This window comes from Ursus arctos, unplaced genomic scaffold, assembly GCF_023065955.2.
Source record: "Ursus arctos isolate Adak ecotype North America unplaced genomic scaffold, UrsArc2.0 scaffold_19, whole genome shotgun sequence".
Lineage (NCBI taxonomy): Eukaryota > Metazoa > Chordata > Mammalia > Carnivora > Ursidae > Ursus > Ursus arctos.
The window spans coordinates 26,968,151-28,052,212 of record NW_026622863.1 but is presented as its reverse complement, the minus strand read 5'-3'; the positions used below and the strand labels follow the sequence as shown (position 1 = coordinate 28,052,212).

At 46.5% G+C, this 1,084,062-nt stretch overlaps 20 protein-coding genes, 3 long non-coding RNA genes, 8 other non-coding genes and 3 pseudogenes across 78 annotated transcripts; 17 read left to right on the top strand and 17 right to left on the bottom strand.

Moving 5' to 3' along the window:
* Window positions 1-16,720: 16,720 nt before the first annotated feature.
* Window positions 16,721-53,239, top strand: LOC113252482 (pyruvate dehydrogenase phosphatase regulatory subunit, mitochondrial). Of its 4 annotated transcripts, XR_008960106.1 has the most exons (19): window positions 16,728-17,582; window positions 24,611-24,898; window positions 26,073-26,206; window positions 30,507-30,588; window positions 30,685-30,848; window positions 31,518-31,639; window positions 32,445-32,562; window positions 33,248-33,397; window positions 34,690-34,882; window positions 35,982-36,106; window positions 37,910-38,065; window positions 38,256-38,389; window positions 38,762-38,910; window positions 39,371-39,483; window positions 40,731-40,825; window positions 42,161-42,250; window positions 47,304-47,486; window positions 48,511-49,518; window positions 49,658-53,239. XR_008960106.1 is itself a non-coding variant. In XM_026495205.4 (18 exons), the coding sequence occupies exons 2-18, from the start codon at window positions 24,675-24,677 to the stop codon at window positions 48,913-48,915; spliced, it is 2,637 nt and encodes an 878-aa protein (XP_026350990.3). In that variant the 5' UTR covers window positions 16,728-17,582; window positions 24,611-24,674; the 3' UTR covers window positions 48,916-53,239. The 4 variants fall into 4 exon arrangements, 3 of the variants coding, with proteins under 3 accessions (XP_057170227.1, XP_026350990.3, XP_057170226.1); XM_026495205.4 differs by having other exon boundaries at window positions 48,511-53,239; XM_057314243.1 differs by lacking the exon at window positions 16,728-17,582 and adding an exon at window positions 17,683-18,189 and having other exon boundaries at window positions 48,511-53,239.
* Window positions 30,776-65,895, bottom strand: LOC113249756 (pyruvate dehydrogenase phosphatase regulatory subunit, mitochondrial-like). Of its 7 annotated transcripts, none has more exons than XR_007191005.2 (7): window positions 64,923-65,895; window positions 57,607-57,894; window positions 54,036-56,432; window positions 51,761-51,837; window positions 50,922-51,083; window positions 31,414-33,884; window positions 30,776-30,860 (listed from the first exon to the last, which is right to left on the bottom strand). XR_007191005.2 is itself a non-coding variant. In XM_057314245.1 (5 exons), exons 2-5 carry the CDS (start codon window positions 57,828-57,830, stop codon window positions 50,996-50,998), a joined length of 639 nt encoding a protein of 212 aa, XP_057170228.1. In that variant the 5' UTR covers window positions 57,831-57,894; window positions 64,923-65,144; the 3' UTR covers window positions 46,239-50,995. The 7 variants fall into 7 exon arrangements, 2 of the variants coding, with proteins under 2 accessions (XP_057170228.1, XP_057170229.1); XR_008960110.1 differs by lacking the exons at window positions 30,776-30,860; window positions 31,414-33,884 and adding an exon at window positions 39,772-43,319 and having other exon boundaries at window positions 54,036-54,228; window positions 56,299-56,432; window positions 64,923-65,142; XR_008960107.1 differs by lacking the exons at window positions 30,776-30,860; window positions 31,414-33,884; window positions 51,761-51,837 and adding an exon at window positions 39,772-43,319 and having other exon boundaries at window positions 54,036-54,228; window positions 56,299-56,432; window positions 64,923-65,144.
* Window positions 65,896-78,319: 12,424 nt separating this feature from the next.
* Window positions 78,320-93,192, top strand: LOC113252481 (C-type lectin domain family 18 member A-like). 3 transcript variants are annotated; one of them, XM_057314137.1, is made up of 12 exons: window positions 78,324-78,734; window positions 79,265-79,356; window positions 81,315-81,554; window positions 88,135-88,232; window positions 88,638-88,759; window positions 88,950-89,057; window positions 89,625-89,717; window positions 90,109-90,215; window positions 90,818-90,947; window positions 91,245-91,341; window positions 92,218-92,309; window positions 92,786-92,913. In XM_057314137.1, the coding sequence occupies exons 1-12, from the start codon at window positions 78,596-78,598 to the stop codon at window positions 92,821-92,823; spliced, it is 1,356 nt and encodes a 451-aa protein (XP_057170120.1). In that variant the 5' UTR covers window positions 78,324-78,595; the 3' UTR covers window positions 92,824-92,913. The 3 variants fall into 3 exon arrangements, with proteins under 3 accessions (XP_057170118.1, XP_057170119.1, XP_057170120.1); XM_057314135.1 differs by having other exon boundaries at window positions 78,320-78,734; window positions 92,218-93,192; XM_057314136.1 differs by lacking the exon at window positions 90,818-90,947 and having other exon boundaries at window positions 78,322-78,734; window positions 92,786-93,192.
* Window positions 93,193-102,687: 9,495 nt separating this feature from the next.
* TRNAG-GCC (transfer RNA glycine (anticodon GCC)) lies at window positions 102,688-102,758 on the bottom strand. Its single transcript has one exon. It is a non-coding gene; the product is annotated as a tRNA-Gly (tRNA).
* A 21-nt stretch (window positions 102,759-102,779) lies between these two features.
* On the top strand, window positions 102,780-106,797 carry LOC113252480 (uncharacterized). The gene is made up of 3 exons (XR_007190990.1): window positions 102,780-102,946; window positions 104,075-105,148; window positions 106,148-106,797. It is a non-coding gene; the product is annotated as an uncharacterized LOC113252480 (long non-coding RNA).
* A 595-nt stretch (window positions 106,798-107,392) lies between these two features.
* EXOSC6 (exosome component 6) lies at window positions 107,393-109,479 on the bottom strand. The gene has a single exon (XM_026495201.4). The coding sequence runs from the start codon at window positions 109,035-109,037 to the stop codon at window positions 108,219-108,221; it is 819 nt and encodes a 272-aa protein (XP_026350986.1). The 5' UTR covers window positions 109,038-109,479; the 3' UTR covers window positions 107,393-108,218.
* Window positions 109,480-110,348: 869 nt separating this feature from the next.
* On the bottom strand, window positions 110,349-133,260 carry AARS1 (alanyl-tRNA synthetase 1). The gene is made up of 21 exons (XM_026495200.4): window positions 133,164-133,260; window positions 129,933-130,097; window positions 126,366-126,554; window positions 125,991-126,136; window positions 124,346-124,537; window positions 123,041-123,185; window positions 122,539-122,684; window positions 121,843-121,951; window positions 121,538-121,688; window positions 120,390-120,514; window positions 119,838-119,982; window positions 118,766-118,944; window positions 116,980-117,093; window positions 115,589-115,795; window positions 114,896-115,080; window positions 113,534-113,642; window positions 112,731-112,844; window positions 112,032-112,151; window positions 111,829-111,915; window positions 111,291-111,404; window positions 110,349-110,895 (listed from the first exon to the last, which is right to left on the bottom strand). The coding sequence occupies exons 2-21, from the start codon at window positions 130,074-130,076 to the stop codon at window positions 110,710-110,712; spliced, it is 2,907 nt and encodes a 968-aa protein (XP_026350985.1). The 5' UTR covers window positions 130,077-130,097; window positions 133,164-133,260; the 3' UTR covers window positions 110,349-110,709.
* A 104-nt stretch (window positions 133,261-133,364) lies between these two features.
* Window positions 133,365-154,968, top strand: LOC113252476 (ATP-dependent RNA helicase DDX19B). Of its 3 annotated transcripts, none has more exons than XM_057314240.1 (12): window positions 133,365-133,400; window positions 133,602-133,686; window positions 144,139-144,187; window positions 145,025-145,078; window positions 145,844-145,979; window positions 146,288-146,380; window positions 148,953-149,055; window positions 149,581-149,695; window positions 152,057-152,234; window positions 152,590-152,827; window positions 153,395-153,557; window positions 154,046-154,968. In XM_057314240.1, exons 6-12 carry the CDS (start codon window positions 146,319-146,321, stop codon window positions 154,450-154,452), a joined length of 1,266 nt encoding a protein of 421 aa, XP_057170223.1. In that variant the 5' UTR covers window positions 133,365-133,400; window positions 133,602-133,686; window positions 144,139-144,187; window positions 145,025-145,078; window positions 145,844-145,979; window positions 146,288-146,318; the 3' UTR covers window positions 154,453-154,968. The 3 variants fall into 3 exon arrangements, with proteins under 3 accessions (XP_057170223.1, XP_048079456.1, XP_057170222.1); XM_048223499.2 differs by lacking the exons at window positions 133,365-133,400; window positions 133,602-133,686 and adding an exon at window positions 137,665-138,160 and having other exon boundaries at window positions 154,046-154,237; window positions 154,661-154,968; XM_057314239.1 differs by lacking the exons at window positions 133,365-133,400; window positions 133,602-133,686 and adding an exon at window positions 137,947-138,160.
* A 2,520-nt stretch (window positions 154,969-157,488) lies between these two features.
* Window positions 157,489-162,998, bottom strand: LOC130544117 (uncharacterized). Its single transcript, XR_008960105.1, has 2 exons — window positions 162,703-162,998; window positions 157,489-158,772 (listed from the first exon to the last, which is right to left on the bottom strand). It is a non-coding gene; the product is annotated as an uncharacterized LOC130544117 (long non-coding RNA).
* DDX19A (DEAD-box helicase 19A) lies at window positions 162,954-183,811 on the top strand. 2 transcript variants are annotated; one of them, XM_026495198.4, is made up of 12 exons: window positions 162,954-163,161; window positions 167,943-167,991; window positions 170,574-170,624; window positions 171,645-171,780; window positions 174,344-174,436; window positions 176,206-176,308; window positions 176,691-176,805; window positions 180,126-180,303; window positions 180,662-180,899; window positions 181,457-181,619; window positions 182,105-182,296; window positions 182,719-183,811. In XM_026495198.4, the coding sequence occupies exons 1-12, from the start codon at window positions 163,105-163,107 to the stop codon at window positions 182,778-182,780; spliced, it is 1,437 nt and encodes a 478-aa protein (XP_026350983.1). In that variant the 5' UTR covers window positions 162,954-163,104; the 3' UTR covers window positions 182,781-183,811. The 2 variants fall into 2 exon arrangements, with proteins under 2 accessions (XP_026350983.1, XP_057170224.1); XM_057314241.1 differs by lacking the exons at window positions 162,954-163,161; window positions 167,943-167,991; window positions 170,574-170,624 and adding an exon at window positions 172,087-172,147 and having other exon boundaries at window positions 171,704-171,780.
* A 6,770-nt stretch (window positions 183,812-190,581) lies between these two features.
* On the bottom strand, window positions 190,582-240,150 carry ST3GAL2 (ST3 beta-galactoside alpha-2,3-sialyltransferase 2). 9 transcript variants are annotated; one of them, XM_057314232.1, is made up of 9 exons: window positions 239,899-240,150; window positions 211,531-211,674; window positions 207,847-209,246; window positions 204,794-204,987; window positions 200,073-200,252; window positions 197,606-197,651; window positions 197,184-197,303; window positions 192,827-196,378; window positions 190,582-192,089 (listed from the first exon to the last, which is right to left on the bottom strand). In XM_057314232.1, the coding sequence occupies exons 3-8, from the start codon at window positions 208,183-208,185 to the stop codon at window positions 196,205-196,207; spliced, it is 1,053 nt and encodes a 350-aa protein (XP_057170215.1). In that variant the 5' UTR covers window positions 208,186-209,246; window positions 211,531-211,674; window positions 239,899-240,150; the 3' UTR covers window positions 190,582-192,089; window positions 192,827-196,204. The 9 variants fall into 9 exon arrangements, with proteins under 9 accessions (XP_057170215.1, XP_057170214.1, XP_057170219.1 ...); XM_057314231.1 differs by having other exon boundaries at window positions 239,936-240,150; XM_057314236.1 differs by lacking the exon at window positions 211,531-211,674 and having other exon boundaries at window positions 192,827-192,935; window positions 195,670-196,378; window positions 239,936-240,150.
* An 11,410-nt stretch (window positions 240,151-251,560) lies between these two features.
* FCSK (fucose kinase) lies at window positions 251,561-271,305 on the top strand. Of its 2 annotated transcripts, XM_026495191.4 has the most exons (24): window positions 251,561-251,668; window positions 256,068-256,172; window positions 256,708-256,859; window positions 257,649-257,699; window positions 259,778-259,903; window positions 260,244-260,316; window positions 260,720-260,817; window positions 261,213-261,293; window positions 261,925-262,044; window positions 262,223-262,394; window positions 262,787-262,899; window positions 263,571-263,672; window positions 263,788-263,958; window positions 264,432-264,496; window positions 264,875-265,245; window positions 265,873-266,083; window positions 266,243-266,409; window positions 266,504-266,725; window positions 267,079-267,222; window positions 267,385-267,504; window positions 269,212-269,399; window positions 269,487-269,586; window positions 270,121-270,344; window positions 270,523-271,305. In XM_026495191.4, the coding sequence occupies exons 2-24, from the start codon at window positions 256,091-256,093 to the stop codon at window positions 270,607-270,609; spliced, it is 3,240 nt and encodes a 1,079-aa protein (XP_026350976.1). In that variant the 5' UTR covers window positions 251,561-251,668; window positions 256,068-256,090; the 3' UTR covers window positions 270,610-271,305. The 2 variants fall into 2 exon arrangements, with proteins under 2 accessions (XP_026350976.1, XP_048079455.1); XM_048223498.2 differs by lacking the exon at window positions 266,504-266,725.
* Window positions 256,413-256,519, top strand: LOC113252576 (U6 spliceosomal RNA). Its single transcript, XR_003314929.1, has one exon. It is a non-coding gene; the product is annotated as a U6 spliceosomal RNA (small nuclear RNA).
* A 304-nt stretch (window positions 271,306-271,609) lies between the features above and the next one.
* Window positions 271,610-297,497, bottom strand: COG4 (component of oligomeric golgi complex 4). 2 transcript variants are annotated; one of them, XM_026495192.3, is made up of 19 exons: window positions 297,295-297,497; window positions 295,605-295,687; window positions 294,793-294,907; window positions 292,544-292,718; window positions 291,549-291,742; window positions 289,840-289,945; window positions 289,152-289,309; window positions 288,153-288,211; window positions 285,421-285,554; window positions 282,950-283,068; window positions 282,254-282,420; window positions 281,277-281,442; window positions 277,348-277,410; window positions 274,341-274,457; window positions 273,665-273,757; window positions 273,014-273,097; window positions 272,725-272,826; window positions 272,382-272,510; window positions 271,610-272,177 (listed from the first exon to the last, which is right to left on the bottom strand). In XM_026495192.3, the coding sequence occupies exons 1-19, from the start codon at window positions 297,460-297,462 to the stop codon at window positions 272,043-272,045; spliced, it is 2,367 nt and encodes a 788-aa protein (XP_026350977.1). In that variant the 5' UTR covers window positions 297,463-297,497; the 3' UTR covers window positions 271,610-272,042. The 2 variants fall into 2 exon arrangements, with proteins under 2 accessions (XP_026350977.1, XP_026350978.1); XM_026495193.4 differs by lacking the exon at window positions 273,665-273,757 and having other exon boundaries at window positions 297,295-297,486.
* On the top strand, window positions 297,459-338,875 carry SF3B3 (splicing factor 3b subunit 3). Of its 2 annotated transcripts, none has more exons than XM_026495190.4 (26): window positions 297,459-297,856; window positions 301,150-301,286; window positions 302,736-303,062; window positions 303,790-303,962; window positions 304,506-304,647; window positions 307,142-307,254; window positions 308,950-309,087; window positions 309,857-309,960; window positions 312,824-312,989; window positions 315,617-315,712; window positions 318,191-318,263; window positions 323,450-323,601; window positions 323,899-324,054; window positions 324,824-324,979; window positions 325,491-325,634; window positions 328,396-328,518; window positions 329,444-329,598; window positions 331,784-331,958; window positions 332,740-332,945; window positions 333,042-333,198; window positions 334,175-334,300; window positions 334,716-334,928; window positions 335,644-335,742; window positions 336,451-336,594; window positions 337,755-337,859; window positions 338,253-338,875. In XM_026495190.4, exons 2-26 carry the CDS (start codon window positions 301,217-301,219, stop codon window positions 338,391-338,393), a joined length of 3,654 nt encoding a protein of 1,217 aa, XP_026350975.1. In that variant the 5' UTR covers window positions 297,459-297,856; window positions 301,150-301,216; the 3' UTR covers window positions 338,394-338,875. The 2 variants fall into 2 exon arrangements, with proteins under 2 accessions (XP_026350975.1, XP_057170212.1); XM_057314229.1 differs by having other exon boundaries at window positions 297,703-298,049.
* On the top strand, window positions 303,365-303,444 carry LOC113252593 (small nucleolar RNA SNORD111). Its single transcript, XR_003314944.1, has one exon. It is a non-coding gene; the product is annotated as a small nucleolar RNA SNORD111 (small nucleolar RNA).
* Window positions 338,876-369,683: 30,808 nt separating the features above from the next.
* LOC130544115 (dnaJ homolog subfamily C member 7-like) lies at window positions 369,684-390,050 on the top strand (annotated as a pseudogene).
* On the top strand, window positions 390,022-400,310 carry IL34 (interleukin 34). 2 transcript variants are annotated; one of them, XM_026495189.4, is made up of 6 exons: window positions 390,022-390,129; window positions 395,367-395,500; window positions 396,273-396,350; window positions 396,637-396,795; window positions 398,871-399,006; window positions 399,237-400,310. In XM_026495189.4, exons 1-6 carry the CDS (start codon window positions 390,102-390,104, stop codon window positions 399,407-399,409), a joined length of 708 nt encoding a protein of 235 aa, XP_026350974.1. In that variant the 5' UTR covers window positions 390,022-390,101; the 3' UTR covers window positions 399,410-400,310. The 2 variants fall into 2 exon arrangements, with proteins under 2 accessions (XP_026350974.1, XP_026350973.1); XM_026495188.4 differs by having other exon boundaries at window positions 396,634-396,795.
* Window positions 395,881-398,876, bottom strand: LOC130544116 (uncharacterized). The gene is made up of 2 exons (XR_008960104.1): window positions 398,718-398,876; window positions 395,881-397,582 (listed from the first exon to the last, which is right to left on the bottom strand). It is a non-coding gene; the product is annotated as an uncharacterized LOC130544116 (long non-coding RNA).
* A 1,021-nt stretch (window positions 400,311-401,331) lies between the features above and the next one.
* On the bottom strand, window positions 401,332-420,362 carry MTSS2 (MTSS I-BAR domain containing 2). 4 transcript variants are annotated; one of them, XM_048223492.2, is made up of 14 exons: window positions 420,216-420,361; window positions 415,276-415,337; window positions 415,111-415,184; window positions 414,218-414,302; window positions 414,039-414,130; window positions 413,878-413,952; window positions 412,467-412,624; window positions 411,930-412,037; window positions 410,939-411,036; window positions 409,199-409,421; window positions 404,457-404,531; window positions 403,948-404,124; window positions 403,602-403,767; window positions 401,332-403,524 (listed from the first exon to the last, which is right to left on the bottom strand). In XM_048223492.2, exons 1-14 carry the CDS (start codon window positions 420,282-420,284, stop codon window positions 402,770-402,772), a joined length of 2,217 nt encoding a protein of 738 aa, XP_048079449.1. In that variant the 5' UTR covers window positions 420,285-420,361; the 3' UTR covers window positions 401,332-402,769. The 4 variants fall into 4 exon arrangements, with proteins under 4 accessions (XP_048079449.1, XP_048079452.1, XP_048079454.1 ...); XM_048223495.2 differs by having other exon boundaries at window positions 409,199-409,325; window positions 420,216-420,360; XM_048223497.2 differs by lacking the exon at window positions 404,457-404,531 and having other exon boundaries at window positions 420,216-420,362.
* A 1,562-nt stretch (window positions 420,363-421,924) lies between these two features.
* VAC14 (VAC14 component of PIKFYVE complex) lies at window positions 421,925-522,577 on the bottom strand. 3 transcript variants are annotated; one of them, XM_048223491.2, is made up of 19 exons: window positions 522,185-522,577; window positions 510,527-510,699; window positions 510,062-510,229; window positions 508,958-509,020; window positions 508,098-508,205; window positions 507,464-507,573; window positions 507,073-507,179; window positions 505,998-506,132; window positions 505,351-505,503; window positions 499,437-499,500; window positions 492,210-492,354; window positions 491,873-491,938; window positions 473,613-473,769; window positions 461,385-461,517; window positions 432,010-432,184; window positions 430,441-430,559; window positions 429,135-429,214; window positions 427,113-427,263; window positions 421,925-422,529 (listed from the first exon to the last, which is right to left on the bottom strand). In XM_048223491.2, the coding sequence occupies exons 1-19, from the start codon at window positions 522,231-522,233 to the stop codon at window positions 422,367-422,369; spliced, it is 2,319 nt and encodes a 772-aa protein (XP_048079448.1). In that variant the 5' UTR covers window positions 522,234-522,577; the 3' UTR covers window positions 421,925-422,366. The 3 variants fall into 3 exon arrangements, with proteins under 3 accessions (XP_048079448.1, XP_026350969.2, XP_057170210.1); XM_026495184.4 differs by having other exon boundaries at window positions 510,527-510,677; window positions 522,185-522,571; XM_057314227.1 differs by having other exon boundaries at window positions 430,441-430,475; window positions 510,527-510,677; window positions 522,185-522,571.
* TRNAG-GCC (transfer RNA glycine (anticodon GCC)) lies at window positions 503,972-504,042 on the bottom strand. The gene has a single exon. It is a non-coding gene; the product is annotated as a tRNA-Gly (tRNA).
* On the top strand, window positions 512,640-512,710 carry TRNAG-GCC (transfer RNA glycine (anticodon GCC)). Its single transcript has one exon. It is a non-coding gene; the product is annotated as a tRNA-Gly (tRNA).
* On the top strand, window positions 513,297-513,367 carry TRNAG-GCC (transfer RNA glycine (anticodon GCC)). Its single transcript has one exon. It is a non-coding gene; the product is annotated as a tRNA-Gly (tRNA).
* Window positions 522,578-527,573: 4,996 nt separating the features above from the next.
* HYDIN (HYDIN axonemal central pair apparatus protein) lies at window positions 527,574-902,822 on the bottom strand. The gene is made up of 86 exons (XM_057314225.1): window positions 902,740-902,822; window positions 882,132-882,255; window positions 819,344-819,469; window positions 815,521-815,640; window positions 811,836-811,970; window positions 802,492-802,691; window positions 793,235-793,359; window positions 780,339-780,540; window positions 773,904-774,087; window positions 760,203-760,302; window positions 743,816-743,934; window positions 738,979-739,202; window positions 735,431-735,498; window positions 729,593-729,828; window positions 726,820-726,920; window positions 724,511-724,646; window positions 721,762-721,926; window positions 719,915-720,067; window positions 696,016-696,254; window positions 692,763-693,036; window positions 690,824-690,967; window positions 684,497-684,640; window positions 679,021-679,334; window positions 663,428-663,565; window positions 662,555-662,714; window positions 659,749-659,877; window positions 659,268-659,477; window positions 656,955-657,092; window positions 655,429-655,606; window positions 653,585-653,709; window positions 650,056-650,183; window positions 649,493-649,629; window positions 649,132-649,259; window positions 648,790-648,981; window positions 648,306-648,455; window positions 645,160-645,399; window positions 640,409-640,577; window positions 637,547-637,726; window positions 636,903-637,076; window positions 634,158-634,331; window positions 632,258-632,472; window positions 627,414-627,551; window positions 625,200-625,383; window positions 622,591-622,732; window positions 620,392-620,551; window positions 618,101-618,730; window positions 615,514-615,735; window positions 613,500-613,708; window positions 613,105-613,287; window positions 611,724-611,843; window positions 608,762-608,921; window positions 608,487-608,659; window positions 607,480-607,678; window positions 603,956-604,055; window positions 602,389-602,488; window positions 600,533-600,701; window positions 599,828-600,066; window positions 597,841-597,958; window positions 591,933-592,137; window positions 590,994-591,229; window positions 589,464-589,615; window positions 589,179-589,368; window positions 585,491-585,593; window positions 584,979-585,257; window positions 583,318-583,460; window positions 580,674-580,892; window positions 577,772-577,932; window positions 575,358-575,455; window positions 570,404-570,611; window positions 569,026-569,238; window positions 568,416-568,554; window positions 567,175-567,340; window positions 564,079-564,226; window positions 563,434-563,641; window positions 562,672-562,893; window positions 558,854-559,023; window positions 556,434-556,632; window positions 554,529-554,687; window positions 552,437-552,714; window positions 548,889-549,108; window positions 547,045-547,257; window positions 545,952-546,115; window positions 544,961-545,111; window positions 537,340-537,570; window positions 531,200-531,424; window positions 527,574-529,325 (listed from the first exon to the last, which is right to left on the bottom strand). Exons 1-86 carry the CDS (start codon window positions 902,799-902,801, stop codon window positions 528,843-528,845), a joined length of 15,489 nt encoding a protein of 5,162 aa, XP_057170208.1. The 5' UTR covers window positions 902,802-902,822; the 3' UTR covers window positions 527,574-528,842.
* LOC113252577 (U6 spliceosomal RNA) lies at window positions 612,995-613,094 on the bottom strand (annotated as a pseudogene).
* CMTR2 (cap methyltransferase 2) lies at window positions 895,524-902,818 on the bottom strand. Of its 2 annotated transcripts, none has more exons than XM_026495180.4 (2): window positions 902,532-902,818; window positions 895,524-899,080 (listed from the first exon to the last, which is right to left on the bottom strand). In XM_026495180.4, the coding sequence occupies exon 2, from the start codon at window positions 899,059-899,061 to the stop codon at window positions 896,746-896,748; it is 2,316 nt and encodes a 771-aa protein (XP_026350965.1). In that variant the 5' UTR covers window positions 899,062-899,080; window positions 902,532-902,818; the 3' UTR covers window positions 895,524-896,745. The 2 variants fall into 2 exon arrangements, with proteins under 2 accessions (XP_026350965.1, XP_057170209.1); XM_057314226.1 differs by having other exon boundaries at window positions 902,740-902,818.
* A 336-nt stretch (window positions 902,823-903,158) lies between the features above and the next one.
* LOC113251736 (peptidyl-prolyl cis-trans isomerase A-like) lies at window positions 903,159-943,961 on the top strand (annotated as a pseudogene).
* Window positions 943,962-953,294: 9,333 nt separating this feature from the next.
* CALB2 (calbindin 2) lies at window positions 953,295-980,755 on the top strand. Its single transcript, XM_026495179.4, has 11 exons — window positions 953,295-953,432; window positions 964,853-964,929; window positions 967,433-967,522; window positions 970,072-970,152; window positions 973,639-973,695; window positions 974,284-974,361; window positions 974,843-974,898; window positions 975,205-975,244; window positions 975,599-975,652; window positions 976,240-976,311; window positions 980,069-980,755. The coding sequence occupies exons 1-11, from the start codon at window positions 953,339-953,341 to the stop codon at window positions 980,183-980,185; spliced, it is 816 nt and encodes a 271-aa protein (XP_026350964.1). The 5' UTR covers window positions 953,295-953,338; the 3' UTR covers window positions 980,186-980,755.
* A 20,284-nt stretch (window positions 980,756-1,001,039) lies between these two features.
* TRNAM-CAU (transfer RNA methionine (anticodon CAU)) lies at window positions 1,001,040-1,001,112 on the top strand. Its single transcript has one exon. It is a non-coding gene; the product is annotated as a tRNA-Met (tRNA).
* Window positions 1,001,113-1,005,294: 4,182 nt separating this feature from the next.
* On the bottom strand, window positions 1,005,295-1,008,421 carry TLE7 (TLE family member 7). Its single transcript, XM_044382553.1, has 8 exons — window positions 1,008,255-1,008,421; window positions 1,007,879-1,007,909; window positions 1,007,309-1,007,521; window positions 1,006,960-1,007,201; window positions 1,006,622-1,006,763; window positions 1,006,338-1,006,491; window positions 1,005,717-1,005,790; window positions 1,005,295-1,005,399 (listed from the first exon to the last, which is right to left on the bottom strand). The coding sequence occupies exons 1-8, from the start codon at window positions 1,008,419-1,008,421 to the stop codon at window positions 1,005,295-1,005,297; spliced, it is 1,128 nt and encodes a 375-aa protein (XP_044238488.1).
* A 10,304-nt stretch (window positions 1,008,422-1,018,725) lies between these two features.
* Window positions 1,018,726-1,034,000, bottom strand: ZNF23 (zinc finger protein 23). 10 transcript variants are annotated; one of them, XM_044382482.3, is made up of 6 exons: window positions 1,033,912-1,034,000; window positions 1,033,406-1,033,524; window positions 1,028,471-1,028,535; window positions 1,026,091-1,026,217; window positions 1,025,388-1,025,501; window positions 1,018,726-1,020,988 (listed from the first exon to the last, which is right to left on the bottom strand). In XM_044382482.3, exons 3-6 carry the CDS (start codon window positions 1,028,501-1,028,503, stop codon window positions 1,019,199-1,019,201), a joined length of 2,064 nt encoding a protein of 687 aa, XP_044238417.1. In that variant the 5' UTR covers window positions 1,028,504-1,028,535; window positions 1,033,406-1,033,524; window positions 1,033,912-1,034,000; the 3' UTR covers window positions 1,018,726-1,019,198. The 10 variants fall into 10 exon arrangements, with proteins under 10 accessions (XP_044238417.1, XP_048079443.1, XP_026350954.1 ...); XM_048223486.2 differs by lacking the exon at window positions 1,033,912-1,034,000 and adding an exon at window positions 1,029,073-1,029,140 and having other exon boundaries at window positions 1,033,406-1,033,877; XM_026495169.4 differs by lacking the exon at window positions 1,033,406-1,033,524 and having other exon boundaries at window positions 1,033,912-1,033,929.
* Window positions 1,034,001-1,050,166: 16,166 nt separating this feature from the next.
* On the bottom strand, window positions 1,050,167-1,081,283 carry ZNF19 (zinc finger protein 19). Of its 7 annotated transcripts, none has more exons than XM_057314224.1 (9): window positions 1,081,151-1,081,283; window positions 1,080,554-1,080,898; window positions 1,079,673-1,079,786; window positions 1,073,163-1,076,975; window positions 1,061,676-1,061,846; window positions 1,059,333-1,059,397; window positions 1,055,920-1,056,046; window positions 1,055,278-1,055,391; window positions 1,050,167-1,051,615 (listed from the first exon to the last, which is right to left on the bottom strand). In XM_057314224.1, the coding sequence occupies exons 6-9, from the start codon at window positions 1,059,363-1,059,365 to the stop codon at window positions 1,050,510-1,050,512; spliced, it is 1,380 nt and encodes a 459-aa protein (XP_057170207.1). In that variant the 5' UTR covers window positions 1,059,366-1,059,397; window positions 1,061,676-1,061,846; window positions 1,073,163-1,076,975; window positions 1,079,673-1,079,786; window positions 1,080,554-1,080,898; window positions 1,081,151-1,081,283; the 3' UTR covers window positions 1,050,167-1,050,509. The 7 variants fall into 7 exon arrangements, with proteins under 7 accessions (XP_057170207.1, XP_057170205.1, XP_026350961.2 ...); XM_057314222.1 differs by lacking the exon at window positions 1,081,151-1,081,283 and having other exon boundaries at window positions 1,073,163-1,073,276; window positions 1,076,911-1,076,975; window positions 1,080,554-1,080,659; XM_026495176.4 differs by lacking the exons at window positions 1,079,673-1,079,786; window positions 1,081,151-1,081,283 and having other exon boundaries at window positions 1,076,911-1,076,975; window positions 1,080,554-1,080,655.
* On the top strand, window positions 1,067,046-1,067,117 carry TRNAR-CCU (transfer RNA arginine (anticodon CCU)). Its single transcript has one exon. It is a non-coding gene; the product is annotated as a tRNA-Arg (tRNA).
* Window positions 1,081,284-1,084,062: the final 2,779 nt, after the last annotated feature.

Here is a 1,084,062-nt window from a genome sequence, read left to right as displayed (position 1 = left end):
TCAGTGGGCTGGCCAGGCCCTCTGGAAGCTTGGGCGGGGGGGGGGGGGGCAATTTCAGCTGATCTTTGAGGGCTTCAAGTCATAATACAGTGGTTCCCAGAGGAAAGCTAGATGCAATTACCAGAGGGTCCCGGGCAGGCATCTACCTGTCCAAAGGGACAAATGTAGCAGAAGGGGGGACCACTCCTGCCCAAGCAAGGCCCCTCTGCAGTTCCCTTCCTGCTTCTCAGTTCAGCAGCCATGTCTGACACTTTCCCACAAAGCTTCCACCTCATTGTGCTGCTCTCTAAAGGGCGCCTCTGCTTCCTGATGTGTCCCAGGAAGTGCGAGCCCTGAGACAACTTTCCCTCTTAGAGACCAAGACCTCTTGGCTCTCTGATCACAATCAAGATAATAATAACAATAAAGAGGTGGCCACTTCCTCATCTTCCCTTCCGGTTGGGTTGCTGGGTGGACTTAGTACCATTGCTGTAAAGTACTTAGCACACACGTGGTTGAAACACCTGCTGAATGAGGAAGGTTGTATTTTCCAAGATGGCGGCCACAATGCATTTCACCCCACACACCCTTCCTTTTTCCACCATAGTATTCATTTTGTAAGTTAAGATATAATTGACACACAGTAAACTCCACATATCTAAAGCGTACAATTTGGTTAATTTTGACATGTATATGCCTGTGAAACCAACACCACTATCAAGATATTGAACATATCCATCAACCCTAAAAGTTTCCTCATGCCCCTCTGCCATCCCTCCCTCCACCCCACCCCTAGCATCTCAGGCATTGGTGTGCTTTCTATCATCACAGGTTACTTTGCATTATCTAGGCTTTTATATACATCGAATAATACTGTACCTGCACTTTTTTGTCTGGCTTCTTTCACTCAGCCTAAGAACTTGGAGAGCTGTCCATGTTGTTGCATGTATCAATAGTTAATTTTTAGTGCTGAATTGTATTTCACCGCATACCATAAATTACTTATCTGTTCACCTGTTGATGGACGTTTGGATTGTTTCTCATTTTTGGCTAGTTCAAATAAAGCTGCTGTGAACATACGCTTTCCTTTCCCTCGGGTGCTTACCTCGGAGTTGCATGTCTGGGTCCTACGGTAAGTGGATGATTCACTTCCGAAGAACCTGCCCAGCCCTTTTCCAAAATGGTTGTATGAAAGCATCCTGGACAACACTGGGTATATTCAGTCTTGTTGGTTTAGACATTCTCGTAGGGGTGTAGCGGTATTGCATTGTGGTTTTAATTTGCATCGTCTATGACTAATGATGCAGCCGGGCTGCCATGCTGGGAGAAAGCCGAGTGGCGACAGGCAGAGCCCACGTGTAGGGTTTCCGCTGATGACCACCCACAGCCGCCACTGCTGGACATGTAAGTAACCCTCAGGTGATTCCAGCCCCCACCCTTCAGTCCACCCCATGGATGCCACATGGAGCAGAAGCTAGCTGACCCCACCAAGCCCGGCCCAAACGACAGATTCACGAGCAAAACAGATGACTGGTGTTTTAAATCCCTGTTGGGGAGGGGGGTGTGCCGCAGTAGAGAACCTGAACAGTGAGTCCGCTAGCTGTGATGCTGTTATTACCACTGACTTAGTTGTGTCCTTCCACGGGTGGTTTCATCATCTCAACAAACGCGCAGCTCCTACAAGACAAATATCAGCTCTTCATTTCTGGAATCCTAGCCCCAGAACCTGGCTCCTGACTTTCATTTCTTATCCCTTCAGGTCTTTACCTTCTACCCTCCGACCCTTCACCTTCTCTTAGCCACCTCTCGGGGTGGGGGCGGGGTAGAGGTGTGGAGGAGCACAGGCTCTCCCGTGGGGCTGCCTGGATTTGAATCCTGTCTCTGCGACTTCTTTTCTAAGCCGTAAGAAGTTAACCAAATTCTTTAACCTCTCTGAGCCTGAATTTCATCTTCTACAAGATGGGAACAGCAGCACCTACCTTGGAGAGTAGGTATGAGTCTAAAACAATCCAAGTAAAGAACTTAGCAGACTTAGTCTGGTCCCTGCTACTGTTGTTTTTACTAGTGCTCTCTGATGGCTGTCTGGATATAAACACACCCTCCTTCATTCCCTCCCAGGGAGCTTGTGTGCCCAGCTCCTGGCGGAACACCATCAGGTGTATGGGTAGGAGGCGTTAATATCGGTTGTTCTAGGCGATTTACAAACATGAAATCACTTGGGTTTTTTAAAATCTGGATTCTCTCCTTATAGGTCGTATATTGCCAGGCAAAATGTTCTGCCTCTCTGAGCCTGCTTCCTGTCTCCCAAAATGGGGGTAACACTGTTTCCCAAACAGGGGTGAATGTAGGGTTGTTATAAGGCACCATCCTGACACAGGTGCCTGATAAATGGTAGCTATTAACACAAGTAACATTTATCCTGTGATATAGCAGGTAACTAATTACTTTGGAAGGTAAAGAAGGGTGGGGGATGACTTGTTAATGCATATTTTTTGGAGCGTTTAAATTTTTATATTATCTATGTTGTTTTAAAAATTAAATCTAAATTTTAATAAATTTTAATAACATCAATAAATTCAAATCATTAATAAATATTTAAATCTGATGTACTGTGTGCCACATAAATATTTTTATTCCAATTTATAGGTGAAGAAACCGAGTCACAAATAACTTGCCCAGGTTCAAGCAGCCAGCTGAAGCCAGAGCAGGATAAGAACCCATGTCTGCCTGATTCCAGAACCTGTGGCCGTTCCTTCCACTTCTCGTCTCGTTTCTGGGTAAGTAGCACTTGGCTACCCAGGCAGCCTAATGGATGGGAGTAGCTTCCTAATGAGAAGCTGGCCCATGCCTGATCCTCCTTAGACTTCTGAAGATGGGGCATCTCCTCAGGCAATCTTCCAGGAAGGAGTCCTGTCCTCCTCGCCTTCCCATGTTTGCTCCTTGGGGTCCCCATCCCTTGGACAGCAGCCATGTCTAGGACTGAGCTGGATGTTTCAGAGGTGCCAACAACTACCTGCCACCCCCCTCTCCCAGGTCCCATAACAGGGTCTCCCATGAGCAACAGCCCTATCCCCAGAACCCAAGTGGGGGCACCCATGGGGTTGGGGGCATTTGGGAGGGCTTTAGCACCCCCATAATTCCATTCATTCCTTCCCCCAAAAATGAAACAGCTTCATGACAAGTCCTCGAGTCCCCACTTCCTGATGCTCTTCACTCATTTCTACCAGACATCCCATATGTGACCGTGGCCGCTGGTCAGAGCTCAGTTTCCTGACCATGTCTATGCTACAGCCTGCTTCCTGTTGGCCTTACAGAAATTCAACCCAAGTATTCCGGAAACAACTACATTCTAAAAAAAATTACGTACCTGTGGGGCGGGGGTGGGCCTGCGTCATGCGCCTGGCCCCAACATTTTGCACTTGGGGAACCTGGATGGGGATGCGCAAAGACGCGCCTACGGACAGCGGAGGCCCAGGCTCTTCCGACTCCCAGTCACCCACCAATGCCCTTCTCCCTGAGGGCCCCCCCTGCAGGGAACCCAGAACAAACAACAACAAAGACAACACACCGCCTCCAGGGCTTATGAATGTTGCTGCTAGAAAGGAGAAGTTGGGGTGAGGGGTAGAGCATTAGATTCAAGTCAAAAACGAGGGAACCAATGGTTGTCCCATAACAAAGTCCTCAAGCTCACAGATGAGACCAACAGGCAGACCTCTGTGGGACTCGGGGAGGACGAGGAGGCGGCTCAAGACTGCTGTGCATAAGTGAGTGTGTGGAGTGAGGGCAGGGAGAAGATTATGGCCGTATTTTTGAGTCTTTCTGGAAAGGTGAGGTCTAGTCACTTAGCTGTGCTTGGTAACAGACTCAGGAAACAGAGAGAAAGATTTGCCCCAACTCTGACATAGGAGCTCCTCAGTGTGGGGCATCACGTTGTCTGGTGAGAGCAGGTGTCCTCAAAGGGAAGGCAAACCAGATTTTGCTCAATTACACACCATGGACATAACCATCCAAGTGTCTCAAAGTGCTCACAGGAGCACCAGTGACACGGATACGATGACCTTTAAAGGGAAAATAAGATTCTGAGACAGGACCAGTGTCAGGTGTGAAACAGGAAACCCACAAGCCTGTAGAACTGTTCTAGCCGATCCTTCCACAGATAAAACTGACTGGCTTAACACCCTGATCATAGGCTGCCATTAGAGCTTCAACCCAAACCCCATGAAGAAGAGGAAGAAAAGCAAGAGTTTTCATTTGTTGAACAGAGAAACTTAAAAATATTGCTTTAACAAAGAAAGCACACATGCACGATGATCCAAAAAATTGTATAAAAAAAGAAATGGTACACATAGGTTTTTCATTGTAAGTAAATTTACCTTCTCCCCCCTCCCCCCCGCCAACAAACCGACTTTAAATAAACACTGAACTCTAGTTAATGATATGAAAGTTGAACTGTTTTGGAGGGTGGCCTGTCAGCTTCCGTAATGGAGGAGAAATCTCACAAACGGATCTCCCAACGAATAATTATACACTTTGGACAAAATACAGAACACAGTGACCTGAGAGCTCTGAAGATTGAATAGAAGCATGCAGTTTTTAGAGGGGAGTCAAACCTTGGAGCAGCACCCTGAAGCACCCCATGCTAAAACTCCAGGACTAAAACCCACCAAGTTCTGGTGCCTCAGAAGGACCCCGGCTGCTAGAAAGTGAGGAGGAGCCTGAGAGAGGACTGGCCAGAGATGGCCTAATTCCAGTGAAAGCTCACCCAAATCTGGCTAACCCCAGAAATGTGCATGGGAGGGTGCCAATGATTCCAGACTTGCCAGCCCCCATAGTCCCGGGAGCCAAGAGACAAGCATTCCCAAGTTTCAGTGAGATACAGTGACACTGGAACCTGCATATATTGCTGATGGCAAATGAAAAAAAAAAATGTACACTTTGGAAAAAAGTTTGGCCGTCTCTTAAAAAGTTAAATATATACTTGCCATGAACCCCAGAAATTTTATTCCTGATTATCTGCCCAGGAGACACGGACACATATGTCCGTACAAAGACTGGCCACAAGTGAGCGCCGCACCACGCATACCAGCCCGAAGCTGGAGACAACCCCCACGTCCCTTGGCATGTTGAACGGATAAACTGTGTGGGGCCATAAAATAGGATAGCATTCAGCATTAAAAGGGACCAAGCTTTGAAATGTACCAAACCTGAGACAGATGAATGAATGGACGAAGGGACAGACGAATAAAGATGTGACCGGGGATGTTTAGTAAAGTGATAGGATCTAGCCCTGGGTACCTGGGTGTTCGCTGCAAACTTCTTTCCACTTTGCAGTACCTTTGAAATCATAATAACATGACACGGCTCAGCTGCGACTGTTTTTATGAAGTCAAACAATGGAAATAATATTGATTTCATCCAAAAGGGAAAAGAAAAACAGAGTTGAAAAACTAGGTGGCAGGGCGCCTGGGTGACCCAGTCTGTTGGGCATCCGACTCTTGATTTCGGCTCAGGTCATGGTCTCGGGGTCAAGAGATCGAGTCCTGCGTTGGGCTCCTTGCTCAGCAGGGAGTCTGCTGGAGATTCTTTCTCTCCCACTGTCCCTCCCCTCCTCCCACTCTCCCCAAAACTAATAAATAAATCTTTAAGAAAAGCTAGGGGGCAAACGGAGGGAACGAGTATGTGTGCGATGTGAGAGCTCCCTCGCTGTCCGAGTCAGTGGCGACTCGCCGAACTTCCAGTCTGAGAAACAGCAGTTAAGGTCGGTTTAAGAGACTGACTGACCCGCAGAAGAAAGAACGACAAGAGTTCTCTGAGAATCGGAAGGCTGGGCTGGTCAGGGAACTGCTGTTTCCCATTACCAGCCTCGTGGTGTTGCTCGACTTAAAACTAGTGTCTGCGTTACTTTGATAAAAATAAACATGAGATTAAAAAAACTAGTCACCAAAAGCGCACACTTTTTTTTTTTTTTTTTTTTTTATTAATAATGATTTTTTATTATATTATGTTAGTCACCATACAGTACATCCCCGGTTTTCGATGTAAGGCTCGATGATTCATTAGTTGTGTATAACACCCAGTGCACCATGCAATATGTGCCCTCCTTACTACCCATCACCGGTCTATCCCATTCCCCCACCCCCCTCCCCTCTGTAGCCCTCAGTTTGTTTCTCATAGTCCATAGTCTCTCATGTTTCATTCCCCCTTCTGATTACCCCCCCTTTCTTTATCCCTTTCTTCCCCTACTGATCATTCTAGTTCTTATGTTCCATAGATGAGAGAAATCATATGATAGTTGTCTTTCTCTGCTTGACTTATTTCACTAAGCATTATCTCCTCCAGTGCCGTCCATGTTGTAGCAAATGTTGAGAACTCATTCTTTCTGATTGCTGAGTAATATTCCATTGTATATATGGACCACAACTTCTTAATCCAGTCATCTGTTGAAGGGCATCTCGGCTCCTTCCACGATTTAGCTATTGTGGACATTGCTGCTATGAACATTGGGGTGCATATGGCCCTTCTCTTCACTACGTCTGTATCTTTGGGGTAAACACCCAGTAGTGCAATGGCTGGATCATAGGGTAGCTCAATTTTTAACTTTTTAAGGGACCTCCACACGGTTTTCCAGAGTGGCTGTACCAACTTGCATTCCCACCAACAATGTAGGAGGGATCCCCTTTCTCCACATCCTCTCCAACAATTGTTGTTTCTTGCCTTGTCTATTTTTGCCATTCTAACTGGCGTAAGGTGGTATCTCAGTGTGGTTTTGATTTGAATTTCCTTGATGGCTAATGATTTTGAACATTTTTTCATGTGTCTGTTAGCCATTTGTATGTCTTCATTGGAAAAGTGTCTGTTCATATCTTCTGCCCATTTTTTGATTTGTTTATTTGTTTCTCGTGTATTGAGTTTGAGAAGTTCTTTGTAGATCTTGGATACCAGTCCTTTATCTGTAGTGTCATTTGCAAATATATTCTCCCATTCCGTGGGCTGCCTCTTAGTTTTTCTGACTGTTTCCTTGGATGTGCAGAAACTTTTAATCTTGATGAAGTCCCATAAATTCATTTTATCTTTTGTTTCTTTTGCCTTTGGGGATGTGTCATGAAAAAGGTTGCTTAGGCTGATGTCGTAGAGGTTGCTGCCTATGTTCTCCTCTAGAATTTTGATGGATTCCTGTCTCACATCGAGGTCTTTCATCCATTTGGAGTTTATTTTTGTGTATGGTGTGAGATAGTGGTCAAGTTTCATTCTTTTGCACGTAGCTGTCCAATTTTCCCAGCACCATTTATTGAAGAGACTGTCTTTTTCCCACCGGATGTTTTTTCCTGCTTTATCAAATATTAGTTGCCCAAAGAGCTGAGGGTCCATTTCTGGGCTCTCTATTCTGTTCCATTGGTCTATGTGTCTGTTTTTGTGCCAGTACCATGCTGTCTTTGTGATCACAGCTTTGTAGTACAGCTCGAAATCCGGCATTGTGATGCCCCCAGCTTTGTTTTTCCTTTTCAACAGTTCCTTGGAGATTCGGGGTCTTTTCTGGTTCCATACAAATTTAAGGACTATTTGTTCCAGTTCTTTGAAAAACGTTCTCGGTATTTTGATCGGGATAGCATTGAAAGTGTAGATTGCTCTGGGTAGCATGGACATTTTAACTATGTTAATTCTTCCGATCCATGAGCATGGAATATCTTTCCATCTTTTTATGTCTTCCTCAATGTCTTTTAAGAGTGATTTATAGTTTCTAGAATAAAGGTCCTTTACGTCTCTGGTTAAGTTAATTCCAAGGTAACGTATGGTTTTTGGTGCTATTGTAAATGGGATGGATTCCCTGATTTCTCTTTCTTCGTTCTCGTTATTCGTGTACAGAAATGCAACTGATTTCTGAGCATTGATTTTGTATCCCGCCACGTTACTGAATTGCTCTATAACTTCTAATAGTTTGGGAGTGGCTTCTTTTGGGTTTTCCATATAGAGTATCATGTCGTCTGCGAAGAGAGACATTTTGACTTCTTCTTTGCCGATTTGAATACCTTTGATCCCTTTTTGTTGTCTGATTGCTGTTGCAAGGACTTCTAGTACTATGTTGAATAATAGTGGCGAGAGTGGGCATCCTTGTCGTGTTCCTGATCTTAAGGGAAAGGCTTCCAGCTTTTCCCCATTGAGAATAATATTTGCAGTAGGCTTTTCATAGATGGCTTTTATGAGATTGAGAAATGTACCTTCTATTCCTACACTCTGAAGGGTTTTAATCAGGAAAGGATGCTGTATTTTGTCAAATGCTTTTTCGGCATCGATTGAGAGGATCATATGGTTCTTGAGTCTTTTCTTGTTGATATGATGTATCACGCTGATTGATTTGCGAATATTGAACCACGCTTGCATCCCAGGTATGAATCCCACTTGATCGTGGTGGATAATCCTTTTAATGAACTGTTGGATTCTATTAGCAAGTATCTTGTTGAGGATTTTGGCGTCCATATTCATTAGGGAAATCGGTCTGTAATTCTCCTTTTTGAGGGGGTCTTTGCCTGGTTTGGGGATCAATGTAATATTGGCCTCATAGAATGAGTTTGGTAGCTTTCCTTCTGTTTCTATTTTTTGAAAAAGCTTTAGGAGAATAGGTATTATTTCTTCTTTGAATGTTTGGTAGAATTCCCCAGGAAAACCGTCCGGGCCTGGAGTTTTGTTATTTGGAAGGTTGTTTATCACTGACTCAATTTCTTCATAATTAATTGGCCTGTTTAAGAAATCAATTTCTTCCGGTTTCAATCTTGGTAGTTTATAGGTTTCCAGGAAGGATTCCATCTCTTCCAGATTGCTTAGTTTATTGGCATATAGCTGTTGATAAAAATTTCTAATAATCCTTCCAATTTCAATGGTGTTCGTCGTGACCTCTCCTTTTTCATTCATAATTTTAATAATCTGGGTCCTTTCTCTTTTCTTTTGGATAAGTCTTGCCAGTGGTCTGTCAATTTTATTGATTCTCTCCAAGAACCAGCTTCTAGTCCTGTTGATCTGCTCTACTGTACTTCTGGTTTCTGCTTGATTGATTTCAGCTTTAATTTTGGTCAACTGCTTCCTTGTGCGTGGATTAGGCCTGTCCCTCTGTTGCTGTTCCAGCTTCTTGAGGTGAGAATATAAAAACTGCATTTTAGATTTTTCTATTCTTTTGAGTGAGGCTTGGATGGCTATGTATTTCCCCCTTAGGACTGCCTTTGCAGTATCCCATAGGTTTTGGACTGTTGTATTTTCATTCTCATTGGTCTCCATAAATTGTTTAATTTGATTTTTGATTTCCTGGTTTATCGAGTCATTCCTGAGCAGGATGGTTCTTAGTCTCCAAGTGTTTGAGTTTCTTCCAAATTTTTCCTTGTGGTTGAGTTCCAATTTCAGAGCGTTGTGGTCTGAGAATATGCAGGGGATAATTTCAATCTTTTGGTATCGGCTGAGACCTGTTTTGTGTCCCAGAACATGGTCTATTCTTGAAAATGTTCCATGGGCATTAGAATAGAATGAGTATTCTTTGGTTCTGGGGTGTAGTGTTCTATATATATCTAAGAGGTCCAACTCGTCGAGTATGGCATTCAAAGCCTTTGATTCTTTGCTTAGTTTTTGCCAGGGTGTTCTGTCTATTTCTGAGAGTGGAGTGTTGAGGTCCCCTACTATTAATGTATTTTTATCTATATGTCTCTTTATTCTGGTTAAGAGTTGCCTTGTGTATCTTGCTGCTCCCCTGTTGGGGGCATATATATTTATAATTGTCATATCCACTTGTTGAATACTTCCTTTAAGAATAATATAGTGCCCTTCTGCATCTCTAACTATAGTCTGTAGTTTAAAATCCAATTTATCTGATATGAGAATTGCTACCCCAGCTTTCTTTTGAGGTCCATTTGCGTGAAAGATGGTACTCCATCCCCTTACTCTCAGTCTGAATGCATCTTTGGGTTCGAAATGAGTCTCTTGTAGACAGCAAATGGATGGGTCATTTCTTTTTATCCAATCTGCAACCCTGTGGCGTTTGAAACCAGAATTTAAACCATTAATGTTCAGGCTGAGTACTGAGAGATATGCTTTTAATTCTGCCATGTTGTCAGTAAAGTCTTTGTTTGTATTGGCTGTGACTTTCTGTTTTGTATCACTCTTGGGGCCTTTTTACTTTTATAGAACCCCCCGTAATACCTCCTGTAGGGCTGGTTTCGTGGTTACAAAAGCGCACACTTAAGCTCTTAGGAAAATAGTAAGACCCAAGGCCTTTGCATGGTTGAGGCGGACAGTGAGGCCGGAGACCAAAGTTGCCCAAGGCTGGCTCCCTTAGGTCAGGGCTGCTTCTCTGGAGGGCGGGGGGCTCCTGGGTGCTGGAGGGGCCCCCTCACCCTGCAGAGTCCCCTGCTCCTGCCTCTGCCTCGGCCGTTGCCATGGGAGTCGGCGTCTGCAGGAGCCTAGAGGCTGAATGCCCATCTTGTGCTCCTCTCGGCTCCTGGCTGGCTGAGCAGCCTCAGACCGACACCGGAATCCTGCCTGGAGGAGGAAAGCAGGGCCCAGCGAGGCAAAGAGAATGTGGGATGAGATGTGGCACCGGGTCATACGGAGAGTCTGGGCCTAACCCGTACTGAGAAGAGTATAGGGACCACACGTTTACGGAGCATTTTGAGAAGAAAAGGTGGAGCCTACAACAGGCACGTGTGTCGTCAGGCCCAGACCTCTGCACTGAGTGGATTTGGAAAGGAGAATGGGACCTTGCTTTTTCACGCACAGCACCCCAGACTTATTGCCACTGGGATTTCTCCCTCCTGTGGTTCTGCCAAACTTCCATTTGAGAAGCTACAGGAGAAGGAGAGCCGGTCACAAGTGGGGGATCTCTGCTGGGAGGAGACTTGGGCCAGGAGCCCCCGTGTCCGCACTCCCCTCCTTGGCCAGGGGTCCCAGCTGCCTTTGCTCCTCAAGGCTGGCGGGAATGGGTCCCTTGTAGTCATGGGCTGCAGAGACTGGACGCAGAGCTTCCCTGGGAGGCTGCTGTTATGTACAGGCTGGAGCCTAGGGGAGCAGAGGCTGTGCCGAGCCTCACGGGTCGCCCAGTGGAGGAGATCTAGAGCTCAGCCAGCAGAGTGGGGCCAGCGGGTCCAAGGAGGGATGGAGCGCAGACATCCAGCTGCAGGCGCAGCCCTGAAGAAGCTGGAGAGCACAGGGGCCAAGTCAGCCGAGACCACCGGACGCCCAGGGTGGCACTGCTCACATACCGTCTACATAGTTGCACAGCCTGGGCACGAAAAGATAGGGGCCTCTGGGTGGCACAGTCGGTTGGGCGGACGACCCTTGGTTTCAGCTCAGGTCGTGACCACGGGGTCCTGAGATTGAGATTCTCTCTCCCTCTCTCTCTGCGCCTCGCCCTCATGCTCTCTCTCTCTCTCTAAAATAAGAAATAAATAAATCTTAAAAAAAAAAAAAAAAAAAAGCTCACTGAGCTCAGACAATTTTGCTGAGCTCCCAGGCACATGCTGGAATAAATTTACATCAAGCCCAGGTCGTTAGTAAACAGGTCATGATAAGCTCAGTTCAAAGGGAGTCCCAGCATAAGCATCTGCCTAACAGGTCCTTTGCTCCTTGAACTTCATGACTCTCATTCCCTTTGGATCACTCAGCGTTGCTAATCCCCCAGGGTCTCCAACCCCCTAAGGTGCCAGGCCATGCAGCTCCCCTTGCAACGTAATAAAAGCAGCTGTTGTGCTCTGAAATTTGTGCTCTGAACCAAGTATTTTATCCACATGTTTGAGTCAAGAAAGAAAGAAAGAAAGAAAGAAAGAAAGAAAGAAAGAAGAAAGAAAGAAAAGGGAAAAAACAGAAGAATAAAAGACAAGAGAAGAAAAGAAAAAGAAAAAAAAGGAAAGGTGTCATCACCAATTTTACAAGCGAGTAGATAGAGGCTATGATGATTAATTTTATGTGTCAACTTGGGTAGGCCAGGGTGCCCAGATGTTTCGTCAAGCACTATTCTGGATATTCTTGTGAAAGTATTTTCTAGCTGTGATTAACACTGTAACCAGTAGACTGACTAAAGCAGATCACCCGCTATACTGTGGGTGGGCCTCATGCATTCACTTCAAGGCATCAAGAAAAGGACTAAGGTCTCCAGAGGAAAAGGGAATTCTGCCCCCAGAGTCCCCTTGAACTCGAGACCTCGACATCAACGATTCCTGGGGTCTCCACCCTGCCAACCTGCCCTGCAATCTCAGACTTGCCAGCCGCCACAGTCCGGTGAGCCAAGTCCTTAAGATAAGTCTCTCTCTATACACACATCCTATATGCCTCCCCCCCTTCTCTATAGTCTCTGTTAGTGATGACTACAGAGGGGGCTCGGGAAAGGTAACGTCCCAGGGTCATACACCAAGGGAGAGGCAATGCGGGCACTGGGACCCAGGCCAGGTCAGCTCCAAAGTCATGTTCTTAATCAAACAGGACAACAGCCCTTTCACCCTGGACTCTGGGGACTGAGTCAGACGATGCCCCAGATCCAAGTGTCTGAGGTCCCTAAGTCCACAGAGCCCCTTCAGGCAAGGTCAGCAGGAGGGAAAGGGGAGGTCCCTCTTTTCAAGGCTGCACAAAGGAGCCTCTCCTCAGGCCCTCCTGAGTCCTGGGGGCCACATGGGGTATCACCGCTCAGGGGGAGATTTGATTAGTCTGATTTGGGTTTCTAGTTCAAGATCTGCACTCCAGACGCAGGGGTGGGAGGCCCCAAGAAACTTCAATTCGTATGTCACAGCGCCACCTACTGGTCCGTTAGAGGGCCAGCTGCAGTAACCCAAAGTCCTCTGCTCTCTGAGGCCAGGACATCATCCCATTTTGCAGATTGGCAAACAAGAGCTTTTGCTGTCCACTTTCCCCCATTCGTTCAATCATGTGTTAGATGCCAGGCACGATCTAGATGCTGGGGGTTCAGAGAAGCCAGTCCTCCGCAAAGGGATTGACAGAACGAGTAGGGGAGAAAAACCAGGAAAGACGGAGGTGGAAAGAGTAGGGGGGGCACACCAAAGGGAGGCCAGTTGTCGTGGGAAGGAAAGGCTTCCCCGAGGAGCTGCTGGTGATGGTGGGCTGAGGTCTTGAAATTTTGGAGGGGTCTGCCGGGCTGACGGGAGGGGCCCTTGGGGGATCATTTGATTCTCAATTCAGGACTCTTCCTCCAGCACAGAAGGACGGTGCCTGGACGGGCATCTTTGGGAGCAGAAGATGGGTTTGGCCGAGTGTGACGTGAGAGCAGGGTGTGAGATAGGATCTGTCGCACACAGTTGGCCCCAGAGCCACTGGGGATACCTCTGCCGGTCCCACTGCGGAGACCGTGCTCTGCCAGGCTAAGGAGTCTGAACACATCTCCCCAGCATCGGGGAGTCCCGAGGAGCCCTGAAGTTAAGCCAGTGAGTAGAATGATCTGACGGCTTGGGAGAGACAACCCTGCAGAGTGAGGACGGGGTGACGCCAGAAGCAGGGACATCTTTTTAGGGATGATCTTCGAAGCAAAGGATGCCAACTCTCTGACCTCTGGCGGCGGGGGTGGGGAACGAGAGGCCAGAAGAGAGGAGACTTCCGGGGACACAGACTAGGTCGAGCTGGGTGATGAACTAGGGGCACAGGGAGAAACCAGCGAATGGGGATCTGGAGGACTCCCCGGTTTGGGGCTCAGTTGCCCATTCGTGGACCTGAAATAGAAGGAGATTTGGAAGACAGGATGAGGAGGTTGTTCCCGACGTGTTAGCCTGTGGGATTCCCGCATGTAGCTGCCGGAACATTGGTGAGATAGCAGAATAAAGACCCGTGACTCCACGTGGGCAGCCAGTGGAGAATTCCGCAAGGGGACGAGACCCTGATGGCATCATCCCTACACGGCTACACTGTCAGAGACGCCGAGCTTGGGCTGCACAAGGCGGCGTACAAACCGGCTCCAGACCTGGTGCCTTCCACAAGCCCTTCCTCTCGTGCTTATGGGCCTGCGGGTGGCTGAGGTTTGGCCGGGCCGCTGGTTTCGGCTGTGGGTCAGTGGGCTTGGCCTCAGGTCGAGGTCGCATCTGTTTCCCGTGTCTCCCATCCTGCGTGATCCTCCGAGATACGGTGGCTGCTCAGGGCTCCGTCTTAGGGCGATCGGCGGCCGCCAGGAGGCACTGGTGACCGCGCACAGTTGGCCTGAAGGCCTGGCTCCCCCTGCGCACCGGGGCGGCGGCCTCGCTTTTATAGCAAGGTCCAACCAACATGGCAGGACGAGGACCACGCGGCAAGCCGGTCCTGCGCCGCAAGCTCACGTGCCAGAGGAACTGAAAATGTCCAGTGTACCCCAGCCAGGGGAGCACCTCCCGGTTACCCTGTGAGCTCTTTTCTCTCTCTCTGTCCCCAGCCTCAGATCGCCTCCTGGCCACCTGCCCTGTGCTACAGTGCACGGACCTTTGGGTTCATTTCCAGATCTTCTCCCAAGCTGTGTGCTCTTGGAAACGTCATGTTACTTCTGAGTCTACATCATCTGCTAAAACCTCACCTCCTGAGATTGTCCTAAAGATGACATGGGATGCTGTATAAGAAAAACCCCGTCCTGCTCAGGGACCAGCGAAAGTCCTCCCTAAGCCACAGATCTTTCAACAACCACCATGTGTCCTGCAGTCTAGTTCAAACTAGACACAAGAGGAATTCCTGGAAGTCTCTCGAGAAGTCCTGATCAGAATTGTTGATTCCAGTTCACTCGGAGGGGATTGCTTTCGGTGTCGCCAGATGATTCCAAGGTCCCGCCACTGGCGTCTAGCACACGCTTAGCACTTGCTTGACCACTTCACTGTTTCGTGTGTTCATGACTTGGGTGTGAGTCCTCCTAACCTTCAGAAGGAGGAAGGGAGGCTTTCCGTCTGCAGCCACGCCACCGTGTGGAGGGTGCTGTAATGCCTGTGTCTGCTGAACCTCGGTGTCCAGATTCTGTCTCACACTCTGGTGACACAGATACAAACGGTTTCATGTACCATGTTTATCCTGTGTGATGGCAAATACACACATCCAATCACTAGATATGAAGACCATTTCACAAGTAGACACAGCCAGGGTAATGAACACAGCTGTTTATTCATTTACAAACCTAGTAGCGTGAAAAGAACGTGTTGATCAAAATCCGGCTTGATAGAAATACAGAGCACGATGTTACTACCGCCTTTGCGGAATCAGAAACGCTGGTCACTCTGGGTGCCTAAGGCCACCAGGGCTCCTGAGAAAGATCTCATGCCCTAGAGTGCCTCAAACGTCCTCAGGACCTCATGCTGTCGCTACCCAGGGACAGAAAGGGGCTGAGCGAACTGCACACTTACAAAGGTAAATAAGGAGTTACAGCCCTGTACAATAATTACGATGGCATTTCCCGCATCCCAAGAGTAGACCCGAGAGTGAAGTGTGAACTGTGCTGCTAGAAACCCCTTGACTGAAACAAGCTGCAGAAAGGCATTTGATCTGGGGACGGGAGGCTCTTGGGGGGAGGATGGGAACCCTCAGGATGAGTAGAGTTGCTTTGTTTTTCTCCTTCCTCTCTACACCCACCATGGGACCTTCTGGGGTAAGGCACGAGAACCCGGCTTGGAGAAGACAGGTGCTCCCAGCTCCAGTTGCTGGCGTGCAAAGGAAATCCTGACACAGATCTTTTGAAACAGATGGTAAAAATACCCTCCCCACCCCTTGTAATTTCTGTCCTTGACAGACAGAAAACCAACTATCAAATCCAAGTATCATGAGAATAAAGTCCTACGAGGACATGTGTAATTGTGCACGGGATGCTCTGCCCTGTGAAGTATCGTACAAGAAATCACTTCCACCTTTCACGGACAAGGAGAAGCCAAAAAAGATAAAAATATTCAGTCCTCTTGAAGAATAGTGCAGTTGGTGGGTATGAGAGCCTACAAAGTACAAGAATCAACGTGGACAATAAAAGGAGGCTTAGGACTCTGCGGAGACAAACAGCAGTGATGGTTGAGGGAAGCAGGGATTAATCTGTATAGCTTGTTCACCACTCGCTGCATGTCCACAGAATGGAACCAACACCTTAACTATCACTTGACTTGACCCACCGTTTCCTACAGGCAGCTAGGTTTCTCCCAAATTCATAAGCCTGCCAATGGCATAGGTCAAACTGCTCATCAAGGAAGCTTGTGAAGGTTTTCTCCGCAGACTGCCGCGTCTGGCCATCGGCAAAGACTTCCCCAGGAATACACCTCAGATGAGTTAGTCTATTTCCTCTTCTTTTGGGGCAGTCAGGTGACCCCAAGCCCTCGGCCATTAGCCAAAATATTAAAGTATTTCTTTAGCACAGAAGCCCAGAATGTCTTCACGTTCACGTATCAGACTAGCCAGAGATGGAGTTTCTGTCCTCAAGCAGCCCGAACTCATCTGCCCCTTACCTGTGTGTCAACTGGCCCGTCAGTGGGGTAGCAAGTATGCAGCTTGTGGGCTGGCGTGGTGCCACAGGGGTCCCCGGAGCTTTCTTGCCACTCCGTAATGGAAGAAGCCCTGTCTTTCTTGGGCACTGCCGAATCCCATCGCCCAGCGCGCGCCTGGCCATGAGGAAACAAGATTGGCTTGTGTGGTGCTGGGGGCCTGAATTCAAGGAACGGGAAATGAGAGTGTGTGTGGCGCAACCTGTAGGGGCCGCTGTACCCTCAGAACGCTCTCCATTCAAAGAACTAGTGACTGGACGACGTGCCAAGCAGGGCTGCACGTGCTGGGAACGCAGCGCTGCCTAAGACTGAGGTTCTGTCGAGAGAGGGCAGGGCTTGCAATTGGCGGCGAAGGCAGTCAACCAACACAGACCCTACATGGTGATGAGTTCCACAAGGGAAAGAAAACAGGGCCCCGTGACAGTAAGGGAGGGCTGGACTGGGCCTTCTCAGAAGATGGACTGAACGAGTCCATTTTCTCCGGCCCAGACAAGCCAGGAAGGCGCAGAGTGACATCCGGCCCAGAGCTCAGGGCCTCTAAATCCCGTCTCCGAGGTCAGGCCGGGCCGGCGGACCGCATTTCACTGGAGCTCCCCTACAGTGTCGCCCCAGAGGAGCCGAGCACCTGCAAGTCCAAACGCCCTTTCGCGCCCTGGACCAGAGCGGCTTTGAGCCGCGACCCACTCGGGGACGGAAGTGGGAACGCGCCTGGAGGGCAGAGCGAAGCGCCGCGCTCCCGACAGCACAGAAGGGCGAGCGGCCCACCGCCGACATCCCGGCTCCACCTGCAGAGGTCAACCGGGTCGGCGGCCCGCATTCCAAGACCGCCCCGACCACCGCGGCCGACGCCCAGACACCCGGGGCGGGGCCTCGCGAGACCCAAACAAGCCCCACGTGGCAGGGGCGGGGCCGCCGCGGGGACGTCACGGCGAGCGCGTGCGCGGTAGCGATCTCGCGCCGGCGTACCCTTGTGGGGGCCGTAAAGCGCGGAAGGTCGCGGTCCTCGGCTTTCCCCGGAACTTTTTATTCCGTCTGCCCCGCCCCTTTCCCTTACCCATTCCCCCGGTTCTGGCGCTAGGTCTCCTCTCCCCACCGCCCGCAACTGTTGTGGCTGCTGACGCCGGGGTGCTGCTGACCGCGGAGCCCGCGGGGGCCCGGGAGGTAAGGAAGACAGCTGCGGGGCCGCTCGGGCCTCCGCTCCGCGCGCGTCCCAGCGCCCCCCCCTTTCCGCTTTGGTCTCCCTCGGGGGTAGTCCCGGCCGCCCCTCGTTTCGCGTCGCTTGCGCGAGGGTATTCGCCTCGGGGCTTCGGATGCCCGGGCCGAGAGGGGTCCGCCTCATCTCTCAGCCTGTCCGCGGCTGCGCCCGGTCCGGCCGAGGTGGTCCGGGCCTCGGAGACCCGTGCCCGGCTGCCCCGGGGCCTGCGCGCCGGCTCCTCAGGGGGCGTCCGCGGCTCAGCCCGAAGTCCAGAGCGGCCGGGGCGACCTCGCTTCCGGCTCCCAGCCTCGGGCTTGCACGGCCCCTAGCGCGGGTGAGGCCGGTCTCGCCCGGTCTTCCTCCTCCACTGCGGGTGCAGTTGCTTTCCCGCCTGGAGCCGTGCGGTCCGCCTGTGCTTCACTAACTTGGAAGACTGCTGCAGAGTGCGGCAGCCAAGTTGCCGGGAAAAGCGTAGGCCCAGGGCAGTGAGCCGTCTTCGTGATGTGTGACCACTCGGGACCGATGTGAAGGACACGGAGATTAGATTCGGGCATCTTCAAGTGCATTTTGCGGGTGTGTGTAAGCGTGACGTACGGGGCTGCGGAGGGGAGCCGGGCCACGGGGCACACCTGGCCAGCGCTAGCGATTTGTAGTAGTTTCTTAAACTTGCGTGATCACCTGGTGGCACTTGTTGAGAATTACACACCCAGGCCCAGCGGGATCCTGTTGACTCTCCAGAGGCGGAGCTTCGGAGCCTGGGATGGAAATGTGCTGGGTGGCTCTTGGGCTGAGGCAGGTGTGGGAAATGTTGTTAATCATCTCCACTCACCAGACTTCCTTGTCCCCAGCGGCCCGTTTGTACACGCGCTGTGACCATACAGAGGAACAGCTCAGAGGGACTTGGAGCTGCCCTCTTGCCCTTGTTGGTGGAAACAGATGTGAGCGTACCTAGTCCCAATATTGAGGTTGCTTGGCAGATATTTTTCTTCTTAGCAGAAAAATATCGTAGGGTCAGCTTGGTTTTTAAAAAATATATAATTTATTGTAGGGGCGCCTGGCTTAGTGAGTCGGAAGAGCATGTGACTCTTGATCACGAGTTCCAGCCCCAGTGGGGTGTAGAGATTATTTAGATAAAACTTAAGATACCTAGATACACACACACACACAGTTTATTTTAAATCCTTTTCTTTCTTTGTTTTTGACCTCTTCAGTTTCTTCTCTACTGACTTGCCCTCCTCTGCGATCAAGCTTTGCCTGGGTTTTGCTGCCAAACCTACTTGGATACTCTGGTGCCTTCCTTTCCTTCTTCGTTTGCATCCACTTTAAATCCCTTTTTGCCCTCACCACTTCAGTGACTCTTTGAAGGTCACAAAGTCACAAATCCTTTTCTTGGTTCTTACCGCCGCCCTATGTTTTTCTTTTTTTTTAATCACCCCAGGTTTTTAACATTGTTTATTCCATCTTGAACCTCTTCTGTTGTTATGTGTCTTCTGCTACGTTTGCAATTCCTTTTATCCTGCCAGGGGATGTGCCTTGTGGTTCTGTCCTCACAGCTACCCTTTCTTTACTCATCTGATGTTGTTTGAAAGGTAGCAGGGAGTAAAAGATTCTAGGGTAGATTCTCTGGGGCCAGCCTGGCAGGGCTTGACTCCTGGCTCTGCCACTCACTGGCATTAGAGAAGCTGGGATGAGTTACTTCTCTGGGCCTCAGCGTCCTCAAGTGTAGAAAAGAAATTTTAGCTATCTACCTTACAGGGTTGTGAGGCTTAAGTCAGTTGTACACCTAGAGCAGCATCTGGCAGATTGTAACTGCCTATGAAAATATTACCATTTTCTTTTTTAAAATTGTTTCACGTGATTGAGATATCCCCTCAAATCTGAGGGCCAAATCTGAGGGCCTCACTTGAGCCTTGAGATCTCAGGGTCCTCGTTGAACTTTTCCCCCTCTCATTTGCTCTCTATTCTCATCCATTCAGCAGCGCATATTTCCTAGCTGCCTACCCTGAACGCTGGGAAAATCATGATCAAGGTATATAATCGGTGTCAGCTCCCAGAGAGCTCCATCATGACAGGAGACTAAAAAGTACCACTTACTGAGTGCTGCTGAGGTGCCAGCTGCCATGTGTTTCCTTTTTGTCTGATTGTTTGTAGCAGCCGTGTGAGGTGGGTAGTCCTAGCTCACCTGATGGGTGAGGAGCCCAAAGCACAGAGACGGAATAACGTGCGGAAGGGCATAGAGCTAACGAGAGGCGCGGGGAGGTTTTCACACCCACAGCTGTCTGCCTCTCTCGAAAGCCTTCATGCTCAGCTGGGTTGTTGTGCTGCTTCCCTGATTGGCGAACAGATGTGACACAGTCCGGGAAGCCCTGTGCCGGGAGACGTGCAGGGTGTGATGGGAGAACATAGAAGAGTCACCTGACCCAGGGTTGGGGGAGAGGGGGTCTGATGTCAAAGAGGCTGAGAGCTGAGGCGATTACCTTTGTTGGGGGGGTGGGCGGAGTGGTTAGAGGAACAGCGTGCCCAGGTCCCGGAGGTTTCAGAATCCCGTCCTGTTTGAGGCATGAATTACAAGTAGTTCAGTCTGGCTGCGGGGGACGAGACCCGAGATATGCAGTGAGCAGGTAGTGAAGGGTCTTGCACTTCCCGTGAAGAAGATTGCCTTTTCCTGAGGACAGCAGAAAGTCATGGATGAGTTTAAAGCGGGGGTGTGAGACAAGCTTTTCACTTGAGCGGAGTGGCTCAGAGGCCGGTGTCAGGACTGCCGGATGTGGGGAGACCGGTGTGCAGAAGGCCCGTCAGGAAGCTCTGCAGTAATGTGAGCAAGGGTGGCGGCCTGGACTCAGGTAGCTGCGTGGGGATGGGGAGAGGGGATCCATCTGAGGGAAGTGTAGCTTGTGGAGGCGTTAGTCCTTGCCGGTTGGCTGCGGTTGGCTGCGTAGAGGAGATGAGAAAGGGAGGAACCCAGCGTAACGCCCAGGGGTCCCGTATGTGCTGTCAGTGGGGGACCCAGCAGTGGAGCAGGTTTGGAGAGTGAGGAGGACGGGTTTCCCTGTTGGATGTGCCCAGTTTGCCGTACGGGAGCCCAGGTGGACACGGCCGTTGTTCCGCTAGAGGTGCAGATGAAAGGTCGGGGCCGCTGTGGGGTGGGCCATCCGTCGCGGTAGGCAGCGAAATCCCCCTGGAGAGGCGCGGGCCGAGGGGAGAAGCCGCCCCGCCCCCGGGGCGCCGTGAGGGACGCGGACTGAGAAGGACGGGCGGGGGAGAGAAGCCAGCGAAGCCGTGGCCGGGGTAGTAGGAGTCAGAATAACACCGGGAAAGAGGGCGTGAGTAGCAGGAGCGATGGGCGATATGAAGTGCTGTGGAGGATGTGAGGTGGCGCCGGGGTCCCCGGAAGTTGGCAACGTGAGCCTTCTTGGTGAGAGCAGCGTTCCTGGCTTGGCGGGACAGAAGCCCAGCCGCGTTGGGTTCGGGACAGACTGGAAACGGGGAAAAGGGACAGGTCATGTAGGAAGCCCTCTCCTGAAGGTATTTGTCGAGTGGAAAGGCAGGTTGTGAGATCACACGGAGAGTCAGTTCTGGCTTGACCGCCGGCAGACTCTGCAGTCACTGAGGAATAAGGAAAGGAGGACACAGGACAGGCGGTGGCACTCAGGTGGACAGCAGGGCAGCACATTGGGGCTGCTTATATGGAATGATGGGAAATCGTCGTTTTTTAAAATTTTATTTGCTTGAGAGAGAGGAAGAGAGAGAGAGAGCACCTGTGAGTGGGGGAAGGGGTAGAGGGGGAGAGAGAATCCCGATGTGGGGCTCGATCCCCTGACACCGAGACCATGACCTGCGCCGAAGCCAAGAGTCGGACGCTCGACCAACTGAGCCACCCAGGCGCCCTGATGGGAAATCATAATTTCCTCCTATGTTTGTGTTTTTTGCCAAGACCATATTCTTTATAATTTAGAATTTTTAAAATGAAAAATCGCTACTCGAAGACAGTTACGGAGCTTTTGTTCCATTTCTTCAGTGGGTTGGGAGGACTTGAACGTATGAAAACGCTGAGGGTCAGGGGGGAGCACCGAAGGTGCGTGGCAGAGGAGCTGGGTTCATGGAGCTGGGTTCCCGGGAAGGAGGGAGAGGGATCCGGGGCACTTGGTGCGGGGATGACCTTTTGACGCTCTGAGGGAAGGAGAGATGGCTGTAGGTGCAAGTGGGGTTATTGGTGGAGTTTCAGGGGATGAGATGAGACGGGTTATCTGCTTTGAAGGAAGGAAGAGAGGAGGTGGGGTCCGAGGTTGGGAGAAGAGCAGTGTTGTGGGTTCAGAACCCGAGTGTGGACAGACATCTGCCTGTGTCTGAACCCGCCGTGGCCCCGGGGCTGGGGAGAGAGTGCCTGGCACCTGAGCCGCGAAGGAACTAGGCCTTTTCAAGTCTGAGCCAGCGGTAAGAGTTCTGAAGGGAGGAGGAGATGCTCACCCTCCCTCCTGGTGGCGAGCTCAGAAGAAGGCGGCTGGCCATGTGGCGGTGGCCGTTCCCTCGGAAGAGCTGCATCTCCACGGAGACCGAAGTGAGAGCGTACTGGCGAGGGGCCTGGTGCTTAACTTTGGAAAGGATGTTCTGGAGGGCAAGGTGGAGAGATCTGGAGGGGAGGACAGCAGAGACGGGGAGGGGGGACAGAAATCGGTCCTGTGGGGACGAGGTTGCAGGAAGAAGCTTCTGACCATTGGACAGGGACCGAGGGTGTGAGGCCTGGTGACGACCGCGAGGTGGCTGAGTAATCAGCCCTGCTTGGATGGGATTTGTCTTGGGACGCGGTGTAGGACTGCTCGGTCTGCGTTCTGAGATCCTGTGTGATGGACGGGCACCCACACCTTGGCCTTGGACGAGTTGGGCTATTTGGGGCCTGCCGTGGGTCCCGGGCTGGTAGTGGCACGCTGCCGGGTGTACCGTCTGCTGGGGCTGTCCTCTGAAGTCCCCCCTCTCCCCACGCTCGGTGACCCTGCCGTCTCCCGGCAAGTCTGTGTGCGGTTTCCTGAACGTCGAACAGGCCTCTGCTTTGCCGGGAGAGTAATTCTTCCTGGTGGCCCGATCCCATACCCTTTCCCTTCTCTGCCTTATGATGGTGGTTGTCTCATAGACACGTGTGCTTGGTCACAGCCTGTGACACCCGAGGGTGCGGGATAAGCCCACCTGGACTAACCCGCCCCTGTTTCCGGGAAGAGGCCTGCTGGACCTTGAGTCTCCCTCTCCAGCCCGTGGCCTGTGCAGACACGGGGCACGCCGTCCCTCACTGCGGCTTTGGGTCCTCTCTCTCTCTTCTCTTTCAGGATCTCATTCTTTGTCACCACCTGTCCTTCCGGACCCACCTCTTTCCCGGCCCTTCCTGCCACCAGTGAAACAGTCTCCACGGCCCACGCCTTTATAGACGGAGAACCCTGCTCTGTCCCCTGTTCTTTTCTTGCTGCTGGCTGGTTTTCCTGCTCCCTTCAGAGCAGAATGTGAAGGAGCAGTCTGCATTCCCTCATCTCCTCGCTTGGAGCTTGCTCTGGTCCAGATTTCATCCCGAGCACTCCCCTGGGAATGTTCTTTTTGGGGACACCAAGGCCTCTGTTGTCAAGTCCCAGCGGACCCTTCACCGTCCTGCTGCACCCCCGGGCACCCTCTGTAGTGAACCGCTTCTTGAAACCCTTTCCTCTCTTGGCTTCTGTGACAGCGATGCCTGGTTCTCTTTCTGCCTCGCCACGGCTCCTTCTCTGTTTCTTGAACCACTTCCGTTTGTCTGGATGCTCTGTCAGTCTGCCCAGCACTCTGTCCTCTGTCCAGGACTTTCTTTCTCTTCCCAAGCTGTACCTGCTGGGGAGCCTCAGGGTTCTTCTTGTTCCTCAGCACGCCGGCTCCCCAGGTACCCCGTGTGTTCCCCTAGCTTCAGGCCTGGATGTCTCGCTGCTGCTTGGCCTTTTCCCATGGGTGCCCGCTAGGCGTCTCGCACCTAACCCCTCAGAGTGGAATGTTTGCTTGTCTGCGCACCCGCGTCTGTGCCCCTTCGCAGCCTCGCTCTCACTCACTCTCCTTCCAGAGCCGCCTCCCTCCCCATCCCTAGCCCTTCACACTGTAGCTTAACCCAGAAACTCTGCCATCATTCTTATTTCTCCCCTTGCCCCATTTTAACATCCCGTTTGTTGGCAAGTAAGTTCTGTCCTTTCACCTCCAGAACAATCCTGTCGTGGGTCTGACTCCACTGCCACCATCCTGGTCTAAGCCCCCATGCCCTCCCTCTAGGACTATGCTGTAGCTTCCTAGCCCTGTTTTTCCCCTCGTCCTCCAGTCCACTCCCTGCCGTGGAGCCTGACTGATCTTGGAAAAGCATTATCAGATCATTTCATTCCCTGCTTTAGTATTTTCCTTTGCCCTCGGAGCGGAATCCCAGCTCATCACGATGGCATCCGCGCGCTGTGTGTCATTGCTTTCTGCCTGCCTCTCCAGCCTCGTCTTGGGTCCTCTCCGCCTCACTCATCGTGCTGTGGGCACACTGGCCTCCCTTCTGTGCTTGGACTGCTCAAGGTCTGCCTCCCCTCAGGGCCCTTGCATGTGCTTGTGCCTCTGTCTGGAAGACGCATCCAGCTGATTCCTGGTCACCATTGGGTCTCTTTTCCAATGTCACCTTCTTCCTGACCATCCTATTTTACATATGCCTTCAGTTATGCCAGCACATTGGCCTTGTTCCTTGTTTTATCTGTGTATGGGCCGCCCCCACCAGAGGCACCCTCGCACACACTCAAACCCCACTCACTCTCTGTGTCTCTAATGAAAGTTGCATAAAGGCAAGGACCTCCTCCTTGCTGTCCCCTGCTGTCTCTGTAGCTGGCAAGGTGTCTGGAACTGCGCAGGGCCTCAGACGTTGGCCGAAAGCACGATTAGCGTTCGTTGTTGCCTCCTCTCCCTCTCTCAGTAATCCTGTGCACTGGGTGCAGTGGGATGAAGTCTGCTTGCTTTCTCTGTCCAGTGTGAATGTCGGGGATCTCCGCCTAGCCGAGTGAGAGGACACCTCCGAGCTGCTGACAGACGTGATGTTTTACCGGCTGCTGTCGGTGGCCCGAAGACAGAGGACCGGCCGAGGATGGCAGAACTGGTCGTCGGGGAGGAGCAGCGCGTCGGCTGCCGAGGCGCATTCTGTCGCCCTGCCGGCCCAGGCGCAGGTGGTCATCTGTGGTGGTGGAATCATGGGCACATCCGTGGCCTATCACCTCTCCAAGATGGGGTGGAAGGATATTGTTCTTTTGGAGCAGGGCAGGTAAGGACCAGACGGCACACGGCTTGGGGCTGCGTTGCACCCACTGTGTGGGCTCCCCCTCATCCCCTCTCCTCCCGGTAATATCGTCCCGCCAGTAGCTACCCTGACTGGCACTAAGTAGCAGGAGAACCACAGAAAAGGCAACATCTTCTGTACGCAGTTTCACGATGCGCACTGCCCGTGTTTTCTGGCTCGGAGAGAGGTGGCCGACTCCAGCGCACCGAGTCTCTAGAGAGGGTGCGTTTCATTTCGGGGTCACGGCACACCTCACCATCTTGTCCTCTTCGTTGTAGTGGCAACATCAGCCCTGTGGCTCAAGGGCTTCCTCTGGGAGCCGAGATGAAATTGGCTACACCCTTCCTGCCTGATCTGTTTCTTTTCTTCATTGAACTCACGTACTTGAGAGCAGTGGTAGATTTCTAGAACAAACGTGAAGGTAGTGCAGCGGTCCCCTATGCCTCACACCTGTGTGCACCTAGGAGGAACACCTTAGGTTGGGATCGCCGTTAAACGTAATGGATCCGTGTGGATACCTGCCACTAGCTGAAGCTCATGCTTTGTTCAAGTTGTTTCACTTTTCCCCTAATGTCCCTTTTCTGTTCTATTGCCTACCAGAAATTGGATGACCTTTAACACGTCTGTTGTATTTATTTCTGAATAGGCAATACATTTACACGATTCAGATTGAAAATTGTAAAAGAGTGTACAGGGAAAAGTCTGCCTCCCACCCCTGACTTCTAGCTGGAAGTTTCCCTCGCTGGAGGCAAGTTAAGTTCCTTGTGTATCGTTCCAGATACTCCCCACGTATATGAGCCAATCTGTATCGGTCAGTTTGTATGTGTGTACCTGGGTATTCGTTCATTATTTTTTTCTCTCTTTTTTTATACAAGTTAGTAGCGTATCTTAAACAGTGTCCCTCCCCTTGCTTTCTTCATTAGGATTGTCCCATATTGTTGCGTAAAATTTGCTTTCTCTCGTTCCTTTTTTTATGGCTGTGTAGAGTATCCCATCGTAGAGGGGCACTCCAGACCGTTCAGTCCCGCTCTTGTCGGTGAATATGTAGGTTGCTTCCAATCTTTTGATATGCCAGACGATGCCGTCATGAGGATCTTTGAACTAGTTGCCCTCACAGACGTCGAAGTCTACCTAATAGCACTTTGGATGCATCCCGCAGGCTGGCTGCTGGCTCTACGAGGTTCTGTGCCGGCATCCTGAGCACCGCCAGGCACTTGACCATTGAGCAGAAGATGGCGGACTATTCCAACAAACTCTACCACCAGTTAGAGCAAGAAACGGGGATCCAGACAGGTAAGCAGGTAATTTGCCGTTTCCTGGTCTGCCTGTGCCCCAGACTCTGGTGCTCCGTACCGTGTGCAGCCCGACGCTACGTCGGCCTGCGGATTTGGTAGTCAGGGCTTGAGTCTCAGTCTGGGCTCTGCCACTCGCCAGGGTCTTACCTTGGGCAAGGCTGTCAGCGTGCTGGGCTCTCTCCCTTTTCCCCACCCAGCAGTCGAGGGGATTCCGACCTTACCCCAGATCCTTTCCAGAGCCTGTCACTCTCAGGGTAGGAAAGTCTTCCTGGGCCATTTCCTCTTATCTCCCTCACTGAAGTCTAGTAAGTGGCCACACCTGGCTCCTGAATGAAGAAGCAGAGGACGTACTTCAGTTTAGGTGCTTGATGGTGAAATTGTGGTTGACCCGCTGCATTTCACCAGTTGCTCTGAAGGCCGTTTCTGACTAAAAAGCTTAAACGTAGGTTACCCCTTATGTGTGTCAGCAAGGGAAGAGAACCCGGGGAATCGTGAGCTGAGTGCGACCGGAGCAAGTAGAAGGGGAGGCCGAGCCACGGGCTGGTCCCGCACGACCACAGGTTAGAAGCGTGTCTGTCAGCATGTCGTCAGCTGACGGATCAGCCGGAAGCCCAGGGTGAGCCTCGCGTCGTGGCTGAAGAAACCGTCTGGTGGCCACGGGAATCATCCTGTGGGGAGTAGCAGGGCCTAGGGGGAGTAGCGGGGCCTAGGGATGAAATTCATCCGTAGGACGCGGGCATCCGTCAGGGTTGCTCTTCTGAAGACCTGCATAATTCAGATCACAGATAATTCCAGACTAATCCTGACAGGGTTGGTAGCTTGCTCTGTTCGCCAGCTGAGCGGCCCTGCTGGGGGGATCACAGCGTAAGCACAGCGGATGGTTTCCTTTGCTGGCCGACTCAGCCCTTATGTGACCCGTGACACAGTTTTCGTTGGGAAGGTGAGATTTGAATTATTAGAAATTTTGATGACAGACTAAGGTTTATAGCATTTCCCTTTCGCAGGATTCCTACTCTGGTGAAGTGTCACCTTGTCTGTAAATCCTAGAGCAAGACTGAACGTCTGGGCACTAGGATTGGGTAGATGTGTGAGTGGAGAGAGGAGGTGCCAGGAGAGGAGCTAGAGGAGGGAAGGAAGAGGCCGCCTGCCCTCGAGCACGTTCGCGGGGGTCCCGGGCTGGCCTCGCCCTGGTCCCCGCCCAGGAGCTGCGCCTGACTCCCCCACGGTGTTCTCAGACTTGGCCAGGCTTCCTTTTGAGAGGCGAGGACTCTGAGGGAAGACAGTAAGAAGAGTTCCTGCTGCCTCACCGCTGCCTCCCCACCTCTGGCTTTCGTTAGGGAGGATGCCTGCTACGTGCGGGCAGGCGGGAGCGAGTCCCTTTTGGTTGGATTTAATTTGATGGCAACGGGTCCTCGAATCGGGTGGTAAGCAGAGTTTGAGTCAGAAGATGGTCCACCTAAGGGGCCCCGAGCTGGAACTGCTGACTTCCGGTCCCCTGGTTCGGTCCCTAGTGCTTTGCCGAGCCCTGCATTGCTTACCTGCTTGGATGCTAGAGGAACCCGGGTCATAGGCCTCTTTTCTGTAAGGTAAGTTCGTCTCACTTGAGTTCTGGGGCACCACCTGGAACCCATTTTTGGGCCTGGTGTCTCCTCGATGCTTGCAGGGCCGTGAGGAAGTCAGGCAAGGGAGGGTCCGGGGATTACCCTCAGTCTGTCACCCCCATTGCAGTCCAGCCGTGGGGCCGTGAAAAGGGGACGAGGGGTCCCCCGAGGGGAGAATTCTGGTACCGGCAGGACACGTAGGTGCCAGTCAGCGGACTGCTTTTGAGACGTTAAATGAGGACACGTGACCTACGTACAACCTGGATTTCCTGACACTACACGCTAATCCTCAGACGATACGCATTTTCGTGAGGTGTACATTCCTTCCTTTAATATTCTGACCCATCAGTACTTCATCCAGCTCAGGTAGTCCACACAGATCTTTCTCTCTCCAAAGTTCGCATTACCTTTTGTCTGTGCTGTTTGTTTTACAGTTTATCATATACTCTTTGTACTATCTTTTTATCGGGAATTGTTTCTCTGCTACGGGTTCATTTCATGTTTCCTCAAATACAAAAACATTTTTAATAGTAAATGAAAGTGCATTATGGTGGGCTCTTCGAATCTGCCCATAAATAAGTGTGCTTTGGGGCACCTGGGTGGCTCAGTTGGCTAAGCGCCTGCCTTTGTCTCAGGTCATGATCCTGGAGTCCTGGGATTAAGCCTGGCATTGGGCTCCTTGCTCAGCGGGGAGCCTGCTTCCCCCTCTGCCTCTCCCTGCCACTCAGGCCTGCCCTCTCTTTCAAACCAATGAATAAAGTCTTAAAAAAAATGAGCGCCTGGGTGGCACAGTGGTTAAGCGTCTGCCTTCAAGGCTCAGGGTGTGATCCTGGCGTTATGGGATCGAGCCCCACATCAGACTCCTCTGCTATGAGCCTGCTTCTTCCTCTCCCACTCCCCCTGCTCGTGTTCCCTCTTTCGCTGGCTGTCTCTATCTCTGTTGAATAAGTAAATAAAATCTTTAAAAAAAAAAAACTTAAAAAGTCTGCTTTGTGTGTAATTGTAGAGGAAGGTGCCGGAGGATGTGCACTTTATCATTTCTCATCACCTGCTCTTTATGGTGGTGGTGGTGTCACAGTGATGCGGTACTGATCGTTGTCAGTGTATATTTGTTTTCACACACCGACAGTGTGCGAGAGTGCTTGTTTCTTTAGTCTTCTCAGCATTGCCTGTTGTTTTATTTTTCATTTTACTTTTTTGTTAAGTAATCTCTAAGTCCGACTTGAGGGTTGAACTCACAACCCTAAGATCAGGAGTTGCACGCTCTACCAACTGAGCCACCTAGGCGCCCCAGCATTGGGTATTATTTTCATTTTTACTAATTTGAGAGATGGAAAAAGTTAACAGGTTCCAATTTGCATCTTTTTCAGTTAAACATTATTTCGTAGGTCTACTGGCCATTCATATTTCTCTGACTTTTTAATATCAGATGTCTACCTTCTTTTTTTTTACCGAACGTAAGAGTTCTAGTTTATGGCTTTAAACCTGTGATAAAGCACATTTTATGTCAGAAAGCTCTAGATCAAATTGAAAAGTCCCCTGTGGGAGAACAGTGGACTGTTACTCTTGTGAGCCAGTGATAGGCTGCTGTTGTGGCCGGTGGTTCTGCTTGCAAGAGCGCGATCTGAGCTCGTGTGTGCCGTGGTATGTGGCGTAGCTTCGTGCACAGTGGCACTGCCCTCCCACGGGGCCTGTTTGGTAGTGAGTGGGAAGGGACTGCTGAAGCCTCTCTCTGCAGGTGGCACTCAGTGTGGTAAGCCAGGATCACTGTACTGGTCTGGGCTGTCTACAGTTTTTAAAAACCAGTCTCTGAAATTTCAGTTCTCCAAACTGAGACATTCTCGTCGTGTCAGGGAAGGGCATGTTTATGTGATGATTTCAGAAGAGAGGAGAAAAATATTTATGTGGTCCTCCTGTGCTGCCTTTTAAAAAGATACCCTGATTGATTCAGCTTTTCCATCATCAGAACTGAGAGTCACTGCATGTTAGGAAGATTGTCATTGACGCAGGTGTGATCAAGGTTGTGTCAGGTACGTTGATTGCAAAGAGCAGTAATCGGCTCTGGCCAGCTTGGGCAAAAAGCTTGTTGGAAGGCTGTCGGAGCCAGTCAAGTTGGCAGAAGGCTGCCAGCTGCAGGAGGCCATGTGGAGGCTGGGCCAGGGGGAGCCCCACGGCAGGCAGCCCCTCAGCTGAAACAGGGCCCATCTGGCCAGGACGCTGCTGCTCTGAGATGACTGGCCTCCAGCCATTCACCCACTTGCTCCAGACTCAGGATCCCAGGAGGGTCTGACTGGCTGAGCTTCGGCCACACGCCCACTGGCTCTGCCAGGGAAGGAGAGGGAGGGAGGGTTCAGCCCCTGGGCGCCGATGTTGTGAGTGGCTTGCATCAAGGGTCCCACTCCCACGAAAACCATGAGGAGAAAGGCTAAAAAGACTGAAGAAGCTGATAGGTTCTGGGGTACATTCCCTTCCAAAAGGCTTTGTAGCAACAGTATCTCTCATTTTTATTTTAAGAGTGATTATTTAAGATGTACGTGAAAATCCCACTCATCTTCCCAAAATCCTAGCTAGGGATGTCTGGATGGTGGCGGTGCCAGGACTCCTCACCGGTCTTCTAACTTGTAGTCTAGTGGGTTCGCCCCCACTGGCCCCTGCAGGAGGCCTGGGCTGCTCAGTCTGGGCTGGTTTTCCTTACAGGTTACATAAGGACAGGCTCAGTCTTACTGGCCCAAACTCAGGACCGGCTGATCTCCCTGAAGCGCATCAACGCAAGGCTGAAGTACGTATGAGGCTAGAAGCCTGTCCCGATGCTCCTGTCAGGCTGACCTCTGCCAGAGGGCCATGCATGTCATTGTCCCCTTGTGTTCTGCGGCAGTGTCATAGGCATCCCTTCTGAGATCATCTCCCCCAAGAAAGTCGCCGAACTTCACCCTCTCCTCAACGTGCACGACCTGGTGGGGGCCATGCATGTTCCCGAGGATGCTGTGGTGTCCTCTGCTGACGTGGCTCTTGCCCTGGCAAGTGCTGCCTCCCAGAACGGTAAGCAGGTTTCTGGGTGAGGAAGGAAGAGATTATGTAAGAAGGAGTCTCACAGCCGCAGTGACACCAGCTCGGCTTCTGTTCATTTGAACACTGGCCCTTAGAACGTTTGAATATACCTGTTAATAAGTGCTTTTCCACAGGGCCACATTTTCTTATTAAAGTTCTAAGGAACTGCTTAGAACTGCTTAGTACTGACCAGGGCACTTCAGGCTTGTGGGACCCCCCCACCCCGGTCCCCAGAACATGAGAAGCTCCAAGATCACAAGACATAGCATGGACTGAATCCACAGCTGGCCGTGTCCTGGGGTTGGAACAAATGAGGGCAGACTAACCAGTGTCTGAGGTGTTCTGCACTTTGGATGAACTGATTGTGCGGGTGGGTTAGGGTTTAAGATGCCTTATTTGAACTTTTTCTCCCCTGCCTCTTTTATGATTCCTGGAATTGAGTTGTGTACTAAAGTTGCCTGCTGTTTGCAGTCTTGGAAAGGCCCATCGACACAATCTCAGGATGTGTTCTGGGAGTTTTTGTGTTTTGTTTTGTTTTGTTTTTTAAATCACTGACCTGGCTTTTCCAGTGTTTCTCAGGGGTTGAGAATCTGCTACAGAGGCCTTCATTCTGGGCCATCAGAGGATGGATGCACCAACTCTTTCTTTACCTTGGAACAGGCGTTCAGATCTATGACCGGACCAGCGTTCTTCATGTAATGGTCAAGAAAGGTCAAGTTACTGGTGTGGAGACAGATAAAGGACAGATCGAGTGTCAGTATTTTGTCAACTGTGCTGGTCAGGTAGGTTAGCAACAGTCCTGGGTCACTGATCTTCTCACTTCACTGGTGCCTCCGGGATTTTAGGTGTGGAGATGGAAGGTTAGTAGTGTGATGAACCAAGCAGACGGCAGGGACCACCTGCTCCTTGTTTGGGCTAGAAACCTCAGAATTCTTGTATTCCAAATCAGAGGGCTGTAGCTAGTCCTCAGAGAGCAGCGCCAGTAGGGGCCTTTTCCTTCCTCCACTCTGGGTTAATCGGTGCTCTCCAGGCCAGGAAGTCTGTGAAATGGTCGGGCATTGACGGAAATCCTTGGTTTTGGGTCTCCTGGGATGTTTCATTTCATCCTGCAACCTAGCAAAATAAAGCATGGGGCTATTTTTGTGTCAGGAGTGTGGATTCAGTTTAGAACACTAAGCTGCTGCTACTTTTAAGGCAAACTGGTCCCTTGCCTTCCACTCTGCAATCTTCAGGTGACCTAGGGGTACTTTTTGCCTTATGAACGTCACATGTGATGTTATCTTGGGTTTGTAGTTGGGGCCAGGCATTTTGTTAAAAGGGCATCACGTGCCCCCCAATGAGCTCCTTTTACTAGTTGCTAAATCTCTCATTCTTTGGTCTAAGAATAATTGTTATGGTTTAAAAGGGACCGTGTTGCTCCCCATCCACATAACTGATGTAAAGCAGGCTGCACCTTGGCTTCCCACACGGGGCGTTGGGGCAAGAGCTCGCACAGGCCGCTTGAAATCAAACGCTTTGCAAGTGGCTGCGCATGCTCATTTGTCTTTGTTCCTCTTCTCACCCACAAATCAACCTGTCTGTTTGTAGTGGGCATACGAGCTGGGTTTGTCCAACGAGGAGCCGGTTAGTATCCCGTTACATGCGTGCGAACACTTCTACCTTCTGACTCGCCCCTTGGAGACCCCTCTGCAGAGCAACACACCAAGTGAGGACTTACACTTCGTTTTTAATTTTGTTTCCTTACCACTGTCCTATTCTCTGAAAAGGAAGAATTTCTGCTCAGGACAGACTGTGCTCAAAAGAGCCTTGTCTCTTCTGGAGCATGTTATGGGGAGGCCGACCCAGTTCTACCTTTTCTCTAAGAACTCTGTGAAAGGATGGACAAAATGGGCATTCCACTGAAGCAATCTTTTGGTTTGTTTTGTAAGCTAATTGCAGTCCCATACAGAGGTCCAAATTGAGAATATTTGGAATGTAACCTGGAGTTTTTGAGTTGAATGCCATACATTGTAGAGAGGTGCTAGGTAAGCTACAGAGTCCAGTTGCTCCACAGCCCCGAGTGCCACAGGGGAGGGCTTGACATCACCTGGAAGGTCTCAACCCCTAGGATGGGCTCGCAGTCCCCTTTCTGCTGGGCTTTCATGTGGTGCTGAGGTACTTCCGTAGTTTGGTTGGGAGCACCACTGAGAAACAGTGTCCCCTGTAAATCGGAGAGGGAAGATCCTCTCCCATGACCTCGAAAGGTCTGTTTTCACAGAATGCTCTTTCGCTATTAAAGCCAATAATGAGTGTCTTTGTTCTGCTTTTTCTGTCCATTTAGAAAGCTGGCCTACCTCTAAACCTTGCTTTTCTCTTCCGTCGCCCACTCCCTTGTTGTTTCTGTTCCTCAGCTATCGTGGATGCTGATGGAAGAATTTATATCCGGAACTGGCAGGGTGGGATCTTGTCTGGGGGTTTTGAGAAGAACCCGAAGCCAATCTTCACTGAGGGCAAGAACCAGCTGGAGATTCAGAACCTGCAGGAAGACTGGGATCACTTTGGTGTGTGAACTAGAGGATAACTATAACGGCCTGTGGTTGTCTAAGATGCTATCTTTTTATTTTTTTTAAAAGATTTTATTTATTTATGTGACAGAGAGACAGCCAGCGAGAGAGGGAACACAAGCAGGGGGAGTGGGAGAGGAAGAATCAGGCTCCCAGGGGAGGAGCCTGATGGGGCTCGATCCCGGAATGCCGGGATCACGCCCTGAGCCGAAGGCAGATGCTTAAGGACTGAGCCACCCAGGCGCCCCTAAGATGCTATCTTTTTAAAAAACATTTTCAAGAAGAGTTCCTTCTTTGGTCTTTGTGACAGCCCCCATGAGGTGCTCACAGAGGGCAGCCTGCAGAGTTCACCTGGTCTGAGACTGTGGTTACTGGGTCACAGATTCAGGGGACAAAGATCTTGGTTAAGGGACTTCTGGCTTATTACTTACCTAAGACCACTGCTGAAATTCTAGGCGAGGAGGAAAGCCTTTCGTAGGAGCATCTAAGGTGGAAGAGATTTTTAGAAAGCAAAATCGTTTTGTTAATATGATCTTTTAGTCAGTTTTTGTTTTTATTGAAGAATTAACCTATGATGCTGATTAGTTTCAGGTGTACATCATAGTGATTCAGTATTTATATGCTTACTTGATTTTGTAATTATTTTTATTTCTGGAGGGTTAATACTGTCCCATGGGCCAGATTCCAAGGATATGAAGGGGTCTGTAATGGAGAATTTCCCCTTCCACCCTTAATTTAAGGACCTTTTTAAAAAATAAACTTTTTATTGTGGGAGATTTCAGATTTTTAAAAGTGGACAGAATGGTGTACAGAACTCTCTGTGTACCCACCAGCCAGCTTCAGTCTGGTTTCATCTGTTGCCACTGTCCCCCTGGAGTAATTCCCAGGTGGCAGGCTGACTTTCAGACAGGCTGGGGACCTGTCTTTTGCCGCTGTTCCAACTTGGGAAATCCTTGCTTTGCCTGTCTCCTTGTGTCTCGGAAGAGCTTTTCCCCAAGTAGTGGTCCCTTGGAGACCTTCCCTGTCCTCCAGTGTGTTGTGTGCCCTTCCACAGCTCCTTGCCTTGCTAAGAGTGTCTTTTTTCTCTGTCTTTATGCCATGCACTTTGTAGGTTTGTCCCTTAATTCCACCACAGTGTCTGCTTTCTGACCAGGGCCCATTTGGCTCTTCTGAGAAAGCCTCTTCCACGAGCTCTTCTGCGAGGAGAGGGCGTCCAGAAGCGTAAGGAGTGGAAGTGTGTGAATTCCCCAGAGCTGAGGCCGGTGTTTGGGTTTGTTTTTATGGCTCAGAGCCCCTGCTGAGTTCCCTCCTGCGGCGCATGCCAGACCTGGAGACTCTGGAGATCCTGAAGTTGGTGAACTGCCCTGAGACCTTCACCCCAGACATGAGGTGCATCATGGGCGAGTCTCCTGCAGTCCAGGGCTACTTTGTCCTGGCGGGAATGAACTCTGCTGGCCTTTCGTTTGGTGGAGGGGCTGGGAGGTAAGTCTTCCTTGCTCAGACCCTCCTTGCTGGGGGCTTCCTTCCTAGAGTGACTTGGTGTTAGTGTGGCGTGTGGTGGACGGATGTCATCTGGTATGCTGTAATGAGGAGGTACACATCATTAGAGAGTTGTCCCCTTCAAAGTAGTCACTGTGGGATCTTCCGGAAGTGTCATTGTGCACAATGTTTCGGGAACTTCTCTTTTGGAATTAGTCTCAAAGCCTGTGGGATGTACTTTTTGGCTCTTGCAGTGATTACAAATGTTGATCCTTCGAGTGCATTTGAGTTTGGAAACAGTAAGTATTGTGAGTGAGACAGACAATCGTGCTAATACAAGACTTTTCAAAAACATTACATACGAATTAAAATCAGCCAGTCAGGAAGGACAGATACCGTGTGGTCGCACTTCTGTGAGCTAGTTGGGCGCCCGGGCGGCCTCCAGGGTTGGGGCCGCGGAGCGGAGAGCGGCTGCTGGCTTCGCGGAGCGAGTTCAACTTCGGGAAGATGAAGAGCTCTGGAGGTGGATGCTGGTGACGGTCACACTGCAGTGTCGAAGTACTTAATGCCCCTGAACTTCACACGGGAAAATGACTAAGATGGTCAATTTTATGTTCTGTTTTGTTCTTTGTTCTGTTATGTTCTGTGTATTTTACCACAATTAAATTTTTAAATTTTTTATTCATGAGGCCACTTTTCTTGAGTGACTTGTAGAATTTTTCTGAAAACAGGGAAGAGGAGTTACCAGAAGTGTTTGGAGCTGAGACGTGGTCAGATAGTTGTATAACCTCCGAGGGTTTTCCAGAAAAAAACCACTAGATGGATAAGTTAGAGCACATTTGTATGTATCTTTTAGTCTTTTTTCCTAGATGTGGCTTGTTTTATAGCACTTTCTAGGGAACCTTATTAGAGCTAAAATAGTCATAGTGATTTTGAAAGCAGTAGATGGATCCTCGTTTGTTTGTTCAGAAAAGTTAAGGAAGCTGCCCGGAATTTCGCAACCAGTCTGTGACAAGACGGGATGTTTCTGTTGGTTCTTGATTCCTCGTACAGTTAGGAGGGTCCCATCTGAGGTCTAGCAACTTCCCCCACATCTAAACAGGTACCTCGCTGAATGGATGGTGCACGGTTATCCATCAGAAAACATCTGGGAACTGGACTTGAAGCGTTTCGGAGCCCTCCAGAGCAGCCGCACCTTTCTGCGCCACCGCGTCATGGAAGTCATGCGTGAGTGGAGCTCAGTCCCAGCTGCACCTCACTGAAGGTGTCTTCCCTGGGGCCTGTTTGATCGTTCTGTTGGAGCAATAATTGCTCGGGGTTGGGCTTCTCATATTTGGTGGAGGCATTAGGCCCCATGTGATATTTACGGAACCTTCTCTTTAGTGTATTGTCTTATTTACCTCTGGGAATAGGCAAGAACAGGACTTCCGGGTGGTAGTTGCTGTCCGACTCCCTGCAGCAGCTCCTTGGAGATTGCTAGTGTCATCTGCTTTCCACTGTGCTTGCAAAGTCCCCATGCCAGGTGAATGCTCTTGCTCCCTACCTGATCTTTGAGATCATGATTTGCTTTCCAAGGCAGAGAATTTGCGGCATTATTCTCAAAGCTTCAAGCTTCTCTGAATGATTTTTGTCCTTAACTGCTACATGTTAGCAAGATAGGAAACCATGTCTCATGGAAATACAAAACATACGTTTCTGTTCTCCTTGTTCTTCTCTCCAGCTTTGAAGGCGTCTTCATTTTAACTTGTTACTCTGCCTTGTCTCTGATTTGCTCTCTAGTAACCCTTACAGTCAGCTTTTGTATCAGGAATTGAACCAAATCAGACTGTCGTTTCACTGTCCTTTACTGAGGAACTATTATTCTGAGACTTTGCCAAAATATTCCTAAATATTTGGGGCATATTTATGCTCCCAGCCAAGTTTCTACGTTGGCTGCGAGCACCATTCTTGATTACCAGTGAATTGTTGGTTTGGTAGCAGGGGTTCCATTCACAATGAGGTCTTTGGATAACCTTTAGCTCCTGTGTGCTCCCTTCTAGCCTGTGGCAGAGAACTGTCTGTGGGAGACAGAGGCCCTGGCAACAGTCTGGGTGGCCACTAAGGTTCTTTTATTTTAGCAAATATCTTAGTTAAAATGGTGAACTGCCATAAAGCCTGATTTCCCCAGCCGTAGTTACCTTAGAACCTGTGCAAATCGTAATGGAGCTCAAGTTTCTCCTTGATGACATGACACGTATGGTGGCCGCCTCTGATTCTCACAGAACAGGAATCGCAGGCACGATAGAAAGTGGGGAAAGGGTAAGTAGGCGAGAGGAGATTGAAAAATCGTCACAAGATAAGACAACCAGCGTGGCCCCTTTCTCTTGGATCTTTCAGTCTCCTCCCCACCCCGCTGTCCCTCTCATGTGAAATGCTGTGAGGTCAGGTTTTCTCTGTGCAGGGGACTCGAGCTCACTCTTTCTGGGTGTTTTTACATCTTGCTGTTGCAGATTAGAAACTAGGAGAAATGAATTCTGACCCTAGCTTTGTTATGTGAATATGTCACTGGGCCAGGACTATGCAACCTGTCCGATTTCAGAGCCACCAAATCAGGATATGCTGTGTGCCCTTTCACTTCGGAAATGGGTTGGATGTTAGGTCTGTAATAGTTCTGAGGTCGCAGCGACTCAGGCACTGTCAAGAAGCAAGCACCATGTTTACACACGTCGTCGCTCCCTGTGTGCTCTTGCGATGCAGCCTTCCTCCCTGCTGTGGAAGTCTAACCTTCCTGCCGTTGTTTCTGCCTATTGATTCGAAACGATGATTGTGAACAGAGACCTGGAGTTGTTCAGTGACTCACAGCTGTGTAACTGTGGAGGGATGATAGCAGCTCTTGCAGCATTACTCTTTCTGTGGAGCCGGCCCGTTACACTGGGCACCGTTTGCACATTAGGCCCCGTTAGCCTGGAGAGCGTGCTCTTGTGAATCTAGTGGATGCTGCGCTCTCCGTCCTGTGGTTTGGCTGGCAGACATTGTGCTTATCTGTTCCAGCTCTGCTCTACGATCTGAAGGTTCCCCGTTGGGACTTCCAGACCGGGAGGCAGTTACGCACGTCTCCTCTCTATGACCGGCTGGATGCACAAGGAGCCAGGTGGATGGAGAAACATGGATTTGAGAGGCCAAAGTACTTTGTGCCACCGGACAAGGGTAGGAAGGCCCATTCTCATTTTTGTTCTTTTTTGCCTGGAACCAATAAAACCCATTTAAAATGTATTATAGCTAGAATGTGTTCCTAGAAGAATAAATAAGAAAAACCTGTCACACTCTACTATGCTATACATGGAGGGTCCACGATATAAATTTCCTTTTCTTCCTTTTGTTGTTTTCTGGTCCACAGACCTCCTGGCATTAGAGCAGAGCAAGACTTTCTATAAGCCTGACTGGTTTGACATCGTGGAGTCTGAAGTCAAGTGCTGTAAGGAAGCTGTGTGTGTCATTGACATGTCCTCTTTCACAAAGTTTGAGATAACAGTAAGTGCTTGGGACCCAAAAGAAGAGAGTAGGAACCTTTGCATATTCATTGAATGCACCCTGTTGTTCATCTGTCACTTTAAAATTGCTTCTGTAAGAACTCTGGTATATTTTGGTGTTTTATCTGTACTGTAGCATTTTTGTAAATTTTTACTCTTTGTTGCTGGGTTTTAATCAGCTTGCAGAGGCCTACTTACCATTTGAATCAAGAGCTAGCTTTCTCTGGAGTGTCTTTCGATGGAGTAAATGCACAGACAGTGTTGCCCGGGGACTGAAGAAGGGAGTTTCCTCAGCAAGTTGAGCCGCCCGTCAGCCAGTGTCACCCAACCACACGCTCTTGTGCTCACGCTGTTTTGTTCCCTAACCCTGCAGTCCACCGGGGACCAGGCACTGGAAATCCTACAGTACCTCTTCTCCAACGACTTGGATGTGCCCGTGGGCCACATCGTGCACACCGGCATGCTCAACCAGGGCGGGGGCTATGAGAACGACTGCAGCATCGCGCGCCTGAGCAAGCGCAGGTGAGGCCCGCGGCCGCCCCCCGGGCCCCGCCTCCCCCGACGCCATGCGGCAGAACCGAGCACCCAGCCCTCCACTCCGGGAAACCTGATTATACCGAGAACAGAGGGATTTCAGTCACTGCTGGCCTGTTCGTTGGCAGTGCAGTACAAATGCAAATCACGAACGAAGAAAGCAGAAGAAACACCCCAGATGATGTAAAACTGGATGTGGACAGAGCAGTCATCCTGGGGGTGGAGGTGTTCACTTGCAGTAGATCTGTATGCCGTCTTGGCACCGACAGGAAGCCCAGATCTTCTGTTTTGTCCTTATGTGGTAATTAGGTGCTGCTGGCCCTCTCTGAAAGCTAGGAGACCATTTGCCAGTCTTCTGCTCATTGGTTGCTTTGAAACAAGTTAACCTGCCTGCTTCCTGACCCTTTCTCTGCTGCTTGGCTTTGATTACTGTCCATCTCCCTTTCAGTTTCTTCATGATTTCCCCCACCGACCAGCAGGTCCACTGTTGGGCCTGGCTTAAGAAACACATGCCAGAAGACAGCAATCTGCTTCTGGAGGACGTCACCTGGAAGTACACCGGTAAGCGGGCCCTCTGGGGTCAGCTGCACAGGAAAAGGCCAGCCTGTCCAGATTTGTCTTCTCCATTTGCCTTCTGTCTCTTTGACATTCAGAAATGGGGGTCACAGTGAGAGGCTCCATGCTGAGCACTGAGCCCCGTCACGACCCTGAGATTGTGACCTGAGATGAAATTGAGAGACGGATGCCCGACCAACTGCACCACTCAGGTGCCCCAAAAAGTATTTTTTAATTTAATGCCTAAGTATTATTTTCTTCAAAATTCCCCCTTAGCTTTTTTTGAGTGAATAATTTTTTTTTTTTTTAAAGATTTTATTTATTTATTCAACAGAGATAGAGACAGCCAGCGAGAGAGGGAACACAAGCAGGGGAGTGGGAGAGGAAGAAGCAGGCCCATAGCAGAGGAGCCTGATGTGGGGCTCGATCCCATAACGCCAGGATCACGCCCTGAGCCAAAGGCAGATGCTTAACCACTGTGCCACCCAGGCGCCCCTGAGTGAATAATTCTTGAGGACAACTTACTTTCCTGATTGTGCCCTCCTCAGCAGTCCTGTGGGGGAGCAGCCCCCCCCTTCAACCTCCTCACTTTAGGTTTAATGCCTACCCACCCCGCACTTAACTGACACCTGCCCCTAGCCCCCAGCAGGCCCTCACTGTCAGTTCATCATAGCAGCAGCCACGTTTTCCTTCTGGCTACCAGACTGGCAGACTATAGAACCGAGTTTTCTGGCCCGTGAGAGCAGTTGATGTGTAGTGACCACAAGCTGCTGTCACAGGATGGAATCCCAGGTGGCTGGGCAGCTCTCCTCAGGGCTCTCTGCAGGTGCAGACTGGGGATTGGGCTCTTCCTGGCACATAGCAGCTCTGGAAAGAGGGAGGGAATGGGAACTGTGCGGCAAGTTTGTGGCCAGGCCTGGAAGTGGGCTCCTATCGTCAGCCAGGACGTGGTCTTGCGATCCCAGTGTCACCGCAAAGAGGCTGTGGGACGTTGTCTCCCGTGTGCCGGGAAGAAGTGCGCTCGCCAGGCGCGCTCGTGCCAGCAGTGAGCGGCTGCACTTCACAGGCCTGTCGGGAGAGGGGTGTTTGCCGGCACTGAGGCGCTCTGTATCCGTCCTTGCGTGGCTTGAGCGGAGGGTTGCCGTCATGGTCTCAGCACCCAGGCCTGGCGGTAAGGGAGCAAGTCCAAAACAGACTTTTTTCTTTGGCTCATCTGTTAGCTGGACTGGCATGTCTTGTTCTTTTCCGTTCAGCCCTCAATCTGATAGGTCCTCGAGCTGTGGATGTGCTGTCCGAGCTGTCCTATGCCCCTATGACTCCAGACCACTTCCCGAGTCTGTTTTGCAAGGTGGGTGCTAGTAAAGTTTTAGTTTTGAAATGGGTAGGGAATATTTCTTTTACAGGGATGGCAGTTACATGTTCTTACTACAACATTAATGCCCACAAAGGGTGTTGTGGTTTTCATTAAGCAAACAAAATGAGTAAATTCACTTCTTTATTTTTCACATTTCCAGGTCTCCTTATTCAATAAGCACTAGGATATCTTTGAAGTCGATTTAACTTTTCTGAGTATCAATCCTATGTATTTATTGCTTTGTGTAGCAGTGGCTTAAATTTTGTAAGTTAAAGGGTGACACAGATGCCAAAAAGTGCCAGTTAAGGTCAGGTCCCCTCCCTCTGTGCAGTGCTCCCCCTTTCCCTTCACAGGGTAACTTCTGTGTATGTGGTGTCTCCTGGGGAGCAGTGGTTTGGGTGGATCCCTGAACAGCTTTGTGAGTTTCTTCGATTTGGCAACAGTAGCAACTAGTAACTGAGTAAAAAAAATGGTGACTGAATCCTGACGAGAGAGGTCACACAGACCAGTGGTTCGGTAACCCATAACAGCTGTAGCAAACAGCTGCGGGACAGTCACTGACGGAGGCTCCTGGAAGTTCGCACCCAAGCTGGGGTCACCTACTGACTGTACAGTTTTCCTTTTTCTCCACGGCGGAGTGAAAGCAACAGAAAACTCTCCCCGGTAGCCATCAGCAGACCCTTCCCTGCACAGTTTGCTTCCCGAACGAGTGAGCCACGTGCGGGAGCCTGCAGAGTAGTGTGTCCTGTTGGGCTCCCTGTGGGAATGATTTGCTGCAGGGCCATCTGGGCCTCCCACTTCCCATGACAGGAACAGCGATGATGTCAGAGGCCCATCAGGTAACTGAGCTGCCGTAAACACATTTTGAGCATCAGAAGCCCAGTCTCTGACCCCAGAGTAGCAGGTGCGCCGTGTTCCGTGGTCAGCAGGCATCCGCTTTTGCAGAGCAGGTGCCCGGGACTTGGCTGCCAAATGCCCTGGAGAAGACATTTACCCGGTCTTCGTTGCTCCTGATGCCCCTAAAATAAAGCCTTAGTAGGACTTCGAAAAGAAATATTTCATGCTTGTAGAGACTTTGCCTCCACATCCCACCAGCAGCTTGGCTGGCACTTCTGAAATGGTGATACTCATGAGAAGGGAGATTGTAGAGACGGGACTCCATTCCTGGTGACCCTGGTACCTGGACAGACCACTTTGAGGATGAATTTCTTTCATTCACATGTACCTCTTTTAGGGTCAGAGAGTGCAAGGCTAACGAGAAGGGTTTACCTCAGGTGTTCATTACTTTATCAGATGTGGGGTGCTCAGCTTCTTCCTTTGCTTCCACAGGAGATGAGCGTGGGCTACGCCAATGGGATCCGGGTGATGAGCATGACCCACACAGGAGAGCCGGGGTTCATGCTTTATATCCCCATAGAGGTGAGCCTCACGGCGGAAGGCGGCTGCTCTCCCACGCCTGCTGGGCGCTGGCAGGGTAGAGAGCCGGGTCTGGCCGGGCCTCGGGAATTGAGGTAGGCTGCAGTAGAGGGACTTCAACATTCTGAACAAGTTATTTACTTTTTTTGAATAGGAAATACATTTACATGGTTTAAAAATCAAAACCTATAGGAAGGACTTAGTGCCGCCTGACCAGTTCCCACCAATCACCACTGATGATACAACTGTTAGTTTTTGTAGGTCATGTCAGAGATTTCCATGCATATGCAAGCAAGTTCAAAGGCACTCCTGACCCTTTTGTAGAAGCGCAGACGGAAGCATACTGCTGTTCTTCATCTCTTAGTAATTTATCGTAGAGCTCCTTCCCAGTCAGTACAAACAGAAGAGCTTCCTCTTTATTTTTTTAACAGTGGTTCGTGTTCCTTCAAATCGTCGAGTCGTAATTTACTTCATTAGTCTGGTACTGATAGACATTTATGGTTGTAGCGCTTTGTAGTCCGTTGCTGTTCTGAGGTTCTGTGTACAAGAGTGTGTTTTCCTGTGGCACGTGTGTGCACGTAGCAACACAGCTTTTTCAGCCGATAGGTACGAAATTGTCGGTGCACTCTTTATTTTCTTGATGTGTGAGATGAAACAACTTTTCAGAACCCATTTCCAAGTAAAAGCTCATCTGTAGGACAGTCCTGCCTGCCTGTCCCCCACCCTGTTCTTCTGACCATATCCTGCCTTCTCCGCCTCTCCCACTCCTCCCTGCTCCTTGACCGTGCTGCTGCTCCTGCGTCAGGGGCTTTGCACGTGCTTCCGCTTCCCCAGAGTGTCCTTCCCCAGAGAGGCTCTCAGCCCCACGTGCTTCAGGTCTTGTTCACAGGGCATCTTCTGGTTGAGGCCTTACGGGCCCCTAGTTATCCCTCTCTGCTTTCCTTGTTTTGCTCCATAGGGCTTATCACTGTCCGATAAAATGTATTTTCTTTATTTCATTCATCAGATTACCCTTGTTTAAATATAAGTTCTCTGAAGGCAAGGATTTCTGTCGCTTTTATGTCCCCAGCACCTAGAGAAATATTTGGCACATAGTAAATGCTTAATAAATGTTGTGTGAATGAATGTTCTGTTATACCCTTTGTGCATTTTTGTATTAAATGATTGGTCTTTTTACCCATTTCTAGGCATTGTCTGAATCAGTCCTTGCTGTTGAGTTGTAAACTTTTTTCCCAGTTTGTCTTTTTTTTTTTTTTTAAGATTTTATTTATTGGGGCGCCTGGGTGGCTCAGTCGTTAAGCGTCTGCCTTCAGCTCAGGTCATGATCCCAGCGTTCTGGGGTGCAGCCCCGCATCCAGCTCCCTGCTCAGCAGGGAGCCTGCTTCTCCCTCTCCAGCTCCCCCGTGCTTGTGTTCCCTCTCTATCTGTCAAATAAAATCTTAAAAAAAAAAAAAGATTTTTATTTTAGAGTGTGTGCGCAAGCGGGGGAGAGGCAGAGGGAGAGAGTCTCAGGCAGACTCGGCACTAAGCACAGAGACCGATGTGGGACTCGATCTCACAACCCTGAGATCATGACCTGAGCTGAAACCAAGAATTGGAGGCTTAACCTACTAAGCCACCCAGGCGCCCCCTAGTTTGTCATTTGTCTTTTCATTTGTTTTGCCACTTAGGTTTTGTTTTTGTTTTAATTATTATGAGAAATGTTTCATATGTTGCAGAACACTTTGATTTTTATGTAATTGAGTTGATCTTTTGTGCCTTCTAGAGTTTGATGCATAGAGGGGACTTCTCCACTCCAGGATTATGAAACTTTCTCAGTTTTCTTCTAGTGCTTTTATAGTTGTGTTGTTCTTTTGTATGGGTTTGTTGGGTTTTTTTTTAATATTTCAGTGCTCCACCCTTCTGCAGTGTCTCTTGCTGCAGTTCATGAGATACAGATCAAACTTTTTTTTCCATATGGAACCAGCTGATTTGACAGTCTACCCTTAACAGGTCCTAAATGCCCCTCTGTATTTGGATTTATTTCTGGACTTTTATTCTGTTCCCTTGGTCTACCCATGATCAGGATCACACTGTTTTAATTACTGAGTCTTTATTATACATTTTAATATTTGGTTGTGCTTATCCTCCTTCATAGCTTAGAAAACTCTGGAAAAAAAAATTCATGTTCCCTATTTCCGCTTGGGAACTTTATAATTATCTAGTTAAAAACACTCTGATGGCATTTTTTGGATTATGTTACATTTATACATTAGGAAGAACTGACGTGATATGTTGAATCTTAAAAAGAATGCCTTTTAGTTTTTATTCAAGTTTTTTTGGTGACCTTTCAGAGGTATTTTGAAGTTTTCTTATAGATGTTATAATATTTTGTTATTGCTATTGTGAATGAGAATGGTGTCTTTGTTCCATTATCTTCTAAGTGATTATGATATTTTAAAAATGATTGAGAGAGAGTGCACGCACGTGCGCAAAAGTGGAGGGGAAGGGCAGAGGGAGAGGGAGAAGCTGAGCAGGGAGCCCAATGCAGGACTCGATCCCAGGACCCTGAGATCATGACCTGAGCTGAAGGCAGACGTTTAACCAACTGAGCCACCCAGGTAACCCAAAGTGATTATGGTTTTTGAAAACTTTTTTTTCCTATTCTTTATTTCCTTACTAAATTATCTTATAGTTGTTTTTTAGTTAAGTCCCTGGAATTTTCAGGGTCCGATCTTACACATACAGTAATAGTTTTTTCTTAGCAACTTTTATTCCTACAATTTCTCTTGTCCAGTTGTGACAAGGAATAGGGATCCTAGGCATCTTTGTCTTGTTCTTGACGTTAGTCACATTACTTCTGGCGTTAGGCTTTCTTTTAGTTATTAACTGAAGCATGCATTTACCAGCCCATGCAATTTTATGTGCTTGTCCGACAAATGGAACAGTATAAAGATGAAGGGATTATTCACGATTTTGGAAGAGTTGATACAGAGGGAGCTGACTTGTGCCTGTACAGCTAGAGATGGATTCTGAAGCTTTACCACTTGGGTGTCTGTGTTATTAATTGGCCAAACTCGATCAAGAGCGGGAGGCTCTGTGACTCCAGCAGTTTCATTACTTGAGGCCTTGGTTTCTACTTCTGATGATCCTGGGCTGGTCCCATTTTTATGATTTTACATGAATCCAAGAGGTGATTTGTGCCATGCCTGGATTTTCTTCAAGCTGGCTTTTGTCCTCAAGAAGGTTACACAGTTGACCCTTAAATAACTGTGGGGGGCACAGACCCCCCCCTGACTCAGTCAAAGCTCCACACGGAACTTCTGACTCCTCACAAACCTCAGCTGCTAGCCTGCTGCTGACTGGAAGCCTTACTGATGAGAGAAGGAGTTGATTAACACCATCTTGTGTGCTCTGTGTATGGTGTGCCGTCGTCTTACAATCTAGGAAGCTCAGGAAAAGAAAATGTTAGTAAAATCCTAAGGAAGATACATTTACGGCCCTGTACTATATGGAAAAATCCGTGTAGAAGTGAGTTCAAACCCACATGAACTATACGTGTCTCTTTGAGGGAAATGTCTTCTGAAACATGGTGGCAGATGGCAGATTCTTGTTCTGGTCACACTAAATCCCCAGCACTTAGAAAATGAGTGCATGCTGGGGACCTGCTTTTCTCATCTAACCCAAGACTATTACCACCTTTAAATCTTTATTCCCGGGCCTTCCTCTTAACTGCAGTATTCAGCTGGAGACAGGAAAACACTGAACGGAAGGCACCAGGCATGGAGGCCCTTTATTATTCTCGTTTCCCTGTCAGTAGCCCCCGCTCCCCCCGTGCCCATGTAGGTGCCTCCCCGCACAGGCGCCACTGGAGCCTGGAAGCTCCTCCTGCGGTTCACGTCCTCCTGACCCCCATGGCCTTCAGTAAGTGCCGACTCAGCCCGAGGAGTGCAACCAGCAGGGCAGCGGCCCCCACCAGGGGAAAGAACGGCAATGCCAAGGAAGCCGGGTGTTTTCCGTTTTTCCACTTTTATTGAGCTTTTGTGGGCACACATCGCTGGCCAGGTTTAAGCGCGCAGCCTGGTGGACTGACACGCGCCACAAAAGAACTACCTGCTAAGTTCTCAGAGGTAGAAGAGAAAGCACAAAAGGTGTTTTGCTTGGGATGAAGACACTTAGGATTCACCCGCTTAACAGCTTCCGCATCCGTCACACAGCCGGGTCCCTGCCAGGTCATCAGGTGGTTCACTCCCTCCCTAGTTCTTATTTGTCTCCCAACTGGAAGTCTGTACTTTCGGCCCCCTTCCTCCACTTCCCCTGCTTGCACTCCCCAACTCTCGAACCACAACTCTGGTCTCTTTTTCTGTGGGTTTGCGTTTCTTGTTTTAGATTCTGCTTAGAAGTGCGATCTTATGGTATTTCTCAGATTTCTCATAGTTTTGTCTTTTGTTTTACAGTTTTTAAAGCAAATAATGCTGTCTGTTCTGGCTTTAGATTCCACAGAGTGGGTTTAGGGAGGGATTGAACATTCGCTTTCCGTTGGGAAAACTTTGTTTACTTAAGGTATCTGATACTTAGTTTCTGGAACCAAGAAAAGAATGCCATGAGAGGCTGGCTGTGCGGGACACGGGTAGAGGCGTACTGCCTTCCTGGCTCCTCCGTGACACACATTTCGTAGCACAGGCAGTGCATAGTGGGTCATAGGGGTGGCGCGTGGGGCAAGAGAGCAAAGCCAACAGAAGGTGAGCGGGCTGTTTGAGAGGCAGTTACAAGCCTGGCCATGGACTGGGTGACAGGAGTGCGTCTCGGTTTCATACTTGAGGATTGCTCCCTGTCCTGGGCACCATAGAGAAGGGGAAGATACGGGTACTGCCTTCATGGAGCTTAAATTGGGTTTGGGGTGACCCTGGCTCATTACCCCTGGGCAGTAGTGCTTTGGTGTGTCAAGGATGAGACGTCCTGAGAATTTCATACAACCTTCTGCCATGTCAGAGTCCAGGTGGTCCGCCGTCGGCTCTGCCAGACACACCCCCTTGTTGAATTCTGAAGGTTACTGACCTTTCCTCTCCCCCTCTAGTATGCCCTGCACGTGTACAATGAGGTGATGAGTGTTGGGCAGAAATACGGAATCCGGAATGCTGGGTACTATGCTCTTCGTAGTCTTCGAATTGAGAAGTTTTTTGCCTTCTGGGGTCAGGATTTAAATACCCTCACCACCCCCCTGGAATGTGGACGAGAATCTCGGGTGAAACTGGAGAAGGTACTGTATCTGCCCAGCCCATTGCCTCCCCCCACCCCCACTCTGCTGCGGGAGCAGACTGTGCCTCAGAAAGGAAGGGCTAAGGTGGCAGGCCCAGGGATGGCCTTGGGTGGAAAAGGACAAGGAGGATGTCCTTAGAGTGAAAGATGCGTGTGTCCTAATAAGAAAACTGGTTGTGAGCACTTGGCTCCCCCCCCCCCATGCTGAGATCCAGAGCCGCACGCTGCACTGTCTGAAGCACCCAGGTGCCCTGCTTGGCGCTCCTGCAGACTGAGTGGTTCCAGGGAAGGTTCTCCATTAACATGCCACAGAGATTTGCACAAAGTACTCCTCTTATATTCAGCTGCCTCATTTTTTGTTTCTTTTCAAACATCATTTTCAAAAAAAGTCCTAGGTCAAGAGGATGTTAGGGAGAAGTCTCTTTCCCACCTCTGAACCCCACCGACCTGCACTCCAGGCTGGCCCAGCAGCAGTGTCCCTGCTCTGAGCGCGCGCACACACACGAGCGCACTCCCTCCCCCCTGCACTCCGCCGGCCGTGGCCATGCCACACGCTCGCTCCACCTTGTTTCTTTAAACTTTAGTCATTCCTTGTCAGCACAAATCTGTAGTCTTCGCTGTGTGCAATTACAGATAACTGTTTTTCTCTGATAGAAAAGTAATGAATACTAATTTTGGAAAATAGGGGAAAGTATCAAGAAAATTAAAACACCTGTTTTATCTGATCATAATCACTAAGTTTCTATCCTTCTTAGGTTTTTTTATACAAACCTATGTGCATTGAATATAGATATATATGCATGGGCTTTTTATTGAGATTATCTGAATATTGTTTTTGTAGAATAATTTTAGTGATACATTCGGATGATTTTTTTCCTAAATATTTTTTTCTGTGTGGTCTTGTGGTTGAAATCTGTTTATAAGATGGAAAAGAAAAATATATGCTTGTGTTAACAGAAGTTTTCTGAGGTCTTTTGTACGGTGAAGGCAGTCCCTCCGGTCTCAGCCCTGCCGTTCTTTCCTAGGGGATGGATTTCATTGGCCGAGATGCCCTGCTGCAGCAGAAGCAGAACGGGGTGTACAAGCGCCTCACCATGTTCATCCTGGACGATCACGACACCGACCTGGACCTCTGGCCGTGGTGGGGAGAGCCCATTTACCGCAACGGGCAGTATGCGGGCAAGACCACCAGCAGTGCCTATAGCTACACCCTGGAGCGCCATGTCTGCCTGGGCTTTGTGCATAATTTTTCCGAGGACACTGGGGAAGAACAGGTGGTGACAGCAGATTTCATCAACCGGGGAGAGTATGAGATTGACATCGCGGGACACCGGTTCCAGGCCAAGGCCAAGCTCTACCCGGTCACCTCACTCTTCACCCACAAACGCCGAAAGGATGACGTGGAGCTAAGTGACTTGCATGGGAAGTAATGGCTGCCAGTCTGTCTTACCCACCTGCCCACTACCAAGGGCTCCCCTCCTCCTGTCCCCCCGCCTCCCAGCTCCTTGATGGGATTTTAAACTTCACCTGCTTTTAAACCTTTTGCTTTGCAACCTCTCTTCCCCTTCCCCCCACCCTCCTCCCTTTTGCACTTTCCCATCTACTACTCACTCTGGGCTGTTCTCCCCCCTTGACCCCTCAGACTCCCGTGGTGACATGAAGCATGTCTGACGGGCAGGACAGGTGCAGACTCCACTTGTGGAAGTAGGTACTCGGGACAGTCGGATTTGTGATGTTGTGTCTCCAAGCGAGGGAAGCTGGTGGTGTGCAGGCCTCAGGGCAGGAGTCCAGCTCCAAGAGGTTAACTTTTCTCGGAGCGACCTGTTCATTTTGGTGGGTTGCTGTGCTGGAATCAGCCCTGTGCACGAGCCCGCCTGTGCTGCTGAGCCAGGCAGATCGTTCTCCTTTTCCACTGTGCTGTGGCTTGGCCCCGATACCTTAACAAGAGGACGACCATCTACCTCAGTCATGAGAGGCATCACGTGCACGTTACCTGTGGTCTCTGGCACCATTCCGGCCTCCCTACCAGCCCGGTTAGTACGCTGTCAGGCCAGGGCTACTGGCCTCAACTTTTCTGTCTCTCTCAGCTCTGTAAGAGGGTTTGTTGGCCTGAGTAAACAAGCCAGTGTTTGAAAGGGAAAAACCATGTTGCCTTTTGTGTTGCTTTCCCAGCTGAAAGGATCTGCTCTCAGACGGTGCGCAGCACTGACGTGGTGTCTTGCCGTTAGAACGCTGCTGCTGCTTTCGGCCGCTCCAAGCTCGGCTGTTCCGGCTTGACCCTTCCTCTTCTCCAGGTGCATTTGACTTAGTCTGTCCTCCCTCACCTGTCCCTTGTGCAGTAGGCCCACTCAGCCAGCAAACACTGCTGTCCCTTTGGAACAGGGCAGGCGTGCTGTTCTGGTGAGGAACCAAACCTTGCTGGCCTTGCTGAGTTTGAGAAAGCTACTGGCCCCCCAAGTTTGGCTTCTTCTGGCCCAAAACAGATCCACACAGAGCTGACCCCCGTGGGTCTGTTGAGAGTTCTGTGTGTGGAGAGTGTACGTTCTTTGAGTCTGCTCTCCAGCCAGCCAGGGCTCTGGGAAGGCCCTCCACCCTGTTAGGTAGGGTCTGTTTCCGAAGGGGTGAGCTGGGCACTCACAGACCACTAGTTATCCTTTGCTGTTTCGGATGTTAAACTGTTGTCTTGGTATCTTGGAAGCATGAGCTCTGATAGGTCCCTACACTAAAGAGCCTTTTGTTTTAGAGGAGCTTAAAATTGTCAGGTGTGTCTGTTGGCTGTGGCATGTCTTGGGATCTGTTTATCCATTTAATCAGATGGAGTCCTTCTAGACACAGCTTGCCATTTCCCCAGCCAGACAACTCCTACTTGATTACTGACTACTTAAGGAGGTGAGGTCTTAGTTGATTTATCAAGGGAGTAGGTAGGTAGAACTCTGTTCCCAGAGAAATGCTGCCCCTGGGTAGGGAAGAGGAAGGGGCAGGGGTGTCGCTCCGCTGGACAGCAGGACCCAGGCGCCGGGCTGACGCAGGTGTGAGTGGCAGGGGCCCAACGGACCAAGGAAGATGGAAACAGGCAACACAGCACTAAAGGTATCCCGTGCTCTGTGCCATGCTCCTCTTTGTAAATGGAGATTTAGGGTTTACTCTAAAAGGCATTCTAGATTTATGTGTAAATTATAACCATAAATAAGGGTCACACTTTTAAGACTCTGGTGAGATGTTAATTTCCTGGAGCATCACTTGTTTATTGAGGGCCCTGACACCCACACTTTGACACTCACCCTTGAAATCCCCTGGGTAATTCAGATCTCAACAGTATGAATCTGGTAGTTTATCTCTTTGGTCCTAACTAATTCTAAAAGGGGTGACTCTTTCCTGCCTCCCCACATACCTGACAGAATGTCATTTCTGGGGCAGTCAGGCCCCATGCATTTACCTGTGTGACCACTCCTCTCTCCCTAGAGATCCGAGGGATCTGGACTCTTGCAAAAGGTCAGCAGGACTTTGGTTTCAGGTGGCTGCTCCTTTTTTTCTCCGAAATGACCGGTCGTCACCTCTTGTACTCTCTTGAGGGAGGGGCTCTGCTCTCTTTTTGAACCTAGAAACACAAAGCGTACTGGTCTCAAGCAGATGAAAACTCAGGGCTGCAAGTCTCCTGTGGCCCCTCGTCCCTGAAATATCTGCTAAGCCCCCAGTGACTCCTGCCACAGTCACTCGTCTGACATGGAAGCTTGCAGCCGAGAGACTTCCTGTCCATGACAATGGCACTCAAGTCAGGAAAGCTCTAAATTTGGAAATTTAGAGCAAGGGACAAGAACTGCCTGTCCTGCACCCCGTGTTGGAGCCACCGCATGGGCGGGACCTGCTACAGGACAGAGAACCGAACAATTCCCAGTACATTTCCAGTGCTCTGGGGGCGGGGGTCCCTCCTTGTACCCCCAAATACAAGAGATGCCATTCAGGCCAGGGGCTCAGAGACCATTAAGCTCGGTGGTTAACCTCAGTTATCCCATTTCTGTAGGAGAAGCCCGGTCACTTGGCTTCTCACTAGGAGACATGTCTGTGGTTTCTGCCTTCTTGTACAGACCAACAGTTTTACCTCTTTCCCTTCTAAGAAAGTAGAACAAGTGAAAAGTAACTCCACCTTTCTCCACTACCCTGCGTCTGAGTGCGTTTGAAACGTTAACAAACACCCCCTGCCCCCCAGCGGATGTGGCAGGAGTGACAGCAGCTTTTTAAAAGTGGTTTAGCTTCATGGAAGAGCGGACCCCTCACCTTGCTTTCTGGCTCGGTTTATCCTCTGCCTGATGGACACGTGGGCTGGCATCTGAGTCTTTACCCTCCCTTATCACCTAAGAGAGATAAAAGGGAATCTTCTATAACCTGTAGTCTTGGTTCTGACCCTAGAAGGCTGTGTCCTGGCTGACTTTTAGCTACTGGCTTCAATCTTCTGTCTCTTTTAACTGCTTGACCAGTATAATAATAGGCAAGGATCCCCTTAAGTATCCAAGGTAGAGATCTGATCACTAGGACAATACTGGAAGAACTTTCTACTGTTTTCATTTCCTTCTGACCACTCTCCTGCACCCACACTGACAGAAGCAGCTTTTATCAGCATGATAAATGGAACATTTTCAAGAGTCACGAATTGTCATTTGCAGGCACATGGATTCAGCAGAAGTACAACAAAGGGGCAGAAATGGTAGATGACATGAGAGTTTTCAGGCGCTAACCGTGTCCTGCAGCGAGCTGCGAGCAAGCCTTGGGTCTGCCTGGCAGCGCCTCCCCCGCACCCCCACCTCGGTGTCCTCCACTTTAAGGTGCTGAGTTGTGAGGCTCCCTCCTCATCTGCACAGGGCTTGCACTTGCCGTCCCTCATCACTACAAATGCACTATTTTTCAAGAGAACTAAATATTTTTGTATGTCTTTGCCTTCTCTTGTCCATTAAACACCAGAGTTAGTTATTCATCGTATACTAGGATTCTTGACTTCTCTGAGCAGAGACTGCATCCCTTGAAGAATTAGACACTTCTTCATGGGCTTTCTTTCTCATATTTAGATGTACCTATTTTTACCCTTTGCAAACCTTTCCTGCCTTCTCGGTTTTCTGTCTCTCAAGGACAGAAATTACAAGAGGGTGGGAGGGTATTTTGAGCATCTGTTTCAAAAGATCTATGCCAGGATTTCCTTTGCACACCAAGAACTGGAGCTGGGAGCACCTCTCTTCAAACCCGGTTCTCGTGCCTTACACCAGAACGTCCCATGGTGGGTGTAGACAGAAGGATGAAAAGAAACTTCATTTCAGTTTGAGGGTTCCCATCCACCTGCCATAGCCTCCCTTCTCCAGATCAAACAGGTGAGGGGTAGAAATTTCTGCAACTTCTTTCAATCGGGGGGTTTCTAGCAGTGTATTTAACACTCCACTCTCGGGTCTACTCTTAGGATACAGGAATTGCCATCGTAATTATTGTACAGGGCTGTAACTCCTTACTTACATTTATAAATGTGCAGTTCGCTCAGCCCCTTTCTGTCCCTGGGTAACGTCAGCTTGTGGTGCTGAAGACATTTGAGGCACTTTAGGGGATGGGATTTTTCGCAAGGGCTCTGGTGATGTTAGTCCCCAGGGTGACTGAACATTTCTGCCTCCATGAATGCGGTATTAATATTGTGCACTGTGTTTCTATCAAGCCAGATTCCAATTAAGATTTTCATGTTACTAAGTTTGTAAATGAATAAACAGACATTTTAATTACTCTGGCCGTGTCCACTTGTGAAATGTTCTTCAGCTCTAGTAACTTGATAAATGTATTTGCCGATGCAAGGTGTTTACTTTCCATAAAACCTTATACTATTACCAAAGAGAAGGAAAACCACGTGGAAACCAAGGGTAAGCTAGAGGCATATGCCACACGGTGATGGCAGCCTGGAGAGAGCACCTCTGATTATCATCTGAGGTTACTGTCCCTGTCCATGGATTTGACCTCCCCTCCTGCCGGACAGCTGAGTACACGGTAAGAACCTGGCACTGGACATATCACCCGTCCACCTGAGGGCCCATGATGGTGTGCAAAACAGACTCTGTATATCCTTGCTTACACAGTAGGAAGAGAAGAAAACAGAGAAACACCCAGTGATCCTTCACTATACGGACGTAAAAATTCAGTCACCGGACATTATTTACGCAACTATTTTTTGAGCAATTACATCTATGAATGGGGAGATAGGCTAATATGTCTATACCAATCTCATCAACTTGTCTTCCAAACCTATTTCTTAAATTTCCAGATCACTGAATGGCCAACACTGAATATAAAAGTACATCCCGCAGGCTCCAAGAAAAATGCCAAAGCAGAATTCCTGAAACGTGCACAATGACACTTCCGGAAGATCCCACAGTGACTACTTTGAAGGGGACAACTCTCTAATGATGTGTACCTCCTCATTACAGCATACCAGATGACATCCGTCCACCACACGCCACACTAACACCAAGTCACTCTAGGAAGGAAGCCCCAGCAAGCAGGGTCTGAGCAAGGAAGACTTACTTACCTCCCAGCCCCTCCACCAAACGAAAGGCCAGCAGAGTTCATTCCCGCCAGGACAAAGTAGCCCTGGACTGCAGGAGACTCGCCCATGATGCACCTCATGTCTGGGATGAAGGTCTCAGGGCAGTTCACCAACTTCAGGATCTCCAGAGTCTCCAGGTCTGGCATGCGCCGCAGGAGGGAACTCAGCAGGGGCTCTGAGCCATAAAAACAAACCCAAACACCGGCCTCAGCTCTGGGGAATTCACACACTTCCACTCCTTACGCTTCTGGACGCCCTCTCCTCGCAGAAGAGCTCGTGGAAGAAGCTTTCTCAGAAGAGCCAAATGGGCCCTGGTCAAAAGCAGACACCTCACGAAAATGCAGATCTTCTGAGGATTAGCGTGTAGTGTCAGGAAATCCAGGTTGTACGTAGGTCACGTGTCCTCATTTAACGTCTCAAAAGCAGTCCGCTGACTGGCACCTACGTGTCCTGCCGGTACCAGAATTCTCCCCTCGGGGGACCCCTCGTCCCCTTTTCACGGCCCCACGGCTGGACTGCAATGGGGGTGACAGACTGAGGGTAATCCCCGGACCCTCCCTTGCCTGACTTCCTCACGGCCCTGCAAGCATCGAGGAGACACCAGGCCCAAAAATGGGTTCCAGGTGGTGCCCCAGAACTCAAGTGAGACGAACTTACCTTACAGAAAAGAGGCCTATGACCCGGGTTCCTCTAGCATCCAAGCAGGTAAGCAATGCAGGGCTCGGCAAAGCACTAGGGACCGAACCAGGGGACCGGAAGTCAGCAGTTCCAGCTCGGGGCCCCTTAGGTGGACCATCTTCTGACTCAAACTCTGCTTACCACCCGATTCGAGGACCCGTTGCCATCAAATTAAATCCAACCAAAAGGGACTCGCTCCCGCCTGCCCGCACGTAGCAGGCATCCTCCCTAACGAAAGCCAGAGGTGGGGAGGCAGCGGTGAGGCAGCAGGAACTCTTCTTACTGTCTTCCCTCAGAGTCCTCGCCTCTCAAAAGGAAGCCTGGCCAAGTCTGAGAACACCGTGGGGGAGTCAGGCGCAGCTCCTGGGCGGGGACCAGGGCGAGGCCAGCCCGGGACCCCCGCGAACGTGCTCGAGGGCAGGCGGCCTCTTCCTTCCCTCCTCTAGCTCCTCTCCTGGCACCTCCTCTCTCCACTCACACATCTACCCAATCCTAGTGCCCAGACGTTCAGTCTTGCTCTAGGATTTACAGACAAGGTGACACTTCACCAGAGTAGGAATCCTGCGAAAGGGAAATGCTATAAACCTTAGTCTGTCATCAAAATTTCTAATAATTCAAATCTCACCTTCCCAACGAAAACTGTGTCACGGGTCACATAAGGGCTGAGTCGGCCAGCAAAGGAAACCATCCGCTGTGCTTACGCTGTGATCCCCCCAGCAGGGCCGCTCAGCTGGCGAACAGAGCAAGCTACCAACCCTGTCAGGATTAGTCTGGAATTATCTGTGATCTGAATTATGCAGGTCTTCAGAAGAGCAACCCTGACGGATGCCCGCGTCCTACGGATGAATTTCATCCCTAGGCCCCGCTACTCCCCCTAGGCCCCGCTACTCCCCACAGGATGATTCCCGTGGCCACCAGACGGTTTCTTCAGCCACGACGCGAGGCTCACCCTGGGCTTCCGGCTGATCCGTCAGCTGACGACATGCTGACAGACACGCTTCTAACCTGTGGTCGTGCGGGACCAGCCCGTGGCTCGGCCTCCCCTTCTACTTGCTCCGGTCGCACTCAGCTCACGATTCCCCAGGTTCTCTTCCCTTGCTGACACACATAAGGGGTAACCTACGTTTAAGCTTTTTAGTCAGAAACGGCCTTCAGAGCAACTGGTGAAATGCAGAGGGTCAACCACAATTTCACCATCAAGCACCTAAACTGAAGTACGTCCTCTGCTTCTTCATTCAGGAGCCAGGTGTGGCCACTTACTAGACTTCAGTGAGGGAGATAAGAGGAAATGGCCCAGGAAGACTTTCCTACCCTGAGAGTGACAGGCTCTGGAAAGGATCTGGGGTAAGGTCGGAATCCCCTCGACTGCTGGGTGGGGAAAAGGGAGAGAGCCCAGCACGCTGACAGCCTTGCCCAAGGTAAGACCCTGGCGAGTGGCAGAGCCCAGACTGAGACTCAAGCCCTGACTACCAAATCCGCAGGCCGACGTAGCGTCGGGCTGCACACGGTACGGAGCACCAGAGTCTGGGGCACAGGCAGACCAGGAAACGGCAAATTACCTGCTTACCTGTCTGGATCCCCGTTTCTTGCTCTAACTGGTGGTAGAGTTTGTTGGAATAGTCCGCCATCTTCTGCTCAATGGTCAAGTGCCTGGCGGTGCTCAGGATGCCGGCACAGAACCTCGTAGAGCCAGCAGCCAGCCTGCGGGATGCATCCAAAGTGCTATTAGGTAGACTTCGACGTCTGTGAGGGCAACTAGTTCAAAGATCCTCATGACGGCATCGTCTGGCATATCAAAAGATTGGAAGCAACCTACATATTCACCGACAAGAGCGGGACTGAACGGTCTGGAGTGCCCCTCTACGATGGGATACTCTACACAGCCATAAAAAAAGGAACGAGAGAAAGCAAATTTTACGCAACAATATGGGACAATCCTAATGAAGAAAGCAAGGGGAGGGACACTGTTTAAGATACGCTACTAACTTGTATAAAAAAAGAGAGAAAAAAATAATGAACGAATACCCAGGTACACACATACAAACTGACCGATACAGATTGGCTCATATACGTGGGGAGTATCTGGAACGATACACAAGGAACTTAACTTGCCTCCAGCGAGGGAAACTTCCAGCTAGAAGTCAGGGGTGGGAGGCAGACTTTTCCCTGTACACTCTTTTACAATTTTCAATCTGAATCGTGTAAATGTATTGCCTATTCAGAAATAAATACAACAGACGTGTTAAAGGTCATCCAATTTCTGGTAGGCAATAGAACAGAAAAGGGACATTAGGGGAAAAGTGAAACAACTTGAACAAAGCATGAGCTTCAGCTAGTGGCAGGTATCCACACGGATCCATTACGTTTAACGGCGATCCCAACCTAAGGTGTTCCTCCTAGGTGCACACAGGTGTGAGGCATAGGGGACCGCTGCACTACCTTCACGTTTGTTCTAGAAATCTACCACTGCTCTCAAGTACGTGAGTTCAATGAAGAAAAGAAACAGATCAGGCAGGAAGGGTGTAGCCAATTTCATCTCGGCTCCCAGAGGAAGCCCTTGAGCCACAGGGCTGATGTTGCCACTACAACGAAGAGGACAAGATGGTGAGGTGTGCCGTGACCCCGAAATGAAACGCACCCTCTCTAGAGACTCGGTGCGCTGGAGTCGGCCACCTCTCTCCGAGCCAGAAAACACGGGCAGTGCGCATCGTGAAACTGCGTACAGAAGATGTTGCCTTTTCTGTGGTTCTCCTGCTACTTAGTGCCAGTCAGGGTAGCTACTGGCGGGACGATATTACCGGGAGGAGAGGGGATGAGGGGGAGCCCACACAGTGGGTGCAACGCAGCCCCAAGCCGTGTGCCGTCTGGTCCTTACCTGCCCTGCTCCAAAAGAACAATATCCTTCCACCCCATCTTGGAGAGGTGATAGGCCACGGATGTGCCCATGATTCCACCACCACAGATGACCACCTGCGCCTGGGCCGGCAGGGCGACAGAATGCGCCTCGGCAGCCGACGCGCTGCTCCTCCCCGACGACCAGTTCTGCCATCCTCGGCCGGTCCTCTGTCTTCGGGCCACCGACAGCAGCCGGTAAAACATCACGTCTGTCAGCAGCTCGGAGGTGTCCTCTCACTCGGCTAGGCGGAGATCCCCGACATTCACACTGGACAGAGAAAGCAAGCAGACTTCATCCCACTGCACCCAGTGCACAGGATTACTGAGAGAGGGAGAGGAGGCAACAACGAACGCTAATCGTGCTTTCGGCCAACGTCTGAGGCCCTGCGCAGTTCCAGACACCTTGCCAGCTACAGAGACAGCAGGGGACAGCAAGGAGGAGGTCCTTGCCTTTATGCAACTTTCATTAGAGACACAGAGAGTGAGTGGGGTTTGAGTGTGTGCGAGGGTGCCTCTGGTGGGGGCGGCCCATACACAGATAAAACAAGGAACAAGGCCAATGTGCTGGCATAACTGAAGGCATATGTAAAATAGGATGGTCAGGAAGAAGGTGACATTGGAAAAGAGACCCAATGGTGACCAGGAATCAGCTGGATGCGTCTTCCAGACAGAGGCACAAGCACATGCAAGGGCCCTGAGGGGAGGCAGACCTTGAGCAGTCCGAGCACAGAAGGGAGGCCAGTGTGCCCACAGCACGATGAGTGAGGCGGAGAGGACCCAAGACGAGGCTGGAGAGGCAGGCAGAAAGCAATGACACACAGCGCGCGGATGCCATCGTGATGAGCTGGGATTCCGCTCCGAGGGCAAAGGAAAATACTAAAGCAGGGAATGAAATGATCTGATAATGCTTTTCCAAGATCAGTCAGGCTCCACGGCAGGGAGTGGACTGGAGGACGAGGGGAAAAACAGGGCTAGGAAGCTACAGCATAGTCCTAGAGGGAGGGCATGGGGGCTTAGACCAGGATGGTGGCAGTGGAGTCAGACCCACGACAGGATTGTTCTGGAGGTGAAAGGACAGAACTTACTTGCCAACAAACGGGATGTTAAAATGGGGCAAGGGGAGAAATAAGAATGATGGCAGAGTTTCTGGGTTAAGCTACAGTGTGAAGGGCTAGGGATGGGGAGGGAGGCGGCTCTGGAAGGAGAGTGAGTGAGAGCGAGGCTGCGAAGGGGCACAGACGCGGGTGCGCAGACAAGCAAACATTCCACTCTGAGGGGTTAGGTGCGAGACGCCTAGCGGGCACCCATGGGAAAAGGCCAAGCAGCAGCGAGACATCCAGGCCTGAAGCTAGGGGAACACACGGGGTACCTGGGGAGCCGGCGTGCTGAGGAACAAGAAGAACCCTGAGGCTCCCCAGCAGGTACAGCTTGGGAAGAGAAAGAAAGTCCTGGACAGAGGACAGAGTGCTGGGCAGACTGACAGAGCATCCAGACAAACGGAAGTGGTTCAAGAAACAGAGAAGGAGCCGTGGCGAGGCAGAAAGAGAACCAGGCATCGCTGTCACAGAAGCCAAGAGAGGAAAGGGTTTCAAGAAGCGGTTCACTACAGAGGGTGCCCGGGGGTGCAGCAGGACGGTGAAGGGTCCGCTGGGACTTGACAACAGAGGCCTTGGTGTCCCCAAAAAGAACATTCCCAGGGGAGTGCTCGGGATGAAATCTGGACCAGAGCAAGCTCCAAGCGAGGAGATGAGGGAATGCAGACTGCTCCTTCACATTCTGCTCTGAAGGGAGCAGGAAAACCAGCCAGCAGCAAGAAAAGAACAGGGGACAGAGCAGGGTTCTCCGTCTATAAAGGCGTGGGCCGTGGAGACTGTTTCACTGGTGGCAGGAAGGGCCGGGAAAGAGGTGGGTCCGGAAGGACAGGTGGTGACAAAGAATGAGATCCTGAAAGAGAAGAGAGAGAGAGGACCCAAAGCCGCAGTGAGGGACGGCGTGCCCCGTGTCTGCACAGGCCACGGGCTGGAGAGGGAGACTCAAGGTCCAGCAGGCCTCTTCCCGGAAACAGGGGCGGGTTAGTCCAGGTGGGCTTATCCCGCACCCTCGGGTGTCACAGGCTGTGACCAAGCACACGTGTCTATGAGACAACCACCATCATAAGGCAGAGAAGGGAAAGGGTATGGGATCGGGCCACCAGGAAGAATTACTCTCCCGGCAAAGCAGAGGCCTGTTCGACGTTCAGGAAACCGCACACAGACTTGCCGGGAGACGGCAGGGTCACCGAGCGTGGGGAGAGGGGGGACTTCAGAGGACAGCCCCAGCAGACGGTACACCCGGCAGCGTGCCACTACCAGCCCGGGACCCACGGCAGGCCCCAAATAGCCCAACTCGTCCAAGGCCAAGGTGTGGGTGCCCGTCCATCACACAGGATCTCAGAACGCAGACCGAGCAGTCCTACACCGCGTCCCAAGACAAATCCCATCCAAGCAGGGCTGATTACTCAGCCACCTCGCGGTCGTCACCAGGCCTCACACCCTCGGTCCCTGTCCAATGGTCAGAAGCTTCTTCCTGCAACCTCGTCCCCACAGGACCGATTTCTGTCCCCCCTCCCCGTCTCTGCTGTCCTCCCCTCCAGATCTCTCCACCTTGCCCTCCAGAACATCCTTTCCAAAGTTAAGCACCAGGCCCCTCGCCAGTACGCTCTCACTTCGGTCTCCGTGGAGATGCAGCTCTTCCGAGGGAACGGCCACCGCCACATGGCCAGCCGCCTTCTTCTGAGCTCGCCACCAGGAGGGAGGGTGAGCATCTCCTCCTCCCTTCAGAACTCTTACCGCTGGCTCAGACTTGAAAAGGCCTAGTTCCTTCGCGGCTCAGGTGCCAGGCACTCTCTCCCCAGCCCCGGGGCCACGGCGGGTTCAGACACAGGCAGATGTCTGTCCACACTCGGGTTCTGAACCCACAACACTGCTCTTCTCCCAACCTCGGACCCCACCTCCTCTCTTCCTTCCTTCAAAGCAGATAACCCGTCTCATCTCATCCCCTGAAACTCCACCAATAACCCCACTTGCACCTACAGCCATCTCTCCTTCCCTCAGAGCGTCAAAAGGTCATCCCCGCACCAAGTGCCCCGGATCCCTCTCCCTCCTTCCCGGGAACCCAGCTCCATGAACCCAGCTCCTCTGCCACGCACCTTCGGTGCTCCCCCCTGACCCTCAGCGTTTTCATACGTTCAAGTCCTCCCAACCCACTGAAGAAATGGAACAAAAGCTCCGTAACTGTCTTCGAGTAGCGATTTTTCATTTTAAAAATTCTAAATTATAAAGAATATGGTCTTGGCAAAAAACACAAACATAGGAGGAAATTATGATTTCCCATCAGGGCGCCTGGGTGGCTCAGTTGGTCGAGCGTCCGACTCTTGGCTTCGGCGCAGGTCATGGTCTCGGTGTCAGGGGATCGAGCCCCACATCGGGATTCTCTCTCCCCCTCTACCCCTTCCCCCACTCACAGGTGCTCTCTCTCTCTCTTCCTCTCTCTCAAGCAAATAAAATTTTAAAAAACGACGATTTCCCATCATTCCATATAAGCAGCCCCAATGTGCTGCCCTGCTGTCCACCTGAGTGCCACCGCCTGTCCTGTGTCCTCCTTTCCTTATTCCTCAGTGACTGCAGAGTCTGCCGGCGGTCAAGCCAGAACTGACTCTCCGTGTGATCTCACAACCTGCCTTTCCACTCGACAAATACCTTCAGGAGAGGGCTTCCTACATGACCTGTCCCTTTTCCCCGTTTCCAGTCTGTCCCGAACCCAACGCGGCTGGGCTTCTGTCCCGCCAAGCCAGGAACGCTGCTCTCACCAAGAAGGCTCACGTTGCCAACTTCCGGGGACCCCGGCGCCACCTCACATCCTCCACAGCACTTCATATCGCCCATCGCTCCTGCTACTCACGCCCTCTTTCCCGGTGTTATTCTGACTCCTACTACCCCGGCCACGGCTTCGCTGGCTTCTCTCCCCCGCCCGTCCTTCTCAGTCCGCGTCCCTCACGGCGCCCCGGGGGCGGGGCGGCTTCTCCCCTCGGCCCGCGCCTCTCCAGGGGGATTTCGCTGCCTACCGCGACGGATGGCCCACCCCACAGCGGCCCCGACCTTTCATCTGCACCTCTAGCGGAACAACGGCCGTGTCCACCTGGGCTCCCGTACGGCAAACTGGGCACATCCAACAGGGAAACCCGTCCTCCTCACTCTCCAAACCTGCTCCACTGCTGGGTCCCCCACTGACAGCACATACGGGACCCCTGGGCGTTACGCTGGGTTCCTCCCTTTCTCATCTCCTCTACGCAGCCAACCGCAGCCAACCGGCAAGGACTAACGCCTCCACAAGCTACACTTCCCTCAGATGGATCCCCTCTCCCCATCCCCACGCAGCTACCTGAGTCCAGGCCGCCACCCTTGCTCACATTACTGCAGAGCTTCCTGACGGGCCTTCTGCACACCGGTCTCCCCACATCCGGCAGTCCTGACACCGGCCTCTGAGCCACTCCGCTCAAGTGAAAAGCTTGTCTCACACCCCCGCTTTAAACTCATCCATGACTTTCTGCTGTCCTCAGGAAAAGGCAATCTTCTTCACGGGAAGTGCAAGACCCTTCACTACCTGCTCACTGCATATCTCGGGTCTCGTCCCCCGCAGCCAGACTGAACTACTTGTAATTCATGCCTCAAACAGGACGGGATTCTGAAACCTCCGGGACCTGGGCACGCTGTTCCTCTAACCACTCCGCCCACCCCCCCAACAAAGGTAATCGCCTCAGCTCTCAGCCTCTTTGACATCAGACCCCCTCTCCCCCAACCCTGGGTCAGGTGACTCTTCTATGTTCTCCCATCACACCCTGCACGTCTCCCGGCACAGGGCTTCCCGGACTGTGTCACATCTGTTCGCCAATCAGGGAAGCAGCACAACAACCCAGCTGAGCATGAAGGCTTTCGAGAGAGGCAGACAGCTGTGGGTGTGAAAACCTCCCCGCGCCTCTCGTTAGCTCTATGCCCTTCCGCACGTTATTCCGTCTCTGTGCTTTGGGCTCCTCACCCATCAGGTGAGCTAGGACTACCCACCTCACACGGCTGCTACAAACAATCAGACAAAAAGGAAACACATGGCAGCTGGCACCTCAGCAGCACTCAGTAAGTGGTACTTTTTAGTCTCCTGTCATGATGGAGCTCTCTGGGAGCTGACACCGATTATATACCTTGATCATGATTTTCCCAGCGTTCAGGGTAGGCAGCTAGGAAATATGCGCTGCTGAATGGATGAGAATAGAGAGCAAATGAGAGGGGGAAAAGTTCAACGAGGACCCTGAGATCTCAAGGCTCAAGTGAGGCCCTCAGATTTGGCCCTCAGATTTGAGGGGATATCTCAATCACGTGAAACAATTTTAAAAAAGAAAATGGTAATATTTTCATAGGCAGTTACAATCTGCCAGATGCTGCTCTAGGTGTACAACTGACTTAAGCCTCACAACCCTGTAAGGTAGATAGCTAAAATTTCTTTTCTACACTTGAGGACGCTGAGGCCCAGAGAAGTAACTCATCCCAGCTTCTCTAATGCCAGTGAGTGGCAGAGCCAGGAGTCAAGCCCTGCCAGGCTGGCCCCAGAGAATCTACCCTAGAATCTTTTACTCCCTGCTACCTTTCAAACAACATCAGATGAGTAAAGAAAGGGTAGCTGTGAGGACAGAACCACAAGGCACATCCCCTGGCAGGATAAAAGGAATTGCAAACGTAGCAGAAGACACATAACAACAGAAGAGGTTCAAGATGGAATAAACAATGTTAAAAACCTGGGGTGATTAAAAAAAAAGAAAAACATAGGGCGGCGGTAAGAACCAAGAAAAGGATTTGTGACTTTGTGACCTTCAAAGAGTCACTGAAGTGGTGAGGGCAAAAAGGGATTTAAAGTGGATGCAAACGAAGAAGGAAAGGAAGGCACCAGAGTATCCAAGTAGGTTTGGCAGCAAAACCCAGGCAAAGCTTGATCGCAGAGGAGGGCAAGTCAGTAGAGAAGAAACTGAAGAGGTCAAAAACAAAGAAAGAAAAGGATTTAAAATAAACTGTGTGTGTGTGTGTATCTAGGTATCTTAAGTTTTATCTAAATAATCTCTACACCCCACTGGGGCTGGAACTCGTGATCAAGAGTCACATGCTCTTCCGACTCACTAAGCCAGGCGCCCCTACAATAAATTATATATTTTTTAAAAACCAAGCTGACCCTACGATATTTTTCTGCTAAGAAGAAAAATATCTGCCAAGCAACCTCAATATTGGGACTAGGTACGCTCACATCTGTTTCCACCAACAAGGGCAAGAGGGCAGCTCCAAGTCCCTCTGAGCTGTTCCTCTGTATGGTCACAGCGCGTGTACAAACGGGCCGCTGGGGACAAGGAAGTCTGGTGAGTGGAGATGATTAACAACATTTCCCACACCTGCCTCAGCCCAAGAGCCACCCAGCACATTTCCATCCCAGGCTCCGAAGCTCCGCCTCTGGAGAGTCAACAGGATCCCGCTGGGCCTGGGTGTGTAATTCTCAACAAGTGCCACCAGGTGATCACGCAAGTTTAAGAAACTACTACAAATCGCTAGCGCTGGCCAGGTGTGCCCCGTGGCCCGGCTCCCCTCCGCAGCCCCGTACGTCACGCTTACACACACCCGCAAAATGCACTTGAAGATGCCCGAATCTAATCTCCGTGTCCTTCACATCGGTCCCGAGTGGTCACACATCACGAAGACGGCTCACTGCCCTGGGCCTACGCTTTTCCCGGCAACTTGGCTGCCGCACTCTGCAGCAGTCTTCCAAGTTAGTGAAGCACAGGCGGACCGCACGGCTCCAGGCGGGAAAGCAACTGCACCCGCAGTGGAGGAGGAAGACCGGGCGAGACCGGCCTCACCCGCGCTAGGGGCCGTGCAAGCCCGAGGCTGGGAGCCGGAAGCGAGGTCGCCCCGGCCGCTCTGGACTTCGGGCTGAGCCGCGGACGCCCCCTGAGGAGCCGGCGCGCAGGCCCCGGGGCAGCCGGGCACGGGTCTCCGAGGCCCGGACCACCTCGGCCGGACCGGGCGCAGCCGCGGACAGGCTGAGAGATGAGGCGGACCCCTCTCGGCCCGGGCATCCGAAGCCCCGAGGCGAATACCCTCGCGCAAGCGACGCGAAACGAGGGGCGGCCGGGACTACCCCCGAGGGAGACCAAAGCGGAAAGGGGGGGGCGCTGGGACGCGCGCGGAGCGGAGGCCCGAGCGGCCCCGCAGCTGTCTTCCTTACCTCCCGGGCCCCCGCGGGCTCCGCGGTCAGCAGCACCCCGGCGTCAGCAGCCACAACAGTTGCGGGCGGTGGGGAGAGGAGACCTAGCGCCAGAACCGGGGGAATGGGTAAGGGAAAGGGGCGGGGCAGACGGAATAAAAAGTTCCGGGGAAAGCCGAGGACCGCGACCTTCCGCGCTTTACGGCCCCCACAAGGGTACGCCGGCGCGAGATCGCTACCGCGCACGCGCTCGCCGTGACGTCCCCGCGGCGGCCCCGCCCCTGCCACGTGGGGCTTGTTTGGGTCTCGCGAGGCCCCGCCCCGGGTGTCTGGGCGTCGGCCGCGGTGGTCGGGGCGGTCTTGGAATGCGGGCCGCCGACCCGGTTGACCTCTGCAGGTGGAGCCGGGATGTCGGCGGTGGGCCGCTCGCCCTTCTGTGCTGTCGGGAGCGCGGCGCTTCGCTCTGCCCTCCAGGCGCGTTCCCACTTCCGTCCCCGAGTGGGTCGCGGCTCAAAGCCGCTCTGGTCCAGGGCGCGAAAGGGCGTTTGGACTTGCAGGTGCTCGGCTCCTCTGGGGCGACACTGTAGGGGAGCTCCAGTGAAATGCGGTCCGCCGGCCCGGCCTGACCTCGGAGACGGGATTTAGAGGCCCTGAGCTCTGGGCCGGATGTCACTCTGCGCCTTCCTGGCTTGTCTGGGCCGGAGAAAATGGACTCGTTCAGTCCATCTTCTGAGAAGGCCCAGTCCAGCCCTCCCTTACTGTCACGGGGCCCTGTTTTCTTTCCCTTGTGGAACTCATCACCATGTAGGGTCTGTGTTGGTTGACTGCCTTCGCCGCCAATTGCAAGCCCTGCCCTCTCTCGACAGAACCTCAGTCTTAGGCAGCGCTGCGTTCCCAGCACGTGCAGCCCTGCTTGGCACGTCGTCCAGTCACTAGTTCTTTGAATGGAGAGCGTTCTGAGGGTACAGCGGCCCCTACAGGTTGCGCCACACACACTCTCATTTCCCGTTCCTTGAATTCAGGCCCCCAGCACCACACAAGCCAATCTTGTTTCCTCATGGCCAGGCGCGCGCTGGGCGATGGGATTCGGCAGTGCCCAAGAAAGACAGGGCTTCTTCCATTACGGAGTGGCAAGAAAGCTCCGGGGACCCCTGTGGCACCACGCCAGCCCACAAGCTGCATACTTGCTACCCCACTGACGGGCCAGTTGACACACAGGTAAGGGGCAGATGAGTTCGGGCTGCTTGAGGACAGAAACTCCATCTCTGGCTAGTCTGATACGTGAACGTGAAGACATTCTGGGCTTCTGTGCTAAAGAAATACTTTAATATTTTGGCTAATGGCCGAGGGCTTGGGGTCACCTGACTGCCCCAAAAGAAGAGGAAATAGACTAACTCATCTGAGGTGTATTCCTGGGGAAGTCTTTGCCGATGGCCAGACGCGGCAGTCTGCGGAGAAAACCTTCACAAGCTTCCTTGATGAGCAGTTTGACCTATGCCATTGGCAGGCTTATGAATTTGGGAGAAACCTAGCTGCCTGTAGGAAACGGTGGGTCAAGTCAAGTGATAGTTAAGGTGTTGGTTCCATTCTGTGGACATGCAGCGAGTGGTGAACAAGCTATACAGATTAATCCCTGCTTCCCTCAACCATCACTGCTGTTTGTCTCCGCAGAGTCCTAAGCCTCCTTTTATTGTCCACGTTGATTCTTGTACTTTGTAGGCTCTCATACCCACCAACTGCACTATTCTTCAAGAGGACTGAATATTTTTATCTTTTTTGGCTTCTCCTTGTCCGTGAAAGGTGGAAGTGATTTCTTGTACGATACTTCACAGGGCAGAGCATCCCGTGCACAATTACACATGTCCTCGTAGGACTTTATTCTCATGATACTTGGATTTGATAGTTGGTTTTCTGTCTGTCAAGGACAGAAATTACAAGGGGTGGGGAGGGTATTTTTACCATCTGTTTCAAAAGATCTGTGTCAGGATTTCCTTTGCACGCCAGCAACTGGAGCTGGGAGCACCTGTCTTCTCCAAGCCGGGTTCTCGTGCCTTACCCCAGAAGGTCCCATGGTGGGTGTAGAGAGGAAGGAGAAAAACAAAGCAACTCTACTCATCCTGAGGGTTCCCATCCTCCCCCCAAGAGCCTCCCGTCCCCAGATCAAATGCCTTTCTGCAGCTTGTTTCAGTCAAGGGGTTTCTAGCAGCACAGTTCACACTTCACTCTCGGGTCTACTCTTGGGATGCGGGAAATGCCATCGTAATTATTGTACAGGGCTGTAACTCCTTATTTACCTTTGTAAGTGTGCAGTTCGCTCAGCCCCTTTCTGTCCCTGGGTAGCGACAGCATGAGGTCCTGAGGACGTTTGAGGCACTCTAGGGCATGAGATCTTTCTCAGGAGCCCTGGTGGCCTTAGGCACCCAGAGTGACCAGCGTTTCTGATTCCGCAAAGGCGGTAGTAACATCGTGCTCTGTATTTCTATCAAGCCGGATTTTGATCAACACGTTCTTTTCACGCTACTAGGTTTGTAAATGAATAAACAGCTGTGTTCATTACCCTGGCTGTGTCTACTTGTGAAATGGTCTTCATATCTAGTGATTGGATGTGTGTATTTGCCATCACACAGGATAAACATGGTACATGAAACCGTTTGTATCTGTGTCACCAGAGTGTGAGACAGAATCTGGACACCGAGGTTCAGCAGACACAGGCATTACAGCACCCTCCACACGGTGGCGTGGCTGCAGACGGAAAGCCTCCCTTCCTCCTTCTGAAGGTTAGGAGGACTCACACCCAAGTCATGAACACACGAAACAGTGAAGTGGTCAAGCAAGTGCTAAGCGTGTGCTAGACGCCAGTGGCGGGACCTTGGAATCATCTGGCGACACCGAAAGCAATCCCCTCCGAGTGAACTGGAATCAACAATTCTGATCAGGACTTCTCGAGAGACTTCCAGGAATTCCTCTTGTGTCTAGTTTGAACTAGACTGCAGGACACATGGTGGTTGTTGAAAGATCTGTGGCTTAGGGAGGACTTTCGCTGGTCCCTGAGCAGGACGGGGTTTTTCTTATACAGCATCCCATGTCATCTTTAGGACAATCTCAGGAGGTGAGGTTTTAGCAGATGATGTAGACTCAGAAGTAACATGACGTTTCCAAGAGCACACAGCTTGGGAGAAGATCTGGAAATGAACCCAAAGGTCCGTGCACTGTAGCACAGGGCAGGTGGCCAGGAGGCGATCTGAGGCTGGGGACAGAGAGAGAGAAAAGAGCTCACAGGGTAACCGGGAGGTGCTCCCCTGGCTGGGGTACACTGGACATTTTCAGTTCCTCTGGCACGTGAGCTTGCGGCGCAGGACCGGCTTGCCGCGTGGTCCTCGTCCTGCCATGTTGGTTGGACCTTGCTATAAAAGCGAGGCCGCTGCCCCGGTGCGCAGGGGGAGCCAGGCCTTCAGGCCAACTGTGCGCGGTCACCAGTGCCTCCTGGCGGCCGCCGATCGCCCTAAGACGGAGCCCTGAGCAGCCACCGTATCTCGGAGGATCACGCAGGATGGGAGACACGGGAAACAGATGCGACCTCGACCTGAGGCCAAGCCCACTGACCCACAGCCGAAACCAGCGGCCCGGCCAAACCTCAGCCACCCGCAGGCCCATAAGCACGAGAGGAAGGGCTTGTGGAAGGCACCAGGTCTGGAGCCGGTTTGTACGCCGCCTTGTGCAGCCCAAGCTCGGCGTCTCTGACAGTGTAGCCGTGTAGGGATGATGCCATCAGGGTCTCGTCCCCTTGCGGAATTCTCCACTGGCTGCCCACGTGGAGTCACGGGTCTTTATTCTGCTATCTCACCAATGTTCCGGCAGCTACATGCGGGAATCCCACAGGCTAACACGTCGGGAACAACCTCCTCATCCTGTCTTCCAAATCTCCTTCTATTTCAGGTCCACGAATGGGCAACTGAGCCCCAAACCGGGGAGTCCTCCAGATCCCCATTCGCTGGTTTCTCCCTGTGCCCCTAGTTCATCACCCAGCTCGACCTAGTCTGTGTCCCCGGAAGTCTCCTCTCTTCTGGCCTCTCGTTCCCCACCCCCGCCGCCAGAGGTCAGAGAGTTGGCATCCTTTGCTTCGAAGATCATCCCTAAAAAGATGTCCCTGCTTCTGGCGTCACCCCGTCCTCACTCTGCAGGGTTGTCTCTCCCAAGCCGTCAGATCATTCTACTCACTGGCTTAACTTCAGGGCTCCTCGGGACTCCCCGATGCTGGGGAGATGTGTTCAGACTCCTTAGCCTGGCAGAGCACGGTCTCCGCAGTGGGACCGGCAGAGGTATCCCCAGTGGCTCTGGGGCCAACTGTGTGCGACAGATCCTATCTCACACCCTGCTCTCACGTCACACTCGGCCAAACCCATCTTCTGCTCCCAAAGATGCCCGTCCAGGCACCGTCCTTCTGTGCTGGAGGAAGAGTCCTGAATTGAGAATCAAATGATCCCCCAAGGGCCCCTCCCGTCAGCCCGGCAGACCCCTCCAAAATTTCAAGACCTCAGCCCACCATCACCAGCAGCTCCTCGGGGAAGCCTTTCCTTCCCACGACAACTGGCCTCCCTTTGGTGTGCCCCCCCTACTCTTTCCACCTCCGTCTTTCCTGGTTTTTCTCCCCTACTCGTTCTGTCAATCCCTTTGCGGAGGACTGGCTTCTCTGAACCCCCAGCATCTAGATCGTGCCTGGCATCTAACACATGATTGAACGAATGGGGGAAAGTGGACAGCAAAAGCTCTTGTTTGCCAATCTGCAAAATGGGATGATGTCCTGGCCTCAGAGAGCAGAGGACTTTGGGTTACTGCAGCTGGCCCTCTAACGGACCAGTAGGTGGCGCTGTGACATACGAATTGAAGTTTCTTGGGGCCTCCCACCCCTGCGTCTGGAGTGCAGATCTTGAACTAGAAACCCAAATCAGACTAATCAAATCTCCCCCTGAGCGGTGATACCCCATGTGGCCCCCAGGACTCAGGAGGGCCTGAGGAGAGGCTCCTTTGTGCAGCCTTGAAAAGAGGGACCTCCCCTTTCCCTCCTGCTGACCTTGCCTGAAGGGGCTCTGTGGACTTAGGGACCTCAGACACTTGGATCTGGGGCATCGTCTGACTCAGTCCCCAGAGTCCAGGGTGAAAGGGCTGTTGTCCTGTTTGATTAAGAACATGACTTTGGAGCTGACCTGGCCTGGGTCCCAGTGCCCGCATTGCCTCTCCCTTGGTGTATGACCCTGGGACGTTACCTTTCCCGAGCCCCCTCTGTAGTCATCACTAACAGAGACTATAGAGAAGGGGGGGAGGCATATAGGATGTGTGTATAGAGAGAGACTTATCTTAAGGACTTGGCTCACCGGACTGTGGCGGCTGGCAAGTCTGAGATTGCAGGGCAGGTTGGCAGGGTGGAGACCCCAGGAATCGTTGATGTCGAGGTCTCGAGTTCAAGGGGACTCTGGGGGCAGAATTCCCTTTTCCTCTGGAGACCTTAGTCCTTTTCTTGATGCCTTGAAGTGAATGCATGAGGCCCACCCACAGTATAGCGGGTGATCTGCTTTAGTCAGTCTACTGGTTACAGTGTTAATCACAGCTAGAAAATACTTTCACAAGAATATCCAGAATAGTGCTTGACGAAACATCTGGGCACCCTGGCCTACCCAAGTTGACACATAAAATTAATCATCATAGCCTCTATCTACTCGCTTGTAAAATTGGTGATGACACCTTTCCTTTTTTTTCTTTTTCTTTTCTTCTCTTGTCTTTTATTCTTCTGTTTTTTCCCTTTTCTTTCTTTCTTCTTTCTTTCTTTCTTTCTTTCTTTCTTTCTTTCTTTCTTTCTTTCTTGACTCAAACATGTGGATAAAATACTTGGTTCAGAGCACAAATTTCAGAGCACAACAGCTGCTTTTATTACGTTGCAAGGGGAGCTGCATGGCCTGGCACCTTAGGGGGTTGGAGACCCTGGGGGATTAGCAACGCTGAGTGATCCAAAGGGAATGAGAGTCATGAAGTTCAAGGAGCAAAGGACCTGTTAGGCAGATGCTTATGCTGGGACTCCCTTTGAACTGAGCTTATCATGACCTGTTTACTAACGACCTGGGCTTGATGTAAATTTATTCCAGCATGTGCCTGGGAGCTCAGCAAAATTGTCTGAGCTCAGTGAGCTTTTTTTTTTTTTTTTTTAAGATTTATTTATTTCTTATTTTAGAGAGAGAGAGAGAGCATGAGGGCGAGGCGCAGAGAGAGAGGGAGAGAGAATCTCAATCTCAGGACCCCGTGGTCACGACCTGAGCTGAAACCAAGGGTCGTCCGCCCAACCGACTGTGCCACCCAGAGGCCCCTATCTTTTCGTGCCCAGGCTGTGCAACTATGTAGACGGTATGTGAGCAGTGCCACCCTGGGCGTCCGGTGGTCTCGGCTGACTTGGCCCCTGTGCTCTCCAGCTTCTTCAGGGCTGCGCCTGCAGCTGGATGTCTGCGCTCCATCCCTCCTTGGACCCGCTGGCCCCACTCTGCTGGCTGAGCTCTAGATCTCCTCCACTGGGCGACCCGTGAGGCTCGGCACAGCCTCTGCTCCCCTAGGCTCCAGCCTGTACATAACAGCAGCCTCCCAGGGAAGCTCTGCGTCCAGTCTCTGCAGCCCATGACTACAAGGGACCCATTCCCGCCAGCCTTGAGGAGCAAAGGCAGCTGGGACCCCTGGCCAAGGAGGGGAGTGCGGACACGGGGGCTCCTGGCCCAAGTCTCCTCCCAGCAGAGATCCCCCACTTGTGACCGGCTCTCCTTCTCCTGTAGCTTCTCAAATGGAAGTTTGGCAGAACCACAGGAGGGAGAAATCCCAGTGGCAATAAGTCTGGGGTGCTGTGCGTGAAAAAGCAAGGTCCCATTCTCCTTTCCAAATCCACTCAGTGCAGAGGTCTGGGCCTGACGACACACGTGCCTGTTGTAGGCTCCACCTTTTCTTCTCAAAATGCTCCGTAAACGTGTGGTCCCTATATTCTTCTCAGTACGGGTTAGGCCCAGACTCTCCGTATGACCCGGTGCCACATCTCATCCCACATTCTCTTTGCCTCGCTGGGCCCTGCTTTCCTCCTCCAGGCAGGATTCCGGTGTCGGTCTGAGGCTGCTCAGCCAGCCAGGAGCCGAGAGGAGCACAAGATGGGCATTCAGCCTCTAGGCTCCTGCAGACGCCGACTCCCATGGCAACGGCCGAGGCAGAGGCAGGAGCAGGGGACTCTGCAGGGTGAGGGGGCCCCTCCAGCACCCAGGAGCCCCCCGCCCTCCAGAGAAGCAGCCCTGACCTAAGGGAGCCAGCCTTGGGCAACTTTGGTCTCCGGCCTCACTGTCCGCCTCAACCATGCAAAGGCCTTGGGTCTTACTATTTTCCTAAGAGCTTAAGTGTGCGCTTTTGGTGACTAGTTTTTTTAATCTCATGTTTATTTTTATCAAAGTAGCGCAGACACTAGTTTTAAGTCGAGCAACACCACGAGGCTGGTAATGGGAAACAGCAGTTCCCTGACCAGCCCAGCCTTCCGATTCTCAGAGAACTCTTGTCGTTCTTTCTTCTGCGGGTCAGTCAGTCTCTTAAACCGACCTTAACTGCTGTTTCTCAGACTGGAAGTTCGGCGAGTCGCCACTGACTCGGACAGCGAGGGAGCTCTCACATCGCACACATACTCGTTCCCTCCGTTTGCCCCCTAGCTTTTCTTAAAGATTTATTTATTAGTTTTGGGGAGAGTGGGAGGAGGGGAGGGACAGTGGGAGAGAAAGAATCTCCAGCAGACTCCCTGCTGAGCAAGGAGCCCAACGCAGGACTCGATCTCTTGACCCCGAGACCATGACCTGAGCCGAAATCAAGAGTCGGACGCCCAACAGACTGGGTCACCCAGGCGCCCTGCCACCTAGTTTTTCAACTCTGTTTTTCTTTTCCCTTTTGGATGAAATCAATATTATTTCCATTGTTTGACTTCATAAAAACAGTCGCAGCTGAGCCGTGTCATGTTATTATGATTTCAAAGGTACTGCAAAGTGGAAAGAAGTTTGCAGCGAACACCCAGGTACCCAGGGCTAGATCCTATCACTTTACTAAACATCCCCAGTCACATCTTTATTCGTCTGTCCCTTCGTCCATTCATTCATCTGTCTCAGGTTTGGTACATTTCAAAGCTTGGTCCCTTTTAATGCTGAATGCTATCCTATTTTATGGCCCCACACAGTTTATCCGTTCAACATGCCAAGGGACGTGGGGGTTGTCTCCAGCTTCGGGCTGGTATGCGTGGTGCGGCGCTCACTTGTGGCCAGTCTTTGTACGGACATATGTGTCCGTGTCTCCTGGGCAGATAATCAGGAATAAAATTTCTGGGCTTCATGGCAAGTATAGATTTAACTTTATTTTTTAAGGATTTTATTTATTTATTTGAGAGAGAGAGTGAGGGAGAGATCAGGAGACAGGGAGGGTCAGAGGGAGAGGCCCACTCCCCACTGAGCAGGGACGGCCGGAGGCGGGACTCGATTCCGGAACTCGGGGATCATGACCTGAGCCTAAGGTAGCCGCTCAACCCACTGAGCCACCCAGACGCCCCTATATTTAACTATTTAAGAGACTGCCAAACTCTTTTCCGAAGCACACAATTTTGCGTTGCCATCAGCAATATACGCAGCTTCCAATCTCACTAACACTTGGGAGCTCCTGTCTCTCAGACTAGCCTCCTCTTGGATACGTAATGGTATCTCATTGTGGTTTTAATTTTCATTTTCTTAGTGACTAATGATGTTTAGCATCTTTTCACGTGCCTTTTTCCACTCATACTTCTTTTTGCGTGAAGTATCTATTAAATTCTTTTGCCTATTTTTTTGAATGGTCGTTTGTATTATTTCGTTGTAAGAGTTCTTTCTGTACCACATGTAAGCCCTTCACCAGACAGAGGATTTAAAAATACATTCTCTCAGTGTGAGGCCTCTCTTTTCATCTTCATTGTGGTGTCTTTTGAAAACCAAAAGTTTAATTTTTATGAAATCTACTTTATTTTTTGTTTTATGAGTTGTCTTTTTGGTGTTATATCTAAGAAATCGATGCCTGGGGGCGCCTGGGTGGCGCAGTCGTTGGGCATCTGCCTTTGGCTCAGGGCGTGATCCTGGATCCCTGGGATCGAGCCCCACATCAGGCTCCTCCGCTGGGAGCCTGCTTCTTCCTCTCCCACTCTCCCTGCTTGTGTTCCCTCTCTCTCTGGCTGTCTCTGTCAAATAAATAAATAAAATCTTTTAAAAAAATAAAAAGAAATCAATGATGCCTGACCCAAGATCACTAAGATTTTCTCCTATGTTCTTTTTTTCCCCTAGATCTTTTATGGTTCTTGCTTTTATACGTAGGTCTAGGATTCGTTTGAAATTCATTTTGTGAGTGGTGTGAAATAACTGTCAGTTCATGGTTTTTTTAAGATTTTATTTTTATTTATTTATTTGTCAGAGAGAGAGGGAGGAGGGAGAGAGAGAGCGCGCACAAGCAGGGGGAGTGCCAGGCAGAAGGAGAAGCGGACTCCCCGCTGAGCAGGGAGCCCATGGGACTTGACCCCAGGACACTGGGATCATGACCTGAGCTGAAGGCAGACACTAACTGACTGAGCCACCCAGGCGCCCCCAGGTTTGGGATTTTACCACTTTTCCTGTGTCTTCGAGATGATCATGTGGGTTTTGTTTTTCGTTCTATTAATATACTGCATGACATTAACTGACTTTCTAATGTTCAACCAACCTTGTATTCCCGGAATAAATCCCACCTGGTCATGCTGTTGAATCCTTTTTATATGTTGTTAGGTTTTGTAATATTTTGTAAAGGATTTTTGTGTCTATATTCATTAGGGCTGTTGATTTATAGCTGTATTTTCTTGTGATGTCTTTGTCTGACTTTGCTATCAGGATAATACCAACCTTATAGAATGAGTTGGGAAGGCTGTCAGAAAAGTTTACGTGTGATTGGTTTTTTTCCTTCCTTAAATATTTGGTTGGATTCGACTATGAAGCTATTTGCACCTAAACTTCTCTTTGTGGGAAGATTTTTAATTACTCATTCAATTGCTTTTATTGTGATATCTGTGATATATCTGTGATATTCAGATTTCCTATTCTTTTTCGTTTCACTTTAATTATGATACTTATTATATTGTCTGTAAGTATAAATGGGAAGTCAATTGCAATACAGTATTATATTTACATATGAAATAGTACAATAATTACAAATAACAACATTCTTATAGTCTGAGTTATTACATTGTAACTCATTATAACTACAGTATAATAATATACTATTATTATAGTATGAATTATTCTTATAGTAGGAGGCTCTAATGAATAATGAAAATAAACCATGACATTAGAATGTCATGGCTTCTGAAATACGTATGTGCATATGTATTTCTGAATCACCCACCTGATAACCTTTGTATTTATTTTTGTGTAAACTTTTAATCTTTGTTTATTTTCTTTGATCCTCCTTAAAATATCTCAATACGATAGTACGATGTAAAGAGTTGCATTTTAAAAGTGGATTTTATTATAAACAATTTAGACATTTTTAAATCTTGCCACTATTCAGGTATAAATAAAAAGCATATTTTGAAATGTTGATTATATTGAGAAATTCTCTTCCATTTGGTTTCTCAATTTAAAATGGATATTATGTGAATGTTAATTAAGATTTCCTATTTCTTCTTGAGTCAGTTTTGGTAATTTGTCTTTTTAGGAATTTGTTCATTGTACTTATATTATCGATTTTATCGCCATAAAGTTGTTCTTAATATCCCCTTACAACTTTTTAAATTTCTCTAGTACCGGTTGTTTTGATGTCGCCCTCCTGATTTCGGTAATTTTGTCTTTTCTTTGTGTTGTAGGTGTTTATTACAAGAACATTTTAAATTGTACAATCATGTTGATAGCAGCTTTATTCATAATAAATAACAGCTTAAAACAACCCCAAAGTCTCTCAATAGGAGAATGAAAATATAACTAACACTAGCAATTACAAACAAACAAACAGGGGCACCTGGGTGACAGTCGGGGAAGAATTCGACTCTTGGTTTCAGCTCAGGTCGTGATCTCAGGGCCGTGAGATCGAGCTCCACGTGGGCTCCGAAGTGGACACAGTGTCTCTCGGAGTTTCTCTCTCTCTTTCTCTGCCCCTCCCTGCCTTGTACACTCTTTCTCTAATAAATAAATAAATAAATCTTTAAAAAAACCAAAAACATGGGGCGCCTGGGGGGCTCGGTTAAGCATCTGTCTTCAGCTCCCGTCCTGGAATCAAGGCCCTGGGATTGAGTCCCACATAGGGTTCCCTGCTCAGTGGGGAGCCTGCTTCTCCCTCTCCCTCTGCCCCCCACTCATGCTCTCTCTCTCTCTCTCTTTCTCAAATAAATAAATAAAATCTTCATTAAAAAACCCAAAACCAAACAAACAAAAACAACCTGCTGAAACAGACCACAACAGATGACTCTCGCAGACATGGAGAGCAAAGGAATCGAGGCCTTAAAGTGTGCGTACACTGGGAGTCGGTTTATAGGAAATTCAGAACAATAAAACTAATCTATGGTGATAGAAATCGGAACAGAAGTTGCTCACGGGGGAGATCCGCCATGCAAGAAAGGAGGTGCCCATTCCTGACACCCGCCCCAAACTCCCAGCAGACTCCTGTAAAAAGCCTGGGCCCAGGGCGAGGTGCCCTGTAAAGCAAGGAACGTCGCTTGCTTAGGGAGTCCTGCTCAACACCAGGGGACCCTGAGGCCCGGGGGTGGAAGTGACAATCCCAGGGTCACACAGAGCATCCGCGTTAGAACCCAGGTCTTCGGTGGTCTGGCGTTTTAGCCCCTCAGCTCCTCGTCTGCTGGCTCCTGAAGCTGGGCCTCACCCTGGCCTCCATGTGCAGGGAGCCAGAGCCCTCAAAAGTCACCCCACCCCAGGCCTCAAAATATACTACTTGTCCCAAGTACCTGGACTGTGCTACACGGGAGAAGAGCCACATTTATCTTCAAAGCCTGGGAGCAAGAATCGGGCTTTGTTCCCTGGCATCGAGCAGGGCTGCGGGAATTGAACTCAGAGGGCTGCGAAGTAAACGAAAGCAGATTTGCACCGGTGTCCAGGAAGGTGAAGACAGAAAGCCTGGATCAGCTGGGACACACCCTGCATTCACCAGGTGCCCTGAGGCAAGTCCCTTAGACACAGCGAGCCCCGCTTCCTCTCTACGAAATGGGCACGGCACCTGCCATGCCCAGTATTGTTGTGACCATTCGGGGAAGCCACAGGTGTCTTTGGCTTTGTGAGAAAGGTCACGTTATTAAGCATTGCTAGGACCCAGGCACGATGAATCTGAAGTTGTCTGGCCATCCGTGGGAGGGAGAAGAAACTCCTAAGGCCCCAGGGAACTTGGCGGGGAGGGGACGCACAACCCCAGGCCAGCTTAGGGGTCCTTGTGCCTGGCCCTGCCCCTGTCCCCTCCCCCCATACCTGTGACAATATCCACTTCCCATCAGTGTTTCTCCCCAGAAAGCCAAGCCCACTTGCCTCTCAACAGAGTTTCCCAGGTAGGTGACACCTGGCTCTGACGGGATGCCAGCCTAGAGGTCAGGGGTCACACAAACTCCGGAGGGAGGAAGTAGTTGCCTTCCAATGCTGTCCTTTGTGGTGGGTGAATAACATTTGATCTGCCCTGAGGTGGGTTGTGGGCATTTGGCAATGGCCTGCAGGACAGCCTTGTCTTTTCTGAGTCATGGGCCTCGGGGCACATCTGCTTCATTGCATTCTGGTGGGATCTTGTAGGCCTCAGCCAGGCCCCAAAACATCATGGCAATTTGCTGCCCTCCTGCTACACCGCCTGATTGTCTAGAGCCTGACTGCTCCCAGCAGGACTCCAGTCAGCCAGGGACATCACGTGCTCTCCTCCACTCGCCTTGCCCTCTCCTGGCCTGCAGATGTGGGGGATGAGGGGGCCGCCGGAGCTAGGGCCCAGCCCCCCATACTGCCCACACAGACTGCCCAGAGTCCTAAGGCCCTCTTTTCCTCCTGCAGGTGCAGCCCAGGCCCTTCCCCTACACACCTAACCCCCCAGGGCCCCCACCCACCCGTGGCACCTGCCTCGTATGTGGTTACCATCTGCCTATGTTTAATTCATGGCTGGGGGTTGGGACGAGCTTCCCAAGAAAGGGAAGAACTCCCCTGGGGTCTTGCCCAGTTCCTGCCTGCCTGCCTGCCCTGGGCCTGGGCCTGGGACTAGAAGCTGCTGGAGGGCCCGAAGGACACTGTCCCAGTCAGAACACGGCCATCATTTGCTAATCCACAGCCCTGGAATGTCTGCGGGCCAATCAGCGGGGTCTCCCAGGGCTCCCCGAGGGCTCTAATCATCCTGCAATGATTAGCAGGGGCCACAGGGTCAGTGCACACTGCTCGGCTGGTTGTCGTGGGCAGGGCTGCTGGCCAGGCCCTCGGCTGGAGGAGGGAGGGAGCCCTAGGATTGGAGCTGGCTGTCTCTTCATGCCAGTGTTGACGGGAGGCTTTTTGGATACACCGATTACTCACCAGCCTCCCCCTTTTGTCCGCCAGTCCAGCCTGACTCCTTGAGATTGTGAGTAGCTCCATCCAGCCTGTGAAGCAAGCTGGACGGCTGAGCCAGGCCACTCCAGAGCGCCCACCAGGCCCATGCCGTGGCCAGAGCCGTCCGTCAGGCTGGGGGGCCACCGGCCCGGCCTCCTACCCATGCTCCTGGCTCTCCTTGGCATGGCCTGGACAGAGGGGCAGCTACTCCCACGGCAGGAGGAGCGGGCCCTGACGCCTGGAGGTAAGGGGCCCCTGGGTGAGGAACGAGGTGGAGAAGCTATGGGTGCTACAGAGGGGTACCAGAGGGCTTCTGGAAGCCAGTGCCCATGCCTGAGCTCAGGCAGGCTAATGTGGTTGGAAGAGCTCCCTTCAGGTAGTCCAGGGACCCAAGATGGATGGGGGAGGCTGGGACAGGGGAGCGGAAGGAAAGAAGGGGAGTGGGCCCAGGCTTGGGGGTCGAGGAGGAATACCAGCCCAGAGTCTGCAGCTGGGGTCCCCAGGGCTGACCTCTTCACACATCCAGCCCATGGCCCCACTTTGCTCCTGTGAGCCCAACCCCCAGCTCAAGGGCCCCTGTACACCTGCCTCTCTCCCACCCCCGAGCTCTCTGTCTCCCGCAGGCCTGCCATCTTCCCGTGCCCCGTCAGCTCTTGTCCCCTAAGGTCAGGGCTGCCCTCTAAGCTTGCCATGGCAACCCCCCATCAGCCAGGGTCACCCGGGGAGAGCCCAGGTCCCACTGTGCAGGGAGCCTGACCTTGTCTCCTGCCCCAGCCCTGAGCAGTAAGGAGACGTTCCTGCTTCTCTCCCTGCACAACCGTCTGCGCAGCCGCGTGCACCCCCCTGCGGCCAACATGCACAGGATGGTGAGTCCCCAGGGGCTTGCCGAGGGGGTGGCTGGAGGCGCACCCCGGAACAGGGCTCAGGAGGCCATGCGGGTGCCAGGCGCCCTTCCACCTGGGCAGGGCAAGGGGGCAGCCAGTCACCCTGCCCACGGGGGCGGGGGGGGGACCGTGCCTCGTTGCTAGGGCTCCTCAGTGGCCTGCTGCCCAGAAGGGCCGTCCTTTGGCCTTTCCTCACATCCCATCCCGTTGCCCTGGAGACCAGAAGACATGGAAGGAGCCCTGCAGGAAAGAGGAGCTCCACAAAGGAGTCCCAGCAGGATCAGAGGGGCAGAAGGCTGGGAGGGAGAAGCATCCTGCTTGAGGGAGGCGGCTTGAGTGTGACCAGGACCCAGGGCTTCTTCCTGGTTTATCTGGGTGACGAGGAGGGGCCCCTCCAAGGCCTCCGCTCCTATTCTGGGGGCTGATGTAGGACGTGCAAGTTTGGCCCCATCATCCTGGGGCCCAGAAATGCTGCCCCAGCACATGCTAGCAGGCCCGGGGGTGAGGGCGGGATGGTGTGGGGGTGGGCAAGGTTCCCCATGGCTGCCTCCCCTAAACTCCTCCAGGCTGGCTCCGTGGTGGTGACCTTGAGAGCTCCCGGGTCAGTTTCCCAGGAGGTGGGGGTGGGGCAGGCCAGCGAGAGGGGGTTGCTTCTCCCCCTTTCCCTGCTCTGCAGCAGCTGTGCCCCTCCTCAGGCCCAGGTCCTGGCTCCCACTGCCCATATTCCCAGCTCCCAGCTCAAGTGCCTAGAGCGGAGGAGTGCTCCCGCTCAGCCGGTCATCGGTCATCGGTGTCTACGCTTTTCACATGCCTCTGGCCAAACTCTTAGAAATCAGCCCCACCACTCAGCCGCCCTCACCTCTGCGGGCCTCTCGGGCTTTTACCTAGTGGAGGCTAAGGCTCTTAGGGGGGTGCAGGGCTGCCAAGGGGCCCCCCAGACAGTCCCACTGCTCTGGCTCCCATCCTCATCAGAGGCAAAATTGCAACGGCCACCCTGCCCACGGTGGGTGAGACCCTGAGCACAGCACTTTCTCCCCTGTGCCCTTTGAATCCCCGCGACAATCTTACCCTGCAGGTACCTTACTGTCCCCATTTCACAGATGCGGATGTTGAGTCTCATGGAGATTAGGGGACTGCTAGAGGGCACACAGCTGGGACGAGGTGGCTGGGCTGGCCCAGGGTGTGGTGATGGTGTGACCCAAGTTGTCTTGATTGCTGAGCCCCTCATTTAAGAGGAAGGGAGACAACTGGGTGGCCGTGGGGGTATGAGGGGAGGTCTGTTGGTGTGTGGGTGGGGAGAGAAGATTAGGGCCACCCCACAGAATGGTGCTGGCTGAGGTCGAAGCCCTGAGGCCAGGAGCCTCTCTGGTCCTGCTTCCCCCTTGGCATTCCTACACAAGGCCAGGGTGGGAAGCAGGGACAGGACAAAGCAGCCTGACTGCTGAGGCCTTTTGCATCAAAGAAAAGCCAAATGGGAGCAACCAGGCCTTCCTGACAATGGCTACGGCCAGCTGTACCTAACGGCAAACACAAAACCAGTTTGAATGGCCTGGGCCCTGCCCCGGGCTCACATTACCAGACAGAAAAATCGACCATAGAAGCCCGTCCCATCGTCAGGGCTGGCACTGCTCCCTCAGGAACACCCATCCCCCTGTGGGGTGGTGCCTAAGGCAGGGCCAAAGGGCACCCACGCAGGAGTCAGGAGGATGGGAGCTCTCAGTCCCGGGTCAGGTGCCCAGACCTCGCTGGTGCTTTTACCAACGCATCTCCGAGAGCTCCTTGCAGGCCCCGTCTGATCTTCCCTGGCCCCGGGCGGAAGTGGGTGAAACAAGACTCCCCGTCCAGTGCTCTCGGCATGACCCTGCACCCGGGGGAGACATGGGATCACTAAGGCCTGGCCCAAAGGTCCCTGCTGACACCTCTGTTTGTGCTGCCCCCAGGACTGGAGCGAGAGCCTGGCCCGATGGGCTCAGGCCAGGGCGGCCCTCTGCGGTGCCCCAGCCCAGAGCCCCGCATCAGCACCTTGGGCCACCCAGCAAGTAGGCTGGAATGTGCAGCTGCTGCCCGCGGGTTCAGCGTCTTTCGTCGGCGTGGTGGGCCTGTGGTTCGCAGAGGGGCGCTGGTACAGCCATGCGGCAGCCGAGTGCGCCCGCAACGCCACCTGCACCCACTACACTCAGGTGAGGCTGGGGCGCCGGGCCCCAGGGCTCAGCTCAGAAGGGCTACCATTCGTCTTCAGATTGGTGGCTGCTTTTCCTCCGATTTGTATAGTTTTCCTTTTTTCTAAGTATGAACTATTTCAAACATAAATCTAGTAATGGACGCCCTTTTATCCACTATCTACATTTAGAAAATGTTTAACTATATTTGTTCCCATCTCTTAAGAAAAACCAACAACTGGGGGCACCTGGGTGGCTCAGTTGGTTAAGCGTCTGCCTTTGGCTCAGGTCATGATCCCAGGGTCCTGGGATCGAGTCCTGCATCAAGCTCCTGGCTCTGCCTCAGTGCTCCCTCTCTCTCGCACTCTCTCTCTCAAATAAATAAATAAATAAATAAGATATTTAAAACAAACAACTAATCAAAACTGAAGCCCTACTCCTGCCCTTTCCTCTGTCCCTCCCCAGAGGTGACTTTTCTGAAGTCCATGTGCATCACTCCCAAGCATGTTTCCTCTGTTTTGTTCTCCACACCTCGTGCTGTTTAGCTGCTAGGGTACAGCCCTGAAAAACACAGGCAGAGCCGAAGTAGGTTCGACTACCTTTACTACACATCTAAGCGTTTCGATACCTTTCCCGTGTTTGTAAGTGGGTTGTTTGTTATTAAATCCTCTGTGATTGCTCCGTGCGTCTCGTGCACCATCCCTGACCATTTTTCTAAGATTTACTTCCATGGATCCAGATATATATGGGTGATTCACTATGAATAAATTACAATTTACAGGCATCTGAGTGATTTCTACATTTTTACTATTTAAAGTCATTTCACAACGCACAAATCCTAGTGCAGGTCCTCTCATGCACACGTGTCCAGCGTTTCTCTAGGATGCACTTGGAAGGCGAATGGCTGGGTCATAGCATGCAACTACGACCTTAGGAACTATTGCTAAAGCGACTGTTCCGACTGCCCACGAGTCAGTCCTCACTTCCCCAGTATTGCCAGGCTCCTGGATTTTGGTCTACTCAATACCATGAAATGCCTCCTTAATTTACAGTTAATTTGAAATGGAGCATATTTCCTGATCTGTTAATTACCTGTTCATACCCCTTGCCCATTTTTATAACATGGTACATCTTTTTCTTATTAATTTTTAAGCATCCTTTCTATATTCTTTCTACTCTTTGTTGGTCATGTTGATAAAAGTTTTTCCTAGTATATGGTTCGTAATTTTTCATTGTTTATGTTATATTTTATAAAATAAATCTTTTAGAAGATTTTAATATTAATTAATCCATTTTCTCAATTTTTAAAATGTATAATCGATTCATTTGTAGTATCATGTTTAAGACATCATTTTCTAGGGGTGCCTGGGTAGCGCAGTCAGTTAAGTGTTTGACTCTTGATTTCAGCTCAGGTCATGATCTCAGGGCTGTGAAATCAAGCCCCAGGCCTGCTCAGGATTCTCTCTCTCCCTCTCTCTGCCCCTCCCCCACCAAAGAATGAAATCCATTTCTACTCTGACATCAGAAATATATTTTCTTCCAAAGTTTAAATGTTTTTCTTTTTCGTATTGACATCATTAAGCCACCTGGAAATTCCATGCAGGGTGTGACATAGGATTTAATTTGATCTCTTTCCAAATGGTCACCTTCTGGGGCACCTGGGTGGCTCAGTCAGTTAAGCATCTGCCTTTGGCTCAGGCCATAATCCCAGAGTCCTGGGATCGAGCCCCACACTGGGCTTCCTGCTTAGCAGAGAGCCTGCTTCTCCCTCTTCCTCTGCCGTTCCTCCTGCTTGTGCTCTCTCTCAAATAAATAAATAAAATCTTAAAAAAAAAAAAAACACAAATGGGCACCTTCCATTGAGTATTGAATCCTTCCCCCGCTGACTCACAATGCCACCTTAGTCATAACCAATCTCACATCTGCCCATAGGTCTATTGCTGAGTTCTTGATTCTGTTCTATTGCTTTTTTTGTTTATCCGTGCACACATCATGTTTTAATTACTATGGCTTTATAGAAAGTTTTGAAATGAAAATTCCCCATATTATCATTATTATTGTTCAAAAATGTGTTGTCTATGCTTGGCTCCCGATTCTCTCATATGAACTTTTTAATAAACAGCCTTTATCAGGTTACAGACATTTCCTTCTAGTCTAAGTTTGTTAAGATTGATTGATTGATTGATTGATTTTTAAAGATTTTGTTTCTAAGTCCTCTCTATACCCAACTTGGGGCTCAAAGGGGCTCAAACCCATGACTCCTGAGAGCAAGAGTCTCACACTCTACCCACTGAGCCAGCCAGGTGCCCCTGTTTGGGATTTTTTTACACCATGAATAGGTCTTGTGTTTTATCAAATGCTTTTTCTACATCTATTGAAATAATCGTATGATTTTTCCTTAACTATTAAAGTGATGCAATACATTAATAATTTTGGGATGTACGTACAAAGTTGCTACACGATACTAGATCTTCCTGGTTAGATATTTAAAACGTTCTATTATAGAACATTTCAAACACATACAAAGCAGTCAGAGTAGTATCACCCATCACCCAGCTCCAACAACTATTAACTCATGGTCTCATGGCTCATGCTGTTTCATCTATATCCTTTTCCTCTCCTCTCCTATTATTCTTTTCTTAAAAAAAAAAAGTATTTATCCTAGATAGAGAGATCACAAGAGCGTGTGCGTGAGCTGGGGGGAGGCAGGAGGCAGAGGGAGAGAATCCCAAGCAGACTCACTGCTGAGCTTAGAGCCTGACACGGGGCCCAATCCCATGACCCGAAGATCACAACCTGCCCCAAAAGGTGCCCCTCCTCTCCTATTATTCTTAAGCAAATTTCAGACATCACATAATTTTATCCATAAATTAGTATATATCTCTAAAATTGGCTCTTTTTAGAAAACATAATCTCAATATCGTAATTAATATATATTTTTAAATTTTAACTCTTCCTTGCCTTCCTACTTACAGGGCTGTGATTCATCTATGCACCACGGGCTATAACAGTTATTCAAATGCTAAAATACTTACATATTAGTAAACAGTTGCTACCCCAAGTTCCCAGAATGCACCTGGCCTAGTCTCTTCCCTGGGATACCTAGGATCTGTCCCATGATCTAGAACCAGAGAGGGAATGCCCGGCACAGTAGCGGGTCTCTAGGATCCCGCTCCAGCCCAGCATCTGTTCTGACTGGCAAGTCCCCATGCCTGCTGGTTAAGTGTTTTGAGTATCCGCCAAGCTGGCATGTCACGTGATATGAAATAACGTGATGCAGGGTGTGTGCTGCCATTGTTTTTAATCCATTGCTAGACCTGGTTTGCTAATTATTATTTGATAGTGAAATTGAGCTCCGATTTCCTTCCTCATGCTGCCCTTACCTGGGTGAGAGCAATGCTGCACCGACCTCATAAAATGAGTTGGAAGTTTTGTCTCATTTTCTATTTCCTGGAAGAGTTTCTATAATATTTGCTATAACTCTCCTGTAAAACTCTTTGGGCCTTGCTCTCTTTGGGGGTTGTTTGTTTTGTGGGTACATGCATACGTATGTGTGGATTTTGAACTGCTGGCTCGACTTTTAGAAATGGTCAGAGATCACTTCAGATGTTCTACTTCTTCTTGAGACCATTTTGCCAAGGTCTATTTTCTAAGAAATTGTCCATTTTATGTTTTCCAATGTATTGGTCAGGATTGTTCAGTATTGAAGAGAGATTTAAAGCTAGCATCAAACAGGAGGGCACCTGGGTGGCTCAGTCGGTTAAGCATCTGATTTAATTTCGGCTCAGGTCATGATCTCACGGTCTTGGGATGGAGCCCCATGTCAGGCTCTACGCTCAGCAGGGAGTCTGCTGGAGATTTTCTCTCTCCCTCTGCCCCTCCCCCTGCTCTCTCTCAGATAATAAATAAATCTTAAAAAAAAAGGAAGGAAAGGAGAAAACATAGGAAATTTAAATATATGCTTTAAAATCAAAGACCTCGTGATGGAAAAGAGGAAACACGTAAGCCTGAATGACAATAAAATCACTGAAGAGCAAAACTCACAGAATGCAGCTAATGAAGTTTAGAGGGAAATAGCTTTAAATGAATACAGCAAAAATGGAAAAAGACTTAAAAATGAATGAGCTAAGAACCCGTATCAAGAATATATAAAAAATAATAGAATAAACTGAATAAAGTAGGAGAAAGTAAATAATGGGGGTGCCTGGTTCACTTAGTCAGTGGAGCATGTGACTCTTGATCTCATGGTCATGAGTTCGAGCCCCACGTTCAGTATAGAGATTACTAAGAAAAATATATAAAACCTAAAAATAGGGGCGCCTGGGTGGCACAGCGGTTAGGCATCTGCCTTCGGCTCAGGGCGTGATCCCGGCGATCTGGGATCGAGCCCCACATCAGGCTCTTCTGCTATGAGCCTGCTTCTCCCTCTCCCACTCCCCCTGCTTGTGTTCCCTCTCTCGCTGGCTGTCTCTGTCTCTGTCGAATAAATAAATAAAATCTTTAAAAAAAAAAAAACCTAAAAATAAAAAGAAAGTAAATAAAAAAATAAGAGCAGAACGTCAGTTAAGCGTCTGATTCTTGGTTTCGGCTCAGGTCATGATCTCGGGGTTGTGAGCTCAAGCCCCGCATTGAGCTCTGGGCTCAGCACAGGGTCTGCTCCGGATTCTTCTCTCCCTCTGCCCTTCCCCTGCTCGCTTGCTCTCCCTCTCAAATAAATAAATAAATAAATAAATAAATAAATAAAATCTTTGAAAAAAATCTAGGCTTAAACAGGGATTTAAAAAATCTTTTCTGTGTCTGTAGCTAGGTCCTTTTAAACTTTGCAGCTTTGTTTATTTGTGCCGTCTCTCTTTCATTCTTTACCAGTCTTTCCAGAGGTGTGTCTATTTTAACAAATCAGTTTTTACTTGTTTTTATCCTCTTTTTTAAAAAAAAATTCTGCTCTTATTTTTATTATTTACTTTTTAAGTTTATGTCTTTTTAATGGGGCACCCCCATTATTTACTTTCTTTTACTTTATTCAGTTTACTCTATTATTTTTTTTTTATATTTAATCCCAGGACTCTGGGATCATGACCTGAGCTGAAGGCAGACGCTTAACCGACTGAGCCATCCAGATGTCCCTTTACTTCTTTTGTTTGTTTGTTTTTAAGATTTATTTATTATTTGAGAGAGAGAGAGAGAGTGAGCGAGCAGGGCGGACAGACAGAGAGAGAAAATCTCCAGCAGACTCCCTGCTGAGCGCAGAGCCTGACATGGGGCTTGATCCCAGGACCATGAGATCATGACCTGAGCTGAAATTAAGTCAGATGTTTAACCGACCGAGCCACCCAGGTGCCCCAAACTTTCCTTACTTCTAAGTTATTTACTTGACATTTTATTGCATTGAATTTATAGAATGCAGCCCACGAGATACTGTTCCTTTGGTTTTTGTTGAATCTTGCTTTGTGGTTAAGTGAGGGGTCAATATTTGCAAAAGTTTCATGCATTCCTAAAAACAATGTATGCTCTCTAATTATTGGGTACATCTGTCCGTGTCTCCCTACTTTATAGCTGTCATATTGAGCGTTACGGAGTTTGCTTAACTATTCCCCTGTATTGACTGTGCTGTTTCCAAGCTGTCACTGATTTTAAGATTTGAATCTAAGTGTTGAATACCATCAGAGATCAACACCTGTTAGCTTTTGTTGCATGACACACTACCGTGAAGTTTAGCATCCTATGATTCTGTAGGTTGGCAATTTGGGCTGGGCCCAGCGGGGAGGTTCTTCTGGTCTTTGCAGGGCCCACGTGCAAGTGTGATCAGCCGCTGTGTGGGCTGGGAGCGGGCTCGCCTCTGCTTGTGGGGTCTCCTGAGGCTGAGGTTCAAAACCAGCTCACTATCATTTTTTTAAGACTTTATTTATTTTAGAGAGTGAGAGAGTATTCCTGCACTTGCGTGCGCGCGCGCACACACACGCACGCACGCACCCAATGGGGAGGGGCAGAGAATCCCGAGAACCCTCCTCGCTGAGCCAGGAGCCCGACGCGGGGCTGAATCTCACAACCCTGAGATCACGACCTGAGCCAAAACCAAGAGTGGGACGGTTAAGCGACGGAGCCACCCAGGCCCTCCTGGCTCCATATCACTTGTGCTGCACTCTGTTGGCCAGTGCAAGCTACGGGGTCAGCCGGATTCAAGGCTGGAAAAGAGAGTCCTGCTCTTGTTGCAAAGAACTGCAAAGGCACGTTTAAGAGCGGGCTGTAGGGAGGAGGGAAGGGTTGTAGCCATGAGTGCAATCTGTCACAAGACCTTCGAGGTCTGAGACTTTCTTTTGCTGCTCGCCACCCACCCATGACTCTCTCCTTTCTTCTGGTATCTGCTGATCCAAACCTCTCCCCTCTCCCCACCCAGAAAGCCTTCCCAGGCTATTCCCACCTATCCTCGTAGCTCTGCCCAGCACTGCTGCGGCTCCCGAGGCCCCGAGGGAGGTCTGCCTGCCTCATTTGGGGCAGAGGCTGTGTCCCCCCTCACCAGGCAAGCATCATCCGTGTTGTTGGGCCCCACACTGGGAGTGCGGTGGCCCATGATAGGGTCTCTGAGCCACTGTGTCTCCTGCAGCTCGTGTGGGCCACCTCGAGCCAGCTGGGCTGCGGGTGGCACCGGTGCTCTGGGGCCCAGGCCGAGCTGGAAGCCTTCGTCTGCGCCTACTCTCCCGGGTAAGCCGCCACCCCTGCAGCTACCCTGCCATCCACCGGGGGTAGAACGCTCAACCACCCACTCGAAGGCCTTTACCCCTGGGTCTGCCCCTCACGGGGAGAGGGAAGGAAGAAAGGGAGAGGGTGCGGCAGTGCGCAGCCCCCGAGATTGCAGCCGAGCAGAATGTGGCTTTTCAGACACCGCTCCGTGGCAGCACCATTCGGCTTTGCCCGGTGGGAGAATGGAGCACTGGTATTCATTTGGAGGCCATCTTTCCTTTCCGAGGACATCTCCCTGTCTCCCCAGCTCCCTGACGCCCTGAGCGGGCCAGTAGGAGCTGAAGGTGCCGGTGGGGCAGGCAGCAAGGCCACCCCTGTCTTGCCTGAGGCCGGGCCCTTGCAGCCCTCTGGTGCTTGCTCTCACAGAGGCAACTGGGAGGTAAACGGGAAGACAATCGCCCCCTATAAGAAGGGCTCCTGGTGTTCCCTCTGCACGGCCAGGGTCTCTGGCTGCTTCAAAGCCTGGGACCACGCAGGGGGGCTCTGTGGTAAGTGCCCCACCCTGCCTGCCTCCTGCTGGAGCAGCGGGTACAAGAGAGCTCAATGTGGTGACCCTTGTGGAGGGGGGCAGCATCCGGTGGGACTGTCCTCAAAGCCCTGGCCCTTGGCACCCAGGGAGGCACCCAGCTGGCCTGCCTGAAGGAGACCCCCTCTCAGAGTTCATCCTTATCTGACCAGAGGTCCCCAGGAACCCATGTCGCATGAGCTGCCGGAACCACGGACATCTGAACGTCAGCACCTGCCACTGCCATTGTCCCCCCGGCTACACAGGCAGATACTGCCAAGGTGAGGGGCGCCTGGAGCTCCAGGTCCCAACTGCCCAGGGGCCCAGTAAGTGAAGTCTGGGCCAGGGCCCCGAAGGCGGCGCAGGGGGTGAGGGGGGACACGCGTTCCTGCGCGGGGTGTCCCAGGGCCTTGCAGCGCTCACTGGGAGTGTTTGGAGAGGGTCCTGAGGGAGCGTGTGGGTACCGACCAGGTACGTGCTGATCTGAACACCGCATACAGTCATTCAACCAACAGCCTGAGGACCTGCCGGGCCCTGAGCCGTGTAGGGGATTCAAAGTGGCATCAGATTTGGCCCTTAGGTCCTGGGATGATGGGAGGAGGACATTATCAAGATCTAGAAGTAGACTCCGGTCCCACTGTCCCCCTCCCAGCTCTTGACCACAGGCACGTCACCCCCCAAGCCCCAATTTGCTTCTCATGGAGATCAAACCAGACACCAATCCCTGATGGGGTTCCATCCTTGAGGGTCTTGCTCATCACGGTTGGCCATTCCCCCACACTCCGAGGCCTGTGAGGGGCAGCACAGGGTCCAGGGGCTGCGGGCTGAGCTCCGCCCCCCCCCCACAGTGCGGTGCAGCGTGCAGTGTGTGCATGGCCGGTTCCGGGAAGAGGAGTGTTCCTGTGTCTGCGATGTCGGCTATGGGGGACCCCAGTGTGCCAGTGAGTCCTGCCCCGATGTCCCCCGATGAGCCAGGCCACCCCCTGGGAGTCCCAAGCGGGGTGCTGGATCCGGCTCAGACCAGTTCACAGGAGCCCACTGGGCGCATTTCTTCCCGACTCCCTGCTCAGTCACATTGCGTTGGTAGCTTGAAACCGACCACGGCGGCGGTATTCACACCACAGAAACTGGCAAATGCTACAAACCCTTTTTGTTTTTTTAAGAGAGCCAACTGGATGTTACCCATTCCCCAGCCGGCCTCTGACTCCCATCCACTCTCCAGCTTGGAGACAGTGGCCAGAGGAAAGGGCTCCCTGAGCTTAGCTCCCCGGTAGGGTGGAAAGCATCATGTGTCTGAGGTCCCCACACGCAGTCAGACTCCCCTGTCTGCAGCCAAGGTGCACTTTCCCTTCCACACTTGTGACCTGCGGATTGACGGAGACTGCTTCCTGGTGTCTTCGGAGGCAGACACGTACTATGGAGCCAAGATGAAATGCCAGGTGACGGTGGACCCCTGCCTTCCCAGGGACCCCCAGGGTCTCGAGTGAAGGTCTTATTGGACTAAGAGATGGTTCCTTCAATTTCTCCTGACCTGACTCTGGTCATTAGTATAAAGCAGGGGTCACAAACTCAGAGGCCCATGGAAGCCAGGAGGTCATTGAATGAGCTGAGGGACCCAGGGGGGAGGCCCCGCCCAACCTCCCTCTAAGGAGCCGTCCTGATTCAGCTCTAGCTGCTGGCTGCCAGGCAGGTAGCGGAGTTCAGGGAGGCCAGAACTTGGGATTTTTCAAGAGAATCAGAAATTCAGATTTTCATTGGCATCTCTCAATGTATTAATGTTGGTGACCAATTCGAATGTATTCAGGACACTGAACAGATGAAACAAAGCCTCCCAAGGGCAGGGCCCTGCCAGTCTGGGCCCCCGTGCCCAGAGAGAGGAGATGCGGGCTGGGGAGAGGAAGTGGGACCCCTACTCTAAGAAGCAGGAGACTGTGGGGTGGGGGAGATGACGTCCCTGGCCGTGGCGAGGTGGCACAATGGGCAGGAAGGGATGGCCTGAGCTCTGGGGCCCTGCCAGTGTGACCTGGAGTGGGGGTTACAGGGAAAAGGTGGGGTGCTAGCCCAGATTGAGAGCCAGAAAGTGCAGGACATCCTCGCCTTCTACCTGGGCCGTCTGGAGACCACCAACGAGGTGACCGACAACGACTTTGAGACCAGAAACTTCTGGATTGGTGAGTGCCTGGCTGGTTGGGAGTGCAGGAATCTGTGAAAACCCACCAGCAGACAGTAAGGTTGTGGTGAGGGCTGGGGGCCCAGAATAGGGCTGGCAACCTTCTTCTCTGGGGAGAGCAGGGAAGGGAGGGAGAGGGAGAGCCACTGGGGGCTGGAAGAGCTAGGAAGGGGTTAAGGCCTGGCAGCAGAAAGGGCATGAGGCAGCAGGCTCCAAGCTCGGGGCGCTCCTCTCAGGGAGCCCAGGGCTCTGCGTGGGGCCCCAGGGCTGTGGACTAACCTCAGCTGCCGTGGCCCAGGGCTCACCTACAAGACCACCAAGGACTCCTTCCGCTGGACCACGGGGGAGCATCAGTCCTTCACCAGTTTCGCCTTTGGACAGCCTGACAACCAGGGGTGAGTCTGGGGTGCCCTCCATCCCCTGGGCTCGCTCTCTCACCTGAGCCCTGTTGCTGAGCCTTCAGAAGCCACTGAAGAAACTCCGCCCAGCCTGCTGCCTGGCTGAGCCCCCTGAGGGCCAGGGCCTCCCCTGGTGCCCAGGAGCCCAGGCAGTGCGGGCACAGCTGGTGCAGCACAGTGCTGAGCTGACGCACAGGCCGGCCTCCAGGGCTCACCTACAGGACAGGGGACTCCAGAAGGCTTCATCCATTGGCCTCTGTTAGCCATCCACCCCGCCCCCCACTACACTCCTCTGCCTGTATCCGCACACTGATTCTGGTGGTCTTGAGCAATCCCCTCTCCCGCCAGCCTCTACTGAGGGCCTTCTGGTTATGTGGTCTTTTGTCCTGGTCTTCAAAGCCCAGGAATGCCCAGTGCAGGAGGGGCAGGGGTGGAGGAAGTCAGACTGTGTGGACCACCAGGGGCTCCAAAAGTCTGCCCCGCACTCCCTCAAGCTGGTTGATGGCAGCCAGGCCCATGCCCCCGCCCTGTCACCTAGAGGACGTGGGCCTGGTTGGGCTCCCAGGCACACCTTCTCCCTGCTGGCAGGGAAGACGTGGGCCTGTGTGTTCCAGGTACAGCCCCCCGTCCCCCACCGGTGGGCTGGGGCTTAGTGCTGGCACTGAGCAGGGGGAGCTGCTGCCCAGGCAGGGGCTGTGCTGAGAGCCTCCCCTTTGCTGAGAAGAGCTGCAGAGGCCCAAGGAGCAGGCGTGGGAGCTCGGGGGTGGGACGGGGCTCTTCGGCACAGGGGGCCTGCTGCAGCGTAAGCTAAGCCCCTCCTGGGCTCCTACTTTCACTCCCCCACGCTCAGCCCCCAACTTGTGGGCCTGGCAGGTTCGGCAACTGCGTGGAGCTGCAGGCCTCAGCCGCCTTCAACTGGAACGACCAGCGCTGTAAAACCCGAAACCGCTACATCTGCCAGTTTGGTGAGGGCCCCTCACAGCTCCCCTCTGCCGGTCCCTGCTGGCCCGTTGCAGGTGCGCGGAGATCCAGGTCACAGGCCCGGGGAGCGTCTGAGCACGCGGGGTCTGTGGCTCCTGCGGCCCCCGAGGCCCAGGGAGGAGAGAGAAGCCCAGCATCTCACAGCACGTCCACATGGCCGCGGAACTGGGATGCCAGCCTGGCCTGGGATTTCTCCAACGTCCCTTTCCTCCTGTCACCAAAGCTGCAAGTTAGGGATTTGTTGGGGTCACCAGTGTTCCCTGATTCCCTAGAGCCCAGAGAACTATGGCGGGGAGCAGAGGTGAAACCTGGCCCAGAACCGGCCCCCAGCAGCCCCTGCTGGAAAGGTCTGGAGCTCCACGTGGGAACGTAGGCATTTCAGGACCAACCGCAGAAAGGTCCCCATCCTAGGACCGCCTGGGCTGCCACTGACCCTCGCTCTGTCTGGCTTCCTTTCCAGCTGAGGAGCACATTTCCCGGTGGGACCTGGGGCCCTGAGACTCGGCCGTGCCTCTCCCCTGCCAGCACCCGGATGCGCAGCCACGCTCGCCCAGCTGCCCGCCTGTCTGGAACAAGGGCCAGGCCAGGACCACCAGCCAACATCCACAGAGGTCTCAGAGAGACCCTGCAGGAGGGAGGCAGGGGGTACAAGTCCGGCCCAGAGGGAGTCTGCTATAGGGGGAGGGGAGCTGGGGCCCCTCAGCCTGCTGTGGAGAAGATGGGTGTCAGGCGCCCGAACCGGAGGCAGGGCCAGCCGTCCGAAGAGACCACTCTCCTCCGTGGTCGCCGGAGCCTCTGGGGCAGATGGAGGTTCCTCACTGCCCAGGGTGCATCCCACAAAGGATTAAACTAAGTTATGAATCAGCCGGACTTGCGACTGCTTGTCTTGAAGGGGGTCCGCCGACCCAGGGTGATCCCGGGAAGACCAAAGGGAGCCTGACGGGCTTCACTGCCGGCTGCCCATGACCCACCCCAGGCCCTTCCCTGCTCACCCACGTGACCCAGACCACCTTCTGGAAGTTCTCCGGTCTTAGCCCCTGAGGGATGCACAGATTCAGAAACTCTTTGCATGCCTAACTTCCCGCTCCAGCTCCTCTCCCCCCTCCTGGCTCTGTCCGCTCCATGCTTCTGCTCACACCCTCCGCCTGTGTTCCTTATGCCTGTTCCTGTGTGTTCCTCCCACTTTCTTTGTGATTATCTGTGCGGGGGATGTGTCGTGGCCCCGGCTCCCTCCGCTCCCTACAGTGGTGAGAGGGGCCCGTGTGCGCAGGTGAGGCCAGGAGGTGCCCTCATCAGGGTCTGGAAAGCACCCCGGCCCATTGGCACACTGTGATGTGTGGAGTTGTTTTGCTGGTTGGAGGTGGGAGTGTGGCCCAGGACCCCGGAACCAGGACAAACGTAACAGCCACAATTTTTATTGTGGTTGCAACCGGTAGAAACGTAGAAACAGCTCTAATCATGGCAGAACAGGAATTTATCAAAAAGACAATGACCTAAAAATGAGCATAGATAGCTCTCCACAGAAGCTACACAAATGGCCAACAATCACATCACTAGCCGTTAGGAAATCCACATCAAAACCACACCGAGACATCACTCCACGCCCGGTAGGACAGCTGTCATCAAAGAAACACACAGTAACAATGTTGACGAGGACTTGGACCACCTGGAACCCTCACCAGCTGCAGGTGGGAACATGAAATGGCACAGCCGCTCTGGAAAACAGTTGGGTGGGTCCCCAAAAAGTTCAGCACAGCTACCATTTGACCCAGCAATTCTGCTCCTAGGCCTGTACCCGAGAATTGAGAACAAGTACTCAAGTCCTTACGCACAAAGTTCACAGCAGCATCATTCCCAACAGCAAAAAGGTGGAAACCACCCAAACGCCCACCAGTGGATGAGTGGACGTGCCATAGAATATTATCCAGCCATTAAAAGGAACAAAGAACGGATACAGTCTACGAGCTGGATGAACCTTAAGAACGTTATTTTAAGTGAAAGAAGCCAGTCACAAAAGGTCACACGTGGTACGATTCCATTCAGATCAAATACTCAGAATAAGTAAATCCACAGAAACAAAACACACCCTGGGGGTCGCCAGGGGTCGCGGGAGCATGGGGACTAAGAGCTCAATGGGTCTGGGTTTTATCTTGGAACAAAAATGTTTTGGAACGTAGCAGTGGAGGTCTCACAACACGGTGAACGTACTCAATGCCACCAAATGGGTTACCTTCATGTCACGCGGGGGTGGGGGGGGAAGGCCTGGTCACAGGGTCCTGGGGAGAGTCAGAGAGCCAGGCCCCAAATTCTGCTGCACAGTCAGGCCAGGCACGTACTCGAGCCACTGCTGTCAGGCATACTCTGGCGGCGACCCTGGAGCCACCCCCATGACAACCCCACCTCGGCTTTGACAACTACTGCCGGCAATCCTGTGCCCTCCTGAACCCGGACACCAGCCACCCCCGTCAGCCTTCCTGGCTCAGAGGCCTTCCCCCCGCGCCCCCACGTGACATCGTAGGGTTTGTGAGAGCAGGGGGCAGTGGCCAGGTCCTACCTGAAAAGTCCGTCCCGCCTTCTTGTCCGGGGGCCAGGGAGCCGAACGCAGACGTTCTCCAAGGCAGTCCACAGCCCCAGCAGCACTGGCGTCACCTGTGAACTTGGTAGAAAAGCAAATGCTCAGCTGCTCCCAACTGACTGAATGGGGAGGGCGAGGCCAGGGCTTGGGTTTTTTTTTTTGTTTTGTTTTTTTTAAAGATTGTATTTATTTGTTTTTTTTTTTTTTTTAAAGATTGTATTTATTTATTCGACAGAGAGAGACAGCCAGTGAGAGAGGGGACACAAGCAGGGGGAGTAGGAGAGGAAGAAGCAGGCTCATAGCGGAAGAGCCTGATGTGGGGCTCGATCCCGTAACGCCGGGATTACGGCCTGAGCCGAAGGCAGACGATTAACCGCTGTGCCACCAAGGAGCCCCTGGTTTTGTTGTTTTTTAACAAGATCTCCAGCTACTTCAGACGCAGGCTCTGGTGCGAGAACCACGGGCAGAGAGGAAGAGTTTGAGCCTAAAGTCAGACCACCTGAGCTTCAGGACAGGCTCTGCCATTTCCGGTGTTCCTTTGGGCAAGTTACTTAATCAGGAGACCAGTCACCTCAGTCTGCCTGGAACTATCTGGGTCTTCGTACTCCATGCCCCACATGCTGGGAAACCCCTCAGCCCCAGGTCGCCCTCATACAGCTCTCTGCCTCAAGCTCTCCTGTAAAATGACAATAGGGGCACCTGGGTGGTTCACGGGGTTAAGTGTCTACCTTCTCATGATCTCGGGGTCCTGGGATCGAGCCCTACGTTGGGCTCCCTGCTCAGTGGGGAGCCTGCTTCTCCCTCTGTTCCGCTCCTGCTCTCTTTCTCTCATTCAAATAAATAAATAAAAATTTTTTAATTAAGAAAATGAGAATAATAAACTGAGTTGGTACGCTAAAGTGTCTGGACCAGAGCCTGAGACCGGTAAACACGGATGAACGCCAGCTCAGCTGAGCTCATGCCCTAATTTGTTCGATTCCTTCATCCAGAGAACACCATCTAAACCTCACTTGCTAATTAAGTAAATTTGGGAAATAAGTATGAAGTGTTTAAAACTGCGCCTGGTGGCTAGTAAATGCTCAGTAAATCTTAGGCTCATTTTTCTTCTTCTTCTTCGCTATTAACTAAGGTTATGTGGCTACAATTAAGCCCAGGTTTCAAACAATCATCCCAGCAAACAATCAGAACCATCCCAGCTACTCGGGCCCCACGCAATCCTAAGCATCGATACATTCAACCCCATTTCGAATTCTTCCTTCCCCAGTCCTCCAGCCTCCGAAGCCGTCCCCTGATCACTCTGCTAGGTTTTTGCCCACACAGATTAGCACAATCTCTCGGGTCTTATGGTGATTCAATATCCTCCTTCTGGATTTGAAGTCATCGGCCTCCTGGGGCCTGACTTGTTATTTCGGTGGGAGAAAACAAGGGGCGATGGGATAGGTCACACAAGGGGACTCCTTCACCACAAGGTCATTAGGGGGTGTACTGTTCAAGGACACACTGGCTGCTGGCCGCCCCTCAGCCCTCCCCTCAGCCCCGTAGCACACTAACCATGAGCGATGGCAAGAAACTCCGCCAGTGGGGTGCCTGGGTGGCGCAGTCATTAAGCGTCTGCCGTTGGCTCAGGGCGTGATCTCGGCGTTCTGGGATGGAGCCCTGCATCAGGCTCCTCCACTGGGAGCCTGCTTCTTCCTCTCCCACTCCCCCTGCTTGTGTTCCCTCTCTTGCTGGCTGTCTCTCTGTCAAATAAATAAATAAAATCTTTAAAAAGAAAGGAAGGAAGGAAGGAAGAAAAGAAAGAAACTCCGCCTAGACATGAGTCCAGGGAAGGGGAATGGGTTTGGCAAGTAGCCAGCAAGTTTCTGCTTCCAGGATGTTCAGAACGACCAAGAGGTAGCTGCTGCTGGCAAGGGAGGCTCCGTCAGGGTGTGCGTGTGGGGGGTATGGCTATCCTAAGTCTCCCACCTTCCCAAAGAGCCCCATTCTGATGACCTCTGCCCCCCAGTCTCCATTCTTTCCCAGTTAGAGACCATGCAAGGGTGTGGGGCCACCTGATGGTGTCACTTTCTAGCCATTGATCAAGCTGTAAGATTGGTTTTCTTACTCTCACGTTCTTATAGCTGCAAGAAGAAAATTTTCCTGGTTTTCTAAGCATGCTTTGAGCAGAGAATTTGGGCTCTGAGCTGGTCTTTCTTTCCTTTGAGCCGTGTGGTGCTATTAGCAAAACCCTATGACCTACAGCCCTTGACCTCGGGGTAATCTTTATACTCTTCTATGTCAGAAGCCGCCAGATCCCCAAAGCCTTGCCTTGAAGGGGCACTTTGTTCTGAGGGACAAGGATTAAGTGTCTCACCATGGCACGCCATGAGCTGCCAGTATCCTGTCCCTTAATACTAGCTGGATTTTCACTGTCCTCTGGCCACTTCCCAGCCTTAGATCACCCCCGTTTCCCCCTGGATTTCTGGCTCCTTCCACGCCAAGTCCTATTTTGCATCAATCAAGGTTCTTGTTTTAAGCAGCAGAAACTGATGCTGGCGACTCTGAGCAGGAAAGGAATTTGCCGAAGGTTCTGGTTAGTTCCCAGGAGCTCTTGGAAAGGTTGGAGGATCAGGTCTGGAAGACACCTCCCCGCCCCTGTCAGGCGCAGACGTCACAGTCAGTGTCACCAACGTGGGACGGAGCTGGATCCGCTGCCACCATCAGCTGCTGAGATGGGCTTCTTCACACTGACAGCTGGAAGTCAAAGTCAGGGGCATGGGTCTGTCGGGAGGGGCCGCGTTATGTGCCCAGGCCCTAGGGGCAAGGAAGGCCGGGAAAGGGAGGTGGAAAGGGGGGTTTTCGGCTTCTTTCCTGGGAGGTAGTTCCTGTCTCCAAGACAGGGGGTCCCTGTAACACAGGAAGGGGGCTCAGCTGTGGAGGGGCCAAAAGAATGACTGGAGCCCACTGCAACAAGCCACCTGGTACATCCAGGACCCCGGCCTGCGGGGTGGCCCTTGTCAGCCCAAGCCCTCACCAGGGTCCTCATCCCCTTGGGTGGAGCGGGTCATGGAGCAGTCCAGTGCCAAGACAGGACAGCCTGAAGGTGCTCCCAGAAGCAGACTGCTTCCAGCTGATCCCACTGGGTACCTTCAAGTAAGTCCTCTGACCTCTTGGAACAGTGTGGTGGGTGCAAGGCAGGGAACTGAGAACGCACTGCTCCTCTCAGCTTGCACTCCACCGGACCCCAGACACAGCCGCCTTTCTGTCAGGCGAGGGCACCGAGAGTGTCTGCCTTGCAAGGCCGCCGTGAGGGTTGGGATGATGGATGTGAAGTCTGTAGCATGACGTCCGGCAGATGGTTGGAATTCAATCATTTCTGGCTGCTGGTTCCAATATTGTAGTACTGGGGATGATACAGCCACCCTTTCCTTTCTTCCCAGGAGCTCTATGAAAATCAGTGAACTACTTTGCACCCATCTGAGAATTCAGGATGGACACATCTGGGAGTGAGCTCAGGGAGCTCTGGAGACCAGCTGTCCAATATGTCCACCCTCTTCTGCTTCCCTCCTTTGTCCTTATTCTAGTCCTTCCATCCACTTGGTCTGTTTCTGTCTTCTGCTTTCTTCCCACCTGACTGCTGACGTTCCCCTGTCCTTGTGTCATCTGCTGTCATTCATTATGACTCCTGTTCATGCACTATTCCACCTGTGTTCCATGAATCAGACATTCACAGCCTGGGGGAATGCAAGAGGGTGTGTCCCTTGGAGAGAGATGAATATCAAGCAAAGACCTCCACCTGTTTCCCAGTGCTTGGCCTCCCTGTGATAGTTAATTTTATGTTTCAATTTGGGCCACAAGGTGGCAAGAGATTTGGCCAAACACTATTTTGGGTGAGTCTGTGAGAGTGTTTTTGGATGAGATCAACATTTGAAGGGGCTAAGTAAAGCAGACTGCCTCCCCAATGTGGGTGGGCCTCATCCAATCAGTTGAAGGCTTGCATGAAACAAAAAGGTTTACCTTCCCAAGAGTAAGAGGAAACTCTTTCTGCCTCACTTCCATTGAGCTGGGACATCTGTTTTTGGTTTTTTTCCCTGCCTTCAGACTTGAATTGAAACTTTGGCTCTTCCTAGGTCTCAGACCTGCTGGTCTTTGGACTGAAGCTATGCCGCTGGCTCTCGGGGGTCTCTAGTTCGCTGACTGCAGATCTTGAGATGTGTCAGCCTCCATAATCGTGTGAGCCAATTCCTTACAATAAATCTCTTTCTGTATATAGCTCCTATTGGTTCTGTTTCTCTGGAGAATCTTGATTAATATAGCCCCTGCGTTGGGGTGGGGCCCAGCCATGACCCCAGGCTTGTCTGCTCTGGGCTGCAGGTGGCAGATGCCCAGGAAGATGCCCATTACACATGTGGACGAGGTTTGCCATTGATGGTGAACTTCCCAGATACTCCACCAGCCCCCTTGGCATTTAATTAGCCCTCGACTGGCAATCTGGGGGCGATCGAATGGATTTTCCCGCTTGACCCAAAGCTGGGTCCTGTGATGGAGGCCCCAGGAGGATGATGCAGGTTTCTGCATTCTCTCCTTTCTGGGCAATCACACCTCACTCTGTATTCCCATTTTTAGGAGATGATGTTCAACCCGAAGAGAATGCAAGCTTATTTTAATGCTCTGCGCTCTATCTTGGGCACAGCAGGCATTTCTAAGTGCCATGCCCTGTGTGGTAGACATGGGTGTGATTTTCTGTCTCCTCTGGGTATTGCAAATGTGAAAGTGACCACAGGTATAAAGATACACCCAAGGAAAAGAGGCAGAAATCCAGACAAGACAGAAGTGTGGCGTTTACCTTGGCTCACGGGCATTTGTGTGATGTGTCCTTGAGGGGGTGAATCAGGACCACGAATGGGAGAGAGAGGCCAAGGTGATGAATTGCCAACTTCCTCCCAATTAAACACTGAGTCTGGATCGTCAGTGCCTCGGGGGGGCGCTCTCACCGGTCTCCTGTTCCTCCCTGCAAGCAAGCAGGTGCTGAGTGAGTGCTCTTGGCGCTGTGCGGTATGAAGTCTTGAGAACGGGAAAAGGAGAAGGCTCACAGGCCTTACCGTCTTGGCAGCCACAGTGGACCCCGGAAGATGCTCACAGATTGAGGAAGAAAGGGGTTGGGGTCAGGGAGGGGCCCTGAAGTCACAAGTTTCACTTGTGGGGTCTGATCCAAACCCCAAACAGAAAACAGAATTGATTTCATGGATTTCCATCCATGTATTCATTCCGCAGACATCATCGGGCACCTGCTGAGTGCCAGACCCTGAGCACCGGGTGGGGGTACACGGTGAGCAGGACCCCCTCTCTCTGCCACAGGCGCAGCACTGCCTCTCGAGTGCTGAACACCAAAGGAGAGGAGCCCAGAAATGAGCAGATCTGCTGTGACAGGTGCACAGCTGCCGCCTCGCTGGATGTCTCAGCCCTCCCCTGCGTGGGTTCGGGTTCGGCAGACTCTTGCCTCCCCCCCACCGAGAGAGGGCAGTGGGGTGTCCATTCCCAGCCCGGGGCCAGCTGCTGGCTCTGCTTCTCCCTTCGAGCTGCCCTGGCCAGCTCCGCCACAGCCAGCCCCCCAGGGCTTAGCCTGCAGGCAGCTGGGGCGCGTAGGCCAGCAGCAGGCAGGCAAGTGGGCAGGCAGACGGGCAGTAGGAGGACATTCGAGAATTGTCTCTGGCCAGGCTAGGAGTCTTCTCACAGGACGCAGAGATCACGGATATTTTCCCTTCTGCCTTCTGACGGTACCACCCCCAGTTCCAGGCCACGGGCAATGGGGTTGATTCCCATCGTGGGTTTGGGGCTGCCCACTGACCGGGGTGGTGCTCTGCCCACTGCCTCTTACGGACCAACACCCACTGCCTCGGAGCAGAGGAGCAGGGAAGGGCCAGCCTGGAAGCGATGGGGCCCGTGTGCACTTGGGCCCGTCCTCTGCACCCCTTCCTCCCTCCTCTCAGGCTCTGCCCTGCTCTCTTGTTCTCTCTTCAGACGTCGACATGGCTGGAGAACCCAGGCCAGGCCCTGGCCAGCCGGGTCAGAAGAGGCATCAGGGCCCAGCCATCTCCTGGTGAGTCTGTCCAGGCTTACCCGCAGCCTGCAGGGGAGGGAGGCTGGTGGCTGGCTTGTCTGAGGCTCTGGGTTCCCCTGAGATGGAACAAGGTCCCCAGGAGGGCAGTTCAGGCTACTCACTGTGGCACCCAGAAATCTCTTCTCCCTTGGCCTCAGGTTTTGTCCGTAAACTGAGGGAGAGGACCCCATTCATTCCCAGGGCCCTCGTCACGGATGTCGCCAGCACCATCCTGCTGACAGGCAGGGTGCCCCTCCTCCCACCGGGAGCCAGGGCGCATGGGTCCTTCGCGGGGAGCCCCACCTGCCTGGCTCCTGGGGGCTTCTTCCAGCTAGAGAAGTTTGGCAAGTAGCAAATGGGAGCTTGCCTGGACGAAATCCTGCCCCTCACTTGGGAAGCTTAAAGAAAATGGGAGGAACTCTTGAAACATTTTCAGAAAGGAGCTCACCAAATTCTGCAACCAACGTGCCATTTTCACAGGCATAGGAGAGGTGTCCCCTGAGCCGGGCATCTGTGGTGGCCTCACTCAGCTCCTGGTCGTCCTGGGGGCATTCGGGTGCTTCCTGCCTTGCGGTGGAGAGGCAGTGGGGCGGGTGTTCGCTCTTAGGAACCACGCTGTGTAAACGCCCGGTGCTGAAGGTTCTGGTTGCTTTTGGGTTTCCCCTTGCCTCGTCTTCCCGGAAGGGAGACGGCAGGGCTGGGCTGGGGGCTGCTCCCAGAAGTCTCTGCCCCTCCGGCTTGACCTTGACACAGATGAGGCCTGATTCCTCCCTGCCAGCACCCGCCTGAGGGTGTGTGTCACCCTGTGAGTGGGACAGTGTGGGTGGCTTCGCCACGGCTTGTGTTTTGGGCTGACGAGCAGGTGTCCGCTCCTGGGTAACGCACGGTTAGCTTTGCGTTTCTTCAGGGACGCAGAGCTGCACGCTCGGGCAGGTTGCTTTGCCTTGTGTCTCTTGTGTGAGACTCCAGGTTTTTGTAATTATCTGTCCAATAGGGGGAAGTAAGGGGTTCTCTCCCATAGTTCTCTCATGTGCTTTTTTTGACCCTGGCCACTTTTGAGGCTCCATTAACCCCTTCGTCAACTCTTTACTTCCAGTCACCTTCAGATTTCATATCCTCCCACCACCTTCCCAGCAGGCTCTGCCCCCCACCCCCAGGCGCTGGGCGATAATCCGCAGGGATTAACCCCACAGGGGCTCAGACTCCATTCAAAGGGGACCCAGCATTCAAGGCCTGGGGCAGGAGAGGCCCTCTGAAGCCACACATCCCCAGGGGACTCCAGTAGGGAGGATGAAGCCTCTTGTGGGGGGGCGGGGGGGGGGGGTCGCTGGACCTGCCTGGGTCTGGGGCAGCAGTGGGTGGGCAGCTGTGGCTATGGCAAGACCCCAGGTTCAGGGCACAGGCTTCAGCCCTGGCTGATGACTGAGGGGTGGGGTGGGGTAGAGTGAGGGTGGGAAGCGGGGGGGCCCCGCTTCTTCAGGCCCAGAGGGACCCTTTGCTGGCAGCAGGCACCGCTGTAGGGTGCATGAGGCCTGACACCTAACTCCCAAACCCATCCTGCCCTGTCTCAACTTGGGCAGCTCTCGCGTCTGTGCTAAGCGGTCAGTGAAGTATCATTCCTGTATCATTCATTCCCGGCTGCTTAAAAAAAGCATTTTAGGGGAAAATGCAAGGGAGGGGGTAGAAAGAAGAAGAAAAGACAGGTCTCTGCATTGGCCGGGAATCGAACCCGGGCCTCCCGCGTGGCAGGCGAGAATTCTACCACTGAACCACCAATGCTTCACGGTAACAGGGCTTGCCACAGAGACTCAGGTGGTCTGGCCGCCGCCGGCTCCGCCTATGCTCTCTGTCAAAGTTTCGGGCCTGTCTGGGGACGGGTTGGGGGAAGCACCGGCGATCTAAGGGAATCCAGACAACTGAGAATTTTCTCCGAGCAGTAGCGCCCAGCGGAGACGCGTCGGCTTCAGGTCTGTCCTAGCCCCGAAGCCCCCGCCCGCTAGTTCCTGCCCCTCAGGAGGCTGCCTGTTTCCGGCACCGCGCCGGGGACCCCGCCCCCCCCCACTCCTACCGCGACCCCCGGGGGCTGGGTACGCCCCTCCCCGCGCTCCGCTGTCACGCTTTCCTTTCTCCAAGGACGGGCCTCCCACCACCGGAATCAGCATCCCTGCTGCTTCCAGGCCGCCCCTCCAGACCTTCTGAAGCCAGAGAGCGGGGACGGGGGTGCCCGGAACTCGCACCCGCGGGCCTGGGGGAGGGGGAGCCAGGATGAAGCGGAAGGGGTCCCCCGAACGTCCTCCATTCCTACCCGGTGGCCCTATAAGCCTCGCCCCTCGTGGGTTGGGCCTGAGCTGGGGGCGTGGGCGCACGGCCCCAGAAAGTTGTTTTATAAACTGTGCTGCCCCCGCACGCATCCCCTCCGCTACCCCTCATCACCCCTCCAGCCCCAGGCGCAGGCGTGTCCCCCACAGAGCCTCCCTGCCCAGGCTGGGACCCAGCTGTCCCTTTGCACCCATCTCCCCATCCCTCCTGGGCACCAGTTCCCTCCCTGGAAATGCAGGGCACAGGAGAGAAGGGGCAGAGGCGGGGCACTGAGAGTCTGGGACCTTCCAAACTCCACTTCTCTGCCCAGGCCTGGAGCAGAGGAAGGTGGCCTGGCCACAGCCCTCACCCTGCCTGGCTGGCCCTGCCAGTGCTGGGGCACATCCTGGCGATCCCAACACAAGGATTAAAGGCTCTCACACCCCCACGGTGGCTTTGGGCCCTGACTTAACTCTTCCCTTTCATCCTTTGCCAGACTAAAATCCAGAACGTCAGCTGTTCCTGGGTCAGGCAGAGGAATCTTTGGAGGGCCCCTATCTGGCTGGCCAGAGGCTGCAGGCAATTGTCCCCCTCCTGTCACCTGGAGTCACCTGGAAGGTGCCCCTTATCAGAGGCCAGACATGGGGAACCTGTGGTCTCCCAGAGTGACCTTGTGATGGAGAATCCTGGGATTCTAAGGAATAGTTGCATACCTCAGTTTCTTCCAGTTAAACTGGGGTCTAGGCAAGGACTCTGGCCACGGAGAGTCACCTCTTCTCCGTTTGTCTCTGTTGCAGCAGGAGTAACTATGACCTGGACTACAAGCTGTACAGGGAAGATGTCCCCTACAGGTCGGTAGGTCTTACCCCTCGGTTCTCTGGGTAAACAGGTGGAGCTGGTTGGCCTGACTCCCTCTCTGTCCTGTCCCAGTGGGGCGTATGAATACCAAAGGATCCCTCCACTCATCAGTCACGTGCCTGTCAAGATCCGGAGGACCCGGGTGGGCTTGGGGGTTAAGAGCAGCTTCAGTCCCCACAAGGGGGCCAGGAAGAGCCACCTGCCCAGAGAGCAAATAAAGTGTGAGTACGGGGGCACAGCCCTTACCTACGGAGCTGGGGAAGAGCTGGGCAGACCTCAGCAGGCAGGCTGGGGAGCCCTGGCAGCAGAGCCCTCTGCCCTCCGGGCCTGGTGGGACCCCAGCTTTGGCCCCTCTCCAAACAGTCCAGATGGAGGAGCTGCACTCCATCAGGGGGGAGCTAAGCCAGATCAAAGCCCAGGTAGACCGTCTCCTGGAGAATCTGGAGCACATGGACCAGCAGAGGGACCAGCTTCCAGGTGGAACACCTCCAACTGGGGGCCCAGGCCACATTCCCAGTGAGCTCCAGCTTTTCCCACTGCTGAAGGTGCTAGGGGCACCTGGGATCCTGTCCTGGGCTTTCCCTCTGCAGGGCTCATTCCTGCCCTCCCCTTCCTTCCCTCCTTTCCCCACTCCCTCTGGTTGTTTCATTGGCTTCAAGACCCTGTGGCTTCTAGGTTGTTCTATGAGCCCCCCCCCCACCTGCCCACCCACTCGGCAACTATCTGGAGGCAGAGTAGTGTCCCAGCCCCTCCCCATCTTGTCTTCTCAAGCCCTAGGCACCCTTGATCAGTGCTGGGCACCAAGTGGCCTCCCTGAGATCAGCTGGGGCCTCCAAACGTGGCCATTAACTGGTGACTCTACCTGCACAGGGTCGGAGGACAGTGAAGAAACCAGGGGTCCAGGCAGTAAGGGTTCCTCATGCAGAATCACTGAACTCCAGCAGGAGCCCAGGGGCTAGAGGGCCCATCCCGAAGCAGACAGCTCTGAGGACAGCACAGACCCAGAGGAGACAGTGAGTGGCCTGGTACCTCCCCTCATCCGCACCCTCCTTGCATTTGGCTCCTTGTGGCCTCCCTGTGCACATGGGACTCAGGTCCGTGGAGGAGCCCACAGTGGTGGTTGAGGGGAGACATGTGACGTCTCCCCCATGCAATCCCCAGAAGATGGGCCCTCCACTGCTTTTTATCCCCGCTTAACTCCGGTTGGATGAGCTCAGGGGACTAGGGGCTAGTTCTGACCTGAAATACCATCTCCTCCTGAAAGCTGGGAGGTGGGCTTTGAGCACTGCAGAATGTCACAGGTATGCCTCATGGCCCCAGACCCCTTGCCTGAGGCCCCAGAACCGGTTAAAACTTATTTCTGCCTTTTTCCGGCCCCGCCCCCACATCTTGTCATGTACCATGCTCCCTGGGGAAGCTGTGGCACATGGACCTTCCTGGATGGAGAACTGTCCAAACCTGGAACTGATAATAGCCCTTTGGGCAGCGTTAAAGGGCTCAAATATTCCTGTTTTACCGTACCCTCCTCCTGTATTGGTGGCCCCTGAGGTGGACTAAGCCCCACGTTTGTTTGGGCCATCTCTGCAAGGTCCGGGTTGCTGAGGGGCTGGCAGTAACAAGCTTCCCTTCCTCCACCTGTCCGGCTCTGCCCCCTGGACTGCTGGCCTCTGGAGGGCCCTTACTGCTGCCCAGGCTTGAGTCACATCTGGGAAAAGACCAGGCTAGATGAAGGGAATGCTTTGGTGGTTCTGGGTTCCCAGGCCTCAGGAAGAATCAAGAGTAGCACTGAGCTGGCAAAGCTGCCAAGAGACGGACGTGGGGTTGAGGAAAAACGTTAGCAGGCAGGCCTCCGTTTCCTAGTCATTTCATGCTTCTCAGCCCTCTTGGCCAGAGTCCTGCTTCTGTTTTTCCTAAAGGGTTAGAATCATGCATCGGATCCGGAGGGCAGCCAGTAGAAGGGTGGAACCCCTCCAGGCTCCTTCCCAGGTGGCTCCCTTCCTTGCCTCTTGTAGGTTTCTGAAGGCCTCCCGGAAGTGACTGTGCAACCAGAGGCACCCATTCTGGAATGAGTGCGGTGAAAGTGGAGGCAAGGCTCAGCCAGACCAGCCAGGAGGCCTCCCCATAACGGTGGCTTTTTCTTCGGAGGTCGTGTTTCCAGATGATAGGGGCTGAGAAGGAGGCCTGCAGCTGCCTGGCACAACCTCACCATCCTCATGAAGCTGAGGCCATGTTGCAAGGGGTGGCTGCCCAGGCCGCCCTTGGGCGCATGTCATCCCCCAATGACTGCAAGTACTGCTCTGGCTGCTCGTCCCTGCCCCCCCCAACCCCCTCCACAGGCCCCGCCGGTTCGAGTGTGGAGCATCCTGCAGCGGCCAGCCCGGCTTTCTCTAGCCACAGTGCTGCCCAGGAAACACTCACGTGCCTACAGTCCCCCTTCCAGTCTGAAACAGCTTTAAGCTCCTCGGTAAGCCCCCACATAACCCCCTTTTGGTTCCAGACTACCCATCCACCCCATAAAACCATCCTTCAGAACAGGACTATCATTTTTATGTCCTGTTTCTACCTGGTCTCTTGCTGGTGTGATACTATGTATTTCAGATCTGCTCTGGAAATACTATTATGTCAAAAGGGGAAAAATAAAATTTGTGTTTCTTTTCCCTGGTCAGGGATTCTTGGTGTGGTCTCCAATCCTCATTCTGGTCCTTCGGCTGCCTCAGGGCAGGCCTTCCTGGAGAAGCTGGGCCGGCCCCTGAGTCACATGAGGTCAGAAGCTCCTACTAAGCCAGGGCACCAGGCTGCCTGCCTTTCTCCAATTCAGACCTGAGCACAAACCCACAGGGCTCAGCAGCTACACAAGGAAGAATCCGCTCTTGTGGTCACTCAGGCTGACTCTGCCATACAGAATAAGGCCAAGCTGCATCTGGTTTCCCAGCATGCAGCTCTTACTCCTGCAAGTTCGTCTGCCCTCTCCCAGGAGCTAAGACTGGACAAGGGGCGCCAAATAATGAAGTCAGCCTGGTGGGGCGCCTGGGTGGCTCAGTCCGTTAGGCATCCAACTCTTGATTTTGGCTCAGGTCCTAATCTTAGGGTATGAAATCAAGCCCTGCATCAGGCTCCACGCAGCATGGAGTCTGTGTGGGATTCTCTCTCTTCCTCCCCATCCCCACCCTCCACACACACAAATAAATCTTTAAAAAAAAAAAAAGCCAGCCTGGACCCCCACTTCTTACCAGCAGTGGAGGCGGCCTCTAGCTTCTACCCAGAGCCAAACCCCTTCCAGCTACCAAACCCTGAGCTGTGGTCTTGCCCAACACCAAACCAGAGGCTAGGGAGTGCACCCAGAGTGCTCCTGGGCCCACACAACCCTCCCTACTCTTGTCACACCTCACCAAGGGCCCACTCTGGTACCCAAGGGGCAGCTTCTCCTCCTTCAAGGCACATTTCCCCACACCGGCCCCTGCACCTCGGTCAGTTTCAGCCGGTTTCTTCTGCTTATGTTGGTCTAAGGAATAGGACATACATTCAAGACAATGCTGTCCCAAGCCCTGACACCAGGGGTCCACTACTTGGTGCAAAGAGCCTTGCTCCTTTAAATTCACTACCAAGAAGAACCACAACAGAAGACTTTCCCAGATATAAAGGAGTTTGTTTTAGCTCCGATATAAAGAAGGCACAGCCCCCTTGTCCATTCTCTCAAGAGCAGACCAATTCTATAGAAGGGAGTCACTAGCTGGCCTGCATAGGGTCCATCCCTTACAAGAAAAAAACTCCAAGTCCCGTTTTTCAGGCGAGTCCGGCTGAAAAGTCCTTTCCAACTTGGGAGCCAGGCCGCATTCGCAAGTTTCTTCCACTGGGTCGTAGCTGGGAAGCACCAGCTCGAGCAGAAAAGTTTCTTTAACGGAAGTCTCTAAAAAGTCGTTCCAACACAGCTGTCCCGATGCGTTAGTTCTGTGCACGCCTCCTCAGATCTTCTCCCGCCCTTTGAATTCTCAGCTCCGCGCAGTCTGGAAGCTGACCGCACGGGTCCTTTAGGGGACGGCGGCGGCTCGGTCCTAGGCATCCGTCGTTGCTCAGGCTTCCGGTTCAGGACGGCGCGGCGGCGCCCCTCCGGCGGGCAGCCCGCACCAAGCACTGCTGCAGGACGGGGTAGAGGCGCTGGCAGCCCTCCAGGCCCAGACGCACTGCCTCGGCCCAGCTCTCGGTCGGGCCGCCCTCTCCGCTGCCCAGCAGCCCGGCCACCTGGTTGAGCACGGGCATGAGCGCCACAGTGAGGCCGGCGGCGGCGTGCTCCTCCTCGAGTCGCGTGGGGTCCAGCAGCCAGGTGGGCGCCGGCTCCGGCGTGCGGCTCAGGCCGCAGCCCACCACCAAGTCGTACATCTCCACGCCGGCGTCGGCCAGGGCGAGCGCGGCGGCTGTGAGCGCGGCGGCCAGCGCCGAGCCGCCGTCCTCCAGCAGCAACGCCGACACCTCGAGCTGCGCGCGCGGGTAGCGGCCCAGGCGCACCGCCGGCTCGAGCGCTTCCTGCAGGGCCAGCGCCAGCTCGCGCTCCTCCCCGCCGCCCGGGGGCGCACGGCGCCGGCGGCCGGCGAAGGGCGCGCGGCGGAAGTCGCAGAGCAGGCGGCCGCGCAGCGCGGCCGGGGCCTCGCCGCCCGCTCCGGCCGGGCCGCTGCCGCGCTCGCTGCCCTCGGCCTGGCGCGGGCCGGACACGGCGCACAGCACCTTGGTGCCTCCCGCCTCCAAGTAGGCCGAGCCCTTGGCCTGGCTCAGCAGCCCGGCGCGTGCGTACACGGGCCGCAGCCGCGTGGGGTCGCGGACGGCAGGCGCCTCATCCTCGTCGGCCGCGTACAGCTGCGGCGGCTGCGACTCCTCGGGCCCGCGGATGCGGCGGTGGTCCCCTGGCATGGCGGCGCCTGGCGTGCGAGCCGCTTCCGCCCGCCGGCCTAGTTTCGCGCGCGGGTTCTTCCGCCCGCTTAAAGCGGCGCGCCCGCGCGAGGGCTGTCGGGATAGCGGCGGACGGCGCCGCTCTGCCCCCTGCCGTCCTGGAGGGAGAACAGCGAGCGCAGCCGAGCTCCGGGGCCCTCTCAAGGACCCCGGGATCTCGATGAATGAATGGATGGACAGCCGGACAGACCTGCAGAAGCGGGATCCAGGCCGGCCTGGCTGACCTCTAGCCTCTCGGGCCAGGGCAACCCCAGGGCGTACGTCTTCGTCCTTTCACTTGTGAAGGTTGTAATTACTTCAATTTTGCACTTACTTGTGTGACTTTCTCATACATGTTTTCCTCGGTCTTCCCCAAGGCGGCAATGGCCTTTTGTCTCGTTCATTCCTGCCATCGTCAGTGCCCTGGCTGGCATAATGATGGATGGAACCGCCCCTCTCCTGCACTGGATTGTGTACTCTTTGTACCCCTAGGAGTCCTCACCTGGCATGTGCTTGTTGCAGCCGGGTCCTCAGCACCCTCCCCTTACGTGCTTCTCTCACTCCAAGTGTGGACAGCCCCTCCCCCGCAGGCTGGTGACAGCTAGCCTCTGCGGCTTCTCCCAGCATAGACCCGCTTTCCTCCTTCTGTGTCAGCAGGACTGAGTGAACCTGGGCCCCTGGCCACCTGTTGTACCCAGGGAAGAGGAATCAGCCAGAGCCAGCACAAGCAAGCAGTACCTTTAACCTCCCCCGCACCCGGTTTCCAAACCCAGCTGTCTTCAGACCTGAGTGAAGGATTCAGGACCAAGCAGGTCCCAATCCTCACTGTCCATCTTTGAGTCAGGGAACCAGGAATGATGGGTCAAAGGGGTGGGGGGTAGGCAACTAACGCACCAAAGTACCTCCTGTACCAGAGAACACCTCTGATCTCACACCCAATGACTCGACATCAAAAGGGAGAGGAAGAGGGACACAGGCCTGGGAAATGGAGAGCTTCTCCTATGAACTGCTTCCAGTAACCCCATGGCCCATCTTCTATTCAGTGATGAATGCCCCTCTCCATCTCACCCCACCAACTCCCCATTCTATGGGCCACCTCCACGAATGTCTTCAGGTAATCCCAGTGGTCATTTCCAGAGTTCAGAAGTCTGGAGCCAAACTCGGTGAGGACCACAACCAGAAGCCAACTGGAGCCACAGCATTTATTCTGCAGAAACCCAGGCAGCCAGAGGCTGTTCCACAGGGGGTTCTGATGGGAGGTAGGTGGTTAAGAGATCACATGGCACCCCCAGGTATTGCACATAGTCCTTTTATTCTCTGCAGCAAAAAGGATCCCTCCCTGCAGACCCAGACCTTCAGGCCCGCAAAGAACATTATCTACAAACACAAGCAGGACAATGATAAATAGCAATCCTGGGGCAGTGGTTTTAGATGGATGGCGCTGGTGTGTAGGGCTCAGGGCAGAAATGTAATGTGGGCCATGAGTCAACAGGGCAGCTCCCAGGTGAGTGAGTTCCAGTTACTGCTGGGTTAGGACAGACGGGGATATTTAAAGGTCCCAAGATCCCAATGTCCTCGTGGCAGATGGAGAGCTGGCTGGACGGATATATCAGGTGAAGGAAGGATGCTTCGCAGTGGAAGCTGCCCCTACCCCTCAGTTCTTCATGTCTCCCAGGTGGAGCTGGGCAAAGGAAGCGGCCAGCTGCAGTGCCTCCTGCAGGCAGCCCACATTCTTGCCTGTGGCCTGAGCAGACACATCCTTGCCACCACCTTTGCCGTCCATCAAGCCTGACACCTGCTGCACCCACTCACTGGCTTTCAGGCCCCGGTTGGCCGCATTCTGGGAGACAGAAAGGAGAAGTGTGAGTCAGGACAGAAGACGAGACTGAGGAAGACATGGAGAGGGGAGGAAATGGAAAAGGACAGGGGAGCCACAGAGCCCCACTCCTGGTCTCCTGGGTGCTGCTGCCAAGGCTGAGATGGATCCTATAGCTGGTGCCGCAGGCTGGGTGAGGCACACAGAGTTGCCAAGCCAGGTATCAGCACAGTGAGACACGTCCCTCAAGGAGAGGGCCTGAGAGTAGGGGTCCTGGAGGCAGTGACCAACAGGGGGCCAGGAGGATAGCTGTTTCTAACCGGTTGCACACGCACACAAGGGTCTTGGCAAACAACTCTAAGAAGAACCACACTTCCAACACCACTCCCCACTCACACAGGACTGCAGGGTGTTCTGACCTGGGGGACTTGACACAGGCACGTGATCTTGCCAGCTTCATTGTCCACTGTGAAGAGCATGGCAGAGGTCTGAGGGGAATGCGTCTTGAAGAGCTTCAAGGCTTCGTTCAGGGCCTGTGGGGAAAGGTGCTGTCAGGCCAGGCCTGGGGAAGGGAGCGACACTCTCCACCGTGCACCGAGTCTGCAGAGCCGGATTCTCCAAGCACCCCTGCAGCCCACCCCCTTCTAAAAGCAAGTGCTGGTCCCAGGAGACCGTATGGGGAGGAGGACCCAAGCACAAGACCCTGCCCACACTCCGACTCTGAGGTTTGCCTTCCACCCCCAAGGGCTGTAGCTCTCTGGCCACCAGATCTCCCCATGGCTCCGCCTAACCTCAATCCCAGAAAGCGGGCCCTCAGGTCACCACTCCACTCAGAGCCACAAAGCTCACACTTCAGCCACCAGAGGACTGAGACCCCAACAGGAGACAAGTAGTTGACGGGCACATTGCAGCACGTGGAGTCCCAGCACCACCCCTTGCCCCCCCTCCCCTGGTTGCCTTGGCCGAGGCACCGCTCTCCATCTCCAAGATGACAAGGGGCTGATTGGGATTGCTGTCAATGAGCTGCTTTGTCTTCTCCAACACCTAAAAGGAAATCCAGAAGAGAGGCCTTAGGTTAAAGGCCCAGACAGCTGTCCACACAGCCTCCACTGGGTGAGTACGTGGGGCTCCCTTCCAGCCATCAGCACGGCAGGACTCACTCGCTTCTGGACATCAGCTTTGCTAGCCCGGTCTAGGTCATCCATGATCTTCTTCAGGGATTTGAGATTCTCCCGGAATTCATCCTTCTGCCACTGGGGGATGACTGCAGTGGCCAGGGCCTGGAACCAGAAACAGAAAAACCAAGGGACTCCAGACCACAAGGAGCTAGGATTTGAGGCCAAGCCCACCCCACCCTTCTGGCTTTGAACACCAAAGTCCTCCCTGACTAGCATCCAGAAGGAAACAGAAAACAAAAACAAAAAGGTATTCAGTAGCCCAGAGACCAGTCACACTATGAGCAACTACGGCAGCCGTACCAAGTAGGGCAAGAGAGAAAAGGGCAGGCAGAGAGAGCTGGTCCCTACCAGGCAGTGAACACAGCCCGAAATAGGCTCACAAGTAGCCTCCACATATTAACAAACAGGAGAAGGCCTGGAAACAGTGGCCATCCCTTCCCCCAACTCCCTCAACATTGGTGTCCACTCGTGCTTGCAACAGGCCCTGCCATCGGCAGTGGCGGCAGCAAGCAGATTCCAGGGGTCTGCAGGCCAGGATCCACAGAGCCCCCTTTGCAAGGCTGCCAGACCTGTTGTCAGTGCAAAAGGCCACTGCACTGAGAACCAGGACCTGAGTCTTCTTCGGGGAGTCTGTGATACACCCTGCCCTGAGCAGGGCCTGAGGAGGGAGGCCACCCCTACCTCACCAAGGTCAGCAATCTCCCTCTGCACGTCCTTATTTGGCACAGTCTGGGCCTTCACTTTGGCCTCCATGACAGAAAGAGAGTTCTTCAAGCTCTCTGCTTTCCTGAGGGCCTGGAGAGGAACAGAGTTGTGAACTCCCGGTCAGGGAACTTTCAGCTTCACTGCTATCTGTAAACGGTGGCAAGCACTGACGGCAGGCTATGGAACAATACACCCTCAAGACACCAGAAGTTTCTCTTCCTTCAAGGAGCAAGTGTCGGCAGTCTCATGCCCCAGGAACGGGCATCCTCCTCACACACCTGCCCAGCAGAAAGGCTATACTACCTCAGGCTCAGGGGATAACCAAGAACTCCCAAGTCAGGAGCCCTTCTCACCCCAACAATATAATCAATCCTCAAGCTTCAGCACACCTCTGGCCCCAGCCACAGTCCCCACCCCTGGGGCAACTATCCCCATACACTATGCATCTCAAACTAGGCACGTACCCCTAGGGAGATGTGAGTGAGTGCTGGGGCACTGGAAACTACAGCAAAATTATGGCTTACCCTCCTAGAGACAGAGAGATGACACAGTAAATGGCAGAATTTACATATTTTTAAAGATTAAACATGGTACAGCTAAGCAGTTCTGTGGTGGTGGCTCTCTTCTGCTAGGTGAGGGTCAGTGGGGGACAGTTCGGGGGAAGCACTGGACTTCCAATGCTGAGCGCAGCAGGTACAGAACCGTCTACACTCCAGATTCACAGACTGCGCTGCTTCTGCCTCATTCAAAAAAGCCACAAACCAGCCTGCTGCGCTCACCTTCTGGGCTTCAGCGCCGGTGACGGCAACGATCCTCCGGATGCCCTTGGCAATAGCTTCTTCACTCACAATCACAAAAGCTCCCGCGTGACTTGAATTCTGCAGGTGTCTGAACAGCAGAGCACAAAATCCATGGTGACGAGAAGAGCCCACGCACTCTGGTCCTTACCATAACCCAGAGCCCGTGGTGACGGCATGAGGTCTTTGAGGTTCCGGAGAAGCTCTCTTAAGGGGACAGTGGAAAGAGGCCCTTCGTGTAGATTTCAGGGGAGGAGTCGGGCCAGGAAGCCCAGGCAAGTTAGAGAAAGTCTAGCTGGGGCCGAGAACACACTGACACTGAGCAAGACACCACCTTTCTGAGCTTCAGTGTTCTCATGTATAAGATGCAGACAATTCTCCCACACAGGACTACTGTGAAACTCAGATGAGAGCAAACAAAAGTGCTTGTAATCCTTAATGCCCAACACAATGTTCCTGCAGGCAGGCTCTACGTTCATTCCTACTTCTGGTCCTCTTTGGAACGGAACCTATATTCTTCTGTCCCTGCCCCTGGCTGCGAATATCCAAGAATTACCTTTAAAATCTCAGCACGATCCTGTGAACAGGTTTTATTCCCCAGGTGCTCAGAGAACCTCAAATGCTCATTAACCTTTAGTCACTGCGAGAGTGGTGTATGGGGTTTGCAAGCAGCTTCCTGAGAGGTATTAAGGCAGAGTGGGACTCAGGTGAAGGCCCAATTCAGCTGGGCAGGGGGAGGCCAGGAATGCAGTGCCCCAGACCCCTACGCCATCCACCACACATGCACCTTTTCCCTGCCGGCCTGCGGCTCACAGGAGGCCCCGGATGGGCTCTACCATGGCCTTAAGAATGTTCTTCTCAACAAGATTCCCTCGCAAGCAGGAAATTCCCAGGCCACCACACCATCCCAAAATGACCCCAAGCACTACAGGCGACTCGAAGTTGGAAGAAACAAGTGGCTCTTGCAAGCCAACCTGAGCTGGGTGTGCTGTGGGGCCTGATGCAGGGGCCCTGAGACAATGGGGTTAATCCCCAAGAATGCAGATCAGCCCAGGACACAAGAGCAAGCAACTCTGAACTAAGTGTTAAGATAATGCCTTTCCCCATCCTAGGAAGAATATTTCATCACAAACCTAGCAAATGTCAACGTCAGATGCCAAGGGGTCTGACGAGAGCACAGGACCCTAAGGTTCTTGGGAATGCTGTCTCGCAAGTATATTCCTGAGAACTTCATTTTAACCTTAGAAAAATAAAAGTGGGACTAGCCTATTACTCACATCCTCCAAGGATAGCACCCAATTAACAAAAAGCGAGTCCATCCACTGCTCCCCCTGATGTACTCACGTTCCCCCACAGAACTCAACAGAAGTGAGTGAGCCAGCAGGGCCAGAGGGGTCATCCAACAGCTCGGACACTGGGACCCCAATGGAGACGACTCGCACAGGGTCAGGATAGGTTTCATCGAACACAGCCCGTAGGCCCTGGATGGCTTTAGCTGCTGCCAGGGGACAATCCTGGGTGTACACGGGCTGCCATGGAAAGAAGACAGAAAAAAGCTGGGAAAAGATCTTCCCTGAAGGTGCGTAGGAAGCGGCAGGGGAAGCACAGCCCTACAAGCAGGACTCTGGTTTCCAATCCTGGCTCTCATCACGTGCCCTGAGCCACCTGAAATAAGGCACCACGTGTCAAGTCAAGGAGATCAAAATAGGGATTTCCACGCATTTTGCTGAACTGTGAACCAAATCTTGTATGGATGTGTTTTATGAGAAACAGAACCAGAAGAGCTCTGGAGGGGGTGGAGCCAAGACCTCCCTCCGCTCCCTCCCCCGAGGCCCTAAGGCCCCTCCATAGGACACCACCGCTGCGCCCACACTCAGTGCAGTTGGGAATCACTGCTTCAAACCAATCTCTGTGCTCGGCAGTATGTGGTCCAAGGAGGAAGAGCAGCAGGACGGTGGAGAAGGCTCCACGGAGAGAAGCACCAGTGCAGGAAAGAGCAGGGCTGACGACCAAGAGCTGACGCACGGGCCAACCTACCTTGGCTGCCTCAATCATCCCGTTGGCGATCTCTTCGGCCTTCTTGATCTGCTGGGTGGACATGGCTCCCTTGGCAGTAAAGTCGAAGCGAAGGCGGTCAGGAGCAACCAGGGAACCTCTCTGGTCAGCTTCCCCGAGCACGGAGCGCAGGGCGAAGTTCAGGATGTGTGTGGCCGTGTGGTTGCTCATGATGGGCCTCCGTCGGGGCTGTGAAGGGCAGGGGCAGCTGGTGGAGAGGTCTGCCAGTCACCCCTCAATACCTGCTCTCTCCTTCCCGACTGCTAGCATTTTTAGTTGGACACATGGCTGCCCGGAATAAGTGCTACGTTTCCCAGCTTCCCTTGCAGCTAACTGTAGCCAGAGGACTACGTTCTGGTCAGTGTGTTGTGAGCAGACGTGATGCACACCCTTAAAGGGAAGGAACATGCCCTCCCCTTCCTCTTTCCCACTGACTAGAGTAAGAAATAAGAGTTGGCAAATTATGGCCTGTGGGCCAAAATCCAGCCTTCTGTCCATTTTTATAAACAGGTTTCTTGGAACACAGCCACACCCACGTGTTTATATATCATCTACCGTAACAGAGGTGTGTAGTTGTGACTGAGATGGTATGGCTCACAAAACCAAAAATATTTACTACCTGCAGCTTTACAACAACAAAAAAAGTTTGCCAACTCCTGGCCTAGAAATGGATCCGGTGGCTACCTTCTTGAACTATGAAATCAAGGGCAACACCCCAGGAACGAGGATAGAAAAGCAAACAAGGAAAAGCTGGGCCCTATGACTTCGTGGGGCGGAGCCTCTGTATCAGCTTGGACTTTGAGCTCCGTCACACGAACAAAACCTATTTCTTAATTAATACAGGATCCCGGGCTCCTGGAGAAGTATTTGCGGTTAATCTGGAGAAAGGCAATCCATGAAAACAAGCCTATAAATCTCAACTAAAGTCACTGTCATCTGGGGCACCGGGCTGGCTCAGCTGGAGAAGCCAGTGAATCTTCATCTGGGGGTTAGGAGTTTGAGCCCCACACTGGGTGTAGATTACTCACATATATTAAAATAAAATAGAATAAAATAAAGTCACAGTCATCTGACTTGAGAACATATCCGTTTAGTAACTCACAGCTGCACCCCTCATAAAATGTTCTCCTGCATCAGACTTAGAATAATCTACTCACAATTTCACTTAGGAATGACAACCATGACCAATTTAAAGCCAAAGGAGATGAATTCTTTTCATAACGTATATCGAGTCACCATGACCTACACTTGAAATATGTTAGAATTTTATGTCAACTATACCTCGATAAAGCTGATATTTAAATTAAAAAAAAGAGAGACAGAGAGAGAGGATTACTAACCAGGTCCAATGCCGAGCAGCATAACGTACTCACCTCGTCAATAAACAGCCGGACCTGGTCCCCGACTCTCAGGCTGCCGTAGACGGTCCCTATGTGCAGCACATACCCTCCTCGCACCTGAGCGTTCTTCACTGTGAACTCCGTTTTCTAAGAGGAGTCCAGAAGAAGAACAATACGTAAATAAACCCAAATATATATATATATGCTATCCTCTCTTTATGGATACATATTACACATTCTCTAAGCCCCTCCTTACTAGTGTGTGTAAATACCGTTATACACACATTATACCAGTAGTACCATTATTGTATGGCACTATTACCCACTGAAAATTTATAAAAAGGAACCACTCCAAAGTGGAGCCCAGTGCCTAGAAAAGGAAGCTAGAACAGGAGCAGTAGTCAGTTTCATTCAGAAAGAACTGGGGCGCCTGGGTGGCTTAGTCATTAAGCACCTGCCTTCGGCTCAGGGCGTGATCCCAGGATCCTGGGATCGAGCCCCGCATCAGGCTCCCTGCTCCACTGGGAGCCTGCTTATTCCTCTTCCCACTCCCCCTGCTTGTGTTCCCTCTCTCGCTGGCTCTCCCTCTGTCAAATAAATAAATAAAATCTTAAAAAAAAAAAAAAAAAACTCAGAAAGAGTTGTCGATTACAGAACCAAGCGGAATCCTCAACAGGAAAGGACCATCAAGTACAGGCCCTGACGAGGAAGATACACCCCGCATCTCCTAGGAGAATCAACTACCCTTGCAACTCAGCCAACAAGAACATCATCACCCCAAACCTGTGGTTTTTCTCTGACGGACTTTCCTTTAAAACAACCCCTCCCAACTTCCTCCTCCTCCTTCTCCATAAAATGTCAGTTCCCCTCCCTCCTTTGCTGGATTTGCCTGTGGTTTTGCCATAGCTTGCGTGTCCCAAATTACATTTCTCTGCCACTTCCAATAAACTCACCTTTCCTGGTAAAATAATGGTTTCATTTTTACAATTCAACCATACCTATATTTACCATTAAATATACAAACCACTTCACACGTGGACAAATATATGTGTATATATACACAGAAACACAGACGTCCCCTTAAGGAGCATCTTGGAGTATTTAAAGCCATCATAAGGAACCTGAAGTCCATGAGACTATGTAACTCGTCCAAGATCACAGAGTCAGCAGTGGCAGCGCTAGAGGATGAGGCTTCTGCAAGGAAGCCTGCCCTCCAGACAGCTACCTCTTCCTACTCATGAGGAAAGCCTGGAGGAATCCAGGATCAACCCATGCAGCCCGACTATAGGCATCCTGCTAAGAGGGACCAAATGGCAGTGGGATCAGTGGTACAGGACGCAGCTCCCTTCGCCTCAGAAACATGGACAATGGACCACACCCAAAGATCGGTTACGTCTGCTCCCCAAGGGCAGGAGTGTGAGGAGCCAGAAAAGCTACACCAGTCCAGGCCCCACCCTCTGCCGGGCGCCCCCACCCCTGGCCCGGCCCCCTGCCAGACACCCCCATCCCTGGCCCGGCCCTCTGCAGGGTGCCCCACCCCTGGCCCGGCCCCCTGCCAGACACCCCCATCCCTGCCCGGCCCTCTGCAGGGTGCCTCACCCCTGGCCCGGCCCCCTGCCAGACACCCCCATCCCTGCCCGGCCCTCTGCAGGGTGCCTCACCCCTGGCCCGGCCCCCTGCCAGACACCCCCATCCCTGGCCCGGCCCCCTGCCAGACACCCCCATCCCTGACCCTGCCCCCTGCCAGACACCCCAACCCCGAACCGGCCCTCTGCTGGACGCCCCATCCCTGGCTAGCAAGGATGAACTGTTGGCTCACATCTTCGCTGTTGTCCTCGACCTTCACCAGGTAGCCTTCATCATAGATCTGCCCGCCTTGCTCGGCATAGAAGCAGGTCTTATCCAGCACCACTCCACACTCCTGGCCCGTGCACACTTCTTCCACAAACATCTTATCCCTGCGCAGCGCCATCACTGTAGCCACTGCGCTCTCGAATGCTGTAGAGAAGGGGGAAAGCAGGGTCAATGACCTCATTCACACATTCTTGGTTGTCTTTTGCTGGATTCTACTTCTCAGACTCTCCTTAGACCTTAACTGTCTAATTTTATTTCACAAGCAAGACCATTAGACTCCACAAAAGGGCTTAACACCAGGGAATGTAACACTCAGCAGAGTGACCACCAAGGGGCTGGTGACCGCTTGGGACTAAGGGGTTTCCCAGGGGAGACTTTCTGATCACTCTATCTCTGAGCTATTGAACAGGAACCTAGTGAATCTGAGAAGTACTTAAGAGCAGTAATAAATTCCCTACTCCCAAGGTCAATTCACAAAGAATGTATTCATTTTGTGGGCTTGCTTAGATAGATTTAGGGATGTCTGCTGGAGCATAAAAGCAAAAACAAGTATTGCCTGTTTTTTTTCTTTTGATTCTTAACTTTAGAATGCCACTATTCTATTCTATACTGTTCATTCATTCATTCATTTATTTTAAGTAATCTCTGTACCCAGTGTGGGACTTAAACTCATGACCCCAAGATCAAGAGTCACATGATCTACCAACTGAGCCAGCCAGGCGCCCCCAGGATGCCGCTATCCTGATGCAAAATTCAACAGCCATTGAAGATTCTATCAATGCCAACTTCCTGGTTTCCTGTAAGGTGTTACAATTAGGGGAAACTGGGTAAAGAGTACGAGGACAGTTCCTGTAAATTTTTTCACAACTGCTTATGAATCTATACTTATTCCAAAATAAGGAGTTAGAAAATTAACTGCCACAGGTCTCTAAGAGTATAAAAGAGTCTCCGCAGCACTACAGAGAGGCTCTGCTAAATACCCCAGGTTCCTAATCTTGAGACTTAGCCGAGGTACGCGCAGTAACACAGGAACATACCATAGCTCCCACTGGAGTCCGAATGGTAATTATACTTTGGGGAATCATCTGTTGCTTCCAGACCCTTCTCCCGGAGCTCTTCAATAGCATAGATGTCCAGCATAATGAGGTCGTCCCCACCAGCTCCCTTGCCCTGTGATTTCAACTGCCAGTAAGAAAAATAAACAGAAGTTACCCTAATGTGGGAAAAAGAATTCTGAAGGACTCCAAATTGCTAAACTAAGCCCAATACAAAGCTCTAGAACAGTTTTTCAGTCTCAGCATTAGCAACATTCGGGGCCGGTCTGTCTTCCACTGCAGGACGTGGAGCGGCATCCTTGACCTCTACCCACTTGCTGCTGGTAGCATCCCACCCTCAGCTGTGAAAACCAAAAATGTCTTTACACCTTACTGCCAAATATCCCCTGGGGCCAAACTGCCCCTGCCTGACACTCACTGCTCTTGGGAAAAATAGAATTCCAAAGACTTTAATGGAAGGAAACTCTTGTCCTTTGCAGCCAAGTCCTGCTTTGTTTGGTGTCAGGTTTCCTGCTCACTCTCCAAATTCTTTACCTGGGCCAGTTTCCTCTCCTCTTCAAATCCACCCATGTCCACCACCAGGCCCTTCTCTTCAGCAATCAGTCCAGTGAGATCCACTGGAAACCCATAGGTGTCATAGAGGAGCCAAGCAGTGTCCCCTGCACAGCACAAAGGAATGGGTAAGAATGACATGAATAGTCCCCTCCTTTGCCATCCCAAACCCTTCCCAAAGGAAGTTGGCACTGAGAGAAAGTCTGGAAACAAGGGAAGTTAGTACTGATTCTGTGCACGCGTCAGAAAATCCATTAAATCTTTCAGAATTGGCTGGAGGAAGTACAAGAGGTCTCCTGGTAAAGTTCTTTCTTAATCTGAACACAAGTGTGTTCAGTTTGTGGAAATCCATCAGGCTTTCCCCTTGTACATTACAGCGCAATAAAAAGTCAATAAAATTTTTTTTTAATTTTCCAGCTTAGTAAAAAAATATATATATATAAAAGAAAGCCAAGTTGCTGAACAGTATATACCATACGTTCCCATTTTTGCTGGAAAACATACACACGCATGCCCCTACTTAACGTGTGTATGCAAATTTAAAAAAAGCTCTGAGTAGTTATATAACAAACTCTTAAAAACTGTTACCTCTAACTTTGACAAATAAATTTTTTAAAAAATCTTAAAAAAAAAATTATTATTACCTCTGAGAAATGAATTTAGGAAAGAGAATCTTCATTTTTTACTTTTGTGTTATTTAAATACTTTGCCACAATAACATATCACTTTTACAATTTTTTTTAAAAAGGCAAAACGTTTTTTTTTTGTTTTTTTTTTTTAAGATTTTTTAAAATTTATTTTGACAGAGAGATAGCCAGCGAGAGAGGGAACACAGCAGGGGAGTGGGAGAGGAAGAAGCAGGCTCCCAGCGGAGGAGCCTGATGTGGGGCTCAATCCCAGAACGCCGGGATCACGCCCTGAGCTGAAGGCAGACGCTTAACGACTGAGCCACCCAGGCGGCCCACACTTCTACAATTTTACTATAAACCCCATTTTATCCCAAAAGCAGTATAACCAAGCTATCCTTAGCCTTGGAGACAAGGGACTCTACTGTCATTTCGGAAAAAGGGCTTGCCTCTTCTGGAAAGATGAACCAGCCTGGATGAAGAAAGGAACAAACTGGTCCTTACCAGGAATGGTTTTACAGTCTCCCAGGCTCTGAATTTTCCTGTCCAAGATGCGGCGCCCTCTGCTGAGGGTCTTGAGAAACTGCACTTCTTCTTCATTAATGATATCCTTCACCATATCTGGGTCCTTTTTCAGCTCAGGAAATGCATCTCCCTGGCAAAGGGGAAACAGAGACATGGGCTCAATGAAGACAGGGACCATTCCATGACCCCCCTAAAAACCCCCATTAACATTATGCTAACTCCCACCCCATCCCTCTAAGCCATGTGCATGAGCAGAACAGAAGCAAGCAGGGAGATACACCTACCAAGGACTGGACCACAACATCTACTAACGTGGCAAAGAACCCCCTGCTGGCATTGAGTTTCTCATGGGAATATCGAACAGCCCGGCGGAGAATCCGTCTCAACACATACCTGAAACAGGCAGAAGACCACCTCCTCCAGACAACCTTCCCAGCTAACCATTTTGTAATGGGGCTTCTGGAATTCTACCCAAAGCAACATGACCAGCTTGTCTTTCTTTTTCAGAGACTTTCTTTTATACTAAGACTGCTTCTTTCTGCGAGCCCCTGAGGTCATTAACATTAATTCCAGCAGAAAACTCAGGAATATACCCACAAATATCAAAGGTAACCCTGGTTTGTTTTTCTATCACATTCTGCTGACCTGGAGATGGAGGTAAGTTCAGCCCAGGTGGCTGATGACCCAAATTTTGTACGTAATAAAACTGCCTGGGGCTAATCAATAGCTACCCCATCCCACCCTGCCGGACAACCTTAAATACAATGTCTAACATATCTTGAACTTGACAGCAAAGATTTAATATAATGGCAACTCTGTAACACAAGCTGAAACTCTCTTAATCCTATAAAAAATATAGGGTTCCCTCCAACTACCTAAAAGACAAAGAAAACAAGAATCAAGAATGGCTTTAAGTTCCATAGAGAGTCACCAAACTCACGGTGGCAGTCCTAACCCAGCCCCGTGTGTAACAGACTTACCCCCGCCCTGTGTTGTCAGGTCGGCCACCATCAGCCAGCGCCACCGTGATGGTCCGGGCATGGTCAGCCAGCACCCGATAGGCCATATCGATCCCATCGGCATCATCAGCACCAACTTTCCCAGAGTATGGCCGGGCACCTGTGCCCTACAGATAAAAACCAGGAGGCAGCTCATTAGGAAGCACCCTTCTGGCACTGCCTTCCCCTAGAAGATTCCAAGAGGACTGAAGGGGCATAGGGGAAAGGATGACCCTCCTGTCAGATCTTTTAACACCAAGAAAGGGAACAGCAAGAGTAAAGAGCTTCTAGCCAGGCCCCTGCACTCAACAAACCACAGTGTCTTGTGCTTAGAGCCTCTTAGGTTATTAACAATTAAATTGACAGACGGTCACAGGTACCCTTAGCTGGCAAAGATAGGATTATTTTATCTTTGACAGTATGGCTAAGTGCCCAACCTAGAAACCTCCACAGATGTCTGCAATGTTTACAATAGGACCAGTACCTTCTGAATGGCTTCGAAATAAGGAACAAAAAGGTCAGTGTCATAGTTGGACATCTTATTCTGCAGTACAGACACCAGTCGCTCCAGGCCCATCCCTGTGTCGATGCTTTTCTTAGGAAGAGGTTTCAAAATGCCATCGCTTTCCCTGCATGATCCAGAGAAAGAGGAAGCTGAAACAAGGACTCTAGGTGCCACCTCTCCCTGGCTGCTGGTTAAAACTTGGCTATGTAGCACAGATTACAAGCTGTGCCTATTTGCCATCTGCCTCTACCTGGTTTGGTGGGAGGAGGAGAGTGAAGGGAAAAAGGGAAGAAGTACTCTGGGGCCTATGGAAGAGTGAGGCAAGGCGCCTGGGTGGCTCAGTCGGTTAAGTGTCATGATCCCAGGATCCTGGGATTGAGCCCCACATTGGGCTCCCTGCTTAGTGGGGAGTCTGCTTCTCCCTCTCCCACTGCCCCTCCCCCCCGACTTGTGCTTTTCTCTTTCGCTCGCTCACTCAAATATATCTTTTTTTTTTTTTTTTTAAGATTTTATTTATTTATTTGACAGAGAGAGAGAGACAGCCAGGGAGAGAGGGAACACAAGCAGGGGGAGTGGGAGAGGAAGAAGCAGGCTCCCAGTGGAGGAGCCTGATGCGGGGTCAATCCCAGGACCCTGGGATCACGCCCTGAGCTGAAGGCAGACGCTTAACAACTGAGCCATCCAGGCGCCCCTCACTCAAATAAATCTTAAAAACACAAAAGAGTAAAGCAAGCCTCATGGAAATGAGCTTTAAAATCACAGTCCATAGGGGCGCTTGGGTGGCTCAGTCAGTTAAGCATCCGACTCCTCGTTTCAGCTCAGGTCACGATCTCACAGTGGTGGGATCAAGCCCCATCAAGCTCTGCACTCAGTGCGGAGTCTGCTTCAGATTCTCTCTCCTTCTTTCCCCCACTCTGTCTCTCTCTCTCTGGTCAAATAAAAAAAATAAAAATCTTAAAAAATTCAAATCAAATTAAATTGCAGTCCAAATTATAGCAAAAATGACATTACAGGAATAGACCTGAAGCAGGTACTATGTGGAATAAAACTAATTTACAAAAGATTAGGTCCAGCTGTGTCTAAGATATCTGAGGGAAAACCTGAGAAATGAAATTGAAATAATGTCCACAAAGTCCCCTGATGCCTTTAGTGCCTGCTTTAGCTCTGCCCCACTGTCCCCAAAGACAAGGATGAGAAGACGGCCTTCTGCTGAGTTCCTCTTTCTCCAGTGGCTTGGGGAAAGGTGTTGCTATTAGTAGGAACAGTTCAGGACCCTAAGGCCACCTGTTATACTGGATGAACACGAGGTTCCAAATCTCCAGCACATTGGGGTCATCCTGGTTGACGAGGTGTGCAGCATCCCGGCCACCAATCCGGTCATAGTGGATCTCACTGCAGGGACCACATGGGCCCGTGTCACCCATCTCCCAGAAGTTATCCTTCATATTGCCAGGGAGGATTTTGGTGTCATCCAGCCTGTGGAAAGTAGGGAAGATAAGCCCAGTCACAGCCACTGTCAAGGATTCTGCCCGATTCGCATCCACTACAAAAGGAGATCCTTGTGCATTTCTATTAAAAAAAAAAAAAAAAAGGCGCCCTCGTGACGATGACTGAGGCTGCATAGCAGGGGCTAAAGAAGCAGGATAGGACTCCTCTCAGGAGCGACTACAACAGAATACAAAATATATATAAGGCTACGTTCATAACTAAATAAAAATGGGCAAAGACAGAGATAGAGCCTAGAAAGGAACATAAAAATGAAAACATCTATGCTCAATATGACCAGAATTTAAGCAAATACTTTCTTTGCAAATGTACCTGCATTAAAAAAAAAAAAAAAAAAAAAAAGGAAACACTAGAAGCATTAAAACACCTGCTGAGTATTTCAAGTCACTTTCCTATCCCCCAATTTAGTCAAGTTTTTTTACCTTAAAATGATACCACCAAAGGAATTTAATAAGATTGAAATTATTTCCAAAATAGTGAACTCTGCTGAGAGCTGCTAGGTAACACAGCACTCAGAAAAGATTGTGCTCACTGAATAAACAGAGTCCAGATATACACAAGCCAAGTGAAACAGGATTCTCAATCAAGAGTAGTATTTAAGGGGGCCGCGTGGGTGGCTCAGTCATTAAGCATCTGCCTTCAGCTCAGGGCGTGATCCCAAGGTCCTGGGATAGAGCCCCGCATCAGGCTCCCTGCTCCACTGGGAGCCTGCTTCTTCCTCTCCCACTCCCCCTGCTTGTGTTCCCTCTCTCGCTGGCTGTCTCTCTCTGTCAAATAAATAAATAAAATCTTAAAAAAAGAAAAAAGAGTAGTATTTAAGGTTCATGTGTATTACTGTCTAAAATGTGTCCAAGTACATGTAGACCACAGAATCTAACCAAGGAGGGGTTTCAGACCAAGTACCAGGGAAGGATGGATTAGAATAGTATTACTGGAGTAAAAGTAATTAATAAATGAATGAATGAAACAGAGAAACTGTGCTAAGTGTGGTAAAAAGTTATACCTTTCTTAAGAGTTAAAGTAAAAAAATATGAAAATGAACATGGAGCCTGGGTGCCTCAGTCGGTTCAGCATCTGACTCTTGGTTTTGGGTCAGGTCATGATCTCAGAGTCCTTCGACTGAGCCCTGTGTCTGACTCCCTGCTCATCATGGACCCTGCTTGAGATTCTCTCTCCCCCCCTCCCTCTGCTCTTCACTATTCACGCTGTCGCTCTCCCTCTCAAATAAATAAATCTTAAAAAAAAGAAAAAAGGCAGCAAATGCACCAAAGGATAATTGCTCCCAGTCACTCCCATCTCCATCTGAAAATGCATAGCTCAAAACAGGAAAGGGCAATGCACTCCAAGCCCTAACACCCCACTGTGGCACCAAGTCAGAAATCACTTCACTCCTCCACACTCGACACGTGAGATGCATTCTTACCCCAAGTTCTGCCAGATCTGTTTGCACTCCAGGTCTGGCTCTAAGCCAGCCGCCTCATCCCCACCAAAGTAAGTCACGTACAGTCTCTCAAGTGGAATGCCAAACTCTTGGGTGAGCAGCTCCAGAGCCATCTTACATGCCAATTCCTACAAAGAAAAAAAAAAAGAATGATGTGGAATGTGGCCAAACCAAAATCTACTTAGTCTGAGTAGAAAAAGTCCAGAATCTAGGAACACAAATACAAAACCACATCTTCACTATTAACCCAACCAAATTCAGGATCAGTTTATACAAGAGATGCAAAACATAAGTGAAACCATCAAATGCTAGGCACTGCTTCCAGGAAGTCTTAGTAGATCTCCTCTTTGAGCTTACCTTGAAGTAATCTCCAAAAGACCAGGAGCCCAACATCTCAAAGAAGGTGTGGTGATAGACATCCTTGCCCACGTCATCCAGATCATTGTGTTTGCCCCCAGCCCGGATGCATTTCTGGGTATTGGCAGCTCTGCTCAGCTTAGCCATAGGGTGAGATGGGTCAATAGTGTTCAGAAAGATGGGTTTGAACTAAAAAAGAAAGGGAACATTTCAGCTTTGAAGGAGTTGCAGATCTATCAGGTGGTCATGGAAAGACCACACAGAAACTGTTCAGTTTGTGATTAATTAGCCTGGAATACGGAAACTCGTGAGGCACGTGGCCTGACGGGGCCGCAGCAGAGGCAGCCTATCTTGGAGCAGCTTCTCCCTGGTCCTAGTTCTCAAATGGTCCCCACCACTGCCTGCAACACCACCTGCACCAGGGAAACACCTGCGGCAGCTGTGATAACAGCCAGAGGTTGATGTGGTGAAACCCATGCTTCCTCGGGAGTCTCTGGTGGTCGGAGCTTACAACACTTTTCTGGAAGAACTTACTCTAAAAGTGATGTGTTGGGGGCACCTGGCTGGCTCAGTCGGTAGGGCAGGCAACTCTTGATCTCAGGGTCATGAGTTCAAGCCCAGGCACAGAACTTAACTTAAAAAAGAAAATAAATAAATAAATTTTTAAAAAGTGATGTGCGGGCTTAATGGTAAAGGTGATAAGGAAGAAAAGAAACCGAGACCTATTAAGGGAGTAAAATCAGCACAACCTGATGAATGACCGATGTATAGAGAGAAAGTATTACTTTGCTCTGAGAATTTATCAAGTTATACTTTGATGTATCATTGTTATGTAACTTTATTTTCCCACTAGACCTGTCCAATTTTTTTTTTTAAGATTTTATTTATTTATTTGACAGAGAGAGACAGCGAGAGAGGGAACACAAGTAAGGGGAGTTTGAGAGGGAGAAACAGGCTTCCCGCCAAGCAGAGAGCCCAATGCAGGGCTCGATCCCAGGACCCTGGGATCATGACCTGAGCCCACGGCAGACGCTTAACAGCTGAGCCACCCAGGCGCGCCAAGACCTGTCCAATTTGGTAACCATTAGTCACCTATTATTTGTACAATTAAATTAATTAAAATGAAATTATTGGTAATTAGGTAAAAATTTTTAGAAACAAAAAACTCTGTTCCTGTCACATTAGCTCAATAATCATGCAGGGGGGGCCTGGCTGGCTCAGTTGGTGGAGAATGCAACTTCTGATCTCGGAGTTGTAAGTTAGAATCCCATGCCGGGTGTAGAGATCACTTAAATAAACAAATAAATAAATGATTTAAAAATCTAAAAAAAAAAAAAATCATCATGCATCACTGGTGGCTGCCATATTGGGCAGGCCAGCTACGGAACATTACCATTACTGCGGAAGTTCTATCTGACAGTTCTGAACTAGACCATGAACTACCTTTAAAGCAAAAACTATACTACTTATCTTTGTATATCCAGCACCTAGCATCGTATCTGAAAAAGGGCAGATGCCTAATAAATACTATATTTAAATATTAAAAAAAAAAAAAAGAAGGGAGCAAAAACCCATCAAGGTATTTCTGATTAAGAGGCAGTATAACACAAAAGTTAAGCAAACAACTACCTGGGGTTCAAATCCACACTCCAGCATTCACCAGCTATGTCAGCTTGGGCAATTTACTTGAGCTGTCAGTACATCAGAACAGAGTGAGGATTCAATAAGTCAGCTTAAGTAAAAGTCGTAGAACAGTGCCTGGCAGAGAGTAAGTCTGACATACAACAGTCTAATAATTACTGTTATTCAGAGAACGTTAGAACACTGGACTCCCGTGGTTCTTCTACCAAGTATAGTTGGCACATGTGGAAGAAGATAAAACCCATGCCTAGGAATGCCAGAGTATAATAGAACCTTTCCAGTGTTCCAGAAAACCCATCACCTTGCAAGTCCACATAAAATTAGTGCCCCCTATTCCAGGTGTAGACAAAGAACTTACACATATAATTGAAAACATGTGTACAATTTTACAGTTAATGTTATACAGGATGGAAAACATTCCCACTGCGGTGCCTGGATGGCTCAGTAGGTTTAGCGTCTGCCTTCAGCTCAGGTCACGACCCCAGGGTGCTGGGATCAAGCCCTGAGTTGGGCTCCCTGCTCAGTGGGGAGTCTGCTTCTCCCCCTCCCTCTGCCCTTCCTCCCGGCTCGAGCTCTCATTGGTTTTTTCTCTCCCTCTCTAATGAATAAATTAATTATCTTAAAAAAAAAAAAAAGAAAGAAAGAAAAAAAGAAAATGTTCCCACTGCCTCTAATTTTCTATGCCAGGAAAGAAAAGACAATGTCAGCTTATCACTTACTGCAGAGTGAGACACATTCTAAGGGCCAGTCAATCCCCTGGGCTAAACAGGGTTCCAAGAAAAACACCAAAGGAAAGCCCTAAGGGCACTATGTAACCTGAATCCACTTCCTAGTCCACAATTAGCCTGACAAACAGTGTTCAGTATCACAACAAAACTGTCAAATTATCTTTTATAGCTCAACTGCCCCAAACATAAATCCTACTAATAAAGTTTCATCAGCAATGGATCCAAACTGGCATTGGTGGTGGTAGCTTCAAAAAAGTTAAAAAAAAAAATCAATAGGGGGCACCTGGGTGGCTCAGTCTGTCAGGCATCTGACTCTTGATTTTGGCTCAGGTCATGGTCTCGGGGTCCTGGGATCAAGCCCCACGTGGGGCTCCAAGCTTGGCGGAGAGTCTGCTTGAGATTCTCCCTTCCTCTCCAGCTACCCTTCCCACCGCCCCCCACACATGCACTCTCTAAATAAATAAATCTTTAAAAAATAAAAAAATAAAAATAGAAAAGTTAAAAAAAATCAAAAAAGTTGCACAGCTCAGAATGGAAATGAAAGCAAAGCTTTGAAAGAATCCTGAAGAATTCACTTATTTTATAAAGAAAAAAACAAGGGGGCACCTGGGTGGCTCAGCGCACTAACTGTCTGCCTTCGGCTAAGGTCATGATACCAGAATCCTAGGATCGAGCCCCGCGTCGGGGCTCCCTGCTCAGTGGGGAGCCTGTTTCTCCCTCTCCCTCTCCTCCTCCACCTGCTTGTGTACTCTCTCTCTCAAATAAGTAAACAAAATCTGGAAGGAAGGAAGGAAGGAAGGAAGGAAGGAAGGAAGGAGAAAGAAAGAAAGAAAGAAAGAAAGAAAGAAAGAAAGAAAGGGAAAGAGGAAAAAAGAGGGAGGGAGGGAAAGAAAAAGAAAAAAACAAGGATAATGACGAATTGAAGAAGAATCACAATAGCTGGGTTAACAGGTCTCTTCAGGGCTCAGCAAGATTAATCTAACCAATAACTCTAATAAAACACAGCTTTTTCCTCAGAAGAAAATAAAGGCAAAACTTTATACAGACTGGGGCACCTGGCTGGCTCAGTGGGTAGGACATGCGACTCTTGATCCTGGGGTCGTGACTTCAAGCCCCATGTTGGACACAGAGCTTACTTAAAAAAAATAAATTTAAAAAAATGTTAAAAAGAAAGGAAGAAAAAGGAAAAAACCCTTACCTGGTTCATGCCCGCATTGGCAAAGAGCAAAGTGGGATCATCCAATGGGATGGTGGCAGATGAGTGAACATAGGTGTGCTCATTTCTCCTGAAGAAATCTATAAATCGCTGCCGGATTTCACTTGCTGTTAGGGTCGTATCCATCTTGAAAATAACCCTACAGAACTAACCAGAGAAAAAATGATGGAAAATTAGGGGACCTGAAACTAAGAGGTAAGTAGGCATTACGTAAGACTCTTGGCTTCTCAGGCCAAGTCAAGGGAGGACACCAGTAAGCCGTTTGATCCTAAAACCTCTATGTTGTAATGTCCAAGGCTAAAATCATTACCAAAGCAAAACTTGCTGCACCAGCAGACAACAGTCCCACGTGTTCTTCCTTCCCATGCCCCCCTCAATAGGTGCAATACACCAACACATCAAGTAGAACAGGAGTGCTTTCTTCACGTGTTCATGTATTCCAAAATATGAAGATGTATACTGCATCCTCTGTGCCATGGCCTAGGCCAGGGATTAGGCAATGGGAATAAAACCCCCAATGTTTACAGTCCACCAGAGAAGCCGACTGGGGATGGAGGGATGCTCAGGAGACCTGGTTTCTGGTCCTAGCTGTAAATCCTTAATGGAGTTACTTCACTTCACCAACAAATGAAGGGATCCAAATGAGATGAACTCTAAGGCCCCTTCCAGCTCTGTGTTCATATACATGCCTAGAATCCTGCAAAGTCCCATTATCCCCAAAGGCAGGGTCTCCAGGTTTGGCCTGACCATCTTGGGGAGGCTGCTGTCAACAGCAGTGGACCTAGGGGTGGACCTAGTTATACAAGGGACTGCCTGCAAGTAGGACTATACCTGCCTCCACCTAGCCTGAGCACCCCAGAACAACTGGCAGGCAGACTGCTTCTTTCCCAGCTATTGGTTACTAGGGGGTGAGGACGTTGCAGCCACCACAGTGAGAAGGTCCAGCTCAGAGCCAGTAAAAGTGAAAGGGAATCAGAAGAGAGAGAAATTAGGAAATGAAACAACTTGACAATTTCAAAGCTCTTTCACATCTATTATAATTTTCCTGAGAGGCAGGTTGGGGAAAAGTGACAGCCCTTGGTAGGAAGGCGCCCATCACTGGCATGGTGCTATAGTGTCATCAGCACTGGGTGTCTAGACAAATTGGAACCATCTGGCTGACATTAGTCTCTAGAATTCTAGACCCAACTCCAACCATAAGTAACTTTGTCCCAAATTCGTTTCATTTTTGTTTTGGGGGGTTTTGTTTTGCTTTTAAAGATTTTATTTATTTTTTGCATAGGCGCGCACGAGTCAGGGGGGAGGGGTTAAAGGGAGAAGCAGACTCCCCACTGAGCAGGGAGCACAATGTGGGACTCCATCCCAGGGATCCCAGGACCCGGAGATCATGACCTGAGCCGAAGGCAGACGCTTAACCAACTGAGCCACCCAGGCACCCTGTTTCCTTTTTTTGTAAAAAAAAAAAAAAAAAAAAAAAAAGTAGTAACTACTCTGCCCATTCCAATCGGCTGTTGTGAGACTCAAAACCCATCCGCTTTTGGAAGCAAACTGTAAACTGGAAAGCCCTAAAGGAACATGGATGCTATTACTTCAAGTCACTTAGTGCAAAGTTTTTTTTCCCTTCTTCTAAGGAAATAAAGATGTACACAGTGATTTATGGTTAAACACGATCTCAAATGGTTAATTCACAATTCAATCAACTCATTACTCAAACATGTGGACTAAAATTCCCACAGATAAGGACTTTTATGTCCATGCTAAGGAGTCAAGGCTAGGGTTTTTAGAAACTTTGCCACACCACACCCCTCCTCATTGTGGCTCTCAAAGAATCTTAACGGTGGCAAAAATGAATGTACAGTGCCAATTCTGACTGAGCAACATCAGAGCAGTTTCAAAATGTTCACAGCTCCCCCTCTGAACAGGCTAAGGTAAATCAGCTGTATTCCAAAAGACTCATAAACTTCCCATTTTGCTTAGTCACTCAACATAGATAAAACTGTGCCGGGAACCAAGATGAATGAGTCTATGCCCTCAACGGGGAGACAGTCATACAGGAAGAACTGCAAAATGATGTAAGGATCCAATACAGTCACAATAAGCCCTATAGAGGCGGGGACTCTTAAAAGCCAAGTCACCATCACAAATTCATTTATTCAATATATACTGGAAGGCTGTATAATGTTGACTGGAAGGTGGGAGAAAGGATGGTCCTCAGAATCTACTTCCCAGCAGAGGCTGTAAAGGTCTTGAGAACCTTAAATCACATGGCCTTTGGGTTTAAAGCCCTAGGACCTTTCAATGTGCTCTTATTTGCCAAGTAAGCTGTCTACCCCAACCCACTCTTTCCCATCTCCTAATTAACTCCTCAATTTTGATATATCAATTCCGAAGACACTTATTTAAGGAAGTCTTCTCCTTCTTGACCAGATTCTCCGCCCCCACTTTTTTTTCTGGTAGCTCCAGGTGTCTTCCTTTGTAACTTCCACACCCATTGGACTGCTTGTTCAATCCCCATCTTCCCCATCAGGCTGTAAGTCCACTCCCGTGAGAATCATGACTGATTTTTGCTCACCATAGGGGGAAAGACCCAACATCTAGTACAACGACTGCTCAATAAGTATTTCAGGATTAGGTATGGTCCTTTAACAGCAAACTGTTAACGAACTTAAAGCACACCGGGAAATGAAGACTCTCTTTAAAAGTAATAGCAGAACATGATGGGTTATAAAACCTGAACCAGTACCAGCTAGTTTTAAGAATTTAGGAAACGGCTCACAGCGGAATGCCACCCATCTAGACCACCTCGCCCCCCCCCCACCTCCTCGCCCGCCCGCAGGGGATTAAAACCGGAGGAGATAAAACCTCAGCTTTGAGTGGATAGTCAATGGCAACCGTGATCCTCCCAAGGTCTTGGTCCTCGGCAAGCCCACCCGAAGCCACTCCACCCCCAGCGCCCTACGGGTCTGCAAGATGCCTCTCTCCCGCTACGCTGTACCCAGGCGGCGGCCCCGGCCCCGAGTCCAACACAGGCCCCGGTTCCAGAGGCCTCGTGGAGCCTGGCCCTAGGGATCCGCTGGGGCGGCTGCGCTTTCAGAACCCGGACCCAACAGCTCTAGAAGTGCCGCAAAACTCTCTGAGTTTGCTTCTGCTTCTCCCGAGGGTCTCCGTCCCTAACTCCTCCCTCAGAGCCCACCACCCAGGGCCAGAGCTCACCTGTTCCCGCAGACACCAAACGGCACCGGCCCAGAGCCACTACAGATCGCAACCCGCACAGCCCTGCCCAATCAGAGCGCCCCGATGGAAAGTGCCCCGCCTAGCCTTACCTTTCGAGACATTTATTGGCTGATCAACATGCCAATCAACCAGAGCACGAATCAGCTCACTAGTTGGTGTCCGGGAAGGCGGCTCTAAGTCGGCTGATGCAATGGCGGGGATACGTCACGTGACCGGGTAGGATGCGGGCTTGTGGAGGTCGGCATTTTGGTTTGCAAATTCCTAATAGTTGACCTGGTTAATAAGGGTAACCGGCGACGTGTGTTTGGTAGAGGTCACACTCCTGGTATACAGTTCTGTTCATTTTAGTTGCAAAATGGTTTGCAGACTAAAGGGATTCTGATTTGTTGTGTCCACGGTTACACTTGTCTTTGTCAGACCTTGGATTTGGTGTGGAAGAAATGACTTGAAGAGGGACAATTGAGTTGGCATCTGGTCCTCGATTTGCCTTTGAAAAATAATAGTAAGTATTTATAAGCGAGGCATTGAATTTCGCATAGATTATTTCATTTAATTTTTAAACTGCGTATGAGGCAGGTCAGCTGGTATCTCTTTTTGTAGATGAAGTAACTGCCTTACCCAAGTTCACACGGAAGAGTAAGTTGAAGAGCTATGATCCAAACCCACTCCTGTTTAACTCCAAAGCCCATACTTTTTTTTTTTTTTAATAAGGTCTACATCTAATATGGGGCTTGAACTCAGCTACCCTGAGATTAAGAGTCACATGCTCTACCCACTGAGCCAGCCAGGTCCCCCTAAAGCCCATACTCTTAAACCTAAACCTCTACACTATTACCTGCATCAACACATATATCCAAACACGTGGGTATAAAATTGTGCTGCTAGTCTTAACTGGGTTAAAATATTGTGGAAATATTTTACTTTAATATGTAAAAGTGCATTCTATACATAAGGAGGGTCAAGCTCAAAAGCCAGTTAAAAAAAACACTTGAATTAACTTCCCATTTCATCCCAACTCATTAATCATTATCCCACCTAACGTTTTTTGAACACGTAGTATGCAGCCAGCACTGATCTAAGCTTTTGATCTTATCTTCACAACAACCTTATAATGAGTTATTAATATTACCTGCTTTTAACAGCTAAGGAAACTGAGGCACCCAGAGGTGAAGACAGAGAAGGGCAAAAACAAGAAAGACAAGTGTTTGTTCTGATCCAAATTAGCCCAAAATAGCATATTTAGCCTAAACAATCTGAGAAATGGGTCAGACTTCTGTGCCACCACAATTAAAATGGAAAGCCAAAATTGTACAAATTATATTTTCAAAATAAAGTAATATTGATTGTAGTCTCAATAACTTTATTATGTTGCTGGAGTTGTCACTATTAAGATAGCACCTTCGCTAATGAAAGAATTAGAGACATATTTACAAAAATTTTTTTTCATTCACCCAATGACTGGGTGAATACACATGAAGAGAAACTGTTGAGGCCCAAATGGCACATTCTTCTAAGCATTCTACTTGAATTATTTGGATGATTACCCAGTTCTCTATATGTTTCTCTTGTAGATAATGTCGACTATATAATAGAAGGAAAGCTATTTTAATGCAACATGCAAATTGTGTATTTTAGGAAAATTCTTATTCTGGGTTAAGCAAAGAGGCTTGCAGGTGAAAGTAAGTGCTATACACGTGGCTTACTCTGAAGCAGAACATCGGTTGAACCTCTTGGGACATGAGGAAGCTAACAAAGCTCAAGATAGTACAACTTAAATATTTAATTTTGGAAATACATAGTCCTAGATTCTAATTCTAATATGATTATCATCTATAAAATGGACTTAGATGGTTCATTTATTTGCTATCAGGTCAAATGGGAGTGGCTGAATAGTTTTCAGACCATAAGTTAAGAAATCACCTGGTATCTTAAAATGCAGATCCTGAATTAGTAGGTCTAGAAGTGAGGCCTGAGATTCTGCGTTCTAATAGGCTTCCATAGGTACCGATATCTATGTTGCTGCTGAGGGAGGAGGATCACACTTGGGGTAGCAAGGGCATAAACTAGGAATGAGCTTCTTCACCTATTTTTTCAGAGATAAAGATTTAAAAGTGACCGATTTGGGGGATGTGTATTCCTCATCTAGTCATTCACCAAATGGGTGTCTATTATGCATTAGTCCCTAAAGGTCAGCATTAAGGAATGCAGACACAACCCTACCCTCATGAAGTTCCCAGTCTAGCGAAGGAGCTGGATATTCAGCAAGAAATGACAAAGTTCAATACACAAAGGACCCCTTGCTGCAGCTTAAGACTCAGCCTGTCCCCCATAGGTACCTGGGCACGCTTGCCCGAGGGTGTGCCGTCCCCTCCGCTGATTGGCCGGACAGGCTTCCAGGCCTCAGCCAATGAGGCTGGGACAGTGAGCGGCCGTTGGCGGAGGTAACCGCCATGCTGAAGGGCGATGGCCGGGGCTGGGGGACGCATCCGAGGCCGCGCCCTGGGGCGCTTTCCGCTAGCTTTGCCCGTGGGCGATGTGAGTATCTCTGAGGTTAAAAACAAGACCCTTCTTTCCACATGGAGGCGTCTTCCTCACCCCCACCCCTGGAGTGGAGAGCCAGGAATAGTAATAATAGCTAATATTTATCAAGCCTTCGCCATAGGCCAGTCGCTATATCACAAAACCTTGTGACTGGTGAATCATTGAATGGTGCAGTGGGTACTTAACCATGACTTCAGAGAATATGGAGGCAGCCAAGGTCATGTGGGAGTAAATCCAGGAAGCTGCATTCCAATACAGCTGCTCTTACAATCTTGATTACTCTCTCCACGCTCCGCTTTGGAAACCAGATTGCTTCTTAGCAGGTGTCTCACGTTGTGCTGGTATCTGGGGGTGGAGACAAGAGACCCTAGCATCCTGATGCTTATTAAGTTTTGGGTTGTTTTGTTTTTTAAACAGAGAAAGCAACACATGGTAAAAAAGCATTTATGGGAAGGATAAGCACCAAATTCAGGAGAGCTGCTGTCTCTTAGGATGGTCATACAGGGGCCTTCAATCAAATTTTAATTGTTTTCTTTCTTAAGCCCTAAGGTGGGAACCTAGATGGTTATCGTATTATTCCCTTTCTTGTCTGAAATACAATTTTAAAAGGAAAAACATGACATGGAAAATGAATTTCAGAGGATGAAGTGTACACAACGAAAGGGAAGTCTTCTCCCACCCCAGATTTCTAGAGCCCCTCGCTAGAAGCAGTTACTGTTAGCAGATTTGTGTGTATCTCATACATTTTCTGTAGTATCTGCAAGCACATGGGGGTTTTCTTTTTCACAAGTGGATCCTATTATATACAGTCCTGCACCTTGGATGATTTCTTTTTTAACCTCATTAAACTTAAAAAAAATCCTTAACCTCCATTAGCCCTGTGATCAATATAATTTTGCTGGCAAAATATTTCCTAGAATTGCTTCTGATATGATGAGATGTAGGTCATGGCTTCCCTGGCTGTGTGTTTGCCTTTTTCGTTTTGCACATCCTCCCCTGTAGGTTTCAAAAAGATCATCACCAAATTAACCCCCTCAGGGGTACAAAAGAAAAAGAATCATGGCAAATAGAATATTGCCTGGAACTGCTTTACCCTTTCCTGAACATTCTCACTCATACTCTACGGGTAAAAGTCCACATAGAACCCACTACTGCTTGAACTTAATTTACTGAGGTAGAATAGTGGCAAAGAGAGAGAAGCAGGGATTCATTTTTCTCAGCTTGCAGGAAAATGCCCAGCTTCTTTCTAGTGAAGTAACAAGGGGAGAGAACCTTGTTTCCCGTTAAGGGAGAGCGGGTGTCACATTTAATCCTTATTTTACCTCTTCGAAAAGCCCAAGATGTTTTTCATTTTAAAGAATCCTCCCGGGGCGCCTGAGTGGCTCAGTCATTAAGCGTCTGCCTTCCGTTCAGGGTGTGATCCTGGCGTTGTGGGATTGAGCCCCGCATCAGGCTCCTCCACTGGGAGCCTGCTTCTTCCTCTCCCACTCCCCCTGCTTGTGTTCCCTCTCTCACTGGCTGTCTCTCTGTCAAATAAATAAATAAAATCTTAAAAAAATTCTCCCAATCACGCAACTCTTACATGGGAGCACTGGGATTCCACTGGAGTTATCCAGAGATAACTCCATAAGTCATGCCAGATGGGGAAGAATTCCCTGGAATGAACTCATTTGCTCCTTAAGCTGCTTTGATGGCCCTTTTTGCCTCTATCTCCTACCAATCTCTTCATCCCTGGCTCTTGTCAATCCCCACAGTAACTGTGTCCTCCATGCTTTCTCTTGTCGCCGATCCTCCACCTGGAACATATTTCCCTAGCACCTTCCTTGAGTATTTTTGAAGGTGAAATTCCTGTAAGTGCTGTTGCCACATAGTTTGCGGGACAAATTTTTAACCAAGTGGTGTTTGATATGGCTGACTGCCAACCCCTGGGCACTGAAAATGACCAACCTGAAGAGAAAAAGATCTTGTTCCAATACGCATTTTGGTGACTATACTGTATCTGTAATGGTTGTGTGTTTTGATATATTCAATCTGTATGAGCTTCTATGCCGGCGTACTGGGTGGGAATGTGGTTTTGCTTGTGGCTTGGAGAGGCAGTTGGCAGTCAGTGTTTCTGATAAGAAAGCGTGAGCTAAGAAGGGGTCAGGACAGGGGGTCTGAAACGATGAAGCTAGAGCTCGAAGTGGGCAAGGGGCGGCCGGGCGGGCGCAGAGTCTGACGTCACTGCGGCGCGCCGCTTCCGGTCCCCAATGCCTGAGCGAATGACTTCTCCCTCGGTGGGGCTGGAGCTGGGCTTGCTGCGACCCCACGGAGCCCACGATCGCGCCGCCCCAGCCAGCGAGTCTGCCAGCACCAGCGTCTCACCGGCGCCTGGGACCATGGCCACCGACTCGTGGGCCCTGGCGGTGGACGAACAGGAGGCGGCGGCCGAGTCGGTGAGTTGGCTTCAGCCGTAAAAGGGTCAGGGGGTCAGTTTTTGCCGGGGATCATCCCTGGATAGGACACTCGCTACTTTGGTCAGGACCGGTATGGGGTGCGTGTGAGGATGGAGCTTGGACCCTGAGCTGGCTTTATCCATCCGCCTCCTGGGTCACATAAGAACAGGTGAGTGCTCCTATGGATAAAGAGCCCAGACGCCTGTCTTCCTGGAATCAAGACTGATTGTAGAATGCACTCTCTCCACTTGGATTATAATCACCTTTGTGTCATTTCCCACCTCTGGATTCTGAGCTTCCTGGGCTCTGGGACCGTGGCTTACTCATCTTTGTGTACTTCCTTGCTTGCTTACTGATGATGAATGATCGACTCTGTAGGCCGAGTAGTCAGTAAGTAAATCCTCTTCTGATCACCTTACTTTGTTCTGGGCCTCACACACAGTAACCAAGATATGACTTAAAGATGACTATGTAGGGGCGCCTCGGTGGCGCAGTCGTTAAGCGTCTGCCTTCGGCTCAGGGCGTGATCCCAGGGTTCTGAGATCAAGCCCCTCATCAGGCTTCTCGCTAGGAGCCTGCTTGTGTTCCCTCTCTCTCGCTGGCTGTCTCTGTCAAATAAATATATAAAATCTTAAAAAAAAATGACTATGTAGAATTAATTCCTTCCACCTAAACACTCAAGTTCCGATAATGCTTTGAACCTACTTCTGCTGGTGCTTATTTCTGTGAATTTTTTGAGAACAAGGACTTTGTCTAATTTTTTATATAACTGATAATAAATTATATGCACATAATTTGATGAGTCAAATAGTTTTAAAAACTGGTTCCACCACCCATCAATTTTTTCCTCCTCAGAGACAACTAATACTTCTCTTAAAGCTAATTTACATCATTGACCTCCTCGTTCTCTAAATAGCATGTTTGCTTTGCTAGTTTTTGAATTTTCAATTTTAGGTATTTACCGATTTTGATTCTTTCCTCCATCTTTTCTCCACCACACATGCACACTTTCCCATTCCCTACCTTTTCATTATATTGTAATTTTAGTTAGATCAGTATTTCATGTTATATTATTTGTAACTTATGAATACTTTTACTTTCCTATAAAACTTTGTTTTTCCTTGGAATTTATAATTGCCTTGCATTTTTGTTTCATGTTTTTTTTACTTACCACCAACTCAACCTCAAACTCTTTGCTAATTGTTTAGTTTATCTCAGGATGTTCAGACACATTAAGTATTAATTTGGAGCACCTGGGTGGCTCAGTCATTTAAACGTCTGACTCTTGATTTCAGCTCAGGTCATGATCTTGGGATGGTGAGATCGATCTCCACATGAGGATGTGCACTCAGTGTGTAGTCTGCTTAAGATTCTATCTTTCCCCCCTGCTTCTCCCCCTGCGCTAAGTAAATAAAATCTTCAGTTAAAAAAAGTATTATATTTCCCCCACATCTTTTAGTCTGCTTCATATTGGACTAGTTCTCCCTTTGCTTAGAGCAGAACTCATTTCAGGAACTGGAGGGGAACAGGGCAGATTCCCCTCACCTTCATTCTGGGGATCCCCTCCTTTCTGGATCCCCTCTCTTCATCTTTATTGATTTGGTGAAACTACCCATCAACTTTCTGAAGGTGTATCAGAAGTTTTTTGTTTGTTTTTAAGATACTATTGCATTCCTGGAAATACCTTATTTTGCCCAATCATTTGGATAGTATTATGGCTGGGTGTAGAGCTGTAGGTTGGAAATTAATTTCCTACCAAATTTTAAAGGCATTGTTTCATTGCCTTTTAGACTTCTTTATTGGTTATTGAGATGTCTGAAACCATTCTGATTCCTGATGTGACCTGTTTTTCCCTTTGTAAGCCTGAAGAATCTTCTGTTTGTTTCCAGTGTACAGAAAATTCATGATAATGAGTCTTGGTATGGGTCTGTTTCTATCCATTTTGCTGGGCACTGGGTGGGTTCTTTCTCTCTCTTTTTCTCTTTCTTTCTTTCTTTCTTTCTTTCTTTCTTTCTCTTAAGATTTTATTTTTAAGTAAACTCTACACCCAGTGTGGGGCTCAAACTCACGACCCCAAGATCAAGATTTGCATGCTCTTCCGACTGAGCCAGCCAGGTGCCCCTGGGTGGGTCCTTTCAATCTGGAAAATTCTCGTCCTTAAGTTATGAGAAATTTTCCTAAAAAATTTCATTGTTGATATTTCCCCCTTTGTTTTTTCTTTGCCCTCTTTCAAGAATTCTTACTAGTTGACTGTTGGATCTCTTAGACTGGCCGTTTTTAATTCAAGTTTATTGAGGTATAATTTACATATAGTAAAACTCACCCTTGTTCTGTGAATTTTGACAAAGGCATTCAATTGTGTAGCCACCACCACAATCAAGATACGGAACATTTCCACCACCTCCAAAAGTTCCCTCCAACTTTTGCTGTCACTCCCTTCTTCCCACCCTTCTCTGGCAACTGCTGATTTGTTTTCTGTTTCTTTAGATTTGCCTATTCTGGATATTTCATATAAGTTGAATCATACAATATGTGGTCTGTTGTGTCTGGCTGCTTTCACGTAGCATGTTTTCAAAGTTTGTCCATGTTGCAGTAAGTGTCATTCCTTTCTATCCAAATAATATTCCATTGTCTAGATAGATCACGTTTATCCATTCATCAGTGTCCATTGATGAGCATTTGGATTGTTTCTACTTTTTGGTTATTATGAATAGTGTTGCTAGGATTATTCATGTACAAGTTTCTGTGTGGACATTTTCAAATCTCTTGTGTATACACACCTAGAAGTGGCATTGTTAGATTATATAATAACTCTATGTTTAACTTTTGAGGAACTGTCAGACTTTTCCAAAGTGGATGCACCATTGTATCATCCTTAAAATGATTATTTTCTATGAGATTGGTATTATCTATGACAGGCACCATTGTGCAGAGGTTAAAACCTTAGCCTTTATAGCCAGACAGTCTAGGATTTGTATTCTAAGTCCATCATCTCCTAGTTATATGACTTTGGGCAAATTGCTTAATCTTTCTGTGCCTCGGCTTCCACATCTGTAAAATGGAGATAATCATAATACCTACCTCATTGAGTTATGGACATGCCTGTTTTAAGTGCTATGTAAGTAATAGCAATTGTTGTTATTATCTATAAATCACAGTTCCTTTGCAGGAATCTTTTATTTTTTTAAAACTTTTTAAAAAGCTCTTATTTATTTTGGAGAGAGCGAGAGGGGCGGGGGGAGAGGGAGAAGCAGGGCTCCCGCTGAGCAGGGACTCAGACCCAGGATCCTGGGATCATGACCTGAGCGGAGGGCAGATGCTTAACCAACTGAGCCACTCAGGGACCCCTGTAGGAATCTTTTAAATTACTTGTCCATATTGTATGGATTAGATAGTGGAACCTGGATAAGTTTTGTGAATCTACTTAACCATGCACAGGTAAATTAGATCACAATATTCCAAAACTGAGCAGATGAGTAAAGATGCCTCTGTTACCCTCTGCCTTATGGAACTCCCGCTGAGGACATTGTGTGACATAGGTGACGGTGTTGTGTGTAGTGCAAGGTTACTGTATTTTAAATATTCATTAAGCTTCATTCCTTATTTATTTTAGATAAGAAAATACTAGATTCTATTTATATTTATTTTCTCATCCCCCAGTGGCTCCTCTCTTTGTTCCCCCCTGTTCTGTTGGGAGATTTCTTTTTAGAGGAGGGCAAACAGATAAGAAAACTGAGGAGTATGACTCTACTCTATGCCCTCTATTTCACCATTTTGCCAAAGATAATCCCTATTCTGTATAGTTCACTTACCACTAAATCTTTTGTCTCAAGAATCCTTTCTTAAGTAGCTTTTGAATAAAATTCAGTGTTTAACTGTAGAGTTTGCAATTATTTTAACATATCTTAAAAACTAAAATATTAAAGGCCTTGAAAATGTGGGTATTACAAAGTGGATGTTTTTGCTTTTGTGCCTTTTGGTTAATTTCAAAATGGTTTCTGATGAAGTTGCAAGAGAAACTTGTTTCTCCTTTTTGGTCTAAGTAAATAGAGCAAAAGAAGGTATCTAACTGTACTTTCAATATAAGTTTACTTTCAAGATAAGTTTCAGCGTTCAGTTCCCTGACACTGCACTGGGTAATACAGACTTCGCTGTCTCTGCTTTACAGGCTTTGAGGTCCTTACAGCCAAGTGAGGGCTGAGTTTGTTTTTAGATTCCGCTGGAAACGCTTCAGAATCCTGATACATTGTAATCAAAACATCTCTTGGTTTCACTTACATTGTTGCTACCAACTTTACTACATATTGCATATTAGTTACTTTAACTGTTACTTTATTTACCCTGTTAACTTCAGTTTGAACAGAATGGTTTGCCCTTTTTATCACTGAGTATTAAAATGTTTTACAGTAATAGATGTTTGTAACTCATTTATACTTCATTAACTCATTTATACCTCCATCCTGTCGTTTGTTTTAGCTAGCATTTATCACCCTAGGAGTACTCTTAACTTTACTGTTTAAATATTGCCAGAAGGTCAGGGAGTCTGTCTGTATGTTTGTCTGTCTCTCTGCCCCCAGCCCCACGATGTCTCTCCCTCTCCCTCTCAATAGACCTAAACTACACTTAAACAGGATTTGTTGGTAGGATGTGGAGAAGTTTTAGAGAAGACTAAAATATATTGAACCCCTGCTGGATATCATGCACTGCGCTGGTTGCTTCATATTCATTGTCTGTTAGTGTGTTTGCTACCATGTGGAATTAATGAAGGATTTTTACTGCTTTATGAGGATTTCCTTTTTTTGCCAGTTTCCTTTCTTGCCAGTCTCTCCAGTGTGTTCCCCCTACTTCTTCCTCCCCTAACACCGAAGCAGAGACACCAGAAACTCCTTTGTCAGTACACAGAAGTGCGGTTCCTCCATCCCAACTAACCACCCATTAAAACAAACATTTGTTTCATTCCTCTCTTGCCTTTCTCCTTTCCTGGACTTAGAGGAAAGACAGAATGAACCTCAAAAACATAAAGAACCAGTGTAGGTGGTGCTTTAAGAAGTAGCCATTTTCATTCTTACCCTTCCGTAGATGGAGTCCTGAGCCCCTGATATTACCTGCTTTGTGCTAGATCCAAAGATCAATTAAAAATAAAAATATTCTTGTCTTCAAGGTATTTTCTTTTTCCCCTAGCTTTTGAGGTATAACTGACAAATAAAAGGGTATTTTCATTCTAATAGAGGAGGTAAGTCCCGCCAGGATATGCCTAATTCACTGTTCACAAATCAACGTCTTAATAATTCTTTCTTGGAAATGTCTCTTTGCTCTGTCCCTTCCTTTGTATTCCGACTTCAGAACGCTAGGTATTTTGATTACACAGTGTGCCACGATGCCCCAGGCTGTTCTCAGTTTAAAATCCTAGACTTCCATCACAAGGCAAAAAACAAGGCAACCTGAAATGCGGGTGCATGTCAGCATGTTGTGGTCCTGTAGCTCAAACATAGCATGCAACGTAACGGATTCCTAGCCCCAGATGCTTTACACGCTTTGTGCTGCAGCCCTCCCCCCCACCCCAACCCCCCCCACACCTCGATGTCTCTGGCTGAAGTGTGACTGTATTTTCCAGTATCTTTTAAATTTCCTCTTGTTTGAAATATGAGAGAATGACAAATGGTATTCTACTGAGAGCGTCTTTGTAATCAGGCATTAAGCAAACTCATAGATTACAATTTTCTCTAGGGACTGTAATTAGGAAGTGTGGATTTTGAGTCATTTGTGTAACCAGTTTTTTTCTACTGCTATGTTTATGGGAAATTTTGTTTATTCTCACTCAAATATTTAGTCGACAAAAGGAGCCCCGCAGAACTTAATGAATAGGTCTTGAGAATGGCTCATTTCTCCCCAGCTTCACTGGGGAGACTCTGTTGATTCAAAATCTTTTAAGTGATTTTCCTGACACTTTCCCTCCTCCCCCCATATTCTCCATTTAGTTGAGCAACTTGCATCTTAAGGAAGAGAAAATCAAACCAGATGCCAATGGTGAGTAAAAGCTAGTTTGAAAACAAATGTGATTTCCTTTAGTATTTCTACTTTGACATAGTAACTGTCTGGGAAAAAAATATTATATATGTACCAAGCAGGGGACTGGCAGATACTGGCAGTGATTTGATTTGGGAACTAAACTGGATTGTTTTGTTTTGTATTGTGCTTCAAATAAGCATGAGGATGTCTAATTGACTTACATATTATCAAATTTATTGCTGACCATGAGAATATACAATAGCCAAAGTATGAGCAACCTGAGAATTAACCTACTGTCATTCTGAAATCCTATCTATTCAAAATCCAAGATTTCCATTAAATTTTTGTTGATGTACATAATATTATGGGGGGGAAAGTAACATTTACCTCATCCCAAATTCATTTACAGTCTTTTTCTGTAATTTTTTCATACCTACAATGTTGTTTGAATATACATCTCTATTAAACAACAATTTACATACATAGAATCTTAATGGCATTATAGTGTTCATATACTGATGAAGTATGTATGAGCATCAAGGTGGTTTGTGGTCATTGCCTGCTATGATCATCTTCCTACAACATTTCAGAAATATTGATGCTATGAGGGAAAGTCCCGTTAGTATTTGATGTACCATGAGAGGATGCAGAATAGGAAAGAACTGAAATATAAGCAAAATTGTTTCATACCTTTGTTTAAGAACAATAAAATGCTTTTATCTGTGGCTTGGTTTCCTCATTTATTTTTCTGCTCCCCAGGCCTTTACATTTCTAGTGTCTCATAGAATTTGAATTGTCTCAGCTGTTGGGTATGGGATGTGATATTGAATGACGGCCATTTTGTGTCTGATAAAGGTGCTGTTGTCAAGACCAATGCTAATGCAGAGAAGGCAGATGAAGAAGAGAAAGGTAACAGCCTAGAGCTATATCCATGAGGTTTTACAGTCCTGAGAGAATAGATTGTTACATGGCTTCATTTTTATACCCAACTTGGCTTGACTTTAATGGGAGTCATAGTGCTAATAAACACTGAACATAGTTGTTGGTGAAGGAATTCTCACTGTTTACATTTTAGAGAAATTTTACTTTGAACAACTGATGGACTTCAGCAGCAGCAGGAAATGTGCCCTGAATGATCTTTTACATGGCATTATAAAAGAAATTTTAAGTTGCATCCCCATTGTCTACTAAAGTTAATGCTATTTGGACATATTAAACATGGATAACAACATACAAACAGCTTTTTGATATCAAGATACAAACTTTGCTAATTTCTGGGGTTTTTTTCCCATTGTTGTGATGTGTTAGCCAAACTAATAATTTTCAGTTTTCTATTGAGCACAAATTGGGGAGTAAATACTTAGGTTTACAAAGGAAGAATAGATAACCTCTGGAAAGGAGGGTTTGGAATAGAGTCCTGGAGAGGAGTATGAGGCCCAAATGCATGATATCAGTATCAAAACCTTTCTCTTTAATAAAGCAATTTTAATTCTATTTATAAATCAAAACTATGGTATATCTTGAATTAGAAGTCCTAGCATAAATACATGTTAGTGCTTAAAATGCCAATGACAAGTGAATTCAGAGGTCGTGGTGGATTTCATGGTATATTAAAATTCTTTGCTCTCAAAAAAAATTTTTTTTAATAAAATTCTATGCTCTCTTTCCTGACAGAGGACAGAGCTGCCCAGTCCTTACTCAACAAGCTGATCAGAAGCAACCTTGTGGATAACACAAACCAGGTGGAAGTCCTGCAGCGGGACCCAAACTCCCCGCTCTACTCAGTGAAGTCCTTTGAGGAGCTTCGGCTGTGAGTGTTTTACTTTCTGACTCTCCCCTTTGTGTTAGATAGAGACCCTAGGCCTATAAATACATATATATATTTATCACAGCAGAACATTTTTTAGCTAACACAAGTTTAATAAAAAAATTTAGCTGCTTTGGGCTATTAATAAAATTTCCAGGTAATGTGAATTGTGCTAAGTACACAATTCATGCATTTTTAGTTGTAAATAAACTGTATGTAACAACAGTAAGAAAGAGAAAAAAAGTTCCTCAGATATTTGGCTTCTTTTCTCAACAAGAGACTGTGACTTTCATCTTTAACTGTTTTTCTAGGAAACCACAGCTTCTCCAGGGAGTCTATGCCATGGGCTTCAACCGTCCATCCAAGATACAAGAGAATGCACTACCTTTGATGCTTGCTGAGCCGTATGTGTCCTGATACAACTCTATCCCATTTTTAATTTTCTATTTTTTAAAACTCCTATTATTTTAAAAAACTATACTAGCAATACATGCTTATTTTAGAAAAGTTAGAGAACAAAAAAAGAAAAATTGTAATCTTCCCCCACCCACTATACTAATATTTAGAGACTTCTACTAGACTTTTTTTTTCATAAAGTCACATACTTATACCTTTTTTTTTTTTAATATTTATTTATTTGTCAGAGGGAGAGAGTGAGAGCACGAGCAGGGGAAGCAATAGGCAGAGGGAGAAGCAGGCTCCCTGCCGAGCAAGGAGCCCGCTGCGGGATCCAATCCCAGGAACCTGGGACCATGATCTCAGCTGAAGGCAGAGGCTTAACTGACTGAGCCACCCAGGCACCCCTTTATACCTTTTTAAGAAAAATGGAAACATATAAAATCTTAAATGCTTTTTAAAAATTAAATTAGATAATCATCTTTCTATGTTGATAAATAAACATTTATCATTCATATATACCATGCTTTCGTTAGATGGATATATAAAATTTATTGTGTCAAATATAGTCCGCGAAAATCAAACAGGGTTCTGGGAGACCAGAAGAGGGTAATTACTAAGGTTGTTTTGTACTGCAGTGCTTTTCATACTTTCACAGGCGCAAGTCTCCTAGGAATTTATTAAAACACAGAATCTCATTTCAGTCCAACTGAGGTTCACCATTTCTAAGAAGCTTCTAAGTGATGCTGATGCTGCTAGTTTCAGACCACATTTTGAGCAAGATTCAAGAGCATGTGGAACTTTTTATAAAAATTGATCCCTACATTATATATTATGTAAAGTTGTACTATATATAATCCTAAATCCTGAAACTCCTTTGATACAGTCTAAAAATAGATATTTTAGGTCTGTATTTTCTTGAAGTTTTCTTTGTTCTGTGTCATAATAATGACTTTTTTCATGATGAATAATGTCTCTTTAGCTTGACACTTTGAGCATCTATGAAAGCATTAAGATCTATAAATAAGAATGACCAATGGGAAACAAATGAATATTCCATTTATGCACCTCTAAGTATGTTCAATTTTTAAATCATCAATGTTAAAAGAGACCTGAGAGATTATCTAGTACCTTTCTTCATTAACAAATATGTATTAGTGCAGGTATATAACAGATACTATTCTAGGCACTTGGTTAACATTAGTAAACAAAGCAGACCAAAATTCCTGCCTATAAGGAGCTTAGTCTGGAGTATAGATCATTTATTTTTATTAAAAATAAATAAAATATATAGTACACAGTGTGTTAGATAATAAGTTGTAAATGTAATCAATGCCACTGAATTGTACACTTAAAAGCTGTTTTTAAAAAAGGTGGTAAGTACTGGGGCGCCTGGGTGTCCCAGTGGGTTAAACATCTGCCTTTGGCATGGGTCATCATCCCGGGGTCCTGGGATCGAGCCCCGCACTGGGCTTCCTGCTCAGCGGGGGAGTCTTCTGCTCCCTTTCCCTCTGCCTGCTGACTCCCTGCTTGTGCTCTCTCTCTCTCTGTGTGAAATGAATAAATAAAATCTTAAAAAAAAAAGTGATAAATACTAATGAGAAAAATAGAGAATAAGAGAGACCAGGAATACCAAGGAAACAGACTGCAATTTTCCCCCAGCATTATATTATGAAAATTGTCAAAAAACCAAGTTGATTTTTTTTTTTTTTTTTTTTTTTGAGAGAGAGACAGAGAGTGGTGGGGAGGGGCAGAGGGAGAGAGAGAATCTTAAGCAGGCTCCATATCCAGCACAGAGCCCCACACAGGGCTAGATCTCACGACCCTGACGTCATGACCTGAGCCGAAATTAAGAGCTGGACACTTAACTGAGCCATCTGGGTGCCCCAAAGTTGAAAGGATTTTGTAGTTAACACCCATATGCCCACCATCTAAATGCTATCACTAGCATTTTACAGTATTTTATCACATATCTATTCACTAATACATCATTTTTTAAGGCATTTCAAAGTAGGCTGCAATTTTAATCAAGTGCTTAGGGTAGGATCTCATCAAGTAGGTGATGTGTGAGCACAGCCATGGAGAGGAGAGAGTTGACATGTCATTTGGTGACAGTTATCCCAGGAGAGTACAGCCAGTACAGAAACCCTGGGACAGGGTCATGGCTGGCATGCTTTTAGGGCAGCACCAAGGCCTTTGTGGTAGGGTGGGTAGGGGAGCAGGTAGCAGGAGCTGAGAACAGAGTACTAGGAAGCCAGATCAGGTAGGACCTTGTAACACAGAAGGATTTTCACTTTTACTCTGAATGAAATGGGAAATGACTGGAAGGCTTTTGAGCAGAGCAGTGACATGAGCTGACATTTTAAAAGAAATCACTGGCTGCCATGTCGAGAATAAAAGATACGGAGTGCTTTAAATCCCACCAGTCTTCTCTCTGTGGTGCTTTGTGTTTGTGGGGCTAGCATGTGTAACTACTGCAGAAATCAAAGCCTCCTTCCATAAACTAATTTATTCTTCATTGGTATTAACTAAAAGGATACTTGTGATTTAAGCCCCTAAACAGTTTGTTTTCTTGTGCAGCCCACAGAACTTAATTGCCCAGTCTCAGTCTGGCACTGGTAAAACAGCTGCCTTTGTGTTGGCCATGCTCAGCCAAGTAGAACCTGCACACAGATACCCCCAGGTAAGGGCTTGGTGAATTTGCATTTTCTGCTAATGTGTAGCTAGAAATTACATTTGATGGATTGAAAGCCAAGACGCATATTACTTTTTACATAAACCAGAACCCCTTGTCGAACACAAACAATATGGTTGATCTTCCAGTAGCAACATGCATCCTGTTTCCTTTCCATGGTTTGCCAGTTCCGAGATACTGCTGACAGGCTTGGCACTTTACTTTCAGGAAAAACTTCTTCCATCTACAACTATCATCCTTTGGAAAGTTCCAAGAACTTTCTGAGTAAATTCCACCTGGAATTTCAGACCCTTGCTCACATGTGGGTTTTTGTATTCCTGTGGCCAATAGCTCTTTTCAAGGCATTTACCCAGCCAGAGTTCTAACTCTTAAAAATTCTAACTTATGACTTCGCAGCATAAAGAATCAAATGGCGTGCACTTTAATTTACATGGTCTTCTTCAGCCTCAGCTGGAGGAGGATGGTGATTCCCTACTGCCCTTGAGAGCTCACTCTGCACTCTCTCCCTGCCAGTGTCTGTGCCTCTCCCCAACTTATGAGCTCGCCCTTCAAACGGGAAAAGTGATTGAGCAGATGGGCAAATTTTACCCTGAACTGAAGCTAGCTTATGCTGTCCGAGGCAATAAATGTGAGTATGAATGTGATCCTAATTCATTAAGCTGACAACTTCTATTTTAAAAATTTCACAATATACATAGTAGTTGAAATAATAAAAATGAACATTTCACCTAGATTCGAAAACTTAACATTTTGCCAAATTTGTTTTATCTGTATATGTGTGTGTTATGTTTTGGGGGGAACCATTTGAAAGTAAACTGCAGACGTTGTGGATCTTTACTCCTAAATACCTTAGCATGGAGGCACCTGACTGAGAGCATGCAACTGACTCTTGATTCCAGGGTTGGGAGTTTGAGCCCCACACTGGGTGTAGAGACTACTTAGAAATAAAATCTTCGGGCACCTGGATGGCTTCCAGTCGGTTAAGCATCTGATTCTTGATTTCAGCTTGAGTCATGATCTCCGGGCCGTGCGTTCAAACCCCACACTGGGCTCCACAATGGGAGTGGAGTCTACTTAAACAATTAAAAAAATCTTTTTTTTTAATTAAGATTCCAGTCATTCATTTGTCAGGAGAGAGACTGAGCACAAGCAGGGGGAGTGGCAGGCAGAGGGAGAAGCAGACTCCTGGCTGAGCAAGGAACCTGATGCGAGACTCAATCCCAGGACCCGGGGATGATGACCTGAGCCAAGGGCAAATGCTTAACCGACTGAGCCACCCAGGTGTCCCTTAAAAAAAAAATTTTTTTTTAATTAATACTTAAGCCTATGCATCTCATAATAAGGACATTCTTCAGCATATCCACAAAACCCTTATCACAACCAAGAAAATTAGCAGATTCTCTAATGACTAGTATCTAGTCCATTTTAATTTTTCCTCAGTAGTCCCAAAGTCCCATAGTCTTTATGGCTGTTTTGTTTTTGAACCAAGATCAAATTGGTGTGTATGCACTGCGTTTGATGTTTTATCTCTTACATTTCTTTTTTTTTTTTTTTTTTTTTTTTTTTTATCTCTTACATTTCTTTAAATCTAGAGTAGTCCCTCCACCTTCTCCTCCCCCCAGTACATTTGACTTTTTAAACAGACCAGACCAATTGCTTATAAAATACTGCACATGCTGGACTTCTTTAATTGCCTAATTTCTTTTTAATGTCAGTAGAAGAACAAAAATGTTCTAGAATATTTATGACAATTAACTCTGGCATTTACTTTTTAATTGAATTATAATTAACAGAGTGTTTTATTAGTTTCAGCTACGTAATGATACAGCAATTCTGTATTTTTCTCAGTTCTCATCAAATTAAGTGTAATAAACATAAAGGATAATCCCCTTTATCTATTTAACCCAACCACCACCTACCTCCCCTCTGGCAAACACGTTTGTTCTCTGTATTTAAGAGTCTGTTTTTTGTTTGGAGCTTTTTTTTTAATTCTTTCTTTATTCATCTTTCCTGCTTTTGTTTGTTTTGCAACAAATTAACAATATTTAAGTAACTTATAATTGTGTTTTTGAAAGTTTGGCTATGAATTTTTAACAGCTGTAACTATGAGTCACAGAAATCCACTGAGCGTACAGTGTCCTAATACCAACTTGAAGTTGCTTCTAAAAAGTACTAAGATTATAAAACTTAGTGGAAGATGATCATTCGACATTTAAAATTTTGTAATTTGGGTTGAAGTTAGGATGCCACAGTCTGAATAACTTTTGTGGGAGGCAGTAATTGTTTAACAGAAGTAAGAATTGACTCAACATTCACATTTGGGCAAAATTTTGGCAGTGATTAGAGGGAGCTTCTGTATGTCAGGTCAAGGTTGTAATTAAAGAGTTAAATTCAATCTGTAAGTGCCATCTATTCAAATGAAGAGCCAAATCTCAGTTTCAAACCCCACACAGTCAAGAACGTGCCACAGTCTGCCAGGTCTTGTCTGGGGAAGCACTTTGTCTAAAAGAGGCAGTTTGTGTTTCTTTGAGAAACCAAAGCCATTCATGACGTATCCTATTTTCTGACCTGGGCAAGGGGTGCATAAAGGTAACCAACTTGTTTGATGTAGATGCCAGGGCAGCTGAGGGGCAGAGTGCACTGGAGACAGCGCTGAAAGTCTGCTTGTGAGGAAGTGCAACCCTGGGCTGGGGGAATGATGCTGACAGAGAAGAAATAAAGACAACAACAGATCCTCCTTGAAAGAGAACTGGATGACTACAAAGAATGGACAAGAACACTACTGAAGAGGCTTTCATCTTGTCACTATTTCTAGCCTTACTATGTCTTTTCAGCATTATTAAATACTATAGTGATATCATAACCTTTCCTTAAGATACTAATGCAAACATCAAAACAGTTGCATTAAATACATCATAGCTTTAGGTTTTCTGAGAGGAAGGCTGGCTTTACCATGGAAATACCCATAGAAAACATCTTGTCTCCACAGTGGAAAGAGGTCAGAAGATCAGTGAGCACATTGTCATTGGCACCCCTGGGACTGTTCTGGACTGGTGCTCCAAGCTCAAGTTCATTGACCCCAAGAAGATCAAGGTGTTTGTTCTGGATGAGGCTGACGTGATGATAGCTACTCAGGGCCACCAAGATCAGAGCATCCGCATCCAGAGGTAGGAACTCTTGAACCAAGAGGAACTTCTCAGCCTCCTGATCTGCAGCATCTTCTTTTACTTCAAACACCTCTTCTTGCTCCTGTCAGGTTCTTTATTCTAGTACTTCCAGCAGCATTCGTTCGATGGGCCATTTCCTCATCGGCACTGACCATGGGTTGAGGAAGGAGACTTAGGGGATCTAACACCAACCCCATTCTTGCCCCACGGCTGCTCTCACCTCCTCCCCGCTGTTCTCTTCCCCCTTTTGCCACCTTCCTGGGCACGTAGACCAGGCAAGCGCGGGGCAGCTGCCTTCTGTTGCTTCCAGGGAAAGACTCGGGATCATGCCACATACCTGGGTCTTCCCTTGCAGGATGCTGCCCAGGAACTGCCAGATGCTGCTTTTCTCTGCCACCTTCGAAGACTCTGTATGGAAATTTGCCCAGAAAGTGGTCCCAGACCCAAACATTATCAAACTGAAGCGCGAGGAGGAGACACTGGACACCATCAAGCAGTATTACGTCCTGTGCAATAACAGAGATGAGAAGTTCCAGGCCTTGTGTAACCTCTACGGGGCCATCACCATTGCTCAGGCCATGATCTTCTGCCATGTGAGTAGCAGTGGCAGCAGCAGGCCTGCCGGGGGAGGAGCTGCACTGGAGGGTGCGTCCCTCCCCCTCTCAGCCAGCTCCACCGCAGTGCTGAGCAGGAGCAGGTGCCCTGTGTGGCTGGAAAGGAAATGATGATTCACGTCCACCTGCCTCAGGGAGTATTCTCCTCAGATTATAATGAGTTATGAGGGAAAGACTGTGAAGAATTGAACCTTCTTTGGTCCCACTTCTTAGAGATAACTTGGGAAGCACTCCAAATAACATCCAATGAAATAATTATAAAACATTAAGAATACAGACTATTTGGGAATGAAGACCTTTGGCTCACACCACACTCTTCCTAGCTGAACGCTAAGATGATTTAAGTAATTCATCCAAAAAATGACATGGCTAAAATTATTTGTGGAATTGGTAAGCCTATCCTGCTGACTGACTCAGCAGGTCTTCACGTACTTTAACGCAACAAGCCACTTTTTGCAGGTTTTTGTTTTTTTGGTTTTTTTTTTTTTTTTTTTTTTTTTTTTTTTTAACAGGTATCTTCATTTAAAACAATTCTGTTCACTCCAGACCCGCAAAACAGCTAGCTGGCTGGCAGCAGAGCTCTCGAAAGAAGGCCACCAGGTGGCCCTGCTGAGTGGAGAAATGATGGTGGAGCAGAGGGCTGCGGTCATCGAGCGCTTCCGAGAGGGCAAAGAGAAGGTGCTGGTGACCACCAACGTGTGTGCTCGCGGTGAGCAGAGAATGCGTCTGTCCGCCAGGCCGCGGGTAGCCAGGGAAGTCCTCCTGTACAGGGCTCTGCTGGTTTGGGAGAGTCCATGTGGGGTTGGTGCAGACATTCTTTTCAGGGAGAGACTGGATTCCCCCGGCAGATAAGAACTGTCACAGAAGCCAGGGGCTCCCATGAGGTGGAAGGACATGGACGAGCATCTCGCTGGTTCAGGATGGTGCCTGTTGTCTTTGGGGTCCCCACTGAGGTTTTGGCTGCATCTGCAGCCCCTGGTGTCTAGCAGAGGCTCTCTTACTGATGTCGTAATTTTGTTAGCACCTGCCCAAGTTCTGTTTTTCCCTCCGGGTTCTGCTGCGTGCCCCTGTCCCTGAATCCCAGAGCCGGCCTGCACAGACTCTTTTTCCACCTGAAGCTGGTGTGTGTCAGCCTCGCTTGCTTGGCAGTGATTTTCGTCTCCCGTCCTGACTCCTCTCCACCTCTCTTTCACACAGGTATTGATGTCGAACAGGTTTCTGTCGTCATCAACTTTGACCTTCCCGTGGACAAGGACGGGAACCCAGACAATGAGACCTACCTGCACCGGATCGGGCGCACGGGCCGCTTTGGCAAGAGGGGCCTGGCAGTGAACATGGTTGACAGCAAGCACAGCATGAACATCCTCAACAGAATCCAGGAGCATTTTAGTGAGTGCCTGGGACTGGCTCCCGCCAGGGCCCTTTCCTTCTACGGGAAGTCCAAGGGAGGGGGGAAGGGTAGGTTCTCCCGTGGCCCCGAGAGAGGCCTTTGTCCCTGCACAGTCCCCTCCTTTCCTACAGAATGGAAGTTCTCAAAGAGCACACCTGGCGAGTTTTCAGGGCCAGGGACTCAAATGACAGTGCCGCCGCCCTGGCCAGGCTGAGGGGCCTAGGGCTGTGTCCCTTGCTCAGGCACTGGGAGTCTTTGGGGTCAAGTGAAAGATCGCTGTGGCCAGAGGCACGGCCCCGTTCCTAGGCCAGGCAGAACCCTGTGTGTTTCCTCTCTCCCTGACGTGCTGTCCCTTCCCTAGGTGTGTGTCTCCATGGTAGCCCCACATTGATTTCTCTCTGAATTCTCATCTTTCTCCCCAGATAAGAAAATAGAAAGACTGGACACGGATGATTTGGATGAGATTGAGAAAATAGCCAACTGAGACACTCCACCAGTCACCAGTGCCCACCTCTGGCACTCCGCCTGCACAGGAGACCAGTGCTTCCACGGCACAGGCCTCGACAGTCACCACAAAGACAAAGGCAGAGGAGAGAGAAACTACCTACCTCATTTTAAATTACGTTTGGACTAGACAAAAATTGTGCAAATGATGGGGGAAGGTAGAAAAAAATTGTTTACACAACTTCTGAAGATTAGGCGTGAATACACAGAAATTTACCTTTTGGAAGTTCCGTCTTTTTTTTGGCCAGCTCTTTCCCCATCTAGATGGTGTGGCTAATCACTTGCTCGAGATCCTTGTGGCAGCCCCTGCTTATTTTCTGGCCAGGAGTGTTCAGATCAGCCTCCAGACAGAATAGAGGTGAAGAGGGACACAGAGAGAGGCCCTAGTAGGACAGGTGTGTAAGCCAGCCATCATGTTTGGAGTATGGCATGAGGCCTGTGAACTGGTGCTTTGGATTTGTGGTGGGACAGCTCGTCTGAGTGTTGTCAGCTCCCTGTCCTGATGCCCACAGCAGGAAGGGATTTGCTAAGCATGGACCAAAATGCCACCCTGGGACTTCTGGTGTACGCAGGTTTGTGTTGCAGGACTACAACCTGCTGGTTCTCATCAGCAGGTGCAGTCTGTGTATGGTGCATATCTCATTACCAGTGGGTCCCTCGCCTGTGCTTGAGCAAGGCCTATGGACAAGTCATCGTGGAGAGTTAGTGGTGGCCCTAGCTTGCCGCACAACCTGGGCTCACAGGCTTTTGCAGCATCTTTTTTATAATCCCTAATATCACCTTGACTCCTTAGGTGCCCTGAGCAAATAAAAAGTGATCTAAGGTTTGGATCTTCAGTGACATGTGGCTTCAGGTCACTCATGGCCACCCTCAAGGCAGCTCCAGAAGTGATCAGCAGTAGTCACTAATACTTCCTTTATCTCCAGATCCCAGAAGGCAAGATTTATCAGAGCTGGGGTATGATTTCAGATATTTGGTGTCTTGGTTGTAAAGTGATTCCGAACATCTGTGTTCACAGTTCTTGGAATACAAAGAGTGCAATAAGGGAGTAGAAGGTCTATGGCCGTTCACCTGTGCAGGGCAGGAGTAACTGCCACGTACTTGGCTCCCTCCTTACTGGGCATCTTTGTGCAGAATAGTCAGAGGAAATATTAGTAATGGACGCTTCCTCATACCTGGCCAAGGCTGATGGTATCCAGAGTTACAGAGAAAGGATGAGATGAAACCGAAATCCTAGCCACAAGGAGTCGTCTCCAGCTCTTTGACCTTGATACAGAATGGGTAGGCCCAGGCCTGGAAGAGGGATTTTCTGTGATGGGCACTGTTTCAATCCCAGACTATCCTTTTAAGTGTTTCCGTGTTTTAGGGCCAGATCTGTTTCCTGGGAAGGGAAGGAGCCAATGCCAGCCTCCAGGTGGTTTCCTCAATCTGACATTATAGATACCGCAGAGACCAACAGACCGCCAATCCTGCCACATTTGCCCAATGGGCATTTGACTGTAGAGTCTTCTCTGCTTCTGGCCAACTCTTACCCACCTTGGGAGTCTTGTAAGAAGAGAAGAAATTTTTGTCTCCCACCCCCTGCAGTGCTGTGGACCAACCCTAAAATAACTAAAACAAAGGCAATAATTAAAGGAGTACTGACTCCTCACAAGGCTGCAAGCTGCATTCCCCCCTTCTCACAACATGTATAACCTGTCTAATGTGTAGCCCTAAATCTAAGCAGGGATATGGGAAGGGACAGGCTTCAGACTTTTCAATAGTAGGAGTAAATAGGTATCTGGTAGAAATCTAGATCAGCAGTTCTGAATCTGGGGGCTTGGATTCCTCTAAGAATTCACTTAGATGGGTTTCATGGAGTCTGTGAAGTGTATACCGTATTTTGAGTTTAAATGCATTTTCCTGGGGAAAGACTCCTAAAGTTAGGAGTGTCTTTTAAAAAGGTAAGACCCACTGTTAGGGATGGCTCTCTAATGTCACCCCAGTATCACTACAGTCCATATTTCTTCACAATCCATATTCATTCCTGCCAGAGCTTGGCTCCCAAGGCTCAGTGGTCCACAGCTACCTCTGTGACTGTGTGCTGTCTCTAGACATCAGTGATGTATTGAAAATGTATTGAGCCCTTGGTTAGCTTCAGTCCCCAGAGTTTTACTCTTTTTAGTAAGTTCCCATGTATGGAATAATAAACTGTCCTAGAACAGAGAGAGACTCACTTGGTAAAGGAGATTTTTGGTCCACTGGAAGATTCTGGATATGTTCACTATCCATAAACATTTGATTTTATTGGGGTTTTTTGGAGTGTCATTGAATGGCTGTGTGCTCAAGAACTAGTCAATTGTTGATGTATTTGTTATTGATGTTAACTGAATTTAATTATGAAGTGTGTATGTTACTAGGACACCATTAGTGAGTATAAAAAAACAGCATGTTTTGGGTTGCTGATATTAGTGATTATACCTAAGTGGAGACACTGATGATTCCGGAGGCTAGTCATCACTTGATACTGCTGTTCCATTTCAGAGCTGACACTGCTCCAGCATGAACAGTTGCGATGTCTCTATAGGCCAACGGCCCTACTCAATTGCCAGAAGAGGGCTCCTTACATTCCTTCTTTCCTGCTGGTAAACCAGAGAACACTAGCTACCCTAATTAGAAAGAAGGTAGATGCCAGTAAAGACAAAGTCCTTACATTCTACTTTTCTAGTCCTAGGAAAGAAATACAAATAGGCCTTGGAAGCAGGTCTTCTCCCTTTGTTTAACCTTGTTTATTATTTAACATGAAGGCAGTTTCATTCAGTGTCACTGGTATTCAGAAGGTGAGGATTTCTGAGGCTTGAGATTTCATAAAGGAGTGGTGTTTGCTTCTGGGAGAAAAGTGACAACAAGAGTGCTCTAGGCAGTGGAAAGTAATATTAAAACTAAAATAGCTTCCCCAGGATAAACCTGGCAAACTGGAAGGGCAGTGAGGACAGCAGCTTCGCCATGTGGACAGAGAAAAGTCTTGTTAGGTACAGAACAAAAATTTGATTGAAGAGTGTTTGGATTTATTAGTGAATGGACACAGACTGTTAAATCACAGAAAGGAACTGATCAAATTGGTTTTTTGGGGGAGGTGGGGGGTGGCCTAGCAGTATATCCTATGTAGGATATACTGTAGCTGGAAAAGGCAGGCATCTGAGAAAAGTTTGAAGATGATCGCATCAGTCCCATCACACAGCAAATGCCAAGGTGTCACTGGTTGTGCTGAAAGCACAAAAGAAGTGGACTGGAGGAATAACACAGGAAAAATGATGGGCTTTTACACCTACTTGTTATTCCAAAAAGGATTTGTGGCTCTAAAAGATCGATTGTACAAAATAATTCTGGGGAGAAACCCAAAGGGAAGGTTTGGAAAGAACATATACATCAGGGTTGAGTCTCATACACAGCATGTATGATTTCAGGCCTGTCACCTCTGCAAGCAGGGACTTGGCCCCTCTTCAACATCTTGTAGATTTCAGGGGTCTTCAGGTTTCTCTGGTCCTAGACACAGATGTTAGGTTCTTAGGAACTCTGCAGTTTTACCTGACTTGGCCTTTTCTGCTTGAGAATAATTGTTCTTTATTCTGTTGATTGAATCACATTGCAACATCTTCTAAAAATGACACAATGGAGGTGAGGCTTTCCCAGAATAGCTTCAAACACCTTGTCGGAAGTCAAGCCAAGTGGAGACTTGGAGGGTATTTGTCACACTCATCTTATGCCCTTTCGTTCTCCAGCCCGTTGCTAGATGCTTCTGCCTTGGCTTAGAAACCAATCTGGTGTGAGTATTCATCTGAGCACGGGGCTCCATAGTAGTTCCAATTGTAAGACTAGGGACAGGAGTAGGTGGAGGAAAATATTAGATGTGGTCCGAGATCAGTGACTGTTTGGGTGTCAGTGGCTCAGGTGAGATCATTCTCGTTTCCATTTTAGCCATCTCTCTCTCAGGCATGAAGGCAGATCTTTTGTTCATGCAGATCTACAGCCCAGGGCTACAGTCAGCTCCCTTAAGAAGGTGGGGGGGAGGGGCAGTGTTTAAATGGAACTCTCCTGGAAGTACCAGTACACACTACTTGAGTCTTAACAACCATACTGTTCTATCTTTATCCATCTGCTTCCACCATCCTTGGAATTCTCCAATTGGAGAAAAGCCAAGTAGTCTCAGGTTAGCTTATCCCTGAGAGCACACATCCCTATGCTTAGATGTGAAAGAACACAAGTCAGTCCTGCTCAAGCGTGTGGTCAAGTGTGCTAGGTGTATTGTCCTCTGGTCTGTGTTCCTCTGAGACCAAGAGCTGCTAAATTTACACAAGAAATGTCCTGATAAACCAATGCCAATTGAATCCAGGTTTAACAACAGAATAGGTCCGAGTGTTTTGGCACTGCTTTAATTTCTAAAACAAGGTTATGCTAGAGGGACAAATATTGTTCCATTCATCTGATTTCGTATTTAATGCCCATGGAGGGGACAACTGCACAAACAGAGGGCTTGAACTCCCAGCCCTGAGATCAAAACCTGAGCTGACAGCCAAGAGTTAGACGCTTAACCAACTAAGCCACCCAGATGCCCCTCATTAGTCCTTTCAGGTTAACTCTTCCACTTTGTCCAGTGACCATTTTAAGACTTTCATTTACCTCAAACTTCCAACTCCATTATCTCCATACTCGGAGTAAACAATCAACACAAGGAAACCCCTCAGCTTTCTGCCACCGGACCTTTCCAAGCACACTTATCCTTCCCTCTCCCTCTTGTTAATGGGAGAAGTCCATATTGTCTAAATTTCTCTACCAGTGCATCAAATTCCCTGTCCTGTGGCTGTTTAGACTCGCTCCATCTACTTCCTCTCATATTTTCAACCTCTGCCACCTCAGTAGCTGGTTCAATTTTTCCATGTGTGTGTAGTAGTGGTAAAATACACATAATAAAATTTACCATCTTAACCATTTTCAGGTGTACAGTGTATTAAAAACATAACTTACAACCACCATCACCACCATCCATTTCCATAATTCTTTTGGATTTTGCAAAACTAAAACTATACCCAAGGAGGAGAGGGAGAGAGAAAGAAGCAGACTTCCCACTAAGTGCAGAGCCCAACGCAGGGCTTGATCCACAACCCTGAGATCACGACCTGAACTGAAACCAAGAGTTGGACGCTCAACCAAATGCGCCACCCAGGCGCCCCTAAAAAACACTTTTTATTATATTTGACTCCTCAACAGCATTTATTACTGTAACAGTCTATTCCTCTAATCACTCTTCTCATGACTGACACACCACACTCACTGGTCTTCCTTTGTTCTGGCCACTTCTCTGTCCCATTGGTAGGCTTTTTTATTTACCTCTTCAATGTGAGTGCTCCTCATACCTCTGTTTTGGGGCATTTCTTCCTCTTTCTCTACTGTGGGCAATCTTGTTCATTCCTCTGGCTTGCTTTCTGCTGGCAACTCCAAAATCTATACGAAGACCCAGTTTCTGAGCTCCAGGGTTGTAGAAAACTGCCCACGTGATACGTGCACTTGCGATATCTTCAAGGAATCCTGTACTCAACGTATCCAAAACTGAACCCATCATCTTGTACTACCAACCAAACACCACCACTCCAAAAACTCATGCTCTGCTCTTGGCTTTAACTTTATCTCACAAAATGGCAGTACAATTGTCTGTTGCTCAAGCCAGAAATCTGGATTCATCAGGAACTTCCTGCCCCTAACCAATAATCGCCAAGTCTTTTTGTATTTTTTATCTGTTGCTGTGTAACACATCATCCCAAAACAATGCTCAAAACAACTTAGTCTGGGTGGCTCTGCTGGTCTCTCCCAGGCTGACTCTCTCCCTGGCTGGTGTGTGGGATCAGCTGAGACAGTCTGGCCCCTCCACATTGTCTTTCATCTTCATAACATGGTAGATGGTCTCTGGGTTTCAAGGGGGGAGAGCAGAACTTCTAAGTTCTCTTGAAGCTTTGCCTCAGAATTCCCCAGTGCACTTTTTTTTTTTAATACTTTATTTGACAGAGAGCACACAAGCAGGGGGAGCAGCAGGGAGAGGGAGAGGGAGAAGCAGGCTCCCTGCTGAGCAGAGAGCCCAATGCAGGACTTGATCCCAGGACCCTGGGATGACCTGAGCCAATGGCAGACGCTTAACCGACTGAGCCACCCAGGCACCCCTCTGCAGTGCACTTTTTTTTTTTTTTTTTAATTTTTTTTATTATATTATGTTAGTCACCATACAGTACATCCCCGGTTTCTGATATAAAGTTCGATGATTCATTAGTTGCGTATAACACCCAGTGCACCATGCAATACGTGCCCTCCTTACTACCCATCACCAGTCTATCCCATTCCCCCACCCCCCTATATGCTTTGTTTTAATGATTACTTTCAGATAATTAGCATTTTCTTATAGGTTAAAGTTCAATTCTTGTTTGTTTCAGAAAATCCTTCGATCCTGTATAGGTAGACGCTTATATCTAGATTGACTCTACCACTTATTGGCTTGTCTGCAGTGCACTTTTGTCACATTCTTTTAAGCAAAGCAAATGACAAGGCCAGTGCAGAGATGGTGGGGAAATAAATATGTTCTCATGGGAAGAGCTTGAAGTATCTGTGGCTGTTTTTAATCCACTACCTTCTATCGGGTTGAACCAATGGAAATGGGACTGTTTGATAGCTGCTGACCTACAAAAGTGGCACTTTCATATGGTTCAATCTGATGTTTCTTAAATTCACCCTGGTCTAGATCACCATTGTCATTGGTCTGCATTAGCTTCCTAGTGGTTGCTCCTGCCTCCTCCAGTTCATTTGTCACACAGCAGCCAGTGTGATCTTTCTAACATTTGAGTGATGATCCCACCCTCCAACTTAAAACCATCCCATGCCCCCATACACACTTTCCATTTTTCTTAAGATAAGCCCAGGCACCTCGGTGTCTCCGTCCATTTAGTGTCTGCCTTTGGCTAAGGTCATGATCCCAGGGTCCCGGGATAGAGCCCTGCATCAGACTACCTGCTTGGTGGGGAGTCTACTTCTCCCTCTCCCTCTGCTCCTACCCCACTCATGCTCACTCTCTAATAAATTTAAAAAAAAAATCTTAAAAAAAAAAAAGATAAGCTCAAACTGCGTAACACGGTATGTACTAACTAGGCTCTCCAGATCAGGTGTCTCACTTGCTTTACTTTCTCCTTCCTACTTACTCTCTGCTCCACTATCACTGAAATTTGCCCTCGTGGTGGGCTATGTCTCAGAAGTTGGCGGTCTTGTGCATTTCCCTCCCCAGTTTCTCAAAACCATATTTCCTCCCCCAGCCCACTTTGAAGCCAAAACAAAAATCTCTATTAATCTATTCATCCACGCATTAAAAAATACTTATCGAGAGACTACTATGTGTCATGAATTTTTCTAGGTTCACAAATTAGCTGTGACTAAAGCAGATAAAATTTTTGCTCTTGCTTGAAGAGTTCATATTCTGGGGTGGGAGGCGAGACAGAAAGCGAACCGAAAGCAAACATGATGATTTTTGCTGGTCTAGAGATACTCACTAAGCACTAATGATAAAACATTGGAAACAACCCATATCCCCAAGGTTGAAAGAGGTAGGGGAGTTAGGTAATTTATGTGATATGAGTTTGATGGACTATTATAATGCCATGAAATCGATCATTATAACATGAAAAAGTACTTAGGCATATAATAAAAAGGTCAAATTTAAAATTGTATGTGTACGTTGTTTAGGTCTATGTAAAACACCCGTGCTTTGATGCATATGGACGAAGACTGGAAGGACCCAAAAGAAAAATAAAACGTTGTTGTTTGTATTCTTCGGAGTAGGAGAATTACTGGGGTCTAAGGGCTCTTCGTTTCGATTTTTGTTGTCACACGTGCTACCGCGTTCTTAACAGCAGAAACCGGCCATCTATAGCATTCTCATGGGACTTACCTTTTCGTAAGTCTTTAGAACTCACAGAGACACGTGACAGGCTTAAAATAAAACATGGGTTACTTCAGCGTGAAGTCAGGCAATAAAGTGAGGACTAAGAGTTTGACTTTGCAGAGCTTGGGGAGATCAACGCGCGACGAAGAAGATCCGTGGTAAGAGGATCCGGGGTAAGTCCGAAATAGAAGCGCTTCGGCGCACGACCAAAAGATGCGACGCCGTCGCGCATGCTCGGCGCGGCGCGGAATAGTGACGCCTTGCGCCGGGCGGGAACTGACGTCACTGCTGGCACCTCCGCTTCCTGTCCGGGTGGGGGAGGTTCTCGGGGAGGCAGCGGACTCAGGGCAGGTGTTGGCGCGCGTGCGGTGAATTTTTTCGCAAGTCGGCCTCCCTTCCCGCTGGATCATGGCCACCGACTCGTGGGCCCTGGCAGTGGACGAGCAGGAAGCGGCTGTCAAGTCGGTCAGTGGCTTGAGCTCCCGCGGGGCGAACGTAGCAGGGGCCTGAACGGACCCTGATACGAGTCTGGGGAGCTACTCGGGTTGGGCAGGCTTGTGGCCCACATCTCCCTAGAGTTTGCCGCCGGGAATCACGTAGCCCCGATTTGCGCCTGGGGCGAAAGAGACCAACGTCAGCCTTGTTCTGTTCATCTGGGCCAATTAAAGACTTTTTTGCCCTGTAGCAAATTTGTTCCCTCTTTGTATGTTTTTTTCTGTTGCACCTCCTTCTCGGGAGGGTTGTAGGGAAATTTAGATGATGATTCTCTTGTCTGTTTTCGAGTGATTCTGTGCTAAACATGATTGGCAGTTTGTAGCTCTTTGAGAAATAACAGATTCAGGTTTAGATTTAGTGTTTCAGTCTACTGCAGATGTCGGTGGGAGGCCCTACATTTTTCCGTTGATGTTTGAAGTGACGTTTAATTTCATTTACTGGTTCTTTGGTTAATCAAGATCCATTCAACTGGAAGGTAGTTAGAGTGTAAACTGGCTTTCTGTTCTTACATCTTAGTTTAGGTTTCTTTAGTGATAATGCACTATTGATTTTAATAGTTTGTGTTTGTTTGGTAGTCTGAAGTCTTATAGAACTTTTTAATGGCTAAGTTAGATTTCTTTTCCAGTCATCCTTGATTACATTGGGAGGATTGTAAGCAAATGTTCTGGGCTAAATCCAGTGGAGTATAGGAAGAATCTTTACAGTCTAGATGGGAAGGTGAGAATGTGGAAAGTGCTGTGAAAATGGTAAGAATAATGTGATAAGTGTTCTCTGAGTGGGGAGAGGACGTTTATGAGTAGGAAACAGGGAAATTCCTTGTGAAGAAGTTTACATTTCAAATCAATGTTAGAGAATGAGTCATTTAAGGTAGAGGTGAATGGCATTTTGAGAGAAAATGCGCAGAGGGACTGGACTTGTTTAGAGAGCAAGAATCAACTCATATTTGCTGCAGCCTAATGTTATGGGTTGTAATGGTAGCTTTATAGAAAATACCGTATAGAGTGTACTTTGCAACGTTAACTGAAAACTTAGGAGAAACTTAACTTGGTCGATTTGGGGATTTTTCAGGAGGATATTGGACAGTATTAGATCTGAGAACTGGCAAGATTTATCAAACTACAGAGAATATTAGAAGAAGTGATGTCCAAAGGAAAGGTAATCAGTGTGTCAGTTCTTCTAGCCCAGAGAGGGCATATGTTTGTTGTTGGGTGGTGGAAGTGACAGTGAAGAGACGGATTCAAGAGAATTGTGGCAGTATAAAGAGCAGGATTTAGGAAAAAGGCAAAGGTTGCTGTTTGCAGTCAGGATCCCACAGGTGGTATTATTAAAATGCTAATAACAGGACTAGGGAAGTGGGAGGATGGGCAGATTTGATATGGAGGATGGTGAGTTCAGGTTTGGCTCTTCTGAATTTGAGGTAAGGAGGACATCTTGGTAAGTACTTATGTTGGGAATCCCCAAGAATAGTCCAGGTTCAGTGATTTCCTGGGAGAACTCACAGGACCTAGCATATAATTGTACTTACTCACAGCTATCATTTATTACAATGAAAAGATACAAAGCAAAATTAGCAAAAGGAAGAGGCGCATCTGGCAGAGTCCAGAGGAAGCCAGGCACCAGCCTCCAAGAGTCCTTGCTTAGTGGACTTACATACTCAGTTAAGTCCTGCAGCAGCTAACTGTAACAGCACAGGTGAAGTATTGTCAAGTATTAGAGACTCAGTTCCCAGGGTTCTTATGGGGGTGGGGGTGGAGGGGACTGTCACAAAGTCATCCTCTGCCTAGCGTATACCAAAATTCCAGGCAGAAGGAAAGTAGGTGTTTAACATAAATGACATGTTTTTACAAACCGTTTAGGCATAGCAAACCCCTCAGCAGTTCTAGGAATGATGGGAACCCTTCTGAGGTCCAAGTCCCCAGATGCAGGACAGGGGGCCAACCTTGCAAGCTGGCAAGGATAGGAAACTGTTAGCTGTGTTAACTGTTGTTTGCACAGCACCTATCTTGTATTTGGAAATGTGGCATTGGAGTTCAGGAGAAGAATCAGGGCAAGTAATAAAACTGGCTGTTACCCACAAAGAAGTCAAAGAGTGTTACAAAGGTTCTGGCACAGTAGGGTTTAAAATCCACTTTTTCGCACCATATCTTTCCTAAAAGGTAGTTACTGAGAACTGGTTTCAAATCTTTTTAAGCCTATGACTCTAATCTAGCTGTGATATTATGAATATTGTAAATATAGGTCTAAATGTACTTGGAATCTGGTTTTAATCACTCTGCTTCTCAGGAGGCTGATATAAATATATCTGTGAAGACACTGCTTCCTAGGGCATGTGGGTGGCTCAGGTGGTTGGGCGTGCGACTCTTAGTTTTGGCTCAGGTCATGATCTCCGGGTTGTGGGCTCTAACCTCGAGTCGGGCTCCGCATGCGGGGCGAGTCAGCTTGAGATTCCCTCCCTTTCCCTCCCCCTCTGCCCCTCCCCCCTGCTCGAGCAAGCTCATGCACACGAGCACTCTCTCTCTCTCTCTCAAATAAGAAAATCTTTAAAACAAAACAAAACATTGCTTCCTAATAGTTGGGGAAGACCACCCCCCCCTTCTTATTTTACCATGTAGAGTTGTGTATCTTAGCTTAAAAATAATCCATGGTGTTGGGTTATCATGCAGCTGTGCTCTCAAGTGTACAGGTAGTGAATGAAAATGACAGAGAAGAGGACAGAGAAAGCACAGTGATAAAAATCTTGTATTTACACACAGTGAGGATTTTTTTTTGGTTTAAGCTTATGTGGACAAGGATGTACCTTCACATCCTTCGCAAAAACGGGTTTGGAGGGGAAGGAGAGGTATGTCGGGGAGTTTTGTTTGGATGCAGTTTTAGGAACCCTGATAAAAGACTCTGAGAGTTTGAATTAGTAGAAAGGACCTGATGCCATTTCACTTGTCACTGTCATCTCTTCCAACACAAATGGCCTCCTTTTCTGCCTCTTTCTGGCCATATCACCAGTTTAATTCCTTCCCTTTCCCTGATCAGCCAAAAACAAAAACCCAAAGACAACCCTAAGGATCTTTTAGAGACATAATCTGACCCTTTTGCAATTAGAGTTGGCATAGAGGTAGATCTCGAAGCCTTGTTGAAGTGTGAGTGCCTAAGAGTTCACCCCTTCATGGATCAGGGACTCTGGGACTGATGGAACCTTAGCCACCCTTCAGGAGCTACTCTGTTCATTTGGATGGGCGAAGGATGCTTTTATCACAACGAAAATCTGTGTCCAGTGTCAAGGACATTGCTTTCTGTAAGAGGCATGATTAATAATCAGAGGTTCCTCGCTGAAGGTGAATACAGAATGAAGGAGAATGAGAGTTGATTGGCCTGCCTCTTTCCCATGGTGGAGTTACATCTCTCAAGACAGGAATACTTGTCTGCCAGTAGTTTTTCCCTTGAATGCAGCTGAACAAATGGTGACAAATTCTTAGATCTGTCTAGCTTCTAAGCATGTCATCTTTTGTTAGCACATGTATTTGTCAAATTATAATACAGTAAATTTGGTTATGGTTTTCTTTTTCATCAGTCAGACTTTGAGACTAATCAACTTGGTTGGATTGGGGACTCCAGACTGTCTCATTTGCATTTTCAGCCCATCCCAAGATTAGTGGGCTTCTGCAGATCCCTGTGTATTAGCCTAAAAATGAGGATAATCATTGGATAGTTCTGGTTTAAAATACCTTCTCTGTTATGTGCCAACCTTCCCATTGGCCTTCAGGGAACAGGTGTCCATCTCCAGCAGTGTGTGGATCTGATTTTTCTCTGGAAGACCTGCTTTTAAAGAGATCAGATGAATATCCCCACTGTGTGAAGGTGAACTTCCTTCTCCCAAAGACCAAGAGCAGGGTCAGTTGAGAGGAGGGGGAATGGAGGTGGAAATATTTCTCAATGCCCTCAGGAAATAATGGTGGTTATCATAAGGATAATGAATGACTGTATCAGTTGAGGGATCATTTTGGGGGCAGGGCTTGGGGTCTAGCGCTTGATTTGCGGTGCTCCTCAGAACCTGACAACATACCTTTATAATACCATCTCTGTATCACACGCTTACTCTTAACAATACCTTGAACATGGAAAAATAGTTCTCATGCGATTGGAGACTTCATTACAAATGTATAAATTATTGCTCTGCTTGCACTTTGATTTGCAGCTTAGTAACAGGTTTGCATTGACCAGGACTAGTGGCCAAAATAAATTAAAACATTTTGTTCAAGTTTCTGAAATATTCTAAATCAGGAATAGGAATTTGTCGATTCTTTCATCATAGTAAGTAACTTTTTTACCTAACTCATAGTGGAGGAGACTTTATTTGCTAAGTGTTGCATTGATACACTGTGGGTTTTAGGACTAAAAAGAAAGCTGAGATAGTATTGTTCTTTACTGTATCTAGAAGGGAACTATGTGTTTGCCATTGAAAGGCTATCACAGGTATTTAATGAAGGTAAATGTTCTAGAAAGAGCATAAGCTGGAAGAAAAGTAGAGGTTTGAGACTGCTGTCAAACTTTTTTCCGATCTGCTCTGTTTAGTCCATCCCTGCCCCCCGCTTTGAGGTTCTTAAAGATGTGAACTGATGTCTTCACCCAAATTTGTAGGAATTCTGCTTGAGCAGAACAACTCCCTGAAAAAGGTGCGGCTAGACTTTCTCTTTGCTGAAGGGACTTCCTTTGATTGGGTCATCTGCTTAACTCTGTTTCCTTTTATTCCCATTCAGATGAGTAATTTGCAAATCAAGGAAGAAAAAGTCAAACCAGATACCAATGGTGAGTCACTGGTAACTACTCTGGATACGAGCTGTACGCGTGCTCTTCCATTTTGCAGTAGTAGCTGCGGTGTGAAAAGGCACTTTCATTTAGCATAATGTTTGCCAAATGACAGCGCTGTATTTGAGAGCCAGTAGATTTGGTTGCATTATCGAAGAGGACACATTAGTTTTCCAGATTTTATCTAGTCTCTGACTCCTGCCACTGTTCATTTGATAGTGTTTCCTTAAATTTTTTATTTAATTTTTTGAAAAGTTAATCTGGGTTCAAAACTCAAAGTATAAACAGGTGAAAGGCTTCCTTTTTGTCCCAGACTGTCATTTAACCAGTTCTTACTCTCTATTAGTTTGCTAGGACTGCCATGCCAGGTCACGAACTGAGTGATTTAAACAGTCAAAATTTATTGTTTCATAGTTCTTGAGGCCAGAAGTCTGAGATCAAGGTGTCAGTAGGTAGGGTTGGTTCCTTCTGAAGGTTTCAGAACTTACGTTCAAGTCTTTAACCCATTTTGAGTTAATGTTTGTTTGTGGTTAAGATAGTGGTCCAGTTCTTTTACGTGTAGCTGTCCATTTTTCCCCAACACCATTTACTGAAGAGACTGTCCTTTCCCTGTTGTGTATTCTTGGCTCCCTTATCATAAATGAGTTGACCGTATATGTGTGGGTTTATTTCTGGGTTCTCTGCTCTATTTCCTTGGTCAGTGTGTCTGTTGTTATGCAAGTACCATACTGTTTTAATTATATAGCTTTGTAATATAGTTTGAAATCAGCGAGCGGGATGCTCCAGTTTTGTTTTTCTTTCTCAAGATTGCTTTGGGGGAGAAAAAGAGATAGCTTTGGCTGTTCAGGATTTTTGTGGTTCCATACAAATTTTTAAATTGTTCTATTTCTGTGAAGAATGCCACTGGAATTTTGATAGGGCTCGCATTGATTCTTTGCATTGCTTTTGGTATATAGACATTTTAACAGTATTCTTCCAATCCATGAGTAAGGAAAACCTTCCTATTTATTTGTGTCTTCAATTTCTTTCATTAATGTCTTACAGTGTTTAGTATACAGGTCTTTCACCTCCTTGATTAAATTTACTTATAGGTATTTAATTATTTTTAATGCAATTGAAATGGGATTGTTTTCTTTTCTTTTTTTTTTTTTTTTTTAAAGATTTTATTTATTTATTCAACAGAGATAGAGACAGCCAGTGAGAGAGGGAACACAAGCAGGGGACGTGGGAGAGAAGAAGCAGGCTCATAGCAGAGGAGTCTGATGTGGGGCTCGATCCCAGAACGCCGGGATCACGCCCTGAGCCAAAGGCAGCCGCTTAACCGCTGTACCACCCAGGCGCCCCGGGATTGTTTTCTTAATTTCTCTTTCTGATAGTTCATTATTAGTGTATAGAAGTGCACCAGGATACGATTTCCGTATCCTGCAACTTTACTAATAAATCCATTTATTGGTTCTAACAGTATTTTGATGGCATCTTTAGGCTTTTTATATATGTCATCTGGAAATACTGAGTTTTACTTCTTCTTTTCCAATTTGGGTGACTTTTATTTCCTGTATCCATTTACACTGAATATAAATGGTGGGTTAAAATTGATATGGTGGGGGGCACCTGGGTGGCACAGCGGTTAAGCGTCGGCCTTCGCTCAGGGCGTGATCCCCGCGTTATGGGATCGAGCCCCACATCAGGCTCCTCCGCTGTGAGCCTGCTTCTTCCTCTCCCACTCCCCCTGCTTGTGTTCCCTTTCTCGCTGGCTGTCTCTCTCTCTCTCTGTCGAATAAATAAATAAAATCTTTAAAAAATAAAAATAAAATAAATAAAATAAAATAAAATAAAATTGATATGGTGGGTTTAGTTAAGCAGTTTTGCTATTTGACTTGTTTGTCTCTCATAGTTTCTCTACTTCTCTTTTCCTGACCTTTTGGGTCAATTGAGTATCTTAGAATTCTGCTTTAATTTATCTATGGCATTTTAGCTATACTCTTTGCATTATTTTATCAATGTTTTAAAGATTTCTTCATATAAGTCTTGCATATTTTTTATTTTGTTTCTGGGTGCAGGATTTCATCTTTTTAGTTGCTGTTACAAATAGGATCTTTTCAGTTATATTTCTGTATTTATGAAAGCTACTGATTTCTATTTATTTATTTTGTACCTAGCTTTTTATCTTTTGCTGAGTGAGATATGTTATTTTGTAGTCATTTTTAAGTTAATACTTAGTCCTGCAGGCTTACAATCCTGCAAATACAATCCACAAAAAGTGATTTTACCTCTTCCTTTTAATTTTTAATATCTTTATTTTCTTTTTCATGTCTGATTCTATTTGCTAAAATAATAGTATATTTTAAAATAGGATAAGCAAGTCAGAGGTGACATAGTCTGATCACTATGAAGTCAGCCAACATATCTAGAAAGTTTTAGTTTTCTTATGTGCTTTCTAGGAATAAAAACCCATTAAACATAAAGAAATGCCAAATATTTACATTTTGATTACTTACGTAAGATTTAGTATTTATGTTGTCACACCTTTGGGTGGGTTTGAAATTTGCCTTTCTTGTGATGACACCTGTTTCCTTGTGTAGGTGTTATTAAAACCAATGCCACTGCAGAGAAAACAGAAGAAGAAGAGAAAGGTAATTACTTTTTTAAACTCTATAGCAAGAAACAGCATATGACCCAAGATTTGCCTTTCTGGAGCCAGAGGCACCAGATTGAAGAGAGGAGGAGGCATCAAAAAGGAGATTGAGAAGCAGTCAGTGAGATAGAAGGAGAACCAAAAGAGAAAAGAGAGGAGTATCCAGAAACCAGAAGAAGGAAGTGTTACAAAAGTAGGTAGTCAAATATAGGTAATAAATTGATTCAGAAGATATAAAAATGGACTTTTCACTTGATTTAGCAGTGTAGAAGCCATTGGTGTGCTCAACAAGGGCCTCTGAGGTCAAGTGCAGAGGCTAAATACAAAAGCTTATTCAGTGTACATTCAGCAGGAGGGGAGGACATGAAGTGGGAACAGTGAGTTTAGACAGCCTTTTCAGGGAATGTCCTGTAAAGGGGAGTAGAGAAATGGGGCAGCAACTGGATGGGGATGAGGGGTAAAGGAGGAAGCAGGTTTATAATGAGATGTTAAAATGTGGGCACATGGAGGGGGGGGATCTGATAATGCAAGATGGGAGTTAGTTTCGGGAGAAATATCCTTATAGGCAAGAGGGGCTGGGACCTGTAGGGGTTAGCCTTGAGTGCAGGCTGTTCATCCCAGGTTACCAGAGGGAACGTAGAGAGGGTGTACACAAATGCAGGTGGGTGTGTAGGTGTGTTACTGCAGTGTGTGGAGGTGCTTCCTAGCACTTGAACTCTGTGTAGGAAGACACAAGTTCATCAGATGAGTGAGAATGTGGAGGGATGAAAAGAGAGGTGGAGGTGGAGATCTGAGAAGAATGAATGAGTGAAGAATAGAAACATGAAGACTTAGGGTAGGGCAGCCCATTTGAGTCTAGTGGTCAAGAATCTAAAGTGAGACCTGTAGGTGTGATTGTTTTTCTCCAGCCATGCTCGGCTGCCCGGGTGCTGGTGCAGAGACAGGGAGTAAGAGAGATTTCACGAGGGTGGGTTTGCCAAATGAATGTGAAGACAACCTGCTGGTATCTTCCCGACAGAGGACAGAGCTGCCCAGTCCTTACTCAACAAGCTGATCAGAAGCAACCTTGTGGATAACACAAACCAGGTGGAAGTCCTGCAGCGGGACCCAAACTCCCCGCTCTACTCAGTGAAGTCCTTTGAGGAGCTTCGGCTGTGAGTGTCTGTTCTCTGGAACAGCTGTTCCTTGCTGGTCCCACCTTTCTAAAATTTAGCATCTCAGAGATCTTTTGGGAATTTTGCTTTTTACCTTTATTTTTAAGAATCTTAATGTATTTGCTTCTTTGACTAGTTAATAATTCACATGATTTGAAACTGAGAAAGTATGAAAAAGTTTACGGTGATGGTTTCCCTCCCACCCTTGTCTTTTGGCTACCCACTTCTCCTCCTCTTGGGAGGGATTTTTAAATGCCACAAATTTATTCATCATAGCTGAAAGTCTTTTTTCTTTTATGCTCTTAGAACTTTCAATAAAATATTGGCTGACAGGTGATTTCTGGATGTCAGGAACATTTCTTATTAGGTAAGCCCTTTTGTTAGCCTACAGGGTTTACGGTCTTGAAAACACTTTATCTGCTTTTACATAATTGATCAAAAGAGCCTGTGCAGGATTCCCAGTACCTACAACAGAAAGCAGCTTTCAGTATTCCGGAATTTAAAAAAACAAAACAAAACCCCCAGAATTAAGCCACAAGGGAGCACGTTTACGGCACTGTGCTAAGAATGACTTCTAACATCTCTTTATTTTAAAGGCAGAATTAGGGAAGGTCATCCCAAGTTTTTTGTTTCCATCAGCATATTAGTAAAGAGTGTTTATGAATCCTTGGTTTATGTACATGCTACTGTGCTGGGTGTCATGAGTAACACGAGACATAACTACCGTTCTTGCTGCCTGCCGGGACCAGAATCAGACAGAAAATAGCTGGTGAATAAGAAAGTGGTGGAATTAATAGATTCTTTGCCTTTATCAGAAAAATGTATAGTATGCCCACTGTGGGCAAATAGGGGCCACATTCTTGCCAACTTAGTACCACTGCTTTAGGGTAAGAGACATTTAAAATACGAGAGCTAACTAAAACCAAATCAAGTCATTAATGAAGTGATAGCTAAGAATAAGTTTTTTAAAGCGTGGCTTTTTTTTTTTAATGTTTTCAGGAAATTATATTTTTTATGTGTATTTCCCCCATCAGGGGCTTCATTCAGCAAATCTATCATCTCTGCTTCTGTTTATAAACTATATCAGGGCAGTGAGATGTTCTCTTTTGTTTCCTGAAGTGACAGTTTGCTTTTCCAAGTATTGATGGTTTTTAAACGCTCTTTCATTTAAAGAACTTGAGCCCTCAGTCCAACAGTGAGGAACTGTCCTCTCTGGAAAGTCAAGTTCTCTCTGATTTAGTAGTTGTTGGCTAGAGGGAACAAAGAATGAAACCTAAGTTGCCTTGGTTTGTTTTGTACTTAAAATTTTTGAATTAATCTGCAAAATAAGAGAAAAATAATGAACCACCGGAAGCTCTTGGATCATTTGGATCTTCATTCCTTTGTGACTTTGTTTCCTTAGCAACCAAATCAAAATCTGCTGAGCTTCATAGCCTTTTCTTCCAAACAGAAGACACCAAAGTTGTGCTTTCAGAGGTCTTTGTATCTGAGAACCAACATACGCCAGAAGAATTTGCCATTTAGAGAGCCTGTTAACTCCCAGGAAGGCTCAGAGAACAGAAGTCTTGACTTGGTTTGACTCTTCTTTACAGTCTGGTGGGAGTTTTGTTGAACATCTTGTCAGTGTGGAGGTAGCAGAGAGCTTATTGTAAATGCGATGGAGGAACAACTTTAGTTGGTATTTGTTGTGCAGCTACTTACATAAGCTGGTGCTTTCCTAGTCTTGATTTTTACTAGACATAATAACTACATATGAGCATTTGGAAAGTTGAGTATGGTCATTGAACACGCCTACCTATTCACTGTTGATCAGGTACTAGAAACTGGTTGAATCAATTTTCTTACTTCTTGATTGTCCTGAGTACTTGCACAGCTGGCTTTGGGACCATGGAATACAAAATGACTGTGGTTCAATTTAACATCTGCCCCAAGACATTAAAACTGAATCTCGTTCCTTAAAGAGACTTCCATAGCTTAGTGGTGTAGTAAGCAGTATATTTTTAGATATGCCTTTTATAGTTCATTTTATGCAAATTATACAATTTATATGAATTAATACATATCACTCTTGTGATATCCAGGGAACATTTGTCCTCCAAGGCCAGTCATATTTGTGGGTCTGCTGAAAGCATTAATTTCTCCAAGAGCGGAAACTAGTCTGTATTTTCGGAATTGCACAAGAGTTGCAGATTAAAGGGCACCTGGATGACTCAGTTGGTTAAGCATCTGCCATCTGCTTGGGTCATGATCCAGGACCCCCCGTCAGGCTCTCTGCTTAGCGGGGAGCCTGCTTCTCCCTCTCCCTCTGCCTGCTGCTCCCCCGGCTTGTGCTCTCTGTCAAAGAAATAAAAAAAATCTTAAAAAAAAAAGGTGCAGATTAAGATTTAGTAGGAAAAGATGGTGTCTTGGTTTCATTTTAGATATTTTTTAAGGCATTAGAAAAATATGTCTAACAAAGATAGGAAGAGTTATTCTTTGCTAGATTTAGGGAAAGATCAAATTCTAGGCTTTTAAAACAGTTTGAACAACTAGGAATCCATCCTTTCTCTTCCTGGCCTCCTAGGAAACCACAGCTTCTCCAGGGAGTCTATGCCATGGGCTTCAATCGACCATCCAAGATACAAGAGAACGCATTACCCATGATGCTTGCTGAACCGTGAGTATGCAGACCTCAAGTGTACTTCTTCAGGATTTGGTTTAATGTCTTATACCAATAACTGTTATTGTTCTTAAGAACAAGATGAGATGTCTGGGACAGCATGTTTCTTCAGGGAAACCACTTGAGCAAATGCAGAGAGATTCAGTTGGAATTTGGTACAGCTTCTGCCTTTCTCACTTAACAATAAAAACTGATGGGACACCTGGGTGAGCATTGAGCACCTGACTCTTGGTTTCAGCTCAGATTATGATCTCAGGTTATGATCTCAGGGTTGTGAGATTGAGCTCCACGTAGGGCTCTACGCTTAGTATGGAGTCTCCTTGAGATTCTCTCCCTTTCCCTGTCCCTCCCCCTCTGCTCCACTCCTCACTCGAGCACGCACGCTCTTTTTCTCTGTCTCTCTAAAATAAATAAAATCTTTTAAAATTTTTTTAAAAGTTTAAAAACCTGAGAGAAGGGGGCACTTCCCTGGCTCAGTCGGTAGAGCCCTGCATCAGGCTCCCTGCTGAGTGGGGAATCTGCTTCTCCCTCTCCCCTTGCTCATGTGCACACAGGCATGTGCTCTCTCTCAAATAAATAAAATCTTCTTTAAAAATCCTTTTTTTAAGATGTTATTTATTTGACAGAGAGTGAGAGAGAGATAACGAGAGAGAGTACAAGCAGGGGGAGTGGCAGGCAGAGGGAGAGGGAGAAGCAGACTCCCCACTCAGCAGGGAGCCTGATGCAGGGGCTCGATCCCAGGACCCTGGGATCATGACCTGAGCCAAAGGCAGACGCTTAACTGACTGAGCCACCCAGGTGCCCCTAAAAAAAATCTTTAAAAACAAACAAAACTGATAGAGAAAGCTAATGTTGTTATTCTGTGCAATTTGAAAAATAGGGTTTTTTTTTGTTTTTTTTTTTTAAGATTTATTTCTTTATTTGAGAGAGTGCACGCATGCATGAGTGAGTGCAGGGAGGGGCAGAGGAGGAGAGAAACTTCAGCAGACTCCTCAACTGTAGGTAATTGGCATCCTGCTTTATGTAGTAACCTTTTCCATTCAACTCTATTATTTTTCTTATTTAAGGACAAAAATTCTGGGGCGCCTGGGTAGCGCAGTCGTTAAAGCGTCTGCCTTCGGCTCAGGGCATGATCCCGGCGTACCGGGATCGAGTCCCATATCGGGCTCCTCCGCTGTGAGCCTGCTACTTCCTCTCCCACTCCCCCTGCTGTGTTCCCTCTCTCGCTGGCTGTCTCTCTGTCACATAAATAAATAAAATCTTAAAAAAAAAAAAAAAAAAAGGACAAAAATTCTACCTATTTCCCTGACTGGGTTACGTGAAATAAAATGTGAAAGTTCCCTCTAAAGCGTCTGTTTGACTTGGTGTCTTGCGTCTTCATGAAGGAGGGAAAGGGAACACACAGAGACCCAAGTCCTGGAGGCACATTATAGCTTGACAGGAAAGGTCTTTGGGGATTTGCCTTGGCACAGATATTACTCTGCAGTGTTCATTTCCATGGGGCACCTAGGATACAAAACGAGGACACTCGAGCTGTGCTGGAGTCTAGAGTGAAGATTTCTTGGTGTGAACCTATCTGAACCATTATGTCCCTTAATATTTAAGCAGTTTTTTTCACAACATATAAAAAAATTATCACTGTGCTTAATGCAGAAAACCTGGATTAAAGGGAGAAAGCTCTGTATGCCTACCACCCAGAAAGAACTTTTTGACACTGTATTGTATTTAACCAATATTCTTTTCATTTCTATTCTTGCTTGATCCAGCCCACAGAACCTGATTGCCCAATCTCAGTCGGGTACCGGTAAAACAGCTGCCTTCGTCCTGGCCATGCTCAGCCGAGTGGAACCAGCAGAGAGATACCCCCAGGTGAGGGCCAAGGGATCCTGAGGGCCCTGGCTTCCCTGCCCTGGGAAAGGCAGTGCCATCTGGTGGGGGGCCTAATAGGGGTGCCCCTAAAGGGGTCTGAATGTTTCCTGTAGCTCAGGCAGAGCCAGGTCACGCACTAGGCCACAACCTGGGTAGAATTCCGTCAGAAGCAGCAGTCTTGAACAGTGGCTTCCAAAGGCATCCACCCAGCCAGGGCTCTCTGCTGAAGGCTTGGGTCTACAGCTGAAAAGAGGGCCTGGTGTGAGAGGATGTGGTTCCTGCACTTTTGAGTGGTGATAAGATCAGCATATTGTTGCTTTAGAACCTGTTGTCTCTTACTAAAAGGCTCTCCTAAACTCAACCTTTATGATCCCCCTCTTAGTGTTTGTGCCTCTCCCCAACATATGAGTTGGCTCTTCAAACGGGAAAAGTGATTGAGCAGATGGGCAAATTTCATCCAGAACTAAAGCTTGCTTACGCTGTCCGAGGCAATAAATGTAAGTATAAAGGGGTGAGACCTAAGCAGTGAGCACAGTATTGTGGTTGGGTGTTTGAATTTTGAAGATGTGATGATGATATTAAACTTTCTGGTTCAATTGACCTTAGGGCCCACTGCATTACTTTGAGCAAATCTGTTTTAAGTTTGCTATTTAACAGTCGCTTCTACTCTTAAAAGAAGATTTTGAGTTGTAAAAATCTTTGTATGGTCATGGAGTTCTTAAAGTCTGTCATTCTTCACTGAGAAAACAGGGTTTTGAATTCAGCATGCAGAGTTCTGGAAGCTGCTTATTACTAACAAGGGTTTAGTAGGTGTGAGGATGGTAGGTTGGGGTCTATCCCTTTGTTTAAAAACAAGCACAGCTATAGTAAGAGTAAACTAGAAGCACAAACGGATAACTTGGTCTTATCAAAACCAGAAATAGTTCCACCAATTTTTTCTCCCACGTGTTCTACAGAATGTAATGTAGAGAACGTGGACTAAAGTGGAGAGGAGGGGCAGGTAGAAAACGGTTCATTAGAAAGTTATCAGAGTATATAAAACTGCAAGTCAGTAAGGAAAAGGTAAGCAGTCTAAATAGGAAAAGAGTCTAATAGGAAAAGAGGCCCAGTTGAACAGACACTTCACAGAAGAAGGGACTTAGGTGTCCGGTAAATGGGAAGAGATGATAAAGAAGCCTCATTTGTCATCAGGGAATGTAAGTTAAAACCACTGTATGCCTCTCAGATGGGCAGAAATAGAAGTCTGAAAATACTAAGTATTGTTGGAGACATCCAAGAACTGGAATGCCCATACACTCCTGGTGGGGAGTATACGCCGGTACAGTTACTTTCTGGAATCAGTTGGGCATTGCTTAGAAAAACTGCAGATAGACCTCCCTTTGACCCAGCAGTTTATAATTGCCTGGAGCAGTGATTCTCAAACTTTTTGGTTTCTTATACTCTTAAACATTACTGAGGGGCCGCCTGGGTGGCTCAGTCGTTAAGCGTCTGCCTTCGGCTCAGGTCATAATCCCAGGGACCTCGGATTGAGCCCTGCGTTGGGCTCCCTGCTCTGCTGGGGGCCTGATTCTTCCTCTCCCACTCCCCCGGCTTGTGTTCCCTCTCACTGGCTGTCTCTCTGTCAAATAAATAAATAAAATCTTAAAAAATTACTGAGGACCCCAGAACATTTTTGTTTATACAGGTTGTATCTATTGATATTTGCCATTCTAGCTAAAATTGAGAAATTTTTAAAGAACTTACTTTTGAAGAATATGAAGACAGTCTGGCCTTTCAGGAAATTTTAGATGTTCTTTTTGAATGCTACACCAAAACTTAACAAGTGGTAATTACTTAAGATTAGTTCCAACATGGAGTCTGAAATCCTGTTACTGAATTTTTCATACCGTTACATTAAAATACCTTGGTCTCTTGGAAGATACGTCTGAGTTACGCTGATCTTCCAAATGTTGAAACATCTCTTTGTACAAACTTTTTAAATTGTTTGCCCTAATACTTACCACCAAACTCATCAGAGGTGCTTATGTACATCAAGAAACTGAAACTTAGGGGCGCCTGGGTGGCTCAGTCGTTAAGCGTCTGCCTTCGGCTCAGGGCGTGATCCCCACGTTCTGCGTTCGAGCCCCTCATCAGGCTCCTCCGCTGGGAGCCTGCTTCTTCCTCTCCCACTCCCCTGCTTGTGTTCCCTCTCTTGCTGGCTGTCTCTATCTCTATCAAATAAATAAATAAAATCTTTAAAAAAAAAAGAAAGAAAGAAAGAAACTCAAACTTAGTGGTACATACAAGTCTTCCAAAACGCTACTTTTCTCTTGAAAGCTTAAATGTTATTGTGGCAGCAAATACAGTGTATTGTTTTCATTGAAGACACAGTGTGTTCATTTTCAAGAAAGTGGGTATCAAATTCCCCACTTCATTTTCTAGTTTGTCAGTCAACAGAGAGAAATGGCTAGTTCAGTTCACCACACGATCACAGAAGAGCTTTTCCTGAAGAAAACCGTCTTGCTTTGGCTTGCAGCAAAACTACTTTATCCAAAAGTTATTAGGTTGGTTATGTAATTTGTGTATTTATTTGATATCTCACACTGGTGGGTACATCTAAGTGAAATTACCAGAATCTTGTAACAACATATATTTTCTCTGGATTGTTTTGTAGTAACACGGGACTTCACTGTGTGTGAAGGATTAATATATTAACTACACTTAACGTGTTATTCTTTAAAGGTTCAATTTGGACTTACAGGCAGGGGACGTTGAGAACTACAATGTGTTAGCATTAATGCAAAAGTCTTCCAGTAGATAATTGATGAATTTCTAACAAAAGGCCCTTCTCAAATTTTAAATTTTGTTTTTAAAATAGGTAACACATTCGCATGTTTCAATTGAAAGAATATTTGGTGGAAACTTCTTCCTCCCATACATCCAACCACCTAGTTCCCCTTCGTACGGGCACTTAGTACTCACCAGTTCTCATGCGCACACCGAAGAACTCTGTGTGGCTACAGGCACACACTTGTACACCCACACACACGTACATGTGTTACTTGTATTCTTTTTTGCCTCTTTTGGTGTGCAGACTGCACTGCAACCTTTTTTCACATTTAATAGTGTATTTTGGAGATTGTTCCATATCAGTTCCTCAGCAGTTTTTTACTTTAACTGGCATCATCCTTTGGGTTTATATTTTCTTCATTAGTTACTTTTCATGCTTGCATATCCTTGAATATATGTTATTTCACACATGTTAATATACATACAGAGTTAATTCCTCATCGTGGAGTATTGCTCACAGGCTATGTGCATTAGTAATTTTGATAGATGGTTGTACCAGTTTCAGCTTCCACCAGCTATAATTCGAGAGTAATGTGTTTTTTAAACCAGAGAATTTGTACGTAGGAAAACTGTCTGCACATTAGAATGTCTAGCAAAGTAAAAACTCATTGAGCCAGGTTCCGGGGACTCAAAACTACCAATTGAATATCTGAACTGTGAGTGAATGTATGATGTGAAGTGACTGAGAGTGATGCTGAGGAGAATGAGTGGGATGATGTTGAATCACAGGAGGAAGCAGGAAGGAGACATGGTGCTTATTGAGGGCTCACTGCAGAGGATGGAATCCTGACCATGGTGCAGCGAGATGGGTGCCATGGTACCTGATTTACAATAGAAAAACCCAGGACTTTTGGATAACACTCCTGTGTGTGTGTTTTGACATCTGGAATTAACTTGTTTTACTAACTCTGGAAGGATGGGCAAGGCTTTGATTTCCAAAGCTGGTTTTGCCGTGAAAATACTCACAGAAAACATCTTGTCTCCACAGTGGAAAGAGGTCAGAAGATCAGTGAGCACATTGTCATTGGCACCCCTGGGACTGTTCTGGACTGGTGTGCCAAGCTCAAGTTCATTGACCCCAAGAAGATCAAGGTGTTTGTTCTGGATGAGGCTGACGTGATGATAGCTACTCAGGGCCACCAAGATCAGAGCATCCGCATCCAGAGGTAGGAACTCTTGAGCCAAGAGGAACTTCTCAGCCTTCTGATCTGCAGCATCTTCTCCTTTTACTTCAAACACCTCTTCTTGCTCCTGTCAGGTTCTTTATTCTAGTACTTCCAGCAGCATTCGTTCGATGGGCCATTTCCTCATCGGCACTGACCATGGGTTGAGGAAGGAGACTTAGGGGATCTAACACCAGCCCCATTCCTGCCCCACGGCTGCTCTCACCTCCTCCCCGCTGTTCTCTTCCCCCTTTTGCCACCTTCCTGGGCACGTAGACCAGGCAAGCGCGGGGCTGCTGCCTTCTGTTGCTTCCAGGGAAAGACTCGGGATCATGCCACATACCTGGGTCTTCCCTTGCAGGATGCTGCCCAGGAACTGCCAGATGCTGCTTTTCTCTGCCACCTTCGAAGACTCTGTATGGAAATTTGCCCAGAAAGTGGTCCCAGACCCAAACATTATCAAACTGAAGCGCGAGGAGGAGACACTGGACACCATCAAGCAGTATTACGTCCTGTGCAATAACAGAGATGAGAAGTTCCAGGCCTTGTGTAACCTCTACGGGGCCATCACCATTGCTCAGGCCATGATCTTCTGCCATGTGAGTAGCAGTGGCAGCAGCAGGCCTGCCGGGGGAGGAGCTGCACTGGAGGGTGCGTCCCTCCCCCTCTCAGCCAGCTCCACCGCAGTGCTGAGCAGGAGCAGGTGCCCTGTGTGGCCGGAAAGGAAATGATGATTCACGTCCACCTGCCTCAGGGAGTATTCTCCTCAGATTATAATGAGTTATGAGGGAAAGACTGTGAAGAATTGAACCTTCTTTGGTCCCACTTCTTAGAGATAACTTGGGAAGCACTCCAAATAACATCCAATGAAATAATTATAAAACATTAAGAATATAGACTATTTGGGAATGAAGACCTTTGGCTCACACCACACTCTTCCTAGCTGAACGCTAAGATGATTTAAGTAATTCATCCAAAAAAATGACATGGCTAAAATTATTTGTGGAATTGGTAAGCCTATCCTGCTGACTGACTCAGCAGGTCTTCACGTACTTTAACGCAACAAGCCACTTTTTGCAGGTTTTTGTTTTTTTTGGTTTTTTGTTTTTTTTTTTAAACAGGTTATCTTCATTTAAAACAATTCTGTTCACTCCAGACCCGCAAAACAGCTAGCTGGCTGGCAGCAGAGCTCTCGAAAGAAGGCCACCAGGTGGCCCTGCTGAGTGGAGAAATGATGGTGGAGCAGAGGGCTGCGGTCATCGAGCGCTTCCGAGAGGGCAAAGAGAAGGTGCTGGTGACCACCAACGTGTGTGCCCGTGGTGAGCAGAGAATGCGTCTGTCCACCAGGCCGCGGGTAGCCAGGGAAGTCCTGTACAGGGCTCCGCTGGTTTGGGGGAGTCCATGTGGGGTTGGTGCAGACGTTCTTTTCAGGGAGAGACTGGATTCCCCCAGCAGATAAGAACTGTCACAGAAGCCAGGGGCTCCCATGAGGTGGAAGGACATGGACGAGCATCTCGCTGGTTCAGGATGGTGCCTGTTGTCTTTGGGGTCCCCACTGAGGTTTTGGCTGCATCTGCAGCCCCTGGTGTCTAGCAGAGGCTCTCTTACTGATGTCGTAATTTTGTTAGCACCTGCCCAAGTTCTGTTTTTCCCTCCGGGTTCTGCTGCGTGCCCCTGTCCCTGAATCCCAGAGCCGGCCTGCACAGACTCTTTTTCCACCTGAAGCTGGTGTGTGTCAGCCTCGCTTGCTTGGCAGTGATTTTCGTCTCCCGTCCTGACTCCTCTCCACCTCTCTTTCACACAGGTATTGATGTCGAACAGGTTTCTGTCGTCATCAACTTTGACCTTCCCGTGGACAAGGACGGGAACCCAGACAATGAGACCTACCTGCACCGGATCGGGCGCACGGGCCGCTTTGGCAAGAGGGGCCTGGCAGTGAACATGGTTGACAGCAAGCACAGCATGAACATCCTCAACAGAATCCAGGAGCATTTTAGTGAGTGCCTGGGACTGGCTCCCGCCAGGGCCCTTTCCTTCTACGGGAAGTCCAAGGGAGGGGGGAAGGGTAGGTTCTCCCGTGGCCCCGAGAGAGGCCTTTGTCCCTGCACAGTCCCCTCCTTTCCTACAGAATGGAAGTTCTCAAAGAGCACACCTGGCGAGTTTTCAGGGCCAGGGACTCAAATGACAGTGCCGCCACCCTGGCCAGGCTGAGGGGCCTAGGGCTCTGTCCCTTGCTCAGGCACTGGGAGTCTTGGGGTCAAGTGAAAGATCGCTGTGGCCAGAGGCACGGCCCCGTTCCTAGGCCAGGCAGAACCCTGTGTGTTTCCTCTCTCCCTGATGTGCTGACCCTTCCCTAGGTGTGTGTCTCCATGGTAGCCCCACATTGATTTCTCTCTGAATTCTCATCTTTCTCCCCAGATAAGAAAATAGAAAGACTGGACACGGATGATTTGGACGAGATTGAGAAAATAGCCAACTGAGACACTCCACCAGTCACCAGTGCCCACCCCTGGCACTCCGCCTGCACAGGAGACCAGTGCTTCCATGGCACAGGCCTCGACAGTCACCACAAAGACAAAGGCAGAGGAGAGAGAAACTACCTACCTCATTTTAAATTACGTTTGGACTAGACAAAAATTGTGCAAATGATGGGGGAAGGTAGAAGGAAAATTTTGCATTTTGGAGAATTTAGTCCTCCCCCTGCCCCCCCCCTTTTAAGCCATGGTTTTTCCCCATCTTTATAATTATCTGGTCACTATGGGTAATCGCTGAGCCTAGGATCCCCTGCTTGTTTTCTTGCTGGGCTGTTAGGAGCGATCTCCAGCCCCTGCAGAAATGGTAGATGTAGAGAGCTGGAGAGGCTCCACAGACAGGCTTGTGAGCCCCACTGGACGGATGACATGTGGGGAGCAGCAGCACAGAGACCTGTGAGCTCTCCCCCTTCTTGGTCCCTGACCGGAGACCTGCCACCAATGTCTCTGACCCTTGGGGCCATCTTCCTTCTAAATTCAGAGATGTTCCAGCTGATCCCTTTTACCTCTGTTCCTGTGCCAGAGGATATCCCTGTTTCCCTCTGGGTGAGCAACTTGGCTACTTTTGTAAACTTCCGATTTGGAGAGAAACACGGAAGTCCGTGAATCTTCAGAGGGATTGGTCTGGCAAGGGTAGATGAATCCTCTGAGAATCTGGGCCTTCCTGTTCCTGCAGTTGCTGTGTCTGCTTAGGCTCTGGTAGGCATGGCAGCCAGGAGACACCAGGTGAGTTTCTGACACACACCTGGCCTCGTGAGTTGGTTCTTAGCCATGGGGTGTCACACTGTGCCCGGATGCGAGCAGCAGAGTTTGGAAAGGAAGTTATGACCAAGGGAAAACTCTGATAGTGCTCTTTATCTGTAATAGTGGACCTGTTGGTTACTTTAATTCATAGGTTATCTATATGAATAAGGACAGATAAATTCGAGCTATACCCATCATTCATTATGTTCAGAAATTTTAAAGTGATTATGAAAGGCTTTACTAATCATGATTTGTTTTTATTTGTATTTTTCTGCTAATTAGACTAATATATACTCATTAAAAAAGGTGTGTGTGTGTGTGTGTGTGTACATATATAAGGTGCAAGCGCGTTCTATCCCTGCCTCTCCGGAATCACCACTGCTAGCATTTTGGTGAGCATTCGATATATTTCCTTCTGTTTACATACCCACTTTTTTACAAAAATGTGAACATTCTATTCGGGCTCTTCACTCGCAGCCTATCTTGCACATGTGACATGCCCAGCACACAGGCGCCCCTCACTCTTGACAATGGCATCGCTCTAGCATTAGCTGCCGCAGCATTTAGTTCATGGCCTCTCCGGTGACAGGCACGGGAGGGGGCCGCGGTGCCACGGCAGGCGCGCAGCCTCACTCACCTCTGCCCCGTGAAAGTTGCTGTAGGAACTGTTCCTGGAAGTACAGGTGCTGGGTCAGAGAGTGGAGACCTTGACTATTTTAATCCGGTCCCAATTTACCCTGCCAAAAAGGTTTTACCAATTTATATTATTGTAGTGATAGAAAAATACCTATTTTCTTTCCTGCTTGCCAATCCTCTCTCATCAATTTTGACAAATTTGCCAGTTTGAACAGCAAAAATAAATGGCATCATTGCATTTTGTTTTGTATTGAGTGAGCTTTGGCAAGTTTTCAGTTTATTGGATATTTGTATTTTGTCTTTTGGGGTGCTGCCCATTCTTGCCTCATCATTTTACTATTGGATTGTGAGTCCTTAATGGTTTTAAGCCACCGCTATTTTGAGGAAATTAGACTTTATCTTGAGTGGTGGGTGTTTTCCTAGTTTGTCTTTACAAACTCATTTTTCATAATATTACCTGAAAGTTTAATTTTAATGTTACTCAGATTTCATTTTTAAGAAATCTGGATTTATGTCATAGCTAGAAAAGTTTTCTTCATCCCAGTATCATAAACCCCAATTTATCCTGTACTCATCCCAGTATTACAAATTATCTATTCACGTTTCCTACAGTGGCAATTCTTGGGGAGTAAATTTTCTAAATTCTTGTAGATCTTTAAATGTTTCTCCCTGCTTATTTGCTGCAGGTGGTTGTCGAGAGTGAGTGGGTGGCAGAGCTGTGGGTGTGGGCTGGAGTCCATGCCCCTTAGGGAGTGAGAATACAAAGGGTCTACTGGGAACGGATGTGAGTGAATGAAAGGCTGGGTGTCCCTGCAGGTGTCGCCAGGTGCAAGCGAGTGCCTGCAAGTGTGTGAGGGGTGGGTGCAAGCTGGAGGTTGGAGAGGGGTTTAGAGAAGAAAGGTCAGCAAGGAGGGGAGCCAGATTGCGGAGAGACGGGACAAAAGGAGGGGGGAAGAGTACTCAAGGGAGATGGGGCAAGGGAAGAGGAGGGGAGGAGGTCAGGTGGGGTACCAGCGTTCCGGTTAAGTGATACCCACTTTGACCCCAAAACAACAGTGATACAGAAAAGGTAAAGGGGCGCCTGGGTGGCACAGCGGTTGGGCGTCTGCCTTCGGCTCAGGGCGTGATCCCGGCGTTATGGGATCGAGCCCCACATCAGGCTCCTCCGCTATGAGCCTGCTTCTTCCTCTCCCACTCCCCCTGCTTGTGTTCCCTCTCTCACTGGCTGTCTCTCTCTCTGTCGAATAAATAAATAAAATCTTTAAAAAAAAATTAAAAAGAAAAGAAAAGGTAAAAACCAGAAAACACCCTGCTTGACCCAAAAGCAAGTTGAATATTTCTTTGGACCAGCATTGGAGTAAAAATGCAAAGTGGTGAGGCAGGGCTGAAGCCCAAAGCTTGCTGGGCTCCAGTTCAGAACCAGAGTAGCTACCGGCTCTTAGGTCCTGTGGAGTAGAGGGCAGTGGAAGCATCACATACAAGACTGGAACCAAAGCCAGGCTCGCTGCTGGGAGGGAGCCGGCCTGGAACTTGACCTGCACACTGGCTGGATGTGAGACTTTTATTAAGACCCAGCCAGACCCATGAAGGCGGTGGGAGGACTTGGACCACCCACCCCTTTTTAAAACAGGCAGTTGACACAATCCTGTTGACTCTGCCTGCTCTGTGATATTCCCAGATTACTGAATGTCAGCAGACCTAGTTCTAGAATAAAAGCCAAAAGGGGGGCGCCTGGGTGGCACAGCGGTTAAGAGTCTGCCTTCGGCTCAGGGCGTGATCCCGGCGTTCTGGGATCGAGCCCCACGTCAGGCTCCTCCGCTATGAGCCTGCTTCTTCCTCTCCCACTCCCCCTGCTTGTGTTCCCTCTCTCGCTGGCTGTCTATCTCTGTCAAATAAATAAATAAAATCTTAAAAAAAAAAAAAAAAAGCCAAAAGGGCAGGAGCTGAATGGAGAACTGCTAAACCCACCTGTGGATTGTCAGCAGGAAGAAATCTATGCTAAGAAAGAGTGCAAACAAAAATCAAATTCACCCCAGATAAAACTACTTTTATGGAATGGCCTAATAAAAGACTTTAAGTGTGTTTGAATGCTTAAAGAAAAAAATGCATTTCACTAAAAAAGAGCACGAAATTATTAAATAAATTTAGACAAAAACAGTGGCGTCCTGAAACTCAACACAAGCTGCCTGTTAGTGACTGGAAACTGGAAACTGGCGGTGCTGGGAGTGTTTACCACTGAAATTCGCAAACTACAAATCAGGGTTTTGTTTTTAGACAATTCATCAGCATAAAATAGAAATAAAACAATAAATAATATTAGAAATTTTAGAAAAGAGGAAGGTAGTCATTGAGATTAAGTCAATAAATGGGAATCCTAGATTAAAATCCTAATTAGGGGCGCCTGGGTGGCTTAGTTGGTTAAGCATCTGCCTTCAGCTCAGGTTATGATCCTGGGGGGGGGGGTCCCTGCTCAGTGGGGAGTCTGCTTCTCCCTCTTCTGCCCCCCCCCCCCGCTTGTGCTCTCTGAAATATAATCTTTTAAATAAATAAAATAATAAAATCCTAATTATACTCTTGAGGGTGCCTGGCTGGCTCAGTCAGTGGAGAAAACGACTCTTGACTCAAGACTGTGAGTTTGAGCCCCGTGTTGGGTGTAGAAATTACTTAAAAATACAACCTTTAAAAAAAATAAATTGGGGCACCTGGGTAGCTCAGTCAGTTGGGTATCCAACTCTTGGTTTTGAGTTGGGTCACGATCTCAGGGTCCTGGGATGGAGCCCTTCGTCTAACCCCGCATCTCATTGGGCTCCAGGCTCTGCGGGGAGTCTGAGGATATCCCTCTCTCTCTCTCTCTGCCTCCCTACTCTTTCAAATAAATAAATAAAGGAGGACCACAGAGGTAAATTTTCATTTTCATCACATCATACCAAATGCACATATAATCATGACATCAGTCATGACCTGGTAGAGGTACTCTTTGTCAGGTTTTTCCACTGTAAAATTACATTCTTCTCCCTTCCATACCTTCCTCTTTGAAAGGAAGTCACCGTACACATCTGAGGTGTGGGGAGCCATACTCCCCACTCCTTGGGGGCAGAGTAGTTACATAAATTATTTGGAATTCTTCTACGTGAGAGAGTTGTCTCTTTCCCATTTATTAAATTATTTAATCATGTATGTAAGTATAGACTGGTGATGTTAATTTTGATGACTTGGTTAAGGTGACTCTGATATTTCAAAAAACGTTTTTAAGTATGCTCAAATCTTAAAGTTTAGTTATCCTTCATAGCAAAGAAAGCTGAGATTCCAGACCCTTCCCTTGAATGGTCTTTAGTGTGGCGGTTCATGGAAACAGGTTTCACAGGAAGAGCTGTGGAGACAAAGCCTGGGAGACAAGGTAAGTGGTCAGAAGGGGGCAGAGTTCCTTCTGATTCCCTTTCCCCATTTTATGACAGTTATAAATGAAATATTGCAGGAAGGCTTTCCATGTTTTACTTTATATGTTTATGAACTGCTTGAATTATTTTTGTGACGAATGTTATTTTTTTAACGTAAGAAAGAGAGAAAGTTAGAGTATAGCAAAGAGAGGATTAAACTCAGCTTCCTCTGAATGCAGACACCATATGTTCGCTCTACCTCACCAAGCCTTCTCCCTGGAGAGAAGCCATGCTGCCAGAAAGAGCCTGTATTATTCTCCAGAACGGAAAGAGTGGTTAGATGAAAGGTGTTGATTCTATATTTTCAGAGGAACAGGCTGGTCCTAATACCCATGGTTCAGCAAGAATGGGGAGAGGGGGCATCTTGCAGTTTCATGGGTTAGCTGTCATCCAGGCATAGATTTGCTGCGGAAGCTGTGATTTTTCTGGAAGGGTAGTGAGAAGGGGCACTGATTCTAAAATCACACTCAGAAAAGAATATTTTAATTTTTAAAAATACAGGTTTAGGATCTCATCTTTTCCCTCACCTAGCAGGGAGAGAGGTTTCCTAACCTTGCCAAAGGTGTCACCGGAAGCAGCCCCATGCCTGCTGAAGGCAGCCTCCAGCTGTTTGTGTGATGGGGGAAAATCCTTAACCCCTTCCTTCCCTTCCCTGGCATCCATCCACCCCTAACGAGGCCATCAATCCAGGCACTTCTCTCCAAAGAGCCCTCTGTGTCATAGACGGTATTACTGCTCATCCAAACATGGGGCTTCACCCAGAGAAGGGTTACACATCTCTGCTAAACTCAGGCATGGCCATTGGGACTTCTTCAGCATCAAGGAAATGTGTACGTCTTGAGAGCCAGTATGTGGTTCACCAGATTCTCTTTTCCCTGCCCCTGAGACCCCAGATCCATCACAGATGGTATACCCCTACCAGTCTGGGTCCTCGAGTGACCATGAGAAGCAGAGAGCCCCAGGATGGAAATGTGGCTTGAGTGAGAAATAAACATTGCTGTTTTGAGCCACTGGGAGTTTCAGGGGTGTTTGTTACTGTAACATAAACTAGCTCATCCTTACCCCTCCTCGCCATGGAATGGCTGGTTCCCTGTCCAGCCACCCTAATGCCAACCCGAATAGCAGGTAAGCCCCATCCATATACACAAAGTTCCCAAGCAGTTTCTTGATCCACTATTTCAGAAGAGAAAACAATGTTCAATTCCCATTTAAAAAGCCTCCATCATGACAGAGAGGGGTTCAATAAGCAACCACAAAAAAAACCCTACTCTGTGGATACAGAGGGAAACCAAGGAGGCAAAAGGTGTCTACTAAGTACATGAGCAAACATCAAGCATACTGAACTTTCCGTCCCACAACCCCTCTGACCTACAAGGAAGGAATGAAAAAGGGATCAACTCCCATGGACAAATGAAATGGGGGCAATTATATCAGTAGAAAAGGAATTTAACAATGTTTGGAACATACACAAACAGGATGAAAAAGCTCCCATATTTAGCAATACAGGGTACTAGACAGAGCATGAAAAAAATCCCAATCCAAAAACCAGCTACAAAGCTGCACCCATTTACCTTCCCACCACGAGGCCTCCCTTTTCCCCTCATCCTCACCAGCACTTCTTTTTTTTTTTTTTTTAAGATTTATCTCTTTATTTGGGGGGAGGGGCAAAGGGAAGGAATCTTCAAGCAGACTCCCCGCTGAGCGGGGGAGCCTGACGGACTGATGCGGGGCTCAATCTCAAGACCCAGGAGATCATGACCTGAGCTGAAACCGAGAGTTGGGCGCTTAACTGGCCACTTCATCGACTGAGCCACTCAGGCTCTCCTCTCTCATCTTTTCTACAACAGCCGCCCTAACAGGTGTGAGGTGATAACTCATTTTGATTTGCATTTCCCTGAGGATTAGTGGTGTTGAGCAGCTTTTTATGTACCTGTTAGCCATCTGAATATCTTCTTTGGAAAATTGTCTGTTCAGATCCTCTGCCCACTTTTTAAACAGAATCTCTCTCTCTCTCTCTCTCTCTCTCTCTCTCTCTTTGGTATCGAGTTGTAGACGTTCCTTACATATTTTGGATATTAGCCCCTTATCAGGTGTGTGGTTTGCCAATATTTTCTTCCATTCTGGAGGTTGCTTTATCATCTTGCTGATTTTTGTTGTTGTTGTTTTTGCCGTGCAGAAGCTTTGTAGTTTGATATAGTCACACTTGTTTTGCTTTTGTTGCTTGTGCCTTCAACATCATATCCATAAAATCACTGGCAAGATCAACGTCAAGGAGCTTTTCCCCTATGTTTTCTTCTAGGAGTTTTATGGCTTCAGATCTTACATTTAAGTCCTTAATCTATCTGGAGTTAATTTTCATGAGTGATAGAAGACAGGGATCAATCGAGTTTCATTCTTTTGCCTGTGAATAAAGAACTATTCTATAGGGGTGTCTGGGTGGCTCAGTTGGTTAAGCGACTGCCTTGGGCTCAGATCATGATCCAGGAGACCCAGGATTGAGTCAGCATCTGGCTCCTCGCTCAGCAGGGAGTCTGCTGCTCCCTCTGACCCTCCCCCATTTCGTGCTATCTCTCATTCTCTCTCTCTCTCTCAAATAAATAAATAAAATCTTTAAAAAAAAAACTATTCTGTAACCCAGTAATTCCACTTCAGGGTATTTATCTGAAGGAAATGAAATCATGGTCTTAAAGAGCTATCTCTACTTCATGTTCAAAGCAGCACTACCTACAACAGCCAAGACATGGAAACAACCCAAGTGCCCATCAATGGATAAAGAAAGAAAATGTGGTGTGGTGTGTGGGTATAGGTGTGGGTGTATACAATAGAGTATGAGTTAGTCATAAAAAAGGAAATCGTGCCACTTGTAATGACATGGATGGACCCTGAGGGCATTATGCTAAGTGAAGTAAGACAGAAATATTATATGATCTCACTTTGGGTGAGATCTTTTTTCTTTTCTTTTTTTTTAATAGGTGGAGTCTTGAAAAAACAAACTCATAGAAACAGCAGATTGGTGGTTGCTGGGAATGGGGATAGGGGGTGAAAATGGTCAAAAGCTATAAACTTCTAGTTATAACATAAGTTGTGAGGATATAATGTACAGCATGGTGACTGTAGTTGACAATATTGTATGTTTGAAACTTGCTAAGAGTAGATTTTAAAAGTTCTTACCACACACACACAAAATTTTAGCGATACAAGATGGTGAACTAACCTTATTGTGGTAATCATTTTGTAATCTACACACATATAAAAGCACTATGTTATATACCTTATATACTTACACAATGTTATATGTCCATTATATCTCAATGAACCTGGAAAAATAAACATTCTATTTTTTCTAATTCTTCCATATAACGTGCTCGACCACCTCTTTTCTCCTTTTCTTTAGTCCATTTCAATAACCGAATGGCAGTGGGAATTGCTTTTCCTTTACCACAGAAATCTATCTATATATCTATAAATATATTTATTCTAGATAATATTATCCTATCTTTGCTTTGCCAAATAAATTTCCAGTACGGAGCTTTTAAAAAATAACTCATGATCTATTTTTGTACATTTATCTTTATGCTCTTTTCTGCATAGAAGTTTTATATCCCATGATAAAAATAGTTTAAAAACTTAATTTAAAAAACTCAGTAGTGATTGGTACACCAACATCTTTGAGGAACTCTGTGGTGGCTGTCATGTGTAAGTCAGAGAATAATGTGATCCCAACATGATAAAGGCCAAAAAGACGTGTCTAACTAGTGCCTAACTGCTTGAGATGGTAGGTACATTCACCACAACAAACCACAGTATGGTAACTGGAGTTTTGACCTACAAGGATTTGGATAAGTTAATGGACCATTAGGGTCTCTAGAAATGGCATAGATGCTAGGCAGCCTCCTAAGCTTCTGCTTATTGCGCATGGTAGGACAAATTTGAGGAGCACTGAGAAAACTGAGTCACAGTGATGGGGATTCACAGCTTCTCACCCAGTTCCCAGACCGAAATCAGGGCACACATGGAACCACTTTTTCAACGGGATCCCAGGGTCCTTTGAGAAGTGACTCTCTGACATAGCTCAGGTGTATAGCTTGAATCTTCCCCAAGCCTCTCCAGAGGGACCCATTTTCTGAAGTGACAGTGCACTAGGGAAAGGGAAATACCCAGAGCTTCAGGAATTATCAGATACTAGCTCTGACATCTGAACACCAAAGTTGTCCACCCATAAGAGTCGGGGCTTATTACAGCAAAGGACCGATGAAGCTCTGATCCAAGTCCATTTAATGGCGGGTCCAAGGAGACCACAGACCCATTTTAAGGTACAAGCATACTTGGGGTGCCTGGGTGGCTCAGTTGGTTAAGCATCTGACCCTTGATCTCAGCTCAGGTCTTGATCTCCTGGTCATGATTTCAAGCCTCACGTTGGGCTCCACACTGGGTGTGGAGCCTACCTTAAAAAAAAAGGGTACAGACATACTTCTGAGATATTGCAGGTTACCTTCCAGACCACAGCAATAAAGTGAATAGCACAATAAAGCAAGTCTAAAGAATTGTCTGGTTTCCTAGTACATATGTTATACTTACACTATACTACAGTTTATTAAGTGTGCAGTAGTATTATGTATAAAACTGTTATATGCCTTAATTAAAAATACTTTATTGCTAAAAAATGCTAACCATCTTCTGAGGTTTCAGCAAGCTGTAATCATTGATCACTGATTACTATGCCAAATATAATGAAAAAATTTGAAATACTGTGAGAATTGCCAAAATGTGATAGAGACACAAAGTGAGCAAACACTGTTGGAAAAATGGCACAGACAAGACTTGCTCGCCACAGGGGTACCACAAAACTTCAATTTGTAAAAACAAAACAAAACAAAAATGCTATCTGCAAAGTGCAAAAATATTAGTCATGCCTGTAATTTCCTCAGTCCCAAAAGGAAAGCGAGACATTACTAGCCAGCAAAATCCCCATATTGATAACCTGACCCATGGAATGAGGATGATTATGAAGGATGGGCCAAACAAAAGTCCCGGAACTATCTCCAAGATAGTAAGTCAAAAGTAAAAAAAAAAAACAAAAAAACAAAACCCACACTCTGGCAGGGTCTGTAGACTGGTGCTGCCGTCAAACTGAAGCTATACAGGGGTGGGTGATTTCTTCCTCATCCCATTACTCACCATCTTGAGCCTTAGAAATTGATAGTAGCTTATTGCAAATGCAATCGAATGGTACTGGTAACCTGTGCTTCCAGATGTGGTATCTTTGTGGGATCAGAGCAACACAGTTCTTGGCCAACATGGAAAAAAAGGATACACAATTTGGTGGGACTCTTGATTCTGGACACAATGGGTACGATGTTTGGGAGTGCTGTTCCAACCAATTATAGTGACCTATAAGGCAGCTGAGTGGGACCCAGACAAGAAATGGTTCTCAGCAGTCCAGGCTATGCGTGCACTGTCCTGTCACCAGGCCTTGGGGCTCAGCCAATCAAATGTTACTTGAGCATCTGTGGTAGACAGAGATGTGTGAAGTCTCTGAAAACTCCAAATAAGAGAATTACAGCCCCAAGTTCTAGGGTTTTAGAAAAAGACAAATACCTCCCTCCACCAAAAAGTATTCTCCATCTGAAAAGCAACTCCTGGCTTGCTCTTGGGCATTGGCACAAACCGAACTGCAGGACACCAAGTGATTTTAGACTCTAAGCTATCCGTTGTTAGATCCATATTATATGATCCACTGCAACTGTAAAATTGGATGTTCAAAGGCATTCCATTGCATGATGGAAGTAGGCTGAAGGGATGCAGAGAGTCCAAGGAAATGGTATGAGGAGGTGCCTCAGAAGCCTGTGGCTCCTGCTCCTACCGTTCTGTTCATTTCCTGCCAACCCACACCTACAGCATCTGCAGAACCTGGAAATGTAGGGGGGAAAGCCCCATCCTGATGCCTGCTGGGTGTGCATGCTATGGGGCCCCTGCCCTGCTGATCCACTCAGATGCCCCAAAAGACAGTGGTGAAGAACCACCATTTCAGAGGGCATCTCTGGCAGTCCAGGGTTGGGAGGCTTCATGTAGAAGGGGCGGGTGTCTGGGAATCATTCTCTTCCTCCTTCATACATTCCACCCGATGTTCTTAGTCATTACTCAGTCACAGCTCCCAAGTGACAGATATGCCTTCTTTCCATGATCGGACCCATTTCAGAATAGACAAATGACTATATAATTTTTTTGTTCTTTTTAATTCAGAAAGAGAGAGAAAGGGAAGAAAAATTAAAAAAAAAAACATTTGTTTAAATAACTATTGCAGAAAAGGAGATCTGGGCTGGATGCTGGGACCTACCTCTTCCAGAAAGGGGATTTATTAATGTTTTAAACAAAACAAAACAAAAAGAAGAGAAAGGAACGAAAAGGAAATAAATTATTCTGCTCAATACTGTTTGGCATAATTGCATTGTTTTTTCATCTTCTAAACACTCTGAACAGCCTCTTCAGGAAGCACTGAGATGAGACTGGCAAGAAGGGCTGGTGCCTTGACTCTCTAAAATGGTGGGGGAGGTGCTGAGACAGGCATTCCACTATAGGACCCCCAAATCCACCCTCTTTACTCATCCTACTTTTGGAATTGGGAAGAAACAGACTCAAGCTAAGTTCTCAATATATTAACTTTAGGGGTGCCCACTGCCCTGCCCCAATCCTCTAATATACTCCCCTGTGTTACTGTTCCCCCAGCCAGCTGCAGGAACTACACCAATGGCCAGGAGGCTGCTTGATGGTATCAACTCACTAAGATAAAGGGCGGTATTTGTGTTCCTCACTGTTGGGAAGGGGGATCTGAATAGTGGTTTGGAAGCTTCACAGAAGCCCTTTCCCCCCTCCAAAACTTCCCCAACCTCGAAGGGTGAGAATACCATCAGCAGCTTCCTCTAGGGACTTAAGCTGGGTTCAGTCATGCAAGTAACTTCCAGTTGTAACCCCTGCTTGTTAGCATCCCTGCTCTTCTAGAGCTGGAAATGAAAATGGGTTAGAGAGAGGAGGCAGGAAGTGAGCACGGGGAAGGGGATGCATGGGCAGGAGAGGAGGCATGCAGGCAGGCAAGTCTACTCCTCCCCAGCTAGGATCCCAGCTATTTGCATGGCCAGCTTAGAATTTTAAAAGAATCTTTGTTGGTCAGCCATCCCTGGTAACCTCAAGTTAATTAAATTAGGAGACCAAAGCAAATTTCACCCCCAAGCAAGAGGTTTCCTACTCCTCTTTGGGGTGATGGGTGAAGGAAAAAGGTGCATGCACCAGGCAGCTGGCCTCCCCATCTCCAGCCTTCTTTCCCGTGTTGCTTCCTCTCCCTAGAGCCGGCCAAAGACGCGCGAGAGGGGGTAGGAGGTGGAGAAGCAGCAGTGCCCCCCCCCCAGTCTCAGGGTAAGTTTTGATTTTTTTCCCCCCCAGGACAAGTAGGCTGGTGAGGAGGCCCAGGGCCAAAGGAGAGACACTAAAAATGTTGTGGGTAAACAGTAAGGGGCCGAGAGTACACGAGAGTGAGAAGCACCTTACATCTGAAGTGACGGGGCTTCCTTGTCCCCTGCCCTGTTCCTTACACCTGTGTTCCACAGTTAGGCTCTAGGCGAATTCCACCCCCGCCCCCTCCCCCCCAGCAAAGGGGTGAACACAGTTCTCATTTTCTGGTGAGATGCTCAATGCCCTGGTCAGAAAGGCCATTCCATAGGGTGGCCAAAGGTGGGGATAGGGAGAAGGGAGGATGAGGGGACCCACACATCACTGCATTTCTTTGGTGGGTTTACACTCACCCATCTAAGCCTGACAGATAAAGGAAATATGGGGTCCAAAATTCTCTGAGGCCTGAAGAGGTTTGAGAGGGCTCTAGCTTTTCCCCTGGGATGAAAGCGCGCTCCCTGGAAACCACCTGATCTCCCCTAGACCACCAGAAAGGAACGGCCAACTCCCTTCCGCCCACTCCGAGGTCACGAGGGACCCCCCCAGCAAAGGGAAGCCCAGCCGCCGCCGCCCCGCACCTTCCCCACCGTTTCTTCTTCGGTGCCCCCGGCCAAATAAGGCCGACAGGCAACTGACACTCCTCCTGCAGAGCCTGAGGAAAGTACTTCACTGACGCCGGAACCAACCACACTACTCCTTAAAAAGCATGAAATAAAATCCTACCCAAAGCATAGGGGAGTGGGGATTCAGCGGCCGCCGGCCCGCCTCCGAAGGCCATTGATTGGAGGAGACGGGACCGAGCGCCGGAAGTTCTCCTTGAGTCGCATGATTGGTTGGGAGAAAGAGCCTCCGCTCCGACTGCAGCGCTGATTGGGTGCCAGGCCCGGGCCAGCCCCCAGAGTCACCTGATTGGTGGGGAACAGCCGGCGCTTGCTGTACTTGCAGCATGATTGGTCCAGACTGCGGCCTGGCGTTGCTCCCAAGGCCTGGAGACGCCCAACGGGGCGCCGCGCCCTCACCGAGGCCACCGCCCTCTGGCTGGCTCGGAGTCCCGGCTGGGAGCGCGCGCCGCCGCCTTGCGGCTGGGCCGGAAGGGTCGCGGCAAGGCCGGGTTCAGTTGCCTCGGTAGACCTCGATCTTGCTGGCCTTGGCCAGCATGTCGATGATGTGGGCCTCGAAGTCGGCGTCGTGCACTCCCGTCTTCCGGAACTCGCCCGCGTACCGGTTATTCTCCCAGTAGTGGTGCCAGTTGCCCCGGCTGTCGGCCCCGAACCCGTACACGTTCACCTGCAGGGGAGGGCGGCGCACGTCACCCCGCGTCGGGGACCGGGAGAGCCTCGGGTCGGTGGTGGGCTAGGACAAAGGGGCCGTGGCGACCCGACGGCAGCCGGTTCGCAGAGCACGGGAGGCACCGGGAAGACGGGACGCCCAGGCCTGAAGTCAGGACACTGCCCGGGGGACACTGCTGCTCCCTTTCGGTTCCGACACCCGTCTCCCTGCAGCAGGGCGCCTCAGTCTAGGGCTGGGACAGCTTTCCAACCTTCCTAACGCCCCTTCTGGTTTTGGTTTTGTGGCTGTTGCCGTTTTGTAATGAACACTTTTCAGTATTCCACAAATTGAATTTACTGGTGGAAGTGGGTGTGCTGGGCGTGAGCGCTGCTGAGCATGGCCCAGCAGCCCCGTTGCTAGTGAGAAGCGGCCCCTTGAACGACTGGCCTCCAGGTCTAACACACACAGCAGGCCTGGGGCCCACAGCTGTGGGAGAAGACCATCCGCTGGAACTTAACTACATCGTTTCTTTTTATATTTTTGATTTTTTTTTTCTTTATGTCTAGTAATAACCAATTATGGTGGTAGGAGTCTATTTTAAAAATAAATTTAACTTCACTGAAGTGATTTCAGATTTGGTAAAATCATGAACATAATGACTTTGGGAAATGAAGATGTATACTTTACAGCCTAGAAATGGGGGAAATCAGAGCCACTTGGTTTCTGCCTACAAAAACGCATTCCTCTTGCTCTGCTAAGCAGTAAGAAGGCTCCCTCTGCTCCATGGGTATTCCTATTATACCCCTCACACTGGGCTACCCACCTCATCACACACATGCAGGGCAAAGAAGAGCACCAGCATCCCTGTGGATGGGTACCGCCCGTGATGCTCTGTCCAGCGGTCGTGGATGTACTTGAAGAAGGCTGGGTTGTAGATCTGAACCTGGGAGGAGAAAAGGGAACAGATACATGAGGAGCTTTGGGGGCCTGGAGACTCAGGTCAGGCTCTGAGCAGCTTCTGCCAGTTCCTCCATGCTTGCCAGTGGCCCTGTTGGTCCATGTTCCTTGGTTCCTATGGCCTCTGAGGGGGTCAGGCATACCAGCAGATGGGGGGTGGGGATATTCTGAATGTTCTGGAAGGGCACTGGGGGACACCTGAGCCACCAGACCAGGCACACCGTGAGTCAAATCTGTACTGTTTCCAATGAGATGGGGATGAAGAAGGCGGAGGAGAAGAGAGCTTACCTTTTCTTTGTCCACTCGAAGGAAGGACTTCACTGGCGCATAGGTGCTTCAAGCAGAGAGAAAAATAACATTTAGATGGCCCTGGGGATCTAGAAAGGCTCAGAAATGCCTTTCTTCCCTCACAGGCCTGAGTGATGATAACCTTACAACAGATCCCCTGCCTCCAGACTGCTTCCCATAGCACATCACTGCAGTACCTTGCTCAGAAACCTTCAGGGGCTGCCCATGTCCTTCAGGAGAAAATGAGGATGTTTTAGACAAACACTGGGGCATTCCATTACCCAGCCCCAACTTTTCTTTCCACAACACTTAGCTGTGAACTCCCTACTTGATTTAGCCAATTATTTCACAGCCACTATGTGTCTTCTGCCCAAGATGACCCTCTCATTACTATCCTCACATTTGGCACAAATCCCTCCTTCCTGTTAGCCAGTCATGGACCTATAATCTACACTCCTTTTCTAAGTATTACGGGACTTAAATTCAATGGCACTTATTTTAGCCCTTATGTCTCCCAAACACAAGATAATGTCTAAGAAACTATAATTTATATTTCTGTGTTTAAAAAATATGTGGTGGGGCACCTGGGTGGCACAGTTGGTTGAGTGTCTGACTTTGGCTCCGGTCATGATTTTAGGATCCTGGGATCCAGTCCTGCATCAGGCTTTGTGCTCAGCAGGGAGTTTGCTTGTCCCTCCTCCCCTTGCCAACTCTGCCACTGCTCATGCTCTCTCTCTCTCAAATAAATAAAATCTTAAAAAAAAAAAAGTGGTGGCAGGAGTGCCTGGGTGGCTCAGCTGGTTACATGTCTGACTCTTGGTTTCAGCTCAGGTTGTGATCTCAGGGTCGTGAGATCGAGCCCTGTGTCAGGTTCTCATTCAGCTCAGAATCTGCTTGAGTTTCTCTCTCCCTCTCCCTCTTCCCCTCCCACTTGTGCTCTAACAAATAAATAACATCTTTTTTAAAAAAAGATTTAAAAAAAATGTGGTGACAGCAGGCAAAAGGTGGAAACAGCCTAACTGTCTACTGATGGGTGAATGGATAAATAAAATATGAAATACTATCCAGCTTTAAAAAGGAATGAAATCCTGTACATGCTACAACATGGATAAACCTTGAAAACATTATGCTAAGTGAAATCAGACACAAAAGGACACTCTGATTCGACTTACATGAAGTACTGACAACAGTGAAATCATAGAGACAGAAAGACTAGTGGTTATCAGGGGCCTAGGGAGTGGGGGAAATGGGGAATTATTGTTTAATGGATACAATTTCCATCTGAAATTGTGAAGAAGTTCTGAAGATGGATAGGGTGATTCTGTACAACGAAGTAAATGTACTTAATGCTACTGAACTATGTGGTTAAAATACATTTTATGTTATATACAGTTTTTTGGCTTATTTATATTTTTGGTGGAGAATGTGGGCAGTGCCCTGAGGAAGTTAATTTTTACTTATTTTTGCTTTTTAAGTAAACTCTACACCCAACATGGGGCTTGAACTCACAACTCTGAGATCAAGAGTCACATGCTCCACCAACTGAGGCAGCCAAGTGCCCTATATGTTATATATATTTTCACGCATGCACACACATGCGCGCGCACACACACACACACACACACACACACAAACATGGTGAGATAGCAGGTTAGTGGTTGTTGCCTAGGGCTGGAAGGTAGGGATGGAGGGAGCGAGGGTGATGGCTAAGGGATACAGAAGTATCTTTAGATCTTAAATCTTCATCTTTTTTTTTTTTAAGATTTTATTTATTTATTTGAGAGAAAGAAAGAGCACAAACAGGAGTAGAAGGAGAAGCACATTCCCCGTTGTGCAAGGAACCTGATGTGGGGCTCGATCCCAGGACCCTGGCATCATGACCTGAGCCAAAGGCAGATGCTTAACCAACTGAGCCGCCCAGGCACCCTTAATCTTCATCTTTAAGAAGATGAAGGTGTTCTAAAATAAATTCTGATGGTTACACAACACTGTATTTAATAAAAGCCACTGACTTTTATACTTTAAATGTGTGAGTTGTATGGCATGTGAATTATACCTCAATAAAGCTGTTAGAAAAATACTTGGTGATGAAACTAACGTAACATGTGTGTCAACTATACTTCAATTAAAAGAAAAAGAAAAAGAAAAATATTTGGCGAATGGAATTTCCCGAGGTTCCAGCAACTGCCTCTAAAGAAAACTCTCAGAAGGCAGAGTTCCCACAGTCAGGAACCACCTCCTGGAAAGGAGACCCCTTTCTACCACCAGTATGCTGGCTGTCACTATGCAGGAAGTGACACCGAATGGGCTGTGGCCTCAGCTAACCCACCATTTTGGGCCCTCCCTATGATGGCCTCCCTCCTCACCAGCCCCTCTTGGTGAAAATATTCAGTTACAAGAATTCTAAGAGCCCTATCAAAATGCTCCTGTCCCCCAGATTCCACTCCCAGTCAGCAGAGTGACTTACAATCGGATCTGGCCCGTGGACAAAGCGCTGGCAATCCAGAGTAGGTCCAGGGCTTTGAAGGGCACCAACACAAAGCTGACGTTGGCGGGCAGGTTCTTGGCGCTCTCGGGGTACATGAAATGGTGGGTGGTTCGGCTGCCAACATCCTGCTCAAAGCCCACGGTTGGCGCCTGATTCATCCTGCAGAGACAAGAGGGTGACATGAGAAGCAGCCGCCATGGAAACCGGTAGAAGATTTTGAGAGGACAATTTGGTGCTAGCCATCAAAAATGTAAATGGGTGTACACTTTGACCCAGCCACTCCATTTCTAGATATCCTACAGAAATGGTTGCCTACAACCGCAAAGACATGTGTACAGAGACAGTCACTGCATTATTTTTTACAGTCATGAAAAGGAGAATCAACGTAACAATAAAGAACTGGTCAGTACATTTTGGCACACTCATATATGGAACGCCACAGAGCCATGAGAATGAATGAAGCAGATTTACATGTGCTGGTAAAAAATAAGTTGTGAAAAAAAAAACAAGTGGTGTGAGGTATCTGTCCCACTTCTTTCCTTTTAATGTATACTGTTGAATACTACTATGTGCTGCAGGAGGGAATTAACAACACACAAAAGGAAAACGTAAAACTGGATAGTATGATACCATTTTTTGTAAAAACAGACAGAAAAAGGAGGCAGAGAGAAAGGAAGAAGGAAGAAAGGAAAACATACTTTTGTATATGAATGTAACAAAATCTGGAAGAGTACGAAAATTGGTAACAAAGCTTACGCTTGGGAAATGGGATGGGGAGGAATAATTCATCTTTCAGTGTATACATTTCTGGGTTACCCCCCCCAATAACAAGAACATATTATTCTCATACTTTTTTTTTTTCTTAAAGAAAAGAGCAGCCTTCTACAGCTTCAACCTTACCTGGCTGTTCTGTCCTCTTTCCTAGAAGACGGTGGAAGCACAGCAAGAAGCTGAGCGTTCTCTCAGCCCCTGGGCCGGACGGCAGCCTCTATGCCGCCAGCCCCAGCCCCTCTGTCCCTGTACTTCAGCTTCTCATCTGCCTTTCTGCTCCAAGGCCAAGAGGGATGCTCCAAGTTCTGACAGCACCCACCTCGGCTGTCTCCTGGTGATGTGCAATGTGGCTCTGTCTGTCCCATGCTGCCATGGAAGAACCCAGAAACCCAGAGCGGGCTTGCCACCCTCCTGGGCATAACAAGCCGAGAAGGCTTCTACTTCCTTTCATCCGTTGCAAAACATAGGATCAATAAAATCAAAGCTCCCTCTTTCGGTGAGTATCTCAAAACAGGTGATCCAGCTTTGAATACAAACGTGTTGGGCTTTTCTGCTGTGACCGTTTATGAGAACATTCCTGTCTTGCGTGGACCACCTTGCGGAATCATGACTACTCAGGGAGGTGACTACAATCTTGCCTTCCGATGGGGACAAAGGGACCTGGGAGAGAGGGAGCAAAGTCTCTGTGTGTTTTCCCTGCTTTTTATGCCTATTCTGTAAAACCAGTATGAACGTTACGTGTCCTTACAGTGGCTGGCACCACTAGCTGGGCTGGGTGAAGACCTCCTGGGCCACTGGGGCTCCCACAATGCCTTCCTCCTGCCCATGCCCCATTGATGGCACGATGCAGTGAGAGAGTGTCCAGGGTGCCCCACCATGGCTGCTGGTACTGCTGTACCTCCTACCTCCCTGCTGTCCTTCCCTTCAGGGACCGAAGAGCATTTGGGGCTGGGAAGCCATAAAGCCTGAGAGTGGCCTGATTTGGAACTAGAGAGTGAATCTTTGTTCTTGGCCACTTCTGTTTTAGCCTCATTCAAGCAGAAGCCTAGAATCTTCCCTGTAGGACCAACTGCTCTGGCCTCCATTTCTTTAGGTTAACTGCTTCTCTGCCTCCTGTCTGGGTGCCCCTCTGTTCTCCTGGTCTTTAGAGTTCAGAGATGTTGTCTCTTAGAAGAGCCTGAAGTATCTTCTCTCATGTATTAATAACCATTGGCTGGGCTCCTACAGCTCTGCACACAGCACTAGTGTGTCCTGTGGTCACCATAGCTACAGTCTGGATCTGTCTCCTGCCACATCAGCCCTGGGGTCTGTGAGGAACAGAGCAGTTTGGAGAGAAAGCCTTAACAGGGATGGTGTTTCTCAGCAGCCAGGGGTATGTAAGGGGGTAGCAGGAGGCAGAAGACTTGGGTGACACTCCAGTTGGCTGTGCTTGGACTGGGTAGGAGCTGGGGTCAAGGTTCATTCTGGTGACTACCTAAGAAACAAACCTCATCTCACCTGACATGGAGAAGCGAAACTAGTCCCACAGATCAAAGGGCTGCAAGTGCCCCAGGTTGGCCTCTAAAGATACCCACCTACCCCCCCATCTGCCTTTTCCACTGCATCTGTAGCCACGGTTTTGACTTCTTAGACATGTCAGGCAGTATCACTGCCTCCACCTCCCTGGGGTTCCTCCCACTTGCTGGGCAGGCATCAGCTTTCAAAGTCTGGGAATGAATGGAGAAAGAGGTCCAAAAAGACGTTTCAGAGCCTCCAAGGTAGAGGGTAGGCACAGGGTGTGCTTTTGAGGAGGCTGTGATTCATTCTGGAGAAGCCAAGCCCTGAAAAGGGGCCAGAACAGGACGGAGGATGAACTACATCTCCATGACTCTGGGGAAAAGCATTCTAGGATTCTATCTGTTCCTGGTTGCCTCCACCCGCCAAAGCAGCACGTGAGGGCAGAGGCACGGGAAGGGTGGATGTGGATTCATGCTTAGGGTTTCACATCTGGTCACCTAGTCTCTTTCATTCATTCACGTATTTATGGTGAGCCTACAATCTGACAGGTGCTTGTTTTAGGAGCTGTGGACCTATCTGCGGGCTGGCCGCGGCAGGACCAGCTCAACTCCATTTGGAGTTGCCAGCAGAGCTCAGAAGACATACAGGAGGAGGAGGCAGCTGGGGAGAAGTGTAGGGAAATGTGGGTAGAGCCATCATCTCACTGTAACCCAGCTCGGTGGGGTCTTATGTTGGTCCTGCTTCCAGGGAGCAGGGAGGCCCCCCCACTGGCTCCAAACCAAGACATACCTGTAAGTGAAGAGTCACCTCCACTACCATCTAGCTCTTCGTACAGATCAGCAAAGAGCCAATTCACTCCGGGTCAGCCCGGCCACAAAGTAATTCTGGGGTCCACTCCAAAACGCACATCTCCTAACCTGCTCCGGGTGAGGGAAGCTCTGTACATTCCTCTCTGCAGCCTGGTCAGGTACCACCCAGGTGTCACAGCAGCCAAGCCTTTTTGTCTGCATCCACCCTGGAGCCTCCCAACCATCAGCGACATGCATAATAAAAGCACCCACTTGGTACAGGTGGCAGGGCAGGGATGGCAGGAGCCTCAGGCACACAAGAGCATTTCCCTGGGCTTCCCGAGCGTCCCAGGGCTGCACAGAAGTGATGGACGTCTCATTCCCCCTCGTGCCACTGTGTCTGGGTGGAGAGGGCTCCCTCTCCAGCAACCAGCTTGCTTCTCTCACATTTGGAGTGCCAGCGATTGGAGGATGGGGAGAATCTCAGGTGGCTCTGGGTTCCTGGATGAGGCCTAGCATCCCTCCTCTCCCCCACCCCCCACTATTCTCAACATGAGAAAGGTTTCGCAAGGAATGGTGAAAGCCTCAGAGACATACTGCTGCCTTGGTGTTGCCATGGAAACAGCAACAGTTTCTAAGACAAAGCCCTTCCTTCTGCCTCCTGGGGAACCCGGTCTTTCTGCAATGCTCATCCTAAGAGATGCTTAGTGAAAACTGGGCATTTTCAGCATCTTCACTCTTAAGGCTCTCCTTCCACCAGGGAGAGGGATGGAAGGATCCCCATCGTGGCATTTCCCATCCCCAAGTCAGGGAGGAAATCAGAAAACACAGGTTCAGGAGCAGAATGAGCAGCCCATGTTCAAGTTACAAGTCTACCACCTAGGGGCACCTGGGTGGTTCAGTCAGTTAAGCATGCGACTCTTATCGCAGCTCAGGTCTTAATCTCAGCCCTGTGCTGGGCTCCGCCCTAGGTATGGAGCCTACTCAAAACAAAACAAAACAAAACAAAACAAAACAAAACAAAACAAAACAAAACACAAGTCCACCATCTAGTCCCTGCTCACTTCCAGGCTCATAGCTCTGTGTCTTTGAAATGAATGCCCTCCCAACCTCTCTCCTTTCATCAAGGCTGGCCACAGATGTCTGTTAAATGAATTTGCCCCCATATAATCTAAACCTTATGAAATCAAGGTAAGGGACAGTAGCCCAGAGCAAGCACTGAGCAATTCCTCTTCTTGCCCAGGACCTCTGTCTTCTGTGAGTCTGCCAGAAGGAATCATCTGAGGCTATTAATCAAGACACAGTGTAGGGCCCTCTTTCTTGGCCCAGCACTGAGGGGACTGGGCAGGTGGAAGGACCTCTGGTGGGAGTTTTCACCAGAAAAGAGCCAGGACTCCACTCTCAGCAATTTGAGGAGGAGTTCAGAGTTAGAAACTGAGTGCTGGCCTCAAGCAGAGTATAGAATGGGAATTCTGCCTCCCCATCTACCCAACAAAAAAGAGAGAGACCTGAGCCTTTACAGAAGGTTCTGGTATCAGAGACTCATAGCGCCGGGCAACTCCTCCACTGCCACACAAGGCTAAGGAGGCCAGTCCCTCCTTCTGGAGGCCTGTCCTGGGTGCACCCCTGGGCTCCCGGGCTCACCTCATGATGAAGTTGTGCCCATCCACATCCGGACCGTAGCCAGAGCCCCGCAGGTTGCCTGAGTTCCCCACCACTGCGCAGCGCCGGCACTGGCGGGGGTCCCGGAAACGGTATGGGTTCTCCCCCGGTACTATCTGGAACAGCTTCTCCAGCACCTCGTTGGTGTTGTGTGACTTGAACTGGGGCTGCAGCATCTGTGGACACGAGGGGAGAAGGAAGGAGGGGGGATTACGCGAGCAGGGAGGGATTCCTGCCTGCCTGGCTGCCCTCACCCTCCAGTCTCAGTCAGGGAGAGAAATTCTCTCGGCAGTGACGACGTTCCCCTTCTCCGACAACAGCAATATCCCCTTCTGAGACTGGTGCCCTGCGCATCAGGAGCGCTCTACTGCACTGGAGGGGGCTCGGGGGCCAACGGGTACTGCAAAGCAGAAAGCAGAGAGCCCCTGCTTTGCTGTCCTCTCAGGGAAGCTATGAGTCACATGAAGAGTCACTTTGAGGTGCGGTTAATGTGGAAAACCCTGTGAGGTTCAGGGGCTCATTCCTAACCAGCCTACAGAGGGCGCCCCTGGGACTTAGCCGGAGGGCTCAGGATCACAAAAGCTGCATCTGAGGCGGTATCCACGGCATATTCCCTGGGCGGGAAGGAGGAGGGAAGGCAGTGAAGTATAGCAATTCTTTCAAAGTCAGAATGGCTGGATGAAACTGGTTCCCGGCACTTCCCACCACCAGTGACCTCGAAAGACCATGAGGCAAAGCTGGGGCAGCCCTCAAATGCCTACGCCAGGCAAGCAAAGCTCAGGAGTGAAGTGGCAGATGGGGCCAATGGGAAACAGGAGGCCCCGGCAAAAACAAGTGACATCAGCCAACTGATGCCATGTGGTTTTGTGAGCGTAAAAGGACCAAATTTTCCCCTTTTTTGAGAAGCTGAAAATATAGATTTCATGTGAAATATTCCCATTCCTAAGTGTTGGTAACGAATGCAAATATTTTTAAAATACTGAGCAGAAAAAAGGGCGCCTGGGTGGCCGAGTTGGTTGAGCGGCTGGCTTGATTTCAGCTTAGGTCATGACCTCTGGGTCCTGGGATCCAGCCCCATGTTGGGTTCTGTGCTAGACACAGAGTCTACTCCAGATTCTCTCTCTTCTTCTCCCTCTGCCCCTCCTTCTGCTCTCTCACACACTCTCTGTCAAATAAATAAATAAATAAATAAATAAATAAATAAATAAATAAAATCCTTAAACAATTAAAAAAAAATTGAACAGACTGGACTTGGCCCACAGGCCACAAAGCAGTAAGGTAGAAACTAGGGCTTTAATATGTTCTGTGGGGGGTGCCTGGGAGGCTCAGTCAGTGAAGCATCTGGCTCTTGGTTTCGGCTCATATCATGATCTCAGGGTTGTGAGATGGAGCCCCACATCGGGCTCTGCGCTGGGCGTGGAGCCTCCTTAAGATTCTCTCTCTCCCTCTGCCCCTCCCCACTCCCTCTCTTCAAAGAAAATGCTCTGTGGTCTGAGCCATAACAGGGGTTATGACGGAGCAGGAGCTGCTTAGGGGGCAGAATAAATGAAGGAGACGGGGTAGGCCTGCTTCTCTGCCTCTTCTTTTGAGCACAGGAAGGGCTCCTAAGAAAAAGAACACAAACTCAGTCGAAAGGGAAGCTTCGCTCTGAGACAAGAATTTCTAAGTTCACAGCAAAAGGGGGTGAATGTGGGGAGCAGGAGAGAAGTGGCTTCTGCTGCATCTTGGCTGAGGGACATGCTTGGTGCTTACACGGCCCTGAGTTCCATTCCTAAGGGAAGAAGGAGACTTGGCCTATCCATGGGTCTGCCTCTGCCTAGAGTCCTGCTCTGGCTCCAGATAGCCACCACAGAGACCTATGACCTTGGGCAAACCCTGTGCACTATCTGAACCTTGATTTTCCCCACACAACGAAGGCTGTGGCTATGATTAACAGGCAGAACCCTCCAAGGGCTCCAGGCTGCTCCAGGACTGGCCTGTGGGGCTCCTGGTCACCCTTTCTCTGTAGACCTCCCCATTCTTAGGGACTCAGACAGTCTGGGTCAGGAAGTGGGATCTGTAAGTTGTTCTGGTAAGCCTGATTGCGTGAGCTCATCCTTGCTGCTTCTCGGAATGTGAGCAAAAGGGGGAGTCATCATCCTCCCCCCTTGCCAGCTGGGGAAACCAGAAGCCATGAGCTGCCTCCCAAGTCCCCCAGTGGGCAACGCAGGCAGCCTCTGGGCCCCTGGGCTAAGTGCTGACACTGTTCCACCTGACATGTGTGGCAACCAGATGGCCCTGGTAGAGCCTGGGGAGCGGCACTCCAGAGATGATAGGGATGAAAGGGAATTAAAAGCAGCAGAAAGGTGACAGGATCCAGAAGAGCAGGGAAGCATGGACACACCTGTCCCCTCATCCCCTCCCCTTCATCTCCCTTATCACCCAGAGGAACTGACAATGTTTTCCTCTCCTGGCCCAGGAGAAAGTCTTTTCCAGCAATCGTAAAAAACCAAGTGAGTGGCCCTTATGGTGTTTAAAATTATTGTGAGCCAATATTTACAAATTAAGATAGTTAGCAAAAAACTGTGGATTTCCAGGTTCTCTTAAAGGGTCAGAAGATGCAGCAGTGCTGGGTCACATCCCTGCAAGAGCAGCAGTTGCTGCAGCTGAGAGTGGCTGCCTCCTTTATAAAGGGCAGACCCTCTCCCCGACACGGTCCTGACCTCTCACCATGTTCCTCCTTGGGGCCTGTTTCTCCTATGTGACCTCCAGGGCGTACTAGGCATTTCTGGTCTCTGCTTGGCCCCTACAGGCACTAGAAAATAGTTCTCTCTCCTTCCAGGTCAAAGCTTGCTCTGCCTTTCAGAATCTGTGACCCTAGTAGATGGCTCTGGTCAAATGGACCTAATACTTTGTCACATCTCTGGGGGCCAGAAGACAGGCAGCCAAAATCCCAGGGCTGGGGCAGGGGGACTTGAAGAGTGACTCCCAAACAGGGGGACAGACCCCTGGAGAGGGGACAGCAAAGGGGAGGCAGGAGGGGCCGCAGCTCTCACCATCCACCATCTCTGGACATCTGGAGGCAGATCCATGTTCTCTCGGGTCCACACGGGGGAAATGTTGCTGTTGAAGTGGCTATCAAACCAGTCAGAGGCGCCAGTGTCACCCATGCAGCGGCGGCAGGCACAGCTCTTGCCGGTGAGCCCCTCCTTGCTGAGGCGCTGCAGTCCGGCATAGCCAGGCACCAGCTTCACCCGATGGGTCCCGCCCAGGGCTCCTGAGTCCAGGTAGGGCAAGGTGGCCATGCTGTGGTGGGAGTAGGTGAAGAGGAGTGACATGATGAACACCAGCAGGAAGGCCACGGAAAGGAACCACACCCGCAGGGAGCACTTCATGGTTTGGCGCCCCGGGGGGCTAGACCACCAGCCTGGTGGGCGGGTGGGTGTCACCGTGGCCACTCCTTTCCCAGCCCACTGACAGGCCAGCCACAGCGAAGCCTGCCTCTTCTGGCACCACGTGCAAAGGGCATAGGGACACGTGCTAAGGAGGGGACAAAGGCAGGGGTCCCTTACCACACCCTCCCTCAATGTAAGGAGAAAGCACAGTAGGCAGGAGTGGCTCCCCTGTCCCTGAGCCACTCAAGTGCCAGCTTATGGCTTCATCGGGTCTCTCTGTCACTAGCTGGGCCACAGAGGCTCTGACTGTCCCGCTGCCCTGGCGAGGGGGAGGTCAGTCCATCCCAGCCCTCTAGTCCCTTGGGGTTGCTGGCTGCCAGCTCTGGGGGCCCCCCTCTTTGGTGGCTCGAAATGGTCCAGTCTGGAGCATTCGGGGTCCTTGTGGTTCATGAGCAGACACGGAGGCGGCCCCTCGTCCCCTGCAGTGGGGAAGCCCTCGAACCCCAATCACAGCAGACAGCACATGGGCTTCAAGTGGCCTGGATTCCATTCGAGAGTTGTCCCCGCCGAAGCTGGCCCTCCTGGCCCAACCCCTCTGCCAGAGGAGGGAACAAAGCCCCAGTCCTGAGAGAAGAAACCCAAGAAGCTCTGTGGGCGTCCGAAAACTCTGCCGCAGAGACCAAGATCCTCCGTGCACTAGGTTCTGCCCTTCCGCTTCCCATTCGAGGTGCTGGTCTCGTCTCCTGATGGTCACAGCCCCAAATGTGGTTGCAGAGGGGTTCGCAGAGCTCCTGCTCCTGCTGTGAGGTCCTCTGGGGCCTGGGAACAGCTGCTGCTCAGCAGGGACCTGCTTCGAATGCCGTCTGGGTCAGCTGAGCGTGTGCCGAGCTCCCTGCCAGGGCCCAGTCCTCCTTGGTGCCACCGGCCCAGCCTCGCAGGCGGGCTTCTCTGCCCATCCCCACTCCCCTGAGGCCTGCTGTCCTGCTGTTAGCTCGTGCTAGCAGTAATCCCCTGGCAGGTTCCCCCTCACTCGTCAGGCGCCAGGCTGCCGCAGCATGACCCTGAAATTGCAGAGAGGAAAAGTAATGTGCAGATAAATTGCGTGCGCACACACACACACATGCTCTCCCCCAGCCCCGCCCCCGAGTCCCAGAGGAGACAAAGCTAGCAGTAGAGGAGACACCCACTTAACCAAAGGGTGGACGAAAGGGCTCTCCCCTCTACCCACCCACAGCTAGCTCTCAGGGGCTGCAGAGCAAGAGATTAGCTCGCTCTCTCACTTATTAGCCAGAAGGTAAACAAGGACATAAAGTTATTTCCCTGGAGTCCATGGCGATTCAATGGAAGAACCAGGCTTAGAAAGTTCCGAGTCCAGCTATGTGAGGTTAATTTCAGGTGAAACTGAAGAGAAAATGGCCCAGAGGAAAGATTACAGGAGACTATAGATAGGACTCCTCACCCGATGCTCTCTACCCTCTGAGTACCTGTGACAAGCTCCTCTGAGCAAGAGACAGGTCGGTGGGGGAGGGCTGGGCCTCTGCCCTGGGATTCGCCCCCTCCTCTCCTGGGTATGGGCTCTAGGTGAGGCATTTCTGGGTTAGCTCAGTGAACCATGAACAATCCTTCCCACTGTGGTATCAGGGAGAGAACCTGATTGTGTCAGGAGGCAGAGGTGCGGGGCTCAGCACCCCCACCATACAGCCATCTGGGCAGTTGCCTTCATCTATATCTTATGGATGAAATGAAAGCCAGGGTCCCTGGGGGCACGGACAGTCTGAGGCCTTGTGCTGTCCTGGCGGGCAAGAGCAGGGAGAAAAGGCTGGCAGTTTGGGGATGGGCCCTGAGAAAAGGAGTCTGAATCCATGCCATGTGCAAGGGAGTCCGGGCAAGATTCAGGAACAAGGCTTAGAGTGAGGCCCTGTGCGCTGGCTCCACGCCACGGGAATCACTTAAATCTGGCTGCCTGCCTGTCCCCACCAGATCTTCTCGAAATCCGGCTAGCCCCAGTTCTGACCTGGCCCCGGAGCCTCACAGCTCCTTGCTGAAAGCCCCAGCTCCAGCCAGCTCTTCCAGGGTCCTCTGGCTGCTGCCGGCAGCTTTAGAAAAGGCCTCTCAGACTCTGTGTTCAAGAACCTTAGCTGCCCTCTCCACGCGGCAGCTCAGATTTCTGGAGCCAAGCCAAACCACAAAGCCATCAGGGAATGGAACTAGCACGTTCCAATAAGGAGAACATTTTCTGGGTGGGGAAACAACACTAGCAGAAGTAAAGACTTGCCTAAGGTCACAATCTTGTGAGTAGAGGTGAGTAGAGAGGAGATCTATGTCCAGGTCTATCAGGTTCCAAAGCCTGTGACACGCCAGAGCACAGAAAGGGGCCTGTGAGTTCTTTCAACGACCAAAGGGCTCTGAGACAAGTGACAAGGAGACTCGGGAGCTGGTTCCCAAGGTCAAGAGTGAAGGTTTCCTCTCATGTCTCACCCAGGGTACCTGGCTGTCATTCCCAGGGGCTCCAGCAGCGCCAGCTCCAAGACGCTTTACTTTGGATGTTTTACTGCACCCACTTGGAAAGCCAGATTCTATGCATGGCCTTTGGCTGATCATCTGTAAATAGGAAGCCAGGTCACTGTCTCTTCCTATTCTCCCTTTACCCCTTTCCACACCCAACATCTAAGGAAAAGAACTTGGTTTTACAGGTCCTGTGACCTGGAGAGAGCCAACCACAAGGCATGTGGCCCAGGGAAGCAGTGACTTTCTGAGGGGCCTCTCCACGGAGACCTGGTTTCTGGTGAGCAGCCCACTGTGGCCACTGAAGGTGGGGGCTGGGCAGAAGCAGGCCCAGGAAGCTCCAAAGGAAATGTCTCCCCCATTGGGGAAGTCAGTAACTCCTTGGGATTCTAACTCAATGAAGGGGGCACCTGAGGTAACCAGCTGCTTTGTGGGGGAGAGGAAAGGCCCTAGTTTTGTCAGCGTGTTTGGGAAGAGCAAAGAAGTGGAGTCCCCAGGAAAAGCCCTTGCTTTGTGAACCCCACGGCCAAGCTGTTCCCAGGAGTTTGAGCAGATCAACATGTGCTGAGGGCAGAGACACAGGGAGGAACTGCTGCTGAGACTAAGAAACATCAGAGGCCCCTAGACATGCACCCCAAATCCCAGAAGTCACCCAGCGTTAATCCTTGTGAAGTGCTTTCATGCACACTGTTTCCTCCAGTGGAATCTCATGCTTTCCAATTGCCCACGGCCTAACTCTGATTTCTCCCCTCGCAGCTGCCGTGATCATTCACATTAAGCTCATGCATACACACACCAATATAAAAAAGTTGGAGGGAGCACACACACTCTGGTACCCACAAAGGGAAGCAGGCCAGTCTTCTGGGGCCACCTGGCTGTTGGGGACTTGTTTGTTCATTCCACTGATACTTAATGGGCCAGCGCTGGGCCACGGGGACAGTGTGGGACAAGACACACCCATCCTGTCCTCACGGAGCTTCTCGTCTAGGTGCAAATACAAAGGGAAATTACAGGGAGGTATGAGAGAAAACAAAGAGTGCAAAGAGAATGAGAAGGAAACAAGCCTGACCTGTTAAAACAGAGAACAACAAGGCCCAAGAAGCCGGCGAGGGTGGCAAGGGCGGCGGAGAGGAAGGCGCAGAGGGCTGAGGGCAGGTCATAGACCTCTTTGAAGGGATTAGGATTTATTACAAATCTGATGGCAGGGTTTTGAAGAAGGCTGTGTCATAACCTGATTTACATTTTAACATGGGCTCTTGGAGGAATTTTTAAAAATTTTAATTCCAGTATAGTTAACATAGAGTGTTATATTAGTTTCAGGTGTACAAAATAGTGATTCAGCAATTCTGTACATCACCCTGTGCTCATCAGGACAAGTGCACTCCTTAATCCCCATCACCTGTTTCACCCATCCCAGCACCCACCTCCCTTCTGGTAACCATCTGTTTGTTCTCTGTAGCTAAGAGTCTGTTTCTTGGTTTCTCTCTCTCTCTTTTTTCCTTTGCTAGTTTGTTTTGTTTTTTAAATTCCACATATGACAGAGATCATATGGTATTTTTCTCTGACTGACTGACTTCGCTTAGCATTATACTCTCCAGCTGCACCAATGTCATTGCAAATGGAGAGACTGCATTCTTTTCTATGGGTGAATAATATTCCATTGTACATACACACCACATCTTTTTTATCCATTCATCTATCAGTGGACATTTGGGCTGCTTCCGTAATTTGGCTATTGTAAATAATGCTGCGATAAACATACGGGTGCTTGTATCCCTTTGAATTAGTGTTTTTATATTCTTTGGGTAAATACCTAGTAGTGTGATTGCTGGATCATAGGGTAGTTCTATTTTTAACTTTTTGAGGAATCTTCATACTGTTTTCCACAGTGGCTGCACCAGCTTGCATTCCCACCATCAGTGCACGAAGTTTCCTTTTTCTCCACATTCTCACCAACACTTGTTGTTTCTTGTGTTTTGGTTGTAGCCATTCTGACAAGTGTGAGGTGGTATCTCATTGTGGTTCTGATTTGCATTTCCCTGATGATGAGTGATGTCGAGCATCTTTTCATGTGTCTATTGGCCATCTGGATGTCTTCTTTGGAGAAATGTCTGTTCATGTCTTCTGCCTATTATTTATTTTTGGGGTTTTGAATTGTATCAGTTCTTTGTATATTTTGGATACTAAACCTTTATTGGATATGTTATTTGCAAATATCTTCTACTATTCTGCAGGCTGCCTTTTAGTTTTGTTGATTGTTAACTTCATTGTGCAGAAGCTTTTTATTTTGATGTAATCCCAGTAGTTTATTTTTGCTTTTATTTCCCTTGCCTCAGGAGACATATCTAGAAAAATGTTGCTATGGCCAATGTCATAGACATTACTGCCTGAGATCTCTTCTAGGATTTTTATGGGAAAATTAAAAAAAAAAAACAGTACCAAGATCTGGGAGAGGATATAGAGTATTAAGAACACTCACACAGGGCACCTGGGTGGTTCAGTCAGGTAAGCATCTGCCTTTAGCTCAGGTCATGATCCCAGAGTCCTGGGATCGAGCCCTGCATCTGGCTCCCTGCTCACTGGGGAGTCTGCCTCTCCCTGCCTCTGCCACTCCCCTCCACTGTGCTCTCTCTCTCAGATAAATTAAAAAAAAAAAAGAATTAAAAAAAAGAACACTAACACACCACTGTTGGGACAATAAATTGGTACAATTCTTTGGAAGATAATTTGGCATTACTTAATAAAGACAGACATAAGTATATCCCAGTGGTGTTTTATGTTTTTTAAAAGAGAAATGAAAAACCATCTTTCTCCAGAAAACATGGTGTGGGAACAGAATGTGAGACTAGAAAGTTCCCCCAGCTGTCCTGGGTTAATTTATTTTATGACTTCCTTTGTGTGGACATCTTCAGAGATTAATCTTCCTCAGGTTTGCGTGAGAATGAATGGTTTTTCTCACTGAAAGGCTGAATATTTAGAATCGTAACAAATCCAGTGAGTTCTGCCTGCTTGTAATTTTAAGCAGATTTAAAGCTTAAGGTGAACCCTGACAACAGGTTAAGTATAGGGTTTCATTTTCACCCCAAATCTCACCCCCACTTGTGATAATGTTTTTTTTTCCACTGGGGTTTAATTCATATGTAATAAAATGCAGAGGTCTTTCAATGTAAAGCTTGACGAATTTTTACCTGTGTACATGGTACAATGTATCCATTAGAAAACATGGAGCATTTCGATTACCTCAAAGAGTTAATTCCCTTGTGTTCCTTTCTAGTCAATACCCAGTTCTCTCACCATATATTACACTTATTTGCTCTTGAAATTCATATAAACACATTATTATCTACTCTTGTGTATCTGGCTTCTTTCGCTCAGTGCAATGTTTTGGGGACTCATCCATACTGTACATGTCTGTAATCTGTTCTTTCCCACATTTAGACATTTGAGTTGCTTCCAATTTGGAGTTGTTATGCATAAAACCGCCCTGAACTTCTTGTATAAGTCTTTTTGTGGACACCTACTCTTATTTCTCTTGGGTAAATACCTAGGAGTGGAATTGTTGGGTAGGTAGGTGTATGCTAAACTTTTACTAGAAATTATCAAATAGTTTTCCAAAGTCATTGTAGCATTTTACATTTCCACCAGTAATGTACAAGAATTCAATTTGTTCCATGTCCTTGAAATTTTCTGTTTTTAAAATTTAAGACCTTTCTGATGGGTTTGTAATCCACTCTACTATTTCTACTACCAGGTACATACGGACATGTGCACCAAGAGACATACAAGGATGTTCAAGACACCACTGGGCAAAAGCTGAAAACTGCAAACAGAAAAAAAAATGAATGAACCCTAGTTTCAGACATCAGTAGGGATGAATGTGACCAAAAAACTATTCATGTTGAGCAAGAAGAGTAAGTCATGGATGAATGTCAATAGTAGGAGTTCATTAAAAATTAGAAAGTAGGCAAAGCTAAGTGTATGCCTCTCTATACAGGAGATAAAACAATACAGAAAATAAAAGAAATCATGGAAATGCAGGAAATTCCTCTGGAGGGACAGGAAGATAGATAAGATCAAGGAGGGGCCTACAGAGCCTTCAGAAGTACTGTGTAATGCATTACTCCTTAATCTAGGTGGTGGAAATAGCATTTTAAATTTTCATTCTTTAAAGAATATATATATATATGATATAAAATTTCCAGACTAGGCAAATCCATAAAGCAGATAGTCGTTGCCTAGGGTGGGGAGTTGGGGAGAGATAGGGAGCGATGGCTAATGGGTTTGGCATTGCCTTCTAGGTGATGAAATGTTCTAAAATTGTTTGTGGTGATGGTTGTATAACCATGTGAATAGGCTAAAATCCACTGGATTGTACACTTGAAATGGGTGAACTGTATGATATGCAAATTATAACTCAATAAAGTTGTTACTGAAAAAAAAAGGGGGGGGAATGGGATAAAGTAGAATGGGGGAACTAAGTTGGGAGATACTGCAGAATGTTTGTATGCTGGTACAGGGAAAAGTTAATGCTGCAGGGAAAAGAGAGGACAGCCAAGAAGCAAAATCCTTGAGTAGTAAGAAGGGATGGGAGCCAGTGCCTACAAGGGGAAGGTCTACCTGAGAAACAGGAGGCAAAGCAGAGTGTGGGGCGCAGACACAGGGAGTGATTCGGTAGTAGGAAACTGAGGAGGGTCTCTTTATTGATGGGGTTGGAGACTGACAGAGACCAGATGTGAAACAGTCCTCTAGGATACACGGGAAATTTAGTAGGTCGCAGAGCAGTGCTGGGTCTTCTGACTGGTTTGTGGCCACAAATTTAGCAAATCTGGTGAGACCATTCAACAATACATGTCCCCTGAATGGCTGGCCGAGCTTGAGATACTGAGGCTGAACAGAGGAACTGGCGACCATAATCCAGAAGGTCAGGGGCAGCAAGGACCTTGAATAATGGATGGTTTCCCTCCCCTAGAGTCTTCTACCAACCAAGGGATGCACGCTTGAGCAACCAATGGAAGCTAAAGGGGGTCTTTAACTCGAAGATAGAGCAGAGGAAAAGCAGGCATATGGGATCAAGCAGCAAAGTCTGCCCCAAAAGAACGGGGCGGGGGAGACTGGCTTTTGGAGGGTAGGGCAGCTTTAGAGCCTTTCTCTGGTCAGTTCCCAGGAGACAAGCCATCGAATTAACCTAATGAAGCACAGGATAGCACAGCCTCAGACCAGCGCAGCTGAACACAATCTTCTTGGCAGGCAGAGAAAAGAAATGTCAAAATAAGGCTCAGAGGATGGGGGGAAGGGGAGGCCTGAATCTGGAAGCGGTGGGGAGAAGGGAAAAAAACACAGCAAGATGCTGACAAAGTACCCTCTTTCCACCCACTGACACACAGCCTGAGGATGTGTCCCAGAGCCTCAACGTAAAGGCATCAAACCACAGATTACTCACATCGCATGATGTTATATGGGTTTCTGAGCATTTGGGGGCATAGCCTCTCAGTATTCACAGAAATCCCAAGACTAACTGAACGAGGTCAGCCAGGCGGTAAGTGACAGAGCTTTAATGCCACTCCAGGTCTGATGGCTCCAAGGCCAGTGCTCCTGTCACAAGCACCCAATGGCTACCACAGAGGTTCTTCCCACTAACTGGGGTACAACAATTGAAGGGTTCTCTATGCCCCCAGATCCCTGCCAGCCTAGCAACCCAGCAAACTCCCCGCCTCCTGGGTGTGGCAACAGCCTACCCTGGCAGAAGGTGCCTGGGGGGCGGGGCAGTCATTATCTTGAGGAAGAGACCTGACACACATCTCAAACCCAGGGAGGCATGCCCTTGATGTGCCTGAGAACTGGTCGCTTCCCCTCTGCATGTTCGGCTAAGTGAAGTCATCTCATTGCAACATCCTGGCACCAGCCCCTGGCAGAGACCCATCATAGTTCTCCTAGTGACTCAGGCCCTCCTGGCGCCCCAGTTATACACCCTCAGGCAGCCTCTGCCTCTTGAGTGCCTCCCTTCCTTGACTGCACATCCACTCTGAGCCCTCAGCTCTGTATTTCTGCTGCTGCTGCTCAGGGTTACCAGTCAGGAAACCAGAGAGCAAGGGAGCGAACAGATTTCCTCAAGCCCATGGTCATCACTCTGGCTAACTTCCAAACAGGTCCTAGAAAAGTAACCCATCAGTCTTCACTATGAGAGGATCAATGTTGCACCTTAAGAGGTAGGCTCTGGGGGAGGAATGCCAGGCTCTGGGGGATGGGAGAGGGTGGGGCAGGGGAGCCCTGGGATGCGGGGCTCCTTCCGAGCAACTTCCGGCTCCGCTCTGGCCGAGCTCTGCTCCACACTCAAGGGGTCCCAGTGGCGTTCGTTCCTGTAGGAGAAAAGCCCAGGAATTCGCTATACACATCCATACTAGGGCAGGAAGCAAAGTCTAGAAAAACGTTATATGGGGGCGCCTGGGTGGCACAGCGGTTAAGCGTCTGCCTTCGGCTCAGGGCGTGATCCTGGCGTTATGGGATCGAGCCCCACATCAGGCTCTTCCGCTGTGAGCCTGCTTCTTCCTCTCCCACTCCCCCTGCTTGTGTTCCCTCTCTCGCTGGCTGTCTCTCTCTGTCGAATGAATAAATAAATAAAATATTAAAAAAAAAAAAAAAAGAAAAACGTTATATGAAGAGTGAGGCAGACAAGGCCAGACAGAAACAGTTGGGGAGAGAGGAGGAAAGATGAGGCAAGGAAGAGAAAGTCATTTAAAGAACAGAACTTGGCAGTGACAACAGCCAGAGCCATTCCTAGTAAGTCCCTGAGTCTCAATGACAGGTCTCTCCATGCTTCAGGCCACTTATTTGCTTTTTATACAATATGATAGGGTTTTTAAAAACGATTTTATTTATTTGACAGAGAGAGCGAGAGAATGTACACAAGCAAGGGGAGCGGCAGGCAGAGGGAGAGGGAGAAGCGGGCTCCTTGCAGGACTCGATCCCAGAACCCTGGGATCACGACCTGGGCCAAAGGCAGACACTTAACCGACTGACCCACCCACGTGCCCATACGTTTATTCTTAAAACATGAATGTGATCCATTGCATTTATGCATTTGGACTTCTGTTATTACCTTAGTGTGCTCTCTTTACTGTTTCTTTAGTTCTTTTTGCCTTCCCTGACTTCTGTTGGACTGACACACTATGCTACCCCTGATCCCACCATTCTTTTCCCTCTTGGCTTGGGAATTATACTTCTCTTTTTTTAGTGGTTATCTTACATTGTTAGTATACTTTTTTTTTTAATGAAGTCCAAAAGTTTTCAGCAGCGCTATTCCCTTGAACAAGGCAGCAACTGGTGTGATTTAACAATAAAATTCCCTACTTCATTCTAACCTTATTCTTCCCTGACCGTGTGGCCAACAATTTGTTTTCCTTTTTTTCATTAATTAAAAAACAAACCAGACACTGGATTTTTGTGTGTTTTGCCATCTGTGGCAGGCACTGTTGATTGCCTATCAGCAGCTAATCCCCTTTTTTTCTTGCCAACAGAATCCCGATTTTGCTCAGGCAACAAAGGAGCCAGTCCCAGGAGATGAGGCGAACCTGGTCAAAGCCAACCACAGTAAGCCTGTTCCCTATCGTTGGGAATTGGTCTAAGGATGGACCAGCTCAGGCCAATGAGACATAAAGAGATGTCTGCAGGGGCTTTCTTGGGAGTCTCCCTGAAAAAGAGGCACATTCAAAAGCTTCCTTTCGGCTAGCATCTCCTTGCCTTCCGGCTTGGGATGTTACGGGGAAATAATATGCCTGGAGTTGCACCAGTCATCTCAAAACCATGAGGAGAGAGATCTTACACCCTGAGGATGGGAGAGAAGGAAGACGGAATGATCCAGGGTCCTTCTTGTCAGTACTGGACCACTGCCTCAACTCTGGAATTCCTTACCTCCATATTTCTCATTATAAACGAATTAAGTTTTTTCTTTCCTACAGTTTAAGTCACTGTGGGTTATTCTGTTACTTATAGCAGAAAGCATCCTGATATATTGTCCTATAGTTAATTAAATTTATCAACATTATGTGTCAATTTCTGTGCTCATGATGATGAGCTCCTTTCCCTGGGTTTACTTTTCTTCTTAATGAACCATACCTTCGGTAGATCTTTTAGCAAAGGTCTGTAGGTGATAAAACTGCTTTAGTATGTCCAGAAATACCTTTATTTCACCTCATTCTTGAATGATAGTGGGTGGAGAGTTCTAGCTTCCCTAAAATACCCCTCTATCACCTTCTGGTGTCTAACATTGATGAGATGTACGTCAGCTGATTGTCACTCCTCTGAATTCTTGTTTTCTCTGGTAGTTTTTAATATTTCCTCTTTATTCTTGCCTGCTGTTTCACTATATTATGCCCAGATATCTATTTATTGTTTGGTATTCATGTTATTTCTTCAGTTCTAGAATTCTCAGCCATTCTCTCTTCAAATACTAATTCTTGACCATTTTCTTGACTCATATCTGGAAATCCTATTAGATGTATGCTAAAGCCTCTCAATCTATCCTCCATGTCTGTGCTGCCTTCTGGATGGAGTCCTCAATGTCGGCTTCCAATTCATGGATCCTCTGTGTCCAGGACAGAGCTCTATCTATTGTTTAAAATTCAAACGACACTATTTCTCAGAGCTAGAATTTTTAGTACTTTTCATGCTGACATTTTCCTGTTTCTTTTTCCTTTCATAACTTCACTTTCTTTCTTTCTTTTTTTTTTAAGATTTTATTTATTCGACAGAGAGAGACAGCCAGCGAGAGAGGGAACACAAGCAGGGGGAGTGGGAGAGGAAGAAGCAGGCTCCCAGCGGAGAAGCCTGATGTGGGGCTCGATCCCAGAATGCCGGGATCACGCCCTGAGCCGAAGGCAGACGCTTAACGACTGCGCCACCCAGGCGCCCCTCTTTCTTTCTTTTTTTAAAGTAGGCTCCACACCCAACATGGGACTTGAACTCACAACCCCAAGATCAAGAGTCACAAGAGTCACATGTTCTGCTGACTGAGCCAGCCAGGTACTCATAACTTCACTTTCTTTTCTTTAAAGGATTTCATGTTTCTTTATCTCTCTGAGGGTCCTTAACCTATTTATATTAAAGACATTTTCTAATTACTCTGTTATTTTCATTTCTTCTGGGGTAAATTTTTCTTTGATTTTTATTGGTTCTTTTTTCTCATTAGTTTTCCTCACATTTCAAAACTCTGGTGTATAAATTCATCTTCTCTCTTATATTTTACTTTGCCTCCCCATTTAGGGGTCTCCCCAGGTCCTCTGGCTCTCCCAGGCTAGAATCATGTCTTACAGCAGTCACTCAGCTTAGGTCCAGGATGTGAGGCTCTTTCTCCCTAGATAAGCATCTTTATAATAAATTGTAGCTCCAGGGCAGGGTTGGAAGCAACTTTTTTCAGCCTACTTTCCCAGCCCCTGGGTTCAAGCAGTGTACAAACTCTTAACTCTATGCTTCATGTGGAGAACTTTACAGCTCTGTTACTCCAGATTTCCAGCTGCTTCTTCCTGCTTCCAGACTCAGAGACCAGCAGGCCTGCAGCTTCAGCCCTGCTCTCCTCTTTGTGTTCCTGCTCCATTTCTCATTACAGGGATGTTTGTCGTTTCATGTGTGGGGAAGGAGGGGGAGTGTATGACTATGTTTTTAGAATTTATCTTTTTGTGTATTACTGCTATGTGTTTAGATATAAATTTACAGTGCCATCTTGACTGGATGAGTTGGATTAAACCATCTGTACCAAGGAACTGGGGATCCCTGCCAATACCAGTCTCCTGGGAAGGCATATCAAACCATCTCTAACGAGATTCACAGAACTCCAGCCAGCACTGCAAAGGAAGCAGACTGAGATAGCCGGGAGTAAACTGATCAAGAGTCCCAATTAAAACTGTTCTCCCATCCCCACCCCATTTTCATTCCAGTCTACCTTGGGGGTAGGGATGTGTGGGTAGACATGCAAATAGGATCTTTCAGATGTGGTCTGACCAGGCCTTCACAGGGGAAGGCCACCCAAGCTGTCAGCTTCTCTTCTATACCACTTGACCACGTTGCAGTCTTTTTTCTGGCCAGGGAAAAATGCATATTGGTTGTAAGGACACCCTTGATGAAAGGCCCATCTGACTCTGAGTTCCCAGCCTGCCTGCAGCAGGCCCAGCCTTCAGTTTCAATTACATTAAAAGATCAGTGGATTGGGGCGCCTGGCTGGCTCAGCTGGAAGAGCAGGCAACTCTTGATCTCGGGGTCATGAGTTCAAGCCCCACGTTGAGTGTAGGTCTTATGTAAATAAATAAATAAACAAACGAACAAGTAAACAAATGGAGGACTCAGGAGTGTAGTGGATTCAGGAGCCAAATTCTAGCCTAGGCTGTCACCAGGCACTTTTTCTTTTTTCTTTTTTTTAAAGATTTAATTAATTTATTTGGGGGGGGGGGAGAGAGAGAAAACACAAGCAGGGAGGAGGGGCAGAGAGAGAGGGAGCTGGGATCACGACCCCAGCTGAAGGCAGACACCCAACCGACCGAGCCACCCAGGCACCCCAGCCACTTTTTCTTTTGAGGCCAAGATTCTTGAACAATCAGGAGAAAGCAATCCTACCTTCACCCTCTTCTTCACTGACTATCTCCTGTTTTTCCTGCTGACCACCACTTTGACTTCTAAGTCACTGCAATGTACTTTCTTGACTTAGATACTTCCTTATTTCTTTTGGCTTGTAATGCATCCCAAAGGTTCTGCCTTCAGCCCTTTTCTGCTTCTTTGCCCCATCCCCTTCCAAATTCGTTGCTACCCTTCTACTCTGGGTTTTGTTTTATATATTTTTTAAGATTTTATTTATTTATTTGTCAGAGAGAGAGAGCGTGCGCAAGCAGGGGGAGCAGCAGGCAAAGGGAGAAGCAGGCTCCCTGCTGAGCACGGAGCCCAATGTGGGATTCAATCCCAGAACCCTGGGATCATGACCTGAGCCGAAGGCAGATGCTTAACCAACTGAACCATCCAGGTGCCCATACTCTGAGTTTTGGACCTACATTCTCAACAGCCTCTTTAGCATGCCTGTATGGCACTTCAGACTTAACAAACTCATCATCCTCCTGCATCTGAAAGCATATGAGATGGGGTGCCCATAAGGGCCAAGGCCAGGCTCTTTAGCATAGCATTCAGAGACCCCCAAACCAGGCCACCTCCTAAGTTTCATCTCTCACTATACCCTATCCTCTAGGGGTTATGAACTAGTTTGGACCACAGGCCAAATCTGGGCCATATTTATTAAGATCTTATACAGAGCCTAAAAAAGACACGTACATGTCCACCTCCTTCACTCAAAATATAAACTCTGATTGTGCAGAGACCATATTATTTAATTCATCATTTCTGTATCACTGTGGGACCTAGCCCTGGCCTACATATAACAGGCATCAAAAAATACTTGTCCAGCTGAGTATCATCTCCACATATAACCTCAGGATTATAAGAATCAGAGGAAGTCATGGTAATGAAGAAATACTTTGAAATCATTTTATAAATCATTATATAAGGATGCAGATGGAAGTGATAATTATATTCTGCCTCCACTCTTACAGTCCTGATGTTCTAGAAGTAAAAGCTTTCTCCAATTTCTTGTGGACTACCAAGAAACATGTGGCCTCAGGTACAAACGAGATTTAACAAGTCAGAGGCAATGGGAAAGGTGTGTGTGTAAATGGTCAAAGTGACCCACTCTTAAATTTCTGTCAGCAGAGACACACCAGGGCTGCTAAAATGGAACTCTCTCCAGTCATTCCCCAGGCACTGCGGGCAACTGGCTGTAGTTCTTCCTAGCCAGGGCTTGGGAGATCTCCCATCTATTCACCCCAGCTCAAAGCCCCTTTCCCGTCAAGCATCCCAGAAGAAGAAAGCACCAGGAAAAACTTGGACTCACATTCTGGCATCACCACTTGTCAGCTATTCACCATTTAACCTCTCCAATCTGTGTCCTTATCTGTAAAATGGGAGTATCATCCATCTCTGTAAGGGTTTCTATGAGGATGAAAGGCATAAAGCTTCTAGATCAATGCCTGGGTTGGGTAGGTTTAGGGTAATAGTTCTGTCAGCCCCAGTTTGGGCAACTCTTTGGGGGTGGTGCCCCACGTCCTTGGATAGGCATCATGAGGACAGCCCCCACTGCACAGCCCTGGTTCAGATTCCTCAGCAGCCCCCTCCCCCTGCTCCTGGGCCAGCACGACCAGAGTCTTGCTCAAGAGCTTCCTTTCCTGGCTAACCACAGGCACTGCCCCTTCTCCCCACCTTGGCAGGGAGCAGCTTCCAGGGAGGCGGGGTGGACATGTAGACCTGAGGTCTCATAGTCAGCTCTGCCCTGGCTGACCCTTACCCCAGACTTCACAGCAAGGAGTGTTGTGTCTGTCCTGTGGCAGAGCTTGTGGGTCACAGGGCCTGTCTTCCCTGACTGCCGCTTCATTAGAGCATACAGAACACAGGCCTGCCCTGAGCTGGTTCTAAACAGCTCCCCGAGGCTCAACCATAGCTGTCTATGGGCTCTCTAGCCACAGTCGGCAGCAAGATTCTAGAAAAGATAAAGTTAATAAGGAGTTTCTCCATAGGGCTGAAAACCTCAGACAGTAAGAGAGGCAGGAGACAGGTGGAAGACCCTGAAGGCAGGAGATTAGAAAGTAAATCTAAGTTTCTCTGGGGACTTCTGGAGGAAGCAGGAGTGGGGTGAAGGAATGGTGGCCCAGGGCAAGCCAAAGGAGTCTGGAAAGCTGGGAGCTTAGATCATACTGCTCAACTCTGCCTCCCTGGGACAATTAAACTTGATTGTACTACCTCTCAGGGACAGGGGACTAAGGTCCCTATGGTCCGCTCTGATTTTCTTTAGAGATAATGTTCAAAGTGCCAGGTGGCTTGGCTATTCGTCACTGTTAATGGTTCAGATCTCAGTCATACCACAGATGTATAACCAAAGAGTCGCGGAAAAGCTGCTGGGGCTTCCTTCTCCTTCTGCACTTCTCTGAATGCCTGGGGTATGCTTTGAATCTCAAGAGAAAAGCAGAGGGTGTATTTGTTCAACAAATATGTATCACCACCAAGAAGTGGCAGACCCCATGGAAAGGACCCCAGTCCTCTTCCTCCTTGGATAGCTACAGCACTGCCCCTTAGCAAAACCCTTCCTTCTATAGCCCTGTGGCTCTTGCTCTGTCAAAGAGCAGAGAACGGAGTTCATCTGTTTTGAGGACTCCCCCAGCCCCTCCAGCCTTCCTGCCACCTAGGGCCCCTTCGTTCTGCCATCCAGGCTTCCCCTAGGAAGGCTGCCCTACCAAGGGTATATCATGGGGCAGATAACCTCAGAGACTGGCATTCCAAGTCCCAATTGTAGGCCTCGCCCTCTAAAGAGGTGGAATCTAATGATGTGTTTCCACAGCCTATCCCAGAGGCCTTTGGAGGGGCAGATCAGAGCAATACCTGCCAGCCAGAGCACTGGTGGAGGACAGAGCTGAGGGCTCCAAGAAGCAGGATATGAGTCAAGCCTCACCTTACAGCCCACCTTAGGAAAAAGGACCACGCTCTGCATCACACTCACTCTTACCAAAGAGAGCCCTCCTTGCTCTTCTCAGAAACATGGATTAATCCAATCCTCCTCAACAATGGCTCCCTACAAACACACATACTCCTGCTACCCTGCAGTGAGGGGAGTGGGTCCAAGAGAAGGTTTAGAAGAGTCTTCTTGCCCTCCATCCTCCTCACCAAGGGGAATGAAAGGGAAGAGAGGTAAGTGGTTTCTCCAGGTAACTTTCAACCTTCTCCCCAACCCCTGCACCCACGTGGCAGAAAATCAGCCCAGGAAAACATGACCTACCATACCCAGACAGCTTTCTGGAACAATTCTAGGCAAGAACCAGCAGACTGAGAAGGAAGCTCCAGGAGCTGCAGGCAAAGGGCAAATGCTCTCCTAAAGGAGTATGATTCATACAAAATGGTGGCAAGGAGCAGGGCATTCCCTCCCTAAATTCCAACCAGCACTCTTTCTCTCAGCCCCTGGAGAGCAAAACCAGAATTCCTGACAACTTGCTGGCCACTTCTGCCCTCACTTTGGGGAAAGGAACAGGACTGGTGTTTCTGCTTTCTGCCTTTGCTCTTTCTTGCCCCTTTCCAAGCCTGGACCATAGCAAGGGGCTCTGGATGGGGTTCTCAGCCTCTACTCAAAAGTCACCTTCTCTGAGGCTTTTCCGGGCCTTGCTACCTACAATCTTAGCCTCAACCCACTCCCTCTACTAGATCCCCTCCCCTCTACCTGTATGCACACAAAGGCTGGCCACCTGTAAGAAGGCTGAGGCCTAACTAGACCCCAGCAGGGGATGATGGAAAGGGATGAGCCAGGGCACATACAAGTCTTGCCAATGCATACCTAGGGAACGGAGAAGCTATCCTTCTAGAAACTTCCAGGCCACAGTGGCTGTGGCTCAAAACTCCAGCTAGGCCTTGGCCCGGGCCAAGTTAAAGGACTTTACTTAAAACTCTAGCATCTATCCCCACATCCTCTGTAAGAGAATAGAGGAGAGAATGCTAGGGAAGAGGTCATAACCCAACTGCCAGCACTGTGAACCTGCAAGAAAGAGGTCCAGGAAGCAGGGTGACCGACTGCTTCACCGGCAAGAAAGGCTGTAGGACGGGTCTGTGCAGTCATTGCATATGCACGACCCAGTAGGATTCCAGGCCCTTGGCAAACCAGATGGAAGACACCAGTTCTTTCTGGGTGGCATGATGGGATGGGCTTAGCCTAAAGCTCCATTGCAGAGGACCAGCTATGACCTTAAGAATGCTGACAGAACTTCTGGGACGTGTGGGTCCATAAGTGACGCTCTCTCAGAGTGCACCAGCTCTGGTTCCAGAATTCTCCTCTCTTCCGGCCCCTGAAGCAGCAAACTCACTCAGCGAGGGCTAGTACTATGCATGAAGGTACAGGTGAGAGCAAGGCTGTCATCAGCCCCAGTAATGTGCCACACCTCTTCCACTGGGCTGGTACGACCTGTGGAAGATGTCTTGCAGGATGTCTGCCAGGGCCTCTGGGACCAGGCAATATCATGAAGGTAACAGTCTGAGCTGCAGGCATGGAGGCCCACTCTGCACAGGGCAAATTTCTCTAAAGGGCTCCAACGATAGCGGGGTGGGGACAGCAGGCTGTAACTGATGACAACCTCCCTTTTTCTATCCATCCTGCCCCCACATTTCCTTGTGAGGTGGTGGTTCTTTTGATTTTTTGTGTCATCTGAACATTTGGTATGAAATGGGAGCATCGTGCGTGCTGGCAGGCAGCAGTGTGCAGACCTGGCTCCTGGGCCCCGCTCATGTGCCAGGCAGGACAGAGGGGCAGTGCTGCGGGCTGGAAACTCAGCTTTGTGCCAGGCTCTTATCTACTTCCTTTATCAAGACTAGATGACTTCAGGGTTTTGTGTGTTTGTTTGTTTGTTTGTTTTTAAATACAGACAATCTTTTCCCCAATCCACCCAAAAAACTCCCATCGAACAGGCCCACTTCTTATCAGCTTCTATTCTTGTAGCCCAGTGGGAGGAAGGAACTAGGTGGGGAGACTTGTACAGTTCCTGACAAGAACCACCGGCCCTTCAATGGCAGCTGTGGACTAAGCTGGGGCACAAGCACTGTGTGTCAAGAGATGGGTCCCATTACAAGGCTTACTTAGAATTGAGACAGAACTCCTGTAAGGCTTAGTCCTGTAAGTGCCAATCCCCTGGTCTCCTAGGACGGCAGGGAGAGAGCCAGTGAGCCCTGGGTAGAGAGGAGGGTAGGCCAGGCACTTGATCAGGAGGTAGTCCAGCTTTCCTGGAGAGGATTCATGGTAGTGTGGGTTCTAGGGGTTGCCTTAGGCAGGGAGACAGGTCAGTGCTAGGAGGCCAGAGACTCGGCAGCAGCGCATGCAGAGGTATGCCGGCCTGGAGGTAGACATCTCCAGCAGTGGAGTACTCTGAAAACCCTGGAAACAAGCCCGTCGACTGCACTTCATGAGCCAGGCTGCTTTTATTCTCTATCTTTAGCTTTGTTTTGTTCTTCCTTTATATTTAGTAATGTCGTTTGGAAAGGTCAGCCTATGGCAGCTATGCTAATGGAAACCCAAAGAAGGTGTTTGCAGCCATGCTTGGACAAGAGAATAAAAGGAAATGATATTCTCACTCTCCCCTGGGAGTGGAAGTAGGCAAAGTGGAGTAAAAGGATGGAGGGAGCCCAGAGTCAGGCTCCTTGACTGGTCGCTGTGTCCTCTGGATGTTGTCTTTCCAATGGAGACCTTGGAAGTTCCAGTTAGAGGTCCTGAGTCCATGCTCACCCTGGTGCCTTCAGTAACTTCCAGCACCAACCCCGCAGGCGGCTTTGGGAAGCACCCCTACCCTGCCAGTCCTCCCCCATCCCCCTTTTCCCCTGTTACTCCAGGCAGCAGAGAGCAAGTGGCTAGTAAACTGGAGAGCCCAGCTCTGGGCTGGGTCATCCCCAACACGTGCTTTCATTTCTTCCTTGCTCTGGAGGGGCCATCTTCCTCTTTATTGAGGAGCTGGTAATATGCTGTGACTGACTCAGGCAGGGCCCCTGAGATAAAGACCGGCCTCAAGGTTGCTAGGTAATGCACTTCACCACCCCTGCAAAGTGGCGATAGTCAGCTGCAAAAGGCAGCCTTCCCCTTGCACTGCCTCTGACCCTCCCTCCCAGGTGTGGGGAGGCAGGGGTGTGGGAGCAAGAAGCCCTCCACAGTCCTATTCTCAAGAAGTGACTCATCCCCCTGGACCTGGCTAAGATGGTATCCATCATGACACGCATTACTGTTATCAGCTCTGGGGGGATGTGGAAGGAATGAATACACAGACCAGGGTGCATTACAATGGTCCCCAGGGAGCAGTCTCTGTTGTCTGGCTTATTATGTCTTTTGTGTCACACAGGGATGCGCTTGTTTGGGATTGGGGCCGTACAGGGGTGATCTGGGGGCTATGAAAATAGGGGCCCAGGGCCTGCTTTCAAGCCCTTTGTCTTCCCTGGTGAGACTGGGAGATTCCCACCCCAACATGTGCCTATGAGTTAACATTTTATAGTGAACTCTGGACTAAACCCGGAGTACCTCAATTCCAGAATGGGCTTTACTGTTGGATAGTTGTGCCTTTGGGTGGATCATACCTCTCTGGGCCCTAGGTCCTTCATCTATAAAATGAGCGTGCTAATGCCTGCCCCACTTGCCTCACACAGTCCCTGCCAAGACGAACTACGCGAGGACTGTATGTGGCACTATGGACCTGAGGCAGCATGGAGTTTCAGTCTCACAGAGGGCAGAGAGGCAGCAGCAGGAGGAGACACTGTGGCTAAGCCAAAGGAACACGGAGGTCTGAGCCAGGCTGGGTGAGCACTTAGAACACGGCCCCAGACGGAAACAGGCAGAGCAGGGGGCCTCCGGGAGAGGTACACGAGGGGCAGACGGAGCACACCAGCCAGTGTGGGCTGGCAGACAGTTTGGGAGAGAAGAACTAACCGGCTGTCAGCAAATATCTGAAGGGCAGGAGGAAAGATGTATGAGAAGATGGTCAGAATGAAAGAGGAATTCTGTGCCAAACTCAAAAGAGCCCCACCTCACTCTCTTAGCACTGAGGGCTTGGTAAGAATTGCCCTCAGGCTCTGAGGACCCCCAGCATTTTGTTAATCATTCATTCTTTCCAATACCCTCAAAGCCCCTCATGGGGACAGCCTTCCCTTTTTGGATCAGAGGCCATGCAAGGCAAGAAGGCTGTGTCAGTTGAACTCGAAGCCTCCCCTTTCTAAGTCAGAAGCTCGAAGCCCAGACCTCTTTCTACAACACCTCATTCCTGGCTCTGCCAAGCTGGGTCTAATTTCTGTTCCCTCACAAATTGGAGGCAATGGGAAAAAAAAGTCAAAATTGTGCTATTTGTCACCTGTACCTGAATCTGGCACTGCTGTCCTGGGTATCCTCTTTCAAGGGAGAAGACAGAGGCGCACAACTCTTCCCAACAGGAAATAACCCAACATAATCCAGAAAGCACAACAGCCTTAGAGCTACATCCTTATCCAGGATCCACTGGGAAACAATACAGAGGAGGGTGAGCACTGGGGAAGCCAAGAGGACAAACGAAGGCAGCACCAGGGCAGAAGCCTGCCAGTTGGGCCAATGCTTCTGTTTACTGGGACCAGTTTGAAGTCACAGTGAGTATGACTTCTCCCCCATCTCAGACAGACTCCGGCATAACACTATCCACCATGCAGATGGCCCTGGGCCACCAGGAAGAAGGGACCCTTTGCCATAACCTGCCTGTGTCAGCTCTTTGACCTGCAGTCCAAGGGATGAATCACTCCTTGTGGATGGGCAGCTAAAGGGGCTAGAAAACACCTAAAGAAATAAAAAATAAAAACCCCCACTTCACACTGGAAGTGTGAACCCTGCCCACATCGGATGACCTGGGTTCTCTTCTCTGTGCTTCTACCTTCTGATTTGAGGACAGTGGGCAAATTTCTCAACTTCTACTTCCTGATCTGTAAATGGAATGACTCAGTGATTCTATGTTCCATTCCACATTTCAGCAGTTTATAACAAGGTAAATTAATAAATGGCAACTACTCCTTCTCAGTTTGTCTACAGTGGTGTTTCTGATATGTAAGTCAGGCCACAGAACGACCGCAATATCTCCTGAGTCCCAGTGCACACCTTGCGCTGCCTGGTGCCTGTTTTCCTTTGGGGAGCCACCTCTCTTCAAATTTTCATTTCTGTGCCATGTCACCCAGGCCTGGCCAACCAGAGCATCGAATGTATTCAGTCACAGTACTGGCTCAGGGTTGGGTCCTGCCAGTAGGCCACTGGGGACTACCATGTGGGAACTGAGAGTGGCCTCACCACAGAGAAGGGCAGAGTGAGATGGATGTGGTTTGAGTCCCCTGTCTTCCCGGCCTGCAGTCAGCCATACACTCAGGTATGAGTCAACAGAGTCCCTTTTACCAACGGGCACTTCAAGTTGGATTTTTAGCCTACGTAATTGAGTAAGTCCAACGGATACAACCTTGCACACATGTATAGCCAGCTTCCATTTCACTTAAAGGAATTTTTTAAAAGCCAAAACTAACTGAAGGTTGCTGAGGTGGAGGGGAATGGGGTAACTGGGGAATGGGCATCAAGGAGGGTACTTGATGCGATGAGCATTGGGCGTTCTATGCAACTGTTGAATGACTGAATTCTACCCCTGAAACTAATAATACAATATGTTAACTAAATTGAATTTAAATTAAAAAAAATTTTTTAAGGGGCGCCTGGGTGGCTCAGTCATTGGCGTCTGCCTTCGCCTCGGCGTGATTCCAGGGTCCTGGGATTGAGCTCCGCATTGGGCTCCCTGCTCCGCTGGGAGCCTGCTTCTTCCTCTCCCACTCCCCCTGCTTGTGTTCCCTCTCTCACTGGCTGTCTCTCTCTCTGTGTCAAATAAAAAAATAAAATCTTTAAAAAAAAAGTTTAAAGCCACTTACTGTATAACTTGCCATCTGACAGAATGACTGCCCTGAACCTGCCCCTAAAATCCCATCCTTGACAGGTCAACCCAGATCAGAGGCCACACAAACAGAAGTGGTCCTGGGATTCCCAGCAGTGGCTCAGTTCTGGCCAGGACCCAGGTCCTTCTCCAGCCAGGGACACTGCCCAGATATGCAGACAGTTAGGGAGGCTCTGACATGCATAGTCTTCCTGGATGGTCTGGGGTCAGCACTGTCCACTACCAGAGTCCCTCAACCACAGGGAAGACTCGGCAGGGGAGGGCATTGTGCCTTTTGCTGCTTGGCTAGGCCCTGAACCAACTGAATCAGTCAGGGAAAGAGAATATGACCCTGACCATGGGATACAATGCGAAGTCAGGACTCGAATTGCATTCCTTGTCTGGCAATAGATTTTCGGGGAATCCCCTTCTAAACCTATTTCTCAACCTGTTAAGAGTCACATCTGGTGTTTCAAATGATGCCAGACATCCCCCTGAATTCCAGATATTTCTATTCCATTCATTTCTGGATGCTACCCCTTGATGACATAACTTAGAGGACCCAAAAATACCTCACAACTCAACCTGCCCCAAACCAAACTCATGCATGCTCTAAGCCCCCAAACCTGGTCCTCTTTCCGTATTCCTATTTTCTGGGAAAGGGACATCATTCATCCAACCCTGACACTTGAAGGCCATCTGTGACCCCCTCCTTCCTCCAACCTCCCTCAGCCAACCTAGTACCAAGTCCACCTAATTTTTACCACCTAGATCTCTCATCTTTCTACTTTTCTCTATGTCTATCACCATCACACTATCCAAGGATCTGTCATCCTTCACCTACAGTAGCCCCTTGACTGCTAAAGCCCCAAACCTACTAGAGACCTTTCCAATGCATTCTCCACAGGGAGGCCAAAGTGATCTTTGCAAATGGGAATCCCATCAGATCCCATCAGACCCCCATCTCTGAATCCTCCCAGCAAAATGGCCAAACCTCCCAAAGCTCTGGGGCAAAGGAAGGACTCCCCAAATGCCTTCTGGCCCCAGACCTGGGTGAGTGGGTGGCAAGGTAATCCTGAGACCAAAATGGACCAGGCAGGTCTGGGAGTCACCATTTAACCCAGAGCCCTGACCCCAACCTGAGGTGGCTTCCCACCCCGGGGTCAGGCTCAGAACTGGCATGGTCTTGCCAGGACTGACCCCTCCCCCCACTGCAGGCCTCATCTGACCACAGATGGGAACAGGAACTGGCGGCCAGGCAGGGGAAACCCAGCTGGACTGCAGCCAGGGACTGTGTATTTCAGGAAGGAGAGGAGATAGACCAAGAGCGGTGCCACAATAGACTGTCAGTATCTGTGGGGCCGGCTGAGAGAAGGCAGCTGTCGGGAGTATAAAACTCAAGAAGTCTATCTCTTCCCTCTTATCAGACTGACCCTTGGCAGCCTCACAGCCAGTGGAGAACAAACAGTCATTAACAACCCCTCCCACACTTCCAGCATGCACAAGCCTTCTGTGATCAGCGCAGTCCCGCAGAAAAGCCTGTGCCTTCCTGCCCCAGAGTGGGTCTTGGGGCCCATTTCTCAGACAGACCTCTCCATCTTGCCCCTCCTTCTTTGGCAATTATCCAACACACCTTATGCTCCATCCAAACCAGTCTCCTCAAGGTCCCTAGTCATGCCCTGCCCTTTCAGATCAGGCCTTTCATCCTGGGGAGTGTGGCCTTTTCCTCACCATCCTCCTTCTCTCCTCTACTATGAAGTCCTCCCCTCATCCCCTTCCAGGTGTGTTCTCAACTCCTGGCAGACTTGCCCTGGACCCGTGCCACTGATGTGCCTCCTCTCATGATCAGCCTGTGAGCTCATCTCCTACCCTGGCTTTGCAAGAAAAAAACCTGGCTAGAGCAGAGCCCAGGGCATAAGCAGGTGGAGGGAATTGGGAACAGAAAGAAACAGGAACCCTATAAACAGTCACCCTGGGGCCTAGCCTGTGGCCACTGTAGGAAGGGAGGAATGTGATGAGAGACCAGATGGGTTTTTCTGCCTGAACTCAGGACATAATCAGAGCAAAGATTAGGAGGAGGCAAGGATGAGGACAATGGGAGGCTGGGGACAGATCTCCTGGCTACAAGAGCCCAAATTCTCCAGAGATGCCAGAGCAGGCTGGCTGCTGTTTAATGCTTCTAAGCAGGTTAGAAGAAAGGTCAAACTGATTCCCATAAGTATCCAGACCACAAAGTGGCAACCTGGACCCCCAGCACCACTGCCTCATTCAGGATATGGCGTTCCTCTGTTGGGTCTACCAGATGGCTTAAGAGCAAGTCCCTGAGAAGGCCTTCAAACTCTGCATACCTGGAGGAAGATTCTGAGCCGGGCTAGAGGGAGGCAGGGACTCGCCCTGGGTCACATAGCATCAAACCCCTGTGGGTAGCTAAGGCAGCAATGGCCCTGTATCAGAAAATCATTGAGGGGGGCTCCCTCACTAAACAAACTGCTTCCTCTTTAGAAAAGCTAAATAGCCTTGCCCTGAGGCCCTGTGGTCCTCAGCCAGTCCCAGCTTCCACCCTGGCCTCACGGGCTGCTAACAGAGGGGCTGCTGGCTGCAACCTGTTTTGCATAGCATAAAGAGCAGGGTAGGCCCACAGATCCCAGATGGGTGGGAATTACTAGGATAGGCAGCTCAGGTGGAAGAAGACACCCTTCAAAATACCTTACCCAGGTCTGAAGGGACGTGAGGTATCTTCTTGCTATGCACAGGAAATACCACTTGAGAGATTAAAACTCCCATTCATCCTACAAGTTTGCCCACTGCTGCTTTAGGGTCAAGCGTGAATTACTCCTCAGGCACTGAGGAAATTCTTTCATCAAACAGCTGCCACTTTGGCCTTTGGCTGAACCTTCTTGAAGTAAACTGTTTACCCTAGTCCCCATTTCACAGCGTCTTCCTGTCTAAGGAAGACGTGGCCTCCACTCCACTTGAAGAGACTGAACAGGGCCCCATCCCTCTCCTCACCTCCTTCATTCTCTTCTGTGGTACCTAGGGTCTCTTCCTAAGCAAGGCCAGAGGCCCCAGGAAGCCAGAGGCTGAAAAGGCAGGTGTGGGTCCAGGGAAACACCAAGCCCTCTGGGACAGGAAAGAACAGAGAGAAGGCCAACCCCTGGAAACTCCCTCTCAGGCTGGCAACCCCAGACTCGCATGGCTTTCTAGAGAACCCGAGAAAGAGAGGAACCAGGAGGGGCTCAGGGGCTCTCTCCCTTCCCCCGCCTTGCCCACACAGCCTCATTCCATCCGGCTGCTGTTTTACTGGCACAGCCTAAGGACTGAGCACAGGCCCACGGGACGTTCATATGTCCTCCTGACTCTGGTTCTACTTCACCAGCAGCATCAAAGGATTGATATTTTGTCTTTAACTGAACTTCAGTGGGAATGAGGGTTGGAGGGAACTTCACTTACAGGTCAGGGGAGATTCAAAGTTCTACTAATGTCCCTTTCAACCCAAAGAAAGCCTGCAAAGAAGAAAGAAGGAGTGGGGGTGGAGCTGTGGGGATGAAAGGAGTGAGAAGGGGGCATCTCCACCCCATCTTCCTGTCCCCTCACCTGGACCTCTTCCTACAACCACCTCTCATCTTCCCCTCTTCACTACCCCTCCGGATTCCCTTTAGCCACACAGATAAACAACTTGTTGATTTTTCCTCACCAGAGCAGCTCCCCCTAGCCCAATTAGCTACTGGCATTTATTGCTGATTTTCTTCCTCAGAAGGCTGCTGATCTGAGGCTGGGAGGTTGTTGCCTATTGGTGGTGCTAGGACTTTACAGCTGACAGATTCCAGAAAGGGCAGAGCAGGACCAGGACTGCTCTCTAGGGTCTCTAGGTCATGACACAACAGCTCAGGGTCCCCTGCTCTCTCTCAAGCCCTGCAATGCTGCTCTTTTGGGAGTAGGAAGGGCCTCGCCCCCTAACCACAAGGGAGTGGAGCTACTTTCAGTGTCCCTCTGGTAGGTTTCCTACCCTGATCCCATGGAGGAAGAGAAGGAGAAAAAAGAGACCCTAAAGGGCAAAGATGATAACCCAGGAAGAGATGAAAAACAGAGGACTATGGGACACAGAACAAAGCCCCTCAGGGCCACAGACTCACTAGCCCTGGCTCCCTTCCCATCTCAGCAGCCAATAAATTGCTTACCCTCCCCGGGCTTCCTCACTTGCAGAGTCACATCCCCCTGAAGGAAGAAGCTGGGTGGAGGCTGTTTTTATCATTCAATATCAAAACTATTTTTTTGTTTTAATATTACTATACACAAATAAAAATTCAGCACTGATATCAAAATTAAAATTACATTTTTCTCTAAATCTCCCTTGCCCTTGGTTCACTTTATTATACATGGTACTACGAGCTGCATTTACAGATGGCAAAAGATCACATATATTTGAATGCCAATAGCTGGGACTGAGGGAAACAGTCTCTTCACTCTAGGAAGATGACCTTCTCTCTGAGAATCTGTGGGCATAAAGTACCCTCTGGCACAGCTCCTCCCGCTCCAGCCCCAGAGGACCCTGATCCCTCCCTCCCATTCCTGTAAGAAAAAATTTCCCCAGTTCTCAGCTAGCAGGTTGGGGTGGCCCAAGGCCCAGCCTATGCCCTGGAGCCTTAGAGGAGATCTGTAATGGCAACATGAAGTCTCCACTGACAATATGTTGTAATTACAATAATGACTTATAAATCAGCACCAAGAAGTACTCTAGAATGGCTGGTTAGGGACACATGCAGGCATCCCTGGTGAGCACAGCATAACTGGAGGAAAAGCCTGCTCTCCCCAGATAGCAAGTTCAGACCCTCTCCTCCCGAAATGTCACTTGGAGATAGATGTCTGCCCTAATAGTTAGCAAGGACTTATTGTTAACAAGCATTCTGGGCAGACAAGGAGGTTTTCCTTGTCCAGGTCCCCAGAGAGGTGAGCCAGGCCCGTCTGTTGATAAGGGCTCAGGTTTGCAGAACACAGGGTAGGGAAGCTGGGGCATGGGAACGGAGAGTAGGGAGAGGGAAGGAAGAAGCCCACCCCAGGCTCATGGGTGGAGAGAGAAGAGATGCAGGCGTGCTCAGCCACAGCCACAAAGCCCCAGCTGCTTTCAGGATGTGCAGGGCTCCTGTGGCTTTGGGGCCCCATCTCCTCAGGGCTGAGGCCCCAAACCTCAGGCAGAGTGGAGTCAAGAGTAATGACCTCACCAAGGCTCCGGATGTGCCGTCAGCATCCTGTGCACAGCTTCTCCAAAGCAAGGGCGCATCACCTTCTCCTGCAACCTCTTCCTCCTCCTGACTTCCCCATGTCAGCTAAAGAGACCAACCTCATCACCCGGGCGCTGAAATGTCAAACCCCAACCAATCAAGTGTCTGTTCCGCAAGATGATAGCTACTTTTGCAATCTCTCTAGAATCAGTCTCTTCTTTTCCATTTCTGCTGCCAAATTCCAGCTTTCACTACGTCTCACCTGGACCCTATCTACCTAGTTTTCTGTTTCCTCCCTCCCTTCTTTTCTTGTCCCCTTATGAGCAGCTATATATATCTCCTGCCGCCAGTCTGCCCCTTGCTGGCTCAGGAACTTGTCAGAACTAAGTGCTCCATTTGCCACCTGCCAATTAAAGTCCTTGTCTAGTGGCTTTCTGGACTGATCTCTTGCAGTGTCCATTTCCTCTTCTTCTGGGGACTTTAACTTTTTGATACAGTCTGGGGGGTACTGCCTACCATGCCCCCAGCCCTCCCTGCTAGGCTGGGCCAACCAGACATCTCCTCCCTGGGATGTGCATCCCAAGCTGTGGTGACAAAATTACTGAGCACAGCTGCAGCAGATTTATCCTGGCGACAGTGGTACCTGGAAGTCGGCTGGCCTATGGTTCCTGCCGTACCAACTCCAAGACCCTGGAGGGGACGTGAGTGTTGAGTCATCTCTCTAATTCTGGGAGTCCCCACAACCTTCTAAGGAAGTCCTTTCCTGCCAAAGTCAGCCAAGCTGTTGCTTGTAACCAAAGAGGATTTTCTTAGTACTTTTTAACATACATTTCCTATGTTCCAGCCAAAAGGGAAAACTCCCTATAAGTGCCACGATGGCCTCCCTCAGCACCCGTTGGCCTGCACACCTCTCCAGCCCACAGGTACTGCTGAAGCTCTACCTGCCCCTTCAGAGCCCAAAGGTCTCTTCCGAACCCTCGATGGGGATGGCTTCTGCTTCCTTTAAACCAACAAGCCACTAGTTGTCCCTTCTGCCTTCTTCCACTGTAGACATTGGGACACCTGCCTTAGCCCCCTCCTAGGGGACAGTGACTTGGTTCATTATCCCCTCCACAACACCCAGCAACCCAGCACAGTTTCAGGTTCAGTAAAATTCACCAGACTCTGGGGGCAGACAACCCAAAGGACAATTACAGGCTTACTGGGCAAAACAGACAGCGAGCAACAAAGAATGTGGAGTGTGCCATCAGAAAGACCGGAGTCTGAAGTCCAGATTTTCCACTTACTAGCTGTCTGAGTTTGGGCAAGTCTTGTAAGTTCTGTAAGTCTCAATACTTCATCTACGAGGTAGTGACAATAATGCCAAACTTGCAATGTGAGGGCATCTAGCACGGTGCCTGGCTAGCAGTAAGCACACAGTTAACACCAGCCATTATTCCAGCTGTTAGTAGCGGCTTTAACAGATGCTCTGTCAGAGGGCTGGAATCAGGAGTCTTAGGGCTTGCTGTGTAACCCTACCTGGATCTGTACGTGCCTTATAAACCCACTGAAAAAAAACACATAGAAAGTGCTTCACAAAGTAAAAGCACAATGAAAGTGATTCCTTCCACTTTTCTAACCTTCAGAGATTCCCAGGTGTCCTGTCCAGTGCATGGCCATGGCAGGACTTCACCTTGCAAATACTCCAACCTGCTCAGTCTGAGAGACAGAGTCAGGGCAAATGACGGTGTGGTTCAGCGTCTGTTTCCCCTCGTCCACACAGCCATTCCTTTTCCAAAGCCTTAGTTCCTAAATGTCCTGCTTTCGTGGGGCCTTCCTTCAAATAACCATGGGGTAGTGTCTGCTACGTGGTTACAGTGGGACTGGGAGCTCAGGCACCGCAAGTCACCCCTACCATTAACCTAGTCAGCACTGGGCAGCATGAGAATGAAAGGCAAAGGCCAATCCAGGGCAGCTGCCAGAACAAGCCTGGGGAGGGAGCAAGGTAGACGTCCCTCGTAAGACTTACATCTGCCTGGATTAATCTCCCAAGCAACTGTTACAGCCCAAACCAGTGGTTTGCAAAGTGTTCTCTCTGAGGAGCTGAGCAGAAATGCAAATTCTAGGCCCCACCCAGACTGACTGAATCAAAAAACTCTCGGAGTGAGGCCCAGCAATCTGTGCCTTAAACAGCTCTTGAGGGGATTCTGATGCCTGCTCAAGCATGAGGAACCTTGCCCTAAACCTTTAATGGTATGACCCTCTGCTTTAACTCAAACATTTGGTGAACACCCTACACCAAGCACCAAGCTGGGTGATGGTATTCCAGAAATGAGGACACATTTGAAGAACTTCCACAGTCTCATGGGGGCCCAAATCAAGTACACAAATACACTAGGCAGGATGTGGCATAGAAGAAGTCAAAGGAATCACTTTCCACCCTTTTCCCCAGACTCCTAACCCTCAGACCTTCTCTTGCCATGACTGGGGAAAAGAGAACATGAGTTCCGGAACCTCCCCCCTCCCTGTGCTGCTATTCTGGACTCCTCAAACACAGGTAGCTTTCTCAAGAGGAGTGATCCTTAGCCAGAGGCAGGTCTCAGGTCCAGAAGCTTGACATGTGGGGATATGCTCCCAAGAGGCCACACCCAGTGGTTCTTAGGGACTTGGAAATTGGCCCTATCGGGGGTTTGGGCTCAGAAAGTTCTCAGAGGGCCACGAACATGCCATAGCACACCACAACAATGCATTCCTGGGCAGGGTCACTCCCACAGGTCCTTGGCAAGCTTGCACACGAGTGTGCAGATGCAGATATAAACACACAGACAGTTGGCCCCCTGGCCTCCCTTCCTCTAATCTCAAGTTACAAGGTTAAAGGCGTCCTATTCACAGCCAAGGGGGAGGGATCAAAGGGGGTGCTGAAGCAGTGAGCCATCTGGTTCAGATCAAGATTGCTCATTCAGGACCCCAGCAAACTTCTAGAGCCTCTTGAGCCTTCCTGATGGGTCATAGATTTCCTCCCTTCCCCAAATTCCCACCAGGAAACAGGATTGGGCTGGAAAGGGGTGACCTAAAGGCAAATTTGCCAAAGGAAGATTAGAAAACAAAAACCTGAATTAGGCAAGTCTGTGCCACCTCTGTGAGCCCTGGTTCCCTCTTCCCTTCAGATCCTGAACACTACGACTAAACTCGAGATTACCGCCTACAGACACTGTGCCTTCCTCCACAAAGTGCTCAGGGCACCTAGCAGGTATCCTTCCTTGAACTAGCACCCCCCTCCAAAGTTAACAGCAGAAATAAGTTTTAGGGGTGTGGTCTCCCAGACTCCTCTTATGCTACCATCTCTACTAAGGCAGGAGGTTCCCTCCATCTCAGAAGGACTTCAGAGCGCACCGGGAGTAATAAGAGGAAGGAATGACCAACTGGCGTCTAGACAATTGTTGCAAGGACAAGATGGGAGTGTGAGTTATTGGCTAGGAATGACTGTTTCCCAGAGGCCCCAGAATGCCCTGAAACCCCCTCAGAGGCTTTGACTGGAAGAGGCTGCCACTCCCTTTCTGCCACCAGCACTTCTCTTCCCCCAATATCTTAGACTCGTTCTTCAGTGCTTTAAGCAACTGTAAAGCAAGAGACAAGATGGGAGATGGATGCAGTTGGCAAGAAATAGAAATTGAAAGACTAACTTGAGCAAAGAAGCAATGGGTGGGTGACTCTTTACAGGCAGAGAGGGCCAGAAGTGGGCTATGGGAAAGGGGGGGGGTGTTAACAGAAGTGGTAGAAAGCTAAAGGGGAACCTAAAGTGAGCTCAGCCCAGAGATGCAGCAGGGGGCTTGGGAAGTTTGGTCCAGTTACAGTGGAATGGCTGGAGGAAAAAATGACTGCCATTCCAAGGCATGGGCTCAGGCCAGTCCCCAAAGGACTGGGGCATGGCCTTGGCCAAGTTTCTGGTTTATGTCATGCCTCAGTTTCTCCAAAGTGGGAAGGAGGTCAAGCTGTTAGGTCTTATCAGAGAGAACTGGGCCATTGGGGGTGGCTAGGGGGCAGTGCCAAGTAGGGGAAAGAGGAGAGGGGTGCTCATGATGCAAAGACAGCCTGTGGCCAAGAGGAGCGGAGCAGGGGTCTCCAGGTAGCTCAGAGGCCAAGAGCGTGCAGGGGTTGGGGGTACGAACTAGCCAGTGGACAGTAAGTCGGGACTGGGGCAGGGAGCGCTTCTCAGAGCTGGGGATGGGGGCTGCCACCAAGGAGTGGAACAGTCGCGCCTCAAGCGCTGGGAGCGGCTTGAGGTGCAGAAACAGAAGGCGGGGATGGGGACTGAGGCCAAGACAAGCGGACCCCCGCCCCCATGGGGGAACCCATAGCTCCGACCCCGGGGAAGTTGCCGGGGTGGACCGGGCCGGTCTGGGCCGCTGGGCCGAGCCAGCGGCCCGTGCGGAAGGGGTTCGGGGAGCAAGGGGCCCGGGGGGCCCCGCATCCCGCCCGTCCTCATCCCGCCCGCGCACCTCAGTCAGTGCCCGGCGCCGCGCGGGCCATGCTCACCGCTCCTGCCGCCGCCTCCGCCCGTGCAGAAAGCCGCCGCCGCTGGTGGCGTCCGGACCCGTTAGCTCCGCGGCTCCCTCGTCCTCCAGCAGCGGGCCAGTCCCGCCCTTGCCGGCTCTGCCCTCCCGGAGCGAGCAGCCGCCGCCGCCTCAGTCCGGCCCCTCCCCCCACCCCAGCCAGGCTTGAAGGGAAGGGTGGGGGAAGGGGGCGACTGCCCCCTCCCCATTCACATCCTCTCCGTCTCTCCCCACCCTCCTCCACCCGCACGCGCGCAGGCATGCTGGGATATGGAGTTCAGCCGGCGCTGGGCTGCTAGGGGTGTCCCACATCCAGGACTACAGCTCCCGATAGACAGCGCGCACGCCCTAGGGATTGTGGGCTTTGTAGTTCGTCCGGGGCCCGGGGGGAGTCTACCGCGCAGGAGGTGGGGTCGGGGAGGAGGGGGGATGGGAAATCTCCATGCCCAGAAGGCTGGGCTCCCGGTGTTTGAAACAGAGGGATGTGGGGTCTGCGGTGGCCCGGCCTCGGGTTGAATACCTGGATCCCCAGGGAGGTGCAAACTGTAGACCAGGATGCCTCTCAGACGCGGCTGTGGCCAGCTGCGACCGAGCTCGGCTCAAGGGGAAGCCTCTGGGCCCCCGAACAGCGCTTCGGGTACAGTTCCCACTAGCGCTCCCAAAGAGCCATGACCTGAGACCAGCTTGGCTTCGTGCCTGGGCTCTGCAAGCCGGTAGAGCTGTGGTGGGGCCTCTGCGCTCAGGCGAGAGGAGAAGGGGCTCCAGGAGCGAGCTACGTGGGCGTGGGGTTTTCCCCATCCGGGAAAAGGGAGCAGAGTGACTGTGGGTTTCCCGGAGCACCTCCTTCCAGTCGCACTCTCTTTTGTCAGATGTTCTTAGCTCCCTCCCTACTGTTTAGGGTGAGGCGCACACGTTTTAAATATTTTTTTCATGTCTTCTCTTATCAGGGACCTTCCCCAACTTCCAAACCTAACTCAAACTCTTCAAGAACCTCCAGGTCGACCGCACTTTCGCCCTCAAAGCTTCATCTCTTCTAGCAGAGCGGAAGCCCGTAGGTCAGTGGTTCTCAAACTTTGGCGTGTATCAGATTCTCTTGGACAGCTTGCCCAAATACAGCAGACTCCCAACTCGCAGTCTCTTGTTTCATTAACTCTAGGGTGTGCCTGGGAATTTGCATTTCTAACAACATCCAGGTGAGACTGATGGCTGCGGGTCTGGGAAACCACTTTGAGAACTGCTACTGTTGGTGTTTGCTAGAATTCTGGCTTTGTCCTTCAAGGATGGGCCTGGTGTGGAATATTAGCCTCTGAAAAGCCAGGGCATGTAAGCCAGGGTCCTAGCGTAGTTTAGCACAGGAGTGCTCTTTTTAATTGTAATAAACAAACAAATCAGTTCATCCTGTAAAGAAAAATACGGTGTGGGCCATCTGACTGAAAGATGTTCCAGATCTTAGCCCTTGGTGTTTTCTCCAAAGCTGGGAAGGTTTTCTGTTGCCAAGGGCGGCAGCTGAGGTACACCTGGTGCTAACTGCTCCCCCAACCCCGTCCCCCATGGATGTAAGCCAAGGGGTGTGATCTCAAACCGGAAGTACAACGGGCTCAGTAGAATCCACTGCCTCTGGGTGGGCTATGACCTAAAACAGGCTGGGGAGGCACCTGGGTGGCTCAGTTGGTTAAGCTCAGGTCATGATCTCAGGGTCCTGGGATTGAGCCCCACGCTGATTTCCCTGCTCAGTGGGGAGTCACCTTGTCCATCTCCCCCCTGCTCATTTTTTTCTCTCTCTCAAATAAATTAAATCTTTAAAAAGTAAATTAAGTAAATAAAAATAAAACAGGCTGGGGTAGTGAGAGGTGGGAAGGTGGCTTCCTGACCTCTCAGGTAGACTCTTCTTACCACCTGCTGTCCTGCCATTTGTTCTGGGAACTACAAGTCTCTGAAGACAAATAACACTTGGTGACCATCACCCTCAGGCACAATCCTAGGCTTTTGCAGCTGTAAGGTGACAAAGATTCACTGCTTGACCAAACTTAAGCCAGGCTCCTCTGAGCTCTCTTCTCCAATAGGCCTCAACCTCGGCCTATAAAAACTACACTCCTCAACACAAATGGTTTCATTCATCCTCCTTCCTGTACGTTAAAGACTTAAACACAGTAACATAGTTTCTAACAGCCCAAAGCCACATCCCCTAGGATGACCCTGTCTCTTCTAAAGTGTCTGCCAGGTAAAGCTCAAGGCTGCCAAAACGATTTATGGTTTAAGCCAACACCTGAAGATAGGTGACTCTGCATTTACTACAAAGGGCTTGCAACTGTGATTCCTTCCTCTGTCCCTTTGAGATGTGTATGTATCTCCTACAGCCCTGGTATGCCTTTCCCAAGGACCTGAAAGCCATTCCTTTGAAATGTAATCATCGGGAAGGATAGGGCCTCTGTGTCCCAATCTCTGTGGGAGGATAGAATCCTAACTTCGGTAATTGCCCGCTAACAGACACCACTGGCCTAAGCATTTACACCCACCAATCCTTTCTCGTTTTTTTTACTTCCCTGACTAGTGAGCCCCTGCTCACCTCCCTCCATACTCCCTCATTCTCGCTTTAAAATGCCCAGTCACCTCTACAAATTGAAATGGAATTCAGTTCATATTGGACTCTCTTCGCAGTAGTATATTCCTGGTTAAAATCTGGCCTAACCACTTTAGTGTCTGGTTTTGTTTATCTTTGACAAAATGGGTGGGTACACTGAGTCGTCAGGGCCCAGATTCTAATCTTCCGCCCATCCACTGAGGGCCAAAAGGGTGAGTTATTCCTAGGTCTTCGGGCAAGTAACCAGTGGCCACTGGTTTTGTTTATCTTTGACAAAGTGGGTGGGTACACTGAGTCGTCAAGGGCCCAGATTCCAGTCTTCCGCCCATCCACTCAGGGCCAAAAGGGTGAGTTATTCCTAGGTCTTTGGGCAAGTAACCAAGTGGCCACCATATAATCAAGGCATTGGACCTTGACTAAAGTTAACCCTGGAATGTTTTTCTGTTTCTTTTAGATTTGTGTCACCATCACAGGCCAGTGGAGGCTAAGTAATCCACATGCAACCTCACGCTACGCCCATAAAACCAGCTGCCAGGCCCTTCCTACAAGGGTTTGGCCTCTCTGCACCTGAGTCACGTGCAATGACAACATTTTCTCACATGCAGAAGGTACATGAAATTTTTTGAGTTTACATCTATCTCCCACATCTCTGTTTGCATATGATTCAGGGAGAACAAAGATGCCCTTTCATGGGCAGGACAAAGAGACCCTCTCTCTACCTCAGCTCCAACAGAAACCCTCATCATCACCCTTACCACCTCCCAATTAGATATCAAATTGGTTCACCCATTTCCCCTTGCTGGTTCTACTTTCCCATCCCCTCCACCAATCCAAATTCTCCCTGACTGTCCGAAGTCTACCCTGAATTTTCCTTCCTCCAGAAGGTTCTCCCCAACTGCTTCAGTGTAGCATTTGGATTTGAATCGTTCTTTGTAAAGCCTAGTTTTGCTGGTGAACTGTCCAGTGCAAGAGAGAAAGTGGAAAAGGAATTTGGGAGTTGGAACATGGCACATGAGAGCACAGGGCTTTGGAGGCAGACAGCTACTAAGTAGCAAGGTGCAAAGAGGAGAGGAACTGGCTCCCTCACTCTCTGGGTTTCTGTTTGGGGGACAGAAGCTTAAAGTCAGACCGATCTGGCAGCTCCCACCCCTAATGCTGTGTGTGATCCAGAGCAAGTTACACAATTCTTCCATTTGTAGAATGGGAATAATAATAACAAAAGACCTCACTTCTTAGAGTTGCTGTAAAGATTGAAAGAAATACTATGATTTTAGATAGGAATACTATCAAAAATAAATTAAGTTAATCTATAAATTTAATGTGATTCCAGTACAAATGCCAGCAGGTTTTTTGGGGGTTTTGTTTGTTTGTTCATTTTTTGGAGATGTGAGAGAGAAGTAGATAAATTAACTTTTTAAAATTATTTGGAAAAATAACAAACAAAGCTAGTCAGGAAATTTTTTTTTTTAAACTAACAGTAGTAAAGGGTGTTAGCCCTCTCAGATCGCAAACATATTTTAAAGTCTACTCTTAAAATAGTATGATAGGTCAAAGACACAGATCTGCCAGTCTAGAAGTAAACTCAAATACTCATAAAAATAAGCTTAAGTATTAAAGGAAAATTGCCGTATAGTAAAAATACATTCTCAAATAAGTGGGAGAAAGGGTGAATTACTCTATAACGATGCAGGGAAAATTGGGGAACCATTCATTAAAAAATTAAGCCAACACTGAATAAATTAGTGGATCGAGGTAAAGATCACCAGTGGCTCTCAGTGTCATGAAAACCAAAGACAACCGTCTTCATTTGAAGACAATGAAAGTATGATACTCTGAAAGTAGTGTTGAAGAGAGAAACCACCCCAAAGCTGACAACACCCAATGTACAGAATATGCTGGTATTAGAGGAACAGGGTATTTGAAACCACAGAAGATCTAATCAACAAATGACCAAGTTTCTTCAATGAATACCTTGAAAATTGAAAAAAAAAGAAGAGAATCTATAAATTTTAAAAGCCCTATCAACCATTTGCAATGTATGGACTTTATTCAAATACACTGAAAAAAAAAAGTTGTTTTAGAATAGGGGAAATTTGAACATTGACCATTGGATATTAAGCAGTTGTTATTAATTTTAAGTGTGCTAATAGTGTTATGGCTAGTTTTTTGTTTAAGAGACCTCATTTAATAATATATCCTGAAATCGTATTTATGGAATGATAGGATGTCTGGGGTTTGCTTCAAAATAATCCAGGGTTGGGTGGAGGTATAGATACAACAAGATTGACTGAACTGGCCACTGTTGGAGTGGGGGGATGATGGTTACTTGGGGTTCATTGTAACATTTTTTCCACATCCAAGTTAATAGAAAATGGAGACACTTTTGCAATTTAAATTAAAAGGTAAGGAGCTAATATAAAGCGCTTTTGCAAATCAGTAAGAAGACCAAGAAACCAACAGGAAATGTAAAAATTATATAAACAGTTCACAAAAAAAGGAAACACAGTGGCTCTGATATGAAAAGATGCAGAGCTTCCATTTTTGAAAAATTCTGGTAAAATACACAGAACATGAGCTTTACCACCTTAGCCATTTTTAAGTGTACGGTTCAGTGTCATTAAGTACATTCGCAGTGTTGTGCAACCATCACCACCATCCATCCACAGAGCTCTTTTCATCTTGCAAAACTGAAAAGTTCTGTGCCCATTAAACAATGACTCCTCACATTTTCCCCTCCCCCCCAGTTCCTGACAGCCACCATTCTACTTTCCGTCTCTATAAATTCGACTATGAAGTCATATCAGCATGAGGACACTATTTGTCTTTTTGTGTCTGGCTTGTTTCACTTAGCATAATGTCCTCAATGTTCATCCACATTGTAGCATGTGTCAGGACTTCCTTCCTTTTTCAGGCAGAATAATATTCTATTGTATGTATATTCCACGTTTTATCCATTTATTTGTCAATTGACGCTTGGGTTGCTTCCATCCTTTGGCTGTTGCAAATAAAGCCACTATGACCATGGGTATACAAATCTCTCTTTAAGTCCCTGCCTTTAATTCTTTTAGGTATAATCCAGCAGTGGAGTTGCTGTATCATATGACAATTCTGTTTTTAATTTTTCAAGGAACCATCATAATATTTTCCATAATGGCTGTACCATTTTACATTCCCACAACAGTGACAAGGGTTTCCATTTCCCCACATCCTCACCAACCATTATTTTCCGAGCTTCACTTTTTTTTTTTTTTAAGATTTTATTTATTTATTTGTCAGAGACTGAGAGCAGAAGAGAGAGAGAGAGAGCAAGAGCACAAGCAGGGGGAGTGGCAGGCAGAGAGAGAGGGAGAAGCAGGCTCCCCACAGAGCAAGGAGCCTGATGTGGGACCCAATCCCACCTAAGGCAGACACTTTACTGACTAAGCCACCCAGGCGCTCCTCTGAGCTTCACTTTTAGTAAAATAAATGCAAATAAAAACCATGCTGAAATATCATTTTTCACCTATCAGATTGGTAAAGACCAAAAAGCTTGATAACTATCTTGGCAAGAGTGTGGGGAACAAGATTCATATATGCTGTGAGTATGAGTAGAAATTGGTACGGCCTCTAAGAAGAGTAACTTGGTAATATCTTCAAATTACACTTGCACACACCATTTGACCGAGCAATCTGTAAGAAAGTATCCTATTTACACATTCTCTTAGTTATATCCAGAGATGGCTATTTGTTACAACATCATAAGAGCAAAGATTTAAAGCGATCTAGATGTTATGGCATCTGTATGCTGTGACTCAAGTCTGTTAAACATCTGACTCTCTTGGTTGTAGCTCAGGTCATGATCTCAGGGTCGTGACATCAATCCCCCGAGTCGGACTCCATCCTTAGTGGGGAGTAGGCTTGAGATTCTCTCTCCCTCTCCCTCTGCCCCCCCCACTCACACTCTCTCACAAACAAATACATGTTGGTGATCCGAATTAAAGATTAAATGAATAGATTGAGGACATTTCAACTGATGGTGTCTTTTGTTCTCATTAGCTCAGTGGATAACAAACTATTGGAGAGCAGGGCACTGGCTTTTGTATGTCCAAACAGAACTTCAAGAAATATTGATTAAATTAATGAAATTATTTCTTAGTTTCTGGCAGAATTGGGTTGGCAGGCAGCTCAAGGAGGTTAAGTCGCTCATCCAAGGTCATTCACATAATATGTACTACCTGTTCCTTATGTGCAAAGCACAGTGGAGGGCACTGTGAGATTGAAAAATTGGGTCCTACCTTCTAAGATATTGAGATCTAGCAAAGCACTCTGGCAAACACCATTAAAAATATCAAGGCTTTTTTTTTTAAGACTTTATTTTAATCTCCACACCCAACGTGGGGCTCAAACTCACAACCCCGAGACCAAGAGTCACACACTTTACCAATGAACCAGCCAGGCACCCCCAAAATATCAAGCTTTTTTTTAATGGTCCTTTGAACTATATCGATAGAGACCATTGTTCTGGTGGGTAAATTAAGGCACAGATCGGAGCAATTTCTCAAAAGCCATAAGAAAAAGCAGAAGAAAGATGCTAAAATAGAAGTCATCCTCTCATTTGTGCCCCATCCTTAGTGTCTTAGGGGACTCATTTCAAGGGAACCGTTTCCCGTTAATGTTCCACGTGCTGGATCAGCCTTCTAAAAGGTGCGCAGGTCCTGTGAGATGCTCCTCTATGAAAGGATTCCCTAACCTGTGTGTGAAATGCTTTACACATTAGTGGAAAGTTCTCCGTGCATATAGGTATTTTTTCCCTACCTTTGTCCACCGAGAAGGCCTGGGAGCAGTGACACCCCATTAGCAACTAAGCTTGTTGTTCTTTTTAAATTGAGGTGAAAATCACATAACACAAAATTAACCGTTGTGTTACTTTATTTTATTTTTTGGAGGGGGCACCCAGAAACTAACCACTCTATAGCATACAATTCAGTGTATTTAGTACATCCACAATGCTTTGTAAGCAATCCTATTTTCATGATCCCAAAAGAAAATGCTATACTCATGCTCCCTCCCCTTAGCCCCTGGCAACCACTATGTTCTGTCTCTCTGGTTTCACTATTCTAAATATTTCATATAAATGGAATCACACTAAATATGCTCCTTCATGTCTGACTTCTTTCACTTGGCATAATGTTTTCAAGGCTCCCCCATTTACGGCCTATGTCCGTACATCATTCTTTTATGACTGAAAACCACTCCATTGCATAGATACACTACACTTTGTTTATCCAGTATATTGGTTTCTTAAAGTTGTGAGAAGAAAATAAGCCTGTCTGCCTTTGTTTCATGGTTCGACACCCCACCTGCAACACTTGTTACCATCTCACAGAAGCGCTCTGGAAAATACCGCACAAGATACTTGTGCATGGCAACAGTCAGGCTTTGGGGAAGAGGGTCCTCATTTAAATATGAAGTACACTTAAATGCTCTCCAGAAAGTGTTCGTTGTTTATTTTATCAAGTCTGGATTTTTATTTTTATTTATCCCCCCCCCTTTTAAAGTAGGCTCCACACCCAGCATGGAGCCTAATGCAGAGTTTGAACTCAAGACCGTGAGATGGAGACCTGAGCTGAGATCAAGAGTTGGACGTTTTAAAAATTAAAACACTCGGGGTGCCTGGGTGGCTCAGTCGGTTAAGTGTTGGACTCTTGATTTTGGTTCAGGTCATGATCTCCAGGTTGTGAGACTGAGCCCGTCCACTGGGCTCAGGCTCAGTGGGGAGTCTGCTTGAGATTCTCTCTCTCCCGCTGCCCCTCCCCCTACTCGTGTGTGGATTCTTGCTCTCTCTCAAATAAATAAATAAATCTTTTTTTTTAAAGATTTTATTTATTTATTTGACAGAGAGAGAGAGACAGCCAGCGAGAGAGGGAACACAAGCAGGGGGAGTGGGCGAGGAAGAAGCAGGATCCCAGTGGAGGAGCCTGATGCGGGGCTCAATCCCAGGACTCTGGGATCATGCCCTGAGCTAAAGGCAGATGCTTAATGACTGAGCCACCCAGGCGCCCCAATAAATAAATCTTTCAAAAATAATTTTTATTTATTTGAGAAAGAGAGAGCGTGAGCACGAGGAGGGAGGAGGGGCAGAGGGAGAGGGAGAAGCAGACTCCCCACTGAGCAGGGAGCCTGATAAGGGGCTCAATCCCAGGACCCAGAGATCATGACCTGAGCCAAAGGCAGACATTCAACTGACCAAGCCACCCAGGCGCCCCTAAAAAAAATAATTTTTATAAAACATACCAGCTGTTTTGTTTTCTCCTTGGAAGACCCAGCAGAAGAGTTGAATATCCTCTCTTCATTTTCCTCAACTAGTTCCCATGTCTTCTCTACTCTTCTTGTAGTAAATGCTGTGGGTCGCACCCCTTTACAGCAATGGTGCACCCATTCTCCACGTTTCTCAGCTGTTGCCTTGGCAGCTAATGACTCATGGTTTCACCCTTCTCCAGAGAATTGTCCTCAGTCCACAGGAGCGGCTTCATCCAGATGCACCTGGGGAATTATGCTCCTCCTTTTCCCACCTCCCAGTGGCCCACAGCCTGTGAATGACTGGTGTGCGGTGCAAAGTCCAGGTCCTTTTCTTCTGAGAGACAGAAACCTTGTGCTGCATTTTATGCCTCAGAGCTCACTATAGGATCAGACTGAGGCTAGACATCTTTGCTTGACTTCTTCCTCTGCCCTATCGTGCTTCTTTCACTACCCTAATAAATAATTTGCACAAGAATCCCTGTCTCAGGCTCTCCATCTAGGGAACCCAACCTAAGCTATCTCCATGGGTCATCCTGACTCTCAGAGGTATTTCCTGCTACCAGCAGCAGGCATACATCTCATCTAGGGCCCTGCAGATTGCACCTCCTCCAAGAAGGCCTCCTGGACTTGGGCCCTCATACTCTGACAGCACTTAATAAGGAATTTGCATGCCTACTCTGGCCAAGCACTGTGCTAATCCTTTTGTGTGCATTAGCACATAATCCTCCCAACAAACTGATTAGGCAAATACTCTTGTATTCTTACAGATGAAGAAGATAAGGCTCAGAGAGGTTGAGTGTCTTGCTCACACAGTAAGAAACTAATAGAAATTAAGGAGTATTTGTCTGATTTCACACCACTGTATTTAACCACTATACTCTATCCTAGATTACAGCATCAGAACTTTTATTTTTATGGGTCTATGTACCCCAGACAGTGGGACTATGTACTGAGCAGTGAGCTACATGTTGTTGTCTATTGCTGATGGATTGCGCTGAGGGCTTCATGTTATTAAAAATGTTCTTTGAGGGGCGCCTGGGTGGCACAGCGGTTAAGCGTCTGCCTTCGGCTCAGGGCGTGATCCCGGCGTTATGGGATCGAGCTGCACATCAGGCTCCTCTGCTATGAGCCTGCTTCTTCCTCTCCCGCTCCCCCTGCTTGTGTTCCCTCTCTTGCTGGCTGTCTCTATCCTGTCAAATAAATAAATAAAATCTTTTAAAAAAATGTTGTTTGAGTATCTTTTCTACTCAGACCAAGGAATTCTAGAGTGATTTTGGAGCTCCCCCCCCCCAGTGTGCCTGCCCTAGGAAGTGGGGTGAACCCCTTTGCCTCTGGGGCACACAGTTTTCCTTGAGCCCCTGCCAGAGCCACAGCGGTAGGCCTCCCTGCCTTCCACTCCACTGCAGAGTGGGGCTCTGCATTGCTGAGAACAGCAGCAGTGGGAGACAGCTCATCACTTCCCTGGAGCCTTCCTAGGTTCACAGAAGAAAGAGCAGGCACTGCAGTGGGGCTGGGGGATCAGACCTGGGCCAAATGAAGAGGGGGAAATGACTCTAGGGGGAGAAGACCAAGGGAAGGACAGAGATTTGGGGGAGGAGGTGTGGTAGTGTGGGCTGACTAGGGAATCGTTGGTTATTCATTCATTTGACAAATTGTTTTAACCACCTACAATGTCCTAGGCACTGTTTTGGGGACTGAGAATACAATCATGGACAAACCAAAGACCCTGCTTTAATGAGGCAACAGGAGAACAACAGTAAAAATAATCCTATTAATGGTTAATGTTTTTTGAGCATTTACTGTGGAGTCAAGAAGTTATCTTATCCTCACAACAATCTCAGGCATTTGATACTATTACTAATCTGTTTTATAGCTGGTGACAAGGAGAGACAGAGTAGCCAAGTGACTGGCTAAGGTTACATTGAGTTTGAGCGGGGTCCCTCATCTTCTCTGAGATTGATGCCAAGACCTCTCAGCTCCCTACCGACGACAGTAGGTTTGGAAAGTACATTCTTGTAAGAAAACTTCAAACGACATGGATGAAACTGAAGTTCGCCTTGCCCATCCCCATCCATAGCGGTCTCCATCCTGTTACAATGATATGTGTCCACATACATTATTTTTGACATGAATGGTTTCCTGTATATACGGTTCTACGACTTGCTTTTTTCTATCTTAAAGTATTTTGAGCACTGTTCTCTATTGTACACACAGTTCTACTTCCTTCTTTCTAACTGCTGCATAGTATTTATTCCACGGCATGGATGTAGCCTAGAGAAAAGGTGTTTCCAATTCTTCGCTATTACAAACAATGCTGCCATTCACAACTTTTCCAAAAGCTCCTCAGATCCTCTTCCTACTGCAGAGTTAAAAGTTTCTTCCGGAAGGACCCATGTAATGAAACCCGCGAAAGCGCTAGCCAACTGCCAATCCAACAGTAACCGCTTATGCTCGGGCAACAGCTGTCATTATTTTTTCCCCTCTCAATGGAAAAGCAGCTGCCCCAGGTCCTGGTAAGGGGGGCGAAACAGACCCCAAACCAGGAACTTCGAGTCCCAGAAAACGAGGCTGTGTCTTTAAGACGCATTCGTTCCTCTGGGAGTTGTAGTTTTACTGGGAAACAGAGCCACCTTCTCCCCTCACCTCCTTTCTCGAACTGAACTCACATGCCCTTTAGGAAAGCGCTGCTCTCACCAGATCTGCGTACCCTTGTAATAAATAGCTCGGAGTTAGTTTTGGGGGGAGGAGAAGCCAGGACAGGCGGAGGGGTGAAACTACATTTCCCAGGGTGCGCCGCGAAGGGACAAGCAGCCACGCGTTAAAGAGCCCGCGGCGCCGAACGCCCAGCAGAGGCAGGTACGTCGGTCCCTGCGGGTCCCCGCTTCGCGCACCCCCTTTCCCCCGTTGTTTTTCGGCTCACGCTCTCGGGCCCGCAGGACCGAGCTGGGCCAGTGACCTCCAGGTTCTCGATAGGGAAGCGTGTGCGAGAACTCTGCTGGCGCCCCTGGGCGTCCCGTGGCTGTAGGGGGCGTCTGCAGGTCGGGCTACCGCTTGGTCTGGGTCTTTTCAGTGGGAGCTCCGGGACCTGGCCAGTTCCGTGGCACTTGAGGACGCCTGGGACAGGGAGGGATACGGGCCCCAGAGGTCCCTTACCCCTGAGCAGGTGGGGCGCTGGATGCCAGCGCTGCAGACTTGGCCTTGAGGCCGTGTCTCCTGCCTTAGTTTACCCCATCTGGGCTCACTATTACGCACAAATCTTGGTTACAGGACATTTGTATAATTTACAAAGTGATTTTACTCCCAGTCAACTTCTGTCTGCCTTTTTATTTTCCAGAAGGCAAATCAGATCCCTTCATGAGCCTGTTTTTTTTTCTTTTTTACCTTTAAAGCTCTAAAATGTAAAATCCCTACCCCAGCACTCTTCCAAAAGCATCTATGAAGAGGTTTTATTATTTTATTCTGTCCCTGGCTCCCCTTCCCTTCCAATTTTGGGGAGGGGGAAGATTGGCTGAGGACATCAAACTTGGCCTCAATAGATGAAGTGTTATTGAAAGTGGACAGAATATTGCAATGAGCTCCGTATTCTTTTCTAAGTTTGCTGTAAACGTCAGGTATGACAGGACATAGGCTGCAGGAGAGATGTCTTGTTCCTACAGGGTGGTGAAGAACAAGAATGTTGGTGTTGGACACACCTGGCCTGCGTGTACCGGCTGTGTATGACTTTGAGCAGACTCCTTCCTCTCTTAGAGCTAGTTTCCTTATCTATGTCATGTGTGTGATAAGATCCAATTCAAAGGGCTACTGAGTCACATGAGCTGATTCTGGTGTGCCATTGGTGTTGGTCCCTGAAAAAAGCACTCCCTGAGCTTTAGCCACCAGTATCATTCCACCTTTTGTGTTATCATAAAATACCCTTTTGGCTGATCTGGCGAGCCATGCTCCTTTGCCTCGCTTGATTTCCCTAAACCTTCCCTAATTTTTTTCATCTTTGGGTGCATCTTTGACCTGGAGAATATTTCAGAGGCTTCACTCCCACTGGCTTCGGGGTCAAGTTAAACTCTCCTGTTCCCTTTCCCTGCTGGAGAGAACTACCACTCACTGAGCCTCTGCTGTATGCCACATTGTTTCCATTTTATTTAATACTGGCAACAGTCCTAGGAGGTTGGTATCTTTGGCTTGCAGAGGTTAGGTAACCTGTTCAAAATCACACAGGAGGAGGCAGAGATGGGAACAGAGCCCAGAGGGCTGATTCTCAGCCTGGGACTGCTCTTTTGCCCTAAGTCTCTAGTAGGGTGCAGTCCAGATAGGCCTGCCCTCCTCCCTCTGGCCCTGATCTATCTATCACCTGTCCATGTCTCCCAGTCACTGCTGAGATCGACTGGGTTCAGATTTTCTGGGTTATTGGACCCTCCTTGGGATATTTCTTCCTTACTCCCTTTCAGCACCTTTCCTTGGGACCAAATATCATTACCACCATCACCTGAATAAGAAATGGAGTGACCCAAGTACGAGGCATGGCTGCAGCATCCGTTAGCCTCTGTAAAGTGGAGTTAATAATACTCATCCTGCAGGGGTGTTATGAGGTTGAAAAATCATAATGTCTTAACTCTGGGCCACAGTGGTGAGCTCAGTCCCAGTGGCTGTTATCATTAACATCGTCCTCATTTCATTATCACATTGTAATTGTTTAGGCTTTATCATAATGGCTAATACACTGAGCACTTTCCATCTCTTTACTCCGTTCTTTCTTGCCTTGCTCCCATAAAGTAGGTTCAGTGTAGTGGTTAAGAGAATGGACTCTGAAGAAAAGTGTCTGGTTCAATTTGGCTGTGCTCCTTGCCCACTGTGCAAGTTACTTAATCTCTCTGTGCCTCAGTTTCTTAATCTTTGAGGATAAAGATAGTACTTTCCTGACATGAAGTTAGAGGTTCTTACAGTGATTTTTTTCCTTTGAAGGTGCCAAGAGAGGAATGATAATATACTCCCATTTTGGTTCAGGTCCTTAGAGAAGCAGAGACTAAGATGGAACTAGACGTGCAAGAGATTTATTGGGGAAGAGGGAAAAAGGGAAGGGAGCTAGAGGAGACAGGAAGAGCTGTCAGGCTGCTGCCTGTGAAGGAGCACCAGAGGGAGGGAGGGAGGGAGGGAGGGAAGGAAGGGAGGGAGGGAGGGAGGGAGGGAGGGAGGGAGGGAGGGAGGAAGGAAGGAAAGAAGGGTGGGAAGGATCTCTGACTGTCTTGCAGTTCTGAGACAGTTTCTATTGGGTTGATGGGGACTCCAGGAGCCAAGGTTGCCTGTTACAGGATCCCCATCTTGCAGAAATGGGTCTGTGTTCACGTCCCTGCTGCACAGAGTCATTGATTGGTTGGAAACAGTAGGTGGGAAGTGTGGCCTCCATGTGAACAAGCTGGGGGCATTTGTCAGTTATCCTCTCTGCCTCAGGAGGCCTGAGAGTGTTGGGGGTGCTGGAGATCACACAGTGAGTTTGCGGTCAAGCTGAAATCCCACGAGGCTCCTTTACTGGAAAGGCCAGATGGACATCCTGGGGAATGCCTTTTTCCTCAGGTGGCTGGCCAAGATCTCTAGCTCAGATTTCCCCTCTGGACTTCCCTCCTGGGCTTAGCAGGGAAGAGAGCAATTTTGTTAGTGGTGGAGGCTCTCCCTGAAAGCTGGTGGGAGTGTGGGTGTTGCTAAGTGGTGGTGTCTGTCAGCCCCAACCATAGGCTTGATGGCAGCAGAGTCTGGTGTGAGAGCTGCTGTTCTGTTGGCTCTTAGTTGGAGCATCAGCTGCCTACTGGACACACTCTGGGCACCTCCCCATGCTGAGCTCTGGAAGTCAGAGGGAAGAAGAGGTGGGGTGGGCTGCTTTGTGGGACAGCAGCCGGACCCCTGCCAGAGGTGGATGCCAGGGTACTTTTGAGGACTTGTCTACAGATGGTTTGGGGGGCTCTGGAGTCAGATCGATTTCCCATCTGGTAGGAGAGGAATGTTGAAGGGGATAGGAGAGGGCAAAGCCATAGCTTTGGCCCACTTTCTCCTCACTTGCTCAGAGTGCCCTAGAGGAAGACGGCTATCAGGTGGGTGGCAGGCCCCTTCTGGCTTGGAGCTTCTGGGAGGGGAGGTTCCCTCTGAGGTCCCTGTAGTGGGCTCTGTTGGCACCCTGCCTTATCCTTTTGAACAGGCTGGTGCACCCCTCCCACAGCTGCTCTCTTATCCAAGGAGTTGCCGTTGGCTTCAGGAGCCTGGGCGGTTAGAACACCTCACAGCCGACAACTGAATGAGGAGGGGCAGTGCTTTGCTTTAAGATGGGACCCACTGTCAACCCCACCTTGCTCCCCTCGCTTCCTCTCCTGAGGAAATCACATGCATCCGGATTAAGTCAAAGATACACTCACACATAACCCAGCAATCCCATCCCTGGGTATGCACTGGCAGAGATGATGTCTTCTGTTCACTCTAAACGTGCACACAAATGCTTGTAGCAGCTCTCTATTCATGATTCTCCAAACTTAGAAACAGCCCAGATGTCTTTCAATGGGTGGATGGAGAAACAGACCATGGACGCCAGTCCATGCAATGGGATACTGCTTGGCGAATAGAGAGAACTACTGATATGTGCAGTCAACTTGGATGAATCCCAAAGGCATCATGTTGAGTGAAAGAAGCCAACTGCAAAGATTACAGCCCTGGAGCACCTGGGTGGCTCAGTCAATTAAGCAGCTGACTCTTGATCTCAGCTCAGGTCTAGATCTCAGAGTCATGAGTTCAAGCCCCACATTGGGCTCTGTGCTGGGTATGGAGCCTACTTAAAAAAAAAAAAAAAAAAAAGATTACAGCCCAACCGTAGCTATGGAGAAGTGTGGTTGTCAGGGGTGAGGCGATGGAGGGGAGTACGCCCAAAGGGATAACATGCAAGAGTTTTTTTGGGTGTGAAAAGTAGTTGTGGCCACAAGAATCTATACAGTATGGGGCCATTTTTCATTTTTTATTTTTATTTTTTTGTCTTTTGGGGTTTTTTAGAGAGGGAGGGGAGGAGCAGAGGGAGAAGGAGAGAGAATCTTAAGCAGGGGCTTGATCTCACAACCCTGAGATCATGACCTGAGCTGAAATCAAGAGTTGGACGCTTAACTGATTGAGCCACCCAAGTGCCCTGATACATGTGTTAAAATTAATAGAACTGTGTGCCAGAAGCAATCAATTTTAGGGTAAGATACTTTTTTTCAAAAGTTCACACACACCTTTATCTCTGCCTCAGGGAGCCCCTCGACTTTGGCCAGAATGGAGCAGCCCACGGGGGTCGATTGGACGGTCATCATCCTGACATGCCAGTACAAGGATAGTGTCCACGTCTTCCAGAGAGGTAGGGGACCCTCCCTTCCCACTTGGCCTCTGATGTAGAATCCCCATCATACCCTTACAGCCCCATGAGCCAGGAAGACCTGGGTTCAAGCCCAGATTCTGCTTTCTAGCCATGTGACCTCAAGACACATCGTGTCATTTCATTGAGACTCAGTTCTTTCATCTGTTAAATGGGACTGGTTGTACTTACCTTAGAGAGTTGGGTGAAGATCTAAAGAGCGACTCCATGAAAGGCTACTAAGTGTTTGCTTTGGCAGCACGTATGTGAAAATTGGAACCGCACAGAGAAGGTTAGCATGGCTTCTCTGCAGGGATGACACGCAGATCTGTGAAGCAGTCCATATTTTTTATGAATATTGAATCATGACGTTGTACAGCTGAAACGAGTAGAATGTGATATGTCACTTACACCTCAATGAAAAAGAAGCTCCTGAGTCAAAGAAGAGAAGATAGTGACTCTCAGTAGATTTGCTCTAGATGCGTCGGACCAGGGTGGGGAGGCTGGGGGCCCGGCCCAGCTTGTGTTCTGACCGCAGAGCTGGAGGTGCGCCAGAAGCGGGAGCAGATCCCGCCCGGGACGCTGTTACTGGCGGTGGAGGACCCTGAGACGCGCGTGGGCAGCGGAGGGGCCACCCTCAACGCCCTGCTGGTGGCTGCCGAGCACCTGAGTGCCCGGGCAGGCTTCACGGTGAGTGCTCGCGGCGCGCCCTCGTCCGGCACACGTCCCGCTCAGAACCGTGATGGCGGCTTCAGACAGATTGTCTCCAAGGTCACCCACCCGCTCTTTGGGCTCCATGGCCCGGCCAGTTCAGCATCTGGTATCGATTTCTGTACCTCTAGATTGGGCAGACTCATCGGGGTGGGGGGGCAGAAGGCAGGGCCCGACTTTCCAGTAGTTTTGGTACATCAGAGCCAGGATCTCAAAATTAGGCTTTCTGGCTTCTCTTGAAAACTTCCATCTTGCTCTCCTGGCCTTTCCTTCCCCCATAGCAACTGTTTGCTGGAACTGGGATAGAGCTGCTCCCTTTGTGCAAGGCACAGGGGTCAGTGTCCCCACTGGGCCCATGCCGCCCCCCCAGCCCCTTTGCTTGGCCACCTTGCTCTCCTGGCTCCTTGGCATAGGGAGTGAGGCTGGTCACAGGGACGGAGGTGGCAGTGGCAGGGGAGGCCACCACTGTGTGGTTGCCGTGGACCTAACTTACCGTGAGTCACCCAGCAAGCCCCGTGTTCTTGCCTATAGCTTCCCCTAAAACATGGGGGCAGAGGGGTGGCCCAGGTGGAGGGCCAGTAGGCTCCCTTATCCAGGAGGGGCCAGGGCTGCCCCCTGCCTGCCTGTGGCCATTGGTCCTGACCTTGTCTTTTTGTCCTTTGGTATCGAAGTGGGTTTGTGTTGGGGTGTCTCCCTGGACAAGAGGACAGTATCCTTGGGTGCCGTCTGCCCAGGCTTCTGTCCACAGGGCTCTTCCACTTTCAACAGGTGGTGACAGCTGACGTCCTACACTCGGCCCGGATCCTCATCCTGCACATGGTACGTAGAGGGCCATGCCGAAGGCCGAAACCATTGATCCTTGGGGTTAGATAGGTGTTTTATCTTTGTGTTTGTGCAAGGTGCTCATTGTGCAAATCCAGAAGAATCAGGATCAGAATTGATCCGACTGTTCAGAGGTAGGGAACAGACTGAATATAAGCAGCACATCCTCCTGGTGGGATGTTAGACAGTGATTTAAAAGTCCAGCTAACCCTATGCATTGGCCTGGGAAGAGACTTAACAGCTCTGTGACTTTGGACAAGTCACTTGACCCTTTCTTTCTAGGCCTTAGAGTCCTCATCTGTAAAATGGGGATGATAACAGTTTCTACTTCCTTTGGAAGTGCTGAGGTGATCCACCTAAATGCTAAAACAGGGCCTGGCCTGGCTCACTCGCAGCATTCAGGCAATGTGCTTTCATTGTTTACTGGGAAGAGCCAGCCACGCAAGTTTATATAAAATTAGCTCAACTTTTTAAAAAAAGACTTTATTTATTTGAGAGGGAGAGAGAAAGCACAAGTTGGGGGAGAGGAAGGCAAAGGCAGAGGGAGAAGCAGACTCCCCGCTGAACAGGGAGCCCGACATGGGACTCGATCCCAGGACCCTGGGATCATGACCTGAGCCAAAGGCAGACGCTTAACCCACTAAGCCACCCAGGCACCCCGATCTCAGCTTTTTAATTAGAAATTTTTTGTTAAACTTTCTTCAGACATTCTTATTCTTTTCTTTTCTTTCTTTCTTTCTTTCTTTCTTTTTTTTTTTGTTTAGTTTTTTAAAGAGATTTATTTATTTATTAGAGAGAGAAAGAGAGAGAACATGCATGTACACACGGGTGAGGGGAGGGGCGCAGGGAGAGAGAGAATCTTTCCCTGCTTGCATGGAGCCCATGCCATGCAGGGCTTGATCTCACAACCCTGAGATCAGGACCTGAGCCAATATCAAGAGTCAGTCGCTTGAGCCACCCAGGCGCCCCTTGTTTAGATTTTTTTTTTTTAATTTTATTTATTTATGTGACAGAGAGACAGCCAGCGAGAGAGGGAACACAAGCAGGGGGAGTGGGAGAGGAAGAAGCAGGCTCATAGCGGAGGAGCCCGATGTGGGACTCGATCCCATAACACCGGGATCACGCCCTGAGCCGACGGCAGACGCTTAACGACTGCGCTACCCAGGCGCCCCTGTTTAGATTTTTTTAAAGTAATCTCGTCACCCAATGTGAGGCTCTAACTTACAGCCCCGAGATCAAGAGTTGTATGCCCTACCGCCTGAGCCAGCCAGGTGCCCTTTTAATTGGAATTTTGATTAAGATGAGTATAGATCCACATGCAAGAAATAATAGAGAAGCCTTTGCAAACTTCGCCCACATTCCCCAGGGCTAATATTTTTGAGAACTGTAGTACAACCACAGCTAGAATATTGACACTGATATAATTCCCAATCTTTCCCCCTAGTTTTACTTGTAGTTGTGTGTGTGTAAGTTCTCTTGTCTCCACCTTCTCATAATCTCATTAAAAAATTAAAGAAAAATTTGAAAGGATATAGCTCAAATGAGGGCAACGGCTATTATCCCTGAGGAATTGTTTTCTTTTTGCAGAGCTGCACTTTCTAATTTTTCACCATAATCATGTAATCGAAAACATTATAAGCAAAAATTCTGAGAGGACGCCTGGGTGGCTCAGTCGGTTAAGTGTCTGCCTTCAGCTCAGGTCGTGATCTCAGGGTCCTGGGATTGAGCCCTGCGTTGGGCTCCCTGCTCAGCGGGGAGTGTGCTTCTCCCTCTCCCTCTGCCTCTGCCCCTGATTGTGTTCTCTTTCTCTCAAATAAATCAATTAATTAAAAAAAAAAACCGAGAAAACGCATTTTACTTTAAGATTTTAAGTATCTCTACACCCAACATGGGGCTTGAGTTCACAATCCTGAGACCGAGAGTCACACGTGCCACCGACTGAGCCAGCCAGGCACCCGAGAAAACACATTTTAAAAGTCTTCTAGCTTAGTGGCTTCCTGCCTTGCCCAGCTGATAGGGTGTCCCCAGGCTCTCTGCCCTAAGGGTTCTTTCTCCTGTCCCTGCTCCCTCCCTAGGGCCGAGATTTCCCTTTTGACGACTGTGGCCGGGCCTTCACCTGCCTCCCTGTGGAGAACCTCCAGGCTCCGGTGGAGGCCGTGGTCTGCAACCTGGACTGCTTGCTGGACATCATGAGCCATCGGGTAAGGCTGGCGGCGACCACGGGCCCTCATCCCAGAGAGAGCCACACCTCTCCCACGGCCCCACTGGCTATGCAGTCTGTGCTGGTGTAGACAGGAGACGCCAGGAAGAACGGCTTTGGGGGTGTCCGGACTTAGAGCTTCAGGAAGTTAGTCTTGGCCATGCTGGTGGGGAGGTGTGGCCCTCAGAGTAGAGGGAAGGAGCGGCCTCGGCATCGCTGGTCAGGGGAGGCCCCGTTACCTCAGCAGCCAGAGTCCTCCTGGACAGGCCACATCCGGGTTGTGTGGGAGCAGAGGGAGGGCTGGGCCAGGCCACTGGATACAGGCTCTCTCTCCCCTGCAGCTGGGCCCGGGCTCCCCACCAGGTGTGTGGGTTTGCAGCACCGACATGCTGCTGTCTGTTCCTCTGAACCCAGGTGAGCCTGAGAAGCCTCGAGACTGCCTACCCTAGCCCTAGCCAGACACCCTTCTTCATTTGGTCTCTGGACCGGCCTGCTGTTCTGTTCAGAAGGGAAGCTGTGGGGAGCATGAAGCCCAGAGCCAGAGGCAGAGCTTCCCTCCCCCCACCAGGCTTCCCTCTGCCTGGCTAGAGAATGGAGACACCCCACCCTGCCCCTTCAGCCCTGCAGTGCTCTGTGGAAGAATTTTGGGAGGGGAGGTGGTGTCATTCTCCCAGAGGAATGTCCATTTGTCTTTGGAAACCATATTCCCTTTAGAGGTGTCTGGATGCCCCTGCCCTGAGCTCTTGCCTCCTTCTGGCTGGGGCCCCCTGCCTTGGGTTGGGGCCCCCAGGGAACCTCCTAACTGCCTCACTCACAGGGATCAGCTGGGACAACTTCCGGGGAGCCAGAGTGATTGCCTTTCCAGGGAGCATGGCCTATGCCCGGAACCATGGTGTTTACTTCACTGACTCCCAGGTAGTGCCCCTGGGACAGTGGTGTGTACAGCTGAACCATCTGGATTGGCCTCCTGGTCCAATGCTTGGGGAAGCCTCTCATCCTTGGCTTTCTGGCATGGTCTGGATTTGCAGCAGTTCCCCTGCCAACAGCCCTTGTGTTTACGTAGTCTTGCCAAACACGAATCGTGCACTGGCTGCGTGCTAGGTTCTGTGCTCCTGCTCGGGGCTGCGAAGACATTCAAAGCCTGCCCTCTACCGTTGGGGGGTGGGAGTCTCTGGCGCTGTGGTCCCTGGGAGCCCACTGGGACCTGCCAGACTTCGTCCTAGGTTTTCATTTGGAGAACACCTAACCATGCCCTCCTTGTTGATCCTCTCTTGCTCCATTCCCTAACTCTGTTTTCTCCCCCCACGTAGGGCTTCGTTTTGGACATTTACTACCGGGGCACCGAGGCAGAGATACAACGGTGTGCCAGGCCGGATGGGCGGGTGCCGCTGGTACGGTTGCCAGACCACACTGGAGGCTTTGGAGACCTTATAGGATAAGGAAGGGAAGGTTTGGCTTCCTGCTCAGGGCAGAGCTTCACTCCTTCCAGAAGATTCTGGGGCAGGCTAGAACTAGAATCTGAGTAAGGTCTAGAACTGGCATTCAGGGGAGCCAGTAGAGCTAGAATCTGAGGAAGGTGTGGCCTTGGAATTCAGGGTCTTGTCCCGAACCAGAAAGGCTAGAACCAGAGTGTGGGTAATTTCGGGAGTGCAGTTGGGAGGAAGTCTAGAATCTGACTTGGGGGATCCTTCTAGAATGAAAGACGAGGATAGGACTGTTGGGGTAGGGTTTGGGACTGGACCTTGAGGATGATAGGGAACTAGTTCTCATTCTCTGTCTCTAGTTCAGGAAGGCCTGAAAATTGAGGGGGGGGTGTCAGAACGTGCCTGTTGAGGGGTCCCTGAGTGGGAGTCATTCCCAAAAAGCCTGGAGCCCGGGTGCTGGAGTGGCCCAGAGACAAAGGACCCTGCCTGGTATGGCAGCCAACCTTGCCTGGCCCATCTGCATGTGCTCTTCCCGCCTCAGGCCCAAGCCTGGCCCCAGTGTCCACCCCCCCCCCCAACCTGACCCTGACTTCTCCAGGTCTCTGGGGTCGCCTTCTTCTCTGTGGAGACTGCTGAGCACCTCCTGGCCACCCATGTGAGCCCACCCTTGGATGCCTGCACCTACATGGGCCTGGACTCTGGAGCCCGGCCTGTCCAGGTGACGGGGTGTGGGCTGGGGTGCCCTGGCCTTGGATAGAGGCCCTGACACTGGCAGCCTGGTTGCATGGCCTTGGGCCTGTCCCTTTCACTCTCTGGGTCAGTGTCTCTGGGCATGGGACTGCCCGAGCTCAGCCTGGGAACCTTCCCAATAGCTATGCTTCCTACCCCTCTCCTAGCTGTCTCTCTTTTTCGACATCCTGCTCTGCATGGCCCGGAACGTGAGCAGGGAGGACTTCCTGGTGGGGCAGCCCCCGGAGATGGGGCAAGGTGACTCGGACATCGCGGGTTATCTGCAGGCTGCCCGGACTGAGCTGTGGAGGGAACTTCACGATCAGCCCCTCACCATGGGTGGGTACTGCCTCTCAGCGCTCTGGGGTGGGAAGACCACGGGAGTGAGGACCCCTAGGGTGAGGCTGCTGCCTGCCTGGCCCCCAGGCTTCTGGACCAGGCAGGCCTAGTGCATTCCAGACAGTTACCTTCTCCTAAGCCAGAACCCATAACCCTCTTCCCTTCTTCCTTTGTCTCCTTCCTGGGCTCCAGTCCCAGTGTCTCTACTTTCTAGCTGTGTGACTTGAACAGGTGGCTGAGCCTCTCTGGATCTCAGCTTCCCCATGGACACAATAGGCTCATTGGTGTGCCTGCCTTCCCAGGGCCTAAGATGTGTCTTCTGGTGTGAGGCCTGGTCTGGCTTCAGAGCTGCAGCAGGCACGGGGCTGGGGTCAGTCCTTGTATCTTTACAGCTTATGTCCCTGACGGCAGCTACAGCTACATGACCAGCTCGGCCAGTGAGTTCCTGTGCAGCCTCACGTGCCCAGGGGCTCCCAGGGCCCGGGTGGTGCACTCCCAGGCGGAGGTAAGACCTGCCTGGAGGGAGGGCCAGCGGAAGTGCCTGCTGGGGTGCCTGCGGACAGGTGGGGTGGGGCTTCAGGAAAGGGAAGGGATAGCCCGTGCTTGGAACAGATCACCTACAAGTGTAGGCGTAATTATTCTCATTATTCACATGAGGCACTGGAGGCTCAGAGAGCTTAAGTACTTGCTTCAAGCCACAGAGCCAATAGGTGGCCAGGTCTGCCTGACCGAGAAACTAGAGGAGACTCCCTCCACGCTTTCTGCCGGGTCTGCTTGGGGAGCCAGTCCCATTGGACGTGATGGGCCTGGGTCAGTGTCCTGAGCTGAGGAAGAGGGCAGGGAGAGTTCATAGGTGGCCCTCAGGATGGCAGGGGTGGGGGTAGCCGGATAGGTGGGAGAGGGCTCCTGGGAGAGCTGTCATCTGTGGGGTGGGGCGGAACCTCGGTTACTAAGTGCAGATTTGCTCTGGAAGAGGATTCAGGCAGAGCACGCCGCTGGGGGAGTGGCATGAACAGGGCGGGATGGGAGCTGGCCTGAGCTCGGGGCCAGGGCAGGTGGATCTGGCTGGCCGTCAGGCTCGGGGAGCAGCAGGAGTTCTGGCTGGGGCCTTGGATGCGGGGGGGATTGGGCAGCCCTGGGCCCGGGGCCCTCGCAACCTCCTCCCTGGCTTCACAGGAGCCGCAGCTCCTGGGCACGGGGAGCTCTGTGGTCAGCTGCCTGCTGGAAGGCCCAGTCCATCTGGGTGCTGGGAGTGTCCTGCAGCACTGCCACCTGCAGGTGAGGCCAGAGAGCGGGGCAGAGGGAGGGCAGCGTGGCAGGGACCAGGGTCCTGTGTGTGCTGGGGGGCGCTAAGGGCGGTACTAGGTAGGAAGCCTGCCTTTTCTTCTTCCAGGGCCCCGTTCACATCGGCCCCGGCTGCCTGGTGAGTGGCCTGGACACGGCCCAGTGCGAGGCCCTGCATGGCTTGGAGCTGCGTGACCTCGTCCTGCAGGGACACCACGTGCGGCTGCATGGCGCCCCCGGCCGTGTCTTCACCGTCGTTGGCCGTTTGGACAGCTGGGAGGTAGGTGTCCACCCCACCTCCCTCACCGTCCATCTTAAGGCTTTGGGGAGCCCTGAGGGTCCCAGCCCAGCTCCCACACCACTGCAAGTCTCTCTGAGCACTAGCCTGAGGGATAGGGGGTAAGGAGGGTGTGGCCAGTAGCCTCAGCAGGCCCTTCCCTCCATCCTTGTCTGCTCTGTGTGGTGGGCTGGGTGGGGATTTTTATGCCCATGTTACAGGCCAGACACTGAGGTTCAGAGAGGGTGGTGACCCACCTTGGACTGTAGAGCCAGTTCTGGTGGGATGGGCCTAGAGGCAGGATTCCGCTCCGAGTTCTGCACCTGGGCAGGAACATTGAGGGCCCAGAGCTTGACACAGCGTTGCAGGACTTCCTGTGTATGTGCCTGTCTCTTTTCCTGTTCCCTCTGGCCTTAGTGTCCCTCATCCCTTCCTGTGGCCCCGGAAGCCCTGACTGCCTCCTCCTCTTCCCTCAGAGACAGGGGACAAGAACGTATCTCAACATGTCCTGGAGTGAATTCTTCCAGAAGACAGGCATTCGGTAAGGTGGATGGCCCCGATGGACCTCCAGGGGCCGAGGCAGCCAGGGGCTCATGCCTGCCCTTGCTCCTGCCCCAGAGTAGCATCCGGCCCCGCAACCATCCCTGGGGTAGTTTAGGGTAGCCTGATTTGCCCCAGCATCGTCCTGGGCAACTCCAAATTCCTGGCTCTGCTCAGGCTTTGGGATTTTGTTCAGTGGTCTGGGAAAGGAGGCAAGGCATCTGGGCCTCCCTCTCTGAACTGTCCCTTTGGGCTGCCTCTGGAGGAGTTGGTCCTGTCCCCATGAATGAGCCAGCTCCCGGCTGACAGGCAGTCAGGGCTTGGTGACCAGGCAGGAGCCCTTACTTCCCCCTGCTAATGTGCCTTTTCCCCACATCAGAGACTGGGATCTGTGGGATCCAGACACTCCGCCTGCAGAGCGTTGCCTTCTTAGTGCCCGCCTCTTTCCCGTGCTCCACCCCTCGAGGGCCTTGGGGCCCCAGGACATGCTGTGGATGCTGGACCCCCAGGAGGATGGGGGCAAGGCCCTACGGGCCTGGCGGGCCTGTTGGCGTCTGTCCTGGGAGCAGCTGCAACCGTGCCTGGACCGGGCTGCCACGCTGGCCTCCCGCCGGGACCTGTTCTTCCGCCAGGCCCTGTGTAAGGCGAGGCATGTGCTGGAGGCCCGGCAGGACCTCAGCCTGCGCCCGCTGATCCAGGCCGCTGTCCGAGAGGGCTGTCCTGGGCCCCTGCTGGCCACGCTGGACCAGGGTGAGTGTGCTGGAAAGCCTGTCCCACCATCACCTGCCCTTCCTGCCCTCTGGGTCATCAATCTGAGGGTACTAGGGAGCCAGGAGACTTTAAAGCAGGGGAGAGGTGCAGTGGAGTGTACCTCTAACTTTGTGGGAAGTTTCATCTGTGTCAGTGGGGAGTTGGTGAGAGGCTGAGGCCTGGGGCTGAGCCTCGGGGTCATCAGCAAACTCTGCCTGTTCTGCAGTGGGTTGGGATGTGGTTGGCTCCATGAGGAGGCCCAGGCACACTGGCTAGGGCCAGCCAGGCACACGGGCTCAGCCTCACGGGCAGCACCTCATTGTGCCTATTTCAGCTGGTTTGTGGTGGGGCTGAGACTCAACGCAGGTGGTGTGACTCTGGAGCCTGAGCTCCTAACCACATGGACATCCCAGGTGAGGCATGAAGAGGCACATCTGGGATGGGGCTGATGAGAAGAACCTTTCTGGGCAGAGAAGCAGGGAACATTCATAGGCAAGGACACGTCTTGGGCAAAAGTGAAGAGGTGTAAGGGACCTGGAGTGTTTGGGGATTGCCAAGTAGTCTTCTGGGGCAGAGGGCATTGGGGGCAGGCCCCCTCCCCTACCACACTGACTCCTGGTCTCACAGTTGCAGCTGGTGCGGGAGACCCTGGTGTGGCAGCCCGGGCTCTGGCCTGTGTGGCTGATGTCCTGGGCTGCATGGCAGGGGGCCAAGGAGGCTTACGGAGTGGGCCAGCGGCCAACCCTGGGTGGATGCGGCCCTTCTCGTACCTGGAGTGTGGAGATCTGGCGGGGGGTGTGCAGGCGCTGGCCCAGGAGCGGGACAAGTGGCTGAGCAGGTGGGTGCTAATGATGTCAAAACCTTTGGAGAGGTCCCTGGCCGTCCTTGGAGGTGGAGACCCAGAGAGGTAGGGCGTCCTCCTCCCCAGGGTTACCCAGGGCAGTCAGGTCCCCAGCTTGGGGCTGCATGCCACCATCTCTCCCTTCCCTCTTGGCAGGCCAGCTTTGCTAGTGCGAGCTGCCCGCCACTACGAGGGAGCTGGGCAGATTCTGATCCGCCAGGCTGTGATGTCAGCCCAGCACTTTGTCTCCACGGAGCCAGCAGAGCTGCCAGCCCCTGGGCAGTGGGTGGTGGCCGAGTGCCCGGCTCGTGTGGATTTCTCTGGTGAGTCCCTTGTGGGGGCTGGGGGTGAGGGTAGCCACCCCAGAGCTGGGCTGGCAGCCCTTGTGACCCACTTGGTCTTGTCCAATTGCCGAAGGTGGCTGGAGCGACACGCCACCCCTTGCCTACGAGCTTGGTGGCGCAGTGCTGGGTTTGGCCGTGCGAGTGGATGGCCGCCGGCCCATTGGGGCCAGGGCACGCCGCATCCCAGAGCCCGAGCTGTGGCTGGCAGTGGGGCCTCGGCAGGACAAGATGGCCATGAAGATAGTGTGCTGGAGCCTAGATGACCTGCAGGATTACTGCCAGCCCCATGCCCCAGGTCAGGGCACTTGTGACATCTACAGGTGGGGATGGCACTCCTGGCCAGCTAAGGGATGGGGGCAGAACCTTGGAGACTCTGCAGGCCACAGAGGCCTGGCCTGAGGCTGACGCGGTCTGGTGGAGGAGCCCCGAGTCATCCTGCCTGGGTGCACATAGGCACAGGAGGTAGGGCTGGCACATTTGCCTCTGCTGGGAGACCAGAGGCCCTTTTATGGCTTAGAGATGGGGCCTACAGTACTGTTAGGCTTTTGTCCCCCAGTGAGCCCCATGCTGGGCTGGGCGGTAGTGGAGGTGGCTTGGGGTATCTGCTTCTGCCCTTGGAGATCAAATTCCTTGCTGGTTCCTCCGCAGGGGCTCTGCTGAAGGCAACCTTCATCTGTGCGGGGATCGTGCATGTCGGCTCCAAGCTTTCGCTGAGAGAGCAGCTGTTGCACACCTTCGGGGGTGGCTTCGAGCTGCACACCTGGTCTGAGCTGCCCCATGGCTCTGGTCTTGGTGAGCAGGCTCTGTCTCCCTGCTGCCTATCAGTTGCATTCGCAACCTCCTGCCTCACGTCCAATCCCCTTCCCGGCCTCTGCCCAGCAGGGGGAGTGGGTGGGGCAGGACTGGGCGGGGCAGAGCTGTTTCATGCTTGGTGTCTTCCTCTGCACCCTGCAGGCACAAGCAGCATCCTGGCAGGCGCAGCCCTGGCTGCCTTGCAGAGGGCCGCGGGCCGGGTGGTAGGCACCGAGGCCCTGATCCATGCAGTGCTGCACCTGGAACAGGTGCTCACCACAGGTATGGGACTGCCCCGGGGCAGGAGGGAGGTCATGGGCACTTTCCCAAGGCCCTCAGGGGCTCCCTGGCCTTGCAGATAGCCACATAACTGTACTACTCCTTAAAGTGGTTACAATGTCCGTCTTACACTCTGACCCTTTCTGGTTGGTTTTCATCGTGAAATGTTTCAACCTCCAAGGGCCTGATGCTTTAGGAGCACCCATTAAGTGCCAGATTCTGTGCTGCAGCTTGCATGTATCTTATTAGGTACCTGTTATACTAGGTGCTATTCCTCGTGATTCTGTCCCCACCTAGGGCTGTCCCTCAGGGTGGGGCTGGGTAGAGGTGCTTTTGCAATAGGGACAGAACTTTTAGCATGCCTTCTGGCCCCTTGCCCCTCCCGTGGGCTATGGTTATTTGTGCCCCCCACTACTGTTTGGAGGGTGTGCAGAGGGCCCACACGTGGCTGTGGTCATAATGGAATGTTACCAGCACCCTCCTCTTCCACACCACCTTGGCCCCTTGGAATCCATGCACAAGGGAGAGCGGCTGGAGGTTTATCGGACTCCAGATCCTATGGCACTCTGGTCAAGTCAGGACGCAGGGCCTCACCTTCATGATGCTGGAAGGAGGCTACTGGAAAGATGAATAGATGCCTGACTGTGGCATCTCCTCCGGCCACTCTGTAGCCCAGCCTCCTCCTTTCATTGCCGTGATTCACACCCCAGAATGGGTAGTCATTAGCAAGGGGGGGGGGGGGGCTTTTCACTTTCCTTCTAAGGTGTACCATTCAAATCCTTCATTTGGTGAATTGACAGCGATTTATTAAGTATCCACTCTGTGTTGGGCATTGGGGATAAAATGAGCAAAAACAGGGTCCTTGCCCTCAGAAGTCCTGTGGTCTACTGGAGACAGACCTTAATCAATAACCACTCAAACGAACATATAATTACAAGCTCTGCTGAGTGCTCTGAAAGAGAGGTGTGCCGGTAAAGAATCCTTGACATTTGAGGCCTGACACCAATTGCCATGTCTTGGCTGTAAAGTTCCAGATGCTTCCTGCCATTGGCATTTTGTACTTTAAATCCTTGCAGGCCCTTCCCCAGATATGAAAGGCCTATCTCAGGGATGTACTGTATGGTGACTAACATAATATAATAAAAAATCATCATTAAAAAAAAAAAAAAGAAAGAAAGGCCTATCTCAGAATTATCTCAAATAGTACCACTTTTATATAGCTGCAAGAGGAAGAAATCCATACCGTTCATTGCTAACTCAAGATGTGAACAAGCTCTTTCAAGTTCAGTGAGAGATGCTGAAAAGCTAATTTCTAACATCAACACCCTTTATCAGAAAAGACAGGGTGCAGGGGCCTGTTAGGCCGCAGGGAAAGTCCTATGTCATCTCTCCTGGGGGGGAGAAGTTTACTGTTAGGGCTTCCCCTTTGATGTGGTTTACCCCAATTCCATTTACAGTTAGGTCTGCAACAGAACTCGGGCCTTGTGAGTTCCAAGCTTGGCTCTGGAGTGAAACCCTTTCCCCTGGCTGGGCTTGTCCTGTTCCTAGATCTGGGGGCAGAAGTTGCACAGCTCACCTGGCCCAGCCTGAGCTGGGGGAAGCTGTCTTCCCACACTGGTCCCTGCCAGGGGTGCAGGGCTGGGAGCCGGGGCTGGGAAACAGAAGTTGAGCCAGATAGGCTCCAAAAGTGATGGGACCATGGGCTTACAGGAGGTGGCTGGCAAGACCAAGTGGGTGGCCTAATGCCTGGCATCAAGGTGGGGCGCTCCCGGGCTCAGCTGCCACTGAAGGTGGAGGTGGAAGAGATCACTGTGCCTGAGGGCTTTGTCCAGAAGCTCAATGATCACCTGCTCCTGGTGTACACTGGCAAGACCCGGCTGGCACGGAATCTGCTGCAGGTGAGCCCTGGCCCCAGGAGCAAGGACGGAGGCAGACGGCTCAGCTGGGCCCAGATCCTTACTGCCTCCCTCCTGCCCCGTCTGCAGGATGTGCTGAGGAGCTGGTATGCCCGGCTGCCTGCCGTCGTGCAGAACGCCCACAGCCTGGTGCGGCACACTGAGGAATGTGCTGAAGCCTTCCGCCAAGGTGAGGTGCTTCTTGCCTGTGTCTCAGGGCAGCAGGAGTGAGTACCTTTTTGCCTGGGGGTCTGACGCCAGGAGCCTTTGCAGGCTCGGCTCAGGCCCCACGTATGAGGCCCCTGGAGATAGAAGCCTACTGTCTTCTGTCCTCTGCAGGGTCTCACACTTAGGTGGGAGCCATATCTTAGGATAACACTTGCATCATGAGGAAGGCCTCCAGCCCCACCAAGCAGGCAGCACACTGGGGAGGAGGCTCAGCCCCATTGTTGAATTCCAGGGTCAGTAGATCAGGGTTCCATGTGTGTGACTACCGTTTACCAAATACTGGATTGGGCCCCATGCCAGCTGCTCTATGCACTTTAGTCCTCAAACAACCCTCTGTGGTGGGCTTCATCACTCCTGTTTCCAGCCAGCACTGGACCTAGCTTTTTAACCATGACACTGGTTAAGTAGTGCCTCTTGGCACCTCATTTGGTCTACAAAGGGGTGTTGAAGGAATATCCTGGCTCAGGCAGGCCACTCCCCTCTGTCCCCTCTCCAGGGAGCCTGCCTCTGCTGGGCCAGTGCCTGACCTCATACTGGGAGCAGAAGAAGCTCATGGCTCCAGGCTGTGAGCCCCTGGCTGTGCGGCGTATGATGGATGTCCTGGCCCCCCACGTGCATGGCCAGAGCCTGGCAGGGGCAGGTGGCGGGGGTTTTCTCTATCTGTTGACCAAGGAGCCGCGGCAAAAGGAGGCTCTGGAGGCTATTCTGGCCAAGACTGAGGTACCTGATGGTGTTGGGGGTGTGGTAATTGGTGGGGGATAGGAGCCCTAACCGTGGCCCACCACTAACCAGGGGCTACAGCTGCAAGTCCCCCTGACCACCTTGCAGCATGAGATTTGTGGCCTGAGACTTGCCCAGAGCCTCTGTCCTCTACACACCTCCTGTCCTTTGCTCCCAGGGCCTCGGGAACTACAGCATCCACCTGGTAGAAGTGGACACTCAGGGCCTGAGCCTGCAGCTACTAGGGGTTGAGACCTCAACCTGATGCTCCTTCCCAGAAGGCTTATCCATCTGTAAGAGGAGAAAACCTGGAGCTACAGCGGCCCCGCCTTTCCTTCCCCCATGGGAGTGTCAGCCTTCTACTCTCTATACCTCTTTGTGAACCTGCTCCCAACGGAAGCCAGCAAACGTAAGCTTGGACCCAGCCCTTTCTGGAGCTTGGTGAAACACATGGTATCTGGGAATAGGACTGTGATCTCCTGGTTGACCGTGGCCTAGGCTTGGCCTCTGCTCCATTTGGACATATGAAAGTCCTAAGCTCAGTGTCCCATGTGGCCTTTACAAATCTATAGTCCACATTGGGCCTTGGCCTCCTCACTCTCCATGAGGGCCTGGAAAAAGGATGACCAGCTTTAGCAGATGGCTGGGGTCCCTTGATAAGGCCAACCGTGAAGAGGCTCTTTGAGGTACTTCCTGTGGCCTTCCTTAGAGGTCAGGCTTTTGCCTAAGAGACTTCCTGTTCAACACTCATTCCTAGGCTGACTTGATGGGGGGAGTGGGAATAGGGGTGTGGGTCCATATTCTTGTTTGTGGCCATGAGCCAATGCGGTCTCACAGCCAGTCACTGCTAATAGAGGCCTTAACCATTAACACTACAGACTATGCCACATGACCCAGTGCTTATGGGCAATTGGTTCTCAGGACTGCAACCTTCTTGGAATAAATTTGCTCTGCCCTTCCAGGTTGTTTTCATAAAGCTCTTTTTTGTTCCTGCCAGGAGTAATTCCCACTTGCCTTGGCATTGTGGGAAATGCCCCCTGGGATGACCCAGCTTTTGGTGCTAAGGGCCCAAGAGGGGGATGAGAATCCAGGATTAGACAAGGTTGAGGTGCATGCTTTCATGTGGTCCTGACGGTGGCTGTGCGCCCCTCTGGGTGCAGGAAGAGGCTGAGGCTTCAGGCTTTCGCCTTCACACTTTAGTGCAACTGGTGGACCTCACTTGACCTATAGCATCCAGCCCTCTCTGCAAACAGCACGCCGGCATCTCTCCAAGGAGTGTCTTTATTCAGGGTGATCATGAACATCACAGCCTCTCCTCAGAGTAACCCTAATTCCCCAGGTCCCAGATATACCCAAGTCCTTTTGGGCTGGCAGGGAGGCAGCCTGTTTGCTGTAGTGTCTAAGGAAGAGAGAATGACCACTCATGCAGAAAGCTGGCCTGCCTTGGCTTTCCCATGTAATTAGGAGCCCAGGGGGACTCACCTCTCTTGGTGGGGAGAGGCTGCCTGCAAAGCACCACCCAGACAGGTCTGAATGCAGACAGCAGAGTGAGTTGAGCCTTATTTCCTGCTGTCTGCAGTGGAACAGTCAGAGCTGTCAGAGCTCCCCAAGCCCGACAGCCTTGCTCAGCTACTTGGCTGTGGCCACTCAGGGAACAGGGCCTGAAGAATGACGGGCCAGGTGGGCTCCCCTTGGCAGCTACAGGCGCAGCCTCTTGATGTCCTCGCTGCGGAAGTCCATGCGCAGAGCCAGCACCTGGCGTACTTCGGCAGGGGTGAGGCGCCACGTCAGTGGGCCAGAGTTGGCGCCCCAGTAATCTAGGATCTCCGTGACCTGTGGGGAAGAACACTGGCAAGTCAGCAACGAGAGGCTATCATGAGAGAGATGGAGCAGGGGTGGTGCCCAGGAAGAAGGTGCTCTGTAGGGCTGGGCTGCTGGTGGACACTTGGTTTTGAGGGAGAAGCAGGGATCCAAATGTTATTTCTGCCTCTCTTCCCAGTCACCTTTCCCTCGCCAGGTCAAGGGAGCCACACATACCCGCTCCAGATTGAGGATTGTGGCCATCTGGGAGAGCCGGGCAAACTTGTCTCGGATGGTCCAGGTGGTCACCGTGGTAAGGTAGGCGATGAGTGACCTCAGCTCCTTATCAAACTGCAGACCGCCCAGCTGCAAGGAGCACAAGCTCAGTCAGTGTTCAGGGCCTGGCCCTCGTGTGGTGCCTCAGTCAGCTCCGAGGCCTCAGGTGCCAGGGCACGACTGGGGCTAGATATGCACGGCCTGTGGGTAGCAGACTGAGGGGATGCAAATCCTAGGATGGCAGGACTTGTCTTCCTCAGAGGAAAAACAACAGAGCTGTGGACCTGTACTCCCTGGGCCTTACCCGGTTAAAGGTGGATTTCAGCACCACTCTCTCCAACTCGACTGCAACAAGGCTGGTCATGAGGCCGGTCAGGCTATCATAGATGACTGGGGACAGGCTGGCCTGCACAAAGAGGCTAGACATTAGTGGGAGTCCTACCTAAGCCCCTCTGCCTCCAACAGGAATCTTCGGGAGTTAGGCACAGTTATAGGAGGCCATTGGGGAGTATGTCTACAGGCTAGGGCCTGAAGTTTTTGGGGTTCCCAGTAGGTGGGTAATTCCATAACCTGGTCTCTAAGCCCCTGCTCACCTTGAACTCCGCCATTTGTTGCTCCAGGTTAAGGATGAACTGTTGTACCCAAGGGTCATTGGCCTCATAGTCGTTGAATTCTTCCTATTGTTAGGAAACAAGCTGGGTCACTGGGGATCTCTCCAGAAAGTACCATTCACCCTACCCCATTTTCATCCCTCTAAGAAAACAGAGGAAGAGGCCTTTCCTCTCTAGCTTCTGACTCATCCAGCTTAAACGCAGCTTGGACATCCAAGCTGGCATATGCTACTGCTGCTTTTATATCACACTTCCGATCAGGAAATGGCCCTGGGCTGCAGCAGTGGCTCACACAATATGGTAAAGCTCCTGGCATTTTATTTCCTTTTGCATCTCGTGTTCTGCAGAAATGAAATCATTAGGCTAGAAAAAAAAGCTCCTAAGTCTGAGAGGTGGGGCAAAAAGCCTCAATAAAAGAGGATGTGTCAGGTCATGGCAAACCCCCTACAGGTGTCTTTCAGAGCCTTCTGTCTGAAGGAACAGCCTGTTTCCTGTGAAGAACCTAGTTTTCCAGGGTGAGAGAAGTGGGCCAGAGAAGCTGGTCTGTTCAGACAGCTCCACTGCCCTCCAGCTGGGGGGTTGGGAGAATGAGGAGTAATCCTGGGCCTGATGGCTGCCTATGGTCAGGCTGACCTCCTCGATGTTATGGGAGACAGATAAGAAGGTGTTGATCCAAGGCTGCACCTGCGGCTTGATGGCAGTGCTGTTCAGCTCTGTCAGCCCTTCCTGCGGAAGGACAAGGCAGAGACACATCAGACACACAAGACGCGTGTACCTCGCCCTTCCTTTCTTCTGCTCCATCCATCCCGTGACTGCCAGGGCACTCTTCCAGTTCTCAGGCTTTCCTGTGGGCCTGTCCAAAGTCTACCAGAAAATGCTAATCGAAGAGGTCAGAAACAACCCATTCCTTTCCAGATCTTTGCCAGTTCAGGTCCAGGCTATGGGGTTGGTTTGGCAAACTCAAAAGAAGAGATTGCTGAGTGCCTGATAGCAGGCAGCACCTTTGGCTGAGGCCAAGCAGCAGGTCTGAGTAACCATGTGGTTCCATTTCCTCTGAGCATCTTTCTGGGCTCTTGGCACTGGGGGCCAAGTGGAGCCTCAAAAGGACCAAAATGCTGGCTTGTCAGCATGGTAACTGCTGAAAAACCTTTAATCTTCAAGGGACTCACATGAGTTCAGTGTCCTGCATGCTAGTCCCTCATTTCTCCTTGTTTCTTTATGTATATTGATCCCGTAATAAACCAGTAACAGTATTCTCAGAGCAACACACAGGCACAGGATTCAGTCAGCAACTGATCCTGGGGCTTACCTGCAAGAGGTCTCGGAATTTGTTGGACACGGCAGCCAAGTCAGAAAGGCAGCTGTCAAACTTGGCCTGGGCCTGCTCCCCTCCAATGCCCTGGCTGAACAACTTGGTGCAGTCACTCTAGGGGAGAGTACCCAATTATCAGGCTTCCAAGCATGGCTGGGCTGTGCGGGTGCGGGGAGGGTAGAGAGGATGCCCATGTGCAACCAGCCATTTCTCCAACTCCAGCTTTCTCTGGGAACAGCTATAGTCCATCCTAGGGAAGAGTCCTTGATAGGTTTCAGAAAACTTGGAAACTATCCCAGCGGCTAGCCACTTGGCTCCCATTTCTCCCTTTGTAAGATGAGAGCATTGGTATCAGGGGGTGTGAATAAGAAACATAAAGAGTCAGAAATTCCTAGCTTCAGATCCTGGTTTAGTTACGTATTGGCTGAGTGAACTTGGTCAAGTGACTTAAAGTTTCTGACTTTCAGTTACCCTGTTTATAAAATGGCAACACAAATTCCTGTTCCCATGGTAGTTGGGAGAGTCGGAGGAGATGATGCACAAAGTGCCTAGTGCAGTTCCTGGCAAGTAGTAGACACTAGCTTTTATTGTTATACTTTCTGTTTTCTAAATTGGTCCTGGGGCACGTGGGTGACTCAGTCATTTGAGCGTCTGACTCTTGACACCAAGGCGCCCTGATAAATAAATCTTTATAAAAAAAATAATAAAACAATTTGGTTTGGCTGCCCAAGGGAGATCATCATGATCACAGCTAAGTTTTAAGTGCTTACTGTATGCCAGGCCCTGTTTAAAGCATTTAACTTTTATTAATTAAAATATCTATCTTATGAAGTAAGTACTGTTATTATCCCTTTGTACAGATAAGGAAACTAAGGCACAGAGAAGTTAATAATTTGTCTAACACCACCCAGAAGTTAAGTTGTAGAGCTGGGATTCTGGCTCCAGAGTGCCCGTTCCTAACATCCACACTATAGCGGAGGTATAGAGAACATCACAAGTGGAGCTGTTTGAAACCCACCATGTTTTGGTTTGCCAGGAGCTGCTTAGAAGCCTGTGCTGTTTTGGCTACCGCAGAAGCAGCAGTATGGAAGAGCTGCAAGGGGACTGATCCAGCAGGCAGAAGCCCTCAGTTCCATAGCAGCTCCAATACGCACGATCTTTACCTATCCTTTTAACCTCATCACACCACCTGACCGATCTCAAAGGTTTGCTGGTGCGATTCAGAAAGAATACACGTGAAATGCAAATCTAAGGTGGGTGAGATTTATGGGAATGGTTTTTTCAGCTCTTTGCTATCCTTTTCTTTCACTTGGCTAATTCTACTGGCTCAGTTCTGAATTTCTAACATTTTCCAAAATATTCCTTCCCAATTCAATATTCTATTTTTTTTTAAAGATTTTATTTATTTATTTGACAGAGATAGAGACAGCCAGCGAGAGAGGGAACACAAGCAGGGGGAGTGGGAGAGGAAGAAGCAGGCTCATAGCGGAGGAGCCTGATGTGGGGCTCGATCACAGAACGCCAGGATCACGCCCTGAGCCGAAGGCAGACGCTCAACCGCTGTGCCACCCAGGCGCCCCAATATTCTATTTTTTTTAAGATTTTATTTATTTATTTGACACAGAGATAGCACAAGTAGGCAGAGTGGCAGGCAGAGGGAGAGGGAGTAGTGGGCTCTCTGCTGAGCAAGGAGCCCAACTTGGGGCCCTATCCCAGGACCCTGGGATCCTGACCTGAGCCAAAGGCAGCCGCTTAACTGACTGAGCCACCCAGACACCCCTCAATATTCTAATGTTAAGGACAAAGTCAGAAATACAATCTATGGTGCTGTGACTCAATAATGATGACAGGTACCTGTTGAACACATACTGTGTGACACACTATGCTTTTGGTACTTTGTAAATATCACTCTTACTTTATTCTATTTTAAGGCCTTTTTGGGGTAAATTCCTAATCTGAATCTCCCACCTGGCTGCTCTTCCTGAGCCTCCTTCAGGAATCGCATCAGTTACAAGGACCTCGGCTCCCCCACCCCCCCCATGCCAGCTCCTGGCCTACCCCAGTCTGCCTCGTGCTAAAGCCAACACTTATCGTCAGCCTGTGAGCTGAGCCCTTTGTCTCTGCAGTAACATATCCTCCTCGGAGTAAGTGTCCGCTGGGGTGGCAGGGCTCTGGCTTCCCTCCTCTCCCAGAGGCAGACTTTCAGAGTGGGGAGAGTTGGGCCCTTCATTTTCTAATACTTAGCAAAATGATTGCTTCGTGCTGTTACATAACTATTAGTTATACTAACTATTAGTACAATTATTAACTACCCCTGCATGCCTCTCACATACCAGGTATTTTATATTATCACATTTAATTTTCATTAACTCTGCAAGGCAGAGATCATTCTCCCTATTTATACATGAGGACACTGAGGCTCCAGGAGATTAGAGAACTTGCTTCCTACCACACAACTGGTCAGTGGTCAAGCGGAGATATGAGCTCAGGGGGATCTGACTTTCAAGCCCAAGCGATTTCTACCACACTGTGCAGCCTTCCTTTAAAGAAATGGTAATAGCAATAGCTTTGTACAGGGTTTGGTAAACCCTATTTCATCTTAATTTCCTAACATTTTTAGAGGACTTTATCATTTTTTAAAGTGCTTTCAGCCCCTTTTTATTTTTCTTTCTTTCCTTTTTTTTCCATTTCAACCCCTTTTTAATTAGGCCCCCCAATAAACCTAAATGAGGCCAGGAAGGAGATCTGTTTTGTAGATGAGAGTGCTGAGGCTCAGGGAGTTAAGGGACTTGCCTGAGGTCACAGACCAAGTATGTGCTGGAAGTGCTAATTATAATTCTGATCTTCCAACTTGTGGGTTGATCTCAAGTGAATCCCCTCAAGGAAGACTAGCTCGACAGGGAATGCACAGTCCCCACCAGAACCAATGCACAGGACTCCCCCCCCACCGGCAAGCCCAGAGAGGCTGCAGCTGCTGAAAACTGATAGACCATTTTCTCCATACCTCCAGCGTCTTCTTCAGCGTGGAGATGTTCTCACTGCACACTTCCACGTTGTTCAGGGTCACCTGGGAGATGAGGACAGAAGAATGTGACTTCCTGCTCACTGGTGTCTGTACCCACTCCAGCGCCAGACTGGCTGACACCTGTACTCCTGAGGTTCAGAGGAGGGCTAAGGAACACACACAGCAATGTCATGCAGAAGGCTGCTCAGGTCTCAGATGGGGCAGAATGGTGAACCAGTCTTGGCCTTTCTCCTGTGCCTGACACTAAGGCAGCAAAGCCATCTGACCTCAGCGGTAGTGACCCAAGGTTTCAGGTCTTTTTGTTCCATGTTTAGGCATACAGGTCTGGGAGAAGTCAGTAAGGCAAAGGCTGACATTCATTTTAAGAAATGCTATCTGGGGCACCTGGGTGGCTCAGCTGGTTAAGCGTCTGCCTTTGGCTCAGGTCATGATCCTAGGGTCCTGGGATCGAGCCCCGTGTCTGGCTCCTGGCTGTGGGGAATCTGCTTCTCCCTAAGCCCCTCCCCCGCAAAAAAAAAAAAAGAAAAAAGAAAAAAAAAGAAATGCTTCCTGAAATCTACCCTCTCATAGAGTTCACATTCCAGAAGGCAAGTCAGATAAGAAATATCACGTAATGATGAACACAATGCAGAATAAAGCAGGGTGAGAGGACAGAAAGTTAGTGACAGGCCACAGGGCTAGAGCCAGGAATAGAAATCAGGTCTCCCTACTCTTGGCCAAGAGCTCCTTCTTTCATAACTTTATTGCCTTATAAGCTCGATGCAGAAATACCAATCATAAAAAGCAGCATGTAGCAAAAGTGATGAATAAGGCACCAACTGCTATGGCCGTTTAGAAGAAAGAAACAATTTGGCCTAAGGCATTCAGGAAAGCTCCAAGGCAGAGTTGGTAACTGAGATGAACTTAATTCAGGTCAGAAAGGCTGCAGTAATTCTGACAGATGAGGGTGAGTGCATTTCTCTACCCATATCAGCCTTTCTCTAGTGCACTCTCTGTCCCCTTCGATATTTTCTTAATGGTATTTAGGATTACCCAGTATTATTTTGTTTGCCTCGCAAACAAGAAGCAAACAAAATAATACTGGGTAATCCTAAATACCATTAAGAAAATCCAAACAGTGGCAGACCTGAGACCTCTCACCCAGAACGAGAGCTCCATTAAGGCAGGGAGCTATTCTGTTTTCTTCAGAGCTATATTTCTAGTAGAACACTGCCCAACAGAACTTTCTTGATAGAAATATTCTAAATCTTAACTGTCTAGTACATCTGTACATGAGGCTAATGAACATTTGAAATGTGGCTAGTACAACTCAGGAACTGGATTTTGGTTTAAATTTAAATAGCTACCTCTGCCTATCTATTGGCTACTACATCAGGCAGTGCAGTTCCAGAGCCTAGAACAGTGCCTGATACACAGAAGTGTCTCAATAAGCATTTGTTGAATGAATGAGTCAATGAGTGTATTCTGCAGAAGGGATAGCATAAACAGTTGCAGAGTGGCAGGAAACCCCAAAAGGTATTTGGGGATCAGCAGAGTCAGTGCATGGATATGTGCAGGAGATGGTAAGAGGTAAAGCTGCAGAGGTGAGTGAAGTCAGACTAGAACTTGGGAGCCAATCTCCTCTGGACAATGGGGATGGCACTGAGGATTACTACCTACCAGGTGAATGCTGCATGAGCACAGCTGTGGTTTGGGAATCTAATATAGAGGCTGTGCGGAGATGAAAATAAGAGTTTGAGAGGATCATTCTGTCTCTGAACTGGTGTGCTGGTGTGCTCTGAACTGGTGGCATAATCATAAAGGCAGGGGTGAGGTAGAGAGGAGCCAATTTTCAAGAGATGAGTTAGGAGCTTCAGGATTTGGGGGTAAAAGGATCCTAGAACACCAGGGATTGAGATTAGGATGACCCCCTTGTGTCCCCAAGAGTGCTTCCCTCATCACTGTCCTACAGCCAATACTGAAAGATCAAGCTGCTGACAGTGCTGCTAAGGCCGCTTTCATGGGGGATGGGTAAGACTTAAAGCTTTCGTTAGCATGCCACACACAAGGCTGCTAACATCACCGGCTTGCAGAGAAACAAGTGCACTGTCATGACAGCTCAAGGATGAAGCTCACAACTTAAATGTTTCCAAGGCATTTAAGGGCATAAGAAAAATCTATCATAAGGGGAAAATGGATTTGAGTTCAAAAGGTATTGATTTCAAAGTTTCCTTTCACTGACAGTCCTTGTAAGCATGGATTCACTGGGCTTATTCCCGGCTCATGGCGACTGGTATGTCAGCACCGTTGGGGAATTCATCTTGACAGCCAAATGAATCAAGGTGACATAAGAAATAGGTGCTGCGGTGGGAGTGATGACATTTTAAGTACTTGGCGTCGGGAAAACTAGAAACCTGTCACCAAGCATTTAGCATCACCTTTCTTGTTGGCCTTATCTTCTGGGCCCTCAAACAATGAAGCTGTCTGTGTGGCAGCCAGTGTAATGGGGACTTGTGGGGCCAAGGGGAGGAAAATAGCACTAGAGTGGCAGGATGGGTGAAACTCCAAAGGCTGTCAACAAACCACCAAGCAGAGATGTAGAGCTTTGAGCTGGTTGGAGTCGTTACTGAGCAGAGAAATGAAAGGATAAAAGTAAGTTCTATAGAAAATGAAATAACAGAATGCAAACAAAATGAAAAATTTAAGTCAGTTCATGATCATATGAAACTGGCTGCCAGACATTTTGGCAAAGTTCTCCAAAGGTGTAGGATTGCAGAAACTTCTTGGAGTTGATCCTCTTTCTTAAAAACAATCAGGACGTCCCAAATCACTAGAACTCATGCTCAGGGAAAATATTTTCAGTGACAGGAAGAGAGTGCGGCTGCCTAAAAAGCCTGCATACTGAATCTGTCTGAGGACGAGTTACTGTGGGTTAACTAACACAGGTGGGTAGATATTAGTATGTTTATGTTTGTCTCTGAAAACAAGAGCTCTTAACTCTTTTGGGGGTTATAATAGATACCTTTAAGAAGTTGATAAAATCCAAGGACCCTGTTTCCAGAAAAAAAAAAAAGTACAGATTTGGCATCTAATCCCAGGTTTTCAGAGGCTCCCATTTGTAGGCTACAGATGAAGAGTTCTGCTATTTAATGTTTCCTTCAGGCTCTGAACCCCAGGAACCAAGAAGATTCAGAGCCTGGCCACTGTGTGCGTGTGTGGGGGGGGAGCAGAACGACCTCTGACAGCCCTGTTACCACTCATGCCAACACAGCACATGCCAGAAAGGACTGATCACAGGCTCAGGACTCATCTGTATTCTTCTTGCTCATCACAAACTGGCTGTTAACCTTGTATAAATCCTTTCATCCTTCCATGCTTCTCCCTTCCCAGCTGTCATACAACTGGTATGACTCACTGCTTCATCTTGTCTGTCATTCTGGCAAGGGCTTTAAAAAGGTCATCTTTCTGAGGAAGTTGAAAGCCTAAGAAATGTGCTAGGAAAACAGCCCTGCTAGGCCTAAAGGATCAGTACCCCCCAAGTTATGGGACTGCCCTCAGAGAAGTGGTCTAGAGGCCTGGCACAGATATTAGTCGGTTCTGTGGCAGATGCAAGCCAAGCTTGATACTCAGTGGAGCCCCCGAACAGCTTCATCGTGCTCTTGGGAATTAGCACTCAGGAGAGCGGAGGTGCCCAGGCTTTCAGGCAGGGAACACTGATGTGCTGGATTGGGTTGGTCAGAAATAGGTCCCTGGATAAGAACTGGTTTCAGAACCTTCTAGGAGGAGCTTTTCTTAAAGGAGGAGTTTTCCTTCTATAGAGACACTGGATGAAAAGTCTCTAGTTGAAAGCTAATTATACTGTGGCTTCGAGGTCATAATTTAACCTCTTGAAATAAATGGACCAGCTCCCAACCTACGGGGCTACCTACCAGGAAGGACAGCTTCGCCTCGTCAGTGCTCTCAATGCCTTTTGTGTCAAATTTGCCTTGCTGGAGGCTGCTGTGCATTATGTTCACGGCACTCGTCACCCCACGCTGGATGTCCTGTAACGTGGTGGCCGGGAAGCCCATCCGCAGCTTGTTACACAGAACATCCCTGGGGGAGGGGCAGAATGGCATATGGAGATTGACAGCACTCAACCTGGCTTCTGGGACAGCAGGACCAGAGGGCCCACAACCCTAACCCAGCAGCATGGGCTGCTCTTTTGGGGGAATAACCAATCCTTGAGACCATTGTCAGAGAATTGGAGCATCCAGGTTATGAGAAAAACCAACACCCCTTCAAGGGCACTGATATGACAAGAACATATAGAGAAGATTGGCCAGTTCTTTACTCCCTATGAGGATTTCAGTTTTCGCCAATGAGCTCCAACAAACTCAAGAGGAGGCATACAGCTTAGTGAAAGGCCGTACCATGTAAGTGGCGAGAGAATAGGTTTTGGGAGTCAGTTCTGGGTTCTACTCCATATTCCACCATTTATGAGGTATATGATTTCCCTGAGCCCTAGTTTCCTCATCTCTAAGACAGCTAATGGTTCCTCCATCATAGGGTTGTTATCAGGACTGGAAGAGAGCAGGAAATTAGTATAGTGCTGGTCTGTAGCAATGGTAACTATGATCGCTGTATTACAACTACTGCCTTCAACTGAGCTGCCTATTCTCTTTCCTAGCCCTGAGAGCCAGTAACCCCTCCAATCCAGTCCAGGGAACACAGATTTGGCCTATAAGATATCTGGCTGCTGTACAGCTGCCTGGACCCAAGGATGTTGTACCATGGATAGGAACTTATATCCTATATAGCACTGAACTAGAATCATATGGGAAAAAAGGAAGCAACAGGGGCCTCAGGAATCAATCACAACTAGGACCTTTTGCTTCCTATAAAGTAGAAAGAGAGTCAACCCTACCTGAAGTCAGACTCCAGCTCTGTGGTAGCAAGGTTGATCATGGCACAGAGACAGTCGATGCTGGAGCTAGATAGAGCCCGCCCAATGCACTTCTTAACAATGTAGAAGACATCATCCACCATGCTGGACGTCAACTGGCCTTTCTCATAGGTGTCCAGAGCCACAGCCTAACCAAAAGGCAAAGCAGCCAGTGAGGGCTCCTAGTTCTGCGTGCCAATGTTCTGGATGATTCTAGGCTCTGGTTCTGCTCCCCTTTGAGCTTGTCCTTGTTTCTCCCAACATGGCTTTGGTCACAGCGTGGTGTGGATTCTCCTTGCCAAAACAGCTCATTTCCTTACTGATGACTATGTTAGGACATTAAGTATTTAGGGTCTTTGACCTGGGGACATCTGTTACCCAGGACCTAAGACATTAGGAGAGGCCCTTCTTCCTGAGGCTCCTCACCAACATACCTCCAGGGAGGCAGGGCACAAGTAGGGTTCCTGAGAAGCTGAGGTGTTCTTTTGTGATTCTTGGGAAAGACATCCTAGCTGGGTCTTTGGAGAGCATGACAACTCCAAAAATGCCCTTTAATCATACAAAGGGTACCGCTCAGTCTGCATGCAAGGACATTCTCAAAGCAGGCCAAGAAATGTGACATGCCTTGGCCATCTCCTTCAGCCTGGCTTCTTTTCAAGGGTGTGTCCTCTGTCCTACCTTGTTGACAGTCTCCCTCATGAAGTATTCCTCCATGGTGATGTAGAAGCCAATTAGTTCCTGCATGGTGCAGCTCAACAGGCAGTTATTGAGGAGCTTGTCCAGGCACTTCTGGTGCTCTAGAGGGCAGCCAGGAAAGGGATACTCACTTTCTCTCCAAGGGAAAAAAATTCAACTGTTTTCATTTTCCCAAGTTCCTTTCTAGTCTTTGTTCCCAATCTGTACATCATTTACATGGTTATAATCATAGCACAGACACAATTTTGTATTCTGCTTTTTTTTATATCCTATAAAGCCTTGGGGCACCTGGGTAGCTCAGTAGGTTAAGCCTTTGACTCTTCATTTTGGCTCAGGTTATGATCTCAGGGTCGTGAGATCGAGTCCTACACAGGGCTCCGTGCTCAGGCTGTGGGGAGTCGGCTAGAGGATTCTCTCTCCCTCTCCCTCTGCCCCTCCTGCTCGTGCACTTGCATGCACACGCGCTCTCTCTCCTTCCCTCTCTCTTTAAAATAAAGAACTATTTTTAAAAAGTATATCATATATGCCGGAAACTAACGTAACATTGTAGATCAACTATACTCAAATATAAAATTTAAAAAAAAAAGAACAGAAAAAGATTATATCATAAATATTTTCAACATTTCTACACAACTTCTTTTTTCTTAGCTTACTTATTTTTAATGGCTGTGTGATATTTTATCAGGTAGATAGTCCATAACTCTATCCTTAGACACCTGGGTTATTTCTAAATGTTTTGTCCTTATTAGAGATAACTGGAAACTACAGTAATTGGAAATAATGGTAATTTTTAAAAGATTTTATCTTTAAGTAATCTCTGTACTCAACACGGGGCTTGAACTCACAACCCTGAGATCAAGAGTCGCATACTCACTGACTGAGCCAGCTAGGTGCCCCTGTAGTAAATGTTTTTGTACAAAGAACTTTTTACTTCTTTCCCATTAGAATTAATTAGTAAGCCTTAAAATACTTAAGTTTCCAGGGCAAAGACTGAAATATATCAGGTACACTAAACCAGTGTTGTCCAAAAGAATTTTCCATGATGATTAAAATGTTCTATATCTCTGTTGTCTTATATGGTAGCCACTATTGAGCACTGGAAATGTGGCTAATGTTAACTGAAAAACTGAATTCTTAATTTTAGTTAATTTTAGTTAAATCTGAATTTAGACAGTCCTATGGGGCTGGTGGCTACTGTATTGGACACACAGCTCTGAACAGTGAGTCATTATGAATAGCAATGAGCATCAAACTCCAAATGAGCAAACACCCTTAAACACCAAATCAAAGCAATACCATTCTGGGTGATAGAAATAATTCCCTTGCCATGTATTATTGACACAAGTCACGTACAATGCCACAGATGCTGGGTTAGTTTCAAATCTCTAGTTAAAGAATCCTGCATATACTTAACCAGCAGGAATTAAATGGTCTTCTTAAAAATCCAGAAAACCAATCTGTAAATGAAACTGGAATGTGGTACACATTTTTTTTCTAATGTATTTATCTCTTCAAAACTTGTGACTGGGGGTACTGGGAGACTGAGGGAGGGAGTGAAAGGCTTTCTTTACACTAGGTACTCTTTTCATATACTCTTTATACTATATACTCTTCTCTCAATGTTATGGCTCAATACTGTATTGAAGTGATTTTTTAAAAAAAATATTTTATTTATTTGAGAGAGAGAGAAAGAGAGCGAGCGTGCACAGCTCGATCCCAGGACTCTGGGATCATGACCTAAGCTGAAGGCAGATGCCTAACTGAGCCACCCAGGTGCCCCTGAAGTGTTAGATAACATAGAATTCACACCTTGTATGTGGACATTTCAATGTTTGTTTGTTTTTTTTAAGTAACTTCATAGAGTTTTATAACAATAGCCATAATCCAGTTTTAGAATATTCCTATCTCCCAAAAGTTCCCTTATGGAATTAAGTATATCTTTTTGCTCTATCTATCTATACTTCATGTGTGCAAATCACCCATTTAATTCATTCATTCATTCATTCATTTATTATTATTATTTTTTAAGATTTTATTTTTAAGTAATCTCTACACCCGATGTAGAGCTCAAACTCACAATCCCAAGATCAAGAGTCATATGCTCCACCAACTGAGTCAGCCAGGTGCCCCATATCACCTATTTAAATTAAACGCTAATTCCTAAATCAGAGCTGGTGAGGAAACACGGTGTGGATAAAAGATGAAACGAAAATAATTTAACCATTCTGGGCATTTGCTTTTCTCACCTGTAAAATGGTTAAATGGACTCAAAGATACGGTCCAATTCTAATATTCAGTAAGTCTATCTTTCCTTTTGGGAGTCAGCTTGCCCACAGACCACAGAGGCTAAGAAGCCCTAGTTACTTCCTTGTTAAGAGATCTGTGGCTTAACTATTGAAAACAGTGCCAACTCTGTCCTAGTCCTCCCAGAAAATATGGGAAATGCCTTTTACCTTGCTTTACTTCTTCTGAGGCCATGGAGTCCCCCACCTCAAAATCAGAGCTGATCCTCTTCCTGAGGAACCGTAAGTACAGCTCACTGCGGGCATTCATGAGGGTGACCTCAGTCAGAATAGGGTCCAGTTCCCTGAGATACATGGAGCAGAAGGAATAAGCAGGAGGATGCTGGATTCCCAGACATACGAGCTACAGGGCAAACAGAATCCCAAATTCCCTCTCCCACTGGGCCCAGAAGGGTCAGCTCTGCCAGATGGTCATCCTGGCTCTGCTGGCCCGATTATACTCACAGACAGGTGTCAACCACATATTCCACTTACCTGTTTCACCTGAACCATTCAACTGCTAAAATATGTCAGGGCTAAATAAGAGACTGGGAGGTGCATTTTTGTTAGTGGTTTGAGTAAAAATTATCTATGCCTCACATGAAAGGAACCACACCTCTCCAACCTCTTATTTAGCTGTGGTGGGATTTTAGGATATACCATTAAACCGTGTCCCACACCCATTCATCTACCCAGATGAAGAGCCAAAACAATCTTGAAAAATAAACAAAGCTGAAGGACTCACACTTCCCAATTTGAAAACTTACTATAAGGCTACAGCAACGAAGACAGTGTGGTACTGGCATAAGGACAGGCATATAGATTAGTTTAGAGTCCAGAAATCTTCACATTTATGATCAACTGATCTCTAACAAGAGTGTTCAGACAATTCAATAAGAATAGTCTTTTCATCAAACTGTGCTGGGATGATGACTGATATCCACATAAAAAGAATGAAGTTGAACCCCTCCCTCACATTATACACACAAGTTATTTTTTTTTTATTTTTTAATAATGATTTTTTATTATATTATGTTAGTCACCATACAGTACATCCCCGGTTTTCGATGTAAGGCTCGATGATTCATTAGTTGTATACACACAAATTAGCTCATTTTCCACACTGAACTCCAGGAGATCTTTTCAAAACATAGATCTGGTCATACTGTAATCACATGATTTCCATACCACTTACGATATAGGACGCTGAGTGGCCTGACTCTAACGACCTCTCTGGATTCACCTCTTACCAGGCTCTCCCCAACTGTGTACTCAACTATACTGCTTTTCTTTCAGTTTTTCAAATACACAGCGACTTTGCACATGTTTTCCCTGCTCTACCTGGAAAACTCTTCACCTCTTATTTCTAGTTACTCTTTTTTTTTTTTTTTTTTTTTTAAGATTTTGTTTATTTGACACAGAGAGAGAGCACATGCAAGTGAACACAAGAAGGGAGAGGCAGAGGCAGGGGGAGAAGCAGACTCTCCGCTCAGCTGGGAGCCCGTTGCAGGGCTTTATCCCGAGACCCTGAGATCATGACCTGAGCCAAAGGCAGGCTTAACTGACTGAGCCACCCAGGTGCCCCATTTCTAGTTACTCTTAAGGTCTCATATCTAAGGTCATTTCCTCAGAGATTTTTCCTTGAACTTTATCAGCTTAGATTACATCCCTTTATTTTATTTATTTATTTTTTAAAAGATTTTATTTATTTGACAGAGAGACAGCCAGTGAGAGGGGGAACACAAGCAGGGGGAGTGGGAGAGGAAGAAGCAGGCTCCCAGAGGATGAGCCTGACGTGGGGCTCGATCCCAGAACGCCGGGATCACGCCCTGAGCCAAAGGCAGACGCTTAACAACTGAGCCACCCAGGCGCCCCTAGATTACATCCCTTTATTACATGCTCTCCTGCACCCTACACTTAGTATATCATAATGATTAATAATATGAACTCTAGAATCTGACTGCTTGGATTCTATTCCTGGCTCTGTGATCTTCTAGCTCTATGACCTCCAGCCAGTCACTTAACCACTTCAGTCTCCTCCTCTGTAAAAAAATGTTTCTGTATTAAATCAGTGACCCTCAACTGAAGGTGATTTTACACCCCACCTTCCACCCCCAAGACACTTGGCAGTGTCTGGTGACATCATGCTACCAGCATCTAGTGGGTGGAGGCCAAGAATGCTACTACTAAACATCTTACAATGCACAGCACAGTCCTCCCTAACAAAGAATTATCGAGCCAAAATGACAATAGTACAGAGGCTGAGAAATTCCTGAATAAATGATTAAATATTTGTTAAGTGCTTAAAACAATGTATGACACACAGTAAACACTATGTATATGTTAGCTATTATTGTTATCTACTTTATAGACTACAGATGCCACAGGGAAAGAATTATGTCAGGTTTGCTTACTTTGCTTGCTGCCACATCCCCAGCACCAAAGACCAGTGTTTGACCCAAAGTGTACTCAGTAAAAATTTACTGATTGAATGAATACATTTTTATAATGTTTGAATTTTCTTTTCTTTTTTTTTTTAAAGATTTTATTTATTTATTTATTTGAGAGAGAAACAGCCAGTGAGAGAGGGAACACATGCAGGGGGAGTGGGAGAGGAAGAAGCAGGCTCCAAGCAGAGGAGCCTGATGTGGGGCTCGATCCCAGAACGCTGGATCACGCCCTGAGCCGAAGGCACACGCTTAACAACTGAGCCACCCAGGCGCCCCTAATAATGTTTGAATTTTCTTTTAACAAGCATATTTTTATTAGAAAACACTAAACTATGACTTGAGTCATAGATAAAATATTTCTAAAACACAGACCACATTGTAATAGAGCAGTCTCTGAATGATACACGATTACCAATTCAAACTTCTATGGGCTAAAGAAAAGAGGATTATTACCTTGGTTCTATTTTTTCTGTTGTAGAATTTCTCATCAAGCTGTTCTGGACGTGCCGGAACTGCAATATACCAAAGAAATGAGAATGTTCTTCCCCACCCTCCTTCTCTTCCTCTTGCTGGTCCCTCCAAACTTCTGGCATAAAAGAATGTTTAAGTTTTGTTTGCTTAACAGGCAAGCCAAAAGTAAGCTATCAGGATGATGAACTAAAGATTTACTTTTGATTTAGATGCTAATGCTCTCCTCTATTACTGCACTTAAAAGTGATGTTAATGGTGTTCCAATGAACTACAACCTAATCTCCTACAGTTCTAGAAATAAAGTTGCATGGGGTACTCCTATTTCTAAATCCTACTCTTACTTCCTCCACTCAAAGGAAAGGAGAAATCAGGTCCATGAAAAAGCAAGTGTTACTGTGAGCACTTGAGGAACTAAGGAGAAATCTGAGACAAATGACTTGATACTTAACAGGACCTTAAGAAGTAAAATTCTTATATCACTAGAAGGCACTGTTGCACATTCTGTGATAGAGAGGTGCTCTAATGTTTCTGTTTTGTGTTTCTTTAAGGAAGCCCTTTCTACTTTTTTTTTTTTTTTAAAGATTTTATTTATTTATTTGACAGAGATAGACAGGCAGCAAGAGAGGGAACACAAGCAGGGGGAGGGGGAGAGGAAGAAGCAGGCTCCTAGCGGAGGAGCCCGATGTGGGGCTCGATCCCAGAACGCTGGGATCACGCCCTGAGCCGCAGGCAGACGCTTAACGACTGCGCCACCCAGGTGCCCCGCCCTTTCTACTTCTTTCTCGATCTTGTACTATATCATCAGAACACCTCAAATCCAAAGTAAGCTGGTGACGGGCAAGATGCAGGCAGTCTGCATTTGGCACTTATTTTTCCATCTACTTCTCTTTTCATCCTTTCCCTACCCCACCCTCAATTTATTATATTCAGTATTGCTGGCTCACACTGTGTCCAAACCCACTTGCAGCTTCCCCTGCTCACCTGCTGGTGGTAGTCCCTCTGCTTGATGAACTTGTCGACCACTTTCTCCACTTGTCTGTCACATTCCACCTGCAGGTATTTTATCAGGGTATAAAGTCTCCCTGGCCCATAATAGGTCTCCACTATTGGTTGGTGGGTCTCCACAATGCGGGCAATACCTAGAATGGAGAAAAATGAGAGGGCTGGATTCTAAATATTCTTCCCACAGAATAAACTGCGTTCTTCTACCCAGGACTGACCTGGGGTCTAACTCAACCCTTTAAGGCTATTTCACCTCCCAAAATGAATACAAATGGTGCCTGCCAGTGCTGGGAGGCACTAAGTAGATTTGTCTGTTTAATATGTACAGTGCTTGGTAAATCAGAAGGCATTTACTTTATGTTGATAGTTTAATAGGAGCATCTTTGGAAGTCACCATCACTCTCTTCCCAATAATTTACTCTAGGGTTAAACTTACTGTTAGCATTTGGGTCTTGAGGGCTAGGGAGGATCAAAACACTTGAGAGACTCTAATTTTTGCTAATTAGATACTGAATTAGAAAGTTAATTCTCCAATGTATCAATCAATACACAGCAAGCTACAGGATTAAACTGAAGGCATCAGGCTGGCAGGTAGAGAAGAAAAGCTAGGATGTGGGTGTTAGGTAGAAACAACTCCAGTCTCTCTCGAGTGGAGAAAGACACTTACCTTCAAAAAGAAGAGTGAGTGTATCTGCAAAGATGACTGCAGCTCTCCGATCACTCATGTCCGTCCCCAGCACCAACAGCAGATTCTCCTCAGCTTTACTAGCCACCTGAAAAAAGTGGAAAATCCACGACAGTTCTCAAAGGCTAGTCTCAGTTTTCCAAAAAGACCTCCCACTGACTTCCTTTCTTCCATGTTTGCTTTGATGCTTGAAAGCTTAGACAGCACAGAGGAACCTCCCTTGGTGGCTTTGAGTTGTCTGGGCCTCAAACAAGACAAAGAACTCGAGCACAGTGGTAACTGTTCTTCAACTCAGAGATATAAATAATGCTTTCCTTTTCTTTGAAGATATGTATTGCCATTAGCCAAAGGAGAGAGTCCCTATTTCCAATAAACACCTCAAAGGATAACTCAAGTTATCACTGATGGTGCTTCATTGAGCAGAACACGGAATCTGGGTACTGCAGAAGGGATTTAAAGTAGAAGCCACTTCTAGGTCCCAGGTGGCGAAGTACTGAAAAAAAAAAAAAACTGCCAGACCCGCATCTCCCCCTTATAGTTTGTTTGTTTGTTTATTTAAAGATTTTATTTATTTGACACAGAGAGAGACAGCCAGCGAGAGAGAGAACACAGGCAGGAGGAGTGGGAGAGGAAGAAGCAGGCTCCCAGCAGAGGAGTCTGCTGTGGGGCTCGATCCCAGGACCCCGGGATCACACCCTGAGACAAAGGCAGACGCTTAACAACTGAGCCACCCAGGCGCCCTTTATATTTTATTTTTAATCAATTTTTTAGAATGGTTAAGACACACACACTTAAATATTCAAAAGGAATAAAGGAGTATTCAGTGAAAAGCAGTTCTTCCTCTTACCTATGTCTCTCAGTCTCCTAAGTCTCTTCTCCAGAGATAACTGTTGTTAACCCTTTGAAAAACACTCTATGCTTATACAAACATATATTTTTATTGCCTCTTCTGTCATTTGAAGCAGAAATGTTGCATACAATTGTTTAACTTAACCATATGTCAGAGAGTGAAACATGTCAGCATATACGGCACTATCTCATTTTTCTTAATGCAGACTAGTGTTCCATCATAGAGAATTTGGGAAGGAAGTGGCAGGATGCACTCTGAGATGTAGTTACAAACAATAACCCTCTGCACACATGCCTGCTGCGATTTCCTTCTTTCCATCTAAGGGCAAGGGAAAGGGGCTGAGACTTTAACTGAAATCTGTTTATTTTTCAGGATTTATTTTATTTATTTATTTATTTTTAAATAATTTTGTTATATTAGTTCTTTTTCAGAATTTAATCTTAAGTGACCTCACCTCCTTCATCTCAATGTGGCTTATTTTGAGACTCAAGCCTGGTTATGAAGTCTTAAAACGACTAACTCTGAATGCTCTTAAAAGAAGCCAGTTTCTGGTTGACAGCTTAGAAAGGGTGATTCAACTTGTCAGAGAATTTGCATTTTAATTTTCCTATGTTTTCACTTGATCTGCCAGAAATGAATGTACATCAGTAGATGTCCAGTTCATTCCTAGAGAAGTGCTAAATGAATGTATGCATCCAGTCCTGCTAGGCTACAGTGAGAGCAGGAAAGGGGAGTTAAATCCAGAAGTGAGAAAGTATCCACAGAAACTGGACCCACACAGTGCCCCAATCTGCAGGCAGAGAACCATGCCACTATCCTACCAAGCAATCAGGGGCCATACCTGCTTGCAAAGGTATTCTGAGAACTTGCTTAATCCCTCCTCATGCAGACCCAGCAGTGGGAAGATCTTGAAGAAGCGCTCCACCTGGGGCAGATCACCTTCCTTAGTAGCAATGGCAAACTTCTCTGTTACAATGGTTTTGAGACGCTGCTCAGCTTCCTGCAACAACTTCAGGTTGGCATCAATCATGCTGCCTGCACAATGGGAGGAAAATGAGAATTAATGTAAAACACAGTTCTCTGTCAGGTCTATGACACTTTGTGCACCATTATTCATTCAAAATATACACAGAAATTATAATCAAGCAAAAGAATTAAGATCTGTGCACAGATAATTGTAACAAAAGAAGTGTACGATAAGTGTAATAAGACAAGTATCCACAAGTCACATTTCTAGTTGAAGTAATTAGAAAAGTCTTCCCAGAAATGATATCCCATCTTTTAAAGATGGGCAGGGTTTTGATACCCGAATAGGAAGAACATACATTCCAGGCAAAGGGAATGAAATGAGCAAAGGAATAGAAATAAAAAGATGAAGAAAACATTTGTAGAGTATTGCAAGTAATATATACTCTGGCATATGGAGAACTCTATATATGTGCACAATGAATGGATGCATGAGTGAATAGCATGAAACGAGATGAGAAAGACAGGGTGGGTTGAAATCACAGAAGGCCTAGAAAGCCAGGCTAAGAATTTAATTTTGTAAGGAGGTGATATGGTCAGGTGAAAAGAACCCACTGGCCAGAGGAACAGCAGATCTGGATTGTTTCCTTTTCCATAAAATGAGAATAACATTTGTCCTAGGGTGGTCTACGACCTATGTAGGGTTGAGTACCAGACAAGGAAATTGCCTAACAGATGCCCTTTTCTTGGCTGAGTTTGCCTTGTTTGGATTACAGATGCTTGTAACTAAACCAGAAACTATAAGTGCTTAAACCAGATTACAGATGCTTGTAACAACCGTAGAAATCAACAGTTTGGGATGGATGTCACCTTCTTTGCCCTGTCGGCTGAGCTCAATGACTGACTTGTCCAGGCACAAGTAGCGATGTATGTGGGCCGCAGCCTGTTCATAATCTTCATTCCTCAAAGCAGTCTGAACTCCATCCATGCAGAACTTCAGGTCCAAAATATCATCAGCTCTCTGAATGGCTTGATAGAGGCGGTTCTGCAAAAAGACTTGGTGCTTAGAAACAATGTCCTATTCTTTCAAAACATCTCTTCAGAAGGTAGGGAGATTTAGGGCCAGAATCCGGTTAACCAGAGGCCCTGAACCAAAACCACTACCACTCGCAAATCTGTTGATGATGATCGATGACACTGACAGGTATCATACAATTTTATTTATGGGACTAGATCATTCATTTTAATGGAAGCAGCAACAGGGAAAAGCCATTTTTGTATTTGACTGATGCTGTTAAATTAATAATGGAATCAGAGTGTATTTAACCCTTGGGAAGAAGACCTTATAAACCAAGTAATAAAATAAGTGAAACATGTGGAAACTATTTCTCTTTTAGAATAAGCAAGACTTTTTAAGTTTTATTTATTTAAGTAATCTCTACATCCATTGTGGGGCTAGAACTCACAACCCTGAGATCAAGAGTTGCACGCTCCTCCCACTGAGCCAGTCAGGCGCCCCTAGAATAAGCAAGAATGTTTTTAAAGACACCTTAGTAAAGTGACTTGGTGGCTGTGTGACTATAGTGTTTTGTGGTAAGTTATTTTGCAGAATCTCAACAAATAGATTGGGAAGAGTTATGCTATTTCACAGGGGTAAAGGCTGGGACTGACTTATTCAAGAGCCCAGGTCCTGTGCTATTCACTATAGTAGTCATTAACGATCTGTGGCCATTGAGCACTTGAAATGTGTCTAGTCCAAATTAAGATGTGTAAAACACACACTGGATTTCAAAGACTTAGTACAGAAATAAAGAAGGCAAAATATCTCATTAATACCATTTTATAGTAATCACATATTAAATGGTATTTTGGATGTAATGGGTTAAATAAAATACATTATTAAGATTATTTTCACCTATTTCTGTTTTATTTTATTTTTAAAAGATTTTATTTATTGATTTGACAGAGAGAGCAAGAGAGCACAAGCAGGGGAAACGGCAGAGGGAGAGGGAGAAGCAGGTTCCCCACTGAGCAGGGAACCCAATGTGGGGCTTGATCCCAGGACCCTGGGATCATGACCTGAGCCAAAATCAGATGCCTAACCAACTGAGCTACTCAGGCCCTCCTTTGTTTTACTTTTTAAAATAATGGCTACTAGTGGGGTACCTGACTGGCTCAGTCAGTAGAGCATGCAACTCTTGATCTCAGGGTCATGAGTTCAAGACCCATGTTGGGTGCAGAGCCTACTTTAAGAAAGAGCGAGAGAGAAAGAAAAATAAAAATGGCTACTAGAAAAATCTATAAAGTTAAATGTATGGCTCATATTTTCTTTTTTTTTTTTTTAAGATTTTATTTATTTATTTGAGAGAGAGAGAGAGACAGCCAGCAAGAGAGGGAGCACAAGCAGGGGGAGTGGGAGAGGAAGAAGCAGTCTCCTAGCGGAGGAGCCTAATGTGGGGCTCGATCCCAGAACGCCGGGATCACACCCTGAGCCAAAGGCAGACGCTTAATGACTGCACCACCCAGGCACCCCTGGCTCATATTCTTTTCCAATTTGGATGATTTTTATTTCATTTTCTTGCCTGAATGTCTGACTAGAAACTCCAGTACAATGTTGAAGAAAACAAGCAAGAGCTGATATTCTAGTTTTATTCCTATCTTAGGGGGAATGCACCCAGCCTTTCACTGGTAAGTATGAAGTTAGCTGTGGGTTTTTTGTAGATGGCCTTTATCAGGTTGAGGTTGAGGAAGTTACCTTTTATTACAAGTTTTTTGAGTTTATGAGATGATCATTTGGTTTTTGTCCTTTATTCTATTGATATGGTGGATATATTAATTGATTTTCAGATGTTAAAGCAACCCTGCATTCCTGGGATAAATCCTACTTGCTCATAGTATAATCCTTTTTATGTGTTGCTAGATTTGGTTTGCTGGTGTTGTTGAGGATTTTTATGTCTTTATTCATAAGAGGTATTGGTCTGAAGTTTTCTTGTGCCATCTCTGTCGGGTTTTACTATCTTGTGTTAGATTTCTACTAAATGGTGCTGCTCTAATTTCTAATGTGGTGGCTTCTCTACTGCCCTCTACTAACTCAAACATAAGAAGTTCAATGGGATTACCTTGGCCAAGTCAAGCTGACGGACTTTGCTGGATACATTCTCAGCTAGGTTGCAGGTAAAGGTGATCATTCCAGCTAGTTGCTTTGCGTCCCCTTCAATCAACTGCAGGTTGGGGCTGGAGGCACATGTCAGCACACACACATCCGTAGGGGCAGAAGGTAGGAATAAGAGATGGAAATTTTTTTTGTAAATGGAGACTATGTCTTCTACTGTCTTTGTACTTCCCCACAACTTTTAGCTCAGTTCACTCTACTCACAGCTTTTCCTAAAGAGTATTTTACTGAAAACTCATGTCTATACTAAATAAAAAATTACTTTTTATAACTACTAAACAGACATCTAAATAGGCACTGCTAATGAACCAGAGAACAGATGCTCCCCACCGCTGAGGATAAAATGCACTAACCAACAATCAAAGAGGGTGATGAGATCAAAGAGCAATTTTTATGACTAGCAAATACACAAAGTTTGTAAAAACAGTGGTTCTCAAACTTGAACCATAATCAGGATCATTTGGTACGCTTGTTAAAAGCTTGTCAGATTTCTAGGCTCTACCTCCAGAGTTTCTGGTTCAGTAGGTTTTGAGTGGGGCCTCATAATTTGCATTTACAAGTTTCCCAAAGAATTTGATACTTCCAAGGACACTTTGAGAACCACTTGACTGTACCCTTAAGTGTTCTCTTAACCTTGAAATAATCCTCCTCTACATTTCAAAGTCAAGTGGCATTTTATAACAGAGTTAGGAAAAACAGTAATTTATCCAGTGGACCTTGTCGGAATTACAATAGCTCTTGCGGAGTTGGAAGACTCACCCCATTCGGTGGAGAGTGACCATTTTACTTTCAATGGTGTTTTGCTGTTCCAAAAGAGCATCCAATTCTCTCTCTACCACTTTCTGAAACACAGACAAGCATTTTGTCATCAGAATGGTCAGAAGGAACCTTAAGAGTTATCTAACCCAACCACTTAGCTGAAGGCTGAATCCCATTTCAAATGACTTTCCTTTCACAGAGTTCTCCTAGGACTTTAACAAACAATACTTCATTTTCGCATATATCACATTGCATGACGATTGTTACCTTCTGTATATTTTATTCCATCTAGCAGATGAATACCACAAAGGAAGGAAGTAAACTTTATTCAATACAATTAGTATAGTATCTAATGCAGGAAGGCATTTAAAATACAATGGCTAAACAAATGAAACTTAAAAAAGTGGCAGTTAAAAAAAGTCTCTTCATAGTGTACAGTTAGTACCCAGTAGGGATAAATACGTAATTCTCTCGGCGAAGTTATTTACTACATTACTGCAACTGATGTAAACCTTCTTAAATGCTTGAGTTTCTTCATCTGTAACATGTAATACATATCCCATCGGGCTGTTGCAAGAGCCAAACAAAAATAACATATAGTGCTTAACATAGTATGTGAAATATTGTTTATTAACAGCCCTCAATATCAACTATACATTTCTATTAAAATAGTTCAGAGGATCCAGAGGGGAACTTCCCCTTGACAGTCATCAAATACAAATACAGAACTAATACTGTTCTGTCTGTAAGATGGACTTAATTTCACTGTAAAAATTGACTGACTCAATGAATGCACACTTAGGACTGTTAGAGTACTAAATTTTATAAAGCATATCTTGCTGAAAAATGTTACCATAAACTGCTTGAGTTGGCACAAATTAATATTTGAAAATATTCGTAGATATCAATAATCCCCCTCCCTCCCACTGAAACTGCCTTTTGTACTCAACCTTAATTGAAAGTTTGGTTTAGGGAACAGCTACTGAACTTTTAGATTAGAGCTTGGATCTTTCTTCTGAGTAGTAAGGAACCCAAATAATACTTAAAAATATATCGACAGCATCAGGTTGCCACGGAAAATGAAGGAGGCTGCAAGGAATCCTTAAAAGAATATAGTCCATGCCCCTGACACAATGCAGGGGTCCAAGAGATGAAAGTTACTAGTCCAAGATTAGACGGTTATGCCTGTCTTAAAACCTCAAGCTTCTACAAAGCTGTGCACTTACCGAAACACTAAAATCACACCCCAAAGTCATTCCCCACATAAGTCTTAAAACGCTTTAAGTTTATTTGCAATGACTTCCTGGTTAAACGAGATAACATGGTGAAAGCGTTTCATAATTTTTAAATTGCTAATTCAATGCAAGAGAGCCTTTATGCTTATTTTGAGAAGCAAGCGAGTTGACGTACTGCTCAAACTGCTCTGACCGAGAAACTTAAATTAGGGGCCAAGGAAATCAAGGGGAGCGAAGCAGATCGCCGAGATAGCAGGGAAAACAAGTTTAGGGACACCATATCAAGTGAACAGAGATGTCACGTCCCCCCCCCCCCATACACTCAACTACACTCCTTCTTCTTCAATAAGTGCTTTTTTGTTTCCCTCGGCAGAGGCAGAGAGAGAACTTCCCACAGCCCGGATTTTCCAAGACTGACGTCTCCTAAACCCACTGCCCCTGGCTTAGCCCCCCACCTCCTCGCCGCAGAGCCGTTCGTATACAGCCTCTAGCTCCTGCAGCTCGGTCAGGGAGCGAATAAGCTCGGTAGAGATTTCCGAGCAGCGGCCGCCTCCCATCCCCTCAGGCGGAGGAACCCCTGACAGCTTCTGAGGAGAACCGAGATCCGCCATCTTGGTCCCCATTTCTCGCTTCCGGCCCCGCGAGGCCCCCGCCTCGTTTGCGCGCCAGGTCTTTGCGGCTGCCCAAGAAAATGCCCGATGGACATATGGGTAGTTTTTTTCTTAAGTACGCTTTAAAATATCTATTTGTTTTCTATTATCCTGGGAAAAGTGACGGCCATAAGGTATGTTTAACTAATTTTCAATGTGTAGTTGAAGAAAGGCAGAAATATTTTTAAAAAATTACATATATATTCTTCAGGCGCCGGTTGGGGACCTTTTATACGTCGCGCGCCCGCCGGAAGGTCCCTGCCTCAAGAGCTAATGGCGGACGCCGGCGGGTTGACGTTGGCGGTGGCTTAGGCCTTGAAGGAGCTCAGCATCTGTCGGATATCTACGCCATCCTTCCTGCTACAGGGTAAAGAAGCAGCCTCCCAACTTCCCCGAGCTTGGGGAAGCAGAGAGCGGTCATGTAGGAGAGTTGGCCGAGCCTTTGGCCGGGGTCTTTGAAGCCGCTTAGGCCCGTAAGGTCCAGGCAAGGCAGGAGGTGGAGGGGAGCGCTTGGGTACAAAAACGGATTCCAGGAGTCGTCACCGACTTCCGTTTCCAAGGTGGGAACGAAGCCTGGATCAAAATAAAACTTCTAGAAATTTCCCAGCTTTTAGGCCCAGGGGTAGGTGAGAGAGGGGCGGGATGGACGTAAACGACAGACCAACTGTAAGCTGGGAAGACCCAGCGTGTTGAAAGCTTAAATAACGGAAACAGTTTTTGGTGCCAGGACCCTCGTTTGAATTTGTGTTTTGGTACTTGGACAACTATTTCCTTCACTGATTTTCAGTTTTATCATTTGTAAAGTGGGGAACAATACTATCTATTTTGAAGACTTTGCGAAGTTTGAATGCAATGATGTTCCTTTGGCACAAGGAGAAGGGATGGAGGCAGCAATTACCTCAATTTGTAGTGGTCACAGACAGGAGGTAGGAGTAGGGGAAATCGCAAAATTTACCAGGTTTTGGCCGTTAGTGGTTTCTGGTATATAGTTCTGTAGTTTTGGACTGATCTTCCTCCAAAATGCAACTTCTTCCATTATCTAATAAAAAGGAACAGCTGGGGAACGTGAGCCCAAGTAGGTTTGAATTCTGCAGGCTGTAATGGATGCCATCAGTTATAAAGGTACTGGAAAGTAGATGGAGTTCTCAAGGAGTTATAAAGAATGAAGAGTAGGCTGGGGAACTTTTCAGGGCTTCAGAAGTGGCCCGTGGTTTCCTTTTTTTTTTTTTTTTTTTAATAGCAATTCCTTGATTTTAGTATAGTCAGTCCTGCAACATGGATCATGTTGACATGATAGGGTTTCGTTATAAATTCTGTTGTTGATAACTGCAGTTTTGAAATTATGTTTGAAGTTTTATAACCACAGCAGGATGTGATAGGATAAATTTACTTTTGTTTGAGAATCACATTCACTCTTCTTTCTTCTTTCTTTTTTTTTTTTTAAATTGAAGTATAGTTGATCACATTACTACTTTTCAGTTGAGAGCAATTACGGCATATTCTTTGCCTCTTTTTCCTCAGACTTTAAGCTGAGAGCAGCTTTCCCTGGAACCATCGCAATGTATAAGCCCTTTTGGGGATGTGTGTGTGTGTTTCTGTCAGTGCATTTTCTCTACTTTTCTTTTGTAGGTCATTTCCCCACCCCCTTCTTTTTTCACCACATAGCTTTTCTTTCTTCCCTACCATCTTAGAAGAAAGTTAAAGATGTTCCTTAGTTTCAAGAAGGAAAATTTATATCTCGGGACCCGTTTCCAGGGTGGAGGGTTCAATCTTTTCGTCTTTTAACCATTTCTGGGCTGGGCAAAAGCTGGGTGACTACTATTTTTGAGGACATTTACTCATAATTCTGTTCTCTCATTTAACAAAATCACATTTTTGTGTTAATTACAGAGTGGTTACTTTAGATTTTTCAAGGTCTTTAAATAATTGAAAAAAGTTTTCTGGCAGTAATTGTATAGTTGTAGTTTTGGGTAATTTTTGATAAAGGTACATCAGTTTGCAGTCTTCAGTCCTATCTAATGAAAAGAATCCTATTATGTGACTGTATATTTCTTTAGAGAGGCCTCCTGAAGTGGTAGGAATTGAGTTTTGTTTTAGTTTTTTATGAGTGGATTTACATTTTAAATTCTAATTGTCAAATATTGAGATAGATAAGAGAGGCAAATGGAAACTACCCTTAAGTTACCAGTTTTATCTGTTAGATTAGCAAAGTTCTGGTTGTGGGGAGATAGGGACTCATGCATTTCTGGGGATATAGATTGGTAGAGTTTCTTTGAAAGGTAATTTGGCAGTATCTGTCAAAATTTCAAATGTATGAACCTCTCAATCCAGCAATTTCACTTCTAGGGATTAATTTTTTTTTTTTTAAGATTTTATTTATTTGTCAGAGCAAGCAAGTGAGCACAGGCAGAGGGAGAAGCAGGCTCCCTGCTGAGCAAGGTGCCCGATGCAGGACTCAATCCCAGGACCCTGGGATCATGACCTGATTGGAAGGTAGATTTTTAACCGACTGAGTCACCCAGGGTCCTTTTCGGGATGACTCTTAAAGATACAGTCTTACATGTATAAATGGCCTATATAGGAGGGGTTTTCTTTTCTCTCATATTTTTTTTTAATTAAAGTTTTTTTGGGGACACTAGGGTGGCTCAGTCGGTTAAGTATCTGATTCTTGATCTCAGGGTTCAGAGCTCAAGCCCCATGGGCATGAAGCTGGGTGTGGAGCCCACTTTAAAAAAAAATGAAAGTTTTTTTTTTTTTTTAACTTTATTTAAGTAATCTTTACATTCTATGTGGGACTTGAACTCGGGACCTGAAGATCAAGAGTTACACACTCTTCCAACTGAGCCATCCAGGTACCCCAGTAGGAGGGTTTTTTGTTTTTTTTTTTTGCAGCAGTATTCATAATAGCAGGAGATTGGGAACTTAAATGTTGATCCAAAGGGTATTGGCTAAATGAATCCTTATATACACAATTCAATGGAATACTCGGTGGCTGGAAAATGAAAATGAGAAAGCCCTTTGTTAATTGCTATCTTCAAGGTAAAGTAATGAAAAGTAAGTTGCAGAATAACGTGAGTAAGTGTACAATACATAGTACCCAACCATTAGTTAAAAGGGAGAAGATCTAGTATTAACGTATTTTTGCTTGTATGTGCAGAAAGTATCTGGAAGGACATAATACAATGTAGTAAAACTGATTCCCCCCAGGGAAGAGAAATGGATGGCTAGGGAATGGATGGATGGAAGCTTTTTGCTGTGCTTTTAAAGAATTCTGAACTGTGTGTGTATAGCCTATGCAGATACAAGTACATATTGAGCTGCTTAGTTTCTGTGACAGTAAGGGCAAATAGTGTATTAATGGTCAAGATCCCAAAATTTTTACCACTTGTTACTGACCTCAGGCAGGTGATTTAATTTCTTAACCTCATTTTTTTCCTCTATATAATTAGTATGATAATGAGTTATTTATAGGTTTCTTGAGGGATTAGAGGCAAAGTACACAGCACAGTGCATGGCATATAGAATGCTCTCTAGTTTTAAATATGTTGTTTGTCAGTAAGCCTTCCTGTATGGCTTCTGCCTTCAGCCAGAAGTTCCTATATAGAAATGTCTGTTAAAGTAGTTTCCCAGCTGATATTTTTCTGTTTTATGTGCTCTTAGCTTGTTTTGACTCGTTACAACTGAGGCCTGATTGTGGAGTTGTGAGTATCTCACTGTTGCTGCCATCATGTTCCTATACAATTTGACCTTGCAGCGAGCCACAGGCATCAGCTTTGCCATTCATGGCAACTTTTCTGGTAAGATTTCTAGTTACTGTCTTTCTGAATTTAACATTTTTGAGATTAACTTGTTTCATGCTTCAAGTTCGTTTATCAAATTTAAACTTTTTTACTGAAATAACAGGAAAAGTTTTTCTTAAATCATTAGGCAACATCATTTATATAATGCTTTACGGTCTTCAAAGCCATTTGAAGTACTTGATCTTATCTGATCCCGAGGGGACTTTTGGGAAGTAAGGTCCCTCATAAATAGCGGCCTTGAACAAATGAGAATGGATTGGGGTGGATAGGAGTGGAATATCTGATAGGCAAGGAAGGTGTTTAGGCATTAGATATTGAAGACTTGTACTAGGAAAGTGGGGACAGATAGAGAAGAATATGAGTTTCCAGCCTGGGTGGTAGAGAAAATGACACTAACATTGATAGCAGGTTAGTTGGGACTAGAAAGGCAATTTGGGAAAAAGCAATTTAGTTATTTTAAACATTCATTTAAAAGTTGACGACAGCACATCCAAGTGGAATTATGTAGCAGGCAGGGAGTGATGGGGGCAAACTGGCTGTTATGCATTTGAAAATGTCAGTAATGGTTATGAAAGCAAGTGAACTTTTCCAGGACTGAGTTTAGAAATAAATGGTATATATTAGATAGCAGCTTTAAAAGTTGTTTGAGATAATCCGTCAGACTGCACAAAAAGTTAATACAATTTTCTAATATAATAGCCTTAAAGATGAGCTAGAAAGAGCCTTTGGAAATACTTAATTTTATGAGGCTGAACATTACATGTTAATAATCATTTGTAGACACCTCCCAATTATGCAGATTGATGGCAAATTTTAGAAAAATGGTTTTTAAAATATAGCTATGTGAGCGTTTTTTTTAAAAGATTTTACTTATTTGAGAGAGCGTATGTGCATGAGCGGAAGGAGGGGCAGAGAGGGAGAAGCAGACTCCCGGCTGAGCAGGGAACCTGACCTGAGGCTTGATCCCAGGACCCGGGGATCATGACCTGAGCTGAAGGCAGATGCTTAAGAGACTAAGCCCACCCAGGCACCACTATGTGACCTTTTTTTTTTTTTTTTTTAAGATTTTATTTATTTATTTGACAGAGATAGTGAGAGAGGGAATGCAAGCACTGGGGAGCTGGAGAGGGAGAAGCAGGCTCCCGCCACCCAGGGAGCCAGATGCAGGGCTCGATCCCAGAACGCTGGGAGCGTGACCTGAGCCGAAGGCAGATGCTTAACGACTGAGCCACCCAGGTGCTCCTATGTGACCATTTTTTAAAAGTTTTTCTTTGATACCACTTTCGTTAAATCATATCAATTCTAGGAATGAAATAGAATTAAAAAAACTTAAAATACTGAGCCCTTGACTCAATTTTATCTATCTTGAGTGGCATTTTGATCCATCCAGGTTACTTTTTGGACTAGTTCTGATTGTTCGTGATCTTTATTGTTTTGGTGATCTAGGAACCAAACAGCAGGAAATTGTTGTTTCCCGTGGGAAGATACTGGAGCTGCTTCGCCCTGACCCCAACACTGGCAAAGTACACACTCTACTAACTGTGGAAGTATTTGGTGTTATCCGGTCACTCATGGCCTTTAGGCTGACGGGTGGCACCAAAGACTACATTGTGGTTGGCAGTGACTCGGGTCGGATTGTTATCTTGGAATACCAGCCATCTAAGAATATGTTTGAGAAAATTCACCAAGAAACCTTTGGGAAGAGTGGTTGCCGCCGCATCGTTCCTGGCCAGTTCTTAGCTGTGGATCCCAAAGGGCGAGCTGTTATGATTAGTGAGTGACTTGCTATATTAAGTGTACCTCCGAGACTCATAGATTCTCAGCTTAGGGTAGCAGTGCTGTGCTCTTGGCAGTGTGCCAGTAAGTTCCTTACCTGGGTAAAGTCTGGGTCATATTTGGATTAATGCCATGGTTTAAAGTTGTGTCTCCTTTTAAAATAATGGGAATAGTCCTAACACACCTTTTCCATTTCCTATTTGGTTGGATTAGGTGTTTTTCCCATTTCTATATGTGTAGCAAAAAGCCTACAGTGAAATGATTGTACATAATTAGGCAGTGAATATGGTTGCTTTCATCAGCCTGAAGTGATGATTCACATTCATGTCTCTTCTCTGATAAATCTCTTGAAGAAAATTCCGTGTATCTGATCAGGCCTCCAGAAGGCAACTCTTTTTCATTAAGTCACAAAAACATTGGATTTAATTCAAAGAATAAAGCTGGTAATTTTATGAATTATCATTTTGTTTCCTAATATCATTAAATCTAGGGCATGCTAAAATGTTGTGAAGAGTTAGTGGGATATTAATATCCCTATTAGGAAGGAGGGGAGTAAAATTCTGTTGTCTATTTTACTAATAGCAAAATTCTAAGTTAATACACTTGTAGAGTTAATGCTGGCTAGTAATGATTTTAAAGGAACAATTGTGATGTGAATCTGGCTGTTCCATAAGCCCTTTTCATTTTCTGGAAATTTTATTTGTTTTGTCTCCTTTATCTATAGGTGCCATTGAAAAACAGAAATTGGTATATATCTTGAACAGAGATGCTGCAGCCCGGCTTACCATTTCATCTCCCCTGGAGGCCCATAAAGCGAATACTTTAGTATATCATGTGGTTGGAGTAGATGTGGGATTTGAAAATCCAATGTTTGCTTGTCTAGAAATGGATTATGAGGTAATGGGGACTCACTGACTCCCTCCTCTCTCTCTTCCTTTCCCATCCTCCTTCTCCCCATCCCCCCACATGATGGTTTCTTTCATTCACCTCAGTGCTTTCCTGATTACTTTCTTCATTGTGTATTTCTTACAGTTCTCCTGCTAACAAATCTTCTCTGTTTTCCAAATGTCTTACTAAGACTCTTTGGAATGTTTCACAGTTTAACTATATAATAGCACCTTATCCTGATTTGAACGATCTCCGTATAAAAACAGTATTTTTTAGGAAGAGCTGTTTGAAAAAGGAGGTGAAACTGTATGTGGGATTTTTTTTGCAGTGAGGTAGTGAAGGGTGGAGCATACCATTCTTTGCCTTGAATGGAAGGCAGTACCCTTCAGTAGAGGGAACCTTGGTCCTAAAAATAGGAGACCCAGGTTCTTGTTCCAGCTCTGCCATTACCTAGTAGTGTGAGCTTTGGTAAACTGTTGCGGACCTTTGCCTCCCCATTTGTAGGATGGAGGAATCCTGATGCCGTGTTTGTGCTAATGTCCTTCTTTGTAGGAAGCAGACAATGATCCAACAGGGGAAGCAGCGGCTAATACCCAGCAGACTCTTACCTTCTATGAGTTAGACCTTGGTTTAAATCATGTGGTCCGAAAATACAGTGAACCTTTGGAGGAACATGGCAATTTTCTTATTACAGGTACTTTTTTTTTTTTTTTTTAAGATTTTATTTATTCAGTTGAGAGGGGGAGAGCAAGAGCGGGGGAGGGGGTTGGGAGAGAGACAGAAGGAGAGGGAGAAGCAGACTCCCTGCTGAGCAGGGAGCCCAACGTGAAGCTCGATCCCAGGACCCCAGGATCATGACCTCCAGGATCATGACCTCAGCCAAAGGCAGAGGCTTAACCGACTGATCACCCAGGTGCCCCTTACAGGTACCTTTTTGCTTGGCCCATGTTATATGCAAACCTAGGAGAGTTTACTTAATAGGGTTTGGAAGCTATAATCCATTTATAGTAAATCTAAGTACCTTTTCTATGTTTTGGTGAAGTTAGAAGATCCTGGAGTGGTTGACTCTTACCTTCTAAGGGGGGAAGGGAAGAAAGGATGCAGAGAGCACTCAGCTTGGAATATTGACTACTGTTGGGTGCTCTGACTGTAAACAGTCTTTCGCTGTCATTAAGAAAATTAAAACCTAGTTCTTTGAAAAGACAAGTGAAATGGATAGATCAACCAGATAAAGCGGTATGTATGTCCATGAATTTGAAAACTTAGGTGAAATAGAAATATTTTTGAAAGCAGTTCCCGAAATTGACCCTATAAAAAATTAAGAATCTGAATAGACCAGCACCCATTAAAGAAATTGGAGCAGTAGTCAAAACTATTCCCCAAAAGATTTAAGGTCCAGAATTTTCAGGGACCTTAAATTTCTTCAGAGAGAGGAAAAAAAATAAAAACTGTCATACCACTTTATGAGCTTAATATAACTTACGTATCAAAACTGGGGAAGGTTAGTAACAAAAATCTGTATGTTGGTTATGATTATAAATACCAAAACCTAAAATGTTAGGAAATCGAAGTCTGCTTTAAATATATCATAGCTAAGTAAGATTTTTGTAGGTATTCAGAGATGTTCACAACTAGAAAATCAGTATCCATGGCGCCTGGTTGGCTCAGTCAGTGGAGCATGTGAATCTTGTTCTCGGGGATGTAAATTCTAGTCCCACATTGGGTGTAGAGATAACTTAAAAATGAAATCTTAAAAAGAAAATCAATATCTGTTTAATTCAGTATATTAAGAAACTAAAGGAGACGACCGTATTTGTGGTCCTTTAAAGTTCAGCAGGCTTTGGGAAGACAGTGATCCATTCCTTTCTGTTTTGAGTTATCTGCACTTGGATTGATGTCTCATGTGCAATATGTCTTGAGGGAGGATTTTGGAGAATAATATAGCACTTGTCTTTGAGCATTGAATCTTAGGAAGAGGCCGTATATTAAACAGAAGAACCTTGGAAAATAAATCACACGTCTCATTATTTGCTGTAACATTATCATATGTTTTGCTGACAAGGGCTTCATTTGTTCAGCAATTTTTGTTGAGTATAATCAGTATGTGCAGGGTCAGTCTCCTGGGACCTGGGACTGCAGTGGTGAAAAATTATGTGTGGTGTCTCCTTTTATGCAAGATTGAGTCCAGTGATGAATATGTCCAAGTAACAAAAAAATTGCCAGAGTGTGTGCCAAATGCCATGACAGGGTAGAGGAGAGGTCTTAACCCAGGGAAAGAAAAGGAATATGTTAGAGAAATCTTTCTGGAGAAGAGCTCTGTATGCTGAGACCTGAGGACTAGTTAGTTAGGTATGGGGGGAGTGGTGGAGGAAGGAGTTTCTGTTGTGGACAAGGAGAGCAAGATGCACAAAGGCGGCCAGTGTGTGAAGAAAGAACATGGTTCATTCAAAGAACTGGAACCTCATTGTGATTGGATTAATAGAACTAAAAGGACTGGGGTAGAGCTAAAGGGCTGTGGTGGGGAGGTAGCTACTGAAGGATTTTATTTATTTTTTATTGTTGGTACTGTAGGATTTTAAGCAGGGGAATAATCTGTTAAAGATGAACATTTTAGGAACATTACTTGCTTACGTTTTGGCTAATTGAACGGAGAATAAAACTATAAACCAGGTGAGGAAGTTGTTTCACTTACCTGAGAGATTGGCAGCATGAGCACTGCTAAGAAGGTAGAATCAATAGAGCTGTGAGGGGAGAGAATTGAAGAGTGACACCCAGATTTCTGGTTTGGTCTTCTGGTTGATAGTAGTGCTCTCTGAGATGGAGGACTCAGGAGGTGGAACAGATTTGGGAAGGAACTTGAGTGTGTTTATGAATACAATGTATTTTTAAGTTGCTTGTGGAATTTCCAGTAAGAGCATCTAGAATGCAGTTGGGTTATAGGGATAAAGATGAGAACTGAGTTTTGGGCTCGGAGCTAAAAATTTTAGATGCATTATCAGATATCTGGACAGGCTAAGGCTACCCAGACTGCTCACCATCCTTGTCTTATGCTAGTGTCAAGGAAAAGAAACACTTTTCAGGCACTTACACCATCATCCAAGTTGTGCTGAAGGAGAGAAGAAATTGAAAGCTAAATCGTAATTCATGGTTATGTTAAATCATTGCTGAGTTCTGTTTTTTTCTGATAGTTCCCGGAGGGTCAGATGGTCCAAGTGGAGTGTTAATCTGCTCTGAAAACTATATCACCTACAAGAACTTTGGTGACCAACCGGATATCCGATGTCCAATTCCCAGGAGACGGGTAAAAATCTTTGCCATAAGAAAAGATACTGGTGTTCCTGAAGTTAATTTATTTTTTGTGGTTACAGAATATAGTCTCTTAGTTTATGTGTTGTGAGGTTTTAGTTTCTTTGTAAATCTTGTGTTTAATAAAGCTGGTAAAGTATTTTAGTAAAAGCAAAACAAATTGTTTGAGAAAGGGAATTAAAAACACCGTTTCCATTTCAGAAGAAACTGGACGATGACTTTGAAATTCTTGCAAGTTTCTAGTTTGAAGAAGCCAGACATATTTATTGGCAATAGATTGTTTTCCGTTGTCTTTTTCCCCCCATTCCAACATACAAATTTTAAAGAATAGAACAGTGAATTCCTGTTTGCCTTTTACATACAGAAAGAAGATCCACCAATTTAATGTTTTCTGCATTTGGGTTTTCTTTTTTTTTTTTTTTCTTTTTTTTAAGACTTTATTTGTCAGAGGGAGAGGGGGAGAGAGAGAGAGAGACAGCACGTGGGCACACAAGCAAGGGGAGCGGCAGGCAGAGGGACAAGCAGGGTCCCTGCTGAGTAAGGAGCCCAGTGTGGGACTTGATCAGAGGACCCTGGGATCGTGACCTGAGCTGAAGGCAGGCGCTTAACTGACTGAGCCACCCAGGTGTCCCTTGGGTTTTCTTTCTTGTGATATATCTATATGCTTTTTTAGACAAACCTTTTGAAAATAAGTTGCAGTCATCATGACACTCTAAGAATCTCCTAATATGTAGCTCCTGAAAAGAAAGAAAATTTCCTCCTACATAACCACACTACCAGTATCATGCCCAAGAAATTTACTGTTTTGTGTAATGTAATTATCTTATGTATAGTTCATATACCAGTTTCTCTCATTGTCCCCAAAAGTTCCCTTTTATCTACTTTTACTGTCCTTCAGAATATTTTATCTCACCTTTGTTTGCTTTTGGTCTTCTGTTGACATTTTTTTAAGATTTCAGGCTAATTTTCTTGGAGTTTGTCCCATCATATTTTTCCATATGACTATATCCACGTTAATATTTTTGATAGAGTCATTACATAAGGTGTGACATATTTCCCACTATCACATTAGGGGCACAGAATGTTCGTTTGACTCGTTGGTGATGTTAAATTGATCACTTTGTTAAGGTAGTGTCTGCCTGTGCTTCTTAATTGTGAAGGTACCTTTTCCTTTCTGTAATTGGTGTGGAAGCAGATGATGAATTTTGTGGTGGTAGATATTCTTTTCCCTAGCATCTTTTCACACAGTGCTTTTCCCCTCAGTTCAGTTACTACTTTGGTGGTTGAAAATGGTGTTTTATCAATTTTAATCTTAACAGTTACTGTGGAAATTATTAAGCATATGCAAAGTAGAATATAATGAACTGTATATCCAGCTTCAGCTAATCTTGTTTCATCTCTGCTTCCTTAGTCTCTCCTTTCACCCCTGGTTTTATGTCTTTCTAACGGATTGAGCTACCCAGGCAACCCGTGGCTGTTTTTTATACACGGGCTTTGTGACATATTTATAGTAGACAAGAATTTTTGGCTAATAGGCTGCTTTGGATCAGAGCTTATATGCAGAGACTATGGGTACCTCAAGGCCTTGGGGGGGGGGGTGACCTGTATGATCCCTTTTGGTAAGGTGCTATATTTCCTAAATAAGAAGTACTCATTTCTAAGTTGTTGGTTCTGTATTTGACTTTGCTAGAATGACCTGGATGACCCTGAAAGAGGAATGATTTTTGTCTGCTCTGCCACCCATAAGACCAAATCAATGTTCTTCTTTTTGGCCCAAACTGAGCAGGGAGATATATTCAAGATCACTTTGGAGACAGATGAAGATATGGTAAGCAGACCATGGATGGAGAGGGAAAAAATGAAAAAACACTTTGGTTAGGTTTAGTCTGGTTTGATAAAACGTCCTGTGGTATTCTAATTTTGATATATTTAAATAACCTTATTTCAAAAACTGATATTTATGTGTACATTTAAGGTTTACAGAGTGGTTTTATAAACCGTCTTCATTAAAACTACTCTGAGATAGGACAATTGATACTTTACAAGTTAATAAAATGGAAATAATGCCTTAAAAAGTGGTTGTCTAAGGTGTTAAAGCTTTTAAAATTTGCAACTGGTATATGAATGTAGGTTTTCTCTGGTTAACAGATTTCTGGTCTGGTAGTCTCATGTATGAGACCGAGTAACAAGAAAAAGCTCTTGATGTCTACTGAAAACTGGTAATACACATGATCTGTTACTGTTTTCATCTTAGGTAGGAGCTCTGTGAACATCTGAGCAATTTTTTAGATACCTGTTTAGCTCAGGAGTGGGCAGATTTTTTTGTAAAGGCCCGGTAGTAAATATTGTAAGCTTTTATGGGCCATATAATCTGTCTCAACTATACAACTCTGCCGTTGTGGCACAGAAGCAGCATGGGAAGTATGTAAACAAATAGGGATGGCTAGTGTTGGGCCTTAGTTTGCTAACCCCGGGTTTAGATACTTAAGGACAACGTTGTATTCGCTATTCTGCTTGTGCTATCTTACAATACTGGGCTACCTTCTGTGGCCTAGCTTCACTTGCCTATGTGGTACAATCTTTTTCCCCTCTTCCAGGTTACTGAGATCCGGCTCAAGTATTTTGATACTGTGCCTGTTGCTGCTGCCATGTGTGTGCTTAAAACAGGCTTCCTTTTTGTAGCATCAGAATTTGGAAACCAGTGAGTAATCCTCTTATTATCCTAGTTCACCCTCGTTACTATAAAAGTTGACAGGAGGGAGATGTGGCTCCCGCATTGGGCTCTTTCTCTCTCTCTGTCTCAAATAAAATCTTTAAAAAAAAAAAAAAAAAAAAAAGACTCTCTCTCCCACTCCCTCTGCCCGCTCCCATGTGTGTGTGCATATTTTTTCTCTCAAATAAATAAATCTTTAAAAAGTAATAATAAAAATATTGAGACAGTGGAGAAATTTGAATGCTAACTGGCTATTTGATTATATCAAGAAATTAATACTAATTTTGGGCAAGTGGGATATAAATAAAACAAGACTGGCCATGGGTTGACCTTTTTTGAAGCTGAGTGATGGGCACATATGGGATCATTAATTACACTATTCTCTCTTGTGTACCTATTTAAAAATTTCCATAATAAAAATTTTAAGCAAAAGATACTGATATGAAAAAAATTTTAAGATACAGAGCTTATTTGAAAAAAACAGTAATTTTTTAAAGAATGATACAGTTCTCTAAAATAAAATTACATACAAAAACTAGAAAGTAAAAATACTGGAAGTAGATGCAAGGAAATATTAATCTGAGTATTGTGGGATACTCCTAGGATTATATGTGATTTTTTATTTTTCCTCTTTTACTCATTTTCTAAAACTTTCTGTTTTGAAAATCATCTCTTGGGGCAGAGAGTAGAAAGACTGTAGTATACAGGTGGATACTTGTCAGACTGAGATGGGTTTGAGCTTGTGCGAAATTATATGTTGCTGCTGAATCTGAAGTCTGGGACACTTAAAAAGTGCTGATTTGGGGCCTCAGAAACATGTGCTGTGGGTATTAAATCAATTGTAAAGCAACCTATTTATCAGACACTTAGCATTTAATATTCACTCTGTTCCAAGCACTGTTCTAAGCACTGCGGATAACGTCATATTAATGCATAACATTCCCAGTGAGACGGTGCCCTTATCCCATTTACACTTAAGGGAACTGGGTCACAGAATTTGTGAAATTTGTGAAAGAAATTTGGTCAGACACCTAAGTGCCAGACCATCTGGTTCCAGAGTTCCTGCTCTGAAGCACAACACCATAGTCACAGACACTGTTTTACCAAGATTTGGCCAATCTTCCCTTTGATGGAGTTGGTGAGCCTAGCATCCTTATGATTGGCAGTTAGTAGACACTGAAGGTATCTTTGACAGGTGGTCTTCATCATCTGTGTATACACCTCTTGCCTGAGTAAGAAATGTAAACTAATTAACCTTTTATATGTGTACCTTACATTCTCAGTGCTTTTGTACATTGTTCAAGAATAATAGTCCTGTTTGCTTTTTTTGTAATATAGCGTAGAATCTGATGTGTTTATCAAAAGTGTTAAATGCTGAGGTTTATTTGGCAAATGTTTCTTGAATAGCTTATGTATTTCAGATGCTGATTTTATCATTTTATCCTTCCTCTAAAAAGCTACACTTAATGTTATTTAAAGTGTTGTGTATTAAAGGTCCTGATCTGTTACTTAAAGGGTAAACGTGACCAGTGATTTGGTGTTTCTTTTTTAAATTGAGCTTCTTCCCAAGAGCTCAGTGCATATTCCGCTTACAATGGTATATTGTTCTAGATTATCTACTCTTAAAGTTGCTTTTACCTCTTTTTTTTTTTTTTTTTTGGTGACTTACCTTTGAATCATTTCATTAAGTATTATTAGCCAGAGGACAGACAGGAGAAGGACAAGATCATTTTGTTGCTTATTACCTCTGATATGTTTATGTTTTGTTTTGGGCAATGATACTGTAATATCTGCATGCTATTGCAAAGTGACCACCAGTTCTTGTTTTCTGTTACACTTGGCCTGGTTTTGGTTAAAATAGGAAATGGTTGTAGATTTTCTTTGGCTTTCGTTTATCTCATTTTATTTTAGGGACTTAGGTGTCTGATTTCATTTCTTTTATGTCATTTATTTTAGGGACTTAGGTGTCTGATCAAATTTCTTTCACAAATTTACAAATTTCACAAATTCTCTATGATGACCCAGTTCCCTAAAGTGTAAATGGGATTTTCATTGAATTTCGTTTATTTCATTTTATTTGACAGACACTGTTCTTACTAGGTTCCATGCCCAGTTCTATGTACTCACTGAATTCTGTGGGAATTTGTTTTTATAAATTGATACAAGTGAGGCACAGAGAGATAATTAATATGCAGGTAGTTAAGGGGTAGGGCTGGGATTCAGACCTGGGCACTTTAGCAAAAGCCAGGTGCTTTTAACCACTGTGGTGCTAAGGTCCTTCATTGTACCAATCTGAATTCAATAGTCCTTTTTTTTTTTTTTTTTTTTTTTTTTTAAAGTAATTCTGTGCCCGAGGTGGGGCTTGAACTCAGAACCCCGAGATCAGGAGTTATATCCTCTATCGGCCCAGCCAGTCAGGTGCCCCCTGAGTTCAGTAAATTAGTTTCTTCATCCCATTCTATTCTAAGAAAGAAGACCCCACTTTGACAGAGGTTTTGAACATTAGATGCTGACTCATTAATGCATGTTAGAATTTTGATTAGATCTTTGTAAAGTACTTTATGAGCATTATGTTTATAGTAACCATTATCTTTAGACAGAGGTGTTTAATTAAATTCTTCTTTGCTTCGGGGCGCCTGGGTGGCATAGCGGTTAAGTGTCTGCCTTCGGCTCAGGGCGTGATCCCAGCGTTATGGGATCGAGCCCCACATCAGGCTCCTCCGCTATGAGCCTGCTTCTTCCTCTCCCACTCCCCCTGCTTGTGTTCCCTCTCTCGCTGGCTGTCTCTATCTCTGTTAAATAAATAAATAAAATCTTTTAAAAAAAAAAATTCTTCTTTGCTTCTCCCTAGTTACTTATATCAAATTGCACATCTTGGAGATGATGATGAAGAACCTGAGTTTTCATCTGCCATGCCTCTGGAAGAAGGAGACACATTCTTCTTCCAACCAAGACCACTCAAAAACCTTGTGCTGGTTGATGAATTGGACAGCCTCTCTCCCATTTTGTTTTGCCAGGTGTGGGTCTTTCCAGTCACTTCTGTGATGAACAGTGCCAGCCAAATGTTTTTGAATCTGAATGAGTTTAAAGTTTTAACTGCAGTTAAATTAAGGTATAGTCTAAGAGTGAGGTTCATCAGCGTATCTGTGGAAATCACCAGCATGGTGGAAGGTGGGGAGCTAAAAATCATTACATAAATCCTTAGACTTTTTTTTTTTAATTTTATAACTCGTGTTCAGTATAAAAATTCTAAACCATGCAAAAGGTGAATGGTGGAATTCCTGCCTCCAATCTTGTTTTCAGCTTCTATCCACTGAGGATGCTGCTATTAACAACTTCTTGTGATTGCTTCCAGGCATTCCCTGCATCTGTCCGTGCACGTGCGTGTTTGTGTGTGTTATGTATTTTTTTTCTTTTTATTATTTTTTGGAGAGAGAGTGTGTACAGGGAGGAGGCGGGGGGAGAGGGAGAGAGCATATTCAAGCAGGCTCCAGGCCTAGCACAGAGCCCTGATGCAGGGCTTGATTTCATTATGGGGAGATATGACCTAAGCAGAAATCAAGAGTCTGACCCTTAACCCACTGAGCCAGCCAGGTGCCCCACTCCTTTCTTTTTAATGTAAATAAGCTCATGTACTTCGTAGTGTTCTGAAATTGTCCTTTTGGCACTTAATAGTCTATGAATATTTGTAGTTGATGAACACCTATGTCTGATTTTAAAAACTCCATTTCTTAAAATAATCCAGAGACACTGGGATCAGTCAGTAACAGAAACTTTTTAAAATACATCCTCAGGGAGGAACCCAAGGTGGCCCAGGATGGGGACTGTGTCCCGGCTGCTAGCACTCAACAATTCCTGCTAGCAGGAATTTAGCCGTGCCTTTGTATCCTGGATTGCTGGGGTTTGAGTGACCATTAGACACCAGCCTACCCTGTCTAGTTGATCACACTTTTAATTAACGGAGAGAGGTTTATTTACTATGTGCTGGGGAAACAAGTCAGCATTAAGGCACTATTCCTGGTAAAATTAACCATTCTTGAAATTAACTGCTTTTGTTCTTTTCTTTTCGAGAAAGCCCAGAGGCAATAGAAAATCCTAAGTAATTCCTGAATAGATGATTAGTGATTTTTTTCCCCCTTCCATTTGAATTTGAGGAAATGATCGTGTGAATAGTTTGTAGCAAAGAATAAAATTAGCAGAAAGTTCAGGTATCTCTAGTAGGGGTAAGCATTTTTTTGTGCCATGATGTCTTTACTAGCCTGGTGAGGCAACTGGATTTCTTCTCTGAATAATGTTTTTATATTTGTTTTTTAAAGTTTTTATTTATTTAGAGAGAAAGCACATGTGAGCGTGCTCTCGAGCACTTGTGAGCAGGGGGAGGGCCGGGGAGGGAGAGAGAATCTCAGGTGGACTCTGCTTGGTTTGGAGCCTGATGCGGTCTCAGTCTCTGTAACCCTGAGATGATGACCTGAGCCAAAATCAGGAGTCGGGACGCTTAACTGGCTGAGTCACCCAGGCGCCCCTGTACTGTAATTTTGTTAAACAGGTCAGTTTAAGTGAAAATTCTTGACTGTCTATAAGGCAATACAGCTTACTGTAACATGGACAAATGTGTGTTGAGTGCATACAGCCTTCACACTGATCTCTTCTTTAAAAAAATTAACTCACCTATTTCAAATACACCATCTTGTTATTTAAAGCCTTGATAAAGAAGCACATATATCGCTTTTTTAGAACTTAACAATACCTTGCTATCTTATGTTTATTACTACATGCATTTAAAAACATTATTCAGAGAATATAAAAATCTTAAAAAAAAAAAAAAGGCGGGTGGGGGGGCGCCTGGGTGGCACAGTCGTTGGGTGTCTGCCTCGGCTCAGGGCGTGATCCCAGCATTCTGGGATCGAGCCCCACATCAGGCTCCTCTGCTGGGAGCCTGCTTCTTCCTCTCCCACTCCCCCTGCTTGTGTTCCCTCTCTCGCTGGCTGTCTCTCTCTGTCAAATTAATAAATAAAATCTTAAAAAAAACAACAAAATTACAGTACAAATGATTGGCCTCATTATATATTGACCAACAAATGTACTGGAAAGCAGCTAGATGTCTGGGATACCAACATAACACGTGGCTTCCCCATCTGGTGGCTGAACAATCAGGTATAGTTACCCAGTAGTTAGTTAGTTATGTCATAGAAGTATCTGTAGATAAGGGAACTTTGATAATGTGTAGTCTAGGAAATCTAACGAATGTAATTTTGAAATACTGATGAGAGGAGTAATTGGAGGTATATAAATTTTAATGTTATGAATAAATGAATTTTATTGGTGACAGTCACAGATACTGATAATATTATAGTTTATGTTGTTAGTTGAAATAACTAAATTTCAGTTTGAGGTTATATAATACTATACTTTGTTAACTGAAGAACTGATACAAGCCTTTTTTTGTTAGTAAAACTTGTTGCTTCAAACTGGTTTGGTCTGGTTTGGTGTTTGGAACATGAGGGCTTTTCCCCTTGATGCTGCCTGGGCTTGTAGCCAATATATAAGCTTAGTAAACTAAAAAGTACCTTGTTCTCCAAGAAAATCAGGTTTAAGTGTGAAAACTTCGTACAAGTAGACCTTTTTTTGCCTTTTCTCTATGCAGATAGCTGATCTGGCCAATGAAGACACACCACAGCTCTATGTGGCCTGTGGTAGGGGACCCCGATCATCTCTCAGAGTCCTAAGGCATGGACTTGAGGTAAGCTGGGCATTTTTAGATAATCTGTAGGGTTTGGAGAGAAGCATTGAAAAAGCAGTTTATGGCTTTATTCTGATGAGATCAATGATATATTTAACGTTTCTATGAAAGAAAAAATGTTTTCTTTCTCTTGTATTTCCATAACAAAGTTTAAGTGTCCTATTCTTTAACATGTTTGCACTATAGACACATTTTAAAAAATTGGCAAAATGGGGTTAAAAGGGGGAAAATAACCTCTACTGGCTCCAGGCTCACCAGCTATAACATGGGGGAAATCTGCAAGGAGCATTTTATTCCATTTTCTTCTAGTTTTGGTGTGTGTGTTCAGAGTTTTTAGGTATTTATATGTTTTTAACTCTATTAATGTTATATATTTTTGTATCTTACCAAGTTTATTTCTTATATGTTCTTAAGTTGTATTATTTTTAATGTTTTTGCAATATCCGCTATAGTGGATGGATCAGAATTTATTTAATAAATTCTTTATTGCTGGATCTTTTAGGTGACGTGGACACTCAAATCCCATATCCTCTTCTCAAGAGGTTCTAGGGTTGCTGCTTTTTTTAGCAAGTTCCCTGGGGTTGATTTTGTTAAGAGCAAAATAAAGCTTTCTATGGCACTTTGTTGTAGAGTTGGGGGTTGGCAGACTATAAGCTCTCAGTGACCCACTCCCTGTTTTTGTAAGTTTTCATTGGAACACAGCCGAGATGACTGACCTTGGTTTTGAATTCTGGCTCTACCACTTAATAGCTGTTGCTAAGCTTTTGTTTTTCCTCTTCTATAAAATGAGCTCTGCTTTAAAGATTGTTGTGTGAATTAAATGAGATAATGCATTTGAAGAAGCACTTAGCTCAAGGTATGGCATACCCTGTCTGTTCGATATATGCTAGCTATTAATACTGCTGTTTCAGGGAATTTGAAAAATTTTTGTCTCCACCAATACACTCATCAGGCTAGTAAATTTTTAGTGACTTGAACCCAATTTAGACTGTTTTTGATTACTTACTAGATACCATTCAGCTTGTGACGAAAGCGAACATTCTCCACCAAAAGTGCATACGTGCATTAACAGAAAATTTTATGTACAGTGTAAGAGATAAACGATCCAATTAAGAATTGTTTTTGAGTCTTCCACCCCCTCCCACTTTTTTCCAGTTCTAAGAGATCTCTGTTATACAGAAAAATATTTTGAAATTGTTAAATATTACTTTGGTCCTGTATATCTATTTGTTAAACCTTGTTTAGCTAGGTTATGGTCTCATTTGAGCAGGGTCACTGTCACATGTTAGATTTGGTATAGAGTATAGCACTTCTAATACTTTATTGGTGATGAGGTTTTCTATAGTTCTTTTGTTCCATGATCAGGTATTCCTATTATTTTATCAAGTTAAATTTAAAAAAGGGGGTGTGTAATGCCTTTAATGGATATATGTGAGTTCTCTCTGTAAAATGTGGCTACACGGTACAGTATATTAAGCAAATTATTTCTGGGTCATTTAAAAATAATGTTTTTATTTTGAAATGGTTTTATATTTACAGAAAAATTACAGGGATAGTATAGTGGGTTCATGTGTAACCTACACCTAGTTTTCCCCTCTAGACCATTGTTAGTTCATCTCAGATATTTCATTTTCTCTCATGTTTGAGAACCTATAGGATATTCAGAGGATTCTTGACTCTAACCTTAAGGAGCATAAAATCTAGTAGGAAGGACAGAATAATTCCTGAAATCACTTTTTAGATAAATGCCCTAGGAGGTGATGATTTCTGTGAGCGCTTAGAGGAGGGAGAGAGGGACTGCCTCGCAAAAGGATAAGGGAAGATTTTTCCTAAAGGATGTGTCATTTTGAATTGGTCCTTGAAGAGAGATGGAATTTGGGAGCTGGGGAAGAAATGGGATGCTAACTTAGATGGCCTGTTTCATTCCATGTGCTCTCTTTTTGAGGAGGATGCAGGCATGTCATACCGGAACAAAGCATGTGGTTTTTGCTGGAACAACTATCCTCCTAAATATTCTATCACTTTTTGCTTAAGTTTGTTATGGGAATTGCCAGTATTTCCAAGCCTTTTTGCTTAACATTTTTTCTTTCTTTTCTTTTCTTTTCTTTTCTTTTCTTTTCTTCTCTTTTTTCTTTTTTTTCCTTTTCTTTTCTTTCTTTCTTTCTTTTTCTTTCTTCCTTTCTTTCTTTTTTCTTTCTTTCTTTAAATAAAAATGATTCCATTCTTTTAAAGATTCTTAAATCTTTTTTTTATTTTTAAGTAATCTCTATAACCCAACAAGGGGCTCGAACTTAAACCCCTGAGATCAAGAGTCACATGCTCTACCCGCTGAGCCACCCGGGTGCCCTGGTTCCATTCTTTTAATCCAACATGCGGTGTGAGCACTGCCTTTTCGGAATCCTATTATCTAGTGTAGTTGTAAGCAAGGAGCTAAGTTCTATGCTCACTGGATTCGTGGTTTGTCTCCACTCTTGTCAGGTATCAGAAATGGCTGTCTCTGAGTTACCTGGTAACCCCAATGCTGTCTGGACAGTGCGTCGGCACATTGAAGGTAAGCAGCCCTTTCCCAATAATCAAAATGTGGGTCTGGGTGACATTGACAATAGAAGGCTTAGGAGGCTGCATTCATAATATTTCTGTATCGCTTTGTTTAGCAATATACTAGAAACATTTTCTGGCCTGACTCCATGTTTCTCAGACTCTTTGAATCAGGATGTCTTCACCTTTTTGTATGCACTAGTAAGGGGACTATATTCATCTTTAAAGTACTGGTTCCATCTGTGTAAGAAGTGTGGTGTGAAGGAAAGTTTTTGCTTCTTTTTCTCAGTGTTTTTTCCTATTGTGCTGAAACCACAGTGAAGTTGAAGGTGTTATTCCAGGTATTAAGAGATTTTATTAAGCTTATTCATTAGTCCGGCTCAGTGGGTGTAGTTGTGCTTCAGGAAAGTTTAGATTGAAATTGAATGAAATCAGAATTTTAGAGTGGATGGAAAAGATGGGATGGAGGAGACAGGAGTCTGTGCTCCTGGATAAAAATGGTCACTTCATCCTAAAATTTTGAGATTTATGTGAAAATGCATAATAGTGCAACAGCAGCAAAGTCTTGAGTCCATTGAATTTGAGAAATGAAACTTAATTCTCATTTTCCCTTGGATTCTTTGGGGGTGTAGGTCATTTCTATTCCTAGACTTCATCTTCCTCTTGTTCCCTTAGGAATGTGGGCCTGCTGAGTAAGATCACCCTGGCCAGCATACAAAGCTTTTTCAAGAAAACAGCTGGAAATCTTCCTGATATTTTGATGTCCTGATATTTTGATGTTCTAATGTTTGATTTTATGGGAGCTGGGAAATGTGTAGGAGGGAAACCTCTTCCTATTAAAATGCACATTGTGGTGGATTTTGTTTTCATGTGGATATTTGAACCAAGTCTGAGTTGAGTAGAAAGAAAAAGAAAAAGCAAACAGGAAATTAGTAGGTTCGTTTTTGCTGAGAAGATAATTCTTAGATGATTGATTTTGAAAGATTTCTTCATTTTTTGTAATGTCTTCATAAAGAAACTGGTCAGTATTGATGCTCACCTTTAGCTTTGTGGCTGGTTGATATTACTGCTCTTGATGAAAACATTACCTACTCTTTGAATTTTTTGAGCCTTTGAGATAAAACTTAGTATTCCCCCTTCTTGTTTTTGTTTCATTTTCTACTTCTTAAACTTTAACATAGGTTTAGATTTATAGGAAAGTTACCCCTCATTTTTATGATGAAGGCAGAAAAATCACACAGGTAGACTGTTCCAAGATAGCGCATTGAGGTAATAGAAAGCACTGTCTCTGCACTTGCAATCCATTTGACTAATCCTGCAGTGGGAGTCTGTGGGTCTTGCTGGTTTTTAAGGATAATTTCTGTACTGTCATCCTGCTTTCAAGTGTCCACCTTGTACTCAGATTAATTAGGATAGGATCCTTACTTTCAGGGCACTTGCCATCTAAAAAAGAAGACAAGTATACAAAACTGCTGTGTGTTCTGATGTAATGAAAGGCACAGGCATGTTTCCAGGGTGGGTTGGAGGACAGGGAGTGGGCTTATGTTGCAGAATCAGAAAAGGCTTTTTGGACAGTGCTTGGTAAGTCAGGAATAAGCAGTATGCTGCATAATGGAACTTGTAGCTGAAGTTTTTTCTTCTCTAAATACAAAATCTAGGAAAAGACTCATCCTGATAAATTTTACTCTTTAGAAACTATAATTTGGGTGGTCACCCACAAAAACAGGTCAGGTTCTCTCTGTCCGTTCGCTTTCCAGATACTCCACATTACTGTTGAGTGAATAGCCCACATATCCACACATGCTGTAGTCTTCAGGCAACTACTAACCTTGGCTGGTACGTGGTGATGCACACTACCAATACCAAGCCTTTTTTTCTCTTCCACAGGTGGCTGGTGAAGGTGCTGATCACCACAGGTGTGTACGTACTGCTAGGGTCTACCATGGGGTCTTATAGTTTACCCAGGGAGAGGGATCTGCACAAAGTAATGACTGCCCTGATGGCATCTCTCAGAGGGTAACTTTGCAGTTGGCTGTTGTGCAGTATAGAGATGCACGCCCATCTGCCTGCATATTACATGGCCTGAGGCAGGAATCAGCTTCCCTTACTTTTTCCTTAGTGGAAAATATGACTAATTTGTCTTTCACTAAGCTGAAGAAACTGTAGCTGGGAAAACCTTAACTCCGTACTCTTCTTTGGAGTTCTGTATGTTCCAGGGGTACTGACTCAAGTCCTGGAGAAAGCCGCCTTTTTGGGGAGTATAATCAGGACTGCTGAGGCAAGACAGGCACCGAGTAGTCTGAGTATAAAGTGAGAATGAGACACTGGAAGCTTAAGTCATCTGTATGGTCACTCACTTTACCTTTTAGAGTGAGCTGTTTGTTGAATTTCAGATACTAAGGCAGAGGAAAGAAGAATAAAGCATTCCCTTCCCTGTGGGCTGCTTCAGCAGTGCTCGGATAGAAGTCCTATTTAAGTGAGACAAAGATGCATTTTCATACCCTAGTTAGATTTTTCACTGAGGTATGAACTAATATATATATATATATATATGATTTTTTTTGAAGATATTTGAGAGAGAGAGACAGAGATAGTGAGAGAGAGCACAAGTGGGGAGGAGAGGGAGAAGCAGGTTCCCGGTTGAGCAGGCAGCCTGACGCAGGGCTCCATCCCAAGACCCTGGGATCATGACCTGAGCCGAAGCAGAGACTTAACTGACTGGAGCCATCCATGCGCCCCTGAACTAATGTTCTTTCATATGAAACTTGTAACTACTGGAAAAAGGCAAAGTGGATGTTTACGGTTATTTACCTTCATTTTTTTTTGAATTTCAACTTTTAACCTATAGCTTCCCTAGAACATGAGAAACTAGCCTGCTATTGGTCCTCCTGACTGGAGAATGGAGAGGGGAAAAGTTACAATGTGCTTAGTATTCACAGGGTAATGGATGTTATGAGGAAATCTGTGATGTAAAGCAGCTCTAGTGCTTGTTGAATTGCTCAGTGAGTGTAAGACCCTATTTAAGTCCACTGAGCATTTCTTTATTTTTAATTTGAGCAGTCTGGGGCCTTGGGTCAAAGGGAAGATAAAGACCCAGACAGGTCAAAGGGAAGATAAAGACCCAGACAGCCCACCTTCCTTCCTCTCCTCATATTCTTGCATGTTAGTTAAAATATGCATGGTCTCTTTGCTGGAAGTTTCTCCCTTTCTCCTTGTCTGAAGGAAGAGACCAGAAGTCCTAACCATTTAACAGCCCTTTGTTATTTGGCTTTAATTTGCTCTGGCACAGCTTTTAGGATATTAGGTTTCAGTAAGAGTGTAGGAAAGGACATAATATTCATATAGTTAAAATTAAGCAATTCCTGTTATTTTTATACACTACAAATTTCCAGTTCAAAAACAGCTGGAGTAAAGCTTCCAAGTTTGGTGTTGTGTGGAGATTCATTTTGGTTTTGTTGTAAATTATTAAGACATACATTTCAGTGACCACCATGTCCTTACTGACATGATGGTGAACAGTGATGTCTTACGAAGCCATTTTATAAGGTGTCCCCAAAGCATTTGATACATCTTAACAGTTGTGAAAATAATCTAAAACTAGCTGTCTGCTTCTCCAGTGTTACTCCTTATGATTTGGAACTTAAACCCTTATTCTGGTATTCCTGGTATAGCCATTGGATTATACGCATTGAGGAAGATCTTTGATCTTTGCCTTTCAGCCACCCAGTCAGTATACACATGTATTAAGCAAAAATTTGGAAGACACTACTCACTCTTACTGGGTGAGTAATTTCATGTGTAAAGCAGTTTCATAAATTATATTTATTTCTATACATATCTATTTAAAAATACTGATTACAGTCCATCAAGTTGACTGTGTCCTGCTCATAGGGCAGAATACTGCTCTAGGCTACACCAGTGATACATCTTCAGTTGGCCTCTTTCTCTGTGAAGAACACTGATTCTGCTGAACTGCTTGAGTAATCTTGGTTCAGCTGAACACCTTTGGAGCTATCAGAACCCGCACTGTGTCCTTGATGTGAGTGGGGTGGATCAGCTCTGATAAGGGCTCAGGCACACAGGGTCCTATAGCTACTTCTGCTACCACTGAGGTAGCCACTTCAATTTAGTACCTTCTCCAAAAAGAAAATACAAACTTAATTTAGTGCCTTGTCTGCTTGTCATTCTGTCACTTGTTCACCTGATTTCTTATGAGGAAAGGGGAATTGTTACAGAAAATTCAGATGTAAAATAGGGAAATCTCAATCCTTCCTGAAAAATAAATACACCTTTCTTTATTCAGCATTTATCAAGCTGTGTGCCAAACATTGTGCTGGATGTGGGAGAGACACAGAAGCTGTTTTATGTGTAAGATGGAATATATGGGAAATAGGTGGCCTTTAACTATGGGATCTGTATGAGAAACTTCTGGGATTGCCTGTATTCAGATCCTCTGACTTTGAGAAACTCATTAGTGTTTATTTATCCATAACTATGTTTTGTTAAATGAAAAGTAAGTCCTAATAGGTTTGCTCATGACCACTGAATAGTTGCATTTTTAAATAATGAGAGTAGAGAGGTCAAGGGCTGACAATATAAACACCCCCCCCCCCACTTCCTGGTTAATGCTCTTATCTCATTCCTGTTGGGACATCCTGGGATTCTCAGTTATGAACCTGAGAAAGATAGTCTCATTAAGGTTTAAGTAATCTCTGTTTTATTCATTAGGTCTTGTGTTTCCACATAAGCTGCTTTTGGAAGAGGCTGGGGACTTTTCCTGGTTATAAGGATTATCTTTAAGAATGAGTTGTGATTTGCATCTGGTGCAAATAAACAAGCTCTAGCTTCAATACATATAAATATTGTAGTAGTCAGAGTTTCTTCCTGCCTGGTTACCCTGCTTTGTCCTCTTGCATTTTTCCAGCCAATGTCTCAAGAAAAATTAGCTTTCGGAGGTATTGGGGTGGGTATATCTACTCAATGTATTTAGGCATTTAAGGAAGCGAAGTATATCTGTAGGCTGTTATTATCTTCAATTATCTTTTGGATCATCCTGTGCCCTTTACCACATGAGTGTGTGTGTGTGATGGCTACACGTAGAAGAAGTGCCTTGGAAGTTTCTGAAGAGAAAACTTAGTATGTTTCACTTAGCTTTGTGGGTTCTTAGCTAACCACCTCCTCTTCTCTTCCCTTTTGCAGATGAGTTTGATGCCTACATCATTGTGTCTTTCGTGAATGCCACACTTGTGTTGTCCATTGGAGAGACTGTGGAAGAAGTGACTGACTCTGGGTTCCTGGGTACCACCCCAACCTTGTCCTGCTCGTTGTTAGGGGATGATGCTTTGGTGCAGGTGAGGGTTCCCAGAGAGTTACTTACTCGCCTTAACTTTGTCCTTTCATTGTGGTGTAGGCTGCTGTGCTCACGTTAATGAGTTTTGAACTCTTTTGAAGTTGCAAACATGAGCTTGTTTTAAGTTGACCTGTCCGGGGCCTAGTAACTCCTTTTTGTCTTTGATCCAGTGGTCAATATGATTCAAATGTAATGGCTCTAGTTCTGACAAGAGTGACTGATCTGTTAGGTGTTTGGGTCATGTTGAGCAATGAGTCACATTGCTAAAGTCCAGTTTCCTTCTCATCACTGACTCTAGGTGTATCCTGATGGCATTCGGCACATACGAGCAGACAAGCGAGTTAATGAGTGGAAGACCCCTGGAAAGAAAACGATTGTGAAATGTGCAGTGAACCAGCGACAGGTGGTGATCGCCCTGACAGGAGGAGAGCTGGTCTATTTTGAGATGGATCCTGTATGTTATTTTATCATTCATTGTGGGACTTAGTGTTAGGGTCCAGACGTAAAGATGAGAGTTGTAGTCCAGTATTTAGATGATATTCACAAAGAGAATTCAGGAGGGAAAGTGTACATAAGCCAGTCTGGCCTGGTGGGGGTGAGGTGGGAAGGGTAAGTTCATGTCTTAATTCTAACTGGAGTTATGAAATCCAATCTTAGCAGTAAAATACTTGGCTTCTCTTGCCCTTCACAGTCTACCTTTCTGCCATTTAAATATTGGCCATAAGTTGTAATTTTTATAATCTGAAGCCATTTCAGAAATTTTCTTTTGGTTTTCTGTATGGAAGGATGTTGGATATACTTAATTATGCTTTCGGGAAGTTTTTGGGTGTGACCAACGTGATAGTCTTAACTGTACCTCTGGTTGAGATTTCTTTAAGTTCCGTATTTGAATTTTCTTTCACCCAAAGTATTCTCATGAACAGAGAAACAGTTTACGTATTTCTATTTCCTGAGAGCTAGGTTTGCTTTAGAAAATTTGTAGCGTGTTGTATTTGTCAAAGTCAAAGACAATGTGTTTGTTGTCTCTTGATTGTCTTGTCAGTAATTTTGCTTGCTTTTAGCCTGTAGAGTTCAGTCTTGGGACCTTAAGTAGAGAAATTCTTGGTCATTGATTTTAGTAAAAGTAGAGGAAGTAAAAGAATTTAACAGTCCCTCTCCCTTTCCCAGTCCCAGTGTTTAGGGGCAAGTTGGAGTGGTTTATCACCTCTGTCTCACTTCTGTAGTCAGGACAGCTGAACGAGTACACAGAGCGGAAGGAGATGTCGGCGGATGTGGTGTGCATGAGTCTGGCCAATGTGCCTCCTGGAGAGCAGCGGTCTCGCTTCCTGGCTGTGGGGCTGGTGGACAATACTGTCAGAATCATCTCTCTGGATCCCTCAGTGAGTATTACCCTCGACTTCAAGGATCCTTCCCACTGGAAGCTGAGCTGGGCTGGCCCCTGAAATCAGCACCTGCTGCTTCTCCTGATTACTGTAGCAGCACGCCTCAGGAGTTCTGTGCAGTACTTTATAGATCCTGATCCCAGACTACTAAATGTTTTCTTGCCTTAAGCCTTGGCTCCCTTTTACAGTTAAAAACAAAAAACAACCCAAGATTGTTTGCAGAAAAGGACTTGGACTGGCTCTGGGCCTTAGATGACTTTTAAGAATAGGTGCCGTTTGCTTACTTACTTCTATCATTATCCACTTTTACGGAAAGGAAAGCATGGTTCTCTAGAGTTTATTCTAAGATTTGGTTTAACTAGTAGTAACCCATTTAGAACTTAAACTACAGGATTCCACTGTGTACAAGAAGTTTGTTTCTCAACTCCTCGAATTAGATTTCTCTGGGTAGATTTTTCCAGAATTGGTCCTTTCCCATGTTTTAATTCTTGTTCTATTTACTCCTTAGGACTGTTTGCAGCCTCTGAGCATGCAGGCTCTCCCAGCCCAGCCTGAGTCCTTGTGTATTGTGGAAATGGGTGGGACTGAGAAGCAAGATGAGCTGGGTGAGAGGGGCTCTATTGGCTTCCTGTACCTGAATATTGGGTTACAGGTAAGAGATCCAAAGCTCACATTGTTGGTGTCAGGCCTTCTTTAGCTTTTGTGCAGTCCTTGTTCAGTACGGGCATTTGCTGTGCCTGTTGAGTTTACCACCTTATGAAAAGTGAATGGTGCTGCACAAGTCAGGACTAAGTTTTCATAGAGTCTTTGATACAAATGTGTTGTGATCACTGCTCTTGGTCAGAACTAGAGAGGTCCTGAAGAGGCTTTTGCAGCTCTCACAATATGCAGCTTTTGGAAACTAATACCTCTTGGTTTATAATGGGCTCCTTTAGTAATAAAGGACCCCTGCGTGTTCCCTATTGTCAAAGCAGCGGGGCTCGGGGCTCTTTGGCTCTTCGGCTCTTCGAGGCATGAAAAGCAGGAACCTAAGGATAGCAGAGTGTCAGCGTTTTTGACCATATACTTTTCATTTTCCTTAATGATTATTTGCTCAACCTCCTGGTACTTTTTGCTTTTTAGTTTTACTTCCTGATTTAGAAATTTTTCAAACTGCACAGGAGTTAGACTAATGTAACAAACCTCCATGTACCCATCACCAGTTTTTTTTTTTTTTTTTAATATTTTTTTTATTTATTTGACAGCCAGCGAGAGAGGGAACAGAGGCGCAGGGGGAGTGGGAGAGGAAGAAGCAGGCTCCCAGCGGATGAGCCTGATGTGGGGCTCGATCCCAGGACTCTGGGATCATGCCCTGAGCCGAAGGCAGACACTTAACGACTGAGCCACCCAGGCGCCCCCCCATCACCAGTTTTAATAGTTACCAACATTCTACTGTCCTTGTTTTATCTATTCCCCTTTTTTCTTTCTTCTGGAGTTTGTTAAAGCAAATCCAAAATGGTTTATCATTTCATCTATAAGTACTTGAGAATGTAGCTCTAACAGATATATGGGTTGTTTTCTTTTTAGGCCTCTATTTTATTACCATGCCCAACACAACAATTCTTTAATATCTGATATCTTGTTCATGTTCTGGTTTTTCTTGGTTCTGTTTTTGTTTTTCCAAAAATGTTTTACCTTTGGTTCTACTTAGAATCTGCATAAAGCTGTCTGCAGCTTGCATCCTCTGCATGACCTTGTCCCTTTATGTTTCTTTTAATAATTCCTACCCCATTAAATTTTTTTTAAAAAACCAGATCATATGTCTTGAAGAATTTCCACCTTCTAATTTTGGCAGTCTTTCCTTGTGTGTTTAGTGTTTGTCTATCCTCTGTATTTCCTGTAAACTAGTGGGTGGATCTAGACCATGCTGTCCATTAAAAATATAATGCAAGCCTCATGTGTAACTTAAATATACCAGCCACAAAAAGGGAACACATGAAGTTAACTTTAATGTTTTCTTTAACCCAGAATATTTTAAATGTCATTTCAGTTTGTAATCAGTATAAAAATTAAGATACTTTATGTTCTCTATTTTCGAACAAAGTCTTTAAAATCTTATATTTTGTATTTTATATTTAATGGCACATCACAATTCTGGCTAGCCACGTGTGGTTTGATGGTTATAGAATTGGATAGCACAGATGAAGTGATTGATTCAGATTTAATATTTTTGTGGGGGACAGTGTTTTATAAGTGGTGCTCTTTACTTTTCTGTTACATCACATCAGGAGGCATGTAATATTTGGTTATCCTACTTTTAGTAGTGTTAGAATGTTTGTATCTATTTTAAATACCTGCTGCCTGTCAACCTTTTATCTAGTGGCAGCAATCGATGCCCATTGCCCAGATTCATTATGTCGTTAGGAATTGAGAAATGACAATTCTCTATTTCACTCTTAATTTCATTAGCTGGAACTTTTCTCTAAAGACAAAATTTGCTTGCCCCAAAATACAGTTCATACAGGAAAAGGATAAATACTTTGTTTTTTTTCTTTGTTCATCTGTTTTCACAGTAAGGAGTTGGTGCCACAGCAGTCTCAAGTGGGAACTGAGGAAGTAATTTTTTTAATAACATTATGAACTTGAAGATTTTTATATATTTGTGCTTTAAACTGTTATGGTCTTTTCATTTTTGGTTGCTAAATTGCCTCATTTTAGATGAGTGAGAGTTCCCTTTTGAAGTTAGCTCCTATGTCCTTTTAACATGGCCCTGTTGTCTTTGGGTACTTCTTTCTGTTACAACAGAGTGCCCCTGTGTACACCCGGAATATTCTTGCCCCAGACCTGAATTAGCTGTTTCTCTTAAGAGTCTGAATCTTTTTAGGAGAAATGGTATTTAGAGACCACAACAGGCCTTGTTTATTTTAACTGTGCATGTATCTTCTTTTTTTAAGATTTATTTATTTATTTTAGAGTGCATGCATGAGTTGGGGGAGGGGCAGAGGGAAAGAATCTACAAGCAGGCTCCCCACTGAGCACGGAGCTTGATGCGGGGCTCCATCCCACGACCCATGAGATCATGACCTGAGCCAAAACTAAGAGTCGGACAGATGTTCAACTCACTGAGCCACCCAGGCATCCCTTAACTGTGCACGTATCTTAAAATTTAAAATTATAAAAAAGAGTTTAACATATATGGTAGAAAGAATTTTAATGCATATATAGTGAAAAATAAGTGCTTTTCACTTAGTAAATGCTGAATAACTACTTAGTGAGTGATTTAGTGAGAGTGAATGAGTGGCTGGCTGGTTATTAGGATATTCGTTAAACTACCAAGTCATTTCCTTCCACCTGTTCTGAACTTACATATTGTGAAGTAGCCAAGGGAGCTTCTATTAGGGGTAGGCTTCACGCACTCCTTTCCTTTTTATTAGAATGGTGTACTGCTGAGAACTGTCCTGGACCCTGTCACTGGTGATCTGTCTGACACCCGCACTAGGTACCTGGGGTCCCGTCCTGTGAAACTCTTCCGTGTCCGGATGCAAGGCCAGGAGGCAGTAAGTAATGAAAGGGGGAGGCTGCATGTTTGGACATTAGTGGCATCAACTGAGAAAAGTTTCTTTGGCATAAGCTTTGCTTTAATTAATTCACCCATTTATAGTTAGTTTGATATTGGTTCTCTCTTAATTAGCTTCTTTCCTGTGGGAAGTCTTGGGTCCCTTAATCCAGAGCTTTCCATGGCACTGAGCTATGTTTTGGTTATGAGTGGAATAGGATATCAGTCTTTTCAGCTCTAGGCTGCGCAAATGTAACCGACTGAGGGTAGCTAGAACCTCCTATCTAGTGTACCACTACCCATGAGCAACCTTATATCAATACCAGGGTTTAGTATGTAATGTGAAAGAGGATGGGAAACATGGTGTCTTTTGTAGCTAAGAATGTTACTATCGCTGGGTGCAGTGCTAGTTCTTTACTTGTTACTGCATGTAATTCTTGAAACTATCCATCCTTGCTATAGTGTTCCCATTTTACACATGTGGAAGTTGAGGATTAGAGAGATTGAGTGATTAGGTCATAGAGCTAGTAGCCCATGCTTTTAGGAAATACTAAGCCATACTGCCTCTTCTCCAGTCCTCTTTCCTCTCTCTTTTTAGAAAGGGGAGAGAGCATGCATACATTCATGAGGGGGGAGGGACAGAGGGGGAGGGAGAGGGAATCTCAAGCAGGCTCCACACTCAGTGCATAGCCTGATATGGGGCTCGATCTCACGACCCTGCGATTGTGACCTGAAGTGAAATCAATGGTCAGACACTTAACCAGCCGAGCCACCCAGGGGCCCCTGCTCCTCTTTTTTCTTAAGGTAGCCTTTTAGGTTTCTAAAATTCTTTGGGATATTCTGCAGATTGAAATTTGCAGATAGGGTGTTTGGTTAGCATTCCATGTTTGTCTTTTTCCCAAGCTCATTGGAGTGTTTTTCCTCAGGTGTTGGCCATGTCAAGTCGATCATGGTTGAGCTATTCCTACCAGTCTCGTTTCCATCTCACCCCCTTGTCTTATGAGACCCTGGAGTTTGCGTCTGGCTTCGCTTCTGAACAGTGTCCTGAGGGCATTGTGGCCATCTCCACGAATACCCTGAGGTGAGAGTCCCACTGTTCAAGCCCAGTGGGAATCCTTTCTGCCAACGACTGGGATTGTGGTTTTGCCATAGTGTTGGAAGAAGTTACGAAGCAATGGCAGAGAGCCAGCTCTTCAGCATGGCTCTGGAGTGTTGCAACTGAAACCTTCATTTGGCTCAGGATTTTAAGTACCTGGTAGCCAAGTTTCGGTGTTTGGAGTTTTAGCTTCTGTTTAGATTTTCAGGGCCAAGTTTTAATATACTAAGCAGTACAGTTCAGTTTCCTTGAGATTACAGCATCTTGTTTTCCAGGGCCGTACCATTGGATTAGTTTTAGAGTAGGCAGGCATTGGATCACTGATAACTTTTTCTCATTTGGTCCTGTCATTTGCAGTGTTACATCTTCTAATTTTAATCTCAGTATAAATTATTTAGGCCTTTTGCAAGTTGACAAACTTATTTATGCTAGTTATGTTGGAGTGAGCACTGTTACATTGCAAGATGGCTATTCAGTTTGAAAAATAAGCTATTCAGTTTGACTTTCTCAAGTTTTGGGTTTCATTCTTTTTCTTTTTTCATTTTCTAATGCCACCTCTGTTCATGTCCTAGTTGTAACTGTTGGCTGTTCATAAGAGGAACCCTATCAAGAGGAACTATAGCCTCTTGATATATGGATAACTTAGCAAGTGAACGCCCAGATTTCTTTGTGCAGCACCTTTCAGCATCTTTTCAGTCATTGTTCTCTCTCTTTCTAACCTTCACACCTTTATGTATCTTCTATTCCAGCAGAATTGCTCTCCCCTCCTGGTTTTTTTCCTCTGTACCCTGGCATGCTTCCCACACACATCTCTGTCAGTCAAGACCTGGCCTCATTCATGGACATTCTCATTATTTATCGGTGTTCCCTCTCTTCTGAACTCCTGTAAATTTGGACACACCCACAGATTTTTTTCATTTTTGTAGCAGTAGGGCATTTCCTCTCCAGAACAGAATCTTTCAGGAAAGGCCACTGTGAAATAGTTTATAGCAGAATTCTTGGAAACACCAGTGTTTAGAGTACTTATTGTCAGAACTAGTCACTTACACTTTTGACTGATGATGAATAATGCGCTGTGGATATTCATGTGCACAAGTTTTTATGGGGACATATATTTTCAATTTTCTTTAGTATAGATCTGAAAGAGTGGAATGGTGGGGTTATGTGGTACCTCTTTATTTAACCTTTTGACGAGTTGCCAGACTTCTTTCCAAAGAGGATACACTGTTTTGCTTTTCCACCAGCAAGGTATGAGAGTGTCGGTTTCTTCACATCCTCACCCGCATGCATTTATTGGATTTTTTTATTCCAGTCATTCTCGTAAGTGTGAAGTGGTATCTCATTGTGGTTTAGATAGGCTTTTTTTTTTTTTTGATGCTTAATGGTGAGCATGTTTTTCTTTGGAGTACTGTCTGTTGAGGTCCTTTGCCCATTTTTAAACTGGGCAGCAGCTGCTGCTGCTGCTGCTGCTGCTTCTTTTTTGTTACGAAATTGTAAGAGTTCTTTTATATGTTCTAGGTGTAACTCCCTTATCAGATAAGATTTGCACATATTTTCTTCTAATTTTTTCCCATTCTTTAGATTGTCTTTTCACTTTCTTGATGATGTCCTTTGGCATACAAAAGCTAATTATTTTTTAAAGAATTGTATTTTTTTAAAGTCCATCTGAAAAGTGCCTAAAGTGCTGTTGGGTATCACCAGTGGTATAAGTTCTACTTAGGCAGATGCTGACTAACCTCTTACTTTCTCAGGAGAAATACAACATGGGAATATCTGTGCTTCCTCCTGTGTTGTGTGTCTCCCTGAGAGCGGGTGTTCTCTCTGCTTAGAATCTACCTGTTGGCATGGTAGGATGCCTTTATAAAACAGATCAGTATGTGGGTTAGACCAGAAGACTCAAAACTGAAGGATCAGTGGTTTTGGTTTTGGTTTTTCTTAATGTGATACTTACTTTTTTTCTTGCAGAGTGATAACTTTTGATGCTTAGACACTTAACTTCATCACTCAAATGTTTACTTGATTTAATGTTTCTCTCCAAATAGAGGAATAATGCCCAAGATTAGAGTTTTTAGGGATTGATGCATTTGTGTGACTGGTCATGGATCATTTTGTTATGAGTTTCTAGATCCTGAGTGAGTGATCTGTTAATTCCCTGCCTTTTTCTTCATAGGATTTTAGCGTTGGAGAAGCTAGGTGCTGTCTTTAATCAAGTAGCCTTTCCACTGCAGTACACACCCAGGAAATTTGTCATTCACCCTGAGAGTAACAATCTTATCATCATTGAGACGGACCACAATGCCTACACTGAGGCAACAAAAGCTCAGAGGAAGCAGCAGATGGCAGAGGTAATGAGACTGACCTTCAGGATTTAGTTAAAAGGCATTCATGTGAAATTCTGTTGAAAAGTTTAAACTCCTGTAATTGCTGATTATATTCTTTGTTACATTAAAAAGTTACATTAAAAAAGACCCAGGTTCTTGTCAGGTCCTTTAAGCAGGCGCTTGGCCTCAATCCTTGGTTTTAGAGGTTTTCTTGTGACTCAGGACTAATACAGTGACCTGGGTTTATTCAGTATTCAGCTTTCCTTCTGGAACAGAGTTCTTCAGTCCTTACGCTTCCCAAACAATCTGTGTATGTGTTTCCTGGATTCAGGCCCAAAGGAGACAGCTTTCAGTTCTCCGCAACACTAGTTCTTCCCAGAAATCATTTCCCAGCAAAAAACCAAATAGCTCCAACCATGTAAAATTGTGTTTGGCTTGAAAGAGATGAGACAAGGAGTCGTAGCAAGGGAAATCAGAGAGGGTAGGTAGAAAAGTGGTGTTTTCATTTTATGTATCTCAGACCATTTGCCAAGTATTTGCCACGGTTGAGGTTAGATTTTTTTGGCATTAAAAAATGAAGTACCTGGTTTCTCCTTTAGTCTTTTTCCCTCCTTCCCTTGTCTGTACACCTCTCCCTTTAATCTTCATTTCGGGAAGTCTGGTTTTGGCCTGCAGACTTTGCAACTTATATGATATGAACTCCCCCTGGAGGTGTTGCGCTACCTGTCCACTTGTCACCCACCACCCACCTCTGAGTATACCAACTCTTCCGTTTTTGTGTGTCTGATTTTGTTTTTTTATTTAGGAAATGGTAGAAGCAGCAGGGGAGGATGAGCGGGAGCTCGCTGCAGAGATGGCAGCAGCGTTCCTCAATGAAAACCTTCCTGAGTCCATTTTTGGAGCTCCTAAGGCTGGCAATGGGCAGTGGGCCTCTGTGATCCGAGTGATGAATCCTATTCAAGGGAACACTCTGGATCTTGTCCAGCTAGAACAGAATGAGGCCGCTTTTAGGTAAGGAGCTCAGGACAGCCAAGGTTTTGAGGGCTGGAATGGGAATTCTCTGCGCTGTAACTGATGCCTGACTCCTGTTTCTTTCTCTCTTTGCAGCGTGGCTGTGTGCAGGTTCTCCAACACTGGTGATGATTGGTATGTGTTGGTGGGCGTGGCCAAAGACCTGATCCTCAACCCCAGGTCTGTGGCAGGGGGCTTTGTCTATACCTACAAGCTCGTGAACAATGGGGAAAAACTGGAGTTTTTACACAAGGTAGGAACTAGCCATTGGTTCTTCTGAATCTTAGGTCCTGCTGGATTCCCCACTTTTGCTTAAGTTGTGGGTCAGGTCTTTTGGTGACCATTTTGGGAGCCTGCTCATTGATTATGTTCCATCTGTTGGTGGCACACAGAAAATGTTGGGGCTTTCACGCTGCAGTCAAGCTCCACTGCCTTCGAGTCCCACAGGAAGCCTGTGTGCTCACCAGCCACAATGGTGACATAGATGCACACAGAATTGGCCCCTTGTTTACTGCTTTTACTAAGCAGGCAGCAATTTGTGACCAAAATTCAACAGTTCTAAAGAAGTAATATTCTCTGGAGAATTAGCATTTAATGGATACACTCTCCCTTTGGAAAAATGAAAAAGTTCTGAGGATGGATGGTGGTGATGGTTGCACAACACTGTGAAAATGTTTGATGCCACTGAATTGTATACTTAAAAATGCTTAAAATGGTAAATTTTACGTGTATTTTATTACAGTTTATAAATTAAGGGAAAAAATTCCTGTTCTTCTGCATGGACAGCACATGCATGTAGCTCCTCCAGCCCTTCCTAAGGGCAGTATCCTCACTTATGTGCTTTTCTTTGTGCTAACTCACTGTGTCTCCCTTACAACTAATATGTCACTTGTCACTAGCACTGCTTTCCCATCCCTCCACAACCAGCAATCACTTCTCTGATATTAAGGCTTCACTGTTCGTGGCACCACTTGAATTAGCACAGGCTTTGAGATCACATTCATCAGGCGTCAGGGCTTCCTTTTTACTTGTGGCACTGATCCATTTGCTGAGTGACGTGCAGTGTGTGGGACCTGTTCATAGAGACTGTTGTATGTGTGGTTTATTTTTCTAACAGGCCAAAGATGATCCCTCACTATCTGTCTTGTAAAGACATTTTGGGTCAGGAAGGTGGGGCTAGCATATGGCTGGTGTTCTAATAGTTGCATTGCCTGCTTTTCTTCTCACAGACTCCAGTAGAAGAGGTCCCTGCTGCCATTGCCCCGTTCCAGGGGAGGGTGTTGATTGGTGTGGGGAAGCTTCTGCGAGTTTATGACCTGGGGAAGAAAAAGTTACTCCGAAAGTGTGAGAACAAGGTAAATACACTGGTACAGGGCCTTGGAACTAGCTTGTGATGAAGGAGGAAACATTGGCGGGATGGTGGACAGTAACTTAAAATTGTATGTCTTTTTTAGGACCTTGTAGTTCCTCAATTCCAGCCTTAGAATTAGGCCTTTGAGGCTTGAGAAGGACAGAAGTTGGGTGGGTTTCTTGACTTCTTTATATTAAGAACCAGATTTCTGTCCTGTTCACTACTACAGAGTATTTAGCTGTGAGAATTAAGCATACATTTCCAGTGTATTAAAACCAGTTAGTTCTTTTTCCATCTTTCAGGAATTTATAGCTGACTGCCATTCTATAGGCCCTATATATACATTGCAGTCAGGGGAGGCTGGACTTCTGGGTTCTGAATCTCAAGGTTATACCCATTGCTGTCCTTTTTTCCCCCAGCATATTGCCAATTACATCTCTGGGATCCAGACTATTGGACACAGGGTAATTGTGTCTGATGTCCAAGAAAGTTTCATCTGGGTTCGATACAAGCGTAATGAGAACCAGCTTATCATTTTCGCCGATGATACTTACCCACGATGGGTCACTACAGCTAGCCTCCTGGACTATGACACTGTGGCTGGGGCAGACAAGTTTGGCAACATTTGTGTGGTGAGTTGATGTTTACTGGGTTACACTTATGTGTAGGAAAGCCAGCTCTTTTCAGTGGTAAAGCCAAGGACCCAGGACTGTGATCTCTAATACGGAAATTAAAAATAGATATAAAATTCAATCCTACTAAGGCCAGCTCTAAAAAGGAAATTTTGTGTTCTTTAAGCCGCCTTATCAGTCTTTTATTTATTATTTTTTAAAGATTTTATTTTATGACTTTTTTTTTTTAATTAATAATCTCTACACCCAACATGGGGCTTGAACTCACAGCCCTGAGATCAAGGGTCGCATACTTTACTGACTGAGCCAGCCAGGTGCCCCATTCTTACCAGTCTTTTAGAATCCCCTGTCCCCCATCCTTCCACCACCTACCTGTCCGTCTCCCTCCTTTTCAAGGAATATGGTTTAATAGTGATAAGTTTCACTTGAGCTAATGAGTAATATTTATTTTAAGTTTTGTGAGAATTTTGCCTTCTCTTTTTAAGCCTGGTTTGACCTCTCTTGTTTATGTTCTGTAGCCTTTGTTTTGTTCTTGTTCATGGGTTGAATCTCTTGAGTTTGTCACTCAGACACCAGGTTGCAGGAGACAGGCTTAGGCCTCTGCCAAAGGTGTGTCCCAGGCTTGCTTTCAAGGATCTGGGGCAAACATGTTGCTTGGTGATCCAGGTGAGTGGGTGCAGGACCCAGCCTTGTGACTTGTGTCACTTCCTTTTAGGTGAGGCTCCCACCTAACACCAATGACGAAGTGGATGAGGATCCCACAGGAAACAAAGCCCTGTGGGACCGGGGTTTGCTCAATGGGGCCTCTCAGAAGGTAAGATTGCAGAAGGGACCCTGAAGGAAAGGTTCCATCCTTCAGGGTACATTCTCCATGATCCACACTGAGGGAACATTCTTTAGTCAGCTATCTGCAGTGCACATGATTATGCTGAGTACTCTCCTAGGCGTGGAAATCCTTTCATAGCCTGTGATGGATAAATGCTGGGCTTGATGTACAATGACCAAGCCACCATTCCATTTTTATCACTGCAGAAATACAATTTTTCCAAGACATTTTAGCAGTGACTAGAGCATAGTGTGTTCCTTGGAAAAAATTGTTGCACAGGGTCATTGCTGATATTAACTAGCTCTTCTCTGAGGGGTTGTTCTGGGCTCTTTCCTTTTCTCCTGCTCTTCTGTAGTAGAGCATCTCTGGACTTTTAAAATAGATCTGTTTTGGAGAGCAAGTCTAATGATTGCTGCTTTTTAATAATTATCTGTGGTTTTTTTTTTATTGCAAAATTGGTAATTTAACAAAATATTTTTCCATTGTAATTTTTTATCAGAAATGATCTAACTCTAGTATTGTGAGGACATTAATCTCAATTAAATGTTTAGAACATTCTTAAGTATTTTTAAATGTTAGTAATGTTTGGATTTAAAAGAAGGTGAAATCTGCCCTTTGGAGGCACTGCTTGCTCTTGGGAATCTAGAACAGGTCCAGAGGGCACACACAACATACTAGTCTGTTTTCAACTTACAGGCAGAGGTGATCATGAACTACCATGTGGGCGAGACAGTGCTGTCGTTACAGAAGACCACACTGATCCCTGGGGGCTCAGAATCACTCGTCTATACCACCTTGTCAGGAGGAATTGGGATCCTTGTCCCATTCACATCCCATGAGGTGAAATCTCACACACTCTTCTGGCTTTTGCCTTCACAGGGTTGTTTCTTGGTGCTAAATCAGCCTAAGAGGGCAAATTTTTTGTCCCTACCTGCAGCTAGACATGTTATGGAAATTTTATAAGGTGACAGAAGTGCCTGGGAAGATAGGAATCCTGACAGTCTCTCCCAACCCCCTCCCCAAGCCATTTGTTTTTATACTGTACCAGGGTTTGGTTTAGTTCTTTTTTAAAGATTTATTTATTTCTAGAGAGAGGGAGCGAGAGAGTAGGGGAAGGGGCAGAGGGAGAGGGAAAGAGAATCCTTAAGCAGACTCTCCACTGAGCCCAACATGGGGCTCCCTGTTCTGCTGGGAGCCTGCTTCTTTCTGTCCCACTCCCCCTGCTTGTGTTACCTCTCTCGCCGACTGTCTCTCTCTCTCTCTCTCTCTCTCAAATAAATAAAATCTTAAAAAAAAAAAAAGAGTCTGACACTTAAGCAACTGAGCCACCCAGGCACCCTACGTTTGGTTCAGTTCTGGTGTGGGTATAGGGTTAGTCAGAGGCCAAACCCTCAGAAGCAAACCCCACAGACTAGGAATGATGATCACTACAGTGATGTAGATTGTGTACTTACTGCCTCCTCGAGTCAACTCTAGGATTGGCTAAAGTGGATTTATGTCATTACAGCTAAGGAAGCTGGGATCAGGAATCTGACTTCACAAATCAGCCTTTATATCTGGTGTTCTCTTGTGTTCTGCAAGTACAGGTGGGGTTTCTTTCAGGTTTTAGGTATCTTGTAGCAGGCAAATCTGTGGTTGTCAGAGGAGCAGTTTGACAGTTAATATCTGGATGGTTAAAAAAGAAAAAACGGCTTGTCTGTTCATTGTGCTTCTGGAAGCCATATACTAGTAATTGAAATCACTTTTTTCTTTTCTTTTTTTTTTTTAAAGATTTTATTTATTTATTAGAGAGAGAGACAGCTAGCGAGAGAGGGAACACAAGCAGGGGGAGTGGGAGAGGAAGAAGCAGGCTCATAGGGGAGGAGCCTAATGTGGGGCTCGATCCCATAACGCCGGGATCACGCCCTGAGCTGAAGGCAGACTCTTAACCGCTGTGCCACCCAGGCGCCCCGAAATCACTTTTTACCTTTAGTGACAGATTTCTTTGTTTCTTCCACCAGGACCATGACTTCTTCCAACATGTAGAAATGCACCTGCGGTCTGAGCATCCCCCTCTCTGTGGGCGAGACCACCTCAGCTTTCGTTCCTATTACTTCCCCGTTAAGGTAGGTCTTTGTTGGAAATCTGCGTTGTAAAGGGGGGGGTCCTTGGCCCAGGTAACTTGTCTTTTCTGTGGACCTCCCCCTTAAAAATCAGAACAGTCCTGAACAAAGGAGCATCAAAGGAGTGGATCGATGGAGGCAGTAATGGGGGTGAGGAATGGCTAGTGATCTTCAGGGACCTCTTCCCCCAGGGCAGACCACAACCAGAAGAGAGGCTTCACACAGTTTTGCGGCTCTGAACACGGGATACTAAGGATGACCTTAGAGTAGTGTTCCTGGCTCTGTAAATGGTTCAGATATCTAAGAGAGAATAAAAGCTTTCCTTGCAGCTGTTTTAGCATGTGCCACTTTCTTTAAGCATCTGACCTATTTCTTCCTCACTTGTCTGTGTCTTAGAATGTGATAGATGGAGATCTCTGTGAGCAGTTCAACTCTATGGAACCCAACAAACAGAAGAACGTCTCTGAAGAACTGGACCGAACCCCACCTGAGGTGTCCAAGAAGCTTGAAGACATCCGGACCCGCTACGCCTTCTGAGCCCTTCCTTTTCCTGTGGGACTTGTGTCAGAGACTCTATTATGTCTCCCCCACCACGTGGCTCTGAACCCATATGGCAGAAGAAGGGTGGCTGGATAATTAAGACTTTGTAATATTAAAGCTAGTAGATCTTTCCTATCCACTCTTTCCCTGGAGTGACTGGTTCCCCCTAAAATTGGCACTGAAATTTGCTTCTTTCTGCCTAGTACGTAATACATTGCTCCCAAGTTCTGGTGTGTAATAAGATACTTCCTCTTCCCCAAAGCTCTCCATGCATTGATACTTCTGGCTCTCTTGTCTACTTTTGTATACACCCTTAGTTTTTAACTGGTTTCCCTGTAAATATAGTTTTGTACAATGTTATCTTTGTGGGAGGGAGGGAGGCAGGCAAGCTGAGGTGGGAACCAGGTTGAATATAGTATGACTCCTGAGTTCTGCCACTCTGGAATCTAACCAGAAATACAGATCTAATTTTTACGGTGGCTCGTGTCCATGTGTCTTTTCTGGGGGTGAGAATTTAGGTGGGAGTTTTGAACCTGAGTTAGAGCAGGGAGAATGGAGTATCCTCTTTCCTTCCAGCTACCTGCTTGTGCTTCTGGCACCCTGTGGCCTCATGCTCCCAGCTCCATGGTGATTTTGGCTTCCTCTGGTTCTTTTTGCTATGCAGATGAAACTTGGGCTCAGTAATAACCTAACGTGGTCAGCCATGCCCCTTCCCGTTGGACATTGAGAAATGGTGGCTGATTTCTTTTCTCTGTTTTAGCTTCCTTCTACTCTGAGGTCTTAGAGTGAAGGATTTGGCATGCATTCCAGTTGGGTGGTCTCTTAATAGATACTCCCTTTACGTCTACGGCTCCTGAAATGGTCGTTTGCCATATGACTCCTAGGAAGGATCAGTAAGTACAGAAGAACCCAGATACTAACCTGCCCTTGGGAACAAAGTCAGTATATGTGATCCCTATTTAAAGGGTCATGGGTAACCGTTGGGTGGGGGGAGTCCTGTCTGCAGTAGACATCTTGGGCAAACTCTGTACGGCCTTTGGAGTATGAGGAGGCAGCACTGGTAGCCTGTCAGCTACAAGTGTCCTGGTGTCAGATGTTCCAGCCCACACCTGAAAAGGCAGCCTTAATCTTCCAGGCAGTTCCCCAGGTTCACTGAACCTGAGAGACCTGAGCTCACTGCTGTTCTCGGTTTTTCACAAAGTAAAACATTCTTTCATGTGTATAGGCTCAGCCACTTCCATGAGCAGATTCTCTGTGGCTAGCACTGGGTTAGAATCAGGAATGGAGGTGATTAGACACAGCCTTTGGTCCTGAGCAGCCCACAGTCCAGTGTAGAGAGGGCTCCTCATGCTGTCCCCTGAAGCTGCATATCTCTAATCATGACTAGGTTTTAGAGCAGTCAGGAGAGATACAGGTTTTGCCAGGAATTAAATCCCTAGATAGCACTTTCTCCGTTATCTCACTGACATAGTAGATGACACTTTTGAATTAGATCTTCATGGCCTAATTCCAGGGCTCATTTTTTCTGTGGCCCTACCTAAACCCATTCCATTTAGTCTGTCAGGTTGGGAAACTGTATAGATGTTTGAGTAGTGGCCCCTTGTTCCCAGTTTTCTCCTGAAGTACTTCTTCCTGTAGTCATAGGGGGTTTATGTAAGAAAGGAAAACTTGATCTCTGTATAGAATTAGGAATTGTCTTTTTTTTTTTTGGATGGCACAGACAGCAGTTTATTAGTTAAAAAATCACAGCCAAGGGGAAAAGAACACCGCATGCCACGCAAGGCCACATGGGGGTTGCACTTAACAACCAAGTAAACAACTGGGGGCTTTGGGAGGGAGGCAGGTTTTATAATATCAAGAAGGTGGGGTGCCTCCTTCCTGTGGGAAGATGTGATTGTTCGAATAAATCCATAGACTGGCATGTACTGAAACTTGCTGCCCAGAAATGAGCAGGAATGGTATAGGCCTTTGATAAGGAGGCTTTAGGTTTAGGTTAGGGAACCTTATCCTTAAGAGCAGAGTTGGGAGGGAAACTTGCTGTTAGGCCATTTGATGCCTTTTTGATTTTACAGCATATAATATTGAATCTTAATTTTAGATCTTTTACCACAGCTGGGAATGTGTGGTCATTTGCCCCACTGGAGAGCTACGGGTAGGCCAGGCAAACGTTTCGTACTACAAGATTCTCTCCTTTCCCATTCCTCTATAACCCACAGCCCAGGGAAAATGAAAACAAACTCAGTGGGATTGTCACAGAAATGTGGGTGCATATTGCAAAAGGTTAACTGGTAGATAACAGCAAATCATGAACTAATAATGTTCTGAGCATTGTACTAATAATAAGCACAGTAAGAAATTCACAGGGCCTGCTCAGGTGAACTTAATAGCCTAGTAGGAAGAAAAGGCTTGGACGTGTGAAACAATCAGTCAAAATGTGTTTATAATAGAAAGAGCTAGAATTAGGCAACCTGTCTGATCCGGCTTGACCAGGTAACACCTGAGTGAAATTGCACAAGCCATGTAAAATTTATGAGCCTTGGTTCCCCATCTGTAGAAGGCGAAGGGAGAGATGTCAAATAAGCTACATGCAAGTCCGTTAATGTGTTGCTCAACCTTAGTTGAGACAGCATCTTGGTTCCTGAGAGTCCCAACATTTATCAGAAAAATCAAAGTGACTTTTAAGAAGTACAAATTTTGTTTGTTTTATTTATTTTATTCTTAAAATTCCATAATCATGAAAATCATCCCTTAAGTTACTCAATATAAATTCTTGGTCACTTTCTCCTAAAGATTCTGAAACACTAAGTCTGGAATGGGAACATGTAATAAGTCTAGACATGAACTCACAGGCCTGAATTCAATCCAGTCTTTGCTTCTCTGATTAGATCTATGACATTGGTCAGGCATTAACGTTCAGTCTTATCCGTAGCATGGAAATAAACAGGGTTGGTGTGAGAATACAATGAGAGCATTTATCCAAAGTACCCAGCACCCAGCTCAGCACATGGTGGGTGCTTATTGAACCAAGCCTGAGCTCTTAATGTATTTGAGACTTAAGTCAGGAAGACAGTGGAGTCTTCCATTTTCCTTGAGAAGTCACCAAAGAACCATAGACTGAGTCTCCTTCCCTGCCCACCCGGTACGCACGTTATGATGTTTTCTTTTCCCCTTACACTGCTTTACTTTTGATGTGTCTGTTGACTTTCTTACAATCGCTGTTGATGTACCCAGATGGGTGCTGGATAAGAGTGTTGAGGGATGTACAGATAACATTTCAGCTCCATAACTGAGGGGCTTTCTCTGGACTTGAGTGCTCTACCAGGATTCTAACGGCTGGAAAGGTTTTCTTTTGTCTTTTTTATCCTCCCAGCTTTGAGGTATAATTGACATACATCACTGTATAAGTTTAAAGTGTACAACATAATGGTTTGACATATAATATATATTACAGTCACCATCTCAGAGATAGAATAAAAAGCAGCAGCAAAAATACTTTTTTTCTCCTTGTGATGAGCACTTAGGATCTACTCTCTTAACAGCTTTCATATATATCACATAGCAGTGTTAAGTATAGTCATGTCATACATTACATTTCTAGTACTTACTTATGACTAGAAGTTGATAACTTTTGACCACCTTGCTCCAGCACGGCTGCCACCCCTCCATTCCCAAGTGCAGATCTCATCTCCTTTTAGGAGTTTGATGTTTTTTTAGATTCCACAGATTAAGTGATATCATACAGTATTCTTCTGTCTGATTTATTTCACTTAACATAATGCCCTTAAGTTAAAGTCCACCCATGTAACAAACGGCAAGATTTCCTTGTAGTTTTTTTAAAATGACTGAGTAATACTCCATTGCATATATATACCACAAATTAAGTTTTTTATTTTCCAGTATAGTTAACATACAGTGTTCTGTTGTTTCAGTGTACAGAGTGTTTTGTGTTTCAGGTGTACAATAATGTAGTAATTCCACAATTCTATGCTACTCAGTGGTCATCATGGTAAGGATACTTTTTATCCCCATACCTATTTCCCCCTTCCCCCCACCCACTTCCCCTCTGGTAACCATCCGTTTGTTCTCTGTAGTTAAGAGTCTGTTTCTTCGTTGGTCTCTTTTTTTCCCTTTTCCTCATTTGTTTCTTAAATTCCACATGTGAGTGAGATAATACGGTATTTTTCTCTCACTGACTTAATTTCGCTTAGCATTATACTTTCTTTTTTTTTTAAGATTTTATTTATTTGACAGAGATAGGGACAGCCAGCGAGAGAGGGAACACAAGCAGGGGAGTGGGAGAGGAAGAAGCAGGCTTATATCAGAGGAGCCTGATGTGGGGCTCGATCCCATAATGCCGGGATCACGCCCTGAGCCGAAGGCAGACGCTTAACCGCTGTGCCACCCAGGCGCCCCAGATTTATACTTTCTGGCTGCATCAATGTCGCAAATGGCAAGGTTGCGTTCGTTCTTTTATGGCTGAATGTGTGTGTGTGTATGTTTACACATACCACGTCTTTATCTACTCATCTACTGATGGACACGGGCTGCTTCCATAGTTTGGCTATTGTAAATAATGTTGCTATAAACATAGGGGTGCATGTATCCCTTTGATTAGTGTTCTTGTATTTTTTGGGTGAAAACCTGGTAGTGCAATTACTGGATAGTAGGGTAATTCTATTTTTAACTTTTTCAGGAACCATCATACTGTTCCCACAGTGGCTGCACCAGTTTGCATCCCCAGCAACAGTGCATGAGGGTTCCTTTTTCTGCACTTGTTAACACTTATTTTTGATTTTAGCCATTCTGACAGGTGTGAGGTGATACCTCATTGTGGTTTCGATTTGCATTTTCCCTGCTGATGAGTGATGTTGAGCATCTTTTCCTGTGTCTTTTGGCCATCTTTGGAGAAATGTCTGTTCCTGTCTTCTGCCCATTCTTTAATTGGATTATTTGGTTTTTGGAGGTATTGAGTTGAATCAGTTCTTTATATATTTTGGATACTGATCTTTTATCAAATATGTCATTTGCTAAGTGTCTTCTCCCATTCAGTAGGTTGCCTTTTAGTTGTTATGTTGATTGTTTCCCTTGTTGTGCAAAAGCTCTTTATTTTGATGTAGTCCCAGTAGTTTACTTTTGCTTTTATTTCCCTTGCCTCAGGAGACCTATCTAGAAAAATGTTGGCATGGCTGATGTCAGATATTACTGCGTGTGCTCTCAGGATTTTTATGATTTCAGGTCTCACATTTAGGTCTTTCATCCATTTTGAGTTTATTTTTGTGTATGGTGCAAAAAATCAGTCTAGTTTCATTCTTTCGCATGTAGCTGTCCAGTTTTCCCAGCACCATTTGTTGAGATACCATGGTTTCTTTATTCATTTATCAGTGATTGTTGTTTCCATGTCTTAGCTATTGTAAATAACTCTGCTGTGAACTTGTGGGTGCAGATACCTTTTTGACTTATTGTTTTCATTTCCTTTGGATATATTCCCAGAAGTGGAATTACTAGATCATAGGGCAGATCTATTTTTAATTTTTTGAGGATTCTGCATATTGTATTCCATTGTGGCTGCACCAGCTTACATTCCCACCAACAGTGCACTAGGGTTCCCCTTTCCCCATGTCCTCTCCAGGATTTCTTGTCTTTTTGATGATAGCCATTCTAACAGGCTCGAGGTGATATTTCATTGTGGTTTTGACGTGCATTTCTTAATGACTATGATGTTGAGCATGTTTTCATGTGCCTGTTGGCCATCTATCTATAATGTATCTACATTGGAAAAATGTCTATTACATTCCTTTGCCCATTTTTTTTTTAACTGAAGTACAATTAACAGTGTTAAGAGTGTCAGATGTGCAGCATAATGATTCAGAAATTCTACACTTTTCTCAGTGCTCATCAAGGTAAGTGTACTCTAGGGGCACCTGGGTGGCTCAGTTGATTAGGCGTCTGACTCTTGCTTTTGGCTCAGGTCGTGATCTCTATTGTGAGATCAGTCCCCACGTGCTTGAGATTATTTCCCTCTCCCTCCCCATCTGCCCGAGTGCATGCACTCTCTTTCTCTCAAATGAATAAATAAAATCTTAAAAAAAAAGATAAGTGTACTCTTGATTCTCTTTATTTCACCTCTCCTTACAATCCCTCCCCTCTGGCAACCACCAGTTTGTTCTTTGTATTTAAGTCTGTTTTTTGTTTGTCTCTTTTTTCCTTTGTTCATTTGTTTCTTAAATTCTACATATGAATGAAATCATATGGTATTTGTCTTTGACTGACTTACTTCACTGAGCATTATACTCTCTAGCTCTATCCATGTCATTACATATGGCAAGATTTCATTCTTGTTTATGGCTGAGTAATATTCCATAGTATATATATACTGCATCTTCATCCATCCATCTATTGATGGACATTTGGGCTGCTTCTGTATCCTGGTTAGTGTAAATAATGCTACAGTAAATAGGAGTGCATGTATTTTTTTGAATTACTGTTTCCCTTTGCCCACTTTTTTATGGGTTTGTTTGTTATTGAGTTGTATGAGTTCTTTATATATTTTGGATGTTAACCCCCTTATCTAGATACTTGGTTTGTGAATAATTTTTCCCATTCCATTGGTTGTCTTCTCACTGTGTTGATTATTCTTTTTGTGCAGAAGCTTCTTAGTTTGATGCAGCCCCACTTGTTTATTTTTTATTTTGTTGCTTATGCTTTAGGTGTCATAGCCAGGAGTTGTCGCCATTGAGCTTTCTTCACCTACCTGTCCATAAATGTGCTTGTGGTCTGCAAGTAGAATTTCTGGAGCATAGGCACAGGGAATTAGGCTTGCATATGTTGAGCTCAAGAATTTTGTCTAGCTCATAGCTGTTGCCCCAGAAGCTACAAAATGTATTTAATAAAACTTGACGATAGGATGAGGCGAAGTTACAAATCCTATCTCTGTAGGTGTTAAGGGGGACTAATCAACTCCTCTGATTTAACTGAGCAGCCAGGTAAATGGGGAACTCTGTGTGGCCTTATAAAACACAGCAGAGTCTGCCCTGGAACTCAGAAGGGATGATGTCAAGACCTTGCTGCTCTGTTGGGTCCCTGTAACTTGGGTCTAAGAAAGGACTGAAAAGTTTTCAGCTGCTGCCTCATCTTTCCCTGACCTCACAGTTAGAGGTTCTGCAGATGTCGTTTCCTTTGGAAGATCTCTTGCCAAGAATAGCATTCCTGGGGGTGGGGGGCTCAAGTTGGACTATGGATGGAATGTTGCTTTTCTTGGTGTTTTTGAATGTATTGCTAGCAAGATTGCTGTGGCTGGGAAAAGCTCTTGGAGTTCACTCCTCTCAGGGGGAGAGCCCTGATCTTCAGAATGTGTGCTGCTTCTGTGATGCTGCCGTTCTTGAGTTTCTCATTAGTGGGAAGCCAGAAATGTTGGGAACATTCTTCAGATCAGATCAACCTGGCTTCTGATTAAAAAAAAAAAAAAATTCCTGAATTCTGTTTCTGTTCAAAAAAGAAAGGACATGTGTTTGCCTGAGTCATCTACTTGCTCACTTGCATATGGAAATACTATATGTGAATATTTGTTTATTGTACATTTAAAACACATTCAAGGGCTGTGTCAAGACCTCAGAAGAGCCATCTCTGAGGTCAAACCTTGTCCAAAAAAATAACAGTGTGGGGCCCAGATGGCTTACTCTTGGGTATGTGGTAGGGAGTCAGTGAACATCTGTGGTCAGGGGCTGATGTACTACATTTGGGGATCTGTTAGCCCAGTGTGCGGGGCTTGTGTGAAGTTGAGTGGACTGGAATCAGCAGATACACACTACACAGCAGTCGGAAGAGTCCCCTTCACCAGTCTGCACCAGCATAGCCAGCTGTTTCTATAGAAGCTTGAAAGCCAACATCAGAAGACACAACCAAACCACTGGAAGATGCTGACAAATTCATTGAGTCCACCAGTATTTACTCAGCACCTGCTACGTGCCAGCTCCTTGCAGGTCTGCTCTGCACCCAGAAGTTGAAGGAGAGTTTTTATAACCTAGCAGTTTCAGTGAGTCTGCCGGAGAGCCTGGCAACAAGTTTCTGAAGAGCCTAAGTCTCATGGTTCTGGTCTCAGATAAAGTAGGCACAGCCTTGTGACTTTTGGAAAAAGTCAGAAGATCCCAAATCTGAAAAATGAGGAGGTGGAGGGTGGGCAGCCAAGGTTTTCAGTCCAGAAAGAGAAGGAAACCTGTTGTAGTGTGCAGTGGTTTTTAACTCCAGGTGGACATTAGGATCATCTGTTTGTCAGAATAGATTGCTGGATTTTGTCCTCAGATTACTCTTAATCTCTGCTGGTGTCTGGGCATATGTATGTTTCACAATCTGGTGGTCATCAGACTTAGAAATCATTAGGTCGGGTGGGGAATGAGGGAAGAGGGTTTCTCATTCAAAATGAAGCCAAATAAATAAATAGACCAAGGTTGTAAATTCCAGTTTGGGGGCAGAAAGCTGGGAGACTCAGGGGCGCCTGGGTGGCACAGCGGTTGAGCATCTGCCTTCGGCTCAGGGCGTGATCCGGCGTTGTGGGATCGAGCCCCACATCAGGCTCCTCCGCTATGAGCCTGCTTCTTCCTCTCCCACTCCCCCTGCTTGTGTTCCCTCTCTCGCTGGCTGTCTCTATCTCTGTCAAATAAATAATAAATAAAATCTTTAAAAAAAAAAAGAAAGCTGGGAGACTCAACCGGAAGTAGCTCAAGGCCCGTCAGCACCACCCAACCCCACCTTCACCCCCCAAATCTAGAAGCCAGTACCCAGTGGGTTTTGTTGTAATCCCAGAGGCGAACCCATCTCGGCTCCCCACCTCTGCCTTCTAGAGCACTCACATTTTCATTCACAGGCCTACCCAGCAGAACTTGGCTTCTCTGACAGCAAACAAAATCTCAGGGAATGACAGTTGCCCTGAATTACTTCATTTGGGGAGGTTTTTCACATGTTTAATAATTTGGGGCCATGAATAGATGTGCATAGGCTAGTGACACGATGGTTGTGAGAAGTATCAACATTTACCGTGGGTTATTAGGGACTAGTGTTGTTAACAAGGCAGGCTGGGGAACCTCTTGCCTTGGCCGAGCTGATGCCGCAGCTGGAGAAAGGCCACTTTACTATGGAAAACAGTCAGTCAAAATCCTGTCTGCCAAATGCCAAGTAGGAGTGAAGGCCGTGGAAAGAGCCTTGAACACAGTCCGATGACCTGGGTTCACCAGTCTCTAAGCATGGTCTCAGTTTCCTGTCTGTAAAGTAGAATGAAACCAACCTTCAGGGGTCATGGTAACAGAAAAGTGCTTTTGCTGAGCCTCCAGGGATGAGGAGGCACGGCCACTGAACTTGGGTCTGCAACCCTGGGATGTCCAGGGCCGTCTCCATCTTGAACTGCAGTCCTATGTGCAAGGCTCTGAAAGGAAGGGACGTTCCAAGCGAGGGGCCCCAGAGAGGGCACAGTGGAGTTTACTCGGGCTTCCATGAGGCTCCCATGAGATCCGGTGGCTGTGCCCCCATCATCTTCACTCTGTCCTGCCCTCCCAGCAGCCCCCTGACTGTCTGCCAAGGCCTTGTAGAGGAGGAGGGTGTGGCCAGGGTAGCCACAGCCTTGGGGGTGAGGGTGGAGAATTAGCTAAGTGCATTCCAGTGTGGGCCTTGTCCTGCTGGAAGTTCAGGGCCAAACCAGGAATCCAGTTTTGTCAACCCAACTGCGAAATCATTTCTTGAACAACCACTTGTGCCAGGCGTTGACATTCAGAGTAAGACATGCTAACATCTAGGCTAGCATTTTTCAAACTAGGTACTATGAAATCCTAGATGTTAATAAGGGGCCTCTTAATAATAATTCTGTGTTCCCATTCAGAAAAACACTGCAAATTACTGTCTTGAATAGTTCGATGCTTTGAACACAGCCCTTCCCTTGTCCCCTGATCTCTGTTGGTAATGTCCACTGGTGGAAGAGCTGAAGGATGGTTTGGAGGGTTCGCCCACCCCTAACAACTCCAGACACTCACTGTGCAAACTAGGTAGAGATGGAGCTACCCCGTGGTGCCCACAGAACTCTACTGGGCAGAGCCATTCTCAGCATTCGATCTGATCCAGGCGAAGTGAAAGTGTCCTTATTCTTGGAGATGAGGCTGAGCAAAGGGCCTCACTTCTATGTCGTCAGGAAGTCCCTGTGCTGTGTGTCCTCCCACCAGTTACACCAGAAGTCTTGTCAGGAAGCCCTGGCTGTGTGATCTCAGGTTAGATACTGCATCTCTCTGGGCTCCTGTCTCTATCTGCACACCGGCTAATTGATTGGTCCTCAACAGGGGTGATATTTATCAAAGGCCTTTTCTCCATCTGTCCCTCTGTGCACACGTGCCCTGCAGTCATTACCACGTCATCCGGTTTCATTAAGTTTTGTAAGGAGAGTTTTTTGCAAGAGTAAATGTGTTCTGGAGAGGAGCTAGGCTAGCCGCTTAAAATGGCCCAAGCTGCCTGGGAGCCAAAATTTGATTCTGGGGACTCCTGCCATTAACTTGCCAGGCACTCTGAGTCAGGAAACAGTTCCTGGCTGATCATCTGGGTTTGTGGCCCCCTCCTACCAGCGCTCCCAACGCAGGCTGCGGACACGTGGCCCTGCCCCGCCCTTGCTGGCTTCAGTTTCTGAATCGGGAGCTGCAGTGGCCTGCTTTCCCCGCCCTGCTCATCAGTCGGGAAGCCCGGATTGCGGGCTAGGGGAAGCCACAGCCGCTCCCACCTGGCTCCCACTGCCCCCAGCTCCTGGGCACCTGCTCCAGTCCTGGAGCCTGTTCGGATCCTCAGCAAAGCCCGAGAAGACCACGTCCTCATGGGCGAATAGGTAAGAAGGCATTTTTTTCTCACATGGTTTCCCTTTCCTAACTTCACCTCAACTTAGCTGCTACTTTCGCAGATCACAGCAAGAGGGATTTGAGCAAGACTTGAAAAAGACAGCCCCCCCGCCAAGCAGCTCTGTACTATGTCTCAGAAATAGTGTGAATTCTCTGCGTGTTTCTTCAGCCTTGCAGGGAAAAAGCAGATTCAAATAACCATAAAGCAAGCTGCTTTCCCGTGTTCTCTTCTGAGTTTTGTAAATCAACAAATCCACATTTTTAAATGACTGTTGTGGGTTACTGGCAGCTGCTTTTGATCTTTAGATCTTTAAGTACTCTGTGTGAATTATCACATGCATGAATTACCTTATCAAAAATTAATTGATTTAAAGTTCTTTAAAAGGGGAAAAAGAAATGGCATAGGGGAGACTTCCTCATTCAGGCGGTATTCTGAAATTAAAATGAGTTCTACTTTTACACTTTGCATTTATTTTAAACGCACAAACCCAACTACTATAGGTCATACTCAAGGTTTATGTACCGTCCACCACGTTAACAAGTCCATCCCAGCACACGCAGCCTTTGTCCCTCATTTGGGAAGCTGGGTTGCTTCCAGGTGTTTTGCAGTTAGTAATTTGGCTTTTATGGACAACACTGTGAAAATAGCTTTTTCAAAGTTTTTTAAGATTTTTTCCACCTCTCTTTAGAGTTTATTCTCCATCCAGAATGAATGAACCCTTGGGGCAAGGGACAAGAACATTTTTGTAGCTCAGTTCATGTTACACATGGGGTGAGCTCGCTCAGTTACATGACTAATTCCTAATTTCCAGGCCCGTGATGGTATGAGGGGGTGGGTAAGGAACTTGTTTTCTCTGAGGATTTTTCAGGAAGGAGGCAGTTTGCACAGTGGTTAAGGCTTGACCTTTGAAGGCAGGCGAGCCTGAGTTTGTATCCATAACTGCCTGACCTTGAACTCTCACCTGATAACTGTGCCTCAATTAGTTCACATGCAGAACAGAGATTATAAAACTTATTAGTGATAGAGGGTTTGTAAAGCACTTGGCACAATGTCTGGCACTTAAAGCACCCCTGGAAGGCTCTTCAAGCCTGCGGCTTTTCCTGGGCCATTTTACCAGTTGCACAGATTTGAGAAGGTCCTCTCAATGGCATCTTCTTGACTCCCTGACTCTTCTTACCCAGCCCCATTATAACTGGAGTGAAAGGCTTCTCCCCTGATAGAGGATTTTTTTGACTTAGGCCCCTATCTGTACTACAGCTGGAGAGCGGGGTGTTGGAGGACAGCAGGTCCTGTCAACCTCTTTCTTTCTGAAGATTCCCCAGACTCTTGGCCTTCTGCCATCTGATCTAGATGTCACCCTTCCATCTCTCAGCCTCCTGCGTCAAAGCACAGGTTTACAGGATCCCCGGACAGAGTGGAGAATTCCCCAGAAGTCTAGGGCCACACCTGTTAACACACACTAGTAGGCTCCTGAGAGGCCATCTACGAGGCACAGCGGAATAAGCACCAGCTGGGCAGGCTGGGTTCCAATGCCAGCTGTGGGCAGTCATTAGACGTCTCTGAGTATCGATTTCTTCATCTGTAAAATGGAAGTTAATGCCTGTGCCATATAATTACGAGCGATAACATGGGTAAAACATTTGGCACATAGGTGCCCATTACTGGGGAAGGTCAAGGCCGTGCTCCAGAGCCTTTGGGAAGATACCAGAGTTAGCCATAAAAGACAGGCAGAAAACTCACATGCTCATTTTCTTGGTCAACAATCATTTACTGGGCTGACTGGCCATGGTGCTGGAAACCGGCAAGACATGTAAGACAGATTCCAAGCTCTTGATAGAGGCACACAGCCCATCTGATGGGAGTGGAGGAGACGGTGACGGAGCAGCCTGGGGGCTCCGGCACAGCTCCCTGCTTGCGAAGGAGGAACAGGCTATTCAGAAGTGGGAGAAAGCGGAGTTTGGGGCAGGGTGGGAAGTTCAGGAGGCTGCGGGGCTGGAAGAGTGGGGTGTGAGGTGAGAGGACGCAGTCAGTGGGGACCAAATTTTGAAGAAACCTGATAAGTCAAGTGAGAATTTGGTCTTCATCTTAAGGATGTGGAGATTTAAGCGGGATTGGGATTGCCTGTTCTGGAAGCTTTGGGGGATGGTGTTGGAGGCCTGAGATGCACCCAGCCTTCCGCCTCAGGAGCTTTAATGGTACCCCAAAGAAAGAAATGCCCAGAGTGGAATTCTCAGGATAGGCTCAGTGTGGGGGAGACTGGCCTGGAAGTTGGGGTACTGGGTTCTGGGTTTCTGATCCCAGCTCCACCACCAGAGTGGGTGGGTCTCCTCTTCTGCCTCAGTTGAAGGTTCAGGGCAGTTAGGCTTCCTATAGCTCTTTCCTTCTGGGGGTCTGCAGAATGTCTTTGGAAGCTGAAGTTCCCCTCACCCCCACCCCCCAGGCAATACTGTCTGGTCATAGTCCCTGATTCAGTCTTGGTAGAGACATTTTGTCTGAAATGGTCAATCTGGCCCTTTAACCCCAGGAGACTCCATGGAGGTCTGAGAACTGTGGCGTCCAGGCCTGCAGCAACCCCAGCGGAATTTTGGTTTCTGGCTGTCTTACACACTTACATATGAGGGCCATGTCCCACTAGTAGGGGGTGGTGTCCCCTGGGATCTGAGTTGCATTTAGCCTGGGAACCTACCTCCCGAGCTTCCCAGGGGCTGCAGGAGAGTTCTGTCTGTGCATCCCAGCCAGGAAGGGCCAGTGGCCATGCCTGGAGAACTTGCAAGTTTTCCATGGCATCCTTACCAACACTTGTTATTGTCTGCCTTTTTGATGGTAACCATCTTAATGGGTGTGGGGTGATAGTTCATTGTGGTTTTGTTTTGCATTTCCCTAGTACAAGGAGTGCTGAGGTCTTTTTGTATACCTGTTGACCATTTGTATGTCTTCTTTGGAGAAAGATCTATTTATGTCCTTTGTGCATTTTTTTTTTCAGTCAGGTTATTTGTTTTTTTTTGTTGTTGAATTGTAGGAGTTTTTATATATCCTGGATATTAACCCTTTATATTTGTGGATATCTTCTTCCATTCCATAGGTTGCCTTTTCACTCTGTGGATTGTGTCCTTTGATGCACAAAGTTTTTCAATTTTGTTGTCCTATTTATCTATTTTTGCTTTTGTTGCCTGGGCTTTTGGTGTCCTATCTAAGAAATAATTGCTAAGGGGTGCCTGGGTGGCGCAGTCGTTAAGCATCTGCCTTCGGCTCAGGGCGTAATCACGGCGTTATGGGATCGAGCCCCACATCAGGCTCCTCAGCTATGAGCCTGCTTCTTCCTCTCCCACTCCCCCTGCCTGTGTTCCCTCTCTCGCTGGTTGTCTCTCTCTCTGTCAAATAAATAAATAAAATCTTAAAAAAAAAATAAAAAAATAAAAAGAAATAATTGCTAAGTCCAATGTTACAAAGTTTTTACCTGTGTTTTACCTGAGTTTTGTTGTTTGGGATCTAATTTTTTTTTTAGTTTTTTTTTTTTTTTAACTTATTAGAGAGAGAGAGTGAGCAGGAGGGAGAGGGAGAGTGAATCTGAAGCAGACTCTGCACTGAATACAGAGCACGACGTGGGTCTCGATCCCATGACTGTGAGATCGTGGCCTGAGTGGAAACCAAGAGTTGGATGTTTAACCAATGGAGCCACCCAGGTGCCCACATCTTATGTCTTTGCAAGCATTTTAATGGCTTTATTGTTTTTATGACATGTGTTTATTAGAAAAAATACTAACAATTCAGAAAAGCAGAGGAAGACAAGAAAATCCTAATCCCACTCCCCCAGAGGTAACCATCCTCTGATAATATTTTACTGGTCAACTCTCCAGACAATGCCTTCCTTTATTGCTTCTCAATCTGTAACCTACACATGAATCACCTGAGGATTTTGTTAAATTCTGATTCCAAAGGCATGAGTTAGGCCCAAGATTCTGTAGTTCTTCCTTCCTCCCTCCCTCCCCTCTCCCTTTTCCTTTCCTTTCCTCCCCCCGCCTCTCTTCTCTTCTCTTCTCCTCTCCTTTTTTTTTTCCAAGTAGGCTCCATGCCCAGCATGGAGCCCAAGAGTCTCTGTTTCTAACGATCTCTTAGGTGATGCTATTGCAATGATCAGAAAACCATACTTGGAGCATCTGTGGTATGTATACACACACGTGCAGATCTATGTCCTATGGGATCATCTATACATGACCTACTTATAACCTGTGTTTTCCTCCACTCAACATTTATTGCCATGGAAATGCCAATAAATGCCAATAAATGCAGAGCCCCATTTTCCTTATAGTGATCACATACTACCCCATTTCATGGTAGGATTCTAGTTCAACCAGTGCCGATGGATGAAATTCAGGGCGCTACTAAATTATCATTGTTATAAATAACGCAGTAGCAAACATCTTTGCAGCCATGTCTTTGTTTATCTGGAAATACTATTGTTACTTTGTTTTTTTACATTTTATGTATGTATGTTTGTATGTATGTATGTATTTATTTAAGTAATCTCTACACCCAACTTGGAGTTTAAACTCACAACCACGTGAAAGCAAGAGTCGCAGGCTCTTTGGACTGAGCCAGCCAGGTGCCCCCTATTTATCTGTTTTTCTAAGAAGCCGACCAGAACTAATACATTCAGATGTGTTACTCCTGAAAGAAGTCACCTGGGAGGCTGGAGCCTCAATCTCGAGGCTCTGCCAGCGCCCATTGGTGGAGAGCAGAGCACTGTGGGATAAGGGCGGGACAGGCAAGGGCGTGGGAGGAGGTCGTGGCGCTAACTCAGTCGGCCCTCGGTCGTCAGCCTGGCGTTGTGGATCTAGTGGTCACTTAGTACCCGCAGCTCCCTGCAAGCTTTGACTGTCTTCCCGATTTTACAGATGAAGAAACTGAGAGGTAGGGAATCCTAGCTTGCCCACGGTCGTGCAGGTGGGACGCGGTGGTGTCACGCATGCGCCGTCTCTGTGTCTGAATGCTAGTTGCTTGAGTAGCCCTTGCCCGCAGCCCTACCCCTCCCTCCAGGCACTCTGGTCCGGGGCCCCACTGCACTGGAGAAACCAGAATCCGAGAGGTGCATGGGTGCCTCTCCAGACGCCCACCCTCTCCCCTCCTGCACTGTCCTTTAGATGCTGCGGAGCCAGCCCGGAACCCCACTCTTTGTTGTAGCCAGACCAGCCGGAGAGGGAGGGCCCCTGAAGAGGCCTCCAGGCCAAAGGCTCTGTGGGCTGTGCAGGGTCAGGCCTTTGTTGGATATTAATTTCAGGGTCACCTGGGTCTGGGAGATCCCGGGGACTGGGGCTGTGGGGGTGGGGAGGTCTTCCAGATCACTGCCTCCTCCCTAGCCAGGCCCTGAAGGGAAGCTCCGAGGACACTGGAGGCCCCAGGGTGGTCACTGACCGGTGGGACAGCAAGCATTTGCCAGGATGGGGGCTGTTGAGAGCACCAGACAATTGCAGACAGCCCTGAGTTTGAATCCCAGCTCTGAAATGTGCTGCCTGTGGGACCTTGGGCAAGTCACAGTGCCTCCCCAGTCCCACTTTGCTCTGCTGGGAAGTAGGGATAAAAAGTAGGCTCTCCCTGTAGGTTGCATATGCTTTAGGATGGCTACTATTAGAAAAGAAAAACAAAAATAACAAGTGTGGGCAGGGATGCAGAAAAATTGGAACCCCTGTGCTGTTGGTGGGATTGTTAGATGGTACAGATGCTACGGAAAACAGTTTGGCAGTTCCTCAAAGAATTAAAAATGAAACTATCCTATGATCCAGCACTCCCACTCCTGGGTATATACCGGAAATAATTAAAAGCAGGGTCTTGAAAAGATTGTACACCCATGTTTATAATAAAGCAGCCTTGTTTATAATAGCCAAAAGGTAGAAGCAACTCCAGTGTCCATCAGCAGATGAACGGATGAGATAACTGCAGTACACACATGCAATGGAATATGACTCAGCCTTAACATGGAAGGACATTCTGACACAGGCTCCAGCATGGATGAGCTTGGCGCATGTTATGCTCAGTGAAATGAGCCAAATACTGTATGATTCCGCTTCTGTGAGTTACTTAGTGTTGTCAAGATTATGGAAACAGAAAATAGAGTGGCGGTTGCTGGGAACTGGAGGGGTTATTATTTCATGCGTATAGTTTCAGTTTTGCAAGATGAAAAGAGTTCTGGAGATGGGGGTTAGTGCTGTCTGCTCAACAATGTGAATGTGCTTAATACCGCAGCACTGCACACTTAGAAGTGGGTAAGGTTTCATGTTCTGTGTAATTTGCCACAATTTTTTAAATTGGGGAAAAAATAGTACGTGCCTCACAGGGGTTTCGTGAGGCAGTGCGTGTGAACTATTACTAGTGTCAGGTCTGGGGACATCCCAGACTTTCTGCCTCGTGAGTCCAGGGGTTAGGGGGTGTCTGTCCTTGTGGGAGTGCCATTCTGCATGAGGTGCTGCGTGTGGGGTTCGGGGAGACTTCCTGCAGGACTGCCTGGGGCCCTGCTCAGGGTGATCCTCGTGTTTGTGGGATGGGTGGATTCCAGACACTGGAAAGTCCCTGGCAGAAAAATCCCTTCCACTGAAGGGCAGTTTGCAGCTCCACCTAGAGGACTTGTGGCCAGAGCCCTGCACACGTGCAGCCCTCCGCATTCTGGAGGCACCGAGGGAGAGACATGGCGAGCTGGGCGGGAGAGTCCTGCCCGGATCAGGGCAGGGCTCTCCTAGGCTCTGCGTCTCGCTGATGCGATCCTATCCAGTTATATGTAACAGGCGCATGTGAAGGTGGGACCCGAGTCGGAGGGAGGGAGGGGGCAGGCAGGTGGGGAAGCTTGCTTCTAGCCCTCCCCTAAATGGTAGTAATAAGAGCTGCTGCCGTTCAGTCTGGGCAAGCAGTCTGGGCGATGCCGTATAGGGCTGACCTCCAGTCCTTACTACAACGCTGTGCAGCTGGTGCTCCTCTATCCCCATTTTACAGATGGGAACCGAGGCCCAGGGTTTAAGCCACCTTGAGCAGGTAGAGCTGCGACTTGAACATAGACAGGCTGGCTCCAGCCCTCTCTAGTGCGTGGCAATCTCCAAAGTCCACCTGCCCAGGTTGGCTGCTTGGGTGACAGCCTGGCCAACAGTTCCTGGGCTCTGACGCTCTCACACGTACGGATTCAGCTGCTGCCACGTCCCCGTGGCAGGTGAATCAGTGCTGTCCCTCTCCCTCTGACCGGCTTCTTTGTGGAGCCAGGCCCAGCCTGCTTGGGTCCCCAGGGTCAAGGATTAAACTGCAGGCAACATTGGCTTTGATTGGGAGCCAGGCTCTCTGTTGCTCGATGCCCCCCTTCTTCCATTAAACAGGACCCTCCTTAAAAACTCTCTTCCAGGGCTTAAAGTCTTTCCCATAGCGGAGTACATTTTGCTTTTTTGCAACAGTGTTTTTTTCCAGCCGAGCCCTCTGGGTGCCAAGACCTCGTCCACATGATTTAGTTTGTCCAAGTTCCCAGTCTAGTACCTGCGAGGCAATAAACTCTATCCCGAAGGGTGGCAATGCGGTGGCTTCCTTTGTCCTCAGAGCTGAGCAGGATTACAGAGGAGGCCCTGGCAGGGATGGTGATTTATCTGGAATGACCCAGTTGGCTGAAGTGGCATTCATGACGTATAAAGGCACAGCGAGCTCTCACTTAGGGACACCTCTGTGCCAGGCATTTTGCTAAGCCCTGTGCAGGTAGTGTCTCACTGAATTCATGCAGAAGCTGGGAGATAAAGGAGTTATTCCCACAGTAGAGAGGGGGAGACCGAGGATTGGAGAAGTTAAACCATGTGTTCAGAAGCCCCAATTTTGCCCCGTCTCTGCTGCTGCCCTTGAGGCCCTGTGTCAGTTGCTGGACTGTAAGCAGTATTCATTCCACCTACTGCTTGGCAGGATAACTACGTTTAAGCTTTCTCTCCCACTGCCACCCTGGGAGTGGGCCTCGCGTGTGCTATTTTCTGGACGAAGAAGGTGATGAGGGGCTTCCCAGGGCCCTACAGGGGAAGGGACACCCCAGGGCAGGGTGGTGGTCCTTTTGGCCCCCCTTGCTCTGCAGGTACCTTCCCGACCTCCACCGCACTGGCCTGTGGTCTGTGTATCCTCCTGCTTGCCTGCTTGGAGGAGCCGTCCCAGGCCCCAGTGAAACTGTGATTCACAGAGGCCGGCAGACTAGCTGGCCCAGTGGAGGCTGGTCAGGGGCCAGGTATTTTCCAGTGTCTGTCCAGAATTGGGAAACCTTCCTTGAGTGACACCTTTGCTGAGGGTGTCTCTTGGTCCTCTCTGCCCTGGTGCCCCTCCTGGCCCTGAGGCCACTCCCCTACTTTTCCCTGGAAATCACATAGGCAACATACTTTTTGACTGTCCTACTGCAGTGACAAGAGTTCTGGAACCCTTAACCCAACCCTGTAAAGCACGACTCTTAACCCCAGAGGAGGAAATGAGGCTGGTTCAGGATCTGGGACTTAAACTCTGGGCCTGCGAAGTGCATAACATAGGCTGAGTCATTTTTATTTTATACTTTTAAAGCTTTCTTGAGTTGTAACTTACGAATCTTTACTTTCCTATATTGTGCTTTTGTTGTACCCAAAAACTCATCATCAAACCGAGGGTCACCAAGATTTTCTCCTATGTCCTATTCTAGAAGTTCTGTTGTTTTGTATTTTACATTTACGTCTAAGATCTGTGTTGAATTAATTTTTGTGAAAGGTATAAGGTCTGTGTTTATATATATATATTTTTTTTTGCACGGGGCTGTCCAGTTGTTCCAGCACCGTTTGTTGAACGACCGTCCTTTCTCCATTGAACTGCTTCTTTGTCAACATCGGTTGCTTATATTTGCCTAGGTCTATTCCCGGGCTCCGTATTCTGTTCCATTGATCTATTCATCTCTTCTTTCTCCAGCACCTCACTGTCTTGATGAGCACACCTTTGTACTAAGTCTTGAAATTGGGTAGCGCCAGGCCTCCAGGCTCGTTCTTCAGTGTTGGGTCTTTTGCCTCTCCACGTGAACTTTAAAATGTACCCCGTGTGTAGCTATCCACAAAAACAACCGGGTGGGATTTTGATTGAGATGGCATCGAATCTGTCGCTCAAGGTGGGGAGAACATCTAAAACATATTGTGTCTTTCTGTCCCTGACATGGAATGTCTCATCATTTATTTAGGTGTTCCTTGGTTTTCATCAGAGTTTTATAGTTTTCTGTATATAGATCTTCTGTGTATTTTGATAGATTTATACCAAAGTGTTTCATTGTTTTGGTCCTAACATAAATAGTATTGTGTTTTTAATTTCAAGTAGGTAATATATGTGCACAGCAAAAAAAAAAAAAAAAAAAATTCAAGAACTACAGACTGGTTTACACTGAAAAGTAGCTTCCTCTATATCCTATTCCTTGGGCCTCGATCCAAAGACTTTCACTGATGCTAGGTTCTTGTGGGTCGTTCCAGAGATTGTATGTATATATTCAAGCTCCTATTTATATTTATTATTCAGAAAACATTCATGAGCATTCGCTGTGGCTCAGGCACAAGCAATGAGGCAGAGAACAAGAGGGAGTCCTCTCACGGAGCTGACATTTATTGTAGTTGGGGCCACGAACTATATCTCCAGTCCTCACAAAGACTCTCCCTGGTAGGTATTATTACCCTGTGGGAGGGCTGAGGGCCAAAGGAGGACTCTTGGGGTCCAACTGAATTGTCCAAGAGTTTAAGCAGAGAGGCTGGTCCTGCCAAGAGCTAGGAGCAGAGCTGATGCTGTTCAAGGCCAGGGGAAGCAGGTTCTGGAAGGAGGGCTTCTGGCCCAGGCAAATAGGTAACAATGAGTAGGAAGTGAGGAGGCAACTTAAGGAGGCTGCTAGCCTAGTCTGAGGCCAGATCTAGGATGGTTCTGGGCATATAGTGTCTGCATGTTAGCCATTACCAGTGAGGCAGTGCACATGGAAATACTCTGTAACCCTCAAGCAAGACAACGAATGCACACCAGGGCTCTCGGTGTTCCCATATTCCACAGATTGTTAACATACACCTTTCCCCCACTCCCCCACATTTTAACAGCTCTGAAATCAAGATCAATAGCATATCCTAATTTAATTGACTGCTCAGCTCCCCCTCCCTGTTACTTAGTGGAATATAAAATATTGGTGCATTTTACAGTCATTTGTGCATTAGACTTGATGGAAAGAACATTACTTGATGGAAATGCTGTTACTGGTTGACATGACAATCTGATGATAGCTGTTTCTGGATTGGACCTTCAGAGAATGCATTTGGGAGCAGTAAGGCGATGTTGGGCAAGATCTGAGAGATGAGGGCATGCTGGGAGAAGTGGGGGATTCTGGGAGAGATGAGGGATGCTGGGAGAGATGAGGGATGCTGGGAGAAGTGGGGGATTCTGGGAGAGATGAGGGATGCTGGGAGAGATGAGGGATGCTGGGAGAAGTGGGGGATTCTGGGAGAGATGAGGGATGCTGGGAGAGGTGGGGGATTCTGGGAGAGATGAGTGATGCTGGGAGAGGTGGGGGATTCTGGGAGAGATGAGGGATGCTGGGAGAATTGAGGGGTTCTGGGAGAGCTGAGGGATGCAGGGAGAAGTGGGGGGTGCTGAGAAGGAAGGGGAGGGTCCCCTATTGGGCCCAGAAGCTTCCTGAATCGCTCTGAATCGATTCAGCTCTCACTCCCCTCCATTCTCCTGTCCCCCCTGTGTATTTGTTGCTTCAGAGGCTGATTCCTAGTTAATTGGAATCTCAACATCACCAGCCCCTGTGGGTGGCAACAGTGGGCTCAGAGACTGTCTTCCCTCATCTATGAGGAGCCTTCTCATGGCCTTGGATTCATGGATGCCTCTGACCAGCCAGCTGCCCAGCTGGGAAGACGAGAAAGCTAAGCTCCCAGCCCAGCGTAAGCCCAGACAGGGAGGGACCTGGGAAGACCCAAGGGGAAGGGCCACAGACTGTCTAGCTTCTCAGGAAGCATAGAAAACCAACCCATCCGTGGTGAGGAGGAATGGCTCCTCTCTAGGCCCAGCGGCCCTGAGCTCTGACCAGGGTGTCCTGCCCTGACCAGCTGAGGTCATGCATGCAGCCTCCTGGTTATGACTCTGAAGTTGCAGGGTGTCCGGGTCACCCCTACAGTGCTAGATCCTCGTGGGGTCCATCCCCTGAGCCAGGCCTCTCTTGGCCGCACAGGCAGGTTCCTCTGGCTGCAGAGAGCTGCAAAGTGGGGGAATGTGGTCTTTTCCTTTTGCCTGCAGGCTGTCCTCTAACACAGTTATGAGCAAGGGCTTTGGTGCCAAACATACTTAGATTTAATACTTGCTCTCGCACTTGCTACTGGGTGACCTTGGGCAAGCTGTCAAACTTTCTGAGCTTCGTTTTCCTCATCTTTCTTTTTCTTCTTCTTTTGGGTTATTAGGTGGTGGTTTTAATAATAGCAAAGGGAATTTACATACGAAGGATTGTCCTTTTCCCCCCACATGTGAATTCTTTTGTTTTTAATCTAGTATAGTTAACGTAGTGTTATATCAGTTTCAGGTGTACAATACAGTGATTCAACAATGCCATACGTTACTCAGTGCTCATCACAAAGGTGTGTTCTTAATCCTCTTCACCTGCTTCCCCCATCCCTCCACCCACCTCCTCTCCCAACCCCCAGTTTGGTTTCCTGATCTTTAATAGGGTGAAAATTTCTGAATCTGGGTGTGTGTGTGTAGGGATTAAGTGACAAAGTGACTAACATTAGCCACTATTATTATCATCATTGTCCCGTTAGCCCTTCATTCCATCGAAGGTAGTCCTGGCTCCATCCTATGCACCCCTGACAATGTTACACACACAAGTTTTATGGGCCCCAAACATCCCTGAAGCAGAGGCAGCACCGTCTCCGTGTCCATCCCCCATCCTTGATAGAGTGTTCTGGCTCTTTTCCCTTCATTCTGCTGGTTTTCCCTCAGCATTCCCTGGTTGTCCACTGGGGACTGTGCCTGGTGAATGCCAGACCTCTAGTTCCACTGGAGAAGTAAGGCAGGAGCCATGCAAAGTGAAGGCCAAAATAACTTACACAACGAAAAAGAAGTAAAAGGAAGATTCCTTTCCAGCAAGTTGGAAGATTTGGTAGTTTGTGGGGAAAACTATAAAACATCCAGAAACTTAGGATAGAAGACAGCACAATTTTTATGCATCGGTGAGTGGCATGGAAATAGGATAGTCCTTGGGCAAGAGACATAAAAGAAGTTGAGAGCCTTTCTGGGGGGGAAGTGAGGCTGCTTTGCCTTTGCTGGTCTGGACGATGAGGGGACTTGGGCTTAAATAGCCACAGGGACAGGGACAATGTTTTCCTACCTGAAGCAGAGAGTAGAACTGTGACTCCCACATAGAGCTGGGACCGTCCGGGGTTTAAACTTCCAGTGACAGGCCAGAAAAAATACACTCACCTTCAAAGGCAGAGGAGAAGGAAGCTCTTCTAACCTGGACTGGTTGGGGAAGGCGTCTTCTGAGAAATTTATTACTACACTCCTGCCCTCTTCTGAATATGGGATCCAATTTACACAGCTCATGTGATCCTAGAGTGTCTAGGCCAGAAAATGAACGTAAAAGCTATTCCTGGCTGGAAAATACATAGAGACAGAAAGTAGAGTGGTGGTTGCCAGGGGATGAGGGAAGGGGGGAAATAGGGAGTTGTTTAAAGTTGTTCACCCCCTGTACCTCTCTGTTGAGGATAGATGGGCTCGACTGCCAGCCTTTGGCCCCTGACTCTGGTAACAAGTATTTCTGAAAGTTCTGGAACGACCCTCCTTGCCTAGGTTGGGTCCCCTCTTGAGGTACATGGAGCTGGTTGTCCTCATTTGTTAGAAGGCCCATCACCATGAAGGCCCCTTCAGGTTCCTGCTCCAAGAAGCCTGCCAGCCCCTTCCTAGGCTCCTGTCCTTTCTGTGCTGCTTGCTGAAGCACCTCCCTCCCCGCTCTCAGCAGCCTGCTCTTGGCCAGGCCTCCCCCTCAGTGTCCGCTGCTCCACGCTGGGGCTCGAAGCTTTTCATCTTTGTGTGCGAAGCCCTGGGCACGCGGGAGAGGCTCCATTACAAATGCTGCATGTCGAACAGAATTTAACCCTGCTGTGGAGACTTCACGACCTGTGTAAAAAGTTTCATGTTCTTAGACAAGGAAGTATGGCTATGAGTGGGGCTTGTGGAGGAACCAGACCAGTGCTGAGTCAGACTGTGCACGTGTGAGTAGGGAGGAAGGGATGTGGTCTAGGAGGTGGCTGGCAACTCTCCCCTGGCCCCAGATCTTCCCTTTCCAGGCGACTCAGGGACAGGGGCTGCATGCCTCATTCTTCCTTAGCTGTGACAGTGATCATGGCAGCAGAAAAGATACCCCAGCCCTTTGCTGCACACCTCCCTGTGTCTCCTCATGGTAGGTAGAGCTGGGAACTCAGGGGGCTTGTGTTGCCGCAGGGGAGGGAGACGGGAAGCTGCAGGGAATGCTTGTTTAATCCCAGGTGCACTCGTTGTTGCAAGCATAGGGCCACATTGCTTGTGGAAGGTGTAACAGAACAAATCTGACCATGAGCCAGAATGGGCCATCTGTGCGCCAGGGCCTGTGAAGGGCAGGGACACCCCCACTGGCGCCCTTGGAAGAGCGAGGCTTGAACCCAAAGCCAACAAGTCTGAGGCCGAAGCTCTGCAGGAAAATGGGCCTTGAGTGACCAAGATGCTCCCCATGTGGGGACCTCTGCAAACATTCCCGTGTCCCCTCTACCACTCCTCCTTCCACACCCAGCTTGAGGACGAGTTCCCCAAGCTCCATTTTCAGATGAGGAAAGTGAGGCCTAGAGAAAGGAAATGATTTGCTCTCTGGGTCCCAAATCAGGAAGGGAAGTCAGTAAGGAGAAGCCGAGGCTAGGTTTCCTGGCATTCTGCATGGGTCTGCCCAAGTCCCCAGAGTTCACCCTCCGTGAGCCAAAAACTTAGAAACAAAGCCGCTCTGTTCACCAAGAATTCCATTTTCCCACATTGTTCTCCACTAGGGACATTCCTGAATTCGTGAAAAAGGGACTGGTTCAGCCTACATCCTGGCAGTTGATGCTCTGTGCAGGGTCCAAACTGGAATCTGAAAGTTGGAGACAGAGGAAGTTAGACAAAGTCCCAGACTTTAAGGAGCTCCCAGCTCAGAGATGAGACAGACCAGATGCCCCAAAGGACAAGGGGCACCAGGGGTCTGGGGGCACAGAGGGACAGCCCTCTTGGAGAGGGAGACCTCTGGAACAAGCAGAAGGCTGGCAGCCTTTTGTGGGTCAAAGGTAGCGTGTCAGAATCCGAGTGGAGGTGTGGGGATGGAGTGGGGAGAAGGTGGGAGGGCTGGCATGTGAAGAGGAACAGGCTTTCTGCTCTGGGAACAGCAAGTCCAAAGGGATTGAGGCCAGTCAGACGTCATGGAGGGGTACCGGTGCAGAGTTGGGGGCTTGACCGTCTCCTGGGGATCCTGGGTCCATGGAGCAAAGCATCATGAGGGTCTTGTTCTGTGAGAGGGAAAGGCTGTCCTGTAGCAGGAGGTTTGTTCGAAAGCTCTTTGAGGACAGACACCCCTTAATAGGTTGAGAGCAGCAGAGAGTCCTCGTCTTTTCCCTCAAATACAAGTGTCTACTTATATGCAGTATTTTTGAGGTTTTATTTTTTTTTACTTTTTAAAAAATTGTGGGAAAGTATACACAACATAAAAATGACCAATGTAAGCATTTTTAAAAAGAATACGACTCAGTAACATTTAAGTACATTCACAATGTTGTATAACCATCACCACTATCTATTTCCAGAACTTTTTCATCATCCCAAACAGAAACTCTACACCCATCAAACAGTAACTCTCCCCAGCCCCTGGCAATACCATTCTACTTTCTGTCTCTATGAGTGTGCCTGTTACTCGATCTATATGCAGTGTTTAAAGAATAGCATATTGAGGTAAAATTAACGTGTTATAAACTACACAAAAGTGCACAATTTGCTAATTTTGAGTATTTATACCGGAACCCAGATAATGACTGTATCAATCACTGCCAGGAGTTTCTTTTCACCCTTTGAAATTCCTCTCTCCCCGCCCACCCTCCCCACACAGCCACTAGTTTGCTTTTGTTCCCTATAGATTACTTTGGGTTTTCTAGAGTTTTAAATAAATGCAATTACACAGTAGTAATCTTTCTTTGGGGGATGTCTCGTTCCTTTCACTCCCCGTAACTTCACCTATGTTGTGTGCGTCAGTTCATTCTTTCCGTTGTATTGGTCTATCACGTTTTTTAAATCCATTCACCTGCTGGTGTATATTTAGGTTGTTTCCAGCTTTCGGTGTTTGTAAATAGAAATACAGTTGGTTTTTGTATGTTGATCTTTTGTCCTGACCTTGCTGAATTTGTTTCTTGGTCATCTTGTTCCAATTATAGGGGGAAAACATTGAGTTTTCACCAGTTAGCTGGAAGTTTCTCATAAATGCCCCCTTTCATGTCGAGGAGATGGTCTTCTTCTTTCTTCTTTCTCCTCCTCCTCCTCCTCCTCCTCCTCCTCCTCCTCCTCCTCCATTTTATTTATTTATTTGACAGAGAGAGAGACAGCCAGTGAGAGAGGGAACACAAGTGGGGGGAGTGGGAGAGGAAGAAGCAGGCTCCCAGTGGAGCAGGGAGCCCGATGTGGGGCTGGATCCCAGGACCCTGTGATCACGCCCTGAGCCAAATGCAGCCATTTAATGACGGAGACACCCAGGCACCCGAGGAGATGGCCTTCTGTTCATTCACAATTTGCTGAGAATTTCTATTGGGAGTGGATGTTGGCTTTTCAAAGGGGCCAAAATCTACCATCTACTGGGGATGGTCATCTGGTTTTTCTTTCTTATCTTGCTAACAGGGGGAATTTACAATGACTGGTTTTCAAATGTTAAATCAACTCTTCATTCCTGGTACTGTGTGAGACTGGTGGGGATCCTAGCTCTTGTCCCCCAGTGAGACCCAGCTTTGGGCTAGTCATCCCCGCAGTGGGAGGGAGAGGGCAATGGACAAAGGTCGGGGAGAGAGCGCGCTGCCAGACGCAGCAGTCCTGGCTTGCCCAGTGAGCAGCCTCCGGTGAGCAGCCCCAGGGGAGCCTCCGGCTAACTGGGGTGTAGGAGGCTGCTGCCCACAGTCTGTGTGGGTGTCTCTGCTCTTCCTCTGTCTTGCCTGGGAAGACACCAGGTTGCCCCAGGCAGAGTGTGCTGCCCTTGAGCTTCCTGGAGCCCCAGGCCCTTTATCTGCTGCCCAAGCAAGATGGTGGTAGCTGGCCGTAGGTTTTGGCCAGTTTGCACACCTCCTGAGGGGTCCCCTGGTGTAGTGGGCAGTGGCCCACCAGGCCAGGGGCTTGTGGGCAGTTCTCTTGTCTGTGAAATGAAGGTCATGATCTTTGTTTTCTGGGCTGCTCTATTCAATGAGCCCAAACCACTTAAATGAGACTAAAGCATCCAAGGCTGGGATTTGAATCCCGATGCCCCCACTCACTAGCTGTGTGTCCTTCGGCCAGTGGCTGAATCACTCTGTGTCAGTTTCCTCATTTGTAAAGCAGAGGTAATGATACTGCAGATGTGGGGGACCCACGATAACTCAGTGTCATGCGGATGAGGAGCTAGTGTGCATCCAGCCGCTGGTGGGATGCCCGGCACATGGAAACTGTCGCATAATCTAAGTGATGAGAGCCGCTGTGGCTGCAGTGGAGACCGTCTTGGAGCTTGAGGAGCCGCGGAGGGAACGGGGCCTTGCAAAGGGACGGGAAATTACCTTGCACTGGCTTAAGTTTGTAGCCGTGTGCCTCCATGGCTGGCACTCCCAGGGACCCCTTCAGACTGGCATGATCCTTGGGCCCCACTTGGCTACCCGTGGGGAATGGGGGGCTCAGAGCTAGAGCTAGAACTGGAACCCAGATGCCCCTGGTCATTTCGAAAGGTCTGAAAGGGGAAGGATCTTCCCGGGGCTGATGTTAACTCTGGCTCCAAACTGCTGGGTAGGAGCTGAGAGAGGGAGCTGGGGGAGGAGAAAGGAATCGGGTAGCCAAGGAAACTCTTGGTGGATTCTCTCCTTCCCCATCCTGCCTGGTTTTCGTCCGACTTCTTGGGGTGCCAAGTGTTTCACTAACCTTCTCTGTTGGCATTTCAGCATCTGGCCCAAATGTCCAATTCATTCATTCAGATGTTAAGTATCAGATGTTATGGTCTCCTATGTGCAAAGTCACGTGCTCTGGGGACATAGTGGTGAGACCAGAACAAGGCTCCTCTTCAAGGAAAGACAGATAACACACAAGTGAACACAGTTAAGATGATATCAGAGTGGCCAGTGCTACACAGAAGTGCCACAGGGATGTGGGACAGGGAATGACCTGGGATGGTCAGAGAAGGCCTTTCTATGCAGGTGACATTTGAGTTGACAGGAAGGAGCCAGCTGTGCAAAAAATCTGGGCTGGAACATTTAGGCAACGGGAACAGGCAAAGTCCTCAGGGAGGAGTCAGTCTGACGCGTGGCTGGGCAGTCAGCGCCTCCGGGGACAGTGGGTGGAGCTGGGGGAGGGGCCACCCTGTCGCCTGCCGGGAAGTCAGGGGAGCAGTTAGGGTTTATCCTAAGGAGGCAAGGGTTGGCATCCACCAGATCCCCTTCACCCACTGTTGTGCAAACTTCCCAGCAGCCGTGGGGTGGGAAGGGCTGTAACAGCAGCAGACCTAAGTCCTCCTCCAAGCTGCTTTGCCAGAGATACATGGGCGGTTACCCACCTCCCCCACCTAGGGGGACCACTGAGTCAGGGCCCAGCCTCCTTGCCTCCCTAGTTGGGGGGACTGTGTGGTGCCACCTAAGCATGCTTCAGAGCCTACGAGACTGCCCTGCCCTCTCCTGCTCCCATTACTTCCCTCACGGTTTCTCCTGAGAGCACGCCCTCAACAACTCACGTGACACTGAGCCCCTTTCGCGGGCTCTGCTTCTGGGGAAGCCAACGTCAGACAGGCCATTAGGGGTCATGCATTTTTTTTTGGTTTAGAAATGGGGGTTCTGGGATCAGAGGACCAGGAGACCCCTACGGATTGTTCCTTGCGGCTCGGAAAGTCTCTCCAACTGGGCGATTGACTCAGTCACAGAGCAAGTTAGTGGCAGAGCCCTCCCACAAAGCATTCAGAGCCATGAGGCACCGGGGAGGGTGGGGCCTGCGGGGGAATGTGGTACAGAGGCCAAGCAGCGGCTGTGGTTTCACCAGCAGCTGGGCTCCCAGATCAAGCTCCATCTCAGGTAAGGCTCCCTCTGCCTTCATTAGTCCAGAGGCCTTCGCGTCCTGAATTCTAGCCCTTTCCCTCTGAAGCGAGAGAGATTGGCAGCTCAGAGACAACGGTCCTGAAAAGACGATGCTTGTTAATCCAAGTAAATCTGTAATTTGATGGACTTTTTTCAGGGTGATCGAGTTGGAAAAATGCAAACAGCACAAGTCTATAGGTTTTGAGGTCATTCAGGAGCCATATATGAGGAGATTCCTTAGCTTTCCCCGGGGTCTGCTTCTCCCCACCCCGCCCTCCCCAGAATCAGACCACACATGTTGAGAAATGCTCAGTGTCTTCCTCAGGTTCCCATAGCAGGGCTGTCAAAGGTGTGAGTCACTGGGGGGGAAGGTGCTAAAGCCGAGGAAATAATTTTGCCAGAAGAGCATTTAAAAAAAGAACAGACTGGTGATTTGAGCTAAGTAAGCTGTCTGGTAGGTGGCTTATTTCTTAGAGCAGTGGAGGACTTTCTATGCTTTAAAATTTTTTTTTAAGATTTATTTATTTCTTTTAGAGGGGAGGGGCAGACAGAATCTCCAGCAGACTCCCCACTGAGCAGGGAGCCTGAAGTGGGGCTCGATGTGGGGCTCGATCCCATGACCCTGAAGTCATGACCCACGCCGAAATCAAGAGTCAGATGCCTCACCGGCTGAGCCACCCAGGGGACCCTGCTTTAGTAAATTTCTACACCATCTCCTAGAGTGTGGGCATCCCTGTTGGTTCATGCAGCTTTGTAGGGTGGGTCTGGGGATGGCTCAGGGAGGTGCTCCTGAGGAGTGTGGCCACCGTGGACTGGGCCTCATCTGGTCTCTGCCCTGACTGTCCGGGGAACCTGGGGGCAAATCCTTTACCTTTTCCCAGACACAGTTTTTACTCTGCAGAATGAATGGCGTTGGCTATTCCACGAACCCGTGTGTGGTCTGCGGACCAGGATCACCAGCAACACCTGGGAGCTTACCTAGAAACGGAGAGTCCCAGGCCCCACTCCAGACCTGTCTGAATCCCCGGTCTGTATTTTAACAAGATTCCCAGGTGATTTGTATGCACAGCACAGGTCGAGGTGCCTCGCTCTGGACCGGATTACTGAAATGTGTCCTTGAACTAGCCGCGTTCGCATCACCCTGGAGTAGAAGCTCGTTAGCGATACAAGTTCGTGGGCCCCAGACCTAGTGAACGGCAGCTCTGAGGGTGGGGACCGAGAGCCGGTGTTTTCACAACGTCTCCAGTGATTCTTATTAAGCACACTGACCTTTGAGAAGGGCTGAGGCTCGGCCGTGGAGCAGCTGCTGTGTGCAGAGCCCCGTCAGCGCGGCGGTCCTGCTGGACCCACTTCACACGCCAGCGGCTCACAGCGATTCCGGGATGTTGTCTTTGCCTTACCTTTGCTGTCTTAAGGAGAAAACTTAAAGGAAAGTTTAAGGTAGGTGAAACGAGGTACTCAAGATCTTCCTGTCACACCGTGTCTTGCAATATTGACGTTTCTGGTAAAGTCAGCGAGCTGTTACAGGGTAATAAAACTCCTCGTAAATATTTAACATTACCTGATTATAAATGACAGAGGCTCTTGGAACAGGTGCTGGGGTAGGTCTTGGGGGTCCTGAACAAGACCCTCTTCTCTTTGTTCAGTGTTTTGATTTGATGATACATTCACATAGTTTAAACAGCTTGTTAAAAAGGACTATTAGTGAAAGTTTCTCTTTTCCATAACCACCCAGTAGCCTCGTCTCCCAGGCAACTGTTTTTAGTTTATTGGGTCTAATCTAATTAAGGCTGATTCTTGGGAGAGCTAAGGAATCTCCTGATACATGGCTGCCCTCATGACTCCCCAAATCTCTGGACTTGCTGTATGCGCATTTTTCCAGTTCACTCTATCACCCTGACAAAAAATCCATCAAATTACAGATATATTTATTTATTAACAAGCAGCTTCTTTAAAGGATGGACTATTTCTGGGAGGTTCTGAGCTGCCAATCATTCGTACTTCAGTGTGAATTATTCTAATACAGAGTTTCTTCATGCAAATACAAGCAAATGCAAGCATATACGAGTGTATATATTTATATACAGTGTGTGTGTATATATATATATATACACTCGTATATGCTTGTATTTGCATATTGCATGAAGAAACTTTTATATACATATGTGTGTGTGTGTGTATGTGTGTATAATGCTTTGCCACCTCTGCTGAACACAATTTACAAACTAGAATACACACTTCTGTGCCTTGCTTGTCTCACTGATGTATCACGCTGTTGTCTTGTGCGGTGAGCTCTCCGGTTGTATCCCGTCTGCTCTCATAGACACTGCTTGTACATGTGGTAATTTGCAGGTCCATATTATATACGCAGGATAGATTCCCAGAAATGGGATTCTAGGTATCTGCATTGGTAATTTCAGGAGCTATGGCCAAGTTGCCCTTGATAAGGTTAGTACCCACGTGCAACTCCACCGGCTTCGGATGAGAAGTTACTGTTTTCCCACATCTTCGCCAGCGCATTAAATTGTCACATTACTGGATTTTTACCAATCTGATAGGTGAGAAAGTGACTCAACGGAGTCTTAATTTAAATTTGTTATGAAAAGGTTTTTTTTAAAGATTGTATTTATTTATTTATTTGAGAGAGAGAGAGAGAGAGAGAGAGTGAGCCGGGGTGGGGCAGAGAGAAGCAGCCTCCCTGCTGAGTGCAGAGCGTGACAGGGGTCTCAGTCCCAGGACCCTGAGGTCATGACCTGAGTCGAAGTCAGACGCTCCACCGAGCCACCCAGGCACCTGTTAAGAAAAGTTTTAAACTCATGATATGTTTAAGGACCATTTTTATTTCTTTTTCAATAGTTGGCTTACTCATATTCTTTGGTTTTCTTTTTTTGTTTTAAAAAAAATTAAACTATTTGTTTTGAGCTGTAATGGGCACACACTGTACAAATTTAAGGTGGATAGCATAATGGTTTGATTACATATGTTGTGAAATGATTACAATAATAAATTTATTTTTCATTTGTTTTAAAAAAATTAATTCCAGTGTAGTTACCGTGCAGTGTTAGACTCGTCTCAGGTGTACAATAGTGAATCAGCCGTTCTGTTGCTCAGTGCTCCTCACGTTAGTGTAGTCTTCCTCTCCTTCACCTGTCACCCCCCTCCCCTCTGGTAATCACCAGTTCTCTACAGGTTAGAGTCTGCTTTGTCTCTTTTGTCCTTTGTTCAGTCTTCGCTTATTTTTAAAATTGGATCGTTGCCTTTTTCTTTTTTCTAGGAGGTGATTATCTATTAGGGAGATTAGCCTTTTGCCTTTGCTACAAGTTGTGTCCAGTTTAGCATTTCTTTTATTTTGTGGATGGTTTGTCTACTTGTTTGGTGTGCATGAATTTCTATTTTCATGCAGTCACATTTATCAGTCTTTTATGGCTTCTGAATGTTGGCTTATGGGTGCAAAAGTCTTCCCCACTTCAAGATAACAGGACACGTCCTTTGTTTTCTTCTAGTATTTTGACATTCAAATATTGATCCGTTTGGAATTTACCCCGATGCAGGCTGTGAGGTATAAATCCAAATCCCTCCCCCATTGCCTATCTTTTTCCTGCTAAAATGAGAAGTTACTTTATCATAAGCTCTTTTCTCATGGTATGCGAGTCTCTTTCAGAATTGGCTAGTCTTTTCCATTGGTTTCTGTCAATTCATGCTCCCACTGTTTTGCTTGCTAAGGTTTATAATATTTAAAAATAACCTTTTAGTATATGGAAAGGCTGCTCCCCTTATTTTTAGTTCTTTTTCGGGCTATTCTTGCATATCTGTTTTTCTCTTTGAACTTTGAAATCTAGTATCTAATTACACACACACGTGTTGGTGTTTTTATTGGAATTGCTGTAGTGAAAAGTGAAGTATAACACGCCTACAGGAGAGTGAATAAATTGTAAGTACACAGCACGATGAGTTATCACACACACACAGTAAACTGTTAACCAGGCCTGGAGCTAGAGCGGAACGAGTGTGCAGAAGCCCCCTGGATCCCAGCCTCTTCCGAAAAATCGTCATCATCCTCTTATGTCATAGATTGGATTTGTTGCTTAAAAATTTTTTTTGTATACATGTACTCTCTTATCTATGGCTTCTTTGCTCAACATGATAACATTTTATCTGTGAGATTTATCTGTTCTCCAGTTGGACATTTAAATTGTTTCCAGGTTTTGTTTTTGTTTTTTTAAGATTTATTTATTTATTTGAGAGCGAGCGAGCACGCGTGTGTGTGAGTGGGGGAGGGTCAGAGGGAGAGAGAGAGAAACTCAGACTCCCTTCTGAGCACGGAGCCCAACTTGGGGCTCCATCCCAGGACCCTGAGATCATGACCTGAGCCAAAATCAAGAGTCAGCCACTTAACCGGCTGAGCCACCCAGGCACCCCTGTTTCCAGCTTTTGGCTGTCATGAATAAGGCTGCCATGAACAGCTCTTGGTGTATCACAGGGCTTTTGGTGTCCACGTATACACATTTCTGTTGGATTTTTACTTACAAGAGGAATGTCTGGGCCATGGGTTATGCATGTGTTCAACTTCAGAAAATATTGCCAAACTGTTTTTCAAATAGATGTGTAACCCTCCTTCCAGTGGTGCCTGAGAATTCCAGTTATTCCACATCCTTGTGAAACCTGGTTTTGTTGGTCTTTCAAATTTTATCCATTCTGGTGTGTGTTGTGGTAGTTAATTATGGTTTTAATTTTCACTTGTCTAATGACCAGTGAGTTTGAGCACTTTTAAAAGTATATGTGTTGGTTATTTAAATATCCTCTTTTGTGAAATGTATTGAGACTGCTTTAAGTTTGCACATTAACTTCATAGAATGGACATATATAATATGTTGAATCTTTCTATCCAAGAACATGGTATGTCTTTCCATAAAATTTTTTTTTCTGTGTCTTTCAGTATTGTTTACGGTTTTTTAGTAAATAGTTTGCATATTTCCTGATAAGTTTATTCCTAGACATTTTATCTTTTTTTTGGTGAAGTCTTTTCTGTCTGTTGTTTGTAGTAGTTTCTTAGTTCTCTTGGATGGAATTCATACCATATATAAATGGAAACGATTTTACCTCCTATCCAATTCTTAGGTCTCTAATGTCTTTAGGCTGCTGAATCCCACTGACTAGTACCTTCCTATAGCAATAGTGGGTACACGTGCATGTGCCCTGACTTGTGTGGGAATGCTTCTGGGGTCTTCCAGTGAAGCAAAATGCTGGCTTTTATCTGAATTTTATGTTGTATCATGTTAAGGAATTATCCATCGCATCCTACTTTAATGAGGATTTTTTTTAAAATCAGGAAATGGTGTTGAATTTTTTGTCAAATGTTTATTACATTTATGGATCTCCTAGGATCTATTATTATGTTGTATTCAAAAGTTTCCTGGTATTGAACCGTCCTTGCACTGCTGGAATAAATTCCCTGCGGTCTTTTAATATGCTGTGCTGCGCCGGTGGAGCTTTGTTGGCTGAGCCAGTTGCCACTGCGAACTCCCCTGGAGAGGGTCCTGTGGACATTAGACTCAGTACATGTGGGCTGAAGTGGTCTTTCCTGAAGTAAGGAACCCTTAGTTTGTTTCTAATCCAGGAAACCCAGCTCCAAACTCTTTCCTGGTGTAATGGCAATAGAAACTGGGGTCGGGGCGCCTGGCTGGCTCAGTTGGTAAAGCATGAAGCTCTTGATCTTGGGGTCATGAGTTCAAGCCCCACATGGGGCGTAGAGCTTGCTTTAAAAAAAAAAAAACGAACTGGGGTTTTCCACCAGTTTAGGAAAAACTGCATGATTCTGATCTTAGCCTTTTCCAGTTTAGCTCCGTTGTTGTTTTGATTAATTGCAAAACGAAACATATCAAAACCCCCCAAAAAATGTATTGAAAATGTTATGAAATAGTTTAGAGGATGTTGCAATAGGTTTTTAGAGCTGCTGGGCTATTATAAATATAAACTTGGGACTCACTGCCTTAATTTTTCTCATGAAGGGGGGGGAAAGTTAAAAGAGTCTGGGTATATAACAAAGAAAAACCTTTGGGTTCTTGGTCACTGGAGGGTTGCAGTGTCCAATCCAGAGAAGAGGCATCCACTTGGCCTTGCAGCCCAGTGATTAAGACAGTAGCTTCTAGGCCAGTTTGTCTGGGCTTAAGTCCTTGCTCTTCGGTTTACTACTTGTGTGATCTCAGACAAGTTATTTCACCCCTCTGGTCCTCGGTTTCCTTATCCAAAAGTGAGGATGAGAACTGTTCCTACTTCTAGCTTCCTTATGAAGAGTCAGTGAGTTCAATAGATAGTGAACTTGTTGCAGTAAATGTGAGGGAGCCTGAGTGGGGACTAAAGCATCCCGTGGGGATGGGACCGTGTGGTCCCTGCATTCAGTGACCTTCCTGACCTTCACTGACCTTCTGCAGATATCTGCAGGGTGTGCTTCGACAAGTGACCAGCAAGTTCTCAAGGTCAGGGGCTTCTAAGATGAAGCAAAATAGGAAGAAAAAAGATCTCCTTTTATCATTGTCTGGGCTACAGAAGGCAAAGGAATGAAATATTCCTTAAGTTTGACATTTCAGATAATACCTTTGTGAGCTAAGGAAGAGAGCTGGCCCAACGCTCTTGGCCCCTGACCAGGTTTTTCTACAGTCTTTAATTCCAAGGCTGGGAGCTCCCTCGAGAGTGGACCGGTTTGCTCTTGAACGCGGCACCTGCAAGGTGGCTCTCTTGGGTAGTGCTGCCCATACACACCTGGAGTATCGGTTTTGGAGAGGGTGTAGGGGGCATTTTGCTGTGGGCAGAGGGCAGCTTCTCATGATGGATGAGTGTACAGGGAGAGGGGTCCGGCTGGGCAGCGTCCGGGTTCTCCCACCGAGCAACGCTGGGCCGGCTCTCCTTCAGGTGTCCTGTCTAAGTTAGTGAAGCCGGAGCCAGGTTGGAGCCTTCAACACTAGCTTGCTCTTTCCAATTAGCTATTGAAAATGTTTTACATTGGAGTGTGATTTACTTAAAATGCTCAGGCCTTGAATGTTCCCTCTGATGATATTGTAGTTTCCTAGGGCTACAAGCAAACGACCACAACCCTGGTGGCTTAAAGGAACAGAAATGTGTTCTCTCATAGGTCTGGAGCCTAGAAATCCAAAATCAAGGTGTCAGCAGGGTCACGATCTCTTCGAAGGCCCCAGAGGAGGACTTTCCATTGTCTCTGCCTGGCTTCCGGGGCGTCGCATGCGGTCGCTGGCATTCCTTGGCTTGGGGACGTATCATTTCGATGTCTGTCTTCATCATCACGTGGTTTTCTGCCACTCTTCTTATAGGAACAGGGGTCATTGGATTGGAATCTACCCTAACCTGGTGTGACCTTACTCTAATTTAACCAATTACATCTGCAAGGTTATTTGGACCTCTTTCCAAGTAAGGTCACATTCTGAGTTTCCGGGTGGATATGAATTTTGGAGGGGACACCATTCAGCATGCATGTGTTTTGGCAGTTCTGTATATTCCCATGCGACCACCACCCCCATCAAGAACTGGAACGTTTCCATCATGCCCCCTTCCAGTGAATTCCTACCACCGCCACCACCCCAGACAACCGCTGTTCTGATTTCTATCACCGCACATCAGTTTCTTGCCTGTTCTTGCGTTCACGTAAATGGAACTCTATAGCCTGTGCTCTTTTGTGTCCGGCCTCTTTGGCTCACGGTGTTTTTAAGATTCGGCCATGTTATTCCGCGGACCAGTAGGGGTTCCTTTTTCTTGCTGAGTAGTGTTCCGTTGTGTGATTGTACCACAGTTTGTTTTTTTTAAACATTTTTTTAAAAAGATTTTATTTATTTATTCGACAGAGATAGAGACAGCCAGCGAGAGAGGGAACACAAGCAGGGGGAGTGGGAGAGGAAGAAGCAGGCTCCCAGCGGAGGAGCCCGATGTGGGGCTCGATCCCATCACGCCGGGATGACGCCCTGAGCCGAAGGCAGACGCTTAACCGCTGTGCCACCCAGGCGCCCCTGTACCACAGTTTTTACATCCATTCCCCTCCGGGTGGATATTTGGATGGTTTTCAGGTTGTGGAACTCTGTATGTTTCAAAATATGAATGCGGTGACAAGGTATATGCTTGTTCATTTTCCTGGGGACATCTGTTTTGATTTCTCTGGGGTGAGTACGGGGAGTGGAATTGCTACGTCACAGGGCAGGGAGGTGTTCAATGTCATTAGAAGTGCCAGTCTTCCAAAAGGACTGTGCTGGTGTCCGCTCCCAAGGGCGACGGGTGAGAGTTCCAGCCGCTCCGCGTCCTCGTGAGCTCAGCTGCTTCCTTGGTGCTAGTTTTCCTGACGCACAGAGAGGATAAGCCTCTGCAGAGGTCTCCACCCACCGTGCTGTCAGGCCGAAGACCCTCCAGCTACGGACTTCTACGTCACTCCCTTAGGCTTTGATTTGTTTTCTTTTTTATCCTGCTGCTCCAAGAAGTTTTCAGGCACCGAGGTCAGCTGGGGTCCCTTGGTCCACGATCCCTGTCTTCTGAGAACAGCTAGTGTGGAAGCTGCACACTCCGTTCTTCCGCTCTTGAGTCTCCTTGCTTGTCAGAGGTCAGAGGTTGGAGGTTAATGGTTGGAGGTCAGAGGTCAGAGTCCTTCAGAGGGACAGCAGCAGCTTTCTTAAAGTAGGGGCTGTTTAGAGCGTTCAGGGGTCCCACGTGACTAGCTCCACACTGGGTTTCTTTCTTCTTTCACAGTCAAGTAAGTGTTTTCCTCACAGATCTCTATTGATGGTGCAAAAGCAACAGCAATAAAGGGGATCATTCAAAAATAAAAGAGGTGGCATAACTTTTCCAAAACTCATTATTGCTGCTATTTATAATAGTGAGTCATAACAATGATAAAGACCGAGCTGCTCGGAACGCTCCACCAGCTCATGTTCTGAGCTTTCCATGTGTAGAAACTTGGTAAATCCTCACAAACCCCTTTGAGGTTGGAAGTTCATAGCAAGCCCATTTTACAGATGAGGAGCCTGAGGCGAGAAGAGAATGCTCACCTCTCCCACTGCAAGGTGGAGTCAGAATTTGAGCTCAGGTGTTTCTAGCTTCAGAGTCTGTATTACCTGCACGTTGTTTCCTTAGTGTCACTCACGTTTGAGAAACCTCGCCACATTTATTTACATGGGAGACCCCCATTGCCTGCTATAAATAGATAACCACAAAAATGAATGCTCTGATGAGAGAATTCTAGCCTGCTCCTGTTGCTCCTCCCTCACCCCCATTTCTTTTCATGGTTGGTGCTTCTGGTTCCATATTCAAGAAAATTTTGACCACCTCAAAGCCACAAAGATTTTCTCTTCAGTTTTTGGCTTAGAATATTTACAGTTTCAGGTTTTACAATTAAGCCTATGATCCATTTCAGGTTATTTTTATGCATGGCGTGGGGTAAGGGTTTTGCTTAATTTTTTTTTCCCTCTAAGGATGTCCAGTAGTTTCTGCAGTATTGGTTGAAAAGACTCCCTTCTGTTTTCTCTGAGTCTGGCTTTTCTCAGTGAATGGGAGGGTTAATTTGCAGACTTGCCATAGGGAGAGAAAGGTATAATCATTTTGCTACACCCATTGGCACACGGTCAGCACTCAATAAATAGCAATTAGTTCTCGGATTACGCTAACTGCTTTCCTGTAGTTTGGCACTAAGTTTCCAGTTTTCTTTCTTGGAATGTAAATAGCAATGCAGTGGATATTCCAGGCATACAGCTTGCCTTTTTCTTTAACATTATTTTAGGGCATATTTACGCATCTTTATCCATACTACAAATCAGTGTTAAAAGCGTTTGGATCCTTGCGCTCTGCTGGGAGCCGTGCATTGCTTTCGAATTAGCCCTGCTTCCAACCAGACGGAGATTCTTGGGAGGGTTAAGAATTGGAATCATCACCTTCCCTGGGAACTCTTTCCTGCCTCCCTGACCCCACTCACCCGTGGTCCCCTGGTTGGTGGGTCCTCATCTTCCTTTTGGCCGCACACACTTTTCTATGATGCTGTTTTGTACCCGTTCATTTCTCTCTCGCCTCCCTCACCGCCCTGTGTGTCTCTTACCGGAATCAGCACTTCACGGTTCCCAGCAGGGTGGCCTCACAGAGTGGATGCTTAGTGCTGCCATGACTGTGAGAAAGGCGCCCAGCACTGCCGCTGGGTGCGTGGACGCCTCTGAGGGGAGGGAGCCTTCTGAGAACAGCATTCTTGGAGCACCAGTGGCTGGTGTGACCCCTGCTTCCATCCATCTCACCATTTCCAGCTTCCTCTAAGTGAGGGCTTGCGGTTAGATGGTTCATGGTAGATGGTGTTACAGGGTATCTGGCTCCCTCGTTAGATAACGTCGGGTCCCAGAGAGAGGAAATTACTCTTCTGTTCTTTTTCAGCTCTTCTGACTTGTCTGGGAAGGGTTTCTCAGCCTTACAGCGTCTCTGGCCTGCGTGTACTAGGTAGCTGGACTAGCACCCCCACCCCCAGGTGTGACAACCAAAAATACCTCTCGACATTGCCACGTGTCACCTGGGGGACAGAATCCAGATCCTGGTTGAGAACTACTGCTCTGGGGAAAAGATTCCGTCTGTGCTAAAATATTTTCTTTTTTTTTTTTTTGTAAGATTTTATTTAAATTCCAGTTAGCTACCATATGGTGTATTATTAGTTTCAGGGGTAGAATTTCATGATTCATGAGTTGCCTGTAACACCCAGTGCTCATCACACCACATGCCCTCCTTAATGCCCATAGCCCAGTTGCCCCATCCCCCCACCCCCTCTCTTACAGCAGCCCTCAGTTTGTTCCTTATAGTTCTCTAACCCTTGCTAGTTTCCCTTTCCCAGAAAGAGCAGATCCGTAGCTCACAGCCTTCAGCAGGCAAAGCTTTCTCACTAGAATTTAATTATTATTATTTTTTTCTGTCCTTGATGTTACCTTTTCACTTTGGCAAGTGACAACTGTTTTTCTTCTAATGAAAGTGTTACCAAGTTTTCTCTACAAGTTAATTTAAATATAAAGGTGAGTGACTATAGAGAAATAGGTCTCAATATATGTAAATATGGCCCAAATAGTGTTGTGCTAGGCACCCGACTGCAAGGAGAAGCTGAGGAGCGCATCCTCCTGTCTCGGCGCTTCCGTCAGCGGTACAACTGGGCAGGTGTTCGTGCTCTGTTTCACCAAAGACAATATGCCCGCTTGCAAGGTGCCCACGGGACCTGGTATGGGTGCCAGGCCCCCCAGATGCTGCTATAATCGTTCCATCCATGCCGCACCTGCCCCAAGTGTAATGCTTGCTGCAAGCATTTGGTGTGTGGACCGGGAGTGGGTCTTACTTGATAACATTTGCCAGGTGACTTTGGATCACAAGCGTAAAGTCAGTGCATGTCTGGATCCCATCCAGTTCTGTCTGGGAAACAGGCATTCGAAAACAGATCACACAGGCCTGGAGCCTTTCTGATTTCATAGAGAGGTCAGGTGTGGGAGGAAAGCACAATATTTCATTCATATCAGACATCTTGGCACAACTGCTGATCTCCTGCTGCCTCCGCTTGCCTCGTGGGAAAAGCCTTGATCAGATACCAAAGTAAGTGAGAATATCACACTTAGCAACCCTTGATGAAGTAATGGGTCCAGGCACGAAGCATCACTGGCCGTCAACGTCAGAGAGGAATGATTATCAGACATGACATACCTTCTGTTGAAATAACCCAATTCCACTTACACTGAGTCTGATCCAACTGGCAACGTGCAGAAACAGAAGACAGAGGAACATACTGAATTGTACCATGAATGTGCCATCAACGAGGTCTGGACTGGAGATGCTCGACAGAGCAAATAATATCCTGGGTTCTTCAACAGATGAATTGTAAGGAAAAGAATGGGATGGAAGGGAAATCCCTTAGATTAAAAGAGTCTTCAAAGAGACATGAAATTAAAAAAAAAAAGGACAGAGCTTAAAAATTATCATCTTGAGGGATGCACACTCGATCCTGTGCTGGATAAAGCCAGAAAGAAACCAACAAGGTGAATGCTGTCCTAGGATGGGGATTCCTCTTAGAGCGGAACCGTGGTGGGACAGGTCTCGTGGAGGGGCTTCTGGGGCGCCTGGCCAACTTTTCAATTTCTTGATTTGGTGATAGTTCCAAGCCATGATCGTCTTACAATAATTCATTTAACTGTACATTTGTCTTAGGTTATCTCTGTGTTTTATTTTAAATATTTTATTTTATATTATTATTTAAGTATTCTCTACACCCAACATGGGGCTCAAACTCATAACCCTAAGATCAGGTCATATGCTCTACGGACTGAGCCAGCCAGGTGCCCTTATCTGTTTTATTTTAAAATGAAAAGTTTTTAGGGGCGCCTGGAAGGCTCAGTCAGTTAAGCATCTGCCTTCGGCTTAGGTCATGATCTCGGGGTGCTAGGATTAAACTTGTCATTGGGCTCCTTGCTCAGTGGGTTGTCTGCTTCTCCCTCTGTCCCTTCCCCAGCTTGTGTTCATTCTACCTCTCTCAAATAAAATCTTTTTTAAAAATTTAAAAAATAAAAAGCAATATGCTTTAAAAAATAATATGCTACCTTTTGCAGGCAAAAAAATACAAACTATGAAAAGCATGATTTTCCATTTTTAAAAAAGATTTTATTTTAGAGAGAGATCATGATATGGGGGAGGGGCAGAGGGAGAGGGAGAGAGAGAGAGAGAATCCCAAGCAGATTCTGGCTGAGTATGGAGCCTGACTGAGGCCAGATCCCACACCCTGAGATCATTACCTGAGTTGAAATCAAGAGTTGGACGCTTAACCACATGAGCCACCCAGGTGCCCCTGCTTCTATTTTGAAATATAAACAATTCAAGGATAAACCAAAAAATATAAAATGTTTATCTTCAGGGAGAGGGAAAAATCATGGGGGAGAAAGATAGGAACTGGAAGCTAGAACTTTCTGAACATACTTTTTATAGTTTTTACTTTGGAATTATGTGTTTTATATAATTAAATATTTATTTTATTTTATTTTTTTAAAAGATTTTATTTATTTATTTGACAGAGATAGAGACAGCCAGCGAGAGGGAACACAAGCAGGGGGAGTGGGAGAGGAAGAAGCAGGCTCATAGCAGAGGAGCCTGATGTGGGGCTCAATCCCAGAACGCTGGGATCACGCCCTGAGCCGAAGGCAGACGCTTAACCGCTGTGCCACCCAGACGCCCCTATATAATTAAATATTTTTAAAATCCCTAAAAAACAGATGGAAATGTATGGTTTTTTGACTGTATATTTCCAGTAGGGAGATAACTGAACATAGAACCACAAAGAAATCTTAAACTGCATGGACTCATCTTGTTAAGTGATATCAGTGTTATCATTTTGAAACTATCTATATAGACGGATAAAACAAATCCTCCTAAGCGTCCTTAAGAAAAAAGTTTTTCAGCACAAAAGAGATGCAAATAATCTAAAGAAATTTTAAAAACTTATAATTCTAATGATTTATCTACAAATTAAAGATTTATTTTTTCTATTTAAACCTATTCATTTCTGGGGCACCTGGGTATCTCAGTTGGTTAAGTGTCTGAGTCTTAATTTCAGCGCAGGTATGATCTCTGGGTCGTGAGATCAAGCCCCGCACTGGGCTCCGTGCTGAGTGTGGAGCCTGTTGAAGATTCTTTCTCTCCCTCTGCCCCACTTGCTTGTGTGCTTGCTGTGTCTCTTTCTCAAAAAAAAACCAAACTCATTTCCTAGGTCTGTCCACCTGAAGAATCTATGGTCACTGACAACCAAGTAGTAATAAGCATCCCTAGTGCCCAGGCTGTGGTTTCTAAGTCTCATTCCCCACCAAAAGAGCTCTGTGGAAAAGTAGCTGATTGGCTAGTCTGAGGCAGGAAATGTCCAAGATGAGCCTGGAACCTCCACTCAGGCTTGAAAGCAAGGAAGCTATTGAAGACGACTGGAGTCATGTCAGTAGGACAGAACCCTACTGGAAGGAACTCCCACTATCCTAATGAGGAAATAATTTGAGTACCAAGAAGAATAACAAACAGCTTCGCAGTTTCTTATTGTTAAATCTCCAGCTATTGTACGGCCCAGTGACTCACTCCTAGGTATTTCCCTAAGAAAAATATTTCCACAGAGAGACCATTTGTTTGCGAATGTGGCTTTATTCATACTTGCAAAACCCTGGAAGCAACGCAAATGTCTGTCAACTGATAAATGGATAAACAAATTGTGGTATAAGGGGTGGTAGTCAGTGATAAAAGGAACAGACCACTAATAACTCAGCAACATGATGAATCCCCAACACATTTGCCTAGTGAAAGAAAACACAACAGAAATGGCAATATACTATGTGATTCTGTTTATATAATATTTTATTTTATCTTAGGGGGAAAACCCTATTAGGAACAGCAATTAGATAAATGTTCATCAAAGGTATAGGGTCGGGAAAGGGATCGGCTGCAAAGGGATACAGGAGAAGTTTTTGGGGTGATAGAAATGTTCCCGATCTTGGAATAATATGTTTGTGTATATCTATTAAAACTCATCAAAGAATACACTTAAAGAGGGTGAACTTCAGTTTTACCTCAAACCTGCCTTAAACATAATTTTAATGGATTCAAATATATGTTAAAAGATTAATGAACTCAAAATGATACTGAAGAATCATCATTACCTTCAGAGGATTCTAGGGAAGAACTCATTCTAAGAACTGGTACATATGTCAAGGGAAGGAAACTAGTATCCCGCTTTTTCTATACAGAACAAACTTTGAGGTAAGAAAACCGGTGAGGAGGGAAAGTTCTCCATTCTAAGAGGATCACAGTAATAAACGTAGAAGGACAGGTAGAAGCAAAAATTCACCACCTGGATTGACTAATGGAAAACTGGATGAGGGCTACAATCATCAGTGTTTGATGAAAGATGAAAGGCTGATGGAGAACTTGATAATAGATGAATCATGGAGAAAGAACATGACTTTAGCTCACTTTTTAAAAGGGGATGAAAAGACATTTTGTGCCTCCTGTTGTCAGACAATACCTCAGAACTATACCCAAACCCAATGAAGCTTTTTGATTTTAATATTAAGAAATGCAGTGATACGTATGTTGAGTGGCATTCCAAGGATGCAGTCAACCAGATCCAGAATGTGCTATGTGTATAGGACATATGGCCCAGTTTCTCCTACAATAACAAAAAAGGAAAGTAAACTTTTATAGATGAAAAAGTCTTAAGAGTTCAAAACTTACCACAGATCTACGGAAATTAAGGTCGTGTGGTACTGGCATAGAGGGAAACGTACAGATCAGTGGAATAGGATTGAGAGTCCAGAAGTAAATCCACATCTGTCTATGAGTCTGTGGTCGACTGAGCTTTGGTGAGGGTGCCAATACCATCCAATGGAGGAAAATAGTCTTTTCAAAAAAAGGTGCTGGGACAATTGGATAGCCCCACACAAAAGAATGAAGTTGAGCTCTGACCTCACACTGTATAAAAAAATTAACCCCAGGGGCGCCTGGGTGGCGCAGTCGTTAAGCGTCTGCCTTTGGCTCAGGGCGTGATCCCAGCGTTCCGGGATCGAGCCCCATGTCAGGCTCTTCCGCTGGGAGCCTGCTTCTTCCTCTCCCACTCCCCCTGCTTGTGTTCCCTCTCTCGCTGGCTGTCTCCCTCTCTCTGTCAAATAAATAAATAAAATCTTTAAAAAAAAATTAACCCCAAATGCATCACAGACTTAAATTTAAGAGCTAAAACTATAGAAACTCATAGAATAAAACACATGTAAATCTTTGTGACCTTGGATTAGGCAGCAGTTTCTTAGGACACCAAAAGCACAAACCACCAGAAAAGAAAAAAAAAAAAAAGATAAATTGGACTTCATCAGACTTAAAAACTTTTGTACATCCTGGGACACTATCAAGAAAGTGAAAAGACATCCCACAAAGTGGGAGAAAATACTTAGAAATCATATATCTTTTTAAAATTTTTTATTATAATATATTATTTGTTTCAGGGGTACAGGTCTGTGATTCTTCAGTCTTGCACAACACTCAGCGCTCACCACAACACATACCCTCCCCAGTGTCCATCACCCAGCCACCCCATCCCTCCACCCCCTCCCAGCCAGCAACTCTCATTTTTTCCTGAGATTAAGAGTCTCTTACGGTTTGTCTCCCTCTCTGGTTTTGTCTTGTTTCATTTTTTCCTCTCTTCCCCTATGATCCTCTGCCTTGTTTCTTAAATTCTGTGTATCAGTGAGATCATATGATGATTGTCTTTCTCTGATTGACTTATTTCGCTTAGCATAACACCCTCTAGTTTCATCCATGTTGTTGCAAATGGCAAGGTTTCATTTTTTGATGGCTGTACACACACACACACACACACACACACACACACACACATCTTCTTTATCCATTCATCTGTTGATGGACATCTGGGCTCTTTCCATAGTTTGGCTATTGTGGATATTGCTGCTGTAAACATGGGGTGCACATGCCCTTTCGGATCACTACCTTTGTATCTTTGGGGATGGAACCCAGTAGTGCAATTGCTGGGTTGTAGGGTAGTTCTATTATCAACTTTTTGAGGAACCTCCATACTGTTTTCCAGAGTGGCTGCACCAGCTTGCATTCCCACCAACGGTGTAGGAAGTTTCCCCTTTCTCTGCATCCTTGCCAACATCTGTCGTTTCCTGACTTGTTAATTTTAGCCAATCTGACTGGTGAGATGGTATCTCATTGTGGTTTTTGATTTGTATTTCCCTGATGCCGAGTGATATTGAGCACTTTTTCATGTGTCTGTTGGCCATTTGGATGTCGTCTTTGCAGAAATGTCTGTTCATGTCTTCTGCCCATTTTTTGATTGGATTATTCTTTGGGTGTTGAGTTTGGTAAGTTCTTTATAGATTTTGGATACTAGCCCTTTATCTGGCATGTCATTTGCAATATCTTCTCCCATCTGTCAGTTGTTTTTTTGGTTTTGTTGACTGTTTCCTTTGCTGTGCAAAAGACTTTTATCTTGATGAAGTCCCACTAGTTCATTTTTGCCTTGTTTCCCTTGCCTTTGGAGACATGCTTAGCAAGAAGTTGCTGCAGCTGAGGTCGAAGAGGTTGCTGCCTGTGTTCCCCTCGAGGATTTTGATGGATTCCTTTCTCACACTTAGGTCTTTCATCCATTTTGAGTCTATTTTTGTGTATGGTGTAAGGAAATGGTCCAGTTTCATTCTTCTGCATGTGGCTGGCCAATTTTCCCAACGCCATTTGTTGAAGAGACTGTCTTTTTTCTACGAATTCTATATCTGAGAAGAGTGTAGTACCCAGAATGTATAAAGAACTGTTAAAACTCGGGGCACCTGGGTGGCTCAGTTGGTTAGGCGTCTGCCTTTGGGTTGGGTCATGATCCCAGGGTCCTAGGATCAAGCCCTGCATTGGGCTCCTTGCTCAGTGGGGGTCTGCTTCTCCCTTTCTTTCTGTGCTCTCTCCCTCTCTCTCTCAAGTAAATAAATAAAATACTTTAAAAAAACTGTTAAAAATAAAAAGATAGGGGTACCTGGCTGGCTCAGTTGCTGGAGCATGCAACTCTTGATCTCAGGGTCATCAGTTCAAGCCCCACGTTGTTTGTGGAGATTGCTTAAAAATAAAATATTGAAAAAATAAGATAAACTAATTTAAAGATGACTAAAGGACTTGAATAGACATTTTTCCAAAGAAGATATACACATGGGCAATAAGCACTTGAAAAGATGCTCAGTATCTCTAGTCATCAGCAAGATGCAAGTAGAAACCACATGCGATACCATTTCACACCCACTGATGGGTATAATAATAAAATATAAATGTTGACAAGAATGTGGAGAAATGGGAACCCTCATTCACTGCTGATGGGATATATAAATATAAAATGGTGTAGCTGCTTTGGAAAACAGATTGATGGTCCCTCAGAAAGTTAAACATAGATTAACCATATGACCCAGCAACCCCATTTCTGGGAACATGCCCAAGTCTATGTCCACACAAAGAGTGTATATGAGTGTTCATAGCAGTATTATTCATAACAGCCCCCCAGTGAAAACAACCCAAATGTCCATCAACTGATGAATGGTTAGGGAAAATGGATGTGTCCACACAGTGGAATATTATTTGACAATAAAGAACGAAGTAGTAGTCTCAGTGGTAAGATGGTGGTTGCTGCGGAGCACTGTACGGTAATGGCGTCGACAGAGCTAGAGCTGCTCCACGGTGAAGTGAAGAGGGAAGCAGAGTCTTTGAAGGAAAAAGGAAATGCAAACTATGCCAAGAAAGATTACAATGAAGCTTATAACTATTATACAAAAGACCTAGATAGGGGTCCTGAAAATGCTAGCTCTAGTGAGACTCGAGCAGCCACTTTGATGATGCTCGCAAGGTTTCAGGAAGCTCTTGGAGGTGCATGGCAGTGAGGCTGAATGACAGTTTTGCCTGGGGACATGGGTGGGAAGGCAAAAGCCGCCTATCTCGAGGGAATGTCATGGCGGCATGTCACAGTTTCCAGAGAGCCCTCGAACTGGATCACAAAAATGTTCAGGCACAGCAGGATATACATGAACATGAGAAAAGGACAGAAGCCGATTTTGTGAAGCAGGATTTTCAGAAAGCGGTTTTCTGCATGGACTGTGCCCTAGAGTTTGCCCCACCTGCCATTGCTTCAAAATCACCAAAGCAGAATATTTAGCGCGATATTTAGTCATTACCCAGAGGCACACTGTGCGGCCAGCGCCGTTCTGCCCATCGCCGTGCTCTGTACGTAGGTCTCCGCCGTTACCAGGAAGACCGGATCGAGAAAGGGGGGGGAGTTTTTGTACAGGCTCTCAAGATGGCGCCTGCGCACAAACACGCCTGCCTTGCGTGCAGCGACGCGCAAGCGCTTAAAGCCGAGAAAGAAGATGAGAATAAAGCTTTTAAAGAAGGAAATGACAAGCCGACATATGAGCTATATGCAGAAGCCCTGCGGACAGACCCCCCCCCCCATATAAAAACAAATGCTGAACTCTACTGTAATTGGGGTTTAGATCATTCCAAGCCCAGGAGACTCGCTGGTGCAACAGCGGGTTACACAAATGTAGTGAAACTTGATGCCCCTTAATTAAAAGCCTCCTTTGGAAAAGCTCAGTGTGCCTCGGACACGGGACAATTTGAAGAAGCAGTACAGGACTGTGGAAAAGTGTATGAGCTGGAGAAAACCTAAGAACACAGCTCCTCAAACACCGCGCAGCTGGAGATGAAGGAAAGCAGGGCAAGTTTACAAAAATCTGGGAGCGGACACGAATGCCTGTGAGGACGAGATCAAGAGAACCGATCAGAAACGAGCCTCAAAGCACCACCCAGGCGGGCACAGGGGAGCCGGTGCTGAAGTTTAGAAGGAGGAGGAGAAAAAGTTCAAGCAAGTCAGAGAAGCCTTTGCTCTCCTCCCTGATCCCGAGAAGAAGGCTCACTCTGACACTGGTCAGGACCTGGAGGAGGAGGGCACGGGTGCGGGTGACTTTGGGGTAAACCACATTGTCTACGGCATTCTTCCGCGGTGCTGGGTCTTTGACTTTGAAGCATAGATGGTCCGGGGAATTTCCTTTTGCAATTTGGGTGATGAGAGGAAACCATCCAGAACCCAGAGAGTGCGGACTTGCTCAGTGTGACCTTGAATGTGGACACAGCTCACCTCCTCTCTTCTCTGCACCTCCGTGTACTCGGAGCAGTTTGCCTTTCTCAGTTGGATCCCCTGGGTCTGTGTGAGTGGGTGAAGGAAACGGGGCTGGCGCCAAGACTGAGGGTGTGGGAGGGAGAGAGGGGAACGGACAGGGAAGACCCTTGTGAATTTTTTACAGTTTAACTTTATTTAAAAAGGCAAAAAAATGGGGGGTAGCGCCTGGCTGGCTCAGTCGGTAGAGTGTATGACTCTTGATCTCAGGGTGATGAGTTCAAGCCCCACATTGGGTTTGGAACCTACTTAAAAAATAATAATAAAATCCTCTTTTTTAAAAAATATTTATTTACTTACTTATTTGAGAGGGAGAGAGAGACCAGGGGGAGGAGCAGAGGGAGAGGGACAAGCAGACTGCTCGCTGAGTGTGGAGCCCCATGCAGGGCTTGATCCCACGACCCTGAGATCATGACCTGAGCCAAAATCCAGAGTTGATGCTTAACCAATTGAGTCATCCAGGTGCAAAAAATGAAGAGAATGAAACATTTGACCCTTAAAAAAAAAGTGAGGGGCATCTGGCTGGCTCAGTCCGAGGAGCACGTGACTCCTGATCTCAGGGTCATGAGTTCAAGCCCCATATGAGGTGTAGAGATTACTTAAAAATGAAATCTTTAAAAAATTTTTCAAAAATTAGGAAGAAAAAGGAATGAAATACTGATAGATGCCATGTCTTAGCCAGTGTGGGCTGCCATAATAAAATGCTACAGGTAGTCGCCTTCTTGTTGGGTGCTCACACGACCTCTTCTCTGGGGGGCATGCAGAGAGAGGGAGGAAGCTCTCCCTCTGGTGGCTCTTCTTCTAAAGTACGAATCCCATCATGAGGGCCTCACTGTTGTGACCTCCTCTAATCCTAATTACCGCCCAAAAATCCTATCTCCCATCACACTGGGGGCTAGGGCTTCAATATATGAATTTAGGGGGTTACATTCAGTTTGTCACCTGGTCTGAGATGCATGAACCCCGAAAACATTACGCTAAGTGAAAGAGGCCCATTGATATGAAACGTCCAGAAGAAACACATCCATAGAGATGGGAAGCAAATTCGTGGTTGCTTGCGGGGGGCTGGGTAGGGGGAGGAAATAGACACGACAAACGAATACAGTTTATTTTGGAGGTGATGAAAATGTTCTGGAATTAGATGGTGGGTGATGGTTGCACAACTTTGTGGATCTACTAAAAAAAAAAAAGAATCCCTCTGAATTATACACTTTAAAATGGCAAATTTTATGGCATGTGAATTGTATCTTAATATAAAAAAAAAAAAGACACATCAATCAATGGACCTTGTTAGGCTCTTGAGTCAAACAAAGCAACCTAAAAAAAAAAAAAAACAAAACCTTTTAAAAACTACCAGGAGAAATGGGACATGGATTCTGTATTAGATGATACAAGGAATTTTTGATTTGGGAATGTACAATAATAGTAACATGATTATATTTTTTAAAAATTGAGTATTCACGACTGAACTGTGTGGAACATTCCAGTGTCTACTTTCTGGCACACCTGTTCCCTGTGTAAGCTCCCTCACACCTGCTGTCAGCCATGGGGTAGACTGGGGGTGGCATGGGAGAGGACATTCTCAAGCTCCTCACCCTCCCCCATGAGAGATGGGTGGGGGAGAGAGAGAGAGAGAGAGCGAGCGAGCGAGCGCGTGCAAGAGAGGGGTGTCCTCTCTGGTGTGGGGAGGGCCACTGTCTGAGGCAGCCGGCTGTCAGGCCACTGGTCCGGCCTCATTTGCCGGGGAGGGGCCCCGTTTCCAGGCCTCTGGGAGCAGCCCAGTTTCCTCCGTGGCCCCCAGAGGCTCTAGCCCCTGTGTCTTCAGGTGACTCCCGCAGGCTGTCCTTTTCAGCTTTCACACATTCCCTCCATTCTGGAGGGACTCAAGGGCTAGAACCACACAGAAGGTGCCCAGGCCCAGGGCTCTACAGTGTGGTGTGAAGGTGACCGTGACCCTGTTTCTTACTCTTTTGGCTTCTCCGTCAGGGTCTGGGGGTCTGGGATGTGTGATGGGGTTCAGTACTGAGGGCCTTTCCAGGAGACTTATGCACGGGGAGGCTGCCAAGACAGCTGCTGCTTTATCCTCCTGGCAGCCTGAGTCATTCAGGTACTTTAACTGCATGCAGCGTCACCTCCTGCAGGAAGCTCTCTTGATTGAACCCCGTCAGCCATTCATTTATTCCCCAGTCCTGCCTTGGTTCAGGCCCAGGGCCGTCACCTGGTGTCCCCGTAACTCAGTCCGGGCCAGTGCTGCCCTTGGGATGTTCTGTAGTCATTTCTCGGGTGCAGCTGAGGAGCCGGCCTCCGGTCTTTCCCCGGGGTCCCCTGCCAGGCAGTGGGTGCAGTGCACACAGACTCTCGGTGCCTGTGGCTGATGGCTGAGTGGCAGCACTGCTCTTACATAATCCGTTTCTCTCCTCCTTTCTCCCTCCAGAGCCAGATTTCACATTGAGCAGCTGCAGACGGAGAAATCAGAGAAAGCACAACCCAGCCCCAGATTCCGAGGGGCCTGCTGGGGACTCTCCTGCTCGAGAGGGAAGACCCCGAGGCCGGAGTCTCAGGCCAGGTCCTGGCTGCCATGGGACTCGCAGCTGCTGTCCCCCGGCTGCCCTCCCCGCGGCCAGGCAGATAAGGGCAGGCACTGCCCCAGGAGCACCTGCTGCCCCCTGCCGGGCTGCTCCTCTGTGGCCAGCCCTTCCCCAGCTTTGGGCCACCTTTGCTGACCCGAGGCCATGTAGGCCCTACCTGGGCCTTTGTGGATAGACACACGGCTGGGGACACCGCCTCTGCTCTCTGGGGACACAGCGCACCACCATGCCCCGGGGAATCGCCTGGCTGCACTGTGAGTACTGGGGGGGTCCATGGAGACTGCCCCGGGAAGCCTTGGCCCAGAGCTGGGCTCTGCTGTAACCATGGCAACCGGGGCCATTCCTGCTGGTGAGAAGTTGAGATGCTTCCCAGCCTAAAAGCCTGGGGACTCCCATAGCTGCCCTCTGCCCTGCCTCTAGCCAACCCCAGCTCAGACCCGCATGGTGGGTGCAAGTCCTAGGCTGGGTGGGCATGGTCAGTGGGCGGTCAAGGGGTTGGGGCAAGGGGCAGCACCACCTTCTCAGGCTCACAGGTGCTGGGTGCACGGGGCGGTGGGCAGAGGCGACAGAGAGGATTTCTGGCTTCCCTGGGTGTGGCCAGTGGGGGGTGGGAGCTTGGGAAAGTGTCTGGGCCCCAAGACATGTGGAAGAAGTGCCGCTAGGTGCCGGAGAAGGCACCCTGTTCCCTCCCTCCATGATAGAACAAAATTAAGATGCAGAAAGAGAACAGTGTTGTTGGTAAAAAGAAAAATAAGTTGAAATGAGGACAGAATGCGTCTAGAAGCCTCTCAAGCCTGCTGGTGGGAGGCCAGACCAAGATCCCTTCAGACTCCAAGATTCAATTGAATTGACTCAGATTCAACACATTTTTCTAGTGCCTCCCACATGCCCACTGGAGAGTTAGTGCCATGGCAACAAGGCCTGGGCTAGCTGGCGCCCCTCTCCAATGCCTGGCACGGAGTTAGGCACTAGGAACTGTGTGCCTCACGGATGAGGTTTGGGGTTTGATCCTGCAAGGGATCGGGCCTGGCCCTTGTGGAGGGACACTGCAAAGGGTCAGGGCATTCAGAACAGACAGAAGGATGCAGACCCAGTGTTCTGGAAGCTTCCAGTTCAGGAGAAGCAAGAGGAGGAGCAGGGGTGAGGAGCCACTTGAAATGGTTTCGAAGGTGGACAGTGTTGACACAGGGAGATGTGGGAAGGTGAGGACAGTGTCCCAGGTAGAGGGAACAGCATGAGCAAAGGTTCAGCAGTGGGACCATGAGAGGCCAGGCTGGAAAGCCAGTTTGGGCTCAGATGGTGGCGGCCTTGAAAGCCAGTTCGTGAGACAGCAGGGAGCCCTGGAAGGGTCAAGATCCGGGGGTGGGGTTGTGACTGGGAGTTACCCTGCTTTCGGAAGATCAGTCTGTGGTACCTGCTGGCCCTGCTGTCGCAACCTCCTGGGCAGGAAGTGAGGAGGGTCTGTTCCGGAGATGGACATGGGAATGGAAGGCATGGTGGAGGCTGACTGCCGGCTTTGACGTGGATGGGCTGTGGGGGGGAGGCAGGGGGGGCTGCAGGTCAGGGGCTTGAAGCGGGGCTGCTGGGTGCTGGAGAAGGATGGGCTGCCGTAACAAATCACCATAAACTCGGTGACTTAAAACAGCAGACATTTATTCGGTCCCAGGTCTGGAGGCCAGAAGTCTAAAAGTAAGGTGTAGGCAGGGCCTCGCCTCCTCCGAAGCTCCAGGGGCGGCTCCTTTCTGCCTCTTGCTGCTTCTGCTGGCGCCTGGCAGTCCGTGGTTTGTGGTGGCATCGCCCCGGTCTGTGTCTGTCTCCGCCTGACACTCTCTGTGTGTCTCCGTGTCCTCTCTTCTTCTTAGGAGGACACCTGGTCACTGGATTAAGGGTGGGCCTTCATGTTATCTGCAAAGACCCCATTTCCAAAGAAGGTCACATCTGAAGATCTGGGTGAACAAGGATTTTCAGGGGGATGCTGTTCAACCCTCCACAGAGGTTCAGATTTGGTCACTGCGGTTGTGGGTGGTGGACAAGCCCCATTTGTCCCAGCAGAAGGGGCTGTCCCCAGGAGAGGCACAGCCCTTCCCCCTCCCAGCTGGGGACCCGGGAAAGGAGCTCCTTCCTTCCTTGTTCTTTCTTCAGCCTCTTCTGTCTTGGGGGGTGTCTTCCTTCCAGAGGGCGAGGGGGCAAGAGCAGCCCCCTTCCAGGGTAGGGGGTGCACTGGCCGTGGGGCTCTCTGAAGTGCAGAGCTGCTGTGAGGCTACGGCCGTGCCGGCCCTGCGGAGTCACTGGTTTGCTGGCCACTTTCTTGGGGTAGAGGCAGCAGAAAAGGAGCTTAAGTTTGGAGATGGTGGTCAGTCTGCAGATCTAAAGGAAGTCTGGGTCTGGGCGAAGGCAGGTTATTCACGGACAAGGTTTCTGGCAAAGCCCATGCATGTCAGGCCGGCACGTGGTGGCTTTCTATGACTCGTTCCCTGCCAGGAGCCCACAGTTGTCAGGACAGGGGTGAGGGCAGCGAGGGTAGGGCTTCAGGGGTTAAGTGGGCAGCCAGGGGTGACTGCTCCATGGGAAGGAAGGCCAAGTGTGGACAGAGATGCTGATTTTTAAAGACACGATGCAAATTCAGATTTTTAAAAAATTTTTTTATTTTTTTTGAGAGCGAGCGCACGAGAGCATGAATGGGGGAGGGGTGGGCAGAGGTAGAGGGAGAAGCACACTCTCCACTGGGCAGGAAGCCTGATGCGGGAACTTGCTAGAAATCAAATTCTCTGCGCCCACCCCAGACTTCCTGAATCAGATACTCTGGGCTTTAACCAGCTTTAAAGAAGATTGAGAGGCATGCTCCTAATTCCTTGTTCCAGATGAACCCCCCAAAGTGCTCAGTAAACAGACCATGTTGTGGCTCACTGCATTATGGACTCACATACCAGGGGCCCAGTTGTCCGGTCAAGATAATGAGTGAGGTGGACAGATGGTGCTAGAGACAGAGACTGTGGGGGCTGGTTCAGGCAGGGGAGGGCCTGGTGGGGGTTGGGGAAGGAGTCTTGGTGAGACCTTGAAAGAGGTCTGCCATGCAAGGGGATACCCAGGGTAGAGGCAAAGTATGAGCAAAAACTGCAAACCAGGAATGATCGAGATCTGCAGGGGTGCCAAGCTGAGGGGCTCACTGATTTAGAGACAAGATAGGAAGCAGGCAGAAACACTGGTTTGGTTTGTGTTTATCTGGTCTTTTGTCCAAATACCGGGGCAAGCACTTGGGAAAAGACAAGAGAGGAAACGCAAGATGGGTTGCAAATTTGCACCCTTGAGAAATATGGCGGGTGGCCTGCTGCGAGGGGAAGGGCTGGGGGCTACAGCGCTTCCTGGGCACAGGGCTTGAGGCCATTTAGGGTGTTCCTGGTGAGGGTCCAGCCAGAGCAAAGGCCCGGCGGCAGGGCTGGGAAGTTAGAGAGGTGGCCAGGAGCAGGCCCAGGCCAGTGAAGGGGTAAGAACAAAAGTTTCTCTACGTTCCAGGGCAGTGAGTGGAGAAAGTCAGGTCAGTAATTCCTACTCCTGACCAGGGGCAGGGCAAGGAGATGATGGCTTGCTGGGTTATTTTGAAAAGAAAAGGAAAGAAAAGAAAACAAATTATTGCTTTTGACTATGACGATAATATAGATGTTGATTATATTGATTGTAAAGTACAAACTATGTCCTACAATATAAAGAACATAAAAGTCTCCCACAGAGATTTGGAGCCTTTCCTTCCAGCACGCACACCGCGTTTCCCACGCACACGCAGATGTGGGGAATTCGCGGCGTGCTGTGTGCCCAGAGGAGGGGTGTTGAGTCATGCTTTTTACGACTTCACTAAGCATATCATGAGTATTTTTCTTACCATGTAAGCATACCATAAACATTCTTTGACAACGTGGTTTTGATTGGAGACGTTCGTTAATGAACATGGGAGCCCTTGACAGATTGCTACTCTTAGGAGAAAATACCACAACGGACTCTCTGTCCACAAATCTTTTGGTGATGGCTCTCGTTCTTATTTTCCTTCAGGCTTATCCCTAGAAATGAGTCGAATGGGTCAAAGGATGTGAAAAAATTTTTTAAAAAAATTGTGAGCGAGAGGTGGGGAGGGGCATAGAGAGAGGGAGTCCCAAGCAGACTCCCCAGTGAGCATGGAGCCTGATGTGGGGCTCGATCTCACAACCCTGAGATCAGGACCTGAGCTGAAACCAAGAGTCAGACGCTTAACCGCCTGAGTCACCCAGGAGCTCTGATAGGTCAAAGGATGTGAACATTTTTAAGGCTTAATGAGTCAAAGGGTGTGGACATTATTAAGTCCACTAATGATAAAAATTGCCAAATTGCTTTCCAGGGTAAGAGCACCTGCCTCACTACTTTGCCAGCACCAAGTATTATGAAAAACAGGGGCGCCTGGGTAGCGCAGTCGTTAAGCGTCTGCCTTCGGCTCAGGGCGTGATCCCGGCGTTATGGGATCGAGCCCCACATCAGGCTCCTCCGCTGGGAGCCTGCTTCTTCCTCTCCCACTCCTCCTGCTTGTGTTCCCTCTCTCGCTGGCTGTCTCTCTGTCAAATAAATAAATAAATAAATCTTAAAAAAAAAAAAAAGTATTATGAAAAACAAAAAACCACTTTCCATTTTGATAAGTGAAACTTGGCATCTGATTGTGTGTGTATCTATATATATCTCTTTACCTTTATTGGTGAATTTGATTTTTTTGGATACATCTTTGGCCCATCTATGTTTTCTTTCTGCTCTGATGAGTTTGACACTTGTTCATATTTTTTTTTGCAAATTCTCAGATATTTTTTGTGTGTTCAGTTACGGGAAACTCAGAAAAGCTGTTTTTGAGGTCACAGTGACCCCCAGTGGTGAAGGCTGGTCATGTTCGGAAGGCCGCTGCTCTTTTGCTGGCAGGGAGGAGAGAACAGCCTGAGATTGGCTGGCTTCCCCAGGATGAGCGCATTGGAAGGGCAGCCGTGTTGTGTGGGGCCGAGAGGGGTGCCAAGATCAGTTATGGCAGGGAGGAACGTGGCTCCGGTCACCCAAGAGTCATTTGTAGAGTTGGAGCGAGCATCCATATCTCCCGAATCCCCAGATGGAAATGCAGACCCAGGCTATGAGGACACTCCAGCCCTAAAGGGGGTGGGGGCTGAGGTTGCCCTGGAAAGGAGGTTGTATCTGCCCCATGGGACAGGAGTGGGGAGGAGACCGGATACCAGCATCAGGGTGTGACTGCTGGGGGCTCTGCAGACTGGGGGCAGGGGTGCACTGGCTGGACTGCTGGTGCTTGCCTGGCCTTGCTGTCTGAGCCTGGACCCCGGGGGCAAACATTCTTGGTGGGGGTAAGGCTTCCTTGGGGCTCTGCGCCCCCCCCCCATGGTGGGAAAAGGGGGCCACACGTGCACTGCTTGGCACCCCCAGGTAGCGTGGAAGTGATGTGGGGTGCTCATGTGTTTCTGTTGGGTGCGGTCCACAGATCTCGGGATCCTCCTTGGCATGGCCTTGGGGAACGAGGGTTTGGAGATGTGGCCCTTGACCCAGGCTGAGGAGTGCGCCGTCACCGGCTTTCTGCGGGACAAGCTGCAGTACAGGAACCGCCTTCAGTACATGGCAAGTGTGTCGGCACTGGCTGAGGCCCCTGCCCAAGCTCCCGGGCTCCCAGGGTGTAGGACCTTCGGGCCCCTGCCTTGGGTCCACGTCAGCCCCGAGCCGCCCATGGCCCCTCTCTCCCCCTTTCTGCACCGCACACGCCAAGGCACGTGGTCCACACGGTCCCCTCTCTGGCCAGCCATCCCCGGGCCCTCCACCCCTGCTGCTTGATCCTTCCTCCCCATGGCGCTCACCCTGTGACTCATGAGGGGTTCCAGGAGGCCTCAGGGGAGCCCCAGGCCCTTATTGCTAGCAGGGCAGATAAGGACCTAGAAACTGGAATGCATACCTCTTTGTGGAGGGTAGAGAAGCCATGGACCACTGTGACTCCGGAAGTCTTGTGTGGTGTTTTGACAGCTTTACTGAGATGTGATTCACATGGTCTAGTATTCACCTGTGCAAGCAGCACCGTGATGAGAGTAATCTCACTTAAGGTCGTTTGCCTCACCTCCAAAGAATGTACTACTCTTGGGGGTAGTAGGCTCCTCAACCACTTCTTGGCCTGAAATTTCTGCCATCATAGAAACTCCGTGTTTTGTTTCAGCCTTCCCTGTGTCCCAGAGGAAAGAGGGCTGCCATTATCCTGGTGGGGAGCCGAGTGCATATTCTCTCTGGAAGGCCACCTCTGCCATCCAAGGCCCTCTCCTCCTACACCAGATTGTCTGGGAGCTGGGAGAACCTGTCTGAGCCATTTCTGACTCTCACCTCATGGTTTGTTCTTGTACTTCCCCAGAAACACTACTTCCCCATCAACTACAGGGTCAGCGTGCCTTATGAGGGGGTGCTCAGAATGGCCAACATCACCAGGCTGGTGAGAATCCCCTCCTGGGTGGGAGACCCTGCCTCCTGGGACACCCCGTGGGCCCAGCCTGAGAGGCACATTGGTCTTGGCAAGTCCTGCTGCCGGGGGCCTTTCTCAGCTCCATGAGCAAGTCTGCGCTCGGGTTAGGCCCAAGGTTGCTCCCTGTCCACCGTGGATGCCCGTGCTCTGCTCTCGTTGTGGGGACACGTTGGGTGGGGGGTGGTCAGAGCCGTGGCGGGAAGGGCCCGAGGCCCGTGTCTGCCGGCTTCCAGGATCTCTCCTGTCCCCACAGCAGAGGGCCCGCGTCAGCCAGCAGGAGCTGCGGTATCTGTGGGTCTGGGTGAGCCTCAGCGCTACAGAGTCCGTGCAGGAAGTGCTGCTCGAGGGCCACCCGTCCTGGAAGTACCTGAAGGAGGTCCACACGCTGCTGCTGGACGTGCAGCAGAGCCTCAGGGTGAGCTGTGCCGAGGTGCGGGAGGCAGCGTGTGCGCATGCGTGTGGTGGCCAAGGACGGTTGAGGGGGGATGAGAGACAGGCATGGCCAGTGCCGTGCTGGGGGCAGGAGATGCCCCGGGCTCTGTCTCTCTGGCTCTGGGATCCCGGGCAAGTCTATGATCTCTCTGGCCTTGTTTCTGGAGGTTCCTTTTGGAGGAGAGCGGAGGAAGCATGAATAGGTGGAGGGATGAACACAGGAAGTTTTTAGGGTAGTGAAGCGCTTCTGTAGGAGACGGAATGGTGGATACGTGACACCCCGCGTTTGTCCAAGTCCGTAGCATGTACAGCACAAAGTCAACTATGGACTTCAAGTAATAATAAAGTTCCTGATAACTGCCTGCCCGGCAGGGTTGATCCGAGGCCTCAGGGATGCATCCTCTAGAAAGCCTGCAGCGTAAGGTCACAGGCTCAGTGTGAGCTCATGCAGGCCACGGGGGTGCTGCGGGACCTCTCCCCACACCCCCATTTTGCCCTACTCCCCGATTCTAGCCATCGTCAGGAGCCTGCCCGGGGAGCCCCACCTGCTGCCCAGCTGGAGCTGGGAGCTGCGGGGGACACCAGGGTTTAGGAGCCCGTGGCTGCTGGGAGTTCTGGGGAGGCTCTGGTTTGGGCGGAGGCTCAGAGGCCCCGTGGTCTCCTTGGTGGTTCTTTTGTGCCGGTGGGGAGTGTGAGTTGGAGCTGACCTGAAGCGACAGTTTTGCATCCTTAGTTTTCCTTGAGCGCGCCCGACTCTGAGCTCTTGGGAGCTGCGGAGAAGGTCATGGGTGGGCTGAGGCCTGCCTCCCTGCCTCCCCACCCCCCAGCTTGTTCAGATTTAACTAGCTCTAAGTCTCTCTTCTTTCTCATGGAGTTGATGGTCTGTGCCCCGCTCCAATTATGCCCAGCGTCTGGTGGGCAGTGGGTTCTCCCCACCAGGGAGTTGGCCATGGGGGCAGGCCCCTTCTCCCTCCTGCCACTCTTGCTTCGCTTTCCAAGCCTCTGTGGACTGGCTTTTTTGGGTTGCCGTGACACAGGACCGCTAACTGGTGGCGTAATACAGAAATCCTTGTGCCATAGGCCTGGAGCCAGAAACCCTGCACTCGGGGTATCAGCAAGGCCACACTCTCTACCAAGGTTCTAGGGGGGAGGGACCCTTCCTGCCTCTTCCCCACTTCCTGCCCCTACTGTTGTTGGCTTGTGGCCACGTCACTCCAACCCTCTGCCCTCACATGGCCTTTCCCTCTAGCACCCCCTCTGAGAAGGACGCTAGTCCTTGGATTTAGGGCCCACACTACATTCAAATTGATCTCATCTGGAGATCCTTAATTACACCTGCAAATATCCTGTTTCCAAATAGGGTCATGTTCATAGGTCCCAGCGTTGGACACAGTTTTTTTAGATGGGGGATTTGGCGGGGACGCAATTCAACCCAGTACAGTACCTTTCGGTAGGTCTTTTCCTGGCTCAGGCCCCACATTTCCTTTCTATGCCATGTCTCTACCCCCTCTGGCCCCCTGCTCCCCACACCGTGTCCCCCGTCGTTAAGTACTGCGGAGAGAAGCACCCTGAGCTTGGAGCTGGACACTGGCCCGGCCCCGTGTGCCGGGCATCCAGGTGTCCTCATGACCATCATGAGGGTCCTCTGTCTTGCTCCCTGCAGACAGTGCGGGTCTTTGACTCCTGAAGGACAGCCTTCTGGGTCTGGACTCCTTGTGTGCTGGTGGCTGGGCCTGGGCTAGAACAGCAAGGTTGCCCCCTACTTCCCCCTATTCCGGCCTGCTACCTGCAATAATTTTTCCAAAGATGGAAAAAGAGGAGCCTCTGTGTTGGGCTTGGGTGAGGGGCGTCGCGGGGGACCCTCCCAGGTACCCTGGTAGCTGCAGGAAGGGGGAGAGAAATTACCCATAGGCCTCCTGGTCACAGTCAGTCCCCTTCTTTCAGGGTTTGTGCAGCTCCAAGCAGGGCAGTCTCCAGGGTTCTCTTGGGCTGCAACCCTGCTCTTCACTGGGGTTGGGGGGCTGGTACCCGTGGTCCTGACGGTCTCCTCCCTTCTAGGATGTGGAGGTCGGCCCTAAGGTGGACGCGATAGTGTCACTCCTGAGTGCCCCGAGGCTAAGCCTGAAGCTGGTGCGACCCAAAGCCCTTCTGGACAACTGCTTCCGGGTCATGGAACTGCTGTACTGTTCTTGCTGTAAGTAACAAGTGGATGGGGCTGGGGGCAGGACCCCGGGCTTCAGAGATCAGGTCACTGAGCAGACCCACGACCCTCCTGGGCCTGCCCTCCACTCCCCAGGGCTATAGGGCATTTCTGAAGCCAAGATGGGCCCCGGGTACAGGGACGAGAACAATGTGGCTTGGTCTGGGAACGAGGGGGGGCTGTTGACCACTCCTGCAGTTTTTTTTCCTCCCTGTTCCCTGCAGGTAAACAAAGTTCCGTCCTAAATTGGCAGGACTGTGAGGTGCCGAGCCCTCAGCCCCACAGCGCAGAGCCCTCATCACAGTGCCTGGCTGCCCAGCTCTACCCTCGGTCCCAGAAGCCCCCTATCTCCCTGCCCCGCTCTCCAGGATTCAAGACCAGACCCCTGGCTCCTTGAAGCTGCCGAGGGCGCAGGCAGCGGCCTGTGTGGGGCAGCGGGAGGTACTCCTGCAATTCGGTGGAGCCCGAGACTTGTCTGGGTGGTGGTGCCCCCGCCCCTCCTTCTTGGGAGAGGAACAGCCAGGAGAGAGTTTTTCCTTTGAGGGGATTCTGGCCTGAGAAGGGCTCAGCTTCCCACATTCTATACCTCACCTGGTCTCACCTGGAGCAGTGGGGGTCTGGGGGCACCTGAAGGTAGACCGTGTTCTCTTCCCTTTCCTGCACCACCCGGGCTGCCTCCCTTGCCTGGAGGCGGTGCTGAGCGTCTCCCGTGGCCTGCAAGGCGAGAACTGTGCCGGCTGGGGGGCTGGGGAAGCATGGGGCGAGGGCAGAGCCCCACACCCCACGTCTTGCCACAGTGGATGCTCTTCCAGCTCCTATTTTCTATTAAACACTTGCTTGGTTTGGTTTGGTTTGCATCTGCGAAGGTGAACCCCAGAGGGCTGCGAGCCCCTCCGCTGCCTCCCTGTGGAGGTCCCAGCTGGCTAAGGGCAGGCAGCACGCAGGAAAGGGGCGGGCTGGTCCGGGCCTGGGTCTCAAGATTTGCCTTTGCCAGGTGGCCCGGAAATGGTAAGGGAGGGCCTGAGTGTCTTCCAGACCTGCCCTAGCCTCTGAGGCCTCAGCGAGACCGAGAGGCTGGTCCTCCTCAGTGCCCCCGATGCCCTCCCTGGCTCCATCGGGCTGGGACAGAGCGGAGGTGTTCAGAGGCTTAGGTCCTGGCCCAAGACCTGGCCACTCCTGCCCCTGCAACACGAACCCCGGGCTCCCGGGGCGCCCCTGCCCCAGGCTGGACTGGGGACAGGACCGGCCAGAAGCCAGGCGGAGGCAGGGCTGTTAATTACAGTACGACTTTATTAATACTGGACTCTTCACAGTGCATTTTGTTATTTGTAGCAGTGACTATTTAAATCAAGGGGAGGGTGGGGTGGAAGGGGCAGGGAGGAGAGGATTATTTATCCAAAAACGGACAGAAAGAAAAGAAAGAAAATGGGGCAGATGGGATGGGGGGGGAGGGAAGAAAGGGTGAGTAGGAACCAGGAGGGGAGACCCGGGTAGGGAAATAAATTAAAAAAAGGAACAAGTTAACAACAGCACCAGAAAAGTTACTTCAGTCAAGAGACGCTTTTGAAAAGAATATTTCTCTGTACAAAATGAAAAAAAAACAAAAAAACCCCAAAACGAACGTAATGAAGTCCCCCCAAAACCAAAGTTTGTGACGCGGGATGGGTGGCTCGGATCCCACAGGGGTGGGCCTAAGAGGTGGTCACTAGACGGGAGACAGGTGGTCAAGGGGATGGAGGAGTTATGTACAGCCCTGGGGGTGGCTTGGAAGGGAGGGGGCCTGAGCCGGGGGGGGGGGCTCTGCCATCCCACCCCCTCCTTGGGCCTCCCAAGCCACCCCGCACCCCACTGCTCCTTACCCTGCTCACCTCACACATCCTGCATCTTCCTCCCTCACCCACCTAGGTAAATGCCAGCACAGCCCTGTGGGGAGGGGGCCGACCAACTCCCACCCCGGGCCTTCCCAAATGGGCCATCTGCTCCCCCGTCCTCTTCAGGCCCTCCCTCGCCTGAGCCCTCGCTCCAGGTGCCCTAACCTGGGCTCTCAGGTTGGCCTGAGCGTTCAGCAAGGCTGTTCTCAGACCTAGCAACTTACAGATCCCACTCTCCGTCTGCCCTCGGGAGCCTGGGGTGGCTCCATCCACCCAGGGGCCGCCTTGGTTCCCCAGACCCGCTTGGCCACCTTGCTTGGATCCCGGTTCCCTGCAGAAGAACTACCAGGAGCTCCAGCCTGGCACTGAGACTCCGACCCAACCCCATCCCATCCAGACCAGGAAAAGCCTGCTCTCCTGACCCCAGGAGGCCCCCCGCCCCACCCCCTGCCCTGTGGTCCCGCTGCCCCCCCGAGCTCGGCCTCCCTCTCTGCTGGCTTGCGGGACAACAGGAAGCCCTCCACTTGCCCTAGATGCACCTGCTTCTACCTGCTTCGAGATGGCGGGACTCAGTACGGGGAGGGGAGGGCACCCCCACCCTGCACCCACCACCAGCACAAGACTGGACTCCGGGGGGAGTGCCCCAGGATGGCATCTCCTCTGGCAACAGAGAGTCAAAGCCAATCTCCCTGGACCGCACCTCACCCCCATCCAAGCAGATGTGCCAGGGGCCCCCCCGCTCTGGCCTCTCCAACCTTATTTTGGCTTTGCTCCAGAAACTGGAGGAAAAAACAGCTGCCCCCTGGCTTTGGGGAAGACAGTTTGGCCCTCCTCCTCCTGCCTGGGCCCACCAGGCTACTGTGAGGACCCCTGTCCCTCAGGCACTCTCGGACACCCTGTACCGTCCACCCTGTCCCCACACACAGTCCTTGTCCAGTCAGCTCTATTTTATTATTCATAAAATAACCCCCCACACCCTCTACAGCTCCAGCCCCTATCACCAGCGGTGGCCGAAACTGTGACCAAAGTGCCACCACAGTTAAATTCTCAACGTGCCCAGGTGAGGACCACACCTCTGAAAGCAGTCCTGGGAGGCTGGCCAGATGACCTCCAGGCCTCTGCATTCCTGCCCGGCTGCCCTGACCCTCAACCCCAGCCACACCTCCCCCGAGGAGGGGAAACTAGGCCCTGAAGCCATCTCAGCCTCCACAGCCTCCTCCAAACAGGCCCCCACGACTCCCCTTGGGGTCCACGGCCCGGGGCCTCTCTCCTCCACAGCAGGCCGGGCTTCCCAACCTCAACCTGTCCCCCCCCCTTCACTGCCACTCTGTAGCTTTTCAGTCAAACCTGACAACTTAGCTGATGGGGCACCTGGCCCCGCCCCAGACAGCCTGCCTCCCTGACTGAGAGGAACCCGGCAGAGGGGAGAGAAGGGAGAAGGAAGGACAGGGGCCCGGGCAGCAGCGGAGGGGGCCGGCATTCGGAGAAGCCCCAGGCCCGGCGGGCCGGGAGAAGCTGGGCCAGGTCGCCTACGCTACCGCTCGGAGGGCCCAGACCAGGGCTCCCAGAGACGGGGGAGAAGGCAGGGCGTGTGGGAGAGGAAGAGGAGGGGCAGAGCAGGCAAGAAAGGTAGAAAACAGGCTCCAAATCCAGTTCGAGACCTGCGGGCTCAGAGCTGGCCAGCTTTGCTAAAGAAGTCAGTCCCTCTTTAAAGGCTGAAATCCAAGATGAGTGTCTTTCCATCACGTGTGATTAAAAAAAAAAACAAAACCCAAAAGCTTGCCTGGCTCTGCTGTCTCCTCGCTGTGCCTGCGCGCTGAACGGCTGCGCTTCACCTGCCAGGCCGCCTGCCTGTCGCGGGCCCAGAGGGCGGGAGGGTGGCGCCATCACAAGATGCGGGGCGCCGACCTGTCGTTGGTGACGGTCCTGCGGAGCCGCACCCCGCGGCGGATGGCCACCAGCATGTCTTCGGCCGGGGGGTCGCCCGAGGCGGCAGGGGGCGGGCTGGGCGTCTCCTCGGCGGGGGCGGCTGCGGCCAGGGCGGTGGGGAAGGGGAACTGGCCCTCGCCCAGGGCGTGGGCGCCCGCCACCAGCTCCCCGAGCTTCTCCACCAGGCTGTGCCGGTTGGCGGCCAGCTGCTGCTGCTCGTCGTCGTCGTCCGCCGCCAGCCCGGCGTAGCTGGCCGCCTCGGGGGCCGGGCTGGCCCAGGCCGTGTTGGGCAGGCTCAGCCTCTTCGGGGAGGCCTTGGCCAGGTCCGGGGCCAGGGGCGAGGCGGCCTCGTCGCTGTAGAAGACGCACTCCTCGCTGCCCGCCCGCGTGGGCCCCGCGTAGCCGGGGGAGTCGGGCACCGTGGGCGTCTTCACGGGCACGATGGGCGGCCGGATGGGGATGGGGCCGGCGCTGGAGAGCGCGCGGCGCACGGCGGGCTTGGTGGACGGCGTGCGGCGGATGGTGGCCACGCCGGGGGGCGCGCCCGAAGCGCTGGGCAGCCCCGCGGTGGAGGCGGGGCGCTTGGTCTGGATCAGGCGGCGGTAGTTCTGGGCGATGTTGCTGTTGCGGGGGATGGTGGATGACTTGTCGAACTCGGCGGGGCCCTCGGCCTCCGCGTCCCCGTTCACAGAGTAGCAGTCGTAGTCGGAGCCTGGGGGCACGGGATGCAGTGGGCCGGGGCCAGGGCTGTGAAGGCCCCTGTGACCCAGCCCCGGCCCCACCGCCTACCTTGGGAGGGGATGGTGTCCTCGGAGCACGAGGGCGTGGTGGTCTGCGTGCTGTAGCCGCTGGAGTACTGCAAGGAGTCCCGGCTGCTCTTCTGGTGCTCCAGGCTCAGGCCGCGCGTCAGCACCATGGCCAGGTCACTGGCCGCCGGGGACACCTCCTCACCGTGCTGGGGGTGGTAAGACTGCAGGCTGAAGCCTGGCTCCCTGCTGCCCACCTCAGCCCTGATTGCAGGTGGCTCCCGCCAGGGGGAGGAGGCTGGCCCCTAGACCACTTGCTGGGCCTCCTGGCACTGACCTGGAGGGAAGCTGGGGCCCGGGGCTGGGCTGCCAGGGGAGCTGGCGCCTACCTTGGCTGCGATGGTGGCAGGGGACATGCGGGGTCGTGGAGCCTCCTCTCCGCTGGGACCCAGGGTGCCCCCGCTGGCCAGGCCTGGCTCCGTGTCTCGGGGGTGCTCTGCTCGGTCCTTCCTCCGCTGCAGGCTGGTGCCTGAGGGCTGTTCGTGGGGGCCCACCTTGGCCCAGTCCTGCAGGGCGTGGCAGATGGGTCAGGGGGCCCTTGGCCCTGCCGTCCACGGCGAAGAGCCCCCTCACTATAGTTGAGGTTCAGGGTTTTCAGGCCCATATGGGGGCCTCAGGCTCATGATCATGGCCAAGGGCAGGGCACGGAGGGTGCCATGACCCCTCAGTCCCTCTGGGCCCAGGGGTAGGATGGCATGTCCCAGGAGGGAAAGATGTGTTGGGAGTGGCTGCAGGTGTGCCCAGGCGGCTTCTCCTGTGGGGAGCAGGCACTGTGTGCACCCCCCTCTGATTGACCCTGGACCCTCCCTGCTTCCCACTGCAGGTGGGGGGCACTGACCGAGGTGGGGGAGCTGCACTCGCTAACGGACTGGCAGGTTTCCGAGGCCTCTGAGGACGCAGAGCTGGAGGACTTCTGCCATGCAGAGGCGAGCAGGCGGGCGGACGGGGCAGGGAGGCCAAGAGGAGAGGAGAAAACAGACCTGGTCATAGCGCCGGCATGCAGCGGGGCATTCCGGCTCGGTGCCCCACCCCGCCACCCCTGCGAGCGTCTGCAGCAGATCTCAGCACCCTGAGCACACACTAAGGGCACCGATCGACCCCGCGGCCCAGCCCAAGAGCCAGAGGTTGTGAGAAGTAACAAGAGGACTCGCTGCTGACGGTCCGGACGGGGTGGGCCAGGGAAAGAGAGACACTAGGGAGGGCAGCGGGGCTGATGGTCCCTGTCATCTCAGAAGGGCCGGCCTGCAGGAAGGAAGGAGTCCACAGTTTGTCCTGCATGTGCAGAGCTGAGCTGCCTGTTAGCTATCTACGCACAGATGCGACGTGGGCAACCGCATTTACGGGGCTGGAGTTCAGGGAGAGGACAAGGGTGGAGCCACCAATCCACAGCCATGAGACAGAGTAAGGTCACGTCGGAGGCAAGGGCAGTTAGAGAGAAGGTTCAAGGACCTCAGGCACACCCATGCTCCGTGGCTGGGAAGAAGAGGAAGGTCCAGCAAAGGAGAGGAACAAGGAGCTGCCAGAGAAGTGGGAAAAAAACCATAAGCAGATGGTGTCATGGAAGTCAGAAGGCCCTGCCCTGTGGAAGAGGGATGGTCAGCAGAGCTGATGCTGCTGGGGGTCCATCCGATGAGCGCACGGAGACATCCCTGGAGATCTCGAGAACTAGGTCACAGAAAGGTGGGGGTGGAAGTCTGCTTTTGAGTGGACCAAGCGTGCAGTGGAGACTCCTGCCCTGGGCAGTCGTGGGGACTAAGTGGCCTGGGAAGCCCCCAACTCAAAAGAAGACACAAGAATGAAGACAAAAGCAGCCAGAGTGACACAGGACCACGAGGGCTCCCTGAGGCACACGCGGAGTACAGCACAGAGGTTGGGAGACTGGGCAAGGGCCAAGGTGAGGGGCTCGCCCTGTGATGGCCTGAATTAAGGCAGGGTTCCTGCAAAGGGTCCATTATTAGTACCACGCCTGCCCGGTCAAACTCTCCAAATTCTCCTTAATTTAGACCCCCAGATTTTTTTTTCTTTTTTTTTTTTTTTTGCAGTTTATGATGAACCAAGATCACCGAAATAAAAGGAAACAAAGAACCACAGGTGAGGATTCAGACGAAACAAAAACCAATTTGGATTCTTACCAATATAATTGTTAGAGCAAACAAAAACCAATGGAAAAAGCATTTGGAACACTCAGTGGAAAAATTCAATGTTAATTCATGAACAAACAAATACTTAAATTGGGGATAGAAGAGAACTTCCTTCATCTGATAGTAAAGAGTATCTACACAGATATCAGCATATTTTCCTTGGAGGGTGGGAAAAAGATAAGGATGCCCACCATTACCATCTCTGCTCAGTACTGAAGTCCTAGCAGGGCAGTAAGGCAAGAAAAAGTAGAAAGCAAAAGGACTGGAAAGGAAGAAAAACAGCAGTCATTACTCATAGAAGGCATGACTGTTGTACAGGCAGGATACTCAAAAGCGTCTATAGTTATCAGAACTGATGAGTGTTTTTAATAAAATTATTGAATGTAAGATCAATATACCAAAGAAAAAAATCAAATTTCTAAATATCAGCAGCCAACAAACAAATCCCTAAAAAGCCAATATAATTTAAAATAGCATCAGCAGGGGCGTCTGGCTGGCTCAGCTGGTTGAACACCTGACTCTTGATTTTGGCTCAGGTCATAATCTCAGGGTCATGAGGTTGAGCCCCACGTCAGTCTCCACACTCAGAGTGGAGTCTGCTTGTCCCTCTACCTCTGCTCCTCTCCCCACCCGCTCATGCACTTTCTCAAATAAATAAAAATTTTAAAACAAACAAAATAGCACCAATAAACATCAAATAAACAAAGGAAAAAAATTCCAATGATCAATGTGCAAGATCTTTGCAGGCAAACTACAAAACATCACCGAGAGAATGAAAAGCCAAAATAAATGGAGAGACATGATCACTCCCCAGGCAAAACCTCAGGAGTTGCTGTTATTGTTTTTTTGATGGAAACTTAGAAGCTGACATTAAGGAATACAAGGAACTGCGAAGGGCCAAAAATAGACAAGGTGATATTGAAGAATAACAAAGCTGGAAGACTTGTTACCACAAAGTTTCGTATAAAGTTACAATAGTTAAGGCAGTATGGTCTTGGTATGAGAGCACAAACCAACCAGCAGTACAGAATACAAACTCCCTACAAACAGCTACAGGTACATAGAGAATACCTGATTTATGACAAAGGCAACACTATAGTGCAGTGGGGGAAAAGACGGCCTTTCCAATAAACTGCCAGTTAGATATCTGTATGGAAAAATGACCCCTACCTCATATCACACGTGCGTGCACACGCGGCACGTGCGTGCGTGCACACACACACACACACACACACACACAATTCCTGATGAGCTGCAGATCAAAATGAAAAAGGTAAAAGAAAGAGGGTTTTCGAGAAAAATATCTTTGTGACCTTGGAGTACACAAACATATCTCAGGATGCAAAAAGCACACTTAGAAAAATGAATAAATTGAACAAACTGGACAGCCATTAAAATTAAGAATTTTAGGTCATTAAAAGACTCCATTATGAGAGTAAAAAGGGAACCCATAGAATCAGAGAAGATCTCAGATGAAGGAGTTGTATCCATAACATATAAGAAATTCTAGGAATCAATAAGAAAAAAAAAAAAAAACAACAACGACCTAATAGAAAAATGGGCAAAAATGTGAATAGGTCCTTCATAAAAGAGGACAGCCAAGTGGCCTTCAGAAGTATGAAAAGGTGTTCAACCTCAACACAGTAGGAAAATACCTTCAAAGTGTGGGGAGAGAATAACTGTCACCTCAGAATTGTGTCCCTGGCAAAACTTTTAAGAAAGACAACAAAATGAAGCATGTTTACAGATAAGCAAAAATCGAAAATTTACTACTATAGATCTATTCTAAAAGAACTTCTAAAAGATATGCTGTACTTTATAAAGAAGGAAGACTTTAGGTGCACGAAAAAATGAACAAAGAAATGTATAAACATATGGAGAAATCTCGACAAATACTATATGTACAAAATGATAGTGAAATTGAGAAGAAAAATGTCATTTGTGAGTGTTATAAAAAAGTAGAGAATAACATACAATAGCTTATAAGTTGGGAGAAAATGGGTGACTAAGTTAAAACATTTATTAAGATCCTTAAATTATTCAGGAGGTGAGAGCCTTTGTAATGATGTATGCTAAAATTTCAAGGTACCCTGTAAAAGAAAAAAATTGACTATAACTGACAATCTAGTAGGGGGGAACAAATGGGAAAAAGAAAAACAAATGGCAAGGGAAGAGACAAAAGAGGCACAGAAAAAAGCAGGATGAATAAAAAGAAGACAGAAGTCCAAATACGTCACTAATCACAATAAATATAAGTGGACTAAAAATACTGATTAAAAAATAGAGATCGTCAGACCGTATAAAAGAACATCTAGGCATCTGCTGTTTATAAGAGACTCATCTAAAACATAAAGATATAGTGAGTTTAAAAGCAAAGAGATGGGAAATGAGAATATTAATCTTGAACAGAATACAGCTGAGATAGCTGTCATGATATCAAACAAAAGAGACTAAGAAAGCATTATAAGGAACAGAAGATCAACTACATCATGTTAGAAGATTCAATTCACTATGAAGAGATGACATTTTCAACTTGTATGCATTTAATAAAAGACTCTCAAAATATATATAGCAAACATGCATAGAACTATATAGGAAAAATTAAATATAAAATTTTTCAATTATATGTAAGTGAAGCAGACAGAAGTGAACGGGAGAAATGAGGTAGAGACGGTCAGGGCAAACAACTCTTGAGAAGTTCTGTTGTGAAGAATACTAGGTGGCTGAAGGATAACACCGGGGGAAGGGAGGGCTTTTAAGACGCATGATCCTAGAGCTTGTCTGTATACTGATGGGAATGAGCCAGCACAGGGAGAGAGACTGGAAGTGTAATGGGGACATCCTTGAGCAAAAAAAAAACAGAACATAAAATACTGAGCCCAAATGGAGGCACTAGCCTAGACGGGGAGGAAGAGCAGACTGGATCCAAATGCAGTCACTGCTGACACTCTGAGGATAGCTCCCCGGGGCAGGTGGCCTGACCTCCTTTTGTCTTCTACTGTGGTCCCTCCGTTTGCCCATCTCACTGAGGCTGCAGGATCTGAGCCTGCATCCGAGGAGATCCGTCGGCCAGTCTCTGGGTTCAGAGTGAACTGGCCCAAGTGTGTAGAAGCAGGAGGATGTCCTGGGGCTCCTGGGGATGCCTTTTAGGGCCAGCCATCCCATCACAGCAAGCCTATGCATGGGGAGGGTCACAAGGGATCAGAGCTGCTAAGCAGCCCCCTCGGGGCTCCCATGGCTAAAAGACGGCAGTAGGTAAGGAATCAGGAAGTGGGGAGGAAGTGGGGCCATAAGAGCCCCTGCTCACACTGCTGTGGCAGATGCCGGCTGCTCTAGAAACTCGTCCACCTCTCCTTAGCCAGGTTGGTCCCCAGTGAGGTGGTCCTGGGGACCTCCAGGCAAGTCTCAACAGCTGCAGGCCCTGCAGAGACCTCCTCACCTGGCTGGTGATGTCTGAAGGCATGGGTGAGGGGGGCTTGGAGTACGTGGCGTCCTGGGAGACGAAGCCAGAGTCGTGGGAGGAGACGCTGGAGAGGCGGGCGGCGGCGGTGGCTGGCTGTGCCAGGCTGCGGTAGCGACAGGTGGAACTGGGTGAGTATGTTTGGGCACCCCCAGGCCACGGGGCTCCGCCACCCTTGGCACTGCTACTGCTGCTGGGGGCACTGAGGGAGTGAGGGAAGGGGGACAGCAGCCAGACAGGGAGACACAGGGTGCACGTGGAGGGAAGGATGACAGGACGAGGGTGAAGGAGAGAGGTGAGGGGCAAAGGAAGGAAAAGACAATGTCAGACTACAAGTCCTGAGACCTGGGTGCCACAGAACAGTTGGGTTCTGGGAGGGGGCAAAGGGGGCCCGGGCAGGGGACAGCACCCAAGAGCTGGCCCAGTACCTGCCCCTGGAGCACCCCAGTGTTCCAGGGCATGCTCAGGGCCAAGCAGTCACTTTGCTTTCTACTTTGCCATTAAGAACAGTAAACCTTAGATTGGTGATGGGGAAACTGAGTCACTAAGCATCAAACCTTGTCCCATTTGGGCTAGAACCTGACACAAATCTGACTCTTTCTGGACTGCCTCCACGAAGTCTGATCTTTGCCATCAAATCCTAACTGGATACCTAGAGTGTGGTGATGGTCTGTGTGGGTCCTGCACCCATCATTGTTCTCATCCCCTCAACCCCCTTGCGTGTGTCCAGCCCTCCGTAGCTCACATCCTCTAGGCAACCATGTCACTCTGGGCAATGAAGTTGCCTTCTTTCTGAATGTGATCCTGAAGCCACTCAGCCCCCCCTCCCCCCGGGTCATGGGTGTCCTCTGCCATCAACCCTCCCTGCTGTGACAGACACCTACCTGGAGTCCAACAGACCCAGGCCATCCTCCCTTGACAGGAGCTGCTGATGGCCATGCCTGGCTTACCTCCTGTGCCCAGGCGCCCAGCCAGAGGTGGTTCTGGGGAAGGGGAGCCTGGGACAGAGGGGCCTCCCCCACGAGTAACTCACTCTGTGCTCACTGCCCCCCACCTGAGGAACCTTGAATCTTAAATGTCTCCTCCAAATGCTGTCCTAGTGCCAGCCCTGGAGGCATCTCCGACCTGAGCCTGCACGGTGATGGAATGAGACTTCGGGGGCCAGCAGGGCCGGGGTGCAGGCTGGAGGCATCGGCCGGGAACCAGCACTCAGGAGCCAGCCCGGTTGGAATGTCCCTTACCTTGTGGCCTCAGCAACCTTCCCAGAAGCGTCTGTGTCCCTTCCTGATCTCAGATTCTTACTATCCCTCCACCCCCACCAACTCTGCTGGGCTGGGCAGAGCCCCGTCGTGAAATGCCAGGACACCGTGCCTCAGTTTCCCCTTCTCTGAACTGGAGACAACACCATACCTGATATGGCAGTGTTAGGATTCAGTGAAGAAAATGCATAAAGCACTTGGCATGGCCCCTGGCACCCAGCGACTGCTCCATAAACAAAGCCACTCTTGCCCCCGCTTCCCGCTACCACACGCCTGCGCTGGCAGCAGCCTTGAGATGGGGGTACGTCTGTCCTCTACGCCTGCATGCAAACTCCTCTGTGACGCCGTTGTGTGATTCTGGGGCCCGACAGCAGATCCTGATGCAGCTCTGCTGGGAGCCTACGCATCCCCTCCTCGGGGGCCCCTGCCCCTCCCCGCCCCCCGTCAACCCCGCACTGACCTGCACATGCTGGACTTCCGTGAGCCGGAGCCACTGGGCGACGATGGGGGGGTCTGGTAGGACCAGCTATAGTCTGAGCCCTTCAGGTCTTTGATCACCTGGACAGGGACAGGCATGGGGGTCACCAGAGGCAGCCCTCCTCTGCAGAGAGCCTTCTGGTTTTCCGGGAGTCCCCATGGAGGGCTGGTAGGGCCAGACGCGCCCCCCGCCCCTTCCTGATTGAGAGCCAAGCCCCACAGCAGACCCTCCAGGGGAGTCTGGAAGCAGGGCTGCCAGAGGAGGGGGGGCAGGGGAACATCAAGGGAGACTCTGCCCTCCCTGCTTTTCAGGGATGCGGCCCCCTCTTGGGCCAGGCAGGGGACATGGAAGAACCAGGTGTCACTGGCAGAGGAGCCAAGAGAGTGACCATGATGGAAACCATGGGGTTCAAATCCTGGCTCTCCTTTGTCCATTGGGCAAGTCTCTGGAACCTCACCGGCCCCGTTTTCTCCCGTGAAGAGCAGCCCATGGTTCCTGTCTTGCAGGGCCATTGGGGGTTTCAGTGGGATAGCCGTGGAAAGTGCTCGGCACAGTGCTGGCACACAGTAGGCACCGAGTGAGAGTAACACCACGGGCCTGTCAAGTAGGACTGACCCTCGTGCAGTGGGAGCACGGTGGTGAGCCGAGCGGGTGGCAAGTGTGGGCAGCTGTGTCTAGTTGTGTGCCTGGGTCTAGGGGAGGGGACAGGTTCTGCATGTGGATGACAGGCGTCACCAGGTCTGGCTTGTTCAGGGTGAGCCCCGGGCAGACACGGGACCTCCCCGATTTGCTCTCAGACTGAGGCCCCCACTGGGTCCTGGGCACACCACCCCGCCCCTGGGCAGGTGCTCCTGGATGTCCTACAGCATGTGTTGGGACATGTCTGGTCCTCTGTCCTCTTTTTTCCTCTACTATCCCCAACCAACAGCACGTCATCCCCTCCCCTGTCCCCTAGCTCCAGGACTGGCCGCACCTGCTCACTGGCGGGGGGCAGCTTGTGGGGTTCCGCTGTCAGCACCACCAGGTCGTCGATGATGCCCTGCAGGTGGGTGATCTCTCCCAGCATGGTCAGCTCGCCATTCTGGGGAAGCAGCGGGTCAGACCCACCGGCCCTGCCCCTGCCCCACCCCCCGCACCCTGGAGGAATGGGCCTCCCCTGGCTTCTCTCCTCTCACCCAACACTGCTCGGGTCTGACGGAGGCTGGAACTGGACACCCTGGGGCCAGTGTGACCATCTGTCCAGACCAAATTAGCACATCATGAGCTAGCAGACCTGTCCTTGGGCTGTGAGCACGCGGCTCTGAAGGGACCCAGCCAGGTATCACTGAGAAGTGGCCGAGGGGTCAACCCTGGGCCCTGGTCCAACCTGCTGGGGCCTCTGAGTCACCCAGAAGAACCCCCACCAGCAGCTCCCGAAGCCTGACTCTTGGAATTTCCTGATTTGGGGAGACCCTTCAACTAGCCCAATGGCGGGGATGCTGAGAACACCCCTCTGACTCGAGGGACCCACCACCACAGGCTGCAGGAACGTGATGAAGGTGCAGAAGCGCCCACGCTCCTCGATCAGGGCCCGGCGCACTGCCTGCTTCTCGGTCTCCTCCAGCAGCAGGTACATGTCGTTGACGTCCTGCAGGGCGCTGTCCAGCTGCGGCTGCAGGTCTCCTTTCCCTGGAGGGGTTGGGAGGAGAGGCCGCGCTGGGGACGCCGGCCCGGCTCACTGTGTGCATGGCTCAGGCCCCGAGGTGCAGTCCCTGGCCGTGGGGCTGGGCCCTACCATGGGGGTCTGGGGACCGGGGAGGGCAGCCAGGACTCTGGCGCTTGTGCTGGGGCTGGTCCCAAAGCAGGCAGAGAGGACAGACGCACACACCGGAAAGACACCAAAGCTGCAAAGCCAGCCGGGACCTGGAGTGGCCGGAGCCACCGGGAGCCACCCTGGGAGCAGGCGTGCTCAGGCAAGCCCAGCAGAGGCCTCCAGAGCTGAGACTTGCATCCCCAGGATACCCTCACTGCCCGAGGGCGAGCAGCCCCTCACCGCACAGGGCACAGCGAGAGGGCGGGAGCGGACAAAGTAGAGCCTGGGGGCTTAGCTGCAGGCCAGGCCACTGAGAGGTGCGGGGGGGTCAGGAGAGCTAGGGGGTGGACCCCGGGGGAAGGGGTTGGGCTCCCACTCAGCTCAGGGAGTAATGCACAAGGACAGCAACAGCGACACAAAGCAGCAGTGAGAGAGACAGAGAGAGGCAAGAGGATGATGTAGAGATGATGAGACAGGAAGTGAGAAGGCGACAGGTAACTGGGCGGGCCTGGTGGGAGTAGGGCAGCCAGGGCCTGTGCCCCCCACCCCGCCCGCTCCAACCCCTCTTAGCCTGGCAGACTGACCCAGCAGTGGCCTGAGACTCATCCCTGGCCAGGGGCCCCCAGGGCCCCAGGAGGACCGTGCCCCGGGCCCCTCCCTCGCTGGACCGACCGCCTTCCTCGCTCCTCCTTGGCCTGGAGAGGCTCCTTCCAATGGCCCTGAGCTGGGGGAGACAGACAAATGGGACAAGGACGGGAGGAGCAGCTGGAGGGACAGACATTTGACTTACCAAGTAGCTCTACAGGAAGGATGTGGGAGGAGGAGAGGAGGAGAGACAGAGAAAGAAAGAATGTGTGAAAGACAGCCGGATGGAAAGAGCCACTCCTGGGGCAGGGGTGTGGGGGCCTGGGCCTGTTGGGCCTCCTGCTGCCTCCTTGAGAGGGGAGGGCTTGGGCCAGGTCTGGGGTGCAGGGAGGCTCCCTCTGTCCCACCCAGCAGGTTGGAGGGTCCTGTATCCAGGATAGGGCCCCTCTAGCCAGGATGATGTCTTGGGGCACCCTCCAGGGTGTGGGGGATACAGAGTGGGGCTCCATGGGGCTACGCTTCCATGGGCCACTGTGGGCTCTACCTTTGCGTGCTTTCTTCTGCAGCTTCAACGTGTCTGAAGACTTTTTCTTGATCTCATGTCGGGCTCGTTTATACTCTGTGCACAGGGTGAGAGAGGAGTGCTATGATGGGGGGGCTCTGCACAACGGGGACAGGAAGCCCCGGCCCGAGCCCGGGGCCTACCTTTTGCGTGGTCCTTGTCCAGCTGGTTGGCCGACTTCTTCCAGTCCTCGATGCGCTCCTGCAGCGGGTTGATGAGGCTCTCCAGCAGCGCGCTGTGGGCGGGGCAGGAGGGTCAGGGTCACCAGCGAGGTCTCCCTTCGTCACCCGCGCCCGCCAGCCCGACCGCGGCACCCACTCACTTGGTGAACTGCCGCAGCTTGGTCTCGATGCTGCGGTGGCGCATGCACATGCGCGTGAGCGCCGAGCCAATGTCCCTTGTGGCCCCTGGCGAGGCAAGCACGCAGCGTGGGAAGGGGCCGCCGGGGCATCTGCAGTCCCAGCCTCGGCCACGAGGGGGCGCGCCGACCACTCAGGCCTTGCTCGCAGCCCGCGCCCCGCCCCCAGCACTGCGCGATCCCGAGAGGCGATCCCGCCGTCGGTGCGGGGGATTTGGTCGGTTCTCAGTATTTGCCGAGACTCTTCTCTGTGCCGGACCAAGGCCCTGCCCATGCCCGCCGTGCCCGCCTGCTGCAGCTGCAGGTGTTCTGGTGGGCAGGCCAGTGCTAGAGACCGTCCAAAGGGCTAGCCCAAATCCCCTCCAGCCCTGGTGGGAACCCCCTCCAGGTGCCCAGAGGCAGGCGTGAGAGTGCGAGCAAGCGCCCGCTACCTTGGTTCTCAGGGGCCCAGATCCTTGCTACTTGGACTAGAAGGCAGAGGAGACGCCAAGGCCAACAGGGGACTGTCTGCCCCTGCGTGCTCTCAGACGGGCAGATGCGAGGGGGTGAGAGGATGCCATGGTCAGACGCACTGTACAGAAGGCTGAACAACTGTGGTGAGGGTCGGAGCTGGCCGCCCACGGCAAGAACGGAACCCCCGCCGTAACATCCCTGTCACCGTTCACCCACTCCTGCCTGCATGCCACTAGTGCTAAGAGGCTCGCTCTCTCAACGACCAGCCTATTCCATTAGGGAACAGAATTCAGGGTCCCACCTCTGGGCCCATGTCGTCTCCCTGGCTTACACTCCACTCAGCCTTTCCAGCCTCCAAGCCCAACCTGGGGCGTACCCAACCTCCAGCCACGCCCCCTCCCCACCTCGGGTGTTGGTGGCCATGTCTGCCACTTTCTGGAAGGCATCCAAGAAGGCCACAGCAGCCAGCACAGTGGTCCTGGGGAGATGGACAGTGGGATGGTCTGTGGGTGAGGTGTCCTATCCTCTGCCCATCCCCTCCCCAGCTGGGGCACCCTCGGCAGCCTCACCTCAGCTGGGAATGCAGCTTCGTGGCCTTGGAGTTGAAGTCCTCCCAGATGGGGTAGGAGCTCTGCCGAGGAGACGGAGACATAATGAGATTATGGAGGCTGTAAGGCTGGGCTCCCCACATGCCTCGGTCCAGATTCTGGGCAGTTTCTGAGAGAGTGGCCCTGCCCCCGTGGAGAGGGAGGCTCCTAGGCCTTCTGGGATGACAGAGGACCAAGGACAGAGCCACAGGGATTGAGGAAGGCCTGGCCCCGGGAACACGTGCCTTTTTTTGCTCATCCCTCCCTCCTTGACAGTAAGTCTGGCCTACTGTCTACAGAGGCCACTGTTTTGGCCCACATCCTCCCTCAGGGGAGATGGAAACAGAAAATGGCAGGTTCTGTCTCCTCGGGGTTCTCCTAGGTTCTGGCAGGGGTTCTGGGCTGAGCTGTGTGAGGGGAACCGTGTCCCTGTGGACACAAGCAGGATAGGCCACACAGCAAGGGGAGCAGAGGCCCAGTGTGCACCAGCAGGGCTTCGCCATGCCGGGTCTCTAACTGGGGCCTCTGGGGGCGCCCACCCTGGGCCCCGGAAGCTGCTACCAGCCGGGACACCCATCCATCCCAGGCCCGGGGCCTGCGGAGCCTGTGACTGCTGCAGGGCCCAGCCAGCCTGCCCAGGACAGCCAGGCCCCAGGCTGAATGGGGCCTTGTGCGGCCAACAGAGCCACCTTTCTCCACCCCCAGTTCCCCTCCCCTCCTGGGGACACAGTGTGGCCTTTATCCCAGCCTGGCCCAAAGCTCTGAGTTGGGAGGGGGTTTCCCAGTGGGGAGGCTGGGCTGTTGGCGACCAAGTTGTCCAGTCTGATCAAGGGGCTTTTCTGGCTAATGCGCCCTCCCATGGCGCCTGGGTCCTGAAGAAACCTCAGCCCTGGCCTAAGGGCCCTGTGGAGGCCTGGATGCTTGCAGGGGAGCCCAAGGCCAGCAAAGCCCCAGCCCCAAAGGGCTTCTAACCCTCCCTTCCATGTAGGCTGGGGTGCTCAGTGCTGGGGAAACAGAGAAGGCAGAGACCCCTGCCCTCAAGGCTTCAGAAGGAGGCTCTGCCAGACTGGAACCCAGGGGCAGGTTCTAGATGGCCTCTCCAGCTGAGGACAGCCTGCAGGGACGGAAAGGAGACAGGACAACTTCTGACAGCCTTAGAAGCTCCCTCCCCTCCCAACCCAGCACAGCCAGTGCCCAGGGAAAGCAAATATTTGAGAAGTTCACACAAGCTGGAGCGGGACGGGGGAGGCTGTGGGTGGGCTGTCTCCATGTGTGCACAGTTCAGGGTAAAGTAGCCTGGTAGGTTGTCCCTGGCAATCCCAATGAGCTGACCCTCACCTTGGCACCCCCAAGAGTCTTCTGAAAGGTGGCATGCTCACATCACCTCAACATCCCAGCCCTGAAGCCTTGCTAAGACCTCCAGGGAGAAGAGACAATGCTGAAGAGGCAGGGGTCCAAGGGCAGTTGTCCTGGCCCCCAGGACACCTTCTCGGCCCCTCAGCAGCCTCTGGGCAGTCTCGGAGCACAAGGGATTAGGTGAAGCTGGGGACAGACAGGTTCCTACCCCAGACAGTCCTTAGGCTGAGGCCCATCTCCCCGGCCTCCAGCCAGCCAGGCTCACTCCATCTCAGACCCTTACCCCCTCAGCTTTACCAGTGGGGAGGGGACAAGACAGGGCATGGGGGAGGCCTGGCCTAGTTCCTCCTCAGCAGAGGGACCCGAGCACCTTGGTCTCTAAGGACCGGGGCTCCATCCCCACCGGTATGTAATTCATAAAGGACCCTGGAGATGAAGAGGTGTGTGTGTGTGGGGGGGGGTAGCTGGAGCAGCCAGTGTCCAGGGTAGTGTCTTCAGTGCTCACCTGGGCCCATGCCCCCACCCTGGCCATGCCCTGGCTGTCAGGCTCTAAGACTCTGGGTTACCACTAGTGGCAGTGACCGCTCCTGGCCATGCCGGGCACTGTGTGAACGAAGCCCATTGCACTGGGAATGTGTCAGATCCTTAGCACAGCCCCGTGAAATAAATACAACTATCACCCCCATTCCACAGGTCAGGAAACTGAGGCTCAGAAAGATTAACTGACTCGCTCAAGGCCTCCAGATGGCAGAGGCAAGATCTGATTCCATGTCTGACTGATCACTACCCGTACTTCCAGGGGTACAGAGAGCTCAGCATCTGGGCAGCAAGAGGGGAGGGGACAGGAACTGCAGGGATGGGGGAAACCCCCACTCCGTCCCCAGTGCTTGTCACCAGAGGCGCTCAGGTGGATGGCGCGAGTCTGATGCGGAGGCCGCTGGGACTCCTGGCCCTCGGAGACTCTGTCTCTTACCTGGCAGGGACTGTCGTCCTGGCTGTGATCCTAGAGAGACGGCTTTCTGGATGACCCTGGACCAGGGCTCCCCTCTGGACCTCAGTTTCCTCACCTGGCAAATCAGGCTGGGAACTACACCTACAGTACTGGGTCTGTGTGAAGACTCGAGGAGGCACTGCAGGGGAAGCACTTAGCACCTTGCCCAGTACGCAGTAAGCGCTCAGTTAATGCTGGTTAAAAAATGAGGGGGCACAGGGTCCCTGCCTCTGGCTGGAAGCCCCTTCCACCCAGCAGGGCCTATGTCTGGGCCACACTCCCCACTTTTGGGAGGACAGGCGAAGTTTATGGGCCCATTTTCTGGATTGGCCAGTACTGAATGGAGGCCCACTTCACTCTGCTGAAGGAGCTTCGCCCCGTCCTGCCATCTTGGGCAACCCTCTGCCCCTCTCTGAGCTTCAGTGGGCGGTCTGGCACCCACCCAGGGGGCATCTAAGCTGAGTTAAGTGAGGCACAGAGGCAGGGAAAGCTCCTGAGCTCCCCACCCCAACTCTGAGCTGGTGCCCTCCTCCTGATCCTCCAGCCTCCAGGTGCAGCTCGGGGCGGCCTCGATCCTGCTCTGCGGCTGTTGTGGGGCCTGTGGACACGCTGTGGACAGGCCTCGTGGGGCAAGCTCAGTCTCTTCAGTTTGACCCCCTTCCTCTGTGGAAGCCCCGCTCCTTCTGTGGCTCAGATCACCAAGGGAAACAGCCAGAAGCTGCCCCCCCCAAATCCAGGTGATCAACCTCCAGGTGGCCGAGTCCCTTCTCTGTCCCTGACCTGAACACATGCATATGTCCCAAGTACCTGGCATCACCCCAGGTGAAACCTACACATGTCAGAAAATCTGGCCTGAAACTCTTGGTCTATCTCCCTTTTCCTTCTGTCTGATCTCCAAGTTCCTTGCAAATTGCCTGGGGAGGGAGGGACAGTGTTGTCCCTCGTCTCTGAGCAGAGACGATGCTCCTCTCTGCAGTGTTAGCAGAGGAGGAGGGTGCGGGAAGGTCCCATTCTCTGCCAGCCCCGGGGGTAGCTGGGGGAGGGTGGTCTGGGCTGCCTGGTCCCAGGAAGGGATCCCAGTGCCAGGGCTTTGATGTCCACAGGACAGAGGGCCTGCTGAGGGCAGGGAGAGGCCAGGACTTCTGAGGGCTGCCAGAGGGGCCCAGAGGTAGAGCTGCAGGGGATGGAGGTCTCAGGGGAGCACCCTATGTGGGGGGTGGGGGACATCTATAGGCTGCTAACCCTGTAGTCCTAGGTGGGGATGGCCTCAGGCCTTTTCCTGGGGCAGAGATCCGGCAGCTGCCCCTAGGCCTGTCCCCCCCCCCCCCCCGCCCCCGGCAGCACTGGGAGCCTCCAGAAGGGCCTGCCTGGCCGCTGTGGGGCTAGCTGCACTGGTGTGTGGTGTCTCCTCCTGGGCCTGTGATGTCACTGTGGGAGTCTGTGTTGTATACTTGGGGAGTGTGTGATAGGGTAGGGACTCTCAGGAGTTCATGTGGAGAGCCCCGTTCTTTCCCCTGCCCCACAATCCTGCTGCAGAGGAGAAAGGTAGGAGCATTGTTCCCGGCCCCCATCCTGTCACTGGAGCTGGAACTCCCCTCTGCCTAGTCAGCCTGGGCCAGCCCTCCAAACCCTGGCCTCTCTGGGAAGAGGATCTTCCTTGCTCCCCAGATCAACAGAGAGGGGTGAGGTCAGGGACAGAGTTGGACAGTCTCCTTAATGACCTTGAGCCATTCCCAGGCCTCAGTTTCCCCACCTATTGAGCCAGTGGTGAGCCAAGAGTTGGTGGCTTGCTCCTGTCTGGCCTTGGCCAGTCATGGAGGGGTGCTGGGGGTTGGTGCTGAAAGCCTGGGGTGGTAGGTTCTCCCTTGGGGCTGCTCCAGAAACCCCAACCCTCTCCCTTCCTCCCTCCAAGGTGAAGACAGAGGCCTTGGGATGCAGGGACGGTCAGCCTGAAGACCTTGGAATCCTGCAGCTTCCTAGGGCCTGTTTCTGGGGACCTGGGCAGGGGTGGGGGTGGGGGTGCAGGAGTCGCAGGGTCTAGCACAGAGGCCGAGGCCGGCAGGGAAGGAGTTAATGGTTCTCTGCTTTATTATTTTCCCCTGCTTTGGCGGTGACAGCATTGTCTGGGCTCCAGGGCCGTAGGGGGGGGGGGGGGGAGAGTGCACGGTGGTGGTAGGGGGCGGAGGCCGGCGAGACCCGGGACCCATCAAATTTAGGGCCGTAGGGTCGACACGGGAGCCAAACCCCATTCATGATTTGGGGGGTCGGGGGCGCAGGGAGCCCGCGTGTGAGCAGGCTCCGGGCGGGACCCCATGGGGGCACTACGACCCGGCGACCCCGGGCAAAGACCCCGGGCGCAGGACGGACACCCAGCCCACGAACACCCACACCCCCTCAAACAGGCACCCCAAGACCCAGGCACACAGCAGACGCAGGCCGGACGCGTTCAGACAAGGGCATACATACGGCGCAGCGCGCGCACACAGCGGGGCCCGAATGCCCGCCGCCACTCGTCCCCAGAGGGGACCCGCACCCGCGCGCCCGCCAGGCAGCCCGCCCCGCCGCACCCCGTTACCTTCATGTCGTTGACGATGGCCTGGAAGAGCCCTCCCAGGGCGCCGCACTCCTTCTCCGCCGTCTCCATGCTCGGCTCGGCTCGGGTCGGGCCGGGCCGGGCGGCGGCGGCGGCGGCGGCGGCGGGCGCGGGCAGGGGCGTGGGGCGCCGGCAGCCGGCAGCCGAGGGAGCCGGGCGCGGCGGGCGCTCGCTCCGGGGCCGGGCCGGGCCTCCGCCTCCGGGCGGCGCTCAGCGGCCGGCCGCGCGGCGCTCCAGGGTGGCGGGCCGCGGCTGGGCGGCGCGGGCCATGGCGCGGCGGGGCGGACGGGCGGCGCGGGGGGCGCGGCGCGGGCAGCTGGCTGCGCGGCCTCGGCGCGGGGACTGGAGCGGCGGCGGTAATCCGAGCCGCCGCGGCTCGGGCGTCACGTGGGTGCGGCGGAGGGAGGACCGCGGCGGGGGTGGGGGGCGGGGGCTGTGGGAAAGGCCGCCCGGGCGCAGGCCCATTCAGCGCCGGAGCCCGGCTTTGAAATCCGAGCCCGGGCGCAGCCAGACGGGCCGGGCGAGCGGGGCCGGCGGGTTCGGGCGCCGCCGCGGGCCGGGGGCGGTGCTGGGGCGGTGCTAGGGCGGGGCCCACCGGGCTGCCTGGCGGGTGGGGACCGGTGGTTGGGTGTCTGCCGCCGGGGAAGGGGCTCGGCACCCCCTACAGCCTGTGGTCTCCGGCCCGGGTCTTCCCGCGCTTTTAGCGGAGGGGCGGCGGGCTGGGCTCCGGAGCGTCCCGCGGACACGATATACGACTCACGGGGGCGCGTGGGGTGTCGCCCACCTTGGGACGTTCCATTCCGGGCAATGACGAGTCCGGACGGTCCTCCAGAAGCTCTTTGGTTGCTTTTCCAAACGGTGCCGAAGCCACTCGCATTGGGGGCGGGGCAGGCTGAGCTTTTGGGGTGTCGTGACCAGGTCGGGCAACCTGCTTACTCGGCAGTGGGGGCCGGTGTCAGAGCAGCTGAGCAGAGGTGGGCTGCCGTCTCCAGTCCCCGTCGCCTGGATACACGTGTGTGGGGACGCACGCGTGTTCACGTGGACGACCAGCGAGTACAGCCTGTCGTCCTGGAGACTCCGGGCAGGGAAACCCACCCTCCCTGCGCTACGCGGGGCCCTGGGGAACAACGCACACGCACTCATTCTCGCCCTCTCCCCGGGCCATCATGAGAACCACCTGGGAGCTCATTAGGCTAGTCAGAGCCTTCCCAAAGCCTGGAATCAGGTGGACTCTGGCCTACAGGTGTGTTAATGAGCCTTATTTCGCCAAACCAAGGTGGGCACCTAGGACGCCTCCTCTGTCCCCGCGCTGGTCTGGGCCTTCCCTTCCATTTCCAGTGATGTGCAGCCTGCAGTGAGTGCCCTTTCATTCAGAAACTCAAGGTGTGGTTCATCTGTTCAATGGGGACATGGCCCATTACCCTGGGGGAATCTGGGTGGAAAAGTCCGATTAGGTGCCTGGGAAGGTAGGGTTCAGGGTTTCAGGCCAGTGCCTGGTGGTCTTCAGGAAGGGGTGGTTCCGAGAGGTGAGAACTGGGACCCAGAACACACCCATCAGGGCACTGTGCGGGGGACCAGCCTCTCTAGGTGCAGCCAGCACTCCAGGACCAGCAACATGATCCTGGAGCAGCTGTGGGCATCAGGCAGGCAGAGAACAGGTGCCCGTGGGAAGGAGCAAGCAGGTGCGGTTGAGGGTTTTCCATCATTTCTTTATTGGGGCAGGGGCTGTATCATTGATTCGGACTTCTGTGCTGGTCCCTCTTTGCAGACAGGTCTGCATACTTCTGTGTACACACACACCAGCACAAGACCAGAACTCTGGTGGGCTGGAGAGCTCAAGCTCTTTTACAAGAGGGTATCAGAAAGAGACCTGTTCCAGAGAAGGGGTGGTGTCTGAGGCTTCGGCCCCACACCGGTGGGACGCCAGCTCTGTCTGAGCGCCAGGGTGCAGCCCACAGGCCCAGGGGGCGGGGCTACGAGGGGGGGTGCACAGCCTCGGTGCCCCCACCCCGCGCTGGTGGCCAGGCCCAGCCCTCCCCTCCAGGCAGGTCTGTGAGCTCCTCAGGGAGGGGGCCTGAAGACCCTGAATGCTCCATGGGGCCACTCCTTGGGCCCTTCTCCATGCCGGGCCTGTCAGAGGACAACCCTCCGGTCCAGGTGATCCCCGCGCCCGCTCCGCTGGTGCCTCACTTCCAGGTGCTTCTTCTGGACCTTCTCAAAGTGCTGCAGCAGCTCTGCGTAGTCGATGCTCGGGGAATCTGCTTTCTGCGACTTGGGGGCTGCCTGTGGGCTGTCTCTGGGAAAGGAGAAGGGCTCAGCATCAGTCTTGGCACACACGGGAGGGAGCTGGGGAGCAGGCGGCACCAGGCATAGGAGGGCAGGGGTCAGGGTTGGGCCTGGCCACAGGCTCACGGAGCTCAACCTTGGGGAGTGTGTCTGCCTCAGGCCTGCACCCCTTGCCCAACGGTCAGCCCCAAAGTAGGGGAGCCCCGTGAACATCCCCTCCCCCTCAGTTGCTGGGACCAGTCAATACTTCTGCTTGGATATGGTCTTCGGTCTGTGGGCTGGTGATGGGGCCCAGAGCAGGCATCTCATCGGGAAGCACTTCCTGTTTACGACTGGCTCCCTTTGGGGTGAAAGCCAGGGCTAGCAGCCAGCCAGGAAGCCAGCTGGGGCCTGGAACAGGGTCCAGGGAGAAGGGGGAGGAGGCAGCCTGGCCCTTTCTCTGTGGCAGGACTAGGCCTGCAGACAACAGGGATTGTCTATTGCTAAAAACTCTCTACTGGGCCTTCAGCTTGGCAGGACATTGATGTTTGAGTGTTGGGGTCCAGAGGCCTGTGGTCATTCCGCCCCTGGGCAAGGACAGCTGGTTTTGCCACCAGGCATGCTGACGGTTCCTACAACTCCTGTTGTTACCACCCTCCCTAGCTGCTCTGTACGGCTGCACAAGTTGTGCAGAGTGCTGCTACCATGTGCCCGATGCTTTCCAGAGTCGTGCAGGGTAGTAGCCCTGTTCAGCTTGCCCCAGGGACTAGATCCCCTGGGACCCCACCCTGCTTCTAACCACCCTTCCAGAGAATCTCCTGAAAGTCTGTTCCTCTCATCTGAGCCTCATTGGCTTAGGAAACAGATCTGTGTGGGATGGAAAAGTATTTGCTTCTAGCCCCTAAGGTCTGGTGGCCCTGGTAAGTGGGTCTCATGAAGGCTATGGGCTGTTCATCAGAATCCTTGCACCCCCTGAGTTCATGGAGGGACCCAATATTGGGGCACAACAGCTGAGCACAGGAGCCAGGTAAGTCTGGATCCAACTGTAACACGGCTACTTCCTAGCCATCTGACCTTGGACCCGTGGCTCAGTTTCCTCATCTATAAAGGGCGACGGCCACAGGAACCGCCATGGGGTGGTTGTGAGGATTCTTTCAGATTCAACACGCAAGAGCTTAGCCTGGGGCCCAGCCCCAGCCTGATGGGCAGCCACTGTGGCTACAACCCTGCCCCTCTGAGGGGAGGCTGGCCAGGGCCCAGCAGCTCGAGCCTGCACGTCGTGGCTCAGCCCACTTCGGGGGAAATGATGGCACATCACCCAAAGGCAACCCTCACCAATGAGCCTGGCCCTGACAGGCAGCTCTGACCATTCACCTGGCTGCCGGCGCAGGACCAGGGGTAGTGGGAGCCCTTCCCGTGGTCAGGATGGAGCTGGAGCTCGGACATGGCCCCCTGCACCGCTATGTCCTGCTGAAGATGCACCACCTGACGGCAGCGGGGACGGCGGCTCGGCCGTCGCTTTCCTGGGCCTCGGGCAACATGGGCTCAGCACAGAGCGAGAGGAGCCGGGGGGTACCAGCTCCGGCTGCTGTATTCAGCTCCCCGCGAACAGGAAGGGGCCTCCCTGTCACGGTAGCTCTGTGGTCCAGCTGTCACCGTCCCGAGAGAGTAACCCGGGCTTCTGAGGAGGCTGAGGGACACCGTGCAGCTCAGAGCTCTAGCCAGGAAGTGGCCAGGTGCTGCCCCAGCCCAGCGGGCCGAGACGCGGGAGAGACCTGTGGGCCCAGACAGGACACCGCAGTGTGTTGCTGGATGCTGGGCATCCTGGGTCTGTATGCCGCTCTCTTCGACACTGATGGGGAGACCAGGTGTTAGGTCCAGAGGTAGGACTGAGATTAGGGGTTTCCATGGAGATGCCAGCCGTGGCAGCAAACCTGGGTGATCTGCACAGATGTGGCCCAGGGAGCATGTGGGGGCAGGGAGGAGCGGGCCATGCCTTGCACTCTCAGGGTGCTCAGTGACTCGGCCTCCCTGGACCCCTCCTGGCCTGAGGTCTTGCGAGCAGGGAGGCGCGTGTCCCATGCAGGGAGGGTAGGTCTCCTCTGAGCATGCAGACTGGGGCTCCTCTCCCTGCCTGTCACAGTGGCCTGGCTGCTGCTCAAGCCCTTCATGTTCTGTTTACGACACCCCGCAGGCAGTCAATGGCTGGGGGACACCCCACCAGCAGCGGAGATGGGATTCCAGAACCCAAAGCCAGCCTCTCTCCTGCTGCCCCGCCCATGCACCTGTCACCAGCTTTTGCTTCAGAGGTTCCCTCCTGCCTCACTCAGATGGTCTCTGGGGAGTGGCCTGGAGGCATGAGTGGGGCCAGGGTCTCCGAGGCCTGCTGGCGCCTCGAGTACACAGAATGAGGGATGGGTGAGGGGTGCAGAAACCCCCCAGCTGTTCCTGGCTTGCAGGCCTGTCAGGCAACCCAAAGCTGTCTTCCAGCTGCCTGCCCCTCCCAGGGCTGAGACTGTCCCTGTCTCCCTCTCCAGGGTGTGAGCTGTCCCTCTGTGCCCAACCCTGCAATCTGACCCCTCCCCCAGCTGTTCCTGGGGCCCCCTCCCCACCCAACGTCTCCCTACCCGTATCTGTGATGGCTCTTCCTCGGTCCCTGCAAAGAAAGGCTAGGCACCCAGGGCCTTGAAGGCTGGGCAGAGCCTCAAGCATCCATTTAGCCCAACCGCTCATTTACTAATGAAGAAATGGAGAGCCAAGAGAGGGATCTGAGGTCACAGACCAAATCCTTAGCAGAGCTTGGACCAGATCCTAGTCCAGGCCTGGGACCTGCCCACTGACCTGAGAACCCAGAGGTCTCAACCCCTTGGCCCAAGACTCCCCTGACTCTGACCGTGGGAGGCTCAGGGAGAATCCTTTTTCCCCAGCTTCCCTCTACGAACTTGTACCAGGGCCTGGAGCATGCAGGGAGGGCTCCTACTACCGTGAGCTTTACACCCCCACCCCCAACAAGGAGACATTGCGGGCAGAGCTGTGACAGGGGGATGGCCCTTAGCAGGGCAGAGTCTGTGGCCTGGCCCAGAGGACTCCTTCAGGAAGGCAGCCTGGATGGGGTTGGGGGTGGGGACCAGAACCAAAGGTCACAGGGAAGCAGCCCTTCTCGCCTCCTTCTCTCCTTCTCTCCAGCTGCACCTTTTCTCCTAAGTGCCTGCCACAGTGACCCTAACACCATCTGCACATTGGAAAGGCTGGTGCAGAGGGTAGGCCAGTGAGGCTTTGGTGTGGCTTCAGGGCCTCTGAGTCCCAGGAGCTGGAGGTGTTCCGGGCAAGGGAATCCAAGGGTGAACCCAGCTCCCTGCTCCCCTGGGGATTACCTGGGCATCACTACGAGCAGCTGGGGCACTGCCTAGCTCTGCCACCCCAGAGCACTGCTGTCTGGGAAAAAGGGTGGAGTAGGCAGGAGCTGGGCATTGGCCTGGGGGGCCACATCTGCTGGGGGCTCAAGCCCCTCCAGCTGGCCTAGCTAGGGTAGACAGCCTGTCAGGTGGCCCACACCCCGCCTCTGCAGAGGCCAAGCCAGGTGGGGGGGTGGTGGGAGCCTAAACCCAGTGCTATGGAGGGCACAGGGGCTTGGGTCTGGGACCCTGAGCATCAGGCAGGCCCATTTCAAGGCTGCCTGCATCAATCCCACAGGCCCAAGCCCGAGGCCCTTCGCGGGAGTGAGGTGCCAGGCCTGCCAAGTGGCTCTAACAGCCTGGGAGGGAATTCTAGACACACAGGGCATCTGATGCAAGCTGGGTGTGCTCCATTCAGCGTAAATCTTCTCAGTGGCTCTGCTTGTTTCCATGGCGACCTGACAAGTGAAATTTTCCATCTCGGATGCCAAATGCCTGTGGATGAGGCAAAGCCTCCAAGGGTTACCAAATATAGACACAGCCCAACAGGCTCTGGGGGCCGGGCCAGCAGTGGGTTTGGGGTAGGAGCCTGGCTGGACCCCCCCCCCCCCAGGGCCACAGCCCTCCTTCCTGGAGGCTGCCATGCTGGGACTCGTGATGGAGGTGTGCCCGGGACCTGCTCTTCCCATGGGCAGGACTCAAGCATGGTAGCCACGGATGCACCCTGCCTCTTGCCCCACCCAGGATGGGCTCGGGACGGTCCCAGGGAGGCTGGGGTCTCTTGGAGGCCCAGGTGGGAGCCTCTGCCACGGACGAAGGGGAGGGCCACCTGAGGCCTGGCTCTCATGCCTGTCTGCGTGGGACTGGGCGCCGTCTCTGACCTAGGACATGAACTCCTCCAGCTCCTCCTGCGGTTTCTCTCCAGGAGCATCCACCTGGGCGACTCTGGCATGCCCTCTTACTGTTTGATGAACGCAACCCCGACCACTTGGAAAAGGGATCGCTAGCCTCTGCCACCTTGTAAACACTCCCAGAACCCCCCAACCTGGTGCTCTGAGAGGCCTGAGGCCAGTGGCGGTGGGGTGGCTGGTGTCCACACTGCCAGTGGGATGGGATTCCGAGGCGAGGCACCCCTCTGTCGCCAAGTCTCTCTGGGCCTGATCTCTCCCGGTGGCCTCCCGTGGAGGTGGGGGGCAGCGGTCCCCAGCCCGGCACTCACTCGGTCTGGAGCAGCTCGGGGTTGGGCACGCACTGCAGCCGGTGTGACAGGAGCTGGAAGGCACTGCTCTGGGGCAGCAGCATGAGCAGGCCGTAGAGGGCCTTGATCAGGTAGGGGTTGTTCTTCACGTCCAGGAGCTGCAGGCGCAGATCTGTGGCAGGGCAGAGGGCAGCGGTCAGGCACTGCTCTGGGCTGCCCCCCGGCCTGCTCGGGAGAGGCCAGCCAGGTGGCAGGGCCGCCTCCACAGCCAGACACGCCTGCCCCCTCCTCTGGTAGCGCCTCAGCCATCCCTGGGATGTCATCCCTCTTTCTTCCTGCCCGCCCACCTGCCCATAGGTCCCGAGAGTGCCCTCGGCCTGACGACCCCCAAGGGGCTGCTGGGCCTCGGTCCTGAGAACCTACACTCCCCGCAGCCTGGTAACGAGGGGCTAGGGGCCTGGAGTGTAACAGATTCCCCGGTCTGCTCTGCACGTGCCAGCACAACAGAGCTATAAATAGGGTGAGCGGGAGAGAAAGACCGGATTAGGGTAGCTTTAAGGGCGGGTGGGATGGAAAACCGCTTGTGTGTATGGCTAGACACACACCAAGCTCGGCGTGTCTGGCAGGTGCTTTTGGAAAGCCACCTCAGATACCATCCCTGTCAGAACCCTACTGCATGGCAGAGGCACCCCTGGTCCTGCCCAGTACCTGTCCCAATTCAACAGTCCCACGCTTCCCTCCTCCGAGCCCCTCCGGGAGAATAACTGGCTCCTGCCTACTTGTGTCTAAGGCCCAGTCCCGGGCATCCTTTGTGGAGAATGTGCCACAAATGTCCGGAAAGGCCATGTGACCCCAGCAGCAGCAGCTGTGTGGAGGTCTGGGCTGCTGCTGGAGCCAGAGCAGTCAGGCCTTGCTGCCCCCTGCCCCCCAAGCCCTCTTCTTGCCCCAGGGAGCAGGGCCACCAGTGGAGACCTAAATTGTCATCCCTGGGCCTGGCCACTCCAGCAGGAATGTGGGCCTGTTCCAGTCCAGTCCCCACTTGGGGCCCTGATAAAGCTGGGGCTGTGGGGCCAAGCCTGTTCCCAAGGGGGCCAGGCAAGCCAGGAGTGGGTTGGGCGCTGAGCAGGACCAGGGTGAATCTGCTCACCCCCACAAAGCCCTGGGCCTGCGGAGCAGGCGCTTGTGGCTTCTCCAGGGTCAGGCTGGACCTGACCTCAGCAGACTGTGTGCCTGGCTGCCCCAGGAGGCCCATGGGGAAGTGAGATGTCAGGCCAGGGGACCACTTGGGACAGGCTTTGATGCGCTCTCCTGGGAACAGGGTCTCCCTCCTGCGCCTCTGCCACCTGGTGCCTGGCTGCGTGGAGCAGCTCAGGTGGGTCAGAGGCGCTACCAGACAGCAGGAAGCCGGGGCGACCAGCGGGGCAGGAAGGCCACCCGCAGGCTGCCTCCCTGCTTCCCTACCTTACTGTAAGCGTGGGAGTTTTATTCAGAGAGCTGCCTGCCCTGGAGGGCAAGTGCTGGAGGTGCTGAGGCGCCCCAGCCGGCGGCCAGTTCTGCACATTCAGCCCGGATGTTAGATCAGGCAGCTCCTGCCCAGCCGCTCCCGGCAAGCGCCAACTCTGCTTTGCAGAGACAGCAGGGTGTGGCCGCCGGCACAGAGAAGCCCTTGCAGGTGGGCCCAAGGGGCCCCGCAGCTTCTGAGAGCCTGGGCAGAGCGCAGTGTGCTTGCAGGGGTGGCTGGGAACAGCTCTGGGCCGGCTGCCCCACCAGCCCCCCGACAGTGCCGCTCTGGTCCCCCTGCCCCTGGCAGGGATGTTATGAGCCTTCGGGTGGGTTTTGCCACCCATTGGCCTGGGTCCACGAGACCCACTTTCAGGCGCTCGCCCTCATACCACCCGTTCCGGTCCTGCTGGACTGGACTCCTCGGCCCTGTCATCCCCAGTCTTCCGTTCTTGCTGTTTTGGAAACACCCCTGGGGGAGTGCTCTGCCCACCCCCCACCCAGGCAGAGGGCCTGAGGCGGCCGCGGAAGCAGGGCTCTTACATGTGAAGATGGGGCACTCAATCAGCTGCACCAGCTTGTCTACCTCCGTGAGGAAATCCACCGTGACCTCCAGGTCGCCGCTGGGTGGCTGGTCAAGGAAAGTCTGACCCCTGGGCCGGGACAGCCCATCTCTGTGAGGGGCCTCTGTTGGGATGGGGGCAACTGGGGAGCTGGGGCCCAGGGGCTGGGAACACATGCTCTTCACACCTGGGCCCTGGTTTCAAAAGCAGAAGCCGCTCCATCCTAAGCACGAAGGTACACAAAGGACATCAGTCTCTGCCTCTTCACCGCTCTGTCCCTCTAAATGAACAATGGTGCAGCTGTCCCCCTGCCTGGGCACTCTGGTTCTGCTCCGGGGCTCTCTCCTCTGTGACCTCCAGGCTGGAAGGGGGCAAGGAGCCGCTGAGCAGGGAAGGTCCCGGTTCCCGCCCGGGTGGATGCCTGTCAGCAGGGCCAAGGTCAGGGCTGCGGCAAGCGTGTGGCCCGCAGTCTCTGGGCCACCCCAACGGCCGAGAAAAGCAAATCTTGGGTGAGGAAGGAGAGCAGGCACCCTCAGGGAGTAAGGCAAGGCCACACCGACCCTCAGTAGAGGAACCTTAGGGCCCTTCTCTCCTTAGGTCACATTAGGAAAGGAGGCCCACTTTTTGTCCTAAGTAGCTCTTTGATCCAGGGCCACATGCTAGGCATTCACAGAGGAAGCTGGTTTGCTTCGGTGTTTTAAGAACTGGGACCAATCTGCCCACGGATGCCTTTCACAGGCCTTTAGGTGCGCTGCAGGTCTTCTCTCTGGCTGAGGCCGCTCACCCGGCCTGCTTCTCCCTTCTCCCTTCCGTGTCATTGCCAACCTGGGCTCCCTCTGGCTCTGTGGCCCCAGAGGCTCCCTGGGCTCACCAGCAACGCTGCAGACACCAGAGCTCAAGCCTGCAGGCCTCATCTAGGTCCACCCATTGCAGTCCCTAGGTCTTCCCGATTCCCGGGCCTCTCTCTGCCCCCCTCCCCCCCCCAGGCGCCCTCACCTAGATGGCCCCATCAGCACCCCTGAGCCTCGATCCATGGCTTACAAGGTTCCACCAAGGGCAGCTCCACGCCACAAGGCCTAGATGACCCTGTCTGCTGCCAACAGCAAGCTCTCCAAAACACCCCTCTTGGCACCCTCCAAGGTCCTGATGGCACGAGGCCTGGAGGCAGAGCATGGGACGGGGCAGGACCGTGGCAGTTGGTCCCGCCACCTGGGCAGAAAGGGAGCACCTGGCCCCCGCCCATCCCTCAGCGGCTGGACGGAAAGGGCAGCGAGAGTGAAGGATACAACTTCTGGATGAGGTCGTAGGCGTGCCGGTAGTTCTGCGTGAGGAAGCACAGGGAGACTGTCGTGACCGGGTTGTGGCACCAGGAGCGGTACAGGCAGCAGAAGAGGTTCTGGCTCTCCTGCGGGGGAAGAGGTGTGAGCCGCTGACAGAGCCCCCACTCCTTCCCACCCGGGGTCCACGCAGGGCCTGAGATCCAGGGGCCCTTGCGCAGGGCGGGGGAGCCAGCTCAGCGCCCAGGGCTGTGTTTGGCAGCGCAGCTGGGAACAAGCTGTCACAAAGGAAACGCTGACGGCTCCTCCTCAGACCCTGTCATTACTCCCGGTCCCACAGAGCCACGTGGTGGTGGCTGTGAGGGCCTGGTCAGGCGTGAGCCTGTCCTCTGTGCTGGCATTTCTGCCCTCGGCAAAGAACACTAATTGGCCTCTCCAGAACTCTGTGGTCCTGGAGCCCGTGGGGCTGGGAGGGTTGTGATGCGAGGGCGCGGCTCTGGGCAGGGAGGAGGCTTCCTCAGGGCTTGGGCTCTTCCTGGCAGCATCCCGTCTCATCCTCAGATGCCACATCTCCTCCCTCCTCTGTAGCCCACCTGGTACTCAGGAACCCGCCCAGGAGCTGAACCCACGCCCAGGGAGCCCCTGCCCTCAGGAAAATTCTCAAGTCCTCTGAGAATGTCTGCAAAGAACCACAGGAAGAAGGCAGAGGTGTGGCCTGGATCATTCTGAGCTGCCTGGCCCCAGATGCCCTAAAGTAGGCCTGGATGTCCTTGAGACTCCCTGAGAGGGAGCAGAGGCAGGGTCTGAGCTGGGGAGGAGCGTGGGGGGTGACAACAACAGCCCACATTGGGGAATGAAACCGCTGGAGCCACCAGCAAACCCAGAGTGGCAGCCACCTCCAGAGGCCCTCGGAAGCTCGGCCCCTGCCCCTGGGCCAAGCAAGGCCCGTGACCGGTGTCCCCCAGACCAAGATGGCAGAACGGTGAGCACCTCCCTGCTCTCTCTGACCAGCCCCGCTGGGTCCTAAGCCAAAGCCTGGGCCAGGCAGCACTGTGACACCCTGGCTTAGATTAGGGGGCCTTGTGAGACAGAGGTGTTCAACTGTTTGAGAGAAGGGCCAGGGCTGAGGAGGAGGGTAGGGAGAGCAACAATCCCTGATGTCTGGCAACGTTATAATCCAGAAACCTGACTCACACAGGGTGGCACGGCCCAGCAGGCGTGAGCCACTGGGTCCCAGAAGCCAATCCGTGTGGGGTAGGGGGTGTGGTGTCAACAAGCGAAAAATACATGGTGTTAGCGGGTCAGGGAGGGCATGTGGACCCTGGAGGAGAGTCCAAAGCCTTCCGTGGGCAGAGATCTCTGCAGCGGGCGGCTCCGAGGACCTGGCTCTGACTTATTGCCATGGGTGGCACTGAGCAGCAAGCCAGGGGAATCTGCAGTTTACACCGGACCTGGAGATCTCAGATTTCATCCCATCTGCCCCGGGAGCCTCCTGGGGCGAGGAGCGGCCTAGAGCGGCTGTGCGCCCATGTGCACGTGGGACCAAACCTGGGGCCCGAGCCCGTGGACCCCGAGTACCAGAGTCTTCAGGTCCTTGAGCTGGTTCCTCAGCTGGAAGAGCTCTGTGGAGGTGAGCAGGATGGTGTTGAGGGTGTGGACCATGGTTGAGGCGAACTTGAGGTCCTCCTCTCGGAGCAGGATGTCTGCCATCGAGTGAAAGATGTTCTCTGCGTTCAGCAGGAGGCAGAGCTGCCTGGAAAACAGGCCGAGGGGAGGTTACAAAAACCTCTGGGCTTAACGTAGGAAGCCTCTCTGTGGTCTTGCAGCACCCTGATGAAACCTGCTCTTTCCTGGGTTTGGCCTGGGACCCCGGCTCTCAGGCTTGAGGGGGATGGTGCAGTGCTGTGCACAGTGGGCCTGGCTCCATGCCTCCCAGCACTGCTCACTCTGGCCCAGCACCTCTGGAGCCCCACAGGCTGGACTGACCTCCCTCCCCTGCCCCAGGCCCCCAAAGGGAATTCTGAGAGAAACAGTGGGCCTCTGCCTACCACTGTGGCCACAAAAGCCCCGAGTTTATCTTCCTGACCTCCCAAGTGCCACAGCGACGCTTCCCACGTGCTGAGGTACTCCCTACCCCTTCCCGCCTTTACTTTTTTGGATAGAGATGATCTTCATGTGACAAATAACACACGCACTGGTCATCGATGTACTGCCCCCTGCCCACTTCCCTGGGCTCAGGAGCCTGTGTTGTTCCCACCTGTGACCTCCCTGGAGTGCAGGGTTCTTGTGGGATGGACGGCCCCTATGACAACCCTGAACTTTATCCTTGCTGTTCACATAATGAAACTCTGGTGCAGGGAGGCAAAGTGACTTGACCAAGGTCCTAGGATGAGTTAGGGACACTTCTTCCCATCATCTCCCCTCTAAGCGTCCTACAGCGATAAGGCTTAGGTTTTGTGGAAAGGAGTCTCCATTCTATAAAAAGCAAAACAGGAAATTCAGAGAATGGAGAAAAGCAGATTTTCCAGGGTCCCTGGGCCAAGATGACATCAACAGTGAGAGGCAGGTCTCAGGGACAGGCTCAGAGAAAGCCTGTTGACCTCCCTCCTTTGCCATGGTGCCCACGGAGGCCTGGCCTTTAGGGGACAAGTGGGCCTTCCTGTTGGGAGTATAGGGATCCCAAGGTGCCTGCAAACTGAGGGGGCCATCCAAGGAGCGGGCAGGTGGGGCCTGGAGGCCGGGGCTGTGGCCACCGAGCTGCTGACTGTGGCATCCAGCTCTGCCACCGCCCTGTCTCCCACCTGGGGTGCGGGTCTGTCTGCCTGACTCCTCGTCTCTGCTCCTGTGAAGTATACAGACTCGGACTTGGGCTTCTGGGGACAAAGGTCTGTGGCCTCAAGGTCTAGTGTGCCGGACAACATGAACCACATTTGGAGCCAAGATGCGGGACACATAGCCATCCCAGGTCACTGAACTCAAACTAAACTCTGCATTTATCAGGGTCTGGTTTCCTGCTTCCCTCTGAATACCAGCCATGTCTTGGGGCCAGACAGCAGAAGATTCTTCCCCACCCCCGGCTCCAGAAAAATCCCAGAGCATTTGGTAATAGAGAGGCCAAACCACGAAGTGCAAACAGTGGGCAGGCCGTCTCCAGCCCAGGCCCAGCTGGAACCAGCAGCCTTGGGCAAGAATGCAGAGAGAGGTGGAAACGAGGCTGTTGGGGTGGGGTGGGGCGGGGGGGGGGGGGAGCTGGACGGTGGTGTGGGATGGGCTCTGCCACTGGCTTGGTGGTGCCCCTGCTCATGTGTGCATCCAGAGCCTGGTACTTCTGACCAGCTGTGTGACCGCAGTGTTTCTGTGCCACAATTTCTTCACCTCCTAATTGGGGGTAATACTTCCCTGCACGATGGGGCTACTCAGAGGAGAACTGCCACGACTAGGAGCAACTCATGTGAGGGCGCACAGTATATGGCTAATGGGACCCTACTGGAGTACCCCGCAGGTACCATGGGTGGGGGTGACAGCCGGCTCATAGGAGGAAGCTTGGCTGTAGAGCACAGACAGTACTTTCTGTCCCCTCTTGGGCCTCCCATCCCCGGATGAGCCCTGTCTCCAGGGCCGTGGGATAGATATGTTCCAGAAGGGCAGGCCAGGGAGGAAGGGGAGCATTCTGACAAATGGTCACAAATGCCCGTCGCCTGCAGCTGCTGCCGTCTCCATGACAGAGGCCAACAGCTGAGGCTCTGCCAGGCAGTGCTCTCCAGGGACCATGGGGCACAGGGACCTGTGGCAGCCAGAGGGTGGGGGTGGAACTCTCATGTGAGGACAGCTGGGGCAGTGTGGAGGAGTAAGCAAAGGGGGTGGTGGTGAGGACAGGCGGGTGCCAAGGCCTCCTGGTGTCCCTCAGAACCTGGGAACTACAGAAGGTCAGGGATGGTGGAGTTTCCCAGAAATGCTCCTCTCTCGCCACTAGTGACAGCACCCCGTCCTGGCTTTCCCCTCCCTCAGTGACTGCTCCTCCTCTCCTGGCGGTGGCCCTGCACACGAGTGCGCGCGTGCGCTCTCTCTCTCGTCTGCATCTCTTGGCGGTCGCGCTGGTCCCATGTTTTCAAGGCCATCTCTAGATCGGTGTCCGCTCAACAGGCATTTCAAATTTGGCTGGGCCAGGGCACAACACTCCGGCTCCCTGCCTTCCCATCTCAGGAAGCAGTGTCACCGCCGTGGCCACCCAGCTGCTCTGCCCAAACCAAGGAAGGAGTTGTCCTCGAACCCCTGGCTTCAGTGCACCCACCAGCCCGGCAAGTGCTGGCCATCTCTTCTGGTCAATGCCAAGCCATCTCCTCACTGGTCTCCCTGCTGCTTCTCTCACCCCTACAATCTGCCCACCGGGGCAAGCCCTGAAAAGTGCTAATCAGAGCATGCCACTCCCCAGTGGTTTCCCACAGGATCCCAACAAACCCCAGCTCCTCACCATGCCTTTAGGATCTCGCATCTTCTGGCCACTTCTCTCCAACCTCAGCTCTTAGGATTCCTCCTTCACTCACCACATGCTGGCCCTTGGGGCTTTTTTTCTGTTCCTGACCTCTGCCCTGGCCTGGAAAGCTCTGCTGAGGGACCTGCACGTAGCTGGCCCCCTCTGGCCATGGAGATGTGAGCTCCAACCACAGGCCTGGGGAGGCCTCTGTCCCATGCAGCCCTTTCTAAAGTCCTGTGTTTTTCTCAGCATTTCTCACTACCTGATCACCTGGGTGACAGACTTGTCTATTGGCTCCCGGCGAACTCCCTCCAGAACGGGAGCTGCAGGGCCCTGCCTGTGACGCTTGTGAGGAGGGCCTGGCACGGAGCAGCTGCTCAGTAGCCAGTGCTGAACGTCACCACGTGGAGGACCTGGGCAGAGGCGCAGAGATAGGCCTGCGCCCCGCTCCGGCACACCCCTTTTGTTCATCCTGGAAAGGTCCCGGCCTGCTGGGCAAGGCTGTCCACAGACAGCGGCTTCCCAGATGTTACGTTTCCACCCGCGTCACCCAGGGCCTGGCTGACCTGTCTAGGGGACGCAGGGAGGCTGGCTCAGCTCAGGAGACCCCTGAACGCGTGCTGTCAGGACACAGTAACGACACGATGCACCGAGGAGCCACCCCCAAGCTCCACTAACTAAACCACCAGAAAAGAGGGGAAGGGAGAGAAGCCAGAAGGGCCCCCCAGAGAGGAGTGTCGGTAGGGGGCACACTCTCCAGCTAACCTCAAGTCCCACTGTGCACTGGATGTTTGCTTCAGCAGGGCGGTCTCCCCTGCCCCAGGAGGCTGCCAGGCAGAGCCTGGAGGGGCTGTTCTGGGCCCCCCTCCTGCGGCCGGGTCACCCTCGGGGGCAGGGGCTGTACCTCATCTGCCCTTACCCAGCCTCCCCCATCCCGTCCCAAGGTCAGCTGAGGTTTGGGGAGAAGGAAAACAATTCCCAGACTGAGGGGTCATGAAGCCTCCAGAAGGCAGGAACAATGAAGTATTAGCTAGCTCACTGGGAGCTCTTACGAGACGCCAGGCACTGTGCTGAGGGGGTTACACGGGCCTCCGCGGGATGGGCAAGGGGTGACAGAAAGAACAGCAGCTCACGTCTCTGTGGGCTCGCTGGGTCCTGGGCATTTCAGAGGGAAGGGGAAGGTGAATCTGGGTAGGTCAGCAGGGCCGTAGCCTGGAGGGCTCTGAGTACCTGACCAGGAGACTGATTCTTCTTCCTGAGTAAGAAGGTGGGCGGTGGAGGGAGAGGGAGGCACCCACTTTTCACTTTAACCGTGGGCCTGTGAAACGGCCCGCACAGGTGGTCTCCGAGCCTCCAGAGGCCCAGCCCCAGGGTCTTCCCGGGGCATTCTGCTGAGTCCTCACACCATTCGGGGCAGGGGGTATGGCTGTCATTCCACACGGAGACGAGCACGCTGCCAGGCACACAGCTGATCTGGGGAGGGAGGACCCAGACCCAGAAGAGCCCATTTCCAGAACCTGAGTTCCTGCTCCCACTCTGCCTCCCCCGTGCCCGTCGGCGCCCAGCAGGGGCCTGGCAGATGGCTGCGTCGCAGGGCTGCTGCGTCATCACTTCTGCTGAGCCCCAGCCCTGCCTGGGCTGCCTGCCTGGCTCTCAGGCATAGCATCAGTAATGAACACAGCTTGCAAGCATCAAACATTTGCCCGTAGTTTTTAATAACCACATTAAAGTACTATTCATCACGAGACAATGGCTTGCAGAATGCTTGGGGACAAGGCAGAAAGGTGAGGCAGGAGGAAACCTACAGGGGGTCTGGGAGGGCACAGCCTGCAGGCGCACCTCAGGGCTGGAGGGCAGGGGTCCTGATGCATGTGCCCTGAGGTGGCCTCTGGGATGCAGCCACTCACCATCACAGGCCAGAGCACCCTGTGGATGTGCTCTGCCACCCCCTCCTCCAGCCTCCTGCTGCTTCCCTGCACAGCTGGTCCCTGCTTTGGGGTCTGGGTTCATGCTGGGGAGGGAGCAGTTCTCTTTGGTCCCTCTCAGGGGAGCACCCTGCCTCCAGCCTGACCCAAGAGAGGGATCCCCACTTTCCCTAATGAACTGAGAGGACATTGCCTCACCACAGAGGTGCCTTCTTTGGGGGTAACTTCAAAAGGCCAAGGTCTACAGTAGGGCCAGGGGAAGGCACCCTGGAGCAGGGCCCACCTGGAAATGGCCATATCACACTTGCCAGGCTGGTGTGAGCTTTGTGTCACTGTCCCTTCAACCACTCACACTGGCTAAGCATCCTCATACACCAGACTCCAACCCTGAATGGCCACTGCCCTCAGTGGTGGCCCACAGTGGAAGATGCTCTCCTGAGTCCCTGTCTGGCATCTACCCACAGTCCCTGCTTCAGGTGACATGTGGGCCAGAGCAGGCAGGAGGAGGAAGGTATCAAGCAGCCTTGCAGGTGGCTCGAGACGGGCCAGGCATGCCCTGGGGCCACATGGCCAAGGCTGGATGGGAGAATCCTGCAGTTGCTGCCTGCTGCAGGGGACATGGGCACGGGCACAGGCCGGCCCCCACTAGTCCGACAGGGAGCCTGGCACTGTCCTTCACCCTATCCTAGCAGTGGGAAAGGGGCCACATGCTGCTCTTCCTCTAGGGACCTGGACAAGTCACCAGCTCAGGCCAGGTCAAGACTTGGTTTGGAGGGTAAGACCTGCCCAGCGGCTTTATGCCCCTTCCCCCATGAGGGCCACGTGCAAAGCAGGAAAGAAGAGGCCATCACTGCCGAGTGTGTGAGGTGGGGGCCGCTTCTGCTTCTGGATGCCTCTCTTCAACTGGCCAGTCCCATTCCCCACCAAGAGCCTGGGCAGGGCATGAAGGATAGGGTTCAGCATTGAGGAAGCCTATTTTGGTAGTGGGAGTGGTAAAAAGAGGAGGGTGAGCAGTTCCTTTCAGGACACATGAACCCCAGGGCCTAGGGGAAGGTCATGGCTGGCCCAGAGGAGGGGGGCAGCTGGACACTGGGCTCCTTCCCAGGGCCAGGCCTGTTTGCAGGAGCAGGGGCCCCATACCAGGGCATGGGCCCTGGAGGGCAGAATCCCCAGCATGGACACATACCTTTCTCGGGGAGGAAGCACTCTGGCTCCCTGCCATGCTGTGCTCTGGGGAATCCGGACGCTGCCATGTGGCTTTGGGGAAGATGTAACACTTCTTCCCATGACCCCACTTCCCTGTGTCCTCTGAAAACAAGACCAGCGAAGCTGCCAAGGTCAGAAACTGCCCCTCTCGCCCCCACCAGCCCCTTCACTGTCAGCCGATCCTTCCCAGGTCCCTGGGCCATTTGAAGACGCTCATGCTGGTTCCCTCCTGGGGCTCTGCTCCAGCTCCCATCCCCAAGTAAGGGCATGCTGATGCCCCCACTATCCCCGCCCCGACTGTTCTGACAAGGAGCCCAGAGCTGAGGGCTGGCGGGGGAAGTGAAGTGAGCTAATCTACACTCGCTGGGGGGGGGGGGGGGGGGGTGCCGCCCTCCACTTCCCTACCCTCTCCCCTTCCACAAGCCTGGCTTTTTAAAGAGAGACGAAAGGCAGAAGCAGATGGTGTGTCTGGCCCTTGGAGGGGTGTCTGGGGTGAGTGCTCAGCCTGGAGGGCCCAGAAGCGCCTCCCTCATGAGGTGGCCCAGCAGCGTTGGCTTTTAGGCCCTGGGGGGCAGAGCCTGCCCTGCTGGCGACTCGGCCCAAGGCTACTGGACAGGGATGTGGTAAGGGCCCCAGACAGATTCAAGGAAAGTTTAAGAGAGATGGAGGCCTTTCTCATTCTTAACTGTGCCAAGCTGACAGGAAGGCCACCAGCACAGGACACAGGACAGCCGGCCCGGTGCGGAGAGACTCTGTACAACGGCATACTTGAGTGGAGGGAGACGCCAGTGTTGAGAGACAAGCTGGAGAACCCACCTCTCACTGCCGGCCTCCCCCAGTCGCTATCCCTGCTCCCGTCCTGCTTCCACGCTCTTGCCTCTCGGGGCCAACCGCCCCGCGATGAACAGAGAGGTCACAATTAGCCTTCAGGGAGTGCACCCCGGCTCTTTAACGCCCCCCATCTCCCATGCCACCAAGGGGACAAGGCCTCCAGGGCTGTCCAGACCCAGAGGAACCGAGCCGTGAGCGTCACACGGGAGATGGGCCACATGGTTGATCCCATCCGGCACCTCCTGCGGGCCGAGCCCAGTAAACGGCTTTCCAGAGACACATAGGAAGGTCTGCCTGCGGCTCCCAAACCGCCCGCCCATGCTGCCCTGCCCCACCTCCACTTCCACGCTCGGGCGTCAGGGCCCCCTGGCAGCCCCGGGTCCTGCCCAGGCAGGTGTGGGCTGTGTTCGACCTGGTTTGCGGCTCGGCTCTCTGGTGGGTGGCCTGGGGAGGGGATGGCCAGCTCTGGGGTGGAGAATACCATTCAGCTGGGGTCTGCAGGGCGCCGGGGCAGGCAGGCTTGGTTCTAGCTCTCTTGCTGAGGCTAGAACTGGATGCTGCCCTTGAGGAAAGCTCCAGGTGGGGTGGGCCCCACGGCCCTCTGTAAGGTGGCTTCAGGGCCAGGCCCACGGGGGCAAGGAACAAGTTTCAGGCACCTCTGATGCAGGTGTCCTTGGTGGCAGGGCCAAGTCATTTCTGCTCAGAGCCCTCCCCTCTCCCTCTGGCTGGGCCCCCTTCCTTCATCTCCATCCCTAGTGCCTGCGTACTGACCGGCCAACACCACGCACAGAGGTATAGGCCCTCACTTCTCTACTTGGCCACTGGCTGGAGTCCATATCCCCTCAGTGGTCTAAGGCCAAGGGGACATGGGCTGTCCTGGCAGATGCCTGGAGTCTCACAACTGTAACTCCCAAGTGCAGCCTGACGTCAAGTATAGAAAACACAGGGGCCCACAGCCACTGCCACCATTCCCACTGGAAAGGGCCCTCCAGCCTTGGCCTTGGCCCTGCCCCTGTCCAACAGCTGGGATCCTTTAGGAATTTAAAGAGAAGGCAGCCTTCAGGTCAGGGTAACATTAGAACGGGGAGGGAGGAGAGGCCTCCCATGTGAAGTTCAGAAAGCTCCAGAGCTTCACTGCCCCCACTTCTCCCCGTCCCACCCCGCCCCACACTCCTCTTCCCTTCCAGCTCCCTGCTTCCGAAGTATGAAAACTGTAAATCTGTTTTATTTATTTCAATCAATCCTCAGCAGTGTGCCCCTCAGGGCAGAGGCAGCCATGGTAACCCTGCCAACTCATGCCTTAAAAATTCATCGTGTTTAATGCAGTCGATGTGTCTGATACGTTTAAAAGTTTCTTTGGGGGGAGTGGAGGGGGCGGGAAGAGGCACGAGGACTTGTTTTTCTGGGTCTTGCCGGGAGACGGTGGAAAAGGATGGAGGGAGGGGCACAGCATGATGGGGAAGAGGAAGAAAAGGATCCTTTATCTACTTGGCTCTCTGTTCCTCTATTAAAGAGCAGCACGGCTCCGGGGGCCACAGACACCTGGGCAGGGCTCATCTGGAGACCTCCAGCGAAGGCCTCATCTGGATGGGAGTGGCTAAGAAAACCAAATGGTCTCAGCTGCCTTGGGGTGAGCCAACCCCTCTCCAGGTTTGGGGCTGTCTCTAGGGACCAAGATGAGAGCGGCACAGCCAGGAGAAGTGACTCCCCACTTCATACACTGCCAGGTGGTCAGGTGGCTCTCTCTGCCATGTAAGGGGGGGCACCACCTGCTCCTCAGGACAGAAGCTGTCTCCTGCACTGGGCCCAGCTAATAGACTCGGCCCCATTTTCCTTGTGCTCTTATCAATCTGGCCAAGACCGTTTCCCACTGTCCATCTGTAGGGACCTCTGCAGCCCCCTTCAGGCCTCTGTTCAAGCTGTCCCCATCCAGGACCCCTGGGAGGGCCTTCGACCCCTCTCCTGCCTCACCCTTGCTAGTTCCGCACAATCTCCTTCCTCAAGCTCTGCGTGGTCCCCCACCTCCCGAGCTTCACCTCCCAACATTCACTTGGGGGGTGTCTCCTTTCTGAAGCTATGCTTCCCAAGGCAGAATGTGTCTGAAACCCCACTAGCCTGGCCCGGATGGATACTTATGGAAGAGAAGATGAACTGCCAGGAGGGGCAAGGTGGCCTGGATTACTTCAGCTGTGGAGCCTGGCTTGCGTGAGCAACTGCAAGGGACTCGGGCGATTGAACACTGCATGGGCGGTTTTTGTGAAGAGTCTAGTTCTGGCTGAAGCACTTTCAGACTATGCCAGGAAAGGCCTCTGAGGGGACTCAGCAGGTGTCTGACTTACAAACAAGGTCCAGGTTTGTGTCCCAGAAAAGACTCCACCTTCTAACTCACATGGTAGAGACACCCCAGAATATGGCTGGATGCAGGTCAGATGGCAGGGGCGGGATCCCCGTGCTGGCAGTGCCTGGAACACCAGAAGACGTGCAGGGAAGACCCTGGGGGCCGGGCTGAGTTGTGCCGGCGCTGGAGGAAAAGGCGCTATTGGGAGGTGGTATGAGCTGGAGGCCACCCCTCCAGGCCTTGAATCCTCGGTAGGGAAGCCCAAAGCTCCTGAGCATTTCATCTTTTCAACACTCAGAGCAAATGAAAACAAAGGGAAGGCTCACTGAAGGAAACCCTGTTGTCTCCAGGACAATGGTTCCAAGAGCCGCTGACACACGGCAAGCCCTCAAGAACAGCCGGGTCCCTGTCACGGAGGTTCCTGCCCTGTAACCACCACACACAGCACGTCTGTGAGCGCTTTCTCCACCTGAGGCATGTCGCGTACCTTGAATCCCTTTAACGTGGGACAGGTGTTATTAAGCCGCCCCTCTTAGCAGAGAATGAAAGCGAAGCACACACGACAGCCTTCCAAGGCTCTGTCTGGTGGCCCATCCCAGCCCCCATGCTCTGAGCTGCTGCCAGGCCACACACCCAGCCCGTGGGTTTCACAGCCCAGCTGGCACAGGGGCTCAGAGGTGGTCTTTCTGGAAGGCAGATGGTTTGGGGATACCTTGGCTGCAGATATCACTGGGCTCTCTGATGGACCGAAGCCCAAGTTTCTCCAGAACCTTCCTGTGGCTCTGGGGAAGTTCATCTGCAAACCAGCTCCTTCTACCTGAGCCTCACTCGGGGGCTGCCTCTGTGGGTGGCAGGCAATGACCACACTGGCCACACCTGGCCAGGACAGTGCTGACCGCTGCTGATGCTTAGTTCTGATGGCTTTTTCTCCTAGTGGTCTGGTGGGAGGCAGAGTCCAGGCACTGTACCCACAGCTCTGCTACAGCCAGAACCTTTAACTCAGATCTGGTTGGGACAGGGGTGTGGGGGAGATGACTCTGCAGGTTACTCCATCAGCAGCTTCCCAGAAACCCTTGCTAGGAGCCCTGGCTCCTGAGTGCAGGTCCCAGGCCAGCTGGTGCCTGAGGTCTGAGGGGGGAGAAGGGACTTCAATACAATGACCGCTGGGGCTCTGAATGCAGGCCCACACTGCCAGGGAACCAGCAGCTCTGAGCCTCTCATGTCTGGGAGTCCCTGGGTTAACCAGTAAAGAATCACGGATGGAGACTTTCTCTCCTTTTGAAGCCCTCTGAGCTCTCACCCGTCCAAACAGGATTTCCTCCCAAGCACGTGCGTAGCTGCCCTGCCCGCGAAGCGGCCACACACTGCCCTAATGCCAACACACACAGCCTGGCAAACTGTTTTCAGGCCCCAGATGTGCCTGCCCATCCATGCCCCTGCCAACTTCTAGCCAGGTGCATGGAGGTCCTCAGGGATCCTGGGCTCACGGGACAGAGGACCAAACTGAAGCCAAGCACTGGTCCAAGGCCACACTGCCAGGCCCACTGTGGAGCAGAGTCCCTGACCCAGAGTTCCTGTCCCATTCTGCCAGACAGTCCCCTGAGGTGCTGTCACCTGCAGAACAGACCTCTCTTCCCTGGCGAAGCCCTTTTTTACACCTGACAGCTACAAATCCTTAAAGGACTCAAATGTCCAGCGCAGGGCCACCCATTCACCCCATGGCTTGTGACACATCCACGGGCAGAAGTAGACAGGTAGAGACGTAGCCAGCCTTAGGATGGGTAAGGGAATGCGCACCCCCTCATCTCTGCCATTTCCGCTTCAAACTACAGGGGTGACCTGAGAAACAAGGCAGGCAAGTAACACAAGTGCCAGGAGCCAGAGGAGCCCACCCAGGGCTGCTGCATTGTACTGGGAATGGCCTGGGGACACCCGTTGTCCCAAATGTCTTTCCGTTACCAAGACGCTCTGTTCAGATCTTCTACTGCTTCATCCCATTATTCCCAAACCAGTCGTTTGTTCCAGGCCAAGGGATTACTCCCCACTGCTGCTGTTACGACCATAAACTTTTCCAGACGGTGAGCATCTCCCTTCTGCCATGCTTGGCACTGAGCCCAGACACTGAGGTCTCCCTGCAACTCTGCCCCTCTCACCTCAAAGCCATGCCCCTGACCTGAGCCCAGCAGCCTGCTGTTCACATAGTCACTGCAGTGACGCCAGAATGCCTCACCCCCTCAAACTCTTCATCCAAATGGGCTGTCTGTCCTTGTGGTCGTGGGTCCTGGTTAAGCACAGCAACGCACCTCTACCTCACGTTCCCTTGGTGACTTTCCTCTAAGGGATTTAACGCGCCCTGAATGGCTTCAGGGGCTGCCATTTTGCTTGCTGATGGCAGCCTCAGGTCTCGGTCCTGCCCTCCCCCACCTCTCAGCGGGGAGCCACCACCCCTTCAGTGTCCTAGTCCACCCACAAGGTCATGCAATTACCATTCCGAACCAGGAAGGCCCTCCACGCCAGGAACAGCGCCTTACCATGAGACCCCTGAACCTGGCTCTATGCTGGAGTCACCTGAAGACCAGATGGGACACCAGGCTGTGGGGATCTGTATTCTTCATGGCCTTCACAGCTGCGACTGAGAACCACTGCCCCCAAACTGCCTCCCCAGAGCTACGGCCACAAGCTCAGTGACGCCTCTCTGGCAGAAATGGGGAGACTTTACTAGCAGTGCCAAAGGATGCGCAGCCTTGGAGCTTTGGGTAAGGCCCGGGCTGCTGTCCCCATGACGGACCCTCACCTCCCCAGAGCCCGGGCCTGGTCTTCAAGTTTCCGCCTGGTGTTTTGCTATTTCCCTGCCAATCTCCACCTCGGGGGTCCCAAGCCCGCTGTGCGCAGCCCCGACTTGCCCTGCTCAAACGGAAGGAAAAGGAAGGCAGCGCTCAGGGCAGACCCTCCAGCTTTGGTTCCGCTGGGTGCCATGGATGCCGGGGGGCGGGGCAGGGGGGCGGAGCGCTGAGCCGCTGCGCCAGGCACATGTCACGCCTGCCTTTCTGGCCTTCAAATCTTTAGTCTTGGGGTTTTTATGAAATTTTACGAACTGAGGTTGCTGCCCGTAGCTCTTTACAAGGGCCCACTTACAGGCACGAAGATGAGCGTCAGAAACAGAACGGGAAGTGAGACGGTAGTAGCCCACTGCTGGGGAGCAAGCATCCCAGCAGCCTCGCTGCTGAGTCTCTTAGAGAATGGTGAGATGATCAGAGAGAAAGGGCTGGGAGGAAGGAAGGGCCACAGCAGAAACGGCGGGACAAAGACAGCAAGGATGGGATCCCTGGGTCCTTTGTGGCCAAATGAAGGGGGTTTCTCACCCTCCTCCACCCCCTGCCAGGATGCTGTGAAAATTCCTCTTGTGATCAGTCATTTTCAGGGACTTTAAAGATGCATGAAATGGGCTTTTCCTCCGAATGTTCCTTTCCAGCCCGGGAAATCCGCACCGGATTAAATGAACAGAGTGAGAAAGGGCCCCAGGTGGAAGGTGTGCATGGCAGTCCCTCTGGGGAAAGCGTGTGCAGGCATCTGGAGGCCCAGGTCTCAATTACAGACCAGGCTGTGGGCCTGCTGGGGAACGGCCATCCTGCCCTCCCCCTGCACCTGCCACTGCCACGGAGCAGAGACCAGGCCACCTCGCCCCGAGAGAAGCGATGGAGCTGAACATGGTGTGGTGGTGGCCTTGATAAGGGAGGGTGACCCTGAGTCACTCTGCTTGGAGCTGAGAGCGCAGTGACCAAGTGCACTCAGGATCCTGAGGGAGGCGACCTCCGCCGACGCCCAACGCGATGCCGGATGCCGAATGCCGAGTGCAAACGAGCCCTGGATCCGCTGCTGGAGATCCACCACAACTAAAACCAAACTCGGCCACGCTGTGTCCCCGTGAGCACAAGAGCGAGTTTTGGAAGGAAACAGATGGTACCAAAACCGGGCTGCTCCTGGGGGAGGAGGCGGGGGTGATTACAGATCTTAGGCTAGATCTTTTACACTGTTTTGACTTTTATCTTACGTGGTTTACATTTTTTTCAACAATAGATAAGAAGGCAGTTCTTTTGGGATCTTCTGGACTCCGTCATGGAGATTCTCAGAGGAGGAGCGGGGACCAGGGTGCCGGGAAGGTGGTGCCTCCTCAGACAGTGTCCCGCTCCTGCTTCCGCTCTGCCAAGATGGCAGAGCCTCTCTCTCCCTGGTGGGGGCTGCTGCCAATTTGCAGATTTAACAATGGAAACATGCATTTTACAAATGAGAGGATCAACAGCCGGGAGATGGTATTTTTAGCGACTGTGGCTCTTTGCTTCAAAGGCGTAGGTTTCATCTAAAACCAGGCAAACCTCCTACAAAGTCTGCCTGTTTGCAAGGAGTGATTAGCATAATACGAGCAGGAGAGGCAGGAGTGCCTACTATAGGCGAGGCTTTCTCCTGAAATAGAATCACGAGGAGAAAGCCTCAATGGAGATGAAGCCCCTGCCTTCGCTCACAGCAGAGCTGCCCCACACCGCCGGCCCCGGTAGGCTCAGGATGGCGGGTGCGAGCAGCGCACAGCGTGAGACGTGTGTCCGCAGCTGCACGTGGCAAGGCCACCCCCCGGGCTGCTGATAGTGTCACGAGGGCCCACGCAATCACCTTCTTCTAGTAGCAGTACAGACCGTCTAAGGGCTGTCTTTCCAGATGCCCCTTCTGAGTGGTAGGGCAGAGCCGAGTCAAGGCTGAGGGAGAGGGTGGACCACTGGGGGATTGTGGGGGGAACAGTCGGAGCAGGAGGACTCAGATGGTGAAACCTCAGGGAGGTGTCCTCCCTGGAGGCGGTGCCAGGGCTCCCGGCCCTTGAGAAAGGGCACAGCTGCGGATGAGACTGCGTTGTGGCCCCCGCGCCCCCCCCACCTCATGCCCCTCAGGTGCTCAAGCCTGTTGGGGTCTGTCCATCCTGCCTTCCTTTCTCCAGGCTTCCCCCTCCCCACCCCTCCTGCCCTGCCATTGTGCTGGCTTGGAAAGACTGAACGTGTGGAGAGAGGCTTGACATTTTCTCCCCACACCACAGAAATGCAATGAAAGCTGTGACCTTCCCAGTACCATGATGACAGACACTCATCCCGGGAGCCGAGCTGGGGGCAGATATCGCTGGCAGCCGCTTGGTCACAACAGTCCCAGAACGCCATCCTGGGGAGACTGTGACCTTGGGCTGCAGCGGGGGACTGGGGGCAGAAAGTGGCTGCGCGGCTGCTATTTTGGGCACTACTGGCCCGAGAGAGGGCAGAGGGACTACAGGGGCGAGGGAGCTAACGGAGCAGCTGGGTGTGCACAGCGCCCTCCCCTCAGGGTCCCCACGGCAGTAAGATCACAGGTCTTCCTGTGGAGGGTCAGGGGACCGGGAAATACTCCCAGACAGGGTGTGCAGCTGAAGATCTAAGAAACCAATTATCACGCTACTGGGGGGCTGGGAGAAGCAGAAGGGACTGGACCGGGGGCGGCTGCTCAGGCTTCAAGGGCAGGAAGGAAGTGAGATCACTCTAGAAACTGGCCAACTGTCTGGGCCAGGGGCTACTGACATAGGTGGGCAGTGGGGGGCTCCTTCAGGAAGGGGCTCAAAGGAGGGGCTCAGCTCATGTGGGAGGAAGAAAAAAGCTGACTCTTCTCGGGAGAAATGACGGGACAAGGCAAATTGGCTGAATTCACAGGCACCTGGAATTAACTGGCTGAAGGCAGTGTCCCCTGAAGAATCAAACAAGTTGGGGCAGGGATGTCTGGGGTGCCGAGAAAGTTTTTACATTTAGTCCAGATTATCTGCTCAAACTGCCGCTCACAGCAGCAGTGAATCTTCTAGAAAGATGTAGCAGCCCAGTCCCTTGTCAAGCAAGCTTCCTGAGCCACTCCTTAACTAGTCTTTGGTGTTTTGGGAGGCTAATGGCGGGGGAGAGACCGTAAGGTCCCAAGGTAACATATACGCAAGTATCCCCCTACAGCCTGTGAGCCCTGGGCCCCATTTCCCTTCCATTCACTGGATGTTCTGGAAGCATGGCAGGGCCCTGGGCTATGGGGGGCCAGCCACCTCAGTGTGGCCTCATGCAGACTTGCAGTCCTTCTTTGGCTGGGGGAGACAAATGCCTACTCAGTGTCATCGCGAAGACCTATCAGTGGTTTCTCCTCTCAGGGTCTTGTGCACACTCACAGCAGGTGGAGAGAGTTTTCTGGACCCGCTCAGGCCCTTCTGTGGTTCACTGGGTGCCTCAGGGCTGCTCATGAGACAGCCAGGGGCCTGGTCACAGCCACACTCCCAGCTCCCTGGGGTGCCAGGGCACTGCCCCTGGGCTTCTGAGCAGACTGCTGGCTCCCTGAGAAATACCTTCTCCTCCCCACCCCCACCCAGTCCCTACTTATCTTTCAAGGCTCACACAGCAACTCTTTCCAGAAGCGGACCCCTCCATCAGGGCAGGGCATTAGCCCCACCCCTTGTGCTCCCACAGACCACCATCGCTGCTGGTGTTTGTGACTGTCCCTGCGAGGGCAGGAACCAGCTCTGCCCACTGCACTATCCCCACCAGTGGGCACTAAGACAAGTATGCTCAATGACAAATGGCATTTCCTGGCCACCCCCTGGGGAGGTGGGGGCAGCGCTAGGGAAGAGACTCTTATCTGTCCTCACAGGGGAGGGGCCGCGCGCTTGCTCTAGGCATTTCCATTCTGAGAGAGAGAGAGGACTCTTGCCTGGCCTGACAGCTGTGGCCTAATTTCCAGGGCTATACCCAGGCTCCTTATTTTAACCCACTTGGTATTTTTCATTCCTGAAGCAAGGTCGGGGGGGGGGGGGCAGTGGAGAGGGACTGGTGAATGGGGGAGGTGTGGACAAATGGAAGAGATGAGCTCAGTGGGGCTGGAGGACTCAGGCATTCCGGGGAGGGAATGTGCCAAGAGGGAAAGAGATGGGGTAAGGAGTGCTGAATTGATTTTTTTTTTTTAATTTTAAAAATGAAAAAAAAATTCCCAAATCCTACCCCCTTGATTTTCCTCAGTAAGCATTTTCAACAAGGTCACAAATGCACTGGCTCTATAGATTTTTGGCTGGAGACCACATTTCAGGCAGCCTTTAAAAGCCAGTTCTTGGCATAGCTTCAGCTGAGCCTGAGGAGAGGGAAAACTAGGGCACTTTTATGCTCCAAGAAAGTATCGGATCCAGGTCACAGCTTCCTGGCTCCGCTGAAGCTATGGGTACCCCCCTTAACACAAGCCCAAACCTGAGGACCCCCCCCCCAACCCCTACTGTTTCCTCCAGAGCTTGAATCATAACACCAGGGCACACATTTCTTGGTCACTTGTCACCTGTCTGCCTATGTCACTAGACTGCCCCATCAGTGAAGGAAGGGATGGGCTCTCTGTCTCATGTGTGCACAGGGCTGGCGTGGGGCCTGGCAGACCGCACACACTCCAGGAACAGTTCTGGAAAGGACGTTGTGGAGAGTGAATCTTTGACCTTTACCCCCGGTGGGGCTAGCCTGAGCTCTTCCCTCTAACAGTGCCCAGACCCACCCAAGTCCTTGTCCACACAGTATGCTGGCTGGGCTTGGATCTGCCTAGCCCAGGCTGTGGCATGAAGGCAGCACGTGGAAACAGTTACTGGAAAAATCAGAGCCTCCGTCTCCTTGTGTGCGAAAGAATTCAGTTGACCCTTAAGGTCTATTCTGGTCACTCTGAACTGAGCCTAAAACCCAGACAGAGACTCTCCTGGTCTCTCTTTGATCCTGGCCTGGAGTCATCATTCTGGGTGCACATACCAAGTGGGCCTGTGTCTAACCAAGTCCACAGCCAGCCACACAGCACACGCTCTATAGTCTCTGGTGGGGTGCGGTGTTCAAAAGGTAGGAAGCCACAGAGAAGAGATCAGCTGGAAGCTGGATTCCATTCCCTGCCTGCCCTCGTGGTGGTCTCTGGGAAGGTCTCAGGTCACTGGTCACTACACAGCTCCCCCCGACCCCTTCCTGGACGGATGGAGGATTTGGCTGCCAGGAGAGTGGAGAGGATGTGTCACTCCTTCAGCTGCCCTCCAGTGGGCCCCGCTTCACGCCCCCCCCCTTCGGTCCACATACAGAACTCAACCATAGGGTGGATATCGGTTGCGTCTGCCTCCCCCACCCGCAGCCTGGGGTTCTGGTTCGCATGAACAACTGCTCTTCCTCCTGCATCTGCAGGTGGGCCCGCAATCCTGTCCTGCACGATCAGGGCACAGGCACTCTCTGGCCACAGTGACAGGTCCATGAGCCCCAAGCCTAGCACTGCAGCTGAAGGCTGGGCGCTGAGGAACAGGAGTAAGCTGGGAGCTGCGGGTGGCCATCCTGCCACAGGGTGGATAGCCTGCCCAGGATGGCCTGACAGAGGAGGCAGAAGAGCCAGCTACGGAGGTGAGACGGTAAAACCAAGCTCTGAGAACACGAGGAGGGCTCTCATCACACATAAGCCAATCCTCGTCCCTGACTGCACATTCCCTTTCTGTTTTTCAGCACAGAGCAAGAGCTGGTTTTCTGTCACGTGCAGTTAGAAGTCCTGAAAAGGGCACGGTCTAGGTCAGGGGCAGAGGACGGGAGGACGCCTGGAGTCATGGGTTGGTTTGTTCAATGGCTTTCACCCTTACTCTTCCTTAGAAAGCAAGAGGCTGTGACGGTCAGCCCAGAGCACGGAGGCAGCGGCGGTGCACTGTATCAGAGTGAGCGAGGGGCCGGAAACGGGGCGATCTGGTGCCAGGCCAGGCCCAGCGGCCAGCGACCCACCCGTGCACGCCCTGGGTGTCCAAGCTCTGGACGGCACAGAGAGAGGGCAGATGCCGCTCATCACAATCACTGTCACAGTCACTGCACAGTTACCAGGTGCCAGACACTCTTCTAAACATTTTCTCGTTACGTCATTAAATCCTCCTGAGGAGTCCCAGGAGATAACGATGATCTATAAGAAACCTCAGAAAGCAGACATGTGGTGGGCCCCTGGGGCTGCTGCTGCTCGGCAAGTCCTTCTCTTTTCTGTGGGCAGAGTGGCCCCTTTCCTCTGGAGAGCTGTTGCTCCCCACTCCGTGCGGATTCTGGTCGGGCCGCCGCTGCCCCACGGGGTGGGTGCATCGCCCTGCGTGAGCCAACGAGAGCTTCTTGCCCTAAGCACAACCTGCGGGGACGTGGGGGCCATATCTCCACCACTTGAAGAGACCAAGACAACAAGGCTGACCCCAAACAAGGGCCAAGAAGAGAGACAGCACCACAGGGAAACACTGAGTTCCTGGATCTTGCCGCTCTCCGCCTCTGTCCGGCCACACAGGCTAGTCAAGCCCCTTTGCTCATTTTGGTACCTGGGATCTGGGTTCCTGCCTCCTGCCACTCAGAGTGCCAACCGATACGGTGAGATTCGCGGTTCCCGATGCCAGGCTGCAGACCACTGCTGGCCTGGCTGCAGCAGAAGCCCCTGGGATCAGCTGGGCAGGAGGATGGAGCGTGACTAGGACCCTCTGCTTTGACAAAGCAGGGCAGGCCGGACTCGCTGGCCCCCGAGAGCCTGTCTAGAGCTAAGGAATAACACCCTGGGCACGAGGCGGATTTTATTCCAGCTCACTGAGAGCGCTTAACAAACATCGACCGGAAATGGGCAGCTTCATGGTTAGTTCTCATGAGCTCCTAATCCCCTGAAAAAGCACCGCAAAACATAAAAAATGCTAACTGTGAAGAAAAGCCGATCAGCTGAACTATAAAAAAATTAGTAACTTCTACTTATCAAGAGACATTAAGAGAATGATAAGGCATGCCACAGAGTAGGGGAAGATAACTGTAGGGTATACACCTGAGAAAGACCTGAACCCAGAATATTAAAGAACTTTTACAAATCAATAAGCACCAAAAACCCAAATGAGGAAATAACTTGAACAGGCTCATCACTGAAGAGGATATCCCAAAGGCCAAAAAGTGATGAGAAGTTCTCCATTAGTCTTCAGGGAAACACAAATTAAAACCACAAGGTGATACCACCACACGCCTACCGGAACGGCTAAAAGCAGGAACGGCTAAAAGCACAGACTGACGATCCCAGGCGTTGGTGAGGCTGTGAGCCGCCGGAGCTCTCAGACACCGCTGAGGGAGTGGACACTGAGGCAGCCACCTCAGAAATGTCTGCTAAAGCTAAACTATGTATGGGCTCTGATCCGGCCATTCTTAGGTATGTAGCTGAGAGAAATGTACCCATATGTTCACATAACAGTGCCAGACTGAAAATAACCCCAGCACCCATCAGGAGCAGAACGCGTAAATGAATCACGGTGTCGTCACACAGTGGAGTACTCTCCAGAAATGTGAACACTGCGTGCCTAACATGGATGAATCTCACCAACGTAAAATGGATCGAAAGAAGCCAGCCTTTACAGGAGTACAAACTGCGGGGTGCAACAGTATCGAGTTCAAAACCAGGTAAAACAAACCTACGTGTTAGAAGGCAGGGCAATAGCTGCTCTGGGGAGGAGGAGAGGGGTCCTAACAGCGAGGAGACATGAAACGGACCTCTGGGCGCCGGAAGTGCTGTACTTTTGATCTGAGTGCTGGTTACATGGGTGTAGACAATTTGTGAGAATGAACTGAGTGGTAGTACACGTCCGATTTGTGTGCCTTGCGATAGTCTGTTGTTCTTCAATGAAAAACTGACACTGACAAAGGCATCACACAGGGATCCAGGCCTGGAGGGAGGTAAGGCTGCCACACTGCCCTGATCCGGAGAAGGAAAGAGACAGATCTGGGGCACTGAAGCCAAGTGGTATATGGTTAAGAAAGGAAGAGGGTTTTGCCAGAGAGATGGCAGAACAAGCAGAAAGAGCAGAAAACAAGTCGGAACTCCTGGGGTCGGAGCAGTTTCTGAGACACGTCCTCCTCTGAAGCTACACGAAGGGCTGTTCTTCCTTCACGGGGAGGGACTGGATATGCAGGCGCCAGTCTGGGCACACGGGCCCCTCTGCGGCATGAGTTTGCTGATGACAAGGCTGAGGGTGAACTGGAAACAGGAGTGCCATTACAGGCTAAGGCAGTAGCTCTCTGGGAGGGCACAACAAGGAGGCTCAGATGTCCTCACGTTCTGGAAACGCATCCTGCATGAGAGCTGGAGCTGGGCTGTGTGGCGCGAGAAACAGAGAAAGACAGAACACTGAGCACATGGGAAAGCAGCCTCCGAGAGGAAAGAGAGGCAAGGCTCAAAAACTCGGCAGGGGACTGGAGAGAAATAAGTGAAGACTCTGGAGAGAGAGGCCGCTGTGATGGTGCAAGCAACTGCGATGAACTGGAAGGCACAACAAATCATCTGGGAGAAGGAGGGGGTGAGACACATCCCCTTGAGCAAGTCGAAAAGGAGATTTAGACCAAGAAGGACACTCACTGTCCAAGTGCCAGGCAGTTCCAATGAGATTATGTCATCTAAATATAGACCGGAAGTAGGCCAGGATCATGGATGGGCAGGAGGCTGGAGGCTGGAGGCCGGGGCCCAGAAGGAAGGCAGGAAAGGACATGCAGATTTACTCAGCGTTTCACTTTGGCATGGGAGGCAGCGGTGGGTAGCAGGATGAGAGCCCTGGCAGAGGGGGTGGTGGCTGCCACATCAGGATGGGTCTTGGTGGGGATTTTCGGAGGGTTAACATGCCTGAGTGGAAGGGAGACACCACGAGAGAGCATAGCTTCATTCCCATGAGGGCTGAGGAAAAGCAGAGTCGAGACTGGAAACTGGGCAGTTTTCCCAAATAGCCTCCACCATCCAATCTGGAAGACAACCAAGACACTCTGTTCTGGGGTCTCTGGATGGCTACACAGCAGCCCCATGGAGCACAGAGCATGACCCAGGAGTTGGGGTGAGGGCGCTCCTGGGAGGTGAAGCCTGCCAACTTTTAAAGGAAGTTCCACTCTCCACTTCGGATCACGAGAGCCACCTTGGTGGGCCGTCACAGACTGGGTTACAGAGCACCCTTCCCCGTGGACCGTATGTACTTCACATGGGCTTGTGCTCGCCTTCTGAGGCTCAATTCAGCACCCAATTTCTCCCAGGTGAGGGTCCTCAGGCGGACCATCATACAGGCTGAGACAGGAATCTTCCTTCTATGTGGAAGGAGCAGCTGGTCTGGGCGGCCTTCGACAAACTGCACCCAATAGAGACCTTCTCCATGTATTTCAGAAGACAGGGGCAGGTGTGTGTGTGTGTGTGTGTTTGTGTTCGTTCTTCATGGCTACCAGGGTGTGTGTGTGTGTGTTCTTCATGGCTACCTGCTAAAGAAACCACTTGTGGGGAGAGAGGGGAGAACCCACAGAGGCCCCTGAGAAAACGTGAGCTGAAATGATACCAGGATAATAGAAAGAGCTTCCTAAGAAACATTCTATGATGGGTACACAAGACATGCTCTAGAACTGCTGTTCCAGAAGGAGTTCAGAAGCACCTTTAAAACCAAGGACACCTGTAGTGGGAGAAATCAGAGAGGGAGATGAACCATGAGAGACTCTGGACTCCAGGAAACAAACTGAGGGTTTCAGAGGGGAGAGGGTAACAGGGTGATGGGTATTAAGGAGGGCACGTGTTGTGACGAGCACTGGGTATGTTATACGTAACTAATGAATCACTGAACACTACATCAAAAACTAATTATGCACTAATATACAGTGGCTATCTGAACATAATAAAAAATAGAAATAAAAATAAAAAACACCCAAGCACACCGTTTTGTCTGTCCTGGCTCAGATGCAGCCCTACCCCAAGGAGGCAGGAGGATCGGAAACGACTTCTAGGGGACAATTCCTGCCACGATTTTGTTAAGATGCTACATGATGACAGCTGTCAGCTACTTGCTAATTAACTAAGTTGTCTGACTTACCAAGGTCAAAACTTTGTTAGTTTCCTGGCATGCTCAGGTAAAGCATAAACACATCCAGATAGTACTGCCCATTCCATCCGGAAAACCTCTCGAGCTTCAGAAGGAAATTCATTATCAAGTTCTCAGCCACTGACAACGGTTCTTGACAGTCACCCCCAGTCCTGCAGGCTGCCTGAGCCACGAGCTGGGGAGCTGATGCTTCTTATGTGTGGAGACTACAAGAAAGTGCTTTTAATCTGAGGCGGGGAAGAACGGAGCCGGCGGCAGCACCTGCATGACGGGGAGTCCAAGGCATGCCGTGCGGTGGGCACAGAATGACTTCCCTCCAGTCCATTCTTGAGTCCTCACCCCGTCCACGGGGCTTCTAGGTGCAAGGTGAATGGCTGGCTCCGTGCGAGGACGGCTGCTGGGTCACATGGCCTCCCCACACCAAGTTCATCTCTGACCTCTAACCTCCCATAAGCTCTGCTAAAGCGAGCGGACCCTTGGCCTTCTTCCAGTCCCCTGTCACAGGGATCCACCAATACCCTTGAAACACGGAGACACTTTCCTCTGAAGCTCCTCAAGACCTCAGCACACACTGAGCAGGGCTCCCTCTGGCCAGCACTTCCTCTCCTCCCCCTTCCCGCCCAGTAGGACCTAATTAATCCCAGCCTTGCCTAACAAGGCCCACATGTGGTTCCCATTTTCCAGAAGAAAATACGCTCTTCTTAGAGGGAGTGCCAGCGTGTGACAGTGGGCCCTACAGGAGACTACCTGGAGGCACTCCCTGGTCACAGATGGTTCTATGAGGTGCTGGGATGTGGCACCTTTCCATGGGTTAGGAGACAGTGGGAACAGACCAGGCTGGGCTCTCTGGGCTGCCTGAATTTTGCCCTTCCCAAGGACATCTTTTTATTTTACCTTCGAGGGCAGACTCTTCTCTCAGTCTTCTTTGGCGTGTCAGATCGTGCCTCCCTGCCAGTCACGTTCTCTCAGCGTTGTTTCCAGTTAGATCAAAGCCAAGAGCTGGGTGTGCAAAACAGCTTCTGCCACACACTCCCTTTGCTGTCATACATCTCAGCAAAAGCCCCCCAGCCCCCTGGTCTCTGGGGAAAGAATGACTGTGGAAACCTCCAGGTGATTCACACAGGAGTTGGGCAGCAAGAAGAGAAGCTTCTGAGAGGGAAGTGAGAAATTCCTTGGAAGAATTCCTCCAACCCTGTTCAATGTCCTGTCTCCTTCCCCTCAGCTGGGGACCCAATCAGTATGGCTTCAAACAAAGATCAAAGCCCACCTGCATTCTGGGTCCCTTCTAGCAGAGACTTCAGTTGGTCCATGTTTGTCAAGGGAATTTATTTTTATTTGGAGCAAATGAATGCATCCCATTAAAGGGGACAGTGAAAGAAAGCGAGGAGAGCCTCTTAGAAGCTCTCCCCCACCGCTGGGGTCCAGAGGCAAACTGTCCTATTCTAAAATGCCATTCGGACCAGGCATCCGGGTCTTGCCACTTTACTCGGATTCACCTTGTCTTAGCATCAGCACAATGGGCTTTGGGGGGCCCGGCCAATGCCCCCTGGCACATCAAGTGGCCTGTATGAAGATGGTAAGGGGGGTACCCAATGCTGATGAGCTCCGGAGGCTGGGAAGGTCTCGAAGGGCACAGAGAGTGAGAAGGGGAGCGGGGTGGGGAGGGTCAGCCGCTGTAGGCTGCCCTGACCACAGTGGTGATATGGCCCCAGATGATGGCTGTCTCACAGGCAGACCATACGAGGACAGCAAAGTGGAATTTACCAGCGACAGCATGAAAGAGTGCAGTGTCTCTTGAGGCCCTCCCCGTGATGCAATTAAAAACAAGTCCGGTTTCCAGTGGCTTCCTAGGCCCTGGCTCTCCTGCCCCACCACCCACCAAGCATAGGGCTCTTATGCAAACCCGTGGGTGGGGGGTGGTCTGTGGAGTGGGCTGGGGGAGGGCAAGGGCAGGATTGGCAGGGGTATATCATAGGGACTGTGAGCATTTGCTGAATTGGAGAGGCTGCCAGGCCTGTGTGTATCAGAGGTGAGAGGAGGACCAGAATGAGCCAGAAGCCTTATCTCAGGGCTTCTCCGGGTTCAGGTCTCATGGAAGAAGATGCAGACTGCCTCCTGCTCTCCCACTTGGGCCCCCAGCCCATCCTCTTCAAATGCCCTCATCTTAGGGGCACCCATGTTCCCGGGAAGGGTGCTCAGGACCCCACCCACCATCGGCTGGGCTGGTTGGGGTTGGAGCCTTTGAGTTCACAGCAGGCACTCGTTAAAAAGAAAGCATTCTCTGGCAAGTCCTCTCTGCAAGGCAGCAGGGAGGAAGGGGGGGGGGGAAGCACAGTTGGTTAAGCCAAAGGACGGCTGGCCAGAGGGCCATCTTGGCGGGCGGACTGGAGCGTCCCGAGACTCGCTCACTTCCCAGCACAGAAGCAGGCCTTGTAAGGATCACAGCTGTTGGATTACGCTGCAGTTCATATCAGTTTATCAAAGAGGCTGCGTTTTCTCCCTCCTCTCCCTTTCTACTGAGTATAAGCGGCCTGGTTCACGGGCAAACAGCCCTGTGCTTGTTCTGCGGCACTGGCATGGAGGGTGGGAAGAGGCCGGAGGAGGGAAATGTACACCAACACCTACTTGGGGCCGAGTTGTTTTAATGGGGCCGGGGCCGGGCCACTGGTGGGTGCCTGAGGTGCTGGGGCTGCAGGCCTGGCGCACCAGGGCCTGCTCTCGGCACAGAAGGCTGAATTATTTCACCCTCTCTGGGGTCTGCTTTCCCGTCTTCACAGACCACCATGGGAGGCTGAGGCCGCGTCACGAGGCAGAAAAAGAGCTCCCCTTTATCAAGCTGTGCTGAGAGCCACGGTGCGCACGGTCTCATGTAACCCTCTCGGCAAAACGACAAGGCAGGCACTACTACGCGGCCAAAACCTGGAGGAACTGGGATTTGAACCCAAGTCTCTTTGACTCCACCAGTTCCAATCTTAATCTGGATCCCGAGGACCTGTGGGGGCCCATCTGCCCCATTTCTATGGAGTCCAAGGAAGGGGGAGAAGTGTGGGCAGGGCTGCGGGATGCCCAGCTCCCTCTGGCACCCCTACCCCACGTCCCCTCCCTCCCCATATGGGCTCAGCTTCAACTCCTGCAGCTGAGAGAAGGATCTGGGCCCAGAGAACATCTCAGTGAGTCTGGCTGAGATGAGGCTTTGGAGCCACTGACTCCCCCAAGTTCACCACACAGCTAAACTGTTACGTCCACCAGATAACAAGGCCACATGGACACAGAGGAGGTCTGACCTGCCCAGAGGCGTAGGGCAAGTTTGGGGGCCCCATTCCCAGCCCCCCATGGAGGTGCAGCCTGGGAAAGCTGTGCGAGGGAGAGGAAACACTCCAGGGTCCTGAGGGAAATCATGCATCTTCCTCAACGCCAAGACACCCACCAGATGTTTGTCTTCGACAACTCCGGCTGCTTCCGTCCTCTAGACGGGCAGCCACTCCTGCTCCCCGAGGTAAACGCACTACTGTAGAAACGACGCCTTTTCACTTGTTCGTTTAACACCTGAACGAAAGGGTTAAATCACTCTGTTTCTTATCAGGCCTGCGGCTTCATCTCAGCAGTCTGCATGGACCATTATTATGCTTCACTTTAAAGCTGTCAGCAAAAAATAAGGAAATGAAATGGGAAGCAGACAGGCAGGCTGACGCTCCCAACGGCTGCTCCCCGCAAACTTTGCTTAAGGGCCTCACATCCCTGTCTGATCACAGGGAGGAGGGGAGGAGCAAATGTCTTTAAGGCCTCCTCCACGTCTGACGCTGTGCTCTGTGCACCCTGAGAGCCTAGGCTGGCTGGCTGGGACTGGGACCCGGGCTGCTCGGCGGCGGACTGGCACACAGGCTCAGCAGGCGGGGGGGTCCACGTAGCCCGTGCTGCCTGGAGGAAGCAGGTGTTGGTGCTGCTTCTTGGGGGGGGGGGCGGGCGGCAGGCTAGACAAATGACGCCAAGGACCAGGAGGGACAAGTGTGAGGGGCGGAGCCCCACGGTTCCTTCCATTCCAGCCCACTGGGTTCCTATGCTAGTACCAAGGGCTAGGAGCCTGCCGGCTGTGGGGTGTAGCAGTGAGGTATGGCCTGGAGGTCAGGTTCACTGCCTGCTGAAGTCCCAGTGTGGTCCATGAGGGATGTGAGCCCCCGAACAGAAAGCGATCATGAGGCTGGATATACTGAGCCCCCAGAAGGATGAAGAGAGAGACCCCACAGGCCCAGAGGACCCTCTGAGGAGCTGGGCCTCAGGGCATCCCGGGCCACACACAGGCTGTGCAGGGCCCCTCAAGGAGCCTGGCCTATGCACTCTCCCACAGAAGGGGTAAAGTGGCGGGTGTGGAATGAGTAGAGGGCAAGGGTCTGTGGCTCAGCTCCCACCAAGCCTGGCAGGCATGGGGCTTCTTCTCATTTCCCTTCAACAAAATGAGGATTCCTGTTAGCCCAGGATGCTAGGAACACTAGACAAAGCAAGTAAAGCCTCACTACCCTGGAGGCTGTAAATGGGAACCTGGCAGTGGCCGCTGGGCCCCCAGCTTCATGGAGCCCCAGGCCCCCAAGTGGGTGGGGAGGACACCCACGCCTGCCCTTGCTGCCCACACTTCTGCTTGGTGCAGTCTGGAGATGCTGCTGACTGCTCTGAGCTCCCTCTCCTCAAGCCCCTAATGGGGCATGGGAAGTTGCTAGAGAGTGGAAAAGCCCATTACAGTCCGGCTCTCGAGAGGGGAACTAGTTACAAATGCCTTCTTCAAAGGCCTCTCTCTCCACTGGTTCCTGAAAGGCTTCCAGGCAAGGGGTGCTCATCAAGAGAAGTGACATGTCTGCCATGTGGAAAACCATGTAAACTGTCACTCATGTGGGGACAGACCCTCCCTCTCCTGCTGGGGGGTCTCCTGTACCACTTCTGATCTCCACTTCAATCCCACTGACTGTCCAACCTGATGTGACGTAAAACGGGAAGTCTTTCCCCTTCTGGCAGAGCAGGATAAGAGTCCATTTCTGTCCCCGCGTAACTGTGGTGCTCTCACCTAGGGGGATTTTGCTCCCAGGGGCAGTTGGCCCTGTCTGGAAACGTTTCTGATAGTCCCAGCTGGGAGGGTGGGGGTGCTGCTCCACGTGCTACAGCACACAGGACGGGCCTGACCACCAAGGACTACCCAGCCCCAGCGCCGACAGTGCCGAGCCTGAGAAATCCTGCTCTCCACGACCTCAGAAGAGCAAGAGGGCCGATGACAGCCTCCCACCGCCACGGGGACAGCTTTTGATGGTCTGGACTGTCAGAAGCCTGTTCCTTGTGATGGGCAGAAACTTCGTGGTCCTGCTATTTGTCCCTCTGGCCAGGCAGGCCTGTTCCCCTCTTGCAACTCAGTCCTTTGACCCATGCCCTAAACTCAGCCTTCAAGCGAGGGCCGTGACAGGCAGCTCTGGTTGAAGTGGCTGGGGCCTGCTCCCTCCATTTCCCTCCCTCAGCTCGCCTTGTGGCTGGGTAGGCTCCTGGCATGGCTCCCGGCAGACCCTTGTGGGCCTCAACTCCCCTCACTGCCTCTTGCCACCCCCTTTTGCTTCTTCCTACCTCTCAGGTCCTTCTTCTCAGCCTCCTTTCCTAGCTTCTCCTTCTTTCTCCAACCATTACACAGTGGAGCTCCCTGGGACTCAGCCTCAGGCCCCTTCCCTACACCCTCTGCCCCTCTTACCAATGACCATTCTTATTCCCTAAGAATGAAAGCTCTATGAAGACAGAACCATCTAGAAGAGCAGCGCTGGGCGGAGTCAGTACTTAGTAATACCATCTGCTGAATGAATGAGTGAGTGAATGAAGGACTATGATATCCATTCCCACACTCTATCTTGGGCATAGGTCCCTCTTTTGAGAGTCAGGGGTAGCAACCTGCTTCAACATCTCTCCTTTGATGTTCCAAAGCAATTTAAACTCAAACACGGGACCCTCCTCCCTCCCTGCTCTTCCTCCAGAGCTCCCATTGCAGGGACTGCCACCACCATCCAAGGTCCTGCGTGTCATTCCCGACAGCCTCTCCCCTCAGGCCCTCATGTAATCAGTCACTAATCAATGATACGTCTTACAAATTACGGAATGCCGCCGCTTCTTCCCATCCCTCTACCAAGCAGCCACCATCTCCCACTTGGACGACAGCCTCCCAATTGGTCTCCCACATATACACCTTGCTCTCTCCACCCACCCCTTCTCCTCAGCAGCATAGGAATCTTTAAAAACACAAATCTGGTCACACTGTCCCCCCACACAAGCCCCTTTGGTGGCTCCCCCTGGCCTCTGGGTGAGGCTTCCAACCTTGGTGTGGCCAGCAAGGCTGGGCACCTCTCCCCCTTGCCCTCTGCATCACAGTAAAATGAACACTCCACGCTCTTTGCTGACTTGAAGACTCTGTATAGGCTGGACCCTCTGCCAGCAATCCCCCTTCGACCCCCAGAGGCCACACAGCCTCGGAGCCTTCCCGACTCCATAGACCACAATGGTCTAGTCAGCTCCCCGAGCACCCTGGGCAGCTTTAGTCTAGTCACCCCAGAGATGCTTATTTCATGGGTCAGTGACTAATAGGAAGCCAGGGCTGAGAACTACGGCCGTAGAGCATCAGAGGCCACTCAGACTCTTCCAGAAACCCCCTCTGCCTGGCTTTGTGGGAGAGCCTGGAGAAATCTGTGCCCATCTAGTGACTTGAAGGTCACTCTTCTGGTGACTCTGGCTCCTTGTTGTTGAGGAGGATGTAAAGGGCCAGACCTGACCATGCTGTTGGTGACGGGAGTTCTAGAGGCTGAGAGGGGCCAGGGCCCCGGGACTGTCCAAGCCCAGGCTCACATGACTCAAGATCCCAGCTCTGCCGGAGCGACTGCTGCCACCAACCGTGGCCAAAGCCCGTGCTGGCTGCTGGGCACCTGAGCACAGCCCCGTTTCGTGTGCCATCTGGCTCACCTACTTTCTTCCCCAAAGACTCTAACAAGGGCACACTGAGAGGACATTTCACCTCAAGGGAAAACGGTGTCTCAACAAGTGAAAAAGTAATTCATTCATTCGAGAAACGGCGACACTGACCTGTCTCATGTTGGCAGCACCAGCAACCCAGTGTGAAGGGGGGTCTCCTTTGTTATAGAATAAATGCAGAGGAAAAGGAGGGGAGAGAAGTGGAAGAGAAAGTGGTTGCTTGGAGCCCCTGCACGGTGTGAAGTGAAACGGCGTGGCTGTGTGAGGGAGAGAAGGCGCGCCGAGCCTGACCTGATGATGAAAGCGCCTCGGGCCTCCAGGAGCTTGCGTTCACTGCTGAACCTCTTGAGAAGGTTGATCATGAACTTATAAAAGTAGGAGTTCATGGTGGGGGTGGAAGGGGAACATTCTAAGCCTTTGGTACCTGCAGAGAAAGGGACAGAGTCGAGATTTACTCGATGGTCCACAGGGTGGTGGGGCCCCCACAGAACATATGCAATCGTAAACGCCAGAAAGGTGGTGGTGGGGTCTGTGCGGAGCAAGACGACGGAAAATCAATCCAGGGCCTCGCGAGGGTCAAGGGCAGGAAAGCAAGGACTATACAAGTGTGTACAAACAAATACAACTGCTTACTGCACAAATACCCACCCACCTGTCCACCTCTCAGGCCAGCCCCCAATTACTTAGTGACACCTCCCATCTGTGAGACCCGCTGCTATGTGCTAGGGATTTTCTATAAAACTAACCTGTACCTATCATCCCAATAAGTAAAATACACTTGGGCTTCATTCCGGCTGGTTAAGGACAGATGAGAAGTCAAAGAGAAGAAAGGGGTAAAGAGGCATACAACCTCGGCAGCCAACAAAAGCCACACGCCTTTCTCGACGGTGCTCAAGACACGGAAACTGCACAGCCCTGCTGGGTTACAAACTGCGCACGCTGACAAACGTTACCAAGGGCTGTAATCTTCATTCAGTGTTTTAAAATCAGATATTCTTCAGGCGAAGATGCTCTTTTAGACTAGTACTCTAAAGACTTTCAAAGGCCAGAGCTGGCTTTAGAACCAGAAGCATATCTGCAGTACCCCTCTGATAGGCATCCCAGCTGAAAATACACTGAGGGCCAGACACAGTCCCCTCCCAGCCTCACCCCAGCACATGCTCCCCTCCACAAGGTATCGGGCACGGAGGGCACAACAGCAGGGCTGACACAATGCCTGGTCATTCCCCACGTCGTATATTCGTACAGCCCATACGATCTCTGTTTTTTCTTCATCACACATGCTGACCTCAACAGCACTGTTGGAAAGAGGAGTTAGGGATGGCAGGAATCCTCACTCCCTCTGCCCAAGGCACTAAAAGGGCACAAGACGCACACACGACAGCTTGAGATATAATTCACATATCATAAAGCTCACCCTTGTAAAGTGTGCAATTCAGTGGTTTCCAGTGTATTCATAAAATTGCGCATCGATCACAACTAATTCCGAAACATCACCCAAAAAGAAACCTCGTAGCCATTAGCGGCCGCTCCCCATTCTCCCCTCCACTAGCTCCTGGCAATCATTAATCTACTTTCTGTCTCTGTGGACTTGCCTATTCTGGAAATTTTGTATTAATGCAATCATACAGTATGTGGCTTCTTTCACTTAGCATATTTTCAAGGTTCATCCCTACTGTAGTATGTATCCATTTTGTATTCATTTTCGTGGTTGAATAACACTCCGTTGTATGGATATACCATATTTTATCCATTCATCAGTTGCTGAACATTTAGTTGTTTCCACTTTTTGGCTGTTAAGCATAATGCCGTGGGATGCCTGGCTGGCTCAGTTGGTAGAGCATGTGACTCTTGATCTTGGGGTCATGGGTTCCAACCCCACACTGGGTGTAAAACTTACTTAAAAAAAAAAAAAAGGAATAATGCTGCTGTGAACATTCACGTGTAAGTTTTTGTGTGAACACATTTTCATTTCTTTTGGTTATATACCCAGCAGTGGAATTTCTGAATCATATGGTTACTCTATGTGTAACTTTTGAGGAACTGCCAGACTGTTTTACATGATGGCTGTGCCATTTTACACTCCCACCAGCCGTGTGTGAGATTCCAATTTTCCCACATTCTTGCCAACACTTGTTATTACCTGTCTTGATTAGAGCCTTGTGGATGGGAAGTAGTATCTCACTGTGGGTTTGATTTCTATTTTCCTGATGACTAACAACACTAAGCATCTTTTTATGGGCTTACTGGCTACTTGTAGATCTTTGAAGAAATGTCTATACAAGTTCTTTGCCCATTTAAAAATTGGGTTATTTGCCTTTTTATTGCAGAGTTCTAAGAGTTCTGGATACAAGTCTCTTATCAAATATATGATTTGCAGATACTTTCTGTCATTCTTAGGGTTTTTTTTTTTTTTCTCCATGGTATACTCCTTTGAAGCACAGAATTTTAAATTCTGATAAAGTACAGTTTATCTTTTTGTTGCTACTGTTGGTTGCTTGTGCTTTTGGTGCCATATCTGAGAAACTAGTACCTATTCCAAGGTCATAAAGATTTGCTGATATGCTTCCTTCTAAGAGTTATGTGTATGTTTTTTTTTTAAATATAGCTCTTATATTTAGGTCTCTGATCTATTTTAATTTTTTGTATATGGTGTGAGGAAAGAGTCCAAATTGTTTTGCAGGTGGATGGAGATCTAATTGTCCTAGTATAACTAATATCTGCTTTCTTTTTACAAGCTGGTTTTTTTTTTTTTTATAGTTTATTTACTTAAGTAATCTCTATCCACAGCGTGGGGCTCAAACTCATGACCCTGAGATCAAAAGTCACATGCTCTACCAACTGAGCCAGCCAGGTGCCCCAATGTTTTATTTTTTATATTGTATGTTTTCTAGATTTATTGAGTTAACATTGACGTATAACATTATGTAAGTTTAAGGAGTACAATGTGTTGATTTCATACGTGGACACATTGCAGAATGATTACCACAGTGCTGTGGAGTCAGCCAATACCTTCCTCACCTCATATAGTTACCACTTGTTTTTTCGTGGTGAGAACATTTACAGTCTACTCTCTTAGCAACTTTCGAGTATATACTGCGGTAGTATTAACTATAATCACCGTTGGATACGTTAGATGCCCAGAACTTATGAAACTCTAACTGGAAGTTTGTACCCCTTGACCAGTATCTCCCCACCATGGTATCTTAATAGGCAACCAAGAGCTACCATTTACCAGGGACTTACTAGGTGCTATGCATGTCTAAAGCCTTCACACATGGCATCTAACTTAATCCTCAAAATAATCCTTGAAGATCTGTGCTCTTACTGGTCTCATTATATAGGCAGAGAAGCTGTGAGTCAGGCTGCGGTCTATCTGAAGTCACAGAACTGATGAGTGGTGGCCTCAGCAGCTCCGCCGTGCTGCCCACTACTCGGGCGCTGGCGCTCGGGGCGGTTGGGGGATAGCAGGTTAGTAGGCGATATGTTCCCGAACAAGAGGCAGAAGACTGAAATGAAGGCCCTGCCAAGACTGAGGACACAGAGACAGTGACACTGGCAGAAGCTGTGGAGAAAGCACCTGGCTGCAGCCCTCGGGGAACTCAGGGAGGACACTGGGGAAAGCACAGTGGCCCAGAGAGACCTGTGGGGCCATCTCTTTCCAGGTTGGCCTCTCTCTGGCCCTCAAGTCCCGACTTTCTTCCTAGACCAGGGAGAGGGTGGGTGGTCACACACCTCTGTAAAACAGGGAACCAAGCTTGACTGTGAGGGACTATCAGCTCCTAGAAGCATCAGGCCCAAGCACACAACACAAATGAGCCATCCACAGTCCTAGAAACAAGGCCTACAGAGGCACCCCACGGGCTGACTTCATGAGATGCCGGTGGCCAGAAGCAGGAAAACCCTCCTTTCAGGGGCTGTCTTTTTGCTCAACTCAGACTTCCCTGATGTCCCTGCACGGTCCTTATGGGGGTGTGGCTGGGAAGGAGAAGAGGTGCTTTTCTGTTTTGTGTTTCCCAGCTGTGAGTTACTCTGTGGGGATTCCTTACTAGGAGCCATACCTTCAAACTACTGTCCTTTCTCCTGAGAACCTCCTAGCCAGCCCCTGTGAACTGTGTGCAAAGGGCAAGCCTTGAGTAAGAAGCCCTGTTCAAGGGCAGGCCTCACTGACCTTCTTCATGTCTGCAGTGCATCGTTCTGGGTCCCTGCCCAGAAAAGCCTGGCCTGGGAGGTCCTGAGTGACTCTGGAATGGCAAACAGTCTCTGCTCCCTGGCCCAGAGGGGCTGTTTGCAGAATCAAGTGTCACATTCTTACAGATCGAGTTACCCTGGGCCCAGCTGGGGCTGATCTCTGAAGAGGTGGCTGCAGATACAGCTGCGGGAGCCCCTCCTCCCTGTCCCCACACTGCCCCCGCGGTGGCCTGGCTGCGTACCCCAACGCTGGCCGTGTGTGTGGACTGGAGTCTTCTCCTGGGTGCTCATCTGTGATGGCTCCTGTGTCCCTGTCCCCTTCCTGCTTCTGTATGTGCGCCCCCAACCTACATCATTTCCAGGCTTAGGGCCATTTAGGTTCCAAAGTATTCCAAACGACAAAGGGACCCAAACAGGGAGTGACCATAAAGAAATCTTGCATGACAAGGGGCCACAGTCTCCATTCCCAAGGGGCCGAGTATCTCAGGCACACAGAAACATCGAGCATGGTGTTTTAGAGCAAGGCCTGGGAGTCCATGAGACCTGGTTCAGATCAGATGTCTACCTCTTACTGGCTGTGCAACTGTGGGCAAGTCTCTTACCCTCAGCCTCAGTTTCTCCATCTGTAAGGTGAGGCCAATAAGAGCTCCTATTCTTTCGCTTTATCTTTATTTTTAGGGGGCGCCTGGGTGGCTCAGCCGTTAAGCATCTGCCTTCGGCTCAGGGCATGATCCCAGCGGTCTGGGATCGAGCCCCACATCAGGCTCCTCTGCTGGAGGAGAGGCCTGCTTCCGAGCCTGCTTCTTCCTCTCCCACTCCCCCTGCTTGTGTTCCCTCTCTCGCTGGCTGTCTCTCTGTCAAATAAATAAAATCTTTAAAAATAAATAAATAAATGAATAAAGATTCTTTATTTTTAATAAGTAATCATTATGCCCAAGGTGGGGCTCGAATTCAGGAGATCAAGAGACTGATGAGCCAGCCAGGCACCCCCAATAACAATCCCTTTATATGAGACAAAACATTTAATGCACTGGGCCTGGGGCCGGCCACTCAGTCCGTGCTCAGTGAACGGGGGCTGCTGGTATTAGCAAACGTGTCAGAACCTAGAGCACTGCAAGGGGCAGACTGTTCCCATCTCTCTCGCTTGGAATAGATGACCGAGGGCTGTGGGGCAGTCTGGAAAGTCTCTGAGTGGAGACTTCAGATCTGGGACAATTTCCCAGTGTTCTGCTGGGAGGCAGGGAGGCTGTGAGGAGAAAATGGGATCACCTGTGACTCCCTCCAGCCCCGGCCCCATATTTGGAGGGGGAGATCTGTCCACCTCTCAGCTGACAGCTGGCCTGAGGTGGGAGAAGAGAACGTTTGGGGCTGCTCTGAACACATCCTGGTCTTCTTAGTCGTAGCCCACTCTGGGCCACACAATTAAGGCTCAATGTCCAGGCCCGCATGGCAGCCCCTGGAGCCAAGGCTCCTAGTGGGAGGGAGAAGGGCAGAGTGACATCTGGGAGAAGCCATGGCAAATGACTCACATTCTCACAGTGCAATGGTTGCTGGGAAAGCTTTCACAGCTCAGCCCTCCCAGCGCTCCTGTTTAAAAACTACAAAGAGCAGGAGGCTGGGTGCAAACTGAGTGGGGGCCGGGCGCCTGCCTGAGAGCCAGACCCGGCTGATGGGAGTGTCAGGGAGCTGCTGGGGCCTGGCTTGCCGGGGCCTGCAGCTGTTGGGCAGGGACCTTTGGCTCTCAGGCTCCCGCCCACCAGAACGGGCTCTCTTGAGGAGGAGCCTCTGCAGGACTGGGCGGGCAGCTTGGAAGGCTAACTGCAATCCCAGCCCGACTGTGTAGAGATGGCAGGTCTGGGCAGGAGAGGCAACCCTTCCTGGGTGGGCTGGTCATGGACAGGGCCCGCTTGGGGTTCACCACGGACAGGGTGAGGGCCTACTTGGTCTCTCCCAACCTCCATTTCCCACTGGCCCGTCAGCCACTTTTCTGATAAATCAGCCCCTCAGGCCCAGCTGGCCTGAGACAGAACCTGAGAGATGTTCTCGGGCAGGGCTGCAGGCACGGGAGGAGGAGGTGGGGTGGAGGGACAGCAGACTCATGCCAGCAAGAGTTACTACACGGATGATGGGCCTCTCTCAACTAAACAAATTTCTGCCTAACTGCAGCCAGCTCCTCCCCATGGAGCGTGCACAGCGCCTCACCGGCCGCTTCTGCCCCCCTCTCGCTCATCTCACCCTCAACAGCTGGGCAGGGAATCAGCCTCTTTTCTCAAGAGCTCTGATAAAAGCCACCTCTGCTGGGCTCTCCCTATGGGGTGGGGCCCCGGGCTAGGTGCTGCTGGTCCTTTAGGAAGGAGCAGAGCCTGGACAAGAGCCCAGCCCCCAGTTCTGGGCAGGCTCTCCAACTCTGGGCTCTGAGGAGGTGCTGGGGACGCCAGGGCCGGGAGACTTTTGCCCAGGTGGCATTGCTGACAAAAGTCTTGCAGGCCCACCAAAGACGGGGTGCCAGCTGTTCTGGCTGGGGCCCAGGAAGGGGGGTGGCTGGTAACAACCTGGCCTTGGGTCTCAGGAGAGTCACACTCTTCAAGGGACCAGGGAGAATGGGGTTTCCATTCCCTGATTCTGCCGAGGACCAGCCTCTGAGCTGAATGCTGCCTGCCTTGCATTTCTGTTTTGGAGAAGTTTGGAGAAGCGGGCTCTGGCAGGAAGTTCACGTGACTGCTGGCTAGCCGAGGGGCAGACAGATGCTGTCAGGAGCACTCTGTATACAACACTGGGCTGGTGGGGTGGGCGGCCAGGGAGCCAGCCGTGCAGATGCTGCTAAGTGAAACCTGATGTGGCGACATGAGAATCTGCACAACGACTCACAAACAACCTTCCCTGGGATGTTTTAGATTGAGTTTTGTGGCTATGACGCGAAGGAGCCTCACATGTCAGGATAAAAATAGCTCTGGCCTCAATAGGCAAAACAAGTTACAGTTCAACAAAACCAGATGCGTAAGCCTTCGTGGCCCAGTCCAGACTGGTGGGGTCCCTGCTCGGCTCCCTGCCCTCTCGCCCCTGTCTCCCTCCCCCGTGGTGTGGGGCCCAGGTGCCCAGCCAGCCCCTCACGTGGGGCATCTGGACCCCGCTGCCCAGAGAGTGTGGAGGAAAGGCCGGGAGACGGGGGCAGATCCAGGGCCTGTGGCTGACTGGCAGGGCAGGCTTGAGGAAGTGGACACCTTCGCTGGGTCTGACTCCTGTCTGCGAACCTCACAGGGATAAAGAGCCTGGCACAGTGATTGCTCTGGGGAAGGGGGCTGCATGGCTGGGAGGCTGGTATGGAACCCGGGGACACAGGTGGGGAAGGGGAAGCTTCCCCTACGGGATCAAGGGGCTGGAAGAAAGGGAGGCCAAGGACTCTGGTGCAGCAGGGTCTCAGGAGTCATGGAGGCTGCTGAATTGGAGGGCCCAGACCCCACGGACGCACGGATAAAAGGCTGGTGAAGACATTGTAGCAACGGCACCCTTGGGACTCGATCCAAGAGGCAGTCACTTTCTTTGCTGTGAGCCGGCCCAGCTGAGGCCGGGAAGCCCTCCGCCCTGGGCAGTGACCCAAATCCAGGAGGTTTTCCAGCTGCCTGCTTCAGAGAAAGAGATAAGCTAATGGGCCACGGCAGGGCCCAGGAGGAACTTCCAGCTGACAGGGCAGTAGAGAGGGTCTGCGCCAGGAAAGACTGCGGCTGAAGGGGGGCGGGCCAAGGGCGGCGCTGGAGGGACACGGGAGGAAGGGGCCTCAAGGTTATCGCTGAGACCGTGCCTGGGATGCAGAGGGCTAGGCTCTTCACCCGGCGACAAGTGAAGACCAGGGCAGTGGTGCTGGGGGAACGTTCAATATGGCACTGGTGATGGGGCGGCCGGCCCTGGATGCCCCCTCCTTCCATCATGATAATGACTCTGAAAGACAGGTACTGACCCTTCCTGGGTGCCAGATTCTGGGCATTCAGAGATGAGTACAACCTAGATCCTTCTGACACTGATACCCATGCTGTCTGAAAGAGCATGTAGAAAGAAGGCCTTTTAAGGCTCTAAGAGCAACAGAGAAGGCTTTTGGGGCTGGGATATGGTCTGGTGTGGTTGGAGGAAATGGAGGCAGCAGAAGGCATGAGTTGCTGAGGTGCCTGCGGCCAGAATAGGGTCCCTGAAGTCACTGTGCAGAGAAGGGATACCGTCAAGGGATATGCCAGGTTGGGGCCGTGGCCCACCGCCCCACAGAAGTCTGGACTGTTGGCCTGGCCTCCACTGCTCTGCTCCCCTCTTTGGACGGTGGAAGCTTCCAGTGCTGGGCAAGTGCTTTGTCCTCTAAATGTGGGGGTAAAGAGAGCAGACTCTCAGGCTGGGCTCCTGGGTCAGCACCAACGCCTCCTGCAAACCACCCCCTTGCTCCCCCACCCCCAGGTAAGAATGACAACAGTGCTTTCTCTCACAGTTGTCGTGAGGAGTTGAGGGGCTAACCCATAGTGAGATTCAGTGAGCTGACACATAGGAAGTGCTCAGAGCAGCGTCCAGTCCTCACAAACTCGATGTATTACAGTCACTGTTACTACTAGGAAAAAGACCCAGGTATGGCTTCCTGGGTTTCTTCTAGAACTTGTTTGTGAATTGGCCACACCAGCCTGGGCGAGAAGGAACGAAATGGAATCAAGAACATGCCATTTCTGCCCGTTTTCAAAGCTGGGGTCAAACTCCACCTTGGACCAGAGAACCCTGCAGGACATACTGCCTTGAGCAGTGATCCCATCAAGAGGGCGCCCGCTTGGCTGGAAGGCAAAGAAAGAGAAGACTGGGTTTTGGGGGCAAACATCAGTTCTGGGGTGACCTTTAACCTCAGATGGCCACACTGCTGCTGCACCTGACCAAGGCTGCTCCCTCTCCTGCAGCAGGAACATCCAGGCCCCAGGAGGGCCAGGCACGTCTCAAATGAGGGACCGATCCTGGAGGCCTCCTGTTTTTGCTGAGCCTTCAGCTCAGGCTCAGGCCCCTCAGGTCTGCTGGAAAGGGGCTCATCACCTCCTCGCCCCAGAGCCTAGAGGGCCTCAGCCAGCATCCCGAATGCACAAAAGCTGCCCACTCAGACGAGACCCAAGTGGTTGTTTGCGTTTCATTTCACTAAATCACATCTCAGAGACAGTAGCGTGCGGGACCCCTCCACGGGCTGCCCTCAGGGCCTCCCACTCAGGGCCTCCCACCCAGGCAGCCCCCTCCTGCACGCCCCTGATGTAAGCCTCTTCCCAGCCCGGGGCTCTGCGAAGGTCAGCAGCAAAGCAGCAGTGGGAGAAGCAAGACCACGGAGGGAGAGATGTCTGCATGAGGCCCGGTGGGAGGAACGTCCTGCGTGGGCAACCCTGCCTGTGGGCCCCGGAGACTACAGCGATGGTGCATTTAGGCCCCGTGGCAGCTTCCCAGGCGGGTGATGCTGCCCCAACCCTCGCACTAAACCTGCGCCATGTGAGTTTACAGACCCAGCGAGCAGCCAGGGCCATCTGGTTCCCTACAAATGTGCTGATTTCATCTTTGCTCGGCTCCCTGCCTCCTTGGGTTTCCAGAAAAACCCTTTACTGCGGGGGTGGTGGTGCTCTATACTACAGGGACACAGCACAGCACTCTGCAAGTTCTCAGAGCTGTGCCCTAGAGAGCCAGAGGAAAGCAAAATCCAAACAGGAAGAGGGTCTGGCCTTGGAGCCTCTGTCCACGTGCATGGCCGGATGGAAACAGAAAGAATGACCCTCTTGCATGCCTGAGAAGCACTGGGAGAAAGAGCAGCCCACAGATGAATGAGTGTACACTTCCTGCGTGCTTTCTGACCTAAACAGCCACCCCCAACATCCTTGGTGCCTGGCCAGTGCCCTCCCCAAGGCAGCTGAAGCAGCAGAGGGGATGGGGCCCAGCTCTGGTTTCCTGTGCTTTTCTCTTTACTGGTTTGAACTTGACCTTTCAAAATCATGCACCCATTTGGGGCGCCTGGGCGGCCCAGTTGGTTGAGCATCTGACTTCGGCTCAGGTCATAATCCCAGGGTCCTGGGATGGAGCTCCATATCGGGCTCCTTGCTAAGCGGGCAGCCTGCTTCTCCCTCTCCTCCCCATTCCTGCATGTGCACGCTCTCTCCCTCTCTCTCTAATAAATAAATAGGGTTTAAAAAAAAATAAAATCATGCACCGATCTCAAAAATCTGGTGCCAGCTGTGGACACGCATGCACGTGTGGTTCCCACACTCTTTGCAGCGAACATGTGAGTCTCAGGCTAAGCGCATGTGGCCCACGGTGCTGTGGATCCTTGAGGCAAGAAGTGATACTGACTGTAGGCACTTCCCTAGTGTTCTTTACAGTCTGGCACACTTGGGTGTTGTTCTATGAATTCAGGGTGAGTCCCCGGCTGATGGGAGCCAGTCTGACAGCCCTGGTGAGCTGGGGCAAATCCTCACCACCTCAGCCTCCTTAGCAGCTCACCCACCTTGGCGGGGCCAGGAGCCAGGGTTCAGAGCACCTAGCCACCTGAGACTGCCCTCAGCTCCTGCTCCCCAGCAGCGGAGAGGGCCCCTCCTGGAGCTCCCTGTCTGGGCCTCCCCAGGGCACACCCCACCCTCTCTAGCAGACCTGGGCTCCAGGCCATTTTCCAGCCCAGCCATCTCCTAATGAGTAAGCACTTCAGTCATCAACTTCTTGATGCCCAGAGAAAGAGAAAAAACACCTTAGGGGTAGAGGGACAGAATCCCAGAGACAGAGGTGTCCTTCCCCTGCCCGAGGCTGTGCTGCCTCAGGTTTGGCTTCTCCCACCAGGAAGAGAGAAGATTCCTGACAACTGCTTCCTAGGGAGGGAGATCTGAGGACTGGCTCTGCCCTACAGGATGCCTTCTCCTGGCTCTGCCCCTCTTGCAGTCACTTCTCACCCTCACCCACTCACTGCTGGCTCCTCTCCCCTCGTAGTGAGACCCCACGCCCACACCATGGCTTGGCGCCCACACTCAACCTCTGGCATTCTTGCCATCTGTCCCAGGGATTTCAGGTTGACCCCCGAGCGCTGATGTGGGACATAGGATGGAGAACGGACTGCTGGGCTGCGGGACAGAGGGTGGGGACCTCCCCGAGGGTCGCAGGGTCAGGATGTGGGAGCCTCCCAACCATGGCCTCTGACTGCCGGGAGGAAACGGCTCCTGGGCAAGGAAGCCACTGCATCCTGAGGAAAACAAGAGAAGGAAACTGGGCTGCCACCACAGCCCCTTACTCTTTCCTTGCTTTAGGCAGAAACAGCTGGACACTTGGGATCAGTTGTAGGCAGAGCACATGTAGCAGCAGTGGCCTGAAGCCTGGGGACCTATGTGACACCCCACTGCAGGAGCTGGGGGAGCCCTTGACTTCACACGTCACCAGCGAGACGGCTTCAGTGCATGGGCCTTCTGTGACTTGGCCTGGCAGCCGTGGGATACAGCCGGCAGGTGTTCTCGGGGTGGGGTACCAGATAGCCTTCGGGGGCACAGCCTGCTAGAGTGGGAGGAGGGAAGCTGCTGCTGAGAGGTCTTCAATCTTTTTGACATTTGGCTTCTGCATCAAAGGAAGAGCCATCTAGGACCTTGTAACTGGATGTCAAGAACCATTTGGGAGACAAAGAGACACCTCAGGCAAACACCCAAGATTTCCTGGGGACCTTCCTATCAACTTGCATTCTTAGCATTTCCCAGGATCACGTCACTGGAGGGAACTGGCGTCTGCCTGGGACAGAGGAGCTGGGAGTTGCACTGGTCCAGGGAGGAGAGCCACCTGCTGTTTGGAAGGACCCCCAGGGGCGAGCCCCAGAACACCACGGCCACCTTCATGTCCAAGCACTGCCCGGAAACATCCTGTTTGAATTATCCCCTCTCTTGCCTGGGCTGCCTGCCATGTTGTTTGCTATTTTTAGCTCCTCAATGAGGAAGGAAATGGCTGCCTAGTCTTCCACCTGTGAGACCCAAGGCTCCAAAGCCCCCTGATTCCTGACTGGGGAGACGCTGCCCCAGCGAAAGAGACAATCGGCTGACTCAGATGGTTTTATATTTAGCTGATGGCTCAAAAGTATGAACGGTGCAGGAAGATGAGGAAAAGGGGATGTGAGGGCCTCTTATGGGGGGGTGGGGGAGCAGCAGGAGGGCGAGGTCTCCTGCCTCTCAGAGAGCAGAGGAAACTTCTGACTGCTCACACCCTAGCAGAGCTCTGGGGCTCAAGTGGGTTGGCCGAAAGGAGCACCTGGGCTAGGACAAGACTGAGCACTAGCATTCCCAGGGCCCTCGAGGCTGTAACCAGAAGGGGATCACTTACCAGGAGTGTTCAGCAGGTTGGCTCTGCCAGGGGTGGGCACCTGAAGCTCTGAGTGGCTGACCCGGAGGTCAGGGCCATCAAGGGGGCCTGGATCGTCTGTCTGGCCTGCAGGAGAGGAAGCAATTTCTGCCAACACCTCTAGATCCTTCAGGATAACCTGGGGGAAAAAAGCAAAGCATGAAGGACAAGGGCCTCTGGAGAGCTGTGGTTGGAGACAGACAGCTGCCTCCAGGGGGTGGGGAGGAGTCTGCGGAGGGTGACAGGCTGGTAATAGCCACCAAGACTATGGCTGTAACAGTGCTCAGGAAGTTCTGCAAAAGATATGGATTGAAGAGAACACAGACAGACAGAACACGGCGGCAAGTGGAGGAAAGAAGCTGGAGTCTGAAGCCTGGGAGTAAACTTTCCCATGACCGCTCCTCTCTAGTCCCCTAAGTGGGACCTAAGAGGTCCTCAGAAGACGTGGGACTCAGGCATCAGCGTGCAGTCCGTGTGGTGTGCGTCCCAGGACTCCTGGGCTGGCCATGCCCCAAGGTTAACCTGTGTGAGGGACCAACGGGGCCCGCTGGGCCACACTGCTGGTGTGCTGGCCACAGCTCGGCCAACTATCAGGCTACAGAGCAGATTCTTCTACAGAGGTGACACTAGGCTACCCTCTACATGTGGAACAGGGCTCTGGGCTCCAAGATGGGGGACTTCCTAACTTCTAGACTTGTTGTTCAATTCTCAGCTGCCTCTTTGATGGTCATACATAGGCCTGAACGCTGCCTGCCGAGTTCTTCCAGGGAAGACACAGAGTTGAGCACGGAGAACAGATGAGTGTGAGCTCTAATCAATGCCGTGTGTCAGAAGGGTCCCCAGGGCTGTCTCACAACCCAAAGCCCCCATGCCCTTCGAAGCTGCCTGCCCTGCACAGCACCCATCTCCTCTTGCTCTTCATCTGCCGTCAACAGCCAGCAGGCTTCTGCCCCAGCAGGGCCCTGACCACACTGCAGGTAGGGCTGCCTGCCCCTTCCCCGCCTCCACTCATCTCTGCTCTGAAGACTAACGTCTTCACACACCCAGCACAGGTGTGCCCCCAGGACTGTCTGCGGTGCTCAGCAGATGCCTGCTGGGCATGGACGGTGACCGTGGACAGCTGAATTACCATGGCAACCATACGCTTTGGTCCTGGACCTGTGGCAGCGACACAGAGCACCTGTGGCTGGGGCCAAAGTGGGGAGGGGTGTGTGTGGGCTGTGTGCACCATGACAGACCAGCTGGCTGGAATATGGTGATAATAGTCAACATAAGGCTATCGCAGGGCTTTTTGTGGGATGGTGAAAATGTTCTGGAGTTAGATAGTAGTGATGGATGGTCACACAACCTTATAAATATACTAAAAACTAAACTGTGTGTGTGTGTGTGTGTGTATATATATATTTTTAAAGATTTTATTTGAGAGACAGTGAGACAGAAAGATAGCGAGGGAAAGCATGAGCAGTGGGGAGGGACAGAGGAAGGGGGAGAAACAGACTCCCACTGAGCAGGGAGCCGGAGAGGAGGCTTGATCCCAGGACCCTGGGATCATGACCTGAGCTGAAGGCAGACGCTTAACCAACTGAGCCACCCAGGCGCCCTGAACTGTATATTTTATTTTTATTTTTTAAAAGTTTTTTATTTATTTATTTATTTGACAGAGACAGCCAGTGAGAGAGGAACACAAGCAGGGGGAGTGGGAGAGGAAGAAGCAGGCTCCCAGCGGAGAAGCAGGCTCCTAGTGGAGGAGCCTGATGTGGGGCTCGATCCCAGAACGCCGGGATCACGCCCTGAGCCGAAGGCAGACGCTTAACGACTGCGTCACCCAGGCGCCCCTGAACTGTATATTTTAAAATGGCAAATTTTGTCTAAAAAAAAAAAAAAAAAAGACAAAGCTACTACCCTCTCCTCAAAGCTTCAGAGTTGTTCCTGTCTCAATGCAAGTAACATGCCAGTGTGTCCTCCTGCCCGGGCCCAGTCGTCACTTCTGCTATCCTCTCTGCCAGCCCTGGCCCCTGGGCCTTCTCCCAGCAGCACAGCGTGCTCAGCACCAATTGTCCCACAAGCTGGTGGTTTTGCTCCCCATCCTGCCACGCTCCGGCCTCCTCCAGGCTGGACGCAGCACACACACACGTCACCTCCCACCTGTTTAACTGCATCCTTTCCTTTGCTGCTCCCCATTCTCAGCACCGCCTGAGCCCCCACGGTGCCAGCCACTGTGCTGGGTGCTGGGGCTGCAGGGTAGTGCCTACACGACATGCCTCTGCCTACGGCCTGGCAGGGAGACCCACACTCACCTGCCCTTGCATGCACAGGTACGTGTAATTTTGGAACATTCTGACCGCTGGGCCTGCAGGGGATGGATCCATGCTGGCTGAAGATCGTGGCTGCTAAGCAGGCTAGACAGATGGCAGGAACGAGCGCTGCCCCTGCGCCCAGGCCAAGAGCTGGGGGCCTGGTAGGTCTAGGCCCAGAAGTGGAGAGGCCCAGGCCATCTGCTCCCCAGGAAGCTCTCTACTTCAACGGTGGCAGAAGTGGACACAGAGGGAGGGGTGGGATGGGGAAATAGCCCAGGGGGCGACAGCGTAGTGCTTGGCGAGAATGGCCCGAGCATGGGCCATGCACTCAAGATGTTCAACTGTCCAAGCAAGTCAGTCTGAAGGGCAGGGAGGTGAAGGGAGACCCGGGACTCGGGTGGGGGAATGACTCACTCAAATTAGACAGTGAGGCAAGAAGCCAGTCAACTGTGCCTTGAAAAGTTAAACGGTGTCCACAGGAGCACTTCCACCCCTAGTGTTTACCCCAGAGGGCCGAAATCGTGTCCACACAGGACTTAACACAGAAATGTTCACAGCATCAGTGTTCGTCATGGCTAGAAAAGGGAGACAACCCTAAGGTCCTGACACCAATTCTGAGGTGTTTTTTTTCTGATACCAATTGCGGTGTCCTACAATTCAACTCAATTCGGAACACCTACCTGGAGGCAGGGGCAGATCCCACAGGGTGAGGGCTCAGTCCTACACGACAGGATCAGATGCCAATCCCAAGTATAGGCTGTCACCCGTATATGACCAGCTATAGAGCAGAGATTCCCACGACACCCTCCCTGGGTTCGATTCCTTTGCTAGAGCGGCTTGTGGTGCTCAGAGAAACATTTTACTGACTAGATCCCTGGCTTATTATAAAAAGATGTAACTCAGGAACGGCCAGATAAAAGAGACGTGGAGGGCACGGTATGTGCGAAGGGGCACAGAGCGTTCGTGCTCTCTGCGGCGTCACTTTCCCCAAACTCCACATAGTCCCCAGTGCAGAAGCTCTCCAAACCCCAAACTTTTGGGTTTGTATGGAGGCTTCATTACATAGGAATAGGTGATGAAACCCTGGCTGTTGCCAGCTGATTCAACCTCCAGCCCCTCTCTCTTCCTCAAAGGCTGGGTTGAAAGTTAAACGCTCTCATCACTTGGTCAGTTCTCCTGGCAACCAGCCGCCCATCCTTCTGGGCAGCCAAGTCACCTCACTAACCTAACAAAAGTCACCTTTATTATTTTCACCACTCAGGGAATTCCAAGGGTTTTAGGAGCTCTGTGCCAGAACGAGGGATGAAGACCAAATATGTATTGTTCACTCTATATCATGATATCACAAACCCAAATGTATATCAACTGATAAACGGATGAATAGAACATGGCATATCCATGCCAGGGACTATTATTTGGCAATAACAGGAATGAGGTTCTGATACATGCTATAAAACAGATGAACCTTGAAAACGTTTGCTAAGTAAGAGAAGCCAGATGCAAAAGGCCACATACTGTAGGACGATTCCATTTATGTGAAATGTTCAGACCAGACAAATCCATAGAGACAGAGCGTAGCTTGTGGCTGCCAGGGGCTGGGGGAGGGAGACATGGGGAGTGACTGTTAATTGGTACAGGGTTTCTCTTTGGGGTGGTAAAAATGTTCCTGGATTAGATAGTGATGTTTGCACAACCTTGTCAAAATACTAAAACCCACTAAGTTGTACACTTTACTTTTTTTAAAGGTTTCATTTTTTTAAGTCATCTCTACACCCAACGTGGGGCTCAAACCCATGACCCCAAGATCAAGAGATGCACGCTCCACGCATTGAGCCAGCCAGGTACCCCTAAATTGCGTACTTTAAAAGGGTGAATTTTATGGTTGGTGAATTGTAATCTAAAAAGAGAAGAGAATCAAGTCAAAACCCCAAACTGACACCCTAAATCCCAGTCCGGTGGTGCATATAGAGCAGTTCGCTCTTGCTGTGCCCACGGCCTCCCTGACTCCCCACGATCTCACGCTTGGTTCTGACTGACAGGAGGGCCAAAAGCGCTCAGAGAGGCCACCTGTATCCCTCCATCTCCTGGCATCTGCCAGCCCTGCTGCAGCCCCGAGCTGCAGGCTGCTCCCCGCAGGGCTGGCTGTGTGGGTGAGGCCGAGGCACGCGTCCTCTCGGCAGCCCATCCTGGCGGGCAAATGCGGCAGGTGACGGAAGTGCAGGGCAGCTGGGACCAGGCTAGCACTCAGCTACATCCCAACCCCACGAGGGCCACAGTGGCCCACAGCAGGCTTCTGGCGGGTTACTTAATCCCCTAACAGAAAAGATGCTTGGGAAGTTCCACCAGCACCTGAGGCTGGCCTGTGAGAGACCTCCACCACCAGAGCGGCCCCGGGGCCAGGCTGCAAGGAACCTTGAGACCAGGGGAGGAAGCTCTCCTCACTTCCAGCTAGAATTAATGCCCTCATTTGCTTTTAGTCTCCTGTTGCAGAGACTGACCTGCTCAAGGGATCGGGGAGTCCTCTTCAAACACAGCTCTGGCCCCCAAACCGGAAGCCGATAACTACACTGGGCTTTGTAATCAGACAGTCCTGACTTTGGATCAGTTAACCTCACCCCTCTAACCCCTCCCCCAGCAGCCACTGAGCACCCATTATGGGCCAGGGCCCATGTTGACCGGAGATGTGATGCTGAACAGTGGCCTTGGGGAGGGAGACAGGCGGTGAACAAACACTTAGAATGCAGTGCATGTGCAACTTGGCTTGTGGGGAGTAAGAGGCTTCAGAAGGACCCGCGCAGCAGTCCGCCAGGGAACCAGGGGTAGAGGGAGGCACGCGAAGCAGCCTCTCAACTAGCATAAGCCCTCATGGTCACAGAGCCCGAGTCACGTGGCACATTCCCCGGAACCGAAGTTTTGATCTAGCGCTGGAGTGGGCCGTGGGGCTGGGGTGGGGGGGGGGTGTTACATAGGAGACCGCAGGCCCCGAATGGAGTCACCTGGGCTAAATCCCACGACCACATACCAAGACTTAATACCTAACCTAACTGCAGTTTCAGCCTTTAGCCAGTCAACGCGAAATTACCTGGTCAGCACTAGTGAGATAATCCTCCTGGCAGACCCCTCCGGGCCTCTCAGAAAGGTGACCTTGCCTGAAACAACGCTTTCTTTGCAAATAATTTTCTTTCTCCGCCCCCTTTCTGCCTTTAAAAACCTCTCCTTTCCTACCACTTCTTTCTATTGTAGATGGGGATGCTGCTGCGTGTTTCATGAATTGTGGAATAAAGGCACTTTGAGCTTTAAATTTCCTCGCTTGAAGTTTTGTTATTGAACAGGGGGGCATGGCGAGAAATCAGGCAGAAGTCACAGGCCGGGGCAGGTCACCAAAAGCTAGGACCCAGACAAAGGGGTCTGACCCTGGTTTTGCAGGTGACAGGGAATCTGTTTGCTCATATGTGCCAACAGAGCTTCGCCCTTGCGAGGTTGTCATCATTAGAGGAGACACTCCAAGCTCCCCTTCTGCTACGAGATTTCTGGTACCACAGCCGAGCCTGGTCAGTGGTCCTGACTCAGGGACTGGGCAGGAACGCCAACGCAGACGTGCGGGGCTCCAGGTGCCATTTCTCTACCAGAAAGAATCTGCACGGACATCTTCGTACCACCTCCTCCCGCCCCGCTGGAGAGCAGCAGCCAGCAAAACTGCATATTTTACATTGTGAATTCTCTTATTTTCGGAAGTTTAACACCAAATGGCAAATGAATGCAAATTATACTTCAACTGCACAATTAAAGCCGGAAATGTTGTCTACAGGTTCCTTCAATAATCCCAGCCACTCCTCTAGTGCTTACATATCAAAAGATTTGTCTCTGGTCCCCGGGGACTGGCAAAGTCTGACAGACAGCCCTGCCTGGGGCAATACCACGTGTACTCGTAGGCCTGCATGTGCACAAGAGCGCGCGGGCGCACACACACACACACACACACACACACAGAGCACCCTCCTGGTTCTTTCAAGTGGGAGTCTGAGAAGAGCAGCACCATCTCCTTCAGCCTCCTCGATGCAAGGAGAGGAAGGGGCTGCCAAAATGGAGGGCAAGGAATGGCTTGAAAAGAGAGTGGGGAATGTGTGGGGAGCCACTCCAGGGCTCCTCTGCCCATCCAGTCCAGATGCTGGCTCTCTCCTAGCTGACAGTAAATCCCATTCGGCCCAGGGGCTGGACTTGAGGCTCTGGAGCAACAACCCTGACAGGCCTCAGCCAGGACTCTGCCTCTGCCCAGGAAGTGAGGAGTGGCCCAGGGAGGTGGTGTTAAGGTGGGGGTGAGTGTTGGGACGAAGCAACAGGGACCAAGGGGGAGCCGTGCTCTGCCCTCCGGCTGAACCTGGCTTTGACTCTCTGTGCCAGGCCAGGGTTTTGGTGCTCCATCCCTCCTGGAGACCCCTTGGTCTATGGACAAGAAGGTCTGGGACAAGGACACAGAGACCTCAGCAGCCTTGCTTGCAGGGCACCGGCTCAAGGCCTGGATGAAAGGTCCGCTCCTCGGCCTCTAGAAACAGTTAGTTCCCTTCCAAGGAGCAGGCTGGCTGGGCCCAAGCCTACACTGGCCTGTAGTCCTGGCTCTGAGAACGAGGCAAGGCTCAAAGAAAGCAGGAGGAAGCCGCATCGATTAGTATGCGCTACACAGCTTTTTGCAAAATGAATATAAAACACTTGTGCTTTCTTTTTGTGTGAGAGAAAGAGGGTGGGGGGAGAGGGAGGAGGAAGAAGGTTACAAGAAAGCAATATTCTGCAGGGGCAGGAGTGCCTGCAGTTGTCATGGCAACAGCTGGGGGGGAGAGTGGTGGTGGGGAAGGCACATCAGCTGGTCCCCGGTCCTGGAGTGGGGTGAGTTGTGAGCTGGCCATCGGTGGAGTGAAAGGGTCGGTGACAACTGGGAGCGGAAAACATCTGACAAAGCAACTCTGAGAGGAAGGTCTGGGGGGAGGGTGGAGGGAGGGGCTGGCCTACCCTCTGTGGCTTGGGGAGCAAGGTCAAGGAGGCCAAAGGGTTCCTGAGCAAGCCCTTGCTTCTAGGTGACTTGACACCAACAAAGGGCATATTTCAGCATGGGAGGGAAGTTGCAATCCGGATGGGGCGCCCGTAGGCTGTCACCCCACTGTACTCCAGCAGGCCGAGGACCGGATCTCTAGGATGGCGCTGGTTTCCTTCTATTTATTAGTCCAGCCAGGCCCTCCCCGTCCCAACACCTTGTCCACAGAGCAGCCCTGGAAAACCCCTTGTTGTGGGAGGGCCCCCTTCTTTCACTCTCCCTGGCTGTTCCTATTCCTGGCTGCTCTTTCCCCACCCTGGGAACTGCTGGAGACCCAAGGCTGAACGAGGCCAACTCCCTAGGCTGGGGGTCCGCTCTGGCCTCCTACTAAAGCTCCCAACTCTGAAGTCCCGGGGGAAGCACTGAGCAGATGCTGAAAGAATACTTGCTGACCGGCAGCACCGGGCAGGAAATGGAAGATGTGGATGGATCTGAATAGCTTCTGCCAAAGGGATGGATGGAGAGGCCTCCCACTTCACTCTACCCACTTATCTCTAAGAAACTTTTGTCACAAGTTTGGCTCGGCCCCTGGTCAGCTGATTAGGCCCCAGATGTCAACTCGCTCAGCCTTCCAGCCCCGAGAGGAGGGAAGGAAATCCTCAAGCTGAGCCCTCTCCAGTCCCAGTCAGGAGGAAGCTGCAAGGGTGTTTCCAAGGGACACAGCCAGGTGCTGGCAGGAAAGGTGAATTCAGGCTGAAGGCCCTGGGAGCTAGGGTCTGGCTGATGTGGGCCACTGCCAAGGCTATCTGAGGCCTCTGCCCAGAGCAGTGGGGCCACAGGGCTGTGCCTGAGATCTGGGTCAGGTCAGGCAGCTCCTTGTTCTTGGGAAGTGGAGCTGAAATTACGTGTGGAGGCACTGAGGCTGAGCATCCATGGAGCCTTGGGGCCCTCTGCTTCCTGCCACACAGAAGTCTGTCCATTTCCTTCACAAGGGGTACAGGCCTGGCGGATCAGTCCTCTCGAGTCCCTGACCACATACAGAATGGCTCCTGTGGCTTGTGAAGTCAGCCAGGGAACTGACCCTGGGAAGCATCCTCTTGGGGGTACCGAGGAAGGCCATGGGATCTCCCTCGGGCCCCACTGCAGTCAACCAATGGAGCTATGGAGGGAGGTACCCAGCAGCAGCCAGCACCAGGGCTGGAGGCTCCCATCCGGGACAAAGAGTAAACCTGAGCCGCAGAAGGCAGCAATCGGGCCTTGGCCAGGGCTGGGAAAGGGGTGGCATTCCCAGAAAAGCTTTTGGCTACAATGGGGTCAGAGCAGGCCAAGCTCAGCATCTCCTGGGGGGCGGGGCCCTCAGCCCTGCCTTCAGCAAAGGCAAGGAAAGCACTGCCAAAAATTTAGATTTGGGGGCAGGAGAGGATTGCTTACACTTGGACCTATTTTATTTCCCATTGAGAAAACCATTCTGATTAAAAACCTTTTAGGTCTCAACTTAAAAAAAGATTATATCTCGTTTCGGCCTAACTTTGAACACATGCTCACAGAGATCAAGACAACTTTCTTTTCTTCTCCTCTTTTCTTTCTCTCTTTTTCTCCCCTCCCCCCTTCCTTTCATTTTTAATAAACTTTGAAATCCTTCCCTGAGTGCCGAGTTCTGTGCTATATATGCAAAAGGCCAGCACTTGGTGCTTATTGTTAAGTCCCACTAACAGTGACAGCACAGTGTGGGTCCTGGCTGCTTAAACCATTCTAGCCGCCATCCCTCGAAGGGTAGAGAAGAGAAAGGCCAGCCCGGGTAAGACAACGTGGAGGCCAGTTCCCAAGTCCCCCCAGTGCGCCCCCTCACCCCTGGGTTTCCCTCCGGGTGATGCCAGCCATCGCTCACTTGCATCACGCCAAGCCCCTGTCCGGGGGTGTGGGGTGCATCTCAGTGTTATACATTCTGCCTGAGAGTGAGGGAAGGGCCTGCTGTGCTCCAGGCAGCAGGGAGCAGCTCACACACACCGCGAGCGCTCGGTTACCAGGTGATGAGCCGAGGGGCCAGCTGTCTCTGGGCATCGGTCCATGGCAACCGGGAGAGCAGCTCCTGCCCTCCTCCAGGTCTCTGCCTAACGCCCGTGTACGTGCCAGCTACGCACACCCTGCCCTGAGGAGGCAGGTCTGCTCTGGCAGGGCTGGGGCCCAGCGGGGTGGGGCTGGCTGAGGGGGGGTGTTCAGCTCACCATCCACTGCCCCTTCTATCGCTCGCTGTCTCCTAAAATGTTTCTGAGCACATACTATGTGCCAGACACAGCCTCTGTCCCCACAAAGTGTGACAAGGGCTCTGGGAGGGTCTGAGGGCACAGGATGCTGTGATGCACAGATGGGGACCTCTCTGATGTGCAGCAGGGGCAGTGTGTGACAGACAAGGCTTCACGGGGCATCTAAGCTGAGGTCTTGACCAAGTTACTTCACTTCTCTGAGTCTCGGTTTCTGCTTCGGTGAAGTGGGGGACACAATAGGAGCCACCCGGGAGGGTTGCTGTGGAGATGTGCTAAGGTCATGTGCACTCGATGATGTCCAGCACAGAGTCTGGCAGGCAGCAAGTGAATGGAAAATACCAGAACCCAGGCAACAAGGCCTGACCTCAGAGAACAATTCAGGAGGTCTGGGTTGACGCCTAAGCAGTGTGGGTTTTAAAAAGCTCCAGAGGATTCTGACAGCAGCTCTCGTGTGGATGGCTCCACTGGGGGCTGATGTCTGGGTTACTGGACTTGGCCTTTCTAGATAAGATTACCGATCACTTCCTGAATTCAAGGGGAGGTGGGCTGGGGGCAGGCAGTCAGGCCCAGGGCCAGGTAGTGTGCTCACCCCTGCAGACCACTCAGCCCTGCATCTTGGCTTTGCTAGAGCCACCAGCCCTGTCCCAGGGGAATGTGGTCCCCAACTGGCTTCCCTTTGTGGAATCTTCCTGCGCTGCTGGGCCCTCCATTAGGGAAACCAGCTTTCTCACTTTTTCTTTTTCTTTTTTTTTTTTTTTTAAAGATTTTATTTATTTATTTGACAGAGATAGAGACAGCCAGCGAGAGAGGGAACACAAGCAGGGGAAGTGGGAGAGGAAGAAGCAGGCTCACAGCAGAGGAGCCTGATGTGGGGCTCGATCCCACAACGGCGGGATCACGCCCTGAGCCGAAGGCAGACGCCCAACCGCTGTGCCACCCAGGCGCCCCTCACTTTTTCTACCCTTCCCAGCCCAACCTCTTCCTTCCTCGGAAGCCTGGGGGCTCCCTGCCCCCCATGTTCACCAGTTACTGTGCCAGCTTTGGGTTCTTACCTGCACATCAGGGGAAGGAGTCCACACACGGAGAAACGCTAAAGACCCTCTGGGCACACACACCTGCCCTCCCCAGAGCGGAACGCTGCCAGGCCAGCTGTGGTTACTTGGGCCCCCCTTCACTTGCGGCCTTCTCACCAGGCACAATTCTGGAACCATCACCAAGGCGGTCCTCTCTCCTCCCCAGCAAGGATCTCCTGCCAGGACTCCTTTCAGAAGGCCAAATCCTTCCAGGACCCCTAGCGGTGACTGCCGGTGCCTCTGCTGGGCTGTGGGTCCGGGCTGGCAGTCCCTGGGGACTGTGAGTGCAAAACCCCGCATTTTCCCCTGCTGCCCTTCTCCCTGCCCATTCCTCCCTCCTCCCACTCTCTCTCAGAAGCCCCCAAAGGAAGCTGCGGCGTCAGCCACAGGGAGAGCTGTGTGGATGAGTGCCCTGTGTCCTCAGCATGGCCCCGGCGGGGGGGCAGGGTGGTGGCGTGGGGAGTCTATGGCAGGCAAGGGCCCACACCTTTCCTGTTTGGGCTGTCCCTGCCGGGACCCAGCTCACCTCCTCAGGTTGGGGGGACTCAGCAAGAGCAACCATGTTCTTGGCCCCCAACATCTTGCCCCTCGGTTTTCTGGCTGGTATCTGACCTGATGGCGTGACCTGACTGTAAAGGAATCTTGGGGACTCAGGAGGGGGGCGGAGGAGTTGTTTTTGTTTGTTTTGGAGAGTGGATGGAATGAAAACTGGAGTGAAAGAAAACCTGAGGCAGGGATCTCAGGAGGAGGAGCAAACCCCATTCCCCATTCTTATGGGAGATGGTCCACTCTGAGCAGGCCCCATTAGTATTCCAGGGAGTGGGGTCAGGACCACACAAAGTCAGAGCTGGATGGGAGGAACACAGACCAGGCCAACTGCACTTGATGGAGACAAGGAGGTGCCGGCGATTTGCCGGGTCCCATGGAGAGCGGGGCAGCGCGGGGCAGAGGCCTGACCTCCTGTTCCTCTCCAGGCCACTTCCCACACTGCCCCTCGCCGGCCCAGCTGCCAGTACCACTCCTTCTGCATGGGCCCTGAGAGGGCGAGGAGCCCAACAGGGCAGGTCAAGGTTCAATGCTCAGAACTGAAGAGGGGAGAGGGGGCCGGCCTGAATGAAGCTGTGCCTCCACCCTGCCTGGATCCCTGCTCTGCACTGAGGTCAGTTCTTGTGTACTTTTAGATGTTCTAGAACCAGACAGGCCCAACTTTTGGCTCCTGGTGGTATGAGCTCAGGCAAGTTATCCTCCCCACGCTTGGATGTCCTTTTAAGTCAAACTGGGGATAATGAAAACCAGTCCAAGAGTGCCAGGCCGAGTGGTCACAATAGAAACAATGTGCTCCGAATAGGGCATCTGCCCCATGAACTTTGCCTTCTGCCCTGTCCTGCTTCCAGTCTCCTTCCACAGATGCAGGGGTCTGAGCCCAGCACCCGCTGTGGATTCCAAAGGCAGCCAGCGGCAGGGGTGCTGGATAGACCATCAGCTCTCTGAGCTGCCCTCAAACGAAGGGGCTCTAATGAAATGGAAGCCCTCATTTCTGGGGCACTGAGAGATGGCCGATTTCACTAGCTGCACCCCCCCCCCCCCGCCCCTGGGGATAGGAGAGTGCATCCCTAGTCACCTTGGACCGCGAGTAAGAAGAGGAACCCATGGGGATGCTCTCAGTCTGGGGCCTCCCCTTGGGTGAGATCCCCACGCCGAAGGCCCTGTTGTCACTAACTAAATACCTTTAAAGTGGTCGACCCACCAGACCAAAGTGACAAGAGTCCCTGGGAAAAGCAAGGCTGAGGGAGCACTTATGTGGACAGTGTGGGACGAGGGATGCAGAGGGGGAGAATAGGACAACAGGGCTGCTGCTCCCAGGACAGAGGAAGCCAAGGGCGGCCTCACCCCACTCTGCTCCGGGGCTGGGGCTTAGGCTGCCAGTCAGGAACGGCAGCGCCAACAACCACCCCGCTCAACTCTCACGGATATCTTGACCTGTCTCCCTGTCAGGCAATGCAGCTCGCCCTGGGTAAGCTCCCCTCTTTGAGAGACTGGAGGACCACCACATTTCTCCTGGGACCTGGACCATGAAAACACATGAAATCCTCTCCCGCCTCCCTCAAAGACAGCTCTGTCTGATCCCCGGCGCGCACGTTGCTGGTGTGGAGCTGAGCGCCCGGACAGCTGGTCCACTGACCCACAGACAGCTGATAGCCCCCTTTCCCTCGGGACGCAGCAAGGTGAGAGCAGCCCCTGGGCTCCCTGCCCCATGGGTCTGGATGGCCCTGAGGTGTGCAATGGGGTTGAGGATTGCCTTGGACCGGGGTACGTTACAGCTCTTGCAGGGTGCTAGAAGGACCTTTGTGAGATACCCTCGAGCACTGCCTACGGCCAGCCCACCACACCGCCTGGGACTGCCGGCCACGCTCCTCACTCAGCACCCTGGCTCCTGACCTGGAAACTGCCCCTGCCACCTGCCACACGCCTACCCTCCGCGCCTTGTCATTGACAAAGGTGCTGCTCATTCTTTTTTTCCTGCTTGTATGTCAGCCACGTGAGCCATAAACTCCCCTCAGCAATCTTTCCTCATGGTTCCTCTGAGCCTAGAGGAGGGGAAGGGGGCATTTCTCCCAGATTGAGAACCTCTGCTCTAAAGTGTTAAGGGCACCTTGGCTCCGAGAGGTGAGAAGACCCTGCCTGGGCCAGGTGCCTCGGGAGGCCCCAGCAGGCTGAGCCCTTTTGGATCTCCATGGACTCTGAGGCTTGCTTCTGAGCAAGTGGCTGTGGCAGCCAGAGGCCCCGAGGCAGGCCCCCTGCTGATGCCCACCCTTTCTCTTCTCTCCCCTGGAGCTGGGGCACCCAGCTCCTCCCTTCCACCTGTGATGCTGCAAACACAGCCCACTGACTTGGAGCTGGGGGTGCTGACGAGGCAGGTGGGGAGGGGAGAAGGTATAGAAAGGGGTGCTGGTCCTGCTGCTCACTGCCTTCCCCTTGGTTTTTCTATGGCTGGAGATGGCCAATGAGCCCCCAAAGAAGCCCTCCCACCTGGCCATCTGCAGGGGGCCTGTGTGGTCCTAAGACAGGCAGGGAAATAGAGGACAGAGACCAGCTTCTGTTCTGGCTTTTGCTGCTAAAGCTGGGGCAGGATGTGGGGAAAAAACAGAGCCTGTCTTCCTGATTTCCATGTGTATCCTTGCCATTTTGACAGAAACGAATAGTAGCATCAGAGGAGCTAGAATTTACCTCGTGTTCACACGTGTCGTGTATTCTACACCCGTGACCTCATTTAATCCTCACCTGGGAATCCAGACCTGGGAGGGTGTTTCTCCTATTATTCTCGGTTCTCAGATAACCAAACTGGGGCTCAGAGAGACCAGCTCTTTTGCTCAAGATCAAGGTTAACCAGCCATTGAGTGATGAGCCAGGACCAGACTTGTGGACTGCCTGACCCCAAAGCCCGTGTTCTTAAACCATCAAGCTGCACTGTCACCTGGGAGAAAATATTACCGGAAAGGGGTGCTACTTAACATCACAACAAAATTTACAAGACTGAAAATAAACTTCATAGTGAGTAAGACCTACAAAAAAAGGCCTGAAAGCTTTACAAAATGACTAGAGTTCAAGGCAGCGAAATGCCAGTTTCCCCGGCAGCACTCGTCATGACAGACAGGCAGGTACTAGGTACGATGGGCCAGGATCTGGCCAGGAGCTCTACGCGGTCTCCTTTAACAACGGCCTATGAGGCAAGTGTGGACATCACGAGCCGCATTTCACAGGCCAGAGAGGTCAGACTCCTTGCCCAAGGTCCCCGGTGAAGAGGGTGAGAGCTGGAAGGCAAGCTCAGGTCTGGTGGGGGGCAGGGGTGCTACCTCCTCTCAGGGGCCCCAGACATTCTTCTAGCTCTCTTCTAAGACTGAGATTTCTTTTTTAAAGTTCTGCATTTTTGTTTTAGACTTTATTTTTTAGAGAAGGTTTAGGTCTACAGTAATATTGAGAAGAAGGTACAGAGACACCTATAACGTGCTCTCCTGTAACGACAGTCCTAGCCACAGTGGTACGTTTGTTACGATCAGTGAACCTGTACCGTCACATCACTGTCACCCAAAGTCCACAGTTTACTTTAGGGCTCGCTCCTGGTGCTGTATGTTCTACGGGTGTGGACAGATGTATAAAAACACATACCCGGCTTTACACCCCGAGGATTCTGAATGCAGACTGGGAGGCAGTGGTGCTCGGGGGTGGGGAATCAGGGTGGTCCCAAGGCCCCTCCTGGACCAGCCACACCTTCAGGGACATCAAGAGGAGCCATCCTCTGGTACTCACGGGCAGAGCTCACTCAGGCAGCTGCAGGCTTAAGAGGGAGCCGACAACTGGCATCTCCTGGGCAGGGGAAGCAGCAGGTCCACCTCCCTACCAGGGTCCAGCAGGAAGCTCTGAGCATGCACTCTACATTCCATGCTGTTGAAATCAGGGTTGCATTTTCACTTAAAAACATGTAATTGGATCTCTAGCTAATGGGAGGATTTCTTCTCTGGTGTCAAGAATTTTAATTTGACACCTGCAAATTCTTTCTGACAAAAGGGATTTTCATATAAAGTGTGCAAGGAGCAGGCGATACTGAGGAAACAGCCACTTACTCTGAAGGACGGAAAAGCAGAACCAACTGAGGATGCCAGAAGGGCGTGGACTACCAAGTATCACTGGAGTAGAACTCAGCGACAATGGCGGCAAGACACCCCAGCAAGGCCGAGTGCCAATGGGGCTATGGAACATGGTGGTGTCCCTGAGGCTCTGCCCCTCCCTGTGCCCACCTCTTGCGTCATCAACAAACACCTGAGCACACTCTGGTCCCTGAGGCCAGTGGCTCTCACCAAGGGTGAGGAGCACATGAGCTTATCACAATAATACTGGGAGAGAAAAATATTTGTAACGGAACGCCCCCAGTATACAAAGAGCTTCTACAAATCAATAAGAAAACGGACAAAGGCTGGGGCTGAAGCTTCTGCAGGACATACAAAGCTCTCCACACCACACGGAGAACTGTTCTTAAGAACTTGTGGAGCAGCAGAAGGCGGCCAGAAATGGGGATGATGATACAACTGAACACAAGCTCCCCACCTCCCATCTGGTTCTGCTGGGGGTAGCTGGGAGCCACACTTGGCGGGACACACGCACGACGGCTGAGTGAATAAGAAGATGGGCTTTGGAGTCAAACAGATCTGGTTTTGAGTTTGGCCTCACCACTTCCTAGCTGTTGTGAGGTACTTTACCTCCCTCAGTCTGAGTTTTCTGAACTGTAAAATGGAAAAAGTAACAGTACTTCCTCACAGAATTGTCAGGGGCTCCCCAGATACCAAGAATCAAGGGTCTAGCACAGTTCTTGGCACAGGAATGACTTCATACAAGCTGTTGTTAAGAATCACCCAAAACAATGGGATAACCTGCGCTCTGAGGCCCCTCGGCTGGATGTAACATTGTAGCTAAATTCTCCCCACCAGTCTGGCTGTGGTCTGATTTGACTGAATGGGCTTTCAGGATCTTTAACCCTCAGGGAGCCCTGATCTGAGATCAGGGCTGTGTTTGGAAATACTGGGAAACCCCCCCAGAGAATGATTTCTAGATATCCCAAAAAGGAAGCTCCAGGAGAAGGGGGACTTTGTGTTGTTCATGGCTGTATTTCCATTGTCAAGTACACAGTATGCCCTCAAGGTTGCCAAAGAGACTGGGCAGGGGACACTTAGGAATGTGATCTGGTAAAGAATCAGGATGGGGCAGAAGCAGGACTCACCACTGATTATCATGGTCCCCAACTCCCTCCCCTGGAGAGATGGAAAGCAGGGACTCTCCACTCCTGGTATGGCAACAGCCCCCCTCCAGCCCCGCAACTGTCCCCAAGAGCAGCTGCAATCATTTCCCAGCAGGGGCCCACAAGATATGCCCAAAGCTCCCACAATATTTGGCATTTCAGCAAATCGAGCTTCCACAGCCGCAACCCGAACAGAGCTGTTTAATGGACTGCATCTCCTCCTGCTCCCTGTAAACACGCGCACACACAGAAACCCATCACGAGCAAAGAGAGCTGGATGGGATTAAACAACTCAATTTAAAGGATTGAAAACTCAGCTGCTTCCAGTGAAGTCCTAGGGAAGGAACCAATCAGCAAAGTTCTGCTTTTCCTTTCTGTACTGAAATGAGGGCTGTGACTGCAGTGAGTCACCCCTAACTCAGGCAGAACTGGGCTGTGTCCTCCTGGGCCCCATACTGCAGTGGGGTGCTGAGCGGAAGGGAAAGAGAGGCGTGTGTGTGTGTGTGTGTGTGTGTGTGTGTGTGTGTGTGTGCACGTGAGTGGGGTAGGCAGGAGGGGTCAAGGGCAGATGCCCAGACCATCTGTTTTTGATTTTTCTGGAAATGCAGAGTACCTCAGAGGACAGAGAGGTGGACATCTGCCTGTCTGCATCTCTTTTCAGCTCAGGTTCAAGAAGGCAAACTCAGGCTGTAGGAAAACTACCCTGGGTCCCACATAGCCTGGTACCAGCCTCAGGTGCCTCACGCACTGGAAGTTGTGAGCAGTGTCCCTCTCCCCTGTCCCCCCAGCTCTTGTCCACTCCCATGTTCCCAATGGGCAGTGTGGGGGATCTGTGGATTCACATGCCCACTGCCTCATAGGGCACACACAGCTCTGCCTGGAGCCCACAACTGCCCAGAGTCCAGAAGAGGAAAGGAGAGGGGCCAGTCGAGGCAAAGCCCGCCATCATCTGCCAGGCAGCCTGGAGCTGGGATGGGTGGAGAGAAGGGATGCTACCCTGGCTGATGGCAACACGCAGCCGCAAATCCTGCCCCTTGGCTGGCAGGCTGGGGAGTCCTGAAAAAGAACTACCTTAGCCTAACTGCACAGAACGGACATTGCCGAGAACAGGTGGGGACAGGTGGGGCCTCCCCCAGTGGGGGAAGGACGCAGGGCCCAGGTCTCCTTCCCCTTCTCTGGGCTAGCCTCTCCCTTCTCCTCTTGATGACCCCAACAGAGCAAAGCTTAAAGGAACAATTTCAAACCAGAGATCAGAAGGGAATCTGGGTGAAATGAACAGAATGAGAGCTCCAGAGGGGCCAGCACTGTGCGGCCCGGTACTCAGCATTTTCCAAGGGTCAGTTCACCCTCACAGCCTGTGCTGCCACTGCCTCACTGGGCAAAGAAGGAACCGGAAGTGCAGGGTCGTGAAGCAACTTACTCATGGTCAGGCAGCTAAGTGGGGCCAGACCTTACCTTCAGGTGCCCGACCCACAGCCGAGCTGCCCACCACCACATCCCCTGCCTTCCATGGAAGAGCCAGATCCCCCCCGAGGCTGGTGTTCTCACCGATGCATTGACCCAGAACTCTTGAGAAGGGCCAGCTCAGAAAGTCTTTGTTCCCAAAGCCAAGAGCATTAAACACAGCTTTCCCTGGAAGCGATGCACCTTACCAGGTAGGAAAACAGCAATTTTTTGGATGTTGATTTAAGAGAACAAAATGAGCACGTCTCATCTACCAGTTCCCATCAGCCACTCAAAAGGGGAGGCTGGGCAGCCATGCAGAGAAGAAAGGGGGCACACGTGACCTACCTCGTCAGATTCATCCGATAGCGTCTGCAGCAGGATGGGGAAGAGGCTGTCAGTGTGCCGGAACATCTGCAGAGCAGAGAAGCCGGGGCACCCGTGAGCTTCCCCCACCCCACCGCTCGATTCGGTGTGGACAGGGTCTTACCGCACCGCACAGACCATCCCCATGCCCTCCCAGGGCCCCTCCAGCATCTGTCACTCCTCTGCCTGCCAGGGGCTTTCTAGAACTGCACTGACCACAATCCTACCAGGCATGAGGTGGCCCCTAAAAACCAAGGTGGACCCCGAAGCAGCCCCCAGTTTGGAAGGGCCTCTAGGACTGACGGGCCCAGGGACTCACCTTCCGGGGAGTCTTGATATAGAGGTGGTAGAGCCACTTCAGGACGGCGATCCTGGTCATCATGCCGATCGCCATGTCACTGAGGTGGCAGTTCAGGACCTGCACAATCCCATCGAGGTGGAGGGTGACTGGGGCCCTTTCGGTGCTGTGGGCAAGATCAGGGAGGAGACACACGTTGAAGCCACTGGAGCCCCTCCCCCCAGGCCGCAGCGCCACCCTGGCCCGCACTCAGAACCACATTCCACCCCCGTCTCCTGGGCACAGTGGTTGGGAGCGGGCAGGTGGCACCCATCCTTGTGTGGCTCCCAGAGGGCTGGTTTCACCCCCTCAACCTTCCTCCTTCCTTTCTAAGGCCGGAGCCGTGACAAGCACATGTGGGGGAAGAGGGTCAGTCTGCTGCGTGCCCTCCCGCTTGCCCAGCACTAGCCTGGCCTGGCCAGGAGAAAGCCTCTCTGATGTCACCGGGCTGGGCCCCAGAAGACCGTGGGGCTGAAAGGCTGTTTAGCATCTTCAGGGCGTTGAGTCCAGACCCTTTGTTGCTAAAACACAACACCACCTCCAAGGAGCCCAGGGCAAAGCCCTGAGAACAGCCCTGAAGAGCCAATAGGTTTTCACCAGGTAAACGAAGAACTTTTCTCGAGTAAGGACAGGGGTCATGGCTTTAGATCTTGCCATACTCCAGGCCATGTGGCAGAGGGTCTGGCTTGGTTGAGAAGCCTGTGAAGCTGTAACACTCTTGTCTGAGTCAGGCAAGAGGCACCGCAGCCTCTGCCTCTGAGAAGCAGCCTGTTCAGACTGTGCTTTGCTCCCGCGACGCATGGGCTCCCTGGCCCAGAGCCTCGCTGGTGTCCGGGCAGATGGAAGTCCTGCCGAGCGGCCCTGGGAAGGGTGGGTGCCACGGGGACCCTGACTGACACAGCTCTCTGCCCAAAGCACGGTTCCCGTGGAGAGGCTGGAGTTTTCAGGGACAGAGACAGCACAGGCAGAGAACCTACGGGTGTTCGGGAGGGGCTCTCTTCCCACGGTAAGTCACCCCGTATTTTGCCCAAAGGTATCATGACACGTATAGCCCAGGGGCTGCCTTTCCCAAGGAAGCCAGCCAGGCAGCGCAGCTGTCCGCCGCTACGAAATGGTCTCGCGTGGTATTTCTAGGCTGCTCCATTCTTCATTTGCAGCAGGAACTCGATGCCTGTGCTTCCCTAATTCGCCCGCAGCCTCTCTGAAGCTCATTTGATGTGAGTTCCTACAGGGCCCCATTGTCAGCTCTGTAACTGCTCAGCGGAACTGCTATTGACTAGGGTTTGATGATTCCCCTACGGTGCTCATTTCAGGGGTGACAGTGGGCACTCCTGTCCTCTGGAAGCCGGAGGGGCTGGGCACGCGAGTGACAGGGCCCAGCAGCCCTGAGCCTCTGGCCGGAGCCGCCCCTGAGATTTCCCCAGGAGTCATGTGGCCGGAAGTTCTGGGGTCTTCTGAGAATATCCAAACATCTAGATTCTTTGGGAGCCTAAGACAGATGGGGAAACTAAGGCACAGACAGACAAGTCCAGGGTGGCAAACACAAGCTCCCAGCCAATCTCCTCATCAATTCCTCTTTCACGCTCACTGTTTAATAATAGATTATTAATAAATTAACAGAAATATAATGTGAGCCACTTGTGGAATTTCACATTTTCAAGTTTTGTATTAACAAGTAACAAGAAAGAGGTAGAATTTTAATGATATATCCTTCAATGAATCTAACATGCCCAAACAGTAGCATTTCAACATATGATCAATATAAAAATCAATATACACGTCACTCATAGAGTACTTCATATTCTTTAGTGTTTCCTAGGTCTTCGAAATCCAGCAAGTATCTCACCCCAACAGCACACCTCCATTCAGACCAGCCACGCGGCACGTGCCCAGCAGCTCCATGACAGCGGCCACCGCCCCAGGCAACAGAGCGTGGCAGTGTCCGGCTAATGAGCTACCCTATGGCTTCCAGAGCATCTCCTTTCTTCTCTGACAACTTCCTAGACACTCGCTCTGCTCCTGCTGATGACCAGGACTTACTGTCTCATCTCTAAGTCCTTCTTTTTCCCCATCCTGCTGGCCTCCTACCTGGCTCTTTCTGGCATGCTATTATAGTTCCTCTCCTTGAGAAGCTGGAGAAGTTCCAGAAGCCTACCCACAGCCCAAGGCCTTAATAAAGGAGGAGCTTAGGAGGCTGTGAGGAAGGAGCAGAAGCCGCCCCGTCCCTGCCTCTTCTTTTCTAACCTGGTGAGCCCCTGGTCCACAGTGTATCCCTTTCCCCAGCAGGAGCTGCAGGACATTCCAGCTGCCACATGGGGACCAGGGTGCAAGGAGGACCCCGTCCCTGGCAGGCCACCACCACTTTCTTAGCTGAAATGGCCCCCTTGGGAGCCAGGCCTTGTTTTCCCTCCCCTGGGTGAGTCAGAACTGTACCGGCCAAGCAACGGCTGTGTCCTAAGCTATTAGTGGGGAGGAAGGCAGTGCCAAGTCCAGCTCCCCCAACTCCACTCTGCAGATCAGGCCCAGAGGCTACCCAGTAGGAAGTGGTAGCACCAGCAATTTGAATGTGAGCAGTCGGAGTCTAGAGTGGCCTTGCCCACCATACGGCACTACCTCCTAATGGGCCAGACTCAGGAGAGTCCATTTCCAACTGGCCCCTGACAGAGGCAGCAAGATGGCAGCCCCTCTGCAGACTGGCTACTCGCTGGCCAGGTCAGACCTGGCAGCCCCACGTACTGGAGGTAGAAAGAGGTCGTCGCATACACCTTTCAATATATTTTCTTGTCAGTACAGCAGACAAAGTCTCTATGTGGGGCGAGAGAGGATACTGGGAAAGCCTGGTGCCGATCTGGGGCGGGGGCGGGGGGCACTCCAAATCTGAGCGGCCCAAGTAGGGCTCTAAGATGCTAGATGGTCCCTGGGGCAGCTGGACTACTTGCTTCACTGCGGTCCCTTGCTTCGTTTCTAGCCAGCTCAGTGTCTCTACTGAGAGACAAAGCAAGGGCCAGCCCATGGTGGCATCTACCTCAAGTGGCACTGTGTCAAGGCCAAACAACAATTTCATGGAGCTGGTGTGTGAGGACTGGCAGCATTTTGTGTGCTAACATTCTCTGACTTTCCCCACAGCAAAACTCCCCAGACACGGGCACCTTCAGGTCACTGGTTAGGCAGGTGTCAGCTTCAACTAACCAAGAACATTATAGCTGAAAGGGACCTCAGGTTCAAGTTACTCGATCCTTCAATGCACAGATGAGATAGTACGGGACTTGCCCAAAGTCATGCGGCCATGCCCTGAAAACTTATTCCCTTAGCTGGAGACACTCGCCCCAGGGTCTCACTACCCTGGCTGGCTGGAGCTGAGGCTCAAGGGAGGCAGGCACACCCCAGGGCACCAGGGAGACGGATCTTCGTGCCCAGGAAAGATCCACCAGCTGTCAAGGTGGCTCTCAGCTGCTCGGCTGGGTGGGGCTGGCTGCTGTGTGCTGGGCTCCCTACATGCTCTGTGGGAAGCCGGAACTCTGAGAACCTGGGCTCTTCTTCCAGAGGGCAGGCCGCATGGTGTGCTCAGCCACTGAGCTGCTGCTGGCCTGGGGCTGAGATGGGGGAGCCTCCGCCCTGGCTTACCCTGCCCAGGGAGCAGAAGGGAGCTCACTCCCAGTTTAAAATACATTTCTGCATCGGTTCCAAAAAGTCTAGACTAGTCACTCCTGGGGGCTTCTGAGTTATTTCAAGGTGTCTACAAAACTCCATTTCCACTGAGCATTTTCTCATAAAGCATCTCATAACTAATGTCTTACACATACACGCACTACATTTTCCAAATGCATGGCACTACTGTGGCTATTAAAATACCGACTTATTAAATAATACTTCTGATACTACCGATAAATAATGATAGATTCCAGTGGTTCTCTCTGGGAGGTGGCACTTCATTCCCGTAATGTCTAACTGTGTATAGTGCTCGTGTGTCACATCTCTAATCAAATTAGAATACAGGTAAATAAGTAAAAAAAAAAAAAACTGTTTCTGAATTCAACTTTTTTTTTATAAAGTAACTTTACAACTTCTTTTCAGTCAGCAGATGCTAAGAGTTGGGAAGCACTGAATTCCAGATCTTTCTGCTTGCCTTTCTGCAGCCAGCTATACCAGGAGACCTATACTGAATGGCGCCTGGCGAGGGCCAGGCCGTCGGAGTGGACGCCTGCGCGCATGGCAGCTCCCGGGCCCAGGCTCCCGCATCAGCCGAGCGAGGGAGGCTGACAAGCAAAGCTTTTGTAACTCCCAGTGCAACCAGTAAAGGTCACACCAGCGGGCCTGGGGCTCAGCGGCCTAGCATGAATTCCAACTTGGCTACTAAGAAGCTGAGTGACTTTGGGCAAGAAGTTAACGTCTCTGGGCCTGTTCCCTCATTTGTAAAATGGGGATAATAATGAGGTTCTCATAATAGTAATTGTCACTAAAACGTGTAAAGTGCTTTCTGTGGGCTGGGCACCATTCTACTCTCTTTACATATTCAACTCATATGAGCTCCACACCTCTAGGAGGTAGGTACTATCACTGCACCCAGTTTACAGATGAGGAAACTGAGGCAGGGAGAAGGGCCACAGAGTCAGGATGTATGTCCAGGCGGTTAGACTTCACTGTGCAGGGGACTCATGAGAGCTGAGGGCGGCAGTGGGTCTGGACAGTCGCAGGACAGGTTTTGTTTCTTGGTGATGCTGGAAGGTGCCTTCTTGCCCAAGCTCAGTCCCCCTCTGGCAGCACCTACTGGAGGGAGCATGCGCCCATCCTACTGTCCTCAGTTGCTGTCTCCAGGGAGTGGGGGTGGGGGGCAGGCACCGTGGCTCAGGTTTCATGACTCTGAAGGCCGCCCCCCTCTCTGGCACAGCTACTGACTCAGACTGGCAGCTGCCACGAGGAAATGGCCATTCGTGGGAGACAGAAACCATGAGATGATTTGCTCTTGGTTTTTAATTTTAAAAGGGTAGGATTTGGCATGGGCTCCCGAATGACAGGTATAAACCAAAGCCTGGTTCCAGTGAGGCAGTTCCTACCTCAGCTTCTAGACCCGCCCCAGCAAATGGCACCCCTGCGTCCCATCAGTGATGTCTGATCTCTGCTCCTCCTAGACCTCCCTTCACCTCGCACTGCCACCCCCTGGAGCAGGACAGTCCCCTGTGGCCTACACCACAGCACCAAGTCTGCAACAGGCGTCAGTGCTCCCCCTGTTGCCTCTCCCTCACGTGCCCTCCCTGGGGCTGCCAGAGGACCTTCCACGTCACACGACTGCACCAGGCACCACCACTTATCAGGCAAGCTCCCCTGGCCTCGAGAACAAAAGCTGACCCCTCTGCAGGGCGCCATCTCCCCGCACCTCCATCCAGAGCTCTCCCCCAGCTCCAGAATCAGAGATCCAAACCTGCCTCCTTAACCACCCCCCGGGGGTGGCACAGAGCCCTTGACTGGCCCACTCACACACCTGTTCCTCCTTCCACCCTGGCTTAGGAAATGCCAGGATATCCTGAGTTGGCTCAAGGCCCAAATCTAGAAGTTATTCTTTCCCTCATGTCTCTACTCTCACTCCACCACAGGCATCTGCAAATCCTGTCAATCCATCCTTCAGAACAGAGAAAAACATCTCTCCAACTTTCTCCATGTTCTGCCCCTCTTCAGGCCGAGCCTCTTTCCCTTCTTACGGGTGGCAGCAGTGCCTCCCAGCTGGTCCGCACTTACCAGACCCTTCCTAAATCCCCTCTCTACACAGCAGCCCCCAGATCGCCTGTCTCTCCTCAGCCCGAAAATGGAAATACTACTACTAATGACCCCATGGGATTTAAGCATCAGCAAAATCCAATGACGTGACACAAAGTATTTGACACAGCGGGCCTAGGAAGCACTCACGAGTGATCATCCTTGTCAGCCACGATGCTGGCGAGCTTCAGCTCTGGCGCCATGGCTCGCCCCCAACACCTCGAGTCCCCCGCCACAGAAACCACTGCCCTGTATCTGTCTCCCCATGAGAGAACCTCAAGGTTGGGGACCACAGTCAGGAGTCACAGCTTTACCTTGGAACCTGCAGGGCTAACACAGGCAGGGACTCTGGGATATGTGACAACTAACCAGACGAATACATGAATACCGTCTCCTGCCTTGCGCAGACGATTAAGAGAGGTTTTGGAGCAATCCACATTTCTAGTCTGTACTCACGTACTTTGAAAACCCCCACAGGGTCCTTAGGGAGAAGAATAAATGAACAAATGATACAAGAGGAGGAAAGATCTTAAAGGTCTGGGGAGAAGAGAGCCTCTCGGGGGTTGAGTGCAGATCTTCCTCTTCATGAGTGTCCCGCTCCCTGGCGCCCAGGTTCAGTGTTGAGTTCAGAGGGAAGAAACCCGCTGCAGAAGAACGCCATCCATTGCAGCCCCACAGAAAAACTGACACGGGGCGAGTCCAGGGGACTTGGGACAGGGACAGAATGGCGAGAACTCCCTCTCCAGGGGAATGCCATCACCCTGCACACAGTATGTAGGGCACTGCGAGGAAGGGAACGCTCTCGCTGCTTGGCCTGCACTGCCCCCACGTGGAAGGCTGCGCTATGACAGCTGACCTGGCGCCCGGGAGAGGAGCGCTCTACTCTTGGACTCCCGGACGGCCTTCTCCTTGTCAGTCCTGTCAGCCCCACGTTCTCCTGACAAGCAAATGTCCTGGGCAAAGGCGTCTGTGTCTGCCTGTAGCCACCACGCGCTGGTTATACTTTTACGACTTGTACTGACTGACCTCCAGCAGCTTCTTTTTTTTTTTTTTTTTAAAGATTTTATTTATTCATTCGACAGAGATAGAGACAGCCAGCAAGAGAGGGAACACAAGCAGGGGGAGTGGGAGAGGAAGAAGCAGGCTCATAGCAGAAGAGCCTGACGTGGGGCTCGATCCCAGAACGCCGGGATCACGCCCTGAGCCGAAGGCAGACGCTTAACCGCCGTGCCACCCAGGAGCCCCCCTCCAGCAGCTTCTAATCCCTCCCCATGGCTGCTCGTCCGTCAGAACTGGGGGGACTGGGTTTGCTGAGAGTCCTTCAGATTCCCTCACCAGGCACCTCCCGTGCCCCATCTGGAGACCTTACCCTGGGTCTTCCCTGCAGTTTCCTGCACCCAGGGAAGATCTAGGCCACTTGCTTTCTATCAACACCTGTGGCCGGCACAAACCACTTACCCGGCTGGCACGAAGACACTGCTGCTGCTACTGAAGCTGGCATCACGAGAACCATCGGGGCCTCCTGGGGACAGTGAGAGGAACACGGCGTCATGCCAAAGGGTCTTTGGAGTGAATGGGATCCCCACGGTGGGGACACAGACGCTATAGTTTCCCACACCTTGATTCTGGCTCTTGAAAAGGACTGTGGCTCGGGAGCCCCGAGGACACAATGCCACTCATTCCCCAAAACCTTCTGGAGAGCACCCATGCTTGCAAGTTTCTAGGCACAGCGATCTCAAGAGGAGGATGACACCCATGCTCACACATCTGGGAAATCTCAGAAGGGACCGCTGGCCCGAGGGCAGCGGATGTTACAAACCACTCCTGGGACAGTCCACATCATTAGCCACCAGGGAAATGGAATCAAAGCTGCCAGGAGGCACCATTTCACACCCACTAGGGGGGCTAAAACAAAGACACAGTAAGTGCTGTGAGGCTGTGGAGAGACCCCGGGCCCTGCGGGTGGGGCTGTAAAAGGTGCGGATGCTCTGGCAAACAGCCTGGCAGTTCCCTAAGGCCTCAAGCAGTTACCCTATGACCCGGCAGCGCCACTCCTAGAGACAGAGCCCAGAGAAAAGGACGCTTCTGTCCACACCGGAACCGCACGCCACATTCAGAACAATCCAGCTGTCTACCAGCTGATGAATGGATCAATAAAATGTGTTAGCGCCGTACAATGGACTATTATTCCGCAATCACACGGCGTGAAGTACTGGTGTGTGTTAAGATACGGATGAACACTGAAAATACGCCAAAGGAAAGAAGCTGGCCGCAAAAGCCCACATATTGTAGAGTTCCATTCGTATGAAATGTCCAGAATGGGCAGATCTGTAGCGGCAGAAGGTAGAAGAGAGGTTGCCCAGAGCTAGAGGTAAGAGGCTGTTATACCCATTTTCTTAAATTAAAAAAAGCAAAGCAAAAACAAAAACCTTTTTATTCTGAAATAATTTTAGATTTATGAAAAGTTGCAAAAATAGCACAGAATTCTGTTTACCCTTCACCCTGCTGCTCCTACCGTTAACATCATACGTTACTAAACCATGAAAGTAGCACTGATACAAGACTAGTAACAAAACTAGAGACCTAATTAGAATGTCACCGGTTTTCCATTCATGCCTTTTGTTCCAGGACCATTCCGCAGGCTTTCCTTATTTCATGAACTCGGTATCATTGAAGCCCTGGTCGGTTACTCTACAGAATGTGCTGCCACTTGGATTGGTCGCGTGTTTTCTCATGATTAGGCTGAGGTTACACATTTCTGGAAGAATGCCACCAAAGTGATACGCCTTCTCAGCACATCACGTCAGGGGTACATGATGTCTGTCTTGTTGCTAACCTTACTATCTGATTGTGGTAGGGTCTGCTGGGTTTCCCTCCTGTGAGTTACTCGTCTCCTTTTTGTAATCAGGAAATATCTTGAGGAAGACATAAGACTAGAAAAATATCCAGTTTCTTCCTCAAACATTCCCCTGCTGATCTTGGCATCCATTGGTGGATCTGTAATAATTATTACAACAACTCAGAGCCTACTGGGGGAAGGGTCAGGTGTTTCATATTTTAATCCATACTGACAAGCTGCTCTTTAGGAAGGTTCTACCAATAGCAAATGCACTTCAGGAACAGAGGGGCAGTCGATCCCGGGGAAGCCTCACACAGGGATATTAGTAATCTTTTACATTTTTGCCAAGTTGATGAGTAGAAATGGTACGTTGTTTTACTCTGCAATGCCCCCATTCCCAGCCTAGCTGTGCATCTGTGGCTTCCCTTTTTGTATTACTCCCTCCTCAGAGAACCAGGGTGCACACAGCACTAGCGGCACAGACTCCGAGCCCTCGGGCCGAAGTCTGAGCCCGGACTCCCCTACTTACTGGCTGTGTGACCTTGGGCAGCTTGCCTGACTTCGCTTCCTGTCTCTCACCTGTATGATGGGGTAGCTGGTGCTTCCCACACAGGTTTGTTAGGACAGTATGTGAGCTCACATCTGTTAGGTGTTCAAAGTAAAGGCCTTCCCTATGTTTCTATTTATTTCCTAAGGACAAATTCTTAAGCGTTTATGGCTTCTGACACATACTGCCAAACGTATCTACCAGACAATGTATTTCACTTGTTTACTCTCTGCCTCCCGCACTAGGAATGCTTCTTCCCCCCCAAATCTCTACAGGGGACATGTATTTCCTTTATAATCAGAGTAAAATATTGGGGTAGGGTAGGGGCTGAATGGAAGCTAAGGAGAAGGAGAAGATTCAGTTCAAATGACTGCCATGGACCTGGCTTGGAGCCCCCAGTCCTCTGTGACCACATGCAGGGCCACCGGATTCATTCACTGTGGGTCTGCTCCTGAGCTCATGAAGGCAGGACCTGGGTCTGATTCACCTGCATCTGCAGGGCCCATAGAAGCTGCTGATACACCTAGACCTATCAAAGCCTAGCAAATGGATGGATTCCATTGCACGTCCATCACCAGTGATTGCCAGCCCTCTCCTGGAAGCCCTATCTACAGCTTTGCCCTTCACCTGCCACATGAATTTCTATCCCTGATCCTCTATGGTCCCTCATTTAGGACCTACCAGGGGCCCATTACCATCTAGGAAAGGCTTGTGATAAAAAAATAAGGACTCAAAAGCCCTTCCCTGAGAATCTTGCTAAGTAGATGCATATGTGATATGCATGTATCAAAACAATTTGACACGAAAGCACCTGTTCCTGAGAGTGTCTGGACTTAGCCATGTGCTAAAAGCTTTATAAGCAAAAATCTCGTCTAAAACTCACCATCACTCTATAGGTTTGATGTTATTATTGTTATCCTTATTTAACAAATAAGGAATCTGAGGCTTAAAAAGGCTCAGTGCCTTGTCCAAGGGCAACATAAAGCAAGTTAACAAAGCCAGGACTCACCAGCAGGCCGCTCTGACCCCAAAATCTAGGCCAGGACACTTGAGACAGTCAGGTAGCATCGTGGAGGGGAAGAGGGAGCACAAATCAAGAGCCGCAGGAACTTGGAGCAAGGATACTGCATTATGGACCCCTGAAGTGGCAGGGCCAAGGGGAAGCCAGAACAAGCGGGGAGGGGCTAGGAACAGTGTGGCACAGAGGAGGCCCCGCGCTCAGAGGTGAGGGCGAAGCGCACGTGTGCACATGTATGCTCACACACAGAAGGCCTGGCTGACAAGCCTCGTCATGGGTCTTGCCTCCCCAGAGGGAGATGAGGCAGGAGGTTCCTGCCTTTGGCCAGGTGACCAAGGCTGGAACAGCGGAACGAAACAGGAATAAGAAAAAGCGCCCGAGGCTGGGAAGAACCTGTGGACTTGACCAGCTGAATCACTGCCGTCTGCTGGCTTGCTGAGGCCTTCCTGGCCCTTTGGTAGAGCGGTGGTTACAAGCTGAGCATGTCTCCAGTAGAGGTGGAGCCCCCAGATTAGCCGTCATCATCTCTAGGAACTACTATAAACCAAGCTTTGCATCTGCTGAAATGCCGTTTACGAGGCAGTAAAAGCCAGAGCCAAGCTGCCTGAGCGTATCCCGGGCTCGCATGGGAGTCTCTGAAGCAGGGAGCTGTTTCAAGAGCGCTTAGGAAAATGATCTAAAAAAGTAAAAGAAGCTGCATTGGCTGGCAATGGTACCCCGGTTTCTGGCAGGCCAGGACACTACTGCTGAACCCCCAGTGCTCCGGCTGGGGTTTTTAGCAGCTGCCACGACCTGCAGAATACAGTGGTTCCTTCCCACAGGGCCTAACTTGTTGCCACATAAGCAGAAAGGGTGAGGTAGGTGCTGCTGGGTTCCACTCTGGGGGAAGGGGCAAGAACTCTATTTAAAAAATTCAGACATATTTCAGGTAACATAAAACTCACTATTTTAAAGCATACAACTGGGTGATTTTTTTGTAAATCCACAAAGTTATGTAAGCATCACCACTACTTAATTCTAGAACATCTCCATCACCCCCCAAAGAAACCAGGTATCCAATTCCCTCTTTCCCTCCAGCTCAGCAACCATTATTCTACTTTCAGACTCAAAGGATTAAGAGGCACTAACTTTTAAAGTCAGCATAAAATATTCAAAACTTCTGCATGCTGCAACTTGTCAAGCCAAAAACAAAACTAAGCAAAACAAAACAAAAACCAAAAGAAGCCATCCCACAAACAAAAAACAGCAGGATGTGGGATTATATAAACCGTATGATCTCTTATACACGGAAATATCGATACGGATACGGAAAACGTATGTTATATGTTACGTGTACACAACAGAAAAAATATGCCGAGATTACACTAATTGCCTGTGGTGGGGACTACTTTCCAAATTTTCTAAAATGAGAATAAAAAAATGAAAAGATAATAAAATACTTATACGTCAGTGAAAGTTCACAAAACAGGTCTATCCCTGAGATTCTTCTAGTTTCTCCTAGTAAGAAAGCTCCAGCCTTGAGAGGCCCACACTAACTTTATGTCCCCAAGTTTTCTTTTTCAAGGAGCTGCCAAAAAGGTTTCAGCCGCTGCATTGGCCGGGAATCGAACCCGGGCCTCCCGCGTGGCAGGCGAGAATTCTACCACTGAACCACCAATGCTCCACTTGAGGGCTGCTGTGCCTCCAGCTGTTTTGGGGCTCTTGCTCACCAAAGCTACGCACAGCTGTAACCCGACACCTGAGCTGCTCCACAGGGAATGCTGCTGCTTCTGGGCCGCCAAAGCCAGGACAGGACGCCTGTGGGGCTCATGTGCCTGACACAGGGCTCAGATGTTCAAGAGAAGTCGGAGAATGGCAACGGGAGAAAATGCTTAGGAATTCTTTTGGCTCCTGGAACGCAGGTCCAGACCTGAGTCTGTCAGCCTTAAAAATGTGGGTAAGTTCTGCATCAATTTACGCTCTGGCTGACTCTGCAAAGGTAAATACCACCCCGAAGCTGATCAGAGCCCTCCTACTGAGAATAGAGGCCCCTTAATAAAAAAAAAGAGTTCCCAGAGTCCATAGTCTCTCATGCTTCATTCCCCCTTGTGATTACCTCCCCCCTTTTCTTTATCCCTTTCTTCCCCTACCGATCTGGGAAACAAACTGAGGGCTTCAGAAGGGAGGGGGGTGGGGGAATGGGATAGACTGGTGATGGGTAGTAAGGAGGGCACGTATTGCATAGTGCACTGGGTGTTATATGCAACTAATGAATCATCAAACTTTGCATCAGAAACCAGGGATGTACTATATGGTGATTAACATAATATAATAAAAAAACATTAAAAAAAAAAAAAGAGTTCTACCCAACATCTAGAGAGTCAAAGTCCAGACTCTAATTGACATAAGAGTGGTTTACTTCATGTTATGGAGAAATAAGACAACACTGCTGAAAGAGTCTGAAAGGACGGCAGGGCCATCTCATTTTGCAAAGACACTGACTGGGGCGGTAGAGCCCCCCATGACTGAATAAGCTGCATCTGCAGCTTTCTTAGCCTTCTCCCCTGAGCACCTGGCACAGTCGAGGCGGCCGGCTTCCGGGCAGCCGGACGTCTACAGTCAAGATTCACGTGAGCCCGGCAAGCTGTACTCCTCTGCCAGGCTTCCCACATTGAAAACAACTCTTTTCTGTAGCCGGACACAGAAAATGATTTTAAAAAGGCTTAATGCTCTTTGAGGCAGTTAGGGTTAAGAGCAGGGTTTCTGGAAGCAGACTGCCAGAGTTCACATCCCAGTTCTGCCAGATCCCGGCTGTGTCACCAGTCTTCCCTGTGACCATCTGTAGAATGGGAGTAGAGCAACTCCTACCTCATTGGGTAGTTACCAGAATTAAATGAAGTAACATTTGGGAAGTAGCCTTGGCTGGTTAAGTGAGGCCCCATGTCAAGTCACCCCGGGAGGTGAGGGGCGGGAGGCAGAGCCTACTCACCACTGGCTGTCCCTTCCTGCTTGGCCAGGGAGTCATCGGGGTTGGGCTCTACCTGCCTCTGCGCCACGGGCTTCAGCTCGTCAGGCTCGTCATCCTCAGGGGTGACCAGCTTCATCAGGCTTTGGTTACACACGTTGGCCACCTCCTTGATGCCTGAGTCCACTGATGTAAGGAGTAGCCCCACCCAGGGGGTGTTACCTAAACCTGATGTCACTGGCATTGGTCAGGGACTTGGTGTCCCCCCCCCCCCCCCCCCGCTGAGGTGGATTAGTGGGCAGTCTGCACTGAGTTCCTGTGAAATGCTCCTGTCTTCTCGTAGGACCCTTCCTGGTGGGCTTCCTACCAACAGGATTCCCCCACCCGAGACAGGGCAGTGTGAGCTTAGCGGCTTGGAACCGTGGGACCTGGGACAGCTGCTCTAGATCTGTAAGTAACCAGGCAAGGTCTGGGGACAATGGTGTTAGCGCCATGTCCCTGGTGCCACCCTAGTGCTGTGTCCTGCTCCGCTACTTGCTCCCCAGGTGCTAGGGGCTATCTGGAGCTGTGAAGGATCCTAAGGGAACCCCCATTGCCCCACACCGGGGTCCCGCAACTTCACAGCCTCCTTTGGGGCTGCTCTGGTTTCCCCTCTTCACAGCGAAGGATACTTTTCTTGCGGTCATCGTAGGCCAGGCAGGGCAAGACAGCAGTCAGGATTCCAGAAGAGTAGGGCAACATCACCCGACCAGCCAGCTGGATGAACTCCCGCATCCAGCACATGGCTGTCAGCTGGATCAGGTCATCTGGAAGAGGAATTGGTGGGTTCCAGGAGGGTCAGCACGAGCAGCCAGAATGCTTCCTCCCACTGACCATGCCCAGAGGAAGGGACTGGAGGGGACCCAAGGGCCTGCATTGCTTCTAGCCTCACTGATACGCTCTCACCTTCCAAAGATACACACAGGTGCCAGGTTGGGAAGGAACGACAATCTTGTAGCAGATATAAGAAGAGTGGCCATGATTCTCTACCCTCTGCACCCAGAAAGGGGCTCCACTGCTCCTCTCATCAAAGGGTGAATTCACTTCCCCCCTGCTTGAATCTGGGCTGGCCTTCCTACTGTGGCCACAGAAGGTGTAAGAAGTGAAGGTGTGGCTGGTTCAAGCCCAGGCCTCCAGGGGCCTTGCTCCCCTCTACCACGTGTCTTGGGACCTCACTGATGCCATAGGAATGCATCTGGGTTAGCAGGCTGGATGATGAGACACATGCACCAACGGTCCCTACTTCCCAGGTGACAGCCAGCTAAGTGGCAGACATGAGGGAGGCCACTCAGCAGCCTTAGATGACCCTTCGGCTGACTGCAGGTGCATCATCAAGTGCAGCCAAGCCTGGCCAAGGTGAACAGAGCCACCTCGTGACCTACAGACTCCTGACCGACAAAAAGCAGCTATGTGAGGCAGTCATGTTTTGTGGTGGTTGGATACGAACAGAAGCTCCTGGGTACACAGTCCCAACCTGCACTTCAATTCATAGTGAAATGCCAAGCTTCCCAGCAAGAGGGTCTCCAGACCTTACTGCAGGGTCAGACCAAGCACAAGGGCCTAGACAGTGATGGAGGAGCTGAATCTCTCTCCCGCAAGGACACACCACTGCACCGGCCCGGGGCCAGCGGCTGCGGGTTTGTGCTCCGACCAGGGCTCTTGCTGCTTCTGCGGAGGTGGCGGTGGCCGCGGGGCCATCATACGCACCTGTGGTCTGGCAGTGGATCACCAGGATGTTGGCCATCTCCGCAAACTTCACACTGGAGGGGTTCTTCTTAATTTCTTTCAAGAACTCTCCAAGGACCACCTCACACCTACCAACGAGAGAAGAAGGAAAACAGCACATATGAGCCAGGGCCGGAGGAGCCTCTGCCGCCCCTGCTTCTGTTCCGGGTGGGCCACCGAGAGGGGACTACACTTGGCAGTTGCTGGATGGCTATTTTCCAGAGACTGGGGGCTGATGAGCTCTTTGCTCCTCAAGGCATGAAGCACAGGAGCCAGGACGAAGAGAGTGAACTTAATCACCCGCGGCCGCCATCTGCTGGGTGTGGGGCGCGTGTGTGCACTGAGCAGCTGCCCGCCCCCTCCCTCCACTCACATTTTCCGAATCTCTTTGCCGTTGTCGCCCAGGATCTGGAAGAGCCCATCCAGGATCTCCGGCAAATAATCCAGCAGGTTGATGTCTGGCACGGACTCCAGAACCAGAATCTGACCCAGGGAAAGAGACCAGGAGGGAAAGTTACACCAGCCTGGGAACCTTCGTCTCCTCCTCACCAGTACTCTGGGACTGGGCAGGGAGAAGGCGGCCCTGCTGACGTAGCGTTTCATGGTGCTACAGGCGCCCCCAGCAGGTGGGGCTTTTGTTAAATGTGCGGGAGAATGGTGACTTGGCTCCAAGGAGACTTTGATGCCACAGGGAGAAGGGAAGCACGGGGTAGGACAGACAAGGCTCGAAGAGGTAGGGCTGCTGAGAGTAGCACCCCTGGCTTCAAAGAGACATTGGGGTGTTTCCCGGGACAAGGAAAGAACTGTATCATTGGGGGCAAAGATGATGTGCTTTGCGGCAGAATGGAATACACGTGTTTCGGATTACCTGATGTCACTGGCTGTTAGAGGGATAACAATGAGGCTCCTCTGAGCCACAGGAACCGCCCAGGGTGTGATAGAGGGCGGATTTTACTAAACTAGAGGCTCCTTATGGCTGGAGAAACTGTCGTGGGGCTGGCCCTTACCCAGGAGATGATGAACTGCCGGGCGTACTGGTTATTGGAGTAAATCCTCTCCCGCAACAAAGGGATGAAGCCCACCAGGTCAAACTTGTTGCTCTCCGTCACGATGTCCTGTGGATCAAAGGCATGTGAGCTGCCGAAAGCCAGAAGCCAAGGGCAGCCTGACCTGACGGAATTATCGGCTCAGGGCTAGCCCCAGGGGTCAGGTAGCCAGAGAAGGAAATGAGGGCTCGTATTATGTAGGAGAGGTCTCGGAGCAACCACTCTCTCACAGGCCAAAGGACAAGCAAAAATGCTGGAGTAAAAGCAGGAATCAGAGCCGAGGACTCATACGGCAAAACCCTCCATCTGGATCAAATGCCCTGGTGGGCTTAGCATCAGCAGCCGCCTGTCCCTGGGAGCAGGGTGGGAATGGGAGGTGATGGGCACTCTCCTTTGGCCTAGGTGGAGCTAGCACGAGGGGATGTCTGGGGTGACAAAATGTTTCTGTATTTTGATTCTGCTGGTGACATAAATCTGTACACTTGTCATAGAACCGTACACCAGGGGCACCTGGGGGGCTCAGTCAGTTAAGCGGCTGCCTTTGGCTCACGTCATGATCCCAGGGTCCTGGGATCGAGTCCCACATCGGGCTCCCTGCTCAGCAGGGAGTCTGCTTCTCCCTCTCCCTCTGCCCCTCCCCCTGCTTGTGCCATCAAAAAATATATAAATAAAAAAGAACTGTAAACCAGAGTCATTTTTACTGTATGTAAATGAAAAAAATTTTAAACACTAGGAAGAGTGCCCCCAGGGATAGAATTTATAAGCTGTATAGACAGATGGAAGAGACAGATTCCAAAATAAAAGCAGAGACCAAGTACTACCTTTAAAAGGCGGTCTAGGAGCTCAGATCCACTTTTCACATTGGGGTCTGGGTCTGCAGCCAACTATGAGAGGTCCAGAAACAGAGAGATGGTTATAGTTAATATATGGGACCAGGCATCTACTGAAACCCCATAGAGCCAGGCCCTGGCACAGCTTGGACTATTGAACAGGCACCTTCTTTAAGGACTAAACTGAAGGAAGGTGAGGTAGGGGAGGGCAAAATGGAATGTGGCTGGGGAACGGAAATGCTTGGACTTCCTGTTCTGTGCAGGGACCCTGGCACGTGCTGCCATCAGGCCAGGTGGGGGGGTTCCTATCAGCCTTCCTCAAGGGTTTCCTGTTCTAACATGCTGGGTCCTTTCTCCGCTCTGGGAGGTGGGGACCGAGGCAGCTGTGAGGCTGGCACCCCGGAAACGACTGTGCTGGTCAGCAGGGCTGCAGAGCTTCGAGGCCATTCTGTGCCTGGAGGTGCGCCCCGTGAGGCTGAGTGCGCTGACAACAATGGTGTGTTAGGGGTTCCTCGGCCTTTGTAAGTAGAGCTTTTTCTAGAGCTTACGGGCTAGTGCTCCCCTCAGAGGAGAAATACAGTCTGTACTATGGATTCACTTCACTTTCTACAAGGGAGGTTAGGGCTTTTCAAACTATGTGTTTCCCCTGCACTCTGTGGTAGATTGACACTTTCACAAACTGCGATAAAAATCAATTAATAGAGGGGCGCCTGGGTGGCACAGCGGTTAATCGTCTGCCTTCGGTTCAGGGCGTGATCCCGGCGTTATGGGATCGAGCCCCACGTCAGGCTCCTCTGCTATGAGCCTGCTTTTTCCTCTCCCACTCCCCCTGCTTGTGTTCCCTCTCTCACTGGCTGTCTCTATCTCTGTTAAATAAATTAAAAAAATCTTTAAAAAAAAACCAATTAATAGAGAAATGGAAAAAAAAATCAAATGTCCATATAAGGCCATCGGAGAAAATGATGATGAGACTGAACAGACCAGTGGCCCCAGCAGGCCTGTGTCTATCTGCTCTGCCTGCACTGAGAGCAGGGGCCCCAGGGCTCCCACGCGTGGGCCGGGCAGGCTCAGGCTGGCTGCAGGAGGGGCAGTCACCTTGCTGAGCCCGTCGAAGAGCACGTTGAAGTGGGGCAGCACGGCACCGCGGGCCACCTTGACGATGTTGTACAGCGCCTCGCACGCGTAGTAGCGCAGCCGGCTGTCCGCATCATTGAAGCAGGTCAGCACCGGCTCGATGAGCTCCTTCAGGTACAGCCCCGAGTCCTGCAGCGGGGCAGGAGGAGAGACCGCTCAAGGCGGGCCAGGCCGTGGGCCCCCAGCCACCCGTCCCAGCGGACATCCCGGCTCCCCTGGAGAGGCTCAGGCCTTTGTGTGAGGGCCGGCCTAAAGCAAGTCGGCCCCCGGGGCCAGGGCCCACGCCTCGGGACAAGGCCGCAGGGCTGCAAAGCCAGCTGTGCTGGTCTCAGCTGTGGTGAGAACGGCAGTAAAGCACAAGTCTGCAGCGGCCTGCTGGGGCTGGGCAGTGAAAGTGAGGGCCACTGCTTCAGGAGAAAGGCCCACCTTGCCCAGTGCAATGGAGCAGGCGGCCAGGCCGATGAGGCCCCCCTTCCGGCTGTGGGGGTGCTGAGACAGGGCAAACTCCTGAGACAGGGTCTGGATCACATGCTTGATTTGCACGGTGTTGTTCTGGGCCACGAACTCCCGGACCAGCCTGGAGAGACAGGAGAGAGGGGCTGCAGGGCAGTCAAGTCAGGGTCCCCACCCCGCCCGGCTGCTGGTTCCAGGGCCGGGGATGTGGCAGGGAGATGACCTGTTTAGAAAGAGGAATCAGAAGTCCTGCATCTCAGGGTGGGCCTTTCCCAGTTCTGCTGCCGACTGGAAGGTACCGGCCGCGTCATGGTTCGTTCCCCTATTCTGGGTCGCAGTCTCCCCTGTGTACAACAGAATGCAGAAGCAGAGCTACCTCACTTCTGGGAATCCGAGACAATGCAAGGGAATGTCTTGTTGGGGACCAAACACTGCAACGTGAGCAGCCGGTCAACCATCTTTATTCGACACTAGCTCGACCCTCCTATCCTGTAGCCGAGAGGTTGTGTGTGTCTGTGTCATCATTTCCAAAGATGGCGCTGAATCAGGTCCCAGTCCCGTGGGCAAGATCCACATACAAACAAGTAATTGTTGCAGTGTGGTGCAAGTGACACCACGGGAGCCAGAAAAATGCCACGCACTCATCTCCTTGGGCTGGACTGGAGGTGCTGTTGTGTCAGATCTGAAAAACACCCGGTGGCACTTTTCAGGTAAAGGGCAAGGCACAGGGGGGAGCTGACCAAAGGCAAAGAGCCCTGAAAAGACACAGTGTATTCAGAGAAGGACAGGAGTTTGGCCTGTGGATGGAGTGGCCAGGCAGTTCAAAGAAAGCAATCCAGTGACAGATTTCCAGCAATGGGATGACATGCTCAGATCTATGTTTTACTTAGGTATCTCTGGATACCTGGAGAGGCTGGGCTGCAGAGGGAGGCCCAGTTCCATCAGGGACCAGTCTCAGAGAACTGATCACCAGCTCCCAGATAACTGATGGGGCGCTATGGACTGGGTGTCAGGGACATCTTCCCAGAAGTGGGATTTCAGCTCAACCTTGAAGGAGGCAGGGAGAGAGAAGGAAACAGGGGTTTCCGCACAGGAGGAAATATAAGAGCCAAGGCGAGGAGGGGGATCTAGTCAAGCCTGTCTGGGGCCCCAGAGAATAGAGCGGCAGCGGGAGCTCTACCAGGACAGGCTGGCTATGGCCACTCTGGCCATCTCAGATTAGGGAGAAGGGATCTTGCAGCGTGGGTAACAGGGAAGCTTCTTAAGTTTCTGAAGAGCACAAGAAAAGAGTGTCTTGAGTTGTGAGATGGATGGAGCCCATCTCATCATCCAAGCGCGAGGGAGACTACTACCAGTGTAGCAGCCAAGGGGCCATCTACAAAATACAGACTTTTCAAAGCAGCTGCCTGGAATCACTAATTGCTTTGTGCCCATCATGGAGGGACCACTGCTCACCTGCTGCATAAATGGGGTCTCAAGTTGGCTCGAAAAATTTTAAGAATGGTTAAGTCCAAAAGGTATGAATTAGTCTACATGGTTCCGGCTCTATGTCAGGAACCTGCCAGTGATTAGAGCTGTTTAAAAACAAACATGCTGCCCTATGAGGCAATGACCACTCTTACAAAAAAGCTCTTCAATGAGAAGTTGACATGGTTTGATGAAGATTTAATACAGCAAGTCATAGGCACCTATTCTGTGCTAAGCACTGGGAGCACAGTTGTGAACAAAATAGGCCTGGCTCCCAAGATGGTGGCTATGGGAGCAGGGATGGGTATTTCAGGAAGGTGGTGTACAAATGGACTGTGACGTGCCTCTTTGTTTGATCTTTACACTGGTGAAATTCCACCAAGCCTACCCCAGGGGGTTGAGGGCTATGGATGGACAAAGGGCCTCCAGGTGCAAGCTCAATGCCAGTTCCATAGGTCAGCCTCCCCCCCCCCCACCAACAGCCTAATAAGGCCCAGTAAAGATGGTTCTCTGTAAACCCTCCTGGCTTCCCAAACTGGACAAACTAGCCAGGCAAGGCACGGTGACCTGCCACAGCCCCTTGAGAAAAGCCCTGCAGATAGTGCAGAAAGCAGCTGGAGCATTGGTGGTTCAGTGGTAGAATTCTCGCCTGCCACGCGGGAGGCCCGGGTTCGATTCCCGGCCAATGCAGGGCTGCTCCTTTTGCCTTTTCCTGGCAGGCTTCCCCTCACACAGAGATCCTGCTGGAGGAGCCAATCTCCTCAACCATGCCAGCCTACAGCAGCCCAGGGCGCTGTGAATTTGACCTCACTCCCCTGCTCAGTGAGCCAAGGAACACCAGCTGGGCTCTCCAGAGAGGCACTCTGGCTGTGGGGACCAAGGCCTTCACGCCCTCCACCAGTGAGGGATTCAGCCTGGCCAGTTTCTGGCGGGAAGCTGGGGTGAAACCTGAGAACTGTAAACAGCTCAGCACACAGTGAGCTTGGAACAGGGGGATCCACACATCCGAGGGGCAGAAAGTCATCCAAGTCTCCATGTGCTTTTCGCCCCGGAGGAGAGACTTGAGCTCTAGTTTCTGTCCTGCCATCTGAAGGCAAAGCAACTTTCTCTCTCACACACACACACCCTCTGCCTGGAGCCTAAGCATTCTGTTCTTGCAGCTGTGCTGATGTGGCAGCATCAGAGCCTGGCCTTATATTCTGTGAATCAGCACAGTGACAAGGAGGCTCAGGACAGGGGTTAAAGGGAGGTGCTCACACAGCTGCTCACAACTGGAGCATTGGTGGTTCAGTGGTAGAATTCTCGCCTGCCACGCGGGAGGCCCGGGTTCGATTCCCGGCCAATGCAAACAGCAAATTTTTTTTTAATCCCAGAAGACTGGATATGAGATTTCACACTGTCTAAGGAATATATGAATACAATCTGAGAACTGAAAATGACTTGTTTCTAGCTTGAGTTTTAAATATCTCTGACGAAAAATACTCAGTGTCTTGAATTCCACAAAAACATCTAGAACCTGTGTCTCCCTGTTCTTGAGGAGTCCAGGATATGGGGATCACCAAAGCCACTGAAAGCAGTTGGGCCTCCGACTCTGGCTGCCGAGACCACTCCTGAGGAAGCCAGGCCGTGTTTCTGCTCAGGACAAGTTAGAGCAGCACCCAGAGCGGGACCGGGCACATCCACGATGCCTCAGCAGGGCATCTGCGGGAGACGTAGACGTGCCGGTGGCACAGGCCATCCCAGAACCATGGCCTCGCCGGCCTGCTTGTTTCAGGTCACAAATTGTTCCTGAGCACCTGGAAAGGGCACTTTCTTCTTCTGGAGCCAGCATATGGATGCGTTCCCTGTCACGAGGGGCTCTCTGCTGGGGTGGAAGTTGGGGAGGAAACTAGATGGCACACGGGACTTGCATGCAAAGCAGAGACAAAACGATCTGGTGAGAAGCCTGTGAGGTGAGAAGGGCAGGCAAGAGGGAGCAGGCCTGCCATCTGGTGGGGAGGGATTAGGCATGGTTTCGCAAGGGTCAGCATTTGAGAGGGGCTCTGAAGGATGAGCGGTGTTCGTTCTGGAACTGTTCAGGACCAGGAAGCCCAGACAGAGGGAAGAGTGTGAGCACTGGCTCAGAGGAAGGAGAGACCCATTTGGTTTGGCAGAATGAAGGACACAGGTAGAGGAGAGGTGTGGACAGGGCTGGTGAAGCTGCTCCCAGGCTGTGTGTGGCAAAGGAACTGGCATTTACTCCTGGTGGCAGTAAGGAGCCATGGAAGGGAAGAGTGATGTGCAGTGGTGGGTGGTAAGGGTCTGAATGGCGTTAGGGAGCTCTGAAAAATCCAAAGGCTTACAGAGACTGCACGGTGAGAGATTGTAAAGAATGGGGCTCTAATGTTGGGGTGGCCTGCAGGAGCACCAGGGACCCCCAAAGACAGGAGATGGGCAAGCAGGATGTTTGTATTTAGCACTCCCCCCTGACTCTGAAGCCCAGGAGCACCTTTCTCATTTGCTCAACACCAGCACCATCGGCCTCCCCACCCCGAATCCTTCCAGGGCTTACACAGGGCATCCCAGGCCACTGCAAAAACAGTGACTCGTTTAAGTCCAGAGGCCCTCAAACCCCGCACACTTGGGGATATCTCCAGGAAAACAAGACAACGGTTCCCCTAGATGAGGAAGGCACAAGAACATGCTCTCACCAATGCCATCAGCTTGCAGAGCATTGGGGCTGGCTCTGTGGGTCAAACCCTGGGGCTCCAGTGGGAAAAGCTGTCTCACAAATCAAGGCCATACTCCACCTGGCACTCAGGGCAACCACAACAGGACCGGGCTGACCTCTCTAGTCTTACTGCCCATTGCCCTGTGTAACCGTCCACTCCAGCCAGACCCGCCTTCATCCTGTAAACCTGGGCCCTGCACACTCTGCCCCTAGTACCCCACTCTCTGGCAAAGCTCCTGCTTCACATCCTATCAAGACTCCAAAGCATGGCTCAAATTCACCCCCCTGCTTCTCCTGACCAACCCAGGAAGGGGTCACTCCTCCTCTGAATTATGAAAGACTCAGTGACCCTCTCATTCTCTTCCCAGCAATGCACTGGCAAATGTCACTATCACTTCCAGGTGTACATTTCGGTCTCCACAGTTCCTTGACTGAAGTCCTTGAGGACAGACTGGGGCCCTGTCTGCGTCTCTCAGGCCAGCCCTCTTGGGGTCTAGTGCTGTGTGCATAGCACGTGTGGGATTGATCAGCCAGCATGGCCTGGGGACTGTGCCGAGAGGCTGGCAACGCTGAAGGACAGCCCGAGCTGTGGGGCAAACACGGCCAGAGCCCCACGCTGCCGTCCGGGTGACATGGGGCAGCCTACTCCTCTAAACCTAACCAGCCGGCTTAACCACCATCGTATCTCGGGGGTCCTCAACCCCGACCATTAGGATTCAACTTAAGAAGAGCAAAGGGCACCACTACCGGGCTCCCCAAAGGCACACTGTGAAGGGCCCAGGTCACCAGAACCGTGGCTGGGGAAAGACGCAGAAGCCACGGTGTGCTCTGAAGGCCACCTGCCAAGGGATGAAGGGGTGCTGTAAGCCCTCTCTAGGGGCTCCAAAAGAGGCCCAGCGACGAGACTTGCCTCTCCACTTCACAGGAGTGTGCAGAGAGAAAAACGCACTACAAAGGGAGGCAGAGTAAGTGGAGCTGAAACTCCGGGCGCTCCTGGCCTGCAGCGGAGTCTCTCTTCAAAAGACCACATTGTTTCCTCTTTCATCCACAGGCTGCAAGCCACAGGCGGGATCTGAAGCTGCACTAGTTTTGAAGTGAATATCTAGCCCAGAAACTCTCACGATCACAAATCCCTGCGACCCTCACTGACGCACAGGTCACAGGCGTTACTGTTCTATGTGCCAGAGAAGAGGGTCTCCTCTCTGGTTTCTTCTAAAAAGTGCTGAAAACCCAGGCTGATGAGGCGTCCTCAGAAGCTGCTCAGAGCCTCCATTCTTGTGGTCAGAGGTGTCGCCAGATGGCAGGAACACTCATGCCCCACAAGGCACAAACCCAATGTGGCAACTCCAAGCTCGTGACGCTGCCTCGTGACGTAGCGCCACACCGACTCCCCCCTCCTCGAAAGAAGGAACCCCAGACAAGGGAGGACATATTCGGAACTGTCATCAGGAGAAACCCGGGGCCACTGTCTCAGCAACACAACCACAGACCCTTGCTGGACTCCCTTGGCCTCTGCAACACAGCCGTGACAGTCACAGGCCACACGATGACTGGTGGTGGACGCCTTCCCGGGCACCCACACGACACTGAGGGTTTCTGTTCCTCCCTGGAACCACTTCCTTCTGCACTGATTACTACCTCATCCGCCCCAGGTTAGACAGCCTCAGGGAAACCAAGTCCCCTTCCCAGGCTCGCAGAGGATCTGAACCCGTGACACACCTCAAACCCAAGTCCTTTCAACTGTACACCAGCTCCTCTCTTCCGTCTTCTTAAACGGCATCAGCTGCACAGTGAACACACCCAGCGACAGAGCGAAGTCGCCTTGTCGAGAACTGAGGCCCCAAGCGAACGCAGCTTTCTCCACACGTGTTCCCATCCCGTTCAGTGTTCAGACATCCCTGAAGCATCCCTCCACCATACACAGGGAGTACAGATGACACGCACACTGGAGATATTCTGGAATGCTCTACAGCTGGACTTCCACTGTGAGGCAGGAAATAAGTAACCATTTGCTGATAGGTGATAAATGCTGCATGCTTTCAATACATTATCTAATTTAAAATTTAAAACAAACCACTGGGTTAAGTACTATACCCCATTCTACAGATGGGAGATAAATGATAGGTGATAAATGCTGGATGCTTTCAATACATTATCTAATTTAAAATTTAAAACAAACCACTGGGTTAAGTACTATACCCCATTCTACAGATGGGAGAAACTGAGGCTCAAAGACGTTAAGAAACTCACAAAGTCACACAACTTATAGATGACAGGTGAAGCAATCAAACCTAGGTTTTTCTGACTCCAAGGTCTAAAGTCTTTCTCAGTATGTTGCACTATCTCCTTCCTCAAATATTCCAGCTGCCCCTTGTCAGATGCCTACTGGCTACCAGGCACTTTACGTTTCTCACTTCACTGAATCCCAACCCCTTTTCATCTGGTGATGTCCAAATGTCCCCGCACTCAGGTTCCTGTGTCTTCAGAGGAGACGTCCTTGGCTGTAAGGTGGGGCCGCTCATTTCAATGACCTTACACTGTTTCTAGAGAGTAAGAGCAGGCATTTAACGTGCTCTGTGTGGCACAGGCTCACAGAGCAGTATTAGTGCAATGTCAGAATCAGAGAGACAAACTGTGATCTCACATACCCCACTCAAGATCACGTTCATTCACTAAATGTTGACTGAGAACCTGCCATGCTCCTGGCCCGAAAAAAGGAAAGGAAAAGAAATCCAGAGTTGTGTTTATTCTCGTGTTGTAAAGTTTTCAGCGTAGCCTTGGGGCTGCTGCCTCTTCTTGTCCTGGCGAGTCCACTTATCCCTCGCAGTTCTCTACATCACGAGCTGTGTTCAGACTGCACATCCGGGCAGCAACTTCCCAGAGACAAACTGGGTAAACATCTCCATCTGTTCTGGTGAGTATTTACGTAATTAGGTTTCCACTTGTTCACTAGTCTCCACTAAGTGAACAGGGAAAGTGGAATGTTTGCCTCTGAGCAAAGACCAAAGACCTTCTGAAAAGGCCTCAGAGTTAACTGACAAAATACACCGAGCTTCCACTGGCTGGAATCAGTGGAAAGACCATAAAGGAGAAACGAGTCCAAGACAGCAGCTGTTTGAATCTCAGGTGACAATAACTGAGACCATTTAATGAGTGCTTCCCTCACACTGCAATAAAACACTACTCTTATTTTTTTAAATTGCTGTAATTCACGTACCATAAATTCACTCTTTTAGTGCGTGCGGTTCAGTGGTTTTTTGGTGTACCTGTTAGCAGTCACTCCCCATATTCCCCAAATCCCCTCCCCTAAGCCCTAGGCAACCACTCATCTACTTTCTCTCTCTGAATTTGACTATTCTAGGTAATTCATAGAAGTAAAATTTTCATATAAATGAAACAGAGGGCCCTTCGTGACTGGCTCCTTCCACTTAGCCTAATGCTTTCAAGGAGCATTTGTGTGTAAGACGAGGAAACTGAGGCACAGAGGAATGAAACCGAGGTCACAGACTCACATGCTGACAGGGGCCAAGCAGAAGACACAAGGGAGGACAAGGGAGGAAAGGCTGTGGTGAACGTGCCAATACAGGAAGCAGACTAGGGTGCCCATGTCCTAGCCGGAAGGGAGGTTCTTAGGTCCTCCTTATCTGCTATGTGGGACGATCCATCCCACAGAGACACATTTCCCATTCCTTAAGAGAAGCCAGAAACCTGAGCTTCACTGTGAAATTTCTCAATTTAAAATACCTTGCAATTCAGACCAACCTAAACAGGTCTACCAGCAGAACACAGCCCCTATCTACGGGTCTATAACCCCGGATCAAGCAGTCTGTGGAAGTTTCCACTGTTAATTCCATCCAGCAGGGCTGGATGGAATTCTGACCCATGCTTGCCTTAAGGCAATGGTGGTAAACAAGGTCTCCTGGCAGCGGCCGGTGGGGGGTGGGAGGCTCCTGAGCCACGTCAAACTCAACATTTAACCTTTATCTCATCACAGAGTGAAAAGGATCCCTGACCCCTCCCTGGCAGGCAAAGGGCACATTATCTCACAACCCCTCTCACCCCCAACCCAGGCTTTGGTGTTCTCAGGGGCAAGGCCTGGGCTTTTGGAACTCAAAGTTCAGGAATATTAGAGACTTGGCGCTGAGCCCATCCCTAGTTACCATGAAGAGCACCCTCTCTCTGAGCCTGCAATGAGGGGGCACTGTCACCAGAGTGTGGGGCACGTCACTCCGGCACAGCGAGCATCTGCTGCAGTTACCTGAGTGCCTCCTGGCATCTCTTCCCCACACCACACTCTCCTGGAAAGCAGAGCCTGGGGTCTTACCAACCTCTTCATCAGGACTTACCAATGACTATACCCCCTGAAACCGAGAGCCCCCCAAACCTGAAACAGCTATTCTAAAATCTTAGCCTAAGTGCCTTATCCTTTAGCAAACTATGTGGGCATGTTGGCAGGAGGCTGTGGAGGGAAAAGCTCTACAGGACTGTGCACAGCAGGCTCACACACTTAGCGATCAGATCTTAGGTCACTTAACACAGCCCGCTCTGGAGATTCTAGAGTTCAAGGTTCTATTGAGCCACGCATTTATGTCTCTGCATTTTTAGTGTCTGAGAGGCCTGTCATCAAGAAAAAAACACCCTCCTCTTACTACAAATTTTAATCCCTCATTGGAAAACCATATGCAGCACTGGCTCTGTCCAACTGAGCAGGTGATTCTGGAAAACCAAAAGTGGCAGTTAAAACAACCATGGAAATGCTCGAGTATGAAACTTCCATTACTAAATATATATGTTCTTCCTGGTAGGGAAGACCATTCACAGTAGTGAGGAAGCTTGTTGAGACAAATGAACCTGGGTTTTTTCATTCAGGTTCTAGATGTGAAACCTTGGGAAAAGTACTTCAGGAGCTTCATTTCCTTGTCTGTGAAATGCCACTACCTAACTCGTATTTTGAAGCCGTGTAAAATAAAGAGATGAGGGGTGTGCAATGACCAAATGAAGGGAGGCTTCTTTACCCTCCTCTCCCCAAATCCAGCAGATAGCGCTTTATACGTGATCACTTTTTTTTTTAAATGATTACTGTTACGAATTGAATTGTGTCCCCCCAATTTGTATGTTGAACCCTAAACCCCACTGTGACTGTGTTTGGAGACAAGGTCTACAAGGAAGTAATTAAGGTTAAATGAGGTCATAAGGCGGTGGTCCTGACCCAACAGGATTAGTGTCCTCATAAGCAGAGATACCAGAAAGCTCTTTGATGAAGCACAGATAAGTAAGTCAATATCCACCCCTAAGCAATTTGTGATACATATATTGAGGAAAATATCCAACTGGGCACTCCTCATTCCAAATATGGCTGAAGAAGGCTAGAAATAGATTAGGGCCTTCTACACCACTGCTTCTCAGCCTTTAAGGTATACACAAATCACCCAGGGATCTTATTAAAATGCAGATTCTGATCCAGAGGTCTGGGATGAGGCTGGAGAATCTCTTTCTTACAAGCTCCCCAGGGATCCTGACGCTGCTGGTCTGTGGGCTACACGTTTGGGTAGCAAAGTCCTTAGACTGCAATGTTACTTCCCCACCAAATGTGTATGGTCATTCGCTCACTCATTAAACCAACCGTCAAGTGCTGTGCCAAGTGCTGAAGATGAATAAAACAGGGTCTACGCTCTTAAGGAGTCCATAGTCCAGTTAAGTCCCTAGGTTTCTCTGAATTTCACAAATCAAGGGAGATGTCGAATACAAACAGAACCCGCTTAAAGACAAAACCCTTACGGCACAACCTGCAGAGTGAGAGCGCTTACATACGCTGTGCTGGAGGCAACAGTAATGCTGAAATGAATACCTCTATTCAAGGACCCAACAGATGATTCAAGCTATGAGGAAAATCAGACATTCCTGAGAACAGAATGGGTGATGACCAAAATCGGGTGTCAATGTAGCTTCAAAGCCAATAAAACCCATGGACACGGAGCCACGTCGATACATTAGCTCCGAGTCTCCTACTCAGCACAGTGATGCTCATCTTTAAGGCTTGCTAACATTAGTAAGAGCCAGGGCATAAACAAGCAGAAGTACGGAAACAAAGCAGTCAAGAAAGTGGTGCTTGCTGACAGAAGCCACTAGGTGGTTCTGGACATACTGAATATTAGTGCTGAAAGAGGGTCCTCTTAACACAGTCCAAAGCCTTTAGGTAAGGAGGAAAGGAAACCCCAAAGCAGTTAAGGCAGTGGTTCTCACCTGGGGTGATTTTTGCACTCCCATTGTCTGAATACATTTTTGGTTGTTACAACTGACGGAGTGCTATTGGTATCTACTGAGTAGAGATCAGGGATGTTGCTAAAAATCCTACGATGCACAGGACGGCCCGCCACAACCAAGGCTTATCTGTCCCAAAATGTCAATCGTGCTGAGGCTAAGAAACCCTGCATGAAGCAATCTGCCCAAGGTCAAAGAATGAGTATCACACCATGGACTAGGTTGGAGCTGTCCAACATTCTGCAGCAATGGAAATGTTCTAAGACCTGTACTGCCCGTTACAGTAGCCAACAGCCACATGCGGCTACTGAACATTTGGAACTGAGGAACTGAATTTAAAATTTTTATTTTATTTTAATAATTTATGTGTAAATAGCCATGCAGGGCCAGTGGCTATCCTACTGGAGAGGGCAAGACTACAATCCATGTGTCCTGACTCCCAGTCTGGCATTCTTCCAAGTTTCAGAGTCTGATTCTTTCTGCTCTTCTGAAATCATCCACTCCCCTGACTTTATCACAAAGACTTGACTGGAAAAAAAAATACAAATGTAAAATAATAGCAGAAAATCTTAATGAAACATTCCTAGTTGAACACCTTGTTTTGTACATTGGGAAATAAAGCAAAATGTCAGGTCTTGGTTACACATACATGTAATAAGACTGTAAAATAAGAAAGGTCAAATTATTCCTTCCACCTGCAAGGAAGAGTGATATGGCATAGATAAAATAAACAGCCCTCTGAGTCTTGAGATTTCGGACCTGATTTCAGCACTTGGTCACCTAACAGTCCCTTTCACTTCTCAGAACCTGGGTAAGAAATGAGGCAGGTCAACATCATTGGCAAATTCTCATGCTTCCCACTTCCCTCCCATCACAGAAGCCCCCCTCTGATTTGCAGGTTTTGATAGAGTCCACACGGAAGACGTGCCGTGTGCCAGGCACTGTGCTACACATAGGTTTGGGGCTCTAACGCATGGCAGTCCTCTGGGGCATCAGGCGGTTAGAGAACTTGGCCCAAGTCATACAGCCCGTCAGAAACAAAGCTAGGACTCCTAATCTCCTGCACTGCGCTAAGGGCCTAAAACTGGCTGGAAAGGCGTGAGGAGTCCCCCCGAGGAGCAGGAGCCCTGCATAGCCAGGGCGGGGTCCTGACTCTGCTCCCCATACCCAACCTGGGTGCCGGCCGCTCTTACTTCTCGATCTCCAGCGCTGCCACCTTCCGCTTTTCGTAGAGCTTGTCATTGAGGGCGCGCACGATGTTGGGCGTGAGCGGCGCGAAGTCTTTCTCGGGGTTCATGGTGGCAGCTCCGGGCGCTCCCCGGAGCCCCGCGACTCCTCAGCCCGCGGCTGCCCGGGCGGCGCCGGGGCCGGGGGAGTCTGCTGTTCTGCGCTGCCTCGGGCGCCGGCTCATGGACCACGCCGCCTTGAGCCTGCCTGCCTCGCTCCGCCGCCGCGCGCCGTCTCGGAACCCGGGCCTGGACCCCGCCCCCGCACACCTGTTCCCGGCCACCCAACGGCTCACGCAACCCGCTCCCGCCCGGCACCGACAGTGCTCAAGGGGCAGCGGCCATGTTACTCGGATCATGTGACTCTGCAGCCGCTTCCGCCTTCCGCCGCGAGGACCCGCCCCTCGCCAGCCACGCCCCCGCACGCCGGCTGCAGGTGTGTTGTCCCCGCCCCCACAAGGCTCCACCTCCTCCCCTCACGCACGCGTGTGGTTCGAGATGGGGTTTGTGGGGCGCGTGTCCGGTGCACTCAAGTGCCGCAGGTGGTTGGCAAGGCGCGTGATGGGCTTCTGTGTACTTTTGGGAGCACGAAGGGGCTCATGGAGCCTGACTCACTTAGCACAACTTACTCAATACTGAATCCAGTAGTTCATTTACTGTTTAGTCATCAGTTTCGCATGTGGCAATGTTTCCCAAATTGGAGTAATACCATCGTGAGTTTCGCCATATGCTAGCCACTTGTACTATTATTAAAAAAATATTTTTCTCAAACCAACTTACTTTCAAAAATCTTAAATTCTTTAGTCTTATGTGCTAAAATCATGATTGTGAATAGTTACGTATGTTTTTAAAACATTAAAATAAATTCTCAATTAAAAACAGTACTACCTGTCTACTACCTAAAATTTCAGGTACCAACAGTAGCTGTCACCCCACCATTTGGGACTCAGGAGGGTGTGTTTATTGTGGTTGGATACCTTAGAGGACTGGGTTATAGGCAGCAAAAGCCCCAGATCTGCTCAGTGAAGGTCTCCAGATGGATCCAACATAAAGCAGCCCTTCCAAGTGCTTTGAGTGTCACACTAAATGGTGGAACAGAAATTGAAGCTATGTGGCAACAAAAATTTTTTTATGTGGCAAAATTTAAAAAAGCACTTTATGGATGTATTGTGGCTAATAGGGAGATGCATCAGACAGACTTCCTTATTGTAAGCTTCCATAGTGGACAGGGATTTTAGGACAGTGGAGCCCAAAAAGTATTAAATATGAGCATAATAAATGACAGTACTTTTTCTAATGAGTGAAAAGTATGCATGTGAATCTGATAACAAAGTTGAAAATAGAGTCTTATCCTCAGTCCATAGATCAGAATCTATGGGACACAAGTGAGGGGTGTGGTAGGCAGAATTCCAATATGGCCCCCAAGATTCCCACCCCTTTGGGTACATACCCTGTATAATCCCCTCCCCTTGAGTGTGAACAAGACTTGTAAATATAGTGGACTGTCACGCTAACACAGTTGACTTCAGTTAATCAAAAGGGAGATTATTTTGGGTGGATCCAACCTAATCAGATGAGGCCTTAAAAGTAGCCAGGAGGCATTTGAAGCAGGAGAGAGATTCTTCTGCTGGCCTTGAAGAGTAAACAGTAACAAAAGTGAACCATCTATGATGGGCCACATGGTAAAGACCTTAGAATGGCCTCTAGTCACCAAAAGTGGTCTCCTGAGGGTTGTCAGTTGTCACGAAAATGGGGACTTCAGTCATAGGAGGAAATGAATTTTGTCAACACACCAAGGGAACTTGGAAGTGGATCTTTTCCTAGTTGAGCTTTCAGATGAAGATGCAGCTGACTGGCATCTTGATTTTAGCCTTTGAGATCCTGAGCCAAGAGCCCAGTTCAGTCCATTCTGGACTTCTGACCCACGGACACTGTGAGATAAGAAATCTGTGATGTTTTAAGCTGCTGGATTTGTGGGAATTTGTCATGCAGCCATAGAAAACAAGTACAAAAGCGAACCCAAAATTCAGTAATCCACGGAGGAATCGTGTCTAGAAGAATCTGTGAAAAACGTGTGTTCCTTTACTGGTAGGGTTTTCACAGCTTTTAAAACCTTTGCCAGCATAATCCAATGAATGAAGGTGGGTGGACCACCAATCTGAAACTGCTCCAAATTTAGATTTGTCTCCAGAGAAAATGTTTGCTTAATAGTTTCCTCCTCTTACCTTGATACCAGGTGGCGCCGATAAGGACATTTCCAAATGTCTTTGCAAATTTTATGTCTTTAGGATTTTGATGATGTTTGATGCAAAACAATGACAAAAATTAAATCAATGGGAATGATTTGGATCTATTTCTCCAGCGTGTTTTCATTTCCAATGGACCTGTATCTCATGTAATATTTCACCTTTTCTTTTGCTGTTTGGTTTGGCTTTTTTTTTTAAAGATTTTATTTATTTATTTGGCAGAGACAGCCAGCGAGAGAGGGAACACAAGCAGGGAGAGTGGGAGAGGAAGAAGCAGGCCCCTAGCAGAGGAGCCTGATGTGGGGCTCGATCCCAGAATGCCGGGATCAGGCCCTGAGCCGAAGGCTTAACGACTGCGCCACCCAGGTGCCCCTGGCTTGGCTTTTTCTTAAAGGTGAAATGAATTTCCCACGGGTCATAGTGAGATACGGTTTTTAATCATTGAAACAGTTAATGTTTTGACCAGAACGAACTCTTTTCTTCTGAAATCACATTCTGGACTATGTTGCTAAGAAACCAGTTTTTTACTCAAGGCCCAAACCAATGCTTTGTCCTACCTTTAGTTCAGAAATTCCTGGGGAAAAAAAAAAAAAAGGTGGTTTCTTTTCTCTGATATCTTGGAAAATGCCAACCAGTTAAGGTTATTTATGCATTCCTGGACTGGCTGTGGCATTAAGAAGAAAGCCCAAGGCTACCATGGCCTTCTCCACGTGGTCACTCCTCTGACCCTGGTGGCCAGCCCTTCCCAGGCCAGCCACACTCTGACACTTCCAGGCTAGTGGGTAATTGATATGCCTGGTTGCACACGTGCCATCACAGTCCACAGCTGTAACTCATCTGCAGCCATGCGACGCCTGGTTGTTATTACGTAAGCTATGGACATGGTGGCAAGTGGATGCTGGGGACCACTGTGAGAAATTGTACCCAAATCTTGGAACTGTCCAAAGCAGTTTCTACAACAGCAATGTGCTTTTGCTGGAGTTTCAGGGTAACATGGTAAGGGTGAATCCCACACTTGGCATCTGGCGGCCCCTCATGACATCACAATATCATCACCCACAACCTGAGGCCGATCTTACCCAAAGAAGTGGTTAGACAGGACGCCACACCCACCAGGGCCTCTGAGTGGAATGACGTCAGGGGCCCCTTTCACGTCATATTCCATGCATCTGCTCCCTGGAATTGAGAGCGCTGCAGCCCTGACGTCTCTGGATCCCCCCACCCCCCGCTGCCGCCCCAGTGAGATGTCTCCTGGTCTGCTTTGCTGAGACTGTATCCTTTCCAAGGTAATTTCCACTAGCTTGTATCAGAGTGTTCATTTTCACCAAGCTTCTCCCCCAGTTCTCTGTTGAGGTAATTTGCCATTCCAGGTTTGCCAAAATGAAACAATTTTGTTATTGTCTTTTTGAGGTGGAGGAAGTAGGAGAAAGACTTAGAGGGAAGAGATGTATCACATCTCAAGTCCTGGAAAGCTGTTCCTGCTGGGACAGGGTCTGAGCTGAGCTTTGGTCCCAGGGAGAAGGCCGGCCTCCTCCCTCCAGGCCAGAAGGCTTTGGGTTCTAGACTCAGTGGATTGGGGAGAGCTGGCGTAGGGCTGGGGTAGGGGATTGCCCCTGGCCACACGGCACCACTTGGCTGGTGGTGACACTTGGGAAGTGGCCAGTGTCTGTAGCAGTGAGTGTCCAGGGAGGTGGCTCGGAGCCCTCCGTCCCCAAGGAACACGTTAAGGTGCTGACCCTCACAGGTGCCGGAGTTCCTGAGCGAGTCTCACAGGGCTCTGAGCGCTTGAGTCTGGCAGACTTTCACACAGCTTCCTGTATCTTTCCTTCCATCTAAAACCATCTATCATACTAGGTTGCAAAGAGTGGAGAAGGTGCCCCTTTTGAAGAAGGTGGTGGTGGGCCAATTGTTCCCCTACCCCCAGCTATGCCTCTGGTGAGTGGGAGGGAGGAGGGCTATTTTGGGAAAGGCCGGCTTCATGGCCAGGTCATAAGCAGAGTCGATGAGACTCATTTCCAGTCTCCACACCAGGGCTGTGGATTCCACAAAGGCTCAACTTCCACAGTTGCCTTTAAGGCAGCTGCTCTCAGCTGCAGGGTGCACATCATCCCCTAGAGATGCGTTAAAATGCAGATGATGATCCAGGAGGTCTGGGGCAGCCCGAGAGCCTGCGTCCCCAGCGCGTTCCATTTTTCAGAACCATTTGTTGGGAGCACTCGTCATCTCCTTTCATGCTTTCCGCCTCTCTCGCAGGCGGTGTTGGTGCAAGGAGGCTGCGGCGTCCCAGCCGTGCTGGGCAGTGTCCCAGCCATGCTGGGCAGTGTGTTCTTGGACCCATAGCAACGGCCTCACGGGGAACCTGGCCAAAATGCAAACTAAAGCTACTAAATCAGACCCTCTGAGGATGGGGCCTGACAGCCTGTAGGGTAGCAAGCCCTCTGGGTGATTTCGATAGATAATAAAATTTGAAACGCCTTGGTTTCAGCAGACTCTGGGTGTTTGCTAGTGGTAGCGTGGGCTCATTGGTGTCCGCATCCTCTCAGGTGGCCTCGCGGTACGTTCTTTGCTCATTTAACCATCTGGAAAATCTGTCATCTAGTCTTTGTCTTTATGCCCATTAGCAGCATCTTCAGTGGTTCCACAGATCAACTATTAAGTGTAGGTCTGCAAACACTTTAGCTGAGTGCAGGGTATACTGGGCTGGGGGTTTGGGGGGAAGGTATGAAAGGATTAGGAGAATCTCCTCCATTAAGAAAAAACCCACATGGGGCGCCTGGGTGGCTCAGTCGTTAGGCGTCTGCCTTCAGCTCAGGGCGTGATCCCGGCGTTCTGGGATCGAGCCCCACATCGGGCTCCTCTGCTGGGAGCCTGCTTCTTCCTCTCCCACTCCCCCTGTTTGTGTTCCCTCTCTCGCTGGCTGTCTCTATCTCTGTCAAATAAATTTAAGAAGAAAAAAAAAAAGAAAAAAAAGAAAAAACCCACACCTCTAAAAGCAGTAAGGGCTTCTTAAAACACAGGTTGCTGGGCCACACCCCTGGAGTTTTGGACTCTGCAGGTCTGGGTGTGCCCTGAGAATGCGCATTTTTAATACATTCCTAGGGAATGCTGCTGCTGCCGGGCCAGGGACCATTTTTCAGAACCACTTGTTGGGAGCACTCGTCATCTCCCTTCATGTTCTCTCCCTCTCTTGCAGGTAGGCTGTAGGGGATGCATTGGGGGGACGAGGTGGAGGCAGGGGACCCTCAGGTGTGCATGCAGAAGCCAATCCACTCCAGGGCCAGTCTGCAATCATCTTTATTTCATCAGGTGGTGCCAACAGGTAAGTGGTCCTATTATTATTATTTTTAACTGGTCCTATTAATACATGTTGCAGGGCCCAGGGCCAGAGCCTGGGCTAAGCAGACGTCCCACTCCTCCTTGGGGGTGGAGCTTCCCTAGTGCTTTCCCTCTTAAGAAAGGCACTGACTTAGACCTCACCCTTTCTGTACATACAAAACGTCCACAGTTTAACCATATCAGATTGGGGTGTGGTCCTCCCTTGTAAGTAGATTCCAGACTCCGTTGCAGCATTAATGGCCAGGTGGCCGTAGGATCTGTAGCACTGGTTCTTAACGCTGCTAAGTTTGGAAAAGAAAAGGATGCCCACAACCGTCCCCAGACCAATTCAATCAGAATTTGGGGTGGAAGGGTCTGGAACAGAATTGGCGGATTCGGGTGTACAGGTGGAGAGGGAATCACCACGCTACAGGCTGACTGGGGGCTCTGCATTTCTCCAGGACCTTCAGCGAGAACTTTCTATGAGGAACAGATACAGGATTCAGAGATGGAGGGAGCATCCCTGGCCCCTGGCCTTGCAATAATGGTGAAGGTGTCATCTGTTATCATTTTGAAAATAGTATCTTATTTGGCTTTTACGTGAAAGCAGAATAAAATATCCTATCAAAAGAGAGTCGTGTCTAAAAGATCTTTAAGCCATTATGGGTTTTTAAAAGGCACTGTGGTGGCCCAGAGTCATGTGCTGCTAAGTGCTATCTGATAGGGGTCATGCATGTGATATCTGTGTCATCTTATTAAAAATGGGGATTATTCCTTGACCTTTGGGGATATGATTAGAAACTGAATTCAGGGACTTGCCCTTGCAAAGTATAATATAGCTGGGATTTTTTTTTTTGTAGTTACCATGTGTAATGTGGAAAAAAAAAATATATATTTAGAATGCATATAATATGGAAATAAGTGCCCCTGTAATTGAAGGAGGAGATAAAACAGTAGCTGTAGAATTCTGACAATTTTCTCTGTTCTTCGCCAGGGTAGAGTAATACATAGATTTGACGGTTGAGGAGATGGCTTTCCATTGATGCAGTTGACCTCAGTTACCACTAAGGGGTGATCCCCTTCAGGTAATAAACCCATTTAACACCTGTTTCGTTGCCTTCACTGGGAGGACAAGACACAATCAGCTTGCTGGTGATGGGCGTTTTGCTGCCTGATGGGTTTCCTTCAAAGGAGACGGTGATATTGTTGATCTTCTTGGGCCGCACGGAGTCTACAGCACGAACAGAGAAGGCTGGGTTCTCCACAATGAAGGAGAAGGTGACCGGATGATAGAAAATGTTCTTGAAAGGGATAACTATGTTGTATCCCGCCCGGATCAGGAAGGGACCTTGGGGCTTCGGGGGCAGAGCCACGCCAAAGAGGGGGATGATATACTCCCCACCTGTAATCGATGACAGCATCAGGATGCCCTTGGTCTCGCCCAGGTGGCTGGGCTCAAAATAGACTTCCACACTGACTTCCGTGCCTCCTTGAGCCCCTGGGGCTGCGGTAATGACCTTTTCCGTGTGGAAGTCTTGACAGTCAGTCTGAAAGAGGAACAAATGCACCTGGTTCACACAGGATCCCAAAGAGCACACGGGCAGCTCGGGCCCATCCCCTGCCCACCCACTCTCGGACATCAAGTAACCTACCTTTGCCGTGAGGCTGGGCAGGTCACTTAAAGTTGTGCCCTTATAAGTCCCTTGAAGAGTAGGTAATACTAATTATTATAGCCATTTTACTACAAAGAAACCAAAGCTAAGAGATATTAAATGACTTGTCCCAAGATACCAAGCTGGATTATGTCAGTGTGGCCTTCAGTGGTGCTACACCCCCCCCCCCCCGGGGTCTGGCTCTTCTTTTCTCCCGCGCCTCTGAAAGGCTGAACAGTCTGGCTCCTCATGGATGGGGAGGGGGCTAGTTCTTGACAGTTTTGAGCAGAAGTGAAAGGGATCACTTCCACACTAGGGCATTCGACTGCCAGTGCAAGTCCCCTTAGGATTTCTTCATGCCTCTGACACTATAACCGGAGACAGCTGAGCTGGCGGTTGCCCTTCAGCCTGGATCCCTGAATGGCTGTGATGAGCAGAGTCCCCTGCTGACCCTCATTGGATAGACAGCACAAGGGAGGGACAAACCTTTTTTGTTTTAAGCCACCAAGATATTGGGGCTGTTCGTTACTATAGCATAACCTAGCTTCTCCTGACTGGCATGATTGATCAAGAGCCCGTGCCTCTTGGGAAGCCTGGGTGGCTCAGTCGGTTAAGTGTGTGCTTTCAACTTAGGTCATGATCCCAAGGTCCTGGGATCGAGTCCCACATTGGGCTCCTTGCTCAGCCGGGAGCCTGCTTCTCCCTCTGCCTGCTGCTCCCCCTGCTTGTGTGCTCTCGGCTCTCTCTCTCTGACAAATAAATAAATTAAATCTTAAAAAGAAAAGAAAACAGAGGATAAGAAACATAAAGGACAGAATAAGAAATCCCAAAATATGTCTGGTAAAAATTACCCAAAAAATCAACAGAAAAAAATAGAAAAAAAAGAAAAAAAAAGAGCCCGTGCCTCTTGACTATACCTTGGAACCACTGATGGCCACCCAGTGTGGAGGCTGCGCCTCCTAGCTCCCCCTGTTGCTCGGTGTGGTCTCGTTTTGTTCAAGGGAACGTGAGTGGGAGGGATATATAGAGCTCCCTGCCTTGCCCCCTGGAGCTGGCTGGAATGCAGACGTGAGGGTAAGCCGTCTTGGGCCCTGCGGACCCAAGCAACTCTCTCCAGAGGGAAGAGCCTCAGGACAGAAGTGGTCTGGGTGCCCGGAGCTACCATTCTAGCCCAAACTGCTTATGCTCACGTTGTTATCTGAGAGAAGAGTAACTTTTACTTTGTTGTTATTTTGGGTTTCTCTTTCAGTAGTTAAACCTGGATTCCAATTCATATCATAGGAAACATACATGAAGCATTTACTATGAGCCAGACTCTATGAAAACAGTTTTATGTGCATTTTTTAAAAGCCTCAGAGCAATCCTGTGAGGTTGGGGTATTATTACCATTTCCAGGAAAGGTTACAGAGCTTTAGTAAATTATTCATACAAAGAGTAAGTGGTGAAGCCAAGGTTCAAATCCAAGTCTGTTGGATTTCACAGCCTATACTCATGACCACTAAGCACTCCTGTCTCTTCTAGTGACCACTGTGCGTGCTGTGGGAAGCAAAACTCCCCAGCCCCACCCCGCCCCAGCTTGTGAAGACAGAGCCTGTAAGGAAGAACCCAGGCCTGACACTATTTATTTCTAGCTGGGAGTTTCCAGGCTAGATGAAGCACCTGACTCCCTCTGAGTTTCATAATTCTGCACCCCTATATCCTCCTTCTATCATTTTTAAGCTCAGCCTTCTGGCAAGGGAAGGGCAGGGGGTGGGACCCTGGCTGCTCACCCTGCAGTAGTATTCTGTCTTCTGCCGGGTGTAATTGGTGAACTTGGCAAAGATGCTCTGACCGCTGCCGAGAATGGCCTGGAAGTGGATGGGCTTTTCAGGCAGTGCTGGCGTGGCCTTCAAGTTGAGCTCATACAGGTAGTAACCCAAATCACTGTTGTGCAGTGTGAGTCTCCCAAAGGTTTCTCCAGCTCTCAGGGGCTGGAATTCAAATGAGAATGTGCCCTGCAAGAGAAGACAGAGGCTCGTGTGATGCCGAGACTCCAACCCATCCCTTGCTACCCAGTGACTTCAGAGTCGGTTGGTGGCAGAAATGGTGCTTCACAGCAAATGCTCACAATGATCTTGGGCCCAGGGAATCTCTGTCCTAGCCCTTTTTCTCCTCTGTATCCCTTCTAGCTTTCCCTAGAAATACCCTAGGGGTATTTATATATCTGGAATCTCTTTGAATCTAAGAGGTATGAGATCTTCTCTTGAGAAGCACACTTATGATGATGATGGCAGCGAGTGTTGCCAGCAGGAGGGCTGAAGGTCAGCAGCTCCTTCTTTGCTCATAGCCAATCTCAGAACAGCTTCCTGGGTTCTACCTTCATTTGGGAAATATTTTCTCCTTCTTCTATTATCACCCACGGCAAAACAAAACAAGAACCAGAGTATGGCTTATAATAACAAAATAAGGGAAACAATTCAAGAGAGTTAGCAGTAAGAACTCGGCTAAATAAATCATAGTTTAGCCACTTTGGTGGAATAGTATGTAGCCATTAGAAAGGAAGGGGCAGAGCTATGAGCACTGCCACGAAAGGTGTTGATGATATTGTAGTCAAAGGAAGGACGTTCCATAAATGTATATAAAGCATATGGCCATTTTTGTGGAAAAGAATATGTCTATGCAGGTATAGAAAAGAGACAGCAAGGTTGTATATCAGATTGTTACCAGTAGTTATCTTAGGTTGAAGGAAATGGGATTGGAGGACTTTCATTTTCTCTTCCATATACTTTTGAATAGTTAAAATATTGTTTTTATCATGAGTAGGTATTGTTTCTTTTTTAAAAGAACTAGTTCTTCTCATTGAAAAATAGAATAAAAGGAGGATATCATTAAAGTTGTTGTAGATGCTTAGCAGAATATAGTATACAAATTTAGACAATTTTACCACAATTAAAAAATTTAGATGGGAATGGACAAATGTATAAAAGCTACAACTTACAAAACCAGAATCAAGTAGATAAAGAAAACCTAGGTAGTTCTGTAACCATTAAAGAGATTTAAGCAATAGTAAAAAAGTTTTCCCTTAACAAAATTCCAGGATCATGAAGACTTACTTGTAAGTTCTATTAGACAATCTAAGTATTTCACAAATTCTCCCAGAGAAGAGAAAAAGAGGGAACCCACCTCGGGGAGCATGATTTTGATACCAAAATCCAACAAGGCTAATAGGAGAAAAGAAAACTGAATGCCAGTCCCCCCGCAAACATACATACAAAGTGCCCAATAAGAATGTTATCCAACTGAATCCGGCAATATATAAAGAAGAAAATGTTCCATGACAAAGATGGGTTTATTCCATGAATGAAAAGTTGGTTTAACATTAGAAAAACCAATCAGTTGCCACGTTGACAGATTAAAAGAACAATGATTTGAACATCTCAATAGATGCAGTAAAGGCATTTGACAAAACTCTACATCCATTCATGGAGTTTTAAAAAAAAGGTCTTAGCAAACTAGGAATAGAAGGGGACATCCTTAATTTGATAAAGGGTATCTATAAGAAACCCAAAATAAACATAATAAATGGTGACACTTTGAAAGCTTTCCTTTTAAGATTAGGACCAAGACAAGGATGCTGTTTATTGCCTTTCTAGTCAACATCATTCTGCAGGTCCTAGATAGCCCTATAAGGCATGAAAAGGAACTCAAAGGAAGAAGCTTATAATGGAAGATATAAAATTGTATTTATGTACAGATGATATGATTGTACATGTAGAAAACTTAAAAATCTATAATTGAAATTATTATTGATAAGTGAATTATTTAAGGTGTTGGTTACAAAGTCAATATACAAAAAGTTAAAAACAGAACTACCCTACGATCCAGCAATTGTACTATAGGGTATATACCCAAAGAATACAAAAACACTAATTCAAAGGGATACATGTACCCTCATGCTTATTGCAACATGATTTACAATAGCCAAGATATGGAAGCAGCCCAAGTGTCCACTGATAGATGAATGGATAAAGAAGAGGTGGTGTAGATATACAATGGAATACTACTCAGCCATCAAAAAGAATGAAATCTTGCCATTTCCAATGGCTTGAATGGATCTAGAGAGTATAATGCTAAGCAAAATAAGTCCATTAAAGAGAGACAAATGCCATATGATTTCATGTATATGTGGAATTTAAGAAACAAAACAAATGAGCAAAGGAAAAAAAGAGAGACAAATCAAGAAACAGATTCTTAATTATAGAGAACTGAAGGTTACCAGAGGGGTGGTGGGTAGGGTGATGGGTGAAATAGATGGTGGGGATTAAAGAGGGAACTTGTGGTGGTGAGTAGCAAGTGATGTATGAAAGTGTGGAATCACTATATTGTATACCTGCAACACTGTACATTAACTAACTGAAATTAAAATAAAAACTTAAAAAGCCAAAAAATTAAGGCAAAGTCAACATACAAAAATCATTAATATTGTTACATACTTGCAACAAATAGAAAATGAAATTTTGAAAAGATACCATTTACAATAGTATCAAAATACATAAAGCCTAGAAATAAATCTAACAAAAGATGAATAAGGCCTCTACATAGAAAACTAAAATAATATTACTGAGAGAAATTAAATAAGAAGACTTAAAGAAATGAAGATCTGCTTGTGGATTCGAAATCTCAATAGCGTAAAGACTGGAATTCTTTCTGTGACAGATATGCTCCAAGATGGTCCCCAGCGATCCCCATCTCCCACCATTCACACTCTTGTGTCACCGGCTCCCATGTTGTACCAGGGCTGGTCTGTGTGACCTCTAGTATATGGCAGAGAGATGAGCCCTAGTATATGGCATGTCACTTCTGAGATTAAGAGGAAAAGCCTGTGGTTTCTGTCTTGTGCATGCGCTTCTTTGCTGCCTCAGTTTCTCTTAGATCACTTGCTCTAGGGGAAGTAAGCGCTCATGTTGAAAGCAGCTCTAGGGAGAAGTGTGCATGGTGAGGAACCGAAGCCTCCAGCCGACAGCAAGGAAGGAAGGCCTTTCCAACAACCACATGACTGAGTTTAGAAGCAGGTTATGCAGCCCCAGTCAAGCCTTTGAGGTGACCAGAGTTCTGGCTGACAACTGACTACACCCTTCTGAAAGATCCTCAGCCCAAACCACCCAGCTAAGCTGCTGCTCTTGGATTCCCGAACCTTGGAAATTGTGTAGACAGTAAGTGCTTGGGGTGTTAAGTTGCTAATTTTTAGCAACTTAGGTACTTTGTTATGGACCAACAGGTAGCTAATACATTCTTAAAATAATCCAATCAAAATCCTAACAGGTTATTTAATTTTTTGGAGGAACATGACAAGTTGATTTATATGGAAATGCAAAGGGCCAAGAATGGCCAAGATACTCTTGAAGAACAGGAATATAAGAGATTATCAAGTCTTAATATAACATCAGCAGAAGGATATTATGATTTTAATTTAACTAATAATATAGCTTCAAAGTATATAAAGCAAAAACATGACAGAACTATAAGGACAGACAAATCCCCTATCACAGTGGTGACTTTAACATATTCTCTTAAATCTGACCAAACAAGTAGACCAAAATACCAGAGAATTAACATCAAAATGGCAAACACATGCTTTTTAAAAACAAACGGAGGATTAAAAAAAAAAAAGATCATATATTGGGCCATAAGGCAAATCTAAACAAATTCTAGAGGACTGAAATAATATGGAATATATTCCCTGACCACAAAATAACTTAAAAAACAAACGTGTAGAAAAATCCACACGTTTGGAAATTAAGAAACACTTGTAATAACCCATGAGTCAAAAAAGAAGTATTCATAATGATGAAAGTTAGAATAGTTTTGAACCTTATGACAAAAAATGATGCATTTAAAAATTCATACATTGCAGCTAAAGCAGCACTTAAGAGGGGGACTTATAAATCTTAAATGTGTGTATGGGAAAATAAAGAAGACTAGAAGTAAATGCACTAAACACTCATCTTAGAATTTAGATAAAGCACCAGTAACCCACAGGAAGCAGAAAGAAGGAAATAATTAAAAGCAGAAATCAAGCAACTAGAAAATGAACATATAATAAATCATGGAACACCACATCAAAAGCTAATGATGTACTGTATGGTGACTATCATAAGAAAAAAACATACAATAAAGAGTACCAACAAAACCAAAAGATGCCTTTTTGAATAAAAGATATAGTACTGAGAAACCTCTAACAAAACAGATCAAGCAATAGAAGGCACAAAACCAGTATTAGCAATGAGAAGAGAACATCACATAGAAGAGGTATAAGAGGATATCATGAGCATGGAGGCAGATCTCTCGCTCAGACTATTACCCAACTGAAGTCAATCCGTTTGTAAAAAGGTGAATTAAGATCACGAGGAGCTATCAGTTGATCCCGTGTTTTATCAGATTGGCAAACCTTTAAAAATGTGACAATGCCAAAAGTTGGTGAACTCTCATTACTGACTGGAGGTCATCTCCTGATTGGCAGTTACAGGCATGCACACCCTATGACCCAGAGATTCTCCTCCTTGGGGTACACTGTGGAGGAACACACACGTGTGCAGCAGGAAGGCACTCGTGCGGTGAGGTCCACCACAGCATTTTTTCACGATAACCAAACGCTGAAACCAACACGGACGTCTGGCCCCTGTAGAATGGATATCTAAATTGTGGGACAGCCGTATGATGGAATATTCTACAGCGACGGAGATGAACCAACCTCAGCAGCATGCATCAACGTGACAACTGCCACCACACACGACGTTGAGCAAAAGACATTAAAACGTTAAAGAATGCCCCCCCCTTCTTTATCCCTTTCTTCCCCTACCGATCTTCCTAGTTCTTATGTTCCATAGATGAGAGAAATCATATGATAATTGTCTTTCTCTGCTTGACTTATTTCACTTAGTATTATCTCCTCCTGTGCGGTCCATGTCATTTAGTACGCTTTCTTTTGCATAGAGTTCAAAACCAGGCAAATCTAAACCATATGGCTGAAAAGCAAGAGATTATTACAAAATAAAGACAGTGGTAACTTTTAGGGTGAGGGACAGTACTGTGCATGGAGATAGCAGTTTCTGGGGTGGTGGCAATTTTTTATGTCCTGCCCTGGGTATTGGTTATACAGATATTTCTTTCTTAGTTGTTTAAACATGTTTTAATATATTCATTATAGGTATATATATTTGTTATACATTTCTGCATAGATTTTTAGAACTCATGATGAAAAATATAGGGACAAAATGAAGGGCATGGAGACTGTCTGAAGAATAAGACAGATTTTGCATTCTGAAGGGGAAGGAAGAGCTCGACTGGGTGCAGAGAATAAGCAGGCAGGCTCAAGTTGGAGAAACAGAAGGGATTTTGTTGGAATCTGGACAGTGAGAGTTTGGAGCCTTAAACTGAAAAGAATCTAAAGAAAGTTCATCGCCACATCAGCTCAGAATTCCAGGTCCTATCTTCCCAGCCAGACACAGGTTTCTTGCACATCCTTCCTGAAAAGGTCTGTGCATAAGCAAACGGGACAGTGCACATGCTGGTCACTCGATATGCTATGTCCCTTACTTTCCTTTGCACCACATCTATTCTATGTTACCTTTATAATCAGTAAAAAACAAAAATTATGTCAAATTGAACAAGGCAAACAAGCATATGACAGAGGCAAGGGTTCATAACTAGTAAGTCCTTTTACATGTCTGAACCACAGTGCTCCTGTGCCCGTGTTCGTGGGAGGACTTGGGCGGAAGGGGAAGGGGGACATCAGGAGTGTGACTGAGGGACCGTCCCCTGCCTTCCCGACCACTGTCAGGGCTGGCCCAACCTCAAGGAGGAAGGCCATGATCCAGGGGCAGAGCCTCTGTCACAGATATTGGGGGGTCCCTGGTCTCCAGGGCCGTACCTCGGAGTTGGCAGGCACCACAAACTGGGAGGGCAGACTGATGTCAGGCACCCTGCATTCCGTGGAGAAGGTCACCAAATAGGGCAGGGGGTTCTCGACCTTGATGGAGGCTGATGTGCTCTGCCGAACGGGGCTCATCATCTCAATGGTTTTGATGACGCCTGAAGGGATGACCCTGAAACTCACCATGTAGTGTAAGAACTCACTGGTCACTTCGTTTCGGAAGATCACCTGGTTCGTGGGGAGAGGGGGATGAAGCAGGGCAGAGGAGAGGGGTTAGCGGAGGGGCTTCTACTGTCTCAAGGAGCTCCTTCTCTCTGCTAGCATTGCCTGCGGATATGAAGCACAGTGCCCACCGGCACTCCCACCCTGTCTGAACCCCCACCAGCCAGCCTTTCTCCTGCGGGGGGTTCTGTGCTGGCTCCTCCCAGGTGAGAGCTGATCGGACAGCCTGGGTTTGCTCAGAAGAGGCCAGAGCAGCACTGTCTAGAGCTGAAGGTGAACATGTCCCTGGGGGACCACTAGCTGGCCCCAGAGAACAAGCAAGACCCCGAGAGGTTCATGCTGTAGTGGGTTTCACTCCTATGCCAGTTGCTGCTGGAATCGACAATAATTCTAATAATAGTAATGACAGTATCTAACATTTAATGAATGATTACTGTGTGCCAGGCACTAGAAATACTTGTTTAATGTATACAACTTGTAGGCAACATTATTCCCATTTCCTTTCTTTCGTTTGTTTTTGTTTTGTTTTGTTTTTTGCTTCGTTGTTTTGTTTTGTTATTGTTGTTGTTTGTTTCCCAAGGAAACAAGTTCAGCAAAGTTAAATACCTTGCCAAGGTCACGTGCAGAGAGAAGTGTCTGAACCAGGATTTGAACAAGGTTGAACTGACTCCAGAGCCCACCCTTGTGATTGCAGTACATTGTCCCCTCAGCCCTGCGACTGACATGATAAACTTCTGCTTCCAGTAGACCCAGATATCTGTCTGGTATCATTTTCCCTCAGACTGAAGAATTAGCATGCTGTCCAGTGATGCAAGTCTGCTGACAAAGAATTCTCTCATGTTCTTTTATCTGAAAATAACTCCATTTTAAAGAATATTTTCAGTGAATGAAGAATTCTCAGTTGATAGAATTCAGCATTTTGCAGATGGCTTCCATTGTATTTGAAGAAGTCAGTGGTCATTTTTATTGTTGTCTCCTGTATGTAACAGATTTTTAAATATCTGCTTGTTTCAAGCTTTTCTCTTTATCTTTGATTCTCAGTTTTACTATGATATGCACAGACATGGTTTTCTTTATATTTTTCCTGCTTGAGGTTTGCCAAGTTTCTTGGATCTGTAAATATATGTATTTTTAAATTCATATCAGGGAAGTTTCATAATTTTTTCAAATAGTTTTCTGCCTGTTCTCCCTTTATTCTCTTCTTGGACTCCTATTACTCATGTGTTAGAAAATTTTACATTTTCTCACAGGTTCTGAGGCTCTGGTTCATTTCAGTCAATCTTTTTTCTTTTTGTTCAATCTGCTATTAAGCACATCCAGTGAAACCTTCATTTCAGTTTATTTTAGTTTTCAATTCTAGACTATCCATTTGGTTCTTTTTTTATAGTTTCCATTTCTCTGCTGAGATTCCTTATCTGTCCATATTTAATTATTTGAAATATTTTCTTTTAGTTTTAAACATGTTTATAATAGCTGTTTTCAGGTCTTTGTCTGCTTAATCCAATATCTGGCCCATCTTGGAGTCCATTTTTATTGACTGCCTTTTTTGTGACTATGGGTCACATTTCCCTGCTTTGTCACAAGTCTAGTAATTTCTGCTGGTACACTGGACATTGCTGATGATCATTGTAGAGATTCTGGATTCTGTTATCTTCCTTGTAAGAGTGTTGATTTCATTCTAGGAAGCAGTTCAATCATTGACTTTTTGACTTATCACCTTAAAGTTGAGTAGGTTTGGTTTCATGCTTTGTTAGAGCAGATCTGTGGAAAGCTCAAGGTGTTTCTCAAGATCTTGCAACTTGGTAGGATTCAATCTTCAAATTTTGTCCTTCCTGAAGATCTTGTAGGTGCTTAGTTTTAGGCTTTTTAAGGGCCTAAAAGGACTTATCCTAAGGGCATGGTCCTTTCTTCTGGCCATTCTGGTATTTCAACTGGATTCTTAGGATGTTGGTGAGATGCTAATGCAGTCTCCACTCTGGCTGAGCCAAACCTCCAATGTCCCCCAGCACTGATTAATGTATCTTTGTTCCTTTATCAACCTCTTTTGGAAGTTGTTCTCTGATAAATCTCAAATAGTCTCATCTTGGGCATGTGCAGAATGACTCTCAACCAAAGACTTTGAGGGGAACTCCCACACAGACTTCTGTCTCCCTTCCCCCCAGCACCCTGCCACGCCATGCATTGCTCCCTCCACTTCTCTACCACCCTGTAGAGACCAGCTATTTCAACTGCACCAAACTCTGCTTTCTGCATTGTCAGTTCACTGGGGCAGCTGTGCTTTGCTTAGACTCTAGCTCACTGCAGTGCAGTCAGGAAACTGTCCCCTGGCAGAGAGCCAGGACAATTATGGAGAATCATCTCATTAGCTTTTCTTCTCTTTAATGGATTGCAGTATTGTGCTGCCTGTTGTCAATGCCTGAGAAGACTTGCCTCAGATATTCTGTCTGGGTTTTATGATCATTTATGGTGGGAAGAGTCATTACTCCATCATAATCAGAAGAAGTGCTTTCGGATTTTTAAAGAACTTTTGTGTTGTTAATTTTAATACATATTATTGTAAAGAGACTCTGTGATCTACGTTCACCATCATTTTTACTTAACACTTTAAAACATATATTTACTTATATTTTTTTGTTCACGTCTATAGTTTATGACCATCTTTATTCTTTCCCTACCCTTCTGATGAATGAAAGAACATCTTTCATTTCCCCATTTGCTTCCCACTGAATGAGACAAAATTTTTCATTGCCTTATTTTATTCCTCCCCTTGCTATTTCCTATATTGAGGTCATATGAAATACTCATTTCAGATTGCTTTTCAACAATTATTTTAAATTACCTATCAATTGAATTTTGATTCTTTGTTCTTTGTATCCTTATGTTTTCCTCTTGATTTCACTTACTTGTTTTTAAAATTTTCCTAATTCAAAAACTTTTAATTTAATAGTACTTCTTTCAAACAGGGATTTTATATATGGGTAGGTTACTTTGAGTCCTTGCATGTTTAAAAATATCTTTATTTTGGCACGTATTGCATGGTGCACTGGGTGTCACATGCAACCAATGAATCATCGAACTTTACATCAAAAACCAGGGATGTACTGTATGGTGACTAACATAATATAATAAAAAATATTATTAAAAAAATAAAACAAATATTGTTAATTCAAAAAAAAATCTTTATTTGCCCTCATAATAGTTTTGTTTGGAAAAAGTTCTAGATTGAACATTGCTCTAAGTTATATGAATAGCTTATTCCACTGCACCCCCCACCTTTTCCTGAGAGAAAGAGAGTAAGCATGCACGTATGCATTTGTGATGGGGGTGGGCTGGGGCAGAGGGAGAGGAAGAGGGAAAATCTTAAGCAGGCTCACAGGCTCCATGCCCAGTGTGGAGATCAACACGGGGGCTCAAGCCCATGACCCTGAGATCATGACTTGAGCCAAAATCAAGAGTCAAACACTTAACCTACTGAGCCAACCAGGTGCCCCTCCACTGTTTCTTGTATTCAGTGTTACCATGAAAAATCCGATGTTATTGTGATTATTTCCTTTGACTTTATCTAGAATAATTTAGGAATTTCTTTTTTATCCCAGTTTTCTACAATTTTGTTCTCATGTATTTAGATGTGAGGTTTTTTTTTCCATTCACCCTATTTGGCAAGTTGTTGGGTCCCTTTAGTTACAAGACTCAGCCTTTTTCAAATAGTCCTGGAAATTTTTCTTCAATTATTTTGAAGATAATTTTTTTCCTTTTATTATCTAGTTTTTCTGTTTCAGGAGCTCTTTTTTTTAATTTAAATTTTAGTTAACATACGGTGCAATATCAGTTTCTGGAGTAGAATTCAGTGATTCATCATTTACATATAACACCCAGGGCTCATCACAACAACTGCCCTCTTTAATACCTATCACCCTTCTAGCGCATTCCCTACCCACCTCCTTCCATCAATCCTTAGTTTTTTCTCTATCATTAAGAATCTCTTATGGCTTATTTCCCTCTATCCTTTTTTTCTTTTCCCTCTTCCCATATGTTCATCTGTTTTCTTTCTTAAATTCCACATATGAGTGAAACCATATGGTATTTATATTTCTCTGACTTATTTCACTTAGTGTAATACTCTCTAACTTCATCCATGTCATTGCAAATGACAAGATTTCATTCTTTTTGATGGCTGAGTAATATTCCATTGTATTTATATACCCCATCTTCTTTATCCATTCATTAGTCAATGGACATTTGCGCTCTCTCCGTAGTTTGGATACTGTTGATGCTGCTGCTATAAACATTGGGGTGGATGTACCCTTTTGGATCTGTATTTTTGTATCCTTTGGGTAAATACCTAGTAGTGCAATTGCTGGGTCATAGGCTAGTTCTTTTGTTAACCTTTTTTTTTTTTGAAGATTTTATTTATTTATTTATTTGACAGAGAGAGGGAACACAAGCAGGGGGAGCGGGAGAGGGAGAAGCAGGCTTCCCGCTGAGCAGGGAGCCTGATGCGGGGCTTGATCCCAGAACACTGGGATCATGACCTGAGCCGAAGGCAGACACTTAACGACTGAGCCACCCAGGTGCCCCGTTCTTTTGTTAACTTTTTGAGGAGCCACTGTTCTCCTGAGTGGCTGCACCAGTTTGCATTCCCACCAACAGTGCAAGAGGGTGCCCCTTTCTCAGCATCCTGTTGTTTCTTGTGTTGTTAATTTTAGCCATTCTAACGAGGTGTGAGGTGTTAGCTCTTCATAGTTTTGCTTTGTATTTCCCTGATGATAAGTGATGTTGAGTACCTTTTCATGTGTCTGTAAGCCATTTGGATGTCTTCTTTGGAAAATAAGTCTTTTCTTCTTGTCTTCTGCCTATTTCTTAACTGGATTATTTATTTTTTGGGTGTTGAATTTCTTATTAGGTGACATTAGAACTCTTTGATTTATAATTTATGTCTCATATTTCCTTTCATTTTTTTTTGAAACAGCTTTATTGAGATGCGATTCACATACCATATAATTCACCCATTTAAAGTGTACAATGCTAAATGAAATAAGTCAAGCAGAGAAAGACAAATATCATATGGTTTCACTCATTTATGGAACATAAGAAGTAGGAAGATCGGTAGGAGAAGAAAGGGAAGAAGGAAGGGGGGTAAACAGAAGGGGGAATGAACCATGAGAGACTATGGACTCTGGGAAACAAATTGAGGGCTTTAGGGGGGAGGGGGTGGGGGACTGGGATAGGCCAGTGATGGGTATTAAGGAGGGCATGTATTGCATGGTGCACTGGGTGTTATACGCAAGTAATGAATCATGGAACTTTACATCAAAAACTTGGGATGTACTGTATGGTGACTAACATAACATAATAAAAATTACTATTAAAAAAAGTACTATAGTAATTAAGACAATGTGATACTGATGTAGGAATAGACAAAGTACCAGAATGGAATAAAGAGCCCTGAAACTGAAAAAAAAAAAAAAAGTGTACAATTTAGTGGTTTTTAGTATACTCACAAAGTGATGCAAGTATCACCACAATCAATTTTAGGTCATTTTCATCAACCTGAAAAGAAACTCTATGTCCATTACCAATCACTCCCCGTTTCCTCAACCCATCCACTCTAGCCCTAGGCACCGCTAATTTACTTTCTCTTTCTATGGATCTGCCTATTCTGGACATTTCGTATAAATTAAATCATACACTATGTGGCCATTTGTGACTGGCTCTGCTCAGCTAGCATAATGTTTTCAAGGCTCACCCTTGTATTGCACGTATTTGCACTTCATTTCCATTTCTTTCTATTGCCAAATAATATTGCACTGTATTTATTCATTTGGGTTGATGGACATTTGGTTTGTTTCCATTTTGTGGTTCTTATGAATAATGCTGCTATGAACATTTATGTACAGGTTCTCGTGCGGACATAGGTTTTCATTTATCCTGGGTATACATCTAGCAGTGAAATTGCTGAGTCACATGGTAACTCTACATCTAATCATTTAACCAGACGGTTTTCCGCAGCAGCTGCACCATTTTACACTGCTGCCAACAATGCATGAGGGATCCGACCTCTCCACACCCTCTCCAGCACTTATTACTTCCTTCCATTCTTGCTATTTCTTTCTGCGCATGTGCTAAAGTCTGTGCTATTACTCAGCTCTATCTAACTTATTAGTAATCTCTTCGCTAGAGTTCATTACACTATTCAGCCTTCCTGTATGGTTTTCTATGACAAACATTCAGTTTCTTTATTTTCCAGGTCTCTGATTGTTTTCCACAATAGTCTGTTCTTCTATTATGGGTAAGATTATCTTCTTTCATTCCTTTGAGGATATTAATAATATTCCCTAAAAATCTTCTGTTTGCTTTAATACATCTTTTATCTTAGGGGTTTCTCTTTGTTGAGCTGGTATTTCTATTTAGAGTGGCTTTTTATTTTCTTCAGATGTTTCATGAGACCATGATTTCAAGGTTCTCTGTTAGCCTGTGAATGTGACCTGAGTAGAGCAGTCTACCTCAGTGATTGCAGGCGAGGATGACATCCGACTGCGTGGGTTTTGCCAGTATCTCTTCTGGAAGAAGGAGGTTTTTTCTTTTTTCAAAACTTTAAAATCTTTCCCTAGCTTATTCCATCTTTCATCACAGCTTTTAATACTATCTATAAATGAGTAATTTCTACATATTATCTATAAATGAGTAATTCCATATAGATTATCTTCAGCCCTAACCTCTCCGGCGAGCTACTGATCCATAAGCGCTCCTCTTCTTCAAAGCACATATCTCATTTTGTAATTATACGCTCATAGTACCATTATTTGGTTAAGGCCCTTCTCCTTTCACTGGACTGTGCATTCCATGAAAACAGAGACTGTGCCTATTTTTGATCGTTGCTGTGTTGCCAGCACTTAGTATAGTATGTGGCAGATATAGTCACAGGTACTTGTTGAACTAATGATGAATTAGGAGGAACAGTTCATGCATGAAAGACCCTGTGGTATCTTGGAGCAGGTGGCTCTGAGTTGAATCCTGGCTCTGACCTTACTAGCTGTATGTACTGAGTGTTAGTACGGTGCTAGCCACTGTAAGTGCTCAGAAAAAGGGCTCTTTTCTTATTATTGTGGTCTGGTGTTTGCTGGCCCAGTGTTATTTACTGCTTAAGGATTTTCATGATTCTCCTGCCTTGAATGTTTGGCGTGGGTCTACACGATAGATGGATGGCCCTGCAGTCTAGCTGCATCTAAAAGAGGCTGGGAATCCTGAAAGCCTTTGCCAGGTCACTAAATGGTTAGCCCAACAGGATAAGGATAGGCTGGCAGTGGGAGGACATCTTCACTCCCTAACACCAGGCTCATCAGCCTCAGGGGCGAAACTCCAGAGTTCCAGGGAAATGCTTTTAACATGTAGATACCTTTGCACTGTATAGTCCCTCCTTGTGGGAAAAGAAGTTCAGCTTGTAGTCTTTCTTGGAGCCAGACAGTACATCAATGTAATCAAGGCCTTTTAAGGTAACACTTAGGTCTGGCCTCTCTGGTTTTATCATTTCCACAATGACCCGGAATCTGGGGGGACACAGCAGCACATGAAGAGAGGACAGAGAAAATGAGAACATCTGCCCAAAGGAAAGAAGGAAAGGTGCTATTGCTACTCTTGACTTTATGAAAAGCATGTGGGTCCAGGATTCTGGTCTTTACTTTGTCTCTAACAATACCAATAACTACCATTTATTGCCACCTGTTATGTGCCAGGTGCTGAGTCTGAGCTCCACATGTGTTACTAGTAACACATGGAGGTACATATGACTATCACCTCATCTTACTAATGAGGAAACAGAGGCCAAGAGGAAACATGCTCAGATAACACAATTAGTTATTGGTAGAACCAGGATTCAAAGTTAGGTCTGGGCCTTCATCCACTATGCTACCTGGCAGCCTTCAGTAAGTAAGCCTCTTCTCCCAGACTTTGGCTCCTTCTCTATAAAAGAAGGGGACCAGGCTGCTGGTCCTCAATCTTCCCTAGCCCTCGTATTCTACTCTACTCCCCCTGCAACTAAAGAGCCAAGGTGCGTCCTTCTCTGGCCGGTGGCTGAGGTGATAAGGTAGAGCATTTGATAACCACCATAATTCCCATTTTGATAATAATAATAACAGCTAACATTTACCGAGCACTTATTTTGTGCCAGGCCCTGGTCTAGCAGACTTAGATAATCAGCTATTCACAGACAGCAGTGGGTGTCTGGGAGCTTAGAGGTCAGGAAGTGCCTGGCCACATCAGGGAACTTTGTCTCTGATTCTTTCAGCCCCTCAATGTCCCCTAGAGGCCCTGACCAGGGGAAGGGCCAGGCTAGACAGGATGTTCTCCCTCCATCACCTCCACCCTGACCCCTTGCCCCACTCTCTCACCTCTGGGGCTTGTTAAGCCAGTTGCTGACTGGCAGGAGTTCAACGTAGGGCGTCTTACATGGTACTTCACGGAAGATATTGGCCACAGGTTTGGGGAGCTCAGAGACCCCATGCAGCGTATACAGCCAGCCAGTCCCATCGGGGAGGGGGAAGAAGAGGGTGCCCTAAGGAGAAGGAGTGTGGTCAGAATGGCACAGAAGGCCCCTTATTAGCTATGATAATGTCCCAGGGTTAACAGAAGCCCTCACGTAAGTGTTACTCTTAGAAAGTAGCTTGGTAGTATGTTTTAAGGGTCATAAAAATGTTCATATGCATTTGAACCAGGAACCTCACCCCAAGGAACTTAAGAGTCCCATGCTCTACCAATTGAGCTAGCCGGTGGCCTCATCCCAGGGAACTTAAAAATCCCTTCAGAGGAAAAAGCTGTGTGTATGCGCGCGCGCACACACACACACACACACACTGAAACCATTTATAGTATTGATGGAAATTTGGTAACAACTTTCATATTCAACAACTGGGGAATGTTAAATAAATTATGGAACTCTCATTCAAGAAATATTAGACAATCATTAAACATTATGATTACAAACACTATCCAGTTAAACAGGAAAATGCTCATGATATAATGTAAAGTGAAAATGAACAGAAGGCAACATCTGGTATGCTATGATGGCAGCTATGGCTGTATCTGAATGAGGGTTGGGAGTGAAGACAGAAGAAAACTGTTCTCCTTTTTTAGGGTGGAAGAATGCGTGGCCTCTTTCCTTTCTTATTTTTATTACAGCCACAATGATGTTATTTGTGCAATTAAGCTAAATATTAATTGCTTGATGCTTAGTCCAGGACTCTGTTCAGAACTGCGCCCCTTGTTCCAAGAGAATCCCTTATACAGGAAAACATGTGGGCACCGAGGGAGGCTTTGGACTCGATGATCTGCAGGATTCCCTATTGTTCCAACATGGTTGGTGGGGTCCCCTCTTGTTAGAACATTCTCTGAGCTCCCAAATTCTATCTCCCCACCTCTTTTGCACCACTCTTCCCCGCCAACCATACTGGGAAACTGACGTGGGTGGGGGGAGCCTCAGTCTACCTGATGTTTTCGGTTCTCCAAGTTCATGGTGCGGGGTCTGTAGGTGATCTCATAGGGCTTGTTTTGCTGATGGGGCTCCAGGGTGATGAACTCAGGACCCTCCCAGTGCTCGCCCTCAAAGATGGGGTGCAGGTTCCAGGTCTGGTTGGTGCGGTTTGAAAGCATGATGGTCTGCGTGTGCTTGGAGCGCACCTGGCAGGTGAAGTTCACCACCTGGAAGAAAGCATGCACCTCAGGCAGGTGGTGGAATTTACACACGAGTAGTTCGAGGACAGGTTCAGGCTGGAGATACATATTTGGGAGTTGAGGGTATGGCAATTATTTTTTAAGGCCAAGAAATTGGATGAGATCGTCAAGAAGTTAATTGTTTTTAGAAAAAAAGAAGAAATTTAAGAAATTTAATACCTGACTGGCACACTCCAATGTTAAGAAAAATCAGAAGAGGAGATGAGAGGTAGCATCTAATAAGGTAGGAGGAAACCCAGCGAAGGGTGGTATCGTAGGAGCTCTGTGAAAGTGTTGGAAAGATGCTTCCTTCAAGGGACTTGTTCAAGGTATCAAATGCTATCAACAGGTCAACAGTTGAGAACTGACCACCGAATGTAGCAATGGGGACAGTGTGGCAGTGGCGGTAAGGAGAGTCAAATAGATTAGTAGACAAGAACAGAATTCAGCAATGGACCCACACCTACATGGTCAAATGGTTTCTGACCCAGGTGCAGAAGTATTTCAGTGGAGAAAGGATAATCTTTTCAACAAATGGTGCTGAAATAATTGGATATTGGTATACAAAAAAAAAACCCACAATGAAATAAATTTTAATCCATATCTTGCACTATATGCAAAAATTAACTCTAAACAGATTGATGACCTAAATATAAAATTTGTGTCCTGAATATATGAAGAATTCTCAAAACTCAATAATAAGAAAATAAACAACCCAGTTAAAGATAGAAAGTTTGAACAGATACTTCAACAAAGATGATATATGGGCGGCAAATATATACCAGAAAAGATGCTCAACATCGTAAGTCATTAGGGAACTACAAATTAAAAAACACAAGGTGACACCACTACATATCTATTAGAATGACTAAAATGAAAACAACCAACCATATCAAGTGCTGGCAAGATGTGACATAGTGGAAATGTCAGACAATGCTGGTAGAAATGTAAAATGACACAGCCACGTTGGAAGACGGTTTAGTAGGTTCTTAAAAAAGTAAATATATGCCTGCTTATGACCCAGCCATTCCACTCCTAGATATTTACCCAAGAAAATGAAAGCAGATGTTCTCTCTAAGACTCGTACAGACATGTTCATGATTCCATTTATATAACACTCTGGAAATAATAGGATTACAGAGATGAAGACTGGGTGTCATTTTTACCATAAGTGGTTTTTACCATAAGTGGAACAGAGTTTCCAGGTTTCTATGGACATGGCTAGCAGAAGGTTAACCCAAGGCCCCCTCCCCCCCTTTTTTTAAGGAGAGAGAAGGAGAGAAAGGTGTTTGCCCTTTACTTACAGAGCTTGTAACAGAATTTGATCTAGCCAGAGATACCAGTGCAAGCTTCTTTGAGAATGTGATGCTTGAGTTGAGAGCTGAAGAATGAATAGGAATTAACTAAATGAAGAGGGGAAAATGAATATTGCAGCAGTGGGAATAGAATATGCAAAAGCCCTGTGGCAGGGGTTGGGGAGCAGGTCTGAATGTTTGATGTTGGCACCGAGGACTGTTTGAACAGAGTCACTTGTTTCTAGAAGGCCTAGCTGAATTCACTCGTGGAGCTTGCTGGGCCCACTCTGGCTGCTGGCCCATCTGTGGGCAGCATCTACTAACCTCTTTTACTGCAGGTGGTCCCACGCAGACTCCAGATAGGGTCAGGCTCAGGGGATTGCCTCCCTGGATGAAGCAGAGCAAGTTTTTATAGAGACTCTCCTTGCCCACTTCAGTGGGATGGTATGTCACTTCGAAAGAAACCTCCATGCCCGCCGTGATATAGCCTTCTTCTGGGCTGATGGAGAAATGAGGCGCAAACTTTTTGACATCCCATTTAAACCTTTTCCAAGACAAAAGGAGACAAGAAAGTTTACTGGTATCCTTAGGGTGTCCTCCATGCTGCAGAGATCAAGAGAATTTGCCTGGGCTTTTAGCTGGGAGGTTCACCCCCCCCCCCACAAATACTCCCTGGGACTTGGGAGGAAGATCATCACTGGGTGCAGCAAAGGCAGGTGGGGACAAGAGCCAGGTCACTCCTGGGTAAGACAGCTCAGCTGCCTTATCCAAATCGGCAAATAAGAAGTCAAAATGTCTCTCTTCGCAGATGACATGATACTCTATATGGAAAACCCAAAAGAATCCACTCCCAAACTATTAGAAGTTATAGAGCAATTCAGTAATGTGGTGGGATACAAAATCAATGCTCAGAAATCAGTTGCATTTCTATACACGAATAATGAGACTGAAGAAAGAGAAATTAGGGAATCCATCCCATTTACAATAGCACCAAAAACCATACGTTACCTTGGAATTAACTTAACCAGAGACGTAAAGGACCTATATTCTAGAAACTATAAATCACTCTTGAAAGACATTGAGGAAGACACAAAAAGATGGAAAAATATTCCATGCTCATGGATCGGAAGAATTAACATAGTTAAAATGTCCATGCTACCCAGAGCAATCTACACTTTCAATGCTATCCCGATCAAAATACTGAGGACATTTTTCAAAGAACTGGAACAAATAGTCCTTAAATTTGTATGGAACCAGAAAAGGCCCCAAATCTCCAAGGATCTGTTGAAAAGGAAAAACAAAGCTGGGGACATCACAATGCCGGATTTCGAGCTGTACTACAAAGCTGTGATCACAAAGACAGCATGGTACTGGCACAAAAACAGACACATAGACCAATGGAACAGAATAGAGAACCCAGAAATGGACCCTCGGCTCTTTGGGCAACTAATCTTTGATAAAGCAGGAAAAAACATCCGGTGGAAAAAAGACAGTCTCTTCAATAAATGGTGCTGGGAAAATTGGACAGCTACATGCAAAAGAATGAAACTTGACCAATCTCTCACACCATACACAAATATAAACTCCAAATGGATGAAAGACCTTGATGTGAGACAGGAATCCATCAAAATCCTAAAGGAGAACATAGGCAGCAACCTCTACGACATCGGCCAAAGCAACCTTTTTCATGACACATCTCCAAAGGCAAGAGAAACAAAAGATAAAATGAACTTATGGGACTTCATCAAGATAAAAAGCTTCTGCACAGCCAAGGAAACAGTCAAAAAAACTAAGAGGCAGCCCACGGAATGGGAGAAGATATTTGCAAATGACACTACAGATAAAAGACTAGTATCCAAGATCTACAAAGAACTTCTCAAACTCAATACACGAGAAACAAATAAACAAATCAAAAAATGGGCAGAAGATATGAACAGACACTTTTCCAATGAAGACATACAAATGGCTAACAGACACATGAAAAAATGTTCAAAATCATTAGCCATCAGGGAAATTCAAATCAAAACCACACTGAGATACCACCTTACGCCAGTTAGAATGGCAAAAATAGACAAGGCAAGTAACAACAATTGTTGGAAAGGATGTGGAGAAAGGGGATCCCTCCTACATTGTTGGTGGGAATGCAAGTTGGTACAGCCACTCTGGAAAACAGTGTGGAGGTCCCTTAAAAAGTTAAAAATTGAGCTACCCTATGACCCAGCCATTGCACTACTGGGTGCTTACCCCAAAGATACAGACGTAGTGAAGAGAAGGGCCATATGCACCCCAATGTTCATAGCAGTAATGTCCACAATAGCTAAATCGTGGAAGGAGCCAAGATGCCCTTCAACAGATGACTGGATTAAGAAGTTGTGGTCCATATATACAATGGAATATTACTCAGCTATCAGAAAGAACGAATTCTCAACATTTGCTGCAACATGGACAGCACTGGAGGAGATAATGCTAAGTGAAATAAGTCAAGCAGAGAAAGACAATTATCATATGATTTCTCTCATCTATGGAACGTAAGAACTAGGATGATCGGTAGGGGAAGAAAGGGATAAAGAAAGGGGGAGTAATCAGAAGGGGGAATGAAACATGAGAGACTATGGACTATGAGAAACAAACTGAGGGCCTCAGAGGGGAGGGGGGTGGGGGAATGGGATAGACCAGTGATGGGTAGTAAGGAGGGCATGTATTGCATGGTGCACTGGGTGTTATACACAACTAATGAATCATCGAACTTTACATCGGAAACCGGGGATGTACTATATGGTGACTAACATAATATAATAAAAAATCATTAAAAAAAAAAAAGACAGCTCAGCTGCCTCTCAGAGCGGAGCAGGGTGGGAAGGGGCTGTATCTTATCCTACTGTCCACAAGTGACTCGTGGGAAACATGTTCATGAACACACTAACACATGTATACCCAAGATCACACGGCTAGGAAGTGATCGGGCCAGGCCTGGAACCCTCCCGAGACCGTGGCTCTCAGCACTCCCTGCGCTGCCTCTCAGGTCCAATCCAGGAGGGCAGAGGTGACGCCTTCCTGGGAGAGTTGCACCTGCTCCTCGCGGCACTGGGACCTGAGGGCCCTGTGTAGTCATCCCTCTGTGGGCCGACAGGAGACAGAGGGTGGGCGGTGCAGACCTGTGCTTCCAGCACCTGGGGCCACTACACTGCACCTTCAGGGCACTGTTCTCACTGAGGTCTGGGCGAGGGTGCCCCCTGCAGGTATGCGGTGCCCGCCTGCACGGCTATGGCGGCATGGCTGAGTAGGGACTGGGGTGGGCACCTGCTAGCTAGAGGGAAGAACCTGGAGAGGAGAATGGTCATAGATATACTTGGGCTCCAATCCTGTCTTTTTCACTTCTTGCCTATGTGACCTCAGGTCAATCACCTGACCTCTGTAAGCCTCACCTTCATCTGTGAAAGGGGGACAAGAAAGGAGCTTACAGGCGCCAGGGATAATTAAATGGGAGCTTATATGCAAGAATGCTCAGCATTGCACCTGCACAGTGTAAGTTCTTGCTAAATGCATGATTTTGGTAAAGTAATCTCAGTTGTCTCATCTGTAAAATGCATCAGCCATAGAACCACTTGGGATTAGCAGAGAGGAGCCATGTAAAGGGCATATAACAGGCAACAAGCAAATGTTCTTGATGATATTAATTTTACTCATCCTGGCAGCAGCAGTCACCCTAGCGGGACCACCGCTGTCACATCTTGAGAGAAGGGAGGGGATGTGAAAGGGAGGGGAAAGAAATAACGAGTGGCCAGACTTGTAAAATAGATGTCCTGTCCAGATTCAGGGCAAAGCCAGTGCAGGCTGTGCTCAGCCTCAGGGTGGGCACGCCGCTCTCCTACCTGGCACCCACATCGCCCGTGTTCAACATAAGGATGCGACGCGTGGCTTGTGTCTGGTGCACGACTGGCCCAAATGGGAGATGCTCCTGGTCCAGGGAGACCTCCAGGGCCTGGCAGCAGCCGCTGAGGAGGAAGAGGGGACGCAGGAGCCCCATACATTCCATGAACACTTCCTCGGAGAAGGGAGGGATGCGCTTCTTCGGGGAAAAGATGACTTCCAGCTTACAGACCTCTTTGGGCTTCAGAGTGATGTTGTGGAACGGTATCAGGGCAATGACCTGGACAAAACCACAAGGAGACTCAGTCGCTGAGGACACGGGGCGTCGGAGGCATCCATTTCTGGGTCTTGCTGTTAGGGCTGCAACAGCTCAGGGGTCAGATCCCATTCTGCTCCCTCCTACTGGTGGGTCATCTTTGGCAAGTTACTTAAACTTTCTGTGACTTACTCTATGGTGAAGATTCAGATCATTTGTATAAACGCATGGCACATAATAGGCATTCCATGAATGTTCATTCTCTCTCCAACCCCTTGCAGCAAATGACCCCTACTCTCTGGTGGAGGAAATAGTACGATAAGAGGAAACAGAAAACACTCAGTGCTCTGGGATCTTTCCAAGGAGGGCTCCCTGAGCTCCCTGCACCACGCTGTTTCAAATGCAGATTCCCAAGTCCCTCCCCAGGCCATCTGAATTTTGGGAGAGCTTAGAGCTCGCATCTTCAAAAGTGCCCTGACCCACATGTCCTAGAGTCTGAGAACTGCTGGTTAAATTTGTATGTTCTCCCCTTCCCCTTTTGTCCTGGCAGAAATAATCAAAATCTGCTCTAAGGAAGCCGAGGCTCCTTCCTTGCTTGTGCTCCCTGGGGTGCAGAGCAGTGGACTGTGGTGGCAGGGGTGAGATGGGCCAAAAACTGCACTGGGACCGTGATCTTAGGGATTTCTCCAAACACCATGATGTTGGAGGCCAAGCCTGGGGCCACTGTGCCAGTACAGGTCACTCATTGCCGAAAGAGGCAAAAGTAGCTTGGCCCAACAGTCGGGGGTCCCCAGTGGCACTGAGGATGTCGCCTTGGATGAATGAGGAAATGAAACCAACAAGTCTGCCCTGTCTCTGGATGGCAGCATGGGCCCTGGGATGAGCTGCCCCCGCTCTCTGGCTCTGGCTAGCTCTCTCGGCCCATTTCCCTGTATCCGGCGATCCCCAGATGGTTCGCAGCGCTCCTGCTGCACCACCTCACACCTGGATGTCCACGAGCACAGGCCCTCTGGGACACAGGTTCCTGCGCCTGCAAGCACACCTCTCCCCAGCCTGTCTGCCTGCAAGACACCTCTTCACCCTAAACTCGGTACAGGCCTCCCTCCACTGCGGGGCCTCCCAACAGCCCCCAGCTGTCCTCTGAGCTGCCCCTTCCCAAGTCACACCCTGCCTCTGCAGCTTCTAGGCTGTTCGGGTGTTATTTCTGGGTCAGTGACCCTTGAAGACTGGAAACTCCACCAGATCCGTCTATATCACATCCACCTTGCTGTGGCCTGAATTGTGTCCCCAAATTCATATGTGAGTGGCGTTCAGCCTTTAGGGGGTAATTAAGTTTAGATGAGGTCATGAGAGTGGGTTCCTCATGACAAGACTAGAGCCCTTGTAAGAAGAGACGCTAGGCAGCTTGATCTCACTGTCTCTCTGCCGGGTGGGCAGACGGCAAGAAGGTGGTTGTTTGTAAGTGATTCTTTCTGGGTGTGAGATTATGGGGAAAATGGTTTTCTTTATGACTTTCTGTATTTTTCAAACTTTCTACAGGATATATATTCATGAGAATCCAGATCTACTGAATCCCACCCCTTCCTCTTTCACTCTGCTGCCCTTTCAAAGTACACAGTGTCTCTAAGCACTGGTGTCCTTCCATGTAAAATGAGAATAATGAAAGCACTAGCCCTATACTGTTTCTGTAAAGACGCTCAGAGGAAGCACATGGGAAGCTCTTAGAATGGTCTGGCACGTTGTAGGTGCACGAGAAGCGTGAGCGGTCAGTGTTGCTAGCAAAGTCACCCGTATCATCAGGAAGTGTGAAGAGCCCACCGGGAGCCCTGAGCACCAACCGTGGGTTCCTGGAGTTCTGGAGTTGAGAACAGGATCGACTGGCTGAATGTGAGCTGGGTGTGGCTGCTGTTCATGATGGAAACCGTTTTTTTCACAACCTGTCCTGGCAGGACAGCTCCTAACTTCACAATCCTGTTGGCTGGATCTAGGACTGAAATCTACAGAACAAGAAAGAGAGCAGGGAGGGAGGGTTTCATCAGTTACCAAGAAAAATAACCATCATGATACATCCACTCTGGTGAGGCCAGGGTGGCTCCTCTCTCTCAGTGTCCCGCCTTCTTCATACGGGAGGGGCGTTCACTCACCCAGTAAACATTCATGGGCATCAACTACCCCCTAGGCAGCTCATTACACAATTACAACAGGGTCAAGGGTCGTGAAGGAAAAGCTCAGGATACCTTGAGAGCGCATTACAGAGGCTGAACTGGCTGGCGGTTCTGGGGAGGCCTGCCTGAGAAGGCATGTCTACACGGCACTGGGAGCTAAAGGAAGGGTAGGATCTAGTCCGTTTGAGTCAGGGTGGGTGTGAGGTTGGAGGGCACCCCGGGGAAAGGGGACACCCTGTGGCGAGGCCCTGACTCGGAGGAGTGGCTCAGTCAAGGCCCGTGTTTAGGAACGAGGGGCACACTGAGAAGACAGGCTTGAAGGTAGTCAGGGCTTGTGCTGAGAGAAGTGGGAAGCCAGGGCTGCATGCAGTGACCCCATCAAGCACGTATTTTGTGAGTGCTCTGGCTTGTGTCTCTGTGGAGACGGGCTAGAAGATGGTGGGACAGAACGCTTGGAGGAGTGATAGGTGCCGACTATTCAGGCTAGAATGGTGGCAGCCAGGGTGGAACAGTGGACATGCTTCCAAGTTCTCATAGGGCACCGATCCCAGTGTTGGCCAGGATGGATCAAGGTCAGGCTGGGCCTGGCCCGCAGGTCTTAGCAGCACCCACAGGTCACTGCCATTCAATCAGTCCCTAAACTGCGCACCCTCTGCCCCTCAGCCTTCTTCATATCCAGCCCACATGTTTCCATTCTGTCTCCAAAGCTGAGAGTCCCTAGCAGCAGCCTGTGCCACTGGAAGTCCCCTCCAGATTTTCCCTGATGTACCTGGCACACAGCGAGTGCAGAGTGACTGAGTGACAGAATGAACAAGTGAGATTGGAAGAGACCCCCTCTCCAGCTTGGGTACAGACACCCCAGGTGGCCATGTCCTCCGGTTACTCTAGCTTGATGGAAAGGCTGCCAGGGATACCTCCCTCCCATCCCTCCCGTATCTTCTCTCTGTGGCTGAAATGTCCCCTGCATTCCTAAGCATCTGGGAAAGCCTTCCATCTTCCAAAACGTCCTATTAAAATGCAAACATGCTCACCAAACAGACGCCTTAAATGTTTACCAGACACTGGGGACAAAGGGATTAGCAGCAGCACTTTCATTAGGGGCACCTACTTAGAAGAGATGCCCTCAATCAAACATAAGCCTGGGATCTGTGCCTGGCAGAGAATATTGATCAATGTGGCGTTAAGGAAAGATGGTCCACAATTGAAACGTGTGTCCGCATACATAGCCAAAACAAACTGCTATCCAAACCAAATCTGGCCCATTAAACCTGAAAACAAAACACACTCTGACCTAAGAGGAGAAGGATGTGCTCGGGATCATGCATCTGATGGTCTCAAACTTCTCCCAGAAAAAGAATGTTTCTCCTTGTAGCCTATGATGCACTAAAGTTTGGTACCGAATAAGAGTCAGATTTGACAGTTCATCCTTCGGTGGGACTGGCTAGCCTCTGACAGAGGAGCTTGGGGGCTGGACAGGTGGAGAGGAAAGGAAGAGTGGGCTCAGGGGGGCACAGGTGGCTGGGAGGGCCAAAAGGAGGGTGCCAAGCCTGAGGATCTCTCCAGTGGCTTTTTTCTTACCTTCATTTCGGTGCCTTTCCCTTTGATTTCAATTACTTGTTGTGAGAGCCCATTGATTTCAAAGGGAATGAGTTCTCTGTATTGGATACTTTCTCGAGGATAAAAGGTGATTGGAATCTCCAGTGTCTTTCCCGGCTTTATCACATCGACACGGAAGTTCACCTCGAGGTACGTGGTATTGGTGTACAGACAGTCTAAGCTATAGGAAATCAGGAGGAAGGTGTGGATGTTAGAGCTCCTGGAGGTCAGTGAACACGTTTAAGTCACCCAGAAAGACCGATTCTGTCCCCTTGTCTCTCTGAGCTGGGTACTGATGGCTTTCCTGCCCTGCTGCCCTGGAGTCACAGGATGGAAGGGACCTCAGCAGTGGTCCAGCCCACACCCCCCCTGAAATAATCAAGGTACTTACCCCAAATCACACCCTGAGATCCTGGCAGAAATGGGCCTCAAACTCAAAAGTGCCATGGCCCTTTGCTCGATGCTCTTTGCATCCTATTTGTCCTCTCTTTCTGGAAAATGCAGCTCATGGCTTTGTACCCTCTCATAAGAAGGAAATACTTCCTGGGGCACCTGGGTGGCTAAGTAGTCAACTATCTGCCTCTTGATTTCAGCTTGGGTCATAATCTCAGGGTTGTGAAATGGAACCCTGCATTGGGCTCTGTGATGGGCATAGGGCCTGCTTAAGATTCTCTCTTCCTGGGGTGCCTGGGTGGCTCAGTCGTTAAGCATCTGCCTTCAGCTCAGATCATGATCCCAAGGCCCTGGGATCGAGTCCTGCATCGGGCTCCCTGCTCACTGGGGAGCCTGCTTCTACCTCTGTGTGTGCTCTCTCATCTCTCTCTCTCTCTCTCAAAAAAAGATTCTCTCTCCCTTTCCCTCTGAGCCTCCCACACCTGCCCTGCAGGCCCTCTCTCTCTCTCTCTCTCTAAGGAGAAGGAGGAGGAGGAGGAAGAGGAGGAAGAAGGGGAAGTGCTTCCTAAGTAACTGGGTGGCAAAGCGCAGAGGAGAGGAGTATGTGCTCTGAGTCAGACAGACAGGAGTTTGGATCTGGGCTCTAATCGCTAATCAGCCAGGAGACCTGAGAAAAGTTACTTGGCCCCTTTGGGCCTCTGTTGCCTTATCTGTAAAGCTGGGATAGTGATAGCTACCTCATAAGGCTGTTGTGAGCATTAAATGGAATAGAGCAACTGAGTTGGTCACTAAGCGGGGCACAGAGGAAACATTCCACAAAGGTGAGCTGTTCTCGTTATCCCTAATCGCCCAACTACACGGCATCTTCGAAGACCACATCTACTCTATTCCACCTGTGGGTAGGAAGGCATGAGACCTCTCTACTACAACACTTCCTTGTCTGTCTTCCAGGTATTTAGAGAAGGAGAACTTAACGCCTTTGCGTAGGACTCCGATTGAATTAAATCATGCAGGTAAGAGCGCAGGTAGGTATGATTTTTAATTAGCATTTCAAGCATCACATGACACTCTGGTAACTTGCCCATCAGGATGATAGCCATCATGATCCCAGCGGCAGCAGCAGATAACCATAACTGAGCATTTCCTACATTCCAGGCACTGTTCTCAGGACTCTCTCTGGGGAACTAATTTAATCCTCCTACTAGCGCTGTAGGGGAGGTGCTATTATTATCCGCCATCTCCAGGCGAGGAGAGTTGAGAACACGTGTCCAAGGTCGCACAGCTAGGGAAGAGCTGGGCTTCGAACTTAGGCCTGTGCTATCCAGTACGGTAGCCACTAGACCCATGTGGCTATCCAAATTCAAATTCAAATGAATTAAAATTTAAAAAATTAAGAGTTCAGTCCCTCAGTTGCACCAGGCACAAGTTATGTGTTCTGCAGCAATAGTAGTTATAGGCTGCCATATTGGACAGCACAGATAGGTAATGGTTCCACCATCCCGGAAAGTTCTATTACATAGTACTAACCTAGAGAGCTTTGAGGAAACACAGGTCTCTGGGCTAGTCTCTGGAAATCCTGTTTCAATAGGTCTGGAATAAGGCCCAGAAACCTGTACTGAAACATTCTACACAGGGATGGTGCAGAGAGGCTGGATTAATCGGAAGACTTAAGCTCGGTATAGATCTGTTATTTACTACAAAGTAATGGCCTGAGAAATACACTCTTTAACTCTTCAGACCTTGGTTTCCACATCTGTTATGTGGAGAAAATAAATGGAAGCCACCGAAGCTCTTATCAGATCATCTGGCACTGCCCTCCTCATTTTAAGATTTTCAGAAGAGTAGCTCACGGCTACCCAAGTATTAGTGGTGGGGAAAGGAGTCTCCGGATTCGTGCCTGGCTGTGTTTGACTCTTTCCCATAATCTTTCTTCTTCTGTTTTGGCAGGACCTCACCTGGAGGACCCACAAGGAGCTAGAGACTCGTCTGGAAGTGGGAAGTCTGCTTACCTCATAGACGTTTCTTCCTTGTTGGTGACAAGCAGGGTTTGCTTGTATGGGGGCATCCCAGCTTGGTAGATGAAGCAGGTCCCAAAGTTGTAGCTGGTGAAGGAGAAATGAACGGCTGGGCTCACAGCAATGCCAGAGATGCTGCACAGAAATGTCGGGCCGTGGCTGATCTGTGGGGAGGGAATGGCAGGCAGAGCCTGATTAGAAGTGTGAGCAAAGGGCTCCTCAAGTCCTCAGGTGAAGGAGGAAAGCAGTTGGCGCTTTTCAAAAAAAAAGACAAAAATACAGGTGCCAGGACTCCATGGGCAGAGGGTCTGATTCACAGGAAGTTCGTTTACTTGAGGAAAGCAAAGTGGGATACTCTGCAATCGGACCTTACATTGGCTCCCACGGTGATGATTTGGGGAGAAGGCAAAGGCATGGCAGACATTGCCCCCCCCCCCCCCCCCCCCGCTGGCTGCTTCCCAGGGGTTCCCTATTAGCAGGACTCTGCTTAGTTGCCAGTGTGCCTGGGTGAAAACGCTTGAGTTCCTATCCTTCCTTGACACTCAGACATAGTTCTGGTCATCAGGATATAAACAGAAGAGGACAAGAGGGTGTCCTGTTTTGAATACAGAGGCAGTCTTGCTGGGAACGTTTGGTTGGTTGGTTGTTGGTTTTTTGTTTGTTTTGCCTTCAGCCTCTTTCCTCTTATTTCCACTTTGAATGCAGACCTAGGGCTGCAGGGCAGATGGTTGCCTTGTGACCAGGAAAGGATAAGAATGAGGTCAAAGGCCTCTATGTCAAGGGTGAAAGAGTGGAAAGATATAAACAGTATGGGTCATACCTGGATTCTCAGCAAGATGACACATGTGCCTGTTGGGACATGAGTTTAATTTGCTCTTCAGAGACTTTTTATAATATGAAATTTTGTAAGTTGGTAATTGATTTAAAATAAAATATCCACTATTCATCCTAAATACATTAAAATAAACATTATAACAACAATTGGTATGTCTTCATAAACAACTTTATAAATTGAAAAACAGTTTCTTACTTAAGGCTTACTATAAAGTCTTTATATTTTGTGACTGATTCCCTGGGAAGGATTAAAATTGCCATCTTCCACTCTTCTGCCAATTAGAGCAGGAAGGTACTATGATGTGTGTGATGTTTCTTTTTGCCGTAAGACACAAAAGTTCTGAAAAGGATGGTTCTCAACAGGGATGGGCTCCTTCTGAGGCGGCATGCCTGGCACTTCGCAGGGAAGATGGCTGCAACATTGCCCTGGAGTTCCAGGCTAGGAGTTTTATAGTTTTGTTTCTTCTGATTGAAAAAAAAATTTTTTTTTAGACTGTACTATGACTTCATGTCCATCTAAATCATGGGCTGGCCAGCAACTGACCTTGGGTTCCAATTGTTGTACCCCCTGGTTCTCTGTCAGTGGCCTTCTCCGCAAGGATATGAATAAAGACCATGTCTCTTCACTCTGTTGATTGTTGCTTTTGCTGTGCAGAAGCTTCTGAGTTTGACATGGTCCTGCTTCTTTACTTTTGTTTTTGTTGCCTGTGCATTTAGTTTCATATCCATGAGGTCACTGCCAAACCAAGGTCATGGAACTTTCCCCCAGTGTTGTCTTCTAGGAACTTTATAGTTTCAGGTATTATGTTTAAGTCTTTAATCCATTTGCAGCTGACTTTTGGGTGACATGGTGTGAAAGGCTCAATTTCATTCTTTTGCATATGGATATCCAGTTTTCCCAGCACCATTCGTTGAAGAGACTCTCCTTACCCATTGTGTATACTTGGAACCCTTGTCAAAAATCAGTTGGCCATAAATGTGTGCATTTATTTCTGGCTCCGTATTCTGTTCCATTGGTCTATGTGTCTGTCTTGATGCTGGTACTATATGATTTTGATGATGGTAGCTTTGTAATATACTTTGAAATCAGGATGTGTGATGTCTCTAGCCTTGTTCTTTCTCAGGATTGATTCGGCTATTTGCGGTCTTTCGTGGTTTTGTATGAATCATAGAACTGTTTTTCTGTATTTGTAAAAAAAATTCCTTTGGGATTTTGATAGGGATAGCAGTGAATCTATAGATGGCTGTGGGTAGTATGGAAATTTCAACAGTCTTAAGGCTTTCCATCCACGAACGCAGGATGTCTTTCCATCTGTTTGTGTCTTTAATTTCTTTCATCAGAGTTTTGTAGTTTTCAATATATGTCTTTCACCACCTTAGTTAAGTTTATTTCTGAGAATTGAATCCTTTTCTAAGTGATATTGTAAATGAGATTATTTGCCTAATTTTCTTTTCAGATAGTTTCTTGTTAGTGTGTAGACAAGCAACCGATTTTTGGTTTGTTGACATTGTGTTCTGCAACTTTACTGAATTATTTTATTACTTCTAACAGATTTTTTTAAATTTAAAGATTTTATTTATTTATTTGATAGAGCATGAGTAGGGGGAGCAGGAGGCAGAGGGAGAGGGAAAGGGAGAAGCAGGCTCCCCACTGAGCAGGAAGCCTGATGCAGGGCTCAATCCCAGGACCTTGAGATCATGACCTGAGATGAAGGCTTAAGTGACTGAGCCACCCAGGCACCCCAATTCTAACAGATTTTTTAATGGAATCTTTTGGATTTTCTCTATATAAGATCATGCTGTCTGCACACAGGGACAATTTTACTTTTTCCTTTCCAATTTGGATACCTTTTCTCTTTTTCTTGTCTAACTGCTCTGCCTAGGACTTCCAGAAGTGGTGAGAGTGGGCATCCTTGCCTTGTTCCTGATCTTAAAGGAAAAGCTCTTAGCTTTTCACTGATGAGTATGATGTTAGCTGTGAGCTTTTCATATATGACCTTTATTATGTTGGGGTACTTTCCTTCTAATCCTACTTTGTTGAGAGCTTTTGTCACAAATTTTGTCAAATGCCTTTTGCCACTTCTATTGAGATGATCATGTGATTTTTATCCTTTGTTCTGTTAATGTCAGATATCTCATTAATTGATTTTTGTAAATTGAACCATCCTGGCCTCCGAAAGAAAAGACCCACTTGATTGTAGTGTATGATCCTTTCAATGTATTGTTGGATTTGATTTACTGGCATTTTGTTGAGGATTTTTGTACCTATATTTATCAGGGATATTGCCTGTAGTTTTCTTTTCTTGTGGTGTCTTTGTTTGGCTTTGGTATCCAAAAGAATTGAAATCAGGATCTTGAAGAGATATTAAACTCTCACATTCAGTGTAGCACTATTCACGGTAGTCAAGATGTGAAAACAACCTAAATGTTCATTGACAGATAAATAAAGGTAATGAGGCATATACACACAATTCAGCCATTTGTCTTGAGTAAATGATCCTAGGATTGTTGCTAGCCTTTGGTTAATTTCAAGAGTTCTGAAAAAGCTGCTTTTGCTAGTTTTTGCCAGTGTTCTCATCACTATGGAAGAGCAGCTCTTCTAAGGTCCTTCTCTGCCATTCCTGCGGACATAATAATTCCTTGGTTTTTCATTCAATAACTTATCTTGGAAAATGTTATACATATTTTGCCTCTCTTACTTCCTCTCCACCTGCCATCCATCTCCCTTATTTATTTTAATAGCTGCATAGGATTCCAGTGCATGGATGGTCAACTGCTTTTCAATGGACACTTATCCACTGGGCACCTCAACTGTAGATGAGGCCTTTATACGAGAGACTGTGAGACTGTCTCCAACACGACCACTCTCTAGGAGCTTCTGGCAGGGTGGAGAAGACAAGGAACATACAGGAGAATTAACCTCTCAAGACAGAGTGCTGTTAGTGCTTTCATGGCCAGACAATGTTAAATGGTCTCACCTTGATTCTGAGTTCCACGCCCTTCAAGACACACTTCTTAAATGGTTGGAAAGACAAGATGGCATGTGCACTCTGCCCCACATCCACACTGCCATTAATGGGTGAAAATTCCAAGTATGACAGCAGGGCTTTGGGGCCAGATAGCTCTGCCTGGAAGCTGAAGTTGAACTTCCCCGTGTTGATAAAGCTGAGTTCACACTGAACACATTCGTTCAACTCTACCTGAGAGAACAGAGAGTAGTATGTTGATGGAATGCAAATCATGGTTCCCTTCTCTGGGGTTAGGATATGTAACATGATGGGGAAAAATATCCTTTGGGAAATAGGGATGACAGATGATGTTAGTGAGTGGACTATCATGGGCTAAATGTAGTCAGATATTCCTGCAAGAGCTACTAAGTGTTAGGGGACCCTCATATGTGAGTAAGATGGCAATTTAATTTTTAGACCTCCCTTGGTAGACAAACATCCTTCCTGTATGTTTAATACAAGTATTCTTCCCTTCCCTACCATCTTGCCACCCCCTGAAAAATAAAGTAAGTTTTCACATTAAAACTATATGCATTCTGAGGATGCAGATGCTTCTGGCATGTTTCTGTTCTCCCAGTTTCCCTGGCATTTGAAACAGAGAGATTCAGGTAACATTCACTCATACTGCCTTTCCCAGCTAATGTGGAGAGGGAGGGAGGGTGGGAGAGAGAGAGAGAGAGAGAAAGAGAGAGACTAGAGAGAGAATGAATCAAGGCTCTCTCACACTCCTACCTCATAGAAGTTGATATTGTTAGTCTCTTTGGGAGTCAGGAGAGTGATCAAGCCGGTCCTGTCCTTGCATTTGACCTCTGCATTCATAGTGTATCCCTCAGCCTTGACATTTAAGGTCAGAGGGTGGGCTTTCTTTTTCACATTGCAGATCAAATTAAAGTTCACATCTCCTTCCTGCTTTGGTGTGAAGAAAATATCAACTGGGAACCTGGATGGGGAAGAAGACAGCCAATTAGCCGACAAGGCCAACCTGCTATAATCTGCTAAAGAATATGAGCCTGATGGTTCATCACACGCATTCTGAGGAAAAAGATTGTCATTCCAAATTATGGTGTGTTTTGAAGATTTGCCAGACATGGTGAGACACTGCTTTATGAATTCACAAATACAATTGATAGCAGGGAAAAGAATATAAATATCAGAGGAAATATTGAGAAGAAGGTCTAAAGTTCTCAGTGCTCTACAATTTATCAGGAAAATGGACAATGGGAAATAAGTAGGGTAGGGATGGGATTGTTGATATAAATTTTAGAGTTGGAAGACACTTGATACAGCACACTCTGAGGGAAACGGATTCTCCTAGCTAGCAGATCTAGAAGCCCTGCTCTACTGGGAAGGTGCAGTCGTGGGGGACTCTTTCTTTACCTGGACAATGGTGGGATCCAGCCTTCCATGGGACATATCACCAGGCTGTTGCCGAAACCTTCAGAATATCGCGAGTTGTCCTGGAAGGCAAAATGGAACCCCTGCTCCTCCTTGTTGATGATCTGCACGGTCTCCCTGGCTTCTCTGCCTAAGACAGAAACACTGGCTCTCAGTGAAGGCCTCATGCCTGCTTCTCAAGTATCTCAGCAGATACTGTTCCTCAGGCAAGAGGAAAGCTTCTTAAAAAAACTCTGCAACTTCTTTTCTCTCTCTTCCCAAGCTCTTCAGTCTTTGACTACCTCTTCCTTCCGGCTGCTCTATAAGTGACCTTCTTCCCCTGGAGAGATTCCTGTCTTCCTTCTAGAATTTTATTCCATCAATTGCATGCTCTGGCTAGGTGGCTCCTCTGCCTTGGTCACACATGCCTTAGGTGATTCTGATGACATTATTTTCTCTCCTTGTTCCTTTGCAACTAATGCTTTTTGTTAATGAGGGCTTCACCCTCCCTGATAGGCACCCTAACTCTGCCCATATCTTTGTAAATAGTCCCTGCATTAAACTCTTTTGAGTCAGAGCTCAGGTATGTCATCAGAGTCCCGATGGGGTCCGAATACATCTGTCATTATTTTGCTTTTTCTTACTTCCCTTGATTACTGTAGAGCATTTGTTTTTTTTTACATATACTTTAGAATCATTTTATCCAATTGTCCCCCCACCCCCCATCCTTTTGGGATTAAAGTTACCAGATTTAGGAAATATATATATATTTTTAGTATAAGTATGTCCCAAATATTGCATGAAACATACTTCTACTGACACGCTAATACTAAAAAATTACTCATTGTTATCTGAAATTCAAATTTGACTATGCATCCTGTGTTTTATCTGGCAATACCAGCTGCGATTTTAATTGGAACTTGATTAAATTTGCATTTAATCTTGAGAGAACTGGTATATGTTCACATCTTGTTTGGGGGCATTTTAATAAGATTTTGTAGTTTTCTTCATATAGGTCCTGTGCTTTTCTTGTTACATTTATCCTAGATATTACATAGGTTTTGTCAATATTGAATGGATTTTTTGTTTCTGTTTCTAGGTGCTTATTGCTAAAAGAAAGAAAAACTATTGATTTTTACATAATTGTCTTACATCCAGCCACTTACTAAATTATCTTGTTGATTCTAGTGGTTTGTTTTGCTTTTCTCTAGAGCCTCTTGAGGTTTTCTATGTATGAAGTCACCAGCAACAGCAAATGAGATAGTTTTGTCTCTTTCCCCCTAATGTTTATGCCAATTATTGAATTTTCTTATTTTATTGTATTTGCTAAAATCACCAAGAAAGCATTCAATAATAATGATGATAATGAGCATCCTTGCCTAATTCCTGATTTTAACTGAAGTGGTTTCAGTGGTTTGTTACAGGATAATATTTGTCTTTTGATTTTGGTTAGTCTTCTTTTTTTTGAGGGAGAGGGAGAGAGAGAGAGCCAGTGTGAACGTATGTGTGAGCAGGGAAGAGGGGCGGAGGGAGAGAGAGAATCCCAAGCAGCCTCTACACTCAGCACAAAGCCCGACAAGGGGCTCCATCTCATAACCCTGAGATCACGACCTGAGCCGAAATCAAGAGTTGGATGCTTAACTGATTGAACTACCAAGGTGCCCCTGGATAGTCTTCTCTATTTAAGGTTTTCCCTCTATTCCTATCTTACTATTAGAATTTCTGTTGAGGATTTCTGCTGAATTTTAGCAAAGGCTTTTTAGTATATATTCATATGATCACATGGTTGTTCTTTTATCTGTCGAAATAATCATTATATTGAAATGCACCACCCTTGCATTCCCAGATTAAATTCTGTTTGTCTTGCTGTTGCTGTTTTTATTTATTTAATTTTATTCTAATTCTAGTTAGTTAACACACAGTGTTATATTAGTTTCAGGTGTACAACAGAGTGATTCAACACTTTCATATATCACCTGGCGCTCACCACGACAAGTCCATTCCTTAGTCCCCATCACCTGTTTCATCACCATCCCCCTACCCACCCCGCTCTGGTAACCATCTGCTTGTTCTCTATAGTTAAGAGTGCTGTTATTATTCTTATGCTATACTGTCCATTTATTTGTTCAAAACCTTCTGAAACCTCCTCCCACCTATTTATATGTATCGGTATAAGAAATGTATGGAAATATTACATAATAACCTGTTAACATGGGTTTCCTTTGATGGAAAGGATGGGTGGAGAGATATTAAAATTTTCCTTGTATAACAGATTGTCTTATTATAAAGAGTGTTACTTTTCTAAATATAAAATCTAATGAGTTACTAAAACATCCTCTGGCTTTAGTTGTGTTTTACAACACACACGCACACCCCCCCCCCCCATCCGTGTGATAAGGAACCTGGCAATCACTTCCTTTATTTCCTTCAGGTCTCTGATCAAATGTCACTTTCCCACTGCCTACTGGCATCCTTTATTCTCCCTATCCTGCTTTATTCTTCACTAGAATACTTACTAACATCTGACATGCTATATATATATATTTTTTTTTCTTTTTTGGTAGTCTGCTTTCTATTACTAGAATGTAACCACTGTGAGGGTGGGGCCTTTGGCTTTATCTACAGCTTTCTCAGCTCACAGAAGAGTGCCTGAGTCATACAGGGGGCTCAGGAATATTTGCTGAGCTGCATAAGTATATGAGAGGACGGCAGAGCAATCTGCTCACTGTGGCACAGACTGAGAGGCAAACGAATACAGCCCATCCTCCGGAGGCCCATTCAAGTAAGACGGGGATAACGTGAGGCTCTGGAAATGAACACAGTCAGTCCAGACCTTCAAGGAATCTAACAAGTAGGATCTGTAGCAAGGCTTCTAAATGCTCTTAGGTTATTAGTGTGTGGGTTTAGAAGATACCTGATGGAAATCAGATTGAGAGATAAATGTTTCATGGCTTTGTGAACAGTGATAGAGTACTTCTGACAGGCACCAGGAAAAGTGTCCCACCCAAGTCTGCTCCTGGAGCTCATTGCTGGGTCAGCCCTACTCCCCTCCCTCGCAAGTCACACCAGCTCAAACATAAACCAACAGGGTAGCCTTACCAATGAGGAGACAACTGAAGTTGAGGTGTGACTTGTTCAGATTGATGAGAGGATCGGTGGCTTTGCCTACCAGTAGGAAAGGGACGGTGATGTTGTGTTCGGGGATTAAGAAAGTCCAGAATGCTTCTGTGATGTCCAGATGGAAAGGTGTGAACTGGAAGACAATCTAAGAAGACAGTTCAGAACAGAGGGGTAAAAGGCGTTTCTGTTTGCTTGTTCCACATGCCCTTGGAGGCTTCCTGGTGCTGGGGTTATGATGGCTGACATTGCCAGGTCACCCCTACCTTTCTAATGTCTCTGTGAAGGCACGTAAGTGTGGCTGTTCCAGCAATATCAATGTCTGTTTGCCCTGCCCACAGGTCCTCCTGAGAGGGTCTACCCCACCCACAGCCTCTGATGGCTGGGCTGCCATATTCCACACCATGTCTTTCTTTGGCATGTAAAAATAGAATCTGAGAGAAATATGGAATTTTGGCTTTTCTCAAGAAGTTTGGGAAAACTGGCAACCCTGGGCCTACTTGTCTGTGTGTGGTCATCTGACAGGGAAGCACTCAGCCAGCCAGAGCTGGGCTCAGCATTCCCTGTCATTGTCCCCTGGGCCTTCTCCATTTATCTGTGGGAACTTTCCAAAGGCATATGAATTCATAATTTCTATTTCATGGATTTATTTCTGCGTCTGAGGTTCTCTGTAGAACTTACAGATACAGGGCCCATAGATCTGTTTTGGCATGAATTCATGCTTCTTTAAGTCTGACCCTAGACCCTATACCACTGCGTAAATATGAGGACTGAGCTGTGGGACAGGACCCACTTTTCTGTTTTGCCCTTTGGCTTGACCAAGTAAAAACACATCTGTGTCCTTTTCCTGCTGTCAGCTCCTTAGGAAAAAAAAAAATAAGTCTTCCTGTTATTTTATGAGTCCTGGAGTCCCTGGGCATTAGTGTCCAGCTTCCCTTCCCTGCTTTAATAGTTTCAGGTTTTAAAACTGCAAATGCTAGAGCTCTCCATATCTCCATGGTCAACCAAGAGAACTCAGGTCTGTCCTGTTCATGAGGACTGCCTGATGTCTATGCCACTCAAGGAATATTGATTGATGCACCCTTGGGCTGTCCTCCCTCACTCTAACTATGGTCTACAGCACACTTGCTATGCAGAGAGAGAGAAAGCGAGAGAGTGAGAGAGCGAGAGAGCGAGAGAATGATTAAAGTCCTGGGTCGGGTGGTCTTCATTCACACACACACCTCAGCTTTCTTTTCCGGGTGGACGAGGCCCTTCTCTGTAAGGCATGTGAAGGCTGGAGGGTTCTGGAGACTCTCAGATTCTTCAGAGATCCAGCAGAAGGTGTAGGTGCTATTAGTGGGGTTCAGAATTGTAAAAGTCCTGGCCAATGGGGAAGAATTGATAGCAGAGAGTGAAACGAGGGGTTGAGGAATAAGAGAAACTTTCTTATGACCTTCCCTAGCACAGTCCCCCTATGTGGGAAGTAGATCTTGTCTGGGCATTTCATTATCATAGAAATGAAAACTGCATCTCAAATGGGGCTCCAGACTATGGCTAGAGTTCAGGACTTTGGAGTAATAATGGTGTCCAGGGTGCTTCTGTTCCAATGATCCTCTGTGGTTAAGGTGGTGGTCAGGGATTCTATGTTTCTGTCTTCCAGATTTTCCCCAATGTTGATACTAAGGAGACAAAATCCAGCTTCCTTACTGGAGAAGTTCTCCAAAGTCCAACCCCAGTAGTTCAAGCCTGCTTCTAGGAATTAGCCTCACCGACTTCCCTGAATCCTTCCTCTCCATTCTTTAGAAGGACTGACTGATAGGAACTCAACAAATGCAAACCTAGGCAACTCACCGGAGACTCTTCCCTCCTATGCCCACACTGGTGAACTCAATCACCCGCGTGTTTGAGTCCAGAGCCGCACCACTAGGCCCTCGGAGATCTGGGTTGCGCTGATGACCACTGATGTAGTCGGAGTGTTTCAGGTCAAAGTGGCAGAAGGGCAAGAGGCTCCGCCCTTTTGTTGATAGGACTGGACCTTGCTCTCCAGGTGGCAGGTTGGGAATCCTGAGACGAAAAGGTTACTCTTACTTATTTTTAAATCAATCATTGCTTTCTGAGTTGGTTGGAAATGAATTATTATATCCACCAGAATGTGAGCTCCATGAAAGCAGAGACCAGGTCTGTCCTGGTCAACAACATAATCTCAGTCCCTGAACAGTGCATGATACATGGTAAGTGTTCGTTCCGTAACTGTTGAGTAGATGAATGCATGAATGGGCTGAAGCAGTGGCGGCTGAATTCTGGCTCTTTTTCTGTATCTAAGTGTGGCCCCAAGTTATCCCTCCAGCAGTGGTGACAAAATCTCCCTGCTGTAAATTGAGCAGAGTCCTGCTCTGGGTCCTCCATAGGCATCTACCGGGGTATGAACATTGACAGAGAAATCCTAAAAGAGCAGCCTGAGCTCCTCGGTGAAGGTGAACTGGATGTGAGCAGACTTGGCCCCAGCACCACATTTAGGGGCCCAGATGTGGGAGGGGTCCCTGCGGTAGATTGCAGGGGCTCCACAAAGCTCTTATGGCTCATGTAGGTCTCGCTGCCCCATGCCAGGGTTCACACAGTTCCTCTGTAAGGTAGGTATTGTACTTGGAGCTTTCCTGGGACTGGCTAGCACATCAGGGGCTTTCATTGCTAGAAGTTACTGGATTGGCTTTTCTCGAATTGGGTCTGGGCCCCCGCTGTTCCTCACCAAGGCATCACGTCTACCACCTCCACTAGCACCATGTACGTGGATTGTGCTCACTGTGTGCCAGGTTCTGTGTGAAGTCTGCACTTGAATCGACTCATTTAATGTTCATGGCAACTGCACAAGGTGGGTATTGTTATTTGCTTTCTACATGAGGAAACCAAGTCTCAGAAAAGGTACAAGAAAGTTTTCCTAAGTTCCTACGTGCCCAAGGACTGGAACCCATCTGTCTGTCAGCCATCCTGTTGCTCAGTGGAATCCTCTATGTGGCTGGGAAGGGGGAAGGGGGCGGGAGGAAGAGTCTAGAGAGTGTTGGTGAGTAATACAAAAGACCAGATTCTCCGTATCTTCCAAATCCTGGCCCCGTTGACTCTTTCCAAAGGGAAATGTAACAATTTTCCAAAGCTGGAAAGAATGTTGGTAGTGGTGGGACAGAAAACAGGATAGGAGATGTGGAGCTTTGTTCCGGGGAGCACATCTCCTTACTGGCAGAAAAGATTGCCCTCAAAGTCTCCAACCTCCAGCGGGGAGAATTTCACTTTGAGCTTCTGAGTCTTCCCCACAGGCACAGTGCCTGAGGAGGGCTCCACGGAGAAGGGTGGCAGGGAAACGTCATTCCAGTGGTCGATGGCACTGTCCAGGGTGCTGACTGTGTGCAGCGTGCCCTGGCTAAGTTGGTCTTTTTGAGAGGAACCTGCGGGCAAACAGAGACAGCCAGTCATATTCCTTCTGCATTTGCAGTGGGAGGGCAGGTGGAAGGCAGCCCACTCACACGTCCTCAGGGACCCTCCGTGGGGTCTGTGGGCTCACCTCTTCTAGCAGGTATACTCAATTTTGGGCACTAAGGGGTAAGGAATTGGTTCATATCTCTCCTAGGAGACTCATGAAAATACTTCTGTTAATTCTCTCAAGTTTTCAAAGTTGTTTCTTTTTGGCTCAAGGGGGTGGGTCAAGGAGTTGTCTCTGGGTCTTCTGCCTCAAGAATAATGGGCTGTGCAATGGACCTCAAAAGAAAGCTGGGGTAGCAATTCTCATATCAGACAGATTAGATGTTAAACTAAAGACTGTTGTTAGAGATACAGAAGGACACTATATTATTCTTAAAGGATGTATCCAACAAGTGGATATGACAATTATAAATATCTATGCCCCCAACAGGGGAGCAGCTAGATACACAAGCCAACTCTTAACCAGAATAAAGAGACATATAGATAATAATACATTAATAGTAGGGGACCTCAACACTCCACTCTCAACAATAGACAGATCACCTAAGCAGAAAAACAACAAAGAAACAAGAGCTTTGAATGACATACTGGACCAGATGGACCTCATAGATATATACAGAACACTATACCTCAGAACAACAGAATATTCATTCTTTTTGAATGCACATGGAACTTTCTCCAGAATAGACCATATACTGGGTCACAAAACAGGTCTCAACTGATACCAAAAGACTGAGATTATTCCCCGCATATTCTCAGATCACAATGCTTTGAAACTGGAACTCAATCACAAGGAAAAATTTGGAAGAAACTCAAACACTTGGAAACTAAGAACCATCCTGCTCAAGAATGATTGGGTAAACCAGGAAATTAAAAATCAGTTTAAACAATTTTTGGAGGCCAATGAGAATGAAAACACATCGGTCCAAAACCTATGGGACACTGCAAAGGCAGTCCTAAGGGGAAAATACATAGCCATCCAAGCCTCACTCAAAAGAATAGAAAAATCTAAAATGCAGTTTTTATATTCTCACCTCAAGAAGCTGGAGCTGGAACAGAAGAACAGGCTTAACCCATGCACGAGAAGGCAGCTGACCAAGATTAGAGCAGAGATCAATGAATTAGAAACCAGGAGCACAGTAGAGCAGATCAACAGAACTAGAAGCTGGTTCTTTGAAAGAATAAATAAGATCGATAAGCCACTGGCCAGACTTATTCAAAAGAATAGAGAAAGGACCCAAATTAATAAAATTATGAACGAAAGGGGCGAGATCAGGACCAACACCAATGAAATAGGAAGGATCATTAGAAACTTTTATACAGCTTTATGCCAATAAATTAAACAACCTGAAAGAAATGGATGCCTTCCTGGAAACCTATAAATGACCAAGACTGAAACAGGAATAAATTGATTATTTAAACAGACCTATTAAGTATGAAGAGATTGAAGCAGTGATCAAAAACCTCCCCCAAAACAATAGTCCAGGGCCTGACGGATTCCCTGGGGAATTCTACCAAACATTCAAAGAAGAAATAATACCTATTCTCCTGAAGCTGTTTCAAAAAATAAAAACAGAAGGAAAACTAGCAAACTCATTCTATGAGGCCAGTATTACCTTGATCTCCAAACCAGGCAAAGACCCCATCAAAAAGGAGAATTACAGACCAATTTCCCTGATGAATATGGACGCCAAAATTCTCAACAAGATTCTAGCTAATAGGATCCAACAGTATATTAAAAGGATTACCCAACAAGACCAAGTGGGATTCATTCCTGGGATGCAAGGGTGGTTCAACATTCCCAAATCGATCAGTGTGATAGATCATATCAACAAGAAAAGAGTCAAGAACCATATGTCCTCTCAATTGATGCAGAAAAAGCATTTGACAAAATACAGCATCCTTTCCTGATTAAAACCCTTCAGAGTGTAGGGATAGAGGATATATTCCTCAATTTCATAAAAACCATCTATGAAAAGCCTACAACGAATATCATTCTCAACAGAGAAAAGCTGAAAGCCTTTCCCTTAAGATCAGGAACACGACAAGGATGCCCACTCTCGCCATTATTATTCAACATAGTACTAGAAGTCCTTGCAACATCAATCAGACAACAAAAAGGGATAAAAGGTATCCAAACTGGCAAAGAAGAAGTCAAACTGTCTCTCTTCGCAGATGACATGATACTTTATACAGAAAACCCAAAAGACTCCACCCCCAAACTACAAGAACTTATAGAGCAATTCAGTAATGTGGCGGGATACAAAATCAATGCTCAGAAATCAGTTGCATTTCTATACACAAACAATGAGACTGAAGAAATAGAAATTAGGGAATCCATTCCATTTACAATAGCACCAAAAATCATACGTTATCTCAGAATTAACTTAACCAGATGTAAAGAATCTATATTCTAGAAACTATAAATCACTCTTGAAAGACATTGAATAAGACACAAAAAGATGGAAAGATATTCCATGCTCATGGATCGGAAGAATTAACATAGTTAAAATGTCTATGCTACCCAGAGCAATCTACACTTTCAATGCCATCCCGATCAAAATACCAATGACATTTTTCAAAGAACTGGAACAAACAGCCCTTAAATTTGTGTGGAACCAGAAAAGGCCCCGAATCGCCAAGGAACTGTTGAAAAGGAAAAACAAAGCTGGGGGCATCACGTTGCTGGATGTCAAGCTATACTATAAAGCTGTGATCACAAAGACAGCATGGTACTGGCACAAAAACAGGCACATAGACCAATGGAACAGAATAGAGAACCCAGAAATGGCCCTCGGCTTTTTGGGCAACTAATCTTTGACAAAGCAGGAAAAAACAACCAGTGGAAAAAAGACAGTCTCTTCAATAAATGGTGCTGGGAAAATTGGACAGCTACATGCAAAAGAATGAAACTTGACCAATCTCTCACACCATACACAAAGATAAACTCCAAATGGATGAAAGACCTTGATGTGAGACAGGAATCCATCAAAATCCTAGAGAAGAACATAGGCTGCAACCTGTTTGACATCGGCCACAGCAACTTTTTTTATGACACATCTCCAAAGGCAAGAGAAACAAAAGAAAAAATGAACTTGTGGGACTACATCAAGATAAAAAACTTTTGCACAGCCAAGGAAACAGTCAAAAAAACTAAGAGGCAGCCCACGGAATGGGAGAAGATATTTGCAAATGACACTACAGATAAAAGACTAGTATCCAAGATCTACAAAGAACTTCTCAAACTCAATACATGTGAAACAAATAATCAAATCAAAAAATGGGCAGAAGATATGAACAGACACTTTTCCAATGAAGACATACAAATGGCTAACAGACACATGAAAAAATGTTCAAAATCATTAGCCATCGGGGAAATTCAAATCAAAACCACCTCGAGATACCACCTTACACCAGTTAGAATGGCAAAATGGACAAGGCAAGAAACAACAAATGTTGGAGAGGATGTGGAGAAAGAGGATCCCTCTTACGCTGTTGGTGTATGCAAGTTGGTGGGAATGCAAGTTGGTACAGCCACTCTGGAAAACAGTGTGGAGGTCCCTTAAGAAGTTAAAAATTGAGCTACCCTATGATCCAGCAATTGCACTACTGGGTATTTACCCCAAAGATACAAACATAGTGAAGAGAAGGGCCATATGCACCCCAATGTTCATAGCAGCATTGTTCACAATAGCTAAATTGTGGAAGGACCTGAGATGCCCTTCAGCAGTTGACTGGATTAAGAAGATGTGGTCCATATATACAATGGAATATTACTCAGCCATCAGAAAGAACGATTACACAACATTTGCAGCAACATGGACAGGACTGGAGGAGATTATGCTAAGTGAAATAAGTCAAGCAAAGAAAGACAATTATCATATGGTTTCACTCATTTATGGAATATAAGAAATAGGAAGATCGGTAGGAGAAGGAAGGGAAGAATGAAGGGGGGTAAACAGAAAGAGGAATGAATCATGAGCGACTGTGGACTCTGGGAAACAAACTGAGGGCTTCAGAGGGGAGGGGGATGGGGGGAATGGGATAGGCCGGTGATGGGTATTAAGGAGGGCACGTATTACATGGTGCACTGGGTGTTATACGCAAGTAATGAATCATGGAACATTGCATCAAAAACTGGGGATGTACTGTATGGTGAAAAATATAACAAAATAAAAATTATTTAAAAAAAAGAATAATGGGCTGTGAGCATAATTTTTGGAGAAATCATTGTTTTAAAATAGGGGTTCACAATCTGGGGGCCAATGGATAAGGGCCCACTCAAAAGGTCCGTGAATTTCCAAAACTGCAACAACAGTAATGAGCGTTTGTCCACCAAGTGTTGAGCCCTTTTCCAACTGCTTTGTATGTATCTGATTGGGTATGCGAGTATATTTTCTTGGGGAAACTGTTCCTAGTTTCTGCAAGGGTCTGTAATCTCTCCAGAGGCTAAGACCTGAAAAAGATTCCTAGGGCTCTGTGGCCAGCGTGCTGTTCTAGTGGACGGCCAGGGTCCTGTTCTAGTGGACGGCCAGGGTCCAGGCTCCAGCAGGACAGAGGTCAGCTCTTGAGTTTCTCAGGCCCATTTGGCTCTGCAGACACCATGAGGCATTTGTTCTGCTTCTCCTTGGCTACTGAGGGGGGCACTGGAGCAGTGCTCTCCTAATTGGGGATTCAGTTCAAGCCTGGGTTTTGCCTGTCATTGTGTTTACCTTGGTTATCTGGCATTGCAAAACTGACAGCTTTTGCAGTCTCTTCTGAGACCCAGTTGAATTCCAGCTGCACATTTCCTGAATTAATCAGTTCAAACCTGCAGAGAGATCAGAGAATGGATTTGAGAAATGTGATGTCACTGATTTTTTTTCCCTGTCTGTACATCATCTATACTTTTATTTCACTTTTTCTTTAAGTCATCACTGTGTTTCTTAAACACTTTTTCAAAAGGCAAGTTTTAAGCATTTATCAGACACCATGCATTTGCTCCGCTAGTTATATTTTCTTCTAAAACACGTAAAATATACACATAGCTATTAAATGTAAAAATATCCAAATGTTTAGCACTGAAAATCATCTGGCACACCACCAGTACCCTATGCAATGAGGTCTCAGCATGCATCGCTGTAATCCTGAAACATTTCCATGAGAGAGGAATCAAATGTGTTTCCTGTGACAGTACCTTCTTGAGGTGCAAATTTCACGGTCCCTCCCTTCCTGAATTATCTCCCCCCAGAAATAATGTCCCTGTGATCAGAGGCTGTTTGACCCCTGCCTGAGATTGCTTTACTGGCTGAGACTTGTCTCAAATTCTGAATTAGTGAAGCCTTTTCTTGCCTCAAGTTTCCCTGCATCTAAGACAAGCATAGGAGATAGAAGCTTTTTCTGGAATCACTTTTAAACTTGATCACAGTCACAGCAGAAGGATGAGGCCTTGACACAAGAAAATTATTGTGTTAGAAAAAGAAGCACAAGTGCTATTCCTATTTTAGGGAAGAGGTAGGAGTTGAGAGTTTGGGGGTGGGGTGTGGTAGGGTGTAAGGATTAGGTTTTCATTATCCAGTCCAGGTAGACCATGCAGGTACGCTCAAAGTCAAGTGCTTTGACCTCAGGGGCTTGTGTTTATTGTGTGAAAGTATGAGTGCTGGTCATTATCCTAAAGAAAATTTTTAAAAAGTGGAAAAATCTTGGTGGTACAGAATACTTTTGATAAAAAAAAGTTCTTGGTTTAGTTTGGGATTGGCAACTTTTTTTCACAAAGGGCAAGACAGCACTTTTTTTGGCTCTGTGTACCATAGGTCTTTGTAGCAACTACTCACTCCACTGTTGCAGTGCAAAAGCAGCCACAGACAACACATAAACAGATGGGCATGGCTGTGGCCAAAAGAAACTTAATTTATAACAATAGGCTGGATTTGGTCCGTTGGCCACAGTTTGCCAACCCCCTGCTTTCGATGAAATAGGCATCAGCAGAAGGTCCCACTTCCTGCTTTATCTCTTTTGGTTCTATAATAATTTGAGAGAACATGTAAAGTGTAACAAATGCAAAATGAGTTGAACAAGTTAATTACTAATTCTTACCATGGTGAAATGTCAGTGGTTTACATTTTTGTGCCTGTAATTCTCAAAGAATAGTCTTTCTCTGTCTTTGGATATGCTGCTCTCTCTGCTTAGAAGGCCCTTTTTTTCTCACTCACTTCACCTGGCTACCTCTTATTCATTTTCCACAATTCAGCGGGGGCACCTCCTCGTCTGGGATGTCTTCCAGATACACTGTCTGCTTCCTGATTCTGCCCACATCTTGGTCTGCATCAGGTATTTCACAGCACACACAGGCCACCCCACTGCAACCACCAATTCACCTATTTTCACCCATCCCCCCACCACCCACCATGAGCTTCTTAAGAGGGGGACCCACAACATCCTGTATTCCCCTGAGTTCACATGACTCTTTTTCCTTCTAAGGACAATCTTGACTTTGAATGCACTTTCTAGCTCTGTTTCCCTGGAAACCTGATAAAGGAGAAGTATCAGTTGTATTATGAGGCAACGTTGTTTATAGTAAAAATGACCCCTGATTGGTAAATTGCATCTGGTCTGGGGGGATTTATGATTCCCGGAGGGAAGCCATAGCTTTGGGGTTCTCTGAGTGTAGTGACTCTTGTAACTGGGCATGTCCCCTATAGGGATCCTAGAAGCTGTACCTATGGAATGGTTATAAGGAGTGTTGCCTTCTGTAGGTTGTGGGGCTTCTAAGCTGCTATGGAGACATTGCCATCAGTGTGGATATTGTCTGAGCTGTGACGTGGGCTCAGGGAGAAAAGAACTGTTCCTGGGTGGTGGTGTGGACTGCTGCTGCCAGGACGGTCCCCACTGAAGCTGACAGCTGGATGCCCCCCCAACCCCTGCTAGTGGACTGTTTCCTGGCCTATATCTTGATTTCAAGTGTGAACATCAACAGCTTTGTGGGTCTGAAGGTTTCACTGCACCTGCAGAGTTACTCTGGTGTGTGCCACACGGCTCGGATGCCTGGGATGTGCTGTCGTAGACACTGAATAAATGTGTGGTGGGGTGGGCAAATGCTGAACTGCAAGAGCTTCTCTGTGAGGATGGGGGGCTCTTGAAGACTCACTCAAACACTCGGGTCTGGTAAACCAGCGTTTCTTTAAAGTGCACGTTGCTTGTTTGGCATCTATACGAAGCGAAATTCACATTGGCACTGATCTGAAGATGCAGTTCTCGATAGTTCTCTTCTACTACAGAGTGGGCGGGCTCAGGGTCTGTCTCTATCACCTGTAACAAAGGTGGAGCCAGTTGATTCACAGGAATAAAGGGCTGGGGGGGGGGGACGGGGAGCACAGTACTATATTCTACCCGTGCAAATTAGCACCAATGCACAAGCTCAAGCTCCAGAATAAATGATTCAGGCAAACCTAAAACGACTCCTAAATGGGGCAGGAAACAAATTACTGACAGCAGTAGGATTGCAGAGACATGAGTTTTTTGGTTAGATGGACTCAGAAGAAGGCAGAAGAAAGGAAATCATAAAAATAGGGACAGATAATAATGAAATCTAAAATAAATAAAAAACAGAGAAGACCAGTGAAGCCAAAAGTTTTTTATTTGGAATGACTTAAAAAGTCTTCGAGGAGATTGATCAAGAAAAAAATGAGTAAAAACAAATAACCGATATCAAAAACGAAAAGGTGGACATCACCACCAAGCCTACAGATTTAAACAGATTATAAGAAAATGTTATAAATAGTTTTATGAAAATACATATGAAAACTTAGTCAAAGGGCAAATTCCTAGAAAAATAATTTAATAAAATTGACTCAAGAACAAATCAAAAGCCTGAAGAGTCTTAATACTATTAAAGAACCTGAACAGCGGTAAAAAAAATCTTAAGACCTAAATAAAGAGATACAATTTGTTAATAGGAAGGACAAATTAATATTATAACATTGTTAATTCTTCCTAAACTGACTTATGGATGGAATCCAATTCCAATCAAGTTTCCATTAGGGTTTCCACAGTACTTGGTTAGTGGCTTCCAAAATTAGATGGAAAAATAAAGGACCAAGAATAACTAAAACACTTAAGAAAAAAACAGTATGGAAAAGGGATTTCCCTTCCAGATATCAAGGTTGATTATGAAGCTATAGAAATTAAGACAGGGTAAAAATGGCATAGGGATGGACAAATTGACAATGAAGTAGAATACTGAGACAAGAAATACCCAGGTACATATGAAGTTTAGATGACCAGGGAGTCATGGCAGATCACTAGGAAACCGAGGGCTAAACAAAAAAGGGATTTGGCCAGGTTAGTTATCTAGATGGAAAATTATGAAATTGGATCCTTGCCTCACACCATACATAAAATCCAGGTGGGCCAAGGGCTTAAATATAAACAGCGAAGTTCTATTTTTTAAAAAAATTTAATTTATTTATTTGAGAGAGAGAGAAAGAGAGAGCACAAGATGGGAGAAGGGGCAGAGGGAGAAGCAGACTCCTCACTGGGCAGGGAGCCTGATGTGGGGCTTGATCTCTGGACTCTGGGATCATGACCTGAGCCGAAGGCAGCTGCTTAACTGACTGAGCCACCCAAGTGACCCTAAACAGCAAAGTTCTTAAACTTTAAAGAAAAAAAAAAAAGGATATTTTTCCTTTCCTGGTAGGGAAGGGTTTTAAAAATAAGACACAAAAAATAATAAATCTAGAAGATGAAATTAATAAATATGACTATACTAAAATTAAGAATATTTTTTGTTCATCAAAAGATACATCAAAGAAAGTGAAAAGATAGTCTTTAAGTTTGGTGAAGACATTTGCAGACAAATAACAGGAAGGAATAGCACAGTTTACCAAAAATAAAATAACTCATACAAAAGACAAACATCAAAATTGAAAATAGGCAAAAGGCATTTATGTAAGAGATAACTACATGGCATGGCCAAAAATCACACGAAGACATATTAAACTTTATCAGTGGTTAAGGAAATGCAAAGTAGCCCCAAAATGAGACAATTTCCCATTCACTTAAATGATAAAAATCAAGAGGTCTGGCAATGCCAAGTTGTGGAGAAAATGTGGATCAGTAAGATCCCTTTGCAGTAGGAGTGTATATTGGTACAGCCATTTTCGAAAACATTTGGGCATTACCTTGGAAAGCTGAAATTCACATATCCTATGACTTGGCAATTCCACTTCTAGGAATATAAGATTTTGCAAGTGAACACCATTTGACACGAACAATACTATTGACGGAAACACTGTGCATGATAGCAAAACCACAAATAATTTTCAAAAGAAGACTGAATGACAAATAATAATGGAATTTTATATAGCGGTGAGATGGGTGTACTACAGCCATATACAACAATATGGATCACAGGCAATCTAACCTTTTTTCAAAACTAAAGTTAAAAACTACAACTAAACGGTATTCCTTTTAGGATGCATAGGTTGAAAAAGAAAGAAAAAACCAAAAATCAAGGGAATAAGTAAATGAGATTCAGGATGGTGATTACGTCTAAGAAGAGAGGCAGGGGGATGGAGTGGCTGGGAAGCACACAGGTAATCTATGTTCTACTTCCTAGGTTGGTGTAGGTTCCTCTCTGTTTATTCTACTATTTAAAAGAAACCAACCAAGGACTAATTAAAAGAGGGGCATGCTTGGACCACAAGTGAGATTCTGTCATGAACCCAAGATTCTAATTAATCTAATTCTGGACACCCAAGGGAGAGAGGAACTAACTGAAAGGCTAGCCACGGTGCCGTTGAAGGAGGTGGGAGACCTTGCTGCATGAGGCATCCAGACCGAAACTAAAGCCGGACAGATCAAGATGTGTAGGTTGGCATGCTTGCAAGTTCAGTTTGTCACTTCTGAAATCAAGGTCAAGTAGAATGGGAAACATTTTTTTTTTTTTTTTGGTTGGTGAAGGAAGGCAATGATGAGACACTGAAGTGGAGAGCAGCAGCCCCCCAGCCATGGCAGGCCTGGTCAGATCCACGCCTGATGTCCTCACTCACCTTTCGTTTTGTAGTCAAAGTCCCGGGTGGGTTTCTGAGCACATCCACCCACTTGACTGTGCGCATGCGGTCATCCCAGTCAGGCACCTGGTCTGCAGGGAGCTGAAACGTGATCCTGGACAGCTTGCACTTGACTCCCATCTTCTTCAGATTGATGGGCACGTCCGACTTCATGGCCACCACTACGTCCTTGGCACACCCGGGGTGGAGGTGGCCAATCTGGGGAAGAGCTTGGTATTAGTGTTTTTTGGGAATCTGAGCTTGAGGACTTTTGCTACCTGATGGTGGCATTCTAGAGAAGAGGTAGAGCCAAAATTCTTGGCAAAAAATATATCATTCAAACCTGCCTATGTAGACGGTCTTAAATATGCACAAGAGGTTCTTGGATAGAAATACAAGCCTAAAAACAAAAGCAGCTAATATTTATCAAACTGTTACTTGCCTAGGGCACTATTCTAAACCTTTACACAATTCTGCTAATCCCCACAACAACCCAATGAGATGTGCAGCCATTATCCCTATTTTATAGGCAAAGAAACTTGTAACTTGTTCATGGACCTCCCATGAATACTGGAAGAGCTAGATTCAGCCCCAGACAGTATGGCTCCAGGTACCACACTCTTAACTATCTGTGCTTCTTCATCAATATGACCTTTATGAATCAGGGACAGATGCACACAGTACATTAGCAGTTCTCAGAGTGTGATCAGGTGACCCTTGGGACCCCTAAGACCTTTTCAAGAGTTCACGAAGTCAAAACTACTTTCATCAGAATATTAAGATGTTAGTTGACTTTCTCACTCTCATTTTCTCATGAGTATACAATGGAACTTTCTAGAGGTTACATGACATACGATACTGCAGCAGATCAAATGGAGAAGCAAATAGGAGAATCTAGCTACTTCTATTGAGCCAGATATTAAAGAGATTTATAAAACTGTGAAATAATGCCACTCTTCTTATTAAATTTTTTTTATTTTGGAAAACACAGCCATTTTCATAAAAATGTAGTATTTATACTAACATTAATAGGTTTGTTATTTAAAAATGAATAAATACATGTTTTCAGATATTCTCAGTTTTAATTTCCAATATGGTAATTATCAATAGACATAACTCACATAAACAAAAGCTTTTTGGGGTTCCTCAATAATATTTAATAGGGTAAAGGAGTTCTGAGGTCAGAAAGGCTGAGATTTACTGAAATATATCAGATAAATGGGTAATCTAATTTGGTCTATAGCATAAAATCACTTATGGTTTAGCATATAAACACACACACACACACACATATATATATATATTAGTCCTCTCATGTTTCTTTTTTTTTTTTTAAAGATTTTATTTATTTATTTGAGAGAGACAGAGCGCACAAGCAGGGGGAGTAGCAGAGGGAAAGGGAGAAGCAGGGAGCCTGATGGAGGACTCGATTCCAGGACTCTGGGATCATGACCTGAGCCAAAAGGCAAACGCTTTACTGACTGAGCCACCCAGGGGCCCCAGTCCTATCACGTTTCTGACAGAAATAAAAACTCTCCCTCTGCTGGAAACTGAAGGGAGAAGAAAGCTTAGTATTTCCCAAGGCCACAAATATGTGTGTGTGGTGGGGTGGGGGGTAATAATGCATGAGTGTGTGTGCACGTGGGTGCACTAAATGGACTATCCGAAGCTTATCTCGGCCACTTTGACTGACACTTTACACCCCCCCCAGGAAGCAAAACTTCCTGTGAGCACTCGAAGATTTAAAAGTGACAAAGGGGGCGCCTACGTGGCTCAGTCAGTTAAATGTCCAACTCTTGACCTCAGCTCAGGTCTTGATCTCAGGGTCGTGAGTTCAAGCCCCATGTTGGGCTCCATGCTGGGCATGGAGCTTACTTAAAAAAACAAAAAAATAAAGGTGACAAAGTAGGGTCCCCAACTCTCCTTCTAGAATTCTATGCTTGAACAGACTTGGTGACTGAAACAGACCAGGAGGCAGTGGATACATCTGGGTATATCCATTGTCCTGGGAACTCAACAGAGAACTGTCTATGAAAAACAACAACTAGCCACAGGCTAGATCTGCTACTGCATTGTCTTAGGCCTTGTGCGACATCGAGCTTTGGTCAGCAATTCATAAAATGTGTGCTGTGAGATGCTAAAAGAAGGGGCCAGAAAATTCCAGGTATAACAAAGTAAACTTGGATTTAGTATGCTGAATGGCACTGGGCACCTTTAAGAGAAAGATGTAATTTGCAAACTTGCTAAATCTCAGTTGTCCACAGAACCCACTACGCCCATTGTAGCTTTTAGTGAACCACTTTTGCAGGACTAATGCTCTAAAGAACATACACTTTGGGGGACATAGGTCTACACTCTGGGATGGGAAGACTTGGACCTGTTTTCACCCACACAGGCTTCCATGGAATTCCTCAACATCAGCCTAGCAACCATCTCGGCAGACCTCACTCTGTGTTCTTAGACCAGAGGAGACGTGAACTGTGTCCTCTGGTGCCTGGTCTGAGTGAGGGATGGTTCCTGGGCTGTTTCCCAGCTTAAGAGCCATCCATCCCATCCCATGTATTCATGGGAACAGACAGACAATCAAATTGGGGTTGGCTTATACCTAAGGAAGTCCAGAAAACAGTGAATGGCTTTCACTTACCTGTGGGGAAAAGGAAACTGTAGCTAAAAGGGGCCATTCAAACCGTATCACGTTCACTTGGCTGTGATTAGTGATTGTGAAGCTCACACTATAGCTGTTTCCAATGTGGCAGTCCCCGAACTGGATGTGGTCCACCAGCGCAGCTATGGACAGAAGCAGAAGGCCTGTGAGTCCTCTCTGGCCTCCTCCTAGGGCTCACTTCCCTGAGGAGGCAGCACCTGAAAGACATGAAGCCCTACCCTCATGCATCCCTCCCTCCCCTGATGATTCTTTCGGAAAAATTTAGAGTCCCTTAGCTTAAGCTTTCCCTCCTTGGGAAATCTGTCTGTTCATTTGTCCGTCTGTCCAACCACCCATCCATCCATGGTCCACCTTGGCCCTCACCTCCAAGAGAAAATATAGGTCCCCAACTCCATTTGTTTGCTGAAACAATACTATTAAGGGTTAAACTAAGATAAAATACAAAAGTCCTTTTTAAACCTGAACCATAGATAGATGATGAGAAATTTTTAGTATCAGTATGTCCCATACAATACTTTGGGACACACAAATAATAAAAAAAAACTCTTCGTTTTTTATCTGAAATTCAAATTTAACAGGAACTCCTGTATTTTGATTTTCTAAACCTGGTAACCCTATTATAAGTATGAAATCTGATTTCTGGACTAGGGTTCACTGCTGGCTCCTGCTTGACCCCTGACAAGAAAGATGTCACCCGGTAGCCACAACCAGGGGTGAAACACCGTATATATGAGGAGTGTTGATTTTAAGCTGTGTAGACTGTCTGATGCTACATTCTAGCATATATAATAAGGCTCCTAGAAAAATGATGAGAACGTGTTTATAACTCATGTCATACCAATTAGCTACACAGTTAGGGTGCTTAACAAGTACTTTCTGATGATAATGATGAAATAAACTTTCTTCTACCACAAAGAATATAGTCACCCAAAGGAAGCTGCAGTGCATGATGGACCACAGAGGAGCACGTCTTAAGCTTTAATATACACATGAGTCACTCAGGATCTTGCTACAATGCACCCTCGGCTTCAGGAGGCCTGAGGCGCTGGGGTGGGCTCCGCCATTCCCATTTCTGACAAGCTCCCAGGTGCTGCTGACGCTGTCGGTCCTCAGACACTGCACCGAGTGGGGAGGCTACAGAGAATGATGTTCTAGAGGTGGCACAAACCTACACCTTCTTTAATGAAAGAAGCCCATGGTTTCTCTTGGAACGTCTAGGATACACGGCTCCCATGAGACAGACAATGCCGATACAAGCCGGCTGAAAGAAACGGGCAAAACTAGAGAGACATGTGCTCCCTTAGCTCATCTGGAATTTGAATTTTGAGTTTCACTTGTTAGCTAAACTGGAATTAGCTAAAACTATAAGCTCCCCAAGGCAGAGACTCTCCTCGTACTCTTTGCAGCTCCAGGGCTCAGCATAGTGCCTGGTACAGGCATGCTGATGATCAAGAAGTGTTTCTCAAGGGAACGCGTGATTGAGGGCATTGTCTGAGCCATGAATGGCAGGGCATACAGTAACGAGGAGCAGATGCTTTCCCAAATTCCCAGGAAGCTGGCTGAGCTGTTACTTAAATTTCAGTCTTATTTAAAATGACCCAAGCCAAGAGTTGTCAATACCTCACTTCCTTTTCTCTCACCTGCTACCAAGTCCTCCATAGTATTTTCCTCGAAGATCTCAGAGATCTCTGGGGCCTCAGGGCTGCTGGAAACCACCAGCCCATGGATGTTGCCCAAGGTGATGTCATCCTCGTAACTCTCTCCCACCATGTGGATGATTGTCTCCTCATACTGGTTATCGATCACTGACAAGTGGATGGTGCCTGTCATTCTCCCAACCTTCTGGGATTGGAAAACGACATCGAATCCAGCTGTGTTCCCAGGAGGAACAACCAGGGAGGCCGTGTGAGCTTTCTTTGCTGCAAAGAGAAGAAAAAGAGAGAGAGATGAAATCTGAACGAGTTTAAAAGGAAGATGTAACCAAAAAGATCCTGGCTCAAGGGAGGGCAACCTTAGTGTGGGAATGAGCCTTACCTACAGAGGCACTGGTGATGAGACTGGGCATCCCACTCTGGCCGGGTCCTTATTAGTTCCCTAATAAAACAGCTCCTGGGACCCATCGCCCTCTAGAAGCTATACTCCCCCTACCTACCTTTTGCATGTGGTTTGTTCTCCTCTGTGATGTAGATGTAGGAGGTGGTGGGGGTCCCTTTCAGGGAGAAGACGCCTAGCTGGTCCCTCAGATCAACATGCAGCTGGCAGAAGGAAAGCAAAATCGAGTGTTAAGCTTACAGGCAGCTCATGGGTTTTGAGTCTGGATTGAGATATGGTGCTGTTTTGGAAGTACCCAAAAAGTTATCGTGCCCAGTGCTCACTTTTTTGAATTTCTTACTAAAAGGGAAATAAAATAAATATTAGACCTGGAGAGGAAAGTGAAAGTTTAGTTCAGTCCTTATTATCCAAGTAAGGAACCGGAGGTCCAGAGAGTAGAGGTGACTTTCCAGATCACCCAGCTACGCAGTGTCAAAATGGGCTTGCTAAGGTCTCTGCTATTGACAGAGGCAGCTATAAAATATACTCTAGACTAATAATGGAAATGAATACTCGTCATTCTGTAAAGGCTTACGTAAGTATGAGTTCCTAAAAACAAGTATCTCCTAGGTACTAATGCATCAGCTGCCTGATAGTGTCGTACTGAGCAGCCTGCCGAGTTAAAAAGAAAACCAGAGTGGGCTTCTGCCTTAGGTGAAGAAAAGGGATGTTTTCTGGACCACCACAGCTGATTGAAAATCTAAAGCCAATATATCTGATTTTGGGTATGAGAAATCAGCAGACGGTTTTAGAAGTTAGTCGTGCTGGCACCATCATAAATACGATTGAACAAGATAAGAAATGAGGCAAAAAGAAGAAAGAAAGAATGATACTACATAGGAAGCTTCTGAGATAAAAATAATTATATGTTTAGAAACAACCTTAGTAAGAAACTATATGGAGGAGTTATATGAAAAAATTGACATAAAAAAAGATCTGGGTAAATGGATGGAAATTCTAAATGTTGCTCCGGAGAGCCTAAATACTCTAAAAGTAGAAATTCTTCCCAAATAATTCACAGGATTCCCAACTGGATTTTTTTTCTTTGAGGAACATTATAAAATTATGTCTAAAGTTCATTCAAGAGAATAGATTTGTAAACAATGTTAAAAAAAATTAGAAAAGTGGGGAATGGGTAAGCAGGAATTTACTAAACTAGATGCTAGAACATTTTATAAAGCTATAGTAATGGAAACAATACAGGTAACAATGGAAACAAACTAGGTAATGTAGACTCAAAACAAACAGAAAAATAGGACAACGACAACAAGAGCAACACATTTTTAAAAGCATCACAGAGCTAAGTAGATGGTGAAGAGTGAGCATGGGAATCCAGAGAGTCTAGCCTACATTTCTGGGCTGTTTTTGACTTCAAGTGTTTGCCAGTCTAGAAGAGATAGGTGGGAGGCTCAGTTATATTTTTGATGGCCTCTTGGTGCTAAGAGGGCAAAAGTCTTGTGAAAGGTGGGTGTTTTCTTTCCTGTACACTGAGACCCCAAAGGACCTGCTGATAGGACCAAAGACAGGCTGGATATAACCCAGCTCCCCCAAGGGGAGCAATCCTGTTCTGAGTCATATTTAGGAAATACCAAGCCCTAAAACTAGATTTAGGTGATCTTGACTTTCTAATGTCCCAACGTACTTGGCAGAAGCAAATGAAAATTGTCTCTGAAGAAAATGAATATCATCCTTAGTCTTGTTATTTCTAAATAATTTTTCAAATATAATACTCAACACAGGATCAAAGATAGACTAGGCACATGAGGAGAAAGGACTCTAGATTTTGGAATGACCAGGTATAGATGGCAAAATGGTTGTGATTACTATGTTCAAGAAATAAAGCCAAGTCTGACAATTTCAGCACAAAACCAGAAATCTTCAAAACTTATTATGTGTATTTGAAAAGCAGCCTAATAGAATGTCTAGAACTGAAAAATACAGTAACTTAAGAACTCAATGGAAGGTTTAATAACAAATTAGATACGGCTAAAGAGAAAGTTAATGAGCTGAAGACAGGTCCCAAGAAATTATGCAGAATGGAGCCCAGAGAAAAACGGATGGAAAATGCAGTGAGGTGGTGAGACTATACAGGGAACAGGGGGAAGGTCTTCCAGATACTGAACTGGCCTCCCAGAAGGAGAGATGAGACAGAATGAAATAGGAGCAATATTTCAAGACATGTTTGGAATTTTCCACAACTGATTTAAGACATCAGTTGCAGAATCAAGAAGCCTGGTGAATTCCAAGACGGATAAATGAAAAGAAATCCATACCCAGGTACATCTTAGCGAAACCGCAGAAGACGAACACAAAGTGTTAAACAAAGCCAGAGGAAAAAGATGACCTTAGCAAAACATTTTAGACACAGTGGGCAACAGTGGAAACCGGAACACACTGGAATGAAGGCTCTCATTTGCTGTGAGAAAAAAGCTGGTGAGTGAGAGTTCTAGAGCCAGTAAAAATTACATTAAAAATGAAGGAGAAGTGGAGATTTTCAAATACAAGCTGAGAGAATTCACCGCCAGCAGACCTGCGTTGAGGAAATAGTACAGGATAGTCTTCAGCGGGTAGGCAAAGGATCTCAGATGGGAAGATGGATAAATAGGAGTGAAGAGCAATAAAAATGATAAATACATGGGTAAATCGAAATGAGCTTTAACTGTATGAAAAACAAAATCCAACAACAAGGGCACCTGAGTGGCACAGTCGGTGAAGGGTCTGCCTTCTGTTCAGGTCATGATCCCGGGGTCTTGGGATCGAGCCCCACATCAGGCTCCCTGGTCAGCAGGGAGTCTGCTTCTCCTTCTGCCTCTACCCCTCCCTCCCTGCTCCTGCTCTGTCTCTCACTTTCTCTCTTTCTCTCTTTATCTATAAATAAATAAAAAAATCTATATAAAAAAACCCACCCCAACAAGATAGTAAGAACATCTTGTAGGGTTTAAAATATAGAAAGAATTCAAAGCCTCCCATGAGTTGTCCTTACTCTACCCTTCTATTTTTATCTCCCACTGCTCTTCTATCCCCTGTGCTCTCATAGAGCTGGGTGCTTACTCTTTCCTGTTTTGTACTGGACACATTTTTTTTGCTTCTGTGCCTTTGTCTGAATAGTTTTCTTTGTCCAGCTGGGATGCACTGACTGCCATGCCCCCTTCCTGAAACCCAGCTGTCCTGCAATGCCCAGCTTCCATGTCATTTTAGAGTGAACTTTTCCTTGATTCCCCTAGATGGGAGTAGATCATTTTAAAAAGTCCTACAGTTCTTTGTAGAACCCTTACACAATTTATCACTTTTTTTTTTTTGGTAAAATAAGGATGTGAACAGAAAAAAAAATAAAAACACAATTTAATTGCTGAACCAAGAGTCCCTTGAGATGTGGCATCTCTCACCCCTACTGAGGTTTCTTTTATTTCTTCCTTATTAAAAATGCAATGTTCATTACAGAAAAAAGGGAAGGACAAAGAAGACGCCAAGAATACCCACAGTCCTCCCCACTCAGCGCAGGGAATATCCCTGCACACTGATTCACAGAGTAACCATTGGTGAGCCGTGTAATCTGCTTTCTTACACTCCGTAAGGGCAGACACTGTGGCTGACTCGGCTCTGCGTGTCCCGTGGCTTACACAGGTTAATGCATGAGGAATGTCAAAGAAGCCCCCATAGGTCAGGGATGGCAGAGACCTCAAGGTCAGAAGTCTTACTTCTGAGTCATTCTTCTCCCTTTCCATCCCGTACTTCACCTCCCGCGGTACCTGGGCAGGGATGGTGCCACTGTTCTTGAGGATGAGGGGCAGCTTCTCTGACTGGCCGAGCAGAAGCCTCTTAAAGAGGAGCAAGGGGTTTCCATATTGGTTGCAGAGAACCGGCCGCACTATGGTCACCCGAGGGAGGTTCCCTTCCCCGACGATATCAAACACGAGGCTTCGGTTCCTGGTCAGGTTGCTGCAGGGAACAGGAAGATGGAGGCCTGTCAGCCCGGCGTGCCAGGAATGACATTCCATCCTCATCCTGCAGGGGGCATGCTGGGGAGCTGGTACCTGGGCAAGCCATCCAAGGTGGCCTCAAAGATGCACTGGTAGGTCTGCATGGTCTGCGGGGTGAAGGTCACCGTGACAAAGGCATGTGAGCGGCTGGCAACACACATCTTAGTAGGTTCCACTTCAAAAATGTCGGTGATTCGGGCAATAAGCTGGGGAGGGAGAGCAGGGATTAGCGTATGATAGCACTTTATCTGTCCCCATCTCGTGGCAGTGTTTTGGGAAGACTGTAGGGACCCCAGCAAGGCCTCAAAAGGATTTTTTCATTTTTAAGGGTGGCATGTGGGATTCAAGACTGACTATCCCCTTTTATTTTAAGTTGAGGGCATTAAGGTTTCTTTGCTCTTTTCAAGTGACAGTTTGCAAATTAGGGAGGAAGAAAATATACGTCTGCAAATCTCCTGGCAAAAACCTATCTTTGAGAAATCAGGCTTGTTATCTTTTCATGTTTTTAGTGCAGAACAGGAAGAAAGCCTTCATGTCCAGAAAAAGGTCAGAGAGAAATGACTGGATGTCACCAGGGCCCTAGAGAAGTCATAAAAGGGATGAGATAGTCTTTGAAACCCTACCCTTCTGTGGTGCCAGTCCCCTGGGAATACACACACACACATACACACACACATACACACACTCTCTCTCTCTCTCTCTCCCCCCGAGGCTCTAGACTAGGCCACCCTCCAGTGATCTCCTTGCCACCATCAGCCATGTGAACATTGCCAGCTCTGGTGCCCAAAGACCCCTGGGCTAAGATTCCACCTTTGGGCAGAGGACGAAAGCAGCTGAGGTGAGATTAGGCAGTATTTGCAGTGCATCTGATTGGCTATTGACTGAGCCCTCTCTCTTGATATCCTGAATTTTCTGTTCCACTGTGAGGAAAAAAGACCTCACTATGGTCTGACTTGGAGAGAAAGGGAGCTCTGAATCTACAGGCCCTGAAATGGGCACTTATTATTTACCTGCACGTGGATGAAGCTTGGCTTTAAACATAGCCTGTATCCCTAGGCTTCATTTCCCTAACTGTAACATGAGGAGATTATACAGAGTCTGATAATACAAACTTTCTGGGAGGATGAACTGAGGCAATACATGTAAATAATTTAACACAGTGCCTAGCATGTAGCAGGGGTCAATAAATGCTCATCCTTTCTCCTTGCCCTTATAATCTGACATCCCCCAAACCCTCCTTACAAGACAAATGGGCAACATGAGGCAGCCTGCCTGAGATGGCACTCATCTTTGGCTTGCCCCACAGTGCTTCATTATATGCTTAGCTGAGTGTTTGATGGATGAGTGAGTTGCTCATTGGTGTGTACCACTTTAAAACCCAGAGGAGGCACCCACCGGGACAAATGTCCCAGTGGAGGAGGCACCCACTGGGAAAATGCCCAGTGACGTCATGGGACTTCCAGCAGGGCCTGAGAACCAGATAATCTCCACTCAGGTCTAGCAGCTCTAGAGCAGGGTTTCCAAGAGCTCCTTCCAAGGCTGCATGCCAACTACAGTGGGCTAGGGCCATTTAGGGCTGCTTACCTTGTTGGAGATGGGCTTAACTACAATGTTCACATCACAGGCAATCTTTCCCGCATTGCTGATCTTGAACCGAGCCTTGGCCTGATGGCCCACCAGGACGTTGCAGAAGATGAACTTGTTCTCATCCTCCACAAAGAGCCCCCCACTCTCTATGGTCTGTAGGATGTTGAGCAGAGTGGCGCTGCTACAAATCTGGTGCTCCTCAAATATCAGGGCATTGTTGTCAGTCACAAAGGCTGGGGAGAATGAGAGACGAGGCCTCATAGCCCAGTTCCTGCTCTCTGTAATTGCTAATGTGAAGATTTGGATTCTGACGGAGGACAGTCATAGAGGAGATGTAGGGGAATTCACATGAGGGGGTAGGAGCGATGGCACAGATTCTATCATCTCTTTCTTTTCTGTACTGTTCTTGCTGGTTGTCAGACCCCAGCCATATGTTCCTCCCATTGGTAAGGAAAGGTTAGATCAGGGATCTGGGGTGGGCTTAGGAAGGATGGGGGCATTTGGCCCATGTTGGTGCGATGCTGTGGGGTGCCTATAGTCAAAGCAAGAGGAGTTCTCTCTGCACTTTACCTGAATCTTGCTTAAAGTTATAGCACGCATAGTCACTGACCATTGTTCTCTGTGCATATGGTGCCCATAGGGAATGGCCGGATTCAGTGTTCCTGGGTCCTGTGCCATATCCCATTACACCACGATTCCCAGATAATACTATTTGTCTGAGAATCCTCTACCAAACTCAGGAAGACTAGGAGTTTAAAGCGGCACATCTTTCAGGTGTACATGCCTTGTAAGTCTTTAAGGAAAAATATGGCTGAAGACACTAGAGGAAGTTCTAATGACCCAAAGGAAGCACGTGGCCATATTTGCTAAACATTTGCACCATGGGAGGGGGAGGGTCTTTTAAGGGGGGTGCTGTGCAATTTGAGTGCCCAATACCTGGTAGACAGGCTTCGGCCAGTAAGCTGTAAGGAATGCCAGCGGGCTGGTCTCTTGGGTCTCGGTCAGATATATCGATTGCTATGAATTCCTCACACCTCCCCATGGGGTCAGCCACGCAGTCGACAGTGATGACCTGCATTCCTCCGGAAGGGATGGAGCCAAACCCAGGGTACACAGTGAAAATGCCGTGCGTGAAGCGAGCCTACAAGAAAGGTAGAGGGGCGGGCGGGGTGGAGGCAGAGGGGGTGACAGAGTTGAGAGATGGTGTTGAGAGGGACCCCTGGGGCCTCTCCCCACAGGCTTTCTCTGAATCCCAGCTTTCTCCCGGAGGCAGGGAAGGCCTGGAGAGTCTTCAGGGATGGGCTCCCTCAATGCTTCTTTCTATGCACATTCCCTCTGACCAACTGCGACTGAGTGGGAGCTGAAGGAAACAGACATATTCCACATTGCGCAACTCTTACCCATACGGGAATCTGCTGGCAGAGGGGGCACAGACGGAGCTCTGGTTAACACTGTAGATTTCTGAGTCAGATACTCATGAGTTTGAATCCCACCCCTGCTGTATTTTAACTGTTTGACCTTGGACAAGTGACTTCTCTGAGTCTCAGTTTATCCATGAAATGGGGCTAAAGCCCCTACGTTGAATCACTGGAGGCTTCAAAGGAAAAAATGTGTGTGAAGTACTTCACATAGATAGCATCAGGCACAGAATTAGTGCTCAAAAAATGGGATATTATCATGCACTCCTCTGGTTCCTGCTTCCTTCCTCTTCTTCTCCCCCCCCCCACCCAGCTTCATTGACATATAATTGACATATGACATTGTATAAGTTTAAGGCTACAATGTGCTGATTTGATACTGGTATATACCACAAAATGATTACCACAATAAGGTTAGTTAATATCCATCAGCTCAAACAGTCACCATTTTTTTTTTGTGATGAGAACATTTACAATCTACTCTTTCAGCAACTTTCAAGTATATAATACAGTATTGTTCACTAGAGTCACCATGCAAACATTAGATACCCAGAACTTATTCATCTTATAACTGGAAGTTTATAACCTTTGAGCAACATCTCCCTGTTCCCCCTCCCACTCCCAGATCCTTCTGATCACATTGGGCTGAGGATAATCCAGGATAATATCTCCCCATCTCAAGGTTCTTGATGTAATCATATCAACAATGTTGATCGCCTATCATCAGGGAGATGCAAATCAAAATCACAACAAGATACCAACTCACACCTGTTTGAATGGCTAATGTCAAAATTATTATTGTGCACTGTTGGTGGGAATATAAATTGGTGAGAGGGGAGGGTTTGGATAAGAAAATGGTTGAATGTTGTCTCAAAGGAGCAAGGTCACAGTGAAGGCAAAGAACAGCTGGAAAGGGTGGACTCAAAAAGTGGGGAGAAAGGAATGGTGGTCAGAAAAAGAAATCTTAGAAATCAAGAGTTCAGAAGCACCTCAGTTTCCTTTGATGTGAGATCCAGGGTGTGACCTTGAGAGTGAATTGCCAAGGTGGGAGAGCAGACAAGGTCATTGGAACTGAAAGGTAGGGTCCTAGAAAGAGGCTGCCTTACTGAGAGCAAAGAAGATACAGTAGGTGAAGAAGGCAAAACAAACAAGCAAAAGTGAACAAAAAACCCCCAACCCCAAACATACGTATATTAGAAGGAATGAGAAACATGTAGAAAACTTTGTATGTTAATTAAATAGAAGGCTTCTGTTGAAGAGGAAAATACTTAAGAAGACATAAAAACCAACATGTAGAAAATTCAATCCAAATGCAATCAATAATTATTGATGTCCAGAGAGTGCAGAGCACCTACTTTCTCTTATTTTTGCCTTCAATGCATGTGTGGTGGTTGGAGCTGCAGCAGCCATCTTGGAACCATGAGGAAAATTCAAGAGACTCACAGAGTTCAAGGAGCTTCTAAGCTAACACAAGCAACTGCCTACCTTATTTAAACATATTCTAGGCAAACCATAAAAGACACTTAACTCTAGAAAACAAACTGAGGGTTGCTGGAGGGGAGGTGGGTTGGGGGGCGGATAACTGGGTGATGGACATTAAGGAGGGCATTTGATATCATGAGCACTGGGTGTTATATACAACTGATGAATCACTAAATTAATAAAAAAAGAAAGAAAGAAAAAACCCCATATCCAATAGTTTAGAACACTAATGTTGGATTTTCTGTTACTTGTAGCTAAATATAATCCTAATACATAAGCAAGTCTTCCTCCTCTATGAAGCCTTCAATGACTTTTAACAGTTACCAGGAACAGCAGAACTTCATTCCTTCATCTTTCTGGAGCTTCTCCCTCCACACACACCTCAATTATAGTGTTTACCACGTTGTTGACCAATTGCTTATTCACCCTCTGCCTTTAATGAGTGTCTAAAATATTTCCTCTATATCCATTCAGAACCATATCAGACAGTGTTAAAATGTTTGCTTTAATTGATAAACATTATTTAGAAAACTCAAGAGGAGAGGGAAGTCTATTGAATTTACGCACATAATTGCCTGTCATGTTTTTACTTCCTTCTTGATGTTTCCTAATTCCCTTCTTTTTTTCTTTTTAAGATTTAAAAAAAGATTTATTTATTTATCTGAAGGGGTGAGGGGAAGGGGCAGAAAGAGAAGGAGAGGCAGAATCTCAAGCAGACTCCCCACTGAGTGCGGAGCCCAACATGGGGCTCCATCTCACAACCCTGGGATCATACCTGAAACAAAATCAAGAGTTGGATGCTTAACCGACTGAGCACCCAAGAATTTTTTTCAAGAAATCTCTACCCCCAATGTGGAGCTTGAACTCATGACCCTGAGATCAAGAGTCACACATGCTCTACCGACTGAGCCAGCCAGCTGCCCCCACAATTCCTTCTTTTATTATTTACTTTCTGTTCAGAGAACTTCCTTTAGCCAGTCTTTTAGGAAAGACTTGCTGGTAACAAATTAATTTTCCTTCATTTGAGAATGTTTTAATTTTCTATTTATTTCTGAGGCATAGTTTTGCTCTATGTAAGATTCAGGCTTCACAGTTATCTACTTCCTGTGCTTGCAAAATGTTGAGCCACTTTCTTCTGGCCCCTATGGTTTTTGAAAAGAAATCTGCTGTCATTCAAATAGTTTCTTTCCTATATGTAAGGTGTCTTTCTTCTTTCACTGGTTTTAAGATTTTCTGTCTTTAGTGTTTAGAAGTCTGACTATGATGTGTGTGCGTGTGGATTTATTTAGGTTTGTCCTATTTGGGATTTGCCCCAATTCTTGAATCTACAGGTTTACTAAATTTGGGAAGCTTTCAGTCATCATTACTTTAAGTACCTTTTCAGCCCAACCCTATTTCTTTTCTTTATAATCTCTACCTCCAATATGGGGCTCAAACTCATGACCCGGAGATCAAGAGTCACATGAGAACACTCTCTACCAACTGAGCCAGCCAGGTGCCCCAGCCCAATCTTATTTCTTATCTCTTTCTGGAACTCTGATGATAGGGATATTAGATTTTTTTCCACAGGTCCTTCAAGGTCTGTTCATTTTTTCTATTAATTAGACTCAAACAGATTTTTCAATAGAACTCAAAACAGAGTATATTTTCTCTCTTGTTTCGACTGGGTAGAATAATGGCTTCCCAAAGATGTCCACATCCTAATCCCTGGAACCTGTGAATATGTTACCTTACATGGAAAAAAAAAACCTTTGTTGGTATGACTAGATTAAGAACCTTGAGATGGGGAGACTATCCTATATTATCCTGGGACCAGTATGATCACAAGAGTCCTTATACATGGAAGAAGCAGACCTAAGAGAGTTAGAGGGGGATGTGACTATGCAAGAGGCTGGAGTTATGTGATGTGAGAAGAAATTGATCCATCGTGGCTGGTTTTGAGGATGGAGGAAGGAAACCATGAACCAAGAAAGACACATGTTCTTTAGAAGCTGGAAAAGGTAAGGAAATGGATTCTCTCTCAAAGTCTCCAGAAAAGAATACAGCTTTGCCAATACCTTGATGTTAGCCCAGTGAGACCTATGTCAAGCTTCTAACCTACAGAAGTGAAAGCTAAAAAATTTGTATTGCCCTAAGCCACTACGTTGAAGTAATTTGTTATGAGAACAATAAGAAAGAGAGATAGGAATTTCTATTGTTCTGTCTTCAAGTTCATGGATTCTTTCCTCTGTCCCCTCCATTCTCTTGTTGAACTCACCAAATGAGTTAACTTTTGGTTATCTTTTCACTTCTAAAATTTCCATTTGGTTCTTTATATCTTCTCTTGCTTTGCTGAGAACTATGTTTTCGTTTGTTCCAAGCATGTTTGGGATTGCTCTTTGAAGCATTTTTATGTTGGCTGCTTTATGAACTTTGTCAGATAATTCTAACAGTTATATCAATGCTGGCACCTATTGCCTGTCTATTTCCAGTCTGAGATCTTCCTGGTTTTTGGTATGATGCATGATTTTGATTTGAAACCTGGGAATTTTGTCTGTTATGAGACTCTGGATCTTATTTAAATCTTCTGTTTGAGTGGGCTTTCTCTGACACCACTCTGGCAACGGACATGGGAGCACCGCCTCGTTACCACCAGGTGGGGTGGTGGTCCTGATTCCCCACTTGGACTTCTCACAACTGCTAGACAGGGGTGGCAGTTCCTGGTCCCCACTAGTCCTAGACAGATACCACCCTGGTCGGGAGGGGTAGAGTGCATTGTTGCTTCTTCTGCTGATGCCTTAGGGTAGGGAGGTCTATTGTGGAGGAGGGAGGGACATCTCATTACCATTGGGTTGGGGTGGAAGTCAAGGCTTCCCATGTGGTAGCTTCACCAACAATGATGGAGGTGGTAGGGGATAATGAAAGCCCTACCTCCCTACTGGGCATTCCTGAACACAACAGGAGGTTGGGGCACCTCAGGACAGCATGGATAGGGTATAAATCTAGACTCCCCAATGGTCTTTGCTAGCAGCGATTGGGAAGGGCTGCAGATTTTCTCGTTGTGTTTAACTATTATAGAATAGTTCTTATCTGAAAGTTTTTTTTTTTTTAAAGATTTTATTTATTTATTTGACAGAGATAGAGACAGCCAGCGAGAGAGGGAACACAAGCAGGGGGAGTGGGAGAGGAAGAAGCAGGCTCATAGCGGAGGAGCCTGATATGGGGCTTGATCCCACAACACAGGGATCACGCCCTGAGCCGAAGGCAGACGCTTAACCGCGGTGCCACCCAGGCGCCCCTTATCTGAAAGTTTTTTTTAACTTGCTAGGCTGCTCTTTTCCAGGTCCTTTGGCTAGTGGGAGCACGCTTTTGTTGGGACTTTTTTGGGTCTGTGTCTTGATATTTCTGTGTTGCTGGCCCCTTTAGCACCCAGTTTTAGATATATGAAGCAAAAAGAAAACTCAGAGAACTCACCAATATGATGTTGATTGGGTCCCAAGGACCCTAGCTGGTCTGATCTTTTTCTATCTTTTAGTCTTCTAATTTTGTTTTGCACACAATGTGCAGGGTTTTTAGTTGTCCTTAGTTGGGCAGAATAAAGAAAGGTATATCTACTTCATCTTACTAGAGCAGAAGTCTTAAAATCTGCTTTTATTTAACCCAGTCCAAATGGGCTTTGTTTCTTATAAACAGATGATTCTTGATTAAAATATATATGAAGAGGTGAAACTTAATTTTAAGGCAATGAGAACCAATGAAGGTTTTAAAACAAAAGAGGATATCCAAATTAAAAGTCAATGCCTTGCCTGAAAATGAAAGTGGTATTTCAACAGAATTAGTATTCCTGCCACAGTAGGTTCAAGTCCTGCTAGCCTAGGGAGGTATATGTTGCAAGAACTAGGCAGGAGGGAACTCGTAGGGAGGTGGCCTTACAGGGTTCCTTTGACAAGGAAAAGGCTGCTCACCTGGTTTGTGACGTTTACTTCTTTCTGTACAGCGTCAGAGAACTTGGTTCCTTTGGAAGTGCTAGCCTTGTAGAAGCTCTCGCTTTCCCGGGATCTTGCATGCCTAACATGGCTGACTCTGATTAAAGAAGCAAGAGCACACCCTCAGGTTGGGGGTGACATTAAATACCACCTGTCTGCTAATTGTATGGTCTCTTCTCCCAGGAAGGGGGAGATAGCCAGGGGGGCATCTGGGAAAGTCAGCTTATTTACCATTAGCCAACCTCATTTAACAATTGTAAGAAAACTATGTAGTCACTGGACTTATTAAATATGATTCGTAAGGACACTGAAAATTACTGCAAGAAAACAATACTATTTAAGTGTTTACTTCAGTTCTCTGGAAAGCAGTGTGTGAAAATTATTTACAGAAAATCACTTGTAGAAAAATCTTTAACCCGATCTTACTTTTAAAAATGAAATGTCAAATAAACTTAAGTTCTGTCCCTTTTCTTCACATTTATAGTCATGGTGTTTTTAAACTGAGTTTAAACAGTAGTTCAAACATAGGTTCTGGTAGCTGTTTACTTCACTTGAAGCTAGTTTACCCAATAATTAGTTTGTCTAGAGACCAGTTAACCCACAATGTCAAATGCATTTGAGGTGCAATCTTAAACTTTGAGAGTTTTTTATAGTTGAGCATTCATTTGCTTAATGACCAGAACAACTAAAGTTCAACCCCCTTTGGGTATTTTGCATGAATTTGTACACACTAAGATGAAAAACAAATGAAAATTAAAAACAATATAAGCAAATACAAATACATCATAATATCTATAAACAGTATTACATTATTATAAAATAAATGCTTAAAAATTAAGTTGAAACTAAATTTGGAAAGAAGAGACTATCTTTGTGTGTGTGTGTGTGAAGCAAATATTAGTATTACTAAGCAAGAATCATTCACCAACCTTTATTATAAAAGCCACTGGGAATAAAAGGTAGGGTTGTTTTTTTTTTTCTCTTTCGAAAGAGACTTTGGTTAGCTTAACCCAAATTTTCTTAATAGGTTCAAACTTAGCCACAATGCAAGAGGATATCTACAAAAATGCAAAACAATTACAAACAAGGTATGTCTGATTTAAAACAATTAACTGGAAAGTCATTTTAAATTAATTAAATAATTAATTAGGGAGTCAGTCAGGACAAAGAGCCTTGGGAATTCGTAAAACCATCCTTATTTTGTTAAAAAAGAATATGACCCTCAAAAGCCAAAAGCACTCAAAAAGGTAAATTGTTTTAGTGAATTGATTAAGAGTTGCCTTGTGAAGAATACAGAGTTTTGCCGTTGGGACAACTAAGCAAGCTGTTGTGACACATTGTCTTCATGCAGAGAAGGTCAAAGCAGGCCCACTACGGAAGGCGGCAGCCCGCTTCTCTCATCTACATTTCTGGGGTACCTTCTGCCACCCCCCACATGAAGCACAGCTCTGATTTCTTTTGACTTAGCTTGTGGTTATACTAGTCCCCCAACATCCTACAGGACAATAAATAGGACAGTGACTTACTGTGAGTCCTGTAACATGCTGGAAGCACCAGGGCAAGAGACACAACCCCACACAGAAGACTTTACATTTGTTCATTTAAATCTAACCCACGTCTGACAGCAGTAAGAAAGCATATGATATCCGAGGGCAGAGATGTGGGTTCAGAACTGAAATCTACTGGTGACTTCTTGCCTAATCTTAGATGAGCCATTTCTACACCTTAGTGACCTCACCCCGTAAAAGTGATTGGGTGTATTTAGATAAAATATATGAAAGTTCTTTGTAAAATACAATGCACTAATTAACCAGGGAATGGCATGAGTTAAGTAAAGACTTGTTATACGCAACTAATGAATCATCGAACTTTACATCAAAAACCAGGGATGTACTGTATGGTGACTAACATAATAAAATAAAAAAAAAATTATTATATTAAAAAAAAAAGTAAAGACTTGGCTTACGCTTTCTTTTGATGAATGGGGCTCTCCCCCGTCAGCCTATAGAGGGCGTACTTGAAGTCAGTAACACCTTGATTTTCTATGGTGAAGGTGGTGCTTTTCCGAGTGCCACAGATCAAAGCCCCAAAGTTGATGACAGAGGAGGGGCTGATGTTGTATTTGGAGTACACTGCATTCACGGAAAACTTAATTGGGATGCTGGCAATGATTTCACCTCCTTCTGTGATATTGGGCTCAATAATCTAGAAAGGGAGGAAGGATTGGGAAGATGTCAGCCCCTATGCTCCAGAATTTCCAGGACTGTCTATTTCATTCTTTGTTTTCATCACTGACATGAAGTCAATTTCATTCTTCCTTTCATTTTCTTTATATTATTGCATCAACACTATTAGCAAATACTGACACCAAACTTACTATGTACCAGCCATGGATCAATGTGGACTGACTTGACCTCCTCTTTCACTTCCCCACTCTTCTCTAGCATTTGATGACTGAACTCAGCTCCTCTGGTGCTCCCCAAAGATCAGGGGCTCTATTGCTTGTCTGGCACTCTCGATTCCTGATGACTCTGCACAACCCCCACCTGACCTACTCCTGCGTGCTAGCTGGGGACCAACCCTGGAGCATGGGCTAGACCATGTAGTCTTCTTTTCGACATGAGTCCCACAGTCCTGCCACTGAGTGAATCCTCCCTTCGAGCTGTTTTACCTGACAGCGCAGAACTGGCTGGTGCTCAATCTTCACTTCCTTTTTTGCACGAAATAACACCTGGACATTTGTGGGCTTTTCCGTTGAGGTTAATGAGCCCTTCTTGGGTTGGACTGAGATCATAGAATTTACATTGGTTGACAAAATCCCTAAGGAGTCCACAGAAAAGCTGAAAGATAGGAATGAAAGGTCAGTGGAAGTCATTATGGGGAACCCAAGATACCAGAGGGGAAACTCCAGACTATTGAGTGTCTGCCATGTCTCTGGTCCTGCTTAAGCACTGTGTCTAGAAGTGCCCACTGTGCTTTGTACTCTGTAAGCACCCCTCTGCAGCCAGGATTGACTAGGCCAGGAAGTGATGCTAGAGGCAAAGACAGCCATCTCTAGCCTGAGGTCAAGGGGTGCCTTTGCAGGAGATCTCTGTCCAACAGGGACACATGATGCTGGATAAGGACCAACTAAATGAATTCATCTTTCTGTCTCTCTGTTTCCCTTCCTCCCCTCTCTGAGACTGAATACAGCACACACACACAGGGAGCAGTGATGCAGAAGCCAGGGGTTCTAAAGAAGGAGAGAAAGTGGGGGGGCAGAAGCCATTTAACAGAGGTACTTGGAAAGGGAGGCCATGGCCCAATGGGATTGAGATGGAATCCACAGAGAGCCGCGGACTCATGAGAATGGCAGAGGGATTGGAGCAAGAGCAAGGAACTGAAACAGGGGTGGGACACCTGGAGCTGCTGTGGGGACCTAGATGTCATCGCCACACTCCAGGAGACCTGGCGACTCCATTGCTGCATGATGGGTGCCTGAGCTTCCTCACCTCTCTGCAAGTCCCTTCAATGAATTTTGATCACCTGCTCCATGCTGAGGGTGACTGGTCCCCATAACCTAGAAGAGCAGAACTAATGCTCCGTGATAACCTACCACAAAACTCATAAGCCGGCAAGATTCCACTCAGCGCTAATTCTAAGGTGACAGTGGCTTTCTCCTAAGTTTGTTAAGCTTCTATTTATATTTATATTTTTCAATTTATGGGTCTAGTAATGGTAGCCCTGAGCTAGGACCTCTCTCATTTCAGCCTTCTTTTAGCAGAAACGAAGCTATCACGAATGCATGGAATTTCTTCTAAGTCTGTAAGGGGGAAAGTCCTTTTATCAACTGCAAATTCTACGGAAGGATCATCTTTCACAGAATAGATTGGCCATAGGTGCTGGTCCTGCCCCCAAGGGTTGTGTGGCCCTGCCTGAGTGACCGCCTCCCTCCCCCAACCCAGCGCCACCCTTTCCTGTCTGAGAAATCTCTTATTTAGTGCTTCATCTTTCATCACAAGAGGTGAGCATAAGCTGGAGTTCCATTCCACGAGGCCACCATTTGGGTTTTGTAACACAGGGGTTCTTAACATTAAACAAAGAAGATTGGAAAAAGCCTGTTTTTTCACAAGAAATCTTACACGGAATGCCAACTTATGAAACAGATAGGAGCCAAAAGGAGGTCAGGAGAGTTGAAGGCCAGGTCCCTGTCTCCAGTCTCTCCCTCCACCCCCAGGACCTCCCCTCACCTAGTACGTCTTCCTCCCAACATTTCCTTCCGAGTGTCTCTCCCACCCCCAGACCCCTGTGGCTCTGGGTACTTTGAGAGGGACTTTAAGGGTCCCTGTAAGGCCAGAGTTGAGAGTAGTGTGAAAATCTCTGCTCTTAGCAGTTGGAATTCCATTCATTTGAAGCCCGAGAGAGGCTACAAGCAGAGATGGTTCTTACGGTTTCCTCAATGAAGTTTCTGTTTTTTATCTCCCAGGTAACACTATTCTCCCCATGCGTGGAGGTGGACGACCATACGCCTGATGGTTTTCAGGTTACCTGAACATGATCTCGTATTTGCCACGGTTCTTCAGTTGCAAGGGCTGCTTTGCCTCTTCCATGACCTTCACGATCCCAAAATCGAGGCCTCCCTCAGCTCCTGCAGAGGCCAGGGTGGGTGGGGGAGTGGACGGTGTGGGAGTGAGAAGCAGGGGAACTTCCTATTGAAGTTCATGTGGAAAATCTATGATGACAAGTTCAGAGAAATTGTTTTCTGAAAACACCGTGGCTGACAAAACCTCCTGTAACTGAGTCTCGGCAAACAACAACAGACTCTGCTCCTGCACCAGCTCAACTTGGGAAGCTCCCTCTGGCTTCCAGCTTAGGACCACCGTCCTTCCTTTCACGCCTTCCGTTAGCTCAAACTTCCATAAAATTTTTTTGTATCAAGTGTATAATAAAAGTAGTTAGAATATTACATATAAATTTGTATTGTTTTACTTAGCACTGCATCATAAGCATTTCCCCACATAATTAAAAACTCCTTATAAATGTGATCTTAATGTTTATATAATACACCATGATATGCTGTTCCATAATTTACAATATTATTTCTATGGTAATACAGATATTACCAATATTCTTGACAGATTTTTAGGTTCTTTCCAATCCTCCATTATTACAAATAATGCTGCAATAAATATCCTTGTACATAGATTCATGACATCTAGGCAAACATGCAGCTCTCATGTTTTGTGAATCTTGCTGAAGAGGAGAGCAATTAGGAGAAGAAAGAATAATGGAGAACTGCATGCTAAAACGGATGGATCTAACCTGGGTGTGAGGGCAGTGTGGTGGGCAGAATAATGCCTTCTGTCCCCAGAAGGTGTTCCCGTCCTAATCCCTGGAACCTGTGAATATGCTAGGTCACATGGTAAAGGTTGTTAATCAGCTGACTCTATCTATCTATTTATCACCTGACTTTAAAAAAGAAAGATTATCCTGGATTCTCTGGGTGGGCCCAATGTAATCACAACAAAAGCAGAAGAGGAAGACAGAAGCAGGAGAACCAGAGAGATGGTGGCGTGAGAAGAACCTGACCCAGTGTTGCTGGCTTTGAAGATGGAGGAAAAAGGACTATGGGCCAAGGATGCAGGTAGCTTCTAGAAGCTGGAAAAGGCAAGGAAATGGATTCTCCCCCAGAGCTTCCAGAAAGGAATGTGGCTCTGCTGACACTCTGATGTTAGCCCAGTTAGATCAGTTTTGGACTTCTGACCTCCAGAACTGTAAGATAATGAATCTGTATTGTTTTGAGCCACACAGTCTGTGGTAATTTGTAACAGCAGTGATAGAAGACTAATGCAGGTAGGAAGATAGGTACCTACTCCTGGATAGTTGTTCAGAAAAGAGTTCTGCCAACTTTATAATCATGGCCACCCCTTGTCATCTCCAGTTGGAGAAACCTAAGATTTGTAGTCATGTTGGTGACATGACTCTGGGACTTGCATTACTATTTGCTGAAATTCCATGCCCTCCCCAACAACCGCTAGTCTTCCTCTACGTAAAAAATACATTGCATTAAAAGATGTCACTTCTAAACACCCCTTCCTTGAAGGGGTCAACAGACCTTTGGGGAAGGTGATGTCCAAGGCGACGTCATAAGACTCTGCAAAGATCAAGATGTTTTCAATCTGAACGACACCAACAAGATTGTCTGCATCTAAAACCTGTTAGGGTAAAAGGGATTCTTCAGTAAAAGCAAGATCCACAGGGGGCTTGGAGCTTGAACTGCGTACCATGCACTGGGAACGATGAAGGAGATATGGTAGAGAATATTTTAAAAATGTATTTAGCTTTTGTCTTCACTGAGCACTTGGTATGATTAGTGTTCTCATAACATCCTTTGGGAAATGCCAGTGTAGACAATCGATATAAGAATGGGGAAAAGCGACTGCATTTTTCATCCTGTCCACTTATGAGGTTTAAGTTATTTGCGTGATTTTCACTGCCTTATTGAAGTTGGGTCTGTGAGTATACATTGCAGAAAAGTGTTGTTTGGAACTTTTCAATAAAATAAACCTGAAGAGCATTTTTCTGACAGTTGAAATGGAAAAGTTGCACTTTGTAAATCATCCTTGCTTTACTAATTTTATAAATCTGAGTTCTTCTGTTCTTTGCTTCTGGTTCAACCTGTAGAAAAAGTGCTAGATTTTCATAGAAAATAAGTGTTTAATGTTTCTCTTCAGGAAATTCCAAGTGTTTTATTTAAGTGAACACCTTTACTATTCAAGTTGGAAATGTGTAAAAAAAAGCAAGCCTGCCCCTCCCAGTTGCCCACTGTGCCCTCCCTCCCTTACGGTCCTCAGGAGCACCTGAACTTGTGTCAGGTGTCAGCTGGACCCAACTCTTAACTCTTGAGACAAACAAGGGGTGATAAAGTGTCCATTCATCAAGGGGAAGAGCTGTTGGGGGGAGGGGTAGCTCTCCTGGACGGCCCTGCCTCTCTGTTGAAGCCTCAAGTTGAGAAATGAAGTCACCAGCTCCCCATGACCTGTGGTTTGGTGCCAAGCGGGAAATTTGTAGCCGTCACCAAACTCAAGTTTCAATTCAGAGCTTCCAACTTTTCTTTCATCAGGAATTTTGCCAATGTTTCACAGAGCAAATTGGACCGACTTCAGTTTTACCTTCTTTTGCTGCTCAGCCTCTGACAGAGACGACAAAGAGGACTGGCAGCAGGAGGAAAAACAGGACAAAGAATTTGGATTATCAGCCCCAGGATTTACACAGTATCTTTCTCCTGATAGACGCCTTGCACCCAGAACATTCTATTTCCTTTGCTTTCTTATTGGAGTGGGGGGTGGAGATTAAATTTTGTAATTGGGGGAAATAGGATGAACAATTCAAAAGGTACACAAATAAAATAAAATGAGTTCACCACAGCATTTTCCAAAGGGACCAGAAAGCAAGGCATTTCCTCACGTAGAGGTTGAAAGAATATAATCTGGGGAAGAGAAGCCTTAGACCACTTTGAGGCGCCTGAGGGGAAACCCACTGTGTCTGCTTTGACTGGAACACACAGGGATGCCATATCATCCCTAAAATAAAGAAATGTTTCCATACCAGTTGGTAAACAGCTGTCACATGACCTCTCCAAGTAACCCCTCTTGCCTGCCTTCCCCACCACTCCCACCATGGGAACCCCTGGAGGTCCCGGGATCCAGCAACAGAAGGAGGAAGCTGACACAGCTGGGACCCTACACCAGCCACGTGGCCTGGGTTCCTTGTGCAGAGGTCTGTGTCTGTGTAGAGAATGGTGTTTAAAACGTTGACTATCACCCTCTGATATTCAAAAAAATCGTTGATTAAATGAATCTATCAGTATCTGTGTTCAGCTACATTAAGGACTGTCATACATAGGTGATAAGAGACACTGGATCCATTGAATGGACCCAAAAGTAGACACAGGATTAATTCATGTGAGTTACAGTTGGAAATCTGAACCCAACCCAAGGAAGAATTAATAGTCAGACCTGTTCAAAGGAAGATCAGGCTGCTTTGAGTGTGGGTAAGTTTTCTATCCCTATAAGTATTCAAAGAGAAGCTTGGGTAATCCTTTGATTGTTGCAGAACTGATGCAAGCATCAAAAGTCAATGACATTCATTCATTCACTGTTCATTTTACAGATTCATTTTACATTTACAGGTGGCCATGTCTTAACCCCTGGAACCCGTGAATGTGACTTTATTTGGAAAAAGTCTTTGCAGATGTAATTAAGTTAAAGATCTCGAGAGGAGATCATCCTGGATTATCTGGGTGGGCCCTAAACCCAGTGACAAATGTCCTTGCAAGAGACAGAAGAGGAAAAGACGCAGGCGAAGAAGGCCAAGTGAAGACAGAGGCAGAGACTGGAGTGATGCAGCCACAAGCCCAGGAACTGGAGCCACCAGAAGCTAGAAGAAGAAAGGAAGTCTTCTTCCCTAGAGGCTTCAGAGAGAGTGTGACCCTGCAGACACGTTAATTTCAGACTTGTCTTCCAGAATTGTAGGAGGATAAATGTGTGTTGTTTTAAGCCACTTAGTTTGTGGACATTTGTTACATCAGCTCTCGGAAATGAATACAGATGATGAGCAAGTCAGGCAAGACCTTGTCCTGATGGAGTTCACTTGAGAAAGTAAAGAAAGAAACAGGCTATGTGCCAGGGGGAGGCGCTCTGAAGGATAGAGAAGGCAGGGTGAGTGATTGCACGTAATGGGATTTCTTCTCTGCAGTGATCAGGGGAACCCAGTTGGAGCAGTGCTGTTTAGTGGACCCCACAGAGCCTAGGGGCAACATTCTTGGCAGGGTTGCTGCAAGGCCAAGGGCCTGGGGCAGGAAGAAGCCAAGAGACCATGTGACAGGGCTGATGCCTGAGAGCTAGGGTAGATACTGAGGCAAGAAGGGCCTGAGAAGCTGTGGGGACCCTGGGCTCGATCCTCACCACAGCTGGAGCCAGCGGATTGCTGCAGGGAGGAGAGGGGCCTGACCTGACTGACCCGGAGCCGGAACTGGGCCTCCACTGAAGTCCAGGCGAGAGAAGCCCCAGGCAGCCTGGGAGATGGAGGCGGCAGCAGTGTGGGCAGAGGAGCGGGTGGGCGGGAGATATGCTGGGAGACAGTCGGAGGAGTGGGGGCCGGAGGGCAGGCTGTCAGGGGAAGGAGGGAATCTGAGATGGTTCCTAGGTGTCTGCTGGGAGCACCTGGGCAAAAGGTGATGTTACCCAGTTAGTCATCTGAGCCGTGACTGGGTTTGGGAGCATGGAACCAGGAGTCTCAGGCTTACTTCGGGATAGTGACATCATTCACTCCCTCCCTCCCTCCCTCTGCACCGAGTGAGCGCTGTGTTTACAGCACCGGGCAATCAGCCACGAACAAGACTGCCTTTACGGAGCTCACAATTGGGCGCAGAGCAAGATACTCTGGGCCAGTGGTTGTCAAACAGGGATCAGTTAGGAGTGTGTAACACGGAGACGTAGCTCTGCGTGTGTGTGTGTGTGTGTGTGTGTGTGTGTGTGTGTGAGAGAGAGAGAGAGAGAGAGAGAGAGAGAGAGAGAGAGAGAGAACCCAACATATAAACATTTTGATGGCCAAGTCTGGAGATGTGTGAAGCCTCACCTCCAACCGGATCACCTTCTTGATGTTGACAGGTTTGGAGGGCTGGAAGTGCAATTGCAGGCTGTACTCAGCCTTGGGGGGGATGGTCCCCTGCATGGTGGACACGGTGAAGTCTTCGCCCAGGTGCTCCAGGCTGGTGATCCGCCAGGCCACGGGCAGGGGTGTGACGTTGCGGAGAAGAACTACCTTGGATTCTTTTCTGTGGAGACCAAAAGAAATTTTGTCAGTTTCAAATGATTCTGATTTATTATGGCAGGTCCAAAAAAGCACTTCTGGTTATTTTAATCATTGCTTAGCTCACTAACCAGAGTTCTTCAGGGAACAGGGCCTGGGGGTAATGATCAAGGAATGCAGGATACATACCATAATATTCTCTCCCAGTAGCCCCAGAGATAAACATTCTCTATTTAGAATAATATAATACCAGTGAATGAAACGGTTAAGTTCCAGTTTTGGTCTAGCATTCTCTGCGCTTTAATTTCTTTTTTTTTTTTTAAAGATTTTATTTATTTATTTAACAGAGATAGAGACAGCCAGCGAGAGATGGAACACAGCAGGGGGAGTGGGAGAGGAAGAAGCAGGCTCATAGTGGAGGAGCCTGATGTGGGGCTCGATCCCGTAACGCCGGGATCACGCCCTGAGCCGAAGGCAGACGCTTAACCATTGTGCCACCCAGGGGCCCCTGTGCTTTAATTCCTAAACCAAAGATTCTTTACCTTTGAAGGTAACGGACTACTTAGAGAATTTGGAAAAAGGGAGTCCTTCTGAGCAAAATGCAAATATGCACATACTTTGGCAGCTGATTTTGGGGGTTATGTCCTGGACCCCGCATGTGAACTTCATAGGGTTACTAACCATCTTAGTTTGCACAGGGCCAGAAGTTTCCCCGGATGCAGGACTTTCAGTGCTAAAATGAGAGGCCTGAGAAAATCGGGATGAGCTGGCCACCCTAGAACTAAATGTTCTTTAAATCCCATCGCAGTCCAGGTATCATCCAGAACTCTGACCTGTGCAACAAGAGCCGGTCAAAATGCAATTGTCTGGAGTCCAGCTCTAGTTCTGGGCGGACCCCTTGGCAGGTTAACTTGAAGACAGCTGGCTCTGGGTTCTCCTTGATGCAGCAGACAATGCAGTCATCAAAGACACCAACCGCAGTAGGGTAGGCCCATATGTTCAGCATCTAAAGGAAGCATCGAAACAGTACATTTATGCCAAGAATGCCAAGACCTCAAATTTCCCAAGAAAGACTTGCCTTGGTAGACTTGTTTCCATGCGACTGTACCTGCTTCTCATTGGGTTTCAGAATCATGTTGGTGGGCTCCAGGAAATAGGTGGTTGCTCTGACATCATTCTGAAAACAGAAGAACGCCTCCACGACCATGGGGGAATTATTCACGATGGTCAGTGTCTCCGTGTTGCCCGGGAACAAGGAGGACTTGTACCTGGAAGTGAACAAAGATTAGGGATGTGGATGTAAGGATTGACTGGAAGTTCAGGTGGCAAAGGAGACCGTGGGGTGTGTGGCAATGCTGGAGGGCAGTGTGGGACACTGAGGCAGTGGCATGGCAGCTAAGAACACAAGCTTTGCAGTTGTGAAGACGTGCAGCTGGACTTTATATCCGCTCCCCATAAGCCTTGGTCTCCTTATTACTATGATGGGATGCTAATACTCCTTAGGATTTCTACGAGTATTAAATGCAGTGGTGCACCCAGTGCTCTTCAGGACAGCTACAGATACCGAATGCCCAAAATGCTACCTATTATTGCAAAGAATTGTGTTTTTTTTTTAAGTTTGTTTATTTATTTATTTAAGTAATCTCTATAGCCAACGTGGGGCTTGAACTCACGACCCTGAGATCAAGAGTCGCATGCTCTACCGACTGAGCCAGCCAGGTGCCCCATTATTACAAAGAATTCTTTTTTTTTTTTTTAAAGATTTTATTTATTTATTTAACAGAGATAGAGACAGCCAGCGAGAGAGGGAACACAAGCAGGGGGAGTGGGAGAGGAAGAAGCAGGCTCATAGCAGAGGAGCCTGATGTGGGGCTCGATCCCAGAACGCCGGGATCACGCCCTGAGCCGAAGGCAGACGCCCAGCCGCTGCGCCACCCAGGCGCCCCTCATTATTACAAAGAATTCTAACTGGGAAACATGAGGCTCTATCCTTCCCAGGGCTTATATTCCCAGGAGATAGAATCCTTTGAGAGTAACGTTATTTCACATCTGCCTTAGAGGTGATCATTCCTAGACCTGTTTAAGACGTTATTGTTCTGACACGGATTCATTTGGCGTGGTTCACTGTTATAAGGCTGTTTCCGTTCCTTCGTGACTTGGGGAAAGAGCCACAGAGTTGAGCACTGTGGGCACTAGAAGCTGCTCAGTTAATGGTAATGGACATGAAAGGAACCGCAGAAGGTACAAGGAATGCCAATGAAGACACACATCATCAGAGATCAGAGCAAAGGCACCACAGCACCCACTGGTGCCCAGGAACAGTCTGAAAAGCTTTTTTGGATAGGCAGTGATGGAGGAAGGAAGGAGAGAAAATGGCAGAGATCAAATCAGGGTCAGAAAGACAGAGTGCTCTCTGTGTCACTACTAAAGGGGTGGTGGCCTCCATATCAAACTGGTCATCACCACCAGCCAGTACTGTTCTAAGTCTCACGTGCTAAGAACTCATTGTCCAGTTCAGTTTCACAAATCTGTGGGTGGGTGCTATTGTTTTCCCATTTTGCAGATGAGAACACTGAGGCTCAGCAAGTTTTGAGAAAATAAAGAAATAATACCCGGTTGTACTGGGCCTTGTTTTTGGGCCACTGTAATTTCTAGGAGAGAGATGTCTAGCCCCAAGTTCTGGTAGGTTCCAGTGCTGTCAGGACACACGTCTCTCTAAATGGCCATGATCTCCCTGACTCCTGACCCTGGGCTGCTGTGTCCTTCAGTTCCATCAACCTGACCCCCCTCCTTCTCTCTCCGAAGCCCTTCTACTGGGCCCCTTCTAGTGGAAGATCCACTCCAGCATCAGCCAACAATCTTCTTCTTGGCTTTCTAGTCCAGCCTCTCAGGAAATAAACTCCAGTTATTAACGGACTGGAGAACAAAGAAGTTTCGTTAGTTCTACCAAGTCAGCGTGAACACAAACACTCTACTTATCGTAATGAACGCTAGACTGAATTAAGACGTGCTTAGAGCTGGGTCCAGTTTTGGACTCACCTCACTGCCTACACAGTGAGAAGTCTGTATATAACTGAAAAAACCGGTATCACTAAAAATGTGTGACTGTCAACCTTACCCAGGGCCCCTAATTCCGCCCGACAACCTTCATCTGTTTCTCTAATATTCTCTCTCTCCAACTTTCCACAAAAACTGTTTCATCTGCTCTCTATTTTCTCAACATTTTTATCTTCCCTCCCCTTCCCTCCCTGTTAGGGACGACCTCAAAACATGCCTCATGAGGACCTTCTCACGGGTCCAATCTCATCTGCACCTGAAGCCATCCGCCTTCCTTCCTCCTAGTGGGCGGTGGTGGTCCCTCTTCCTGGCACGAACAGCATCCCTGTCTCCCATTGTGTTGTCTCAGGGAGCTGTACCACTGATGACCCTCACCTCCTCTTAAAACTCCAACCTCTTCCTCCCTGTCTTCCCTTGGCATCCAAACATAGCTTAAGAACATAGCATAAGAACAACAGTGTGTGAGTAGTGCTCCCTGGACTCCATGTCTCCTCCCATCCTTGACTGCCTCCATTTCTCTTCACTGCCAAGTTTTCCAAAGAACTACCTTTACACCCCATCTCTATTCTTTCACTTCCCACTGACTCCTGAACTCACTTTGCTTGGGCTTCATCCTCAGAAATCCCCCAAAAGGACTTTTGCTAAGGCTCTTAGCTAAGGCTCCATGTTGTTCAACCCCATGGATGTCGTCTGAGAACCCAAACCACAGAGCTTAGTCCTTGCTTTGTGTGGCTACTAGCTATACCACCTAAGCATGCAAACGACATATCCCAAAGTGAACGCTTGATCCTACTCTTTCCCCCCCAAAACCTGGTCCTCCTCCAGGTTTTTCCATCTGGGAAGATGGTACCCACATTCATCTGGGTGGCTTAGCAGAAACTCGGGGTGCAAGAACCCAGTTCTCCTGTGGTTCAGGGCTAACTGAGGCAGCAGTAGTAAAACCCTCCCTGCCTGTATTATTCATGAGTCCAACTGGGAGTCTGAAATCTGCCTTGAAATAATGGAACACTTACTTATCTCTTGATTTTCCACAAAGCAGTGGCCCAAAGTAAAACTTCTCCATGCTCATAATATACTTCTTAAAGATGATCTCATTTTGCTTCATGTCCGCCTTCCGCTGAGGAAATACCACTCTGAACACAGGGGAGGAAGAGAAGAGGAAAGGCTGAGTGCAAGTTCAATGTCTCCATTTGACTTTGACCCGAAACCAACACTCCCTGTTCAGCAAAGGGTCAGGTATCTGGAGACAGAATGATTCTTAATTTGAGGACCTTAGTTGAGCCCTTATTCCTGCTCCCTCCCTTCCACCACCCCCAGAGATGAGAGTTCGCTTTGAACTTGAGAAAAAGTTTCCCAGGTGTATTTCATAATGAGGGGTTGATGGTAGAGTGGAGTTAGATTTCCCACGCTAGTGTGTCCAGCTAGAAAAACTCCTGACAATCTCTGGAAAAGTGGTTCTGGTGGATATTAACCAGCTTCTGAGTTCCTTGTCCAATGTGGGCCCCTTGTGAGAACTGTAAAAAAGCTCCTCTTAGTGGATAAGCTATAAAAGTCCTCTTCCCATGGGGCGCCTGGGTGGCTCAGTCGTTAAGCGTCTGCCTTCGGCTCAGGGTGTGATCCCAGGGACCTGGGATCGAGCCCCGCATTGGGCTCCCTGCTTCGCTGGGAGCCTGCTTCTTCCTCTCCCACTCCCGCTGCTTGTGTTCCCTCTCTCGCTGGCTGTCTCTCTGTCAAATAAATAAATAAATAAAATCTTAAAAAAAAAAAAGGCCTCTTCCCCTAGAGGGCTTGTCCCACTAGCTTGCTCAGGCAGGTGAATTTATGTTGTGGATAAGGGGTGCGGTGGTGCTTGGTAGCTCAGAAAAATGTCTTCCCGTGGAGAGTCCAACAATACATATAAAACCTGCTTAAATTTGCTTCATAGTTAAGCAGGCAAACGAACTTGCCGGAGGACGACGCTTCCCCTGCCTTCACACTTATTAACCTTCTCTGTAACTCACTTTGACAGTATAGGCCATTCCTGTGGCTTCGTCAATGGCCAGACACTGAAGCCCAATATGACCAGGGGACTGGGGTGCTGACCCCCGTTCCACATTAGCAGTAAGAGCTACCGTGCTCAAAGTGCCATGGGGCCAAACAAAAATGTTTGTCAACTCACTCATTTATTTACTCAATATTTTTCAACTCTCTCTCTTGGGTGTATATACTATTTACTAACAGACAAGACCTACAGATTTATTTCTTCTTGGATATACCCACAGTTTGGCCTGTGGTCTTGGTGTGCAAAAATACGGAACGCTTCATGAATTTGCGTGTCATCTTTGTGTAAGGGCCATGCTTCTCTGTATCGTTCCAGTTGGATTAACTTTCTCTTTTAAGGTAAAATACACTTACTTTGGGTCTTGGCAAATGTAAGGGTAACTGCAGACACCTCGGCAATAGAGCTGGTACTGGCGGTGAGTTCCAAGGATCTCAAAGTTAAACGTTTGGTCAAAGTTGCCAAGGTCATTGGAAGAGAAGTGTATTCGGATTGTCACCTCACCGTTGGCTGGCACAATCCACCGGAAGTGATTCAGCCTGCAAATGACCGCAGGACTTTTAAAGAGAGAAGGATTTCTTTGGGCCAAGGGCAGACAGGACTGCTGCCTGGGAGAAGTCCTGGCCTGCCAGGGGTCAGGCACGGCCATCCAGAGGGCCCTGCTGGCAGCCCTGCTCTGTCTGGCGCTCAACAGCCACACCCTCTATTCGGGGCTCCACCATTCCCTTCCCTGGGTGGTTCAGAGGCCCACCTGATGAATTTCTCCTGGCAGAACTGCCCAGAGAAGTTGTTCTGGTCCATGTCTGACAGGGGGGCGATGGCTCCGGGTGGTCCCCCAGGAAGGCCCTTCCTGTTGAAGGCCATGCGACGTTTGTCCTTTTGAGTGTCTCGGGCCTGATCTGCTTTTTCCTTTGGTTTCTGTTTACTTCCCTTAGAGGACGTGGTCTGCTCCTCCTGGGTCTTAATTAAACACAAGCACAGAGTCTTAAATATTCATTGACATACACCTGAACAGAAGACAGAGATGCCTAGAACACGTGTGCAGTCTAGGGTCACCGCGCTGCAGTGCAGAGGGCCCAGCCTACTGCACTAGTGGAGAAGAGGAGGAGAGAAGTCTAGTGCTTTCCTGGGCACCCCATTCCCTGAGGAGGAGGCCGAAGCCCAGAGAAAGCTTCGAGCTGCAGGGACTGCGTTCCTATACTGCATTTTATTGTGGAGTATTTTTAGTACCTTTTACTCTAGACCCCTTGCCCCTCCCAATCACACTGACTTTTGAGCAGACCAGATCTGTGTTCTTATAGAATATTCCATACTCTGAAATTTTCTGACTATTCTTCGGGCATCATTTCAATTATTCCTTCATTCCCTATATTTTCTGTAAATTGAAAATTAAGCGTAAAGCTTGACTAGATTCATAGAAGATGCTGTATATGTCACACTCCATCACAATGAGGGACAAAAAATGCCACCTCAACCCATGATTACGGATGCACTGTGTTCACATGGCAGGAGTGGCGCCCGGCAGACCTGGCCTCCGTAAAGTGGGCGTTTCCCTTTGCGGCTGGCCAGTCACCTGTGGGACGACGCTGTGGATTGCAGTGAATGTCTTGTTCCCCAACAAAGTACTGCTTTTTGTATCAGTTGGTGCTCCTTCATTAATTACTTCGCTGGGGATAACAGAATAGCATTTTTCTAATTTTACTATTCTTTCTATAGTTTTAGCTGCCATTCTTCTAGAATGAAGAGCTTTCCTCTGTCAACTGGGGATGAATTAGAGTTCCTCCTAAAACGGTTAAGTTAAAGTATGCTCAACCCTTTTCTGTTAATGGCTAATTTTAAGGAAAGAGGTGGGTGTCACAGTCACCTCTGAATTTGGCGTTTTTCTTTATCTTTTTTATTTGGACTCTGTTCTAGTGAGGCCTGCCCACTCATGCTGCTGACCTCAGATGAGAATTCCCTACTTATTTGTAAAAAGAAGTCTGAGGCAGTCTCTTCACCTAATTGAGCCTGAGGCAGGGCTTACTTCCTGCTGATTTTATTATTCTTTGCTGTTGTGCTTGGTTTGTAGGAGGCTGTGCGGAGAGATTCAAATGTGGGGCTACCATACTTTTCTGGGAATAAGTAACCCCTCTCTGGTTTTTAATAGACATACCTTCTGCATATTATTGGTCAAATCTATTTTCCTTCGTGATTTACTGTATTAATTGCATATGTATTTTCTTCTACTTACAAGTGATTTCATTTGGATCGCTCATAGTTTTAATCCAGCTGGAATTAATTTTACTCTCTTGTGTCAGGCAAAGAGATAAAAAGTGCGTTTACCAAACTATCCAATCTCCCGCTCATAAACTCTTTGATAAGCCGTCCTTTTCCGAGTGCTGTGTGTTCCCTCAACTCGTGTCTGCTGCTCCTGGACTCTCACGTGCTGTGTGAGCTACCTTGGCTTCCCAATACAGGCTAATACATTTTTTTAAGAGAGCTGCTTTTGCTTATTATTTCTCCCAAATGAGCTTCAGAGCAATTCAACGAGTTCCCTAGACCATCCCACGGGGCCTGGAAAGGGTGGAGATGAGAATGAGCCATTCTGAGAGGGGCTCATGAGGGGTCCCCCGGCGGGATTCACAATGAGTCAAGGGCAAGCACATCAGTGAGTGCGACACCCAACACCATACTCTGTTTTTGACCATGCGGAGGTTGACCTTTCCTGTCTGCCCAACTGAAGTCCTGCCAAGGTCAGGAGAACAAGTGGCTGGCTTGCTCCTTACCTTCCCGGAACCCAGGGTGCCTGAAAGCTCTGCATCTGCTTCCCCTTCTCTCTTCTCATCCAGCAGGGAGAGCTCTTCAGATGGGGGGATCACAAACACGAAATGCTTCAGGATTTCTGTTGTGGCCAAAGGCAGCCGCTTCATGGGGTAGGAGATGATTGAGAATAAGGTGGGAGGTGGGATGGGTGGTCCAGAGGAGCCCAGACCCAAGATGTCCAGGATCTAAAGGAAAAGCCCGTGGTTAATTTCAGATGCAGAGGGCAGGGTGTCCCCAGCTGTCTCCCTGAGTGAGCACAGGGTGGTTTGGACCCTCTTGCCTTTCCCTAACATTCTTAGGAGATGCCACTGCCATGGACATGTGTTGGGGAAGGAGTGTGAAAGGTCTGTGACACAGCTGTGCAGGTCCTTCTAGAGCCCCGTGCCCCCAGACCAGGCTGGGGCTCTTGCTGTGGGCTGCGTGCTCCCTATCCTTCTCTCATGATGACTTTAGTCACCTTATTGTGTCTGCCTCTGCAATTGGATGGTATACTCCACTGGGACAGGGACCAGGGTGATATAGCACAGGGGCTAGGACATAGCAGGCACTAAAAAAATATGTTTTAGACACCAGCTCTTAAAATTCTGATGTCTACAGAGTTGTTCCACCAGTTTTCAGATCCCATGTTAACGTTTCATTTACCTTTAAACGTTCTTTCTTTCTGATGCTGAAAGTAAGTTAGGGTTGGAGCAGGTCAAGTATGGCAAAGAAAACAAGCCAAGGTTCTGAGACTCTCATCGTGAGACCACATCACACCCCAGTCTGTTCCCCTTGAGGAATTACCTGTGTTTTCCCATCAACTCTTACCTGCCCAACTTTCCCCCCGGGCTGTTCCCTCCTTGTTAAGGTTGCTTCTAGTTTCTGATCAACTAAACTAGCGATCAGTGAACTGTGGCCCCTTGGTCTGGCCTGCTACCTGTTTTTGTAAATAAAGTTGTACTGGGACAGAGTCTTGTCCATTGATTCACATGTTGTTCATGGTTGCGACAGGCTGTAGGACCTGCAGCCTAAAATATTTGCTTTCTGGTGTTTTGCAGAAAAAGCTCATCTCTGGACAAAACGTTTTAATAACCATCTCCTTCAAACCACCACCTGTGGGGCTGCTGGTTATGCGATATTTTGTAGGAACAAAAAGCTATGTAATAGTATGATTTCTGTCACTATAGGAAGCTTGTGGGAACAAGATTTTCAAGTAGTTGCGACTCTTGCTTCACTCCACAGTATACCTACCTTGTCAGCCTGTAACATCAGTATTATCAATATTTAAAATCAACCCTAAAAATCTATGCAGAACTTATTAAATTCAACACCCAAAAAAGCAAATTATCCAGTTAGGAAACAGGCAGAAGACATGAATAGACATTTCTCCAAAGAAGACATCCAAATGGCTAAGACGCATGAGAAGATGCTCCTCACTCATCATCAGGGAAATGCAAATCAAAACCACGAGATACCACCTCACACCTGTCAGCATGGCTAAGATCAACAACACAAGAGACAACAGGCATTGGTGAGGATGTGGAGAAAGGGGAACACTCGTGCACTGTTGGTGGGAATGCAAGCTGGTGCAGCTACTCTGGAGAACAGTTTGGAGGTTCCTCAGAAAGTTGAAAATAGAGCTACCCTATGATCCAGCAATTGCACTACTAGGTATTTACCCAAAGGATACAAAAATACAGATTTGAAGGGGTACATGCACCCCAATGTTTATAGCAGCATCATCAACAATAGCCAGACTATGGAAAGAGCCCAAATGTCCATCAACTGATGAATGGATAAAGAAGAGGTGGTATATATACAATGGAATATTAGTCAGCCATCAAAAAGAATGAAATCTTGCCATTTTCAACTATGTGGATAGAGCTAGAAAGTATTATCCTAAGTGAAATAAGTTGATCAGAGAGGGGCACCTGGCTGGCTCAGTTGGTAGAGCATGTGACTCTTGATCTCATGAGTTTGAACCCCACGTTGGATGTGAAGCATACTTAAAAAAGTCAGTCAGAGAAAGACAAATACCAATACGATTTCACTCATATGTGGAATTCAAGAAACAAAACAGATGAATATAGGGGAAGGAAAAAAAAAGAGGGAAGCAAACCATAAGAGACTCTTAATGATAGAGGACAAATTGAGGATTGCTGGAGGGGGGTTGGGTGGCAGGTGGGCTAGATGGGTGATGGCTACTAATAAGGAGGGCACCTGTGATGAGCACTGGGCATCATAAGTAAGCGATGAATCACTACATTCTACTCTTGAAACCAATATTACACTACATGTTAACTAACTAGAATTTAAATAGAAACTAAAAAAAAAAAAACCAACTCTACAGGCTGTTTTTTATGAGGTTAGCTGGCGTCATTTAGATCTGTGGAAGTTTCTATGGATTTTCACCAACCAGAAAAAGGTCCTTTTAGCCACTGTTGTCTCATATCCAAGGGGGCCTCGGAGATTAATGGAAATAGGGGGTGCAGAAAGGAACACTTTAATGGCCATTAGCACTGTACCCACTACCTGATTCATCACGTCTCCAGCCTGGAGAAGAGTCTGTACCTGATCCCCTTTGGGAAGCATATCATTCTCCATGGCCTGCTTCCAGCTCAAGCCTTCGAAGTCGGGTGTCTGGATGGTTATGAATGGCACACCCAGATCCTTCTTCCCCTCATGGTGGTCCTCCTCCCCTCCTTCCACCTCCCCTCTGTCGCTTCGATCCTCCAGTGCCCTGAGCTTCTCCAGACGCTCCCTCTCGGCCTTCTCCCGCTCCTGGCGCTCCTTCTCGGCTCTCTCCTTCTCTGCACGCTCCCTCTCTCGGTCCTTGCGGCCTCGGCGCCCACCCGAAGGAGCCTGGCGCTGGTCATCAGGCTCGTGGGGCGTGTCCTCGCCGCCGGTGTGATGCAGCAGAATGCCTTGCTTCCGGTCCCAGTTCATGAGGATGCTCTGAACATCCTTCAGAGTCAACTCATAGGTCTTAAACTTCTGGACCAAGTGCTTGTCAGCATCCTTCAGGAGGTCCCCTTCGCTGTCCTCTTGTTCCTGGACGAGGGGAATCCCAAGCAGATGGATATCTCCTAGTTGGTTCTTTTTCTTCTTGCTTAGATCATCCTTCTCATTTAAATGTTCCCTAACAGATCCTTTCCTTTCTAGTGCATCCATCTTGACCTCTAGTTTGGAAAAAGTAAGAATCTAGAAAGCAAAACACATAAAACATGATCAACACAGTTCTTTAAGGGAGAACAGACCGCATAAGGAAGAGCAAGATGACAGTGTGTGCTGGAAGAGGCCTCACAGGATTCCAGGTGCCTCTTGCCCACACCAGGGCTGTCAAAGAATCACCTTGGGGGTCTTTGTTAAAATATTCTTTCCATGGCCCTTTGTTGGCAACAAATAGGAGTTCAGAATTTGGCTGTACCCCAGGCTTTTACAAAAAAATATGTGTTTACTTAAGTAACTTGGCATAGAGAAACCAACTTGATTCTTTTTCTCTTTTTAAACTTGCTTTGTGGGCTCTGATTTTCTTCTCCCCTGGATGAAATCCTTGGGGAGGCTCCATAGGTTTTTGGCCATTCTTTGGTGACATAAAGTCCAGTCGAGTCTAATGATGACGGCCGGCCAGACAGCCCAGAACCCCTGTTTCTGGTGACAGCACTCCTCCTCCCTAAGGTCAGGCTTGGAGGCAGGCCTGGCCAGCACTGGCTTTCCCCTGGCCTCACCGTACCACTCCTCCTTCACATCTGTCTGCATCTCTAACACAGCCTGGAGAGTGTGGACAGGTTGCTGCTGGCCAAGCAGTCTCGTGGAGGGGTCGCTCACTGAGGAGGGCGGGGAGGGGCTTGGCCACTACCGTCTCTTTCTCTGTCATCAGTAGAGTCACTGCCAAGACATGGAGAATTCTGTTCGGACATGAGATTTCAGGCAGAGGACTTTGTGTGGAGGGAGGGGCCGCAGAGGGGCAGGGAGGGCTTGCACTTGGAAGATTTCGGGAGCCCAGCACAGAGCAGCCCAAGGCCAGTGACAGTCTAGACTCCAGGCCTGCTTGCCTCTCGTGCTGTTCTTGCTCCCAAGCCTGGGCCATTTCTGTACACGCAGACCCCGCTCCTTCCTGAGTTCTACGGGATTGTGAACCCTGGGCATGAATTCCTCTGCTCTCACCTCTACCCAGATGTGGTCACTGTCTGTTGCTCATCCACTGGGACCAGTCTGCACCTTGTCTGGGAGGCATGCTTTCGCTTCACCCTCTGAAGGTCTGGTGCTGGGACAGCCCCTGTGCACACCGGCTAGCTAGCTACCCTGCTGGGCTGTGAGTGCCACCCTGGCTGTTCTGCCTTTCCCGGGTCATGGCAGCAGAGACATGACTTTTAAGCTTGGCAGGCTGATAAACTATTGCTACATGTCTGCAAGGACAAGCTGATGTTAGAGTGTCTACCTTGACTGTTGTCAAGATAAGCTCAAGGGGGACCCTTAACTTTGTGGCTTGCTGGAGGCCGGCTGTTAATACCAGCCTATTCACCAGCATCCAGGGGCCCTGGGGGGACAGTGGAAAGCACAAGGACTATGGTCAGACATAACTGGGTGGGGTCCTTGAACTCTCTCGGCCCCAGATGGGCCTCATGTCTCTGAACCCCGCAGGGTGGGAGGGGAGACAAAACAAAGTACAGGCAGAGCTCTGGGCACATACTCAGCTTTCAACAAATGTCAGCCTCTTCCCTCCTACCTTCTGCTCCACCACAAGATCCAAACAGTATCAGGTCAATTTTGTGGAAGGGAAATGTACTGGCTTGATGGGTGGTGAGAAGGACCACTCCCTCTGTTCTGCCTCTTGCTAAGGAGCAAGTGAGGGTTGCTACCTGCCGGTTTGTTTGAGATTTCTTCGGGATAGGTTCCTCCTTTACTGGTCCTTGCTTTGGCTTTCTGACCCTCCGTTTTAGCTCATCTTCTTCCCTTTGCCGCTCAAGTTCCTGCTGTAGCTTCTTTTCATGCATCTCCCTTGCCAGCCTCTCCAGTTCCCTTCATCAAACCAGGCAGAGAAAACAGAGTTCAGAGCCCCTCCTGCCCCAAGCCCCACCGCCTGGGCGTGTCTGATGGGGGGACATGGGAGGAGCTTTCCTGGGCATAAAAAGAAAGAGTGAACCAAAGAAATCTGGGTAAATAGGAAGGTAGGTAGGTAGGAAGGAAGGAAGGAAGGAAGGAAGGGAGGGAGGGAGGGAGGGAGGAAGGAAGAAGTTAAGAAGGGAGGAAGGGAGTTAGGAAGGAGGGATGGAGGGAGGGAAGGGAAGGAAAGAAGGAAAGAAAGGAGGGTCTTTGGTCATTCAGGAAAACTGATGAACTCAAACTCAACTAAGAGGAATTCTCAACCTGTATTTCTATTCTAATCTTCTTTCACAGGAGAGCAGGCAAGGGCTGAAAATAAGCTTGATGTTAATAGCTTTTAAAAAGTAACTTTCAGTGGCGCCTGGGTGACACAGTCAGTTAAGTGTCCGACTCTTGATTTTGGCTCAGGTCAGGATCTCAGGGTCATGGATCGAGCCCTGAGTCGAGCCCCATGTGGAGCCCGGTGTCAGGCTCCACGCACAGTGGGGAGCCTGCTGGAGATTTTCTCTCCCTCTGCCCTTGTCCCTTGCTCATGTGCACTCTCTTTCTCTCTCTCTTTAAAATGAATAAATATCAGTTCAGATGAGGCCCAGCTTCTTACACTGTCACGTCTGATGTTCAGACAATAAGAAATCATGTTTTAAATAGCATCCGTAATGGCTAGCTTAGGGCCATGGTGCTGGATCTGAAAGCCGAATTCTCCTCCCCCCCCCACCTCCCTCCCTGCTATGGACTCAGCTGTACCCGTCCTGCTGCCAAGGGCAGAGAGGGCACCAAGTACAAACAAGCAGGGAGAGGACAGCATTTCTGAAAATACAAAACCCCTGTTTTCATCTCTAGGAATCCCTGGTTGCTCCTGGTTGCTGTGACTCTCTACCCACTGAAGTCAACTCTTCATTACTTCGTGTGTGTGTGTGTGTGTGTGTGTGTGACACAAACAAATTATCGTTGAGCTTTGAGGATCAGATTTACATTTTCTAAGTCCACCATGAAATGAATTCCTGAAAGCAATGATCTGGATGAGAAAGAAAAGAGATCCCTTTGGAATCCCAAAGCCAAGCTTTATATACCTGTGGAGGACTAGGCATTTTTACAATGGACCATGCAGATGAAGAAATGAGGGCATACTATGGGGACAGAGAGGACATAAAAGCTCTTTTGGGGTCAGTGGGAGTAATCTGGAGGTAGAGGGAGAGCAGAGAAGGAGGTTAAATAGAAGGGCAAGTATCTTGGCTCTGCCCCTTCTAATGTTTGAAATTCAGTGGGGAGTAAGCTATATGCCCTCCTCCCCTGGCATCTTTGAAGGTTTGGGGCAGAAAGGTCATATATCCTTCTGCCTACCTGCAGCTGAGATAGCCTGAGTCTCCTGGGCCCCAGGTGGTATGGAGGGGATCCAGCCATTCCTGTGTGGTCCCCACTGATGGGCACAGAGAGCGGCTGAGAGCCTGCCCAGGGTCTCTGGTGAACTGCCCAGGCCGAGGATCAAGTGGGAGAGGCAGCCAGAATTCAGGGCACAGAGAACACCACCAAAGGCCAAGACGTTGGCCAGGAAAGGAGAAATGGCCGAGTTCTGGGGAACAACCATTAAGCTCATGTCAAGAGAGTGGCCCCTCGGTCACCAGCTGAGGACACCTGAGCACAGAGGCTGATGAGTCACACCTAGGTGGCAGTTGTCAGGAGACGCTGGGGAGAGCCCCAGGACAGCACAGGGGCCAGAAGCCCAACCCCATTACATCATATCACCTCCCCCTAGTCTCAGATGCCCTCCAGAGAGAAGGAAGGAGAGGATAATGGGAGAAACCCAGAAAGGCTGCAGCAACCAACACCCTCAGTGGGCAACGTGTTTTCCTGATCTCGGCAGGTCATCCTCCTGGAAGGTGACCCTAGTCACCAGGATGGGCTGTGTGTTACTCCCAGGAGAACCACTTCCACTCCCACTAGCCCTTGATTCTGACCTCTTTTTCCTCTCGCGGAGGGCCTGTTGAACCTCGCGATTGAACATGATCTTCTCCTCCTCTGTCATGGCATCGTATTCTTCCTCATCCATGTATTGGAGACGCTCCTTCTCTTTCTCAACTGCCTCCCTGCGTTTGTGTTCTGTGGAGGGAACAGAGACAGGAAGGTGAGGGAAGGTAACTCTCCAGCCTTGGCTGCGGGGGTCCCCTGGTGGCTTAGCTCCCAGCCCATGCAGGCTGCAGGGCGGCAGAGGGTCTGTGCCAGGGGGAGGGGGCTCGTGCCGTTGGCGGCATTCCTGATCTCTGGTGGGCCTTCCATCACTCACACAGTTCCAAACCTGGTCTCCATCTGGAACAGTAGTTCCAAAGATGTCCACGTCCTAATCCCTGAAGGGTGAATATGTGACCTGGCATGGTGGAGAGGATTTTGCAGATGTGATTATGCTAAGGACCTTGAACTGGGGAGATGGTCCCGGATTGTCTGAGTGGGCCCAGTATAACCACAAAGGTCCTTGTAGGAGGGAGGCAGGAGGGTCAGAGTCAGAGAAGGAGAGAAGATGATGGAAGCAGAGGTCAGAAGGCTGTGAAGTAGGGACCACGAGCTGAGGAAGGCAGGTGGCCTCTAGAAGCTCTAGAAGACAAGGGAAAGGATTCTCTCCCTGGAGTCTTTAAAGGAACGTGGCCCTGCTGACACCCCGCTTTTAGGACTTCTAACTCCGAGAACTGTAAGATAGTAAATCTGTGTTGTTCAAAGTCATCAAGTTTGTGGTAATTTGCTACCGCAGCAACAAGGAAGTAATAGGCCACCCACTGACTTTATCCATGATGAACATATGCCACCAGAGTCCTCAGGGTGACGGAGCCATCTGAAGAAAAAGGCGCACTGTCCTCCACACCCTACAGATTCCAGGCCCACACCCAGCACAAAGGCTCTTGGCTTCTTTTTCATGCTTCATGGGCACAACTTCCCACCTTCCATTCTTGGGGGTTTGAGCTTTGGGTTCAGAGAGATGTATCTGGAGATCTTTCTCTGACACGAAGGGGTAGAAGCAGATAAGAACAATGATTCCACCTTCATCGGCTGTGGTGGGGATCAAATAGGAAATCCTGTAAAGCATCTAGGCTAGTGCCTGGCAAATTCATAAATGTTCAGTAAAAATTAGATTTTAATATAATAATATTGTTACTAGGATGCTGCCTCAGGATTTTTTCAAATGCAGATGATTTTGGGGAGAGGAGCCCATAATGCAACTGTGAAAAACTTCAATCCGCAGGTAATTGAGAAAATGAAAAGAGATATTTTCTTTTAAGTTGATGATATGGGGAAATGAGCTTTCTGGAAAATCAGGAAGCTGGAGGCTGGAACCCTGCTGGGGATGCCTGGCCATTCTTCTTAATTTTTCTCTGGATGAGAATGTAAGGAAGCAGTCTTTGAATTTAAGAACCAAGAGAGCTCATGTTTGTAATTAATTTCCTTAAATGGAAAAGCATTATGATTTGTGTGAATTTTTCCAGAAGAGAGAGGGAAGGCCAAGTAAGGAAGGGCAGTGATGTGACCAGAGCTGAGGCTAGAGCAGGACTCTGCCTCCCAGGGACAGCGTGGCCTTCCTTGGGGACCAAGATTTGCTACATCTGCTTCTGACTAAAGTGGGAACTCAAGCTAACATTACTCTGTGCGTGTATCTACTTTTCAGTCACTGAAATTTTTTTCAGGCCACTGTTGTAGTGACAGAAAATGCAAAGGTTTCGGAGTTACACAGACCTTACTAATTTGCTGTGTGAATTTTTTTAAAAAGATTTATTTATTTATTTATTTATTTGAGAGAGAGAGAGAGAGCAAGAGAGAGCTGAGTGTGTGTGGGGGGTAAAGAGCAGAGGGAGAGGAAGAAAGAGAATCTTTTAAGCAGACTCCCGCTGAGCACAGAGCCTGACATGGGGCTTGATCCCATGACCCTGAGATCATAACCTGAGACGAAACCAAGAGTCAGATGCTTAAGAGACTGAGCCACTCAGGTGCCTCTTTGCTGTGTGATCTTACACAAGACTTTTCATATCTCTGAGCCTCATTTTCCTCATCTGTAAAAGGGGGACAATGATCTTCAGAGAGTTACTGAGAGGATTAAATAACCCCAAGCACCATTTAGAGACATTTCAAAGGTACAGAACATTTGCTGCAGTGCCTGGACACAGCAGGCTAAGATGCGGAAACTGGTTTGTACAGTTGATTGGCACCTCCAGTTTGGCAGGAAATGCACAGTCGTCTTGAACAAAAGCAAGCAGCTAACAGGTCACCCGAGTCAGGATGGGACCGGTGATGCATTCCCCTCGGCTTGGCTGTGATTACAGAGAAGACGAAAAGGACGCAGTGTGATATCCGGGGAAAGGGGAATGTGTCTATTATGAAAAGAGCCAGCTGCGTTCATCCCTCATCCTGTCGTCTCTCAACAGGTCACCTGGGTCAGCCAGGCACCTTACAGGGCAGAGGTGAGCCCTAACAACATGGCAAAGGGAACAATGTCCTCTGCCCAAGGGGTCATCCTGGTGGGGAAGCATTTCACAAAGCCCACAGCTTTGCCAAAGGGACAGCCCAGGAGGGCATGGGGCCCTACCTTCTTGCTCCTTTTTGGCCTTCTCCTGGGCCTTCATGGCTGTGTAATCCTGGGCCATGTTGACAACATAGATGTGGTCCCGGTTGCCAATGGCCTTCAGCAGGCAGAGGAGAGCCACAGCTATGTTCCGAGCGAAGAGGGTCTCGAGGCTGTCAAACACCACTCCTTGGAAGCAGTCACTCAGCTGAAACCACAGTGAGCAGACAGTTACTAGGTTCTCTATGGAGAACACTGCCCGTTCTTCTTATGCTTTCCCTGGGGCTGCAACTGGTTCTGCAGACCTACTGGGCCCCAGTGAAAATACTGCAAAACCCATGAAACTACCCTTCCACCTACTACGTTCAACGTGCTATTAGAAAATACAAGAGAAACATCCAAATATTTTATCAGTCATGATAGATCCTTATCATATGTATTTGTGGAGTGAAAGATTGATTCTGTCGCTGTGGAAATAAGGAAAGCGAACAGAATGTGAAAGTCAGGGTCTGGAAAGGTCCATGAGGTGCGGGGACGGAAGATGGAAAGGCAGGATATTCCCATGCACCGAATAACAGACAGCAAGGGCAGCAGGAGCAGGTGGGCCTTTCTCAGTGTTATTAATGCCTTGGTGTGTCAGGATCCTGATCACATTAATCACTGAAGGGCACCCTCTGCTGTCCCACAGTGTTACTCAAAGGGTAGTACACAGACGGGCCACCCTGGGCCAGGCGCTGCTCACTACCAGGTCGGTTGGTTCCTTCCTTCCTTCCTTCCTCCCTCCCTCCCTCCCTCCCTCCCTTCTTTCCTTCCTTCCTTCCTTCCTTCCTTCCTTCCTTCCTTCCTTCCTTCCTTCCTTCTTTTTTTTTTTTTAAGATTTTATTTATTTATTTGAGAGAGAGAGGGAGAGAGAGAGAGAGAGCACGAGCAGGGGGAGCAGCACACAGAGGGAGAAGCAGACTCTCCGCTGAGCAGGGAGCCTGATGCGGGGCTCGATCCCAGGACCCTAGGATCATGACCCGAGCCGAAGGCAGATGCTTAGCCTACTGAGCCCCCCAGGCGCCCCATCACTACCAGTTTTTGATGAGACAAGAATCATGTGTCAGAATGTAAATCAACTACATCACTAAAGACACCATTTACTTCAGCTGCTGTTTTTTCGTTTTCTTTATAGCAAGACTGTCCTGATGAAGGAAGCAGTGCAAGGTCCATGTTTCATCCAGGGTCAGTGCTCCGAGTCGCTCAGCTCTCCTGGACCCCTGTGGGCTGGCCCTGTGGTTAACCTGGGTCCGTGGCATAGCTGAGCACGTACCAGCCCGCCCTGCTCACGTCCGCTGAGAGGGACAGCACTTGAACACACCGGCAGTCACACCTGAACACAAGCCATTTCCCGTGATGACATTCCTCTTCCCCTCGGAAGCTCAGGCCCCGTTTTGTTATATTTAGATGTGCAACTAATACTGTGGACTAGTTCCAAAAATCCAAGGCAAATGGACAACTCCAAGACCTGGTAAGCAATTTAGCTCTCTGTAAACCTTAAGCAGCAAACAGGCTTAAGTGGTACCCTCCCCACCCCTGCTGATCTTGTTTTCTTTTCTTTAACTGTACAACACTTATAAATAATTTTTTTTAAAAATGGAAACAGTTATTGTGTTTCTTGACTTTAAAAGCAAGCTGCCATTGTGAAATAATTCAGGAATGTATGGAGAGAACTAAAAACCCATTACCCTGCTAACCAAAGATAACCACAGTTACCTGGGCCTTAGGAGTTTGTACTACGTGTGTAAGATACATATTTAGAAAAACTTTTATAGAAATGTACTTGTGCTTTATACACTATTTTATAATCTGCTTTTCTCATTGAATAATATATCGAAGACAAATTTTTACAGGAATTAATATAGCTCTAAATTCTAACTTTCCATGGTTCCACATTATGATTTTTAATACGCTACCGTAGGGCTGTATCATAACTGATTTTTTAAAAAATATGTAACCTGCTCACTGATCCTTTGAGGTGCATGGCTTCAGGCTGCAGACTGCGCCAGGGCCAGGGACTGAGCAGGGCTGTCAAAAGGACAAGTAAATGACTGTGGGGGATGAAGAAACCCATCTTTCCTCTCCAGGGCCCCTGGGTGCTGAGCTGCCGCAGCGCGGGGCTACAGATCAGAACCCCAGCACCCAGCGCAGGGAGGGAGTCTGCGCCCTGCAGCTCTGTGCGGGTGGGCAGAGACGCACCTGGAGGCGCTCAGCCACGATCTGGGTGAGTAGGTCCTCGGGAAGCACACAGCTCATGAGCCCAGTCTCACCTCCGATACTAGGGCTGACGCTGAGCCGGCGCTGCGTCGGCCCCGTAGGGAGGGGGCTGGAGGAAACCTGTCGAGCGGGAGAAGGATGAGGAGTTAGAAGCCAGCTTGGCGTCTCAGCAGCTCTCACACTTACAAGCCATATGACCTCGTGGAAATCATGAGGTCTCTCTGTGCCTCATTTCCTCATCTGTAAAATGGGGATTGCAGTGTAAAATGGAAAATGCCTATGTTCCTTAAAGAATTGCTGTAAGCTTTAAGCAGGGACACTGTGGAAGGTGTTTTGTATATGTACCGAACAGCATGAATTTGTTCATTCAAGAAATATTAATTGAGCACCTCCTCTGCACAAGGGACCCCTCTAGAACTAGGGATACAACAACAAACAAGGCCGGCAATGTTGCTGCCCATGTGGTCCTTCTTGCAAACGGGGCAGACAGAAAAGGACCATGTGAATATACAAATCAACAACAGTCTCAGGGAGTGACAAGTGCCAGGAAGAAAAGCATGAGGTAAAGGGACAGAGAGCGGGGACAGAGTTGGACAATAAAGAACGAGAAAGGTCCTGAGAGAAGAGTCTTTCTGTGAGGGAACCGCCAGCTCCCTCCACACAAGCGTGCTTGCTGGGATCTGGGGAGCACATGGGAGCCCAGCATAACTGGACTGAGTGAGCGATGGGGAAGAGGGCCGGGCTTCACGGAAGTCTAAGACATAGTCAGGGGTGAATATGCAGGGCTTGTAGACCACAGTGAGGAATTTGGATTTTATTCCAAGTATTTTGGGAAGTTGTTGGCATGTTTCAGGCAGACATGTGATCTGAGTTTTATTTTTGAAAGACCATGGTGCTTGCTGTTTGGGATGACAAGAGTGGAAGCAGGAAGACTAGTCAGTTACCTAGTTAATTAGAAGTTACTGCACTCCAGGAAGGAGATGATGGCGGCAGGGATGAGGATGGTCATGGTGGAGGTGGGGAGAAGTGGCTGACACTTTCCTTTGCATCCTATCCTACCAGGACTTGGGAGGGGATGTGAAAGAAAGAGGGGCCCCAAGAATGACTGCTTGAGTGTTGGCCTGATCAAGTTGGAAAATGGGAAATTCATTTATTAAGAAAGGAAAAACTGAGGGAAGAGCAATTTTTTTGTCTTGTTCTGTGTTGGGAGTGGGCCAGAATTACTTCTCAGACACACAAATTTTGAGAGGTCTCTAAGTCATTCAACAGAGATACTGAATGTGAGTTTGGATGTATGAACCTGAGCTGGGGAAGAAATTGGGGTTGGAGAAAGAAATTTGAGGGTCACACGCATACTGAAAATATTTAAGAACTTAAGCTATGATCTGGATGAGATCACCTATGGAGAAAAGGTAGCTAACAAAAAGAAAAGAGTAGATGACTCCGTTCTAGTCTAGTCCAAAATCCTAAGGATCTGGAGGAGGTGGAGAAGCTGGAGGAGAGGAGGGAGTCTTTAACGGGGCAGAGGGAAAGTGGAAGAGTGTGGTGTTCTGATGGCCGGGAAGCACTTCCAAGAGGAGTAGTTATCAGCTGCTATGAGGTCACAGGAGATGAGGACAGAACACTGGCCACGGGATCTGGCAAGATGAATGCCAGTGACCTTGAAAGGAGTGGTCCTAGGGGGGTGGTAAGGACAATGGCCTCCCTGGAAGAGGTCAAAGAGAGAATGGTGGTGAGGATAAGGAGGGAGGCCTGTGGCAATTCTTCAGAGGAACAGCTGTGAAGAGGAGTTGACGGGAGGAGGTAGTAGCTGGAGAGGGATCTGGGGTCTTGGGGCAGTATTTTTTAAAGATGGGAGGCAATATAGCATGCATAGATGCTGATGGGAAGGAGCCACGAGACAGGGCAAAAAGCAAACAGGAGAGAGGGGATGACTGCAGGAATTCAGCTGTTGAGTGAGAAGTGGGGCGGGGGGGCAGTGCCCAGGGGCAGGGCCTTAGATGAGAGCTGGGGCAGTGACTCCGGCAGGAAAGGCGCGGCGCTGGGCTGGGGTACATCCTGGTTCGTAGAGCTGGTGGTGGGAGAATCAGGTGGTCATCTTCCAGTGTTACTGCTCCCTCCATGCAGTCAGGAGAGAGATCATTAGCTGGGAATGGGGAATAGGAAAGGGCCTGAGAGGTTTGGAGAGTGATGACCTCCATAAAATAGTTATCTTGAAGAGAAGGAGGGCAAATTTACTATGGCAGACCAAAGGGTCTATTTGAGATTTGTGGTCTTAAATTTAGATGAAGACCGTTCAGGAGAGAGGAGGACTGTCTCTAGCTGTGTTCAGCCACCCTGCATGGAGGAGGCGGAGAATCGGGTTTACCAGGGCTGAAGTTTTGCTTGGAGAGTATGAAGAAGGGGAAGGAGCAAGGGAGCGCCTACAGTGATAGACACAGTTTCCAAACGGGCTAAGAAAAGAAGCAAAGGGGTGGTAGGGAGTGAAGAAGTGGACTGGAGGTTTGCACGCGACCAATTACTTCCTGGAGTAAGTCATCTGGAAAGTTAGAAGACGTGGTCAGGAAATAGGATGTGTAATGCAGAGGTCTTGAAGTTTATGGGTAATGATGAACAAGCTCTAGAACATGAGCATAGCAGTGAGTACCTGACGAGGCTGTGGAATTGAGAAGTGTGAGTGTTGGATTAAATGTCATTCAAAAGACCAGGCTTTCCAGCGGGTGCTCTCCTAGAACATGGTGACTTATAAATAAATGACCTTATATTACAGGTCATATCTTCATTATACGACATATTACAAATTTCTTCCCACTTGCAACATGACTAAACTTTCTGTCATTGGAGAGTTCACGCTTTAGGAGAGCTTTAGAAAACCAAACAGCCAACTCTGTGTGAAGCACGCTGACAGGGTGACTGTTGTTCGAAGCATGAGTCCTGTCACACTGTGGCAGCCGCACAGGGGACAGGGCAATCTTGAATAGGTTTTAAGTTCCCTATTTATTGAAAAGGGATTGGGGTCAGAATTAGGATTTTCTGCTGCCTTTGATATACTCTCAAAAGCCTTACTTCACTGTCCAGATGGAAGGAGCCCAATCGAAGAAAATGGTACCCCATGACACCCTGTTTAATACAAATATGAGTTCTAAATCATCCATAAACATCTAGGTAAAAACACCATATTAGATCTTGAGAAAGGGGGTTAAATGTTGCTGCAAAAGGAAGTGATCAATGGCTTCAATGATCATTCAGTCAAGAAGGCTCAACTGAAGTGAAGATCAGAGACGTCATCTGGCACAAATTCAGCCCCGAGGGGGGTCCCATCCTATCTGCATACCTCCTCTCCCTCAAAGACCTTGGTTTCCACTCTGCTTACTTGCCCCATCCAAACTTCAACCTGCCTGATCTATCCAACATGTGGGCCTCCTCTCCTGGAAGGGCCTTCACTCCTCTCCGTCGACCTCAGAGACCTCCTCCGAAATGCCCACCTCTCCCACTCCTCTTACTACGCTCTTGGACGGTAACAAGACCCACAGACTCTTCCTCTCTTCCTGTCTCTCCCCCTCTGCTGCCCTCCTCTTCATTCCTTCTCTCTGCAGGCTGGGCTTTCCGTGTACTGATGCCACTCTCACCTACCCTGCCCCTTGTTCTGAGCACACTCCTGCCCCTGCGATGAGGACTTCGTGCTCTCCCTCTGAATAAAGGCTGCCACTTGCCACTTAGGGAAATCTTACAACTGTGAAGTTATGGCTTCCTGTCCCAGCTGGGACATCAGCATTGCCAACTATCTTTTCTTTTGTCTGCCACGCATTTCTGGTTTTATTCCTCCCGGGGGACACATCAGTGCTTTGCCACTCTCCTCAAGTGCGCTGTGCAGCACCGACCTCCCCGATGCCTCCTACAAAGACTTGGCATCCCACACACGTGCTAGAGACCTTCTCCAACCTCCACTCTCCACTGCCTCCCTCACTTACAGCTGGATCTGTTTTCACCTTCACTGACGCTGGAAGAAGCTGGCCCTTGTGTCCTTTGCCTGTGCTCCATCCTGCACTCCCCGTCTTCTCCGGGAATCTCGTTCCCTCTTGGGTGGGTCGTCACATTCTACCCCCCGAGGAGCTCCTTTCCTTAGAGACTGCTTGTGCCTCCACCTCCTTTCGAGAAAGAACTCTCCTGATCCTAGGTTTGCTCCTCTAACAACTAGTCTTTTTTTCCTTTTCTTTTAAACATCTTGGAAGCCCACGCTCACTTGACTCCACTTTCCCACCGACAACACATCACCCGCCTGTCTTTCACGGTGCCATCCACGGTCTCTTGCTACAGCACCTGCTATCCTGCCAAGATGGTTTCTCAAAGTACCTTGGCCGAGGCTCAAACTCCCTGACTTCTTTATGACTTTCTAAGGGTCCTGTGCAGCAGCGCCCTCAATTTACGTGAATGGTTTCAACCTGAGCATTCCTTCAGAATTAGGCTGAGCCACATGAAACTGCTGTTGTCAACCCAATTCTTTTTACAAACGTCTTTTTTCACCAATCTCATTTTATTGCAAATATTTGAATGTGTGGTTATCTCCTTCAAAAGGCTCTTGGTGCAGCTTGAGCACAGGGATTTTTGCCTCATTTATCTTCACTTTGCTGGCACTCAACCCGGTGCCTCACGTTAAAGTTATTGTGAACGCCTGCCGGATGAACACTCCTTTCAGGACCGGCACCATGAGCCCGGAAAGGGCACCCCAGCAATGAAGTCGTGCTGGCCCGGCTGCAGGACCCTAAGGACGAAGGGCAGGGGGAAGGAGGGCCCCAACCCTCCGTCTGGGGAGCCCTGATTTGTACCTGCGGCGTTTCAGATGCGTGCTGGTGATGCTGCTTCTGAGAGCCGGAGCCGTGGCTCTCCGCCTTGCTCTTGGAGATCATCACGCTCCCACGCACCGTCTTTGCTGGTTTAAACTCAGGGGTCACCAGGGTGGATTCTGAGGTCAATTTGCCCAGGGTCTCACTGCTCAGACGTGTTTGTCCCATAGCAGTTTGGGCCGAAGCAGCATCCTGGGCTATACAGAGAGAGTGGATTTATATTAAAAGTCACCTGAGGATACTAAGGAGATGATGGTGGGGATGGCACGACACCTAGTATGACCGGTGTGATTCTCTTGAGGAACACAAAACCGCCTCCATCTGCAGCTGCCCAGAGTGGCTGGGAGAAGAGGCTCCAGGCCCCAAGGTGTGATGACAATGGGCCTGGAGTTCAGGTTCCTCCGTGGCCCATCTTCCCAGGGAACCCCATGTTAGTCAGCCCCACATTCTCTTCCATCCCCAAGAGCAAGCACTTCTGCAACTGCTGGTACACGACGGCCCTGCCCTGGGACCTGATGAGGCTGTGTGCTAGGCAGCTGCAACGTTCCTCCAGTGCATGGGCAGACTTGGTTAGGCTCATTATTCCTTGTTGACCATTTCAGCAAATAGGCCCTCAGAACTCCCTGGAGAGTCATCACTATGCCTACTCTGCTTACCTTTTCATGCATCTTTCTCTGTCCCTCCCCCGGGAGCTGATTATAGGTACAAGGACTCCATAGTGCCCCTGGAGGTGGGGAGGGGGCAGGGGGCAAAGAGCCTGAAGCCACCAGTGGAGCAGTGGTACCCGCGTTCTGCAGGCCGGTCCTGCGTTCATCCAGGCCCCGTCACCCCCAGTCCCTCCAGCCCCCCGTCGCCCGCCGCCCGCTCACGTTGCCCTGAGTCCTGTGCCCGCCCCGGCCATGGCCCTCTTCACTGATGGCTGTGCAGTCTCTTCTGTGCCGTCCTTAGGCCTCTCAGCTTTCCCTGTCCTCACCATCATTCTGCCATATCTTAAAAAGCCAGCTCTTCCCGATATAATATGTAATAATACATAATATATAATATATAATATATAAGAGTTTTCGTTTTGCCTTTCATTTCTGTCAAGACACCATCATTTCACCTCTTCTCTTTCCCTCACTGCCCGACTTCTAAACCAGTTGTGTGGACCACATCTGTCCAAAAGACATGTAATATGTGTGTAATTTAAAATTTTCTAGTAGTTGTATTAAAAAAGTACACATGGATTTTAATGGTATATTTTCTTTAACCCTATATATCCAAAATGTGATTGTTTCAACATGTAAACAATACATAAAAATTGTTACTCCGTTATTTTATAGCCTTTTACTCATACTACATCCTCAAAACAAAACAAAACAAAAAAACACAACCCACAAAAACCCTTAGCAGCACATTTCAGTTTGGACTGGCCACATTTCAAGTGGCCAGTGGGTGTGGTGTGGGGCAGGCAGGATTGTCCACAGCGAACAGCAAGTACAGGTTTGGGGTTAACCCCTCCATTGAACGGGCTTTCTCCAAAGTGCCCAGTGACCTCTGAACTATGAGCCACAGTAGCCTTCTCGCAGGGCTCATTCTATCTGTACTTTGAGCAGTCTCTGACTACATTTGCTGACTGATCTGATACATTTTGGGAAGTCTTTACTCCATGTCTACTCTGTGCTAGGCACCATTCTAGGTGCTGGGAATACCTCAGTGACGAGAAGTAACCACATCCCTGCTTCCAGCTGATATTCCTTGGGCTATAACTGGCAGCATGTTATAAGTCAGCCGTCAACTGGGCATGGGGAGAAAAGCCCAGTGGGGGACACAGAGAAGATACGTATTAGCAGGAGGGGTGCCGGGCACTTGACCACAGAAAGTCAGGGGAAATGGATCTTACCAGACTCTTCTCCTTCCTTCATGGACTGTTCTATGGCAGCCCTGATGCAGAGCTCCCGGGCCCGGATCCCCGGGATGTTTTTGCCATCAGAGATGGCTTCAAGCACGATGGAGTCAATGTTCAAGCAGGCTGCGTTGTAGTATTTGGCCATGCTGACTGCAGTCGCCGACTTCCCTGCAAAAAAGGGTCAGGAGGTTGAATTTCCCGGCTCTCAGTGGCTCAGTGTCTCAGACAGAAGAAGTTTCTAGAAGAGAGACCCCTGTAAAGTGATCTACGTGCTTTGCCTCTAAGTCTCTCCTGTGGCCAGAGGTGGCAGCAGAAAAGAGTAGGAAAACCTGAACCACGTGGATTCTGGTTCTCATTCCACCACCTGTGTGGGTGTGATGGCAACACACACCCTCTCTGAACGTTCTCCTCAGTTGAAAGGTGATTCTATCAGATGATCTTTAAAAATTTTGTAGCTCTACGGGGTGCCTGAGTGGCTCAGTCAGTTAAGTGTCTACCTTCGGCTCAGGTCATGATCTCCAGGTCCTGGGATCGAGGTCGGTCTCCCTGCTCAGCGGGGAGTCTGCTTCTCCCTCTCCCTCTACCCATCCCCCACTCTCAGGTGCTTTCTCTTTCTCTTTGTCTCTCTCCCCCAAATAAATAAATAAATAAATAAATAAATAAAATCATCAAAAAAAATTTTTGTAGCTCCACTCTCTGATTCTAATAGGAAGACTTTTTTGGTTTAAAGAATAACTTATGTTGATCTCCCCCCCCATTTCAAAATATCTGCTCATTAAAAAGACAGCAGAAAATTCAAATGACAAGAGAAAAGAAAAAGAAAAGATCCATAATTTGCTCATCCAGAGACCTTACAGTTAGCATATGGCTGCTAAGTATGTATATATAACTAATTAATTTATATTTCTTGGGAAAAAGAAACAGGCTCTGTGGTAGGCTGAAGAAGGACCCCTCCCAAAGACCTCCACATCCAAATGCCTGCAGTCCATGATTATGTCACCTTACGTGGCAAAGCTGCTTTGCAGTTGCAATTAAGTTAAGGATCCTGATATGGGAAGTTATCCTCGATTGTCCGGGTGGGCCCGATGTAATTCCAAGGGCCCTTACAAGAGACAAACAGGAGAGGACAGGTGATGTGATGATGAAGCAAAGGAGGAGAGACTGGAAGATGCTATGATGCCGGGTTTTGGTTTTTTTTTTTTTTAAGATTTATTTACTTATTTATTTGAGAGCAAGAGAGTGAGAAAGAGAGAGAGAGACAGCATGTGAGTGAGCAGGGGGAGGAGTGGAGGGAGAGGGAGAGAATCTCAAGCAGACACCTTGCCGAGCACGGAGCCCAGCGTCGGGCTTGATCTCATGACCCTGAGATCCTGACCTGAGCTGAAATCAAGAGTGAGATGCTTAACCGACTGAGCTACCCAGGCGCTCCTGTGATGCCGGTTTTGAAGGCAGAGGACGGGGTCCCAAGCCAAGGAATGCAGGTGACATTTCTAGAATCTACAAAAAGGAAAGGAAATGGATTCTGTGCTGTGTGCCTCCAGAAGGAATGCAGCCCTACAGACACATGTGAGATTTCTGATCTTCAGAAAGAAAGTAAATTTGCATTATACCAACTTACTATGTGTGGGGCTATCTATTACAGTAGCAACAGGAAATTAATACAGACTGTAAATCCTAGGTATGATATTTTTTCTCACTTAAAATGATGTCTCGGGAACATCTTTCTATTCATTCAATACACTTCTATGGCACTTGGAAAAAATTGTGGTGATATACATACAAAATTTACCATTTTAACCATATTTAAGCATACAGTTGAGTTGCATTAGTATATTCACATTGTGGTGTGAGCATCACCACCATCAAGCTCCAGCACTTTCTCATCTTCCCACATGGAAACTCTGTACCCATTACACAATAAGCTCCCACCCTTCCCTTTCCCCAGTCCCTGGAAACCACCACTCTGCTTCCTATGAGTCTGACTACTCTAAGTACTGCATTTAAGTGGACTCATACAGCCATTGTCCTTTGGTGATGACTTCACTTAGTGTAATGTCTTCAGTATTCATCCATGTTGTAGCAGGTGTCAGGATCTCCCTCCTTTTTGAGGCTGAATAATAGCCCATCGGACCACATTTTGTCTTTCCATTCGTCTGTCAATGGACGGTTGGTCTGTTTCTAGATTTTGCCTATTGCGAGCAATGCTGCTATGAACATGGGTGCAAGAAACACTGTTTTTAGTGGCAAAATCACTTACGTTATGAATGTACTAAGGCTTAATTAGCCGGTCTTCCATACTGAATGCTTCAATTGCTCCCCATTTTTTATTATGGAAAGCAATGCTGCAGTGAACATTCATGCAGTTAATCTTTGTCCACACCGTTAAATATTTTCCTATTTCTATAAATTTATAGAAGTAATATTGCCAGTTCAAAGGGTTTGCACATATTTCCCCCTCTCTTTTTAAATGATTTAATGTCTTGGATTTTTCTCTAATATTTTAGTATTTTTAAATTACTGAAAGAATTTAAGCTCAAACAATTCAGAGATGCATTAATTAAAAATAAGGGGTTCCTGCTCTTTCTCTAATCCTGTATCTCTGACGTTGGCAACTGAATAGTTTGGGGACAGTCCTGTGGTATATAAAGTTCAAACAAAAGAATCTTCTATTGTCTCAAAAATTACACGTGCAAACTTCACCTAAACCCCAAAGGCGCAACCCTTCAGGGCTGTGCATACCAGACAAGGGTGTCCCATGGACGATGAGGGCAATGCCTTTCCTGTTCTTGGCCATGCGGCCTTCTGCAGAAATATCAATGCCCAGGTAGCGAGCGATTGCCTTGCTTACTGGGTTGTTCTCTACTTCTCCAACTTCTTCTGTGGAGTGGCTGTCAATGCTCTGTAACTTGTCAGCTGCAAAGTAAAAATATATGTGTGCAAGTGAGTGCACGTGGACACACCCAGAATTCACATGGTCTGATGGAAAGGGGAACAACTTTTCCTTTTTTTGACACTGTTGTTTTATAACGAAAAATCATCTGCTGCAAATGTTCTCACTCCCCCATGCGGCATATGGGAGTGCCTTTTTTGGCTAATAATTTGTCCACAGCTACTAGAATTGAAAATACAGATACTGTCTGACTGTTAATTCTATTTTGGGGGATTCTGCCCTGCTGAAAAAACAATACTAGACACTAGCTGAATCTGCAACATGACAAGAAATGGCTGAATAAGTGATGGCGTATTCATACTGCAGAATTAACACCCAGTAGTGCTAGAAGGCTTGAGGGTGCCTTTCAGGGAGAAAAGTGAAAAGGCTCTGGACAGTCTTCCCACCTCTGCATAGAGAGAACCAGTACCAAAACATTAAAATGCTTGTTTACTTTGAAACATTATTTTTTCCAGGCTTTCCTCATCTTCTTCTTCATCTGGGTAGGTCTTGGACTCGACCGTAGGAAGGTGCCGCTCTTCCAGATTGGATGTGACCGAGATCCCTCGGCTCAGTGAGGTCCTCTTTGTACCGGCTGAGGTTCCCAGATCTGACGAGTGCCCATCTTCCTCTTCTGCCAGAGACCCAAGGACGAAAACACACATGGGGAAGAGTTGGGACGGGGGCAAGGGAGATGGGGACAGAAAATGAAAGAGAGACAAAATGGAGAATCATTGACCTGCTCACCATCACCCTGGACATGCCAACCCCAAGAAATAAGAATGGCAGTCAGTTGGCTATTAAGAAGTTTCTCTGCCCAGAGTATTTCTACATTTTAACATTAAAAAAAAAACACTAAAAATTATACAGTTGCTCCAGGAAATTTAGAAAACTCGGAAGAGCAAGAATTATAAAATTCATCTGCAAAAGAGACAGAAAGACAAAGAAATGGTGACGGAGAAATTGCAGCTGCATTTTATGATACCAGTACAGGAGAGCTCCAACTTCTCAGGTTGTTCCTTTCTCATTTTTCAAAGCTTAACTTGGGATCATAGTGTATATTCCAATTTGTAGCCTGTTTTCCCCCTTAACTTGTCATGAACATTTGTCCACATTGTGGCATTGCTAAGCACATCTACCATTTTGTCTGCCCAGCACCCTCCCCACTGCTACTATCCCACAATTCCAATGGGGGCACTGGGCTGTGATTGCACGAAATGACCCCATTTACCCCAGGGGCCCAAGACATTGATCCTGGGAGTCATGGGGCATTGACATCTGAGGTGGAGAGGTTGGAGCTCTCCTACGACTGGCCTCGCTGGCCATGGTGTGGGAAATAGGGAGGACAGTCTGCACATGAGAGCAGAAGGAGCAGAGGCTCAGAGAAGCCCTGGGGAAAAGTAGAGTATGCACCTCCCTGGCCCCTTCGGGATCTCTGGGTCCTTGTTTTCCACTATCTTCTAATGGGCCAAATGAAAAGATGAACCTATAACTGTACTGTTGTAAGGATGGGGACAAAAGCGCCAGGGCCCCTCTCTGAGGTCATGATGCCCTTAGTACCTGGCAGCCCCTGCAGCTGTCTGCCCCAGGCCATCAGGCAGCAGGTTTGAGTTTCAGTGTCTCTCCTCCACCTCCTTCCTGACCCTAGGGCTCTCAAAGACAGGGCCTCGTTTCACTGATCTGTTTACCAAACTTAAGCTCCGTTCTTGGAACATACATTGTGGGTGCTTGTTACAGGCTTAATTGGTTCCTCCAAAATTTGTAGGTTGAAATCCTAACTCCCCAGTACCTCAGAATGTGACCATATTTGAAGATAAAGCCTTTAAAGAGGCAATAAAGTTAAAATGAGGTCATACGGTTGTCCTACTCCATCTACACTCCAGTATGACTGGTGTTCTTTGAGAAGAGATTTGGACACCCAGAGGGAAGACCATGTCAACACTGGGGGAAGACGGCCATCTACAAGCCAAGGAAGGAGGATCAGAAGAAAACCCTGCTAACACCTTGGTCTTAGACATTGGGCCTCCTGAATTGTGAGAAAATAAACTATTGGTTAAGCCACCTCGTCTGTGGTCTCTGTGATGGCAGTTCTAGCATCTGAGCACTAATGGTGCTCAATGATGCTGACCAGGAGATGGCGGGGAGAGGTAGTCTTCTCTCATCTTCTCCTTTTAGGACAAACTAGTATTCTCTGACTAGTTTCCCTGAGAGGCAAGACAAGCCCAAGAGTGGGAGAAAATGGACTCCATGCAATTCATTCATTCACTCTCACAGCACGTATTTATTGGGCACCATGATGTATCAGGTGCTGTTCCACACTTTGGGTTTACAAGTGGGGAATGTATGATCACTGCGTTTATGGGGACTTCTCATTTGGGGGGCAGACAGGTATGAAGAAAACAATTACACAAGTGATGGCTGTTACACAGAAAAAGAGAGCAAGTCTCATCAGGGAGGGCACATTTCCAGGATGAGGGCATGGTAAGCAGGAAGGAGAAGCGAGCATCATGCCACAAGTCATCCAGCAGGAGCTGTGATGCTCAAGTGAACCCAAGGGAGCCCATGGGTGGATGATGGGGTAACTCAGGGGCACTGGGCCAGAAGGGGCAAGTTATAAGAGCACAGTCCAGCTTTATGATTGGGGTTTGGCTTTGAGGACCATGGACAGCCAACCTCTTCCTTGTGTGAGCCCCTACTCTCTCTTTTAGGGCAGCAAGTTATAGCCTGTGTGAGGTGTTACTGCAACACCTGGGCATACACAGAAGCTGTGGAACATAGTGGTTACCACCAGACTCCAGAGTCAGAGAGATCTGGGCTTGGATCCTGATTCTACCCCTTCAAACTGTGGACCTGGCCTCTCAGTGCTTTAGTTTCTCATCTATATGTGTAAAGCCCTCAACACAGGGCTTGGTATCTAGCAAGTATTTTTCTATACTACGTTCAGATGGGTTTTTAAAAAAATTTATTTAAATTCAATTTAATTAACATATTCTGTATTATTCATTTCAGAGGCAGAATTCAGTGATTCATCAGTTGCATACAACACCCAGTGCTCATTACTTCAAGTGCCCTGCTTAATGCCCATCACCCATTGTTTTTAAGGCTTAACTCCCCACTAGACTCTTGTGAGAGGAGAATGTACCCCTGTCTCCGCATTCATACGGCAGGGATTAAGGGTTAGAAACAAAGTATGTGAGGTGCCTAGCATGTGCCTGGCACCTGGCAGGTGCTCAGGAACCGGCTGGCCTCCCAGCTGGGATACATCCAGGGCACCAGGGCAGAGCCGGAAGCCGGGCTCTCGGCACTGAGCTCTCACCATTTTCCTGGACCAGACTCTCCAGATACTTGGCCTTCATCTGCTCCTCTTTTAACCGCTTCATCTCCTTAAAGTACTCGTACAGCTCTTGGGGCAGCTTCTCCCCGGGGACGCGGGGGGGCAGCAGCAGGGTGTTGTAGGAATCATAGCCCTTCAGCGTTCGCAAGATCTGCAAGAGGAGGATGGCAACTGCTGTTGGAAGAACCTGGAAGCTTCCTCCTGACAGCCCTCAGAGGGTCTGCCGACCCACCTTGTAAGACCTTGGCTCCTGCCTGAGGCTGGGGTGTCTACCATGGGCCTTTGGAGAGGTCTAAAAAGTAAGGCTGGCCCTGAACCTGGGGATATCGGATCTTGATTTTTGCCCCATTTGAGCTTGGGCATTTCACATGTGGAAGAGAATTTTCCTCTTGCTTTACAAATAACATATACTGTTTTTCTTTTTTTTTTTTTCATTGACAAAGTACCAAACGCCATTATCCACTTTGAGTGACACGTTCTTGAAAAATCCTGTAATGAGCAATGTTATACAAGGAAGGTGGCTGTCTCATAAATAGAGGATCCAGGGAAAAACTGGTAAAATAGTGTTAAGTGTGTGTGTGCATGAATGTGTGGGGGAGGGGTGGGGGTTAGGGAGGGAATGTGTTTTAGGGTTGTCAGATGAAATATGGGATGTGCAGTTTAATCTGAATTTCAGATAAACAACAAATAATTTTTTCAGTATAAAAATGTCCATATAAAATATGTCCTATGTTTTTTTATCTGAAATTCAAATTTAACTGTGTAACTTGTTCTTCTTTCTTCTAAATCTGGTAACCCTAGTGTGTATGTATATTTATAAGACACAGTACAATAAAGTTCTAGAAAGCAATTGCTTCCTATACGGCCTAATTTATGTGAAAAATCTGTTTTGTTGAGTAACCTTTCTTTCTCCAGGATCACTATTTTTAGTTGTGTGAAAAACCACTGTTAAGAAGCTCATTCTAAAATTTATATGGAAGAACAAAGAGCTAAGAATAGTTGAAACACCATGTATGTTAATTATGCTTGAATGTAAAAAAGTGGTTAAAAAAAAAAAAAAGAGTTGGGACACCTGGGTGGCTCAGTTGGTTAAGCTTCTGCCTTCAGCTCAGGTCATGATCTCAGGATCCTAGGATCGAGCCCAACACTGGGCTCCCTGCTTGGCAGGGAGTCTGCTTCTCCCTCTCTCTCTGCCCCTCCCTCTGCTTGTGCTCTCTCTCTCAAATAAGTAAGTAAATTTTTAAAGAAAAGAGTGTTAGAACACTAATGAAGAAGAATAAAGAGAGAGGATTGCCCTACTAGATATTAGGACTTTTAAAGCTGGAATAACAGACAGCATGGGATTGATATTGGGAGAGACTAACTGACCAGTGAGATGATTTGAAAATGAGAGCTTAGAATAGACCCATTCGTTTATGGACCATTGATACAGGACACAGCTGGCATGACAGGACAGTGGGGAAAGGAAGGAATATTCCGAAGACTGGGTGGTGCAGACACACAAAGGTCTGGCCAAATTGCTTCAACTGTGACAATTCTGAAGAGCCAGCCCAGCTTTCTGTGGGGTCTGCTGAGGGCTCCGCTATAATCCCATCACAGCTCATCTCTCTGCCTAGGTCTACTTGCCTTATTCTTTCCTGGTGTTTCTCCCGAGAGTGTTCCCTATGAAACCTGCATGCCCATCTCAGAGTCTTAGATTCTGCTTTCCATTGAACCTGGTCCACAGCAGAGGATGCGGTGCCAACTTAAGCCATTGAGCATTTCATGAATACCTAATGAAAAGACTCCCTTCCAGAGGGATGAATTCCCATTCTGAGAAAAACTCCTAGAGGCAGAATCTAAATTGGGCAGAGCATAAACACTAGATGTAAAGAAGACAGAAGTCTCAAAGGCTGAGTTGGGGGAGGGTCTGGAGGAAGTAGAACAACCTTAGCTAAGCCATTCCTAAATTCCTGACCCACACATTACATGAGATAACAAGCGTTTGTTGTTTTAAGTTGCTAAGCTTGGGAGCAATCTGTTTTGCAGCCATAGATAACTAATTAATATACAATAAAAAAACTAAGCCTCAGACTTCATGGGCAGCATAGGAGAAAACGGTGGAGCAATGCATTTAAGATATTCAAGTGCAAATGTGAGTGAAATGTCTTGTATCCAACCAGACCTAACTTTAAGCATAAAAGCCACAGACAGTTACCAACATGTGTGTACTCAGGGAATAGTGTTCTCGTGACTCCTTCCTGAGGAATCTACTACTGACCACACAGTGGTGACTGGAGAAGCTTCACCACAGGACTAGTGTTGAACATTGAATACATGTAAATATAGAACCAAAACTAAGGGACAGAAATTAGGTTCTAACATCCTCATGTTGCAAGCTCTGACATGACAGACACAATACAAGGAGCAAAACATGGAGGGAGTGCACCTGAGATGATTACCCAGTAAGCATTAATTGAAAAGAATATCCCTTTAAATTAGAGGGTGGTGAGGAGAGAGAAAAAGAGACTAGTAGCTAATTTCATAATTGCCCACAGTAGGGAACTAAAAGGCAGTCTCTAAAAAGTTGATTACATCAAAAACTAAGGATATACTGTATGGTGACTCACATAACATAATAAAAAATTATTATAAAATAAATAAATAAATTTAATAAAAAAATAAAAACAAAAAGTTGAATACTAAGGGTATTAGGTAAAGGGGTAGTTTATACAGCTCAGCCTCAAGGTGGCAGAGCAGGGTAGAGATAGTAAAAACAGGCTCGGATGCATCAGTGGAACAGAACAGAGATCCCACAAACAGATCCAAATGAATAAGTCAACTGACCTTTGACAAAGCAGCAAATGCAATACAGTGAGCAAAGACAGTTTTTCCAAGAAACAATTGCAGACCTGGACATCCAGATGCAAGAAACCTAGATGGATCTGACACCTTTCACAAAGCTTAAAATGGATCATAGGCCTAAATGAAAAACGTACAGCTATAAAACCCTAGAAGGTGCCATAAGGGAAAATCCAGATGACCTTGGGTGTGTTGATGACTTTTTAGATACATGCCAGAGGCACAGTCCATGAAAATAATAATTGATGAGCTGGATGTCATTAAAATTAAAAACCTCTACTCTGCAAAAGACCATGTCAAAAGAATGAAAAGACAAGTTACAGAATGGGAGAAAATATTTGCAAAAGATACATCTGATTAACTTCTGTTATTCAAAATACGTAAAGAACTCTTAAAACTCAACAATGAGAAAACAAACTACCCGATTAAGAAATGGGCTAAAGACCTTAACAGACACCTCACCAAAGAAGATGTACACATGACAAATAAGCATATGAACAGATGCTCCACATCACAAGTCATCAGGGAAATGCAAATCAAAACAAGATATGACTACATACCTATGAGAATGGCCCAAATTCAAAACACTGACAACTTCTAATACTGAAGAGAATGAGGAGCAACAGGAACTTTCACTCATTGCAGGTGGGAATGCAAAATGGTCAACCACTTTGGAAGATAGTCTGGCAGTTTTTTATAAAACTAAACATACTCTTACCACATGATCCAGCAATTGTACTAGTTTGTACTTGTCCAAAGGAGATAAAAATTTATGGCCACACAAAAATCTGCACATGGATGCTTATGGTAGTTTTATTTATAATTGCCAAAACTTACAAACAACCAAGACGTCCTGCAGTAGGTAAGTAGATAAATAAACTGCTATGTCCAGACAATGGAATATTATTTAGTATTAAAAAGAAATGAGTTGTCAAGCCATGGAGGAAACTTAAGTGTATATCACTAAATGAAAGAAGCCAATCTGAAAAGGTAACTGTATGACTGCAATTATATGACATTCTAGAAAAGGCCAAACTGTGCAGATAGTAAAAAGATCAATGGTTGCCAGAGGTTGGGAAGAGGGAGGGATGAATAGGAGAACACAGAGGATTTTTAGGGCAGTAAAAATACTCTGTATGATATTGTAATGGTGGATACATGTCATTATACATTTGTCCAAACCCACAGAATGTACAACATCAAGAGTGAACTCTAATGTAAACTGTGGATTTGAGGTGATTATGATGTATCAATGTAGGTTCACCAATTGTAACAAATGTACCATGCTAGTAGGGGATGTTGATAATAGAAGAAGGTATGCGTTTCTGGGGGGCAGGTTCATATGGGAAATCTCTGTAACTTCCCCTTAATTTTGCTGTGAACCTAAAACTGCTCTAAAAAAAAAAAAAAAGTCAAAAAAATTACATGGAGGAACAACTGGAAAATATGTAGCCCAGAACAAAAAGAAAAAAAAAGTGGCAGATTTAAGCCCTAACATAATTTTATTAAATGTAAATGACCTAAATACATCAATTAAAGACAGAGACTGCCAGAGTGTTTTTTTTAAAGACCCAATTACATGCTGTCGACAAGAAATTCACTTCAAATATAATGACTGCTGCATATGTTCTTTGCTGTTTGAATTTTAACCATGAGCATGTATGAGTTTTTCAATTAGTTGTTTAAAATGGGTAATGAGATTGCCAAGAAGCAACGAATTCTGCTCAGAGCAAGGGAAGTAGGTCAGGAAAGGCTACAAAATGATCTTTAAATTGACAAGGAAGGGTTTAAGGGGAAGAGGGGCAAAGGTGGGGAGGAAGTTGTCCACACTGAGGGAAGAGCAGGGCCCAGCAGAGGGAGGAAAATGAAATTTGGTTTTGGCCTCTGCTCACCTTCTCTTCTATGAGATACTGCTGGTCAAATTCTAAGGAGTAAAATTCAATGGGAAAGTTGCAGGGATTCTTCACCACCACCTCAGCCTCATCTCCAGGTGCATAAGGCAGCAGTGGCCCCAGCTCCAGAACCGAAGGATTAAACTCCAAGCGTGGCTCTAGACCTTGCCCCTGTGCCAGCAGTGTAAGCTTCTGGGCACTCTGGGCAATCTGGAACACCAGGGTTTGGCTGTAGAATTTCTGGAAGACATAAAAACAAAACAAGCATCTTAACTTTGTTTTTTTGTCTTGTGCAATGTAAACGTGAAAACCATTGTGGGGACAAAACTGATGCTCCTTAGATTAAGAGAGAAAACTTTTTACGTAAAATTGCATGAGAACAATTTATGTGACTGTATTAATACTGGGTATCCAGCATGCCAGCCACTGTACCAAATGCTTCATCACTTGTAGAAGGCCATTGGATGCCACATTCATATCCTTCAGACCCCCCACTGTGCTCAAATGGGCCCCTATCTGCACCTCTGAGCTCTTATTTCATGGGCCTTGCTGCCTGTGGGCAGGGCAGGGCAGGGCAGAAGTGTTGGGATTAACATCTGGGAGCAATCCTCAACCAATGACTCAGGAACTACCACATAAATACCCCAGGTCCCTTCCTCTTGGGAAGGGATAATTCTGAAATGTGCATTTTGTCTATTTCCTCACAGTTTCCCAGTAGGATTATGTTCCAGTCTCCAAGGCAGCTGGCTCACTTGCATACCCTATTAGCTGCCTTCCTTTCCCCAACCACTTTATGCCACTCCATCAGTGTTCCCTACACTTCCCAATTAATCTGCTTGCACTTGAATCCTCGTCTCCAAGTCTGTTTCTTGAAGAACGTGAATTAACATATTTCTATTATTTGAAGATATAGTTAAGCAGCAGGTCAGGGATGGTCAGCTGGGGCATTCAGTTTATCAGATATAATTACAGTCTGAACACTAATTGATAGGGATACCAGCTATCCTAATCTGGTTTTACTGGGGAACCTATTAAAAACATGGATTCACAGGCCCCATCCATAGAGATCCTGACTTGATATGGACAGGGTAAGGCTTGGAAATCTGCATTTTTTTTAAAGATTTTATTTATTTATTGGACAGAGAGAGACACAGTGAGAGAGGGAACACTAGCAGGGGGAGTGGGAGAGGGAGAAGCAGGCTTCCCCCTGAGCAGGGAGCCTGATGTGGGGCTCGATCCCAGGACCCTGGGATCATTACCTGAGCCGAAGGCAGAAGCTTAACGACTGAGCCACCCAGGTGCCCCTGAAATCTACATTTTTAACCATATGTCCAGGCCATTCTGAGAAAGTTAAGCTCATGGCTTGGATTTGGAGGCCATGATTGGCTTCGTGATTTGAAGAGCTCCTAAGTATCTTAGCTCAAGAAGGAAAATCAGATGGATAGAATGTGGATGGACATACATACACACCCAGAAAATATTGCTGGAGACAGTAAGGGGATGAATTATTGGCTAAAAGGGTTTTCTATATGGTTATGGACTTAGTACTTTCTGATCCAAACTTCTATATTTTAATTGCTTTTTATGGAACTATTTCTAAGACATTTTATTCGTTTCCTGTTTTCTAACAGAGTATTCTGAACATCTGTTACAACATCAGTGATTTCTCCTGTGCTGCTAATGCTGAAGGAGATAGAGATGTGGACTGTGTGGGTTGCAAGGCTAATCAATTCCTTGTATATAGCCAATAAATTGATCTCCCAGTTGGTGGAACTTAAGTTATTAACTTAAGTTAATTAACTTAAACAGTTCCAACTCAACGTTTATGGAAACACCTGAATAAACCTTTTTTTAAATTTATCTACTCATATGTCCTTCATTTAGTAAAATAACAAAAAGCTAGGCAATCCTGATGATAAACCATCTAACAGTCTTAAGACTCTAAGAAAGACAAACATATTAACTCTCTTTTCTTTTCAAAGAAAGGTTGATTTTGATCATGAAAGAAACAGGGGCTTTATTTTAGAATCAGATACGAAGTTATTCTCTTTCCTTCTTTCTCACTGCAGACTCTTCAGCATTTCTTCAGAGCATTTCCATTACCAGGAAAATGGGCGTTATCTGTAGGTAGTCTACAAAACCCACATTGATTTTTTTTTCTTTTAAAAGAATAAAGGAGAGAAAGACATCTCCCTAATGCCTTAGGCTTTGAGCGCAAGTCTTTCCAGCTAACCTCTTGAGATCCTCTCTGGCTGTAGGATTTTATTTTTACTGTGTTCTTTGCTAATGCCATTAAAAAAAGGAGCGCCTGTGAGGCCCGGGGAGTACATCTACCAGGAAGTACTTACTATTATCCCAACTACTGATGATAACAGTAAATAGTCATTTAGATACTCGCTACATACAGAGCAGTTTGCTATGCATTTTATTCATATTAATTCATTTCATCTTCAAAATAACCCTAAGAAGTAGGTATGGCCGGTTGATACTGTCTTAGCTGAAACCCTAAGAGCCAGATGCTTTCAAATTCAGATTTTTAAAAAGGTAAATGTAGTGCACAGACCCTCTGTTGCATAATATCCTCAGCGGGGGCTGGGGCAGGTCCCCTAAAATCAAACACGAATATTTCTGCAGTTTCAATGTTTGACTCTGCAAACTAAGTAGAATAAATAAAGGTTAAGTAGTCTCATGTCAATTCAGATGAGGTTTTTCTACCAAATGAATTTGGGTCTGAAACTTAACGAAATTTCTTCCCCGGTTTCTGGAGCTTATTGGATTTTAGAATTGCAGTAGGGGATTTTTGACATGTGATATTTTTTTTCATTTTATCGATGAGCAGACTGAGGTTTAGAGGCTAAGTAATTTACTCAAAGCCATGCAGCCTCTAAGTACAGAAGAAGAAGGCCACTTACCCAGGTCTGCCGATAAAAGTCCATGTGCTAGATAGATCTGATTCTGGAGCTGGTGCTCTTAACCACCAGGTCACACAGCTCCCACATGAAACAAGCACTTGATGTCCTTATCACAATAGTGAGGCCAAGGTCACTCAGAAATTCCCTGGACACCTGCCTCATCAAGTATGGCCTTTGAGGAAAGCTCAAAGAGACCCAGAGCATCTGAATGGAACCACATTTTTTAAAGCTTACCTCTTCTTTAGGCATGAATTTCACTTGCACGTTGGACCTCTCCCCAGGATCCAAGACCCCAGATGTGGGCTGGATCTCAAAGATGCGTGTCTTTGGCTTTAATTCAGTATGTAGTTTCCGTCTTAGGTATTTCGGCATGTGTTTCTCCAGCTGGTTATTAGGTATTAGACGATTAGATAATCTACTATGGAAAACGGATTTATTCCATCCTCCACTCACTCAGCCTCCATTTACTGAGTCCCTCCCAGGTGTCAGGGAACGTGTAGATACCAGGGCTACAGAGAGGAGTAAGACATCCACCAGAGAGCGGGGCCTGGTAAGTCCTTGAATGCAGGGCTAAGGGTCTAGACTATATTTAGGAAGCAACAGTTGTCACAGCAGGTCTTGAGAGAAGATGGAAATAATGAAAAAGCGAAGACATAAAAGACAACTCTGGCCGAAATGGAGATGGAAAATGGGGACCGATGGGCCACAACTCATTTACCTTGTTGACTGGCTTATGGCTGTGGACGAACCATTCACAAGGGACTTGGAGAGGATTAGAAAACTGAACAGTTTCCACGAGGCACTGTCCACACTGAATTGTGGCGAACTCGACTTTTCCACAAGACAGTGTCATAGTGGGAATGGTCACCTTGGCTTGGAGACAGATGTGAATTGTTGGCCCTCCAACCACCTAGAATGGGCGTAAAGTTCCTGTTACCATGTGGCATGGGGTTGGGGGAAGACTCGTGGCTCTGAAATGGTAACTGGATCATCCTAGGGGTAAAAAGCAAGCAGAGCTGGTAGTTGGGGACGATGAGCTGGGCCCAGCATTGCATCTTACCTTGATGGGCAAAATGACCTCTTTGTTTCCAACAGGAAGACTGGCCCCTTGTGGGTCAAATTTCACTTCAAATGTTTCCGTTTCACAGTAAGGCAGATTCTTTACTCGATCTAACTCAGTACTGAAGCCTGGACCAAGACAAACAAAATTTCTTTGTGGGAAAGGGAAATGGCAAATAAGAGCTGCTGTAGGTAGAGCCCTTCTGGGGCAGGATAACCATTCCAAGTCTCAGTTAATGGCCCAAGAATTCTTTCAGCTGATCCCAGAAGAAGCATGAATATGACTCCAGAAGAACAGTACAGCTGGGCACCTTGCTAGAACTGACAAGTGCAAGAGGAAAGGGTCTCCCTCGCCTGGTTACCTGTGTCATGGAGGACGCGCTTTTCCGCGTGGAAGGACACTGGGAAGTGACTGGTGTTGGTGATCTTGATGATGTGTGTTCGGATGTCACCAAGGATGATGTAGCCGAAGTCCAGGATATATTCTGGCAGTTGGACTCTGAAACAGTAACAAGCTCTCTTTACCAGTCACTTTCCCAAAAGAGCGATTGTGCTGTTCTCATCTATCTCCTGTCATAATTCTGTCCTCGGGAGAGGAGAAGAACCACCCTCCAGACAGGAGACTAGGAATAAGATACTATGACCCCCGCCCCACCACACTGTTGTTTCAGTCATTATCTCAAAACACATCAGCATGGGCCCTCAGGAACCTCAAACCCAGCCTCTCCATTAGGCAAAGCCAGAGGTTTCTGACTTTCAGAGGCAGAGACCTTCCTGGTTGCCTGGATGCTAGAGGATGGCAGATATAGGAGACAAGTAGACTTCATTTCTAGATGATCAACCATTAATTTAGGCTGCACTCTGGTGGGCGACAACATTCGCTCGGCTGCCCTCTGAAACAAGCCCAACACAGAAGGACACTCACTTGGCTAGTCTGCGACGACTCCGATAGCTAAAGTCATCTGTGGAATCGGGGATAATTGTTTTCTGATGTTCGATGGCATAGCCTTGGACTATAAGTCGCTCTACTTCCATCTGGAGCTGAGGACTTAACTGGAGTAAGAGAGAACAGCAAGTGATTCTTCTAGAACACGCATTCTCAATGGGGGCAAATCACCTCTGTGAGGGAAAGAATTGCTTCATGGAGGGGGAAATGAAAAAATTTTAGATATTACAGTGATCTGTGGCCTTCCAAAGGGCCACGGTACATAAACAGATATACAGTATATTTGTGGTATTAAAATTTTCATGGGGGTGGTGGGTGGGGTAAAGAAACTGGCATATCCACACCATGGAATAATGCTCAACGATGAAAAAGAAAGAACTATTGATAGTGACGGATCTCAAGGGCATTACACTCAAAGAAAAAGGTTACATACTGTATGATTCTGTTTACATAATATTCTTGAAATAACGGAAGCATAGAGATAGAGAACTGTAGTGGTTCCCAGGAGTAAGGGATGAGAGACTGGGGGTGGCTGTGAGGAAGTAGCTTATAAGGCCAAATACAAATGAAAAAAATAAGAGGTTGAATTCTCCTTAATGAAAATAAGGGGAGAGACTTCTCCCCACTCCCTTTCCTTAGAACAATTACTTTACAAAACTTGTAAGTTCTTTCTCCGTGTTTCTGAAATGCATGTAAATCTTTTTAAAGCAAACATAAGCCCTCTGGTCAGCTTTATCACCCAGGAGTGTCTTCCTCAAGGCCCTGGGAACCTTCTCTTCAAAGTGCAATCATCAAGTAAGATAGAGATCCCATCTCCCAGTTTCTGTGAGAGGCTAGGAGCCTGACTTCAGAGGGCCCTGTCCTACAAACATGAGAGGTTTCCCTCTGGATAAAGCCAACTGTCCAACACAGATGGTCACCCCGATGACCATGCGAGTTCAGGAGGAACGATGTGTGATGGATGGTGCTGTCAAGTTCTCTTACTTGCGGACTAGTTATAGTTAGTTATAGTTCTTACTTAAGGACTAGTTAGTGTTTACCTCGAGAACATGTATGTAATGGGTCGTATGTTTGGTTATATAAAAGGCTGAGTTTTCTTTCTGTCTTTGCAATCTCTTGGTGAACTGCCTGTAATGCGGATCAGATTCTGGTTTAATGCTTATTCAACAATAAAATTGTTTTCTTTCTCTTCTCCCGCTGTGGAGAGATTTTCTGGGTTGGAAGGAGATTTTGTTTTTAATTCTATTTCCTCAAGCACAAGGGATCTTTGTGGTGGTGGAACAGTTCTGTACCTTAATTGTAGTGGGGGTTACACAAACCTACACAGGCAAAAAAATCACATGGAACCACACACACACATGAGCACGTATAAAACTGAAATCTGAATAAGCCCTGTGGCTTGTACCAACAACAATTTCCTAGTGTTGAGACTGTTGTACCATATCTTACAAGTTATGTAAGATGTTACCATTGGGGAAAACAATTTTTTTTTTTTGGCCACATCCTGTGAATCTATAATTATTTCAAAAGAGAAAGTTAAAAAATTTTAACATCAAACTAGTCAAAGAAATTATTATTTTTAATATATAGTAAGAATATTTCATGGGGTATTAGGAAAAAAATGTCTTGGGAAGTGTCAAGTGAAAAAAGGCTGAGAAATACTGTTCCCAAGACTCAAACCTTAGGTCCGGGGCCAAGCAAGGCAGGTTAATGTGTGGAATGGCCCGTAAGGAGACCATGAGAAGTGGTGACAAAGTGGGAGAGCAGCCTGCCTCACCGCCAGGTGTATCCAGTCATGCTGATGCAAGTGAAGCCCACCCTATGCCTGCTCCTGAGCCCGGAGAGGTCGCCTGGCGCCCTGTGCCAGAGGACGACGAGCTCGCTCTGCCTCTGCCTTCAGCACGTTCTCAGAAGCCCCACCCCAGGTCTGGAGCGGCCGCCAGAGACAGCTGTGCTAAGGCTCCGCTGAGGAGCCACCTGGGGACGCGGGGAGCAGAGTGGAGACACACTGCTGCCCTGTATTGACGCTGGGGTCCAAGCAGAGAGGACAGAGGCTAAGAACACAGACCTGGATTCAGATCCTAGCTCGGCTGCCGGCCTGGGGACCTGCGCTTCACTCCCACAGATCCCGGCAAACTGTGAAATTAAGACAAGAGTGGCACCGTTGGGGGCGGGGTTAATGAAATACTAATGCAGGTCCGTGGCATGATGCAGCCCTGGGCAACAGTTCAGTCGATGGCAGCTCATGTTATTAATTACGGTCATCCTTGGAGCGAAGGTGCACTTTCAGCTTCTGCAAAACAAGTCACTGCTGGTGGCCTTTGGGGCTCTGAGTCTCCCCAGTGACACTGCTCTTCACCAGCCCGAGGGCTCTCTAGCTACATAAGTAATTCTTCCTCGGGACCACATTCTCATGCACATGCATTTTAAAAGATGAGCACAGGGAGTAAGCAGCCTTCAGGGCCAGGAATGGACTGGTAAGAGAAGAATTTCAGGGCATGGTGAGGGAGAACATTTTGGGATTTTGCTGTCACTTCCCACCAATTATAGATTCAAATAAAGGGCAGCCTTTATTTACAAGCTGGGTCACTCTCTCCCTTGAAAGACCAACTCTTGGCGTGGCTCCCGCTTGGGAGGCACCAGGCTGAACCTCTTTGGCTGCCTCCACCCCCACTCGACTGGTGGAGTCCAAAGGGCTCTACTCCGAATCGACCCTGTCCCCTGCTCACTCAGTACACTTCCCAGGGAATCTCACCATTTCCTGTGATCACAATGACCATGTGGTGACTCAAAGCACTTTCTCCAGCCTCTCTCTCTCCTCAGGTCCATAGCAGTGGGTCCAGCGCCCTGTTGGAGCCTCACTTGGGTGATGCTCCGAAATCTCGTGTACAATGACGAACCATCAGAACTCATTTCCCTTTCTCCCTTCCCCCTAAACTTGCTTCTCCTCCTGAGTTTCCCATCTCAGTGCCCCCTCCTTATTTTGTCACCTAAGCAAGACACTGGGGGTCACCTCTGCTTCACCCCCACATCCAACCAATCTCTAATCATTGACCATTCCACCTCCTGAGTATTTTTTGAACCTACCTGATTCTTCCTACCTCCTGTGTCATCACCCTTGTTTACATGACATGACCTCTCATCTAGAGTTACCCCATCAGCTTTTAAAAAACTGAGCACATCTCAGCACATCTATTCTAACCCTCGCAAGCCCCTGAAAGCTTCTCAGAGCTCCACAAGGCAGCCAGAGAGATTTTTTAAAGATGCAAATCTGATTATCCAAGGCTCCACTTGAAATACTTCACTGACTTGCTGTTGCCCTCAGAATAAAGTTCGAAACCCTTAATAGGTTCCCTAGGGAGCCCTTGACCTCTGCCCCTTCTTCACTCTAGATACATCTTTTTCTCCTTTCTGTTCCTCAGAGATTGCATGTCCTTCTTGCCCCTGGGCCTTTGCACCTACTGTTCTTCTGCCACATTCATTCTGTGCCGGATGAAGCTAACCTTACCTCAGAAGATTCATCCTCAGGCATTTCCTCAGTTGTCTCTACGTGAATGAGCGTTTCATATTGGTTGTGCTCTTTCTCTAGGTTTTTTCTGGCCTGATTCAAAAAGACTTCATACTTTTCATTTCCTGTGGAATTGGAAGGAGAAGGAAATCAGGATGATTAGAAATATATGAATTATGCCTAAAACACAGACTGTCAGCTCAGGGTCCATAGCATGAGAAGGGAGGTGAAATTTCTGGTGCTCATCTGCCATGTTTTCTTTGCCTCAGAGGGTGACGTCGTTTGTGAGTGAGTTCAGTTGGTATCAGAGACCCCACGGAGTTTAATGAGATTGTGCTGTAGTGAGCTCCTCGCTGGTTCTCAAGAACTTGATGGTAGTAACATCCTATCTCACTCATAGGGTGATCAAGCAGATCCCAGCTTCCTTGGTGCTTTCCTGGGTCTAGCGCCAAATGCCATGTGACCTGGGAGCTCCCTCCACGCTAGACACACTCAGATGGCCAGTCATCCTTTAAGTCACTTTGCATGTTTATTAAATCTCAGTAAACAAAAGCACTATATTTGCAGCTATAACTGCAACTAGACAGGTGTCAATCCCCCGAATCAGGGATGTAGGCAATCGGTGGAGAGATGTCAGACACCCAAGTTCACCAGTAAGCCAGTGCAAATTCAAATCCTTGAGGGGCGAGGAAGGCAGAGAAATTAAAGTGCCTACTCTGGAATATCAGGAAGCTCTGGACTTGTAACGCAATGGAGCACAGGAGACCCAACTAGGACTCAGAACTAACAGTATTCAGACGTACACTCTCTGAAAGCCCTCTGCTGGCCAAACATGGATACTGCCCTAAGGAGGCCGGCTGGGCACTGGGTTTTCAACCAAGTGGCAAAGGCTTTCCCTCCTGACACGTCTGTATGGAGCTGGACTGACCTGTGGCTGGCGGAACTCTAGATGCTAGAGGGCAGCACAGTCTTAAAGGTAGTAATATTTGTATGTGTATTTTCAGGGAGCAGACAGTCAGGATGTAATGGGTGATCGTCAACAGGGGAGCCAGTGACTTTGGGGCACAGGGGAGGGGGAAGCCCAAGTAGGAGGGCTTAGTCTGAAGCTGTCTGGGGAACGAAGATTTCAAGGAGCTTGAAGGAGTCACAAAGAAGAATGAGAACTTTGTCTTAACCCTTTGCCCTGTACTCCATGTCAGGAAGAAAGAGCCCAAGAGCCCACGGCTGAGACAGCTGCTCAGCTGAGCTTTGGGATTTGCCAAGATGGAAGTCTTCTGGCCCAGAGGGATGGCTCCGGGGGTTAGATGTTACCAGAGAAAGCTTGGCGAAGCATGTGGGCAGACAAGTAATCAGAATCTAAATTAGCCTCTAAACTGTATAATGCTAAAACACGGAAGGGGGCTAGAACCTTGGTTGCCTTTCTGTACAGTTTATATTTTATGATTTCTACTCCTTGGAGTAAAATCAGCCTCTACCTCTCAATGGCCATGTGAGTGTGCTACAGTAAGGACAATTCAGGGAGAGGCTGTGGCTGAAGGGACGCAACTTCCTGATCCCTCTATATGCAATTCACTGATGGCACAACTGGCCAGGGGTCTTAATTTTGGGACTGCCATGGATCATATCCTGTCTCATTAAACTCAGGTCACCAGGTCAATTTCAATTCAATTTTTTTGTTTTTTCTGTTTTTGTTTTTGTTTTTTTTTGCAGTTGAAGAATCACACACAAAGAAACTGGTGAGGACTGCCAAGCAAATAATGTGAGTGCCAATCAACCTTCAAATAAACAAAGCGGAATGCATCTTTTGTCCCCCAGTGGGGAAATACTACAGTGGGTAGTAATACCTTGGAGTTTCCGGGGGAGATCGAGGCAGATTCGGGGAAAGATTCCCTCTCCACGTAGTGTGATGTTTTCTGGGTCCAGGTGGGCAATCTGTATCTGGAAACTCCTTTGAAAGACCTCAGGTACTCCAGGTAAGTAGTAAACCTTCAACACCTGCTCTTGATATGAACTGATAAAACCCTATGTAGCAGAAAGACCGGAGAGAAGGTTAATATTTACAATGGACCCTGCTTCTGGAGACTTAACGGACAGGGCAGTCCCACAGGCCTACTGTGCTGGTTATTCTCCATTCATTCATATGAAGCTATGCGAAAATGACAAATAAGTAATAGAATGGAAGGTAGTATACGTGAACGGGTATTTCATAAAAGAGGAGATATGAATGGCAAATAAATGCAGTAAAAGATGTCCATCCTCATAAGCAATCAGGGAAATGAAACGAGGATCGTGATGAACTTTTTTTAAAAACCACACATTGCCAAAAACGACCACATTTTGGTGAGAATATGTATCAAAAGAAACTTTTATATGTTTGGTGAGAATACCAATGGGAAAAAAAAGTACTGTGCAAAATGTTTTACTGCCATCTTATCAAACTGAACATATGCTAACCCCATGACCCAGAAATTTCACTCCTAGGAGAATTCCCTAAGACAATGCTTCCATCTGTAGACCGGGAGACAGGATGAGAATATTGTAGCAGGATTGTTTTTAACAGCAAAATTTTAGGGGAAAAAAATCCCAAATGTGCTTTGACAGGAAAAAGAAAAACTGCGTTCAATATAGTTATAGAAGGGATATTATTTAATGGTGAAAAGAAATGAACTGCAGCTACGTGCAACAACGTGCACTAGTCTTGGAGACACAAGATTGGATGGAAGAAAAGCAAAAGGCCCAAGATTACATTGCTGGTGCCATCTTCATAAAACTCAAGATACAGCAAAATCTGATAAAACAAAATTTCCAAGTTTTGGGATCAAGTATATTTGTCCATTTCATTTACCGTACTATGCCATCCCCAGTGCCAGGGAAACGCCTGGTCATAGCAGGTGCCTAAAAGTTTTGAAAAATTCATAAACTAAGGCAGTTTCAGGATGCATCCATGTGTAATAAAACTGTACTTTGAAAAGGAAAGGATAAACCCAAGTGGGATGCAGGCCCTTGGCTTCAAGGAATTACAAGGGAAGTGTGAGGACGTAAGTGGAAACAAACCATTCTTATAATCATGAAAATAACCCCATGGGGCTATACTGTCTTGTTCACAGTGGAACCCCTGGCACCTACATGGTGGCTGGCTCATGTAGGACTCAATAAATACTTGCTTTATATATGAGTCAAGTGCTTGGGTTTATGTATTTATTTATTGCTTCTGAGAACTCTTTATTTTTAGTTAAAAAAAAATCACACCATCATCCTGGCAGTAATGTGTAGCATAATCTCACATGCCACGGGGCTGTGGCGTGTAGGTTTGAACTTGGGTCCTTCCTACCCTTGCCCTATGGCCACCGTGGGCGAGGAGGCTACTTACCGAGAGGGGCAGGATTAGGGGCACTCCGGGCAGCAGGTTGTCTGGTGAAGACAGGTGGTCAGTCAGAACCTTGAACTCAAAGCCAACTTTCCCAGTGTTCCTCAGTGTGATCTCATTCTCTGTGACATGGTCGAACAGCTTGAGAGGGGAAGAAGAGAGACTGCTGTCAGCCACCTTTCGGGAAGCTGCTATCTTCCTGGCAAAGGGGCGGGGGGTAGACAAATAAGCCTCACAGACACGGATTTCATTTTTCACGATCTAGGCACTGGCCAATCCACATTTCACTGTCACCAAAAGGTGGCCACTAGAGCGGGAGGCACACGAGACCCTGGAAACCTGGCTCCGCGTTAGCTCTTCTGACGACTAACTCAGTTAGCTGGGCCGTGTGTGGGGGTGTCTAACCCTCTGCACCTCAGCTGCTTCACCACAAAGAACTCATAATGGAGGGTCTTAAAAGTAAGCTTTCCTATACTAATACCTGTTTATTTTTTGGATGAGATCTGCGTTCAGAATTAGGATTTCTCTATTTATATGGAGAGATACGGGACAAATAGGCAAGACATGCTCTTTTTCCTGAGATTTTACTAACACAGTTCGGCAGCTAATCAGCAGGTCCAATAACCACAAACTGAGGCCACTTCAGGGGTTCTCAGGATAAGCTAGGGCAAGGCCTGGCTGCTCAGAATACACTCTGGGCTGAGGCAGAATTAATTGCTCAGAAGACCCTGGAGATAAGGAATGAAAGAGAATTCTATTTGGTCAACTTAATGGACAAAGTCTAAATTGGTGTCGGGTGAATTTGCTTTTAGGCACAATCTTTCACCTATAAACACACAGGCACCCCCAGAATTCAGTAATTATACATGCAGTAGCTATATAATTGGGGGGGGGCTAATTCCCATTATAATTTGGTAGGAGATCTGGTTTGTGAGTACATAACACAAATCTAATTGGGAGAAGAAGATGTACAGACATAGAATTAACAATTATTCCAAAACAAAAATTAGAATGTACATTATTTTACAGCAAAGAATATATTTAAATGCCAAGGGAATGCCAAGTAAGAGAAAAAAAACTGGAGGATGCAGCTGAGCTGAGTCTTACGGTATGTGTAGATTTGGGGTCGGCATAGTAGAGAAGAGGGATAATGTAAGAGGAAGTATTGAGGCGGGAAGGGCTGGGTAGTAGCAGTGTCCATGGGTAAACCAGTTTGGCCACAAATGGATGAATGGGCTCTCAGGGGAAACTGTAAGAAATGAAATTTAATGTGTAAGGAACATTAGTTAATAGAGACCCTCACCCAGGTGAAGGAACTTGACTCTGATCTAATGGGTGACAGAGAAAGGGACTCAGGATTGGAGGCTTCCCTGGCCCATGCACGGTACTAACAGTACAGTTTAACTGACCACAACTACCTGGGGAGATAGTCCCTGCTACCCCATTCCTATTTTATAGATGAGGGGTACTCTGGCTTGGAGAGCTCAGGTGATATGCTCAAGGTTACATAGTCAGGAGGAAGTCAAACTGGGGTGACATCCCAGTTCTTCTGACTACAGAACCATGCTCTTTTCTCAATACTGTGTTGCCTTCCCAAATGCTGCTGGGGTTAATTGTTCTGGGACTGATAGGATGAAAATGCAGTTTTGGGAAAGTCTATGTGGCAGTGCTGTCTAGATGGGTTACAGGCAGAAGCTATGAATGTGATGTTATCCCTTCTTGCATGGGGTCCTCGGCATCACCTGGGGGCTCGAGAGAAATGCTTGATAGAATCTGAGGCTGCATCTTAGACCTACTGAATCAGATTCCTCACTGGAACCAGATTCCCAGTGACTTGTATGCACATTACAGTTTGAGAAGAACTGCTGTCCTATCTCAGGCATGGTTTGAGAAGCCCCTGTGCCGCGAGAACCTCGGTGGCCATGGGAATGGCAAACCGATGTAGAGGGATCCTGCTTGATGAATCAGCATGCCTGGATGCTGGTAAGGATGGGGCGGCGAGAGAGAGTGCGGTGGCAAATGCCTCGGAGGTTGTAAACTTAGGGGACTGATAAGGTGGTAGTGAAAGAAGGGGAGAGGTCGGTATGGGCTTCTGGACTGAGAGGGAAGGCGTCCAACATGCTGAATTTCAGGAGACAGAGAAACAAGTGAACCGCCCGGCCAACAGTTGGCGGTGGGATGATCAGGGTTAGAGATCAAGGTGAGGGGTGGTGGTGAGACTGTGATGACCCAGGGTTCCAGGAGAGGTTGGAACACAGAACTGGGTGCAATGTTTATGGTTAAACTGGGAACTCCCCGCCCTGCAGTTGGCAATACCTGCAATCCGTAGTTAATATCCTTGGTGTCAAAGGAATAGTTGACCAGGGAGGCCTCTCCCCTCAGCATTATCTCATAGGTGGGCCCTCCTTCCACTTCACACAGGGCTTTGGCCTGTGCCATGATGTCACAGTGTCCGTAGAAGGTGAAGGATATCTGGTGGCTACTATGCGGCCGCAGCACTCCATAGAGGGGCAGAATATCAAACACCTGTAATGTCAAACACCTGTAAGTCACTCCGTAGCATCAATTGGGATGAAGGCCCTGCAAAGGGCAGGTTAAGCTTTAGCCAATTTACAGGTTAATTCCTGACTTTAACTTGTTTGACTCCGTGAAAGGTGACTAGCCCAGCACCCTGCACATAAATGATGATAATAGGGGGAACTGGGGCCTGGCAAGACTCAATTTTCTGACTTGGGGCAGGTGCTCAGTAAGAAGAGTCAGTATCACATGACCTCAGGGCCCGTGAGGTGTTACTTACTTCTTCTATGCCGATGGAAAGCATTTCTTCCCGCTCAAAGCTCCACGGGGGTTCCTGAAACTCCACCTGGCTCAGGTTTGGGTCTGCTTTTTCTGTTTTTTCTGTTTCAGCAGAGTTAAGTTTTAATCCCTAGAAATCAGAGGTGTGCAGAAAAGCTAGTGAGCATTCTTAACGGGTCATCAATGTGCTCCTCCCCACACAGTGACAGAAAACTGAAGTATATTATTTATATCTTAAAAATAGTACATTTTTTTCCTATGGAGATAATTGAACAAGTGCCCAAAATATATGTACGAGGATGTTTACCGCAGCACTACTTACAACAGCAAAACTGTGGAAGCAAACTAAATGCCTATCAACAGGGGATCACTTTAAACGGAGAGTGTGTGGTGTCTCCATCCATAGAGGATGGTCACTGTATATTTACGGACGGGGAATCATATGCACAACATATTACTGAGTGAAAAAAGCAGCTCCACACATGCCCGTGTATCAAACCTGAAGGTATAAGCGTGTGCAAATTCATTCAGAGATTTGTATATGCAAACAGAGTTAGCTGGGAGGTTGTCTGCTAAAATTTCAGTAGCACTTTTCCATAAACAGTGGTGTTTTGAGGATAATTGCTTTCATTCTTGAGTTTTCTAGCACAAACCTCTTTGAACATAGGAAAAAAGGAAAGAATTAACATTTAAAAGATGTGTTTTACACACATACGTGTATTCTAAAAATACAGAAAGCTTCAAAGAGAGAAATAGAAATCAATTGCTAAGTTATACTGTAGATACATGTATACGTGTGAGTGTATAATGTGTTTATATAAGAATATATATTTGTATTCTGACTTGTCAGTTGACATGAGTGTTGCCTTTCCATGTGACTAAATATTCTTCACAAGCATCATTGGAAATGTTTTTTATTTTTATTTACTTATTTATTTTTAAAGATTTTATTTATTTATTTGACAGAGAGAGAGAGACAGCCAGCGAGAGAGGGAACACAAGCAGGGGGAGTGAGAGAGGAAGAAGCAGGCTCCTAGCAGAGGAGCCTGATGTGGGGCTCGATCCCACAATGCCGGGATCACGCCCTGAGCTGAAGGCAGACGCTCAACCGCTGTGCCACCCAGGAGCCCCCGGAAATGCTTTTTAAAACCAGAACATGTAGCCAACAGGTAAATGAGAAGATGATCAACACCACCCCCACCGTCAGGGAAATGCAAATCACAACCACAATAAGCTATTACCTCACACCACGCAGAATGGCTAAACTCAAAAATACAAGCAACAGCAAGTGTTGGCGAGGATGTGGAGAAAAAGGAATCCTCCTGCACTGTTGGTGGGAACGCAAACTGGTGCAGACATTGTGGAAAACAGTGTGGAGGTTCCTCAAAAAATTAAAAAAAGAATCACCACGTAATCCAGTAATTCCACTACTGGGTATTTACCCAAAGAATATGAAAACACTAATTCAAAAGGATACATGCACCCATATGTTTACTGCAACATTATTCACAATAGCCAAATTTTGGAAGCAGCCTGAGTGTCCAATGATAGATGAATGGATAAAGAAGAGGTGGTGTATACACACACACACACTGACCCACTACCAATGGAATATTACTCAGCCATAAAAAAGAATCACATTTTGCCATTTGCAACAACATGGAATGACCTAGAGAGTATAATGCTAAGTGAGATAAGTCAGTTACAGAAAGGCAATACCATATGATTTCACTCGCAGGTGGAATTTAAGAAACAAAGCAAATGAACAAAGAAAAAGAAGAGACAAACCAAGAAACAGACTTTTAACCACAGAGAACAAACAGGTGGTTACCAGAGGGGAGATGGGTGGGAGGATGGGTGAAACAGGGGGTGGGGACTAAGAGCACAGTTCACACGATGAGCATTGCATAATATATAGACTTTTTAAAATCACTGTGTTGCACACCTGAAACTAATATAACACTGTATGTTAACTATACTGGAATTAAAATAAAAAATAAATATAGAATATGTATTTTTTACTTAATACATCAGAGACTGCTCTAAATCAGTATTAGAGAACTTCCTCATTTTTTTTAAAAAAACATTTTATAGTATTGCCTTGTGCGGATACAATTTGGTTTATTCAGCCAGTCTCCTATTGGTGGAGTACAGTTGTTTCCAATTTTTCTTGCTTTTACCACCAAAGCTGCTGTGTACAAGGAGAGTTACATGTCTGTGAGAACAGGAAGGTATATCTGGAGAAGAGTGCCCTAGCAGAGGAACTGTGAGTTTTAAATTTTGATACACTCTCCACATTCTATGTCATGGAGGCTCTGCCAATTCATAATTACCTACAAAGTATGAAAATGCTTGCTTACTCCCACTCTTGTCGCTGAGACAAACCCTATTTTAAAAGACCGTATATTGTCCATGGATATACAGTAATTTATTTTTCCAATTGTTCGCTATTTCTAAAGTGTTATGCCAAACATCTTTGTACCTAAATCTTTATATCTCCAATGATTTCCTTAGGCCATCCTTCTAGAAGGAGAATTTAAGGGTATGAATTTTTAAAGTCCCTTGATCTCCCCTTTGTTTTTACTATGGAATGATTGAGGAAAATCTTTCTCCTTTTGTAGCTCTATCTAGGGGCTGGGAAGAATGCCATGGTTTAGAGGTAACCAGCTTTTTCATTATAGAGAAAAATCTATGTGCTGAGGTGTGTGGCTCTCAGCGGGGTGTTGGCTCTGGGGGCGTTTGGTTGGGAAGTGACCTGGATGATGTTCCCCAGCCTCATCGCACCCAGACCCCAGTGTGATACTTGCCGATGCTCCTGTCTCTGTTTTTGTTTTAGAGGAAGGACCCTCGACTTGCCAAGCCATGCTGTGGAGAGGAAACCGTACTTGTGAGATGACCACAGTGGGCACTTCTACTTTCTTATATTCTCTTTCTTCACACCCGACATCTTCATCCGTAAGGACATTCCTGGAGAGGGAAATGAAATATGTTGAATCACTCATTCAGCAACCAACACAACACAGTCTTCAGCCACGTCATAGCCCCACCTTCCTCTTCCTATCTCCCATACTGCACCCCAAAGGATAAGTGGGGTTCTCACTCAAAGGATGCTTTTCTCAAGCAGTCAGCTGGGCAGTGCTCTGTTATTCCCTGTGCCCAAACATGGAGTCTGGGGCATCAGGCTGGCCAATTTTCCATAGCCTTCAACTCTTCTTTCCTGGCCTACGGAGCCCATATCCAAATTACGAAAAATTTTGGGAAGCTCTAGCAATTCTTCAGACAATTTGCTGTGTCCCCAGTGCTCAATGTTAAGTTTCATTATTTACTGGAGCATTTTATTGTGAGGATATACTGTTTGGCCAATTGCCATATCCTTTTCTGCTTGCTACCCTTGGCCTGACCCTGGCTGCAGACCCTGGACAGATGGAGAGGGCAACGTGATGGGAAGGGCTTAGTCCTCCAGGGCTCGGGAGGCCATGACTTCCTGAGAGCAGAAATGATTTTCCACTCTATCCCAGAGGCACAGTCCAGGGCGTCATGCACGGAAAGCACTCACTAAACTGTTGACGAGCGAGGGGCTGGATGAATAAGTAAGGGACGAGTTTGAGAATGGAAGTCAGTCTGGAGAAAAAAATTGGCTATTTTAAAAAACTCCATTCTGGCTTTGCATTTGCACTTACTTAACGAAATCATTTAGCTCCATCTCCGGGGACTCTATTGCTGGCACTGCTGGCGAGCTGGCGGAGGCTGAGGTTACCAGGATGGACTCCACCTGGGACAGGGGGGCGCTGTAGGGCTTCCTCGGCCACGACATGAACCTACAAAGGCAGGGGGACGCAGGCATGCGTCAGTGTTCGCCAACCAGTGTGTGGTGGGAATTTATCGTGCGAGGAAGAGCAGAGACAGGTAGCGCAAATGATCGGTTATAAAAATCTACCAAGCTTTCAAAGTCGAAGGAGCGTCAGTGCGCGGAGGGGCCTGGCTCCTAGTCCAGCTGTATGGATGACAATGCGGTTATCAGAGATCGTGGCCTCTGAGGCGGCGCCTCTTTCAAATGGATGCATGGGCAATCAAAGCTTAAGTCAGGCACGTGGCGTTGCAAAGAAAGAACCAGCCTCCACCACCAGTCAGGGCTTCCGTTAGTTACCCTGCACGTCCACCCCAACCCCACCCATCCCATTCCACCGCTCCTTGTCCCCGCCATCCCCTAAGACCTTGGAGAAGAGTGCAAACACTCCTCTCAACTTCTTCCATGAGCTTCCATTTTGGTTTATTCCAGGCCAGATGTCTCGAGTTGACATTGTCTTAGGCTGAAACCACACCATTTTCGGCTGAGGGTCCATGTTGGGCTGGGTGCTGGGAAGCTCATTAAAATAAAGATTCCTGAACCCTGTTCTTGGGTAAATTCTGATTTGGCAGGTGTCAGACAGGGCCCAGGAATTATATTTTGAACAGCCTTCCCAGGTGATTCTAATATGCAGCCAGATTTAGGACCCACGGTGGGTAGGAACGGCAACAAGATGGCTAAGGACCGGAGCTGATAATTAATAGGAGGCTATCACTCAGCCTTCCCGGCTAGGGACGGTGCAGATCAACAGGGGATGATTCGGAGCACTCATTAAATCACCCCAGGTCAGCAGAGACGCCTGGGGAGACTCTGCTGAGCTGCCCCACGTAACAGCACTTGCTCATCCAACCTTTGCACACTCCTGGGATGTTGTGCTGAACGGGAAAAAAAAGCACATGGGAATATCTGTAAAGGAAAAATTCAAAGCTGTAGTGTGTCTGCAGACCTGAGGAAAAACAACAGCTCTGTTGATCATGATACCTGAACAATTGGAAGTGAGAGGTCTCTGGAAACAAAGGAGACTGGGAGAGCAGCCCCACTGCTAACAGACGGAGCCACAGGAGACAGTGAAATCTTTGTCACGATGAAGGCTTTAATTTATCATTAAAATAAAAAACCTGCTCCAAAAAATTGAAATAGAATGTTGGTGGTTTTGGGGATCAGATTTCATTTTACTCTCAGCAAGAGATGATTACTTTCCTGTTATGCTGACCCCAACAGGATCAGGTTCAGTTATTTTTAAAAGAGAGTACATAGCAAACAAGGAAAATCAATATTGCTCCAATTCCAGAGCTACCCATATCAGCGTCTCCGGAGGAGCTGGGAAAGAAACCCTCCTTTAGCTGTGACAGATCACACGAATGTCGGACACACTGTTCATCAGCCACAGTGGTTTGGGCCCAGCAGCTCCCCTCCTATTTTATTTTCAATTCTTCGGTAAGTTAGGATCAATACACTCTTTTCTGCTGCCAATTTAAAAAGTTCATCAGTCTTATTTGCTCTTCTCCCTCTACTGGAAGTAGGGCCGCATCCTAATAAGGCCCCCGAACATGCTTGTGTTTCAGTTAAGGTGTTGTGCCGTGGTTCAGATGATACGCGGAGACCAACACGTGTGCGTGGGTTATGTGCTGGTGTCTGAGCAGACAGCCGCAGTCTCGGTAGGAGGGTGTGTGTGGCGTGGGGAGCAGCCTTGCAGTAGACACAATGACTTCTAATTCAATGATTCACTGAGCCTGGATTCGGGGAGTGTCTGTATGAAGGGTGAAAACCACCACTGCCTGGAGAAAAGGTGTTCTGTTGGCTCATATGCCCATATATTTAAATCAACAGCTGTGGCGGCTGCAGTTGGCATACTGTTTAGATCTCTTTCACTAGGATGATGCACCCGTTCACTGGGTGCTCTGGAGTGGTCTGCTGTGTTCTTTGGCTCGGTGGGTGTTGCCTCCCGGGACCATGAGCTGCCTGGAACGTTATGCCCTCCCTCCCCTTAGGGTGTGAACTGAAGGCCAGGATGGCTAGATGAGGGTGAGGGCTCTGAATGGGACAAACTCAGAGGCAATTTACACTCCAGAGCTCCCCATGGGGTCAGGCAGATCCCCTAGTTCTCCCCTTGCCCTATCTTGTTTTTCTTACTCTCTTACAGTTTCTCCGGAGAGCCGCCCTCGATAAAACACCTGCCCAAGAATCACCATCTCGGGCTCTGTTTCTAGGGAGACCACCGCTGCACTGTATGATTCCAAAGATAAGAAAGCCAACTTGCCTCAAGGGACTCAGAGGCCAGTGCGTCAGAATCAGAGACAGAGGAAGGGGTATCATTCAGAATACAAGTGCTCTGATGGCAAGACGTGCAGAGTGCACAGTGTTGGTGGTTTTGGGGATCAGATTAAATCTGGTTCAGTTCAAGGCTGGGGGAGGGGGGTGTCAGACAGCCTGAGTTTGAACCTGGCTTCCACGTTCACACACTATGTGACCCAGGTACTGTGTTAGTGATAGAGCCCTCCTCACCTGATTGTTTGAGGCTTAATACACGGAACACTCAGCAGGGTGCCTGAGTCGGGGTAAAAGTCCAATGCCCTGAGCTGCTCCTGTGCTGGGGCTAACTGGGGAACACCTTCATTGTTGGAATTCAGATGAATTCCCTCCCTGTCTCCCTCCCTTCCTCTAACTCCACTCACCACAAACCTGCTCCAGTTGAGATTGGCCCCTGTTTTCTACCTCTAAGTGGAGACTATAATCATTGCTTTCAGTCATGTTAAAAGTAGGCAAATTCCTGAGCCCCTCTAGGCACAAAGTCCCAACCACATTTCCTTATTTATTGCCTGACTTTGTGGTCTTATAGTTGCTGAAACTCCCACATTGGGAAGCAAATGACAGATGGGGCTGGCTCAGTGCCTTCCCTACCAGCTCGTCCCAACTCTGCCACATGAGAAAGGGAAGCAAACTGCAGATATATACCCATTATGAAAGCAGCCTGCCTTAGCCCTTTGACTTGATTATGTCCCAGAATGCTCCCAAAGGGTCACCTATGCTAAAGGGGAAGTTGGTGGAACACCACCGAGTAGCTGAAATTCAAGTTACCCACACCTTCAGAGGTGAAACATAGTTTTAAAGGTTCTCAAAAGGAGTTGCAACTGGAGCTTCTAGAACAGTGGTTCTCCCTGCAGCTGTCCATTGGAATCACGGTTGAACTGTAAGATCAACTGAGGCCTGAGTCCCAGCTGCAGAGATTCTGATTTACTCGGAGTCAGGATATTTAAAAGCTTCCAACATGATTATACTGTGCACTCAAGGCTAAGAACCATGGACAAAGACGATGGTGGTAAGAAGGTCACAAAAAATTGGTGGTCAAACAAGAGCCCTGCTATGGTCTGAATATTTGCGTCCCCCCAGATTCATATGTTGGGATCCTAACCTGTAAGGTGATGGTATTAGGAGGTAAGACCTCTGAGAGGTATCAGGTCATGAGGGCGGAGCCTTCATGATTGGGATTCGTGCCCTTAGCCAGGAGGGCCCAAAGAGCCAGCTCGGCCCTTCCACCTGTGAGCATACAGCAAAAAGACACCATCTGTGAACCAGGAAGCAGTTTTCACCAGACACGAAGTCTATCTGTGCCGTCATGTGGGCTTCTAAGGCTCCGAAACTGTGAGAGATGGATGTGTGTTGCTTGAAAGCCACCCAGTCTCTGCCATTTTGTCAGAGCAGTCCAAACAGACTGAAACAGGCCCTAGTTAAGTACCTGCAGCCAACATTTCTCATCACTCAATATTAAACACTCAGTAAGGACTGCCTAACTAAATCTTCGCAACAGCTCAATGAGGTAGGCACTGTGTTGGTTCTTGGTCTTCAGATGACAAAACTGAAGCTCAGAGAGCTGGTAAGTGGCTGAGATAAGTTAGCCCAGCTCCAAAGCTTACACTCTTAACCGCTTTGCTGGACGATCTACCTCCTTAATGGGTAAGGGCTTGTCCTTGGTTACTTCTGCCATGCCAGGCCCATGGCAGTGACTCGCGGGCTTTTTCGTTTTTGGGGTAATTGGAAGCCACAACATAAAGAACAATGTACTGTCTAGAACCCTTTTTTTTGGATGATGAGGGCTCCATTCTGATTGTTATCTAGGTAAGGAAAAGCAAGCCGCAGTTGACCTTGCCTTGAAGTGACTTCCCACAGAGAGTTTTGCTGCAAGGTGAATAGTGGAGGAATGTACCCAGAATCTCCTTGAGGCTCTCCAGAGGGATTTCTGTGAGAAATGGCCACTTCTATAAAAGCTCCAGAAGGTGTCCCCACTGCTACATACTCTTCGAAAGACTGAACAGGTAGGTAGGCTGTGAAATCTCCCTTGTAATCAGTTTCAAAGACCTTTAGGAATACTTTCAAAACAGGATGGTTTTTTCAAGTTGATTTCTTTTGATGTCTGGTCTTCAGTAGATGTAGCTAGCTTTGGGGGATTTTAATTAATATGAACACGCAGAAAAATCAAATAGACTCTTTAAGAATCAGATCACGAAATGAACCAAGAAGACATAACCCTAACTCAGGTTCAAATATGCACTGATGCTTTCCACTGATTTCTTTAGAAGCCAGCTTCGCTCTCACTGAATATCTACGAGGCCGATACCCTCAGCCAGTGCTGGAGGCACTGGGAAGTGCCTTAAAAAGAATGAATCTGTAATAAGGTAACTAGAGTTATTCTGTAACAACATTAAAGCAGGACGAAAACTTTCATAACACTCAAAACTGAAATGAAAAACAGCTCAGTTCATTTCTCGATGGGGTAACAGATGAGGTATCTCAGGAAATTGGATGAACCAACTGCAAACAGAAGTAGACAGTATGATCCCCTCCAGTGATCACCTTTAAGTTCAATATGAAATGAGAAAAGGCCCATCCTCTTCAAAGATCTCCTTCAAAGTCTTGGCCTTGATCTCTTGCAGACCCGCTACAAGGGAACTTGTTTCTGGAAGCTCAGACTTGAGAGATGGCTACAGTCTTCCCATCAGTCCCAGAGGCTAATCTGACCCCCCATCAGATAAATTTGCTGGCCCATCATAGCAGGAGAGGAGATTCTAGGTGGATGGGCTGTGGAGGCCTGAAGAGGGAGGCCTGGGAATCTTCTGGGGGCATCACCATGGAGTATAATCGGGTCAGCTGGAGACGTACCTCGCTCTGTTCTCTTTCACAAGGGGCTTCAGGTTTACTAAGAATGTCACATTTATAATGGGGGTGATGCAACATTTGCTTTATTATTATAAAACGGAAATTTGGCCACAGACATGCACAGAGGAAAGGCACAAGGGGAAGATAGTCATCTCCAAGCCAAGAAGAGGGCCTAGAATGGATCCTTCCCTCATGGCCACAGAAGGAACCAACCCTGCCAACACTTTGATCTCAGGTTTCTAGCTTCCAGAACTGTGAGAAAATACATTTCTGTTGTTTTAGCCTTTCAGTCTAAGGTAAACTAGCAAACTAATGTAAAATAGCACACTAACATAAACACTCAATGTTCCCTGGAACTTTCTCTGTGGGAATTCTGGTTAGCTTATCCATATCTCGAAATTAAAAATACATATATATTTAAAATGGCATTTTAACTCACCATATTACTAGAAATGGAACTGTTTCCCTGCCATTTAAAATCAAATTCCCTTTTCTTGGTTTATGTGGCCACTTTGTTCTTTCTCAGCCTTCTTTGCCGAGTCCTCTAATTTCACCTACTCTTCCAATCAGAGTCCCCTTCTTGGGCCTCCTCGAATCACAGAATGCTAACAGGAGAAAGCGCGTTACCCTGGTATCTCCAGCACCTCACCTGCAGAGTGAAAAGAAGAAAGACCGAAGAAGACAAAACTGCGCCTTCCGCAAACTCCTTGCATGTTGTCCCTGGGCCGAGAAGAACTCAGATTTCCACCCTCATCTTTGCCATCCCCTGTTCCTGCCAGAAGTTCTTAGATGAACAGATGGGGCTAAGGGCCATCTGTAAATGCGTTGTGTGGAGCTAAGTGTCTATGACAGAGATTTACAAATCTGTTACTTTTTTTAAAAATGCATCCGTGAAGTCCTGTTCACTGGAAACTATTTCTATTGTTCACTTGGTGTCAGCAGCACCCGGCTACCCGCCAGGTTGTGCTGCGGGAGCTCAATTTCTACACTGATTCTTGCTCTATGGTGGAGGTGGGTACAGATTCACGGAGCTTCATTGTCATCTCATCCAGTCCCAGACCCTCTTTCTCCTTCTACCACCAAATCTGGACTGTTCCTCTGCTCACCCAACAGCACTATCACCCACCGACCTCGTTCCTTGAACCGCAAATCCAGGTACCAACCTTGGTATACCCTTTCCTTCCCCCTCATATCCAGGCCCTCATCAAGTCCTATTCAGGCCTCCTGTAAAATACCTCCCACCTGGCTACAGACCACGACAGTACCCACGTTACCGAGGTCCTTGGTACCACAGCTTATACATTTAACTCATTTTGGGGCTCTCACTTGTCAGTTTCTCTTTCCATTCTTTCTCCTGAAGCCAACTCAACAGCTACTCCAACTTGATTGCTGTCAAGCTCTGCTGTTACTTCTCGCTCAGGCCAACCTGATTCTCAGAGGCCAACATCGTGTCCTTCAAACATTTAAAAAAATCAAAACAGCGGTTCTCTGGTTACATACTGTGAAGTACAAGAAGGAAGAGCCAGCTGAGTTGGGGGTCCTGGCTTTTGAAGTGGCTGGGACCCCCAAGCTGCCTCTCCACTTCTCAGCGTGCATGTTTTCACACACATGTCCTTCCAGAGCCTTTGATGGTGAATGGGGTTCATGCAAGAATGAATCAGACTAATACTAAAACCACCACCACCACGACCACCACCAATGGTTTATCAGTTCAAATAGACAGGGAGGGGTCTCATTTATCTTTGCAATCTCCACAGCACCTCACACAACGTTCGGATAGAGTATACACTAAAGGTTCATTTAAATGAAAGATGGACATACAGTAATAGAATATATAGGAAAATGCTCTTTGATATGTCAGCAGGACAGTGGTTAGGGCAGGGGGTTTGCACTCAGTGCACACCTGGAGTCCGGGTCCACTGTATGGGCTCAATATCAAGGGGAGAATATTAATACTTCCCAGGACTGCTGTGTGACATGAACTAAGATACGTAATGGGGTTAGAATTGGGGCTGGCACACAATAAGCACACAATTATAGTTACTTTTGTGGTCAGAATTACAAAACCTTCCTCTCATGCTCTTAAGATCTGGCCTTACACAATTGTCTGCGGGAAGTAACTGCTGAGGGAGACATATTTTGCTCTGGAAGGCTGCTGAACGAGGTTTTTCTCAGAGTGAAGATACGAATTTGTTCACCGGATCGGTGATCTGATCCTAAGGGTTCAAAGACGGGGGATGTTATGGTTCATATGAAAGGTCAAAGCTGCAGAAGCAGAGAGGGTGAAGATGCCTATGAGGCTGGAGCTCTGCGCTCCACGGTGACAGGACAGCGGTGCTGGGACGTCGGTGCAGAGGCATTGACATGAGATGCCTTTCTGTGTCTGAGGGGCCTAGCTGCTGACTGTGTCCCCGGGGCACTGGTAAGGTCCCTCAGACAGCCTTCCGAGGAGCTGGTGCCAAATTTCATAATCAGATGCTCATTTCTTCGGTTTGGGACTCACTAGCGAAACACAAGGGGTCTGACCGGCACTGTGGTGGGCATCTTTGCTCTTCACTACCTGGGATCCAGCCTCCCTTTCTCGGCTCAGGTGCCTTATGTCCCCCTCTGGCAATCAGCCTGTCTCTCATTTGCAGCCTAGCTCTGGGCCAGCACTGGGCTGCCCAGGCCTTAGCTGAGGAATGGGCGCAGGAACCAACCAGAGCCAGTGAGTTGCAGCAAAACATGTGTCATCGCTTATTTCAGAGAAAGAGCCTCTACCTCTTCTCCCTGGACGTGAACCTGGCATATGGGAGCGGGAGCTGCTGGAGCTTCTGAGTCATCTTGCAACTATGCGTGCAGGGCCTGCCCGAGAGTGGAGCTGACACAGCAGAGGGCAGAGCAAAGAGATGGTGGGGGAGGTAGGAGGTACAGGCGACATTGCCTGACCTTGGCCCAAGCTGTGCCTGAAGGCTACACCTAGACACTTTCCGTTACATGAGCCAATGCATTTTTTTTAAGTTAGTTTGAGTCCCGTTTGCTATAAATTAGAACGAAAAAGTTCCTTATGGCATTATAAAGTCATCAGTATTGAAAATCCATTTTTTGAAGCCAGTTTGGACTGGCAGAGAGTGAAGGGAGCATGGGCACTTGGTGCTGGCAGAGTTGGGGTGTCTGGTAGGTTGAATAATGGGCATCCTCCACATGTCCCTGTTGGAATCCCCATAACCTGTGAATGTTTCCTTCCATGGCAAAAGAGGAACTCTGCAGATGGGATTAAGTTAAGGTCTTGAGATGGGGAGATGGATCTGGGTGAGGCCAATGATATAATCAAGGTGTCCTTACAAGAGGGAGGCAGAGCGAGATTCTACTGCAGAGAATAGAGAAGGGAATGTGGCGATCTCAGCAGAGAGAGAATGATGAGAAGACGCTATGCTGTGGGCTTTGAGGATGGAGGAAGGGGCCAGGAACCAAGCAATGCCAGGAATGCGGCTCTAGAAGCTGGAAAAGGCAGGAAAGAGGATTTTCCTAGACTTTCCTTAGAGCCTCTGGAGGGAGTAGAGGGAGCATGGCCGTGTCCATGCTTGGCTTACGCCTAGTGAAACGGATTCAGACTCTTGACCCTCAGAATAGGAAGAGAATAACTTTACTTTGTTTTAAGCCACTCAGTTTGTGGTGATTTGACGAGTAATAAGAAACTAATACTGCTGGGGATAGCCCCCATCCCACTGGCTTCATTCCTTGGGCTGTGAAATTGTCATCCTGGCTCAGACACACGCTGGGGAGAGTTAAGGAAGAAAGGGGCCTGGAGGGGCTTTGAGCTTGACTTGGCATTGCGCCCAAGGCCAGTTGTGGCCACTGCTTCTGTCCCCACTTTGGCCCCTTCTGCTCCTTCATCAGGGCTGTGTTTTCTCTTATGCCAGGCTCTGTGCTTGCTTTTATCGCTTATCCAAACTTTTCTGGAAGGTGGAAGAGAAAAAATGTGAGTGCAGGAGCTTCAAGCATTCTGGGGCTTGCAGGGCCGGGGGAAGGCGGGGGACAGAGAGGGATATTTATGGAAGGGACCAAAGCTTAGGCCAGCAAGAGGCACTTGCAGCCCTCAGCCTTCAGACTGATTTCAGGAGAAAATGTCTCAAAGCCGCCCCTGGGGTCCTGCTTCTCAAACATGGTCTGGTATTAACATTTATTAATGAACATTAATTAACTTTAGCCTCCCAGTAAAGGAGTGTCTGTCAGGGCTGGCGTTGACTGAGCATGTATCACACGAGAGGCACAGCTCCAAGAGCGCTGCAGGTCGGGCAGTCCAAGGTCACAGGGGGCAGGCAGCTGAGTGGGAGGGTCCGCAGAGTCCAGGCTCCTGGCCAGCACACTGAGAAGTGTGGGACAGCTGGACGCAAGGATGCCCCGGGGCTGCCTCCATGCAACCAATAAAGCTGTTTCTGTTTTTAAAAAAAAGCCCTAAAAGACCTGGCTGTGGGGAGGTGTTGTGGGGAGGACAGGGAGGTACACCAGGCTGCCTGGCTTCAACCTGGCATAGGAAAAGGATTTTCTACCCTTTATCAGAAAGAAAGGGGTCTGGGTTCGTCATCTTGGTGTCTAAGGACCCTGTAGCTCCAAAACTTTAGGGTCCTGGGGAGTTCTTCACTCAGCAGTGCTTGGGGTAAAGGACTGAAGGAGAGGAAGGGACCCTTTGAGAACCGAACGACAGCCACCAGTTTCAGATTTTCTTTCTTATCTCAGAGACACGTGCACTTTCTAGACACATCTCATTCAATCCCCACAACAGCTCTTGTAGGTGTCTACATTATCCGCACTCTACAGGGAAGTAAACCAGAGCACAGGGTCATATGGCCAGGAGGCCAGAGCCCAGATTCTAACCATTCATGTACAACTCCCCAGCCCAGGACCTTAATGACCGCTAATTTATCATGTCTCAGAGAAGCTCCATTTTGGGGGCAAAAGAAATTGAGGAATGATGCAGAGACAGATGGAAGCACCTGGAAAGGAGGCTTCCCCTACCTTCCCCCTAGTCCTTCCAGCCTCCTCTTCCAATCATTATGTTGGACAACTGATGCTCATCACAGAAAAATCAACATGAGAACACCACATGTTCCTTGGCTGCAGGGCTGGGCGCCCTTAGGCCCCTGTGCTTCATTTATCTATAATCTGGTTTGAAAACAAAAAGGCCATGCTGGAGAAAAGGGAACCCTCTTACACTGTTGGTGGGAATGCAAGCTGGTACAGCCACTCTGGAAAACAGTACGGAGGTTCCTCATAAAGTTGAAAATAGAGCTACCCTATGACCCAGCAATTGCACTACTAGGCATTGACCCCAAGGATACAGATGTAGGGACCCAAAGGGGCACCTGCACCCCCATGTTTATAGCAGCGATGTCCACAATAGCCAAACTGTGGAAAGAGCCAGGATGTGCATAGACAGATGAACAGATAAAGAAGATGTGGTGTGTGTGGTGTATATACAATGGAATATTACTCAGCCATCAAAGAGAATGAAATCTTGCCATTTTCAACGATATGGACAGAACTAGAGGGTATTATGCTAAGCGAAATAAGTCAATCAGAGAAAGACAATTGCTATATGATCTCACTAATTTGTGGAATTTAAGAAACAAAACAGAGGACCATGGGCAAAGGGAGGGAAAAATAAAACAAGACAAAATCAGAGAGGGAGACAAACCATAAGAGGTTCTTAACTATAGGAAACCAACTGAGGGTAGCTGGAGGGGAGGAGTGTGGGAGGATGGGGTAATGGGTGATGGACGTTAAGGAGGGCACTGGATATAAGATGATGAATCACAGACCTGCACCTCTGAAACTAATAATATACTATATGTTAACTAATTGAATTTATATTAAAAAAATAATAATTTTTTTTTAAAAAAGGCCATGCTGTCCATGGAGACTACTTGGCCACGTGCTCTAAGTTCCAGCATCAGCTCAGCTTTGTGGCCCTGAGCCGGGGCAGAGAGGCCCGTTGAGCTAGTGTCCGTGGGGCTGTCTGTGGCCTCCTACGGGTCAAGGCTGCTCGTGCGCAGGCTGCCCTGTGTGTCTCTTTCTCGCAGATGCCGTGAAGCATCATGTTCTCGACCAGCTGTGAGGTCACACTGAAGAGACCGACCCAAGGAGGGGCTCGTCCCTGCAGCGCTGGCTCCACCGGCAGACACACCTGCACCTTATTTTCCATCCCGGCTTCCTCATGACATGTGTATGTACGCACAGCCTGGCCTGTCAGCTCCCAAAGTCAGTCCAGAGCCCAGTCATGCACTGGGGGCTCACGTGGACGAGCAGGTGTCTAAGACGATGGCCGGCTTTCCTCGTAGGGAGTGCTTTCTTAGCATGCTTGTCCATTTTGCTTCTTTCTTTGTTCTTTTATGTGACATGAGGGCCAACTTGGAGGAAAAAATGCTCACACAAGACAGATGGTTTCAATGGCCCCATCAGAATTGCCTGCAAAGTCACACCCACGCACACATGCGTGTGTACACACGTGCGTGCACACATGGCAGATGTGTGTGTGACATGTAGAGATGGTGAGTGTCTGGGCGTCCTCATATCCTGCCCTATTAAAGAAAAAGAAAAGCCTCTTTCATGCATCTGTTTCTCTTCCTAACGGTAAGGCTTAGGAGAACTGTGATTGGAAAAGAAAGGTTAGTGTTGGTATACCTGATAAAAGTGACCTTTAGCCAATGAGCACCCATGTTTTTCTGACTGACTGCAGATGAAAGCCTGTGTGAAAGGCAAGTGGCATCTTTGTTTCTAATCAAGATGACATTTATACCTTGAACCTTTCCATTTGACAGGTGCCAAGAAGCCGACAGAAAAGAATCTTTAATCAGTGATGAAATGATTCTCCCTCGCCACAGATACCCAGGGCGTGGGGAGGAGTTACGAATTAGAAAATACCCTTTAAGGACCTACTCTGTGCTCCTACTCTGTGCTGGGCTCTGGGATCCAGAGGTGACAGGACAGATGAGCTCCCTGGCCTCAAGGGAGGTTGGACACTAAGCCATAATTACAAGTGCGATGTGTCCCGAAGGAGATGGGCTACCAGGGCCTATGACAGGGGAGTCAGGTAGGGAAGGGTCTCCAGATGGCTTCCCGTTGGGGGTACACTGGGGCTGACACTTGACAAGGGAGCAGGGGCTGGTGAGGTGGGGCGCGGGAAGAGCTTCCAGCCGAGAGCGCGGGCTTAGACAGGAACGGCACTGGACGGGAGAGGGGCCGGCATGGTGAGGGCAGAGTGAAGTGAGAGGAAACTGGGGAGGAACACAGGAACAGCCCACGCTGAGCCTTACTGAGCACAGTAGGTATTTTGTACTTTATTCTGAGAAGCATGGGTGCTCGTTGAAGGCTGAAAACCAGGGCAGTGACCTGTTCATCACTTGGGTACCTGGGTGGATGATGGAGCCCAGCTGGGGGCATTCAAAACGGTCCAGGCAAAAGAGGATGGTGACTGGAACTAAGATAATCACCATGGAAATGGGAATGAGGGGGTTTTAGAAGGCAGAAGAGGTAGCATGTGGTGATGGATTTGCTGTGTGAGGTCAGGGACAGGAAGGAATCTGGATGCCTCTCAGGACAATGCTGTCATTCTTGGGGACAGGGGGCCCTGGCGGAGAGGCAGGGAGGGGGCTGGGGAACAGCCTGAGTTTGGCATGGGCCATGTTGGACATGAGTCACCTGAGAAACATCCAAGAGGAGATGTCAAGGAGGAGATGCCCTTGGGACTCAGCAGAGGGTCTAAGTGGAGACAGTCGGAAGCTGCAGCAGCAGGCTCTAACTACCACTGCAAGACGAGCACAGGCCTAGGAGGAGGAAGCCCCGTGTCCCACACACAGCGCACCTGTTCCTGGCCCAGGGCTGAGAAGGAGTGGAAGGTCAAGGGGATAAGCAGGAAAGCAGGAGAGTGCAGTGTTATTCAAAGCAAGAAAGGCAGGTGTTTCGGAAGGAGGGGTTGGGTAGCCATGTTGAATGAGGCTGAGTTATCTTTTTGAAGAAAAAAAAGAAAAAAAGTGGACTTTGTTGTCTCTTGATTACAAATCTCCCCTACTGTTTTCAAGAGCCTAAACTCCTTATCCCAGGCACCAGGCCTCTCACACATCACTGCAATCTACACCCCAGACCTCTCCCTGGCTTCCCCCCGGCCACTGCAGCCTTGCTGACGGGCCCTCTGCGACACTGGTAGAGGCGTCCTTGCCCTTACAGCATTCATTCTCCCATAGGTCAGCTCTTGTCTGGAGATCTGCCCCACTCCCACCCCATTCAGTCCATGGGGTTCTGAGGTCACCACGGCAGCCCTTGGTGTGGGGCAGGTGGCCTGGCCAACGCTGATCAGTGCTTCACCCTCCACTGAGCCACTGATTTGCAGAGCGGACAGGAAATGTGACTGAGTTGGTCTGATAAGAGTGAATCTCCAGAGAGTTCTGGTACAAAGGCTAATGTTCCTTTCTGGGAACTCAGATCTGCAAGGATACAGCCCCAGGAGTGCTGGCAGCCATGTGGGAACCATGGGAGAAAAGCTGACCTGAAAACTTGGCTGACACACAAGAGAGAGCAGAGCTGAGAGATGGGGCCCCCGGCTCTGGTGACACTGTTTGAGCCTCGCTTTGAGCTGGGCCGGAAGCCAGACTGAATCTGGACTTTCGAGGTGTAGGAGCCAGTGAATGTCCTTTCCTTTCCGTTTTTGTTTGGGGTCAGGTTTCCTGTCACTTGTGACAGAATGGAATCCATGAATCCTAACTAATATAAACATGCTATTCCTGTTAGGTAGAGTGTTTCCTCATTGCTCCGCCGGAGACATTGAACTGTGCTGTTCAGGGCAGCCTTCTTGGATTCTTCTGGGCTGTCATGCCTGCTCTGTCCTTCCTCAGAGCCTGGTGTTATCACATGTTCCCTTTGCTTCCCCAGGAGCCTTGGGCCATGTCTTACTCACTTTTATATCCCTGACGCCTCACACATTGTCTGATGTATAAGAGTCACTTATCGAATGTTTTCTGAATGACTCTGAATGAATGAGTGAATGAGTGAACAAATGAATTATAAGCAGAAGTTAGAAACCGAGCTATAGGAAGATCGTGAAGAGAGGGGGGGAAATGGTTAAATAAATGCTTAAATCGATGACAAATTAAGTGCATCATTTTCAGTATTGTCCAAGTACATTTTCAAAATGTCATTATTTTAATTATGGAAATGGCCTCTCAAAAATGAAAAATAAACTAAGCATGTCCCTTGCTCCCGGATAGAATACACTCGTGTAGCTATGTTACATCAAAATAACTTCACAGAATCTGGTATTCAAAGCTCATTTGGTCAGGCTGGCTGATTTCATCCCAAACCTAAACAGTCCTTGGCACCTAATGAGCAGGCTCTGCCGTTCAGGCCCCGGCCCGGCTTCAGTGCTAGGCTGGGTCATCATTAGATGTCTTCGGAAGACATCCAGAGCAAGCCGTGGTTACCGTGGTAACAAGCAAGGGAAGGGAAAAGCTGGCTGTCATCTACAAGATGAGGGTTGCATTCGGGAAGTACCGACGAGCCGAGGAAACAACATGAGCCTTCCCTGGTCAGAGTGGTTACCGGACATTCAGGTGCTGCATGAACACAGAGCTGGCCAAACACCCAGGAAGGAGATACACAGAAGCCCATTTGTCCCGGTTGCCAGTGAGGCTTTGGACTCCCAAGAAAATGTTCCTAAGGCCCGAAACGGGCTGCTTACGTTGGCTTTAGCTTTTAATTGAACAGAGATACTTCTAAAGCCAAATATTGTGAAGACAGCTTTCCTCTTTCGGTACTCACCACCTCCCACTACTTTGTGCATATATATGTGTCTGCATGCACGTGTGTGTGTGTGTGTGTGTGTGTGTGTGTGTGTGTGTGTGTGTCTGTATGGGGTAGACTGAAACCCCCTGAAATTTGCAGAGCATGGAGCTCAGTGCAGCACATACTCAATGTATTGTAATCCTCAACTTGTGCTTTGGTTTTATTAGTGACAAATTTCTAATGATCCAACCACTCGATTCAAAATTAAAGCAGGCTTATGGATCTTGTGCTGCTAATCTGGGAGTAATTGGGGCTTTCAAAGATGCTTTATCTGCTTTTCCTGTTTGAAAAGCTAGGATGAACCATGATTTGAGGCCCTTTGTTCTTTCTGTCAATAATTAGCTGTCAGAACTGAAACGTGGAAGACCAGTGCACAGAATTCAGGAAACCCAGTGCGAAGCCCAAAGGAGAGGAACACGACCAGAAGAGCTCTGCGGGGCTGCTAGGCAGGGGTACCTTATCTGATTTTCCTCGTTGTCCACCAGGAAGAACCAGCGGAACTTCACCACCAAGGGGCTGCAGTTGGTGATTGTTACGTATCGGATCACCTCGGTGTCATTCAGGATACAGCCAAAATCCAGCTCCATGGTCTCAAAGCTGAGGTTGGGGTAGTTCACTTCTCCACGCAGGTGTAGGCTGTCTACCTGAGGGTGCTCCATGTACTTGATCGCTAGAATGTCTTCTGCCACCCAGTTGTTCAAATCATTTCTGTAGGAAGGGTCAAATTTGACCAGCAAGTTTTTTTCTCCATCAATCTCCAGTTTAATAGGCTACAAAAAAGACAATGGCGAATCACTAACCTTTGTTCTATGCATTTCCAACCTGTTCCATGAAACAGGACAACCAAAGTGATTTGTATGTATTTATGGACATACACACATGCAGATGCACACATAGATGCACACAGATTAGCATGAAATACATACATATCCACACTTCTTTGGTCCATAATTATATATTCACACATGCATAATTAAATAGCTAGTATATCTAAATCTATATAGGTTCTATACCATATCAACAACTATAGGTATTTTATATACACAAAGGCACACACACATGTATTTTATTAGTTGAAAATGAAAGCAAGGAAAATCTGGACAGGACTCATTTGAAGGAAGGGATTTTGTAATAGTCGTGAAGTTACAAGGATTGAGGAGTTGCAAAAGTTGAAAATCTGCAATGAATAACTATTATAAAATACTCTTAACTGAAAATAAATTAGATTGTAAAATGCTCTTCCTAGACAAATGGGAAAAATCCGTTGCTTAAGAAATTTTTAAAAGGTGTTCTAAAGCCCTAGGGGAGGGGCTCTGGAGCGGGTGACCCAGAAAGGGATGGATTAGGCAATTTAATTTCTTTTCTCATGTCTGCAATCCTAACTCTTTAGTGCAGTGTTAGCTACTTTCTGCTGTTTTCTATTCAACTTAAAATGACACTCGGAAGCTTGACAGAGTTTGTTCAGTAGATTGTGTTTATCCTTTTCTCTCTTAGATTCAAATCCCCATGTGTTCCTTGACACCAAGGCCACTGGAATACCTTACATACAAAGCCTAGCTACCAGTTGGCTTTTTCGGGAATTGCTCAATTCCCACAGTTAATCTGCAGGAAAGGCGCCTCCTGCTTTTGCAGAAAGTGCCCCGGGCCAGTCAGGAGGTGAGTGGGCAGGAAGGAGTGTTTTACAGAGCTCTTGCCTCTCCACGGAGTTTTCGGGTTCAGGTATTTCCCTGTGCACCTCAGTGTGACATGATGAGATGGCTACCGTGGATAAAGCCCGTCACCTGACTCGAGAATTAGAGAGAGGGTAGTGACTCTTCAGTCAGCTAATCCCATCTGAGAGCATGGCCGGCCACTTGTGCAGGTGGCCGGGGCATAATTTAGAAGCGTTCTTGCAGATGGCGCCATGTCCAGCACTTGGAATTGCGACGCCTGCTCTTTCAGTATCTTCGAAGATTGTCTGAGATGCTTTCCCCCCTTTGTTGTTTTGTAGAAATGATACACAATTGCAGAAGTTTGCAATATATGTAAAAGCACGAAGAGGAGAAAGGAGAAACTCATCCACAATGTCACCACATATTATTTCTCAGAGTTAACATTTTTTGAACATTAGTCCAGACAGAATGGATGGATGAATATGATTTTACAAAAATGAAATTAGACGAATTTATTTTTTAAAATGTTTGAGCTTTTTCTCAAAAAAACCACCTGAAACAAATATTCTTACACAAGAGATATTAATCCTAAAATCATTGACTTTGGAGCCAGACTGCCTGGGTCCAAATCTGGCCTCTGCCAGTTACCAGGTCTATGAATTTGAGCAAAGTGGCTTAGCCTTCCTAAACCTCAGCTTCTCCATCTGTGAAAGAGGGGTAATAACAGTCCCTACTTCTTTTTAAGGGGATGAAATGAGTTAATGTTTATGTGATGTGTTCAGAGCAGTGCCTAGCACATGGGTACGTATGGTATATAAATGCCAATTACTCTTATTATCCCTTTGTGATCAAGAAAAAATGAAGTATTGGGGCGCCTGGGTGGCACAGCGGTTAAGCGTCTGCCTTCAGCTCAGGGCGTGATCCCGGCGTTGTGGGATCGAGCCCCACATCAGGCTCCTCCGCTATGAGCCTGCTTCTTCCTCTCCCACTCGCCCTGCTTGTGTTCCCTCTTTCGCTGGCTGTCTCTGTCCTGTCGAATAAATAAATAAGATCTTTAAAAAAAAAAAAAAAAAAAATGAAGTATTAAGCAGTTTCAAATTTAGACAATAGCTTACTGGTGCCCACCTGTAAAAAGGGTGGAATATCAATACACTTATGGTCCCCGCACCTCCCAGTTTTTATTGGCTGTGCAGTGTTACTTTTTAAAAGTAGAGCTTTCAAACATTCTGTTCCCAAGCTGTTACCACCAAAGTCGTGTAGTCTCAGTTCTACAGCTGAACGGGCTCAGTGCTTCCTACCGGTCTTTCCCTTACAGGGTTTTTCAGTGCTGACAGCCTTATTTGGTTCTTCTCCTGAATGGCTGTATTTCATTGGCAAATGGGTTTTTCAACAAAGTTGTCTTAATGCTGTGCTCATTGATTCCTCGCATTCTGAGAGTGTCTGTCTGTTGTCTTTACACTCAAAGGACAGTAGCTGGGCTGCTCTTTCTCTCAAAACTGCAGCCATTGCTCCATTGTCATCTGGCATTAAGTATTATCGTGGAGAAGTCTGTGGTGAGTCTAAACTCTTCCCTTGATGGGTTCCTTCCTTCTGCTTAGAGGCCAAGAATTCTTTAGTTCTCAGTAAGACCAGGAACTTCACTAAGATATGTCTCTCTGTTGAATATTCCATAACGTTCTGTCCCAGGACAAGGTATGACCTTACTTTAAAAAATCTAAACCCCTTAACCAAGCCAACTAGTTCCCCTCCCCTGAAGTAACCAAGATTACAAGTGTCTTGCATATCCTTGTTGGAGATATTGTATGGATATAAAATCATTTTCATATATGTATTTTTAAAAGTTTTATACATATGCTAGCATACTATGCACTCTTATTCTGCAATTTGCTTTTTTCACTGGGAGATCACCCATCAGTGCGTATGGCATTGCCCTGTAGCTGCATTTTATTCTATCATAAAATTCTGCCAATATTGATTTAGCCAATCTCCTGCTGATGGATATTGGCTCCCAACCTTTTGCTCTTATAATCAATGTTGCACTGAACATCCTTGCTGAAGGGTAAATTCAGCTAAAGGGTAAATTCTTAGCAGTAGAATAAGTAGGTCAAAGGGTATGGGCATTTAAAATTTTGATGGCTGCAGCCATATTGTGTTCTGATGTATACCTTCCCCAACATTGTGGGACTGCCTGTTTCCACATACCCTCCCAACACACAGCACTAACCAATTTTTGCTCTTTGCCAATCTGATAGGAAAAAAATGTGTTTCGTGGTAGTTTTAATTTGCATTTCTTCTAACGTGATGAAGGTGGAGCACATTTTCATATGTTTAAGAACTGTTTTATTTTTCCTTCTGTGAACTCTGTTCATTTCCTTTGCCTATTTTCCTATTGGGCTGTAGGTATTTTTCCTGCTGATTTGTAGGAGCTCTTTATTTTTTTAAACTATATGTATGCTTTCATTAAAGTTACACATGCAAATAATATGAAAGGTCAGACTGTGCTACAAGAGTTACTACCAGAAGCAGTAGTTCCTGACCCAACCTGGCATCCTAATAATGCCGAGGCTGCCATGTCTCAATTTGTATCACAGGGCTGGTCCACAGAACAGCTTCCTTAGGCAAAGAGGGGATGATCATACCCCAGACACCAGGCATTATGCTGAAGTGCTGAAACTCACACTAGAAACATTAAATTTCCCCTGACATTTTGATCAATTTCTCTGGGGAGGGGCACTTATCTTTAGGTCTTGGGATAAGAGCCAGCTGCCCATATTTTTTGTGTGGGGTCAGGTGGGACTGCTGTCTAATGTACATGGAATCCCTCTAGTACCAGTGCTTTCCTCACACTTGTTGCCTCTGAGCCTAGGCTACTTAGGCTGAATGATTCCCCCATCTTTGCGGGGTCACTGGAGAATTTTCTAGAATGCAGGTTTTTGTGTCTTTTTGTCAACCCATTCCATCCTCATTCTATCTTCTAGAATTTGTTTAAATCTCTCATTATTTGGTTATACCCATCCTCTTCCCCCCTTTATTTTATTGTTCTGGGCTTCTTTCCTTCTGAACATTTCTACTTTAAACTTAAGGTTTCAGGAGGGACAAGAGAGTGGGTCTGATCTACCACCCAGACTGAGAAAGCTGTTCATGTCTGAATTTCCATTTTGTCATCCATTTGTTCTCCTCTCCTCTGTGAGTTTAGCCTTTGTCTCCACTTAGAACACCCGTAGCTCATCTTCAAGTTTTTTTAAAAGACAGGTCATATCACCTATCACTTCTTTGAAACTGTAGAGAACAACATTTATACTTTCAGTCTTCTTCCTTGGGTAGGTTCCCTGGCAGCAGTTTTTTCTTCTGCCTCTTCTGCCTTTTATTTCTCTATACAAAGATCTAGCTGTTTTTTTGTTTTTGTTTTTTTCCCCCCAGCTCAGACTTAAACGAAACCCACTAAAGAACTGGGGCGGGGGGGGGGGGGGGTTGTGGTGGTGCAGTTTACAGCCACCAGTTGGGCGCTGTCTACAACCCTCTGCAGCTCTGTCCCCTCTCTCCCTGCAAGATCCATCTCCCTGAGTGAGGCTCGCAGCAAATCTTCAGTCACAGGCTCCCTCTTCTGAGATCTCACTATCACTGCCCGCCCTCCCTTCCTCCTTTATACCACTTCTTCATGAGCTGTCTCTCTAGACTGGGAGGCCGAACACAACGGTGTGTGGATCTGGTTTCTCCTTCACCCCTTCCCTACAGCTCTGCAGTGCCATCTACCCCATTGCCCGGCCATTTCCCCTGGCATCCAGTAAAGGATCACAGGGCTGATCTTGTGGGGATGTTTCGAGAATACTGCACCCTCAGTCAGGCTGGTGGCTCAATAAGTTCACAGCCTCCTCCTTCAGGCTGGTTCAGATTTCTTAGTATCTGGAGATGGGCTCCCTGGTCTAGGGACTGGGTTTTGGCTATTTCCTGTGGCCGAAAGTATGGAGCTTTGGTAGATTTGAGAAAGCAGAATTAAAAGATCTCTATTATCATTAGCGGGAAGTCGCTGTTTTCTAAAGATTGCAATGGGCAGGAATGAAGGGTCATCATAACGAGCCAAAGTTCTTACATCATTAATAATATTTGATTGACATTGGAGTTTATGAGATTTAAAAGTTTCTGTATTCTTTCCTCTTTGTTTCTTGAATTCTTTCTCTTTGTCTGGACCGAAATTAGGTAGTACACTGACATTATTCTCTTCCTTTGTCATACACACAACTCTCCTAGGAGCTTGTTAGGACAGCCTTCTGTCAACTTACCTCAGGAGTTAATGGCAGGGGAGATTTATCAGTCTCACAGATAAAGAAGGGTCTGTTTGTTGAAAGTAACACATTCACGGGCAGGGTGGAAATATTCTTCATGACCAAGGGCTGGTAATCAGGTTCCAGGATAGTGTTAGGTTTCTGCAAAAGAGGAAAAAGAGGAAAGTGAGTTCTGGTAAACATAGTAAGCTTTAGCAACCAAAGTCTCATATTCACTGTTAACAGCAGAATTAGCCTTCCCTGCCCCTCCTTGCTGTCTCTTTCTCTGTCTTCCCCCTACCCTTGAACAGATTTAGATAAATCGTTTGGAATTTATAGTGGACTACTGAAAAGTGATCCTACATAAGCCAGAAAACAGAGATTAGATTTCTTACTCTCTTGTTGCCAGGGTAAAAACACCTATAGAGCCAAGCCTCTGGATAGTACTGTTACTATAGTAAGTTTCCAGTATCATAAAACAAAGTCTAATAAATTAGTGAAATCTTGTAGAAGAAGCTGTGCCTCATTATATTGAACAAAATATTTTCCTTATACAACATTTTTTCTATGCTTAAAATTTTCAATTTGTAAAAATTTATACATTTGCAATAATATATTGTTATAGTGACAAACGCTAATAACTATTTCCTGTGCATTTTTCCTGATAACACTGGGATAGTTGATTTAGAAGCATATTTTCACTTTCTTAGATGCATCAAATTTAATTTTTCAACTGGAGAAAGTATCAGAAATGGATCTTTAGCTGAACATTTTTCTCATTCTGATGTCGGAGTCCGTGTTATTTCTTGTGTGCTTTGGAAAGGGGGTCCTTTAATATCAGCAGGAGGCAACCAGACTCCTCAATCTCGGCTTCCAAAGACAGCCTCCTTCCAATCATTCTCGCAACTCTAGCCTGTTTTCACCAGGCCTCATTGTTTTGATTCGCTTTTTCTCCTTGTTCCAATTTCAGTTAAATCCTTCTGATTCTATATTTTGGTCAAACTCTGTCTCTGCTTCTTTGTTCAACACAGTCTTCCTTCTGCTGTGGCTCCTGGCCCCCCGGCTCAGGCTCTGAGGAGCTTGGGGAACCGGCGCCCACGGTGTGTCTGTCAGTCTGGGCTGCTGTAACAAACGCCATAGACTGGCCGGTTTAAACAACAGACATTAGGTCTCAGAGTTCCGGAGGCTGGAAGGGCCAAGACCCAGGTGCCAGCAGATCCCGTGTTTGGCTTTAGATGGCTGTTTTCTGTGTCCTCACATGGCTGAGAGGGCCGTGTCTCTTGTCTCTGTTTCTACTCTTCAGGGCACTAATGCCATTCCTGAGGGCTCTGTCTTCATGACTTAATCACCTCCCAAAGGCTCCACCTCCAACATCATCACATTGGGGATTGGGAGTTCAATATATGAATTTGGGGGGGGGGGGGGGACACACACAAATGCTCAGTCCTTAACAGTTGGCTCAAGCTCCTGCCTCAGCTGTGCTCCACTGGTCCCCTGTGCAGGCCCGGAGTTCCTTCAGGGGTTCAGTCTGGCACTTCCCATGAGATGCCAGGCATGGTCTCCCTCCCTCTGACATGGTAATACAGGTACTGAATTCACCTTGTGTTTGCAGATGATATACTACAGTCTGGGGGAGGGATGAAGCAGCACTTCTGGGCCACACAAAGGCTGTCCACCCAGTGACCTTCCTTCAGGCTGCTGTGTCACTGCAGGAAGCTTTGACGCAAAGAAGCCATACTTGGTTGGTTTTGGCAAGAGGCCATTTAGAGGTCAGCGATGAGAAGGAGTCGATGCACACAGAGCCATTCTATTTTAAAATGACCCCTTCTCTCTGGGTTGTTTGTCTCCCCAAATATCAGGAGACAGGATTTGCTGCTGGACTTCATGAAGCAAGCTGGCTGCTACTTTCAGTTGACCTTTTCAATTCCGCAGAGATGTGGCTTCATCTGTGTGGCTTGTGAATGGTACCATAGCTATAAAGTAGATCATATCTGAGGAAGCGGTTATAGAAAAATTCTTCCCACAGGCAGGGTTGGTATCATTATAGTCTAATGGCCTAAATCAGATCCGCTGCCTCAAGCCCCAAATGAGACAGGACAGATAACTGGGTGTTACGTAATTAAATCTGAACACCAACACCAACAGCCCTCTTGTGCATGCTGGGTAATAAAGTTGCATTTCTTCATCGTCCCTGATGTGGCTTACATTTGAGTGGGAAATAAACAATGAAAAATACAGTAGTTGGACATAATTCACCATTATGATATTTGGGGGGAAGAAAAGAAGGGCAAAAACAAACGAACACAGAGTTGTGATAATTTGTTTTTTAATTCAATATGTTGCTGCCATATTCAAATATTTGCTCTTTTATTCTAGTGATAAACTCAAACAGAGATTTAAACAAGAATTAAAAAAAAACCCAAGGCTTAAGGATATAAAAAGAAGAAAAGGAACTCCACGCACACATTTTTATGAGTGTTTATGGGCTTAGGAAAAAAAATCTAATAAGAAACCAGGCTGCATATTTAACATACACTGTAATGCCTTGCATAAAATATTCAATAAATACTCACTGATTTTTTTCTGAATAACCAAATTGAGAGGAAATACGATGCCACCAAATTTGGTGCAGCTGTTACTAATAAATATCTTTCCTGATTACTTTAAAAGGAAGATTTTAAGATATAGCAATGAAAACGTAATAACTGTAGCAGGAATTCGTGTCACATTAATTTTTATATGTCTCATGGAGCTTGTCACAGTTCGTTGCCCATCCTGTCACTGAAACCCGCATTCTACTTCTTCAGTGTCTATTTTCCCCACCAGCCCATTAAGCCAGGGTTCTGCTGTGTCTTTGCTGCCATATGATGTAAGTGCTCAGAAATTCTCTGCTGGCTTGAAGTGAACTTGTACATCTCACCTCCTCTACTTTTTTTTTTTTTTAAAGATTTATTTATTTATTTGACAGAGATAGAGACAGCCAGTGAGAGAAGGAACACAAGCAGGGGGAGTGGGAGAGGAAGAAGCAGGCTCCTAGCGGAGGAGCCTGATGTGGGGCTCGATCCCATAACGCCCGGGATCACGCCCTGAGCCGAAGGCAGACGCTTAACCGCTGTGCCACCCAGGCGCCCCTCACCTTCTCTACTTGACCATAACTTCCCTTATTCACCTCCTAGCTGAGCACTTTATCCCTGGTGGATACTCAATAGATATTTAATATGAACAAAATATAATGGAATCCACTACCAGAATCAATGGTCTTGAACATTCTCCTGCAAGCCTCCAGGTAACAAAAGGGTTCCTTGTTGATTGCCCCATAATGAGTTAAGCACTGCCAAACTTAGTCCACCTGTATGGCACTGTGTTAGGACTTAGCTTTGATTCTGTATGTCCCACACTATGGAACAACAGCTTCCTTAATACTTAGTGTTCCCAGTTGGCTGTGAAGTTCATCTGGGAGGGACTATTCTCACTGTTATATCCCTAGCTCTCAACACAGTGCCTGGTACCCGGTAGGCCTTGATAAATACTCCATTCGGCAGCTAGTATGACTGTTCCAATGAATAAATCTGACCATGTCACTCCTCTCCCTCCCTACAGCCCTCCAATGGCCAACCAGAACAAAACCCAAAGTCAAGAACATGCCTCACAGTCATGCCAAACTCATCTGGCCTCTGCCCATTTTCTCTAGATGGACCTTGTGTTAATCCAGGCACATTCTCTAAGATGGCCGTTCAGTTCTGTATACTCACCGAGCTCTTTCCTAACTCAGGCCCTTCGCATGTGTTGTTCCCTCTGCCTATGATTCCTTGTCCTTCCCTCATCACCAGACTAACTTTTACTTCTCCTTCAAGTCTCAACTCAAGGCCCTTGCTGAAGAAAGCTGTCTATGACCACATGTACATATACGGCCACGTCTCTGAGGCATGTTCTCACAACACCTTTTTTTTTTTTTTTTAAGATTTTTTTATTTATTTACTCGACAGAGATAGAGATAGCCAGCGAGAGAGGGAACACAAGCAGGGGGAATGGGAGAGGAAGAAGCAGGCTCATAGTGGAGGAGCCTGATGTGGGGCTCAATCCCACAACGCCAGGATCACGCCCTGAGCCGAAGGCAGTTGCTTAACCGCTGTGCCACCCAGGCGCCCCTCACAACACCTTTTATCTTTTCTCCTTAGCACTGTTTAAAACTGAATCTTAAACAACTAAATTTTAATAATTTGTTTACGGTCTATAACCTCAACCAGTCTCTTAGCTTTGACTATGTCGGGCTGGTTTACCAGATTTCCAGCACCAATCCAGTCTTCAACTTGGAAGAGTCATTGCCTACATATCTGTTTGGGATCACACATAATTCTAGGATGGAAGTCAGCAGGATGTGGCCCCCACCTCCTCACCATCCTGACTCCCTGCCCCAAGCAGCAGCCATTCCTAGCTTTCCCGTCCTTGGCCTCCTCCATTCATTGCTTGTCTCTAATGGCCATATAAAGTCATGGGCATTTATAGCCACATAAATTAAAGAGTGTGAATCAAACAGTTTAAGTTGATCATTCTCAGGCAGTGTTAGGTGATCTGCATAACAGCTTAACATGCATCTCCATTTCCTCACACAAGTGTGATGGGAATGACAACAGAAGCTACAGCATAGATTGTTGTGAGAAAACAACTGGGAAAGTGTATGTAGGGAGCACAGCTTGATGCCAGTGCATATCAATCAGTTAAGTGGTGGCTACTCTTTTTTTTTTTTTCTTTTTTCAAATTTTTATTTAAATTCTAGTTAGTTAACGTACAGTGCAATGTTGATTTCTGGAGAAGAATTCGATGGTTCATCACTTATGTACAACACCCAGTGTTCATCGCAAGAGCCCTCCTTAATGCCCATCACCCATCTAGTCCATTACCCACCCACCTCCCTCCATCAACCCTTAGTTTGTTCTCCGTCATTAAGAGTCTCTTCTGATTTGTTTCCCTCTCTCCTTCTTTTCCCCCTCCCATATATTCATCTGTTTTGTTTCTTAAATTCCACATATGAGTGAAATCTTACGGTATTTGTCTTTCTCTGACTGACTTATTTCACTTAGCATTATACTCTCTGGCTCTATCCATGTCATTGCAAATGGCAAGATTTCGTTCCTTTTGATGGCTGAGTAATATTCAATTTTAAATATATATCACTATATATGTGTGTGATTTATACATATGTGATATATATATTTATATTGTGATTTATATATATCTATATATCATACCTTCTTTATCCATTCATCAGCTGATGGACATTTGGCATCTTTCCATAGTCTGGCTATTGTTGATGATGCTGCCATAAACATTGGGGTGCATGTACCCCTTCAAATCTGTATTTTTGTATCCCTTGGGTAAATACCTAGTAGTGCAATTGCTGGGTCATAGGGTAGCTCTATTTTCAACTTTCTGAGGAACCTCCATACTGTTCTCCAGAGTAGCTGCACCAGTTTGGATTCCCACCAACAGTGCAAGAGGGTTCCCCTTTCTCTGCATCCTAACCAACACCTGTTGTTTCCTGAGTTAATTTTAGCCATCCTGACATGTATGAAGTGGTATCCTGTTGTGGTTTTGATTTGTATTTCCCTGATGCCGAGTGATGTTGAGCATCTTTTCATGTGTCTGTTAGCTATCTGGATGCCTTTTCTGGACAAGTGTCTATTCATGCCTTCTGCCCATTTCTTAACTGGATTATTCATTTTTTGGGTGTTGAGTTTGATAAGTTCTTTGTGGATTTTGGATACTAACCCTTTGTCAGATATGTCATTTGCAAATATCATCTCCCATTCTGTAGGCTGCCTTTTAGTTTTGTTGATCATTTCCTTTGCTATGCAGAAGCTTTGTATCTTGATGAAGTCCCAATAGTTTATTTTTGCTTTTATTTCCCTTGCCCCCGGCAACATGTCTAGTAAGAAGTTGCTATGGCTGAAGTCAAAGAGGTTGCTAGTGGCAGCTATTCTTACTGATTATTATAATTATCAATAATTCTACTCCAACCCTTTCTATACTGCAATGTTTATTTAATCTAGTTAGAGTAAAAGGATCAACTAAAATGCATTTTCAGTTCCCTGGAATACCCCTTCACTTACTTTGGTCTTCTAAATCAGGAATGATGGAAGTAGAATTTCCATAGCAATTTACATTTCAGAAGAAGGTAGGTTTAGATTCAGAAGTTTTAGTTGAATGTGTATTGGCCTTGAAAGCTTAAAAAAACATTGGCTGGGTGTAGGTGTTAACAGGCTTCCCATTAATTTAGCTTCCAAGTTGAAAATGTGAACACGCTGACCCCTACTGCACCCACCCCGGGCAGCAAGCCGCACTGACCTTCTCCAGTCGGTATATGAGCTGTTTGGTGGAGAGCTGGATAAGCGGCGCTATGAACTCACAGAGGATATCCACAGTCATCACCAAGCTCTTCCCCTTTTGCGCCCCGATCATAGCATGGCACACCAGCTTTTCTTTGACGATCTGTAGAGGAGATATACCGGCACTTCTGGAACATCCATAGCTCAGAAAACTCATTTCTTAACAATCAGCAAGCTAATTCTCAACTACCTGCCTGGAGACACCAGGGAAAAAGCACATTTTTCTGAGCAATGCATTTCAGGGATTGCTCTCTGTCACACTATTATTCAAGTCTGATTGGTCGAATACATCCTGGATGGATCCTGTGTTGGTTTCTGACTGCTCCTGAGGACACGATCGATCTACATTCAGTTCAACATGTATTATGTATCAGGACTGTTAGGAGCTAGATGTACAGAACAGTGACAGACAAGGCAGGTAAAACCCTTCCTGGGCTTATAGTTCAATGGTAGATACATGATTTCTTATTGAGCTAATCAGGAGCTATGGCTAGAAAAATTTTGCCTTTCATTCTTGAATATTTAAAAATCATGCTATAGAAACCAGTATTTCTTTGGACCCAAGAGGACCAGATTTTTATAAAGTACAAAGGGCCTACAGTGAAGTGATATCACGATTAGCTTATATTGAAGAGTACTCAGGTTTTGGATGTTAATGAATTCAAGTCTCTTCTCAATTATGTACTACAACAGGGAAGAACATTCTGGGAAGCTTTTAGTAAATCTTAAACTGAATTTAGAATCCCAGCTGCTCTGATTTAATGCCTTTAAAAATATGATCGGCTCTTGATAACATTGTAAATGTTCTCCTGCAACAGGCTGCCAGTGTCTTGCGATGAGGGGCTGTGTTCTATTCATCTCTGCATCCTCAGTGCCTAGCATGGTGTTTGTCATGGATACATACTTAGTAAAAGTTGGCTGAATCCCTGGATAACAGAAAGAAAGAGTAAATTATTTACTCCATGATGGGAAATAATCTTTTTGTTTTTGTTTTTGCACTAAAGATGTATTTTGCCTGAAAATGCTCTGCAAAGAAACAAGGTAAAGGAAATAAAGTCTGTGACCCTAAAGGAGCTGAGGCCCAGGACGGGCTTTCCCATCGTGTCTGCTGGGAGACAAATTTGTATCGTTTCCTATTTCATGAGGAAAAAGTTCGGTATCCCCTCCTACTTCAGTGACTCCAGCAGGAGCTCAAGCATGATCATTTCCCAACCACAAAGCCTGCATCTGTGAGGTAGAAGAGGCTCAGGAGTGATTTAGGAAGTTTCTTTTATTTTTTTGATGCTTTCCAATTTCCACAAGGGAATAGGAATAAACAGACAATGATTTGGAACTGCCTAAATGTTTAAAGCAGAATAGTGATGATATAAAGATGAGCAGGACATCGGAGCTGCTGACAATAACTCAGCTTTTTAATTGACACGTAAAAAGATGATGGTTATAAATAGGAAGCTGTTGTGTCAGGTTGAGAGGGAAGGGACCAAGGATGTCCCAATCCCTGGATAGGAGAGGTGGCTGAGAGTGTCTCTAAAAACATCCTTTTTGAATAAATACGAAATTAATATTGCTAAGTGTTAAGAGGAGGTTTAGCTTTGGCTGAACGCTGGATGTCCCCCTGCCAGAAACTTGCTGGATGGTCCCCGCTGACCCTGGGGATGAGAACCTCCTTGAAATGGTATTTTAAGGTTGGGTTCATGGTAGCTGTAGAAACAAACAGAAAATTGAGCAGAGCTGAACCCTGAAAGCAATGGGTGCTGCCATGGTAACTCCGTGCTGTGTGAAAACCGTGAGAAACCACATCCTTTCTTCAGATAAATGTCAAGGGATTCTCCTAAGAAACAGATAGAGCAAAGATTTATTTAGGAGAAAAATAGCTCCTAAATGTGCTGTCCTCTTACCCTGGGAGTAGCAGAATAGCCTTCGAGTATCACATCGATCGTCTGATCTGGGTACAGCTCCATTCTGACGGGGTGGAGCTGAAACACGGGGCCTGGGGGAGCCCTGGACTCCTGGGAACACTGGGGTTGGGGCTGGCTCTTAGCAAGACCCTTCTTAGCCAGGCCCTTCTTGCTCAGCTTGTCCTGCGGATAGAAATCTTCATTCATCCAGAACAATTGTTGGACCCGACGTCCCTTGTTGGTTAACTTGAAGCGGTAATAACAGGTGTCCAGGCTGGAAAAGAAGAGGCAGGGATTGAGAGGACTCTGCTCTGGAGTGTTCTGTTCAGCTCTACACTCTTGGAATTTACTCTTCTAAAGTATTTTAAAAAGTGAGTGATGAAGGGGCGCCTGGGTGGCTCAGTTGTTAAGCGTCTGCCTTCAGCTCAGGGCGTGATCCCAGGTCCCTGGGATCGAGCCCCGCATTGGGCTCCATGCTCCGCTGGAAGCCTGCTTCTTCCTCTCCCACTCCCCCTGCTTGTGTTCCCTCTCTCACTGGCTGTCTCTCTCTCTGTCAAATAAATAAATAAAATCTTAAAAAAAAAAAAAGTGAGTGATGAAATAGACATCAGTTTTATAATTTTAGGAAGGCTAAATCATGAGGCTACGAGGAGCCACCACAGTAATGGGACAAGGTGGAATCTACTTGTGGAGTCCACAGACTTGAGTCCGGCACCTGAGTTTGGTTCCTGAGTTGCCAACACCAGGCAAGGAGCACAGAACACAGACACAGCACATGCGAAAACCACTCTTATTAATGAGAAATGATTCTGAGGAGTGAAAGGAAAGCAAAATACCTACTGGAGGAAAAATACATTTCAACTTGTGACTGATTAAAATATCTTGTGAGGAGCTCAACTTGAAGGATACTTCAAAGAGAAACCACACATATCCACCAAGCCCAAGCGAAGCTCAAGGGTACTGTACAATGGACTAGAACATCAGCTGGATTGGTCATTTTTCTTAGACTAGTGCTTTAGAAATGCTACTATTTCATTCATTAATTCACTTGTTCATTCATTCATCTATTCCATGAATACTCACTAAGAACCTCTTGATTGTCTGGCTCTTTGAGAGACACTGTGATCTCTAAGACCCTGGAGGTGGCTCAAACATGATTTTCTTTGGGATTAAAAAAAAAAAAACTGATTTATAAGCTTATTTAAAAAATTTTTTTTTCCAGGGATAAAACTCATCTCAGGACTGTTTTTTATTTTTAAAATTTTATCAGGCTTTGAGATTTCATCCCCTCTGTTCCTCCTTAGAAATAGCATCATATATAATAAGTAAGTTGAAGCATCAGATAAATAATAAGGAGTATTTGCCAACTGTCAGGTGTAACCACTTCTATCTAAGTACGCATCCACAGAGCATGCTTCCTGGAGGAGTCTGACTTCATGGCTAAGTCCAGGCTGTAGGGAAATAATAAAGAATTCAACTGTTTATGAAGTAGGCAGTGCTGTCACGTATACATGGTAGGTATATATTTCAATCCTCACAGCAACCCCCTAATAATAAGTATCTTTTCTCCTAATTTATAGATAAAGGAATAGAAGCTCTGAAAATTTAAGGGAGCGGCCCCAAAATATGCAACCAGAAGAGGTGGCATATGGGTATTTCTTCAGACCCTTACGTTCAAAAAGTTGGCCAACTGTTTCTGCGAAGGGATAAATAATAAATACTTCAGACTTCTTGGGCCACGTGGTCTGTCACGACTACTCAACTCTCCATTGTAGTGTGAAAGGAGCCACAGAACTCTATAGGATGGGCCCGGCTGTGTGCCAATAAGACTTCATTTATAGAAAGAGGCAGTGGGCTGCAGTTTGCCCTCCCCTGCTTTTGATGTTTCTCCTGGAGATTGCTGGCATCCTGATTTTATGGTGAAAAGAATAACCACAGGGTTTGTCCAGAGGAGAAATTGGCAGCTAAAAGCTGCAGTTTGCTTCTACATTCATAGACAACTACCAGCTAATGCTCCGTTTCTAGGCAAGTGTCAGAAAATCCTTTGGGGCTATTTGACACTATTTGTAGACTAAGGAGAACATGTAATTAAGTCTGGCATGCAGTATATTGTTTTCTATAATTATATTTGAGTGCATTTAACAAGAAATTTGGAAATAGGAGTCTGGTACGCAATGACAAAATGCCCTAGCTTATGGTCAATACATGGGTGGAGAGGAGCATTTTTATACCTAGTGAATGCAAAAACTGTAATTGGATGCTTCTCTGAAAACATATGCTATTCAACTGACTCCCCTGTTACTTCATGCCTGTTGGTTAATGTATTTTCGATCAAGTGTCATGTGTTGTAGATGGAGCAGAGGAAAGGAGGTGTGGATGGGGTTTTGGGGAGGACCTTAACTGATTTTTGTCAAGCACATCTTCTCTAAGTATAGTGTGTCCAACTTGGTTTCAAGGCCTGTTACACCAGAGGGCAGGAGCACCCCTCTAAGATCTGTTCACAGTATTGCAACAGACAGGCCAAATTCAACTGGCCCCCAAGAGTCGACCAGTTGCAGCCATGTGACTCCTCTGAGGAACCATGAATAAACCCCCCTATATATCCTCCACTGTTAGCATTCAAACCTCATACATTTTCAGAGCCGCATTTAGACTATTCTGCTCAAAGATGTCTATCCTCTACCCCCTTTTATTTAAATACGGAGATTCTCTAGCTTTTCAGGTGGAGCTAATTGCAACCATCTCAATTGTTGGTGCTTGGGAGGGGAGACAAGCAGAGAACATAACACCAGAAAAATTACTGGCCTTGCAATACCTGATAATATACAATAAATGTTTAACCTTCCAAGTTCTACTCTACTTAGGTCACCACCAAGTTGCATCTGTATTTTCTACATTCATGAAGAGGAATTAGCAGTGCATTGAAATTAAAGAGCAGATGTCATGGTTGAGATTCTAAATCTGTCACAAAGAAGCCACTGTATATTTGAGAGAAAAATGCACTTCTGTAAGTCTCTGCTCTAGTGTGGAGGGACATGGCTTGGAGAACTCCACTACGCCGTGCCTAGGAAATGTCTTCTTGTGGCTAATGTACCATCTGGAGGGAGAGTGAAGACAGGAAAAAGGGTGGGGGGCGGTGGCGCCTGAAGATGCTAGTTCTATTGACTTAAAATAATTCTTCAAAGTAGAGCTGATGTTCAGCTAATGCAACATCTGGAGTCTCTATAAGAATCGGTCCAGGATGTCTCCCTACCTAAAATGTGCTCCCAAATTGAGTTCTGGAGCAAAGGGCTTATCTGAGACAATGGTGGAACCAACTCCGGAAGCCTGGACGGGAATCCGGTAAGTGTTGCTATTTTCTACGTCCAAAATGACCGTGTCTTTGAATGTCAGGATGTCGTTCAGGTTGGCCGTCAGTGTCAGCTGAACATCGGTTTCCGGGGGCACCATGCCTTCACTGGGTTCAATCGTCCACAGGGACTTTTTGTGTGCCTGCAACACAAGACTGCAAGTTAACAGTGAAGATATTCTTGGCTTTTCATTCTGCTCATGTCAAAGCCCTCTAGACTTCAAATGGCTGGCACTGCAGAACTCCACATCAGAGACAAACATTATTTTTTTGAATCAAAGCAGCTGGGTGTTTGTTGGCTTTTCTTTTTTTTCAAAAAAGCAATCTGATTCTGAAGAGCAAACCTACAATTCCACTTTTGAATGCTCTGTGAAGATTCTTTATATCTCTTTCTCAAGATGACAGTCCAGTTCTCTAACAAGCTTATACTAATTATCTGCTCTAATCTCCAATTCTGAGATCCCGACAGAAGGTACAACATCCTTCCTGGAATCTGTAATTTTTAAAAAACAAATGTTTTTCAAGGGCAAATTTCTATGATGTTATAGTGAGGATGAACAGCTTTCATTAACGAACACAATACAGGAAGTTTTGATACATATTATTCCATGATAATCAATGGAATTTCGTTTGCTAAAATTTCAAACTTATTTTGAAATATATGACAAGACTAAATTATACAGTTGGAAGTGATGCCCACCAATCTGTCTCCTTTAACCACTTAGACTCTCATAGCTCACTCTTTCCTCCCTAAGGTCTTTGGCCAAATGATACCTCTCAACGAAGCCTACTCTGCCCAGCACATTTTAAATTGCAAACCTTCCCCCAGGAATCCGGATCCCCTTTGCCCTGTTCTATTTTTTTTTCCCCGTAGCACTTACCATCTTCTAACATAGTGTATAATTATTATATATTATTTATATATTTATATATAATATTTATTTATTAAATAATATAATTTATTAAATAATATATATTATATATAATAATATAGAAATAAATATATAAATATTTATATATACTCATATATAAATATTTATTATATATATAATATTTATTAAGGACCTGCTATGTACCAATTATAAGTGCTGGGGACATATATCCATGAACACCAACAAGAACAAAAAACATAAACATCCCTTCTATGGAGAGCTTATATCCTAGTGCAAGGAGACAAATAAGCATGTAAAGAAGTTAATTATACACTATGTTAGAAGATGTTTCTTCCTTATGTTAAGCAAAGAGGCTTTTTTTTTGTACCTTCCATAACATTGGAATTTGGTCCACTCCCTTGGAGATAAATAGGATAAATTGAAGCTCCCTCTTTTGCTTAACAGCCCTTTAAATCCTGCATCCTACCTTTAGAAGAAAATCTCATATAGCATAATCAGGCCCCAAAATAAGTTAAAAATTTGGTTAAGGTGTCAAGTTATAAAAATGTTGTAAGCATCTTATTTACTCTAAAAATATAAATTCTGCTTCCTTGATGGTAATCTATCTATTTTTTCAGGCTCCTTTTAAGATTTTCCCCTTGTATGTATGTATGTATATATGTATTTAATTTAAATTCAATTCAGTTACCATATAGTGTACTATTAGTTTCAGGGGCAGAATTTAATGAGTCATCAGTTGCATCCAACACCCAGGGCTCATCACATCGAAGTGCCCTCCCTAATGCCCGCTACCCAGTTACCCCATCGCCCCACTCCCTTCCCTCCAGCAACCCTCAGTCTGTTTCCTAAAGTTAAGAGTCTCTTATGGTTTGCCTCCCTGTTTTTATCTTGTTTCATTTTTCCTTCGCTTCCCCTATGTTCATCTGTTTTATATTTAATTGTTTGCAGGGCAGTTTCACTATAAGTTGTCTAATGAGTTTATTTGCATACCCTGCTTGGAATTTGCTTCTCTTCTAGAATCTGTGGTTTGATATCTCTTATTTTTGAAAAATTTTCAGCCATTATCTGTTTAAATATTTTTTCTGCCTCATTCTCTTCCCTATCCTTGTGTGTGTATGGCTTTTCTCTTGTGTCCTCCGTCTCTTAGACACCCATCCGCACTTTCCATTCTTTTGCTCTTGGTGCTTCAGTTTGGATTTGTTCTGAGCTATCTTCCAGTTCACTAATTCTTTCTTCAGCTGTGTGCAAGTCACTTTTAAATACACCTATTATGTTCTTGCTTTTACACGTAAACAACAAAAATGTGAGTCAGAAGGGGCTGGGGTGAAGTGCTCCAGGGAAACCTAAAGAACGAGATGCTTCTCCAGAGCAGAGGATATTGAAATCCTTTGACTGTGACGTGATTAACTTGCAGGATCTCAGCACTCTAGACACTGACAACCAGCTGGCCAAGAAGAGAAGAAAGAGGATGGAGGATCACATGCTGCAACTTTCTGTACCAACCCTGGAAGTGTTACACATCACTTCTGCCACTTCCACTGTCCAGAACTCAGTCATGCAGCCATGCTCAACTACAAAAAGGGCTGAGAAATGTCATCTGGCTCTGAGGCCAAGAGTAAAAGGGAGTGGGTGTGGCGAATCACTAGCCGCCTGCTGCTAAAGTCATCCTGATGGTTAAGGCTACTGCTAGATTCTTAGGGTCTTCTCCCAACTGACCTGGATCTCAGATTTTGGAAGGTGAAGAATTTACTCCATCAGAACACAGAAATGGGTGCATAACTTGGCATTTCAACTCCTCTGTGAATTGAGTGGTGTTCATACCTATCTGGTGTTAGGACAAATGGAGAGGTAGCTACAAGAGAAAATAAGAAAGTTCTAGGCCAAACCATCTCAGCTGTTGGCCCTTCTTCCCAAATTAGTGGCCTTGAAACATTCTACATAGTTTTACTCATTTATGGGACTCTGCTTACAATTAAAACATGAATCAATGCCATTTTTGTCCGTCTTTTATCAAAAAACAAATGCCTTTCAGAAGAAAGTTCTGTCAATGTCATCTCTCCTGTTATAACCATTTATTTTCCTGCTCTAGCCAGTAGCATAGGTCAATCCTCTGTTCACAACGAAGATAGGGTGTGCTATTTCAAGTCAAGGGACATTATTTTTCAATGGATGGGTACCATTTCTATTCTGATTCCTGCTGACATAGGTTGGCTGCCCTGGAAAGAAGATATGAAGCTGCTCTCCAGGGCCAAATTGGTGAGGCTTCTTTTTGATGAAGCTTATTAATCAATGTTTGGCATAAAACCAGGCAGCAAAGTATATCATAGAATCCACGAACAAGGCACATTAAAACGCCAGCTGCTAAGGTACTAGACTATCCTCCCCCAAAGTCAAGCTTTAAATTGCTCTAAAACCCTTATGTCTCCTTGCTGTTTGACTTTTAGGGATGTCCTTTGCTACTAGGAAGGACTTGGCATATGTGACATTTTCTGTTATCAGATGGCAGATCTGATGGAAGAAGGAATGGATGAATGATAATCATCATAGCTATGGAGGACATCCCACAACCTTTCAAAACTACAATAGAGTAAGATAACAACTGATGGAAATAGGTGAGGAAGGAGGGTTTGGAAGGAAAAGGGATGTGGGTTTCAGTCCCAGCTCCACTGCTTTCCAACTGCTGGATCTTGGGTGTGTTACTTAACCATGCCCAGGCTCAGTGTTCTCATCTGGAGCTTTTGAAATCAGCTGCACCCTCTGTGCAGATTGTGGTGGTGCTTCAGTGAGGTAATGCATGTGAAACTCAGAGGAGAATCCGACACATCGTAAGTCCTCACAAATGACAGCCATTGTCATCATTTCATCAAAATATGAAATGCCCCACATGACACATAATTGTGGGCTCAATAGTATTTGCTAAAAATAATAGATTACAAAACAGAGAAACAAAGATGGACGCTAAGAAAGCATACAACAGATACTCCTCTGGCCAGAAGAGAAGCAACTTGTAAGGGTTTGTGGTAGGAAGAATTATAAGGTGGCCCCCAAGATGTCTATCTCCTGATGTAAAGGTATCTTCTTGCAGTTACCTAGTCAAACATGAATCTAGGTGCTACTGTGAAGGGATTTCACAGATGGAATTAAGGTCCTAAGTCCATTGATTTTTAAGGTGGGAAGATTATCCTTAGTGGGTCAGATGAGCCCTTAGAAGGGATTGGGCTCACTCTGGAAGACACTATGGAGGTTCCTCAAAAAGTTAAAAATAGAACTACCCTACAACCCGGCAATTGCACTATTAGGTATTTATCCAAGGGATACAAGCATAGTGACTTGAAGGGGCACATGCACCCCAATGTTTATAGCAACCATGTTCACAATAGCCAAAATATGGAAAAAGCCTAGATGTCCATCAACAGATGAACAGATAAAGATGTGGTGTGTATACACACACACACACACACACACACAGGAATACTATTCAGCCATCAAAAAGAATAAAACTGGGCACCTGGGTGGCTCAGTTGGTTAAGTGACTGCCTTCAGCTCAGGTCATGATCCTGGAGTCCCAGGATGGAGTCCCGCATTGGGCTTCCTGCTCAGCAGGGAGTCTGCTTCTGTCTCTGACCCTCCCCACTCTTGTGCCTCTCTGTCTCTCAAATAAATAAATAAAAGCTTAAAAAAAAAAAAAAGAATAAAACCTTGCCCATTTGCGACGACATGGATGGAACTAGAGGATATTAGGCCAAGTAAAATAAGTCAGTCAGAGGATGACAAATACCATATGATTTCATTCATATGTGGAATTTAAGAAACAAAACAGATGAACATAGAGGAAAGGAAGGAAAAATAAGACGAAAACAGAGTAGGAGACAAACCATAAGAGACTCTTAACTATAGGAAACAAACCGAGGTTGCTGGAGGGGAAGGGGGTAGAGGAATAGGGTAACTGGGTGATGGGCATTAAGGAGGGCACTTGATGTAATGAGCACTGGGTGTTGTATGCAACTGATGAATCACTAAGTTACCTGTGAAACAAACAAACAAAAAAAAAAACCCAAAAATGGGGAGATTATCCTTAGTAGATCAGATGAGCCCTTAAGGTTTCACATATTTGTTCCCAAATGGTAAAAATGAGCTTTCCTAAGCCTTCTATCCAAACTTCAGCAACACCTGCCTCTGTTTTTTTCTGTAAATCGGGGGTAGAAAGGACGAGTCCTTAGAGCAGCCCGTGAACAACACGTACAGAAGGCTGATACATGCATGTACACAAGACAGTAAAAGACGGAAAGATGGTGATCTTCTGCAATTCAGAATTTCATGCCCACTGGTGATGAGTGTGACACCCTGAGGTTTCACACGTCTGAAGATGACATCTGCTTTTTATTTGATAATAGTGCACCAGTACACCTCTTAGGCACTGCTCAGCTCTCAAGGTAATACGGTCAGAACTTTTATAAGTTTCCTTAGGGTGTAGTTAATATTTGCCATGGAAGACATACATGAATACTATTGTTTGCACATGTATTTCAACAATAAATGAGAGTGAATATACTCAGGCCGACCTCCTCTTCCATAGTGCTAATGAGCACGGAGCTGGAAGAAAAAGCTGTGCACTTTCTTCAAAATGACTTGTTTGCCAGTTGAAATCTGCAAGAATTTCCTTCCATGGAATGAGAAGACACAAATAACAACAGGAACCAATGTGCAGAGCTAGGGATTTCTTTGGATTAATACTATTATCTCAGCAGATGATCACTTCTTTGTGGAATAAGAACAATGAACAGTCACTGAGGCCTTTCTCCTTTTCGTCTGCTAAATGGTATCGCGACTCATTTGATTCTCTTCCCTGAAGTGAGTCACTTTGCTACTTAAAATAATTAACTGAGAATTAGGAGATGAAGTAAAAAAGAAATGGTGCCAGAGCTTTACAAGAGAGGAAGCAGAGGGTAGTGTTTAAACTGTGGGCTTTGAAGTCACATGACTTGGTGGTCAACTGCGGACTCTGCCATTTGTAGCCAGGTGATCCAGAATTAATTTGAAAATCTATTTCCGTTTCCTCATCTGCTAAATGTGCTGCATGAAGATGAAATAAAACAGGTGCCAAGCATCTAGCACTTTGTCTACCATAGAGTAAATGCTCAGTAAAGGGTGGGTATTATTAATGTTACCTATCAAAACTTCATGTCCAGTTCCCCTTCCTGCTTGTGCCCTCCCCAGGCTACATTAGTGACAGGGTTCTTTTTCACAGGCTTCATCCTGCTCCTATTCTGATGAAGATACTGGAGGGCTCTCCAAGGTCTGGACCACTGGTGTTGAATCCTTTATCCCTTTGAGAATGCTATGCAACCCCACCACAGAAAATGTACACACACACACACACACACACACACACACACACACACCAGACTTTACATATAATTTCCAAGGTTCATGGTGAATGCTTGTCAGTTTTTCTGTCTGAAACATGGCAGCCTGTAATCAAGACTGGTATACCAGATAGAAGCTTTTGGTCTGGAGAATCTATTTCAAATTCTTCATAAGAGGGTCCCAATGTGCTTTTCCACGCTTCCTTCCTAGGCACTGTCAATTTCCAACATGCTCCCTTGACTTTGGCCCTCCCGGCTCTCTCGCCCTTCCCAAGTGTACCGTACATCGTCCCTGCACTTAACTATGCTACTCTCTGGGATCGTGCACCCCATTTCCCTGTCCTCCTCCTCCTTATCCTCCAAGTCTCCACTCAAATGTTTTATGTATGAACATTTTAAGTTTTATAGAAGTATTAATCACTTCCTCCCCTGTGGTTACGTATCATAACACGGTGCACTGTAATACTGTATCAGTTGTGTATTTATTTCTTTTTCCGAGATTGTAAACACTTCAAAGAAAGAAACCATTCTGTATGCTTTTACGTCTCTCACTTCAGTTAGCACAGTACCGGGCATGGGGAAGGGGTTCAAAAAATATTTTTTTTGTCAATAAATAAATGAAATGTTCAGCCTTACTAGTAAGCCAAAGAAATACTAACAATACACCTTTTTTTTTTTTTTTCATCTGCCAGATTTGGCAAGGGTCTGGGAGAGGGTGACATTCTTCAACACTGCTGGGGGTAGGATGTAAATTGGTATAGATTTTCTGGGAGATAATGTCATAAGATATAGCAAGCCTTTTAGTTATGTTCATGCCATATGACCCAGCAAATGCATTTCTAGAAGTCTAGTCAAAGGGAAGAGTGAGGAATGTGATCAGCAATTCTGACATGAGCCCGGTTTACGGTGGTAAAAAACTGGAAACAATCTATCAGTAGGGGATTAATTAAAGCAACTCTGGTGGAGCCAAGTGATGCAACAGAATCAGTCACTGAAATGATCTGAACAGGAATAGTCCTTAATGATTCATATTGAAAGTGACTACACTTCATTGTTGAGTGAAAATAGCTGGTAATGAAGCAGTACTATCCCATGGGAGGGGAAACACAGTGATGTTTCAGAAGATATTCACTGAAAATTTAAGAGTGGTTATACGCTCGGTGGCATTGTGAGTGGTTTTTTTCTTCCTCCTTTAGTTCTACAAGGATAATGTCAATTGCATAATAAGAAGACATGTACTTATATTTATTGAAGAAAGAACTCGTCCTAAAAGGATGTGGACACTCTCTTTAGAGCCCATGTAATTTTAACTTTGTTTGCTCTCTTGCTTCCATTTCATTCCCAGTTTCTTTCTTTCTTAGAAGATTTTCTTTGTAAATAAAAAATACAGGTACACAGTGTTAAACCCAAATGAGTATATGGGTAGAGTCTCTCTCTCTTCTATCTGTTGATGGCCACTAGCTGCCATCCCAAGAGGCAGCCACTGTTGGCAGTTTTCTGCATATCTTTCCAGATATTCTTTATGATTAAAAAAAAAAAAGCCCATTTGCATATATACTACTTTTTCTTACATAAATGGTAATGGCATACTATAATACTTTCCTGCAGCAAGATTTAAGTTTTCAAATTTTTATGAAATGTACACATACAAATAATTTGCAAAGTCAAATGGTTCTAAGAAAAAAACCATGAAAAGAGTAGTCCCTCAAGCCCACTCTCCCACACTTCCCTGTTATTTCCATCCTTGTCCATTAACGGAGGCAACCGCTCTCAATTTTTTTTGCATTTTCTTTTGGCGTTTGCCTTCCTTTAAAGAATCTACTGCTACTTCTTAACTTTCCAGTTTGAGCATTATCAATTTACTTCTCTCTACCGAAGACAACGACAGCTCTTTTCTCTCTCTCTCTCTTCATCACTTTCTTCCCTCCATCCCCCCAGTATAGTTAAAACTTATTTTCTGGTGAGAATCTACTCCATTGTGAGCATGTAAATACTATTCACAGCTGAGCTATGAAAAGCATACTGTGATTACATTTCCATTTGTGTACAACTTTTATTTTCCCAGGAATTATTGTCTTGTCTTTACTTGTTGTTTAATGTATCTACCATGGACGCATCCCCAAACTCTCAAAGGGGGTAAATGTCCTCTCAATACTTTCAGAAATATCCGATTTTCTATCAGCTCCATTTTCTTAGAGACAAATCTCTCTTGGAGTCATCTGTTCTGCACCTCCTGTTTGGACTGGCTGCTCCCTGGGCCTGCCATACAACTGACATCCTAAGAATGCCACACAGCACATCCTGTGTATTCCTTGAGCTTCTTTCCTGTGTCTGAGCCCCTGTATCCCATATCTCATGTTTTCCTCACTTTGGTGGAGAACATTCTTCACTACCTTCCCAAGAAAGGATTCATGGAGGGCAAATGTTTTGATTTCTTGCATGCGTGAAATGTCTTTATTCTACACCCATACTCAATTAATCTTGTGGATGAATGATGAATTCAAGACTAAGATTTATTTTCCTTCAAAAAGTCTTTTTTCCACCCCAGTGTTGCCGTCTAGAAGTTTGAGGTCATTCTGGTTCCTGATTTTTTTTTTTAGCACTAATATTTTTCCATCTGGAATTTAATGATGTGTTTTCACATGGGCCTATTTTAATTTTAATAATATTTGATGAGCCTTTTCCAAAAATTCCTCTCTGTTAGTTCTGGATACATTCCTTGGATTATTTCTTGCATAATCTCCTCACCTCCGTTTTCAAATTTGTTCTTTCTGGAACCACTTATTTGGATCTTTGAAATGCTGAAAAAATAATCTAATTTTCTAATCTGATAGCTTCTCAATTTTATTTTCCAATTCTTCTATCAAAATTTTACCTTCTGTGATTGTACTTTTAACTTCTATGACCACGTTTTCATTGCTCCTTTAAAAAAAAAAAAATCACCTTGTTCTCATTCATGGATGCAAAGTCATCTTTTATTTTCCTGAGATTACTAATTGTCATGTTGTTTTAAGTTTCTTCTCACTGTATTGCCTTTGTTTCCTCCAAGTTCTCAACTTTCTGTTTTCTGGTTTCTTGCTTCTGCATTACAGACTTTCTTGATGCAGCTTAGTTAAGTACTCGTGAAGCACTAAAACCATTACATGCTCAGGCAAGGGCAACCAGATACTTTAGATGCCCAACTATCAGTTTATTTCTGCCTTTCCTTGTGGCTGGTGAAACTGCCCAGAGAATATTCCAATCTGCTGCCCATATGCTGAGGATTGAGGTAGAAGGGGGCCTTTCAGGATGAAGACTTTCTGGTAGTCCTCTTATTTTCATAATGGTATCCTGCTCTCAGCAGTGCCTGAGCAGTAAGCAGCCAGTTTACTATTATTCCTTTTAAGGTAAACTGTTTTTGTGTCTTTGGCTGCCTTTAATATCTACTCTCTGGTCTTAAGCAGTTTTACTATAATGTGCCTAGATGTGGTTTTCTTATATTTATCTTGCTTTATGTTTATAATGCTTTTTGAAGCTGGCTTGACGTCTCAGCCATGATCCCTTCTGCTCCATCCTCTTCTCTCCTTCTGGTACTCCAATAAACATACCCTCTTTGTTTATTTGTTTGTTTGACCAACTTTTCTACATTTTTCATCCTTTTATTCTCTCTCCCTTTTCATTTTGGGTAGTTTCTTCTGATCCATCTTCCACTTCCACAATTCTCTCCTCATCTGTATCTAACAAGCAGTTACACCCATCTACTGAGTCCCTAATTTCAATTGTATCTTTTAGGTGTTCAGTTCCATTTGTTCTCTTCTATACTTTCCATAGCTCTACCAAAATTTTAAATCTTGCCTTGTAGTTCCTTGAGCATATTAAGCATATCGTAGTTTTCTGTTCAGCATCCCATCTTATCTCCTTGTATGCCTGGTTTTTTAAAATTACCTGTTAGACTTTGTATATAAAAACTGTAGATACACAAAATATTTTAAAGCTTAGAATAATGTTTTCTTCCTTTGGTGAGAGTAATATGTATTTGCTTCTGGGAAAGATGTGGGGAGACCTAGCAATTCTAGATGTTCTTTATCCAGGGAGAGATTAAAAGGATTTGAAATGAGGGTCTGTGCTAATTTACTTTTGTTCCCAGGGTGTAGCTTTATCAGAGTCCTAACTCAGAGTCTCAGAGTTTTACCAAGTCCAATCTTCTCCAATTTTTATCTCTCTAGCCAGTCCAGGTTTCAATTTTTATCCTCAGAGACCAGTGAGTTTTCTGAATGCTCTCTACAGTTTTTCAACCCCTGCAGGAATTCCGTAGGAAAAACAGTCACAAATGCTGAACACATATTTCTTGGTTTCCTTTTTCTCTTTGATTGTCACTGGCTTTGGTACTCTTAAACTCACAATTTTTCATATGTTGCCCAGATTTTCTCCTTGTTCTTAGAGGGAAGTAGTTTGGCATAATAGACTGAATAGGAAGGGCGTGGTCACTGATCTGCTGAAAGTTCTTAGTGGTCAAGTAATTGTCCTACCTCTTGATTTCTCCATTTGTGGGGGAAAAAGTTTGTAAGAATTTCAAGGCCAGCTGAGTTTGGTTGCAAGAGGGAGGCAGGTATATGTAATTTACATCACTCTTAAGTAATATGTACCAACAATCTATTCAGGCTACTAGGATATATCTGTAAACAATGACTGTAATGTTCTTTCTGAAAGTCACTGCCTTCTCAAAACTCAACGAAAGCTGTCAGATCAAACAAAAAGCATGAAGATAGTTCCAGGGAGCATCTGTACAAATAAATGAATAAATAAGCTCCAAGGAGATAGAGATCAGAAAACTATTGAAGTTTCTAAATATTAACCTATTTTCTAATAAACCTCTTTTCTTTGATGTGGAAGAACATATATGCATTCATTAACACAAATATTTTCTATTTACAAGAAGGCCTTACTGCCGAAAATTTAGAGTGACAAATAAAAAGTGAGAAAAAAGGCAGCATTAGAGCTCCCATTTCATAGAGCTCTGTACTATATGGATCAGTTAGTTTGAAACCTTAGGGCCTCTCTGTGCCTTATTTGTTTCTCTTTCTTATCTAAGAAAATAATATAAAGGATCTTAAGATATGGTGTCATAAAGATTTAAGTCTTTCCACAAGTCATTTCACCTAGATCTTTTTGTCTGCCAACATTAATAATCAAAGCTAGCATTTATTGAATGCCAAATGCTTATTTTTCACCAGGCACTATCTAGATATATTATCATGTTTAATCTTCTAGATGCCATTATTAGTTCCATTTAAAGGGAAGGAAAGGAGCCAGTCTTAGAAAGGTTAAATAACCTTCCCACAGTTAGAGCATGTAGAGTTGTTAGGACTCCATTCCAGATCTGCCTGACTATAACATCCTTACTCTTGATAGTATGAAATACTGCTTCAACACTCATATACTAAACAGCTCTTTGTTGAGTGATTACCACATGTTAGACAACTGTGTATGACACATGACCATGCTGCCCTCAGATAACGCTGCCCTTCCCTCTCAGACACATTCTAATGTAATGTCCTAACATCCCAGAGGAGGATTTTTTCTTCCAAAGTATGAAACTTAATGCTGCATACAACAATTTCATCACAAATGACACTAAAAAAGAAAACCGCAAGTGCCATCCTAGGAAGAGTTCTACCATGTCATATATGTCCCTCCAGTCTCTGTCTTTTCATTTGCGACAGGGAAGAGGAAATGGGACTAAGAAAGAGTATGATTTTCTCCCTGAAAAACATCATATAATCTTGACATATGTGTGTTGGGGATTTCATACCATTAATAAATCTTTACACCGTACCACTTATCACATCTCTTCTTGTCTTTGTTCATTATATAAAAGCATTTATTTCATTTTATACTGACTTATTGCTGAATATGACTGTCTGCTCTCAGTGCACAGAATAAATTCTTTAGTTGATAATGACAATGATAGCCATCCCTTAAAAGTGACATAAGTTGGTATCTTAGTTAAGGCTGCTCTAACATATACTGGGTGGTTTATAAACAATAGAAATTGATTTCTCCTATTTCTGAAGGGTGGAAGTCTGAGATCAGAAGGTCAACATGGTCAGACTCTGGGGAAAGTCCTCCTCCAGGTTGCAGACAGCCATCATTCTTACTGTATCCTCGTGTGATGGAAAGGGTGAGAGCTCTCTCAGGTCTCTTTCATGGGAGTGCCAATCCCATTCATGAGAACTCTAAATTACCTCCCAAACCCCTCACCTACTTATATCATTATATTGGGGGTAATGATTTCAATATATGAATTCTGGAGGGACACAAACGTCTAGTCCATAACAGATGAATAGATGATGATGCTGGTAATGGAGAAGAAGTTATAAATTTTTATGGAGGAGGGAAGGTGGGATTTGGGGAAAAAAACACATCTGATCAATATAAAGGAAGTTTACCTTAATCTCCCTCTGTGGTGCCAAGTGTTAACTATAAACCTGAATAACAATTAATTAGAAAAAACAATTTGCTAAAGCCAATTAAGAGCTGGGACAGGCAGAATGAAGATGGAAAGTCTTGCAAAGCATGCAAGAAACGCATATATTTTTTCTTTTATTTTCTAGACTGCCCTTTAATGACAAAGGAACAAAACCTCCTCCTTTCACTTTGCTTTAGCTTACATTCAAACTAATCATATTCAATCAGTAGAGCTGTCATTCTAAATTCAGGGAAGGTGCTGACCCATCATGTTACCTAACATTCAATCGATAGCTTTCCTTTTTCTAGTGTGGTTTATAATCAATATGACCTGCTGGAATCTGTCTTCTGGGTTTCACATTTAGCTTTGCCAAAGTAAAAGAAGTCTCAAGTGAGAGTCAGAGTAAGAGGCTCACAGCTCTCTGTCAAGCACAATCCTTTGCTTCTGTAAGTCTCTTGATATTATTATCATTGGTATCCTGTTGTCACTGAAGAAGTTCCTTGGAATGGCTCTCAGGAAAAGCACAATCCATTTCGGAACGGCTATGACATTTATGTGTTAAAGAAAAGATGCCCACCATGATAAATTAGGATGTTATTCTCTTATTTACCTATTCTTGTGAATTTATTTTATAGATTTCTCATACCTAAGGCAAAGATATAAGAGTTCTGCTCCCCTATGCCAAATGAAGACACAATTCACCACCCTTTTTCAAGTACTCACTGATAATATATAAAGCACTATAAAAATTAGTTAAGAGGACTGACTATAAATCAAGCTTTAAAACACACCCTTCACTCTAACACATAGAAAAAAGAGATACAATTTTGAAACAAGGATTTTGAACCAGGCATAGTTATACTCAAAAACAAGATTAACACTGTATGGACTGGAAGTGGAACGGAAACACTAAGAGAGTCCTGAAGCCACAGACCTCCTGGGCTCTAGGTCCTAAATCAGTAAAGGAAGCTTGAGGGACAAAATGAAAACCAAAAAATTTTGCAGGAAGTAAGGGTTAAGGGCCAGGGTTCCCAGCCAAGAGAGCTTCCCTGAATTTGAAAGAAGGCCGAACAAAGCTGTGATGTTGCCAAGGTAATAGTCTACACACACACTTGTGCCAGTGGAGGATGTGAAGTACAGACTGTCATGTAGACAGGCCCTATGTCAAGCCACTGTCAAGTGTGATGAATGAATCTGTGACTTTTCCAATATCCCCATGGGGGAAAAAAGGCTCAACATTTGATTCTGGGCTTGTGATAGTTGTTGAGGGTGAAAGCAAATGAAGAAAATGTTAGGGAGGCAAGACTACTGAGAATGAGAAAAAAATATATCTCATGCCAGATTAATCAATCATTTAAAATTCCAAATGCGGAGAAGGACAGTTGCAAACAATCAGCTAATGAATTCATTCTCAAGCAATCTATAGAACTAAATGAAAATGATTAGAAAATGTTTCTGAGATCTTCAAAGAGATGCAGGGTAGTATAATATATATAAAACAAAAATTACGAAACAAAAACAGATATGAATCAAGAATAGTGGCTATTAGTAATCAGTTATAAATCTTAGAATTGAAATACATAGCCAAAAATTAAATAGATGAGAAACTTTAAATTTGCCAAAATCAAAGGCAGAATCTGTAAACTAGAGCATACCACTGAGGAGGCAGCACAGAGAGATGAAGAGATGAAAGACGTGGATGAGAAATAAAAATAGACATGTAGAATTGTACTGGAGAGAGAGAGTGTGTGTGTGTGTGCGCGCGCGTGTGTGTGTATTTTGCTCAAAGTAGGAAACAGAGGGACTGGCAAAGAAGAAACATTTGAGGAGATAACAGCAAAATTTTCCAGTATTAGAAGGGTCAAACCTGCTGATGCATTTAAACAGAAACCTATGAAAATCAAGAATAAAAATACAGTCTTAAAAGCACCTTGTGAGAAAAAGAAATGATCTATAAAGGAGTAATAATATGACTAACAATGGAATTTTATCAGCAATGATTGATGCCAGAGATCAATCTTCAAAGGAAAAATTCCTGTTATATAGAATTTCATACTTAGCTAATTATCATACAAGAGTGAAGTTGAAATCAAAATATAGTCAAATATACACAAATTATGAGACCTCTATATAGCACAGAACTTAGAGGTATATGAAAGAGGCAAGAGGGTCAAAGTCAGAGATATAAGGATGGAAGCAAAAGTCAGGGAGTAGAGAAGATGGTATGGCTTTGAAGATGGAGGAAGGGGCCACTAGCCAAGGAATGCAGGTGGCCTCCAGAAACTATAAAAGGCAAGGAATTAGATTCTTCTCCAGAGTCTCAAAGAGTACATAGCCTTATAGACACATTTTAGACTAATGTCCTCCAGAACTATAAGATAAGAAATTTGTTACAGCAGCAATAGGAAACTAATATACTTGTCAATTAAAAGACAGAGTCTATCACGACGCCTGGTGGCTCAGTCGGTTAAGCGTCTGCCTTCGGCTCAGGTCATGATCCCAGGGTCCTGGGATCAAGTCCTCATTGGGCTCCTTGCTCAGCTCCTTGCTCCCTGCTTCTCCCTCTGCCTGCTCTGCCTGCCACTCCCCCTGCTTGTGCTCTCTCTCTGACAAATAAATAAATAAAAAATCTTAAAAAAAGAAAAGACAGAGTCTATAATTAGATTTTTAAAAATCCAGTCATAGGCTATTTAAAAGTGATTTTAAGTTGACTCACAAAACAAACACACACACAAATCTGAAAATAAAGGAATGAAAAGATATACCAGGCAAATGCTAATTAAAAGAAAGCTGATGTAGCAATATTACTATCAGGCAAAACAGAATTTAAGTCAGAAAGCATATTTAGGGATTAAAATGCAGAGTATCTTATAAAAAAGGAATAACATACCAAGGAGAAATAAAAATCATAAACTTCTATGCATCTATTAACATAGCTTTGAAATATATGGGGAAAAAATTGACATAATTACAAAGAGAAATGAAAAAGTGGAAGATTTTGAAAAAATTCTATCAGAAACTATTATATCATACAAATAATCAGTAAGGCTGTAAAAGATTTAAACAATATCATCAGTAAGCTTGATCTAATACAAATGCAGAGACAGACAGACAGATAGTAGTCTTTCATACTCAATCATTAGAGAGTCTATACTCTTTTTTAAGGTCATGTGAAATATTTATAAAAACCAACCATAACTATGTCTCCCAAAACACAAATTCAAAAATTATGTGTCATGCAAACCATGTGTTCCAACTTCATCATAGTTAAAAGTTACCTATTAAAATTCTACAAAAAGGGGAAATGTAAAGAATTAAAAATATATGCCCGTATATAACTCACATATTAAAAAGAAAATCACAGTAAAGTTTACCAAATATTTATAATAAAAAAGTATTACAAATAAAAATTATTGTTATGGAGTTGAAATGCTGCATAAAGAGAATATTTACAAGCTTTAAAGCCATGATTAAACTAAGAGTTAAAATATTGGTGAACATTCCAATTAAGGTTTCTTGAAAAAGAACAAAATAACTATAAAGAACATTGGAAGAGGTGGTAAAACTAAGAGCAGAAATTAGTGTATAAACATTTTAAAATCATATGAAACTATTTGGAATAATTTTATGCCAATACATTTGCATTTAGATGAAATGAAAAATTTCTAGAAAAATTTAAATAATCATTATAGAAAATGAATCATTAGTTAAAATTTCATTACTTCTTGTATACCTTCCACCCTCAATAAACACATGAAGTTCCTATGACTAAATGGCTTTATCATCAAGGAATGGATCCTACTTTATGTAGATTATATAAACATCTTTTCAAAAATTCAAAAGAGGAAAAGCTAACTCATATTACAAGAATATGATATTCTTGATACCGAAACCAGAAAAATGCAATGCAAAAAATCACAAACAAACAGATGCAAAAATCTAAATAATATGATAGCTATATAAAGCTATTTAAACGGAAAAGCAGGGATATATTTCTTAAAGTACAAATAAAAAACAGACACAAGGAAGGAAATATTCATAAAGTTGACATTAAATTAAAAACATCTTTAGAAAATCCAAAACCCCATTATAAACAAAGTGTTAGTATCCACAATGTATAAAGAACATCTACAAGTAGGTCACTGACAATGGATAATTGACAGAAGAGGAGACCAAATGAAAAAATTGTCAATCTCAACAGTAATAAGGGAAATACAAATTAAATTGTATTCTACTTTCAGACTACCAAGAACTTGACCATAATAAATTTTAGCCTGTTGAAGAAATAGATGTCTTGGACCATCTTGAAAGGGCACATTGACATAATCACCTTACAGAGTAATTTGGCAATATCTAATGAACTTGAAAATACACTTCTCCTAAGACCCAACAATTCCACTGCTAGGCATATACCCTTTCTATACAATACCCAAAAAGTATATGTATCTTGCATATGCACACAAGGAGACCTGTATCTGTTCACTAAAGTATTATTATAATAACTCAACTGTCAACTAATGGGCAAAGAGATAAACACATTATTGGTAAATGGAATACAAACAGCAGCTAAAATGAATTAAATAAATTTATAGTATTAATAAGAATAGATATTGAAAACATAATCTTGAGTCTAAAAAAATGAGTCACAAGATGTTACATGCAGTGATATAATTTATATACATTTAAAAAGCAACCAAACGGCACTATATAGTATTTACAAATACATATATACCTGTAATATAAAAAGCACGGCTTGTATACACATCAAAATCATGATACAGTTGCTTCTGAAAAAAAGAATAAAATGACACTGACAAGGAAAATCAATGGGACTCCAACTTTAACATTACTACATGATTTCTTTAAAGCAGAGGATCTGAGGTAAATGTGGGAAAGGTTAACATGTGTTAGCTTCTAGTGTTAAGCATCACTCTTAAATTTTTCTGTATTAAAAAATGTTGAACTTGTGGGACTTCATCAAGATAAAAAGCTTCTGCTTTTTATCCAGCTAAGGAAACAGTCAAAAAAACTAAGAGGCTGCCCACGGAATGGGAGAAGATATTCGCAAACGACACTACAGATAAAAGACTGGTATCCAAGATCTATAAAGAACTTCTCAAACTCAATACACAAGAAACAAATAAACAAATCAAAAAACGGGCAGAAGATATGAACAGACACTTTTCCAATGAAGACATACAAATGGCTAACAGACACAGGAAAAAAATGTTCAAAATCATTAGCCATCAGGGAAATTCAAATCAAAACTACACTGAGATAACACCTTTCGGCAGTTAGAACGGCAAAAATGGACAAGGCAGGAAACAACAAATGTTGGAGAGGATGTGGAGAAAGGGGATCCCTCCTACATTGTTGGTGGGAATGCAAGTTGGTACAGCCACTTTGGAAAACAGTGTGGAGGTCCTTTAAAAAGTTAAAAATTGAGCTACCCTATGATGTGGCAATTGCACTACTGGGTATTTACCCCAGAGATACAGCCGTAGTGAAGAGAAGGGCTATATGCACCCCAATGTTCATAGCAGCATTGTCCACAATAGCTAAATCGTGGAAGGAGTCGAGATGCCCTTCAACAGATGACTGGATTAAGAAGATGTGGTCCATATATACAATGGAATATTACTCAGCCATCAAAAAGAATGATTTCACAACATTTGCTGCAACATGGACGGGACTGGAGGAGATAATGCTAAGTGAAATAAGTCAAGCAGAGAAAGACAATTATCATATGGTTTCACTCATTTATGGAACATAAGAAGTAGGAAGATCGGTAGGAGAAGAAAGGGAAGAAGAAGGGGGGGTAATCAGAAGGGGGAATGAACCATGAGAGACTATGGACTCTGGGAAACAAACTGAAGGCTTCGGCGGGGGGAATGGGATAGGCTGGTGATGGGTATTAAGAAGGGCATGTATTGCATGGTGCACTGGGTGTTATACGCAAGTAATGAATCATGGAACTTTATATCAAAAACTGGGGATGTACTGTATGGTGACTAACATAATAAAAAATATTATTATTAAAAAATAAAAAATGTTAGATATACACAGTTCCTGACCTCTAGAATCAAATATTTCTGTGGTAAAACAAAAAAGGATTAGACTAAAATTCAGAAAATCTGAGTTATAGCAGAGTGGCTGCCACTCTTTCACGTGTAACTGTGGGCAGTTCTCTCAACCAAGAGAACCTCAGTTATCTGATCTGCTCAATGGGGACACTGCAAACCTTAAGGGAGGGGGTATGTTTGAGGACACAGAAAGCTATGGCATAAATCATAGTCAACAGAAGGGTTGAGCTTGGAGCTAAAACCCAAGTACTATATTGTAAATGTATGCCTTAGTAAATGAAGCTGCTATTGTGCAAAATCTGTAAGAAACAAAAAACTATATAGAGAGAGGTATAACAACTGCATTTGGTCTTGAATTCATGCCCATTTCTTTTCCTTTTTCCATATACCTTTTTTCTTACTTGTTTCCTTCCATAGATGCAGTGGTTCATTCCCATAGCAGAGCTAATTTACCCACTGAAAACTGAGAAACAGCTCATTCTATCTTCTCTTCACACACACATCACGGGGTGTGATATCTTAAGAACCATCTATCAAAAGGCCTTGGAGATTAGTTTGTCCGTTAGAAATCTCTCTAGTGCCAATTCCCTGATACAGGAAGCACCCCAAAGAGAAAACGAAGTTCTAGATCTAGTGGGAGCTTCAGTTATGCAAGGATGGTGTAGTGTATAAGGTATAGCTACAGATCTCAACAAACCAGTTGTTACTACAAATTAAAAATGAGATCTCTAGGGGCACCTGGGTGGCTCAGTTGGTTAAGCTTCCGACTCTTGACTTCGGCTCAGGTCATAATATCAGGGTTGTGAGACCTACCCGTGGCAGGCTCTGCACTGGGTGTGGAGCCTACTTAAGATTCTCTCTCCCTTTCCTGCTGCCCCCACCCTCTCACATGCACATACACACATGCATGCCTGTGCACAAACTCACTCTCTCCTAAAAAAAAAAAACTGAGATCTCCAGAATGGCTACAATTTCGTCATCTCCTAAAACACAGAGGGTCTAGCAACAACAGTTTCACTGGATGTGAAATACCTTCTAATCTCCTTGTGGGCTTGTCTATTTACTTTGTCAAAATAGGTCATAACTTTGTATTTAAACCTCTTTTAAGAGCACTAGCAGTGAAGAATTTCTACACACATTTACATATGTGAACTGAATGTTTTGTCATACTCCATTATAGAAGATCAATTAGTTAAATGGGGAAATAGATTCTGTGTCTTTATTTCAGATATACAACTGAAGGGATTATGGTTGGTTGAAAATGACCTAATGGAGACGATTTGCATATATACATTTTAACACATCTCTGAACAAAGCCGAATTATCTATCTGGGCCTTTTGTCTACTTCAGAAACACTCCCTGATTTCTTCCCCCAACTTTTTAGAAAAATCTGCTCTTCTAGGTGTGTCTACCTGTAAGGGTCTTTTGTAAACATAAAACCAGAATCCCTTCCCCATTTTCATGTTCATCTGGATAACTGCTGATTAGGCAAAGTTAGGCAGTACAGTGGAAAAGAGCAAGGGTCTGAAGTCAGACCACCAGGGCTGGGAACCAGGCTTTGCCACTCAGAGGTTATGGCACTTTATCAAACCTGTCTGTACCTCTGTTTCTACCTCATTCAAATCAGCATTATAACAGTATTTCTCTCACAGGTTACGGTAAGTGAAATACTGCACATAGAGTGGTGAATAGAACTAATTAATGCCATCATATTGTCATCATAATTCCAATCCTGTTGCTAGGTGCTGGGAATTCGAATCAGAGACACTCATCATCTGAAGGAGACAAGCCGACAAACAAGTAAATATAGAAAGGGTGCTCCTACTTAAACAAGGACCCAGTGGCTTAGGGCCTGAAGATGTGAAAGCACAATGATTCCCTGGATGCTGTTATCACTGTGTATGGCTCTGGCAAGTGACCAAGAAAATATATGTTTAAAAGGAGCCAAGCTTCAATGAGGCATCAGAATTCTCAATTCCTGGATCCTGGATCCTAAAGGTCTAACTATAACGGCCTCCCCCACAGATCGCAGAGGCAGAAGGCCCCTGCAAGATGCTTCAGTGCCAGCCAAATCCCAAGATGTCACAAACATCTGGATGCAAGTTCTCGGGCTAATGGTTCCCCTAGGTTGAATAGACTCCAGATGTTTCTAAACAAATGCTGGGCAATGCACTTTCTCTGCCTAGCGAGGGGCACCCATGCAAAGAAGGTATGTATCTCCCAGCCCGATGCTGAGGTCCTAGGGTCCAGAGGACTACCGTATTCTTGCCTCATTTCCGCTGTCACCCAATGAGAAGTTAGGAGCGCTGTGTGTAAGGCAGAGCCCACACACTCTTGCCAAAACGGCCCTTCTCTGCTCTGCTCTCGCATTCTGATATTTTTAACCCTCCAAACCGGAAGTGACTTACTCTGTTGCTTTGAGTCCTTCATCTTAAATCCAAATAAACCAGCCACAGGGAACCCTTAGCTGAGGCTGGTATTTCAGACATTCCAAAGCAAAGGAGAACCTACTGCTCTAGGTCACAGAACACTCTGCTTTTACTAATCAATAAAGCACTCAGGACAAGTTAAGATTTACTAAAACAGAAAAAATATAATCTTCACTGTTTCTTCACTCCATATCATACTAAGAAGTTTCAGGGTTTTCAATCATTTTTTTAATACAGCATTTATTTCTGAGAAATTCAAAATCGCTCCGAGTGTAATTTATTTTCCCAACAGCATGGTGAAGGTGGGCTTCCAGCTTCCTATCTCCTGCCCTTCCAGCTGATGACAAACACGTCTCTTGCCAAGCAAGGGAGAATCTAATCGCAGTGGTTGCTGTGATGCGCGGACCACGCATAAGGCTGAGCGTGGCTAGCGGCTGACAGTGGGAGCAGCATTGGGGGAGGGCTGACATTTCCCGACAGCTAAAAGAGGAGAGAGGATGAGCCCGCCTGTCAGGGCATCCAGCAGGAAGAGAAAACTTGCAGACCTGAATCCTTAGTCATCATAGAAGAAGCGAAGAGTGTGCCCTTGCCCTGCTTATCTCTGAGTGAGAAATGAAATGCACCAAATATTTGACCACTGCTAACCTGGGTACTGAGCTCCAGGCTTAGTTAGGGGAAAAAACAACTATTATTTGAAACTTTTTCCTAGTGCCTGGTAATTTCTGTGAGAATGAATGTTCAGGTTCACTGCTGTACATCAATTTCAAAATTTAGTAAATGGTATTTCTATTTCTTCCCACTGTGGTTAATTTCCCAATTAGTGTCATTCAATTCCTATAATATTAACACATTAGTATTTCTTTACTAGGATATCCATCAAAAATCAGCTGAAATATGAAAAGAGAATTACAGTTGAAACTACTTTTATGCTGGGAGGACAATTGGCGCAACAAACACCAGTTTTCCAAGAGAGGATGTGAGGGGAAAAACACAGTCTATGACAGATCACTTACATCACACGTTTGGCTGCTTGGAATCAGAGCTTGCTTATTTGAGAGGATACTAAAGAATCAAAAGATGGAATCATGAAAACATTGTGGAAAAGAAAAAGTCCCATTTTAACAACCAGCTGGGTCATTCAAAATATAAACTATCTTAGTAAAAACCGATTAGATCCTTGGTGTGTTTTTGGTTTTTAACATGTATCAAAAAGTGAAACCTGGAGCTCCCTGAGAATTTAACCAGGTGGCAGGTGCTACACTGGTACAAGCGTTCTGGTGGTTTCTGCCCATCTGCTCCTCTGTAATCTGTTCGGACCTCCCGGGCCACCTCTCAGCGTCCTTGACAACTCGGCTACCTCTCCGCTTCCCCCACTGTGAACTCTGCACACGCACAGCTGGACCGTAAGCAGCACTTCCTAGGCAAAACCCCTTGCTTTCCACCAAACACATCAACTAACTCATTGGATAAAGACTAGCCAAGGCATCTGTTCTGTAGGATTTTTCTTTAAACATTATTAGACATTATTCCCCACACAAGATCCACAAGGCACCCGGACAAGGGTGGGGTTGTATCTAAACCTCATGCTACAAAGAGCAGTGACCGTACAGAAAACAGCTGCCTTTGTAAGGACTAATGACAAATGATAATAAAAAAAGGAATAATAGTAGTGATAAATGAAATGCTAATAGGGACCAATGACTCTGAGAAGCCACCACAAGTCAGCAGAGAACTATGATCCTGTTCTTTCTAATGGTGACTTTTAGAATATTAATAATTGATTTTTCAGAAATATCTGACAAATACTGAAACCAAATGTTAGCGTTCATTCAAATATCAATAATTTGGGGATAGGTGGAGGGCTACACTATTTAAAATTTTATGTTTAAATTTAGAAAACTTTTTCTAGAATCAAAAATATTTTCGGTTGCTGGATGAGAAATTTCTGAATTCTGCAAAAATTTTTGTATTATCTCTTAAAAGATCAGCTTATAGAAGACTAGCAGATCTAAATATCATTATAAAATACATAGACATAAGACAGACTCATTACTAAAACTATTACATGTCTGTTTTTGTATTAATCCTTGTTTTGCTGTTTTCTTTAATTTTGACTTTTGGCGAATATTATCTTGCTGTATTTCATACATCCTTATAAACTACGTTAAAATATTGCTAAAAGGAAGAGAGGATTAAAATAAACATACTAACATATTTGTGGCCAAAAGGGTTCAAATTAAACATAAAGAGGCATTTTCAGTTACAGAGACATTTACAAGGTGTTTTCTGGAGGTGGGGGGGGGGTGCTTAGATATAGTTCAGTAAAGAAGATCTTTGAAGCATCCTCCTGAAATTATACTAAATATATCTGCTTGTTTACCAAACTATATGCTTATTGTGTTTCTTAGTCAACAAAAGGATTATAACAAAGAGGAACTGGGGGTGAGAATGCAGAGTTTAATGAGGTCAAACCTCTACTTCTGGTGATCATTTTCAAAGGCATTTTGTAAAAACAGGACCACTGTCCATAAGGTATAGGCAAAGCTGTATTTTCATCCCATAATGGTCCCGCCATCTACTCACCATGCGTGCCCGAAATAATGCAGGGATGAAGGACTGGTTAGATAGGTTGAGAATCCTCAAGGAGTCCTTTAGGACGTAGATATTGCCAAAGTCAACTTGAGTGGGATGTACATAGATAACTGGGCCTTCTCCAATGCTCTTTATGCGACATACCTGTGTTCCACGCAAGAGGAAGAACAGGAGAATAGCTGAAAATGGCTGGCCTTGGAGATCGCTTGAAACAGAAGCTTCTGGCCACCCCGTTTATAAAGAGCAGGGGCATTAAAGGGTGCTTATGAGAACTGTCATTCCTTCTCTCTGTACTCTGTGGTCAGAGGGACACAGATGGCTATGCTGGTCAGACCCACAAATCCAGCATGGAATTCCTCCTTGAAAAGGATGATTGGCTTGCCTGGTGAGCCCGAGCCATACACTGAAAGGAAACAACAGGGCTGTCCTGTTGGGGACAACAACACAGCTGTGCAGGTTGGGGACTGAAATCCACCTTGTTGTGCTCGTCCTAGCCCTGTGCCTTCATCTAGGCATTGTGTCTGCCTGAGGAAGGGGGCCTTCTTCTTTCATGACGTGCTGCCTGCACAGCAAGTGACCTTCTCATGGGCTGTTCTGTGCAGGGTGGGTGCCTGGACCGGTGGCACCTTTTGAGTTGGCCTGCCTTTGTGATGCTGCTTTCTAAGTCAAGCGGCTTATCTATGGCATCTTACACAGAAGAGATACAAGCAAAACCCTAGTTTAGTCTACTCTCTAAGCATTCAGAATCACTTCAGACAAATATACATCCACATCACTCAGCTCCCAAGTAAACCAAATGCCTAGGGATTCATAGCCTGTTGGGCAACTTCCTCCAAGATTCATCCTTTGATTTAACTCAAGCAGCAGATCGCTTTCCATGTCTCCCTCTTCCCACAGGAGACAGGCTACTTCTCCTCACAGCTTTAGTAGGTTAATTTGGGCTGAGTCCAGTCAAAATATAGGAAAAGATCTAGAGAGCAGTGACTAAAATCACTCTCAGAGCCCACATGCAGCAAGTGGGTGATACTCAGCTTTGCACCGAAACAACTGAGGAGGACATTACAGATGTACTCTCTCCTCAGAGTTTCTGAGGAGGGCCAGACCCCTCTGCCTGTGTGTGTGTGAGAAACTCCTGATAGGAGTTTAAAAACAAATACTATTGATAAAGAAGATGTGGTACACACACACACACACACACACAATGAAATATTAGCCACAAAAAATGCAATTTGCCATTTGTGACATGGATGGATCTAGAGAGTATAATGCTAAGTGAAATAAGTCAGTCAAAGAAAGACAAATACCATATGATCTCCCTCAAATGTGCAATTCAAGAAACATAACAAATAAACAAAGGGAGAAAAAAGGAGACAACCCGAAAAACAGACTCTTAATTCTAGAGAATAAACTGATGGCTACCAGAAGGGAGGGGGGTGGCAGGATGGGGAAAATAGGTGGTGGGGATTAAGAGGACACTTATCTTGATGAGCACTGAGTAATATATAGACTTGTTGAATGACCATATTGTGCATCTGAACTAACATGACACTATATGTTAACTATCCTGGAATTAAAATATAAAAAATTTTAAAATAAAACAAAATTAAAAAACCGTAAAAAATGTACAAATTAAAACATAAAATAAATAAAAAATTAAAAAGGACAAATGCTATAAAAACAACACTACTTTTAGATGGATCTGAAGATAGTTTCCTGAGGTAACACAGCCCTAGTATTTTACTATTGCAGAGTGAAAATGTAAAACCGGAAAATACGCAAATATGGAGTACGCAAGAAGAACAGCCATTTTAACTGTAATTCTGAAAACTGGCTCTCACCATAGGGGGGTCCGGGCTCCCAAAGGTCGAGATGTAAACTGTGGACCTATATTCCCCAGTGACCTGGGTCTCCAAGGCCAGAGGTATGTGAACGGCGCCGTGGGGAGGGATGACTCCATAGGGCACGGGACTGGAGAGTAACACGGCAGGCGTGTCTCCACATACCTGGTGGGAGAGACAAGCCGGATGGATAAGCAAGCCCCTGGCAGGGTGTGAATTAAATAGCATATTAGGTTATTTTGAAACGAGTGTCGTCCTGAGTCCATGGAGGTTCTTTAAGAGTGTGTCACCTTTCAGGCAAATAAATGGGATGAGCACCTCAATTCTGCTAAAGGGAAGCACGGTGTGCATAAAGCCCCAATCCAAAGTGCACAACTCAGCAAGATGCTGAAATTATCCGCAGTGCGAATTAGTGCCTGGGCCAAATTCCCCGGTATGGCCCTCCACATGTTCACGCTTTATCCCCCACCACCTGGTTCCTTTGTGCTCTGTCAACAGTGGCTCCCGGTATTTCCTGAGCACACGATACTGCTTCCTACCTCCAGCCCTCTGCACTTGCTTTACTCTTCCTAGAAGGCCCCCTCCCTTTGACTGACCTGCACCTCCATCCTGAACACCTGCAGGTGCACCCCCCACCTCACCCCACTCTATGCTCTAGACCCAGGGCTTCTCCTCTGTCCCCAGGGGGCATCCTGCAGTCCTGGTCCACAGTGTGTACTATCTATGTGTCCATCTGTTCCATGGACTGTCAACTTCCTAGGGCACGACCAGGGCCTCTCCTTGATATATGCCCATTTCCTGGCCCAAAACATATACTCAGCACGTGTTTTTTTAAATGGCAAAATAGGTAGTTGAATGAATGAATGAATGAGTATTAAACAGCATTTACCACTGTACATTCTTCCAAACTCCGCTCTGTAACAATTATATTTAAAAAAAAAAAAAGATTTATTTTATTTGAGAGAGAGAGAACACAAGCAGAGCAAGGGGCAGAGAATCCCAAGCAGACTCCCGCTGAACATGGAGCCCAACACGGACCCTGAGATCATGACCTGAGCTGAAATCAAGAGCTGGCCACTCAACCAACTGAGCCACCCAGGCGCCCCACTAGCTTTTATGAAAAACAGCAACAAATACAACTTTAAAAATCCCATCGCTAAATAAGTTTGGGTACTTCTGGGAAACCTCAGGTCCTGGAAAGACAGAGCATACAGATTTCACCTGCCCAGAGACGCCCTCGCCATGGTCTTTGTGCATCTGGGCTGGCCTAACACGGCCTAAGCTAACTCAGTGTGCTGATGCGCCAGTGCTCTGCCAGACTTATTGGAGCCTGAAGCCAAAGGGAAGATCAGCAATGCTGATTCTGTCTTTCTCTAATATTCTGATTGTTTTAATTTTGCATTAATTTTGATTTCTTAAAATGTGACATGAAAATCTGATTTATCCTGATGACTGATTTTTTTTGCTCCCCCCTAATTCTATGCTTAAAGCAAGCACCTCACCCTTCTCCCAGCCCAGCTGTGCAGAAAATGCTCCCTCATCACTGTAGGGGCAGGCTCTGCTCTGAGTTCTTGAGATGATGGTATGTTACTCAAGGCTGGCCTGTTCCATTGTTGATCACCTAAAAGTTGGAAAAGTTGTCTCCCATCAACCCAAGCCTTGGCTTCTGCTTTTGTCTCAGAGAAGCCCATAGAATAATTCTAATTTCCTCTTTTACATAATAGCCCTTCAACAAGTGAAGAGTAGGGGCTATTTCATCCTAGCTAAGTCTTTTCTGCTCCTGATTAAACACTGTGCTTCTCATTGAACTTGGATTTCCAGATGATGTTGATTGCCATTCTGGTTACTCCACACAAGATTTTTTTTTTCATGTTTCCACTAAAAAAATATGATGCCAAGATCCGAGGACAAAATCCGGCACTGCCTTGACCAGTGCTATCTCCTTCCTTTAGCTGACCACTGTGTTCCTCAGATACAGCCTAACCTGCCTCGGTTCCACGGCCTCCATACTGGTCTTTGAACTCATTTTGAACCTAGAGTAAAATAAAAACTCCATTTGATTTTTTTTTTTTTTGCATGAATTTTTATTAGAGTACTGTCCTTGCAGAGCAGTAGCGTTTTAAATCCAAATGCATGCTTGGTAAATTGCATCCCATTAGTAACCTGCCATTACTTTGACCTGTGCAGATCCTTTTGAATCTTTAATCCATATGTGTTTACTTGCTTAGTGTCCCACTTAGCTAGGGGTAGTGGCATGCGGACAGATCCATTTCATAAAACATTAGGAGACAATTTCTTTTTTCTTCTTTTCGTAGTATCTCTAGCCTTCTAGTTCAAGAAGTCCATTTATAAATATTGCATTACTGTATCTTAGTGATGCTGTTCAAGTCACAGGCATGGCCATAAATGAAGACTCCTAGCTCTGCCTCATTTCCCGTGAATGATTAATTCATAGGCAATTATTTGCAGGTGAACTTCTGCATGTTGCCTTAATTGACCCTCTCCTTCCTTTATCAAAGGCAATGTCCCTGGGAAATTAATAACTGTTTACACCTGTAGCCACTCAATCACGCAGGTAGCAATCCAGCTGCAGCTTTATGACCCCATGCCCAGATTACCCCAGGGTTAAAAATCAGAATTACAGAAGGTCATGTGTTCAGGAATATGGCTCTTTAGAAGGGTTTCTCTTTCTCACCAAGAAAATCCAACTGAAGAGAAATCAACACTGGAAAAGGATAACGTAAGTCACCTGAGGCAAGACTGCATAGCATCCTGGGAGGTCATCATGATTGACAAGCTGGACCGTTTTCTCATAGGGGTACTTCAGGAAGCAGCGCCCGAAGTCTACCTCGGGGTTAGCCATGCGGAGGGAAGGTACAATACACCTGCTCAAAGAAAGGAGCCCATTAAAGAATTCAAAAGGCTAGAGAGCTTGTTTACATATGGAGAAGGCAGAGTCCCAAGTTAAACACCATTTGTCACTGTCACAAAGTTTTTCTCTAAATGACTACATTAATCATTTTCAAATCTTCTCTCCTGTAATCCCTATCCCTTAGCCCCCACTCACCACTTTTTAATCAAAAAAGGGCTAGAAGCAAGACTCCTTAAACAGCAGCCTTCCACGGGTAATGACTAACATTCCCATTGTTTTCCATATTTGGCCTTGTTTTGCCAAGGCGCGCCCACAGTGCAAGATCCTTAGGGTAGTGGATCAGTTTCCAAGTCAAATAGGGCCAATGCCGCCAGCATGGGGTCCTAACTAGCTGTGACACTTTGGACCAGTCAGAGTCCCCCAGGGACTAGCTACAGTTCGTACCATCTAAATTATGGTAATAATTCTAATTCCCATGCAGAACAGCTGTCTTGGATCAGTAGGCTCAGCTGCTCGAGCCGGAACTGGCACAGACAGCGGTGACAATACAGTGCCACGGTGAGGAGCACCAGCATCTGGTTCGGCGCCAGGCTCAGATACTGACCCTAACAAGTACCAGCTTGAGCAAGTTGCTTTCCCTCCCAGAGTCCCATTTTGCTCAGAGGTAAAACGGAGGTAATTGTGGGGACTGACATTAGCGTAATGAACTCTTCTTAGAGTGTTGTGGGAAATATAGGAGGCAGTGTGAACGGATAGCATAGCACAGTGCCCACAGCACCGAGCAAGAGCTCACTCAGTGAGAGCTGATTAACCTGTGGTAGAGGGCACAGCAAGCTGGCACTGCCTGCTCTCTGCAAGTTCTAAAAGCAATTCTTTTGTTGAGGGTCTTCAAGCAGTTCCTACAGATTACACCAAAAATCATGACATGAAAGAGTGTCTTGTTAACCCAAAGTTTGAGGTTTAGCATGGGATGGGTGTTCATTTTTAGCTGGAATGGAGTTGCCAGTTGACCTGACGACTTTCATAAAGCTACTCCTTTACTACCTGAAATACTGACGCTGATAGGACTTACAGTATTTGACGTGGGTCACAGAGTAGACGTGGCATGAAACTCATAGCTGCTTAAGACCCTTTCCCCACTTTTTTTTAAATTCAGGATTTCCTATTGATACCTGCTGGGACAGGGGGCTGAGAGGGGTTAAATATCAGATTAAACCCACCCAGAAAAGAAAAGAAATGCAAGACTAGGCAAAAATGGAAACCTGGGTATAGAAAGGACCAGATGAAAGTTTTGGCTGTTTTTAAACAAACAAAATAATTAGTTAGGTCTTTGGAAGGAACAGTAAGTAGACCATGGCAAGGCCTTGACCTTCAAGTCCTTTACGATACATCTTCCACAATTCATGAGACCTAAACTCTAGCGATGGATGTGTTATCAAGGTTTTACTAAGTAATTTCATGTAGATGATGGCATTTTCATACATACCCCCTGAAGTCCCAGCCCTGGACACCTGTTTGCTTTGGCAAAACTGTGGCCAATGATTTTATTTATTTACTTAGATCACTGTCATCATCGGTGTCATGCTTCACCCTCAGAAAGACAGTAACTTGGTCAAGGAGACACAATTGACAAATGGCAGAGCCAGGATCTTCACCTGGCCCCAGAGCCCACTGCTGCCTCTATTAAGACACAGAGAAGGTGGGGATAGTTCTGAGGAGCTGATGTGGTTAGAGGGCCGCATCTGGGGGGCATTTAAGTCATAGTAACAGTGTCCCAAAGCAGGACTGTCTCACTAAATGGATCTCCCACTGCAGGGCTGTGAGCCCTGTTCTTTCTGGACATAACCCTGGAGTACTATATTTAAAGATAAAAATAAAAACCAGCAACTGGTTGCCTCTTCCTGCTAAAACCTTTTTAGTTATATACTTGGAAACTCAGACCATTAGAAAGAACTATTATTCTTAACAGCTGCAGAACACACACACATCCCTTCTCTTATCTCCACCAAAGGTGCAGTTGGCTGTTTCAAAGCTTTGTCATTTGAATATCGGATTCAGCTTCCCTTCCCAGGAAAGCAGAACAAATGCAGGGTGAACTGACTGCAGGCGTGCTGCCTCTAGGAGAGGCAGCCCATTACCGGCGGCTCAGGGGAGACTGGGGAAGCGAAAGCAGGTGAGGGTGATACCTCGCGGTAATTAGGAGCGCCAGCACTTCTTCCCCGATGCCCTCCACGTCCACCACCAGGGCCAGCTCATATTTCTGCACAGTGTTGGAGCATAAGGTCACCTGGAAAGAAAAAGGTGAAAAGCGGCTCTTCTGCAAGGCCAGCTCTCCCTCTGTGCAGCGGGGAAAGGAGCAGGGGAGGGCTGCACCGATGAGTACGGCTTCTAAGTACTTTATCATAGAATGTATGGCATTTTACATTTTTAGTGGAACAAGTTACATTTCGGGGTCAGGGCCTGCTGAGTTTTTTCAAAGGCCAGGTTAGAAACCAAGTGGCTTTTAGCATAATAGGTTTGCTCATTTCTGAGAAGACTGTATCAAAGAAGTCATATACCTGCATCAGGGGAAAAATGACCCTGAAGGATGAGCCATATTAAACAAACTCTAATTACCCAATTTAAATTGTTCTCTATGCCTCTGGGCTGTATCCATTATGAAAATTCAATACACCAATAAAACAGTATAGCTGTTTCTCCTACAGCAAAAAAAATGAACATAACCATGTCAGTTCCAGAAAATGGCATAAGGAGTCAACTACATAGTCTTCTTTTTAAGAAATATCAAAATCCTGGGACGCCTGGGTGGCTCAGTCCGTTAAGTGTCTGCCTTCAGCTCAGGTCATGATCCCAGGGGCGTGGGATCAAGTCCCTCACTGGGACTCATTGCTCAGTGGGGAGTCTGCTTCTCCCTCTGCCTGCAGCTCCCTCTGCTTGTGCTCGCTCTTTCTGACAAATAAATAAAATCTTCAAAAAAAAAATCAAAATCAAAATCTTGTCTCCTCCCTTACCCTCCATATTCATTACTAGAGCAGAAAACAGGAAGCTCCAAATAAAGGTCTCAAGGACAATTATGTGTCCAGTATATATATTTTACCCTATGTTTTTTATTTCTTATTGTGAAATGTTACATTCAGGCTGTTGAAGTCTTGTCACAATTTTTCATTGCTTAAAGATGATTTGTAGTGGGAGAGATACTTCAAAGTGTAGAGAACAGCTTCTGGCATAGGTGAAAGCTTTTCTATCTATAAATTATGGATGAAGGACTAATTAAAAATTTTTTCTTGGTTGCAAAGGGAATCATTGGATGCAAATTTGAGTCTACACAGACATGGTTGAAATATAGTTCAGGAGTGAAAACTGAAGCTTGGAGAAAGCTTTTCCAAATATAAAGGGGAAATGACGGAGCCATTGATTTGGAAAGCAAACTTGTCAGATTCGGAGAGAAGTAGCTGCCCCAGCGTGCAGAGATGCCTGCAGCGAGGAAGCCCTCTTTCTATCTCCCAGCTATGGTTAGAAGGCAGAAGAACAAGTGGCTCTGGCAGAAGGCTGCTAGATGGATGCTGTGGCTTCTAAAATCTTCTTGTGCGATGTGCGAGAGGCAAAAAGGAAAGGTAGGTAACGTGTAGGCTGAGCAGTAAGTACAAAATAAATTCTTTGCAACAGCACTTCTTCCTGGGAAAGTCACAGCTAGGAACTGCCATGATCTGAATGGTTGTGTCTCCCTCCCTGCCAACAAAATGCATATGTTGAAATCTTACTCCCCCAGTGTGGTAGTAATTAGGAGGTGGGGCCAGTGGGAGGTGATTAGGTCATGATTAGAGCCCTCATGAACAGAATTAGTTCCCTTATAAAAAATATCCCACAGAGCTCCCAGCTCCTCCCACCATGCGAGGACACAGGAAGTCAGCAGTCTGCAACCTGAAGAGGCCTCTCACCAGAAGCCTACCATTCTGTTACCCTGACCTCAGACTTCCAGCCTCCAAACTGTGAGACATAAACTTGTTGTTTATAAGCCACCCAGTCTTGAGTATTTGTAAAAGGAGCAGCCCAAGCAGACAAAGACCACAACCCTGAGAAGTTATAAAGATATATGCTATAAACTTCATTAGGTCCACGGAGAAGCTCTTGGAAGAGCCAAAAACTCCCAGAAAAGATTGAGGATGAGTGGATTCACAGTGAGATATTATAAAACATTTAAAACAAATGTGGGGGTAAGACCATAGCTGAATTAAATATTCCAAGAATAATGACTAAAGAGAAAATTACCAACCTTAGCTATGGAAGTCTTATTTTTTCTTTCCCAGAAAAGATAAAATAATTTCAATTTATCAGCCTTCAGTAATGCTAGACCTAACTATTTGAAGAAGCAAAAGTAAGTGAGGGAGGACAGTAAAACCTTTCTCAGTTAGCCGTGAAATAATTCTGCTGGTGGCCATAACCAGAGCATCACACGGTGGGTCTAAATATAAACCACTGTTAGGAATATCTCATCTACATTCACCATGAAGCCCAGATTTGTATTAAAAATCTAAATAAACTGTGTATCATCTGTGGCACAAATCTGGACCTTTATTGGTATGAACGATTTGATTCTGAAGGAAAGTAGGATATAATTATCAATGAGTTCTTAAATCTTTTAATATTTGTACCAGTGGGTGTACTGTCTATATAGAGCAGTGGTTGCACTACGGTTCACTAGACTGCATTGTTCTGGTGAAGGCAATGCATCTAGATTGATGGAAATCCACTAGAGCAGTGTCGGTTCTTTTTGCCCAATATCTTTGCATCTGGTTTCTTTGGCCCCAGTAGTTTATTGCCTTACAGGCCCACTTTTCCAATTAGAGGCACTCCCTCCCACTGACGGTGGGCAATTAAAGCATACCTTAGCTGTGGTCCTAGTAACTATTTGAGAGTTTGGCTCCTTGGCCATATGTGCTAGAAGGCTGTGCACTTTACCCTGATAGCAGCAAATCCTTGGGGGCGAATGGTGCCACTGCTGGGAGTGATGGTAAATTCTTTTGGTTTCATTATGGGTATTTCGTCCTTGTTTCCAGATGGTCTTTTGTAGTCTGAATACTGATCACAACTTGAAATGCTTTTATGGCCATCGCCATCCCCAGGAACACGCAGTTTGAAGGTCATGGGGACCAAGGAGGTATTATTGAGGGAACATATCAAGGTATGAGGGAAGCCTGGAAAAAAAAATGTGAGGTAAGAGCCTCTTGAACTTCAACCTTGGCTAGCATTGTCAAACCTCTCAAATGAACTGTCTATGCAACTCATCACTACTTGCTTAACACCACCTCTCCCTGATACAGTCTTCAGTTGGACAATCAATGAATGCATTTCTTTCTTTTTCTTTCTTCCTTTCTTTCCTTCAACGAATACTTTTATGCACTTACTATTTAGCAACAACAGACATAAAACCATCCCTTGATGTCCATCCAGGACCCTCTCAAGAAGCAGCCTCTATTATCTGTTTGGTGAATAGTCCTCCAAAAGTATATTTAGCATTTAATTTTTGCATAGAATACAGATTTTTCAAGAAAATTAATCATATTTGCTCTTTTTATTTGCCAACGTGTGAAAGGAGAAGCCTGTGTGGTTTTCCCCGCTGTGTGACCTAGAGCCTTGCCAAGACATTATATAACTCATCCTGGACCTGTGTGAGGCTCGCGCTCTCAGGGTCGATGACACGAAATCAAATAATAGCCTCTCCCGAGAGAGACTTTACAATCTGCTTTTGAGCCTGCCAGAGACTAACACACCGGCTTTTACCTCCATTAGACAAAGCTACTTTGTCATGTTAAATCTAGCCTTCTTACGTTCAGTTCGGGGAGATTCCTGGTGCTTTTCTAAGAGATATGGATCCTCCTTGCCTGGCAAGAAATAAACTGAGCTCTGATTTTGGATTATTGATGTGGCCACTGTATCTGCTACCACTTTCAGAGCAAGAGGAGAACAAATATGTATATTTCTACTAGATGGCAACACTACTCTTTCTACCTTGAACCCCACTGCAACAAAACACAATTGGTCTCTGGAGTAGTTACTACATCACTGCAGGGGCTATTTTGACCTGATCTACTTCTCAAGATCCCCATGACTGAGCCTCTGTCTACACATTAGGGCTGCTGGAGGAAACGCGCTTGTATCTCCTTGGCGATACCACCTGCCAATCTACTTGGAAGAGATTGGTTATGGAAAAAGAATTGCCTAATTAAGCGTACCTGAAGGATTTTCTTGGAAATCCCAGGGAAACTGCTCGAAAGTCAGTTTCACAATCATGTATTGCTGCATTCGACTTTTCTGAACTCTCCCAGCAAGGACTCTTGAAACTATAGATCCTTCACCCTTATTTCACCTGACCATTTATGGGATAAGCGTTCTTACATCGTAAGGTGTTCTCTGGAAGCAGTTCATATAAGGATTCAGATGCGTCCTTCCAAACCACTGCTCAGACTATTTTCCCGAAGCTAGAAGTTTTTCCGAGAACAAAGCCAGTTTCAACCTCCTAGCTAGAACAATTCCTTGCACAACTACCTGTAAACCCCATGTTACTTGTTAAGAAGCCTAAAGAAGGGGATATTATTTGATTAAAGACTGAAGGGTCCTTACTAATACAAGTGTTACTCCTAGGCTTCTGCTTGCACCAAATCCTAATATTATTGGGTTTAGGCTTTCCTCATGCTTCCTATGATTTTTTTCCTGCTAACCTTTGTAAGATCTTTCTATAATCATTGCAATTAAGATCCTAAGGGACAACCACAATTAATTTACACCTTACTTTACACCCTCCTAAAGTCAATTTAAATATTTCCTCTTGAGGGAAACATGACCAGTTCATACCTGGGCCATGGAAGATAACTACCATGTTGCTGTTTTTTTTTAATCCCTATACTTATCCCAGCAACTTTGCCCTCAAACCTTACCTTCTCTGACCAAATTACCCAATGGTCAGGTCCACTGAGTACCTGGAGCCTTCTAAACTCCTTATTCTCATTTAACATATTCTTGCAGCTCCTGAAAAATAGTGACCTTGCCCCTTTGGGTCTATCACCTGGCATATCAGTTGTTACTTGGTCCATTGTACTCTGATGAATCTGAGGATTTATCAAAGCTTCAGTAATCCTTCAGGGACAATCACCACCCAAATTCTATAATCTGACTCTCTCATGCTACTATAGCTTCAGTCAACCTAATTAATTATTAGATATGTCATCCAACATCCAATTCTACCATCAAAATATTTATAGCCATTCTTTAAACATTTCAGATACCAACCAACAGTACTATGACCTCTCATCTACTTTAGTGTATTTATAATAATCTAACACCATTAATCCCAACAGGCCCTGATGCCAAATCTAGAATCTTCATCTCTAAGCAAATAAAAGCCATGTCTCTACACTAAAACAGACACTTCTTCAAGAATGGGCCTTAATGACAATATGGGGAAAATATTACCAACTTTAGTTAGCTCAATGTACTCCCCAACACTACAAGTCTTTGCAAAACCTTGTTTAACTCCATACAATATGCCAGTCATCCTGAAATAAATAAGAGAATTCCTCCAATCCCTGGCTTATTCCTGTAACAGATAATTTCTCTTGCATCTGGAACTATATGCACCCTTATTGGTCTTTCATCCCTGAGCCAATAACATGTTTACTTTCGTCTGCCTCATCAAAGCCCTAATTGCACATGTGAGATGGTAATCAGGAAGTTTCCAGTAAAAAAACTCTTCCATGGATGATGTTCCTTTGTGACAGGAGGCCAATCTTCCTGGAGAAATAATGATACTTTGGGTAGGAGTCACGAGAGAACTCTAGCTCCAACTTTGGGACTAAAGAGATTATCATAAAAAATTTTTGAAAATGTATCACAAAATTGTCTCCGACTTTGGCTTTTACAGTGCAGAATCCAGAAGCACAGCAAAGTAGCTTGAATTAACTGACCCAATTGGTTTTGAAAATGAAATAGCCCTAGATTTCCTGTTGGCAAGCAAAAAGGTATGTTTTTGTTAACATTTCCTGCCACACGACAGAGAAGATTAAGGAATCGATATCCAGACTCAAAAAAATGCAACTTGAATTTTGAAGGTGGACTTAGGAGGGATAAGTTTTCACATCTCAGACCTGGGGAATCTTGGGTCATGGGTCTGCAGTGTCTTTCTGCCTCTTGTCTAGCTGCCTTATCACCAAACGGTTCAATAAGATGTTATACAACTAAAGCAAAATAAGCTGTTTCTAATTTTCACCTAAGCTAGTTACCAAAACTTCCAGCTGGACCAAACATGAGAAAGAGCTGTTGATTATTATCTTTAAAGCTCAAGGGAACAATGATTTAATTACCCAATAATGGCCTTTCCTGTATACTTAGGGATAAGAACAGACCAAATGGAAGACATTAATGGGAAAAAAACCTACCTAGCTTTGGAGCACGCATAAATGGTTTTACCCACTGTGTTACCCAGAGCTTGCCAATTTGAATAAATCAATGACCTCTTGGGCATAAATATACACTTCCTGTTTGCCATATTTTGTTGAAATGTACTATTAGGGGTTTGATGCCTTTTAATGTTTGGATTCACATATTCTTGGGGCTCAAAAATTGGTTTGTCATTGGCATAATATTGACATTAACCTTTCAAGGGTGAGCAATAGGGCAGACTCTAGACAATGAATCAGTATGAGATTTCTTGGAGAGACTGAGGTGCTTATCTAGATTCTGCTTTCTGCCTCCAGGGCAATATGATAGAGGGCACATTTCCCAACTATTCTGTGTTGGAGTTCGTATTTCAATGCCTGTGGAAGGGTACACTGCATGCGTCAGTCACCCAGACCTCTCTGCGGCCTCAGCTGAGCTGTTTGGAGGATAACTGCACAGATCTTTGGGTAAGTAATTCACCTCTTACTGTGGATCAGTCACAGTTATAACCCCTTGAGAGAGTATGTCTGTCTTAGTTGGCCATCAGACAATTTTCAAGTTGTAGGTCGCTCTTACTTTCCTTCAAAAACTCTATCACTTAAAATGCCCTACAAATTTGTTAAAATTTCTCCAGCCATTTTCATATTCTATGGTAATAAACACATTCAACTCCATTTATATAGCTCTTCCTATATGTTAGGAAATGTGAAATGTTAGAGCAACTGATAAAGGCATTATAAATCAGCTTTTTATAAAGAAAAGATATTTTTGTAAAAAAAAAATTTTCCCCAAGTAGATGGGCCTACTTGAAGCAAAAGAACTGAAATTCAAAATGGAGGAAACAAAGAAAAATGGAAAGGATTGCGGACTACAGATTCAGACTAGGGTTTCTCAGCCTTTTCTAAATTATTACCACCTCCTAAAAGAAACCTTGTGATGAATTAATTTTCAATGAAATCAATTAATTAAATATAAATTAAATTAGGGGCGCCTGGGTGGCTCAGTCGTTAAGCGTCTGCCTTCAGCTCAGGGCGTGATCCCAGAGTCCTGGTATCGAGCCCCACATCAGGCTCCTCTGCTGGGAGCCTGCTTCTTCCTCTCCCACTCCCCCTGCTTGTGTTCCCTCTCTCGCTGGCTGTTTCTCTCTCTCTGTCAAATAAATAAATAAATAAAATCTTAAAAAAAAAAAAAAAAATATATATATATATATATATAATTTAAATTAGACTAATTTCTCCCTAATGAGAAAAATTAAGTACTAAGGAATAAGATTGTGTTGCATGGGGCTGAACTTTGGAGGATGACAAACATTGATTAGATCTATGCTTTCTTTTTTTTCAGCGCCAAACAAACAGTTTTTGTTCCTTTGGGGGAACATTACCCCTGTTCACAGTGCATGATTTAGAGAGATCTCATTTGAAATACTCATTCTGCCACTGCTGTGTGACCATGGGAAGTTATTTAACTGTTCGAATGCTCAGTTCTTCCAGCTCCAGAATGGGATTCCTAAATAGCATCTCCTCAAAGAGCTGCTAAAAGGTTTAAATGTAGTGCATGTAATTCACTTAGCAGTGTCTGGAATACAAGAAAGAACCAATAAATGGACACTTCTACTGCCAATGCAGTCGTTTTTATTATTGGAAATGCTGAGACAGGAGGAAATGACTCAGGGAAGTAACTGAGCAAGAAGACAACACAAAAATATAGACATCTTCCATTTGGAGTGATAGAACACCTGAGTCAAACCACCACTGAATTCACTTGAAACTTGAGAGCATCTCTGTGAACAGGTTGCTGTGTAACCAGACTGGCAAATCAGAATCTTCATATAAATAGAGTGTTCAGGGGGGCACCTGGGTGGTACAGTCAGTTGAGCGTCTGACTCTTGCTTTCGGCTAGGTTATGATCTCAGGGTCGTGAGATCAAGCCTGGCATTGGGCTCCCTGCTCAGTGTGTAGTCTGCTTGAGATTCTCTCCCTCTCCCTCTGCCCCTCCCACTTGTGCTCTCTCTCTAGAATAAAAAAATAAATCTTATAGACAGATAGGTAGGTAGGCAGACAGAGTGTTCAGAACATTCAGATAGGAGTGTGAAGTCTAAGGCTTTCCATTGTTCCAGTGTTGGAAGAGCCGGGGCAACCACGACCCAACAGCTCTTAGTGCCCAGGTCATGGTTATAACTTCCACATATAAACTAGGAAATGATACCAAAATGCATTGCTGCAGAGGAAGGAGAGAACATTTCCAGACTCTTTTAGCTATTACCCATAAAAAAATGGTGAGAGGTTCTTTGAAAACCTTCCCCCTTCCATGTAGAGAGAAAAGTAATTCCACTCAATTTCTAACTTCAAATGGAAAAATACTCACCAAAGGAAACATCACCAAAGTGCAGAGCAGGAACATTAAAATGGAAGGTAGGTCCAATGACGCAGCCTCTGAAAGCAGGAATACAAATTGGGGGAGTAGAGAATGCAGTGAATTCAGAATAACAATCAGGAACTAGGGAGACAACAAGTCCTAAAAACCATAAACTGGCATTAAGTCAAGTACAGAATCTGGCACTTAAAAAAACCACGAGATGATGGTCTATCACAGTGCTTCTCAGAGTTCTTTTTCAAGACTCGAACCCCTGGGTTTTAGCAAATGATGCTGTGGTTAACTTATCACCAAATTCCTACTAATGAATGAGGCAGAGCAGACACATCACCAAACCAATGGCGCAGAACAGTAATGTGGGTAAGATACATATCACAGCTCTGTAATGCTCTAGCCCCCACCCTGTGCCCTAAGCAACCACTAATCTATTCCCATTTCTCTCTTTGGTTCTGTTAGTTTGTCCTTCACATATTTGGGGGTTAGGTGCGTATATGCTTATAATTGTTATATTTCCTTAATGGCTTAACTCTTTTATTATTGCAAAATGTCCCTCTTTGTCTCAAGTAACAATTTTTATTTTAAAGTCTATTTGTCTGATATTAGTACAGCTTTCTTTTGGTTACTGTTTGCCTAGTGTATTTTTTCCCATTCTTTTTAATTTCAACTCTTCATATTTTGGGATCTAAAAGAGCATATAGTTGGATTGTGTTTTGTGGGTTTTTAAAAAATCCATTCTGCCAATCTCTGCCTTTAATTGAAATGTTAACTATATTTACATTTAATATAATTACTGATAAAGTAGGATTCATGTCTTACACTTTACTCCTTGTTTTTTATATGTCTTAATGCCTTCTCATTCCTCTTTTTCTCCATTATCTTCTTTTGTGTTAAACAGATATTTTCTTAGGGTAGCCTTTTAATTACCTTGTCACTTTTTTTACTGTATTTTTTAGTTAGCTCGGGGAATATTTGAGAGAATGGGCAATCCATCCTGAACTTGGAAAAATAATTCAGAGAGTCAAAGGTTAAGACAGTAGGATTCATGCAACAGGAATGTCTAACAAACTCAAATTCCCCAGTCACTGTACCCAATATACAACCTTGCATGTAGGAGGTGCTCGAGAAAAGTTTCAGTGGATATCCAAAATACACATTTATTCCTAATAGAGTAGCAGTGTGTACGGATGTGTATCAATAAATGCAGTACTAATTATTAGGCTGCACTTAATTAGGGAGTGGCCACATGAAATTGGGATGGGCTTTCTTATTCAACCTGAAGGACAGGAATTAGCCTGTCTTGTCCAGTATTTTCCTTTTCCCTACATGAAAAGTAAACTTACAGTCTTTTAATACCCTATACGCTCTTACCCTTAGATAGAGTGGTTGTTATTTATTTATTTATTTTTAAGATTTTATTTATTTGACAGAGAGAGAGACAGCCAGCGAGAGAGGGAACACAAGCAGGGGGAGTGGGAGAGGAAGAAGCAGGCTCCCAGCCGAGGAGCCTGATGCGGGGCTCAAACCCAGAACTCCGGGATCACGCCCTGAGCCGAAGGCAGACGCTTAATGACTGCGCCACCCAGGCGCCCCAGAGTGGTTGTTATTTTTATCTTGACTATTTGTAAGAGCAGAGCTTTAAGGTTTTGTCTTCCCCATTTTGGACAGAGGCCCATCAATGATGCTGGATGTTGTGGAGGACGCTCATGATTCTGAGCGATACCTCTTGAAGTCAGGAAGTCAGATGGGGCTTTGAAGAGCTGATCTGCTGGAGCTTACTGAGGACCCTCAAGGATCAGACAATCTCTGAAAGGGAGATGGGGGGATGCATTTGCAGGTTTGCTCTTCCTGCTTCTGCAGATAACCACCTCCATTGCTTGTCACGAGATGTTAATTGTTATGGAGGTGGGAGGTGAACTAGAGTTCATACAATGTGAAAAATTACTCCTGTCCTCCTCATGTTCTGTTTATCACTGAAGGATGTCAACCATGGGCCAGGATGAGCATGGTGGGTCTTCTTGAAGAGTCAATGTTATTCAAATATTTAGACAGCAGCGCTGATTTTTTTCTATTATCACAAACACTGATGTATTATGGAAGAAAATATAAATACCTTCTGAATGTTTCAGGTAGGTCTTGAGACTTAAAAAAAAAAGTTTATGATTATGGCAGTCTGTCTCAGCTATGCCACAGCAGTCCTGAGACACAAACATTCATTCACTCTCCTTATTTGTTAGAGGCTGTGTTCGTTTGCTAGGGCTGTCATAACAGAGCACCACAGACTGAGTGGATGAAACAACAGAAATTTATTTCCTCATAGCTCTATGGGCTGTAAGTCCAAAATCAATATGTCAGCAGGACTGGTTTCCTCTGAGGGACTCCCTCCTCAGCTTGTAGACGGCCATCTTCTCTTTACAGGGAGTTTTCCTATCTGTGTGCCTGTTCTTATAAGGACACCAGTCACACTGTATTAAGGCCTACCCACATGGCATCATGTTACCTTAATTACTTCTTTAAATGTCCTATCTCTAAGTGCAGTCCCATTCTTAAGTACTGGTTATTAGAATTTCAATATATGAGCTTGGGAGGACACAATTCACTCCATAACAGGGACACTTAGGTGGAAGAATTGAAAGAAGCGGTAATAACCTTTAGGCTTATCTTGAGATTCTGAATTTCCAGTAGATATCATGACACCAACAAATTTTCCTAGGATTCTTCAGGCCACAATGTCTATGTTATCCCCAGGCCCCAAGGGAGGCCTTAGCTGTAGACGGAAGGAGGTCCTGCTAACAGTAACCGTAGTAAGAGAGGCTGCCAAGGTAATTAACAACCTGTCGCTATGAAAATCCAAATAGGATCTGTGATGTGTTCTAAAGACATGATCTTTCTAAGCACCGGGAACCAAAGTTGTATATCTGCCCAATGGGTTGGTCATAGAGAACTTCTTTTTAAAACCTGAGGACAAACTCTACTATTAATGACTTTCAATTATCACAAACAGCTGGAGAAGCCATCAAAGGACTTGTAGCACAAAAGCTGCAAATGTCTAGCCTTGGACGACTGACACTGTAAGTAGACTCTTTTACAATACCTGGAGTATTATCGGTATGAGCATTTAAAAATTTTCCTTAAAATAAAAATGAAAGATGAAAGTTTAGAGAAACTGGGATAATAGTGAAAGCCTAGTCCAGAAGATGATTTTATCCAGGTGTTACTGTAATGATTTATTTTCCCTAAATATTCTAAAACAGAGAGTGTAACTAGGAACTAGCTTAATGTTTTAAGTCCTTATTTTATAAAGCTATAGCTTGTAGAAAAACTAGATCCCCAAACAGCATCTGTATCCACATTACAATAATAAGTTACACGTGCTGAGTATGTAAACGCTGGTGAAAATTTAAAACACTCCATTATTTTGATGTGTTCCTACCAGCAAAGATAGTTATGGACATCCAAGACAGGATCTGGTTTTGAAGTTTAAGAAAGCAGCAGATAAAAGCTTCAGTTAGCTTCCACATTAGTTACAGATAATATCTTACCTAATGGTCAGTTTCACAGGTTCAGGGGATCCATTCACACTGACCAGGAACTCTTCTTCAAAGTTTCCCAAGATGGCAGAACTGAAAGAGATCTGGACTGCCTGGACTCCGTTTGGTTCGATGATGCCTTCCCTGGGGCTGAAAATAAAGCAGGCCCCCAAAGCCGAAGTCGGAGGGATCACGTTGAAGAGGGCATCAATGCTGCCTTTGTTGGATAGTATTGCCTGTATCAATAAAAAGCCAAGAATGCAAAGATAGAGCATGGACATCTGACTTATTTTCATATAAGCATGTGGCTGTACTGTTTAATACCAACACATAGAGAGCTACAGGAATTAAAGCCAGAGAAAAACTCCAGGGGAGAAATGAACAGTCTTCTGCCTTGAAGGTGTGAAGATAAGAAACCCAATACAGAAGTAATTTTGTGTTTTTAGTATCCTCTTTGGAACAGAGTTTTCACATGTACTATAGTCATGTTATAAATGCTGATTGTAATTGCGTCTACAGAAAAGGAGCCTTAAATGCCTTTTTCTGATACTCTATAGAGTAACTGAGGGAAGGCAGGTATTTATCTTATATGCATGAGAAGGTTGAGAAGAAGTGACATCCTGAAAAATAAGAAGTCAGAATAGAGGAGCAAGAACTACCTAAGCCTATGTTTATAGTGTAGCCTGGAGAATGTGAACGAGACATCACCGTGGATTCCAGAGGACAAAGATTCTCCTTGTTGTGCTCTTAGATTTCATTCTATGGGGATACTTTCACCTCAAACTCTATTGCATGCATACGACACTATTGTTTGGGGATGCTTATGTAAGCAACTGTTTTACTATAGAAATGTTTTAATTCTGTATACCATGGGCCCATATTTGCTTGCACACTAGGTAAGTACATGTAAAAAGCTCCTGCCTGGCATTCAGAGTTCTCCACACCTGGCTCAGTCCATCGCTCCTGCTCCCACCCCCCGTGGTGCCTGTCTGATGAGCCTGTGCCTTAACCATGCAGCTCTGTTCCTGGGCTTCTAAGACAGTCTCTGTTCCTTGCCAATGCTTACACCTGAACAGGTGGACAGCACGTTCTTCTATTTACATACCGCCTTCAACCCGCACTCAAAGCACCGAGGAGAAAGAGCACAGGAGATCAGGAAGAAATGTACAGAAAGGTAAGCGGGGCAATGTCGGGAACCTAGAAGAAGCCAAGGGAGGAGAATTTCCAGAAGGGGTTGAATGTGGACAGAGCTGAAGGGGAATAAATTCTGAGAAAATGTTACAGATTTTTGATTTTTAATTAAAAGCCATCCCCGCCCTTGAAGAAGAAAGGAACGCCAATGGAGTGTGACTGCAGAATCCAGAGTCCAAATGTTTAGGGAGTGAGTGAGTACGGACGACATAGCAGCTGACTGAGATTGCTGTTTTGAGAGGATTGGGGGTGAGCAGTGAGAGTGGGGGCAGCAAAGCTGTGGGAAGTATGGCAGAGGAGACCCAGGGTATTTACATTAAACGGGATAATGCATACTCAGTAGCTAGCACACGCATTTGTTGTAGTAAGAGAAGGGGGCTGGGTTACCAAGGGAATGGGGTCTGGGTGGACGTGGGGCGTCCACCAGCTCAGGCTGCCTCCTGAGAAGCAAAGAAGAAGGAATCAAGAGCACGTGTAGAATAGAGTCAGGGGCCTTTGCAGAGGAAAACCACCACCTCTCCTAAGAGAAGACAGATGATGTGCCAAAAGAGATACCTAATTAATTGCTGCTTGATATTTTATTCATCTTTTTGCATTCATTTCCTATCTCCCTCACTCAGTTTTAGGTTCCCTGGTCATAGAATTCATGCTTCACCCTTCATTCCTTTTAAACAGACCATGTAGAAAGTGATTATGGCCAGGGACTCAGAAGCCAAATTGCCCAGGCTCAAATCCCAGCTTTACCATTGACTTCCTAGCTGTGTGACCTTGGGAAACTTGCTCTGTTTCTCTGTGCCCCAGTTTCTCCATCTGTAAAGTGTAACTACTACTAACTTCTCAGATTGCTGTGAAGGTGAAATTAACTTATGTAACTCTTAGAATAGAGTACCTCACAAAGAGTGCTTATAAACAACAGCAACGGCTATCTATATTCTCAGTGCCACACCGAACGGGTTTGAAATTTGCCTGCGCTTAAGAAGTGACTGACACATGTTAGTGGTAACTTAAAGGCAACTCAAAGGTGTTAGTGGTCATTCAAAGGGAATTCCACTCAAAGGGAATTGTTTTTCTCTCTAAAGAGATGCACAGATTGCCTTTTTATTTTTTGGTTAACGGCAATATTTTTACCCAGATTTTGTATAAGGCACCAGGTCTTCCATGTTCAAGAACATGCATGTGATTCCTCTCCCCCTGGGAAAAAGACCCTTCATGTGTATGCAGAATCCAGCAAGTTATTTGGGACGAAATTCTGAGATCTTCTGATTGCCTGACCCTTGCAGTCCAATCCCTTGGGGAGGAGAAATCTACACTAGCGCCTCACCTTGTTTTCCTTCTAATTACACTGGGGAACAGCGTACACTCTTGGAGCTGTGGTTTACTTTTTACGTGTTTGCTCAGCTCAGCAATGACTAAGGGCAATAGCTAGTTATTCAAATTCGTCTCAAGTAGGTAACATAATAAATTGAAAGAGAGATGCAATGAGGCACCAGCACTAAATACGCAGAGAGTGCAAAATATTCCTGTAAGAAGCACCTTACCATGTCCTTCTCTGCCAACGTGCAGCTCTCCGAACTGTCCAGTCTGAGGCAGCACCTCATCTAACACTTGTTTAGCTGGCTGTGGTTTACTTTCCTGGTCAAATCTAGGAGGGTGGGAAGTGGTGGCCTCAATACACTTCAGTTATATGTGTAAGAAATTATTATTACGCTCAGAGAACACTTATCCATTTTGCATCAGAACTAAAGGTCCTTTTCTGATGTGGCATCCACAAGACACAGTCTGTGAGATGTAAGGGAAATTCACACTGGATAAATTACAGACAGAATGTGAATTTCATAAGAAGCACTGCACATTGTTTTCCTCCCAAAGCGACCCTTTTTTCAAAATGCAAAAGACACTGAATGCAACATAGTAGCTGTGCCATTTTTCAGTTCATGACAGTCATGTGACCGATTTCTTCATTTAAATCATGCTCTTATGTACATTCCATCTCATTATGACATTGACATCTCTATTTACCTTTCACATCGTCCCATTTAGGGCACAGTTACTTTAGTGAATGTGGGGATAGAGGACACAGTAGCAAGCTCTCAGCAGCAACCGGGCATTTGCCTCCCATGCCAAGGTTAGGGTGGGCGGAGAGCTGAGCTGGCTGTAGGCTGGACTTGCTCATGGTGAGAGCCCCGGGGTTGAAAGGGCAGTAAAAAGCCTTGTCTTCCCAGGATACAGGGCCCTCATAATCCAGTGCTCGTTCACATTTACCAGCTGAACAACCTTGCCAAGTTACTTAACAGACGTGGCAGAGTCAGGTTTGCTATCCACTGAACCCACTTCCTCTTGCTCCCGTGCTTACAACTAGACTGCATTTCCCAGCTACTGATGCAGCGACGTACAGCTGATGGGACGTGAATGAACGGGCGTGTGCCACCTATAGGGCCAATTCCAACAAAAGTGCATCTCTCCCTGCTCCTTCCCTTTCCACCCGCATGACACATGTGAGGCTGCCATGTTGCAGGCCACACGGTGGGGGTGGCAGAGCTATGAGCTGGAAGGAGCCAAGGGCCCAACGCTTTGCTGGCGGAGAGCCGTCAGCTGATAGGTAAGCTCGCTTGAGACTTTATGTAAGCAAGGAAATAGACTTGTCATGTCTGAGAGAGTAGAGATCTTTGTATTTGTTAGGGTATCTAGCATTACTTTAACTAGTAAAACTTCTTGAAGCACCAGGAAATAGTCATTGTACCTACTCCCTAGGGTTTAGTGAGGACCAAACAAACCAATGAATGTAAAAGTACTGGTATTGTGCTCAACATGCATGAAGGATGATGTCGTAGATGGTATTAACCACTCTCTGGCTCTTCTTGCTCGTTTGGAGAACAGGTACAAGAAAACCTGCCTTTCACAGTTTTGTAAGGACTAGAAACTAAACACACGTAGACAGATGTGCACACACAAGAAAGCATGGAACCTGACATCTATTTTTCACTAAGTAACCGCTTTTATTACTACCTTTAGAGAAACACAAACACTTAAAGTTTCTGAATCTTTGTAAAATAAAGTTTCAATGGTTACAATTTGATATAATGTAAAAAAAAGTACCCTAGGTACAAAGTCAGTGGTGAGGTGACACTGAAGTAAGTTTGATCCTGAAGAACCCATGAGTACAGCTTGCAAAAGGATCATTTTCTATCTAACTGGAAAGACAAAGCAGGGAAGTTTCAAACAGAAAGTTCCAGAAAGTACAATGACTGGTTTTTAATCATGGATTGGAGACTAAGTGCATTCAGAGAAGACTCTGAAGTGTGAAAACAGCTATCCTTATTAGGACATTCTGGAAAACATGGAAGCTTCTCTCTCCTCTGGTCTGCAGGATTTATGTTGTCAGAGAACAAGCATTAAACAGATGGGGAGAAGATGATGATTTTCCCCTTTGCAATCCACACGATGATGAAGATAAAACCAATAAAAGTATGGCTTCGTTGCCTTGAGGACATTTAGAGGGAAAACGTTCAACAGGGCTAGGAGGAGGAGGAAGAGCCAGATCATTCCAGAGTCCGAGTATGAGTAATGGCAGACACATTTTCCATCAATAATCACATATACAAAATAACCTAAAAAGCTAAGTACAATTTGAGTCTCAATGAACAATTCTAGTGCTTACCTCATAGCAATGTACAGATCCAATGAAAACTTTTCCAATGTCCAGCAGTTCAAAGTTGAAGTGAATCTTTGGTCCCATTCCTTCCCCTTTGATTCGGAGAGGCAGACGGATCTCTCGGCCTATAAAGACAATTCAGACTTTATTACCCTGAAGGATGCTTCATTACCCCCAAATTATGCACGACGTGTTGCCAATGTAAGCAATCAACAGTACTGCACTGACTCTCTGCCCTGGACCCAGGGAACCGCAATTTAACCACTGCTGAGGATTTAGCTTATCTTTAGGAAACAGGAACACTGGTAGTTTCTTATCTTTAGGGAGCAGGTTATATTCTAATATAGGCTGATATTTTAGCAGAAAAAAACAATTTAAAAAATTTAACCCAGTCTTAATGGTATTCTTAAGTTTCTTACTTTTGAAAAAAGTAGTTTCTCTAAATTAGAGAAGGGTGACCACTGATAGATGCTTTCTATAAAATAAGAGTCACCACAGGGATCAAAGGACATTGTTCTCACTGATTCTCCCTAGATTTAGGAAGACCAGGGTATTAAGGGATCTGAGTCTAGGAGTTTTACCTGACCCTTACTTTGCAGACTTTCTTTCAGTAGAGGTAATGGGATCCACTAAACAATATCCATGATCGCACATCCACAGTGGGCCCAGGGTGAACATAGAACACAACCTTTAACGTATCAACTGGTTTTGTTTCCTTTCTAAAAATGGATATATCTTCATTTGATAATACATGGTCATTATAAAAATATTATAAAGAAAGTGGAAAATCCTCACATAATTCCACTACCCAAAGATCACTGTTAGTATTTTGGTGCCTATCCTTCCATACTTCATCATATTTAAATACTAAAATACTACATGAAATCATATTTAAATAGTAAGTACTATATTAAGTTTAATATAAATGAGAGCCTATGTTATATATTATTTTGTAACCCGCTTTTTTTTTCACTTAACAATATAACTGCAACATTTTTTTAAAAATTTTTATTATGTCAGTCACCATACAGTACATCCTTAGTTGTTGATGTAGTGTTCCATGATTCATTGTTTGCGTATAACACCCAGTGCTCCATGCAATACGTGCCCTCCTTAATACCCATCACTGGGCTAGCCCATCCCCCAAACCCCCTCTGAAACCTCAGTTTGTTTCCCAGAGTCCATAGTCTCTCGTGGTTCATTCCCCCTTCTGTTTACCCCCACACTTCATTCTTCCCTTCCTTCTCCTACCAATCTCCCTGCTATTTCCTATGTTCCACAAATGAAAGAAACCATATGATAACTGTCTTTCTCCGCTTGACTTACTTCACTTAGCATAATCCCCTCCAGTACCTGCAACATTTTTACATACCATGACCCAAAGATGAGGTAAGTATTTTTAATCAGTCCCTCTTGTTGGATATTTAAATGGCTTCCAACTTTCCTTTTCTTTTCAAGATTTTATTTCTTTATTTGAGAAAGAGAGAATGAGCAAGCAGGGAGGAGGTGCAGAGGGAGAAAGGCTTCCAACATTTCATTCAACAAATTACAATCTAATTAATATCCTTGAATGCATTTATGAACAATTTTCCTACATTTTCTTTAAGCACTTTGAAGATACTCTATTGTTTCTTGTCTTCCACTGTCAAAATTGAGAAGTCAGCTTACTGTCTTATTGCTCATTTGAGGTAATATATCTTTTTCTCTGGCTGCATTAAGATTTTCTTTTTGGTTTTGGTTTTCAGAAGTTTAACCATGATGTTCCCAGGTGTGGTTTGCATGCACCCTTCCTGGGCTTCGTAGAGGTTCTGGAATCTGTAGGTGAATGTCACTCATTGGTTTTTGGAAAATGTTCAGTCATTCATTATGTCTTCAAATATTTCCTATGCTCCATTTTCTCACTTCTTTCCATCCAGATAGATTAACTTTTGCTACATCCTATTTGGCTCTGATGCTCTTTTCTATATTTTGTCTCTGTATGCTTCGGTATGGGTTTTTTCTTTAGATTTATTTAATTTCCAGTTTTAAAAATTTCTCTCTGGCTATACCTATCTAGGCTGTACCTATTCAATTCTACTAAGTTCTTAATTTTGTCAGAACTTTTCAGTTCCAGACTTCCCATGAGATTTTTTAGAGTTTCCAGGCCTCTGCTCAATCTCCTTTTTTTTTTTTTAAAGAACATTGAAAATCTTTTTAACATTAAAAAAAAATCTGTCAAATAATTCTATTTTCTGGCTCTCTACGGAGTTTCTGTTGTTTATCCTGGTGTTCTATCAGACTGTGTTGTCTCCTCGTATGCGTGGTTATTTTTGATGGAGCGCTGGGCAGTGTATATGAAACCGGGAGTGGTCATTTCAAGCCTTGAGAAGATGTTATTTTCCTCTAGCTTCTGGCTGGTGACTAGGGGGCATTAGGATTCCCTAATCTTACCACTCTCAGCTAAGATTCTGTGAGAGAATTAAGCCCTGTACCAAGTCATTTGACTATCTTCTCAATTTTCCCGAGAAGGGTATATAGCTCGTACTATCCTAGATATAAAGGAGATACTAATATTCCTCATACACAATTGATGCCTTAGAACATTAGAAATTACCTCCTGTAACCCCAGTGAAGAAGAACTGTTGTAATCACATTGATAACTGAAAAAGAAGCCAAAGCTGAGCTTCAGTCCTTGTGAGGATCGGTGCATTGCCAGTCCTCACTTCACTGGGTCCCATCCTAAAGTTTGGAAGGTTACTAGAGCCCTTTCTCCTTGGGCATCCCATGAACCCCTGTGTTTCTTCCCTGACTCTACTTAACTTTTCAGCTTCTCTGTAGTTTCTACCAAAAAGGTGGTATTGCTAAGGATGAAGTGGCCCCCACAGTCTGCTTGTCTTTGTTTCCTTCTTCTCTTGGACCTTGGCCCTGTATTTCTCCACTGTTCCGGTAGTTCTCTTTTGCTTCCAAAGGGCTTTGAAAATATTTTGCCTTGCTCTTCTGGTTGTTTTTAGATGGAGATGGTGGGGAGGGAGAGAATCCAAATTGGCGAGCGTACCATTATTGGAACTAGAATTGCCAGAACAAAGAGATGCACATCCGACATTTTGATAGCTATGGCCATACTGACCTCCAGAATGGTCGTAGGAATTTGCACACAAACACTAACGGTATTATAAATGTTTCTCTCTCTCTTCACACTCTCCCTGACAGTGGGGATATAGCCATTTTTGATAATTTGATAGGTTATCCTTAAATTTACACCATTTAAAGTTCTTTAAGCAAAAATAATATATGTGCTCTGTATGTAACATTTTGAACACTGAAAAAACTTCGATGCTCTGTTGGATGGAATCTTTAGTGTGATAGCAAATGTGCTTTGAACAACCAAATCATATTTCTAACTTACTATTATTATCATTATAATGCCTTGTGGCACTTTATGTTCCAGTCTTTTGTTGCTACTTAACTTCCGTATTTTTGATGCTTACTCTCTATGCCTGTCTTTTCAAAGACAAGAGTAACTGTCTCTGTGTCCCCTCTATGCTTGGCAACACAGTGGTCATTAGGCAAGTATTACTTTGATTATAAGAAACAAGAGCAATCTTAGCAATATTTGGGACAGCTGATTCATTCAAAGGGTTCCCCCAATCCATCTGATCCCTGGAAAAGAGGTCTCTTTGAAGATCAGCTGTTTGGGTTGACAATCCTCTAAAATATAAGTAAAATTTTCAAAGAACATCATCAATTTATTCCATTATTTTAGAGTTCTAATCTATTGGCAATGATCTGCATTCCTTGGTCAAGAGAAAAGTATTTTAACAGGGATCCAACTTTCAGAACGGCAAAGAAAGAGAACTGAAAATATATTGTGGAATAAACAGCAAGACTATTTATAACTGTCAGGCTTAAAGCTTTCCCCATCTGTCACCCTGACAGCCTTCCTTAATAATAATGATAATAAAAAAAAGGAGATGTGTTGTAATAAAGCAGTGAGCCAATGTTTCTTTGGGAATTATTAATTATTTCAAGGGAGATGGTCTTATTTGTAGCTATCCAGGATAGAATGGGAGTACAAGTGATAACCAACCTTGCTTTTGTAAGAGTCTAAATTTTAAGGTTGCACTGCAAATGCTGCTTTTCTGCAAGATTTATGAAGCAGGGATTTTTCTTGTCTTGACAAAAGCCAGCAAGAGGGACAAACCTGAAGGAACTAGTAAGCTCTAATGACAGAGTCCTTTCTAGAAGAGCAAAATATTAAAATGTTTTTTTAAAATAAGGAAGTTTCCCATCCCTGATTACAGTGTCTTGGTTTCATACAAGCAGCAGAGAGATGTACTACAGAACTCCCTTTACCAGCCCTGAAGTCCCTGAATGCAAGAGTTCCCATTGCATTAAATTCCAGGAAATATAACTAGGGACTTTCAAAAATTTGCCAGCTATCTTAGATATCCAATATTATACTTGAGCTCCATTCCTGTGCAGTAAGACAAGAAAGAAGTGCGGGGAAATTATAAATAGGGAAAACAAACAGCCATTATTCACATATTTTGGGACTGTCTACCTGGAAAATCCTAAAGAATCTATAAATAATTTTTTTTTAATTAGTAAGAGTTATAATGATGATTACCAAATCAATATATAAAAGTCAACTGCACTTCTACATACTGCAACAATCAGAAAAAATTAATTTGCAAGACATTATTTATAATAGCAACAAAAATATAAAGTACCTAGAAATAAATCTAACCAATATATACTTAAGATCTTCCAGGGGAAAATCATAAAACTTTATTGAAAGATATTAACCAAGATCTAAACAGTGGAGAACTAGGATATGTTCTTGAAAAGGAAGACTCAATGTCATAAAATTGTCCATTTTTCTCCAACTGATCTATATCTATAATTTCAATGCTCTGTTAAAACAAAATACCGGGAGGCAGAATTTGGTAGAATTTCACAGGTTGATTATAAAATTTAAATGTAAAATCAAAGGGCCAATAATAAGCAAGGCATTCTTTAAGAAGAATAAATTAGAATGACTTGTCCTTTGATATATTAAGATCTATTATAAAGCTACCACAATTAAGATAATTTGGTATTGGGGCAAAAGGTGCAAAATGACTAAGGAAACAATACAGAACTCAGAATAAATGTACACGTATATGTGAATTTAATTTATGACAGAGCAGGTGCTGAATGTCAATACAGGAAGATGGACTAGACTGTACAGAGCCTAAACAACTGGGCATCCTCATGGGATCTGTGGTAGACTGAATAATGGCCCCCAAAGATGGTCAGTGTCCTAATTCCTGTAAATACTACCTTATATGGCAAAAGAGTGAATATTACCTTATATGGAAAAATATGTGATTAAGTTAAGAATTCTTGAGATGGGGAGATTATCCAAGATTATCTTCATTACTATAGCTTAAAAATTGTCTTAAAATCAGGTAGTAGTAGCCTTCCAATTTTGTTCTTTTCCAAAGTTGTTCTGGCTCTTCTAGACTCTTTGCATTTCCATATGAATTTTAGAATAAGCCTGTTAACTCCAACACACACACACACACACACACACACAGCCGCTAGAATTTCTGTTTGGATTGCATTGAATCTATAGATAAACTCAAGGAAGAAATAATATCTTAATGATTTTGAATATACCCACTTTCTAATAAGGTATAGTTCTCCGTTTATTTAGGTCTTTAATTTCAGCAATGTTTTGTGGTTTTCAGTGTACAGGTCTTACACATCTCTTGTCAAATTTATCTCTAAGTATTTAGGATTTCTTTTTTTTTTCTTAATGTTTTTTTATTATATTATGTTAGTCACCATACAGTACATCCCTGGTTTTTGATGTAAAGTTCGATGATTCATTAGTTGCGTATAACACCCAGATTTCTTTCTTTTTTTTTTTTTTAAAGATTTTATTTATTTATTTGACAGAGATAGAGACAGCCAGCGAGAGAGGGAACACAAGCAGGGGGAGTGGGAGAGGAAGAAGCAGGCTCATAGCGGAGGAGCCTGATGTGGGGCTCGATCCCATAACGCCGGGATCACGCCCTGAGCCAAAGGCAGACGCTTAACCGCTGTGCCACCCAGGCGCCCCTTTTTTTTTTAAACACCCAGATTTCTTAATGCTATTGTAAGTGATATTGCTTTTTTAAATGTCAATTTCCCATTATTCAATTTATAGAAACACAATTGATTCTCTCTCTATATATCTTGTATCCTGTAACCTTGCCACACACTTTTTAGCCTTCATTTAAAACAGATATTCTCTAGCAGAATCTCCACAGATTCTGACTCAATAAAACATAGATGAAACCCAAAAATCTCCATTGTTAATGACCAGCCAGAGTAAGTCTATGCAGATTTTCTAAGGATGTTACCTCAAGAAACATGAACACTGTTAACCACGTTAACCTCTGAAACACGGCAGAGTAGTAAGTAGACTCAGTCCCTTCCTCCATTTCAAAAAAAAAAGCTTATTAAAAATATGACAAATATGTATTTTTAATACTTATCCAAGCTCAAAAGGAAGAAAGGAAAATATCAGGTGACAGAAATGAAAAGGGAATTTGGAGATTTGTAAAGTTCATACAGGTTTTATGTTCTAATGGCTTCAGTTTTAACACCCTCACAAATACAGGACATTTGCCTTTGCTCCTCTCTGGGAATAAGGAACTGAACTTAGATCCTTGCATAAACCCAGGACCTTGGAAAGGATACCTTTTTCTGGAAAGGAGACAAGAAGAAAATTTCTATCTATTGGTCTAGGAAAGCAGTTACAAAAATTGTCCTCTACCTAGATCTTTCAATAGGGGAAAGAGGTTCCTAAGAGAAATCAAAGTCCCAGGTACAGATATGGGATCCAAATTTACCCTATAGGATAGGTGAAAGAGTCAGAAGCTGAGAAAATAATAGCTGTAGGATCCTGAAAAACTGCTCTAAAGGAATGCTTCCGTGATCCAGTACCCATGCTATCTTAGTCTGTTTGGGCTTCTCTAACAAAAATACCAGAGACTGGGTGGCGTAAACAACAAACATTTATTTTTCACAGTTCTGGAAGCTAGAAGGTCCAAGATCAAGGTGGCAGCCGACTGAGCGTCTGGTGAGAGCCATCTTCTCGCTATGTCCTCACATGCAGGAAGGAGTGAGGGAGTGCTCTGGGGTCTCCTTTATAACGACACTAATCCCATTCATGAGGGCTCTGCCCTCACTACCTATTCACCCTCCAAAGGTCCCACCTCCCAAAAACATCACATGGAGGATTAAGTTTCAACATATGAATTTTGGGAGAACACAAATATCCAGTCCACAACACTTGCTAAAGATGGGCTTACAATGCAAACATTTCAAGCCATCTGAAGAAACAATCCAGTATGAGGAAAGTATTTACCATAAACATGCAAATTAGTACCACAAGAGTTTGAGATAATAGAAAACTCTTAAAGAGGGGCGCCTGGGTGGTGCAGTCGTTGGGCGTCTGCCTTAGGCTCAGGGCGTGATCCCGGCGTTATGGGATAGAGCCCCACATCAGGCTCCTCCGCTATGAGCCTGCTTCTTCCTCTCCCACTCCCCCTGCTTGTGTTCCCTCTCTCGCTGGCTGTCTCTATCTCTGTCGAATAAATAAATAAAATCTTTAAAAAAAAAAAAAAAGAAAACTCTTAAAGAAACTCTAACATTGCATTCTTAAAGTCTTCCAAGAGGCAAATAAAGAAATAGAAACCATAATGAAGGAGAAAAAAATGAAAGTATTAAAATTATATAGAACTTCTAAAACTAAAAAACCAAGTTGATGAAATTAAAAACTGAATAGATGAATACCAAAAAGTAGAAAAAGCTAAAGAATTAGTCAATTGAGATAAAGATCTTAGAAAAATACCCACAATGTATCAAAGAGAAACAAAGAAATAAAAAAAATGTAAAGAAGAGGTTAGAAGACACGGTGATTCCATGGGAAAGACATATATTTGAAAGAATTTTCAGAAGGAGAAACCTGAGATTATGAGAGAAAAAAATATTGAAGAGATAATTGGTGAGAAATCCCAGGAGTGATGAAAGATTCTTAGACTGAAGAAACAGATCAAGTACCTAAGTAGGATAAACAAGGCAAATCCATCACAATGAAACTGTAGAACCCCGAAGCATGAAGTAATTCTGGATATCAGTCTGATACAGAAGACAGGTAACTTAAAGAAATCATCAGACTGCAGTAGATGACGCACATCAACAATCTGGCCCGTTGTCCACGCTACGAGGAAGTAAGCAGCCTCATGGAGAGGCCACGGATAGGGGTTCCAGCAAGCACAACCTGGTGAGGTCCCTGCCAACAGCCAGGATTAACTGCTAGACGTGTAGGTGGGTGAGCTATAAAATGATACCAGCCTTCACCTTCTGGCCTGTCCAACTGTCCCAGGTAGAGCAAAGAGGAGCTGTCCTTGAGGAATCCTGACCAAACTACAGATCTGTAAGCGAAATAAATGGCTGCTGGTTGTGTTAAGCCACTAAATTTAGGGTGGTTAGACAGCAAAAGATGAACAAAGTATCTTAAATAAATTAGGGCTTTTATTTTGCTCACATACCAAGGACATTGGGAAATGGGGTTTAGGGGGAGGGGAGGGTTTAGGGGATTAGGGCATGCTGCTACTGCTGCTGTTACTGCTGCTGATGGTCAGTAAGGATGATTCGAGAGCTACTTTCTCATGTTCCAGAACCATCCAATTGTACTTATTATAGCTTTTAAATAAGTTTTAACATATGGTAGGGCCAGTCCTCCCACATTATTCTTGTTTTTCTGAATTTTCTAAGCAATTCTAGTTCATTTATTTCCTCCATAAGAACTTTGGAATCAACCTAATTTAAAAAAAGGAAAAACCTTGCTATTACCTACCATTGGGATCACGTTACATTTACAAGGAGAACTGACCTATTTATGATGTTGATCTTCCTGACCAAAAACATCAATAGACCTTTCGATTTGTTCAAGTTTTCCTAAATCTGGGTTTGCATACATAGATACTTGGGTATTATTCCCTGTGTTCTTTGTGGTTGAAATATTTGATAATTGAACATATAACTTAAATAGTATAGTTAATCAAGAAAATAATTTCTTATTCATAGGACAAAGAAACCTTATATTATTATGGGGTGGCAGTCTGATGAGTTTTGAGGAAGAAACCCTACAAATATGTACAGCATTACTCACTTATTACTCTGAAAACTCGAAAATGTTTTCAACATTTCTCTCTCCTAAGTATCCATTCTTAAGCTCAGTTGGGATAAAGATCTAAAGCTCTAAATTGTGCTAACAATTCAGATGCTTCTTCTGATGGATAGAATGAAAATGGAGACTCTAGTTTCAATTTAATTGGGTCCTGAAAGGAAGCAGGTACATCTGGCATCCTTTCCACCACGCTGCTTTTTCACATTTGACTCTGAAGCACCCACTAACGATGTTATCTAGCAATATATTTCACAGTTTAAATCAGAAAGTGTTGCTTCCTTTGAAGTTCCCATATGGTGATCCAAACCAAATATGTGCAGTTTCCCGTTGAGTTTTTTTTTTTTTTAAAGGTAATCTTCATGATTAGATTAGGAATTTCCACATTACATTGGAAAGTCAGGATAGATAGAAAGTCAGTTTTGAGCCACAGAGCAGACCATCAGCAAGTCTTCATAAATATCTAACATACTGTTTAACTACTTCTAAGAAAATCTGAAAATTTCAATGAAGAAAAAATTTCAGTTTCAGATGAACCGAAAAGATTTTAGTGATGTTATATTTCCTGTGTTCAGATATCAGCAGGTCCCTCCCTTGCTTAGAGCCCTTCCCTGATTCCGCACTGCAGTCAGGAGGAGTTCCAAGGTTCTTAGTGCAGCAGTCAAGGACGGCCCTCCCGGAGTTACCTACTCCTCCAGCCTCCAGCTCGTCTTCTGCCTCCACCTCTCCCCTCCCAGTCTCTCTGTCTCTGTCTCTCCCGCAGCCACGTGCTAAGAATTTGCAATTCTTTGCCAGTTCATGCTATGTACTTGCACAAAGTGTTTCCAGCCCCACATCCTTTTTTTACTTGACTAATGAACACTTCAAAAGGGTCACTTTCACTGACCCTTTTTCCCTGAAAACCCCAGACTGAGCTGTGTGCCCTGTACCTTCTTCTGTTACGTACTCATTCACTGTAGAGCACTGCAATGTAATTGTTGGTTTATTTGTCACTTTCCTCCACTCATTGCTAAGCTTTCTGAGGACAGGAATTCTGGTTTTGTACATCTTTGTACTCACGGTGCCTAGATATAAAAGCTTTCAAAAGAAATAAAACTTGCAGTTGGAGATGTGGGTTAAATTTCATGTGTGTCAAGAGGCCTCCTTCAAGACCAATGACACTGGCTTTCCCTGCTACTTCCTGTCTCTGAACGTATAGTCCCAGGACGGAACACTACATAACAGTGAAGGTGAAATACAACCAGGGCTACAAGCAACAACATGGATGAGACATGCAGATTGATTCCAATCATGTACGTTTCAAAAACAGGCAGTACCAAACTGCATTGTTTATGTGCACGTACACTGGGGTGAAACTATAAATGGAAGCAATGAAATAATGACCATAAAGGACAGAATGGTGATGATCTCAGGGGGAGGTTAGGGGGAGGGGAGTGTGACCGGGAAGGGACACGCAGGGGGCTTCTCATGGCTGGAAATGTTCTATTACAGATCTTGGTAGCACTTGAATAATACTTGTCTTGTAATGACAATATATATGTATGTGTGTTGGTTCCCCGTTGCTGCTAAGACAGATCACCATGAACTAAATGCCTAATGTATAAGTTTATTTTCTTAAAAATCATGGAGGCCAGAAATCTAAGATGGGTCTCACTGGACTAAAATCAAGGTGCTGTGGGAGCTACATTTCCTTCTGGAGTCTCTGGGGCAAAATCCGTTTTCTTGCCTTTTCCAGCTTCTAGAGGCTGACCACATCCCTTGGCCTTTTATCTTCAAAGCCAGAAAGGGCTGGGTGAGTCTTTCTCATATCACATCATTGTGACACTGAGACTGATACTATTGCCTCCCTCTTTGACATTTAAGGATTCTTGTGTTTATCTACTGAGCCACTCACATAATCCAGGTTAATCTCCCTATGTTAAGGTCAGCTCAATAGTAACCTGAATTCCATTTTCTGCACTAATTTCCCTTTGTCAGGTAAGGTAACAGAACCACGGTAACATATCCATAGGTTCTGGGGATTAGGGCGTGGGCATCTCTGGGAGTCTGTTAACCCACCACAGTGTATTCTATGCACGTTTGTGGATCTATGTCCTGTTTCTTAGTGACAAATGCCTAGAAATTAAACTACAGCATGTAAATACAAAGGATTCCTACATGGCCACAAAAAAGAATGACTCTTTCTCTTTAGTGTTAATGGAATAATCTGCAAGAAGTATTTAAAAAACAGTGTCAGAATCACTGTGTGAAGTATGCTATCGTTTAGGTAAAGAAGGCACGAAGCAGAAGCACAGCAGCATAGCCATATGTATTTGCTTCTGTATGCTCAAATTCTACCAAAAAACAAAAGCAAAGCAAAGCAAAATAAGGGAAAGGGCTTTTTCCATCTGCCTAAGTAGTATTTCTTAGTGACCTAAAACCAGGAGGTTTTACCAACTCTTTGAAGATAATACTAAGGAATCATCACCAGCCCTTGAAAAGACACAGAATTACATGGAATTTACAAGGAAGATAATATGGAATTACAATGTAAACAAAACCCTTCTCTGGCAATCATGTCTTTTAATAAACCACTAACAAAATAAAAAAGAATGTCATGCAGATGGAAAATTATACTATTCAGTTTATCCAGGATGTGAATTCTGTGGCAGAATTCAGAACTGAAAACAAAACAATAGATGAATGCAACTAGTTATGTAATGTTTGGGAACCTCCTGGAGAGCAGCCAACCCCCTGGAACATGGCCAAGCACGACATCCCGGGGGAGTCATAGATGGGAGGGAGGTCCCACCACCTGTGGCATGGGGGCCACTGGAGCATTTCCAGCCTGTGTCTGAACACTGCTGTACCAACATTTCCTCCAGACCTGTTAAGAAGTCTGGGGTAAATGATGGTGTGAAGTGTGGAAACAGACTTTTCAATCCTGAAACTCCTAGTCCATTCTGCATTCATTCTGGGGCCATGTTGAGAATCCTACATCCATGAGCAAGGGAGAGACCAGATCAAACTAGGATTCATTCACTCACTCATTTATTCAACCATTCATCTTTTCACATATTTGCTCATCCATTTAATCAATGTTTATTGAGTGGCTTTATCTACCCGGTGCTTCCCAGACATAGAGTATAATTTCAATATATAAGCTTTTTAAATCAGCAAAACTATACTATTTTGCTTAGACATGAACACATAGGCAGTGAACTTATGTATGAAAACATAAAACAAAAATGGCTATCATAAAAATCAAAGTGGCGGTAACTTCCAGGGAAGGTGAGGGAAACATTGTCAGGAAGGGACACACGTGCCTGGGGGAGGAGGAGAGCAGAACAGTCTTGACTTAGGCAGCCCATCCTTCTGCACTGTTCTTAGACTGCTTGACCCCTTGATACACTGAGAAAAGTGACTATGTAGATATGGACTAAAAACATGCTCGGTAGAGCAGACTAGTGGGATTTCTGCACTTGACGCTACTAGCGATCATGCACTCTTACTACTCTCTCTCACCATTTAATATTTTATTATTAAAAAGCCACCACAGGTATAAATCCTGGGAGATCTACACATTACACAGGTGGGGTAAGTAGCACTAACTACTCTAAAACTAAACCCATTTTCTCATTCTTATACACAAAGGACAACCATGGACCAGAAGGCACTGGAAGGATCCCTGTGACTGCGTACTTACTACCTTGGAATTTTCTAACAAATAAATATTTCTCTTGGCACCCTTATTTAATAGCATTAAATGGCATTTAATGTCATTTATTAGTCATGTTTGATTAAAATCTGGGTCTTTGAGAACAGATGATCAATCCTATAGGTCTAACACCAGACTGTTAAGATTTCTGGAAGAATAAAATGAAAAATAATGAATGAAAGTATGTAAAAAAAAATAATACAATTTCCCAGAGCTGAAATAACACATGAGTAAGCAGACTCTATTGGCCCACAGAAAGCTGAGGAGGCTGAATTAGAAAACTCACTCTTGGACATGGCTTCATGACATTTCAGGCCTCAAGTACAAAAAGAAAACTGTAGAAAATATTGAGAAAGAAATAACAGGCCACCCATCAAGGAATGCAATTTAGGTGACTTCAGACTTCTGGACTTTTACCCTAAAGTTGGCACAATGTCTTCGACCTTCTGAAGAGAGATTACTTCGAACCTAGAAATGTCAACTAAACTATCAGGTGAGTATGGAGGCAGAATGAGACATTTTCAGGCATTCAAGGATCAAAGGTTTCCTTCTACAGACCCTTTCTGAGGAAGCTACTTGAGCAAAGTGAGAGTAAAAAGATATCATGAAACACACATGGAAACTTTAAAAATCCTTGAGTAACAACTGTGTAGGAGGTGGCTGATCTGACTTAGAATGAGAAGCTGGTAGGCTCTGAGAAAAATGTCTTCAAGGAAAAGAAGAGCATACATTCTACAATTAGACAGGAGTGAAGAAATGAAGAATTAGAAACATCAGTTGGTGTGGGGGGGACCAAAAACCTGCACAAAAGAGTTAATTCAATGATGGAGTAAGCTAAAATGAGGCATAATGGTGAGACTGATGGACAATGAAGAAAGAGAAACTACTTGACATAGACCTTAGGGGCATCCTTTGAGGGGTTAACATTCACCAACAGAGGTCAAAACATTCAACCAAGAGAGGATAAAATATAATCCCAGAATAAATTTAGCCCTTCAGTGTATAATATTCACATAGACAAAGAGGAACTGAAATATGGTTACCAACCATTTTAAAATGAAAGTAGAACAACTCAACAGAAGTTAAGAGGGAGAAACAGGGTGGAATGATGATGGGCAGGTTAGGTGTCCCAATATCCTTACATGTCAAGAGATACTATAGAGTTGATAGAACAAGAATATAGTGTTAACTATATTATTTAAGGCTATAAATAAAACTCATAAAATAAAACACAACAAAAATAATTGGGTTGCCAGGGGCTGAGGTAGGGGAATGGGACTGCATAAAAAGTGGCATGAGGAAACTTTATAGTGTGATGGAGATATTCTGTATCTTTATTTTGGTGCCAGTTACATGACTGCTTAAGTTTGTCAAAGTTCACAGGACTATACACCAAAAAAGGGTGAATTTCACTGCATGTAAATTATAACTCAATAAGGCCAACAAGGGGACAATGAGATCATATGTGAACTAAATCCTCATCTTTCATAGTGGGGCCTCAAATGTAGTATGTGAAGTTGATAAATCAACAAATAGTAATCAATATAAGCATAGAATTAGCAAGGAAAATTAACACTATAATAAACAGCTAAAAGTGCTTCCTGAAAGAAACACTGGAGAAATAGACTACTAGCTAGCTTTTTAATCTTACTATCTGCTATCTACTTTTTTTACTTATTTATTGGTACCAGCAATTTAAAAGAGTTCTGAGACATTTTTTTGAAAACAGACAAGCTTCCAGCATAGTACAAAGAACTTCCATACCCAATAATCTGCTTTATAGCAAAGGATCTAGTCCAGGCTCACGTGTTACACCCAGATGTCATGTCTCTTGAGTCTCACTCAACCTATGACAGGTCTTCAGTCTTTTCCTGACTTTCGTGAGCTTGATGCCTTTGAGGATTACAGGCTGGTCATTTTGTTTTGTTCTTCAATTTGGGTTAGTGTAATGTTTCCCCACAATTAGACCCATGTTAGGTATTTTGGCCCTAATATCATTGAAGAGATGCTGTGTTCTGATGGTGTCCCAGTGAGTAGTTCATGAGGCTGATTTGCCGTATTCCTGCTGGTCTTAACTAAAATAACATTTCCCAGATTTCTTCTTTGTAAAGTTAGATTTCTCCCCTTTATAATTAATAAGGATTTTGAGGTAGGATATTTTGAGACCCATTATATCTTAAGAATGCTTTTTACCTGAATGAACTGATTATTACCATGATTGCCAAATAGTAAATTTTTATTTAGTGGGTTCATAGATTCCTATTTATTTAATGAATTATAATCTATTAGTATCACTATTTTCTTGACTCTTCACTTATTCCAAATTTGGTCAGTGGGAGTCCCTCTGCTGGCTTCTGTATCATTTTGACATATCCCTGTCATTCTTTGAGCATTTCCTTAGTTTCTGACATGAAAGCATGTTCCAGGTTCATCTTGTTCTTCCCTGCCTCAGTCCTGGAAACAGTCCCTCTTAGAAGAGACTAGGATTCAGAAACCAAGCTTTGGGTATGAGGTGTGCTCACTGCTACTAGGATCTCAAGGCTGTCAGGACCTCTCAACAGTCATCAGTAGGAAATCCACATAAACATATACACACATTTACACATATATTCTATATTTGTGCATATCAACAACCATGAATCCATAGTGAGAACTCCAATTCTGTTCCAATACCAAAGACTCATCCTAGCCTTTCTCTTTTCCATATATATATATTCCATATATATATATATCGGCCTCCTCTAAGAGTGAAAAATAATACTGGCTCTTGTTATCCTCATTACTCTTTTGTTTAATTCTTCTCTCTGCATCCAATCTTTTGAAGCTACCAAGTTGCCACTCTACTTGTACATCCCCCCCATGCTGATTCCGGCCACTGCCAGGCTGCCTTCCCATTCTCCTTGGCATGCATTATTTTGATTAAAAACTCAAAAAGGAGGGGCGCCTCGGTGGCGCAGCGGTTAAGCGTCTGCCTTCAGCTCAGGGCGTGATCCTGGCGTTCTGGGATCGAGCCCCTCATCAGGCTCTTCCGCTATGAGCCTGCTTCTTCCTCTCCCACTCCCCCTGCTTGTGTTCCTTCTCTCGCTGGCTGTCTCTGTTAAATAAATAAAATCTTTAAAAAAAAAAAAAAACTCAAAAAGGAAAAAATTAAATAGCCAAATACTATAAAAAGAACAAAAAATAAAATCTTGAGAATTTGTGTCAAGTAATATTCCTACTGCTCTAAAAATCAAGAGTGAACTCAGATCCATAGTTTCCCATCTCCCCTGCTCCAACCACACCACAACTGTACTGTACTTCAAAGTTTGACCTGTTCTGGAAAAAAAATATTAGAAGTACGTAACTCGACTCTATTATTCCTCTACTGATACCATGCACTTCCTATAGTCTGAACACACACACACACACACACACACACACACACACATACAGGCACCCCCTTGATACTCTGGGCACTTGGTAACCTGAGTTTACCACATAGAGAAAGTCTTTACCTGAAATGTCACAGTAAACTGTCTGCTGGTAGAGCCTGGCTTCCAGAGGATTAAAGTACACCGTGATTTCAGCTGATGAGTTAGGCCAGACATCACCTTCCTGAAAACCATGAAAGAATCATTAAAAAATAATGTGATGAAGAGGCGCCCAGGTGGCTCAGTCAGTTAAGCATCTGACTCTTGATTTTGGCTCAGGTCATGATCTCAGGGTCATGAGACTGACCCCCCATCAGGCTCCATGCTCAGCACAGAGTCTGCTTGAGATTCTGTCCTTCTCCCTCTCTCTGCCCCACCCCACCGCTTGCACTCTAAATAAATAAATAAAATCTTTAAAAACAAAAACAAAAGAAAACCAATGTGATGAAGAGAAGGGACTGCTTTTAAATGTTGCTATTATGTTATAACCTCAGGAAACTTGAAGGAAGTATTTTTACAACAAATAAAAAGAGAGCACTATTTTACCTAACAGATAGTAAATTTCTGCTACTTGTTAAAGAGGTGGTACAATTTGGAAATGAACTTCAAAGATAATTTCAGTGAGTTCATGAATATATAATTACTAAAGGAAACCAAGATGTTTAGAGCATTTTCAATATTTGTTCATTCAACGGACATTCACTGTATGCCAACAGACGGCCAGCACTGGGCTGCAGAGATGAAGAAAGGTGTGGTTTGAGACTGCATGGAACTCACATCTTTGAGGGATGATAACTATGCATACAAATATTTAAAAATATTTGTGAAAGGTGCTGCATCTTATATATATACAGGGTCCGGGTGGGCTATTACTCTTGAGGTGACAGCATAATGAAATACTGTAATTCTGTGAAAACATAACAATGGCCCAAGGCAAAACAATGACCAGGTCAAATGCTGATTCTAATCCAGTGTGATATTTCTTGTTTTAATGCAAACCACTCAAAAGTCATAATAAAGAAACCTAGTTTTGAAATTATAATACAACATGCCACATACGGAAAACCGCTAGAGGTATTTCTTGAAAAATATTTTTGTATTACCCATGTAACCTGAGGCCTCTTCATTAACTTGTCAGGCTATAAAGGGAGATGCTAGTAGTACCTGCCTCAAGGGGTTTCCCACCCAAGGTCTAACAAGGTCATGCAGGTCACATGCTTTGCCCCACACTTGGTACATAGTAAGAGTTCAATAAATAACTGTTTACTATAATCGGTGTTATCTTTATGCCGCCTGCAAAGAATAAGATGATAGTATTGAAAAAACTGGGGGAGAAAAAGCATGTATTTTTAAATGGATTTTGTAAATAGATCAAGTAGGGCATAAGTGATAATCACATTCAAAGAACTTTAAATGATCCCACCAGCTAAATAGAAAACTAAGAAAAGATAAGTTGGTAAATAATTAGGCTCAGGTTTCAGACAATCCCCAATGCATGTTCTATTCACTCCAGTCTGGCTGAAATGAACATAGTGCTGGAGTAAAGAATCAAGCAGAGAACAAAATGGTTTAAAATGCAGACATCAAACAAGAGGGTGGAGATAGCAAACTAGAGCCCACTTGGGTTTGTTTATGAAGGTAACAGACTGATCAGTGCACTTCCCAGGCAGCATCCCCTGACTTCACAATGACAAAGGGCACAGAAGGAGCAGCAGCGAGGGCCATGAGCATCCTGGGGACCCTGGGAGCTCTTACAGCCCAGATCAGCCCACGAGGATGAGGGCCCCATGAGGGCAGGGACTGCTTCATTCCTGGCCCTAAACCATGGGCGGCTCATAGTTCTCAATGTATTTAACCGATCAGTCATAGCCACTCAGTTTGCACTCTGTGTACTTATTAGCAGATGCCTATTCATCTTTGCAGCATATTTCTGCCATTTTCTCCTCAACTGGAACCACAAAAGTCATACAAATTTAGAGCTGAAAGGGGCCTCGGAGAGCATGCGGGGAAGCAGGAAGCCCCAAGCATTTTCACTTATTGAGGTGTTTCACTGCGGCAAATGGAAAATACTGGGCCCTTTAGGATTTGTGGGGGTTCCAATGACATGGAGCATTAGGAACACCCATGACTAGAATGGGCAAAGAGGCCAGGTATAAAAGGTGACTCGTCCATTCACAGGTGCATTAGTGGGCATTCCACCTCAGAAGAGCTGAAGACCTGGGCTTCCTCCTAACAACAGACAAATATATTCCCCTGGTGGGTTTAGACACTGCTTTATTTTGGGGTATAGAATAGACACGGCTAACCTGTTTTTATCCAAACTGATTGGCCAAAGGAGCTACCTTGAATTCTGAGAAAACCTATGCTAGAGAAGTCTCACCAGGATAGGAGGAAGTGACCCTTAGAAGGATACACTGGAAATCAGAGAACCTCAGTACATGTGAGAAAACTCAAGCATCTTATGGCTTGGGGTAAGCCAGACCACTTTCAAAAGCATTATCCCAGCAAGAGAATCCAAAGTCCCTATGCAAACAAGAAGGTAACACACTTAAGTTCTATCCCAGAAGCATTCTTTGACACCCCCATCATCACAGAAGTATGATTGTCAGAACTGGTGTGTTGGAAAATGGTGGGAAGACACACTTTATAGGTGACTAGAAGCTCCCTAGAGGAGGGAGTGCTGGTGTTTGGATGTGATCCATAAGATCGCCTGATATGGAGGCTCCCAGAGGCTGAGAGGCCCTTCTGCTTGGTGAGGGAATCTGAGTCCACAGGGTTCAGTCTGAGCGAATGGGACCGTGGGCTCAGTGCTTTCTTATCCTGGACTGCAGTGGTTTTACTGTGCCTGAGACATCCATTAGTAACTTGCAGCTTTTACTGAGCCCTGGGAGGAAATTCAAGGACAAATCCTATTCTAAAAGCCTCTCCTGGGGGCGCCTGGGTGGCGCAGTTGTTAGGCATCTGCCTTCTGCTCAGGGCGTAATCCCAACGTTCTGGGATCGAGCCCCACATCAGGCTCTTCCGCTAGGAGTCTGCTTCTTCCTCTCCCACTCCCCCTGCTTGTGTTCTCTCTCTCACTGGCTATCTGTCTCTGTCAAATAAATAAATAAAATCTTTAAAAAAAAAAATAAAAGCCTCTCCTGGGCTGGTTGCAGGTAACGTGCAGTAAGAGGACTATGTGTATCTATAAAAACAGAAGGGTGGTCATTCAGTTTCCTCTCACAGAGGGATGTTTTCGATACTAGGTCATTTGAAGGAGTTAGGAACATGTAGAAGGATAGTTATTTTTCAGTTGGGATTAAAATAAAAGTGAAATAACTTCTGTTTCTTTAGGGCAAAAACTCAACATAGCACTTTCTAGCAAATTGGAGAAAATAAACCTTGGAAACAGGTGATCAGCCTAAACTGATCTCACTTTTTACTTACATAGCTCTGAAACATTTCACATCACTTCTCCAACCCTCCTGAAATTAACTTCCATGTCATTTAAGTCTCTGAAAAGAATGTTCCCTTCACTATTGTTCAGTTCTAAAGTCTCTTTCCGAAAACCAAAACATTCAGAATTTTCCCTGGCTGCTCTGCCATCAATATCTTTTCTTCCCCGTCCTTGAAAAGCAGCCTCATCACACAGAACCCCTGCTGTTCCGCATTCCTTCCATGTATGACTTCTCTCCCCTCACTGTCTATTCCCCTGGTCCAAATGAGAGGCGGAGCCTCTAGGATATGATCTGTAAGTGACGATTAATGTTGTTTGTGGAAAATAACTGCCAAAATAGCCTTCAGTTATGTTATAATTATTTTCCTTCTTGGTCTTAATGTTTTGTTTTTTTCCTTCAGATCCATAGCTGCATTTCACTTATTGATCAAGTAGGCTTCTAGAAAGAATCAACATTGAATCGAATTGAATTCATAGTGAACTCTGAATTTGAATCAACTTTTCAGGTCTAAAGCTAACTCTTACATTGCAGTTTTTACTCAAATATTAAAAATCTCTGGAAACGGAACTTCATGTTTCCTTCTGGAATAAGAACAACCAACCAAGCAACCTGATGGATTCAGTTCCGAGACTTTCTGTAAGATGTCTATGAACACACTGCCACTAGTTCATAACAGGTGATTGATACCTTCATGAGAAAAGTGTCCTTTTAAAATTATCTTCTTAAAAACTTACATTGACAAAGACTAAAGGGGGTCTTTTAAAAATCTCCTTTGAAAATCCTTAAATAAAAAAGAAAATATTTTTAAAATCACCTTCCTTTCCACCTAGCACCCATCTCCCTCCCTTCTCCCTTCCGTCATCCCTCACTTTCTCCCTTCCAATGAAGGATTACTTTTGCAAATTTTGCAAAATCAGAACCCGACTGCAAGAACAGAGTTACATATACATTTAATTCACTTGGTTTATCTGGAAAATAGTTTACAATATGACTCAATGCCTACATTTGTCACACTAAATCGTTGCATTTTAACCCCCGACTTAAATTTGGCAGAGTGATCCAAATGTTTGCCACTTAAATATTATACTTTCCAATCATACTCCCTAATCTGATGAGACCGAATCACATCTAACTCAAAATTATAATATTGGCAACCACTAACCGAGAGTTCGGGTTCCCAGCACGGTGGTAAGTACGGATGTACAATATCCACCTCAAACCTTACAACCTTGTGCAGTATTATCCCCATTTTAGATGAGACGACCAAAGCAAAGAGAAGCTAAGTATCTCACCTAAGACCACACCAACCATAAGTGGAAGAACTGGGATTTTATAACATATTTTTCTTTAACTTCCTGAACACCCCTGCAATTATAACAAAAGGTTAGGCCTCATCTATCTCATATCATTAAAGAAAAGGGGAAAAAAAGGCAAAAAAAAAAGGCCGGAAGAGATCTAAAAACACTGCAACTGATACTCAGGCTTAGATGAGGCCAGCATGACCCGGTGTTCCCATGTGGTGAACAAAGCAGGAGGCGCGGTACGCTCATATGTTCAGAGACCTCGGAAGGTGACTCACAGGAGGTTCCTTTGGATGACACAGTCAACTTGAGTATGTTGTGGCTCTTCAGAAATGTATTGCAAGATCTTTATAATGCTCTCCTGGTAGGGTCAGGGTGCAATCAGTTCTGAACAAGATCAGTGAAATATGATTTCAAGAGCAGCTGTATAATGTGTGATGAATTCCATCAAGTTCCACCAAAATGGAAAAATCCCTGACTACATAAACAAGTATTTTCAGCTGCGTTATCATATTTAAGGAAAAAATTTAAAATTTCTCTGGGGAAATAAAAATATCCTCTTAATCAAATTTCTATCAATCAATTAAAAAGAGAAACACTGACGAGAAATTATAATCTGTTTCACCACCTACAATTGCTCTTCTAGAATCTTCCAAATCAATGAGAGAAATCATGGTTCCCTTTATCATCACTTAGTGCAAGTAGAAGTTGTCTCAAAGAGACATAAGGAAAAAAGAAAAAAGGAAGCTAACGTAGTGAAGTAACTACCCCAATTATCATTGAGAGAAAAGACTGAGTTGGCACATGAGATGCAAGGAGACTTTTCTACTCCACTGTAATTCCTGGGCCAGGACACTGTGATTACAGCAAAATTTTGATTCTTAAAATAATGACCAGTAACGTTTCTATGAGAGGGGTCTAAGATCTGGCCATCTGTGAGATACCTCAACCCATATGCAATGAAACTTCCACTGCAGTTTTCTAGGAGCGGAGGCAGCTGTATGTGATGTTCATGCCGTTCTCTAGAGAGAACAGACTTGAATCTCTTTCAACGCTGAAGGCTGTTACCTTATTTAATGAGCCACGAGGAGCTCTGCTGTTTCCAAGACTTCTTCCAGGCCTCCCTCCACCTACAATGGCTCTCCGGTACAATAGCGGATGTACCAGCACAACTGGAAAAGGTCTGCCTGAGCACAAGGATTGCAGAGGACAAACAATAATAAAGGGAGGCTGAAGAATGGAAAACCGTACTGACAGGAGAGCTGTGACTTGTCAAGGACAGCTTGCTCTCAGCAGATTCCTGTCCTCCTTTCTCCCTTCTGGTGTCCATTTCCAAGGAGTCAGCTCCCACATGTTTGCAATATGACTCACGACTAATGGTACAAGAAGTGGAAGGGGTTTGCAGTAAAGAGCTAGATCTTTCCTCTTTGGAAGCTATCTGGGCTTCCACCCAACCTGGTTCTGCTGAGCCTACATGCTATGCCGATTTGGGGAAAATAAAGCAAACTAAATCTGAGCTGTCCTTTCAGTCTGAATTGCTGAACCGCATGTTTTCTGTAGGCTTAGGTGACGACAAAGCATGGTTTACTATTACTTACATGGTAATGAATAAATGATCAAGTTTCCTTCCCTTTTTGAGGCTTAGTTAAATTAAGCTAAGGCTTCCTTAGGGATACTGGATGAAGTTTTCTTTGATGGAAAAGACATTTGCTAACAGAAGTAGAAATGTTTTCCCTGCTCACCGATGTAAGGCCATCAGTTAGGATCATTTTGGGCAAATATCTTTACATTCCCAGGCCTTTCTTTTTGAGAAAATATCAAGTGTTAAACATTCAGAAAATTGCTGCATCTTGGAAGAGTGACCTGAGCCAGGAGTAGCAGAGTCCAGAAACAAGGCCAGCACATCTGTGTTTCGATTTCTCAGAGGACTCCCAAACACCCATGGAAATTGAAAGCTTAATTCTGTTTTTGCCCTGTGATACTCTTCTGCCTCGCAGTTCTCAGATTTGTGGTTTTTGTCTTTGAATCTCTCTCACTCAGGGTACCCAAGAGACCTAAGCAGAGGATATAACATAATGAGACTGTCAAAATTCTGTATAGCCAGAGTCCATCTAGTAAAATAGAATATAATATTTCTGAAAGTAGTCAATTCCACTTGATTTCTGGAGGGCACAAAACATTCATAATAGACTCAGTTTTGCAATTTTTTTTTCCAAAGTGGGGGAAAAAACTACACAGAAGCAGACAGCCTGAGAAATAATCAGTATTCTACAGAACCCGGTACCTTCCCTTGGCAAGGCATAAGTGGAAAATTTCAGGCTAATATTCCAAGACATTATCAAAAGAAGTGACATGAGGAACTTGATATAAATAATAGTACAATACATGTGGTATATATTGATGACTAGAACAATAATCATGGCCTACCACTGGAATATCAATAAATTACCTAATAAAGATTTTTAAAAAATCCTTCCAGACCTCTGCCCTGTATCTGCCCTGATGGTCACTTTGGGTCCCTGTCTACCCCCTTTCTCTACCAGTGATCACCTCTGGAGTTTCTCAAAAGACAAACTCTCATCTCTGCATTCTGAGACCATATCAGTACATATCCAAGACGTTCCAGAATAACTCAAGTTTTGAACAACAGATTCTATGGCAATGTTATACAATGAGCACAATGAGAAGAAAGTGAGCTAAGACAATGGAACTACCCAGTGGCCAAGTGGTGAACAGGTGGTAGAAGAGAATAAGAACCTGCAGTCCTAGAGTTTGGGTCAGCATTGAGTTAAACTACTTCTCACATGAGCAAATTAATAAAATTTTATTAAATTCAAACTCATCACTACCTCTGGGCATTTTAGGGACAGTGACTGATCTGGATCCTAAATCTACTTGCTTTAAATTACAAGAGCCTCTAGAATAGGAGCAATATTCCCAGAAAACATTCAATATGCACAAAAATCAGTAAGGGCTAAACTAAACTTGGTTTCAGGCGATACACTGAAGAACCAAGATATTTAGATGTGGGCCTGAGAAAATAAGCATATCATTTATTATTTCTTTCCAGACCCTAAGGTAACAGTTTTTTTTTTCCTTTTTAAGTTTACCTCATTTGAAGACAATGTCCTTTCTCAGTGGACACAGAGGCTGAAGAGCCCTTCAGAAAGCGAGGTGGTCTCTAAGCCCCTGCATGTGCCTTTTATTTTCATTTTTTTTTGGACAGGGTATCCATTAGAGATTGATCTTTAGATCAGTAGGTAACACTGCTTGGTTTTAATCTCCCCTGCTTCTACTGTGAACTAAACTCATATCAAGAAGCTAATTAAAAGGAATCACACCCTAATAAAAAACTCATCACTGATGCATAGCTCATTTGTCAGAAATTAAATAGTAGCCATTTGGCATAGCTGATCTAATACATGAGCAAGATTCAAAGAGAACTTCAGGAGAAAATGGTGATGAACCTGCTAGACTAGGGTAGAAAGACGTGTGAGATATGCTGCTGTGCTCCCAGCTGGCTGCTTCTCCTCTTAGCCATCCTTCTCTGTGAATTTACAGCTTCTCCTCTTTTTGCAAGGTCCCCAAAGGTGAGCATCTGGGAGCTGCCTTGGGCCCTCTGCAATTTTCCTAGTTTGCTCTGCTCTTGGAATTTCCATCTTCTTTGCATGCCTTCAATGAAGACTTCTATATGATGCTCACAAATCTTGCTTCCACTTCTGATTCCTCTCCTACATATTTAATACTGCATTTCCAAAACTTTTTGGACATCTAATGTCATCTCAAATTTAACATATTCAGAACCAGACTCGTGATTATCAACTGATTTACATTCCTTCCTTTTTTCCTACCTTTCTCCCTTCTTCGGTCCTCCATTTACTGGCACTGTGGTAGGCCTGAGGCACAGATAAGGATAAGGCACTCCTTGACTTGAAGGAGCTCAGAGTCTGTTCCCAAATTGGAGAATCAAAATTTATGAGTCAAAAAGGATCTAACCAGCCTACCTCAACATCCTTATTTTATGTACAAGGCAACCAAAGCCAAGAGAGATCAAATGGCTTGTTTAAGGTCACATATACTTTTGGCAAAGCCAGGAATAAACCCAAGACTCCTGATTTGCTAATTTCCATCAAAGACATCATAATTCTCCCAGCAACTCTAGTTCAGATCTGAGGAGACATGTGATTCCTCACCATGTCTCACCCTCAACAACTAATCACAAAGCACTTTAATACCTTTCTTTTGAATATCTCCCACATCTACCATTTCCTTTGGTTTCCAACCATCAGCAGGCTGACCATCCAGGTCAGCATGACCTTCACACATCACCCTGCACTTACCTGCAGAGATGTTCAGTCTCCCTGGTACTTCCTGCACTAGCACACTTCTCTTGCCTGACCTGCACCACCTTCTCAGCCCCAATCCACCCTCCTCCAACTTGATCCACTCGTGGCTACCAAGGTAATATTTCTTGAACATCTGTACACATCACGCGTCTGCTCCAAGCCCCACGGTGAGTCTCCAATACGCTCGGCATGCTGTGGGAGAAGCGATCTGTAGTCATGGGAAAATACTGCTTGCACTCTACTCCCTGGAGAATCATCTTCTCTTGAACTAGTATTTCTCAAACTTATTTGACCACAGAACTTCCTTTTTTCAAGGAACACACATTTATCCCCCATCAGATCCAGTATTTGCAGAAGTGCACTGTGGGAAGCAGGAGGCTGCAGTCTACAGTTCAACAGGTTGGCCAGGCAGCCCAGACTTCCTCTACTCACCTTCCCATCCTTCCGTGACTGCCTGCCCCAGCAAAACTGGCCCACTCATTGTTATTTAATACTTTATTTTCACAATTTCTCCAACTGGAAATATTCTCCTTCCTTTCCACTTACTTAAATTTTACCCTTCCTCCAAAATTCATCTCTTCTGTAAGTCCTTTGCCAACTCTCTCATCCAAAACTACTGTAGCATTTATTTACTTCTTTCAGAAAACCAAAATCTCAATAGCAAAAAATATATAGCTCACGTTTGTATCAAGAAGCTTTTGTTTCTCTTGCCTTTGGAGATGTGTCATGAAAAAAGTTGCTGTGGCCGATGTCAAAGAGGTTGCTGCCTATGTTCTCCTCTAGGATTTTGATGGATTCCTGTCTCACATCAAGGTCTTTCATCCATTTGGAGTTTATCTTTGTGTATAGTGTGAGAGAGTGGTCAAGTTTCATTCTTTTGGATGTAGCTGTCCAATTTTCCCAGCACCATTTATTGAAGAGACTGTCTTTTTTTCCACTGCATGTTTTTTCCTGCTTTGTCAGATTAGTTGCCCAAAGAGCCGAGGGTCCATTTCTGGGTTCTCTCTTCTGTTCCATTGGTCTATGTGTCTGTTTTTGTACCAATACCATGCTGTCTTTCTGATCACAGCTCTGTAGTACAGCTTGAAATCCGGCAATGTGATGCCCCCAGCTTTGATACCACCTTACACCAGTTAGAATGGCAAAATTGACAAGGCAGGAAACAACAAATGTTGGAGAGGATGTGGAGAAAGGGGATCCCTCCTACATTGTTGGTGGGAATGCAAGTTGGTACAACCACTTTGGAAAACAGTGTGGAGGTCTCTTAAACAGTTAAAAATTGAGCTACCCTATGATCCAGCAATTGCACTACTGGGTATTTACCCCAAAGATACAGCCGTAGTGAAGAGAAGGGCCATATGCACCCCAATGTTCATAGCAGCATTGTCCGCAATAGCTAAATCGTGGAAGGAGCCAAGATGCCCTTCAACAGATGACTGGATTAAGAAGATGTGGTCCATATATACAATGGAATATTACTCAGCCATCAAAAAGAATGATTTCTCAACATTTGTGGCAACATGGACGGCACTGGAGGAGATAATGCTAAGTGAAATAAGTCAAGCAGAGAAAGACAATTATCATATGGTTTCACTCATTTATGGAACATAAGAAGTAGGAGAAGAAAGGGAAGAAGAAAGGGGGGTAAAAAGAAGGGGGAATGAACCATGAGAGACTATGGACTCTGGGAAACAAACTGAGGGCTTCAGAGGAGAGGGGGTGGGGGATTGGAATAGGCTGGTGATGGGTATTAAGGAGGGCACGTATTGCATGGTGCACTGGGTGTTATATGCAAGTAATGAATCATGGAACTTTACATCGAAAACTAGGGATGTACTGTATGGTGACTAACATAATTTAAAAATATTGTTATTAAAAAAAATAAAAAATAAAAAAAGCTCATAAAATGGCTAAATTTTCCCTATTAAAAAGCTTCAAATTAATTTACAAGGTAAGAGTATATTACATTCATAAGAACTGCATTTCTACAAAACCATTAGGATCTTGAAGGAGGGGGAAAAAAGGGAGATTAACATTAATAAGTAATTTACTATTACTGACACTGAGTTCAGCTATTTTGACCAGAATAACTTTAAGAAAGTTTCATGCCTTCATTTTCATTTTGCAAAAATTGTCAAGAACCGGCTAATGAATACTATGAGAAGAAAAGTGAACAGTGTACAGAAAAAAATAAAATCATTACAGATGCCATAAATACCACTTATACTCTAAGTGAATATTACCCCTTCTTGTTTCCAGTGATTTTTTTCCACACAATATAAACAAAATTAGTCTCATTTATTTAAAAGATACCACTTTTGTATATCCCTATTAAAAAAAAAATTTCTTCCTAATGGTGAAAAGATGCCTTGTGATGATAACACCCAATTCAGTTCTTATCTAAAGTTCAAAAGCAATCATATTAAAATGCCACATTTTAAAACACATGTGTCTCCCCCATCTCCATAAGAAGCTTCAAGTTATGGAAAAGCTCATAAAGAGAAGGAAATCTGAGGTAATCCCAGTCTTTCTACTTCCTGAACTGAAAATGTACAAAACTCACCTGTGGGCCTCCTACCTCCTCCTGACAACCGATATTTGCCATCCCAGAGCCATTCATTCCCAGAAGGCTATGACAAACAGGACAGCAGTCATCAGCCCAGATTTCCCATACCAACTGGGAAGAATCCTGGACTGTCTATACTCTGGACTTTGCCAGTGTGTCTAAGATTACCATAACTGATGCTCCTCCCTGCCCCTGCCCAGCTCAGGCCTTGCCTGCTTGGACTTATAATGCCTTCCTAACCTCTTTAACATCTTCTGGCTTGACCTATTATCATAGGCACCTGTCCTGTTCTCCCAAGACTATATGTTCATCTTGTTTTAACCTCTTGCTGGTCTAGCCCATCGTATCTGAAGATCCCTTTGCTCAACTGAGCCCTGGACAGTCTCCTGAGATGAGAGAAGATTTAACCTCAAGTCCTATCTCCAACCTTATTATCCCACATCAACCCTTTACTTCAAGCAAACTGATACATTCCTGGAGCCTTGACTTATCCATGCCATACACATCCCCCATTTTGTTTTTCAAAAGCCCAGTCCTGCAAGACCTAATTCAAGGCTCTGCTCCCAAGAAACCTTCTCTAATTTGGCCTCTGACAATCACCTCAACCTCTGAACTAGTATACCTGACTGTCTTCACCAGAGATTCACACAGCAGGTCCTGCAAAACAATAGTCCCAAAGCATGTCTCCAAGGAGAAGGCTCTCTCTTGGAAATTATAATGCACATTATCATATTAAAACTTAGACATTTTACAGCAAAGAAACCTTTCAAACAATACTGAACCCCCTGTTTGTGAAACTTATTTAGCTATGGAATCCCCTTTCTATCTTCTATCCTTTAAAAACACTTTGGAAGTGCAGACATAAGGAAAACAGGTTTTTACAAGCCAGTGGCATTTCCCACCAGTGATCTTGTATTCGAATGTGTCCCTGTGCTCATGTCTTCTCTCCAAATGGTTTGAATAGTAACAATCCAGCAGCTCCAATTAGCTTTGGGCTTTCTCAACTTCTTCTTGTTCTTCTTCTTGTGTTTTGTTTTGTTTTGTTTTGTTTTGTCTTTGAGAGAGAGAGCGAGAGCAAGCACGCACATGAGCGGAGGGGGAGAGGGAGAGAGAGAATCTTAAGCAGGATCTATGCTCAGCATGGAGACCAACACAGAGGTGGACATGGGGCCCGATCTCACGATCCTGAGATCATGACCTGAGCCAAAATCAAGAGTTAGATGCTTAACCAACTGAGCCACCCAAGCACCCCAGGGCTTTTTCAACTTCTTTTGCTATCTTTACCCTCATATCACTCTACGTTTGCTAGGTGTAAGGTCGTGCACAGTGCCTAGCACATAGTAAATATAGAAGGTATTAGCTACTTCCATTCCGAAGCAGTAGAGAATGTGGTCAAGAGTTGAGTCTGTGGAATCAGACCAACCATGTTCTAAGTCTGACCCAGGCCTCACCAGTGAGGTCAAGGACTATGTCTGTTTTGTTCACTTGTGCTTTGTATACACATAGTCCCTAATACAGAGCATACAGTCGGTCAGTTTTTATTGAGTGAATTAAGGGCAAAGCAGTTCTCAACCCAAGTGATTCTGCCCACCAGGGGAACATCTGACAATGGCTGGAGACAGTTTGGCTGTCACAATTAGCATCTGGTGGGTAAAGGTCAGGGATGCTATTAAACATCCTACAATGTACAGGACAAAGAATTATCTAGCTCCAGAGGTCAGCAGTGCAGAGGTTAGGAAAACCTGCCCTAGAGTCAGACTGGTCAGGGATACATTTCTAAATGCGGACACTGCTTGTCTTGGAGCAAGTTACTGAATTTTTCTAAGTAGAATGCAGAACTGATGATACCTTATAAGGTTGTTGTAAGATAACATATATATATAAATGAGATAAATTGAGTAACACATATGAGATGTTTAACACAGCAGTTTGTGGGTAGAAAGTATGACCTATGAATGTGACCTGTGAACATTCTTGCCGTTAGACTTCATTCACTGTCTCATAATGAGGCTTTCAGCTGAAATCTTTATGCTCTCAGAACTCATTACCAATCCCAGAGTGAGTACTTTTATCAAAATAAGCCCTGTGCCCCCACTTATGCTTACTGTATAGTCAGATTTTATTTATGTGCTCACCAGGGGCTCGACAGTGAAAACGTTACTCAAGAAGAGCATGCTGTCTGCCTGAACCAGCCTCCTCTGATTCTCAAAGGTGCGGGAGAGAATGGAAAGTTGTTCTCGGAGTGAAGGATCATAAATGCACTCTTCAAGAAACTCATCGGTCTCATTCTTTTCCTCTTTGCTCAGATCATCACAGACTCTAAAGAAAATACAGGAAATGTGAGATTCATTTTGGTACTCCCATGAAGAACATTACAAAGCCCTCGCTTCCAGTCCGTCATCCTGGAAGTGGTCTCGCTCATCACCTTGAGATGGTCCCTCTTTGCCATAAGTCTGTAACATAGGAGCTGAGTGACCTTGGACTTCAACCTCTCAAGAGCATCAGTTTGCTGATCTTTAGTCACTTCCTTCAACAAGTCCTCCTGGGCTTCCCGTTCTACTCAATGCCCGTTTGCTTACTACTGAGCCCTTATGTATATTTAGATAAATATTTTCTTTCAGATAATTATGTTTCCCAGGCTGCTTTTTAAATATTTAATATCTACCCTGCCTCGAACACTTGAAAAACAATTTTGTTTCTTTTTAAACTTACTTAGCTTTAATTCTTAATACTTAGCTGTTAGTTACCTAGAGAACAGAATCTGGAACCAGCAAGGACTCGGCTTGGACACTGGCTCTGCTAACATTTACTAGCTCTATGACTTTGGAATTTCCTGAATTAATCCCAGCCTCAGTGCCTTCACCTATACAACAGAGATAATAGGAGCTCCTCCATCATAAAGATGTGTGGAAGATAAAAATGTGATCAAGGATCTGACAGTTCCTGGGACAGAGAAGATACTCAATAAATACTGTTTTCTCCCCGGTTCAACCCCAGGCACCTACCAAGCTCTCAAGCTTATAAAATGCTCAAACCGCACCTAAAGACACTTCCTTCTTTCTCTCCTTCTAGTTCTTAATATCCATCGTGGTAAGTCAGAAAAACAGCCTTCCCCAACACTCTCCTCACTGTCCTCACCAAAGCTGTGCTCACATCACTCCTAGTACTGTTACTTCATCTGCACTTTGACGACTGGATTTTATCTCCTCCCAGGACATAGGACCATTTTCCCAGCATTTTGCTGATATTGCCAATGGTTAGAGACAATTTATTCAGCTAAGTGAGTGCTCAATAAGAAGCCCGGGTCGCTTCTTATTGTCCCAGCCCCAACCACTTTCTAAAAGACTTCCTGTATGTTCAGCAACGCCAAACAGCTCTTTTTAATGACTTAGCATTCAGGGCCCTTTGGTCACAGAGGATAAAGAAGTCAAAGAAATGGGTTCCATGTGTTCTGGTCCCAGGAAGAAAGCACCCTGTGCTTCCTTCTCTTTGCTAGCTGGAAATCAGTGTCCAAGGTAACCAGGGCCACAGTCCTTCTACACTGCTGGGCAGAAGAGGACAAATAAAGAGAAGTCAGTCCGAAGAAAGGAAACCACTTACTCCTGTGAGCAGAATTTATGATACCTACCTTTGGGAATATATCCTGAAGAAACAATCATGGATATAAACAATGACACAGCCAGAAAGATGTTCATCGAAGTGCTTGCAATAATACTAACGGATGTGGGTAAATCTGATGTGAGAGACTGAAGGATTACTTAAACAAACAATGGGAATCATAAACATTCCATTTCTTTAGGGGGTTAATGGAAGTGCGGTGCGGAAATAAAATATCTTACATAGACCAAGGACGATAATGCTGCATGAACTGATGAGTATGATCAACCCCAACCTGACAACAGAAAACAAAAGAGAATGAAACAAAAATTCCCAAATGCTCTTCTCCCACACTGCTGGGACTCATGAATCACTCACAGCCACATAATGCAAAGGGGGTCATGATGCACTATATGTCTTCCTCTTTGCCCTCTGATTAGAGAACGGGAGCCATGGCTGAGAGTTTAAGAAGGGAACATGAAACACCTTGATCTCAGCTGACTCCAACAAGGGCTCCTATAAACCTCAGTCTATTTTTGGGCCGTCTTGTCCTGCTGCTATTCATGGTCTCCTACCTTCAGAGGTGCTTCTGTTTTACAGATGAGGAAACCTTTCATCAGAGCACACACTAGCCCTCTCTCTCATAAAACCATGGATTTAACCCATTTTAGAAATGGTCTGGTAGCCACTTTCAGGTATCAAGTACAGTCTAGCCTATGGATTATAATGAATGGGAAAAACTTGTGTCTCAGGTACAGTAGCATTGAACCAGTAATGCTCCCTTATGTTGAGGTGCTGGGACCCTGCTCCTTTGCAGCACCCCCAAGGAGTGTAACTGGATGCTGAGATTAAAAACTAAGAGCTTTGGCCTTCAAGAGAGAAATACTCTCATGTCCACACTTGGCATGGAAAAGATGAAGTCATCCATCTTCAAATGGACCATATGACCCTGGACACCGAGCAACTCTGTGATGACTATTATAAACTGAAGACTAGGTCTGCCTTCCTGTTTACCAAGTACCATCCAAGTCCTCAGATTCTTGTATCACCCTGGGGAAGAGAAGGGACTCCCAAACACAACTAAGATTAAATTTATTATTGGCCAGATGGCAGGCTCAAAGCCCAATTAAAACTGATCAACCCAGAGAAACATGTCACTTCCTGCACCTGAATATTGTGGAATAAATCCATGCTGACAACTTTGTGGGGGTTCCACTGAGGATTCTAGGAGTTCTTGTATAGAACAATCTAGAATTAGAGCCAAATGCTATTAAAACAATGGCTATGACCTTCATGGAGAAATGGAAAGCAAAAATCCTCAAAAGCCAATGCCAAGTCTCCGAATATAATAAACTGTGGTAAGAATGATTATGAAAGAATCTGGTAGGATGTTTTATAATCCCTCAGGACAAGGGGGAGGAAGTAGGGAGAGATAAATGCAGCTTCTGTTTCTGAGGAGATTAATTTCTCTGCAAGTCCCAGAAAAAAACGTCAACAAAGAGGAAGACCCAAAAGATAATTTTTGAAGGTCCCTATATCTCATTCTGAAGGTTTAAAAAAATGAAAAAACAAAAACAAAACTTAAAGCCCAGAACTTCTTCCTAGGGGGAGTGACATCTTCATTGTCAGGGTCTAGAGCCTGGGATTAGCCCAAGGATCTCAAACATGGACATATGTCCTAAGATTGGTACCAACATGTTTTGGTTTGATAGGTAAAGAGTAAGTCATCCTTCTTGAAATGGAAATAATAAACTGCCAGAGAGGAATAGGGTTTCCTACTCCTGACTAAGGCTGGAATTTCACCACAGAGAGAAGAGATATCGAAGTCTTGACTCAGGTCACATCATCAAGATGCAGGAGGACATGGGTGCCTAGGTAGCACAGACAGTTACTCTTGATTTTGGCTCAGGTCATGATCTTGGGGTCCTGGATTGAGCCCCACATCAGGGGCTCTGAGCTCAGTGAGGAGTCTGCTCGAGACTCTCCCTCTTCCTGTGCCCCGCCCCCACGCTCGATCTCTCAAATAAATAAATAAATAAATAAATAAATCTATCTTTTTTTAAAAAAAGATGCTGGAGGACAGAAACCACAATGACTAGAATAGGGTCCTGAGGGTATTAAAGTGATTAGCATTGGGGCGCCTGGGTGGCACAGCGGTTGAGCGTCTGCCTTTGGCTCAGGGCGTGGTCCCGGCGATCTGGGATCGAGCCCCACATCAGGCTCTTCTGCTATGGGCCTGCTTCTTCCTCTCCCGCTCCCCCTGCTTGTGTTCCCTCTCTCGCTGGCTGTCTCTATCTCTGTCGAATAAATAAATAAAATCTTTAAAAAAATAAAAATAAATAAAAAAAAAATAAAGTGATTAGCATTTTCAATGTGACCAATGAGCAACTTTCAACTCCTGTAAGATGAATGCCTTAGAATGAGCTTTAAGCCGTATTACAACTGGACAGCAGTGGGCAGACTCTTGAGTCTCACCTAAAAATCTACACTGAAGTTTTAAATCTTGGGTCCTTAGGGAGCTACAAAGGGAAACTTTATTCTCTCAAAGTATGCATGAGCCCATTTAGAACAGATTCTCTCTGCTCCAAGTTGAGGATCAAACTAAATGTTCAGTAAAAGGCAAACCTCTCTATATTTGTCTAGCTTTTTGAGAGGATGGGCATTACATGGCTAGTTAGGTCCAGGACAAGAATTCATGACTAATAACACGAACTTCAATTTAAAAAATACATTAAAAAATGAAAGTTATGGCATGGTTGGGGATATAACAAGGAACAAAAGAGGCATAAAACAGAAAAGACAACCTAGCCAAATAAGGAATTGGGCATAAACGGCCTATTTCCCCTCTAACTCTATTTCCCCTCTTGCCCTGGACATCTGGCCCTAGGAAAGGGGGAGGCAGAAGGTAAAGAGCAGCATATTCAATAACCTCTTCACTTAGATCAACCAATCCGGTTGGGAGAAACAGGAGTTGTGTTGCCAGGTGTCACCCAAAGTGAAAATGGAAGTATTCTTATTCAGTCATTTGAAGCCACTTCTCAAGTTCATTGTTTAATGGAGGGACAAGGTCTAGATGATCAAAGTAGGCTTCCAAGCATGATTATGAAACTGCTATTCTGGGGCGCCTGGGTGGCACCGTCGTTAAGCGTCTGCCTTCGGCTCAGGGCGCGATCCCGGCATTATGGGATCGAGCCCCACATCAGGCTCCTCCACTGGAAGCCTGCTTCTTCCTCTCCTACTCCCCCTGCTTGTGTTCCCTCTCTCGCTGGCTGTCTCTCTGTCAAATAAATAAATAAAATCTTTAAAAAAAAAAAAAAGAAACTGCTATTCTGTATTATTCTCTTGCTACAAAAAAAAAATTGCTAGAGGAACTAATAGAGCAAGAAAGATAGCGAAAGAAAGGCAACGCAAGAGAAAAGGAAGAATAAGCCTCAGGATAATATGAAAGTGATAAGGGGTTTGAGTATCAGAGGAGGTAAAGTAGAAGAATAAAAGAAAGAAATGTCCATCCAGGCGTCGTTGAAATTATATTCTCTATCTGTGGCATATCTGATAACAAGTGGTTTAAGTTTTTCTTGAGTTTCACTGTTGAAATTAACTTCCTTCAACACTTTTTGGACATCGGCGTGGCATCAGTCATGTGTTATAGTCAAATGCACACAGTTGAAGGTAAAGCTGGCTTTCCTTCTGACAGTGTAGACCATTCCCCCCAAAAGACGATGCCCACAGGACAAGCAGGATATTGAAACACTGTTTACTGGAGTTTGTTTGTTTGTACCTGCTCTCCCATTTTATCTGTAAGCATGCTTGGACCATTCTGACTGTTGGTACGCTCTTGAACGAGGGAATCAGGACAGAGGAAGCGGTGCATAAGCAGTTTCCTCTTGCCTTTCTGAACTACTGGTATTTCTCTGCGATGAGGCAAACTGAAGTTTTTAGGCAGGAAAGGCTTTTCTTTTTTCACTTTTTGAAGATGGCACAGTGGTAATCCAGTGATTAAAGCTCATTGTCTGAATGATAAAGCTTCTGGTCCACTGTGTCCTGCCATTGTCACAGCTCCTTCTGATTCAATTAGGGACAGAACACTGGGGGATTTCTGCCTGGTTTCTGTGGACCTAAGACTTTTATTTTTATCACATACTAACTTGGTTTTAAACAAAGCTTTGAAGCTTCCCAGGGCTAATCTTTAATGAAAATGGAGAGGCAAATAAAAAAGGCTGAAATAAATTCCAATGAGCAGCGAAAGTGCTAATTCAGGGAGGGTGGAAGGAGATAAAAATGAAAATGGACTTTAAAAGAGGCAGGGATAGATTCAGTAAAAAGAAATATTCAAAATTTAACAGTGATGAGATTAGTTAAAAGAGTTTGGTTTGCCACTTTATTAATTTTCTCCACTGCCTGAAGTATTTTAAAATGTAGAAGATTAAAGATACCAACAAGAAATCATTATTAAATTATATGGTTAGCAGGGATTGAGCAACGCTACTAAAGCTAAGAATATAAAAGCCACTGTATCTAAGCCCTTCTTTTTCCTCATTCTTCATATTTTCCGGAAATATTTTCTCACTGAAAAAAAAATCCACACTGATCCCAATCCAAAAGAGATTATTTTTAGAAACTATGAAATCTGACCAATCTGACTAGGGTTAGGAAACAAAAAACAGTCCTGTAGGTTAGTTTTGAGAGATTAGTGAAAAATGATATATTTGGTCTTTAAAATCCAGGAGTTTAGCTACTAATAAACTATAACCAGGTTAAGACGAACTGGGGATGGACAACATACGTTCCACATAGCTCAATTCAAGTTCTTTAAATGAGAAAAGGAGCATCATACACCAGAACCAAGTTATAAAAATCTGACCTCGTTTGAGTTGGTTAAAAACTTACCACAAAAGTCACAGATTTTTCATAATAACTGAGCTTTGAGATCCCCCCCCCACAATTACAGCATATTGGTGATTTTTCTTACAAACCTATACTTTTCTCCATCTTCCTCTTCCTGGGTAGCAAATATCTTCCACTGGAAATGGGCAATGATGTTACTGCGGTTGTGAATAGTTACAGTTCGCTGATTGGCCAGAGATATGTAGGTTTTCTCAACGATCAAGGAATTCCTGTCCAGCCTTATATTCATGTCTATGGCAGCTCCATACAGAGATAGAAAGACTTTTTCACCTAGAAATTAACAAAGTACAAACACACTTTGAGATTTACTCTAGAATGACTACTAGGATATTTTTTCCCCAAGGTGAAGTTATAATAGAAGCATTAGACATTTCATTCTCTCCCCCTCCCCTGCCATCAATCCAGAGATCAGACACGATCAGAAAACTTAAGTATTATGTTTGGTGTAGTTATAGAGAATCAAAGAATCTTATTTGTTCACTGTAAAAACCACATAAAATATGAATTGTTATGGTGGGTATTACCTTTTCTTCTTTGTAATTTTTTTTAAAGATTTTATTTATTTATTCAAGAGAGAGCGAGCGAGCACAAGGAGCAGAGGGAGAGGGACAAGCGGATTCTGCACTGAGTGCAGAGCCCAGGACCCTGAGAGCATGACCTGAGCTGAAACCAAGAGTCAGACACTTAACCGACTGAGCCATCCAGGCACCCCTTCTTTGTAATATTTTTAAATCCTACAGTTTGACCATGAGGGTACCTGAGTTCTAGAATTATAACCATATGCCTCCTCTTTATCCCAAGCACGAGCTGAAATTCTTTTTTTTTTTTTAAAGATTTTTATTTATTTATTCGACAGAGATAGAGACAGCCAGCGAGAGAAGGAACACAAGCAGGGGGAGTGGGAGAGGAAGAAGCAGGCTCATGGCGGAAGAGCCTGATGTGGGGCTCGATCCCACAACGCCGGGATCACGCCCTGAGCCGAAGGCAGACGCCCAACCGCTGTGCCACCCAGGCGCCCCACGAGCTGAAATTCTGATTCTTAAAGTAACTGTACCAAGTATATTGAGGAAGAGCTGCTCAGCATGCAAGGATCTAAGTCCAATCAAAGGGGATCAGAAAGAAAGAATTAATAACTTTATTATGTAAAAAAAATAATAAAAATAAAAAACACACAACTATTTAAAAGGAATCACTTCCTTAAACAGGAATTAAAACAAAAAAGAAACACACACATAGACACACAGTATATCTAGGTAGTAGTTATATAGACAGGAAACAAAATAGAAAGACCAAAGCTATGCTTAAATTATAAATTACAGGGTCTTCAGGAAACATGCAAAGCTGCCAGATAGCACTAGTAATGAGAGAAATATAAAACAAAATACCATTTCATAACCATCAGATTAACAAAAATCAAACAGTTTGGCAATGCTGTTTTGGAACTATATGGTAAGGATGTAGAAAAACAAGAATTTCCATATATTGCTGATGAAAATACAAATTGGTACAACCACTTGACTAACCAATTTAGTTTCCGGTTAGGCTCAATATACACTCGCCCTATAATTCTGCAACTGCACTTCTTAAGGAAAATCTCAAACAGCTGCACAAGCCATAGACAGAGATACTCATTGAGGTATTCTTTGTAACAGCAGAAAACTAGCAGGAACATCCGCATACTCAATAGGAGAACAGATTACAGCAGGTTCACAAGCTGGAGTGTTTCACATTAGTTAAAATGAATCAGAACTATATGGATCTATGTGTTTAGATCTTTAAAATGTAACGCTGAATGAAAAAGTCAAGTTGGGAAATAGTATATACAGTATGATATCATTTATGTGAAGTTTAACACTATTCGAGTGGGGTGCCTAGGTGACTCAGTCGGTTAAGTGGCCGGCTTTTGGTTTCGGCTTAGGTCACGAATTCAGGGTCATAAGATCGAGCCTCGCATAAGGCTCCATGCTCAGCGTGGAGTCTGCTTGTCCCTCTCCCTCCCTCTCTGCTCCTCTCCCCAGGCCCTCTCTCGTGCTCTCTTTCTCAAATAAATAAATAAAATCTTTTTAAAAAACTACTTGAGACAATAACATATATGATTTATGAACAGATAAATATGCAAAAATATCATAAAAATGAACCCAATACAGCTCCTTTGAGGACCAAGCCATGGGAATTAGATCAGGATAGAGTAATGAGATGACTTCAAATCTGTAATCAGTTTAGTTATCCATAAAACAAAACATCTGAAAGAAATGTGTATAGCAAAATATTGAGATGGAATAAATATAATGGTTGTTGATTATATTATTTCTGCGCTTCTGTGTATTTCATTGTTTAAAAGTCTAATCAAGGAAAAAGACTCAAGGGCTATTACTTAGTTCCTACAAATCTCAGGGTCAGAGGGACTAAAGTCATCAATTTGAGTTGCTCACTGCAAAACTGCTCCTTCCAGAAATATAGCAAAAGCCACTACACTCTTTTTGAAAACCATCTAATATTGATTTTTTTTTCAATCCATCTTCCAAAAATCATCAGATCCACAGAGTAAAGGAAGCAATAACTCTTGTCTCCACAGCTTTAGGGACCTGATTTGGTTTGTACACCCACTCTCATGAAGACAACCTTAGAAAGGGCTCCCAACCCCTAGCTACTCAGAAAACTGGTAGGATGAAGGGATGTTATGCCCGCCGGAATGAGCAAGGTAGGGTTCCCCAGCACTGGTATTCTCGTGTCTCCTTGGAGCGCCTGTTCCCACTTGGCTTCCCATTTGGTTTCTGGGGTTGAATGTTGTGATCACTATAGATGAGGTTAGCCACTGTCACTTATTCTGTCCTAGTAAAAATATGTTTTGTGAAAGTCTAATGAGACTTTACCTCTTGTTAGTTTTGCTACTATCAATCAAGCAAAAAACATATATATGAACAAAACTAAATTAACAAAAAAAAATATGAAGCTAGCTATAGACACAATACATTTCATACTGTGGTTTCAGTACTTTCAGACAACAGAGGGCAATAAATAAAATATATGAGTGGAGCCATAGATTCTCCAGGAACCAGCAAGTTTATGGAAAGAGTGTTTCTCATCTCTTGGTCACAGCAGGGTCAAATCCACCATGCAAGTAAATTGCTGAATCAAACTTTTTCAGAAAAGCTCTTTCTTTGAAGGGTTCAGGAAACAACTTCTGAGACTTGCTTGATTGAGCTTACCCAGCCCATCAATGGCAATGTCAAAATCAGTATTCTCCATCTACATGGAAGGCAGTGTAGATTACAGAAAGTATGCTGGCTTCAGAGATGCCAAAGACCTGGGTTCAAGTTCCAGCTTTACTTAAGTATATAGTCATTTAATGTTTCTGGGACTCAGTTTACTTATCTCCAAAATAAAGGGAGTTACATAAATGCAGAGAACAATCTGGTGGTTGCAAGAGGGTGGGGGGAGTGAAGTAAGTAAAGGGTACTAAGAGGTACACACTTCCAGTTATAAGTGACAGGAATGAAAAGTATAGCATAGGGAATATAGTCAATGATATTGCAATAATTTTGTATGCTGACAGATGGCAACTACCCTTGAGCGTTTTGTAATGTATATAAAATGCCCAATCATGATGTTGTACACTTGAAACTAATATAACATTGTATGTCAACTATACATCAAAGTTTTTTTAATAAAATAAAATAATGGAGTTAAGAGACGTCCTCTAATGTCCCTTTAAATACGAACATCTAACGACTCAAGTCTTCACTTGCTATGTAATTGACAGAAACCTCATTCCAACCTCCTAAACAATCCCTCACCATCAGTGCATCCGAACTTCTGCTATGCCTTATCCTAAGCTATGGAAGAAAAAATGAAGAAAAGGAAACTTGGGTCAAGGAATGTTTCCATTGCCTCTGAAGCCACATTAAAACATTTACTCTTTCACCATAACTATATTTTGCTAGGTTTTCTAATGATAACAGCACATACTCATAATTAATCATAATAATCACACACATGAAACAAAGCTTATGCAGGTAAGTCTGCACAGGTACATTCAGATATATTTAGTAGTTTCACCTGTAAGATAACAGTGCACTTAACTACTTACTATGTTCTATTTTGGTATTCCTTTATTGGCCTTTAGAAGAAAAAAAAGAACTTCTTTATGGTTTATTAGAGTACAATATATAAATGACTATAAAGCTGTCCTGTGAAGTACTAATATTATGATTATGTATATCTTTAATAATAATACATCATGATGCCTTTGGGGGAAAAAAGCCTATTTGCCAACTTTGACTCCTAAATTGAAATATCTCCTCTTCGGTAAGAGACATAATACTTAAAAAAAAAAAGCTGAGTAAGTGCATCAGCTCCATTTCCTGATTATGCCAGTGGTTAATGTCACCTCTAAGGTGACAGCAACCTCACCGGGCATTAAATAAAAAACACTTTTATGCTCCTACTTCTAGGGTTCATTCAAGTAACCAAAGGTTTAATAAGGACATCTTTTTTCTTAAGCCCTGTTGTAAATACTAGTATCTCCTTGAACCCCTAGATTACATAAAGTTTCTCAACACCCAGTTAAAAAGTGCAAAACTTAAGCAGTTAACCATTTGTTTGTCTTTTAATAGTCAAATAGTATTTTCACATCTCAGTTTTATTGGAAATGATAGAATTAGTTTACTCATCTGTTTTGTTTCCGATTTTGTTTCATTTTGTTTTTAAGAATGTAGTCTTGAGTAATTGTGTTCTTAATCTCTTCTGGAAGAATCAGTTTGTAAAAGGTATCAAGTTACTTCAGTTCTTCTCTTTCAGACTATTATAAAAAGGTAACTAAATCATTTCTTGGGTGAAATCAATTCCCTAAACAAACTTGGTTTCACCACAGAAAGTCATATACAGAAGAAAGCAGGGGAGGGTTCTGGTTGAGGTAAACATTGATGAGTAAAATATTAGATACTGGCGAAATTTACACTCATCCTCCTTAATTGCTAGAGCACTGGTTCAAACTCTGGTTGATGACAAAGAAAAATCTCCTAGCGGCATTTAACCAAGAATTTCTATCCAATGGAGGACCAGCAACTGAAGGGCATAAACACAACTGTTAGAAATGTGATTGAGTACTTCCCACTGAGGATTATCAATGTTCCTCCTTCTGGAACATTGTTTGAGGAAGTATGAAAAAAATCCATGCAAATTTCCCCCTCAAATCAATTCATACTTCAAACAGCTGCAGAAAGTTCAATCAGACGCTTATTTAGTGAAATGGGAAGGCAATGATCATGGCTGCTTGGAAAAGCTCCATGATTAACTGTGTTTAGATAGTTATTACTGTTTTTCACTAATGAAAGCTTATAGGTTCTGGTCATTGATAACCCACAATAAAGATGAAAGCATATTCTTATCAGCAGTTCACTTCATGTAAAGAAAAATGCTACAAGATAGCTTACCTCTATCTGCATCATTAGAAAATTACTTTGTGAACCAAAGTTGACACTAGAACCTCACAGTGTGGAAATCAACTTTGCCATGGTGATTAAATTTTAATACACAAATATTTAGTGTCATGTGGACACACAAATATGGGTGTCAATCCAAATATTTACCCAAAAGTTAAAATACAGATTGAGGGCCACTGGGAGCTGCATTTCAAAGTCAATAGAGTAACGGAGTAAAAATGCATAGGTAGTGATGTGAGAGATTAGGGAGATGATCCACTCTGGTGGAAAAAGCACTGCACAGGAAGTCAGAGTCTGGGCCTGGGTTCTAATTGTGCTTCTGCTATGCATGTGACCTTGGGAAAGCCACTTAACTTCTTAAAGCTTCAGTTTTTCGTTTGTAGAAATCCGAGGACTAGATTTGATTATTAGTTAAGTCTTCTCTCAAGCTTTGATTCTATTGATCTATGAGCACTCTAAGCTGTTGGCCTCAAAACCCAACCAAATAAAAATTTTTTGACATTATACCACCACCCTATGTATTTGTTTGTTTATAAATTATACTATATACTAATACTAGAGTATTCATATGTCAAATGTATAAAAATATGACCCAAAATATTTAAAAGACTGAGCTAAAGATGAACGATATTTTAAGATAATTTGGTATGTTTATCAACAATTAATTACGTTTACCAACAAAAGATTGACTGTGCTTTATTCTTTTTTAGACTCCTGATTTAAAACACCTTGTGATAAAGTGATTCAAACATAATTCTAAGGCCACATTTTTTCCAATACTTAATTTTAGGGGTTGACATAAATGATACCTCACAAAGATACAGAGATACAGATGGAAGAAATATATCATTGACTGAATTTATTAACACTCATGTTTCTCACTTTCATCCACTATCAACACTAACAACACAAAGACTTTTGTTGAAATTCAAGAATGAAAAAAGAAAGGAAGGAAGGAAAGGGAAAAGACACAAATTACCAATATCAATAATGAAAGAGGAGATTCACTATAGATCCTACAGATATTACAAAGTTTAGAGTTATTATGAACATTTTATGCCAACAAATTAAAATTTTTATATCAAATTCAGAAATTCCTTTAAAAAGTTTACCAAAAATTACACAAGAAAAAAACAGAAATACCTTAGTAGATCTAAATGTACTAAATAAATTGAATAAATGAATAACTAAAAACCTCCCAAAAAGACTCTAGGCCCAGAGAGTTTGAAAAGTGAATTTTTCAAACACTTAAAGAAGAAATAACATGAATATTAGAAATGACAACACTTCTAGAGAATAAAAAAGTAGAGTAATTCCCAACTTGTTTTATGAGACCAATTTGTTTTTTCAGACCAAAGACAAAGCCATTACATGAAAAGGTGAAATAATATACAATCATCTCAACAAATGCAGAAGTAGTAATAGATGAAAGTCCCACCCATTCAAAATTAAAGATCTTAGAAACCTAGAGATAGAAGGAAATATTTTTAATCCAATAAAGAGTATCCATTAAAAACATCATACTAAATGAGGAAACAGTGAGAACTTCTGCTCTGAGACTGAGAACAAGAGAAGGATGTTTGCCATCATCATTTCCACTGAAAGCTAATAAAGGCCTAGCTGTGCAAGAAAGAATAAGAAATAAAAGGCTTAAGGATTGAAAAAGAATAAAACTATCATTATTTGCAGATGACCTGATTGTATATATACAAAATCCAAAATCATCTACAGATAAACTAGGAGTCAGTAAGTTAATTTATCAAGGTTCGAAGATATAAAGTATCAATATACAAAATTCAACTCCATTTTGATATGCCCCCCCAAAATTTAGAAAATAAAATTAGAAGAAAAATACCATTCTATTTATAAAGTAAGTGATAAACTGTACTTCATCAAAATTAAATTCTTTTTTTTTTTTAAAGATTTTATTTATTTATTTGACAGAGATAGAGACAGCCAGCGAGAGAGGGAACACAAGCAGGGGGAGTGGGAGAGGAAGAAGCAGGCTCATAGCGGAGGACCCTGATGTGGGGCTCGATCCCAGAACGCCGGGATCACGCCCTGAGCCGAAGGCAGACGCTTAACCGCTGTGCCACCCAGGCGCCCCAAAATTAAATTCTTTTGCTAATGAAAAGACACTAGTAAGAAAATTAGAAAGATAATTCACTGTTAGGAGATATTTGAAATAATTATTTCTGAAAGCCTCATATTGAGAATATATTTAAAAAAAAAAAAAACTATGAGTCAATAACAAACGAACAAACAACCCTCTAAAGAACAGGCAAAAAATCTGAATACATGCTTGAGAATAGAATACATAAAAACAGTCTAAGCACATGAAAAGATACTCGACATTATTAGTCATTAGAGAAATGCCAATTAAAAACAAAATATATAGGCTTTTGTTGATATTTGGCTAATAATAACTTTGCAGCCAGGATGACTAAAATTGAAAGATGGACAATGACCCAGAGTTGATGAGAACGTGGAGTAACTAGAAGACCTATGCATCATGGGGGGGGGGGGGGGGGCGCGTATGTAAAATGTTTCAATCACTTTAGAAAACTGTTTGGAAGTTTCTCAGAAAGTTAAGCATATACCTACTCTATACCTGGCAACCCTATCCCTAAACATTCACCTGAGAAATAAAAACATACGCACACACACATACACCTTGTACAAGAATGGTTATTCAAGCTTTATTCATAGTAGCCCCAAACTTCAAACAAACTGAAGTTACATTAACAGGAGAATGAATGGACCATGGGTAAGCATACAGTGGAATACTGCTCAGGAGTAAAAAAGGGAATTTGATACACACAGCAACATAAATACATCTCAAAAACATTATGTTGAGTGAAAGAAACCAGACACAAGAGAGTATATACTATATGAACACATTTCTTTGAAGTCCAAGAATAAGCAACACTAATATAAGGTGATAGGACTCAGAACGTATAGGATGGGGATGGAGGGACTGACTGGAAAGGGCATGAGGGGACTCTCTGAAGCCACGGATGTTCTCTATCCTTAATGGAGTGGTCATTACACAGGTCTTGTCAAAACTCATCAAACTGTACAGTGAAGAATTGTATACTTTATTGTATCTAGATTACACCTCAATAAAAAATGTAATAAAAATTACATAATAAATATGTAATTAAGATAAAAAATAACGAATATAAAGGAATAAATCTAACTACAATGTTCAAGCCTTCCACCCAGAAAACTAATGCTGAGAGAAACTAGAAAAAAACTAAATACATGGAGGGATAAACCGTGTTTATACTGTTACCTAGAGAGGATTATAAAATAGTAGGAAAGGATGAACTAGTCTATAAATAATGCTGAATGATGTGAAAAAAGACAGAGTCAGTTTGAAGCAGCAAATTAAACTGGCGATTGAAATAACTAAAATAGTTGATAAAATATTTTTTAAACTACTTTAAAATTCATCACTAATCCTATTAGAAAATAAGAACATCACAGTGAAGAACTGCAGGAAGTAGTGTAGCGCCAAGGCTGACTTTTGTCCTAATGGCTTTTGTTAACTCTTGAACTCCTGCCTTAACTACTGAATGGCGTGCACATGACAGGAGATAAAGTCTAGGGCCAAAATTTGCAAAACAAGAATGGGCATAAGATATGATGAGGTTCAGGACACACTATGCCAAAATATGGCACACCCTGACATACTGAATATTTCAAGTGAAGGAACCTGAGAAACGGTAAGGAAGGATTTTGTGACCTTCTCCCGAAACTGGCTACAAAACCTTCATGTGAACGTGCCTTCCTATACTTGGATGAAAGGAGCGCCCTTGTCTGCAAAGACAGAGGGACACTGAGAGAAATCTGAATGAACAGGCCTTGCTGTTTTCCCAAGTTTACCACACTTAGCTCATACCCTTTTTGGTCCTAACACGTTTTTCCACAACTCTCTACTCTTCATCAAACCTAGCAAAAAGAAAAAAAAAACCAGGGGCGCCTGGGTAGCGCAGTTGTTAGGCGGCTGCCTTCGGCTCAGGGCGTGATCCTGGCGTTCGGGGATTGAGTCCCACATCGGGCTCCTCTGCTGGGAGCCTGCTTCTTCCTCTCCCACTCCCCTGCTGTGTTCCCTCTCTCGCTGGCTGTCTCTCTGTCACATAAATAAAATCTTTAAAAAAAAAAAAAGAAAAAGAAAAAAAAAAAACCAACAACAACTCAGATTTAACCACTCCTTCAGGTCTGCATTTCCTTACGAAAACTCCCATGCCTAGAGGAGATAGGGAAAAGGAAGGACTCCATAAAAATCTGCTCTTACTCCTTTTGCTGCTTCTGTTCTTGCCAGGACCTGCACCCCCACCCCACTTTTACACATGCCTCAGAATGTCCTCCTTGTAAGGGACAAGGAGTTAATGATTTCTCGAGAATAGAGAACATCTAAGGAAGAACTGGTGAGAATGACCTGAGGAAGCCATCACATGTGCATTCCAGACGAGGGCTCTAGACATCTCCATGCCAAGGCCCCCTGGCTCCAAGGAATAGTACCTGGGCCTTGGTCTTTGTTCTAACCAGCTCCTGGATGCCTGAGGGGACATGTATGCCAGACCCCGACAAAGACAAGACTCCCTCTTTTCCTTTCTGAATCTCCCAGAAGCTCCATCTGTATCTGCTTTCTTCATATCTTTTTTTTTTTTTTTTTAAGATTTTATTTATTTATTCGACAGGATAGAGACAGCCAGCGAGAGAGGGAACACAAGCAGGGGGAGTGGGAGAGGAAGAAGCAGGCTCATGGCGGAGGAGCCTGATGTGGGGCTCAATCCCATAACGCCAGGATCACGCCCTGAGCCGAAGGCAGACGCTTAACCGCTGTGCCACCCAGGCGCCCCTCTTCATATCTTCAATAAACTCTGCTCTCACTTCCTGCGGGCTCACATTTGATTTTCATCCTACATGAAGCCAACGACCCTCTTGGCTGATCCTACAGAACCCCTCTGAGTCCCTGGACTTGACCTGTGGGCATCAAAGGAAAACTTATGTCAAATAAATTTGTATGTGTTTCTCTTCTTAATCTGTCTTTTGCTACAGGGGCCCCAGCCAAAAGCCTTGAAGAGTGGAGGAAAAAGATATTCTTCCTCCCCTACAGATACCGTGCATGAAAACCATCAGAAATAATAAACAGCAAACTAACCTGATAAGCAGATTTAATATATTTAAATGCTCAGAAACAGAATGAAAATAACAATGTTTAACATATTTAAGAAATAAAAGGGAAACTTGAAAAATAAAAGAGTGGAGAGCAATCAGATTTAAGAACAGACTGAATCAAGAACCAAATAAAATTTCAAGAAATGAAAATACTTATAATTGAAAAATTAAAACTCAGCAGAGAATTCACGGAAGAGGGAATTACTGAATAGAGGAGAAAAAAGTATTCAGAGAAGTTTTATGAAGACAAAGAAATGGAAAAAATAAAATAGAGGTTAAAAGGAATAAATAATTGGGGCACCTGGGTGGTTAGTCGGTTAAGCATCTGCCTCTTGGTTTCAGCTCAGATCATGATCTCAGGGTCCTAGGATCAAGGCCCACATTGGGCTACACACTTAGCACAGAGTCTGCTTGAGATTCTCTCCCTCTCCCCTTGCCCCTCCCCCACTTTCATGCTCTCTCTTTCAAATAAATAAATAAATCTTTTTTTTAATGTTAACCTATTATTTAAAAAAGGAATAAATTAGAGTAATAATAGATGAAGAAACAGAATAACAGAGTAATTAACTGATTGGAATTCCAGAACAAGATAGTAGAAGGGAAAAGAGCCAAGAATCCATATAGGGGGAAAAAATTAAACTCAGTCCCTACTTCACACACATACAAATATGAAATCAAAATCAATTACCAATCTAAACAAAGCAGCTACAATTATTACCCTTCTAAAAGCAAACATACACTATGTTTGTGATCCTTGAGAAGGTAATGATGTCCTAGCAAGAAGACAAAAAACATTAATCTTAATGGAAAAACATTGATGTCGACATTATCAAAATTAAAAATTTCTGATCAAGAAATATGAAGGAAATGAAATGGCAAGCTACAGACTGGAAAACCATATTAACAATACGTATATCTGACAAATGATTAGTATTCAGAATATCAAGTTATAAAGTACTCTTACAAATTAATAAAGAAAAAAACAACTCAATAAAAAATGAGCAAAAGACTTGAACAAACACTTCATTAAAAAAGATATATGAGTGTCCAGTAAGCACAGGAAAAGGTGCTCAACATCATTAATCATTCGGTGAAAACTAAAACCACTAGAAGACATAGCTTTACACTACTAGTATGTCTAAAACGAACAAGACAACACCATGTGGTGGCAGGGAAAAAAAAAGAAAACACTGCGTTTGTCGGCAAGGATGTGAAGCAATCGGAAGTTTCACGCTTTGTTGGTGGGAGTGTAAAATGCATAACTACTCTGGAAAAATTCACGTTCCTGATGTGTTAAAAAGCTCTGCTTTTTACCTTCCTCTGTTGCATTATATGGGTCAAAACTTTCCCCTTTGCTTAAGCTAGTTCAGGTTAGGTTTGCCTTTGTAGCAGCCAGTGAACCCTGACCTGCACTAAAGATAAGATACGTAGGTCGTTACCACTGGATATGCATTGCCGTTAAGACAGGCAACGTGAAACTTGGACCACTTAACCCACGGGTTGTTACACAAGGACTTGAACTGTCCTGTTCAGATATGTATCCACAAAGCTAACAACTCTGAACTGTGACCTAGGTATCGTTTGTTGCTCTTTCCCTGGCTGTGCACTTGTGTTTTCTGCCTATAGTGCCCTTCTGACGCAGACAATCTGGGTCAATAAACACGAATGGGTAAAAAAGAAGGGAGAAAGAAATGAGAAAAATCATGAAATAATAAATGGCAATGGTAAAATATTAACAACCAACTTTGGAGACTTGCATAATGTACATGCAGCCTACATGACCATAAATTAAATATTAGCAAAAACAATGTATAATTTCCATGATTACGCAGACTGTGGCCTTCAAGAAAATGCTGGTGGCAACAGACAGAGAACTACATTTAAGTAAGATATTGCACATTCTGAGGATTAAGACAACTGGATCCTACGTAGACTGGCTGGCACACAGGAGAACATTCTGAACTGACGTTTACATTTTTTAAACGTTAGACAAATGCAGTAATAAATCAAATGGAAAATCCATGGGGTACTCAGTTACCTTCAAGTTCATTTACATATAAATAACATTAAGCTGCCCAGTGTGACTTCAGGGTGTTGTTTCTTTCCCCAGAGCTGTATTTCTCAGGCTTTTAAGCACTGGAGAAACCAGGCCGGTGGGATTTGTATCTGGCTCAACATTACTTCTGTGGGAGACATTCATTCTTTGGTTCTTTACCTTGTGGATCTTAGCTTACTCTAATGCAGCCAAAATAACCATTTCCTTTTTCGCTTCACCACATTTTCCATCTGACCTTTCTTAACATGTAGAACTTTTAACAAAGAATAACGCATACCTGTGTCGTAATGCACAATAAGTCTTTTGCTGTGACTGCCCACAGTCTGTGGCTCAAACTCGACCTCCAGCTGCATGGACTCCCCCACGTTAAGAGTTCCCGCAGATGGCTCCACGGAGAAAGGCCTGCAGCACACAGGGCGACAGACTATCAGAGCACGTTCCTGACTAGTGTGAGAGGAGGAGAGGATACGGGAGTTCTGGTGCGGCAGGCAGCTCAGACCAGACACGGCAATTCAGTGATTCGGAAGTAAAGTACACATTCCCCCCTGATGTGAGGGAACTTTGGCTGGGTATTGAATGAAAATAGCAGTACGAGATCAGCAAGTGTAAGAGAAACTTAAATGATACAGTAATGCTCTTGTTTGTGTCCTTGCCATTCAGCCATTCTTTTAACATTCATGGAATGATTCCAGTGGTTGGCCTTAAAACATGAATGCAAATCCTGTGATTTGCAAAAGAAAAATACCTTCAAAGGGATAAAAATCAAGTTTTGTGACAGTTCAGTGAAGATAAGGTTTCATAATGGAAAAATACACCTGAGTCCCAAAAGATCACACAATCACAAGAGGATAGCTTGTGGGCAGTTTAACAAAGGGTCTACTTAACAGAGGCGGGGCAGTGGGAATACAAATATACAATCCCCCTAGGAGAATGCTGCTGTATGAGGAGCAAGCAGCTTTAGTCAAGAGAGACAGTCAGCCCAGATGGCCTCACAGGGAAGACACTGGGGGAAAAGCGCCCTGACTTCACTTCCTCCTGTCTGATCTCCTGCTGGGACTCCCCCTGGCTAGACACAACCAGCAGCCAAAGGCACGGGAGCCTGTTCATCTTTGCCATACAGGTCAGCCTCCTGGTTGACAGTAAGCTGGAGACAGGTGGAAAGCATTCAGAAAAGCAAACTGGGGACAAGTTCTGTGCCTTAAAAATAGAATTTGGGCACATAGACGTGATGGGGTGATAGGGTGGATTTGGGAACAGGAAATCGTTTCATTTAATTTCTCTGGAAGGAAGTGGTAAGAGAGAAGCTGGATCTGATCATGAGGTACCTTAAATAACTTAGAGAGTTCTTCCTTCTAAATAGAAAACCCAGCCCATTTAATTATTTTCATGGTCCATTTCACTTCTCCAAATTGCTAGTTTTTCAAAGTAATGCATTGTACAATGTATCTGGCAGGCTAAGTTGTTTCTGATTATTTACTTCTATCATAACTGTTTTTTAGTTTCATCCCTGAAATCTTCCCTTAGATAATGAACTTAATGTCCGAAAGCCTAAGCTTCCTCCTGTGAGGGTACAGAGCTGTGGCAAGGGTAGCACATGGTGGTACCTGAGGTCTTCTCTGCAGTGCTTCCCACCATGGGAAACTTTTCTTTTCTCTGGGGCTATTTGGATCTCCCTCTGTGTTCGCTTCTTTATCTTCCCGTTCCTTTGTCCTTTTCCCACACCTCTAGCAACAATCCTCCCGTGAACCCCAGGCATGGCTGTAGAGGCTCTATGGGGGTAGTGGTCACCAGCCTGAAGCCAACTGTAAAAGTTCAAAACTCGGCTCTGCCATGACCTTGGGACAAGTCATTGACCCTTCAGTCTCCTGGTCTGTAAGATGAGGGTAAGGACAGCACCTACTCCATCGGGTTGCAGGGGGAGACTAAAGGAGCAGATACAGGTGAAGTGCTTAGAATAAGGCCTGGCCTGTAGGAGTGCTAAACTAATGTTTATTGTTACTTGTGTTATCTCCGTCACTGGAAGCCTCTAGATGGATGATGAGCCTGCAGATAATCTTGGGTGTTTAGATGAGTTCAAGTTTTTATTATTCTCCTCTCAATCCTTCACACTGCTCTAGGAATACTATAAAAAAAACATACCTAGATCATAATACATCCATCTCTAGTTCAAACACCTTTAGTGGTCCTCATAATCTATGTAATAAAGCTCAAAGTCCCAGGTATTTGTGGTTCCACACCAGCTGCTCCCAACTACATTTTGTGTTCTCATTAAACACATACGTCTGTCTAAATGTCCCACATCATCTGTCACATTCCAGGTCAGGCTGGGGAGGGACAGGCAGGGAGGGCTCTGCTCCCTTCACCATAACCTCGCCCAGCAGTGCAGCCCCTCTCCCTTCCAACCTGACTGTGCCCCTACACAGACATTTCCCAACCGCTAGGGTCACACAAGAATATTTACCACTTTCCACAGGTCATATTTCCTCCAGTCACTTATCACTGCCCAGACTTAAAGCCACCTCTTAACTAGAATCTTCCTGGATTCTGTCTTGTTAATAAAGTCTCCTTCCTCAGAGGCTATAACTTTCTTTCTACTTCTCACTTCAGTTCACCTTGTACTATGGAGTTCGTTTTCACGCCTCCTCCTTTCGATAGCTACAGACTCTTGAGACGACAGGAAAGGGAAAGCAAATAAGCCGCCATGGGCATGGACTCCAAACCGGGCACTAACTACACTAGGTATATAATACACTTACATATGCCAATCCTCTTAATCCTGGAAAAAACCCGCAGAAAGGAGGTATTGTTATTTGCACTTTAGATATGAGAAAACAGATGCTCTAAAAGGGCAGGTAAAAAAAAAATTATATAAATAAATAAAAATAAAAATAAAAGGGCAGGCAACCGGCCCAAAGCTACCCAACTAGGTAGCAGTGGAGGGGGTTTGGAAGCCTGCCTGCAAGTTCCAGTGCTTTCTGCCTACCCAAACCACCCCTGAACATGCGAGCCACCTGATTACATGCATCTTTGTGCTACTCACAGAAGCCTCTCAGAAGAGGTTGTGGATCGAATTACAACCAACGTTCAGAGGGAAATAAAAATATCTGTAATCATTAAGTAATCTTTATAGCATCTTGGTGGAACAGAAAAGGAGCACACTTTTAGCATCTCAAGAATCTCTGCTTCCTGAGATCAAGGTAAGTGATCCAAAATAAGTCTCACAGTCTTAAAAGTCCCTTCCTCCCTGACGGCATCAGTAAGAATCTTAAGAACTGAGAACTGGGCCCAGTTTCCTGACTTTGGGAACAAGGCTGTAATATTTTCTTCTATCTTTGCCTCCCTAGGTCCTAATATTTTTCTTCCTACGTGGTGCTTTCATTTTCTTTTCAAACATTTCTTGGTAGCAAAAAGAACAGTTTTGAAATGAATTGGGTAGTATTGTACGGCAGAACCTAAGCTAATTTTCTATGGACAAAGAGACCCTTCTCTAGGACCTCGAGAAATCCAAATTCTCTCCAGAGGTAACAGATACTTTTCTGTCGTGCTCACTGTTGGGTTTATATTACAATAAATTTCTTGAGTAGTCAAAAAAACCCCACCTGGGACAACCATGGCCACTTCGAGCTGCCTAAGCTTTCTCAATAAATCAGACGTTAATGAGGTGGAGGGTGTTCAGTTCTGGCGCTTCAACATTGTCTACAGACTGATTTTGTACTTCATTTTACCACAGGCAGACGGGCTGAGCTGGCCAGAAAATATCAAGTTTCAGAAAATACTCTTAACAAAGAGGTAAAAGGCATTGTTTCTCGAGGGTACAAGGCTGGCTCCATCTACCAAAATGTTTGGTTTTGATATAATATTCTCATTAATACCAAATGCTTGATTAGGGAAGGAACTCGGGTTTGTGAAAAATCATGAGCCACAACAAAGATTTTGGGTTTTTGTTCAACCCACTATAAACTGCTCTTGAGAACTAAAACTCTGCCATCCTTACGAATCGATATTTTAGCAAAAGGCTAAATATTGGCTCTGTTATATTAAATATGGAATTTAATATTAGTGTGTTTTCTTCAAACAATCTTATTAACTGGTTCCTGACATGAGGTTTTGGATTTTGAGATTGCTTCTTAATCTTTTCTATTTCACCTTCCAAAATTAATCCTACTTTAATAGTCAGAATTATTCTGGTACCTACCAGAGTATCAGGTCGAATTTGCAATAAACTTGAAGAGTAATGGTTTATGTTCTCTGTATATTTTATAGCATACTGCAACTCCCTTTATTAGCATAAAAACACTATGCCTATTTTATAGTACTAGGAGCATTTTTTTATTTTAAATTATTGTACAGGTTTATAGTTGCAGCTTTGCCTTGTGATATACTGTTGGTGAGGCATCCTATAAACATTTATTGAGCACTTATTTCTTCTAGGCACTTATATTTGATGCTGGGGAAATAGAAATGAAAATAGATACAACCCTTGCATTTGAGAAACTCACATTCTAATGGGGTCAAAAGACATATAAAGGACATTTTATTTTTTATAATTTATATGAACCTAACCACTTATAAACCTAACCAATTAATTCAATCATTATTTCAATGAGAAGAATATGATGTGTTTTTAAAAATAATTTCCTGTGAGATACTGTTTCTGTGTATTGACTCTTACAGTGATCAGAGTAAGAGCAGACCCTGGGTTTTTTACTCCAAAATCTCACAGTATATCCATTGCTCTACCATGTCTACTGACAATCATATTAACCAAAAGAGTGGTTGTCACCCCTGTGGGGGCAACATAATCACTTGTGTATTTTTTTTAGAATGGACGCTTGTCAGGGCATCTCCCCAAAGATTCTGATTCAATACAACGTGACCACAAGTTCAATTACATCCTTTCTCATTGTAGCCAGCAGGGTTCTCAGTTGCAAACAACAGAAACCAACTCTAGCTAACTTCAACAGCAAAGGGATTTATTGGAAGGATTTGGGGTAGCTCAAAGAATTGATGGTATGGTTAGAAAGCATGCATTTTGTGGAAAGAACATAAGACTACACTATCATGAATAGATACTATACCTAAACAGGAAAGCAAAAATATTTGCAAACAGGGAATTGAATTGAGAGATTGATTACATAGAAAATGAGAGAGATGAGAAGCCTGATACAAGATGATGAGATCGCTCAGGGATTAGTAACAGCAGTTAGTGATTCTCACCCCTGGGCTGGAGACGAGAAGAGGAGGCAGTGTTACCAGATCCTGGGAACCTGTCCGAAGTCGGAACCATGGCGGCTAGGCTGACAGGAATCGGAACCATAGAGGAGACACAGCCTCTGCTGGGGCCTCTGCTGAAGTCAGAGAGCGAGAAGGAGAAATGCCCTGGCTCCTTGCTATTCTGCAATCTCCTTCTAGTGCTCCCCAGTGGTCCAATCCAGCTGGAATACAGCCAGCTGAGGCAGCTAGCAACACTAACCGCCCAGACATACGGTATAGAGCCTGGGAAACACAAAGAGTGGATCTGAGGGTAAGGAAGGCCAGAAATGGCCCATGTTTGTTCTAATTCAGGTTTGGCTGTTAACTCACTGCAGGAACTTGGATAAGTCATTTCCCTTCTCAGGCCTTATTTCCTTCATCGGTAAAATGGGAATGTTGGACTAGAGTTTCTAATGTCTTTATGATTTCTGGCTAGTTCTTGAGTTGGCTTACCATTTTACCTTGGAAGTATTTCTATAGTAGGAGAAGATGATTCACATTCATAGTTACATGGATAGAAAAGTTTGAGATCTTTTCCTGCAACTTCACACTATGAAATCTATGAAATCTATGAAGTGATTTTGCTTCACTTTCGTATGAATGTAATATATAATAAACTGCCGTTTATATGTAGCTTTTAAGATTCAGCCACAGTCCAGGAAGATATGCTGCCTGCCCTTGTTTTCCCACCTGAGGTGGGTTTTCTTTTTCATAGGAGAAATATGAGTATAACAGGAAGCTTTTAATGTGTATTATGGAAAGTGGTTGTGGGAGGCCTCTTTTAAATCAAAAAAGATCCGTTCTTTCTTAAGTCATGGTGAGCCAGTTAACCTGCTTCCTTCTCCTTCAATCAAACTATGTGAATCTTACCATGAAACGACAAAGGCTGTATAAGCATTTATGGACGAGGTCAAAAGACACTGACCTTCAAAAGAACTTTGCCTTTGCTGGATGATTTAGCTAAATTAGTTCAAGGGGTCTTCCTTCTGCCTGGGATGCATAAAACTAGAAAGAGGTTGGCCACCCTAACAGTGAAAAAAAGCCAGGTAAATACAAAATCACAACTTTTCTTGAGCCAATCAGAAAGGAGATACTGCAGAGCAAACAAATAGCCTGAAATCTAAAGATGGCCAATGTCCCTGCCCTCAGTGCTTTACCTGTGGCAGACAGAACTTCCCTACAGGCAGAAGAAACAGCAAGAGAGAATGGAACAGAAGAAATGTTTGAAGAGATAATGGCTGAGATTTTCCAAAAATAACAAAAGATCTAGGAAGTGTGGAACCTCATACAGGATGAAAACCAAAACTAAACAAAAGCAAAACAAAATCCTTAAGACAAAAAACAAACAAACAAAAAAGACGAAAACAAAACCCATGCCTAGACATAGCTTATTCGAATTACTAAAAACCAAATATAAAGACAAATCTTAAAGGCAGCCTAAGAAAAAGACATAATTACATCTAGAGGAACAAAGAGTTTTGGCAGAAATCTCATAAGAAAAATGTAAGCCAAAAGACAATGAAATGTCATCCTTTATACTCCTGAAAATAATTACATGTATGCAGAACTGTCCACCCAGAATTCTAAACTGTACAGAAAATATTTTTCAAAAAGTGAAGGCAAAATGCTTTGTTTCAAATACACAAAATGGAGAGAATTTCTAATAGACCTATGCTACAAGAAATATTAAAAGTAGTTTTTCAGCCAGGAGAAATAGGAATCCAGCCATAAACTTAGATCTACATGAAACTGTTCAGAGATAGTGATACTCCTGGGACATTCCTGTAAAGACTAAATACAAATCCCCCCCCCCCCCGCCCCCGCAAGGGATGTGCCCTCCACCCACATCACCGGCAGCCCTATCACCTATAATATGGCAGAACAGATAACCTGAAAATACCTAGAAACACTGGATAAAATATTACTTACCTAAGTGTGCAGCTGAGCATGCATTGAAAAAAAAAAAAAAAAGGCAAATCTACAGGATTTAAAAGCAAAGACAAAGCTAAGAACCACAGCACTGAGCCACTGAGCTAATGCTAGGCCTGCCCTGGATTCTCAATAAGCCTGAAGCCTGGGTTTTCATAGCTGTGCCGGAGCAGGAGACAACACCTTGGGATTGTCACATCAGGGGACTGGTAAGCAAATCCCCATATACACCCAGGAAAATTAAAGGACTACAGAGACATTCTCCCATTAGCACAAGGGAAAATGTCTGTGTTGGTTTTAAGTGAGGGAAACAAAGTTTCTCTAGAGAATTCATAACTTTGGACGTGTGTCTCATGCAGGTCTGGGGTCTGAATGTACATTATCAGTCCAGGAACGTCTAAGCCAAGAAATTACCAGAAGAGAACTCCACAAGGTCTAACCTTTAGAACCAAGCAGAAGCAAATGCTAATCCTTTCTGGAGAGATGTGTCCTTAAACCTGCAAAGGATTCCACAGATAACACCCTTCTGGAAAATGAGTTCACTATCCAGATCAATATACACACTACTTCTTAAAAAGTCACAGAACAGGACTTGACCTCTGTTTCCTGTCTTCCCAAGCTGGCCATTCTTTTTATGGCCCCACTGATGAACCACCATTCACACGCCCCATGACAATCGTTCTTGCCCATCTAGTGAGGGAGCTCCTCAAGACCAAGGACTGTCTCATCATCTTTGGTGTCCGCCACACTGCAGCTACTCCAGAAGTAACCAGATTAATTTCTTGCTCCTTCACTTACTACTCTGTGCTTTTGAGCGACTTACACGAATTCTCTGACTCAGTCTTCTCATCTTCACAGCCAATGCCGGCTGAGTTCTACTCATTTCTCATCACTCTGAACTCTTTCGCCTCCCTCTTATATTTCTTTTTAAAGATTTTATTTATTTACTTGACAGAGAGAGAGAGAGCACAGGCAGGGGGAGTGGCAGGCAGAGGCAAAGGGAGAAGCAGGCTCCCCGCTGAGCAGGGAGCCCGAAGCAGGGCTCCATCCAATCACCCTGAGCAGATGCTTGATCCGCTAAGCCACACAGGTGCCCCAACTCCCTCTGCTATTTTAAAGGACCCTTGTAATTACACTGGGCCCACCCAGATAATCCAGGATAATCTCCCCATTTTAAGGTCTGCTGTTTAGCAACATCAATTACATCTACAGCCCAAATCCCCCTTTGCCACGTAATAGTACATATCCACGGGTTCTGGGGATTAGGACACCAACATACTTGGGGAGCCATCATTCTGCCTACCATATTGGCAATTCATCTGAAGAAACAAACAACAACAACAAAAAAAACCCCACTTGTTACATAGCACTTTATATAGTACCAGCAGTTTATTTATTTACTTATTTTCGAAGTAAAATCTACAACCAACGTGGGGCTTGCACTCAGGACCCTGAGATCAAGAGTTACATGGTCTGCTGACTGAGCCAGCCAGGTGCCCCCTACGTGCCAGCAGTCTACATTTATTCATTCATTTATTCCTCACAACAACTCAATGAACTGATTACTACACTTTTTCCCATTTTTTCAGCCAAGGATTATGACACACGAGCCAAAGAATGTGGGTGGCCCCTGGAAGCTGGAAAGGGCAAAGAAATGGATTCTCCTTGAAGCCTCCAGAAAAGAACACAGCCCCACCAACACTTTAATTTTGGCCCAGGGAGAGGTTTCTGGTCTACTGAAATATCAGATAATAAATATCTGTTGCTCTAATCCAGTAAGTTTACGATAATTTGTTACATTAGCAATAGAAAACTGATATAGCCAGTTATAAAATTCTCAGTCAAAACATATATTTATTAACAGGTTTCTGTGGGCCATTCTCTATGCTAAATAAAAAGATTTTTTTTTTTTTTTAAAGATTTTATTTATTTATGTGACAGAGAGACAGCCAGCGAGAGAGGGAGCACAAGCAGGGGGAGTGGGAGAGGAAGAAGCAGGCTCCCAGCGGAGGAGCCCGATGTGGGACTCGATCCCGGAACGCCGAGATCACGCCCTGAGCCGAAGGCAGACGCTTAACGACTGCGCTACCCAGGCGCCCCTAAATAAAAAGATTTTTATCAACATTTCAGAAAACCACCCATACCCAAACCCAAGGTGACCCTAAGGTAACCATGAATTTTAGTTTCCTCTTGGACTGAAGAGGAAGTCTGCCCTACATTGGTGAGGTCTCTTAGCCTTGCAACTGAAGACTGTAACGAGCAGTTCCACCCTGCCTGCTATTCTAGCAAATTACTTGTGCTGACTAGATTTAGCTATAATCAATCAAAAACAAGAGCTGAAGGAATGCATACCTATGAGTTTCGATGTGAAACACAGCATCTTTGTTGCCAATGTTTCGTACCAGCAGAATCTTCTGAGTGCTGTATTTGACAGGGCAAGTGGAAAAATCCAGCTTGTCAGGAAAATCTAGGATGGCTCGTGCACCTCTAGCTTTGATGGGTACAATAAACTTTTCTCTTTCAGTTATACAGGTCAACATATGGGCATAATCCTACAAGAGAAGGGTACAATCATTATTTGTGGAGACGCCAACATAAGATAACTGTGTAAAACAAATGGCCATATGTCAGCTGTCTTGCAAAACAACTTAATGTATCCTATGAAAGCACCTCAAGACAATTATGGATGTGCTTTCGATGAGATGTTCTTTTCTGAGAGAAAGACAACAGTTCCTGTTAAAATCCACAAGTCAGTGCAGAAACTTTTGCTTCATGTGTTTTCCAGATACTAGGGAGTTGGGATATGGGCCAGTCAAGGCACATTTTCCTTTAGATCAGAGGAAGTTCATACTAGTTCCTTCACACCCTCCTTCTAAACCCTATTTATCCTCAAGCCTTTAGATTAATGGCTCCAATTTATGGTCTCTCTAAGCCCATACACTTTGCGTTATGACTTTGCAGCTTCTCTGTCACGAGTAGAGTCTATTTCTCCATCTCGTGCTTTGACCAGTGGAATGTGGTAGAAATTATGCTATGCTAGTTTCAAGCTCGAGGCCTCAAGAAGCCTTGGGCATTTTCAGTCTTGCTCTTGGAACCCTGCCACTGCCATATGAGTAAGTATTGTCCAGCTTACTGCAGGATGAGAGCCCAAACGCCTCAGCCAGGATTATGCCAGAGCAGCCTACAGCCCCAGATATATGAGGTGAGAGAGCCCAACCAAGATGAACAGAATTGCTGACCCAACACGTGAATGGGCCCAGTCAAGACCAGCTGACCTAGAGTCTTGTGAGCAATAATGTTTATTATTTGAAGTCAATGGGTTTGGCAGTCATCTGTTACTATATACAATAACAAACTGATACATAGCCCAGTTTAAACCTCATCTCGTGTGCAAAGCCATCACTGACCGTTCTACATAAAAATGCTGAGGTCCAAGACCTGTATCTTCCCCAGTCTCAGGTTTAAATGCAACAAAATGCTGAATTAAGAAACCCTTCGTATCATTTCATATGATAGAAAAATAGAACTCTCATCCGCAATATACCAAAGAAAATGGAAAAATGAACTCCCACTGACAAACAAAACCAGATAAAAAGGAAAGTATTAATAGTCCCCTCAAGAATAGACCAGAAGCTCAGAAGTTGCTATGAAAGGAATTTGTTATCTAAACCAGGCTTTTGTTTTGTTTTAAGTTCCTGTTTAGCTGCAAGGCAACAGGTAAATATAAAGTCCACTTGGAACTTAAATTTCTTTTCAGTAATCGTGTAGTAAATGGTATTAAAAGGTGGAGGTTTTACAAAAACTCTCTTTGGGCTTTAGGTATAGAGTGGGAATGGGAATGTTTGACATATAAATTGAAATATAAACCCAGCCATGCACTCAATCCCATGCAACCCATAGGACCAGGATAAAGCAATGGTCTCCCCGATCAGTTTATTTATTCAACCACGTTTGTTAAGTGTTCGGGTACCAGGTACTGAGCTGGGTGTCCAAATACACTGAAGCAGAAAACACAGACATGGATCACCTCAAGCCTACATAATGACATAGATAATGAAAAAGTAAAGAAAGCACATCTAATATACAATGCAACATATATCTAAAGACAAACTCGCCCAGAATGCTCACACGACAGCACCTTGTACACCTGGGGTCTGTCTCCCTGAACTCCAGACTCATACCCACCTGTCCAGTCAGCACCTCACTGAAGGCCTGTCCCAAACCTAAGCTGATCAATGCGACGGCCTATAGCTGTGCGGAGATGGAGAAGGGCTAGGGGCCGAAATCCAGCCTCCTCTTCTGACTCCAACTGCATCAGCCCAGAGTGGGGAGAGCCCTTTTCTCATGCCCACAAAGGCTCTGTAAGGCCATCTGGGGTCATCTGTTCCCTCACTGCCTCCCCATCTTGGTCCCAGCATCACCACTGCTCCAGTGGCCTGGATTTAAAACCCTGGAATGAGGCATTCTTGATCACTCTATTTCTCAGTTTCTTGGGATATTCTGTAGGACCGACCTTCAAAATATATTCAGACCATGATCACTTCTCCCCATCTCTGCTCTGCCACCCTGACCCGAGCCGCTCCAGTCTTTCCTGGGCTAAGTGGACTCTATTTCCACCCTTGCTCCCTTAAAGTCTATGTCCCACATAGTTAAATCTAAGGGATCCAGTTAAAATCTAAGTCCGCTCAGGCTGCTCCTCTGTTTCGTCTCCCAGGCTGAGACCTGGAGGGCCTGTGAATGCTACAGCCCGGTGCCCCTGTCACCTCTCTGGCCACAGCTCCTCTCCCCACTGCTCACTCTGCTCCATTGTGGGGGTCCCTCCTGCTCCTCGAACATGCAAGAACCGCTCCTCCTCCAGAGCCTTCAAACACGATGTTGTTTCTGTGCAGAAGTCACTCACAGAGCTTACTCCCTCACCTCCTTCAGGACTTGGTGAGGCCCGCTGCTCTCCGAAGCCTCTCCTGACAGCCCTAGTTTAAACTTACCCCTCCCCCAACACTCCCCAGCCTTTCTTTCTGCTTTAGTTACCCTGAAGCGTCCAACACAGTCGGTATTTTACCTATGTATTGAGTCCGCTATATGCCTGCCCCAATATCTCCAACATCAACAGGGACTCTGCCCATCATACTGACTTTGGATATCCAGTGCCTAGAACAGGGCCCAGTACATAGTAAACATTCAAAAAAGATTTGTTGAGGGCAGGACAATGAGTAATGCAATGTTGGGCAGTGGTGAGCGGTGAGAAATGAAGCACGAGAAGGGGATGGAGAGTGATCACTTGCTTGTTTACATGGCGTGCTTGGGAAAGGCCTCCGTGCACAGAACATTTCAGCAGAGATCTGAGCAAAGTGAAACCTGAACCGTGTGTGGCTGGGTGGCACTCTGAGCGAAGTGTGATTTGGGGCCAGTGGTCGGAGGTCAGGAGAGGCTAGAGACAGGGCAGGGAGCTAATAGGGGCCAGATCCCACCAGGCCTGGTAAGCCAGTTAGGACCTGAAGATGGCCAAAAGACTGCTGATGCTGACAGCTGATCATGACGGAGCTGATTTATGTTTTAGGAAGATCACCAGCCGCTCTATGGGCAGCAAACTGTAAGAAGGTAAAACGGGAAAAGGGAGGCCAGTCAGGAAGCGCCCGCAGCAGTCAGGCAGAGAGGCCAGTGGCCTGGCCTAGTGTGGTAAGTGCTTCGTCTAGCATTCCCTGAGTCCTGAGTACTCCATAAACACTAGCTGTTATTAAAATGTTGTATTAAAAATGACTTGGGTAAGGTAGATGGGAAAAACTCAACTTGTGTTTATTCTTATTGTTAGGATAATAATAATGAAAATCCTGATAATAATACAAGATAATTTCAGAAAGCAACAAAGGCTTTGAAGAAAATAAAACATGGTAAAGTGATAATGTTGGAAGGGGCTGTTTTTGGTTAGAACAACCAAAGAGGCTTTCCTGAGGTGGTGACCTTTGGACAGAAACCTGAACAGCAAAAGTAGCCAGTCAGGCGAGATCTAGGAATGGAGTGTTTCTGGCAAGGAGGATTGCAGATGTAAAGGTCTTACGGTAGAAATAAGTAATAAAAACTAATGGACAGTATTCATGAAATTTATTAAAATTGAGTTGTTGGACTCTTAGCTCTTCAACTGATTCTGGTTTCTAGAAGGTAATGCCAGGCTCAAAAATTATGCTGATCACACATAAGGGAGTACAAATTGCAGTAAGCATACTTGATCCTAGAAAACCCCACAGAATTCACCAACGAAACAGTCTAGTCTGAATTCATCGGAATCCTAAAGAGATAAGTACTGTTTTCATTTTTTCTTAGTGGATCAAACGCAGCAAGCAAAGGTTTGGTTGGAAATTAGGAACTGGAAAGCTTCTGGCACCTACGGAAACTTGATATTAACAGAGGCTTTGAGAGAAAGAACAGAAGTTGCTGCTGAGTCCAGAATGAGAGGTGATCCCAAAGTGACTTGTCTTACTTTATTCAACATTTACATATTTTCACTTTGTTCTATAGGAAATTGAAGACAGCTTAAAATAGCTTAGGAGACTAATTGAAACGTTCAGAGATGTTTTCAAACCTTTTCATATTTCCATATGAGGAAGACTCGTAGTTCGATCCGAATTACATATTTTTTTCATAATCAATTCACATACTCACAAAAGAATGTGGAGAAATTCTTTAAACAACTCCATAAAAAATGTATTCTAGTCTCTGAAGTTCTATATTTAATGTGACTATATTAGATTATGTAATATACAATTATATATTGCTCTACTGGCTTACAATTAATTCAGATGTAATGCCTGGGGAGGCTCTGTTAGCCTTCAAACTAAGCAATTACTTTAGTTTATATACTCCCTTTCCACTGTATTTAGATTCAGAGCAATCAGGTCACCGTTCAGAGCCAAAATATTTATTCCGAGCTCTTTCCCCTCTACTATGAGAGACTTAGCCATGAATTACTCTCTATCCTAAAATGTTATCCTTTATAACAATGCTCTCCAGACAAAACATCTAGTCTACTTTTTGTCCATTAGCTTTCCTTCCAACACGCCTAGCCCCCAAACTTTAAAAAACAGAGCAGCAGAATATGAAAATGGCAGATGTGACTTTCTGAGAAGTGAAAAGAATGAATCTTGATTTTATATTAGCTCCGTGATAGACAGCAAACATGGCAATAATTCTGTCCTTCACCGTCTCAGGCAAAGGAAAATGGTGTTCTCTCCTAGAGCCAATGACTCTCCAGGCATTCATCAAAGGCAAGATGGTTAGACCAGTGTGGTTAGACACTCACAATCCTCCCCCTGCCTTTCCTCCACTCCTAAACCTGGTGGAAGAATGGCTAACACAGAGTAAAACTGAACTACATTTGGTTAGGACTCAGTGAATTTAATATTTGGTGTCCCTGGAAAATGGGACACTCCCATACAGAAAAGAAACAGGAGCCCATCACTCTCTATTCTCTACCATGTCAGTAGCTGACATTAAATTATATATTTGCTTGTTATTCATTGAGGAACATAAGCTCCATGAAGGCCAAAGCTTATTTTGTTCTCCAACGGGTCCTGGCTCATAGAACTGGTCCTGGCCCAGAGTGAATGAAAGAATATTACTCATTTTTAATACCTTTATTTGGGTACTAAATTATCTTCTTCACAAGAGTTCTTCACAAAGAGAATTCCCAACATCCTCATTAGCTTTATTATAAAATGATATTTATCAAGTCCAGAATGCTAAACAGTAGTGACAGAGACTCACCGAAGATGTGACATAAAATGGAGAGAAACAAGAAAAAGTGAACGTCTAACACATTCACAGCACAAAAAGATATTTGAACCCTTTTTATATGCTTTTGGTTTTATCATCTGTAGGCCATCCTCAAGCTAGAGAAACTTCCTTAGATTTTCTTGAGATTAACTTTTACTTACTTATGTTACTCAGCAAGTATTTACCACACGCTTCTTATCTGTGAGGCACTGCGCTAGGCACTGGGGTGACAGGGGTGACCCGAACAGACTTAGAGAGAGCTAATTCCAGGCAGGAAGAAGACAAAATCCCTATCACAATTTCTTCCAACAAAAATGGTTGATTGTGGAAAATTTTATGGTATCTACACTTTAATTAAAAATGCTGGCAATATAATTCATTATCATCGTACACCTATATAGCATAAAATATGTTAACATTTTTCTAGCCTTCTTGGACCACAATTTTTAAATTTCATAGTAGGAAAACTATTTGACAACAAGTTATATATTTCTTTAAAAATAACTGAGCAATGAAATTGCTCTTTAAACCACCACGGTCATGTCCCTATGACAATTCTGTAGTAAACAGATGCTTTCTTAAGTCTAAGGAAACACACAGTTTTGCTTTCCTACAAAAGCCTAATATTTTTCATTCTCCTTTTAATAGTAAAGATACAAATTCAAGAGGTCAAGGAAAATGTAAGGCTCCGGAATTTTACAGTGTTATGAGAACACTGACTATTGTGTATCTAGCACATTGACATACACTAAGATTATTAGATTAATAACATACCCAATCATTTTTTTTATAAGTCTGTGTGACTAGAAGAGATAAGGAAAGCCAGAGTGAATTTGCTGCACCTGTTATCTGGGCACTTGGCATTCTTAACAAGTCAAAACCCCGGGAAGCCAGATTAAAAGATGACAGGCAAAAATGTAAATTACATTATCATCTTCGACATGCTAATATACATGGGTGCTGAAAATCCAGTTGAAAGGGGACTGGCTTATTAAGCTGTGGCATGCTGCAATTTACGTATCTCGTCCTCCAGATGTGAGGAGGGTAAATGAGAATGGAGTGTGCTCAGATCAGCGGGGGATAAGGAAGAAAAACACATATGTAAGTTGGCTATCAATTTGGCCAACTGAAGAAGAAGTGACACGGTGAAAAGACTGACTTCTATTTCCCCTAAAATAAACCTGGCTCCTCTGCCACATTCGGGAACGGCACTACAGACAGCAGATGAATCCTAGCTGGTCATTCCGTGCGTGCGTGGCCCTGCTGGCTTTCCAACAGTGAGTGAATGCAGGTGCCCAGACGACCGGCAGAAACTGCCGAGAGGGGGCCTGCTGATGGTGCATGAGCAACAGGATCTTTGTAGAAAAGGGGGACCGGAGCTAGCAGCAGGGGCTTCCCCGAATTCCCATCAGTCTTAGACAAGCCAGCAAGAGGAGAAATCACTATGTTTTAGAAAAACGCATTCTGTAAATTATATTATAGCTTGGAATCCAAATCCAACAGAAAAATCTTACTCTATCCAAAACTGGCTACTTAAATTTCTCATAGGCAGCCATTGTTCTCACTCTGTGTCTCCTCCTACATGCATGTAGCCTTTGATAACTTTCAAATACTTAGGAGAAACAGTAAAACAAACTTTAACTTAATTTTTTTTTTTTAATTAGGGGCTTGCCAATAGACAGTATTGGTGAAATGGAAAGGTAAGAGGGAATACAAAAGCGAGGAGTAGAAAAAGCAGCCACAAAATAGAGCCAAGTAATAACCCTCGACAGGAATGCTAGCATTTCATATTTATACAGTAAATACAAAAATATCTAACATATATTTTGATTATTTATTTGCTGTATAGATAGGCAGCAATAAAATCTTTCTCTTTTAGCTTTTCATTAGGGAAAGTTGAAAACATTCACAAAGAAAACAAAAGAGTATAACAAACCCCATGTACCCGTCAGCCAGCTTCAACAAGTGTTCATATCCTGCCATTCGGGCTTCATCTAGGTCTCCATCCATGTCTCCATCCACTCCCCCCTTCCATTGTTATTATTATATTTTATAGTTCTTAAGGTAGAATTTAGATATATTAGAAAGCATAAATATTAAATGTACAATTTTGACAAATGAATTCATCCATATAACCCACACACTTGTCACAAATATGGAACATTCCACCTCCTCAGAAACTTCTGTGTGTTCATTTCTCAGCCAGACTACCTACAGGTAGAACAATACTTATCCAACAGAAGACATATTCTCTCCAGCACAGAAAAAAAGTAAGGAACTCCAACTCCTCAGAGCCAGCAAGCTTTATATTTCAAGCTGCACAAAGGCTTCCTACCAAAATGACAGTGTAGGAATTTGACAGCCAAACTAAATCCAGATACCAACCTACTCACAGATAGTATTCAGATATGGAGCCTCAAGAAAAAAAACAAGGACTTTGATAACAAAGAAAAACAGCAACATCAAAAACCCCTCACTACTTCTGGAGCTATTTATCTTTTCATTTATTTCAAAAGGACCCCAGGCAAAATTACAGGTCCATAAACACAATCCAAGAAATAGACGCTAACACTACAAAGGGGCAAAATAGTAACAGCAGCATTATTACAATAGAATTTCTACCCACTCGCTAGAGTGATACATGCTTGGCTGACCACATCACATTCTCTACCCCTGCTCTCCAGGAAAGTAGCAATAGTGGCAATGGCATTAACAAAGGCCGATACATATTAGTGATGAAGAGGTAGAGATTCAAAGCTAGTTCTTTCTGTCTAACGTGCTTTTGTGATTCCAAGGCTACCGGCACAATACAGATGAGCACACACCGTTAACATTATATATAACGTCACATTTTGTTCTGCTTATTTGAGCCTTGTTTTTTGTCCTCCCTCCTTCAATTATGCTGGTAAAACCCCTTTCCTCCTCCCCATAAGTCCCCACTTTTGCCCATAGGAAGAAAACTCAACCCACAATTTTGCACTCCTAGATGATGGCTAGGGAGGAAGCCTTCATCCTCAGTCCCCCCTTAGCTGGTCCTTCCTTCTAGGAGGAACTGGAATTTCTACAACCAAGAAGGGCTTCAGAATGGACTGGTTTGGGAACACAGCTGGAGTGGTGCTGAGGGGAAATGGGCCGTTTTTTAACTCAGGCTCTTTCTGGCCTGTCAAGGTGCGGACAGGGCTGAGCGGACCAGGCAGCTCTCCGCTCTTGGCTGTAAGAGCTCTGCCTGTGCTTCGGCGGAGCTACCCGGATGTCAGCCCTTCAGGGCCAGTTATCCACCATCACTGGGGAGCAGGAGGAGGCCCTATCTGGGCCTAGGTATTGGCCACATTCTTTGCCATTTATGAGGCTGATACCATGATCAATATTTGGAACTTTTCTAAACTTTCTAAACTTTTCTAAATATTTGGTTTCTTTTCTAAACTTGTTAGAATCCAGGGAGGAAGGATGTAACTAACTAAGACCCCAAACTTCCAAGAAGCCATAACCTTTATTCTTTGCCTCTACTTACTGCACCTGGAGCACACTTTTTCCTTTTTGGTGACCCTCTGGCTCATAGTCGAATATAAATATGCTGAGGTAGATGGGGCTGTGGGGGAGCATCCAGAAGGATTACCCTTCTTTATACCCTGGCTACTTACAGCTCATGGAAGCCCTTACCTGTTTGACAATTCTTCCCTCATTCCCAGGGGTGCACTACCCCCTCCTCTCAGTCACCCTTACCACTGCTCTAACCACCACCACCACCACTAACACCATCGACACCAATACCACCACCCTCCACACCACCACTGCCACCAACACCACCAGCAACACAACTACCAGCACCACAAACCAATACCACTGACAACTCTGCCAACACCAGTACCACCTCCATGAATTTCCAGAATCATAAACCGCTAGTGACAAGTATTCAACCAGTTTCTCACCTTGTTCTCCTCCGGAGTGAAGAGGATGCGGAATACGGACGGCACTCCTGGAGCTATTTTGTGGCCAGTATCTTTGGGGCTGATGACTTTAAAGTAAGGTGAACTTTCCTCAACAACTTTCACCATCCTTGGAATCTGCAAGAAAAACACACCACAGTGGACGTTCTGCCTGTGAAAACGCAGAAGCAAAAGCACAGGCTTTGTCATCCACCAGGAAATCTCCATCTGCTTCTTACTAGCCATGCACAACCTTGGTCAAGGCTTAGCTTCCATTTCCTCAACTGTGAGAGAAGATGACTCAGTGCATTTGAGCTTTAATTTTATTCATTTTTATTGTTATTGCAAGACTTTGTTCATTTTATCATTTAAATTTGACCATCTTTGGGGCACCTGGGTGGCTCAGTCGGTTAAGTGTCTGCCTTCGGCTCAGGTCATGATCCTAGGGTCCTGGGATTGAGCCCCGCATCTGGTGCTCTGCTCAGCGGGGAGCCTGCTTCTCCCTCTCCCTCTGCCTGCCATTCCCCCTGCTTGTGCGCTCACTCACTCTCTCTGTCGAGTAAACAAATAAAATCTAAATAAATAAATAAATAAATAAATGTGACTATCTTCAAAGAGGAACTGCTTGATCAGGTAAAACCCCACCCACACAGTGGAGGTAAGCTGGATTTCCCCACACTGGAGAATGCTGTGGGAGAAGAAATCACACTTCCTGCCCACCTGCTATGGACCATCCACTGAACACGATGCACCACTTAATCCTCTCGAAAACCTCTGAGCCTCATTATGACCCCCCTTCTAGAGACAGGGAACAAGACACTTGTCCGCAGTGCCATAGCTTCACCAAGTCCCAGACTAACTCCACCTTCCATCTGGGGCCCTGTCCTCAGCAGACACCCCTGTGAGCAAGAACAAAGAGCAACAAGTACGGGATCCCCAGGCCAGTGTCAGAGCAGCTTCGAACAGTTTCCTTCTCTCCAAGTCCTCCTCTGCTCTGCTTGCCTCACCCAGACTACGTATCTCTGTTTATCTAAGACAGTCCAAGCAATAAAAGAAATACAATTGTGAGGAGAGAGGTTCCAGGGACACAAGGAAAGGGGAAAAAAAATTTTTTTTAAAGACTCAAAGAGGGCAGAAGAAAGTGAACTATAGTTAAGGGTGACCGAGAAGCCTTGGGTAAAAAATGAGGGCAAAAGAACCCGCACAGTCTCTCAAAACTGAAACCCAGATGGGCAAGAAGAAATGCAGAGAGAATGCAGACAGATCTTAAGACTAGCGAGTGGGGAGGCAAGGAAGAGCTGTGTGCAAATCTGATAGGAGTCCTACTGGCTTTGCTGCTAAGGGGACTGGCTTTGCTGCTAAGGGGAAGGTGCGGTGTCATTTATGATGGACAGAACGACACTGTGGAAGCTTGCTGGGAATACTTCTGGTAAGAGCAGAATTATGGATTAAAAACTAAAAAGGAAAACATCAGCAACACTACTACTACTAATATTAACAGTAATAATGGCTTAGTGCTTCCTATGTGACAGGCCCTGAGCTGAATACTTTATTACCTCATTTAATATTCCAAACAACCTATTGAAATGGGTACTATTAGTAGCACCATGGCTCGGAGACGTGAAGTGACTTACCCAACGTCTGCACCTGGGACACAGCTCAGCTGGAATCTACCAGATTAGTCTGACTCTACAGTCTGGGTGTTAATAATTATATCCTAAGTAGAACTGAGTTGTGGCTTGTAGAGTGTTCATAGCTTACTCTTACTTTGTGTTGTGTGAGAGATGGAGAAATAATGACCAAACAGGCTCTGTCTTTTGCATTCAGTGCCAATGAAGAAGCAAATAAATGGTGACTAGTACAGAAAGCATTTCTCTGTGCCCTATATCTATCACAGCAGTTCCTTATGAGTCCATGAACTAAGGAATTAGAGAAGCAGACTATCAGCCATCCAGTACAAGGGTCCTGAGAGTAGCTCACCCCAGAACAAGCCTGCCTAGGCTAGAGAAATCGATCCACTTTTTGGTGGCTGGACTTTCCCTGGATGGGGATCCTCCTTTCATGAAGTCCAACACTACAGCAGCATCAAACCAAGAGGTGTTGGGTTATCCATGAGAACTAGGTGTCCCTTGGCAGACAAAACTTACACATGCCCTATACCTTTTACTTGCTCATATATACCCACTGGCAATCATTTCTTGTTTAGGGCCAAGGAGCAGTGGTCAAAGTGTCCCTTGGGCTAGCTCCTCACTGTCTTTAACAGCCTTAAAATACCTGAACAAGAGTCAAAAAGTCATGGAGAAAGGGAAAAAGAGAACTGAAAGTGACAAAGGGAATTGGTTGGCAGCCCTATATGAAAAAAGAGAGTCCTGATGTCTATGTAATGCATCTCTTCTGGAGGTCGAGGGGCATAATTCTGTGCATCTCAGATTCTTTTTCTTCTCTCTGCCTATCCTTTTAACTTCTGTCTCTTGAGCTTCCCTTGCTAACACTCCTGTAGCCAAGAACTAAATATACCATTTTCTCCAGAGTCTGACTTTGCTATCACTGAATCACCCCATTGATCTCTTAAAGGCATCCCTGATTCGTTTAATGAGCTACTGCACCAAATATAACTAAAAGTATTCTTGCATAGTCTTCATTTATTTTTTATTTTTTCTTATAGCTAGAATTTTTGTCTCCACATTCTTGAACTCCTGAGGTATTCCTACTTGCTTTCACATCTGAAGTTCAGCATCTCTCAGATGCCTTCCTCCCCATCTGATTACTTTTCACACTTAACTGTGCTTCATGCTGACTTCCTACATTATTCTTTCTTCCATTATTGTTACATGACAAGGAAATCTTCAGGCACTTAATACATTTTCTTGAAGTAAACCATAATTTATCTCTAGGGAAAAAAAGGCTTACAGATGGAGAAGAAACTCTCGGTTGCAACCACAAAATGACAAGGTATACACAGCGGGAGAAGCTGTCCAAAATGATCTGTAGATAAAAATCTGAAGGCTATCTAAGGTAGAAAGGAGGAGACGGAAAAAGGGGAAAGGGAGATCCATTTTTTTGAAGTTTTTTAAAAAATACAATTTGTAAAGTACACATACTTTGGCTCAACAACTGCAATTCATATGAGTAGAATTTATACCTTCATTTGGGGAAATAGTGGCTCTAATGCAGAAAACATGAATATATGTTACACCCTGTCTTGAATGAAAACCTAGCTAAACTGGTCACACATAAGAATTTCATAACATTTGGGGAACCTGAGTGGCTCAGTCAGTTAAGTGGCCAACTCTTGGCTTCAGCTCCCATCATGATCTTGGGCTCATGAGATCAAACCCCACGTAGGGCTCCACCCTCAGAGGAGAGTCTGCTTAAGGCTCTCTCTCTGCCCACCCCCCCCCCCAGCTCACTCTCTATCTCTAAAATAAATAAATAAATCTTTTTAAAAATTTTGCAACATTTACCTAGCTAATCTTTTACTCAACAAAATGTTACTGCACGTGTTGCGAGTTGACCATTTGGTGGGCACTTCATTCTTGTCTCCGTTAAGCTTATAGTCAAAGGGCATGTTTTTATCTATTTTTCTAGGTCTCTCAAATTAAAGAATTTATCTAAGATCCTATGGGATCCTCATTTTATTTAATCCCTTCTTATACATCCATGAAACATATCCAGAAAACATACTCACTTTGTCATTATTCCTCAGAACCAGTGGAACTTCATAGACTTCACAGGGAGTATAGTTCTGAAACACAATTTCTGATGGAAAGGGCTGGAATAATGCCTGATCCAGGTCAATTCCTGAAACCTACATTGAAAGAGTAATTCATTATATCGACATACCGTGGCAGAAATGACAGGGGAAGATATGAAAATACTACATAGACCTATGGATGTTAATATTAAAAGCATAGGAAACACTCAGAAAGGGGTAACTACTATAAGCAATAATTGTTATAAGTACCAAAGTGATTGTGAACAGCTTGTTTAAGGCAAAAGAAAGTAGAAGATTTGGTCCTCGGTTTAAAAAATATAGGCTAATTAGAACACCAATCCAAAACTTCCATTTACAGCAAAGTTGAATAAGGTCATTTGAACCAATTTCCCTATGAAAATAACAAGAAAAACTCTTATCAATAAATATCTACGTGGAAGCACTGAAGAGATTAACAAGACAGTACGATCTAATATCAAAACTATGAATTAGGGGTGCCTGGGTGGCTCAGTTGGTTAAGCGTCTGCCATTGGTTCAAGTCATGATCTCAGGCTCCTGGGATCGAGCCCCGCATCAGGCTCCCTGCTCCCTCTCCCTCTGCCTTCTGCTCTGCCTACTTGTGCTCTCTCCCTCTGTCAAATAAATAAATAAAAATATTTAAAAAAAAACAACAACTATGAATTATCTCAAGCTACTAGCTTGGTAGAATCCAATAGGTTTTGAGTATTTCCATGTTTCCTTAAAATTTTAGAATATTCCATGATGCCCTGTGAGACACACTTGCACCCTGGGGCACCTTAGTATAGTTTGCAAAACAAAGATGTAAGCATCCATCTCAATAACTTAAGAAAGCAATAGCAAACATAAAAAAATAAAAATAAAATCCAAACAAATGAAAAAACGACATAACAAAAACAACAAAAATTAATAAAATAGAAAGCAACTATACTACAGAATCAACAAAGCCAAAAGTTGAGTCTTTAAAGACTAATAAAATTGATAAAATACCTAGTGAGTATGATCAAGAAAAAGGCACAAAGAGCCAATATAAAGAATGAAAATAGAAACATGACAACAGAAACTGAACTAACTGAAAAGATAATAAATGGATATTATTTCAGGAAATGTGAAAAATTCTATTAAAATATACAAATCCTAAGAAAATACCATTTATCAAAACTAGCACAAGAAGAAATAGAAAATATGAATAGTTCCATAACTATTAAATTGAATCTGTAAGTAAAAACTTTTGATAGAGAAAACTCCAGCCCAAATACCTTTACAAGAAAATTCTAGCAAACATTTAAAGACACAGGACAAATATTATAAAACTCTCCTGAAGGAAAGAAAAAAAATTAATGTCTTCCAACTCGATAATGTTAGCACAACGTTCATATAACTAAGAAAGGCAGTGGGAGAAAGGAAAACTATAGGCTAATCTTATATACAATAGATTTTTTAAAAAAGGAACAAAACATTAGCAAACTGAAAACCACAATATATAAAAAGGATAACACATCATGACCAAACTGGGTTTATCTCAGAAATTCAAAGTTGTTTTAATATTAGAAATTGATTAAAAAGAAACAAAACTGTTACTTTCCTCAGAAGAAAAAAATTGCTTATTTAGAAAATTCAAAATAACCTATAGATAAACATTAATAAGTTATTTATCAAGGTCACTGAATACAAGGGCAACAAACAAAAATAAATTATATTTCTGTGTACTAGCAAAGAACATTTGGGAAATGAAATTTAAGTCTAAGCTGCCAATCATTCACTGGGCTGAATATGTGATCCAGAGTCCAGAGGATAGGCCATAGCAAGAGAAAAAGTTGTGAAAGTAATAATTTAAAAATAGAATTTTAAGCCTGCTCCTAGAAGGGGTCACCTAAAGAATGAGTTCAGAAGAGAGACAAGTTCAAGGACCAAGTCCTGGGGAGCCCCAACATTTAGTGATCAGGAACAGGAGAAAGATCCAGAAAATAAAATAAGAAAAAAACAACCAGTGAAGTAGGAAGAAAATTCAAACAATATGATATCTGAGTAAAAGTAAACAAAAAGGTACCAAAAAAGAGAGACATTGAGTCAAATGTGTGAGACAACCCAGAAGTGCCGAACTGGTCAAGCTTAAGGATGAATTATAAGAGAAACACACATACACAAAACTCAAAGTAAGGGACACTGAGGATAGCCTGATGGATATAGTCACAATGAAATGGAAACGAACAGAAAAATTAAAAATGGATGGCGTGGGAATATAAGCTGTAGAAGGGCAGGCAAAGAAGGTCCAACATGTTCATAATTGATATTCCTCAAGAAAAGAACCAAAAATGGCAAGAACAAACACCAGGTGATTCAAGAAAAACTTGAAGATACACAGTATCTCAGGAAAAGTTTAGTCACATCCTAATAAAATTGCTGGGTATTAAATTAGAATAAACAGTGATTGGGCACAAGAGCTAAAAGATTCACTTATCTATAGTGGGGTAAATCAAGCTGGCTTCATCACACCTCTGCATACCATTATGCATCATATTTCTGCTTACCATGAAAGCCAGAGTAGTGAGGAAATTGCCTGCACAGCTCTTATGGGGAAAATGTGTGACCCAAGAGTTTTATACCTAACAAATCTGAAGTTTGGCATAAAGGCAATAGCCAAATATTGTCAAACATACAAAACAAAGGAATTACAGTGTCCATAAGCTCTTCTTGAAGATATTGGTGGAAGATGACTGTCGCCCAACTAAGAACAAATGAAACTCCAGAAAGTAAAGTAAAAATAACCAAATGAGTTGAGAAAGAGAGAGGAGAAAGGATGAGATCTAATAAAATATATTAATTTTGTCATCCTTCATAGTAGGGGTCAAAATACATGAAAACACACATAGCAGTACATGCAGGAAAATATACATAGCCTGGGCTCAGTTACGCTATGGGAAAGGAGCAAAGAGCCCTTGATCAGGATGAATTAGCACTGGGAGAAGTCACGCTCCTGCCCTCAGAGAAAAGAAACAATAACTAAAGCTAGCAGTGCTCTGAGGAAGAGCAAATTTTGTGCAGATCCTACGCAGGGGAGGCAATGGTGCTGCAGCAAGTACAAAAGAGCCTCAGGAACTCATTCATCACGTGGGAAAGATCTCTGAAAATCTCTCGGGAATCGCCCAGGGAAGCCTTTGAGAGGAGGCAGATCTCCATCAGTTTGATGGATGGAGGTTCATACCATAATTTGTACATAAAAAGTAAAGCATCTAATGCAAGAAATTAATTTAAAAGTGGGAAATAAGACCCTGTTTTATAACCATATGTTCCTAACGCCTGGAATACATGGTTTACATTAGAATACAGGAACAGGTTAAAATAACTATTCTTTAGAGACTAAAAGGATACATTTGCTATTGGAAGTGAGCCACAGCCAACAAATGCCTCCTTTAATAAACAATTCCACCTTCTTCGTTTCTAGTGATGACAGCTCAGGGTAGAAGGGATTTCTTGTTGTATTAAGAAGATGACTTAATTGGATTTGGCCACTATAATCCTTGGAACTACTCCTGATCTGTAAACAACAAGTAGCTAAGAAATGCAACTAGTTAAACATTATTTGTAGTTATTAATTACAATTCTCTCCATATTAAATCAGATATCAAGATCAACAGAAGTAGAAAAAGAATATATAACACAAACCCAAAAAGGAATTAGCCCAGAAGCCATAACCATTACTTAGTTCCTGTTGTTCTAGAATGTTCACATTGTTCCAGGGCCTGCCTCATAAGCAAGTATGACAGAAAGCAGCTACCTTTTGATGCGTGGTTTCCCCCATATCCAAAAGTTCGATGATCTGTGGTCGGCACATCAAACGTGTATTAGCCAGTCTCTGCTCTGTGGTGAGGGACATTTCTTTCAGGAACTCTGAGGGTGTCAGCTGGAATTTAAAACAAAACAGCTGAAGATTCATAAGTGTTTATATGAAAAAGTGTTTTCATAAGTGCCAGTAATGAATAATTTGTGTTTGCAGCTTTCAGGATAATTCTGGAATGACACTAAGTTCCCTTATGAAATATTTAAATTAACTGAATAAAACAAGAGAAGTACCTGTGCACTTTTGAGCTCTTTGCACACTAATCTGAAATGACATGTGGTTGCCATTTCCTTGTGATTTTGAAGAAATCACACAAAAGAAACTGGGGGTGGGGAGTCAAGAAATTGCACAGGAACATATCCAAAGAGCTTAACATTTATGCTCTGAAGAAGCATCTGAGCATACGACTCTACTTCCAAAATCACTTCTAGTCTTCAGAACTGAGGAATTTGAAATGCTTCTACTTCTCAACTGAAGTTACAACAAACAAGCAGAGCGTTTGGGTGGTTAGCTATCCTACTACAGCAGGTTAAAGAGGAATCTTGTGAAATGGAAAGGGTCTAGGGAGTGTGACTGCACAGCTTAGGAATGAGTTTGAACTTTTGAGAAATCACAGGAGTGCATTTAGACCTTGTTTTAAAAGAGCCCTAAGCCCCCCATCAGATCCAGCAGCCACTCATATTCACACACCCAAACAGGAACACAAAATGCTTTAACACTTTCTAGTGTTATGAGAAAAAAATGTAACCTATCATTTAAATAAAATCATTTAAATAACCCAACAAGACTTATTTACCCAGGACCAAATACTATTATTTACTTATTGTTGTTCTAAAATGTTCCAGGGCTTACTTTATATGCAAGGGGATGATGATCATTCACAGAAACATAATGCTTACGTATGTTCCAAGACTTTTTAAAATATTCAGAGGTATATAATTTAGCTGATTCGTTTCACCTTGGGTTAAAATCAATGCTCTTCAAAATCTCCACAAAATTAATTTCTGTGATTGAATCCATATAAATGAAGGCAGATTTCTAATGCTACTTCTTACTTGGTTTTTTAGGTTCTTTTTGATTGGAACCCAGAGTAGAATACTAAAATGTTAAGAGGTATCAGCTGTGTCACAGTTTAAATAAAAATAATGAAGTCTTAAAAGCAGAAAGTCAGGAGTTACTTTAAATATGAAATGATAACCACCACAAAAGAGAGTGATGACAGGTTTTATTTTTCTCCTCAGAACATAACTTGAGATGGGTTTTTAAAATTTGGTGAATACTATCTTGAACCCTGTAAATTGTTACTGATATTTTCTATAGCATGTGGTTTATAATTCCGTTCTCACCAAGTTATTGTAACTCATTAAAAATAAAAATGTTTTATTTTAAAGGACAGAGAAAAAATGTATTTTTCCTTGATACCATATGGTTATCATTTTGATACTCTCTGTTCTACAAATATGCGAACAGACGTAACTCTTGCCAGTCAACAGGTAATAAATACACTGTTGAGGTCAAACCCTATGAAATTCTGATACCTCATTGTTTTTTAACCACACAAATGACAGTCTCATAGGGTTCAACCTCACATTTAGAAAACCATCATAATTTCATTGCATAGTCTTACTTTAATTAACTTAAGCAATTCAAGTCTTTACTTTGAAGTACATAATTTCAAAAACTTCTTGGGCTTTTAAGAGGTGCCTCTCTCTCCAGCAAGCTGCCATGTTAGCTAAATGGATACTATCAGTCAGTAGTTCTCTGTTTGATTTCTGAGAATGCCAAGGAGCAGCTGCCATCCTCCTGACGAGTCTGTACTAAGTATTTTACACTTGAAAGTCTCAAGTACATTACCATTCGATTTGCTTCTTCTTTTGTAACCACCCTCGGACTCAAGGGTGGCAGAACCTTGCTTTGGAATCCTTTCAGCATTCTGACTAACCCCATCTGAACAGCCCCCATAGATTCCTCAAGTCCTTTACTGGTCATTTTTAGTTATTTCCTTCATTCACCTAGAAGTGAAAAAAAGGGTTTTAGAACAAATACACTTAATTCCTGAATACAGGTCACAATTTTTTTAAAGCTTTCTCAAATACAAGAGATTTAGAAAAGACTAATCTTCAAAAATACATCAAATGCTTGTAACAAATGCCTTAACTAGAGGAGTCTATTCCATGTAATTAGTCCAGATTTAGCCTTATCCCAAAGTCTAGGATTCCTTTTAGACAAACCAAGTGATTCTGGACTGAGCTCAGGGAAGACCTGGAAATACAAGTAGTTCCTACATTTGGTACTTTTATCCTTCCAGATAAACAAATAAATACTGTTCAATAAATACACTTCATTGTTTGCTACTTTATACTTATTAGACGATTCTCTCTCGTGACACCCTCCAAACAGAAAAAAACAAAAGGCTTCAGGCCTTCAAGCTGGGCAGAGACTAAAAAAGTAGCATGAGATAAGAAAGAGGAAGTTTCTAGAGAATTTTTGAAGTTTATAGTCATAAATAAGTCATTAAACAGCCACCCCATATCTCTAAATCAAAGAGATAGGACATCTCCCCTCTACATACCCTTCCTTATGCCTTTTAGTAGGACACTTCCAACTGTGGAGGCCTATTTATGACTAAGTAGGGATTTCTTTTTTTTTTTTTTAAGATTATATTTATTTATTTGACAAAAAGAGAGACAGCCAGCGAGAGGGAACACAAGCAGGGGGAGTGGGAGAGGAAGAAGCAGGCTCCCAGCAAAGCAGTGAGCCCGATGCAGAGCTCGATCCCAGGACCCTGGGATCACGCCCTGAGCCGAAGGCAGACACTTAATGACTGAGCCACCCAGGCACCCCTAAGTGGGGGTTTCTGTTTTCAGTGAAAGCCAGCTAGTTTATCCAACCCTGTGTCCAAAAATCACAAACAAACAAATACTAAAAATGCTTGATACAATGTCAAATTAAAAAAAAAAAAAAACCACATAAAAGTCATCAAAAAGCTCACAAGACAATAAGTCATTACCAGACCAAAACAGTGAGGAAAGAGGTACATAAAGAAAAATAGACCTGAATGAAAATGTAATAAGGTACACCACAGTAAAGCAGTAAAACACCCAAGGAAATGAATATGAAATGTTAAAAAAGGCAGAAAAAAAATCAGAGAACAAATGGTTGAAATAGCAGACAGTCAAAAAGAAGATCCAACACACTCTAACTGGAGCCCATGAAGAAGAAAAATAAAGTATTGGAGTGGAACTAATATTTAAAACTATCATCCAATAAAAAAAAATTTCCAGAAATAAAAGAAAACATAATGAAAAGGGACTGGTAGGTGCCCATGAAAACAGACCCAGATGGTCAACTCTGAGTCATATCTTAGAACAACTATAAGACACTTAGAGAAATTTTTAAAACCTTCAGAGCCTCCAGGCAAAAAGGTAAAATAACTTACAGGGGCAAGAGAATTAGATGTCATTGGACCCTGAAAAAGAAACCTATGAAATGGGAAAATGGAGGGCAATATTTTCCAAAAACTTTAAAAAGTATGAGCCAAGGATTTTATACAGTCAAGCTCTCCTTCAATAACCGAAGCTACAGAAAAGGAGTTTTGAACACGTAAAGCGTCAGGTAAAATTGTAAACAAGTTCCCTCCCTAAGGAATCTGCAAGAGGATGGGCATCAGCCAACCAATAGGTGACTAGGGGAAACAAAAGGAATGGCAAGGAACATCTCATGTATTTAATTGTAGAGCTAATTTTAATAATGAAGTTGAAGACATGTGGAGAAAATAGAATTTAAACATATTTTCTGACAAAGTCGAAAGAATGAAATTTTAAAAGAAAAGTAAAAAATAGAAATACACCCAAAAGTAAAATAAGATCATTAGCAGTTGTGTAAGTAATAGGTAGGAGTCAAACTATTTAACCAGATGGAATAAAGGAGCTTATGGGCATTATGATAGAAAGCTCCTACAATGGCAGTAAATGACACCTGTTTCCAAGTACCCACGTATTTGTGTAATACTCTGCCCTTGAGTGTGGGCTGTCCTTAGGTAGTCTAACAAATATAACATAGCCCAATGATGGATGTCACTTCTGAGATTAGTTATAAAGAGCCTTGGTTCCATTTGGGGTACTATGTGGCTCTCTCTCAGATCATTGGCTGCCACATTGTAAGGACACTCAGAAAGCCTAGAGAGAGGCCCATATGGTGAGGGACCAAGCCTGCTAGCAATGATATGAGTGATCTTGGAAGTGGGTCTTCTGAGGCCTGCCAACAACCCTGTGAATGAGCTTAAAGGCAGATTTGCCAGCCCCATTTGAGCCTTTAGATGACTACAGTCCCAGCCAACAGCTTGCCTAGAGATGCAAAACAGACACTGAGGAGGAGGCACACAACTAATAAGCCACACCTAGATTCCTGACATATAGAAACTGTTTTAAGCTACTAATTTCTCGGTCATCTATTATACAGCAATAAATTACTAATGTAGTCATTTATACACCAAAACCTTCTTAAAAGTAAACCTTCTTAAATACCAAAAGGAATTTTAGAAATAGCAAAGAAAACATACTAAACAGAGAAAGGCAAATAATAAATCAACTGTAATGCATATAATTGTTACAATACGATTGTAATATGGGAAGTGATGTCACCAATATGGTGGGATAGGTGATTGCCACCTTCAGTCTCTCTCACAAAAAGACCAACTAGAAACTATCCATAGACAAGATACCTTTGTGAAAATCCCAGAACCCAGGGGGTGAGGCTGAAGTAACCCCTTGGATCACAGAGACATGGAAGAACCTCAAAAACATTATGCTCAGTAAAATAAGCCAGTTACAAAAGACCACGTGTTGTAGGAGTCTATGCATATGAAGTGTCCAGAATGGGGAAATCTCTAGAGAGAAAGAATAAATTAGTGGTTGCCTAGGGCTGGAAGAAACGAAGGTTTGGGGCACGGGGTGATGGCTAAAAGGTATGAGATATCTTACTAAGAAGAAAATATTCTAAAATTCACTGTGGTGATGATTGCACATATTTGTAAATACACAAAAAACTGAGTTATATATATACCTTAAGGGTGAATTGTATGGTATGCGAGTTTTATCTCAATCAAGTTGCTAAAAATACATTTTAAAACAGTTAAGGGGCGCCTGGGTGGCACAGCGGTTAAGCGTCTGCCTTCGGCTCAGGGCGTGATCCCGGCGTTGTGGGATCGAGCCCCACATCAGGCTCCTTTGCTATGAGCCTGCCTCTTCCTCTCCCACTCTCCCTGCTTGTGTTCCCTCTCTTGCTGGCTGTCTCTCTCTGTCAAATAAATAAATAAAATCTTTAAAAAAAAAAACAGTTAAAAAATCAACTCTTTTTTTTTTTAAGATTTTATTTATTTGAGAGAGAGAGCACAGACAAGTGGAAGCAGCAGAGGGAGAAAGAGAATCCCAAGCAGACTCCATGCTGAGTGAGGAGCCCAACACGAAGCTCGATCTCACAACCCTGAGATCATGACCTGAGCCAAAACCAAGTCAGTTGCTCAACCGACTGAGCCATCCAGACACCCCTAAAAAATCAATTCTTAGAAACTGAAAACCAACTGAAAGAAATGAACCCTGCTGGATATCAGGCTGGTGTCATTAACACAAAGAGAAAACAATTACTCCAAATGACCTTAAAACACAGTATTTTGACTGTCTTTGTTAAATAGTAGTCTTACTGTTAGTCATAATATTAGTGATAACATAATTTTTTTGTTCTAGGCCCAACATGGGGCTTGAACTCACTATCCCAAGATCAAGAGTTTGCATGTTCTACTGACTGAGCCAGTGAGGCCTCCTGGTAATAATATTTTTAAAACAAGCAGTTACAGCAATATTGTTGGGAACCAAGCAATTCAGCTTAAGAAAAAATAAAACCAAAGAAGTTCTTATATGAAGAAACCCTATAATCTTACATTTAAATTGAAAACCAGTGTGAGCTCATGATTATTTTCACCTTTTAAATAACCTACCTCCCGAAAGAGCCCAGAACCGATGAAGGCCCAGTAAGCAATAACAGTCAAGGACATATTGTGGCCTCTAAATGCCATTTCCCACTAAAAGGAACCACAGCTCCTTGGAGAAATGGGTAATTTGAGGTCTGAGGCATGAAATGTATAAGATGAACTTGGAACATTCTATTTTACTATAAAACAATGACATTATCAAAGGCCACTGGGGTTGTATCTTAAGGACTCAGGAGGAGTTCCCATTCACCAAAGACAGGACAATTTGAATATATATTTTTTTAATTCTGCAACAGATGAGTCTCTAAAAATTTAAGTTCAAATGATACTAAAAAATCATTGGTCCCCTTTGGAAGTCGCGACAGCACCAAACTAATTATTTTGGAAATAATAAAAGGGAAGAATCAACCATTTATCATGCACTTTTTTGGTACAAATTGCATCGCAAGTTAACCAAATAGTTAAGGAAGGAAAATGATTCTTCATAAAGGAATTCCAGCTAATAAGCTCAGAAGAAACAACAGAAAAAAATGACCATTATGCAGCCCCTAATGAAACAAAAGATCATCAATGCTAAAACCATTAGGAAAAACGTTGCTGAAGAATTCTATAATGGCTCAATCAGGCTAACAACACCGGAGCCCTCTAAACCAATCTTAACGTCACACGTGTGCAAACCAGACATACCACGTGCACATGATGCAGTACACAGCACCAGCTACTGAACACGATGAAGAAAACCCTAATTACACCTCCAGACCTGTCAGCCAGCCTGCAGGAGACACATGGAAAGGAGGAACAAGCATATTCTGGAGGAATACAATTAAGTCAAATCAAGAATGTGGGAAATGTTATAGGAAAATGACCTACTTTATTCAATTAATAAATAGCATCAGAGAGTTGGGGGGGGGGGACAGTTATAAATTAAAAGAGTTCTAAACCAACCAAATGCAAGGGTGCACGTTGTTTGGATCATGATTCAAATAAATGAATAATAGATGATACAAAATAATTATTGGTTCTTTGGAAGGATTATGGTACTGCAGGTATGATTTTTTAAAAGAATGTTCTTACCTGTTAGAGATATGTAGCATTTACAGGTAAAGGGAAAGTATAATACTCCAGGAAAAAATGTGTGTGGGGAGTATGAATGCAGGTGTGTGAGGGAGGAGGATAGAAGAAATAAGAATGGGAGAATATTGACAACCATTGAAGATTATACTATTCTCTACACTTTTGTCCATGTTTTTATATTTTCATAATTAAAAATATCAATACATACAAAGTCCTGTGCATGATTACTCATAGCAGCAGCTTTCACAACCCAAATGTCCCTCAGCAGGGGAATGGTGAACCGAACAGTGGTACATGGTACCACAGAATATCACTCGGCAATAAAAAGGAACAGACTATTGATAACACAACCCAGATGGATCTCAGGGACAAAAAGAAGTGGAAAAAGACAATAATCCCAAAAGGTTGCATACTGTGGGATTCCATTTACCTAATAGTCTCAAATAACAAAATTACAGAGATGAAGAACAAAGGAGTCGTTGCCAGGGGTTAGGGATGGTGGTGAGGGAATGTTTGTGGTGATAAAATAGACACAGAGAAGAAATAAGATGACAGGCAAAATCTTAAGGCTTATAGAGGTGGGGTAAATAAGAGAAAATTTTCTAATAGCAAGTTTTTCACTTGTCATGAGTTCAATTTCTAGGGCTATTACTGAACCTAATAATATTGATTGTGGTGGAAGTTATATAAACCCACACATGTGATAAATTCACATAGAACTATACATATACATTGTGCCAATGACAATTTTCTTATTTTGATATTATGCTATAGTTCTATAAGATGTAACCATGGGGGAAATAGGAGGTCGAGGGTACATGAGACCTCTCTGTACTTTCTTTGCAACTTCCTGTGAATCTACAGTTATGTCAAAATAAAATGTATTTTAAAAGTTCTTCAAGAAAAAGCGAGAAAGACAAGTAAAACTCATTATTGATGAGGATGTTATAAAGGTGGGCATTCACATGCTACAGGGAGCATATAAATCTGTGACTTCATTTTGGCAATCTTTAGAAACTGTGCATATCCTTTGATGAATAAATATCTTTTGCTGGTGGATGTACCCCAAGTATGAAAAGATGTAATTATGGGGCACCTGGCTGGCTCAGTTGGTTAAGTGCCTGCCTTTGGCCCAGGTCATGATCTCAGGGTCCTGGGATCGCTCCCTGCTCAGCAAGGCGTCTGCTTCTCCCTCTCCCTCTGCTCCCCACTTGCTTGTGCTCTCTCTCTCAAGTAAATAAATAACATCTTTAAAAAAAAGATGTATTCACAAGCTATGCTGTAACTTAAATTGACCATTCTATTTCAACAGAATAGAAATGCAGTGACTTTCTCTTTATCAAACCAAAAAACAAAGCAGTTATCTAGGTAAAAGCTGATGACTCAGGTATTTTTTTACTAAAACTGATGTCTTTCTATAACTGATTTCTTAAGTACTTTAAAATTCTTGACCATTTTCCGGTTTTGTTTTTTTCCTGTTTTGATCACTAATACCTTACTACAATTCCAGGCTGCCGTACGTACTTAGATCACGCTTTTCCAGCTCCTTAACTACAAGGGTTAAGGTATTTTTCCCTAAAAATCTGCTTACACTGCTCCTTCTGACTGTCATGTCCTTTCTTTACCTCTGCACAGATCCCCTCCTGATTCAAATGTCAGTCTCTTATCGAAGCAAATTCTTTCTGATCTTACCAGCTGGAAGTGACTGTTCAACATCTCTGACCTTCCAGTATCTTACTTTTTCTCTTTTATGACACCTAAAACTTTCTACTTTACAGTTATGTGTATACTTACTCTGATCTTAATAGACCATAGACTCCTTGAGGTAGAGACTGTAATGGATAGTGCCTTGTATTTAATGGATGCCTGTGAATTTCTAATGAACCGTCGACCAGTAAATTAGACAGAGTCAATATTCAGGAGTGTTATTAAAAATGACAATCACCTAGCCCGCTGTTCCAATATCTAACACAAAACTGAATCCATGCAAATAGGCCAAATGCATTAATGTCCCTGGTATGCCTTGACTCATGTAATCCATCAGTCACCTTAACACCCTACTTTTAAAGACCGCCGTCAGGTCAAAAATATGGTAAAAGGGGCTATGAACCAAAGAACAAAAGAACTTTTTTTTTTTTTTGAACCAAATAACTTTTTAACCGAAGAGGTCTGGGTAACAACACTTTTATTAGGGCATTTACCATGAACCAGCTAAGTGTATCGCCAAATCTTCAGTTTCGACCAAGAATAAATTTTTGTTTTTAAAAATTAACTTCATAAACTCCTAGAGTTCTATGTTAATTAAATAGCCATTATATCTCTTTCCACCCTCTGTTCCCCTGTACAGCTTGCATGCACACGCATGTGGCCACGCACGCACCCACCCACCCCCCCACACACACACCTTGTTCTTCCTCTTCCTCTATTTCTCATCATCTTGGTTTCCACGATCTCTTTGTCAAGCCAGGGGTGCAAGAATCACGCTCAACTCCTTCTGCTCCCTCGCCCCTTCTCACGTCTTCACTCTCACCTCTGCAGCCTACATCTCTCAGTTAACCCCGGGCCAGTCTCTGAGCAGTACCGTCAACATCCTGATTCCAGGTCTTGCTGTCTCAGCCAGTAAAACCCCAACCCCGAGTCGGTCCAGCTGCTCTTCTCTCCTACCCCCACACAACAGCCCAGACCATGTCACTGCAAATTCAGAGTGTCTGGCTTCCGCTGGCCCCTGTACACCTGCTATCCTGTTGTCCTTGTCAGCTCCCTCCTCGGCAGCCTATTCCAGGGCTCCCCTCTATTCCATGCCCTCCTGCAATTCTAGAGGATTTATGCCTCCCCAGATCCCTTGTGAGCTTCACTCCATTGACCCCACTGCATACAAGATGTCTCCACTTGGATATCCACAGCCACCTCAAACCCAGCATGCCCCCTCTCTCCTGCATTCCTCCCAGCATGCCCTGCTCTCTCCTGCATTCCTCTGTGAATGGAATCACCATTCACACAATTGCCCATACCCCAAATTCAGATGTCATCTATGACTGTCTCTCCTCCAATCAGTCATACAGTAACTAAATTTTTATTGAACACTTACTACGAACCAGACAGTGTTCCAAGCATTATGCACTAGATGTAGGTACTATTATTCTCCCCAAATCACAGATTAAAAACCCCAGAGGCACAGAGAAGGTAAGTAACCTGCCCCAGTTTCCATACTAGTAAAGGCTAGAGCTGGGAGGAAAGCCAGTCACTCTGGCTCCAAAGTCCACACGTTTGATCATGACATTATTCTGCCTCGACCTTCTGAATATCTCACAAATCCATCTCCTTCTTTTCATCCCTGTGCCCTCCTTTGTTAATGTAACCCTCATGTCTTGACCAGAACAACCCTCTTAACTGACCTCCCTGACTCCAGCATCACATCCTCACAACACCCCCATTCCTTAGCCACACTCTGCACTGAAGTCACAGTGACCTTTCTAAAGGGAAAACATAGTCATGTCATTTCCCTGCCTAAAATCCTTTAGTCCAGAATATTCTGTAAGCTCCTTAGCATGGAATACATATCAGGAACTTGCTCTTCTTGTACTTTATGTTCAACTTGCCGTTCACAATCTCTCAAATGCTCACACACCTTCAGACTTGTACATACCACCCAGAACCCCTTTCCTTCTGCACCCCACCACTAACCCCCATTTGTCTTTCTGGGCTCAGATGTCACCTCTTTCAGGAAGCCATCTCTGACCCTCCAAGGCTGCTCCTTCTTGATCTCATGCTCACCCCTGTCATGGTTATTTATTCATCTCCCTCTGCCAATGGACTGTAAGTTCCTTGAGAACAGAAACTTTGTCTTTTCCATCACTGTGTTCTCACTGCCCAGCGCAGTGCCTCATACATACGCTTATTTAATAAATGTGTTAAATTAATTAATCCATACAAATGACTTTCCACAATCCCCAAATGTACCTGGTTATTTCATACCTCTCTATACTTGTATGAACTCATCCTTTCTTCTCACTTCCCTATCCCCATCTGCCTTGCAAACTTGTACTCATCCCACAAACCCATCTCAAGGATCCCCAGAAATAAGGCTTTCCCTAATGCAAACAAAGAGTGTCAATCATTCTGCCCTTGCATATGCCTCTATTATGGAAGGTAATACACTGTATTGCAATTATTTACTTATAAGCCTGTCTCTACCTCCAGAATGTGAGCTTGACTGCAGGGATTATGTGTGAATTCAAAGAAAAAAAGGCTTAGTTAATATTTGAATTTAATTTAATATTAAATTGCATTCATTAAAAGAGAATTTTCACAGGACTGAAATGTTTCTCAGAAGAACTATTTCTCTCTTTTGTTTTGTGTCCCTTAATTTAAATGTCAACCTTGGCTTCCTTCTGTGTTTCTATGGAAAAGAGTCTAGGTTAAGTCACAATATCTTCTTTCAGAGAAAAGACAAGAAAATGTATTCTCAGCTAACACTTAGGAGGGAGTCCGGGCAGGATGGGGTTTGCATTAAAGCTCTGCCTTATTGATTTGTAGCACTGGATTCTTTAAAAAAAAAAAAAAAGAAAAGAAAAGAAAAGTTTTAGGATAGCTATTCTTAAACACAAAATTCATTTTCTGCACAAAGTTGAGTTTTGTTCACCTCTAGGAACTCATAAGGGAGCTGAGTCTAAAAGTGATCAAATGCAGAATGGGTTGCTGCCTGGTAAGGCAGAATGTCATGACATATATTATTAAATTAGTGAGCGCCCCCAGACACTGTGGGGACATGTACGTGTCACATAAATAACTATCATGATTACTTGAACTCCACCCCATCCGTCATCTCTATCCATCTCTTCCTGCTTTCCCTTCACCCGAAATATCTCAAAGACTTATTTCCTCACATTTATTTCCTGCCTTCTTCTTCCATCCCCAAGTCCCTCCTTTGCTGCAGAGCCAAACAAAAAACTGGCCTATATGCTCCAAGGTTAAATCTCAGAACAAGTTAAAATCTTTTCTACCCAGTGAGCAACATGTAAGACGAAAACAAATCTCAAAGAACTTCCATCACAAACACTACATTTCATACTTATCTGTGCATTTCAGGAGCCCACGTCCCTCTGACACATTTAACTAAATATATAGGTTGACAGACTAAAAATGCTCTCCCATAATTTTGAAAAAACAATTTATTTTTTCCTCTCAGAAGGTACTGTCAGCAGTAATAAACTTAAGGAAGTATTTTGTTTTTATTAAGGCCAAAGGGTTTGGAGTCATCAGACGTGGGTTTTAATCTTCCCAAGCCTTAGCTTTCTCATCTGTATAATGGAGATAACAGTAGCTACCTATTACTGGGTAACAAATTGCCCCAAAACTTAGTAGTCAGAAACAACACAAAACATTTCTCACTTCTCACAGTTTCTGTGATTCAAGAATTTGAAAGACGCTGGTCTAGGTGATTCTGGCTTAGGGTCTCAGGTTGTAGTCAAAGATGGCAGTGAGGGGTGCGCCATCTGAAGGCTTAACTAAGGCTGGAAAAATCCACTTCCAAGATGGCTGGCTCACATGACTTGGAAGGTGGTCCCTGATGAAGTACAAGTGAGGTTCAGTGGGGTGAGGTCCGGAGCCGACGACCGAGAAAGAATTCTTGAGACGTTTTTGGTGCAAAATGGTGGTTTATTAAAGCACGGGGACAGGACCCGTGGGCAGAAAGAGATACTGCCCTGAGGTTGTGAGGAATGGCCTATTTTATACCCTCAAGTGGGGAGGGGGCTAGGGGTAGCAGAAGTCTCTAAGGAATTTTGGGAGCAAGGTCTCCAGGACCTTGAGGGGGCTAGCTACTGTTGGGAAAGGGTCTTTTGTTACCATCTAATAAAACCTTAGTCATGAGACCCTTCAGATGTATATCGGTGGGCCATATGCTTGGGGGATGATTGCCAATACGTACCTTGGGGGGTTAGAGATAAAGGAAGTTTCCAAAGGAATTTTTATAGTTAAAGTAGACTTACAGGATCTAAAGTAGACTTACAGGATCTTAGTGGAGGGGAGGGGGTCAGGCTAGGACTGCCTTTTGCCCTTAGCGAAGTATTAACATTGAGGCAGCTGAATTCCCAGAGGAATGTCACTGTGCCTGTTTCAAGGACTTGTCAGTGGGCTGTAGGTAGCAAGGACTTTCTTTGTCCTTCAGGGCAGCCAGGAGTGCCTGAGGAACATTGCATACATGGGGGGGGGGGGATTACAGGGTGCCAGCTTCTGCTTTGTCCTCAGTTTGCCTTCCGTTCCCTCATCAGTCGCCACTCTCGGTGGGAGACCTGTTCTTCTCCTCATGGGTCTTTCAATAGGACTGCTTGAGTGTCCTTGTGGCATGACAACTGGCTACCCGCACAGCAAGCAGTCATCAGACCATGGGAGAGGCTGCAATGTCCTCTGTGACCCAGAAGTCACACACCATCATTTATGCAACATCTACCCATCCCACTGATCAGCCCTATTCAGAGTGGGAGAAGCCACACAAGGATGTGAATACCAAGAAGGGAGGATCGTTGGAGCCATCATGGAAGCCAGCTACCACATTTACCCCATGTGTTCACTGTGAGGATTAGATGAGATAATGTGTGCAAACTTTGCACAGTATCTGGCATATAATTGTTCTTAGTATTAGCAGAAAGTTTGGTTAAAAAAAAAAAGCGATGAATGTTCATGTCTTCAGTTTCTGCTACTGCTACAGTGAGCACAGGGCAATTATACTCTGGAATGTTAATAAATGTTTCTTTACCCCCAAACACCATTTTAGCAGGAAAATACCAAAGAAAAAATTAGGGAAAATGCTCAAATGCAACATGACTTTTGTTGTCAGTGAGGGGTTCTCCAGGAACTCAGAATAAAAAGACTAATTTTAGTTTTTTTAATTTAAAATATCTTTAATCCAAAGCAATTTTTAAGCTATTTTTTATTATGTTCTGTCAGTCACCATACAGTTCATCATTAGTTTTTGATGTAGTGTTCCATGATTCATTATTTGCGTGTAACACCCAGCGCTCATTGCACTCTTACTTCATCTTGTTTTTCTACTGTTTCTAAAGCTGTTATGCTCCTTGGTTTTCTATCTGTTTGATCTCTTTTAAATTAGATTACTTTAGATTTCATAGGTTTCACACTGGCCTGTGCTCTCTTCTCTTTGAAATACTTCCTGAAAATAATCTGTCTCTGCAGAATGTGTGACCTATTATATCTGATATAGATAAAAGAGACAAATTTCAGAAAAGAATCCTCTTGTTTGACCCATGTTGAAGAAAAGGAAACTGAAGATGTATTTTATTCTGGTCACCAATTTCAATGTGGGGGGGAAGGGGGGACTATTCCCTACACGAAAAAGCAACTCTCAGAATACCAGCTGGCTATCCTACAATTTGACTCAATATTGACACACCTACCCAGAGATAGCATCAGATTCCACAGGTTAAGGGTTCAGTCCAACAAGACTATCTCCCCCATTACTACCAGATGCTAGTCACAAGCCCAGAGTGTCACCTATACTTTTGACCAACTAGCGATAAATCAGATCCCCTTCTCAGATTAGATTAATTTGCTACAGTGACGGGGCGCCTGGGTGGCACAGTGGTTAAGCGTCTGCCTTCGGCTCAGGGCATGATCCCGGCGTTATGGGCCCGGTGTTATGGGCCCGGCGTTATGGGATCGAGCCCCACATCAGGCTCCTCCGCTATGAGCCTGCTTCTTCCTCTCCCACTCCCCGCTTGTGTTCCCTCTCCCGCTGGCTGTCTCTATCTCTGTCGAATAAATAAATCTTTAAAAAAAAAATTTTTTTTTGCTAGAGTGACTCTCAGAACTCAGAGAAACATTTTACTTACTAGTTCACTGGTTTATTATAAAAAGGATATAACTCGGGAGCAGCCAGATAGAAGAGATGCAGAGGACAAGATAGCGGGAAGGAGTGCAGAACTTCCATGCCCTCTCCAAGGGTACCACTCTCCCCAAATCTCTACATGTTCTCCAATCTGGAAGCTCTTCAAACCCTATCCTTTTGGACTTTTACGGAGGATTTAGTACATAGGCATGATTGATTAAACCACTGGCCATTAAAAACTGATTCAACCTCCAGCCTCCCCTTAAGCCTCCCCTCCCCAGAGGTGAGGGGGGGACCTGAAACTTACAACCCTCTAATCACAGGGCTGGTTCTCCTAGCAACCAGCTCCTCACCCTTCCCTGGAGTCCAAAAGCCAACATCACCATAACAAAGACCCCTTTATTGCTTTCCTCACTTAGGAAATTCCAAGGATTTTAGGATCTCTGTACCAGAAACAGTGAAGACTAAATACATATTTTGTATTATAAATCAAAATATCACAAGATGCGTGGTGAAAACTAATTTTCTTAGGCATCAAATTACAAAAAGAACTGCTTCGCATAGAAAAATGTCAAGTGCTAGAAACCTGTTCCAACTGTAGAGCTGATGAGGGAACAGAAGGCAAGCTGAGGACAAAGCAGAAACTGACACCCTGCAACACCCCCCCCCATGGGATGTACATGACATTCCTCAGGCACCCCTGGCTGCCCTAAAGCTAAGGAAAGCAAAAACAAATAGTTAACTAACAGAGATCACAATCCTGCAAGACCTGAGTCCCTCAGTTTACACATGTCCTAGTGATTTACAAGAAGCTTTCTTATCAATAGCCTAACTTCCAGAGACCCATAATTCAGTTTCCTGAAGCCCTAACATTACCATCCCCTCCACAAAATTGAGGGAAGCTGAGGCAGAAGGAAATGTAAATAAAATAAAATTTCTTTTAAACCTGAAGCCCATTGACAAGGACTTGTGATGGGAGGAATGTAACATTCCTCCAGGAGACTCCCAACTGTCTTCACGTTAGTGCCTCATTAGAGGGAGGGACAGCCTTGGCTTGACAATAACCAGATATCCATTATCCTGCGAGTCTTTTTTAACATGGAAGTACTTTCTCAATGTCCCTTTTCCCTTAGCTCCCCCAACCCCATGGTATATAATCAGCCACCCCTCACAACCGGGGCAGCAGCTCCTTCTGCTCACAGGCCCTGTCCCTGTGCTTTAATAAACCACCAATTTTGCCACAAAAGCATCACAAAAATTCTTTCTTGGTCATCAGCTCCGGACTCCACCCCACTGAACTTTACCTATATTCCACAACCTCATCAGAACCAGGCCAGACACAGGCAGGGGAAAAGTCAAACAGCCAGCTATGGGCCATACAGGAAGAAGGCAATGTTAAAAAAACAAAATTCGGGGGCACCTGGGTGGCTCCAACTCCTACTGGTTTTGGCTCAAGTTGTGGTCTCAGGGTCATGAGATGGAGCCTGGAGTTGGGCTCCACGATGAGCCTGGAGCCTGCCTGGGATTCTCTTTCCCTCTCCCTCCACCCCTCCCTGCTCAATCTCTCATGCAGGTGCTCTCTCTCTCTCTAAAAAAACAACAAAAACAAAATTCAACTGAGTAAATTTAAGATCAAATTGACTTTATTCAATTATTCATGAATCAGGCAGCATCCCGTTGAGGAAAGAAAGGAAGGAAAGAAAGAGAGAAAGAGAGAAAGAAAGAGAGAAAGAGAAGAAAGAAAGAAAGAGAGAGAGAGAGAGAGAGAGAGAGAAAGAGGAGCTCCAATAAGCCCTACAAAAAGGAAGGGTTTATAGGCAGATGGGGGTAGGAAAAGAAAATAATGGATTATTTCAAGCAACCTCACCTTCTTGTAGGGGACAGATGGGATCCGTCAGGTAGATTACCTCACTAGTGCTGCCCAGGTAATTCCAGATTGACCGGTTCAAGACAACATTCCTAGTGATGAGGGAGCAGAAGGCAAGCTGAAGACAAAGCATAAGCTGACACCCTGCAACCTCCCCCCACCCCCCACTCCTGGGGGCGGGGGGACAGGTGTGACATTCTTCCAGGAATCTCCCAACTATCTTAACGCTACTACCTTGCTAGAGGGATAAACAACCTTAACTTGACAATGGCAAGGCCTAGGGTATCCTGTGAGTCTTCTTTAACATATGAAAGTACTTCCTCTGGAGCGCCTGGGTGGCACAGCGGTTAAAGCGTCTGCCTTCGGCTCAGGGCGTGATCCCGGCGTTATGGGATTGAGCCCCACATCAGGCTCCTCTGTTATGAGCCTGTTTCTTCCTCTCCCACTCCCCCTGCTCATGTTCCCTCTCTCGCTGGCTGTCTCTATCTCTGTCAAATAAATAAATAAAATCTTTTAAAAAAAAAAAAAAAGAGAAAGTACTTCCTCAACCTCCCTTTTTCCTTACCTCCCCCAACCCCATGGTACATAATCAGCCACCCCTCATAACCCTGGGGCAGCCGCTCTTTCTGCCCACAGGTCCTGTCCCCGTGCTTTAATAAACCACCATTTTGCACCAAAGACTTCTCAAAGAATTCTTTCTTGGTCGTTGGCTCCGGACTCCACCCCACTGAACCTCAACTATGTTCCAAAACTACATCACGAGGAGAGGCTGAAACTGCAATCAGATTAGGTATTAGGCCTGAGTTTGTTGACATGGGCTTAGCACAAATGACACCATTTGGGGTCTGTGGCTTCCTTTTTTTAACAGTAACGACAAGAACAGAGAGAGCCACAGCTGCAGAAAGTTCTTATTTATTATTTGTGAGCCCCGATTCACATCATTTTCATGATTTAAACCAAGGATCTACAAGTATTACAGTTCCAAAACAGATTCCTTTTCCCACATGGGAATTCAATTATCTTTCAATTTATAGAGTATCTACTATCTGCAAAGTACTGTAGTAATTATAAATAAAATCATATTGGCTTTGAGGAGTGAAGATGAAACTTAGTGATACGGCCTCCAGCATACAGTAACAAGCACCCAGATATCCGACTGGATTTTGACTTTGACTTTGCATATCCACACGCATTCGGGCATGCTCACATCTCTAAGTGAAAAGCACTGTTGCCCGGTTGAGCACTTGATAAATTCTGCTTTTAGTTACAATGAGGTAGATAAAAGATAAAGTGATATTGCCTTTTAAAAGATTTTACTGTGAAATTTTATATACATACAGAAAGTTATCTCCAAAATGTACAGCTCAATGAATTTCTTACACAGTGAACATCTATGTAACGATCATCTCGGTAAGGAACAGAACGCTGTCAGCACGCGCGCACCCCCCCCCACGCAGCCGAAGGACCCACATATCCCTTCTCAATCGCTAAACCATCTCTCCCCACTAAAAGGCAATCAGCATCTTCACTTTTGCAGAAATCACTCCCTTGACTTTCTTTTATTGCCTAACTATGCGTCCCTGAACACTATAGTTTTGCCCAGTTTTTAGTATTTGAAGCCATGGAATCACACAGTATACAATCTTCTGTGTCTGGCTTCTTTTGTTCTACTTTATGTATCCATTTCATTGCATATACCTGTAATCTGTTTCCCTTCATTTAAGTTTAAGAGTTCACTGTTTGAAATATACTACTATTTATTAATCCATTCTACTATTGGTTAACATCTGGGTTGTTTCCAGTTTGAGGCTATCAGGAGTAAGACAGCTATGAACAGTCTTATAAATGTCTGTCTGTGCACAAGGCCAAACCGAGTATATAAATCTAGGAATGGAACTGCTGCATCATAGGGTAAGCATATCCTAAACTATGGTAGATAATGCTAAACAGTTTTCCAAAGTCATTGTGCCTATTTTAGACTCCCACCAGCGGCGTATGGCAGATCTGGGGGCCACCCAAACTTGCTAACACTTGCTATTAGCCACCTAAATTTTAGCTATCCACTAGGTGTATCATCATAGCTCACTGTGGTATTAATTTGCGTTTCCCTGATTACTAATGCGATTGAGTATCTTTGCATATGTTGATTGACCCTTTGGATGTCCCCTTTTATGAAATGTCTTGTGCAGTGTTCAAATCTCTTGACTTTTTCTGTTGGGTTGTCTTTTCCTTATTGATTTGTAGAAGTCCTTCAAATATTCTGGATGCACTTTGTCAGTTACATGTTTTTGCAAATGTCTTTGCCCACTCTACGGCTTGTTTTTTTGATTCAAGTGGCTTCATGGGCCAACGTCCAGCTCATCCCTATTCCTCTGAAGCAGCCCTTTGAGGTCCAAACCCAAAGAGAAATTCACCAGGCCCCCTCTATCCTTGGTAAGCCCTGGTCACCAAACCCTGCTGCCTTAGCCCACAAACTGTCCCACTTCTTCATCTCCTGGCTTCTTCCTAGGAATTTGCATGTGCTCTCTGGGGTTCTAAGTTTGGAGCCCATTTCTCTGGGTCCCTGTTCCGTTTAGAGCTGGCCTGATAATTCCTCACCGTCTTGTTAGCCTTCTAATGCCCTGAAGCAGGCTTCTGTTGATAACCTGTCCAGGTTTTCCAGTTGTCCTCGGCAGGAGGAAAGACCTGTACTACCTAGTCTATCCCCCTTAGAAGCAGAAATCCTCATTTACCAAGGGTAGATGGTATCAGGGGAGAAAGCTAATCCATGCCTAAAGAATTTCCCAATGCAAAAAAGAACTTAAAAAAAAAATTGAAGATAAAACCCAAAAATGAAACACAATACAAATATTTCTACCCAGGATGGGTAGAAGTTAAGTTAGAGCACGGCTCAGATGTCTGAAATTAACCTAGATTATCTATTCATGCCACCTAGTCCAAGATTTATAGAGCTGATGTCTTGACATCGTGATTCATTTTAGGTATCAATTTGAGATACAGTTAGTGTCAACTTGTTGTATTAACAACAAATACCTACTGGCAAAACTTTAAGAGCCAGAAGTAAACATTTAAAATTTCTCCACCAAGCAACCAAGGACACATTTTCCAGTCCCTTTTCACTTGAAGAACAAAAAAAGGCAATACATTTTTTGGAAAATGTATATTAAAATTGAGACTCTCTGAGCTTTAGCTAGATCTTTCAGAAAGTGTCTTAATCCATGTATGGATCTGAATTATGAGACACTACTAAGGACACCCCCAGATGACATGGTAAAATGCAGAGCTCTTGTCTCTGGAATGCCCAGCTTCTCCTTCCAAGTCCATTAACCCTACCAGTATACTCTGGTCCCCTTCAGTCTAGGTTGTCAGGCCCCCCTATTTCCCCTGATCAAACTACAAGGTTATTTAGAGGTAAAATCTCTGGAACTCTCTCCTTCCATCCCCCTTCCCCATGCTAACTTAGAATCACCCTACAGGTGTCAGGTGAAACACCACTGCCTCTAGAAAGCCCTTCCGAAAGTCTTAGAGCAATTTCACTTTTCACATAGTGAATAATTTATGTAACTAGATTTCTATGTCTGCCACCTTCACCAGAGAGCAAGTTCCATGGATCAGAGACCTTGACCGTCATCCTCGACACTGCCTAACATAATGCCTAGCACGGAGTCAATAAATACTTGTTGAATGATCCAATGGGTAACTGAATCACTACCTATGCTTTCTTTCCCGAAGATAGCTTCATTTAAAAAAAAAAAAAAATTTTTTTTTTTGAGAGAGAGAGAGCACGCACGCAAGGGAAGTGAGGAAGAGGAGAGGGAGAGGAGAGAGCAGGCTCCATACTCAGCACACTGAGCCCGACCCTGCGATCAAAACCTGAACTAAAATCAGGAGTTGAACACTTAACCAACTGAGCCACCCAGGTGCCCCTCAAAGATATCTTCACTTTAAAAAGGAATCATTTGTCAGATATTTATAAGTTTTTACTACCCTGCATCTATTTACGCTTCTTCAGGGATCAATATCATTCTTCCTCAGGGAAACACCCCACTCCTTACCCCAATCCAGGAGTGGCTTATCCCAGTATCCCATCTGTCTGGCCATAGTGATTGGTTCTGGACATCGCAAATGACCAAAATCAAACCAATCAGAGCCTGTGAGGGCTTAATTCCGACTTTACTAGAACTGCTGAAAAAGAGGCACACTTTCTCTCCATTGAGGTTGCCAAAAAGTGGGATATGAGCTTGAAGCTGCTGGCAGCCCTCTTGCTCCTATGCGAAGAGAGAGGCCGTTAAGAATGAAGCCACCCATGAAAGAAGTGCCATGAGCTTGAATTCTGATGATATCATTTCAATCCTTAGATCCAGCCAGGAACTTGGGAGCTATCTAGTCAATTAATGGTCTTTGACACGAGTGTCATCTGAGCTGTACTCTGTGGCCACAATCTCTTGACAAAGTGAATTCATTATAAATAATTGCAGTCTATCTATTATTTGTAATGTGTAACCATAGCAGGAATAACTTGGGAACCATTTAGATCAAAATGTGCAAAAGCGGTTTTTGATGGTCTTGTTCATTTTGTCAAATATGCTAATATAAACATAACAGGCAAGCTATTTTAAATCCATGTTTGCTTTATTAAAATATAATAACTTCTATTTTATATACCTTCTTTTCTGTTACCACCAGATTCTAGAGACCAGTTGGCTTGCAGAAATAATAACAGAATGCCTCTGACTTCTACAGCTGTTACACATGACGAATGTTCATTTGGAGAATTTGCTTCAATTCATACCATACACACATCACTCAAGCTGAACTATTTTATAAGCTTCTTATGAATGCTAGGAAATTCATATTATTTTCATTGTATGAAATAAATACATATGTATTTGTTTATGAATTGTTGCAATGAAGAAGAGATACTGAAATTACCATTCATTGATAACTAAAATTCCTCATTTTGGATTTAACCATCAAATCAATGAGGGCTTACTCATATTTTAATATCAACAACAGATGTAATGGCCCCCTCCTGCTGGTTTAGCAAAAATTAAAAATAATTTTTTTGAAAAAGCTGCAGTCTACCATTTCTCCCTCTTTTGTGGAAGAAATATAAGCAAAGGAAAATACTGGATATGTTAATTTCTTTTCCTAACACAACAATCCCTAATTCAACTGTGCTTTCCTCCACTGTGCCATATCAATTATTCTAATTGGGGAATTTTCTAACATGAGAAAATATCTTCTCATATGCCACAATGGGTAATTCATTTTCTCAAATCTATTTATCTTACTTGGATTCAAGAAATGCATACTCAATTAGGAAGACTCTTCAACAGCTTTTAACTCCTTTTAACAGGCTGCTTTTATAAAGGATTTCTTTTGGCTGTCTAGTATAATTCTCCCCCACCCCGCTAGTTCTCCTTCTTCCTGTAAGAACCCACCGTCCTGTTCAGAAAAAGTAGAGACCTGGCCAATCATAGTATCCAATTCTCCTATGCTCTGATTGGTCTTGTGTATGAGCATGGGATCTAATAATGTCAATCAGAATCCTTCCCTTTAATGATAGCTGGACACTGGGAAAGACAATTTTTTTTTTCTGGGTTTGCTGGGGTGAAAATGAATTTAAAGCTATTGGCAGCCATCTTCCCCACCACAAGGAAAAAGCTTTTTTGCAAAAAAGCCAAAGAGATAAAAGCAGAAATCTGAGCAGGACGGATAGATGATAGGAGGAAAGAATGATGAATATGAGTGAATTATACTGCTACTGAAGGCAGTTCTAGGTGTGCCTGGGTGGCTCAGTTGGTTAAGCATCTGCCTTTGGCTCAGGTCATGATCCCAGGGTCCTGGGATCAAGTCCTGCATTGGGCTCCTTACTCAGCGGGGAGCCTGCTTCTCCCTCTGCCTGCCACTTGCCCTGCTTGTGCTCTCTCTCTCTCTGACAAATGAATAAATAAAATCTTTAAAAGAAGAAGAAGAAGAAGAAGAAGAAGAAGAAGAAGAAGAAGACGACGACGACAGTTCTAAACGCTGAGGGCCTGATACAATTGGTTCATCTTTTGATCTTATCAGCCAACCTAATGTCTTGACTAAATGGACTAATATATTCCTTATTCTCATTAAGCTGTATTGAAGATTGAACTAAGTTTCTATTACTTGAAACCTAGCACTCTCTAAGGATAATTGTGATATTTTTTAGGAATCATACAGTTACTTAAAATTTACTCATGGAGTTTATTAGGAAGACATGCAAATAAGTAGTATGTGATGGTGTGAGTTGCTACTTCCAAAGCCAGTTGAAAATGCCTCACTTCTATTAGAATAGAAGAGAATAAGCTCATATGTTTTGCACTTCTATATAATGCATAGACTAATTCATTTGAACCATCAGGGTACCGTACAGGACGTACAATCTAGGATGCCTAAAATTCTGGAAATCATGAAAAGTCATTAGATATTTGGATTAGGTAACGCAGGACAGGTAATACCATACACAAATAATTCTGCTCTTCCCAAGTCCGTATGTGAATAAAACTAGCATATAGCAAGGTCTGCAGAAGTTCACATGGATTAAAAATTCTGGGTCATCTGGGTCCAGAAGAGATAACTAGAAATACTTTATTTTCATACTTTAAAGAAGTATATAACCCTATAGAGTGTTACAGAGAAAATTCTTTAGAGAAAACTGGTACATTTTATGTGCATTTCCTCCAAGTACTAACAAAGTGGGGTTCTTTGCAAACATTATTTAAAAGTGATCTGGGGCGCCTGGGTGGCACAGCGGTTAAGCGTCTGCCTTCGGCTCAGGGCGTGATCCCAGCGTTATGGGATCGAGCCCCACATCAGGCTCCTCCGCTATGAGCCTGCTTCTTCCTCTCCCACTCCCCCTGCATGTGTTCCCTCTCTCGCTGGCTGTCTCTATCCTGTCGAATAAATAAATAAAATCTTTAAAAAAAAATAAAAAATAAAAAAAATAAAAGTGATCTTATTTGTTAACCAAATCCCTCTGATAAAAATAATGCCTGCGAATCAAATTTTCTTTCACAGAAAATATTTAGAATCCCTTTAAGAAAGCCAGCCATATATATTACAGCAAACCTGGATTTACTCATTGACCCTTCCAGGGCTCCGACTAACATCAGTGAAGAAAGGGACCGGGGCTTTCATCAATCTCTGCCAGCCATTAGGGACATCGTAACTCCCAGGAACAAATGAACAGCAAGTTAGCTTGACCCTGCTCAAACTGAGTGCTTTCAACACTAATCACTGGCTCATACCTCCTCACCAGCAGCTACTATCTTTTATTAAAACGTCAAATGTAATTCTTTTAATTCATACTGGATGGCTGTCATAACAAATTCAATAATGAAAACCAATGACAGAAATTGGCTGCATACTATAAAACTGTACCTGAGCTGTCTGGCGTATCACAGGGTCATTTTTCTTCTTTCATTATCACATTGGTAAATACCGACTGGGAAATTCTTAGTGTGTTGGTGTCACAGAGCTTGGCCAGATCGATTTCCATTAGGTATGAAAAACACCTGTATCCAGCCTACATTTCTAATAAGGACAAAAATAAATCTTTCTCTGAAAATTAAAGAAGACTTCCATTTCTAGTAATGGCAGATAACAGCTAGTTGAACTAACCATTTATGTGAACACTACTAAAAACTTTAGGCAAAGTAATGTTAATCTCCCTGCAAGCATCAAAAGGCTATCAATATAGTGAGCAATTACCAGACCAAAATCTAAATGCAATCAAACACCAGGGAAGTAAGTGAAGCACTACGACTCCATAGCCGCTTCTGCCCTAGGGCATTTGCTAATCTTGGAAAACTGGTGGCCTTGCTGGGCAATGAGACAGAAGTCAATGATTAGAGTCTGCTCAAGATGGGAAGTATAATGAGAAATCTTTTCACCCTAGGCTGGGACCCAAAATTAAAACTGGCCACTCCATCACCATCCCCAGAAAACCACAGTAGAACTTGTCATGGTGCTAAGCAGAGAAAGAGAAGAAAAAGAAAGGGAAAAAATATCCCAAAAGTTGGGGTCACTTGGGACTCAAAATTGCAGCCCAAGTCCATCCATGAAATTAGCCAGAGAACTTCAAGCCATGAGCTAGGTCTAGGGTAGTTCCAGATTAACAGATCCTGAGATGCCTGCAGAAGCAAATATCATTCTTCTATCAAGGAAGGCACCATCAATACCAGATCTCAAAAACTACAAATCCCTACAAATAATATTTTAAGGACAATAAGGAACAGAAATAAGCAAACACACAAGAAAACTACACACCATAAATAAAATTAGCAGAAACTAAAAATGTCAGAAAGACCATCAAAAGTTTCATTATAGGGAATTTATTAGATACAGACCATAAACAACTGTGTTTTTACTGTATGAAGAACTAACAGATAAACCTGAAGTTACCTTCAGGGTACATGAATCCATTTTTTTTTTTAAATTACAGCAATTCTGTAAAACAACTGGACTCCAAAAATGCCAATGTCCTGAAAAACAAAACCCAACTAACACCCCACCACCACCAAACGTCAAAGGAACTGTTCTACATTAAATGGATCTAAAAAGCTTCATAGCTCAATGTAGCATACAATCTTTGACTGGATCCTGGATTTCATTTTTTAAAACGACTATAAAGAACATTATTGAAAAACTGGGGAGGGGCGCCTGGGTGGCTCAGTTGGTTAAGCATCTGCCTTCGGCTCAGGTCCTGATCTCAGGGTCCTGGGATCGAGCTCCCTCTCCCTCTACCCGTCGCCCTGCTTGTGTTCTCTCTCTCTCAAATAAATAAGTAAAATCTTTTCAAAAATGGGGAAATAGGAACATGGAGTGTATATCAGACAATACTGTATCAATTTTAAGTTTACAGATTGTGATAACAGCATTAGGTCACATAAAAGAATGTTCTTCATCTTAGCAAGTACCTGCTAACTATATAAAGAAGCAGTGTCATGACATCTCCAAGTCGTGTATTGCTTTCAAATGGTTCAAAAGAGAAAGAAAGAGACAGCGAAAGCAAATGTGAGAATGGTAACAACAACTGATGGCTCCAAGTAAAGAGTATTTAGTATGATCACTTCAAGTTTTCTTTAGGCTTGGAAATTTTTAAAAACAAAATGCTATCGGGGGAAGTTGTACGGCAATTTGAAAAAATATTCAAATGGAACATCCAGCAATGAAAGATACAGTGACTAAACTTAGAAATTTCTTGAAAAAGTAAAAAGCATATTTTAAATAGCTGAAGAGAACATGACTAAACTAGAAAATGGATCGGGGTCAGTACATGGAGTGACAAAGGAACAGAAAACACACAAGGGAGCTCAGAGACACGAAGGACAGAGACCTGATATCATGGGAGCCTTGAGTGACAGGAGGCGAGTCAGAGGCAGTAACTGAAAACTAATAGCTGGGAAATCTACTGCAATGTTGGAAAAGACCAATATACAAGTTCAAAAACCTCATCAAATCCCAAGCTACCTAGATGGAGAAAAAAAAAAAAATCCATACCTGGGCTCATCTTTTAGAGGGTGAAGAAAACCAAAAATAAAGAGAAAAATTATTTTTTTTTTTAAAGATTTTATTTATTTATTCGACAGAGATAGAGACAGCCAGCGAGAGAGGGAACACAAGCAGGGGGAGTGGGAGAGGAAGAAGCAGGCTCATAGTGGAAGAGCCTGATGTGGGGCTCGATCCCATAACACCGGGATCACGCCCTGAGCCGAAGGCAGAGGCTTAACCACTGTGCCACTCAGGCGCCCCCTAAAGAGAAAAATTATTAAAAGAGCCAATAAAAAAGATTATTTTCCACGGAGCTGTGGTTACATTGAGAGCTAATTTATCAATACAGTGGAAGCCAGAAGATGGCAGAATGATGAATTCAAATGTGCTAGAAGAAAAAACTGCCATTTTTTAATTCTATAACCAGCAAAAATATCTTCCAAGAGTAAGGGCAAATGAAGGACAATTTCAGACAGACAAATATGGCAAGTTCACCCTAGCAGACCTCCTTCACACTTAGTTAGCTCTGCCCATGAACTTAAACTGCCGTGGAGTGTAAGATTCTGCTCTCCAGCATTCTGCTGTTTCCTCAAACAAACCATCCAGTAATGTACAGCTATCGGATGGATACAAGAATAATGTACGACCATTGCTGAAAATGATTCTGAAATGGTTCATATGCCAATTTACCTCATCTGAAGTCTCCGTACAAGCTCACGAAGACGCATACATCCACACTGATGTTCCACTTTTTCAAAATGAGGAACCAAAACAATTTGAACTCAGCAGGGATCTCACTGTCCCTGGCTCATAATAATATGGCCGTCCTGTGGTTCCGTATTAACTGCTTTACAAACAGAAATATCATTCCCCGTATATAAATTTCACTTCTGAACAAAACAAAACAAAACACAGATCCATGAGTGGTGACCTCCAACTGAACTGGTTAAATTTAGGGACTCATTTGTAAAGGTCAGTGTCCTTTGCTGCAAATCCGCTTCTTATGCAGATGAGAAGTTGAACCTGCCCTATGGCACTGGGCATAATTAGCCAGCTGCACTCCCATAATAAGGTGCAGATGGTTAATTACCCCAGCAAATAACTGCTTACTTGTGGGCACAAAAGCCTGTACCTAAAATCATTGAAAGTATATTTGGGCCTATTTGTGCTCGTGCAAACAAAACACTTCTTCCACACGCTCACACTGCACTGCTCTGGGGGAGACCCATTAACACCGCCGGGGGCTGGCTCAAGGGAGGGACCACTGGCCACAAAGCTATATTTCAAATGGCGAAATATTTCACAGGGTGCTGAATCCTTGTTGAAAAAAATCACCTAAAGTTTCCTTGTTTTAATAGGAATCGTAAATGAAACAGAATTTAATTTGCCTAGAATCCAACGTAAATTCTATATTCTTTAGACAAAAATCCTGAAACGAAAGAATTTTTTCACAAGCAAACATGTCGACATTCATGGTCTTAAGAAGAAAAAAAAAGTCTAATTTTCCTGTGCCCTTGAGGAATTTCATGGGCTAGCTGAGGGACCAAAATTTAGAAAGCCATGTAAGATACAACACATCCCATGGTTGTTAGAGACTGTTCCAAAGATCCCATGTAAAAACATAATCTATCAGGGGCACCTGGGTGGCAGAGTCAGGAGAGCGTCTGACTCTTGGTTTCGGCTCAGGTCACTATCTCAGGGTCCTGGGACTGAGCCCAGCATCTGGCTCCGCACTTAGTGTGGTGTCTACTTGAGATTCTCTCTCCCTCTGCCCCTCCCACTCATGCTTTCTCCCTCTCTCTCTCTCTCAAATAAATAAATAAATAAATCTTTTTAAAAAATAATTTAAAAAATTAAAAATAAAAACATAATCTCCCTATAGCAAGAGTAGGATTCGGGGAGAAAGCAGAGAAGGGGGAACTACTTCCTAAAACCCATGTTTGGAAGTCCTCTGCAGCTGCAAAGCTCTCGGTTTGCAGGGGCAAGATGACAGGGCTGGGGAACAGAATACTAATCTACTTGAATCTGCACAGAACCTTTCCTCTGAAGAACCCACAGGGTGTGTGATTCCATTCAGTTTAATTGTATGTTGGGGAAGAGGAAAAGCTGCTTGCCATGGTTTTAATTGCTAAGAACACACTATCTTTTCAGGAACCATCTGTTTAATTATAATTACAAGCAGCGATGTAAAAACACAAATGCTTAACAAGTACAAAACTCCCCTACCACTAACAGTTCTAACATGATGAGCCATATCATGAAAGAGTATGTTGCCTTTTCCCTCTGCAATATTTCATGATTTAGCAAACGACAGCCTACCATTTATTATAGAATCTCATTCTGGTAAAGCTAAAGTTATTAATTACTATTCTTAGATTATATCCCTCTGTTATTCCTTTTTATTAAACTTTAATTCCCTCTGAGAGTGACAGGAATTATATCAGAAATGAAATATATCAGGCCCCCTTTTTTCCACCTCCTGCTAAAATCTTTGAGGTTCCATAGAATACACATCACCTATAATTAATTTCCAGGGACATTCCAAAGTATTGCAAGACTAATTTTTTGGCTTTCATAAACACACATTTCTGCCTTCCTGGTTTTGAAATATGCTTACAACACTGTTATTATTTTAAGAGCCACAAGTATTGGTAATTGTTTTCAGGCATGAATAAAAATAGCTTAACCTTGAAATTTATTTTAATTAGGGATTTTTCAAAGCCACGGCTGCAAACTTGGGTGGATTGTTTATAATAAAAATAAGCATCAACAACATAGTTGTACAGAACATAGAATTAGGCAAAGTTATTTAACTTGGGCTTACAATAGTGGTTTAAAGAAATAAAAACAGACACAGACACAGTCAGATCATAATGATATTCGAGCAACCTTATATTCAGGACGTTTTGGATAGCCTACTACAGCAAGAAGATGCCAAATAAAATGTAGCAGATTTATGAACTGCCAAGAAATTACAAGAGATTTCTTCTTCGTCATTTCACACAAATTTTTCTTTAAAGTCAAACAAGTTGATTCTGTGGTATTCATTTCAAGATGAAGATCACTACTTCGACAAGATCATATACTTTCTGACAAGCCTTGCAATCAAGCAAAGAACATTGTTTTTTTTAAGCCAAGAACATTTTTTAAAGGACCACTCTCTTCCCTACCACCACAAGGGGTAACTCTTAAAAAAAAAGATCGGAACTTAAGCACTTTAAATCTCAAAGAAATAAAAAGACTGCACAGTTTTTCAAATTAAATCACGGTGCAGGCATCTGGTGATTTGTCAATTTCTCACTTATCCTTCTCTGCCCAACCTGAAATCCTCCCAGCCATGATCCAACAATCATTTTTGCCTTATTTCAAGCCCTCATTACCCTTGCAGGACATTTTATATGAAGAGCAGCCAAATGCTAAGTGCCTCTGCAGTGTTAATGAGGGAACAGATCTTCGAAGGAACCATTTGAGAAGAGACTGCCTGCAGGAAACGGCTGTTTCTTCACTTTCAATGTGAGCAGCCATGATCGAGTGTATTCCTATCCCCTGTGCTCTCACATGTGCTCATTCTAAATCAGTAATCTTTGACCTTTGAGGTCTCAGACCCTCTAGGAATCAGATAAAAGCTCAGAACACTGTCCCCCAATGAAACATGAGAGACTATGGACTATGAGAAACAAACTGAGGACTTCAGAGGGGAGGGGGGTGGGGGAATGGGATAGACCGGTGATGGGTAGTAAAGAGGGCACGTATTGCATGGTGCACTGGGTGTTATACAGAACTAATGAATCATTGAGCCTTACATTGGAAACCGGGGATGTACTGTATGGTGACTAACATAATATAATAAAAAATCATTAAAAAAAAAAAAAAAAAAGAACACTGTCCCCCAAAAGAAGAACATAAAATCTAAAGATCCACATAGCAGGGTCAAGAATCTCTACTTGACACGGATCCCAAAGTGTATCAGTGAAAACCTGACTGCAGTACTCACAAGCTATGCGGGTTTCTTTCAAACTTGATCAGAGTTTTCAGGTTCTACATGTTTTTGCTGCTAACGTACATTCTCAAAACTATTTTGAAGTTTGTGAAACTATGCCACTAATTAATAACAAATAATAATTTCCCCTCTACTTTGTGGTTATAATAATCATTCTCACACACAAGTCAGAGGTATTGTGTCCTCCCCCAAATAAATCTGTTTGCTCATATACAAATAAAATAAAATGAAATAACAAAACAATAAAATGATTAAAACGAAACAACTTTAAAACAATGAAAATGAAATAAAATGTAAAACGTAAATCTATAAAACTTTGAGAAGAAAATCGATGTTACCTTGGGTTAGGCAAAGAGTTTTAGATAGCATAATTCATGGAAGAAAACAGTGATAAATTGGACTTCCTCAAAATTAAAAAATATATATATATTTTTGACTTCAAAAAAAGACAATCAAATAGGACAGGGACAAATGACATGAACAGAAACTTCACCGAAGACAAAAGAGAGTAACAAATAAGCACACGTCGCTCAACACCATTAGCCATCAAGGAAATGCAAATCAAAAACAGAATGAGACACCACTATATACTTACAAGAATAACTAAAATTAACAGAACTGTCACCTGCTGGCAAGGTTGTAGAGCAAGCAGAACTCTCACACTATGCTGGCAGAAGTGCAAAATGGGACAGTCACTTGGAAAACAGTTTGGCAGTTTCTTACAAAATTAAACACACACTTACCACAGAACCTAGCAATCCCACTCTGGGTATTTATCCAAAATAAAATAACATATGTTGATACAAAGACCTGTATGTGTTTACAGATGCTTTATTTATTCATAGTTACCAAATACTGGAGGCAAGCCCAAGTCCATCGACCAGTGGTACATACATTCAGTTGAATAGTACTCAGCAATAAGGAATGAACTACTGTTACATGCGACAGCGTGGATAAATCTCAAAATCAATGCATTACATAAAACAAGCCAGACAAAAAAATGCTATGTATCTTATGATTCCATTTACACGGTATTCTGGAAAACACAGAAGCAGAAATCAGACCATTGGTTGCCAGGGGCTGGAGGTAGGGAAAGGGAATTGACTATCAGTAGTTGGTACAAGGGAATGTTTTGAGTTAATGAAACATTCTATGTATTAATGTGGTTACATGACTATATATTTTTCAAAAAACATGGAATTGCACACCTAAAAGAGGTGAATTTTATAGTATATAAATTACACATGATCAACCTGACTTTAAAAAATAACTAAGAACATACTAGGAGAAAATATTAATTTAATTTATATCTCAGCATAGCATACAAAGTATCAATATCCAGGGTATGTACAGTAATCCTATAAATCAATACAAAAAGCACAGTCAAAATTAAATTGGGGCAAGATAAAGACAAGGCAATTCCCAGAAGACCAATGATCAAGAGTTAATAGACATAAACCACTTGATTTCACTAGTAATCTGGCAAATGTAAATTATAACAAAGTGATAACCATTATTTTCCCATCAGAAAGGCAAACTCTTCAAACACTGGAAATATCAAATGTTGATACCTATGCAGAGCAAATACAATCTCTACAATAAGACCCCAAGAGAGTTACATCAATGGGGATGATGGAATTTCAACTATATTCATACTTAGCTAAATCAAAAGAAAAATAATCCTTAAAATAGTTGGGTGGTAAAATAAATAAATAAATAAAATAAATAGTTGGGTGGTTGTCTTTGCTGTTCCAGTCAGTGGGTTATAGGATGAGGTGAGACAGTCCTGAAAATGCTAGCGTTGGTGTCATCACTGTCGGAACAGTCTGTCAATCCAGTGCACACTGGGGACACCACGGAAGGTACACATGAATGATACTAAATTTACCAGCCCAACAAGCAAGGAGTGATGTCCAGGTAGCCCTTCAAAAGGTGCCAGCCTCCTCAACATTATCAGGAAAAAAACTCAAGTATGAAATGAGGGCCACAGGAACATTTAGAATAAAGACATAATGGAACTGATAAATTTATCCTTCCACTAATTTATGGAGACATACAGGAAAAGTCTATAAATGAGAATTTTAAATATTCTCAGAATGAAAGCTTTTTGATGATTTCTGAATTGGGTTGCTGGAGGTGATTTAAAGGGATTGTCCAGGGATATTTTTATGACTGCATCCAACTTTGACCTTAGCACTGACTTCTGAACCTAATAAAGTAAAATGTGACTCCACCATATAACCTCATCAAGGGCACACAGATCCTCTCCCACTCCCCCTGCTTGTGTTCCCTCTCTCGCTGGCTGTCTCTATCTCTGTCGAATAAATAAATAAAATCTTAAAAAAAAAATACATAGTATTTGAAATATTCTGAAAGGAAAAGGACAAGACCCAATGGAGGAAAGGAGCAAGAATCAAATCCAAGGTAAACACGTGAGCCACACACAGACAATACACCTGGTATCCAGCAGAGGTGGTGACCTAGAGTCATGGCAACGGCCACTCACTAGCCCTCACCATGCCGCACTCTCCGAGCTCAGACTGCTCCACAGTAAAGGCCCACTAATCATTACGATCACTTCACAGGACTGTGACTATGAAATATGACCACAGAGGTGAAGTACATCTGGGGGTGTATCGGTCAGCCATTGATCCTCACAGTCTTCCTGGGAAGTAAAGGGGGAGGGACTGACGGGGTGGGGGCGTGGCACCCCAAGTAGGCGAGAAAATACGGAAAATGATTGGCCCAACACCTCACGGCTAAATAGAAGTTAGGAGTAAAGTGAACACCAAGGTTGGAGGTTCTGCTATTTTAATAGGAATAAGAAGAAGGGGCCAGGGAAGGCTGAGGAAGAGCGGGGTCTGGAAAGCTTGGGGAACCCCTGAGATGAAGGGTGGGAACACGAGGAGAAGATGCCCCGGCCAGTCCCTAAGCCCTGCGCACTGCGACCACTTCATCACTGCAAGGACCTCCGACCCCGGTACACCCGTGACTGCCTGTCAGATCTGTGCCCTGCTCCCCACCGAGACCCTGCGTCCAACTCACAGGCTCCGTCCGCAGCCAAGGAGCTCCGCAGCCGGCTCCAAGCCGCCCGCCCGCTCACCACCAGCTTCCGGGACCGAGCTGTTGCCATCCGTTGCCCCAGCAACCACTGAGCACCCCGCAACCTAGCAAGCCACAGCGTGATTGGAGAAGGCAAGCGTCCATAGCAACTGCCGGGCCAAGCTATTTGGTGGAAATGAACTTGGTTTTCAGGAATTCTTCGGACACCCTCTCTCCCTAAAGGCACCCTCCAGCAGGCACCCGTCCTAGCTCTTGAAAGGTGCTTCATGCATTATCTCATGAAACATTTGTCTCTCCTTGTTACTGTGAGGGTTCTCGTTTCCACAGAAATTTTTAACTTGGAACCAATTTTACCTCTTCAGGTAAAATGTCCACGAACCCCCTTAAGTTATATGTAAAAGTCTACGTCCACTTACCCAGTAGGATGGTCCATAACTATAGATTCTCAAAGGAGCCAGAACCGGAACCCAAGACAGTCCAAAAGAATGATTTCTATATGCATTAACCCCATCTTCCTTCTCAGAGACCACAGATTAAAAGTGTGGTTCTTCCCAGACTTCATTTAGACTGTGGCCTCACTCAAATCCTCCCTTGAGACATCTCCCAAAGACTTTTTAACTAACTCGTAACTTTCATTCACTCGTTCAAAAAATATCTATTGATCACTAATTATGAGTCATGTATTTGTCAGAGAAGCGCCTTTCTAGCCATTGGAGTATAGCAATTGTGAAGACAAAGTCCCTAATAGAGTTTTCCTTGTGGTGTGGGAAACAACAGATGAATAAATAAATGTGGTGATGAAATAACAACAGATGAAATAAAAATGTGGTGATATGACAGGAAGTGTCTAAGGTAACATGCCCTATCCACACAGCGGTCAGAGAGGTTCACGCTGAGGAGACGGCATTTGAGCCAAGATGTGAGAAGACACCAGCTAGAGAAGAGCAAGGAAGACAGCAACACAGGCAAATGAAACAGAAAGTTAAAAGAAATGAATTCGAATATTAGGGAAAATGGAAGGCTAAAACAGCTGAAAAGGAGACAGCCTGTGGGACTACGGGAAGAGACCATCAGATTGCCCTTCTCCTAGCTCTTCAAAGGACTGGCAACTTCTCCCTCCTCCCTTACCCACCCATCCCCAGTCACACCCTATCTCATCACCCTTTCTTTTCTTCATAGCACTTGTGACTTTGCATTGTCATTGAGCTCCCTGAGGACAGACATTACTCAACACAGGATCCCCAGCACCGAAAATAGCTGGCCGGGCATGGACACTAAGTATTTGTTGACCACATGAACCACCATATCACAAAACTAGAAACTACAGTGGATCGTGAGGACAAGACAAAGACATCTCTGCCTTTATGAAGCATAAATGCTTGCGGAATAAATGAATTACAAACCACGTGGGCTAACTAAATGTGTGCAGAATTGAGTGATTTAGACTATACGTGCTGTGGAAAGCCATGGAACAACTCCCTGGATAATTTCTTCATTCTATTATATCTCAGTTCAATTTCACAAATATCCAGTGCTTAGCCTATGGTATGTAATCATGACCAAGAAGAACACCAGTCTTGCCTATAGAGCTCATAGTCTACCGCCAAGCTGTCTATTACAGTAGCCACCAGACACATGTGACCACTGAGAACTCGGTTTGTGGCTGCTCCAAACTGGAATGTGAAGCAAGTATAAACTCCAGATTTCAAAGACCTAGTACAAAACAAGACTATAAAATATCTCATTAATAATTTTTAATATTGATTTCATAATGAAATAACATTGTGGATATATTGGGTTAAACAAGATTATTATTAAAAATTATTTTCACTTGTTTCTTGTTTTTAATCTAATTGCTAGAAAATGTTAAATTATGTATGTGGCTTGCGTTTTATTTATATTAGACAGCACTGGTCTAGTGGGAGCTTAACGCTAGCTGAATAAACAAGTGACATCTTATTACAAATATTAAAACGGACATTTCAGGGGGGTGTAGCTGGCTCAGTTAAAAGAGCATGTGACTCTGGATCATGAATTTGAGCCCCATGTTGGGTGTAGAGATCACTTAAAATAAATAAATAACTTTTTAAAAAATAAAATAGACATTTCAACTGAGGCAGGATAGATAGCAAACTTCAAATAGAGGAACTAGATAAAGAATTCACAAAGAAAATAGGTCAGACAACTCTTAAGCCTTCCACACACGAGTATAGAAAAGGGTCAGGAGTAGGTGATTGGGGAGGATTTCTTCAAAGAGAACTGAGCTGTGAGCCCTATCTCCTAACCTTCAGTCAAAAAAAGGAGGATTTGCAGGGACCACCAGTGAGTTTAACCTATCAGGGGGCACAGGGGCCTTACGTCTGAATCCTACCTGGAAGTTCTAGAGGGCAAAAGATGGGCGAACTAGTCAGCAGGCAGCAGAGCAACGCAAGAATTGGTTGGTTGGGGACAACCTGTCACCTTCCCCCAGGATGTATTGTGGTAAAGAATGCATGAGGCTTTTCTATAGAGCACATACGGGCCATTCAAAAAAGATGTGTAGGGTTATTTTGGGTCCTTCCTAAGAGGAAAATCTGGTGGGACAAAGAGACTTCAGCAAAGGTTCCTAGGGGCCAAGGAAAAGCAAAGAACCAAGCAAACCAGAGATGCATTTGACCCCATTAAGAGAACCACAGCAAACAGATGCCTGGTGATGAGGGTAAGTTTTCTGAAAGACTCTAGAAAGTGCCCCCCAAGTGGAAGTATCATCTTAATCACGGCAGTATCAAGTAACAATTTTCTTACTGCCTTTTTCTTTCCTTCCTCTTCATGCTCTAATCCCAGTGGGGCCAGAAAACAGTTGCCCAACTTGGGACACAGGTGTGGAGGCTGACAACGAGCCCAAGTAGAAGACAACAGGAAAGAAGAAGATGACCCTGCTTTCATTCCCCAGTTGTAGGGCTCCTACTTGCAGCAGCCCAAGCTCAAAAAGGAGGGAAGCCACAAATTTCAAAGTTTTGATTATCACTTTGGACAGAACATTTTAACAACCGCACTGAGATTGCTTTTTGACACCCAAGAGGGTCCACAAAAGTCTTGGCACCTGAGTTCAGCCACGGGCAGGGAAACAACGCATTCCATGGAGACATTTTAAAGAGAAACTAGAAGACAAAAATCAAGTTGTTTTATGACTGCAGCCCACAAGTCATGCTTGTCTGAGTGAAGGGTTACAGAAGAAATATGAGACGGGCTATAAATATAAGCAAGAACATGTGTTATTCTTGAAGTGTACAGAGCAGTAGAAGATGTATAAAGTTAAGGATTAAAGTGCGTATTATTACAGGGAGAAAAACAGATTATCCAAAGACACAGAGCACCTCGGAGCCAGACCTAAGACTAGCATTTAATCCCCAGCCCCCAGAGGCCTTGCTGGGGCTTCTGAGAGCTGCTGCCCCTCAGGATCCATCTGCAGCTGCTGCACAGTGATGAAAGCCTGCCTTGTTCTCAGTGCCAGATAGACAGGTGCGCAGGCAACACAGGGAAAAACAAATGCAAAAACAAAACAAAAAAAAAACCCATGCATCTAGAAGTGGATATCCCACTGAAAACTAAGGTATTCATAAGTCGATCAAATTTGGGGATCTTTGTTAACTTACATTTATTTGCCTTCAACAGGAAGGATGAAGACTGTCTCTATCCTAGATCTGCTTGACCCCTACGGAACCTCACACTTGTGTCGGATAAGAGATGAAGCGAGGGCCTGTTCTTTCTAAGGTGTGAGCAGGTAATTGGGTCAATGGGCAGTGAAGACTGAGCCTTCCTTTGACTTCAGAGTGGTTAAGTAGGCCTGTTACCCTGGGGCCTCAAGCCACCCAGGCTACTTCAGCAATCCTGGTAAAGGGGACCCATGCAAGGAGGGCCATGGTCAAGAACTTAGAGGGCAAATACCCAGAAATCATGGATTCACCATTGTAAAGAGCTGTAGAGATCAATGTGTATAAAACTTTGAGAACAGGGGCGCCTGGGTGGTGCAGTCGTTAAGCGTCTGCCTTCGGCTCAGGGCGTGATCCCGGCGTTCTGGGATCGAGCCCCACATCAGGCTCCTCTGCTGGGAGCCTGCTTCTTCCTCTCCCACTCCCCCTGCTTGTGTTCCCTCTCTTGCTGGCTGTATCTGTCAAATAAATAAAATCTTAAAAAAAAAAAACCAGAAAACTTTGAGAACAATACGTGAGCAGTGATTTTTCTTACTATTATGACGTGACTCCAGTTCTGAACTTACTCCCTGTGTGGAGTTCGCTAGGTAACCTCTCTGTGGTTAAGTTACCACATCTGTACAATAGGGGCAACTACAGCATAGGATCGGTGAGGATGACATAAGATAATAACATAAACCAAGCTTAAGAAAGGAAAGCTATCAACCGGGGATGTACTGTATGGTGACTAACATAATATAACAAAAAATCATTAAATTAAAAAAAAAAAAAGAAAGGAAAGCTTTCATTCTTATTAATATTGTCACCATCCTTCAGCCCGGTTTTCTATCTCTTCGACATCACCTCCAGACAGTTGCTCAGTGCTAAAGACTAAATGTTTGTGTCATTATTCAAAATTCAAAATACACTCACCCTAGTGTGATGGTATTAAGAAGTGGGGGCCTTTGGGGGCGCCTGGGTGGCACAGCGGTTAAGCGTCTGCCTTCGGCTCAGGGTGTGATCCCGGCGTTCTTGGATCGAGCCCCGCATTGGGCTCCTCTGCTATGAGCCTGCTTCTTCCTCTCATACTCCCCCTGCTTGTGTTCCCTGTCTCCCTGGCTGTCTCTATCTCTGTTGAATAAGTAAAATCTTTAAAAAAAAAAAAGAAGTGGGGGCCTTTGGGTGATTCAATCAGGAGGGTGGAGCCCTCACGAATGAGATTAGTGCCCTTATAAAATAGACCCCAGAGAGCTCCCTAGAGCCAGTCCACTATGTAAGGTTACAGTGAAACAATAGCGTCTACGAACCAGGAAGCGGGATCTCCGCAGACCCTGAATCTGCTGACACCTTGATCTTAGACTTCCCAGCTTCCAGCACTGTAAGGAATAAATGTCGATTGTTTAACCCACCCAGTATAGTGTATTTTTGTCATAGCAACCCAAACCAACTAAGATACCTAGCCTGTGTTTAAACTCTTGCTCTTCATTCTTCCCCAAGCTTTGACTGAGAACCCACTAAGCACTGAGCTTATGTTAGGCCGAGTATACGCAGCCAGTAAGATGCTGTCCCTGCTCTCAAGGGGCTCAGTCTTTTGTTTAGGATGCCTACTTTTCACCCTTTCCCAGACCTAAGATCAAGCAGCATGATACTCCAGTTTTGAACAGTGAAAATTTTTGAAAACTTCTGAAATAACACAGAATGTGACTCCTGTATCTCTTTTATGTGACAATTTTTCCAGTTTAAAAACCATCCATCGTGGCTTTCCAAGTCCTCCATTTTTCAGATTAAACTGCTTGAGTCTCTCCAACAGTTTCTCACAGGGCATGAGTTCTAGTCAGTCCCTCTGTACCCTGACCATGCTGGGCAAATCCCAGAGTGCTCTCCTTTACTAGAGCTCAGAATGAAACACAGTTCTCTCAAGTGCTCTGAGGAGTATGTAGAATGGGATTATTGTGGGGAAAAATTTTAATTCCTCATATTTTAAGACAGTGAGGTAAATGAACTACCTTTGCCTGTTTTATATTTTTTAAAAAATCTAATCAGCCTCATTTTGTGAGCAGCCACTGCCAAAATTTCCTGTTGATGCTTGGGTAGCATAAATCACAGCCTTAAGAAGACTGAAGGTTTGCCAAAATTGAGACCCATCTCCCTACCCTTCTGCTGTTTTGCCTTCATCAAGGCTCTTGGTTGTAAATTAGAGAAACCCACTCCAATTAGTTTAAGCCAATTGGAGAACTGACCTAAATCTTAATTAACTGAAGAATTCACCTAAATCATAGATCCTGAGGGCAGCTCGGCTTCCTGGGGGACAGGAACCAAGAAGTGGAAAATTAAACAGAACCAAAGCAGGGCTGGTCCTTCTGTCTGCCTATCTTTCCCTGGGCCCAAACTGCCCCTACTTCTCTATCGCTACCTGTGTCATTTTTTCCCCTTCACCTTAGACCGGTCTCTCCCTATCCTCTACCAAATCTTACAAAACAGTCATCCAAGCACTCCACATACCCATCCTCTCAGTGCCCTAGCATCCCTAAGTCTCCAAGTTTAGTGGATTAAATGGTGGCTTTGAAAAAGGTATGTTCACATCCTAATACCCATACCCTGTGAATGTTATCTTATTTGGAAAAAAGGTCTTTGCAGATGTAATTAATGGTCTTGAGATATAAGATTATCCCAAATGATCCAGATGAACCCTAAATCTACTGACTCTGTAAGAGACAGAATGGGAGAAGCCACAGACACACAAAGAGGAGGCAGGAATGTGACCACAGTGGCAGAGATTGGAGTGGTACGGCCAAGGAAGCCAAGGACCACCAACAGCCACCAGAAACCGGAAGAGCCAAGGAAGGCTTCTCCCCAAAACCTCCCGGTCGAGTACAGGCCTCCCTGTGCCTTGATTTCAGACTTCTGGCCTCTGGAACTGTGAAAGAATAAATCTCTGTTGTTTGAAGCCACCCAGTTAGTGGTAATTTGTTGCTGCAGTCATAGGAAATGAACACGCTAAGTTTTAATTCGCAATTCTTGGAAGAGAAAATCCGACTGGTTTAGGCTGACTCGAGGGCGACATACTCCTCCAGTTCAATAATCTGCTAGAGGTGAGTCACACTGAATGGTATGGCGGCCAGGGCCGCTCCTGTATGGAGGCCTGGGGTCATTCTCAAGAAATGACCATCTACTACATGGGAGTTCTCCAATCATCCAGGCCCCAAATTTCATTTTCCAAACCTCTTTCCTCCATCCCCACACCCTGTTCCTTCATTTTTTTTTGACCAGTTTTCCCTGCGTTCAATTTTTCACTTCTACATATATTCAAATTTTCCCACTTCTTTCCAATTCTCTGGCCACTAATCTACCTCAAGCGGGCTTCCTATCTTGCTGTGGTCCTAGTGCCACAGTTCTCAAAGTGTGTCCTGAGGCACCTCAGGGTACCACAGTGAATTCACAGGGGTGTCTCTGGATATTTTAAATTTTCACAGGAATCACAGCAATATCTGTGGGAAACTAGTAGCCTGAGATAGTCCACAGTTTCAACACTAGATTATTATACTGTTTCCAAGGACCGAATCATGTCAAAGCGAGGTTTCCAATAACTGCTACGATGAAAACAAGCAGCACTTGAAAATTAATGTGGCACAGAAATGAGGATGGTGGTGTGCGACATGCTTCCAAGGTTTGCAAAGGTGTGCCGCTATCGACAGGCACTGCATTGTTAGGACATACATACTTATTAAGCTATCTGGAACCTGATTACTTGATAAATGGAATAGTTAGCTATTTCTTTTGGCCCAAAACAGGTGCTGTGAAACAATTACTAAGACACTACAAATACTGTCCATCTTTTTATTCTTACTTTACCAAGAGCAGGAGATGGTAGTGAGTCCCATTTCAAAGATGAGCCATGTAGAACGCATCACGAATACCCCCAGAGAAGACGACGAGCGTGACTTTTCTGAATAGAATGTCTGAGATCATTGATTGTGTCGCTTAGAAAATATAAACTCGTTTTGCTTCCTCTTGTGAAAATGTCTAGTATGTTCAAGTCAACTCAAAAAGCATATATTGGGCATTTACTGGTTGGTTTGGAATAAAAAGCACAAGAGTCGGTAAACCTAGGCATGAGGCTCAGTTCTACCATCTGTCACCTTTTGGTCCTGAGGCTAGCTACTCCACCTCTCCCAACCTCAGTTTCTGCAGCTACTAAAAGGCACGATTCTGACATTCGAAAAATATTATTTATGAGCCTACTCTGTGCTCAGAAGTGTTCTATTCTGTAAAGCAGTGTTCTCAAACTTCTTTTTTCATTACTGCTCCCATAAGGATGCTTTTTAGATACATGTGTTCTAATTACGCCTCCCAAATTTTAATATCATATATACACTGTATATCGGTCTATACACGATATATAAATCTGTGTTCTATACATTAAAAAGTGAGATTTGAGATTTTTTTTTTTTGCTCCCTCAAGAACCAGTTTTTGCCCCTTGGGGATGATATCACCCCTATTGAGAACACACGCCCTAAGGAAACAGAGGAAAACATTTCTGCTTTCACAAGGCCCATGTTTTAGCATTAGAATTTGGATAAAAAACAAACAAAATATCAGATGTGCAAAGTGCTATGAAATAGTAAGGTAGGATGCTATGATGGAGAATGGCTGAGGGGCTGAGCCAGAGATCCCTGCAAAAGGTGACCCCAGGGGTGAGATCTGAATGACCCCCGGGGCAGCCAGGCATTCACAAAGGAGGAGCCGTTAGCGTGGCAGCCTTGCTGAGCACCAGCCTGGCGAGGGGCAAGAGAAGGGCGGAGCGTGGTGAGCTCGGTGACACCACCATTAGAGAGATGGTCATTTTGAAAACTGAGTAATACAGCAAAGAAAAACACTTGACAAACAGTACATTGTTAAATGAATGGGGGGATTATTATTTGCAAAACGCTGCTTTTAGGCACTACAGGCAGAAAATGACTTAGCTCTGAATTCTGTTGTGAAAAAAAAAGTTGTTTTTGAAAAAAAGCTGAAGCGGCTAGATTCTGGAAAAAGGCTTAAATAACCAAAGATAACAGATAGCTAGACATCTAGAAAGACCTAGAAGAGAAAAAAATGCTAGAAGAAATGGTACCTAACTTTTCTGAAGTCCTTACCCTTTGCTTCCGTACAGAGTGCTTTACACACACGAATCCTCACAAGCCCATGGGGTTATTCTCTTCATTTCACAGATGAGATGCTAAGGCTCCGAAAGCACAAGTAACCTGCCCCAAATCACCAGGGCAGTAAGTGGCAGGACTTAGGCGTGTCTGGCCTGAGTCTAAGGCCTTCACCAAGATGATGTCACCCTGTTTCCTCATCTATTCCTATACACACTCCATCTTCTGTGCCTGCTAAGAGTGATTTCTATTTATTCAATTTGAGGAGCTGGACTTCTCCAGCTAGGACATCAGACTCAGATCAACAATTAGAAGACTAATTATAATGTTCTTACAGGGCCTAGGAATAAGAACTGTCAGCACCATGTTTAATTACCCACTGTCTTGCTTGGAGGGGGGAAATATATCTTGCTTCAAGTCCTGAGGCTTAGTCAATATAGACTATGTCTGAGTTGAAAGAGAATTTAAAAGCAGACTTGATTCTGTTTTGGACTTCCTAAAAATGCAAATCCAAGAACTGCCAACAGGACTGCACTGACTGTGATTAACTGTTAAGAGGAGACCCCAAGAGAGACACTTGTCATGAGGAGACACCAGACACTTGTTGTGTCTGGCAGCTATGAGTCATAATTTAAATGGTAGTGGATGTGAACACTCGGGATCAGGGAGTGATTCACGATACGAAAGTGTCATTTGGAACCAAAAGCATGTGGTACAGAAGACCTAGAGTTTCAAGAGGACAGACCGAGAGCTCATCTGCAAAAAATTCTGCCAATCATCAGGTATGTATGGTTTTAAGCAGAGGCTTTCGTTCCTGTCAATATGCACTCAAAATCAAAACCATCTCCTGTTAGGAAAATACTTGATAACGCAGTGTATACAATTACAGATGCACTTAAAGTTTTCTCTCTCTTTTTGATGAAAATCTCACAAAATAGAGTTTCTGTGCTTGTAGGGCCCACAGGTGTAGCAGAACTACAAAGACTTAGTAGGTCTGTGTGCGAGGTAACACACAACGATATACATAAAACTAGCAATAATTAAAAACACCAATTTATACCAACCATCCTAGAGAAAAGACTGAACTATCTATTTTCTCTAGGAATGATACTACAAAATCATTGTTATGCGAAGAAGCAATCAAAGATAAGGCAGACAAGAGTATAGAAGAAAATCATCATAAAAATGTGGCAGGCAGCTAATGAATAAAAATCTTATTTTTTTATTTTGTGATGTGTGTGGTACTCTTCAGTTTTTTAAAGTTATAATTTGTTACAACTCATCCAAAAAAAAATTCACTTTTGTATCAAGTTTGTATTTGTACTAAAGGGCTTCCAAAATTGTATAAGCTTCAAACCCCACAAAAAGTAGCCCCTGGATGAAGCTTGCAGTCAAGGGGAGGTGGGGCACATAAACACAAAAATTAATATGCAAGACATCACAAAATAAATAGCACAGTAATAATCTATAAAAAGATTCACTAATACAAGAGTGGTTAAGAAGGGAAAGACCGGTTGGCTGGAGTTGTCAAGAAAGCTTCTGATGAGGTTGAACTTGAAGTGGCCATTGAAGGACCAGTAAAATTTTGACTCACTTATTAATGTGCTTTGATGGATTCCTCAAATAGTGTACAGAGTCTTTGCTTTGGAGCAGATAACGCCACTCACCGGGCGGGGGGGGGGGGGGGCACTGAAACTTTAACATATCCAACAGCTATTCATGAGGGCTTACTCTATGCCAGGCACTGGGGATGTCCCTGGGAACAAACAGGCCTAGAGAGCAGAGGGAAAGCAGGGATGAGGCTTCCAGATGCGGGGCTGCATACAACAGCTCATCAGGGCTTAGCGATGGTAAAGATGGCAATTTCTGAGATAAAATGTAATCTTAGGTTCTTGGGGATGAAAGACTGGAGAGTGAGAAAGCCAGGAACTGCATAGAGGAGAAAATGGGGGTGAGCTGTTGCTTGGACTTTAGAGGGAAGGTGAGACAAGTCTCAGATTCTCCTTCTAGCAAAATGAGGAAGGACGTGTGAAATGCCTAGGTGACCTAGAAGAGAAGAAAAGTCTGGGGGTGCCTGGGTGGCTCAGTCGGTTAAGCATCCACCTCTTGATTTCAGCTCAGGTCATGATCTCAGGGTTGTGGGATGGAGCCCCAGGTCGGGCTCCACACTGGGTGTGGAGCCTGCTTAAGATTCTCCCTCTGCCTGCTTTACCCCCTCCCCAAAAGAAAATGTTTGATTTGAGCCCATATAAAAATTTTGCTCTGATGATCATATCATGTTACGGGAAAGGAGACAAATATATAAGAACTCACCCATTCACTCATTTAAACACGTATTTCTCAGATACCTAGATATCCAAGACTGTATCAGCTGTGTCAGATACCAGGGACAAAGGGAGGAAATTTTTCAGTTGTTTATTTTCTAGCCACACTAACCATAAAAGGTAGAGCCTCTACAATAATGCCATGGGAAGGAGCCAGAAGGAGGCAGGCACCGAGCTAGTGGTCTTTCATAAGCTGCCCAGACTGAACATTAGAAGTAAGTAAGAAAGCAAATTTAAAAGCTGTCCGTTGCCCTCATCTTCCCATTAGACCAACCCTGAGGCTCTGGAGAGTCCTCAAGGCCCCTGGCCTCATTAGAAGAGCAGATGGACATATCAGAGGAATTAATGACAGCCAGGAATGACTCTGATCTGATTTGGTCCTAGTTGCTGACCCTACAGAGATGGTTATGACTTTGAAATCTGAGGACAATGACTTTTGGTAGGCAATGAAGCACAAGGTAAAATCTAAAATTATGTTAGGATTTAAGAAAAATAATCCCCCCTATAGGAATGGGGGGGGGAGGAGAAATAACAATTAAAATCGGGTAGCAACAACATCGCCAACCATTTATTAAATCAAGTATTGCCTATCTGCACTAATAAATGTATACACAACATGGATAATACACCCAAAGTGGGCATTTCAAAATACTGTTAGCATTAATGAGGGAAAATTGGGAGCCTAGTGGAGGAACACGGCTGACATATACATGGGTGGATGGTGAGTGTGTATGATTCTAAGTCCACAGGGATATGGTGGAATTACATGACACGGTCCGTCCATGTGTTCTTCCTATTTCTGACCAAATGTCTTGGTCTGTCTATGTCTGTACCTTGCTACTTAAGCCCTTAATAAACAGTCTTTATTTCTGCTGCAGGCAACACAGAGTTACCCAGAGTCATGTAAGATGGAAGCATTCTACACTGTGGATAAATGGGATTCCCAAAGAGTGTGAAAACATCAGTGGCTTGGTTACAGTTGCTGCTTTTATCAGATGATCTGTGGACGTTTCCCATCCCAGAGTAACAGCTCTTATTCCACTCTCAGAAAATAGTTTCATCATTTAGGAGCTCAGAAAATGAAAATAGCTTCTGAATTGGTGGGACTATTTCGGCCCGGTTTCTGCCTTTTCCCATAACACAGCTTCACTGCGCTGCTAACAGATCAATATTTATAAGCACGCAAAGAGAGCATTAATCTTCCTGATTAATTAATTCAATGACTTATCCAAAATCTTGCCCGTGAGCACTCCTGGACCCGTGGTTCCCGCTCTCTCCACTCTTGCTTCCCACCCCTGTTAGCCTTTCTATTCGTCTAGTGCTGGGCATAAAAAATGATCCCTGGTCTAGACTACTTATGCATTCCTCAGCATGCCCCTAAGAGACTTTCACAAATTCCTCGTGCACTTCTAAACTTTAATAATGAAGATCGTGGACTTACATGAATAATTGGCAGATGGAATTTGAAAGCCAATTTCTTTTGCTCATTAAAATTTTGGACAGCCATATTATACACTCAAGCACAATGAAGGAATTTAATGTTCATTTAAACACCATTCCTGGAGTGTGACAAAAGCTCTCTGAGTTACAGAAATTTGAAGTAGGTGAGTTTTAGCCAGTGAATTTTAGAAAGTGTGGCCCTGTGGGAAACCCGGAGCCAGAGGAGTCAGCCAAGCTGGGCCAGGACTCCTGACCCACAGAGCGTGTGGGAGAACAGAGGTTGTAGTTCTAGCCTCTGAGGAAGGAAAACGAGCTGAGGTTTTGTTGAGCTCTCGCACGCGCGCGCACACACACCTCCGGGCAACTGTATTTCTTCCTTACGCCTTATTTTTCCCTCTCGTCTTTTCTAACTTGATATAAACTATGCAGCAAGTGGACTCATCCTATTCATACCAGACCTTAAGCTCTTTTTCCCAGAGAAAACTGGCCTGGAGAGGTACACATCGCCAGTGTGGTACACACGTCACACACACACATCACACACACACACACACACACACCCCATTTCATTTACTCTAATGGGGGGAAATCTACTTTTAGAAAACATGTATTTATTTTTGAGATAAATAATTTCCCAGAAACCATCCACCGTAAGAGTAAGGGAACTAGTATGAACCATGGCAAATGAGGTTATTTGGAGCCAGCAGAAGAGCCTGAGTTCCACACTAACAAATTTAACTACTATTCTGTATGGGATGGGGAACCATTCTGAGATTAAGGAAGGCAGAGTTGACATTAGACCATAATTAAGCAACAGAAGGAGGAGGAATGACATGAAGAGGAAGGAAATGGAATCAGAGAGACCAGGTAGGGGGCTAGGGTAACGGTTTATGGAAAAAATAACAGAGTTAACCAGAGACAGAGTGAATGAGAGACGGGAAAAATACAAAGCGACGGGGCACTCGTATCTTCATAATTGATAAATATGGCTAATTGGATGGAAGATGGAGAAGGAAGAGCAAATCCAGTTTGTAGCCTTCGTGACAGTGTGATGATGCCATTAACTGAGATACAAAATACGGATGAGAACACAAATTTGAGGAGAGGGAAGAGTTATTATACATTGACATTTTTTAAAGTTTGCTTATACTCTTGATATGACATGATGAAAATGACACCTTACCTGTGATCTTCCTCCCCCAAAACTGTAACCCCAGTCTAATCATGAGGAAACATCAGAGAGATTCTAGTAGAGGGGCATCTTACAGTATATATGACCGGGACTTCTCAAAACTGTCAAGGTGATCCAAAACAGGGAAAGTCTGAGAAACTGTCACAGCAGAGAGAAACCCGATTTTATATGATAACTAAATGCAATGTCTTATCCTGGATAGGATCCCAGAACAGAAAAGGACACTAGGTAAAAGCTAAGGAAATCTGAATAAAGGATAAACTTTACTCAACTGTTCTGAAAAGTAAAATCTAATTTTTAAAAAAAATGCTTATTAAAGCTTTTGATACCTGCTAACCCACCATGGGAGCTGGGAAGGGCAGAGCACAGAAAACAAGTAAGTTCTTGTTCCCCACGCACAAATACTCCATTACATGCTAGATCACATGACTGGAAGGCCATCACCATCCTGCCACCCAGTCAAATGAGAACGCTGGGATGGAGGAAAGCGACTCACTACCTGACCTTAAAAGCTAGAGTTTCTGGTACTAACGTTGAAATGACAAGAAGGGGCACATATGAGAAAGCAATGTGACAACAGAGGAAAGCTGGCCTAAGAAAAGCATTTTTTTGGTCAGTGATACACTGGGGTCACAAAGAAATTATGATCTTATACCTTAAACCTCTGTGCTTTTGGATTTCATCCAACAAATGTATCTTCAGCACGCAGACAAGCTGAGTACTGTTAGCTGCAGGGATGTGATGAATTCACCACAGCTCCAGCACACAGGAAGCTCACAGTCTACTCTAGAGATAGGACTGCAAATAATCACAGTATCTGTTAGAGCAGATCAAAGAGGGAAAAAAGGTTTCAGGCATGCTGAGGAGGAAACAATTCCCCTTTGGATAGGTGGTCAGGGAGGACAAGGCCAAGGAGACAGCTTCTAATTGGGCCATCAAGGATCAGTTGTCTCCCGCCAGGTGAAGAGGGAGTATTCAGCATTTGCAAAGACATGGTAATAGTCAACAGTACGGTGTGCTTGGGGAAGTGGCAGCCAGAGCTTTGGGTACGGACTTGGGTCAACCAGGAAGGAGAAAGGCTGGAGTTAGGGACACCAGGTATGAGGCCAGTGTAATGATTCAGGCTGGAGATAACAATACTCCCCAGTCAGGAGGACGTATTTTAAAATGCCTTAACTCTCCTGTCTTCTCATTCCTCCAATACAGTCAAACAAAAGAACCTTGAGTCCCCAGAGTCTTCTGCTCTTGGCAATGCAGTAAGGCCTCTCATCTGTTTCTTGAGCAGCCAGTGGCTGTGTCAGTGTCCAGGCCTCCTCTCATTGGAGAACCCTGGGGTACAGGCCCGTGCTCATTTCAGAGTTCACTGAGGAATTCCATGCACAGCTCCGCCAACTGCTAAGAAACTCTCCTTCTCCCTAGTACGAGCCCTCTCAACTCTGGCTGTTAGAAGGGGGCCAAGCTCACAGCCTGCCTGGGAGCACGTTGGCATTGCTTCAAACACTGCAGAGATTACCAACTATCTTATTTGTTTCCAGAAACATGTGGTCAAGTCTGTGGAGATGCAGACCTCTTCTTCCCTTGAAAGTGGGTGAAGACAATCTAGAGCAGATACTTTGCTCAGAAACCAGCTGACCTCATGAACCCTCAGGGGTTTGGTCTCAAATTCTCATCGCTTTTGTCAACTGATAGAGCTCAAAGAATTCAAGTTCTGTGACCAGGAGCAGTAGTTCCCGCTGGACTCTGGCCCCGCGGCTTTGCTGCACTGGTTGGTACAGAGAGGCATGTGTGGGATGGTAAAGGGCACGGACTCTGCAGCACACGGGCTTGGCTTTGAATCCTGGCTCCATCACATACTAGTGATAAGACCCGAGTCAATTACTTAACCGCTCCCTGTTTCTCCCCTTGTAAAAACAGGTGCAACGGTACCCGCTACAAAGGGCTGGTGTGAGGATTAAACATTATATTCTAGGTGAAGCACCTGTATACAGGTGGTGTGATCAAACTTAGCTGGTAGATGCCTTTCGCAGGACCAGCCGTACCAGCTCCACCCTGTGCCTCTGGGTGTGTTACACCGAACGAAATGCCTGCCGTGTGTGTGGCCAGAAGCTCGGGGTAGCGGGACACGGTGGTGAAAGGATGGGATTCAAATGCCAGCATTTGAATCCCAACTCCTTCACTACCTAGTTTTGTGGGCTCCCACAGTAACCTACCCTCTCTGCGCTCACTTCCCTCCTCCGCGAAATGAGAGTAAAAGGAAGAGCTACCTCATGGAGCTACTGCTGAGGAAATGAGATTCACCCAGTGTTGCACGTAGCTGGGGTTTATTCTCCCCAATTGCTACACAGCGGTACATCTGGTGAATATCCTGTGCTTTATTTATCCGTTCTACTCTTGATGGAGATTTCACTTGTTTCCAGTTTGGGGCTTTGACAAGTAGTCCTCCTCTGAAATTTCTCATACAGAAATATATGGAAAATATGTATGCCACAAATATATGTAAAAATATGCGGACAGTTTCTGGGTCAAGTAGAATTCCTCAGTCAGAGAGTATCAGCTTTAGCAGATACCACCAACCAGTTTTCCAAAGTGGTCGTTCCAATTTAAACTCTTGCTAGCGGTGTATGAGAGTTCAGTTGCTCCACACCCTCACCAACACTTGGCATTTTTTGATGTTTTCATTTTCACTATTCTAATGGGTTTGTAGCATGATCACCTTGTAGCTTCAATCTGTATTTCTCTGGTGACTTAATAAAGCTGAACACCTTTTCATGTATACATTAAACGCCATGTCTGGTATAGAGTAAGCATGCAATAGATATTAGCCAATATCATTATTCTTCTTCTCTGGTGACCAAAGCACAACTTTTCAAGTGGGGGCACAGACAGATTTCTGGACGCTTCTAAACATTTTACACTCTCTTGGTCTACCTTCCATCTCCCCATGCCTCCCTCTTCTCCTGGCTACTTCCCTATAAATAACATTCCTTGACTCTCCCTGCATCCAGATATGTTGAGTAAGAAGAAATGAAAGCCAGGTGAGACTTCTGACCTCCACCCCAAACAGGCTCCTACCCTTGTGCATATGTGCCCAATCCAAGAGGAACAGAAAGGATCCTCACTCGAGGCTCTAGGTCATTCAGAGTCTCATCCATCTGACCTGACCGCCCTCTAGCTCTTTCTTGATAAATGGCTTTGACAACTTTCTCATTATTATGGTGTCTGGTCCAAATCAGACTTGAATCTTTAATGCTTCCCATTAGGAAAAATGCATCACTTGATTTTTAAGATGCAGACACAATTCCCCTTGCAAAGCCAGTATCCTGAGGGGTTTGCTAATGCATCAAGCCACGTACCTCTGAGTAAAATTCCATGTGTCCCTAAAACAAGAAGACAGTTAAGATCTATCCTTATTTTAGCCATTCCTGATAAACTCCAGGAGAAAAGAACAAAAAATGGGTACTTGGGGGCGGACTTATATCTTACAAGATCTTGGGAGAGAGAAAGAAAAGAGACGGCTTAATACTTCCCAAACCAGGTAAAAAATTTTCATCCATGTTTGTATAAAATATTATGTAATGTAATAGACACAATTTTATTCTCTACATAGCTGGATTAAGACTTTCTCTTAGATGTGACCCACCTTTGTTAAGAAATTTCATGGTATACCCCCATGAAATAAAATGTGGGACCCCTGCCACCAAGGACCTTGAGAGGCAGAAATACTCTGGATGTGACAAAGAAATCAAAGTTGCTGACTGCAACAGAGGTTGCAGGGAAAAGAAAGAAAGAGGGACACTAAGCAGCCAAAGACATGGTTTACAGCTGTTTGGCGGGGGCATGCGTGACCCCTTACATCTTCAGGAAAGCTGCTTCCTCCATTAAATGCACAGCGCAAGGTGAATCTTTTGTGGAAATCCACCAAGGAACTGAGCTCCTTGTGCAGGTCAACCAGGGATGGGATTGGAAAAGCCTGAATACAGAAGCCACAAGGGGTGCGGGGGGCGCAGAAGAAACAAGCAGCCTGGAGACAGCCTGACACCTGGAGAGAGCTCCTGACTCCGTCAAACTTGGGATGACCAACTTGGAGCGGTTTGTGCAGAACCTTTCCAATGTGAGCATTCCAAGGACGCCCTCTGGGCCAGGCCAACTCTAGACAGGCTGGAAAAGGCAGGATTTGAATCAAGTTTCCCTAAACTTCCTAAGGCTAGGGAGGTCCCAGTTGACAAGTGAATTATAATTAAAAGAGCACATACACTAACTATTCAACCTTTCGTTTCTGAGTGTGACAACTTCCAACACACAAACACAGACACAGACACACAAGTACCAACAGGATATGCTAAAACTAATAAAAATGCCTCCTGACAAGTTCGATCCCCCTCCTGATCAATAATTTAAGTTCTTCACCATAGTTTACTTAAGAGCTTGCCTTCCTTTGTGCATTGAGGAAGATATACAGCTTCGCCCCGGCTCCTGTGTAAGCCCTCGAAATTAGCTGCCTTTCCACTCGAAGATTTTCATTCTGATCCTGTACTTTTGCAAGGGAGAGGAAAAGCAGCAGAGCAAAAGGCTCACTTCTGGGACTCCACTCGCCCCCATTTTCGGCCTCCCCACCGATGTGCACGCAATGTGGAAGAATTGATCAAGGGAGGACGTGTACGCTTGCAAAGTCTGGGCCCACTGAGCTCCTCAGCTAAGACTAAATTATGTTTTCAATAAATTCAACTTGGACTTTCTATTCTTGTAGTCTTAAAAACAGTAGAAATAAATTTATTGAGAATATGATCTCATCTCCAAACATTCACTTGGTTCACGGTCTCCTAAATTAGAGTGCAAATTCCAAGAGTCAGATCAGAATCGCCTTTCAGGCTAATAGGCTTAGAATAAAGCAGTATAATCTAGCTGTGTTTTAGAACAAGACATGCCTGGATTTTAATTCCAAACCTGGTCAGGAGTCCTACTAAGGCCTTTGGTCCCAGTCCCTGTGAATGAGGGTGTGAAGGAGGAATCAGGGATCTGGGCTCGAAAAACGAAAAGGGGGCAGAAGTTACAACCAAGTTGGTGCAGGCAGCAGGGAGAGCAGGCTGAGGGAGAAAGCGCCAGAGCTGGGTACAGTGTACATTGAGGAGAGAGTTCTACACTGAAATAGAAGTTTGGAGTCCCTGAAGTACACATGGTATTTAAAGCTGTGACAGGATGAGATTACTAAAGGAGTGATGGCAGGGAGAGGAATGTCTGTATGTCCACGGGTGTACCACACTAGCATGAAGTTGACCGGCCACCACATTCCCTCTCCCCCACCTACGCTCAGTCCATCCGTCACAGAGGAAGTTTCTGTGCTCCTCCACGGGAAGCCAAAGTGGTTTAGGACAAAGTGTAGAAATTTCAGGCTTGTAGGTAAGAGGGCCTTGGGCTCAGCTCGGCCACTTCCAAGTGTATTACCTTGGGCAAATCACTTAAACTCAATGAACCCCCATTTCTTCATCTGTAAATTGGAGATCACCACCTCCCTCTACCGTATCTGTGAGTGTTAAAATAAGTAGAATAAAAATAACTTGTAAAATACCTTATCCTTTACAAATCATTATCATTCACCTCGTTACAATCTCTGATAAGCAAGGGGAGAAAATGTTGTGCTTCTGTTAGTGATTACATAGAAAGTTTAGGACAGTATCTGCCAGTGTTTAAAATGTACATACCCTTTGATGAAGCAATTCCAACTATCCTAAAAAGAGAGCTGCACAAGCATAAAGATAAACATGTTGGACACTGGTAATAATGAGAAATTTGAAAAAAATGTGTATCAGTAACAGATCAGGTAAACAAATCAGGGTACATTCATGCTTTGGAATGCCAGTTGTTAAATGTAATGAGAAATTTTATGTGCATTGATATGAAAAGATGCCCATGATATTTACGTAAAATAATAAACTGCAAATAACATATAGAGTATGATCCAATTTGTTTTAAATTTCATATATTCATATTTCACATTTTGATACACACATGGCATAAAGACTAGAACTGTTGATAGCGGTCACTATGTGTGGCTGAGGAGTTCATGTCCCTCTGAGGAACGTGACTGATGTTGGAGAGAATGGCTTTCACTTTCTCCTTTTTACACGTTGAAGACTTTGAAGTTCTATAACAAACAAAAGATATTTTAAAGACATACTCCAAACTAATCCCTATGCCCCAAGGTCTTTAAGAGAGTGGGTGCACCAGGAACATAGAGCATACATCCAAGTCCAGAAAAAATGTCTCTGTTGGGTTCCTGGGTATATTTCAGTTCTACAAGCCACGGCTTTCCCTCCCACCAGTCCACGTGGTAACACAGAAGCAGTCCACTGAGGGGGAAACACAGGCCCCAAAGTAGGGACACGTTGGGAAGGAAAAAGGAAATGCAAATGTATTCTGAAAACAGATGATATCTGGAAGACAAAGTGTGTTTGGCAGCAAGAAGGAAAATCACAGGAAGAGGAGAGAAAAGCAGTAGAAGAGAAACAGCCAAAGGAGGTGGTAATTAAGTGCGAAGCTGAAGATTTCCAAGGGATTTTTCAGCTTTGGCAAGAGTCAGGCCTCTGGGCAATTCTGCCTAAGTGTGTAGACATTGCTTTACATTTCTTTTTTTTATTTTCAAAGATTTTATTTATTTATTTGAGAGAGAGAGAGAGTGAGAGATAGCATGAGTGGGTGGAGGGGCGGAGGGAGCAGCAGGACCCTGGGATCATGACCTGAGCCGAAGGCAGATGCTTACCTGACTGAGCCACCCAGGTGCCCTTATTTCCTTTTTTTTAACTAAAATTATTTCATTAGGGCAGTCAGCTCGAGACCATGATATCCTGACACTATTTGTTAGCAATGTTCCAAGGATTTAAGTTTTTGAATAATTTACTTAATTTCATAGTTAAATAAGACTTGAGGTTAGTCCTCTCATTCATGTTGATATGCTTCCTGGCGTGGGAGATAAAGGGTAGCATCACTTCCAGTGGGGAGGAAGTTGTGTCTAATCCACAGACTGTGCCTCACCACCTCCTAACACTGTCGCTCTTCTTCTCCGGGCTCTGGAGCCCCCCATGGGTCACTGGTTGAGTAAGCAAGACAACCATCATGGGAAATGCCTGTGACCATCAAGAGTCATGCCACTTCCCACCTCATTTACGGTGTCTGAAATGTCCAATAACAAAGAGATTAATTGATGGATTCTTTTGCACTAAATTGCTTGCTGTTACAGCTGCTGAGGAGGTCAGAGAGCACCCAGGAGCTATGACCATTCCTGCAGGGAACAGCTGTGGGGGGGAGAGGCCAGCTCCCCTACCCAATGAAGGACAGAAGAACTTATGTCTGTCTCAATCCTTCCTGTCATACCCACGACAGTTCAAAGACAAGATGACAAAAGACAGGTTTTGCATTTGGTCCTAAAATAACTGTTTAACGTCGCAAAATCTGAACCAAAGCCAAGAATACATTATGATGCCTCCAATTATCAGTTCTGTCTTTGGAATAAGATGTATACAATACACCACACTCAGGGTCAGGAAACAAGTCTTTTCCTCTAGACACAGTCAAAACCTTCCTAGGTCTCATAAAACAAACAGGGCTTGTGATACGACTTAAGTTTAACAGGGAGCTTTTGGATTACATGAGTTCTAGACATTGGATATAGAGGGCCAAGATTCCAGACACCTATATACCAAGTTATTTTATATACGTGTGTGTCTGTACATGTATGTATGTATAGGTATACAGTGTATGTATACATGAGTATATACATACACGATATATGGAATAATAAATTATTTACATAGTCCTTTCTACCTATATTATTATCTCATTTAACCACTTGGAAGACAGAGTTCACTTGTAAGTATGTCAGTTGCCTCTCTCAGATAAAGAATTTTTTTTTTAAATGAACTTTATTTTAGGAAAATGTTATTCTACAATTAGTTCATTTGAATCTAAATACAAACAAGGTCCACACATTGCTTGACACACACACACACACACACACACACACACACACACACGCACACACACACTCCCCTAGCCCTACCTGCTAGGAGGGTGAGAGGGGCTGGGGACAGTGACACCCAACAGCAGTAACACCTGATCTTGGTCTCTAAGAACTATTCTCTGCTAAAACGAACCAGAGAAATTGCTAACCCAAGAGTTAGAGCAAGGAAAGTACTTGCACTTGGGACATCTTGTGCTGGTAAATGAGGAAGTACTCAAAGTATGACGGGACAGACACAAAGGCCAGATTGGTGGGGCTCCTGCATTTCTAATCTGAGAAATCTGAGCATCAAAATAAATAATGACTGTAAAAAATTATAACCCATTAAATAAAATGAGAATCCATTAATTTGCTGATATAAATAAATGAATAAAATAAATGTTTGATGAAGAACAGGATATTTAAATATTTCTAAAGCACCTCCTCATTAAATACTTCTTAATTACAAAGAGAAAAGGCTAACTTCACAGTGAAGAAGTCTGATAGACTCCACCATAATCAACTAATCAAAATGAACATTATTAGTAATGGGACAAATCAAAATCAGATACCACTTGACATAAAGATACAAAAGGAAGGACTCCTGCTACAAAGGATGTTATTAGTACAATTGGACATCAATGTTAATTTCTTTTTTTTTTTAAGATTTTATTTTATTTTATTTTTAAAGATTTTATTTATTTATTCGACAGAGATAGAGACAGCCAGCGAGAGAGGGAACACAAGCAGGGGGAGTGGGAGAGGAAGAAGCAGGCTCATAGCGGAAGAGCCTGATGTGGGGCTCGATCCCAGATCGCCGGGATCACGCCCTGAGCCGAAGGCAGACGCTCAACCCCTGTGCCACCCAGGCGCCCCTAAAGATTTTATTTATTCAACAGAGAGAGAGAGACAACCAGCGAGAGAGGAAACACAAGCAGGGGGAGTGGGAAAAGAAGAAGCAGGCTCCCAGCAGAGGAGCCCAATGTGGGGCTCGATCCCAGAACTCCGGGATCACGCCCTGAGCCAAAGGCAGATGCTTAACGACCGAGCCACCCAGGCGCCCCTCAATGTTAATTTCTTAAATTTGATGACACCCTAAGAGAGTGTCCTTATTTATGGGAAATGCAAAGTATTTCAGGTATTTTGTTTTCAGGAGTGATGGGACATCAGGTTGGTAATTTCCTCTCAAATGGCTTGGGGGAAAAAGTAGTTTGTATACTCTCCTTGACATTTTTAGTAAATCTGAGATTATTTCAAAGTAAGAAAAAAATTATACAATTAAAAAATACTTTTTCTGCATCTATTTAGAGGATCATATGGTTCTTATCCTTTCTTTTATTAGTTTGGTGTATCACATTGATTGATTCACGATGAATGGATAAAGAAGATGTGGTGTATATATACAACGGAGTATTATTCAGCCATAAAAAAGAAGGGACAGAGCACCATTGCAGGCCATTTTAAAGACTTGGGCTTTTACCCTAAATCATGTTGGAAGTCATCGGTGATTTTTTGGAAAGAGGAATGACTTGCATTTTAACAAGATGGCTCTGGCTGCTGTGTTGAGTACAGAATGAGGGGGAGAAAGCGCAGACCCAGAGAGAACAGTTAGGAAGCTACTATAATGACCTACAGGGGAAATGATAGTGGCTAACACAAGGGTGATAGCAGGAAGGGTGGCAAAAGTGGCCACACTATGGATAGCTTTAAAAGTAGAGTCACCAAGATTTGCCTAAAGGTCCAGAGATAGGTGAGAGAAGACAGAGAGAGGTCAAAAATCATCCTTAGGTTTCGACCTAAGCAGCTAAAAGGGTAGCTCCATCAACTGCTATGATGGAGACTATGAGAGAAGCCAGTTTGCGGGAAGCTGCTCAGGAGCTCACAGTTTTGGACAAAGTAGGTGTCTATTAAACATCCAAATGGAGAAATCAAGTGAATACGTGGTTCTGGAGTTTGGAGAATGGTCTAGGCTGAAGACATATATTTGGGCATTGTGGTAGGCAGAACAAAGTTTCCCCAAAGACGTCCATGACCTAATCCTCAGAACCTTTGAATATATTACCTTCCATGGTGGGGGAAAAACAAAAGACTTCACAGATGTGATTAAGGGTATGGACTTTGAGATGGAGCGATTATCCTGGATTAAATGACTGAGCCCAATCAAATCAGAGAGGTCCTTAAAAGCAGAGAACTTTCTTGGCTATGGTGAAAGAGAGAGAGCTGATGAAAGAAGAGGATCCAAGAGATAAGACTTCAATGGCTTTGAAGACACAGGAAGGAAACCACCAGCTAAGGCATGTAGAAAGCCACTAGAAGCTGCAAAAGGCAAAGAAATGCATTGTCTACTTGAGGGTCCAGAAAGGATACAGCCCTGGTGACAGGTTATTTTAGCCCAGAGAGACCATGGCAAACTTCTAACCTAAAGAACTATAAGATAATAAATCAGTGTTACTTGAAGCCACTAAATTTGTGGTCATTTGTTACAGTAGCAATGGAAAACTAATGCAAACATCATCAACATATCTATAGTATTTAAATCCACTAGGGTGGGATATTGGTAGCAGAAAAGAGAAGAAGCCGGACTGAGCTTTGGCAAATTTAAATATTAAGTCAGGAAAATGAGGAAGACCCAGCAGAGATGACTGAGAATGAGTGGACATGAATAGGAAGAAAAAAGAGAAGAAAGCAATGTTCTAGAAGCCAAATGAAGAGTCTGTGTCCCATGCTGCTGAAAGGTCAAGTAAGATGAGGAAAGAATTGGGAAACAAAACAGAATAGGGAGAGCATGCATGTTCAACGCAGCTGATACACAGAGAAAGGATATACACAGAAGGAAAAGAGTGGACCCTGGTCTTCACCACTCAAGCAGCTTGGATGGGGGAGGCACATGAATGGTACCCAACCAGAGCACCCATATTTTCACACACAGGGATTCTAGAGTCTCTAGCCAACTTGGCCCAATGAGAATCCTGGAATGTTTCCAATCAGATCAGCACTCTTTTGCCTGGGAGATGGAAGGAGTGAAGGTCAGTAGCAAGAAGAGGAGAGCAGAAGAGAAAAGAACAGAAGGACTTTAACTTTCCTTACAGACCTGCACAATTTCTTTCCTTCTACCATACACTACAGTCTTAAGATCTCCAAGGCTCCAGCTTGTTAAAAGGCATAAGCTCTAAGGCCAAGAGAGTTAATATAATATCTCAACACCAGGCACTAGCTTTTTCTTAGAAAAAAAATGATCTCAAAAAAAACAAAAACAAAAACAAACAAACAAAAAACCACACAACCTTCCAGGACCTGACATTTCACATCAGCCAGAGCTTCAGATGACTTTCTGTATTTTGCCTTCTTTCACCTCAAAACTCAAGGTTAGGTGGCCATCTATAAAAGACTGATTGAAGTCATGCATGGAAGATTCTTGGAGCCTGAGACAAATATAGCCTATGTCACACTGCCTCACACTGTTACAATTATTTGTTTACCTGTTTATCTTTTCCACTAGACTCAGAAGTCCTGAATAAGGTGAGACTGTGCCCTTGCATCACTGAGTTATAAGAACAGTAATTCATTCACTTCTCATTTACTCAACGAATCATATGTGTCAGACATGGCACAGTTTTTAGGCATTTAATCTTCACACAACCCTATGAGATGGGTATTATTTATGCCACTTCCCAGATAAAAAGACTGAGATTCAGAAAGGTTAAGAAACTTACTTAATGCCCATGTTAAGTTAGAGAGTGGCAGAGCTGACCAATGCCAAATTCTGTGCTGAATAAAAGCCCCTACAAAGATGTTCACATCCTAATTCCTGGAACCTGTGAATGTTACCATATATGGAAAATGGGACTTTGCAGATGAGATTAAATTAAGGGTTTTGAAGTGGGGTGATTATGTTGGGTTTTCCAGATGGGCTCAATGTAATCACAAGAATCCCTGTAAGAGGGAGGCAGGAGATCATACTGAAGAGCAGCCGATGTGACAACAGAAGGAGTAGTTGATGTGATTTAAGGAAGGGGCCATGGGCCAAGGAATGCAGAAAGCCTCTAGAAGCTGGAAAAGCTGAGGAAACAGATTTTCCCCTAGAGTCTCGAGAAGGAACCCAGACCTGCCAATACCTTGATTTTAGACTTCTGAACTTCAGAACAGGAAGACAAGAAATCTGTGTTGTTTTAAGTCACTAAATTTGTGGTCATTTGTTAATGACAGCAATGAGAAACTGACACAATGCTCTTTGCCTCTGTCCTCATATGGCCTTTACATCCCCAGGACCTAAGGTGGTCAATAGATATTTGCTAATTACTGAAGGAGGAAGAGATTCTCCTCCAGGATGTCTCCCACCTGGCCCTACCTGAACTTCTAACAGGAAGAATCTAGCCTTCCTCAGAAAGAAGGAGGCAGAAGCAGCCCTGGTGTATCTGGGCTGGTATGTTTTCCTAATTGCTAAATTGAATGGATGGTGCTAGTAATAATCTGAAGCTCATTCTATGTCCGTAAGTGTGCCCTTGGAATACAAGACAAAATGCAACTCTAATTTACAGCTGTGATTTAGAGCCATGGGGGGGGGGGCTGGAGGGACATAGAGGAGGAGGGGAATTAGCCATTTTTAGGCCACCAATTTAGGCTCTTTTTTCCATGTCCTATAATGGTACATTAAATATCACAAATGATTCAATTGAAATTATATAAGCAGCATCAGTAAAAAGATGAGCTGAGATCATATTTTATAATCTAATTCCTTAAATTATTTCATGACAAACTGGAGAAACAAAAACACACATGCACACTGCAAATGCACAAACTCTACCTTCCTCTTTCTCTGAGATCCTCACGGCCCTTTCTTTAAACAAGGAAGACGATATCAGTAAGGAAACAGTTTTCCGAATTAATAAATTCAATATACCTCACAGCTTAGCTGCTTAAGAAATGAAGAGCTGGAAATCTGCACATTGCTTAGATTTCGCAAATGGCTCCCATGCCATGAAGCGTTACACCCCCCCACCCCACATCCCAGTTTCTCTAGCCACGTTAAAATCCTACACTTTGAAAGCAAAAACTTCCAAACAGCTTTTGATCTTTTGAGAACAAGCACTACATAAGCATAAAGACGTTTACAATCCCAACTAAAAGCAATCATTTACAACCGAATCTCAAATTCACATATGCTTGTATTCCATAATCTACGTGTAGTTGACATAAATTGGGTAGACCTAAGGTAAAATCAGTCACTGCCCTTGGTCTAGACCTGATTAGACTGGCAATTCCCACGGCATTCCCAGCTTGCTGGTTTTGCAGCCAAGGTTCCCAGGGGTCCTGAATAGCTTTGGAATCTGAATAAATCACGCACATTAGGCGTCCACTGAAACCACCAGAAACTCAATTTATTTGTGACCCGAGACAGGATTTTATTGCTTCTCAGATTAACAGTTAAAAATGTTTTGCTTTTCTGCCTCGGGGGTGTTAGCTTGATGTATGAGGCAGGGAGATTATTAAATCTTAGGTGCTTCCAAAGATGTAAATTAAACCATAGCACCTCCTTAGCCACCTTCCCTGGATGAGCTGCAGATTTATTATTAACTTGTCACTCTTGCGTGCTCATCAAAACAAGCAGACCATGATTAATTACACCTATATCTTTAAGGATACCTGTCGTTTCAGCTTTTTGTGCACAGGATATTACAAAGTCTCCTGATTTCCTCGCAGAGCAATATATAGCACGAGGACTTTTAGAGGCGAGACGAGAATCACAGTCCTCTCCTAATCATTTCCATGAATATATTTGAAAGAAAGGTGGCATGTATGTAATTATTGTTCTTTCAGTTTTCAATGACATTGCGCTTCATTATGGCTTCCCTTGCCTGTTCACAGATGGCACATTGGCTGACTGTTCATCTGAGCATCTTTCAGAGACTTTGAAGAGATCCAGCACTAAATGGATATATAAACTCTAAAACTCTCTTTTCAATTCTGTCACTTGCAATTCAATTCAACAGATACAATATTTACTAGGTTCATGTGGCAAGAAGCAGATGTGACTTTATTCATTCATTTCTTCATCCAATATTTATTTCACATCCTAGGTATACCATTCACTATTAAAAACAGTGAATAGTCCTTGCCCTCATGGAGTTCATAGCCTTGTTACCCTCCACCCCTTCTAATGTAAATTTGCACAAATCACTTCCAACAGAAGTTTGCACCAGAAAAATGAGTGCATCTCTTCTAACATAAGTTTGCACAAAGTAGACATTAAATGGAATCAGCATTAAGACATCACACCCCCCGCTTCTGGTCCAATGTGGCCTGCAGGACTGAACTGCATGGAAACCATGGTATTTCACCTCTTTTTGTTCTCCCTGTACCAAGCATAGCACCAATTACTGGTTTACTAAATAATCACAGAAGCACAGAAAGTTTTCAAAAGAACTTTAGACATTCCTACCTGGCCTCCGATTAGCCATAAGAAAAAATTCACATTTACCAGTTTAAACTGTAGGATAATTACTGTTTTTGTTTTGTTTGTTTTTTCCTAAGAACTAGGTTCCTGATAATATCCTTGTCTCTTTCTAAAGTTTTTATTATGACATTGATAAAAATAAGAAAAAGATGAGATAATGAAATAATGAACCCCCACATACACATCACGTAACTTCAGAAATAATCATTCTGTCATTCTTGTCTTTATCTATCACATTTCTCTCCTCTTCACTGTTTTTGTTTTTGAGTATTTTAAAATAAATTCCCACTATCATACCATTTCACCTCGAAATGCAACAGAATTTATCTCTGACAAATAAGATTTTTTAAAAACATATATATAATATCATTTTAATACTTAACAAACTCACAATAAGTCTTTAACACTTCTAATATCTAGCCCATGTTCTGATTGACTAACAAAAGTCCTTTTGGAGTGAAACAAGGCCCAAAGTCTACATACTGCGTTTGGTTCATGTGTCTTTCTCCCTAAGTCCTTTTGAATATCACCAAAATGATCAATATTTGAGTTTTACCCAGGATAAACAAATCCATTCAAACTTAACATATGCTCCTGGTGAAACCTCATGTATGTAATGTTTCTGAGGACAGGGTGATCATTTATCATTCAAACGAAGAAACTCTTGAGTGAAAGGGGGATGTCATTAATAATGATACTGGTGTAAACTAAGACAAATAGTCACTGTACCAGTAGCAATATCAGGAATGAAAGGGAAGATCCAGTTTCTGGTTTCTACTTGGGTAGAGAGAGTTGGAAAAGAGCTAGGAAGAATGTCCCTCCCAAACTGACAATTAAAGAGAGGGAAAAAAAGTTGAACAAAATGCAAATGAGTAACTTTTCCTAGATCCATCAAGGTTAAAGTTGAGGAAATGCCAACTAGTCCCAAATCTGGGTTGAGACAAGTGCCTACAGAGAGACACTGAGTGCAAGCACTTGTTTACTTGGGGCAGGTGAACACTGGGCAGAAGAATTCACCTAGAATTATTAACAAAATAGTGGAGGCTAAGTATTGGCTGGTGGCACAACATGAAGCCCTAAAGGCTACAGATATAAGCGGAGTTAACGCCACTTGCAGGCTTCTCTCTCTGCAGATACCAATGGGCACTCACAAAAAATGATGGCAAGAGTCCTGAGAAGGCATCCCTCATGCATGTTGCAGGCTTAAGGGTGAGGAAGAGCAGATGCTGCAGGATGGCCATGGAGCCCAGCCCAGATTCTTCTTCTCCATCTCCCCTATAAAAACAAAAACACAAACAAAAAAAATCACTGGTGATGTGGTGTAAAAAAAAAAATTCAAGGGAAATAACTTCATAATACCAAGAGTCAAAACAACCAACAGAACCAAACCCATATATAACACAGATGTTGGAGCTATCAACATTTAATTTAAAATAACTACAGGGGTGCCTGGCTGGCTGAGTCAGTGGAGCATGCAACTCTCGATCTCAGGATTGTGGGTTCGAGCTCCACATTGGGTGTAGAGATTACTTAAAAATAAAATCTTATAAAAATTTTTTTAAAAAGTAAAATAACTACGAAAATATGTCAAAGACTCTAATAGAAAAAGTGAACAACCCTCATTGTCAGATGAGTAATTTCAGCAGAGATGGTAACTAAGAAAAAATCAAATGAAGATGCTGGAAATAAAAAACACAGTGTTAGAGATCCAGATGGTCACTGGCGGGTTCATCAGTAGACTTAACAGAACTTAGGGAAGAATTAGTGACTCGAAAATATCCAAACTGAAAAGAGTAAAAGACAAAAGAGTAAAAAATAAAAAGAGAATTTAGCATCTAGGAAATATAGGACAATATCAAACCATCTGACAGATACGCAATTAGAATTCCAGAAAGAAAAAAAGAGAATTGGGTAGAATAAATATTTGAAGGGATAATGGCTAAGAATTTTCAAAAGTAATGGCATCTATTAAACTACAGATGAAACCACCAACCAAGATAAATATCCAAGCCAAACACAGACATATCATATCCAACTTCTGAAAACACAAAACGAAGAGAAAATCTTGAAGGCGAAGGGCAAAATTATGAAAGAGAAATAAACATAAGAATTAAAATAGCCATCATGTTAGAAACATGCAAGCTAGAAGACACTAGAGTGACATTTTTTGAGGACTGAATGAGAGAGTGGCGTCATCAAGATGGAGTAGGAGCTTCCAGCCTCCATTCCCCCACAAAAAAACAATTAGATACTTATCCATGAACAAAAAATAGCTCTGGGAGAGTTCAGAAGTCCACCTAAGAAGCCTCAGCAACAGAGGTATCTGTGTGGTGCAGTTGGTTAAGCATCCAACTCTTGATTTTGGCTCAGGTCATGATCACAGGGTTATGGGATCGAGCCCTGCATCAGGCCCCTGCTCAGCGGGGAGTATGCTTGAGATTCTCTCTCTCCTCCCTCTACCCCTCCACCCATCAAATAAACAAATAAATCTTTAAAAAAGATGATGAAGAAGCAGCTTTAGCAGCACAATAGAGCAAAAAAGTCCTAGAATAACCATACTAAAAGGGCAGGAAGAAGTTTCATTTTGCCTGCATCATCCCATCCCCCAGGCTGGCACTGTTCTGTGCCAAGAGGGAACTCCCCAGCCCAAGAGAGGCCCTAATGCTGGTAAAAGGAAAGTAGGGTGAGCAACAAGTTTCACCAGCCCTTCAGAGCACTGCACAAAGAAACCACTTCAGTTTCACCCTACCCAGAAACCAGCAAAGCTAAGACCTCTAGAAATGGCTAGGAACAGAGAACAAGGGCAGGGGCTACCGGTGTCAACCATGCAGTGTGAGCAACCGTGGTTCCTAGTGGCCTGCTCTGCAGAGGACCACAAAAATCTTCAGTTCTAAAGACCTCAAGAGCCCTTGCAGATGCTACAGACCCCGGCCCTGGCTTTCATCAATGAGAATCTCATTACAGACCGCAGCAGACTGCTTCACAGAGGACCCCAGCAGCTTTTCTGTTGCTGAGGAATCCAACGGCTAGCACGGCAGATTTTGCCATGAGATTTTCACCCCACAGGTTTTCATGCTCACAGATACCAGCTACCTGAGTCCCTCCATGCTCCCTCCCCACCAAAACCCAGGATCTACACTGCTAGCCTCAGCCTCAACAGCTATGTGCATGCAAGATGGCAGCCTAGGGCCCCACAGCCACTCCCCAAGGCTATGCATGTACCCACATCCAGCTACTGCAGCCACACAAGCACATGTGGACAGTTAAGGCCCCCAGAATTGCTTGTAGACTCAGAGATGGCCCTGACTCCAGTAACTGTCTACACTGCCACAGGCAGCCCAACATAAAAGCGCCTGAATAGATAAAGCAAATATTAACAGTCATAAAGGGAGACACAGACAGCAATACAATAGCAGCAGGGGACTTTAATACTCTATTTTCATCAATGGATAGATCATCCACACAGAAAATCAATAAGGAAACACTGGCTTTAAATAACACATTAAATGACATGGACTTAATACATATATACAGATCATTCCATCCACAAGCAACAAAATACACATTCTTCTCAAGCACACATGGAACATTCTCCAGGACAGATCATGTTAGGCCACAAAACAATAAAATAAATAAATAAATTTAAGAAGACTGAAATCAGATCAAGCATCTTTTCAAACCACAGCGGTATGAAACTGGAAATCAATTACAAAAAGAAAACTGGAAAATTCCAAAATTATGGAAATTAAACAACATGCTATTAGACAACCAATGGATCAAAGAAGAAATCAAAAGAGAAATCAAAATATACCTTGAGACAAAGAAAAATGGAAATACAACACACCAAAACATGTGGAATAAAGCAAAAGCAGTTCTAAGAGGAAGTTCATAGCAATAAATGCCTACCTCAAGAAACAAATCTCAAAATCTCAAATAAACCACTTAATCTTAAGCCTCAAGGAACCAGAAACAGAACAAATGAAGCCCAAAGTTAGTAGAAGGAAGGAAGAAACAAAGCTCAGAGTGGAAATAAATGAAGTAGACTAAAAGGATGACAGAAAAGATCAGTGAAACTAAGAGTTGTTTTTCTTAAAAAATAAACTAAATTGACAAAAGTTTAGCTACATTCACCGAGAAAAAAAGAGAGGTGGCTCAAATAAAATCAGAAATGAAAGAGGAGACATCACAACTGATACCAGAGAAATATAAAAGATCATAAGAGACTATTATGAATAATTACATACCAACAAATTGGACAACCTAGAAGAAATGGATAAATCCCAGAAACATACGACCTACCTAGACCTAATCATAAAAAGAGAACATCTGAACAGATTACTAGTAAGAAGACTGAATTAGTAATAAAAACCACCAAACAAACAAAAGTCCAGGACCAGACAGCTTCACTGGTAAATTCTACAAAATACTTAAAGAAGAATTAATACCAAGTCTTCCCAAACTCTTCCGAAAAAACTGAAGAGGAAGGAACACTTCCAGACTCATTTTACAAGGTCAGCATTATCTTGATAACAAAACCAGACAAGAATGACACAAGAAAACTACAGGTCAATATCTGTCATGAACATAGATGCAAAAATCCCCAATAAAATATTAGCATACCAAATTCAACAATATACGAAAGAATTTACACACTATGATCAAACGGGCTTTATTACAGAGCTGCAAGGATGGTTGTACATCTGCAAATCAATTAATGTTTTACACTACATTAACAAAATGAGGGTAAAAAATCATATGATCATCTCAATAGATGTAGAAAAAACATTTCACAAAATTCAACATCGATTTATGATCAAAACTCTCAAGAAGTTGGGTATAGAGAGAACATACCTCAACATAAGGGCTATAAATGACAAGTCCACAGCTAACATCATATTCAATGGTGAAAAACTGAAATCTTTTCTCTAAGATCAGGAATAAGACAAGGATGCCGATGCCCACCACTTTTATTCAACATAAGTCCTAGCCAGAGCACTTGGCAAGAAAAAGAAATAAAAATCATCCATGGGGCGCCTGGGTGGCTCAATCAGTTAAGTATCTGCCTTCTGCTCAGGTCATGATCCCAGGGTCCTGGGATGTGGCAGTGTTGGGCTCCCCCTGCTCAGTGGGGAGTCTGCTTTTCCCTCTCCCTTTGCCCCTCCCCTGCTTGGGAGTGCGCGCGTGCGTGCACACACACTCTCTCTCTCCCTCTAATAAAAATGTTTTTTTAAAGTCATCCATATACAATGGAATATTACTCAGCTATCAAAAAGAACGATTTCTCAACATTTGCTGCAACATGGACGGCACTGGAGGAGGTAATGCTAAGTGAAATAAGTCAAGCAGAGAAAGACAATTATCATATGATTTCTCTCATCTATGGAACATAAGAACTAGGAAGATCGGTAGGGGAAGAAAGGGATAAAGAAAGGGGGGTAATCAGAAGGGGGAATGAAGCATGAGAGACTATGGACTCTGAGAAACAAACTGAGGGCTTCAGAGGGGAGCGGGGTGGGGGAATGGGATAGGCTGGTGATGGGTAGTAAGGAGGGCACATATTGCATGGTGCACTGGGTGTTATACACAACTAATGAATCATCGAACTTTACATCAATAGCCAGGGATGTACTGTATGGTGACTAACATAACATAATAAAAAAACATTAAAAAAATAATAAAAAATAAAGTCATCCAAATTGGAAAGAAAGAAGTAAAACTGTCACTATTTGCAGATGACATATTATATACAGAAAATATGAAGACTCTACCAAAAAACTGTTAAGAGTTAATAAAAAAATTCAATGAAGTTGCGGGATACCAAATGAATATACAAAAACCTATTATGTTTCTATACACTAATAAAAAACTATCACAAGAAAAATTAAGAAAACAATCCAATTTTCAACTGCATCAAAAAATAAAATAAAATACCTATCAATAAATTTAACCAAAGAGGTAAAAGACCTATACACTGAAAACTGTAAAACAATGATGAAAGAATTAAAGAAGACACAAACAAATGGAAAGATATTCCGTGTTCACAGATTGGGAGAAAATATTTGCAAATGATTTATCTGGTAAGGGGTTAATATCCAAAATACATAAAGAACTCATACAACTCAATAGCAAAACAACAACAACAACCCAATTAAAAAATGGGCAGAGGATCCGAATAGACATTTTTCCAAAGAAAACCTACAGATGGCAAACAGGTACATGAAAAGATGCTCAACATTATCTATCATTGGGAAAATGCAAGTCAAAACCACAATGAGATATTTCCTCACACCTGTTAGAATGGCTATTATCAAAAAAACAAGAAATAAGTGTTGGTGAGGATGTGGATTAAAGGAACCCTCATGCACTGTTGGTGGGGATGTAAATTGGTGCAGCCTCTATGTTTTACTCCACTGAAACAGTATGGAAGTCCCTCAAAACATTAAAAATAGAGCTACCATATGATCCAGCAATTCCACTTGAGTTTTTAATCTGAAAGAAATGAAAACACTAACTCAAAAAGATACCTGCACTCCCATGTTCCTTGCAGCATTAGTCACAATAGCCAGAACATGGAAACAGCCTAAGTGTCCAATCATGGATGAATGGATAAAGAAGATATAATATTATTCAGTCATTTTAAAAAAAAGGGACATCCTGCCATTTGCAACATGATGGACCTTAAGGGCTTTATGCTAAGTGAAGTAAGTCAGATGGAAAAAGATAAATACCATATGATCTCATTTATATGCACAATATTAAAAAATTTTTTTTAACAAGCTCATGAATACAGAGAACAGATTGGTGTTTGCCAGCGGCAGGGTTTTTTGGTCTGTTTCTTTTTTTTTTTTTTAAGATTTTTTATTTATTTGAGAGAAAGAGACAGAGCTAGCGAGAAAGAGCTGGAGCAGGGAGGAGAGGTGGCTGGACTCAGGGCTGCATCCCAGCACCCTGGGATCATGATCTGAGCCGAAGGCAGACACTTAACTGACTGAGCCACCCAGGTGCCCCAGTGGCGGGGGTTTTATATATATACATATACATGGTTAATAACACTGTGTTATATTGAAAGTTGCTAAGAAAGCAGATCTTTCACATCATAAGAAAAATATTATAACTGTACAGTGATGAATATTAACTAAACTTATCATGATAATTTCATATATATATATTGAATCATGTTATACACCTGAAACTAATGTCATGTTATATGTCAATTATATCTCAATTTTTAAAAATAAAGCAGAGGGGCGCCTGGGTGGCACAGCGGTTGAGCGTCTGCCTTCGGCTCAGGGCGTGATCCCGGCGTTATGGGATCGAGCCCCACATCAGGCTCCTCCGCTATGAGCCTGCTTCTTCCTCCCCCACCCCCCCTGCTTGTGTTCCCTCTCTCTCTGGCTGTCTCTCTCTCTGTCGAATAAATAAATAAAATCTTTAAAAAATAAAAAAAATAAATAAAAATAAAATAAAAATAAAAATAAAGCAGAAATCGAGGAGCTAGAAAAAACAGTAAGTAAACCAAAATAGCTGGTTTTTTGAAAACTAATCAACAACACAGAAACTGCTGACTTTTAAAAGATGAGAAAGCACAAGCACACAAAAGAAACAAGGTCAAAACAGGATTTTTGTAAATCATGAGACTATTTTGTACAACTATATGAAATAAACAACATCCTAAACAAGTGAATTATGTAAAAAGAAATATAGAAGTAGAAAGTCATAAAAGAGCTCCGCTACCAAAAAGACGCTAGGCTCAGCTGATTTCACAAAGTCTACCAAACCTGTAAAGATCAGATGATGTTAACGCTACTTAAATTATTTCAGAGCATTGAAAGAAAAAATATTCAAATTATTTTTATAATGCAAATTTAACATCGATTCCAAAACCAAACACTGCATAATAAAAGACAACTATAAACCAATCTCATTTATTAATATTAATGCAAAAATTGTAAATAAAATATTAGCAAACAGAATCCAAAAATCCATCATGATCAAGTAGTATTTATTCCAGAAATGTAAGAGGGGTTCAGTATTTGGAAATCTATTAATTAATCATTTTAACAGAACTAAAGAGAAAAATATACTCATCTCCACAGATTTTAGCAATGGAAAAACAACATTTATGTTTTTTAAAAGCCTCAAAATATATATATAAATAAAAATAAGAAAATAAACTTAAAAAAATCAGCAGCTGATATAATGGGAACAGACCAGGACAACAGTTCTCCAACCACAGTCTGTGGCTCCAAACCAAGACCTTATTTATTTCTATGCTATGGCAATAGTTTTACTGATGATGGCAATAGTTTTACTGATGCTGCAAAAGCCGTGGTGGGCAGAACTGCTGGTAACTTAGCACAAATCAAGAGAGTGGCACTAAACTCCTCTCAGGAGTCACTGTATTCTTCAACACACATGTTCATAGTGGTGGAAAAAAGAGCGATTTTTTTACTTAAGAATGTCCTGGATGAAGTAGTAAAAATTATTAAATTTATTAAGTTTCAACTCTTGAGTCCATGCCTTTAATATCCCAGATGAAGAAATAGGAAGTACGTAGAAAGCACTTCGTAGGATGGCTGTCACCAGGAAAAGCATTTGTGCAAGTGAGCTGCAAACTGAAGTTGTGTATTTTTCATGGAACATCATATTTACTTGGAAGAACAACTGGGAGACAAACCATAGCTACTATATAGTTGGTAGTTATAGTTTATAGTTATAGACTTGGGTATTTGACAGATACTTCCTCAATAATTAATAAGGGGAGCTCTCATTTCAAGGAAAACAACAGATAGTATTTGTCGCTGAGAGAGAATTCAAGCATTCAAGCAAAAATTAAAATTTTAGAAAATTTTTGTCCACCACCCTGAGTTTGACAGCTTCTCAATACTTAGATTTTTTTCTGATGAGATCAGCAGTGATGTTTAAAAATGCTATTTTTTTTGGTACCATATAAATCAAATGCGTCAGACATTTGCAAGATCTGCATAACTCAATGAACTCATTTTCCAAATGACCAATTCGTGGGGTTACCAAACCACGTGTGAGTAAGCGATCCCTTCAAAGTGCAAGACAGACCGATGCATTTTAACAGAGTACAAAAAGTTCATTAATATGTTCAGATTCTTCTTTGCAACCAACTTTTAAGAAACTATCACCTGTCAAGTTTTGGAGCAGCATCAAAGAACATCATAATTACCCAAAAAGGTTATTAAAATACTCCTTCCTTTTCCAGATTTTCTTAACTACTTCAACTAAAACAATGTAACGCAACAGACTGAATATAAAACAGATATGAGAATCTGTCTTCTATTATGAAGACAAAAAAGATCTGCAAAAATGTAAACACTGCCATGCTTCTCACTTTTGTTTGGAAAGTTATTTTTTGTAAAATGTATTTATGTTAACACAATAGTTTTATCAGTTATTTCTCAATTAATTAATGAAACTTAAAATTTTTAACAGTTTAGCTTCTGACACGGAACATCTCAACAGATATAATCCAGTGAACAAAAGTTCTTCGGATTCTTCAGTAATTTTTTTTTTTTTAAGATTTTATTTATTTATTTTGACAGAGAGAGACAGCCAGCGAGAGAGGGAACACAAGCAGGGGGAGTGGGAGAGGAAGAAGCAGGCTCATAGCGGAGGAGCCTGATGTGGGGCTCGATCCCGGTACGCCGGGATCACGCCCTGAGCCGAAGGCAGACGCTTAATGACTGAGCCACCCAGGCGCCCCATCTTCAGTAATTTTTAAGAGAGTTTACTGAGTCTTGAGACCAAAAAGCTTGAGAACAACTGCACTGTAGACATTCCCATTAAGGTCAGGAAGATGTCAGGTATGGGCAGAAATATACAAGATGACAAGGGCATACGTTGTGCCAGAAAGTATACAAGCTATCACAGACTGTTTGAATTATGTAAAAAATGACGTGGGTATCAACTTGAAGGAGCCCTTCCCCCACTCACCCAAGTCAAAATAGAGTAATTTGAGCATCAAATGAGAACAGTATTTGTAACTGATTAAAATACGTCAAATACATAACAATCCATGAGCACCTAAAGATAGTTAAAAAAACACACACAAAAAATTTCATTGGGGCGCCTGGGTGGCTCAGTCGTTAAGCGTCAGCCTTCGGCTCAGGGCGTGATCCCAGCGTTCTGGGATCGAGCCCTACATCAGGCTCTTCCAATGGGAGCCTGCTTCTTCCTCTCCCACTCCCCCTGCTTGTGTTCCCTCTCTCTCTGGCTGTCTCTCTCTCTGTCAAATAAAAAAAAAATAAAAAAAAAAAAATTTCATTAGTCACCTTTGAGGGTTGCTAAAACATCACCTTATTTTTCTGAAAACTTAAGTGTTTTAAAAAATGAAGCACTCCTCCCATGTTTTTCCTGAACAAACTATTCCCCCCCAAAAATAAGTGGGTGACTCTAATATGTGTTATAAAGTCCAATTAATACTGAAGAAATGTGGTTAATCATTAATTTGCAAACTCTAATAGAGCTAAGTATCAATACCCATTAAATGCTAAAATGATTAAATGAAAGATCGATAGAAAAATGTAGTGTATAAATAAGGTTGACATCTGAATCTGACTGACCTTAATGTCACTGAGAGGGGGCAACTAGCCATTTTGTGCTTCATGATCTGACAAAAAAGAAAGTACACAATATCACTTATGAAGTTTTCTTCCAAAGGTAATCAATCCTCTGTATCTAAGTACCAATTCATAGGAAATATGTGGCATGGAGGTACAAATCAAAAGACAATCAGCCAAATTCAGCATGTGGAAAAGTACAGGACAGTTAACATGGCTTAGAAAAGAAAATGTTGGGCTACAGAATGGGGTGAGGGACTTCTAATTGCACATTAAGCAAATACAATGGGCCAACCTTATTCGGGTCCTTATTTGAACCACCTACAAAAAGGCACTTTTGAGACAACCTGGAAAATTTGAACATAGACTAAGTATTGGGTGATATTAATTTTGTCACATGTGATAAAGTCCTTATCTGTTAAGACAGATTTCATGAATCTGTTTTAAAATACTCCATAAAAAGGGGGGGGGTAGGAAGATAAAGCAAGTTAAGCAAAATGTCGGTAGTTAATGGAACCTGGCCGAGGGTACATGAGGGGTTGTTAACATGATTTTAATTTTGTGTATGTTTGTAAATTTTCTATAATAAAAAAATCAAATAGTATTCTGAAGACACCTGTATTTGACCATATGAAATATAAGTATATGCCATAGCACCCTGCCCTTGAATTCATAATTCTGGAAAGAAAATGAAAGAATGGAGAAAAAAGATAGAACAATGGAATATTGATTAATTTAAGGTAATGCTCAGATTGAATGACTGAAGCAGTAAGTGCAACAGCTCCAGGAAAAGATTCGTATTACCGGAGTTATCAAATAGTTACAGGAATGATGTTTACTCTAAAAAAAAAATCACTAGGATATGTTTGTGCTTCTTTTGAAATTTCTCAACCAGTCTAGTATGCAGACTAATTTTTCAATCCTGAAATGCACTGGAAACAACAGAAATTCTCAAAAGCCGAGACAGTAAAAGCACATCTGTCTTGCCCAGTAAAATAATTTGGTGTTGAAGCACAAGCTTAAATAGCAAAAAGAGGCAGATATACATGTAAATAAAATATGTTTATCCACAAAGGTCTATAGAATCATTTTAGCAAAAATAACTTTCCGGCAGAATGTACACAAATAGTTTAGAGAAAAAGAATAACCTCTACAAATGTTTTCCTTAATTGTATTATGACAAATTTAACCCACAAATCAACAAGGCGGCTGCGATTTTAAATAATAAATAATACTAAAAGTCTGGTAACAGGCTACACTGATGCTGCTACACTGGGCACACAATAAACACAGAATTCCACCTAGCTGGTCTATAAAGATACTCTGGAAAGACAGCAAGAATAAAGTCCCAAGAAAATTAGAAAAAATATTACTCTGGATACAACTTGTCAATAAGTATACAACCTGTATGTGACCACAAGCACATCAGACTTATAAATAAAATTTTCATTTGAATAAGATTAAATGCTAACCTATGCTCAATGACAGGTAATTTCTAAATATTTTTACTAATATAAAACAGCGGGTATCTTCCCCACATCTGTGGTTATAAAGCAGCTTCACCTCTTCCCGAAACATTCTAGTATAAACTTGTACTTATCCAAAGATAAGTTATGTTGATCTTCTGTATTGGTTCAAACTAAGAAAACGAAAGTAGCAGATTGGTGGGGGTGGGGGGCAGACCTCCTTATTCGAAGATTGCTACTTTATATAAACTAAAGAATGCACTGATTAGAAGTACAAAATAACAATCAAGAACTCACTATAAATTTTGAGGATTATTGCTTTAATTACATGCCCAAAAACATACCTACATATTATGAGTTACTGTGTGTTGTATGCTCTTAGTTTACTTGCTACTTGGCCATTAGGCCAGCTCTAAAATATGTTTACCATTCAAATAGAAATTCATTAGGGAATACTAAAATTTTTGTTTTATGATTAGTTCTGCTCCTAAAATCAGCCTGAAATGAGTTTAATCCAGTAAAAATAAAATAAAATAAAAAGGTGAGGAGGCCTATTATCAAATAATACAGTCTCTATTTTCAATAGTAACTATGGAGTAGATTTTCAGTCAGGCCTTGCGTATCTGTACCATCTACATATGGTAATTTTTCATCATTTTAATAGGGGATAACATTTACATTAAATCTAAGTTTTGTTCAAAATGTATTAAACAGGTAACAAAGGACATTTAAATAAGGCCTAACTATATGAGTTTAATTAATGTTTTTATTTTTTAGAACATAAAAATTAGCAAAAAACCCTCATGCTTTAAAATCTTTGTAAGCATATACTACTTTTATAAAAATGATAATCATTAATGTTTAAAACAATTAAAAAAGTGAAACTAAAAATGTCCTATTTCTTACTTTCATCTAGAAAGCAAAAATACACTAAATGAAATTTCAGTGTTGCCCTTTTATTTGCAAATCAATTTAAATATGGAAAAGTATTTAAACATGGAAAATAAGATTTTGGTTGGGTTGATAATCAACATTTTCGTTTCTAAAAATATGAGAATGTAAGGGATTAACTGATTTCATTTACCCATGCCACAGTAGTATAACTATAATGAGTTCAACTGGAAGTGAAAAATAAAGTTTACATATTTTTAAAGACCAGATATAGTCTCATCAAAAATAAGTAAGATAACAAAAGCATCAACCAACTTTTTTTCCCAACTCTCCCTAAATTTTTTAAATGCTTCTTTCATTCCACTCCAAGATCTCTGCTGTAGAAAAAAATTTAATACAAATCTTTTTAAACAAAATAACTATTTTAAAGATGGAGTAAATCCACAAATTCGACCTTTAATTTATTCCAGAAAAGATATTTTCAATGAATTTAAATATTTAAGTAACATTAGGATAATATATAAAGGCCTCCACTAAAATATAAAACTTCTTCTTAGGGAGAACAAAAATTAACATTGAAGAAATTAAATTTATAAGACCTATTTCTCATCTAAGTTTTCTAGAAAACACATTTGTGAAGTTTACATTTTCTGGCTGTTAAAAAATTCTTTTCAAAAAGCACCACGATTAAGTAAAAAATCTCAAGATCTACAAATAAAAAGTTTTTTAAAATAAAAGTAACAATCTTGATATACAAATCACGTCTCACCTTACAGTCTTCTTGTCATTCATTTTTTGGACAGCACTTTTCCTCCCCTTTTTCTCAGAGAAGTTCCTATAAGTCATTGGTACCTGTCCTCCACATCCAGTTCAATCTGAACCTTCAAGTCCTATCTCACCTACAGAGCAAATATGAATCCAAAAAATCAGATGAACAGCAACTGATTCGAAAGACAAGTTAGATACCAAAATATATTCTAATATACACCAGTATGCCATATATTCCAACAGAGATGGATTAGTGTTAAAAAAACAAACAAAAAAAAAAAACCCTAAGCATTCAATGGTTATTTGAGGTGCTTAAAAGAAAGTTTTAATACCAGTAACCCTGACCTAGGCTCTCAACTTCATTCGAATGAACTAGTTAAAATAAGCAAAACTAAACTGCATCATTGTATTGGACCAAACCCACCAAGGCATAAAGACTCTTAGGTGCAAAACGTTTTTCCAAGAGTGGTTTTTAAGTCTCTCCTGGTAACCAATTTTCTGTCAGACTTCTGTCATTATACAACTGGAACTGCTTCCACAGTGACCAGTAAGAAATCACAATTCTTCTGGAAATCTACCTCCAGGCCTCCACACCCTCCCTGGCAAGAACTCAATCTACCCCCTTATCCTCCCTCCCTTAAGTATTCAGTTTCTTTCCTGAAGTAGAAATTCCATAAATATTACAATATTAAGGACTAAATTTTAATGAATACAAATCAGAGGAAATGAAGGAACATTAACTCCCATTCAAACCTTCCTTAAAAAAAATGTTTCCAAGTTATATTTTTAACATCCCCCATGAGTCTCTTTAAAAAAGACGAACACAAAATCTCTCTGCTAATGACTTTATTCATAAATCTATAATGGAACTCAAAAATAGCAAAGAACATGAAAAAAATTCAGATTAATATTTATCAACCAAATATATCAGAGAATACATCTATTTTTTATATCACTAACAAAAATGTCTAAAATGCACATGTGAGAATATAAACATTCTCCACTTTGTGGAATTTCAAAGTAATGAAGATCTGCTTAATACAGTTTGCCAGAAAAGCTCATTTATACTGTCAAATACATATATTTCAAAAGAAATCAGACACAACTGATAAAATAACCATCTCATGGTTAATCTTTTGGTAAAGTGCTACTTTCAAAGAAATAAGATTTAAAAAATTTACATGCTGAACCATCATTCTGGAAGTGTAAAAATTTTTCTTCAGGATTCTCTATGTTCATTACATTCATATGTCCCCAATATGAGTCCATACACACTATTTTACAATCTAAAAAAATCCGTTAGCGCACAGATTATTTCCTGGAAGTTAAAGATTACTAAACCATTGCTAAATGAAGCTTTTCATGATACAGGTATGTACTAGACACAGTGATTTTTAATTGTTTTAAACATGATCTTTGGTTTGAAGCTGTCCTGATATCCTTTCTGGCTGGATGGCTGTGGTCATTAAAATATTCATAAAACAGCACATAGCTTCATTTGAACCACGCGAGTAAATTGGGTCAATGGCCTAAAGGCAAGAAATGGCACATTCAGAGCATCCTGAAAGAGGAGTTCCCTGAATCCACAACTGATGTGGTATTAAAGAAAACCAGCGCTGCTGAGAGTGGTTCACCTCCTTTCATCGAAGACCTCTCTCAATTTATTAATAGCATTAGCCACTGAGGAAACTAGTTGGAAAAAAATCTAATCCGGATGAAGGCACATGGGTGCAAATCTTGAAACAGATGGATAAGATCAAGTGAACTGCTTAAATAAGTATGTGTGTGTCCATCCCAACTGTATATGTGCATCTCATGTTTCAGGTTGAATGTGATCACTGTATAGATTGCACCACATGGAAAACTCTATGCCTAGAGGCATATATATGAGATCAGAATTAGCTGGTAGTTTTCCCGAAATACTGAGACTTTCAATGATACAAAAGTTAGCCTTTCCCCCAATTGAAAGGTTTTAAATAGCAAAGGGCTGAAATAACAATGGAAACTGTAGGAAGCCATAAAGTTAAATCTCAGAAAGGGCAAGTTCAACATCACAGCTGAAGGCTGCCGATGATTTCTTCTCTCTCTCCTTGAATAATTACATGCAAATGCCTTTTAGCAATGGCAGCATTCAAATCCCACAGAAAGTCAAGTAGTGCCCCCTTTAGGAGCACCTCCATGGGCACAAACTGTAAAACCTGCTGGGGTGCGTCAGATTTCAGCAAAGAGCTCAACAATTCATTCACGTTCTGCAGATACTGGAAAACGGGATTTGGAAGGTCCTGATAACCAACACACAGTAGGACTGCACAGGTCTTCAGGGGCTCAGAAGCAGTGGGACAAGAAAATGTGATGAATCTAAAACAGCTGTGGAGTACAAAGATCAAACCAGCCATAAATCTGGTAAAACAAGAAAGTACAGGCAAAATCATAACATCTCCTGTATGAAGCTGCTGCAGCGAATGTAGAAGGCAGTCCAGAAACAGCTGCTGGTAAGTCGGGTCTCCGTCATGAAGCAACGAGCAGCTGAAAGTCATGAGTTCAGCTGATTCCAGGAGGTGAACGTCCAGTGGTATATGCGTTCTGGTATCACGGAGGGTTGGAAGGCCCACAAGCAGGCACTTTATTTGGTTGCTTGGTTCTACCACCTGCTCATCCTGAAGGCACTTGGTAAGGCTGAACAACTCAGAAAATATCAGTTCTTCAGTAAAAATGTGACAAGAACAGTAATACTGCTTTTTGGGCCAGAACTTGGAATCCAAATTCAAGGGTCCTCCTAATGACTTTTCAATTGCTTCATTAAGAGTCTTTAAAATTTCACCATCACAGAAAGGAGAACACTTTACCTTTGGCAGTTTCTTTCCCTCTAAGATATGCCATAAGTGCCACTCAAGATTGGAAGCTGTCCCTTCTAAGACAGAACTCTGCCCAGAATGATACACAGCATGTTCTTCCGCCCAACTATTAAAGTATCCTTTGGCCACCTTATCTTTCCACGAAAGGGTTTCCAGCATTTTCCTTTCATTATAGGTTTTAAAATATCTGTTCCTCTGCCCAAACCATTTTGTATTTGTACTACAACCAATATTAGATTTTTTCACTAGCCAATTATTTCTGGAAAGAGGCTTCAACTGAAACTTTTGCATGAAATATTGAACAGCACAGTCCCTTAAATTATTCAGCTTTGTTTGTTCCCCTTTTCCCATACACTGAAACAGACGAATGTTCTCAGAAATAGTCTCTAGCTGGTATTTATGAAAGAACATACAACATTCTTCATGCCTTTTAAGAAAAGATTCGGGAATCACATGATGGGGAAAGAGAGCTTTCTGGGTCATTTCCGTCCCAAAATTCAGCACCATCTTAGATAACAGAGGATGGATTGCCTCTCTTCCCTTATAGTGGAGACAAACCACATAGACTTCTGAGTTCCCTGCCTTGCTAGTAGCAGGTTTAAAAACGTGGACTTGGTCAAAGGAACAGTTTAGCAGGTACATCAGGTTTATGGAACAATGTTCAAACAAAGTAAACATCTTCAGAACAAAAGAGCCACCATTTCCAAGAGTCATCAGAGCAGTGACAACCTCACAGTAATGCAAAGAAGAGACTAAAGCTTCTTGTTCACCTGGGTTTCCTTGGCAATCAAAACTCCCATCTGCAGTGATCAAGTGAATGGTAGCCATGTTGCTTACGAAATTCTGAAGTCCAGTCAGGTATTTCAAGGTCATGATATCACCAGTGTTATCTGGACCAAAGTACCACCACTGCAAGGTATTCGCAATAAGTCGGTCATCCATAATCATCATAAGATTGTCATTTGCTTCATGGTATGGATTTAAAGTATTAGCTACCCAACTCCAATCACAGGGGAATCGATGGGATTTTAAGTAGTGATTGAGACTAGCTATAAAAGCTCCAGGAGCTTCACAAAGGTGGAGAGAATTCAGTTTTCCATTCTGAAAAGCCTCCTGTGGAATAAGTGGAAAGCTGCACAAAATTTCATGAAACTTACACCATGCTTGAGTACAAAGTTCAGCGTTCACAGATTTTTTCACATGAGAAATTATTTTTCCAGCTTTATTAGTGAAAGCAGTGTGTTCATGCCACTCATCCAATTTCTTATCACTCAGTAGGTTTTTTACTTCATTTAGGGAGTTCTTCAAATCAAGCAATGTATTAAATTCCGTGTGGTCACAAGTGAAAATCTCACTGGGATCTGGTAACTGCCACTCATTATTAAGTGGCTTGCCATAAGAAAAGTTCTTGGCAAAGAGTTCAAAAATGTCAGCAAGAACATCTGGGCTGAATGTCTCTGGGCTGAATGTCTCAGGACTTGAACCCAGTGATGGCTTTCTGCACTTACTCATTTTCAAATTAAATTAAAATCTAGGAAAAGAAAACACATAATTAAATGAATCAAATTTATTAGTGAGTGAAATCTCATCCACAGCAAATCAGACCATACTCATGACAAACCACATAAAATGAGACGGCTAATGTCAGCATATTCTGTTACATAATGAGGCAATTTGGAATAAGGAAAGAGTAAAGGCTTTTACATCCAACAGACCTGAGCTCAAATCCACAGCTAAAAAGTGGCCTTGGGCAAACTACATCTTTGAGTCTCTTATTTAAAAGATGAGGATAAAACACGCCAGCACATAAAAAGTATATAAACGAATATTCATCAGTGATGGCAACTCATAGTAACACAGTAATCCATCTAGCTCCTTCCCAAAATTTTCCTCTACCCATGGCTGAGACACCACCCACATGGCCCCAAACACATTCTCAGACTAGTAAGAGTCATCCCTTGACCTTTGATCAAATTTTAACAAGTAACTTTTAGCTTTTTTTAGTTCCCTCCAAATCTCACCTCCTTCCAGGAGAAGATCCTACACCTGAACCCATTACTGGTGTTGCTACCAAGCCTCTCCGCCACCACACACTTATCCACCCACAAGGACTGCCAAATACACCTTCCATCCAGATCTCACACTCTTGCTAAGACATGCACTTCGGGGGTACCAAATCACCTTTACAGGCCACCAACTAACACTTATCACCATACTGCTTGGTAACTGTGGTGTACCTGACTGCTTAGCCTCTATTCAGCTCAATGCTGAAACTGAACTAGAGTTCAACCTGGCATGTCTCTAAACTAGATTCCTGTCTCATTTGCTCAGACAGCGCCGTGCCTCCACTATAAAATACTGTATCTTCTTGCACTAAAGCATAACACACTTTGATAGAGGATCTTTAAATTGAAGAAATATCCTCACCGAATATACAAATTATAAACAGTCCCCCCCACATTCTGTGTTCTAACGCCGCCTAAGAAATCAAAAACATCCGTCTACTGGAGAGGGAAAGAGCTATAAGGGAAAGAAGCATGGCTTAATGGCCTAGTGTCGGCCTAAGTCATATATCCCAGCAGATAGAGCTGTAAGTATTACACAGTACTTGTTGGCTCAATGTTAATTAATAGGTCCTTTGGTTCATAAGCTCTGCATTTACTTAGCATATTCAATGCATTCTACACCAGTTTTTTAAACAGAATCTAAATCTGTCAAACACAAAAGACTGACAATGAAACCACCATCCTGCAAAAAGCCAGTGTTTGATGATAAAAATGGGAAACAAAGGTGAGCTAATGCCACAATAAATACAATAATATCCAAAAGACTGTATTCTATGAGCACTTATTTTGTACTGTTCTTTTGGCATACTTTTTTCATCTGCTTATATTTTGTTTAAATTATTTACAACCCTGTATACTCCACTAGCTTGTAAGCTTCTTGAAGTAACAAGTATCTTCTTAGTCATTTGTTTGCCACAGTATATTTACAATACACATAGAGTATACTTAATAGTCACACTTGCCCATCAATACCTTTTTCTTATCTTTTTTTTTTTTTTACTGTTAGAAGCTATACTCAGATTTTTTTTTTAAGATTTTATTTATTTGACAGAGAAAGAGACAGCCAGCGAGAGAGGGAACACAAGCAGGGGGAGTGGGAGTGGAAGAAGCAGGCTCCCAGCGGAGGAGCCTGATGTGGGGCTCGATCCCAGAACGCCAGGATCACGCCCTGAGCCGGAGGCAGATGCTTAACTGAGCCACGCAGGCGCCCCTCAGACAGATTTCTGAAAGAAGGCAAAAATGAGGCATTGCCACATTCATTAAAATACTAAATAAAAGCACAGGAAAGTTTATTACGAGTTATTCTTACTTCCCACTGGGCTTACTGGAAACTACAATATTTAGATCGCAACTATATTCTATTTTGGAAAAAGTCTGATTTTAGTCTAATTTCACAGACTACTTAATGGCTGTAGGTGACCTCTGAAATCTTACCTAACTTAATAGATAATTACATTCACACGAGAAAAACTAAAGTGATTCAAACACTCCATTGTTCTTCCTGGCTACACCTGTGGTACACAAATCAAGATTATATCTTATATATTTACAAAAAAATTATAGATGTTAAATATATATATAAATAAAATAATGCTCAGGTCTATAATCCAACCTTTATTTCCTCCAATCGATTCCCAGAATCCACCCACCTCCAGCTACCAGCCTCCTGATTATAGACATGGTCAATACTCCGCTCGATTACTGCCATAGCCTTCTAACTGAACTGGTCTCTTCTATCTTTGCCTCCTTTGGCTCCCTATTTCACTCAAAGTAAATGCCACAGTCCTTACAGTAGCCCACAAGGACCTTGAAGATTTCTGCCCTCCAGCCCCAACCTATCTCTAACCTGTCTATAATTCCCCTTATTCATTCCGCTCCAGCCACACAAGTTTTATTGTTGTTCACTTAAACACCAAGTGCATTGCAACCTGCAAGTCTTTATCAATCCCTCTACCTGGAACTCTCTTCCTTCAGATTACCTGCACAGCTAACTCCCTCACCTCCTTCAAATATTTACTCACGTGTAATTTCTCCATGAAACCCACCCTGACATCCTAATCGCATCTTGCACTACCACCAATGGTAAAGGTATGGACCTAGTTGTACTTTTTTTCCATGACTCTCTTTTCCTTCTAACATATGATTTGCTTATTATGTTCATTATTGTCTTCCCCAAACTAGAATCTAAGCTCCACAAGGCAAGGATCTTTGTTCTGTTGACTCAATTATCACCCCGAGGTTACAACAGTGCTTAGTATATATATAGTAAACACTCAGTGAGCATTTATTGAATAAATGAATGTATATCATACTTAGCACAAACGGCACTCCTCTGATTAGGTTCTGAATAGGAGTCATATTAAAGCACTTCACTCCAGCACTTCAATGCATGACCAAAAATTTAAAAAACAACAAAACACGTGGTTTACAGAACAGAAGAAAAAAGTTTCCAGTATGTTCCTCTGTCTCCTTCATTAAGCACTCCATAGAGCTCTGTGGCATCACAATTCTGCTAGGAGGGTATTACCATTCTTGTTTTGCAGATTCGAGTGGAAAAGTCATGTAACCCCCTGCCCAAAGCCCCATAGGAAATACCTGCAAAAGTCGTGGGCCGGGCACAAAACCCCCAATATCTCATCAACAGCGCTCTCTCCAATTAACGCTGTAATACAAAGGAGTTTCAGAAGTGTTTCTGGCAACTCCTCGTCCCAGCAACGGTGAAAATAATAGCTAGTGTCTATCCACCGCTTTACTTTGGGCCAGGGGCACCCAAGACCTCGTTTCACCTGAAGTGTGTCCCAAGCTCCATTCGAGCGGTCCGATTCCCTCCTGACCTGGAAGAACCTTAGTCCCAGCCCCGCCTCACCCTCTGCAACGTCGAAGGAGGACCAGGCCTCGGAAGCCGGGTCTGATTACCTTCGCTCACGCCCACCTCGGCCCCCCGGGTCTAGAGAGGCGGCGCTTCACTCTCTCTCCTCACTCGAGGGAACCATCCTCCACTTCCGCTCCCAGGGCTGCTTCCCGGAACGGTCGCTCCTAAAGGTCTGAGGCGCCTAGGTGGCGCGCCGAAAGGCCGGGAAAAATGCCCTGGCCCGCCCTCGCAACACCAGAAGCGGGAACCCACCTCCAGGCCGCGCTGCCGCGGAACGTCGACAGACCGCGGCCCGAGGGTCCTGAAAGCCACATTGCGCACGCGCTTCAAGGCCGGGCTGGCGTCACGCGTCAACGTTACGCACGCCGGCGACTGACAGCGCCGAAGCCCTCGCTCCCTAGGTTTCGTTTCTCCGCTGGGTATTGGAGCTGGGAAGCGCCAGCCTCCGCGCCCACGGCTTCTATGGCAACGGAAGGTTCTCGCGGAGGCGGGGCGTCCTTTGGCCCCGCCCCTCGGTGGGGAGGTCGGGAGGGCAGGATGGGGCGGGGCAAACCTGTCCAGGACACGCTGGCTCCGCCCACCCGGCCTTCGGGCGGGGAAGGCTTTCTAACGCTGTTAGGCAGAAGTTGGTTTGTAACAGGTGGAGTTAATGCTGGTGCTTGAAAGACAATATGAGGTTAAAAGCCAAACTAGGCAAACTGCGAGATAACACTCTGTTATTATAACAAATATATGTTTATAAACCAGGAAGGAAAAGACAATCTCAAAGGAAAATTGGGCGAAAATTTGAACAGGTCATCCAAAACAAGTAAAACAGCCAGTAAATATATACAAAAATTTTTAACCTATTAAAAAAAAAAGAGTTGGAAATGAAAACAATAAATTTCCTTTTCACCCAATTCAGCAAAGATTAAAAAGATCAATAATGACCACTGTTGGTGAGAATATGGAGAAATAGATTTATATGCTGTGGGTGGGCATAAAAATTGGTATAATCCTTACAGAAGGCAAACTTTAAAAAGGCCTTGCACCTTAGCCGGGCGATTCCCACACCTAGCAATCTATCCTTAGGAAACAAACTGGCACTCCTTTGGACAAAATGTTCGTTTCAGCACCTTAATAACAACAATAACAAAAACTGGAAACTCTAAATGTCTACTTTAAGGGAATTAATTAAATTCTTCATGGTACATCCATATAATGGGATACTATTCAGCCACTAATAGGTTATATGTGTCAACAGTATCGTATAAAAATAGGAATATATAGAGCTGTGTGTAGAGTTTGAACCATTTATGTATATTATATATGTACATAAAATACATTTTACAAGTCCTCCAGGATGTGCATCAATTGAGGGGAAACAATTGTCTTTTCAAGAAAATGGTGCTAGGTCATTTGGATATTCATATGGAAAAAACCGTATTTGGACTCTTACCTCCATCATAAAAATACATTTCATTTGGGTTGCCAATCTATATTTAAAAGGCAAACAACTCTTTTAGCAGAAAACATCTTTGTGAACCTGAAGTAGGCAAAAAGTTTACAACAAAGCAGGAAAAGCACTAATCATAAAGGGAAAATATATAAATTGAACCGTATTAAAATTAAGAATGTCTATTCACCATAAGACACCACTGAGAGTGAAAAGACAACCTACAGAGTGGGAGAAGATCTTTACAATACATATGTATGACAAAGACCCTGTATCCAAAATACATAACTCCAACAAATAAAATAAGAAAAGATGCCCTAGTGGAAAAAAATGGGCAAAAAAAACCAGAACAAAAGATGATATCCAAAAGTCCAATAAACATATGAAAAGATGCTCAACTTCATTAGTCTTTGGGGAAATGTAAACAAACATCTTAATGAGTTACAATTATACATTATACTGGTTAAAACAAAAAAGACAAAATATAAGTGTTAGATAGCATGAAGATCAATCAATGGAAGGCTGTTTGGAAGGAAAAGATCTCCCAGGATCTTCCAAATTCACAGGTTGGTTGCCCTTTTTTTAAAAAAAAAAATTTTTATATTATATACAGTCAAATGCTGAAATCCTACATGTACTATTCAACCACTTTTGCCAAACACCTATTAAATATTCCAGAAAGTTCCCTTAACCCCTTTCCCAAGCAATCTCACTCCCACGAAGCAACCACTGATCTGTTTTATATCATCATAGTTTCGTTTTGCCTGTTTTAGAATTTTATATAAATTCAGTCAATCAGTTTGTTTGCAGTCCATTTCCACTCAGTAATCTTTTTTTTTTTTTTTTTTAATTGTAGGGGAGAAAAAAATCTTTTCCTTCTACCCTTCTAAATTCTCAGCTGGGGCTCCGTAACAAAACATAGATTAACAACAGAAAAGCATGTAAATTTACTAACATGTTTTATGTGACATGGGAGCCTCCTTGTGACAAATGGGTATGAGCTAAGAATAGTACAGTGGGGGAAATTTAGCAAGGTGTGTTCATCCAGATTCCTCTTGAATTCCCTCCATCTTCAGAAGTAAGGATGTTCCTTTCCTCCAGTTATAGGGAGGGCATATCTCACATGAGGATCTTGTGACCTGCTTCAGGGCAAGGTCAGAGGGCCCTTCCTGCACCTGCCGTTTCTCAAATTCTGTTAGCTTAAAATATTTAATATGCCAGTCACCATATTTGGGGGCAGCATGTTCTGCACCCTGTTAATATTCACCCATGTCATTTTATGCATTTGAGGTTCGTTCCTTTTTATTGCTAATTAGTATGCCATTGTATGGATGGACCATAATTTAGTTATCTATTCTTTTGTTGATGCACATCCGAGTTCTGTTTCCAGTTTGAGGCAATTGTGAATAAAACTGCTATGAACATTCTAGTACAAGACATTTCTGTAAGCATATGTTTTCTTTACTCTTGGGTAAATAGATCTATATGTCACTTTGAAGAAACCTCCAAACAGTTTTCCCAGAGTACTTGAACAATTTTACATCCCTACCCACAATACCTAAGAATTCTGGCCCTTGTAGACGCCGCCCAGCCACGGTCGACCCCACCTTGTTCTTGGACATTGCCAGGGACGGTGAGCCCTTGGACTGCGTCTCCTTTGAGCTGTTTGCAGACAAAGTTCCAAAGACAGCAGAAAACTTGTGTACTCTGAGCACTGGGGAGAAAGGATTTGGTTATAAAGTTTCCTGCTTTGACAGTATTCAGGATTTATGTGCCAGGGTGGTGACTTCATACACCATAATGACCCTGGCAGCAAGTCCATCTAGGGGGAGAAATTTGATGAGAATTTCATCCTGGAGCATATGGGTCCTGGCATCTTGTCCTTGGCAAATGCTGGACCCCACACAAATGGTTCCCAGTTTTTCATCTGCACTGCCAAAACTGAGTGATTGGATGGCATGCATGTGGTCTCTGGCAAGGGGAGAGAGGCCAGGAATATTGTAGCAGCCACGGAACACCTTGGATCCAGGGATGGCAAGACCAGCAAGAAGATCACCATCGCTGATGTGGACAAATCTTATAAATTTGGCTTGTGTCGTAATCTTAAGCACCAGACTCTTCCTTCTGTAGCTCAGGAGAGGACCCCGTCGCCCCATCTGCAGAAACTATCCTATAATCTTTGTGTTCCCTGGGGCAGATCGATGGGTTCCATATTTTCCTTATCCCCCTCCAAGTCAAGTTAGATTGCAGAGTTAAGTTTAGGATTATAAAAACTAAACAACAGCAACAAAGAATTCTGGTTGCTTCACATCCTCACCAACTTTTGGTGTCGTAAACCTTTCATTTTAGCTATTGGTGGAAGTTGGTTGCTTTTTACCTCTGATTCTTAATAAATATTAATTAAAAATGAAAAGCTTTGTATATTGTTCTTTTATGGGACTAGATGCTAGAGGAGGGCTATATGATCCCCTAAATACAATTACTATGTTCCCTGAGGTTTATAAATATTATCAGGAGTATTTCAAACAACAAAGCATATACTGAGCCAGGCTTTACTAAAATAATCACAACATTAACTAACATTTTTGAGTACATAATATGTGCCAAACATTGAAAACTGCCCTTTTTTTATTCATTTAATCCTCTCAACAACTCCATGAAGTAGATACATGCATTTTCCCCCTTTTATAAACAGAGAAATCAAGAATCAACATGATTAAGCGATTTAGTAAAGGTCATGGAGTCAGTAAGTAGGAGTCAGGGTTTCAACCTAGTTCTGCCTCATTCTAAGGCCAATCTGTTCTGCAGAGAAGTCCTAGAAATTGCCTCTAGTAATTTAAAAACCACTTTATAGTCCACATTCGTGGCAAGAAATGCTCATATGGGGCCAGTAGTTTTATTAAAAATGATGAGTTTCATTTATTTTGTCCTAAGAGCAGGAGGGTTTACAAAATTTGGGGTATAGATGAAATGTTATGAATGAATAAAATTGGTATCTGAAAGTTTAAAAAGTTGAAGGAAAATACACTGATGTATTTGCAAAGTTGGATAAAAATGCACAGTTAATGTGACTGCATCTGGTATCGACTTTTAAATATGTACTTTAACAAACACACATTAAGTATCTGAGATGGAAGCTAGCTACAATTAATTACTCTCTTCCAGTTCCAGAGTGTTCTTTATACTCAACTGGCATGACAACGAGAATACAAGCAGCATACAAGAATTAAAACAACCAGCTCTCCAGCCACTGCTCTGATTATATTTCTCTGTCAAAGCAAACAAACAAAACTGCTTCTGTGGTCATTTACCACCAATCAACTTGCTGAGTCTCTAACTACATCTTCAGACAGATTCTGTGGAGCGACCATGTATAAATCATGGATCCAAAATCCCAGAGGGAGTTGTCTGGGATGACGGAAATGTCCTATAGCTTGATAGGCGGGTTAAGTTTAGAAGTATAGGTATCTGTTTAAATTCATCAAATGGTATAATTAAGATTTGAGCATTTCAATAAACATAAATGTTACCGTTAAAAAAAAAAGAGCCATAAACAAATATTCAAATATTGAACTCTAGTTACCCGTATGCATGCTGAAGAGGTTGGACAGACATGTACTGCCATGGGCATCTTACTTTGAAATGTACCACACATGAGACGGACTGATAAATGGCGAGAGGAGTGGATTAACGGAGAAGTGAGTGTAGTGTGATGTTCGCAATGATAGACCCTAGGTGGTGGATTCTATGGCAGTGCACTTGTTCTTTTAGCTTTTCTCTGTTGAATTTTTTTCATAATAAAATAGTGGGGGAAATAAACAGATTCCCATCATAAGAGGCAGGAATGGCATTTCTTCCTATTAAAAAAAAATACATACATACATACAATGAGTATCTCGCATTCCCATCAACACAGGAAACGGAGCGCTGAATGAGCTTTAAGTGAACAGCGTTGGATTTGGAGCCAAATCCAGGCCTGTGTTCTTATGGCTCAGTCATTCGATCCATTTATTTGACTTGGTGAGCACCATTCAGCGTTGGTTTTGACCATTACACAATCTTAAATTGTTCCCATCCTTTGTCGCCCAGTGGTCCACTTCCTCTCTTCTTGCCACATGGAATGGACCATCGTGTAAAGACAGCAAACCAAGGAAGGGAACATGGACACTGAAATTCCGGAAGTCAGAAAAGGTTATACACTTGTTAGTAATTGTTCCAATTTCCCTCATGGTGATCCTCATTAGATCTTTAAATGGCATTCTGATCAAAATTCTTACACAGCACCCTATGCTGTTAAAATACAATGTTAAAAAGAGAACACAGAGTAAAAATTATAACCAATTTGTCTATCCAACCGTTAGGTAGAGCATCTGAATGGTAGTACTTGTGGGAAAGTGCTTGAAAACAGCAGCCTGAAATCTCTTCTTTCTTACTGTTTAGGAACTAAACAAAAATCATTAAAACAAAATCAATTAATTTTTAGGTATAAATACAAAAAATGTAAACGGCGGGTTATGAAAGCAGTTTCTGTCTGGTTTGGGTGCTATAACACATAGTTAAAGCTCATTCTGCATTTTAATAAACATTGAGAACTAAGAGGCAGTATGAAATGTCTTTCTCAAAACTTAAATTTTAGCAAATCATTTATTTCCTTATATAAAGTTAATGGATCGAGTCACTAAATGGCGAAAAGCCAAAAATGTGTTTTTATGTTACAAATATCATTAAAGATTATTTTTTAGACGAACTTTAAAATAAGATTCATAATACAGTCATTAATACTATGCTGACCTAAAATACTTATTTACTTAAAATCATGTCTTTATTCTCTTCCATGTAAAAATGACCAAAATGACTTTTTAAAAAATTCTTAAGGGCTTAGGAAGCAACATATATTATTGTGAGATGGGCGCAGTTAAAAAAAAAAAAAAAAAGGTTGGGAAACACTGGCATATGGGATAGAACAGAAGACGTGGCCCACCCTTGAAGCATTAATCATTTTACTGTAGACACAAGATGTTTAAAAATAAATAACATTATACAACTAAGTGCTTTCTTATACGGTACAGATTGAGTATTGCAGGAGTCTAAGGAAGGGGGAACTAGTAGGAAAAAGATGGGGAAAAGAGGCTTCAATTTTTGTCTTAAACGGCTGCTGTTATTTGGGGAGAGGGAGTACCAGCCTAGCTCAGGAAAATAACATGGGTGAAAAAACGGACAAGAAGAAGGGCAATTGCAGAAAAGGGATGGAAGGTTAATAAGACTGAAATGCTATGAAGGTAGTTGTTTCTGTCAGTTCAGGCTGCTGTAAGAAAATACCATAGACTGGGGGACTTAAAGAACAGAAATGTATTTCTCAGGATGCCTGGGTGGCTCAGTCAGTAAGCGTCTGCCTTTGGCTCAGGTCACGATCCCAGGGTCCTGGGATCAAGTCCTGCATTGGGCTCCCTGCTCAGTGGGGAGGCTGTGTCTCCCTCTGCCTCTGCTGCTCCCCCTGCTTGTGCATTCTCTCTCTCTGACAAATAAATAAAATCTAGAAAGAAAGAAAGAAAGAAAGAAAGAAAGAAAGAAAGAAAGAAAGAAAGAAAGAGAGAAAGAAAGAGAGAGGGAAAGAAAGAAAGAAAAAGAAAGAAAGAAAGAAAGAAAGAAAGAAAAAGAAATTTCTCACAGCTCTGGAAGCTGGAAGTCCAAGATTAAGGTGCTGGCGGATTTGGTTCCTGGCGAGGACTCTCTTCCTGGCTTGCACATGGCCCCTCTCTCACTGTGTTCCCTCATGGCAGAGAGAGAGCGAGCTCTCTGGTCTCCTCTTATAAGGACACTCATCCTATCATGGGGACCGTCCCCTCAGGAGCTCATCTAAACCTAATTACCTCCCAATCTGGCTGCATCTCCAAATCCCATCACACTGGGGACTAGGACCTCGACATATGAATTTTGTGGGCACTATTCAGTCCATAGCAGGAACCGAAGAGCCAGAGTATAGAGGAGCATGGAAGCCAGACAAGCTTCCAGAATCTGCCGCAACAGGCAATGGTCAAGAGGGAAAGAAATGACTCTGTTTGGCTCACAGAGAGTTAGGGAGCATCATGGAATGGTCAAGCAGAAAGATCCAGGAGGGAGTTGGAAATCAACAGGTGGCTGAACTTCAGGCAAGAAAACTAAAGTGACATTCAACCCTGTGAATTTTTCAGTACCTGCTTTATTATTATTTATTATTAACAATGATTATGATACTTAATTTAGAAGTGGAATCAATACCAAAAGTTGTTAAAGCACCAGCCTTGGGGGACTCCTTATTGTTAAAAGCTCACCTAGTACTGGCCCTCCTTGGGATCAATAAGGCTTCCCTTTCAGAACGGCTCAGCTGATGGCGCTGGCTTCTGAATGCGGGCGTAAACTCTGCACCTACTAGCTAGCTACAGACCTTGGGCAAGGAAGACCTGCAAGGGTCACACTGAGGATTACCAAACAAATGCAAAATGCTTAGCGTGGGTTCCTGCACTTAGCCAGCATCTGAGAGATGTCAGCCGCTCCTGAAAAATGTCTGTTCTTTTCTGGAAGATGGGGTACTCAACTCAGACCCTCCTTACAAGGTTCTCCTGTTGCTGTGTCTTCTTATATTCAAAATCCTTAATAGAGCAAAAGAGCAAAAGAGGCAGGGAGACAAAGGAGAAGAAAGGGAAGCAAGAGAAGGCAGTTGAGACCAAATTATGTCCTATCTGCCACTGAGAAGCTCTCAGATGTATCTGCTTCTGTTTTCAACAATTTGGGCAGGTTTCAAAGAGCAGAAAGAAGACTGGCTATAAAATGAATGAACACATGAATCAACATGGATGCATTTCAAAATGTAATGTGGAATGAAAAAGTCAAGTTGCAGAATAGTCTTGCGTTGTCTGTCATTCATGTAATGTTTGAAAACACGTGAAACGATTCTGTTTAATGTTTATCAATACAAACATAGTGAAAATATAAAAACACAGACTTTAAAGACACACTCACTTCCAGAGAGCAGTGACCTCCAGGAAGGCAGCGGAGATGGCGAAGAGACCCAAAAGGGGCATCCACTGTATCTGTCATGTTTTTATTCTTTTGACTAAGCTCCGAAGCTATGGAAAAATATTGGCACTTTTAAAATCTAGGTAGTGGGGGCGCCTGGGTGGCACAGCGGTTAAGCGTCTGCCTTCGGCTCAGAGCGTGATCCCGGCGTTGTGGGATTGAGCCCCACGTCAGGCTCCTTTGCTATGAGCCTGCTTCTTCCTCTCCCACTCCCCCTGCTTGTGTTCCCTCTCTCGCTGGCTGTCTCTATCTCTGTCGAATAAATAAAAAAAATCTTTAAAAAAAAAAATCTAGGTAGTGGACACATGGGTGTTATATTATTCTCTTTTCTGAACGTTTGAAATATTTCCTAAAAATTCTAAATGGAAAAAGAAGACCATTGGCCTCATTTCTAAATCCATTCCAACTCCCATGCACTTTAGAAATCCATCTGTTCAGCTAAATCACTTTGTATGCACGATTTTCAGGAATGAGTATGCTTCTCAGATTCAATTAGAGAAAAGTATAATCAATCTATTAAAAACGGGTTCTGTTTTGTGTTAGGTTTACATTGCCAAAATATATTTCAAATTCTGCTATCTGGGTTGAACCACGCATATTACCATATTACTAGATTTTAATTTCTTTCACACCACGTTACGTTTTGGGGTGTTTCGTGATTAACGAATTGCTTGTGTATACCTCAAGACCCCCTGCTGATTTCGTGCCAGGGACAAACTTCAACTGACCGATGGTGGCCGGCCAGAGTGCTCTGCTGAGACAGCTGAAAAAAGCATGTCTGGGCTCCACAGGAAGGGCCCTGATTAGGGAGGAAGCTGTGTCAAGAGCAGGGTGAACGGATGGTTCCCGATGTGTCCCAGTAATGTTCCTGACACTTTCCTGACTCTCCTTCCATGTCTCACCGCTCCATCTCCAGCTCCCATCACTTACCCCTTCTAACTTGGTGCTTCTAGAATCCCCCCTCCCTAACTCTCCTTTATCTTTTTTTAAAGATTTATTTATTTATTTATTTTAGAGAGAGAGTGAGTGAGAGAGCATGAGCAGTGGGAGAGACAGAGGGAGAGGGAGAGAAATCCTCAAGCACACTCCCCACTGAGCATGGAGCCCCATGTGGGGCTTGATCCCAGGACCCTGAGATCATAACCTGAGCCAAAATCGAGAGCCAGCGCTCAACCCCCTGAGCCACCCAGGCGCCCCATATCTTTACTCACACTATACTAATCCCTGGCTGGTTTCATTCTCATCCTTAGCAACTCTACAGGCTGTTGAGTCCCTCCTTTTCTGTTTTTCTCTGAAGCCTTCCCAGTCGCATCTGGGCTAGGTGAGACACCTCCCCTTCATCCCTATGGCACTCACATAGCATTTATCTCTAGGTATTCCAACTATTTGTTGACCCATCTATCACTGCTGTGGGCTTTGAAAAGACAAGACTGGATTGTATTGATCTCTGCACTCCCAGCTTCTGGCACATAGTAAGCAATCAATAAATGTTTGTTAAATGAAAGAATGATTTAATGAATGGTGTCCTTATTTTGCAGAAAAGGAAATAGATGCAGAGTTGGGATTTTTCTCAAGGTTATACCTCCTCTGAAACCTTCCCATCTTTCCCTAGAACAGAGATTGACAAACACTTTCTGTAAAAGGACCAGGGGGCCAATATTTTCATTTTGTGGTCCAGAAGGTCTCTGTCACAACCACTCCACTCTGAAGTTGTAGCTGAAAAGCAAACAGAGACACGGCTGCATTGCAATAGAACTTTACACCATGGCCCATGGGCCAAAGCTTGTGACCTTGCCGTAGAAGATGGTAAACAGACACTCCCACATGTCTAGTTCCTTCATTGAACATCCTCTCTGCCTCAACCCAAATTCTAGGGTCCCGATTCCAATGTTTCCACAGTGCCTGCTGGAGTTAGATCGACATCCCCTCATATCTCCAAGCCAAGGAACTGAGGTAGGCTCACTAAAGAACTGGCTGCAAAGCTGAGACCAGAAGGGACGAAAAGAGTTTGTTGACAATGACCTTTAAAAGACCTAGAGGAGGGACACCTGGTGGCTCAGTCGCTTAAGTGTCCGACTCTTGACTTTGGCTCAGGTCACGATCTCAGGGTCATGAGATTGAGCCCTGCGTCGGGCTCTGTGCTGAACATGGAGCCTGCTTAAGATTCTCTCTCTCCCTCTCCCTCCCTCTCTCTCTCTTTGCCCCTCCCCCTGCCACGCAATAAAATAAAATTTTAAAAAGATACCTAGAGGAATTCAAGCCCAACTTACCCACATCCTCCTTGAGCATCTATTTTGAACACTCAACATTTTAACAAGAAAAGAGGTCCATTTCTTGGGTGCAGTGGACAAAGGAGAAAGAGGAACAAATAACTCTCTTACATTCTTTCCACTCCCTTTTCTGTGTTTCCAAGTGACTAGTCTCTTTTCTTTCCCAGAGACTATTTTAAAATTCTTCCACTTCCTCATATTTCCTACCCTATCGTCTTCTCATTCCTTTTCAGGAGATGACCTCACCTCCTCCTTCAGAAAGGAAATAGAAGTCCTCACAAGAGAACTCATTCAGAATTCTGCCACTCACCACTAATTTATCTGCATCTATACCCATTCTCTTATCCTTCCTCTCATAATGGAATAGGTGTCTAAGACTAATCCTTTCTGTTCTCTGTGTTCCAGGTCCTTCTACCTTCTCAGGGAACCTGATTCCAGCAATTCCCTCTCTCTTTCTCCTATATTTATCACTCTCCCTTCTGTACCTCCCCCAACTGCATCCCAAAGGCACAGAGGAGATTCTCCCTACCCTGAGAAACTTTCCAACAACATTTAGACATGCATGTCTCCACTATCTTGAAAATAAGTTTCTGAAATCTGTCTCTTCCTCCAATTATTACCCTATCTCTCTCCTACCTCCTCTGCAGCCAGAGTTCTTAAGAGAGCTGTGTCCTTATGGTTTCCACTTCATCGTCTCCTGGTAAGTTTTCAACTCATGTAAAATTTGTTTCTCCTGCATTACACCCCTGAAGGTCTTTCATTAAAAGACCTCAAATAACGTCCTTTGTTGCTACCTCCAACCTATAATTTTTTGCCCTTACCTTTACCGAATTCCTGGCACCATTTAACCTTGTGGTTTTCCTTCTTGAAACAGTCTCTTCTCATGGCTTTGGTGACAACATGATCTCCTGGTTTTCCTCCTATGGTCATTCATCCTTAGTCTTCTCTGTAGAATCCCATACCTCTGCCTAATTATTAAATATTGGTGTCCTCAGAGTCCTCTGCTAGGCTCTCTACTCTTCTCAGGCTACATGCTTCCCTAGGTTATCTCAGCTAATTTCCAGACAATCTTAAATATGTTGATGGTTCCCAAATTTACTTCTCCAACCCAGAGCTCACTACTGAGGCTAGAGCCAGCCAGTCAATTGCCTAATAGAATTAGAAATCATCACTCTTCCTTATTCACAACATCCAGTCCCATTAAAAAAAAATATATATATATATATATCTATATCTATATATATATATATATATATCTATATATATATATCTTGACCCATCATCCCAGCCAGCTACTACCCTTTTTCTTTGCCCCATTTGCAGCAAAAGTTCCTGAAATGTCTTTAAAACCCCCTCTAATCAGGCTCTCAACTATACAACTCCACTGAAACAGCTCTTGTCAAAGTCACCCATGATAAAGGCAAGTGACAATTCTCAAGTCCCATTTTACTTTGATCTTTCAACAAGCAGCATTTGACACAGCTGGCCACCTACTTCTCATTGACACCCATCTTTCCTTGGCTTTCCAGATACCACCCTCTTCTGGTTTCCCTCCTACCTCACTGAGCTTCCTGCTCCATCTTTGCTCGTTTCTCCTTTCTCCCTGATTCTATACATTGGGGTAAGCCAAGTCTCATTCCTCAGCCCCCTTCTCTACATTCATTCTCACCCAATCTCAAGCCTCATATGTCATCTCTAACATCTGTGATTTCCAATTGTATCTCTTCATCCCAGACCTCTCTTTCAACCTCTAGTCTCTTACATACCACTGCCTACTCAACATCTCATGCATCACAGGCCTCCCAAACTGAATTGAAACCAAGTTTTAGTCCCAAAGACCTCTCTGGACACAGCTTCCCACATGTCAATAGATGGCAACTCATTCCTTGGTGCCATCACATCTATGCTGATTCATCTGGAGTCCTTTTACCATTGTTTCTCCAATTATGTCATTTTTTACCATGGTTTTGAGAACTTTTTTTCAAGAGGGCTTCTAAGTGCCAAGTTTGAGCAAGTTTAAAAATGTCTCACATGGCCTTTATCCTCAGAGGACATTTACACTTTCTTTCTCTGATAAGTCTGCAGAATTTATTCCATGACCAACTGCAACGAGCACTGCATTGGTCCTTCTTTTCTTGACCTCTCCATTCATCTTTTCGTTTGTTACATTTCATCCCTGAAATGAGGTTTTTGTTTTGTTTTCTTTTTTACTCTTGTTTTATCGAATTCATGTTCTTATTAATTTCCTCTGTAGCTCAAAGCAATTGCAGGGGACTTCTCCTACATTCTTTGGTGCTTTTTGTTTACTTGTTGTTGTTTTTTATTTCTCTTGCAGTCTCTCATCTGTTTTATGCTTGCTGTGCTCACTTACGTCTTCCCTTCATGCAGAATGCTTGCTTAGTTACCATGTTGCTTCTTTTCATTTTACTTAGGCTTCAAATGGAGAGTTCACCCCAGTTCTTCCTTTTGCTTTGATAGATGGATTCTCATTGACAACTTCTGAACCTTATCCGGAACCTTTTTCCCTTCCAGCAACATTTTGAGGCCTGGGAATTGCAACCCACCCACTTTCTTAAAGCCTGGGGGCAGGAACGTGGAAAGAACTTCGCAAATTTCCTGCAGCCTTTGGTATAGGACTGGACTTCCCTTCTCTTCTAAGTTTCTGCCAAAGACCAGATTGAGGTAGCCCTTCTTCCCACAGGGGTGATATCCTTAGGCTCCAACTCAATCCCCTGACTCAGTATGGAATCTTAGCAGACAATGACACCCGGGGACTTCTCCTGACTCAGCTGTGATACTGAGATCATACATGGGAACCTCTGCTCTTGGAAGAGATTTCTTTGACTTTTCTCTAAGCTCCCTACCCCAACTTCATCATCTTCTATCCAAATCAGGGGGTACTGGCCAGAATTCTCAAAGTTTTACAAGTCATTTCCTTCCCTTGTATCACTTCTAGGGGAAAGGGTGATTTAGGAGCTGCACTGAAGTCACACTAAAACCTTCTGTTTTTCTTCTTGTCGGGCACTTTTCAGTTTATAGCATGAGGATAACCTCTTTCATTGTTTGGTGGTTGGTAGCAATTATTTTTACCTGGTTTATTTCATTAAATGACGGGGGATGGTGATTCTGGAAGCCAAAAAGTGTTGTTGTTTTATCATTGTGAGGAGACTGGCACTTTTACCCTCCCATCCTCAGGGGCAGGGCGGGATGGGGAAAAAAAGATGAAATGTGATGACCCCAGCACACCCCAGCAGACCCCAGTCTCATGGTGGTGGCACGCCCTACTCAGGTGGGAAATCTGCAAATCCAACACCTCCCGCCACCCCCCCCAAGCCCCCCAAGCTCCCAGTGGGAGAAAAACAGCATCCCTGAGGAGAAATGAAAACAGCCTCACTAAGCATTCAAGCTTGGAATTAATGAGCAAATCCCATCAAACCTTTGACAGCGTGGGCTTTGGCCTCAGAAGGCAGAAACCTTTTAACCACCACTGATTACCCCTGTGCTCTTCCTCTTCGGTTTCGTCTCTGTGACACACGGCCGCCTGCGTCGCGCCCTGGCATTTGCACACACCAAGCAATTGGTGGCAGGTAGTTGTCGGATGCCTTTGTGTCAGGGGAAAACTGTGCAAATAAATTCCATTCCGTCAGCTCAGATAGTTTTTGGTATTTTGGATCTGAGAGCATGAATTCCGTCATTCGACTTCTCCGTGATATTGACATTGTTCTTCACTATAAAAACCAGAATGAGTGGAATGGAAATTGTTTTTTGTATTTAGTAGTTAAGTAGCCATTTGCTTCGAAGAGATTTTTGGATATTTTATGTCCCTCTCTATAGCATTTCTGTAAGGGGCACAGAGTTCTTTAGACTTCTTTGAAGAAGAAACTGAGGCACCAGGAACCCCAGTGTATAGGGTTACCAGAGCCGTGAAAGCTCAGTAACAGCAGCAAAACTTCACTAATATCACTAATATTAATTAATTAGTTAATTATTAATATTAGCATAACTAAACTACATGCAGGCACTGGGTTTACTCATTCAGTCCCCATAACAACCATATTAGGACTATTATCCCTCTTTTACGGAAGAGAATGTGACTTGAATCAGTGGGATAACTTACACAAGACCATACAGCTGGTACATGGTGCAGTTAGGACAAGACACAGGTCATGTGACCTCAGAGCCTCTTCACCCACCAGGTGCCTGGATTCATTACCTGTTGTTACACAACAAACTACCCCAAAATTTAGTAGCTTAGGGGTGGGACTTCTGGAATGGTAGAGCAAACCTTAGTAAGGCTGAAAACAACATGTGTTATCTCAGAGTTTCTGTGGGTGGGAATCATGGCACAGCTTAGCTGGGTGCCTCTGGCTCTGGGTGTCTCCAAGGCCACATTCAGAATGTCAGCCAGGGCACAGTCATCTCAAGGCTCAGCTGGGGAAGGATCCACTTCCAAACTCACTCCCATGATTGTTGGCAGGATTTAGTTCCTTTCTGGCGCTTGCCCAGCACCGCCCTCCATTCCTTACCCCATGGACCTCTCTGTAGGGCACAATATGGCCGCTTGCTTTATCAGCGGAAGGACACAAGAAGAACCAGAGAGAAAGAGCTTGAGCAAGATGCAAGTCCCAGTCTTCTGTAACCTAATTTTGGGGTAGTCTACTACTCATTCGAATCAAGGGTCACGAGGTCCAGCCCACACTCAAGGGGAGGAAATTGCACAGAGGTATGAATCCCAAGACGCAGTAATCCTTGGGAGCCATTTCAGAAGCTGCCTACCACAGTGCCCTTCTCAGGTAACTGCCCCTCTCCTCACCACTCACATGGGCAGGCTAAATGGTATCATGTGACAGTGACCCCCTAGCCACAGCTGACTGGAGACAGACACCTGACCCAAACCTGACCAGTTAGATTCCTCCCCCCCAAGAATTCTGAACTGTGACCCAGAGACTCTGATTAGTTTCTGCTAGAGGCTTGAAATGAAAGGATATTAATTAGGAACTATGGGTCAGCTATCTTCTGCTCTGCTCAAAGATAAGGAGAGAGCCAGATACAAGGAAAGAGAGAAAGGCACTATGCTTCCTCCCCTGGATTTGGAGAGGTACGATAAAAACTGTAGGTTTCTGTCACTTGCATCCAGGCGTGATAGTCATAATATTCAATAACCAATAAGGCCCAAGCATCAAACACTCCAAAGGGAACTTACTGTAAACATCTGGTGCAGCCCCATTTCTGGGTGCTGGGTGCCCAGCAGCTGTCTGCCATGCTGAAATATCGCACCTGCTCACCTTGACCACTGTGCCGCCCTCGGGGAGCTAAGCTGGGGGGAGGTCTGACCCAAGAACCTCAGGATTATTTGAGTGGGAGTCCAGTGGCAGCCCAGCACAGAAACCTCAGTGTGATCACAGATTTCCTCTGCAGCCCACTGGGGAGTCAGTGTCTCTGCCAGACAACTCACAGATGAGTTTTTGTGATAATGTCAAGTGCGTTCACTGTGATCCCTGGAAGAACATACAGGGATGAAATGCCTCCATCCGATCTGTGTGAGAAGGGGCTGGAAAGATCCATCACTGGGTAATGGGGCTTGGGGCACTTGCCATTCCCTTTAAAACAGAACCATGGAGCTCCCTGATGAACTTGAGGGACTGTGAGCCCCTTGACTGTATACCCAGAGTGTTGGCTGTTCATAGGTATACAGCTAACATCAGATACCCCAATGACATGACCAAGACAAAACAAAACAAAACAAAGCTAAAAGCCAGTGTTCAGGGAAAAGGTCAAGTTTTTTTTTCAATTATTTTTAAAATTAAATCCACTGAGAGTCAACAAAATCAGTGAATGCTCACCCAGCCTAATAATTCTGCTCAGGACCAAAAAGTTGACAGAGCTTTCCTCTCTATTCTGGGAAGAATTTCCACCCCGACTCCCCATCTCCCTCACAACTGTCCTTCTCCGCTAAGAGTAGACATCAACTAGTGTATCTCAAAGCCGGAGAGGAATTGATCACCAAAGGAAGTTTTGCCCTGAACATTAAACCTACATCTGATTTCCTTTTCAGATCTCCTGTCAGGTTAAGCCTTTACATGAGTGCTATAGAGTCAGATGATTTTTTTTTCCACCTTCAATATTGTGGATAATTGCTCTGTTTCCTTGTTCAACAAAATAGGAGGTGGGTTGTTGCAACTTGCAGCAAAGAGAGATTTATACCCTGCCTCACAATTGAGCATGGTGTGCACATTTCCTTTCTACGAAAATAAGGTCTACCATGATGCACTGAAGTAGGGTTCAATATTCACAATTATAAGTCATAGCTCACAATACAGATTTTCTTTGACTCAGGAACTTTGCCCTAGAAGAGATTTTGATTAAGGTATACAATATAGGTTACTTCTATAATTAAAGAAAGGAGGAAAAATATATATGCAATTGCAATTCTTCTTTTATCAAAGCTGTGGAAGACTTCACTGCAAGATCCTGTCCTGGGTTACCAGTGGGACCTGCAGCAACTGTGTGACTATGTGTAGCAATGTCATTTGGAGGTTAAATATACCACCAGTAAGGATGCTTACCGTTTATTCAGCACTGGCTACCTGCCACACACCCTACTAAATACATATATTATCCCAGTTTATCCTCACGACCTTTCCAGTAACTATTATTATCCCCATGTTACAGAAGAGGAAACTGAGTCATAGAGAAATGTGACCAAAGGTACACATTTAGCAAGTGGTAGAGCAGGGATTTGGAACCAGGTGTGTTTTATTCCAGTGTTTACGCTGAACCACCATGCACTATCTCTGAACTTGAGACTCTAACATATCACACTGCTTTAAGTGTTCAGTAACATAGTTTGTAACCTTCCAAATAGTGTCGCCTCAGCATTACCCTCCTACAGTTAGCCTATGTAAAATTTGTAGTGTATCAGTCAGCTATGGCTGCATAATAAATTCTCTCCAAATTAAGCAACATTAAATGATAAATACTTGTTATTGCTCTTGACACACAGGTCAGGTGAGCAGTTCTCCGGGTTCCAGCCAAAGTTAAGCACGTACCTGAGGTCAAGTGTGAGTGCAGCGGCCGGTCCTGCTGATCTTGGTTGGGCTCTCTCATGTGACTGGGGGTCTACGGGCTATAGCCCGGTCTGATGTCTCCTGCTACGACAACTGAGCCGTGTGTGTGGTTCTCGTCCTCCAGCAGGCTAGGTGGGCTTTCTCATCGAGTCACGACAGGGTTTCAACAGCAAGCAAGAGATTGCAGAAGAGGGCAAGGCTCCTGGAGGCCCGGGCTTGAAACTAACAGATGCCACATCCTACGGGCCAAAGCAAGACACAGGCCAGCTTGAAGCCAGAGAGGGCAGGTCTAGAAATTATCATGGCAAAGGATATGGATACAGGGAGTCAGTAATTAGAGCCATCAGTGTTATCAATCTTGCACAATGAGTGGCTATGAAAATAGTAAAGCCCCTGTTCGACACCAACAGTCATATTGGTTGAAAGCAGAGCGTGTGTAGACTCTGTCATGACTGTCCCATTACGATGGCCCCTTCTGTGAGGAGAAACGTGGTTTAAAGAGATGAAGACATGTGCTTACAGTCCAATGTTTCTGCACAAAGGACATCGTCTTAGCTTTCAGCGGCTCAGTCCAACCAGCTGGGTCCTGAGCCAGGGACTCCGGCAGCTTCCTTTCTTAAAAAGCACAAAGACGATCTATACCCATTTGGCCTGAGTGTGTATTCAAAGGGTGTCGCCCTTCGGCTTGTGATCCTTTCAGCGGAGGCCCTCATGAAACGGACAGTTCCTCACGGCCCACAACTCTGAACAAGCCCCCTCTCAGTTTATAGCTTTGGCAGCTTTTGCTCTAATTCCAAGGTGAATGTGGAGCACTGGTGATAGAACTGCCTTCTCTAGAATGATAAACAAGATAAGCTTTGACCATTGGCTTTCAGGGCCTGTAGGTATACTGGATAGAACAGGGACTAGGGACCAGGCACCTCCCTAGGCCTCTGCTTCTTCATCTGTAAGGGATAAATAGCCAACCTGGCCCTGCCTCTCTCAAAGAATATTTGGGAAGATGCCAGGAGGCAATGGGAATGGGCATGCTTTACAAAGATAAAAGGTGAGACGTGAGGATGTAAGGCAGAGCGCAGGATATAGACTAGAACAGGAGACGAGAAGAAAGAGGGAAGAATAGGGTCCTGGAGGAGAAAGAAGGTGGCGTTCTCTGCCCAGAACCTGCCCAGACACGTGCAGTTTCAGGCTGCATAAACTCCTCCCCAGACCCCCGAGCTAAAAGCAGACAACCCCTCACTCACAAGTAATACATTGGCTACACTGCCCCCTGCTGACCATCACGTGGAAGAGCACAGACTCTGAACAGTTCGTGACAATCGTGAACTCGGGTTTCAGAGACCGCCAGACCACACATGTACCAAGGAACCCATGAGGCCTTTCTGCCTTTCCAGCTCCAAGACTGCTTATTAGGACTAATTCAGAATCCTCCACTTTTCCTTTTTCTTGGGAATCCAGAGAATGGGCATCTGTTCCTTTCCCTGAGGCACCGGTACCATCCACTCTGTAAGCCGTAGCTGTAACATGGGACCTAGTCTTCCCAGCTTCCCCAGTCTTTGCAAAGACAAAGCACAAGGGTCATATTTCTTTCCAGAAGTTTATTACTAACCACCATGGGAAGTGGTGGGGAGAGGGATGCAATAGAGCAAAAATTTCAACCACGTTACAAACAATGACGTGACTTGCCCGAGGTCACAGAGTTAGGAGGCAAGAGAGCTAGAATGTGAACAAGAACAGGTGTTCCAACACCCACCTGCCTAAACACCAGGCTAAAGTGCCCCTCGTTGCAAATAATGAGACTGATCTTTGTGGCATACGGGCTCTATGGTAGTTAGCTTGGGTTTTAATCCTCACTCCGCCTCTCTGTCATTTGCTCTCTGTGCGAACTTGGCACTATACTGAAATTCTTGAAGCTTCAGTTTCTTCATTCATAAAAACAGAAGAAGAATGAGACCCACAGGACAACTATTAGATACAATGTTGCATATAAAGCACAGAGCCTAGCAACACTAAGCATTTAATAAATGGTAACTACTCTTCTATTTTTACATTTTTTTAACTGAACTGAATCCATTTGTTGTTGAAAGAAACCTAGTATTTTTACCCCTGGCTCTGCCATTAAGGCACTGTGTGATTAAGGCGGTATCACGTATTTGGATCACGCTTCTCCGTTTCCAGCTCCAAAGGACTATTTTCCTTAAACAGCTAGAGTAGCCCTTTAAAAAAACAGTATCAAATCACTTTGCTTCCCTGCTTAAAGCTTTGCCATGGTTTCCCACTGCACCAAGACTGAAATCCAAACCACTTGCCATGACTTGCAAAGCCGTGTGTGAGATGACGGCCGCCCATCTCTCGCCTCCCCCTCCGTCAACTGTGATCCCGTCACACTGGTCTTTCTGTTCTTGAATCTCACGACTTATTCTCATCTTGTGGTATTTGCCAGGGAAGCAGCTGCAAATTCTTCACATGGAACTTTGCAAGGCTGACTCCTTCTTGTCATGTAGATCCCAATTCAAATATTCATTGTAGAGGCATGTTCCCTCATTCTCCGACCCAGCCCCTCTCCCAATCACAGTCTCGTCACCTTGCTTTATCTCCCTCCCGGGGTTCACTGCTATCTGAAACCATCTTGCTCATTTACTTCTTCAACTGCTTTTCTCTCTGCGTCATTGGAACGTAAATGATACAAGAGCAAAGAGTGTAGTTTGAACTTTCCCGATTTTTTACTACTATGCCCCTGTAGTAACACGAGCTCAGTGCTAGCATCTGGTAGACCTTCAAGACACGGAGGTTGAATCAATGAGTAAATGAAGGACTTCAATTAGCCCGAGACAGTTATGGAACAAAGTCATTTGGATTTGATGATATCCGGCTTAAAATTCCAAAACCTTCGGGGCATCTTGGGGTCCTGAGCCAATATAGAGAAGAGAGAGAGGTCTGTCTGGATTGTGGAATTCTAGGAGATGTTATAGATAACTGATGTTTGCCCAGCTATGGGGATAGGTTTTAATCATGTTTCCATTTTGTGCAAATGTCCCCAAAACTTCTCTCATGGCAATACCTAATGGCCCACTCCTAGGTTTAGCTTTCTTATCTTCAATATGCCTGTAGTCACATCACATGACAATCAAAAGGGCACCATCAGAAAAGATGGTGGTTGAAGTTGGCTGCTACGGCCTTTGCCTCCAATCCAGAGATGTTTGTTGACTCCCAGGGTTTTCACTTTAGAAGTATTTTCTCTTGAGAATGTTCCATATTATACCACCAGGAACAATGAAAACCATTTCTAGATGGACCTGGGCTTTATGCAACTTCTTGGCACGAAGACCATCATTACATGGATACTGGTTCATATCACTTTCTAATTAATTCAACAAACATGTACTCAGACCTACCATATGCAGTCAAAAGGAGATCAGAAAAGATGCCAGTACCTACTCTTATGGAGTATCAATCGATCAAACACCAAAATTATGTATGCACTACTTGTTAACAATGATAAAAATGATGGCAAAATATTCATAGGAATCCTTACAGTACGTGAGAGAATGCAGGTTGAGAGCAGAACAATACTTATGGATGAAGAACAAAGGATCGGAAATATTAGCCCCAACATCAGCAGAGTTCAGAACAGCCTTCCGCACTTGGCCTCTTTGAAGCCACCTCTTCTGAGTCTTTGCTCATTTATGGGGCTCAAATTAGCATAGTTGATTAGAAGTTAAGGAACCATGGGGAAAAGAGCCTATTACGTCTGCAACAGGGAAAACTGGCTTTCTTAAAATCCTGATGTCACCATGTGCTGGTCTCCAGGGCACACATTAATTTGTGTTCATCTCTGGGGAAAGGAGGGAGGAGTTTGCAAAAACAGAACAGAAGAACTGAAAGAGACAGATGACGCCTCGGGCAAGGTACAATGCCCCGAAACAGGCAGTTGTGGGAGGGAGGAGACAGCAACACTTCACTAGCCGATGAGCCTTGTCTTATTTTTCTTTGCTCCTCTGACCAGGTACTCCATAAATGTCAGACAGAGGATGAGCAGAAGTAAACACGTTATTATGAAAAAAGAAGGGAGCCATCTGGTTCATGTCAGACGTCTGGACTGCAAAATATTGCAACGCCCAGGTGACCTTGGGGAAGCTCGCACTGGTATAATATTGGCCATTTACCTAGATATATTCAACTCTCTGGTTTGAGCTAGGGAGTGTATTTATGCGGATTGCAAATAGATGTATTTTGAAAATGTACGCTCCCTCCCTGCCCTCTCGAGTTGGCTGCGTTCCCTTGGCTGGACTTGTGGGAAGCCAACATCCAGGCATGTGGAAGGTATGTTTTGTTGCAGGAGGGCCTCCTGGGTTTAGCAGTTCCTCATAAAAGAAGGCTTTCTCCAGATGGCAGGCTGCTTGGAGCTCGGAGGAATGCGGTTTGGGCCGTCGGTGAGGCTTAGTTATCCGTGTTGGCCAGTCACCCGCGCTAAGCATCACGCATAGTTGTGCACTGCGACTATCCGCCACAGCCCAGGGCCCCGGGGTGAACGCTGTTATTCGGACCTTCTGTGAAAAAGTAAATACTAGGCTGTGGCATTGATCTGAATTATTCAGCTCCCCTACCTACACATCTCCAGGAGAAATTTTATGAAAAATCTTTGAAGTCAGAGGGGTCTGGACTGAAATCTCCACCCCACCTCTCCATAACTGTGTGCCCTTGAGCAACTTATAAAATCTCCTTGAGAATCCACTTATTTGAAAAGGGTGATAAGAATTAGGTCTACTTCTTACGAATGGGGTTATTACAAGGATTAAGAGACAGGACATGTGCGAAGCGCTCAGAACAGTGGCCGACTGCTAGCAAGGGCTGTTTTCATTACACACTGTTCTGCATTGATACATCCAGCCCTGTGGCCAGAGAATATCTTTTCAGGGTGGGAAAGAGGACAAACTGAGCATAAAAGTGCCTCTTTGGTTGGCTAACTCAAGAGGTTTTAGGGTACTTTTTCCTATCTGACAAGTCAATCCAGTAGACGAAAATCAACCGTGCGGACAGCTCCGCCGGTCCCACAAGTAGGGCAGAAGTTGTTGGCTTTGAACTTGGACCATCTACATCAGTGTTTTTGAAACTGTGGAACTGTGCGAAATCCATACTAGAGGGTTGTGACCAGCGTTTTGAAAAGAAAAGAATGAAATAAACAGTACACGGTAGACTTAGACATAGTCAGGCTAAGTATTGTTTCATAAACTTTGTGCTTCTCCGTGGGTGTACGTACGGAAATTTTAAAAATACACATGCACGTGTCAGAAGTTGGAAAACTGCTGATCCATTAGATCACTTTTCTCCAAAAAAATCTACTCTCAAACTATTTCTGGCTTGACTGCCTGGTGGCGTCTCCCTTTGAGTAAAGTTACGCATGCCATTTTTCCTGGTATAGCCACGTTGAATAAAGCAGTCCCAATGGCCCAGCAAAGCAACCCCGCTCATGGGGAACTTAAGGTAGCACCCTAAATATCAAAAATATTGACTCCAAATATTGACGAGGCACCGGGGTGGCCTAGTCAGTTAAGTGTCTGCCTTCGGCTCAGGTCATGATCTCAGGGTCCTGGGATCGAGCCCCATGTTGGGCTCCCTGCTGCACGAGGAGCCTGCTTCTCCCTCTCCCTGACCCTCCCACTCGTGCTCTCTCTTGCTAGCTATCCCTCTCTCTCAAATAAATACATAAAGTCTTTAGTCAGACATTTGGGGTTTGATCTACTTGATGCCAATAGTTAACTACTACTTCCTCCCACACAAGGTTGATAAACTGGGGTGTACCACCCACAAGAGGGTTCATTTTGAGGCACCAGCAAAAGTGCTTCTGAATTAGGGAGGCCTCCACTGCCGCACCTGCCTCAGAATTCCAATCTGGGTATCAACCCAGGAGAGATACTGGGAGGTTTGTCTTGGCCTCAGGCCACAGAAAAGTTTCCTAGAAAGCATTTTGCCAAAGATCTCTTCTCACAAATTACTCAGTGAAAGGAACTGGGGCTCAAAGACAAACACTCTATTCATATACTCATTAAATCCCACATCTGTGGGGTTTCATTGTCGTTGTTTTACACATATTAAGCTCAGAGTTTTACCTAGATTAAGCAAAATAAGACCCTTTCACTCCAGCTACAATGATTTTTCTCATTAAATACACAAGTTTGGTTAGTACAATCATGTAGTGTGGAAATATAAAATCTCTGAGAAAGAAAAAAAGGCACTTCTTTCCCATAAATGGTTAGAGGGTAAATATTGTCATTATTTTCCAATCTTATTGTTTACAGCAAAACTCATCTTCTTCCCATCCCACAATTATTCCACTAATGAGCAAGGGACCTAAATTTTTCTCCCCCAGATCTGACCAGCAATATATTGGATACATGTTGCCTATTTATTTATATATAATATAATATAATATAATATAATATAATATAATATAATATATCCATGCTGAGCATGGAGCCCAACATGGGGCCTGAACTCATGACCCTGAGATCAGGACCCGAGCTGATATGAAGATTCAGACGCCTAACACACTAAGCCACCCAGGTGCCCCACACATGTCGCCTTCTGACCACCCGGCACCTCTGTTTCCTTTTGAGAATTCACCTCTTTGGGGTACAATAATCCGGGCCTTGCCCTTTGCCACTCAAGTTGTGTCTGGTTAACCAAAGCAGTCAGACTCTCCGTCTCTGGATCTTAGTCATGATCAGAAACCCAGAGAGACTGAGCCCTGTGGGGTCCGTCCTCACCAGCAGTGGGTCCTGACCGTGCGGTGTCTCCTGCATCATACCGCTCCAGACTGACCTTGGTTCTGCCCCATCCCCAGCCTGGTTCTTCAGCCTCCAAGCAAGTTCTCTGATAACTCAGTTCCTTCCAATGAATGCCCCCTTGGTGATTTTGAATCAGTTTCTGTCGCTTGCCACTAAGAGTGATATTCAAAATATTTCACAACCAACCCACCTGAACCAAAGGCAAGGCACTGAGCAGTCGCAGCAGGCATCAGCCATAAACAGTGCGGATGACTGTTCTGGTGTGTGCTGGCTAACGAGCAGCCCAGTTTGCAGCCAAAGAAGCCCAACGAAAACCCAGGACAAAACACCCTGGCATTCATGACCCCCAGAAATAATCTTACTGAAGACGGATCATGGGGATGGGAACAGAGATCTAAGGAACGTCAAGCCAGTGAATGAATTAATGAACTAACAGCTTCCCAGAAAGAGAGAGAGGAGAATGGTGGGCCGAGCCTGTTACCTATGAATAACCCACAGCTCGGCGTAACACTCCTTTCCACACAGAAGGATTTAGACCTAACACATTCCACAAACGGCATGCGAGATGTATAACACGCAGATAAACCTTCATAAAACTGGAGTAATGCAGCAGACCTCATTATTACCTTCTATTTACGGCAAGCAATAATGGCTTTGGCCTAATGGTGGTGAGATAAATTTTTCTTATAGAAGAAATTATTTAAGCAAAAAATATGGGTCAACTGCTTTAAACTGTGTCAACAAGAGCAGAGGGCGTACAAAGATTTGGTAAGAATCATCATGGCAACGTAAGAATGCCTGACATTTAGGAAACACTCTATTGCACGCAGCAGGCAAATAATCTAAAGTCAAGATCGCCCCTGGAAGCGTGGCTTCGTCTTGGGCTCGCTAAACACAGCAGCCCATCCCCCCTCACCTCGGTCTCTACAGCCACTGAGCTGGGAACGACAGTGCTGGCCGTGTACACGTGTCCGTTCTGGAGGGTGGCACCTAAGCACCGCCACCAAATGGGAGAGAAAACCCAAATGTCATAGCAAACTGAGCTCCTGAGTCCCTCACATACGCTCCGCTAAGCAGCTGTTGACGCTTACACGTTTTAGACAGTTTTGCCTTGGGCTGGATGCAATTCAGTGACCTAGACATGAAAGACTGTCTGTGTCCCAGTTCTAGGTTCTCAGCTGAATTGTCCTGTCCCTCTGGTCTTACTCTTCGTATTGAAGTGGGCTCTGAAAGACCGAAGAGTTTTCCTTCAACCACCTTAAATAAGGTGGCTTTACCAATCAGTAATACCCACACAGCGAAACGTATGTTTACGCCGCCTCCTCTAGGGACACCTCCCTAATCTTACGAGCCAGAAGGCATATTTCAGAGAAGTTATTCTTAACAGGTAATAGTTGCAGAGCTAAAGTGCCAACCCTGAATTTTTAAAAAGATCAAAGAGTAGCAAAGAGGAAATAGTATCTATTTAATGCGGACTGCCACTCTTATGTAATCTACTCGGTGTCTATAAAGCAAAAATTGCAAACCAACATCCCATGGATTGATCAGACTTGTTGGGGAGAGTGGGGCAGAGAATATGTACGGAGGAGGGTGGGGGGACAGGTGAAGATGTACTAGAACGAACTGACCACATCTTAAAATTGGGAGCTCTCACATATGTAAATATGTAAATATCCACCTTCTTTTGACAAAATACAAATATCTAACCACACTGGGCCTCAGGACTACATTCGGCTGGAACTCAGGACTGGCTGTCGCCTTTAGGTGGGCCATGAACTTTCTAGTTAACCAGAATCCGCCATTTATCTTACTGTACTATACCCAACTATTTTGCCTCCCTTTTATTACCTACTGAGACCAGAGGATAGTATCAGGTCACTCTCACTGCCCATCATAGAATTGGCCTTCTCTGCCCAAAGGTACTCAGAGAGGAGATGGTAAGTTTCATGAGAGCAGGCATTCACTATGTCCATTTTATTTTCTATTGTATCCCTAGCATGGAACGTATTCAGAGCATCAGTATATTTCTGGGATGGATGGATGGATGGATGGATGGATGGATGGAAAGATCTTAGGCCCCATTTGAGAAGAGAAATAAATGGAGCACCTCAAAGTCATCAGAGACTTTTGCCTTGTTAATGTAGTTCAGGAGAAATATGGTGGCTGCATTGTCCAACCAGAGAAAGGGTTATCAGCCCACACTCCAGTTATTTCTTGAAAGACTTTCTCTGAAGAGGAAAGAAGCAAATGAAGGAAAGAGAAGAGAGAACTCCCCAAATATTTTGGTTATTATTAGTTTCAGAGCCCAAAGATTTTTTTTTCTTAAGTACATTGGCTAAGACCATGGACTTTAGTATCAGAAGATCCTGATCTGAATCTTGGATCTGCCACTCACTAGGTGTTTGACCTTGGCTAAGTTGCTTGACCTCCCTGGCCCTCAGCTTCATAATATTTAAAAGGAGGATTGGGGCCTGGGTGGCTCAGTTGTTAAGCGTCTGCCTTCGGCTCAGGGCGTGATCCCGGCGTTCTGGGATCGAACCCCACGTCAGGCTCTTCCGCTGGGAGCCTGCTTCTTCCTCTCCCACTCCCCCTGCTTGTGTTCCCTCTCTCTCTGGCTGTCTCTCTCTCTGTCGAATGAATAAATAAAATCTTAAAAAAAAATAAAAAAAAAATAAAAATAAAAGGAGGATAATATTTAGCTTGCAGGGTTTTTGTGCATATTTAAAAAGATGATTCATGTAAAGCATTTAGGAAACAGTAAGATCTTAATATATAATTATTGTTATTGTCCCCTCTTTTTACCGAGATGCTAGTTGCTTGAGCTCACACTTGTCTTGACTGCCGAACAGCTAATGAGTAAACAAGAGTTCTCAGCATTCCCAGCAGAACTTCCTGGCTCAAAAGTTATTAGTTACAGGGGCAATTTATTCCTATATTCATTCATTCAGTATTTATTCACCGAGTACCTAGGATGTGTCAGGCACTAAGGCAGGAATTATTCTGCTGAATTATTTTCAACTGGCAAATATTCCCAGGAGGTCTGGTTCACCCTGGAGAGCCAGGAGTGGACAAGATGACCATGGCATTCCTTTCCAGCTTTGGGTACGCCGATCTTGGGTGCTCCTGAAACTGTTCAGAGGGCCAAAGAAAACCTCAGAGCGATTAACAGGACAAACCAGCAGTGCATGCACCCCAAATGCCTGGCTAGCCACAGTACTCAGCCCTTGCACGATACTGGGAAGTCGTGAAATAGCCCCAAGGTGTTCCCTGTGGGATCTCCAGGATGCTGTGCTAGGGTCCAGCTGGCATTTTCTATAAAGGTCTCTTAAATCTGGGCTGTCTTACAGACTCTGAGGACAGTGCTTGCCAAACAGTGGGAAAGACATGTCAAAGTCACAGCATGCGCTGGAACCAGCAAAACAAACAAACAACAACAAAAAACCCCTCCTGTTTGGTGCTGGCAGAAGGATAGCTCCATCGGATACCTGCTTTTGCACAGGGGCAGCTGCAGGGGCCGTCCTGAGGGTGTCACAACGCTGCGACGCAGCAAGTGCAGGGGCTACCTCACGCAGGGCATGGCAGGGAGAGGCTTTGGTGGTTCTAACCAATTTACTCCTATTGATTTTCACATCAAAGAGGTTCAGCTCACAATTCAGAAGATGCTTATCGCTCCCTCCTGCTATGTCTGCAGCCTCTCCCAGACACTTCACAAATACCCCTTTGGCCTGGATTCTTGCCTGCGTTGGAAATGGTGAGGAAGGGGCAGGGATCCTAGGGATAATTCTGGGCCATATCAGTCTGCTTGGCCTGGGCGGTGCTCTGTGGTTCTGAGCAATGGGACCATGCAGCTCCATGGTGAGAGGGCTAGGAGCCTGGGTCCTGGCGTTGGCATCACCACCCGCTTCATTCACAAGCTTTTACAAGCCACTTTTCCCTAACTATCAAGAGTAAGAGCTAACCTACCCTTATGTTAAGGAGCAGGGATTTCAGAATCAGACAGAACCAGGTTCAAACCCAACCACATCCTCTGTGACCTCAGACGAGCCAGTTCACCTCTCAGAGCCTCCATGTCTTCATCTGAGAAATGGGCTTCCAGCAGCTCTGGCCCCTCGGTCATCATTGAGAATGAAACATATAAAGTGTTTGGCATTTCCGTGGTCCATGGCAAGACCCACAAACAGCACCTATTACTACCAAACGAGGCTTTGGTGAGAATAAAGTAGAGCCATGTGTGTGAAAGACTTTGACAAGTACAGTATACTAAAAACCAACCAACCAACTCTGGAAGTTTCTGGAAATCACGCCAGCACACCTCAGAGCTGGGGTTTGGGAGGATGTCCTTCAAGGAGGGGTCAAAAGAAGGACACAGCAGGGCCAGAAGCTGTAGAAGGCCCCAGGGAACCAGTGCCGTGCAGGGCAGGTGACTTTCTAGGACTGCAGGGCCTTTTGATGTGATTGGGACACTAATGTGCCCCCCTTAGCCCACTGTCCTCCCCAGAAACACCTGTTCCGTGCTAGCTCCCCTCACATCCGAGAGCCACGTAGCTAACCCTGTCTGTCGGGAGAGCCTCCAGCAGACACAGGCGCTGCTGGGTGTTTCTTCTGACAAACCGTCCTCACCTTCCTTCTTTATAACAGGATGCCACTAGTGTTTGGACCACAGTACTTCCCAGACTCCCTTGTGACTAAGTTCTGGCCAGTGAGACGTAAATGGAAGGGTCAGATGGGACTTTTGGAAGGACTCTTTTAAAAGGAAGACACGCCCCCTTTTATGTCCCTTTACCTTCTGGCCCTATGGCCTGGCCTGGATATCTAATGGCTGGTGCACTGGCAGTCATTTTAGGCCCTGAGGTGACTTAAGGATGGCTGTGCCCCGGAGATGGCAAAGCAGAGAGAGGACAGCTGGCCTCAAGGCACTGTGCAACCTCTAGGATGAGGCCCAGCCACCCACCTCTGGATTTTTTTCGACATGAGAAAAAGTCTCTTCTATGTTTGAGTCTGCAATCTTTTTCAGCTTTTAGACGATGGGAAGGAGTCACAGTAGCTTGAACTGTTTAAAATTCTGTGCAAGGCCCTAGCCTCTGGGTAGGTTATTCCCATCCTGAACCCTGACCTGAGACTTCTTTCCTGTGACTTTCAAATCGGCAGGTAGCAATTTGGGGACCTGTTCATCACCCCTGTAGGTAAACACTGACTGACGTAGGCTCCACCCGCTCCTTGGAGGTAGGAGATAGTGTGGGCTTCTCCGTCCCACGCCCTCCGTAGCACAAGATGTGTCCAGGTAGAGGACTACTGTCTTCACCCCAATTCATAGGATCAACGAGAATTTCATGCAAAGCACTTGCGCTGGGTCCCAAAGAATGAGTCCAATTTCAACCAGCAGAAAAGGAGAAGGGGTGTCAGACAAAGGGAGCGGTGTAAGGAAAGGCATGGGCCCGTACGCCGTCTTTGGAGAACGACAGAGTAGTGTAGGTTACAGACAGCTTTGGATGTCATACCAGAGTATTCAGGCTTTATTGTATCAAATTGTCCCCCTAAGGACTTCCATAAGGGATCACTGCTTTTTTTTTTAATTGTCTCAAGTCAGAACTACTAAGAACTGTGATCATAATTTCAAAAAACATATAGATTACATACATATGCATATGATATACAAATTAAATATACGTATACACAGGCTTTAAAAAAAGAGTGGAATGAACTAGAAATAGCTAACACTGATTGAACGTTTATTACATTCTTGCTGTTCCTCGTGCACTATTTAATTCGGTCCCCATGACAACCCTCCTAGACAGGTGTTGTCAGGATCCCTTACTTGGCAGTTGAGAACTTCCATCACTTGTCCAAGGTCTCACATTTAGTATGGGGCAAGGCCAAGATCTGAACCCTGCTGGGCCAGTTGGACTCCAAGGCGTATTCCTTAAATACCAAGCTCCACTTCTTCCAAAAGGGTTCACGCCAAAATGCCAGCTTCTAGGCAAAGTGATCACAGGTGACTTTTCTTTTTCTACTTTGTACTTTTTCCTATTTTCCTAACTTTCTACAGGCAAAGTATATTGTTTCTAGATTCATACTGTGAAACATGACACATTTAGAGGGCCGAGCATAAAACATAAATTCACAGCTTCATAAATTGGAGGGCAAACACCCACGTAACCACCACCCGTATCGGACCCAGAAGCCCCACCTGTGTCCTCTCTGACCCTAGTGCCCTCCTTCCCTCCATAGAGATAACCATTCTCTTCACATCCCTCGTTTTCCCTAAAATCACCACCTAATCTTGTATCTCTAAACAACATAGTTTAATTCTGTTCTTTTTAAGTTTGATTTAAATGAAATACTATAGTTTGTATTCTGTATTGGCTCCTTTCACACATTACGATTTTTCGTCATGATCTTTAATAACATCTCATTAAGACTGTTATTTTCATAATCTGAAAAAAATTCAGACAAGGGCCTCACAGCCTCCGTTGATACCTTCCCGGTGATCCCTTCGAAGGAGGACTACGCCACCTTAAAAAGTGGAATTTGTTCCCTTTCCGAGCCTGGGGCACATAGCTCCTGGTTCCCCAGGTCTCTCTGCCTATGCCAGGCTCCCGGCTGCCCTTCCACCAGGCCAGCTCAGCCAGCTGCCTCTAAATGGATTATCCAATTCACTGCTGTGATTTCTGAACCTCTGTCTAGGTCACCAGTCATGTGTCTCTCTGCCCAGTAGGCACTGTGACCCTTGGGGCAGAGAGAAATGGCTAAACTCCCTGGAGGCCAGGACTTCTCTCTTTGAGGACAACCTAAAATTCCTTTAACTTGGGACATCTACAGAATACCCCCTACTCTTTGTTCTCCTCCTCCTTCTGCTTCTTCTTTTCCTCCTACTTAAGAAAAAAAAAATTCTATGGAAATTTTCAAACACACACAGAAGTACAGAGAAAAGTACAACCAACCCCCATATCACTGATGACTGGTATTTGCCCATCTTTTTTTCTTCTAGTCTCCACCCACTTTCCCCCCATTCCTACCGGATTATTTTGAACAAAACCAAGAGTTGTCATCTGTGAATACTTCAGTATATATCTTTTTTTTTTTTTTTTAAAGATTTTGTTTTATTTATTTGACAGAGAGAGAGACAGCCAGCGAGAGAGGGAACACAAGCAGGGGGAGTGGGAGAGGAAGAAGCAGGCTCCTAGTGGAGGAGCCTGATGTGGGGCTCGATCCCATAACGCGGGGATCACGCCCTGAGCCGAAGGCAGACGCTCAACCGCTGTGCCACCCAGGCGCCCCATTCAGTATATATCTTTTAAAAAACACAACCAAAATACAATTACCATAATTCTTTCATTCCATTAAACATTTCCCAATCATCTTCCTGATCATTTCATAAATGCTTCCCTTTTTTTTTAAGATTTTATTTATTTATTTGACAGAGAGGGAGGCAGCACAAGCAGGGGGAATGGGAGAGGGAGAAGCAGGCTTCCCACTGAGCAGGGAGCCCATGCAGGCTCGATCCCAGAACGCTGGGATCATGACCTGAGCTGAAGGCAGACACTTAACGACTGAGCCACCCAGGCGCCCCCATAAATGCTTCTTTACAGTTATTCTGTTCAAATCAGGATCTAACCAGGTTCTATATAATGTGTTTTGTTGAAATACCCCTGTCCCCCAGGGCACCTGGGTGGCTCCATCAGTTAAGCATCTGCCTTCGGCTCAGGTCATGATTCCCAGGGTCCTGGGATGGAGTCCAGCATGGAGGTTTGTTGTTCAGCGGGGAGCCTGCTTGACCCTCTCCCTCTGCCTGCCATTCCCCCTGCTTGCGTGCTCTCTGTCAGATAAATAAATAAAATCGAAAGAAAGAAAGAAAGAAAGAAAGAAAGAAAGAAAGAAAGAAAGAAAGAAAGAAAAAGAAATAGTCCCCTTCTGGTGGGGAATGGTTTGGGAGACCATGAACTGGGCCCTGGGCTTTTCACTGCTGTGGAGTTGGGTGGTCATTGGTCTAGGCTTCTGGGGTTCACAGATATAGGAAATACAAACGTGTGTGTATCTCAAAAAAGAAAGTGCATCACATTTAAACTGATATTCTCAATTCAAATTTTAAATTACAGAATTTTTCCTAAAGCCCTTAATTTGATATTTCCCTCTCCTCTCTCATGTTGAAAAATCTTACTTTCTAAAGACATCATTACTTATTTGCTTTATTTTACTATGTGTGTGTATGGAATAGTTTTAAATAATAATATCCATATGATTTCTAATGATATTTTTACTGAAAACACTTTAAGATCTATTTTTCAGTTCTTATGCCCTTGGGATATATTTCACTAAGTGTACACAGTTAAAATACTGTGTTTTACAAGTCAGATAACATATTTCCTTTTTGTGTGCCTCCAACCTAACATGCAGTTAGGCTCACATCATCTGTGTTTCTTTGCTTGTTCAAAGATTGCTATTTCCTTGGGGCACCTGGGTGGTGCAATCGTTAAGCGGCTGCCTTCGGCGGAGTGCGTGAACCCGGCGTTACGGGATCGAGCCCCACATCAGGCTCCTCCGCTAGGAGCCTGCTTCTTCCTCTCCCACTCCCCCTGCTTGCGCTCCCTCTCTTGCTGGCTGTCTCTATCTCTTCAAATAAATAAAAATAAAAAATCTTTAAAAAAACAAAACAAAACAAACCCAAAGATTGCTATTTCCACTTTTGAGTTACTTTTGTTTTGTAATCACAGAAAACATTTACACCGTTTCAAAGTCAAATCTACAGAAAAGGTTACATTCTACTAAATTCAGTTTGGGTCCTTGTCCCCTCCACCTGTTCTCTCTCCTCCTATAGGTAACTAGGGTATTATTATTATTATTATTATTATTTCATCTGTTAATATTAAAGAATGAATTTCTAAGTGACAAAGTCTCCTTTTTTATTTTATTTAATTATCTATATATTTATTTTTAAGTAGACTCCACACCTATCATAGTACTCAGGGAGGGGTTTGAACTCACAACCCTGAGATCAAGACATGAGCTGAGATCAAGAGTTGGACGGAGCCACCCAGGCGCCCCAAAGACTCCCTTTTTAAACAATAATCATGGAATGCTTTTTAATGACCAGCATTGCTATATGTTTCTTTTAAGATCTGTCATCTGAGAATTTCTGAGGGTTCGGAGTCACTCGCAGAAAGGGGATTTACTCATTTTTATAAATAAAGAAACAGGAAAAAAAAGGAAGAAACTTCTCCAAAGCACACAGCGAATTCAGCAAAGAAAGCGTCTCACCGCTTCCGTGTAGGTGCTGTTCCAGCGGCGGAGTCCACAGGCCCGCCCCGCCCGAGATATTCTGATTCTTAAGTCTAAGCGCATGTGCGTGTGTTTTCACAAGCTCCCCAGGGCTAACAGCAGCCCAGCTGGATAACCACAGCCAGTCAAGCCTCCTTTTTGAGAATCGCAGAGCAACGTGCTGCGGGAATAAATCTTGCATCCAAGACTCAGGACTGACTAGAAGAAACATCACCTTATTTGTCTTTAATGCAACTCAACCTCTATTCTCACTCCTCATCCCACCCGAGAATAGACACTAAATCCGGGACAAATTGAGGATCCCCGTTCCCATGTCCCCACACACTTGCACCGAGGTGTCCAGGCCCATTGAGGAGTGGAGGTGGAGGGAGGTCCGATTCCTGCAATCCCAATCCACCTGAGCCTCCTGATTCAGCCACCACCCCATCCTCCCTGAACGCTGGTCCACACAGAAGGCTGCTCAGTCACGGCCCATCCTGGCCACGGGATCGTTCATTTTCAGCAGCAACCCGGCAGGCTCGGATGCTATGCCGTGGCACTGAAATCATCCCACCGTCCCTCGCCTTTTGAGGCCTAGATCTACCATGCACACTTTCTTCTCTGGAGCACCATCTGGGAAATGGGGCACGGGTCTCTGAGACTCCTGGATGCAGCAAACTGATGGGGGTTTTGCCACACACCCCCTGGCCTGACCCGGACTTGGCCCATGTTGTGGAGTTCAGGGTTCTCTTCTCAATGAGCCACTACCTCTCTTCTCCCTCTGATACCTCAAGGATTCTTTATTTAGACTGGGGCTGAAGAATCCTTATTCTTGGTTATCCACCATTCTCTCATCCTTTCATCTATACTCAGAGTTCATTTCATGCCCCAAGGCCAAGCACTGAATGCAAAACCCCTGAAGTGCCTCCCTTTTCTTTTGTTACCTCCCTTCTCAGGGCTAGCACACTACACAATTTGGGGAGCATAATGCACACAGCCTGGATGGACTTACACAGTGCACAACCTGAACAGCTGTATGCATATGCACAGCTGTGTGTGTTGCAAAATAATGACCACAAAGCAATACAGTCTGAATGGGAAGAAAAAAATGCCATGGAGAAAATAGTATCAGTTAATGTTTCAAAAACATTGTCCTACTGTTTGAGAAAGCTCCAGGAAAAGGACATGCCCCTGAGCCTGGATTGCTACTTGCAAGTTTGACCTGAGCAGAATATTAAAGGTGAAGGTGACTTACCTCTCCCTGCTTTACTATGCCCCTCCCCAGGCCTATCACCTCAGTACAGCAAGAAAAATCTCAGCCTGCCTCCTCTGAGCCCCAAACAACCTGGGATCCAAGAGAATAAGCTGAAGATAGCACAAATATGGCCCATGAAACCCCTGGAGATCCCTTCCCAGAGAGGGAAGCACTGAGTGCGGGCATCGGGGAGGGCCTGGGCAAAGTGAGTTCTCCTGGGTGAGCTTCCACACACCAGCACAATTCAAAAAGGGCCTCTTGAAAGTTACCTGGTCTCCGGTCTGTTCCCAGTCCCCAAGTTCTAAGATTCAGCCCGTTACCATGGCAGCTGCTGCCCAATTGAAATGTTCACATTTATAGAAACTGGCTGAAGCATTTGAGTCCGACAGGGCTGGGACACCAAGCAGAGCATGTCACTCCCCCAAACACATAAGGATGCTTTCTCCAAAACACTGCGGAAGTGCTTAGCCTGGGACAGACCCCGAGACTCCAGGCCCTGGCACCAAGTCACTACGCGACCACGAGCAGGTGTCCCGCCCAGAAGACGGCCCCCCAGCCCTCAACACTTTCGGTGCCTATTTCATCATTATTAATTCATTCACCCAACAATGTGAGCATCTTCTCTGTGTCGGGCAAGGCTCTGAGGACACACAGTGAATGTCACAGAGTCCCTGTGTTCACCTGGACAGCTGAGTTGGGGAGGCCAGGAAGAAAACACAGTGTGAAGAAAGCAATATGGACAGAAGTGGGGGGGGGGGGCTGCAGAGGTACCGGACTGGGGTGAAGGGGGTCAGGGGCACTTCTCAGGGGAGACCTGAGCTGAGCCCTGAAAGGATGGGCAAGAGGTAGTGGGATGCCATGGGGTGGGGGGTGGATGGAAAGGTCCTCCCTGCAGAGAGAACAGCATATTAAAAGCCCTGGAGTGAGGGAGAGCATTCAGGGCAGCAAGCAATTCCAGGCCGCTGCAGCAGAGAATGAGCGTAAGTGAGAAGGGAAATGCAGCCCCAGAAGAGAGCGAGCTCAGAATGAGGAAGGGCCCTCGGTTCTTTTCTGGGCTTCCAGCCGCCTGGCTCCCCTTCAAAATCAAACAGCCCAAGGAGGGATTCACTAAAAGGAGGCTCTGTGTTTGGGGGAGGAGGGGCAGCAGCCCTGAGAAGGGAGCAGAGAGGCAAGAGCAGGGGGCACTGTGGCCACATCTCTCCAGCGCCCAACACCCCAGCCCCAAACCCCATTCAACCAAGAGCTGGACAAGTGGTCAAATAGGACATCCCTCTCACCTCCCACCGCTTATCCCCTCAGTGACACTGCTGCTCAGACCCCCTGAAAAACACCATCTCAACATTCCAACCATTCCATTCAGCTCTTCTAGTAGGTGAATAACAGTTTATTGAGCACCAGCCTGGGCTTGGCACCATGCTCAGTGCTTCACAGGCAAAATTTCAGCCATGCCCAAAATTACGTTCGAGCACCATCTATGCAACGGGCAATATAATTCAGATAACAAACTCCCTGCCCTCAAGGAACTTATATTCTCAGGGTGGGGGGGAATGGACAAAAGCAAAAAGACATGTTATACATCAGGAGGTTATGATGGTCTAAGAAAAAAAGAACCCAGTGAAATGACAAAGAATGATGGAAAGAGAATGGTCAGAAAGGGGATCATCTGAGTTAAGACCTGAGGGAAGTGAGGAAGTGAACCATGTAGAAATGTGGAGGAAGAATGTATCATACTGAAAGGACAGCAAGTGCAAAGGCCCTGTGGTGAACTTGCCACTCATGTGTTTCCTCAGTGAGGGTAGGGGAGCAGAACGAGGCCAAAAGCAGGAGAGGACCCTGCCAGAGCGTGGCAGAGTCAGATCGTTTTCCCAGTAGCACAAAGTTGGATAGTATTGTTCCAACATTACAGATAAAGAAACTGAAGTTAAGTCATATGCCCAAGGTCCCAAACCCTTTTTAGACAGAACTGGGATTCAAACCCAGCTGCTCGAGCTTTAGAACATGTGCCCTTAATTGCTCCCTTAGAGTGTCTTGTCAAGAAGCTGTAGATAATTTATCAAAGATCGATGAGATTTCGACCTCCCCAAGTGTTACCCCAAGTCTCAGCCATTCCACACCTAAAAACGTAAGGAGATCATCAAGGACTCAAACAAAGACTTAGCTACTTTGTTTATAACAATAAAATGACTAAGGGCGCCTGGGTGGAGCAGTCAACTAAGTGTCTGTCTTCTGCTCATGTCGTGATCGCGGGGTCCCAGGCTCCTGGGATGGAGCCCCCATGGAGCTCCCTGCTCAGTGGGGAGGCTGCTTCTCTCTCTCCCTCTGCCCCTCCCCCTGCTCATTCTCTCTCTCTCTCTCTCTCTCTCTCTCCCTCTCTGTCTCTCAGATGGATGAATAAAATCTTTAAAAAATAAATAAATAACAGTAAAATGACTGGAATTGATGCCTTTTCCCTAATAACAGGGAACTGGTAAGTAAAGAAGTTAGGGTCCATGCGTGCAAACAGTATTATCATGAGTGGCCATTTCAAAAGACATTGTAGACGAGGATACGATGCCATGGTCAAAATATGCCACTGACACTAAGCCATGTGCACAGAAGGATCCCATTTGTGTAATAAATAAATAATATATAGATAGAAGCACAGACAAAAGACTGGGAGGAATTAAACCAAATGTTAATAAATCGCTAACCCGGGGGGGGGGGGTGGGAATGTGGGTGGGTTTTCTTCTTTTTGTTTAGCAACATTTACTACAGTGAATATAAATTATTTTTATGAAGAGAAAGTTTACACACACACACACACACACACACACACACACACACACAAAAGCCCAGAAGGCTTCCTGGCTGCTAGAATCACGTGCGGGTTGGAGACCCTTATAAAGGAAGCAGCTCCCTGGCCTGCGCCAGAAAATTCGGGGCCTACTGACAGCCTCCGCCTCACTTCCCCACAAAGACCTCAGGGATTCGGGGCTGGGGGGAGGGCCCCAAGCCTCGGCCACGCCGCACGCCGCGGGGGTGCCAGAGCATCGGGGTAATTAACGCTCATCCTGTCAAAGGGCCTGGTGCTATTTTTAAAATCTTTCCAACACGTAGGTTTCGCAAAGGATTCCAGGAGTCCTTCTCAGTGCACCAGTGCTTGAGGAAGGCAAATGAACAGACTGATAATTCAGCGGCCAGAACTTTAGGGAGGGGTGCGTCCCTGCAACCCCGCCCCAAGCACACATTTGCCAGTCTTTCTTCGGGAGGTGGAAGGGAGTGAAGCCAACAAGAACTTTCTCCCCTGCCACTCCTTTTTCTTACCTCCCTGTTAGACTCCTGGAGCCGTTCGCTTACTAGACCTCGGCTGCAGGGACCAGCTCCACAGGCCCTGCCTCTGTGTGACCCGCACGCGACACTGGACAGGCTACTTAGCTTCTCTGTACCTCAATTTTCTCATCTGCAAGGATGGGACAGAGGACTAAGCTTCTAGGGCTGTTGTCTTTAGCCAGAGCTGAGCAAACCATGGTCCCCAGACTAAATTTGGCCCCCCTCCTCTTGCTGTCAGTAAAGTTTTATTGGAACACAGCCATGCCTATTCATTTACATATTGTCTATGGCTGCTTTCCTGTTACAATGGCAGAGTTGAGTACTTAGGACAGAGACTATCTGGCCCACGAAGCCTGAAATATTTATGAAATGTTTATTATCTGGCCCTTTGTAGGAAAAGTTTGCCAACCCCGTCTTGTATCAGACTCTCCCAGAAGCAGAACTTGAGACAAGGATTTGGGGGCACGTGATTTACCAAGGAAATGCTGCCACAGGAGGAACAAGGAAAGGGGCAGAGGGAGCAGGACAGAGGGGAAGGAGGCCAAGCCAGGGTGTGACATCAAGTAAAGTCTTGGCCTCTGCCTGACCCTATATGAGCACTTCCTGTTCCCTTGCAGGTGAAGCAGCTCAGGGGACCCTGAAGAAGGGAGCAGGTGTGAGCTGGGAGAAGCAAAGCCTGTAGAACGGGATGAACCGCCCCTCTCCCACTGGGACTGCCCTTCGATCCAGGCCCACGTCACTGTGCCCGCACTTCAGGTACATTATAATATTTACTACTCGCTGCAGAATTAGAAGCTGGAAAGTGCAGGATGCCCGCTTTACAGTTGGAAGGTAAATGAGATCATGCAGATGAAGACTCAGCCCAGCACTGAGCTCCGACAACCCACTCACCAAGAGGAGCCACGCATATCACGGGTCTGGCCGCGTGTGAGTTCCAGGGCCACTGAGATCCATGAGGAGCAGATTTTGTCCTCCAGGAGCACCTGGACTGGCCGCTGGGGAATCCGGCCCTGGAACATCCATCAGAGCCCCACCTGGCATTCCCCTCGGGGAGGCCGGAAGAGGAGGTGCACCGGGAAGGAATCTTGAAGGAGGGAGGGATTTGCCCGGTTGGGGAAAGAGCTTTCCAACACAAGGCACAGCATATGATAGAGAGTCAAGGATTTTAGACGGAGAGGTAAGCTGGTGTCTGTCTTCTGGGGCTGCCATAAGCTATATTGCTTCAACAACAGAAATTTACTTTCACACAATCCAGAGGCTGGAAGTCCAAGATCAAGGTGTCAGCAGGGTTGGTTTCCCTCTGACACCTCTCTCAGGCTTGCAAGTGGGGACCCTCTCACTCCATGTGTACACCCCGGTATCTCTCTAGGGGTTTCCACTCCTCAGGACACCAGATTGGATTAGGGCTCACCCCAACAGCCTCATTGTCACTTAATGACATCTTTAAAGGACCTATCCCCAAACACAGTCATACCTGACTTCAACATATGAGCTTGTGGGGGACACAATCCAGCCCACAACAGCTGGCATTTCAGAACCCTCGCCCTGGTTCTGGTAAGGGAGGGCAAGTTGGAGAATGCACAGCAGGGGAGGCAGGCCGGGCAGAACCCCACTGCAGCCATCCAGCCAATGAGAGCCTGCAGTCAGGAGGCTCAGGCCGCAGTCGGCGGGATGGCCGAGCAGCAGTAGGCCAGCTGACCCGCCCTCTCGCACTGGGACTGCCCTTCAGATCCAGGCCACGAGGAGAAGAGAAGTGCCGCACAAAGGCACACCAAAGGCCTGCAGAGCAAGTGTGGAGGCCAACAAAGGCACAAAGCCAGCTCTCACCTGTCCCCTGGCCAAGCCATCGGGGGTTGAATTCCTGGGCAAAGCCTGGGGGGATAGGTGATAACCCCATTGTCCCAACTTGTTCTCAGATTCCACGTCCTCCCAGCTCCTCTGGCCTTCAAAGGAGCCTTGAACTAGGCAGGTTTAGAGCTCACATCAGAAGAGGCCGCACCTGCTCTAACCTGGCCTCCGAGGGTCCCGGAGCTGCTAACATGAGCTCCTCCTGCTCGTTCCCAGGAGGTTCATTCCCAAAGAATCTCTTTGGCCATTTCCTTTGGGCCAGGACTCAGCGGCTTCTACCCTCTGTGATTATACATCTCTCTTTCCCTCTCTATCTCTCGCACGCGCGCGCACACACACACACACACACACACACGCAGCCCACAGTTCCCAAAATTCCACCACACCAACATGTATTCCTTTAGTCCAATCTCCTGGGAAAGGAAGGGTGCAAGGCATTAAGTCACCAACACCTTAGTGTGAGTTAGTCAGTTCCTTCGCTCTGCATCAGCCAGGCGTTAGGAAAGCACGAGCATTGGAAGGGAAAGGTTACTGAAGAGAGGAAGCAAAGGAAAATCAAATGTGAGCAGGGGAGAAGCAGCGTACTTTCCGCTTCTCTTACTTTCTGACCTTTCGGGATCAGCCTGGTGCTCTAAGTCAGGGCCCGGCCAGCTTGTCCTGGGAAGGGCCCGACAGCAAGCGTTTTCGGCTTTGCAGGCCACAGGGGCTCTGTGGGAGCGCTGCACTGTACCATCGCCGCACGTAAGCAGCCACAGACAGCGATGAAAACTACTGTGAAGCTACTATGGACAATGAAATGGGAACTTCACATAATTTTCATAAAAATATTATTTTTCTTTGCACTGTTTCCAAGCCCTTACGAATGAAAAAGGCCACCGTTGGCTTGCAGGCCTTGCAGACACAGGAGGTGGCTGGATGCGCCTGAAAGCCACCCTTCGCGGACCCCCGCTCCTCGTGAGAGGCAGAACTAGCACCTTTCCCACCAAACCGTCCTCTCTGCAAGAACAAGCCCTTGGTCACCCTTTGCTATTCGCCATCCTTGCTTCTCCTTCTCCAGACCTAGAGAAGAAAGTGGCTCCTTGTTCTGCGTGCTCGGCCCACAATCCCCGGGAATTTGCTCTCAAGTGTGGAGGAGATGACGGGGTGATGAATGGGCTGGCATGCAGAACCATGGCCTCGGGGTTCGTGGGCTGACTGAGAAGTCAGCCAGGAGGGGTTCTATCCACCTATCCTTCCCAGCCCACACCCCATGCATCAGGCCCCAAGGGTCCCACGTGCCACACTCTGAGGAGATAAGGTCTTGGTCCAAGTTCAAGCAGCTAATGAGTGGTGGTGCTAGAGCTCTGTGTTAGAACCAATGACACACCGAGATTCTGGAAACCACCTTGCCCTCACGTGAAAACGCACATTTCTAGACACCGTCAGAAACTGGGGTCCTGACGGCGGAGCTGGGCTTCCCAGCAAATGGAAGAGAGATTTTAGTCTGAGACTATGTCTTAGGTTCGATCTGAGAGCAGAGCCTGAGACTGGGATTCTTATGCAGGTGAGTTATTGAGGGAGGGGGGACGGGGCCCAGGAGGAACCTGGAAGGAGCAAGGAGGAAGGACGGGACAAGGGGAAAAGCCAGGCAATGGTGCAGGTTCAGCGGGTCTGGTCTTGCCAGATCCCACAGGGAGTTCTGGAGCATGAATGGTACCTCAGTGTTCTCTCACCTAGAGGCAAGGGGCCAGCCCATGATGCCATCAGTCATGGGCTGTGGCTCGTCTCATGCGGGGTTGTGGGGAGCATCTCTGGACGAGGTGGCAATTCTCCAGAGGACGATGCCCTAGCAGTCAACACTCACAGCTGCTGGAGAATGCTGTCCCGTTGTTAGAAGGACCTTGGCAGGGCGCCATTGGCATCTACTATAAGCGGGTGACCCTGGAGGCCCAGACCTCACTAACTGGCTCTGCAACTTCTGGAAAACCACATTCCCTTCTCTAACCTTCTCCCTCTCTTCCTCTCTTCCTTCTGGACCTCTTCCTTTGTCACCCTCCAGCCCCAGCTGGGCTGGGCTTGGCCTGGGCTTCTGGCACCTGTCTCAGATCATTGGCAATCCCAGCCGGAGCTGAAGGTTCCAGGAAGTGTCCCACTGTGGTCTCTTCCAGCCTAGACCTGCTCCCCACAAGCCCCATCCTGTGGCCTGCCTCTGAGGGGATTCCCAGTGATGTGATCAGGAAGGGAGGGCAGGGCAAGAGCCCTGAGCCAGGCCTGGGGATTAGTGAATGAGGGGAGAGGCTGAGAGCCAGCCCGCTCCTCCCCACCAGCCGGTGCTGCAGCCCCCAGCAGGGCGAGCAGCTGCCCTGGCCCTTGATTGCCAGGAGTGGAACTGGCCAGGTCAGTGCCTGGGGTCATTTCTAGAGCCTCCAGAGGGTCCTGATTCTATACACAGAAACACTCTGTGTTTCTTCCACTCTGCTGCCATTCATTCATTCATTCATTCATTCATTCATTCATTCCACAATTATTTACTGAGTGCCTATGAGAGCTGGGAAAATAGGAACAAAACAGACGGCTCCCTACTTCCATTTCAGTGGGGGTGACAAAGAACTGAGTGTAGCAGGGTCCCAGATCAGTCAGACAGATGCACAAGGAATATGCAGGTTTTTTGTTTCCCACACTTGATGTAATCACCCTCCAGTTGCTCCCGCCCTGCTGGGAAGCAGGGTCAGGAGTGGCAGAACACAATTTAAACCTGCCCATTTCTGGCACCACCATGCCATTTTGCTTAGAAGGAAACTTTTGGAGGAGCTAGTTTCTTTGGGATAAATGCTGTCTCTTCCATCTTTTTCTTGCCTCTGTCTCCAGGACAGTGTCTGAGGGTGAGGGAGGGCAGGGACTACCAGATAACTAGTGGTGGAGTGGGGGGTGGAGGTCACCTGGAGAAACACTGGGTCCCCCCCACTGGCCACTGGCCCACGATGACTGGCCTTGCCTCTTCCCACCTGGACCGCTCAGGTGCTTCCGGTCATCTCAGGGGCAGCAACTATCGCTGGACACCCCCATCCCCTTCCCTGGCCACGGGTCCCACCTCGGTGTGGATGAGTTAAATCTGAAATGAACTCATTCATGAATGGAATGCAGCCCTTATCTTTGAACACTTCATTCCAACATCTCTGCAGCATCCTGGGAAATCCTGGAAGTGGGACACTGCTCCTTCAGGGACCCTTTTCCCAGCCTTGGTGAAACGTTCCAAAGCCCTGGCCACCAGGAAGTCCCACGCTGGCAGGAAACAGAGCAGGTTTGTTTGCAAATGGAGCCCAGGGCTCCCTGCCAGTTTCCTGAGCAGAGGCCAAGCCAGCCTCTCATGGAGGCCACACAGATCTGGATTCATCGCAGCCATACTTGCTCTTGCCCTCCTTGCCTGAGTCTTGCCTTTCTCCAGTTCCTCCCACCCTTTCTTTAGTAATCTCGTTCCACCTTCTGAAAAGAGGAGATGACCAGCTCCTAGCTCGGCCCAGAGAATAAGAAGGGACTCTTCTAGATTCACAGAGCAAACTGGTGGATCTACAATCCAGTTATTCTGCAATCCCAGCCCACGATAAAGAGAATGAAAGCAGCCCTATCTATCACTCTCTGCCAAACACTGGGCTAAATAATTTCCATATGTCATTTTACTGATGTGTTACAATGGTCCTTCTACACAGGTTCTACTACGGTCCCTAGTTCATAGAAGAAACTGAGACTTGGAGAGGTTAGAGAGAGCCTAGAACTCTTTCTACTAGATCAGACATCAGTAAACTATGTCTCATTGGCCAAATCCAGCTCACCACATGTTTCTGTAAATAAAGTTTTATTGAAACAGAGTGATGTTCATTTGTTTGCATATTGTCTGTAGCTGCTTTCGTGCTACAATGGCAGAGTTGAGTAGTTGAGACAGAGACCTCCCTGCCCTGTCCTGGCTCCCTGCCCCCAGCCACAGCTGACTGGATCATGGGGTGGGTGCCACGCACAGCAGGACAGCAACCTAGGATCCGAATGGCCCGACACAAAAAGATGACCTACACCAATCACATTCTTCCCTTGGGAATTTGAAATAGGGGAACAGAGAGGCCAAGGCTGTGGGGAGAAATGGAAGCTATGACTCTGGAGGACAAAATGACGCTGGGTGGCTATGGGTAGGGAGGAAAAGGCGGGGTTTGAGGACACTTGCTGTGTAAGAGAAGAAAATGGATGAAGGATCCAGATGGAGACAGAATCTATGAAAGAGGGGCCATGCTACCCCAAGAAAACAGGAAAGAGAGCAGCCTTGATTCCAAAAGGTTTCCCAAGTCCAGCTTCCATTAGAACAACTGCCCTCTTCTTGGGCTAGGAGTTAGAACTTTGGTTGCCAATGAAACAAAATCCAACATAAACAGACTTAAACACTAATGGGTATATATTGATTCATATAACAGAGAAGTCCAAAGGTACTTCAGGCTTGGCTTGATCCAACAGCTCAAATGATGTCAAAGGCCAGAGAAATTTAAAAATATTAATTAAAATCTCCTTACAACTTGCAGCCCATTGACAGGTACTTCCAACAGGCAGAGTGACCTCCCTCAAGGAACTCAACTGCCTTAATATTAATACTTTGCTAGATGCAAAAAGCAGCCTTACCTTGACATTAGCCTGACCTCCAGGATCCTGTAAGTCTTCTTTGAAAATCCCTTTAGAGGGGCACCTGGGTGGCTCAGTCGGTTAACCATCTGACTCTTGATTTTGGCTCAGGTCATGATCTCAGGGTCTGAGATCGAGCCCAGTATTGGGCTCCACACTCAGCAGGGAGTCTGCTTGAGATTCTCTCTCTCCTTCTCCCTAAAAAAAATTTAAAATAAAAATAAATTAATTAATTAATAAATAAATATCCCTTTGGAAATTTCCCTTATCTCTACCCCCCCCAAGATATATGTTAGCAATCACCCTCCAAACACATGGCCCACAGATATACATCTGAAGGGTCTCATGAATCTTATTTAACAGTGGCTAGCCCCTCAAGGTCCTGGAAGCCTTGCTCCAAATTCCTTAGAGACTTACGCTTACCCTAATCCCCAATAACTAAAAATTACATAATTAGTCACTCCTCACATCCCAGTACAGCTCTTCTTGTCCATGACTCCTGTCCCTGTGCTATAATAAAACCACCTTTTTTGTACCAAAAATGTCTTAAGAATTCTTTCTTGACTATTGCTCCGGGACCCCAATATCACATCAACCCAATTTCTTACAGTCTCTCTGCCCCACCTTTTGCAATATGGGCTTCATCCTCAGTGTCTACTCTGTGCCCTTCCCCATCTTAGGCCACTCTAGAGTCTTCACTCATGGTGTCAAGATGGCTGCAGCAATGCCAGACCTCACAGCTTCATTCTAGAACATCTGCAAGTGGAGAGGAGCCCTTTCTGTAGCTCCTTCACATTCTGAAATACAATCTCTCATTACCTATCCCTGAACCCATCGTGTTGGCCAGGGGGATGGACTACACGGATTGGATAAGACTTATCAACTGCCATCAGTTTCCCCATCTATAATAACATTTGAGTGCTTATGATGTTCCAGGACCTACCTCACCCTTTACATGTGTTACCATGTTTAACCCTCACAAAAGCCATACAAGGAAGTTACTAGAATTATCCTCATTTTACCAATGAGAAAATGAAAGCTCAGAGAGGGTAGACACCTTGCCCAGGGTCACACAGCCATCACTTGGCAGAACTGCTGATTAGCAGCAGAAGCAAAAGCTGAAAGGGACCTATGGGATTCCGGAGCCTAAGCTCTCAGCCCCCTGCCCTCCCTGTAGGGGGAGGGCATCACTCACCAGCCCCAGCTATTGTCATTCCACATCCCATTGCTATCCTGGTGACCCAAATCCCTTCCTCAGAGGCAATTATTTTGTCCATAGATTCTCAGGCTTCAGACCGAGTTTACTCAAAAGTCCTGCTCCCACCTCTGGGTTCCTCTCGACTCTATTCTCCTCCACCTGATCCGTTTCCATGGAAACTGCTGGGCTCCTGCATCCCTTTTAGCCTCCATCCCAGGAAGTAAGGCCAGCTTTCTGGCACCCGGGTAGCCAGGCCTGACCATTATAAAGACTAAAGAAGCAATATCTGGAAGAAATAGTTCCAGGCAGAGGGAGGAACCGGATAGGGCTTCTGGTTTTCTCTTTGATGTGCTCCAAACTAACACCAGGTGCTCTGAGGAGCCCTGCCAATTATCCGGGCCCAGTGGGTGCTGGCTGCAAAGTTGTCATCTGCTCTCCAGCCTCTCACCACCTCACCGGCAGCAGGCCCCCCTCCCTTCAGGAAGCGACTCTGGGCTCCGAGGCAGAGGGCAAGTCGGGCAAGCCTCCTTGCCGATCCTTGGCATCGGGTTGCAGCACTCGGGGTGCAGCTGGTGGGCTGGGGGAGCAAAAAGGAGAATGGCACCCAATTTCCCCCTCCTGGGGAAGGGGGGAGCCAGCCAGCAGCTTGAACTCATAGGCATCCTGGAAACAGTGGACATGGCATCACTCCTGCGTTGCACACACTTGGGGGGGTGGGAGGCTTAGCACCTGGTCCCCAAGGACTCCATATACCCTGGGAACTGGAAACCACGGGAGCCAGAGTGTTGTTGGTATCCCACCCCTGCTGGGTCTTGCTTGGGTTGGGTGTTAATCTCTCTGAGCTTTGGTAGCCTTATCTTTAAAATGGGCATTGCTCAGCCGATAGGCTAGTTGTGAGGCCTAAAAGAAACAAGACACATCAAAGCCTTCTGTAAAAGCATTTATGGGTATCCTCAGGGTCATCATCCTTATTAGTGTTATAAAATGTGAGAGGGAGGTCCTGGGAGAGTAGCAAAATCTCAGACATCTGAATGAATGACAAGAATCTCCACGCGTGGAGATACAGGCAGCATCACTGCTTTCAAATACGCTCCTCAAATCTCTTTCCCACCCCTTAGCGATTTCCTGTACTGAGTCCACGGGTTTCTCCTCATGTTTAGTTATTTAAACTTGGTCCAGTCCAGCCTAAAACTCCAGTCTTTTCTCTGATTCAATGCTTCCCATTCCCCCCACTGCAGCCAGACAAGGGCCTCAGCTCCTGCCTGGGCTAAGCGTGACGGGGAGGTGGGGAGCTGGCTCTGAGACACCCCCTCCCGGGGAGAGGAAGGGGAGGAGGAGCTCCTCTCACCTATCTGGTGCCATGGGCTGGAAGAGCTGGTCTGTGGGGAGTCAGGGGATCCAGCACAGCGGAGTGAAGCTTTTCCTAGAGCAGTTTTCAGCTCCCACCCTGACTTCCTTCAACAGCAAAGGCTGACCAGCAGTTCTGGCTTCTGCTCCCCACCTTAAACTCCATATACCTTTCTAGGCGCCGGGTGGGACAGTGTGGGCCTTCAGACAACTGTAAGTCCAAAACAGCACCACTTCTGTCTTCACATGGGGCCAAGACTCCAGAATTCTGCTGCCGGACTGGCTGGGCTGGTCAGAGTCCCCTCACGGCAGGCATTCCCTCATGACCTGCAAAGGTCTTCTGGAGACACCTCAACAAAATTTGGCTTCAGAGGAGCTGCACTCCCCAAAGGCTAACTCTCCCTCCATATACCCCCACCCCCACCCCACAGCCTTCTCTCTATCCAGCCATGGCCTTGGTTGGAAGCGAAGGGCAGGCTTCGTGAGCCCGCAGACAGGAGGTGCCCGGCTTCTGTGGAGCAGCTTTACAAGTGAGGTACTTGGCCCCTTTGCAGAACAAGAAAAACTCCCCCTAACATCTTATGTTCGTATAATAATGACATTTTAGGGGCGGCTGAGTGGCTCAGTCATTAGCGGCTGCCTTCAGCTCGGGTCATGATCCCAGGGTCTTGAGATCAAGCCTCGCATCGGGCTCCTTGCTCAGTGGAGAGCCTGCTTCTCCCTCTCCCTCTGCCTGCTGCTCCCCCTACTTGTGCCCTCTCTGTCAAATAAATAAATACAATCTTAAAAAAAAAAAACCCAACAAACTACGTTTTAATTAAGCACATACTACTGCCAGGATTCTTGCTGGCTAACTCCTGAACTACGTTATGTTTGGTCCTTACACTGACTTTGTGTGACCAATATGACTTCTATTACCTCTATTTTTTCCTACGGGTCAAAGAGGTTAAAGAGGCTGCTCACGGCCTCAAAACTACTACGTGGGTTTTGAACCTGCAGTTTTCCGACCCCTGAGCAGAGTTTGTAACTCCTGAACACGCCTGCTTCTGCAGCGTTCGGCTTGGGGATAAAGGACAAAGGGATGTGCTCGGGCTCTGCGGCCCTCTGTGTCTGAGACGGGCCCAGGGTCGGGCCTCCCAGAAAGACCCCAATCGCGCATCTAAAACGAACGCTGCAAGGTTGTCCGAAGGCAGAGTTGGAGGTCACTGTGGCCACACTGCAATCATACCCAGGACCTCCCCCAGGCAAGCCAACATCTCCCCCCACACACATCCAACCCCCATCTCAGCAGCTCTGGAAAGTAGGAAGCAGCAGCTTGACTCTCTCTTCCTCACTAGGAAAACCAAAGCAGCAAGGAGGTACTGGCTTCGGTCCTTGGAGAACCAGGGATGAGCTCAGTGGCCCCACAGATCTGGGCCAGGGGAGGGGCAGGAGGTGAGACAGAGGAGCCCAGATGACAGTGTCAGAGCTGGAAGGGGCTGAGCCTGGCCCCTGAGGGGCTCCGCAGCACTTCGGTGAAGAGCTTGTGTTTAGACTTCCCTTTGGCCTCCCTCTGGGATGGGCCCCTTCGGGAGCCATCGCTACCCCGGGGGGATGGAGGCTGGCCAAGGAATCACTTGCCAAGCTAATCACTGCTGATCTCTGGCTCCATGAAGGGCAGTGGGAACATCAATTCATTTAAACCTCAGAACAATCGTAAGAGATAAATACCCATGTTCCCATTTTGCAGAAGAGAACATTGGAGACACAGATAGGTTATATAATCTGCCCAAGGTCACACAGCTTATTCTGGGATTCAAACCTGATTCTTGACTGTCCACCCTTAACCACTGAGCAATGCATTCTGCTCCCCCAGAGGCAGTGCAAGAGAAACCCGGCAGCTCCAGCTCTGGTGAATTTCCCAGCCCAGGGCTCTCCTCTGGCACAAGGGGGAGGGGAATGAATTCGGGCTTCTGGCTTTTTAGGATTCCTTCTCTCCCCTAGTGTGTTCCTGCCAGAACCTCTAAACACATTTGCTCTAAGCAAAATCAAGTGGTTTTGGAGCCTTCGCTCTGTACTGCCCCTTTGAGTCTCACTCTAGGCTCGTCCCTCCCTCTGAGGGACAACCTTCCCCCTCTGTCTCCTGCCGGCTCTTCTGCCCCAGCGACCTTCTTTTGATTCTCACTTACCTCCTTCCCTTTCACTCTCCCTTCAGAAGGCAGTTCAGCTAACACTCATTAGCACGTGTTAATGAGCATCAATTCGTTTCTCAGCCGCTCCGCAGGAGAGGGGAGAAAGGAGGGCTGCTCCTGGGGTAATGGGTGCACATGGCCTGGAGCTCCTGGAGAGAATGGGGAGGGAGCCCAGAGCCCAGCTTGGGGAGGGCAGTCTGCTGTCCTCAGGACTGTGCCCTCAGTGGCTACTTCTGTTTTCTCTGAGACCACCACCGAACATTCCTAGGTCAGCGGTGGATGTTCTCTGACCACTGGCGGAAACAGATTCCCATGATGTTCTTCAGTGGGTGCGGTTAAGCCCGGGTAGGGGAGGTAGTTCAGGCACTCCTTGAACAACTGTCTAAAAGCCCCCAGAGCCCAACCAGGGGGAGGCAGGTAACGAGACCACAGAGGGACATAGTCAGGGGAGGGCAACAACCAAGACCCAAGGGGACCGTGGAAGCCCCTCCTCCACTCCATCTGGACCCTCCCCGGGTGTCTCTGATACCAGCCGCACCCACCCCCCAACAAAGCCTGGAGAACTCTTGGCTTCTCCCCAAGTATGGGCTGCACTGAGGGACCATGAGAGCATGGGGAAGAGCTGGGTTCAAATCCTAGCTCTGCCCCTCTTTGCTGGGCTAGTCAAGTCATCATTTGAAATCTCAAGTCCCCTCCTCAGAAAAGTGGTCCCTGCTCTTCCTGCTGTGGAAGGCTCAGACGAGAGGAGGCCTGAGAGGGACCTAGTGAACCACGAAGTACAGGTGCTAACTACCTATCAAGCTCGTATTATTACTACTATTCCTGGCGTTGCCGTTACTAGTGTTATTACTACTGCCCCTGCTAGTAACAATACCGGGTGGCTGCACTCACGAAGGTCAGAGAGAGGCAAGAGCAGCCTCCCGCCATCTCCGCACCCAGGGGCGTCTGCTTCCCTGCCCGCGCGCCAAGCGGTCTCCGTGCCCATGTGTGCCCCCCCTCCCCGGCGCCCCCTGGTTGAAAGCCCGCGCGGCCGCCGCCGCCCAGCCGAGACCCGGGCTGATTCCCTGAGCGCGCGCGCCCCCTGCCGGCGGCTGGGCGCCGGCGCAGCCTCCGGACCGTATATAAAGGCAGCGTGGCGCGCAGGACCTGGCCGAGTGCGGGAGCCGAGCTGGGCGCAGGGACAACGCTGTGCGCCTGAGGTCCTCGAGCCGCTCGCCATGGCTAGCTCACAGCAGCAGCCCCCTTACCTGCACCTGGCCGAGCTGACGGCGTCCCAGTTCCTGGAAATCTGGAAGCACTTTGACGCAGACGGTCAGTAGATCTCTCAACTTCTGTGCCTGTTCGCCCCTAGGGAACCTGCGGTGGAGGGGAAGGGGACAGCGCTGATAGGCAGGTGTACGTTTGCCCCAGGGGGTGTTGGGGTCACAAAGCCTGGCGAGGTCGGGGTCTGGAGTTTGGGAGACACCCGGCTGCTCAGGTGACAACTGTCAGCAACTTTTCTTCTCTGACATAGACGGCAGAAGCCCGCCAGCTTTTGCAGCCTCATTCTGGGCAAGTTGGAGCTTTCCCAGAGAGGAGGCCTGGGCGGGCAAGGCTCCCCATGATTCCCCCTGCCATCTTACCTTCCCCACCTTTCTCTTCAAGGTAGTGGCCTGCTTTCAGCTGCAGCAGCCACAGGTCTTCTTTCTTGGGGTTCTCCTTTTGTTTAAAACCAGCTTAGCCCCCCCCCCCACTGTCCTGGAGTTTGGGGCAAGCTGGGGGATACTGAAGGGAAAGCCTGGGCCTCCCCAGATGAATTGGCTGGGAGCGGGAGTGGAGTGTGACCCCGGGGCCCTGAACACCCCTTGGGCTTCCTTCGCCCATTTCCCATCCTCCCTAGGTAAATGGGTCCCATACACAGCAGCGGTGGGTGTGGTGGGGGCAGGGTTGGGGGACCAGCCTGACATATTCCCTCACAGTGATAGTCCTGGGTGCTTTGGGTGACATCTCTGGGTGGAGGGAGGCGCAATCTTAAATGCCTACTGAGACACTGACTCACCCAAAAATCGAGGGTCGGACTGAGTGACCTTAGGAGGTGTCTCCCAATACTGGCATTCCAAGAGTCTACGATGGTCTGAATCAGGCATAAAGGGAGGCCCCCCTTTAGGAGCTTCTGATATCGTTCGAGACGTTTTCCCCACCCCTCCAAAAAAAACAAAGTGCTCTGATTCCCTTCTCTGAGGTCCTGGCTGGGATGGGCATCTCAAATGTTCGGGCATCTCAGACCACTGGCAGGGTGATGGCTTCGGGTGTTTATCCTGGGATTGACAGTGAGGGGGATGGGAACCAGAGGGAGCATCAGGGGTGGCTCACTTAATTCTTCTCTCCTCCTTTCCTCACCTCCTCAGGGCATGCAAGTGGCTAAACAGAGGCCCTCTGCCCAGAGTGCTTGGAGAGGCAAGGGTTAATGTCCAGTAAAGTTAATGAGTCAAGTTTTGTTCCCTTGGAGCCACCTGAGAAAGCTGGGTTGGGAGCCAGGCAGAGGACTGGGCAGGTAACCCCCGGGCTGGGACAGTGATCTGCCTGTGAATTACTGAAGGAGGTGGGTAGGTTGTTAAATCTGTAAAATGGGGCTAAGGAGGGGTTGTACTGCCGATCCCCAGCTTGTGCCATGAAACTGCCTTGGTGAAAAGGGCCGTAAGGTGCAGCCTCTTAGCATTCCAGATGACGTGCACATTCCCTAAGCATGCTTCTGCCCGTTTATCTGCACCAGAGACTTGCAGGATTCAAGGAAAGTTACCAAGTGGCCAAGGTTATACCACCGGCCTCCTGCCAGATGAGTCAGCTATAATAAACAGAGGACTCCATAGTTTCTGCTTTCCCCCTGTCCTCGTGGGGACAACCAAGAGCACTCTCAATAATCATGCAAATCCTTACATTTATCTGAGACCACATGCTGTTCCAAACACAATCACACCTTCTAGAGTCCCTGTGAGGCTGCTGGGCAGGCCAGCTGCTCCTTGCGCAGATGAGGACAGAGGCCCAAGCGGCGAGTTCTCTGAGGCTGTAGAGCACGGTAGTAGTGGAGCTGGTTCCTGGCCAGTGTTTATTCCCTGGTTTGGAGACATACGTTTGGGTTGGAAGAGGGGTTTTTCCGTGATGATTGGCACCATTTTCCCTCCCACTTGCCCACAGAAGAGCCTCTACCAGCCCCAGCATTGGAGGTGATGAGCCGTTCCTTTAATCTCAGAAAGGGGTCCTTGTGTTGGCTGGAGCACAGCTAAGCTAGCACTAGACTCAAGAGTCCAAAAAGCACCCCTGAAGCCATTGTGCCCCTGGCTCCCTCCTGCTCTCATGTGAAAGAGGAGCTGAGGGGCGCCTGGGTGGCTCAGTCGTTAAGTGTCTGTCTTCGGCTCAGGGCGTGATCCTGGCGTTCTGGGATCGAGCCCCACGTCGGGCTCCTCCACTGGGAGCCTGCTTCTTCCTCTCCCACTCCCCTTGCTTGTGTTCCCTCTCTCGCTGGCTGTCTCTCTCTCTGTCAAATAAATAAATAAAAAAATCTTAAAAAAAAAAAAAAAAGAAAGAAAGAGGAGCTGAATGCTTGCTCCTTGGTTCCTTGTCTACCAGATACCCCGTTGCCCTCTCTGGCCAATGCCTCAAGGAGGTCCTAAGGTCCTAAGACCTAACAGAGAAAGAAGACAAAGGGGCTTAACGATGCCAGAGATGGCACAGAGGCGATTTAGGAAAATGAGGATACAGACAAACTGGAACTCGATTGAAGGACCCGGAATTAGGCTGTGGACTGTCTTGCTCTGTACGTTCCCTACCCAACCCCTCCCACACACCCAAAGGCTGCTGGGGAGCTCACCCCTCTCCCCTGAGGCACTCCCTGCCCTACTGGGCCTCCCCCTTACTAACTCTGGCTTCTGTGTTCATCTGGGGGATTTCTTCCAGATACAGAGGCCCCCTGCCGCCTACAAATTTAAAGAGCTCTGGGAGGACTCTCCTTTGCAGCCCTCCAGGTCCCTGGAGCCCAGTTAGGCACAGCCCCCTGGGGAGGGAGCCACTGCCCCACTCCTCCTGGACACTCTAGGAAATAAAGACAAGGCAACCTTAGGAGAAGCTGGATGCCAAAGAGAGTGAAGATGGGACCGGGGTGGGGGTGGGGGGCTCTGATCCTCGTTCAGCCTGTTCCTAACCAGGAGGAAGAGTCATCCCGGTGACTTTGCCCTAAGAGTTAGATTCTTTTCAAAAATCCTCATCAGTCTTGTGGAGAAAGGAAAAAGTGGGGGTTTGGAGAGAGAGAAACTGCGACTCAGAGAGGCAAAGTTCTTTTGACAAGATCACACAGCAAAATGGGAGGGGGGGCACCCAGGAATCCTATCTCCTAGTGCCCTGTTCCATCCCTGGACTCTCCCTCAGCAGTGAGCGGAGGTCACACATCTGGGAGGGTTCAGATGTCATCTCTCAAAGGCAGAGGTAGGGAAGACAGCAGCCAAGCCCATGCTATGACCCACGTACCACCTCCATGCTCGGAGTGACCCTTGCATGGCTCTCCATGTCTGAGTCTGCTGTCCAGTGTTGCCTGGTCACTTCTGTCTCAGGAATGTCCTCACTCTGCAAGACCTGAGCAGCTGAGGGATGCCCAGCTCAGAGCCCACACTGGCCTGTCCGTGTGGTTCTGATCAGACGGGCCACCAGGCTCCTGTCCCACTGACGACCAGTAGGAATTTCCGTGGAGAGCCAAGGTGTGGCTCAAAAGGGAAAAAAAACACCTTAGCCTTTAGAAGCCACTGAAATCACAGGTATAAGATGGGTTCTCTCCCAGAGGCCAGCAGACATTCTGGATCCAAACAGGGAATGCCACTCACCCCCAGAATCTATCTGACATACGTATGCCCTTACATGTACAAAAAGTTAGATGAACAAGGGCGTCTATTACCGAGTTCTTGGGAATACTGAATATTTGAAGGGAAACATGCTTCACCAGGCAGGAGAAAAATGAATTGTACCAATCTCTCCAGGGGAATATTACACAACCAAGCAGAGTGAGGTGGAGCTTTTCCACTAATGTGGGAAAATATCCAAGATGTACTATTAAGATATTTTTTTAAATGGTACCAGCACACTATTACCGTATGAACCCATTTTCATTATTCACAAAGAGCGTACGCTGGAAGATATTTGAAAGAATACCACATGTTATAGGGAATAGACAATGGTGGTTCTCTCTACAGAGGGGATGAGGTAAAAATTAAAAGGTATTTGCTTTGACTAAGTTAATTCCTGGAGTGTTTGAAAATTTTATAAGAGCTTATGTTTCTTGGGTGAATCTGCAAAACAGTAAAGATGTGAAAAGATGTATATCTCCAGGTGTGGGAATCTGCACAGACTCTTCTGGGCATTTACCTGCCTCCAGATGGCCCTGGTGACGTGGGGGGTTCTCAAAGCCTCTTGCAGGGAGTGAGCCTCTTTCCCTATCCATAGCGGGCCTTGAGACCTTTGAAAGTTAGTGAGAAGAAGGCCCCGCCCTGTCTTCCCTCGTCTGTCCTCCTACACCCGATGGTAGTAACAGAAGCATCCCCCCAACCCTCGCACGATGAACACCTGCCAGACCTGAGCACCCAGGCAGGCCTGCCAGGGCCTCACTGCTAAGTCCGTGTGCCTGCAGGGAGAGGGGAGGAGAGCAAAGCCATAGGGCCTCTCCAAGGTGGAGAGACATCCGGGCAGCTTGCACTGGGATCCTATGTGAAGGCTCTTGGAACAGGAAAAAAGACTTTCCCAAACAGGGTCACAGAATACCTGGTGTATATTAAGTATTTACACAAACACTACAACATGCACAATGCACTATCACTGTGCTAGTCCCTAAGATGATTATAGGACTCCTAAAAACAATCACTTCTTGGCACAAGAAAGTCCGAGGGGTCCGGTGCGGGTAGTCGAGGTCAGAGCTGTCTTTTAACGTTGTCAGTGAGTCTCTGTGCGGTCTGTGTGTCTCATCTGGGACAGCAAGGGATGGGCTTGGGGGTCGTGATGGCAGGATGTGGGGTTCTTGGGGAGAAGCCTCCTGCCCCACCCAGGGTGAGCCCTAGGAATCAGTCCCTCCACTCCGTGTTCACCCCTAAACCCCCAGATGCTTTGCTAATGGTGCCCTTTGGTGTGGTGTGTCTGCAGCGTGCTGGGTGGCCCTGCGCCGGTAGCCTGTGTGTGCGCCCTGGGCCCCGCAGCCTGCCTCTGGGGGGATTGCACCAGCCAGGGAGGCGCTGTGTCTGTGAGGAGCTGGGGCTCCCCAGGGAGGCAGCCCTGGGACCAGTTTTCACAAACAAGACGCGTATGCCCGCCTCACCAGGGCAGCCACCAGCCCAGGGAGCCGACCTCCCTCCCCTCTCACCTTGTTTGTTCCCCTCCAGACATGAGCGGCTGTCCTGGCTGAACCCCGGAGGGAGGTTTCCAAGGCTAGGAAGACCCCTCAGGGAAATCTCTTCCAACACCTGGGGAGCCCGGATTACTAGAGCAGGCGTGAGGCTCTTCAAAAATAGTGCCTCTCCTGGCAGCTCTCCTGGCCCGTGGCATCCCATGCCCGCCTTGGCCCAGCCGGGCCCATCTGGGGCCTCTGGCCTTGCTTGGCCCTCCCCTGCTCCTCCTGGGCTCTCTGCTGTCCAATCTGCCCCAGCCTTCTGGCCTCCCCCAAGCCTGGGAACCGGCCCAGCGTTGGGCTGCCAGATGTCCACAGGCCCAGGGCCACAACCACGGTGTCTGAAGCAGCATGGCCCAGAAACACAGACTAAAAGTCAGGTTTGAACATTCTGTGTTTTTTCAGCCCTGGAAGCCACTGGGAGAAGAGTGTGCAGGAGCGTGTGTGTGTGTGTGTGTTCATATGACTGACAAAGAGAGCCACGACAAATGCAGGTGTGGGCAGAGGTCAGCCATGGGATGAACAGGACACCAGGCTGTGGGCTGTGCCTAATCTCTTTTCCCCTCAAACTCCTCCTCTCCAGCATCCTCACCGGTCTGCTTACCTGACCAAGTCCTGGAGACCAGATGGGGTGGGGAGGGGACGCTCCTTGTAAACGGTGCGTACCCTGGAAAGTAATATGAATATCAGGGCGGCAATCTGAGGAAGCCAATTTCTTGCCCCAGAGGGTGGGGTTTGACTGTCCAGAACAGCGCTCAGCCTTGGGGGGTAGAGGGCTATTCACCTTTCCATACATTTGAACTCGGATAGACAACTAGGTGGCTTGGTCTCAGGAACACTTTCTTAACGAGAAGTCTGAAACCTGGCAACTCCTGTCCTGGATTTCTCTAACCTGTGCATCGCGGGGAAACACGGACTGCTGTGTGCTACTGCGGCGAGGCCCATAGTTCTCAAACTTGAACGTGTAGGAGGCCTTCTGAAAACACAGACTTCAGGGTCTCACTCCCAGCGCTTCTGCCTCGGGAGTTCTTGGGTAAGGGCTGGGATTCTGCATTTCTAGCAAGCTCCCAGGTAATTCCAATGCTGCTGTTCCACAGACCACGCTTGAAACAGCAAGCCCTTATCCTCCAGACCTACTAAATTAGACTCTCCACTTTAATAAGATCCCCAGGTAATTCTTGGACACCTTAACACTTGAGACTCACCATAAAACGGTCCTTAACCCTGACTGCACGTTAGAATCACCTAGAGAGCTTTGAAAACAGGCCCACAAGAAGTCCCCACCCCATCAATTAAATCAGAAGTTCTAAGGGTGGGGCCCAGGCAATGGTGTTCTAAAAGCTTCCAGGTGCCCCTCGTAGACAGGCTGGGCTGAACACCAGTGCTCTCTACTCTTTGAGCTGAAGAGTTTACAGCCACGGACTGGGTCAGAGGACAGAGGTTAAAAATGATGCTTTCCATTCATGTGAGTTCTACATTTTCCAGAATGTTCTTACAACATTACCTCGTGTGGCTCTCACAACAGCTCCATAAAGTAGAAAGGGCATAAACGGTTTTCCCATTTTAGAGGTCAAGAAATAGAGGCTCAGAGAGATTGACTTGCTAGCAGAATTATACCTCTTACTCAGGTTTCTCTTACCTGCTCAATTGTCAGAAAATCTGTACACACGAATCTCAGTGTCTCCAGCGGGGGTGGGGGTGGGGGGCAGAGCATCCTTCGATCAAGGCTTTCCAGGTGCCTGTGATCAGCAGACTTCCCGCTAAGCTTGCACAAAGAAGACAGACAAAGGGCTCAATTCCAGGACCCTAAGATCCTGACCTGAGCCAAAATCAGACACTTAACCAACTGAGCCACCTGGGCACCCGCAAGAAGTGTTGTCTCAGTTTCAACTGGGGGAAACTGAGGCACAGTGGTGGTGAAGAATGGTAGCAAGAGTACAATAAGGAAAGACACAGGGTCCCTGACTCCCACCCAGCCCCCTCTTCCTAATGTTCTCAGGATGTGGTTTGATAGGAAGGTAAGGAGTGGTGGTTGCTATGGTAACCACATTCTTATCAGTGCCCGTCCACAGGAGATTTGCTTGGTGGCCAGTCACCCCACGCCCTGATACAAGGGTCAGAGAAAAAGCAATCCATTTGTCTAGTGCTGAAGTCCGCTCTGGAAGGATGTAGGTCAACCCATCCTCCACCCCAGACGGGGATAGCAGCTACTGCCTGGGGGATGGATGGGGTGGCTCTGAGGGAGACCAAGTAGCAACGGCCTTTCCCCCCAGTGATGGAGAATGCCTTTTCTGGGCCCCACAGCCCCTGGCTCCCTATCCGATCTCTGCCCCTCTCCCTCTGCCTTCAGCCGGTAGCTCCCGGTAATTCTTGTTAGGCTGCTGTGCCCCACTAGACCATGAAATGCTCCTGGGGAATAAGCCCACATCTAGGACTTGTCTATCGCTCCCCGAGCACCGGGCACAGAGTCGAACTGTTGTTTACTTCCAACAGTATAGGTCTGTTGAATTGAGCCACCTTTTGTCTCTTAGTTGGGAGCACGAAGAGGAAGTGGTGGTGGGATTCCTAGCAGGGTGCGAGGGGCTTGCCTGCCTCTGGGATGCTCCCACTGTCTAGGCTGTGCAAGGTGGGTTCAGGGAGGGGAACTCTTTCTACCGTGGCACCCTCCTTGCTCCTCCCCTCCCCCCGCCCCCCTGCTATTCATTCCTCCCTTTCTGCTCCTCTGCCCAGTAGCTGGGGCTTCTCAGAGAGGCCTTCCCTGCCCACCCCATCCCCACCCAATTAGAACATAAGCCCCATCCTGGCAGACCTTGTCTAGCTCACTTTTACACCCCTGGTGCCTAGCATAGCATAGAGCAAAGTGGATGCTCAAGAAATGTTGAGTGAATAAACGAATGAATGAATGAAACCTACATCAGGAATTAGGATACTCCAATTCTGGTCCTGCCTTGCTGTGTGTTCCTGAATCGATTGCTTACCTTCTCTGTGCCTCAAGTTTCTTTGTCACAAGAAGAGGATTCTCCTCTGCCCTGTTGTGATCCTGTGTGTCTGGAAGGATTGTGACAACTTGGAAGACGGGAGCTCGATCTTGTACGTTGTCATATCCCCCCTCCGTGGCAACCTACACAGGGCCTGACACATAGCTTTCAAATTATCGCCTGAAACAAAGAAAGAAGCAAATATGCTTTGAAAAATTGAAAGTGTTGTATCTGTGAGCCGCTACTGATGTTCACAAGTGTCCATGCTCTCCTGCTGGGCAAGGCGCTGGCTGATTGTCTGGTTTGGGAGGTTATTAAACCACCTTAAAACCCTTCTAGAACAAGAATAAACATAAATACGTTTATTCTTTGTAAGTTTCAGAGAAACCCCAAGGAAAAGTTGGGTCATACAGGTCTGTACTTTTCTCCTTTTCCTCTTCCTGTTCATATTGCTAGGGCATGGCTCAGTGCTGGCCTCACCTGCTTTGGCCTCCTTCTGCACCCCACATCTTCCCGGCCTAAGGCAAGCAGCTCAAGGCCAAGGTGTTCCCCGGCCTGGGCAGCCGGCAGAAACACCAGCCATGGTGGTAATGACCGCTGGCATTTTGGAGGCTCACCGTGGGCCAGCACAGTCCATGTGTTCTTACCCCCATGGAGTCTTCACTGCCAACCATAGGAGGAAGGCACCCTCATTATCCCTGTTTCATAGGTGAGGAAACAGTTCCAGAGAGGTGACATCCCAGAGCGAAGCAGTGAGTAATAGAGGCAGGAGAGGAACTGGGTGTGGGTGCCTCTGCAAGAACTGTGGGTAGCCCGCCCCCACCCCCCTCCATAGCAGGTGCTGGAGCTGGTGGGGAAGTGGCAGAGCAGGGCCGGCTCTGAGGGTGGGGAGCGGGGACGGTCAGAGCTGAGTGCTGGCCTGCTCCCTCGAACCCATCCTCCCAGATCACTGCAGGGAGTGACGAGGAAGAGAAAAAGCACTTGTTCCTTCAACTCAGAGGCATCATCAACTAGACTGCCTTCTGCCTAGAAAGCCCTTGGCGCTTCCCCTCACGCCCCCTCTCCAGCTGACCTCACAGGCCATTAGACACACGCTCGTGAAATTCCAACGATCCCAAGAATGGTGACCACCCTATGCCAGGGAAAAAAGGGGAGCTCAAGTCCCCTTTCCCCGTCCCCTAAATATAAGCACATCTTTTACCTGCAGACAAAAATACATCATTTATCTCACGGGCGTCTCGCCATGCAATGTTTATTGTCGCATCTTCTCCACTAGGGGGCGCCTGTGCGGTTGTTTATTGGGAATCTAAATTCTCAGGGGGTGCTGGGGGAGAGGGTGGGAAAAACCCCCACCCCATACCACCCCCAAAGGCCCCGATAAATGCGCCTTTTTTATTTTCTTTGTTTCGTTTGTAATTCCATTTGCCCTTGAAGGAAGCTACCAGTTGACTATTCTCTACAGCAGCCTTGCTCAATCATTTTAAATCAGATTTGAAACTTGACTTTAGGCCAGTGGTTTCCAAACAGGCTGCACATGGAAATCACCTGGGGAGATTAAAAAAAAAAAAAATCATGACGTTTAGTTCACACCCCAAACCAATTACATCAGCGTGTCTGGGGGTGGGAGCCAGACATCCATCTTTTTTTTTTTTTTTTAAAGATCCCAGGAGATTCTAGTTTGGGGGAGCACTGCCTTCGGCCTGTCTGATTTCCCACCCACAAATGCCTCCTCTCAATCACAGCAGGGACCAGTGACCTTGGCCATGGGCTCAGCTTACCCAGTCTCTAGGCCTTCTGGGTTCAAGACTTGAGAACTTAAAGGCCCTCTCACCACTTATGTGATCTTCAGAGTCAGGCACTGGCCTTGGGGCCCGGTCCTGATCATTGCAGTTTTCATGCGAATTCATTCCATCTTCTACACAGGTTCTGGTCAATGAACTGGAAACAACAGCCACATTTACGGTCCACTCATAATGGGCGCGACGTGGTGAGCTTTACATACAAAGTCCCATTTAAGTGTCTAGCTCATTTTGCAGCTGACACAGGTTAAATGACTTTCCCAAAGTCCTACAGGCGGTGAGTGAGCAGAACAGGGTTTTACTCTGCGTTCACAGACCTCGCAGCCTCCTCTGTTCATGGCCACGAAGCAGGTCACCTCCCTTCCTCATAATCCCGTGACCGACACTCGCAGGTGCCCCCAGACCGAAGGACAGACACCCTGCCTTTATCTTCCCACTCTTCCCTTCTGTTAGTTTCCCAGAGCTGCTCTAAGTGCCACAGACCGGGTAGCTTAGAACAACAGAGGTTTTTCTCTTACTGTTCTGGAGGCTGGAAGTCCAAAACTAAGGTAGCATTGCTTCCTTCCGGAGGCTCTCGGGGACAGTCCTTCCGGGTCTCTCTGCTAGCTCCTAGCGGTTGCCAGCAGTGCATGGCATTCCTTAGCTTGGAGATACATCACTCCAATCTTTCTCTTTACATCGTCTTCTCCCCTATGTGTCTCTCTGTGTCTCCACGTGGCCTTCTTACAAGGATACAAGTCATTGGATTAGGGCCTTCCCTAATCTTATATGGCCTCATCTTAACTAATTACTCTATTTCCAAGTGAGGTCACATCCTGAGGTTCTAGGTGGACATGGACGGGGGAGCCGGGGGGGACACTCTTTTTTTTTTTTTTTTAAAGATTTTATTTATTTATGTGACAGAGAGACAGCCAGCGACGAGAGAGGGAACACAGCAGGGGAGTGAGAGAGAAAGAAGCAGGCTCCCAGCGGAGGAGCCCGATGTGGGACTCGATCCTGGAACGCCAGGATCACGCCCTGAGCCGAAGGCAGACGCTTTAACGACTGCGCTACCCAGGAGCCCGGGGGGACACTCTTAACTCAATATACCCTCCCACTCCAGAGACCCAAATTCTGTCTCGGGCCTCATTCGCTCCTGTGACCAGGGCCTGCCACCTGCTGGCAAGCCCGGATGCTGATGACGTGTTGCCCCCTGTTGCATTTCAGCTCCTGCTCCTTGCCCAGCCAGTTGCGGACAGTTCCGGCTCTGCCCACTTCTACCAGCTTGGCCCAGATGCTGGTCCCTCCCAGTGTTCTGATTACTGAAAGCATACCCCAAAGACATGCGGTTACTAATCTCACAGCTATACAGTTGCAAACACCCTGACAGCAGGACCCACATCCCTAACGCTGCACGGTCTGAGGCCAACCCACACACCTGCTTGTTGACCAGTGAGGAGAAGTTCTCCATAAAGCCCCTGACTTCCCCGTCCCCTCCCCCCCAATCAGTCTTACTATTCAGCTCTGAGGTCAATTTTTTTTTTTTTTTTTTTTTTTTTTGCTTTGCTTTCTTCACAGGAAATGGGTATATTGAAGGTAAAGAGCTAGAAAACTTTTTCCAAGAGCTGGAGAAGGCAAGAAAAGGCTCTGGCATGGTAAGCCCAGTACTCTGTCCCATTGTTTGCTTTTTCTATCATCCTGATCATGGCTTTCGTCAACATTGTCTGTCCCAAGCTGTGCGTCTCCTAAGCTAGCCTGACATCTCTGGTCTTGACCTTCGAAGTTTTTCTTTTACTTGTAAGGATTTTTTTAGTTGGACTAATCCCTTAAAAAGAGAACCTTCCTGCAATATCTTTGGGTGTCTGGGATTGAGAGGAGTTCACGAATGGATACCAGGGGTGACTGAACCCCCCCAAACTACAAAGCTTTGTGTCTGTGTATATGCATATAAAAGCTTTTTTTTTTTTTTCCCTAAGGAATAGTCCAGAGCCTATCTAAGATTCTCAGGGGGTCATGACTCAATTGGATGCCTCAGGGGTTTGAAGTGTCTTTACCCTAGACCAAAGTTTCTCAGCCTTGGCACTTTTGACAGGGCTGGATAATTCTTTGTTGCTGCGGGGCTGTCCTGCGCGTTATAGGATGCATACCAACACCACTGGCTAAATGTCTCGAGAAATTACCAAACGTCTCCTGTGGGGGGGCACAGAATAATCCCCATCAGAGAACCACTGTTCTAGACCAACTGAGTCTGGAATCCTTAGCGAGGACCCAGAGGAAAACAGGATTGCTCCAAACCAACATCTGAACCAGATGGCACGGACTGGCCTCATTCATGGGGGTGTCAGACTGCCTTTCTTAGCCTGCCTGAAGCAACTCCAAATCACGTCCCAGCCCCTTGATGGCAGGGTCCCTGTGGGGCCTGTAGTCACAAGCTGGCACTATTAAGTTCACTAAAGCCTGGGGAGGACTGTCTGAAATACTGAAAAGCTGAGGTAATTGGAGCCAGTTTACTGGGATTCCCACGTCTGGTTCTCAGATACACACAGTCACCCATTATCTTCCCCCAGCTCCCGCTGGTCCTCTGGGGGTCTCCCCACTCTCCCCTGCCGTGTGTCTCTTGGCCAATCCACTGCTTCTTAGCAAGTCCTTGTGGGGCAGTTTGGGAGATGAGTCACAAATCCACTGGCGAGCTCCTGGTCCAGAGCCCCGCAGAGCGCCCCAGCGAGCAGGAGGTCCAACCATGGGCTTAGGCGATGGTGGTGATTCATGGGTTTGTTTATCAACTGTGCCCCCATCACCCCTCATTACTAGGGTAATGAAGCCTGCATCACAGAAAACACAGGCTTCAAAACTGATTCTGGGATCAGGGGGTAGGCGGAGGAATGTGTTTTTATGAAGTGCTTCTAGTCTGAAATTTTAGTCACTCCCTTCCTTAGACGGCATCAGGGGTGATTCTCAAGTCTGTCAACAACAATCTCAACTGACACCATCCAGGATGGGTGTTCAGAGCAGCTGTTATAGGGCAGAAGGAATATTGGCCTTGGAAGCCGAGCCACGAGTTCCAGTTCTAGCTACACCAGCGGGTGACCTCGGGAGAAGACACTTCACCTCAGCCTGCATTGGTGTGTAGAATGGACAGGCCACACACCTCACGGGGGCTGTTGTGAAAGCTACATCGGCTGACCCCATTTGTGATAGGGGCCTAGGATCGTTCCGTGCGCACTTGTTAATGTCAGGCAATAAATACTGATGAATCAATCCTGGCAAACTGAAACCGGTTCCCAGGTAGAAAGCAATAGAAGGTATACAGAAAAGACTCCTAACCTGAAGACTTGGTAGAATTGTCCTGGGCCCAGTCCGAGGAAGCGTCCAGCCCACCCAGAAGCCATCAGAGAAGGCAAGAAGAGGCATCAGCGGCTTGAGCAGGCTGACCGTCGCTTAGGGATGAGGAAGAGCGCATTAATGCACAGAGTCATTTAGCAACCCCCAAAACAGGCCAAGATTGGAGAATTTCAGAGAGCCTTAGATTTAAGGTAGGCAGTGATGGGCTAAAGGAACTCTTGAACTTTTCTGCCTTTGGAGTAGTCACAATAATCTAACGGATCATTTAAATTACCCCTCAGCTATATGAACACTTTCTCCTCACCTTCCTCCCGGCATAAAATCAGAGTGAAAAATGTCACGAACTGCCTTTAGACCTGAAAGAAGAAAATGTGCGATTTACCTTGCTCGGGGGCAGTGCTAGAACCTACTGGGGGGTCCTGGAATAAGTCAGGTTGTATGAGAAGCTGCCTTGGTAAAATGTTGGGGCCTCAATTCTCGCATCTGAGTGATGGGGATAAGTCCTTGCCGTTCTGATAAGAGCTCTGGTTTATCCCATCTCAAAGGCAGAGGGGCAGTTTAAATGCATGAATTACATGGGAAGGGGGGATATGTCCTCATGTGACCGAGCCTCAAAGGAGAGATCGCTTGGACTTGGAGGGATCTTGGGAAGGAGAAGAGAGCAGCCCTGACCACTCCGAGCGTCGGCGGCCCGGTTCTGTGGCAGCAGATTTGGGGTGCAGAATGATTCAAGCCGCTGGCGCACCGAGTGGGTGAGGGATCTGTGGCTCCCGTGGGGCCCGGCAGCACAGTCAGCCCCCCTCTGTCTTTCCCCAGATGTCAAAGAGTGACAACTTTGGGGAGAAGATGAAGGAGTTCATGCAGAAGTATGATGAGAACTCGGACGGCAAAATCGAGATGGCGGAGGTGAGCCCCCGTCCCAGCCAAGAGCTCTTGGGGGGGGGGGTAATCTGTCGTGTCTACTCCACCAAGCACAAGTGTCCTTCTAGGCCTCTAAATGGGGGGTGGTCTGGAAGCCCCACCCCACCTCCAGCACTGAGGCTGACCGACGAGAACAGGTGGGACTTTCTCTTTGTCCCACAAGGAAAGAAGCGACAAACACTGGCCTAAGACAAGGATGGAGACCTTACGTGCTCTCAGGGTCCCAGCAGCTACTGCGAGGCTGGAGAACAAGAGTTTTCATGCCCCCCGAAAGGCATTCCAAAGGCAACAGTTTTACTTACCCGCTTAATGTTTAAACGTGTAATTTACATATATAGCATGTATCATTTATATGAAATATATATACACATACTCATACACTTATATTTGCATAAATACACATTCCTAAGACAGAAATTGAGACATATTAAAAATGTAAAGAGTGTATCTGAGCAAAAATTGATACAAATGGGGCAGTGCCAAACCAGAAGCGGTTAGGAACACCCCGCCAACAGTAGCTGGGGAAAGACTCTTACAGAGAAGAGGCGGGAGCAGAGCAAGGAGATTATTTGATTGGCTATAGTTCAAGCGGTTGCGTTATGTGGGAACGCCTCGTTGGCTGTTCTGACCGCTTCAGCTTGGGTTTGTTCACATAGGCTACTAAGGTATTAGGGCCACCTCTGTTTAATGGCTTCCTGGTTTAATTAAACAACTTATGTATATACACATACACACACATACATTCATACGTACACAGTACATACACGTGTGTGCCAGCCTAACCAAACGCCTCTGGCCATCGGTGTGTGGTGTGTGGTCCAGGGCTCACAAATAACAATAGCAGCCCAGGAATGAGGGCATAGCCCCTCCCAGGGTGGGATGCTGCCTTAGGTCAGTGCCCCGGAAGCAGAGACTGAGACAGAGATTCAAGTGGATGGGGTCTCTTGAAAGAGAACTCTCAGAGAAAGAGAAGAGCGCAGCAGGAAAAGGCAGAGGAAGGAGCTAAAGGAAGGATGTGGTCTGAGCTGGAGCCGGGTCTTGGCCTGATCTCACCAGGAGCTCTGGGGTGTGAATTGTGCCACAGTTGGTCTCACCTTGGGGCAAGGGATGGGGTGGTCCTTTGTACCCCCAGTTCAGTCAGTCATTAGACACAGGCTGCCCCCTCCAGGTCGGGGAGGTGGAGATGGGGGACTGGGGCAGCGGGGGTTTGTTGGAGGGCAGCTCTGAGCCATTAGCAGACATCCTTCACAGCGTCAGGGATGGCCCACCAGCCTAGCTAAGGGGCATCTGGGAAGGGCACCAAGAGCATAGATGTCTAAGCTGCAAATCTCAGAAAATCCTGACTCAAATGGGCTTAAACCAGGGGTCACCAGACTTTTTTCTGGAAAGATCCCGATTATGGTAAATGTTCTAGGATTTGTAGGCCATATAGTTTCTGTCACAATTCTTTCAACTCTACCACGGTGGCACAAAAGCAGCCACAAACGGTATGTGAATGAATGGGCATGGCCATGTTCCAAGACAAGTTCATTTATAGAAACAGGCACTGGGCCAGATTTGGCTCATGGGCCATTGTTTACCTACTCCTGGCTTAATCCATGAGAGGCTCCTAATGAGACAAGCCATGGGAAGGGATGGTTCCAGATGAAGGAGGCCAGGTCCCCAGCCCTGCTTCTCTGGAGTTCTCTACCCACCCACACCCACCCCCCCCTGCCGCCCCAAAACAGCTTCATCCTCGGGCTAGTCTACTGTTCCCTCCATCACATCTGGATACACCCATGTCCTGATGCAGAAAGGATGCACAGCATTTGGCCCCTCCTGGGAGCAAGGAAACCTGGAGTACTTTGAGCAGACCTCCCCTCACATCTCAGTAGCCAGAACTCGATCACATGTGTGCTCGTAAGCCAGTCCTGGGCAAGGGAAATGGGATTAGCACATTTGGCTGACTCAGACCAATCAGGATTTGCCTGTGACCCAAGGAAGCGGGAGGGAGCAAAAGAAGTGGGGGACAGCCAGCAGTGTTTGCTGAACAAGGGTATTTTTGCATTTTCTAAAAATCAGATTTGTTGAGGTGTAATTTACATACAGCAAGCCGCGTTGATTGGAAGAGCAGAGTTCTGTGAGATTAGATGTTGTGCACAGCCATGTAATTACCACCACGATCGAGATACAGCATTTCTTATCACCATTAGGAATCCCCGGCAACCACTCATCTCAGATTAGTTTGCATTTTTTAGAATTTTATATAAATGGAATCACCTGTTAAGTATTCTTTTGAAGACTGGGTACTTGTATTTTTAAAGTGGCATCACTGTCTGTCCCTCCAGCGGCTCACACCTAAGATGTGGGGCGACCCAGATGCCCTTCTCAGAACATCCTTCTCCCCTTTTGAAGGGCTGTTCCGAGGAAGAAAAGCAAAATGCAGCTCCCACGCTGCCTTGCCGCTGGCCATCCACCACCCTCCCTCTAGGCAAGTCTGCCCCGCTCCCAGGCGGGTCGTCTGTAACGTCTCTGTCACTCTCTGGCCCCCACAGCTGGCGCAGATCCTGCCGACTGAGGAAAACTTCCTTCTGTGCTTTAGGCAGCATGTGGGCTCCAGCACCGAGTTTATGGAGGTGAGGCCAAGGCGCTGCCTTTCTCCCGTATTCGGAGCCAGGTCCATCACCTCCCCCCCCACCACCCCACCCCCGCAAATGCCTGGGAGTGGTCCACTGGGCGATGCTAAACCCCTTAGAGCTCCACTACTCAGTGTGGTCCCTGAGTGCGTGTGAGAAACAAAAAGTCCCTGACCCCCTGACGCACAATCTACACGTCAGCAAGATCTCCAAATGATACGTGCATGTGAGATTGTCCAGGATACGGTGAGAAGTAAGTATGGGCAAGTACACGCTTATCTCCCCTTTGGGAATTGGTCATGGGCATTACATCTTACGTTCTCTGAGAAATCCTGCAGCGAAGAGACCTGTTTCATGTCATTTGGCTTCCAGATCTCACATACTTTGTTCTCAATAACATTGGTGTCCCCTGAAGTCAGGGTTGCAAGGAGCATGTGTGGGGAGCGTGGATTTATGTGCCATCGCAAAACTGGAAAAGCCCGGGGTGGGTGGGGGGACTTCAAGTTTGCAGATTCTTGACTGTGGTCTACATGTCAGTTGCCCCCCCTTTAAAATAGATCTTTGCAACAGAAATTCTTTGAAATCTTCAAGTGAAGGAGACCATCCAAACTCACGTTTCTTTTTTTGAGTAATATTCAACCGATAGATGAAACCATGTGAAATTATTGATATCTGACAATTTTTGATTTACAAAAGTTGGGAATTCCATATGGTTCAACCAAATACATTACTAATCCTGATGCCCAGCAAACTAAATTATTTCTTGGTATTTTTCTGGACTCTGCACCCTAGCTGGTCAATATTATGTGTCCCTCAGAGTGAAACTCAACCCATACCCGCCACACACTGCCTGCTATGATAATGACTGGCCTTCAACTTGACTCGAGTTGCCTGTCCTCCTGTTAAATCCATGTCGAGACACCGGTAATCCCTTCCCCGTGATTTACTGCCTAAAACGAATGGAGAGTTAGCCCAGAACCCCACACGGCTTGGAGTTCCCCACATGGGTAGAAAGTTGGTTAGAAAACCGATTCTCAGGGCAGAAAAGTCATTTTTTAAGTGGCAGCTTGCCTAAGCATCAGATATGGATTTAATTTTATGATGCTTTAAAGGATTTTCTCCAGTTTTTCCCAGATGGCAAGATTCCACAAGCTGGTCATCGACATTCTGGATTCTGTTCTTACTCCTTCTCTTGCCTGTCTGGGGGAAGTCTGCATCTCCTTGTCAGACTGCCGCTTTTGTGAGCCTTGATTTTTCTGTCTGTAGAAAAGGGAGCATTATGCCTGATGGTCCCCACCGTGATGGGGACGGAGGCAGCCAAAGATTGGCCGCTCTTCCACCTCTGATCTGGAAAATAGGGATGACGATAGTTTGTGGGGGTGAGGCAGCTGGAAATGCTTAAAGAGAAGCAAAAAATACCTTTCTCTGTCTCTGTCCCCCTCTCTCCAAGTCATTAGTGGTTTCTCTCTGCGTTGTTGGCATGATTCCACATTCTTATCTGTCTTTATCCTTTAATCCACAGTATAACTGCTGGGCCAACACCCCCATCTGAGTTTCCCGGGACCCCACCATCCCACAGCACCACCCTCCTGGGGTTGGCCATTTGTTCCATTTTTATGAGCTGGAAACATGAATTGGTCCCTCTGCCGCCCTAGAAGGCTAGTGCGGGCAGATAGCTCCATCCCACTGCTAAGCACAACATTGTAATTTCTAATTTTAGTGACGCCTCAGGATTTCTTTGAGATTTCACAAAGCCCAGGTCCCTTGAACTCTTTTCCTTGAATGGGAAGAGAATGACCCACTGATGCAGGAGCACAAAGTGCTGGAGGGAAGAGAAGTGAGCGACGAGAGCCTGGGGTGGGGGCGGGGCCAGGGAGGGCGGGAGGTCAGACCGGCTGGGAGGATCTCTGCCCCCCAAAAAAAGCAAAAAGCAAAGCGATGCTTTGCTCTGAGTGAGGACTGGGGTCCCTTCAGGTTACCCTCCTTTTTAAAAATATATATATTTTATTTATTTGTCAGAAAGAGAGAGCACAAGCAGGGGTACAGCAGGCAGAGGGAGAAGCAGACTTCCAGCTAAGCAAGGAGCCCAGTGCGGGGATGGATCCCAGGACCCTGGGATCATGACTTGAGCCGAAGGCAGACACTCTATGGAGCCACCCAGGCGCCCCAGGCTACCCCCCTTTTAGGCAACTTAGGGAGTATCTGCCTTTTTTCCCAGTCAAGACTCAGATGAACTAAATTCTAAGGCACTAAGTACATGCAGATGGTTGGTAAAGTCATATTTGTAAATCTGCACGTATTAGTACTTTCTCAGGGTTAGGCTTTCTGGGCACAGGAAGGAATATTTGGATGGAACCAAAGCATTTTTCCCCCAGAGAAAAGACACTCCCCTGATCAAATACCATCTATCCAAGTTGTCTGTGGTATAAGTCTACCCTTTTGTTGGGATTTGCTCATGTCTTATAACTTTTTTATAAAATCAGGATCCAAAAAAAAAAAAAAAAAAACTACCAAATTTCCTGAGCCACCACTATCTCATGAGAATTACACAGCCTTGCTTGCTGGTATGGAAGAAAGATCCTCGGATATCTATAAACTCACCCTCTGGACAATAAAAGGGAGACATGACATGGAGAAGGGAAGGGACGCAGGGATCCAAATTTGGCAAAACAATGAGTGCTTGCTGATTCTTAGTAAACCAGGTGACACCTGCGTGCGTTGTGCACTTTGGAGCCGAGGGAGAGGAGAGAAAAAGTCAAGGGAAGAAGTCTTGAAAGAAAATAGAAGAAATTTGATCAGGCTGACCAACATAGCTCAAAGATTTGGGGAAATGGGGCCCTCTGGATTGAGTAGAGAGAGGGCTGGTTTCCTTAGAAAACAGAGAAAGGAATGCTTTTTACCACCAGATGGGGAGTAGCCTTGGGATAGTCTAAACAAGCTGAGGACATTACCAATTCTCCCCTTGAGACGTGGATGCTGCGTGCCCCATGATGGAGGGATGGACGAGGGAGCACAGTGACAATGAACCAAAGCCTAAGTCTGCCCCTTCCAGAAGGTTCTTACTCTTGCCCCAGGCCCCACCCAGAGAATGAGAAGCTTCCAGAGCAGTAGAGGAACATGCTGTATACCCACAGCAAAAATCAGATCCACCAGAGCCTAGTGCTAGGTTGGTTAGCACCGTAGAAAGCCAGAACCCTGTCCAAAAAAACAAAAGAAAACCATAACCCTAGTTACAAAATGATTCAAAAAGAGACCCAGGCCAGTTAGAGTAGGGAGACATTCCTTTTCTGTGTGACCTTGGCCAAGACACTTTCCCCCATTTCTTCATCTGTGACACAGAAGGGAATGGGCTAGACCATCTCCATGTCCCCATCCCCCGGTAATACTCTTGAACATCAAGACCCAACCTGGTCCATTAAAGGGAATTGCAAGGAGGCTCATAGATGTCGACAGGTCTTTGCAAATAGGTTGGCGTTCCCGTTGCAGGCTTGGCGGAAGTATGACACAGACAGAAGTGGCTACATTGAAGCCAATGAGCTCAAGGTAGGATGGGCCTTGGGAAGGGTATAGAAGGCACGGAGAATGGGACTGAGGCCAGAGTGCTGGTAGGTTTAGGGAACCTGGGAAGGGAGGAGATGTTGGGTGAGGGACATGGGTTTGTGGTCTGCTCAGGAACACTGAAGCCCGGCTCCGACTCTGTGGACGTGTTCAGGACGGCCATGTGAATCAGTAGCGAGGAGCCGCAGGGCCATGGAGACTGACCAGACTGCACCCCTTCTCACCTCAGTGCCCGGGATAGGCACCTTCAAGGCAACTGCAGCAGATGGGCCTCCTGGCTTGTACAATCTACCCCATCACTCCTCGGGAGCTAGCGATCCCCAGGCACTGCGTAGCCCTGTGTCCTGGGGGCTCTCTGAGGCCCCAGAGCCAGTTTCTACCTGTTGCATCCAGGTGCTACCTCCAGGCCTTCATGGTCATTCCACAAGCCTCAGGGATTAGGGAATTATAAGGGACGTAAGCCATACAAATGGTAGGCCTCCGAAAACAATGTTGACTGATTGAAGGAACAAGTAATGAGGGAGGGGCTGACTGACTGAGTCAGGAGCTCTGAAGGGGCCTTTTGTGTTCTAGGGATTTCTGTCTGACCTGCTGAGGAAGGCGAACCGGCCCTATGATGAACCCAAGCTGCAAGAATACACCCAAACCATTGTGAGTGGGCAGAAGGGTCCCTCCCCCCTCCAGAGGCACAGGACTGGGGCCCCCAGCCAGAGGGATTCGGGGTTCAGGGTCTGTTGTTGGCTGATTCTTCAGGCCCCGGTGAAGTGACTCCCAGTGGCGACTGGCAAAAGGCATGCCGGTCCCTGGCCCCACACACCCTCTGTCTGAGATCCTCATGGAGTGAGGAAGAGACGGAGCATCTGTTTCCATGACAACCTCCCCAGCTCTGGGAGAGGATGGGCTTGGAGACGGGTGTTGGCCTGCCAGGCTTCTGGGGCCCCGGCCCTGAGAAGGGGAGGGAGGGGCAGGGACAAATTTAGACCATGCTGGTCTCTGGCCTCCAGGTGACCTCAGAGGGGGCAGAGCACACCCACCCATCTCCCTTTCTCTCCAGTCCAAGGGGATGGCGGGTCAAGGTCCCACATGAGAGGTCAAAGCCAATCACCCAGGCACCTCTGTCTGTCCCCAACAGCTACGGATGTTCGACTTGAACGGGGATGGCAAACTGGGCCTCTCGGAGATGTCCCGGTAAGTGCCCGAGCCCACCCCCAGGGTCACTTTGCCCAGGACCTCTGCAGACCATTCCGTGCCACCCTCCCTGGCTTGAAGACCAGTCGGTGGGGAAAGTGACAGGTCAGGTGTCACGAAGCTCAGGACGAAGCTAGATAGAATCTCTGCACCTCCGTGTCTGCCTCCCTCCTTGTAGAACTTGCCACTAATTCCTCAGTGCTCAGAGACGGTTTCCAGAACTACAGGCTTCCACATCCCCCCACTTCCCCGTTGTTCTTGCCTCTACTCTGTCTCCTAAGCTCTGCTCTAACACTTCCTTTCCAGACTCTTGCCTGTACAGGAAAACTTCCTGCTTAAATTTCAGGTAAAAGAGCCACTCTGCTTTTCTTCAATTCCTTCCTTCCCTCATCCCCACGCACTTCACTCTGCCACCCTCCCGTCCACCCTCCAGCACACACGTGCACACACGCAGACACACACGCTCACTCACACACATGCAGCCACATGTACTCGCCTGTACACGCATGCACACACGCACATACATGTGCACACACTCACACATGCACGCACATATGCGCTCACTCACGTGCACACAGACACATGCGCTCATTCATGCACACACAAGCACATGCACTCACTCGCTACGCACACTTGCACGCGCGCACACACACACTCTTTCTCTCTTTTGCTTCTCTCTTTAATACCTCGGGCCTTACAGGGCATGAAGCTGACTTCAGAGGAGTTCAATGCGATCTTCACATTTTATGACAAGGTAAGAGCGAGAACAGTGTGGGAGGGAAAGGCAGGGGCCCCCTCAGCAGGGGTGCCCCCAGCCACATGGCTTCGCTTTGTCTTTCAGAGTAAGGAGGGGCTCAGGACTGCTCCCTCGCTGCCAGCTCATAAATGTGCTTTGGAGCCAACTGTTTTGCTAGGAAGTTGGGAGGGAGAGGACCTCCTTACCGCCCATCACCCCTTCCTTTGCTGCCCCCACCTGTGTGACTCCGATAGTCTTCCTTATAACCAAAGCGTGGGGACTAAGCTTTACATAGCCCCTGTGTTCATCCTGACATCTTAGGGAGTTAGCTAAATGCTTCTGGAACCTCATAGTTTCAATGCAAATGAAAAACCCCGGAATGCAAATTTGCCCTGACGTGCGCGCGCACCGTTCCTGCCTTGGCTGGGGAAGTCAGCAGTGAGGTGTTACTTTGACACCGCACGGTATGAACGCCTTCTGCACAGAGGAGGGGGAAGGTCAGCCCCTGCAGGCTCCCTGAGAAGAGTTGGGGGACTCAGGAGGCCAGGTCAGGGGTGGTGGGGCCTGATGCTAGAGCTCTGTGCTGCCTCTGCCCCCCCCCCCAGGACGGGAGTGGTTACATTGATGAGAATGAGCTGGACGCCCTTCTGAAGGACCTGTATGAGAAAAACAAGAAGGTAAGCTAACTGAGCCCGCAGACCTAGGCAGGTGGCCCTAGGGCAGGAGAGAGGCTCCTGAGGGAGGGGGGAGCTGGAAAGGAATGGAGGGGTGCATTTTGCTCTCCCCTGATCACTCAGAACTAGGCAATGGCAGTTTGGGGGCTGTTGTTTTGTTTCTGGCTGGATGACTGGTGGGTTGGTTGGTTTCTTTTAATTGTAGTAAAATACACACGATACAAAGTTGAGCATCTTCACCATTTTTGAGTGAACCTTGAGCAGTACTGAATACATCCACACTGCTGGGCAGCCACCACCACCACCACGTCCAGAACTCTCTTCCTCTTGCAAAACGGAAACTCTGTGCCCAGTAAACAACCACCCTCCACTCCTCCCTCCCCCGGCCCCCTGGTCCCCACCATTCTACTTTGTCTCAAATTTGACTTCTCTAGATACCTCCTAGAAACAGCGGCCTTCAGGACTTGTCTTTCTGTGACTGGCCTACCTCACTGAGCATAACGTCCTCTGGGTTCGTCCATGCTGTAGCAATGCTGATGTCCTTCCTTTTTAAGGCCGAGTGATATTCCAGTGTTTGTGTCCACCACCTTTTATCTGTTCATCCATCAACAGCCACTCGGGGTGCTCCCACATTTTGGCTCTCTGGAGTGATGCGATGACGAGGCACTGGCAGCCTGACTGCCATCAGAAAAGATTTCTCCGGCAAGGAGAGATTTGGGAGAACCTCTGAAACAAGTAATATTATATATTAACGGAATTTAAATTTTGGGAAAAAAAAAGTTTTGGGAAAGAAGGGGCCGGTGGGAGGTGAAGCTATTTCTCCCTCTGCCTCTCCCCCCACCTGTGCATGCACGCTCACTCACTCTCTCAAATGAATAGATAAAATCTTAAAAAAAATAATAATAAATGCAGAGTCTGGAGGTGGGCAAGAGGCTAAGAGCCACGGAAGCATTTGTTTCCCTCAAAGAAAAGGCAAAAGGTGGAGAACTGAACTATTACTTTGCCTGGTGGCATTTCTTCCCAGATAGACCTCGGGCGGCAGCAGGCTCGTCCGTCTGGGTGCATGGGGTCGGGGCGGGGGGGCCCGCAGGAGGACCAGGAGCCCGCAGTTGTCTTTGCAGCCGCCTTCCTTCACCTCCTGGAAAATGCCTTTTTCTGAGCAAATGGTTTTGCTGTTTTCTTTAATTAGATGATGAATGCTCCATACTTCCTCGAGTTGCCTAACCACTTTGGCTGCCAGGCAAAAGCTAAATTTACTGCTCAATTTCAGGGGAAAGAATTCACTGCAGCCTCTGTCTGCCCTTCCAGCTGCTTTCTGACCACTTCATCTTTGTCCTGAATATCATTCTTCATTTCTTTCATCCCACATTTTTTTTGGTTACCTACAAGTGCTTTTTGAAAGAGGCAGAAAATAAATTGTAAGTAAGCACATACTTCTTAGAAAGAAGGATGTCTTCACCAGGTATTTGAACTTGATAGGCTCTTTCCTGGCACCAAACTAGGAGAAAGTTATCTATGCACCCTTATGTGTCCAGGGAATGTTGGGCATTCTAGTGGAAAATATCTTTAACTGTAATTGTATTAATGAGGCATCATTATTCTCCATATGGCCCTGCTCTGCACCCGAGGCTGATCGACCCTGAAGGCAAGCATAAATCTGGAGAGTGACCTGAATTTTCTGCTTATCACCTAACTAGGCTTTCTTTCTTTCTTTCTTTCTTTTTTTAAGATTTTATTAATTTATTTGTGAGAGAGAGCACAAGCAGAGGGGTGGGGGGACGAGCAGAGGGAGAAAGAGAGGGAGAAGCAGACTCTTCGCCAAGCAGGGAGCCCGACACGGGGCTTCATCCCAGGGCCTCGGGATCATGACCTGAGTCGAAGGCAGACGCTTAACTGACTGAGCCATCCAGGGGCCCCCAGGTTCTTTCTTAGTTACCACAAAATACAACTGCTATGGCCGCACAGGTTCCCTCAGATGTGGAGACAGAAACAGTCAGGTGTTGGGGCTAGGAAGCAACTCCGAAGGCTGGAGAACAAGGATATTAATACAGTCGTTTACCTGGGAGTCTTCCACCTGTACTGAGCTCAGGATGAGGCCCCTGGGGATGGAGAGCATGAACCACTAGAGCAAGCCAAGGACTGGAAACAGCAGCACGTGCGCTGGGAAGGGAGCGGCTGTTTTTAGCGGATGCACATGGCAGACGCGCATTCCATTTGGATGGTGCGAGCTCTGTGATACGGATTCTGAGCAGATTCATGTTTGAGGCTCCTGAGGGACAGGCTGGGGAGATCAAACCTCAGTATTTCTCGCCACTCCTGAGGCCACTGCAGCTCACTAAAGCGTTCCTCAGCTTCGAGCAGAACTTCGAGACGTAGAAAGTGAGCAGCCCTCTCCCTTCATGCTGCTAAGATTCTTGATGCCACATTGAATCAGGGTGGGGGCCGCGGTGGTTCTCCAGCTCCAGGATGATCGATGGGGTCCCTTCCTTGGCTCCTAATTAGAATGGTATTACGAACTGGGTGATATTTCCAGGGACTTCACAACTTTAGGGAAGATGCTCCCCAAAGCTAGTGATGCTTGCAGAGTGCCCTCGGGGTGGGTGCTGGCACAAAACCAGGCATCAGTAACGTGAGGGGATGTCCTGAGACACAAAAAAGGACTGACCTTTGCGCACCAAAAAAAGAGGTGACTAAGGACAGGTGAGCCAGGCAAAGAATTAGACAGACTTCAGGACTCGGGAGACTAAGGGTACTTGTGGCTGCAGAGTTGGTCCAATCCTCTGGCAAATACCATAGTTTTTGCTTCAGTTTTTTCATTAGCTGAACGGAGATAAAGACCATTAGCCTGAAAGGGGAGGTGAAAAAAAGAAAAAGGGAGGAAGGAAGGAGAAAGAAAGATCTGCCAACATTTTCAAGACAAGAAGACAAGAGGGAAGGGGCAGGGGAGGGAGTGTGCAAGGGAGGGAGAGAGGAAGGAAAGGAGACAAAAAGATAGTACAAGTGATCGATGGCTTCGCTGTATTTCAGACCTATTATTTGTATCCAAAACAATTACTGTAAAGCATGTATTCAACACAAAGCATATTAGGTATCGAAGTTCTGTTTAATGTTGGCCTCCGTTTTACATGAGATGGTGGCCCTATGTCCGTGGGTCACCTGTCTTTGTGGCCTCTGAAGGGCCACAGAAGCCACTGAACAAGAAGTAGGCAGGTGAGCTTTGCCGCTGGAGGAGGCAGGAGTTAGGATTCCTTGTTTAAATGGGTGAGGTTTAGGGAAGTATGGTCCCTGGGGCCCACAGACAAGACCAGGGAGCTTCCCAAACATTCTCTTCCTCACCTGCAAAGACCCACACTGACTACCGGAGGCCCAGGGAGGTGGGGAGTTGATACAAGTCATGCAGAGATAGGGACTAGCCGATTTTGGAGTGCATGCTATGTGTCAGGGGCTGTGCTACGCCGTGTTCGCATTCATTCCCTCAGCTAACCCTCCTAACACCTCAATGAGGAAGATCCTGTTCGTGTACCCATTTTACAGATGAGGCAGCTGAGATGAGACTCTGAAAGGTTGAATATTTTCCTCCAAAGCAATGCAGCCAGTAAGAGAGAGAGGGTTTCACGCAGGGCTTTCTGACTCCAAAGCCCATGTTTGCTGGGGTGGGAGAAGAGAAAGGTTCTGGCGGACCTGTTTGTCAATGAGCAGATGGGACGCTCCGCGGGAGCCATCCAGTGAGGGGCTCTAACTCTCTCCCTGTGTCTCCTAGGAAATGAATATCCAACAGCTCACCAACTACAGAAAGAGCGTCATGTCCTTGGCTGAGGCGGGAAAGCTCTACCGCAAAGACCTGGAGATCGTCCTCTGCAGCGAGCCCCCCATGTAAAGGGGGGCCAGGGGCCGTTTCTCCGTCTCCCCCAAGCCCTGCCCCCGCTGCCCTGCCACTTCTCCCCGGACCCCGAGATCGTGAGCGCCCCTCCTCCGCCCCTGCCACCTGCACACACCAGCCTGCAGAGCAGGAAAGAAGGGCTGGAGGGTGGGTTGCTGACGGGCCTCCGGGAGCCCGGTCCCAGCTCCCCGGACCTGACCTGACCCGGCACGCAGCTCTGCCCGCAGAAGGGCACCACCCGCGTGGGCGGTGGGCGGGGCATGGGCGGAGCTTCCCTGCCCCTCTTCGCTGTGCTGCATGAGCTCCTCTGCTGTATGATCTAGGCTTCTCTGTCCCACCAAGCCTGACTCTTCCTTCCCACTCGCCTCCCCTCTCTCCCATGCCACCTCCCACCCAAACTCCTGAGTTCCACCCACCACCTTGCTAATGGCGTAGCTGTCTTCTCAAGAGCCCCTGTTCGTGTAGGGTGCTGGCCCTTTGTCTTCTGGACTCAGCGTGCTCCTTTGCTCTGTGGGTTCCTTGTCTCCTTGTTTACCAAAGAAGAGTTTACAGACAATAAAGTGGAAACCTTCTGCGTGGAAGCTCACCCAGTTCTGGTCAAGTGGTCGACTTCTCTCTGCACTTAGCTCTTCTTGACAAGGAAAGAGCCTGTTCTATGGGCGGGGGGTGTTGGGACCACCCGGCTGGGGAGTAACCACAAAAAGCAGAGGCGTAGGACCCCAGTACTCTGGGCTTTCCCTCGCCATTCCCAGCCTGTCTCTTCATCAGCCTGTCCCTTCTTTGCTCCACGTGTGTTTCTCTGCCTAAGAGATAATGACAGCAGTGATCCCTTCACTGAGGCTGACTGAGTGCCAGGTATTACGCTACACAGTTGACCCGAGATATCCCTCACTCCTCGGAGAGGTGCTGTGACCGCCTCCACTGCACAGACAAGGAAACTCAAGATTGCAGAGGTTAAGGGAGAGCCCCACGTCTCAGGGCCAGTGTGGGGCAAAACCAGCGCATGGATCCTACAGACTGGATCGACATTCGCTCTAGTAGGGACACCAGCTGGGTGTGGCAACAGTGGGACCAATTGATGTCCTCCAAGCAGAGGGCCCCTCCAACCAGGAGGTCTAGACCATCACCACAAATGTAACCTCTCCTCCTCAAAATCGAATTAACCCCACCACTCATCAGATGCCCTGTGGCAGAAGACCAGCCTGGCCCATGGGTCCCCAGAGCTGAGATCCTAGAATAGATAGCTAATTTTTTTTTAATGAGATCATTCACTGTCTACAGGATGCGTTTTTGACATTACCTCATTTCCTGCTGCAGCAATCCTATGCGATGGATCCTACTTTCAGCTGAAGAACCTCCTCAGTGAGGCCCACCCTGATTAAACTGTAGCCCATTGCACCCCATCACCCCATAGCTCCTCCCTGGCAGCATTTTCACCTGTGGCACCATGAGCACCTGACCTGGTATGTGTTCTGTCCGCTCCCCCAGCCAGAGCGGGAGTCCCCGAGGGCGGCAAGCTCCCCTGCACAGGTCCTGCCCATGCCTGCTCCACCCACACCCCCCATTCCTCCCAGCTTCCCTACCCAGTGCCCCAACACTCCCCAGCATTATGGGCCCCCAAAGATGTCAGGACATAGTCAACACGTTCTCTTACCTGGCAAAGGGGAATTAAGGTCCTAGAAGGAGTTAAGGTTGCTAATCAGCTGACTTTAGGGAGATTACCCCGGTGCCCCAAGTAATGCACCATGAAAAAGGCTTGGCCAGCCACCGCTGGCTTTCAAGGTGGAAGCAGGACGCAGCTAGAAACTCGGCAAAGCATGAAAACATTCTCCCTTAGAGCCTGCAGAAGCCCCTGATGCTTTGATGTTAGTCCATGTTGGACTTCTGGCCTCCAGAGCTGTAAGATAGTAGGTGTGTGCTGTTTGAAGGCACCAAGTCTGTGATACCTGGTTACAGCAGCAATAGCAGATGAATACACCGGCAGAGACACGGGCCACCCACTCACACAAGAAAATGTGGGTAAGATCCTATCCTCCTGAGTGTTTCTGGGAGGCCGGGGATAATCCTAGCCGAACACACTCAGCACACTGCCCGGCACCAAGTGTCACCAAATGACAGCGGTGGGATCATAGTTACCACGGTTGCCAGGGCCACAGTGCCAGCGGCTTCCTCTAACTTCCCAACTGGGAGTTCCGCGGCTGCCCCGGGACTCTCAGGGACTCAGCTGGTTCCAAACTTGGAAAGACCTACTCAGCTCTCAGAGAAGGTGCCCACCTGGTGCACTGCCCCCTCATGCAGGGCTGGGAGGCCTCCAAACCGGGCAGACACCTCAAGGGGACAACTCTGTCTGCCATGGCTGAGGAGCTGAGCAGTCCACACTGACCCCCTGGCAGAGGCAGGGAAGACACTGAAAAGCATTTATGAACATCGAACGCACACATAAAAGATTGACGTCATTAGCCATTAGTGAAATGAGATACCCTCACACACCAGTGGAAACCAAGTATCATTTTTAAATGCCTTATTTCTGTTTCCAAAAGCAGATTCTACTAAACTGTGTGGATTACAGGGAGCCCAAGGAAGAGAAAAGGCTTCCCCGTAAAACCAGAAAATAGAGCAATAAAACATTACCAGGAGTTTAAACACAGGACCACAATAAAATTCCCACATCATTTCATGCAGTCCTCCGTAATTCCTTCTTGTTCCCCTGGATCGTGGATCAGCAGTTGGCTTTCATGACGCTGTCTTGCTTCTGGAACGAACAGTGTCCTGGAAATCCTGACGCAGCCCACAGGGCTAGACTGAGAGGTGCTCAAGTGACGTCTGCTCCAAAGCCCACACCCAAGAGTCTATTCTTTAAAGGCAGGATGGTTGGAAGTACCTGGTACAGTCATTCTTCATGAGGCTGTAGGACCGTCCTTTGTCACAGACACACAAACTGCAGCCTGGGGCTTACAGCAGAGCCTCCCAAGGAAGCTTGACACAAAACACCTGTAGGATGATGAAGCCTGCGTAGCTGTGGTTTGTCCATTACTCTCACCAGTATCGCCAGAATGGAGGAGAGGACATGTCTCTATCTGGGGACAGTACAAAACTATTTCCTAAAACTTTAGGTGGGTGCTTCCCCTGAGGGTACACACAGGTGGGCAGTGAGGGCACTGACAAATCTCCAGGGACTTCCCATGACTCACACATACTCACACACACACACACCCACACACGGTTTTCCTAAAATACTTACACTCACATTTCATCCGTATAAGCTTAACTTCAGGAAAGCGGAACATGTCTTCTCATCTGACAAGTCCTCTTGTGCAAATCTTACAACAGCAACACATCACCAACCTAATTATTTCTAACGGCTCTCTTTTAATAAGGAGCAAAACCAAATCTTGGTGATTTTCCAGGGCTCCTCTGGGACATCTCTAAGGTCACCATAGGTGTAAAAGATATCCTAAAAAGTTCCCTTTCATGTTTTCCCCCCTACATTTATTAAATTATTTGGGAAGGCAAACATCTAAAGAGTCTTCAGAAGAGATCTGGACACTTGATTAACATATGATCACAGGTGCCTGAGAAACAACCCGGAGCGTGAAATGCCAACTGTTAAAAGTAAATGGAGCCGGGAGTATTTAGAAGACATTTGTCCCCATAAAAACTTGCACACAGTGTTCACAGCAGCATTATTCACAATAGCCAAAGAGTGGAAGCAAGTCTAATGTCCATCAACCGATGCGTTAACAAAAGACATCCCTACAATGGGATTAGTCGCCCACAAATTGCAATGAAGTGCTGACACGTGCTACAACATAGATGAACCTCAAAAACATGACGCTACGTAAAAGAGGCCAGACAAAACAAGGCCACAGCTTGGGTGACTCCAAGTTTACCGAATGGCCACGACAGACAAATTCATTGAGACCGGAAGTAGAGTAATGGTTGCCAGGGGCGGGGGCGGGGGCGGGGGCGGGGGGGGGGGTTGGGGTACAGTAACGGGGAGCGACCGCTAGTGGGCGCCCGGTTTCATTTTCAAATTAGGAACGGGGGATTAATTAGGGCCTTACCAATGAGGAAGTCCTTAATTAGGAATTAATTCTATCTGGAATCAGGCAGAATTAGATAGTGGGGACGGTTGCACAACCTAATAATATACTAAAAACTACTGACCTGTAGGTGCATATCATCTTCATTTTCTTAAAAAAAGAAAAAGCCTATGCAGGTATGGATTATAAGATAAGTAAAATAAACAGGAAATGCCTGTTTATATACATACACATATAAACATATGGCATGTTCATAAGTGATGAGTATTTGTTCTTTGTGTTTTAAAATCACCTATTCTAGGATAGGACAAATTCAACATAAAGCACCAAAAAGTGTTCTGGTAAGACACAGAGTCTCTGCTATCTAGAATAACCTTCCATACTGCAGGCAATGATCAGTAAGCCAAGGAGGCAAGCCCATCAAACCTGAGCAAACTTTGCTAAAATACAATATATTTCACAGTTTCTCCTCAGATGCAGGTTTTATAAAGCAATACAAATAAAATTCACTTTCCAAACTTTATCCTTCACAGTATCCTTTTGCATTCTGGAACAAACTGACACCAGGACAGGGAGTCTGCAGGGTCAAAACTATTTTCATAATAATGCTAAAATATTATTTATCTTAACTTGCAATGTGTTCACCATTTCTATTTGCAAATGAATCAATACATATTTGTAAACGTCTGTTTTGATTTCTAATGTGGCGAGCATCAATAGTTTTAACCCACATAAACAAAAGCTCTTTGGGTGATCTCAATAGGTTTTAAGAATGGAGAGGGGAAGACCCCATCTAAAAACACAGTGCAGAAGGAGGAAGGAAACAGAGTAAGAACTGGCATAACAACACCATCTATGTGAATTAAAAGTGCTTATACACAAGACAGCAATGGTGTTTCATTAGAGCATTAAAAAAAGAAAAAAAAAAGACACCCATTGAGCATCCCAAATGATTGTCTCTGAGGGAGAGGAATGGCCATGGGAAATCTCATCCAAAGGGATTACAACACCAAGAGAGGGACCCCGCATAGATCACTGATAATGACCTGCCAGGAACTGAGAAGTGTGTTTAAACTCACCCTCTGCACAGGGGAGGGAAGTCCCCAAGCCTCCCCCCACCCAAAAGAAAGTACCTGTGGGCTCCCCCACCCAGCTGCAGCTGCCCAGGACAGAGCGGAGACCACACACAGACCCTCTCATAGGCTCCCAGCATCATCTCCTTCCTGGAGACCTCTCAACCGGAGGATTTTTTCCAGCAAATCCAGGCACAGTAAGGAACAGGGGAGCATCTGCACCCATGGCCTGGGAGGGAGCTCCTTGCAGGACAGGGAAGGCAGGTCGGCGTAGGTAGAGAGCTCAGAGGCCACGTGAGCATCTTTTCTTATGTTCAGACCACCTCACTGGTGACCAAATGGTTTGTTCAGTTGCAGGGATGAGGGTGGGAGTGTTGGCTGGGTGGGATACACGTGCAGGAAGGCTCCGTCATCCTATTAAGTGGACATTTTTAAGGTGCATGAGTTAGAGTGCCATGGTGGCCATCTGAGGAGGCAGTGGGGGTTAGGAAAAAGGAACCCAGCAGAGACACAAAGAATCCTGACTGGAGGGCCAGATGCTGAGAGAACAAAGTTCCTCAAAAGGCACAGAGTGGTCCACAAGTTCAGGGCCACCGGGAGGTATGTACCAAAGGGTGCGTGCATGCTCCATCACGTTAAACCAACAAGAAAACCATCAATGATCAACATCAGATGAGGAGCTGGTTTCTGCTTAAACAGTGCCCTGACCAGGAGGAAACTTGCCACTTACCAAAGAAGCACATTCCACTGTCATTAAAATGAGTTACGAAGTCTGTCATTGTCTGACAACTATTCTTTGGAGGGTTAACTACAGGCTCTGAGTTGTGTTGCACCCATGCTGGGGGTCACAGAGCGAAGAAGCCAAGCACATCCATCCCCACCTGCCCGGGGCTCCCAGTCTGATGATATGGCCAATAATCACAGGATGTTCTTGCCTTGAGTCCCATACAAAATGCCTAATCTCATCCGCCCCATCCCAGTGATTTTAAGATGGCTCCTTCCCTTCCCATCCGCACCCAGTCTCTACCCCGCTCCTCAACCCAGCCTCTCTCCAAACCTCCCTCAGCGAGCTGTCCCTTCTTCCCCGCTGCCCTCACCAATATTCCAGGGACACACTCCAGTCTGTGACTGCCCCTCTTCAGGACTAACCAGGTCAGTGATTTGTGGGGCCCAGTGCTAAAAGAAAACACATGGCCTCCTTCTCCCAGAAATTAAGAAGAATTTCAAGACAATGACAGCAGAGCATTAAACCAAGCAGAGGTCGCAAGTTCCTGAAGCCAGCCCCACCCCACCCTACCCCCACCTCTCTGGGACATGGAGAGACTAATGAGCTGCTAACCACCAGCCCAAGACCCAACAGGACAGGCTGGCCTGCAACGCCCAGGCCTGGTCAGTGGGTCAGTGACCCGTCAGCCTGTCCTTCCATGAGCAGGGGATGGGCTCTCACCACTAACCGCTCCAAACAGGACCCAGAATCTCACCAACTCCCCCTTCAAAGGGATCACTAAAACTTGTTAGAGCAGAAATTGCAAACAGAACCTAAACGGTTAAAGGAAAAGCAAGTTTTCCATGGTAATTTTAAAAACCAAAGTGAAGTTTTGAAGAGTTCCTCTTCCCCACAACAAAACCACACTCTAAATCACAAAAGCCCAAGCAGCTGCATCCTGGCTTTGGGGCCCCCCAGGGGTTACTGTCAGCGCACAAAAAGGAGAGGCTGAAGGGGTGCACAGCCTCGAGGACAGAGTCTTTGCCCCACTCTAACGGTGGCCTCTGTCCCTAGAAGGGGGGCTGCTGCTCGTGACTCCCTTTCGGGGGGGGGGGTCACTTTTTCTTGGCCTCTGGTTTCGTGAAAAATCACTAAAGTCAGGAGACACTCCTCAGAAGACAGGATATTTCATCAAAGACGACGCAGCTGAAGCCACAGCTGGATTAAACGGTAAGGAGCTGAAGAGCCACAGGCAAAAGAAATTGGCCCCAAAAGGTAAGGAGGCTCCAAAAGCTCTGGAGGGTTGAGACCTGCACCACATCCCTCCACCAGGGAGACTGGACAGGAGTCCGCTGGTGTAAACACACCCACTTCCTCGGGCCATTTACCGCGGCTCACCCCCACCGCCAGCATCCAGTGCGCCACAAGTCAGAAAGCAGTGCAACGCCAAGATGAGAAAATACAAAATTTGAAGATCGTGTCAGATCATGATCATCCCAAGACAAAAATACTGTCCACACGGGCTTGAAAGGAGCTGCCTCCTTCTCTTCCACCAGGAGAGGGGAGAACGTATCACTAGGCCGTAGCAGGAAGAACAAGGAAAGCGTATGGCTCAAACACTACCCAAAAATCGAGAAGAACATCACACAAGCCTTCAGGAGGCCACTGGCAGCAGGTCGTGGCTCTGCAACACAGAGTCGGGAAGAAAGAGAGTGGTTTGAAAAAGATGCGGCCTTCCGGTCCCGCGCAGGAGCGTGCGTCCCACAGGGCAGAACTGGAAGAGGGCGCGAAGCAACGAAGGAGGGGGTGCTCCCTGCCCTGGGTTGATGCCCACCTGGGGCACGAAGGCAGCACCACGCAGGCCCTGAGAAGACCATGGGCAACACATCAGGTTCATGCACAGACAGCCAAGCAGGAAGGGAAAAGAGCAGAAGCTGCGTGAGGAAGGAAAAAGGAACCCGCAGGAAATCCAGGCCCTGGAGAAAGAACTAAAAAAAAGAAAAAAAAAAAAAAACCAACAAGAAAGGTCCTATAAAATTTATAGTTGTATTTTAAACAGGAAAGCCACAAACTCTCGTTCACAGCACAGGATGTTAGAAGAGCTCTTGCTACAGAGATGGGGGGGGGGGTCTCCTGCCAATCTGAGATATGTTTTAGGACAAACACACCAAGATAGAAAGAGAGCTTCAACAAAGAGTGTCCCTCAAAACAGCTCCAAGAAGCAGTCACTGAAAACTTCCTGGAAGGCGCCCTCAACGACCAGAGAGCACCTCTGGCCGAGCCACCATCACAGGTGGGATCTGGCTCCCGGCATCAGTAATACGCCATCCCGTGGGGTCTTTCTCTTCTTGCTGAAGGAGTGTAACCTGGACTGGGAGCCCCAACACCAATTCCTAGGGGTCATCTGAGGCCCCGAGTGCATGGCAGGCCTCCTCAGTGGCCCAGCTGGGGTCCCACCAATAGAGGCAAGAAATCCTTCTCCTCTAAAGAGCTGGATGTCACAGGCCACCTGTCGTTTCCATCATTTCCACGATTGCCAAGACGGAGATGCCCAGCCGGCTGGGGAGATCACCGCCCCACCCAGAAGGACTTCTTGTCCTTCCACCTATGGTTCTCCATAGACCTACTGAGAAAACACAATGTGCACCTTCCCCTAGTAAGAACTTCCTTTTGCCCAAGAGGGTGCATGCAGACAACAATCTGAGGTTTGGGGGTTTAAAAAACTGTCTGACCACTGTAAAGACCATCGCTCAAAGGCTCTCCTCCCAGCGCCAACAATGAGCCAAACTGTAAGATCCCCCTCGTGGTTCAGTGGAGCAGCTTAGCCTCCACCAGACTCCGTGCCTGCGGAGGGAGCCCCCACAGCTTGTCCACGTCTGACGTCTCAGTTCCTGACCTTGGACCTGCGCTTTGCTGAAACCCTTCAGCAGGCAGTCAAGTGCGGGAGAACCACGTGTCACAGTGTCCAACAGAGAGACCCAACTCGGTGCCCGCAAGGACAGCCGATCCAGGGCCAACCCAGTCCTCACCGCCCCGTCCAATCCTCCCTGGCTCTTCTAAATGAGAGTGAGGACACTGCGGCCCCACCAGTGAGACTGGACACCCTCTAGCATCGGCTCTACTGTTATACCGCAAGCGAGAGGACTCCACGCTGTTAGGACAACGTGCGCCACAACGCTTCAACCCTGATCTCCCCACCTTGTGGCTGCCACGCCCATGTGGGAAACAGAATCTCCAACAGCTCAGGTCTAGGATGACCCACAACATCAACTCGGTCCACACAGTGCTGCATCCAGGCATGTTCTTGAGAAACCCCGGGATAACAGCCACGTTCGCTCTGCAGAGAGCCGGCTCTGGCTGGATGCCTTTCAAACAGCCAGCATCCTGGCCGGGGTGCACACACCTTACCGGACCCCAGACGTCTCGGTGTAGGTTACATCAGTCATGGTGTCACAGGTGCTAGCTGGAATCCAAATCATCGAGCCCACGGGGCCAGCTATGCAGATGGCAGTCCAGGTCATCGAACACAAAGGGAACTCAAATGACCACATTCAGTGTAACTGACACGCGCCTCCACAAGGTGGACACCACACTGCTTCGGACGCCCGGCGTGACTGACAAGACCCCTGCATCCCGCAAGGCAAACACCAGCTGCTTAGTTTAAGGCAATCCGTCACCCAGAGGTGCTCCTGGCTGCAACCCCAGCATTTCCAAAGCCTGCTTCTGGGGCCTGCTCCCAGGCGTCCCAGTCCCAACGACGGGGGGCCGTTGTGCTGGCAAACCCACAACTGAAGGACTGCCCAAAAGCAAGTTCCACGGGCCTTCAGAAAAAGCAGCTTCCAGAGTCTGGAGGAACACACTGCACTCCTGGGCAGGGACCCAGGAATCCCTTGGGGACATGTTAGAGAGCAGACCCACAAGGAGTTAAGCAAGAGGACAGTGAACCTTACACATCCCCGGAGGAGGATCAGTCACTTGAAAGGCGGGGAGTCAAAGACCCTCATCGTAGGCAGGATGCCCCACACGAGGGCGCCCACTGCCGGGAACCCTTAGACCACCTCCTAAACAGTGGGGACCTTCAATGCTTCCAATTCTTCTTCCACATCTGTTTCCTGCTGGGTCTTCTCCTTAAAATCCTTCTCTGGCCTTTCCCCTGAATGAAGAACTACCAACGTGAGGTCTGTGGTTTAAAAAAAAAAACAAACGTATTCACCACAAAAGAAGATTACCTCAAGATCTTGTTCTCCACAGAAGTAATTATTTAATTTTCATTGTAGTTCAGGTTTTAATAGTAAAAGACTGAGTGATTTGTGTTGCATTTAATGCTCTAAAAACCCTTTAGGTTTGAGGGAAAAAGAAATACAATGAAAACCTAGTTCCAATTGATCCAGCTGCCCAGCCAGGTTAAGTAACCAGTCATTTATATCAAACAGGGCTGGGGTTTGGAAAGCCTATGGTCCACCAACTTTGAAAAACCCTTTGCCTGGATTTCACTGCACCCTCCAGACCGTGCACAGGAGGAGGCAGACAAACGGAGGCTCAGAAAAGTAAATGATACATGGCCACTTATGGAGGGCTCGCTGCATAGAAAACTGTACAAAGCAGGAGCTCTCCACCAGAGGCAGTCTGTCCCCCTCTCCCCTCCCTGAGGACACTTAGCAACATCTGGAGATATTTTTGATTGTCACAACTAACATCTCACGGCGAAGAGCTACAGACGCTGCTAACCATCCTACAATGCACAGGACGGCCCCCCACAGCAAAGAGTCATCCAGCCCCAAATGTCAATAGCACCGAGGCTGAGAAACACTGGTCTCGAATAAAGACACTTGAAATCCCCGAGGCATCCAATCTGGAGTCACGACCCCTTCCCCACAGCATCTTAGTATTTGGACCCTCTGCTTGTGGGGGTGAAGTGACGTACACACATATACACAGACACAAGGCTTTGCGGTCTTGGAGGGGGTGGTTCACCAGTCCCTGAAGCCATTCAACCCCTGTGGCCCTTCCACACTCCCCCTTCAGGCACCCAAAGATATTAAGGTCAGGTACTCTTCCTAGGGAGTATTCCAATTTTTTTTTTTTAATCCTTCTAAGTAAAAGAAATCCTGCTCAAAAAATACCCGTGGTCATCGAACATTACCTCGTTTAGACCTCATAGCCAGATAACCAGGTCAGGGCTGTTATGATCACCATGTGACAGAGAAGGATACTGTGGGACAGAGAGGGTTAGAGAACTTTTCCAAGGTGACTCAACCGGCGAGTGGCAGAACCACAGGCGAGGCCCGGGCACTCCAGGTTCACGATCCTAGGAAATACAGGGCACTCTAACTCCAATTTGGCTTTCCATGGGGTTCACATTCCTTGGCCACCCTCCTTGCTGGGAGATAAGTCATCAAAGACTTGTGGCCTTCCATGTGACACCGCCCTCTGTGGGGCCAGTGGCTCCCGAGGCTCCCAGCATGGACACCCGGCCTGGAGTGGAGGCAGTGCCCTCCCCAGGCAGCCCGTCTGCGGGGAGAGGGACCCTGCGCCGCCTCCCCCATCTGGCAGGACTGGGCAGGGTCCCCGCCCTGGGCTTGGGCCAGGGAGGGAGCCGAGGTCTGGGTCAGCGCCTTCTCATCTCCGTCCGTGCTCACCTGTGAACGCCACCTGCCCACCGGTGGCTGATTCACGGAGCTAGCGAGTCATCTCCCAGGCACATCACCTGTGCCTCTGTGGTCACCAAAGCTGCCCACCTAGGCTTCCTCCAGGCCCCTCCTGACCTCCTCAGAGGCCTCCCCGCAGCCAGCATCTGGAAAATGATGAGTAACGACGAGTCCCTGAGGAGTCCTCATTCTTCCTCCATTAAACCTCTCCTTGGTCCCCTGAGTCTGTCTGTGTGCTTTTGTTCCATGGCAAGAGGTGGCCAGTGGGCTAGCTGTGGTGCAAAAACCTGGCAGACTCTCCTCCTCCAGCTGAAACCGATGCCCTGGGCTCAGACACCCAGGCCCCAGGACTCCTCCTCTGTCTTCATTTCCGGCCAATGACTCCTCAGTCTCACAAGCAGCTTCCTGTTGAAAAGCCACCCAGCGTGGCACCTTCGCATCCCTGGAGGCCTGTGACAAGCAGGAGACTGCATTCGAGCAAACTGTCTTCACAGGCACATTTTTCTGATAATTTGCAAATACGCGTATTCAAATAGAAAATTTTTGTTTCAGAAAACAACAGCCAACCCGATTTGACAGTTACCCATCTGCCATACGTGTAGTACTGCCCACATCTGGCCCTGCCTGGGGCTCCTCTCTGAAGAGGCCCCAGTGCCTTTCCTTGACTGGCTAGCTCATCCCCCTAGTTACGCCTGGGTGGCTTTTGGGAAGGGAAGGGGAAATGCCCAGCGTTGGACCAGTCCCCACAGCAAGAGGAGGCAGATTTTCTGGACTCCAGTCCCCTAAGGGCAATGTCTGAGGCCACACAGCATGGATGGTGCAAACACCACAGCCCAGGACAATGTGGGGGATGCTCTGCACCCTAGAACAGGCTGGAAGATATGAACCCTGCCATTTGATGGAGAAGAAGAAAGAGGCCCAGAGAAGGGAAGTGACTGTGTCAAGATCACACAGTCAGTGTCAGGGTAGGGACCAGACCTGCACTCTGGGCCCCAGGCCTTAGTGTATTCGTGAGCTGGTGACATCATCGGAACCTTCCTACTTTTCATCCCAGAGAATGGGCTGTGAAGACGAGGGTCTCCTTCCTCCACACTCGGCCCAACGAAGAGGAGCCAGCCAAGTGCCGTAAGCTCGGAGCTGCTGCAATGTCACTTGTGGGCATCCTGCCCCTGGGGTCAGCATTTCTGGTCAAGAGGGAGAGGACTGGGACGTCAGAGGCAGGGATCTAGGTGGGGCCAGAGCGCCCCCTCTGTCTAACTGCTAAGCAACCCAAACCTCAGGTCGGCCTCTCAGATTTCTTAGGGTCCCTGCCCAGGAAAGCTGAGGGTCCAGTTCAGGGCCCTTCCCCTCCTAGGTAGTTTCTCCTTTCGCTCTAGACAGCCCCGGAGGAATGGCCAGGATCCCTGTTAATGGGAAACTCATGCCCGCCATCATTTTCTTCCCCCACTCCCCCCGCCTTGCTGCATCCCTCAGTGTGTCCGGTCGGCAGCACATATTGGCTTTCTGCAGCCCAGCCACGGGGTCGGGTACGTTAAGAACCAGAAATGACGATCCACTGTTCCACCCCCCGTGGAGTTTCCGGAGTGAGGCAGATAACCAAGGAAACAGTGAAGCAAAGATTTGATGAGGTGAGTGCAGCGGGATGGGGGAACCAAGTACCAAGCAGGAGGACCAGAGAGCCTCTAGTGGCAGACACGGTGAGCTTTCAAGAGGAAAACTGAGGGAGACAGAACATGGAAAGGCATTTATGGGGGCAGGAAGAGACATAGCCAACACCCCTCCTCACTCATCCCTTGTCCCAACTGCTTCCTCTTCCTCCCTCCTGCTCTCCCTCCTAACTTACCATGGGTCACAGTGGCTGCCCACCTCAAGAATCCACCCACCTCTCCCGGCTGGCCTCTCTGGCCAGGTCCATGTCTGGTGAGATCCGTTCCTGTTACCTCAGCCCTGCTGATGAACACTTGAGTTTCCTGAATCCTGCACAAACCTGTCCACAATCTGGACACTTGAGAATTCAATAGCTGGGAGATATTTCTTACACAGGGGATTCAGCAAAGTCTAAACCAGCCTTTGCCCCCAAGAAAGAGAAATCATCCCAGGGAAGCAGGAAAGGTATAAAGGAGTCATGCTGAGGGAAGATTCTCTACAAGCTCAGAGGAAGGATCAAGTTCTAAGGCCAGAGGAAGTGGGAAGGAAGGGATATGGTCCCTATGGGCAACGGTGGCAGGATTTGCATGAGTGGGACGGAGAAGGAGAGGCAGAGTTAGTAGCAAAGACTTGGAGCAGGAAGGCTCAGGATGAGTCCATAGGACGTCGAAAGGAGTACTTCCCAGGAGGCAGCTGGAAGGTTAGAAGCAGAAAAGGAACATAATTAAAAGTGTGCATCTAGAGATTCCCAGGACAAAGGGGGGCCAGTCTCTCTGCAGAGGCTATGATCAACCTGCACTCCAGCCGGGGAGGGTGGGGACAGCTTGAGGTCACCGGCGTTTAGCAGACCCTTAGCCCCTGAAGGCGTCCTGCAAACGACCATCTCCATATGATGCCAGCCTTCAACCCAAGGGCCATTTAATACTCAAGGTCCAGATCAGAACAGAAAATTTAAGTCATGCTCTTGTACCTTAAGCCTGTTCCAACATAGACTGGAGACGATGATTAAAAATCCCTCATAAGGTTATAGTGAGGACTGTCTGTGCTAATACAGCTTCCCTACCTGGCATCTAGCGGCTGCTTGAAATCATGACGACTCCATTCTACTTCTTAAAACCCGCTCTTCCCAGGGCTTGGGAAGCCTCTGCAGCCCCTTGACTTGCTCCTTCAGTCTCCTCTTGCCCCCTAATTAAACAGGCATTTGTGAGTACTGCACATACCTGAAATCACTTTACATATATGAGCCATTTGATCCTACCACAGTACTTTCAAGATAGGCTCTGTTCCTTCCCGATTTAAAGGTGAGAAAACTCAAGGACAGAGCTCCCACATGCACACAATAGGGGTCTGAACAAGGGTTACTGGATCAAACACCCCTCTCCTAAGCCCGTGTGCACAGGGCCCCATCCAGGACCCTGGAGCCACACCTTCTCTTTCCATAACCCCTCCCCTGGCAGCTGTGGGGGCCAATGTCACTTGGTTTTGAGCCCCCATCTTTTCCTTTGATCAACGGACCCACATTTCCAAAGGCCAGTGGATTATATGCACACAGATGTCTCCCTTCCCCTGAAGCCCGATCAGGTCCAAGCACCTGACCCTTTCTCCAGCCTCAGCCTCAGGCACCTCCCCAAGAGCACGGGGTTCACTCTCTCCCGTGCTAGCTCAGCGTGGCTGTGCTGGTCTCCTGTCCCTGATGTGGGGTCCTGGAGAGCAGCAACGTGTCCTCCGGAGCCACTCACAGACCTGTGCACAGTAAATGGAGGACTCACCTATCTCCAACCAGGGAGCCCTCCCAGCTCCCCTATTTTGGCTCACAGCACTACCTTCCATCCAGTCCTCCGAGCCCCGATGACGCTGTCCCCTTGACCCATCCCTTTCCAGCAGCCTTCTCATTTCCCCAACGGTCCTCTCTGCTTGGAACCACCCCCCCCCAACTGCCTCTCAGATTGCTCCCTTTCCCCACATTCCAACTGACCAACCGCTCACCTGCAGCGCCCCAGCAGGTTCAGGTCAACTCCAAGCCCCCTTGAGTCTTGACCACATTCTGGTGTCTATTAGTGAACCATAAACTCCTTGGGGACAGAAACTGGCTCTTCCTCCATTTTTCATCCCCATGAAACTGATCGGCCTGGCACCCAAAACCATTGATATCTCTTGAGTAAATGAATTTGGGGATTTAAAGCAGAAAGTGTCTGATTCATGAGGAGCATTTGATTTTTTTTTTAATTAACTTTTTTTTTTTTTTTTTTTTTTTAGTATTATATGTATTTTCTGACAGAGAAACATGCAATTGCCTGGTACACCCACAGGCCAGGTCTATGCTCTTCCTCGTGCGCCCATCACACCTGCGGTGTTTTCTTGATCTATTTATTCTGTTTGTCCCTCAAACATTTCTTGAGCCAATGAGAAACCACTGTTGAAGCTCACCTGGTCCGAGGGATCTGCACCCGAATTACCAGAAGTGCCCAGGAAGTTGGTTAAAAACAACACCTAGCCCCCTTTCTAAGAGTCACAGAGTCAGAACCTCTGGAGGAAGGCCAGAGGACTTTCACTTTTATCCATTTGTTTTTAATTTTTAAACCTTTTAATTTTCAGACCTAATAATCAAGCTCCCACATACCAGCTTCTCCAAATGTTAACACTTAGGTAACAGTTAACGCCAGGATCAAAACCAGGAAATGAATGTGGAGAAACTAAGCCACAGACTTCACTCACGTTGTGCCAATTGCTCATTAATGTCCTTTCCACGTTCCGGGAGCCAATCCAGGTCACCACCAGGCACTCCGCTGTTTGACCTGACAGACCTCTGGCTACAAACGTGCTTGTACACGTTTTCAAATGCTTGAGGACCGCTGTCTTTGGGCGTGTGTGCAAATTGTCTGTTCAAGTCTTTTCCCGTTTTTCTTTTGGAGATTTCATCCTCTGTCCCTCAATTTTCACGAGTTCTCTATGTCTTAGGGATCTGAAGCTCTTCATCTTTGTAGCGAAGCCCTTAGTGTTGGGTATTGCGAGTATTTTCTCCCAATTTTTTAATTGTCTTTTGACTGTATGGTGTTTCTTGCCACGTCCAATTTACCAATGATTCATTCAGTTGCCTCTGGATTCAGAGTCAACGGTTTGAAATCCTTTCCTTACATGGAGCTTAAGTGGAATTTTCCCATGCGTTTTTTTTTCCCCACTAGTACTTATATGGTTTCATTTTTTACACCTAAATTCATGATCCATTTGAGTGTATTCCTCTATACAATGTGAGCTACGAATTTAATTCTCTCTTTTGAAATGACTGCCCAGTTTCCCAGCACCATTTACTAAAAAGTCTATCATTGCCTCTGAGATTCGAGATGCCACCTTTATCATACACTAAATTTCCATTTGTACTTAGGTTTATTTCTGCACTTTCCGTCTATTCCACTGGTCTGTCTATTCATGTGCCACGGCTGCACTGTTTTAATAACAGAGACTTTACGGTTCATTTTAATGTCTGTTGAACAAACACTAAAAGACCCTCCCCGTTTTCAACATTTCAATGTTTCCCTGGATATTCTAGCAGGTTTATTTTTCATATGAACCTTACTATCAACAAACCACGCCCTTCAAAAGAGCTCCAGGAAGTAAGAAGTCACCAGAAACTTCCTAAAAGACACCTTCAATGGCCTCAATTGGCCCAACCACCAACACAAATGAAATCTGGCTCCCAGCACCAACAAGAAGCGAACTTGTGGAGCCTTATTCTTCCTGCTGACGGTGCTTCACGTGGGCCGGAAGCCCCAAGACCAGTTCCTAGGAGTCATCTGGGGTGTCACATGCATGGCAGGCCTCCTCGCTCACCCAGCTGGGGTCCCACCAATAGATACGAGAAATCCTTCTTCTCTAAAGAGTGGATGTCACAGTCCACCTGTCATCTCTCCGATTTCCATGATCACCCCAAAACAAAGATGCCCACTCCACCAGGGAGCTGCACCACAGCGCTGCCCAGGAGGACCTCCTGTGCCCCCCTCGCCCAGGCCAGGATTCTGCACACAGTTCCCTGAGACCTACTGGGAAGATGAAATCTGCACCTTCCCCAAGTTAAGAACGTCCTTCTGCCCAAGAAGGTGCATGCAGACAACAATCTGAGGTTTGGGGTTTTCAGAAACTGTCTGACCACTACAAAGACCACTGCCTAAATGCTTTCCTCCTACAGAATGACCTTCTTAGTTTAGTTCCTACCAGCTAGTAGGAGTAACTTAGAAATTCATGATGAATTTAACTCTGTAAATCGGTACTTTTTTTGTGGGTGAATAGCAAGCATTTCCCAGTTATTCTGATGTGCAGCTAGGTTTGGAAACCAGGGGAACAGAACTGAGGGGACTGGGCTGCGGCAGCTCTGGGGGCCACTCCTGCTCCCTAGCAGGCGCCCTTGAGAACAGCTGGACCCTCCACACCAGGCAGTGAGTTGGGGAGCTCAGCAAAGCCAGGAAAGATCCTCGGGCTCAAAGTGCTCCAGCGATCAGTAATGAGCAACAGTCACCACAGCTGCCCCTCCACGCTAGGTCGGATGCCACAGCCCAGCGAGGCAGATTCGGGTGTGATCACCACTTCATGGGAACAGAGAGGTTAAGACAACCAATCATGGCCGACCTGGAGATGAAAAGTGGCACCTCACTCCAGCAGCCGCGCACAGTTGTCTCCAAGACCTGGTTTTCTAAGGGCATTATGAGAAAAGTAGAAGGCAGAGGACTTTGTCCCCCCTCCCCAGATGCATGGTCACAGCCCAGGGAATTTATGGGATGCTGGTATCATAGAATAAGCAGGACGGGATTGACCCTGTTCCTTATAGAAGAGAAACAAACCTAGAAAGTGAAGAGACTTTCTTCAGATCATGCAGCCAGTGAAAGCAGAGACCAGAGCCCAGGTCTCATAGGCAAGGCTCCTGGCATCCACTGCAAAGCATTTGGGTGTTAGAGGCAATGCAAGGCTGCCCCCTGGTGGAAGGGCCAGAAAACTGCAGGCATCCCATCCTGGGAACCTGAAGGCTTCACTTTGCATGCTGGTGGATTTCATGACCTGACCCTCCCTGGGTGGGGGGAGTTCTACTTTCTTTGCTAGTGCCCCCCCACAAGCCCCCAGGACCCTGTCGATGTAGTCCTATCAGGGGCCCAGTACACACAAAGCAGTTTTTCCTCACTGAGTCCCTGAAATCACAGACTCCAGGAACAACCTAGAGAGAATGGCTTTTCACTCACGGAAAAGGAACTGCGATGGATGCAGTGGAGACAGAATCTGAGAAGATAAACCTTTCAGTCTCCTCAGAGCTGATAACGTGTTGGGTGTCTCAAACACAATCTGTCATGCCCAGAGAGCTGGAGTGCAACAGAGGGGACGACCAAATACCCACCAAAGAATCAAGGGAGGGGCTCATGGCAGGCAACATTCCCAAGCTAAGTGTAAAGAAGAAATGATTTCAGTAATGAAGAAGCCAGTAAGAAAGTCCCAGGGAAAGAGAGAAGGCAGAGCCTCCCCTCACACTCCTTGATGACTGCTTTTCCCCTCAGCTCCTCACTCCCTGCCCACCCAAGTCCTGGGGGGGGGTGGTCTCCAACATTGACTCCTCACAATAAGTCCCCAACCCCTGCTGCACCTGCCTCTCTTCTCAGGCCCTCCCCTCTCAGGCTTATCAATAAGCTAAAACTAGCTCTTATGTACCTGCTGCGAGGGGTCCAGAAAATTCCAAACCAACCTCTGCCCCAAAGATAGAGAAATCATCTCGGGGGAACAGCAAAGGTTGCGAAGAAGTGACGGAGAGAGAGAAACATCTGTTAGTTCCAGGCCGCTGTGCAGGAGCCCAGGAAGCCGATTAGGATGAGCAGGCAGATGGGAGGAAGGCAGGAAGGCCCCGGATGGTTCTGCAGGGCAGTCTGTCTCATCTGGCTGGGAGGCTGAGGGTCCGCCTTATCACTGCAGGGCCCTGATGGCTATCTCCCCTAAAGGACAGTGAGAAACGACTCAAAGTTGGGCGCAGGGACACCTTGCAAAGTCTGTTTAGAGAGATTCCAAGAACAAACCGTGTCCTCCCCTCTGCAGTTTCTCAAGGTGGGAGAGGTAGCGGGAGCTCTGCCTTCACAGCTCTGACAGCGCTGGAGAACCCCTCCTGCTGTCAGGTTCTGCTTTCTATTCTTGGGGCAGAAGTTGTGCCACCCCAGGATGAAAGGGAGGGGAAGCCACAAAGCAGCTGAGAGAAAACCAAACCCAAGCCGCTGACTCTCCATGCAGTGCTCCTTGCTCAGGGCACGCTCTCCCACCAGCTCTGACTCTGGGCAGGAGATGGCAGCAGAGGGTGGCTTGGGGTGGGGCCCAGAGCCCCCAAAACTCATCCTTCTGAATGTGGTGTACTTAGGGGTGGCTCAGATCCTGTCCCTGGATCACAGAACACCCAGTTAATAGAGGAGGCAGGACTGACACATAGCGAACAACTGAGAACAATCTGGAAGCACAGGATAGGAAATCAGAGAAGTAAGAGGGATTCAGTGTGAACTGTGGTGCAAGAAATGACCTGAAGCCCGTTTCCAATGGAGCACCACAACCCTAAAGGCGCAAGGAGGGGGAAGGGGCTAGTCCTACCAGATACGAAAATACACTGTTACTCTGGCGAAAGCAAGAATTCCACAAGAGCTGGGGAGTGAATAAGCTGACAAGTGCAACATAGTCCTCTTACCCTTAATAATCGCTGGGTAAATGCGACAGGTAACGAACGATTCCTTGGGAGCCATCCCTCTGGGCATCCGCAACAGAAATTTCCCTGCAGGAGTAAGGAAGAGAGGAAAAAAACAAGGAGTAAGGAAGGAATGCCTTCCTAGGGATGGTTCTGCCCACCCACCCATTTATCCACCCTGCACTCTTATTACAATGAAACTTAAAACCCTGCTGGGAGGAATGGAGCCAGTCTTCTGCCCTTCAAGGTGACATGCCCCAGGGATCAAATTATTGGGGAAGAAATACAAAAACAGAGACTCTAATAAACTGGCAAGTCCAAAGTAACCATAGTTTCTTCCCTGTGCTTTCCTACTGAGTTCACATCCCAAGAGTCTTCTGGAATCTTCTGTCCCTTCCCCTACCTCACTCCCAGCACCAAGGCCTGGAGACCTCACGCCCCAAACAGCTCTCAGCCCCTCTCCTTCCCCGTTATCCCGCTCAGTCCCCGGGCGGCTACAGGGGCCCTACCCACCCTCTTACTCAGGGGCGCCCCCTGCCGCCCACCCGCAGCCGATGTCGCCCCCTCCAGCCTCTGTCCCGCTGGTCAGCACCGCGAGCCTGAGGTCCGACCACCCGCCCCCGCGCCATCAGGACTGACACCGGGGCTCGGAGGGGCCCTCTCACCTGCCCTGCGCCCAAGCCAGGCGCGCGCGCTCCGAGTGCCCGAACGCGTCGGCGGGGTCACCCTCGGAGCCTGTGCACCTGCCGGGCGCGCCGCTGATCCGCGCCGAGTCCGCGCGGGGCTGGGGGGCTCCGCCCGGGGCTGGGGGGCTCGGCGCGTGTTCTCTCCGCCGAGACCGCTCCTCTCCCAAGAGCGACCCTCCTTCCCCGCGTGTCCCCAAATGTCCCTGCGTGTCCGCACATGCCAACGGCGTGGGGCCCGCTGCGGGGTGGGGACCCCCGGGTCGCTGCAAGGACAGACGGACGCGCGGAGGCGGCTCAGGCGACAGAAGGGGCCGTAGGCACTTCCCTTCAGTAGTAAAGAAAACCGCTTTTCCAGCGGCCCTCTTGGCGCAGTGGGCAGCGCGTCAGTCTCATAATCTGAAGGTCCTGAGTTCGAGCCTCAGAGAGGGCACGGCTATTTTGCTGGGCCCTAATGCGGTGTGCGTTGAAAGACTTGCAGCGAGGGTGCTTAGAAGCCCTACAAGGAGCGGGACGCCCCCGGCTGAGGAACGGGTGTCCCCAACAGTAGGGGGCCTCCCTCAGCAGGAACACCAGCCGCGGGCGGAAGGAAGGACCACGGCCCCCTCCTGAGAAGAAAAAGCCGTAAGTGAGAAAACGTGCCGTGTTGGCACGACTGCGCGCAAATGGACCGAACGGTGCCGAGTGGTGCGCTCGCTTTTGCAGCATCTGGGAAAATGCGTCTCCTAGACACTTCTCTTTGCCCCAACTATACTCGGAGCAAGACGGTGTCTCCATGTTCTCCAGAGACTGTACCCTCGCTCCATCCCAGACCCGGCTTTCAAGAGCCGGCCGGGGAGTGGGGGGCAACCTGGGCTGTCAGCGCGGGGCCCCCCACGTGGCCCAGGACAGCGAGGTGCGGCGCTGCCCCGGCGGCCCAGGCCAGACCACGCTCTACCCACAGCTCCAGCTGAACCCTGCAAGTTTTGATTATTCGGTTTACAATAGCTTCCAATTACTTTGTGATTTCGTCTCTATCAATTATCTGGAGGTATATTTCTTATTTTCCAAAATGGGAAAATTTCTAGTTTTTATTATTCATTTCTATCTTAATTGGTTGTCTTGTGGTCATAGTGATGTGGTTTGAAGTGGGGTTCCCCAGACAACGGTCACGAAAAAATTCTTGAGAGGTTTGTGGTGCAAAAAGGTGGTTTTATTATAGCCCCGGGGCAGGACCCCTGGGCAGAAAAACCTGCACTGGGATTGTGAGGAGCAATTGAGGATGTGCTTTGGAATTGGGGGAGGTAAAGACGAAGTTTCCAAAAGGATTTTCATATGTTAAAGATTTACAGGATCCTGAAGGCCTAGGGATTATCAAACCAAGGTGGTTTTTCCCTCTAGCAAGGCGTTAACAGGGAGACAGTGCCTCAAGTATTTGTCAATGGGCTGCAAGTTATAAGGAAATTTAATTTTTATCGACATTCTGCCTTTGTTCTTCACATCAATATTTGTATATTACATATTATTTTATATATTCTTTTTACTTTTAATTTTTAAAGGAAGCTGTACACCCACTGAGGGGCTTGAACTCGCCACCCTGAGATTCAGAATCAGGTGCTCATACCAACTGAGCCAACCAGACACCCCAGTCATAGAATATATTCTATAAGAATTAAATCCTCTGAAACTTACAGCTCAGTGCACGATCCTGTTTTGTAAATGCTTTTAGTGTATGTGGGAAAAGAAAACGTATTCTGTACTGGTTGTATGCACTGTATTGAGTTTCCTACTCATTTTCGTCTTCTATATTGTTTTTTTTTGTTTTGTCTGTTTGAACTAGTTATTGGTTATTGATAGATTTGTCTGTTTTGTCAATTTGTATATATTTTGAGGCTACATTAATAAATGCATAAAGTACAGAATTATCTTGTGAATTGAACCTGAATCAAACACTTACACGTTCACCTTTATTGCAAATAATGCTTTTTTAGACTACATGTGGTCTAATAGTAATATAGTATCAGTTTGCTTTGATTTAGTGTGAGGAAGCATCTTTTTCTGTGAGTTTCATACTATATGTATCCTTGTTTTAATACATCTTTAGGGATGTCTGGATGGCTCAGTTGATGAAGCATCTGCCTTTGGCTCAGGTCATGATCCCAGGGTTCTCGGATCAAGCCCCACATTGGACTCCCTGTTCTCCCTCACCCTCTGCCTGCCACTCCTCCTGCTTGTGTTCTCTGATAAATAAAATCTTTAAAAATATATATGTCTCTTTTAAACACATATATTTGAGATATTTTTAACTCAGTCGTATAACCTCTACAGGTTAACAGGAACATTTACTCGTTACATTTAATATAATTACTGATATGTTTGGATTTAAAGCTACCATTTTAATAAAGTTTCCCTTTTTGTTCTGTTGCGCTTTTTTTGTTTCAAGTTTTTATTTAAATTCTAGTTGGTTAAGGGGCACCTGGGTGGCTCAGTCGGTTAAATGTCTGCCTTTGGCTGAGGTCTTGATCCCAGGGTCCTAGGATGGAGCCCTGCATCAGGAGTGGGACTGGTGGGTCACGTGGTGACTCTACGTTGGGCAGTTTGAGCTACCAAACTGTTTTTCAAAGCAGGCGCACCAGTTGGGGTTCCAATTTCTCCACATCCTTACCAACACTTGTTGTGTGTTTCGTTCTAGCCATCCTAGCAGGTGTGAAGTGGTATTTCATTATGGGTTTGATTTCCATTTTCCCAGTAACGGTGAGCATCCTTTCCTGCACTTACTGGCCATCTTGTATACCTTCTCTGGAAACACGTCTATTCAAATCCTTTGCCCTTTTGACAACAGGTTTGTCTTTTTATTGTTGAGTTATTAAGAATTCTTTATATATTTTGGATAAAGTCCCTTACCAGAAATAGGATTTGTAAATATTCTCTCCCCTTTTGTGGGTTGTCTGTCCCCTTTCTTGATGGTCTCCCTGAGGCACTCATTTATTCTGACAAACATTACTTTTGAAGAAATAGACACTGCAGAGGGAGCTGAAGCTTTTTGTCACTTTGTGACCCATTTTTTTCTCCCTGCCTTCCCAGGGGTTACCACTATTCTGAACTTGATCTTTGTAATTTCCTAGCTGTTGGTTTAATTGTGTGAAATACACCTAACAGAACTCACACCATCTTCACACCCTGAGGCTTACAGGTCAGTGGCATTGAGCACAGCTACACTGCTGTGCCTCCGTCACCACCATCCATCTCCAGAATCCTCATCACCTTGCAAAAGCAAAACTCTGTCCCTAAACACTAACCTCCCACTTCTCGCTCTCCCTCAGCCCCGTCACCACCCTTCCGCTGTCTGTCTCTATGAATGATCGAAGGACCCCATAGGAGTAAATCCCAGTTATTTGTCCTTTTGTGACTGGCTCATTTCACTTCCCACAAGGTCTTCAAGGCTCATCCACATTGTAGCAGGTGTCAGAATTTCCTCCCTTTCAACGGCTGAATCATACATCCCTTGCATATTACAGATACCACATTTTGCTTGTCCATTCAGCTATCGGTGGACACTTGTTACAAATTTGTGTCTTGCCCAGTGGATGCTTCCATCTCATGGCCCTGCAATCCCCGAGGGCCTCCACATCCTCGCCTTGTGCTGGTAGAAGGGGACTGAGAACCTGGAGGGGATGCCCCTACTCCTTTAGCCTTGGTCCAGGAACGAGACTCATTCCTCACTCATGATCCATTGGCAAGAACGAGGTACCTGACTGTATCTCGGTGCAAAGGTTGGCACGCTTGGCTCCTGGCTTTGCGCCTCCTCCCGGTGACAACCTTAAGCTACAAACTTTAGCTGTCTCAGCCGTGCCTACACCAGGCAAGCAAAGAGGTAGCAGAATGGACAAGGACAAGGAAGCAGGCCTCTATGGCTTGGTTTCAGGAGCTGGGCTTTTTCTACCTGGAGAAGACCAGGCAAAATATTACAGAATGGCAGAAGAAAAATTAGGCCTTCTGAAGACTCAGATAAAGCTAGGTATCCTCAAGCAGGAGCTAAAGCAGAGAGTGAGTGAGAGAGAGGGCGTACAAGCACCAGCCCTTCCTTAGGTTGTGGTTAGACCAGCTCATGGAGTCTTAACCTGGGTCAGGAGTGGAGTGTTGTCTACCGACTCCCTGATACAGTCTGAAGGTTTGTACAGGTACATACCTTTCTTCTTGAGCTTTCTGAAGGTTCCAAGAATTCTCTGACCCGCCAGAAAAGTTACAAACAAAACTAAGTCAGGTGTAAAATTCTTTCCCCACCCTGGAAGTTGCTGAGTGAGGTCTAAGCAATCCATCAGAAGGAGCTGGTTCTTTGAAAACACTGACCACATTATCAGGCCATTTTGGTTTTTGCTTTTCTATTTGGTTAATTATAAAGGCAGGTTTCCCCACCCAAACCCAGAAATCAGTGGTAAGAATAAGAACAAAGGAAAAACCCCTACGCCGCATCATAAAAACCTGTGAGCACAGCAAGGTGTGTCCTGGGGGGAGGGAATGGACAGAGGCCTGACCATCGAGGGTCAGATGGAGTTATGGGAGCATGGAGGCCGCCATCCCTTCAGCCTGCCGGCCTCCTTTGGGTCTTCACCAGCAGGAACACGGCACACAAATGTCAGTACAAGAGCTGGTAAACCGTGGCACTGTTCTTGGAGCCCGTGACCAGATACTGGTTGTCGGAAGACACATCACAACACAGGACGTCTGTAGGCTCCTCTACCTACAGGGAAGGAGGCCAGTAGAGTGACCAGAGGCAGGGGCCAGGCGTGGGCCACAGATGAAGGCCTCACTTGGGGCTGTTTCAAGGCCAAGGACAGACCTGAGGCTCGGTCTGGAGACAACGGGGCAGGTGTCAGGGCTGACGGTGGAGCTCATGAGGTCACAGAACCTTGAGTCCTCACTCCCCTGGATCTAGTAAATGGTGCCAGATACCACCCCAGAGGTATTTTCCGGCACTATCCTTGGGACCTGACCCCCCCTGGGATCTGGATCTGTGAGCTCTGAGAGCTTGGGTTTGCACATCCCTCCTCCCAATACCTGAAACAACCTTTGTAGAGAAGGTGCAGCTATGCAGTGGATCGCCTCGTCCAGTGCGGTCACAAAATAGCTCCCTGGTGAAGGAAAGGCAGGTGGAGAGGCCAGAGACCAAGCTTGCATTCCGGTCCCAGCTCCATCCGCAAGGTGACTATGGAAAGAACAGCTCTCTCTCTGGCTCAGTTTGCCATCTATAAAGACCGGAGATGAGAGCCAAACCGTTCCCTCCTCTGGCCCTACCCTCCTGCCACACACAGGGTGGTGCTCAGTACCACTGCACAGAAGGACCATCAGATGCGGCCCCGTGCCTCTTCTGCCTGCATGTGTCTCCAGGCTGCTCTTCTGTGTAGGAAGACGCGGTTACAGAGCGACAGAGAAGAGGGATGGGGACAGAAGGCAGGCAGGGCACCAGGCCACCGAGGGAGAGGCAGCGGTGGGGAAGGGGGATGTGGGTGCAGAGGTGAGAGTGGCAGGGAAACGGACACCTGGGTCTCTACTTGGCCGGGCTTGGGGGTGAGAGAGGGAGGAACAGAGCCTGAAACAAGGCTGGGCCCAGACTCTGCAGAGGAGCAAGCATCCTGGGGTGGGACAGGACCCTAGAGGGGTCGCCTGGCTTCCACTCACCACAGGAGGCAAACTTGAGGCTGTGGTGGTTGACATATTTATGAAGGACTGCCTTAAACTTCTCCCTCCGGTGCGTGTGGAGAATTATGATATCGCTTGTCCTCAGGCCTACTAGCACCCACTCCTCGCTGGGGTCGTGGGTAATGCTAAGGATCTGTTTGGAGGCAGGGCCGGAGTCTGCACTTCAAGCTGCCCACATCCACATTCACGCCCCCTCGTGAAACGCAGCCCCCGACTCCCAGCCACGGGGACCGCCCTCAGCCCACCGATGGCTGCCCAGACACCTCATGCCGTAAATCGTGCTGCTGCAACCTCTGGTAGCTCCTCAGGTCCCAGGAATAGAGTCTGGTGTCTTCACCCCCCGTCCAGAACTTATTGCCTGCGATGTCCACACAGCGGGAGCCGTATTCAGGGACCTCGTGCTTCCTGGCGGGAAGAGAACTCAGAGGTTCACGCACTGGCTAAACACTGGGACGTGTCAGGACCAGGAAGCCCCCAGGAGTCCCCCGATCTATTCCCCACTCGGGTTCACCTAGTCCTGCTGCACAGAAGGGCGAGGGACGTCCAGAAAGGGACACAAGCCTTCCCCAAGACCGCACTCCAGCCCTCCCCTGGGTCGTACCTGATCAAGATTTGGTTCTGCAAATCCCAGATCTCGACAAATCCTTTGAAACAAGCCAAGCAGAGCTGGGCATTGGAGGAGAGCGCTAGGGAATAGCACATGGGGCCCGTGGAGGCCAGCTGGGCCCTGACGCGGGGTGTGGGGGCCAGATCCCACAGAGTCAGGTTCCGGGACAGACCCCCAGTGATCAGGCGCTGCTCGTCCGGGAATAGCTTGCAGGCGAGGACACAGTTCTGATGCTCCTGCAGGGACAGTTCCCGCCCTCACGTCACCTCCTCGAGACCCAGGCTCCCAGTCTCATGGCAGTGGTCAGTCTGGGTTCCCCCAGCCCTTCCCGAACACCCCTCACCTGCAAGTCCAGCTGGGCCTGCGGGGCCTTGTTGCGGGCATGCAGGGCGCTCTCGTCCCAGACCTTAATGTAGCCATGGCCACACGTGTACACATGGTGAGTCGAGCCGCTGATGGCAACGGCGTAGACTTTCTTTCCGTGGCGGAGCCTGCCAACCTTCCAGCACCTCCGGGGGACCCTCTGCCTGACCACCGCTTCATCTGGAACGGGAGGCTGGGGAGAGGAGAAAGCGGGTGCCCATCCAAGGGCACAGCCCGGGCCTACCGTCATCCATGGGCGAGCGCCTACCCGGCCCTCTGACTGAACTCCTGCCTGTTCACCAAATGTTCTGACACAATGCTGTGCGCCGGCAGTAAGAGCAGGGCCCGGCTCAGAGCCCTAAAGGCCCTAAACAGTGCTGGTGAGAGCGGGGCAGCAGAGTTCCAGGGAAGCGGGGAGCTGCAGGACACCCCCCAGCTATGGCAGAGAGAACGAGGACACATCACATGCCCTCCCCTTTCCTTACTAGCGTCCTGTCTGGGGTAGCAGGGAAGGCAAAGATCCCAAGTGTAGAAAAAATAAGACACTTACAAATGCCCTGAGGAATGACCAGACTTCTTCACTGGGCAGAGGCGAAGGGCAAGGCCGGCCTGCAGGGAAATATCACCACCCACCCGCTCACAGAGAGGGAGGCCCACAGCGAGAGAACCGCAGGATTCAAGGAGACGGCTACTTTCCCAACACCAGGCCTGGCACCTGGACCCCCATCAGAGGCCCGCCTCGGGCTGCCACCTTCCCTGCCCACGCATCCCAGCTGGGACTTACCAAACTCAGGTCCTGGCAGGAAGCTATGACACATGGACGGGGCGGAGGGACACAGTGTGATCTGGAGAGCTCTGTGCTAGGACCCTCTCTCCCCGGGACAACTGCCCCCTCCCACCCCCAGTCTGGTTCAAGCAAGACCTACCTGGGGTCCAGCTCTGCTGCTGCTTCTGGCCCCGCCTGGGGGAGCCAAGTGGCCTGGAGCTCAGATGTGCCTGGAGTCTGGGGGACCCAGTGCTGCGGGGTCCCAGTGGTCATCTCCTGATAAACCAGGCCATGCTGCGTCAGGGAACTGGGGGGCTGCTGGGGCATCCCATACACCCCCTCCAGGTGGGATTCTGCTTGGTGCTCATGCTGGGAGGAAATGCCAGACCTTTCTGGCACATTCCTCCTCTCCTCTGCTTCATCATAAATACTGAGTATACTAAACAACGCCTCTTCATTCTCTCTACTCATGTTCTCAGATCAGTGAAGTCCCTGAGCCACCCGCTTCTGGGGCTGGAGAAAGGAGCCCATCAAACAGCGCCTGGGCGACCAATTCGTCCTGAGCCCCTGCAGCAAGAGAGAACACATGCAGATACACAGATGCGCACTGTCTGGGGTCCATTTACAAGGCTCTGAGAACACCTGTTAGCAAGAGGATTCAGAAGATTCGTTGCTGGGGCGCCTGGGTGGCACAGCGGTTAAGCGTCTGCCTTCGGCTCAGGGCGTGATCCCGGCGTTATGGGATCGAGCCCCACATCAGGCTCCTCTGCTGTGAGCCTGCTTCTTCCTCTCCCACTCCCCCTGCTTGTGTTCCCTCTCTTGCTGGCTGTCTCTATCTCTGTCAAATAAATAAATAAAATCTTTAAAAAAAAAAAAAAAAAGAAGATTCGTTGCTGACCAGTGTTTTATCCTAAATGTTGACAGTGATGTGTTAAGGGTGAAAGTGTCACAGACATTTTGAGACGTTAGTAGTAGGTGTTATGTTTTTCCTTCCAGACATACAGATGGCATTTCCAGTCCCTACAAAATCAAAGTCACCCTTGAGTCTGGCAGCATACCTCTCCACTGGGAGCTCATCCCCGGCGTAAACATGGGGCAACAGGAAACCCCACTCACATCACAGGCTCTTTCCCTGCCTTGAGGAGGCAGCATGGAAAAACCCGGAGGTGTCATGCAAACATGAGGTTCTGTTTGGATGGAGCAAGGTCCCGCCATGATGGAGAGGTTGGCTGGTGGGGATATTCGTCTCTCCCACCCTACGGGGTAATTCCGAGAACTGAATGGAATCAGGCGTGTAGAATACACAGCATTATGGAAGGCTGGTGGCACCCCTCCTCCAACGGCAGCGAGTGCATCCATCTGTGGACTGTGCGAGGGACCAGAGCTTTGAGGATGTAAGGCAGACCACGCGCCTTTTTCCTCCAGGCCGCCCAATAGGGAGCCCCAGAAAGGGGCTGGGGGAGACCCAGCGTTCCACAATGGAGCACAGAAGCTCAGGGACACAACGACGGGTGGGGCTGGGGAGGGGATCTTCCCTATGGAACCAATGCCTTGATGACCAAGCTCAATCCTTGGCTCGAAGACCCCCACCCTCCCCACCTGCTCCAGAGACGATGCGAGGGCAGCTGTACGGCCAGACCCCACTACTCCGACACCTTGAGCTCTCGCTCTACATTTGGCCTTGAACCAAACACTTGGTTTGGTTAGCTGATCCCACTGCACCCTCCCAACTCTGACCCCCATTTTACAGATTTTAAAAACCGAAGCTCAGGGGAGGAAATAACTAGAAAGCACAGGGAAAAGGTTCAAATCTCCCCCCCTTCCCACCCGCCCTGCTCAGGTCTGGCTCTGAACAGTCTCCTTTCCAACCTCCCCGTGAGAAGGAAGCCCAACACCCACTGTGGGTACAAATTCGGTTGCCCTCTGACCTAACACTTAAGTACAGCCAACATGATGTTCCAGCCAAAGTGCCATGTGTGACAGCAGATGATTGGACAAATCCCGAGGCCACAGGAAGGGCCTGGGGAGACGTTACAGGAGGCACATCACCTGGAATAGGACGCAGCTGTTAGAACAAGGACACATGGAGGATCAGGAAAATTCCAAGGTGTGTGAACGAGGGGAGGGTGGGATCCAAGGTTCAGAACAAAGTGAACACGCAGCTTTGGTGTAAGAGGAGGATGGCAATTAGAACCATCTTTGCATATGTTTGTATGCACATTAACAACCTAAGAGGAGTGGCTGCCTTTGGGAATGCAGATGGCCACGCCTGCAAGGAGGAGGGAAGTTCTGCCCCGCTGACCTTGGGATAGTTTCTGCACAGGTGTGGCTGTTTGAACCTTAATTTGAAATTGCTAAACCCTGAGTCTTTTTGGACCAAATCCTTCTTTCTCATCTTCCCCCATAGGATAATTTGGGGTCCTCATGATGCTTAGTTATTTGCTTAGATAATTTAACAAATTCACCTTGACACGCATCAGGCTACTTTAAATGGGCCACCTGGGCTGGCCCAGCCCTGTTAGGGGAGGGGGGACGCCCAGAGACAGACAGACAGACAGACAGACACACACACACACACACACACCCCAGGATGATGAGGTTGGGCAGGGAGGGACGGGCAAGCTACCCTCGGGTAAAGCAGTGAAGCCATTTAGCCAGGATCTCACAGATGAAGAGGACTTCACCCTAACAATACAACAAGGCTTTCTAGAGAGAGCCAGAAGGAAGAGTCAGTATCAATGAATCCCCTCTGCTCTCTCCCCAGAGATGGAAATGCAGAGACCCCTCCCCTTACCAGGCAATTCTTGTGCAAGCTTCCATACAAAATGCTAGTACTGGGGGAGGGGGGGGGGTCCATCCTGCCCGCAAGGCAGGCCCTCACCAATCCCCCCACGGCAGCAAACTCACCCCTGAAGGCAGAAGGTCAAAGCCCAAAGAGAAAGCCGCAAAACTGAGACCTAACCGGGGCAGGAACCCTCCCTCCCACACCCAAGCACTGCCCCCTCCCCTGCAGGGCTGCTATTTTTAAACTTTAGCCTAATTGATAATCAAGCCCCGGGTCAGAACCTGGGTCAGGTGTCTTCCCGGGTGTGGCCATCACCTGCCTTTTCCAATTAGCCCCCGTGGCTTTGGGATAGGGAGGGGATGGGGGTCTGCCAGGGAAAGTCACCGGCAGGAGCAAGATGGAGTGAGAAAGCTTTAGAGAGTAAGCCTTTGGATCGGGTTCAGGCTGCCCAAGAGCCAGTGTTTGTGCAGAGGCGGGGAGCTGGCCGAGCTATCCCCAAAAGCCACTGCACAGTCTCTTCTCTCGGTGCGTCCCCTTAGGCTGAAGGCTGGTGTGGGCTGAGGCCACTATAGGCTATGATGGGAGGAGAGGGGGGCCACCTTCATCGCCCAGAATGAGCCTGGCTCTGTGACCGTTCCTCTTTCACCGGTGTCTCTGAAAGGGAAGACTAGGGAGGCCTTTCTTCTCAGTGGCTGTCTCATCGGGCTGTTCTCACATTTGAGCACTCATCAGAATACCCTGGAGTGCAGGGCCCACCCCGGAGACCCTGATTCTGTAGGCGTGGGGCGGGGACCCAGACTGTGAAGTTTAGGAACTTAGCAATGTCTCGAAAGGGCTGCAAGGAACACAGATGGTCCAGGACACAAGCCTGGGCCTCTCAGGGGCAGCCAGCCCAGCAGTGAGGAGCCCAACCCTTCCATCAAACTGTCCTGATTTGAAGCCCAGGCCTGCCACTTCCCAGGCAGCGTGAGCTCTGACAAGTTGCCAGCCAGTGCCTCAGTTTTCTCCTCCGTAAAATGTAGCGGACAAGATGACATCCTTCCTAAAGCTGGGGTCAGACCTGGAGGTTAATAGGGCTCTGACGAGGCCAGGTTTCAAGTAAATGCCCAGGAAGGGTGAGCAATTCTTAGGGGTCTGAGGAAAAGGAAAGAAAAAGAGGTGAGAGAGACCTGGCGGAAGGACCCCTGTGCAGGGAGGCAGCCGATGGGGGAGAGAGTTGCCAGAAGGGGCACAGGGTCTGGATCCTAATAAGCTGTATTGCAGGGCACTGGGCACACATTTCTAGGTTATTGCTGTCTATTTTCAGCTGCCCCAGGAGGAAAGTTATGTTTAAAGAAAACGAGGTTCAGAGAGCTTAAATAACTTGCTCAAGATCACACAGCAACGAAGGGCTAGAGTTAGGGTTTGAGACCAGGTTCACACAACCCCACACGGTGCTCTTGCGGGCTGCAGGGAGAAGGTGGGTGCCAGGAACAGGGGGCCGGTTGGCTTCAGCAGCCTGGAGGGGGTGGCTTCTGTGCTTTCTTCAGCCAGACTCTGGAATGCTAAGATTTGAGTTGTCAGACATTGAGAAGAACACAAGTGGGGGTACAGAGTACTCAACTGAGACATTTGAACAAAAGAAATGGGGCAGCCTCTGAGAGGTATGGTGTCAAGAAGAGCTGTTCTCAAGCTCAAAGGCAAGTTAAAGTCCCCCGGGTGCTTACCTGCGCTCTGGTATCTTTGCCCTCCCCATTCCTAGCAGCAGGGCTGCGGACTGGGCGTCAGGACGGTTCAGAGCTCCCCCTGGGATTACAACGTGAGCTAAGGTTGGAGAACACTCAAGGAGAGGGTTTTGCAGAGAAGGGAAACAGGACCATAGTGTTTGTGAGAGGGTAGAGGGAAGCAGGTGGGAGATATTCAAGAGGCTGGGGAGGGAGGGACAGAAGTGACAAAGGAAGACCCCTGTGGTCTTGGGAATGGTTGAGGTCAAGGGCACAGAAGTTTAGTTTAAGATGGAAAGGGGAGGGGCGCTTGGGTGGCACAGCGGTTGAGCCTCTGCCTTCGGCTCAGGGCGTGATCCCAGCGTTATGGGATCGAGCCCCACATCAGGCTCCTCCACTATGAGCCTGCTTCTTCCTCTCCCACTCCCCCTGCTTGTGTTCCCTCTCTCACTGGCTGTCTCTATCTCTGTCAAATAAATAAATAAAATCTTTAAAAAAAAAAAAAAAAGATGGAAAGGGGAAATGACCACAAAAGGAATTTATAACCTAGATGGGGAAAGGGCAGTTTCGCCCTATTGTCCCTCAGCAGAGCCCTTGGATGGAGGCACCCATCTTGAGCCCAGGCTGTCCCAGGGTTGGTGGCCCACAGGTGGGACCAAAAATGTGTGAACCACAGGTGGGGCTGGAGCTCCCAGGTGGAGGAGACAAACTGGGTCCAGAACCTCAATCAAATGCACCTGTGCACCCACCCACTCACCCATCATTTTTCCCTCCAAGTGGCCAGTGAGCACAGTTTGATTGCACCCCTGCTGCCCTGGGCTCTGAGGACACAGGGCTGAGCCTACAAATCTGGCCTTGACCCTTGTGGATTTCAATCTTTGGGGTGAAACCGACAGTTGAATTGTGAATTACAAATCAGAGTGGAAAGTGACATGATAGAGTTAGGGAGGGTGTGACAGGCGAGCACAGAGAAGGGGGACACACCATATGCGAAAGGTCATGAAGGGTCAGTGAGGTCTGCGACATGAAGAATGAGAGGCATTTGTGGGGGAAGTGGGATGGAGGACAGCACAGGAGAATACTCTAGGTAGAGAGAATAGCAGGTGCAAAGTTTTGTAGAAGTGTATTTTAACAACTGGGAGAATTTTCTAGGGGCTGGAGCACGGAGAGTGTGTTGTGGGGGCAGGGAGGGTAGGGATGTATGTTCCAGTCTAGGGAGCCCTGAGAGGTTCTGAGCTGGGGAAGACAGGATCAGACTTGGGTTTTGAAAGGACTTGGCCTGCTCTTGACTGGATAGAAGGGGGCAAGACTGGAGTCTGGACACCAGTTAAAAGCTGCCCCACATTAGTAGTCATCAGGGAAATAGAAATCAAATCCATGACGAGATACCACTTCACACCCACTAGGATGGATATAACAACAACAAAAATTACAGCCACTAATAAATGTTGGTGAGTATGTGGAGAAACTGAAATGCCTGGGCACTGTTGGTGGGAACGTGTCCAGCCCCTGTGGAAAACAGTCTGGCAGTTCCTCAAAAAGTTAAACGCAGAATTACCATATAACCTAGCAATTCCACACCTAGGTATATACCTGAGAGAATTGAAAACAGAGGCTCAAACGGATATTTTTTACACCAATGTTCACAGCAGCACGATTCACAACAGCCAAAAGGTGCAAACAACCCAAGTGTCCGTCAACAGATGGATGGATAAGCGAAATGTGGTATATCCAGACAGTAACAGGGAATGAAGTGCCGGTTCATGCTACAACATGAATGAACCTTGAAAACATGACACGAAGTGAAAGAAGCCAGACACAAAGGCCACATATTGTCTGATTCCGTAACATGAACTATCCAGGCAAACCCATAGAGACGGAGAGCAGACTAGTGCTTGCCAGGGGCGGGGATGGGGGAGTGATTTCTTAATAGGGGGTTCCTTTTGGGGTGATGAAAAAGATCTGAAACGAGATAGTGCTGATGAGTACACAACACTGTGAACACACGTAACGCCACTGAATTAGACACTTTGAAATAGTTAAAATGGCAAATTTTATGTTATGTGCGTTTTACCACAATAAAGAAATAAAAACTGTCATTGTGTCATGAGCTGAAGGCCTTGCAATTTCCCACAGCATTTATCCTCCTCCTTCATGGAGCAAACACCAGGCAGTTTAGTGGTGGTTTTCTTAACCTTTGCTCCCTGAGGACTAGAGCCAGCCGGTTGCAGGTATCCCTGCCCCCAGACACCGTGGCCAGCTATAGTCAAACGGCAGCTGGGGGCGGGGTGCGCAGCAGCACCCGGTGGGCAAACACTGAGCCCCGAGCTTGAATCACCATCAGAGCTTCAGCCTCCAGATCTTTATTTGGGCGGTGGAGCGCCCTCTGGTGGGCAACTGGAGAGAAACCCAATTCTAAGACGTTTGCCGTCCTAAGCCAGTGCGCTTGCTGGTTGTGCTCATCGGATGGATCCCCAACCCCGGGAATTTATTTCTCTTTCAGCACTAGAGCCTCCCCGGGAATTCACCTGGACATACGTTGTTGATGAAGATGTATAAGCCATATAAACACAGGCGCGAAACACTCCTTCCCTTACTGACTCACTAACCTTTTCCGCTCAGCTGAAACGATTCAACTAGCAAGGTCCTGCCTGGCCCAACGAGCTGCCCCCACTCCCATCCCCTACCCCCAGTGACTTCGTGGTCCACAGGGTAAGGTCGTAAAACAGTCACTTCAGGTAGAGGTCTCAGAGAGCTGGTGGAGGACACAGCACAGGGTACCCAATGCTGGCTAAGGAGACCAGGGAGGCCACCAAGGGGGATGTGGTGTTTGGCTCAGCTCAGTCTGAGGGCAGGGAGAGCGTTCTGGACAGAAGGGACACGGCAAAGCATGGCTAAGCGCCTGCTCGCTGTTTACCTGGTCCCTGCGCTAACTCCTCCCCCACTGCCGTGGGCGGGGGGCAACTCACCATTCTTTACTGTGTGCCCTTCCCAGCAGAGCCCGGTTGTGGCTCCCAACTCCCTCATCTCTTGTCGTTCCTACCCACCTCACAGCCGTGGCCCTGCGTGGAACGCTTGGACCCTGTGGAACGCATTCCAATTTCCGTCCTGGATCCCCCTCTTACCTTCCAAGACGGTCCCTGACTCTCGGGCCTCACAGTCTTCCACAGCGGCTCTACTTTGGAGTTTACAATATGCGCCTCTAAGATTTCCCGGGCGGGGGGAGGGGGTGGGATGGGTCGGGGGATTTACTTCTGGAAGAGTTTGCAACGCGCTGTCCTAAGCGTTCTAAGGGTACTTCGGACCCCGCCCTACGTGGCGTCTAAGGTCATGTCCACCCCACCCCCACCCTCGGCGGATCCCCAGGACAGTTTTTCACCAAAAGCTCGGACCCGGCTGCCTCAGGACTCTGCTCCAGGGACACCCCCGGGATCAGGGCAGGGAGGAGCCGTCCCGCAGCTAAGGGGCCGGGCAGCCTCACAGTGGCGGGTCTGGGCTTCCCGCCGCTCAGGGAGAGCGCCCCGGGCGTCTCGCGCCCTGCAGGGAGCGAACCGGCCACCGGGGGCAGCAGGGGGCCGAGGGCTGGCGGCCACTGGCTACCAATGGCTTCTCGCGCCCAAGTGCAGGTCGCAGGGCCCTGGACGCGCGCAGGCCCGACGCCCCTGCCCCTTCTCGCACAGAGGCCAAAACAGTGCCAGGGCGGGAAGGCGCACGCCCAAGCCGGCCGGGGAGTGAAGCGGCCGCAGAAGGCCGCCACCTGGCTCCCTACGCCGCGCGCGGTGGCCCAGGGCAGCTGGGACCCAGAGCCTCGGGTCCCCACCCTGGGAGCACGTGGGCCAAGGACTCGCAGGCCAAAGGCGGGTGGCTGACACGCGGAACGGGTGGCCTAACTGCTCCTTACCGAGGCTGGCTGGAGGAAGTCGGCCGAGCAACGCGACTTCTGCTGGAGGCTGGGCTTCGGCTGAGCTCGGGGGGGATTTCGGTGGCCGGCAGGGGGTGGGGGTCACACTGCAGGATCACCGGAGCCACCCGGGCCTGGCAAAGCAGTGGCAGGGAGAGCTGGAACAGAAGGGAGGCTTGGGTGCCGTTAGTCCGAGCACAGGCCGCCGAGCCAGGACCCAGCAGAGCGGTCTCAGACCTAGGGCTAGAGCCCCGGGAGCCCTGGGACGGGTTGGATTTGCTGGGGACCACGTGGTCCGTGCGGCACCCGGGCCTGAGAGCTGGGGGAAGGGACTGCAGGGAGCTCTCCCAGCCCGTAGACTGGAGACTCGGGGAGAAGGCTGAGGTTCGCCTCATCTCCGGTTCCCCAGCACTGGTCAGCCTTGGCCTGTGGAAGGGGAAGGGTGTCCTCAGTTCCCTATCAAGAGACAGGGTAGCACACAGAATGGGGTTGTGGTGGGGGGGGAGAGTGGGGACCTCAGAAGCAGAGGTCCAGAACCCTCTTCTCACAACCCCCAGCCCCAGTGCCAGGAGAGGGATGCCAGCCCAGGAGTAGCTGTGCTGGGCCTCTTGGTCCCCCAGATGACACTGGAACCTTGTCCTAATTTGGCCTTTCTCCCCAGGCTGTCCCCTGACCTGGTGGGTGCCCGTGGGTGGCCATATTTTCCTCTGATCTGGACACAGCAATTTACGCTCCTGACCTGGACAGGGAAGGACCAGATGTTCTCTGAGGGCCCTTCCAGTGTGACAGGCCAAGCAGCAAGGCTGTGCTGTAGGAACAGAACACACTGACTGGGACTAAGGGAGAAAGGCTTTATTTAATCCTGGCCATTCCACACCCACAGCTCCAGTTCAGAAAGAAAGAAGAGCTTTTGTGAGGGGACAGAGGTCTCCAGTGCCATGGTTCCTTTGTTACTAGTAAGGCTTTCATTGGACCCAAGCAGCTCTGGGCTGGAGTCATGAACACTGAGGATACAAGATGGCAGGACTACCAGGTGATGGAGCCCTGACTTCATGAGGCTCTGCACATGTCTAACTTTCTTCCTACTCTTGTCCTTAGGATCTGAACAGAGGATCTGTCCTGGACAGTAACAAACCTACAGAGAGGGCGAAAACACCCAGGGACAATCTGGGTGGGAAGGGCCTTGAGTTCTGGGACCAGCCTTCACCCTGCACTGACAAGAGCCTGAGACCCCAAGAGAGACCACGGTCACATAGGACACTGGTAGCAGATCCCAGACAGTGGGTTCTGTCCTTAGTAAGGTTCTTGACCCTCCCAGGATCCCAACCTTGGTCTTGCCACAGCAGAGAAACTGCCAGACCCTGCTGGGAGCCAGGACTGTAGAGACCCAACTAGTGGCTGCTCATGAACCAGGATGATTTGGGGAGTGCTGTGGCCTTCTGGCCTGGGTAAGGGGTAGTGCCATCCATCTTTGGGCCTATATCTAAGTAAATGAAGGACGTGGACACCATGGCCTGGGGCACTTTTGGGTCTCAGTGTGTCATCTGGAACTGCCGAGAGGAGCAGGGTCAGATAGGGGGAAGAAAGGCCGTGCTCCTTCCTATGTTCTGGGGGCTCCAGGAGTCTGGGGGAAGAGCAGTGGGCCTTACAATGGCATCCCCTGGACACTCTGCTGAAGTCCTGTGCCACATCATTTGCTTTCTAACGGGAATGGTTCCTTTGAAATACTCAAGCTAGCATCCCTAGCCAACACTGGTTGCTTGAGCTACAGAACATGCAGGAGCAGGTGTCCATGGCCTATGGGGGTGTAGTCTCTATGTACATAGGTTACATTGTGTGTGACCATGTGTGGCTATGGGAGGGTGTGAGGGCTCCCTGTGTATGACTGTGTGCATGTTTCATTTTCACCCCTTAGAGGACTGCAACTGAACATTCTCTTTATTAGTCATTTTGATATTTTTTTAAAAAACTGCCTGCTAATGTCATTTTTCTGGGTTTTATTAGATTACTTTTCTCGATTATAAAACCTATCTTTATAAACATTTATATCATAAATTTTACAAAGGTATTTCTGCTTTTTGTGGTTTATCTTTTAACTTTATTTGGGATTATTAAAAACAAAAATATTTAATTTTGAAAAGTTAAGTGTATTGATATTTTCCCTTAGGGTTGGCTTTTAGCTTTCATATGATGCTTAGGAAAGGTGTTCTCCCTTCCATGAAAATAAAAAAATTTACTCATCTTTTCTTTCTAAGGAAATCTTTATTGTTTATCCTCTTTACAAAAGTGATGCATGCTTGGTGTCAAAAATGAAAGGGAAGTAAATTTAGGTAGAGTGAATATCTTCGAGTCTTCCTATCCAAGAACAAGGTTTCTCTCCCCATTTATTTTTCCTTTTGTGGCCCTCAGTGGAGACTTCTTTCTCCATATAGATCCTGTTTATTCCTAGGAGATCCACTTTTCTTGATGCTGTTGGGAATGGGATCTTTTCTTTCATCATATTTTCTAATTGGCTGTTGGTGTAAGACAAGCTATTTATTTTTGGATGTTACTTTTTAACCAGTCATCATTCCTGATTTTAAAAGTAAGATGGAAAAGATGTGTTTCCATGGGAAGATGCCATATTCATTTCTCTCAAGGTTTTCCAGCACAGTGAATCAGAGGATACTTGTTGATTCATTTCATTAACTTTGAGAGTTCTCTACATCCTTCTCATTAGGCTTTTCCTTCACTATGGACACTTTGATGCTGACTAAGTTGGAAGCTAAACCTGAAGGCTTTCCCACATACATTACACACGTAGGGTTTCTTCCAAGTATGGACAGTCTGATGTATAATGCAGTCAGAACTATAGCTGAACCCTTTGCCACACTCCACACATCTAAAGGGTTTCTCCCCAGTGTGGCTCCTCTGATGCCGAATTAAATGGGCATTAACATGGAAGGCTTTTCCACACTCCTTACACTGAAAGGGTTTCTCTCCAGTATGGATCCTCTGATGTACAATATAGTCAGAACTACAGCTAAATGCTTTCTCACATTCCATACATTTGAAAGGTTTCTCTCCAGTGTGGATTCTCTGATGCCTGGTTAGTTTGGCATTGATACTGAAGGCTTTCCCACATTCCTTACATTGATAAGGCTTTTCTCCAGTATGGATTCGGAGATGATCAAGTAGGTTTCTTTTAGAAGTAAAGCATTTCCCACACTCATTACATTCAAAGGGTTTCTCCCCAGTGTGAATTCTCTGATGCTGCATTAGTTTTGCATTAACATTGAAGGCCTTTCCACACTCATTACACTCATAGGGCTTCTCGCCAGTGTGGATTCGCAGATGCTGCCGCAGCTGGGAGTTACACCTGAAGGCTTTCCCACATTCGTTACACCCATAGGGCTTCTCACCCGTGTGGATTCTCTGGTGCTGGATTAACTTCCCTTTGACACTAAAGGCCTTTCCACATTCAGTACACTCATAGGGTTTCTCACCTGTGTGGATTCTTTGATGCTGAATGAGTTTTGCATTATTACTGAAGGCCTTCCCACACTCCTTACACTGATAGGGCTTCTCCCCGGTGTGGATGCTCTGATGCTGCCGCAGCTGGGAGCTGCACCTGAAGCCCTTCCCACACTCATGACACTCATAAGGTTTCTCTCCAGTGTGGATTCTCTGATGTTGAATTAATTTTGCATTAACATTGAAAGCTTTCCCACAGTCATTGCACTCGTAAGGCTTCTCTCCAGTGTGGACTCTCTGGTGTGTGATGTATGCAGAACTGCAGCTGAAGCCATTTCCACACTCTTTGCACTGATAGGGCTTCTCTCCTGTATGGATTCTCTGATGCCGACTTAGACTCCCGTTAACGCTGAAGGCTTTCCCACACACCTTACACTGGTAGGGCTTCTCCCCACTGTGGATTGTCTGATGTGTGATATAATGGGAACTGTAACTGAAGCTTTTCCCGCACTCCACACATTTGAAGGGTTTCTCCTCACTATGAAGTCTCTGATGCCAAATTAGTTTTGCGTTAATGCTAAAGGCTTTGCCACACTCCTTACACTGATAAGCCTTCTCCCCAGTGTAGCCATCTTGATGCTGAGAGTTACACCTGAAGGTTTCCATTAATTCTTCACATTTAAAAGGTCTTTCCCCAGAATTAATTATTTCATGCTGAATAAGTTTTGAGTCAAAGCTGAAGGCTCTCTCCAATCCTATACGTTCAGGGGACTTCTCTCCAGTGCTGATGGTGTGACATGGACCCAAGTTTGGACTCTGACTAAAGAAACACTCCTCCACAGGGCTGCTGTCGTCTTTCACTGTTCTATCAATGACGCTGCTTTTTTCTTTCTTCATGCTTCCTACCAAATGGACTTCCTGTTGTTTCTCTAGAATACAGGCTTCTGAAAAGTCTGTTTCCTCGGAAAAGTCCCTCTGAAGTTCAAATGATGTATTATGTTTTTCTTCATACATTTCCTTTGTCAAATTATTGTCAGTCTGAATATCAGTATCTATTAAAAAAAAAACCCATAAAATATCATGTAAGAACCATGTTAGAGAAAAGAACTGTGGTAAAAGGAATTAAGAATCATAGTTAATCAAGGGTCTCTTGAAAATCACCAAACTAGGTCAAAGAATCTAAGGTTCATCCATAAGGTGGAATAATATGTAGCCTGTAAAAAAAATAATAAAATGAAACAAATCCATACATGCTGATTTGAAAAGATGTCCAAGATACACTGTTAAATGGAAAAACAAGCTGGCAAATGGATGTAAGGCAGATTCCATTTGTATAAAAGAAAAATAAAATGGGTCAATATACACTTATATATTTGTATGTGCAGGACTAGAAAACTCCTGGAAGAATATACAAGAAACTGAGCAACCTGGTCCAGGAAGTTTGGGAGACTTTGTTCTCCAGTATGCTTTATACACTTTCTGTACAGTTTTGAGCATGAACGATTTAAAAAGATCACCAACCTCTACGCAAATAACCAACAACATAAAAGTTAAATGTGATAGCAATGAAACAAAATCCTAGGTTTTATCCACCAGACAAGCATTCTTTCCATCACACCACACTTTACTCTGCAGTTTTTTCTCAGCTATCCTGTGTCCTTAAGTCTGTTGTTGATAAAAATGGAAACCACTTAAGAAGGAAAAGGCACAGGATCCAACAACATGTAGCAACACTGAGGATGGCAAGAGTCTGCAGCACCAGGAGGCAAAAGGGAAAGAACTTCGTTTCTTTTCTTGGAACTTAAACTTATGGCCTTCCAAAATTCCTCCTTCACCCTCTTTTTTCTCTGCTTAGAGAAGCAGTCTTTAGGCCCACTTGATCTCTTTGATCCATCTCTTCCCATTCCCTCCGGAACACTGTTGAATTCTCCTTGCCTTTCCTTCTTCCTCTTCCCTCAACCCTGAAGTTGGTCAGTCCCTAATCTTCTTCTTCTTCTACTTTTTTTTTTTTTTTAATATTTTATCCATTCATTTGACACAGAGAGAAAGCAAACAAGCAGGGGGAGAGGGAGAGGGAGAAGCAGGCTTCCTGCTGAGCAGGGAGCCTGACATGAGCCTCAATCCCAGGACCCCAAGATCATCACCTGAGCTGAAGGAAGGCAGGGGGACTGAGCCACCCAGGAGCCCGTGTCCCTAATATTCTTTCTGGAATGCCTACAGTCCCAATAGAGCTAGGGATCTGTCTTTGTTCCCAAATTTCTCAAAACTGACCTCAAAATGCTGCCTCTATTTTTCATCTCCCATCTCTCCTCAACCGCATGTAATAAGCCTCCTGCCCTAGTACGTCATTCTAATCTCCCTCAAGAGACCCAAGTGACCTGGACTTCCCTAGCAAGCATTTTCAAAACACTGTTGGTCTTTTCCCAATTATAAAAAAAGTATATATCCGTAATATCAGAAATGTGCAAAAAAAATTCAAGTTACTTGAAACCACCTAACAACTACATCTAATCTTCTGATGTATCTCCTCCCTCAAAGATCTTCCTTCCAATCATTTTCTAAAAATGTTTTTATTCAAAACTGAAAATATTTTCCTTCCTTAACACTAATAATGACAATTTTCCAGTATCTTTAGATATTCTGTAAAAATATTTTTTAAATTGCTAAATAGCATTCCATCTTGCAGAGGTATCTTAATTTAACCAGTTCTCTCTATACTGAACGTTTTGGTTATTTCCAACATTTTATTATATAAAATTATGGTGAACTTTTGTGCATGCACATCTTTGTCTGTATCTCTGATTACTTTATTAGAATATTCTAGGAGCGAATAGCCAAACTATCAAGGACAAACTTTTAAAAGGTTCCTGATATGTACTGCTAAAGTACTTTCTAGAAAGACTACTAATTCACATTCACCTCCAAAAGTCTATTCCAGTTTGGTGTATTCTCTTCATCAATATAATTGTTCTCTATATGAGCTAGGGAAACTGAAGGAACTCCATGAAAAACTGCTTTTTGCTTATTTTCCGGCTTCTATTCTTGCTAGGACCTGTACCCCCACCTTGTACATGCCTTATAGTACAAATAATGTATGTCCTTCTTATAAGGGTCAAGGAGTTAATGATTTTTTGGTCAGCCAGCACAGGTGATAACATCTAAGGAATGACCAAGCAGGGCCGTCATACACATTTTCTAGACCACTGACTCTAAACCTCTTGATGCCAAAACCCCCTGGCTCCAGGCAATAAGTGTTTCAGGGAGGACACCTGGACACTTGTCTTTGTTCTGACCAGTTCCTGGGTGTCTGAAGAGAACATGTACACCAAACCCCTCAATAAAAACCCCAGGGCCCAAGCAAAGGACAGACCTACTCTCTTTTCCTTTCTGAGTCTCCCAGACACTCCATCTACTATACTCTATCACTTATGCTATTCAATAAACTCTGCTCTCACTTCCTCCTGGCTACATTTGATTTATATCCTGCTCAAAGCCAAAGACCCTCTTGGTTGGTCCTGCAGGACCTCCCTGGGTCCTTGGACCCAGCCTACCTATGTCAAGTGTGTTAGGAAAACACGTCTGTTTTAATTTGTATTTCATTGGTTTCTACCGAGGCTGAAGATTTTTCACATTGACTAAAATTTGTACTTCTTATGTGAATCAAACACTTATATTCTTTGCCAATTTTTCTATACTAGTGACCTTCTATTTACCAAATCCTACAGTGTGGCAGATGCTACTGGTTACTTAACCAATATCCATTCTCCCTTTCTTCCTTACTAACATGTTCTCCAATTTTTTTGAGGTAGCAACAGAAACTACAGCTAAAAACTGTATTTTCCACACTCTCTTGCGGTAGGGGGGCCCATAAGACAGCTCCAGCAAATGAGATTTAAACAGAAGTCACCGGATGGGCCTTCTGAAAGTTTTTTAAAAGACAGTCAACTCTGCTGATGGGGGACCTTGTGCCCTGTACCTATCTTCCCCTTCTGTCTGCCTAAAAGCCATTTGATTCCTTGTTCCAGTTAACCTACACACCCTAATTAATGTTTCCATTCTCAGCTTAGATCATGATGGTTATTCGAAAACTTCAAATACTTCAGGATTGTCTGACTACAGAATGAAATCCAGACTCTTTTGAGGAGCTCCACAACATCATTGCTTTTCCCTTCTATATGCAATGCGCTTTAAACTCTTTTGCAAAACATGTCTTCCTTGGTCAGGGATCATCTGGTTGAATGACCATAAGGAATAAAAATCCACTGAAACTTTATTTTTTAAAAAAATTTTTAAAAAATATTTTATTTATTTATTTATTTATTTATTTATTTATTTATTTGACAGAGAGATAGCACAAGCAAGGGGAGCAGCAGGCAGAGGGAGAGGGAGAAGCAAGCACCCCGCTGAGATTATGACCTGAGCCGAAGGCAGCCAGCTACCCAGGCGCCCTGAAACTATCTTTTTAGAAAGGGGGATTCACTGAAAGGATACAAGAGAATCTATGGACCACAAATGCAGTAAGTAAATGGGAAATCACAAGAAATGGGAAATCATCTGGCAACTACTCTGCTTAAGCCCACGAGAAACCTGCTACTTCAAGTATGGTCTAGGAACCAGAAACACTGGCAGAACCTGAGAATTAACAGAAATGCAAAATCTTGGCCCATGCCAGACTTACTAAACGACAATATGCATATTTGCAAGACACCCAGATGATTCATTTGCACATCATTTGAGAAGCACTGAATTGAGAGCACTTTCTCCCTTCCACCTTATTTCCCACAGCTTACTATATACAGCTGTCTCCTCCCCCCCCCAAAAAAAATTAATAAAAACTAATACTTCACTGAGCACACACTATAAGTTAGGTACTTAATGTGTTATCTCATGTAATCCTCAACCCATAAGACCAGCACTATTCTCTCACTTTATTATTCCGTTTTCAGAGACAAACACACGGAAGCTTAGAGAACTCAAATAACTTACAAAAAGGCACAACTAGGAAGTCATATAACTAGGAATAGCAATTGGGATGGGACCTCAGGGAAGTCTACTCCAAAGACTGTACTTTTAACTACCAGGCTATTCTGTCTTTCTGCATAAAAAGACTGTTAATTCTCCATCCATCACATTAAGTGTACAATGCTTAGGAAGTAGCAAGGACCCCAAAACACCATCCATTAATTTCATCTGAGAAAGTCAGAATTCTAAAATTAGGACTGAAAAGAATTAGAATGAGGCATTTGAAAAAATATCTGTTCTTGGAATCAGGAAGAAATAGCAAACTGCAAATAGGTCTCAACTGTACCTTTCTCTATAAATCATCATTTATTTAAATTTTACTCTGTACAGATGGCTCATAAAGGTGGCATGCTTATATGCTGCTTAAGTTGACCTCCTTCTTAAAGAGTTAAGTTTTCTCTCAGAATAGGCAACCTGTGTGTCCCTTACCAGTCCAGAGGCCCTGGGGGCCTATTTCTGTTCCAGCCACCAGTGGAGATGGGCCCTCCAGCTCACCTGCTCCCTCCAGTTGTGAGATCACAGCAGGTTTGAGAAGTGAAAACCCTGTTTAGGGGAAAAGAAATAGGAGAGGCAGGTGAAAAATCTCCCACAGATGAGTTCTTAAGCATCTCCTCAGACTGTCTTGGCAAAAGGAAGGCAAAATAAGAGCACTAGGGGATCCCATGCCTAAAGACTATGGGAAAGTGGGGGGTAGGGGGACAAGTAGAAAGATGGGGGGCTTGGAAGGTATTATGTGTGTTGGGGGGTGCCTGAGAAGGTGTGGGAGGAGTTGAGATTGACCCAGACTTGGGCCCAGAAGACCTCAAGATTGCAGGTCAGGTGAAGGTGAACCTGCAGATAATGCTGTGTGAAATAGTAAGTTTCTTTTATCCACACTGTGTCCAAACCACAACTTCTAGAGGGTGGATAACGAGTGCACACCAGTCCCGGCAAAGTCCTGTATTGGCCCAAAAAGGGCTTGAGGCTCACCCTTCCCAGCAACCCCTGACTCAAGGGGGATTAGGAATCTCAGCCCCTGGGGTTCCCACTCAGTAAAGGATTACCAGAGACCCCACCTGCAACCTGTTAGGGGGCAATAAGCCAGGAAACCCCAACAGGCAGAGTCCGGGACCCAGGGAGAGAGAGGCCTTACCCAGGGAGGCCACATTCCCATAATTCTCCAGCATCACATCCCTGTACAGGGCCCTCTGTGCAGGGGACAGGCCATCCCATTCCGTCTGGGTGAAGTACACAGCCACGTCCTCGAAGGTCACCGACTTCTGAAACAACAGGTTCCTGCTGCCCTAGGGCCAATTCCATGGCTCAGGCCCTAAGTGAGGGGCAGAGGGCAGTATAAGGGCTTGGGGAGGGAGCTTGTGAAGAGCACAGAATTAGTAACAAGGGGAAAGGTTTGAGAAATAGCACCTGGAAAGTAAACAATGGAGAATTATCTGACTTCTCTCATGTCAGGGAACCTCATGCCATACTTTATGCTTATAAAAGATATAAGTTGGGATGACAGAAAAAACATTCCCATAATCAAGTTCCCCCAAAGCAACTCCACTGTTTCAGTTAGGCCCAGTCCTCAGTGGCAGGTGCAGCTCAGGACCAACCCCCAGCATTCCCATTTGAGATCTTGGCTTCTTCATCCTGTTCCCCTCACCTGTAAACCTCCAGCCACCCCAGAGAACAGCTATGGCCTCCATCTCATCCAGCCCCGTCTGTCGCCTGACTCCCGTCACTGCCCCTGCTACAAAGGGCTGTGTGGCTGCTTGAGCACCTCCAGCAGCTTGGCACTGCCCTGACTGGCTAAGGTGGGGGCGAGAGCCCATTCTGCTTCCAGAGGCGTCTTGCTGAAAATCCAACATTTTCTGTTACCCTCTCCCATTCATGACTCTCATCCTTTCCAATTTTACCCAAGAACTCACTGTTTTCTCCAAGAAGGTTTGGGAAAGAGGGGAGCTACTGGCCAGCTAGACTCGGCCACCCTTCCAGCTAGACTCGGCCACCCTTCCAGCTGCTCCTGTTTGCATCACTACACCATGCGCTCAGCACCGGCTCTGCGTCAGGGCTAATGCCTCCCTTTTGGGCAGATGCAGCCTCCGGTCACTCTCTCTCTCTCTCTCTGCCTCCGTCAGTCTTCTGTAATGACCTTGGAGACACCCTGGCAGGGATATGCCCTCAATTTCTCTCTGCCAGGATCTGTCTTACTTCCTTCTACTGACCTCCACCCATCAACAATTCTAGTCCAACCTCTGGGTGAGTCTGCATGTGGGTCTCATCTGTGACATTGGATGGGTGCAGGAACTTCTCTGAACAATACGAAATGCCTTCACTGCTGCCACCACCACCCTCTACCCTAGTAAGTTGGCGCCTCCTCCTGAACTCAAACATCCCTATCTGTGCAGGAAACCTCAGCCAGAACCCTGGGGATTGTTCCTGACTCCTCCCTCTCCCTTACAATACCCCCAGTCCTTTGACTCTCAACATCCTTAAGATTTTTATGTTAAGCATTACTTGAATTGGATTCTTTTTCCTTAACAACTACTCTCCTTGATGAAGTCCACATCACACCTGGACCAATGGAATTCTGTCTGAAGTGGTCACCTTCATTTTCAATCACCCCTAAAAATTATTTCCTACGAAGTCATCACAACTCTGACCACGTTAACCTCACAGGTTGCACACACGTCACAGGCATAAGCAGTTAAGAATCAGACGCTGGCAATATGCCCTTGGGCCCAGCACTCTACTCCCCTTCTCCTTCATGTCTTTTGTGACAGAATGAGCACAACACAGCACCTGTCTCAGAGGGGGGGTGTCAGGACTGAGTGATCCATGCTAGTGCTTAGTATGGTGCGTGCAGCGCAGCAAGCCTCAAACAATGTTACTGGAGTTACTGGCACTGGGATTATTCCTAGCCTGTCGTCCATGGAGGTCCATGGATGTGCTTCAGGGGGTCCATGAAGTCCCTGAAACTGCATGGAGAATTTGGTTTGCATGCTTATTTTTCTGAGGGGGAGGGGGAGGGTTCACAGCTCTTACCAGAGACCTAAAGTTGGAGCCCCTGCACCCAAGCCCTGAAAGCCTCTCCAGAATACAATGAGACATCCTGTCCCATCAGACTTCCTTTCTCCCTCTCCAGACCCCACTCCTCTCGTCTCCCCGCCCCCACCAAATGAGAGGCACAGCCACCCTTTGTGATGATCTGGTCCTACTACTCCTCTTCCTCTACAGCCCGGTCCCTGGGCACCCTTAATCTTCTGCTACCTCCTCCATTCACATCCATGCATGGAGCATCCTCCATGGGCAGCTGCCATGTCCCCTATTCACCAGAAGAGCAAAGAACCTCAGTGTGCAGAACCCTTCACTCCTGCTGCTTCCATCCCTTCACATCACCGCTCTTCCCGCAAGTTCCAGGCGGAAGCCAGGAGGGCCCTTCCAGCTTCCACCACAAAGCTCACCAGCTTCCCTTCTCAGTTTTCTTCAATTTGAAACTGTTCAGAGGAAGAGCTGAAGGACCCACAGCTCACCTGGGGCCAGGCTGTTAGGAGCATGGCTGCCATCACCTGCTCTCCCTCTCAGAGAAGGGCTGGAGCTGAGGAAAAACAGAGAGAGACAAGTGTGAGGAGAGCCCCATCCCAGGAGGAACAACACAGCCCCTCACAGATGTGAGACGAAGACAGCCAGCGTCCAGATAGGAGTGCAGCGGGAGCTGCCACAGGAAGAAGGGGGTGATCCGTTCACTGACTCAGTGCCCAGGAGCCCTCCCAGCCATGACACTGATGCTCATTGCCAGGAACCCTAGGATTTCACAATTCTGACACATATCACACACACAAGAGCAGACACAAAATGTACTCAGAGCCTAAAGCATAATAAAACAAAGACCCACATAGCAACAACTCAGCTTAAGAAACAGAATACTACGAATATCTTGGACTTATTTTTCTCTAAACAAGCATTACCCTCGATTACACTGCAAGAGAAGCCTGAGTCAGGCCCCTGGGAGCTGGAGGAGACAGCTGTTCCCCTACATCCTGCCTGCTCCCTCACACAGTTGAGTGTCTTCAAGAGCCCCACTATCTCTGTTAGAGATCTTGGGAAGCCAGCCTCCCACGTGGCTCAGGCTTACCTTTGAGGACCCAGGCTGCCTCCTCATGTTCTCCAGCCCTCTGATAGTGAAGTCAGAGCCTCAGCTCCCTGAGAGAGGGGATGACTATATCATCTAGGGTCCCGTGACCCAGACCCATTGTTCACTCTATTCAAAATATATGGACTGCTTATTTTCGGGTTTTTACTGCTCCCAAAGTCAGTCTTGAAAATATGTGTTTTTAAAATATCATCTATGTCTTCTAGGATTTCAACTTGAGTGCAGAGTTGTGGAAAACACTGGTTCATGATTCTTTCCATTTCCTCCATATCTGGAGCTACTTTGTTTTTCCCTCTTTTGAATATGTGTGCTTTCTAGACCCTTTCCCCTTTGTTAATGTTATGGATGGAACGTGTCCCCCCTAAGATTCATATGTTGAAGTCCTATCCCCCAATGTGACTATGTTTGGATATAGGACCTGTGAGGAGGTAATAAGGTTAAACAAAGCCATAAATGTGGGTGGGGCCCTACTCTGAGAAGGCTGGCGCGCTCACAAAAAGGAGGAAGAGACACCAGAGTTCTTTGACTACCACATGCAGACACAGTGAGAAGACAGCCATCTGCAACCCAAAGAGAGCCCTCACCAAGAACAAACTGTCTGGTACCTTAAACTTGGGCTTTCAACCTCCAGAACTGTGAGAAATAAATTTCTGTTCTTTGAGCCATGCAGTCTATGGTATTCTGTTATGGTGGCCTGAGCAGACTAATAAAGTTAAGTTGAACAATGATTTGTCTATTTGAATGTTGTTTTCTTTTATTTTTAAAGAACAAATTTTTCTATTTATTTAGAACACCACTCTTTTCTATTTCCTTTTAGTTCATTAAGTTCTGCTTTCTTTGTTTCTTTAGGTCTGTAAAAGCTACACCTCTGTGAGAGGTACACCTTCGGTTCCCCTCCAAATCCTCTGGTCTCAGTCCAGGGCCAGAGACTTTCACCAGCTTTGCGCAGGTATAACCTACCAATGCATCCTCAAGGATCTATACCACATATGGCTGATTCCTGCCCTGGGGCTTCTCTGGTGTCCTGTGGGGGCCATCTGCAGATATCTATGGACACCTGCTAGGTCCTGAAAGGCAGAGAGGAATTAATGCCTGCGAGGCCACCAATGACCAACAGGGGACAGAGATCGATGGATATTTTCCCCTTACGTCTCCTACATGAGATTCCAAGGCTCCTCAAAGATCCTGCAAGACTAAGCACCAGTCACCTGTAGACAAGACAGCCTGAAAACGCTTCCTTGTATTGGCTCTCCCTTCTGTTTCACTCCCCTTGTCTTACACTCTGCCCTTGCAATACATTCCCAAGTAAACTGCCTGCACACAAACCTCTGTCCTGTGTTCTACTTTGGGGGAAACTAGGCTACAAAAGGCTTTTTTCTACCTTCTTTTTTATTTATTTATTTGAGATAGAGCGAGAGTGAGAAAGAGGGAAAGAGCACAAGCAAGAAGAGCAGCAGGCAGAGGGAGAAGCAGGCTCCCCACTAAACAGGGAGCCCGACACGGAACTCGATCCCGGACTCCGGGACCATGACCCGAGATGAAGGCAGACGCTTAACCGACTGAGCCACCCAGGCACCCCTTTTTTCTACCTTCTTGAGGTTGCATGATTTACTCATTTATTTTCATTCTTTCTTATTTAGCAATTAAAATCTTAAGGCCATAAATTTTTCCTCTGTATACCTATTTGCCACATGCCAGAGTTTTTTTTTTAATATTTCATGTTTTAATTATATTAATTACATTTTATAGCCTGTCAGCAACTGTGTTTTGTTTCTGACCACAGAATTGCTTAAGGTAGTTTGTTGCTCATTTCTTCTCTGTTCATAATTTCTGGCTTTATTGCTTGGTGTTTAAATAACCTGATCTATTTACTTCTGCTATACAGATTCTGAGGGTTTTTTTTTTTGTTGTTGGTTTAAGTGTGAATACTTACAAAGAAAACTTATTCTATGATAGAAGAACATATAATTCTATTTGAATCTAATAAATCAATTCTACTAATTTTATTACGTAGATATTCCTCTGGAATCCATGATTACTTTTACCTAATTAAACTGAGATAGCCAGTAAAGAGGAAACTCTCAGAAAACACTGAGCCTGTATGTATCACAGACAAATCTTTCAAGTCGTTAAGAAATGAGTATTTCTAACACTACTGAAACTGTAGGAGAGAAGAGCAAAATAAGTTTCTGGTCCTTTTGATGATGCCAGCACAACACTGATACAAAAACCACAGACCAGCCTCATTTATGAATATTGACAGAAAACCCCCCAATATAAAGGAATAGACTTCAGTAGTTCACTAAGGTGACATACCATGACTAAAAGGGATCATCCCACGAAAGCAAGTAAAGCTTAATATTAGAATACAGAGTAGCATACTTTTCCACATGAATAAATCAAAGAAAAACACTCTCCTTCCCTACAGATGCCAAAGGCATTTGATAAAATTCAATACTCATGCTTACGTTTTAAAATTTATGCCTTAGAGGGGCGCCTGGGTGGCACAGCGGTTAAAGTGTCTGCCTTCGGCTCAGGGCGTGATCCCGGCGTTATGGGATCGAGCCCCACATCAGGCTCCTCCGCTGTGAGCCTGCTTCTTCCTCTCCCACTCCCCCTGCTTGTGTTCCCTCTCTCGCTGGCTGTCTCTATCTCTGTCAAATAAATAAATAAAATCTTTAAAAAAAAAATTAAAAAAAAAAATTAAAATATATACAAAATTATTATCAGTTTTTGAATACCAAAAAACTGGAAACAACCCACATATCCACTGACGATACATAAATAAATTGTCCTATCACTTTTAAAAAGGACTATTATCCAGCAGCAAAAATGAATGGCTCACAATTACACACAACAACACAAATGACTTTAGGAACATAATATTGAGTCATAAAAGTCCCAGATGACTATAGACACTACAAGGCCATTTGCATAAACCTCAAAAATGAAATTAAATATATTGTTTACAGACGTATTTTATGAGATAAAATTATTTTTATAAATAGGTAAGACTATGATTAACACAAAATTCAACACAGTTGTTACCTCTAAAGAGGTGGGAAGCTGGGAGCTGGGTTGAGAAGCAGTACTGGAAATGTTCTCCTCCTTAGTGGGGTGGTGTGTTCATGGGTACTCATTTTACTACTATGCTTCTTTTTTTTTTTTTTTAAAGATTTTATTTATTTATTCGACAGAGATAGAAACAGCCAGCGAGAGAGGGAACACAAGCAGGGGGAGTGGGAGAGGAAGAAGCAGGCTCATAGCGGAGGAGCCTGATGTGGGGCTCGATCCCATATCACAGGGATCACGCCGAAGGCAGACGCTTAACTGCTGTGCCACCTAGGCGTCCCTACTACTATGTTTCTTAAATGCCATGACAGATGCAGACTTTAGTATGCATGAATAACATTTAAAAAAACATACTTACCTCTATGATATGGAGTGGCATCCAGAATATACTGTCATATGAAACAAGCAAAGTGCAAAACGCAGTGTGCTACCTCTTGTGTACAAAAAAACCCCAAAAAACAAACAAACAAACAAAAAACCCAGAATATAAGAAAATATATGTGTATCTGGTCATTTGTACAAAAAAGAAATAGGAGGATAAATCAGAAACTTAGGAGAATGGTTGCCTCAAATATGGGTATGAAATGAAAGCCTGGGATGGAAAAGAGGATGAAAGGAAACAGGGTAGAAGAGATGAGGAGGGTAGTGATGATTCTGAGTTTGCCTTTTTGTTCTTTCATAACCATAGTAATGTTTCACATATCCAAATAAATAAATAAATAAATAAGTAAATTAATTAATTAAATCAACCAACCAGGATGAGAAGGGGGTGACAACCCAAAAAGGAATACAAACATCAAATGAGCCTAACTATACTACAACTGAATAATATAACCACACTGAAGTGATGAGAAAGAAAAGAACCAAATAACTTTGGGAAGCGGTGTTTTAATTAGGTACTATAAGGTTAAAAAGACCTCTGCCCAAATGCTTCTTGAGGATGCACGATTTATTTTTTCATTCTTTCCTATTTGGCAATTAAAATCTGTAAGGCTGTAAATTTTCCTCTGAATACACGATTAGCCACATTCCAGAGAGGGTTTTTTTTTTTATATCTCAGTTTTAATTACTATTTTATAATTTTAGTATAGTATAATTTTCGTATAATTTTCATGACGGTATGAATGAGCAATTCTGGAACTATTTTATGTGTATTCTAGAATTGAACAAATAAGTGATTATAATGTAGAAATCATCCCCAAGTCATTGTCATTCCACCAGCCCGAGACGAGGGCCAAGTTACCTTTTGAAACTGCCAGTTCCAGAAGTCAGTGCTCTCCAAAAGCCGGGCTGCTTCTACTCCCGGGTGACTGGGAGGGGCTCTGCTTTTTCTGTGCTCTCACTGAACCCTGATTCACGACCCTATGTTAGGAGTCAGGGGGCATTGAGTCCATACTTGAAATGCATATAGGTGAGAGCCCCTGTACAACTTCAACATGTCAAAAGACTCGCAATATCACAATCCACTTCACCCCTGCAAATAGTCCACCCCCTGGCTGCTCCGACACATCTTCCCGAAAGGTCACTGGCATCTTCCCTGAACAGAGTGAGGGGCTTCGTGGTTGTGACAGTAATCCACGCTTCGCCTTCCAATTCGGTCACCAGGTCCAAAGCGGGAACCTAGGACGGGCGTAGGAGGACCGCAGGCCACCGCCCTACCCCCTCCTCCAGGAGCCGGAGGCTCATCCCCACCACACCCGCAGCTACCGAACAGGGCACCGCCCCCGCCGGCCGCAGCCCCACACTCACCTCCGCCGCCGGCGGCACCACGGCGCAGACGGAAGTGCGTCACCAGGCCGCGGCCGAGCCTCTCTAGGAGCAGCGCTGCTCCCTCTTGGTGGTGCTCTGGCCCCCACCCTGCAGCCCGAGTCTCAGTCATCGGGACTTCTGTCCCCCGCGCCCCGCTCTTGCGGGCCCCGGCCACAGGGCCATTATTCCTCGAGGTGGCATGGGAAAGCACCAGAGGGCAGCGCTGGTTCACCACCAGGGGTGGCGCCGGGGATCTGTATTTTCGTAAAGCTGCAAGTGCGACCAAATTTGGGAGTTAACGGACTGGGCCTGTGGATCTAACACAGGCTGTTACACCTCAGGCCACCTTTCTGTAACAACTATTTCCTAGTGATCGATTTATTCACCTGTCATGAAACTCCTAGATCCTGACTTAGAAGATCATAGGTAATATAAACAACCCACATTTTAAAAACTGATGAATGGATAAGGAAGTGGTGAGACAGGTAGACAGATGAATGGAATATTACTGTTATCAAAAAGAATGAAATCTTGGCCATTTGAACTGATGTAGATTGAGCTAGAGGGTATTATGCTAAGTGAAATAATTCAGCCAGATAAAGACAAATACCATATGATCTCACTCATATGTGGAATTTAAAAAACAAAACATGAGCTTTGAGGATAAAGAGAGAAGGGGTAAACCATAAACTCTTAAGGACAGAGAAAAAATTGAGGGTTACTAGAGGGAGGTGGGCAGGGGATGGGCTGGATGGGTGATGGTTGTAAAGGAGGGCACTTGTGATGAGCACTGGGTGTTGTACATAAGTGATGAATCACTAAATTCTACTCCTGAAACTAATATTACACTATATGTTGACTAACTAGAATTTAAATAAAAACTTGAAACTACCAAAAAAAAAAACCCACCACAACAAAACAACACCAAACCCTAATATTATGCTTTAAAAGAGGAGATATAAAAGGAAAATAATTTGTAAAAATACACATTTCAATATGTAAATGTCTGGTCATGACTGCTATAGACCTAAAGGTCGGATATTTGCCTTTTCACATGAAATGTGACTGAACGCCACAGCCACAATGCTGTCTTTTATTGATGTTTCAAAAATCACAAGCTGTGATCCAAAATGGTGAACACTTCTTGGTAAGGTTTAAGTGAAACAGTACAATCTCCTTTTGATTTTACAGTAGTTATATTCCTGGAGAATCAACATATGTTACAACTGTGTAAAAATTCATTTAGCTGAAAAACATGTTCTAGATTCAGGTCACTTATAAACAGTTTCTACCTACATGAATGTCCAGAAAGACCTGAAATTCTGTGAAAACTTTTCCAAACAGGTGGAACCCTTCTATGCCTTTCAGGATTTGTGGCACTCCTGGCTCCCATCTAATACCACCAAACATTGCAACAAAAATACTCCCATAAAATTTCAAAATGAGCCCTGGGGAAGGGGAACAGCACTAAAAGCCACAGAATTAGACCATCCTTAGATAATACCTCCCAACCTTGATAATGCAGGACTTTCTTCTGGCTCTGATCCCTGTTACGCTACAGCACTGGAATGTGGTTGGCAGCCAGCCCTACCTGTCTCTCCAGCTTCTTAGCACTCTCATTCTTCCTCCTCTCTCAACTTCAGCCCCACTAGCTGAACATACTGTTCTCTAAACCTAGACTGCCCTTCCTTTCTCATTCCCACCCTCCATCTTTACTATTACTTGAAGTCAAGGCTCAAATCCATTCCCCTAAGAAAGCAAGCCTTTTCTGACCACCCAGAATAAGGCAGGCCCCCAATTACATGCCATCACAGCACTCTGTATTTCTCAGTTTATTTAAGTGTCTGTCTTTACTCACTGCAGGAAGCAGGGACTGTATCTATCTTGTTCAACATCATTATCCTCAGCTAAAGCACAAGGCCTGGCACAAAGGAGGCATTTAACAACTATCTCCTGTTGACATTATCCAAAGTCTCCAACCCCAACTCCAGAGTAGGACCCTTCTTTATTTCGCCCCTGGAGGTAGAATATATCTTATGCCTGGAATCATGACACTGACCACCATCAGGAGCCCTTCTCTGTTTTGCCTTGTCCCCGATCACCACTATTTCCTAAAATGAGCACTTGACACAGCTTCTCTTGTTCAGATAGGAAAATGGCCCCAGGATTTGGCAGACTAATAGCTCCTGGCAATAAGTTTTTTTTTTTCTTTCTTTTAGCAGAACTTTAGCTAGGACTAAGGGCTTGTCTAAAGAAAGAGGAAGGAATTAGGAGATCACAGTGTCACAGAAATGCTGGGTCCAAATGTTGGATCATAAACCAGTCACTAATTTTACAGATAAGAGAATAAGGCCTCCTAAGTATATATGAGGCTCCTACTCCTGAGAGTAGAGAGTACTAGGACAGGCACATTCCAAGTTACAAAAGGCCTACAGAAGGAGAGACCACTTGTCTGTTAATCTCTGTTCTTCCCTTATATATTAACAGAATCTCTAGCAAGCCAAAGACCATCCAGAAAAAATAACACACTTTCTGGCCCTCTTTAAATTTTCTTTTTAAGATTTTATTTACTTATTTGAGAGAAAGAAGCAGGAGAGGGAGAAGCAGGCTTCCACTGAGCAGAAAGCCTGACTCAGGGCTCCATCCCAGGACCCTAAGATCATGACCTGCACCAAAAGCAGACACTTAACCAACTGAGCCATGCAGGCGCCCCTAATTTTGTTTCCATGTCTGCTAACACATCTGGCCCTCTTTAAAGTGACTATGTGACTAATTTTTGGCAAACATGCTGTAAGAAAAAGTGATGCCATGCCCTTAAAGAAAAGGAACGTGCCCTTCCTGGCCCAATATCCCCATCAGTTAGGTGGAATGCTGACCAGGGGGTAAGCATCTGACAAGTGGGTAAACCATGTGAATGAGGATGTGGTCCCTGGGGATGACAGAGATGCTAGGAGATACCATAGAGTACCAGCCCTGGACTGCTTTCCTTCAGATGATATATGAGCGAGAAATAAGCTTTCATCATGCTTAACCGCACTGATTTGGGTTCTTCAAATCAGTACCCACTACCATAGCCTTATAGAATACCTCTAGGAATGAGGAATGATGGAAAAATCATATGCACATACTTAAAATAAAAACATACTTAAAAATATAGGCTGGTTCTCATATTTCACTGGTCAGTAGGTCCATCTCTATGCTGGGCCTGCAGCCAGTATCCTCCTGCTCAGCTCTAAGTGCCCTCTGTCCCTACAGTCCCAGAGCCTCCCAAAAACCCCTCCTCCCTGCCCACCAGCAGAAACGGACAGATCTTTCCCCTGTTAAAATATCTGGTTTTGGTGTTTCCAGTTTTAAGATGACATGGTAAAGGTTGTTCTGCCTATTTTTCCTCTTGAAAATTATGGGAAAACAACAAAAATCTGTTTGGGGTTCATTCCAAGAATTCAAGAATGTTTCAAAAGTATAAAAATTTCTATTACTTACTGATATTGTGAATTAAATTAACAAATCACTCAATCTATTATGTGGAGAAATAGAGCAGGGAGAGGTCTTATTCACAAAAGCAACAAAGCAACAACAAAAAAAAGAATAAATTTAACAATAAATATTTAAGACATAGATGAAGAAAAATGTAAATACCACTACCAGCATTACCAACAATAAAATCTTGTATATGGAAAGGCACAGGTAATTTTTCAAAGACAGGGCATTCATCTTGATTTAATCTGCAAGTCCAATTTCAAATAATTTTTGGGGAAAAAAGAACAAGATGGGAGGAACTGCCCTACCCAAATAAAACCACAACAAGATTTCTTTTGGAACCTATGAAATGATTCTAAGGTTCATCTAGAGAAACAATGTTATATATTTATAAGGTACTACTAAAACATAAAAATGTGAAAGGATTAAAAGTTAAAGAATGGATATACCAAACAAGTGTTAAGCTAAAGGAATAATGGCATTAACTATGTTAATATAGCAATGACTTTGAGACAAAAATATCACTAGGCAGGATTCCATTTAAGGAAATATTGTGAATGATATAAACTAGTATCTAGAAATTTAGGATAAGCTATAATTTATAACATCATTTTATACTTAGCTCGCAGGAAAACATACCCAGGTACCAAAACTGAACAAGAAACTAAACCATAGGTTAGCTGCCCTGACTGATTTGGCTGACACGACTGGAAATAGTGGAGATTTTAAGATCTTTGTATCTCCAGAGGCTATATTATAATATTCAGGAGGCCACGTGAAACAAGAAGTAGGAACGGGGGCTTCTCACACACACATACGCCCAACCAAATGCCGGGACCTATGAAAGGATAAATTAGAAAAAAATCTTCCCACTAGCAAAGAGAGATAACAAAGAAGGTTATAGTTCTTGCCTAGGTTTTGGAGTGATAGTGGGGATGTCCCCTAAGAAATTATAATCATCCCCTAAGAAATTATCATCACAGTCTGTATTACTGAGTACATAGTTTAAAATTAATACTAACTACTTGAACTAGTAACTCATAATCTAAGAAATTAAATTAAAAACGAATCCTAGCAAATTAATGAAATAGTCACTACAGAATTTGAAGACAACGGCATTTAAAAGTTATTATAACTGCGTCCCATGGATTCAAAAACTATGGAAAATATAGAAATGACCTAAATCAAACTTTCAGAGATGAAAACTGTAATGTACAATTAAAAATACATTGGACAGAATTAAGAGTAGATATTGAAAAAAATACCTTTTTAAAAAATGTAGTGAACTTGAAGTCACAGCAGTAAAAACTATCCAGAAAGAAACTACACAGAGAAAAGAAAATTAAAAATAAATGAACGCTAACAAAACGTGTACAGGATTTGCATGTCGAAAACCAAAAAATGCTGATGAAAGAAATCAAATCAGATCTAAACTAATGGGAATAAACACCAGATTCATGGATTGGAAGATTCAGCGTAATGGGGCGCCTAGGTGGCGCAGTCGTTGGGTGTCTGCCTTCGGCTCAGGGCGTGATCCCGGCGTTCTGGGATCGAGCCCCACATCAGGCTCCTCCGCTAGGAGCCTGCTTCTTCTTCGCCCACTCCCCCTGCTTGTGTTCCCTCTCTCGCTGGCTGCCTCTCTCTGACAAATAAATAAATAAAATCTTAAAAAAAAAAAAGGAAGATTCAGCATAAGAAAGATGTCAGGTCTTCCCAAATTGATATATAGGTTTAATGCAATTCATACTAAAATTGCAGCAGAAGATATAGACAAGATTATTTTAAAATTTGTATGAGAAGGCAAGGGATCTAGAATAAGTAAACCAGCTTGGAAAAGGAGAATAACATGAAAGGAATAGGTCTACCCAATTTCAAGTCTTCTCATGTAGTTACAACAATCGAGACTCTGTATTATTGGCAGAGGAATATACCCAGATCAATGGAACAGAATGAAGAACCCAGAAATAGACCCATACAAATATGCTCAACTTATCTCTTTTACAAAAGTACACAAGCAATTCAACAGAGTTAAGATGGCTTTTTCAAAAGACAGTGGTGGAGCAACTGGACATCCACAGGGAAAAAAATGAATCTCAACCTAGGTATCACAACCTATAAACCCAAAATTGATTACAGACATAAATGTAAAATGAAATTATGCAAAATGTAAAACTGTAAATGTAAAATGTTTAGAAACAAATGAAAGAGAAAATCCTTAGGACTTAGGGCTAGGCAAAGCGTTCTTAGACCTAACACAAAGTGCATTAGTCATAAGAGGAAAAATGGATACATTAGACTTCATCAAAATTAAAAAAATGTTCTCTACAAAAGATCCTGTTAAGAGGATGAAAAGACCAGCTATGGAGTAGGAGTACATGCAACCACATATCCAACAAGTACTAGCACATACTTCTTGCTGTATTTCTGGAATATATAAAGAACACTCAAAACCCAACAGAAAAAAACAAAAAACAAAAAACATTCAATTAGAAAATGGGTAAAATATATGAAGAAACACTTCACTGAAGAAGATAGATGACAAAAGATGTTCAACATCATTAGCCATTAGGAAAATGCAATTAAACCACAATACCATTAACCTAAATATCTATCAGAATGACGAACAAAACAATAGTGACAACACCAACTGCTGTCGAGGATGCACAGCAGCTGGATCACATGTTACTGGTGGAAATGTAAAATAAATGGTGCGGTCACATCGGAAAACAGTCTGTCCGTTTCTTAGGAAACCAAACATGCAATTATCACATGACCCAGCACTTCTGGGCATTTACTCAGGACAAACAAAAACTTTCATACAAAAACCTGTACACAAACGCCTACAGCAGCTCTATTCATAACAGCCCAAAACTAGAAATGACTCCAATGTCCTTCAATAGGTAAGCAGTTAAACAAACTGTGGGTTATCTATACTACGGAATAAACTCAGAAATCAAAAGGAACAGATTATTGATACAATCTCATTCAATCTCCAGAGAATTACACTGAGTGAAAAGGCCGATCCCAAAATGTTATATACTGTCTGGTACTATTTACATAATATTCTTAAAATGATTTTTAAAAGGAAATAGAGAACAGGTTAGTGGCTTCCGGGAGTGAAGGAGAGGGTTGTCTGTGGCTCTAGAAGGGCAACCTGAGGGATCCCTGTGAATATGGAAGTGTGTGGTATGTTGACTTGATTATTGTATTGTACTTTAGTTTTGCAAGATGTTACCTTTGGAGGACCTGCGTAAAGGATACATGGAAACTCTCCATATTATTTCTTACAACGCATGCCAATCTACAATCATCTCAAAATTAAAAGTCTAATTAAATAATACATGAATAGATCATTTATGAGCTGTGGGACAACTGTAAGCAGCCTTAAAAGGTTAGGAGAGGAGAAATGGAAATACATTCTTAAAAGGTTTTTATGCCTTACATGAAGCGGTATAATATTACTTAAAAGTAGAGTGTGCTAAGTTTAAGATATATAGTCTAAATCCTAAAACAAAAACTGTTATAGCTGAATAGCCAGAAAAGGAAACAAAATGAAATCACAAAAATTTAATTGATCCAAAAAAGGGGAGGAAATGGGGTTGGGATGGGGGAAAACTATGGGACAAACAGAAAACAAATAGCAAGCTGACAGACTTAAACCTAATAAGTTTATCAAATACAAGTGATTAAATATTCCAATTAAAAAACAAGATATCACATTGATGATGATGATGATGATGATAAAAAAGCAGAGACTTACATCAACAGCCAAACCAAGTAATTCTGGTTCCTGAAGGTAGTTAACCACGTTATTACAAACCACATTAGATAACAGCAAGCTGCTAACACCCCAATGTTCTTTGTATCTTCTGGTCATGTGAAAATGCAATACAGATGGTGGGCAGGAAATGAAAAAGAAACGAACAGGTAAGTTTGTTATGTGTTATCAAGTGCACTAACTTAACACTTGTCAGGTCAATAAGTGCAAAAACCTTAGCAGCCGGCTTTCGAGGCAGTGTGACCTAGTAGGAATCATACAGAACAGTCCTGGCTCCTTCACTGACTAGCTATGAGACATTGGGCAATCACTTCATTTTTCTGAAACTCCATTCATTTTTCTGAAAAATGGGGTAAGAGCACATAGTTGTTGTAAATGCTGTATGTTGTTTCACTTAAAGTGCATAAGGTATGGCCTGGGATTCAGGCATTGCTCAATTCATGTTAACTTCATTCCTCTTCCACGTTATTTATGCATCTGAGTAACACCCAACCAAAGATACCAGGTCCTGATTTCTGCAACCTGGTAAATGTTGCTTTGAATGGCAGTTTTTGCTGGTGTAATGAGAGAAGCAAATGGAGATCAGACACAGAGAGGGGGTGATGTGGACAAAAGCAGAGGCTGAGGAGTGATGTGGCTACAAGATAAAGAATGCTGGCAGCCACCAAACGTTGGAAGAGAAAAGGCACAGATTCTACCTTAGAACCGCCCCAGGGAGTGCAGCCCTCCCAACACCATGATTTCAGCCCAAGAAAACGGATTTGACTTCTGGCCTTCAGAACTGAGAGAATAAATGTCTTTTGTTTTATGCCGTTAAATTTGTGGTAATTTGTCACAGATCCACAATATACTAATATACTAAACATGACTAATTCAAAGATGGTTACTCAGTTGGAGGGGTTCCTGACAGTGGCACTGGGGTCAGGGACCATGGATGCTAATTACTCAATGAAGAAGTCCACAAAGATGAAAAAAATTAAACATCACTCGGGCTATCACCACATCTCAAAGCTGAAATGCCTCGGAGGAGCCAGCTCTCCGGTTCAGGTACACGATAGAAAATACCCATTTTCAAATGGTGTTTCTGAGGGTGAAGGGACCTAAGACCCAAGTCCTCTGCCTCATGGGTATGCCAAATTAAGACACCATCTGTAGGAGACATGTGTTTTAGCTCAATCTATGCTTATCCCTCACTGTTGCCTACACCCTCACCTACCTCCATCTGAAGTCAGGTACAGTTTTGACTTGTTGCTGATATTCTCCACCTCTAAGGAGACTGTCTCCTCCAACAACCTCTCTTCTGTTACTGACCTCCCCTCTGATCTCAACAGGGCAATACTAGGATGGCCAGAACACTGGTGGGTTCTGACACCAGGCTGCCTGTGTTTAAACCCCTGCTCTGCTACTTCCGTGTCCTTGGGTGGCCTAATTAATCTTTGCTTCAACTGTAACATGGAGTTAATTACAACTACTTCATACAATTGTTTAAGTGTGTGCAGTGATTAGGAAAGTGCCTAGCATAGGGTGAGCATCAGAAGCATACTAATGCTGTAACATCATTTATTGAAGGGCAGCTGTGGCTGATGTGGCAATATGTGAAACTAAGTCCCGGAGCCTGTTACTCTCACCAGTTTTATTCTGAGTGACTTTCAGATGATCTGCCCTCAAAATGATCCCCCTGGGGCACCTGGGTGGCTTAGTCGGTTGAGCATCTGCCTTCAGCTCAGGTCATGATCCCAGGGTCTTGGGATTGAGCCCTGAGTTGGGCTCCCTGCTCAGTGGGGAGTCTGCTTCTCTCTGCCTCTGCCTGCTGCTTACCCTGCTTGTGCTGTGTGTCAAATAAAATCTTAAAAAAGAAATGATCTGAAAAAAAGAGTTAAGATGGCGGAGGAGTAGGGGGCCCCTTTTTCAGCCGGTCCCCTGAGTCGAGCTGGATAGGTACCAGACCAGCCTGAACATCCACGGAATCAGCCTGAGACGCAGGAAGATACATCTGGATCTCTACAAATGAACATCTCCAGCGTTGAGTATTGAGGTAGGAAGCGGGGAGCTGTGAAACCTCGCACAGATATCGGAAGATAAATGGAAGGGGGAGGGAGCTGCCACGTTCAGGTGCCAGGAAGCGGTAGCCACCTGCACAGGGAGTGGGCGGACTCGAGGACTGGCACCCGCGAGAGAGCAGACTGAGACCGTGAGCCGGGAACGCGCGCGACCAGACTGAGGGCCGGAGCTTCGGAGTGCGCAGGGGCGGCTGACGGTATTAGAAACACAAAGGACAGAGACGCGCCGGCCCTGGAAGTGAGGGCTGGGACTCCGGGTGTGGGGCACACATCCCGGGACGCTGCAGGGTTGAGCAGCACCAACAGTAACAGAGTTAAAAAGTGGCCAGAACATCAGTGGAGAACGGTCCGCGATCCCTCTGTTCTGAGACAGAGGCTGAGATTCGGCCACTGCTGCTCTGACTCTCAGAAGAGGCACAGCAAACCACCAGGGAAAGCCACCAGAGAACAAAAGCCTGGAAATACCGGCTCACAGTGTGCCCATCCCCATCCCCCGTTGCAGGGGACATGGAGACTCTACCCAAACAGGGTTGCCTGAGTATCGGCACGGCAGGCCCCTCCCCCAGAAGGCAGGCTGAAAAATCAAGAAGCCCATATCCCTAAGATCCCTATAAAACAAGGGCACACGGCCTGGGTCCCGGTCAGTAATTTGGGCTCTGGACAACCCCGCAACCTCTCCTCATCAGAATGAGGAGAAGGAGAAATCCCCCCACCCCAGCAAAGAAAAGACAATGAGTCTGTGGCCTCTGCCACAGAACTAATGGATATGGATATAACCAAATTATCAGAAATGGAATTCAGAGTAACAACGGTCAAGATGATGTGTAGATGTGAAAAAGTATTAACGAAAATGTTAATGAGAATATAGAATCTCTAAGGGCGGAAATAAGAGCGAATCTGGCAGAAATTAAAAATTCTATGAGCCAAATGCAGTCAAAAGTAGAGGCTCTGACGGCCAGGGTGAATGAGGCAGAAGAACGTATCAGCGAATTGGAGGATGGGTTAGTAGAAGAAAAAGCTAAAATAGAATCTGGACTCAAAAAGATCCACGCTCAGGAATGTAGGTTACAGGAGATTACTGACTCAATGAAACGTTCCAATGTCAGAATCATCGGCATCCCCGAGGGGGTGGAGAAAAACAGAAGTCTAGAAGAGATATTTGAACAAATTATAGCTGAAAACTTCCCTAATCTAGCATGGGAAACAAACATTTGTGTCCAAGAGGCAGAGAGGACCCCTCCCAAGCTCAACCACGACAAACCTACACCACATCACGTCATAGTGCAATTCGCAAATATTAGATCCAAGGATACAATATTGAAAGCGGCCAGGGCAAAGAAATTTCTCACATACCAAGGCGAAGGTATCAGAATTACGCCAGACCTGTCTACACAGACCTGGAATGAGAGAAATGGTTGGGTGGGGGCATTTTTAAAGCTCTTGGAGAGAAAAACATGCAGCCAAGGATCCTTTATCCAGCAAGGCTGTCATTCAGAATTGATGGAGAAATAAAGACCTTCCAGAATCGCCAGTCACTGACCAATCTTGTAACCACGAAACCAGCCCTACAGGAGATATTAAGGGGGGTTCTAGAAAAGTAAAAAGGCCCCCAGAGTGATACAGAACAGAAAGTCACAATCTATAGAAACAAAGACTTTACTGGCAAAATGGCATCATTAAAATCATATCTCTCAATAATCAGTCTCAATGTAAATGGCCTAAATGCTCCCATAAATACCACAGGGTTGCAGATTGGATAAAAAGACATGACCCATCCATTTGCTGTCTACAAGAGACTCATTTGAACCTAAAGATACAGTCAGACTGAAAGTAAAGGGATGGAATACCATCTTTCACGCCAATGGACCTCAAAAGAAAGCTGGGGTAGCAATTCTCATATCAGACAGATTGCATTTTAAACTAAAGACTATAGTTAGAGACACAGAAGGGCACTATATTATTCTTAAAGGATGTATCCAACAAGTGGATATGACAATTATAAATATATATGCCCCCAACAGGGGAGCAGCAAGATACACAAGCCAACTCTTAACCACAATAAAGAGACATATAGATAAAAATACACTAATAGTAGGAGACCTCAACACTCCACTATCAGCAATAGACACATCATCTAAGCAAGAAATCAGCAAAGAAACAAGAGCTTTGAATGCCATACTCGACGAGTTGGACCTCATAGATATATATAGAACACTACACCCCAGAACCAAAGAATACTCATTCTATTCTAATGCCCATGGAACATTCTCAAGAATAGACCATGTTCTGGGTCACGAAACAGGTCTCAACCAACACCAAAAGACTGAAATTATTCCCTGCATATTCTCAAACCACAACGCTCTGAAATTGGAAGTCAACCACAAGGAAAAATTTGGAAGAAACTCAAACACTTGGAGACTAAGAACCATCCTGCTCAGGAATGACTCGATAAACCAGGAAATCAAAAATCAATTTAAACAATTTATGGAGACCAACGAGAATGAAAACACAATGGTCCAAAACCTATGGGATACTGCAAAGGCAGTCCTAAGGGGGAAATACATAGCCATCCAAGCCTCACTCAAAATAGAAAAATCTAAAATGCAGTTTTTATATTCTCACCTCAAGAAGCTGGAACAGCAACGAGGGACAGGCCTAATCCACGCACGAGGAAGCAGTTGACCGAGATTAGAGCACAAATCAATGAATTAGAAACCGGGAGTACAGTAGAGCAGATCAACAGGACTAGAAGCTGGTTCTTTGAGAGAATCAATAAAATTGACAAACCGCTGGCAAGACTTATCCAAAAGAATAGAGAAAGGACCCAAATTAATAAAATTATGAATGAAAAAGGAGAGGTCACAACCAACACCTATGAAATTGGAAGGATTATTAGAAACTTATCAACAGCTATATGCCAATAAATTAAGCAATCCGGAAGAGATGGAGGCCTTCCTGGAAACCTATAAACTACCAAGACTGAAACAGGAAGAAACTGATTTTTTAAACAGGCCAATTAATTATGAAGAGATTGAGTCAGTGATAAACAACCTTCCAAATAACAAAACTCCAGGCCCGGATGGTTTTTCTGGGGAATTCTACCAAACATTCAAAGAAGAAATAATACCTATTCTCCTAAAGCTATTTCAAAAAATGGAAACAGAAGGAAAGCTACCAAACTCATTCTATGAGGCCAATATTACCTTAATCCCCAAACTAGGCAAAGAGCCCATCAAAAAGGAGAATTACAGACCAATTTCCCTAATGAATATGGACGCCAAAATCCTCAACAAGATCCTGGCTAATAGAATCCAACAGTACATCAAAAGGATTATCCATCATGACCCAGTGGGATTCATCCCTGGGATGCAAGCGTGGTTCAACATTCGCAGATCGATCAGCGTGATACATCGTATCAACAAGAAAAGACTCAGGAACCATATGATCCTCTCAGTTGATGCAGAAAAAGCATTTGACAAAATACAGCATCCTTTCCTGATTAAAACCCTTCAGAGTGTAGGGATAGAGGGTACATTCCTCAATCTCATAAAACCATCTATGAAAAGCCTACAGCAAATATCATTCTCAATGGGGAAAAGCTGGAAGCCTTTCCCTTAAGATCAGGAACACGACAAGGATGCTCACTCTCGCCACTATTATTCAACATAGTACTAGAAGTCCTTGAAACAGCAATTGGACAACAAAAAGGGATAAAAGGTATCCAAATCAGCAAAGAAGAAGTCAAAATGTCTCTCTTTGCAGATGACATGATACTCTATATGGAAAACCCAAAAGAATCCACGCCCAAACTATTAGAAGTTATAGAGCAATTCAGTAATGTGGCGGGATACAAAATCAATGCTCAGAAATCAGTTGCATTTCTATACACGAATAATGAGACTGAAGAAAGAGAAATTAGGGAATCCATCCCATTTACAATAGCACCAAAAACCATACGTTACCTTGGAATTAACTTAACCAGAGTCGTAAAGGACCTATATTCTAGAAACTATAAATCACTCTTGAAAGACATTGAGGAAGACACAAAAAGATGGAAAAATATTCCATGCTCATGGATCAGAAGAATTAACATAGTTAAAATGTCCATGCTACCCAGAGCAATCTACACTTTCAATGCTATCCCGATCAAAATACCAATGACATTTTTCGAAGAACTGGAACAAATAGTCCTTAAATTTGTATGGAACCAGAAAAGGCCCCGAATCGCCAAGGAACTGTTGAAAAGGAAAAACAAAGCTGGGGGCATCACAATGCTGGATTTCGAGCTGTACTACAAAGCTGTGATCACAAAGACAGCATGCTACTGGCACAAAAACAGACACATAGACCAATGGAACAGAATAGAGAACCCAGAAATGGATCCTCGGCTCTTTGGGCAACTAATTTTTGATAAAGCAGCAAAAAACATCTGGTGGAAAACAGACAGTCTCTTCAATAAATGGTGCTGGGAAAATTGGACAGCCACATGCAAAAGAATGAAACTTGACCACTCTCTCACACCATACACAAAGATAAACTCCAAATGGATGAAAGACCTCGATGTGAGACAGGAATCCATCAAAATCCTAGAGGAGAACATAGGCAGCAACCTCTACGACATCGGCCAAAGCAACCTTTTTCATGACACATCTCCAAAGGCAAGAGAAACAAAAGATAAAATGAACTTATGGGACTTCATCAAGATAAAAAGCTTCCGCACAACCAAGGAAACAGTCAAAAAAACTAAGAGGCAGCCCACGGAATGGGAGAATATATTTTCAAATGATGCTACAGATAAAAGGCTGGTATCCAAGATCTACAAAGAACTTCTCAAACTCAATACACGAGAAACAAATAAACAAATCATAAAATGGGCAGAAGATATGAACATACACTTTTACAATGATGACATACAAATGACTAACAGACACATGAAAAAATGTTCAAAATCATTAGCCATCAGGGAAATTCAAATCAAAACCACACTGAGATACCACCTTACGCCAGTTAGAATGGCAAAAATTAACAAGGCAGGAAACAGCAATTGTTGGAGAGGATGCAGAGAAAGGGGATCTCTCCTACATTGTTGGTGGGAATGCAAGTTGGTACAGCCACTCTGGAAAACAGAGTGGAGGTCCCTTAAAAAGTTAAAAATTGAGCTACCCGATGATCCAGCAATTGCACTACTGGGTATTTACCCCAAAGATACAGATGTAGTGAAGAGAAGGGCCATATGCACCCCAGTGTTCATAGCAGCATTGTCCACAATAGCCAAATCATGGAAGGAACCGAGATGCCCTTCAACAGATGACTGGATTAAGAAGTTGTGGTCCATATATACAATGGAATATTACTCAGCTATCAGAAAGAATGAGTTCTCAACATTTGCTGCAACATGGACGGCACTGGAGGAGGTAATGCTAAGTGAAATAAGTCAAGCAGAGAAAGACAATTATCATATGATTTCTCTCATCTATGGAACATAAGAACTAGGAAGATCGGTAGGGGAAGAAAGGGATAAAGAAAGGGGGGTAATTAGAAGGGGGAATGAAGCATGAGAGACTATGGACTCTGAGAAACCAACTGAGGGCTTCAGAGGGGAGGGGGTTGGGGGAATGGGATAAACTGGTGATGGGTAGTAAGGAGGGCACGTATTGCATGGTGCACTGGGTATTATACGCAACTAATGAATCGTCGAACTTTACATCAGAAACCAGGGATGTACTGTATGGTGACTAACATAATAAAAAAACATTAAAATAAAAAATGATTTAAAAAAAAATAAATGATCCCCCTGAAGCAACCTACATGTCTACCAACAGCAGGCAATAACTGTGGTATATTCATGTAACAGAATACCATGTGGCAATGAGAATGAATCTATACTGACGATTCCATTCAGGTAAACATTTGTGTGGTGGAAGTCAGAACAGAGGTTACTGTGAGAGAGAAGTAATGACTAGGACCAGGCACAAGGAGACATCGGGTACTGGTATGTACTTTTTCCTGATCTCAGTGATTATAAGTCTATGTTCTTGGTAATATTTCAGGTTGTGCATTTTCGTGTATTATACTTCAATTTTTAAGTTAAGTGATTCCCCCAGCCTATCACTCATTGGTCAGTCCAAGCATGTGACACGACTGCTCATTCAACTGCTGGCAAATAAAGAAGAGGTGGTGAAGCCACCAGGTGCCAGACTTCAGGGAGCAGGTGAAATCTGGAATGTGGCAGGGTGACTGTCACAATGGTTGGCAGCAAAAGGGCAGAGTAGAAAAGGAGGGTGCAGACTACATTCATCATCGAAGGAAAAGGGCCAGCTCTTTGCCTTACTACTGAGACACCTCAGCACTCCCTCTTAGAACCGGAGCATTTCTTTGCCCCACTGACCAAATCAAAGGGCAAGGTGGGCATGCTATTCTAGACAAACTGGTAAGTGGCACGCTGTAAATGCTACAACAACCTGGCATTTACCAGTTTAATCCCTAGAATAGCATCCATTCCAAGTAAAAACTGAGTAAACAAAATGAAAGCTTAAAGAGCGGAAGCTATTGGTTTCATAGTTAGGACTTATCTTGAGAATGGACTCCTTGATGCAGACAGTTTTGCAGCAACAACTGAAACTCGTATCACAGAGCGTAAATAGCTAGAACTTCTATATACTGGTACCCTGATGTCGCCCAGGCTCCTGCATTACAATGGGTTTTCCATTCTTGTTACAATCACAGGGCCTGCTGAACTATAGCTAAAGACTTTCCCACACATCATATACATAAAAACATTTCTCCATCAGGTTTGTTTTCCCTGAAGATTTTTGTTACAGTGATAAAGCTCTCTTGCAATGAAAGAAAACCTACCCTAAACTTGGTTGAACAAAAAGACAAAAAAACAAAAAAAAGTTAAACGTGTTGGCTACTGGAACTCAAAAACCCAGCTGTATTTCTGGCTTCAGATATGGTTTAATGTAGTTGTTCAAACAGAAGCTTCAAGGGTGATTGCTCTTCAATTCTGATTTCTCTTTTGCTGTCTTAACTTTCTCCTCAGCCTCCACAAGGATCTAAGAGTTCCTCTCAGCTTTAAGACTAAGGGGGAAAAGAAGAGTATTTCTTTCTATTAGCTCTTGCCAAGTCCCGGGGCTATAACTGGACCATGATGGGTAAACTAGTGATATCTGAACCAACAGCTATGGCTTAGGGGAAGGAATGTGCAGCTGAGCCAGGCCTGTGTCACACATCCTGCTCCCGAGTGGAAGATGAAATCCAAAGGGAAATTTAGTGTACTATTACCAGTAAAAGGGGATGAAAAAATCTGGGAGGCCAAAATGACAAATGTCCAGGACGACAGGTTTCTCTCCGGGGTGTATATGCTCATGATGACCTAGCCTGGAAGAAGTCCTAAAGGTTTTTTCATACTTGACACACTCATGGCATTTCTCTGCAGTATGGCTTCTTTGATGCTGAAGAAGAGTTCTTTTGCTAGTGAAGATTTTTCCACACGCATCACATAAATAGGAAGACTCCTGAATATGGATCCTTAGATGCCTTTTTAATTGTTCCTGAGCACTAAAGGCTTTTCCACAATCTACACAGTCAAAGGGTTTCTCTTCGCTGTGGACTCTCTGGTGCCGAGTTAGTTTTGTATGAAAATTGAAGGCCTGCCCACATATTTTACAAGAATAAGGCTTTTCCCCTGTGTGAATACGCTGATGTTGGCTAAGATGGGAAGTCCTTCCAAAGCTTTTGCCACACTCATTACATTCATAGGGTTTCTCTCCAGTGTGGATTTTCTGATGTCGAAGTAGTGGTGAATTACCAACAAAAGCTTTTCCACACTCATTACACTCATAAGGTTTCTCCCCAGTGTGGATTCTCTGATGTATAACAAACTCAGAACTACTGGTAAAACTATTTCCACACTCTCCACAGAAATAGGGCCTGTCCCCACTGTGGATTCTCTGATGCCTGATCAGATTTGCATTATCATTAAAGGCTCTCCCACACTCTTCACATTGATAGGGTTTCTCTCCAGTGTGGATTCTCTGGTGCCGAATTAATGAAGAATTTCCATTAAAGGCTTTTCCACACTCATTACACTCAAAGGGTTTCTCCCCGGTGTGGATTCTCTGGTGTCTAACATAGTAAGAAAAATAAGTGAAGCATTTCCCACACTCCTCACATCCGAAGGGTTTTCTTGCACAGTGGATTCCTGGAACCTTTCCTTTAACACTTTTCACTGTGGGGATTTCCCGGTGTTTTTCCAGTTCACAGGTTTCTAGAAAGTTGGCTCCCTGAACAACACTCTTCTGCAAACAATGTGACACTATCGCATCTCTTTCTTCAGAAATTCCCTGTGCTGATGTGGACTCACTGCCAACGTTGGTCTCAGTATCTAATGTAACAGAAAACACAAATGCCACCTGAGAATTATGCTAGAAACAAAACAGCATCAAAAAGTATAGGGCCTTTAGAGATTACTACTACAACCTCCACATTGGACTGCGAGACCAGGCTACTAAAATGAAAGGGCCAAATATCAAACAGAGAACAGTCGAGGAGAAACAGGGTACTGGTATACACAGCACACATCAGACTGCTTACTAAGCTTTTCCAGACTTCTTATTTTTTGAATAACTTCTCTCTGGTACATTCTAGTATTTTCTAACCATATCATACTCATAGGCCTACAAAATATCAGAGGCACAGCCCCTAAGAGCAAGTGGTGACACTAGGGCTAGCAAGACTCAAGACTCAGGGAGTACAACAGAACAGAGCCAGAACATGAAGGTGATGAAGGAAAAAGTTTCTTTTAAAAAATTCATACCCTGTAAATACCCCCAAAGCCCAGAGACACTAAGTATTAAAGACACTAGGCTGTGGCAAGACAGAGAGAGAAGAAAATCACACTCAGAGGTTCTTAACTGCAGGACATTCCCCAAAGGTTGTTAACTGCAAGTCCAAACAGGATAGTGAACTCCCTAAAATTGCTGGCAATTCCTGTCTTGTTATCAGACTCTCACAAAAGTCTGAGTCTCAAACACGCAGAGACTCTATTTGGAAAGGGAAGAATACAGTTTACTTAGATACACCAAGACTGCAAAGTGGTTCTTCTCATTTTAGCAAAAAGAAGACAAACAGCCACCTATAAAATGGCATTTGTACCCCAAGACTGGATACCATTTTACCTCAGTTAAAGTCAATCTATTTTTTTAAAAGATTTTATTTATTTATGTGTCAGAGAGAGAGAGAGCGTGCGCGCACAAGCAGGGGGAGCGGCAGACAGATGGAGAAGCAGGCTCCCTGCTGAGCAAGGAGCCCAATGCTGGGCTCAGTCCCAGGACCCTGGGATCATGACCCAAGCCAAAGGCAGGTGCTTAACTGAGCCACCCAGGTGCTCCAATCTATTTTATATAAAATGTTGGACTAATTTTGTTTTAATGTTAATCTAGGTTATCTGGGACTCATCTGCTCATTAATCAAGTTCATCCTTCAAGCACGAGTTAAATGAGTAAGAGCCCTTGGAGAAAGGCAACGGGAGAAGAGACACTGGAGAGTGAAGTAAACAGGTTAAGGAGCAGTATGGAAGAGATTGATCACAACAACTGAGACCTGGTGGTCTGCTCTCACACCCTGCCTCCTTCTTGCTACTTGGGTGCTCAGTTATAAAACCAGGACTGGGAAATCAATGACCAAAATACTCTTTATTTTCCTGCTGCCCCATAATCTGCCATCATCTAGATCCCCACAGCAGTTCTTCCAAGCCACCACCTTCCTAGGTCTCTAGCCATTACCCCCACCTTCCTGCTGAAAGAACAAAGCTGCCCAGATGCAGTGCCCTCAACATCTTTGCCTTCCATTTCTAAACCCACTCATTCCAAGCCATCCACTGCCCTCTTAATTCTCATGCTTCCCAATCACCCCTGATGCCATCTCCTCCTTTCCCCTGCTACACTGCTCTACCAGATGTATCATCCCTCCTCTTCATCACCAACCTCCTTCTGCAGATCCTCAAATCCACCTGGGCGTAACCAACACCCCATTCACATCCAACTCTTTCTTACAGTAGTGTTTTTCAAACTGCCTACCCATTAGTTGTGAAATTGACACAGTATGTAACTATCAAACACTTTTTAAAATGAAATACACTAGCCTAACCTAGAACAGAATTCACATATATTGCAATGCCAAGGTAAATTTTGTCTCTTAATACTCCAGTCTCAAAGTACATAATGAGTATACAGGGTGGTGATACAAAATGTGATTACTCCTTCTCTACAAAGTATCTACCCTGAAACTCCTACCCTTGGCTTCAGTACCATGTTACCTCTTGGGGATGCTCCTCTGCCTACTTTCTCTTCCCTGTCTCAATAAAATTAAATATCCCTTAATATTTAAGATTCAGCCCTTTTTGCTCTCTGGCTGTCATTTCAATTAAAACTCTGGTAGACTACACTGGCATCTACTCCTGTAGACCTGGTGTTTATCTCAGACTCTATACCTGCCTTCTCTGTGGCCTGCTCTGGCCATCCATTTATACATATTCTAAAGGAACCTCAGACTCTGTGCTCAGATCTGAATTCACATGAATTTAAAAGTTTCTTTTATGTCACAACTTCCCAGTGTTACCTGACTCAACTCTTTGATGGCCAAGTTTTGATAAGATCTGGTCAATGTTAGCTCCACCTGCTCTTTCCTCTTCCATGTTTGCACTGCCACTATCTCCTATCCAATTCACTCACTCAAAAGTTAACACCTGACATAAAGTAACAGTTTAACAAGATTCTATGCCTTCAATTTCCTTCAGGCCAATCCAAAGCACATACTATGTTAATATTTCACAAATACAACCAAATATGGGCTTATGTCACTAGAGGCAAGGTCACTGTGGCAGGGGTCAATGCTCCTGCTCCTTGTTTGTTTTTACCCGCTCTGTCATTTCCTGTTCCCATGCCCTAAGTTCGTTAGGATAGAGCCCTCATGTCCACCACAAACTCTGCATTCTAGGTTTTCCATACAAGGCTGGGTGGGTAAGACACACCAACTCATTCATCTACACCACTGGCTGAGTAAAGGAGGTCAGGGTATACTGTAGACTCTACCAGCCCCAGATTCTAGAAAGTCTTACTTAGGCTTTGAGTCCTAAGCTTCATGCTCTTCCACTGCTTACTAGAAAAGACAAATACTTACAGGTGCTCCAGAAACATTTATTTTAAAATATGCTGCCCAGGTGACTGTCTGAACATTAAACTGCAAAATTCTTCCCAACAATTTATTGGACCCTCTACTCCTTTTCTTAAGCCAGATGATCTACCTTCTCTTTTCTCACGTGGGATCCATTGTCATAAGTCAAATTTGGAACATACAGCCCGCCACTGAAGCAGCTTACTTAAGCTTCTAAATGGTAATTTCTCCAACTTCTTCTGGGGTGCTCCCACAGCCCACTACCTATATACCAACAACAGCATTTAACACACTTTTTTTTTTAAGCTCTTTACATTTGTCTCCATAGCATGTATCCTCCAGAGCTTCTTAAACAAAGCTTGGCACGTGGTAAGTACTGAAAACCACCTGTGAACAAAGCCATCCTGTCCAAAGAAGGAGGACCACTGAGACAGGAAATGCCAAAACTCAGAAAGGGGTAATGGATTAAAAAACCACATGAGGGGCGCCTGGGTGGCACAGCGGTTAAGCGTCTGCCTTCGGCTCAGGGCGTGATCCCGGCGTTGTGGGATCGAGCCCCACATCAGGCTCCTCCGCTAGGAGCCTGCTTCTTCCTCTCCCACTCCCCCTGCTTGTGTTCCCTCTCTCGCTGGCTGTCTCTATATCTGTCAAATAAATAAATAAAATCTTTAAAAAAAAAAAAAAAAAACCACATGAAATTTATTAAGGGGAACTTGTTATCTCGTAAGAGTTAAAATTAACGGGAGAGATTTCATATTTTACTTACTAGGAGAAATCATCCATTTAATTTAAATCCTTCCCAGCATGGTTCATTTTAAAATACATGGCTCTATAAAGCTTCATAGCTGCCAGTTCTAAACCCTCCTCACTTACCTTTACAGATGTCTTTGGTCCTCTCTGCAGATGGGTTATCCTGTGCCTCCAAGCCCCAAGGCAAATTCCCTCCCTCCAGAAGTGAGATCAGGGCAGGTTTGGGAACTGGATATCCTGAAAAGGGGGAGAAAAATGGCATCTTTCAGCTGTGTCAAAAGAAGGAAAACCCCAAGAGCCTCCGTAAGAGTAAGATCCACAGAAGAAGGCTCAGGATTGGGGAAAGCCAAGATATGATAAAGAAACTGAGCATCTGTGATCCCTTCCTACTTAAGAGTATGTAAGTTAGTGAGATCCTCCAAGACACATGCAAACACAGGGAAGGGGTCACACCCTTCCATAGGCAAGTTAAGAACTTAGCTCTGGCAGTGGAAACTATGTATTCCTTACTGTGCAGAGTCCCTTGGAGGACGGGATGCACTCTTACTAGGGCACAATTCCATACATTGCAACCAAACTGACCCAAGATCTCTCCCTACCCACCGACCTTTGAAGTGGGTCATTTGGTTTCAGCCCTAGAGCCACAGAGTGGAGGATACCAGAGAAAATCACTCCCTCTCCACACTGCATACCCAGCCTATTAGAAGAGAATAAGGAAGGAAGTGGAAAGCACAGATCTGAATCCCAGGAGGAAAGCAGCCTTACCCAGGGATGTCAAGTTCCCATAATTCTCCAGCATCACACTTCTGTACAGGGCCTTCTGTGCAGGAGAAAGACCAGCCCATTCTGTTTGGGTGAAGTAGACAGCCACGTCCTTAAAGGTCACCAAATCCTAAAAGAAGAGGTTCCTTCTGTCCCAGAGCCAATTCACTGACTCAGGGCCAAGAATGCAGCGCACAGGAGACAGTATGAGGGAGGGGACCTAACGGATGGCTAATGAGAAAAAGTGAAGGAACTGGATGTTAGACCATTAAATGACTATTTCTACAATCAAAAATCTGAAACTTCTCTAACAGAAGAGCTTCCATTAGGACATGAAATGTACTATTCTAAAACATGGTAACATTTCAAAAACCTTGGAAAATCTCCCATTAATTAAACTTCCTAAAGCAAATTCTTTGGTTTTGTCAATACTTTTTTTTTTTTAAAGATTTTATTTATTTATTTATTTATTTATTTGACAGAGAGAGACAGCCAGCGAGAGAGGGAACACAGGCACGGGGAATGGGAGAGGAAGAAGCAGACTCCCAGCGGAGAAGCCTGATGTGGGGCTCGATCCCAGGACTCTGGGATCACGCCCTGAGCCGAAGGCAGACGCTTAATGACTGAGCCACCCAGGCGCCCCTGGTTTTGTCAATACTTTTAATCTTTTGTTGTTACACCTACAAATGGACATTAGCTTCAACCGGTCTAGACTCCCACTCACAGGCAGCATGTCAGGACCTACCTGTTCCCCCTTCACTGCCTCAGTGCCCAGGTAATCCATCTGTACCGCACAAGTGCTCACTCTGCCCCAAACCTCAAGCCCACCTTAACAAGAAGAGCATCATGGTTGGCTCTGATGAGCCTGTCTCATCCAACCCCATCTGTGCTTGAAAAGCTATACTGCCTATACTTAAAAACGTCTAGCAGAGAGAGCTTATTGCCGCCTGGAGCAGTCTATTCTGACAGACTTCCTGATGGGTCTTCCAGGGAGAATTTGCTTTTGGAATCAATTGCTGCTGGGTAGCTCTTTTAGCTGCTTTTCTTTATATCTCCGAGACAATCTGTAACAGCTTCTACCAACCAAGTCTCAAGATTTTTCACCGGTCCCTCCTTTCCCTTCTCCAATGGCCCCAGTTCTACCTTCCCAGAAAGTGCTAGTATCTGGTTTAGACCCTCTATCTACTCCTCAGACTTTGGTATCAAACTGGTTACCTGAACATGCAATGAATATCCTCCCACCTTCTAATGCTTCAAATGATTCTGCAGATCCCATCTCCCACTAGTTCCAGCACTGCCTCTGACTCCCTGGTGACCTAACATGTCTCACCCACCAACTACACCAAATTTATCTTCCAACCAAAACTGGCTTTTCTAACTCATATAAACTAACTGGCACAATGAGCGACAATTTTGTTTCCCTCTCAGTTAATAGTACCATTTTCAGCCCGGACTCTTACACTAGAACTTGAAATTCACCCTCGACTAACTAACTCCAGTCACTGCTCATTTCTCACGTGCAGTTGGTAATCAGATCCTGCCAGTTTCATTGTCTCAGTATTTCTGGAATCTGACTCTTCCTCACCATCATACAATCAGTATACAAGTTCAACAGCTGGGGACACTTAAACAGCCCCAATTCCAGGCTGTCCTATACCGAATCCATCCTGTGCCAGCACATACCATTATCTATTTAAAATGACAATGTGACCCAGTAAACTCAATGACTTAATGACTCAGCATTAACTACAACAGTGGTTCTTAAAGTGTGGTCCCAAGAGCAGAAGCAGCAGCAGCAAGAGGAGCAAGAAGAGGAAGAGGAGGACAAGCAGGAGGAGCAGGAGGAGCAGCAGCAGCTGCAGCAGGAGCAGCAGCAACATCACCTGAGAACTTTTTGGAAAGCAACCTGGTAGGCCCCACCTGAGAGCAATTTATGCTTTTTTTTTTTTTTAAGATTTTATTTATTTATTTGACAGACATAGAGACAGCCAGCGAGAGAGGGAACATAAGCAGGGGGAGCGGGAGAGGAAGAAGCAGGCTCATAGCTGAAGAACCTGATGTGGGGCTTGATCCCATAACGCCGGGATCATGCCCTGAGCTGAAGGCAGGCGCTTAACCGCTGTGCCACCCAGGCGCCCCAGCAATTTATGCTTTAATGAGCATTCCAGGTGATTCTGGAGCACACTAAAGTTTGAGAACCCTGGACTAGAGGATAAAATCAAAGTTCAGGAAACTGAGCTACCTCAGGTGGTAAGTAGTGAGAGGGAGGCATGAGACTGTACATGGAGAAACTAGCTGGAGTGCTCTGCCAACAAAATCCCAGAGAAGGAATGACAACCCCTGAATGATGGCAATATCAAATATGGGACAAATGGAAGAGATAGCAGGTGGGAGTTGGACTTGGTGCCTCTCTAGAAGTGCTGTCGAGGGAGAATGAGTCAACAACTGCTCAGCAATCTGGAAACTGAGTGGTCAGAACTGCGATATGGTGGTACCAGTGACTCACTATACTTACAGAAGATCAGAAGAGGGTGGAAGCTATAGGGAAGATACTGCATCAATTAAAGTCGGGGAGAAGGACCTGCCAGATGTCAGAAATCCAGGACAGGGACTTGGGATACGGTTCATGGATGCTAAGTTATTGGGTAAATAAGTCCCAGGAAGAGGAAATGGTAATCAACACCTAGCAACTCCCCAGTCAAAAAGTGAGCTACAACTCAAGAACTCAATTTCCCACTCCCACAAATGTAAGGTACTGTATGTTCACTTTACAGATGAAGACCATTAAAATACAGAGTTCAAGTGATTGGCTCAAGACCACAGAGGCCTGATGGGATCCCTAAATTCAGGTGTCCTATCCTAGTGCAGATTTTCTCCAGTATAGTCTGTTGGTGCCTCGTCTTAGCCAGCAGCACTGACCTGAAGGACGATATATTTTCCCTGATTATGAAGCCCAAACTCTTTTAAGAGGACAAAGGCTAGAGATCCCCTTTTCTTGTCTTTCTCCTACTGGCCCTCTGCCCCACCTCCCAAGAACCTTGCAACCTCACTGATCTCGATCACTCCCACTGAACACCGGATACTTCTACCACCAACCCGAGTCTCTCACTCTCAGAGATCCCTCCATGGGAGTCCCTACTGAACCTGGGGGCTCTCTAGCTCAGCAGAGATCCTTGGAGAACAGGAGACTGTACTTCTGAGTTCCCAGACATTCTCTCCAGCCAATGTTTGCAGGGCTTCCTGCTGCTTAGTAGCTCACCATCAGCTTTTTCCCCAACACCCAATCCTACCGGAGAGAATCAAGAGATGCCTTCCTGCTGCTTTGGTTCTAAGAGTCTTGACAGAATTATCCCTCTCATGCTCCATTTCCTTCAAATTATATCTCTGAAGGCTAACCTGAGGGAGTCACAGCTCACCTGGTGCCAGGCGTTCAGGGGCATGGTTGCCATCACCTGGGCTTCCTCTCAGTGAAGGGCAGGGGCTGAGGGAAGAAGCAAAGAGAACCATGAGTGAGCTTGGCCCAGTCAAAGGCTCTCCTTAAACCAACAAACCTGTGACCAGAAAAAAAATAGCAGCCATCATTTACCCAATGCCCCTTAGATAAGTGGCATATCTTTCTTCTTTCAACCCACACCACACAGTGAAGTTTGAATTCAGAGAAAACAGATTTTGAAAGGGTAAGTAACTTGCCCTTGGGCACCAGAGCCTGTACCACCATCAAGCCATGCTGCCTGTCCTGGGTAAGACGTAAGCACAGGGGGAATAGGAGTACACAAAGTAAAACAAGCAAAAACCAAAAACCAAACCAAAACAAAAGCAAAACCTAACAAGAAGAAACCAGACCTTTATTTTTAACAAAAAACTCTGGGGTGCCTGGGTGGCTCAATCGGTTAAGCGTATGGCACTTGATTTCAGCTCAGGTTGTGGGATCCAGTCCCACTTTAGGTTCCCCTCTCGGTGCAGAGTGTGTCTGTCCCTCTCCCTCTGCTCCTCCCCCTGCTGGCACTCTTACGCTCTGTCAAAAACATAAGTAAGTTAAATTAAATTTAATAACGTTTACTGAGAAACTTAAAAAGTAAAAAAAAAAAAGGAGGAGGAGGAGGAGGAAAAGGTTCTTGGATGTAAAATACATATCCCTTCATTCAGTCTCCACTTTAATCCTCCGAATTTTCTTTTTCCTAAATGAGAAAACAAGGCTATGAGAATAATTTTCTTTACCAAGGTCACAAGGTGGGAGATTAACTTGGATTCCAACCAGAAGTGCCAGATTCCAAAGGCCACATTTCCAGTTAACTACACTAGATCACTTCCAGTCATAATCCCAAAAGGATCTATTTTAGAACTTGATAAAGTGATTTGGAGGTTAATACGATACAGTCACCAAGAAAATTCAGAGAAAGTCTTCCTTTTCTTAGATCTTGGGGTAGGCATCTTTTTGTTCACCACTCCATTCATCACCCAGTGATGACCAAAACTGATTAGGAAAGGACCCTAAAAGGCCACCTCAACATGCCAAAATGCTGGGTTATTACTTTAATTATATCATCCCCTACAGACACTTTGTATTATTGCTAAGCAGTCATATTCTGCCCAAAAGCCAGCATCTTCCCTAACCTCACTGCATGCTGTAATTTCCTGCTCGCTTCATCTTGTGCCACCCTCCTCCTTTGTTTAGCCACTCTGGCCTTCCTTCCATTCTCTCTCCTGTGCTACCTCAGGGCCTTTGTACCTGCTGTTGCCGCTGTATGAACTACTCTTCTTCAACCTTAGGACCTTTGTAACTGATACTGTCTGCCTACAACACTCTCCAGCAGCCTGACCCTTCCTCACCTAAGTAATACTAAATCATCCTTTAGATCCTGCTCTACAAACCGGGTCAGCTTCCCATGTTAAAGACTCCACTTATACTGTGTTCACTTTATACCACGTCTCCCAGTTTGAGATTATACACTTGCACTAATTTGTGCTATTTTCACTCAACAAACATTTATCATATACTTCATTCATTCCAGGCCAAGTGTGAGATACTGTGGAAAGAGGAAAAACGGGTGTGACCTTCTGTCATGGAGCTTTGTCTAGACTAAAGGAAAGACATAGAGTAATCAAAGATTCTCATAAATAACTTCAAGATCACAATTGTGATTAGTGCCGGAGGAATCCATCCTTGATGGGAACTAGGTTAAAAACGCACGTTCAGGAGGTGAAAAGCCAAGAAGGCTGTAGCAGAGCCGAGGAGAGTGTGCTGCAAAACTAGGATGCAGAAGTTGCAGAAGATGAAGCCATGCAGGGACCTGTGCACACGCTAAGGAGTCGGTCTTCGGCCGCAATGCAACAGGACGCAGCTACTGGGTTACAAACAGGTCGAGTGAACCCACCAGGTTTGACTACTACGAGACTTTCCCAGTAAACTGAAAGCTCCCTGAGGGCGGGGCCCACTCTCGGCTCCTTCACAGCCGCATCCCGGGAACTTGGAGCAGCAGGTGCCGTTCAGCGGCCGTAAGTAGTGGCTGGCCCAACCGGCAGGGCTCTGCAGCTGTGTCGGGCACACAGGGCGTCTCCTTTCCGTCCACAGCCTCCTTGCCCCAAAGCGGCCGCCGCGGGCTGGGACGAGCGAAGGCACCCGAGGGAGGACGGGACTGGCCGGCAGGCAGCCTCCGCCTCCCTCCACCGCCGCTTCAGGGACGCAGAGAGCGGCGTCCTCCACAGGCGAAGGGTGCACCTCTAGCGGAGACAACCCGGCCACAAAGCCCACCACTCACCTCAGAAAAGGAGCAATGAGCAGCGGGACCGGAAGCGCGTCACCGCGCGGGCCGCGCCGCCCAAGCCTCACGTGCTTCCTCTCTAGGACGTCAGAGCGCGCAGCTCGGTGGTCCCTGGCTTCTTGCCCCAGGTGGGCGGGCGGGGCTTCTTAACCTGAGGTCCTCGGAGACCTTGAATGGCAGAAAAAGTTGACTGCTGTTTTCGCTGATCTCTAACTGAAATTTAGCATTTCCTTCAATTATGTGTTGGCAACAAGCCACAGTACTATCAGCAGTACCTGTGATTTTGTCACCAATAGAAAACACATTTTCATATCACATCACAGCTGATGCAGGTATCTCAAAATACAAGCTATTCTCATCCCTAATTTGAAATAATCATCGTTATCAGGGCTCACCGTTAGATCTTGTCATTTCATTTCACCACAGTGGTAAAGACACACTAATATTAATGTATCACGGATCTATTTTTTAAACCATTTAACTCTAATAGAACCAGTTTCAGAGTGGTCCACAGATGTCATCACAATGCCAAAAAGCTAGTTAGGCAAAAAAAAAAAACAACAAAAAAAAACTGTCCTCCTTAGGGGTAAAGATCCAGTCACATTCAGAAAGACCAGGATTGTGAAGGGATACTATTTTAGAACTATGTAGGAAGTGAAAACAGTGGAGATTTTTTAAAAGACTTAATAACAGATATGAGGAGAGGGAGCAATCTATTCTAGCCATAAAGTTTGGGTGACCTGATAGATGAAGGTGTCATTAACTAAGATTCAGTTAATTAAGAAACTCAGGAAGAGGAGCTGGTTTCAGGCAGGAAGATTACAGAATTTGGTTTTAGAAATACTGAATACGGACACACTTTATTAAAATGTAATTCACATCCCATACAATTCATCCATCTAAAGTACATAACTTAGTAGTTTTTGCTATATTCACACAATTGCACAACCATCACCACAATCTATTTTAGAACATTTCATCATTTCTAAGAAGAAACCCCCTAACTATCAGCACTACCACTCACTTTCCATCTTCCCCATGATAGGCAGAATAATGTTTCCCTCAAAGATGTCTGGAACTTGTATGTTAGGTTACATAACAAAGAAACATTAAGGTTGCAGCTGGAATTAAGTTGCTTATCAGCTAATTTGAAAATAAGATTATCCTGGATTATCTAGATGGGACCAATGTAATCATAAGAGTCCTTAAAAGTGGAAGAGTTCACTGGAAGAGAGAACCACAGAGGTGACAGATTGAGCGAAACTTGTCCCAACATTGCTGGCTTTGAAGCTGAAGGAAAAGAGCCACGAATCAAGAAAAGTGGTCTCTAGAAAATGGAAAAGGCAAGAAAATAAAGTCTCTCGTTAGCCAACACTTTGAATTTAGCCCAGTGAAACCCATTCTGGACTTCTGACTTCTAGAACTGTAAGATAATAAATAAATAGAATAAATGTGTGTTAAGTCACTGTTTGTGGTAATTTGTTACAGCAGGAACAGAAAATTAATACAACCTCCATGTGAAGCTTTCCTTCATTCCCAGACAACTACTGATCTACTTTCTGACTGTACAGACTTGCCTATTCTGGGCATTTACATCATATAATATCCATTAAATCTGGACATGAAACAAAAAGTCCTTATTCTTGGTAATTTTATTAGTCTTTAGAATAATGGAAACTTATGTGTTTGTTCAGTGGCCAAGACTTTGGGAAGAGCTTGATTTTTTGCTTGGGGAAGGGGGTTGCTATACTTTTAACCTGCACAAACCCTCAACAAAAATAAAGACTACCCCAATGAGGAGAAATGTTTCAACTATCGGTGGTAAATGACCACTCCCAGCAGAGAAGCAGTGTGATTTGAGTTGTATTTTGAAATGCTTTAGACAAACTACATACTGTGCCACCTTTCAACCCCGGCCATGAGCATTAGCAAGTGCCCCCTACCAAGGCTTGAACTTTTAGGTGCCCTGTTTCTCCATGATATTTTATTGATTTTTATAAAGTCTTTTTTTTCCCTTCAAATCATTTAGCAAATATAGCAAGATTATTGTCACAGGTGAATGGTGGGTGAACAATTACTGTTACAACTGACTCATAGGGAAGAATTAGAAGTTAAACAGTGTTACTTATTTCCTGCATAGTCACATTTTATGAATCAGAGTGCATACTACCCTTCATATTTAGAGAGAAATTCAGTAGGATTCTGCTATCTGGGTTTCCCTGACCGAGACTCTAATCCAATGTCCTTAGGACCTTTAGAATGGGGAAAAGCTAGCCATCCTGAAATCCTTTTTGCTTAAATGGTGAGTAATTTCCACTCCCAGTTGTCCACACAATATTCCAGTGAGTCTTCCGGATTAATAAGTAGCTAATTGGTGCTGTTCCATTGTATTACTTACAAGAAAATGTATACTCATACCCAGGTCTACTGTGGTATCTACCATCAAACATAATTATCTTAAAACCTCCGCCACTCCTCAGATTCCACTGGGAGCCACCTTCTCTCCTGGTCGCCTCACGGCCTGAATACCCGGCTCTCCCTCTAACTTCTATGTTGTCTATCTTTAATTTAGACTAAGAGCACTTTAAGTCGGGGGACCCAGAAGATAGCATATGATCATGGCCCATTTGCTGTTATTCCTGACTTTAAAGTGGTGGGGGAAAATATCAACTTCTCTCCCAGCTCTCTGAAAAGCCTAGCCACAAATGGACTGAAGTTATAGTGGAACTTGAGTTTCACGCACAAAACCTGGCTGCCCAAAAAGGTAGAGTTAAACTCAATGTTTTGCTGCAGTGGCTACAATGACATAGGATTTGATGTGGATTGTTTCCTTGCAGCTGGAAAGATACTGAATAGTGACAGAAAGAATGCCTTCCTTCCAATATTGGGTACAAGGCAGGTATGTCTGTTCTTACACTACTATTCAACACCGTACTGGGAGTCCTAACAAGTACAAGAAGGCCAGAAAAAGAAATAAAGAGCATACAGATTGGAAAGGAAGAATAAAACCATTACTATTTGCAAGAGGACATAACTATCTACATAGAAAATCCCAGGGCGCCTGGTTGGTTCAGTCGGTTAAGCGTCTGCCTTTGGCTCAGGTCATGATCCCAGCATCCTGGGATCGAGCCCCATGTGGGGCTCCCTGCTCAGCAGGAAGCCTGCTTCTCCCTCTCCCTCTGCCTGCAGCTCCCCCTGCTTGTGCTCTCTCTCTCTCTCTTTTTGTCAAATAAATAAATAAAATTTTTTTAAAAAGAAAGAAAAGAAAATCCCAAAGAATCTACAAAATCTCCTAGAACCTACAAGTTAGTTTAGCAAGGTCATGGAACTAAAGTCATGGTACAAAAAAGAAAAAAATCAATTGTTGGAAACTGAAATTTCTGATAATAAAATTTCCTATGATACAATACAATTTTAATAAATTTTCAAAATAGTATTTAATAATAGCACAAAAAATTATAAAATATTTAGGTATAACTCTAACAAAATACCTCCAAGATATGCATGCTGAAAACTACAAAATAAGGACAAATGAAAGAATACCTAATAAACAGAGAGAGATGGTGTTCATTGACTGAAATATTGTTGTCAATTTTCCCCAACTGAGTTATACATTCAAAGCAATCCAATCAAAATCCCAGCAAGACCTTTTGTAGATGTCAACAAAATGATTCAATCGTATGTCAATCATACAATAAAGCTAAAAAAAACAACAACACTGGAGACAGGGGGGCAATACTGTGCAATGGTTAGCGCAAGGGCTCTGAACTCAGACCACCTGCGGTTTGAGTCTCTGCTCTTGCACCTATTAGCTGTATCTTTGGGAAACCTACTTAACCTCTCTGTTCTTCAATTTCCTAACTGGAACAAGATAAAAGTATCTACTTCAGAGGCTGCTGGGAGGATCCAGGTAAGGGGGATTACCTAGCATAGGAAAGCACACATAACATTACTGGTTATTAGTGTTAAGAACAGCTATCACAAATAAAAGGCTAATATTCTGTTGGGGAGGCAACAACTGAAACAAACCAACCTTGACTCGAGTGACTTCAATCATTTCTTTGCCTGAATCACTTTGGTATGTCCGCACAATTTTAAGTCTATTACTAAAAGATGACCTTCCAGTGTCTTTCCTACTGGGCAGGTTGCTGTCCAATAAGGAGATGGTAAAGCTGTCTTCTCAGGGCAAGATTTCAGACAGGAATTGAGAGAAGTAGATGACAGTACAAGGAGGCATGGGACATAACAAGGCACAGACTGACATGCATGCAAAGAGGAGGATTTGCTCCTTATTTTTTAAAAAAACACACCTTTAGGATCTCTCTAGATCAGTGGAGACAATTTTGATTTTCATGACTGGAGTCAGGCAGAGTGTTAAAAATAGTATCTAGAGGGTAGAGGTCAGTGGGTAAGCTAAACATCCTATAATGCAGAGGACAGCACCAACAAAAAATTATCAGTTCCCAAATGTGGACAGTGTCAAGTTTGAGAAACCCTGCTTTAGATGGATAACCAAGGCCATTTCCTTGGTTATTAAGAGTCCCCTAACCAAATCAAAGGTCATGGCAGCCATGCTATTTTAGGCACTATAAGGATGAATGTCAAGCCTTTGCATCCAAATATATGAGTAATAGAAACTCTTCATATAGATTTTGTCGACCAACAAATTTAGGAATGCCAAGGAACATATATTGAAAGTATTTTTTTAAATAGGATACATAGTCTGGGTTAATGATTTGTAAATATCAGTAAGAAATTTTAAATTACCAACATTGGTTCAAGAAGAAATAGTGTAATTCGATCAATGCCATAGAAGGAACTGACAAAGTAATCAAAGATCTCTTTTCCTCCTCACTACCCCCAACAAAAGCAACTGGCCCAGCCAGCTTTAATAAGTGGACTTTTCCCCAAATTTCCAAGGAACAGATAGCTTCTACGCTTTTGAAATTGTTCTGAAGTACAGAAAAGGAACAGCCTTCTAGATATTTTTAGCAATCTCATATAACTTAATTCCCAAATCTTGACAGAGATGGAAAAAAATTACAGGACAAACACACATACGAATATAGATGACAGTATCCTAAATATATTAACAAATACTACCCACCAAGATCTAAAGAAATGTGTACTACCATATCCAACTAAGATTATGAGAATATGACTAAATATTAGGAAAACATTAGTATAATTAACTATATATAGGTCAAAAGGAAACATCCTTTAAGATTTAAAAGAAGATTAAAAATTCAGCATCCACTTCTGTCAGAAACTGAGCAGGAAGTAAACAAGGCTTTCCATTTAATACATGCATCTTCCCTACAGAATATTCGTTGACAGAGATTTAGTTTTATAGTAACTTGAGGGAACGCCTGGCTGGCTCAGTTGGTAGAACATGTGACTCCTGATCTCAGGTCGTGAGTTTGAGTCCCACGTTAGGCACGGAGCCTATTAAAAATAAAGCAAACAAAGCAAAGTACCTATAGTAACTTGAAATTTTCATTACAGCGCTTAAATTGCTGCAACTTCCATCCCTTTGGGATACCCGAATGTTAACCTGGCTTAACTGAGGGTTAATGGCTTTCCCACATTCATATTACTTGTTTGCCTCTGCACAAACCATCAGAATCACACCTATAGCATTTCCAACATATCACACATATGAAAGGTTTATTCATACCATGGACTCAGGGATGCCAAATCAAGTTTATGTTAACTCCGAAGGTTCTGAAATATGTAAGACATAGAGATGGCTCAGTATCAGCAAGGAAAGAAAACCCAACTCAAAACTACTTATGCAAACACTGAAATTTATTGATTCATGTCACTGAAAAACTCAGCGGTAGATTTGGTTCTCTCCATTTCTCTCTTATCTGCAGGGCTGGCCTCTTTTCACCCTTCCTGACAGATCAAGGCTAACATCTGAGCCCAGCAGAATAATATGCTGCTTCCTGGTAGGTTCTGCACCTGATTGGATGAACCTGGTCACCTGAACCCATCACTGTGGCAGGGGGAAGGAACAGTATAGATGGGCTAGACTAGACCCCAAGTTCCACCCTTGCCGTGAGGAAGAGAGCCCCACCTATATACCACATCAACTGTTGAGGGCTGAGTGGCTTTCCAAAAAAAGCAGGGCAGTAATTGCCATGAAAAGGGGGTAAAAAATGCTGGGAGGCCAAAGGAACCAAGGTCCAGGACAGGCCTCTCTCTAGGGTGAGCATAGCATGATGATGTAGCTGGGAGGAAGTCCTAAAGGTTTTCCCACATTTGAAAACACTCATAGTTTCTCTCCACTGTGGATTCTCTGATGCCGACTTAATGTTGGCTTAACAGCAAAAGCTTTTCCACACTCATTACACTCATAAGGTTTCTCCCCAGTATGGATTCTCTAGTGTATCACCAACTCAGAACTACTGGGGAAGCCATTTCCACACTCCTTGTAGACATAAGGCCTGTCCCCACCGTGGATTCTCTGATGCCTGATCAGATTTGCACTATTATTAAAGGCTCCCCCACATTCCTCACACTGATAGGGTTTCTTCCCAGTGTGGATTCTCTGGTGTCTAACATAGTAAGAAAAAAGCTGAAGCATCTCCCACACTCCTCACATCTGAAGGGTTTTCTTGCACAGAGGATTCTCTCATCCTTTCTTTTAGTATTTTTCACTGTGGGGATTTCCTGGTGGTTCTCCAGTTCACATGTTTCTGGAAAGTCACTTTCCTAAGAAACATTCTGTGGCAACCCATGTGATATTATCACATCTCTTCAGAAATTTCCTGAGTTGATGTGGACTCACTGTCAATGTTGGTCTCAGCATCTGACATGAAAAATGGAAGACACATGCCACCTGAGAATTATACTGGAAACAACAGAGCACTGAAATTATAGAGCCTGTGAAAATTACTATTCCAACCTCCATGTAGCCTGCCAGAAATATAAACCTATTAAACCAGAAGAGCCAAATATGACAGAGGCAGAAGGTAGTAGCTGTGGAATAGGAAATGAGATTTTGAACCCAGGTCACTACACTTTCTAACACAAAAGACTGCTTCCTAAGCTTCTCCGGACCTGTATGTCCCCAATAACTTGTGACTTCATAGTACTTAAATGCTTGAAAATGCTCATGGAGGAGGAAGGACAGAATCTAAAAGCAAGAGGCAACACCTGGTGGGCTACAAGAGTTGAGCGTATGCCATCTAACTGTTAGAAATGGCTGAGTATGTGCTGTTTGGGACTCAAAACGTGTCTTCTCAACTACTTATAAAGGGGAGAACATACTTTGCTTTGAGGCCAGGAGACTGCACAGTGCCCCCCTTTGTATACTGAGGAACAGGAAAGCCTCAGGTGAGAAACAGACAACAGAAACAGGCTGTCTAGTGGCATCTGTATTTCCAAAGATCGGAGGACATTTTCATTAAGTTTGTTGAAATTCAATCCATTTTTTCTAAAACTTTGAGTTAAATTTCACACTCAAGTGTTGATCTTTATCAATTTGTATTCTTGTTAAACATTTGTAGCTAAAAGCATATATTAGCATTTTTTATGCCATTTGCAAAATAAAACTATGTGCAGAATGTCTGTTTATCTTTTGGGTTTTTTTTTAAAACAAATTAGCTGCCCCCGATCTTAAACCACTAGAACATAAGCTCCACAAAAGCAAGGGCTTTGTTTTCTTTCTTGCTGTATCCTAGGTGTCTTGAGCAATTCTTGACACAAAGTAGATACTAAATAAATGTGATAAAATAAACGATTAATTATTTGTTATCTGTATAAATAGGCAAACAGGGGTGCCTGGGTGGCTCAGTCAGTTAAGCATCCCACTCTTGATTTTTGCTGAGGTCATGAACTCAGGGTCGTGAGATGGAGCCCTGAGTCAGGCTCCACACTGGACGTAGAGCCTGCTTAAGATCCTCTCTCTCCCTCTCTCTCTGCCCCTCTGTGCCTCCCCCACTCCCACCCCCACTCGCCCATTCTCTCTCTCTCAAAAAAAAAAAAAGGCATACAACTATGTACTACAATAATAAAATTATTATGGCTTGAAAATAACTGGATCCATGTTGTAACATAATGGCTGATAAGTTCTATTTTAGTAGGGAGTGGGGGTTATCTATCCAGTTCTCAACACATGCCTATGTGCATGTGAATTTGGAGAAGGGGGCTTCTTCAGAAGGGACGTGCTGGGAAACAGGAGCAAGGAAACAGCTGAAACTCTGAACAAACAGGGAAATAATCTGAAAAACAGTGACCAGAATAATGTGGAGCCTGGAAGTCAATCTCATATGTCTTTTCCCTTGCTGTTTGACAGAAAGTAAGTGTCACACAATCCAGACTAGAATAACAGATGACAGAGAAACCCCCTCCTTCCCTGATACCTTAGAACCCTACCATTTGGACTGATCAGCTTCCCCACAGTGGCAGTGGTTCTTCCAAGCAATCACCACTTTCCCTAAACCTCCAACTGGCCCCTCACTTAACTCTCCCGTCAGTATCACCTCTTCCCGGTGGGAAAACCAAGACTGCCTCAAAGGTGCTCCTCAAACCCCTCACTGTCCACCCCCACAGGGTGGCGCCCATCTCCCACCTTCCCTTTAGAGCTCCCCCTCTCCTCAACGAAGCTCATCATATACATCCTCTCCCTGCTCCCCTTTCACCTTTTCTGACTTTAGCTATTCAGGCGCACTTGAGGGTAATCATCTTTCCTAGACTAGTTTTTTTTTTTCCCAACTGTTTGAGAACCACTAGTAGATCATGAAATAAATGTAGCAAATTGCAGGCAGAAACTTTTTAAGACGTGAAAGACATCAGACTAGATTTGAATAGAGAATTAATAGAGAATACCAGGTGTCAGAGCAGACAGGAAAGGTAAGCTGTGAATCAGAAACTTTGGCTTCAGTTATTTGTAGAAGCGTATATACTGGGTTGTGACTTAAGTTGTATTTCTTACCGTAGGTCACAGTAAAAAAAATGCAAAACATTGCCTTAAAGCTACTATTTACAGTCTTCCTTTCATTCCAAAACCTCATAAAAGATGGTAAGTGTTTCCTCAACATGTTCACATGGCACTTACCTCTCCATGGGCTTCTACTCCATTGCCCACCAGCTTCCTTGGAAATCCTCCCACCCTTAGCTTCAATTTCACTCTTCTCTCTTCATGATCCTTCTAGTCTTTATCTCTACTTCCTCCTCCCTCTCTCTTCAACCCCCAAAAATCTTTAAGATTCTCCCCACCCCCTTCTTTATTTAGGGACATTTCAGCTACATGGTGTCCTTTATACAGAGCAAGGTGTCTCAATCTCAGCACTACTGACATTTGCAGCCAGATAATTCTGTTGTGCAGGGTTGTCCTGTACAGTGGAGAATGTTTAGCCCCTTCCCCAGTCTGCACAAACACAAATGTCTCCAGACATTACCAAATGTCCCCTGGGGGAACAAAAGTGGCTGGCCCCTGGTGAGAACCACTGACATGCCAGACTCCCACATATAGAGGGTGATCATAAAGTCTGGAAGCACATACATTTTTTAATAGACTGAAGATGTCTTTGACACCATTACATATGCCTGCCTAGGTTTCCAGACTTTGACACCGTGTATAATCCCAGCCTTGACCTTGTGTCAACATCACAGAGTTGCATTCTCAAGAGCCTGCTACACCCAGGGAGCTGTATGTTCCAGAGAAACTCAAACTTCATGGGATAAGTCACCATAAAAGCTATTTTTATATCATGACTCATTATATTTACTGCTAAGCTTTATCAGTGCTACCCTTCTATAATCCTTTCTATCTCTGCACAACCTTGTCCCTATCCTTGTGCAGGCCTCCAAAGTTATTGACTGCAATATAGTAAAAATGTAGGAAGGTTTTACGCCCTAATTTCCCCCACAGTCCAATCAAATTACATATGATGTCCAGTTAATATTTTTAAAACATGGCAATCATGGGCTTATGTTGTATGCCACTAGTGGCAAGGTCACTGTGGCAGGGGTCCCCACTCCTGCTCCATGTTGTTTTGCCAGCTTTTTCATTTCCTATTCCCATGCAGTAAGTTCCCTAGGACAGAAATCTTCAGGTCTGCCTTAATCTCTGTGTTCTAGGTTTTCTATACACACCAACGATGTTTATGCATGGTTGGCTAAATAAGAGGGCTTAAGGATATGCTCTGTAGTAGAGCAGGGCTGTTCAAAAAAAATATAATATACGCCATAAACACAAGCTACATATGTAATTTTTTTATGGAAGCCACATTAAAAAAAATAAAAAGAAAAATGGTAAAATTAATTTTTATATTTTATTTAACCCAGCAAATCTAAAATATTATCATTTCAACATGAAGTCAACATAAAAATTACAAATGAGATCATTTACACTATTTTTTAAATAAGTCTTCAAAATCTGGTATTTTATACTTATAGGACATTTCAATTTGAATTAGCCCCCCTTCATGGGGTGCCTGGGTGGCTCAGTCGTTAAGTGTCTGCCTTCGGCTCAGGGCGTGATCCCAGTGTTCTGGGATCAAGCCCCACATCAGGCTCTTCTGCTGGGAGCCTGCTTCTTCCTCTCCCACTCCCCCTGCTTATGTTTCCTCTCTCGCTGGCTGTCTCTCTCTCTGTCAAATGAATAAATAAAAAATCTTAAAAAAAAAAAAAAAGGAATTAGCCCCCCTTCAAGTGCAAGAGTTTAATAAGCACACACAGCTACTGGCCACCATATTAACAGCACAAAAGTAGACAAAAGGAAGTCCTGCTTAGGCTTTCAGTCCTAAGCCTATGTTCCTGAATGTTTACTTAAAAAGACAGAACAATGAATGCTCACAGGTGGGCCCCAGAAATGTCCATTTTAAAATACACTCCCCAGGTAATTCTCCTGTTCATCAAACCATGAAGCTCTTCACAATTATATGGTGACATACATGATCAAGGTATAGTAACATATCATTGTGGTTTTAAATTGCATTTCCCTAACGGGTCAGGCATCTTTTTCATTTGTGTGTTCCCTTTGGTGAAATGTCTGTTCACACCTTTCACACATTTCCTAACTGGGTTGTTTATTTGTTTTTGTTCCTGAGTTTTAAGAGTCGTTTATATATTCCAGATACTAGTCCTTTTCCAGATATTATATTATGCCAGGAATTATATTAGATCTTTTATTATTCCTTTCCTCCAGCCAGATTATCTTCCCCCACCAACCCCATCTGCAACGCGTTCTTACCTGCTGAATGCAGAACATGTGACCTGCCACTGACAGAGTGTCACCTGAATTTCTGTAATTCCTCCTGCTGTGACCCACAGGCTGCTGCGTATATACTAACAATATACCAACAGCACTTAACACATTCTCTCTTTTTTAGCTCTCTAACTGTCTGCATAATTAGTATCCTCCAGAACTTCTCAAAGAAGTGCCATTTTGGCACACAGCAAGCGCTCAAACACTGGCAAAACATGCATCTAACAAAGGACTCTGGTTGATGGTTCCAAACCTGCCTCACCTACCTTTAGAAACATCACTGGTACTCTCTGCAGGTGGATTGGCCTGTGGCACCAGGCCTCAAGGCAAATCCCCTCCTTCCAGAAGTGAGATCAGGGCAAGTCTGCAAACTGGGTACCCTGAAAAGGAGGCAGAAAATGGCACTGCGGGGGAGTCTCTCGTGTTAGTGTTCTTGAGGTACCACATTACCCTGTGTCTGCAGTCAGATGAGGAAACCCCAAAGCGGCTCAGTAAGGATAAGGCCCACAGAAGTGGGCTGGAAAGTGGGGAAGACCAAGGAGATTTTTGATCAAGAGGAAACTGAGCATCTGTGACCTCTTCGTAAAAAAATCACTTAGAGTTTGTCAGTGAAATCCTGTGAGACACATGCAAGCACAGAAAAGCACTGAAGGAAGTCTTCCTTAGACCACTGGGAGAGCTGAAGGCACTACCTTCAACAGAAGATACTTCTTTCCCATAGTGCCCTGCACAGAACTCCTATGGTGGGAAATGTTCTCACCAGAGAATGGTCAAACCCACATTAGACCCAAACTGACCTCAGACTTCTCCCTCCATCCCTGCCTGACGTCTTCTGGGGCTGAGTGAGGGTTTAGGAGTTTTTGCCCCTGTAAATACGTAAAAGGTTATGAGATTCACACCACAATCCACCCTACCCTTGTCCTATGAATCTGAGTCCCAAAGGCAAAGTGGCTTTACCCAGGGAAGTCAAGTTCCCGTAATTTGTCAGCATCACCTCCCTGCACAGGGCTCTCTGTGAAGGAGAAAGGCCAGCCCATTCTGTCCAGGTGAAGTAGACAGCCAAATCCTCGAAGGTCACCACCTCCTAAAACAAGAGGTTCCTGCTGCCCCACAGCCAATCCTCTGGCTCAGAGCCAGAGTGTGGAACACAGGGGACAGTGTGAGGTTCTGAGGGACAGTCTCATGATGGATGGGAAATGAAGAGTAAAAGGACATGGCCCTGAGTGCTAATGAACGACCACACCTACAACCAGCAGCTCTGAGGCTCCCTTTACCGTCAGAGCAGCTTCTAATTGCACATGAGACTTACTACAAGAGGCAATGTCACATTATAGAAAACTGGAACTGAGAAAATCTTCACAAATCTGCCTCCCTGAAGTAAACCCTCTTCATTTTTACACATGCCCTTCTGGTCTTTCAGACACTGTATAAACTGACAATTGGCCTCCGACTGTACATCTCACAGGTGACATCCCAGGGATGTCCCTCCTGCCCCACTTTACTGATCAGAGTCCAGCCTATCCATCCTGTTCCCTGCACTTACACTGAGCCCTGTTCTCTGTCCACATCTGCCTGCCCTATCCCAATTCTCACAGCCACCTACTGAGAACAGTCATGGTTTGTCCAAACGGGCCCCATTCCCTGAAGCCCTCACAGAACCCTGCTGTGCCACCCACCCCTCCACCCTCAACAAAAGGGGGCGATGCTGCCTCTGCTTGAGCCCCTCCAACAGAAAGCACTCTGTGTTGGAAGAGCCTCAACTCCAACTCCAGGCAGTCTTCCTAGGATAAAGTGTTTCCTGATTCTAATTGCTGCTATGTGGCTCTCTGGCTGTCTCTCTTTATACCTCTCAGATAAGCTGTCCTCTGCCAAGAAACCGCCTGCCTGCCCAAACTCTTCCTTCCCAGACAGCATAATGATGTGGTCCTTCTTGTCTTCTTGGTGACTTCCCCGTGTGGACATGATCCTCACTCCAAGGCCTCATGTGGTCCTGGTGTCAGTCACATGCCTGGCTCAGATGCCCAGTGACCCACACACCAGTTATGTTTCTGACATGTCCAATTCTGAACCCGTCACCCTCCCTTAAATGCTTCTAATCCTGCTCAGTACAAGGAGAAACAAATGGTTAAGTGCTCACATCAGATGCTGGTCATTGTTTTGATTCCCTGTCTCAGCCAGTAGCACCACTCTCAGCCTGGTCTCCTTGGATGGGAACCTGAGAATCATTCTCAACTATCCCCCTAGTCACTGCTTAGTTCTGGCAAGCAGTCAGCAATCAAATCCTGCCAATTCTATCTCCTAAATATTTCTTGGATCTGACTCTTATGCAACATCATTAGTCACCATATAACTCAAGTCCTCAGCAACTGTCCTTTGGACCATGGCAACGGTCCCTAATTTCAGGCTTATCCTCCAAGTCCACCTCTGTCCAGCACATAGAAAGATCCTTATAAAATGCCAATCTGACCTCAACTCTGAGAGCTAATGCACTTAGATGGATCACCATACAACAACAAACTCAAATTCAAGAACCTGGGCCTGAGTTCCATAGGCAATAAATGTTAGATGACAGGATGGCCCAAGACTGGAGACAAAGGAAATTGTTGAGAGGTTCTGCTAACAATATCCAGGAAAGGTATGATAAAATCAGGAAAGCTAGGGGATCCTGGGTGGTTCAATCAGTTAAGCATTGGACTTCAGCTCAGGTCATGATCTCAGGGTTCTGGGACAGACCCCTGCGTTGGGCTCCCCACTCAGCAGGTAGTCTGTTTATTCCTCTCTCTCTCTCTTTCTGCCCCTCCCCCCACTCACGCTTTCTCTCTCTCTCGCTCAAATAAATAAATAAAATTTAGGGAAAAAAACCAGGAAAGCCATATAAAGAAGGGACAAATGGCTGCTGAGACAAGAACAACAGAACTTGGATTGAATAAACAAGGTGACAAAGGAGAGTGAAGAGTCAATAATGACTAAAAATCTGAAAACAGTGACCAGGGATGGTGGCATGGAGATACTAGCAATTAGCAGGAAGTGCAAGATGAGTGGGAGGTGCAAGGGGTACAATGAACTGTGTCTCTGATGTGTCGAGATTAGGCTTCCAGGCAAGGCCATACTAATGGAAAGGAACCCAGACAATGGAAGATCTGGGACTGGTACTTGGGATAAGATCATGGATGATGAGATGCGACATAATGAAGCCTGAAGAAGACTGAGCCCATCGAGCAGCACACAACAATCTAGCACACTGCAGAGCTGAAAGGCACCTGGCAGAATCTTTCTCCTAACCTGGAATGAGCAGCATTGTTGCCATCTGACAGATGAGGTCAGCTGAAGCACAAAGAGGTTAGGTGACTAGCTCAAAGAGGTGCCCCATCAATGCCCCTGAGGGCTGATGGGGATCTCCTGTGAAATTAAATTTCCTGTCATCTACTATGTTTCATATTGCAGCATGCTGCTTCCCTCAACCAGAAGTACTGATTCTCAAGACAGACATTCATGCACCGTTCCTGAACCAATTTTTTCCTCACTGATCCTGAATCCCCAACTTTGCTCTTTCTGGAGGACAAATGGTAAAGGCCCCCTTTTTCTCTTCTTCCTCCTACCATCCCTCTGTTCCCACCTCCCAAGAGTCTCGTCACCTTGTTGATCTGGAACACTCCTACCAGAACACTGGATACCTCCACCACCAGCATGAGTCCCTTATCTCATGGATCCCTCTGTGGGGGTCCCTACTGAACCTGGGAGCTCTCCAGCTCAGCAGAGATCCTCAGGGTGCAGGAGGCTATACATCTGATTCCTCACTCTCTCCAGCCGTCTCCAGCCATTGCTTCCTGGGCCCTGGAGTCTCTGGCTGCTCAGTGTCATCGTCGGCTCTCTCCCATCATCCAGTCCCACTGTGGGGATGAAGTGGGGCCCTCCTGCTGCTTTGGCTCTAACACTTTTGCCTGAATCACTGCTCTTATTTCCCATTTCCTTCAAATAAGATTTCTTGAAGGATCTGAGGGAGTCACAGCTCACCTGGTGCCAGGCGTTCAGGGGCATGGCTGCCATCACCTGGGCTCCCTCTCAGTGAAGGGCAGGGGCTGAGGGAAGAAGCAAAGAGAACCAAGAGTGAGCCTGGCCCAGTCAGTGACTTACCCTTAAACATGCATACCTGTATTAGCTGCTAATAACAACTGACATTCACTCTAGGCTTGCAATGTGCCAGCTACAGAACTCAGCACTCTACATTCATTATAATACTATGTATTTACAGATATGTAAAACTATTGTCCTCATTTTACCGAAACAAGGAAACGAGATTTAGAAAGTTTAAGTAATTATTTTAGGCCACAAGAGCTATATTCATAACCACTAGGTAGTGCTATCTCTCCTAGGTAAAAACAATACAGCAGGGCAAAAATATAAATAAACAAAAGCAAAACAAACCAAACATTAAAAAAAGAGCCCAGGGAACCTATATGAGAAACCGGTAACAGAAGATGCTTTTGGTGCAGGAAGAGTGGGAAATTGGAATCCAGGACAGAAGACAGACTTTCTTTTCACTCCATGCCTTTTGAACTGTTCAAATTTTTAGCATGTACCTTAATACATTTTTAAATATAACAGCTTGTTTAAAAGTCTAAAAAAAAAAAAAAAGGAACCCGGAAATAAGCTTAATAAGAAACATAACAAATTTATGTAAAGAAAATTACATAAAACATTATTGACAAACATAAATGAAAAAGCAAACATTTTCCTGGATTGAAACAATCAATATTAAACTTACTATAAATGCTGACTTTTCTCCAAACTAATCTCTAAATTTAGTAATAACTTCCTTTTATGAAGAGCTTGTTCACGCTCAGCACCATGCTGAAATGCTTTATACACATCTTCTCATTTACTCCTCACAACATTCCTTTAAAAAAGATTTAGGTTTTGGGTTCCCCCTCCCAAACAGATGAATAAACAGAAGCTAAGAGATTAAGAGACTTCACCAAGTTCACACAAAGAACAGATGGTCAAACCTGGATTTTAAGACAAACTTGGATTTCATGCCAAGTTTGCCAGATTCCAAGAGCCATACTTGTAAGCAGCTAACCAATATTACTTTCAAGCAAATTATGAACAGAATTTATTTAGAAATCTGATAAAGTGATTCCAAGGTTGATGCAGAAGAACAGTCAAAATAGCCACTAAAATTTAAATAAAAAGGGAAAATAGGAAAGAAAAAACGTGCAATACCAGGTGCTAAATGTGTAACAAGTAAGGTAGGCTGGTACAAGAACATACTGCTGGAACAGTAAGACGGAATCTAAGACCCAGGAAAGACTAAAGCATAAAAGTAAATCAGAAAGATGGCATTCCAAATCAGTGGGGGAAAAGGGATGGATTATTCAGTGAACAACACTGGGAAAACTGGTTAACTACTTTAGAAAAAATGTGTAATTAAATTATCTTTTACCATACACTGAACTAAATTACATACACACTAAAATTTTGAGTGTGAAAAACAAAACCAAAGAAACAGTAAAAGAAAATAAAGGTAAGTCTATATCCCAGGGCGCAGAGATATCTAGCATGAGCAGTTCCAGCACAGTGGTAGGGTCACGAGCCAAATGACAAAGAAACAAAGAGAAAACTCTTAAAATGACAAATTAAACTACTTTAAAACTTCTGGCTAAATGACTAAGGAAAACTCAAAAGCAAACTAGGAAACTAACTCTACGACATATGCAAAAAATATTAATACTGCAGGTTCTTACAAAACCAATAAGCAAAAGTCAAACATCCTAGAAAATATCATGAACAGGCAATTCACCTATAAGTGGCCAGTAAACAGGCAAAAAGCTGTTTACCCTCTACTGTATAAAGACAGCAAATTAAAACAATAAAATGTAATTTTTCTATCTATCCAATTGGGAACTTCAAAAAAAAAAAAAGAAGATAATGCTTTATACTGGAGAAAATACAGGAAACCAGTATCTGCTGGTAGGAATGTAAATTGTTACATCTTTTTCTCAAGACAAATACCTACTTAAGAATATTCCTATCTATACTGTTAAGTATCTATACTGTTAAGTATTCCTATCTATACTGTTAAGTATAAAATGTCAAATTCAGTTGTGTGTGATTTGCTCACATTTAGAAAATTGTTAGTAGTGGTTACCTCTGGAAAATGGACCTGCGAGGGAGATTTCTTTTTTCCCCATACAACCTTAAGTAATACTTTTTCTTACCACATGCATGTAGTACTGTTTAAATTTGCTTAGGTAGTTAAATTTTAAAACCAATTTTTAAAAATTCCAATTTGAGGAATTTATCTGAGATGTGTCCAAAGATGTGTCTGCTCATAAACATTCATCACAGTTATTTCTAACATGAAAAATATGCAGAATTAAATATCCAACAATTTGGTACAAATCAGAAAAAAAAGAGTAGCCATTACAGCCATCATGCTGTAGGATATTTCACAACATGGGAAAATATTCAAATGCCATGAGAAATTTTCATATTTCAACCTTCAATGGTGTAAATCGTATGTACTTACAAATATCTACAAAACCACTCAATGGATATAAATTTTAAAACAGTATCCCTGAATGGTAGTCTTATTTTTTTTCTTTGTGCCATTTCAATTATTTCCCCAATTTTCTTACTAGAAATAGACTACTTTTCGAATTAAAGGAAATGTCATAGCTCAAGTATTACATGTTTGACTGGATCCCAACTCGGTCCCAGCAACTGCTATTTCCCCCGGCCTCTAATAGCCTTTCCCAATTTGCCCCCCTTTTCACCTGTTAACTTCTTTTCAGAGCTTCAGGCCTCAATTTGAAAGTTATATCCTCGAAGATCCAAACTAAGCCAGATCTGCTGGGCATGTATTCTTTTCTTATATCAAGCATCTTACACTGCAACGACAAATATATCTGCCCTTTTAGTCAGTATTTATTGAGGTATACTCTGTGCACCGCGATATGGTTGGCACTAGGGATTCCAACAACTTGTTCTCGTGTAACTTGCACTAAAATTTAAGTGTGAGGTTATAACTTTGTTATGTGCTAGGTATGTGGTGGTCTGAAAACCCATGATGAGGTCAACAGTGCCAATGAAAGCAGGGGTATTGTCCTACTCTTAGAAGACTTGAGAAGTGGACTTAACTAGGCCAAAGGGGGCATGTTTTAACAAGGCCAAGAAGCCTGTAGCAGGGGCAACGGGAGTGTGCTGCAAGACGAGGAGGAAGCTGAGAGACACCAGGCCAAGCGGGGCCCGTGAACATTCAGAAGGTTCTTCTGCCTAAAATCAATGGGGTTATTATGACCAGGGGCAGAGGTATGACCAGAATTTATATCCACTTCTCCGTTAGCCTGAAAGTTCCCTATGGCTGTCTTACTCATTGCTGCATCGCCGGAACCGGAACTACGCTGCACTTAATATGCGCTCAGTAGGGTAACGGACTGAACTGCGGCGCGTCAGTCATATCTTCCACCGGCAGCCCACACCCTCAGCCCCCATTTCCCGAAGCGGCCGCTGCGACGAGTGAAGGAGTGCGGGGGAAGCTCTCCTCGGTAGCGAAGCCGTCGCCCGACTCCCTGCCGGGTCAGCCTCCCAGAGGCCTCGGGAATCACGGAACCGCCAGGCTGGGACCCCTGACGGAAGCCTCTCAGACCACACTCACCTCCGGCCGTGAGCGGCGGGCGGTGGGCTGCGGGTGGACGGCAGGAGGCGCGCCGGAAGTGCGTTACCGCCGGCGCGTCTCCCAGACTCGCGCTTCCTCGGCTTTAGGATGCTGGGTCTTCCTCGGATTTTTCCGGGCTTCTCCGCGCGGGCCGGCCCCTGCGGGGAGGAGGCGACCTTCTCTCCGAAGGGCTTGCGGTGGCACAGACTTTAAACTTTCGCAAGGGACAGAGGAAGCCAAAGGCTATCCCGAATGAGCGCTAGTATTTGGGGATTGTCTTACGTGGCTGTACTCAGGCTGGTTCTGTTCATTGGACTGATTTCGTTGTAGATTTATGAGTTGTAACTGCAGTGTGAAAAATGCATTTAAGTCAAGAGAACAGTTAGAAGGCTATTAAAAGTCCCCGTCACAACAATTAAGAGCTGGATGGTGGCAGTACTATTTAGAACTCTTTACCATTAGCATCTCTCACAAGCTATTCTATAACGGGAATCAGCTGTAACTATAGATACACACAAGCATATTTATATGTACACATTTATTCAGCCTTCCGGATGGTACCTCTCTAGAAATTAATCTTTAAGTATTCTTACTTACCCATTATACATAATCAGCATCCAAACTGCTCCGAAATCACCGTTTAGTCTGTCTTCAGTGCCTTTGGCTTGACAGCACAATGTTGGAGATGCGCCTTCTTCACCTCAAGATCTATTATTCCATTGACGGAACTGAATCCTAGAAAGATGAAACATCAGAGCTCTCACAGTATGTAGGAGGCTTCTTGGCCATCTTTGCATTATGACCCTGGCTTTTATCTCTGTTCTCATTGCCTCAACTCACTGAGGGCCTGATCATCACTTGGGGATCTGCAAACACTTCCAGTCCTACATCTCCATAGACAGATAAATAGCAGGTCCTGATGAGGTTGGACTGTAATTCAGTTCAAATTCACCTAGGTAGGAATAATACAAAGGGAACTTCAACTCTAGGCAGAATTCTTCTGCCTAGCCTATTGTTCTGATACAACCAGACAGTCTCTTCTTGAGGGGAGGGGGCGGTGCTTCTGGCTGGACAGGGGTTGTGGCACTTCGGCTGCTCATGTTCTAGTATTTGGGGATTCTAGTATTTGGGGATAACTACTCATGTTCTTAGAGGCTCAGGAGATGGAGTTGATGAAACTTAGTGAAACAATACAGACACTATAGCACAGTTTGATGGAGGTGGAAAATACAAAAGAGGTTAAAAAATATGAAGAATAAAATGAGAATATCTATTATACAGCTAATAAAGATCCAAAGGAAGAGAATAGCAAGTATGAGAACAAGTGATAAAGATATAGGGAAATGGGTTGGGGCGCCTGGGTAGCGCAGTCATTAAAGCGTCTGCCTTCGGCTCAGAGCGTGATCCCGACGTACCGGGATCGAGTCCCACATCGAGTCCCACATCGAGTCCCACATCGGGCTCCTCCGCTATGAGCCTGCTTCTTCCTCTCCCACTCCCCCTGCTGTGTTCCCTCTCTCACTGGCTGTCTCTCTGTCACATAAATAAATAAAATCTTAAAAAAAAAAAAGATACAGGGAAATGGGTACTCATATTTTGTTCTTGAGAATGTGAATATACAGATGCTTTGGAGCGCAACTGGGCAATATAAAATTGAAAAACCATATGCACTATGACCCTATAGGTTATATTCCTAGAACCTAAAAAACTCTTGCATACATGCACAGGGAGTCATTTTGTATAAATAAAAAAAATTATAAGCCCTAAAACTTTTTTAATACCATAAGTCACAAGTAACAATGGTATTTTTGAAAGGGATGAATATTCTTATACATGCTTTTAAGAAATCAATACCTTTAAAGAAGTATTTTAAAATATTACATACCAGTTACCTAAAGTCATTAAAAAGAGGAGCATAAGCCAGATGGGACACCAGACTAGTCTTGTGTCCAATCAATGCATACTCCAGGTACTAGATACTGTGGAGTGGCTCACTCAACATCTTTTCCAGCCTTCTTCCGGTGTGCCTTTCTGTACTGCAAGATGGAAAGCTAAACACCAAATGTCCCATATTCCCTGTGGGTGGGCTTCTGAGTGGGCTCCACGGATAGATATATTCATGGCAAGACTAACTTATGTGATTCAAGTGGCACAGCTCACCAAAGAGGCAGCATTGTTCAGAAGCTCCCCAGCTGTAATCTAGAAGGCAGTTTCAAATCTATTGCGTGAATTAGAATCCCTTTGATCGTACAGGCCTGCAGGGTTGCTGTGGGAGTCATTCCCAGAAATTTAGCCAGAATCTGCATCTTCAACCTTCCCATTGATTTTATAAATTAAAGATTTATTTATTTATTTGAGACAGAGACACAGAGCGTGAGCTTGAGCAGGGGGGAGGGGCAGGGGAAGAGGAGTAGGGAGAAGCAGACTCCCTGCTGAGCAGGGAGCCCAACTCAGGGGTCAATCTGAGATCATGACCTGAGATCATGACCTGAGCCGCAAGCAGAGGCTCAACCAACTGAGCCACCCAGGTGCCCCGATTTTATAAATTTCTAAAACCTTGTAATAAAATCTGGTTTATTTAAACTAAACTCTGACAAATACACAATGTGTCTTATAATAATGAATTTGAGTTTCTGTCTAATGCATCCATTAAAAAAGAGAAAACACTATCACTGACTACAAAAGTTTTATATTTGCCTCCTAGGGGACGTACTCTAAATGGCAAGATTATGATTACTGCAAACTTTTTTACATATTTATTTTGGGAAATTGTTTTGGCATGCTCTACTTGGTGAAAAAAAAAACACTGTTTAGTATATGCTTGTTGTAGGAAATTGAGCTTATTCACTTAATATGTAATGAGCATATTACCCCTACTGATTTCTTAATATCTGTGAGTCATTACCTTCACTCTGTAACCCTTACTATGTAAGTAGCATGAACTTACCAACTATTAAACATGAAGACCCCTTTGCTTTGGCTTTCTCCCTATAGACCTCTTTGAGTTTGTTTCTTTAATACATACGAGGATATTCACTATGGCACTCCTTGAAATATTAAGAGTAGATAAATAGGCTGTAGAGAATTCTATTTATTAGTTAAAACGAACTAGAGCTACAAGCTTCAACACGTAAATCTCATAAAAATCATGCTGAGTTTTTTAAAAAAATGCCTGTGACAAAAGGACACAATGCAAAATGTTTTTACATTTAAAATATATGTAAATTATAAATATATATAATATTTATGGATAATTTCTAGAACTTACACATAGAGTAAAAGCCCAAAAAGAAAAACATGCATAATTCAATGATACACAGTAACCCCAGCATAGGTGTTTACACTGGCAGGAGGAGGAAGGCAAGGAGATACAAGGAGGAGGGATAGGGGAAGCAGGACTTTAGCTGTGAAATATTTTTGAAATGTTGGCAAAATCCCAGTATTTGCTTAACCTAGATGGGGGGTACATGAGAATTGATTACTTTTATACTTTTCTATATCAGTTACTT

What these genes read in the sequence shown, in the direction of transcription:
- LOC113252482 (XM_026495205.4), top strand. Translation starts at nt 24,675, where the DNA reads ATGTTTTACCGGCTGCTGTCGGTGGCCCGAAGACAGAGGACCGGCCGA. An exon ending in CGCATCAACGCAAGGCTGAA is followed by an intron (nt 30,589 to 30,684) that starts GTACGTATGAGG and finishes GTTCTGCGGCAG; the next exon opens with TGTCATAGGCATCCCTTCTG. An exon ending in AAGTGCTGCCTCCCAGAACG is followed by an intron (nt 30,849 to 31,517) that starts GTAAGCAGGTTT and finishes ACCTTGGAACAG; the next exon opens with GCGTTCAGATCTATGACCGG.
- LOC113249756 (XM_057314245.1), bottom strand. Translation starts at nt 57,830, where the DNA reads ATGTTTTACCGGCTGCTGTCGGTGGCCCGAAGACAGAGGACCGGCCGA. An exon ending in GTTCTTTTGGAGCAGGGCAG is followed by an intron (nt 56,433 to 57,606) that starts GTAAGGACCAGA and finishes TGCATCCCGCAG; the next exon opens with GCTGGCTGCTGGCTCTACGA. An exon ending in TTTGGTGGAGGGGCTGGGAG is followed by an intron (nt 51,084 to 54,035) that starts GTAAGTAAGTCT and finishes TTGTGTTTCTAG; the next exon opens with GTTCAAAAAGAGAGCAGAGC.
- LOC113252481 (XM_057314135.1), top strand. Translation starts at nt 78,596, where the DNA reads ATGCCGTGGCCAGAGCCGTCCGTCAGGCTGGGGGGCCACCGGCCCGGC. An exon ending in CGGCCAACATGCACAGGATG is followed by an intron (nt 79,357 to 81,314) that starts GTGAGTCCCCAG and finishes TGCTGCCCCCAG; the next exon opens with GACTGGAGCGAGAGCCTGGC. An exon ending in CCTGCACCCACTACACTCAG is followed by an intron (nt 81,555 to 88,134) that starts GTGAGGCTGGGG and finishes TGTCTCCTGCAG; the next exon opens with CTCGTGTGGGCCACCTCGAG.
- EXOSC6 (XM_026495201.4), bottom strand. Translation starts at nt 109,037, where the DNA reads ATGCCAGGGGACCACCGCCGCATCCGCGGGCCCGAGGAGTCGCAGCCG.
- AARS1 (XM_026495200.4), bottom strand. Translation starts at nt 130,076, where the DNA reads ATGGATACGACCCTAACAGCAAGTGAAATCCGGCAGCGATTTATAGAT. An exon ending in AAGCTGATGTCCAGAAGCGA is followed by an intron (nt 111,916 to 112,031) that starts GTGAGTCCTGCC and finishes ATTTCCTTTTAG; the next exon opens with GTGTTGGAGAAGACAAAGCA. An exon ending in GCCTGTGTCAAGTCCCCCAG is followed by an intron (nt 110,896 to 111,290) that starts GTCAGAACACCC and finishes TCTGTCTCCCAG; the next exon opens with AATGCGGCCAACCGGGGCCT.
- LOC113252476 (XM_057314239.1), top strand. Translation starts at nt 137,975, where the DNA reads ATGCCTGAGCGAATGACTTCTCCCTCGGTGGGGCTGGAGCTGGGCTTG. An exon ending in GGCAGATGAAGAAGAGAAAG is followed by an intron (nt 145,079 to 145,843) that starts GTAACAGCCTAG and finishes CTTTCCTGACAG; the next exon opens with AGGACAGAGCTGCCCAGTCC. An exon ending in TCCTTTGAGGAGCTTCGGCT is followed by an intron (nt 145,980 to 146,287) that starts GTGAGTGTTTTA and finishes CTGTTTTTCTAG; the next exon opens with GAAACCACAGCTTCTCCAGG.
- DDX19A (XM_026495198.4), top strand. Translation starts at nt 163,105, where the DNA reads ATGGCCACCGACTCGTGGGCCCTGGCAGTGGACGAGCAGGAAGCGGCT. An exon ending in CGCTGTCCGAGGCAATAAAT is followed by an intron (nt 176,806 to 180,125) that starts GTAAGTATAAAG and finishes TTGTCTCCACAG; the next exon opens with TGGAAAGAGGTCAGAAGATC. An exon ending in CACCAACGTGTGTGCCCGTG is followed by an intron (nt 181,620 to 182,104) that starts GTGAGCAGAGAA and finishes TCTTTCACACAG; the next exon opens with GTATTGATGTCGAACAGGTT.
- ST3GAL2 (XM_057314232.1), bottom strand. Translation starts at nt 208,185, where the DNA reads ATGAAGTGCTCCCTGCGGGTGTGGTTCCTTTCCGTGGCCTTCCTGCTG. An exon ending in TCCACGGGCCAGATCCGATT is followed by an intron (nt 197,652 to 200,072) that starts GTAAGTCACTCT and finishes CTCTGCTTGAAG; the next exon opens with CACCTATGCGCCAGTGAAGT. An exon ending in TTCGAGTGGACAAAGAAAAG is followed by an intron (nt 197,304 to 197,605) that starts GTAAGCTCTCTT and finishes TTCTCCTCCCAG; the next exon opens with GTTCAGATCTACAACCCAGC.
- FCSK (XM_026495191.4), top strand. Translation starts at nt 256,091, where the DNA reads ATGGAGCAGCCCACGGGGGTCGATTGGACGGTCATCATCCTGACATGC. An exon ending in CTGGAGCCCGGCCTGTCCAG is followed by an intron (nt 262,045 to 262,222) that starts GTGACGGGGTGT and finishes CCCCTCTCCTAG; the next exon opens with CTGTCTCTCTTTTTCGACAT. An exon ending in GCTGGCCACGCTGGACCAGG is followed by an intron (nt 265,246 to 265,872) that starts GTGAGTGTGCTG and finishes CTGGTCTCACAG; the next exon opens with TTGCAGCTGGTGCGGGAGAC.
- COG4 (XM_026495192.3), bottom strand. Translation starts at nt 297,462, where the DNA reads ATGGGGACCAAGATGGCGGATCTCGGTTCTCCTCAGAAGCTGTCAGGG. An exon ending in AACGGCTCTGCGGCGAGGAG is followed by an intron (nt 295,688 to 297,294) that starts GTGGGGGGCTAA and finishes TCTGTGTTTCAG; the next exon opens with AAAGTGGTAGAGAGAGAATT. An exon ending in GTCACTCTCCACCGAATGGG is followed by an intron (nt 294,908 to 295,604) that starts GTGAGTCTTCCA and finishes ATGTGCCTCCAG; the next exon opens with CCCCAACCTGCAGTTGATTG.
- SF3B3 (XM_026495190.4), top strand. Translation starts at nt 301,217, where the DNA reads ATGTTCCTATACAATTTGACCTTGCAGCGAGCCACAGGCATCAGCTTT. An exon ending in CTCCCATTTTGTTTTGCCAG is followed by an intron (nt 312,990 to 315,616) that starts GTGTGGGTCTTT and finishes TTCTCTATGCAG; the next exon opens with ATAGCTGATCTGGCCAATGA. An exon ending in TCCGAAAGTGTGAGAACAAG is followed by an intron (nt 334,301 to 334,715) that starts GTAAATACACTG and finishes TTTTTCCCCCAG; the next exon opens with CATATTGCCAATTACATCTC.
- IL34 (XM_026495188.4), top strand. Translation starts at nt 390,102, where the DNA reads ATGCCCCGGGGAATCGCCTGGCTGCACT. An exon ending in GGGAATCGCCTGGCTGCACT is followed by an intron (nt 390,130 to 395,366) that starts GTGAGTACTGGG and finishes TGCGGTCCACAG; the next exon opens with ATCTCGGGATCCTCCTTGGC. An exon ending in TGGCCAACATCACCAGGCTG is followed by an intron (nt 396,351 to 396,633) that starts GTGAGAATCCCC and finishes CTGTCCCCACAG; the next exon opens with CAGAGGGCCCGCGTCAGCCA.
- MTSS2 (XM_048223492.2), bottom strand. Translation starts at nt 420,284, where the DNA reads ATGGAGACGGCGGAGAAGGAGTGCGGCGCCCTGGGAGGGCTCTTCCAG. An exon ending in GCAGAAGAAAGCACGCAAAG is followed by an intron (nt 412,625 to 413,877) that starts GTAGAGCCCACA and finishes CAACCCCTCCAG; the next exon opens with GGAAAGGAGACCTGCAGCCG. An exon ending in CTTCAGACATCACCAGCCAG is followed by an intron (nt 404,532 to 409,198) that starts GTGAGGAGGTCT and finishes TCTGCATGGCAG; the next exon opens with AAGTCCTCCAGCTCTGCGTC.
- VAC14 (XM_026495184.4), bottom strand. Translation starts at nt 522,288, where the DNA reads ATGAACCCCGAGAAAGACTTCGCGCCGCTCACGCCCAACATCGTGCGC. An exon ending in GCAGCGCTGGAGATCGAGAA is followed by an intron (nt 510,678 to 522,184) that starts GTAAGAGCGGCC and finishes CTGTCTCTCCAG; the next exon opens with GCTGGTCCGGGAGTTCGTGG. An exon ending in CAACCTGCTGAACACTCCTG is followed by an intron (nt 461,518 to 473,612) that starts GTAAGTGATCCC and finishes CTTTCTCTGCAG; the next exon opens with GTACCAAAGGCTTAGAATGT.
- CMTR2 (XM_026495180.4), bottom strand. Translation starts at nt 899,061, where the DNA reads ATGAGTAAGTGCAGAAAGCCATCACTGGGTTCAAGTCCTGAGACATTC.
- HYDIN (XM_057314225.1), bottom strand. Translation starts at nt 902,801, where the DNA reads ATGTGGCTTTCAGGACCCTCGGGCCGCGGTCTGTCGACGTTCCGCGGC. An exon ending in GCTATTCTGCTACTCCCAGG is followed by an intron (nt 690,968 to 692,762) that starts GTAAGAGGACAG and finishes TCTCCTCTACAG; the next exon opens with ATCGTCAAAGAAAAGCTGGT. An exon ending in CTTTGACTACAAAACGAAAG is followed by an intron (nt 577,933 to 580,673) that starts GTGAGTGAGGAC and finishes CCTTTGTTACAG; the next exon opens with GTGATAGAGACAGACCCTGA.
- CALB2 (XM_026495179.4), top strand. Translation starts at nt 953,339, where the DNA reads ATGGCTAGCTCACAGCAGCAGCCCCCTTACCTGCACCTGGCCGAGCTG. An exon ending in GCAAAATCGAGATGGCGGAG is followed by an intron (nt 967,523 to 970,071) that starts GTGAGCCCCCGT and finishes TGGCCCCCACAG; the next exon opens with CTGGCGCAGATCCTGCCGAC. An exon ending in TTGAAGCCAATGAGCTCAAG is followed by an intron (nt 973,696 to 974,283) that starts GTAGGATGGGCC and finishes TTTGTGTTCTAG; the next exon opens with GGATTTCTGTCTGACCTGCT.
- TLE7 (XM_044382553.1), bottom strand. Translation starts at nt 1,008,421, where the DNA reads ATGCCCCAGCAGCCCCCCAGTTCCCTGACGCAGCATGGCCTGGTTTAT. An exon ending in CAGAACCAAATCTTGATCAG is followed by an intron (nt 1,006,764 to 1,006,959) that starts GTACGACCCAGG and finishes TCTTCCCGCCAG; the next exon opens with GAAGCACGAGGTCCCTGAAT. An exon ending in CTCTACAAAGGTTGTTTCAG is followed by an intron (nt 1,005,400 to 1,005,716) that starts GTATTGGGAGGA and finishes CCTTCCCTGTAG; the next exon opens with GTAGAGGAGCCTACAGACGT.
- ZNF23 (XM_044382482.3), bottom strand. Translation starts at nt 1,028,503, where the DNA reads ATGGCAGCCATGCTCCTAACAGCCTGGCCCCAG. An exon ending in TCCTAACAGCCTGGCCCCAG is followed by an intron (nt 1,026,218 to 1,028,470) that starts GTGAGCTGTGGG and finishes CTGTTGTTTCAG; the next exon opens with AAGTCGGTGACCTTCGAGGA. An exon ending in CCCCCAGGGCCTCTGGACTG is followed by an intron (nt 1,020,989 to 1,025,387) that starts GTAAGGGACACA and finishes TTTTTTTAATAG; the next exon opens with ATACTGATATTCAGACTGAC.
- ZNF19 (XM_057314224.1), bottom strand. Translation starts at nt 1,059,365, where the DNA reads ATGGCAACCATGCCCCTGAACGCCTGGCACCAG. An exon ending in CCCTGAACGCCTGGCACCAG is followed by an intron (nt 1,056,047 to 1,059,332) that starts GTGAGCTGTGAC and finishes CTCTTCTTTTAG; the next exon opens with GATTTGGTGACCTTTAAGGA. An exon ending in TGGGAACTTGACATCCCTGG is followed by an intron (nt 1,055,392 to 1,055,919) that starts GTAAGGCTGCTT and finishes CCCCCTTTTCAG; the next exon opens with GATATCCAGTTCCCAAACCT.